Raw genomic sequence first — 1,153,433 nt, forward strand, 5'->3', positions numbered from 1 at the left:
TTATATTTTAATGTTAGAGAAATGGCACAGTCTGGACTGAGTCCAGCTGAGATTAGTCAGGATTTCAGGATTTTCATGATGAAAGTAGCACTACTGTTAGTGCTAAATTTTTTCCACAGGCAAATTATTCACGCTGCATAACAGTTCAAAGCTAATGACCACCTTGGAACTAAGGGATTCCAGCAGAGGGTCACTTCCTTGAAAACGTTCCTATTTCACAGTGAGGGTCCTGGCCTGGCTCCCAGGCTGAGATTCCTCTCCCAGAATCCCCACCTCTACTGCCTGCCCTTCAATCCTTCTGCTTCCCAGCTGGGTTTGAAAGAGAAAGAAAGCAGGAAGAGCCCATTTGGTTCTCATGTTTCTGGTAGCACCACCCACTCGGCTCAGAGAATTATCTTTAAAAGTTTTAAGATGTGTGTTCACTTCACAGTTATTTCTCAATGGTCTGGTGTCCATCTGGCAAGGGGACAGGCATGGCAGTTCCTGGGATGAGTGAGACAGACTTGGTGTTTGCCCTCATGGAGCTTATCCAGTGAAGAAGACACAATGGACAAGCTGTTGAAAAGGTGATGAGTTGTGAGAAAGGGCAAGTAGAGGGGGCTAGAATCTAAACCTGGGGGCACTAATCAACTTTGAGGGGTCAGGGGAGAACATGTTGGAGTTGGCTGGATGAAGGTTGGAGAAGAAAATTATTCCACATGGAAGGAACCGTTTCCATAAAATCCCTCAAGCAGGAAGGCCAGTCATGTTGGAGGAACTACCAAAGGCCAGTAGGTCTGAGCAATGAAAGTAGAAGAAGGCATCTCACATGTGGCTGAAGAAGGAGGCCATCAGGTCATGGGAGATCCTGAGAGCTATGGCAAGGATTTTGGACTTTATACCTAGAACACCAGTAAGCTTTGAAGGATTTTAGGCTAAGCAGTGACCAGATAAGACATATTCATTCCTAACAGCTGCTCATTCCCCCATGGTTCTTCACCATCTCCAGTATCCCTCCAGCACCATCATGGGGGTGCTCTCCAAGGTGCTGTATGCCTCGTGGCTCTGAATCATCCCCACTGTCAGGCTGCACGCTGAGTAGCCCACACCCAAACCTAGCTTCTAAGGTTGAGCATCAGCCTCTGAAGTTTAAGGGGAGTAAAAGAGGTGCAGGGAACACCCATGGACACAGCCCCCTTTTTCCGTGCCCACACTGTTGTCAACATGCCCTCCTGTGTGACTGCACCATGCAACCCATCAGACCAGAGCCACTACAGGAGCCAGAAGTGTCAGAGAAAAAGAAAAGGCATACAAAATGTAAGCAGGTCTGCCTTCCCCAAAGTTTATTTTACTATACTGCTCCCCAACTAAAAGGAAGAATATATATATTTTTTTCTTGAGAATATAGAAACACTTTGTTTAGATTCTCAGCGTTTAGAACCAGCATAATGGAAGGACTTCAGAAAAATTATTTATATTGCTAATCTATTTATATGTATTTTTGTGTGTGTCTGCTTGGAGACATATAATATTTGCTCCATTTCATAAAGTATGATAATGGAACAACAACCAGGCAGCATGTTATGTGAGTGGCTTTGCAAGTTCTCTACATGATGTGCCAGGCTCAGTACTAGGCAGTGGAGTTCATAAAGGTGAACAAATTCTTCCCTTAGGTAATTAGCAGACTACAGAGGACATGGAATATGTGCACAGTTTATGAGCATGAGATCACCTTATGTAAGGAAAATATGTAATATTTTCAGAGTCTGTGGCTAACTGCTCTTAAAAACAAGACAACAGGCCCCGAATGGAGTCACTTATGCTAAGCCCCACATCCCAAACCAAGACTTAATTACAGTTTTGGCTCTCCCAAAAATGGAATCTCAAACCAGTCCAGCAGGAATTGCCTGATCAGCACTAGTTAATCTGCCTGATAGACCCCTGTCCTCCCCTAAACGAAAGTAATGTTGCAATAACCAACCTTCTTTTTTCCTAATATAACTTCCTTGTTTCTGCTTCCTTCTGCCTACAAAATTCTCTCATTTTGTACATTCCCTTGGAGCTCCTTTCTATCTCCAAGGAGGGATGCTGTCCAATCGAATTGACTTTTGCTTAAACAAGCTCTTAAAAATTTTAATATGCCTCAGTTTATCTTTTAACGGCTCTAGTGTGAGAAGAGAGAACTTAAGGAGACTCCCCCCGAAGGCCCCAAGAAGCAAAAACAACCAGACTTGGTTACCTGCTGAGCCCTTGAACTCTGCTTTCCCTCTGCCTCTGGAGGTGGTGAGAAAGTCTCTCTCAGATTGTAGCTCTGTAGCTTTTCCTTGAGTTTCCAGATTTTATTTGAGCGTTTTTTTTTCTTGACTGGGTCCAGAGACTCACCAAAATCAGATTGGGTCTGACTTAGAAACCAGACTGGGTCTGCAATTTGACTGGGTCCAGCTTAGAAACTGGACTGAGTCTAGAGTCAGAGTGGGTTTGACTTAAGTTGTACTGAATCTGCTTGAGGCCTCAGGTGAATAAAATATTGTTTTAGGGCTGGACAAGTAGGCTCACCTTACCAAAGATAATCTTGAATCACAGTGACCACAGTGAAGAACTTTTAACCTAGATAATCTTATCATTTATGTTGTGATCTAGAAAAAAAGCGGTCTCAGCCAAGTATTCATCATAAAGCATAGAGGGGAAATTATTTTTCCTCCTCTAAAATATTTGGTGACCAGGATGGGACCTGCTGGGACACCCTACTCACTGCAGACAGGATCCTAGGAGAACTGGCAGAAGCCAGCAAAAGTAAGAATTCTTACCAAAGTCAGCTCTCTCATCTCTATCTCCATCTGTGGTGCCTGGTTAACAGAGGAAGGTAAAATTCCACTTTCTCCCTTCCTTTCCTAATTCAGATTGGCAGGCAGAAAACATTTATAAGAATTAAATCTTTAAATTGTGAATTTGCTTTTGAGTACACATTGGTTGTAGATCCCTTCTTTCCCAAGGACAGCCATTGCCTTCTTGTTTGTCTACCTTTTGTCCTGAGAACTTGGCTTGGCAACAGCCAAGTTGGGGTCCCCAAAAATTTTGTATGGGAAGAAATGTGGGTTGCACTCCATGTGCGGCCAGGGTCCTACCCCTGTTGTCTGCTTTCATGGGAATTGTCTGAGGTTTTCTTTCTTTTGGTTATCTTTGGGAGTGTCTCTGGATCTTGGGAGGATAATAATTTTTGCACTCTTTGGGAATGCCTCTTGTCCTCATGGGGTTGTTCAGTACTGCTAGGAATATGTACTGTTTGTCCAGCTGAAACCTGATAAAATATTCAAAAGGAATTTTTTTTTTTTTTTTTTAGTAGCTCTATGGTAGAAAATTGGCCAAATTGGAAGTTGACATTCAGATCCTGATGGGACCTTTTTTTTAGGCCTTCTCCTCTAAGCTAAAATGAAACTATGTAGCCAGAGGGAAAGAAATATTCTGAAGGCTTTGTGGAAGGATTTACTAAAACACTCCACAGACACACAGCTCTAAATCTAGAACATAGGATCTTTTGATTTCCATCTTAGTTGAAGATCTTTTCCCCAATGTAAAGAAGGGAGTTGAGGATAGTAGAGTTGGATGGGTGGGACAGCCTCCGTATCATTCAGGTTGCCCCCCAATTCTTTGAGGAATTAAAGACAACTGTACTTGTCTTACAAATCAAGCCTTTGTAAGAACAAAAGTGAAGATATAGAAATAATTCAAAGCCCTCTTTTCCTTTCTACCAATGCCCAAAGGTACCCTTTTGATCTCAGAAGGTTTGCAGATATTGTAAACATTCTGGACTTAAGGAACAAAAGTCCTTGGTGCAGCTTCTATTCTTTCTTTGTGCCTTTGAGATATAAATATTCTACATAGTCTTCTCTAGGAAGCAAGGGAATTCTTATCAGAAGGAGGAAAATAAAAAAGACTATTGTTAAAATTAGAACTATGAAAAATCTTAAAAGTCTCTTTTACAAATATTAGTAAAAAGCTATCTGAGCAGGTACACTTAATTTATTCCATCTGCCAGAAATACAATGGACCCAACTGTTCTTTTATAAAATACTGAGTTTCATATTATCATATCTGTTTCATGGCTAAAATTTTTAAATGAAAGCTAGAAGATCTCTGTTTACATCTTTATGTTTTTGTATATCTGTATACGTTTGCTATAGATAGTAATTTTTTTGTACCTCTGAATGGTATTTCCAAAATTACTTTTTAAAGGCTCTAGTTAATTGGCTTAAAGATGAACAAGCATTATATAAATCAAGTATCCTGTCAGAAATATAGACTAATCCATATGTTTTTCCAAATTCAAGAGATCTAGGATAATATTTGGTATACTAATACTTTTAGTATAAACAAGTTTAATAGAAGTCAAATAAGAGCTTATTATATCTGTTGCAAATTTTTCAGCAAGAAAAATAACTTGGTATGATGACATTTTTATAAGTAAGTTAAGTGTGAATGAGATAAGAGCTTTTGGATGAACTCCTTAGGAATAATTATATTTTAGGAATATCTACTTAAAAATAATCTCTCCAACCACAAGGACCTACTATATAGCACAGGGAACTATACTCAATACCTTGTAATAACCTATAATGGAAGAGAGGGTAAAAAAAGAATATATATATATATATATATATATATATATATATATAATATGTATATATATGTGCGCGTATATTTTATATATATACATATACATATCTGTACATATTATATATAGACATATATAACTGAATCACTTTGCTGTACACCTGAAACTAGCACATTATAAATCAACTACATTTCAATTAAAAATTTTTAAAAATCTCTCCAGATTCTGGTAACTTGAAGTTTAGATTTGTGCTAAATTAAGTTAAAAGATGAAAGTTTATTGAATAGTTAGGTCATTCCCAAATAAAACAAGATACTGAAACATTAATTACTGAACATTGGCTTCCTTTTACAAAGAAACTAAAGGGATTTAGGACTATCAATAAATATGTTTGGTTCCACACTGAGATATTTTCTATAAGAAAGCACATGTTTTTAGAAATTATTACTGTTATTTATGTTTGCCAATCTACAGAATGTTAATGTAAAAGTTCATAATTGCTTACTTTTTAGTTTTCACTAGATATTAAGGTTTTTAATAGTTGAGTATTTGAATTTAAACATGTAATTAAAGCTACTAGAAATAATAAGGGAAAAATTTCAGTATATAGTAGCAAAGTAGGATGTGTGTTTTCAGTAAAAGAAGGTATGAGGAATGGAATTGCATTTTGTTAAGGGAAAAGAAAGTAATTTTGTCTTAGAGATAGTTGTTTCTGGATGGAAAAAAGAACAAACTAATATGGATACTAATATGGATACAGAAAGTTATGGAAAGTTTATGGAAAAGGAACCCTGAGAAAAGAGTTTTGTGCATGGTCAGGATTGGCTAAGTTTAGAATAAATTTAACTGAGTAAATTTTAAAAAGTAAGCTGGTGCAAAACCAGAATTTGTTTTTTTTTCTCTTTTAAGAGGTCAGTTTTCTTAACATATTGATCTGCTTCTGGTATCAGATTGTAAAGTTTATTTTACCTTTAACCAGTAATCTGTTATAACTTTCTGTTTTTGCCTTTGAAATCTTTTGTTATCACTTTGGTTAAGTGAATAACTATTGATTCACAGTGTCCTATGATCCTATTTGACCAAGTGTTTTGAAACTTTTTGATATTTTTGATAACAAATTTCCAAAATCAAATTTTAATGTAGTTCCTTTGATCTCTAGCCAACTTTGGGATGCTTCAAAGGACCCTTGAAACATCCCAAAGAGAGCTATAAACTAATTAGGTTTATTTGGTATGTTAAATTACATGGGAAGCATTGTCAAATAAGTAACAAATCTTCTTAGGTTATAGTGTATGAGTCAATGTTATTAATCTATTAATAATTAATATTCTAGAACATTAATTAATATTCTAGAAATTATATGGAATTCCAAAAAATCTGGTATGTCCTGGTAAAATGTTATCAGTCATAATTTTAGTCATTATTTTAAAATATTGTATGTCACAGCAGTAACCAAGTTTCTTTGTCAATTACATTGTAAGCAGGTCTTTTTTTTTCTTTTTGGTTGCACCAGGTCTTAGTTGTGGCAGGTGGGCTCCTTTAGTTGCAGCTCGAGGGCTCCTTTAGTTGCAGCTCACTGGCTCCTTAGTTGTGGCACGTGGGCTCCTTATATGTGGCATGTGAAGTCTTAGTTGCAGCATGCATGTGGGATCTAGTTCCCTGGCCAGGGATTGAACCCAGGCCCCCTGCATTGGGAGCACGGAGTCTTAGCCACTGCGCCAACAGGGAAGTCCCTGTAAGCAGGTCTTTAACCATGCCTTCTGTGGTCTTTCATCACTCATAGACAGTTATTGTTTTACTCTGATGTTTTGCAAAAATGCTTCCTCTTCGAGAAGATTCTTAGCAAGGACTTTTTGACAAGTATAGGTTTCTGACAACTTTCAGATCATACTGCTGAACTGGGTAAGAAATTAAGAATTCTAATGGTAAACCTGATGGCTTCATAAAACTGTTAATGAAAAGGATTAGTTATATAGGACTGTGTGAACTGGTGAATATGTTTATAATTTTTATGGTTTCTGTCTAAAATATTACTAGCTTTTAATCTGTGTTTTCCAGATATAAGGAAACCCTTCCCCTCAAGCTAATTATGAGTTGCTGTAACTTATACGTTTGTAAGCAGAATTGAAACATTTATCTTTTCTCTTTACTTGATTCCTCCAGAGACTGGAAACTCTTAGGTTGCCAGCAACTTTAAAAATCAGGTAAATTAGGAAAGCCATCTCCTAGCAGGTGCAGAAATCTCAAGGTATTTTGGGGACCTTGAAAAGGGAGGAATTCACCCAAATCTGTAGATAACTCAGGTGAAATCATTGACAAGCCTTGGCCATAGCTTTCCTGGCCTTGAGAGGCCTTTTAAAAATTCAATCCGAGGTGCCAAATAAAAGGTTCCAGCAAAGCCAATTTCAAAAGAGCCTGTATGATTAATTACACTTCTGTAAATCATCAGGCCAAGTTTTTTGAAGCCAGAATTATTTAGCAAACAAATTAGTCTTAATTTGGCTATATTTGGTAGAAATGAGGGTAATTTTAGAGAGAAAAAGATTATGTTTCTGTGGAGAGTAAATTCAAGTTTTGTTAATTGAGGTCTATATTTACTAAGAGTCACTTCCCAAATAGCTCCTTATTGTTATATTCTTGTACATTTTAGCTGAATCATTAAAAGGACACTCTAGTTTGTTTCTGAAGTTTTTCTCATTAATCTATCTTTGGATGAAGATCATATGCCCCATGACCTGCAACCAGGGGATTATGCATACTGGAAAAGACATCATTTAAAGGACTGTCTCCAACCTAGATGGTAGGACCCTTATCAGGTCCTCTTCACTAGCTCATGCACAGTGAACCTGAAGGGAATTGACTCTTGGATTAATATTTCCACTTAGAAAGGGCCCCTGAAACGGACGGGCCTATACAGAGCACTGCTGACCTCAAAATCACCTTAAAACAATGCTCAAACAGAGGAGAAACTACCAGGCCAGGATGGTAAGAAGAAGACATCTAAAGTAGATAGCTGATCCAAGATGCCAAACCCGGCCTGTATACCAGTTACTTTGATAATTGCTTATACTTGCTTATGAACTAAATGTATTTTACAATCTTAAGCAGAGTTAAAGTTAATTGAATTGTTGAGTTTATGGTCAATTACTTATATCCAGTACTTCTGGTTACCTTGGTGGATTTCTCCACTCCAAGGCTCTAATTGGATGGCCCTTAGGAAATTATTCTAGAAGAAAGAAGTTATAGTTCTGTTTGGGCCACTATTGATATTACTGGATGGGACTCCCTCACTTGGCCAATCAATCATAGTTGCTCTGACCATTGCCATAAATATAAAAGACCCCCCTTATGTTGGGAACAATTAAACCATACTAAGGGTAGCCAGGCTAAATAATACAAGGAAATGTGTCTGGGTGCCTTATGAACAATGCCAGTATATCATTTCCTTTAAAGGTAAGGATTGGTACAGAACAGATTAAGTCAGATGACCCAGGGATATACTGCGTGGAACCTAATGGAAGTTCTTGGCTTAAATTCTTACTTGTAACCTTACAAATACTACTAGCTATATTACTTGTATTCTACCTATTTTATAAGATTGTTGTTTCTTTCCTTACCAAATATGTGACTGAGCCTCTGATAAAATAATAAGAAGGTGAGTTAAGGCTGTTGACGAGATATATAGTTCTATACAAGATCAATGATGGTAATAGTGTAACTTTAGATATGGAAAGAAGCATCAAGAGGGAATCATTTCTTGGACAATAACAGACTAGTAAGTCATTGGTCCAGAGACTTTTGGCTATAGTTAATAGGGCCTAGTCAAGTAATAGCACACTGAGTGGCCTATCAATGAGATCTTTGCCTGGGACAAAATGATCATGAAATGCCTCCCAAACCATGGTCGAATTTATGACCATGAGAGGGCACTGACAACTAAAAATTGTCACTTGCCATCTGTCACTACAAGTATGATATCACTAGCCAATGCAGTCACTGACTTTTTTTTTTTTAAAGAATTTTTTTTTAATTAATTAATTAATTAATTAATTTTTGGCTGTGTTGGATCTTCGTTTCTGTGCGAGGGCTTTCTCTAGTTGCGACAAGTGGGGGCCACTCTTCATCGCGGTGCGCGGGCCTCTCACTATCGTGGCCTCGCTCGTTGCAGAGCACAGGCTCCAGACGCGCAGGCTCAGCAGTTGTGGCTCACGGGCCTAGTCGCTCCGCGGCATGTGGGATCTTCCCAGACCAGGGCTCGAACCCGTGTCCCCTGCATTGGCAGGCAGATTCTCAACCACTGTGCCACCAGGGAAGCCCCAGTCACTGACTTTTGACACACCCTGAAAAGAGTTTATGGTGGAGATCAGGAATGAGGTACTCAGTGCTCTGGAAAGATCTGGCAGAACAGGTCTTCAGACAGTTAGATATTTTCAGGAGAAGATTTTATGAACCCAATTTCTTGCTTCTTCTTATATCTAGAAAATATCTAGAATATCACTAAAATCATTAACAGAGACATCTGCTCCTCATGACTAGCAGCAACCTTCTTGTGACTGGCAGCAACCCTCTGCCAAAATGTGTACTTGATTGCATGTATCCCCCTTCACTAAAATCACATATATACTGACCTCCCTCCACCTCTTCAGAGCAGTTCCTCAGAGATAGCTGAGAGGCTTCTCCTGGGCTATAGTCCTCATTTTGCCCCAAAGAAAACTTAACTCACAACTCTCACATTGTGCATTGTTTTTCAGTCGACACCTTCAAACTAAAAATTTGAAATAAAATGTCTTCATTTTTGATAAGCAGCTCTACCACCAGTCTCTGATATCCTACGTCATTCAATGCAGCCATTGCATCTAAGGTCTCATGAGGGTTGGGCCAAAGAAAACTCCAAGATTTTCTGCATTCCTACGATTCTCCTTTCAATGGAGGATCATTGTGAAAAACACATGTAAAGGAGTGTGACTTTGTGTAAGCCATGGTGTGCTGCATTGTGCTCTAGCACTAAAAGAAAAACAAGATTCACAGTAAAGGTTTGTGCCCACTTATCAAAAGAAGAAAAGCTAGTTTTAGTTTAGTCAGTTTAATTAAAACAGGCATATCTTTAGAGTTTTCAACATTAAATACTTTTATCCTGTGTTTGCTAAAAGTCAAATAAGTTCATGTTATTTCTATTACAGAATTTGTCAGCAAGAAAGATAACAAGCTGATGGTTAGCTGTTTAATAGCTCTTGAAATTTTCATGAGTGATCTAAACATAATTGTTATGAAAAAGGAAATTACATAGATGTAAATAAGATAAAAGTATATAAATAAAGTTTTCAACAACAGTTATGTTCAGTGCTATGTCTACTTAAAAATAGTTTCCAAAATCTTTTTGGGACTTCTCAGTCTACATAATTATGTGAGCCAATTCCTTGTGCTAAATGTTGAATTTGGACAGAAATTTGACAAAACGGGTGGAGGATTTCCTTTGAAACTTGGGGAGGTAAACGGAACAGCTTGAGTCAAAGCACAAGGGAGGTAATAGCTAATAATAGCAAAGATTTATTGACCACTTTCTAAATGCCAGACACAGTCTGAGCACTTCACACACATTAGATTGATTCATCCTCACACTTCTATACATACAAAGACTCCAAGAGGAAATGGAACTTTGTCTTGTTCCCAGCTATACACTATACACTCAATGTAGCGAACACACACAATATTCAAACTCTCTGCTAAAGGAATGAATGAATCAATGGTGGAGCAGCAATCCTAAAGCTCCAGGATCTCAATTTGAACCTATGCCAAAAAGATGGATATAAAAATTTATGCTTTATCTTGTGTTCCACCTATTTCTTAACAAAAGAGTGAGCTTTTGGACAAATGAATTTTTAGAATTTTTAACAGCTAGAATTGTTTTGTCTTTCAGTTATATTTTTGCTTAATCTTATTGCTTAAAAATTTAAAAAAATGTTTTTTGCTTCTCCATTCTGTTTGAACACCTTTGGAGGACTTATACAGGCTGTCTAGAAGTCCACACAGTAGGAAAGTATTATTGATGTAGCTGCTGGAGGGGAGAGAGGCAGGGGGCAAAGCAGGATAAGAAGAGAAGTGCTTTTCATTTGCAGGCCAAGAACCTGGAAGTTAAGAAAACCTGATTCCCCCAGGGACAGATATGGAGGTTGGTGGGGGTGAGGGTAGCACCCCAAACCCATTTTCTCTTATCTATTTTATTCGATTCCTCTCTAGTGGTTCATAAACTGAGAAAAAAGTCAATGGAAACCAAACAGGACGAAAAGGGTACTTAGAGCTCAGTGAAAGACACACAGAAACTTTTGTTCTATGTCAAACAGCTTAGGAAGGGCTGGGTCTGTTTCTAAGTGGTCGTGGATTCTGTTTACCAATGAATGTGGAGTTTCATTTTCCCAGGGACAGTCAATAATACTCTTCATTAGGAGCCTTATTTCAGGCCGGTGTTGAATAATTGCTGGATTGCTGAAAGCGTCCAAGTAGGAGCTCTCCCTGCACTACACTGCTTGGCTCCTGTCCCCTTCCAGCCACTTCAAGCTCTTGTAAACAGCATTCATTTTCCATCACAAGCGAGGAAATGTGACTGTGCAGCCAAGGTGCCAGGTCCCTGGAGAGGGCCTGCCAGGGAGTCCGTTTCCTCACATCTCATTTTAGTTTGTAACTTGCTGGCGGGGTTGAGTAATCGCTGAAGCTCCATGTCTTCCCATCCTATTCTGCTCCACTAACTTATGAAACACCCAGCGACCCGCTGGAGGACTAGCAGATCAACCAGATGTTTCCTGAGCAAAGACAGCACACACAGCATCTCGTGAGAGGGGAGGGCTGGCGGGCACTCACCCCCTCTGACGTCACTGGGCGAGGTAGCCTGCGGCAGCATTTCAAAGCAGAGCAGCTTGGCCAGGGAAGAGCTCAGCTGGCAGCTCTGTGCTGGCATTAACTGACCCAGATAACTAGGGAGAAGGAATCAGCAATTAAGTGTGTTTATTCTCCGGGAGGAATTAGACCCTGCACTCCCTGATTATCCATGGGTGCTAGGAGACCCTCCCTCATGGCTCCCCATGCCCAGTCAGGATCACGTTCACCATGTCGCTTCTCATCCCAGCCTCTTGTTTTCCTGAATTTGCCTGAGGTTGATGTGGGACAAGCTCAACTGATTGCAAAGGACAGCAATGAAATAGTAATAATTATTCATAATAAATTAACTAATTCTTCTTCCCCCAAAACATAGGGGAGATCAAATCCTAAAAAATCTGATTTCAAATCATCTCCCTATAGATCACTGGCTTGTCAGATTCAGGGTGTTAAGAACCAATAAAATAACATAATTTTTTAATATAGGGAATATAGGTATGGAATTGCCAGCTCCCCCTTAGAAAGGTCATTAAGAGTAAATCATAACAAACAAATAAACAAGTAGAATGCATGTACCATTTGCTGTCACTATGATCTCATAAATGAAAGGTTAATTCAACTTCCTTGACTCAAATCCCTCCAAGAAATTTTCTTCACACTCATAATCGAATCCAAATTACCTAGACCTAAAAAGTGCCATGTGATCTAGGATCTGACCCCTGCCTACTTTATAAGCTCCACTTCCTCCTCTTATTCCTCTCCAGCGTTTTCTCTGTCCCTCAAACAAGCCCTGGTCTTTGCATTTGCTCTTCCCAACATCTGCAGTGCTCTTCCCCCAGATCTGTGGACAGTGGCCTCCTGTGTTGGGCAGCCTTCTGACTGGACTCCCAGGGACCTACCTCCTGGGATTCTTGTCTGTGTGATCCCCTCCCTTGTGTGTGGGCTGGACCTAGTGACTTGCTTCTAAAGAACAGACAAGAATAGACCTGCTGTAAAGAAGAGCAAAAGCAATGGGATGTCACCCAGAGATTAGGTTATGAAGGACTCTGACGTCCTTCTTACTCACTCTCTCTCTGTGGCTCTTCTCACTTGCCCTGATGAAGCGAGTTGCCATTTGTGAGCTGCTCTCTGCAGAGACTGATGTGACAAAGAACAGAGGGTGGTCACTTGACCAGCAGCCAGTTAGGAGCTGACACCCTCCATCCAACAGGTTGGGAGGAACTGAGTCCTGCCAACAACCTCTTGAGTAAGACTGCAGAGGAACCTTCCCTGTCCTGTCTGGCTTTGCAAGAACTGCAGTCCCAGAAGTCACCTTGACTGCAGCCTCGTGAGAGACGCTGAGCCAGACACTGGGACCAGCTCAGCCACACCTAGGGCCCAGACACACTGAAACCCGGAGATAATAAGTGTTGGTACATTTGGTACAGGAGTGATAGTTGACTAATCCTCTACCTCACTTCACCCAGGTCTCTGCTCAAATGTCTCCTAACTCACCTTCAAAACCAACCAATCCCACAAAACTGATCACACATTATCCTCTCTCCCCTTACCCATCTGAATTTTTCATTCTGGAAATTTTCACCACTTACATTTATATTATATATTTATTTATTAGCTGGCTTCCCTACTAGAGTGAATATTCAATGAACACCATGTGTGTCATTTTGCTGGTGAAAAAAATGATTATATATTTGCAGTGGTGGTGCTCAGATTTATTTGAAAAATACTTATTGCAGGGCTACTGTATACCAGGTCCAGTGACGTAGGTTATTTATCGCTGTTCCCTGGTATCTTGGCCAATTAATTTAGTCTCTTGGCTAATTATTTTTTTTCTTGTTATTGTTATTAAATTGCTCTGTTTTGATAATGCACCTTTCTATGCCTTTAACTGAGTATTTAATTAAAATGCCAATATTTTGTCAAGGCCAGAGCTTGTACATGCTTGATTGAAGTCCAGCGTAGGATGATCATAATTATTTGAAAAGTTCTTATTTCACACTCTGCTGAAGTCTAACTTCCTGGTACTTTCCTCTATTGGCCTTAGCTTTGCCTTCAGAATTAATAAATAACATAACTATTCTGCTTCCACCAGCCCAGTTCTAATCATTCCATTAACTCTGTTTCTTTGGGTGTAAGTTCTGCTTGTTGAATTTATTGTCTTTTTTACACTGTAGACTTTTCTTGCATGTTTGGTGTTTCCTCATTTGGCGTTCACCTTTGCCGTTGAGATTCCAATTCAACTTTATGCTTCCTTAGAGGAGGTGTGGGAGCTACTGCTGAGGTTCACTGTCCCCCGGTTTCCAGTGAGAGCGGGTGGGGCCATGGTGCCATTAGCCAGGCCTCCAGGGGCCGTCTCTTGCATCACCTGACCTAGGAACTGCCTTGTGTATCTTCCTGAAGCTCCCACAGTCACTCTTCTAATCTCAATGCAGATTCCTCTACCTCTGGTGTATGTGTGTGTGTGGTCTACGTTGGCTAATTGGCCCGACTACTTTCCTACTCTCATGAGAGATGCCAGAGATAGATAACCTCTGAGCGTGGATCATCTGTACTGTTTCCCATCTTTACAACTGCGTTCTTCCACAGGAGTCCTGACCTCTAGCTTTCTCTGAAGTTTATCTCATCTGTTTGCTGTCTGTTTCTGGGCCACAAAGTATAACAATTCTTATGTGGAAATCCTTATGCTTTAATTCTTATGTATGTGCTTAGGTTCATATATTTTACATATTTAAAATATAAAATATGATTTATTTATAGTAGTATGTATACATATGTATATGTATATGTAGTCAGCTTAGCTGCCATTTTGAAACCAGTATCTCTACTTCCTTTCTTTCAGCCCTTCAAATATTTGAAGATCATTATCACATTCTCCCTTATTCTCTCCTCCTTAGTCTAAAAGTATCATGTTTCTCTAATTCTAATCTCCAATAATTTTCTGACTTTTTATCACCATAAACTCCTTTCTCTATTCCAGTAGACACGTAAGATTCATTCAGTAGCACTATGTGGATCCCAGTGTGAGAGGAATACTCAGAGTACAATGGGACTATTACTTCTTGTAATGCATATATTTTTTCTCTACTGCTAAGTCTGGTTTATCTTTTTAACCGCATATTTATACTACTGGCTCCTCATAATCCATTTCCTTTCCATTCCTCTTCCACATTTTAAATACATAAACTCTGCCAAGCAACAGCTGCCCCTCCTCTACTTGTGTAATTGATCACTAACTAATATGAAAGACTTCACATTAGTCTCTACTGAGTTTTACCATGTTAATTTTAAGTTCTCCACACCCTCTTGAAGTGTGCCAGGCTATGCAGAAAGAGTAGCTTCAGTTTACTCTTATTTTACTAAATTGACTATCCTCTGATATATTGATCCCTGGAGAATTGTTTCCTTCCATCTATGGAACATTTTTTCCTCTCTTATTAACTTTTCAGAGAGCATACTATATTATCTTCTTTAGCTGAATCCCTTTTTACTCACTGGGATTGTGTCATCCATTTATTCAAAAAAGATTTATCAAGGGCCAACTCTGTGCCAAGAGTCACACGGCATTGGCTACACAGAGAGAAACAAACATGGTTCTTGACTTCATGGAACTTATGGTATAATATTCACAGTTGTATAATTGTTTGTAGACTTAATATTATAATTGCTAGTTTTTATATAGTCAGAAGTTTATTTCTTTTTAAAGTACCAATCTTGACAAAGGAAAAACAGCACAATGTTAACTGTAGAATCTAGGTGGTGGATAGATGGGTGTTCACTGTACATTTCTTTCTACTTGTCCGTATATTTGAAATATTTCATAATAAAGTTTTGGGATAAATTTTGCCTATCCTTCACAATCTATATTTCTTTTATAGAAATATAGCTATAGATAGCTTTACTTGCTTTTATGAACATCCAGATATCACAGCCTTGATTGTACAGAGTTCCTGGGAGAAACAGTAACATAATAGAAAGAATACACACAGTGAAGAAGGACTAGGACTCAAACTCGAAGCCCAGCACCTGCTGGCTCTGTGCCTCCTGACAAGTCACTTAATGTCTCTGAGCCTCAATTTTTCTCATCCCTTAAATGGGATAATATTCACATCCTAAGTTGTTGTGAAAAGTAAATAAAATTATATACATAATCACGTAGTATATTTAAAATGCATCTGCCCCTCTTCCACTACTTTCTTCACTTAGCCACCTTGCACATAACCATTATTTCCTTCCTTAAAAATCTGAATTAAGTGATTAATACCCGTTCATCTTTTTTTCTTTCTTTAACTTTTGAAGAATAAAATTCTGTCACATCCATAACATATTATTAGATGTTTTTGTCTAGCAAATAATGGTGTCAGAAGAAGTGAATTCATCCATCACCATCAAATTTCTTTTTGTTCAGGTATGGGATTGATGTTAAGGAAATGCCATTCATATCCAGACCAAGGGGTCTGAAATTGCTTTATTGCCAGTGGCTGTCTTGATTTAGCATGTTTATGCTATTGTCTGCATGTCCTAATTCCTCTGTCTACAGTGTTATCTTTTCTTTATGAAACTGCAGAAGCCTTGCACTTCTTCAGAACAAGTTCAATGCTATGTCCTCCAGTAACATCTTCCTGAATCCCTTCCTCCAGGTTTTACTCATGATATTTCCTCTGTATCGTGTCATATCTCAAAATATTTTACATCATTTACTACTAGATGGTAAGCACGATGCAGCCAGAGGAAAGCACTCTTCTATCTTTCTATTCCCAGAGTACAGGACTGGGAACAGGCTGTAGGCACTTGTTAGAGATAATTCATGAATGCTGTGTGGATAAATGACTAGAGTTCATTGTCCTTGGGCATCAGAGTTCATCCTCTAAGAAATGAGAGAGATAGCCAGGTGCCTTAAAAGGTGTATTTGAGCACTAAAATGCTATGATTCTTAGATGTTGTATTATGCTACTCAAATGCAGTAGACTTTTAAAAAAATTATTCCAAGTATTAATCTTAATGCCAGAGCTTTCTGTATGGTCAGAAGCTTCTTGATTTTTTAAGCAACTGGGATTTGGATGCTTATACAGCCCCTTTCTCTGACTCTTTGCCTGTAATTGCATCACGGATATGGCTGAATTGATGTATCTATCATCCCTGACGTATCCCCCACTCTAAACAAACAAAAATTCTTCTCTTCATCTCTTTCACTTCCATATCCCAGATTACCTGGCTTAGAACACCCCTTCTGTCTTGACTCTGAAGAAGTTTGAGTGGATTCATGTATCCTGGAGGCTGCTGGGTCTCTGCATAAGTGTTAAGATGATGCTGGCTTTCAGACTTTCAGACGCTTTAATCCTCCAGCGGCGGCTGCGTCCAGTTGCTTGGAAGACATTGAAATTCTACCCTATAATATTGTGAGCTTCCACCAATTATTGGGGAGAATCAGCAACACTCAGGGAGGATGAGGAAGCATGTCAGGAAAGTGCAAAACCTCATATTTCACCCTTCACTCCTCACCCTTTAAGTTCCAGCCATGCTGAACATATTTAATATGCTCAATTCTCTACACTGTCATTCAATACTTTCCCTGTACTTCACACACTCTTCAAATCCTCTCTACCTTCTTTGTCTGCTAAAGCTTATTCATCCTCTGAGTCTCAGCTGAAAATATCACCTCCTACAGGAGTCTCCTGATTCTCCTATTAAAACGCTTACTACACTGTTTGGCAATTGTCTGATTATTGTGTGTTCTCTTCACTTACCTGTAAGATTCATATGGAAGAAGATGCCATCTTTCTTGTTTATTGTTGTATCCCTAAAGCTTAGTACAGTGCCTGACATATAGTAGTTGCTCCTGTATCTACTGAATGAATTAATGAATGTAGGAGTCCCTGCCGTCATGGGGATTGAAATGTTATAGGATACACAAGATAAGCACACAAATAACCAGTATATTCATGCCTCTTCTTTACAATTCCCAAGGAATCTGTGGAGTTAGCATTGTTTTTCCCTTTTTACAGAAAGGAAAATTTAGACTTAGAAGTTATATAACTTCCCAAGATGACTCTACAGGTAGAAAGTGGCAGAAATGGATTTAAACTCTAGTCTTCTGATAGCCAATTAAGTGCTCCCTACATAATGTTGCAACAATATGAAGCAAGTGTTACAAAATTTTACTTCATTTCATAAATGGGAGAATTCACTCCTAGATAAGATGACATTTGAGCTTGAATCTGAAAGATGAATCAGTTTTTTAAAAAGAATTATTTTCAATTACAAAAACATAATCAAACAACCCTTATGTGTTATAATAAATTCAACTAATACAGACATATTTAATGCAAAAGTCAAAGTTCACCTCAGTCTTGCTTTTACTACATTCCAAGATATAGCCATCATAAACCATATCTGTGTATATAGACATGATATGGTGGTTTTGTTTTATTTGTTTTAAAAGGAATCACACTATAAATACTGTTCTGCAGCCTCTTTCTTTTTAACTTCAATACCACTTGGACAAACTTCCATCTGGTATATTTATACTTACCTACTGTACTTTTAACTGCTGCGTTTCATTTCTTTGTAGGAATGATCTATAATTTGTTTAACCAATCTCCTGTTGTAGGCATTTAAGTGGCTTTTTGTTTTCTCTTCTATAAATATTTCTACAATAATTCTCTAGTATATATATCTCCTAGCTTTCATTAAAGATTTTCTGTCCATCAATTCCTAAAAATAGGATTTCTTGTGTCATGGGTTATATGCCTTTTAAATTGTGAACAAAACTGACAAAAATACACAGAATGTGAAAAGTTGGAAATGGGAGGGCAAAAAACATTCAAGGTGGTGAAAGTCACATAAACAAAGGTACTGAAAAGCATAAATCACAATCCTTTATTTCTCCCAAGAAGTTTCAGCATTTTGACCCTTTGTGTGAGCTCGAATGACAAATTCCAACTCTTGCCAAGTGACCACAAGCTATTTGTCAGTCTCTTTTTATCCTCCTCCTGTCCTTTCAGTGATGAACTCCCTAGAGATTAAATATTCTCATTAGCAATCTTACCACTAGACTCCCTGAGAACCAAAGTTTGCTGCCCTTTTTTTTTTTTTTTTTTAATAGATCTTTACTGGAGTATAATCGCTTGACAATACCATGTTAGTTTCTGTTGCACAGCAAAGCGAATCAGCCATATGCATACACGTGTCCCCATATCCCCTCCCTCTTGAGCCTCCCTCCCATCTTCCCTATCCCACCCCTCTAGGTCATCACAAAGCACTGAGCTGATCTCCCTGTGCTATGCTGCTGCTTCCCACCAGCCAACTATTTTCTTAATGACTCCTCACCACACACAGACCCCTCATTGTGCTATTCACAATTTCCAGATGAAACCAAAAGCTTGATTCAACTGTAGTCAAAGAAAAAGGATTCTGCACAATTCCACAAACATACACACACTAACACTCCACTTTCCACCAGCAACTGAAACTTAAAATTGAACGATCATGGCATGTGATGTTTCCAAAGAGCTACTCCCTTGCCTTCAGTTTTATTAAAGGCACAAACGTGCAGTTGCATTTAATGGTGTTTACTTGGAAGCATGTGATGTTTACACTTGGAAACGTATTATGCATCTTTCACCTTACAGTGAACAAACGGGCATTGTAATTTCATGTAGTCTAACTGCTTGCTTAAATTTATGTCTGCACTCAAATGAGAAAAATCCTTGAATATCAGTCATCTTGGAATCCAAGGGACTTATTCATAGAGCATGTGGGGCTCTATTCATAAATGATTTATGTCTTTGCATAAAAGGGAGTGGGGGCTGTGTGTGTGTGTGTGTTGCTCAGAGAACCATCAACTGCCTCTCCTGAGTAATTTATACAAGATCAATATTTATCAAAGTGAGCCAAGAATTGTGCCATACTCTCTGAGTTCTAAATACTACCTTTATAGTTCCTTTACCCATAGAAGGGAGCACGACAAATTGAAATGTTTGCACAAAACCTACTTAAAGTTGTTCTCACTTGGTTTCTGCTGCTTTAGATACAATGTGATGCTTTGGCTGAAACTGCAGATTTCTGTCATGGATGTTGCTTATGACTAACACATAGTAGGTATTCAAAAATGTATTTGTTGAGTAAATGAGTAAAGAGAAATAAGCAAACATTGTTGTCACTGCTCACAAAGGGAAAAGAGGGTTGCCCACTGAATGTATTATTTTAATATATCTTAACTGAGCACCTGCTAGGCATTTTGCATTGAATGAGGACACAGTTGTTACTTGGAATGATATTCTAGTCATATATGTTAATAATTAAAAACATAATAATGAAAAATGCTATATTCTCTACTAAAGATTAAAAATGTGTTCTGGAGATCCAGAGGAAGGATCAACTAATTCTTCTCAGAGAAGTTTAGGAAAGATTAAGAGTCTGTAGGAATTAAACAGGCTTGTGGTGAATGGGGAAGGGAATTTTAGGAGGAAGTAATGGCATGAACGAAAGAAACATAAAAGACCTTCAGATTGCAGAAATGGGATGTGTTGCCATGAGCGATTAGAGTACTTGTGTCAATAATGACAAGTCTGAACTTTTCCATTAGAATTGGATTGTAAAAGGCCTTACACACTCAACCAGTGAGCTGTTAGCTTGTTCTGTAAGCAAGATAAGACTAATAGATTTTTAAACATGGAAGTGACATAATCAGATTTCCTGTAGTGATATATCTCTGGTGGCATAATCTATACTATCTACATACCATCTGGTGGAGAAGGATAGAGAGGAGGTGACAAATGGGATTCCACTTGCTTCTCAAGTCTACTAGTGTCTCTATGGAATGCTGCTTTGAGAAGGACTTCAGAACTGCATCTGGACTCAGCAGGAAAGTCTCTAGTAATAAAGAAGTAATGCTTCTCATTAGTGTAAGAAGGAAAAGAAGAGAAAGTGGCAGCAGGCATAACCTAAGCATTTGCCATCCCAGCATTTGCAGGATGTTGGGAAAGTCTAGGTGAGAAATCATAAGTCCTAATTTATGGCAATCTCAGTGTGTAAGTGGGAGATGACAGGAGCATATTTAAATATTTTATACTATATATATATACTAAATACATTAAACATGCTAATAAACATTTTATATATATATACACATATATATGTGTATTATATATATATATATATATATATACTCTTGCATATAGAGGACTTCATGAATCATGTGAGTTTTAAGATAAAAGGATAGAGGATAACTTTATAAAGTTTGTAGTTTAAGACAGGATCCTGGATAAAGCAGCCATCATTAATTAGAAAGGAAATACGAGCAGGAAAGTAAGTTGAGAGTGGTAAGGAGGTGAAAAGGAAGGTGATGACTTCATTATTGGGCATAATAATTTCTAGGTGCACAGAGGATATCCAGAGAGAGGTACTCAGTAAAGTGTTTGAAGTCTGGGGTTGAAGCCCAGATGAATGTTCTGGAATAGAGATATAATTCTATTTATAGAATCTTGGGATTCTTCAGAATATGGGCAGCATTTCATGCACTGCATGGATATTATCTCTCAAGAAATCCTGATGAACACCAACATTTAAATAATGGACAGAAGACAAGGAAGATCCATGTGGATGATTTAAAACATCCACAAATAGTATTTACAACTTGAGAAAAATATGTAATTGTCTCTCAACCTTTCATTAGTACACACATGGAGAAACAAAAGGGATTTTTATTTTTGACCCTGAAGGACTAGCTTGTTTCAGACGAACTATCCTGCAGAGAATAACTGGAAAAGGTAGATTAAATTTTTTACAATCTTGTTGAAAACATGGGAAACCTACAGAGAAAGTGGTGATTTAGGGGCTAAAAAATCCAGAGATAAGTGCAAATAGATGAGCTTGATATTAAGGCTTTACATTTCCTCTTGAGGTTTTTGTTAACTTATAAGTCAAAGCAAAGAAGCTGAGGAGCTAAGCAGAGTTCAGGCAATCTTATGGAGGCTGTGAAGCAAAATATAGAATTCAGAACCTCCCAAGGAACAGATGCTTTGTAAATACCACAGATTTTCAGATGGTACCAGGGCCAGGACTAGAGTGAAGAAAATTAAGTGTGTATGGTACAAAGTTTTAGGAGAACTCACTTGTTAAATCCTGTACCCTGCATGCCTCACCCCATCCTGACTCTTTGAGGACACTTGAAGTGTTATCTACAAGTAGTAAACAAAATCTGGAGTTAGATCGTCCTTTACAAAGGCCAGTTCTAAAAGAGATCAATCCAAAATTGTACCATGACCTGCCTCTACTATAGTTGCCTGATAGAGGTAAAATTTTATCCTCTCTGTAGGAAAAGAATATCATCTGAAAACTCATATTAAACTATACTTTTTTCTGACAAGATGCCTTTCAAGAAATTTACTAGATATATAAGGATATAAAATGCAATGCTTAAAAAACAAAAATAAAAACAGGCAGAAGTGACAGACCCATAGGAAATTCAGATCTTGATTTATAAGATGTAGACTTGGGACAGACCTTCAAGATGGCAGAGGAATAAGATGTGAGATCACCTTCCTCCCCACAAATACATCAGAAATACATCTACATGCGGAACAATTCCTGCAGAACACCTACTGAACGCTGGCAGAAGACCTCAGACTTCCCAAAAGGCAAGAAACTCCCCACGTACCCTGGTGGGGCAAAAGAAAAAACAGAGACAAAAGAATAGGGACAGGACCTGCGCCTCTGGGAGGGAGCTGTGGAGGAGGAAAAGTTTCCACACACTAGGAAACCCCTTCACTGGTGGAGACAAGGGGTGGTGGGGGAGAAGTTTCAGAGCCACGGAGGAGAGAGCAGCAACAAGGGTGTAGAGGGCAAAGTGGAGAGATTCCCGCACAGAGAGTGGTGCCGACCAGCACTCACCAGCCTGAGAGGCTTGTCTGCTCACCTGGTTGTGTGGGTGGGGTCTGGGAGCTGAGGCTCTGGCTTCGGAGGTCAGATCCCAGGGAGACGACTGAGGTTGGCTGCATGAACACAGCCTGAAGGGGGCTAGTGCGCCACAGCTAGCTGGGAGGGAGTCCAGGAAAAAGTCTGGAACTGCCTGAGGCAAGAGACCATAGTTTCGGGGTGCACGAGGAGAAGGGATTCAGAGCATCGCCTAAACGAGCTCCAGAGATGGGCGCGAGCTGCGGCTATCAGCGCAGACACCAGAGACGGGCATGAAATGCTAAGGCTGCTGCTGCAGCCACCAAGAAGACAGTGTGCAAGCACAGGTCACCATCCATACCTCCCCTCCCGGGAGCCAGGGTCCTGTGATCCAGGGACAAATTCCCTGGGAGAACACATGGCGCGCCTCATGCTGTTGCAACGTGACACCGACCTCTGCTGCCACAGGCTCACCCAGCATTCCGCACCCCTCCCTCCACCTAGCTTGAGTGAACCAGAGCCCCCTAATCAGCTGCTCCTTTAACCCCGTCCTGTCTGGGCGGGAACAGACGCCCTCAGGTGACCTGCATGCAGAGGTGTGGTCAATCCAAAGCTGAACCCTAGGAGCTGTGCAAACAAAGAAGAGAAAGGGAAATTTCTCCCAGCAGCCTCAGCAGCAGCGGATTAAATCTCCACAATCAACTTGATGTACCCTGCATCTGTGGAATAATGGAATAGAAAACGAATCATCCCAAAATTGAGGCAATGGACTTTTTGAGCAACTGTAGACTTGGGGTATGCTCCATGTGGCTGAAAGGGTCTTGGTGCTCTGGCCGGGTGTCAGACCTGTGACTCTGAAGTGGGAGAGCTGACTTCAGGACATTGGTCTACCAGACACCTCCCAGCTCCATTTAATATGAAATGGCAAAAGCTCTCCCAGAGATCTCCATCTCAATGCTAAGACCCAGCTCCACTCAACAACCAGCAAGCTAGAGTGCTGGACATCCTATGCCAAACAACTAGCAAGAAGGAACACAAACCCACCCATTAGCACAGAGGCTGCGTAAAATCATAATAAGGTCACAGAAACCCCAAAACACAGCACCAGATGTGGTCCTGCCCACCAGAAAGACAAGATCCAGCCTCATCCTCCAGAATAGAGGCACTAGTTCCCTCCACCAGGAAGCCTACACAACCCACTGAACCAACCTTAGCTACTGGGGGCAGACACCAAAAACAACACGAACTACGAACGCGCAGCCTGCGAAAAGGAGACCCCAAACACAGTAAGTTAAGCAAAATGAGAAGACAGAGAAACACACAGCAGTTGAAGGAGCAAGGTAAAAACCCACCAGACCAAACAAATGAAGAGGAAATAGGCAGTCTACCTGAAAAACAATTCAGAGTAATGATAGTAAACGTGATCCAAAATCTTGGAAATAGAATGGAGAAAATATAAGAAACATTTAACAAGGACCTAGAAGAACTAAAGAGAAACAAACAATGATGAACAACATAATAAATGAAATTAAAAATTCTGTAGAAGGAATCAAAAGCAGAATAACTGAGGCAGAAGAACGGATAAGTGACCTAGAAGATAAAAACAGTGGAAATAACTACCACAGAGCAGAATAAAGAAAAAAGAATGAAAAGATGTGAGGACAGTCTCAGAGACCACTGGGACAACATTAAACACACCAACATTCGAAATATAGGGGTCCCAGAAGAGGAAGACAAAAAGAAAGGGACTGACAAAATATTTGAAGAAATTATAGTTGAAAACTTCCCTAATATGAGAAAGAAAATAATCAAGTCCAGGCAGCACAGATTCCCATACAAGATAAATCCAAGGAGAAACATGCCAAGACATATATTAATCAAACTATCAAAAATTAAATACAAAGAAAAAATATTAAAAGCAGCAAGGGAAAAACAACAAATAACATACAAGGGAAACCCCATAAGGTTAAAAGCTGATCTTTCAGCAGAAACTCTGCAAGCCAGAAGGGAGTGGCAGGATACATTTAAAGTGATGAAAGGGAAAAACCTACAACCAAGATTACTCTACCCAGCAAGGATCTCATTCAGATTCGACAGAGAAATTCAAAACTTTACAGACAAACCAAAGATAAGAGAATTCAGCACCACTAAACCAGCTTTACAACAAATGCTAAAGGAACTTTTCTAGGCAGGAAACATCAGAGAAGGAAAAGACCTACAATAACAAACCCAAAACAATTAATAAAATGGTAATAGGAACATACATGTCAATAACTACCTTAATTGTAAATGGATTAAATGCTCCAACCAAAAGACATAGACTGGCAGAATGGATACAAAAACAAAACCCGTATATATGCTGTCTACAAGAGACCCACTTCAGACCTAGGGAGACATACATACTGAAAGTGAGGGGATGGAAAAAGTTATTCCATGCAAATGGAAATCACAAGAAAGCTGGAGTAGCAATTCTCATATCAGACAAAATAGACTTTAAAATAAAGACTATTACAAGAGACAAAGAAAGACCCTACATAATGATGAAGGGATCAATCCAAGAAGAAGATATAAGAACAGTAAATATTTATGCACCCAATATAGGAGCACCTCAATATATAAGGAAAATGCTAACAGCCATAAAAGGGGAAATCGACAGTAACACAATAAGAGTAGGGGACATTAACACTCCACTTTCACCAATGGACAGATCATCCAAAATGAAAATAAATAAGGGAACACAAGCTTTAAATAACACATTTAACAGGAAAGACTTTATTCATCTTTATGGGACATTCCATCCAAAAGGATAGAATACACTTTCTTCTCAAGTGCTCATGGAACATTCTCCAGGATAGATCATATCTTAGGTCACAAATCAAGCCTTGGTAAAGTTAAGAAAATTGAAATCATATCAAGTATCTTTTTCCAACCTCAACACTATGAGACTAGATATCAATAATGGGAAAAATCTGTAAAAAATACAAAGACATGGAGGCTAAACAATACGCCACTAAATAACCAAGAGATCACTGAAGAACTCAAAGAGGAAATCAAAAAATACCTAGAAACACATGACAATGAAAACACGATAACCCAAAACTGATGGGATGCAACAAAAGCAGTTCTAAGAGGGAAGTTTAGAGCAATACAATCCTACCACAAGAAACCAGAAACATCTCAAATAAACAACCTAACCTTACTCCTAAAGCACTTAGAGAAAGAAGAACAAAAGACCCCCAAAGTTAGCAGAAGGAAAGAAAACATAAAGATCAGATCAGAAATAAATGAAAAAGAAATGAAGAAAACAATAGCAGAGATCAATAAAACTAAAAGTTAGTTCTTTGAGAAGATAAACAAAATTGATAAACCACTAGCCAGACTAATCAAGAAAGAAAGGGAGAAGACTCAAATCAATAGAATTAGAAATGAAAAAAGATAAGTAACAACTGACACTGCAGAAATATAAAGGATCATGAAGGATTACTACAAGCAGCTATATGCCAATAAAATGGACAACCTTGGAGAAATGGACAAATTCTTAGAAAAGCACAACCTTCCAAGACTGAACCAGGAAGAAATAGAAAATATAAACAGACAAATCACAAGCACTGAAATTGAGACTGTGATTAATAATCTTCCAACAAACAAAAACCCAGGACCAGATGGCTTCACATGAGAATTCTATCAAACATTTAGAGAAGAGCTAACACCTATCCTTCTCAAACTTTCCAAAATATATCAGGGGGAGGAACACTCCCAAACTCATTCTATGAGGCCACCATCACCCTGATACCAAAACCAGGCAAAGATGTCACAAAGAAAGAAAACTACAGACCAATATCACTGATGAACATCGATGCAAAAATCCTCAACAAAATACGAGCAAACAGAATCCAACAGCACATTAAAAGGATCATACACCATGATCAAGTGGGGTTTATCCCAGGAATGCAAGGATTCCTCAACATATGCACATCAATCAATGTGATATACCATGTTAACAAATTGAAGGAAAAAAACCATATTTGCATCTCAATAGATGCAGAAAAAACTATCGACAAAATTCAACACCCATTTATGAGAAAAACCCTCCAGAAAGTAGGCACAGAGGGAACTTACCTCAACATAATAAAGACCATATATTACACACCCACAGCCAACATCGTCCTCAATGGTGAAAAACTGAAACTATTTCCACTAAGATCAGGAAAAAGACAAGGTTGCCCACTCTCACCACTGTTATTCAACATAGTTTTGGAAGTTTTAGCCACAGCAGTCAGAGAAGAAAAAGAAAGAAAAGGAATCCAAATCGGAAAAGAAGAAATTAAGTTGTCACTGTTTTCAGATGACATGATATTATACATAGGGAATCCTACAGATGCTACCAGAAAACTACTAGAGCTAATCAATGAATTTGATAAAGTAGCAGGATACAAAATTAATGCACAGAAATCTCTTGCAGTCCTATACACTAATGATGAAATTTCTGAAAGAGAAGTTAAGGGAACACTCCCATTTACCATTACAACAAAAAGAATAAAATACCTCGGAATAAACCTACCTAACGAGACAAAAGACCTGTATGCAGAAAACTATAAGACACTAGTGAAAGAAATTAAAAGATGTAGAGATATACCATGTTCTTGGATTGGAAGAATCAACATTGTTCAAATGACTATACTACCCAAAGCAATCTACAGGTTCAATGCCATCCCTATCAAAATTCCAATGGCATTTTTCACAGAACTAGAACAAAAAATTTCACAATTTGTATGGAAACACAAAAGACCCCAAATAGCTAAAGCAATCTTGAGAAAGAAAAACGGAGCTGGAGGAATCAGGCTCCTGGACTTCAGACTATATTAAAAAACTACAGTAATCAAGACAGTATGGTACTGGCACAAAAACAGAAATATAGATCAATGGAACAGGATAGAAAGCCCAGAGATAAACCCATGCACATATGGTCACCTTATTTTTGATAAAGGAGGCAAGAATATACAATGGAGAAAAGACAGCCTCTTCAATAAATTGTTCTGGGAAAACTGGACAGCTACATGTAAAAGAATGAAATTAGAACACTCCCTAACACCATACACAAAAATAAACTCAAAATGGATTAAAGACCTAAATGTAAGGCCAGACATTAGAAAACTCTTAGAGGAAAACATAGGCAGAACACTCTATGGCATAAATCACAGCAACGTCCTTTTTGACCCAGCTCCTAGAGGAATGGAAATAAAAACAAAATAAACAAATGGGACCTAATGAAACTTAAAAGCTTTTGCACAGCAAAGGAAAACATAAACAAGATGAAAAGACAGCCCTCAGAATGGGAGAAATTATTTGCAAATGAAGCAACTGACAAAGGATTAATCTCCAAAATTTACAAGCAGCTCATGCAGCTCAATATCAAAAAAACAAACAACCCAATCCAAAAATGGGCAGAAGACCTAAAAAGACATTTCTCCAAAGAAGATATACAGTTTGCCAACAAACACATGAAAGACTGCTCAACATCACTAATCATTAGAGAAATTCAAAACAAAACTACAATGAGGTATCCCCTCACACTAGTCAGAATGGCCATCATCAAAAAATCTACAAACAATAAATGCTGGAGAGGGTGTGGAGGAAAGGGAACCCTCTTGCACTGTTGGTGGGAATGTAAATTGATACAGCGACTATGGAGAACAGTGTGGAGGTTCCTTAAAAAACTAAAAATAGAACAACCGTACAACCCAGCAATCCCACTACCTGACATATACCTTGAGAAAACCATAATTCAAAAAGAGTCATGTACCACAATGTTCATTGCAGCTCTATTTACAATAGCGAGGACATGGAAGCAACCTAAGTATCCATCAACAGATGAATGGATAAAGAAGATGTGGCACATGTATACAATGGAATATTAGCCATAAAAAAAACGAAATTGAGTTATATGTAGTGAGGTGGATGGACCTAGAGTCTGTCATACAGAGTGAAGTAAGTCAGAAAAAGAAAAATAAATACCATATGCTAACACATATATACAGAATCTAATAATAATAATAATAATAAGGTTCTGAAGAACCTAGGGGCAGGGCAGGAATAAAGATGCAGACATAGATAATGGACTTGAGGACATGGGGAGGGGGAAGGATAAGTTGGCACGAAGTGAGAGAGTGGCATGGACATATATACACTAACAGATGTAAAATAGATAGCTAGTTTGGAAGCAGCCACATAGCACAGGGAGATCAGCTCAGTGCTTTGTGACTACCTAGAGTGGTGGGATAGGGATGGTGGAAGGGAGATGCAAGAGGGAGGAGATATGGGGATATATGTATATGTACAGCTGATTCACTTTGTTATAAAGCAGAGACTAACACACCATTGTAAAGCAATTATACTCCAATAAAGATGTAAAAAAAAAAAACTTAAAAAAAATAAAGATGTAGATTTTAAAAAAACTATTGAAATGTGCATGATTTACAATATCATGTAAGTTTCAGGTGCACAGCACAGAGATTCAGGCATATATATATAACCTATAAGGGAGAAGAATCTGAAAAAGAATATATATTGATTTGATTTGCATTTCTCTAATAATTAGTGTTGTGGAGCAGCTTTTCGTGTGCTTCTTGGCCATCTGTATGTCTTCTTTGGAGAAATGTCTATTTAGGTCTTCTGCCCATTTGTTGATTGGGTTGTTTGTTTGTTTGTTTTTGCTATTGAGCTACATGAGCTGTGTGTATATTTTGGAAATTAATGCCTGGTCAGTCCCATCGTTTGCAAATATTTTCTCCCATTCTGTAGGCTACCTGTTTATTTTGTTTATGTTTTCCTTTGCTGTGCAAAAGCTTTTAAGTTTAATTAAGTTCCATTTGTTTATTTTTGTTTTTATTTCCATTGTTCTAGGAGATGGATGCAAAATGGTATTTCTGTGATTTCTTTCAAAGGGTGTCTTACCTATGTTTTCCTCTAGTAGTTTTATAGTATCTAGTCTTACTTGTAGGTCTTTAATCTGTTTTGAATTTATTTTTGTGTATGGTGTTAGAGAATGTTTTAATTTTATTCTTTTTCATGTAGCTCTCCAGTTTTCTGAGCACCACCTATTGAAAATACTGTATCTTCTTCATTGTATATTCTTGCTTCTTTTGTCATAGTTAATTGACCAGTGGTCAGTGAGTTTATTTCTGGGCTTTGTATCCTCTTCCATTGATCTATATTTCTGTTTTTCTGCCAGTACCACACTGTTTAGATGACTGTAGCTTTGTAGTATAGTCTGAAGTCAGGTAGCCTGATTCTTCCAGCTCCATTTTTCTTTCTCAAGATTGCTTTGGCTATTCAGGGTCTTTTGTGTTTCCATACAAATTTAAAAAATAATTTTGTTCCCGTTCTGTGAAAGATTTGGATTTTTTAAAAGATTTATTTATTGATTGATTGATTGCTATGTTGGGTCTTCGTTCTGTGCTAGGGCTTTCTGTAGTTGCAGCAAGCGGGAGCCACTCTTCATCACGGTTCACGAGCCTCTCACTATCGTGGCCTCTCTTGTTGCGGAGCACAGGCTCCAGATGCTCAGGCTCAGTAGTTGTGGCTCACGGACCTAGTTGCTCTGCAACATGTGGGATCTTCCCAGACCAGGGTGCGAACCCGTGTCCCCTGCATCAGCAGGCAGATTCTCAGCCACTGCGCCACCAGGGAAGCCCCTGGACTTTTTACAAACTAAAATTTGTATGTCCAAAATATTAGACAAGAAGATGAATATTAGATTAAAAAAATTTAACTGAGACCTAGAAGATGTTTAAAAAATCAAATAAAATCATGGAACTGAGAAAATAGAACTGAAATTAACAACTCAAGATGAGATCCTAACTACAGAGTAAACACAAGTGTGGGTAGAATTAATGCATGTGAAAATAAGTCTACTGGAAATATACAGGTAGAATCATGAAGATAACAGAAGAATGGAAAGTACAGAAGTGTCTAGAAACATATGGATCAAGATGAAAAATCAAGATAAAAAAATCTAAAATATGTGTAATTATGATACCATAAGAGTGAGAAAAGATAGTTAGGCAGAAGCAATATTTGAAGATATACTGGTGGAAAAACTTCTAAAGTTGCTGAAGGACATCAAAATTTAAGAAATGTTACAAGATTTAAGAAATGTTACAAACACTAAGCAGGAAAAAAATATAAATAAAATATATTTAAATTCATCACAATATTAAATGATGAAACAAAATAAAATATTAAAAGCAGTCAAAGGGAATAAAATGATACTCTAGCTTAAAAAAAATCCTAAGGCCTGTGGCTGACTTCTTTTCAGAAATGATGGAAGCCAGAGATAATTGAATGACATTTTCAAAATATTGTAAGAATAAAACACTGCCAATCTAGAATTCTACACACCAAAAAATATTCTGCAGAAATGTTGACATAATAAAAACATTTTCTAAAAGCACAATCCAAGGGAATTCATCAGACACATAGTAGATATAATATTAAAAGGATATCTTTGCGTAGAGGAAAATTGACTGCAGAATAAAAAAGGAAAATGCAGAAAAGAACAAGTAGCAACAGAAAGATTAAATTTGTGTTTCAATCTAAAGGAATGTTGATTGTATAAATAATGTCATATGGAGTTTAAAATATCATTAATTAAAATAAATTACAGCATAGCACAAAAGAGAGTGAGGGTAAATAGTTTTAATATTTTTGCATTATTTTAACGTGATAAAAATTTATATTTACATTAGACTTTAGTGAATCATGTATTCCTGTTTTATTATCAAGTATATACATTAAAGAATTTGTTAAATAATGTATAATTAACAATCTAATAGAGGGAGGAAATGGAATAGTAATGAATGAATGGAATGAATGAAATGAAAAGATACATAGACATTTATTTAGTCCCAGATATGTCTGTAATTACTTGAAATGTAAATGGATTAAATATTCAAACAAGTGGAAAAGATTTTCAGACTAAAACAACCCCCAACTATATGCTGCTTATAAAAGACACAGTTTAATTATAGAAAGGTTGAATGTAAAAGCCTAAATAAAGAATGATGGCATATCTATAGGAATATCATACAAACTAGACCTTAAGGCAAAATCATTGATAGAGATTTTTTCAAAGCATTTCACAGTGATAAAGGGTCAATTCACCAGAAAGAGAGCACAATCATACATTTTCATGCACTCAATAATATCACTTCAAAATTTATAAGGAAAAAAATGAGAGAAGTAGAAGGAGAAATAGACAAACCCAGCATCATAGTGGGAGACTTTAATATATCTCTTTCAGGAGGTGAAAAACAAGCAGACCCCTTTAGTAATAATATATATCTGCACTATACAATTAGGAAATTTAGTGCCAGATTTGATTGTGTTTGGTTGTGCTTTAGAGACAGCATATAAGAAGTCCAGCTCTACTTGCGCACTCTCTCTCTCTCTCTCCACCCGCTCTGTCTCTCCATGATTTTACTGAAATCTCTTTGGTCCCATTGGAGAGAGTAATACATCCGGAAACATAAAAACATTTTTATTCTCCTCCAAATGAAGGCAAGCAGGCCACTGCGTTTCTAGGGAAGGGGTTCTCCTTAACATTCTAGAAGGCTAAATAGAAACCAAGTGCTTGGATTCTTTTTCAAAAGGCCATTAACTTCTTTATAATAGACCACTGAGTTCTATTATTAGAAAACAGAAGAACAATGAGAGCTTTTGCATTCAGAAAGGCAAGTGAGAAAGAAGAAAGAAGGGACCGGAACTCAAACATCTGGATACCTGGGTGCCATACCTGAGAGGGACCCCCAAAGGAGAGTGCAGAGGTAGTACACAAGGAGAAGGATATTATCACAGGGGTATGCTGGAACTACTGGTTCATTCTGGCTCCCAAGGGCCTTTTGTGTGCATCTCTTCCTGACTCTAAGTAACATCCCATTAGTAGCTTAAAATCACCTGTGGTAGGAATATTCACACCACAGAAATGGCAAATGTTAAAAATCAGAACTTTTTTTGAGGGAAGCTATTTTATAGACACTTACCACTATACCACTACCTGAGGACTACCGTCTGATACCCAGGGACTACACAGGACCAGGAAAAGGACTCCATCCTCTCGGTCACATGACTATTTGCCACGGTAAGTCGCCTATTGGAAACACAACCCACTGGGGGACATGACTCCATTACTGGAATTCAGCCACTACTTTATTTAGTTACTGTGTAATTGGAAACATCATTCTACCTGTGCCCACAGTGGATCCCAGTCTATTATTCTGTCTGCAAAAGGGTAGGAAACAACACCCAACCCTATGGAGATAAATCCCTTCAGTACTTGAAAATTCTTTCATGTCTCAACTGGAGCTCTGTACACCTACTGAGGGCAGTGGGGATTAAGAAATCAAGGCTCCTACCTAAACCTGAGGACAGACAGGAACCTGTGAAGATACTCTGACTTTTGGATGGGAGTGTGGATATCACTACTACAGTCTTTGTGTTTGTGGAAGTAATATCAAAGAGTCTATTCCCTTTCATATATTTAAAGGCACAGGAAAATGTTGTCAGGTTCATCATAAAAAATAGGTTTGTGAAAGAGACAGGGATTCCCCAACTGAGTCCTGGGAAGTAGTGACCTTCTATATTCCTAAGTTCCACACAGGTCATGGATGAATGTTAATCTGTTAATGACTCAGGAGGCATTTGGTGCACTTTCCCCTGTATTCAAAATGAAATTTACATACATGTACAGGAAAGCAAGGCATAGTAGAACATGTGAAGAATAGCCATGAGAGGAACAGTGATTCTGATGGCAGAAGTCCCTTCTTTATTTCCAGGACTTTTCTTTGATGAAGGAGTTAGTTTATAATGGAGTCTACAAAAGTGATCCAGGAAAAATAGTCTAATCCTTAGGACAATAAAATCATGCTGATGGGTTATGGTGGTTTTTTTTATCATCAGTGTCATCACCATGACTGCTATTTGGAAACCACTGGGTTTATAACAGCTGTGTTCAGGAAGGGCTGAGCTCTCACTGTTCATTGAACTAATACAACTCAAGAGATTTCTACTGGCAGAAACTAGTCATCAGCATTCTGGGGTGCCCTAGTCTCTCCATTCCTTTCTCACTAGGGGCCTGAGAAGACTGATATAAGTATCAGAACCGTACCTACAATTTTGGTTGAAGATGGAGTCTCTTCTTTTCCTTCCCATCTTCTCTGGGCATAAAGGATTCTTCCTTGGATCCTTACTGTCTTTCTCTTTGTAAGCTTAAGAGAACCCTATCTTGTACAAGATAGTAAATCTCTGACTGATACCCCATCCATGTTGATAAAATGTACTGTAGGAGATTTGACTGTCCTTGTTGTTAAACCACCCACATGAAGCCAGTGATTGACTGAGCAATAAGCATACAGCTGAATTTTATAAAAGCAAATAGCCCAGCCTGGAGAGATTGGTGAAACGTGCTTGCTTTTTCACTTTAAATCATCTCCCACCATTCTCAGGAGTTAAGAACCTGGAGTAGATGAGAGTCAAGACAATTGTGACGTGCACAGCAATTACGTTGAATTCAATTTATTCCATTTGAAAATTCTATTTTTCAACCCCCTCTGAGTAAAATAAATTCCAACATTTTTAAGCTATATATAACATATTCTTTTTTTTTATCAAGAATCATTTTTATATCCCTTATTTATTATAACCTCTTAAAATGCTAAGAGGAAATAAAGTAGATATTAGTGATAATGATAATTACAGTGTTGATGAGAGTATTGGTTTTAATAATGATGATGACACTTCCTAAGTTCTAGGTCTTGTGATAGTTTCTTGACATATATCATTTAATATTTCCAACAGCCTTATGAGGAAGAGAACTAAAACCTAGATATGTGAGGATTTGTCTAATGTCATGCAGCCCATAAGTACTAGAACACATTTTGGAATCAAAGTCTTTTGTCTTCTGGCTCAGGCTCTTTCATGTACTCATGTATTTATTGCCAAATCTGATGCATAAAATGCCCTTCCTTCTCCTTAGGTGAAGCACCTCACCTCTCTCAGAACTTGGATTAACCTTACATCCTCTGAGAAGCATTCCCTACTTTTTATCAACCATGTAGTTTTAGGAAAAACTGTTTAACATGAATTTACTCATCCATAAAAAGCAGGTAAAAGTACTTGTCTCAAGAGTTGCTGCAAAAATCAAATGAGTCAACTTAGAAAAGTCTGGCCACTAGCACACACCCTCCAGATTGTGGTTTATTTTTCTATATTGGCTACTAGAATTTTATGCTTTATCCTAATCATGAAGAGTGCAAGCGACAAAAAGAGAGTCATGTTAACCTAAGGCTCACAGAATTTGGATGTCAGCACATTATTCCAGATCACTCATATTAGCCAATAAGTTGTAATCTTTTCTTTCTGTACAGAGCCCTTAACAGCATTGCACTGGACCTTGGTCCTGCTACCACTAATGGAGAATAAAATGTCCTAAAGGAAGATGTCCAAAGAGAAGGGGAAAAGAGAGAACTCTGAGAGGTCAGTGGTAGAATGAGCCAAAACTTGCACTTCTTCAGAGAACAACTTCTTTCCTCAGCTCATTTAATGTATGGCTTCTAAGAGGTTTGCCTAATAGACTTGAGCCAATGCCATATCAGGCACCTGCTGCAACACACTTCCCATCAATACCTGGTGAGGCAGTGGTGTCCAAGAAATATCGAGTCAGGTCAAAAGGAGCAACAACCCAGCCAACCCTGAACGCCACATCACTAGTTTCCTCCAACACTGGCTTAAAAAGACATGTTTGGTAAAAGACTGCTAAATAATACTTTACTTTTTTCTTCTCTGTTTCCAAATGAGAAACTGCAATTTGATATGAAAAAAAAAAAATTAGGGTTTCGTCTTACAGTCCTCAAAATAGTGGTCGTCCTTTTCATTTTCTCTTCTCCCATAAAAGAGTCATCTTTTCCCTTAAAACAAGCAAAAACTCTTTGTAAGTTGAGACTGAGTTCAGTCTCATTTTTCTTTTATTTTGAAAGGTTCTCTAGGCATTATTTTACATCTGTTATCTGTTGGCACTATGGCACCCCTTAGGGTAAGCAGGGCTAGTTTCACCATCTTTATTATATAGATGGGGAAGGAAGCTTGGAAAATTTTGTGACACACCCGGATGTCTCAGGTCGTAAGTTGTGGGACCAGGACTAGAGCCTCCAAGGTCTGACTCTGCTTTCCAAGATCGGAGACCCACAGAGTGTTTCTATATAAACCTTTGCTGTTATTGTTCTTGCTGTGTTGTATGTGTGCGCTGTGTATGTGTATGTGTCCTCCATACATACCAAGTATAGAGATCCACTATGCTGAGTCATAAAAAAAGTGAAACCCAAAACAATGAAACTGCTATTACCTAGAAATTTACCTTCTGGTTGGCCTGTAAGTGACACTACCCTGAACAGAGAGCAAAGTCATTGTAACTAAGTGCTGGGAAGACTGAGAAAACCAGTGTTAGAAGCTGCATGAGAGTCATCAGAGAAGATTTCTGGGAATAGATCAGGATCCACCTTTCTGTGAAATCCAAGGCCCTGGTTTTCCCAGCTGCTGACACAACCAGGGGTGGGGGGACTGTCCCCCTGAGTGGTCTGTGCTTTTAGGAAGTTCCTTTATTGAGTGCGACTCTGAGGAGCTTTTATTACCTGCCACTGCCTTGATCACAGGAGTGAACTAGATCTACTCATTGCCCTTAAAACATGGCAGGCCAGGACTGCTTACCCTTGTCCTACTTATGAGACTTGTAGGGGCTCCCTGTGGATGTAATATTTGAAAAAGGTTTCTAGGGAGTTGGATCAAACTTCTCGGATTCCCCAGGAGTCAATTAGAGGAAACCATAGTGTAGAGAGAAATTGGTATCAAAAACCTAAAGACTGAATCATGTGTTGATCTTATGGGGCAAGACTAGGATAAAATAATAGCTAGGCCATGTGAGCTGGTGTCGGAGACATCAGGAGAATGAAAACAAGGATTGATGCATGCAGCAGCAGAAAACAGGTGGTTTAAGCAAACACTAAAACCTTAGATTTGTGTGTGTGTGTGTGCGTGCATGCGTGTGTGTGTATGTAGTTACGACAAGGCTGCCAGAGTTCATCAGGGCAGGCTGGACAGTTTTTACCAAGTTTTTCACCTTTCTTTCCCTGCTATTCTTTACTACAGCTCCTAAATTTCCTGCAAGGCTTAGCTCTAATTATTTTCTCCTGCAGAGAATTATTCTGAGCCACCCAGATTATAGGGATCTTGCTCAGTTGTCATGTATTCCAAACAGCTCTGTATCTTCATTTTATTTGTTATATACAAAGTCTTTTCTCCTAAAAGAATATGAGCTTATTAGAGTAGAGGTGTGAATGTGATGCCTTTTGAAAATCCCACAGCCCTTAGTACCATAATCATTTTCATTATAGCAAACACACATTTGGGTCTTACATGTGCCATGGTCTCCTCCGAGCGCTTTTCACACATCTCATTTAGTCCTGATAACAACAACCTATGCAGTACTTCCTATCATTAATATTTTATGCAAGTGGAAACTGAGTCCTAGAGCGTTTTAAGCGATATTCCCAAGGTCTCCTTGCTTAAACCAATGAGATGTTAGCTTCTGAGTTCTCCCCAGGTCCTGAACAATTTCTCCCAGGTGTTTTTGCCTCTCTCAGGTGCCAAGGAAGTAGGTATAATGTGCAATCTGAATACAGCACCTGGATGGTGAGGGTTGCTTGTCTGATGATTCACACCTTTAAATAAAATAATAAAGCCCTTGCCTGGACAACTTCACTGCTCCAGTCAAGCTGGGATGTGCCCACTGCAGTTCTAAAATACACTTGGGTGATACTCCAGCTTGACTAGCATAATTTGCACATTCTTTGGGAAGTTCTGCATGGTGGCCTTGTGAACACAGTCCTTGTTCCGCACCTGCCAAAAGCTGGCTCCTGCTTTGGCTCCCTGTCTGGCTGCTCTTTGCTGGAAGCAGCACAGGGGAGGGTGGGATGCCTTCTCCTTTAGTTGCAAATCTAAACTAAAAAGAGACAAACTGGGTGAGTGGCCCAAACCGAAGTCTTACTTCAACCATTATTTACTGAGCACTTAGTATATATCAGACATTTCCCTGTATCTTATTACAGTGGAGCATCCCAGGGGCCCTGTCGGGTGAGTGTCACGATCCATGCTTTACAGATGGGTCAGTAGATTCAGATGTGCTAAGTACTTGTCAAAGTCATTCAGCTACTAGAATGGAAGGGATCCAATTCCGAGTTCCCTGCTCTTGCTGCTACCTCAGGGTGCTTTTAGCTCACTTTTCAGTGAATAAAGTGAAGAGTGGAGGGGAAATATAACAAACATGAGGATCATAATAACAAACATCACTGCTAACATTTATTGAGTTCTCACCATGTTCTGGGCACCATGGGAACACTTTACAAGCATCATTTCATTTCATCCTCACAACAACCATGTGAAGTAGGCTCCAGTACTTCCCTCATGTTACAAAGAAGGAAAACGATGCTCAGGGATGTTGTCATTAGACCAAGATAAAAAACGATAGCACCAAGATTTGAGTCCAGGCATTTTGTCACTATAGCTTGTTGTGACAGCTATACATAAACATACAACATGTGGGTTCTGAACTGGATTCTTCCCCTGCCCTGGATCTTGAGGGTGAGCATCAAGAAAGGGGTGAGACAAGCAATTTCAGAAAATAGGTCATACTGCCAACATTGCCAACAGAACGCATTCAACCAAAGTCACAATTCTCAACCCATACCTCCATGTTCTAAGGCTGAGTTAGGAAAATTGCAGACAGACTCTGGGGCAGATGGTGGAGTTATTGAGATGCAGCGTCACCTGGCCTGGAGGTCAGGATGCCCAGGCCTGTTACCTGTGTCAGGAAGTCCTTCTTATCCCATTTGGTTGGGAGTCAAGTGGGGAAGAAATCTGGGTGCATGCCTCAGCCTTTGAAAATTCACAACCCTGTTATTGAGATATGAGAAGGACCCCTAGGTTAGTAGCGTTCTGACACCCCTTCTGAAAATGAACCAGTGGTGTGCCCTCTGCAGCCATGGGGATTGTCATTCTTCCCCAAGAGAGCAGTGGATTCTCCTTGCATAATGATTGAGAATAGAGTCATGCTTGAGAAGAGAGAAAGGGAAGAAAGAGGAATGGCAGACTGAGGATTAGTTTTATGTTAGTTTTGTGTGAGTATATTATTTGTTATACATTTTCCTTTCCCTCCTCAGTAAAAAAAAAGGCATCATTTAAACAATCTTATAACATCATTAGAAATTTAACAAAGAAACTACTTACATTCTACTTTTGTTCTTTATGTTCTCTGCTAGAATTTGCTCATATATTGTCCATTTTTATGTGTGTGTAGTCATAGACTAGAATGAGTGTTTTTCCATGCTGTCTCATATTCTTAAAAATATTTATTAGAAAATAACTCAATGTGTGGATTACCCAGACCTATTACTTTTTTCTGTCTTCTCTTCATTGATATCTTTGATGTCTGTGTCTCCGCTCTAGAATGAGAGCTTATTCATATCCACTCCAGAGGCTGCAAAAAGCCTGAAAATCAAGGAAAATATGAATTTTTCTACTCTGTCATATAGTCATGACTCCCACTAAAAATAAGACAGCTGTTAGATAGGAGAAGGGAGAAGTAAAAAAAAAAAAGGTCAAAAGAGCCTTTCTTTTTTGTGTGTAAGGGGAGTATACATATATTTTTAAATTTTTTTTTAATTTTTAAATTTTATTTAATTTTTTTTTATACAGCAGGTTCTTATTAGTCATCAATTTTATACACATCAGTGTATACATGTCAATCCCAATCGCCCAATTCATCACACCACCACCACCACCCCCTGCCGTTTTCCCCTCTTGGTGTCCATACGTTTGTTCTCTACATCTGTGTCTCAATTTCTGCCCTGCAATCCGATTCATCTGTACCATTTTTCTAGGTTCCACATATATGCATTAATATACGATATTTGTTTTTCTCTTTCTGACTTACCTCACTCTGTATGACAGTCTCTAGATCCATCCACGTCTCAACAAATGACCCAATTTCTTTCCTTTTTATGGCTGAGTAATATTCCATTGTATATATGTACCACATCTTCTGTATCCATTTGTCTGTCGATGGGCATTTAGGTTGCTTCCATGACCTGTCTATTGTAAATAGTGCTGCAATGAACATTGGGGTGCATGTGCCTTTTTGAATTATAGTTTTCTCTGGGTATATGCCCAGTAGTGGGATTGCTGGATCATATGGTAATTCTATTTTTAGTTTTTTAAGGAACCTCCATACTATTCTCCATAGTGGCTGTATCAATTTACATTCCCACTAACAGTGCAAGACGGTTCCCTTTTCTCCACACCCTCTCCAGCATTTGTTGTTTGTAGATTTTCTGATGATGCCCATTCTAACTGGTGTGAGGTGATACCTCATTGTAGTTTTGATTTGCATTTCTCTAATAATAGATGATATTGAGCAGCTTTTCATGTGCTTCTTGGCCATCTGTATGTCTTCTTTGGAGAAGTGTCTATTTAGGTCTTCTGCCCATTTTTGGATTGGGTTGTTTGTTTTTATTGAGCTGCATGAGCTGTTTATATATTTTGGAGATTAATCCTTTGTCCATTGATTCATTCACAAATATTTTCTCCCATTCTGACGGTGGTCTTTTTGTCTTCTTTATGGTTTCCTTTGCTGTGCAAAAGCTTTTAAGTTTCATTAGGTCTCATTTGTTTATTTTTGTTTTTATTTCCATTACTCTAGGAGGTGGATCAAAAAGGATCTTGCTGTGATTTATGTCAGAGTGTTCTTCCTATGTTTTCCTCTAAGAGTTTTACAGTGTCCGGTCTCACATTTAGGTCTCTAATCCATTTTGAGTTTATTTTTGTGTATGGTGTTGGGGAGTGTTCTAATTTCATTCTTTTACATGTAGCTGTCCGGTTTTCCAAGCACCACTTATTAAAGAGACTGTCTTTTCTCCATTGTATATCCTTGCCTCCTTTGTCATAGATTAGTTGACCATAGGTGCTTGGGTTTACCTCTGGGTTTTCTATCTTGTTCCATTGATCTATGTTTCTGTTTTTATGCCAGTACCATATTGTCTTGATTACTGTAGCTTTGTAGTATAGTCTGAAGTCAGGGAGTCTGATTCCTCCAGCTCCATTTTTTTCCCTCAAGACTGCTTTGGCTTTTCGGGATCTTTTGTGTCTCCATACAAATTTTAAGATTTTTTAATTCTAGTTCCTTCAAAATGCCATTGGTAATTTGATAGGGATGGCATTGAATCTGTAGATTGCTTTCGGTAGTATAGTCATTTTCACAATATTGATTCTTCCAATGTAAGAACATGGTTTATCTCTCCATCTGTTGGTATCATCTTTAATTTCTTTCATCAGTGTCTTATAGTTTTCTGCATACAGGTCTTTAGTCTCCCTAGGTAGGTTTATTCCTAGGTATTTTATTCTTTTTGTTGCAGTGCTAAATGGGAGTGTTTCCTTAATTTCTCTTTCAGATTTTTCATCATCGGTGTATAGGACTGCAAAAGATTTCTGTGCATTAATTTTGTATCCTGCAACTTTACCGAATTCATTGATTAGCTCTAGCAGTTTTCTGTTGGCATCTTTAGGATTCTCTGTGTAAAGTATCATGTCACCTGTAAACAGTGACAGTTTTACTTCTTTTTTTCCAATTTGTATTCCTTTTATTTCTTTTTCTTCTGTGATTGCCGTGGCTAGGACTTCCAAAACTATGTTGAATAAGAGTGGTGAGAGTGGACATCCTTGTCTTTTTTTTTTTTTTAATTTTTATTTATTTATTATTTATGGTTGTGTTGGGTCTTTGTTTCTGTGCAAGGGCTTTCTCTAGTTGTGGCAAGCGGGGGCCACTCTTCATTGCGGTGTGCGGGCCTCTCATTATTGCAGCCTCTCTTGTTGCAGAGCACAGGCTCCAGACGTGCAGGCTCAGTAATTGTGGCTCACGGGCCCAGCTGCTCCGTGGCATGTGGGATCTTCCCAGACCAGGGCTCGAACCCGTGTCCCCTGCATTGGCAGGCAGATTCTCAACCACTGTGCCACCAGGGAAGCCCGACATCCTTGTCTTGTTCCTGATCTTAGAGGAATTGCTTTTAATTTTTCAACATTGAGAATGATGTTTCCTGTGGGTTTGTCATATATGGCCTTTATTATGTTGAGGTAGGTTTGCTCTATGCCCACTTTCTGGAGAGTTTTTTTTATCATAAATGAGTGTTGAATTTTGTCAAAAGCTTTTTCTGCATCTTTTGAGATGATCATATGGTTTTACTCCTTCAATTTATTAATAAGATATATCACATTGATTGATTTGTGTATATTGAAGAATCCTTGCATCCCTGGGATAAATCCCACTTGATCATGGTGTATGATCCTTTTAATGTGTTGTTGGATTCTGTTTGCTAGTTTTTTGTTGAGGATTTTTGCATCTATATTCATCAGTGATATTGGTCTGTAATTTTCTTTTTTTTGTAGTATCTTTGCCTGGTTTTGGTATCAGCGTGATGGTGGCCTCATAGAATGCATTTGGGAGTGTTCCATCCTCCACAATTTTTTGGAAGAGTTTGAGAAGGATGGGTGTTAGCTCTTCTCTAAATGTTTGATAGAATTCACCTGTGAAGCCATCTTGTCCTGGACTTGTGTTTGTTGGATGATTTTTAATCACAGTTACAATTTCATTACTTGTGATTGGTCTGTTCATATTTTCTATTTCTTCCTGGTTCAGTCTTGGAAGGTTATACCTTCCTAAGAATTTGTCCATTTCTTCCAAGTTGTCCATTTTATTGGCATAGAGTTGCTTGTAGTAGTCTCTTAGGATGCTTTGTATTTCTGCGGTGTCTGTTCTAACTTTTCCTTTTTCATTTCTAATTTTATTGATTTGAGTCCTCTCCCTCTTTTCCTTGATGAGTCTGACTAATGGCTTATCAATTTTGTTTATCTTCTCAAAGAACCAGCTTTTAGTTTTATTGATCTTTGCTATTGTTTTCTTTGTTTCTATTTCATTTATTTCTGCTCTCATCTTTATGATTTCTTTCCTTCTGCTAACTCTGGGTTTTGTTTTTTTCTACTTTTTCATATAGTCATGACTCCCATTAAAAATAAGACAGCTGTTAGAAAGGAGAAGGGAGAAGTTAAAAAAAAAAAAAGGTCAAAAGAGCTTTTTAAGATGAGCTTTCTTTCAAGTTATGAAAACCAAAGATGAAGAAACTCACCAACAAGCTGAGGAGCAGCGCTTCACTCTGCAGCCTTTGCAGTGGCCCAGCAGCTGCTCCCAGGGGAGGGCACCTCTGGCTGCACCAGCAGCCTTGCCAAGGCTGGCCATCGGGGAGGGAAAGAAATGCCTCACATTCCTTTGACTGTGTTTAGTCACTGACTCGGGAAGTAGGTCTGTGTCACTCAGCTAGTAGCATCACTACCTTTGTCTGGGAGGCCAAGGGTTCAAGTCCCACCCCAGAATCTTGGCAGCTTCCCAAAGGCAATACTTGCTTTGTCATGGAAGGTGGATGGAGGTACGCACTGGAAAAGGGAGCTCTTTCTCCTTGGTTCTTCCAGGAAAATGGAGATCAGAGGAGCAGGAATGATACCACATCCCTCAGCTTAGTTTGACTCACAAACTCCAAAGAACTCCAGTATGAAACCTGCACAGCTATAACCCAGTTGCAGGCACTTCCAAGAGGAGAGGAAAGATTGGGTTCCCTGCCCCACCATCTCCTTAACTCAGCACTCAGCTCAACCTTTCTTCCAACCACAAGAATGTAGGGACAAGAATAGTACAAAATGGTAGAGGGTCCTCATTGCCACAGTGAAGAAGCAGAGGTCCACAGGTACAGAGTACACTAAACCTGGAACTCAGGGTCACACTCATGAAGAATAATCTCTTGATGAACTTTTTCTTTAAAATGCTTATACACAGCACTGCTTGACAATTTAATATTACCCACAAAAGCAATTTATCACTTATAATATTTATAATTAGTGTAAAAGTTTAAAAAGTATTATCACATTTGATATTACTTGGAATTACATTAAATACAGGTGATAATTTTGCTTTTGACTAAATACTGGAAATCGGAGAACAAACAAAACTGGTGGTGAGAGGGTGTATGTAGAAGGTGAAGATGGTGATGGATCTTTTTAAATAAAATAAGCCCACCCCAATAAAAAATAAATCCCTTAAGCATGTAATACAATTTCTTCTTCTGCCTAAAGAATTTCTATGACAGCCTGCATGGCCCGAAATATAGGTTTTGGTTGTTTGTGTGGGGAGCAATATTTAAACATATAAGTTGCTTCAGGGCTAGTTCTTATTGATTTATTTTGTGGGCAGCCCTGATTTCAGAGTCCTTTGCCCCAGGAGCATGGGAACCTGAGTGGGGGTGGGAATGGTGCTTTTCTGGAGAACTTGTCTTTAGGATTGATAGGCTAAGGTAACAGGAGACACCTCTCAGCTGAAAGAATTACCCTCCCTCCTTTAAAGAAGACACTGTGCTTGCGACCAGCTGTCCAGGGGGTAGGACCTGCATTCGGAGCCCACCAACCCCGCCGAGAGTCTCAGGTCTGGTATTTCTGTTCCCATGACATCCTTCACCATCTCCTCATGGGTTTCATCTCTAGTCAGTTATTAGAAGCTCTCTTCCTGCTCCTGTAAATCCCTCTCTCCCAACCTCCCAGGCCTAAACATGTGCCGAGAGAGAGTGACAGCTCCAGATGAAAGGAAAGCCCAAAGCCAGAAGGACGCTGTGCTGTGTGGCTCTCCCTCAGCCCCTGTGGTACCTGACTTTAGTTCTTCCTGCTTCCACCTGAAATTGTTAACATGTTTTCTCTCTTTGTGAGGACAAGGTTTTATGTTTTCTTTAACAGCTTTATTGAGGTGTGATTCACATACCATGCAATTTGTCCATTTGAAGTGTACAGTTCAAGGGCTTCTAGTGTATCCACAGGGTCGTGCGACCCTCACCACAATCAGGTTTAAAACATTTTATTATCCCCCAGAGACACCCCACATCCTTTAAGCCAGCACTCCCCAGTTCCCCCATCCTCCCAGCTCTAGGAAACCACTAATCTAATTTTTGCCTCTATGGATTTGCCTGTTCTGAACATTTCATAGAAATGGAATCAATGATCATTTAAAACTCCCACTTTTCTTCCAGAGAACCTGGCAGAAGACTTTGAACCCAGTAGGTGTTTGATTAAGGTTAAATTAGTTACTTGTATTAGGTATATTAGATTACCTGGTTTTAGGATTACTATAACCCACGGTGTGGGAAACTAGATAGTTTTAGTTAAAAAACCTCAAATGCTGTACTCAGAGTGGGCTAATGGTCTGTATATCATTACAGTGTAAGGACAGCCTAAGATTCATAGCTTCCCCTAGGTCAGCTCCCACAGACATGGCCCCCTGTGCTCCCAGCCTGTTCAGCTTTACAACAGAGACGCCATAAGCTCAGCAATTCAGAAATCGATTCCTTAGAAGACTGATGTTCTCTCATGAGCTGGCACACCGCTTTGCCTGTTAACAGGCAACAACACGAAAATGCACTAAACACCATGTAATTTATTCCCAACATGTTGTTATTCTTTCCAAAACATTAGCTTTGGAGCAGAATGTTTGCTAAATGTTGTCTTTTTCTCCAGAGCTTCGGGTAAAGATCATATGCAACCAATGACTGAGAAATAATTGGCCACTTTATAGTTTCCACCTCAAATGAAGTCCCCCGTCTGAGTAAATTCCTCAGTTTACAGAATGTGAAAGCTTTAAGAAAGATGGAGCTTATAGACCACACTATGGTCTGTTAGATAAATGACCAGGAGTAATCTTTCTGTTTTTTTTTTTTTTTTTTTTTTTTTTTTTTAATGTGGCTGTATTTGGAGATGAGGCCTTTTAAATTTATTTATTTATTTATTTATTTTTGGCTGTGTTGGGTCTTCGTTTCTGTGCGAGGGCTTTCTCCAGTTGCGGAGAGCGGGGTCCACTCTTCATCGCGGTGCGCGGGCCTCTCACTGTCGTGGCCTCTCCCGTTGCGGAGCACAGGCTCCAGACTCGCAGGCTCAGTAGTTGTGGCTCATGGGCCTAGCTGCTCCGCAGCATGTGGGATCTTCTCAGACCAGGGCTCAAACCCGTGTCCCCTGCATTGGCAGGCGGATTCTCAACCACTGCGCCACCAGGGAAGCCAAGGAGTAATCTTTCTTAAAACCACATCTTAGAGACAAAGTTATCAGAAATCCCAGAAAAAAAAAAATACCCAGTGGTTCAGCATTCATGCTTAAATGAGGATAACATGTGTGCCTTCAGCCCAAGATGTGCCTGGGCTTGGAGGGAAATTGGCGAGGACTAATACCAAGAGCCTTTTGGGGCTGTTAGGCATTGTCTTCCTGGGTCTGACCTCACAGCCTTCTTTTTGAAGAGAAAGCAAAAGGTGACTGCATTAAGGCTTTGCTCTCAGAGTTGTGATAAAGAGTCCAGAAATCTCCTCTCTTGCAGCTGGCTTCTTTTCACTGAGTTGGCATTGAGTTGGAAGTAAAATGATCATTTTGCTTAATAGCTGAAGACATGAATGTCTTGTGCTTTTTAACCTAAAGATGGTCTCTGGCACTGACTCTAGATCCCTGGGTGTTGAGAAGTATCTAAGAACGTTCGGGTGCTCTTACCCTGTGTTTAATGTTAGACCCGTGCTTTCTTCCTTTGGATCATCATCTTTCCTGAGATCTGCCTCATGGTGACCTGATGACATTGACTTGTGTTTTTCAGAGTGGATAGGTGGTTTTACTGTTTTAAGTTCAGATTTCACAGACTTGAGCCCCATGGTTTAGGATTCAGATTCTGTGCAGTGGAAGTAAAAGTGAAATGGTCCCAGCCCCTCATCTACTTGAATAGAGAGGTGGTTGAAATCACCTACCAGAGAGGGCATCTGTCAATAGGAGCTCACTTAAGATTAAATTAGTAATTCAAGAAACATTGGGCCTGGAACTATCCTAAGTCCTGGGAGAGAGGGGAGAACTAACCATAGCTACTGCCTTCAAGGTGCTTATGATTTATTGGTGATTGATTGTGGGGGAGAAGGAGGAGAACATGAATGTGGAGAGCATTATGACATAGGTGGTATGGGATATGATGGAGCACAGCCTGGGCTGAGTCAAAAACTTCCCAGGGGAAGTGATTCCTCTATTGGGTCTTGAAGTAGGAGTAGGAGTTGGACAGGCATCTAGAAGTTCTCAGTTGAGTAGAAGAGACAGGCAGAGATACAAACCTATGAAAAAGCACAGCAATAGAGATAGCCTGACATGATTCATTGTGTCTTGGGTGGATGGGGGTGTGGTTTTTGGAAGATGGTTTGGACAAGTTAGCAAAGGTCAGAAAATAGAAGCCTTGTAGTTGAAATGATACATATACTTTTCCTAGCTCTTCCTGGCTCCTCCAACATGGCAACTGTTGTCCTGAGTTCTATATTAGCAATTTTGACTCTACGCATGTCTCTCTCTTTTTCCCTAAACAGACAGATCTCTAATCAATGTGTGGCTCTGCCAATTACTATTTATGTAATCTTAAACAAATTAGCCACACAGAGCCTCTGTTTTCCTCTTCTGAAAAATGGGACCAGACTAGGAACAATATCATGGGACTATTGTATTATCAGACTCAAAAAGCACAACTTCTGGTATTAAAAAGTTCACATAAATTATTTGTGGAATCAAAATGGGCATATGAGTTAAAAGGAAACTCTACTGCCTGGAAAACAGCCTTTAGCTTTCCAAACACCAGTAGCTGCCAAAGCAGCCTAGGACACCTGGAAAGAGATAGAAAGAGGATCTGAACACTGAAGAAGAGTGACAGGAAGCCAGAGATCCAGAAACAGGAGACAGTAGGCTAGAAAAACAGATCAAAGTGGGAGGGATGCAGCTTGCCAGAACAACAGGGCATCATTAGGTCAGGAGTGCAGACAGGAGGGAGGAGGTGGCAGATGCTTGCTCATAGGGCACTTCAGGGAATGGATGCACAGCAGCCCATGGCTTCCTCTTTCCTGATGTCGTCCTGATGTCCTACCAGGTTCTGGAAAGAAACCAAAGAAAGGGGAAAAAAGGGAAAAAAAGAAAACAGGGGCAAAATAGAACACCTGCATTTTTGTATTATATAATAACAATAAAATTATTTCATGATAAATACACTCAATGAACTAGGAATGGAACTTCCTCAACCCTATAAAGACCATCCACAAACAGAAAACAGCTAACCTCATTCTTAATAATGGAAGATTCTTTCCCCCTAAGATCAAGAACCAGACAAGATTGTCTGTTCTTGTCATTTCTATTCAAAAATTGCACTGGAGGTTCTGACCAATTAGACAAGAAAAAGAAATAAAAGCCTTCCAGATGGAAAGGAAGAAGTAAAACTATCTCTTTTTGCAGATGACATGACCTTCTGTATAGAAAAACAATCTTGAAAGGAAGAAAAATGTTGGAAGATTCACAGCTTCTGATTTCAAAACTTACTACAAATCAACATTGATCAGGACAGTGAGATATTGGCATGAGGATAATCATAGACCAATGGATCAAAATTGAGCGTCAGAAATAAACCTTCTCAGTAAAAATCAATTGATTTTCCAAATGTCCATAGAGACAAAGAGTAGACTAGTGGTCGCCTAGGACTGGGAGGTAATGGGGAGTGACTGTAGTGGGTATGCTGTTTCTTTTGGGGGTGATAAAATGCCCTAAAATTGATTGTGGTAATGATTGCACAACTCCTTGAATACACCAAAATCCACTGAAGTGTACATTTTAAATGTATAGGTTGTATGGTATGTGAATTATATCTCAATAAAGCTGTCATAAAAAATAACAACAACAATACTCACAGCTGTCACTAACTGAGTACTTTCCAAATGCCATATGCTAGGAAGGTTTTTATTATATTTATTTACAATGAAAAAACATACGTTCCAAGATATTAAGGGACTTGCCCAAGGTCATAAAACCAGTAAGTACCATAATAGTTAGGAGTTAGGACTCTGACCCATTTTTGTCTCACTTTGAGTGTCAGGGGCTTACTAAAAGGTCTTAGGTGGATCTTGTGAGCCTTCTTGTGCTGCAAGTCCAGTGTTTACAATATGACCAACTACCAAAAAGGAGGAGTTAGTGAAACCTCTGCTTCCCACCTTTCCCACCAGGGAACTGTGGTGAGGTGTTGGGTCCCAGTTGCTGCTGGATACGGGGTGGAGAGGACTCTGTGCTCAGTTAACTGTGTTCTCTGGCCTTCTAAGGACACATTTGTTGTAGAGACTCCCTTAACTCCCCCTCAGATGTGTCACAGCTGTAATTCTGGAAGTGAGACTCTCGGCCCTCCACCCCCAGCATATGATTTTACAGATTATGTCTGGTGTTTGAAACTGAGTTCTGTTCCTTTTGGATCTGTCTGCTTCCAAGTTCCAAGATATAAAATGTGAGAAGGAAGGTGTTAAGCTCATGAAGACAAAGACTTCAAATAGTTCTGACCAAGGAAAATTTGGATGAGTTTTGGGAAAATGACTCTGAAGCAGATGGATTACATTTTCTGTTTGCGTTCAGCAATTAAGGGGAAAAGGGGGACCCGAGCCAAATGTGCTTGGGATCTTGTCAAATTCCCAATGTTGGAAAACATTTCAGGATGTTTGACTGAGGTTGGCAAAATCAGTACCTTGACCTTGCCTCTTCCTTCTTAGACAAAGGTGAACAACTTACAATGATCCAAGTCCAAGCGAAGCCACAGGCACGATCACCCTTTTGTGGGAAGTGGCACTATGGCACCTCCTGTTAATGGAAATTGCAATGGGGGTATTAACTAAGAACACAGTTATGATAACAGGGTTTTTGAGAAAGAGAGTGAAAATCAACTGAAGGAACAATTTAAGTCCTAAAGGGAAGCAATGTATTCTTCCATTCCACTCTTTGTGATCAAGAACAGAGGCTGGAAGGGGAATTGTCTTTCCATGACTGTCCCCAATCTCTTACTCTGTGGATTCTGAAGTATTCTCAGGAATTTTTATGGCCTCATCTCATCCTTTGATTTTTCCACTGGATTCTTTAGAATCAGAGCAGAACAAAATGGGATGCTCAAGATCAGAGAGCCATCCTCTAGTTGTCAGTAAACCCAAACTCTCCATGATAGGTTGAGTGGAAGGAAGGGGAAGGCAAGGATGATGTCATGGAAACAGCTGAGCCCTTGTTGAAACACTGACATGGGTGTGAGGCTGTCCATATGTAGATATAATGCCTTCAAATTGGTTTCTCTCATTTATTCACAGTATTTACTGAGTGTTCACTACATTCTATGCATTAGAAAGACAGCAGTAAATAAAATAGACAAAATCCCCTGTCCTCCTGGACTTCACATTCCAATGGATAAAAAACCATTGCCATTTGGGACATATAATATTAAATTACAAAAGTTTTTAAAAGTCAGTTGCTGAGCTGGTCAAAGAGAGTGAGAACTTATTTTATTTCTCCTATAAGCAGCTCTAATCCCCTGTTAGACTTTTTACCCTAGTACTACAAATATTTATTCTACTTCACTGATAAATTTTAACTTTGACCTCCACTGTTACCTCAGATGGAACATGTTTTCTTTACCATTAACCTAATATCTTACGCCCAAAATTAATTTTTTGAGGAGAAGCAACTAGATGCATCTCTTAATTTTTTTCCCAAATGACTAAAAAATGGAGATTAGGAAGTGGTTACAACAATTTGGAGCTAAAGCTTCCTCCATGGCTACGTCTTTCCTTGTCCTTGTCTTCTCATCATCAGATATTCTTTATTCACTGAGAAAGCAAAATTTGAAAGTAAAGATATAAAAGAGAATCTTAGGAAAGAAGTACCCAGGAGCCTTGTATTTTTGCTTCAATGTGAAAGGATGGTTCCCAGTCTCCCCTTCCTTTCATTTCTGCATATCAATGTCATATATGAGTTCTTTTTGGTAGGAAAACTCATTTTTAGTGGATTTCGGTCCAGGCAGTTATTAAGAGAGTTCCGGTATGGTAACCACTGTGGACACGTTAAAAGGTCCAACTTTTTCAATGCTGCATTAGCCCCAGCCTTGCTTTCACTGCTTCTGAGTCCCCAGCTGCTCACAGATGGTTCTGCAGATGCTCCCCAGCTAGAGCCTCAGTCCCCTCACCTACTCCAGATGGAGTAGCAACATGATTCCCATTCCAGGTTGGGATTATATTATCCTAGACCCAAGATTCTTGACCCCGGATGACTGAGGGGCTCCCACACTGCTTGCCACTAATTAGATCTGAGATCTACTAGCAGGATTGGTTACCAGGAGGGATGAGTAAGACTTGGTTTGCAGCTCACTTCTTCTACCTTCTTCCCCTACATTCACCCAGTCCACAGACCAGGGCTGCAACCTTGATGCCCTCTCCTTTGTCCAATTAGTTTATACTTCTAGTTCTCTAGTCCAGATTCTATTGTAGTGACCCAGTTACTGACTTGGATATTTTCGTTTTGCACAAGACCTGGAGAGTGTGTCCACCTGGCCTGTTAGACTGGTCAGTGTCCACCAGTCTAATTCTAGCTCCACTGACTGGATGCAAGTTGTTGGTACAGACATTTCCAAAATGAAGATGGCGACAGGTACAGCCCGAGCAGCACTGGGCGTGACCTGAGTTCTAGTACCTCTGGAGCTGTCCCTTGTCTCCCAACTTGGTGTGCATGTTTCAAGCTAACTCCTTCTCCACCCCCAGCTCACCTAACAATACTGCAGGAAGCAGGAGTATCCTGGAAGTTCTCTGGGACTAATCCAAGGCCCCATTAAACTCCTTATTGGAACATCCTGGGATCCACAGTTCCAGATTCCTTGGTGTTCCCAGAGCATGGCATGGATTTCAATCATCACCGGCCCCTTTTAATGTTTCTACATTTTTCTTTCATCCCTACTCTGGTGAGTCCTTGAAAAAACCTGACTTTGGTTGTACAAATGAATTTGGGAGTGGGAAGGAGGAATTTGGAAGAGAAAGTGCAGTTAAGAAGAAGCTTGTTTAGATAATCAGATGGCTATTACCTTGGGAAAGTTGGCTACATTCCCATCAAATGCATAGATATTTTTTAAAGTATCCTTTTTTATTGCTTAAGAAAAATAACAATTTGGATGAGTATATGACTTGTTGTCAAGTACAGACGCTACTAGATGCTTATCTTTTCATCCAAGTCCAAACTTAGGGTTTAAGTCTCCTAATACAAACTCTGAGAACCTGTTCCTTATAGCTTGAAGAATGGACATTCCCTTCTTTAAAAAATTCTGTGATTCCCCAAGTCAAGTGCAAAATAAGGATGAGACAAGCTTAAGGCTGCTTCTATTTTATGTTGAATAAATGCTTGTGTGACATAGAGAAGCAAAAGGAAAAAAACAAAGGTGAAATGGTTTGATGAGTTCCTAGAAAATTAATTGTTGGATGTTACTGTCATCTAGTGCTGATTTAACACCTGGTTTCCAGGGGAAGGTGAAGAGTCATCTTTTGGCTACAAAGACAGTGGCATCGCCTTACAGTCTATCAAAGCTTCACAGGCTCTGGAATGGAAGTGACATCTGGGCAAGCTACTAAAACCAGAGGAAGGTAGTTGGTGAAAAAGTCTACTCTTTACAACTCTGAGAACACTGCATGGCCTTATATTAAATCTTAAACCTCTGTCTATTATATTTCTGCTTTTGTTTTTAAACCGTCATTGGAACAAAAACCCGGCTTCTTTAAATACGACTCCACCTTCCCTAACACATTTCACGTGTCACCAGAGATCAAGTTCTATATCACCCCTCCCTGTGTCTTTCCACAGCCTTATCTCTTCCCAGAAGCATCATTAAATTTCTAATTCCAGGCACATTCCTCCTCCCTCTGTTGTACTCACATGGTACCTGGGATGGGGGTGAAGAGGGAAGAAGGGAAATACTATGATTGTTTGCCTACCTTGTACGAGGTGCTTAACTGTCATGGTGACTTTCACTTTAACCTCATAAGGTGAGGTCATCTCATTGTGAAAGATAAGGAAATTGAGGTTCAAAAAGTTTAGGCAACTGGCCAGAAGTCACACAGTTAACTGCAGGGGCAGAGGTGGTGTTTGAACCTAGCATGTCTGGTCTCAGTCTGGGGAGCTTTTTGTGGCTTGGTAAGCATAGCAAAACAATACTGGGAAGGACCACTGCTAATTCACTGGGTGGTATCAGCCAAACAGCCATCTCTCTGGGCATCAGTTTCCTTCCTCATCAATGAGAAAGCTGAACTGGGTCAGAATTTCCAAAAGCATGTTCCCTGGAACATTTTCTTTCAAGATACTTCTTACGAAAAATGGTTCTGTGGCCTTAAATAACTTCAGGAAATGCTGTGTACCAGGCCTGCCTGTGGTGCATGTAATGGATTGTCTTATTCAATGTCTTCCCCAACAGTTGTCTAGTTTACTACCTAAACACTTGTATTTCCCAAATGGCTTTGCACTAGAGTCCAGACAGGATTTGGGCTCCCAATAAGATGCATTTGTGCATCAGGAACTGAGGTAAGTGGCCAGGGAGACATCCATTTAACAGGCATGGTATATGGTCATGGTGGCAACTTCCTGATTGTAGCTGGGTTCCCTTAGCAAGCCAGTTCTCTGCCGTGGTTCTGAAAGTTGAAGGAATAGAACAGAAAATATTGCTACCCTTACTTAGATTTATCAGTTGTTTACATTTTGCCACTTTTGCTTCTCTATAATTTACACAATTTTTAACTGAACAATTCGAGTGTAAATTGCAGGCATCATGTTACTTCACCCCTAAATTGAATGATTTATGCTATATTGCATGCATTACACATATATGTACATATATATGACTCATGCATATGCACAACACTTATATACACACATTTTAATCATTTAAAACTTTATTGCTGAGCAGTACTTCATTGACGGATATAACACAATTTGTTTTATCAGTTCACTCATTGAAGGATATTAAGTTGTTTCCAGTTTTTGGCTATTACAAAGTAAGATGCTATAAACATTTATGCATACAGTGCTATTTTTTTATATCTTGGGTAAATACCTAGGAATGGAATGGCTAGATTGTATTGTAGGTGTATGTTTAACTTTTTAAGAAATCGTCAAACAGTTTCCCAAAATGTTTGTACCACTTGCATTCCAACCAGCAGTGCATGAGAGTTCTAATTCCTCCACATCCTTGCCAAAACTTACTTTGGTCAATCAATTTAATTTTTACCAATTTCAGAGCATATCATATCCCATTGTGATTTTAATTTATGTTACCTTAGTGACTAAGGATACCGAGTATCTTTCATGTTTTTATTTACCACCAGTATATATTCTTTGGTGAAATTTCTGTTTAAATCTTTTGTCCATTTTTATTGGTTTGTTTGTTCTATTACTGCATTCTGAGAATTCATTCCATTAAATTTTAACATGCACAAGAGACTAAATTAATCAATATATCTTAACTACATTCTACACAAAACTGTAACTTTGCCCTGTTTAACTGTTTTTGTTTTTTTCCTGTTTAGAATTTTAGTTCCACTTTGTTTCCATACGTGCATTTATCTATTTCCTCCTACCCATCCACCTTGCCTCCTAACCTCTCTGTTCTTTTCTTTGGAACTCCAGTCAGAAATGTTTTACCTTTTCAATGTATCCTTCATGTCTCTTAATTAGTCTTTCATGTTTTCCATTTCTTTATAACTCTGAAGAATTTTCTCACAGCCACCTTCTTATTTCCTTCTTGAACTGTAGCAGGACAACTATTTTACCTCCTCTTTTAACTTTCTAATTTTAGTCACTTACAGCTTTCATTTGTACAAGGTGGTTTTGTTCTTTTGGTTCTTTTTCAAATTCATTTATCTTTTTCTTGGTTTTCTATTTTCTAGACTTTCTTTTACCTCTTATATTATCATAAATACATGTTGAATAATTACTCTCATATTGGTCTGTTATCTGTGATTCTTTGGTTCTGATGGTCCTGTTTGCACATCTGCTAACTCTGACGTGGAAAGTTGTTCCCTCAGGTCTCTGTAACTCACTTTTTTGTACATGCACCTTCTTGTTGGTGTTGTTTTCTCTTGGATAATTGCACGTGTCCTAGCTGTGAAAGTGTCACTGGTTTTGATTCTGGCAGGGTCCCAGGCATTTCAATGGTCCTCTGTGTTAATCTATCTCCTTATGTCTCCCATTCAGTTGCAGGTAATGTAAATTTAAATTCCATCTCTGGCATAGGCTTGGGGTGTGGTTTCTTCCAGTTGCCTTTTTGTTTCTTTCTACCTAAGGCTTCAGGAAAAGCATGAGGTTCCTTGAGGGCTCCATGGTCTACAGGCTGGGGATTTTCTGGTTTCATTGGAATGGAAGGGGCAACTCTTAGGGGATCCAGGCTCCATGAAGAAGTCCCTGGTCTGGCTTCCCACCAGCTATGGCCCAGCACCACATCTTTAGTCCATGTGTGAGTATTAGAACTCCAACCCAAGCCCATAGACCTTTTGTCTATTGGAATTTTAGGAAGCTCCAAATATATTATTCCTCTATTCACCACTTGCCATGTTGCTGCAAGTTCCTCTAGAGAGTTTTTCACAAAGGAAATAGGCTGGCCTATTATAATAGACAAGTCCTGAAGAACAGGTCTTTCTAGACCCCTTTCCAGCCCTTTTCTAGACTTTTGCCACAAAATAAAAATTATTTCCTAATATGATTCTTTCCTTCATTAGCTGTAATAAAATAAACATGGTTGTGAATCTCAACATACCTAAATATATACACATTTACCTTCTGAGTTTAGTATACTTTTAAACACGTGTAATAAATACAATATAAACTTCCTGCCTTATATCTTATATCTTTCACAATGCCATTTATACTCTCATGCGTGTCTTCATTAATCAACTGCTATAAAGTGATAAAGGTGCAGCTTCATCAAAGCTCACCTTTAAAATGGGATTCCTTTACAATATTTGAAAATACTTCATAGCCGATGGTTTTTGAGGAAATTGCTTTTTTAAGTAATTGAATTTTAAATACATTTTTATAAATAAGAGAGAAGCTAAAAGGCATTATAAAACTGTAGTCTCTAATCCCTTGTGTATTTAGTGTAGGGAACTACCCCATCCCTCCTCCCATCCTCATAAAACAGAACAGAACCAGCCTTGAATTGAATACAGCAGTAATTTATCTATGCTGCCAAGTCTGATCATTTTCTCTTCTTGGAAACTGGCATAAATGCAGAGTTTGCCATCAACTTCAAGGCTTTCTTTCAAGTACAGAAGGAGAAACATTTCAGTATAGAAATGTAAAACAACTGGACATTTTAATGAACATTTACTTTGATAGGTCCTGTGCAAACACTTTCTATGTTTATTTTCTGTAGTCATCTCTTCAATTTTAAAGTTCTGCAAAATCCTTACACCATTTTACATGTTTGAAAACATGGGTTGCCAGAGTTTACTGGCACCATGTGATGTTACACTGATTGATGTTTAAACTGTCTATTTTACTCAAACCTAAGTACAGTCTGTTGGTAAGAAATATAGTAACAGCCAAGGGACTTGAAGGAAAGAAAAATCTTTGAGGTGCAAAAGATCTAAATTATGCAAGCTGCAGAAATCCTGGATGAACACCATGATACCTTTTTAGATCATCTTTCACCCTCCAGGTGGCAAATTACAATTATAGATTAGATTTCTTAATCCTTTTTGTGCCATGGACCCCTTTGGCCTTCTGGGGAATCCCACGGACCTCTTCTCAGAATAGTGTCTTAAAGTGCATAATAGAAAGAATGGAATATTGTTTTAGCATCTGACCCTTGAGATTTTCAAGCATTTCTCCTCTGCCCATCTCACCTCCCACTTCTTCCAAACCACTCAGAGACCTTCCCTAACCTTCTTCAGAGAAGGTAAAGGAGAGACATGCAAGCAGGTTTGGAGAGAATGGTGTTGGGGAAGAGATGCTTTTGAGATGACATTGGTGTCTTCCTTTTCCCTTCTTTCTAGAAGCCTCCCCATTTCTAGCCCCTCCATCCTTCCCCAGATCAAGCCCCGTGTTCCTCTGGTTTTACTTCTTTTCCGTCCTCACTCATCTCTTGCTCAGCCCAGTCCGCTTCTCTAGACCCACCCCTCGCTGCCTCCTCACACTAGCTCCTTCTCCCCGCTAAGTCCCGCCTTCTACCCTGTCTCTTTTTGGGTTCCTGTCAATCACGCCGGACCACCCTCTCGCCCACACCCCTAACACAAACCAAGCCTGTCCTCGGCCTCCCCTGCAGGCACAGTTGCTGTGGCAGTGGAAGGATGGCCTCTGCTGCCTGCTGCTTCTCCGAGGAGCAGTTCAGGACTCTCTGCGCGGAGCTCCAGCAGCCCGGGGTAGGCGGGGCCGGCTGGGAGCTGCTGGTGAAGAGCATGGGCGTCGGCATCTATTGGCAGCTGAACCAAGTAGTGGTTGGTGGGCTAAAACCGCGTCAGGCAGCAGCGTGCGGGAGGGGAAGGGGCCCTGCCCGCGGGGAGTGGAGGGCTGCAGCCCGGTCCGGATCCCGCGGGTCTTCTGGAGCTCGGAGTGAGAGCTGGGGGTGCCTCCAGCTGGCTTTACCCTTTTCGGGCCTCAGGGAGTGGGGAGGTCATCAGAATTTAGTCTCAGGTCTGAGGCCCGACAGGGCAAGTCGTTTGTTACAACTTACTGAAAGAGTTAAAAGGTGGGTCTGCTGATTCTTAGCTCCATGCACTTGCCTGCAAGGGACGTGGAACCCCGCTCCCGGGTGGATGCCAGTGGTGTCTGTGGGGTGGGGAGTATTTTAAGATTGAATAGGTAGAAAAGAGACTGGACTTTTCAGAGAGTGGATGTGCAGGGTGATATGTGTGGGGAGAGGAGTGTTGCTGAGAAGGGACCTACTGTCATCTCTAGTCATTTTACTGACTTGCTTCGTTTGGATGCTCCCCCCTTCCTTGTAAATTGGACTTAATAACTTTTGTCTGAAGCTTTCCGGGAGAAAGATTAACTAAAAGGGTAGGAGGAATGGAGTTGGGGGCCTGCCTGGAGGCCTTTGGAGCCAGGTGGAATGATGGCCAGTCATCAGTTGCTCTGTGTGCTGGTAGCTGTATGGCAAGTAGCTTAAAAGTCACCTTTAGACAAGGTAAGTGAAGTTGAGGTTTCCTGGCAGAGGATCAGAGGATTAGAGTGTTCGAGAAGGGAGGAGCTCTGAATGTCTGTGAGTACTAGGTCACTGGGTACAACAGGATGAGCAGGAAGCTCAGTCTAGGGCAGGCAGAATTAATTTCCAAGTGTCATTTCAGCAGCTACCTTGGTGCAGAAAGAGACATATTTTCAGACAACGTCCTTTTATCTTCTGACCATTCATTTTCCGCATCAGCCATGCCCAGGCATTTGCCAAGTGTCATTTTACACTCAGATGTATCTGATGTCTGGCCTGTTTACCTTCCTTTTTTTCCCTTTCCCTTTGCCACGTTGGGTGGCACCTCTCACCTAGAATTGCTGTGACTTCTTAACTAGCTTCTTGGCCTTCCACCTCTCTGATCCCTTCCATCCTATACGTTTACAGCCCAGTCAAGAACCTGAAAGAAAGGTTGTGATCTTATCACACCCTTTCCAGTGGCACTGTTGATTGCAGAGTTAATAATAATAATAACTACTGTAATAGCTAACATGCATTGTATGCTTTCTTAGGCTCCGGGCACTGTCTAAGTGCTTTGCATGCGCTGACTTACTCAATCTTCCCATCAGCCCTATATTGTAAGGTACTATGTATCATGTTGTAAGGTCCTATGTGTGCATATGTAAGGTACTATGATTATCACCTTTTTACCATTTTGGAAATGGGTATGTAGAAAGGTTAAGTTGATTGCTGAAGACTCAAACTGGGATTGGAACTCAGCTGTCTAGGTCCAGACCTGTGCCACAAATACGCTCCTGCATTGACTCTTTGAAAGAGGGCAAGTGCTGGTACGTGGGCTATGCATGCGGAACTAGGCTGGTCCAGCTTTACCTCCCATGACTCATCCATACCCCTCCTGTTCTCCAGTCACACCAATCGCTCCCCCCACCTCCCCCCACAGGCTTTTTGCTCTTTTGCTTTTGTGCCTTTTATCCACAACGTCCACTGCCTGAGCTGAGACCAAGTGACTGGCTTTGTTTTGTGTATTGTCTCCATTGTGTATTGTTATGTAGCAGGGCCCACCTTCCTCCTTTGGGGAGGATGTGAGCGGTATTCAGAATAGTTTGTATTGCTACCAACCTTATTATAAGATATGTCTTATTTCCACCTGTTCTGGGCATGAGGGCAGTCATGGTACTTTGATATAAGCTACAAGTCTTTACAGAGAACGTTCATAAGTTGGAGGCCATACGATTACCATAGGTGTTGCCCTTGAGCCTCAGTAGCTAGGACGAAGGGCCACTGCCCACTTTGATCTCCAACTGTATTAAATGTCAAGAGGCCCTGCTGGGTCAGGGTACAAGCCCTTTCCTAGAACCTTTACTGGATTCTAGCATATTGAGCATTATTTGCTGCCAGATTCATTTTGCTAGAGCCTCATTTTCTTTCCAGGTTGACTCCCATCCTTTAATTTTCTCCTGGAAGAAAATTTCCTCTCATCTCCAGTTAATAAATCTTGTCGTTTGAATACCACTCTGCATCAAAAGTGAATTCAGCTTGTCCCACACTGCCTAGACCTGCACTTATCTCCCTTAAAGCCCTTTGCCCTTTTCTGTCTTATGGGCCAGTATGGTTTCATCCACCATGTATGTTGTTGCCATTATGCACCTCTTCTTTCTCCTCCACCCACTTCCCTGCTCATTTTACCTATGCATGTGCATGTGGCCTTGGGTCCCCAGGTCCCTGACTGGAGGTCAAACCAGAAAAGCCTGGCCCCTCTGGCAATCTCCAGGTCAGGTTTCTCATTGCAATCTTTTCCTTACTATCACATGTTTTGAAAAGACTGAAATAATTGTAGAGGCACTTGAAAGAGTTTGCAATGTAACAAATAAATTTTATTTTAAAATAAAAGAGATTGTGGCTTCTTTTTAGTAGAACCAAATATTTCTGAATCTTGTTCTTGGACAAATGGCTACTTTTGATATACACATTTTGATACTTTTTTCCCTTTCTCTTTTTCTATTAAATCACAGAATTTTATTATTTTTAATTAATTTTTATTGGAGTATAGTTGCTTTCCAATGTTGTGTTAGTTTCTACTGTACAGCAAAGTGAATCAGCTATACGTATACATATGTTCCCTTTTCTTGGATTTCCTTCCCATTTAGGTCACTACAGAACATCGAGTAGAGCTCCCTGTGTTATACAGTAGGTTGTTGTTAGTTATCTATTTTATACATAGTATCAAGAGTGTATATATGTCAATCCCAATCTCCCAATTCCTCCCACCCACCCCCTTCCCCATTGGTATCCATACATTTGTTCTCTACATCTGTGTCTCTACTTCTGCTTTGTAGATAAGATCATCTATACAGTTTTTCTAGATTTCACATATATGCATTAATATAGGATATTTGTTTTTCTCTTTCTGACTTACTTCACTCTGTGTGACAGTCTCTAGGCCCATCCACATCTCTACAAATGACCTGATTTCTTTCCTTTTTATGGCTGAGTAATATTTCATTCTATATATGTACCACATCTTCTTTATCCATTCCTCTGCTGATGGATTGTTAGGTTGCTTCCATGCCCTGGATTGTAAGTAGTGTTGCAATGAACATTGGGGTGCATGTGTCTTTCTGAACTGTGGTTTTCTCTGGTTATATGCCCAGTAATAGGATTGCTGGGTCATATGGTAGTTCTATTTTTAGTTTTCTAAGGAACCTCCATACTATTCTCCATAGTGGCTATATCAATTTACATTCCCACCAACAGTGCATGAGGGTTCCCTTTTATCCACACCCCCTCTAGCATTTATTGTTTGTAGATTTTTTAATGATGGCCATTCTCACCCGTGTGAGGTGATACCTCACTGTAGTTTTCATTTACATTTCTCTAATAATTAGTGATGTTGAGCATCTTTTCATGTGTTTGTTGGCCATCTGTATATCTTCTTTGGAGAAATGTCTATTTAGGTCTTCTGCCCATTTTTTAACTGGGTTGTTTGGTTTTTTTTTTTTGTTATTGAGCTGCATGAGCTGTTTGTATATTTTGGAGATTAATCCTTTGTCAGTTGCTTCATTTGCAAATATAGTCTCCCATTCTGAAGGTTGTCTTTTTGTCTTGTTTATGGTTTCCTTTGCTGTGCAAAAGCTTTTAAGTTTCATTAGGTCCCATTTGTTTAATTTTGTTTTTATTTTCATTACTCTAGGAGGTGGGTCAAAAAAGATCTTGCTGCGATTTATGTCAAAGAGTGTTCTGCCTATGTTTTCCTCTAAGAGTTTTATAGTGTCTGGCCTTACATTTAGGTATTTAATCCATTTTGAGTTTATTTTTGTGTATGGTGTTAAAGAACGTTCTAATTTCATTCTTTTACATATAGCTGTTCAGTTTTCCCAGCACCACTTATTGAAGAGGCTGTCTTTTCTCCATTGTATATTCTTGCCTCCTTTGTCATAGATTAGGTGTCCATAGGTGCATGGGTTTATCTCTAGGCTTTCTATCCTGTTCCATTGATCTATATTTCTGTTTTTATGCCAGTACCATACTCTCTTGATTACTGTAGCTTTGTAATATAGTCTGAAGTCAAGGAGCCTGATTCCACCAGCTCCGTTTTTCTTTCTCAAGATTGCTTTGGCTATTCAGGGTCTTTTGTGTTTCCATACAAATTGTAAAAATTTTTGTTCTAGTTCTGTGAAAAATGCCATTGGTAATTTGATACAGATTGCATTGAATCTGTAGATTGCTTGGGGTAGTATAGTCATTTTCACAATATTGATTCTTCCAATCCAGGAACATGGTATATTGCTCCATCTGTTTGTGTCTTCTTTGATTTCTTTTTTTTTTTAAATAAATAAATTTATTTATTTATTTATTTATTTTTGGCTGTGTTGGGTCTTCGTTGCTGTGTGCTGGCTTTCTCTAGTTGCAGCAAGTGGGGGCTACTCTTGGTTGTGGTGTGCGAGCTTCTCATTGCAGTGGCTTCTCTTGTTGTGGACCATGGGCTGTAGGCACATGGGCTTCAGTAGTTGTGGCTCATGGGCTCTAGAGAGCAGGCTCAGTTGTTGTGTCACACGGGCTTAGTTGCTCCACAGCATGTGGGATCTTCCTGGACCAGGGCTTGAACCCATGTCCCCTGCCTTGGCAGACGGATTCTTAACCACTGTGCCACCAGGGAAGCCCCTTCTTTGATTTCTTTCATCAGTATTTATAGTTTTCTTTGTACAGGTCTTTTGCCTCCTTAGGTAGGTTTATTCCTAGGTATTTTATTCTTTTTGCTGCAATGGTAAATGGGATTGTTTCCTTAATTTCTCTTTCTGATCTTTCATTGCTAGTGTATAGGAATGCAAGAGATTTCTGTGTATTAATTTTGTATCTGTGACTTTAATAAATTCATTGATTAGCTCTAGTAGTTTTCTGGTGGCATCTTTAGGATTTTCTATGTATAATATCATGCCATCTGCAAACAGTGACAGTTTTATTTCTTCTTTTCCAGTTTAGTTTCCTTTTATTTCTTTTTCTTCTCTGATTGCCATGGCCAAATCAAGGAATTTTAGACTTAAAAAGTCTCTTTGAAATCATTCTGTCCAATTACCATCATCCTTTCTTTTCACTTTTTTTTTCTACTTTCTTTGCCTACTCTGTTTCCTGTTCTCGCCTTCTTTTTTTTCCCCCATGTTGTAATGCTAACTTATCTTTACATGGTGCTTTAGTATACAAAATGCTGTTGCATGTAAGTTTTCATTTATCCCTCTGAACAAATCTGGAATATAGGCAGAGATGGTTTATTTTCCTATTTTACTGATGGCAATAAGACCCAGAGTTGTTAAATGAGCCACACAAGACCTCATAACTAGTAACTAGACATGAACCAGTCAACTTCAATGAACTCAGTACCAAGTATATAGCTTGCTTCAATTCAGAACTACATTCTTTTTCTGGAAGCTAAGCAAAGCTATTGCAAAGCTGCTATGTGCTATCCCACATGGTATCCTGGGAAGAGCATTGGTTTTGGATAGTCTTGGGTTGAAATCTCTGCTCTGCCCCACTATCATTCGTTTATTCAGGAGATATTAATTGAATGCCTCCCATGTGGTACTGCCCTGGCAGGCACTGGGCATAAGCAAAGAGCAGGAAGTTGGAGCTGCTGCTTCAATGAATGAGCTTCTTGAACAATGAACCATATTCACTGATGAGAATAACCTGTAGTATATAATGAAATGGCAGCTGAAAAATGCTACAAAGAAAGTAAAGTGGGATAAAGGGATAAAGAGATGGTATGGCAGGAGTGTATCCAGAGGTGATGTGATGCATTTTAGATAAAGGGAATCTGGAAAGCTCCTCTGCTCAGAGGTAACATTTGAGTGGAGATAGAAGTGAAATGGTAGATACTGTTGGGCAAATATCTGGAAGAGAAATGTACTAGAGAGTGTTTCTCAAAACTCAAGCACATTAGAATTGCCTGGGGAGCTCTAAGGACATCACTGAGCTCTACCCTAGAGCCCCATATTGAATTGAGCTGGGGTGAGGCTTGGGTGGTCCTTTTGAAAGGCTCCCCTTTCACATAGAGACTGATTATTCTCTCCTCTCTACTTTTGTGTATGTTTGAAATGCTGGTGCACCAGAATCACCTGCAGGGCCTGTTAAAATTCATAATAAGACCCAACTCCCCATTTCTGATTCAGTGGGTCTGGGTTGAGAGTTGGCATTTGACTTCTTTTCTTCTTCTCTCTCCCCTTCTTCTTCCTCTTCTTTTTCCTCCACCCCGCCCCCCCCGCCCTTCCTCCTCCTCCTCCTCCTTCTTATTCTTCTTCTTTGGGTAACACAAATGTTCTAAAATTAGCCTGTGGCAAAGGTAGCATGACTCCATAAATTTACTAAAAATAATTGAATTGTACACTTAAAATGAGTGAATTTTATGGTACTTAAATGATACCTCAATAAAGATGTCAAAAAAACCCACAAAAAAACCGTTCATGAAACTCACCCAAAGTCACACAAATAAAGAACTTGACTTGAAGTCATTAGTTGCAGCAGAAACTGGACTTGAAGCCAGTGATGTGACAGCAGAGTTCAAAGTCTATGATATAGCCTCCAAATTGTCACTGACTTCTCCCAACATATCATTAGATAAATAATAAGCCCTCAGAGTGCATATAGCATTAGGGTGACCATATAATTTATGATTCCAATCAGAACATTTTTGAGTGAAAGAGGTGTTGTAAAGTGTTTCACCAGGACAAGTGTAAACCAGGCCTGTGGTGGGTATATTGGGACATAGATCACCCTTGCTATAGCTCACAACCAAACACTATTCAATTTACAAGGTGCTTCAAAATGTAACCTCTCATTGGATCCCTGTACAAATTTGGTAGGACAGGAATTATCTCCAGCTTGTAGATTGGGAAGCAGAGACTCAGCTAGGGTCTTAGGTTCATAAATTCTAAAGTGACAGAGCAATTAGGTATCAAAACTGTACATTAGACCTGGGGTTGCTGAATCTGTCATGCTGGCTATTTTTCACAGTCTACAAGCTAAGAATGGTTTTTAAATTTTTAAAGTGGTTGTATAAGTGGTTGTATAATAGCCTCCATTTTACATTTTAGCCTGTAAAACCTAAAATATTTTTTATTTGGATCTTTACAGAAACATATTTGGAGATCCTGATTTGTACCATTGCCACCACCAATTCCAAAACATACAACCCAGGAAAGCTTTGAATTATTGCAGAGTTGTATTGCAATTCCACATGTAAGAGAGGACACTTTGTGTTATAAACCCCAAATATATATATATTTTTGTTTTGTTGTTTTTGTTTTTTGCTTTCCTATAAAGGACTCTGATTTAATAACGCCTAGATTTCTAAAGAATAAAATAGTTAACATTCTAAAAAGGTGTTGACAAGCTTAGTGAGCCTCTATTTTTTTAATTTTTAAAAAGTTTTTAATTTAATTTAATTTATATTTTTATACAGCAGGTTGTTATTAGTCATCAGTTTTATACACATCTATGTATACATGCCAATCCCAATCGTCCAATTCAGTACACCACCACCCCCATCCCCCTGTGGCTTTCCCCCTTGGTGTCCATACGTTTGTTCTCTACATCTGTGTCTCAATTTCTGCCCTTCAATCCGGTTCATCTGCACCATTTTTCTAGGTTCCACATATATGCGTTAATATATGATATTTATTTTTCTCTTGCTGACTTACTTCACTCTGTATGACAGTCTCTAGATTCATCCACGCCTCAACAAATGATCCAATTTCTTTCCTTTTTATGGCTGAGTAATAATCCATTGTATATATGTACATCTTCTTTATCCATTCGTCAGTCAATGGGCATTTAGGTTGATTCCATGACCTGGCTATTGTAAATATTGCTGCAATGAACACTGAGGTGCATGTGTCTTTTTGAGTTATGGTTTTCTCTGGGTATCTGCCCAGTAGTGAGAATGCTGGATCATACGGTAATTCTATTTTCAGTTCTTTAAGGAACGTCCATACTGTTCTCCATAGAGGCTGTATCAATTTACATTCCCACCAACAGTGCTAGAGGGTACCCTTTTCTCCACACCCGCTGCAGCATTTGTTGTTTGTAGATTTTCTGATGATGCCCATTCTAACTGGTATGAGGTGATACCTCATTGTAGTTTTGATTTGCATTTCTCTAATAATTAGTGATGTTGAGCAGCTTTTCATGTGCTTCTTGGCCATCTGTATGTCTTCTTTGGAGAAATGTCTATTTAGATCTTCTGCCTATTTTTGGATTGGGTTGTTTGTTTTTATAATATTGAGCTGCATAAGCTATTTATATATTTTGGAGATTAATCCTTTGTCCGTTGATTTGTTTGCAAATATTTTCTCCCATTCTGAGGGCTGTCTTTTCATCTTGTTTATGGTTTCCTTTGCTGTGCAAAAGCTTTTAAGTTTCATTAGGTCCCATTTGTTTATTTTTGCTTTTATTTCCATTACACTAGGAGGTGGATCAAAAAAGATCTTGCTGTGATTTATGTCAAAGAATATTCTTCCTATGTTTTCCTCTAAGAGTTTTATAGTGTCCAGTCTTACATTTAGGGCTGTAATCTATTTTGAGCTAATTTTTGTGTATGGTGTTGGGGAGTGTTCTAATTTCATTCTTTTACATGTAGCTGTCCGGTTTTCCCAGCACCACTTATTGAAGAGACTGTCTTTTCTCCATTGTATATTCTTGCCTCCTTTGTCATAGATTAGTTGACCATAGGTGCATGGGTTTATCTCTGGGTTTCTATCTTGTTCTATTGATCTATGTTTCTGTTTTTGTGCCAGTACCATATGGTCTTGATTACTGTAGCTTTGTACTATAGTTTGAAGTCAGGGAGTGTGATTCCTCTAGCTCCGTTTCTTTCTCTCAAGACTGCTTTGGCTATTCGGGGTCTTTTGTGTCTCCATACAAATTTTAAGATTTTTCTGTTCTAGTTCCATGAAAAATGCCATTGGTAATTTGATAGGGATTGCATTGAATCTGTAGATTTCTATGGGTAGTATAGTCATTTTCACAATATTGAATCTTCCAATCCAAGAACATGGTATATCTCTCCATCTGTTGGTATCATCTTTAATTTATTTCATCAGTGTCTTATAGTTTTCTGCATACAGGTCTTTAGTCTCCCTAGGTAGATTTATTCCTAGGTGTTTTATTCTTTTTGTAGCAATGGTAAATGGAAGTGTTTCCTTAATTTCTCTTTCAGATTTTTCATCATTAGTGTATAGGAATGCAAGAGATTTCTGTGCATCAATTTTGTATCCTGCAACTTTACAAAATTCATTGACTAGCTCTGGTATTTTTCTGGTGGCATCTTTAGGATTCTCTATGTATAGTATCGTGTCATCTGCAAACAGTGACAGCTTTACTTCTTCTTTTCCAATTTGTATTCCTTTTATTTCTTTTTCTTCTCTGATTGTCATAGCTAGGACTTCCAAAATTATGTTGAATAATATTGGTGAGAGTGGACATCCTTGTCTTGTTCCTGATGTTAGAGGAAATGCTTTCAGTTTTTCACCATTGAGAATGATGTTTGCTGTGGGATTCTTGTATATGGCCTTTATTATGTTGAGGTAAGTTCCCTCTATGCCCACTTTCTGGAGAGTTTTTATCATAAATGAGTGTTGAATTTTGTCAAATGATTTTTCTGCTTCTATTGAGATGATCATATGGTTTTTATTTTTCAATTTGTTAATATGGTTTATCACATTGATTGATTTGCATATATTGAAGAATCCTTGCTTCCCTGAGATAAATCCCACTTGATAATGGTGTATGATCCTTTTAATGTGTTGTTGGATTCTGTTTGCTAGTATTTTGTTGAGGATTTTTGCATCTATGTTCAGCAGTGATATTGGTCTGTAATTTTCTTTTTTTGTAGTATCTTTGTCTGGTTTTGGTATCAGGGTGATGGGGGCCTCATAGAATGAGTTTGAGAGTGTTCCTTTCTCCACAAGTTTTTGGAAGAGTTTGAGAAGTATGGGTGTTAGCTCTTCTCTAAATGTTTGATAGAATTCACCTGTGAAGCCATCTGGTCCTGGACTTTGGTTTGTTGGAAGATTTTTAATCACAGTTTCAAATTCATTACTTGTGATTGGTCTGTTCATGTTTTCTATTTCTTCCTGGTTCAGTCTTGGAAGGTTATACCTTTCTAAAAATTTGTCCATTTCTTCCAGGTTGTCCATTTTATTGGCATAAGATTGCTAGTAGTAGTCTCTTAGGATGCTTTGTATTTCTGTGGTGTCTGTTGTAACTTTTCCTTTTTCATTTTTAATTTTATTGATTTGAGTCCTCTCCCTCTTTTTCTTGATGAGTCTGGCTAATGGTTTGTCAATTTTGTTTATCTTCTCAAAGAACCAGCTTTTAGTTTTATTGATCGTTGCTATTGTTTTCTTTGTTTCTATTTCATTTATTTCTGCTCTGAACTTTATGATTTCTTTCCTTCTGCTAACTTTGGGCTTTGTGTGTTCTTGTTTCTCAAGTTCCTTTAGGTGTAAGGTTAGATTGTTTATTTGAGATTTTTCTTGTTTCTAGTGGTATGCTTTTATAGCTATAAACTTCCCTCTTAGAACTGCTTTTGATGCATCCCATAGGTTTTGGATCGTCGTGTTTTCATTGTATTTGCCTCTAGATATTTTTTGATTTCCTCTTTGATTTTTCAGTGATCTCTTGGTTATTTAGTAACGTATTGTTTAGCCTCTATGTGTTAGTGTGTTTTACGTTTTTTTCCCTTTAATTGATTTCTCATCTCATAGCGTTTTGGTCAGAAAAGATGCTTGATGTGATTTCAACTTTCTTAAATTTACTGAGGCTTGATTTGTGATCGAAGATGTGATCTATCCTGGAGAATGTTCCGTGTGCACTTGAGAAGAAAGTGTAATCTGCTGTTGTTGGATGGAGTGTCCTATAAATATAAATTAAGTCTATCTGGTCTATTGCGTCATTTAAAGATTCTGTTTCCTTATTTATTTTCATTTTGGATGATCTGTCCATTGGTGTAAGTGAGGGGTTAAAGTCCCCCACTATTATTGTGTTACTGTCGATTTCCTCTTTTATCGCTGTTAGCAGTTGCCTTATGTATTCAGGTGCTCCTATGTTGGGTGTATATATATTTATAATTGTTATATGTTCTTCTTGGATTGATCCCTTGATCACTATGTAGTGTCCTTCCTTGTCTCTTGTAACATTCTTTATTTTTTTAAATAAATTTTATTTATTTATTTATTTATTTATTATTATTATTTTTTGGCTGTGTTGCATCTTCGTTTCTGTTCGAGGGCTTTCTCTAGTTGCGGCGAGCAGGGGCCACTCTTCATCACGGTGCGTGGGCCTCTCACTGTTGCGGCCTCTCTTGTTGCAGAGCACAGGCTCCAGATGTGCAGGCTCAGTAGTTGTGGCTCACGGGCCCAGTTGCTCCGCGGCATGTGGGATCTTCCCAGACCAGGGCTCACACCCGTGTCCCCTGCATTGGCAGGCAGATTCTCAACCACTGCGACACCAGGGAAGCCCAACATTCTTTATTTTATAGTCTATTTTATCTGATATGAGTATTGCTACTCCAGCTTTCTTTTGATTTCCATTTGCATGGAGTATCTTTTGCCATCCCCTCACTTTCAGTCTGTATGTGTCCCTAGGTCTGAAGTGGGTCTCTTGTAGACAGCATATATATGGGTCTTGTTTTTGTATTGATTCAGCAAGCCTGTGTCTTTTGGTTGGACCATTTAATCCATTCACGTTTAAGGTAATTATCGATATGTATGTTCCTATGATCATTTTCTTAATTGTTTTGGGTTTGTTTTTGTAGGTCCTTTTCTTCTCTTGTGTTTTCCACTTAGAGAAGTTCCTTTAGCATTTGTTGTAGAGCTTTGTTCTCTTAGCTTTTGCTTGTCCATAAAGCTTTTGATTTCTCCATCAAATCTGCACGAGATCCTGCTGGGTAGAGTAATCTTGATTGTAGGTTGTTTCCTTTCATCACTTTAAGTATATTATGCCACTCCCTTCTGGCTTGTAGAGTTTCTGCTGAGAAATCAGCTGTTAACCTTATGGGAGTTCCCTTGTATGTTATTTGTCGTTTTTCCCTTGCTGCTTTCAATAATTTTTGTTTGTCTTTAATTTTTGCCAATTTGATTACTATGTCTCTCGGAGCATTTCTCCTTGGGTTTATCCTGTATGGGATTTGTTGCACTTCCTGGACTTGGGTGGCTATTTACTTTCCCCTGTTAGGGAAGTTTTCGACTATAATCTCTTCAAATATTATCTGTGGTTCTTTCTCTCTCTCTTCTCCTTCTGAGACCCCTATAATGCGAATGTTGTTGTGTAATGTTGTCCCAGAGGTCTCTTAGGCTGTCTTCATTTCTTTTCATTCTTTATTCTTTAATCTGTTCCACAGCAGTGAATTCCACCATTCTGTCTTCCAGGTCACTTATCCATTCTTCTGCCTCAGTTATTCTGCTATTGATTCCTTCTAGTGTAGTTTTCATTCAGTTATTGTATTGGTCATCTCTGTTTGTTTGTTATTTAATTCTTCTAGGTCTTTGTTACTCATTTCTTGCATCTTCTCGATCTTTGCCTCCATTCTTTCTCCGAGGTCCTGGATCATCTTCACTTTCATTATTCTGAATTCTTTTTCTGGAAGGTTGCCTATCTCCACTTCATTTAGTTGCTTCTCTAGGGTTTTATCTTGTTCCTTCATCTGGTACATAACCCTCTGCCTTTTCATCTTGTCTATCTTTCTGTGAATGTGGTTTTTGTTCCACAGGCTACAGGATTGTAGTTCTTCTTGCTTCTGCTCTCTGCCCTCTGGCGGATGAGGCTCTATATTTTAATTTGAATCACATAAGGGTGTACCATTTTAGCCCAGACCACCCTTCAAAGTAAATCTGCCAACTTTGAACACACATACAAGATAAATACCAAGAAAATCTTAAATAAATCATATTCAAACTCAGAAAACCAAAGAGAAACAAAAATCTTGAAAGAAGCTGTAGCAGGAAGGATGGGGGAGCACTTTATCTACAGAGGAATACAGATGAGAATTACAGCAGACATCGCATCAGAAACCACCCTGCAAAAAGAGGGTGGAGTGAAATACATAATGTTTTGAAAGAATAAACCACTGACCTAGAATTCTATATCCAAAGATGTCTTCTTCAAAAATGAAGAAGAAATAAAAACTTTTTCAGACAAATAAAAACTGAGGGAATTCATCAGCAGCAGACCTGCTCTGGAAGAAATGATAAAGAAGCTTTTCAGGGAGGAAAAAAATGGTATAGAGCAGGAACTCAGACCTTCATAGCATAAAAAAATGCCTATTTTATTGTCTTAAAGCTTATGGAAGGCATGAACTTTGTCTTATTCTTCAGGCACCACAAGGGCTTACCAAAATGCATGCACACAATAGGTCCTGAAAGTCTGCTTGAATGGGTACATGAACCAATATTCTGGAGTTTTCTTCTTACTAGGGTATATTCAGAAAATCCAAAGGTAGCTATGGAATGGTGTGTTTCCTAAACTAAAAGGAAAGATAAGGTAGCTAGGTATAACTGTAAAATTTTTTGTGTCTTAAAACCACATTAAAAGGGGCGGAGCTTCAAGATGGCAGAAGAGTAAGACGTGGAGATCAACTTCCTCCCCACAAATACATCAGAAATACATCTACACGTGGAACAACTCCTACAGAACACCTACTGAATGCTGGCAGAAGACCTCAGACCCCACAAAAGGCAAGAAAATCCCCACATACCTGGTAGGGAAAAAAAAAAAGAAAAAACAGAGACAAAAGAATAGGGACAGGACCTGCACTAGTGGGAGGGAGCTGTAAAGGAGGAAAGGTTTCCACACACTAGGAAGGCCCTTTGCGGTCGGAGACTGTGGGTGGTGGAGGGGGGAAGCTTCGGAACCACAGAGGAGAGCACAGCAACAGGGGTGCGGAGGGCAAAGCGGAGAGATTCCTGCACAGAGGATCGGTGCCGACCAGCACTCACAAGCCTGAGAGGTTTGTCTGCTCACCCGCCGTGACAGGTGGGGGTTGGGAGCTGAGGCTTGGGCTTCAGTCGTATCCCAGGGAGAGGACTGTGTTGGCAGTGTGAACACAGCCTGAAGGGGACTAGTGTGCCACAGCTAGCCGGGAGGGAGGCCAGGAAAAAGTCTGGAGCTGCCGAAGAGGCAAGTGACGTTTTCTTGGCTCTTTGTTTCCTGGTGCACAAGGAGAGGGGATTAAGAACTCTGCTTAAAGGAGCTCCAGAGATGGGCAAGAGCCGCGGCTATCAGCACACACTCCAGAGACGGGCATGAGACGCTAAGGCTGCTGCTGCAGCCACCAAGAAGCCTGTGTGCAAGCACAGGTCACTATTCACACCTCCCCTCCTGGGAGCTTTTGCAGCCCGCCACTGTTAGGGTCCCGTGATCCAGGGACAACTTCCCCGGGAAAACACAGGGCGCGCCTCAGGCTGGTGCAATGTCATGCTAGCCTCTGCCGCCGCAGGCTCGGCCCACACCCCGTACCCCTCCCTCCCCCCGGCCTGAGTGAGCCAGAGCCCCAAAAGCAGCTGCTCCTTTAACCCTGTCCTGTCTGAGTGAAGAACAGACGCCCTCAGGCAACCTACATGCAGAGGCGGGTCCAAATCCAAAGCTGAACACCAGGAGCCCTGTGAACAAAGAAGAGAAAGGGAAATTCCTCAGAGCAGCCTCAGGAGCAGTGGATTAAATCTACACGATCAACTTGATATACCCTGCATCTGTGGAATGCCTGAAAGACAACGAATCATCCCAAATTGAGGAGGTGGACTTTGGGAGCAATGATATAAATATATTTTCCCCTTTTTCTCTTTTTGTGAGTGTGTATGTGTATTCTTCTGTGTGTGATTTTGTCTGTAGAGCTTTGCTTTTACCATTTGTCCTAGGGTTCTGTCTGTCCGTTTTTGTTTTTTGTTTTTTTTTAGTATAGTTTTAGCACTTGTCATCATTAGTGGATTTGTTTTTTGGTTTGGTTGCTCTCTTCTTTTTTTTTTTGGTATTTACTTAAAAATTTTTTTTAATAATTATTTTTTATTTTAATAACTTTATTTTATTTTACTTTATTTTATTTTATCTTCTTCTTTCTTTCTTTTCTCCCTTTTATTCTGAGCTGTGTGGATGACAGGCTCTTGGGGCTCCAGCCAGGCATCAGGGCTGTGCCTCTGAGGTGGGAGAGCCAAGTTCAGGACACTAGTTCAGCTCCATATAATATCAAATGGTGAAAATCTCCCAGAGGTGTCCATCTCAATGCCAAGACCCAGCTCCACTCAACGACCAGCAAGCTACAGTGCTGGACACCCTATGCCAAACAACTAGCAAGAAGGGAACACGACCTCATCCGTTAGCAGAGAGGGTGCCTAAAATCAAAATAAGGCCACAGACACCCCAAAACACACCACAAGACATGGACCTATCCACCAGAAAGACAAGATCTAGCCTTATCCACAAGAACACAGGCACTAGTCCCCTCCAAGAGGAAGCCTACACAACCCACTGAACCAACCTTAGCCACTGGGGGCAGACACCAAAAACAACAGGAACTACAAACCTGCAGCCTCTGAAAGGGAGACCGCAAACACAGTTTGGGATTAAATTAAGTTAAGTTAAACAAAATGAGAAGACAGAGAAGCACACAGAAGATGAAGGAGCAAGGTAAAAAAACCAACCAGACCAAACAAATGAAGAGGAAATAGGCAGTCTACCTGGAAAAGAATACAGAATAATGATAGTAAAGATGATCCAAAATCTTGGAAATAGAATGGAGAAAAAACAAGAAACTTTTAACAAGGACCTAGAAGAAATAAAGAGCAAGCAAACAATGATGAACAACACAAAAAATGAAATTAAAACTTCTCTAGAAGGAATCAGGAGCAGAATAACTGAGGCAGAAGAACGGATAAGTGACCTGGAAGATAAAATAGTGGAAATAACTACTGCAGAGCAGAATAAAGAAAAAGTAATGAAATGAATTGAGGACAGTCTCAGAGACCTCTGGGACAACTTTAAACACACCAACATTCAAATTATAGGGGTCCCAGAAGAAGAAGAGAAAAAGAAAGGGACTGAGAAAATATTTGAAGAGATTATAGTTGAAAATTTCCCTAATATGGGAAAGGAAATAGTTAATCAAGTCGAGGAAGCACAGAGAGTCCCATACAGGATAAATCCAAGGAGAAACACGCCAAGACACATATTAATCAAACTATCAAAAATTAAATACAAAGAAAAAATATTAAAAGCAGCAAGGGAAAAATATATAAATAACTCACAAGGGAATCCCCATAAGGTTAAAATCTGATCTTTCAGCAGAAATTCTGCAAGCCAGAGGGGAGTGGCAGGATATATTTAAAGTGAGGAAGGAGAAAAATCTACAACCAAGATTACTCTATGCAGCAAGTATTTCATTCAGATTTGATGGAGAAATTAAAATTTTACAGACAAACAAAAGCTAAGAGAATTCAGCACCACCAAACCAGCTTTACAACAAATGCTAAAGGAGCTTCTCTAGGCAGGAAACGCAAGAGAAGGAAAAGACCTACAATAACAAACACCAAACAATGAAGAAAATGGTAATAGGAACATACACATCGATAATTACCTTAAATGTAAATGGATTAAATGTTCCAACCAAAAGACAGATTGGCTGAATGGATACAAAAACAAGACCCATATATATGCTGTCTACAACACACCCACTTCAGACCTAGGGACACATACAGACTGAAAGTGAGGGGATGGAAACAGATATTCCATGCAAATGGAAATCAAAAGAAAGCTGGAGCAGCAATTCTCATATCAGAAAAAATAGACTTTACAACAGAGACTATTACAAGAGACAAAGAAGGACACTACATAATGAGAATAGATCAATCCAAGAAGAAGATATAACAATTGTAAATATTTATGCACCCAACATAGGAGCACCTCAATACATAAGGCAAGTACTAACAGCCATAAAAGGGGAAATCGACAGTAACACAATCATAGTAGGGGACTTTAACACCCCACTTTCGCCAATGGACAGATCATCCAAAATGAAAATAAATAAGGAAACAGCACTTTAAATGATACATTAAACAAGATGGACTTAATTGATATTTATAGGACATTCCACCCAAAAACAACAGAATACAACTTCTTCTCAAGTGCTCATGGAACATTCTCCAGGATAGATCATATCTTGGGTCACAAATCAAGCCTTGGTACATTTAAGAAAATTGAAATCATATTAAGTATCTTTTCCAACCACAATGTTATGAGACTAGATATCAATTACAGGAAAAAATCTGTAAAAAATACAAACACATGGAGGCTAAACAATACACTACTTAATAAGCAAGAGATCACTGCAGAAATCAAAGAGGAAATCAAAAAATACCTAGAAACAAATGACAATGAAAACACGATGACCCAAAACTTGTGGGATGCAGCAAAAGCAGTTCTAAGAGGGAAGTTTATAGCAATACAATCTTACCTTAGGAAACAAGAAACATCTCAAATAAAAAACCTAACCTTACACCTAAAGCAATTAGAGAAAGAACAAAAAAACCCAAAGTTAGCAGAAGGAAAGAAATCATAAAGATCAGATCAGAAATAAATGAAAAAGAAATGAAGGAAATGATAGCAAAGATCAATAAAGCTAAAAGCTGGTTCTTTGAGAAGATAAACAAAATTGATCAACCATTAGCCAGACTCATCAAGAAAAAAAGGGAGAAGACTCAAATCAATAGAATTAGAAATGAAAAAGGAGAAGTAACAACTGACACTGCAGAAATACAAAGGATCATGAGAGATTACTGCAAGCATCTATATGCCGATAAAATGGGCAACCTGGAAAAAATGGACAAATTCTTAGAAATGCACAACCTTCCAAGACTGAACCAGGAAGAAATAGAACATATGAACAGACCAATCACAAACACTGAAATTGAAACTGTGATTAAAAATCTTCCAACAAACAAAAGCTCAGGACCAGCTGGCTTCACAGGCGAATTCTTTCAAATATTTAGAGAACAGCTAACACCTATCCTTCTCAAACTCTTCCAAAATATAACAGGGGGAGGAACACTCCCAAACTCATTCTATGAGGCCACCATCACCTGATACCAAAACCAGACTAAGATGTCACAAAGAAAGAAAATTACAGGCCAATATCACTGCTGAACATAGATGCAAAAATCCTCAACAAAATACAAGCAAACATAATCCAACAGCACATTAAAAGGACCATACACCATGATCAAGTGGGGTTTATTCCAGGAATGCAAGGATTCTTCAATATATGCAAATCAAGCAATGTGTACACCATGTTAACAAATTGAAGGAGAAAAACCATATGACGATCTCAATAGATGCAGAAAAAAGCTTTCGACAATATTCAACACCAATTTATGGTAAAAACCCTCCAGAAACTGGGCATAGAGGGAACTTTCCTCAACATTATAGAGGCTGTATATGACAAACCCACACTCGTCCTCAATGGTGAAAAACTGAAACCATTTCCGCTAAGATCAGGAACAAGACAAGGTTGCCCATTCTCACCACTATTATTCAACATAGTTTTGGAGGTTTAGCCACAGCAATCACAGTAGAAAAAGAAATAAACGGAATCCAAATTGGAAAAGAGGAGGTAAAGCTGTCACTGTTTGCAGATGACATGAAACTATACATAAAGAATCCTAAAGATGCTGCCAGAAAACTACTAGAGGTAATCAATGAATTTGGTAAAGTAGCAGGATACAGAATTAATGCACAGAAATCTCTTGCATTCTTATACACTAATGATGAAAAATCTGAAATGAAATTAAGAAATCACTCCCAGTTACCATTGCAACAAAAAGAATAAAATATCCAGGAATAAACCTACCTTAGGAGACAAAAGACCTGTATGCATAAAAGTATAAGACACTCATGAAAGAAATTAAAGATGATACAAATAGATGGAGAGATATACCATGTCCTTGTATTGGAAGAATCAACAGTGTGAAAATGACTCTACTACCCAAAGCAGCCTACAGATTCAATGCAATCCCTATCAAACTACCACTGGCATTTTTCACAGAAGTAGAACAAAAAATTTCACTATTTGTATGGAAACACAAAAGACCCCGAATAGCCAAAGCAATCTTGAGAGAGGAAAACGGAGCTGGAGGAATCAGGCTCCCTGACTTCAGACTATACTACAAAGCTACAGTAATGAAGATACTGTGGTACTGCCACAGAAACAGAAATGTAGGTCAATGGATCAGGATAGAAAGCCCAGAGATTAACCCACACACATATGTTCAGCTTATCTTTGATAAAGGAGGCAGGAATATACAGTGGAGAAAAGACAGCCTCTTCAATAAGTGGTGCTGGGAAAACTGGACTGCTACATGTAAAAGAATGAAATTAGAACACTCCCTAACACCATACACAAAAATAAACTCAAAATGGTTTAAAGACCTAAATGTAAGGCCAGACACTATCAAACTCTTAGAGGAAAACATAGGCAGAACACTCTATGACATAGATCACAGCAAGATCCTTTTTGACCCAGCTCCTAGAGAAATGGAAATAAAAACAAAAATAAACAAATGGGACCTAATGAAACTTAAAAGCTTTTGCACAGCAAAGGAAACCATAAACAAGATGAAGACAACCCTCAGAATGGGAGAAAATATTTGCATATGAAGCCACTGACAAAGGATTAATCTCCAAAATATACAAACAGCTCATGCAGCTCAATAACAAAAAAACAAACAACCCAATCCAAAAATGGGCAGACCTAAAAAGACATTTCTCCAGAGAAGATATACAGATTGCCAAGAAACACATGAAAGAATGCTCAACATCATTAATCATTAGAGAAATGCAAATCAAAACTACAATGAGATATCATCTCTTACCGGTCAGAATGGCCATCATCAAAAAATCTGCAAACAATAAATGCTGAAGAGGGTGTGGAGAAAAGGGAACCCTCTTGCACTGTTGGTGGGAATGTAAATTGATACAGCCACTATGGAGAACAGTATGGAGGTTCCTTGAAAACTAAAAATAGAACTACCATATGACCCAGAAATCCCACTACTGGGCATATACCCTGAGAAAACCATAATTCAAAAAGAGTCATGTACCAAAATGTTCATTGCAGCTCTATTTACAATAGCCAGGACATGGAAGCAACCTAACTGTCCATCGACAGATGAATGGATAAAGAAGATGTGGCACATATATACAATGGAATATTACTCAGCCATAAAAAGAAACAAAATTGAGTTATTTGTAGTGAGGTGGATGGACCTAGAATCTGTCATACAGAGTGAAATAAGTCAGAAAGAGAAAAACAAATACTGTGTGCTAACACATATATATGGAATCTAAAAAAACTAAAAACAAAAAGTAGTCATGAAGAATCTAGGGGCAAGATGGGAATAAAGATGCAGACCTACTAGAGAATGGACTTGAGGACACAGGGAGTGGGAAGGGTAAGCTGCGACAAAGTGAGAGAGTGGCATGGACATATATACACTACCAAATGTAAACTAGATAGCTAGTGGGAAGCAACTGTATAGCACAGGGAGATCAGCTTGGTGCTTTGTGACCACCTAGAGGGGTGGGATAGGGAGGGTGAGAGGGAGATGCAAGAGGGAGGAGATATGGGGACATATGTATATGTATAGCTGATTCACTTTGTTATAAAGCAGAAACTAACACACCATTTTAAAGCAATTATACTCCAATAAAGATGTTAAAAAAAAAAAAAAAGAAAGAAAGAAAAGAAAAAAAAAAGCATTAGAAGTCCCAGTCTAAAATTCAAACACTGGTATTCACAGGGATTCTCCCTTTCTTACAAAAATATATTCATTTGCATAGTTTCCATGAAGGGTAAAATAGCCTCCCCAAATAGTGTCAGGGAGTGGTGAGCTTGTGTCTCCCACTGGAGAGCCTGCTAGAACTCTCCTCCTGCCCTTAGGTGGTGATTTTGATATTAAAGGCAGGTTGGAAGGCCAAGCAAGAACTGTCCTCCATGTGGCCCAGTTCAGTCCCCAGTTCACGCAGGTATTGGTTTGGTGTTATATCTAAACATCCAGAATGTCCAAATCCTTCATTCCCCAAAGTGAGTTTACCAATGGTCCATATCTCATATTACCATTGGGTAGATTAAGTGGGATGACCCCTGTAAAGCACTCTCCCCAGGGCCTGGTATTTAGTAAGCACTCCATAAGCATTAGCTATCAGTATTATCTTACCTAGCTCTCTGTAGTCCTTCAGGATTAAACCTGCCATCTGATTTTCGAGAGACCTCAAATATTAAATCAGATTTAGTCAGCTGTCTTTCTTCATACAGTCTTGGTACACACAGCCCAGTGGCACCTGTATCTTTGACACCTGCCATTCGGAGTGATTCTCCTCAGTGAAAAATGCTTACTTTTCATACCATCTGAGCCTGTTACTTGCCACAGAGTGTGGGAGTTGGACAGCTTCCACAATCATAGATTGGGGAGGCTTCCTGGCCCCTGAGAAATTGAAATGACCTCTTCTGTGAGAAGCAAAGAAAATTCAGTGCCCACTCGAGGTGCATTTACAGGATTAGAGAGATGTGATTCATCGAGGCTGTCTTGTAGTTAGTGATGTAAATGCAGATAAACACTATAATTGAAGAGATAGAGTGCTGTTTTTCTTTTCTGCAATATTACAGGACTGAGGTCACTAAGGGCTGAAATTACATTCAGGAGGGAAGGGAACCAGGTCCAGACAACTGTCTTAATTCATCCAGATAACCAAAGGTAACTCATGTGAAGTTAGGGATATCATTATCTTTATACATAATTATCCCTTTTTCTCAGTACGTGTAGAAAATGCGGACCCACTATTCCTCAACAGAAGCTAATTGTCTCTCTCTTAAGGCATTAAAATATGTGTGGGTGTAGATGTGTGGTGTGTACAATCCCTCACTCTCTCCCCATCTGTGAGCTTGAGGGGAGGAGACAGGAATGGAGGGAGTTGTTTCTCTTGAGTCCTGCCCTTCCTATGGGGCATCCATGGCACAGCATGTAAGGGGGTCAGAACTACCAGCTTGTCATTTGCTGGTTGGAAACCCTTGGTATAAAGCCACATACTTTTAGAGCTGAAACATCCTTATGAATTCAGTTTCAATTTTACCTTCCGTTTCCTGCCAGGTACTTTCATATACATCTGAGATTCCTAAACTGGGATATGCTTATCCCTGGGTTATGCCACCTGAGTCAGGAGACCCTTGAAGCCTCTGGATCTCTAGAAAGATTCCCCATGTCTAGCCAATAAGATTCTGTTAGCACGTGGCAGTATGAGCACAACTAAAAGCTTCACTTTTGTTTGTTTTGTTTGCTCTTGCACTGATATTAATCTAAGAGCCGTTGGTTTAGTCTTAACGGTAGAGCCTTTAAGCAAGGTGAGGGTCAGGAATTGTTAGCTGCCATTGTATGGAGAGCGAAGTGTATAGTGTCACCATCCGCAGCCCAGAACCCTCACAGAATATGACTTAACATGAAAACAGGGAAAATCTCTTGTACTTAGGAATCTAGAAATGATCTTTTTCTGAGTAAAAGAGACTAGTATGATTTGAAGCTGGTGTTTCTTCCTCCTTTCATTCTTTTATATACAAGTTGTTTACAGAAAAAAGAAGCAGCTGGTGAAAAATTCTGTCTTGGAATTGGTAAAACGATGTGTTGGGTTTCATTACGCCCCTTGTGTATCTAAAACAGTAGTCTGAACCCTGAATGCTAGCTCCCTAGATGACACCCCCACATGGATGTTTAGTAAACACCTGAGACTCAACTTGCCCGAGGTAGGACTCTTGGTTACCCCACATCCCACAAATGGATCTCCCATCTACCTGGTTGCTCAGGAAAGGTTCCAAGAGTTATCCTCAATTCTTTGCTTTCTCTCTTCCCATGCCAGTCTGTCAGCATTCCTTTTGACATTACTTCTAAAATGTCTCCCTAATTCACTGACTTCTCCCCATCACTGTTGTTACCTCCCTGTCCAATCACCATCATCTCTTATCTGCACCATTGCACTGGTCTTCTAACCCATCTCCTTGCTCCCTTATGATCTATTTTCTATCAAGCAGCAAGAATTACCTTTTAAAAAGTCATTCTCCTGTTTAAAGTCATTCATTGGTTTTCCATAGCAGTTAGAATAAAATTTTTACATCTTTATCCCAGTTTACAAAGCCCTTTGGGCATGGCCTCTACTACCTCTCTGACCTCAGCTCCTACCACTCTCCCCCAACACAGTTCTCTGGACTCCCTGACTTTCTTTTCTGTGAGTAAGGCCATCCATCAACCTTAGGGCCCCCTCCCAAAAAGGAATGGGCTTTCCTCATCTTCCCATGTCTGGATCCTTCTAATATTTAGGCCAAACTGTTCTGGTACATATTATCCTTCCTAGAGGCCATTCCTGATCACCTGACAGTATTGAACCCCTGCCTTCCAAACCCAGGCACCATTTATCACATAACCCTGTTTTATCCTACTTAAATTACCTGGATAGTATTTAAAGCTGTCACCACCACCAAAGCCTAAGGTCAAATATAAGACCCATGAGAGCAGTAGTCTCATCTGTTTTTTCACCAGTGTGTCACCAAAACCACAGAGGAGGTGCTCAATAGTGGTGTTGCATGAACAGCTGTTTCTTCATATGCTGTGTAATCTCAACTTGGGAATCAATAGATTGTTTCTGGCTGCTCTGGTTTTACAGCCAACTGGACATTATAAGGCCTTTGGTGTTCTGGATGATTTCCCACCGGATCTACTTGCAGATGTCTATATGGACTTCAACTATAGAAAAGAGTGGGACGAATTTGTTAAAGGTGAGTGAAACCTACAATTTTAAAAATCAGTTATAGAGTAGAATCTATTAGTATTTACTCTAACCAATAGAAAGCAATAGGTTTAATTTCTACAGTGTTACATTTCACTTTAAATTTTGGCTTAAATATCTGGAGTGCTGGGCTGAAATGTGACTTGCTCCTTGCATACTCTTAGATTTATTCTCCAGTTTGCTCTGAGGGCTACTTTGCTCTTACTGTAAGTTCATTGTCTTCTCATGCACCTGGGTGGCCATGGAAGTCTTCTTGGAGGACGTGGTGTACAAACATTTTTTAGAAGTTGAATCAAAATTTTAGAGACTTGACACATGTGGGAAGGTGAGAGGGTGAGGGGGTGAGTGGTATAAGGACATTCCAGACCCAGGGAACAGTATGACTAAAGTGAGGAAGGCATGAAACAACATGAAACATTAAAAAACTGTGATCAGTTTGGTGCTGTTGAGTTACTGGGGTAGCAGAATCTGGAACTAGAGTGGGAGGAGGGTCCAGAGCCCCAAGGACCTAGGCTAGCCACCCAGCTACACTTCTTAGATTTTCCCTAGAAGTGATGGAGAGTTATGAGAGGCATTAGATAGGGGATCTTCCTGCCACTTAGAGTGGGGAGTGGCCTCTGCCATCCCAGTCAGAGTGGAATACGTACGCAGCAACTAGCCCAGGGGTACAGAAACCCTGACAGACCCTTGCTGTGGTCGGGACTCTTGGTTGCAAGTAACGCAGCACTAACAAATGCCAGTGTAAGAAAAGGAAAAAGTGTTTTTGGTTCATGACATCGAAAATCCATGGGTGTCTGGCTTCCAGGACAGCTGCATCCAATACTTCATTTCCAGCTTGACTCTGTTTTCTTCTGTGTTGACCTCATTCTCAGGCAGATTCTTGTGTCATGGCAGAGGTGCCATCAGAGGATGCAGGCTTACATTCTAACCATGTACATAACCCCAGAGGAATAGGAACTTTCCACTTATGCAGCCAGAGTCCCAAGGTTGGCTTTCGTAGGCTCAACATGGATCATATATTTACTTCCTGGGGACGTTTATCATGGTTTTGGGTCACTTAGTGTTTTCAAATACCCTTCGTATCTAGAGGGAATTGTGATGCCACCTATTCAAGGGAGAAGCCAGACATTCTCTGTCCATCTCCCTAGTAGCCAGGTTCAGTTGTGGTGTGCTACAGACATTGGCAGAGCCTCTGATGTGTGGTACTTGGCATCAGCAGTCCACACTATGGAGTATGGTCCAGAGACAGCAGTAGTTTGGCTTCTCTGGAAGCCAAAGGTTCTAATCCTGACGTTCTGACCTAACTCTGGTCCTCCTAGATATTCTGCAAGCTACCTGAGAGCCTTTACTAAACCACTTTTTGGGCTAAACTTACTAGAGTGGCAAGCCAAGAGTGTCTACATGTGCCTTCCCTAAACTAATCACTGTGGCCATGTCTGGCTCAATTTCCCAGCCCTGAAATTAATGCTGAGTCAGTCCTGCATAAACCACATTGTGGAGAAGGAGGTGAAGGGTGATGCCTTGAAGAATGAGATGCTGGTCCAAGAAGGGGAGAGTCAAAGCTGAGCAGGAAAAAGCAACAGATGTCCACTCCTCCCCTTCCTTTCAAGGGCATCTTCAGCCTCTTGTACCAATGGGCTGGCAAGCTCTTTACCCCATGGTCTGCCTCTAATAGATTTTTTTTTCTAAAGCTAAATTAATTAACACATTTCCACAGTCAGCATCTCCTCAAGGGGCTCTTTTGGTTCCTTCAGCAGCCTTAGCTTGGCTCCTTCCCTAAATAGTTAGTTAGAAGCTTCCCACACAGCTTGGGGGGCAGAGGCTGTTCACTTCTTAGAATTTCTTTGCTATCTCCCTTTGAGAGCTGATGCTATTTGCATTCAGTAGGATGGTGGATATTACGGAGATTTGGTCCCTATAGCTGTGATATAATGTAACATGGGAGAAAGGCAAGAAACTTAGGGTTAGCACGGTTAAGCCACTTTCTAGCTGTTTAGGAAGGACACTGCCTTCTCTGGAACTTTTGTTTCCCAACTGAATGCACTAGGCTGGGTGGCTCAGTCTCAGGACACCTGTAATATATAGAGAAGTCTAAAGAGGGGCATAAGGACACAACAGTAAAACTATTGGTACTCTAGTGACATCTGGTGGTTTCTCTGATTTTTAAACCTGAAAATTTATTTTTTAATGTGTAATTTTATTTCACTGCATTTTTTTGAGTGTTGTTTATGCTATATGATGAACAACTTTTGTTGGGTTCTTTTATTTTTACTGTGTTTTTATATCTGCTAGACACTGTCCCTTGGCAACAAGTTTTCAGTGGTAATGAATCTGTCTTTTTCTAGAATTCTGTGCCTTATAAGTCAGTGGTTTATCATTCCCTATGAGATCATCATATCAAAGCTTCTTGTTAATTGAAGCCAAATAGGTTTCCTGATGCAGTAACTTCTTTTGTTCTCCTTAGAACTTTATGAAAGAGAATGCAGCGGAGAGACAGTGGTCTACTGGGAAGTGGAGAGCCCTCCTCCCAAGTTCAACAGAGATGTATCCTTTACAGAGAGGCACCATTACTCAGCTTTCGAAGTGTTTCTGTGCCCTGTGGCCATCACCCAATGGTGGTATGTCCAGCAAGTGTGGACAATATCGTCTTTGACTCTTGCAGAGGCATCTGCTAACAGCTGTTGCTTCTTGTGTGGCTTTCAGAGACCTCAGAGTGTGATTTCCAGGCCTGGCCACATGCAGCATCTGTAATTGTGGTCATGGGAAGGCAGATAATACCTTCCTGAGAAGGTTTCTAGGGATTGAAATTGTTGGGACACATAATTGGGGACCTGAAAACAACTTTTCATAAAGAGTATTCAATCCACTCTCTCAATCTATAGTGGAGGAAGTAGGGACCCAGAGGGGCAACGTGACAGAAGCACACACTCAGGTGGTTAGCAGCAGACTGGGGGCTGGGACTCAGGCCCCACATTTCCAGATCCCTCCACCTTCCCTCCTCCTCAAATATTGGATCTGGACACCGTGTGTATGTTTCTTCCCCTCAGTTTCCTCGATTACGATATGAAGCAGTTGAATGGATGTGGGGAGTTTTAGCTGACACTCCAAGGCTCTATGAAGCCCCTTAGGGCCAGCCTTGGGGGGTTTGATGGACATTTGCTGGGTGAGCAGATGGGGTAGAATATAGGCAGGGACAGGTGAGATGTCCACTCCACTGTTCTCTTCAATCATAGCAGCTGAGTGTTCTACACACTGAATTTCCATAAAGGATCCTTTTAACAAAGGGTCTGTGGAATTTAAAAAAAAGTCTTGGAAACCACTGAACTGGATGATCACTGGAATCTTTTCTAGCTCTAACGTTCTGTAAGTCTGTATGTTCCTAAATAATTGTTCTTTAGAAAGAGAGGGGGCATGGGTGTGGTTTGTGGGTATTGTTTCTGTGTGTTTTGTGTGTATGTGTCTACCCTGGGCCAGCTAGATTACAGACTCCATAAGGGATTATTTTTGGCCAAGTTCCCACAGACTGCTAGATACAGGTGGTAGTTAATTCAAGATTGTGGTAGACTTTATGTGGTTTTCTCTCCTCCTTCCAACAACTATGCAAGGTAGGAACCATCATCCCCACTGGTCAAGGAAGGAAACTGAGGCAAAGGGAAGTTCAGAGCCCTGCTCAGGTTCTCATCAGTTTCTCACCACTAGTGGGCAGCAGAGGCAGGCCTGGGCCCAGGTCCAGCTGTGCCCAGAGAAGGTGATCCGGACCAGGGCAACCCCAGTCTCTGACGTCACAGGGACACTCCTGGGGGATGTTCGCAGTGGACACTTGGGGCTGCTTGAAGTCTATTTCATTGGCTTTCCAATGCCACACAATCCCATAATGAGTTTCTTAGTCTTTGTATATGCACATATGTCACATATATACACAATAGACTATCTGCAGTTCCTGGGGGAGGGGCAGCCCACCGTGGGTGCTGTAGAGACTCCGAGCTGGCCTGGGGCTGTGGTCGCGGCTATTGTAGTAAGTGTAACTGTGTTAAACATAGAGTGAGTTTTTGGATTATTTTAGGCTTTAATTCCTTCTATTGTGAAATCTAAAATTCTGCCATTGAAAAGTTTAATGAACACATTAAAGAGTTGAACCCTGTATAGCCGTGAAAGTCTCACCAGGTTTTGGAGCCTGATCTGAGATCAAATTCAGGTTACATCACTTCAGCTGGGCTATGGGATCTTTGGCAAGTTTCTTTACTTCTCTGAGCCTCAATTTTGTCATCTGTAAGATGGAGATACTTATGGAGGATTCACAGGGACTTTCTCAGGATCAATACTGATGCTGCATGTTAAGCACATGATGTATGTACATGGTAAGGGCTCAATAAGTGGTGACTCCTATTGTTTCTCAGGATCGAATTATCTTCCCTATAATAGCACCATAGACATAGTGGTCATTCTGTGAGTATTTATTGAGATGAAATGGCTTTGTTATTCTTTGTTATTCTTTGTTCTGGTGACCCAGAACAAGCGAGGACATCTGCCTACTAAATATTCAGGTATTCATGTGTCTTCCTATGATCTCCAGGTGTAAGTAACCTTGCCTGACCATCCTCTGTGCATAGAGGTCAGTGATTCGGGCTTAGGGGGAGGACAGAGAGGAATGGCCCCATTGGGGCAGTGTGACCTCCCTTCCCTGCATAAGGACTGAGTCTCAGAAGACTTGAGTAACTTACACAGGATCACACAGCTGATAAGTTACCAATCCTCTGAAATCTCATTACCATCTTGGAGAAAGGAGAAGTGGGTTCCGCACATAATTAAAGCAGCAAGGAACAATGCACAGATGGGTAACACATGCTCTCAAATGAGAACACCAGGTGGGAGGAGCCACGGTTTTGCAGAGCAAGTAGGCAGACAGGGCAGGAAGTGAAGTAACAGTACAAGGGAGCAAATGCCAAGTGGAGGAACAGAATCATTTCCCTTTTCTTCTGGCTTGCGGGCTTTCCTTCTGCCCATCTGAGATGGTTCTCAATGTCATGCCTTGACTGGCGGTGTACTACGTCTGTGTGCATCAGTGGCAGGAGCTGGACTTTAAGGGTAGAAGATCCATGTGATCCTGGCCCAGAGCACCGCCATGCCACAGTTTCCAGAGAAGTTGGGCATGATCCAGGTGAGGCAGTTCAAGCAGAGGCTGGCGATCCAGAGCGATGGCAAGAGGGGAAGCAAGGGTAAAAAGAGGGCAAGTGTTGGCGCACCAGCCAGGGCCACCCATGTGAAGGCCAGGCTGACTGCAAGGCACATAAAATGCAGGATGCTTTATTCCCTGAGGTCAGGGACTGGGCATGAGTGCAAAAATCAAGGGAGACTCAATTCACCCCAGAAGCTTGGCTACAATGCAAGGTGGATGTTTAAATCTGATCAATTCATTCTTTACCGACTCTTGCATTGTTCAGATGAAATCAGAACATCCAAGTGAACCAGAAGGTTTAGAAACTCACTTCAGGCTGGTCCTGTCCATGCACACATTGGCCAAGGCGGGGCAGGAGGGCTGGTGGGACCATCTCTGAGGAGGCAGCTCCTGCTCAGCAAAAACCCAGGGACTCAAGACCTGCCTGCCTTGAGTTCCAGCCTCAGGAGAGAGGCTGGGAGGGGTCCATGCGGCCACCTGCTGGACTGGAATCAGTGTGGCCTTGAGGCTGCAGCAAAATCTGAACTTAGTTGTGACGTGTGTTAGATCTGCCACCTTGGGCATGTCACCCCACTCTTCTGAGTCTCCATTTTATCATTTATAAACTGGGGTTCAATTTTATCAACTCAGTAGGATTGAGATGATTAATGAGAGAAATAATTAAATGAGAGATATATCCAAGTGTCTAGTACTTGTCAGGCATTTAATAAATAGCAGTAGAATGTGCCTTGGCTGTTTTCCAAAATGTTTATATGTAAGTCTCCCGTAAGGCAAGGCAGAGGGGCGAGTCCACTTGAATTCCATGTTACCTCCCTCCTTACTTTCTGGGCCTGGATATAAAGACGGAAGGTTTGCAGGGTTTGTATCTGTATCTTTCTAATATTCTTCCTCCTTCTGAATTGTCCTTCTTTTCCCTCTCTAGTTTTCACATATTACCTTGATAACCTGGATTGCCCAGTTCTGAACTGACTCTTTAAGTGGGCTGCCAAGGTGAGATCCCAGGAGGCAGGAGGGGAAGTGTGTTTGACCAATGTTGACTTAGCCTGTGAGGCTGTCAGCCTGAAGAGACGCACTGTCTTAGGCCTCATGATGCTCTTTTATGAAGCAACTCTGTTGAGTGACTATGGTTAGTACCCAGAATAGAGGCTGGGACAAAAGACAAAGAATCTTTAGGAGGAATGCCAGCCCCTCCTTGCTTTGCCCCAAGACTCTACCAGGATCACTCTCTGGAACCTCCAGACAATAGCCTGCTCCTTGTAGGAACAATGGTGCCTGTGGACCCTGTATCTGCTTATGGAGGAGTTAGACAGGCCAAACTGGCTCAGGATACAATCAGATATGTCCAAGCCTGGGGAAGGCAGTTTTTTTACGGTTATTTATTTATTTATTTTTCTGTAAGGAGAGAGAACTGCAGTGGTACTCAGATCACTAGGGACTGCCTAGGACCTGGAATCATGGCGACCATTCTGTCTGCTTTGTAAGGTCCTACTTACTGGCTGGAAGGCTCACCAGTTCCCTGGGAGAGTGAAAAAGCACATAGGCTTTGAGTCAAACATCATATATTGAATCCTGGCCCTGCTTCTAACTGGGTTATCTAGGGAAGCCATCAATTTTTTCCCTTTTAAAAACGGAGATGGATATTCTCACCCTGTAGAGAAGGAGTAAATAGAACAATGTTTGGAGAAAGTCTTGGGCAATGTTCAACACTGACTAAAGGATGACATATCCTGCCTCTTGCCCCCAATCCTTACCATTTTCTAAATCTGTAAAGCAAGTCCTTTCTCTCATTTCTTTGGAAGAATCCCACAGCCCAAGCCAATATCATTTCCTGTTTTTAATTTTTTCTTTTCCAAAAATGGTGTCTTAAAAAATCTTAGCTTTTTATTAGCAAAAGCCAAAATATACAACAAGGTCTTATAACAGTGGCCCCTACCATCCAGCCTTACCTGTGCCCTGCATCTTACCTTTTGTCACTATCTGTAGCAACATTCTGTTGAAATCTTGTCAGGGGCCCTATTGTCGTATGTATTATTCCCAAAGCCATCTTCCCTTACCTTTGCCACATCCCAAAGAATCAGGAGTAATCGCTGTGAGGACATAGAAGTGACAGTCTCCTTTCCTTTGCAGAAGAAGTGGCAGTCTCCTTTCCTTTGCAGAAAGGAGTTCCTACCTACTTGAAAAACATGGTGAATACCTGTCATAACTATCCCAGGAGATCCTAAGAGAGAGAATTGGGAGCTCTGTGTCCATGGAATGATGTCCCTGGAAGTGCCACAACTACTGATGCTCAGCCTGCCTTTCCCTTTTCAGTCCTCAGAGGCCTGCATGCTCTCCATCACCTTATCCCCAAGCATGTTCGCCTGACTCCTGCCTTCCTTTCCCACTCTTCCCACCCCAGGACCCACTGCCTTCTTCCACTGTTGGGTGTGGCCCAAATTAGGGAAACCTTTGCTTGTTTATTTTTAAAAAAGGGAGTCCTCAGTAGGGAACAAAGTCATTTCATTGTGTCATTCTAGGGGGGTCATGTGTGGAGGACTGACAACACCACCTAAGACTGACTGATCCCAGCAAGCTGGCTCCTTCCCACATGTGAGTTCTTGCAACCCAAGAGGGTGATTTCCTGCTGAAGTTGCTTTGCCTTCAGAGCTGACTCTCAGTGCACCCAGACTGGAAGACTCATGTCCATTTGTCTTATGCTTTGCTGACTTGATTTGCCTGATTTGAGATGATAATCCACTGTCTCTCCCCATTCCTACTTGTGGAGGATCATGAGTTGTTTTGATATGAAACGATTTTGAAAAACATTGCAGGCCTGACCAAGTACACAGTGTGATAACATTTTTTTCTCATCACCCATGTCTGGGTCTCTCTCTTTCCCATATGCCCCTGGGGAAGGCTGTCCGTACCTCACTAGTTCTGCATTTTACTGGACACTGAGGCATCAAGACAGCTCTGGCAGTTACCAGAAGCAAATAAAATATTACTTTTTATTCAAAAGATAATAACTGAGTTTTACTTCAGTAACAGGTATGCATGTTTTTTTGTTTGTTTGTTTAGTTATCTCCTGTTAGAATCTTTGTCTACATGGGGTCTGGCAGTCATCATGGGCTTGTTCTAGCTTCTCCATGTTCAAATTATTGCTAATCATTCCTGGCTATTCTTACTCTAAAAAATGATTCAAGGAGGAAAATTGTTCACCAGTAGTCACCTCAGCTGACATGTTGATGCCTTTGCTCTCCTGTGGCTGCTTTGCTCCCACCAGCACTTGAGGTGGCCAAGTTTGGTGAGAGGCAGAGCTGGGACGCAGCCCTAGACAGTGGAATCTCAAGGTCTTACTCATGGACTTCAATGTAAAAAGGAATCTCAGGCTCACTTACATGCAAGGCCAGGTGTAGAGTAGTCTCAGGTAGAGAATGGTACAGGTGCTTAAACTGACATTAGGAATCAGCTCTGTTCTTCTTCAGGTTATCTTTGATATTAGGCTGTGTTTGATTGCAGGATGGCTGCTAAGAGAAAAAAGTAGGCCTGCATCTTCCCAGGTTCATGCCAAGTCAAAAAAAGACAGCATTTCTTTCCAGATGATCCCAGACTATCCCATGGTTCCCTCGAAACCATGTGGCAATCCCTGCCCCAGTCATTGTGATCACATGTATAGAATTATGCAAAAAAGTGAGTACTTCATAAATTTATCATTAAAATATTGCTATCAGTAATATAGCTGGAATTTTAGGTAAACTAAATCTAAATGTCTCATGTAATAAAGGTCATGTTGACATTTTATGTATAGAGTCATTGAAACACAAGCACTAGGATTACAGTCTTTGAACAAAGAACCAACATAAAATAATGTCATGCAAAACATACCTTTAAACACTGTTTGATAATCTGCTAAGAACACTGAGAATTCTAAGAATTCTGAGTTTTTAGCTAAGGCAGTTTACAAAGTCAAGTAGCTTGCTATAATTAGTAGAGTTAAGGCCCTTTCACATTCATGCTTGCTAATTTGGAGAAAATAGTCCTACACAGCATTGATATATGAGATTACCTGGGAAACTGAGAACCCATGAGTCAATAGTAAATGCCAGAAGCCCAAAAAACATAGAACTGTTACTTTGGAGGTTGTGCTGAATTCTTCAAGGTCTGCCTCTCCACAGGGGCTGAAAGTATCATTGGAATTTGAAAGGTATAAATATATTATCATTATTCTAGCACTTTGTTTCACTTATTTCCCCATGTCTGTCTCTCTGAATAGACAATAAGATCTTTGTGGATAGAAACCCTTCTTTCACTTTTATTACTGCCCCTTAAGGGAATGTATCTTAGGCACTCAAATGGCAACTAAATGAGTACCTTTAATGATTTGGAGAAGATTGACCAAATGACACACACCCAGAAGGCTCAACCCATCCAAATATAGAGGTTTGAATTCATTACATTAAATATTACTTTAATGTTTAATAACTTAATTCAATCCAAATTATTTCCCCAAGTCATTTTAGGGGTTCAAGATTCCTCAGGTTCCCACTGGCCTTTCCATGAGAGCACCAGGTCCTTTATTTGTTAAGGGGTGGCTTTGCTGTTGTGGCTATGGGTTATACTCTAATGTTATGGAAATGGCACAATCTGGACTGAGTTCCACTGTGATTAGTCAAGATTTCAGGATTTTCATGATGAAAGTAGCACTACTGTTAGTGCTAAATTTTTTCCACAGGCAAATTATTCACGCTGCATAGCAGTTCAAAGTTAATGACAACCTTGGAACTGAGGAATTCCAGCAGAGGGTCACGTCCTTGAAAATGTTCCTATTTCACAGTGAGGGTCCTGGCCTGGCTCCCTGGCTGAGATTCCTCTCCCAGAATCCCCACCTCTACTGCCTTCCCTTCAATCCTCCTGCTTCCCAGCTGGGTTTGAAAGAGAGAGAAAGCAGGAAGAGCCCGTTTGGTTCTCATGTTTCTGGTAGCACCACCCAGTTGGCTCAGAGAATTCTCTTTAAAAGTTTTAAGATGTGTGTTCACTTCACAAATATTTTTAAATGGTCTGGTGTCCATCTGGCAAGGGGACAGGCATGGCAGTTCCTGGGATGAGTGAGACAGACTTGGTGTTCGCCCTCATGGAGCTTATCCAGTGAAGAATACACAATGGACAAGCTGTTGAAAAGGTGATGAGTTGTGAGAAAGGGCAAGTAGAGGGGGCTGGAATCTAAACCTGGGGGCACTAACCAAATCTGAGGGATCAGGGGAGTGCACGTTGGATTTGGCTGGATGAAGGTTGGAGAAGAAAACTTCCATATGGAAGAAACCATTTCCACAAAACCCCTCAGGCGGGAGAACCAATCACATCTGAAGAACTACCAAAGGCCAGTAGGTCTGAGCAATGAAAATGAAGGAAGGCATCTCACATGTGTCTGAAGAAGGAGGCAGTGAGGCCATGGGAGACCCTGAGAGCTATGGCAAGGATTTTGGACTTCATACCCAGAAAACCAGTAAGCTTTGAAGGATTTTAGGCTGAACAGTGACCTGGTAAGACATATTCATTCCTAACAGCAGCTCATTTCCCCCATGGTTCTTCACCATCTCTAACATCCCTCCAACATGGCATGGGGGTGCTCTCCAAGGTGCTCTAAGCCTTGTCACTTTGAATCCTCCTCACTCTGAGGCAGCACGCTAAGTCGCCCACACCCAAACCTAGTTTCCAAAGTAGAGCATCAGCCTCTGAAGTTCGACCAGAGATAAAGGGGAGCAGGGAACACCCATGGACACAGCCTCTGATGCTCCTGGCCCACACTATTGTCAACATGCCCTTCAGTGTGACTGCATCATGCACCCTGTCAGAGCAGAGCCACTGCAGGAGCCAGAAGTGGCAGAGAGAAAGGAAGGGCATACAAAATGTAAGCAGGTCTGCCTCCCCAAAGTTTATGTTTCTACACTCCTCCCCAACCACAAGGAAGAAAATATATATATATATATATATATATATATATATATATATATATATATATATATATATATATATATATATATATATATGTATTTTTTTTTTTTTCTTGAGAACACAGAAGCACATTGTTTTTTGAGGTTCTCAGAGTTTAGAACCAACAAAATAAGAGGGCTTCATAAAATTATTTATATTGCTAATCTATTTATATGTATTTTTGTGTATGTCTGCTTGGATACATATGATATATGCTCCATTTCATAAGATATAATAATCGAACAACAACTAGGCAGCATGTTATGTGAGTGACTTTGCAAATTCTCTACATGATGTGTCAGGCTCAACGCTAGGCAGTGGAGTTCATAAAAGTGAACAAATTTTTCCCTTAGGAATTAGCAGACTACAGAGGACATGGAATATGTGCACAGTTTATAATGAGAGGACGAGATCACCACTTTATATAAGGAAAATATGTAATATTTTAAGAGTCTGTGGCTAACTGCTCTTAAAAATAAGACCACAGGCCCCAAATGGAGTCACTTATGCTAAGCCCCACATCCAAAGAAAGACTTACATACAGTTTCAGCTCTCCCAGAAATGGAATCTCAAACCAGTCAATCAGGAATTGTCTGATCAGCACTAGTTAATCTTCCTGATAGACCCCTGTTCTCTTCTAAAGGAAAGTAACCTTGGAATAACCAACCTGCTTTTTTAAAATATAGCTTCCTGTTCTTGCTCCCTTCTGCCTATAAAGCTCTCTCATTTTGTACAGCTCCCTGAAGCTCCTTTCTACCTGATAGGCTGTATGCTGAATGATTCAAATTGATTTTTAATATGTCTCAGTTTATCTTTTAACAGTTCTGGTGTCAGAAAAAGGAACTGAAGGAGGCCCTTGAAGACCCCCAGGAGCAAAAGGAACCAGACTTTTCTTTGACACTCCTCAATCTTGAGGAGAACAGGTGTTGGTCAAGAAAAGGAATAATGGTTTAGACAGAGAGGTTAATCATAAACTTGGCAGAGGAGCTCAATTTTAGTGGGACTTGGTTTCAAGCCCCACTCCTGTTTCAACCTTCCTCAAATCTTTCAGGGAACAACAGGCCAACTGCTGTGGCTACTTCCTGCTGAAACGGGGCATAATCCTGCCTCAGTTTGGAGAATGGACACCAAATTGAAAATATTCTTGACTTCCAGGTCCTGGGATCTTGTATGACCAGGATCTCAATCCCTTGATCTGCCATTTTGGTGCAACAGGCCCAATTAGAAGTAGGAGGAGTGACAACCTGAACGTTAATGGACAAAATAGATCTCATTACCATATGAATTCAAGAGAATTAGCCTGAAACCCAGTCTGGACCTATCACTTCAAGGAGACCTTTAGCCAGGTATCCAGTTGTCTAATTTTATCTAAGTAGGTCTAAACTTCTGATGTGGTATTATACATAACAGGAGCTATTGGCCACTACACATATATCTCCTTTTTTCTGCTGATCTAAAGCAATTTTATTGTCTAAAATTTAATAGTTACAAGGGGAGATCTTGAAGCCATAAGGTTGCAGCTTCCACCTGCCAGCAGAAACTGCCTTGAGAATGGCTGGTGGCATCCTGAATCTGTCACAGCTCAGAAAACTCTAAGTTCCCAGCAATATTGGAACATGTCTAAAATCACATCTGGGACTTCGCTGGCTGTCCAATGGTTAGGACGCTGTGCTTCCACTGCAGGGGGCATGGGTTCGATCCTTGGTTAGGGAACTAAGATGCCACATGCCGTGTGGTGCTGCCAAAATTTTTTTTAAATAATTAATTAATTAAAAAAATAACACTGGAACCAGCTCAACCACACCCAGGCCCCAGACACACTGAAATCCTGAGATAAGAAATGTTATTTTTAGCCAATAAGTTCTGGCGTAATTTGGTACAGCGTTAGGTGACTAATCCTCTACCTCACTTTACTCAGGTCTCTGCTCAAATGTCTCCCGTTTCACCTCCAAAACCAAGCAAATCAACAAAAGTGATCACACATTATTCTCTGTCCCCTTACCCCCATCTACATTATTCCTTACGGAAATTATCACTACTCACATATATATTATGTATTTATTTATTAGCTAGCTTCCCTACTAGAATGAAAATTAAATGGAAACGATGTCTGTCATTTTGCTGGTAAATAAGATGAATATATATTCGCCCTGATGGTGCTTAGATCTATTTGACAAATACTTATTTTAGGGCTACTATATACCAGGTCCAGTGACCATGGGTTATTTCTTCCTGTTCCCTGGTGTCTGGGCTGTTTAATTTTAGTCTCTTAGCTAATTATTTTTTTTCCTTGTTATTGTTGTTAAATTGCTCTGTTTTGATAATGCATCTTTCTATGCCTTTAACTGAGTATTTAGTTAAAATACAAACATTTTGTCAAGGCTAGAGCTTGTATGTGCTCGCTTGAAGTCCCAGGATGGATGATCATAATTATTTGAAAATTTCTTACTTCACACTGTACTGTAATCTAACTTCCTATTACTTTCATCTATTGACCTTTCCTTTACTTTCAGAAATAATAAAGAACATATCAATTCTGTTCCACAAACCTGGTTCTAACTATTGTACTAATATTAACTCCATTTCTTTGGGTATAAGGTCTGTTTATTGAATTTATTGTCTCTTTTTTATGCTATAGACTTCTCTTGGATGTTTGGTATTTCCTCATTTGGTGTTCACCTTTGCAATTGAGATTCCAATTCAACTTTCTGCTTCCTTAGAGGAGGTGTGGGAACTACTCCTGAGGCTCACTGTCCCCCAGTTTCCACTGGGAGTGGGAGGGCCCACAGTGCCATTAACCAGGCAAAAATCATTCAAGGTGGGAAAAGTCACATGAATCAAGGTACCAAAAGAAAATGTCACATTCCTTTATTTTTCCCAAGAAGTTTTTACTGTTTTGACCCCTTGTGTGAGTTCGAATGACAAATTCCAGGTCCTGCCAATTGACTACAAGGTATTTCTCAGTCTCTCTCTTTATCCTCCCTCCTGTCCCTTCAGTGAAGTCCCTGGAGGGTAAACACTTTTATCAATAATCTTACCACTAAAAACTCTGAAAACCAATGTTTGCTGCCCTTTGGTTTTCAATCTTATCGACTCCTTACCACACACAAACCACTCCTTGTGCTATTCACACTTTCCAGATGAAACCAAAGCCTTGATTCAACTGTAGTCAAAGAAAAGGAATTCTACACAATTCCACACACATACATACACTAACCCTCCACTTTCCACTAGCAACTGAAACTTAAAATTGAATGATCACGACATGAGATGTTTCTAAAGAGCTATCCCCTTTGTTTCCAATTTTATTAAAGGCACAAATATGCAGTTGCATTTAATGGCGTTTACTTGGAAGCGTGCATGTTTACCCTTGAAAACATATTATGCATCTTCCAACTTACAGTGAACAAACGGGCATTGTAATTTCATGTACTCTGACTGCTTGCTTAAATTTAGGTCTGCACTCAAATGAGAAAATGCTTGAGTATCAGTCATCTTTGAATCCAAGAGACTTATTCATAGAGCATGTGGGGTTCTATTCATTAATGATTTATGTCTTTGCATAAAAGGGAGTGGGGGCTGTGTGTGTGTTGTTCAGAGAACCATCGACTGCCTCCCCTCAGTAATTTATACAAGATCAATATTTATCAAACTGAGTCAAGAATTGTGCCATAACTCTCTGAGAGCCAAGTACTTCATTTCAGTTCCTTCACCCATGGAAGGGAGCACAACAGATTGAAATGTTAGTGTAAAAACTACTTAGTAGTTTCTCAATTGGTTCCTGTTGCTTTAGATGCAGTGTGATGCTTTGCTTGCAAAGGCAGATTTCTGTTATGTATGTGGCTCAATGAATAACACATAGTAGATATTCAAAACTGTATTTGTTGAATAAATGAGTAAAGAGAAATAAGCAAACACTGTTGACACTGTTCCTAAAGAAAAAAGAGGGTTGCCCATTGAATTTACTTTTTTAACATATATTGATTGAGCACCTGCTAGGCATTTTGTGTTGAGTGAGGACACAGTTGTTAATGGGAATGCTTTTCCAGACATATGTATAAATAATTTAAAAACATAATAATGAAAAGTGCTATGTTCACTATTAAAGATTTTAAAAGTGTTTTGGAGATCCAGAGGAAGGATCAACTAATTCTGCTCAGAGAAATTTAGGAAAGAATAAGACTATAGGAGTTAAACAGGCTTGTAGTGAATAGGGAAGATAATTTTAGGAAGAAATAATGGCATGAACAAAAGAAACATAAATGATTCCTTTTTGACCCACCTCCTAGAGAAATGGAAATAAAAACAAAAATAAACAAATGGGACCTAATGAAACTTAAAAGCTATTGCACAGCAAAGGAAACCATAAACAAGACGAAAAGACAACCCTCAGAATGGGAGAAAATATTTGCAAATGAAGCAACTGACAAAGGATTAATCTCCAAAATTTACAAGCAGCTCATGCAGCTCAATATCAAAAAAACAAACAACCCAATCCAAAAATGGACAGAAGACCTAAATAGACATTTCTCCAAAGAAAATATACGGATTGCCAACAAACACATGAAAGAATGCTCAACATCATTAATCATTAGAGAAATGCAAATCAAAACTACAATGAGATATCATCTCTCGCTGGTCAGAATGGCCATCATCAAAAAATCTACAAACAATAAATGCTGTAGAGGGTGTGGAGTAAAGGGAACACTCTTGCACTGTTGGTGGGAATGTAAATTGATACAGCCACTACGGAGAACAGTATGGAGGTTCCTTAAAAAACTAAAAATAGAACTACCATGCGACCCAGCAATCCCACTACTGGGCATATACCCTAAGAAAGCCATAATTCAAAAAGAGTCATGTACCAAAATGTTCATTGCATCTCTATTTACAATAGCCAGGACATGGAAGCAACCTAAATGTCCATCAACAGATGACTGGATAAAGAAGATGTGGCACATATATACAATGGAATATTACTCAGCCATAAAAGGAAACGAAATTGAGTTATTTGTAGTGAGGTGGATGGACCTAGAGTCTGTCATACAGAGTGAAGTAAGTCAGAAAGAGAAAAAACAAATACCGTATGCTAACACATATATATGGAATCTAAAACAAACAAACAAAAAAATGGTCATGAAGAACCTAGGAGCAAGATGGGAATAAAGACACAGACCTACTAGAGAATGGACTTGAAGATACGGAGAGGGGGAAGGGTAAGCTGGGCCAAAGTGAGAGAGCGGCATGGACATATATACACTACCAAACGTAAAATAGATAGCTAGTGTGAAGCAGCCGCATAGCACAGGGAGATCAGCTTTGTGCTTTGTGACCACCTAGAGGGGTGGGATAGGGAGAGTGAGAGGGAGGGAGACGCAAGAGGGCAGAGAAATGGGGACATATGTATATGTATAACTGATTTACCTTGTTATAAAGTAGAAACTAACACAGCATTGTAAAGCAATTATACTCCAATAAAGATGTTAAAAAAAAATGACCTTCAGATTACAGAAATGGGATGTGTTGCCATGAAAGTGTAGAATACTTGTGTCAGTAGCAAGTAAGTCTGAACTTTTCCATTAGAATTGGATTGTAAATGGCTTTATACACACAAACAGTGAGCTGTTACCTACTTTTATAACCAAGAGGAGACCTTCATTGATTTTTTAAACATGGAAGTGGCATGATCAGATCTCCCTTAGTGATGTATCTCTGGTGGCACAAACTATACTAGCTACATACCATCTGTATGTATGAGAAAGATAGAAAGATTATGACAAATGGGACTTCACTTGCTTATCAAGTCTACTAGTGTCTGTATGGAATGCTGCTTTGAGAAGGACTTCAGAACTGTACCTGGACTCAGCAGGAAAGTATCCAATAATAAGGGAGTGATGCTTGTCATTAGTGTAAGAAGAGAAATAAGAGAGAGTGGCAGCAGGCACAACCTAAGCTTTTGTAATCCCTGAATTAGCAGGATGTTGGGAAAATCTAAGTGGAAATCAAAATCCTAACTTAGGGCAATCTCAGTGTGTACGTTGTAGGTGAGGGGATCATATTTAAATATTTTATACTATATATACTAAATATGTTAAATATGCTATTATATCATATATCATATATATTCTGCATATAGAGGACTTGATGAAACACGTGAGGTTTAATATAAAAGAATAGAGAATGACTTGATAAAGTTTGTAGTTTAAGATAATATCCTGGGGAAACAACCATCATTAATTAAGACAGGAAATAGAAGCAGAAAGATATGCTGAGAGAATAAGGAGGTAGAAAGGAAGATGATGATTTCATTATTGGCCATATTGAGTTCTAGGAGAGCAGAAGATATCCAGAGAGAGGTATTCCATGAAGTCTTTGAAGTCCGGGGTTGAAGCCCAGATGAATGTTCTGAGATGGGTTTATAAACTTGAGATTCATCAGAATATGGGCAGCATTTCATGCCTTGTATGTATAGTATCGCTCAAGGAGAAAAACTGAGGAACACCAACATTTAAATAATGGTCAGAAGAAAATGAAGATCCATGTGGATGATTTAAAACATCCACAATAATATTTACAATTTGAGAAAAATGTGAAATTGTCTCTTAACCTGTCATTATCACACACATATAGAAAAACCAAAGGGATTTCCATTTCTGGCCATGATAGACTAGCTTGTTTCCACCAGCCATTCTTCAGGGAATAACTGGAAAAGGTAGATTAAATTTTTAAAAATCTGCTTGAAAGCATGGGAGAACTACAGAGAAAGTGGTGACTTAGGGGGGAAAATTCCAGGGAGAAGCACAGGTAGATGAACCTGATATTAAAGGTTTGCAAATTCCCTGGTGTTCCGGTAGTTAAGACTCCCGGCTTCCACTGCAGGGGTCACGGGTTCCATCCCTGATTGGGGAACTAAGATCCCTCATGCCCATGGCACAGCCACACAAAAAAATTAAAAATAAAAAAGCTTTATATTTCCTCTTGAGGTTTTTGCTTATTTATAAGTCAAGGCAAAGAAATTGAGAAGCTAAGCAGAGCTTAGGAAGTCTTAAGGCATCTGAGAAGCTAAATCTGGAATTTAGAACCTGTCAAGGAAAAACTGCTTGGTAAATACCACAGATTTTCAGTTCGTACCAAAGCCGGGACTAGGATGAAGCAAATTCGGTGTGTATTGTGCAAAATTTTAGGAGGCACCCACTTATTAAATCATGTGCTTTACTTGCCTCATTTGGCTCACCCTACTCCTGACTCTTTTAGGACACTTGAAGAGTTATCTACAAACAGTAAAATAAATCTGGAACTAGATCATCCTTCACAAATTCCAGCTTTAAAATAGATCAATCCAGAATTGTATTGTGACCTACCTCTACTATAGATAGCAGCAAAATTTTATCCTCTCTGGAGTAAAAGCATATCATCCAGAAACTCATATTATCACTACATCTTTTTCCGACAAGATATCTTTCAAAATAATTTACCAGCTATGCAAGGATATAAGATCTAATGACTGAAAAACAAGAATAAAATCAGATAAGAGTAGCAGGTCTGTATGATATTCAGATCTTGTATTTATAAGACTTAGACTTTTTTTAAAAAATGAGGGTTTGTATGTTCAAAATATTAGATGAGATGAAAAATTTTAGCTGAGAACTAGGATTTTTTTTTTTTTTAGGATATATTTTTAAAAATCAAAATCATGGAAATTAAAAAATAAAACTGAAATTAAGGACTCAATATAGGAACATAACAACAGACTACACACAGTAAGAGGAGAATTAAAGAATGTGAAAATATACAGAATCACTGAGATAACAGAAGAATGGGAAATACTGAATAGTCTAAGAAAGATATGGAACAAGAAGAAAACATCTAAAATACATGTAAGTGTGATACAATAAGGATGGAAAGAGATGGTAAGGCAGAGGCAATATTTAAAGAGATAGTGGTGGAAAATCTTTTAAAATTGCTGAAGGACATTAAGCTATAGATTCGAAAAGTGTTACACACAGGAAAATAATACAAATAAAACCACATTTTAATTCATCACAGTATTAACTGATGAAATAAAATAAAGTATTAAAAGCTGTCAAAGGGAAAAAAGAAATACTTAACTGAAATTATGGAAGCCAGAGATAATTGATAGTCATTTTCAAAATATTATAAGAATAAAAATAAAAACCTGCCAATCTAGAACTTTGTACACTGAAAAATATTCTTCATAAATTTGTTATATTAAAAGCATTTTCAAAAGCACAATCCTAGGGAGTTCATCAAACTCATAGTAGATAGAATATTAAAAGGATATATTTGCATAGAGGTAAAATGATTGCAGATTAACAAAGGAAAATGCAGAAAAGAATGAATAGCAACAGAAAGATTAAATTTGTGTTTAAATCTCAGTGAATGTTGACTGGATAAAACAATAATAATAATGCCACATGGGGTTTAAAATATGTGTATAGTTAAAATAAATTATAAAACTAGCACAAAAGAGAGCAGGAGGTAAACTGTTTTAATTTTTTTGCAGTGTCTTAAAGTGATAAAATGTTATATTTATATTAGACTCTAATAAATCAGGTATTCATGTTTTATTATAAAGGAAACACATTAAAGAATTTCTTAAAGAATGTATAATTAATAAGATAATAGAGGGTAGAATTGGAATAATAATGAGTGAAGTGAAAAAATACATAGATAATTAGTTACTCACAGATATGTGTATAATCACTTGAAATATACATGGATTAAATATTCAAACTAATACATAAAGATTTTCTGAGTAGAAAAATAAAAACTAACAATACACTGCTTACAAGAAACACAGTTTAAATATAAAAAGGTTGAAAGTAAAAACCTAGATAAAGAGAGATGGCAAGGAATATCATACAAAATAGACCTTAAGGCAAAATCGCTAATTTTAATTTTTAAAAAATATTTCATAGTGACAAAGGGGTCAATCCACCAGAAAGACAGTACAATCATAAATTTTCATGAAACCAGTAATATCACTTCAAAATTTATAAAGAAAAAATTGACAGAAATAGAAGGAGAAATAGACAAACCTGGCATCATAGTGGAAAACTTTAATATACCTCTTTCAGGACGTGTAAAACAAGAAGACATGTTCAGAAAGAATATAGGTCTGCGCTCTACAATCAGGAAATTTGTGTTCTTTTGGTACCAGATTTGACTGTGTTTGATTTTGTTTTTGAGACAGCATAAGTCCAGGTGCATTTGGTGTTTCTCTCTCTCTCTCTCTCCGTGATTTTACAGAAATCTCTTTGGTCTTATTGGAGACAGTAATACATCTGGAAGAATGAAAACATTTTTATTCTCTTCTAAGTAAAGGCAAACAGGCTACAGTGTTTCTAGGCAAGGGGTTCTCCTTTTCATTCTAGAAGGATAAATAAGAAACCAAGTGCTTGGATTCTTTTGCAAAGGGCCATTAACTTATTTAAAATGGATTACTGAGTCCTATTATTAGAAAATAGAAACACAATGAGAGCTTTTGCATTCAGAAAGGCAAGTGAGAAAGAAGAAATAAGGGACTGGAACTCAAACATCTGGATACCTGGATGCCATACCTGAGAGGGGACCCCCTAAGGCGAGTGCAGACGTAGCACACTAGGAGAAGGATATTATCACAGGATTATGCTGGAACTACTGGTTCATCCTGGCTCCCAAGAGCCTTTTGTGTGCATCTCTTCCCAACTCTAAGTTCAGTAACATCGCATTAGTAGGTTAAAATCACCTGTGGTAGGATTATTCACACCACAGAAATTGGCAAATGTTACAAATCAGGACTTTTTTGAGGGAAGCTATTTTATAGATACCACTATACCACTGCCTGAGGAGTACTGTCTGATGCCCAGAGACTACACAGGATCAGGAAAAGAACTCCATCCTCTTGGTCACATGACTGTTTGCCAAGGTAGATTGTCTATTGGAGACACAACCCACTGGGAAACCTGACTCCATTACTGGAATTCAGCCACTATTTTATTCAGTCATTGTGTAATTGGAAACATCATTCTACCTGTGCCCACAGTGGACCCCAATCTATTATTCTGTTCTGCAATAGGGTAGGAAGCAACACCCAACCCTATGGAGATAACTCCCTTTAGTACTTGAAAATTCTCTCATGTCTCAAGTGGATCTCTGTACACCTACTGAGGGCAGTGGGGATTAAGAAAGCAAGGCTCCTACCTAAACCTGAAGATGGACAGGAACCTGTGAAGATACTCTGAGGTTTTTTGGTTTGTTTGTTTTTTGATGGGTGGGCAAATTCTCTAGAGCAGCCTCTTTCACACTTTTTTTTTAAAGATTTTTTTTTGATGTGGACCGTTTTAAAAGTCTTTACTGAATTTGTTACAATATTGCTACTGTTTTATGTTTTGGTTTTTTGACCATGAGGTATGCAGGATCTTAGCACCCTGACCAGGGATTGAACCAGCACTGCCTGCATTGGAAGGCGAAGTCTTAACCACTTGACCTCCAGGGAAGTCCCGATAATCTAAGTTTTGGATGGCAGTGTTAATATTCTGCTACAACGTTTTTGTTTGTAGAAATAATATAAATATATATTTATATAAATAATATGAATAGTCCCTTCCATTTCGTATATTTTAAGGAACATGAAAATATTTTCAGCTTCATCATAAAAAAATAGGTCTGTGGAAGAGACAGGGATTCCCCAGTTGAGTCCCAGAAGTACTGACCTTCTATATTCTTACGTTCCACACAGGTCAGGGATGAATGTTACTCTGTTAATGACTCAGGAGGCATTTGGTACACTTTTCCCTGTGTTTAAAATGAAATTTACATACATGTAAAGGAACACAAGACATATCAGAACATGTGAAGAACAGCCATGAGGGGGAGAGTGATTTTGATTACGGTAGCCTTTCATTCTTTTCCAGAAATTCCCTTTGATGTTGGAGTTAGGCCATAATGGAGTCTACAACAATGAGCTGTGAACAATAGTCAAAGCTTTAGGGCAATAAAATCATGCTGATGGATTATGGTGTTTTTTTTTAATCATCAGTATCATCATCATGACTGTTACTTGGAAACCACTAGGTTTACAGTAGCTGTGTTCATGAAGGGCTGAGCTCTCACATGTTCATAGAACTAATACAACTCAGAGATTTCTACAGGAAGAAACTAGTCATCAGCATTCTGGGGTGTCCTAGTCTCTCTATTTCTTTCTCACTTGGAACCTGGAAGGACTGATATAAGTATCAGAACTGTATCTACAATTTTGGTTGAAGATGGACTCTCTTCTTTTCCTTCCCATCTCCTCTGGACACAAAGAAAATCCTTGGATACTTACGACTTTTATCCCTATTTGTAAGTTTAAGAGAACCCTGTCTTGTATAAGATAGTAAATCTCCTGCTACCCCATCCATGTTGATAAAATGCACTGTAGGAGATTGAACTAAGCTTCTGCATGAAGCCAGTGATTAACTGAGCAATAAGTATACAGCTGAACTTTATAAAAACAAACATGACCTGGAGAGATTGGTGAAATGTCTTTGCTTTTTCACTTGAAATCATCTTTCAGCATTCTCAGGAGTTAAGACCCCGGAAGAGATGATTTTCAAGGAATTTGTGAAATGCACAATTACCTTAAATTCAATTTATTCCATTTAAAAATATATTTTTCAATTCACTCAGAGTAAAATAAATGTCAACACTTTTAAGCTATTTATAACTTTTTTTTTTTTTGGCAAGAATCATTCTCATATCCATTATCTTACTGCAAACTCTTAAAATGCTAATAGTAAATAAAGTAGATATTAGTGATAATGATACATACATTGTTGGTGAGAGTAATGGATTTATAATGATGATCATGATAACGCTTCCTAGGTTCTAGGTTTTGTGATAGTTTCTTGACATATATTACATTATTTAATCTTTCCAACAACCTTATGAGGTGGAGAACTACAACTTAGATATGATCATGTCAGTTTTGTTTTTTCTTTTATTGATGTGGTGTATCACATTGATTGACTTGCATATGTTGGACCATTCTTGTGACACTGGGATGAATCCAGCTTGGTCGTGGTGTATGAAATTTTTAATGTATTGTTTGATTCAGTTTCCTAATATTTTGTTGAGAAGTTTTGCATCTATATTCATCAAAGATATTGGCCTGTCATTTTCTTTTTTGATAGTGTCTTTGTCTGGTTTTGGTATCAGGGTGATAGTGACTTCATAGAATGTCTTTGGGAGTGTTCCCTCATCTTCAGTCTTTTGAAAGAGTTTGAGAAGAATTGGTATAAGTTCTTCTTTGTATGTTTGGTAGAATTCCCAAGTGAAGCCATCTAGTCCTGGACTTTCGTTTGTAAGGATTTTTTTTTTTTTAATTACAGATCCTATTTCACTTCTAGTGATCTGTCTGTTCAAATTATCTCTTTATGCTTGTTTCAGTTTTGGTGGGGTGTATGCTTCTAGAAACTTGTCCATTTCTTTTAGGTTGTCCAATTTGTTGGCATATAATTGTCCGTAGTATTGTTTTATGGTTTTTGTATTTCTGCAGTATTGGTTGTTATTTCTCTCCTCTTATTTCTTATTTTGTTTATTTGGGTCCTCTCTCTTTTCTTCCTGGTGAGCCTGGTCAGATATTTGTCAATTTTTTTTACCCCTTCAAAGAACAAGCTCTTGGTTTTATTAATTTTTTCTATTGTTTTTAAATCTCTATTTCATTAATTTCGTCTCTAATCCTTATTATTTCTTTCCTTCTGCTGACTTTAGGTTTTGTTTGTCTTTTTTTCCTAATTCTTTTAGGTGTTAGGTTAGGTTGTTTATTTGAGATTTTTCTTGTTTTTTGAGGAAGGCCTGTATCTCCATGAACTTCCCTCTAAGAACTGCTTTTTTGCATCCCATAGATTTTGTATGGTTGTGTTTTCATTGTCATTTGTCTCAAAGTATTTTCTTAATTTCCTCTCTGATTTCATCGCTGACCCATTGGTATTTTAGCAGCATGTTGTTTAGTCTCCAGGTAATCATTTTTTTCTCATTTCTCTTTCAGTTGTTGATTTCTAGTTTCATGTCCTTGTGGTCAGAAAAGATGCTTAAAATAATTTTTATACTCTTAAATTTGTTGAGGTTTGTTTTGTATCCTAGTATGTGGTCAATCTTAGAGAATGTTCCATGTGTACTTCAAAAGAATGTGTATTCTGTTTTTTCTTGTTTTTTTGTAGTTTTTGGATACAATATCCTGGAAATATCAACTAAACCTAACTGTTCTATTGCTTCATTTAGGATCTCTTTTGCTTTATTGATTTTCTTTCTGGAAGATCTGTCCGTTGATGTCAGTGTGGTGTTAAAGTCTCTTACTATTATTGTATTCCCACCAATGTCTCCCTTTATGTCTCTTAGTATTTGTTTTACGTATTTGGGTGCTCTTATATTGGGTGCATATATATTAACAAGTGTAATATCCTCTTCTTGTATTGATCCTTTCCTCATTATATAGTGCTCTTCTTTATCTTTCTTTATGGACTTTGTTTTAAAGTTTATTTTGTCTGATATGAGTATTGCTATCCCCACTTTCTTGTCATTTGCATTTGCATGAAATATCTTTGTCCATCCCCTTGCTTTCAATCTATGGATGTCCTTCACCCTAACGTGAGTCTCTTGTAGAAGGCATATTGTAGGCTCTTGGTTTATTATCCAATCGGTCACTCTATGTCTTTTCATTGGAGCATTTAATCCACTGACGTTTAAAGTAATTATTGATAGATATGTATTTATTGCCATTTTAAAGCTTGCTTTCCAGTTGATTTTGTATTTCTTCTTTGTTACTTTCTTTTTCTTTTTGTTTTTCCTTTTGTGGTTTGATGGTTCTCTTTTGTATTATGCTGTGTTCTCTTCTTTTTGTTTTTTGTGAATCTATTGTATGTTTTTGATTTGTAGTTACCCTTTTTCCAAGTATATTAACTCCTTACTATATCTACTTGCTTTTGACTGGTGGTCATATAGGTTCAAACACATTCTAAAAAAAACCAAAAAAAACCTACATTTTCTTACTCTCCTACCCCATATTTTATGATTTTGATGTCCTCTTTTACATCTTCATGTTTATCACTTTGCTATTCATGTGGTTATCACTGTTTTCATGGAATTTTTTTGATGTTTTAAAAATCTGTGTACTGGCATATCTACATGATTTACTTTCCAATTTTGATTTTCTCTTTCCTATAGATTCTTGGTCCTTTTCTACTTAGAGAAGACCCTTTAATCTTTCTTTTAGGATAGATTTAATATTGCTGTATTCTTTTAGATTTTGCTTGTCTGAGAAATTCTTTATCTTTCTTTTTAATCTAAATGATAATCTTGCTAGGTAAAGTATCCTAGCTTGCAGGTTTTTCCCTTTCAAGCATTTGAATATATCTTGCCACTCCCTTCTGGCCTGCAACGTTTCTGTAGATAAATTAGCTGAGAGCCTTATGGGGGTTTCCTTGTAATTAACCCTTTTTTTTTTCTTTTGCTGCCTTTATAATCCTTTCTTTATCTTAACATTTGCCATTTTAATTATAATATGTCTTGGTGTAGGTCTGTTTGGGTTCTTGTTTGGGACTCTCTGTGAATCCTGTACCTGGATGTCTTTTCCTTTTTTAGGTTTGGTAAATTTTCAGCCATAATTTTTTCAATTACACTTTCTATCCCCTTTTCTCTTTCTTCTCCTTCTGGGATCTCTATTATGTATAGATTGGCACACTTAATATTATCCCATAGGTTTCTTATATTGCTTTCATTTTCTTTCCATTTGGCCTTCTGTCTGCTGTTCTAATTTGGTGATGTCCATTATTCTAACTTCTAGATCACTTATTCATTCTTCTGCATTACTCAATTTGCTATTTATTGGCTTTACCTCAGTTTTCATATTGGCAAGTGAGTTTTCTAATTTTAATTGACTCCACTTTATAGTTTCTAGTTACTTTTTATAGTAATATGCATTTCTATCGATAGCCTTTCTTAATTCCTTCAGTATTTACATTACTTCCTTTTTGAACTCAGTGTCTATTAGACTGAAGAGGTCTGTTTCATTGTTTGTTCTTTCAGGGGAATTCTCTTGATCTTTTAATTGGGAGTGGTTACTCTGCTTCTTCATTTTACTTATATTTCTCTTACTTCATAAGTTTAGGAGAAACAGTTGTCTACTGTGGACTTGGAGGGCTATTTTTTGTGGGAACATCCCTGTCTAGCCTGCATGAGTATAATATTTTTGGTGTGAGGACTGATTTTAGTATGGATGCCTGCCACATCTTTCCTCATTATTCTGGTCATTGTTCCTTTGATGGGGATGTGACTGGTGTTGTGGTGACCAAAGACTGCACTGGATATTGAGCAGGGCCTCCTCTTTGCTCTGTGGTTGTCACAGCCCTGTCTGGGGCAGGATCTGCTCCTCAGTTGTTGGAGTAGAAACCCCCAGATCTGTTTCTGAGCTGCATTGTGAGTTAGGTTGTATTGGAGCACTCCCACTGGGAGAGGAGCCACTGAATATTCCTCCACCAGAGTTGTCTACAGGAGAGTGAGCTCTGTGGTGTGACCTGTCACTCATTGTGGGGGCTCACAAAGTACGCTCTTGTTGGCATCACAGTCGGCCCTGCCTCAGTTGTGGGAATGCAGGCAAACAGCTCTGGTGTCCCTCAGGTGCTGTGTTCACAAAGCCACCAGCACAGATCAGCCAGTGCAGACCCACTGAAGTCAGTTACCAGGACCACAATAGTCATGGACCTTCAACTGCTGTGGGAAATATGGAAAGACCCCAGACTCTGTCCCATCCTCCATATGTGCATGTCCACACAGCCCACAGCTGCTAAGGCTGGACCCATCCCAGCCATGGGAGCACTTGTAGTCCACTCTGATGTCCCACAGGCACTGAGTTTACAAAACCAGCAGCAGATTGCACAGCCATGGGGAGAGGGCTCAGATTTCATTCCTGCTTCCAAAGTGGCATGGCCCCTGGGGATCAGCTCTATTTTCAGCCCCACCTCAGCATGTGGGCAGCGTGCTGGTTCTTGGGCACTCCCAGATATTGTGAAGTCATGCTGGGCCAGCTGAGAGCACACTGAGAAAGAGGCTGCTATGGCAGGCCCTGCCCCTCCCTTCACACCTTCCTTAATGATGACACTTTACTTCTCTGGCAGGCCCAGGCTACTTCTGCTTACCATCCCCCGCCCCTACCCCCCACGCAGCTGCAGTCGCACCACACTCCAGCCCCTTCAAGCTGTCTCCTCACGGCCAACCACAGTCCTCTCTCCAGATCTGTCCTCCAAAGGCTGAGTTTCAGCACTCAGCCTCCATGTGCACCAGCAGACATGCATCTCAGGCTGAGGAGCGCTGGGCTGTGGCACAGACAGTCTGTGCAGGCCCCTCTCTGTTCTGCCTGCCGCAAACCATCTGCTGAACTCTTCTCCAAGCCTCTGAAGCTCTCTTTCCATCTCGGCTGATCTCCCAGCTGGTGAGGGGGCTTCCCAGGGTGCAGGAATTTTTTCTCTTTCACAGCTCCCTCCCAGAGTCACAGGTTCCATCCCAATTCCCTCTGCCTTTTTTTCTTTTGTCCTACCCAGTTATGTGGAGATCTTTCCTGCAAATTTGGGTGTCTGAGATATTCTGCCAACGTTCAGTAAGTATTCTGTGAGAATTGTTCCACATGTAGATGTATTTGTGACATATTTGTGGGAGGAGGTGAGCTTCACATCCTCCTTTTCTGCCATCTTTATTGGAGCCCCCTTTAATGAGCTTTTATTACCTGCTACTGCCTTGATCATAGGAGTGAACTAGACCTATTCATTGTCCTTAAAACATGAGAGGGCCTAGGACAGCTTACCCCCATCATGCTCATGAGACTTGTAGGGGCTCTCTGTGGATGTGATATTGAAAAAGGGTTCTACTGACCTGGATCAAACTTCTAGGATGCTTCCCCAAGAGTCAACTAAAGGAAACCATATTCTGGAGGGAAACTGGGATCAAAAACTTAAAGACAGAACTATGTGTTGATCTCATGGGACAACTAGGACAAAATGATAGCTATGCCAGGAGAACTGGTGGCCAAGATTTCAGGAGAATGAAAATAAGTTCGGATTCATGAAGCAGGGGAAACCAGGTGGTTTAAACAAACACTGAAAATCTTGGATTTGTGTGTGTGTGTGTGTGTGTGTGTGTGTGTGTGTGTAGTTGCAAAAAATTGGCCAGAATTCATCAGGGCAGCCTGGACATTTTTACCAAGTTATTCACCTTTCTTTCCCTCCTATGCTTTACTACAGTTCCTAAATTTCCTGCAAGGGTTAGTTCTAATTATTTTCTTCTGCAGAGAATTATTCCCAGCCACGCAGACTACAGGAAACTTGCTCAGTTGTCATGTATTTTAAACAGCTCTGTATCTTCATTTCATTTGTTATATACAAAGTCTTTTCTCCAAAAAGAATATAAAATTATTAAAGTAGAGGTGAGAATGTGATGCCTTTTGAAAGCCCCAAAGGCCTTAGTACAATAATCATTTTCATTATAGCAAACACACATTTGGGTCTTACATGTGCCATGCTCTCCTCAAGCACTTTTCACACATCTCATTTGGTCATGATAACAACAACCTATGTAGTATTTCCTATTATTTTCCTATTTTAAGCATGAGGAAACTGAGTCCTAGAGAGTTTAAGTGATACTCCCAGCGTCTCCTTGATTAAAACACTGAGATGTTAACCCCTGATATCTCCCCAGGCCCAGAACAATTTCTCCTAAATGCTTTTGCCTTGCTTAGGTGTCAAGGAAGTAGATGTTAAGTGCAATCTGAATACAGCACCTGGATGGAGAATGTTGCTTGTCTGATGATTCACACTTTTAAATAAAATAATAAAAATCCTTGCCTGTATAACTTCACTGCCCCAGTCAAGCTGGGATGTGCCCACTGCAGTTCTAAAATACACTTGGGTGATACTCCAGCTTGAATAGCATAATTTGCACGTTCTTTGGGAAGTTCTGCATGGTGGCCTTGTGATCACAATCCTTGTTCCACACCTGCCAAAAGCTGGCTCCTGCTTTGGCTCCCTGTCCGGCTGCTCTTTGCTGGAAGGAGCATAGTGGAGGGTGGGGTGACTTCTCCTTTAGTTGCAAATCTAAGCTAAAAAGAGACAAGCTGCTGTGACCACATAGAGGGGGGGGGATGGGGAGGGTGGGAGGGAGGGAGATGCAAGAGGGAAGAGATATGGGAACATATGTATATGTATAACTGATTCACTTTGTTATAAAGCAGAAACTAACACACCATTGTAAAGCAATTATACTTCAATAAAGATATTAAAAAAAAAAAAAAAGAGACAAGCTGGGTGGGTGGCCCAAACCTATGTCCTGATTTAACCATTATTTACTGAGCATTTGGTATATATCAAGCATTTCTCTGCATCTTGGTACAGTGGATCTTGCCAGGGACCCAATGGGATGAGCATTACTATCTATGTTTTACAGATGGGACAGTAGATTCAGATGTGCTAAGTACTTGTCAAAGTCGTTCAGCTACTAAAACAGAAGGGATCCGATTCCAGGTTCCCTGCTCTTGCTGTCATATCAACATGCTTCTAGCTCACTTTGTGATGATTAAAGTGAAGAATGGAGGGGAAATATAATAAAGATGATGATCATCATAACAAACATCACTACTAACATTTTTGCGTTCTTACTATGTGCTGGGCACCATGGGAACACGTTACAAGCATCATTTCATTTCATCCTCACAACATCCATGTGAAGTAGGCACCAGTAATTCCTTCATGTTACAAAGAAGGGAAAAGATGCTCAGAGATGTTAAGTCATTAGTCCAAGATAACAAATGATAGCACCAAGATATGAGCCAGGCATTTTGTCAGTATAGCTTGTTATAACAACTATACATAAACATACAATGTGTCAGTTCTGGATTTGATTCAGAACCCTGCCCTGGATCTTCAGGGTGAGAACGAAGTGGAAGGGGGAGACAGGCCTTTGAAAAATAGGTCCGACTGCCAACATTGCCAACAGAACTCAGCCAACCAAAGTCACAATTCTCAACCTTTACCTCCATGTTCTAACACTGACTTAGGAAAACTGCCAACAGACTCTGGGGCAGATGATGGATCTACTGAGATGCTGATTCACCTAGCCTAGAGGTCAGGATGCCCAGACCAGTTACCTGTGTCAGAAAGACCATCTTATCCCATCTGATTGTGAGTCAACTGGAGTGGAAATGTGGGTGCCTTGCCAAGCATTTGAAAATCCACAACCCTGTCACTGAGATATGCGAAGGACCCTTAGGTTAGTAGCGTTCTGACACCACTTCTGGAAGAGAATGACTCACATTTCTCTGCAGCCTTGGGGGTTGTCACTCCCCCTGGTGAAGGCAGTGGAAACTCTTTGCAGAGTGATTGAGAACAGAGTCATTTCTGGCAAGGGAGAAAGGGAAAAAGAAAAGGAAAGTCAGATTGAAGATTAATCTTATATCTAGTTATTAATATAGCAAACCTAAAAGAAGCAGGGCTGTTTTGTGTCAGTGCATTATTTGTTACACACTTTCCTTTTCCTCTTCATTAAAAAAAGACATAATTTAAACAATACCATAGCAACATTAGAAAAAATTAAAGAAAATATTCACATTCTGCTTTGGTTCTTTATGATCCTTGTTAGTCTTTGCTCATATATTGTCCACTTTTACATGACTGTGATTATAGACTACAGTCAGTGTTTTTCCATGTTGTCCCATATTCTTAAAAACATTTCTTATCAGAAGATAACTCAATGTGTGGATTACCCAGACCTATTACTTTTTCCTGTCTTCTCTTCATTAATATCTTTGATATCCGTATCTCCATTCTAGAATGTAAGCTTATTCATATCCATTCCAGAGCGTGCAGAAGGCCTGAAAATCCAAGGAAATGTAAATTTGGCTATTATGTCATGTATTCATGGTTCCCATTAAAAATAAGACAGCTGTTAAAAGGAGAAAGGAGAAGGGAAAAAATGGTCAAAACAGGTTTTTAAGATGAACTTTCATTTTAGTTTCATTTTCAAGTTAGGAAAACCAAAGGTGAAGAAACTCACCAACAAGCTGAGGAGCAGCTCTGCACTCTGCAGCCTTGGAAGTGGCCCAGCAGCTACTCCCAGGGGAGGTCACCTCTGGCTGCACCAGCACCTATGCCAAGGCTGGCCAAGGGGAGGGAAAGAAATGCCTCACATTCCTTTGGCTGTGTTTAGTCACTGACTCAGGAAGTATGTCTGTGTCACTCAGCTGGTAGCATCATTACCTTTGTCTGGGAGGCCAAGGGTTCAGGTCCCACCCCAGAATCTTGGCAGCTTCCCGAAGGCAATGCTTGCCTTGTCATGGAAGGTGGATGGAGGCATGCACTGGAAAAGGAAGCTCTTTCTCCTTGGTTCTTCCAGGGAAATGGGGATCAGAGGAGCAAGAGTGACAACACATCACATTAGTTTGATCCACAAATTCCAATGAACTCCAGTATGAGACTGGCACAACTATAACCCAGTTGCAGGCACTTCCAAGAGGAGAGGAAATATTGGGTTCCCTGCCCCACCGTCTCCTTAACTCAGCACTCAGCTCAGCCTTTCTTCCAACCACAAGATTGTAGAGACAAGGATAGCACAAAACGGTGGCAGGTCCTCATTGTCAGAGTGAAGAAGCAGAGGTCCTCATGTACAGAGTACACCAAACCTGGAACTCAAGGTCACACTCCTGCAGAATAATCTCTTGATGAACTTTTTCTTTAAAATGCTTATGCACAGCACTGCTTGACAATTTAATATTACTTATGAAAACAATTTAGCAGTTATCATATTTCAATCAGTTTAAAAATTTTAAAGTATTATCACATTTGAAGTTATTTGGAATTATTTCTATTAAGTATACCTGATAATTTTGCTTTTGACTAAATGTTGGAAATTCAGGAATAAAACAAAGAATGATGACAGAGAGGGGATTTGGAGAAGGTGAAGATGGTGATGGATTTTCTTAAACAAAATAAATCCACTCCAATAAGAAAATAATCCTTAATCATGCAATAAAATTTCTTCTTTTGCCTGAAGTTTTTATGGCAGCCTGCAGGGCCTGAAATATAGGTTTGTATTGTTTGTGTACAGGGTACTATTTAGACTTATAAATTGTGATAAGTATAGTTCTTGTTGATTAATTTTTTGGGCAGACCTGATTCCAGAGCCCTTTGGCCCAAGAGATTGGGAGGCTGAGTAGGAGTGGGGATGGTGGTCTTCTGGAGAAATTTTCTTTGAAATACAGAAGCCACAGTAAGAGGAGACACCTCTCAGCTGAAGGAAGGTCACCCTCCCTTCTTTCCCCCTTTAAACAAGACACTGTACTTTCAACCAGCTGTCCAGGAGGTAGCACTTACTTTGGGACCCCACCAGGAGGTTCAAGTCTGGTGTTTCTGCTCCCTGGACACCTTTCTCCATCTTCCCATGGGTTTCATTTCTAGTCATTAGAAGCTGTCTTCCTGCTCCTGTAAGTCCATCTATCCCACCCTCCCAGGCTTAAACATGTGCCAAGAGAGAGGGTGACAGCTCCAGATGAAAGGAAAGCCCAAAGCCAGAAGGAAGCTGTGCTGTGTGGTACCTGACTTTAGTTCTTCCTGTTTCCATCTGAAAGTATTAACATGTTTCCTCTCTTTGTGAGGGCAAGGTTTTGTGGTCTTCAAAGAAGCTTTACTGAGGTATAATTCATATACCATACAATTTGCCTACTTAAATTGTACAGTTCAAGGGCTTTTAGTGTATCCACAGAGTTGTGCAACCCTCATCACAATTAATTTTAGAATATTTTGTTACTCTCCAGAGAAACCCAACAGTCTTTAAGCCAGCACTCCCCAAGCTCCCCCATTCTCCCTGCTCTAGGAAACCACTAAGCTAAATTTTTCTATCTATAGACATTTAATAGAAATGGAATCATTGATCTGTTAAAGCATCCCACTATTCTTCCACAGAGCCTGGCAAAATACATTGAACCTGGTAGGTATTTGAGTAAGGTTCAATTAGTTACTTGTGTTGGGTATATTAGATTACCTAGTGTTAGGATTAATATAACTAATGGTGTGGGAAACTAGATAGTCTTAGATGAAAAGCCTCAAATGTCATTACTCAGAGTGGGCTAATGGTCTGGATATTACCAGAATGGAAGGACAACCTATGGTTCATAGCTCCCCTAGGTCAGCTCCCACAGACATGGCCCCTTGTGCTCTCCGCATGCTCACCTTTAAGAGGGATGCCATAAGTCTAGGAATTGATTCCATAGAAGACTGGCTTTCTCTCATGAGCCAGCACACCACTCTACCTGTTAATAGACAATAGCACTAAAGACCATATAATTTTTTCCCAACATGCTGTCATTCTTTCCCAAACATTAGCTTTGAAGCAGAACGTTTGCTAAATGTTGTCTTTATTTCCAAAACTTGGGGTAAAGATCATATGCAACTAATGGCTGAGAGATAATTGGCCACTTTACATTTTCAACCTCAGATGAACTCCCCTGCTTGAGTAAATTTCCCATCTTATAGAATGTGAAAATTTCAAGAAGGAAGGAGCTTACACATCACAGTATGGTCTGTTAGATAAATGACCAGGAGTTATCTTTCTTAAAACCACATTTTTGTAGACAGAGTTATCAGAAAGCCCAGAAAAAAAATACCTGGTGGTTCAGCATTCATGCTTAAATGAAGGTAACATTTGTGCCTTCAGCCCAAGATGTGCCAGGGCTTGGAGGGAAATTGGTGAGGACTAATACCAAGAGCCTTTTGGGGCTATTAAGCATTGTCTCCCTGGGTCTGACCTCCAGCATTCTCTTTGAGGAAAAAACAAAAGGTGACTGCATTAAAGCTTTGTTCTCAGAGTTGTGATGAAGAGTCCAGAAAGCTCCTCTCTTGCAGCTGGCTTCTTTTCACTGAGCTGGCATTGAGTCAGAAGTAAAATGATCATTTTTGTTTAATAGCTGAAGACATGAACAGTTGCAATTTTCAATCCAAACGTGGTCTCTGGCACTGACTCTGGATCCCTGGGTGTTGAGAAGTAAGCTGAGTGGTCTTGTCCTGCATTTAAAGTGAGACCCTTGGTTTCTTCCTTTGGATCATCATCTTTCCTGAGATCTGCCTCATCTTGACCTGGTGACTCTGAGTTGTATTTTGCAGAGTGGAAAGGAGGTTTTATTCTTTTAAGCTTATATTTTCACAAACTTGAGCCCTTTGTTTTAGGATTCAGTTTCTGCACAGTGGAAGGAAACACAAAACTGTTCTAGCCCTTCATCTACTTGGGTAGAGACGTAGTTTATGTCTCCTACCAGAGACAGCATCTGTCAGTAGGAACTCATTCTGAAGATTAAATTAGTAATTCAAGAAGTATTGGGTTAGGAATTATCCTGAGTCCTAGGAGACATGGGAGAACTAACCATGACCACTGCCTTCAAGGTGCTTATGATTTATTGGTGATTGGTTGTCGGAGAGAAGGAGGAGAACATAAACGTGGTGAGCATTATGACATAGGTGGGTATGGGTTATGATGGAACACAGTCTGGAGTGGGTCAGAAAGATTTCCCAGGAGAAGTGATTCCTTTGTTGGGTCTGAAATAGGAGTAGGATTTAACCAGGCATCTAGAAGTTGGCAGTTGAGTAGAAGACAGGCAGAGATACAAGCCTATGAAAAAGCATAACAATAGAGATAGCCTAGCATGGTTCAGTGTGACTTGGGTTGGTGGGTATGTGTTGTTTGGAAGAGGGGCTGGATAAGTTGGCAAAGGTCAGAGAAATAGAAACCTTGTATTTGAAATGAGACATAGGAATTTCCTAGCTCTTCACGGCTGTTGCATCATGGCAACTGATGTCTTGAGTTCTATATTATATTCTAATTTCAACTTTATGCATATCCCTCTCTTTTTCCCTAAACAGACAGATCTGTAACCAAATCTGCCACTTACTATGTATGTAACCTCAGACAAATTTGCCACATGAAGCCTCTGTTTTCTCTTCTGAAAAATGGGACCAAACTGGAAACAACATTGTGGGGTTATTGTGAGTATTATTAGGATCAAAAAAGCACCATGCCTGGCATTAAAATGTTTTCATAAAATATTTGTGAAATCAAACTGGGCGTATGAGTGAAAAGGAAACTCTACCACCTGGAAAACAGCCTTTAGCTTTCCAAACACAGTAGCTATCAAAGCAGCCTAGGACACCTGGAAAGAAGTAGAGACAGGATCTGAACCCTGAAGAAAAGTGATAGGAAGCCGAGGACCCAGAACCAGGAGACAGTAGGCCAGAAAAGTCAAAGTGGAGGGATGCAGCTTGTGCCAGAACAACAAGGGTACCACTAGGTCAGGAGTGCAGATAGGAGGGAGGGGGTGGCAGATGCTTGCTCATAGGGCACTTCAGGGAATGGATGCACACCAGGCCATGGCTTCCTTTTTCCTGATGTCGTCCTGATGTCCTGCCTAGACTCTGGAAAGAAATCAAAAAGGGGGGAAAAAAAGAGAGAAATAAGGGGAAGAAGAGGAAAAAATAGAATACCTGCATTTTTATATAATAACAATCAAATTCTTTCATGATAAATACACAGCACACTAGGAATGGAAATGCACTTCCTCAACCTGTTAAAGACCATCCATGAACAACCAACAGCTAACCTCATTTTTTTTTTTTTTATTTAAAACATCTTTATTGAAGTATAATTGCTTCACAATGGTGTGTTAGTTTCTGCTTTATAACAAAGTGAATCAGCTACAGATATACACACGTTCCCATATCTCCTCCCTCCCGAATCTCCCACGCTCCCACCCTCCCCATCCCACCCCCCCAGGCGGTCACAAAGCACTGTGCTGATCTCCCTGTGCTATGCGGCTGCTTCCCACTAGCTATCTATTTTACATTTGGTAGTGTATATATGTCCATGACACTCTCTCATCCTGTCACATCTCACCCCTCCCCCTCCCCATATCCTCAAGTCCATTCTTTAGTAGGTCTGTGTCTTTATTCCAATCTTGCCACTAGGTTCTTTGTGACCTTTTTTTTTTTTCCTTAGATTCCATATATACGTGTTAGCATACTGTATTTGTTTTTCTCTTTCTGACTTACTTCACTCTGTATGACAGACTCTAACTCCATCCACCTCATTACAAATACCTCCATTTCATTTCTTTTTATGGCTGAGTAATATTCCATTGTATATATGTGCCACATCTTCTTTATCCATTCATCCGATGATGGACACTTAGGTTGCTTCCATGTCCTGGCTATTGTAAATAGAGCTGCAATGAACATTTTGGTACATGACTCTTTTTGAATTATGGTTTTCTCAAGGTATATGCTCAGTAGTGGGATTGCTGGGTCGTATGGTAGTTCTATTTTTAGTTTTTTAAGGAACCTCCATACTGTTCTCCATAGTGGCTGTATCAATTTACATTCCCACCAACAGTGCAAGAGGGTTCCCTTTCCTCCACACCCTCTCCAGCATTTATTGTTTGTAGATTTTTTGATGATGGCCATTCTGACCGGTGTGAGATGATACCTCATTGTAGTTTTGATTTGCATTTCTCTAATGATTAATGATGTTGAGCATTCTTTCATGCGTCTGTTGGCCATCTGTATATCTTCTTTGGAGAAATGTCTATTTAGGTCTTCTGCCCATTTTTGGATTGGGTTGTTTGTTTTTTTTGTTATTGAGCTGCATGAGCTGCTTGTAAATCTTGGAGATTAATCCTTTGTCAGTTGCTTCATTTGCAAATATTTTCTTCCATTCTGAGGGTTGTCTTTTCGTCTTGTTTATGGTTTCCTTTGCTGTGCAAAAGCTTTTAAGTTTCATTAGGTCCCATTTGTTTATTTGTGTTCTTATTTCCATTTCTCTAGGAGCTGGGTCAAAAAGGATCTTGTTGTGATGTATGTCATAGAGTGTTCTGCCTATGTTTTCCTCTAAGAGTTTGATAGTGTCTGGCCTTACACTTAGGTCTTTAATCCATTTTGAGTTTATTTTTGTGTATGGTGTCAGGGAGTGTTCTAATTTCATACTTTTACATGTACCTGTCCAATTTTCCCAGCACCACTTATTGAAGAGGCTGTCTTTTCTCCACTGTATATGCTTGCCTCCTTTATCAAAGATAAGGTGACCATATGTGCGTGGGTTTAGCTCTAGGCTTTCTATCCTGTTCCATTGATCTATGTTTCTGTTTTTGTGCCAGTACCAAACTGTCTTGATTACTGTAGCTTTGTAATATAGTCTGAAGTCAGGGAGCCTGATTCCTCCAGCTCCATTTTTCGTTCTCAAGATTGCTTTGGCCTTTCAGGGTCCTTTGTGTCTCCATACAAATTGTGAAATTTTTTGTTCTAGTTCTGTGAAAAATGCCAGTGGTAGTTTGATAGGGATTGCATTGAATCTGTAGATTGCTTTGGGTAGTAGAGTCATTTTCACGATGTTGATTCTTCCAATCCAAGAACATGGTATATCTCTCCATCTATTTGTATCATCTTTAATTACTTTCATCAGTGTCCTATAATTTTCTGCATACAGGTCTTTTGTCTTCTTAGGTAGGTTTATTCCTAGATTATTTATTCTTTTTGTTGCAATGGTAAACACGAGTGTTTTCTTAATTTCATTTTCAGATTTTTCATCTTTAGTATATAGGAATGCAAGAGATTTCTGTGCATTAATTTTGTATCCTGCTACTTTATCAAATTCATTGATTAGCTCTAGTAGTTTTATCGTGGCAGTTTTAGGATTCTCTATGTATAGTATCATGTTATCTGTAAACAGTGACAGCTTTACTTCTTCTTTTCCGATTTGGATTCCTTTTATTTCTTTTTCTTCTCTGATTGCTGTGGCTAACACTTCCAAAACTATGTTGAATAATAGTGGTGAGAGTGGGCAACCTTGTCTTGTTCCTGATCTTAGTGGAAATGGTTTCAGTTTTTCACCATTGAGGACAATGTTGGCTGTGGGTTTGTCATATATGGCCTTTATTATGTTGAGGAAAGTTCCCTCTATGCCTACTTTCTGGAGGGTTTTTATCATAAATGGGTGTTGAATTTTGTCGAAAGCTTTCTCTGCATCTATTGAGATGATCATATGGTTTTTCTCCTTCAATTTGTTAATATGATGTATCACGTTGATTGGTTTGCATATATTGAAGAATCCTTGCATTCCTGGAATAAACCCCACTTGATCATGGTGTATAATCCTTTTAATGTGCTGTTGGATTCTGTTTGCTAGTATTTTGTTGAGGATTTTTGCATCTATGTTCATCAGTGATATTGGCCTGTAGTTTTCTTTCTTTGTGACATCTCTGTCTGGTTTTGGTATCAGGGTGATGGTGGCCTCGTAGAATGAGTTTGGGAGTGTTCTTCCCTCTGCAATATTTTGGAAGAGTTTGAGAAGGATAGGTGTTAGCTCTTCTCTAAATGTTTGATAGAATTCACCTGTGAAGCCATCTGGTCCTGGGCTTTTGTTTGTTGGAAGGTTTTTAATCGCAGTTTCAATTTCAGTGCTTGTGATTGGTCTGTTCATATTTTCTATTTCTTCCTGGTTCAGTCTCGGCAGTTTGTGCATTTCTAAGAATCTGTCCATTTCTTCCAGGTTGTCCATTTTATTGGCGTAGAGTTGCTTGTAGTAATCTCTCATGATCTTTTGTATTTCTGCAGTGTCAGTGGTTACTTCTCCTTTTTCCTTTCTAATTCTATGGATTTGAGTCTTCTCCCTTTTTCTCTTGATGAGTCTAGCTAATGGTTTATCAATTTTGTTTATCTTCTCGAAGAACCAGCTTTTAGTCTCATTGATTTTTGCTATTGTTTCCTTCATTTCTTTTTCATTTATTTCTGATCTGATCTTTATGATTTCTTTCCTTCTGCTAGCTTCGGGGTTTTTTTGCTCTTCTTTCTCTAATTGCTTTAGGTGCAAGGTTAGGTTTTTTATTCGAGATGTTTCCTGTTTCTTGATGTAGGCTTGTATTGCTATAAACTTCCCTCTTAGCAGTGCTTTTGCTGCATCCCATAGGTTTTGGGTCGTCGTGTCTCCATTGTCATTTGTTTCTAGGTATTTTTTGATTTCCCCTTAGATTTCTTCAGTGATCACTTCGTTATTAAGTAGTGTATTGTGTAGCCTCCATGTGTTTGTATTTTTTACAGATCTTTTCCTGTAATTGATATGTAGTCTCATAGCGTTGTGGTCGGAAAAGATACTTGATACGATTTCAATTTTCTTAAATTTACCAAGGCTTGATTTGTGACCCAAGATATGATCTATCCTGGAGAATGTTCCATGAGCACTTGAGAAAAATGTGTATTCTGTTGTTTTTGGGTGGAATGTCCGATAAATATCAATTAAGTCCATCTTGTTTAATATATCATTTAAAGCTTGTGTTTCCTTATTTATTTTCACTTTGGATGATCTGTCCATTGGTGAAAGTGGGGTGTCAAAGTCCCCTATTATGATTGTGTTACAGTCCATTTCCCCTTTTATGGCTGTTAGTATTTGCCTTATGTATTGAGGTGCTCCTATGTTGGGTGCATAAATATTTACAATTGTTATATCTTCCTCTTGGATCGATCCCTTGATCATTATATAGTGTCCTTCTTTGTCTCTTGTAATAGTCTTTATTTTAAAGACTATTTTGTCTGATATGAGAATTGCTACTCCAGCTTTCTTTTGATTTCCATTTGCATGGAATATCTTTTTCCATCCCCTCACTTTCAGTCTGTATGTGTCTCTAGGTCTGAAGTGGGTCTCTTGTAGACAGCATATATATGGGTCTTGTTTTTGTATCCATTCAGCCAGTCTGTGTCTTTTGGTGGGAGCATTTAATCCATTTACATTTAAGGTAATTATCGATATGTATGTTCCTATTCCCATTTTCTTAAATATTTTGTGTTTGTTATTGTAGGTCTTTTCCTTCTCTTGTGTTTCTTGCCTAGAGAAGTTCCTTTAGCATTTGTTGTAAAGCTGGTTTGGTGGTGCTGAACTCTCTCAGCTTTTGCTTGTCTGTAAAGGTTTTAATTTCTCCATCAAATCTGAATGAGATCCTTGCTGGGTAGAGTAACCTTGGTTGTAGGTTTTTCTCCTTTTTGACTTTAAGTATATCCTGCCACTCCCTTCTGGCTTACAGAGTTTCTGCTGAAAGATCAGCTGTTAACCTTATGGGGATTCCCTTGTGTGTTATTTGTTGTTTTTCCCTTGCTGCTTTTAATATGTTTTCTTTATATTTAATTTTTGATAGTTTGATTAATATGTGTCTTGGCGTGTTTCTCCTTGGATTTATCCTGTATGGGACTCTCTGTGCTTCCAGGACTTGATTAACTATTTCCTTTCCCATATTAGGGACGTTTTCAACTATATTCTCTTCAAATATTTTCTCAGTCCCTTTCTTTTTCTCTTCTTCTTCTGGGACCCCTATAATTCGAATGTTGGTGCGTTTAATGTTGTCCCAGAGGTCTCTGAGACTGTCCTCAGTTCTTTTCATTCCTTTTTCTTTATTCTGCTCTTCAGTAGTTATTTCCACTATTTTATCTTCCAGGTCACTTATCCGTTCTTCTGCCTCAGTTATTCTGCTATTGATCCCGTCTAGAGTATTTTTAATTTCATTTATTGTGTTTTTCATCGTTGCTTGGTTCCTCTTTAGTTCTTCTACATCCTTGTTAAATGTTTCTTGCATTTTGTCTATTCTATTTCCAAGATTTTGGATCATCTTTACTATCATTATTCTGAATTCTTTTTCAGGTAGACTGCCTATTTCCTCTTCATTTGTTAGGTCTGGTGTGTTTTGACCCTGCTCCTTCACCTGCTGTGTGGTTTTTTGTCTTCTCATTTTGCTTATCTTACTGTGTTTGGGGTCTCCTTTTCACAGGCTGCAGGTTCGTAGTTCCCGTTGTTTTTGGTATCTGTCCCCAGTGGCTAAGGTTGGTTCAGAGGGTTGTGTAGGCTTCCTGGTGGAGGGGACTAGTGCCTGTGTTCTGGTGGATGAGGTTGAATCTTGTCTTTCTGCTGGGCACGTCCACGTCTGGTGGTGTGTTTTGGGGTGTCTGTGGCCTTATTATGATTTTAGGCAGCCTCTCTGCTAATGGATGGGGCTGTGTTCCTATCTTGCTAGTTGTTTGGCATAGGGTGTCCAGCACTGTAGCTTGCTGGTCATTGAGTGAAGCTGGGTCTTGATGTTGAGATGGAGACCTCTGAGAGATTTTTGCCGTTTGGTATTACGTGGAGCTGGGAGGTTTCTTGTGGACCAGTGTCCTGAAGTTGGCTCTCTCACCTCAGGGGCACTGCCCTGATGCCTGGCTGGAGCACCAAGAGCCTTTTGTCCACACGGCTCAGAATAAAAGGGAGAAAAAAATAGAAAGAAAGAAAAAAAGAGGATAAAATAAAATAAAATAAAGCTATTATAATATAAAATAAGAAAAAAATTATTATGAATCAATGTATTCAGAAAAATTTTTTTTTAATTTTTAAAAATAGATTTATTAATTTTTTATAGTAAAAAATAAGAAAAAAATTATTAAGAAAAAAATTTATTAAGAAAAAAATTTTTAATTTTTTAAAATAAAAATATGAAAAAACTTATTAAAATTTTTTTTTTAATTTCTAAAAATAGAAAGTAAGGAAAAAATTATTAAGAAAACATTTATTAGGAAAAAAAATTTTTTAAGTAAAAAAAAAAAAAAAAACACAGACGGGCCTAACCCTAGGACTAATGGTGAAAGCAAAGCTATACAGACAAAATCTCACCCAGAAGCATACACCTATACACTCACAAAAAAAGGAAAAGGGGGAAAATTAATATATCCTGCTCCCAAAGTCCACCTCTTGAATTTGGGATGATTCGTTGTCTATTCAGGTATTCAACCAGATGCAGGCACATCAAGTTGTTTGTGGAGCTTTAATCCACTGCTTCTGAGGTTGCTGGGAGAGATTTCCCTTTCTCTTCTTTGTTCGTACAGCTCCCGGGGTTCAGCTTTGGATTTGGACCCGCCTCTGCAGGTAGGTCGCCTGAGGGTGTCTGTTCTTTGCTCAGACAGAACAGGGTTAAAGGAGCAGCTGCTTCAGGGGCTCTGGCTCACTCAGGCCGGGGGGAGGGAGCGGTACGGAGGAGGCGGGGCGAGCCTGCGGTGGCAGAGGTCGGCGTGACATTGCAGCAGCCTGAGGCGCGCCGTGCGTTCTCCCGGCGAAGTTGTCCCTGGATCACGGGACCCTGGCAGTGGCGAGCTGCACAGGCTCCCGGGAGGGGTGGTGTGGAGAGTGACCTGTGCTCGCACACAGGCTTCTTGGTGGCGGCAGCAGCAGCCTTAGCGTCTCCTGCCCATCTCTGGGGTCCACGCTGATAACCGCGGCTCGCGCCCGTCTCTCAGGTCCGCGCTGTTAGCCGCAGCTCACGCCCGCCTCTGGGGTCCGCGCTGATAGCTGCGGCTCACGCCCGTCTCTGGAGTTCGTTTAGGCAGCTCTCTGAATCCCCTCTCCTTGCACGCCACGAAACAAAGAGGCAAGAAAAAGTCTTTTGCCTCTTTGGCAACTGCAGACTTTTTCCCGGACTCCCTCTCGGATAGCACCGAAGCCCGAGCCTCAGCTCCCAGTCCCCACCCGCCCCGGCGGGTGAGCAGACAAGCCTCTTGGGCTGGTGAGCACTGCTTGGCGCCGAGCCTCTGTGCAGGAATCTCTCCGTTTTTCCCTCTGCGCCCCTGTTGCTGTGGGATCCACACTGATAGCCGCAGCTCGCGCCCGCCTCTGGGGTCCGTGCTGTTAGCCGCAGCTCGCGTCCGCCTCTGGGGTCCGCGCTGATAGCCGCAGCTTGTGCCCGTCTCTGGAGTTCGTTTAGGCGGCGCTCTGAATCCCCTCTCCTTGCGCGCTGCGAAACAAAGAGGCAAGAAAAAGCCTCGAGCCTCTTCAGCAGCTGCAGACTTTTTCCCGGACTCCCTCCTGGCTAGCACCGAAGCCCGAGCCTCAGCTCCCAGTCCCGCCTGCCCCGGCGGCTGAGCAGACAAGGCTCTCGGGCTGGTGAGTGCTGGTCGGCACCGCTCCTCTGTGCGGGAATCTCTCCGCTTTGCCCTCCGCACCCCTGTGGCTGCGCTCTCTTCCGTGGCTCCAAAGCTTCCCCCCTCTGCCACCCACAGTCTCTGCCCACGAAGGGGCTTCCTAGTGCGTGGAAACCTCTCCTCCTTCACAGCTCCCTCCCACTGGTGCAGGTCCCGTCCCTATTCTTTTGTCTCTGTTATTTCTTTTTTCTTTTGCCTTACCCAAGTACGTGGGGATTTTCTTGCCTTTTGGGAGGTCTGACGTCTTCTGTCAGCGCTCAGTGGGTGTTCTGTAGGAGCAGTTCCACGTGTAGATGTATTTTTACTGTATCTGTGGGAAGGAAGGTGATTTCCGCGTCTTACTCTTCCGCCATCTTGCCCTCTCCCCCCGCTAACCTCATTCATAATGATGAAACGTTCTTTCCCCCTAAGATCTAGAACAAGACAAGATGGTCTGCTCTTACCATTTTTAATCAAAAATTGCACTAGAGGCTCTGACCAGGTTAATTAGGTAAGAAAAAGAAATAAAAGACATCCAGATTGGAAAGAAAGAAGTAAAACTATCTCTATTTGCAGATTACAGGACCTTGTATATAGAAAAACATTATTGAAAAAGGAAAAAAAGGAAGATTCAGGGATTCTGATTTCAAAACTTACTACAAATATACATTAATCAGGACAGTGCAGTATTGGCATGAGGATAATCATAGATCAATTGATCAGAACTGAGAGTCAGAAATAAACCTTCACAGTTAAGATCAATTGACTTTCCACAGAGAGTGGCAAAAATTTCAATGAGGAAAGTATAATCTTTTTGACAAACAGTGTTGGGACAATTGGATATCCATGGACAAACGAAGGAAGTTGGACTTCTACCTCACATCACATACAAAAATTAACTCAAAGTGGATCAAAGACCTAAACATAAGTGCTAAAGCCATAAGATACTTAGAAGAAAATAGGGGGGCGGGACATCTTCATGACACTGGTTTTCATAATGATTTCTTAAATATGACAATAAAAGCACAGGCAACAAAGAAAATGGTAAATTGGACTTCATCAAAATAAATAAACTTTCTGCTTCAAAGGATATCATCAAGAAAGTGAAAACAACCCATAGAATGGGAGAAAACTTTTTCAAATTACATATATATATATATATAAAATATATATATATAATTAGATGAAGTACTAATATATGTTACAACATGGATGAACCTTGAAAATATTAATGTCAAGTGAAAGAAGTCAGTCACAAAAGACCACATATTACATCATTCCATTTATATGAAATGTCCAGAATAGACAAATCCACAGAGACAAAAATCAGTTTAGTGATCGCCTAGGATTAAGAGGTAATGGGGAGTGACTGCTATTGGCTACAGAATTTCTTTTGGTGTGATAAAGTGCCTGAAAATTGATTGTGGTAATGGTTGCACAACTCTGCGAATATACCAAAAGCCACTGAAGTGTACATGTTAAGCGCATAAATTGTATAGTATGTGAATTATCTCAATAACGTTGTTATAAAAAATAACAGTAACGATACGCACAGTGGTCATTAACTGAGTGCTATCCAAATGCCAGGCACTTGCTAAGCTCTATAATCTTACCTAAGTCTCACTATAAATATGTCAGGAGAGTTTTATCATATTTATTTACAAAGGAAAAACATAAGTTCAGAGACATTAATGAACTTGCCCAAGGTCACAAAACTAGTAAGTACCATAATAGTTAGGAGTTAGGACTCTGACCCATTTTTGTCTCACTTTGAGTGTCAGGGTCTTATTAAACGGTCTTAGGTGGATCTTGTGAGCCTTCTTGTGCTGCAAGTCCAGTGTTTACAATATGACCAACCACCAAAAAGCAGGAGTTAGTGAAACTTCTGCTTCCCAACTTTCCCACCAGGGAACTGTGGTGAGGTGTTGGGTCCCAGATGCTGCTGGATACGGGGTGGAGAGGACTCTGTGCTCAGTTAGCTGTGTTCTAAGGACATATTTGTTGTAGAGACTCCCTTGACTCCCCCTCAGATGTGTCACAGCTGTAATTCTGGAAGTGAGACTCTCGACCCTCCATGCATAACACCTGATTTTACAGATTATGTCTTGTGTTTGAGTTCTGTTCCTTTTGGATCTGTCTGCTTCCTAGTTCCAAGAAATAAAACATGAGAAGGAAGGTGTTAGGCTCATGAAGACAAAGGCTTCAAATAGCTCTCACCAAGGAAAATTTGGGTGAGTTTTGGGGAAATGACTCTGAAGAAGGTGGATTATATCTTCTGTTTGGGCTCAGCAATGAAGGGGAAGAGAGGGACCCAAGCCACATGTGCTTGGGATCTTGTCAAATTCACAATGTTGGAAAACATTTCAGGATGTTTGACTGAGCTTGACAAAATCAGTACCTTGACTGTCTCCCTTCTTTCTTACACAAAGGTGACTGAAAAACTTGCAATGATCCAAGTCCAAAAGAAGCCACAGGCATGATCACACTTCTGTGGGAGGTGGCACAATGGCACCCTCTGTCAATGGAAATTGCAGTGGGGGTATTAACTATGAACATAGTTATGATAACAGAGTTTTTAAGAAAGAGAGTGAAAATCAACTGAAGTAACGGAATTTAAGTCCTAAAGGGAAGCAATGTATCCTTTTACTCTGCTCTTTGTGATCAAGAGCAGAGGCTGGAAGGGGAATTGTCTTTCCATGACTGTCCCCAATCTCTTACTCTGTGGATTCTAGAGTGTTCCCAGGAATTTTTGTGGCTTCATCTCATCCTTTGATTTTTTCCATTGGATTCTTTAGAATCAGAGCAGAACAAAATGGGATGCTCAGGATCAGAGAGCCGTCCTCTAGTTGTCAGTAAACCCAAACTCTCCATGATAGGTTGAGTGGAAGGAAGGGGAGGGCAAGGATGATGTCATGGGAACAGCTGAGCCCTTATTGAAACACTGAAACGTGTGTAAGGCTGTCCATAGGCAGATATAATAGTTTCAAATTGGTTTCTCTCATTTATTCACAGTGTTTACTGAGTGTTCACTATGATCTATGCATTAGAAAGACAGCAGTAAATAAAACAGGCAAAATCCCCTGTCCTCCTGGAGTTTGCGTTCAAATGGATATAAAACTTTTGGCATTTGGGAGATACAATATTAAATTACTAAAGTTTTTAAACATCAATTGCTGAGTTGGTCAATGAAGGTTAAAACGTAACTATTTCTCCTTTAAGAAGCTCTAATCCCCTGTCAGACTTTTTGCCCCGTACTAAAAACATGTATTCTATTTCACTGATAAATTTTAACATTGACTTTCACTGTTACCCTGGATGGAATACATTGTCTTTACCATTAACATAACGCCTTATGCCCAAAGTTAAATTTTCAAAGAAGGAGAAGCAACTAGATGTATCCTTTAAAATGTTTTCCCCTCAAATAACTAAAAAATAGAGATTGGGAAGTGCTTACATCAATACGGAGCTAAAGCTTCCTCCATGGATATCTCCTTCCTTCTCCTTGTCTTCTCATCATCAGAAATTTTATATTCACTGAGAAAGTAAGATTTGAAAGTAAAGATATAAAATAGAATCTTATGAGAGAAGTGACTGCAGTCTTGTATTTTTGCTTCAAGGCAAAAGAATGGTTCCCAGTCTCTCCCTCCTTCCACTCCAGCATATCAATGTCATACACGAATTCTTTGTGGTAGGAAATGTTGTTTTTAGTGGATTCTAGTCCAGACAATTATCAAAAGAGCTCTCGTATGATAATCACTGTGGACATGTTAATAGGTCCAACTTTTTCAATGCTGCATTAGCCCCAGCCTTGCTTTCACTGCTTCTGAGTCCCCAGACGCTCACAGATGGTTCTGCAGATGCTCCCCAGCTACAGCTTCAGCCCCCTCACCTACTCCAGATGGAGATGACTAATGCAACATGACTCCCATTCCAGGTTGGGATTATATTATCCCAGACCCAAGATTCTTGACCCCGGATGACTGAGGGGCTCCCACACTGCTTGCCACTAATTAGATCTGAGATCTACTAGCAGGATTGGTTACCAGGAAGGATGGGTAAGACTTGGTTGCCGCTCACTTCTTCTACCTTCTTCCCCTACATTCACCCAGTTCACAGACTAGAGCTGCAGCCTTGATACTCTCTTCTTTGTCCAATCAGTTTACTTGTCTAGTTCACTAGTCCAGATTCTAGCTGTAGTGACCCAGTTCCTGACCTGGATATTTTTGCTTTGAACACGACTTTGTAGAGTATGTCCACCTGGCCTGTTAGACTCTCAGTGTCCACCAGTCTAATTCTGACTCCATTGACTGGATGCAAGTTGTTGGTACAGACATTTCCAAAGTGAATATGGAGACAGGTACAGCCAGAGCAGCACTGAACATGACTTGGCTTCTCGCACTTTTGGATCTATCCCTTGTCTCACCTCAGTGTGCTTGTCTCAGGCTAACTCCTGCCCCATTCCCAGCCCACCTGACAATATTGTAGACATCAGTATAAAGTTTCTAAGGCCCAAATATCAAGCAGTGGTAATTTATAATTGGAGCTACCTCATGGTAAGGAGGGAAGTTTTTGGTGCCAACATTTTTTAACTGTTACACATTCTGTAGGTCACTTGGTTCCTAATCATAGAAATAGACAGACCTGGGTTTCATATTTATCCCGGTTCCCTGAAGGAGGTCAAGACTTTGGAAGCTGAGTGTCCAGGATGTTCTCTGGGACTAATTCAAGACCCCATGAAACTATCTCATGGAACATCCTGGGATCCACAGATCCAGATTCTTTGGTGTTCCTAGAGCATGGCATGGATTTCAATCATCACCAGTCCTTTTTAATGTTTCCACATTTTTTTTTCACCTCGGCTCTAACAGTTCATTGAAAAAACCTGACTTTGGACATACAAATGAATTTGCAAATGGGAAAGAGGAATTTGGGAGAGAAAGTGAAAGTGAAGTTAAGAAGAAGCTTCTGTAGATAACCAGATGACTTTTACCTTAGGAAAGTTGGCTATATTCACAGCAAATGTGTAAATTTTTTTGTGTCTTTTTTTTTTTTTTTTTCGTATTTAAGAAAAAGAACCAAGAGTTGGGCCAAGTATATGACTCGTTAAGTACAGATGGCACTAGATACTTATCTTTTCATCCATGTCCAAACAGGATTGAAAGTCTCTTAATTTGAGCTCTGAGAGCCCAGTGAGAAGCCTTTTGCCCATAGCTTGAATAGTGGCCATTGCCCTCTTTTAAAAATTCTATGATCCTCCAAGTCAAGTGCAAAATAAAGATGGGACAGACCTAGGGCAGCTTCTATTTTGTGTTGAATAAATGTTTGCTTGACATAGAGAAGCAAAGGGAAAAAAAGATGAAGTGGTTTGACAAGTTCATAGAGAAGTAACTTTTGGATGTTACTGTCATCTAGTGATGATTTAATACCTAGCTTCCAGGGGAAGGTGAAGAGTCATCTTTTTGCTACAAAGACAGTGGCATCACTTATAGCCTATCATCACTTTGCAGGCTCTGGAATGGACGTGACATCTGGGCAAGCTTCTAAATACCTGGTGAAAAAGTCTATTCTTTACAACTGTGAGCACAATGCATGGCCTCATATTAAATCTTAAACCTCTCTGTCTATATTTCTGCTTTTGTTTTTAAAACTTCATTGGAACAGAAAAAATGGGCTTCTTTTTAAATATCCATATTCTCTAACACATGGTCACATGTTGCCAGAAACCAAGTTCTATATCACCCCTTCCTCTGTCTGTCCACAGACTTGTCTCTTCAAAGGAGCACCACTAAACCTCTGTCTAATTCCAGGCACAACCCTCCTCTCCTTGCTCACTCACATGGTACCTGGGGTGGGGGTGAGGAGGGGAGAAGAACATACTATAATTGCTTGCCTACCTTGTACTAGGTGCTTTACTGTCATGATGGCCCTCATTTAAACCCCATAAGGTGGGATCATTTCAGTGTTTAAGATGAGGAAACTGAGGTTCACAAAGGTTAGGCAAATGGCCAGAGGTCACACAGGTAAATGCAGTGACAGAGGTGGAGTCTGAACCCAACACATCTGGTCTCATAATCCTGGGAGCTTTTTGTGTCTTAGGAAGCACATTGAATGTGGCTCCCAGTAAGATAAATTTGTGCATCGGGAACTGAGGTAACAGGGCAGAGAGGCATCCACTTAACTGGCATTGTATATGGTTCTGATGGTAACTTCCTGAATGCCTGGCTTCCTGACTGTGGCTGGGTTCCCTTAGCAAGCTGGTTCTCTGCTGTGGTTCTGAAAATTTAAGGAATAGAACAGAAATATTGCTACCCCTACCTAAATTTATCACTTGTTTATATTTTGCCACTTTTGCTTCTCTGTTTATAATTTACACAATTTTTAACAATGATTTGAGTTTAAATTGCAGGTATCATGCTATTTCATTCCTAATTGAATGCTATATGCTATATTGCATGCATTACATATATATGTAATATATGTATTTATATATGACATATGCACACACTCATATACACATATCTGAATCATTTAAAAGCTTATTGGTTAGTAATTCATTGATGTATATATCACAATTTGTTTTATCATTTCACACATTGAAGAATATTAGGTTGTTTCCAGTTTGGGGCTTTTACAAATTAAGATGCTATGAACAAATCCACAGTTAATATAATACTCAATGGTGAAAATCTGAAAGTCTTCCTGCTAAAATCTGGAAGAAGACAAGGATGCCCACTAACACCACTTCTACTCAACATAGTATTGGAAGTCTTCCCCACAGCAATCAGACAAAACAAAGAAATAAAAGGTATTTAAGTTGGTAGGGAAGAGATAAAAATGTCATTATATGCAGATGACATGGTACTATATACAGAAAACTGTAACGACTTCACAGAAAAACTACTAGAAATGATAAATGAATTCAGCAAGGTAGCAGGACACAAGATTAACATACAGAAGTTGGTTGCATTTCTTTACACTAATAATGAAGTATCAGAAAGGGAATGTAAACAAACAATACATTTAAAATCATTTCAAAAAAGTACTTAGGAATAAACCTCACTAAGGAGGTTAAAGACATATTCTAAGAGCTACAAAACATTAATAAAGGAAACTGAAGAAGATTCAAAGAAATGGAAAGATATCCCATGCTCTTGGATTGGAAGAATTAATATTGTTAAAATGGTCATACTACCCAAAGCAATCTACAGATTTAATGTTATCTCTATCAAATTACCCATGACATTTTTCACAGAACTAGAAAAAATAATCCTAAAATTTATATGGAACCATAAAAGACCCAGGATTGCCAAAGCAATCCTGAGGAAAAAGAAGAAAGCAGGAGGCATAACCCTCCCAAACTTCAAATAATACTACAAAGTTACAGTAATCAAAACAGCATGATATTTGCACAAAAACAGACACACAGACCAATGGAACAGAATAGAGAGCCCAGAAATAAACCTACACATGTATGGACAATTAATTTCTGACAAAAGAGGCAAGAATATACAATGGGGAAAAGACAGTCTCTTCAGCAAGTGGTGTTGGGAAAGTTGGACAGCCACATGTAAATCAATGAATTTATAACACACCCTCACACCATACACAAGAATATACTCAAAATGGCTTAAAGACTAAAATATAAGACAAGGCACCATAAAACTCCTAGAAGAGAATATAGGCAAAACATTCTTTGACATAAGTCATTTTCTTAGGTCAGTCTCCCAAAGCAATAGAAATAAAAGCAAAAATAAAGAAATAGGATCTAATTAAATTTATAAGCTTTTGCACAGCAAAGGAAATAACAAACAAAACAAAAAGACAACCTACGGACTGGGAGAAAATATTTGCAAGTGATGTGAACAACAAGGGCTTAATTTCCAAAATATACAAAGAGCTCCTATGATTCAATAACAAAAATACCAACAACCCAATCGAAAAATGCATAGAAGACCTAAATAGACATTTCTCCAAAGAAGACATACAGATGGCCAATAGGCATATGAAAAGATGCTCATCATCATTAATTAGTAGAGAAATGGAAACCAAAACAACAGTGAGGTACACCTCACTGAGGTATACCTCAGTGAGGTATCTCACACCAGTCAGAATGGCCATCATTAAAAAGTCTACAAATCATAAATGCTGGAGAGGGTGTGGAGAAAAGGGAACCCTCTTACATTGTTGGTGACAATGTAAATTGGTGCAACCATTGGTGCAACCACTATGGAAAACCGTATGGAAGTTCCTCAAAAAACTAAAAATAGAGTTGCCATATGATCTAACAATCCCACTCCTGGGCATATACCCAGACAAAACTTAATTCAAAAAGATACATGCACCCCTATGTTCATAGCAGCACTATTTACAATAGCCAAGACATGGAAGCAACCTAAATGTCCATTGACAGAGGAATGGATAAAGAAGATGTGATATAGATATACAATGGAATAGTACTCAGCCATAAAAAATAATGAAATAATGGCATATGCAGCAACATGGATGGACTTAGAGATTATCATACTAAGTGAAGTAAGCCAGAAAAAGAAAGACAAATACCATATGGTATAACTTATATGTGGAATCTAAAGTACAACATAAATGAACAAATCTATGAAACAAAAACAGACTCACTGATACAGAGACAGATTTGTGGTTGCCAAGGGGGAGGATAGGTGGAGCAGGGAAGAATTGGGCGTTTGGGATTAGCAGATGCAAACTGTTATAAATAGGATGAATAAACAACAAGGTCCTACTGTATAGCCCAGGGAAATATATTCAATAACCTGTGATAAACCATAATGGAAAAGAATATGAAAAAGAATATGTATGTATAACTGAATCACTTTGTCAGTTTGCTGTACAGCAGAAATTAAATAGAACATATTTCAATAAAAAAAATTTTTAAAAGATACTATGAACATTTGTGTATATATGGAAAATGCTCGTTTTTTTTTATCTCTCTTGTGTAAATAGCTAGGAATGGAATGGCTAGATTGTATGGTAGATTTAAGTTTAACTTTTTAAGAAATTGTCACAGTTTCCCGAAGTGTTTGTAACATTTTCATTCCTACCAGCAATGCATGAGAGTTCTGTCTCTTCCACATCCTTGCCAAAACTTGTTCTTAACAATCAATTTAATTTTTACCAATTTCAGAGCATATCGTATCCCATTGTGATTTTAATTTATGTTACCTTAATGACTAAATATACTGAGTATATTTTCACGTTCTTATTTACCACCAGTATATAGTCTTTGGTGAAATTTCTCTTTAAACCTTTTTCTCATTTTTATTAGTTTCTTTGATTTATTATTGAGTTTTGAGAATCCATTCCATTAAATTTTTTTTATTCAAACAGAAAGTCACAAAAATTATAATCATCTGCATCAGTTCACTCAGTCCCATGTAATTAGTTTTTTTTTTTTTTCATCTTGATCATTTGTTAGCACTTTTATGAATTCATCAGTTTTCCATTAGAGTTCTGAAAATGCTTATTCATTCAGTTCAGCAGTATAGTCAGTTACCAGAAACCTGTACTTGTCAGAGTCTTTTCCATGAATTCCTTGAAGATGAAACACTTTTATAGGAACATTTTTGCAAAAGCATCAGAGTACACCCAGAACTGTCTGTAAATGGCAAAAGACTTAAAAATGACCATGGTTAAAGATTTGATGAAAGTTCATAATAATGCAATTGACAAGGAAATTTAGTTATTTCTGAGAATTACATTTTAAAGTAATAACTAGAATTATGACTTATAACATTATATCAGAATATATAAGATTTTTAGAAATTTCATGTAATGTCTGAAACATTTATTTTATTTTATTTTCCCAGTAATCCTCCACTGTAACAGCTCCTTTACCTTGCAGTGAAAAATTGATTTGTATATTCTTTGCCTCTGAGTCCCTGTGGGATTTTTTTTTTTTAATTCAAACAGAAAGTCACAAAAATCATAATCGTCCTCATCAGTTCACTCAGTCCCATGTAATTAATTTTTTTTTATCTTGATCTTTTGTTAGCACTTTTATGAGTTCATCAGTTTTTCATTAGAGTTCTGAAAATGCTTATTCATTCAGTTCAGCAGTACAGTTACCAGAAACCTGTACTTGTCAGAGTCTTTTCTATGAATTCCTTGAAGATGAAACCCTTTTATAGGAACATATTTGCAAAAGCATCAGAGTACACCCAGAACTGTCTGTAAATGGCAAAAGACTTAAAAGTGACCATGGTTAAAGATTTGATGAAAGTTCATAATAGTGCAATTGACAAGGAAATTTAGTTATTTCTGAGATATACATTTTAAAGTAATAACTAGAATTATGACTTATAACATTATACCAGAACATATAAGATTTTTAGAAATTTCATGTAATGTCTGAAACATTTATATTAACATATTTCCATACAAATAACCCAAAGAAAGTTTAGTATTAGTTGTTTTTCTTTTTGTTTGTTTGTTTATACTGCAGGTTCTTATTAGTCATCAATTTTATACACATCAGTGTATACATGTCAATCCCAATCGCCCATTTCAGCACACCACCATCCCCACACCACCGCTGTTTTCACCCCTTGATGTCCATACGTTTGTTCTCTACATCTGTGTCTCAACTTCTGCCCTGCAAAGCGGTTCATCTGTACCATTTTTCTAGGTTCCACATACATGCTTAACATACGATATTTGTTTTTCTCTTTCTGACCGACTTCACTCTGTATGACAGTCTCTATATCCATCCACGTATGAACAAATGACTCAATTTTGTTCCTTTTTATGGCTGAGTAATATTCCATTGTATATATGTACCACATCTTCTTTATCCATTCAGCAGCCAATGGACATTTAGGTTGCTTCCATGACCTGGCTATTGTAAATAGTGCTGCCATGAACATTGGGGTGTATGTGTCTTTTTGAATTATGGTTTTCTCTGGGTATATGTCCAGTAGTGGGATTGCTGGATCATATGGTAATTCTATTTTTAGTTTTTTGAGGAACCTCCATACTGTTCTCCATAGTGGCTGTATCAATTTACATTCCCACCAACAGTGCAAGAGGGTTCCCTTTTCTCCACACCCTCTACAGCATTTGTTGTTTGTAGATTTTCTGATGATGCCCATTCTAACTGGTGTGAGGTGATACCTCATTGTAGTTTTGATTTGCATTTCTCTAATAATTAGTGATGTTGAGCAGCTTTTCATGTGCTTCTTGGCCATCTGTATATCTTCTTTGGAGAAGTGTCTATTTAGGTCTTCTGCCCATTTTTGGATTGGGTTGTTTGTTTCTTTAATATTGAGCTGCATGAGCTGTTTATATATTTTGGAGATTAATCCTTTGTCCGTTGATTCGATTGCAAATATTTTCTCCCATTCTGAGGGTTGTCTTTTCATCTGGTTTATGGTTTCCTTTGCTGTGCAAAAGCTTTGAAGTTTCATTAGGTCCCATTTGTTTACTTTTGTTTTTATTTCCATTACTCTAGGAGGTGGATCAAAAAAGATCTTGCTGTGATTTATGTCAAAGAGTGTTCTTCCTATGTTTTCCTCTAAGAGTTTTATAGTGTCCGGTCTTACATTTAGGTCTCTAATCCATTTTGAGTTTATTTTTGTGTATGGTGTTAGGGAGTGTTCTAATTTCATTCTTTTACATGTAGCTGTCCAGTTTCCCCAGCACCACTTATTGAAGAGACTCTCTTTTCTCCATTGTACATCTTTGCCTCCTTTCTCATAGGTTAGTTGACCATAGGTGCATGGGTTTATCTCTGGGCTTTCTGTCATGTTCCATTGATCTATGCTTCTGTTTTTATGCCAGTACCGTATTGTCTTGATTACTGTAGCTTTGTAGTATAGTCTGAAGTCAGGGAGTCTGATTGCTCCAGCTCCGTTTCTTTCTCTCAAGACTGCTTTGGCAATTCGGGTTCTTTTCTGTCTCCATACAAATTGTAAGCCGATTTGTTCTAGTTCCTTCAAAAATGCCATTGGTAACTTGATAGGAATTACAATGAATCTGTAGATTGCTTTGGGTAGTATCGTCATTTTCACAATATTGATTCTTCCAGTCCAAGAACATGGTATATCTCTCTATCTGTTGGTATCATCTTTAATTTCTTTCATCAGTGTCTTATAGTTTTCTGCGTACAGGTCTTTTGTCTCCCTAGGTAGGTTTATACCTAGGTATTTTATTCTTTTTGTTGCAATGGTAAATGGGAGTGTTTCCATAATTTCTCTTTCAGATTTTTCATCATTAGTGTATAGGAATGCAAGAGATTTCTGTGCATTAATTTTGTATCCTGCAACTTTACCAAATTCATTGATTAGCTCTAGTAGTTTTCTGGTGGCGTTTTTAGGATTCTCTATGTATAGTATCAGATCATCCTCAAACAGTGACAGTTTTACTTCTTCTTTTCCAATTTGTATTCCTTTTATTTCTTTTCCTTCTCTGATTGCCGTAGCTAGGACTTCCAAAACTATGTTGAATAATAGTGGTGAGAGTGGACATCCTTGTCTCGTTCCTGATCATAGAGGAAATGCGTTCAGTTTTTCACCATTGAGAATGATGTTTGCTGTGGGTTTGTCATATATGGCCTTTATTATGTTGAGGTAGTTTCCCCCTATGCCCACTTTCTGGAGAGTTTTTATCATAAATGGGTGTTGAATTTTGTCAAAACCTTTTTCTGCATCTATTGAGATGATCACATGGTTTTTAGTTTTCAATTTGTTAATATGGTGTATCACATTGATTGATTTGCTTATATTGAAGAATCCTTGCATCCCTGGGTTAAATCCCACTTGATCATGGTGTATGATCCTTTTAATGTGTTGCTGGATTCTGTTTGCTAGTATTTTGTTGAGAATTTTTGCATCTATATTCATCAGTGATATTAGTGTATAATTTTCTTTTTTTGTAGTATCTTTCTCTGGTTTTGGTATCAGGGTGATGGGGGCCTCATAGAATGAGTTTGGGAGTCCTCCTTCCTCTGCAATGTTTTGGAAGAGTTTGAGAAGGATGGGTGTTAGCTCTTCTCTAAATGTTTGATAGAATTCACCTGTGAAGCCACCTGGTCCTGGACTTTTGTTTGTTGGAAGATTTTTAATCACAGTTTCAATTTCATTACTTGTGATTGGTCTGTTCATATTTTCTGTTTCTTCCTTGTTCAGTTTTGGAAGGTTACACCTTTCTAAGAATTTGTCCATTTCTTCCAGCTTGTCCATTTTATTGGCATAGAGTTGCTTTTAGTAGTCTCTTAGGGTGCTTTGTATTTCTGCAGTGTCTGTTGTAACTTCTCCTTTTTCATTTCTAATTTTATTGATTTGAGTCCTCTCCCTCTTTTTCTCGATGAGTCTCACTAATGGTTTATCAATTTTGTTTATCTTCTCAAAGAACCAGCTTTTAGTTTTATTGATCTTTGCTATGGATTTCTTTGTTTCTATTTCATTTATTTCTGCTCTGATCTTTATGATTTCTTTCCTTCTGCTAACTTTGGGCTTTGTTCTTCTTTCTCTAGTTCCTTTAGGTGTAAGGTTAGATTGTTTACTTGAGATTTTTCTTGTTTCTTGAGGTAGGCTTTTATAACTATAAACTTCCCTCTTAGAATTGCTTTTGCTGCATCCCATAGGTTTCAGATCATCGTGTTTTCATTGTCATTTGTCTCCAGGTATTTTTTAAATTTCCTCTTTGATTTCTGCAGTGATCTCTTAGTTATTTAGTAACGTATTGTTTAGCCTCCATGTGTTTGTGTTTTTTACATTTTTTCCCCTGTAATTCATTTCTAATCTCAGAGTGTTGTGGTCAGAAAAGATGCTTGATATGATTTCAATTTTCTTAAATTTACTGAGGCTTGATTTGTGTCCCAAGATGTGATCTATCCTGGAGAACGATCTGTGAGCACTTGAGAAGAAAGTGTAATCTGCTGTTTTGGGATGGAATGTCCTATAAATATCAATTAAATCTATCTGGTCTATTGTGTCATTTAAAGCTTCTGTTTCCTTATTTATTTTCATTTTGGATGATCTGTCCATTGGTGTAAGTTAGTTGTTAAAGTCCCCCACTCTTATTGTGTTACTGTCGATTTCCTCTTTTAATAGCTGTTAGCAGTTGCCTTATGTATTGAGGTGCTCCTATATTGGGTGCATATATATTTATAATTGTTATATCTCCTTCTTGGATTGATCCCTTGATCATTATGTAGTGTCCTTCCTTGTCTCTTGTAACATTCTTTTTTTTTAACTCTATTTTATCTGATATGAGTAAAGCTACTCCAGCTTTGTTTTGATTTCCATTTGCATGGAGTATCTTTTTCCATCCCCTCACTTTCAGTCTATATGTGTCCCTAGGTCTGAAGTGGGTCTCTTGTAGACAGCATATATATGGGTCTTGTTTGTGTATCCATTCAGCAAGCCTGTGTCTTTTGGTTGGAGCATTTAATCCATTCACGTTTAAGGTAATTATCGATATGTATGTTCCTATAACCATTCTTAATTGTTTTGGGTTTGTTTTTGTAGGTCCTTTTCTTCTCTTGTGTTTCCCACTTAGAGAAGTTCCTGTAGCATTTGTTGTAGAGCTGGTTTGCTGGTGCTGAATTCTCTTAGCTTTTGCTTGTCTGTAAAGCTTTTCATTTCTCCATCCAATCTGAATGAGATCCTTGCCAGGTAGAGTAATCTTGGTTGTAGGTTCTTCCCTTTCATCACTTTAAGTACATCATGCCACTCCCTTCTGCCTTGTAGAGTTTCTGCTGAGAAATCAGCTGTTAAGCTTATGGGAGTTCCCTTGTATATTATTTGTCATTTTTCCTTTGCTGCTTTCAATAATTTTTCTTTGTCTTTAATTTTTGCCAATTTGATTACTATGTGTTTTGGCATGTTTCTCCTTGGGTTTATCCTGTATGGGACTCACTGCACTTCCTGGACTTGGGTGGCCATTTCCTTTCCCATGTTAGGGAAGTTTTCAACTATAATCTCTTCAATTATTTTCTGTGGTCCTTTCTCTCTCTCTTCTCCTTCTGGGACATCTATAATGCGAATGTTGTTGTGTTTAATGTTGTCCCAGAGGTCTCTTAGGCTGTCTTCATTTCTTTTCATTCTTTTTTCTTTAGTCTGTTCCAAGGCAGTGAATTCCACCATTCTGTCTTCCAGGTCACTTATCCGTTCTTCTGCCTCAGTTATTCTGCTATGGATTCCTTCTAGTGTAGTTTTCACTTCAGTTATTGTATTGTTCATCTCTGTTTGTTTGTTCATTAATTCTTCTAGGTCTTTGTTAAACATTTCTTGCATCTTCTTGATCTTTGCCTCCATTCTTTTTCCAAGGTCCTGGATTATCTTCAGTATCATTTTTCTGAATTCTTTATCTGGAAAGTTGCCTATCTCCACTTCATTTAGTTGTTTTTCTGGGGTTTTATCTTGTTCCTTCGTCTGGTACATAGCCCTCTGCCTTTTCATCTTGTCTATCTTTCTGTGAATGTGGTTTTTGTTCCACAGGCTGCAGGATTGTAGTTCTTCTTGCTTCTGCTGTCTGCCCTCTGGTAGATGAGGCTATCTAAGAGTGTTGATGCAAGGGACTGGTGGTGGGTAGACCTGGGTGTTGCTCTGTTTGCCAGAGCTCAGTAAAACTTTAATCCACTTGACTGTTGATGGGTGGGGCTGGGTTCCCTCCCTGTTGGTTGTTTGGCTTGAGGCAACCCAACACTGGAGCTTACCTGGGCTCTTTGGTGGGGCTAATGACAGACTCTGGGAGGGCTTACACCAAGGAGTACTTCCCAGAACTTCTGCTGCCTGTGTCCTTGTCCCCACGGTGGGCCACAGCCCCCACACCCGCCTCTGAAGAAGACCCTCCCACACTAGCATGTAGGTCTTGTTCAGTCTCCCCTGGGGTCACTGCTCCTTCCCTTGGGTCCCGATGCACACACTACTTTGTGTGTGCCCTCCAAGAGTGGAGTCTCTGTTTCTCCCAGTCCTGTCTAAGTCCTGCAATCAATTCCCACTAGGCTTCAAAGTCTGATTGTCTAGGAATTCCTCCTTCCGTTGCCAGACCCCTGGTTGGGAAGTCTGACGTGGGGTTCAGAACCTTCACTCCAGTGGGTGGACTTCTGTGCTATAAGTGTTCTCCAGTCTCTGAGTCACCCACCCACCAGTTATGGGATTTGATTTTACTGTGATTGCACCTCTCCTACCATCTCATTGTGGCTTCTCCTTTGCCTTTGGATGTGGGGTATCTTTTTTGGTGAGTTCCAGTGTCTTCCTGTCAATGATTGTTCAGCAGCTAGTTGTGATTTTGGTCTCCATTAAATTTTAATATGCATTGGAGACTAAATCAATATCTCTTAAATACCTTCTACAGGTAATTTGCCCTCCCTTGTTTTTGTTTATTGCTGTTTAGAATTTTAGTTCCACTTTGTTTCCATACATGCATTTAACTATTTCTTCCCCACCCATCCACCTCACCTCCTAACCTCTCTGTTCTCTTCTGTGGAACTCCAGTCAGAAATGTTTTACTTTTTCAATGTGTCCTTCATGTCTCTTAATTAATCATTCATGTATTCTATTTCTCTATTTCTCAGTGTTGCTTTCTGGGGAATTTCCTCATAACCACCTTCTTATTCCTCTCTTGAACTGAGTCAGGACAACTATTTTACCTCCTCTTTTAAGCTTTTAATTGTAGTGACTGTTACAGTTTTCATTGTAGAAGGTGGTTTTATTCTTTTCATACATTTTAAAATTCATTTATCTTTTTCTTAGTTTTCCACTTCTAGACCTTCTTTTACCTCTTATATTATCACAAATACACATTGAATAATTACTCTCATATTGGTCTGCTCTCTGTGGTTCTTTGGTTCTGATAATCCTGTTTCCACATCTGCTATCTCTCTGACATGGTGAGTTGTTTCCTCAAGTCTTTGTAACTCCCTTTGTGTACATGCACGTTCTGTGGGTATTGTTTTCTCTTGGATAATTGCATGTGTCCTAGCTGTGAAACTGTCACTGGTTTTGATTCTGACAGGGTTCCAGGGGTTTCAAATTTCGTTTGTGTTAATTTATCTCCTTGCAGCTCCCATACAGTTGCAGGTAATGTAAATTTAATTTCACTCTCTGGCATAGGCTTGAGGTGTGTTTTCTTCCAGTTGCCTTTTTGTTTCTTTCTACCCAAGGCTTCTGGAAAAGCATGAGGTTCCTTGAGGGCTCCATGGTCTACAGGCTGGGGATTTTCTGGTTTCATTGGAATGGAAGGGACAGCTCTTAGGGGACCCAGGTTCCATGAAGAAGTCTCTGGTCCAGCTTCCCACCAGCTATTGCCCAGTACCACGTCTTTAGTCCATGTGTGAGTATTAGAACCTTAAACCCAGCCCTAAGAGCTTTCGTCTGTTGGGATTTTAGGGAGCCCCCCAAATACATTATTTGACTCTTCACCACCTACCATGTTGCTGGAAGTTCCTCTAAAGAGTATTTTTCACAAAGGAAACAGGCTGGCCTATTATAATAGACAAGTCCTGAAAGAGAACAGGTCTTTCTAGGCCCCCTTCCAACCCTTTATCCGACTTTTGCTCCCGAATAAAAATTATTTCCTATATGATTCTTTTCTTCATTAGCTGTAATAAAATAAACATGGTTATAAATCTCAACATACCCAAAAATATACACATTTACTTTCTGAGTTTGGTACACTTTTAAATACATGTAATAAACACAATTTAAATTTCTTGCCTTATGTCTTATATCTTGCATGATGCCATTTATACTCCAATGCTTGTCTTCTTTAATCATTTGCTATAAAGTGATAAAGCAGCAGCTTCATCAAAGCACACCTTTAAAATGGGATTCCCTGACAATATTTGAAAATACTTCTTAGTCAATGGTTTTTGAGGCAATTGCTTTTTTTTCTCAGTATATTTTATTTTATTTTTATTTTTTTATTTTTTAAGTTTGTCAACCAGTTCATTCTTTCTTTTTTTTTTTAACATCTTTATTGGAATATAATAGCTTTAAAATGGTGTGTTAGTTTCTGCTTTATAAAAAAGTGAATCACCTATACATATACATATATCGCCATATCTCTTCCCTCTTGCGTCTCCCACCCTCACAACCTCCCTATTCTACCTCTCTAGGTTGTCAAAAAGCACCAAACTGATCTCCCTGTGCTATGCAGCTGCCTCCCACTAGCTATCTATTTAACATTTTGTAGTGTATATATGTCCATGCACTGTTTCACTTTGTCCCAGCTTACCCTTCCCACTCCCCATGTCCTCAAGTCCATTCTCTAGTAGGTCTGTGTCTTTATTCCCATCTTGCCCCTAGGTTCTTCATGACCATTTTTTGTTTTTAGTTTTTTAGATTCCATATATATGTGTTAGCATATGGTATTTGTTTTTCTCTTTCTGACTTACTTCACTCTGTATGACAGACTCTAGGTCCATCCACCTCACTACAGATAACTCAATATTGTTTCTTTTTATGGCTGAGTAATATTCCACTCTATATATATGTCACATCTCTTCTATCTAGTCGTCTGTCGGTGGACACTTAGGTTGCTTCCATGTCCTGGCTATTGTAAATAGAGCTGCAATGAACATTGTGGTACATGACTCTTTTTTTTTCTTTTCATTTATTTTATTTTATTTCTTTGAACACCTTTATTGGAGTATAATTGCTTTACAATGGTGTGTTAGTTTCTGCTTTATAACAAAGTGAATCAGCTATGCATATACATATATCCCCATATCTCTTCCATCTTGCATCTTCCTCCCACCCTCTCTATCCCACCCCTCTAGGTGGTCACAGAGCACCGAGCTGATCGCCCTGTGCTATGCGGCTGCTTCCCACTAGCTATCTATTTTACATTTGGTAGTATATATAACTCCATGCCAATCTCTCCTTCATCCCAGCTTACCCTACCCAATTCCCGTGTCCTCAAGTCCATTCTCTACCTCTGCTTCTTTATTCCTGTCCTTCCTCTAGGTTCTTCAGAACCTTTTTTTTTTCTTTTCTAGATTCCGTATATATGTGTTAGCATACGGTATTTGTTTTTCTCTCTCTGACTTACTTCACTCTATATGGCAGTCTCTAGGTCCATACATCTCACTACAAATAACTCAATTTCCTTTCTTTTTATGGCGAGTAATATTCCACTGTATATATGTGCCACATCTTCTTTATCCATTCATCTGTTGATGGACACTTAGGTTGCTTCCATGTCCTGGCTATTGTAAATAGAGCTGCAATGAACATTGTGGTACATGACTCTTTTTGAATTATGGGTTTCTCAGCGTATATGCCCAGTAGTGGGATTGCTGGGTCGTATGGTAGTTCTGTTTTTAGGTTTTTAAGGAACCTCCATACTGTTCTCCATAGTGGCTGCATCAATTTATATTCCCACCAACAGTGCAAGAGGGTTCCCTTTTCTCCACACCCTCTCCAGCATTTGTTGTTTGTAGATTTTTCTGATGATGCCCATTCTAACTGGTGTGGGGTGATACCTCATTGTAGTTTTCATTTGCATTTCTCTAATAATTAGTGATGTTGAGCAGCTTTTCATGTGCCTCCTGGCCATCTGTATATCTTCTTTGGAGAAATGTCTATTTAGGTCTTCTGCCCATTTTTTGATTGGGTTGTTTGTTTCTTTAATATTGAGCTGCATGAGCTGTTTATATATTTTGGAGATTAATCCTTTGTCCATTGATTCGTTTGCAAATATTTTCTCCCATTCTGAGGGTTGTCTTTTCGTCTTATTTATGGTTTCCTTTGCTGTGCAAAAGCTTTGAAGTTTCATTAGGTCCCATTTGTTTACTTTTGTTTTTATTTCCATTACTCTAGGAGGTGGATCAAAAAAGATCTTGCTGTGATTTATGTCAAAGAGTGTTCTTCCTATGTTTTCCTCTAAGAGTTTTATAGTGTCCGGTCTTACATTTAGGTCTCTAATCCATTTTGAGTTTATTTTTGTGTATGGTGTTAGGGAGTGTTCTAATTTCATTCTTTTACATGTAGCTGTCCAGTTTTCCCAGCACCACTTTTGAAGAGGCTGTATTTTTTCCATTGTATATTCTTACCTCCTTTATCAAAAATAACGTGACCATAGGTGTGTGGGTTTATCTCTGGGCTTTCTATCCTGTTCCATTGATCTATATTTCTGTTTTTGTGCCAGTACCATACTGTCTTGAATACTGTAGCTTTGTAGTATAGTCTGAAGTCAGCGAGCCTGATTCCTCCAGCTCTGTTTTTCTTTCTCAAGATGGCTTTGGCTATTTGTGGTCCTTTGTGTTTCCATACAAATTGTGAAAATTTTTGTTTTAATTCTGTGAAAAATGCCAGTGGTAGTTTGATAAGGATTTCATTGAATCTGTACATTGCTTTAGGTACTATAGTCATTTTCACAATGTTTATTCTTCCAATCCACAAACATGGTATATCTCTCCATCTGTTAATTTCTTTCATCAATGTATTACTGTTTTCTTCATACAGGTCTTTTGTCTCCTTAGGTATGTTTATTCTTAGGTATTTTATTCTTTTTGTGGCAGTAGTAAATGGAACTCTTTCCCTGATTTCACTTTCAGACTTTTCATCATTAGTGTATAGGAATGCAAGAGATTTCTGTGCCTTAATTTTGTATCCTGCCACTTTACCAAATTCATTGATTAACTCTAGTAGTTTTCTGGTGGCATCTTTAGGATTCTCTACGTATAGTCATGTCATTTGAAACTGTGACAACTTTACTTCTTCTTTTCTGATTTGGATTCCTTTTATTTCTTTTTCTTCTCTGATTGCCATGGCTAAAACTTCCAAAACTATGTTGAATAATAGTAGTGAGAGTGGGCCACCTTGTCTTGTTTCTGATCTTAGTGGAAATGGTTTCAGTTTTTCACCACTGAGGAGGAGGTTGGCTGTGGGTTTGTCATATATAGCCTTTATATGTTGAGGTAAGTTCCCTTTATGCCTACTATCTGGAGGGTTTTTATCATAAATGGGTGTTGAATTTTGTTGAAAGCTTTTTCTGCATCTATTGAGATGATCATATGGTCTTTATTCTTCAATTTGTTAATATGGTGAATCACATTGATTGATTTGCATATATTGAAGAATCCTTGCATCCCTGGGATAAACCCCACTTGATCATGGTGTACGATCCTTTTAATGTGCTGTTGGATTCTGTTTGCTAGTATTTGGTTAAGAAATTTTGCATCTATGTTCATCAGTGATATTGGCCTGTAGTTTTCTTTCTTTGTGACATCTTTGTCTGGTTTTGGTATCAGGGTGATAGTGGCCTCATAGAATCAGTTTGGGAGTGTTCCTCCCTCTGCCATATTTTGGAAGAGTTTGAGAAGGATAGGTGTTAGCTCTTCTCTAAATGTTTGATAGAATTCGCCTGTGAAGACATCTGGTCTTTGGCTTTTGCTTATTGGAAGATTTTTAGTCCCCGTTTCAATTTCAGCGCTTGTGATTGGTTTGTTTATAATTTCTATTTCTTCCTAGTTCAGTCTCGGAAGGTTGTGCTTTATAAGAATTTGTCCATTTCTTCCCGGTTGTCCAGTTTATTGGCATAGAGTTGCTTGTAGTAATCTCTCATGATCCTTTGTATTTCTGCAATGTCAGTTGTTACTTCTCCTTTTTCATTTCTAATTCTATTGACGTGAGACCTCTCCCTTTTTCTCTTGATGAGTCTGGCTAATGGTTTATCAATTTAGTTTATCTTCTCAAAGAACCAGCTTATAGTTTTATTGATCTGTGCTATTGTTTCCTTCATTTATTTTTCATTTATTTCTGATCTGATTTTTATGATTTCTTTTCTTCTGCTATATTTTGGTGTGTTTTGTTCTTCTTTCTCTAATTGCTTTAGGAGTAAGGTTAGGTTGTTTTTTTGAGATATTTCTTCTTTCTTGAGGTAGGATTGTATTGCTATAAACTTCCCTCTTAGAACTGTTTTTCTGCATCCCATAGGTTTTAGGTCGTCGTGTTTTCATTGTCATTTGTTTCTAGGTATATTTTTAAATTTCCTCTTTGATTTCTTCAGTGATCTCTTGGTTATTAAGTAGTGTATTGTTTAGCCTCCATGTGTTTGTATTTTTTACAGATTTTTCCTGGAATTGATATCTAGTCTCATAGCGTTGTGGCTGGAAAAGATACTTGATGCGATTTCAATTTTCTTAAATTTACCAAGGCTTGATTTGTGACCCAAGATATGATCTCTCCTGGAGACTGTTCCATGAGCACTTGAGAAGAAAGTGTATTCTGTTGTGTTTAGATCGCATGTCTTATAAAGATCACTTAAGTTAATCTTGTTAAATGTATCATTTAAAGCTTGTGTTTCCTTATTTATTTTCACTTTGGATGATCTGTCCATTGGTGAAAGTGGGGTGTTAAAGTCCCCTACTATGATTGTGTTACTGTCGATTTCCCCTTTTATGGCTGTTAGTATTTGCCTTATGTATTGAGGTGCTCCTATGGTGGGTGCATAAATATTTACAATTGTTATATCTTCTTCTTGGATTGATCCCTTGATCATTATGTAGTGTCCTTCTTTGTCTCCTGTAATAGTCTTTGTTTTAAATTTTATTTTGTCTGATATGAGAATTGCTACTCAAGCTTTCTTTTGATTTCAATTTGCATGGAATATCTTTTTCCATCCCCTCACTTTCAGTCCGTATGTGTCCTTAGGTCTGAAGTGGGTCTCTTGTAGACAGCATATATAAGGGTCTTGTTTTTGTATCCCTTCAGCCATTCTACGTCTTTTGGTTGGAACATTTAATCCATTTACATTTAAGGTAATTATTGATATGTATGTTCCTATTTCCATTTTCTTAATTGTTTTGGGCTTATTATTGTAGGTCTTTTCCTTCCTTCTCTTGTGTTTCCTGCGTAGAGAAGTTCCTTTAGCATTTGTTGTAAAGCTGGTTTGGTGGTGCTATATTCTCTTAGCTTTTGCTTGTCTGTAAAGGTTTTAATTTCTCCATCAAATCTGAATGAGATCCCTGCTGGGTAGAGTAATCTTGGTTGTAGGTTTTTCCCTTTCATCAGTTTAATTATGTCCTGTCACTCCTTTCTGGCTTGCAGAGTTTCTGCTGAAAGATCAGCTTTTAACCTTATGGGAATTCCCTTGTATGTTATTTTTTGTTTTTCCCTTGTTGTTTTTAATATTTTTTCTTTGTATTTAATTTTTGATAGTTTGATTAATATGTGTCTTGGCATGTTTCTCATTGGATTTATCTTGTATGGGACTCTCTGTGCTTCCTGGACTTGATTAACTATTTCCTTTCCCATATTAGGGAAGTTTTCAACTATATTCTCTTCAAATATTTTCTCAGTCCCTTTTTCCCTTCTTCTTCTGGGACCCCTATAATTCGAATGTTGGTGCGTTTAATGTTGTCCCAGAGGTCTCTGAGACTGTCCTCAATTCTTTTCAATCTTTTTTCTTTATTCTGCTCTGCAGTAGTTATTTCCACTATTTTATCTTCCAGGTCACTTATCCGTTCTTATGCGTCAGTTATTCTGCTACTGATTCCTTCTAGAGAATTTTTAATTTCATTTTTTTTGATTTTCATCATTGTTTGTTTGCTCTTTAGTTCTTCTAGGTCCTTGTTAAACGTTTCTTGTCTTTTCTCCATTCTATTTCCAAGATTTTGGATCATCTTTACTATCATTATTCTATATTCTTTTCCAGGTAGACTGCCTATTTCCTCTTCATTTGTTTAGTCTGGTTGGTTTTTTTACCTTGCTCCTTCATCTGCTGTGTGCTTCTCTGTCTTCTCATTTTGCTTAACTTAACTTAACTTAATCCCAAACTGTGTTTGGGGTCTCCCTTTTGGAGACTGCAGGTTTGTAGTTCATGTTGTTTTTGGTGTCTGCCCCCAGTGGCTAATGTTGGTTCAATGGGTTGTGTAGGCTTCCTGGTGGAGGGGACCGGTGCCTGTGTTCTGGTGGATGAGGCTGGATCTTGTCTTTCTCGTGGGAAGGTCCTCATCTGGTGGTGTGTTTTGGGGTGTCTCTGAGCTTATGATTTTAGGCAGCCTCTCTGCTAATGGGTGGGGTTGTGCTCCTGTCTTGCTAGTTGTTTGACATGGAGTGTCCAGCACTATAGCTTTCTGGTCATTGAGTGGAGCTGGGTCTTGGCGTTGAGATTGAGATCTCTGGGAGATTTTCACCATTTGATATTACATGGAGCTGGGAGGTTTCTGGTGGACCAATGTCCTGAACTGGGCTCTCCCACCTCAGAGGCACAGGTCTGATGCCTGGCTGGAGCACCAAGACCCTGTCATCCACACATCTCAAAATAAAATGGAGAAAAAAAGAAAGAAAGAAAAAGAATAAAATAAAGTTATTAAAATAAAAAATAAAAAATAATTATTAAAAATAAAAAAATTAAAAAGTAATAAAAAGGAAGAAAGGAAGAAGAAAGCAACCAAACCAAAAAACAAATTCACCAATGAAAACAAGTGCTCAAAACTATACAAAAAAAAAAAAAAAAAAATGGACAGACAGAACCCTAGGACAAATGATAAAAGCAAAGGTATACAGAGAAAATCACACACAGATACATACACATACATACTCACAAAAAGAGAAAAGGGAAAAAAAAATTTTTGCTTCCAAAGTCCACTGCTTCAAGTTGTGATGATTCGTTGTCTATTCAGGTATTCCACAGATGCAGGGTACATCAAGTTGATTGTGGAGATTTAATCCTCTGCTTCTGAGGCTACTGGGAGAGATTTCCCTTTCTCTTCTCTGTTCGCACAGCTCCCAGGGTTCAGCTTTGGATTTGGTGCTGCCTCTGCGTGTAGGTTGCCTTCGGGCATCTGTTCTTTCTTCAGACAGGACAGGGTTAAGGTAGCAGCTGATTAGGGGGCTCTGGCTCACTCAGGCCGGGGAGGAGGGAGGGGTATGGAGTGCGGGGCGAGCCTGTGGCGGCAGAGGCCAGTGTGACGTTTCACCAGTCAGGCTCGCTCTGCGTTCTCCCGGGGAAGCTGTCCCTGGATCACGAGACCCTGGCAGTGGCAGGCTGCACAGGCTCCAGGAGGGGAGGTGTGGATAGTGACCTGTGCTTGCACACAGGCTTCTTGGTGGCAGCAGCAGCAGCCTTAGTGTCCCATGCCCATCTCTGGGGTCCGCGCTGATAACCACGGCTCACACCCGTCTCTGGAGCTCCTTTAAGCGGCGCTCTTAATTCCCTTTCCTCGCACACCAGGAAACAAAGAGCCAAGAAAAAGTCTCTTGCCTCCTCGGCAACTCCAGACTTTTTCCTGGCCTCCCTCACGGCTAGCCATGGTGCACTAGCTCCTCCAGGCTGTGTTCACGCCGCCAACCCCAGTCCTCTCCCTGGGATCCGACCGAAGCCCGAGCCTCAATTCCCAGCCCCCACCCGTCCCAGAGGGTGAGCAGACAAGCCTCTCGGGCTGGTGAGTGCTGGTCGACACCCATCCTCTGTGCGGGAATCTCTCCGCTTTGCCCTCCGCACCCCTGTTGCTGTGCTCTCCTCCGTGGCTCCAAAGCTTCCCCCCTCCGCCACCGCCATCTGCGCCCGTGAAGGGGCTTCCTAGTGTGTGGAAACCTTTCCTCCTTCACAGCTCCCTCCCACTGGTGCAGGTCCCGTCTCTATTCTTTTTTCTCTGTTTTTTCTTTTGCCCTACCCAGTTACGTGGGGAGTTTCTTGCCTTTTAGGAGGTCTGACATCTTCTGCCAGAGTTCAGTGGGTGTTCTGTAGGAGTTGTTCCACATGTAGATGTATTTCTGATGTATTTGTGGTGAGGAAGGTGATCTCCACATCTTACTCTTCCACCATCTTGAAGTTCCTCCATGCAATTGCTTTTTTAAGCAACTGAATTTTAGTTTAAATACATTTTTATAAATAAGAGAGAACATAAAATGCATTATAAAACTGTAGTCTCTAATCCCTTGTGCATTTAGTGTAGGGAACTACCCCATCCCTCCTCCTATCCTCATAAAACAGAACAGAACCAGCCTTGATTTGAATACAGCAGTAACTTATCTATGCTGCCAAGTCTGATCATTTTCTTTTCTTGGAAACTGGCATAAAGGCAGTTTGCCATCAACTTCAAAGCTTTCTTCCAAGTATAGAAGGAGAAACATTTCAATATATTAATGTAGAACAAGTGGACATTTTAATGAACATTTACTTTGATAAGCACTGTGCAAACATGTTCTATGTTTATTTTATGTAATCACCTCCTCAATGTTAAATTTTTGCACAATTTTTACCCTATTTTACAAATTAGAAAATATAGGTTGTCAGAATTTACTGGCACCCATGAGGTGTTACACTGATTGATGTTTAAACTGTCTACTCAAATGTAAGTACAGTCTGGCAGTAAGAAAAATAGTAATACCCCAGGGACTTGAAGGAGCTAAAAGACCTTTGAGTTGCAAAAGATCTAAATTATGTAAGCTGAGAAATCCTGGATGGACACCATGATACCTTTAGGTCATCTTTCACCATCCAGGTGGCAAATTACCATTATGGATTATGTTTTTTAATTCTTTTTGTGCCAACGACCCCTTTGGCCTTCTGGGGAATCCCATGAATCCTTTCTCAGAAAAATGTTTTAAAGCGCGTAACAGAAAGAATGGAATCTTTTTCTAGCAGCTGATCCCTGAGATTTTCGAGCATGTTGGCTCTGTCCATTTCACTTCCCACTTCTACCAAACCGCTCAGAGACCTTCCCTAACGTTCTTCAGAAAAGGTAGAGGAGACATGCAAGCAGGTTTGGAGAGTATGGTGTTGGGGAAGAGATGCTTTTGAGATGACATTGGTGTCTTCCTTTTCCCTTCTTTCTCGAAACCTCCCCATTTCTAGCCCCTTCATCCTTCCTCAGATCAAGCCCCGTGTTCCTCTGGTTTTACTTCTTTTCCGTCCTCACTCAGCTCTTGCTCAGCCCAGTCCGCTTCTCTAGACCCACCCCTCGCTGCCTCCTCACACTAGCTCCTTCTCCCCGCTAAGTCCCGCCTTCTACCCTGTCTCTTTTTAGGTCCCTGCCAATCATGCTGGGCCACCCTCTCTCCCCCACTCTTAACAAAAATAAGCCTGTCCCTGGCCTCCCCTTACAGGCAAAAGAGCTGTGGCAAATGAAGGATGGCCTCTGCTTCCATCCACTTCTCCGAAGATCAGGTCAGGAACGTCTGCCGGGCGCTCCAGCCGCCCGGAGTAAGCGGGGCCCGCTGGGAGCTGCTGGTGAAGAGCATGGGCATCAGCATCTACTGGCAGCTGCACCAAGTAGCAGTTGGCCCGCTAGAGGCACGCGGGGCGGCAGCACGCTGGGGATGGGGGTCCGGGGGTTGGGGGTACGGCCCCCGGGGAGTTCCAGGCTGCAGACAGGTCAGGACACCGTGAGTCTTCTGGAGCCAAGGAAGAGTGAGCACTGGGGTGGTGCCTCCAGCTGACTGTTCCCTGTGTCAAGGGGAGTATGGAGGTATCCAGAATTTAGTCTCAGGTCTGAGGCCCGACTGGACACGTGGTTTGTTAGAAGTTAATGGTAGAGTTAAAACGTGGGTGGGCTGATTCTTAGACCCATGCACTTGCCTGCAAGGGACGTGGAGCCCCGCTCCCGGGTGGATGCCGGTTCCTGTGTGTGTGGCGAGGAGTATTTCAGGGTTGAGTCTAGTCATTTTCGTGACTTGCTTCCTTTGGCGGCTGCCCCTTTCCTTGTAAATTGGACTTAATAACTTTAGTCTGAAATTTCTGGGAGAAAGATCAAGTAAAAGGGTAGAAGGAATGGGGTTGGCAGTGTGCCCGGAGGCCTTTGGAGCCAGGTAGCCAGCCAGGTGGAAGGATGACCAGTCATCAGTTATTCACTGTGCTAGTAGTGCATGACAAGTAGCTTAAAAGTCACCTTTAGGCAACGTTTCCTGACAGAGAACCAGAGGATTAGAGTGTTTGAGACGGGAGGAGCTCTGAATGTCTGTAAGTACCAGGGCCACTGGGTACAACAGGATGAACCCGGGGCTCAGTCTAGGGCAGGCAGAATTAATTTCCAAGTGTCATTTCAGCAGTTACCTCAGTGCAAACATGGACATGTTTGCAGACAACATCCTTTTATCTTCTGACCATTTCATTTTCCACACCAGCCATGCCCAGGCATTTGCCAAGTGTTGTCAGTTCATTGCTCAGATGTATCTAATCTCTGGTCCCTTTCCCTTGCTTTGTTCCTCTTTAACCTTTGCCACTTTGGGTAGTACCTCTCACCTAGAATTGCAGTGACCTCCTAACTAGCTTCTTGGCCTTCCACCCCTCTGATCCCTTCCATCCTATACACTACAGTCCAATCAAGTACTGGAAAGAGAGGCTGCGATCTTATCAGTCCCCTTCCAGTGGCCCTGTTGATTGTACAATTAATAATAATAATAACTACTGTAATAGCTAATGCATCGCATGCTTTCCTAGGCTCCAGGCACTGGTTGAGTGGTTTGCAGGCATTGACTTACTCAGTCCTCACATTAACCCTGATGTAAGGTACTGATTGTCACCTTTCTACCTGTATAGAAAGAATATGTAGAATGGCTAAACTGATCACTCAGGACTCACTCAGCTGTCTAGCTCCAGACCTTTGTAAATACGTTCCTGCACTGACTGTGAAAGAGGGCCAAAGCTGCCAGGTGGGCTATGCATGTGGCACTAGACTGACCCCAACTCACATTTCCAGCTCTACGTCCCATGACTCACCCACACCCTCCTGTCCTCCAGGCAACCCCAGCCACTCCCCCCATACCCTCCACAGGCTGTACTATTTTGCTTTTCTACCTTTTGTCCCACAACTGCCTGAGCTGAGACAGTGAGTGACTTCATTTTGTGTATTGTTTCCATTGTGTATTGTTATGTAGCAGGGCCCACCTCCCTCATGTGCTGAGGATGTGAGTGGTATTCAGAATATAGTTCCTATCTCTACTAACCATTTTATGGTTAGTCATATTATGGATATGTCTTATTTCCACCTGTTTTGGGCATGAGGGCAGTCATGGTACATTGATGTAAGTTACAAGTCTTTCCAGAGAACTTCCATAAGTTTGGAGGCTGTATGATTCCCATAGGTGTTGCCCTTGAGCCTCAGTAGCTAGGATGGAGGGCCACTGCCCCATGGCCACTTTGATCTCTATCTGTATTAAATGTCAAGAGTCCCTGCTGGGTCAGGGTACAAGCCCTTTCTTTCCTAGAACCCTTAGTGCATATCCAGCATTAGTTGCTGCCTGACCCATTTTGCTAGAGCCTCATTTTCTTTCCAGGTTCACTCCCATCGTTTACTTTCCTCTTGGAAGAGAATTCCCTCTAATCTCCAGTTAGTAAATATTGTCATCTGAATACCACTCCGCATCAAAATGGAATTCAGCTTGTCCCACACTCTGCCTAGACCTGCACTTATCTCCCTTAAAGCCTTTGTCCTTTTCTGTCTTGTGGGCCAGTATGGTTTCATCAACCATCCATGTTGTTGCCATTATGTGCCTCTTCTTCCTCCTCCACCCACTTCCTTGCCCATTTTACCTACGCATGTGCATATGGTCTTGGGTCCCCAGGTCCCTGACTGGAGGTCAGACCAGAAGACCCTGGCCCCTCAGTCAGTCTTCACCTTGAGTACATACCTGACTATTGCCCAGGTGATTCCAGGTGAGGTTTTTCATTGCAGTTTTTGTCTTCTGGCTTTTTAAATGTCTTCAACTAGGTTATATAAAGTGGACTTGTTTGGGGCCCTTTAATCTTGGGAGACCAGCAGGGGGTCCTATTGATCCAAGCAACTTTTGATAGTGCTGCATTAACCTTTACTTCAATCCCATAAATAGTCACTCCATTCACCTTATTTCTTAATAACCATATAAAGATCTGCTGAAATGAGTCCCTTGATTCTCCGTGTCTCTCCCAATTTCTTGTTAATGTAAGACCCACAGGGGAAGCTGAGACAGCTAATCAGATAAGACTTCTTGGATTGCTCAGTTTTGCTGCAGTAAAGTTATATGTGGTATACATGCAAAAGGGACCCTCTTCCTCAAAGTTTTTGCTAAATTTTTGCTGGGTAAGAGGCATATTCAATGGATGAATACCCTGATCATGAAGCCAGTCCAACATGGCTTGCATACAAATCATATTAGCTGCTTCATCAGGGGTGTACCATTCGGAATTTATAGGATAGGAAGAATTAGACACTCCCCCTTCTCAGACTTCACAGTGGCTTGTATCCAGTTGAACCAGGCTGGCTGTTCCTTAGGGAATAACCAGCTATGAGTTTGGATCATGTATAGCCATCTATGATTGGCCAAGAAGCCACAGTAATCTGTGATCATGATCTAAATGATGCTGTAACAAAGTTACTATTAAGTGTTTTGAAAAGACTGAACTAGTGTAGAAGCACTTGAATGAGTTTTCAATGAAACAAATATTTATATTTGTTTTATATTTCAAAATAAAACAGATTATGGCTTCTTTTTAGTAGAACCAAATAATTGTGAATCTTGTTCTTGGACAAATGGCTACTTTTTTAATACAATATTCTGATTTTTTTCATTTTTCTCTTTTTCTATTAAATCACACAATTTTAGAGTTAGAAACTCTTCTGTCCAATGGCATCGCCTGTTCTTTTCACTTTTTTCCTACTTTCTTTGCCTACTTTGTTTCTTTGTTCTCACCTCTTTTTTCTTCCCATGTTATAATGGTAATATCTTTACATAGTGCATTAATATACAAAATTCTGTTACGTATAATTAGTTTTCATTTATCCCTCTCAACAAATCTGGAAGATAGTAAGACACAGGCTTATTTTTTTATTTTACAGATGTCAGTAAGACCCAGCATTGTTAAGTGAGTCACGCAAGGCCTCATAATTAGGAACTAGACCTGGACCAGTCTATTTTGATGAACTCAGTACCAAATATACTGCTTGCTTCAATTCAGAATGACATTCTCTTTTTGAAAACTAAGCAAAACTAGTGCAGAGCTGCCATGTGCTATCCTATGTGGTATCCTGGGAGGAGCAGGGATTTTGGAGGCAGATAGTCTTGGGTTAAAATTTCTGCTCTGCCCCACTATCATTCATTTATTCATTTTAGAGATATTAATCAAATGCTTTCCACTTGGTACTGCCCTGGCAGGCACTGGGCATAAGCAGGGAGCAGGAAGTTGGAGCTACTGGTTCAAAGATCTTCTTGAACAGTGAACCATATTCACTGATGAGAATAAACCAGTAGTATGTAATGAAATGGGGGTGGAAAATGTTACAAAAAAGTAAAGAGGTATAAAGGGATAGAGAGATGGTATGGCAGGGAGGTATCCAAGGGTGTTGTGATATGTTTTAGATAATGGAAATCTGGAAAGCCCCACTGCCCAGAGGTAATATTTGAGTGGAGATAGAAGTGAAATGAGAGATTGCATCCTGCAAATATCTGGAGGAGAAATGGACCAGAGAGCGTTTGTTTCTCAAAGCTCAAGCATATTAGAATTTCCTGGGGAGCTCTAAGAACATCCCCAAGCCCTACTGTAGAGTCCCAGATATAATTGAGCTGGGGTGGGCCTGGGTGGTGCTTTTGAAAAGTTCCCCTTTCACATGGAGGTTGATTATTGTCTTCTCTACTTCTGTTATGTTTGAAATGCTGGTGCACCTGCAGGGCCTGTTAAAATGCACACTAAGACCCCACTCCCAGTTTTGATTCTGTGGGTCTGGGTTGAGAGTTGGCATTTTACTTCTTTTCTCATTCTCCTTCCAATCCTTCCCTCTCTCCTTCCTCCTCCTCCTTATCTTCTTGTTCTTGTTCTTGATTTTTGTGTTCTTCTTTTTCTTCAGACAAGGAAAATGAGGTTTAAAGAAGTTCTGAGAAATATCTGGGAAAGGTAAATCTGTGGACACAGGAAGTAGCTTGTCTGGGATTGGGAATGGGAACAGGGAGTCACTGCAACTGAACAAGAGGTTTCTTTGGGGGTTACACAAATGTGTAACTTGTAGAATGTTGCATAACTCCATAAATTTACTAATAATCATTGAATTGTACACTTAAAATGAGTGAATTTTATGGCACTTAAATGATACCTCAATAAAGCTGTTAATTTAAAAAAAAAAGATGTTATGAAACTCACCCAAGGTCACACAACTAATGAACTTGACTTGAAGTCATTAATTGCAACAGAACTTGGACTCGAAGCCAGTAATGTGACAGTAGAGTTCAAGGTCTATGATACAGCTTCCAAATTGTCGCTGACCTCTCCAAACATATCATTAGATAAGTAATAAGCCATCAGAGTGCACATAGCTATAACCAGGGTAATGATATAGTTTATCATCCCAACCAGAACACTTCTGAGTGAAAGGGGTGTTGTAAAATGTTTCACCAGGAAAAGTGTAAACCCTGTGATCGGTATATTGGGACATAGATCACCCTAGCTATAGCTCACAACCAGACACAATTTAATTTATTAGGTGCTTCGAAATGTATCCTCTCATTGGATCCTTGTACAAATTTGGCAAAACAAGAGTTATCTTCAGTTTATAGATGGAGAAGCTGAGACTTAGCAAGGGTCTTAGGTTCATAAATCCTAAAATCACAGAGCAGTTAAGTACCAGAACTATACTTTAGACCAGGGATTGCTGAATCTGTCATGCTGGCTATTTTTGAACAGTCCACAAGCTAAGAATGGTTTTTACATTTAAGTTGTTGTATAAGTACCTGCATAATAGCCTCCATTTTGCCTTTTAGCCCTTAAAGTCCAAAATATTTTCTATTTGGCTTTTTATAGAAAAAATATTTGGGGAATCCTGCTTTACACCATTGCCACCACCACTTCCAAAACATGCAACCCAGGAAAGTTCTGAATTATTACAGAGTCATATTGCAATTCCACATGTAAGAGAGAAATCATTGTGTCATAAGCTCCAAATATATTATATTTTATTTTGAATCACATGAGTGTTTACCATTTAAGCTCAGACCACCCTTCAAAGTAAATCTGCCGATCTTGAATGCACTATACAGGACAAATACCAAAAGAATCTTAAATATATCATACTCAAGCTCAGAAAACCAAAAAGAAAGAGAAAATCTTGAAAGAAGCTGGGGGAGGGGTGCGGGAACCACTTTACCTATAGAGAAATACAAATGAGAACTACAGCAGACATCCCACCAGAAACCACCCTGAAAAAAGAGAGTGGAGTGAAATATATTGTTTTGAAAGAGATAAAACCACCGACCTAGAATTCTATATCCAATGAAGCTGTCCTTCAAAAGTGAAGAAGAAATAAAAACTTTTTCAGACAAATAAAAGCTGAGGGAATTCATCAACAGCAGACCTGCTCTGGAAGAAATGTTAAAGGGGAGGAAAAAATGGTATGGGTCAGGAAATCAGATCTACATAACATAAAAAGTGCCTCTTTTATTGTCTCAAAAGCTTTTGCAAGGCATGAACTTTGTCTTATTCACCAGGGCTTAGCAAAACGCAGGCACGCAGTATGTCCTGAAAGACTGCTTGAATAGGTACATGAACCAACATTTTGGAGGTTTTTCTCACTAGGGTATATTAAAATAACCCAAAGGTAGCTATGGAAAGCTACCATTAGCTTGCCATTATCTTGCCATTTCTAAACTAAATGGCAAGATATGGTAGCTATGTACAACTCTAAGCTATTTTTGTGTCTGAAAAACATACTAAAAGTCCCAGGCTAAAATCCGAAGGTTCATATTCACATGGGTTCTCCTTTTCTTGCAAACATATATTCATTTGCATAGTTGCCATGAAGGGTAAAATAGCCTCCCAAAATAGTGTCAAGGAGTGGTGAGCTTGTGTCTCCCACTGGAGAGCCTGCTAGAACTCTCCTCCTGCCCTTAGGTGGTGATTTTGATATTAAAGGCAGGTTGGAAGACCAAGCAAGAACCATCCTCCATGTGGCCCAGTTCAGTCCCCGGCTCACCCAGGTATTGGTATGGTGTTATGTCTAAAGATCCAGAATGTCCAAATCCTTCCTACAAAGTCTCCTTTCCTCTCAGGGGTTCCCAAAGCCCAATGAACATCAAAGTTTAGTTTATTAATAGCCACCTCCTCTGACCCTCATGCAGGGATCTGGTGAAAGACAGGGTTATACCTGGAGACAGAAATGGGGGATCCTACTCACCGCTCTCTTTTCATTTCCCCAAAATGAGTTTACCAATGATCCATACCCCATATTACCATTGTGTAGATTAAGTGGGATGACCCCTGTAAAGCACTCAGCCCAGGGCCTGGTATTCAGTAAGCACTCAATAAGCATTAACTATCACTGTTATCTTACCTAGCTCTCTGCAGTTCTTCAGGATTAAATCTACTTTGTGTTCTTGGAGAGACATCAATTCAGATTTAGTCAGCTGTCTCTTCCTACAGTCTTGGTACACACTGCCCAGTGGTAGCTGCAGCTTTCATACCTGCCATTAGGAGTGATTCTCCTTGGTGAAAAATGCTTGCTTTTCATACCATCTGAACCTGTTACTTGCCACAGAAGGCTGGAGTTGGACAGCTTCCACAGTGGCAGATGGGGGAAGCTTCCTGACCCCTAAGGAATGGAAATGAGCTTTTCTATGAGAGGCAAAGAAAATTCAGTGCACACTTGAGGTTGCATTGAGAAGATTAGAGAGATGTAATTCATTGAGGCTATCTTGTAGTTAGTTATGAAATGCAGATAAATACAATAAATTGAAGAGAATGAATGATGCCTTTCTTCAGGTCAAGTGGCAGGGGTTAGGGACAGTGGGGATTACTTCTCTGTAGGAATTGCAAATGTCAAATGCAAACATTATGAGATTTTGACATTTCTCATATGTAAACACATTAGCTCTTACAGAATTTATTCTGCTTAGGACAAATAAGTGTACTATTGGCAGTAATGTTTCTCTAAATATTTCAACCCTATGAATGCAATTGAAAAAAATGCAGTTTTTCAATGCATTTCAATCACCATTGGTAAGAAACATAACAGCTTGATTTTTAGGCAAGTTCACAATAAAAATAGAAGATCTCAAAAATCTGTGATGACATAAGCAAATTGCTGAAGTATTCCTCCACACCCCTTCCAAGTCTTCACTGATAAAGTGGAGATAATGAGATGCTTATTTCACAGGATTGTTGTATTAATCTCCAAGCACAGTGGCCAGTTTAGAATAGGTACCCCATAGATGGTAGTTCCCCCCCAAATGTGCATTATGTTGTAGTTCTGAATCCCCAGTTCTTTAATCTGGAAAAAAAAGAGATCATTATTATACTTACCTTATTAGTGATAATGATATCTAATACTTACTAAGTACTTATTGTGCACCTGGCACCACAGTAAGAACTTTAGATGGGTTATCTAATTTAATCCTCATAATCGTTTCCTTATGTAGAAACTCTTATTAGCCCTACTTTGCAGTTGAGTAAAGCAAGACTAGTAGGTGGAAGAGCTTAGACCACACTCGGACTGTGTCTCCAAGCCCATGCTATAACCACCAAGCTGTATTTCCTGGCTACAGTGTTTTTGAGATGATTCTAGAATAATATATGAAAAGACAGCACAGCCCTAGTTCATTGAAGATAATATTCATCCTTTTTCCAGTCTTTTTTTTTATAATTGTTATATCTTCTTGTTGGATTGATTGATCATTAGAGTGCCCTTCTTTGTCTCTTGTAGTAGTCTTTATTTTAAAGTCTATTTTGTCTGATATAAGCATTGCTACTTCAGCTTTCTTTTGATTGCCATTTCTTTTTTCCATCCCCTCACTTTTAGTCTGTATGTGTCTCTAGATCAGAAGTGAGTCTCTTGTAGGCAGCATAGGTACAGGTCTTGTTTTTTTTTTGTTTTTTTTTTTTAAATATCTAATTTATCAGAAGTTAAATTCACTACTTTTTTAAAATAATTAATTAATTAATTAATCTATTTATTTTTGGCTGTGTTGTGTCTTCGTTTCTGTGCAAGGGCTTTCTCCAGTTGCAGTGAGTGGGGGCCACTCTTCATTGCGGTGCACGGGCCTCTCACTGTCACGGCCTCTCCTGTTGTGGAGCACAGGCTCCAGACGCGCAGGCTCAGTAGTTGTGGCTCACGGGCTTAGTTGCTTGGTGGCATGTGGGATCTTCCCAGACCAGGGCTCGAAGCCGTGTCCCCTGCATTGGCAGGGAGATTCCTAACCACTGCACAACCAGGGAAGCCCCAGGTCTTGTTTTTGTATCTATTCGCCCTGTCTCTGACTTTTGATTGGAGCATTTAGTCTGTTTACATTTAGGTAATTACCAGTTGTATATTTTTATTGCCATTTTGTTAATTATTTTGGATTTTTTTGTAGGTCTTTTTTTCCCTTTCTTCTTTTGTTCTCGTCTCTTGTGATTTGATGACTATCTTTAGCTTTATGTTTGGATAGCTTTATCCTTTTTTGTTTTTTAAACATCTTTATTGGAGTATAATTGCTTTACAATGGTGTGTTAGTTTCTGCTTTATAACAAAGTGAATCAGTTACACATATACATATGTTCCCATATGTCTTCCCTCTTGCATCTCCCTCCCTTCCCCCCTCCCTATCCCACCCCTCTAGGTGGTCACAAAGCACAAAGCTGATCTCCCTGTGCTATGCGGTTGCTTCCCACTAGCTATCTATTTTACGTTTGGTAGTGTATATATGTCCATGCCACTCTCTCACCCTGTCACATCTTCCCCCTCCCCCTCCCCATATCCTCAAGTCCATTCTCTAGTAGGTCTGTGTCTTTATTCCCGTCTTGCCACTAGGTTCTTCATGACCTTTTTTTTTTTTTCCCTTAGATTCCATATATATGTGTTAGCATGCTGTATTTGTTTTTCTCTTTCTGACTTACTTCACTCTGTATGACAGACTCTAACTCCATCCACCTCACTACAAATACCTCCATTTCGTTTCTTTTTATGGCTGAGTAATATTCCATTGTATATATGTGCCACATCTTCTTTATCCATTCATCCAATGATGGACATTTAGGCTGCTTCCATGTCCTGGCTATTGTAAATAGAGCTGCAATGAACATTTTGGTACATGACTCTTTGAATTATGGGTTTCTCAGGGTATATGACCAGTAGTGGGATTGCTGGGTCGTATGGTAGTTCAATTTTTAGTTTTTTAAGGAAACTCCATACTGTTCTCCATAGTGGCTGTGTCAATTTACATTCCCACCAACAGTGCAAAAGTGTTCCCTTTTCTCCACACCCTCTCCAGCATTTATTGTTTCTAGATTTTTTGATGATGGCCATTCTGACTGGTGTGAGATGATATCTCATTGTAGTTTTGATTTGCATTTCTCTAATGATGAATGATGTTGAGCATTCTTCATGTGCTTGCTGGCAATCTGTATATCTTCTTTGGAGAAATGTCTATTTATGTTTTCTGCCCATTTTTGGATTGGGTTGTTTGTTTTTTTGTTATTGAGCTACATGAGCTGCTTGTAAATTTTGGAGATTAATCCTTTGTCTGTTGCTTCATTAGCAAATATTTTCTCCCATGCTGAGGGTTGCCTTTTCGTCTTGTTTATGGTTTCCTTTGCTGTGCAAAAGCTTTTAAGTTTCATTAGGCCCCATTTGTTTACTTTTGTTTTTATTTCCATTTCTCTAGGAGGTGGGTCAAAAAGGATCTTGCTGTGATTTATGTCACAGAGTGTTCTGCCTATGTTTTCCTCTAAGAGTTTGATAGTGTCTGGCCTTACATTTAGGCCTTTAATCCATTTTGAGTTTATTTTTGCATATGGTGTTAGGGAGTGTTTTAATTTCATACTTTTACATGTACCTGTCCAGTTTTCCCAGCACCACTTATTAAAGAGGCTGTCTTTTCTCCATTGTATATTCTTGCCTCCTTCATCAAATATAAGGTGACCATATGTGCGTGGGTTTATCTCTGGCCTTTCTATCCTGTTCCATTGATCTATGTTTCTGTTTTTGTGCCAGTACCATACTGTCTTGATTACTGTAGCTTTGTAGTATAGTCTGAAGTCAGGGAGCCTGATTCCTCCAGCTCCGTTTTTCTTTCTCACGATTGCTTTGGCTCTTTGGGGTCTTTTGCGTTTCCATACAAATTGTGATTTTTTTTGTTCTAGTTCTGTGAAAAATGCCAGTGGTAGTTTGATAAGAATTTCATTGAATCTGTAGATTGCTTTGTGTACTAGAGTCATTTTAACAATGTTGATTCTTCCAATCCAAGAACATCATATATCTCTCCATCTATTTGTATCATCTTTAATTTCTTTCATCAGTGTCTTATAATTTTCTGCATACAGGTCGTTTGTCTCCTTAGGTAGGTTTATTCCTAGGTATTTTATTCTTTTTGTTGCAATGGTAAATGGGAGTGTTGTCTTAATTTCACTTTCAGATTTTTCATCATTAGTGTATAGAAATGCAAGAGATTTCTGTGCATTAATTTTGTATCCTGCTACTTTACCAAATTAATTGATTAGCTCTAGGAGTTTTCTGGTAGCATCTTTAGGATTCTCTATGTATAGTATCATGTCATCTGCAAATAGTGACAGCTTTACCTCTTCTTTTCCGATTTGAATTCCTTTTATTTCTTTTTCTTCTCTGATTGTTGTGGCTAAAACTTCCAAAACTATGTTGAATAATAGTGGTGAGAGTGGGCAACCTTGTCTTGTTCCTGATCTTAGTGGAAATGGTTTCAGTTTTTCACCATTGAGAACGATGTTGGCTGTGCGTTTGTCATATATGGCCTGTATTATGTTGAGGAAAGTTCCCTCTATGCCAACTTTCTGCAGGGCTTTTATCATAAATGAGTGTTGAATTTTGTTGAAAGCTTTCTCTGCATCTATTGAGATGATCATATGGTTTTCATCCTTCAATTTGTTAATATGGTGTATCACGTTGATTGATTTGCGTATATTGAAGAATCCTTGCGTTCCTGGAATAAACCCCACTTGATCATGGTGTATGATCCTTTTAATGTGCTGTTGGATTCTGTTTGCTCGTATTTTGTTGATGATTTTTGCATCTATGTTCATCAGTGATATTGGCCTGTAGTTTTCTTTCTCTGTGACATCTTAGTCTGGTTTTGGTATCAGGGTGATGGTGGCCTCGTAGAATGAGTTGGGGAGTGTTCCTCCCTCTGCAATATTTTGGAAGAGTTTGAGAAGGATAGGTGTTAGCTCTTCTCTAAATGTTTGATAGAATTCGCCTGTGAAGCCATCTGGTCTTTGGCTTTTGCTTATTGGAAGATTTTTAGTCACAGTTTCAATTTCAGAGCTTGTGATTGGTCTGTTCATATTTTCTATTTCTTCCTGGTTCAGTCTCAGAAGGTTGTGCGTTTCTAAGATTCTGTCCATTTCTTCCAGGTTGTCCATTTTATTGGCATAGAGTTGCTTGTAGTAATCTCTCATGATCGTTTGTATTTCTACAGTGTCAGGTGTTACTTCTCCTTTTTCATTTCTAATTCTATGGATTTGAGTCTTCTCCCTTTTTTTCTTGATGAGTCTGGCTAATGGTTTATCAATTTTGTTTATCTTCACAAAGAACCAGCTTTTAGTTTTATTCATCTTTGCTATTGTTTCCTTCACTTCTTTTTCATTTATTTCTGATCTGATCTTTATGATTTCTTTCCTTCTGCTAACTTCGGGGTTTTTTTGTTCTTCTTTCTCTAATTGCTTTAGGTACAAGGTTAGGTTGTTTTTTCGAGATGTTTACTGTTTCTTGAGGTAGGCTTGTATTGCTATAAACTTCCCTCTTAAAACTGCTTCTGCTGCATTCCATATGTTTTGGGTCATCGTGTCTCCATTGTCATTTGTTTATAGGTATTTTTTGATTTCTCCTTTGATTTCTTCAGTGATCACTTCGTTATTAAGTAGTGTATTGTGTAGCCTCCATGTGTTTGTAATTTTTACAGATCTTTTCCTGTAATTGATATCTAGTATCAGAGCGCTGTGGTCGGAACAGATACTTGATATGATTTCAATTTTCTTAAATTTACCAAGGCTTGATTTGTGACCCAAGATATGATCTATCTTGGAGAATGTTCCATGAGCACTTGATAAAAATGTGCATTCTGTTGTTTTTGGGTGGAATGTCTGATAAATATCAATTAAGTCCATCTTGTTTAATGTATCATTTAAAGCTTGTGTTTCCTTATTTATTTTCATTTTGGATGATCTGTCCATTGGTGAAAGTGGGGTGTCAAAGTCCCCTATTATGATTGTGTTACTGTCGATTTCCCCTTTTATGGCTGTTAGTATTTGCCTTATGTATTGAGGTGCTCCTATGGTGGGTGCATAAATATTTACAATTGTTATATCTTCTTCTTGGATTGATCCCTTGATCATTATGCAGTGTCCTTCTTTGTCTCCTGTAATAGTCTTTGTTTTAAATTTTATTTTGTCTGATATGAGAATTGCTACTCCAGCTTTCTTTTGATTTCAATTTGCGTGGAATATCTTTTTCCATCCCCTCACTTTCAGTCCGTATGTGTCCCTAGGTCTGAAGTGAGTCTCTTGTAGACAGCATATATACGGGTCTTGTTTTTGTACGCATTCAGCCAGTCTGTGTCTTTTGGTGGGAGCATTTAATCCATTTACATTTAAGGTAATTATCGATATGTATGTTCCTATTCCCATTTTCTTAAATGTTTTGGGTTTGTTATTGTGGGTGTTTTCCTTCTCTTGTGTTTCTTGCCTAGAGAAGTTCCTTTAGCATTTGTTGTAAAGCTGGTTTGGTGGTGCTGAACTCTCAGCTTTTGCTTGTCTGTAAAGGTTTTCATTTCTCCATCGAATCTGAATGAGAACCTTGCTGGGTAGAGTAATCTTGGTTGTAGGTTCTTCTCCCTCATCACTTTAAATATGTCCTGCCACTCCCTTCTGGCTTACAGAGTTTCTGCTGAAAGATCAGCTGTTAACCTTATGGGGATTCCCTTGTGTGTTATTTGTTGTTTTTCCCTTGCTGCTTTTAATATGTTTTCTTTATATTTAATTTTTGATAGTTTGATTAATATGTGTCTTGGCGTGTTTCTCCTTGGATTTATCCTGTATGGGACTCTCTGTGCTTCCAGGACTTAACTATTTCCTTTCCCATATTAGGGAAGTTTTCAACTATAATTTCTTCAAATATTTTCTCAGTCCCTTTCTTTTTCTCTTCTTTTTCTGGGACCCCTATAATTCGAATGTTGGTGCGTTTAATGTTGTCCCAGAGGTCTCTGAGACTGTCCTCAGTTCTTTTCATTCTTTTTTCTTTATTCTGCTCTGCAGTATTTATTTCCACTATTTCATCTTCCAAGTCACTTATCCATTCTTCTGCCTCAGTTATTCTGCTATTGACCCTATCTAGAGTATTTTTAATTTCATTTATTGTGTTTTTCATCATTGCTTGGTTCCTCTTTAGTTCTTCTAGGTCCTTGTTAAATGTTTCTTGCATTTTGTCTATTCTATTTCCAAGATTTTGGATCATCTTTACTATCATTATTCTGAATTCTTTTTCAGGTAGACTGCCTATTTCCTCTTCATTTGTTAGGTCTGGTGTGTTTTTACCTTGCTCCTTCTTCTGCTGTGTGTTTTTCTGTCTTTTCATTTTGCTTATCTTACTGTGTTTGGGGTCTGCTTTTCACAGGCTGCAGGTTCGTAGTTTCTGTTGTTTTTAGTATCTGTCTCCAGTGGCTAAGGTTAGTTCAGTGGGTTGTGTAGGCTTCCTGGTGGAGGGGACTAGTGCCTGTGTTCTGGTGGATGAGGCTGGATCTTGTCTTTCTGGTGGGCCCATCCACGTCTGGTGGTGTGTTTTGGGGTGTCTGTGGCCTTATTATGATTTTAGGCAGCCTCTCTGCTAATGGATGGGGCTGTGTTCCTGTCTTGCTAGTTGTTTGGCATAGGGTGTCCAGCACTGTAGCTTGCTGGTCATTGAGTGAAGCTGGGTCTTGGCGTTGAGATGGAGATCTCTGGGAGATTTTTGCCATTTGGTATTATGTGGAGCTGGGAGGTCTCTTGTGGACCAGTGTCCTGAAGTTGGCTCTCCTACCTCAGAGGCACAGCCCTGATGCCTGGCTGGAGCACCAAGAGTCTTTCATCCACACGGCTCAGAATAAAAGGGTGAAAAAATAGAAAGAAAAAAAGAAAGAGGATGCAATAAAATAAAGTAAGATAAAATAAAATAAAGTTATTAAAATAAAAAATAATTATTAAGAAAAAAAGAAAAAAAATTTAAAGTAAAAAAAAAACAAAAACGGACAGACAGAACCCTAGGACAAATGGTGAAACCAAAATTATACAGACAAAATCTTACACAGAAGCATACACATACACACTCACAAAAAGAGGAAAAGGGGAAAAAATAATATATCTTGCTCCCAAAGTCCACCTCCTCAATTTGGGATGATTCCTTGTCTATTCATGTATTCCACAGATGCAGGTATATCAAGTTGTTTGTGGAGCTTTAATCCGTTGCTTCTGAGGCTGCTGGGAGAAATTTCCCTTCCTCTTCTTTTTTCACACAGCTCCCGGGTTTCAGCTTTGGATTTGGACCCGCGTCTGCGTGTAGGTTGCCTGAGGGTGTCTGTTCTTCACTCACACAGGACGGGGTTAAAGGAGCAGCTGCTTAGGGGGCTCTGGCTCACTCAGGCCGGGGGGAGGGAAGGGTACGGTTGTGGGGTGAGCCTGCAGTGGTAGAGGCCTGCGTGACGTTGCAGCAGTCTAAGGAGTGTCATGCGTTCTCCCGGGGAAGTTGTCCCTGGATCATGGGACCCAGGCAGTGGTGGGCCGCACAGGCTCCCAGAAGGAGCGGTGTGGATAGTGACCTGTGCTTGCACACAGGCTTCTTGGTGGCTGTAGCAGCAGCCTTAGCATTTCATGCCTGTCTCTGGGGTCCGTGCTGATAGCCGCGGCTCACGCCCGTCTCTGGAGCTCGTTTAGGTGGTGCTCTGAATCCCCTCTCTTCGCGCACCGGGAAACAAAGAGGCACGAAAAAGTCTCTTGCCTGTTTGGCAGCTGCAGACCTTTTCCCGGACTCCCTCCCAGCTAGCCGTGGTGTGCTAACCCCTTCAGGCTGTGTTCACGTTGCCAACCCCAGTCCTCTCCCTGCGATCCAACCGAAGCCCGAGCCCCAGCTCCCAGCCCGCGCCAGCCCCGGGGGGTGAGCAGACAAGCCTCTCGAGCTGGTGAGTGCTACTCGGCGCCAATCCTCTGTGCGGGAATCTCTCCGCTTTGCCCTCCGCATCCCTGTTGCTGCGCTCTCCTCCGTGGCTCCGAAGCTCCCCTCCTCCGCCACCCGCAGTCTGCGCCCGGGAAGGGGCTTCCTAGTTTGTGGAAACCTTTCCTCCTTCACAGCTCCCCCCCACTGTTGCAGGTCCCATCCCTATTCTTTTGTCTCTGTTGTTGCTTTTTTCTTTTGCCCTACCCAGTTACGTGGGGAGTGTCTTGCCTTTTGCGAGGTCTGATGCCTTCTGCCAGCATTCAGTGGGTGTTTTATAGGAGCAGTTCCACGTGTAGATGTATTTCTGATGTATCTGTGGGGAAGAAGGTGATCTCCGCGTCTTACTCTTCCACCATCTTCTCCTTCGCTTTATCCTTTTTTGTGTGTATATCTATTATAGATTTTTGATTTGCAGTTACCATGAGGTTTTTATATAGTAGTGTATGTATATACATGATTGATTTAAATTGCTAATCTCTTAATTTCAAATGAATTTTAAATACTCTGCATCTGTTCTCTCCTCTCCTCATGATTACTGTGTCTGATGTCATATTTTACATCTAATTGTTTTGTGTATCCCTTAACTGCTTATTGTGAATACAGATGATTGCATTACTTTTGTCTTTTAAATTCCCTTCTAGCTTTCTGTGTGGTGATTCCCTACCTTTACTTTATATTTGCCTTTTCTGGTGAGCCTTTTCATTCTGTAATTTTCTTGTTTCTAGTTGTGACCTTTTCTTTTTCACCTAGAGAAGTTCCTTTAACATTTGTAGTAAAGCTGGTTTGGTGATGCTGAATTCTTTTAACTTTTGGTTGTCTGTAAAGCTTTGATTTCTCCATCAAATTTGAATGAGAGCCTTGCTTGTTAGAGATTTCTTGGTTGTAGGATGTTCCCTTTCATTACTTTAAATATACCATCCCACTCTCTTCTTGCCTGCCGAGTTTCTGCTGAAAAATCAGCTCATAGCCTTATGGGAGTTCCGTTATGTTCTTTGTTGCTTTTCCCTTGCTGCTTTTAGTATTCTCTCTTTAATTTTTGTCATTAAATTACAGTGTATCTTGGTGTGTTCCTCTTTTGGTTAGTCCTATATAGGACTCCTAGCACTTCTGGAGATGGGAAGTGTGGGTCTTTTCTGTTGTGACGAGTTGAATATGCAGGTGGTCTGGTAGGCTTGGTTGGACCCTATTTTGGTTGGTTGTCAGGTGCTAGCTTGTGCGGATTCTGCTGGCTGCTGTTTAGTGGGGCCTAGTCATGAAGTGGCTGGTTGTGGAATGCTAGGGGGCCTTGGGGCTAGCACTGGCTCCTTGGTGAGCAGAATCAGGGTCTCAAAGATTCTGGGACTCTTACTTATCCACTGGCAGGTGAAGACAGACCCTGCAGTTAGTGTTTCACTACAGGCACGCAGAGCTGGTTCCTGGAGTCTAGCTACAGGGCCCAGGGATCCCAGAGCTCATTTCAGATCACTGGGGGGCAGGGGAGGAATTCCTGGTATAGTTGGGTATGGGGTCCGGTGTGTCCAGAAAGTTGAGTTGACCTACTAGTGGGCAAGGCCAGGGCTCAGCTGGTCCTAGGGTAAGGTCTAGCCTGTGTTATGGGATTATAGTTTTCTCACTTCTGGCATCTGCTCCCTGGTGGGTGAAGCTGCTCTAGAGTCTTGGGCAGGTTTCCTGGTGGGAGGGGCTGGTGTCTGCCCACTATTGCATGGAGCTAGATCTTGGCCCTCTGGTGGGCTGGACCATGTCTAAGGGTGTGTCTGTAGGCATCTGTGGCCTCTTTAGTCCCTAGGCAGCCTGTTTGCTGATGGGTATGGCTGTGTCCCCACCCATTTAGTTGTTTATCCAGAGGCATCCAAGCACTGGAGCTTACAAGCTGTTGGGTGGGGCCAGATATTGGTGCTAATGATTTAATATGTCAGCTGCCAGGAGTGTTCATGTGGCTGAATATTCCCCACTATGTCTGCCACCAGAATCTCTGTCCCTAGGGTGAGCCACAGCTGCCCCTCACCTCTCCAAAAGACTCTCCAAAACAGGCAGGTAGGTCTGGCCCAGTCTCCAATAAAATTACTGCTTTTTCCCTAGGTCTGGTGACTGTGAGATTTTCTGTGGTCCTTTAAGAGTGAAATCTCTATTTCCCCCAGTCCTGTGGTGCTCCTGCAACTAAGTCCTACTGGCCTTCAAAGCCAAATGCTTTGCGGGCTCATTCTCTCAGTTTCAGAACCCCAGGCTGGGGAGTCTGACATGGAGCTCAGAACTATCACTCCTGTGGGAGAACCTCTGCAATGTAATTATTCTCCAGTTTGTGTGCTGCCCACACAGGGAGTATGGGATTTGATTATATCATAAGTCTTCCCCTCCTACCTGTCTCACTGTGGCTCCTTCTTTATGTATTTAATTGTAGAAGATCTTTTGGCGTAGGTTCCTAGTTTTTCATTAGTGGTTGTTCTGCAGATAGTTGTGATTTTGGTGTGCTCATAAGGGGAGGTGAGCTCAGGGTCTCTCTACTCTGCCATCTTGGCCACTCTCTGGTACTTTCTATAATAGAGTGTATGTAATTTTAGATATTTCTGTGCAAAATTAAATATACTTCAATTTATTGTCCATTAATAGTGCCCATTATCTCTTACTTCTCTTCTTTGACAATGCATTTTAATAATGCTTATGTATGTCTGTACAATTTTAATGAATTTACACCTAATCATATTTCCTTGTAAATGTTCATAAGTCTTATCAGCACTATTTTGTGGCTACTTTTCTACTTTAGGGTAATGTCAAATAAAAAACAAACCTGAACTTACTAAGGAGAGACTTTTGTTTAAAAGGATTCTTGCCCAGGGTTGGGGGTTATTGTAATAAGGAGAATACTTCGACCATAAGATCTGTGAATGTCTCAGGAGTGAAGCAGAAAGGTCTTTCTTTTATAGAGACGATTCAGCAAGGCTAGAAACCATGTGCGGGAAAGTGAGATGAAGGTGGCCTGACTGGAGAATAGAACAGAGAATATCTTACCCTGAGACCAGTCTGTTCTCAGGAGTGGCTGAATACTGGCTCAGGCTGAGGCTGGGCCAAAGTTTAGGGGCCTGGAGGAAGGAGAGATGCTTAACCAGTGTGGTTAACAAGCGTTTTGCTCTAACTGATCAGTGGAGTAAGCAGTTTAGCCAATCCTTTATGAGGCAATGAAAAGGAATTTAGAGATACTGTTTCTGGATTTGTGATATATGAACAAGGGGTGTGTGTGTGAGTCTCATCTAAGTCATAGGGGGAAAGGTGGTCCTTCTGTTGTAAGCTGTTTTTTGGAACACAAAGAGTGTGGGAGTTTCTTAACCTCTACTGTTTTCCAGGATCACAAAACTCAAGCAAAATTCATTGCCAGTAAGAACCACATAAAAATTAGGGTTATTATTAGCTTCAAGTAACAGAAAACTGGATTAACAATGACTTAAATTAAGAGGGGTTTATTTTTCTCACCTAACAAGTAGTACAGAGGTCAGCAGTTGCTGACATTGGTTTAGATGATCAACAATGCCAGTAAAACTTTGTCTTTTTAATCTGCCGTCTCATGGTTTTTTTTCTCTTAGGCACAAAATAGCTGCTGCAGCTCCAGGCATCATATCCATATTCAAAACAGGAAGGAGGTGTCATATTGTCACCTCTACCTGCCTAAGAGACCAGGAAAGTTATTAACCATGCACATGGCTGTAGGGGTTCTCTTAGCAAGAAAGAGAGTATATACTATAACAAATCTTCTGTGTCTTCCAGGAATTGTAATGACTGATATGATATTGAATAAGTCCTTTACTATCTGAAGTGTAGGAAGTTAAATATCCTATAACTCAAGCATTAGAAAAGTATGCAGTGTGTTTTACTTTACATAAAGAAATTGAGCCATTCTTAGAAGTGGTTTTCTGGAGGAGCTTCAGGAAAAGCCAACGACCTCTTGAGTAAACTTGTTTGGAGTCATTTATTGAAATGTGAGTACATTTGGACACATAAATGCAGCAAATGTTACATGGGGATTATATCTCTAATTTGAAAGAGACTTACATATCAATAATAAAAACATTGCCCAAATAAAACTAAGATTTATGCTTTTTCCTATTAAATTGTACAAACAATAGTAGCCAGTCCTGGTGAGATGCTCCTTTGCTACTAGTAACAGTATAAAGTGTTAAAAATACTTTCTTTAAAGTTTATAAAAAGTATAAAGAGCCTTAAAGTGTTAATGTTCATTACCCTAAAATTTATCTCTAATAAATCTTGCTGCTTTTCTAATGAAAAAATTATACATATACCAAGTTGTCTATATGGAATAATTGTTCCAGCAATATTTATAATTGAAAAAATATATGGAAATAGGAATGACTTACAAGAATAATTTAATTGTTCTTGCCATAACTTCAAAATAATATTGTTGAATATAATAAGAACACAAGCTATTTATACCAAATTAATCACATTTTGTAACATGTAAAAGTATTTATTTACTTAAAAGAAATATGTCAAATATTGCCATTAGGTATTTGTGGATTGTGGGGTTACATGCCATTTTAATTTAATTTACTTTATTATTTTTAGCATTTTCTAATTTTCCTAAATGAATATTAAGTATTTTTGTAATTACAAAAATTCACGCTAATTTTTGAAATTTTTGAAAGACATAATAATAATGTAAGTTTCTTTGCTGAGAGAATCTTAAATGATGGGTGAAACCATGTCCTGATCCAAGAATTTCAGCCCTTGAAAAGCACATTTTATTGACAGACTAGGAAAGGTGTCACTGAACATTTTGTTTCTCTGGAGTTCTGGCATTTCTCAGTTCTGCCACGAAGGGAGTGTTTAAAGGAAGTTGTCACAATAGTTCATTCTTCAGTATTCACATAAATCACATCATTCTATTTTCTCTTCTAGAGAGCTTTCTGTTTTACTTTTCTGTGATATGTACACAACTGTGGTCTCTAAGGGCTACAACTACGTTCAGGAGGGAAGGGAACCAGGTCCAGGAACTAGTTTGTCCTAATTCATGCATTTAACCAAAGCTAACTCATGTGAAGTTGGGGAGAACGTTATCTCAATACATAATTATCCCTTATGCTTAGTATGTGTGGAAAATGGGGACCCACTATTCCTGAACAGAAGCTAACTGTCTCTCAAAGCTGATTAAATCATGTGTGGGTTTAGGTGTGTGGTGTGTATAAACTCTCACTCTCTTCCCATCTGTGAGCTTGAGGAGAGGGGCAGGAGGGGAAGGAGATGCTTCTCTTGAGTCCTGCCCTTCATAGGGGGCATACATGGCACAGCATGTAAGGGGATCAGACCTACCAGTTTGTCATTTGCTGGTTGGAAACCCTTGGTATAAAGCCACATACTTTTAGAGGTGAAACATCCTTATGAATTCAATTTCAATTTTACCTTCCATTTACTGCCAGGCACTTCCAAATACATCTGAGATTCCTAAACTGAGATGTGCTTAACCCTGTATTATGCCACCTGAGTCAGGAGACCCTTGAAACCTCAGGATCTCTAGAAAGTTTCCCCATGTTTACCCCTTGACTTCACATAAGTCCCTGGAGCAGTGTTTAAGAAGATGGGTCCATTTGTGTTCAATTTGCAAAAAACATTGTGTTAGCACCTGGAAGTATGAGTCCATCTAAAAGTGTAATTTTTATTCCTTTCTGTTTGTTTGCTTTTGCAATTAAATTAATCTAAAATCCATTGGTTTAGTCTTAACAAAAGACCTTTTAGGCAAGGTGAAGCTCATGAATTGTACAGAGAGTAACAGTATATTGCAGCTGACTGCAGCCCAGAACTCTCACAGATGAGGATACAGATTAACAGAAAAACAAGGGAAATCTGTTGTACTTAGAAATTTAGACATGGTCTTTTACTGACTAAAAGGGACTAGTATGATTTAAAAGTCCCAAAATTGAGGTGGTGGACTTTGGGAGCAACTGTAGACTTGGGATTTGCTGTATGAGACTGAGTACTTTCTGATTTTTATGTTTAACTTACTATAATTTTTAACGCATGTTATCATTGGTGGATTTGTTTATTGGTTTGGTTGCTCTCTTCTTTTTTTTATTTTAATAATATATTTTTTATTTTAATAACCTTTATTTTACTTTATTCTTATCTTCTTTCTTTCTTTTCTCCCTTTTCTTCTGAGTTGTGTGGCTAACAGGGTCTTGGTGCTCCGGCGGGGTGTCAAGCCTGAGCCTCTGGGGTGGGAGAGCTGAGTTTGGGACAGTGGACCACCAGAGACCTCCCAGCCCCATGTAACACCAATCAGCAAGAGCTCTCCCAGAGATCTCCATCTCAATGCTAAGACCCAGCTGCACTCAACAACCAGCAAGCTCCAGTGCTGTACACCTCATGCCAAACAACTAGCAAGACAGGAACACAACCCCACCCATTAACAGAGAGGCTGCCTAAAATCATAACAAGTTCACAGACACCACAGAACACACCACTGGACATGGTCCTGCCCACCAGAAAGACAAGATCCAGCCTCATCCACCAGAACACAGGTACCAGTCCCCTCCAACAGGAAGCCTACACAACCCACTGAACCAACCTTACCCACTGGGGGACAGAGACCAATAAAAACAGGAACTACAAACCTGCAGGCTGCAAAAAGGAGACCACAAACACAGTAAGTTAAGAAAAATGAGAAGACAGAGAAATACTCAGCAGATGAAGGAGCAAAGTAAAAACCAACCAGAACAAACAAATGAAGAGGAAATAGGCAGTCTACCTGAGAAACAATTCAGAGTAATGATAGTAAAGATGATCCAAAATCTTGGAAAGAGAATGGAGAAAATACAAAAAAACGTTTAACAAGGACCTAGAACTAAAGATAAAACAAACGATGAACAACACAATAATGAAATTAAAAATTCTCTAGAAGGAATCAATAGCAGAATAACTGAGGCAGAAGAACGGATAAGTGACCTGGAAGATAAAATAGTGGGAATAACTACCACAGGGCAGAATAAAGAAAAAGGAATGCAAAGAATTGAGGACAGTCTCAGAGACCTCTGAGACAATATTAAACACACCAACATTTGAATTATAGGGGTCTCAGAAGAAGAAGAGAAAAAGAAAGGGATTGAGAAAATATTTGAAGAGATTATAGTTGAAAATTCCCTAACATGGGAAAGGAAATAGTCAATCAACTCCAGGAAGGGCAGAGAGTCCCATACAGGATAAATCCAAGGAGAAACACACCAAGACACATAACAATCAAACTATCAAAAATTAAATACAAAGAAAAAATATTAAAAGAACCAAGGGAAAAGCAACAAATAACATACAAGGGAATCCCCATAAGGTTAACAGCTGATCTTTCAGCAGAAACTCTGCAAGCCAGAAGGGAGTGGCAGGACACATTTAAAGTGATGAAAGGGAAAAACCTACAACCAAGATTACTGTACCCAGCAAGGATCTCACTGAGATTCGACAGAGAAATTCAAACCTTTACAGACAAGCCAAAGCTAAGAGAATTCAGCACCACCAAACAAGCTTTATAACAAATGCTAAAGGAAATTCTCTAGGCAGGAAACACAAGAAAAGGAGAAGACCTCCAAAAACAAACCCAAAACAATTAAGAAAATGGTAATAGGAACATACATATCGATAACTACCTTAATTGTAAATGGATTAAATGCTCCAACCAAAAGACATAGACTGGCTGAATGGATACAAAAACAAGACCCGTATATATGCTGTTTAAAAGAGACCCATTTCAGACCTAGGGACACATAAAGACTGAAAGTGAGGGGATGGAAAAAGATATTCCATGCAAATGGAAATCAAAAGAAAGTTGGAGTAGCAATTCTTATATCAGACAAAATAGACTTTAAAATAAAGACTATTACAAGAGACAAAGAAGGACACTACATAATGATCAAGGAATCAATCCAAGAAGAAGATATAACAATTGTAAATATTTATCCACCCAACGTAGGAGCACCTCAATACATAAGGCAAATGCTAACAGCCATAAAAGGGGATATTGACAGTAACAAAATCCTAGTAGGGACTTTAACACCAACTTTCACCAATGGACAGGTCATCCAAAATGAAAATAAATAAGGAAACACAAGCTTTAAATGACACATTAAACAAGATGGACTTAAGTGATCTTTATAGGACATTCCATCCAAAAGCAACAGAATACACATTCATCTCAAGTGCTCATGGAACATTCTCCAGGATACATCATATCTTAGATCACAAATCAAGCCTTGGTAAATTTAAGAAAATTGAAATTGTATCAGGTATCTTTTCTGACTACAATGCTATGAGACTAGATATCAATTTTACAGGGAAAAAAATGTAAAAAATACAAACACATGGAGGCCAAACAATACACTCCTAAATAACAAAGAGATCACTGAAAAAATCAAAGAGGAAGTAAAAAAAATACCTAGAAACATGACAATGAAAACACGGTGACCCAAAACCTATGGAATGCAGCAAAACCAGTTATAAAAGGGAAGCTTATAGCCATACAATCCTACCACAAGAAACAAGAAACATCTCAAATAAACAACCTAACCTTACTCCTAAAGCAATTAGAGAAAGAAGAACAACAACAAAAAAACAAAGTTAGCAGAAGGAAAGAAATCATAAAGATTAGATCAGAAATAAATGAGAAAGAAATGAAGAAAATAATAGCAAAGATCAACAAAACTAAAAGCTGGTTCTTTGAGAAGATAAACAAAATTGATGAACCACTAGCTAGACTCATCAAGAAAAAAAGGGAGAAGACTCAAATCAACAGAATTAGAAATGAAAAAAGGAGAAGTAACAACTGACACTGCAGAAATACAAAGGATCATGAGAGATTACTACAAGCAACTCAATGCCAATAAAATGGACAACCTGGAAGAAATGGACAAATTCTGAGAAAGCACAACTGTCCGAGACTGAACTAGGAAGAAATAGAAAATATAAACAGACCAATCACAAACACTGAAATTGAAACTGTGATTAAAATTCTTCCAACAAACAGAAGCCCAGGACCAGATGGCTTCACTGGCGAATACACTCAAACATTTAGAGAAGAGCTAACACCTATCCTTCTCAAACTCTTCCAAAGTATAGCAGAAGGAAGAACACTCCCATACGCATTCTACAAGGCCACCATCACCCTGATACCAAAACCAGACAAAGATGTCACAAAGAAAGAAAACTACAGGCCAATATCACTGATGAACATAGATGCAAAAATCCTCAACAGAATACTAGCAAACAGAGTCCAATAGCACATTAAAAGGATCATACACCATGATCAAGTGGGGTTTATCCCAGGAATGCAAGGATTCTTCAATATATGCAAATCAATCAATGTGATACATCTTATTAACAAATTGAAGGATGAAAACCATATGATCATCTCAATAGATGCAGAAAAAGCTTTCCACAAAATTCAACACCCATTTATGATAAAAACCCTCCAGAAAGTAGGCATAGAGGGAACTTACCTCAACATAATAAAGCCCATATATGACACAGCCAACGTGGTTCTCAATGGTGAAAAACTGAAACCATTTCCACTAAGATCAGGAACAAGAATAAGGTTGCCCACTCTCACCACTATTATTCAACATAGTTTTGGAAGTTTTAGCCACAGCAATCAGAGAAGAAAAAGAAATAAAAGGAATTCAAATTGGAAAAGATGAAGTAAAACAGTCACTGTTTGCAGACGACATGATACTATACATAGAGAATCCTAAAGGTGCTACCAGAAAACTACTAGAGCTAATCAATGAATTTGGTAAAGTAGCAGGATACAAAATTAATGCACAGAAATCTCTTACATTCCTATATACTAATGATGAAAAATCTGAAAAAAAATTAAGGAAACACTCCCATTTACCACTGTAACAAAAAGAATAGAATACCTAGGAATAAACCTACCTATTGAGACAAAAGATCCGTATGCAGAAAATTATAAGACACTGATGAAAGAAATTAAAGATGATATAAACAGATGGAGAGATATACCATGTTTTTGGATTGGAAGAATCAACATTGTGAAAATGACTATTCTACCCGAAGCCATCTACAGATTCAATGCAATCCCTATCAAACTACCAATGGCATTTTTTTACAGAACTAGAAAAAAAAAAAAATCTTAAAATTTGTATGGAGACAGAAAAGACCCCGGATAGCCAAAGCAGTCTTGAGGGGGAAAAACAGAGCTGGAGGAATCAGACTCCCTGACTTCAGACTATACTGCAAAGCTACGTTAATCAAGACAGTATGGTACTGGCACAAAAACAGAAATATAGATCAATGGAACAGGATAGAAAGGCCAGAGATAAACCCACGCACATATGGTCACCTTATCTTTGATGAAGGAAGCAAGAATATACAATGGAGAATAGACAGCATCTTCAATAAGTGGTGCTGGGAAAACTGGAGAGCTACATGTAAAAGAATGAAATCAGAACACTCCCTAACACCATACACAAAAATAAACTCAAAATGGATTACAGACCTAAATGTAAGTCCAGACAGTATAAAACTCTTAGAGGAAAACATAGGCAGAACAGTCTATGGCATAAATCACAGCAAGATCCTTTTTGACCCACCTCCTAGAGAAATGGAAATAAAAACAAAAATAAACAAATGGGACCTAATGAAACTTAAAAGCTTTTGCACAGCAAAAGAAACCATAAACAAGACGAAAAGACAACCCTCAGAATGGAAGAAAATATCTGTAAATGAAGCAACTGACAAAGATTAATCTCCAAACCATACAAGTATCTCATGCAACTCAATATCAAAAACCAAGCAACCTAACCCAGAAATGGGCCAAAGACCTAAACAGCCATTTCTCCAAAGAAGATATACAGATTGCCAACAAACACATGAAAGTATGAACAACATCTCTAGTCATTAGAGAAATGCAAATCAAAACTACAATGTGGTATCACCTCACACTGGTCAGAATGGCCATAATCAGAAAATCTACAAACAACAAATGCTCGAGAGGGTGTGGAGAAAAGGGAACCCTCTTACACTGTTGGTGGGAATATTAATTGATACAGTCACTATGGAGAACAGTATGGAGGTTTCTTAAAACACTAAAAATAGAACTACCATATGACCCAGCAATCCCACTGCTGGGCAATTACCCTGAGAAAACCATAATTCAAAAAGGGTCATGTGCCCCAATATTCATTGCAGCACTATTTACAATAGCCAGGACATGGGAGCAACCCAAGTGTCCATCAACAGTTGAATGGATAAAGAAGATGTGGCACATATATACAATGGAATATTACTCAGACATAAAAAGAAATGAAATTGAGTTATTTGTAATGAGGTGGATGGACCTAGAATCTGTGATGCAGAGTGAAGTAAATCAGAAAGAAAGAAACAAATACCATATGCTAACACATATATATGGAATCTAAAAAAAAAAAATGGTTCTGGAAAACCTAGGGGCAGGACAAGAATAAAGATGTAGATGCAGAGAATGGACTTGAGGATACAGGGAGGGGGAAGTGTAAGCTGGGACAAAGTGAGAGAGTGGCATGGACATATATACACTACCAAACGTAAAATAGCTAGCTAGTGGGAAGTAGCTGCATAGCACAGAGAGATCAGCTTGGTGTTTTGTGACCACTTAGAGGAGTGGGATAGGGAGGGTGGGAGGGAGACGCAAGGAGGGGTTATGGGGATATATGTATACATATAGCTGATTCACTTTGTTATACAGCAGAAACTAACACAACACTGTAAAGCAATTATACTCCAATAAAGATGTTAAAAAAAAAAGAAAAAGAAAAGAAACCTAAAAGTGGAGTAAGGACACAATAGTAAAACTAATCATACTCTACTGACATCTGGTGGTTACCCTGATTTTCAAACCTTAAAATGTATTTATGAATGCCTAATTTTGTTTCACTGCATTCTATCTGAGAATGTTGTTTGTGGTATATGATGAATGAGCTTTGTTGGGTTTTTAATTTTTTACTGTGTTTTTATATCTACTAGACACTGTACCTGGGCACAAGCTTTCAGTGGTAATGAATCTGTCTTTTTCTAGAATTCTGTGCCTTGTAAGTTATTGGTTTATCGTTCCTATAAGGTTTTCATATCAAAGCTTCTTGTTAACTGAAGCCACAGAGGCTTCCAGATGCAGTAACTTCTTTTGTTTTTTTTTTAGAACTCCATGAAGAAGAATGCAACAGAGAGGTGGTGATCTACTGGAAGGTGAAGTGGCCTTCTCTCGAGTTCAACAGAGATGTATCCTTTCCAAAGATGCACCATTACTCAGCTTTCTAAGTGTTTACATGGCCTGTGGCCATCACCCAGTGGTGGTATGTCCACCTGGTGTGGAAAACATTATCTTAAATTCTTGCAGAAGCATCTGCTAAAGCTGTTCCCTCTTATGTGGCTTTCAGAGATCTCAGATGTGATTTCTGGGCCTGACCACGTGGAGCATCTGTATTTGTGGTCACAGGAGGGCAGCTCATACTTTCCTGAGAAATTTTCTAGGGCTTGAAATTGTTGGGCCACAGAATTGGGGACCTGCAAAAAACTTTTGATAAGTAGTATTCAATACACTCCCTCTATCTTTAGAGGAGGAAGTAGGGACCCAGAGAGGTAATGTGACAGAGGCACACAGACAGGTGTTGCATGGCTGAATTGGGGCTGGATCTCAGGACCCACATTTCCAGCTCTCTCTACCTTCCCTCCCGTTTTGATGACTCCACAGCATTCCCTCCTCAACTACTGACTTTGGACACTGTATATGTTTCTTACCCTCAGTTCCCTCAATTATGATATGAAGCAGTTGAATGGAATGTGAGGAAGTTTAGCTGACACTTCAAGGTTCTAAGAAGCCTGGCTTAGGACCAACCCAGGAGGGTTTGATGGACATTTGCTGGGTGGGAGGATGGGGTAGAATATAGGCAGGGACAGGTGAGATTTCAACTCCACTGTGCTCTTCAATCATCGCAGCTGAGTGTTTCACACACTCAATTCTATAAAGGATCCTTTTAATAAAGGGACTCGGAGATTTAAAAAAAAGTGTTTGAAAACCACTGAACTGCACGATCACTAGGATCTTTTCTAGCTCTAACATTCTTTAAGTCTGTATGTTCCTAAATAATTGTTCTCTAGAAAGACAGGGAGGATGGGGGTGTGTTTGTGGGTATTGTTTGTGTGTGTTTTGTGTCTGTCTATCAACTAGATTATAAACTACATAAGGGTTTATTTCTGGCACAATTCCCACAGACTGCTAGTTAGTTTGTATACAGGTGGTAGGAATTCAACAAATTGTAGTTACTTAATCCTTTAGATTTTATGTGGTTTTCTCTCCTCCTGCCAACAACTGTGCAGGGTAGGAGCCATCATCCCCATCAGACAGGGAAGGAAACTGAGGCAAAGGGAAGTTCAGAACACGCTCAGGTTCTCATCAGTTCTCACCACTAGTGGGAGGTATAGGCAGGCGTGGGTCCAGCTCCAGCTGTGTCCAGAGAAGGTGATCTGGATCAAGGCAACCCCACCAGTCTGACCTCAAGGGGATACTGCTGGTGGTTGTTCTCAGGAGTGGACACTTGGGGCTCCTTGAAGTTCTATTTCATTGGCTTTCCTATGCCACACAATCCGATAATGACTATCTTAGTCTCTGTATTGTATATACACATACGTCTCTCCTATAAGAGCTATTCAATTTGTGAGAACAGAGAACAGTGTAGAGGAAAAGAATATTAGTTTTGAAGGGAAAGATTCCAGGTTGAGTGTGCGCTCATTTCCTGGTTTGCTGTGTGAACTTGGAAAAGGCCCTTCACTTCTCTGGGCCTAAGTGAACTGGTAGTTCTCCAGTCATAGGCTATGTGGCATGCTGGACCTTCCAACCCTGCAAAGACCTCTGCCACATTGTAATCAACACATCAAGTTAATTTTTCCACAGTGGAGTATCAGGTGATGTCTATCACAGAAGCTGAACGAATTGTGGGACAATATTTGCTGCAAGGAAAAAATAAAAAGCTTGGGAGAGAGGAAATCCAGAGCCAAAGCAACATGCTTTCTTCCCTAAAACATTTAAGAACTTTACTCACCAGTACCTAGAGAGTGGGGGCAATAGACCATCCTGCAGGGTGCCTGGGGGAGGGGCAGACCACCGTGGGTGCTGTAGAGACTCTGAGCTGGCCTGGGCCTGTGGTCATGGCTGCTGCAGTAAGTGAAATTATATTACACTTAGAGTGATTTTTTTGGGATTGTTTTAGGCTTTTAATTCCTTCTCCTGTGAAATCTAAAATTCTGCCATGGGACGGTCTAATGAACACATTGAGGAGCTGAGCCCTGTGCAGCTGTGTATGTCTTACCAGGTTTTGGCATCAGATCTGGCTTCAAATTCAGGTTCCATCACTTCAGCTGGACTATGGGATCTTAAGGAAGTTTCTTTATTTCTCTGATCCTCAATTTTGTCATCTATAAGATGGGGATATTTATGTTGAACTCACAGGGACTTTCTCAGGATCAAAACTGATGTTAAATGTAAAGCACATGATGTATGTCCATGGTAAGGGCTAAGTTAGTGGTGACTCCTGTTGTTCCTTAGGACTGAATTAGGTTCCCTGTGATAACACCATAGACATAGTGGTTGTTCTGTGAGTATTTATTGAGTTGAAATGGCTTTGTTATTCCTGGTGAACCACAGCCAGCAAGAGCATCTGCCTACTAAATATTTGAGTATTAATGTGTCTTCTTATGATCTCCAGGTGTAAATAACCTTGCCTGACCATCCTCTGTGCATAGAGGTCAGTGATTGGGGCTTAGCAGGAGGACAGAGAGAAATGACCCCATTGTTTACTGAGCACTTATTCTGCTCCAGTCTCTCTCCACTGTCCCTACCAAGTCTGCCTGCAGGGCAGTGGTACCCTCTTTTCTTGCATAAGGAAACCAATCTCAGAAAAGGTGAGTAACCAACCCAGGATCACACAGCTGATAAGTGACCAGTCCTCTGAGATCTCATTGACTTCTTGGAGAAAGGAGTAGGTTCCCCACAAATTAAAAGCAGCAAGGAATCACTCACAGGTGGGGAATGCACCTTCTCAAATGAGAACACCAGGTGGGAGGAGCCACAGTTTTGCAGGGCAGGTCGGCAGACAGGGCAGGAAATGAAGTAACAATGCAAGGGAGCAAATGCTAAGTGGAGGAACAGAATCATCTCCCTTTGCTTCTGGCTTGTGGGCTTTCCTTCTGCTCATCTGAGATGCTGGCTGTGATGTCATGCCTTGACTGGAGGTGTAGTATGTCTACGTGCAGCAGCACCAAGAGATGGAGTTTAATGGGCAGAAGGTCCACGTGATCCTGGCCCAGAGCCCCTCTATGCCACAGTTTCCAGAGAAGTCAGGCATGCTCTGGGTGAGGCAGTTCAAGCAGTGGCTGGCAATCTAGAGTGATGGCAGGAACCAGAGCAAAAGTAAAAAGAGGACACGTGTTGGCTCACTGACCAGGACCACCCATCTAAAGGTCACATAAAATGCATGATGCTTACTCCCATGGGTGCAAAAGAGTGAGACTCAATTTACCCCCAGAATCTTGGCTACAATGCAAGGTGGATTTTTAAATCTCATCAATTCATTCTTTGCTGACTCTTACATTGTCCAGATGAAATCAGAACGTCCAAGTGAACTAGAAGGTTTAGAAACTCACTTCGGGCTGGTCCTGTCCATGCACACACCAGCCGGTGGTGGGAAAGAGGTCTGGCAGGACTGTCTTTGAGGATGCAGCTCCTGCTCAGCAAAAACCCAGGGACTCAGGGCCTGCCTGCCTTGAGTTCCTTCTTCAGGAGAGAGGCTGGGAGCGGTCCATGCGGCCACCTGCTGGACTGGAATGGGTGTGGCCTTGAGGCTGTGGCAAAATCTGAACTGTAGTTGTGACATGTGTTAGATCTGCCACCTTGGGCTTGTCACCCCACTCTTCTGAGTCTCCAATTTATTATTTGTAAACTGGGGTTTTATTTTATCAACTCCTTGGGATTAAGATAATTAAATGAGAGACTATATCCAAGTGTCTAGCCGTTGCCAGGTGTTTAATAAATAGCAGCAGAATGTGCCTTGGCTGTTTTTCAAAACGTTTACAGGTAAGTCTCCCATAAGCCAAGGCAGAGGGGAGAATCCACTTGAATTCCATGTTATCTCTCTCCTTACTATCTGGGCCTGAATATAAAGTTGGAAGTTTTGCAAGGTTTACTGCAGTATCTTTAATATGTCTCCTCCTTCTAAATTGTCCTTGTTTCCCCTCTCTAGTTTTCATGTATTACTTCAATAGCCTGGATTGCCCAGTTCCAAACTGGCTCTTTAAGTGGGATGCCAAGGTGAGATCCCAGGAGGCAGGAGGGGAAGTGTGTTTGACAAATGTTGACTTAGCCCATGGGGCTGTCAGCCTGAAGAGACGCGCTCTCTCAGCCCTCATGATGCTCTTTTAAGAAGCAGGTCTGTTGAGTGACTATGGTTAGTACTGGTGTTGTCAACACCCAGAATAGAGGCTGGGACAAAAGACAAAGTATCTTTACCTGGAATGCCAGCACCTCCCTGCTCTTCCCCTGACATCCCACCAGGATCACTCTCTGGAACCTCTGGACAATAGCCTGCTCCTTGTAGGAACAATGATGCCTGTGGACCCTGTATCTGCTTATGGAGGAGTTAGACAGGCCAACCTGGCTCGGGAGACAATCAGACATGTCCGAGCCTGCAGAAGGCTCCAGGGTTTTTTACAGTTTTTCTTTTTTTTTTTTCTGTAAGGAGAGGGAACCACAGTGGTACCCAGATCACTAGGGACTGCCTAGGACCTGGAATCATGGCAATCATTCCGTCTGCTTTGTAAGGTCCTACTTACTGGCTGGAAGGCTCACCAGTTCCCTGGGAGAGTGAAAAAGCACATAGGATTTGAGTCAAACACATCATGTATTGAATCCTGGCCCTGCTTCTAACTGGGTAATCTAGGGAAGCCATCAATTTCTTCCCTTTTAAAAACGGAGATGGATATTCTCACCCTGCAGAGAAGGAGTAAATAGAACAATGTTTGGGGAATTCTTACCACTTTCTCATGCTATAAAGCAACTCCTTTCTCTCATTTCTTTGGAAGAATCCCACCACCCAATCCAATCCCATTTCCTGTTTTTAATTTTTTCTTTTCAAAAAATGATGTCTCAGAAATAGCTTTTTTTTAGCAAAAGCTGAAATATACAGCAAGGTCTTATAACACTGGCCCCTGATATCCAGCCTTACCTGTGCCCTGTGTCTTACATTTTGTCATCATCTGTGGCAACATTCTATGGAAATCTGGTTAGGGGCCCTATTTTCATATTTATTACTCCCAAAGCCATCTTCCTTTACCTTTGCCACATCCCAAAGAATCAGGAGTAATTGCTGTGAGGACATAGAAGTGACAGTCTTCTTTCCTTTGCAGAAAGGAGTTCCCATCTACTTGAAAAACATGGTGAATGCTTGTCATAACTATCCCAGGAGATCCTAAGAGAGAGAATTGGGAGCTCTGTGTCCATGGAATGATGTCCCTGGAAGTGCCACAACTACTGATGCTCAGCTTGCCTGTCACTTTTTCGTCTTCAGAGGCCTGCACATTCTCCAGAATGTTGTCCCCGATTCCTTTCCCACTCTCCCCACCCCGTGATTGGCTGTTGAATGTGGGTCAGATTAGGGAAAACTTTGCTTGTTTCTAAAAAGGGAAGTCCTCAGTAGGGAACATAGCCATTCCATTGTGCCATTCTAGGGGGATGGTAGGTAGCCGACTGACAACACCACCTCAGAGGGACTAATCCTGGCAAGTTGGCTCCTTCCCACGTGTGATTCCTTGCAATCCAGGGGGGTGATTTCCTGCTGAAGTTACACTGCCTTCAGAGCTGACTCTCAGTGCACCAAGACTGGACAACACGTGCTGATGTCCATTTGCATTATGCTTTATTGACTTGATTTGGCTGGAATTGAGATGATAATCCACTGTCTCTCCCCATTCCTACTTGTGGAGGATCACAAGCTGTTTTGATTTCAAACCGTTTTGAAAAACATTGCAGGCCTGACTAAGTGCATAGTGTGATAACATTTTTTTCTCATCAGCCATGTCTGGGTTTCTCTCTTTCCCATATGCCCCTGGAGAAGGCTGTCCGTACCTCACTAGCTCTGCATTTTACTGGAAACTGAGGCATCAAGACAGCTCTGGCAGTTAGCAGAAGACAACTTTCTTTGCACACAGCATTCAGTTAAAGATTCTTTATATGCAATAAATAAATTCCCTTTATCAAATGATGGTGATGTTGAAGGGATAAGAATTCACAGCCAGGGGAATATTAATTAGTGGTGTGGTTGACACTACACCTTTTTCTCAGGAATTCTACTGAAGTTATCTGCCTCTTTCACCACCAAAAGACTTCCAGTTTCCTACTTATCTCCTGAATTTTAGAGGGAAAGATATTTTGTGGCCAAAGACAGCCTTATGATCTCAGGGAAAATTTTTAACCACTCTGTGTGATGGTACAGAATTTTGATTAATGGGCATAAAAATTCAGGATGTAAAGCCGGAAGCAGGGGATTTATTAAAATGGGGTACCTCAGGCTGTGTATTTTTTCTATGAAAGGAAAGTGTATTGAATACAGATAAATAAATACAGAGTGAGTTATTCTTGTGCTGTCTGCAGTTTCCCTCCTACCTTGTTCCTTCTGTGAGAATGAATCAGTTAGGTCTCTTTGTTTTGCAAGTCACACTCAAATTAACTCATGGACTTCAACATAAAAAGGAATTTTAGTCTCACTTACATGCAAGGCCAGGTGTAGAGTGGTCTAAGTTAGGGGTTGCTATGGGCCTCAAACTGACATTAGGAATCAGCTTTGTTCTTCAAGTTATCTATGATGTTGAGCTGTGTTTGGAGGCAGGATGGCTGCTAACAGAGAAAAATAGGCCTACATCTTCCTAGGTTCATGCCAAGTCAAAAACAGACAGTATTTCTTTTCAGTTGATCCCAAATCACCCCATGACTCCCTCTAAACCATGTGCCTATCCCTACCCTAGTCATTGTGGTCATATGGATAGAATTTGCAAATAAGCGAATACTTCATAAATTTATCATTAAAATATCATTATCAATAATGTAGTTGGAATTTTATTTCAGGTAAACTAAATCTACATGTCTCAGAGGTCAAGTTGATATTTTATGTAGAGTCACTGTAACACAAGCACTAGGATTAGAGTTTTTGAGCAAAGAATCAAAATGAAGTGGTCTGATGCAAACCATATCTTTAACAGTGTTTGATAATTTGCTAGAAATTCTGAGAATACTAAGAATACTGAGTTTCTAGGTAAGGCAGTTTAAAAAAGTCACTCAGCTTGCTATAATTAGTAGAGTTAAGACCATTTTGCATTCATGCTTTCCAATGTGGAGAAGACAGTTCTATACAGCATTGATATATGAGGTTACCTGGGAAACTGAGAACCCATGAGTCAATAGTAAATGCCAGAAGCCCAAAAAACATAGAACTGGTGCTCTGGAGGTTGCACTGGATTCTTCAAGGTCTACCTCTCTGCAGGGGCTGAAAGTATCATTGGAATTTGAAAGGTATAAATATATTATCATTCTTCTAGCACTTTGTTTCACTTATTTCCCCATGTCTGTCTCTCTGAATAGACAATAAGATCTTTGTGGATAGAAACCCTTCTTTCACTTTGATTATTGCCCCCTAAGGAAGTGTATCTTAGGCACTCAAATGGTAACTAAATGGATGCCTTTAATGATTTGGAGAAGGTTGACCAAATGACACATACCCAGAAGGCTCAACCCATCCAGATATAGAGGTTTGATTTCACTATATTAAATATTACTTTAATGTTTAATAATTTAATTCAATCCAAATTATTTCCCCAAGTCATCATTTTAGGGGCTCCAGATTCCTCAGGTTCCCATTGGTCTTTTCATGAGAACACCAGGTCCTTTATTTGTTAAGGGGTGGCTTTGCTGGTGTGGCTATGGGTTATACTCTAATGTTATGGAAATGGCACAATCTGGACTGAGTCCAGCTGAGTCAAGATTTCAGGATTTTCATGATGAAAGTAGCACTACTGTTACTGCTAAATTTTTTCCACAGGCAAATTATTCACACTGAATAACAGTTCAAAGTTAATGACCATCTTGGAACTGAGGAATTCCAGCAGAGGGTCTCGTCCTTGAAAATGTTCCTATTTCACAGTGAGGGTCCTGGCCTGGTTCCCTGGCTGAGATTCCTCACCCAGAATCTCCACCTCTACTGCCTGCCCTTCAATCCTCCTGTTTCCCAGCTGGGTTTGAAAGAGAGAGAAAGCAGGAAGAGCCCATTTGGTTCTCATGTTTCTAGTAGAACCACCAGTCGGCTCAGAGAATTATCTTTAAAAGCTTTAAGATGTGTGTTCACTTCACAGATATTTCTCAATGGTCTGGTGTCCATCTGGCAAGGGGACAGGCATGGCAGTTCCTGGGATGAGTGGGACAGGCTTGGGGTCTGCACTCAAGGAGCTTATGATTCAGTGAAGAAGACACAGTGGACAAGCTGTTGAAAAGGTGATGAGTTGTGAGAATGGGCAAGTAAAGGGGGCTAGAGTCTAAACCTGGGGGCACTAACCAAGTCTGAGGGATCATGGGGGTGCATGTTGGAGTTGGCTGGATGAAGGTTGGAGAAGAAAACTTCCACATGGAAGAAATCATTTCCATAAAACCCCTCAGGCAGGAGAACCAGTCACATCTGAATAACTACCAAAGGCCAGTAGGTCTGAGCAATGAAAATTAAGAAAGGCATCTCACATGTGTCTGAAGAAGGAGGCAATGAGGCCGTGGGAGACCCTGAGAGCTATGGCAAGGATTTTGAACTTCATACCCAGAACACCAGTAAGCTTTGAAGGATTTTAGGCTGAGCAGTGACCTGGTAAGCCACATTCATTCCTAAATACAGCTCATTTTCCCCCATGGTTCTTCAGCATTTCTAACATTCCTCCAACATGGCATGGAGGTGCTCTCCAAGATGCTCTAAGACTTGTCATTTTGAATTCTTCCCACTCTGAGGCAGCACTCTGAGTAGCCCACATCCAAACCTAGTTTCTAAGGTGGAGCATCAGCCTCTGAAGTTTAACCAGAAAGCAGGGAACATCCATGCACATGACCCCTGATGCGTCTGGCCCATGCTATTTTCAACATGCCCTGCAGTGTGACTGCATCAAGCATCCTGTCAGAACAGAGCCACTGCAGGAGTCAGAAGTGGTAGAGAAAAAAGAAGATCATACAAAATATAAGTAGGTCTGCTTTCCCCAAAGTTTCTTTCTCTAAACTCCTCCCTAACTATAAGGAAGAACACACACACACCCCCCACACACACACATATATATATATAAATACACATATATGTATATGTATACATATATATTTATACACATATGTGTATATATATATATATATATATATATATATATATATATATATATATATATATATGTATATATAGGCTTGAGAACACAGAAGCACATAGTTTGTTGAGGTTCTCAACAAACAGGTTACGTATATTCCTTGAGGAAGAACCTGAACCCTGTCTTATGGCCACACTATTGTTTCTTGACTGCTTCTCCTTTGTTTCTACATTCCCTCCCTTCCCTGATAAACAGCTGATTGAATTTGCCCTTTGGAACTCAGAGAAGGTCAAGGAGGCTGAATGACGCCTTCTTCCGACAAACAAGAAACAGGGGACACAGAAAGAATTTGTACCTGGGAGGGCCCCACAGTGTCCTGCTCAGTTTCAATCCCCCCTTATCTTTGATACTCCTCAATCTTGAGGAAAATAGGTGTTGGTCAAGAAAAGGAATAATGGTTTGGATAGAGAGGTTAATCATAAACTTGGCAGAGGAATTCAGTTTTAGTGGGACTCCTGTTTCAACCTTCCTCAAATCTTTCAGAGAACAGCAGGCCAACTGCTGTGGCTACTTCTCATTGAAATTGGACATAGTCCTTCCCCAATTTGGAGAATGGACACCTCGAGTTCCAGGTCTTGGAATCTTTTATGATTAAAATCTCAATCCCTTGATCTGCTGCTTTGGTGCAAAAAAATGAATTAGAAGTCGGAGGTGTGACAATCCAAACGTTAATGGACAAAATAGATTTCATTACCTTAGGAATTCAAGAGAATAAGCCTGAAACCCAGTCTAGTCCTGTCACTTCAAGGAGACTTGTAGCCAGGTATCCAGTTGTCTAATTTTATCTAGGTAGGTCCAAACTTCTGAGCTATTGGACACTACACATATATCTCCTTTTTTTCTGTTAACATCTGATCTAAAGCAGTTTTATTGTCTAAAATTTAAGTTACAAGAAGAGACCTTGAAGCCATAAGGTTGCAACCTCCCTCTGCCAGCAGAAACTGCCTTGAGATTGTCTGGTGGTATCCTGAATCTGACACAGCTCAGAAAACTCAAAGTTCTCAGCAATACAGGAACATGTCTAAAATCACATCCACGATGGCCACCCAGTTTTACCTAGGATATCTGAACCACAGCTACTCCATTTTGACTTTCAAATGCATTCCCCTTCTCAATGGTCACAGCAGATATACAATGCATGTCCAAAAGGTCACAAAACAGGTTGCTCTGGTCAGTGAGTTTAAGTTAAACCATGTCTAAGCCAGAATGACTTCCCCATACCTCAATATGTGCAGATTTTTTCATCATTTCCCCTTTTGATTGCAAACACTTTGACAGCCCAAAATATCTGTCCCTTGAAGCCAGGGTGGCAATTGACTGCCTGCCTTGGGTCCAGATCATGTCCCTCGTTGTTAGGCCTCCTTCATATTTGCCTACTTATCCACATTGGGGCAAAACTAATCAGATATTGTGAACAGAGATAAGGCTCAGAGGTATGTTAATGGGGAAACATTTTATTGGCTATACATTTTAGCACTTTTACCGAATTGTTACACAAGCATTGTACATGTGCTTTTAGCAGTACATCTAAAGCAAGCAGTGATACATCATGAGTAGTTACAGTCTGTGATAATTTCACTAGATAATTTTCTTTTCTTCCTGAACATCAGAGCAAAAGTGTGGCTTGTACAATAATTTTCATAAATACAGACCTCAATTAATAGACTAGAATATAATATCTATTGAAACATATTTTTTTCTCTAAAATTACCCTTATCTCCACCAAACACAGCCAAATCAATTTGCTTGCAAAATAAGTTTGGTCAATTGACCATATAGGCTCCTCCAAACTGGCTGTGGTGGAATTCCTCAAGAGTCTCAAACTGAATTCCCAAAAGGCCTCTCAAGGCCAGGAAGGTCATGCCAGTGGTCTGTCATCATATTCTGTCTTGGCGGATTTCTCTCTCGGAGGTCCCCAAAATATTGAGATTCATGCACATGCCATGACAGTCTTTCCCATTCACCTGAAAAGGCTGCTCAGAACCCAAGAGTCTTCAATTAATGTAAGGACCAGAGAGAGAGAAAAGAAGAATGTTTCAGTTTTACTCATATGGGCATAATTTACCAAATTGTTGTGCCACAACCAACTAGAGGGGAAAAGCCTCCCTGCAACTGGAAAACACAAATCAAAACCGGTAATATTCCAGACAAAAACCATAAATATCATAACCATATTCACCAGTTCGCTCAGTAACTAATATTTTTTGCTAACAGCTTTGTGAAGCCATCAGGTTTTCCATTAGGATTCTTTAGTTTCTTACCCAGTTCAGCAGTACAATCTGAAATTTATCAGAGACCTGTACTTGTCAAAAAGTCTTTCTATGTATTTTCTTGAAGATGAAGCACTCTTACAAAAGCATCAGATATAACAGTAACTGTCTATAAGGGACAAAAGACTTAAAAGCCACAGTTAAACAACTGATTACTATGTAATTGATCAAGAAACTTGGTTACAATAACCAGAATTATGACTTGTAAACTTTTATCAGGACACACTAAATTTTTAAGTATTCCATATTAATAACATTTACCCATATAATATAACCTGAAAAAGCTTATCACTCATTTGACAATGCTTCCCATGTAATTTAGCATACCAAATAACAAAGGCCTCTTTTTTTCCCTCACTCTCAGGGATCACAAATGATTAGATTAAGGTTCCAGGTAGATTATTTACATCTCAAAGTCACAAGAAGAGAAATACTTATTCCTTCTAGAAAACTAGCTTCCTATAACTGCCTATGCAAAAACAGTTTTAGAGTGTCAAAAGAGTTCCACCTTGGCCATTTTCAGGGATTTTTTTTTTTTTAGTTTCTAAATAGTCAATTCAGTCATAGTTAATAGCTGTAATGGACAATAACACATAACATTCACTCACATTCACATGCCTCACTTTCAGAGGAAAAAGCATCAGCATTCACATTACCAGGACCCCTTAACAAAGGTCAAAACCAGGAAGAGAGAACAGGACATTCATGCACACACCCAAGATAAAAGACAAACCAATTCCAAAGGCTCACTTTGATACAACAGCAGAGCCATTAGGAGCCCTTGTCCTCCAGATCTCGAGGAGTACTGAGGCCAAACAGTATTACAATAAAAAATATCATTCCTTTATTCATGGGAGCATAGCTAAAGATCTCCCTGTTTTGCAAAAATACACCCTATGGGACTATAAGATGGAAAATAGATCTGATCACCCATACACAAATATCAAGCAAACAAGCTATGCAATGCAAAATGGTCTCTCAAGGTCATAGTTCCCTAGCCCCAGAAAGGGAAAATCTCAACCAGTGCTCTGCCATGGGTAAAGCCAATGCAGTAGTGGTGTCCTCAGAGCTCAGAGACCAGAGCTGTCTCAACCAGCCAATGAGAGTACTGATACACAGACACATACAAACAACAAACGTGGCCCTGCAAGCAAAATGTCAGATGAGACGTAGCCCCCAAATTCCACTTCCACTCTCAAGCGGATGCCTCAAGACAAATTGGCCCAACTCTTGAAAGAGAATGGGCGCAGACTGGCTGGCAATGAGCCCAGAGTTGTTCACTCCTTAAAAGGGAAGTGATCCCAGATACAGTGGGTAGAATTCCCAGGCTGTCTCTTATTTTCTTCTTTGTTCAGAAACAATCCATTCTAGGACAAAATAGCCCTTCTTTTCCCAAGAAATTCATTTCTATTCATCATACCTTCTTTTGCTGAAAACACACATCTTTTCTCGCATACTGAAATGTTTTTCTTATTCGTTTAGTAGCTTTAATTACTTATATTATAATTTTAATGCTTAAAAACCTTAATTTCTAGCAAAAACCAAGAAGCAAGTAATTGTGAGCTCTATGTCATACAAACACCTCCTGATTGGAAAATTTATGCTTTAGTCTTCCTGTCCTAAGAATGCAAACGTAGGTAAATTTAGACCCACCCACCAATTAAAGTTCCAATATTTTATATTATGTGAAAAGACTTGGACAGTCAATGAGTTCTTGCCATTCAACTCAGTTTAGTTTCAAATTACCAAAATCTGGAGAGACACCCACAAAGCAGACATTCCCAGAACACACTCATTTCTAACACTTCCATCAAAAACCTCTCTTATCTCACTTACATATATTTAAAGTTTCATCATGTTGAGATATGTTTCTTGCTGACAAATTCACAGCAGATATAATATGATCTTAGTTGACCTCTAGTAAACCTAGGTACAACAGAAGTACCATTTGGAAGCAGAAACACACAGAACCAGAATTTCCCATTTCACAAAACAGAAAGTTAATCACAAAACATGAGACAAAAAACACAGACACCTGTCACAAATAGTACCTGGTGTTCACAAACGATAAAACACAAATGGCTGTCACAAATCCACATGACCAGTCTGGCTCTTAAACAGACATACCCTTAAAACAGAAACAGCTCTCAATGACACAGGCACATCAGAGCCAACTGGCCCAAATAGCACTCTGGCCCAAATAGTGTCTGGTGCTTACAAATGATCCTCAGTGGGGGATGCATATCAGAATCAAATGGCCACAAAGGAAAAGCTGCCCAGGTGCACTCTAGTAGACAAACCTGGTCCTAGAGCTCATAAGCTCATATCAAATGCACGTTTCCATTTCCACCTACCAAAAGCCAAAACAGCAGCTGGTATCGGGCAGGGAAGAGATGTGGAAAGTCCTTGAAACGATGGTTTCAGCAGCTGCTGGGACATTCCCTCAAATTTCCCCTCTGAGGCCAGCTAGCCATGATTGTTCTGGAGCCTTGCTGCAGTCAGTGGCTCTGCAGCCCGGAGGAGCCAGACCCAGCAAGAGCGTAGCCCCATATTGGGCAAAAAAATCTGTTACTAAACTCAAGTTTGACTGTTCACTGCTCAGAATCAAATAAGTGCTGGTTGTAAAAAAAAGGTTGCTATATTCAGAAGGCTGGCAACGTGGGGAGATGATGGGCTTGTGTCCAAAAACCTAACTCCAAAGATTCTGCTTGAAGGTAAAAGTTTTTAAAGGGAACATTATTTGAGGAGGGGATCAGAGTCTTCATTATCTTCCACCATGTGCAGACTTTCTTCTGATGGGTTGGTGGAGTTCCAGGAATCTTGTGCTCAGCCTGAAGTTACCATCCTCCACCTGGGTGAGGGCCTTAGTTCTGGCAGAAGAACTCAAAGGTATTTTGTTATGTATATCTCTTAAGGAAGAACCAGGAACTTGCCCCATGGCTGCACTATTGTTTCTTGACTATTCCTCCTTTGTTTTTGCATTCTCTCCCTTCCCTGATAAGCAATTGACTGAATCTGCCCTTTGGAATTCAGGGAAGGTCAGAGGAGGCTGAGTGAAGCTGATTTCCTACAAACCAGAAACAGGGGACACAGAAAGTTTTGGTACCCAGGAGGAGTCCATAGAGTCCTCTCCATTTCAGTCTCTTTCACAAATATTAGTAAAAAGCAATCTGAGTAGGTAAGCTTAACTTATTCCATCTGCTGGAAACACAATAGACCCAACTGGTGTTCTATAAACTAATGAGTTTTGCATTATCATATCTGTTTCATGAATAAAATTTTTAAGTGAAAGCTTTAAGATCTCAGTTTGCATCTGTATGTTTATGTATGTCTATTTATGTATACTATAGATATGTGATTTTTTTGTACCTCTGAATGGTATTACCATAATTATTTCCTAAAGAGCTCTATTAATTGACTGAAGACAAACAAGCATTATAAAAATCAAGTATACTCTCAGAAATATAGAAACTAACCCAAATATTTTCAAAGTTCTTGTGATCTAGGATAATTTTCAGTAAACAAAAGCTAGTTTAAATTTATTGGTTTAATTAAAACAGGTGTATCTTTAGAGTTATCAGCATTAAATACTTTTATTCTACCTATGTTTACGAAAAATCAAATAAGCTCATGATATCTCAAATTGTAGAATTTGTTATCAAGAAAGATAAGATGATGGTTAGAACATAGCTTCATTTAAAAAAAAAGTAATATTCAGAAAAAAAAGATGATGGTTAGCTGTTTAATTCTTATGAAATTTTCATGAGTGATTTAAGCATACATGTTAAGATGAAGGAAACTAAATAAATGTAAGATAAAAGTTTATAAATAAAATTTTCAACAACAGTTATGTTTTATGCTATGTCTACTTAAAAAGGGTTTCCAAAAACTTTCTGAGACTTCTCAGCCGACATAATCACACGAGACAATTCCTTACTACAAATCTTGAATATGGACAGAAATTTGGCAAAACGTGTGGAGGATTTCCTTTGAAACTTGGGGAGGTAAAAGGAATAACTTGAGTCAAAGCACAGAGGTAGGGAGACTGGGAGGCAGAAAGATATTTGCAATTGGGAGTAATAACTAATAATGGTGAACATTTATTGACCACTTTCTAAATGCCACGCACAGGCTGAGCACTTCACACACATTAGGTCATTTCATCCTCACCCTTGTATACGTATAAAGTCTCCAAGAGAGCATGGAATTTTATCTTGTTCCAAGCTATACACTCAATATAGAAAACACACAAAGTACTCAAACTCTCTGCTGAAGGAATGAATGAGTCAATGATGGAGCAGCAATCCTAAAGCCCCAGGATCTCAATTTGACCCTATGGCAGAAAGATGGGTACAAAAATTTACACTTAACCTTGTTTTCCACCTAATTAGCACCAGAAGAGTGAACATTGAGAACAAATAAATTTTTAGACTTTTTAAAAGCTGGAATTGTTTTGTCTTTCAGTTTTTTGTTGTTGTTGTTTTGCCTAATGTTAACATAAAATTTTTTAATTTTTTTTTTTTTTGCCTTTCCATTCTGATTCAACACCTTTGGAGGACTTATACAGATGGTCTAAAAGTTGATACACTAGAAAGGTATCATTGATGTAACTGGAGGAGGGGAGAGTGGCAGGAGGAAAAGCAGGAGAAGAAGAGAAGAGCTTTTCATTTGTAGGCCAGGATCCTGGAAGTTAAGAAAACCTGATTCCCCCAGAGACAGATATGGAGGTTGGTGGGGGTGAGGGTAGCACCCCAAACCCATTTTCTCTTATCTATTTTTTTCGATTCCTCTCTAGTGGTTCATAAACTGAGAAAAAAGTCAATGGAAACCAAGCAGGACGAAAAGGGTACTTTGAGTTCAGTGAAGGACACACAGCAACTTTTGTTCTTATGTCAAACAGCTTAGGAAGGGCTGGGTCTGTTTCTAAGTGGTCATGGATTCTGTTTACCAGTGAATGTGGAGTTTCACTGTCCCTGGGACAGTGAATAATACTCGTCATTAGAAGCCTTCTTTTAAGCCGGTGTTGAATAATTGCTGGATTGCTGAAAGCGTCCAAGTAGGAGCTCTCCCTGCACTACACTGCTTGGCTCCTGTCCCCTTCCAGCCACTTCAAGCTCTTGTAAACAGCATTCATTTTCCATCACAAGCGAGGAAATGTGACTGTGCAGCCAAGGTGCCAGGTCCCTGGAGAGGGCCTGCCAGGGAGTCCGTTTCCTCACATCTCATTTTAGTTTGTAACTTGCTGGCGGGGTTGAGTAATCACTGAAGCTCCATGTCTTCCCATCCTATTCTGCTCCACTAACTTATGAAACACCCAGCGACCCGCTGGAGGACTAGCAGATCAACCAGATGTTTCCTGAGCAAAGACAGCACACACAGCATCTCGTGAGAGGGGAGGGCTGGCGGGCACTCACCCCCTCTGACGTCACTGGGCGAGGTAGCCTGCGGCAGCATTTCAAAGCAGAGCAGCTTGGCCAGGGAAGAGCTCAGCTGGCAGCTCTGTGCTGGCATTAACTGACCCAGATAACTAGGGAGAAGGAATCAGCAATTAAGTGTGTTTATTCTCCGGGAGGAATTAGACCCTGCACTCCCTGATTATCCATGGGTGCTAGGAGACCCTCCCCCATGGCTCCCCATGCCCAGTCAGGATCACGTTCACCATGTTGCTTCTCATCCCAGCCTCTTGTTTTCCTGACTTTGCCTGAGGTTGACGTGGGACAAGCTCAACTGATTGCAAAGAACAGCAATGAAATAGTAATAATTATTAATAATAAATAAACGAATTCTTCTTCCCCAGAAAAACATAGGGGAGCTCAAATCCTAAAAAAAGTCTAATGTCAAATTATCACCTTATATCACCCTGTCAGATTCTGGGTGTTAAGAACCAGTAAGGTAACAATTTTTTAATATAAGGAACATAGCTATGGAATGGCTAGCTTTCCCTTAGAAAGGTCACTAAAAGTAACTCAAAACAAACAAATAAAAAAATAGAATGCGTATACCATTTGCTATCACTGTGATCTCATAAAACAAAGGTTAATTTAATATCCTTACTCCAATCCCTCCAAGGAATTTTCTTCACACTCATAATCGAATCCAAATTACCTAGACCTAAAAAGTGCCATGTGATCTAGGATCTGACCCCTGCCTACTTTATAAGCTCCACCTTCTCCTCTTTTTGTTCCTCTCCAGCCTTTTCACTGTCCCTCAAACAAGTCCTGGTCTTTGCATTCGCTGTTCCCAACATCTGCTGTGCTTTTCCCCAGATCTGTGGACAGCAGCCTCCTGTGGTGGGCAGCTTTCTGACTGGACTCCCAGGGACCTACCTCCTGGGATTCATGTCTGTGTGATCCCCTCCCCTGTGTGTGAGCTGGACCTACTGACTTGCTTCTAAAGAACAGACCAGAATAGACCAGCTCTAAAGAAGAGCAACAGCTATGGGATGTCATCCAGAGGTTAGGTTATGAAGGACTCTGACGTCCTTCCTGCTCACTCTCCCTCTTTGTGGCTCTTCTCACTTGCTCTGTTGAAGCGAGTTGCCATTTGTGAGCTGCTCTCTGGAGAGGCTGATGTGACAAAAAACAGAGGGTGGTCACTTGACCAGCAGTGAGTCAGGAGCTGAGCCCCACCATCCAATAGTCTGGGGGGAACTGAGTCCTGCCAACAACCTCCTGAGTGAGACTGCAGAGGATCCTTCCCTGTCCTGTCTGGCTTTGCAAAGACTGCAGTCCCAGAGGTCACCTTGACTGCAGCCTCGTGAGAGATGCTGAGCCAGACACCGGGACCAACTCAGCCACACCTAGGGCCCAGACACACTGAAGCCCTGAGATAAGAAGGGTTGTTTTTAGCCCATAAGTTCTGGCATAATTTGGTACAGCAATAGGTGACTAACCGTCCGCTTCACTTCACTCAGGTCTCTGCTCAAATGTTTCCCTGTTTTGGATTCTCTCACCTCCCAAACCCACCAAACCAACAAAACTGATCACACATTATCCTCTATCCTCTTACCCATCTGCATTTTTCCGTAAGGAAATTATCGCACTTATGTTTATATTATATATTTATTTATTAGCTGGCTTCCCTACTAGAATGAAAACCCAATGAACACCATGTCTGCCATTTTCCTGGTAAATAAAATGAATATATATTTGCCTTGATGGTGCTTAGGTTCCTTTGTCAAATACTTATTTTAGGGTTACTATATACCAGGTCCAGTGACCATAGGTTATTTATTCCTGTTCCATGTCACATAATAGAAAGAACACTCACAGTGAAGATGGACTAGGACTTAAACTCAGAGCCCAGCACCTGCTGGCTCTATGACACCTGACAAGTCTCTGAGCTGCCATTTTTCTCATCCCTAAAATGGAGTAATATTCACACCCTAAGTTGTTTTGAAAAGTAAATAAAATTAGGTACATAATCTCTTAGTATATTTAAAATGCATCTGCCCCTCTTTCACCACTTTTCCCACTCAGCCATCTTGCACATAACAATTATTTCCTTCGTTACAAGTCTGAATTAAGTGATTAATACCCATTCATGCTTTTTCCTTTTCTTACCTTTTGAAAAATAAAACTCTTACAAAGTCAAATCTATAATGTATTATTAGATGCTTTTGTCTAACAACTATGGTGTTAGAAGATGTGAGTTCATCCATCACCTTCAAGTTTCTTTTTGTTCAGGTATGGGATTGATGTTAAGAAAGTGCCATTCGTATCCTGACCAGGTGGTCTGAAATTGATGCTACTTTGTAAATGTTTTATTGCCAGTGGCTGTCTGATTTAGCATGTTTATGATATTGTCTGTGTGTCCTGATTCCTCTGTCTACAGTGCTATCTTCCTGCTTCGAACCTGCCAAACACCTGAACTTCTTCAGAACATGTTCAATGCTAAATCCACCAGCGAAACTTCCTAAATCCCTTCTTCCGTCTTTTACTTACGATGTTTCTACTGAATTGTGTCATATCTCAAAACATCTTAAATTGTTTACTACTAGATGGTAAGCACCATGCTGCCAGAAGAAAACACTCTTCTTTCTTTCTATTCCCAGCTTATGGGACTGGGAACATCCAGTAGACACTTGTTAGAGATAATTCATGGATGCCTGTATGGAAAAATGACTAGAGTTCATTGTCCTTGGGCATCAGGCTTCATCCTCTAAAAAATGAGAGAGATAGCCAGGTGCCTTAAAAAAACAATTTGAGCACTAAAATGCTATGATTCTTAGTCTTTGTACTATGTTACTCAAATGCAGTATATCTTTTTTATTTCATATATTTGTCTTAATGCCAGAGCTTTCTGTATATTCAGAAGTTCCTTGATTTTTAAGCAACCAGCATTTGGATGCTTATAAAAACCCCTCTCTCTGACCCTTTGCCTGCAATTGCACCAAGGATATGGATGAGTTGATGTATGTACCTTCTTTGCCTCTTAAAGCTTATTCATCCTCTCGGTTTCAGTTGAAAATATCATTTCCTACAGAAGGAGTCTCCTGATTCTCCTCTTATAGCACTTACTACACTGTTTGGCAATTATCTGATTATATGTGTGTTCTCTTCACTTACCTGTAAGATGCATATGGAAGAAGATGACATCTTTCTTGTTTATTGTTTTATCCCTAAAGTTTAGCACAGTGCCTGACACATAGTAGTTGTTCCTGAATCTACTGAATGAATTAATGAATGTAGGAGTCCCTGCTCTCAAGGGGATTGAAATGTCATAGGATACACAAGATAAGCACACAAATAACCAGTATATGCATGCCTATCATTTACGATTCCCAGGAATCTGTGGAGTTAGCATTCTTTCTCCTATTTTGCTGAAAGGAAAATTTAGGCTTAGAAGTTATATCACTTCCCAGGATTACTCTACAACTAGAAAGTGGCAGAATTGGATTTGAAACATTGCAGCACTATGCAGCAAGTGTTAAAAATTGGTACAAAAATCTACTGCTTTTCAGCAATGGGAGAATTCATTTCTACATAAGATAACATTTAGGTTTGAATCTGAAAGACAAATCAGCTTTTTTAAAAATAATTATTTTCAGTTACAAAAACATAAACTAACAACCCTATGTGTTATAATAAATTCAAATAATACAGACATATTTAATGCAAGAAGTGAAAGTTCACCGCACTCTTGCTTTAATTATCTTTGCAAGACATAACCATCATAAACCATATCTGTGTATATATGCATATGCTGGTTTTGTTTTATTTGTTTTAAAAGGAATCACACTATAAATACTGTTCTGCAGCCCCACCTCTGCCATTTTAAGCTTCAATAATTCTGCAATAATTCTCTTGTATATACATCTCTGAGTTTCATTAAAGATCTTCTGTCCATTAATTCCTAAAAATAGGATTTCTTGTGTCATGGCTTGTATGCCTTTTAAATTGTATATGAAACTGACAAATATGTGCAGAATGTGAAAAGTTGGAATCGGGGGGCAAAAACTATTCAAGGTAGGGAAAGTTACATAAATAAAGGTACCAAGAATCATAAGTCACATTCCTTTATTTCTCCCAAGAAATTTCAACATTTTGATCCTTTGTGTGAGCTCGAATGACAAATTCCAGCTCCTTCCAAGTGACCACAAGCTATTTGTCAGTCTCTCTTTCTCTTCCTCCTGTCCTTTCAATGATGAAGTCCCCAGAGGTTAAACACTCTCATTAGTAATCTTACCACTAGAATCCCTGAAAACCAATGTTTGCTGCTGAGCTGCCATTTTTCTCATCCCTAAAATGGAGTAATATTCACACCCTAAGTTGTTTTGCTGCCCTTTGGTTTTTTATTTTAATGACTCCTCACCACACACAGACTCCTCATTGTGCTATTCACAACTTTCCAAATGAAACCAAAGACTTGATTCAACTGTAGTCAAAGAAAAGTAATTCTGCACAATTCCAGACACATATACACACTAACACTACACTTTCCAGCAGCAACTAAAACTTAAAATTGAATGATCATGACATGAGATGTTTCTAAAGATCTATCGCCTTGCCTTCAGTTTTATTAAAGGCACAAATGTGCAGTTGCATTTAATCGTGTTTATTTGGAAGCCTGCATGTTTACCCTTGGAAACCTATTATACATCTCTCATCTTACAGTGAAGAAAAGGGCATTGTAACTTCATGTAGTCTGACTGCTTGCTTAAATTTAGGTCTGCACTCAAATGAGAAAAATGCTTGATTATCAGTCATCTTGGAATCCAAGGGACTTATTCATAGAGCATGTGGGGCTCTATTCATAAATGATTTATGTCTTTGCATAAAAGGGAGTGGGGGCTGTGTGTGTGTGTGTGTGTGTGTTGCTCAGAGAACCATCAACTGCCTCTCCTGAGTAATTTGTACAAGATCAATATTTATCAAAGTGAGCCAACAAATGTGACATACTCATTGAGAGCCAAATACTTCATTTACAGTTCCTTCACCCACAGAAGGGAGAACGACAGATTGAAATGTTTGCATAAAAGCTACTCTAAGCGGTTCTCACTTTGTTCCTGTTGCTTTAGATACAGTGTGATGCTTTGGTTGAAACTGCAGATTTCTTTCATGGATGATGCTCATGACTAACACAGAGTAGGTATTCAAAAATGTATTTGTTGAGTAAATGAGTAAAGAGAAATAAGCAAACATTGTTGGCACTTTTCCCATGGAAAAAAGAGGGTTGCCCACTGAAATTACTCTTTTAACATATCTTAATGGAGCATCCGCTAAGCATTTTGCATTAAATGAGGACACAGTTGTTAATGGGAATGTTCTCCCAGACAAATGTGTAAATAATTAAAAACATAATAATGAAAAGTGCTATGTTCTCTATTAAAGATTTTTAAAAAGTGTTCTGGAGATCCAGAGGAAGGATCAACTAATTCTGCCTAGAGAAGTTTAGGAAAGAATAAGAGTTAAACAGGAGTTAAACAGGTTTGTAGTGAATAAGAAGATAATTTTAGGATGACGTTATGGCATGAACAAAGGAAATATAAAAGATCTTCAGATTACAGAAATGGGATAGATGTGTTGCCGTGAAAGATTAGAGTACTTGTGTCAGTAATACAATAAGTAAATCTGAAATCTTACATTAGAATTGGATTGTAAATGGCCCTATACACTCAACCAGTGAGCTTTTACCTTCTTTTGTAAGCAAGAGGAGACTCTCATAGATTTTTAAACATGCAAGTGGCATAATCAGATTTCCCGTAGTGATATATCTCTGGTGACACAATCTATACTATCTACATACCATCCGGTGGAGAAGGATAGAGAGGAGAGGACAAATGGGATTCCACTTGCTTCTCAAGTCTACTAGTGTCTCTATGGAATGCTGCTTTGAGAAGGACTTCAGAACTGCATCTGGACTCAGCAGGAAAGTCTCCAGTAATGTAAAGAAGTGATGCTTCTGATTAGTGTAAGAAGAGAAAGAAGAGAAAGTGGCAGCAGGCGTAACCTAAGCATTTGCCATCCGTGAATTAGCAGGATGTTGGGAAAGTCTAGGTGAGAAATCATTAAGTCCTAACTTATGGCAATCTCAATTTGTGAGTGAAGGGAGCATATTTAAATATTTTATACTATATATACTAAATATATTAAATATGCTCTTATAAAATATCATATGTTACTTTTACTCATGCATATAGAAGACTTTATGAATCATGTGAAGTTTAAGATAAAAGAATAGAGGATGACTTTATAAAGTTTGCAGTTTAAGATCGGATGCTGGGGAAAGCAACCATCATTAATTAAGAAAGGGAATAGGAGCAGAAAAATAAGTTGAGAGTGGTAAGGAGGTGAAAAGGAAGATGATGATTTCATTACTGGCCATACCAAGTTCTAGGAACACAAAAGATATATGTCCAAAATATTAGATGAGAAAATGAAAAATTTTAGCTGAGAACTAGAATATATTTAAAAATCAAATAAAACCATGGAACTGAAAAAATAAAACTGAAATTAAGAACTCAACATAGGAACTTAACAACAGATTAAACACAAGTAAAAGGAAAATTAAAGAATGTGAAAACATACAGGTAGAGTCACTGAAATAACAGAATAATGGAAAATACCAAATAGTCAAGAAAGATATGGAAGAAGATGATAAAATATAAAATATGTGCATTGTGATACCATAAGAGTGAGAAAATGTGGTAAGGCGGAAACAATATTTGAAAAGATAGTGGTGAAAAAACTTCTAAACTTGGTGAAGGACATCAAGCTATAGATTAAAGAAGTGTTACAAACGGGAAAAAATACAAATAAAACCACAGTATAATTTAATTCATCACAGTATAAACTGATGAAACAAGATAAAATATTAAAAGCTGTCAAAGGAAAAAAAGAAATAATTTAGCTTAAGAAAAACAAAAAACAAAGAAACCCTAAGACTTACAGGTGACTTCTCATCAGAAATTATGGAAGCCAGTGAAAATTGATTGGCATTTAAAAAAATATTAAAAAAAAAATTATAAGAAAAAAACCTGTCAATCGAGAACTCTACACACTGAAAAATATTCTTCAAAAATTTGACATATTAAAAGCACTTTCAAGAACTACAATCTTAGGGAATTCATCAAACTCATAGACCAGTAGATAGACCATTTAAAGGATATCTTTGCATAGAGGTAAAATGATTGCAGATTTAAAAAGGAAAATGCAGAAGACAATGAATAGCAACAAAAAAAGATTATATTTGTGTTTAAATTTCAATAAATATTGATGGGGTAAAAATAATAATAATACCATATGGGGTTTAAAATATCAGTAAAATTAAAATAAATTACAACACTAGCACAAAAGAGAGCAAGAGGTAGTTTTCATTTTTTTTACATTGATTAAAGTCATAAACATTTATATTTATATTAGACTTTAATAAATCAAGTATTCATGTTTTATTATCAATGATATACATGAAATAATTTGTTAAAGAATGTACAATAAACTAGGTAACAGAGGGTGGAATTGGAATAGTGATTAATGAATGGAATGAGTGAAATAAAATAATACAGATATTTATTTAATCCCAGATATGTCTACAATCACTTGAAATACACATGGATTAAATATTCAAACTAATAAAGATTTTACACTAAAAAAAAATACAACTATATGCTGCTTACAAGAAACACAGTTTAAATATAGAAAAGTTGAAAGTAAAAGCCTCGATAAAGAATGCTGGCATAGCTATAGGAATATCATACAAACTAGACCTTAAGGCAAAATTATTAATAGGGATTCTTTTCAAAGCATTTCGCAGTGATAAATGGTCAATCCAGCAGAAAGATAGCACAATCACAAATTTTCATGCGTCTAATAATATCACTTCAAAATTTATAAAGAAAAAATTGAGAGAAGTAGAAGGAGAAATAGACAAATACAGCATTATAGTGGGAGGCTTTAATATACCTCTTTCAAGAGGTGAAAAACAAGCCAGACATGTTCACTAAGAATATAGATCTGCACTATACAATTAGGAAATTTGTATTCTTTTGGTACCAGATTTGCCTGTGTTTTGTTTTGTTTTTGAGAAAGCATATAATAAGTCCAGCAGTGTTTGGTATATGTCTGTCTCTCCCTCTTTCTCTCTTTCTGTGTGTGTGTGTGTGTGTGTGTGTGTGTGTGTGTGTGTGTGTGTGTGATTTTAGAGAAATCTCTTTGGTCTCATTGGAGAGAGTAATACATCCTGAATAATGAAAATATTTTTATTCTCCTTCAAGTGAAAGGAAGCAGGCTACTGTGTTTCTAGGGAAGGTGTTCTCCTTACCATTCTGGAAGGATAGACAAGAAGCAAAGGCTTGGGTTCTTTTTCAAAGGGCCATTATGTTCTTTAAAAGAGACCACTGAGTCCTATTAGAAAATAGAAGCACAATGAGAGCTTTTGCATTCAGAAAGGCAAATGGGAAAGAAGAAAGAAGGGACCGGAACTCAAACATCTGGATACGTGGATGTCATACCTAAGAGGGACCCCCTTAGGAGAGTGCAGATTTTGTACACCAGGATTATCACAGGATTATGCTGGAACTACTGGTTCATCCTGCCTCCCAAGAGCCTTTTGTGTGCATCTCTTCCCAACTCTAAGTTCAGTAACATCACATTAGTAGGTTAAAATCACCTGTGGTAGGAATATTCACACCACAGAAATTGGCAAATGCTACAAATCAGGACTTTTTTGAGGGAAGCTATTTTATAGACATTTACCACTATACCACTGCTTGAGGACTACTGTCTAATGCCCAGGGACTACACAGGACCAGGAAAAGAACTCCATCCTCTTGGTCACATGACTGTTTGCAAAGTAGATTTCCTATTGGAGACACAACCCACTGGGGAACCTGACTCCATTACTGGAATTCAGCCACTATTTTATTCAGTCATTGCGTAATTGGAAACGTCATTCTACCTGTGCCCACAGTAGACCACAATCTATTATTCTGTTCTGCAGTAGGGTAGGAAACAACACCCTACCCTATGGAGATAACTCTCTTCAGTTCTTGAAAATTCTCTCATGTCTCAAGTGGATCTCTGTACACCTACTGAGGACAGTGGAGATTAAGAAAGCAAGGCTCCTACCTAAACCTGAGAACTGGACAGGAACCTGTGAAGATACTCTGACTTTTGGATCACTGCTACAGTGTTTGTTTTTGTGGAAGTAATATAAAGAGTCCTTTGCATTTCATATATTTTAAGGAAAAGGAGAATATTTTCATCTTCATCATAAAAAATAGATTTGTGGAAGAGACAGGGACTCCCCAGTTGAGTCCTAAGAAGTAGTGACTTTCTATATTCCAAAGTTCCACACAGGTCATAGATGAATGTTACTCTGTTAATGACTAGGAGGCATTTGGTACACTTTCCCCTGTGTGAAAATGAAATTTACATACATGTATAGGAAAACAAGGTATATCAGAACATGTGAAGAATAGCCATGAGGGAATTTTGATAGTGGAAGTCTCTTCTTCATTTCAAGAACTTTCCTTTGATGAAGGAGTTAGGCCATAATGGAGTCTACAAAAATGATCTGTGAACAATAGTCTAATCCTTAGGGCAATAAAATCATACTGATGAGTTATGGTGATTTTTTTTATCATCAGCATCATCACCATGACTGCTCCTTGGAAACCACTGGGTTTATAGCACCTGTGTTCATGAAGGGCTGAGCTCTCACGTGTTTATAGAACTAATACAACTTAAAGATTTCCACTGGCAGAAACTAGTTATCAGTGTTCTGGGTGTTTAGTTTCTGTATTCCTTTCTCACATGGGGCCTGGCAAGACTGACATAAGTATCAGAACCATATCTACAATTTTGGTTGAAGATGGACTCTCTTCTTTTCCTTCCCATCTCCTCTGGGCACAAAGAAAATCCTTGGATACTTACTGTTTTCCTATTTGTAAGTTTAAGAGAACCCTGGCTTGTATAAGATAGTAGATCTCTGGATGATACCACATCCATGTTGATAAAACACACTGTAGGAGATTTGATTGACCTTATTGTTAAACCTTCTGCATGAAGCTGGTGATTAACTTAGCTATAAGTATACAGCTGATCTTTACAAAGGCAAACATCACAGTCTGGAGAGATTGGGGAAATGTGTTTCCTTTTTCACTTTGAATCATATTTAGCATTCTCAGGAGTTAAAACTCTGGAGTAGATGAGAATCAAGACAATTGTGAAATGGACAGCAATTACCTTGAATTCAATTTATTTCATTTGAAAATTCTATTTTTCAACTCCCTCAGAGTAAATTAAATTCCAACATTTTTAAACTATTTATAACTTTTTATTTTTTAGTAGGAAGCCTATCCATTATTTTATTATAACCTCCTAAAATGCTAACAGTAAATAAAGTAGATATTAGTGATAATGATAATTACAGTGTTGGTAGAAGTATTGGTTTTAATGATGATGATGATGACACTTCCTAAATTCTAGGTCTTGTGATAGTTTCTTGACATATATTACATCATTTAATCTTTCCAGCAACCTTATAAGGTGGAGAAGTAAAACCTAGATATTTGAAGAGATTTGTCGAAGGTCACACAGCCCATAAATACTAGAATACCTTTTGGAATCTAAGTGTTTTGTCTTCTGGCTCAGGCTCCAGTACTCATGTACTTATTGCCAAATCTGATGAATAAAATGCCCTTCCTCCTCCTGAGATAATGCACCTCACTTCTTGGATTAACCTCACCTCCTCTGGGAAACATTCCCTGCCTTTTAACAGCCATGTGGTTTTAGGCAAAATTATTTAACATGAGTTTACTCATCCATAAAAAGGGGGTAAAAGTACTTGCCTCAAGAGTTGTTGCAAAGATCAAATGAGTCAACTTAGAAAAGTCTGGCAAGTAGCACACACTCTCCAGACTGTGTTTCACTTTCCTATACTGGCCACTAGAATTTTATGCTTTATCCTAATCATGAAGAGTGCAAGCAACAAAAAGAGTCATGGTAACCCAAGCCTCACCAGATTTTGATGTCAGCACACTATTCCAGATCACTCATATTAGCCCTCAAGTTGTAATCTTTTCTCTCTGTCCAGAGCTCTTAACAGCATTGCACTGGACCTTGGTCCTGCCATAGTGATGGAGAATAAAATGTCCTAAAGGAAGGTGTCCAAAGAGAAAGGGAAAAAAGAGAACCCTGGGAATTCAGTCCTAGAATGAGCCAAAGCTTGCACTTCCTCAGAGAACAACCTCTTTCCCCAGCTCATTTAATCTGTAGTTTCTAAGAGACCAGCCTAACGGACTTTAGCCAATCTGATATCAGGCAACTGCTCCAACACACTTCCCATCAATACATGGTGAGACAGAGGTATCCAAGAAATGTCAAGTCAGGACAAAGGGAGCAACAACCCAGTCAGGCCTGAATGTTACATCATTAATTTTCTCCAACCTTGGCTTAAAAAAGACATGTTTGGTAAAAGACTATGAAATAATACTTTTTCTTTCAAAAAGTACCATTTTTTCTTCTCTGTCTCTAAATGAGAAAATACAATACTGACATGAAAAAATAATATTTAGGATTTTCCTCTTATAATTCTCAAAATAGCAGTTGTCATTTTCATTTTTTTCTTTTCCTCCCATAAGAGAGTATTCTTAAAACAAACAAAAACTCCTTATAAGTTGAGACTGAGTTCAATCTTATTTTTCATTTATTTGGAAATGTTCTCTGGGTATTATGTTACATCTGTTATCTGTTGGCACTATGACACTCCTTAGGATAAGCAGGGTTAGTTTCATCATCTCTATTTTATAGATGGGGAAGGAAACTTGGAAAATTTTGTGACAAACCCAGATGTCTCAGCTCATAAGTTTGGGGGCCAGAACTAGAGCCTCCAAGTTCTGACTCTGCTTTCCAAAATCAGAGACCTTCAGAGCACTTCTGTTTATACCCTTGTTGTTATAGCTCTTGTTATTGTGTGGTGTGTGTGTGTGTTTTTGTGTTTCCTCCATACATACCAAACATAGAGATTCACTATGCAGGATCATAAAAAAATGAAACTCAAAACAAATGAAACTGTTACTACCTAAAAATTTACTTTCTGATTGGCCTAGAAATGATATTACTCGGAACAGAAAACAAAGTCATTGTAATTAAGTCCTGGGAAGACTGAGAAAACCAATGATAGAAGCTTCATGAGAGTCATCAGAGAAGACTTCTGGGAACAGGTGAGGACCCACTGTTCTGTGAAATACAGGACCCTGGTTTTCCCAACTTCTGACACAACCAGCTGTGGGGGAACTGTCCCACTGAGTGGTCTGTGCTTTTAGGAAGTTCTGTCATTGAGTGCAACTTTAATGAGTTTTTAAAAATTCATTTTATTGAAATATAGTTGATATATAATGTTGTGTTAGATTCTGCTGTACAGCAAAGTGATTCAGTTATATATATATTCCTTTCCATTATGGTTTATCACAGGATATTGAATATAGTTCCCTGTGCTATACAATAGAACCTTGTTGTTTATCCATTCTATATACAGTAGTTAGCATCTACTAATCCCAAACTCCTAATCTGTCCTTTCCCCAACCCCCTCCCTCTTGGCAACCACAAGACTGTTCTCTAAAGCATAGGATATCTTTCCATTTCTTTGAATCATCTTCAGTTTCCCTTATTAATGTTTTATAGTTCTCAGCCTATAAGTCTTTCACCTCCTTGGTTAGGTTTTTTCCAAAATATTTTTTTTTTGATGTGATTTTAAAAGGGCTTTTTTTAATGTGTTTTTTTTTGTTTGTTTTTTTGGCTTTTTTACTTTCTCTTTCTGATATTTCATTGTTAGTGTAAAGAAATGCAACATATTTCTGTACACTAATCTTGTACCTTGCTACATTGCTGAATTTGTTTATCAGGTCATGGTAGATTTTTGTGTGGAGTCTTAAGGGTTTTCTATATATAGTAGTATGTCATCTGCATATAATGATAATTTTACCTCTTCTCTTCCAATTTGGATAACTTTTCTTTCTTTTTACTGTTTGATTGCTGTGGCCAGGACTTCCAATACTAGGTTGAAGAGAAGTGGTGAGAATGGGCATCCTTGTCTTGTTCCAGATTTTAGTGGCAAGGCTTTCAGCTTTTCATTATTGAGTATTATGTTCGCTGTGGGTTTGTCATAAACAGCTTTTATTGTGTTGAGATGTGTTCCCTCTATACCCACTTTGGTAAGAGTTTTTTATCATGAATGGATGTTGAATTTAGCAAATGCTTTTGCTGCATCTATTGAGATGATCATGTGGTTTTGTCTTTTCTTTTGTTGATGTTGTGTATCAGATTGATTGATCTGAGTATGTTGAACCATCCTTGTGACACTGCGATGAATCCTACTTGATTGTGGTGTATGCTCTTTTTTATGTGTTGTTGGATTTGGTTTGCTAATATTTTGTTGAGAATTTTTGCATTTATATTCATCAAAGATATTGGCCTGTAATTTTCTTTTTTGATAATGTCTTTGTCTGGCTTTGGTGTCAGGGTGATGGTGACTTCATATAATGACTTTGGGAGTGTTCTCTCCTCTTCAGTCTTTTGGAAGAGTTTGAGAAGGATCAGTGTAAGTTCATTGTATGTTTGGTAGAATTCCCCAGTGAAGCCATCTGGTCCTAGACATTGTTTGCAAGGAGTTTTCTTATTACAGATTCTATTTCACTTCTAGTGATCACTCTGTTCAAATTATCTGTTTCTTCTTGGTTCAGTATTGGTGGGTTGTATGTTTCTAGAAACATGTCTATTTCTTCTAGGTTGTCCAGTTTTTTGGCATGTAATTATTAATGGTATTTTCTTATGGTTTTTTGTATTTCTGCAGTATCAGTTATTTCTCCTCTTTCATGTCTTATTTTGTTTATTTGGTCATCTCTCTTCTGTTCTTGGTGAGCCTGGCCAGAGATTTGTCAATTATATTTACCCTTTCAAAGAACCAGCTCTTGGTGTTGTTGGTTATTTCCATTGTTCTTTTAATCTCTATTTTATTTATTTCCTCTCCGATCTTTATTATTTCCTTCCTTCTGCTGCATTTAGGTTTTTTTGTTCTTCTTCTTCTAATTCGTTTAGGTAGTAGGTTAGGTTGTTTGAGATTTTTCTTGTTTTCTGAGGAAGGCCTATATCTCTTTGAACTTCCCTTTAAGAGCTGCTTTTTTGCATCCCATAGATTTTCTATGGTTGTGTTTTCACTGTCATGTGTCTCAAGGTATTTTTAAATTTCCTCTTTGATTTCATCATTAACCTATTGGGTTCTTTAGTATCATGTTGTTTATTTTCCATGTAATCTTTTTTTTTTTTTTCTCATTTCTCTTTCTGTGGTTGATTTCTAGTTTCATGCCACTGTGGTCAGAAAAGATGCTTGAAATAATTTCTATCCTCTTAAATTTCAGAGGCTTGTTTTGTGTCCTAGTATGTGGTCAGTATTAGAGAATGTTCCATGTGTACTTGAAAAGAATGTGTATTCTGTTTTTTTTGGGGGGGAGGGGGGATGGATTGTCCTGAAAATATCAATTATGTCTCACTGTTCTGTTATGTAATTTAGGATCTCTGTTGCTTTATTGTTTTTCTGTCTAGAAGGTCTGTCCATTGATGTCAGTGGGGTCTTAAAATCTCCTACTATTATTTTTTTTTGAATTTTATTTAATTTTTTATATAGCAGGTTCTTATTAGTTATCTATTTTATACATATAGTCTCCTACTATTATTGTATTACCATCAATATCTCCCTTTTTGTCTGTTAGTATTTGGTTTTTGTATTTGGATGCTCCTATATTGGGTGCATATATCTTAACAAGTGTAATATCCTCTTCTTGTATTGATCCTTTTATCATTATATAGTGTCCTTCTTTATCTTTCTTTATGACCTTTGTTTTAAAGTCTATTTTGTCTGATGTGAGTATAGCTACCCCTGCTTTCTTGTCATTTCCAATTGCATAAAATATCTTTTTCCATCCCCTCACTTTCAATCTGTGTGTGTCCTTTGCCCTAAAGTGGGTCTCTTATAGACAGAATATTGTAGGCTCTTGTTTTTTTTTTACCCAGTCTGCCACCCTATGTCTTTTGATTGGAGCATTAAGTCCATTGATATTTAAGGTATTATTGATAAGTATGTATTTATTGTCATTTTAAACCTTGCTTTCCAGTTGATTTTGTATTTCTTCTTTGTTCCTTTCTTTTCTTTTTTGTTTTCCCTCTTGTGGTTTGATGGTTTTCTTTTGTATTATGCTTGTGTTCTCTTTTTTTGTGGCTTTTGTGAATTTACTGTATGTTTTTGCTTTGTGGTTATCCTATTTTTCAAATATGTTAACCCCTTCCTATATCTACTTGCTTAGACTGGTGGGCATATAGACTTAAACATGTTTTTAAAAAATCTGTATTTTCTCACTCTCCTCTACCACATTTTATGATTTTCATGTCCTCTTTTACATCTCATGTTTATCCTTTGGCTGTTCACTGTGGTTATCACTGCTTTCACAGAAATTTTTTGATTTTTGTTTTTAATCTGTGTACTGGCTTATTTAAGTGATTTACTTTCCAATTGTGATTTTTCTCTTTCCTATAGATTCTTGCTTCTTTTTTATTTAGAGAAGACCTTTTAATATTCATTTAAGATGTGTTTAGTATTGCTCTATTCTTTTAGTTTTTGCTTGTCTGAGAAATTCTTTATTTCTCCTTCTAATCTAAATGATAATCTTGGTGGTTAGGGTATCCTAGGTTGCAGGGTTTTCCCTTTCAGGACTTTGAATATGTCTTGCCACTCCCTTCTGGCCTGCAACATTTCTGTAGAGAAATAAGCTGATAGCCTTGTGGTGCTTCCCTTGTAATTAACTCTTTGTTTTCCTCTTGCTGTCTTTAGAATCCTCTCTTTATCTTTAACGTTTGCCATTTTAATTATAATATGTCTTGGTGTAGGTCTGTTTGGGTTGGTTCATCTTGTTTGGGACCCTCTGTGTTTCCTGCATCTGGAAGTCTGTTTTCTTTTTAGGTTTGTTAAGTTTTCAGCCATAAGTTCTTCAAATACATTTTTGATCCTCTATTTTCTTCTCCTTCTGGGATCCCTATTATGCGTAGATTAGCAAGCTTTATATTATCCCATAGGTCTCTTATATTGCATTTATTATTATTATTATTTTTCATTTGTCTCTCCGTTTGCTATTCTGATTGGGTGATTTCCATCATTCTATCTTCCAGATCACTTATTCATTCTTCTGCATTATTCAGTTTGCTATTTATTGCCTCTAGCTCAGCTTTCATCTTGTCAAATGAGTTTTCTAATTTCTTTTTGTTCCTCTTTATAGCTTCTAGTTACTTTTTACAGTAATTTGCATTTCTATTGATAGTTTTCTAATTCCTTCAGTATTTACATTACCTCCTTTTTGAACTCAGTGTCTATTAGACTGAAGAGGTCTGTTTCATTGTTTGTTCTTTCAGGAGAATTCTCTTGATCTTTTAATTTGGAGTGATTTCCTGGCTTATTTATTTTACTTATATTTCTCTTACTTTATGAGTTTAGGAGAAACAGTTATCTACTGTGGTCTTGAAGGTTTATTTTTATATGAGTGCATCCGTGTTTAGTCTGCATGAGTTTAATATTTTTGGTGCAAGGGCTGTTTTTAGTATGGATGCCTGCCACGTCTTTCCTCAGTGTGTGCTGGTCATTATTACTTTGATAGGGGGTGTGACTGGTGTTGTGGTGACCAGAGTTTGAACTGGATATTGAGTGGGGCCTTCTCTTTGCTCTGTGGTTGTCACAGTCCTGCTGGGGGCAGGGTCTGATCCCCAGTTGTTGCAGTAGAAGCCCCCAGATCCATTTCTTAGCTGCTGTGTGAGGTAGGTGGTATTGGAGTACTCCTCCTGGGAGAGGAGCCACTGAGGATTTCTCTGCCAGAGTTGTCTACAGGGGAATGCACTCTGTGGTGTCACCCATTGTGTAGGCTCATAAAGTACACTGTTTTTGGCACTGCATTCAGCCCCACCTCAACTGTGAAAATGCAGGCAATCAGCCCTGGTGTCCCTCAAGTGCTGTGTTCACAAACCCACCAGCACAGATCAGCTGGTGCAGGTCCATCAAAGTCAGGTACCAGGACCACAGCAGTCACACACCTCGACTCACTGTGGGAGGTATGGAAGCATCCTAGACCCCAGTCCAACCTCCATGTCTGTGGGCCCACATATCCCACAGCTGCCAAGGCCAGTCCCATTCCAGCCATGGGAGCACATGTACTGGGATGTCCTGCAGCCTCTGAATTTACAAAGCTTGAGACAGTGGCATAAGATGGCAGATCACATAGGTGGAGGGAGAGGGCTCAGATTTCAGCCTAAAGGACTAAAGGAACCTGTTCAGCTGTCATGTAATCCAAACAGCTCTATATCTTCATTTCATTTGTTATATACAAAGTCTTTTCTCCAAAAATAATACATGCTTATTAGAGCAGAAGTAAGAATGTGATGCATTTTGAAAGTCCCACAGGCCTTGGTACAATAATCATTATCACTATAGCAAACACACATTCAGGTCTTACATGTGCCATGCTCTCTTCTGAGAATTTTTCACACATCTCATTTGGTCTTGATAACAACAACCTATGTAGTATTTCCTATTATTTTCCTATTGTATGCATGAGGAAACTGAGTCACAGAGAGTTTGATATTCTCAAGGTTGCCTTGCTTAAACCACTAAGATGTTAACCTCTGAGATCTCCCCAGGCATTGAACAATTTCCACCAGGCATTTTTGCCTTGCTCAGCTGCCAAGGAAGTAGCTGTTATGTGAAATCTGAATACAGCACCTGTATGGAGAGGGTTGCTTGTCTGATGATTCACACTTTTTTTATTTATTTATTTATTTATTTATTATTTATGGGTGTGTTGGGTCTTCGTTTCTGTGCGAGGGCTTTCTCTAGTTGCGGCAAGTGGGGGCCACTCTTCATCGCGGTGCGCGGGCCTCTCATTATCGCGGCCTCTCTTGTTGCGGAGCACAGGCTCCAGATGCGCAGGCTCAGCAATTGTGGCTCACGGGCCTAGTTGCTCCATGGCATGTGGGATCTTCCCAGACCGGGGCTCGAACCCGTGTCCCCTGCATTGGCAGGCAGACTCTCAACCACTGCGCCACCAGGGAAGCCCACACTTTTAAATAAATTAATTAAATTCTTGGCTAGACATCTTCACCACCCCAGTCCACCTGGGATGTGGTCACTGCAGGTCCAAAACACACTTGGATGATATTCCAGCTTGAATATCATAATTTGCACATTCAGTTGTAGAAGTTCTGCACAGTGGTGTTGTGAAGTCCTTGTCCAGTGCCTGCCAAAAGCTGGCTCCTGCTTTGGCTTCCTCTCTGGCTGCTCGTTGCTGGAAGCAGATAGGGGAGGGTGGGATGCCTTCTCCTTTAGTTGCAAATCTAAGCTAAAAAGAGACAAACTGAGTGAGTGACCCAAACGGAAATCCTGCTTCAACCATTATTTACTGAGCAGTTAGTATTCATCAAATGTTCCCCTGTATCTTATTACAGTGGATCTTCCCAGGAGCTCTGTGGGATGAGTGTCACTATCGATGTTTTACAGATGGGGCAGTAGATTCAGATGTGCTAAGTACTTGTCAAAGTCATTCAGCTACGAGAATGGAAGGGATCTGATTCCAGGTTCCCTGCTATTGCTGCTGCATCAAGGTGCTTCTAGCCCACTTTATGATGTACAAACTGAAGAATGGAGGGGAAATATAATAAAGATGATGATCATAATAACAAACATCACTACTAACATTTTTTGAGTTCTCACTATGTGCTAGGCACTATGGGAACACTTTACAAGCATCATTTCATTTCATCGTCACAACAACCATGTGAAGTAGGTACTAACTTCCCTAATGTTACAAAGAATTAAAATGTTGCTCAGAGATGTTAAGTCATTAGACCAAGATAACAAAAGATAGCACCAAGATATGAGCCCAGGAATTTTGTCTTTATAGCTGTTATAACAGCTATACAGCTATACATAAACATACAATGTGGGGATTCTGGATTAGATTCTTCTCCTGCCCTATATCTTCAGGCTGAGCACCAAGAGAGAGGTGAGACAAGCACTTTGAAAAATTAGGTCCGACTGCCAACATTGCCAAGAGAACTCATTCAGCCAAAGTCACAATTCTCAACATTTACCTCCATTTTCTAAGGCTGATTTAGGAAAACTGCAAGTGGACTCTGGGGCAGATGATGGAGTTATTGAGATGCAGCCCCACCAGGCCTGGAGGTCAGGATGTCCAGGCCAGTTACCTGTGTCAAGAAATCCTTCTTATCCCACCTGATTGGGAGTCAACTGGGGAGGAAATTTGGGTGCTTTGCCAAATATTTGAAAATACACAACACTGTCATTGAGATATGAGAAGGACCCTTAGGTTAGTAGCGTTCTGACACCACTTCTGGATGAGAATCACTCATGTGTCTCTGCAGCCATGGGGGTTGTCACTCCTCCCGGTGAAGATAGTGGAAACTCTTTGCAGAGTGATTGAGAACAGAGTCATGCCTGGCAAAGGAGAAAGGGAAAAAGAAAAGGAATGGCAAATTGAAGATTAGTTTTATATCCAGTTATTAACATACAAAACCCAAAAGGATCAGGGCTGTTTTGTGTGTATGTATTATTTGTGACACATTTTCCTTTCCCTCCTCACTAAAAAATGACATCATTTAAACAATATTACAGCAATATTAGAAGAAGTTTAACAAAGAAAATATTCACATTCTGCATTGGTTCTTTTTTTTTTTTTTTTTTTTTAAACAAGATCTAGTAGCAGCAGGTCTCCTTTTTTTTTTTTTTAAGTTTAATTTTTTTGTATTTATTTATGGCTGTGTTGGGTCTTCGTTTCTGTGCGAGGGCTTTCTCTAGTTGTGGCAAGTGGGGTCCACTCTTCATCGTGGTGCGCGGGCCTCTCATTATCGCAGCCTCTCTTGTTGCGGAGCACAGGCTCCAGACGCGCAGGCTCAGTAATTGCGGCTCACGGCCCTAGTTGCTCCATGGCATGTGGGATCTTCCCAGACCAGGGCTCGAACCCATGTCCCCTGCACTGGCAGGCAGACTCTCAACCACTGCGCCACCAGGGAAGCCCCCTGCATTGGTTCTTTATGACCCTTGCTAGTCTTTGCTCATATACTGCCCATTTTTATGTGACTGTGATCATAGACTAGAGTGAGTGTTTTTTCATGTTGTCCCATATTCTTGAATATATTTCTTATCAGAAGATAACTCAATGTATGGATTACCCAGACCTATTACTTTTTTCTGTCTTGTTTTCAATGACATCTTTGATGTTTGCATCTCTATTCTAGAGTGTGAGCTTATTCATATACATTCCAGAGGGTACAGAAAGCCTGAAAATCCAGGGAAATGTGAATTTTTCTTCTCTGTCATGTAGTCATGACTCTCATTAAAAATAAGACAGCTGTTTGAAAGAAGAAGGGAGAAGGAAAAGATGAGTCAAAATAGTTTATTTAAATGAACTTTCATTCTAGTTATTTTCAAGTTAGGAAGGTGAAGAAACTCACCACCAGGCTGAGGAGCAGCTCTGCACTATGCAGCCTTGGCAGTGGCCCAGCAGCTACTCCCAGGGGAGGGCACCTCTGGCTGCACCAGCAGCCTTGCCAAGACTGGTCAAGGGGAGGGAATGAAATGCCTCACATTCCTTTGGCTGTGTTTAGTCACTGACTCAGGAAGTAGGTCTGTGTCACTCAGCTGGTGGCTTCACTACCTTTTCCTGAGAGGCCAAGGTTTCAGGTCCCACCCCAGGATCTTGGCAGCTTCCCAAAGGCAGCTTCCTTGTCATGGAAGGTGGATGGAGGCATGCACGGGAGAAGGGAGCTCTTTCTCCTTGGTTCTTCCAGGGAAACGGGGATCAGAGGAGCAGGAATGACACCACGTCACTCAGCTTAGTTTGACCTACAAACTCCAAAGAATTCTACAACTATCACCCAGTTGCAGGTACTTCCAAGAGGAGAGGAAAGATTGGGCTCTCTGCCCCATGCCCCACTATCTCCTTAACCAGCACTCAGCTTAGCCTTTGTTCCAACCACAAGAATGTAGAGACAAGAACAGCACAAAACAGTGGCAAATTCTCATTGCCAGAGTGAAGAAGCAGGGGTCCACAGGTACAGAGGACACCAAACCTGGAACTCAGAGTCACACTCCTGCAGAATAATCTCTCTCTCTCTTTTTTTTTTAAATAAATAAACTGATTATTTTTGGCTGATTTGAGTCTTCTATGCTGTGCGTGGGCTTTCTTTAGTTGCAGCGAGCAGGGGCTACTCTTCGTTGTGGTGCGTGGGCTTCTCACTGCAGTGTTTTCTCTTGTTGCAGAGCACGGGCTCTAGATGCACGGGCTTGAGTAGTGTGCATGTGGGCTCAGTAGTTGTGGTGCACAGGCTTAGTTGCTCCACGGCATGTGGGATCTTCCCGGACCAGGGCTCGAACCCATGTCCCCTGCATTGGCAGGCAGGGGACACGGGTTCTTAACCACCACGCCACCAGGGAAACCCCAGAATAATCTCTTGATGAATTTTTTTTCAATGTTTTATTTTTTGATTTTTTAATTTAATTTAATTTATTTTTTTATACAGCAGGTTCTTATTATTCATCAGTTTTATACACATCAGTGTACACATGTCAATGCCAATCGCCCAATTCATCACATCACCATCCCCACCCCCCCGTGGCTTTCCCCTCTTGGTGTCCATACGTTTGTTCTCTACATCTGTGTCTCGACTTCTGCCTCTTGATGAACTTTTCATTTAAAATTCTTATACAGCACTGCTCGACAGTTTCATATTGCCTACAACAACAATTTATCATTTAGAATATTTCAATCAGTTTAAAATTTTTAAAAATGTTAACACATTTGAAATTATTTGGAGCTATTTATATTAAATACACCTGATAATTTTGCTGTTGACTAAATATGGGAATTTGGGGGAACAAATAAAAGTGGTGGCAAAGAGGGTGTATGGTGAAGGTGACAATGGTGATGGATATTTTAAAAGAAAATAAGCCCACACCAATAAAAAATAAATCCCTTAAACATGCAATAAAATATCTTCGTCTGCCTGAAGAATTTCTATGGCAGCTTGCGGGGTCTGAAATATAGTTTGTGTTGTTTGTGTATGGGGCAATATTTAGACATATAAGTTGCTTCAGGGCTAGTTCTTGTTGATTTATTTTGTGGACAGCCCTGATTCTAGAGCCCTTTCCCCAGGAGCATGGGAGGCTGAGTGAGAGTGGGGATGGTGATATTCTGGAGAGATTTAGAATGGAGAGGCCACAGTTACAGGAGACGCCTCTCAGATGAACAAAGGTCACCTTCCCATTCTTTCCCCTTTAAATAAGACACTGTTCTTGTCACCAGCCATCTGGGAGGTTGGATCTGCATTGGGACCCCACCAAGAGGTTCGAGTCTGGTGTTTCTGCTCCCTGGACACCTTTCTCCATCTTCCCATGGGTTTCATTTCTAGTCAGTTATTAGAAGCTCTCTTCCTGTTCCTGTAAGTCCCTCTCTCCCACCCTCCCAGACCTAAACATGTACCAGGAGAGGTCCTGACAGTTCCAGATGAAAGGAAAGCCCAAAGCCAAAAGGAAGCTGTGCTGTGTAGATCTCCCTTAGCCCCTGTGGTACTTACCTTTAGTTCTTCCTATTTTCACCTGAAAGTATTAACATCTTTCCTCTCTTTGTGAGGGCAAGGTTTTAGGGTTTTTTAAATGGCTTTATTGAGTATAATTCACATACCATGCAATTTTCTCACTTAAAATGTACAGTTTAAGGGCTTTTAGTATATACACAGGGTTGTGTGACCCTCACCACAATTAGTTTCAGAACATTTTATTACCCCCCAGAGAAACCCTACATCCTTTAAGTCAGCACTTTGCAGTTCCCCCATCCTCCCAGCTCTAGGAAACCACTAATCTAATTTTTGTCTCTGTGGATTTGCCTGTTCTGAATATTTCATAGAAACAGAATCGATGATCTGTTAAAGCATCCCACTATTCTTCCACAGTCTGGCAAAAAAAAAAAAAAAAAAACACAAAAAAACTTGAACCTAGCAGGTGAATTAGTTAAATGAGTTACTTTATTAGGTATAATTAGATTACCTGGTTTTAGGATTAATATAACCCATGAAGTGGGAAACTAGATGAAGTGGGTCCAAGATGAAAAGTCTCAAATTCTATTAATCAGAGTCTGCTCTGGATATCATCAAAGTGTAAGGACAACCTATGATTCATAGCTTCCCCTAGGTGGGCTCCCACAAACACGGCCCCCTGTGCTCCCAGCCTGTTCAACTTTACAACAGGAATGCCATAGCTCAACAATTCAGAAATCGATTCCTTAGAAGACTGGCGTTCTCTCATGAGCTGGCACACCACTCTGAGTGTTAACAGGCAATAACACTAAAATGCACTAAAGATCATGTAATTTATTCCCAACATGCTGTTATTCTTTCCAAACATTAGCTTTGGAGCAGAACGTTTGCTAAATGTTGTCTTTATTTCCAAAGCTTGGGGTAAAATCATATGCAACAAATGACTGAGAGATAATTGGCCATTTTACAGTTTTAACCCCAAATGAACTCCCCTGCCTGAGTAAATTTCCTGGTAAGAGATCCCATTTTAACAGAACGTGAAAGCGTCAAGAAGGATGGAGCTTACAGATCACAGTATGGTCTATTAGATAAATGACCAGGAGTAATATTTCTTAAAACCACATTTTTGTAGACAGAGTTAACAGAAAACCTAGGAAAAAAATACCCAGTGGTTCAGCATTCATGCTTAAATGAAAATAACATGTGTGCATTCAGCCCAAGATGTGCCAGGGCTTGGAGGGAAATTGGCAAGGACTAATACCAAGAGCCTTTCAGTGGCTGTTAGGCATTGTCTTCTTGGGTCTGACCTCACAGCCTTCTCTTTGAGGAGAAAGCAAAAGGTGACTGACTGCTTAAGGCTTTGCTCTCAGAGTTGTGACAAAGAATCCAGAAAGCTCCTCTATTGAAGCTGGCTTCTTTTCTCTGAGGTGGCACTGAATCAGAAGTGAAATGATCATTTTGTTTAATAGCTAAAGACATGAATGTCTTGTGCTTTTCAACCTAAAGGTGGTCTCTGGCACTGACTCTGGATCCCTGGATGTTGAGAAGTATCCAAGAAGGTTAGGATACTCTTGCCCTGCATTTAAAGTGAGGCTTTTGGTTTCTTCCTTTGGATCATCATCTTTCCTAAGGTCTGCCTCATGGTGACCTGATGACTGTGAGCTGTGTTTTGCAGAATGGATAGGTAGTTTTGCTGTTTTAAGTTCAAATTTCAGGGTCTTGAGCCACTTGTTTTAGGATTCAGATTCTCCACAATGGAAGGAAATATGAAACTGTCCCAGCCATTCCTCTACTTGGATGGAGAGGTGATTTAAATCTCCTATCAGAGAGGACATCTGTCAGTAGGAGCTCATCCTGAAAGTTAAATAAGTTATTCAAGAAACATTGGACTAGGAACTATCTTGAGTCCTGGGAAACAGCAGAAAACTAACTATGACCACTGCCTTCAAGCTGCTTATGATTTATTGGTGATTGGTTGTGGGGAAGATGGAGGAGAACATCAATGTGGAGAGCATTATGACATAGGTGAGTATGGATTATGATGGAGCATAGCCTAGTGTGGGTCAGAAAGACTTCCCAGGGGAAGGGATTCCTTTATTGGGTCTTGAGTAGGAATACAAGTTGGCCAGGCATCTAGAAGTTGGCAGTTGAGTAGAAGAGACAGGCAGAGGTACATCCTATGAAAAGGTACAGCAATAGAGAGAGCCTAATGTGGTTTGGCATGGCTTGGGTGGGTGGACATTTTATTTTTTTGAAGATGGGGCTGGGCCAATAGGCAAAAGCCAGAGAAATAGAACCCTTGTATTTGAAATAACACATACCACTTTCCTAGATTTTCCTGCCTCTTCCAACATGGCAACTGGTGTCCTGAATTCTGTCTTAGCAATTATGACTGTACACATGCTCTTCCCTTTTGCTCCAAACAGAGAGATCTGTAATCAAATTCTGGCTCTGCCACTTACTGTGTATGTAACCTCAGACAAATTAGCCACATGGAGCCTCTGTTTTCTCTTCTGAAAAATGGGACCAAACTAGGAACAGTATCATGGGGTCATAGTGAGTATTCTCAGGATCAAACAAGCACAATTCCTGGCATTAAAAGTTCTCATAAAATATTTGTGGAATCAAACTGGGCATACAAGTGAAAAGGAAACTAACGCCTGGAAAACAGGCTCTTGCTTTCCAAACACCAGTAGCTGCCAAAGCAGCCTAGCACACCTGGAAAGAGGTAGAAATGGGATCTGAACACTGAAGAAGAGTGACAGGAAGCCAGGGATCCAGAAACAGGAGACAGTAGGCCAGAAAAGTAGATCAAAGTGGGAGGGATGCAGCTTGTGCCAGAACAACAAGGGTGCCACTAGGTCAGGAGTGCAGACAGGAGGGAGGGGGTGGCAGATGCTTGCTCATAGGGCACTTCAGGGAATGGATGCACAGCAGCCCATGGCTTCCTCTTTCCTGATGTCGTCCTGATGTCCTGCCTAGACTCTGGAAAGAAATCAAAAAACGGGGAAAAAGGCAGAAAAAAGGGAAAATAGAACAGTTGCATTTTTGTATAGTAACAATAACATTCTTTCAGGATAAATGCAGTCAACAAACTTGAAAAGGAAAGGAACTTCCTCAACTGTATAAAGGTCATCCATGAACAGACAACAGCTAACCTCATTCTTAATGATGAAAGATTCTTTTCCCCTAAGATCAAGAACAAGACAAAGTTGTCTGCTCTGGTCACTTCTATTAAAAATTATACTGGAGGGCTTCCCTGGTGGCGCAGTGGTTGAGAATCTTCCTGCCAATGCAGGGGACACGGGTTCGAGCCCTGGTCTGGGAAGATCCCACATGCCGCAGAGCAGCTGGGCCCCTGAGCCACAGTTACTGAGCCTGCGCGTCTGGAGCCTGTGCTCCGCAACAAGAGAGGCCGCGATAGTGAGAGGCCCGCGCACCGCGATGAAGAGTGGCCCCCGCTTGCCACAACTAGAGAAAGCCCTCGCACAGAAACGAAGACCCAACACAGCCATAAATAAATAAATAAATAAATTCAAAAATCTTAAAAAAAAAAAAAAAAATTATACTGGAGGCAAGAAAAAGAAATAAAAATCATCCAGATTGGAAAGGAAGAAGTAAAACTATCTCTATTTGTAGATGACATGACCTTGAATATAGAAAAACAATCTTGGAAAGAACAAAAAGTTTGAAGATTTACAGCTTCTGATTTCAAAACTTACTACAAATTGACATTAATCAGGACAGTGTGGTATTGGCATGAGGACAATCATAGATCAATGGATGAGAACTGAGAGTCAGAAATAAACCTTCTCATTTATGGTCAACTGGTTTTCCACAGGTGGTGCCACAAGATTCAATGGAGAAAGTATAATCTTTTCAATATACAGTGCTGGGGCAACTGGATATCGACTTACAAAAGAATGAAGTTCGATTCTTACCTCACACCATACCCAAAAATTAACTCAAAATGGATCAAAGACCTAAATGTAAGAGCTAAAACTATAAAATGCTTAGAAGAAAACATGGGGGGAAATCTTCATGGTATTGGATTTCACAATGATTTCTTAGATATGACACCAAAATCACAAGCAACAAAAGAAAAAATTGGTAAATTGGACTTCATCAAAAGTAAAAAATTTTCTGCTTCACAGGATATCATCAAGAAAGTAAAAACAACCCACAGAATGGGAGAAAATGTTTTCACATTATATATATATTTAAATGAAATACTGATATATACTACAACATGGATGAGCCTTGAGAATATTATGTCATATGAAAGAAGTCAGTCACAAAAGACCACATCATTTCATTTATATGAAACTGTATAATTCCATTTATATGAAACGTCCAGAATAGACAAATCCATAGAGACAAAGAGTAGACTAGTGGTTGCCTAGGATGGGGAAGTAATGGTGAGTGACTAATGGATATGGAGTTTCTTTTTCGGATGATAAAATGTTCTAAAATTGATTGTGGTAATGATTGCACAACTCTATGAATATACCGAAAGCCACTGAAGTGTACACTTTAAATGAATAAATTGTATGGTATGTGAATTATACCTCAATAACGCTGTTCTAAAAATTACCAATAACGATAGACATAGTCATCATTAACGAGTGCTTTCCAAATGCCAGGCACTGTGCAAAGCTCTCTAATCTTACCTAAGTTCACAATATATATGCCAGGAAGGTTTTCTTATCTTTATTTACAATGAAAAAGCATAAGTTCAGAGACATTAACGAACTTGCCCATGGTCACAAAACCAGTAAGTACCATAATAGTTAGGAGTTAGGACTCTGACCCATTTTTGTCCCACTTTGAGTGTCAGGGGCTTACTAAAAGTTCTTAGGAGGATCTTGTGAGCCTTCTTGTGCTGCAAGTCCAGTGTTTACAATATGACCAACCACCAAAGAGCAGGAGTTAGTGAAACCTCTGCCTCCCAACTTTCTCACAAGGGAACTGTGGTGAGGTGTTGGGTCCCAGTTGCTGCTGGATACGGGGTGGAGAGGACTCTGTGCTCAGTTAGCTGTGTTCTCTGGCCTTCTAAGGACACATTTGTTGTAGAGACTCCCTTAACTCCCCCTCAGATGTATCACAGCTGTAATTCTGGAAATGAAACTCTTGACCATCCACCCCCAGAACCTGATTTTACAGATTATGTCTGGTGTTTGAAACTGAGTCCTATTCCTATTGGATCTGTCTGCTTCCTAGTTCCAAGAAATAAAACGTGAGAAGGAAGGTGTTAGGCTCATGAAGACAAAGACTTCAAATAGTTCTGACCAAGGAAAATTTGGATGAGTTTTGGGAAAATGACTCTGAAGCAGATGGATTACATTTTCTGTTTGTGCTCAGCAATTAAGGGGAAAAGGGGTCCCAGAGTCAAATATGCTTGGGATCTTGTCAAATTCCCAATGTTGGAAAACATTTCAGGATGTTTGACTGAGCTTGGCAAAATCAGTACCTTGACTGTGCCCCTTATTTCTTAGACAAAGGTGACTGAACAACTTGCAATGATCCAAGTCCACGAGAAGCCACAGGCACAATTACTATTTTGTGGGAGGTGGCACAATGACACCTTCTGAAATTTCAATGGAAATTTCAATGGGGGTATTAACTACAAACACAGTTATGATAACAGAGTTTTTGAGAAAGAGAGTGAAAATCAACTGAAGTATCAGAATTTAAGCCCTAAAGGGAAACAATGTATCCTTCCATTCCACTCTTTGTGATCAAGAGCAGAGGCTGGCTTAGGAGACTGAGATTGACATATACACACTACTATATATAAAATAGATAACTAATACGAACCTACTGTATAGCACAGGGAACTCTACTCAATACTCTGTGATGACCTATATGGGAAAAGAATCTAAAAATGAGTGTATATATGTATATGTATAACTGATTCACTTTGCTGTACAGCAGAAACTAACACAACATTGTAAATCAACTATACTCCAATAAAATTAATTTTAAAAATCAATTAATTAATTTTAAAAAAAGAGCAGAAACTGAAAGGGAAATTGTCTTTCCATGGCAGTCCCCAAACCCTTATTCTCTGCATTCTAAAGTATTTCCAGGAATTTTTATAGCCTCATCTCACCTTTTGGTTTTTCCACTGGATTTTTTAGAATCAGAGCAGAACAAAAACGGGATGCTCAGGATCAGAGAGCCGTCCTCTAGTTGTCAGTAATCCCAAACTCTCCATGATAGGTTGAGTGGAAGGAAGGGGAGGGCAAGGACGATGTCATGGGAAGAGCTGAGCCCTTGTTGAAACACTGAAATGGGTGTGAGGCTGTCCATGTGCAGATATAATGTTTTCAAATTGGTTTCTCTCATTTATTCACAGTGTTTACTGAGTGTTTGCTACATTCTATACATTAGAAAGGTAGCAGTAAATAAAATAGATAAAATTCCCTGTCCTCCTGGAGTTCTCATTCCAATGGATAAAAAAACCATTGTCATTTGGGAGATATAATATTAAATTACTAAAGTTTTTAAGTCAGTTGCTGAGTTGGTAAAAAAGGGCTAGGAATTATTATTTTTTCTCATATATTCAGCTGTAATCCCCTGTCAGAATTTTTACCCTAGTACTACAAATATTTATTCTATTTTGCTGATAAATTTTAACATTAACCTCCACTGTTACTCCAGCTGGAGTATGTTTTCTTTATCATTAACATAATACCTTATGCCCAAAGTTAAATTTTCTAAGAAGGAGAAGCAACTAGATACATCTTTAAAATAATTTTTTCCCACATGACTAAAAAATAGAGACTGGGAAGTGCTTATATCTTGTTGGATATGTCTTTCCTTCTTCTTTCTTTCTCATCATCAGATATATTTTATTCACTGAGAAACCAAGATTTGGAAGTATAGATATAAAAGAGAATCTTGTAAAAGAATTGCCCTTGTATTTTTGCTTCAAGTTGAAAGGATGGTTCCCAGTCTCCCCTTCTTTCCATTTATGCATGTCAATGTCATATACGAATGCTTTCTGGTAGGAAGTGTTGTTTTTAGTGGATTCTAGTCTAGCCAGTTATCAACAGAGCTCTTGTATGGTAATCACTGTGGACAGGTTCACAGGTCCAAATTTCTCAGTGCTGCATTAGAAAGCAATCCCCAGCCTTGCTTTCACTGCTTCTGAGTCCCCAGCTGCTCACAGATGGTCCTGCTGATGCTCCCCAGCTAGAGCCTCAGCCCCCTCACCTACTGCAGATGGCGATGAATAATGCAGCATGACTCCCATTCCAGGTTGGGATTATATTATACCAGACCCAAGATTCTTGACCCCGGATGACTGAGGGGCTCTCACCCTGCTTACCACTAATTAGATCTGAGATCAACTAGCAGGATTGGTTACCAGGAGGGATGGGTAAGAATCGGTTGCAGTTCTCTTCTTCTACCTTCTTCCCCTACATTCACCCAGTCCACAGACTAGAGCTGCAGCCTTTATGCCCTCTCCTTTGTCCAATCAGTTTACTTGTCTAGTTCACTAGTCCAGATTCTAGCTGTAGTGACCCAGCTCCTGACCTGGATATTCTTGCTTTGAACAGGACTTTGTAGAGTGTGTCCACCTGGCCTGTTAGACTCTCAGTGTCCACCAGTCTAATTCTAACTCCATCAACTGGATGCAAGTTGTTGGTATAGACATTTCCAAAGTGAATACGGAGACAGGTACAGCCCGAGGAGCACTGAACATGACTCGGCTTCTCGCACTTTTGGATCTATCCCTTGTCTCACCTCAGTGTGCATGTCACAGGCTAACTCCTGCCCCATTCCCAGCCCACCTGACAATACTGTAGACATCAGTATAAAGATTCTAAGGACCAAATATCAAACAGTGGTAATTTATTGTTGGAGCTACCTCATGGTAAGGAGGGAAGTTTTTGGTGCCAACATTTTTTAGCTGTTACACATTCTGTAGGTCACTTGGTTCCTAATCATAGACATAGACAGACCTAGGCTTCATATTTATCCCAGTTCCCTGAAGGAGGTCAAGACTTTGGAAGCTGAGGGTCCTGGAAGTTCTCTGGGACTGATTCAAGACCCCATGAAATCCTCTCATGGAATATCCTGTGATCCACAGCTCCAGATTCTTTGGTGTTCCTAGAGCATGGCATGGATTTCAATCATCGCCAGTCCTTTTTAATGATTCCATATTTTTCTTTCACACCTACTCTAACAGTTCATTGAAAAAACCTGACTTTGGATGTACAAATGAATTTGCAAATGGGAAAGAGGAATTTGGGAGAGAAAGTGAAAGTGAAGTTAAGAAGAAGCTTGTCTAGAAAACCAGATGGCTCTTAACTTAGGAAAAGAGCCACCTGCTGGGCAACATTCCCACCAAGTGTGTAAATATTTTTTTTTAACATCTTTATTGGAGTATAATTGCTTTACAATAGTGTGTTAGTTTCTGCTTTATAACAAAGTGAATCAGCTATACATATACATATATCCCCATATCTCTTCCCTCTTCTATCTCCCTCCCTCTCACCCTCCTTATCCCACCCCTCTAGGTGGTCACAAAGCACCGAGCTGATCTCCCTGTGCTATGCAGCTGCTTCTTACTAGCTATCTATTTTACATTTGGTAGTGTATATATGTCCATGACGCTCTCTCACTTTGTCCCAGCTTACCCATCCCCCTCCCCGTATCTTCAAGTCCATTCTCTAGTAGGTCTGCATCTTTATTCCCTTTTTGCCCCTAGGTTCTTCATGACCATTTTTTTTTTTTTTTTTTTTTTTTTTAGATTCCATATATATATGTTAGCTTACGGTATTTGTTTTTCTCTTTCTGACTTACTTCACTCTGTATGACAGTCTCTAGGTCCATCTACCTCACTACAAGTAACTCAGTTTTGTTCCCTTCTATGGCTGAGTAATATTCCATTGTATATATGTGCCACATCTTCTTTATCCATTCATCTGTTGATGGACACTTAGGTTGCTTCCATGTCCTGGCTATTGTAAATAGAGGTGCAATGAACATTTTGGTACATGACTCTTTTTGAATTATGGTTTTCTCAGCGTATATGCCCAATAGTGGGATTGCTGGGTCGTATGGTAGTTCTATTTTTAGTAGTTTAAGGAACCTCCATACTGTTCTCCATAGTGGCTGTATAAATGTACATTCCCACCAACAGGGCAAGAGGTTCCCTTTTCTCCACACCCTCTCCAGGATTTATTGTTTGTAGATTTTTTGATGATGACCATTCTGACCGGTGTGAGATGATATCTCATTGTAGTTTTGATTTGCATTTCTCTAATGATTAATGATGTTGAGCATTCTTTCATGTGTCTGTTGGCAATCTGTATACCTTCTTTGGAGAAATGTCTATTTAGGTCTTCTGCCCATTTTTAGGTTGGGTTGTTTGTGTTTTTGATATTGAGCTGCATGAGCTGCTTGTAAATTTTGGAGATTAATCCTTTGTCAGTTGCTTCATTGGCAAATATTTTCTCCCATTCTGAGGGTTGCCTTTTCATCTTGTTTATGGTTTCCTTTGCTGTGCAAAAGCTTTTAAGTTTCATTAGGTCCCATTTATTTATTTTTGTTTTTATTTCCATTTCTCTAGGAGGTGGGTCAAAAAGGATCTTGCTGAGATTCATGTCATAGAGTGTTCTGCCTATGTTTACTTCTAAGAGTTTGATGGTGTCTGACCTTACATTTTGGTGTTTAATCCATTTTGAGTTTATTTTTGTGTATGGTATTAGGGAGTGTTCTAATTTCATTCTTTTAATGTAGCTGTCCAGTTTTCCCGGCATGACTTATTGAAGAGGCTGTCTTTTCTCCACTGTATATTTTTGCTTCCTTTATCAAAGATAAGGTGACAATATGTGTGTGGCTTTATCTCTGGGCTTTCTATCCTGTTCCACTGATCTATATTTCTGTTTCTGTGCCAGTACCACACTGTCTTGATTACTGTAGCTTTGTAGTATAGTCTGAAGTCAGGGAGCCTGATTCCTCCAGCTCCATTTTTCTTTCTCACGATTGCTTTGGCTATTCGGGGTCTTTTGTGTTTCCATACAAATTGTGAATTTTTTTGTTCTAGTTCTGTGAAAAATGCCAGTGGTAGGTTGATTGGGATTTCATTGAATCTGTAGATTGCTTTGGGTACTAGAGTCATTTTCACAATGTTGATTCTTCCAATCCAAGAACATCGCATATCTCTCCATCTATTTGTATCATCTTTAATTTCTTTCAACAGTGTCTTATAATTATCTGCATACAGGTCTTTTGTCTCCTTAGGTAGGTTTATTCCTAGATATCTTATTATTTTTGGTGCAATGGTAAATGGGAGTGTTTCCTTAATTTTTCTTTCAGATTTTTCATCATTAGTGTATAGGAATGCAAGAGATTTCTGTGCTTTAATTTTGTATCCTGCCACTTTACCAATTTCATTGATTAACTCTAGTAGTTTTCTCGTGGCATCTTTAGGATTCTCTGCGTATAGTCATGTTATCTGCAAACTGTGACAACTTTACTTCTTCTTTTCTGATTTGGATTCCTTTTCTTTTTCTTTTGTTATTGCTGTGGCTAAAACTTCCAAAACTATGTTGAATAATAGTAGTGAGAGTGAGCAACCTTTTCTTGCTCCTGATCTTAGTGGAAATGGTTTCAGTTTTTCACCATTGAGGATGATGCTTGCTGTGGGTTTGTCATATATGGCCTTTATTTTGTTGAGGAAAATTCCCTCTATGCCTACTTTCTGGAGGGTTTTTATCATAAATGGGTGTTGAATTTTGTTAAAAGCTTTCTCTGCATCTATTGAGATGATCATATGGTTTTTCTCCTTCAATTTGTTAATATGGTGTATCACCTTGATTGATTGCGTATATTGAAGAATCTGTGCATTCCTGGGATAAACCCCACTTGATCATAGTGTATGATCCTTTTAATGTGCTGTTGCATTCTGTTTGCTAGTATTTTGTTGAGGATTTTTGCATCTATGTTCATCAGTGATATTGGCCTGTAGTTTTCTTTCTTTGTGACATCTTTCTCTGGTTTTGTTATCAGAGTGATAGTGGCCTCCTAGAATGAGTTTGGGAGTGTTCCTCCCTCTGTTATATTTTGGAAGAGTTTGAGAAGGATAGGTGTTAGCCCTTCTCTAAATGTTTGATAGAATTCGCCTGTGAAGCCATCTGGTCTTGGGCTTTTGTTTGTTGGAAGATTTTTAATGACAGTTTCAATTTCAGTGCTTGTGATTGTTCTGTTCGTATTTTCTATTTCTTTCTGGTTCAGTCTCGGAGGGTTATGCATTTTTAAGAATGTGTCCATTTCTTCCAGGTTGTCCATTTTATTGGCATATAGTTGCTTGTAGTAATCTCTCATGATCCTTTGTATTTCTGCAGTGTCAGTTGTTACTTCTCCTTTTTCCTTTCTAACTGTATTGATTTGAGTCTTCTCCCTTTTTTTCTTGATAAGTCTGGCTAATGGTTTATCAATTTTGTTTATCTTCTCAAAGAACGAGTTTTTAGTTTTATTGATCTTTGTTATCATTTCCTTCATTTCTTTTTCATTTATTTCTGATCTGACCTGTATGATTTCTTTCCTTCTGCTAACTTTGAGGGTTTTTTTGTTCTTCTTTCTCTAATTGCTTTAGGTGTAAGGTTAGGTTGTTTCTTTGAGATGTTTCTTGTTTCTTAAGGTAGGATTGTATTGCTATAAACTTCCCTCTTAGAATTGCTTTTGCTGCATCCCATAGGTTTTGGATCGTCGTGTTTTCATTGTCATTTGTTTCTAAGCAGTTTTTGATTTCCTCTTTGATTTCTTCAGTGATCTCTTGGTTATTAAGTAGTGTTTTGTTTACCCTTCATGTGTTTTTTATTTCTTACAGATATTTTCCTGTAATTGATATCTAGTCTCATAGCGTTGTGGTCAGAAAAGATACTTGATACGATTCCAATTTTCTTAAATTTACCAAGGCTTGATTTGTGACCCAAGATATGATCTATCCTGGAGAATGTTCCGTGAGCACTTTGGAAGAATGTGTATTCTGTTGTTTTTTGGATGGAATATCCTATAAATATCAATTAAGTCCATCTTGTTTAATGTATCATTTAAAGCTTGTGTTTCCTTATTTATTTTCAGTTTGGATGATCTGTCCATTGGTGAAAGTGGGGTGTTAAAGTCCCCTACTATGATTGTGTTACTGTCAATTTCCCCTTTTATGGCTGTTAGTATTTGCCTTATGTATTGAGGTGCTCCTATGTTGGGTGCATAAATATTTACAATTGTTATATCTTCTTCTTGGATTGCTCCCTTGATCATTATGTAGTGTCCTTCTTTGTCTCTTGTAATAGTCTTTGTTTTAATGTCTATTTTGTCTGATATGAGAATTGCTGCTCCATCTTTCTTTTGATTTCCATTTGTATGGAATACCTTTTTCTATCCCCTCACTTTCAGTCTGTATGTGTCCCTAGGTCTGAAGTGGGTGTGTTGTAGACAGCATATATATGGGTGTTGTTTTTGTATCCGTTCAGCCAGTTTGTCTTTTGGTTGGAGCATTTAATCCATTTACATTTAAGGTAATTATTGATATGTATGTTCCTATTACCATTTTCTTAATTGTTTTGGGTTTATTATTGTAGGTCTTTTCCTTCTCTTGTGTCTCCTGACTAGAGAAGTTCCTTTAGCATTTGTTGTAAAGCTGGTTTGGTGGTGCTGAATTCTCTTAGCTTTTGCTTGTTTGTAAAGGTTTTAATTTCTCCATCAAATCTGAATGAGATGCTTGCTGGGTAGAGTAATCTTGGTGGTAGGTTTTTCTCCTTCATCACTTTAAGTATATCCTGCCACTCCCTTCTGGCTTACAGAGTTTCTGCTGAAAGATCAGTTGTTAACCTTATGGGGATTCCCTTATGTGTTATTTGTTGTTTTTCCCTTGCTGCTTTTAATATTTTTTCTTTGTATTTAATTTTTGATAGTTTGATTAACATGTGTCTTGGCATGTTTCTCCTTGGATTTATCCTGTATGGGACTCTCTGTGCTCCCTGGACTTGATTAACTATTTCCTTTCCCATATTAGGGAAGTTTTCAACTATAATCTCTTCAAATATTTTCTCAGTCCCTTTCTTTTTCTCTTCTTCTTCTGGGACCCCTATAATTGTAATGTTGGTGCGTTTAATGTCGTCCCAGAGGTCTCTGAGACTGTTCTCAATCCTTTTCATTTTTTTTTTTTCTTCATTCTGCTCTGCAAGAGTTATTTCCACTATTTTATCTTCCCGGTCACTTATCCATTCTTCTGCCTCAGTTATTCTGCTATTGATTCTTCTAGAGAAATTTTAATTTCATTTATTGTGTTGTTCATCACTGTTTGTTTGGTCTTTAGTTCTTCTAGGTCCTTGTTAAACTTTTCTTGTATTTTCTCCATTCTATTTCCAAGATTTTGTATCATCTTTACTATCATTATTCTGAATTCTTTTTCAGGTAGACTGCCTATTTCCTCTTCATTTTTTAGGTCTGGTGGGTTTTGTGTAAATATTTTTTGTTCATCTTTTTTTTCTTATTTAAGGAAGAGAGCAATTGGGCCAAGTATGTGACTCTTTGTCAAGTACAGATAGTACTAGATATTTATCTTTTCATCCGTGTCCAGGAGGGTTGAATTCTCTTAGTATGAGCTCTGAGAGCCCAATGAATAGCCTGTTCCTTATAGTTTGAGGAATGGCCATTCCCTGTATTTTATAATTCTATGATTCTCCAAGTCAAGTGCAAAGTAAGGATGAGACTATCCTAAGGCTGCTTCTATTTTATCTTGAATAAATGCTTGCTTGACATAGAGAAGCAAAAGTTAAAAAAAAAAGAAAATGAAATGCTTTGATGCATTCATTAAGATTAAGTGTTGGATGTTACTGCCATCTAGTGATGATTTTACACCTGGCTTTCAGGGGAAGGTGAAGAGTCATATTTTTGCTACAAAGACAGTGGCATTGCCTTACCACCTATCACAGCTTCGCAGGCTCTGGAATGGAAGTGACATCTGGGTAAGCTCCTAAATACCAGAGGAAGGTACCTTTTGAAAAAGTCTACTCTTTACAACTCTGAGAACAGTGCATAGCTTCATATGAAATCCTAAATCTCTCTGTCTATGATATTTTTGATTTGTTTTTAAAACTTCATTGGAACAAAAACTTGGTTTCTTTCTTTCTTTTTTTTTTAAACTTGGCTTCTTTAAATACAACTCCACCTTTCCTAATACATTTCAGGTGTTACCAGAGACCAAGATCTATAGCACCCCTCCCTGTGTCTGTCCACAGCCTTGTCTCTTCACAGAAGCATCATTAAAACTCTAATTCCAGGCACTTTCCTCTTCTTGCTGTTCCACTCACATGGTACCTGGGGTCGGGGTGAGGAGAGAAGGGAAATACTATGATTGCTTGCCTACTTTGTACTAGGTGGTTAACTGTCATGGTGGTCCTCTCTATAACGCCATAAGGTGGGGTCATCCCAATATGAGAAATGAGGAAAGTGAGGTTCAGCAAGGGGATGAAGAGAAGAAAAGAAAAAAAAAGATGATCTAAGCACAGCATTAGCAGTCCCTCTGGTGTTGAGAGGAAGAACACTAATTTTGGTTGCCAGAATAGAGAATGGGCAGAATAGAGAATGGGACTTCTGCTGCCTTGGAATTTGGGTTGAAGCCTTAAAGATGAGACAATGGAAATAACTTGTTTCATTTTCTTCGTTGGCACCAAAGAAGCTGCCGTTTGCAGTTAGATAGTCAATGGAATCCGAGCCAAGTTCAGGCCAATGGAAATGATGTAAGCCAGGTCTGACCTCTGAAACTTCCTGCATGATCTTTTATGCACTCTTTTTCTCTCACCTGAGGTTACATATGGAAAATCAAAGAGTAACTCTGAGGTTTTAGAAGAAAGTGGAATCAAATCTGGGACCTTGAAAAATTACATAGAGCAGAGATCCTTCTCTCTCCAACACACACCAGCCTTTATTGGACTGGGTTGTGAACAAGAAAAAAAGCCACTGAGATTTTTGGCTTGTTTGTTATAGCATTCAATGTGACTTAGCCTGACTGATACACAACAACATATGGTAAGTATCCTTCCAGTGGGAAATTGCAAAAAAACAGTCAGATGCTTCACAGTTCCTTGCATCAGGCTTTCTGCAATTCAGCTTTGCACTTTCTCATACTAAAGAGGTAGAATCTATTTCCCTACCCCTTGAATCTGAGCAAACCTGTGACTTCTTTTACCAAGTAGAATGCAAAGAAGGAACATTCTTTGTGGAGTTGAGGCCTTTAGAGGTTTTGTCTGCTTCTGTCACTCTTAGGATCTTGTCCAGCCACCACAACAACAATCCTCAACCTGCTGAATGAAGAGAGACATGAGGTCCAGGCACCCCAACCAACCCCAGATATGTGAGTGAGGCCATCCTAGTTCAACATTCAGCCAGCCCCCTGCCCACCCATCAGCTGACCACAGAAGCATGTGTAAGCACAGCTGAATTCAGCTAAGCCTGGCCCAGAACAGCAAGAATACCAGCAGATGGTATTGTGTGCATTAGTAAATACTTATTATTTTCAGGTACTAAAGTTTGGGGCAGCTTGTCATGTGGCATCAGCTAACTGACACACATACGTTTTAAAGAGCTCTACTAGACATACCCCAGCAAGAGTTACTAAGGAAGTGACAGAACTGGCTCTACTTCCAAACCAGAAATTTCTACAGTAGAAGAGACATTACTGGGATCAGGAGTTAGAGGCTTCGAGGGAGTTCTTCGTAAGAATTCACTCCATTCTGTCCCTCAGGGAAAAGATCAGAGGTTTTTCCACTAATAGTCCAGACCAATTAAGGAGAAGTTCTGAGAAAATTACTTTGTAGACATTGGTGGCGGTGGGAGAGAGGACCTGCAGGAAAGGGGACCGAGAATCTCACTCCATGTCTTGTTGAACTGCATATCCCATAGGACCACTCCACTGCTACCCAAAGAGCTAAGCATGATGGAAGAGCTCTTGACAGAAGCTGACTCATGCCAGGGAATTTGAGAATGTTAAGTTCAAAGAGAGCTTTTTGCCTATTCCTCACTTGGGAAATTCTGAAGGAAGGCAGCTTTCTGGAGCAGTCTGTGATGGTAGACAAAGGGACAGAAAATTAGTCTATTAATCTTTTCCACAATTCATTAGAGGGGCAAAGAGGTATATAGGTTCCTTATGGGAGAGGGAAATTTGTAGCTGGACTTGAACTATTTTGCCTGTACAGTATCTGTATTTGTTTCCTAGGCCTGTTGTAACAACCTACCACAAACTGGGTGGCTTATAACAACCAACATTTATTGTCTCACACTTCCTAAGACTAAGCCATCTGAAATGTTATTCTGCCTCTGAAGCTGCTGGCAAAGTCTCCTTCCTTGCTTCTTTCAGTTTCTGGTGGCTGCAGATGCTCCTGGGTAGTGGCAGCATGACTCCCAGCTCTGCCTCCATCTTTACATGACCATCTTCCTTCTGTGTCTTCACAAGGCGTTCTCCTCTCTTTGTGTGTTGGTTTCCAAATTTCCCTTTTCTTCTAAGGACAACCGTCATTGGATTAGGACCCCTCCTAATGACTTCATCTTAACTTGATTACTTTTGGAAGTACCTTGTTTCCAAATAAGGTCACATTCACAGGTACTGGGGGTTAGGACTTGGCAGGGCGGGGGGAATGGAGGGAGACAATCCAACCCAAAACAGTGTCCAAAAGTTTGGTTGCTGGGTGAGGGAACCCAGCAGTAAGAGCTGAGAGGTTTATGACTATGGCAGGAGCCGAGGTGGGGAGTGGGAAGAGGTCATGCTGCCCTTCAGCGCTTCCTGAAGAAAGTACAAATGCACCACGAGAAAACCAGCAGGGGGACTCTTGCCTCATGTCGGGTAATAGCCAAGAGAGGACTATAAACGGCCCCAGTTAGGTCAAATGACTCCTGCCACCTTCCCTCAATCTTCCCTCCGAGACCCTACATGTTGGAGGTGAAAGAGACACAGGAAGCAGAGGTTGTGTTCCAGGAATGAAGGATCAGGCCACAGTCCCAATCCCCACTGAGGGTCCTGGAGCCATGGGAAAAGCCACAGCAGAGGGAAGGGAGGTGAAAGGAAGGGCTGGGCTTAGTATGAGGTTGACATGTTAAACTGGATCAGACTGAACCAGACTTTGTGAAACCTGAGTGGACATACAGGTCTGGGATTTGCCCAAGAAGTGATCAAGGGGTGGGGAAGGGACCTTCAGGGACAGTAAGTGGGAAAACAATATTATGTGCTTACATTTTATCTACAAAGTCAGACAGTTCAGTATAGGGGTTCTAAGAGTTCAAGTCCAAACTCTGTGACCTTGGGCAAATTTCATTCCACCTCTGAGCCTCCGTTGCCTCATCAATACAACTTGGATGATAATTTTAAACACAGACATACACACACACACACACCCTCTGCAAGGCTGTGAAAGAGCTTTCTAAGTTTTGGGTTGCTGCTGTGAGAGAGGCCAGAATCCATAATTGGTATCTGCTCTCCCACTTCTTGGTTGTGCTGTCTCACACAATGCACTCAGCTTTTCTGAGCTTTGGCTTTCTCATCTACAAAACCGGGCCATGAGTCATGGGGTTAATGGGAAGATTCAATGACATGTGAAATTGCTTTTTATTTTGTAAAGTGTTTTATATTTGTAAAGAGTTTCAGGCATGTCTATTTGTTTTATAATATCAAAGAGATGTAACATGTTGAATTAAGTATGAGAATTGACATTACTTGAACTGCTATTGATAATAATTTGTGATCAGCAACCAGCCCTGTACATGGGAAACTTCTGCAAAGCTTTAAAAAAAATACTAACATCGAGGTCCTACCCACCCCCACCCCCCCACCAGAGATCCCAGTTTAGTTGATCTAGGCTGTGATCCGGACATCAGTGTTTTCCCAGCTCCCAGGAGACTTAATGGTGTGGTGTGTGTTGGTGGGAAATCCTGCTGCTGTGCCTGATGGCTGGGTTGCTCCCTTTTTATCTCTTTTATTTTTTGTTTACCTCTGACAGCTGCTACCTGCAGCACAATTTTTATCCATGGGCTAGGAACATGCTGATTTAAGTCTGATTTTCTGGCTACTCAGTGATTTTTTTTCACTTTGTTTTTGTCAGGTTTGATCAACTAATTGATCATTTTCAGCTTGCAACATGAAATTGCGATTGTCATCTTAAAAACAAAACTTAGTTGAGAAATTCTGAATTCTGATGGGAAAAATAACATCTTTATTGTGAATCCGAAGCAGGGTCTCCTTTCCACCACTGAAACAATTGCTTTTATTTTTTTTAATAATCTCAGGTATCTTAGGAGGCCCACAATTGCACTGTAGGATAACACATGATATAAATAAATCAGAATAAATGCAGCTGTGCAAAACACATTTGAAAGTGCTGAGCAGAAAAAGACTAAGAATATCAATCATTCGGGGAAGGGGGGTAGATGGAGGTGGCCGTGATGAGAGAAGATTCCTGGGAGAGGGTTTAAACACACCTAGGAACATTTGAGCCACTCAGACTGGCTGCTACCAGGCAGCAGTGAAACTGCCCTGTAGGAGATAATTCAGACTTTGGAAAGGAGTGGTTAAAAGCTTGAGGTCAAAACTGATGGTACAAAGGCAGATGTGTTCTTAACAGAAAACCTTCTTGTTGGCTGTGAGTGCCTTCTCTTCCAGTTCAGTTTGTAGAGCAGGGGCAGCGGGTTTCTTCCCTTCAGCCTAAACAGGAGAAGAGTTCATTTAGTCTATTACAGGCTGTCCAAAGAGAGCTGAGACCAAATGACTTTCTTCTCCTCCTCCTCCTTCTGCCCCAGAAGGTGCAAGGATGAAACGCCAGATTTCAAAAGTGGTTCAATTACTGACAGTTCCTGTAATACTTCCAGTCTCAGCTGCCCTCCTAACACCAGGGTGTAATTACCCTTGTACTTAATTGGAGGTTCAGGAGAGCTTATTAGCTTGCTCTATTGTTGCATAATTCAGGAGTTCAGTTCAGGCTTCCTTAACAGCCTTTTCTTTGCTTTTGGTCTCAAAAGACCCTTTTCCAAATGGTCCATTTCGGCAGAAAACTTCAGGATGGAGGGAGGGCTGCAGAAAGCAGTGCAAGCTGCAAGGCTAGATACCCAGGAACGGGGAGACCTGGTCCTATCCCTGTTCTGCTGCTAATTCACTGGGTGGTGTCAGCCAAGCAGCTGCCTCTCTGGGCACCAGTTTCCTTCGTCATCAATGAGAAGGCAGAACTGAGTCAGCACTTCCAAAAGTGTGTTCCCTGGAACACTGTCTCTCAAGATGTTTCTGCAGAAAATGGTTATTTAATGACCATAGTCTTAAATAACTTCTGGAAATGCTGTGTACCAGGCCTGCCTGTGGTGTGGGTAATAGATGGCCTCACTAAGTGTCTGCCCCAGCAGCCTTCTGGTTTATTACTTTAATACTACATTTCCCAAACTCCTTTGCACTAGAGTCCAGATATGACTTGGGCTCCCAGTAAGATGCATTTGTGCACCTGGGATTGAAGTAACTGGGCAGGGAGGCATCCATTTAAATGGCATGGTATATGGTCATAGTGGCAACTTCCTGAATGCCTGGTGTCCTGACCGTGCCTGGGTTCCCTTAGCAAACCAGGTCTCTTGCTGTGGTTCTGAAAGTTGTTCCCAGAGGCCCACTATGGAGCTTGCTTTGTTAGTGTTCAGCAACATTGTAAGTTCCCAGCTCCCTGTATCAAATCCCTGGTTAATTAAAATGACCAGAGTGATTCTGTTATCTGCAGCTGAGTTTGACTGAGGCATAGCCTCTTGGGTATTCACAAGAAACATAAAACCTGTTAAATGTTCTAAGATTTTTGGTAGTAAAGAAACCTATTTTACCTAGTATGCTTCAAACTGAATGAATTTATATACATAGGTCTGTATCTTATGTTGACTATTCTTATACATTTTATACTTCAAACACTCATGCTGTTAAAATTCGTCATGGAAAGCATATATTTTTTCTTTATGTCTAGTAGTATGTATTTTTCTTCATTGTCTTTGAGAGGGTAAAGAGAATGAAAATATTTATCTTTTAAAACACTGCAAGTGGGCTTCCCTGGTGGCGCAGTGGTTGAGAATCTGCCTGCCAATGCAGGGGACACGGGTTTGAACCCTGGTCTGGGAAGATCCCACATGCTGCAGAGCAACTAGGCCCGTGAGCCACAACTACTGAGCCTGCGCATCTGGAGCCTGTGATCCGCAACAAGAGAGGCCGCGACAGTGAGAGGCCTGCACACCGCGATGAAGAGTGGCCCCCACTTGCCACAACTAGAGAGAGTCCTCGCACAGAAACGAAGACCCAACACAGCCAAAAATAAATAAATAAATAAATAAATAAATAAATTTAAAAAACAAACAAAAAACACTGCAAGTTCTGATCTTCACTTTGCTTCCAGCCTTCTTGATAGAGGTTATGCAGCTGAGGGATTGATGGAGATACATGTTCATGATCCTTCTGTTCCCCATTCTGCCTCTCACTTCTTTGTAAGGTTTCATTCTCCTGTACATTGTGTGACTCTTTGGATCTACGGAGAGGTACAAGACTCTGAGTGGTTAGCAAACACCCCTGGTGATTCTGGTGCAGCTGATGTGTGCTCCTCCACTCTTTCAGAATAACTGCCCAGGTCTCAGAATGAAATGTCCATGAACAGGTGCTCATGGCTGTCTTCTGAGAAGCCCTCTCCCAGCCACATAGAACTTCAGCCTGAGAGCAGCTATCTCGGCCACCCCTCCTTTTTCAGCAGCCAACACATTAAGCTCAGTTACAAGAGGAGTATTTTAACTCCTTGCATCAGACATTTTGCCTTTGAGTCAGTCACACCCCAGGGAAGCTGAGTCCCTTTCTTTCCTCTCTGCATTTATGACATGCTGTAATGCTTCCGTCATTATCCTCCTGGAGTATCTCTAAATGTCTCTCTTAGGTGAGGATATGAGATCTTTGAGGGCAAGGTCTATGTCTCAATCATCTGTGATTCCCTAGTGTTTAGAACATCATCTTGCACAGAGTACACTATAATTATCCATTTTATTTATTTATTTTTAACATTCAGACTCATTCTTCTTCTAATATGGTTACTGTCTCAGGACATTGGAAGAGGGAAAGAGGAATAGAAACTTCTAGTCCAGGAAGCCTTGGAATGAAGAACAAGCAGCAAATTGTTTTCCTCTCCTTCTCCCCAGTCCCAGTTCTTAGAAGTCTCTTGACTGCATGCACATTTGTGTTGTCACTTTGCTTTGTGGTACTTTCAAAGGCAAGACTGCCTGGCTGAACAATGTGGACTCAACCTGAGTGCATTTTCTAAATGTGCAAGATGTGCTATGCTCCTAGGCCTTTGAGGACTGCTGTGTGTATTTCCTAAGAATATGACTTACCTGTGCTTCTATCAAATTATACCTTGTCTGAGCCATCTGGGCACAGGGGAATATTCCATTGATTGGTAGGTTTGGTGGGGTAGCAAAATTTTGCTAGTTATCAATTATTGCCCTGTTCTGCTGGGCCCAGGCCATTGGAGTGTGATTTACAGAAAAACATGTGTTTTGATCAGGGCCACCAGCTAAGCTGAGTGTTTGGGGGGCTCTAAAGGGCTGTAACAGCTTCATCACAATTCAGTGTAAATGGTTCAGGAGTTTGAAGAGACGGTTGTTGCCCTCAGGGAACGTTTCCTCTTGGTTCTACTTTTCTGTCATGTGTTCCGCAGAGACTACTGCATGGTACTACACGCTTCACGCTGACTGCCACTCTGGCCCTCAGCAGGCTGAGGCAGTTAAAGTTGGTTTTTGGATGTGTTCTCTTCGGAAAAATCACTCATGAGAGTTTCAGGAGCAAAGGCTGAGCAAAACCATGGACCTTAGGAGGTTAGAGCCAAGAGGGACCTAGGAGATAAAATAATTCAACCCTGTCATTCGATAGATAAGAAACCTGAGACCCAAAGACATATATGTAAACTTGGAAGCTGGCACTCTTTTCTGAATACCACCAGGACCCTCCAGGAGTTTTTGATTTCTATTTCTAGGAATAATCAGAGAAGGAACTTAAATCATGCTTCCTACACACCTCCTTTAAATTTCTCCAAATGCTTTTTAAAAAACGAACAATTGATCTGCGATGTTGGCCCATGTAAGGGAGGCATCCTCCCCTATCGGGTTGCCTGAGGACGCCCCCACTCTGATACAGCATCTGGCTCTGACGTAACGCCGGATTTCAAAGTGAGTAGTTTTCAAAGTGTAGTCCCTGACCCGCAGCATTAACCTCACCTGGAATATTGTTAGAAAAGCAAACTCTCACACTCCACTCGAGACCTACCAAGTCATAAACTTAGAGGTGGTCCCAGCTCTCTGAATTTTTACAAGCCTTCCAGGTAACTCTCATGCATGCTCAAGTTTGAGAACCACTGAACAATCCTGGTCTCTCCTTACACAATGTGATTTTAGGAGCAATTAGACTACTCCCCATCCTCCAAAATACCCTGCCTTCTGCCTGATGTTGCCTGGAACTTCCACGCCTTAGATTTATATATTTGGATTAAGACTTCTAGCTCTAGGATATCCTGGAATATAAAGCGTGTTGAGCCTTCAAATCCTTCACATATCAGTTTGTACAACCTTAACAACATTTTCTTTAAGATTAGATTTTGATAGAATGTATTTATAATGTATTTATAGCTTGCTTGTAACTGAAACCTATTGACGCTAGTGTTAAAGAAACAGTGGGAGAATGCAGTATAATGGAAGGGGGGGATTGTCTACCAGGGACTGGAATGCCCACAGCCATCCTGCTTGCCTCCTGTCCCTGCTCCGCTCCAGGAACCCATTTTGTTCTCCCTTCTTGCTGAACACTGGCTTTCTCTGCTTCTCAGTCCCATGGGAGAAGCTGGCTACAGGCTGCAGCTCTCAGATGGAACAGGTCCAGCCACCAGGAAAGAGCCTGTGTGTCTCTCCCAGTCTCAGTTCTAAGTTTCAGAAAGGGGATTTCAGCCCAGGTAGGATCAGCTCTTCACCTGAAGTCAATCACCTGTGTGTTGGGTGCAGGAACATGGCCTTTGGGAGCCCCACACTTGTAATGGTGTGGATGGTAAATGGATAGTTTTCTGAGAAGAGGGGATGGCTGGAAGTTAACCTGATAGACGGAGTTTGAGGACCATGAATTGGAAGGAAATTTTCTGTTGAAAGGTGGAGAGGACATGGAAAAGGGAAAGAGAACAGGGGAATACAAAGAGTGAATTTACCAGATGATAGTTAAAAAGGTCAGTGTTTGCTGTGGATTAGCTTGTGTCCCCCTCCTTGCCCCCTCAAAAGATATGTTGAAGTCCCAATCCCTGGTACCTCAGGATGTGACCTTATTTGAGCATGGGGTCATTTCAGATGTCATGAGTTAAGGTAAGATGAGATCATACTGGAGTACGGTGGGTCTTTAATCCAATATGACTGGTGTCCTTATAAGAAGAGGAAATTTTGGACACAGACACAGACACCAAAGGAAGACAATTATATGAAGCTGGAGGCAGAGATTCTAGTGTGGCCACAAGGCAAGGAACATCTGGGGCTACCAAAAGCTAGAAGAGGCAAGGAAGGCTTCTTCCCTGGACTCTTCAGAGAGAGTAGGGCCCTGCCAATACCTTGATTTCAGACTTCTACCTCCAGAAATCTGAGATAATAAATTTCTGTTGTTTTAAACCATCCAGTGTGTGGTACTTTGTTATGGCAGCCCTAGGAAGTTAATACAGTGTTCTTTAGCCCTTCCATGCCTACTGACCCTGCCCCATATTCTAAGTGCCATAATACTACAAGCAGTGGGTGGTAATAGCAAGATTTTAAACAAGTAAAAACTCAAATAGATTTGCATTGGTAAAGGCTATTCTGGCTCTGTGTGCATATTGGATTGTGGAGAGGAATGAATGGTGCAAGATTCTTACGGTGCACTCGTGTGATGTTGTCTTGTCAATGGGCACCTACCCTTGTTGGGTATCTATGATGATACTTGTCTTTAGTAAAATGCAATACTTGGATGACTTAGAGGCTTAAAATTCAATGTGTCTGAAAACTGTCTCATGGTGTTCTTCATGTTCCTTCTCCCATAAAATCCCAAACCTGGGTTGCATGTCTTGGCAAATAGCATGAACATGCATTTGCTTTTGCAATCCATAATCCATGAATTTCTTTCTCTCTCTCTCACTTCCCACTGTAAATCCTTCACCAAAGATGTCTATTTTACCCCCCAAATAGTCCTCAAATCTATCATATCTCTCCACCTCTGTCACCGCCATCTGTGCAAGCCACCTCTTGCCCAGAGGACCACTGCTTCTTCTCTCATGTAGTCACCCCCACTCTGCCCACTCCCCTCCCATCTGATCTTCACACCAGAGTGACTTTTTCAAAATGCACATTTGATCATGTCGCCTTCCTGCATTACAACTCTCTTTGCTCTCAAGATCAGACAGAATTTGTTAACATGGCCTCCAAGCCCCTTCAATGTCTAGTCTTTAACCCTCCCTCAGCCTCATCTCTCTCTGCTCCAGTCACAGTGAATTCTCTGAGTCCGCTGACTGCATGGAACTTCTCTTGCTACAGGACTCTCTCTCCGCTGTCCCCTCTGCTCAAAATACTCTGCTCTATTCTCTTCACTTAGTTAACTTATATTCCTACATCATCTCTCTGTTCAAGGGTCACTTCCTCAAGGAGCCTCTTCTGACTTCTTCAAGCAGGTCGAATCCTTTTAGAGCATCTTTCAGCTCCATGTTAGTGTTTGTTGCCATTGCAACTTTGTATTTATCTCCCTTCATTATTTTCTCTTTCACCCACTAGATTGCAAGCTCCATGGGGGAAGTAACTGTTTCTTGTCTTTTTTTCCACCATGTAGCCCAGATCCTCATAGAACCTCAATGGTATTTGTCGAATGAAAAGTGACTAAATAAACACATATCAAATGGTGTTTTTTGTTGAATATCTAATATGGACCAGGCACTTTACACATTTTAACCCAGGCTTTATCAGAACCTGGAAAACTAGTATTTTTTTTTTATAATTTAAAGATAAGGAAAACTTCAGCTCAGAGATATGAATTTGTCAAAGATAATAGAGTTGATAAGTGGTGTCTATCCAGGATTAAAATCCAGGTCTGTTTCTGCAGGTGGTGCCATTTCTAATATATCAGAATGTTAAGGCTAGAGGGTATCTGGAAAGCATATGGGGACACTGCCATCCTGCTGAGAAGGAAGCTGAGACACAAAGTTAAGAAAATAAAAACACATATAAATTCACATAGAGCATCCACAACAGAGCACAGATAGAAACTAAACCCCTCTTGACTGTGTTTATTCTATTATCATGTGTCATTTTAACCCTTTGAGAAAGAGTAGGAGCAGTAACTTAACAGACTGTATTTTGTACCATCCACAATTGCCAAAAATGGCCACCCAGATCAGGGTCCTAGCTGAATTATACTTGCAGCAAGGAATTCTGGCGGACTTCGGGGTCTAGGGATTGCAGAGGGAGGGAGGGAGAGAGAAAAGGAGGGAGAAGGGAGGGAGGGAGGGAGCATGACTGAATGGTAAATAAAACCAGTTTTCTTGATGCTGATTTTCTTGTTACTTAATATAAAGCCATAATCATTACCATAGCAACATGCTCATTGCGCACAACATGAATATGTAGATTCCCTAGGGGAAAATGGAATAAACTGTACATTTGTGCAACTTTACTTAAGAAGAGAAAAAGCTTGTATAATTCTAGTTCATGGTTGCATAAACAGGGCTCTTCATCCATGTAGATGATTGTTCCAGTGAATCTATGACAGCCAGAAGTGAATGATGTGCTCACTGAGGCCATAGAAAAATAACAAATAATTGGTGTGTGTCTGTATGTGTGTGCGTGTGTGTGTATGAGAGAGAGAGAGAGAGAGTAAGACAGAGAAAAAGAGAAAGACAGCAACATAGAAAGCAATCATAGAATCATAGATGTGGACATTTCTGGAGGGAAATCCACTTAAATAGTGGCCTCCTTTCAGGATTCAAGTTTCCAAAGTGATTATTGAAGTACTTGTGTCATTGATGCTCCAGAGATTACCAGAGTGGAAACTACCTTGTAGGTTGTGGACCACTCAGGGAAAATAGAAGAGCACTGTGGTTCTAGAATTTCCATAGAGGAAAGGTTTAGAGTGACCATCTGGTGAGAAGGTTGGGGTGGGTCTGGTACCCATGGGGATGCCCCATAATATTTGAAGTCTCACCATGGTTTTTACTTCGATTACATTTTTACTGGGTTAGAGATGGGAGTATGATAAAAGTCCCCCAAGCCACCCTTTGGCACTGCCACCGAGAAGAGTCCTCCAGTTCTCCACTTCACCCTGCCACCAAAGACTGATGACAAGGTCTGTGGTTTGGATGCTGCTCTCTGTATATCTCAGCCTGATATCCCAGGTGAGGATGGGGCCGCCATACCTCAGCTGAGGTCTAAGTAATGAGCACCAGAGACCAGCCTGGATTTCCTGGAAGAGTCCCAGTTCCAAATCCTCTCCCGGGACTCCATAAGTAATTGTTAGATTGGATATGTTTATTATTTCTTCAGAAACCATTGTGTCTAGAAGCATACACATGGTGATCCTCATTCTGGCTGACTCTGTTTTAATGTTTTCTATCTCTCACTATGTCACTTCCTCTACACCCACATAAACACAAAGATATCTCTCCCTACTTACCTACTAGCTACCTATATCTTCATCTCTATCTATCTAGCTAGTTGTCTTTATTGAAATATAGGTGTGAGTGTGTGTGTCTATTTATACATCTCTTACAATACACACATATACGTATATGGGGGGGAAACAGCCAACAAGCAATAACTAAAATAAACAAGTTACAACAAAAGGTACACAAGAATTAGGGTGGAGCAAGTGGAATGGGGGCGGAGCAGGTTGCAATTGTAAATAAGGTGATCAGGAAAGTCCTCAGTGAAGTGACACCTAAGTAGGAGTGTATATTATCCAGGAGAGGCTCCGAAGTCTCAGAGCAAATGGTAACTGTTTGGTTTAAGTTACATGATTTTTCCATTGCCTGACTTTCATTGAGTTGTTGCAAGTCCCAGGACACCCAGCATTGTTAGATCAGTTCTTGAAAGGGCAGAAGTTTGCCTGAAAAAAGCCAGATCCTAAGTTAATCAGAAAGAGACTGGAAAGAGCCAGCCTTTAGTTTAAAAAGTGAAGAACCAGACTGGAAAGATCAAGACCAGATCCTGATGACAGGTTGGCGTCAGCTTGGAGGCGTGAAGAAATTGGACAATTTATGGTCAGCCTGTGAGGTTGCATCATAATTCCTTGTCTGCACAAGAGCTCCAGCAGAGGGGGGATGAATTGGGAGATTGGGATTGACATATATACACTAATATGTATAAAATAAATAAGTAATAAGAACCTGCTGTATAAAAAAATAAATAAAATTCAAAAAACAAAAACAGACAAGAAAAGAGCTCCAGGGAAAGAACAAATAAGTTTTCTGGTTCTATTTTCAGTTTATGTTGCTATCTTTTTTATGAATTTCAGACTCTTTAAAGATATTCTTTATGGGCTTTTGTTTCCAAACACAAACTAGAGATGATACTGGAATTTCACAGATAAAGTGGGTGAAAGAAGGGCTCACCCTGTCCAAAATCCTGGGAACAATTGTTTTGATTAACCAGCTAACTGTAAAGTGGAGAAGACACATAAACAAGATGGGCCCTGGAAAGTGCAAGTGGTTTGACCACATCCTGTCAACGTGGAGATGATACAAAGAAGATGGAATCATTTACTGTTTATAAGAAAGTATTCTAAACTGAAGAAGCTGATTCATAGATGCTATCACCACCCTGTAAACACATTAAAAATCAAATACAGATTATATTACACATACTATCTACAATGATAAAATGCAGAAATTGTCAACAGCTTAAAAAAATTCTAGTCACTCGTATTAATTATCATTGTCATATTATCTTATTTCTCTTAGTCTCAGTTTTGTTTCTTTTAGGTCTTGAGCACCGAGGCCTTTGAAATGTTTTCCGATTTTATTTAAGGATGATTGCATTGCAGGAAATCCTTCAGTGGCTTCCAGATTTCTTTAGGATAAAATTCCTTTAGGATGAACTAAATGGCTTATAAAATATTACAAAGTCCTTTTGATCTGTCCCCTGCCTACCTCTCCAAATTTATCTTCTGTTGCTCTCCCACAGTCCTCCTCCTGGCTGCCAGAATAACCTCATGCATCTCCCTGAATAATTCACACTGTTCTATGCAGCAATATCTTTGCTCATTATAGTTCCTCTGCCTAGAATATGCTTCCTACTCTCACCTACTAGGCTAGATTTGTCACTTCCTCATGATAGTTCTTCTAACCTTTTTTATCCTCCAGGCTATGTTGAGTTGTTGAGCCTCACAGCACCCTGCATAACTCTCTCATGGCCAGTTTGTCATGTAATGGTTGCCCTTTTTGTTTTCTTATGCTATAAACTAAGAATTTCTTGAGGGAAAAGTTGAAATGAACTTATACCACAGCTTCTAGAATAGGATTGTAGTGCCCAGCATATATGGTGGATCACTGTGTGTGTGTGTGTGTGTGTGTGTGTGTGTGTGTGTGTGTGAGTGTGACAGAAAGAGAGACAGAGACAGAGAGAGACAGAGAGACAGAGTGAGATAAAGTTTGAATTAAAGCACTGAAGGTCTCAATATCCATAAGCAAAGGAATGAAAACTTGGCAGCTTCTTGGCAATCATTTAACTAATGCTAGTAACAGAGATGAGGCTCAATAAGTCATAACCATTATTATAAGAAGGAATTTTCCAACCTCAGCAGTTCATTATGAGCAGTTACTGGGTCGTACTGTCTTCTCCATAACACTGCAGGGGACAGATAGATTTGGCAGGGAGAGAGATAAATAGCTTTTTGATTTCATTTACTTCCACAGTTTTTAAACACTTCAAATCACTGTTCTATAAATGGAATTGATCAAATTGTATCATGGCAGAATATTTTGCCTTTGATCTAAGATGGACCAGCTAACAACATTATCTGTATGTGTGCAAGGCTATTTTGTGTCCAAATTAGGAAGCAGGTGGAATCTGTGATTATAGGACACACACCTGGCCCTGGCTCCTCTGTTTAGCGCTCCACCCCATACCTGATTTTCCCAGGCTCGGGTTCCCCACCACTGTGCCCGGTGTAAAGCAGGCATCCCTCCCTCCACCACTGCTCATCGCTTCCTATCTTGTCTCCTTTCAGTGCTGTTAGCTGACTTGCTAATCTATATTGATCTAATTCTTGTTAGGCTGTCAATGCCATAGCTTCATAGAAACTTAGAGTTTTAATCCTTAGAGGGGGTTTAATGCAATCCCTTCATTTTGCAGAGGAGAGATGGAAGGTGGAGAGATAGAAGATAACCAGCTCAAAGTCATGGAGCTGACAGAGGCAGAACTAGCAATTGGGCTCTCCCGGACCTCACAGCATAGCCCCTCAGAGCTGGGCTCAAACCCCCACTCAGCGACTTACTGCTCACATGGTTGTTGAAAACCACTTAAGCTTCCAGAGCCTCTGCCTTGTTCTCCCTCAAAACTAGAAAATGATAGCTTCCACCTGACAGCATTGTTATGAGGATTAAATAAGGGAATAGATATAATGGACTTCACACAGCCTCTGACATGTAGTAAACACTTAAATGCTGAACAGTTTACTAGAGCCGGATGCCGGGGGAGGTGTTGGAGCAGGGTGACCCGTTTAGTTTTTAGATCTGCCAGTCGGCATCCCTGATTTTGACCACTTACCGTGCGCTTGGCTCATAGGTCTTTCAAGATCAAGCGAATGTTCCTAACAATTCACGTTTTGGTTATCCGCATTTGGCTCTCTTGAGAGGGAGAAGCCACTGCAGCCTCCTCCCTGTCATTCGTCACCTCTCCTGCCAGATCCCGGCTCTGGACAGTTGCTTGTGGAGTTGGAGCCGTCTCTGTGCAGGGTTTCAGCAGAATGCTCAAGGGGGCAGTGTGGTCATGCCGAAGAAGGCAGCCTCGCCTCGAGGAAAGCCTTGGCCATTTTTGCATGAAAGTGTTTACCCTGGAAATTAAATTATATTTGGGATTTTTGGTTTCCCCTCCCCCACCCCCGCCGTGGGAGGTTTCGGAAAGTTACTGTGGTGACCGTTGCAATCAGAAGGCTGTCAGCATTTCAGCTCTGCACCGGGAGGCCCTGCAGGCTCCTTCAGCGCCCCGGCCCCTAGGGACTCTGTGCACGTGGGGGAGGACCCTGTGCATGTGGGGAAACCCTGTCCTCGTGGGGGGCTGGGCCTCCAGTGGTCACTGGCTCCGCACTCCCTCTACACACATTCTCCCATCTTCAGCCAATTTTAGATCAACAGCTGAGCGTGAATTTCAAACTTAAGTTGGATAGTTGGAGAGTTGTTTTTGTTTGCGTGTGTGTTTTCCAAAATATTTCTGAAAGTAACTCTTAAAATGCTCCCAGTCTATCCATGGATTCATGCATATTCATAGCTTCTTCTCTGGGTAGGCTCAAGATTTCTTCTCTGTCAAATGCGGCATTAGATAAGTTCCCAGCTCTGGCATTCCAGAGTTCTAGGTATTCAAGAATATAGAGAAATCTATGAAAAAGATCCAACCCTTGGGAAATTCCTCTTTTCTTTGTGGTTTCTCCCAACTAAGCCAGTCACTCAACAGTCTTGGTAATTTGAAGATTAACAGTTCCTGTTGTCCAGGGATCCTACTTGATTAATCATTATTCACCACCAAATAAATACTTAATGGCCCTTGATCTTGTGTCAAGGACTGAGCTAAGGTCATTCATATCAAATGGTGAAGAAAAAGACACCGTCCCTACCCTCACGAAGCTTGCAGATTAGTACACAAATAATCATACAGCGAGAGAAAGTAATTACAAAGTGAGAGGAATGCTGGGCAGGAAAAATAAAGGGCAATGAAGATCAAGTATAAAAGGACCTAATTTAGAATTGAGTCAAGGAATGAGGAAGTGATGTTTTAGTTAAGACTGGGAGGTATGTGGGAGTAGCATACTATGTGTAAAAACCAGAGGTTGAAACAAAATTATTGACTTAGAATGGTAACAGTGACGCCATATTTTGACATCCAAGGAAGAAATTAACCCATTCTAATTTTCAGTGAATACTGGTAGCAAAGTCCATGATATTGCTTGCAGATAACTTGAATTGTCAGAAACTCAGAGCATCCTGCAATGAGAATAACTTCTGAGGACATCTGATTCAACTCTCTTCTAATTTAGGAATCTCCTCAAAAACATGCTAAATAATTATCAAGTTTCTGCCAGGGAATCCAGTTAGTTTTTCCGCTTTTAACTGTTCAACTTTTTCCTTCTATTGATTTCTTAGATTTCTCCTTACTTGGATTTCCCTTGCTAGACAGGGAAATACGTTTTGTTTTCTTTGTTCATTGATATATCTCAACTGTCAAGAACAGTGCCTGGAATACAGTAACTTCTCAAAGCTTATTTATTGAATGAATTAACTGAGACAAAATAGGCTTCCCAAAACTTTAGCTCATGGGGTGTAGTTCTGCTCTCTAGAACAGCAAAGAACAAACTTAACATCTCATATAAGGACAGTCGTACAATCATTTGAAAATAGCTCTCATTTTCCAGTTCTTCTTTTCTCTCTGTTAAATATTCCCATAGATGTAGCTTTGAAACTTTCACAGTTTTGATTACTAATTTGGATTCAATTAGGCATGATAATTGAACAAATGTGAATCTACTTTTTTATATTATCATATATCCATCGTTTCTCTAACTTTTTACATAGGTGTGTTTCTTTCTTTAACCCTTCACATACCTCATGTTATTGTTCTTGGAAGATATAGTGTTTTCTTACAAATTGAAGTTTTGTGGTAACCCTGCATCAAGAAAGTCTATTGGCGTTATTTTTCCAACAACGTTTGTTCACTTTGTGTCTCTGTGTCACATTTTGGTAATTCTCACAATATTTCAAACCCTCCATCTGCAAAAAGATTATGACTCACTGAGGGCTCAGATAATGGTTAGCATTTTTTATTAATAAAATATTTTAAAATTAAGGTATGTACTTTTTTTTTACACATAATGCTATTGGACACTTAATAGACTACAATACAGTGCAAACATAACTTTTATATGCACTGGGAAACCAAAAAATTCACCTGATTCATTTTGTCATGATATTCACTTTATTGTGGTAGTCTGGAATTGAACCAGCAATATCTTCAAAGTATGCCTGTGTATATATAGGTATGCTTGCATATATAAGGAACACACATATATGTGTTCCTTATGTTATAAGAAATTGGCTTACATGATTATAGAGCTGAGAAGTCCCAAGATCTGAAGTTGGCAAGCTGGAGACACAGGAGAGCTGATGTGTATTTCCAGCATGAAGGTTGACAGTCCTGAGACCCAAGAAGAGCCAATGTTTCAGTTCAAGTCTGAAGGCCAGAAAAGACTGATGTCCCAGCTTAAAGCAGTCAAGCAGGAGAAGTTTCCTGGTACCTCAGGTAGAGGCAAACTTTTTTCCTATTCAAGTTTTCATTGATTGGATGAGGACCAGCCACATTAGGGAGGGCAATTTACTCAGTCTATGATTCAAATGTTAATCTCATCCAAAACACCCTCACAGACACACCCAGAACAAGGTTGACCAAATATGTGGGCACCCTGTGGCCCAGTCAAGTTGACACATAAAATAAACCATCACATTATCTATCAGACTGTCAAAGAGGAGTGTATGTAAGGAAGCCTTGAGCTAACTTACAAAGAGAGAGAGAGAGTACCTCACAGGTGAGCAGCAAGTTGTGGTAGCTTCTGGAAAGATGGTAAACTGTTGAATCTGGGTACAAGCAACGGGAGAAGAAAGCATTCCCTTTACTGGGTCCATAAAAACCAGTGGAGATAATGGCACTGATGGGAGCAGATGGGACAGATTAGAATCAGGAAAACCCCACATGCACTAATAATTTGCTTGAAATAATGATGCTCTCCAACTATCACCTCCAAAGTTTGTTGTAAAAATGACAGTGAAAGCAGAACCAAAAACCAGTAAGAACTTGTACAGTCTCAAGCATTTTGGGGGACTTTGAAGTAGGCCTGAAACTGTTCACTCCAAGGGTGATACTGCAGCCCACCCCTCCTGGCTTCAGGATCAAACACTGATAAGAAGAGACTAACACTTAATCATCAGTGCCTACTGCAGTAGAACTGGAAGTTGGGAATTGAGTTAACAAGAAATGTGTTCAGCTTTCTAATGCTGGGGATCAATCCTGGATCAACGTATCACATGGTAAAATGTAAACAATCACTTTCTCGACTTGAGCTATCACACATAGAAAAGAGTTTACAATCTCTGGGATAAACCAAACAAAATAGGAGTATAATTCAATCTCCATGTAATTATATATACAACTTCTTACAATAAAATATTATGAGGCATATAAAGAAGTTAGATAAAAATATTCATCATCAAAAATTTTTTTAAAAACCCGACCTGACCCACAGATGAACCAGATGTTGCAACAAGAAGACAAGGATTTTTATATTATTGTAATCATGTTTGAGGATGTACGGGAAAAGATAAAGAAAGTAAATGAATAGGCAAAGAATCCCAGGAGACATTTGGAAACTATGAAAAAGAGCCAAAATAGAAATTCTAGAGTTGGGAAATACAATAGCTAAAATTTTTAAAAGTACATGTTATATAACTGGATAGGAAATTTCCAGGTCCATATGGTTTTACTGACAAATTCCACCAAAAACTTAAAGAAGAAATAACACTAATTTTACACAATCTCCTTCAGAAAATAGGAGGAAAACTCAACAAATTTTATGAGATCAACATTACCCTAACACTAAAACCAGACATAGACAGCACCAAAACAAACAAACAAACCCATAGACTCCTATCCCTCATTATTGTAGATACAGAAATTCTCCAAAAAAAAAAAAAAGATTAGCAAATTGAACCCATCACTAAAAAATACACCATAACCAGGAAGATTTTATTCCAGGAACATAAGGCTGGTTCAGAATTTTTAAAAATCTAACAGTATAATCCAACTTATACAGTTGGATTTTAGTTTATGTAATGTAGTTTATATATATTTATAAATATATATAAATAAGTTTAAATAAGAAAGTTTATATATATATAAACAGTTTAAAAGATCAGATCTATTGATGCAAAAAAAACTCACATTGGACAAAATGTTTTATGACAAAAACTCTCAGAAAGCTAAGAATAAAAAGAAACTTCATCAAACTGCTGAAGGACATCTATAAAAAAGCTACAACTAACATCATACTTAATAATAAAACACTGACTGCTTTCCCCAAAAGACTGGAAAAAAAAAGGATGTCTGCACTCATCACTTCTATTCAACATGGTATTGGAAGTTTTAGCCAGTGCAATAGGGCAAGAAAAAGAAACAAAAGATAAGTCAATTGGAAAAGAAGAAATAAAACTGTCCCAGTTTACAGGTGACATGATTGTGTACATAAAAAATGTCTCAAAGAACCTACAAAAAAAAAAAACTTCTAGTCCCAAAACAAATAAGTAAATTTAGCAAGGTAACAGAACACAATATCAACACAAATACCAAGCGTATTTCATTCTTTTCATTTTTCTAACTTGTTCTTCAATTTGAAAAAATTTTATCATAGGATCTTACTTACAATGACAATACATAAATTCATTTTTTTCAATTTAGCTTTTAAAAAATTGTTTCATTTTAAGAACACAACATAAGATCTACCCTCAATTTTTTAAATGTACAATATAGTCTTGTATTTTTTTAATCTCATCTTTTCTGTCTTGTTTCAAGTCTGTGATTTCTTTTTTTTTTTTTTTGAATTGTATTTTATTTATTTTTTTATACAGCAGGTTCTTATTAGTCATCCATTTTATACATATTAGTGTATACATGTCAATCCCAATCTCCCAATTCATCACACCACCACCACTCCCACCACTTTCCCCCCTTGGTGTCCATACGTTTGTTCTCTACATCTGTGTCTCTATTTATGCCCTGCAAAAAGTTTCATCTATACCATTTTTCTAGGTTCCACATATATGCGTTAATATACGATATTTGTTTTTCTCTTTCTGACTTACTTCACTCTGTATGATAGTCTCTAGATCCATCCACATCTCTACAAATGACCCAATTTCGTTCCTTTTAATGGCTGAGTAATATTCCATTGTATATATGTACCACATCTTCTTTATCCATTCGGCTGTCACTGGGCATTTAGGTTGCTTCCAGGACCTGGCTATTGTAAATAGTGCTGCAATGAACATTACTTCTTCTTTTCCAGTTTGTATTCCTTTTATTTCTTTTTCTTCTCTGATGGCCATGGCTAGGACTTCCAAAACTATGTTGAATAATAGTGGTGAGAGTGGATATCCTTGTCTTGTTCCTGATCTTAGAGGAAATGCTTTCAGTTTTTCACCATTGAGAATGATGTTTGCTGTGGGTTTGTTGTACATGACCTTTATTATGTTGAGGTAGGTTCCCTCTATGCCCACTTTCTAGAGAGTTTTTATCATAAATGGGTGTTGAATTTTGTCAAAAGCTTTTTCTGCATCTATTGAGATGATCACGTGGTTTTTCTTCTTCAGTTTGTCAATATGGTGTATCACATTGATTGATTTGCATATATTGAAGAATCCTTGCATCCCAGGGACAAATCCCACTTGATCATGGTGTATGATCCTTTTAATGTGTTGTTGGATTCTGTTTGCTAGTATTTTGTTGAGGATTTTTGCATCTATATTCACCAGTGATATTGGTCTGTAATTTTCTTTTTTTGTAGTATCTTTGTCTGGTTTTGATATCAGGGTGATGGTGGCCTCATAGAATGTGTTTGGGAGTGTTCCTTCCTCTGCAATTTTTTGGAAGAGTTTGAGAAGGATGGGTGTTAGCTCTTCTCTAAATGTTTGATAGAATTCACCAGTGAAGCCATCTAGTCCTGGACTTGTTTGTTGGAAGATTTTTAATCAGAGTTTCAATTTCATTACTTGTGATTGGTCTGTTCATATTTTCTATTTCTTCCTGGTTCAGTCTTGGGAGGTTATACCTTTCTAAGAATCTGTCCATTTCTTCCAGGTTGTCCATTTTATTGGCATAGAGTTGCTTGAAGTAGTCTCTTAGTATGTTTTGTATTTCTGTGGTGTCTTTTGTAACTTCTCCTTTTTCATTTCTAATTTTATTTATTTATTTTATTTTATTTATTATTTATTTATTTAAAATAAAATTTATTTATTTTATTGATTGAGTCCTCTCTCTCTTTTTCTTGATGAGTCTGGCTAATTGTTTATCAGTTTTGTTTACCTTCTCAAAGAACCAGCTTTTAGTTTTATTGATCTTTGCTATTCTTTTCTTGGTTTCTATTTCATTTATTTCCACTCTGATCTTTATGATTTCTTTCCTTCTACTAACTTTGGGTTTTGTTTGTTCTTCTTTCTCTAGTTCCTTTAAGTGTAAGGTTAGATTGTTTATTTGAGATGTTTGTTGTTTCTTGAGGTAAGATTGTATTGTTATAAGCTTCCCTCTTAGAACTGTTTTTGCTGTATCCCAAAGGTTTTGGATCACTGTGTTTTCATTCATTTGTCTCTAGGTATTTTTGATATCCTCTTTGATTTCTAATCTCATAGCGTTGTGGTCAGAAAAGATGCTTGATATGATTTCAATTTTATTAAGTTTACTGAGGCTTGATTTGTGATCCGAGATATGATCTATCCTGGAGAATGTTCCGTGTGCATTTGAGAAGAAAGTGTAATCTGCTGTTTTTGGATGGAATGTCCTATAAATATCAATTAAATCTATCTGGTCTATTGTGTCATTTAAAGCTTGCGTTTCCTTATTAATTTTCTGCTTGGATGATCTGTCCATTGGTGTAAGTGAGTTGTTAAACTCCCCCACTATTTTTGTGTTACTGTCGATTTCCTCTTTTTTAGCTGTTAGCAGTTGCCTTATGTATTGAGGTGCTCCTATGTTGGGTGCATATATATTTATAATTCTTATATCTTCTTCTTGTATTGATCCCTTGATCATTATGTAGTGTCTTTTCTTGTCTCTTGTAACATTCTTTATTTTAAAGTCTATTTTATCTGATATGAGTATTGCTACTCCTGCTTTCTTTTGGTTTCCATTTTCATGGAATATCTTTTCCCATCCCCTCACTTTCAGTCTGTATGTGTCCCTAGGTCTGAAGTGGGTCTCTTGTACACAGCATATATATGGGTCTTGATTTTGTATCCATTCAGCAAACCTGTGTCTTCTGGTTGGAGCATTTAATCCATTCACGTTTAAGGTAATTATTGATATGTATGTTCCTATTACCTTTTTCTTAATTGTTATGGGTTTGTTTTTGTAGGTCCTTTTCTTCTCCTGTGTTTCCCACTAGAGAAGTTCCTTTAGCATTTGTTGTAGAGCTGGTTTGCTGGTGCTGAATTCTCTTAGCTTTTGCTTGTCTGTAAAGCTTTTCATTTCTCCATCGAATCTGAATGAGATCTTTGCCAGGTAGAGTAATCTTGGTTGTAGGTTCTTCCCTTTCATCACTTTAAATATGTCATGCCACTCCCTTCTGGCTTGTAGAATTTCTGCTGAGAAATCAGCTGTTAACGGAGTTCCCTTGTATGTCAGTTGTCGTTTTTCCCTTGCTGCTTTCAATAATTTTTCTTTGTCTTTAACTTTTGCCAATTTGATTACTATGTGTCTCGGTGTGTTTCTCCTTGGGTTTATCCTGTATGGGATTCTCTGCACTTCCTGGACTTGGGTTGCTATTTCCTTTCCCGTGTTTGGAAGTTTTCGACTATAATCTCTTCAAATATTTTCTCGGGTCCTTTCTCTCTCTCTTCTCCTTCTGGGACACCTATAATGCGAATGTTGTTGTGTTTCATGTTGTCCCAGAGGTCTCTTAGTCTGTCTTCATTTCTTTTCATTCTTTTTTCTTTATTGTGTTCTGCAGCAGTGAATTCCACCATTCTGTCTTCCAGGTCACTTATCCGTTCTTCTGCCTTAGTTATTCTGCTATTGATTCCTTCTAGTGTATTTTTCATCTCAGTTATTGTATTGTTCATATCTGTCTGTTTGTTCTTTAATTCTTCTAGGTCTTTGTTAAACATTTCTTGCATCTTGTCGATCTTTGCCTCCATTCTTTTTCTGAGGTCCTGGATCATCTTCACTATCATTATTCTGAATTCTTTGTCTGGAAGGTTTCCTATCTCCACTTCATTTAGTTGTTTTTCTGGGGTTTTTATCTTGTTCCTTCATCTGGTACATATCCCTCTGCCTTTTAACCTTGTCTATTTTTCTGTGAATGTGGTTTTTGTTCCACAGGCTGCAAGATTGTAGTTCTTCTTGCTTCTGCTGTCTGTCTTCTTCTGGATTAGGCTATCTAAGAGGCTTGTGCAAGTTTCCTCATAGTCTTGTATTGTTGACGATAGGCACAGTATTTTACAGCAAATCTCTAGAACTTATTCACCCTCCTTACCTGAAACTTTATGTCAATTGTTTGGTAATTCCTCATTTCCCTCTCCCACCAGCCCAACAATCACTATTCCACTCTTTGATTCTATGAATTGACTATTTTAGGCTCATATAAGTGAAATTGTGTAGTAGTTGTCTTTCTATGACTGGCTTATGATGACCTCAAGGTTCATCCATGCTGCTGAATATTTCAGAATTTCCTTCCCTTTGAAAGTCAAATGGCATTTCGTTGTGTGTATATACCACATATTCTTTACCCATTTATCTGTCAGTGGACATCAGGGTTGTTTCCAAATCTTGGCTATTGTGAATAGTGCTGCAATTTTTGAAAAAATGCCATTGGGATTTTGATAGGAATTGCATCTGTATATCTGTTTATCGCTTTGGGTAGTAGGGACATTTTAACAATAATAAGTCTTCTAATCTATGAACATGCAATGTCTTTCCATTTGTTTGTGTCTTCTTTAGTTACTTGCATCAATATTTTGTAGTTTTTAGTATTCAAGGCTTTCACATTCTTTTTTTTTTTTTCCCCCTCCCCCACAGTCACCCCCGGTGCCTCAGCGTTTCCCTTTAAAAAAAACGGAGTCGCTCGGAGCCACCACAGCGGCAGCCGCCGCCGACCAGAGGGCGCATGCCTCACATTCTTAGTTAAGTTTGTTCCTACATATTTTATTATTTTTGGTGCTATTGTGAATGGGATTCTTTTCCAAATTTCCTTTTTAGATAGTTTGTTGTGAGTGTATAAAATAAACATATTTCTATATACTAATATTATTAACAAAATGAAATGAGCATTTAAAACACAATAATATTTACAATAGCCCTGACCAAATAAAATATTTACATATAAATATAAAAAAATACGTACAGAATACATATGCAGAAAACTACAAAGTACTAAATGAGGAAGTAAAAGAAAACCTGAATAAATGGAGAGAGCATACTGTGATTATGAATGGATAAAACACAGTAAAAATGTCAATTCTCCCTAAGCTGATATACAATTCCTATGAAAAATTCCAGCAACATATTGACAGATAAAGACAAGCTGATTCTAAAATGTGTATCAAAGAAACTAGAATAGCTGAAAACAATTTTGAAAAAGAAGAATAAATTTGAAGGTATCCCACTATATGATTATAAGATTTACTATATAGTTAAAGCAATTAAGACAGTATAATTTTGGTAGAGCGTTAGATACATAGATCAATAGAACAAGGAGAGTCCAGAGATAGACTCATATGAATATGGCTAACAGACTTTTGACAAAGTTGCAAAAGCAACTCAGTGGCAAAAAATTGTGTTGAAACAATTATTCATAGATAAGAAACATGAACCCTGATAATAACTTACATCTCATACAAAAATTAACCCAAAAAGATTATAAATCAAAACAAAAAAATGTTAAACTATAGAATACATTAGATGGATTAAACATCTGAATGAACACTGCAGAAGAAAGGATCAATGAAGTTGATGACAGTCCAATTTTTAAAATGCCCAAAATGAAGCACAAAGGGAAAAGACTGAAATAAAAACAGAACAGAATGTCATCACTATGAGAAAATATCAAGCAGTACAATATACATGTAATCAGAGTCCCAAAAAAAGAATGAGACAGAATAATATCTGAAAAAACTCACATGATATTTTTATATAATAGCTTTTCAAATTTGATGAAAATAGCAAATCTTAAATATTAAAACTAGCAAATCCTAAGCAGGAAGAAGGGCTGAGAACCACACATTCACAACATATTTAAATTGCTGAAAGACAAAGAGAAAAACGTTTTTAAAAGAATAATAAAGGTCTTCCCTGGTGCGCAGTGGTTGAGAGTCTGCCTGCCAATGCAGGGGACACGGGTTCAAGCCCTGGTCTGGGAAGATCCCACATGCCACAGAGCAACTGGGCCCGTGAGCCACAACTACTGAGCCTGTGCGTCTGGAGCCTGTGGTCCGCAACAAGAGAGGCCGCAATAGTGAGAAGCCCACGCACCGCGATGAAGAGTGGCCCCCATTTGCCACAACTAGAGAAAGCCCTCACACAGAAATGAAGACCCAACACAGCCAAAAATAAATAAATAAATAAATTTATTTATTTAAAAAAAAAAAGAATAATAAAGAGAAAGTTATAAATGACTTGGGGATAAGGGGTGGGGAGAATTACCACATATAGGTGAATAATAAGATTAATAGCTAATTCATAATGCAACCATGCTCTGAAATTATATAGATTATAATTAGTTGGTAATCTTGATCAAATTATATCACTTTAATATCTCAATCTGTTTTCTCATCTATAAAATAAAAGATAGTATATGTCTCATAGGAGTGTGGCTTTTTGGAAGATTAAACAAAATCATGAACATAAGTGCTTGTTAAACTGCCTGTTATACAATGAACATATAATGGTAGCTGCTTTTAAAATGCATACATATGACATGTCTCCTTAAAGAATGACAGAAAATAAAATACAGGCTGGGGGAAACTCTTTACTTCTTGGGTTCTCAGTTTCCTTCATGATGAAATTAAGGGGTGTGTTGGATCAAAGCAATGGTTTTCTTTTCTGATTATGTTTTTAATTTCAAAATATTTTCAACATACAAAATGATATAATGAACCCATGTATAGTCCTCATCTGCATCAACAAACCTAATTGACATCTGACTTTTTAAAAGAAGTGACATGTAATTAACTACAGTTGAAAATTCCTTTATGTATTATCCTGATCTCATTTCCTGCTCTTCTTCACAATCCTGGAGGTAGTATGTGTCCTTCCATTATTGTGTTAGACTTGATTACACATTACGGATCAATAAACAAAATGCAGTATTATTCTACTGGTTTTAGCATTTGAGTCAAATTGTATCAAACTTTACATATTATTTTGCAATTTCTATTTTCACTCAAATTTATGTTTTTGAAATATTTCCATGTTGACATTTGCAGCTCTAGTTGTACATTTTAAATGTTGTGTAGTATTCTGTTTCATTAATATACATGGAAACCTTGGAATAAGTGTGAAATTCAGGTACAATGGGATTTATCTTTGAAGAATAAGACCAAAATATGCCCCCTTGTCTCCAGTTTCTTTCAGCCTAATTTCCTTGAACATGGTCCTCATAAAATGTTACAGTTAACTGGGAAGATCTCAACATTGTGACCACTCTCCCGGAATTCCTCTCCAAACATAGGACTTCGAATCACTTTTATTGATATTTAAACTGTATCAGACAACTCCAGCATGTACTGTCAAACTAGACAGTAGATCCGAGGAACTGCAAGACCTCATAGCTTAGCTGCCTCATTTTACCTGGCTGAATATTTGGACATCATTTATTGTTATAGAGGGATTTTACTATACCGTAATTAATTTATCTGTTCTACTGATGAACATTTTGGTTGTTTCCAATCACTTATTCCTAGTGTATTTAGCATCATTTTATGTTTTTTCTACCCATATATGAGTGTTTCTCTAGTATCTTCATCTAAGAGTAGAAGAACTGTTGGTTGAATAAACAAACCTGCACATCTTCAACTTTGCTAAATATTGCCAATTGCTCTTCTAAGTGGTTGTACCAATTTATAATCCAACAAGCCATTAGGGGCTGAATACTTGTGTTCCCCCCCACCCTAAAATTCATATGTTGAAGCCCTAACTTCCAATGTAATGGTATTTGGGGTGGAGCCTTTGAGAGGTAACTAGGTATAGATTAGGTCATGGAGGTAGGACCTTCATGATGCAATTATTGCCCTTACGAGAAAAGGAAAAGATATGAGAACTCTCTCTCTCTCCACATGCACACAAGGTAAAGGTCATGTCAACACCCAACAAGATGGCAGCCCTCACCAAGAACTGAGTAGGTTAACACTTTAATCTTGGACTTCCAGCCCTCAGAACTTTGAGAAATAAATGTCTGTAGTTTAAGCCACCCAGTTTATGGTATTTTGTTATAGCACCTCAAGCTAAGACACCAGCAATTTATGAAACTTCTCATTGCCCCATATCTTCATTCCACATTCACTTGGCATTGTCTGGTTGTTGCCAATCTAACCAATATAAAAAGATACCTAATTATGGTATTAATTTACATTTCCCCAATAGCCAGGGAGATTGAATATTCTTTAATATGTTTTTGGCCCCTTTGGTTACCCTCTGTGAATTACCTGTTTATATATTTGGTACATTTTTAGAGTAGTAGTTGTCTTTTTCTTATTGATTTATAAGAATTCTTCATATGTTGTGGATATTAAACTGTGGTCGATTATATGTATGAATATTATCTCTCAGTTCATGGCTTGTCTTTTAATTTTGTGTGTGTGTGTGTGTGTGTGTGTGTGTGTTCCTACACAAGTATCTACTTTTCAAAAAATCTTGTTGAAACACTATGTGCAGGAAATTGAACAGAGCATTATGAGCACACCTATGTAGCCAGCACCCCAGAGGCCTCATCCTGCTCCTTCTCAATCATGACCTCCCCTCAAAGGTAACCCTTATTCAAACTTCTAACACTGTTAATTAGTTGTGTCTGTCTTCTGCACTTCATTTAAATGGAATAAAGCACAATATTCTTTTCCTTTGACTTATTTCATTCAATACATCTAGTGAAATGCATCTGTGTTTTGCTTGGAGTAATAGCTTGTTCCTTCTCATTACTATGCAATATTTTGTCCTTTAACTATACCCAGATTATTTATCCCTTCAAATATTAATGGACATGGCTTTTGTTTAATCCAAATAGTTTTTCTATGAACATTCTTTTATGTATTTTTGGAGAAATTGTCAAAGCCAAACACTTCTGCATGACATATGTCTACTAATGGAGTTGCTGGTGATAGGATATGCATATATCATCTTTACTAGATAGTACTATACAGTATTCCATATTTTTGTACCAATTTACACTCCCACCAGCAATGCATAAAAGTTCCTGTTGCTCCACAGCCTTGTTGCCATTTGATACTGACAATTGTTTTCATTTGAGCCATTCTGGCATATGTGTGTAGTAGAATCTCATGGTGACTTTAATACATATTTTCCTGATGATTAATAAAGTTGAACATCTTCTTCATGTTATTGGAATGAGGATTTCTTCATTTGTGAAGGGCCTGTTCAAGTCTTTAGCTATTTGAGAGGGGAGTTTTCTGTCTTTTCCTTTTGATGTGTGAGAGTTCTTTAGTATATTTTAGACATGAGTTCTTTAACAGATGTATATTTCAGAAAATATACCTCCTCCTCACTTGGTCTTCCTTCAGTTGGTGCTTTGCCATTTCAATCCCTCATAGCATCTTTTTTTTCTTTTTTTACTCTGTAGGACTTTTTCTATATATTTCTCTATTTTATATTTTCCATGTATTTTGAATGATATAAAATTACCTTTTAAAAATTGAGCATAACACATAGGCAGAGAAGCACATGTAAATATTTAACTCAAATTTTCACACACTGAACACAACCATGGGCTCAGACCCCAGATAAAAGACAGAACATTATGAGTAAATCATGTCTCCTTTGCATCCCTTTCTAGTCACAGGCTTCCAAAGGTAACCACTAACATTACTTCTCAATCCATGGAGTAATTTTTGTGTTTTTGAATGTAATATAAATGAAATGATACTTTTTTTCTTTTCTTCTTTTTTTAGGGGGTAGAAATGTAGTCTGACTTCCTTTGTTCAATAATAGGTATTGTTGTTTATAGCAATTCTTTTATTGATAAATAGAATTCTCTTGTATGAATTCCATAATTTATATGTTCATTCTACATTTGATGGGTATTTTGATAATTTATATGATGTAGCTATTGCAGTTAGTATGGCTATGAACAATCAGTCTTTTTACCAATCCACACTCCCACCAGCAGTTTTTGGAGACATTTTAGAAAGTCAGCCAAGATCAGAAGAACTACAAAACTCACTAGCAGACTTGTAAGCTAAACAAATGTTATTGCTTTGAGCCATTGAATTTCAGGGTCGTTTGTTAAACATCATTATTGTCACAATTTATAACTGATATGCCTGCATTCTTGGATTACCCTTAGTTGATTATACTATATTAGCCTTTTATGTATCACTGAATTCAAGTGGATAATATTTAGATCAAGATTTTTGTACCTGTCTTCATTAGGGATGTTGGCTTTTAAATTCCCCTTTTTTTGGTAATATTCTTATTAAGTTTTAATATCAAATAATGCTGGTAAACAAATTGACAAGAGAATTTTCCCACTCACACCCAACCCTGAATATTTTCTCCCCCTAATCTCTGGAGGAGAGTGTGAGAAATTGTTACTCCTTCTTTAAATGTTAGGGAGAATTCACTAGTAAAGCCTCCTAGGCCTTGAGATTTTAAAATGGAAAGGCTTTAAATACTAGATTCAATTTATTTAATACATATGGGATTATTTGTATCTTTTATTTCTTCTTGTTTCAGTTTGGCAATTAGGAAACTTCTAAAAATGTGTCAATTTCACTAAGATTTTCAAATTTATTCACGTGAAATCTTTAATAATATCCCTTTATTATCTGTTAATATATGCAATATCTGTAATGATGTCCTCATTTTAATATCTGGATATTAGGGGATTTTTCCCATCTCTCTTTTTTGATCAGCTTTGCTAGAAGTCTATTAATTGTCTTAGTCTGTTCTAAGAACAATTTTTGTTTTTTTTATTTTTGTATTAATAAATTTATTTTCTACTTTATTAATTTCTTCACATTATTTTTATGATTTCCTTCACTTTCTTGGGGTTAATTTTTTCTTCAGTTTCTTGGGTTTGGATACTTAGGTAATTGATTTTCAGCCTGTCATAATTTCTAATGTATGCACTTTGACTATAAATTTCACACTTAGCACAGCTTTAGCTGTATTTCACACAGTTTGATGGCTGTACTTTCATCATTATTCAGTTCAGAATGCATTCTAATATTCTTTGTTATTTCTTCTTTGACATTTGGATTATTTAGACACATTGCTTATTTTTCAAAGAGTGGGAATTTTCTAGTGATGTTTCTTTTTAATTTTTTACTTCATTCTACTGTTGTCAGAGAACATGTTCTAAATGATTTATCTATCCTTCTTCTGTGTTCCAAGCAGATGACAGTTTCAAAGTATAAAACTATCATGCCAGCCTTCCCTGGTGGTGCAGTGGTTGAGAATCTGCCTGCCAATGCAGGGGACACGGGTTCGAGCCCTGGTCTGGGAAGATCCCACATGCCGCGGAGCAACTAGGCCCGTGAGCCACAACTACTGAGCCTGCGCGTCTGGAGCCTGTGCTCTGCAACAAGAGAGGCCGCAATAGTGAAGAGGCCCACGCACCGCGATGAAGAGTGGCCCCCACTTGTCGGAACTAGAGAAAGCCCTCGCACAGAAACGAAGACCCAACACAGCCAAAAAAAATAAATCTAAAAATAAATAAATAAATTAAAAAGATTACTATAAAAAAAAAAAAACGATCATGCCATCTTGGTTGGTTTTCAGGTTGTGAGACATTGGGTCTTGTGGTTTTCCAAGTCACCTGGGAGTCAAAAAAAAAAAAAAAAAAAACACAGGCTGAATTCTATTCTACCCCCTGCCCTACTTCACTTTATCTAGAGCAGTTCCACTTTGGCTTATTTATTAGGTGTTATATTAAAAGTTTTTTGTTTAAAAAAGAATTTGGTTGTTTCTAATCCAGTAAACTTGAATATCCTGCCGTTCTTCCAATTTTGGAATACCATTATTCTATGTATTTTGCTATTAGCAAAACCCCAAATCACCCTGTAAGGGTCAGCATGATCTTGTCAGGTTAACGTGGCACCCTAACCTTCACAAAGTGGCTCCATTAAATTGATCCAATTACATTATTATTATGTTAATTTACATATATAATCTATGTGTGAATGATCAGACAGGGATCTGCTAAATTTAGTAAAGATCTATAGTCAGTTATCAATTACTGTAAAATTATAATTGAACATCTAAAAGATGTTCATCCCATCCTAGGAATCAACAACGTGCAAATTAAACCAATAGTGTTAAATGGTTTTCTTTATCAGAATGGCATAGATTAAGTATTTTATACACTTGGTGAGAATCCATATGGAAAATTATTTGGCTTCTATATTTTTTGTTTAAGGAAAAAGCTGGACTAAAGTCACATGTCACAAACTCAAATATCTGCAGGAGCCAAGAAGGGGAAATCACATTGGCATTACTCTTTCCCATGGCAGCATTCAACAGTAAAAGCCTCCTACAAAGTTTCTGAGGGCGTGACCAAGAAAAGTGAATCCAACCAAGATTTGTTTCAAATATAAAGACAACAATTAGATATATTCAAACATGAAGCATTTTAGCACCCAGCGACACTTCCTATCACAAACAAACACACACATATGCTTGATGACAAATTCAACTAATGAAAAGAATGAAGCAAAAAATTTAAATCAGAACTGAAAGAGGCACAGTAAAAATATTAGTGTGTATAATGAATTCTTTTAAAACTAAAACTAATATGAGCAATTATGTAAATTGTATTTACATAACAGATTACTCATATGACAAAATATAATAAAAATAATAATAAAGATAATAAAATTACATTTAAAATTAAAGAAGCAGAGGAAGTAGGAGGAGGAATGAGATTGTTCTCTGACAGAGTTGATTAATAGGGTAAAAATTGAAGTTTATTTTAAAAAATCAAAGACATAATGACTCCAACAACTTAATAATTTTCATAATATCTTTTATCAGCCTGACAGAGATATTTGGGGAAAATAAGAAATAAGGTCACTTTGTACTTTCTCCTTTCCATTAAAATCAAGTTAAATTAAGTGAAGGCTTTTATGCAAAAATATCATAGCATGTTCCTATTCTTATAAAGTTTCATATCTATTTCTTATTCTCTGTATATATAAAAACTGATATCTGAAATGGTATTTCCCTAATAACAATGGCTATTTCTTGGTGGAAGATTTAAGATGACATGGGAACTTTCTTCTTTGTACTGTTCTCCATGGCTTAAATTATTATAATAATCACATAATAACTTTACAGGCAGTTTAACCAAGTTTCCTTCTTCTTCAAAATTAAAATAAGCCAATTATGAAACAAACACATAAATAAAATTGTGTGGCTTATTCCGCAGGCTAAATTGTGACCTAATGACTGTCGAGACTTCTCTAATTCTAAATCCTATCAGGCTGGTCTTAACTGATGAGAAATGGGAAAACACATGAGACATCTGTCTCTGCCCCTCAGAGGGCATCCCATCTACTTTCTGCTCTGGCCTTGGGACTGAGGTTGCTCTGCTCCTTCCTCACCCCACCAGCTTCCTCTATTTCCTCTTCTGTCTGTGTGTACAGGTTCTTGCACTGTTCTATGCCAATTGGAATTTAAATCCTACAACTACTTTCCTCCCTGCCTACTTCTCCCTTGGAGGGAACAATATTTACTGCTTTAATTAGAGCATGAAGCTGTAGGAGGAAGAACAAGTCTTCAGACTTTCTCCTGACAGCTTCAAATTGGGGAGGCAACTTGGAAACCCTCTGCTGAAAGAAGTTCCAGCTGGATAATTAGTACTGTATGGCTAATAGTTTTAAAAAATATGGGATGGGGGATGAGAATCAGTTTAAGCATCTTTAACAAACTTTAACATTCTAAAATGGGTTTCCAACTATGTTGCAGATGAAATGTTTGGGGGATTTTTTTCTAAATGTGACTTAACGTAGTAATGTTCTCTTTGTGTGGAGGAGGGAGCAAGGTGTTGACATTCATCTAACCTGCATCAAATGTCATTGAATTGCTGAGCTGGCTTTCTTTGTGTTGAAAGGAAAGATTAATTCCCCACGATTATTCCTCCAAGGAGCATTACATTTTCCAACTGATTAAGACAAGAAAAGACAAAGTTTCTCAAGGTTATTTTAGGAATTCACCAAAGTCTGAATAAGTCATAAGTTTTGAAGGTAATAACCTATAGTGTGTCCAGAGGTGGTTTCCAAAATTATTAATGACTAGGGAAGTATGGTCCAGACCAATCAGAATAGAAGGTAGACATTATTCTGTACAGGTACATTATACCTCAATATTAGCCCTGGTTGAGTCTTTTGTTCACATACAATGTACCTCTGCATTGTTTGGGAACAGGGATATAAATCTCTGTTGGTCTCTAGAAGAAGAAATTATTTATAGGCAAATTTAATGACTTTCCATAAATTCTGAACACAATCATCCTTTATTCATTTATTCATTCAACAACCAAATATTGAAGGCACTCTGTGCCAAACATTACGGCTACAGAGATAAACAAAAAAGACTACATCCCTGCTCTCAGAAGTTGATTTTCTAAAGCAGGGGTCAACAAACATTTTTGGTAAAGGGACAGATAATAAATGTTTTCCACTTTGCCGGACATTCAGTATCTTTCACCACTATTCAACCCGTCTGTTGTAACATAAAAACAGCCATAGATAATACATAAGCAAATGAGCATGGCTGTGTTCCAATGAAATTTTATTTATGGACACTGAATGTTGAATTTCACCTAACTTTCACATGCCACAAAATAGTGTTCTTCTTATGATTTATTTCTATCTGAAAATGTAAAAGCTATTCTTAGCTGGTAGGTTGTACCAGAACAGTGGCCAGCCAAATTGGGAGTATGGGCTCTAGTGTGCAGGTCCCTGATCTAGAGGTTTAACAGTGAAGGGATCAAATCATTAGGGGCAGTTGGTTGCTAATGAAAATGGAGTGATAAATTAAAAACTGGCATAGATGACCATGTGCCCACTGGTGTGTGAATTAGAGAATCTTATGGTTGGAAGAAATCTCAGAGTCTTTGTTGGCCTTGAATAACCTTCACAGAGTATTTGCTTCCCCTACAGGACATTCCCAAAAGGTAAAGAGCCCTTGTTTGAGCACCTTCAATGGTAGGACACTGGCAGTTTCCCGAGGCAGCCTATTTTATTGTTGGACAGATAATTTTCATTAAATGTGTACTTTTATTGAGTACAAATATTCATATACATGTAATAAGGACTCTGAGTCCCAGTAAATTTAGCTCAACTAGTATTCCTAGTCTGTCCTCTTTGGCAGGCCTCAGGAAATAAATATAAGCAACTTTTCCACATGACTTAATTTACAGACAGCTATCCCATCGCTTGTAATTCTTTGTATTAATTATATTGTTTGCTCATTTTTGGTCCAAGAGTTTGGCTCCTCTAACTGGAAGTTTAGAAAGGTGTGGTTCTGGGGTTCTCTCTGATTCCTTTATATATTCAGTATTAGCACATTTGTTTCCAGCATAGAGAAAATTAAGAAGAAGGGGGGCTTCCCTGGTGGCCCAGTGGTTGAGAATCTGCCTGCCAATGCAGGGGACACGGGTTCGAGCCCTGGTCTGGGAAGATCCCACATGCCGCGGAGCAACTAGGCCCGTGAGCCACAATTACTGAGCCTGCGCGTCTGGAGCCTGTGCTCCGCAACAAGAGAGGCCGCGATAGTGAGAGGCCCGCGGCACCGCGATGAAGAGTGGCCCCCGCTTGCCGCAACTGGAGAAAGCCCTCGCACAGAAACGAAGACCCAACACAGCCATAAATAAATAAATAAATAAATAAAAATTAAAAAAAAAAAAATTAAGAAGAAGGATAGGGAGAAGAAAACCAGATTGTTTCCTTTTAAAGTGGCAACCCAAAACATATTTGCACAATAATAGCAATATGTGCCGGTGTGCCCTATTAAAATTAATCTGTTTATGTGATAAAGCTTTTGGAACATGAGACCTAGCTTAGTTTCACCTTGACAAAAAGAGCTAATCTCAAATGCGCATTATCTTCTTTGCAAAATAAATATTGCCCGAGCTAGCATTCTAACCTTTCTTGTGTTTTCTTATCTTTATTCAAATATAAGGCAACTGGTTGAAATCAGCTTAATAACAGAAGTTGCATTCCAATGCACCAAAATACTAGGGTAAAATCCATGCTGGGTGTGTGTGTGTGTGTGTGTGTGTAATTACACCTATAGCACTATATCATAACCTCTGGACATTGCATTATATTAGGAATACAAGAGATTTTGGAATCAGACAGACTATAGCAAAGAACAGCTTCATCACATGATATTTGGCTAACTTCAGGCAAGTTACATCTCAGAGCAACTTTAAGTCTTACATTGTTCATTTGTAAAATGAAAGTAATAATACACATTTTATAGCATTAAATGAAAAATGTTAGCAAACTGTTAAACAGAATGTCTGGTACTCAAATATTATTCTCTTCTCCTTCCTTTCAGCCTCCACCAAGTTGCCTCTAAAGTTAATAATTGGCAAATTGGGAGTGAGAGGTGAAAAAAAAAAAAAAAAAAGGATGAGATAGACACTGAAAAATTTAAAAGGTGAAAATATCAATAGGAAATACAAACACATCATCCAACCACTTTGCTCTCTGGTTTCTTATACAAAAACCTTTCCCTAGAGTAATTAAAATATGATTGTAATATGAATAACTATTTGGTTAAAAGGAAAATCCCTTTCTCATTTGGAGGTGATTATAAGGAAGCAAGCTGGTGTGGTCCTCATTTAAAATGTAAATGTTGCTTGAAGGATGTGAGATTATCTCAAAGTTGGGCACTGAGACATTTGGATAATAGCTAACATTTTTATAGCACTTTACTAGTACCTCTAGACTGTGTACTTTGTCTATCAACTTCTTTAATCCTCACAACCAAACTCGAGATGCTATTACTATTTCCATTTACAGATGGAGAAACTGAGATGGGTGAGACCCACAATGAGTTAGTGGTAGAGTCAGGATATGATTCCAGGCTGTCTGGCTGTGGTTTACAATGACCCTCCTGTGTTCTCAAATGTACTCCTCCCCTCTCCACTGCCCTTCATCCTTTCTCTCTATTTTATTGGGAGAAAAAGTGAGCAGTACTTTAAACCTGATGAACAGAAGTCTTAAACCCATAGCCTGTAAGGCCCATCAGGTGACATGAATGAGAGATGCAGGTCATACAAGGAGGTCCATAGACAATGTCATGTATAGGGAGCAGCCAATACCTGGCTCCAATTAAGTTTTTTTCAACATTTAGCAAATATTTGCCAGTCTCCTAGGCACTGAGACTTCCATGGTTAAGAAAATAAAACCCTTCTGTCTTGGGTTGAATAGTGTCTTCGCCAAAATTCATGTCCACCCAGATCCTCAGAAGGTAAATTTATTGGGAACTAGCGTCTTTGTAGTTGTAATTATCAAGATGTGACCATACTAGATTAGGGTGGGTTCTAAATCCAATGAGAGTGTCCTCATAAGGGACAGAAAGGGACACACAAACACACAGGGAGAAGAGAGCACTGAGAAGATGGAGGCAGAGGTTGGAGTGATGTGTCCATAAGCCAGGAACACCAAGGGCTGCTGGTAGCCACTATGGACCAGATTCTCCCCCAAAGCCTTCAGAAGGAGTCAACCCTGTTGACACCTTGATTTCAACTTCTGACCTCCAGAGTGATGAGGAAACATTTCTGTTGTTTTAAGCCACAAGTTTGTGGTAATTTGTGGCAGCAGTCCTAGGAAACAAATATATTCCACCCTTGCTGATGTACATTCTAGTCGGGGAAAGAGAAAATACATAAATAAGTACATAATATAACACAGTCCTGAGTGCTTCTTATCATTGTAAAAATATACTGAAGGACTGAACATTTCTACCTAGCCCCCTGCTCACTAAACCCAAACTGACCCACAAGAACTATTAAACTACAGCCCTAGTCTTGCCATCCCTACATCTTGTCCCAAGACCAAGACAATCTTATTTTCCTCAGTGAAAAATTCTTGGAACAAAAATGAACACTCACTGACCTTCCCTGATTTCCTTATAAACTCTTCAAACCACTGGCATTCTGCGGAACAGTCATCTTGAGTTGTTCCCATGTCGAAGATTTTAATAAAGGCTTGAGCTATCAATTTTGGTTGGCTTTCTCCTTCCACGTCTTAGAATGGAAGGGACCTTAGAAATCTACTTACTCCACCCCCATTGTAGAGCAGCAATGATGTCATTGGAATGGATAATGACTGGTTAGCAATAAAATCACGAGCCTTATTCTATGACATACAAACTGTGTGAACTGACGTCATTCCACCAGTCTGTCAGTTTCTTCATCTGTAAAATAGGAAGGAATTAGAATAAGTGACCTCAAAAGCCCTTTCCAGTCTTAGTCTTGTATGCCTTTTTGGGTACAGCTGCATGAGAACGAGAGTCAACCAGTTGGATATCCTGTGGCTTAAAAAATATTTAAAGCCCAAATCAAGACTAACTTAAGCATTCCACTGTTATTCAATACATTAAAGGCCATTTAATCACAAATTTTATAAATCAGCAAATGTCTTATCTGTAGCTCATCTAAGATGTGTTGCTTTTTTCAGCCATATGATGAAGAAGTTATTTATTCATGAGGTTCTATTCATGCCCACTGTTGATTACAAAATTTGACCTCCTCTACGAAATTTTGTCTCACCTCTCCTGTCCAGGACAATCTCTCTCTTCTGCAAACCTTTACCACTGACAGTTACGACTAAGTGTCCCTGTGCATGACACTTAGATTTTTCAGCTGGACTACAATTTCTTGAATAATAGGAGTCCAGTAATTTTACATTCCATATCTATGATTTTTTAAGAGAAACCAGAGATCTAGATTTATTTGTAAGATCTTCTTATTTTTAAATGTTAGCAGTTAGATCAAACATTTTCAAAACACCGTGTGGCCATGTAACACATTGACAAGACAAATTTATTTCATGGGCTGTGTTTGAGACCTCTGAAAGAGAGAATCCCTAAAAATTTGAAGATTATGTTTTGGGAAGTGAGAAAGTCTCTGGAACAAACATCCATTCAATAACTCAGCAAATGCCCCCAATTCCCACATCTGGAAAAAACTGGGAGACTCTTCAATATTTAACAAAATATTTGTCTGGAGTCTGTTTGCCAAATATTATTCCTGCCCTCAAGAAACCGATAGTTTTATTCAAGAGCAAGTTTTTAAAAGCAAGCACTAATGCATATCTATCACATATAAACAAAGTTCCCTAGATCCTAAATAAAATGTGAAACGAACAGAACACTGTGATTAAATTGATTAACGATGCTTTATCCCAGAGGTGCAACATTACAAAATGTGGGGAGTTCCCTTGTGGCCTAGTGGTTAGGATGCTGGGCTTTCACTACCATGGCTCGGGTTCAATCCCTGGTTGGGGAACTGAGATCCCACAAGACACAAGGCGTGACTAGAAAAAAAAAGAAAGAAAAGAAAATCTGGTCTCATAATTTGTTATATTAAAAAAAGAAAGAGAAAAATGAAGACTGTGATCCTATCCAATAGAAGCTGAATTTTTAAAATAAAATTTGGTATTAACTCATGTTACATCTCTAGGTAAATAGAAAGAAACCTCTTACAGAAGATAATGTCTCATCAGAAATAAATAATAAACTTATTTAGTGGTTTAAAGCTATAAGAATTCTCATTAAAGTCATAAATAACACAGAAATACCTACACTCTCTACTGTTATTCAACTTAAAATTACAGCAAAACTTATATAAGTAAATTAAAAAGAAGCATACAGTAGTATTATGAAGATGAAAGTTCAATTGAAGAACATAAAATAAAGTCTGAAGAATAAATATGCTTCTTCTGAATAGAAGCTTAAACACTGTAAAGATGCCAAATATTCCTAAATCAGCATACACATTCAACACAGTCACAGTGAGAATGTTAAGGCCTATGTGTTTACTTTGCATTAGTGAGAGGGGAGCTTTACAAAGGATAGTAAAATTTCACTGGAAAGAATACACGAATTAAAATAGACGAGAAAAATTTTTTTTTTCATTTTGAGATAATTTTAAGCTTACAAAAGAGTTGCAAAAATAGTGGTGTTTTTCCTTTATAGCCTTCATCATCCAGTTTTCTCTTACATTAGCAACTTATATAGCCATAGAACAGTTACCAAAACTAAGAAATTAACCATGCTATAATATTATTAACTAAAATTTCAGAATGTATTCAGATTTCACCAGTTTTTCCACTAACATCCTTTTGCTTTTTCAGGACCCCACATTGCATTTATGTGCATGTGTCTTTACTTTCTTCCAATATATGACAGTTCCTAAGTCTTTCCTTATCTTTTGTGATCTTGACACTTTTGTAGACTACTGGTTAGTTATTCTCTAGAATGTTCCTTAATTTGGGTTTGTCTGATGTTTTCCATGATTAGATTGAGATTATGCGTTAATGGGAAGGATGCTTCAGAGGTGATTTGCACTTCTCTGTGTGTCATATTGGGGTATGTGATGTTGACATGTATTATTGGTGATGTGAACTTTGATCACTTGGGTAAGTGCTATCTGCCAGGATTCTCCACTATAAATTTATTTTTTGCCTCCTTCAATTACTAAATATTTGGGAGGAGATACTTTGAGACCATGCAAATATTCTATTTCTGTTTAAATTTGGCTTACTAATTTTAGCACTCCCTGATGGATCTAGGCAAACCATTTTGAAACAGAATATTTAAACTTCAAGACTTGCCTAATCAGATTATAAATGACTCTACAGCTTATATGATTTAAAGAAGTACAAAGAATAGACAAATAGATTAGTGGATAAGAAAAAAGAGCCCAATAAAAAGTCCAAGTGTATATGCAAATATAGGCATAATAAAGAGTGAGGGAAGGATGTATTATTCAATAAATTATGTGGAGATAATTGGCTAACCATTTGGAGGAAAATAAAGTTAGATCTCTATTTTATGTATGCACAAATATATATTCCAAGTATGTAAATATAAAATTAGATCTATAAATGTGCTGGAATAAAGTACTGGAGAATAGTAATATAATCTTGAAAAGGGGAAATCTTTGCCAAACATGATTCAAAACTAAAAGCCTTAAATGGAAAAACCAGCAGATTTGACTGCATAGAAGTTTAAACATTTATCCAGTGAAACATATTATAAACCAATACTTTTTTAAAAAAAAGAACAGAGTGGGAAGTGTGTGTGTTTCTGTGTGTGTGTTTCTGTGTGTGTATCTGAGAGCGCTTACAAATCAATGTAGAATAACAACAAACCACAGAAAAAACTATAGGCAGATGTCATAATCAGGAATGTAAAAAAATACATATGCCATACATATACAGATTTCATTGCAGCATTACTTGAAATATCAAAAACTAGAAACAAATGTCAACCTGTAGATTCATGGTTAAATCAACTATAGTATAGTCATACAAAGGGTTAACTACACAGCTGTTAAAAAATAATATGATTGTTCTATGTGTTCTGACATCCAGGAACCATATCTTAATTAAAGTAAAAGTAAAGTCAGACTGGGAAACGATACACCATAAACTCATGAAAAATATGTCCAATTTTTTTTAGTGATTATAGAAACTAAAGACATAACAATGAGAATGCAATAAAACCACCTCTCTCTTTCTCGCTCTCTCTCTTTCAGGCCCTTTTACTAAATTATTCCACCTCTGTTGTTTTTATCTTATGGAAATAATAAGGATGTAACAAAATTTATGCTCACAGATTTTCATTAAAGTATCATCGAAAGTGGTAAAACTGATAGCTAGTGGGAAGCAGCCGCATAGCACAAGGAGATCAGCTCAGTGCTTTGTGACCACCTAGAGGGGTGGGATAGGGAGGGTGGGAGGGAGAGAGATGCAAAAGGGAAGAGATATGGGGATATATGTATATGTACAGCAGATTCACTTTGTTATAAAGCAGAAACTAACACACCATTGTAAAGCAAATATACTCCAATAAAGATGTTAAAAAAAAAAAAAAGTGGAATGTCCCACATTTGGGGAACTTATAAGTAAAATAAATATAATGTGAAATAAAAAAAGCGAAAGAGGTACATATGTGTAGTATGATCTCAACTTAGTAAAAATGCATAGGAAAAAGGGACAGAAATTGCTCTATGTTTTAAAAAGTTTATTTCCTTCAGATCAGAAATTCCATACCTGGGAATCTGAATTTTCTCATCCAAAGGGTAGACATTATTGAAGCATTATTTGCTGCAGCATTATTTGTTACATCTAAAACACTGGAAACTAACTAAATAACCAGAAATTCGGGAACTGTTAAGATAAAATTTGACATATTCATATGATGGATTATTTTTCGGCTATTAAAAATAATGTTGAAAAAGAATTTTAAGGGACATGCAAAAATACAGTGTCATATAAAAAGCCAGAAAAAGAAAGGTACCTAGTCTTAACTGTAAAAATATATGCTTTAGAAGAAATTCAATAAAATGTAAGAAGAAAATGCAATAAAATGTAGTTGTTTTTCTTTGTGTTGGGTTTATGGGCAATCTTGACATTTTCCTTTACCCTTCAATTTGCACATTTTCTCCGATGAGTATGTGTCAATATTAATCTCAGAAAATAACATTTGTTTTAAAAACAAGAAAAAGTATGAGGAATAGGTGTTTTTCAGATGGGAGTTCTATTCAATAGTATTAGTAGCTTCCCCAAAAACAAAATGAGGCAGCAAAAAATTGGCCTTTAAACTTGAATAACCCATAGATCTGAGAGAAAGTGAAGGGCAGACCTTTAACTGTTGATTTTACTCTAGCTGAGGGATGAGGAGTACAGTAAAAATAATGTTAGGGATAGAAGGATAAATGGTAACTTGAGGTCTGCACTGAGCTGCTTTGAAAGAAAAAATTGCGATAATGATATTTCTGAGTCAGTCAGACACAGACCTCTTGGTGTGAATAAAAACCTAAGAGAAGTGCATGTTAAAAAGCCAAAGGATGAGAAAACAGCCTACAATTCAATGAGGTTGAGCATAGGGTTTTGTTTGTTTGTTAATATTAAGCCTGATTAAAAGAGAAGTTTGCAAAATCCCTATAGAAGGGGGTGATGTCTCACTTTTCAAAAAGATGATTCTAGAGTTCCTTAAGAGCAAGCTTTATTGATTCACATAATGTTCACTTTTTAATCATTAAGACTGTCAAGAAGAACTAGATGGAAAAAGGAACAAATAAGGTGGGGGAGAATCACTACCAAATTTCAGACTCTCAGAAGTGAAGACAAATGAGAATAGAAATCAGTAGGATTAGATATGTAAACACTCACTAATAGACATTTCTTTGGGAATTCAGCTGCAGGGACCCTGCAAAGTAGATTGATTCTGAGTTGCTTATGAAAATAAGATCAGTTAGTAGAAGCTTCAAAGAGTCAGTATTTCATTTCAAGGTAAAGGTAATTTTTTCTAGCCATTAAAAATATTTTCAATGGCTTTGGTTACCTTCTGCACCCATGAGAGATCATGCCACTGCAATTGGGTGGATGAAACTCCCATACTACATAATATTTGGTCACCTCACCATCCCATACGTTTCTCCTTCAGTATTCTGATCTAGCTAATGGTATCACTACACACTGCCCATTTGCCTAAATTGGGAGTCGAAAGGGCATTTTAGTCTTATTCCACCTTCTCATAGAAAATTGGGTACAAATGAAAACTTTAGGAAATGCATGTAGTATTCCAAGAATTTCCCAGTCAATCCACTCTCCCACTGCCATGCCCTTCAGGCTCTTGTCATCTTCCACTGACCTATCACAATAGCCTTCTTATTAGCTTCCAATGCTGTTATTCTTACTCACCCAACCTTATTGAGAGAAAGATTATCTTGGGTTTGTAGCTCAGAGCCTCACACTTTATAAGTGCTCAATAAATATTTGGTGGATGAATGAATGGATAAGTACATCTAATGAATAATAAAATGCCAATCAAACGATGCCTTCCCCTGCTTAAAGCCCCCCATCCCCACCCCCTTTATGTACGTGTTAAAGCTAAAATCCTCTAACTTGATCTGGCTCTGTGTTATTGTGATTTATAATGACATATACAGAACTTCCTCAATTTACAAGGGGGTTCCATCCTGATAAGTCGAAAATGCATTTAATTACCTAAGTTACCAAACATCTTAGCTTAGCCAAGACAACTTTAAACGTGCTCAGAACACTTCCATTAGCCTATAGTTGGGCAAAATCATCTAACACAAAGCCTAATTTATAATAAAGTGTTGAATATCTCATGTAATTTATTGAATACTGCACTGAAAGTGAAAAATAGAATGGTTCTCAATGTATCAGTTGTTTACTGTTGTGATCCTGTGACAGGGTTGCTGTCTTGCCAGGCTCAGGAGAAGGTATAGTGCTGTGTATTGCTGGCCCAGAAAAAAATCAGATTTCAAAATTCGAAGTATAATTTCTACAAAATGCTTGTTGATTCGTACCATCTTAAAGTTGAAAAATCATAAATCGGGACCCTCTGGTCTTCATCCTAGTTTCTGGCAAAGAACTCCTAAAACCCTTGGCATTTTCTAAGTGTTGAGAGGATGAAGGTGTCTTTTTTTGTGTTAATGAAGTAACTTTTGGACTCCACCTCAGGAAGGGGGCTGGTTGCCAGGAGAACTAACAGTGTGATTAGAGGGTTGTAACTTTCAGTTATAACCCACTGATTTCCAGAGATGGGAGAAGGGCTGTAGGTTGAATCGATTACCAGTGAACAACAATTTCATCAATCATGCCTATGTAATGAACTCTCCATAAAAACCCAAAAAGGACACTTTGGTGAGCTTCCAAGGTGAACACGTGGAGATTTGGGAAGAGTGACACTTGGAGAGAACATAAAAGCTTTGGCCCTTTCCCCATATCTTGCCCTATGTAGCTCTTCCAACTGACTGTTCCTGAGCTATATACTTTTATAGTAAACCTAGTAAGTAAAATGTTTCTCTGATTTCTATGAGCTGCTCTAGCAAATAAACCAACCCCAAGGATGGCATCATGGGAACCTCTGATTTATAAACAGTGGGTCAGAAATGCAGGTGACAACCTCGACTTTCGACTGGCATCTGAAGTCAGTGGGTGGAGCAGTCTTGGAGGAAATAACCACTAACTTGTGGAATCTGATGTTATCTCCAGGTAAGTAGTGTCAGAATGATTTGAATTGTAGGACACCCAGTTGGTGCCCTGAGAATTGCTTGCTGGTGAGGGGAACCCCCTCCACACATTGAAATTGGGTCCAGGAGACCCAAAGAGGCCCCTAAAAATCTTTCTAAGTTCACTTCTTGACACTTATAGATTCTGGTGCACAGTATATCTCAAATGGTGTATGCATGATACTGAACTAGAATAGTGGTTCTCAAACCTCACGGTACATTAGAATCAGCTGGAGGGCTTGTTAAAACAGATTGATGGATTTCACTTCCAGAGTTTATGACTCAGTAGGTCTGGAGATGAGCCTGAGAATTTGCATTTATATCCATTTCTCATATGATGCTGATGTTGCTGGGCTAGAGAACTTCTGAGCTAGATTATCTAAAAAACCCTTTTAGCTGTGATATCAAAGGATATTGAGTATTATAAACATCTGTAAGGCATTTTTTTATAATTCAAAATAATTTTATCCAAAATAATACTATTTGAAGTGATTATTTTGTTTCTAAGCAGACCAGAGAAGCTAGAGCAATTTTACAGAAGGAATATGATTATCTTAGGGAATACATTTTTATACTCTTGAGTTCAGAAAGAAAATAAAAGAAAACCTATCTCTGACCCTGAATAGTTACTAAGTTCTAAAGTTATGGTGGTTAATAGAATGGGCTTTCTTCACTCAGTATGATAATCCATCCATGTTGCTGCAAATGGAAATATTTTACTCTGTTTTTAATGGCTGAGTAATATTCCATTATTTATATATGTGTGTGTGTGTGTGTGTGTATATATATATATATATATATATATATATATATATATATATATATATATATATATATCACTCATACTGAGTGAAGTAAGCCAGACAGAGAAAGAAAAATATTATATGATATCACTTATATGTGGAATCTAAAAAATAGTGCAAATAAACTTATTTAAAAAACAGAAACAGACTAACAGACATAGAAAACAAACTTATGGTTACCAAAAGGAAAAGTGGGGGGTGGACGAGGGATAAATTAGGAGTATGGGACTAACAGATACACACTGCTATATATAAAATAAACAGCAAGAATTTACTGTATAGTGCAGGGAACTATGTTTGATATCTTGTAATAATCTGTAATAAAAAATAATTGGAAAAAAATATATGTATATGTACAACTGAACCACTAGGCTGTACACATGAAACAAACACAATATTTTAAATCAACTATACTTCAATTTTTTTAAAAAAAGGGAAAAAGAAAAGGAAAAAAGTATGGGCTTTGTTATTTTTGAGTTCCAGCCTTGCCACTTACTACCTGTGAAATCTTGCGCAACTAGCTTAACCTCAATAAGCCAAAGTCCTTCAAATGGAGATGGTAGTAAGATCTACCTCTTAGGTTTGTTGAGAGGATAAAACAATGTGCTTAGCTAGACGCCTGAAACATAGCTGAAGTGTAACAAGTAATGTCATTAAAATCTTAAGAAGTAAGAAACTTGGTCAACAGAATCAGTGGCAAAAACTGTAATCTGTCTATTTTTATATGACTCAATTTCTCTTAAGAGTATATATTCTATCACTTGACAAAAAAGAAAATCAAGTCAATTCAGTCCCCATCCAACCACCTTTTCTTCAAGGTACATCTACTTTCTAGGGACTTGTGTGGTGCTTAGCATGGTGTTCAGGGATATCTCATTAGTTCTTGGTCATTAACTATCTACACTTGTATCCACCAAGATTGTATTTGTGACTGGCCTTCAGTCATGAATCCAAGCAGGTCACTGCTATGTCATTCCAAACCATATGACCACATCCCATTCAGCTTCCTTGCCACCCTTGGGGACCCAAGAGAAAATCAGGTCTGTCCTGACCTACTTTGAACCATGGAAATACATTGAATTTGTGTAAGAGCCTGCTCCTGTGGTTCCCTAGGGAGCACAGGAAATTGTTTCACTGTTTTTAGCTTCTCACTGGGGTGCATGGAACTCTGGGAATATGCCTCAGTCCAATGCACACAGAGGCACTGTGCCATCTCTATTCTACTTCTCCTGGACCTTGCTGGGATGTGGGCAAAGGGGTGCTATAAGGTCTTACTGTTTTCCCAGATGCCACCCAGAAAGAGAGGAACCAGTTTTGAAATCACCAAGGCACTTGTAGTGTCTGTGCACCTCTAGGCTGGTTTGGAAGCTTGAATGAGGGAAGCAAGGGAAGGGCCCATTTCTCTGAATACTTGCATCTCAAGCTCTGAGTCAGTTTTCCTCCCCACAGCCCAGGCTAATTTTATGTCATTTCAAGAACAGACAAAATCAGTTCTGCCTACTCTAAGTCTTTCTCTTATCCTTTGTCATTACTTTTAAAATTCAAAGACCAAAAATATGATAATTTTAAAATTTTCATTCTGTCCTTGAGGCATTGAATGTCATTGTCCAAAAAGGGAAAAGGCAAAAGTGTGGTGAAGAATAAAATATGCAGAAAATAAAGACATATTTTAATACCTCCATATCTTATCTAATATCATCATCCTTAATCATCCTCATCATCCTCGTCCTCATCATTTCTCCTCAGCTAAGTAGACCCACATGGATTTGGGCACAACACACCTGGAAGTTTCTACCCTGCTTCTGCTTTATCATCTGCTTCCTCACGTCCCCCACCCCCCACCAGTATACCAACACACAGGACATTTCTGTACCCATTTCCTTAATTGTAAAATGGGGGAACTATTTTATACCCCAAAGAATTAATTTATAGACAAGAATTAAAAGTGCTGGTTTCCTGTTTTTTACTGGAGGATATAGAAAACTGAAAAGAAATCACTCTCAATCTTACAATTAAAAAAACAGACAATTTCATGACTTTTCTTGACTCTACAGGAGCACTGAGGTTGCAGGCCAACCAACTGGCCCCAAAATATAAGAAGAAACAGATGCCAGCCATGATAGAGGTATGCTAGTGATGCAGGAGAAGAAAATATCACATCCTGGGACACACACGAGCCCCTGGGATGGACCACCAAGTGATGGTCCTTGGCTTTGCACAGGAAAGAATTCAAGAGTGAACCAAAGTGAAAGCAAGTTTATTTAGAGAGATACACATGCCATAGGAAGAAGGTAGACCTTCTCAAAAAGTGAGAGCAGCCCAGGGTTGTGGGGGTGTTTAGTTTTTAATGGGCTGGGTAATTGCATATGTTAACAAGTGGGAGGAATATTCTAACTATTTTGGGGAAGGGGGAAGGGATTTCCAGGAATTGGGCCACTGCCCACTTTTTGGCCTTTTATGGTCAGCCTTGGAACCGTCATGATGCTGGTGGGTGTGCCATTTAGCATATGCTAATATATTACAATGAGCATATAATGAGGCTCAAGATCTACTGAAAGTCAAATCTTCTACCATCTTGGGCCTAGTGAGAGTTCTAACCAGTTTTTGTCCTATCTTGTTTTTCTCAACAGCTGTGTCATTCTTTTCATTGTTGTGCCCTGCCCTCTTCCTTCCTGTCTCATTAGCAGTTGGTTAGCTAGGAAAGATGAAACTGGACACCAAGGGGAGGTTGCAAAACCACTGGAGAACTGCAGAAACTGGAGGATTCTACAATTTCCTGTGTTTTTCTCCATGAACTCCACTGGGTGCTCTCAAAAAGATTGGTGAGAGTCCTATGAAAGTGTCCCTTGAGGTATAAATGTGGGGGAAGGGAAGAACAGCCAATGAAGGAGGGTCATGGAACTCTACTGAGACCCTTCTCTCCAGTCTCACTGTAGAGCAAAAGCCTAACTCTGTAGCAGGAAGGACAAAAACACACTTTAGGGCATTGATGAAAATTCACCACAGCTGGGGGAAAGGAATAGAAAGGAAAAACTCCCAATCTGAGGGAAAGCAGGGCTGGTATGGGGAACAGGCTATAGCTAGAAGAGGAGGAGACCACATCTTTGAGACCCTGGGATATGATGCCTGCTAAATGACTGAGGCTTAGTCAGAAGTACAGAGAATACACCTCTCCCACCACTACCAGGCAAACTAGTGTGAAGTAACAAGTAAAAATGGAACATTGCTGGGAGAAGGATGGAAGAGAATCACAAGTGTCGAAACCTTCTCTGAGTCATGGTGCAAAAAGGAGACCTAAAACTGATGGTAGAGCAGACATTGAGATACACCCTTTTGCAAATAGCCCACACCCTAAACACAAGATATCACTAGAGAAATCTGAAGCCTGCGGTGCACTGAGAGTGAACATAGCACCATCAGACCCAGCATTTCTAATTAGAATGCTCCAAAATTACTGAGAGACACCAAACTCCAAGTCCAAGAAACTCAGAAATAGCTAAGCAGAATAAGTACCTAACATAAACACACACACACCCCTAGTCATTCATATCATATTCAAACCACTGAACACAAAGACAAAGAGAAGTTCTTGAAGACAGCTAAAGGAAAAAATACATATTTACACAGAGGAAAGAATATAAGAATTACAGACAGACTACTTTGACTTCAAATAGAAGTAAAAACTTATCCAGACTAACAAAAACTGAGAGAATTCGATGCCAGCAGAATTAATGTTCTACAAAAAAAATGTTCAAAGAAGTTGTTCTTCAGGCAGAAGACATATGCTATAAGACAGAAACTTGGATTAACAGAAAGGAAGAGCCCTGCAAATAGAATAAATAAAGGTAAAATGAAATTGATTTCTTCTTATATTTAATCACTCTCAAAATTAATTTGTCTAAAGGAAAAATAGAGGCAATGTATTATGAGTTTATAACAAATGCAAAACTAAATTATGACATCAATAGAGCAAAAATGAAAGGAAGGAATATAAGGTATTCTGTGTTTCTTAAATTACACATGAAATGGCATATTATTTGAAGGTAGTCTCTGATTAAAGTTGTATACTGTAAACCCTAGAGTAACCACAAAAAGAAAATTTAAGTAAAAATATTTAAATAATAAGCCAAGAGAGAAGATAAAATCAAATTATAAAAAAATGCTCCATTAACCCAAGGGATGCTATAAAAATAGAAAAACAGAAAGAAAAAAATCAGATAAACTAAATAGAAAAGAGCTAACAATATGGTAGATTTAATCCAGTCACATTGGCATCATATTAAATGTAAATAGTCAAAATACACCAGTTAAAATACACAGATTGTCAGAATGGATAAAAAACAAGACCCAACTCTATGTTATCTAAAAGAAACCCAATTTAAACATAAAGACATAAATACATTGAAAATAAAGAGCTGGAATAGACACTAGCAAAATAGAGTGGGAATAACTATACTAATAACATCAAACAAAGTAGAAATCAGAGCATGGAATACTATCAGGAAAATAAAGAAACAGTAGGTAATGATAAAGGGTTTGATTTTCCAAGAAAATACAAAAATTCTGAATATGTATGCACCCAACAGTAGAGCTTCAAATGTATAAAGTAAGTCAATAGAATTGAAAGGAGAAATAGGGAAATCAATGTTTGACTGCACTAATTGCAGGCTGATTCCTCTACTATTTTTGACAATGCCCTGGGGCAGAGTAGAGAATGAGAGTTGGGAGAGGCAGGAAGTTAGAACCATAGATAATCATGAAAATCTAAGTTCCCTTGGGAATTTGAGGAAATCTTGGGAGAGCACTAGGATTTCCAGGATATAGTATAGGCAAGGGAAAGGAGGATTAGTTCCACCCCATTCCCTTCTGGGTTCCAGGAAAGAAGAGGCTTTGGTTCATAGGGCAGATTATGATTTTGAGATATAGGCCATTACCTCAGAGGCACATTCTACAAAGGATATGCCAGAAAGACAGTCAAACCAAACCTTTGCATAACTCTCAGAGGTTGCACAACTTATCCCCTTAGAATGAAAAACTAGGGCCCCATTGAACTGGGGAATTGATGTTTGTCTCTGGTTTTGGCAAGGAACAAAATGTTACACAGCCCAGGAAGAATTGCCCATTTGACCTAATTTCTATGTTATGAAATTCTTCAGAAAAGCATAAGCACAACTTTATTTCTTGTATTAAAAAAGCAAGCTTCCCAATCTGAAAAGACCAGACCAAAGCTGAACCTTGTTGTCACACAGCCTTACCTCTGACGAAAGGTTAATGATCCCATCTGAGGGTAGTTTCAGCTTCAGCAAAGCTGGTTTTAGGGGTGAAATTGACACTTTCAGGAGGCTAGTAGAAACTCTTGGGAGAGGAGGGCAAAAATCTAATTGCTTTGCTCACTGTTCTGTGACTTTGCTGGAGCTCCGTGGTTGTTCATGCCCTTGGGATATGTTAATAATTACCGGACTATACTACTGAACAAAATTCAGCTCTTGGGAGGCCAGAGTGTTCTTTAGCAGTGTGGGCCAATATAAAAAACAATACCCGAATATTAACACTGGAAGCGTTGAAAGACCTCAATGTTTTCAACCACATTTTGTGGAGCCCAAGGTTCTGGAGAGGTACTGAGAAGAATGAGAGGGAAGCTAAGGGAACAGTGTTCTAAGCTATCCACTAAAGCCTCTCAGCTCTTCAACAAGAGCAGTTCTCCCTATCTGTTTCATTTGGATTGAGTCCCATGTGAGATTTCATTTAGTAGAAACGGATATTTCCTGCTTTTTTTAAAAAAGCCAAAATTGACAATTAATGATCCAGTTCAGAGGTCGGCAAAACTTTTTTTAAAGAGCCAGAGAGTAAATATTTCAAACTTTTGGGCCATCTATGGTCTCTGCCACATGTTCTGCTTTGTTTTTATAATCCTTTAAAAATGTAAAGAAACATTCTTAACTTATAGGCCACATGCAAACAAGGCTGAGAGTTGCCCTAGCTTGACTATCTCAAGCCAAATTTTGACTTTGCATTTGATCAAGAGACCTACAAGGACATGAGATGCATTGAGCCTATCAGAAACTATATGACTCAGAAACTGGTAGACTGATAGAATGTTGGAATTTTCTCTTAAATGTATCAGAGTTGGGTGTACTATCTTTCAAGATTTGGTATATACACTGAACCAAAGGCCATTTTATGGTGCTGAATACCAAAGTGTAAAAGTAGTACTGGCTCCTCTCACCATCACTCCTAGTGGCTCCCTTGGGTAACTTGTGATCCCTGATCCCACAATTTTAGTCTGTTGGTCTAAAGGTACTGGTTTCCAGGGAGTAGCTGCTTCTACAAGGGGACATGGTAAGAGTTTCATAATCTAAAATCAGAGCTCCTACTTGGTTGTTTTGGGCTCTTTGTGCCAATAGCTCAAAAAGCAAATAATGAGTTACTATATTGCCAGAAAACTGACCCTGATTATCATGAGAATATTGGGTTGCTGCTACATAAGGGAGCCAGGGAGGGTAACATCTGGAAGTCAAGGGATTCACTAGGACATACATTGGTGCTTTTATCCCCAATGGGAACCATACTTGTATACTGCAACAACCCTGGTCTGACAAAAGTATAACCGGGATTTAGTCATCTCAGGGATACACTAACAGTCAAACAACCTAGACTAGCAGAAGTTCTGGTTCAGGATAAGGGGAATGTAAAACAGGTAGTATTAAGATAAACATGATGAATATCATTTGGATATGAATAGTGCAAGAGAAGGACTACATGAAATGCCATACATACATATGGCCAATCATAACCCTTTGCGTTTATCACTTCAGTGTACACTAGTACTTACCTGCACTTCTTTTCTTGAAGTTTCTTGTTTTTGTTTTTTTAATCACCAAAGCTTTGTTTGCTGCCTACAGTGGAGCTCATAAATGTTAGGGAATTCCTGTCCCTTGGAAGAAGTCCTCAACCAATGACTGATCATAATCAGGGTATAAACATCATAACTGTCTCACACTATAAGTGGGAAAATCATTTTACACAGTCCTTTTACATTGGCTCCAAGAGTTTGTCCAGCTCAATTAAGCTTCAGTTGCCTTTCTAGGTAGCTGGTTTGATTCTGTGCCATTTATTTTCTGCTTTCCCCTTCTTGTTTCTCATCCCACTTGTCTACTTGTGTTTTCGTTCACCTCCAAATGTGCTACTTGCATGTGAATCGTTTTCTCAGGATCTTCTTCGGGGAACCAAAAAAAAAAAAAAAAATTGGGAAAAGAGATGGGTTATTATTGGTTGTTTTTCATACATAATCATGAGTTAAATTGCAATCTATGTTTGGTGCCCACGTATCTCATACATTAATAAGTGAGAACCTCGCAGAAGCTAGGAGTATAAAGTGTAGTTCAAATCCACACCAATTTATTTTAATGTAAATATTAATAAATAACACTCAGTTAAAAATGAAATTTCCAAAGCGTATGGTAAACTGAGTTGAAATTGTAGGTATAAAATGGGATTGTCCTGGGAAATTGGGACTTACATCTATCCTACAAATATACTTAGTCCCTGACTATCCTTTACAATTTGGACTGACCTCATCATTTGGACTCCATTTTTGATTTCACATTCCTATGAGCTCCAAGTAACAGAATCCTGGCTGTTCTTCTATGTTTTGACTCTTGACCTTTGCCCAGTGCTGAAGATATCTCCTAATCTCAGTTTTCTGGGTCCAGGACATTCTACCATGATTTAAACCTCAGCCATATAACTCAGCATCCTACTATCACAAGCCGTTGAAATATTTGAAGTCATAATTATTGTCTGTTATTATTTTTGTGAATAATCTAAGGACATTTTATTTTTTCTATCTCTTTTCTAGCATTTTGATGTCCTTTGTACTTCTCAATTCCGTAGCACCTCAAAAGATTTTGGATATTTCCAGTGTTCTAGGGAGCATCCCAGTCTGATTAGAAAGCAACTACTTCTAAATAAGATAGCTTTTATTTCACTGTCCAGCCTGGACCTTTTCCAGACTTGGCTGAGCATCCTTGGCCCTTGGGGATATCCTCCTCTCTCAACAACTCTGGGAAGCAGAGTGATGCCCAATTCACACATCCCAAGCTTTTAGCAAGAAAGAGCATTTTATTGAATTCCAAGTTTGGGTCCTGGAAATTCATCACTGCCTGTGGGTGGCCTCTTGAGAGCAGTATATGTGTGTGTGTGTGTGTGTGTGTGTGTGTGCGTGTATTTTTTTTTTCTTCTTTTGGATAGGTCTAGCTAAGACATGTTTGGTGTACTGAGTCATACAAACAAATACAGCTCTAGCCCCAGCCACGCTCCTGGATCATCAACTCTGCCTAATATCCCTTTCTTAATTATGAAGGAGCCAAGGCCTACTTAGCAACAGGATATTCGCCTAGCACTTGAGTCGACTCCTTGATGACGCCTGATGAATCCCAGAGAAGAAGACTTGTCTGTCTTTTTTATTTATGACCTCACCTCTATGTCCTTCCAGAATGGCACAGTTAGCTAAGAAAGCATTTTAACTGAGAAATTTAAAAATATCCCAGAGAGCATAATTTAACAATCAAAATATTCCACCTTCAGGGAAGAGTAATTACAGGCCTCCTGTCTCTTCTATCTTTTGTGGAAAATCTGCGTGGCTATCTTCTATTCTCTCATTAAAGGAGAAGAGTTCTGTGTCTACAGAGAAAATTGTTTCACACTGGGAGTCCAGAGCCTTCGGTGGTCGACTCTGATTAGTGTCCCCTACCCCTAGAAGAAAGAATTAACTGATTTGCTTTGCTGTACCAGAGACCTCCCTTGAGGCTCATATGCTCTCCTGGTAAAGAAATTTAACCAGATTGTGAGATCAGGAATAGTTTTTGTAGACTGCGAAGCCTGAGCTAGCAAAATTTTAGAAAGATTGTTATAGGCTGCCTGGGACCTATATCACCACAAACTATTCCAGACTACCCAGACTACACCTGACTCTTTCCAATGATGTCAGAATTCCTCTCTTACCCTCAGAAATAAAGTACAGTCAGTGTGCCAGCAACCAACCATGAGGCCTAGCTCTTCTTTCTATCTCCCCTGAACACCATCCTCCTTCTGCCATCTTGTAGGAGACATTGGAAAACTGAGCAAAACTTCCTTTTTTTCCTGTTGTTTGATTGAGATATAAGCCTGAACTTTCCCACGGTGCATTTTGTAATCTCCATTCCTTGGTTCACATTAATCCTATATCCTCAGCCTGTCTGAATGCTGTTGCCTTGTAACAGAAGACTTCTTCTCTCTCAAGGACACAATTTACCTCTGTAGTTCATCCTAGGTAGCAATGATAATAATGACAGTGGATCACAGTGATAAATTTTCTCACATTACAGTTGGATGGGAATGTGATATGGAGCTCCTTTTTTCCTATAACTTGCCTGGTCATTTTTATAAGCATACCCACCCACCTGCTGCTATTTGTGAGTGCACTGGCCTAGCCCCATCCCTGTGCATTCTGTGAGCATCCTCTGCTGATGACGCTGTGATCCATTCATTTTTGGCCCAATGGCACAGCCCCATTGACTCAGCCTCCCCGGGCTCCTGCAGTCTTCGCAGATACCTCTGATGCCTCATCCAGATGCCTATCCATGTGAAGCCCTTGCATTTTTGAGACTCCATAGTCCCCATCTTTCCCTTTTCCTCTTCTCAGTCATTTCCATGTTCTGTACCAGACCTATCTAAGGTAGGTTTGGGTTAATTCTGCTATGCGGTTTGGAAGCAGTGCCAGTTTCCTCTAAAATCCGGTGTTCCTGGTATTAGTCCCAGGTGTGGGGCCTCAGGGCATATTTTCCTTCCACCCAGCAGTTGTCTTACCCTTGTAGGCCCTGATCTCTGATCTTTATCAGGTTTTAAATTCCCTCCTTTATTTCAGATTATCTTAAACTGATTTATATTCCCCTTTTTCTAACTTGCTTGGCATTAGCTGAGCACAGGTCTTTTGTACTCACCTTGTTTCATACTTTAGGTCTATTTGGTTTGCAGCACACATTTTCACTAGTTTATTCTTTAACAATAACCTAGCAATCTTTTATGGCAATAGGGAAGAAGAAAGGAATAGGAACATTCATTAAGTACCATCTGTAGGCAGTTATCATATGCGTTCTCTATGTAGCTTACCTCATTTAATCCTCATAACCCAGGTGAAATTTGCATTATCATCACCATTTTAGAGATGAACAAACTGAGTCTCAAGAAGATTAGGTTAAGTAGCTTGTCCAAGGTCACAGAGACAATAAGAGGGGGAGATAAGATTAAAACTCTAGTCTGAATCTAACGTGCACACCTCTCCCATTGCTCTGTTGCACCAGCCTTGCCATGTTTGGCCTTTTCACCAACTCTCCTAAGTTCTCCACCAAGGATAGGTCCCATTTGACCTTGATGGAGAATACCTTTGTTTCTGTAACTGACTTCTTAATGCTGGTTCTAGATTACAGCTAAATAAAAGACTCTTGCTTCTTCCTGTTTCAGTTTTTGTTCCCCAGTGGGCAATTCATCCAGTGTTTTTTCTTTTGGTTTATTTTATTTGTTTCTGTCTACCTATGGAATATATTCATGTTTTCACCTTATTGGTGGCAAACATATTGGCAGTGTCTTAAAACCAATGAATTCAGCCATCTTTTTTGCCTCAGATTATCAGATGTGTCTCTTTCTAAAATATAGAAGAAATTCTATTGAAAAGCTCCAGTTCTCGAACTTATTTTCCACACCCTAATTCTATTTCTCAAAGGCAACACTTTTTTTTTTAACATCTTTATTGGAGTATAAATGCTTTACAATGTTGTGTTAGTTTCTGCTGTATAACAAAATGAATCAGATATACATATATCCCTATAGCCCCTCCCTCTTGAGTGTCCCTCCCACTCTCCTTATCCCACCACTCTAGGTGGTCACAAAGCACCAAGCTGATCTCCCTGTGCTATGCAACTGCATCCCACTAGCTACCTATTTTACACTTGGTAGTGTATATATGTCAGCGTCACTCTCTCACTTAGTCTCAGCTTACCATTCCCACTCCCCACGTTCTCCAGTCCATTCTCTACATCTGTATCTTATTCCTGTCCTGTTCCTAGGTTCTTCAGACTTTTTTTTTTTTGGATTCCATATATATGTGTTAGCTTACAGTATTTGTTTTTCTCTTTCTGACATATGTCACTCTGTATGACAGACTCTAAGTCCATCCACCTCATTGCAAATAACTCAATTTCACTTCTTTTGTGTCTGAGTAATATTCCATTGTATATATGTGCCACATCTTCTTTATCCATTCATCTGTCGATGGACATTTAGGTTGCTTCCATGTCCTGGCTGTTGTAAATAGTGCTGTAATGAACACTGGGGTGCATTGTGTCTTTTTAAATTATAGTTTTTTCAGGGTGTATACCCAGGAGTGGGATTGCTGTGTCATATGGTAGTTCTATTTTCAGTTTTTAAGGGACCTCCATACTGTTCTCCATAGTGGCTGTATCAATTTACATGTCCACCAACAGTACAAGAGGGTTCCCTTTTCTCCACACCCTCTCCAGCATTTATTATTCGTAGATTTTTTGATGATGGCCCTTCTGACCAGTGTGAGGTAATACTTCATTGTAGTTTTAATTTGCATTTCTCTAATGATTAGTGATGTTGAGCATCCTTTCATGTGTTTGTTGGCAATCTGTATATCTTCTTTGGAGAAATGTCTATATACATCTTCTGCCCATTTTTGGATTGGGTTGTTTGTTTTTTTGATAATGAGCTGCATGAGCTGCTTGTATATTTTGGAGATTAATCCACTGTCAGTTGCTTCGTTTGCAAATATTTTCTCCCATTCTGAGGGTTGTCTTTTCATGGTGTTTATGGTTCCCTTTGCTGTGCAAAAGATTTTAAGTTTCATTAGATCCTATTTGTTTATTTTTGGTTTTATATCCATTTCTCTAGGAGGTGGGTCAAAAGGATGTTGCTGTGATTTATGTCATAGAGTGTACTGCCTATGTTTTCCTCTAAGAGATTTAGAGGGTCTGGCCTTACATTTAGGTGTTTAATCCATTTTCAGTTTATTTTTGTGTATGGTGTTAGGAAGTATTCTAATTTCATTCTTTTGCATGCAGCTGTCCAGTTTTCCCAGCACCACTTATTGAAGAGGCTGCCTTTTCTCCATTGTATATTCTTGCCTTCTTTATCAAAGATAAAGTGACCGTATGTGCATGGGTTTATCTCTGGGCTTTCTAACCTGTTCCACTGATCTATATTTCTGTTTTTGTGCCAGTACCATACTGTCTTGATTACTGTAGCTTTGTTATATACTCTGAAGTCAGGGAGTCTGATTCCTCCAGCTCTGTTTTTCTTTCTCAAGTTTGTTTTGGCTATTCGGGATCTTTTGTGTTTCCATACAAATTGTGAAATTTTTTGTTCTAGTTCTGTGAAAAATGCCAGTGGCAGTTTGATAGGGATTGCATTGAATCTGTAGATTGTTTTGGGTAGTATAGTCATTTACACAATGTTGATTCTTCCAATCCAAGAACATGGTATATCTCTCAATCTATTTGTATCACCTTTAATTTCTTTCATCAGTGTCTTATAGTTTTCTGCATACAGTTCTTTTGTCTCCGTATGTAGGTTTATTCCTAGGTAATTTATTCTTTTTGTTGCAGTGGTAAATGATATTGTTTCCTTAATTTCTCTTTCAGGTTTTTCATCATTAGTGTATAGGAATGCAAGAGATTTCTGTGTATTAGTTTTGTATCCTGCTACTTTATCAGATTCATTGATTAGCTCTAGTAGTTTTCTCGTAGCATCTTTAGGATTCTCTATGTGCAAACAGGGACAGCTTTACTTCTTCTTTTCTGATTTGGATTCTTCTTATTTCTTTTTCTTTTCTGATTGCTGTAGCTAAAACTTCCAAAACTATGTTGAATAATAGCGGTGAGAGTGGACAACCTTGTCTTGTTCCTGATCTTAGTGGAAATGGTTTCAGTTTTTCACCATTGAGAATGATGTTGGCTGTGGGTTTGTCATATATGGGCTTTATTATGTTGAGGAAACTTCCCTCTATGCCTACTTTCTGGAGGGTTTTTATCATAAATTGGTGTTGAATTTTGTCAAAAGCTTTCTCTGCATCTATTGATATGATCATATGGTTTTTCTCCTTCAATTTGTTAATATGATGTATCACGTTGATTGATTTGCATATATTGAAGAATCCTTGCATTCCTGGAATAAACCCCACTTGATCCTGGTGTATGATCCTTTTAATCTGCTGTTGGATTCTATTTGCTAGTATTTTGTTGAGGATTTTTGCATCTATGTGTATCAGTGATATTGGCCTGTAGTTTTCTTTTTCTCTGACATCTTTGTCTGGTTTTGGTATCAGAGTGATGGTGGCCTCGTAGAATGAGCATGGGAGTGTTCCTCCCTCTGCTATACTTTGAAAGAGTTTGAGAAGGATAGGTGTTAGCTCTTCTCTAAATATTTGGTAGAATTCACCTGTGAAGCCATCTGGTATTGGGAATTTGTTTGTTGGAAGATTTTTAATCACAATTTCAATTTCAGTGCTTGTGATTCGTCTGTTTATATTTTCTATTTCTTCCTGGTTCAGTCTTGGATGGTTGCACTTTTCTCAGAATTTGTCCATTTCTTCCAGGTTGTCCATTTCATTGGCATATAGTTGCTTGTAGTAATCTCTCATAATCCTCTGCATTTCTGCAATGTCATTTGTTAATTCTTTTTCAATTCTAATTCTGTTGATTTCAAGCGTCTCCCTTTTTTTCTTGATGAGTGTGGCTAACGGTTTATCAATTTTGTTTATCTTCTCAAAGAACCAGCTTTTAGTTTTACTGATCTTTGCTACTGTTTCCTTCATTTCTTTCTCATTTATTTCTGATCTGATCTTTATGATTTATTTTCCTCTGCTAACTTTGGGGGTTTTTTTGTTCCTTTTTCTCTGATTGCTTTAGGAATAAGGTTAGGCTGTTTATTTGAGATTCTTCTTGTTTTTTGAGGTAGGATTGTATTGCTATATACTTCCCTCTTAGAACTGCTTTTCTGCATCCCATAGGTTTTGGGTCCTCATGTTTTCATTGCCATTTTTTTCTACGAATTTTTAAATTTCCTCTTTGATTTCTTCAGTGATCTCTTGGTTATTTCCTAGTGTATTGTTTAGCATCCATGTGTTTGTATTTTTTTTAAGCTTTTTTCCTGTAATTGATATCTAGTCTCACAGCACTGTGGTCAAAAAAGATATTTGATATGATTTCTATTTTCTTAAATTTACCAAGCCTTGATTTATGACCCAAGATATAACCTATTCTGGAGAATGTCCCATGAGCACTTGAGAAGAATGTGTATTCTGTTGTTTTTGGATGGAATGTCCTATAAAGATCAATTAAGTCCATCTTGTTTAATGTGTCCTTTAAAGCTTGTGTTTCCTTATTTATTTTCATTTTGGATGATCTGTCCATTGTTGAAAATGGGGTCTTAAAGTCCCCTACTATGATTGTGTTACTGTCGATTTCACCTTTTATGGCTGTTAGCATTTGCCTTATGTATTGAGGTGCTCCTATGTTGGGTGCATAAATATTTATAATTGTTATATCTTCTTCTTGGATTGATCTCTTGATCATTATGTAGTGTCCTTCTTTGTCTCTTGTAATAGTCTTTATTTTAAAGTCTATTTTGTCTGATATGAGAATTGCTACTCGAGCTTTCTTTTGATTTCCATTTGCATGGATTATCTTTTTCCATCCCCTCACTTTCAGTCTGTATGTGTCCCTAGGTCTGAAATGGTTCTCTTGTAGACAACATATATATGGGTCTTGTTTTTATACCTATTCAGCCAGTCTATGTCTTTTGGTTGGAGCATTTAATACATTTACATTTAAGGTAATTATCTGTATGTATGTTCCTATTACCATTTTCTTTATTGTTTTGTGTTTGTTATTGTAGGTCTTTTCCTTCTCTTGTGTTTCCGGCCTAGAGAATTCCTTTAGCATTTGCTGTAAAGCTGGTTTGGTGGTGCTGAATTCTCTTAGCTTTTGCTTGTCTGTAAAGATTTTAATTTCTCCATCGAATCTGAATGAGATCCTTGCTGGGTAGAGTAATCTTGGTTGTAGGTTTTTCCCTTTCATCACTTAATTATGTCTTGCCACTCCCTTCTGACTTGCAGAGTTTCTGCTGAAAATCAGCTTTTAACCTTATGGGGATTCTCTTGTATATTATTTGTTGCTTTTCCCTTTCTGCTTTTAATATTTTTTCTTTGTATTTAATTTTTGATAGTGTGATTACTATGTGTCTTGGCATGTTTCTCCTTGGATTTTTCCTGTATGGGACCTTGTGCACTTCCTGGACTTGATTGACTACTTCCTTTCCCATATTAGGGAAGTTTTCAAGTATAATCTCTTCAAATATTTTCTCAGTCCTTTCCCCCCCCCTTCTTCTTCTGGACCCCTATAATTTAATGCTGGTGCATTTAATGGTTTCCCAGAAGTCTCTGACATTGTCCTCAATTCTTTTCATTCTTTTTTCTTTTTTTGCTCTGTGGTAGTTATTTCCACTATTTTATCTTCCAGGTCACTTATCTATTCTTCTGCCTCAGTTATTCTGCTATTGATGCCTTCTAGAGAATTTTTTATTTCATTTATTGTGTTGTTCATCATTGTTTGTTTGCCCTTTAGTTCTTCTAGGTCCCTGTTAAACATTTCTTTTATTTTCTCCATTCTATTTCCAAGATTTTGGATCATCTTTACTGTCATTACTCTGAATTCTTTTTCAGGTAGACTGCCTATTTCCTCTTCATTTGTTGGTCTGGTGGGTTTTTGCCTTGCTCCTTCATCTGCTGTGTATTACTCCGTCTTCACATTTTGCGTAACTTACTGTGTTTGGGGTCTCCATTTCGCACGCTGCAGTTTTGTAGTTCCCGTTGTTTTTTGTGTCTGCTCCCAGTGGGTATTGTTGGTTCAGTGGGTTGTGTAGGCTTCCTGGTGGAGGGGGCTAGTGCCTGTGTTATGGTGGATGAGGCTGGATCTTGTCTTTCTGGTTGGCAGGACCACATCTGGTGGTGTGTTTTTTGGTATCTCTGAACTTATTATGATTTTAAGCAGCCTCTCTGCTAATGGGTGGCGTTGTGTTCCTGTCTTGCTAGTTGTTTTGTGTGGGGTGTCCAGCACAGCAGTTTGCTGGTCGTTGAGTGGAGCTGTGTCTTACCATTGAGACAGAGATCTCTGAGAGAGTTCTCACCAATTGATATTACGTTGGGCCTGGAGGTCTCTGGTGGTCCAGTGTTCACCTGACCACTCTGGTGGTCTCGATTTAGCTGAGCTGAACTCTTCTGTCTCACCTCAGAGGCTCAGGCCTGACATCCGGCTGGAGCATGAAGACCCTGTCAGTCACATGGCCAGGTAGGTGTGGAGTATTTTGCCTTTTAGGAAGTGTGAGGTCTTCTGCCAGTGTTCAGTTGGTGTTCTATATGAGTTGTTCCACATGTAGATGTATTTTTTGATGTATTTGTGGTGAGGAAGGTGATCTCCATGTCTTATCCTTCTGCCTTCTTGAAGGTTCTCTCAAAGGCAACCCTTTTTAACTCGTCTCTTTTTTGTTTTTAGCTCTCATTGTGGTTACTTCTCTGTCTTTAAATAATAGGCTTGTCACTCTGTCTGTTGAGTTATTAAATTTAGATTTATCTGTTAAATTCTTGCTATGATAAGTGAGAACTCAGCTTACACTATGGCCAATGCCATCCCAATCTCTAAAATAGTTAATTATTCTTTTAAATTCTTCTAATAGTTAACATTTAAGCTTCAATATTATATTTATTTTTTGTTCTATCACATATAGTTTTTTTCTCTAGACTCCTCACGTTTTAAGATTAGGATGTTACACCCCTTTTCTTGTATTCGCCTCTATATTCTTTTTTTTTTTAATTTCTATTGGAGTATAGTTGCTTTACCATGTTGTGTTAGTTTCTACTGTACAGCAAAGTGGACCAGCTATACATATACATATATCCACTCTTTTTTGGATTTCCTTCACATTTAGGTCACCAAAAAGCACTGAGTAGAGTTCTCTGTGCTATACAATAGGTTCTCATTACTTATCTATTTTATATTTAGTATCAATAGTGCATATATGTCAATCCCAATTTCCCAATTCATCCCACACCCTCTTTTCCCCCTTGGTATCCATATGTTTGCTCTCTAGGTCTGTGTCTCTATTTCTGCTTTGTAAATAAGATCATCAATACCAAAATTTTCAGATTCCACATATATGCATTAATATATGATATTTGTTTTTCTCTTTCTGACTTACTTCACTCAGTATGACAGACTCTAGGTCCATCCATGTTTTTACAAATGATCCAATTTCATTCCTTTTTATGGCTAGTAATAGTCCATTGTAATATATGTACCATATCTTCTTTATCCATTCATTTGTCAATGGACATTTAGGTTGCTTCCATGTCCTGGCTATTGTAAATAGTGCTGCAATGAACACTGGGATGCATTGTGTCTTTTTGAATTATGGTTTTCTCAGGGTATATGACCAGGAGTGGGATTGATGGGTCATATGGTAGTTCTATTTTTAGTTTTTAAGGAACCTCCATACTGTTCTCCATAGTGGCTGTATCAATTTACATTCCCACCAACAGTGTAAGAGGGTTCCCTTTCCTCCACAGCCTCTCCACATTTACTGTTTGTAGAGTTTTTGTGGATGGCCACTTTGACTGGTGTGATGGGATATCTCAGTGTAGTTTTGATTTGCATTTCTCTAATAATTAGTGATGTTAAGCATTGTTTCATGTGCTTATTGGCCATCTGTATGTCTTCTTTGGAGAAATGTCTATTTACATCTTCTGCCCATTTTTGGATTGCGTTGTTTGTTTTTTTGATATTGAGCTGCATGAGCTGCTTGTAAATTTTGGAGATTAATCCTTTGTCAGTTGCTTCATTTGCAAATAATTTCTCCCATTCTGAGGGTTGTCTTTTTGTCTTGTTTATGGTTTCCTTTGCTGTGCAAAAGCTTTTAAGTTTCATTAGGTCCCATTTGTTTATTTTTATTTTTATTTCCCTTACTCTAGTAGGTGGGTCAAAAAGATCTTGCTATGATATAGGTCAAAGACTGTTCTGCCTTTTTTTTCCTCTAAGAGTTTTATAGTGTCTGGCCTTTGATTTAGGTTTTTAATCCATTTTGAGTTTATTTTTGTGTATGATGTTAGGGAGTGTTCTAATTTCATTCTTTTGCATGTAGCTGTCCTGTTTTCCCAGCACCACTTATTGAAGAGGCTGTCTTTTCTCCATTGTATATTCTTGCCTACTTTGTCAAAGATAAGGTGACCATATGTGCATGAGTTTACCTCTGGGTTTTCTATCCTGTTCCATTGATCTCTATTTCTGTTTTTGTGCCAGTACCATACTGTTTTGATTACTGTAGCCCTGTAGTATAGTCTGAAGTCTCCAACTCCATGTTTTTTCCTCAAGATTGCTTTGGTGGGAGAGAGGAGTCAAGATGGCAGACTAGGAGTATGTGGAATTCGCATCTCCACACAACTAGGGCACCTACCAGGCACTGGTGTGTTACCACGGACACCTAAGGGAATGGAAGGAACACCCAGTGAATAAGTAGGATTTGGGGCATGAGAGGGAGTAAGGGGGAGGTGAAGTGGACGTAGGATGGGACTGACGCCCCTGAGAGGTGGCTGGTGGAGGGGAAGGGATCTCATGACCAAAGGGGAAAATTGGGGGACAATTGGGAGGGCAGAGTATCAAAAGGTAGAATGGTCAGGTTTCCCCTGCCCTCTTGGGACCCCAGGAGCCTGCTGAGATCATGGGCCTGATCCTCTGCCCACCGAGGCCCCCTCCAGCAGGGCAGATCCTGAGGTAGTGGGAGGGAGGGAAGGGGGAGCAAAAGTAAAGGATGCACCTATGGGACTGGCATCCTTGAGGGGCAGTTGGGGTAGGGGAGGAGTTCCTACAGCCGGTGGGACCCACCCTTTGTTAGGGCTCCAGCGGGAATGGGGAAGACCTTGGGGGAGGTATGGGGGGACACAGAGGAACAGAAGGGAATGCGGCCAGCGCTTTCCCTGTCCACTTAGGCACTTGGGAGCCTGTTTTGTTCCCAGGCCTAATCCTCTGCCCTTGCACCCTCCCTCATGCTGCGCAGAACCCAAGCCCTACCCCTACACCACCACACCCATGGCCCCACCTCTACACTTGGAGACCCCCTCCAACCACACTGGGCCTAAACCCCACATACACACCCTCACCCAGGGCTTTACCTCCAAACTCTGGAACTCCACACTTCGGAGGCTACCCTTTGGATGTGCTGCCTCTCTGCTTCTGGGGTGTCCTAAGCAGAGGTCCTGCCCCATGCTTGAAAGTCGCCCTACCTAGGTCCTGCTCCCCAAGGCCTTCTCCAGCTGCATGGGTCCTGAGCCTAGGCTCCACCCCATGCTCAAATGTCACCCCACTGCCTAGGTCCTGCCCAATCCTAAACCCCAACCCTGCATAACTTCCACCTCTCCCTAAACTCGTCCCCCTCATCACCAAGGGTTTTTTCTTTATTTTTTTCTGTTTTATTTTGGGGTTCTGTTTACCATGTTTTTGATTCATTGTTGTCGATTCATTTATATTTTTTTTCTAATGAATCTTTTATTTTTCAAATTTTATTTTATTCTTTATACTTTGTTATTGTTCTTCTCCTTTTGGCTTGTTCCCCTTTTTTTGTTTTCTTTTTTCTCTTGTGGTTTTGTTTTATCTTATTGCAGTTGTTTCAATTATATTTATTTTTCCTAATATATTTTTTATCTTTCTAGTTTTATTTTGTTTGTTATTCTTTGTTATTGTACTGCTACTTTTGTTTTGTTTTGTTTTGTTTTGTTTTTGCCTCACCATGTAGCTTGTGGGATCTTGGTTCTGAGGCCAGAGGTCAGACCCAAGCTCCTGTAGTGAGAGCTCTGAGTCCAAACCATTGGACTAACAGACAACCTCAGACACTAAGGAATATTCATTGGACTGAGGCCTCCTGGAAGTCCTCGTCTTGGCATCAAGACCCAGCTCTATCCAACTGCCTGTAAACTCTAGTGCTGTATGCCTCAGGCCAAATAACTAGTAAGACAGGAATACAGCCCCATGCATCAAAAAAAAAAAAAAAAAGAAACTACAAAAGTATATATTACATACAAAGGAGCAAAGTAAAAACATACAAGACCAAATAAATGAAGAAGAAATAGGCAACCTACCTGAAAAAGAATTCAGAGTAATGATAGAAAAGGTGGTACAAAATCTCAGAAACAGAATGGAGAAAATACAAGAAACATTTAACAAGAATCTAGAAGAACTAAAGAGCAAAAAAACAGTGATGAACAACAGAATATCTGAAATTAAAAATAATCTAGAAGGAATCAATAGCAGAATAACTGAGGCAGAAGAACAGATAAGTGACCTGGAAGATAAAATAGTGGAAATAACTGCCACAGCACAGAATAAAGAAACAAGAATGAAAAGAATTGAGGACAGTCTCAGAGACCTCTGGGACAACATTAAACGCACCAACATTCGAATTGTAGGGGTCCAAGAAGAAGAGGAGAAAAAGAAAGATTCCAAGAAAATATTTGAAGAGATTATACTCGAATACTTCTGTAACATGGAAAAGGAAATAACCAATCAAGCCCAGGATGCTCAGAGAGTCCCATACATGATACACACAAGGAGAAACATGCCAAGACACATATTAATCAAATTATCAAAAATTAAATACAAAGAAAAAATATTAAAAGCAACAAGGGAAAAGCAACAAATAACATACAAGGGAATCCCACTTATCCCTATAAGATCTAATCTTTCAGCAGAAACTCTGCAAGCCAGAAGGGAGTGGCAGGACATATTTAAAGTGATGAAAGGGAAAAACCTACAAACAAGATTACTCTACCCGACAAGGATTTCATTCAGATTCGATGGAGAAATCAAAAGCTTTACAGACAAGCAAAAGCTATGAGAATTCAGCACCACCAAACCAGCTTTACAGCAAATGCTAAAGGAACTTCTCTAAGCAGGAAACACAAGAGAAGGAAAAGACCTACAATAAAAAACCCAAAACAATTAATAAAATGGTAATAGGAACATGCATATTAATAATTACCTTAAATGTAAATGGATTAAAAGCTTCAACCAAAAGACATAGACTGGCTGAATGGATACAAAAACAAGACCTGTATATATGTTGTCTATAAGAGACCCACATCAGATCTAGGGAAGCATGTAGACTGAAAGTAAGGGGAAGGACAAAGATATTCCATGCAAATGGAAATCACAACAAAGCTGGAGTAGCAATACTCATATTAGATAAAATAGACTTCAAAATAAATACAGTTACAAGAGATAAGGAAGGAAACTACATAATGATCAAGGGATCAATCTAAGAAGAAAACATAACAATTATAAATATTTATGCACCCAACAGAGGGGCACTTCAATACATAAGGCAAATGCTAACAGCCATAAAAGGGGAAATCGATAGTAACACAATAATAGTGGGTGACTTTAACACCCCACTTACACCAATAGACAGATCATCCAAACAGAAAATAAATAAGGAAACACAAGTTTCAAATGACACAATAGACCAATAGACTTAATTGATATTTTTAGGACATTCCACCCGAAAGTGGAGGAATATACTTTCTTCTCAAGTGCACACGGAACGTTCTCCAGAATAGATCACATCTTAGGTCATAAATAAAGCCTTGGAAAAGTAAATTGAAATTGTATCAAGCATCTTTTCTGACCACAATGCTATGAGATTAGATATCAATTACAGTAAAAAAAAATAAACAGTAAAAAACACAAATACATGGAGGCTAAACAGTGCACTGCTAAATAATCAAGAGATCACTGAAGAAATCAAAGATGAAATAAAAAAAATACCTAGAAACAAATGACAATGAAAACACAACAATAAAAATCCTATGGGATGCAGTAAAAGCAGTTCTAAGAGGGAAGTTCATAGCAATTGAAGGCCGACCTCTGGCCTCAAGAAACAAGAAAAATCTCAAATAAACAATCTAACCTTACACCTAAAACAACTAGAAAAAGAAGAACAAGCAAAACCCAAAGTTAATAGAAGGAAAGAAATCATAAAGATCAGGGCAGAAATAATTGAAAAAAAAATATCAAAGATCAAAAAAACTAAAATCTGGTTCTTTGAGATGATAAACAAAATTGATAAACCTTTAACAAGACTCATCAAGAAAAAAAAAAAGGGAGAGGACTCAAATCAATAAAATTAGAAATGAAATAGGAGCGATTACAACTGACACAGCAGAAATACAAAAGATCATAAGAGACTACCACAAGCAACTCTCTGCCAATAAAATGGACAACCTGGAAGAAATGGACAAATTTTTTGAAAAGTACAACCTTCCAAGACTAAACCAGGAAGAATTAGAAAATATCAACAGACCAATCACAGGTAATGAAATTGAAACTGTGATTTAAAATCTTCCAGCAAACAAAAGTCCAGGACCAGATGGCTTCACAGGAGAATTTTATCAAACATTTAGAGAAGAGTTAACACCTATCTGTCTCAAGCTCTTCCAAAAAATTGCAGAGTCAGGAACACTCTCAAACTTGTTCTATGAGGCCACCATCATCCTGATACCAAAAACAGACAAAGATATCACAAAAAAGGAAAATTATACACCAATATCACTGATAAACATAGATGCAAAAATCCTCAACAAGATACTAGCGAACAGAATCCAATGACACATTAAAAGGATTATACAACATGATCAAGTGGGATTTATCACAGGGATGCAAGGATTCTTCAATATATGCAAAAAAATCAATGTGATAAACCATATTAACAAATTAAAGAATAAAAACTATATGATCATCTCAATAGATGCAGAAAAAGATTTTGACAAAAGTCAGCACCCATTAATGATAAAAACTCTCCAGAAAGTGGGCATAGAGGGAACCTACCTCAACATAATAAAAGCCATATATGACAAACCCACAGCAAACATCACTCTCAATGATGAAAAACTGAAAGCATTTCCTCTAAGATCAGGAACAAGACAAGGATGTCCACTCTTGCCACTATTATTCAACATAGTTTGGGAAGTCCTAACCACAACAATCAGAGAAGAAAAAGAAATAAAAGGAATCCAAATCAGAAAAGAAGTAAAACTGTCAGTGTTTGCAGATAACATGATACTATACATAGAAAATCCTAAAGATTCCACCAGAGAACTACTATAACTAATCAATGAATTAGGTAAGGTTACAAAATTAATGCACAGAAATGTGTTGCATTCCTGTACACTAAAAACAAAAGATCAGAAAGAGTAATTAAGGAAACAATCCCATTTACCATCACAACAAAAAGAGTAAAATACCTAGGAATAAACTTACCTAAGGAGGCAAAATACCTGTACTCAGAAAACTATAAAACACTGATGAAAGAAATCAAAGATAACATAAAGAGATGGAGAGACATACCATGCTTTTGGATTGGAAGGATCAATATTGTGAAAATGACTACACTACCCAAAGCAATCTACAAGTTCAATGAAATCCTTATCAAATTACTTATGGCATTTTTCACAGAACTGGAACAAAAAATTTTACAACTTGCATGGAAACACAAAAGACCCCAAATAGCAAAAGCAACCTTAAGAAAGAAAAATAGAGCTGTAGGAATCAGGCTCCCTGACTTCAGACTATACTACAAAGCTACAGTAATCAAGACAGTATGGTACTGGCACAAAACCAGAAATATAGATCAATGGAACAGGATAGAAAGCCCAAAGATAAACCCATGCATATGTGGTCACTTTATTTTTGACAAAGGATGCAAAAATATACGATGGAGAAAAGAGAGCCTCTTCAATAACTGGTGCTGGGTAAAATGGAGAGCTGCATGTAAAGGAATGAAATTAGAACACTCCCTAACACCATACACAGCTCAAAATGGATTAAAGACCTAAATGAAACAGCAGACACTATATAACTCTTAGAGGAAAACACAGGCAGAACGCTCTATGACATAAGTCACAGAAAGATCCTTTTGGACCCACCTCCTGGAGTAAGGGAAATAAAAGCAAAAATAAACAAATGGGATCTAATGAAACGTACAAGCTCTTGAACAACAAAGGAAAACATAAACATGATGAAAATATAACCGTCAGAATCAGAGAAAATATTTGCAAATGAAACATCTGACAAAGGATTAATCTCCAAAATATACAAGCAACTCATGCAGCTCAATATCACAAAAACAAACAACCCAATATAAAAATGGGCAGAAGATGTAAATAGACATTTCCCCAAAGAAGACATACAGATGGCCAACAAATACATGAAAAGATGCTCAACATCACTAATCATTAGAGAAATGCAAATCAAACCACAATGAAGTGTCACCTCACACCAGTCAGTATGGCCATCATCAAAAAATCTACAAACAATAAATCCTGGAGAGGGTGTGGAGAAAAGGGAATCCTCCTGCACTGTTGGTGGGAATGTAAATTGATACAGCCACTATGGAGAACAGTATGGAGGTTCCTTAAAAAACTAAAAAAAGAACTACCATACGACCCAGCAATCCCACTACTGGACATATACCCTGAAAAAACCATAATTCAAAAAGAGTCATGTACCACAATGTCCATTGCAGGTCTATTTACAATAGCCAGGACATGGAAGCAACCTAAGTGTCCATCAACAGGTGAATGGATAAGGAAGATGTGGCACATATATACAATGGAATATTATCCATAAAAAAAACGAAATTGAGTTATTTGTAGTGAGGTGGATGGACCTAGATTCTGTCATACAGAGTGAAGTAAGTCAGAAGAGAAAAACAAATACCATATGCTATCACATATATATGAAATTTTAAAAAGGAGTAATGATGAAACTAGTGGCAGGGCAAGAATAAAGACACAGACGTTGAGAACAGACTTGAGGGCATGGGGCAGGGGGAAGGGGATACTGAGATGAAGTGAGAGAGTAACCTTTACATATATACACTACCAAATTTAAAATGGATGGCTAGTGGTAAGCTGCTGCATAGCACAGGGAGACCAGCTCGATGCTTTGTGATGACCTACAGGGATGGGATAGGGAGGGTGGCCTCAAGTAGCCACAAGAGGGAGGGGATATTGGGATATATGTATACATATAGCTGATTCACTTTATTGTACAGTAGAAACTAGCACAACGTTGTAAAGCATTTATATTCCAATAAAGATGTGAAAAACAACAAAAAAGACTGCTATGTCTATTTGGGATCTTTTGTGTTTCCATACAAATTATAAAATTTTTTGTTCTAGTTCTGTGAAAAAATGTCATTGGTAATTTGATAGGGATTGCATTGAATCTGTAGATTGCTTTGGGTAGTATAGTCATTTTCACAATAACCCTTTTTCTATACAAGAACATGGTATATCTCTCCATCTGTTTGTGTCGTCTTTGATTTCTCTCCTCAGTGTCTTATAGTATTCTGCATACAGGTCTTATGCCTCCTTAGGTAGGTTTATTCCTAGGTATTTTATTCTTTTTGTTGCAATGGTAAATGGGATTGTTTCCTTAATTTCTCTTTCTGATTTTTCGTTTTGAGTGTATAGGAATGCAGGAGATTTCTGTGTATTCATTTTGTACCCTGCAACTTTACTAAATTCATTGATTAGCTCTAGTAATTTTCTGGTGGCATCTTTAGGATTTTCTATGTATAGTATCATGTCACCTGCAAACAGTGACAGTTTTACTTCTTCTTTGCCAATTTGGATTCCTTTTATTTCTTTTTCTTCTTTGACTGCCTTGGCTAGGACTTCCAAAACTATGTTGAATAATAGTGGCTGGAATGGCCACCCTGTCTTGTTCCTGATCTTAGAGGAAATGTTTTCAGTTTTTCACCATTGAGAGTGATGTTTGCTGTTGGTTTGTCATATATGGCTTTTGTTATGTTGTGGTAGGTTCCCTCTATGCCCTCTTTTTTGGAGAGTTTTTATAATTAATGGTTGTTGATTTTTTTCAAAAGCTTTTTCAGGATCTATTGAGATGATCTTATGGTTTTTATTCTTCAGTTTGTTAATATGGTATATCACATTGATTGATCTGCATATATTGAAGAATCCTTGCAACCCTGGGATAAATCCCACTTGATCATGTTGTATGATCCTTTTAATGTGTTGTTGGATTCGGCTTGCTAGTATTTTGTTGACGATTTTTGCATCTATGTTTATAAGTGATATTGGTGTATAATTTTATTTTTTGTAGTATCTTTGTCTGGTTTTGGTATCAGGGTGATGATGGCCTTGTAGAATGAGTTTGGGAGTGTTCCTGCCTCTGCAATTTTTTGGAAGAGTTTGCAAAGGATAGGTGTTATCTCTTCTCTAAATATTGGACAGCATTCGCCTGTGAAGCCATCTGGTCCTGAACTTTTGTTTGTTGGAAGATTTTTAATGACAGTTTCAATTTCATTACTTGTGATTGATCTGTTCATATTTTCTATTTTTTCCTGGTTCAGTCTTGGAAAGTTGTACCTTTCTAAGAATTTGTCCATTTCTTCCAGGTTGTCCATTTTATTGACATATAGTTGCTTGTAGTAGTCTCTCATGATCCTTTGTATTTCTGCAGTATCAGTTGTTACTTCTCCTTTTTCATTTCTAATTCTATTGATTTGAGTCTTCTCCCTTTTTTTCTTGATGAGTCTGGCTAATGGTTTTTCAATTTTGTTTATCTTCTCAAAGAACCAGCTTTTAGTTGTATTGATCTTTGCTATCGTTTTCTTAATTTCTTTTTCATTTATTTCTGATCTGATCTTTATGATTTCTTTTCTTCTGCTAACTTCGGGGGTTTTTTGTTCTTCTTTCATTAATTGCTTTAGGTGTAAGGTTAGGTTGTTTATGTGAGATGTTTCTTGTTTCTTGAGGTAGGATTGTATTGTTATAAATTACCCTCTTAGAACTCCTTTTGCTGCATCCCATAGGTTTTGGGTTATCTTGTTTTCATTGTCATTTGTTTCTAGGTATTTTTTGATTTCCTGTTTGACTTCTTCAGTGATCTCTTGGTTATTTAGTAGCATATTTTTAGCCTCCATGTGTTTTTTTTTTTACATTTTTTTTCTTGTAATTGATTTCTAATCTCATAGCATTTTGGTCAGAAATGTTGCTTGATACGATTTCAATTTTCTTAAATTTACTGTTGTGACCCAAGATGTGATCTATTCTGGACAATGTTCCATGTGCACTTGAGAAGAAAGTGTATTCTGCTGCTTTCAGATGGAATGTCCTATAAATATCATTTAATTCTATCTTGTCTGATGTGTCATTTAAGGCTTGTGTTTTGTTATTAATTTTTTTGTTTGGATGATTCCATTGGTGTAAGCGGAGTGTTAAAATCCCCCACTATTATTGTGTTACTCTTGATTTCCCCTTTTACAGCTGTTAGCATTTGCCTTATGTATTGTGGTACTCCTATGTTGGATGCATAAATATTTATAATTGTTATATCTTCTTCTTGGATTGATCTCTTGATCATTATGTAGTGTCCTTCTTTATCTGTTTTAACTATCTTTATTTTAAAGTCTATTTTGTCTGATATGAGAATTGTCCAGCTTTCTTTCAATTTCCATTTTCATGGAATATCTTTTTCCATTCCCTCACTTTCAGTCTGTATGCTTCCCTAGGTCTGATGTGGGTCTCTTGTAGACAACATATATACAGGTCTTGTTTTTGTATCCATTTAGCCAGTCTTTGTCTTTTAGTTGGAGCATTTAATCCATTTACATTTAAGGTTATTATCAATATGTATATTCCTATTACCATTTTCTTAATTGTTTTGGGTTTGTGTTTGTAGGTCTTTTTCTTCTCTTGTGTTTCCTGCCTAGAGAATTTCTTTTAGAATTTGTTGCAAAGCTTGTTTTGTGGTGCTGAATTCTCTTAGCTTTCGCTTCTCTGTAAAGCTTTTGATTTCTCCATCAAATCTGAATGAGAGCCTCGCTAGGTAGAGTAATCTTGGTTGTAGGTTTTTCCCTTTCATCACTTTAAGTATATCCTGCCATTCTCTTCTGGCCTGCAGAATTTCTGCTGAAAGATTAGCTGATAACCTTATGGGGATTTCCTTGTATGTTATTTGTTGCTTTTCCCTTGCTGCTTTTAACATTTTTTCTTTGTTTTTAACTTTTGATAGCTTGATTAATATGCGTCTCGGCATGTTTCTCTTTGGGTGTATCATGTATGGGTCTCTCTGTGCTTCCGCAACTTGATTGGCTATTTCCTTTTCCATGTTAGGGAAGTTATTTCAACTATAATCTCTTCAAATATTTTCTCAGACCCTTTCTTTTTCTCTTCTTCTTCTGGGACCCTTATAATTCGAATGTTGGTGCATTTAATGTTGTCCCAGAGGTCTCTGAGACTGTCATCAATTCTTTTCATTCTTTTTTCTTTATTCTGCTCTGCAGCAGTTATTTCCACCATTCTACTTCCAGCTGACTTATCCATTCTTCTGCCTCAGTTATTCTGCTTTTGATTCCTTCTAGTGTATTTTTAATTTTAGTTATTGTGTTGTTCATCACTGTTTGTTTGTTTTTTATTTCTTCTAGGTCATTGTTAAACGTTTCCTGTATTTTCTCCATTCTATTTCCAAGATTTTGGATTAACTTTACTATCATTACTCTGAATCCTTTTCAGGTATTTTGCCTATTTTTTCTTCATTTATTTGGTCTTATGAGTTTTTAGCTTGCCCCTTCATCTGCAACATATTTCTCTCTCCTCTCATTTAGTCTAACTTACTGTGTTTGAGGTCTCCTTTCTGCAGACTTGAGGTTCATAGTTCCTCTTGCTTCTGGTGTCTGCCCTCAGTGGGTGAGGTTGGTCCAGTGGCTTGTGTAGCCTTCCTGGTGGGGGGAGCTGCTGCCTCCATTCTGTTGGGTGGAACTGGATCTTTTCCCTCTGTTGGGCAGGGCTGCATCAGGTGGTGTGTTTTGAGGGGTCTGTGGGCTTAGTACAACTTTAGGCAGCCTGTCTGCTGATGGATGGGTTTTCCTTTCTGTCTTTCTTGTTGTTTTGCATGGGGTGTTCAGCACTGGAGCCTGCAAGCAGTTGGGTGAATCTGGGTCTGGGAGTTAAGATGGAGACCTCTGGGAGAACTGTTGCTGATTAATATTCCCTGGGGCTGGGAATATCTCTTGCACTCCAGCATCCTGGGGTCAGCGCTCCCACCCCAGAGGTTCTGGCCTGACCCCCAAGCCTGGCAACCAAGACCCCATGAGCCACACAGCTCAGCAAAAAAAGGGGAAATAAAGAAAAGAAAAAAGAAGAAGAAAGGGGCAGGAAGGAAACAAATGAAAACAGACAGACAAACAAAACCCAAGACAAATAGAAAAGACAAAGACAAGCAAAGTGCAACAGCAACAATTAAAAACCAATGAACAAACAAAAACCTAGAAAAATGGTAAAAGCAAAAGCAAACAAACAAAAACAAAGAAACACAGACACATACAAAATAAGAAATAAAAACAAAAACAGAGAAAACATAAAACCAGAGAAGAACCAGACAAACAAAAGAATCCTGAAATGAAATCCAACAATTAAAAACAAAATTAACAAAAACAAATAGTAAAGAAAACAAAAGCAGAATGCAAACTGAAGGAAACAGCAAACAAAACAAACATACAAAAACGATTAAAAAAAGATAAGAACAAATAGAACAAAGGAAAAAAGGATAAAAAACAAAATAGAACAAAGGAAAAAAAAAATGAAAAAACACAACAGAAATGTAATGTACAATTAGAAATATAAAAAAGTAAAAAATATATTGAAAAATTTTTTAAAAACTAAATAAAAATAAAAACAATAATAAAAAACAGAATACAACAAAACATTTAAGAAATAGTAATAATTATATTTTCTTGGGGTCTCTGCTGTCAGTGACCTTGCCCCCACCATGATTCACAGTCAGCCTCTGCCTCCACAGGAGGCCCTCCAAAACCTCTAGGCAGGTCTCTGTTCCCTCTGTGGGCACTGTGGGGGCAGCTCAGACTCTGACCTGGCCCAACTCCCACATGTACTAATCCCCAAAGTCCACAGCTGCTAGAGCTAGACTGGCTTCAGTTGTGGGAACATTCCTTGTCCATTCACATATTCCATAGATGCGGGGTTTACCAAGCTGATCATGGTGATTTAATCTGTGGTTGGTGCAGCTGCACAGAAAGATTTTTGTTCCTCTTCCTTAGTCACCCCACCCCTGGGGCCCAGCTGTGGTTTTAGCCCCACCTCTGCATGTGGGCCACCCACAGGAGTCTGCTCCTGAGGCTGCCCTGGAGGACTTGGGTATTCCCTGGTAAGGACAGTGTGTGGACATGGCATGCCCGCCTGGATTGTGGGGGCCCTGACAGCAATAGGTGCACAAGAAAGCCAGTGGTCATGGGTGCGAGAGACCCAGCCCTAGTGGGAGCATTTCCTAGCACCTGTTGGCTGATGTGAGAAGGCCAGCCCTGGTGGGGTCTTTTCCTAACACCTGGCAGGGCAGGGGGCCAGTGTGTGGGGAGAGAGACGCTGCAGTGGCAGCTCCACCCCCTGTGCATCACTCAACAGTGACACCTTGCTTCTATGGCAATCTGGGTTTCCTCCACAAGCATTCTCAGTTGCAGATTCCCTCCCTCCCATCTCCATAGGCTGTCTCCTCACGGCCAACAGCAGTCCTCCGCCAGGGTTTGCTCTCCAATCCCCATGTTCCAGCTCTCAGCCCCCGTGTGAACAAGTGGACACACATCCCAGTCTGGGGCATGCAGGGCTGTGGCACGGACTATCCGTGTAGGTCTCACTCTGTCCTCTCTGCCACAGACCAGCCATTTCATCCTCCTCTGACAGCTTCAGATGCTCCCCACCTGTCCCAACTGACTTCCCCGTCAGTGAGGGGGCTTCCTTGGATACAGGAAACTCTCCTCAGCTTCAGCTCTCCCCCAGGGATGCAGATCCCATCCCGCTTCCTCTCCTCTTCTTTTTCCCTTCTTTCTTTCATCCTACCCAGTTATGTGGGGATCTTTCTTGTCCTTTCTGGAGTCCAAGGTCTTCTGCTAGTGTTCAGCCAGTGTTCTGTGAGAATTGTTCCATCTGTAGATGTATTCTTGATGCATTTGTGGAGAGAGATGAAGTCCACATTCTCCTATTTCTCCACCATCTTGGTTTTCCCCTCTATATTCTTTTATATCCTACTTCCACATCCTGAGTTCTGTCTTCAAATTTACTTTTAAAATGTCAGACTGATCATATTTATATTTTGTTCTGTAAGTATAATGAGCCCTCCATGCTTTGTCTATAGACTGATTTTTGAATTTAAATGACTCTTTGCTGTGACCATGTAATATCATTCACTGAAGTGCCAAATAATGTGCTATGATCACATTTCCTTTGATAACCATTTGCTTGTCACCTTGTTTCCAATTTTCCCCCTTTGTACTGTGTACCTTTATCATGTCCCCCAAGTACTTTAACCTCTACCTCAGGGATTCCAGAAAATCTTCCAAGTCTTCCTTTGTTTGAGCTCCATTTCTCCTGCTCCTCCTCCTCAACACTGACATGATTCTTCTCTGGCTTGATGAGCAGCTATCATCTTGGGACTTTCCTTCATTACTCTGCTGGTTTGGATTCACTATCTTATGGCTCTCATTTCTTCCTCTCTCTTTATTTAAACCTTCAAGGAACTTCTGGGTGTGGGGGGATGCATTGGCAGCAATGTTCTGAGCCTTGCTTTTGTTTCATCTGCACACTTCGTTAGTAGTTTGGCTGGATTTGGAATTCCCTCAGCCCACTGACCATCATCTCATCATCTTGGGGCATGCAGTGTTGCAGAGGAGAAGTCTGAGACCAACATCACTCTTCTTCCTTTATGATGACCTGTTGGGGTTTTTGTTTTTGTTTTTGTTTTGTCTCTCTAGACACTTGGAACCAACTTTTCTATCCTACTTACTAAGATAGAGACACAGAAAATGCTTTTAATTTGAAGATTCTTATCCTTTAACTTTTTAGCATTTACCTCTATTACCTATTTGATAATTTCTTCCCTTCTGTTCTATTCTCTCTCTAGAAATCTTATTAGTCAAGTGGCAGACCTCCAATCTCAAATTTTCCACCGCTGTCTCTTATTCTATATTCTGTGAGATTTCCTCAAATTTTTTATCCTCTATTCTTTATTATTTCTGTAATCATATTTTTGATTTTAAAAAACTCATTCTTTTGGTGTACCTTTCTTTGCATTCTGATTCAATAGATGAAATTTTTATGTATCTCTTTGAGAATTGTAATTAGATTTAACTTTTTTTCTTTTCAGTTTGCTGAATTATCTGTTTCCTTCAGAATAAGCTTTGGTATTGATTTCTTTGTTGGTATTTCTCTTTCATGTTGGAAGCTTTTCTCAAGCATCAAGTGATCCTGGATTTTTCATTCATGTGTAAGAATTAAGTGCCAGAAAGCTGACAGTGTTTGGGAGTGAAGTTTGTTCACTAATTGGCTTCATTTTAAGCTAAGCAGGCAAGCATCCTGCTGTTACATGGAGGGATCCATGTGTGCCAGAATACAAGGGCCATGCCTTCAATGGTTGACCAACATTTTACAATTTATTTTTTTAAGTGTAGGTAAAAATAAACTTTATCTACCTCCCCACCACCATGGTAGATTAAAACCTATTTTCTTGGTGGACATAGGAGTAGAGAGGAGAATAGGAGAGTTAAATTCTGTGTACAGATTTTCACAACTGTCTTTATGCCCAAACCCCATTATACCAGGTGTCTCTGAGTCAAGAGTCTATGTGGAGTTCTGCAATGCTCAGCTTTCTCTTCCCATCTGCTTCACCAGCCAATACTCCTACATCTACTTTGGGTCTACCAATATGTGTTGAAACATTCTATTACTGATGACTTTACCCCCATTCTCTTTGTTTTATGGGGGCAAATGAATTTTTTTCTGATTTTTCATTGCAAAAGGACCTTAGAAAGGTAAAGGGGTAAACTTACATGCTCAACCCTCTATCTTGGACCAGAAGATTTGATTTCCATTTTTGAGATGATCCCAATGACTGTTGTGGGGTAAATGGCATGGATGAGGGCTAGAGGGGATGCAGGGAGACCAGGAGGTGACTGTTGTATAGTTCCTGAGAAAATGAGATGGAGGAAAATGGACATTTTTGAAATAATTCTAAGGTTAGGACCTATATGGCATACTTATTGGATGTGGGAACATGAGGAAGAGAGAGGAATTAAAGATAACTGTAAGTTTCCAGATTGAGCACCAACGTGGTGGCATTTAATGTTTGAGAAGGAAAAGGACCGGGCCAGTTTTGGAAAGAAATAGAAGTTTCATTTGTGACAAACTAAGGTTAATATGCCAATTAGACATCCAAGTGGATATGTCAAGTAGAAAGTTAGATGCACATATTTGGAACCCAGAGAAAGATATCTAGGGTTGAGAAAAATTGGGGTGTTCCTCAGGAGATACAAGGTATTTATATTTCTCACCAGGAGCTCACTTGGGTAATCTCTAGGGATAGTCTTCTGAAACATTTCAACTAAATCAAAACATTCATTAATACAGCAAGAATAATACAATTTCCATGAATGTTAATTCAGTCATTTGAAATGAAGAATCTGTAAGGAAAGAATTATGCAATTTTCAAAATCCATAAAAAAAAACTTACTTCTCCTGCCACTGAGAAAATCATGAGAGTGTACCTTTGGGTTTGTATTGATTCTCTGTTCTTAACCTAAATAACCTGAGCTACAGTAGCCCTCCTTAAAATTCTCAACCCATCAAGGTAATGGTTAAGCAGGAGGTCTTGGAAAGGCACGATTTAACATTTTGTCAGCCAGATGTAACAACTTTATAATGTGGATAGCAATTGAATCAACAAACCACAACACCAACACTACTTATTAATTACTCACCATGGGTCTATCACCAAACACTTGAGAACTTATCCTAAGGATTCAACATTAAAAAATGATTTGTAAGCACTCAGGCAAAGAGGTTTTCCAGAAAACTAGAAGGCTGGGGGCAGAGCTGCCATTTGGGATGCCTGAGCTCTGATTCTGCTTCCTGCACCTGCTACTTAGAGAGAAATCGATGCTATGTGCTTCCAATTAATCTCTGTCTGACAGATAATAATGTTTTTATGCCTGAGATGTTATTTAAGGTGCATGTACATATGTGCACAAGTACACACACACACACCTTTAGTCTTAGAACAAAAAGTTTCATTTTGCCAGTAGTCAACCAACACAAAATCATACGAATTTTTAAAATAATTTCCAAAGGTTGGAATGTGCCCTAAACTGGCCAAGTATTTTTTCAACTCCTAACAGCAGTTGGTCAGGAAATCTTTCTCCTACAGTGTTATTTCTGGGCTAATAACATGAAAATGTCTCAGATACCAGAATAGGTACAAAGTGTTTTACAGTGTACATTTGAGAGACAGAATCATTCAAGCAAAGGAGCATAAGATTTTGAATAAAACAGACTTGAGTTCAAATTCTGGCTCACTATTGCTGATTCATTAAAACTGACTTTCTCTCACTTAAAAACAATATTTTTCTTACTTTAACAAAAGCAGGAAGATTAGGTGTTTTTTAGGTTATTGATTAAATTTTTCTCATTCACCAAATGATTTCTGAGAGATAAGACCCATCAGTTTTATTTACCAAGGGTCTTGGGAGATCTTGAAAAAGCAGTGCAAACATCCTCATGAAAGAAAATGTATCCTGAGAAGAAGAGAGATGACAGGCTGACTTTTCATTCCCCATGAATTCTGGCTGTCTACGTAGGCTTCAGGATGTCCTCTTTCCCCAAGACATTTTCTCATGTTTCAGTGACTCAGTCACTTTACTACTTTTACCTGAGTTGGAAAAAAGAGGGATGCCTTATGTAGCATCAGGATTCTTTCGGATAGTTTTCAAGCTTTGGGTCCAACTCACTTTCTCCATTAGCTCTATTCTGTGGGTCCACTTGTCTACTCTGCATCTTTGAAATGTTCATGAGAACTCTTTGTGCTGTGGTGATCTGTAACAGTCTGTTAACGGATTTTACAGGTTCCACATGTATTGTCCCCAGTGTGGTTCAGTGATAAGAGTGTAAGAAAGATGTTAGACAATACATTGGGAGCATTGAACCAGTGGAGAAAGTTAACCAATGAGAAATTCCTAGTGACTGGGTGCTGAAGAACTTTCATGAAGAACCATGCCTAATATTCACATATAATTATTAACAATGATACAAGATGTGCTACTATTTCCCCAACTTTTAGCAAAGCCTAATAGACCCCCTACAGCCTTGTGTGTTAGTGGAGTGTAAAGGACATGGAAGTAAGGAGAGTAGTGACCTGTTCTACATGAACTCTACCTGTGCCTGTTTCTCACTGGGGCCCATAAAGAGTTACAAACATCATATATAAAGAGGGAGCAGTTCCTGGAGGTCCAGGTGGTGATCTGAGAGACTGTCATTGAAAGTGGCACAGAGAAGCAGACACAATATGGAACATAGGACACTCCCCTTCTCCAAGTGACCAAAGCAGCACAGTGACTGACTCTGGATTATGCCAGTGGTACTTAGTAACCACCCAGTAGATAATATTTATCTTCTCACATATATCATTAAAAATGAGGGTCACAAGAATACCTACCTCATAGGGTTGTTATGAAGATTAATTGAAATTTATATATTCTAGTGGTTGTATTTTCACTCTGTTGTGTTATAGTTTTCCCAAGACAGGATGATCTTCTCTCTTCTTTTGCTCCTTCTGCCCTTCTCTGAGCACAAATCCATGGAGCCCCAACACGTGCTATAGGCATTCTCGACACCTTGCTTGCATTCATTTCTTCTTTGGTTCCATTAGAATACGTCTTTGGCCTTCTTAAATTGCCAACCTGTGACATTACATTTGGACCGATTTTAAAATGTGAGGACAAATATGTATTGTCTCTGTGTCTTATTTTAGAGCATATGTCTGATTCCTATTGTGGTTGAATTAAATATTCTGATTCAAATTCTGAAAATGTATGTAATATTAGTGTTGGGGTTTAGGGCCCATGCAGATCTAAGAGACATTTTGGAGCTGAGAGGGTGGGTGAATTACCCATCTGGGGTCTTCTCTGCAAATGGAAGATGTCACCCACGTATTGCAAGATACTAAGAGCCCCAGTGAAGAAGATCAGATCACTGGATGAAACCCCTGATTAGAAGGAGATAAATTTGTAGACTGGCTCCTTTCTGTGTTATGGATAATATCCCACTGACCACTTTGGGTGGTAGGTTGTCAAAGATGTAATGGGGCTGTGTGGGAGAAGGATTAAGAAAGTTGCTGCTTTGTATGGATCTGAACCTACAAAACTCTTGTAAGAAATGACTCATGTAAATCATTTCTGGACCCCACGCTGTGCTGTGTGATATAGGCTGGCATTATGAGGCCAATGAAGAAGAGATCTGTGATTCTGTGGTTTTTATGTTACCCTGGAATTCCAATAGTCACAGTCACTGAGTGGGTGGACCCTACCCTGGTCAACATTAATCATCCCACTTCCTGTGATCACAGGAAGTTACAGGAGATGAAAAGGAAGCCGTGGGCTGACGTCTCTCCAAAGGCAGTGACACATACTACTGTCAGTCTGGAAACTGTATGTGAATCCTGCATTTTAATAGCTCCTCAATATGAAGGGGAAGGTGAGCCAAACAGTCTATCTCTGTAGACAGATAGCTGGCTGCAGAGAGCATATCTGAGTGGGAAGATGCTATCTGCACACAGAATAGATAAATCGTGATGGAGGAAGCAGGGCAGGGGGGCGGGAAGTTGTTCTCATGTGTTATAGGATGTTTAGCAGCATCCTTGGTCTCTACTTACTAGATGCCAGTTGCATCGTCTCTCCAGTTGTAACAACCAAAAATATCTCTAGAAACACTGCCAATGTCTCCTAGGGAGACAAAATCAGCCCTGTGCCTGAGGCTGTGGTCTTTGTTCGCATAATCAAAGCTGGTGCACTAATACCATATTCACATTTCAGTTCATGGGATGGAGAAAGGAGAAAAAGTGGAAGGCAAGCAACTTCCTTTTAAGAGGGTGATGTAGATATTGTATGTATCACTTATGCTTATGTTCCTTGTGCTAGGACTTGGTCATATGGCAATAGAAAGATGCAGAGGGAGGCTGAGAAATTCGGTGGCATGCTAAAAATCAAGGGGGTTCTATTTCTAAAAATATTTGGGGAATATGAATAATGGGAGGAGCAGTTAGTCTCATTACCCATATGGAATTATTACATAATTAAATATGATAATGTACCTTAAGTACCCAGCATAATGCCTGACATAGTAAATGCTCAATGAATATTTGGCCTCCTCTCCCTCCTGCTTCTCCATCCCCAAGCACTTGGCCTGTGTCTCTTTCACACTGAGATTTGGTCTTAAATTATTCTGATAAACATTAATAATAATTACTCTCCTTTATATTTGGTAAATACTGAGACTATAGACCACTCTCGATGTATGTTTTAAGCCCACCCTCTCTCTTTCAGGCTTTTTCTGACTTTGCCTTTTGCCTGCTATGGGCTTGCCATTAACACAACCTCCATAAACACAGACAAATATGGATCCTTAGGTGATGCTTCCTGGAGGTCCTGCTTCAAAGTGAACGACATTTTGGTATTGAATAAGTTTTAAACCTGGGTCTAGAATTTACCAGGACTGTCACTTTGGGGTAGTTGCTTATGTAGTTACTTAATTTGGGGACCTCAATTTCCTTATCTGTAAAATGGGCAGAACAATACCTACTTTATAGAGATGTCACAAAGTAATCCCAAAGAAAAATGTTTCAAGCCACTAATATATGTCTGGTCCTGTAAATATTATTTCAAAAAATTTTTCATAATGCCCTATAGCTTCTGAAATAATATGCCAATTTTATAGAAAAGTAAGTGTGGCTAAGAAGGGTAAATTTGCTTGCCCAAAGTTATATGTGCACACAATTTTAGGAGGAGAAAGAGATGGAATTTGAACTCAGGTTTCTCTGACACCAAATCGAGCCTCTTTACAATGCCAAAGGTTTTCTTCCACTTCTTTTGTGAACACATATTACTCAAGAGCTGTTAAAACCACTTCTGTCCCTTAAAGAAGCTGCGTGTGGACTGACAGAATATGGGACAACGGCTTCCCCAAGAGGGAGACTACAGCCCACAGTGGACTGTCCCCTCTTCCCCGGGAAAGAGGCTTGATGTGGAGAGTGACATCTGGGAGTTCTGCAGCCACTGACCATCCACCTATGCCTGGCTCTGTCACCAAGAGCATGGCCAGGGGTCCCTGTGTGCTAAGCTTATCACTGGGGTGCTGGCACCCTCCAAGGGGCTGGCCCACCCTTTCTCTCCTTGCCTCCAGTTAGTTGTGCAAGCTGCTGACCCAAATGGAAAGCACTGCATTTCATGAGAATGAAATAAGTACATTGGACAAGAGCTCCACATTTCTCACCATCAGCTTTACTTCATTTTCAGGAATGGTAACCAGCTAACCTGTGATTTCGAAGGATTCCAAAGAATTTTGGAGTCTAGGAATCAATTTTACTGGTAGTTTCTTTTTTTCTGGATGTCTCAATGTGGCATGTTCCTTTCTCTGTGTGTGTGTGTACCCGTGTGTGAAGGCAGTATTGGTATATCTGCTCCAGATATTCCAAGGTGTCTTGTGATATGTAACAGCAGCTGTGGTGTAATGAAATGACCATAATACTTGGTGTCAGAAAACCTGGATTCAAATCCTAGGTGTCTTACCTGCAATGTGACCTGGAGGACCTTTCTGGGTCCTAGCTTGCCCCAAAGGAAAATGAAACCTAATAAACCCTATTTTGGAAAGCTGCTGAAGAATTCAGTGATATTACAGATGGATGGCAGTGTGCTGTAGTGGAAAGAGACCTGAGTTCAAATCCAGAATCTATCTCTAAAAAGTCTTGTGGATCAGGACAATTTACTAAACTCTGTTGCTCAGTTTCCACATCTTTAAAATGATATTTCCAGCAGATTTGTGTGGGTCAAATGAGAAATCTGTGAATTCTCTTATATAGTCCCCAAGCAAATGATATGACTCATTTCAGGGGGCTTAGGAAAAGATGAGGGGATGCTCTGAGACAGAGCAGCCTGGACTGTGTCTCAGTGAGCCTTCTTCAAGGGTGTCTGTTACTGCAGCTGGGCCCCTGGTGCTTCTTCACAACTTAATGTGTTGGTTAATGTAATGACTCAGTGGAGAACCCACTTGTCTTCCTCTTGTGACACAAAAGGCATCTTGCCTGCTTTTATTGCTCTTTAGCATTTACTTCTGCAGCCTAATTTGGTTATAACAGGATTGTCTTCTCCAAGGGCCATCTCCCAAATTACCAGCCCCAGATAAGAGTGATTGCTTTTGTAAAGATCCATCTTAATCATGGACCCTGCCTCTCACCTTAGCTGGCTTCTTAGCTCCATAAGGAGCAACCAGCTTGAGTACTGGGTGAGGTTTAACGTGGTCCCCGAGAATGTATGTTGGGGCACTCATCCCAACTCTTTGAGAGAAACATTTGGAGTAATGCCTCACTTTTCATGACAAGACCAATGGAATGCTTCTCTTTCAAGCTCTAGAGAAGACTTTGAGAAGAATTCAAACTTTGTCTTCTGGCCCCACCCTGACTATCTAGTCAGTACTTCTCACCACCTCCATTAGCCACACCCTCACTTTCTGTCCAAAAGGACAGAGCTCTCATTCTGTGCCTTGGTTTCCAAAGCTACCCACTGCAGTGTCTCACCCATGCAATCCTTCCCAAGTGTTTGTCATAGTACCTCAAGGGTCCACAGGTGAGAGATGATATCCTGAACTAATTTATTACTTATTATTAAAGAATGATAATGAGTTATTTCAATTTGATTCAAATCTACCTTATATTCATAAAGCAGCCGTGGTCCAGGTGCTGTGTCAGGTACTATATAGACAGCTACACTATGCTACAGAATTTATACTCATTATCTCATTTAATACCCAAAAAGTAGACATAATTATTCTTGCTCTCAGGGGAGAAACTCAGACTCAGAGAGGTTTGCTGATTTGCCCAGAGTTACTAGGACCTCTGCACTACACAATATCACGGGACACCATTCCCATGGTAGTCCATGCAAACAGTACTCCCTGGATTTGTGTTCTGGGACACAGAATGCAAAAGGAATGGTACCCTGGAGCTGTGCAAAGCTGTGATTTTGGTGCTTACCCAACAGAGTCAAGAGTTGTAGTTCTTCTCATCCTGAGTTTAGTGATTCTTCTAGTGCACACGAAAAAAGAGTAACCTCTAGCATGATGCCAACTCTCTTCTGATGAATTAAATAAGAAAAGTGGTGATTAAAAGTTTCTTCTAAATTATTTGAGCACTCAGGTGAGGATGGCGAACACAAACAGTGCTTAGCGTACGGCCCAGGTGATTCATTGCAGTTCAGAAAGGGATAGTGAACAACACTCCACATGGGAAATCACCTGGAAGTGGAGAAAGAGCAGAGGTCAGACAGAACTAGGTTCAGATCCTAGATGTGCCACTTCTTAGTGTGCTCTAGGATAAACAGTAAGTTCTTTTGCACCTCAGTTTTATCGTCTGCAGAAAATGGCCCTTTTGCTTGGACCAGGATACCTTAAATTCATCAGATAAGATTCACTCAAGTGTTTAGAATACCATAATTGAGTGCTTTTAAAAGTGAGTAAAATTTTGGTGCTATCTCAGGAAAGTTTTAAGTTACCTTGGTAATTTTAAAATTTCCTTTATTCTGAATCAGTTTTTTTTGTTTTTTAACATCTTTATTGGAGTATAATTGCTTTACAATGGTGTGTTAGTTTCTGCTTTATAACAAAAAGTGAATCAGCTATACATATACATATAACCCCATATCTCCTCCCTCTTGTGTCTCCCTCCCACCCTCCCTATCCCACCCTTCTAGCTGGTCAAAAAGCACCAAGCTGATCTCCCTGTGCTATGCGGCTGCTTCCCACTAGCTATCTATTTTACATTTGGTAGTGTATATATGTCCATGCCACTCTCTCACTTCGCTCCAGCTTACCCTTCCCCCTCCCCATGTCCTCAAGTCCATTCTCTACGTCTGCGTCTTTATTCCTGTCCTGCCCCTAGGTTTCTCTGAACCTTTTTTTTTTTAGATTCCATATATATGTGTTAGCATACGGTATTTGTTTTTCTCTTTCTGACTTACTTCACTCTGTATGACAGACTCTAGGTCCATCCACCTCACTATAAATAACTCAATTGCGTTTCTTTTTATGGCTGAGTAATATTCCATTTTATATATGTGCCACATCTTCTTTATCCATTCATCTGTCGATGGACACTTAGGTTGCTTCCATGTCCTGGCTATTGTAAATAGAGCTGCAATGAACATTGAGGTACATGACGCTTTTTGAATTATGGTCTTCTCAGGGTATACCCTGAGAAGACCATAATTCAAAAAGTTTTACTGATTTTTAAAGTCAGCGTCCTTTCTGTTATACTCCTCTGCTCCTCAACTGTTTTTAATTCATTTTAAAAGCATAAGACAATGTGTATTTCATACATGCTTCAGTGATTGTAAATACTCAGTTGAGCTTTCTCTGAGCCTGGTCGTATCCCATCTTTTCACTTTGATGGTGGCATAGGGTGTTTGCAAATACGCTGGTTCCTACACGAGGGCCAGTGTCCACACTTACACCCTCCCCTCTCTTCCCTTTGGCTGCTCAAATATTCCCCATGCTGTGCTGGAGAGTTTTGTGCTTGAAGAATCAATCAAAGGATTAGCAGATGTGCTGACAGCCACACAAGCTGATTTCCTGGACCTCTTAGCCCTCAGACCCAGAAAGGAAGCACAGCCCCTAATGGACTCTCATTTGTAATTAAATGACAAGGATATTGTGGTGGGAAGAGTTGTCTCTTCCTTATTAGGGCCACTTGCTGGTCTTTTTATTCATTTTCAATTCCCATTGATGTGGGTGATGATTGTTGGTCAAATACCACTCCTGCATCTGAGTCGACACGGCATTCTCCCCCAACGTCCCTGTGGTAAACACGGAGGAATTGAAAGACAGAATGATTTCACCTCTGAAGTCCTATTTGGTGCACATTTTGAGCCCAGGGACCAACCACGCAGGAGGCCTGGGGTGTTTTCACTAGGGCACAACCATGAAAGTGTTGTGTATATTTTTCCCCTTTGGTGGAAAAATGATGGCTTTGCTTTCTTGAAGCATTCCTGTTGACTTATTCATGGAACCCAAAGAGGGTGACATCCAAGGAGGGCAGCATGCAGCCTTCTGTTTCCCAGCCAGAGTCAGGGTTTGGCAAAGAGTGAGAGTTGGAGGGAGGCAGGACTGCCCAGTGCAGTAGGTGAGAGAAGAGTTGGCCAAAAAGTAGGAAAGACTTGAAACCAAAATCCACACTCTGATGTGCGGGGCCTCCCAGTGAGAAAAAACACTCACCAAACACCCACATACTTATTTGGGTTGGAAGAGGGTATGCAGTGCCCAGGAGGCTGTTGAAACAGAGAACCGACCCCCTTCAATGGGTTGGAAGAGCTGTGGAAAGCTGGGGCAGGGGCTGGGAGGAGGGATGAAGTGGAGCATGCCCAAGGCAAGGCTGTAGATACTTGGCCCAAAGAACCCATTTTGCAGGTTTACTTGGGATGAAACTGTAGGTTTTGCCTTGTGTGGGTGGCAGATGGAGAGACTTAGGAGAAGAAGGGATATGACTTTTCTTTGGAGCCAGACAGACTTAGGTTTGAATTCAAGCTCCACCACTTATGAACATTAGAACCTTGGGGGAAAGTCACTTAATTTGTCTGGGCCTCAGTTTCTTAGCCAGTAGAATGGGAATAAAATTGTGTTTTTTAATGAGGATTAAATTTGGCCTCGGTGTACTGGCCCTAACCAGTTTTCAGTACACAGTTGCCATCTTTCCCTATGTTTGATGACTAGCTGAATATAAGGAGGAAAACCTAATAAAATGGTTTTAGAGCATCTCAGCCTGGCTGTAAATCCTGGCTCTACCTTGCACTAGCTTTGTGACTTAGAATAACTTTCTTAACTTCACAAAACCACAATGTCTTCCATCATAAAAAGATTATCACAATAATATTTACCTCACAATGTTATCGAGAGTTGAGATAAAACACTTGCATAAAAACAGTTGCATAAAAACACTTAGCACGGTCTCTTACTAAGCAAGTGAATTTAGGTTTTTGTAAGTGTTAGCCAAGATGATAGGAGTAGTAGTCTCTGAGGATGGGAATTGAACAGTCTAAACCATGGTTCTTAATTGGGGGCCTCCAAGAGACATTTCACGGTGTCTGGAGACATTTTCAGCCATCACACTTTTGGTGTGTGTGTGCTGCTAACAGGATCCAGTGGGTAGAGAGAGACCAGGGTTGCTATTAAACCTACAGTGCATAGGGCAGCCCTCCACAACAAAGAATTATTCATCCCAAAACATCAGTAGTGCCAAGGTCATGAAACCCTGATCTACGCCTGGCACTTTGGCAAGACAAACAAAATAAAGTAGATATCAGAGACCTGCCTGAGTTGGTATCAGGGATAACTAAGTTTTTTGGTTATTTAAATACAAAACATATACCACTTTCTAGATTGTATCTCCTTGAGTGTAGGGACTGTGCCTTCATCACCTTTATCCCCTGTAGCTTGGCACAAGTTTTGTATTCACTAAATGTCTTTCAAATCAGTGCATAAATTGATGCAGTAGCTCCAGTGCAAGGTCAAAGATATAACTATTATTTGATAATCCATGGAGAATTTTCACCTTGAAAGAAAATGGAAAAATGGTTCAGTTTTTGGATAGAACATCACCCAGGGTAATCAGAACTGGAACTGAAAAACCAAAGTGGCAGAAAACACAGGAAAGTTACTGCTTGGCATGGACCACCAATTTGGGACTGGGAAGGCGGGGAGTGGATTTGCCTTTCTAATTAGGTTTGACTTGGGCTAATATTGAAGTGGGCTTTTGTTCCCTGAGTAGACACCAGTTGGGAGGTACTCCAGGAAGGTGCTGGGTGGCAGGGTGAAGTCAGCCTGATATTACACATTTTCTCTGGGTGATCCATAAATAGATGGTTCATACATGGACATATGAGACCAGTCTATAAACTTAGCTCTGACGCAGAATGTTCAGAGAGGTCAGACTCTTGAGTCACTCTGGATGACAGTTCAAACCCAGGCTCTGTTATTAGCTCACCATGTGGCCTTGCACAAGATTTCAGCTTTTCTGAGCCTCATTTTTTTCTCAATCAAGAAAATGCAGATGGATAAGATCTACCTCAAGAGGTTGTTGTGAAGGATAAAAAACAAATGAGATAAGAAGTTATATTGACTTTTATCACAAAAAGCTTGGAATAACCCCAAATTCATCACACCATGTACTGATTTAGGGGAGAATTCCCCTACATAAGTGATTTACTGTTTACTTAATTTTTGTATTGCCTCTAGTATCTACCACCTCTTAACCACACGAATGGATGGTTAGTCTCCTAAACGTTCTTGCTATTTCCCTTCACCTCGCCCCGACAACTGTCCTTAGAACATACTCCAGATAACTCCTCCTAAATCATAATGCTGGTCAAGACATTCACACACGTAGAAATGCTTCTTGTGACCTACAGAATAAAGGCCTAGACTTACTGGCAAGGCACTCAAAGCCTTCCACCATCTGGTCTCCACGGACTCTCCACCCCTAATCCTTACCAATTCTGGGCCACACCGTTTCCACGTTATTTTCTATTCCTGAAACATCCCCCTGATTTTTATGCCCTTAGGTGTTTGCTCCTGATGCTCCCCTAGCTTGAACCTCCTTTTTAAATGAAATCATATCCAGCTTTCAAGACTCAGGTCAAATCCCATCTTCCTCAGAGGAATCTTTCTTAATTTCTCCCTTTGTAGTTGGAATTATAACTCTTATTCCTCTGGCCTCCAAAGCACTTGCTGGCTCAAGTTTTCTGTTTCTGCTGTTACAGCAGTTTGGGTACACATTTTTACTCCCTTAGGAAATGAGAAGTTCCAGACAGGTATTAGGAATCTTTGTGACCCCTCCAACCACCGCTACCCCAGCGTTTGGAATGGTATCTTACACAGGGGAGGCAGTCAAAAATGTTTGTTGGATCAAACGTCAAGATCATCAAGGGATTCATTTCTTAAGGGAGATTCTGTTGCCAAAGGTATATCCTTCTATGATAACAAAATATCCCCCCCAAAGGAGCGGTAGAATAAATTTCATTTTTTCTACACCAGAACAAGATCATGTCCAGCAGTGCTAGAAGCTGGGTGTGATGATGGTTATGTGATTTAAAGATTTAGTGTTTCACACTCACTTATCCATTAAATAATCATTCTTGTCATGCAAACGGACTGTGCTGTGTGTGCACGTGTGTTTGTGTGATTTCTCTCCATTTAGACTTGAGTTAATTGGAAGGTCCATGTGTTATTTCTTTATACTTCTTACAGGTCTCATCTCAATGCACTGCTTTGGACTTCCAAAGTGTACAGTATGGAAAAGGGAGGGAGTAACTTTGCAGTGGAGAAACCTGGCAAACTGTCTCAGCCAGGTGGTCAAGGTTAACACCTGCAGTGATGAGTTGTCTTGATAAGTTTCATACCCTTGACGTGACACAAAGAAAAGGGAGCTTTACTTCTATGGTCTTCCTCTCCCAAACCTATAAACCCTATCTAACCATGAGAAAAACATCAGACAAACCCAAATTGAATGACATTCTACAAAATGCCTCAACAGTATTCCTCAAAACTCTCAAGATCATTAAAAAACAACATAAAATCTTGGAATCTACCACACTCTAGAGTAGTCCAAGAAGTCATGACATCTGAATGTAATGTATTCTGGATGGGATCTTGGGACAGAAAAATGACATTCAACTTCCACATGAAGAATTAAAAGGAAACTGTTAAAGCATGTGGTTATGGTATGGTAATTGCATAACCCTGAGCAAGTCGTTTGAATGTCTTTGTTTCTTCATTCATTTAATAATAGTTTTTAAAAGTGTACAACTTGTGGGTTAGAACAAATTAAATGACTCTGGATGGAATACCTAGCATTTTGCAGGTGCTCAATGCACGTTCCTTTCCCTTTGTCATAATGACTTGGGTGCGAGTCACTGAACCTCTCTGTGCTATTGAACAGAATTAAAAGAAAAGTTCTTTAAAACAAAATCTGTAGCTACTACTGCCTTCTCATGAGTGGGGTAACATAACTTTTATCAGTGAGGAAGTAAGTCTCTGTACTCTCCCCTTCCAGGATGGTGGGAGAAGGAGAGAGGAGAGATGGACATTTCAAAGCTTCTTCCATTTCTTCTGTGCTACTAAAGGATGAGTCCAAGGGTGGATGAAACTCTGTTCCAGCAGGCACCTTAATGAGGTCGTATTTTTTAAAATAAGCCTAGGAGTAGGGGCAAGATGGCGGAAGAGTAAGACACGGAGATCACCTTCCTTCCCACAGATACAGTAGAAATACATCTACACGTGGAACTGCTCCTACAGAACACCCAGTGAACGCTGGCAGAAGACGTCAGACCTCCCAAAAGGCAAGAAAATCCCCACGTACTTGGGTAGGGTAAAAGAAAAAAGAAATAACAGAGACAAAAGAATAGGGACGGGACCTGCGCCAGTGGGAGGGAGCCGTGAAGGAGGAAAGGTTTCCAGGCACTAGGAAGCCCCTTTGCAGGCAGAGACTGCGGGTGGCAGAGGGGGGAAGCTTCGGAGCCGCGGAGGAGAGCGCAGCCACAGGGGTGCGGAGGGCAAAGCAGAGAGACTACCACACAGAGGCTCGGCGCCAACCAGCGCTCACCAGCCCGAGAGGCTTGTCTGCGCACCGCCGGGGTGGGCGGGGCTGGGAGCTGAGGCTCGGGCTTCGGTCAGATCGGATCGCAGGGAGAGGACTGGGGTTGGCGGCGTGAACACAGCCTGAAGGGGTTGGTGTGCCGCAGCAGCGAGCCGGGAGGGAGCCGGAGAGGAGGTCTGCAGCCGCCGAAGAGGCAAGAGACTTTTTCTTGCCTCTTTGTTTCGCTGCGCACAAGGAGAGGGGATTCAGAGCGCCGCCTAGATGAACTCCAGAGGCGGGCGCGAGCCGCGGCTAACAGCACGGACCCCAGAGACGGGTGCGAGCCGCGGCCATCAGCGCGGACCCCAGAGACTGGTAGGAGACGCTAAGGCTGCTGCTGCCGCCACCAAGAAGCCTGTGTGCACAGGTCACTCTACACACCGCCCCTCCCGGGAGCCGGTGCAGCTCGCCAATGCCAGGCTCCCGTGATCCGGGGACAACTTCCCTGGGAGAACACACAGCGCGCCTCAGGCTGCTGCAACGTCACGACGCCTCTGACGCCGCAGGCTCGCCCCGCCTCCTCCGTACCGCTCCCTCCCCCGGCCTGAGTGAGCCAGAGCCCCCGAAGCAGCTGCTCCTTTAACCCCGTTCTGTCTGGGCGGGGAACGGATGCCCTCAGGCGACGTACATGCAGAGGCGGGTCCAAATCCAAAGCTGAACGCTGGGAGCTGTACGAACAAAGAAGAGAAAGGGAAATCTCTCCCAGCAGCCTCAGAAGCAGCAGATTAAAGCTCCACAAACAACTTGATGTGCCTGCATCTGTTGAATACCTGAATAGACAACGAATCATCCCAAATTCAAAAGGTGGACTTTAGGAGCAGGATATATTAATTTCCCCTTTTCCTTTTTTATGTGAGTGATATATGTGTATGCTTCTGGGTGAGATTTTGTCTGTATAGCTTTGTTTTCACCATTAGACCTAGGGTTAGGTCCATCCATTATTTTTTTTTTTTACTTAAAAAAATTTTTTTTTCCTAATATATGTTTTCTTAATAATTTTTTCCATATTTTCTATTTTTAGAAATTAAAAAATTTTTTAATAAGTTTTTTCATATTTTTTATTTTAAAAAATTAAAATTTTGTTTTCTTAATAAATTTTTTTCTTAAAAATTTTTTCTTAGTTTTTACTATAAAAAATTAATAAATCTATTTTTAAAAATTAAAAAAAAAATTTTTCTGAATACATTTACTCTTAATAATTTTTTTTCTTATTTTTTATTATAATAGCTTTATTTTATTTTATTTTATCCTCTTTCTTTCTTTCTATTTTTTTCTCCCTTATATTCTGAGCTGTGTGGATGAAAGGCTCTTGGTGCTCCAGCCAGGCATCAGGGCTGTGCCTCTGAGGTGGGAGAGCCAACTTCAGGACACTGATCCACAAGAGACCTACCAGCTACACGTAATACCAAATGGCAAAAATCTCTCAGAGATCTCCATCTCAACATCAAGACCCAGCTTCACTCAATGACCAGCAAGCTACAGTGCTGGACACCCTATGCCAAACAACTAGCAAGACAGGAACACAGCCCCATCCATTAGCAGGGAGGCTGCCTAAAATCATAAGGCCACAGACACCCCAAAACACACCACCAGACGTGGACGTGCCCAGCAGAAAGACAAGATTCAACCTCATCCACCAGAACACAGGCAATAGTCCCCTCCACCAGGAAGCCTACACAACCCACTGAACCAACCTTACCCACTGGGGACAGATACCAAAAACAACGGGAACTACGAACCTGAAGCCTGTGAAAAGGAGACCCCAAACACAGTAAGATAAGCAAAATGAGAAGACAAAAAACCACACAGCAGGTGAAGGAGCAGGGTCAAAACACACCAGACCTAACAAATGAAGAGGAAATAGGTAGTCTACCTGAAAAAGAATTCAGAATAATGATAGTAAGGATGATCCAAAATCTTGGAAATAGAATAGACAAAATGCAAGAAACATTTAACAAGGACGTAGAAGAACTAAAGAGGAACCAAGCAACGATGAAAAACACAATAAATGAAATTAAAAATACTCTAGATGGGATCAATAGCAGAATAACTGAGGCAGAAGAAAGGATAAGTGACCTGGAAGATAAAATGGTGGAAATAACTACTGCAGAGCAGGATAAAGAAAAAAGAATGAAAAGAACTGAGGACAGTCTCAGAGACCTCTGGGACAACATTAAACGCACCAACATTCGAATTATAGGGGTCCCAGAAGAAGAAGAGAAAAAGAAAGGGACTGAGAAAATATTTGAAGAGATTATAGTTGAAAACATCCCTAATATGGGAAAGGAAATAGTTAATCAAGTCCAGGAAGCACAGAGAGTCCCATACAGGATAAACCCAAGGAGAAACACGCCAAGACACATATTAATCAAACTGTCAAAAATTAAATATAAAGAAAACATATTAAAAGCAGCAAGGGAAAAACAACAAATAACACACAAGGGAATCCCCATAAGGTTAACATCTGATCTTTCAGCAGAAACTCTGCAAGCCAGAAGGGAGTGGCAGGATATACTTAAAGTGATGAAGGAGAAAAACCTACAACCAAGATTACTCTACCCAGCAAGGATCTCATTCAGATTCGATGGAGAAATTAAAACCTTTACAGACAAGCAAAAGCTGAGAGAGTTCAGCACCACCAAACCAGCTTTACAACAAATGCTAAAGGAACTTCTCTAGGCAAGAAACACAAGAGAAGGAAAACACCTACAATAACAAACCCAAAACATTTAAGAAAATGGGAATAGGAACATACATATTGATAATTACCTTGAATGTAAATAGATTAAATGCTCCCACCAAAAGACACAGACTGGCTGAATGGATACAAAAACAAGACCCGTATATATGCTGTCTACAAGAGACCCACTTCAGACCTAGGGACACATACAGACTGAAAGTGAGGGGATGGAAAAAGATATTCCATGCAAATGGAAATCAAAAGAAAGCTGGAGTAGCAATTCTCATATCAGACAAAATAGACTTTAAAATAAAGAATATTATAAGAGACAAAGAAGGACACTATATAATGATCAAGGGATCGATCCAAGAGGAAGGTATAACAATTGTAAATATTTATGCACCCAACATAGGAGCACCTCAATACATAAGGCAAATACTAACAGCCATAAAAGGGGAAATCGACAGCAACACAATCATAGTAGGGGACTTTAACACCCCACTTTCACCAATGGACAGATCATCCAAAATGAAAATAAATAAGGAAACACAAGCTTTAAATGATACATTAAACAAGATGGACTTAATTGATATTTATAGGACATTCCACCCAGAAACAACAGAATACACATTTTTCTCAAGTGCGCATGGAACATTCTCCAGGATAGATCATATCTTGGGTCACAAATCAAGCCTTGGTAAATTTAAGAAAATTGAAATCGTATCAAGTATCTTTTCCGACCACAACACTATGAGACTAGATATCAATTACAGGAAAAGATCTGTAAAAAATACAAACACATGGAGGCTACACAATACTACTTAATAACGAAGTGATCACTGAAGAAATCAAAGGGGAAATCAAAAAATACCTAGAAACAAATGACAATGGAGATACGACGACCCAAAACCTATGGGACGCAGCAAAAGCAGTGTTAAGAGGGAAGTTTATAGCAATACAAGCCTACATCAAGAAACAGGAAACATCTCGAATAAACAACCTAACCTTGTACCTAAAGCAATTAGAGAAAGAAGAACAAAAAAACCCCAAAGCTAGCAGAAGGAAAGAAATCATAAAGATCAGGTCAGAAATAAATGAAAAAGAAATGAAGGAAACAATAGCAAAAATCAATAAAACTAAAAGCTGGTTCTTTGAGAAGATAAACAAAATTGATAAACCATTAGCCAGACTCATCAAGAGAAAAAGGGAGAAGACTCAAATCAATAGAATTAGAAATGAAAAAGGAGAAGTAACCACTGACACTGCAGAAATACAAAAGATCATGAGAGATTACTACAAGCAACTCTACGCCAATAAAATGGACAACCTGGAAGAAATGGACAGATTCTTAGAAATGCACAAACTGCCGAGACTGAACCAGGAAGAAATAGAAAATATGAACAGACCAATCACAAGCACTGAAATTGAAACTGTGATTAAAAACCTTCCAACAAACAAAAGCCCAGGACCAGATGGCTTCACAGGTGAATTCTATCAAACATTTAGAGAAGAGCTAACACCTATCCTTCTCAAACTCTTCCAAAATATTGCAGAGGGAGGAACACTCCCCAACTCATTCTACGAGGCCACCATCACCCTGATACCAAAACCAGACAAAGATGTCACAAAGAAAGAAAACTACAGGCCAATATCAATGATGAACATAGATGCAAAAATCCTCAACAAAATACTCGCAAACAGAATCCAACAGCACATTACAAGGATCATACACCATGATCAAGTGGGGTTTATCCCAGGAATGCAAGGAGTCTTCAACATACGCAAATCAATCAATGTGATACACCATATTAACAAATTGAAGGAGAAAAACCATATGATCATCTCAATAGATGCAGAGAAAGCTTTCGGCAAAATTCAACACCCATTTATGATCAAAGCCCTGCAGAAAGTAGGCATAGAGGGAACTTTCCTCAACATAATAAAGGCCATATATGACAAACCCACAGCCAACATCGTCCTCAATGGTGAAAAACTGAAACCATTTCCACTAAGATCAGGAACAAGACAAGGTTGCCCACTCTCACCACTATTATTCAACATAGTTTTTGAAGTTTTAGCCACAGCAATCAGAGAAGACAAAGAAATAAAAGGAATCCAAATCGGAAAAGAAGAAGTAAAGCTGTCACTGTTTGCAGATGACATGATACTATATATAGAGAATCCTAAAGATGCTACCAGAAAACTCCTAGAGCTAATCAATGAATTTGGTAAAGTAGCAGGATACAAAATTAATGCACAGAAATCTCTTGCATTTCTATACACTAATGACGAAAAATCTGAAAGTGAAATTAGGAAAACACTCCCGTTTACCATTGCAACAAAAAGAATAAAATATCTAGGAATAAACCTACCTAAGGAGACAAAAGACCTGTATGCAGAAAATTATAAGACACTGATGAAAGAAATTAAAGATGATACAAATAGATGGAAAGATATACCATGTTCCTGGATTGGAAGAATCAACATTGTGAAAATGACTCTACTACCCAAAGCAATCTACAGATTCAATGCAATCCCTATCAAACTACCACTGGCATTTTTCACAGAACTAGAACAAAAAATTTCACAATTTGTATGGAAACACAAAAGACCCCGAATAGCCAAAGCAATCTTGAGAACGAAAAATGGAGCTGGGGGAATCAGGCTCCCTGACTTCAGACTATATTACAAAGCTACAGTAATCAAGACAGTTTGGTACTGGCACAAAAACAGAAATATAGATCAATGGAACAGGATAGAAAGCCCAGAGATAAACCCACGCACATATGGTCACCTTATCTTTGATAAAGGAGGCAAGCATGTACAGTGGAGAAAAGACAGCCTCTTCAATAAGTGGTGCTGGGAAAATTGGACAGGTACATGTAAAAGTATGAAATTAGAACACTCCCTGACACCATGCACAAAAATAAACTCAAATGGATTAAAGACCTAAGTGTAAGACCAGACACTATCAAACTCTTAGAGGAAAACATAGGCAGAACACTCTATGACATACATCACAGCAAGATTCTTTTTGACCCAGCTCCCAGAGAAATGGAAATAAGAACACAAATAAACAAATGGGACCTAATAAAACTTAAAAGCTTTTGCACAGCAAAGGAAACCATAAACAAGACCAAAAGACAACCATCAGAATGGGAGAAAATATTTGCAAATGAAGCAACTGACAAAGGATTAATCTCCAAGATTTACAAGCAGCTCATGCAGCTCAATAACAAAAAAACGAATAACCCAATCCAAAAATGGGCAGAAGACCTAAATAGACATTTCTCCAAAGAAGATATACAGATGGCCTACAGACACATGAAAGAATGCTCAACATCATTAATCATTAGAGAAATGCAAATCAAAACTACAATGAGATATCATCTCACACTGGTCAGAATGGCCATCATCCTTAGATTCCGTATATATGTGTTAGCATACTGTATTTGTTTTTCTCTTTCTGACTTACTTCACTCTGTATGACAGACTCTAACTCCATCCACCTCATTACAAATACCTCCATTTCATTTCTTTTTATGGCTGAGTAATATTCCATTGTATATATGTGCCACATCTTCTTTATCCATTCATCTGTCGATGGACATTTAGGTTGCTTCCAGGTCCTGGCTATTGTAAATAGAGCTGCAATGAACATTGTGGTACAGGAAAAAAAAAAAAGGCCATGAAGAACCTAGTGGCAAGACGGGAATAAAGACACAGACCTACTAGAGAATGGACTTGAGGATATGGGGAGGGGGTGGGGTGAGATGTGACAGGGTAAGAGAGTGTCATGGACATATATACACTACCAAATGTAAAATAGATAGCTAGTGGGAAGCAGCCGCATAGCACAGGGAGATCAGCTCGGTGCTTTGTGACCACCTAGAGGGGTGGGATGGGGAGGGTGGGAGGGAGGGAGATGCAAGAGGGAAGAGAAATGGGAACATATTGTATATGTATAACTGACTCACTTTGTTATAAAGCAGAAGCTAACACACTATTGTAAGGCAATTATACTTCAATAAAGATGTTTAAAAAAAAAAAAAAAAAAAAAAAAAAAAAGAATGGCCATCATCAAAAAATCTAGAAACAATAAATGCTGGAGAGGGTGTGGAGGAAAGGGAATTCTCTTGCACTGTTGGTGGGAATGTAAATTGATACAGCCACTATGGAGAACAGTATGGAGGTTCCTTAAAAAACTAAAAATAGAACTACCATACGATCCAGCAATCCCACTAATGGGCATATACCCTGAGAAAACCATAGTTCAAAAAGAGTCATGTACCAAAATGTTCATTGCAGCTCTATTTACAATAGCCAGGACATGGAAGCAACCTAAATGTCCATCGACAGATGAATGGATAAAGAAGATGTGGCACATATATACAATTGAATATTACTCAGCCATAAAAAGAAATGAAATGGAGGTATTTGTAATGAGGTGGATGGAGTTAGAGTCTGTCATACAGAGTGAAGTAAGTCAGAAAGAGAAAAACAAATACAGTATGCTAACACATATATACGGAATCTAAGGGGAAAAAAAAGGCCATGAAGAACCTAGTGGCAAGACGGGAATAAAGACACAGACCTACTAGAGAATGGACTTGAGGATATGGGGAGGGGGTGGGGTGAGATGTGACAGGGTGAGAGAGTGTCATGGACATATATACAGTACCAAATGTAAAATAGATAGCTAGTGGGAAGCAGCCGCATAGCACAGGGAGATCAGCTCCGTGCTTTGTGACCACCTAGAGGGGTGGGATGGGGAGGGTGGGAGGGAGGGAGATGCAAGAGGGAAGAGATATGGGAACATATTGTATATGTATAACTGATTAACTTTGTTATAAAGCAGAAGCTAACACACCATTGTAAGGCAATTATACTTCAATAAAGATGTTTAAAAAAAAAAAAAAAAAAGCCTAGACAGTAGAGGGTAGAGAGTTCAGAAACAGCTGAACTCTTCTGCATAATTAAAGTAGGGAATTAAGATGGGAGGAGTATAAACGTGTGTGTTGGGGGTTGGAGGTGTGTGGGTGGTGGTGGTACTGAGCCACAGAGCAGGAAGCTACAATCTTTAAAGAAATGTGACCAGCAATAAATTCTCTGTGGAGGCACAACACTAGGACTATTAAAGCAAGTGTCTAAACTCTCGTTTTAACTTATTTGTTTTTCTGTAAAGCAAATGCCCTTCATCATCTCAAATTTCAAAAGGTCTGCTAAACATACAAATTCCTGGCATGAAAGATTTTGGTGGAAATCGAAATCCTCAGCTACATTTATACTAATCCGAAGAAAGAACACAACCCCAGTGGTGGGGTAGGATAGATGAAATGAGATTTTGGTTTCAGTCAAAAGAGGAAATTGGACATAGAAATGACCATTGATTCCGCATATCCCCAGGAATTTGCAGCAAGCTGGGGTCCGGCATTACATATTACATTTGGACTGATTTTAGTAACTGGGGCCTGTGTGTGTGTGTAGGAAGCAAAGCTATACTGCCACTAATGAACAAACACATCCAATTCTTATCTATCTTCCCAGAGCAGAGGTCTAGGGGAGTGGGAAGGGCTGACATTTCCTAGGCTCACAGTGTGTCAGAGATGTGCCCTCCCCATGGCTGAAGGGTCCCAATGCACAAACACACTATGCTGCAACCTCCAACCTTCTCAACCTCATTCCCTAATATGCTCCACATCCTGGAATTGCCATACCAAGTCATTTACACATCCTGGAACACGATGTCCTTTATTCTTCCTCCATGTCATACACATGCTATTTCCTTACTGCTCACTTTTCAAATCCCAACTCATCCTTTAAGCCTAGCTCTAGTACTGTATCCCTTCCACTGTAATGCCTTCCTAAGCACGCTTTCTCCCTTCCCAGATCCCAGATTCTCATAGTAGAGTTCACTCCCTCCATAGTAGTTGCATTGTTATCTATCTTTATCTCTATCTCTATCTCCATCACTACTTCTATTTCTATCTATCTGCAAATAACTGCTGTCCCCTCTAGAGATATACATCTCCTGCAGCTCATAACAGAGGGGACTGCAATCATTTGTAATTATTTTATTACATACCAGTCCCCACCTCCCCAAGACTGCAGGGGCAGACAGTGGGGACACCCGAAGAGCCTCCTCATCATGTTCTCTGATCATTTAACACAGTGCCTTGTTCTTAGAAGGTGCCCAATAAATATTTGGAGAGCGACTAACTTAAGACCTCTCTTCCATTGCAGGTATAATTACCTGGTCCTAACAGCAGCTGCTGATGCTTTGACTGGTTAGTTCCTGTTAGCGCAGAGATTTCCAAGCCTGTTGGCACACTGGAATCACTGAGAGATTCAACAATTACCGACGCCTAGGTTTCACCCCAGGCATCCTCAGTCCTCACTTAGCTGGTCTAGTTGCAGCTGGGCAAGGGGACTTTGGAAGCCCCTCAGCGGGTGCTGATGCCCAGCCCTGGTTGAGGCACCTGCCTTCAGGTCCAGTGTCTGTCTTGCTTGGGCTCATTTTCCCTCCTCACTCTCACTCCTGGCACTGTTGCTGTTCCCTCTTTCCTCAAGACCAGATTTCCAGAACTACCTATAAATAAAATAAAATAATAGATATGACAGTCCTCTGAGGAGGTAAAACATGTGCTGGGACTATTAGATTGATACAGAAACATCCCCCCAGTTGGATTTGATTTTCCAAGTCCTAACTGAGGTCATTCAACTTTCCTCTGCAGCAGACTCTGGTGAGGAACAAATAAAGAACAATGGTAGAGACTTGCAGATTCCTGGGAGTTGTGGGCTTTTGTTCCTCCTCCCAATAGCCATTCTAGAAGGGTGGGTGGGGAGGGAGAGTGTGAGAAAAGGAGAATGGGGACATTCAGCTATGGCTCTGTGCTGCTATTTCTCCACTGACCTCTCTGGAGTTAGCAAAGTGCAGAGTCCCCGCATCATAACTGTGGCAGAAGAAGCTCAAGCAGCTCTGAGATCAGGGGCAGGAACCGACAGCAGAACCCTCATCATGGGTCCATTTCAAAGCTGCTCCATCTCAGGTTGGTCCCCTGGAATCTCTTACCAGGTGATGGAAAAGAAAAATGCTTAAAAAGCGCCTCATTCAAAGCGCGGTGCACACAGACGTAGACCATCCATCTAGCCTCAGGTCCCTCTTCCTGTTTCCAGGTGTCCCCCTGCTGCCTTGTGAATGCTTTGCTTCTGCTTCTTTGGAAGAAGGCTTTAGGAGTTGCTTTGTTCAGACTTCAAGAACCAGAGTGCCTGGGAGTGTGTGTCTATCTGGGGCTACCTTAGCCAATGACTGCAGACGAGATAAAGCCCAGCCATCTTGTCCAGAGTTAGATCAGCCTCTGAGCTGTGATTTACACTCCAGGGTCCCCTTGAAGCCCGAGGCTGAGACTTTGCCTCAAATCCTATGCTGGCTTGGCCTTTTTCCCTTCCCTGCCCTGCCTCCCCAGTCCCTTACTGCTTCCTGCTAGGAGCACTTCCTTTATCATTTACTTGCACACAAATCTTGTCTCAGAGTCTGCTTCTGGGAACCTAAGTCACGAATATAACATGATACAACAGTGTCATTCCTCCTGGCAACTTGATGATTACAGAAACATATACTTATTGAGCATCTTCTTAGACATTGCTAAGTGCTTTTTATTTGAAACATGTATCACCTCATTTAATTCCCAATCCAACACTTCATAAATCAGGAAGCAAGAGTTTAGGAAGATTAAGTAATTTTCCCAAAATCACACAGTAGCTTAGTAGTAATTAAAGAACAGGCTGATTTAACCTAAAACTCCTGCTTTGGTTTACTCCACCAAACTAAAGGTTTTTGAGGAACGTATTTTTCCCCGGCTTTTTGCTAATTTATCCTACCTTTCCTTTTTCCTTTACTCCTCAACCCCTTTCATTCATGTTAGCCCGAGGGAAGGTCTAAGGAGAGAATCATGTTCTTCTGTCAGACAGATGGGAAATGAAAACTCTGCCCACAGCGTGGCAAGGAAAAGGGTAGTGATTGATCTTAGGTTGCCGGTCAAAATGACCACTTTAAAACGTTTAATCCTGCCTGTATCCTGGGTGGAAAAAATCATCACTCATCACGTTTCCCATCCTGCTCAAGCCACTGCTTGCAGTTTTCAGCTCAGGTGTGAGAAGTAAAGTGAGCTGTCAAAACAGGGTTTCGTTGTCCCGGGAGGTGGGGAGAGGATTCAAGCTGTGATTCTGTGGGGAGTCAGAAGGCCAGTGATTGGCAGGTTATTTTGAGTGACTGCTGGTTATTTTATTATTTAGCTCTGCATCAAGTATTGAGCATCTGTTAGATGCAGAGCAGAGAGATGGGCAAGGCTTTGTTCCTGGTCTGGAGGAACCTGCAATCTGTGGTGTTACAGACACATTCAGCCAATGATAGCCCAAAAAAGAATTTAGGACCTGAGATCAAGGACCATCAGGTCCGCCTTGGAGATTCATAGAAAGCTTCAGATGCAGGGCAGCACTTCCGTTGAAGTGCAGGATGGCTGCAATTTTTTCAGGCAGAATTATAATGGGGTTGTGGGGGAGGGAGACTGGAAGATTGAAGGTATTTCAGGCAAAGTGAAGAGAATGCAGAAAAGCACAGAGCTCTCAGTGTGTAGGGAACCTCCTAGGAATGGTCCAGAGTAGCTGGAAATGCTGGGAATAGGTAGCGGTGAGAGGTGCAGTCAAACTTCACACAAACTTTCTTGCATTCCTACTATATAGCATGTAGGATGCTAATCACTGTAAAAGATGAAAAATATGAGTAAAATGCAGCCTTTGTCCTTTAGTTGTTTATAGGTGGAGGAGATAGACAAGCAAAGAGATAATTACAGCAAAACGAAATATATTTATGGGACAGCACAAGGAAATGATCTGATAGAGCTAGGAAGAATTCCTGGAGGAGGAGACACTTAAGATAAGTCTTTTACAGTTGAAGGAGTGATGAGGTTGGAAGGATGGACTGTGGACCAGTTACTGAGTGTTTTATGCAAAATTAGGGAGTTACTTAATGGGGTAGTGAAGATTGGAATCAAGGCATATCTAGGTGCAGTAGGGTTGGGGGGTACCATTAGACCTGCGTTTCTGAAAGATCATATAAGTTAATAGCTACACATGTGCTCTCTGCTGACCATTCTACTGGTTGATTGTTGAGGCTGTGCTCTGTGTTTTGAGATATCAGTCCTATTGTTCTAGTTAATTTGTGGGTTTATTTTTGTCTCTATAAATAAGTGGCTTTAAGTTCCTAATGTAACAGAGAGCTGGGGGCAGGGTTGAGAGTGAAGAAGAGAAAGGCTTTCAACTCACCTGCTGTGCTGCATCCTCTCATTCAATGTTCTGTAACAGAAGAGGAAATGGATGGAGACTCTGATTGCTGATTCCGTAACTATGGTAATATGCAGGCCCCTGTCATTTGTGAGGGGTTTGAATGGATTAGAAGCACCTTTTAAAATGCTTGCTTGTGAAGAGGTAGCTAAACACATCTTGACGGCAGAGACAGGGTTTTAGAAGGCTGAGTTTCAAAGGCACACCTGACCTTTGCAAATAGAGGAAGGAGGCTTGGGGATCACTCAAGCCTGGCTTGCATATTTCCAACTAATGCCACGCAGCTGCCCCTAAGCCCTCCCCAAGTAACCCACAAACCCAGGGCTTTGCTTTGAAACTAAGACTCTGCCCCAAATACCCATCTATTTAAAACTGCAACAAAAAATACTGTCCCTTTGTTTCACATCCTTCTACCAGTTCCACCTTTAGAGTCTCTTTTTAACTTCCATAATAATCCATCTCTACCCTTTTTCTTTAATATCATGAGCCATATTTTGGCTTCTATCAGAACTTCCGAGATAATAAAATTATACAGACTTGGATTTCAATCCAATTTCTGCTGCTTCCTTCTTGCTGTGTGACCTTAGAAAAATCACTTTGCCTCTCTGATCCTCAGTTGTCTGATCTGTAAGAAAGAGATGACAGTGCCTATTGTAAAAATCTATTGCAAGAGTCTTGCAAAGTCTCTAGTGTTCTCTATGCCACAGAATGAAGACTCAAGTAAATGGTGTTTTCTTTAGCCTTCCATGTTTATTCATTCCCTCTAAGCTGTGAGCTTTTTAAGGACAGACTCTGAGTCTGTCACATACCTGCTTCCAATTCAGAGTCTAGATGGTCAATGCATGAGGAAAATGAGTGAGAGAACTGAGTCTGGATCCAAAGATTCTGTTCAGCCAGTTTATGTGGTCTGAGGCCAACATCCCAGATTAGCTCAATAGTAGCACTCTCACTTGACCTCGGACCTTACCCAGACCCTACAAGGGGAACTAAAGTAACAGATATATGCAACCCAGGCCAGCTGGCCCCCATGCCCAGGAGAACAGGTCCAAGCCCCTGATTTACTGGTGGAAAGAATTGTGGTTTTGCAGAAAGGATGGAACTCTTGAACACAAAGACAAAAAGGGTGTTCTCAGAATGCCCCTCAAAGAACATTGTCCAATGTCTTGAGATTTTTAGGTAGTTTCAGAATCTCTTCATATCCCCAAACCATCATTCCCACTTCATCACACTCCTCCCTTTGAGTGGAACACTCTTTGTTTCTCTCTAATCATGCTAGTTTCACCCTTCCTGATAAGCTTTATCTGACCCTCTGGTTAAAGTTGATCCCTCCATTTTAGACCAAGAAAAGCACTTATGAATTGTATAGTTACCATTGAGAATTAATTTCACTTTTTAAAATAACTTTTTTGCATTCTATTTTTAAATTGTAAAGCAAAGGTGCCACAATGCTAAAAATGAAAAATTTAAGAATAGAAAAATCAATCATAAATCCATATTCTAATACAACTGTATTTGATATCATAATATATGAACTTCCCATGTTTTAATTTTATAAGCATTTTTAACTTATGTATAAGAAATAGTTATACAAGATTTTATAGATTGCAGTCTGATTTTTATATCAAAATTTTAGCATTTTCCTAAATTGCAATATGGCATCCACAACCATCACTTTCCAGGGTTGCATTACATTTCATTTTGAATAGGTTTATACTCTTAAACTCTCTTTCATAGTGGAACACAAGTTGCTTCTGCTTTCTCGTTATTATAAATAATGTTGCTCTATGCATCTTTTACTTATACGGTTGTATGGATCAGTATAGACTAAAGTTTCAATGGGTTAAAAAATGAAAGTTTTCCTCACACATCACAACCTAATGTCACCCTTCCTGATCTCTCTCATTCGGGTCCACACAATTTATCTAGGAACCTAGGCTTCTTCCATCTGGTGGCTCTTCCACCTTCTAGAATCCCAGAGTCCTCTATAAGATCCTCAGCATCCAGCAGGCAGATGAAGGAAGAGATAATTTACAAGAGATTTCAAAGGTTTTGGGGGTCTGCCTGGAAGTGGATATATGCAATTTATACAAACATGTCATTGGCCAAACTCAGTCACATGACAACCTAATTGCAAAGGATGCTGGGAGAGGCAGTCCTGATATGTACCCAGGGAAAAGAGGAGGTGGGTTTGATGAGCATCTAACTGATCTCTGCCACAATTGCTTTCTTTATTTTATGTTATTTATTTAGACTGGAAGAGTAATTTAAAACCCAATATTGCTTTTATAGCTATTAATATATATGAAATCATCATCCTTCATCGATTCATTTATTTAAAAACTATTTGAGTGGCTGTATGATACAGGTACCATGCTAGGTAGACACTAGAATAGAACACAGAACAAGACATATCATTTGAATTCTGGCAACAAGTCCAGCTACCTATTATGTTAATATATTGTTTTGCTCTTGACTTTTTAAAATGTGTATAAATCTCTATCAAAGTTTTATATACCTTGAGAGCCATGCATTTCTTTTGTAGTCTCGATAGAATCTAGCTCAGTGCTGGGCACACAGAAACCAAAATGTTATAGATTAAATGAAAGATGTGATCAATCACTAAATATGCTTTATGAATAAAGCTCTGAGAGGCGAAATACATGGCTGAAGTTCTGCAGAAATCCTAAAACACAATAAGCAAAGAAAAGTGTCCAACTGAATTGGACAGGACATCAAATAAGGGTTCTCAGAGGAAAAGAAAAATGCTTTCTGAGCATGAGGTGCTCTCTCTGACCTTCACTCTGTGCCTGAAATAAGCAGGACAAACATTGCATTAACTCACAGCAGGAGGGACTTACAGCAAATGCAGAGCTTCCTGTCTCTATGGTTTACATTAAAGTCAAGGGAGATTGCAAACTTCCCATCCAGGGCAATGCTAAGAATGAAAGGAGTTTCCCATTAGCCTATGGTAATTTGGAAAAGCTCACAGCTCACAGTGAGGGGCAAATCTTTTGTCTGACCTCCATTTCTAATGTACAACTTTTGTTTTTAGGCACAATAACTACTTGCTTTGTGCTATTTTGTCTTCTTTTTCTCAATAAAGCATGAAAAGAGAGTCCATTCCCTTCTGGGAAGTATGGTTTTACCCCCTTTTCTCATATTTCTCAACACCTGTTGGGCAGCTGCTACAGTCTGCCCAAGCAGTGGCTGCATTTGCAAGGACTAAATTCTAACAATATGGAAAGTTAGTGGTACTTAGGGATTTGCAATATGAACTTGACTATAGTAGATTGCTGGAACTACGCTCTCACATTTCCCATGTACTTCTGTGCTCTCTATTAAGAAGCAATAAAAATAACAGAGCTACTGAGTTCACTGGTTCTATAACCCTGAATCTTTCTTACATCTATATATAACCACATAAATTCAATACTTATATAGCTCTATATTATGAACATATCTGTATACCTAGCTCTTTGTCTTTATCCAGATCTGCTCAGCATAATAATGATTTCTTAATTACATTACTGTGGTGGTTAACACGGAACATTTATGAGGTGTCAGGCACTGTTCTAAGCATTTTACAAACATTGATACATTCAAACCTCAAACAACAATAAGAGTTAGCTAGGATTATAACCCTTGTTTCATAGGTGAGGAAAATAAAACTCAGAAGGGTTAAGTAGCTTGCCCAGGTCACACAACTAGTAAGTGGCAGAGCCAGGATTTCATATGGACAGTCTGGATCCATAGTCCATGATTTTAACTAGTATGCAATACTCACACTTAATATTCTATATTAGATTTATTAAGCTACAAATCATAGTACAAAATGAGGATATTATTATATTTTTAATTTGCAACAAGCCATTGAGATAAGTAGGACAAATATTATGACAATAATTGTTCTTATCATTATTTCTCTCCCATAAAAAAAGTGAAGCTCAGATAAATTGAGTGAATTTTTAAAGCTCATGTAGTTGGTAAGTGAGAGAGCAAGAATATTCTGCATCCTGATTTTATGTATAAATCTCATGTCTTTTTATAGTGTATAATATATTGTATATTTTATGTGTATATATAAATATACATCTATACAGAGGCGTGCAGGGTCTGATGTACACAGTACTTGGGTATTTATAATACTCAACATTTAATTATATATAATAATATATCTGTGTATAATAATAATGAAAATGCTTTGGAAATAACATTTAAAGTTTAATAACATTAAAATAACACTTAAACATAGTAACTTGAAATACAACACACTATCCAGATCTGATCAATACAATTTATTTTAGTCTTTTACAAATTGAAATGCCCTACCCTAGGAATACAGGTAAAGGATATTTTATGATCTAAAAGAATTAAGTTCCATATCTCTTCTGAAAACAAAATTCATTACTTAGTGACAAAAAGGTAGCAGGTTTCTTATAACAGTCTAATAAACCAGGTTATTAAAATTTCACAGCCACTCAACACTCTATGAATACTTTTTATACCTGTGGAGGTTTGAGACAAATGAGATGAAAGATTTCTTGAGCCTGGGTTCTGCTCTTAGTTCTGCTAGTGATTGGTCTCTGGTAAACAGGAACTAGTTTTTTTAGCCTCTCTGGGCTTCAAGTTTCTCATTTTAGAAATGAGGCTATGAATATAATTTTTAAATGTTCAAGGGGCCTTGGAGTCTGACCAACAGTCCCTCAACATGTTTTAAGGCAACGGTGACAAGAAAGTGTGGTCATTGCTAACTATGGCCTTGAATCTGTGGGTGTCCCATATTCAGTGATACTCCAACAGAACCAGGCAAAAAGAAAGTGTTGTGTTTGGTCTTTCTGAATTTGAGGATTCATTTATTGCTCCATGAAATAATTACTGAGCACCAACTGTGTGCCAGAACTGTTGTATGCATTGGGGAAAGAGTTGGGAACTAACACCGAAAACCTAGCTCTCATGGACTTTACATTGGGTTTGAGGAAGCGAGACCTTAAGCAAATGAACGAACACAGTATATATAATATGTCAAGAGTTGGTAAGTGCTATGGAGGAAAATAAAGCAGAGGAAGGATGAGGAAAGAAAATGGAGAGGGAAATTTTGTTTCACATTCAACTGCAAACTATTTAATTGATATGAGGCTATTTATAGTCATTGTTCATCTAATTTAGTGTGGTTAGTTATTTTTTACTGCAGAGGTATTTGAATGTTGGGTGCTACCCCAAATCTTTATTTTTTTTAATATCTTTTTAAATTGAAGTATAGTTGACATACAATATTCTATTAGTTTCAGGAGTACATCATAGTGGTTCAACATTTGTATACATTACAAACTGATCACCACAGTAAGTTTAGTAACCATCTGTCACCATACAAAGTTATTACATTATTACTGAGTGTATTTCCTATGTGGTACATTACACCCCCATGACATTTATTTTATAACTGGAATTTTGTACCTCTTAATCCCCTTTACCTATTTTACCCAACTCCTCACCCCCTTCCCCTCTGGCCACCAACAGTTTGTTTTCTGTATCTATGGGTCTGTTTCTGTTTGGTTTTGTTTGTTCTTTTGTTTTGTTTTTTTAGATTTCACATATAAGTGAAATCATACAGTCTTTGTTTTTCTCTGACTTATTTTACTTAGCATAATACACTCTAGGTCCATTCATGTTGTCACAAATGGCAGTATTTCATTCTTTTTTATGGCTGAGTAATATCCCATTGCATACATATATATACCACATCTTTTTTATCCATTCATCTGCTGATGGACACTTAGGTTGCTTCCAAATCTTGGCTATTGTAAATGATGCTGCAATGAACATAGGGATGCATATATTTTTTCAAATTAGTGTTTTTGGTTTCTTCAGGTCAATAGCCAGGAGTGGAATTACTGGATCATATGGGAGTTCTATTTTTAGGTTTTTGAGGAACATACATACTGTTTTCCATTGGCTGCACCAATTTACAATCCCACCAACAGTGCACAAGTGTTCCCTTTTCTCCATATCCTCACCAACACTTGCTATTTGTCTATTTTGATAATAGCCACTCTGACAGGTGTAAGGTGATATCTCATTGTAGTTTTGATTTGTGTTTCCCTGATGATTAGTGATGTTGAGCATCTTTTCATGTGTCTGTTGGTCTTTCTTGGAAAAATGTCTATTCATGTCCTCTGCCCATTTTCTTTTTTTTTTAACTTTTAATTTTTTAATTTAATTTAATTAATTTATTTATTTACGGCTGTGTTGGGTCTTCGCTTCTGCACGAGGGCTTTCTCTAGTTGTGGCAAGCGGGGGCCACTCTTCATCGTGGTGCGTGGGCCTCTCACTATCGCGGCCTCTCCCATTGCGGAGCACAGGCTCCAGACACGCAGGCTCAGCAATTGTGGCTCACGGGCCCAGTTGCTCCGCGGCATGTGGGATCCTCCCAGACCAGGGCTCGAACCCGTGTCCCCTGCACTGGCAGGCAGACTCTCACCAACTGCGCCACCAGGGAAGCCCCATGCCCATTTTTTAATCAGATTTTTTTTTTTTATATTGAGTGTGTGAGATCTTTATATATTTTGGGTATTAACCTCCTATCCGATATATCATTTGCAAATATCTCCTCCCATTGAGTAGGCTGCCTTTTCATTTTATTGATGATTTCTTTCACTGTGCAAAAGCTTTTTAGTTTGATGTAGTCCCATTTGTTTATTTGTGCTTTTGTTGCCCTTTCCTGAGGAGACAGATTCAAAAAACTATTTCTAAGACTATTGTCAAAGAGGGTACTGCTTATGTTTTCTTCCAGGAGTTTCATGATTTCAGGTCTTACATTTAAGTCTTTAATCAATTTTTAGTTTATTTTTATATATGGTATAAAAAAAGGTTCAGTTTCATTATTTTGCATGTAGCTGTCCAGTTTTTCCAACACCATTTATTTAAGAGACAACTTTGGGCTTCCCTGGTGGCAGAGTGGTTAAGAATCTGCCTGCCAGGGGACGCCTTTAAGATGGGGAAGGAGTAAGACATGGAGATCACCTTCCTCCCCACAAATACATCAAAACTACATCTACATGTGGAACAACTCCTATAGAACATCTGCTGAACACTGGCAGAAGACCTCAGACCTCCCAAAAGGCAAGAAACTCCCCACGTACCTGGGTAGGGCAAAAGAAAAAAGAAATAACAGAGACAAAAGAATAGGGATGGGACTTGCACCCGTGGGAGGGAGCTGTGAAGGAGGAAAGGTTTCCACACACTAGGAAGCCCCTTTGCAGGCGGAGACTGCAGTGGCGGAGGGGGGAAGCTTCAGTGCCACGGAAGAGAGCGCAGCCAGAGGGGTGCGGAGGGCAAAGCGGAGAGATTCCCGCACAGAGGATTGGTGCCGACCAGCACTCACCAGCCCGAGAGGCTTGTCTGCTCACCCTCCGGGGCAGGCCGGGGCTGGGAGCTGAGGCTCGGGCTTTGGAGGTCAGACCCCAGGGAGAGGACTGGGGTTGGCTGCGTGAACACAGCCTGAAGGGGGCTAGTGAGCTACAGCTAGCTGGGAGGGAGTCTGGGAGAAGGTCTGGACCTGCCTAAGAGGTAAGAGACCATTGTTTTGGGGTGCATGAGGAAACAGGATTCAGAGCACTGCCTAAACAAACTCCAGAGACAGGTGCGAGCTGCAGCTATCAGTGCAGACACCAGAGACAGGCATGAAATGCTAAGGCTGCTGCTGCAGTCACCAAGAAGCCTGTGTGCAAGCACAGGTCACTATCCACACCTCCCCTCCCAGGAGGCTGTGCAGCCTGCCACTGCCAGGGTCACGTGATCCAGGGACAACTTCCCCAGGAGAACACACACTGTGCCTCAGGCTGTTGCAACATCACGTTGGTCTCTGCCAACTCGCCCTGCATTCTGTACCCCTCCCTCTCCTTGGCCTGAGTGAGCCAGAGCCCCCTAATCAGTCGCTCCTTTAACCCCGTCCTGTCTGCATGGGGAACAGATGCCCTCAGGCGACATACACACAGAGGCGAGGCCAAATCCAAAGTTGAACCCCAGGAGCTGTGTGAACAAAGAAGAGAAAGGGAAATTTCTCCCAGCAGCCTCAGGAGCAGCGGATTAAATCTCCACAATCAACTTGATGTACCCTGCATCTCTGGAATACCTGAATAGACAACGAATCATCCCAAAATTGAGTCAGTGGACTTTGGGAGCAACTGTAGATTTGGAGTTTCCTTTAGGCATCTAATTTGTTTCTGGTTTTTTGTTTAGCTTAGTTCAGTGTTTAGGACTTATTATAATTGGTAGATTTGTTTATTGATTTGGTTGCTCTCTTCCTTTTTAAATTTTATATATATATATATATATTTTTTTTTCCTTTTTCTGTTTTTGTGTGTGTGTGTGTGTATACTTCTTTCTGTGATTTTGTCTGTATAGCTTTGCTTTTGCCATTTGTCCCAGGGTTCTGACTGTCCGTTTTGTTTTTGTTTTTTTTTTCTGTTGGTTTGTTAGTTTTTAGTATAGATTTTAGTGCTTGTTATAGGAGGATTTGTTTTTTGGTTTGGTTGCTCTCTTCTTTCTTTCTCGTTCTTTTTTTATGACTTTTTAATTTTTTTATTTTTAATAATTCTTTTCTCTTTTAATAACTTTATTTTATTTATTTATTTTTCTTTCTTTCTTTCTTTTATTTTTCTCCCTTTTCTTCTGAGCCATGTGGCTGACAGGGTCTTGGTGATCAGGCCAGGTGTCAGGCTGGTGCCTCTGAGGTGGGAGAGCCGAGTTCAGGACATTGGTCCACCAGAGACTTCCCAGCCCCAAAGTATCAAATGACAAAAGCTCTCCCAGAGATCTCCAACTCAACGTTAAGACCCAGCTCCACTCAACAACCAGCAAGCTACAGTGCTGGACACCCTATGCCAAACAACTAGCAAGACAGAAACACAAACCCACCCATTAGCACAGAGGCTGCCTAAAATCATGATAAGATCACAGACATCCCAAAACACACCACCAGACATGCTCCTGCCCACCAGAAAGACAAGACCCAGCCTCATCCATTAGAACACAGGCACCAGTCGCCTCCACCAGGAAGACTACACAACCCACTAAACCAACCTTACCCACTGAGAGCAGACACCAAAAACCATGGGAACTATGAAACTGCAGCCTGCAAAATGGAGACCCCAAACACAGTAAGTTAAGCAAAATGAGAAAACAGAGAAATACACAGCAGATGAATGAGCAAGGCAAAAACCCACTAGACCAAACAAATGAAGAGGAAATAGGCAGTTTACCTGAGTATGAATTCAGAGTAATGATAGTAAAGATATCCAAAATCTTGGAAATATAATGGAGAAAATACAAGAAATGATTAACAAGGAACTAGAAGAACTAAAGAGCAAACAAACAATGATGAACAACACAATAAATGCAATTAAAAATTCTCTAGATGGCATCAATAGCAGAATAACTGAGGCAAAAGAACAGATAAGTGACCTGGAAGATAAAATAGTGGAAATAACTACCACAGGGCAGAAAAAAGAAAACAGAATGAAAAAAGTTGAGAACGATGTCAGAGACCTCTAGGAGAACATTAAATGCACCAACATTCAAATTATACGGGTCCCAGAAGAAGAAGAGGAAAAAAAAAAAGGGACTGAGAAACTATTTGAAGAGATTATAATTGAAAACTTCCCTAATATGGGTAAGGAAATAGACAATCAAGTCCAGGAAGCACAGAGAATCCAATACAGGAAAAATCCAAGGAGAAACATGCCAAGATATATATTAATCAAACTATCAAAAATTAAATACAAAGAAAAAAATTACGAGCAGCAAGGGAAAAGCAACAATTAATATACAAGGGAATCCCCATAAGGTTAAAAGCTGAGCTTTCAGCAGAAACTCTGCAAGCCAGAAGGGAGTGGCAAAACATATTTAAAGTGATGAAATGGAAAAACCTACAACCAAAATTACTCTACTCAACAAGGATCTCATTCAGATTTGATGGAGAAATTAAAACCTTTACAGACAAGCAAAAGTTAAGAGAATTCAGCACCATCAAACCAGCATTACAAGAAATGCTAAAGGAACTTCTCTAGGCAGGAAACACAAGAGAAGGAAAAGACCTACAAAAACAAGTTCAAAACAATTTAGAAAATGGTAATAGGAACATACATGTCGATAATTACCTTAAATGTAAATGGATTAATTGCTCCAACCAAAAGTCATACAATGGCTGAATGGATACAAAAACAAGACCCATATATATGCTGCCGAAAAGAGACCCACTTCAGACCTAGGGACACATACAGACTGCAACTGAAGGGATGGAAGATACTCCATGCAAATGGAAATCAAAAGAAAGCCGTAGCAGCAATTCTCATATCAGACAAAATAGACTTCAAAATAAAGACTATTACAAGAGACAAAGAAGAACACTACATAATGATCAAGGGATCAATCCAAGTAGAAGATATAACAATTGTAAATATTAATGCACCCAACATAGGAGCACCACAATACATAAGGCAAATGCTAACAGCCATAAAAGGGGAAATTGACAGTAACACAATCATAGTAGGCAACGTTAACACCCCACTTTCACCAATGGACAGATCATCCAAACTGAAAATAAATAAGGAAACACAACCTTTAAATGACACATTAAACAAGATGGACTTAGTTGATCTTTATAGGACATTCCATCCAAAAACAATAGAATACACTTTCTTCTCAAGTGCACATGGAACATTCTCCATGATAGATCATATCTGGGTTCACAAATCAAACCTTGGTAAATTTAAGAAAATTGAAATCATATCAAGTATCTTTTCCGACCACAATGCTATGAGACTAGATATCAATTACAAGAAAAAAATCTGTGAAAAATACAAACTCGTGGAGGCTAAACAATACACTAGTAAATAACCAAGAGATCACTGATGAAATCAAAGAGGAAATACAAAAATGCGTAGAAACAAATGACAATGAAAACACGACAACACAAAACCTATGGGATGCAGCAAAAGCAGTTCTAAGAGGGAAGTTTATAAGAATACAATTCTACCTCAAGAAACAAGAAATATCTCAAATAAACAACCTAACCTTATACCTAAAGCAATTAGAGAAAGAAGAACAAAAAAAATAATAATAAAAAAGGAAAGTTAGCAGAAGAAAAAAATCATAAAGATCAGATCACAAATAAATGAAAAAAAATGAAGGAAACGATAGCAAAGATCAATAAATCTAAAAGCTGGTTATATGAGAAGATAAACAAAATTGATAAACCATTAGCCAGACTCATCAAGAAAAAAGGGAGAAGACTGAAATCAGCAGAATTAGAAATGAAAAAGGAGAAGTAACACCTGACACTGCAGAAATACAAAGCATCATGAGAGATTACTACAAGCAACTCTATGCCAATAAAATGGACAATCTGGAAGAAATGGACAAATTCTTAGAAAAGCACAACCTTCCAAGACTGAAATTGAGACTGTAATTAAAAATATTCCAACAAACAAAAGTCCAGGACCAGATGTCTTCACAGGTGAATTCTATCAAACATTTAGAGAAGAGCTAACACCTACCATTCTCAAACTCTCCCAAAATATAGGAGAGGGAGGAACACTCCCCAACTCACTCTACAAGGCCATCATCACCCTGATACCAAAACCAGACAAAGATGTCACAAAAAAAGAAAACTACAGACCAATATCCTTTATGAACATAGACGCAAAAATCCCTAACAAAATATTAGCAAACAGAATCCAACAGCACATTAAAAGGATCATACACGATGATTAAGTGGCGTTTATCCCAGGAATGCAAGGATTCTTCAATATACACAAATCAATGTGATAAACCATATTAACAAACTGAAGGAGAAAAACCATATGATCATCTCAAGAGATGCAGAAAAAGCTTTTGACAAAATTCAACACTGCCTTATGATAAAAAACCCTCCAGAAAGTAGGCATAGAGGGAACTTACCTCAACATAATAAAGGACATACATGACAAATCTACAGCCAACTTCATCCTCAATGGTGAAAAACTGAAACCATTTCCACTAAGATCAGGAACAAGACAAGGTTGCCCACTCTCACCACTATTATTAAACGTAGTTTTGGAAGTTTTAGCCACAGCAAGTAGAGAAGAAAAAGAAATAAAAGGAATCCAAGTCGGAAAAGAAGAAGTAAAACTGTCACTCTTTGCTGATGACATGTTATTATACATAAAGAATCTTAAAGATGCTGCCAGAGAACTACTAGAGCTAATCAATGAATTTGGTAAAGTAGCAGGATACAAAATTAATGCACAGAAATCTCTTGCATTCCTATACACTAATGATGAAAAATCTGAAAGAGAAATTAAGGAAACACTCCCATTTGCCATTACAACAAAAAGAATAAAATACCTAGGAATAAACTTACCTAAGGAGACAAAAGACGTGTATGCAGAAAACTATAAGACACTGATGAAAGAAATTAAAGATGATACAAACAGATGGAGAGATATACCATGTTCTTGGATTGGAAGAATCAACATTGTGAAAATGACTGTCTACCCAAAGCAATCTACAGATTCAATGCAATCCCTATCAAGCTACCAATGGCATTTTTCACGGAGCTAGAACAAAAAATTTCACAATTTGTATTTCACAAAGGACCCTGAATAGCCAAAGCAATTTTGAGCAAGAAAAATGGAGCTGGAGGAATCAGGCTTCCTGACTTCAGACAATACAACAAAGTTACAGTAAGCAAGACAGTATGGTACTGGCACAAAAACAGAAATATAGATCAATGGAACAGGATAGAAAGCCCAGAGATAAACCCACACACATATGGTCACCTTATCTTTGATAAAGGAGGCAAGAATATACAATGGAGAAAAGACAGCCTCTTCAATAAATGGGAAAAACGGGACAGCTGCATGTAAAAGAATGACATTAGAACACTCCCTAACACATACACAAAAATAAACTCAAAATGGATTAAAGACCTAAGTGTAACACCAGACAATATAAAACTCTTAGAGGAAAACATAGGCAGAACACTCTATGACATACATCACAGCAAGATCCTTTTTGACCCCCCTCCTAGAGAAATGGCAATAAAAACAAAAATAAACAAATGGGACCTAATGAAACTTAAAAGCTTTTGCACAACAAAGGAAACCATAAACAAGACGAAAAGAGAACCCTCAGAATGGGAGAAAATATTTGCAAACAAAGCAACTGACAAAGGATTAATCTCCAAAATATACAAGCAGCTCATGCAGCTCAATATCAAAAAAAAACAAACAACCCAATAAAAAATGGGCAGAAGACCTAAATAGACATTTCTCCAAAGAAGATATATGGATTGCCAACAAACACACGAAAGGATGCCCAACATCACTAATCATTAGAGAAATGCAAATCAAACCTACAATGAAGTATCACCTCACACTGGTCAGAAGGGTCATCATCAAAATATCTACAAATAATAAATGCTGGAGAGGGTGTGGAGAAAAGGGAACCCTCTTGCACTGTTAGAGGGAATGTAAATTGATACAGCCACTATGGAGAAGAGTAGGGAGGTTCCTCAAAAACCTTAAAATAGAACTACCATACGACCCAGCAATCTCACTACTGGACATATACCCTGAGAAAACCATAATTCAAAAAAAGTCATTTACCACAATGTTCATTGCAGCTCTATTTACAATAGCCAGGACATGGAAGCAACCTAAGTGTCCATTGACAGATGAATGGATAAGAATATGTGACACATATGTACAATGGAATATTACTCAGCCATAAAAAGAAACAAAACTGAGTTATTTGTAGCGAGGTGGATGAACCTAGAGACTGTCATACAGAGTGAAGTAATTCAGAAAGAGAAAAACAAATACCGTATGCTAACACATATATATGAAATCTAAAAAACATGAATAAAATGGTTCTGAAGAACCTAGGAGCAAGACAGGAATAAAGATGCAGATGTAGAGAATGGACTTGAGGACACAGGGAGGAGGAAGGGTAAGCTGGGACAAAGTGAGAGTGTGGCATGGACATATATACACTACCAAATGTAAAATAGATAGCTAGTGGGAAACAGCTGCATAGCACAGGGAGATCAGCTCGGTGCTTTGTGACCACTTAGAGGGGTGGGATAGTGAGGGTGGGAAGGAGACAGAGGAGGGAGGAGATATGGGGATGTATGTATATGTATAGTCGATTCACTTTGTTATACAGCAGAAACTAACACACCATTGTAAAGCAATTATACTTCAATAAAGATATTTTTAAAAAAGAAAGAATCCATCTGCCAGTGCAGGGGACATGGGTTCGATCTCTGGTCTGGGAAGATTCCTCCTGCCACAGAGCAACTAGGCCCGTGTACCACAACTACTGAGCCTGCGCTCTGGAGCCTGTGAGCCACAACTCCTGAAGCCTGTATGCCACAATTACTGAAGCTTGTGCACCTAGATCCTGTGCTCTGAACAAGAGAAGCCACCACAACGATTAGCCCTTGCACTGCAACGAAGAGTAACCGCTGCTTGCTGCAACCAGAGAAAGCCCGTGCACAGCAACAAAGACGCAAAGCAGCCAATAAATAAATAAATAAATAAGTAAATAAATAAATACATTAAAATCTATTTTAAAAAAATGTTTGGTAAGAGACTACCTTTTCCCCATTGTATGTTCTTGCCTCCTTTGCTGTAGATTAATTGACCATACAAGCATGCATTTGTTTCTAGGCTTTCTCTTACATTCTATTGATATATGTGTCTATTTTCATGCCATATTTTTTTTATTACTATTGCTTTGTAGTATAGTTTGAAATCAGGGATTGTGATGCCTTCAGCTTTGTTTGTTTTTAAAAGAAAGATTGCTTTTGCTGACCTGAATGTTGCTGCAGATGTCTGCAATATAGAGCATATGCATATACATTTATAAAATTTAAGAAATGTATTCTAAAGCACAACCGTACGGAGAGATTTCAGATAAGAGATCATGGATGTCTAAGAGCCAGACTTCAGGAAAGGGGTCAGGACTAAAAATATAAATGTGAAAGGCATCATTTTATAGATGGCATTTTGTTAAAGCTAAGTGGCTGGGTGTTATCTGGTGGTGAGAAGAGGAATAAGGATTGAATTGTATCTCACGCCACTGTTTAGAGTGATGACCTGGGAGAACAACAAAGAGATTGTCCAGAAAGTAATGAAGAAAGTGTTTCAAGAGCACTGCAGGAAGGCATGATCAGCTGTGTGGAATGTAGCTAATAGGTCAGGAAAGTTGAGGATTGAGCCTGTGAAAGAAAAGCAGCAGCAACATTGAGCATCCTTGCTCGTTTTCATCATCACTGGGAGGGTTCACTATACAGACAGTCATTCTTGATACATGTTTGATTCTGTATCTGAAATGATTGCATCATAGTCACTTCTTTGACACACTACTTAAATTACTGACATTCCTGGATGTGAGAGCTATGTCATGGAAGCAGTTAGTACAGTCAAAAAACACAAACTTCAAACACAGATGGACCTGGGTTCAAAACCCACATCTGATTGGGTTACCCACATCATCATAAATCAACTTCAGACAAGTTATGTAACATTGCTGTATCTCATTTTCTTACCTGAAAAGTGAGGCTATTAATAGCAATCTCAAATGTGTGTTAAAGATTAAAAGAAATAACCTACATAAAGGGCTTTAGCACATAACAGGTCCTCAAGTTCTTCCTCTTTTCTAGGGAAAGTGGACAACCTGTAAACATAAAGCATGGTGGTAAGGCAAAGCATGCACCGAATGAGACCACAGGAGATGTGGACTGGGGCTTTGGCCCCAGTAGCTATATTATGTGAAACTCCGTAACTCACATCATATATAAACTTTAGAATCAAAGATCAACAGCCAACAGATACAAACTAGCACGTTTGGTTTGATTGGAACAATATTTTAGTTCGTTGTTTGGTTAGTATGTATCACTCTCTAGTTTGCCACAGTTCATACTTTCCTCATGGCATCACTCATTTAATTTGCCTGCCTGTCCCTGAATCAATTTGTTTGCCGCCCCTGGAGTAAATCATCTTTCTGGTCCCTTCATTTAGAGTATTTTATAAGTTTTGTAGCTAGCACTCCAAGATGTCCTTGTTCAAGGCATGTTTATGTATAGAACACTGTAAACACAAAGCTTAGGGTCTACATGCTTTTCAACACACTGCAGAAAGTTTTAGACCTGAAAACAAAATGATTGCCTCTCAAATAAGAAAGATGAACAGAAAAATTAAATTGTAGAAGTTTTTGTACACAAAATATATAACGGCATAGCAACCATTCAACTACAACTGGATTAAAGTAGTTTAATATTAAAAATAAAGTTTATGTCACAAGAATAAAACTAATAATTTATTTATTGGGCAATTTGGAACTAGAGAAAATTATCAAAGCTCTTTTTAAATTTTTAGGGCAAATTGCATTTCATTTTAATATGGAGGCATAAGATGGAGTTCTTTATGAACTATAGTTGCTTTTCTGTTCTTTTGTCAGTCTTCTTGGGAAATGTATCCAATAGCTTTTGACTTTCTTCGTCCATTTCCTCCACAGATTTCTCCAAGTTAACAGAGGAATGAGGAAGGAAATGGTTACAGATGCTTCTTATTCATGCACTTTTACCTTACTGTACATCTTTACGTCCTTAAAATTTATCACATTGTAGGTGCTCAATAATGTTTATTGGCTTAAACATCTGCTGAGGGGAAGGCACAGATAGCAGGACTCAGTTGCCTGGAAGGGGTATAAAATATAAGGTTTTAGTTGGTTCTTTATAAGATATATGAACTCTGACATTGCTCTGGGAAGTAGTATTCCCAGCATCCCTTAATTTTAAGAGGGGACACATGACACAGTTGCTACCAAAGAGGCATAGGTATGAGTCTGCTCAGGTTTCTGGAAAAGCTTTTACTTTTTTGACTTAATGGGAAAGATGCAGCTGGGTGGCATTCCTCTTCCTGCCTTGAATCCACGTGTAATATCTGGAGGAGTGGATGACACGTTGACAACATAAGCTGATAAGCCAACATGCTGGGGTTGGTGGAGTGGAGAGACTGGAAGACACTGAGTCCTTGATGTCATTGACAAACTGCTGCCCTGGGCTTAGATCACATACTTCCGCATTGCTTATTATGAGAAAATTAAACCCAATTTGTGTAAGTCACAGAAAATCGGGGGGGGGGGGGTTGTTTCTTTTTTTGTTTTTTGTTTTTAACTTGCACACCAAAATATGTCTGATTGCTATACCATGGGAAGGGATGGTAAAAATAGAAGGGAAATGAAGGTCTTTGGCATTAGGGTCATTCAGAAACTCTGAAGCTAAGAAGCTGGAGGAGTATTATGGAAGCAAAGTGACTGTTTAGATATACAGCTAAAAATCAAGTAAGTAAAGCATTTAAGAAAACCTCCATGGTTGGGGAAGTGGGGGATGGGAACTAGATATTTACACCCTGAAGTCCAAAATATCCAAGTGGATGATGGAACTATCAGATACTCACTGGGGACTACCTCAGTCCAGGAGCACATGTACCAGAGATGATACAGGAATAGACCTTAGTACAAAGGAAATGATGCCCCTTATAATATTCATCCATGCATCTCAATTTTCTTAGCAATTTTGGCAGGAGTATGGATGGTAGATTATGAAGGTGAACTCCTTAGAATTGCATGAAATAAAGATTTTCTCTGGTCAAGTCATAAAATATTCCCCACTAGACTGTGAGATACTTAAGAGGAGGAAGGGAGGTGGGGAGAAGAAGGTGTTTGTGCATATTGGACTTGAGGGACTGTGGGACAGGGATTTGGAGATGACTCCCAGGCAAATGTATATATAGCTGGGAAGTGTTCAGACTGCTTTAACGTGATTTATGAAAAATAATTTATTTTGGAAAGGCAATTGGGGAAGGAAGTTATTTTTGTCCTGTGGCTATTTACAATAAATATGTAATCCAGAGGTTTACAAAAGCTTGGTATCCTTAAGGCACATATTTAGAATTTTTTTTCCAGTTTTGTCAGTTCTTTTGGCATTAGAGAAGCCACTCAGTTCACTGTGACATGGTGCCTTTCATTTCCGTGCCTGTCACTGAGTTCTGTTTCTTCAGCAGAGACATAATCACCAGCAGTGGGGTATAGGATGACTCACTGCATCTGTGGGCCTCAGTTTCTACACCTGAAAACAAGGCAATGGAAGTAGTTTTTCACGAAAGTGCCTTCCAGCTCTGACATTCTATGGTCCTGGAATTCTACAACACAGATGTTATTACCTCTCAGTCCTGATAAGCAGGTAACTGACTTGACCCAACTCATTTTCCAGAAATGGAAAGTCAGGCATCCTCTGAGGGTAGATAGGTTGCATCAACTTTCTTAGATAAAGGATAACTCATCAATGTTAATATAGTAACTCTGGTATATGAACTTGCATCCTGTAGAATTTTAAAACATAAATAAAAGTCTTTTTTTCTTTGAAGTCTGAGATCAAATATATCTCTACTGAGAAGGAGAGTGAAATTGGAATTGTCCTAAAAGCTCAATGTCTACAACTTGACCCAACTAAATGACCTTAAATTAGCTGCCTTGTTTTATAAAATCTGGACAAGAAAATCCTCTCATTCAGAATTATATAGCTCTAATCAAATATCTGCTGCATGCCATAATCTTTGCTAGGTCCTTTCATAGTTTCATTATCCACTAGACAATTATCAACTCCAAAGGATATCTGTTTTTATACATTCTTGTATTTACAATACCTAGTACAGCACCTGGCACATTAAAGACACCCACAAATATTTAAGGTATTTGTGGTAACAATTACTTCCTGTGAAACTTGAAATAGCAATATGAGGTAGGTAACTACTACTATTATCTCTATTGTGCAAACTGAGGCTCAAAGAAGTCAGAAAATCTGGTGCCAATGTCACAGACAGACATTGGCAGAGCTATGGCTTGAATCTAAGCATCTTAGCTCCAAAGACAGTACCTTTTCCACTAACTAGATTGTGCCTTCCTACCATGGTTTTCCACCTATTTGCTGCTTCCTTAATACTCCAAACTGTGCAAATAGATTTTCAGCTAGAATATGGAAATGATCAGCCTCTGATAAGACAGGATTTTTTGTTTAAAACATTTTGCAACAAAAGATAGCTTTCCTTGAGGCTAGCTTAGAGTAATAAATATGCCCCAATACAATCTCACAGAGAACAGGAAAGAGTTAAAAGACTGACAAAGAACAAGTATACAGAGATGGAGGATTCTGAGAAGAGGATAGGAGACACCAAAGGTAAGAGCTATGGGAGAAACAAGAAATAAAAGCTAATGCTAATGGATATAGGTATGCATATAGCTGATTCACTTCACTGTACAGCAGAAACTAACACAACATTGTAAAGCAATTTTACTCCAATTAAAAAAAAATTATGCCATAGGAAAAAAAAAAACAAACAAAAAAAAACACAAAACTAATGCAATATTGCAGAGGAGTCATTCCCCAAAGTCCAATGCCCCTATGAACCAGATGGGCTGAGGCGCAATCATTATTTTTTTCCTTTATTTTGAACTCTATGGGTGCTTGAGTGACAAGCAATAATGTTATTTAGAATGGGATCTGTTCATCTCTCGAATTCATTTGTGAAATTCTTGGGTTACAAACCCAATGACAGAGCTATACCATTAATACTCAGTTATATCAAGCAGTCTTTCATCAACTGCCAGTTTGACTTTAATATTACTAAAACTTCTATGAAACCCAGTTTTCTAGAATTTGAATGAAGTTGGCTGGGTCAGCTCATCACCCTTTCTTTCTTCAATTACCCATGTATTGGGGGAGTTCTTCTCTTCCTCTGTCAAATATTTACTGAGCTCCCAACCCCCTAAAAACTACCAAGTACCTTCAAGGTTTCAACTGAATAATCCCTTCTTCATGAACCCAAGGAGTCTAAGAATTGGTTTTGTTACAGTTAACCAGTTTTGCCATGAACTAAAAAGTTTGGCTTCATTGAGACATTATGTGTCAAGTGATATCCACCATACTAAGGGATTATACCAGCCATCTCTCCTTTACCTTTTGGATGTAGGAAAAGGATAAGTAGTAAATTTTAAAACATTGGATGGAAAAAAAAATCAAACCAAAATTGTCTTTCAAACTCAGGTTACTCTACATTCTGTATAAAAATTTAGATGTTATCTTCCTGACTTGGTTTGTGTCAGGTTCTGCCAAAATATTAAATAAATGTCTAGAATTCTGAGCTTGAATCATGAATTCAATGCATTGCTTACTAGCTCCAGAACTTTTAAGAAATTACCTAACTTCTCAGTTTTCTCATCCATAAAATAATACTTATTGTTATCAGGTGTATTGAACTAGATAAAAGTGAAACACTAACCATGGTAGCTAACACATTGTTTTAAGAAATGTAAGCAATTGCTGTTATTAATTCACAAAGAAACCCACTCTCACTTCTTTTATTCATTCTGGATAGTCAAGCCAATGCTATAACACATGAAAAGACAATTAAAATTTTAAATATTATAAATGAGATAAGATTGTAATTTTTGTACATAATACATATGTAAAAGTCTAAGATTCTATTTAGAATTTATTAAAGTGTAAGATAGTTTAGTAAGCATCTGGATTTCATATTGTATATGTATATATGCAATATATATATATTTAATATATACATTTTATATATAGATAGCACATATGGAATCACTTGCATACTAAATTACCATGTATATTTATCTGGAAGTCATATACATATATATACACACACAGACATATATGTGGACTCCAGCTACATACTAAATTATCATATATATTTATATACATTTATATATACACTTTACACCCAACAGTAACCAATTTGAAATATAATACAATATAAGTCATTCACAATGGCAAAATATGTGAGATTCTGTATGTTTTTGCCCTAAGACTTTGATATAACTGATAGAAAAAAGCCAACATAATTAAAGAATGTAGTTTTTTAATGACAAAAGATGAGAAACTTTTTCTTTTAGAACTTTTTACACAAAGCAGGACACAACACAGCTTGTCCCCACTTGAATTCACTGGCTTCACAGTTTTCCTAACGTTCCCCATAACATGTCCATTGTTGTATCAAGGAAACAAATTGAGCTATTACATTTTTTTTAACCAATTGAATTGTTTACTTCTTTTTTTGGTAAGAAATCACATACCAGTAAATTGACTCACTTTAGTGAGCATGACATGTCTGTAGGATAATTTATGATAGTTTATTTTAGTTTGTCTTTTGGGGCATCAACATCACAGACACATGACCTTTGACAGACAGTATTGGTTCCAAATAACTGTAATCATTTTTAAGGTTCAAATTGTCACTACTTGGTCACTGGCAACCCCCTCAATAGACTGGCGCATTTATCCTTTGAACTCTACTCTCAAGTACATTAGATGGTATTCTTTTTAACAAAAAGATGCTTTGGTGTGAACTTTTGTTCTGGGTTTTTTTTTTTCTTTTCAAATAATAAATTATTTACTTTCTAAAGATTTCTGGGTTTTTTTGGTTTTATTTTTTTGGAATATAGCATTTGACACCAAAAATACTGAGGTTTTTTTTCATATGATCATTCAGGGTGAAAAAGTGATGCACACATTACAAGCAGAAAGGCTACTTTTTTATCAAAAGGTGTGACTTCATTTATATGCACCATCTTTATGCATTTAACTACTTACTGAGTTTCTTTTTACCTTATTCTACATGAGAGTTTGTTTTTCCAAAGTTCACTCCTTTTCCACTAACATGTTAATAATTGTCATAACCGACACCATATTCACATTTCCTTGATGCATACTGACGTAGAGAACCATTATATGGGCTTATAGGGTATTGATTTTTATGAAAGTTTAGGTTATCTAGTTATTATTTTTTCCAAATCTCTACAGTATCTTAAAATATGATCTAAAAATATGATTTATCACTTCTTTCCTACTACACTGGAATCATTGGCCTGCTGTGACTTATATTGTCCTATTTGGAAATGGAAATCCCTGATACACTTTAAAGTGATTCACTTCACATTAATACTCTGCTTAAAACTTCTCAACACAATTACAATAAAATCCAAACTAAAGTGGCCAACAGCTGTCTTCTCTGATCTCATCATTGACTAACTTGTCCTTCATTCACTGCTCTCCTGCTACAGTGGCCCTCTTTCTGCCTTTTGAATGTGTGTCCTTCTGCTTCAGGGACTGAGCACTGGCTGTCACCTCTCTCTGGGCCTCTCTCCCTCACATCGTTATAAGTCTGACTCTTCTCACTGTTAAGTTTCTTCAAATATCACTTCCTCTTCAGGCATTTCCCAAGCTTCCTAGCTAAAGTACCCACACATAATCTCCTCTTCTCCATCGTCCTGTGTTATCTCTTGCATAGAAACTATCACTTTCTGAAATACTATTTATCTGTCTAAGAATGTGTGTCTGTCTTCCCAGTAAAATGAAAGCTCCATGAGAGTTGAGACCATTTGTGTTATTCTTCACTGTTTTATGATGCTTGGCACATATTAAGTACTCAATAGATAATTGTTAAAAGTCAAATAAAAGATTGAAACACAAAAAGTAAGTGGAGAAGACAAAATATAGAAAAAGATTATTAAAATCTTTTGCTAGAGAAGGCTTTTCTAAGGATACCACCAAGAGGAGAAGCATAATAGACATATTTGTTTTTACATAAAATTGTAAAACTTCTGTCTAGTAAAATTCTCCATAAGAAAAGTTAAAAGAAGAAAATATTTACAGCATATATAATTAACATTGGTAAATATCAGTTCAGATTAACCCAGCCACATGTTTTAAAACTATTTAGAGAAGAGTCATCTTCCTGGTTCAGTTTTGCCCAGACATCGTTTAAAATAAGTATAACAGTAATCATCATAGGAAATGATGCAATACTAAAGGCAAACAGCTCAGTAAGGAAGAGGGCAAGAGTAATGAATAGGCAATTCACACGTGCAAATGGACAGTAAAATATATGAAAACACATTCAAATTTATTAATGATTTAAAAATACATATTTACACAATGAAATATAATTTGCTGTCTATAAAATTGGTAAAAATTTTTAAATATTAGTAACAGGCTAAGCTGTCATTTGTGTGGGGAAAATAGGTTTTCTAATATATAATTGGTGGAAATCTGAATTATAATGACGTTTTTGCAAGCCAGTGTGTCAATGTCTATTCAAATTTAATTACACATACCGTTTGACTCAGCAATACATTTCTAAGAATCAATTTATCAATATGCTAAACTATATATACAACATGGTTTATAATAACAATATAGTAACAATCTAAATGTGCAAAAACAGGAAACAGGATAAATAATGCATGGTATACCCATGATGGAATTCTGTGTGACCATTAAAAATAAGTCAGTCTGAATGTACTAACTTACAATGATATCTATGATACATTAAGAGAAAAAACAAGTTGAAGATCAGTATGTACTCTGAGTCCCTTATTGGAAAGGACATTCTAATCTGCAGATACAAGACTCCTGACTAATTATGACTAAAATCGCAAAGACACCTTATGATTCTCTATAACAAGAACTCTGGTGGAATTGTTACAGGATTATTTCAACAGTCAATGATGTTAGAGCATTGGGTCAATGACTCCATAATTCTCTTGGCTTTTCCCTCATGGTCACAAAATGATTGCAGCAAATAACAAGTCTCTGTACCAGCTTCTCAAGATGAAGAGAACAAGGGGAACAGGCTTTCTTCTCAAAAATCTGTGGCTTTTTACCCAGCAAGATAATCTCTCATAGGAACCTTCTATAAGATTTGCCCTAATTTCACACAGTCCAGAACTGTGGCACATGGCCATACCTTGCTACACAGAAGCCTGCAACAGTATCATACAAAAGGGAGTGGATTTTATGGCCCATTTAGAGGTATCATAATCTATCCCCAGGGTTAGAGGAGGAGCCTACTGTCCTAAAATCAAGAGATCTCTGCCCTCAGAAGCACTGACCATAAAATAAATGATTGGTAATTTAGACCTCAGTAAAATTAAAAACTTCTGCTCTTCGAAAGGCAGCATAAGAGTATAAAAAAAAAAAAAAGACTGAGAGAACACATTTATAATACATATATCTGATAAAGGACTTGCATCCAGAAGCTATAAATTTTCAACAAAGTAAAAAGAAAAAGATAAATAAGTGAATTTAAAATGGACAAAAGGGTGGGAGGGAGACGAAAGAGGGAGGAGATATGGGGATATATGTATATGTATAGCTGATTCACTTTGTTATAAAGCAGAAACTAACACACCATTGTAAAGTATTATACTCCAATAAAGATGTTAAAAAATAAATAAAGTAAAATAAAATGGACAAAAGACTTTGACTCCTCAGCATTGAGACTATCCAAGTGGTCAATAAGCTTATGTGAAAAGTTATCAACATCATTACCCATGAAGAAAATTCAAACACAAGTAAAAACCACAATAACATCCATTATATACCCACCAGAATGGCTAAAATTAAAAATACTAACAATAACAATGCTGGTGAGGACATAGAGCAAGTAAAACTTTTGTACATTTGAGCTGGAAATAAATTGGCTCTGTCACTTTAGAAAATTCTTTGGTAATATCTACTAGCTAAACTTACAAATACTCTAGCCAAATGGCGTTAGGTGTTAGGCATTTGTCCTTTATGGTGAATAGACGGAGATGGTAGACACCCAGTGCCCCAGATCTATTTGGGGCCGTAGTAGGAAAAGTTACTGAAGGCTGCAAAGCCTTCTCTAAGCTCATCTCATCAAGATGGAAAAATCCACCAGGAAAACGAATATGCCTGTGAATAACTGAGAGCTGCCTACAGTATATTCGCCTGAAATGACATTTTCTCTCATATGAATGATGAAAAGAGAAGGAAAGCAACTTTAGAGGTCATCTCATTTAGTGCCCTTGCCAATGTGCCAATCTTTTACATAATTCTTACTTTTAAAGAGTCTCAACGGTTGTGTAACAAGTGGAAAATATGCCTTTACTACCAAATAGGGGAGGTGTGCTGTATGGTCAACTGACTAGAAAACAGGCTGTGAAATCTGCCCATTTGTTTACTTTGCCACCTGGAACAGTGCGACTGTGTTTTTGTTTGTGTGTGTTTGTGTGTGTGTGTGTGTGTGTGTGTGCATGTGTGTGTGGGGGGCGGGGGGATGGTGTATGGTGTGTCTGTGGGAGAGAGTTGAAGGGACCAAAAGAGAAAGAGACAGGTGATGTGAGGATTCTGGGTTAAATCCATTTAGCAGCACTTGCTCAGGTTAAGTATTGACATGCCCAACATTGACAGAAAACAAAGAATCTAGATTTTTAACCTCAGTCCTTTCATTCTAGTTTTCTCTGAATCCCAAGAGCATCAAGATAAAGTTCTTAGTTTGTAGGAACACAAGAATAAGATGTTCTGACATGGCTTTCTGCAGACCCCCTTCTGAATCTCTGAAGGCAGCCTACCTTAGCACGGCTGGTTATTATGTTTTCTAGTATTATCCAATGAGTGTTACGTCATTATTTATTGTTACCCCTTAATCTATCACCCTCCGACTACTTCCCTCACTTACTCAACACATACAGTTTGCTCATCTATTTTCCATTAGCTTTTGAGTTTCCAAAGCCTAGATGCCAAGGGAAATAGAAAGGACTCGTGCATGTAAATGCAGATTTTAAAGAATATCTGAGAAGTAGAGCCATGTTTCTTTATTCCTCAGACTAGATAAAGCCCTCAGAGTGGAGAGGAGGGAAGAAAGGGAGTGTGTATCGAGTCCATAGACACTGGTCATTCCCAGAGTGAAAGGAGCTCTGTGTGGGGCATCTTGAGCCAAAGCCAGTGTGCAAAAAAGAGAAATTTGCTGCATTTGAGAGTAGAGGGTCCTTATGTCTCACATTTCTGGAGGTCAGCAAGTCCTCAAAGAAGGTGTCATAGGACTAGGCTGATAGGACTTTAAATTGGAGTTTCTCAATGTGTAGTGTGATCTAGATGCAGTAGAAAAACTCTCCTGAGAGGCACCCAGAAGAAGAAAAGAGAGAACCAGAGCAGAAGGGACCCAACGGCAGGATGAGGATGGCCTTGAACGGATGGACAGCAGAAGGGCAGGGGCATCTCCAAGTAGACTAGCCTTATCACTCATCCATTCCTGGGCCTGCGTAAGCCCCCAGGAACTTACACCACCTCTGTGAAAGGCAGAAGATGGGGGACTGAATTCATGAATTGATCGCGACTGATTTCCTGCCACTTTTAAAATCTGAGCTAAAAATAGATATTGAATTACCAAAAAATTAAAGGTTATATATCTGCTCTCAAAAGTTTCATCCCCACCCCATAATCATGCAGAAAGTATGACTTTATCTCCTTTTATTGTTACATAATGGGTTCAATTTCAACCACACTTCTCTGAAGCAGAGGTTATTGTTCCAAAAATGCTAAGTGTTAAGGAGACTGATTCCTCAGAAGGTCTTTATTATTTCTTAGAGCCTCCTATTCAGCACTCCAAAAAGGTCCTTGTGGGTGACTGTCTCAGAAGGAGCAGAAAAAGAACTATCCCTGGAGAACCAGGCTGAAATCGCTTCTGGACTACTCTGCTGTAGGATGCTGGGAAAGGAGAAAACACACATGGGGAAAGCAAATGCAAGGATAAATAAATGTTTCCACACACATCTCTTTCAAACAGCGGGAAAGTTTGCTTTCTTGAAGCGTTAGAGAAGCCAATAAGTGTGGGTGTGCTGTAATGACAGGTATTTTGTGGTGAGTTTGGAATCAACCTAACATTTCACTGTGGCCTGTGGAGTCCCTCGGCAGACATCAGATTAACTGGGAACAGATCAGCACATCAGAGTTGGGAAGAAAGCTCAGAGAGATCACCTAGGCAAACACTGTTCCACCTTCCAAAGCACTCCTACTGTGCACTGAAGCTGGGCCACAAACCAGAGGGGTGCCTGGGAGCCAAGGACTGAATGGCACTCCTTTTCTGGAATCCCATACACACACCTTCCCTCACCCCTCTTCCTCCTCCTCCTCCTTCTTTAAATTGTTCCCACTTCAAAGATCAGTGGCTCAGGTTGGGAAGCTTTTCAATGTTCATGATGGGAAATGGAACCTCTTCCCCCATCTTTCTTTCCAGCCTTCCTTTGCCTTTTCTCCATGTGTACTGCAACACTGAGAAGCATGGCTTCTGTTGGCTCACTGCTTTTTTTCTCTTTTGCATTACGGATGCCATCTTACAACTTATTATGTGATCCTTACTGCTCCAAGCACCCAATAAATGTCCTCTCCTTCCTCAATCCACTCTTGGTTTTTATTTAATTGTACCACTGCTGCACAAAATTGTGTTCTAAAAACATACCAGGGATTTGTTTTAAACAGGTATGATAAGACACGCAGACGTGGCAATGATTGTCATGAAGGAAAAAGTTTCTACTGACAGATCCTAGAAACAGATACAGCACGCTATGCAGGGCCACACAAGGAAGCAGCTGAGTTGGCCAGGAGACAGGGGGAGAGGGAAAAATACAGCCCAGAGCCTGTGTTGAGGTTCTGTGAGAAAGAATGTACAAGTCAGGGTAGGCGTGCTGAGTCAGTTTAGGATTAGGTAGTGGGGGTGGTCTCAGTGGGCTCTGGGCTACAGGGATGTCCAGTACCTGGCCCTGGGGTGACTTAGGGCAGCAGGCATATTGGCTTGGTGTGTGAGAGTTTGATAAAGGAGATAGTTGGGGATTTGAATTGCTTGGTTTGTATAGCAAAGGCGTGCTCCTGTGGAGTCATTTGCTATCTCTGGGAATTAGCTCTCCCTGGGAGAAGCAGTCTCTCCAGGATCATGACTCCAAATGCCAGAGCATCAAGAATACTGAAAATAGATAACCAACAAGGTCCTACTGTACAGCACAGGGAACTATATGCAGTATTTTGTAATAACCTATATGGGAAAAGAATCTGAAAAAGAATATGTATATATATATAGCTGAATCACTGTGGTGTACACCTGAAACTAACGTGACATTATAAATCAACTGTATTTCAATAAAATAAAATTTTTAAAAAAGAATACAGAAAATTAAGAAATATAGTCAATAAAAATTGGATTAATAATAATCATTGTTTCATGACATACTATCATCATTGGTCCATGCATGACCCTTTTACTTTATGTATTTTTCTCTAAAATAAAGAACTACCATGCATTAACCACAGAACCTAAAACCTAGGACATTATCGGTAACTTACATTTACTTATGAGCTTCTACCCTAATCTTGTGGAGTCCAACAATTCTTTCTGCAGTTTATTTATGGGTCTCAACACCTTGTCTAGAGAAGAACATCCCATTTGAATGACTGCCAATAGCCACTTACATTCCCTGTCTTCTTATCCATCTCATCAGCTTGAATTTCAAGCTCTTTGAATGTTTTCCAACCTGTAACTTAAAACACTGGCAAAGAGAAGAACATTCACTTGGGTTTGGATGAAAACTTCATGAATTTATGGTGATAGATGCTGAATTAAATATATATACATTACTTTGTGCCTCCATAAGCTGATGCCTCTGATAATGGCAAAGAATTCTTCACAGCCCTTGAACAAAAATCTAAAACCAAGAATTTAGGAAAAAAGGGGTCTAGGCAGAGAGCTTTCCAAGTCAGGCCTGAGGCTAGAGTAACACCAGCAAGAGTCTTCTTACTGTCTAGATTTTCAGCAGCTCAACTATTCATTTTGAATGAGGGCCATTAGGCATTGTCAAACAGCAGCCAGCAGGACTTTTCATAGCTTTGGGGACTATTCATTATGATGTCTTTTGTGTGGGAAGTTTGAGGGATGTTATGTTTAGAGAAACTGTTGGGGCTGTTGTTGAAGAATCAGCGGAAGTCAAATGCCTACAAGAAAGGACCCTGGAAGAGTCAGCGGTACACGGTCACAGGCAACAGGTATTCTGGGGAGGGGGTGTGTTGGGACGATGCTCAGGGGACTTTAGTTCCACACCTAGATGGTGTTAGGTATGTCTCTTTCCAGGTGTCTGGAAACAGGAGGATGAGAGAATTGCTGTGTACACTGATGGTATGTTAATTCTGCCCACTCAGCCTTTTTATCTTCTGCCATTTCTGTAGTCCTGTGCAAAGATGGCCACCAGATTCCTGAGCTATTGTTACTAACAGCAAAATGGGTAAGACCAAGGTTTCGGGTCTTCATCTAAATATCCCTTTTTCTGCTTTATCCTTTGAGAACTTTGGAATTTGGCTTTGTGATATCCTGGCAAATGCTTCACAATCAAAAGGCTTTTCGAAATCTCCTCAGGTCTCAAGTTCAAACCAAATAGTGAGGCTGGTTGTATTCTGTGCAAATAAAGTGTAAATCATTTTCTGTCAGATTTGGACTTCCTGAATGAACTGTCCTGAGAAAAGAGTACTTGGGTGTTCAGGGCTCCCACAGTTTGGGGACTTTGGCTGGATCTCAACGTATTTAGGAGACCCCATTCTAAAATATTTACCCATCCAAATGGACTGAAAGGGTGCTTGTCCTACAAACGGCCCCTGAAATAACTTTGGAAGCCCAACCCCTACCACTGAACAGTGGCTATTACCCTTGGACCCTGGCAAGCAGGGCTTAGACTTCTGGAGTAATTTTCCTTTGAATTTATGACTCTTCAACTTCATTTCACTCATCAGCCTTCTCGTCTCCTCTCCCACATTAAATTGGTCTATAAAACTCCACACGCCATATGGGGATATATGTATAGCTGATTCACTTTGTTATAAAGCAGAAACTAACACACCATTGTAAAGTAATTATACTCCAATAAAGATGTTAAAGAAAAAAAAAATAAAGAAACTCCACATGCCATAAAATGAGATCAGGGTGGGGATGTGGCAAAGTATCCCCCAAGGTCAACATTATGATAGACTCCCCACTCCACCCCTCTGGCCACACCCCAGGGGGAATGGAAACAAAAGGCATGATGGCTGCAGACTTCACTTCTGGCAGCCCCCAAACAGTTGTATGGTCTAATTTAGCTGGAACAGAGCAGCCTTTATGAAAAGAGACCCCCTTTCTTTCTCCCCACATCCCTTATCTGCATGGTGGTCTACAAAGAGGATCAAGAACATGCCTGAGCCTCACTGGGCTCGAGAGAGCTGACACCGTGGACTTCCTGTGGCCTGCCTCCAGACGCATGCAGAACAACGCTGAGAAGCCAGCCCGGATGGTGTCTGAAATATTTGGCTCCTGGCTCAGGCTGTGGGCTGGCTGTCTGGTTTGTTTGAACACAAACTAGCCTGGGAGTCTTTGTGTAGAATGCTCCCTGAAGCTTTTTTCCGTGACGTCTGCCAATTAAATGTATGAATTACTCTGTTTACTCCTCTATGACAGGGTAGATATTTTATTCAGAAGCAAAGGGTTTCTCCTCAGCCTTGCATTTTCTTCTCACAATTGATAATCTCCTATTATGTGACAAAAACTGAGCAAGACGTTTTTTCATGTGTGAGTTCATTTTACCCTTCATAACAATCTCAGTAAAATGGCTGACGGTTCCCATTTTACAGATGAGGAAACTGAGATACAGAGATAGGAAATGATTGTTCTAAGTTCCACACAAACCAATCAGGGGGCAGAGCAGGAACTGGAACCTAAGTCTCCTCATTTCAAGAGTTTTTTTTTTCTTCTTCTTTTTTTATCTTATCCATTGCAGTTTCCTTAGAATTAATGCTTGACTGTTTTGAGTTGGTATTTGAATCTTCATTCATTCATTCATCCATTCAACAGCTATGTTTTGAGCATCTACTATGTACAAGGTACTAGGTCCAAAGGCTAAGCACAGGAATATGCAAACTTTTTCCGTAAAGAGCCAGATAGTAAGTATTTTAGGCTTTAACAGCCATATCGTTTGGGTTGCTACTTCTCATCTCCATCATTGTAGCGGAGAAGTCACCATAGACAATAGGTAGATGAATGGGCGTGGCCGTACTCCAAAAAAAAAACTTATTTAGAAAAATAGGCAGCTGGTCAGATTTGGCACTCTGGCTATAGTTTTCCATAGACTATCATGCAGTGCACAACCTGCACACCCATCCATAAGCATCCCTAATGAGACACCACAAAATTATGTGTTGACCCTGAATCCCAAGCCTGTAAGAAGAATGAGGATAGCTGATCCCCAACTCCTCAAAAAATTTTCACTGATCCCCTACCTCCTCAAAAAATCCAGAGAGGCCCACCTGAGTCATCATTGGCTTCTATGATGAGATGGCATCTCTGCCCCTCAGCATTTCCCTTGCACCATTCATGGGAAATGAATGGTTCCTAGTACTAATGAAGCTCTTGTGAGGTTTGTGTAGGCAAAAGTGTTAAATAGTAGAAAGTAACAAAAAGTCTGGGCCTCAGAAAACATGAAGGGCCCTGGGCTTGGGCATGGCCAACAACAGCTACCATGGATCCATGTTTATATGCTGAAGGCACCCATCTGCATTATCTCACTTGATCCTCAGAGCAATCCAGTTACTAAGTATTTCTATTTCCACTTTCCAAATGAGGAAACCTAGACTCAGAGAAGTTAGGTCACAAGGTCACATAACCAGGATGTAGCCAACTCAGGATCTGAGTAAAAGTCTGCCTGTTTCCAAAGTCCATGTCCCTCAGCACCAAGGTAGACTCTTTTGAAAGAAGAAAATAAAAGAAAGAACAATCAGCTTTTATTGTTGTCATTGTTGTTGCCTCCATGGAATCATGGTGGTAAGACCACCAAGGGGACCACTTGACAAGAAAGATGCAGGGATAGCAACCACACAGAATGTTCCTATTAACTGTGGTCAGATTCCTGAGGCACAGAAAGGCCTTCTTCAAGTGTGTGTCCACAGTGCCCTCTACTGCCCAGGAGGAATACCACTGAAACCCTGTTCAGCGTCCCCTTCAAGAAGATAGAAGATACTTACTGCCAGGTGTTGAAGATTAGAATTTGAGTCATGGTGTGAGATTTTATTGGGATTCTTTTCTTGTTACTCCTAATAATCCTAGTGTGGTTTGCTAGATCTTTATTGGGGTTGGGGGGTGGGGAAGAGGGACAGAAGCCACAGTCCTCCCAGGGCACTTTGAGATGAGAGGCAAGGGGCCTCCCTGCTGTTTGGTGGCCTCCTACCTGAACAAGAGTGTACATCTTTCCTTTCCCAGGGTGGCCTATGCTCCACTGAATGCTGATGACATCTGGGCCAGGAAGAAGTCAAGGAGGCTCCCAATGATCCCCGAGGGCATTTATAGCTCCAAGTCAGGTAAAGTTTATTTCATTACTGACACAATATTTTCATGGGAGTAAGCAAAAAAGGTCCTGACTTAATGGGTGCAAGGAAAGGGGACAATGTCAAGAAAAAAGAATACAAGCCAAGTAATTGCTAAAGGAGCTAGAATTGGAGAGTTTAAAAAAAAATAGAAATTAAATAAATAAAATATCACCCTTCATGGTACAGTGGTGCTGTGGCCTGGGGATGGAACTGGAAACTTCGTGTGGTGAGTTCTAATGGGATGTGGGTTGGGTCAAAATATATTTGTCTCCAAGAAATACATTTTTCAAAATGCTAAGTTTTAATTTTTTTAAAAAAAAAGTAAACAGCCAGGAAAATGCCAGGCTTGATGCTTTCTTGAATGGGGCCCTAGATACATCTTATGAGGGGAAAACCCTTGCTAGCTCGACCCATGCTAACTGCTGCCCCGTGGGTCCATTCAGTTATGCTTTAACCCATCCACTTTGAATCTCTGCCCTTGAGGCATCCAGGATCAAGTCCAAACCTCCCCTTCCCACCCTCCACCCGCACATGATGTGCTTCCTCTTTTCAAGGGAGCAGCCATATTGGAAGAAGTACAGGGCGCCCAAAAACAGTTTTGCTGGTCCAATAGTCAAATCTCTGAGCCCACAGAGATGTTTCTCTGCCTACCACATTTTCCTTGGCTCTTCCAGGCTCCATCCCTCTAAGCAAACATTTCCTCTACATTTAGACTCCTTCTAACACTGAGTATAATGTAACGGAAAGAAGCATTGACAACGTGGGTTTTAGCGGTTTTGCTATTTACTTCCTCAGTGTTTAACATCCCAGACTTTGTTTTCTCATCTTTATTCAGTATTATCTATTGTATAGTGCCAATGGAGAATCAAATGAGATAATGTACATAAAAGTATGTTAATAAATACCACAGTCAAACAAGTATTTATTAAGTGCCTGATATGTGCTTGGCATTGAGAAATATGGTGCTAAGACACAGCCTTTGACCTTGAGGAGTTTATAAGCTAGCCAAAGAGGTAAACAGAAAAATAGGTAGTTGTCATGTAACGTGTGGAGATTGGTTTCTGTTATTTGTTTGTTTTGCCTTTTTTCTTGTTGGCCATAGCAAACCGACCCATAACCTATTCCAAATCCTACACCCACTGGCACTCATTCCCTTTCCCTCTTTGGGCCTCAGAGCTCCAATTTGCCAAATGAATGAGTGACTAGATAATTTGTTAACCAAACCAGGACGCTCTGAAAGTGAGAGGAGGTGCTATTAATAATTATGCCATAGCAACTATCCCAGGCAATCAGAGATTATGGTCACACTACAGATGAGTGGGGAATAGGCATTCAGTGCCATCTAAGGCCTATTCTAGTCCTCACAGCTTATGGCCTTACATTGATTTTTTACAAGTCTTTCTTCTAGCCCCAGTGAGCACATTTCCTCTCTGGCTGTCCTCATCTGCATGGCTGCTGGTCAGTAGTATGTAGTGAGCTGAACCCTGGCAATCCCTGAAAATCTTGGTTACTGCCCTCACAGATCAAATCCTTTGTGAGTCAAACTGCATCATATTTTTTGTGGTCATATCAGCTGTTGGAGCTTAGCTGCCTAGTGGGCCTGGGAAACTAAATGAAAATAAACTTAAACACAAGCAGCAGAGTTCATGGTACTGCAGGATGTTGAGCTCTTGGATCGTCTTTACCCCCATCTCAGATACTCTTTATGTTAATCTCTGCTCCCAAAGTAGGAAGCCCTGTGCGCACAAGGACGAGCGAGTTTCCAGACAACATATATGTTTGACAATACCCATGCACTGAGCTTTAGTAAGCCTAAGATAGATAAGAAGAGAGGATTAATGAGCTGATTTTGTATATCTCTCTCCCTCCACCCTCCAGCCTCCCCACAATTTTATTCCCTTTTCACTTCCTTTCTCAACAATTTTATGTGCTTGGGATGAAATCTTAAAAGTTTCTTGGTTTTTCTTTCCCTATGTTATGTAACAAAAGTATTTCCAGCCACAGTGGTAGGGAAATTGAGGCACAAATGAAACACAGGCGAGTTCTTAATAACCATTTACACACAAGCTCACACAATTTGTGCTAAAAGGTTTGAGATTAGTGATGGAATCTCATCTATATTCAGGCTGTATGTTGCATATCTTCCCAGAATTGGACATTTTAACATAATCTTAAAACCAAGGTAATGTGGCTGGGCTAACCATGTCTCTTTCCAAATGCATACACATGATCCACATGAGTATCTTTTGTTGTAGATAGTTGTGGGGCCTTGGGATTCACGTGGCCCTGGAGTTTTCTTTTCTAGCACCTTTTTCAGCTTCATTACCCCGATGGATAAGCCCTGAGGATGGCAGAGACAAACAGATTCTCTGGGAGAAGTGTCATCATCCTAGCAGGCATCATACGGTCTTGACTTAATTGCTTTCATCTACATCATAAAACAACCCATTTTGGTGACTCAGTTATAGGATAAGAATTTGTGCAGAAGGAACCAGGTTGGATGTTCAGGAGGTGACTGTGGGGTGGCAGGTTGAGAAAGAATACAGTATATTCAGTATATAGTATACAGTATATCTACCAAATTCTTCCTGAACCTGAAAGAACTTATAGAAGATGCACTGAGAGGACTGTTACAACCCCAAGCACAATGGAATGTAGGAATGGAATGGAATTTTCCTTCGCATTCTGCACAGCTAGCCTAATGCTGTGCGTCCTCCATTGGGACCTAGGACACCCTTGCTAAAGGCCCATCTCAGCTAGCTATCTTCAGGCATGAGTAGGTAGCCCTAGAAATCACGAATCCTGGTTCAAATGGGGTTGCTACTCTAAATACACATTTTACCCACCTACTTTATCAGAGAGCTGGATGATCCATACTTGGTAATGTTGCGTGGAGTGAGATGAAGTGGAAGTTAACATGATTTGGTTTGATGGAGACAAGGGGCTGGGAATCCTGGGCTAATTCTTGCTGTTTTTTCTGGAGTAAGCTTTACTTTTATCCATGCTTCATGCTCTGTATCCCCCTCTGTTGGCTCTCCAGGAGTCTGGTTGTCTTAATTTAGTAGGTAGGTCTTATGATGCTTAATCCAAGGGCCTCAAATTCCATATGGCATATTTGAAAGGAAAGCATGCACATTGTCTCAAATTCTTTTTGCTTTATATTTTAAAATGTTGTCTTCAAGATCAAAAGTGAAAGCTCTCCTCTCATGTTGAGCCCAGTCCAGCTGTCCTGTGGGGTCCAGGACACCCCTGCTCAGCTGTGCACAGCAATTTGCCACTTCTGTCCCCACCCTATTTTGTCCTTCAAGTACAAACATGATGCTGTTGACTCACTACAATTAGGAAATATGATTTGAGGTTTTCAGCATAATTTAGTAAGTGTTGAGTGTGCATCTATTATGTCCCAGGCTCTGTTTTTAAGTTTAGGGATAGTTTTAAGATCAAGAAAGGGTAGTTGGGCTAACAAGATGAAGAAAATACATTTTTAAGAGCAAACTAATATTTTCTTGAAGGATGTTTAAATAAGTGATGTATAGATAATTGGAAAATAGCATGTAAACAACATGTAACAAGGCAAATTGAAATGAGGCATATGGAAGCATTAGTAACTCCTAGAGGAAGGAGCTGTTAATTCTGCCTGGGGTATCAGAGAGGACTTGTCTGTCATGTTAAAACTCAGATAGTTTAAACTGAGCTTTAAATATTAATCCAAACTTGCATTCCACTGCCATTTACTGAATACCTGGTAACTGACAGATAGTGCAGATTTAAACAACGATCTTGCCGCCAGGGAACTCATGATCTATTTGGTGAGCCAGATAAATAAATGATTATCATGAAATAACAAAGATTTGTTTTGGACTGTTAATTATAGTAATAGCACCCCCCAGCCCTGTTAAAAGTATTACTATGTGCCAGGCACCATTCATTAACTACTTTTCAACTCATTATTTAATTATAATTCAAAACCAGACCATACATTAGTGTCTAAAGTAAGTTTACACAAGAGGAAACTTGTCCAGGGTGGCCTTGCTAGTCACCGAGAGAACCAAAATCTGAACCCTTGAATCCATGTCTGTTAGATTCCAAAATCCATAGACTCTTAAATATTAAGAAAGAGTTGGGTGAAGGGAACAATACAAAGTAAGGGAACAAAAATAGGGGAGACACAGGAGAAGGAAATTACATTGCAGGGTCAGATGGGGCACTTCCTTTGTGGTTGGAACCTAGCCCACCCTGAAGGATTGTAAGGCTGGACATGTAGGATGGGGTTTGATTTTTGAGATGCTTGGATGACTAAGGAGTCTAGTTTTTAGTCTATAAACTGTGGGTACCTGCAGCAGAGCTTTTAGATAGAATGTGATGTAAGAGAACCCAACTTCCTAGAAGTATTGTTACCGAACCAAACTTGGGTTCCCTCACCCAACACACAGCAAAGCCAATCTACTGACACTGGGTTGTGGTGATGGAAAGAACAGCATTTATTGCAGAGTACCAAGCAAGGAGAATGGTCAGCTCATGCTCAAAAGATCTATACTCCTCAGTGGCTTTCAAGGAAGGTTTTTAAAAGGCAACATTAGGGGTGTGGGTTGCAAGGTGCCTGATCAGCTCATGGACATTCTTCTGACTGGCTGGTGGTGAGGTAACAGGGTGATGTTTCAAGAGTCTCAACCATCAACCTTCTAGTTCCAACTGGTCTTGGGTCTACGTGCTTGTGGTCAGCAGTTTCCATCTGGTGGGATTCTGGTTTCTGTAAAAACAACTTAGGAATGTGCATCAGACATTGTTATCTATGTCCTTCAGGGAGGAACTAAAGGTCCTGTGACTCTGCCATATGACCGATCTATTGTTTAAATTGTTACTAATTCTCCTGGCCCAGCTGCTATTATTTGTTACTACATGTTCACATCCTTCCAATCATTAACTCCTGAGCCAGCCTTTCTGAGACTCAGAGGAGGCCTAAGGGACTGAAGTAAAGCCTTTTACTTCAAGAGACAGGGATCACGGAGGGGAGGGGAAGGGATGGGATTGTGGGACTCTTATACCCAAGAGGGTCCTGAAGGGTCCTTCTCAGTTTCAGTATCTTTGGATAGAAAACAAGGATGAAAATGGGCTTCTGGATCCCTTGAAATACATTTTTTTGAAGTATGTGGTGAAGGTTAGGGCTTTGGGCTGTGGATTAAAAGTTATTTTATTTTCTGAATAGATATAATTGGCCCACCTAGAATTGATCTTTACTTTTAGTTGCTATGAATCCAGGTGTGCAAAGGACAAAACAACTTCTTTATTTTTCTAGAATGCTACTTAATCCTTATGTGACAGAAAATGTAGTCTTAATCAATGTGTTTACAGACATTTTAGGTTTAAACTCATTCAAATCAAAATTTACACGCTCTTTTTCTTTGGGTGGATCTAAATTCAGAGAAGCTTTTAAAACACAAAGGAATGGAGGATGGAAAGTGGGGAGGAAAGTATTTGAATACTGGTCATTTGTATCTGTCCAATATTCTCCAGCTATTGGTTATAAACTGCACCATTCTCAGTCCATCACCTTCTTATAGCCCTCCTTTAGCCCTTTGCTCCCCTGAGAGTTTCAAATGTTTTTCCACATCATTCTGGGACCATACAAGACTTGGGGGTCTAGCTTAGATCTTCCTCGACCTTGCTAATTTTCCCAGGACCCAATCAGGAAACAAACACAAATCCTTTCTCTCCTTGACCCCTCCCAGGACTTGGACTCAATCCAAAGGGATGAGACACAGTGCAGAGCCCTCCAGACCCAGCTTCAACTCTCCCTCTTCTCCTCCCACCTGCCATACCTCCTGAACGTAGAAGATCTTTAGCCAGACTCCTGTAGTGGTAGAAGCGTTTTGCAGGAAAACTGGTTCTGCCTAATGGCAAATTCTTCCAGATCTCTTTTGTCCTGGTATAAACTGGACCAAGTCTTTTGAGCTTAAAAGCCATGAATTTGATGAATGATGTTCACCTCCCTGAATAAAAGAGACTCACAATGGTAAATAGAGAGTACAGATGAAAACATATGGGTTAGAATTTTACAAAATTGTCTCCACACTGTTAGAACCTTGGTATGAGCTTTAGAGCCCTGGAGAAACCAATCTGAGTTGACTTTTTATCCAAAGAGAAATTTGGTCTCAGTAGCCAGGCATTTTTCAAGATGGCAAATTTGCAAATCCACTTTCTTATTTTCTTTCATTCCCCAACAAGGGTCTCATCTATGATCAAAGCCTTTAAAAAAAAAAAAAAAAACAGCAACTGGCATATCCTTGAAGGTATAATTAGCTACCATAGTAACTATAAATTGTAATCTTTCTTTGAGTTTCCAGACAACCTAAATAAGATGCCATCACTTTCCCCCTACAATTAATACTCCCTGAAGAAATATCTCAGTGTCCTGATCTATTGCTAAATTTGGAGTATGGAGGCAAAAATTTGGTCATTTCCACCAGCAGTTGCAGCAGTAGCAAATTCACTGAATTCAGCAAAATACAAGAACATACAACTTGGGTTAGCAAAACAAATTGACTAGGAGCTTGTGAAACTGAAGGTTAAGTATCAGTTGAAAAGTCTTATTAATACTTTGACAAAAATGTGGATAACAAAAAGGAGTATTATTGTTGTTATTATTATTGCTCAGTTAACTGATACAGTGAATTATGGGCCTAAAGATTCATCCTTTATCACTCTTAGAACATTTACTGGCAACTTGCAGTGATATTGTAAAGATTCTGCTATACTCATATCATTATAGTTATGAGGGGCAGGGGAATAAACTCACATCTGAATACCTGGAAGTGTTTTCCAGGCACTGTGGTAAGGACACACAATCAATGCTCTTCTTACTCAATCATAATAATAACTTAGAAGTAGATCTCATCATTCCCATTTTATAGATGCAGAAACCCAGCTTCTAAAAGATGAAGAGAATTGTCCCGGGTCAACCCCACTTGTAAAAGACAGATGCATAGTTCAACTCTGGTCTGTATCTCACTAAAGTAGGACAAATGTTACCTCATTTTCTTTTCCTGAACCTAACTCTGTACATTGAATGGTACCATGACATAGACTCATTGAGGAACGGTTCCATCCTGGTGACTGATAATTCTTCCCTCCAAGAATTCTGGGTTACCCGCAGGACCAAGTTTACTTAGCTATCAAGGAAAGGAGAGATCTTGGCTGTCCCCTTTTTTCCATTTGTTTTCCCCACCCTCTATCTCCATGATCTTCTTTTATTTCTAAGAGAAAGTGAAAGAAATGAAAAAAAATTGAACACACACTGTGTTCCAAATGTTTACAACAATTTTACAAGCTGTATGTTATTATTCTACACTTTATAGCCTGAAAAGCTAGAGCTTAGAGTGGTTAAAAAATGTATCCAATACTAACATTTTAAAAATATATACTTAGTGATGTCTAAAAACAAAGCAAAAACCGTATGCAAGTTCACATTGTTAAAATGTAGGACAGGGAATCAAACCCAGATTTGTCTCCCTTCAAAAAACATTTTCTCTTTACAGAGGTTGGTTTACTTATTTATTTATTTATTTACTTATTTATTTATTTAACAAATATTATTGAGGGCCTCTATGTGCCAGAGCTGGATATAAATTAATAAATAAAATAGATATAGTCTTGCCCTCACACAACTTACCATCTAGTAGAGAAGAGAGATAATAGATAACAAATGAATAACTACTGTAATATATACTACTATTAGAAAGAATAGCTAGGAAGTCTCCCTAGATATTAAATATGTGAAATATATGATCTCTTATATTTATGTTAATTCAAATAGGAAACTAGGGGAAGTTGTCCAAAAGGTTCTCTCTAAGAAAAGAGGCAGTTAACGAGGACTGGAGTGTGGAGGAACCAGCCAGGGACAGAATGTGGCGAAGCTATTCTAGGCAAAGAAGACAGTGTGTGAAAGGCCCAGAACAGTAAAGAACTTGATGTGTTTAAGGGACAAAAAGAACTTTTGTTCAGCTGGAGAGAAGACTCTTTGGAGAAGAAGGTCGTGGAATAAGTTGCAGATATAGGCAGCAACAGGTTATACAGGGAATCGAGGTCATGTTATTGAATTTGGATTTTATTCTAGATTCAGTGAACAGTCAGAGAAGTGATAGGATCTGATTTTTTTTTTTAAATAGGTTACTACAGCTGCTCCATGATGACAGTTTTGAAGGAAAAGTAAGTGATTATGGCTTATCCAGACAAGTCATGATGGTGGCTTGTTCTAGCAAGGGAAAATAGGTGTACACATGTGTGTGTGTGACATAGTTAATGGGTATATATAATATATGTATGCATGTACATACCATACAGGCTTATAGTAAATATAGTAAATACTATAGTAAAAATATAGTAAATAGGTATGGAGGAGGTAGAGTCAGGACTTGCATAGTCTGGCCTAGAGTCAAGGGAGGAATCAGGCCAAGTTGCACGTTTCTGATATGAGCAGTGGATGTATGGTGGTACCATTACAGATACATTTGGGGAGAAAATAGAGAATTTGCTTTTGGACATGTAAGATTTGAGATATCAAGTAGACTATTGGTTGTACGAATTTGGAGCTCAAAAGGGAAGTTTGAACGGGAGATATAAATTCCTGAGTCATCAGCTTGTTGATGTCATTTAAAATAATAGGAATGGATAAGTTTACCTAAGGAGAATTTAGATGGATAGATAGCCTACAACTTAGCCATGTGGTATTCCTATATTTAAAATTAGATTAGAAGGGAAAGATCCTTCAAAGGAGACAGAGAAGGAATATACAACGAGGAAGGAGCCAAATTACAAGAATATTAACTGCTGCTGAGGGATCCAGAGCTCTCTGCAACAATGGAAATCGTCTACATCTGCAATGGCCAGTGTGGATCTGATTTTCATACTGCAATACTGTTTCATATTGAATGATGTAGGTCTAAAAGGAAAACAACTGAAAATTGGCCCCTGAGTTTGGCAACAGGATGTTATTGTTACCACTGAGCAGGGAGGTTATTGTTGCCACTGACCATGCAGGTGGTAAAATGGAGGTGGAAGCCAGTCTAGGGTAGATAGAGAAGGCAAAGAAATGGAAAGAGAAGTTTGGGTGACACTTTTGAGATATTGCCTCTGAAGGGGAGAAGAGAAATGGTGTGAGAGTGACAGGAATATGAGAGTTCAAGAGAAGGGTGTTTTATTTGGGGGAATGGAAGATGCCATTCATTTATTTATTCATCAGATATTCCTTTAAGAGCCATGAAGTTTCACCACCCTGGCGATGTGGCTGTGAACTAGGCAAGCAAGAGCTCTACTTTCATGCGATTTATAGTCTATTGGGAGAGGGGAGACAATAAACAACAAACAATACATTTACTAACCACAGGGTAATTATATAGAGTGATAAGTGCTATACAGAAACAAAATGAAGTAATAGGAGCAGGAGTGACTGCAAATGGAATGAGGGCTATTTAAATAGGAGGGTCAAGCAGGCCCTTTCCAAGGAGGTTAAATGAGCTAGGACCTGATTTATGAGAAGAAGCTAGCCCTAGGAACTATACCAAAGCATGCCTGCATGCAGCTGGGGATGACCCAATCGAGAGGGGAGGATTGCTAGTGTAGGAGGCATGAGAGAAGGCACAAAGCTGAGGAAGTAAGGGGAAAATGAAGGACTAGCCCCAGGTGGGAGGAAGGGTACTCCTTCAGAGGTGAGCTCAGTGGCTTGGATGCCATGAAGAGACTGAGGAACATGAGAAGGCAGGCAGAAAGCACAGGGGATGATGAACTACAGTGGGATGTTTACAGTTATGATTGGGAAGTAGTGTACTCTTGGTAATGACAAGCCCAGAGCATGATGTTGAAGAGGAAAGTTGAGGAAGAGTACTTTGGGTATAGGGTTAGTGGTTGATGGTAAGAAACAGAGAGGCTGGGGTATTGGATGGATGGATCACCCACATGGGTGTTGAAGTCAGCAAGAATGATGACTAAAATCAAAGGAAGAGGAGGAACATGAAACAGAGCTAATTTTTTTATAATACATGAGATGACCAGATAAATGGTAGCAACAAGGACAGTGTATCTACAAGGAGTAAACCTCAAATAAACAGAGGGTTTTGCAAGAGAGTGTAGAAGTAAATTTAAAGTGGGAATGGGGAGCAGGGAGGATATTGACCTTACCTCTCTATCCTAAGATAGGTAGGAATTGGAAAAAAAACAGTCTCTGCTTGAGAGGACTTTGGACTAGCTCTGTTCGTTCTTTAGTTAATAGCCATTCCCCCACCTTCCTTTTTGCTTAAAAATCTCAGCCATGTATCCAGGGGATTAATAAAGATTGGTCTAAGATGGCAAAGTCATTACCATTCCTCTTGCCAATATTTTTTGTATGACCTTCTTTGTAGCTAAAGGACAACTATGATATAGTTATGGTCAAAGGACATTCATTCAACAAAATGTATTTTTGAGCACCTGTCTGTATATCATCCTGGTTCTAGGTGCTGAGGATACAGCCGTGGATAAAGCATACAAAAGCCATGCTCTTATGGAGTTTACATTCTAATGAGGGGAGGCAGACAAGAAACAAATAAATACATATTTCAAATCATATTAAGCATCTTTTTAAAAAAGACATGGAGGAGGATACTATATCAGGGAGTTGCTGTATTAGAAGTTGGTCAGATGTAAGTGGAAATCTGCTGGGAGGTTTCTGGAGAAGTTGTCTTATAAAAGGTTTATTGTAAGAGGCGAGTTCATCGTCATCTTCTCTTTCTCCTTATTTTTGCTCAGATGTGGATATGATGCCTGAGACTGTGAGCAGACATTGTGTGACTATGGAGCAATAAACATGAGGACAAAATGTCAATATGCTAAGGTTAGCAGAGTAAAAAGATAGAAACAGTGTGAGCATCATTGAGATGTTGTCTCAAACTCAAAAACAGCTTTCTCTAGACTTTCTGCTATGTGAGATAATTAAATGTCTTTATTGTGTAAACCACTGTGAGTCATTCTCCTATTTGCAGCTGAAAGTACCTAACTATTAGAGAGGTATATGGGAAGCAATGTCATCTGGAGAGAACCAAGTTTCAGCTAAGGCAGAAGGCTGAGTAAATGCTTAAAGGGTAAGTTAAGGATTTTTGAAATTACTGATCATAAATCAGGAGCTTAAGGAAGAAGAGTTTAGAATCTGAGAAGGATAGGAAGGTGAGCACTGACTTAGTGTATTAGTTTTATATTGTTGTATAATGAAGTACTCCAAAACACAATGGCTTGAACATTAAACGTTTATTATCTCTCAATGTCTGTGGTCCAGGAATTCAGAACTTTTCATATGGTTGCAGTCAAAATGTTAGCTGAGCCTGCAGTCATCTGAGGGCTTGACTGGGGCTGGAGGATCTGCTTCCAAGATGACTCATTCACTCGGCTCTTGGCAGAAGACCTCAGTCCTCAGCATGCCTGCCTCTCCAGAGAACTCTTTGCATATCCTCACACGGCAGCTGGCTTCCTCCCAAAGCAAGCGATCCAAGAAGGCAAGATGAAACCTTAATGTCTTTCATAATCTAACTTTGAAGTCACACACCATCATTTTTGCAATGCCCTTTTGTTTATGTGTCAGCTCTATTCAGTGTGTGTTGGGGGGACTACACAAGGGTATGAATCACCAGGAGGTGGTCTTAGGGGCTGTCTATCGGATTAAAATCAAGAAATTTAAAAAGTAGATAAGGATGAAATTTTGGATGACCATGGATAATAGGAGAGACTTAGACTTCTGGCGTTGAGTGAGGCAAATTAGGATGTAAAGCATGATGGGATTAGTCCTAATAATCTCTTTGAGGAGACTGGCAATCAGTTCTAATGTTATTTTCTTGAATATGTCATTGAATGAAGTCTTTCAGGCAAGTGTTTTTCCAGTAGGTTCCTAGTAATGAGAGCTCCGTGATTAGTGACTGGTTCCCAGGACATCACTGGATAGTATGGCTGAGTGAGGAGTTTGAAGGTACAAAAATAGAAGAACAGACTGAAACTTCAGCTCCATTCTAATTCTAGCTGTACCAGCCTCTCTCCCAACTGGAAACTGGAGAGCGATTATTGCCCTTAGTTCTTCCAGCAAACACCCCACATCATCTTCCTTTAATTCCATTCTTTTAAAACCCATTTTCAAACTCTTACTTCTTTCCTGGCACAACCAGTGTGTTATTCTTCACCACAAAGGCTCCACTACTCAGTAATTTAAAGCAGCTTTTGTCCGAATGACATTAATTATGTCATGATTCATTGAAACCCCTAATGAAAGATATTTTATTGTTGCTGTTGATGTTATTGTTAAGAATGAAATCCAAAGAAACTCCTCTTTTTACAACGAACATGAAAGCCCACTGAATTGAGAAATTCAATAAATAAAGACAGGGGGATTAAGGACAAGTCAACTTTTCAAAAGGATAAAGTATATAGTTTCCAAAACATTCATTTCTGGGTATAAGCTGAAGACCAATATCTTTGCTTGTAACTTGTTTTAGCAAAATTCCAGCATTTAATTATTAGTTTGGTGAATGACCACACCAGACCATTTAGTGTAACATGACAGGCCCTGAAGGGAGTAGTCAGTAATTTGAAACACTAACCATGTGTTTTGTCTAAAAAATTAATACCTGTAGCGTGATTGGAGTGGCATGGTTCCACCAATCAAAACGTAGAAAAAACTTCATGGTATTAATAAAGGCAGCTACTGTTCTGGCTTATGGCAAACATAATAGATGCTCTTTGTTAACTATTTGATATATGCCATTGCTATGGATGGATTATCTAATTTCATCTTCTTGACCACTATTTGAGCTAGATAACAACCAAAGGAGCTAATATTTATTAAGCACCCACTATGTTCCACAAATTTTTACTTGTATCATTTGTCTCACTCAATCCTCATAATATTATTATTATCCCTGTGTTAAAGGTGAAAAAAACTGAAAGTTGGAAAGTTTAACAAATACTGACAAAAAATGATGGAGGCAAGATTCAAACTGATGCTTGTGTAACTCTGGTGCTCATATGCTTAACAGCTATACTACCTAAAAAGAGATAGTAAAACCTAATTCATTCTCACTGAATTTGAGGAAGCAGAATATTATGGACTGGATATGGTTAAAGTCTTAATTCCACATGTTTGAAAAAAATTTAGTTCCATTACATCATGTTTAATTACAAACAGGGCCTCCCATTGGGCTGGTCAAGAGAAGTCCTTAAGGATTTATTTTAATGATTAGCAAAATGGATTTGCAATTGTACAGATAGATATAAAGAGCTTGCAAATAACTTGTTAGAAATATAACAATAGCTACCATTCATTACAGACATTTTTACAACTACAGACCCTGAAATATGTACACTAAGGTATTAGACACCTCTATGTTTTCTACTCAATAACAATTCATCACACCTTCCTCATTTGTTAACAATTTTAGTTGAACTATCCACCCTCCTCTTGTGGTCCTATATTGCAGGTAAAGTGAGCCCAAGCCCCACCTGAGGGGTGAATCATGATGAAACTAAACCAGTTATAGTGATGCAACTCCCTTGCCCACTGTTGGCTTGGGCACGGGCATATAGCACAGTCCTAGCCAATAAGGCATGAATAAAAGGCTGCACAGGGACTTCTGGGCAGGGTTTTCTTCTTTGTTGGCTGAGAGATACATAGGAAGGAAATTATCCTCTCCTCCACTCGTTTGTGTGTGATGCCTAGAACTACCTCAGACCTCTTACGACAATGAGGAGAGTTGGGCAAGCACTAAGGAGGACAGAGAGAAAATAGGAAAATAATCCTAGGGTCATGATGATTTTAAGTTATTAATTCACTGACCTCACTTGCCCTACCTCAAAACTTCTTGCTCCATGAGATAAGACATCTGTGTCGTCAGGTAAATCAGGCTTTTTTTTTGCAATCTACAGCTCAAAGCTTCCTAACCAATATATTTATCATCTCTATGATGCTGAGAAGGAAAATGGAGCTCAAGAAAACAAGTATTTTCATGAGTTCACATCCAGTGAATGACGGGGCAGGATTTATACCTAAGTCTGCAGGATCCCAGAGCCTGTGTTTCACTGTAACACACCAGCTGTCTTTCTACCTTCTGTAGACTCCATTTGTGTTGGAAAACCCCTTTTTCACTGGGACAGTTGAGGGCTGAATGTCTCCACCTGCATGTGCAGAAGGAGACACAGTCATGAGTAAGGAGTCTTTCTAGGTCCCCCATGACACTTTTCCAGTGTACATACATAGAAAGCTTTCAATTCTTTTCTTCAATGCTAGAGATTAAAATGCCTTGATGACCCGCCATTGCTTATAGGATAAACTCAAGACTCTTTAACAGTGCCTACAAAGACCTATCAATCTGGCCTTTGCTTTCCTCCCTAGCTTCTTCTTTGTTACTCAGACAGTCTCATGATGGAGAACCTAAGACAAGCCTTATTTCACTTCCTCTGAGTACATCTTCCTTCCAGCTTCAGAACATCTACCAGTTCTGTCCCCTCAGCTTTGACTACACTTACGCTTCCTCCTCTTTACTGGGATATTTCTTGCTCATCCTCAGGTCATAGCTTGACATCACTTCCTGTCCTCTTTTAAGTGTTCAAATTCTCCTTTAAACTCTCACTTTATCACAGTAGTACCTATAATACCTCCATGTTCATTATTTAATGTCTGTCTTCCTCATTAAATTGCAAGTTCTAGAATGGCAGAGGCTCTGTCAATCCTGTTTACCACTATTTCTTTGACTCCTGGACTAAGGGATTGAATTTAGGAAGGCTCCATAAATATTTGTTGAATGAGTGAATGGATGATAAATGAAGAAAATTATCCACTTCCTGGTTGTATATTGTGTATTGATCATGGTTTGCTTGAATGGGAATCTAGGAGAAGCACTTATATGTGCATTTCCTCACACTTTAAATGCGGTCTATTCTTATTCTCTGTCATGACCCTGTTCCAAACCACCATAATATTTTCCTTGAACTTCTGCAATGCCCACCTTATTAAGCACCTTGCTTTCAATCATGTCATCCACACTTACACCTCCCAATATACACACAAGTCTATTCTCCACACGACAGCCAAAATGATATTTTTAAACAATAACCACATCACATCACTTGCTCACTCTTCAGCTTCCTTTTGCAAGTAGAATAAGATCCAGTGTCCTTCAAGCCCCTAGGTAATTTGGCTATGCCTATCTCTCATATGTCATCTCTTACTAGCTTCTCCCTGGTTACGATGTTTCAACGATTTTGGCCTCTTTCCGCTCTTTAAACACAATCATAAGTCCCTATGCTCCTGGTGTGTCCTCCACCCCAGACCTTTGCACGGCTGCCTAATTATCAATAGAGGCCATCACCAAGACCCCATAACTAAAGTATCCCTCACCCCTTACAGTCTCTCTGCCATTAATCTATTTTATTTTCTACATGTCTCCCATCACTGTCTGAAAATATATATTTATCTATTGGTTTATATATTTATTGTATGTCTCTACCACTGGAACATAAGCCCCTTGAGGGTATAAATCTTACATCCTGCTATTTATGTGTTTTAATCACTTAGGACAGTGCCTAGAAAACAGAAAGAACTAAATAAATATTTGCCAAATGAATAGATGAATGAGTGCACTCAGAGAGGTGAGTTATTGAACAATCAGATTCAGATTTGGTGAACATGTATTGTGCAATTCAGCAAAAACACCAAGTTAGGTATGGAAGCTGAAAATATGATTAGCATCCAATTCTTCCCTTAAAGATCCCAGACAGTGTACGAAGGACATATCTACAAATGAATATATTCAATATGGTATAAGTGCTGGAGTAGATGTGTATTTAAGATACATTTGGTGCCAAAAGGTGGAAGCAATCATGTCTCCTTGGAAGAATCAGGAGAGGCTTCCCAAGGGAAGTCTTGAGGAATGAGTAGGTCTTTTCCAAATGATTTTTAGGGTGTTCTCATATTTCAGGCAAAGATAAAAGAGTGTCCAAAGAAGTGTAGTGATACAACAACATTGTGCATCGGGGAAACTGATGGGTTTTCTGTGGCAGGATCACAAAATATGTGAGTGAGGGAAAATATTAGACTGAGCTGGAGAGGAGACAACATCTACTCAGCAATCCTTACTCCTTCTATAAAAGTACCTCTTTCCACTGGGAAAACGCTCTACTCCATGTGGTCCTTGTGTGGCCTCTGTCAATTATAGCACCCAGGATTTCTGGGTCTAGTGGAGAGGCTATGATATGTTTCTGGCCATCTTATTTCACCAAACCCTTGCATACAGTGATTTGCCAAGGAACAATCAGGGTTCTTCCCTGATATTTTATTTACAGATACCAGGAGAAAGCAGAAGAGTTGGTGTACATGCCTTCCTGCCCCACTTCTCCCACTTCCCCCACTACAAAGAAGGAAAAGAATGCAAGTAACAAAGAGAAACAGAACACAGAGCGAGAGCTTTAGACATAGAAGATCCAGATAGAGAGACAGCATTTGGATTCCTGGAGTCCTTGGAGCCAGCCTCATCTCCTAGACATCCTAGTTATTACATGAACCAGTACATTTCTTTTTGTTTTTACCACTTTGGAATGTATTTCTGGCAATTATAGCAAAAAGAGTATTAGAAAGCACATTCTCATGTTTAGATTAATGGAAACTACAGGAAGAAAAGATTACATATTCAGTCTTGGGCACACTAAGTTTGAGATGCTGGGAACACCCCAGCACAGATGTCCAAGGGGCAGTTAAGCATAGGGGGCTGGTATTCAGGAGAGAGGGACTGCCTAACAATATAGATTTACAGTGAGTCCAGATTAAGTTGATTGTTGTGCCTATGGACCTAGATAAAATAATTCATGGAAAGCATAGAGAGTAAGAGAAAATAGAAACCACGGAAGGAACCTTGGGGAATTCTCTCTTTAAGGAACATGGGTGGATGAAGAGGAGACCTTCAAGGCTATTGAGACAGAGTCTTAGAGGGAGGAGAATCAGGAAAGAGTAGACTTCCAGAATCTGGAGGTATAAACAATTTCAAAAAGGATGGCGTGGCTAACAATTCTAAATGGTCCAGAAGTGGAACATGATAGGGTCTGTATAAAGTTTTCAGCTTTATTTCTTCAAGTAAGTTCTCTGTCCCTTTCACTTTTTACCTTCTAGGACTCCCATTGCGATAGTCTAGGTGATGCGGCAGTAACAAATTAATCCCCAAACACCACTGGCTTGAGAAAATAAAGGTTTATTTCTTTTAAATGTATTTTTTTTAAAACGTATTGTTTACTTTGTTTATTTATTTATTTATTTATTTATGGCTGTGTTGGGTCTTCATTTCTGTGCGAGGGCTTTCTCTAGTTGTGGCAAGCGGGGGCCACTCTTCATCGTGGTGCGCGGGCCTCTCACTGTCGCTGCCTCTCTTGTTGCGGAGCACAGGCTCCAGACGCGCAGGCTCAGTAATTGTGGCTCATGGGCCTAGTTGCTCCGCGGCATGTGGGATCTTCCCAGACCAGGGCTCGAACCCGCGTCCCCTGCATTGGCAGGCAAATTCCCAACCACTGTGCCACCAGGGAAGCCCCTAAAGGTTTATTTCTTATACTCAAGGATCTGGGGTGACCAAAACTCCCCTATCTTGCAACTGCAGGATATGGAACCTACAGCATCCCTGGTTACTGGGATGGAGGAAGAGAGAGACTGGCAACCACACATGAGCTTTTCACTGCCTCAGTCTGAGACACACAATGACTTGGCATACCTTTCATTGGCCAGAACTCACCATATGACCCTGTCTACGTAGAAGAAAACTGAGAAATGTAGGGGATACAATGGAATATTGGATTTGGGAAGAATTATTGTCTCTGTCCCAAGGACAAAGAGGTAACTTTTGGGCTTATCTATCAGCAGGCCTTTGGTGATTTTAAAAAGAACAGATTCACTGGAGCAACGAGGCTGGAAACCAGCTTGGAATTAGCAGATTAATGGAAGGTGACAATGTTACGTGCTTTATAGATTTCCATATAGTTTACCACGTTTAATCTTGGGACAACCCTGTGAGCCAGGTATTATTGTTTCAACTTTACAAAGGAGGAAATCAAGGCTCAGTAAAAGTCACTTAGTGATTCAACCATTTGTTATTGAGTGTTTGCTAAATGCCAGAACTGAAGATTCAGTAGCTGCAAAACAAGGACACAATCTAGACCTCAGGGAGCTTACAGTCTTATAAGTATGCAGCTAAGTATGAAATCCCAACTCTGGAGCATGCTGCAAACAAAAGTCTAAGAAGCTACATGAGAGCTTAGAACAAGCCTGGTCCCATGGATGGTGATGTTTCCACTGGGAGGTGACAAGTTATTGTTCAGACGGCAGAGTTCGGAGATGAGAGCTGGGAGTGGCACATCTATTCCCCTGACAAAGAGTATGTGCCAGGTGTCATGGCATGCAAGCAGAGTTTAAGATGCTGAAAGGCTAGTGTGGCTAGATCATAAGCACCCAGGGGAAAGAAGCATGCATGGTGTAAGACTTGACTTAAAAAGTGATAGGGGACAGAACTGCTCCCATTCCTGTGGGTCAAGTTGAAGATAGTAAAGCCATCTTATTCTTCAGCAGAAGTCTGTTGGCTTGCCTGTCTCTCCAGAAGTGCATTGGCCCAAGTCACCCACCAAAGTCACAGAACAATGCTAAGACTCTAACCCAGGTGCCCCCTGCTCCAAGCCAGCCCTCCCTTCACTAAACTCCAACCGCCTCTACAGACAAAACAGCACCCAGTTCAGCTGGAGATGCAGGAGGTATTGTTAGACAAGTTCTGAGTTGGAGGAACCAGGGCAGGGCAGGTTTTCTTAACACTCAGTAGCCCTCCCACAGAAAATCTCACATGGAATTCATAAATAGATGGCCCCATTTTCTGTGCCATGTGTCATATTTTCTCCCCTCTCCCTGGAGGGAAGGACTCACAGAGCTTTTTAAAAGTCATTTTAGCAGGTTTCAAGGCTTTCTCATTTTCGTTCTCCAATTCTCTCAGAAAATGAAGAGGAGTGTCAAGCTGATTTTCCAAGGGTTGCATTTGGGGACACTTGCTCCATTCACCTGCAGCTCTGAAGACATTCAAGCTGAGGTATTGACAGTCCTGCCATCAGATTCCACTTGGTCTTTCATGAGTTAAAATCAGTCTGATAAAAACTAGATAGAAGTGCTCAAGGGGCTGGTAGGAGGGAGGAGGTGGCTTTTGCTATTGAGATATTTTTGTTTACATGAACTTTTGAAGTAAACATCATCTTTGTCCTTCCCCCCCAGCTCCCCTCCCCTGACACTTATGTAAATAAAGATGAAAGGGAAGGAAAACCCAGTCCTTTGAGTGCAGTGTTGACAGGAGAAGTAACACCAAGACCATATTGTCTCTGGCAAATGAGTTTTTCTATTTATAAAACTAATAAGTCAGGAATGTGAGGTGTCCCTTCCCCACCCCTGCACACCCCCAACTTTTGTTTGTAAAAGTTGCGAGTCCCCAGACAGCTGTCCTTTAGAGCAGGGATGTGACTTCCGCCCCTGCCTCCTCCTAGACACTTACCTGGTTTTCTGCTCTAGCTTCTCAATCATATCCATGAATTCAAATATCATTCTAATATGAATTTTACAGAAGACATTTTTCTTTGGCAAGAAGACTTCTGAGAAACAGCTTTGACTCACACACACAGCCACCAAGAAAATAAATTTCTAAAGGGGTGACACTTGAACTTGTATTTATTTATTCAAGAATTAAGCCACAAGGGCCTGTGATATGACTGCATTGGTTAATTACAGCGCTTCCCAGTGGAGGGCTCTGAGGTTGGGCTGCTTGTGTTCTGATTCTGGGTATTAGTTATTAACTGTTTAACAATAGGAATATGAGGAAGTTGCCGAAACTCTGTTTCCTCAGCAGATGGTCTTGGAGGTAAATACGATAATTCAAGGAAAAAGCTTAGCACAGTGCCTGGCATGGATTAGCTCTCAGGACTTTGGCTATTAGGGTAGTGATGCAGTCTTCAGAACATACTTTTTTCCTACCATTTCATTGTCTTTACCAACTTTCCTTTTTAGTCAACATTAATTTTTAGCCAATATTAATTGAGGACCTAGATAAGCTCATTAAATGAATGAATGAGACTTGGGTCCCAGCCCTCAGTTGCTCCCAGCTAATCTGAGTGCTCGGACGGGTAATCAAAGACCAGATAAGTCAGAAAGAGAAAAACAAGTATCATATAATATCGCTTATATGTGGAACCTAGAAATATGGTACAGATGAACTTATTTGCAAAGCAGAAATAGAGACACAGATGTAGAGAACAAATGTATGGATACCAAAGCAGGTAGAGGGGTGGTGGGATGACGTGGGAGATTGGGATTGACATTTATACACTACTATGTATAAAATAGATAACTAGTGCGAACCTACTGTAGAGCACAGGGAACTCTACTCAGTGTTCTGTGGTGACCTAAATGGGAAGGAAATCCAAATAAGAGGGTGTATATGTATACATATAGCTGATTCACTTTGCTGTACAACAGAAACTAACACAACATTGTAAAGCAACTATACTCCAATTAAAAAAAAAAAAGAAAAAAAAAACCAGAAAGGATGCATTTCTTCCTCTGCCTCTTCCCACTCTCAGAGGAGAGTTCTCTTGGAGCCCTCATGAGCATCCTGACGTTTCATACACGCTGCCCCCCCAAGGCTGAAGCAGCCTCCTGTTCTGTGAGCACCGTGGACAGGTGGTGAGCACGTTCCAGGCAAGGATAAGGAGGGCACCCATCGTGAAGCCAGAAAGAACTGTGGGTACGAGGACAGGGACGCCAAGTAGCTGCTGTGCTGTTTTCCCTCCAGCGAGAGAACCACTTGGAAGGCCCGCCGTTGCCCAGCTGTCTCCGAAGTGACTGGGGAAAGGGAAGGGACAGACAGTGGGAGCCTCCTGTCACCAGATTATTGATAGTCCTCTTCCCTCCTGCCGGCCCTGGCCATGCCCTCTGCGCTCAGCTCGCTCGACAGAGAGGTGATCCAACAGGGCCAAGCAGTGCTACGGGCAGGAGCTACCTTCTGTCCTGCCAGGCAGGACCAGGGCTCTGAAACACCCCGGGCTGGGGACTGTCAGGAGCACAGCCCGTGTGTCCCTGTTCCTGTGCCTCTAGGGGGAAAGAGCAACAGAACCTCTCTGAATAGGTCCTCTGCGGAGTGTTCCCCCCTGCCCCACCCCCACTCCGGTTCTCAGTCCTCCTCACTGCTCTGTGTTTTCTTTTGTTCATATCTCCTGCTACTATTACTTTAAAAAAAAAGAAGAAGGAAGAGGAATGGAACATAACAAAGAGCTTGAAGGCTGTTATGTGCAGAACTTTGGGCCAGTTGCCCTGCGGAATCAGACCATAACAACTGAGGCATCTTGTGTGGCCTGGGTCTTGCAGTAAGACACAGAGACACGGGGGAACTCATGCCAGGCTTCACTCTCTCTTTCTCCTTCTCACTCACATACAACACGGGTTTCCAATGAGACAAAGTCTCAGTCACCCTTATTTTATTTCCCCCCCCTCCCCAACCTTGAACTCTCCCACCCAATCCCCCTTGACAGGGTCTCTCCCTCCTGCTCTCAGCAGCTTCCACCCCAAACCTGCTGCTCCATTTTCCTCTTCCAGCATCACCTGACCCCCAGCAACTTGACTCTGCATTTCTTTCTAAGCCAGATCCCAGCTCAGCCCCGAGATGGCCTTTGTTTCTACCGGGTGTAGGAGCTCCCCATCCCTGAGATCCACCAAGGCTGACCCGGGAGAGTTTCCCCAGATGTCAGGAGCAGGGCACAGAGCAGTGAGGCGTGGTGAGACATAAGTCCTGGTCAGAAAACAGCAGCTAACTGATTTTCATAAATGTGGTAAGGACCACACTCAAGGGGGTGGTTAAAGTGTGTTTCTCAAAGTGTGGTCCTTGTGCCACCTGGGTCAAGATCGCTAAAGGTACTAGTTAAAAGAACACATTCCTGGACCATATTCCTCATACTAGGGATCAGTATCCACATTTCTAATATTGCACAGTATAGTATTCAGGATTAATAAAATCATGTCTGTAAGCTCCCTAGTATGAGATATGGCACAAAATAGATGCCCAGAAAATGGTAGTCCTTTTTTTCTGTATACTAGAAACACACTATATTGAATGATTTCATTCCTTCCTTCATTCAACACATATTTATTGAGCTCTTAGTCTACAGAAGGTACATCATTGATGTAGGGGATACAATGGTTCTTGCAATGGCTGTGGTCCTGACCAGCAATATGGTCTAAGGGGAGATATAAGTAAGTGAAGGGATTATTAATACTGTGTAATTGATGCTGAGCCATAGGAAAAGTGAGGTATTGTGTACAGATAAGATATCAGAGTGTACCAGGCCAGCAAAAAACAACAGGTGCAAAGACCCAAAGCAAAGAATGTGCATGGCATGTATGGCCAAGGAGATAAAAAGGATTGGAGAAATAGGAGGGGCTAGTTCACAAAAAGCTAAGTCATGCTGTTTACATCTTCCCTTATTCTAAGGGTGTGGGGAGCCACTGATGTGTTTTAGAAAACTTACTCTGATAACCAGGTGGAGAAGGAACTGACTGTAAAACCAGAGGCAGGGACCCTAGGAAAGAGGCTGATTATCCTGGTAAAGGATGATGGTGGCTGTGGGCATAGAGAAAAATGGATTCCAGACATGTTCAAGAAGCAGAACCTACAGAACCTATGATTGATTGGATTGTGGGATATGGAAGTAGTATTTTAGGATCAGTCAAGCTATTTCCCAATAATCAATCAGAGTGAAGGCTCCACATTTTCTCCTTAACTATTGGTTAAGGCTGACCTGTATTTAAAAATGCAGATAGTGTATTTAACAGGTTTAACAAATCAGTCACTTTGTTAGCTCAGTTGGTTAAGGCTGACCTGTATTTAAAAATGCAGATAGTGTATTTAACAGGTTTAACAAATCAGTCACTTTGTTAGCTCAGTTTCTTTGTAGTGAGATCACAGTTTTGGAATTTTGGAGGAATTATATTAGAATTTTTATTTTTGGCTTTTGGGGCTTGGGTTTTCTATCAATATTAATTCCAGATCAAACTTCTTAGAACATCTTCAGATGCAATAATGAACTTTAACCACTTGATGGCCACGTTTCAAAGTCCTTTATCTTAACTTCTCCACCTCTGGCAATTTTCTATCTATTCCAATCAATTGTCTCTGGGACTAAATCAATCTGCTCTTTTCTGCTTTAGTAGAATGTCCATTCTTTCATCCGCAAGATATGAGTCTGAAATTGTACTAGATCCATAGTAGGTCTTCACTAAAATTATTTAATAAACAAATGACCAAATGAATGGATATCAGTGAAAACCTGGTTTGCAAATACTTGGGAGAGTTTGAAGCTTCATTATGTCCCATACCTTTGAAATTCAGATAACTACTGTTTCGTACCAAATAAAGAAGTATTAAAATAGAGAGCTTATAAAATGGTTTGGATGCATAGATAACAAAATAGCATTATAACATATTAATAGAACCCTTAATAAAAGAAGAAAATCTTTCTTTTCATTCCTTGTTCATATGCAATACTAGTTCTAAAGCTTGCCTATTGTTTTAGTTAAGTGTGTGCATGGTGCTTTTTATCACTTAACATTTAACATAAGGATATATGTTTGACAATAGTTTCTACCATGTAAACTCATTATTGAGGAGATAAGCCAGCATGTTTTTGGTCATGTCCTTTCCACCACATATTAAGCCATTTCTGAACTTCATGACAATAAATCATGCTATAAGTAACATTTCCTAGAGACACAGTCCCAGCACATTGAGAGCAAAATATGCTTTTCTGAGAGTGAAACATTAAGATGTATAATAGATCTGACTATGGCTGTGTCATCATCTTACAGACGACAGTATTTATCTATTGAAAAGGACCAGCTATGGAGGCTTAGAGAAAAAGGAAGTCACATCTAAGCACTATTGATAGAAGAGGTATCCTCAACAATAAGACTTTGGGTAGTTCCAACCTCACTAATAGGGCCACCCCTAAAGTGGATATGGACATAGGAGTTTGCAGCTAAATTGCCTTTGAATATGCAAGTCCCAATAAGGAAAACATTCAAAACAGAATTTTTTTTTTTTTTAAGTCAAGGACCTTTAGTTCTTCCTCAAGTACTATTTTTTTAAAATTATTATTTATTTTATTTATTTATTTTTGGCTGTGTTGGGTCTTCGTCTCTGTGCGAGAGCTTTCTCCAGTTGCGGCAAGCGGGGGCCACTCTTCATCGCGGTGCGCGGACCTCTCACCGTCGTGGCCTCTCTTGTTGCGGAGCACAGGCTCCAGACGCGCAGGTCAGCAGCTGTGGCTCACGGGCCCAGTTGCTCCGCAGCACGTGGGATCCTCCCAGACCAGGGCTCGAACCCGTGTCCCCTGAATCGGCAGGCAGACTCTCAACCACTGCGCCACCAAGGAAGCCCTCAAAACAGAATTTTAGTCTGATAGTAAATATTCAATTTTTCTAGCTCTATGTTTTGATTTCATACTCATCAAGTAAATTTCTGGTTGGAATTTGATTTTCCATGTAGGTCTGCCTTCAGGGAAGGAACATGCCCCCCTGTTACATTTTCTAGTATTTTTAGCCCTTCTTCCAGAGATCTCTCATTATATTGCTTCTCATGCAGTTTTCTATAGCAAGAAAATATCCAAAAAATCATGTACTTTGAGTTTTTCTGATCACTATGACAGTAATTTCACCTTGTAAATAAATTACTTGACATCATAATTGTATACATCAGTCTCATGAGCTCAGCTAATGTGAGATGAACCTGAGAGATGGATCTGTTCGTGATATACTAACAAAATCAGGTCTGAACCTGTAAGACTCCGAGTCAGATGTTAGACTATATAAATTCACCAAGATATTCATTATACTCTGTCCCATTTCTGGACACACAGCTTGCCAGCCTTATCTCCTGGTGGATGCACATTAATATGACCACTGGTGTTGGGCATGAGTGTGTATAATTTCTAGAGGAACTCTTGTGTTAGTCAGAGGCAGGTTCAAATTTTGAAGAACTTGAAGTTCATACAATTTGAAGGGAGAGGATCTTTTTAAGAAAAATAATACAAACTTATGAATGAAAAATTAAGTAGGCAATTAAATATTTATTCAGAAATCATGTTATAGGCTTTAAAAATCTGACCAGTAACATGTATATTACGATAATTTAACATTTGTATTAATCAACTGTCTGCTATATCTCCATAATAATTTCTCTTACTTTTTTGGCAGCTTATTTTTTAAACACCTGTTCATATGACAGTGATTTTTTTTCTATACAGAGGATGGTAAATATAATTCAGTCCCTCTTCTAGCATGGTTGAATCATTGATACTTTAGAAAAATTTATTTTACCTCACTACTGATTATTGGAAATGTCTCCTTTATAATATATGTAAATATATCATATTACATATATTACATATATGTAAATATATATGTATATATATTATATGTATATTATATACATATATAATATATATGTACATATATTGTATATGTATATATTATATATGTATATATATTATAATATATATTATATTATATTACATATATGTAAATATATGTAAATATATATGTATATATATTCAATGCTATAAATTTCCCTCTAAACACTGCTTTTGCTGCATCCCAAATTTTTAAAAGTTGTATTTTCATTTTCATGTTATGGTTGCTTTTAATAGATATTCTTTTATTTTGGTTTTCTGATTTACATTATGTTTTGTGAAGTTTATCCTGTTTGAGGTTTGTTACAATTCCTGGATTTGAAGTTTGGTGTCTTTAAAAAATTCTGGGGAATTATTTATTTTCTCTTGAAATATTGCCTTTATCCCATTCTATTCCTGGAATTCTTTTTGGTAAGAACTTTCTTTCTGGAATTCTAATTTACATATTTGTTTAAATATTGCTTTATCTACTGTCTCTTAACCTCAGATTCGCATTTCCCAACATTTATTTCTCAGTGCTGCGTTTTGGTTAATTTCTTTGTATCTGTCTTTTCATTCACTAATTTTCCATTTGGCTGTGTTAATTTTCTGTTGAGGTTTTAATTTCAATTGCCATGGTTTTAACTTATAAAAGTTCTATTGGTCTCCCTTTCAAATATGTTTGGTCATATTTTAAGTCATTTCTTGTTCATATTTCAAATTTCTCTTTTATTTCTTTAAATGTAGCATTTGTATTCTGTGTCTGATAATTCCAATGTCTCAAATATTTGTGAGCCCAATTCAACTATTATTATTACATCTGCTGACATTTACATAATGCTTTGTCTCTATGTGTCTTTGTGATACTTGCCTGTGAGTTGCTCATTTTCCTTGGAACTTATCTGGGGATTTCTAACTTTAAATACTACATTGAAGTTATGTTTCTCCAGAGAGAAAATATATATATATATATATATATATTTTAGCTAATAGCCTGGCAGCACTATCAACCTGTACCAACTCAAATACAGTTACAAACTTGAGGTTTTACATATCACATAGATATCTTTAATTTGGACCACAAATCTTCTGGTTTGTGGTTGGAAATTCTACGAAGAATTTTTTTTCCTTTCCACTCAGTGCTAAAGTAGAGACCAACAAGTTTTCTGGCAGTTCTCTTATATTCAGCAGGTTTTTTCCCACTTATCTTAACAAAGAAGATGTAGTCTTTTCAGGTGCTAGCTTTTTATGGCAATATTCTACTAGGCAATCTATCTGGCATGGGCCCTGGGTTTTATCTTCTGTTCCCTGCATTCTATATAGTTGTCAGAGTGAAAGCTCCCATTCTCCTGTGTCCAACAGAAGGCTTCAGCATAAAAGCTGCCCTGTTTCTTTCTTACCTTCCAGGTTCCTATTCTCACTTAATTTTTGGTCTTTTCATGTTCCTTCTTATAGTTTCAGATCCATGATGTTCTTTAAAAGCTGTGTTTAGATTTTATCCAGCATTTCAGTTGTTTAAATCATCTAGCATTGTGCAGAAATGAGTTATAGCAAGCCTGAGACTGCCATCCTTAAAAAGTCCTATTTGCAAGACTGTTTAGCTGGTGTCTGGTGGCTACCCATCATTCCTAGAACTGATAAGAGTAGTTCTCTGTGCCTAAAACTATTTGTACAAGAAATGTGGTTTATGCTGAGCAGCTACTTTCTTTCTGGGAGTCTGGAATTTTGGTCTAAGGTATGCAGAGAGAGCCTACATGATCAGCTGCCAAGAAAAACTCAGCACTGAGTCTCTAATGAGCTTCCCTGGTAGACAACATTTCGCAGGTGTAGTCATAACTCATTCTTTGGGGAATTAAGCACTCCACTGGGAGAGGACTCTTGGAAGCTAATTCCTGGTTTCCTCTGGACTTCTTCCCATGCATCTTTCCCCTTGCTGATTTTGCTTTGCATCCTTTCACTGTAATAGGTCTTAGATGTGAGTACAACCATATGCTGAGTCCTTCGAGTCTTCCTAGTGAATCATCAAACCTGGGGGTAGTCTGAGGACTTCCAACACACCCATACTGGCAGAAAATCCCCCAATATACCGTCTTTAAAAAGATTGTGCTCCATCTAATGATTGAAAATCACTGTAATCTAGAGATATTAATTTAAAGATAGTAGTTATATTATTGGGTTGGCCAAAAAGTTTGTTCGGGTTTTTCCATAACCTCTTATGGAAAAACCCAAACAAACTTTTTGGCCAACCCAATAGTTTGCTAGGGATGTCATAACAAAATACCATGGCCTCTGCTTTCTCCTACTAGCCTTCTTCTTTACTGTAAATTCAAGGTAAGTTTCCACTTTTTATTTGGCAAAACCAGTATGCTCAACCCTTATGCTGGAACTCATAAATACCACATTTTGGTAACAGAAATTGTATGACAAAAAGTCTTTCCATTATCAAGTAAGATTGGGAAGTGTTGATAAACAAAGTTGAATGGATTTCTTCACTGTAGAAGTGCTTGGAGCTTTCAGTGCATTAACCTTTAATAAAAAGATATGGTAAGCCATGTTTTCAAAACTTAATTCACCTCAAAATCCTTCTTTGCCTTAGAATACCTATTAATCTAACTTAGGACACTAATGTTCCTGAGGCACAGTTTAGAAAATGCTGTAATAAAAATTTGCCTCCTGTCTTTTGAAAAGCCTTAGGTGCTTAAGTGTTTTCTTTGCTTGTTTTGTTTATTGGCTTGAGTCATATTTAGCAACTATCTTTCAAGCTACCTCAAAATCATTAGAGCTTTAAATCATACTGAAATGCCCAGATTTACTTTCAGGAGCAGAAGCCCACAGTGCTCTTAAGCTAAAGATGTCTCATGCTTAGCAGGAAATAGTTATGTGCCTTCTTGGGGTAACAAGTGATTTGTTCCTGGCAACTTCAATAGTCTCATCTCTGGAATGGACCTAGTAAAACTTACTTACCACATGGCAGTGATTTCAAATAAAACCATTTATGTGAACAGATCTTGTAAATTAGTAAGCAACATTCATGTGTAAAAAATAGTAAATCTACAGATCTGCTCTTTCTTAAAACTTGGGAAGAAATGACATATAAATTAGAAATAAATTCATTGATTATTTAATAATCAATCAATCCTGCTGCTTGGGAGAAGGTTTCTTTGATACCTTCTTGGGATGGAAAGAGGATTTTAGTAGATTTCTTACAAGGTCACCCAAAATGCTCTTGGGAGGATTTACAAAATGCTCACATCTCCCATTATGATTACTGGATCAGAGGTTCCCCAAGGATTTCTTTTCCATTGGTCACATAAAAGTCCAAAGTACTCTGGTGGCTGCACACAAGAGACTCAATTGTCTATATTGCCCTTGATATTTAGTCAGTAGATTACTGCCTTTTCATTCCAAAGACCTTCCCACCATAATTGTCATGGTCTCCTATTTTGGAACATTTTAATTGTCGTGTTGGAACACTTTGGAACATTTGGGCCCTCAGATAGTATTTACTAAGTATAAGTCATTCATTTTTCGATCTTATCTATTAACCCTATAACTGCTCATCAGCCATTACTAACAACCCCCTTATTAAAAGCAAATAAACCCAACTTCCAATTTGCTTGGGCAGACTTATCTTGGATAAATACTCAGTTCCTGTTAGAATTTTTGAAATCTTGAACATTGGCACTTCCAGGAACTCCTCCTGTTTGTTTGAGGACACAGGCTCAAACAACTCTCCATGATCTGCGTGTTGGTGAAGAGTAACTATGGCGTCGAAGAGGAGTACGAGTTAAACAGTGGACAAATAAATGAATGGGACTCTCTACCATAATTCATGCTTGATATATGCTATGTTGGCAGCATTCATCTTATGCCCTGGATCCATTCATTTTGACCATAGATGGAATGCATCTCCAGGGTGGTACTCAAAACCACTGTAGGAGATAAAGACAGGCCTCTTGAAGCAAGAGCAAAGCAGGCTAATTCCATGGCTGGGTCCCAGATGTCAGAGCTAGAAAGAGTACATGCCTGGAAGGAGAGTAGGCAGGACTAAAATCACCAGTGAAGCCTACCTGCCATCAAGTTCAAAGAGTGTGTGCAGAAATAAGATAGGTAACAAAGCCAAAATGTCAAGAGCCAGACACAAACAGGAAGAAAGAAATGAAATGACAAAACCCAGAACATTTTCAGATAATAGCAAAAAGTCACTTTTGTTGAGAGCCAGTGATATGGTGGATGGAAAATCTGAGCAGTTTTAAGACTGAGAGCCAGGGCCAAACAACAGGCACTGTGTTTACCTGTCCATACCTCTTTCCCTGTGCTGTACCTGCTCAGGGAGTGATGCTGGATTTGCTTAAGGTACAGTAACTTCCCACGAATGCCTTCCTCTATCAGTTAACACTCACTCCAGTCTCAGAATCGTACCCTATGGAAACAGCCACACACAGTGTTAAACCAAAAAGCCACAGGGTTGCATTGCCCCCACCCCTCTCCAAACATGAAATATGAGCAGGCTTCTATGCTTAAATACAAAACGCTATTATTAACTTGTTCTCTCATATGAAAAGAGGAAATGGTTTGAGACGGATCTGATTCAAGAGGCAGCTGAATACAAGATGGTAAGAAGGCTTGCAGGAAACACTGATGTGAAATTCAGTTGAAAAGCCCCAAATGCTCTGATTTTTCTGATCTAGTATTTATTTGAGCCAAAGGATTAAAGCCAGCAAACAGTGTAAACGTGATCATCTCTAGCACCTCACATCTCACGTTTGTGTAGTAGGTCAATGAATGCTCTTACCTGTGTCATCATGTTTGGATTTGTAGGCAACCCTGTGAAATAGACAGGGAAGGGATTAGTTACCACATCATGTGATGACCACAGCAAGAATGAGGAGCTGGCTATAAAGGAGGTTTGCGAGTTCATATTTCTCATTTCTCAGGAGCAGAGCTCCCCTTCCTGGTCTGGAATGTCAGAGGGAAAAGTTGGCATCAATTCTTGGCCCTCTACTTACCACGGCAATCCCCATCCTCATCTCAGCCCCCAGTGTAGCTGTCTGCTGTGCTCCTCTCCCACAGCTGGAATTTGTTCAGCCCTTCTCAGAGATGATGGGAGTCAGAATGGGTCAGTGGTGTCAGGACACCCCTGGCCATAAATGGGGGACAAACCCATCTGAATACCCTGTGAGAAAGCTCAGCTGCTACCTGATGTCTGTTCTGCAGGACCCACAGGTGCTGTGCATTCTTGTACCCCTCTCCCATCCTGGGCCCTGGCCCTCAAAGGGGTTCCATCTAATATCTTCAAGAGATGCCAGCTGCCTGGGATTTGCTCCATGTTTGGCTAGTGACAGTCCCCAGATCTCTGGGGTATGGGGTTTTTCTGTTGTTCTCTGATTCCTAAGTTCTGTAGAATGTATGGAGCCCTTCAACTCAGTGCCCAGCATTGGCCCTGGGTCTGTGTATCCCTGCTAGGTCAAAGTCCCCACAGGATGGAGAGCTCTTTGGACTTTCAATGCTCATTGTCCCAGAACAAAACTGCTCTGCCACCATTCAGATTTGGTCTTGAATTACCAGCCCCTCCTCTGGAGAGACAGGATAGAGCTTTGTTCCTGCTCCCTACATTTCTATTAGCTCTTGCCCCATCCTAAACTTGGTCTTCCCTTTATTCCTTCATGTTTTTCAAACTTGAGAATTGTTTAGAGCCATTTGAAATGGAAAGGGTTTTCAATGATCCTCTATAATGCCTTAAATGATTTCAGTATTAAAATGAGTATAAGGTTTTAAAATACTGATTTATGTTCCTTATCAATAAGCTAATCTCTCTCCCTTGAATGTCACCTGCCACTAATACTTTATTGGAAGGTTAGGGTACGGAAGGAGGAGGATATGATGTAGGAGAAAAAGAAGAAAAACCCAAGGCCAGTCTCTTCTGGCTTTAGCAATGCTTGCAGACGACACAGACAGATAAGAAGGGAAAAAAACAAAACCATCACCACTAACAAAACCCAGTCTATTCAGCCCCAAGAGGTTGTGGGAAGAAGGGAAAGGCCAGGGAGGAGTGCCGGTGGGGAGGATATAGCCCCATTTAATATTTGGGAATTCAGAAAGAAATCACTTTTCAGGCTGCCCTACACCAACTTGGGGGTGAGTAAATCAAAGGTAACTTGGTTTGAAATGAGCAGTGGTTCTCAAAGTGTGGTCACCAGACCAGCAGCATCACTTGGGAACTTGTTAGAAATGTAAATTCTTGAGCCCCACCACAGACCTGCTGTAGTCATTGTGCTTATAGCTCATATATAACTATAAATGCAAAACAAATTTTAAAAATTCAAATTAAAAACATTAACAGAATGTGGTAGATACTGTTTTGCTTGGTTCACCATCATTTTTCTCTGTTATCATAACTGTGAAATCTTTGGTAACAATCTGAGAAGTTCATAATTTTAACAAAGTTCAGTATCAATTTTTAGTAATCTACCCTATCCCAAGGTCATGAAAATATTCTACTCTCTCATCTAGAAACTTTACTGTTTTACTTACAATTAGATCTTCAATTCATCTGTAATCTATTTTTGTACATGAGAAAGGGACTGAGTTTTATTTTTTTCTCCTCTGGATATCCAATTGACAGCACATTGTTTGTTGAAGAGTCTATTTTTGTCCCCACTGCTCTGCAGAACCATATTTGTCATCAATTGAGTGTTGATATATGTGTGGTTCTATTTGTGAGGTCTCTTTATTGTTCCACTGGGTTAATTGTCACTCTTGCACTAGTATGTACCGTCTTAATCGTTGTGATTTTGCAATAAATCTTGATATCGGGTATAGTAACTCCGCTTTTTAAAAAATTATTCTTCTTCAACATTGTCTTGGCTACTCTTGGCCCTTTGGATCTCCCTATGAAAATTACAGTCACCTTGTCAATTGCCATCAAAATATATTTTCTTGGCTATTCTTAGGCCTTTTTATTTCTAAGAGGATTTTTAGGATTAGCTTGTCAAAAACAAACTAAAAACAACAACAAAATCTCTTGGGATTTCAATTGAGATTGCACTGAGTCTATAGATCGATTTGTGTAGAATTGATGTCATTACAATATTAAATATTCCAATCCATGAAAATGGTATAGCCCTTCTTTATTTATGTCTCCTTCATTTTCTCCAAACAAAAACAAAAACATGGCATTCTGTCTAGAGTTCTTACTCATCTTTTGTTAGATTTACACCTAGTATTTGATCTTGTTAATACTATCATGAATAATGTAATGCTTTGGACTTCATTGTTATATAAAAATACAGCTAATTTTTGCATATTGACAATGTATCTAAAGTTCATTGATTCATTCTAATAGTTGGTGATTCTTTTGTATGTACATACATAATCAGGACATCTGCAAATAATCACTATTTAGTTTATTTTCTGATTCTATTACATTTATTCTCTTGGCTTTCTTAGCTGTCTAGAACTTTCAATACAGTATTAAGGAGAAGAGTAAATTCCTTTGTCTTGCTCAGCATCTCAGACGGCAAGCTTTTGTTACATCTCCTTTTAGTATATAGTAGATTACTGTGGATATTCTTTATCAGATTAAAGATGTTTCCCTTATTCTTAGTCCACTAAAAGTATTTATCATGGATGGATGTTGAATTTTATTGTTTTAAAATGATCATATATTGACTTTTTTTCTTTATTTTTTTATGTCTGGTTTCTTTTACATAAGGCTTTGGAGATTCATTCATTTATTGGTTACATGTTATCAGTGCTATTTTGCTGAGAAGTGTGCATTATGCATACATAGTTCTTTATTGATTCTCCTATTGATGGGCATCTGAACTATTTCTAGTTTGGGGTTATTATGAACAAAGCATCTATGGATCCTTGTGCAAAACTTTTTGTGAACATATGTTTTCGTTGTTCTTAGATAAATACCTTGGATTGGAAATTTTCCTTTTCCTTTCAAACCTTTCTATCCTTATATTTAACGTATTTCTCTTGTAAACCCCATAAAAGCGGTTCTATTTTTTTCATTCAGTCTGTTCATATTTGTCTTTTAATTGGAAACTTAGTTCAAAATGAATTTAATTACAGATATATTTGAGTTTAAATTTATCATCTTTCTATGTGTTCCACCTCATCTCTTTTGATTTTTCTCTGCTTTCTTACCCATGCATGGATTTATTTTTCAAATTTTTATTTCATCTGCTCTCCAATTTAGCTTGCAATCTTTTCTTTCTTTTACTCTTCTTTTAGTGTTTACCTTCAAGATCACAACATATGGTTTTGATTTGTTAATATCTAATATGAATTAGTACTACTTTCCAGACAATACAGGAACTTTAAACAAACTAATCCCATTTCCCCTTGCCCTTTCCAACTTATGTGTTTTTATTGCCATGTGTTTTGATTCTGTTTGTTTATAATTCTGTCATGTGTGTTACTATTGTTTTACACAGTAAGTTTTCACTCACATATTTGCCTTTTCTATTGTTCTTCCTACTTTTTGCATTTCTATGCCTCTATCTGGAATCCTTTTCCTGCTCTCTGAAGAACTTTATTATTTCCTGTAGTGGGATCTGCAGATGGTCAATGTCAGGCAGTTATTTTCTTTTAACTCATGGCACTTACTTATCACTCCACAATCTTCAGGCTTCTGTTTTTTGTTCTGTTGAGTCAGCTGCCAGTTTTATTTTTATTGATTTGAAGGAAATATTTCTTTTTTCTCTGGTGGTTTTAATCTTTTTTCCTGTTTTTATATTTCAACAGTTTTATTATGATCAATGTAGATTTATTTTATTTGTATTTATTCTGCATGGGATTCATAGTACTTAATTGAATCTGTAGCTTGATGCTTCTATAATTTCAGAAATTTCAGCCATCATCTCTTCAAATATTGCTTCTTTCCATTGTCTCTCTTCCTTCTTTTTGGGGTTCCAGTTACACTTATGTTAGACTTTTATACCATGCCCATATATCTCTTGTGCTGGTTTTTAAAAAATTTTTGGTAGTTTTTATCCTTTTCTCTCTATATACTTTAATCTCTATCTTTTCTTCTGATCTATCTTAAGTTTTACTAATCAGAATTCATCTCTAGCTACAAAACACCCCTCAAACCTACAAGTCAGTGTACCAACATATTTTAGTTCCTGTATCATGCTCTTTGTGCCTTCTGTCACACTGCCCTCTATCCAGAATGGTCTTTCTGCTCTCGTTCATCTATAAAATATAAACACATCTTTCAATTTTGATATCTAGTATCAACCTTTCCTCCATGTTGTTTTATTTGACCCTCCCCAAACAGATCCATGCACTCATATATCCCCAACTTGACTTATATAGATCAGCCTAGGACCTGCCCGACACTTCATGCACTTATATGTCTACACCTCTATCTCCCACCAGTAGACTGGGAACTCCTGTGCTTTATTCAGCTTCAGATCTAAGATCCAGCACACAAATAACAATAAGTACATAGATGCTGAATGAATTAATATAATGTACTCAACTCTGGTTACACATTAGAATCACTTTAGAGGCATGTGTTCTGAAAAATACAGATATATCAAACCTAGAGGTGGGATCTGGGCATCAGAACATTTAAAAAAACATTATGGATGATTCTAATGTGTAGCTTGGGTTGAGAATTGCTGAATTAAAAAATCCACCTCAAAAATGTGATTTCATGGTGTAATGGGCTGAGAGCTGAAACGGTTTCCCTATGAGGAACTAGAATATGTACATGTCAGGGTGATGCCTTTTGGTGCAGCTGTCCATGGATGCACATTACCAGGAACCCTAGTGGAGACTCACTCTGTGTGTGTGTGTGTGTGTGTGTGTGTGTGTGCGTGCATGCACGTGCAGGGGCACACGTGTGTTTAGGAGGTGAGAGTGAGAAAAGGAATCTCCAGAGTCACAGAAGTGACAGCCTGGGACTCTAATCCAGGTGCTCAAGTTGGTAAATAATCTGAAGAAAACTCCTATCTTCTATGTCCCTCTGCAACAGTGAAAGTCAAGCAATATTGGCAGACCATCCCTATCTGTTAGCAGGAAGGTGCCTGGTCCCCATTCATTCTAGGACTTTAGAGACGCAGAGGGAGACTGATAAAGGCACCACAGGGTAAGGGAAAACCTGATGACAGGGCTTAGATGAAGCTGTCAGCACTCCTGCCCCAGTTCAGACCTCTCACTGTGATGATGTATGTACTCCTCCAGTTGTCATAGAAACTGGATCTTTCTTCCCGACTCCCATCCCCTTTGCTGTGTGTTTGGTTTCCCATTTTTTAATGAAATTAAGTATGCAGTGAAGTGTGCACACTCCCTCCCACACGACCCTGTCCCTCCCAAATCAAAGCAGTTCAGGATCGTCTTGTGCCTCGTGAGATGTGTGGGCTATGGTCTCCTCCTTCCACCATCTGGAGGCTGCTCCCTGCTCGGCTCCAGCGGTTAAGAGTCTGACACCAGCAATCTACAAGTTCAAATGCAAGAGCTATTTTTGGATTCTCAGATCAGGCACAGGACAGAAAAATGGATTAATAAAATATAGAAAGTAAGGAGAACATTCTGTGGACCCAAAGTGGGTATTTGTGATGTGCTATAATTATTGGGAAGATGACCCTAATTGGAGAAAAAGGAAAGCAGCCCTGCACTGATATCAAACTGAGCTTAATAGAGTGTTAACGAGGCCACCATATTTATAATATATTTCAGTTGTTCTCTTGACAAGAATTTGGGTCTCCAGTTATATTCCATGGTAGTGTCCTGAATCTTGTTCCTTTGTGTCTTCTGAACTGTTTATTAATAATTTTTGTATGAAGAAGAGATTTTAGGAAACAAAGTAATTACTTGATTCTTTGCTGCTCTCAGTTGTGAAGACTAAGATAAGACTGTAGTATTTTATAAACATTTATTTTTCTTTCTCATTTCTTCTTCTAGGGTGGTAGGGAGTGAGGAGAAGTTTCTCTCTTTACAAACCAGTAGAGATCAGGAAGGGGGGTTGTCTGTGGGGTTTCTGAATTATGTCTCTGTCACCATGACTTCTACTGATTAAGCAACCCTTCTTCAAGATCCATCTGGAGCCAATTTTATTCCTCCTGCTCTCTATACCTCCCCATCTAAGCCTTATCCAATGAACAGACTCTTATCCTCTCCCTCTCCTTATTTATACTGCACTTGCCTACACCGGAAGTTTCTGAGACCAACCTCAGAGGCAGGGCAATGTTTGTTAGAGAAGGCAGATACGCTGAATCTAGTAAGTTGAATGCCCTGGGAGGGCCACTGTGAGTTACGTATGTTCGATATGTTCTTGTTTTACCCATCAGGTAACCCATGCCTGTAGGAACCATGGTGACCATTCCTACTTCCACTGAACACATCTAAGATCTTTCATTTCAGCCTTCATTCAAGATCTTAGGTCTAAATGACCTTGCCCTTAGCTCTTTTGGTCCAAGCATGTCACATGCAACAGGTCAGGATGCACTATTATCAAAATTATTCCTCCATCCAGGCAATCTGTGTCCCTGGAAAATTGCTGAATTTACTTCAAACTGTATAGAAATCCATTTTTAGTATCTTGACAGAAACTCCTTTGGGTGGGACACTTAGTGAACTTAGAAGTCAAAGAGATGTTCATTTCTTTGTTGAGTGAGAATTTTTATTCACTTGTAAGAATTCTAAAGCCAGTAAACCAGCTCTTATTAATTTTGCTGCACTGGAACTGAGAATCATATGCAAATACCAACTAAATCTGGTCCAAAGGGGTCAGTCTTCCAACAGAGATACAACTCACGAGTTAGCCTTTGCTCAGTATTGAGCATCAGCCATGATAGTAGGTTAAATAGTCAATCCTGAGAAGCAGAACATTCCTACAGAGCATTACCTTAAATAACAGCTCAGAAATGGGAGCCCATTTTCACCCTGAATGTATCAACACTCAAAACCTTCATGCAGAAATTTGATTCACAAAACTTTTTAGGGAAACATGACTATTTTCAATCCATGAGTCACACCTGGAAATTCCCTTGACCTTAAAACCAGTGGGCAGAGTTGTCAACAATGCAAACTTGCCCACAATCTCTGGCCCAGAACTTTCTATTTTAAAATCACAGGATGTGCCAGTCCCAAAAGCAGGAACACCCATCCGCCCCTCCCATATCCATTTCCATCACCCAATATCCAACTTTGTCAATGCATCTGACACTTAACAGACTTTAATCAGTGTATTTTCCTTTTATCCTTAGCCTTTATTAATTCAACTTGTGTATCAGTCAAGAGAGGCCAGATTACGTCACACTGAAAAAAAAAGTCCAAAATTTTGTGCTTAACACAACAAAGACTTATTTTTAACTCACATAAAGTCTGCAATGGGTCTGGACAACTCTCCAGGCCAACTATTCTTCAGGCAGCAGCTAAGTGATCCAGTTTGAAGGAGCTTCTACCAGCTTCTACCTGTGTCATTGGGACACTCAGACTCCTTGGTTGACCTGGCTGGGAAGAACTGTCTAGAACAGATGTTGGTAAACCTTTTCTTAAAGGGCCAGATAGTAAATATTTTTGACATTGCAGGCCAGGAGATCTCTGTCACAACCACTCAACTCTGTCAATGTATCATGAAAAGAGCCTTAGGTAATATGAAAGCAAATGAGTGTGGCATGCTCCAATAAAATTTAATTTACAAAAACCAGTAGTGTGCTGGATTGGGCTTGCAAGGCATAGTTTGCTGATTCCTGGTCTAGAGTCTCTCACTGGCATTAAATGGTTTTGCCTGAATTCTACACATTACACTTTGCTCACATTTTATTTGCTAAAGTAAGTCATATGGCCATGCCTTCAGGAGCCAGAGAACTATGATTTTCCCATGTTTTCAGAGGAGAAATGGGAGACTATTTATGAGAGGTACTAATTTTTCATGCTGTTTTGTAAAGTTCAGGATAAATGGGAGTTCTAGAAATAGCAATTAAAGTCAGCCACCTTAGACTTGAATAAGTCTGCAGTCACTTGGTATCCCCCATGACCCAGGGCAATAAATTTAACTTCTCGGACTGTCAGCATCTCTATCTGTAACATGAAGATGTCTGTCTTCCTAGAACAAATATGGGAATCAAATGAGATATTTCAGGACAAAGGGATTTGGAAACTAAGCCTTGGGGATTCATGCTGTTATCATTCGCTATTGTCTTGAGCTTCATAGGACCCAGTTTCAGGCTGTCCTTCAGTTTAAAGGTCTAGGCTTTGCCATACTCTGAGTTCCAAACTCAATGTCCAAAGTAGCAGCCTCTTGCAGGACTTTTGCTTAAGCTCTAGAGCTGAAGTCCAAAATTCTTCTTTTCTATTCTCTCCAGACAACAGCCCATAATATTGCACAGAGTGGGCCCAGCTGGAAACTGGCAGTGGAATGACTAGCTGAGTTAAACAAGAGACAAAGGGAAGAAAGGCACACTACCTCTTTTTTGGAAGCAAAACTGTTTTTATGAGTTATGCACATTTTTTTCTCCCTGCCTTTTCCCTCTTGGTATCAAGGAGAGTCTCATTAACTCTTAAACAGTTCTCCTAAACCACTTCAATCCTTGTGCATTTGTTAGTCTAACATGATGTGCTTTGACTCCATTCTGTTTTCAAGCCTCCAGAGTGGCTGGGAAAGGAATGAGGGAAGGGGGAGGGGTGGCGGTGAGAACAAGGGGGAACAGCCTCCAAGAAGTATTTGAAGGAAGCAAACTGACGTTTTGGTGAGCATTTTCTCTGTGCCAGGAGCATTACACACATTATCTGATTTTATCACCACAATAATACTGCATTGCAGGCTGTTTTATTTCCACCAAAGAAACTGAAACTCAAAGAGTTTCGATAACATAACTAGGATCGCACAGCTAGGAAGCTGCAGAGCCAGGATTTGAAGCCTTGTCTGACTGTTCACACTTCCAGGTTGGGTCCTCTAGAAAGGAACTCCAGCCAGATGGGTGTCAATGACCCTTCTTCCTTTCAGTGCAGTTCATTGAATCCTCTATCCCACTGGGGAAAGTTGGTAATATCCAAGGTAATTCAGTACTGAAGGACTTCCCTGCTGCATCCTTCCCACTTAAGGACATCATTTTACACCTGGCTCTCCTTCCTAGCCTCCATGCAGATTTAGGGCCGGGTTTGCAGACCCAAGGGTTGTATTTTGTCAATAAACCATTTAAAAATAAGCAAACTCTTAGGGAATGGAGCATCAGTAAGAAGATAAGGAGACAGGAATGATGATGAGGATGATGATAATTGTTGACATTTACTACTGCTATTTGCCAACCACTTTTCCATATTCACATAATTCTGACAACAATCCTATGAATACTAGTAATTATATTTTGAAGCTGAGGCACCAAGATATGAGGCAATTTGCCCAAAGTTGCCCAGCTAGTAAATAAAAGAACTAGGATTTGAACCTAGAAAGCTCAGTCTCTTAATCACTCTGCTAGTCATTTCAACCACCTGGGAGATTTTTTAAAATGTCAGTGCCCAGCCCTCACCCAGATATTCTGATGTATTTGGTATGAGATAGGATCAGGGCACTGATATTTTTAAAACACCTAAAGTGCTTTAAATCTGAAGTGCAGTGGAGTTGAAACCCTGTGTGACTCAGTTACTTCATCTCCCTAGGCCTCAGCTTCCTCATCTGAATGTGGGGGGCGGGGGAACTGTGAGGGATATTTTGAGATGTCACTATAAATGAAGAGTCTTATTAGCATTTGATGGGTGGCTTCCAGGGACACTAATAGCAATTGATGTTAGAGACAGTATTGCCCGAGGAAAAACTTTCTTGCCCAAATTATCAATAACATCCCACTCGTAGCATGTGTGAGCATGTCCTTTGGCTCTCAAAATCTGTGCATGCGTGATTCTAAATTCTACTGACTATCAAGGGAGCTGGAATGCTTTCCCTCATTGCTGAATGGATTATTCTACTTTAAATTTTTTAACCAATTAAGCTGTGAAGGCCCAGGCAAGTCTGCAGACCAATCTCCTCCTGGTACAGGGCCTCCATGACTGAGGAAGTGCATCACCAGTCTGGGCCTAGAGCTTCTCATTTACAAAATGGGATTGTAGGGGCTTCCCTGGTGGCACAGTGGTTGAGAATCTGCCGGCCAATGCAGGGGACACGGGTTCGAGCCCTGGTCTGGGAAGATCCCACATGCCGCGGAGCAACTAGGCCCGTGAGCCACAACTACTGAGCCTGCACGTCTGGAGCCTGTGCCCCGCAACAAGAGAGGCCACAATAGTGAGAGGCCCGCGCACCGTGATGAAGAGTGGCCTCCGCTTGCCGCAACTAGAGAAAGCCCTCGCATAGAAAAGAAGACCCAACACCGCCAAAAATAAAATAAATAATTAAACAAAATGGGATTGTAAAGAATGTCAGAGGGCTCTTCTAGGGATTGAAGAAAACATCAAACATCGTTTGCAAATCATAGAACATAGATGTGCTTGGCACATAATAAGTTCTTATAAACAGAATACCCACATGATGAAATAAATGTCATTTTCCTCATTGGGCTGATTAGAGAAGAATCTATGCTAATTTATGTAAAGCATGATGAAAGTTAACATAAATAATAATTACAGATGCCTAGTGGGATGATGTCTTCTAATTGTGTGCTCACTGCATCTTAAAATTTTGGTATGTATCTATTATTGCAAGAAAGGAAGCTAACACACAAAGCATGCAAAAAGCATAACTGTAATCCCATGTGTGATCCCACCACCGGACACACACATTCTAGAAAGGAGCAGACATCTCCCTAAGAGGATCTTTTATTTGCCGATCAGGGGAAGAAAGTGAAGAGGCCTATTGGGGGAGTCTCAGGGCTAAATCCCTCTACAACTGAAAAGGAATGTAAATGTTGGGGCTGCAGGAGAGGCAGAGGACCAAGGTAGAGTTGCTGTGAGGGGCCCTTGAGAGGTGGACAGACAGAGGATAACTGGCTCATCCTCATTTTTGTCTTTCTACTGAATCCTTAGTAAAATATTCATGTTCTCCTTAAGCTCTTGTGGACTTAAATCTATTTCTTGAATTTGTTAAAGGACAGTGCTGGGTTCTCCTTCAAGTTGGTTTTGAGGCAGGAACAATGACTATTCAAGGGTTTCTACACTCAAAAACTGTAAAAATTTCTGAATTGCTCATCATCACACTGCTGGTGGGGAGAGAACCTAGGTGCTGAGAAACACTGAGAAACAGGCAAATGGAAAGATGCTCATCTGGATACTATTTAGTAGGAAGAAGCAACAGACTAGGTTGTTTACTAGCAACAGCCAGAGAATATAAAAACATAATGAGACCATTAGCACAGTGCCATTCAAAAAAATGTAAAACATTCACACAATAAGAGCACTGCATTTTACAAGGATACACAAAATTCAGAGATTCATATTCAACATGTTAGAATGGCGGGATTGGGCAGTGCAACAGAATTAGAATGGAATGTGATAGATGGATGGATGGATGGATGGATGGATGGATGGATGGATGGATGGATAGATGGATGAATTTTAAAATTCAAACAAATAAGGATTAGAAGCCTTGAAGGAGCCAAGGATCATGGAACTGGGGAAAATGATTAATTCAACTCTCCATAGCAAAACACTTCACTTTTCAAAACATTCTTGCAACAACCCAGAAATTGGTAGCAGCAGCAAAATCAGCACTCTCCATTCTCCTTTGTTCAGGAAGCTTGTAAAATTAATGCAAATTGGAAGACCACTCCTAGTGAATTTGAAAGCTAGTTTTGCTGATTTTTAAACATTAAAATACTGTTTCAAAGCCAATCTGAAAAGGCTACATAAAGTATATAAATTTCTGGAAAAGGCAAAACTATGGTGACAATATAAAGATCAGTGGCTGCCAGGGCTTGGGGATGAGAGAGAGAGGGATGAACAGGTGGAGAACAGGGGATTTTTAGAGCAGTGAAATTATTTGATAGAGTAATGGTGGATATGTGTCATTATATATTTGTCAAAATCCCTAAAATGCACAACACAAAAAGTGAACCTTCATGTGAACTATGGACTTTAGTTAATTGTAATGCATTGGCTCCTCAGTTATAACAAATGCACCACACTGAACAAAACAAAAACAAACACACAAAAATGTTTCAATATAAGACATGGTGCATAAGAACACAAGAGTACAGGAAGCAGAGAGCTACCTCAAACTGAGGATACAATGACAATGATACTGGGAGAAGCTGATGCCATGTGCCTCCAGGCAGACCAGAACCAAACTCTGAGCAGAACATGTTTTCTCTATAGAAAAAAGGGGTAAATAGGTGTACTGCTATAACCACCAGAATTGGTTATGCAAATACTCTTACAGAGAGAGACATGTCTACTTTCCTTTGCATACAGGAAAATAATTCTAGCAACTGCAGGATTCTGGGATAGAAGAAAATGAGGCATCCATTTTATTGATTTATTTATCGATTAAACTTTTTCTGAGAATTTTCAAAACTAGGGGGAGCACATTGTAAAGACAGAAGCAGAAGTGATATAGTCCTAGTATTATAAACTACATCTCTTTAACTTTCTTTCCATGGGTAGATCTCTTCTCCACCATAAAGGAAACTAAAAGAGCTAATTCATAAGAAGTCATTTGAAAGCAGTGTGAAAAAGTGTGTGTGGGTGTGTGTATTTGTGTGTGTGTGTGTGTATGTTGGTGGGGGCAAGGTAGAGGTAGAAATGGATCCCCCCATTAAGAAGAATTTGATATGAACTACCTTGACAGCTGGTAAAGGAAGTGGGTATAGAACAATGGCCTAAAGAATTATCCTGAAACCTTATCCAAAGCCACTAATGTCACCAGGGACTATCATAAAACATACTCATGTTACAATCCTTTCCTCAAGCTCTTTGACAGAACACAGTATGTGAGGGGTCATGTGATGATACTGGATAATTGGGCAAACAGATAGAACCAGGTTTTAGCAAAATTCCGTGGTCTCTAAGCTTAACACAGGGCAAGTGGCTCTTCCAACTGACCCGTTTAGAAAGAAAATATAATGGAGAAAGGCAAAGGAAACAGAAGTTTATGATGTAGTAGAAAAAGGGTAGTATTGGAGTCAAAATGACCTGGGTTCTAATACCAACTGTCACTTACTACTTATGTGACCTTGGGCCAATGAGTAAACCTGTTGCAGCCTAAATTTCCTCACCAGTAAAATAGTAGTGTAATATTTAACTTTCATAGTTTTATAAGTACTCAAAATAATAAATGTATGTCTCACAATGCCTGGAACACGGACAGCACTCAGTGTAGAGGGCTGTTATAATTGTAGTCCAGGTTTAAGAAAAGTGCCAATCTTCCAACAGCAGTGGTATAAAGGGGTTTATATCGAGAGAATTCCTCCAAGGTCCTCCAAAGGGAGAAGGATATGTCACATTAATGCTCCCATATCCTCTTCTCAGAACACATAGGGTGGCTTTTTGGTTGCAGTGGAAAGTTAATACCATAGTCCTCATCACCAGTAATCTCCATTGTCCTCACCACTACAACAGCAATGACAGAAGTGCCTCGCATCTGTTTAGTGCTTTCATAAATGTTATCTCAGGCTCTCTGCATGGCACTGAGTGGCTGATATTGCTGCAGGTGGTGATTCAAGTCTTCCTGGCCTTCATGTCCCTGTTTTGCTGTGTGACATGAAATGCACTTCCCTGTGGAACAAAGGCTGAAATTCTACCATTAGTACTAATAATGACTGCTCCAGGGCCACCATTCCTCAGTTCCATCATATGAGAGCTGGCCTGGGAAGCAAACCACCATCTTGTTTGTGTAGAGGTGGAGTGTGTCATAAATTCCAACCAGATGGTTTGCAAGGAGACTTCGGAGCACAGTCTGCAGGTCAGGGTGTCTGTATTTGGACTAATTACTTTGCCTCCAGCAAAGGTCGCATAAACCAACAAGAATCCCCAATCTTTCGTGTCTTAGTAGGCTGCCAGCTGACCAGGAGGCAAGGGACTTGGGTCTGTAGCCTCTTCCCTTTTCTCCATTATTTGGAAACCAAGATTGGGATTTTCCCACTCACTCCTGCATGTGTTGCAAATGCTGTTTACCTAGACTTCATGACTATATGCTTTACTAAATGATACAAAGAGATCACTCAGTAGGGCCCAGGGGAGTTATTTTCATAGACTCTGATATAGTCTGCTAACATATGCATAGGGCCACAGCTGTGGAGGCATCTGGAACAAGAAGAAAGGCACCATCCAGTCAGAAGGAGAGGTTGTGACGTGATCTCTACCCAACACCTTTTTCTGAGCCGTTGATTTTTCTACTGTAGTTGTGCTCCCACAGTCCTTAATCGCTTATTCCAATACCTCTGGATTCTTTGATCTCTCTAACTAATATAAAATTAAGAAGGAATGACAACGTTTTGGTCTCTTAGGTGTCAAGCTCTAACAGTATCTCATTTTATCCTCACAACAGCATAGTGGGAGAGGTATTATTATTATTATTATACCAACTATACAGATAAAAACACTTAAAACTAGAGAGACTCAGGAACTTGTCCAAGGTCACCCAGCTGGCAAGTGTCAGACCCAAAGCTCATATCTTTTACCAATACACTACAACTAGTCAGTGTTTTATCATTTTTTCTTATTAATTTTTATTGGAGTATAGTTGCTTTACAATGTTGTGTTAGTTTCTGCTGTACAGCAGAGTGCATCAGCTATACATATAAATATATCCCCTTTTGTTTTACCATTTTTAAAGCACATCATTTTGAAAGTGTATGATTATTATTTGAGCTCTCTCTCAAGTCTGGGAGGTAGATAAGACCGACACTTCTACCCCAACTTGGCAGGAGAGGAAGTGGAGATTTAGGTGGGTGAATGGCTCAGCCTAGGACCCTAGGTAGTGGCTAGCAGTGAAAGGAATCTGAACTTTGGAGTCAGACAGACCTGGATTGGAGGCTGACCCTGACTTTGTGTGTAGCTGTGGGAAATTCACTCACGTTCTCAGAGTTCTCACATGTACAATGCAACTAATACCGCTGGTAATACCACCCTCAGAGGAGGTTTTCTATGAAATAGAAGCTATGGGGGCAATTTAACTACATGTATAAAAGTGGGCACTATTGAGTCTTACTGCCTGTTTTTAATGATTCTGTGACTTTGAGAAAGTTATTACCCTAAATCTCTGTAAAGAGCATCATAATAGTACTTAATCTGTGGGGTCCTTGGGAGACTTAAATGATATAACTCATGTAAAACAATTAGTAGAGAGCAAGCACTCCATAAATATTAGCTGTTATTATCATTATTTGTAAAGCAGCTCACAGCATGCCTAACACGTAAGAGACGATCAGTACATCTGAATTCCCTCTCCCACCATGTGTTCCCGGCTCTGGCAGGTAGAACTCATTCTCCCCAGCTCAGTGGAGGCCTCCCTGCCCTCCTGGCTTTCACCTGCTTGAACACAGGCCTTTGGGGACCAGGTAAATGAAGACAGGAGAGGCCATTTTCAAATTTAATAAACATACAGACACTCACGGGGGCGTCTCTCACCCTCACTGGCAGGTCATAGACAGTCTTTTCTCAATTACCTGAAGCTAATTTTAACACGAGGCCTGCCTTGCTCACTTTGCTTTCCACATTCACCCTCGGCCCCCTCCTGAGCCCCACGTGGGGTCTGCTCAGAGAGTCTAAACCCATATTAATATCCTGAGCAAAACATAATTAGAAAACGAAGTCTGCAGCCACAAGAAGAGTGTAATGCTGTCCATAGTCATAGATGGAGTGAGGGGAATGTGGGGTTTACGCTTTTTTTGGACATTTTCACTTGCTTTGGATTCCTCGCCTCATTGCTTCCCTTTATCAGAAAAATAGGAAATCAAGACGATTGGGCCTCTATCTAGTTTCCACTGCAGGGGTTGGCAAAGTAGGGGGGCCACTGGCCCAGTCCAGCCCACTGCCTGTTTTTATGAGTCAAGCTTCCTGAGAACACAGCCACGCCCATCATTTACATATTGCATTTGGCTGCTTTTGAGTTAAAGTGGCAGAGTTGAGTAGTAGCAACAGAGACCAGATGGCCCACAAAGCCTAAAACATTTATTATCTGCCTCTTTACAGAAAAAGTTTGCTGGCCCTTGTTCTCCTGTATCCATAAGTGAGACAGCTTCCGGAACAGCCCAAGAGGGTCTTCTTCCATCCAACACTGATAACCAGCACCTGCCTCCAAGTCCAATTGGTGGCTGGAGCTGCACAAGAATGGATGCTTGGACTGGAGAATAGACCTGGCAGAGGAGAAAAACACCTGGGAGATCAGAGCCCTGCTCGCTGCTCCTGAGTAGGAGTCCAGGAAGGACCTGTTGGGTCCTGCATGGTCTGGAGGCTTCCTTAGAGCCAATCTGATCCTTGCGGTGGCAAAACTGCTGATGGTGGTGAGGGTCCCATAACTCACAGTCTTGGGGGCCTGAGTTTAAAAATCTACTTGGAGATTCATTCCATGTCACCTGCAGCCAACAAAGATGGAAGTTATTTCAGAATTATTTGCGTGCCTAAAACTCCCTGGGATATCTGCTAGTATTGCAGATTCCTGGTTATATCCAGAGAGTCCCAACTGAATAACTAGGGTGAGGTCCAGGAAGCACTGTTGTATGTTTTTAACAAATATTACTGGTGTTGCTGTTGTTTGCTCTTGTTGTTGTATATGTTGGTGGCCCAGGTAAAACACTTTAAGGAACAGTGTCCTAATGCACTGTGATCTTAATCATTTTGGGGTTACAGACTACATTAGTATCTCATAAAAGCTATGGAAACTTCAATCAAGGGAAACAATACAATGTATGTGTACAGACAGACTCAATATTTCCTACAACTTTAGGGAGCTCTGGACTCTCCAAGCCCATCGTTAAGAACCCCAAGTTAAGAACCATCCTAAAATAATGGCTATGAGAGAGAAAGTGTGGGAGAGCATTGATGGGAGATTGGAGGACTTTGTTCCTGACAGCTGTGGCCCCCTTTTCCCCTTCTTGTGGGCTTGCACAGAGAACAGTTCCTCCTCTGCGATGTGGTTGTGTGATGCTCGTCCAGATGAAGTCACAGTGTGGTGAATGTCACATGAAGGCATATGGAGGAAAGCAAATTGCAAACTCTGAAGTGTTGTGCATACATGAGGGATGGTGATGATGTAATGTTGGCCATAAGTGGGGCTGCCTTCCAGATTCACACCATCCTCAGCACTGTGATTGCAACTCTTTGAAGCCTCCCATGTCCTTCAAGTCCTAACTTGACAAGACAAGCTGCCTGCCCAGTTGTCCTCAGTGCCATGGTAACCTGAAGAATTTCACCTGTGAAACAACTGACCAGGGACATTTCTGCCCTGGAGTCCTGCCAGCCCCCTGCACTCAGTGTGCCCCAAACTCATCATGAAACCGGCTTCTCTCTCTTGTCATTTCCTGGTTTCTGTTGTGATTGGATGATATTTTGCAGTACTAATGTGTGCCTCTTCCCCTCTCTGTATTTTTCTTTTTCTCTCTCCTCTTCCTCCCCCTCCTACCCACTCATACTCAGTTCTTTCACAAGAAAGAAAAGCAGAAGTGGGGTCATCTGCTGCAGGAGAGGGGATGCTCTCCTACATAGGGTTACCAAGGAGGGTTCCCCTGAGGAGCAATATTGGAGGATAAATACAAAGAAAGAGAGGGAATGAGTCCTGAAAATTAGAAGAGTGTTGTGCGCCACACCCACCTGGAGGAGAAAGCAAGTGCCGAGGCCCTGAGGGGGCAGCTAGCTTCACGTGCTTAAGGACAAGAAAGGAGGCCAGTGTGACTGGGTGAAGGAAGGAAGGAGTGAGGGATGAGTGTTGGGGTCAGAGGGACCAGATCTCACAGCCTCAAGGCCAAGCTCAGGACTGTGGCTTCTATTCTGAGAGATTCAAGAATTGGAAGTTAAATTTAAAAAGATCACTCTGACTTTGTGTTAAGCATGAGAATCACCTATTTAAAGGCTCCCTCTTGCTGGGTAAGGTCCCAGGCAGAAGCAGGGAAGCCAATTAGGAGGCTTGTTCACAACCTTGACAAGAGACAACCAAGGGACTCAGACCCGGGGCTGCAGTGTGGGAGGGAGGGCAGTGGAACCGATCATGTTTGAAATGAGGGGGAGATTGGGATATGAAAGAAACAAGAAGACGAGGGTAACTGCAAGATTCAGAATCTGACAAATCTAAGAGGGTTTTGACTCAAGAGGGAGTCGGCTTGGCAGGGGGCTGGGGGCTGGATCAAACATTTGGTTGAAGCTGTGTTCATTGGAGATGCATGTTAGTAAACATCCACGTGCTGATAGCAAATAGACAACTCAACAGATTAGCCTGGAGTTCAGGGGAGAGGTCCACGCTGAGTCAAGAGTGTATCCCACAGGCTTCAGACGGTGTTGGACGGCCTGAGGTTGGATGAGTGTCCTTAAGGAGGGGTTGTGGATGGAGAGGGGAGAACAGGAGAACCCCAGTGTAAAAGGTGGGGCAGAAACACAGAATTCACATAGGAAACTGGGAAAGGGACTTGTGAGGTAATGGGACAATCAAAACAGAGTGAAGACCTGAGTAGATATATATATATACTGGGTTGGCCAAAATGTTCATTCGGCCTTTTCCATATAGAAAAACCCGAACGAACTTTTTTGGCCAACCCAATATATGTATAACGGATTCACTTTGCTGTACATCTGAAGCTAACACAACATTTTAAATCAACTATACCCCAATAAAAATTAAAAATTAAATAAAATTCCTTTTATTTGTTCAAAAAACAAAACAAAACAAAACCAAAATGAAATCCTGAAAGTGAAGGAAATGGTTCAAGAAGGAAGAGGTAATTCAAAAACGACAAATGCTATCCATAGGTCAAACGAGGACTGAGACCTGACCATGGATGTCAGCAGTGTGGTGTGTTCAACTCTGTGGATCTGCAATGTTCCCTGAGAAAAGTAGGAGTCATTTGCCCTCAGGAGTTACAGGGACATTTAGATTGAGACTAAGAGTTGCTCCAAAGTGAAGCTACCTTGATGGATCCCCATCTGCTGAGCCTGCCCTTTTCTCAGGTCCAAAGAAGTGATTTTTCATCTGAGTAGAAACCTGTCACACCTTTGAGCTGCCAAGCCATAAATCTTCTTTCCACTAACTTGCTAATAATTTTTCTTGCCACCTTTCCTGATAATCCTGAGTAATTGTTATGAAATATGGGCTTGTTCTATCTCTCCCAGCTGCGGCCCCTCCGTCCTCTGCAGGTCCTGGGAAAGCAGAGGCTCTGTGTTTGTCACTGGGTGTTCGTTTGTTAGAAGCACAGTGGATGCTGTTACCAAGAACGTGACATCCTGCTGAAACCAGAGGCGCCACACAGCAGCCCTGAAATCTGAGAGCCAACAGCCCTTCCTGCCTAAAATACATCAGCAAGTGGCCTCTGCTTTGTTTAACGTATTCTCTATCTTGGGGAGACAGAGGGAAAATGACTCCTGTTTAACCATGGAGACAAAAACATTCTTTCATGCGTGCTCTTACTTATTCCATAGAAATGTATTGAGCATCTGAAATTGTCCGGCAGAGTACTGGGTTAAGTTTGATAGAAATGAACAACCTAACATATACATCTTATGAAAGTCAGAATTAACAGGAATTAACAGAAAGAATATTTTCTTTGTGAAGAGTACTGGATTGGGAGATATCGGTGCAGGGATTCAGTAAGTGCAGCTTTTAGTGTCCTCTCTTCCTTCTGAAGAATGCGCTCAGATCAGTGGTCACAGGATTTTGCCTGTCTGTAATGAGCTCATGCTATATCTTGAAAGTCTTTGAAAAAGGCTTACCAAGACTCTTAAACCCCCAACATGGATCTTAAAACTTCAACAAGATTCCATTAGAGGTTGTAAAAACTGCCTTTGCAAGCCTCTTCTCCATGGTCCAATGTCTTGCTGTGCATCTAAGTGCCATCTTGCTACACTGGCCTCCATTCTATAACAGTGAGTTGGCATCATAGATGCACAGTTTCCCTGTAGCTCTGCAATGGTAAGTAGTCAGTGGACATACACAGTTTGATATCTACAAGGTCTAAGTGGCACCCATTGTGGCAGGCCAGTGCAAGACTTCACAAAGCACCTGTGATTGCCACACACTATGCTAAGCATTGGAGATATAAAGTTGAAGACAAATCCCTGCACTTAAAAAACTCAAATGGGAAAGTGTTTGCAAACATCAAGTGAGTTTAAGGAAAGAAGCATCCTTTGGCAGATCTCTTAGCCTTAGTCTTGGCTCATGAATCCCCTGGCTAAACATGTATCTCAGTCTTGGCTGTGGTCACCCAATAACTGAAAATTGGCAAGTTAAGATCTGATAGGATTGCTTTAACAATTGCTTGAGCAATGGTTTCTGCATTATAGTTAAAGCCTAACAATTTAATTCCAACTTTCATAGTTTAATATGGGAAGTAAATCAAGTCAAGTGACCCAACACTAAATTAGTTTAGGATTTCTGAGTAAGTGCAGATGCCTGAATTAATTAACTAGAAAATACCATGCTCTTCCCCTGTGCTAGGTGTTGTGCTAAGAGTTTTATATGGATTATATCATTTAATTCAGAAACCTCTGAAGAAACCTCTGAAGTACTATTATTTTCTCCCATTTTACAGATGAAGAAAGTGTTCTGAGTCAGGACTCAAGCCCAGGATGTCTGGCACTAGTCTCTGACCCTAGGCCTTATGATAAAACATTTCCTCATGCAAGGTTGATTCAGACACATCACATCTATATTTGATGAATGTTACATTCTGAATGGTTGTATTCACCTATGTAACTTATTCGGTAGAATAGTCTGAATCAGGGGTGGCAGGACACAAGAACAGCATTAGCAAAGATGAGTCAGGATAATTTACAGATCTCACTTTGGTCAATTCCTTTGCCTTCTTTTGTACACAAAACCACTGAACAGACTCTGAGACCCAAATCTCTGCCCCTATCCCTGTGATGAACAAAGACAAGGACTTTAAATTGTATAGAGAATAACAGAAATAAGATATAAAGTCAGATTCCTATCCCAAAATCTCAATTGGTTAAACATGGTCAATTCTGGCAGATTTCTCATCCTTAACAGGTGATGTTTTCTCCATCTGGACCACCAATTTCATCCTTTTCTACCTTTCTCTTCCTGGACAACTCCTTCTCATTCTTCAAGATTCAGCTCAAGGGTCACTTCCTCCAAAAAGCCATCCCAAAATCCCAGATTTAATCAAATGTCTCTCCTCTGTTTCCCCCACCATCAAATCATCATAGCTGTCTTTGTGATTTGCTACATTCCATACTAGGCTATGAAACCCTTCAATACAAAGACTGTGTTTTACTCTTCTTTGTACACTCAACATGTAACAGTGTGGAAACTATATAGTAGGTACTTGATAAAAGAATGAATTAATACCTTCTGACATAGACCAAGTGGGTTTGGTCTTCTTATAACCAGAGTCTACCTGCTTAAACTCAGTTATCAGTTACTTGGTTGCAGTACAGAGCATGTCCACCCTCACAACAGAACTCATGGTCTAACAGAAATTTAGACCTAAAAGCAATAACAGAGATAAGCTGGTCCAACCTTCTTTATATTGATAAAGAAATGGAACCAAGTGTCCTGAAGAACTTTCCCAAGGATGCCCAGATCCTCAGGGGCAGAACTGGGAATGGAACCTAGAATTTCTTACTCCTAACCAGATGTCTTTGACACCTCTTCCAATGGAGGGTCTCTTAGCATACTGCCCATGAGCAAGTTCTTCCCAATGGATAGATCTATCCACATTAAGAGATCCTCAAAGTAGCAAATGAAAAGTCACAAACAAAAAACAAGTTCATTTTCCCACATGTTGTTAAATCCAACTCCCAGAGTCTCTGGCCCCTGGTAGCACTCAACCACTACTCCTGAAACATGTTTCAAAAGTTCAATTATTCCCGGGCATTGTTTATTATTTCTCAAATAATTTGGTGCACAAAAGAAATTTTAAAAGGGTTACAGATTGCTTCTTATCTTTGAATGGACAGTCAAAGACATCTACCATAAGAAAAATTCTCATTTTAGCCAGAACGTTGATTTCAATAAATCTATTCAAAGGAATAAAGTGGCTGTTCTTCCTTTTAGTAAAATATACTTGCAGCTCAGAAAGTATTTTGTTGATAGAAATGTTAACAAGCAATGACAGATGTGCAGCCTAAAACCACTGAAATATAGCATAAGACCCACTGGTCACTAAAAATTAAAACATTGCTTTAGTGGGTATTAAGTCAAGAATAGTTTACACAACACATTGGTAGAGCCACTGTTGGTGCATTGCAAAGAGCAAGGGCTATAAAAGCAGAAGTCCAATTCTATCATGTATTAACTCTGTGACCATTGACAAGAGGTTTAATCCTCTTAATTCTATCCATCACTTGAAGAAATATTTAATGAGCACCTACTTGGTGCAGGCTCTATTCTAGGCACTAGGTAAACAGCAGTGAGACAGAGTTTTTAAAAAAAGCCTACTTTCATCAAGCTTACATTCTCATAGGGGGAGACTTTGGGAGACAAATAACACACACACACACACACACACACACAAATAGGAAATACATAGTATGTTATTTGGTGATTAGTATTACAGAGAAAAATACAGTTAGGGAAGAGGGAGTGCTGGGAAGAGGGCAGTTTTAAATGTGGTGATCAGGGAATGTGCCACTGAGAAAGCAACACTGGAAAGAGTAAAGAAGTGAATCAAGGAGGTAGAATGCTCCAGGCACAGAGAATGGCAAGTTCAAAGGCCCTGGGGTGGGCAGAATGGTGTGCTCTTTAAAGAGCAGCAAGAAGGCTACCTGTCTAGGGCATTGGGAGTGATGGGAAGAGTAATAGGAGATGAGCTCAAAGAGGTATAAGAAGAGGGAATGTAGAGGAGTAGACCTTGTAGGTCAATAAGAACATCGGCCTTTTTTTCCCAAGTGAGATGAGAAGCTTTTGGAGAGTTCTGAGCAGAGGAATGGTATGAGCTGGCTCCAAGTTTTAAAAGCAATTGGACCTGAGCAATTGGAAGGATAGAGTCATCGTTAACTGAGATGAAAGCAGTGGGAGGTACAAGTTAGTTGAGAAAGCCAGGGGTTTGGTTGTGGATATGTCAAGTTTGAGATGCTCACTAGCCCTGTAAGAGAAGATACTAATTAAGCCATTGGTTCTACCTTGTAGAAAAGAGGTCTTGACTGTGGATTTAAATCTGCCTCAACATGTTGTTTAAAGCAATGAGAGAGAATGAGATCACCAGGGAAGAGTGGTGTCCAAGGACTGAGCCCTTAGGCACCTGAATTGAGAGGTGTGTAGTAAAAATAGTTAATGCTCAGGAAGTGTTTACTATGTACTATAGACCCTGCTCTGAGTGCTTTCACATATGAACTCATTTAGTCTTCATGACAACCCATAAGGTAAGTACTGTTATTACCCTTATTATATAGACTAGGAAACTGGGAGGAAGAGGTTAAGTAACTTGCCCAGTGTCATACACCTGCTGAGTTGTATAGCCAGGATTCCAATGTGGGGTGTCTGACTTCAGAGTCTGAGCTTCTAAACCCCTTCCTAACACTGTCTCTCCGTTAACTAGAAGGGAACTAGTAGGGAAGACTGGGAAAGGACAGCCAGTGAGGTGGAAGGAAAACCAGGGCAGCTTGGGATCCTGGGAGCCAACTGAAGAAAGTGTTTCAAGAAGAGTAGAGTGATTACCTGTCAGCTGATGCTGGCAGGTCAAAGAAAGATGAGGACTAACATAGCAGTGTGGAGGCTGTCGGTGACTGATGAGAGCAGTTTGGTAGAGCGGCAGCAGTAAAAACCGGATTGGAGTGAGTTCAGTAGAGAAGGGGGATTGAGACAATGAGTTTTAACAGTTCTCGAGAGGATCTTTGCTATATAGGGGAGCATAAAAATGGACAGTAGCTAGAGGGGGCATATGGGATCAGCTGAGGATATCTTTAAATATAAGAGAAGAAATAGCATAAAGGTATTGAGAATGATGTGGTACAGGAGAAAATACTGATGGTGAAGGAAAGACACAGACATATTGCTGCAGTGACCTCCTTGAGTAGCAGAGGTGACCTTTGGAAAAATGGACGTTTCATCCACAGTAACAAGAGGGAAGCAGTGTCTACAGGTACGGATGCTGGTAGTTGGGTAAATGTGGTGGTGGGACTTGGCAAACATTCGCTTCTGATTGTTGAAGTTCCTATGCCTCAGTCTCCTTATCTGTGATGGGCATTATAATATCTCTCTTCCAAGGTTATTGTGAGAATTGAATGAGACAACATAGTAAAATGTTAGTGTCATGCCTCATACAATTTTTGAGCTCAACTTAGAGCAACTTCTTCATCTCCCTCCTTATTGGTTATGATTAGTATTATTGTTATTGATTCCTAACATTTACTGGGCATTTACAGTGTAGCAGTCTGTGCTGAGTACTTGGCACGTGTTTCTCACAGAATGGTCCTTCCATGTTTGTGGGATCTTATTGAGAACTTCTAAGCTCTCTCAAGGAACCAGTTTGGGATTTGGTTAACTACTTCATTATTTTTTTTCCTCCCCAGTTTTCCCTTCATATCTTAAATGGTCATCAGCTCTATGGGAGAAGATTTTGTCAGCAACTGCTCTGGTCCAGGTTTTTAACATTTGTTCATTTACCCTGCTTCACCTGGAGAGCAGTGGCTTGTGGCTGGGACCCAGACACATACTTTCCATCTAACATCCTTTGTGGGATAAGATGGAATGTGGTAGGTAGGCTGGGCTTAGCCCTTTGTCAACTCTGGGTGTATTTGATGTTGGTGCCTCTGAAACTACGTCAGAATGGTAAAAATCCCCCCAAACAGCAACTGGCATTTGTTCAAGCATTCTCCTTCTTCTTTGGGGGTAGTGAAATGGGAGATGAATCAGTAATGACCAGCTCCAGAACAGCAATATTCTCAATTGGGACAAGCCAAGTTAGGACTCAAGTGCCTCAGAGGTCCAATGGGTATCTGGATTTTCTCATCACTTGGACACATTCTCTTTTACTCTTTGAAATGAGTACAAATTTCTCTACTGAGGATCCCCTCATCAAAATCCATCAATCACAAGAAACCCCAGCTCTCCTAAAAGACGGTCTTCAGGGAAAGAAGATTCCCATTCTGTTTTCACAAGTCTGTTTCAAAGGGAAAGTGTCATCGGTCAGCCCCTGACTTTGAGTGGCTCGTGCAAAGAATAAGATCAAGAGAGGCCATTGTGTTCCTAGGGAACTCCAGTGCAGAGAGTACCCAGTGCTGTTTTTAGAGCTGTTTCTTTTCAGGGTATGGGCAGCTCCAAGAAGATACATTATCAACAGCCCCCTGGAACTGGTTTGAGCCTTGAGCCCGACCACAAGACTGGAGCTTGCTCAGACAAAACAGTGTCCAAAAATTACCTTTGCTTCATTTCAATGCTAAAATATCCTCCCCAGGTGGAGCTTAGGCCCCATTAACATAACATGCAATGCATGAAAGAAGCATGTTTCCAAATTGTGCACACGCGAGATTATGCCTGCCTTCATATGTAATGACAAGACTTTCCTGCTTGGATATTCACCCCCTGTCCTAATAAAAGAACTAACCTTTCCTTGCTGGGGAGCCATGGCTTTGGGAAATGATTCACCATGACCTCCTCATTTGCTGCAAATAAAAACTTCACTTTGTGTGACAATTATTCTTGGCGTTGTCTCTGACTACAAACTTACCAAGAAGCTAGCCCCTTTTGGATTGGCAACAAAAGCAGTAAGAGTCAGTGTCTTCCCCTTGCTGACCAATTTTTATCCATCAGTGGCTCTTTTTCCCATATCTAAGAAATGGACATTCTGGCATTCTTACATGCTTGAGACCTGAAAATCAGGGCTTACCCAAATCTGTTTCCTCTGAGGAAGCAATTGATTACATGGACCATTGGAATGATCCTGGTGTTTTATAATACAATCACAGGGTTCTTCATTACGAGATGAGAAGTCCCCAAAGTGAACAAATACTACTACAGGGTAAGGGATCTTTATTTATCTTATGGGGTGCCTACTTTGCATTGAACTTGATAGTTTATATATACCATCTCACGTCTTGCAGCTCTCCTATAGGCTAAGTATAGGTATCCTGAATGTGAAGCTGAAAAAAGAGACTCAGAGAGGATAAGGACTTTGCCCAAGTTCACACAGCTGATGAGTGATGGAGCTCACATTTGTACCTAAAAGTCTACTTAAATGTATATAAACTTTGGTCTGTCTTTTAGACAGACTTTTAACTTTTACCCACCAAATGATATTACCCCCTATTGATTTCAACAATATTGAACACGTCTGAGGGTTGTAGAGTCCTTCTGTGACACTGCTTTATAATGCCCATATGGCTTCACTTGGAGACATGTTGGAAGCTGTAAGTTCTTAAATGATGTCTCTTCAACTTGGCTAGACTCACAGTGCCAGTAGAAGACAGATGATCCACGGCTGTGCACGGTATCATTGCAAGCTAACGTGTTACTCTGTAGTCTTGGGTTGCCATCCCCTGGAGTGCTTTGATGAGATCAGTTGTCAGTTGCAGGTCTGTTGTTTCTCTCAGCAGAAGCCCAGCCAGTGGAAGATGACAGCCCCAAAGCCCTGCCTGTGTTAGGGGAGCTATCGAACTCGGATAATGACATAAACGAGTCAGTGTTCATCTGGGGAATCTCAGACAAAGCAGCCCAGAGGAAAACCATCTCTGCCGATGAAGGTTTGTTTCACTTGCAACAGGAAAATCAGCAGCAGCAGCAACCAGAGCCGGTGCTCAGGCTGTGGAGAGGGAAAGGGAAGCTGAAGCTACCACATGTGAGTAGCATTTTATGATTTCTCTGCAGCTGGAAAGGAATGCTGGGGAGGGGGCTTGGCTGTGAGGTGGGCGTGCATGTGTGGGTTGAGGCTTTCTGTGTGGCTGAGGGTGGGGGAGATGGTTTACACAATTAACAAGTACATTGAGGATCCGATCTCCTCTGCCAAAGGAAGTGCAAGAGCGGGCTCACACGCACTTGCATTTTCTCTGCTGGTCATAATATATGTAAGCAGCAGGTGGGGAATTTTTTCGTTTTCTTTTTTTTTCTTCCTCTTCTTCATCCTTGAGAGTGGGTTACACCGCAGAAAGCGCAGCCCGAGAGAGGCTTCCTGAGCAGGAGGACTGTTTTCTTTCCGAAGAGATTTTCTTTCACAAGTTTCTTTCGCAGGTGTTGTGTGTAGACCTCTATTCCTTTGCCATTGAGCTGCTCTTCTGCAGGGGTGTTTGCATCCTGCTAACCACAAAGGGGTGAGGGTGACTTTTGTATCTCTGGTTCTCAGGTCAAGTTGTCTGCAGTAAAGAGCACCAAATCCAACACAGTTTAACCTCTCAGTTGTCACTGTTAAAAGAGTTCAGCGAGCACAGCACAGGCACAGGAAACATGGGGTGCCTTTCATGCATCTGCTCAGCAGGTCTCTCAGGGTTGGCAGCGTCAGTCTTGAACTTTGGGAAAGTTTTTTTTTTTTTTTTTTGGACCGAGCTCTGGAATTTACTGTGGAACATTGGATAGGCTGAACCTGAAAAGGGGCAGGAGGGAATATTGTTGCTTTAAAGCACTTGTGCAGCCAGCAGCAGGTGGTTGTAACATGGGGAGCTGGTTAGTGTCTTTGGGTTATTGTTACTGATGCTACGTAACGTGCTGAGTGAAAGTACACCTGGTCGTGAACTTGCTGTATTCTGGTTATCAGAAGACACAGGTGCTTGCGTGTTGTTTGTTTTCTCATCCCTGCTTCCTTCCTTCTCTCTTCAGAAGCTTTGACGTGGCTGAGCATGTCATGCTGAGTGTTTACCCTCTTGAGCATCTGCAGTAAATACATACAAGTTCATCCTCTCCAAGAGGAGGGGAAAAGGGGCAGAAGGAGGGAGCCAGGGAGGGACCCGTTGTTGCTCATCCTAAGGGCAGGCTTTGAGCAGCCGTGCATGACAACGAAGGTAGAAGAGTCGGAGACACTTCACACTGGGACTTGGCCAGGAGGAGAGCGGTCAGCCAATGCTTGAGTGCAGAACTGAATGCTCTTGTGCTGGAGGGTCAGGGCACAGATCCCAAGTTGCTATGGGGCGTACGTGATACATGAACCAAGGGATGAGCTTCACGGGGAATCCTCTCACCCAGGCAGTGCTTTCTGACCTTTCTCATACCTTGGCACTCCAGGGAAACAGACAAGGTGGCTCAAAGCTGGGGATGAGTGGCTGGGTGGCTCAAGTGACCATCCCAGTGGAAAGTGTTCAATAGTTGGGACATCACACTATCTGGAACCTGCCCATGGCACAGAGGTATGCCTTGGCATCCAGGTTGGGGGGATCTAATTTAAAGAACCCAGGGAAAACCAAAGAAATGAGGCGAGGTGACTAACCTGATGTCTATGCTTTGCTATTATTTATTTTTCCTATCACTAGTAAGTGATACAAAGTGTCTTTTTTTTTTAAAGATTTTTTCCTAATCTCAACGTTTTATCATCTCTGGTTCTTCTCTGTTCTCTCAGTCTTTGTCCAAGCATGCCTTTTTGACACAAATGTAACTACAGTCTGGATATATTAATTTACTCTTCTTCTTTCCCAGTATTATTCTATAAGCACTTTCCCATCTTCCAGTACAATTTCACATAAATGATTAATTGTGGCTGGATTAAATGGATTAATCCCTTAAGTGGGTATGCTACAATCTGTTTAGCAATTGTTGACTATTTACATTGCTTCTAGTTTTCCCATAATTGTAATGCCACTCTGAATATGTTCTGTGCATAAAGCAGTTTTACTTCTCTTTCTTTAAAAAAAAAAATTGGATGGATTTTGGATTCAAAAAAAGGATGAATTCTCAACAGTGATATCAGAGAGGTAAAAAATATGGACATTTTAGTGGCTTTTCCTGCTTATTACCAAACTGTTCCTTGAAACATTTCTGTTGCCCCAAACCATCCGTAATATGGTCTAGGTAAATATCAATTGATCTAGAGCCTTACGCACATTGGATTTCCTCTCTCTCTCTACATGAGGAACTATAAAAATGTACTCATCGCTTATTTTCAATTTGCTTTTGAGTCCTAGTAAGCCAGGCACTAGGCACTGTGATCGCCCTAGGACAAGCCTACAGCTTCTCAGGTCCCTTCACTTTGTTAATGACTCCCATGAGGCATCCAGGTTTAGCAGCCTCCCCTTTCCATCTCTGTAGGGATGAAGAAGGGAGGGGCAGAAGCTCTCCATCCTGTACCAGAGTGCCTGAGAAAGATGAGCAGGGGTCACGGCTTGGGGGGTGGGAGGAGCCAGCCCAGAATTCTCTCCAAGCCCTGGAGCTCAAGTCCAGCAGGCTCCCCGGCCCTTCCGTCCTCCTCTGCAGCCCTAACAGAGCCAGCATAGAGGCAAACTCCCACCTTGGGCAGGATTTGAGACAGACGCCTCACAGAGAAGGGTGAATGGGGTCCTTGGGAAGGGGAGAAGTGGTTAAGATTATTGTGAAAAAAAGGAACATGTTTTAAGGTCTCCACTGCTAGGGGTATTTCTCCCGAATGCATGTGCTTTCATGATGGGAGTCAGACAGGGCTGAATGCCAACTCTGATCAAATAAGAGCGGCTGAATGCTCCTTTCTCAGTGCCTACCTCCCTTAAGGATAATTTTATCAACAAGTTATTTTTTCTTTTATGTGACCCATGTATCTGGTCAATTTAGAGATTAATCAGTGCTGTTCTGACCTCCTGTGTAGCTCACCATAAATCACTTCAGTGCTAATCTCTTTTGTTCATTTAGTAATTATTTGTGCAAAATCCAGGAGTGTCCAGTGGGAGCCACACAGAAACTCAGCATATATTTGCCCACCCTGACCTACACAAGTGGAAACTGACAGTGTCTTGGGAGTGGGATTTCCCTGCCCATAGATAAGTGGGTTTGATAAATGTGGGGTTTTTTTAGGAGCTCTATTGACTCAGTGGGCAAGGGCTTAATAGAGACAGAGCTGCTTCACAAAATTGGTGGGCCACTGGTGAGTCTGAATTGGAGGTGATGGGGCAGTGGCCTGAGAAGGAAAGGAGGCCTTGCTGCTTCAGATGCTGGACAGACAGGGAGAAATGGTGTGCTCATGGTCTGCTGGAGAGAATAAAGCTTTGGTCTGCTAAGGATAGGACAAGAGGCTTTTAAATTGTAGCACATGTATTTAGGAAAGACATTAGTAAGGACTTCCCATATGATAACACTCCTCATTCTTTATTGTATTATTGGTTGAAGGTCTAGCTTTCCTGCAGGATTATACTCTGGGAGAGCAAGTATGGTGTGTACTTTATTCCCTGCTGCAACCCCACTTCTCTAAAGTTTGCCGTGTGCCAGGACATGTTTTAAGGGCACATCTACATTATTGTGTTTAATCCTCACAACAATCCTATGCAGTGTTTACTATTATTAGTCCCATTTTACAGATTTGAAAACTGAGAGACAAGGAGGTTATGCTGGAGGGTGTGTAGGGTCAGGGGTTCAGAAGGAGGAGGCATTGAGAAGGGGAAACAGTCTCAGGCCACTTAAAGTGTCAAGACCACAACTTCAGCCCAAGAAGTCAAGCTCCAGAGTCTGAGTTCTTAATCTCTGAGCCATCAACTCTTTTAACATTGGCTGAGGGAATGATGATTGAAAGTCTAAGAGAATGTTAAAACATGACTGTACAGCTAAAATGTACTGTAGCAATAATAGCAATGATGATGGTGATTTTTATAACCAAGCCACTGTTTAATATGCACCAGTCCCTTTGTACCAAAGTTTTGTATGTGCATTTTGAATTAATTCTCACAACAGCCTTATAAGATGATCACCATCCTTATCTATATTTCACCATGAAGAAATTCAGGCTCTGAGATGTTATACAACTTGTCCAAGGTCACAGAGCAAGTGAGTCTGTCTCTGACATCTGTTATCTATGACCACACCTCACTCGTGTACCAACAGTTAGCACTGGATCAAGGGCCAGAGTAGTCACAAGCAAGGTTCTCCTGGGACAGTGGAGGTGTGCTCCATGGCCTCTTTTGATCTCTTTGGACTTAGGGTCCTGGGAAGGCTTTTAGAACCACCTCCCATGATGCTGCACAAAGAACTTCGGTCTCAGCCCATGCCTGGTACTGCCTCAAAGGCAAGTTCCTAAAGGAAGAATTCTCTGAAAAAATATCACCATGAGGCAAGTCATTGGTGTACTTGTAAGGAAAAGACAAGAATCCCAGCCGAGAACCCACCTTTGTTCAGTGCTCTAGACCTGCACTGTCCAATATGGTAGCCATTAGCCACATGTGGCTATTGAGCACTTGAACTGTGGCTGGCTCAAACTGAAGTGTGCCATCAGTGTAAAAATATGCATCAGATCTCAATGGCTTAGTATTAAAAAATGGAGACTATCAATACATTTGTATTGATTACATATTGAAATGATAATGTTTGGCATATAATGGATTAGATAAAATATATTCTTAAAATTAATTTTACCTGTTTTAAAAGGTAAAACCTTTTTAAAAGTTGTGGTAAAATATACATAACATAAAATTGACCATATTAACCATTTTTCAGAGTACAGTTCTATAACCAATCTCCAGAACTCTTTTATCTTGCAAACTTGGTGCTCTATACCCATTAAACAACTCCCCATTCCCCCTTCCCGCAGCCCCTGGCAACCACTCTTCTACTTTCCGTCTCTACGAATTTGACTACTCGAGGTACCTCATGTAAGTGGAATCACATAGTACTTGTCCTTTTGCAACTGGCTTATTTCACTTAGCATAATGCCCTCAAGGTTCATCCATGTAGTTGACTATGTCAGAATGCCCTTCCTTTTTAAGGCTGAATAATATGCCATTGTATGTATGCACCACATTTTGTTTGTATGTTTAACTGTCAAAGAACACAAGGTTTGCTTTCACCTCGTTTTACTTTTCCTCGGTATGGCTTCTACAGCCTTTAAAATTGCATATGTGTCTTGTATTTGTGGTTTATGTTACATTTCTATTGGACAACGCTGCTCTGAATTTTTCTCTCTTCCTCAATGTCTCCTCCTTCTCCTTCTTTCACCAGATGCTAGTTTGGCCTCTCTCTTCCCCCTTCCCTGAGACCTGAGCCAAGAATATTAGCTCTGATTAAGCACTCCCTTTTGTAAGAATCTATGAAAGACTGTCACGTTAGGCAAAGTTTTCTGTAATTGAATGAAACTGTGACATAGCTCAAGGTAGTTTTTTCCATAATACATAAGTAGAAGGCCCAATAAATTGGGATTGAGAAGGAAAAGCTTTTGAAGTGATTTGATATTTTTAAAAGTCAACAGCTTTCCTCAGCTCACAGTCTGAGAGTGAATTTTATTAACCACCAAGCAAAGAGGAGTACAAAACCAATAAAGCATAAATTCACAGCACAGATCTACGCCAGCCTCTCACTTTTGAAATACAGATTTTGTAGAAAGACCTAGGTATCTGGAGATTCAAGGCATTGGAAACTTGTCAGTGTCTTTTGAATTTCCCATTACTTATAGGATATAACTCAAAAGCCTTAGGCCTTTCAACTTTCCAATTTTCTTTCCCACCACTCCCCACAGGCCCCTCTATAAGAAGGTAAGTATTACTTTTTAGTCTCCAAATGTACAGTGCAATCCCAGGCCTCCCAGCCTTGACAATGTTCTTACTTTAACCTGGGAGACCCCACCCTATGCATATACACCTGGTGAAATCTTGCTCGTTCTTCAGGACAAAGTTCAAAGGTCACCATCTCTGTGAAGCATTCCTTGACTCCAGTGCCCATTAGGTTCCCAACAGGAAACACTCCAATTGGCACACTCCAATGATTGGTTAAAGGATGTCGCATGATGGCGCACTTTACAAAGATGTGCAAGGTTAAGGGTAGCCAAGATGAGATGGTGAAGCAGCCCAAGGCTAGCGACCACTAGAATCAGGAAAGAAAAAACAGTTCCCAGAACTTGACCAGATTTGTAAGAGGGGCCTCCAGACAGAAGCTGTGGCCTGTCCTAGAACACCTGCAGTGTGACGGGAAGGGATCTCTCTCCTCCACCGTCGGGTGTCCTCCCATCAACTGAGCCCATCTAGAAGTGGGAAAGCACAAGTGCGCAGAGGATACCACTCATAGACAAAGCCTCCAAGAACACAGGGCAGGTGGAGATGTGGAGTGTGCCTCTAGAAGGACTAACAGAGATGCTCTAGCACAAGCCCTTACCTCATCTCCAGAAACACCCCCTCTCTTCCCAAGACTCCTAAGAGGAACTGTTTATACCATAAGATAATGCTTGTCATATTGTATTCGTATTGTTGAATTCACTGTCTTTTCCCGAGCTACTCAGGAGACCATAAGCTCTTTGAAGGTCAGATTCATTCCTCACATTCATATATATATTTCTGACACCTAGCAAAGTACTTGGGAGTAAATAGTAAATATTTAAATATATAAATATGGAGTGAATGAATGTGGTCCTTTATCACATTTTTTCCCCTAAGTCCCCCGCTGGAATCTGGATGATCTACAGAGAGTCTAGATTGGGAATTTCTCAATGAATTGGATACATAGGATTAATACACTCCTTTGAGTCCCAGCTAGGGTGCTAAAATGATTTGAATAAATGATACTCAGTGCCTCGTTATGCTGTAATTGGTAGCACATTAAATTGTGAGGAATTGAGGAACTTGAACATAAGTGGCAAGAATCAGCAGTAAGTTAGATCGACTAAGAAAATAAGTGTTTGCGCCCAGGAGAAATGTACTATATATATATATATAGTAAATATATATACTTATATATGTATGTATAATGTCATATGCCTTTTATTCATGGCCTTTTTAATTGGAGTTTTCATATAAATTACAAATTTTGGAGAAAGGAACTAGAGGATTTAATGCTTTGAACCTAAAGCAACTGTGATGAGAGTTGGGTGCACAGTGAGAAATGCTGACCAGGGCAATGGAAGGCAGAGACTAAGTGGAGACTGGACACTGAAGGGTACATTTGAGACTTAGGTTGACATGGCCATGGTTGTTCCAGGAACAAGGTTCTACCAGGCCGACTGGATTCTTAACCAAACCAATGAGTGAAGATACATCTCTGAAGTATATCAATGTATCTCAGGTTTGCTCACTCTACTGGGTTTAATTTTTAACCTGGAGTTTGGAGGTTGTATTATTTTCCTAGGACTGCCATAACAGAGTACCACAAACTGGGTGGCTTCAGACAAGAGAAATGTATCCTCTCACAGTTCTGCTGGCCAGAATCTTGAAATGAAGTTGTCAGCAGGGCCATCCTCCCTCTGAAGCCTCTAAAGGAGATTGCTTCATTGCCTCTTCCAGCTTCTGGTGACTCTAACCTCTCCTTGGCTTGGGACATAACTCCAATCTCTGCCTCTGCCTCCATCTTCACATGGCCTTTTCCCCTCTGTGTCTGTGCCTTAAATCTCCCTTTTCTTTCTCTGATAAGGACACCATTTATTGGATTTAGGGCCCACCCTAAATCCACGATAATCTCATCCAGAGATCCTTAATTATTGCTGCAAGATCTTGTTTCCAAATAAGGTCACACTCACAAGTAGTGGGGGTTTAGAAGTGTACATCCCTTTTGGGGACCACCATCCAACCCACCACAGAGGTTACGTTAGTTCTGGTTAGTCAGCCTCCTTTCCAAAGCCAAGCCCTTCCCTCTAGTCCACGTTTTCTCATCTTCTTGAATCTAAGATCTTGTTCCCATCCATTATTTCCATTTTCTCTTTTGCATCTTTAATGTTTTTGCCTTGCTCCTTCCCTTCAGGGTACAAATATGCTTAGTTCCTTCCTAACCGTAAACAAACCACCTTCTCACTGCCTGATTGTACCTTCAAAATTTAAATCCTTTTCCAATACCACCACACCTCACAAAAGCTCCCCTCCCCACCACCACTCCAAGGAAGGACCCCCCCTCCCCCTTTACTTCTCAGACATTTCTGGGCTTTTGCTCTCATCAAAAAAGAAGCACCTTTCTGAAGTAACCAGGAAAGTTCAGGTTGCCCAACCTTATAAATACAGGTTCTCTTTGGTCCTTCTGACCCTCTCTGCAACATCTAATTATCTTGGCTATCTCTTTCTGCTTGGAGTTTCTCTCTTACCTCAAGGTGTCAAGTTAGGGCTTGCAGGGAAAAATCTCCCTCAACTATATCTTTCCCGGCTTCTAATGGATTATTATCCTGAACTTAACATTTGTTGTGTTCCTTCCCTCTATGCCACATGGGTTGACTTTTCTTTAAAAATCTACTTAAAGAAAAATAACATTACTGACACCTGTCAAGTATTCAAAAGGTGGCTTTGTTACTGAACCAAACTTGGGTCTGCTTGCCCTCACGCAGTAAAGCCAAACTACTGACACCAAGTTGTGGTAAAGGAAAGTATGGCATTTATTGCAGGCCCCCAAACAAGGAGAAGGGGCAGCTCAAGCTCAAAAGACCTGAACTCCCCTATTGCTTTCAGGGAAGGGGTTTTAAAGGCAGTGTGAGGGAGGGGGCTTCAGAGTGTGATCGACTCATGCACAATTCTCAGATTGGTTGGCATCAAGGTGAGGTTTCAAGCATCATCGACCTTCTGGTTTCAACCAGTCTGGGGTCTATGTGCTGTGGTCAGCAGTTTTCCTCTGGTGAGGGTCTGCTTCCTGTAAAAACAACTTAGGAATATGTGTCAGGCCTTTATCTGTGTCTTTCAGGGAACTGAGAGTTTGGTGATTCTACGATGTGGCAGACTTATAGTCTAAATTGTTACCAGTTCCCCAGCCCAACAGCTATTCTTTGTTTCTACATCTTCAGGTTTCCTCATCATTAACTCTTGAGCCAGCCTTTTGAGACTCAGGGGGAGCCTGGGAGACTAAAGCAAAAGCCTTTTACTTCAAAGGACAGGGACACAGGGGCTTGTATACAGGTTCAGCTTCTTATTTTTAAATAAAAATACTTATTACAACAAAAATACCGTTCCCTTCCCTGAGGTAGTATTACATCTGTTCAACATGTTTGAGCCATCTAGTCTTAGCTAGTTATCACCTGGCCTTGGGAAGATAAGGCCAAGATAAGGTAAGATAAAGTAACTGTCCAGTGCTCTGCTGTTTCATAAGACAAGGATTCAGACTCTGACCACTGTGACGCCCACCACCTTCTTTCCAAGGCAGGGCTTTATAGGTTCTGCTGATGAAGGGTCCTGCAATGCACAGTGGCTCCTGGCCATTCACTAATTGGTCAGTCTGTGGGTGTGTTACTGTGGCCCTTCCCAGTGCTAACAAGAGAAGAGGGATTTGTGAATTCAGCTGTTGTTTAGACGTCAGCCAGCAGCAAAATCTGTGATCCACGGATGCTCCCCTACAGTCTTGGTTTTAGTTGTTTTCTTAGAAAAGCATCCATTTCATCAAGATATTCAAGGCCATTGGAATCAATCTGTATACGATATTCTTCTATAAAATTGCAATTCCTTCTATATTGGCAGTTATGTCTCTTCTTATTCCTAATATTACTCTTTTGTGTTTTCTCCATCTTGCTTTTTATTTTTTAATTTATCTTTTCAACAGAGCACTTTGAGTTTTACTGATTAATTTTAGTTATCTATTTCATTGATTTGGTTTTATTAAACTTTTATTAATATAGAGTATACGTACAAGAAGGTACGCATAGTACAGCTCAGTGTATTTTCACAAAGTAAGCACATTCATGTAATCACTAGATCAAGAAATAAAATGGTACCATGGTACAAGCACAGCAGCCCAGAAGCCTCCTGGGAGCCCTTGCAGTCAACTGCCCCCCAAGGGTAGCATTATCCTCCCTTTGAACAGCATAAATTTATCTTGCCTGTCGGTTCTTCTACTTCTTATACAATCTACTCATATAAAATATATGTACTATTTTGTGTCTGGTTTTACTCACTATTATGGACAGTTTCTCATCTGTAACCTACTTTGAGTGTTATCAAGATTGGAGACAATAAGTGTCAGTTACCTGCACAGGGTCTGGCTATAGCAGATATGTAAGTGAGTTATTATCATGAAAAGGGGGCATTATCTGCAGATGAGTGATGTGGGAACAAGGAGGGGAGGTGAGGACTGTGTGCAGTGGACAAAGCTCAGCTAATTTATCCTGTCTAGTTCCCAAACACGGTCAGGACCATGATAGGAAGACCCATGTAGGAAAGCAGGATTTTGGTACTTCCTTTCCAACCACCTGATGACATGGTAAATACCAGATTTCATTATTTTCTAACAGTTCATTATAAAAATTTTCAAACCCATTGAAACACTGAATTTACAGCAAACACCCATGTACCCACCATCTGGCTTCTATAATTAACATTTTGCTCTTCACGCTTGATCACATATTTATGTCTGTCCATTCATCAATCCATTTTTATTTTTTATGCATTTCAGAGGAAGTTGCTTTAGTAGTAGGGTTTTAAAAAAAAAAAATAGGTGAAATTCACATAACATAAAATTAGCCATTTCAAACTGAGTAATTCAGTGTTATTTAGTACATTTATGTTGTATATCACATCTATCTAGTTCCAAAGCCTTTCTGTCACTCCAGAATAAAGCCCCTTATCAACTAAGCCATTACTCTTCATTCCTTCTTCCCCCCAGCTCCTGGTGACCTCCAATCTATCTGTTTCTATATTTACCTATTCTAGATATTTAATGTAAACAGAGTCATACAATATGTGACCTTTTGTGTCTGGTTTCCTTCACTTAGCATAATGTTTTTAAAATTCATCCACGATGTAGCACATTCCTTTTTATGGTTGAATGATATTCCATTGTGTGAGTACACCAGAGTTTGTATACCCGTTCATCCATTGATGGACATTTGGGTGGTTTTCACCTTTTGACTATTGTGTATCTGAGAATTTGTGTACAAAGATATGGTTAAGTACTTGCTTTCAATTTGGGGAAAATATACGTAAGAATAGAATTGCTGGGTCATACGGTAATTCTATGTTTAACTTTTTGTGGAACCGCAAAACTATCTTTCTGGTATGGTAGTAAGTTTTTAAGTCCCAGGAAATCTGTTGCTCAAGATGGGCATACTTGTCCTAAGATTAGATGGCACATGAGAGGAGATGCTGCTTAAGCAGCTTACAATTTCCTCTTGTCTCCTATAGGGTGTGTCAATTCAACTGTCAGTGGAGGGGCAGGGTGTATAGTCTCTTGGGACATAGACTACTCAATTAATGATTCCTGTTGTGTAATCAGTGAGTCTCCATTCCAGGAAACTGCCACATGGAGCAAGACCCGTCTGATACCACAGGAAGCAGCACCAGGTCCCCTTATGATTTCCTGGGTTATGCTAGTAGTTAAGTACAACAGATTTGGGTTGGAGAGAGAGGAATTTGCCAAAGAGACGCATGGGAGTGGCAATCCTTGGAAGAGACGCTGACAGCTGGTGTGAGATTTCAGAGGGCTGCCCTGCTCTGTGAGCCTGAGAAAACAGGAGACATTCCAACTATTGTATGATATCATCTGCGTCTTAGTAGCATTTGTTTTTAAACTATGGACTTAATTGCTGTTACATTGGCTCCTATATCTTTTTTCCCCAAAAGTTGAATCTTTGAAATTCCCATGAAAGCACATTCAGTTGCCGTTTCTGTTCCCACTTGAAGACAGGATCATCCCTAATAATGAAAACAAATCTGTTATTGGCAAAGCAGTCCCAGGTGTTGCTTTTGGAGAGTCGGGAAGGGGAAGCAAAAAGTCTCAGAGTGACCCAGAGATTGCAACAGATTAACAAAGGCTGTTTGCAAACAGGCCAATAATCCACCACTTTGCACATCATGTTATCATGTGCAAATCCCATTCACAAAAACCTGGTGGAGTCAGCAGAGAGGGTGCTGGTGGATCTTGATCTTCAGGTAAAGAACTCCAGATCAAAAAGGATATGTACCTTATTCAAGGCCATAGAGCTATCAAGGAACAGGTTCAGAGCGCAAATCCTGTGCTGTTCCCAGCGTAGGAGAAAAAGAGAATGATCATCCAAGGTGTTGGGGAAATAAAACTTTGGAGTCACCTAGAACCTGGTTTGGTCTGTTGGAACAGTGACTCGGTCACTGACCAGCCATGTAACCACTAGCTCACTGAGCCCCTAATCTTCATTTTCTTCACTTTCAGTGGAGCTGATGCTAGCTATAAGATTAACGTGAAGATAAAATGAAATAGTGTACATTAAGTACTTTACATGCTAGCAATTGCAGGTGCTCAAAAAATTGTAGCTTTCCTGCCCCAACCAGATCATGCTAGCAGATTCTAGAAAATCTGTTCCCACGACTTCTTCAACCCTTGCTCTTTTTCTCCCAAGTGTCCTAAACTGCACATGCCCTGGCCCTAAGCAAAGTTCATCAGAGATATTAGCCTTGACATAAAAACAATGGGGGTGCTTTGAGATGAGGAGACACTTTGCAGTCAGAAGATAGGGACCATCAATGTTCATTACTTAATTAGGATAAACTTTCATTTATATGTCCAGCTGTCAGGAAGCAAGACCTGATCAAAGGCCCATTAGTCACAAGGCTGGCTTGGCAAAGGGCCGCTTAGTTAAGGCAGTGAATTTAACATGAAAGGGAAGAGGGAGCCGGAACACTGGGGCTTGGTACATTGTGCATTAGTGAGTCTTTGGGTCCTAGTTCTGCAAGCTTTCTTTAACAGAGGTTAACCCAGATGCTGAAGGCTGACTGTATCATGTGTCCATGGCAGTCGTGAGCAAGTGGTAGCCTTTCATCCCCTTGTCAAATTTCCAAATTGGGCAAACTTGAGAACAAGACTGAGAGGCAGAAATGTCTTGTCAAATTTCACGGAAATTGCTGGTCCCCAAAGACAGAAATAAACCTTTCAGACCATTATAGGGCAGAACAGGGTTGACTGTCCTATCTCTGCTGCAGAATTTGGAACTTGCCAGACTTTAGAATGGTCATTCAGTGTGGACCTTTGTACACTTATGTTCCAATAGCACTCATTCTTTAATATGGAATTCTCATTTGCGACAGTTGTAATATTAATGGTAATATTTCTATCATTACGTTCTAAAACCAGACAGTGTGAGACACAAATTAATAAGCATTTGCTCAACACCCACAGGCCACCAGGTGCTGCTACTACAATGAGGAGAGGTATTGCAGAAGTGGATGAAGAGATAAATGATTTATTTTTCACATTTTGTAAGCACATTTGCATTATACAAGCACTCTGCACATTTGCATAATCTGCTAGTTGAATGAATAAATTGACAGTGCATTGTGGAATTGCCTTCATGATGTGGTGAGGATATAATTGCTGTTATTGTTATAACTGATCTCATTTGCTGAGTACCGACTGGACTGAGGGGGGGTGAGGGTGGGTGGGTACCATGTGAGGACAGCAGAGGGCAGTGGTTAAGAGCACCAACTCCAAAGCCACATTGCTGCATTTGGCTCCTGACTTTGCTGCTTTCTAGCTGTGTAGGCTTCAAAAGCAGGCTGATTTCTTTGTGCTTCAGTTTCTGCATCTGTAGAATCAGAATGGTAACAGTGATACCTGCTTTGTAGGATTGTTATAAAGACTAAACGAAGTAACTTTTGTAATGTGATCAGAACAGTACTTGGCGCAATGTAATAATAATCATCATTATAATAATCCCCTCCCCCCATCCCCACACACGGGGCAAAATGCCCATTTTTGAAAGGAGGAAGCTGATTCCTAATGCCTCAGGGGTAGAGTAGCCTTGAAATTCAGGTTGTTCTTGCTCCAAGTACATTCTCCTCCCACGAAGCCTGCGACATCCTGACACTGAATGGAGTGTGCTGACCCTGGCGTGCCCGCTGTCATGATGAGGCAGAGCTCTCTTGTGCCTCCCTCTCCAGAAATGAACATTTCACGAGCATGTACACATCCCACTTTTGCTGGAGCTGGCGTCACCATTTCCAAAAGAACAGTCTCTGCCTAAATGTGCGAGGGCTCTAAGAAGCACAAAGAGATTCCTACCGCACTTATAAGCACTTCTTCAGTTCTCACTCTGTCTAAAATAGAAATGCAATCTCAGAGATGCTTTCATCTGAGAGATCAATCTCCCCAGGCTCCACTCCACACTCACGGTGGAGACAGCATGGTCCTGAGGGCCTGTGGTATGTTGAAGATCCTAGGGTTGGGGCTAGGCTGGAGGTGATTGGAGTTTTAAATTGGCATCACCAAAAACAGGACAGTCATTGTGGTGAGGAGAAATCACAGTCGGACTTCCCTGGTGGCGCAGTGGTTACGAATCCGCCTGCCAATGCAGGGGACAGGGGTTTGAGCCCTGGTCCAGGAAGATCCCACATGCCGCAGAGCAACTAAGCCCATGCACCACAACTACTGAGCCTGTGCTCTAGAGCCCACGAGCCACAACTACTGAGCCTGTGCTCTAGAGCCCACGAACCACAACTACGGAAGCCTGTGCACCTAGAGCCACAAGAGAAGCCACCACAATGAGAAGCCTGTGCGCCCCAACGAAGAGTAGCCCCCGCTCGCCACAACTAGAGACAGCCCGCACAGCAATGAAGACCAAAGGCAGCCATAAATAAATAAATAAATTGATTTTTAAAAAAAGAAAGAAATAACAGTCAAAGAGGGAACCAGAGATCAAGGTAAAGAAGCAGTAGAAGGTGCCCATTCTGAAGAGCAAGGAAGTAAAATCGCAAGACAGGTCAACTCTGGAGCTGAGATAAATGGGCACTGGAGAGTGAAGCCTGAAGCAGGGTGGGGTGGGGAGCTCCAGACAGTCTGAACCTACTGTTGTGAAGTGGCCTGTCCAGCTGCGTTCGTGCTTGGATGTTTATTTGTTTGAGAGGGGCTCTGCAGGGCTCGAGTCAAATACGAGTCCCTTGATTTATCAAAGGGATCTCTAGAGTTTGAGTCCAGTGAGATTTAATCTGATGTTGAAGATTCTGTTCAGTCTTATAACAGTGAGGATGCCTTAGGAGATGTCTGAGTCAGTGCGGTATATTAAAGTCATATCCATACTCAAGTATGCCAATGCGATAATTTGATGGGAGAAGCAAGGAGAAGAGAAATACTAAAGTCCTGCTGAGCAAACATTATCAGTAGCATTTCTCTTCAGTTTGTCACCAACTTATCATTACACAAATGAGAATTTCATTACTCCCAAGGGAGAGACTTGATTTCTGAGGTACCTCTAGGGCTATGAGGTCAATGGAGACAAATGATCTTTGGCTAAAATTCTGCATTCTTGTGGTATTACTTTGTTTCCAAACACGGAAGCAAAACACTGATCGGGAGTAAATCAGGAAAGGAGACTCACCCACCCAGACCAAGTTATACCAATGTCTTTGTTATTTGACAGAAGTAGATCATATTGGAGGGAGGTTAAGCTTTGTCTTATGCTGGCCTTAGTCCTGAACCGGGAAGATGACCCTTCTGCTCTTAGAACATGGCATCTGCCCTTTATTGGGCAACCTTGGATTTTTCCATTTTACCCATCAAAAGTAATAGTAATTCTTGAATCAACCTCTTCAGTGTTTTCCCCTTGAAAGGATAAAAGGATAAAGAGCCTGGATTTGCAGGGCTGGGAGGTCCTTCATGAACAGGCAAAATGTGCCCAATCATCACAGGGGAAACTTGTGAACCTGACAAAAACCTGTCTTCCAAATCTCTCAAATCCTTCCTCAGAACCAGCCCTACCCTTGTCTTTGTTCTAGATCAGTCATGTATCTGTATATGGTTTTGGTACTCTTTGGACTTGCTTCCTGGCTCCTTTATTTCTGTATTTGGCTTACTTTATGCACTTTCTTGAAAACTGTTTCTGCCTCTTCTCTAGTAACTCACTGGCAACCTTGGCAACTAACTTGAATGCTGCTCTCCCTCTTTGCTGATGCCTCTTCCCCTCTCCTAGGGTTCTGAAGCCTAAATGGACTGGTAATGATAGATGTGCTTTCTCTTCCAACTTGGAGTGTTGACTACATTTGGCAACCTCCTGAAGGTGTTTCCTGAGATCCCAGGGGGTATAGGCTGTGACTCATCCACTAGTTGCATGTCAGGAACTTTGCAAACACTGTGCTAAATGCATCATATTAAGTCTCCCAACAACCCTCAAGAGGTAATTATTGTTAATTCTATTTAATTGTTAATTCTATTTAATGGAGAAATTTTGGATTGTGTTCTAGCCATTGTGTTGTTATGATGTAGAGATTCTGTATTCTGTTATATTCCTCTAAAGAGTTTTGATATATTTTATAGCAGGCAGTAACTTGCTTAGACTCAAATTGAACAAGACTCTGTCTTGCCTGTGGTAAGTGGCAGCTAAAATCTCAGTTCAACTCTTTTTTCCTTTAGCTGGGTGGTTTGCAGTCTGCTTCATGCATGTATAGTTCAAGGGTCAGCTACAGATTTGGGCAGAGTTAATGCACAGAATCTGGGGCTCCCCTACTCTGGCATTCTCCTTTCTAGGCTTCCCTCTTCACTTTCCAGAGTCTGTGGCCACCTTGGATTCTGTCTCCAATTCCTCAGACCAGAAAGATGGCAAGTGTTCTCTTATTCCTTCAGCTGGCCTGTGTCACACTGTGACTATGGCCTACCCTAGAGTTACAACAAAATGGGGATCTCACCCTCTGTTGATCTCTTCTTCCAAGTTTCAACTCCTTTCTAAATCTGCCTGCTTTTGTTGTCTCTTTAGAGACTTTGGGTATATTTTGCCCTTTGAATATTTTGTCCTAAGTTTATAGCTGTTGTTCATGGAGACTGGTCTGCTGGGCACTTACTCCATCACACTGAAAGTAGAACTCCAGAAAATATTCAAAAGATTCTATCAATAACTACTACCTTTATCATTATTCTCATGACCAGTCTTCTCTTGCTGAGTCACAGAATCACAGATATCCTGGGCAGGCATTGTGAAGCAGACAGAAAAAAGGAACCAAGATAGATCTCTGGAATATAGCATTAGTACCCCTCTGCAAGGTTTGCAAAGCAGTGGTTCTTTCCAGAACTGCATGGACGCATCACCCTTTCTGAGTCGCCATGTATATGTGGGGAGAAGGAGGCAGGGTCATTTTCTTAAGTAAAGCACAGTTGATGAGGTGCTAATTCTTCTCCACCCACGTCTCCCTCAGAGGACACATAGCAAACAGCTCTCACTCTGGAGACAGGAGGCTTGCCAAAGTGCATCACACCAGCAGGACGTGACTGGACTGTGTTTTGGAGTGACTGAAGAGGCAGCAGCAGCACGTCCAAGTTCTTTGCGGCTCTTAGCGGGCCACAGAAGAGAGCCAGCTCTCTCTTACAACCCTGCCCGATGGAGCTTGGAGTTTATCTGTGGGACAAGAGCCACAAGGTATGTCTCCTACAAGGAGTATGACTGTTCTCCTGGCAAGGGCCGAAAAGGAGATGCGACTGCTGCCAGGGAGGCCCTCCACGTCAGAGGACAGCAGAAATTGATGCTCCTGACAACCAGACACTCCTCGGGTGCCTCCACAACCCAGAAACCACTCACCATCCACTGCACCAGTTTACAAATATGAACACTTTATTTCTGCCTCCCCACTGTCCGGACCCCAACAGCACACATGGCAATACAGCCATTATCACAGTGGGACCAAACCGGGATGACACTGGCAGCAGGAGACTGCAGAGACATGCTTAGAAGCCAGATGATGGTCCAAGGGGCTGTCATTCATGGAGGCTGACCTCTGCCCCAATTATTCCCCTACGCTGTACATAGTCAAAAGAAGCGAAAAGGAATGGAATCAGAAAGAGGAGGAAGGGAGAGGTCCAAGTGAAAAATGCTGTGAGGATGAGAATGTAGACTAGACACTGTCTAAGATTTAATAAGCAGGACTGAGTTAAAAACAGAAAAACGGAAATGACACCAAAAGAAGCTGCCTGCTTTAGGCAGATGGAGAGTTCAGGGCCTATAAAGGAACTTGCAGTTCTAAGGATAAAGTGGGTTTTGCGTCTGAGCTTGACTAAGTGGGAGCTCTCCTTGTATACCTCTTCCACACACAGAACCCCAAATCTAGGTGCTGTAAAGAAGACTGGCAGATTTGACATGGAAATTCAACCTCTGTGAATTGAGAGGCGCCCTCCAAAGGTGAAAAGATGAGTGAGAGAGTAGTAGAATCTATTTACAATATATGCATTCAAAAATATGTCAACAAAGATGACCCAGAGGAGGGAGACAATTTGGCAAGTCACAAATGCAGACACATGAATGGCTAAGAAACATTAAGAAAAAAGCTTTGTTTCTCAAGGATTGATTGAAATGAAAATTAAAACAAGGAAATATCTTTTTTCACCTATTAGACTAACAAAAGTGTAACTGATTTTTAACATCCAGTGTTGGTGTGAGATTGGTGGTGGCTGGGGGAGAAGACACTCATCTCATGATGCTGAGGGCCAAGTTAGAATTATGCAGTCTTTTCAGGGGCAATTAATAGTACCTGTTAGAATTGAAGTGTGCTTGCCCTTTGAAAAACATTCCACTTTCATGAACCTGTCTTATAGACAGTCTTCCAAGGGCATAAGGATAAACATACAAGGATATTCACTGCTACATGACTTGTAATTGCAAGAAATCAGGGACAACCTAAATGCCCAACAGTAGGGAAACTGTTAAAGAAATTATGGCAAATCCACTCCATTCTGTATCTAGGATTCAATATTCAAGAATACTATTCAGCTATTAAAGAGAATGAAGTACTTCTGTATGAATAACAGAGAAGCTTGTCCAAGACAATTGTTGAGTGGCACAAGCAAGGAGTTGAATTTTCTATGTGTCAGAACTTTTCCCATTTCATCTTCTATAATTATATGGCTCTATGATCGGTACTGTTGTCACCATCCCCCATCCCATTTTAACCAAGGAAGCAATCAAGACCGAGAGAGACTAAGTAAATTTCCAAGGTTGGCTTCAGAATTCATGTTCTTAACTATTATATTAGTGTGTGTGTGTGTGTGTGTGTGTGTGTGTGTGTGTGTGTGTGTGTGTTTCATGTGTTCATAGAGACATGGAAAGTGTGTGGGTTCGGGAAAGACAATAATACAGTGTATTTCTGTAGGGTGCCACCCAATTCTCTCTTGAAAGCAAACAAGGCTACCTCTCAAAATGTTAGGTACTGGTGGCTTATAGCTCACTCCCTCCCCAGGAACTGCCCTCTGCTGAAGGGAGCTGCCTCCTCCAAGTTCACACCCCCTTCTGCAGGGGTTGAGGGATGGCTCACATCCAGTGTATGGTGGAAGGGGTGGCATACAAAGACCCCTTGCCTCCCTTTAGGACAATTCTGACAGTGCATCCCAGCTCCCAAGTTCCCCCTATGAATCAACTCCAGCCTTTTTGGAAACCACATCGTTCAACTTCTCCCTCTGCCCAGTCCTGTTTCTTTCACTCCTATCTGGCTCTGGTGACCAAGGGCACTTCTTAGTAACCACTGTGCAGGCTAATCTCCACCTCAGAGTCTATTCCTCAGGGAGTTGGAAGGTGGAGAGTAGAGGGGAGAGGTGAGAAAATGACTTCCATTTAATATATATTTCTATTTTGTGTGAATCTTGTCCAGTGAGCATGCAATATGTATATTAATTTCCAAAACGTCAATGTAAAGCATAAAAACATAAAATTAAAAAACATTGCTGCGATTATATAGCCAAGAAAATTGGGACCCTAGAATCTGACTGGAGATTTGTGTCCAGGAAATAAAATAGCAGGCCTTTCATTAATTTTTCAGGGTTCTCATCTGAAAAATAAAATGCCTTTCCACTGTGCCCGGATTTTCTCTCCTGATGCAACCAAAAAACAAAAATTTCCTCTTGTTCTTCCAAATTTTGTCTGGAAGGTTCGATATTTTTGAGTCTCCATGAGCTCTGTTGTCAGAGGGTGAAGGAAGCCTGCTGATCTTCTCTCAAATTCCTGCCACAGAGAATAGGATGCACTGAACCTTGTCAGAGTTCCTCATTTACTGTATAAAAGCAAAACAAAAGAGCTATGCATTTAGGTCATCGAGAGAGAAAGATTTGCTGATACAACAGAGATTGATGTACTGGTTAGAACAGCACCCCAGGGGCTTCCCTGGTGGTGCCGTGGTTAAGAATCTGCCTGCCAATGCAGGGGACATGGGTTCGAGCTCTGGTCCGGGAAGATCCCACATGCCGCGGAGCAACTAAGCCCGTGTGCCACAACTACTGAGCCTGTGCTCTAGAGCCCTCGAGCCACAACTATTGAAGCCCACGTGCCCAGAGCCCGTGCTCCACAAAAGAAGCCACCTCAATGAGAAGGCCGCGCACCACAACAAAGAGTAGCCCCCGCTCCCTGCAACTAGAGAAAGCCCGCGAGGAGCAACAAAAACCCCACGCAGCCAAAAATAAAATAAACAAATTGAAAAAAAAAAAGAACAGCAGCCCCGTAATTTTCAGGTCTCCATTTTACTTATAAAATCAGTGCCCAGTTTGTCCATTCATTCTCTGTGTATTCATTCATTCATTTCATCAAAAGTGTATTAAATGTTTACTACATGCTACCCCTTATGCTCTTGGGAGGTGTATTGGCTCGATCATGGTCCGATGAAACAGCATAGTGACTTACTGATTGGTGAATTACTCTCCGGATGTTAGAAGGTACTGTTCATGAACTTGGTTCAGAGGAGGACAGCCTGCCATTGTACCTCTCACAGAGAGCTCTCTAGGGTTTAGATGAATTTGAAAGGATGTGAATCATTCTAGTCTATAGAAAAAGCTACTGGAGAATTTTCTTTCCTGGATGATTGCTGAGATTCCATATTATACCATGGGAAACAGAAGTAGGAGATATTCTGTCAATTTTAAATATCAGTGACATAGTGATGACTGCTAATGATGGAGGAGCACTTGACCCCTGAAGAATATTTGGGTGAGTGATGAGATAATGAGCTGGTGATCACACATGCAAATGGGAATTGCAGGAAAGCAAAGTAGTCACTTAGGGAACAAAGAAATGAATAAGTAAATGAATGAAACTCAACTGTGCCTAGAGAAACTCTTTACACTCTGTAGGGACTCAATAAACGTCACTAAAAGAAAATGGAGAAACTCAAGCATATGTACTGGGTAACTTTCTACCTCTCCATCTTTCCTCCAACATATTTTGAGCACCTACTCTGTGTCAGATGCTAGACTGGCACTGAAGACTTTGCACAGGTTAAGTCAAACCAATCTTTACAATTCCAAGCAGAACCATGGTCCACACTCCCTCCTACTCTTCTGCGTAACCAGACCTTTTAAAGGTGCTTCTGTGTCCAGGGGGTGGGAACGGGGTGAAACAATAAGAGCTCAAAGTCATTTCACATGTCGTTTTTTAACTTAAACATAACTGCCTCTTGAAAATATTCTTTTGATAGAGAATTGCTCTTGGAACAACAGAAGTATTATGTCAGTGCTGTGATGATTGACTATTTTTAGATTCCCAGATTCTGACTTTAAGCAGAGTATGAAAGTGGAGCTGTCCAGGAGTGAGAAGAACAGGCAGCCAGGGAGCAGGGACTGCTGGCATTATGGACACTAAGAGCAGCGGGCTGTTAGAGGAAAACCCAGGCTGACATTCAAGATCAACTGCATTAGCGATTAGATAGGACCTTAGCTAGTGGAAATCACTTTGGAAAGTTCACACATGGTTAGGTCTGAGCATCACTTGCTTATTCTTTTTTTTTTTAACAACTTTATTGGAGTATAATTGCTTTACAATGGTGTGTTAGTTGCTGCTATATAACAAAGTGAATCAGCTATATGTATGTATACATATATCCCCATATCTCCTCCCTCTTGCCACTCCCTCCCACCCTCCCTATCCCACCCCTCTAGGTGGTCACAAAGCACCAAGCTGATCTCCCTGTGCTATGCAACTGCTTCCCACTAGCTATCTGTTTTACATTTGGTAGTGTATATATATCCATGCCACTCTCTCACTTCATCCCAGCTTACCCTTCCCCCTCTCCGTGTCCTCAAGTCCATTCTCTACGTCTGCATCTTTATTCCTGTCCTCCCCCTAGGTTCTTCAGAACCGAGACCGTCATACAGAGTGAAGTAAGTCAGAAAGAGAAAAACAAATACCGTATGCTAACACTTGCCTATTCTTGAGTAGTCCTCCAACAACAGTGGAAATGGCATATTTAGGTGAAACCTTGCTGATTTGACACCAGTTGACAAAAAGACGATTCAAATTCAAATGTCCCCAGGCAGGTACGAGGGAGGAGAGAAGCAGCCAGGTGACACCAATGGCAAACTGGAGAGCCTGCGCTCCAAGGAAGGGATCATCAGATACTAAATTCAAGCCTATTATAACCTTGCGGGAATTCAGGCCCTGAGGTGTCATAACTTGCAAAGTTTCAAGAGAAGCAGGAAATCTTGACCTTTATTGAAATCTCTCAATATTTTTTTTTGAAATAGGCACTATCCAGAGACATATACTGGTTAGGCTTCACCAATGGGGGGCACCAGCTGGTAAATGGTCCTCATAGTCAATGATGTAAAGGGAAACAGAGAAGATGAATAGAATATGCAGCAGGTGTTGTCATGGCAACCAAATAGGGGTCCAGATGATGCTGAGGCAGTGTAACTTCCTTCCTTCTTTCCTTTTTTCTGCTTTTTGTTTGGCATTTAGAGCAAAACCAAGAGAGGTATTGTGAGAACAAGGATCTTCTCTTACTTGTAAAAACATGTTTGGTATTTCTTTCACACTGCTCTCCTGGCTTTTCAGCAACTCTGAGAGGTCAGGAGAGACCCTCCTTGTTCCAAGGTGACTTTGCTTCCCAACTTATGGGTGAGCTGTGTATCCAAGCATATCAAGCAGTGCTCCAGAACTTTTTCCACTGGGCAAGGGCCTGGCTCTTCCTGATCTGTTATCAGTGTGCATTTGGGGAATTTGTAGGCAAAGGTGAAGAAATAAAACATGATCTTGTCACCAACTTTCTTTAGTTCTCATAAAATATACCACCTGTTATCCTTTGTCTTCTCCTTTTATTTTCTGGATCTTCATTTTGCTTTCTGAGGCTTCTTTTCCAGGCCTGGTGACAGAAAGCCTTCAAGGTTGTAAGATAAAGTGGAAATAGCTTGACCTGGGAGTCTGGAGGCCTAGGCCAGTTCTGATACAAGCTAACTGAATGACTTTGGACAAGCCTCTCTGAACTTGAGTTATCCCCTCTTCTAGTGCAGCAACAATGAGGCAAGAGATCACCATGTTTTCAGGAACCTCAGACTGAAGGACAGAAGGTCTGGGCCTCGTTCAAGCTCCGGCATGACCTACATGTGTGATTTTAGCTAGACCACTGCTCCACATCTCAGTTTCCTGATTGGCACGATAAAGGTGTTGATTTGTTCATCCATTCAACAAATGTTTGTTGAGCTCCTAACAAATGCCAGGCTGTTTAGGGCTTAGACTAATATTTCACAGTCAGCTATTTCACAGTTATATCTTAGCCTTCGTTGGTGTAGTAGTTTGAATGTTGACCTGTTGAACAACAGGCTTCAACTCCAGTAACCTCACAAGGCTAATAATATCTTTAGCAGCTCTGCTTAATCTGCCTGGAGGAGGGAAAAGGAGGCAGATGACTGATGTTGGGATCACTGCTGGCAGCTCCTAGCACAGCTTACAGAGAGTGGCCCCCACCGTGGCTGTGGCTCTCTTTAGAATGGAAGGTGCTTAGCATAATTTAGCTTCATCTTTGGACCCTCACCACCAGTCTGAGGAGAAAAAATATTCCACTTGACATCTAGAGAAGTTTGTATTTGTGTATGTATATATGGATGGGGGAGATGAAAAGAAAAGGAGAAGAGGTTTTTTGTTTTTGAGAAAAATAGGGCAATACTCTTCACTCTACTGGAACTCGTTCGTATCAATTCAGCAGTATATTGTGAACACCCTTCCATCTTTGCACATATAGATCTATACCCACCTTTTTGATGTCTGCTTAATACTCCATCATATGGCATCCCCTGATATGTTTATCCATCCCCCGAGTAATGGACACTTAGATTGCCTGTCAATTTTCACTGCCATAAATAATGCTGCAAGAAATAGACTTGTACACATATCCTTGCACTTGATTATAATTATTTCCCTGGAAGAAATTTCTAAAAGTAGAATTTCATATCAGGGCATGCACCCTTTTTTTTTATTTTGATAGTTCTAAAGTGAGCGTGTTAATTAACATTCTCATTAACAATGAATTAAAGAGTTTTTTTTTTTTCTTTCACCAGAAGTGAATAGTATAAATCATTTTAAACTTTGCTAGAAAGAGCAGGGAAAGTGGTGTCATCTTTTTTCTTGCCCCCAATATAATTCAATTCAATTCCATAGATGTATTTTGAGTAGCTGCCAGGTATAAGACACAATGATGGGAAGAAGACCCATGTCTGCCTGTATCCCCAGGAAGATGAAGACACTGAAGGGAGGCTCTAGGGTGTAAGTGCAGTACTGTCATTGGGAGCAGAGACTGGGATTCCAACTGTGGCTTTGCTGTTAACCATCCAGGGCACCTCCAGCAGCACCTCCCTGAGTTTCTCTTTCTTCACCCCCTATGTGCATGATAATACAGTTGTGCTTGGCACCTACTGGCTGCTACATGTCACCTGCTACCACTACTGCAAGAGAGACTTTGCTAAGTGTAAACAAAATGAAATGGAAAAATCAGAATGAAAGGTTTCACCCTGGTTGTCGAAGGGGGAGGATATCTGGGAAAGACTCATGGATTTGAGTTGAACTTGCTTCTTGGTAAGATGGGGCTGCCAGGCAGGACCGTTGTGGGAAAAGATGTGAGGAGGAGAATGCTGGGCATGCTGGGAGTGGGAGGGGGAGGGGGTACAGGAGGCAATTTGGAGTCACTGTAGCTGAGGATGCAGGGGAGTGAAGTGGGAAAACAGTGTAGGGTGTGGCCAGAATGTGGAGGGCTGGATACCAGGTGAGGGTAAGTAGTTTAGTTTCCAACCTATTTGCAATAGAGAGAAACTGAACATTTTGGAGGAGGAGAAAAACACAGGTAGAGAGCAGTGTTTCACCTGAAAGGTAAACTTCATAAGGATTTCTAACATGCCATATTCAATTTGTTTACATACTAACTCCTCCTAATAAAACAACAAGCTAAAACCACAATAAAATAGTAATGTCTCTTTTCTAATCTACAGAAAACATTTTAGATGTAGAATTGTCCCTGTGCCTACGTTTTTTCTTATCCTTTTTTTTTCTTTCTTTCTCAAGTCTTGGTACCCACAGACACTGTCTATCCTAGACTCTAAGGTAAAATCATGTCTGGCTTACCATAAAAATGTTTTATAGTGTTCACTTTATGTTAACATACTTACCAATACATCATGGTATTTACAACAAACGTGAGGAATTCTAGGCCTCCATCCCTGGGACATACTGGAGAACCATTGTTATATACTATGAGCATCTTCAGAACAGAGGCTGCATTATTCATTCCTGTCTCCCTGAATGCTTGTTCAGAGTTAGGATGTGGTAGCACCTCAAAAAATGTCTATTGAAGTAAATGAAATACTCAACTCTGTAGATAATGGTAGTACCCAAAAGTGGAGATATGATTAAAGTCCTATACCAACCCAGCCAAGAAGTCGGCAAATGGTTCAACACAAATGACAGACACAAAATAAAAGCGTTAATCAAAATGGCAAAACAAAATGGAACTGTCGGTATGATATAGCAAATTCACTGAGTAAAACTGTGCAATTGATATTGCAGCATATATTTTAAAAAATATGGTTTACCTATCAATTAAAATTTATTTTTCAAACATCTCATTTTTCTTCCAAACAAATGAAGCGTGCGCATGCATACACACACACAAACACACACACACACACACACACACACAGTCTGTTCATTTCTCAGTAACTCAACACAAATTACCCATAATACTGAACATTCTTTTTATCCCAACATTAGACACAGGAATGGAGACAGATTGTCGAACTAGTTTTAACAAATCTGGAGCAGCAGATTCTTTGCTGAAAAAATATTTCCACTTATCAAGAGATGTCGTTCCCCGCAGGGAAGTGAACACTGTGTTCAAAGCACTGACTTCTTTATAAAGCAAATTGGGGGCAAGCTCATTTTTCCATGTTGATAGCATCCATATATGAATGACTTCAACCAAACAGGAAGATGCTCAGGATTGGCCTAACTCAAAGTAGCTAGAGAATGCTGTGGTTAATTTTCAAATTAAAGCCACTTGTTTCAAAATATTGTGACTCCAACCTGGGCTTCAGAGATTAATGTATTAACCACTTTAATTGGGAAATAGTCCTGCAATGTGTATGTACCTTTCATGTGGGCACATGGAGAGGTGCCCCTCACCCCACTTAGATAATTTCTGGAACTAAAATTAAAATGTGTCATCAATGGTAACCAACCTTATTTGATGACATTTCCAAATAGTACTTACCTTGAAGGTTTGCAGCAAGATACATAGAAGAAGAAAAGAAGACAAAAGAAAACCTTATCATAAAACATATTTTATTCAGTACAAAAGAAAAATAATGCAGCCTTTCTGTACAAGGGCCCAGACCTGGCTGGGAGGAAGGGTTGGTGCAAGTTGGACTTTGTCTGCACTATTCCTCTGTCCTGCCCAGAGGAACCGGCAAGGGCCTTGCTCTTCCCTTTCCTTTACCTTGTTGGCCTCACAGCCTAGGCACAGAAAGTAAGGTAGAGTGTTGGTTTTCTAAGCTGTGTAACAAAGCACCATCAATTCAGTGGCTTAAAACAACATCCGTTTATCAGCTCACAGTCTGTAGGTCAGAGCTGGTGGGCTCGACTAGGTGCTATGTGTAGGGTCTCAAGGCCAAAGTCAAGGTTTGTTGGCTGGCTAGCATCTTGTCCCGAGTGTCTGGAGAGGAATCTGCTCCAGGCTCATCCAGGTTATTAGTAGAATTCGGTTCCATGTGATTGTAGGACTGAAGACCCCGTTTCCTTGCTGGCTATTGCCCAGGAGTTGTTCTCAACTCTGAGGCCACTCTCTTCTGGCCCTTGTGTGTGGTCCTCTCCATCTTAAAAGCCAGCAAAAGTTCTTCAAATCTTATGCTTTGAATGGTTCTGCCTCCTGCCAGAGAAAACTTTCCACTTTTAAAGGACTTATGTGATAAATTAGGTCTACCTGGATAACATTTCTTCGGATGAACTCAAAGTCAATCAATTAGTAATCTTAATCACGCCTGCAAAATCCCTCTGCCCTGTAATGTAACATAATCACAGGCATGAAGACTCATCGTATAAACAGTCCCAGGAGACAGGGCAGGGAATCTTGAGGAGCAGTGAGATCCTAGGATTCTGCCTACCTTGGGAAGAGTACTGACACAGTGGCATGGTAGTAAGTCGTTTGCTTTTCTTACTTCGTTTCCACCGCTAACAATTTGACAGCTTAGTGGCTAAGGCCTTGGGTTGCGGTGTCAATATGCCTGGGGCTTAAAACCCAGCTCCTCAACCGTGGTCATGACCTTGGGCAGTTTAAAGTCCCTTCTGCTAGAATGTTTGTTTTGAACATGCAAATTGTTCCAAAGACATTGCCACATTAGGGAACAATTCAAGCATAACACAAATTTGCTCACACATAATTTCCTCAAGAAATACTAGGTGAATGCAGGAAACTGCACCCAGGAATAAAAACTGCCGTGTGGAAATACTCAAAACACGCACATTTCAGACAACTGCCTCAGTCCACTGCCTGTGTTATGAGCCATACCTGTCCAAGAAGGATTACAACTTTCCTTCTGATTTCAGATAACCCTCCTCCACCACTTCAAGAGCTGCAACCCTTCCAAGGCCACTTCCACAAGTAAACATTAAATTTTTCCAAGGTGAAGTGCCATATTTATGCAATACTTAAGGTATTTCTTAACCATCTCACATGCTTTAAACTATGCTACTGTTTTTATTAGTTTCCTACCTTTATTGAATGTGTCACTGATAGTTTTTGAGTGTTGTGCCCCGTTATGGGTTGGATTGTGTCCCCTGTCCTAACCCTCAGTGCTTAGAATGGGACCTGATTTGGAAATATGATCTTTTAGAGGTAATCAAGTTAAAATGAGATCATTACGATGGGCCCCAATCCAATAAGACTGGTGTCCTTATTAAAAGGGAAAATTTGGACACAGAGACAAACATGCACAGAGGGAAGACTATGTGATGACCCACGGGGAGAAATCCATGCAAACATGAAGGCAGAGGTCAGGGTGAGGCATCAACAAGCCAAGAAATGCCAAAGATTGCCAGCAAACCATGAGAAGCTAGGAAAGAGGCTTGGGACAGAGTCTACCTGACAGCCCTCAGAAGAAACCAACCCTGCTGACAGCTTGACTTCAGAATTCTAGCCTCCAGAACTGTGGGACCTGGTTTCTGGTACTTTGTTATGGCAGCCCTAGGCAACTAATATTGATACATACCCCAATCCAAATTTTCTTATAAGCCATGGTTTTTATTGCATTATTTTGCATAGCAAACTTGTAAAATTTTTAGCATAGTAATAATGTAGTAATTTTTAAGAAAGCATATGTTGCACTATAGCAGAAATGACTATACTTCAATGCTGTTTCAGTTTTCTCCCTTACTAAATGGGTCTTCATGTGATTATTGTGAGGACTAAATGAGATAGTACCTCTAAAGTGTTAAGAATGAAATTAGCACCAAGAATGCAAGCTATCATTAGACTGTCTAGTTCAAAACTGAATTTTGGGCAACTCTAAACAACAGCAGTGAGGGATAAATGGTGCTCCAAGCTCCAAATACACAGCCTAAAATCTCCTAACGATGGCATGCTGTATTACAGACTTACGGAAATGGCTGCTTAGAGAGATCCAGGGACTGTACAAGCAAGAGAACTCAGATGCTAAATATAGGGGTCTCCTCAACACTTAGCCAATGTGGATATTGATAAGGAATGTTGCTAATTTGGAGAAATAGGCCTTTTAAGAGCAGTATCACTATTTTCAACCTCTCTGATAAACTAACATCAGGACAAGTCCAGAGGAAACCCTCCCAGCTGGTTCCTGAACTCCTTACTTTTTAATTTTTTTTAAGATTTATTTATTAGTTATTTATTTTTAGCTGCATTGGGTCTTAGTTGTGACATGTGGAATCTTTGTTGAGGCATGCAGGATCTTTCGCTGCAGCACGTGGGCTCTTCATTGTGGTGCACGGGCTTCTCTCTAGCTGTGGCATGCAGGCTCCAGGGCATGTGGGCTCTGTAGTTGTGGCGCACGGGCTTAGTTGCCCCGTGGCATGTGGGATCTTAGTTCCCTCAGGGATTGAACCCCGTGTCCCCTGCATTGTAAGGGGAATTCTTTCCCACTGGACCACCAGGGAAGTCCCTGAACTCCTTACATTTGACAGGCGTTCTAGAGAGCCAGCAAAGCCAGAGAGAAAGAAGCCAGGTTTTGCATTTCAGAGAAGGACCTAAACCTTGAATGGGAAGGATGCTGAGTCCATACGAGAGCCGGGAAGCATTGGGATGGTCAGGCCTCTGAGATGAGCCACAGGCATAGGCATGGAGGGGCTCAGCAAACTGTCTGACTTAGGTAAGTCACTAGATGCCCAGAGAAATAAGACATCCTGGGACCAGAGTTTCCCAGCCGGGGCCCAGGATTTCAGCCTGATGTAAATAAAAGAACATGGGCTCTTTGGAATCAGAAAGACCTGGTACAAATCCCAACCCTGCTGTTTATTAGCTATATGACTTTAGAGAGTTTACCGTATTTCCCCAGGCCTCAGTTTCCTTGTCTGTAAAGTATCCATAATAACAGTATATGTCTGAGGTGGTAGTTAGCACTAAATTAAAGAAAATTAATGAAAGAGCCTGTCCAGGCTAAGTGCCCAATAAAAGATAGGTCCACATTTGTCCCTTCTCCACAGCTACCTTGAACTACTTTTCTACTGGGCATAGCTCTTCCCACGCCAGCTGGAAAGTAGGTTGTGGTCATCTAATAGGAGAGGGATGCAAGGCTCTGACTGATAGCTGGGACTTTATTGTCCTATGTTCCTGAAGGTTAGTTAAGATCTTCTTATGCACAACTCATGTCTCAGTATCTTCTCCCTTCCCATGCTCACCCCAAATGGTCCTGAGACTGAAATTTGAACTCAAACCTGCCTGATAGTCCCAAAGTACTTTGAACGGTCAGGGCTACTTTTCTCAGAAGGAACCCTAACCAAGGTGGTATCAGACCTTTACTGAAGGTTTGGGATAATGGAAGGGGACTGTAGAAATAGTATAGGAAAACAAAATCCAAGATGCAATACCCTTGCCATGAAAACCATGGACCTTTACCTGCCACCAAGAGTTTCTTGCTAGCCACGCTCCCACCCCCGCCCTGCCTTACTTCCCAGCCTGTCGTCCTGTCACTGCCTCTCCCTATCAATCACCCTCCTCCCCTCCCCCTCCCCTGCCACCTGCTTGTAAACTCCCAAATGCCTGTTTCTTTCTTACTAGAGAGTTTTAGTGTGTCGTATCCCATGCCCACAAAAATCTCATTCTAGGCATATCTGTGCATCTTTAAAAATCCATCAATTGTTGGAACACAAGTCAGATCATATCATTCTTGAGCCCAGAATCTTCCAGTGATTTCTCATCGCAGTGTAAAAGCAAAAGTTCTCTGCATCCCTACATGATCTTCACCACTGCATACCTCTGGGTCTCGTGTCACACCTTCTAACCCGCACTCTCTGCGAGCCAGCCACGCTGGCTTTCTTGCCCTTCTTTTCACAGGACACGTGTGCTCCAGGCTCAGAGTTCTCTGCTGTTCTCTCTGCCTGAAACACGTTACCCTGGATTTCCTATTTCTTCCTCATAATATTTAGATTTCTGTAGTGTGTTAAATGATGCCCAACCCCCCCCCAAAGTTATATCCATGGTCTAATCCCCAGAATCTGTGAATGTTACCTTATATGGAAAAAGATGTGTTTTGGTTAAGGATATTGAAAGGAAGAGTTTATCCTGGGTTATCTGGGTGGACCTTAAATGCATCATAAGTATCCTTATAAGAGAGAGGCAAAGGGAAAGTAAATGCACATAAAAGAGGAGGTGATATTGCCACGAGACTGGTGATAGTCACCAGAAGCTGCGAAAGAACAGATTCTTGTCTAGAGCTTTGAGAGGGAGGATGGCCCTATCGACAATTTTATTTTAGATTTCTGGATTTCAGACCTGTGAGAAAGAGAATAAGTTTCTATTGTTTGAAGACAGCCAGTTTGTGGTAACTTGTTATAGCAGCCGTAGGAAACTAGTACAGTCTTTTCTCAGATTTCATATACTCAGAGAAGTCCTACAACCACCCTCTACCTGGGTGTGGGTGTGCGTGCACGCACACCACTTTATCCCCATTACAGCCACAGTTTTATTGTTCTTCATAGCATTTTTGTTCATAGCATGTATCACTTTTTGATGTATAATATACTTTCCAGTTTATTTTCTATCGTCTGTCTCCTACTCTACAATGTAAGCTCCATAAGGACAGGGACTTTACTAACTGATGTTTCTCCAGAGCCTAGAAAAGTACCTGGCTCAAAGTGAAATCTCGCCAAATATTGATTGAATAAGTGAATGGAGGACTTCACCTTTAATTGCATAAAGAACCAGCAAAAGCTCTGAAATTAGAATTTATATTTTAACACCTAAGAGCAAAACTTACCCCCACCTCTATAATCAGAAAAGTAGCAATAAATACATTTATTCTACTGCTGTCCAGAGCAAATCTTTAGAGATCAGAAGGTGCATGTGTTTGTATGTGTGTTGGAGGTGGATGAGAGGAAGAGAAGAACGAAGTGTTTTTCCAGCAACACCTTAATTAAACAGTGCCAAGATCACATGCCCTGAGCATAGGAGGAGAGAGAGCTGCTGCTTTCAGCCTGCCCGCACCTGCCAGGCTGTTCTTTGCCACTTTGCAATTTGCCCAGCAGGTTTGGAAACGGAACAGTAATGGATGGATAGTCTTACCTTGTCACAACTCAAAAGTGACATGCTATTTTTCTGTGCACCAATTTTCTAACCCAGGAGCCTCTATGAGCAGTGGATTAAGTGGGGAGAAAGCAATTTCTGTTTAAATGCTGGGGCTTGTTAGTCAAACAGGGCACAACAGAGACTTTTACTTAAAGCACACGGGAAGGGAGTGGTGGATCAGATCACAAGTCACTTAAGTGTTTAATTTCCTGGCTTTATTCCTTCACCAATGTTTCCTTTAGCACATTTTGAAAATCTCAGATGAATAGTGATTTTAGTTTGGGAAGAGTTGATAATAGTTGGAATTCCAAGCTTCCTGTCTTTCCTTTCTTCTCAATTCACTGGTCTGGGTCATAGTGCTTCCATGACACTTCTGGGGGTGTTCCACAAGAGTAGATTAAGTGCCTATAGGTGTTATTCCACCTAGTGTTTCACTCTGGGGATACAAAAGTTGATTAAACCCACTTGCCATTTACCAGAAGGCTCTTGTTCTCCTGGAGAAGTCAGAAATTTAGACAAATCACTACAACAGTGTAATCAGTCCATAGGAGGCCACATTGGAATTCAGCCTTAAGGAATGAGTAGAAATTCGCCCTACAGAATATAAGGAGAAGTTGGATTTCCCTGGTGGTGCAGTGGTTAGGAATTCGCCTGCCAACGCAGCGGACATGGGTTCAATCCCTGGTCTGGGAAGATCCCACATGCCGCGGAGCAACTAAGTCTGTGTGCCACAACTACTGAGCCTGCGCTCTAGAGCCCATGAGCCACAAATACTGAAGCCCACACACCTAGAGCCCATGCTCTGCAACAAGAGAAGCCACCACAATGAGAAGCCCCGTGCACCGCAACGAAGAGTAGCCCCTGCTCACCGCAACTAGAGAAAGCCTGCACGCAGCAACAAAGACCCAATGCAGCCAAAAATAAATAAATTAAATAAACAAAAAAACATTGTTTTTTTAAGAATATAAGGAGAAGGAGGTTTCTGGTAGAGGGTCAACAAAATTGAGGAAAGCCTTTACTCCATTTGAGAAACTGCATATAGTTCTGCATGGCTGGAGTGAAATGTGATGAGAAGGGGTGGGGGTGGTGCTTGAGGGGCAACGAAGGACCAGGTTATGAGGGCTCCCACCACGCTAAGAGATTTGGACTCTACCCTGAGGGTGATGTCACAGAAGGGTATTACGTGGAGAGTGACTTGATCATTTCACCTTTCTCAGGGTGTAAGGAAGACAGATGAGGGAGGCAAGAGCAGAGCGGGGAAACTGGTTTGGTGGCTATAGCAGTATTTCAGAAAGAAGAGATGAAACTCTAACAAAGAAAATGGTGATAAACACAGAGAAGATGGGATGGTCCAAAGGACATTAAGGAAGTTATAATAGGACTTGGATACCAAGCAGATATGGAAAATGAGATTATGGAATGAGTCTACGATGGGTCCTGGGATTCCAAGGTTAGGTGCCATTCACCTTTTCTGATGATCATTACATTTGATGAAATAGGAGAAATCTCTCAGAGCCAGTCAGTAAACATCACCTAGGGAACCACACTATGTTTGGAGACAGTATTGCCTCTCAGGTTGTGGAACACAATTGCATTACATAACCAAACTATAGCACAGAGAGAACTTTAGTGCAGTAATCAAAGTTACTCTGGCATACATCTAGCGAACCACATGATAATTATTTTATGGCATGTTAATTAAGCAGTAACAGTAAACAGTGGCTATAACGATAGTTCTTGATATTCTATTTCTAAAGCTAATACCAGTATCTTTGCCATTACCTAGAGAGACAGGAAGTCCTGGGAGGCAGTAGGGTAACCAAGAATTAGTAGTCTTGTAATATCACTTCCTTCCACCAAGCCCAGATTTCCAGCTGAAGCCGTTGCCTCAGTCTCATTCTCAGTTCATCCAGTTTCCTAAAACTTAGGGTTTGGCCAACCTGTCAAGTGGGACTCTCCAACCAGCTGTGGTTTAAATCCTATCTGGGTCTTCTTGGATTAAGAATACAGACTCTTGAGAAAGGGCTCTTTACCACTGTTTTCTCATCAGAACTCCTCCCTCCCCACTTCTTCATCATATAGGAAAGGAATCACTGTCACAAATGAATGCTTCCCTTCTCTTCTCCCAGAGCAAGACCAAATGCCCCAAAACTTACCTCCTCATCAACTTACATTTAACAAATTAGATATTCATTTTTCTACAAACCATGATTATGGGGATTCCTAGTGTTACCAGAGTCAGGGACCTCTCAGCAATTCACAATCTAATGAAATCTTTCTAACCTGGTGCTATATGATGGTGATACTCAAAGTGTGGTCCATGGACCCATGTGAGTCCTCAAGAGTAAGTACTTAGAAAATTATAGCAAATTGTCATTGCCACAACTTCCAGCATGTTCAGTAGATATTTCTCATGGAATAGGACATAGACCAGTTTGGATAGAGTCACACTTGTGTGGTGAATCGTATTTCTTCTGAGCTGAGGGACCAGGTATTGGTCAGTGGAAGATTGGGATTCAAAAATAAAACTGGCCGTTGACCAAAAATAGTTTAAAAAGTACTGGTTGATTGGCTATTTGTATCAAAACACCTGGAACACCAATGAAAAATGCAGATTCTGCATCCAGCCTGAGACTTAATGAGTCAGAATCTCTGGAGGTGGGGCTGTAAGATCTACATTTTAAACAAGCAATCTAGTTGCTCCTTCATAATAAAGTTTGAGAAGTACCACAAACATTTACCAGTTGATTAGTTGATTCCAAGGTTAGGTGCCATTGATTGTTAGGTGCCATTATGTTGATTAGAACATAGTTTTGAAAGACTCTATTCCAATGTCAGCCATTTGTGTCCCCATGTCAGCCAGTTATTGTCCTCCTTAGGGGCACAAACTGCATTCATCACCAAGGAGTGCCTCTGGGAATCGATCTCCAACACTTGAAAAATGCACCAAACTCCATATTCTAGTGAAGTCATATCATAGTTATGTACAAAAAAAGAACTCATTGGAGAGAGCGTGTATATATTAACACATAGTAATGTGTGTGCTCCCCCTCCCACCACCAACTCTGGAGATCCTACTTCTTTCAACATCAGTTCTCTGGAACATAAATGGAGAGGGAAACACTGAAAAGGTATGAGAAACAGGACATCTGGGGCCATGTAGTAAAGGGGCAAACGATGAGTTATACATTCAGTTATACATGAGCACATCACTAGACCACAGCATAGGACTTAATGTTCAAGACATCATTCATCATAAATAGACAAATTATGTCCAATACCTTCTGCTTATATTTAATAAATTAAATTTTAGAACAATGTGACATAAATGGGTAAATTGTTTAAATTTTTGAATTTGTAAGTTTTATTCATCAGGGGAGTTCATGAATATGGAACCTCTTATTCGCTGATGGAGTCATATAAAGGGGTGGGTCTCCAACACAGACAAGCATTAGAATCCCCTGGGGAGCTTCTGAAAAATGAAGATGCTTGAGCTCATCCTGACCATCCTCAGGCACCTGGAAAGTAAGGTCCAGGGAATCTGTATTTTCAAGTTCCCAACATGATTTGGACATGGAGGAGAAATTTGGAGATCTCTGTTTTAACAACACTAGTGTTATAATATTATAACCTGAACATGGATGTCCTAAGGAGAAAATTGGGTCTAAGTGCAGGTAAATTAAGGCCCTGGGAAAAGTGCATACTTGAGAATTAAATATTGCATAAATGGTGCACAGCAAAATATGTAAGTGAGCATATTATTGGTATTTGGTAGTTAACAATGTGAGCCCTTTAATAGGGCTGCTATGTTGATGATCCTGGGGACTGTGCTTACTGAGATATCTGTGAAATAGCAAATATGCTGATTTTAATAATTTTTGTAAAGTCAGCCAGCACTGAAGGAGAGAGCAAGGCAACTCAAGTCATGAGCAACTTGAACAAGAATCTTACCTCTTGCTGTGCTGCATACCCCAGCGTGGAGTTGCCCAACCCGAAGTTCTGCAGGCTGTCTCCCTGGCTGGCAGAGCAGGGAGGAACAAAGCTGAACAGGATCAAAAGTATACAGCCTGGTCAGTGGCAGTTCCTAGTTATCAAGTCTAGACTGGGCTAAAGCCAAAGGCACTGCAGGGTAGTGGAACAGAGCAGTTTCCCCGGATCATATCTGCTGGCAGAAGGCTGAAGAGCTGTGTGCAGTGAGCAGGAGGAGTTTCCTTCCGTGGCTTGTCCTCAGCATTGCCAGCCCAGGGCCTTACTGAGAGATGGGTGACAGGGCTCTGCCCAGTCCCATCACAGGGGCTGGTCCTTCCATGAGATGAAAGCGATTTATTTCCCTGAATTGCCTTGCAGACGTAGGATACGCTGAAAGAGAATACAGTTTAACTCAACCAGCATAATCAAGTGGCTGCTATGTTCCAAACCCATGTCTCAGGCTGATGATATGGAAATGAAATAAACAGATCCTGTTCCCAAAGAATTCACAGTCTAGAGGGAGAGGCAGATGTGTAAGCAGCTGCTGAAAATAAAATAAGAAGAGCTAGTGGAAGGGTATGCACAAACATTCTGGGGCATACCCAGGAAGCAACAGCTCATTCTGCCTGGGTCCGCAGGGAGGTTTGCAGAAGGAAAGAAATATTTGAACTGGATCGTCAAGGACATGTGTGAATTCACCAGGTACACAAAGGGGACAAGGAGATAGGGGTGGAAAGGAGGGATATTCTTGGCAGAGGAAATGGATCAGCTGTTCATGGTGTGCTCAGCAATTGTAAATATCCTCTGATGTGCCTGCAACATAAAATAATGCTGCACACAGAACAGACCATTGAGATCCTCAGATGGGAGTCCTTCTGGTATGAGGATGCCCCTTTGTCTTCTTCCTGGCTCACGAATGGAATAAAAGGGCTGTCGTTGAAAGGGAATTTAGAAACCATATGATGTTGTTTAAACTTTACTACAACCCATAGTAAAACATGGATTTTATACACACATACTCACACAGGAAACAACATCTCTCAAAATATACTTGCCTTTATGAAGTACAAGACATCACAATAGTTTCTTTTCTATTCTATTTCCTTTTTTAATAGACTATTTTTAGAGCAATTTTAGGTTCATAGCAATATTGGAAGATAAGGAGATTTGCCATATGCCTCTACACATGCATGGCCTCCCCCATTATCAACATCCTCCAATAGAGTGGTGCATTTGTTAAAATTCACACCTCATTATGACCCAAAATCCATAGTTTATATTATGGTTCACTCTTGGTGTTGTACATTCTATGGGTTTTTTAAAATGTGTAATATGTATCTATCATTATAGTATCATACAGAGTACTTTCACTGCCCTAAAGATCCTCTGCGCTCCCTCCCTCTCCCCAACGTCTGGCAACTACTGATCTTTTTACTTGTCTCCATAGTTTTGCCTTTTCCAGAATATCTTACAGTTGAAATCATGCAGTATATAGCCTTTTCAGACTGGCTTTTTACTTAGTAATACGCATTTACAATTCTTCCATGTCTTTTCTCTCTATACCTCAGTTTATCCATTCAGTTACTGAAGAACATCTTGACTACTTCCAAATTTTGTCAATTATAAATAAAGCTGCTATAAACATCCATGTGCAGGTTTTTTTGTGGACGTAAGTTTTCAACCCATTTGAGTAAATACCAAGGAGCACAATTGCTGGATCGTATGGTAAAAGTATGTTTAGTTTTTTAAGAAACTGCCAAATTGTCTTCCAAAGTGGCTGTACCATTTTGCATTCCCTCTAGCAATGAATGAGAGTCTCCATTGCTTCACATCCTCACCAGTGTTTGGTGTTGTCAGTGGTCTGGATTTTGGCCATTCTAATAAGTGTGTAGTAGTATCTCGTTGTTTTATTTTGCATTTCCCTGATAACGTATGATATGGAGGCTTGTGGACTGATTTAACTGCTGGATAATCATAATACTATATTAATCAGTGGGTTCATCTTTTGACAGCTTGGATTGATGATTTGAACCTTAAATCTCAATTTCTGATCCCAGAACTATTATAATTCAGTCACAGGACTTTGGCAGGCATTTCCCTTTTCTGTATCTCAGTTTTCTCATCTTCTCACTTAGGATTAATAATATTTGCTTTTTCCTAAAAAATTTCATCTTGAAGTCCATCCAGTCCTACCAAATCTTATTTCTGGATTTTGGTGAGGAATAAATAGAAAATTCCAGGCAGAACACTTGAAAATGTATGAAGCAAAATATAAATGATTATAACTGGGTAATCTCTTACTTGGGTAATTGAAGCAGTGGGCATTTCCCCAGGAATCCATTGGAGAGAGATGGAGCTGAGAGATTTTTACCCACTGTAAACTGAAATACCCACTTCACCTTCAGGCTATCCCCAAGAGTGTCATATGAAACTTTGATTTTGCATGTGTCTCAAGGCTTACTCCAAAGAAAATAACCAAAATAAATTCCAGGGGCAATGTTCTCCTTTTCTTCAATGTCAAGGATCAAGTATCTCATTTCCAGATCAAATTTGAGAGGCATTGGTTTCCTCCCACCTCGAAGCCTTGGCAGAAGGCAGCTCAGCTGCTAAAAAGACCTTGGAGTCCAGGCACTTGCTGCTCTTGGAGTGGAGCAGGGAGACTGGGCTTGAGTTACCAGCCCTGAGTGACCTGAAGTTCTAGTGAGGACTCAGGATGCCCAAGAACTCAGGAAACAAATGGAGACGGGGGATTCTGTCCCTCCCAGCTTGGTGGTTTCAGATCTTGTCAGAAGAGCTCTATCCATATTCTCAGAAGAAGGTAAATGGCTAACTGCCATTTTTTAAAAAAGATTCTCATTGGTTTTTAAAGAGTCACAACAGTGAATTTGCAAGAGCAGGTCATGTAAGGTGGTATCTGGGTGAACACAGAGCAATTATTCATTGCCTGCTCCCGTGCTCCACAGCCTCAGTGCCTGGCTCTGTTTTCTCTATTTTTAAGGGGCTGCATGTAATGAGCTTGTTGGGAAACTTCTAAGCTACAGTCAAAATTCTTTATAGTCAGATCCCAAAAGAGCTTACTAGTGTTGTGCCTTATCCAACGTTTGAGCTAGTGACCTCAGGGGAATGACATGCATTACCCAAATGTGCCATTGCACTGTGCCCACCTGCTAACTCCTACCCTTTCCCAAAGACCTGTTCCAAGTAGTGGCTCCTTTCAATACTTCCTCTGACTTTCCCAGCCACCCTCAAATAGATGGGCTGCAACTGTATGCCCACAGCTTTTTGGTGAGATACTCAGATCACTGTGTCGTCCTAGATGGCAATGGGACACCATCTTTTTTTAACCCTGCTTTTCTCATTTCATTCCTTTACCAAAAACTTCCCACTTCCCTTGTTAAATAAATGTTTATATCATGCTTACTATGTGCCAACCACTGCAAAAGTTAGATGGTTAAATTCCCCTGACAACTTTATGAGAAGAGTACTATTATTACACCATCTAATTTTACAGATGAGGAAACAGAGTCTTGGAGAGGTTAAGTAACTTAATAACCCAGCCAGGACAGGACAAAACTGGCCTTTGAACTCAAGTTCCAGGGTCCTGGCAAATGAACAGTGACTGAAAATTCTAATTTTTCCAGAGGGAATGAGAATCTCCAAAGTACTAGAATTAGGACTTGGGAAAAGTTCATATATGTACAAGGAAGTATGGGGTGCAAAAGCAAGGTATTGAAATCCTGAGATGTCTTCCTCTATAAGGTAAACCTGCTTCTCAATGTCTTTTCGAATTCCCTCAACAAATAGCTCTCAGACAAATAGGAGCAATTTTGTAGGTCACTTTCTTCCCTTGAGAGGGGTTCATGGCTCTTGGTTAAGGTTCCATTTTCCCCTGAGGTCTGTGAGTAGGATACTTAATGACTAATGTTTGGTTAATCATTAATAGAATGGTTAGCATATAGGCTTTGGAGTCCAAATAATTTGGGTAAAAGTCCAGCTTTGCCTAACTGGGTAGCTTCAGGCAACTTACTCCACATCTCTGAGTCTCAGATTCCTGGTTTACAAGATGGGAGCAACCATTGAATTGGTCACGATGGATCCTGGAGTCAGGGGCTTATGTTGGGGTGACAAGCATCTTGAATTTGTCAGTCACTCAGTACAACAAGGGTTTGTTTTTCACTCAAGCTTATGGTCAGTGCCCACCAGCAGGGGAGACTTGTTCTCCATGGTTACTCCGAGGCACAGGCTGATGCAGGCTCCATCTAGACCAAGGTTTCTCCACCTCAGCACTCTTGACATTTGGGGCTGGATATTTCTTTGTTGTGGGGAGTTGTCTCTGCATTGTAGGATATTGAACAACATCCCTGGCCTTTATAAGCTAGATGTCAATAGCATCCCTCCACCCCCAGTTGTAACATTCAAAACTATCTGCAGACACTTTCAAATGTTCCCTGGGGAACAAAATTACCCCTGACTGAGAATTATACTAGAATGATCTGGAAATGCACTTCCACAATCAGATGGCAGGAAAAAAGAAAGGAAAGTTGAGTTTGAACACTGACAATTAAATGCTTCTATGTGAAAATGACATACTCGCTTTACCTTCTGTTTGATTGACTAAAGTTGGTCACACGGCCATATATAACTTCAGTGAGGTGGGAAGTACAATTCTATCATGTGAATTCTGTCCCTAGGATGGGAGAGACCTGAAATATCTGTGAACAGTCTAATAAACAACTGACTGGGATTGTTGAGAGGATTAAATGAAATAATGCATATAAAGTATTTGACAGTGCTTGGCTAATTAGAAGGGCTCACCGCTTGGAGACTATTCATATTAGAATACAAAGGCAGGGCTGGCTACCTGGGAGAAAATGAAGAGGAATGAGTTAAAATAGTTCCACCAACAGCCCCTTTATAGGAATACAGAATTTCTGCCTCATTTGTTTGAACTTTCCTTTATCTAAAGGCCAGCAGAGGTTGGTTAGTTTGTGGTGCTTGTTTGCAAAGAGTGATCCTATTAACAATATTGCTGGCCAATTGAAGTTTCCTATTATTAAAAAAAAAAAAAATGCCTGGCTGACCTTGCCAGGCTTCAACCTCTGCCTCTTACCTTAAGTGCTAACCACTTGGGCCTTCTTTCCTAAACATCACATTCCATCCTTCCTACCTCAGGATCTTTGCACATGTTATTCCTTCTGTCTTAGAAGAATGCCTTCCCATCCATCTAGTTAATTCTTACTATTTTTTTCACTTTCCAGGGAAGCCTTCCTGACTTCTCAGACTAGGTATTCCCTCTTCCGCCCCCATTCTAATAAAAGTTCATCACCCTGAAGTCTTTCCTTCGTCACCCAATTTGTGATTACATATTTACCTGTGGGGTTAGTTGATTAATGTCTGTCACCCTTAATGGCTTGAAAATTCAGTTGTGTCTTTCTCTCTTTTGTTCGGTTTATAAATCCAGGGCCTAGTGTCTGGTATAACATAGGCACTCAATAAATATATGTTGAATGAATGAATGAAGGCCAAGACTAAAATCTAGGTCCACTGACACTTGCTTTGAACTCTTTGCTTCAAACCATCCTGAGGGCAACAAAGTACTGGCCCTAATACTTCCCCGAGGAAAGGAAAAGGGAAAGAAGTGCCAGCCTAAAATGTCAGATTCCTCACCTCCTGTAAGGACACTCCTAGCAGAAGGTATGTCACCTGCACACACAGTAACCGAGTGGCCTGCCACCACGGTGGCCGTGTTTGCAGAGAAAGCACAGAGCTCTCAGTTCCTGGTTGGGAACCATGGTGAGGAGTCTAAACAAAGCCTGGCAGCATCACACCAGAGTCTAGGGGAAGAGCCTGCAGGCCCCTGTGTGCCGACCCGGGCCACCCTGAGCTGCTGGGGGTAAGTCTTCCCTTCTTCCTCAGGGTTTGGGGTTAGCTCCTGGTCTCATTTGTCTGGGCTCACACCCCCTACCCCTTGGAGGCCTGGTACTGGGCTTTTGAACTTGAATGAGCATCCATTTTCTTCCTTCCTTTAACTTGGAGGGAACCCAAATTTCTGTGCTCCTGGCTCTTTGTCCTGTTTTCACCCCATGTTCTCCATCTCCCAGTGGTTTCTTTCTGGTTAAATGGACCCTGATCTACAAAGAACCTGGATCCATCAGACCTGCTCAAATGCCCCTTAGTTATGCCTCACAGCCTCTCCCTGGGCAACTATGAGTCTCTTTTTCTCTTTGAAATATGATCCTATTTTTGCTGAGGCCACAGTATGACATACCTAAAAGTCATACTAGTAAATATTTAAACAAACACTTCTCATCACTAGCAAAAAATATTTGTGGTCACAAAGCTGGATTACTAGGAACAAATCCCTTGATATAAATGTATACATGAGGAAAGATAAAACAAACAAGCAAACAAAAATAGATCAAGAAGAAAATGAAGAATCTGCCACCTTTAACAAAGAGAGAAACACCTTTGGCTCTGCTCTGGACACAAGGAAAGAGAGCCCATTAAGCTTAAAAGATAGCAAAGCCCTGGTGGCATAACTCATTGAGTTTATTCCATTAAATCTGAAGAGAGCTTGAAATCATTACGAGCAGAATGGCTGCTCCTCTAGCAGCCCAGCCCACTGAACTAGGGAGGATTAAACTGGTAATCGGAAGGGAAGTCTATGGTCTGGATCAAGGGTATAGTGTCTGGGCTATATATTTTGACTTAAGGGCACGGCAAAACCCTCAAGCAGCTAACCACAGATGAAACTGTCTTTGCCTCATAGATTCAATCCATTCTTGCAGCGTTTTATTGACAAAAAATGGTTATAGTGTTACATAAATTATACATTTAGGGCAATCACTATTACAATGCAGGCTAGAGTGTTTTATTACAGCAAGAAGTTATTTTTACAAATCCAGGAAGAGTTATGCATTGTATAATTCTAGAGTTTGTTCATGGGCTAAAGAACACAGTAAGCTCATTCCTGAGGGAACTGACTTCCTAAAAGATGGCCTCTCTCCAGAATGGTGAAGACAGAGGGTTAGCTGTGGTTGCTACTTTAATCTGATTTACTGTTTATATGAGTCATTAATATGAGGAGCTAGTCTGGTTTCTACGAAAGTCAATTTTCTACAGCCTCTTGTTCTTTCTTTTTTCTCCCACTTTAATTTTTTTTAATTATTAGAGTAATCCACGATTGTAAAATAGCCAAGCAAAACAAATGTATAGAGAGAAAAAAGTGAAATTCTCTTTTTAACCCATACCCTAAGCCATATCCATCCCTTTCCCTTTCCAGAAAAATCACCATTAACTGGTGGATATCCTGCAGGGAACTTTTTTCTAAAAATATACAGGAATATACACAGACATAGATTATATATAAAATAAATGCACTTGATGACATTGAATTATTCCAAACTTGTAAGTAGAATCACACTGTGTATTATTTTGGCTTGCAACTAGCTTTTTTCACTTAAGAATATGTCCTTGCACTTTCTATGCCAGTGTGCATAGATACACCTAATTTTTTAAAATTATCTCATAGTGTTTCATTCTATAATTACCATAGTTTATTTCATTTTTGTCCTATTAGTAGAGTTTAGATTGTTTCCATTTCTTCACTACTACAAACGTGCCAGATGGATACACACATGCACACATATGTGGGGGGGTGTGAGTGTAATATATATATATGTGTGTGTATGTGTGTGTGTGTGTGTATGCACTTCTGTATTATTTCTGTAGGGTATAGTATTTCTGTAGAATGAATTTCCTGGAAAGGAATGAACTGAGCTAAACCGTATGTGCAATTAAACTTTGCTACTGTCAAAGACCGTCACTTTGCCCTCAGAAAGAGCTATGCCTGTTTACACTGAGTGATGTGCCCTTTTCACCACACCTTCACCACCACTGGATATTATCTTATCCATCATTTCCTTTTTGCCAATCTTGTATGTTGACAATTACATGCCATGATTCATTTGCATTTCCCTGGTTGGGAGTGAGGTGGACCTAATCTTATCTTTAGGCATTTTGCATAACGAATCTTCAGTCTAAGCCAAGACCATAAATGAGAACTGTGCCAAAGCCTCAAAACAAAAGAAAATGAGAAAATTTAAGCTCAAAACTGTGTACACAATGAAAACGAGCCCCAGGTTTCTTCAAAGAGGTGGTGCTAATTTTGTTAAAAGATAGCAAGATAAAAACACAGAAAGGCTCTATTTAGCTTGGCATATACTATATAGAAATCAAGTATAGGAGCCAGGCTACACGGGCTTCAAGGACATGTGCAGATATGTCCTGTGGGACCCTGGACAACTTACACAGAGTATCTCAACATTCTTATCTGTAAAGTGGGAACACTAACGTTAGCCTCCTCATAGAACTGTTGTAATGAGACAGTGCAGAGGGCCTGGAAAATGAGTGTTGGGCTCTATAAATGTTTGCCAGAATAATAGTAATGACGATAGTTATGATTGTTATCATAAGTTGAAGAGACAGTTACATACCCACAGGGAAAAACAGAGTCTCTGAGTAGTGACTAAGTGGCATTTGAGCAGGTCAGATGGATACATGCCTGGGAGACATGAGGGTGGGAATCTCATTGACCCTTTGCAGAGCAGGGTCCAGTTAACCAGAGAGAAATGATGAATTATTTCTTAATTTGCAGGCTAATTGGCGATCAGAACAGGAAGGGGTCTTAGAGGCTACAGAGTGCAAAAATGTCATTGTATGGATGAGAAAATAGAGAGCTAGAGAAAAGGGACCTTACTTAAGCTCACACAGGTGCTCAAGCAACAGAGTCGAATCCGGGACCAACTGCAAGTCTATGTTGCCTCCATATTTATGTTTTCTGCATCGTTCTCCACCTCTTAGTTGAATAGAGAAAAATATAATAAGAAGTGGGTCTGCAGAAACAGCTCTTTATTTCTTGTTTCTGATTTTGGATGATGACTTAAAGAATAACCAAATTTAAAATTCCTGTGCATTAATAAGGAAATGACACTTTAAAGGAAAAATGGGCAGAAGCGAAGACCAGGAAATTTACAGAAAAGAAAGTACAAATGGCCAACACATATGTGAAAAGATGTTCAACTTGGCTAGTAATGGAGGACACACAACTTAAAAGAGTCATTTATTCAGTCAGAAGGGACTCCTGAGTGACTACAATGAGCTATCAATGGTTTAGTTTTCATCTACCCAATTGGCAAGAATTTAAAAGCATAATAAGACCAAGTATTAGTGAGGATGTAAGGAAATTGGTACTGTCATACATTGTGTGAGGGGTGGGAGAATTAAAGCACACAATTGAGATTGGGATTGCCATACATACACTAATATGTATAAAATGGATATCTAATAAGAACGTGCTGTATAAAAAATAAATAAAATAAAATTCAAAAAATAAAACACACAATTGGAAAGTCATTTGAATAGTTCTTGGCAGAATAATACCCTTTCCCCAAAGATGTCCATATCCTAATCCCCAGAGCCTGTTAGCTTACACAGCAAGGAGGAATTAAGTTTGCAGATGTAATAAGATTGCTAATCAGCTGATCTTTTTTTTAATTGAAGTATAGTTGATTTGCAATATGTGTTAGTTTCAGGCATACAGTATAGTGATTCCATTTTTTGCAGATTATATTCCATTATAAGTTTTTACAAGACAGTGGGTATAATTCCCTGTGCTATACAGTAAATCCTTTTTCTCCGTTTTATGTATAGTAGTTTGTATCTGTTAATCCCATAATTCTAATTTGTCCCTCCCCCCTCCCTTTTGGTTACCATAAGTGTTTTTTCCTATGTCTGTGACTCTGTGTGTATGTAGATTTATTTGTATTATTTTTTAGAGTCCACATATAAATGATGTCATATAGTATTTGTCTTTTTTTGTCTGACTTATTTCACTAAGCATAATATTCTCTAGGTCCACCCATGTTGCTGCAAATGGAAATTTCATTCTTTTTAGGGCTGAGTAATATTCCATTATATATATATATATATACACATACATATATATGTATCTTTATTCATTCATCTGTTGATAGACATTTAGGTTGCTTCTATATCTTGGCAATTATAAATAGTGCTGCTTTGAACATTGGGGTGCATGCATCTTTTTGAATTAGAGTTTTCTTTTTTTTTTCTGGATATATAACCAAGTGGAATTGCTGGATCATATGGCAACTCTATTTTTAGTTTTTTCCATAGTGTTTGCATCAATTTACATTCCCACCAACAATGTAAGAGGGTTCCTTTTTCTCCACACCTTCTCCAGCATTTATTATTTGTAGGCTTTTTGACGATAGCCATTCTGACTGGTGTGAGGTGGTACCTCATTGAGGTTTTGATTTGCATTTCTCTAACAATTAGCAATGTTGAGCATCTTTTCATATGCCTGTTAGCCATCTGTATGTCTCCTTTGGAAAAACGTCTATTTAGGTCCTTTGCCCATTTTTTAATTGGGTTGTTTGTTTTTTGGATATTGAGTTTATGAACTGTTTGTATATTTTGGATATTAACCCCTTGTTGGTTACATCGTTTGCAAATATTTTCTCCCACTCCTTAGGTTGTTTTTTTCATTTTGTTGATGATTTCTTTTGCTGTACAAAATCTTTTAAGTTTGATTAGCTCCCATATGTTTATTTTTGCTTTTATTTCTTTTGCCTTGGGATACTGGCTAATCAGCTATCTTGATATAGGGAAATTATCCTGGATTATTCAGGTGAACCCAATGTAATCTCAAGGGTCCTTAAAAGCTGAAGAGGGAGGCAGAAGAATCAGAGTCAGAGAAGGAGAAATAATGACATAAGCAAGGTCAGAGTAACGTGAGAAGGACTCCACTTGCCATTGCTGGCTTTGGAGATGGAAGAAGGAGGCCGTGAGGCAAAGAATGCGGACAGCTTCTAGAAGCTGGAAAAGGTAAAGAAACAGACTCTCTCCTACAGCCCCCAGAAAGGAATGCAGTCCCAGCAGTAAGTACCTTGACTTTACCCCTATAAGGCCCATGTCAGACTTAAAACTTAACAGAACTCTAATATAGTAAGTTTGTGTTGTTTTAAACCACTAGTTTCTGGCAATTTGTTACAGCGGCCATAGGACACTAATACAGCTCTATTAAAATTTAAAACATTGTGCTCTTTGACTCCTTAATTCCTCTTCTTGTGATTACATTGGCGAGTCACTAGCATGTATGTATGAAGACCCACAGACAAGGATGTCTGCTGGAGTGTTGCTTGTAGTGATGAACAAGGACTTGAGCCTGTTATCCATAAAATGGGATAGTAAGCAGAACTTAAGGTGAATGTGGCAGGTCTGTAAGTACTGACATGTCAAATTCTCCAAAGCAAAGCATGAGAAAAAGTAAGTTGCACTCTCATGAACAAAATTATATATTTTTAACAGTTCATATATGTGAATTGAAGGGTGCATGCCAAACAAAACAGTTTTAACCACTGGGGAGACAACTGAGTTTGAAAAGCTATGACTCATATAATTTTAAAATAAAATTTAGTAGAAAAATAATGAGATATTTGAAAGCTTATCCCTCCCCAAGTCACATATACTTTTCCTTTCATTTGGTCTACTTTATAGTGAAAGGACCTTGTATTAAAATTCAAAGATCCAGTATCTAGGAAGTAAATGCTCCAGCATATGAGAGAAAAGGATAATTCTTGACAATCTGAATTATCGTTGGGGCTAGAAGTCACAGGACTCTAAGATTTCTTAGTTCTGGTGAGGAGGGTCCTGGTGGTCACTCTAAGTCATTGGACAGTCTTGGAACCCTGGATAGCAAGGCTGGAGTCAGAAGTGCCCAGTCTGGCTCTCTACTACCTTCCCTATTAGCCACACAGTTACATTTTTGAGACCAAGATTGAAAGTTCAGTTTCCCAAATATGTTAACTAATTTGTGCAGAAAGCACTAGGCTGGCCCATATGAGGAATGGAAATCTCTCAAAACTCAGTTCAAATATCACCTGCACATTTCAGTACTTTCTGTTGTTGAAATACTATTTCATTGTAAAGGTATCCATTATACGGATAAACCATTTTTTGGGATTTTTTAAAATCCATCTATTAACTGATGGACATTTGGATTGTTTACACTATTGGCTATTATGACTAATGCTACAAGGAACATTCATGCACAAGTTTTTGTGAGGCCATGTGTTTTCATTTCTCTTGCATAGATACCTAGGGATGGAATTGCTGGATCATGTGGTAGCTCTATGTTTAACCCTTGAAGGAACTATTTGCCAAAATGCTTTCCCAAGTAGCCACCCCAATTTACATTCCCACCAGCAATGTATGAGGATTTCAGTTTTCCCATAAAGTCCTTTAATTTTTTAATACTTTTTTGTAATACCTGACTTGCATGGGGATATCTGTTATAAAATCAAGAAGATTCATTTCTACCTTAGAATCAGTGACAACATACTTACTTATGTCCCTTATCAGTATTCATACTCCTGCTGCTACTACTATTGCTACTGCTAATGACAGCTAACGTTTGTTGAGGACTTACAATGTGCCAGACACTGTTCCAGTGTTTTACATATATAAACATACATTTAACCCTCCCAGCAACCCTCTGAGTTGGGTAGCCCAGTTGAGAAATAAGGGTAGCTTGTACTGGAAGAGCAGTAGAAAAAATAGCAAGAAGTGAATAGGTTGAATCACTTATTTATTCATTTAATCCACAAATATTTATTGAACATTCATTCTCTGCTAGGCACCATGTGATGTACTAAGTTTACTGCTATGAGCAAAAGAGTTTGTCTCTTCCCTCAAGGAACTTGTAATCTGTTGATTTGAGAGAGATTTAAGAAATAAAATCAAGATACCTTTTTGATTAATTTGATACAGAAAGGGATTCACGGAAAGGGTTCATACCTTGGCAACTAGAGTACAGTTTGCCATTTCCTGAGATAAGGACCATGGAGGTTTGGAGAGGTGGAAGAGGTAGTCAAAAGATTGGAAAAGATGATTTCAGTTTTGAACATGTTGATGCACAGGGATTTGTAAGACATGTAATAAACAGTTTGACATATGGGTCTGGAGTTCAGAACAAAGATCCAAACTAGATATATAAATGTGGGATGGTCACATAGACGGTAATTGAAATCATGGGCATAATTGCCTAGGGGAAGAGTAAACAAGTGATGTGAGGAGAACCCTAGGACTGGACCTTAAGGAACTTTGACTTTTAAAGACACAGAAAAAAGAGAGATGAGACAGCAAAGGAGCAGCCAAGTAAGTAAGGAGAAAACCAAGAGTTTGCAAAGTTCCTGAGCCAAAAGAAAAGTGCATTTCAAGGAAGGGAGTTGTCAACAGTTCTGAATGACACTCAGAGGTCAAGAAGGGTGAAGGTGTTTTGGATTGAGAGCCTTGGTAGTCATTGGTGACCTTCCGGAAAGCTCTGTGGTGCAGCAGTGCGGAGGAGCACACCAACCACCAGAAAATGTGGAATGGAGGCAGCAAGTTTACAACTCTGTGAAGCTGGGTAGAGAAGAATCCAGACTAGGGCTGTAACAAGCAGGGAAAGGACATGTTCGACATGTTTTGTTTTGTTTTTGATAGAAAAACTTAAAGCGTGTTTACATGCTGTTGGTATGAATTCAGTACAATATCAGAGTTATCACTTATGTTCTAAGTTCAACCATACTTTAATAATTTAGCCCATACCCTTTGTACACAGATTGCAGCAAATGTTGAAATTTTTACTTAGCCTGGAGCAACAGAAAATCATGAGCTACATCTTGGACCTGTCACTTCTAGATGGAGTCCTTTAATCGCTTTAAGCTTTGGTTTCCTCATCTTAGTTGTCAGGATTGTTGCAACGATGAGAAATAACATACGAAAAGACATCATCATCATCTCACTTGGCACTTAATCAGCTCCCAGTAAGTGGTAGCACGCATTATTTCACTCTACACGGCTGTGCAATATGTATTAGCCAAATCCTTCTTTCTTATGTTTTTACTGCTGGCAGGGATATTGTATCCATTGATTTAAGCTCAAATAGCTACCTGGGTTTCCTGTCCCTAAGCCTAATTCTCAAATGATGCTGCATTCTTCCATCATCAGCATGTATTCATTCTTTCAACACAGGTTTTGCATCGCTATCGCCCTACTCAACTATATTTTAATCACCTACTCTTGTCATCATTGTCACTATCATTTCAGAAAAGGGAGTTCCTTGGCATCAACCTGCCACTCACAGCCTTGGGTTTACACTGTTTGACAAACTATTTCTACATCTCACTCCATCCTGTTCTTCCACAAACCAAATTTCCCCATCCTCTCATCCCTTTTTGAACTTGACTCATGGCATTTTCTTCCTGGTGTGGACCTTGATTGCTATTTCAATGCTTTCTATTAGAATGGCCTTTGGCAATCTTGGGATATGCCATTCCCAACTAAATCCAACCCTTAGGACCCTCCTATCCCAGGAAATGGTCTCCCCTAGTTACCCCAGCTCTGTCAGGTAACACTTGGACTAGCATGAAAATAAAAGAAAATCAGAAAGCTAACTTATAAAATGAGTAATCTACCTTAATAGAGAACATCCTAGAATGTGCTACTTGTTTCACAATTCCAACTGTCTTCTTAACACTTCTAAAGAGGATTGCACCATCACACTGAATTCAGGTTTGTGTATTAACTTGCCAATACCAGGCTCCCTTTCTGGAATGTTCTGTCCCTCTCCAGATGCTACTTATTCTTCTGGTCCCCTACGGTCAAAAGTATAGTATTTATAGCATTTTCTTTATTCCTGCAACCCTTACCCCATCCTACTCCATCTACTATTATCCATTTAGCCATCCATCCACTCCTTTTCCAAGTTTTTTTTTTTTTTAACATCTTCATTGGAGTATAATTGCTTTACAATGTTGTGTTAGTTTCTGGTGTATAACAAAGTGAGTCAGCTATATGTATACATATATCCCCATATCCCCTCCCTCTTGAGCCTCCCTCCCACCCTCCCTATCCCACCCCTCTAGGTGGTCACAAAGCACTGAGCTGATCTCCCTGTGCTATGTGGCTGCTTCCCACTAACTATATCTATTTTACATTTGGTAGTGTATATATGTCAATGCTACTCTCTCACTTTGTCCCAGCTTACACTTCCTCCTCCCTGTGTCCTCAAGTCCATTCTCTACGTCTGCGTCTTTATTCTTGTCCTGCCCCTAGGTTCTTCAGAACATTTCTTTTTTTTTTTTTTTTAGATTCCATATATATGTGTTAGCATATGGTATTTGTTTTTCTCTTTCTGACTTATTTCACTCTGTATGACAGACTCTAGGTCCATCCACCTCACTACAAATAAATCAGTTTTGTTTCTTTTTATGGCTTAGTAATATTCCATTGTATATATGTGCCACACCTTCTTTATCCATTCATCTTTCAATGGACACTCAGGGTGCTTCCATGTCCTGGCTATTGTAAATAGTGCTGCAGTGAACACTGTGGAACATGACTCTTTTTGAATGATGGTTTTCTCTGGGTATATGCCCAGCAGTGGGATTGCTGGGTCGTATGGTAGTTCTATTTTCAGTTTTTTAAGGAACATGCATACTGTTCTCCATAGTGGCTGTATCAACTTACATTCCAACCAACAGTGCAAGAGGGTTCCATTTTCTCCACACCCTCTCCAGCACTTATTGTTTCTAGATTTTTTGATGACAGCTACTCTGACCAGTGTGAGGTAATACCTCACTGTAGTTTTGATTTGCATTTCTCCAATGATTGGTGATGTTGAGCATTCTTTCATATGTTTGTTGGCAATCTGTATGTCTTCTTTAGAGAAATGTCTATTTAGATCTTAAGCCCATTTTGTCCATTTTTGTATTCGGTTGTTTGTTTGATATTGAGACGCATGAGCTGCTTGTATATTTTGGAGATTAATCATTTGTCAGTTGCTTCATTTGAAAATATTTTCTCTCATTCTGAGAAAGTTTTCCGTTGCTGTGCAAAGGCTTTTAAGTTTCATTATGTTCCATTTGTTTATTTTTGTTTTTATTTCCATTTCTCTAGGAGGTGGGTCAAAAAGGATCTTGCTGTGATTTATGTCAAAGAGTGTTCTTCCTATGTTTTCCTCTAAGAGTTTTATAGCGTCTGGCCTTACCTTTAGGTCTTTAATCCATTTTGAGTTTATATTTGTGTATTGTGTTAGGAAGTGTTCTAATTTCATTCTTTTACATGTAGCTGTCCAGTTTTCCCAGCACCACTTATTGAAGAGGCTGTCTTTTCTCCATTATATATTCTTGCCTCCTTTATCAAAGATAAAGTGACCATATGTGTGTGGGTTTATCTCTGGGCTTTCTATCCTGTTCCATTAATCTATATTTCTGTTTTTGTGCCAGTACCATACTGTCTTGATTACTGTAACTTTGTAGTATAGTCTGAAGTCAGGGAGCCTGATTCCTCCAGCTCCATTTTTCTTTCTCAAGATTGCGTTCGCTATTCAGGGTCTTTTGTGTTTCCATACAAATTGTGAAATTTTTTTTTCTAGTTCTGTGAAAAATGCCTTTGGTAGTTTGATAGGGATTGCATTGAATCTGTAGATTGCTTTGGGTACTGTAGTCATTTTCACAATATTGATTCTTCCAATCCAAGAACATGGTATATCTCTCCATCTGTTTGTATCATCTTTAATTTCTTTCATCAGTGTCTTATCGTTTTCTGCATACAGGTCTTTTGTCTCCTTAGGTAGGTTTATTCCTAGGTATTTTATTCTTTTTGCTGCAGTGGTTAATGGGAGTGTTTCCTTAATTTCTCTTTCAGATTTTTCATCATTAGTGTATAGGAATGCAAGAGATTTCTGTGCATTAATTTTGTACCCTGCTACTTTACCAAATTCATTAATTAGCTCTAGTAGTTTTCTGGTAACATCTTTAGGATTCTCTGTGTGTAGTATCATGTCATCTGCAAGCAGTGACAACTTTACTTCTTCTTTTCCAATTTGGATTCCTTTTATTTTTTTTTCTTCTCTGATTGCTGTGACTAAAACTTCCAAAACTATGTTGAATAATAGTGGGCACCCTTGTCTTGTTCCTGGTTTTAGAGGAAATGGTTTCAGCTTTTCACGATTCAGAATGATGTTGGATGTGGGTTTGTCATGTATGACCATTATTATGTTAAGGTAAGTTCCCTCTATGCCTACTTTCTAGAGACTTTTTGTCATATATCGGTGTTGAATTTTGTCAAAAGGTTTTTCTGCATCTATTGAGATTATCATATGGTTTTTATCCTTCAATTTGTTAATATGGTGTATCACATTGATTGATTTGCATATACTGAAGAATCCTTGCATCCCTGGGTTAAATCCCACTTGATCGTGGTGTATGATCCTTTTAATGTGCTGTTGGATTCTGTTTGCTAGTATTTTGTTTAGGATTTTTGCATCTATGTTCATCAGTGATATTGGTCTGTAGTTTTCTTTCTTTGTGACATCTTTGTCTGGTTTTGGTATCAAGGCAATGGTGGCCTTTTAGAGTGAGTTTGGGAGTGTTCCTCCCTCAGCTATATTTTGGAAGAGTTTGAGAAGGATGGGTGTTAACTCTTCTCTAAATGTTTGATAGAATTCACCTGTGAAGCCATCTGGTACTGGGCTTTTGTTTGTTGGAAGATTTTTAATCACCGTCTCAATTTCAGTGCTTGTGATTGGTCTGTTTATATTTTCTATGTCTTTCCTGGTTCAATCTCAGAAGGTTGTGCTTTTCTGAGAATTTGTCCATTTTTTCTAAGTTGTCCATTTTACTGGCATAGAGTTGCTTGTAGTAATCTCTCAAGATTCTTTGTATTTCTGCAGTGTCAGTTGTTACTTCTTTTTCATTTCTAATTCTGTTGATTTGAGTCTTCTCCCTTTTTTTCTTGATGAGTCTGGCTAATGGTTTATCAATATTGTTTATCTTCTCAAAGAACCAGCTTTTAGTTTTATTGATTTAGTTTTATTGTTTGCTTTGTTTCTGTTTCATTTATTTCTGCTCTGATTTTTATGATTTCTTCCCTTCCACTGACTTTATTCTTCTTTCTCTAGTTTTAAGTGTAGGGTTAGATTGCTTATTTGAGGTTTTTCTTGTTTCTTGAGGTAGGACTGTATTGCTAGACACTTCCCTCTTAGAAATGCTTTTGCTGCATCCCATAGGTTTTTGGTCATCGTGTTTTCATTGTCATTTGTTTCTATGTATTTTTTCATTTCCTCTTTGATTTCTTCACTGATCTCTTGGTTATTTAATAGCATATTTTTTAGTCTCCATGTGTTTGTATTTTTTAGAGTTTTTTTCTTGTAACTGATATCTAGTCTCATAGCGTTGTGGTCAGAAAAGATACTTGATATGATTTCAATGTTCTTAAATTTATCAAGGTTTGATTTGTGACCCAAGATATGATCTATCCTGGAGAATGTTCCAGGAGCACTTGCAAAGAAAGTGTATTCTGATGTTTTTGGATGGAATGTCCTATAAAGATCAATTAAGACCATCTTGTTTAATGTGTCATTTAAAGCTTGTGTTTCCTTATTTATTTTCATTTTGGATGATCTGTCCATTGGTGAAAGTGGGGTGTTAAAGTTCCCTACTATGATTGTGCTACTGTCGATTTCCCCTTTTATGGCTGTTAGCAATCGCCTTATGTATTGAGGTGCTCCTATGTTGGGTGCATAAATATTTACAATTGTTATATCTTCTTCTTGGATTGATCCCTTGATCATTATGTAGTGTCCTTCTTTGTCTCTTGTAATAGTCTTTATTTTGAAGTCTATTTTGTCTGATATGAGAATTGCTACTCCAGCTTTCTTTTGATTTCCATTTGCATGGAATATCTTCCATCCCTTCACTTCCAGTCTGTATGTGTCCCTAGGTCTGAAGTGGGTCTCTTGTCCACAGCATATATATGGGTCTTGTTTTTTAATCCATTCAGCCAGTCTATGTCTTTTGGTTGGAACATTTAATCCATTTACATTTAAGGTAATTATCGACATGTATGTTCCTATTACCATTTTCTTAATTGTTTTGGACTTGTTTTTGTAGGTCTTTTCCTTCTCTTGTGTTTCCTGCCTAGAGAAGTTCCTTTAGCATTTGTTGTAAAGCTGATTTGGTGGTGCTGAATTCTCTTAACTTTTGCTTGTCTGTAAAGGTTGTAATTTCTCTGTCAAATCTACCTTGCTTGGTAGAGTAATCTTGGTTGTAGGTTTTTCCCTTTCATCACTTTAAATATGTTCTGCCACTCCCTTCTGGCTTGCAGAGTTTCTGCTGAAAGATCAGCTGTTAACCTATGGGGATTCCCTTGTATATTATTTGCTTTTCCTTTGCTGCTTTTAATATTTTTCTTTGTATTTAAATTTTGATAATTTGATTTATATGTGTCTTGGCGTGTTTCTCCTTGGATTTATTCTGTATGGGACTCTCTGCTCTTCCTGGACTTGAGTGACTATTTCCTTTCTCATGTTAGGGAAGTTTTCAACTATAATCTCTTCATATATTCTCTCAGTCCCTTTCTTTTCCTCTTCTTCTTCTGGGACCCATATAATTCGAATGTTGGTGCATTTAATGTTGTCCCAGAGGTCTCTGAAACTCTCCTCAATTCTTTTCATTCTTTTTCCTTTATTCTGCTCTGTGATAGTTACCTCCATTATTTTATCTTGCAGGTCACTTATCCATTCTTCTGCCTCAGTTATTCTGCTATTGATTCCTTCTAGAGAATTTTTAATTTCATTTATTGTGTTCTTCATCATTGTTTGTTTTCTCTTTAGTTGTTCTAGGTCCTTGTTAAACATTTCTTGTATTTTCTCCATTCTATTTCCAAGATTTTGGATATCTTTACTATCATTACTCTGAATTCTTTTCCAGGTAGACTGCCTATTTCCTCTTCATTTGTTTGGTCTGGTGGGTTTTTACCTTGCTCCTTCATCTGCTGCATATTTCTCTGTCTTCTCATTTTGCTTAACTTACTGTGTTTGGGGTCTCCTTTTCACAGGCTGCAAGTTTGTAGGTCCCGTTTTTTTTGGTGTCTGCCCCCAGTGGCTGAGGTTGTTTCAGTGGGTTGTGTGAGCTTCCTGGTGGAGGGGACTGGTGCCTGTGTTGTGGTGTGTGGGGCTGGATCTTATCTTTCTGGTGGGCAGGTCTGCGTCTGGTGGTGTGTTTTGGGGTGTCTGTTAACTTAGTACGATTTTTGGCAGCCTCTCTGCTAATGGATGGGGTTGTGTTCTTGTCTTGCTAGTTGTTTGGCATGGGGCGTCCAGCACTGGAGCTTGCTGGCCGTTGGGTAGAGCTGAGTCTTAGCATTGAGACAGAGATCTCTGGGAGAGCTCTCACCAATTGATATTATGTGGAGCTGGGAGGTCTCTGGTGGTCCAATGTCTTGAACTCAGCTCTCCCACCCCAGAGGATCAGGCCTGACACCCGTCGGAGCACCAAGACCCTGTCAGCCACATGGCAGCTGTGTGTTCTGGGTCGTGGTTAACTGAACATTTATGAGCCTCATTTTCACCTCCTGAGTCAGGCCCCTGAGGGCATGCCCCACTGTCCTGGGTGGTTTTCCCATTTTCTCTACCAGAGACTGAGGGTGAGATCCACGTTGGTGTCCCAGACACGAGGAGGTCACCCCAAGGTCCTCTGACAGCAGGCCCAAGGGACGAGTCCCGCAGAGGAGTGCAGAAATGTCCCGCCAGAGGCCAGGGTATGGGAAGGGGGGGTCCTTTTCCATGTTTTTAATGCTTTTTGAGTTTATTTCTTTCTTTCTCATTCTCCTGACATTTTAACCAATATCCCTGCCCCTCTAGTTCCTTTGTCATAGCACTTAGTGATTATTTTTCTTAGAACTGCATTTTGACCATATCCCTACCCAGCTAAAAATCTCTGTGACTCCACATTACTTGCAAAATAGTGTCTAGACCCCCACCCTACCCCACCCCTTCACCTTTTCAATCTCTCCCTACTTCCTTTAAGAAGATCTTATTCCAGTGTGTTTGACTCACTTTTCCGCAAAGTCACTCTGGGGATGTTCCTGCTTTCTCTCCCTTGCTCATGTAGTTTCCTCCATCTATAATCATTTTTCTCTGCTCCTCCTCAAGACTCTCGATTAAACATCCTTCAGAGAACTAGCACCCTGGCTGTTAATGATCTCCAATCCTATGAGCTAAGAGTATGCAATAGCTTAATCTCGAACTGAACATTCTTTATGTAATGCCTTGTGTTTTGACTGTATTTGGTTTCTTAGAATTTTATATCTAATAAGCCTCTTAAGGGTGACATTATCTGTGGCTACATTGCTAGAGGTAAAGTATACATTACAAGGGTAAGGGGACTTCTGTTCCATTCCGTGCAATTCAACCTCCACCAGGAATATCACACCAAAGAGGAATATTGGCCAAATGGAACACATTCAGAGGGAGAGAGTCAAAAAAAAAAGAGAGAGAGAGAGAGAGAGACAGAGACAGAGAATGGGAATAGTCAGAGTTAGTAGATTGGACAGTTGTCTTCAAATACATATAGAAAGATACTTAGGTTTAGCCCATTTGGTCCAGAGGGTAAAGGGAACATTCACAGGAGTGATATGAAAATATTAGCAATCAGTACAGCATAAGCAAGGACCAATCAGAAGGGATATTGGTTGTAGGGTTGGCACAGAGCCTTGAGGATCTTCTTGTTGTACTAGGCATTAAGCCTTTGTTTTCTCAGTCATGGGAAGGGTGAAGAGGTTGATTGGGAAGGTGCCAGGATACTGGGGTAGGAGGAGTGGGGAATTTGAAGGAGGTAAGTTGAGCCATTGTTATCAATCACTGATAGAGAGTGCTTTAATAACTGACATAGTCTTACTGAGACCTACCAGCTGAAGATCAGGCTTGGCCATTTAACAGACTGGCTTTCTAAAAACTGGCATAGAAGGAATCTACCACTAGAAGAATTCTGAGTATTGGCTTTCTGAGAATTGGCCAGCTTTCAGAAATAATACCAGCAGGAGGAAGTTATAGGGAGATAAATTTTTCAGTAAAATAAAATGTTAATGCAGTTAAGAGCTATCTCCTGAGATAGTGGGTGTTCTGTCTGGAGGTCTGTCAACTTCTGATATGCTATTATTTTCTGACAGAAAATAATATGGTATAGAAGACTTCTATGGTCCCTTCCAAGCTTGAAAGTCTATAATTTTACTATAGTCCAATATTTTCATCTTATAGAAGAGGAAACTAAAGCTCAGGAAGCAAACGCGAATGAGATCTGCTTTGTTACTGCCATTTACTTCCATATTGTGGATCTGTTTTTCTATGTATGTTTGTTGTTGACCCCAGGAGTAGTTTGCTTCCTCTGCCCCCTACAATGACTAGAAGCATATTGTGCACACAACAGGGACTAAATAAACATGTGATGTGTGAATGGATACATTGTTCATCCCTGCCCACATCTCAAACTCAGGATCCAGAGAGAAAACTTAATTCATGCTCTACTCTTTTCTCCTGTTTCAGACTACTGGAACTTACCACTGCTTCTTCCTTCCCTGACCTAATGCTAATGGAGGTGCTAATGAGGTCCTCTGGCCATCAAAAAGAAAGAGAAAGAAAATCAAATAGTCTAATTAATCCACAAGTTACAGTCACTGAAAAAAAGTGGTCATATTTCCTATAGAAAGCCAGACGGGGACTAATGGGCACTAAAGCATTGGTCTTGGCTCCTTTGGGTGTGTAGTTTGGAGGTTACCTGTTGTTTTTTCAGGGATTATGAGGCACCACTTGGCTTCCATTTGGGTGGAGTTCACCAGAACTCCATTCCAAGTCTGAGCTGTCTGTTTGCTTATTAAATGGGAAAAGGAGGGCAGAGAGTAACCTCTTTGTATAAGGTGAGCCTAATATTAATAGCGAACATTTATTGAGCACTCGTAATGTGCCAGGAGCTATACTAGCGTTTTACTTGGATGATATCATTGAATCCTGTATAATTATTTCCCCACTTTATACACAGAGAAACTGAGGCTTGGGTAGGATAGGTAGCTTACTCAAGGTCACCCAGTAAGTGGCTAAATATGTGGTCCAAGGCATTTAAGCCAGTACTAAATCCACCAACTGCATTCTCTAGCTCATGCTTAAGTCTTTCTACCTACACTGTGTGGTCTAGAGTGGCTGTATCAGTGAAGTCTGGGAGTACAGCACAGCTTCTGCTTTGAGCACCTCTGGAGGATTGGAGCTAACCTTACACAAAGTGGATTTTAATGGCTTGGTTTGAGGATGATTGGGGAACAGGGGGTGATGAGGTGATGTGCCAAAACCATTGAGTGGGCCAGAGCAGAAAGGGAGGGAGGACGCTCAGTGACCTGTGTTCTCTGGTTTAGAGCAGAGCCTCTCCCAGGCTTCCCAACAGAACACAGAGGATTTTCACTATAGCAGGGAGTGTGGGCCTTTATCCAGTGAGAATCAAGACAGCCGTGTTGAAGAGCTACCAGCACACCAAGTGGAAAGCAAATTTGAAAGTGTGAAATGGCAAGGTGTGCTAGGATGGAAACCAAAGTAATGAGGCGAGAAGTAGGAGTAATTAGGCATAAAGAGAGAGCCCTAGCTGCTCATGGACTAACAAACTCAAGAAAGCCCAGTGTGCATCACATGTGAGTGTTGCACAGGGCACTGGGCAAGTTCTACAAGAAATATGAGAAGCAGTCCCCAGCAGGGTCAGGCCCACTCAGACCTGGAACCAGTAAGAACCCCTCTGAGATCATCTCTTCTGCTCTGAGTCTTGGCTGAGTTAGTCACACCCGGTGACCAGTAGGCCAAGGGTCCACAGAGCCATGCTACTTTGAGCACCTACTTTAGCCAAACCGTATCCTAGTCCAGTGTTTAACAAACTCTAAGGCACATAGGAGTCACCTGGGAGACCAGTAAAAATTCAGTTTCTGAGGCTGTAGGTCTGGAGTGAGACCTGAGACCATTTCTAACAGGTCCCTAGGTGATGCCAATACTGCTGGTCTGGCGAACCACACTCTAGACCCTTTCCATAACTGTATTTTTTGATCCTAATATAATGTGTATGAATTGACACATCTGACAAATGAAAGCACTGAGGCTGGGAGCATTGGATGGTCTGCTCAGTCACAGGGCTAATGAGCTCAATCCAGGTCCGATGGCTCCAAACTTCAAACCTCTCTGTTAGGCACCACTCTAGTCCACACGCACATTCAAGCTGCCACTGTTCAGAGACTCAGTATGGTGCCCTACAAGCACCGCTCCTGGCACTAGGGCCCAGTAGAGGCCCAAGCATCCCTGTCTTCAAGGAACTGGTTTACTCAGCCACTACCTTCCAAGGTCCCTGGGGCTGGTGCAATCTTGGGCTGGAGTTTTGAACCCACCCTAACCCTCTTGTTTGGGACCTCTGCTAGTTCCTACCCCAGGGCAAAACCCACCTTTTATTGTTCCAGAGGCTCAGGAAGACTCCTTCACTTATGCTACACTAGCCACTCAAGAATATGCACTCATCCTCCCCCTTGGTTTGGACTACATGGATTAGAATATCACCTGGAATGTTCTGGAGTACCAAGCCCTCCCTTGAGATTAATGGTTTGCCCTGACCAGGCCCAGCCTCAAGGGGCCGTCCCTTTTCTCCCCAGTTTGTCAGTCTCTCAGGCCTTTACTCCATGCTACACTCAATTCCTTTTCATAGCCAGGCCACGACCCCTTAACATGCCTAGTGATGACTCCATTTCTGAAATGCTCTCTGGCTTCCGGGGTCTGATATCCTAGTTGGAGTGACATTACAGATAGCCACTCACTCGTCCGCCTTAGCCCTTCCCCACCCCCTTCCCATCTTTAAATACTGAAAGCCTGAAGGATCCACTGCAAACACCATCTTTTCCATAAAGAATTTCCTGTTCACCTCAACTTGCATTAACCTCGCCTTCCTCTAGACCCCTTTCTACCCAATGACATCATTTTTTGCATCTGTCTCATAGCATTTAACACTTTCAACCTTGTACTACTGTCAAGCTTGGCCATGGCTTCCCTTGTATCTTTGGCTCCTTGGAAGGAGCTCTTATGCCTGGTACATCCTTGTGTCTCCAGCAAAGTGCTTTGCACATTGAATGTGCCTAATAAATGGCTATTAACTGCATGAAATGATTTCAAGTCAGATTAATAAATAGCATAATAAAGGAATGAAGACTTTAAGAGTCTTCAGTGAACAATTGGATAAAAAGGAGGCTGGAAAGGGAGGGGGAGACTCCCTGGAGGTCCCACAGAGGAAATGAGGCCAATGTGTCTCTTGAAGGCTGAGTAGGATTTCCTTGTGAGATTAATAATTACTCTAATGAAAACTAAAAGTTATGAAGTGTTTATCATGTGCCACATACTGGCTAAATCATGTGCTCATTTCATGGCGACATAACCCTGTCAAGAAAGTTGGTCCTAAATAGTTTCCATTTTACAGATAAAGAAACACACGGAAAGGCACCAAGAAGCCAGCTCACTTTCTCTAGAACATATAGACGAAAAGTAACAAAGTCGGGATTTGAATCCATCTCTTGGACTCCATAGCACATGTTTTAAAACCTAATGCTATGGGAGGAGATGGGGATACTTCAGGCAGAGGTAACGCAGGGCAGGAGGAAAAGCGAGCCGAGAGGGGAAAGCATCAATTAATCCCACATGACAGGGACAGAGCGGGCCCATGGTGGGGCCACTGTGGTGTCAGACAAGGCTGGGAAGGTGGTCTGGGGACAGACCGGGGTCATGTTTTCCCTCCATAAGAATGAAGAGTACGAGCCATGGAGAAGAAATACCGAGTCAAACCTGCACTGAGAAGCGTTATTTATGTGCTGTCTCTGGCCCGGCCCCCAGGCCGCTGTTGTGAGGGGAACGGGGCTCCCAGCCAGCAGCCCTGGACAGCTCTGTGGGCCGTGGAGCTCACTGCAAAGTCACACTTTGGAGAATAAAGCTGCTGGTGATGCCCAGAGTGGCCCAAATAAAAGTCAAATACCACATTCAGTTCTCCAGGGGTGTTTTTGCTATTAAATTAAGTCTGGAAAATAAATAATTGTCTTTGGATTTGATTTGAGAGATTTTTGGTAGTTGAACACTCAGTCAGGAAAAAAAAAAAAAAAAGAAGCTAACTATTTCTTGAAAGATTCTTTGACTGGCTCCCCCTGCCAGAGGACAGCAGATCACACTGAAGGCTTGCTGTCTGCGAAGAGCTGCTTTTCTCCCCCGCTTGACACAATTATCCCAGAAAAATAGAGGGGGGAGGGGAGGATCCATCATATGTTCCAATTTTTATTGCTACATTCCTTGGATGGCTCCATATGTTTACCTTTAGCTGACTTTAGACTTGGTGTTCTCTGTGGCTGCTGGCGTCAGCCACAGGATTCTTTCATGTCTATTACTTTATTAAGGAATGTAAAAGCCACATACAGACCGACCAGGGGACACAACAGTACAAGACACAAATAACCCTGAACGGGCTTGCAAAGAGCCTAAGGAGGCTTCACACCTAATTCTCCCAGATGGGCTGTAAGGCTCTCACAGACCAAAAGGGGGCACTCTTAACACTCGCTCCCAAGCTCCCTCAGTGATACCATTCCCATGAAGAAATAGTGCAGAGACCACGCAGGGCTTTAAGATCAGTCCTGATGGCAGCAGAATGGGGTGAAAGAAACCACTCTCATCACCAGGGATTTGGTTGGTTTTTTTTTTTTTTTTGCATCTTTGACTTTCGCTGACTAGAAATGGAATCTCCAAATCATAGGGAGGATGTTAAGATTAAACGGGAAAAAAGCACCCCCCAAAATTGCTTTGCACAAAGCCTTGGCACATGCATTATAAATGCTCAGAAAGAGCAGCTGTTCTTTAAACATATCTGCTGAGATATATCTACCTCTTAATAGGGGCACCTCATCTAGGTCCAGACCTGCTCATAGTACAAGGGTATGATTGTAGAATGAGTGTCTATATTGGGCAGCAAGAGACAGGGGGTGGAGGATAATCATTATTTACTCAACTCCTACTGTGTGCTGGACACTTTGCATGCATTATCTTGCTATCACAATTTTACAGATGAGGAAACTGAGGTCAGGGAGGCTAAATATATTGCCCTGGTATGTGGCAGAAACAGGATTTGCACCCAGGTCTCTCTGTTTGATTCTAAGCCTGAACTTTTTCCATTAGACAAGGCTACGCAACTCAGGGCCAGCTTTTCATAATGCATTATTTTCTCACGTGGTCTCAGCCTCCCACAAACTCTTTACAAAAGCCTGAAGCCAGCACTGAGAATATTCAATCACTTATAGGTACAATTACAATCTCACTGAAGTACACAAACTTAAATTCTTAAAATTTTCAGCAAACATGTTTATGGAGAGATGGAGAGGGGAAGAACTGAGGAACGAGGTAATGGAGATAATTCTTATGCCACCCGCCTCCAGAGATGTTTGTCAGTGCCTGGAGGATCCACATTTGTTCTCCTTTTTCAGGCTCCTACACCAACCACCAAACCTTCACAGAACAGTCTGGAGTTTATTTTAACACCACTGTTCTTCCATTCCCCTTCCCAGGATCTTCACTCAATTTGCTGGTTTCTGCCTTTGCAGTAGTTTACAGTCTGTGTTCTAACCACCCAGTATGTTGGGAGGTTAAAAGAAAGAGCTGTCATCCAAAAGGTGATGCTCACACTTCAAGTCAGGTTATGAGGATGGTCTGAGCTAGAAATATTGTGTAGAGTGGGGGTGTGTTTTCACCTCCCTCGCAGAAGCTGATGGCCACCCACCTGTTCTTTCCTGGTAGGTGCTTGATGGTTAAGAGTAGAAATGCTTTGACGTCATGTGGAAAGAAAAAAAGGGAATCTTTACTCAGATGACAAAATGTGTTTGTCTTGTGATTTTCCCTGAGAACCTGGACTGTGTGAATGGCTTGCAACTGAAGGATGTTTTGATTATCAAGAGGATAGCCCCTTAGCCAAACTAAGAAAGCCCTCAGCCCCACTTAGGATTAGCTGTTCTCTCTTTGAATGTAGCAAGTTCTGTCCTGGAAGATTTACTGGTGACTGTGCCTCAGCCCACCAGGTTCTTCAAGGAGATCTTCAGAATCAACATCTCTTTTCATCTCTCTGCATCATTGGGAAATTTTTTATAAAGCTAGATACTCTTTTCAATGAGAACTGGCTATGTGTATCTAATGTTTACTCTGGGCCAATATTTCCCAAGGTGGTAGTAAAGGCTCTGAGAAGTCCTGTAGTAAAGAAGCCTATGTCACTTTACTTAATCCAGAGATTCTCATATATATCTGACCACAAAACCCTTTTAGCATAACGTCTATGAATATCGTATGGAAACAGTTTGGCTATAAACATATAAACTCTTGAAACTGCTTAGAAGGGATAACCTCAAACTATTGATGGATTTGGATAGACTATTTAAAGCAGATCTATTGGTCACATATTTGGTTTAAAATCTGAAGCTGCCCTAGTGGTCTGTCTGGATTATTTTTAGATCTGTGAAAGTGTGTGTACATGTGTTTATATATACTATGTATAAATATGCATTTTAACTTTGAGGTTAGAAGAAAAAAAAGAAGGAAGGAATATTCCTTCTTATAAGAAAAGCAATCAGGGTCCTGAGGGGGGAAGGGGAAAGTTTGTAAATTTTAAGGCATTATCACCACGTCCCATTGCCGGCAACCTCTGATCACAGCTTTCTGCAACGGTGAAAACGTGGACAGCGCTCACTGAATGCCAGACAATCAAAGATGACTCCCCTTCTCATTAACCTCTCAGAGGCCGACCCCACCTCTCCCCCCTAATCCAGCACCCAAAACACTTCTTTCCAAGTCATTGATACCCACCAGCTGTATTCCTGTGTGTTCTTTTGGATGGTGAATTAATTCAGAAAAAAGTATTTTTTTCCCACGTTGCAATTTAATTTTTATTTTCAGAGCATATTTGAAGCCTTCTAAAGAAAATTCTTAGAAACCCACTCTAAAAAAATGTACAATTACAGTATTTTTTAATTGTTGTAAAGTTATGGGAGCTGTTTCAAAATTATTTTTAATGAAATATAAGGTTGTTCTCTGAAATAGAACTTTACCCGTGTTTTTTTTTTTTTTTTTTAATTGTCACATATAGGGTGATTTTAAAGTAAATAAGAGCACAAGGTTCATATTATTTTAAATGTATATTGTATTTGTCTTCTCAGCGCTGTGGTTTTTAGTCTGAATAGCATCATAGTATGCAGCCAGCCTATTAAGCAGCCTGTTTGGGTAAGGAAACTCTGAGACCAGCACAATGTTGCATTGCTCACTCTGTCCTTCCAATATGGTTAGAATTCCACAACCTAAATGATCATTTGTTGAACAAATTCATGCTTTTATTAGTCAAAATACAGAGAAAACAGAGCCTCCCTGTTTCAAGATATTTGCTAATGCATGGTTAATTATCACATATAGCTGACTATAATTCATTTTACAGGGGCGACCTCCTGCAGGTAACATACTAGCAGTTTATGAACCAAAATAACCTCACTATAGGTCAGAGCCATTCCAGGGCCGGTCAGACACTTGGTGCTTCTAGACCTTCTCACTTCACATTGCTCATTTGAACAAGGCTTTATTTTTATATTTGTCAGCAGCAAGACTGTAGGATGGTTGTTAAACTTCTCCCAGGCCTAATTAGAGCGGCAATGCTCGCATTCATAATGAAGCTCGTGTCTTGCTCCGAGTTAGTGAGCAGAGCTGTTACAGTAGCTTCCTGGCAGGCCGGGGCTGGCAGTTTTAAGGTAGCTCGTGGCTGCAGTATTAAGTGACTGTTGAAATTCATTGACTCCACCACAACTAATGTGTCTAGATGACAACAAGTTTACACGGTTCTTTTATAGTTACGGCAAATGGGTGCATTTAAATATTTATTAGGTGATTATGGTGATGTGAAATGGAAAAAAAAAATGCAAAGTGCAATCTCCCCAGTATGACTGTTTTTAACTGTTGATGTGGGGCCAGGATCTCGGTATCACTCAGAATCGCCTCATCTTTCCCTTATAAATATTTATACTAGATCAGCAGCGATGAATGCTAATTTATTTGCATCTTGTTTCCTTATTGACTTCTCCCTGGGCAGAGGTTAGCGGTGAAAAGTGGTGCAGCCTTACTGGGTTGGAGGATATTTCAATCAGCCAAGCAAGATGCATTTTGAGTAGCCGGGGGAAAGTTCACTTTGCTGAAAATGAAGCGTCCTTTTTGCTCTTGGAGATGCAACCTGAATGCTCAGGCAGCTGGTGTGTTGCCCTCTCCCAGAGCTGACGTGCATGCTGGCGTGCAGTTTTGCCTCCAAAAGACTGCTTTTCTGTATAGCAACTTGTCAAACCTTGGATTGAATCGGGTGAGGCTGGCTGATCTGGATGTTTGTCAGAACTCCCAACTCAATTTTTTTTTTTTTTTTTCTTATTCTGTGAGCCATTTAAAAGAAATACATTTTCGCCATAGGAGAAAAAGCATCTATCTCAAATTGAATGTGGCATCTGAGACAGACAGAGGAGAGGTTAAAAATGAATCCAGCTCTGTTGTATAAAGGTTAAATGTACATGATACTAAAGAACGCAGAGTCTGTGGAGGGAACCGTCAAAAAATTTCAGCCAGATAAAGGGAAACAATATTTTGCAATTGAATATTTTGACAGCGTAGGAAGCTGTAGCATAAGATAATTGCAAAATTCATCATCCATAATGCTATTTATTATTTTGTTCCCTATGTCTTAAAACAAACAGCATCTGTATAGTCTTGACATGTATAAATGTAATATTTTCAGGAGATTTCTAGAAGTAGCTTTTGAAATAGTCCATTACTACATTTAGAATGCCCTGGAGGTCTAAGGAATGTCCCAATAAAAGTTCGCGTAGAACACATAAGGCCACTGAATCAGAGGTCTCTGCAGCTACCATAGTTGCTTCAGTTGGAAAAAATCTTAATTTCTGACTCTAGCTAGCTGTGTATCTCTTTTTATAAAATGTACTCATGTCTCCTTAGAGCTGAACCTGTTACAGTACCTCCAATCTTAGACTGGTTCCAAGGGCATTAATTACCAAAGATTCCAGGACCACCTCATTATATGATCAATAGTATGTCCCTCTAGGACAGGGGTGTAGCAAGAGTTCACTGTGATGGTGGTTCTACACAGTGAGATGATTCAAAGAGAAGTCAAATTCATTGGGAAACTCACTACTAAGAAAATGCTCTGGCGAATCTTGGGTCACGTGAAGACTCCTCCAATGATGCAAAGTATTATCCTCAAATCTACAAATGTGGGTTCTAACTTTAAGAATCCAATTATGTGGATCCTCAGATTAAAAAGCATAACCATGGATCCCTCTCGATGCAGGAGATGCGTGGTTTCATTTACTGTCTCTGGTCAGAGCTATTTGTAAGGGACAGGTAGTTTGCCATTTCTTTTCAGTGTAAATCTTCTCAACCGTAGGGATGGTGCACAGAGGTTGCTCACTCGGTGCAAATGAAAACCCTCATCTTAGTCCAGTTTTGCTATTCTCCGTGAATATAAAGCTGTCATTTAATCCTCTCAACTCAATAAGGAAACATTTTTTCACCCCATTTGATAAATAAGGAGACCTGAACTTAAAGCGACTTCAGGGTTTTCTGGAGGTCTCGGAGTGGGTGGCCACGCTGCCCCGCTCCGTATCTGGGTCTGGGCGAGGGCGTGCCCTGGCAATGGGCAGGGCTTTCCTGCACGGCCGCTGGAGCCACTTGCTCTCCAGGTGAACCTCTTTCAACTGTGAAGGCTCCACTCTAATGAGTTTTCTAGTGCATTTCATAAAAGACTCAATCTACCAATGCTTTCTTTACTCCTAAGTTTTCAATTTTACAAAGCAATTTTATAAAGCAGAGTCCGTCTCTAATGGGCTTCCCTAAAATCCAAACACATCAATATACCATCGGTAGAGTAAGTCATTGGGAAAGGTCACGAGGATGCTAGTTCAGAATTGTTTCCCTTAAAATCACCATGTTGGTGCAAGGGCCAGGCACAAGGAAAGTAAATTATATTTCCATATGAGAGGTCATTAGAAGAGAGTCATTTGGGCTTATCTTTCTAGATGCCCAGGAAAAGAAAACTGTCCACGACATATGCTGGGGGAGTAGATAAAGAAAATGTGATCTCATTTTTGTTACTGTCATTACGTTTGTGTCTCCTTGAATTGGCTGGTTAATTTCTTTCAGGTGAAAAAATAACAAAGCAGCCTTTCTCCAAGTACATGGGCTCGATTTTTACCTGGCAAAAGGTAATTGCTAGGCATCCTAGCTTGCATATGTGCTCTGACCCCCAAAGTAACCAACACCACATTTAGATTACAGTCAACTTCACCATGGATGACTTCAAACAAAAGCAATAAAACTTCCTCTGCACTTCGTTCTCCTCCTGAGTTTTCCTTTGTTCTGGTGTGCAGAAAATGACAGCCTGAAAAATGGAATGGCAAAGTAGATTTGATCTCAGTCCTGATGCAATTTGGGGTGTGTATACCTCTGTGTGTGAGTGTGTGTGTGTGTGTGTGTGTGTGTGTGTACACATACCTGCATGCCCTCCTTTGTGCTCACAGATTTTGGCTCTGGGTCCATAGCATTTCTATGTGTCCCAATGTCACATACTTGAGTCTGTACCCATCAGTGTTCTTTTCCCCTTGATTCTAAAGCCTTGTCGGTGTGGATCATGGTTGAATCCACAGTCCTAGCTGAACTGTACAATAAAGACTTGTAGGTAGGAAATAAATGAATAAATGAATGATGGTATGGATGTTCAGAGCTCTAAGCTGAGAGGATATTAGGTTCTACTTCAAGTTATTTGATACCCTATTCCAAAATACTAGAGTATAACATTTTATACCCTAGTATAAAATAACCTAAGTGTCAGGAAATGTACACTCCTCCTACCTCCATCTCAGTCAACTCTTATGCAGGGATGTCTTGCTTAAATATTGGTGTTATTGTTTCACCTTCTGATGTGTTGTCTGGATGAAGTCTTAGGGTAAGTTGTGAGTTGAAAAGAGAGTCAGGTGCACAGCTTCCTGAAGAGTGAAACTTCCTGGAGCCACTCTTTAGGAGAAGAGGTGGAGCCTCAGGTCAGACGGCAGAGCTTTTTGGAGGATGGCCAGGGATTATCACCATCCCTATTTCACATAAGGGGGAACTTCTCAAACAGGATGAATTACGTGCTCGGTCTTATATAGGCAGCTCTGCTTCAATAATCACAGAGTCCAGGATTGTTCCTTCTAGCTTGTCCTTTTTATGAGGTCTCTAGGTTGTCATGCTAGCTTTAAAATGTAATAATTTCCTAAAATGTATTATTTGCACAGCACTATATAGTTTGTAAAATATGTATATAGATGTGTATGTGTGTATCTGACCCTCACAAACATCCAGTGAAAATCAGGGACTACTTTCTGCCTCAGTTTAATCGATCAGGAAATGAGATTCAGAATTCAAATGAATAGCCCCAAACCACACAGTGGTAGAGTTTGGATTAGAACCCAGTTCTCTAGATTCCTCACCTGGTGTTCTTTCTACAACATCATGAAGCTTATTATTAACCTTATAATATCTCAATGCCAGCTATTCGGAAGCTAGATGAAGATTCTCAAATACATAGATCATTTTTAAGAGCAGATGAATGAGTAAAACATTAATATGTTTCAGTTGGCAAGATTCGAAAACAATTGTTCCCTGCAACCCAGAGATGCTTTTTATTCTAGAGGGTGGGAAGTGATCTACATTGATTAGAGAACTTCCTGATCTTCAGAATCTATTCTGTGTTTCTCTTTCCTCCAAGTTACTGATTGAGTTCTATTTGCTCTCTATTCAAGCTTCAGTGACTACTCAAAATGAAGGGAAAGTTTGAGGATCACCTTGTTATAGTCTAGTTTATTAGACAATGAACATAATAGGGAGTAGAAAAACAATTCAGGAGAAAAGCACCCAGATAGAAACATATGCTAAAGTTGTTAATGGAAATAGATGTCAAAACTTATATGAATAGAAGAAAAGGGAAACTCCACAAAGAGATTCTTGTGGTAGGTAAATTCTGATTAAAAAAAAAAAAAAAAAGCACCATCTTACGCTAAAAGAACAATAAAAGAGATTTGCAGGAACCATCACGTAGAACCCTCAGAGAGATGATCTGAATGGCAGAGTTTAGACCATGCCCTTCAGAAGCACCTGTGTATGGACAACCAGTCAAGAGACCACAGTGGAGGGCATACGGCAATATGCCAGATAAGACCCCTGAACCCCGTGTTTCACTACCCCCTTCTACTGGCTCCTACAAGAATGAGTGGTACAAAGGGTCCCCAGAGACCTTCAGAGACTCTCAGGACACAGGTGATGTTTTCATCTCTGCTTCCAGCTGAAGGTCATGTCTTTGGAAAAGAAAGGAGGGTGAGGGAGGGGCGTAATGGCTGAAGATGGTGTTGGAGAGATGTTAGTTTCCTGGACTGTGGCCTGTGATACCAGAACAAAGGGTCCTGGCTAGGATCTGGGTACACTTCACAGAGACTGGGAAGAATGTATTTGGCAGACAATTCTGAGCTGATTAACAGAGTTGAAATAGGGCTTTTGTCAGAGAGAGTGGAAAAAAAAGTCCAAATAAACTGCAAAATGGGATTGTATGGAAATTGCCATGTCTGACATGGCAAGGAGACACAGAGCAAGGGCAGGGGTTCCTAGTATTTCTTAGGAAATGACAAATGGCATTTATATGCCAGTCCTACAGAGTAGAGAGAACAGCAGTTGAACTTGAGATGCTAAGATATATGAAAGACATATGCAATCTCCTAAATATTTCTCAACTTGCATGGTGAAGCCTATGGCTAGAATAAATAATATGTTAACCTTTGGAGACAAGGCAAAAGAAAACTATTAACCCCATCCAAATAAACATATTTAAATGTCAGATCCGGTGACCGGAATTCTTGCCCTAAATCACCCAAGATAAGAATTCTGTTGCTCTGAAAGAGCAGAGTCACTCTTGACAAACCCAGACACCCTTCCCTGGGACCCACCACACTGTGCCCACAGAGGGACACAGACCATTTATTCAAGAAACATCAACCACGTGGTGGGAGGTGGGAATGCACAGATGAGTCAGACACAGTCTGCCCCCCAGGAGGCTACAGTCCAGTAAAGAGGAGAGATGTGAAAATGAAATATTTAAAATTGTAGGAATCATAGGGATATAAATAAAAATCCTAAAGAGTTGAGGAGAAAGTGGATTTTCCAGTAGAAGATATGGCCCTCCCTTTGAATACAGACTGTGGAGCTTTGTGGCTGAATTTATTCCCTTAGGGGACCTGACTCTCTAAGACACAAACCCTTAAAATCGTAGGTGGCTGTATGCTTAAGCAAGATCAACCTGGCCACCTCTGAAGAAGTTTCTCATGAGGCAATTGCCTTTCCAGAGCTTCCTTTCAGTTACTACAGGCTTGATGAGTCCTTCTGGAAACTTCCAATATACCTATTTCAAGCCTTTTTTTTTTTTTCAAGCCTTTCTTGCTGGATGTTGGCTTGTAGCTAGTGCTTACTTGTTGTAAAACATTTTTTAAAATCCGTATTGGAGGAATTGAGTGGCATGTTGCCTAACACGGACAGGAAAAGGAGAGGAATTTAGGCCTGTATATAATGGAATCATACACTGTACAAAAATTTATAGATCCTAGAGGGGAAGTAAAGTGAAAAGCATTTCAATTGTGAAAAATAAAAAGAGAATCCAGAGTTCTACTTTGGTGGCATTATACTGCGGGTTCCCTAGCCAGGTAGTATTTAAGGATGATATTTTCCTAATATAAATTATTTTAAAACTTATTTTCAAATATAGATTTATACTTAAAAATATAGAAGTGATCCCAATATGATAAGGGATTTTATCTCTCCATAAATTTACCAAAAGTCTTATTCCATTAAAATTAGATTATCTCACAATCATTTACCTCATTAACATTTCACCTTTTAGAAAGTAAAGGAAAAAAAAGAGAATTGCCCTTATTCTTAATATTGGCCTTCAAAATGATACTGAATTAATGGGAATATTGAGAGAACCATGTCAGGGAGGTTATAGATACAATGAGGATTTTTGAACACGTACCCAAGGCTTTAAGAAATTCACAGAATAGATAGAAACAAGTCTATATCTAGAAGACTTATCAAGTGAATGGGGATTTCTAAGTTTAAGGAATGCCAAAAGTTGAAATTCTGGCTGTTCAGTTGAAAATAATCCCAATGAGAACAAAAGAGGACAGGTAGCCTGTGAAACCGTGTGAATACATGGCAGGGGGAGGGGTTCTGCATTAAGATCTCAAAAGAATCCATTCAGAAAATGGATTTGAATCAGGAGATACAGTATTAGTGCCATTCATTTTCTGGCTGCTGGGAAAGCTGGCAATCAAAATGAAGTACATCTTAGATAAGATCCTCATGTCACCAAAGCCTGTAATGGTACCCACACACAGTAGGCAAACACATAGTAGGCATTTAATAAACAGTTGTCAAACTGAACTGCATTGCTGAATAACAGAAAGAAGGAAGGGCACTCAACTTTCAACTTGTATTAGGGTTTCAGATTTTCTAGCAAGAGTTATCTTCATATCCAAAAGAATAGAATAAACAATATAAAGAAGATAACGCAAGTCAAGATTGAGAGAGAACAATTAGGTACCTATGAATTCAAGTTCAAGATTTTAGGCCTTGAAAAGTTTTATCTGAAAAGATGTTATGCTGAAAATATATATCACTATATCCTCTTAGCAATCTTATTGTTTATCTCTGAGATGATAAAATGAATGGGAGCGTTCTCAGAGGACGAGTGACCAGAAGATATCCAAATTTACTAAAATTTAGTCCCTTGAACTTAAAATTTATCCTTGGCAAATTTCTAGAAAAGAGTGTTAAATTGTAGGTTCAAAAATTTTTGAAAAAGTAAAGGGATCATTAAGAACCTACATTTGCTCATTAAAAACAAATCATGGCACAGTAACTTCATTTACCTTTGAGCTAAAATTTACCATGTTGATAAATTAAAAGACCACTCAAAACATAGTAGTGATTAATTTCAACCAGTCATTCAACAAATCTCCTGAGTGGATTCACAACCGGTTGAAAAATTGCACTCAAAGGCTGTGACAGTCTGGAAGAAATTTTGTAGGATGAGAACCCAGGGCTCTACCCTTGACTATGATCTGCTCTATTGGTTGCCAAATTTGTTTTTATCAGCAGAGCCTTTCCATTTGAGTCCATGCTATCTTCTTCTCATTATGCTGTGTTGCCTACAGACAGAGGAGAGTGATGGGAGGATGAGGTTTAAAACCATTCTATATCAGGAAATGTTGACAGAACAGGCAATACTCAGCCTGGAGAAGTAAGAAAAGGGCCATCTCATTCATATTGGCTGCCCAAAAGTCACCATGATTTTTTTTCTTGTCTCACTCCCCATTCTCCATTACCTCATTGCAGCATTACACACTGCTAACTATCTTCTTCTTTTTGAGAGCATCTTCCCTTTATTTCCACAGTGGTACACTATCCTAGTTTTTTATCTTTCTTCTTTCTTCTCCTTTCTCTGTTTCATTATTAGTTAATTCACTTCCTCTGGCAACTGTATTGGGACAAAGTTCAGTCCCTAGCCTCTGCTCTCTTTTCTTCTTCCTTTGGAGTACTTGTATCACTCATATCTGCACTAATGGTTCCTCAGTCCATAAATCCAAGCCTGACCACATTCCTAAGGTCAAGTTCCACTTAAGCAATTGCTTGAGGGATGCATGTATTTGGAAGTCCTACAATCATCTCAAAACCCATGCTTTATCTTATCTTCCCTAATTCTGTCAAGGGCACCACAAATTTTTAGGTCAAAACTCGAGAGAAGTCTTTGACTTTCTACATCCTTTTCTCTCATATCCTCTTGGTCATCAATTTGTGTCAGTTCCTCATGTATAGATTCTTTTGCATTTATCCATTCATTTCTGTTTCCATAGCTGAGACCTATGCCAGGTGTTGGCTAAATCATTACACCGCCTTTCAACTTGTTTCTCTGCCTGCCTTTCCAGTGTCCCCTGTGTTTTACCATCAGATCAACCATTCAAAAGTGAGCAGTATGAATCTTTCATCATGTCATTCCCTTCCTCACCAATGACCTGATCTTTCACTAGCTGAAAGGCCTTCTTACCTTCTTGCCTTTCAAATTCTTATCTACTTTCAAAGTCCAACTTAAGTTCTTTTTCCTCCCACGAGGTTTTAAATCCCAGCTCTGTCACTTATTAGCTGTGTGACCTTGGGAAGGCTACTTAACATTTTTGTTTCAGTTTCTTTATCTTAAAAGAAAATGAGTACGCTAACAGTACCTACATCATAGGACTGAGGAGGATTAAATGAGTTAGTATCCCTTAGGGCACTCAGAACTAGTAAGTGCTATGTAAGACATTAAATAAATAAAAATGTGTATATTCTCTAGCTATTCCAAATTGGAAGTTATCATTTCCCCTATTCTCACCATTAATATATTACAGATATAACCCTTAATCTGCTTCATTTATTATGTTGTCACTTTATGTTTTCACACAGAATGTCCATTAGTTACACACATAGACTGAAAGTTTATGGAGGGCAAGTTCACATCATATATTTATTTGTATCCCCACAATCCCTACTATTGACCGTACCTATTGAGAATGTTCAAGTAATGATTATGCACTGAAATGCCCCCGGTTTTCCAGAAGTGACCCCCTAGGTTCTCCGATTCTCAATCCACCATCTTTGCTTGGTTTCTAGATCTGGCCTCACTGATCTTCTCCAGACGGCTGGTTTGTATGGTACAATGCACCTCTCTTACTGGCCATCTCTGAGTGCTACATTTATCAGGGACAGTGGGTCTTGGCAGGCAGACAAGAAACACAATCTGTAGACAGAGCCACCACAAGCCAATCTTGCCAGTACAATTGCTGCAGTTTGCTGACAGTCATATGGTTGTTTTCCAAGCCTCTAATATGGAATACTTTAAGGAGAAGTAGCTGAGGGTCGGGGACTGCTGGCTATTTTCCTTCTATTTTTTTCTTTGGGAGATCATGTGCCTGACATTTTGACTCTAAAATGATTCACAATGCCAGGGCTGTCACATAAAGAATGGTCCAGCTAAAGGTTGAAGTTTTGGACTGAATTGGTGTGAATGCTTCAGTGAATCTTCTGAAGACCATCCAAAGCCACACATAAATAATAAGTTTGGAATGGCAACAAGAATGCCTGGGATGTGGCCTTCTGCATCAGCCATATAATGTTCTTGGTGGGCTATTTCAGATAAAGAACCATTAGGAAAACATTTATCAGGGTGTGGTGGGGGAAAAGCTCTCTTTGAGTAAACGGTCCCAGTGCAGTTTGTATTTCCACACAAAATCCCCACCCGCGTGTTGTGACTTCCGCTCAGGCAGAGCACTCAGTATGGAGGTAGTTAATGCCCACACATCCATAACTGTTCCGCACTATAGAAGCTCTGCTATCCTTATCAAAGAAGCCCTACCAACGCGGAGTCACACACTCTCATCCTTTATCACCAGGTGTTGCTGGGTCTTATTTAATGATCTAGGCAGTTTCATGGGACTCAAAGAAGAAGCCACACAAATGCAGCTCTGGGAATTCCATTGACTGGATGGAAATGACGAGTTGGAAATATCATTTCTGGGTTGCCCCCCAAAGCTTACGTCAATGTTAGCTACTGGCCAGGTTCACTCCATGAAGACTGGCCAAAAAAGAGGTGCTTTTGGAAGCACGTAACCCCATAAGCCAGTAATGGGCTCAAAGGACATTGTGTAAGAACTTCATTCATATGTACCTTACACCTGAAGGGTTAGCCCACCTGTAGACAGGTTTCCAGAAGGAAATTCAGACCCCAGAAAATTCTGGCTGTAGAGGCAGCCAGCCCCACTTCAGGAAAGTTCCCCATCCTTCAGGTTTTCTACTTACCCATTCATCCTTGCTTATATTTCCTGATGCTGAAGCCTTAACTCCTGGAGAACCAGGATGGTCCCCAAACAGCACCTTCTTCCTGGTTTTCACAGGTGGTGAGGGCTGTTTGACATGCCTTACCCGGTTTGTGTTTTGCTATAGCCCATCCACTTTTCCAGACTTTCTGTGATCTGTCTCCTGTCTACCTCTCCAGAATGATGTTTCTTCCTCTCTACTCTACCCACACTCCACACATCCCATTCACACAAACTCCTAAGGGATTCCCCAGTCCCACCATTTCTTCTGTTTCACCCAGCCTGGAATGCATTTAAAGGTTGAGACAGATGACACTCACTCATGTATATGAACGAATGTGTATTTAGTACAACAAAATTTGGGATTTTCAGGAAGAGAAAGGGACACACAAGGAGGGTGAGATGGGGGTGGCTTTGGGCTCTTTTGTGGTTGTGATGTGGGGTTAAGGCTAGGAGCTCCCTGCACTTGCACTGTGGGCTAAAGCTGCACTCTTTGAAATTCCAGTCAGCGCACCTCTGCATGCTGATCTTTCTTGTTGGGTCACACAGGTAAGGGTGTAGTGGAGGGGCTAGCAGGGAGGGGATCCAGAGAGCCCGTCAATGTTCAAATGACAAAAATGGACACTTTATCAAACCTCCAAGCCTTCACACATGCAGCTTTTCCAGGAGGCAGACTTGTCATTTGATGCTTCCCTTAGGAATCACCTTCTCTAGAAACTTCCCTGGACTCCACCCAGCTGTATTAGACCATCCTCCTTTCTACAGCAGTTGTGTCCTGTGCTCGCCTCTATTTTCATAGCTCTTATCACATTTGGTCTTTGCAGTGAATTGAACTGCATCCCCCAAAAGACATGTTTAAGCCCTAACTCTCAGCATCTATGAACATGACTTTACTTGGACATAGGGTCTTTGCAGGTATAATTAAGTTAAGGATCTTGGGATGAAGTCATTCTGGATTTAATGTGGATTTAGAAAGGGGAGGGGGGCTTCCCTGGTGGTGCAGTGGTTAAGAATCCGCCTGCCAATGCAGGGGACACGGGTTCGAGTCCTGGTCGATCCCACATGCCGCGGAGCAACTAAGCTTGTGTGCCACAACTACTGAGCCTGCGCTCTAGAGCCCGTGAGCCACAACTACTGAAGCCCGCGGGCCTAGAGCACGTGCTCTGCAACAAGAGAAGCCATTGCAATGAGAAGCCCGTGCACCGCAACAAAGAGTAGCCCCCCCTCGCCACAACTAGAGAAAGCCTGTGCGCAGCAACGAAGACCCAACGCAGCCAAAAATAAAATAAATAAAATTAATTTATAAAAAAAAAAAGAAAGGAGAGGGGTTTGACACAGAGACACTCCAGGGTGGCCATGTGAAGATGGAGACGGAGAATGGAGCTATACAGCTACAAGCCAGAGATCACCATGGATTTCCAGCAACTACCAGAAACGAGGAGAGAAACAAGGAATCAATTCTCCCTCAAAGCTCCCAGAAGAAACCAACTTTACTGACACCTGGATTTCAGCCTTCTGGCCTCCAGAACTGTGAGAGAATAAATTTCTGTTGTTTTAAGTCACCCAGTTTGTGATAATTTGCTCCAGGAACCCTGGAAAACTAATGTTTTTATAATTGTGTACCTGGGTTTTTGTCTTCATCACAAGAGCTGTTTGCTCCTGGAGAGCAGAGGTTGTGTTTGGGTCATCTTCAGATTCCTACAGCCTAGCACAGTGCCTGGCACAAATGGGGGACACCTGAAATGTTTTCTGAAAAAACTACTCAGCCCGAACCGACTGAATGCAGAAGGAAAAAAAGCCCCTTGAAATTAGCTCGACAGCAGGAAGATTTCCATCAGATCTGCTAGCTACAGCGAAATCACAAAGGGTTCAGTCTCCACGTAAACAGGCAACGATGCGATAGAGTTCACGCTTTAGGTTAGACTGTTTCTTTCCTTTTGGCCTGCAGGTGGATTTCTAGAACTATTGGGTGGTGGCAGGCGTCCCTGTGCCAATCTGCACAGGCGCTGAAGGGCTTTGGCATGCATCCAAACCTTCTCTCCGGGTCCATGTTAACCAGATTTGTCTAGAAGATGGACAAGTAGCCTGGACACTCTGATTTAAACCGCATGCCCTCCCTGGAGTCCCTGGAGTGAGGGTTCCAATGGTGCAAATAATCTGTTGTTTGGTTTGGGTGCTTTCTTCTCTAGCTGAGCAAAGAGATATTTTTCCTCAGGAGGAGGTGAGTGAGGGTGAAAATATTTACTTAGAGACCACCTAGGCCAGGTCTGAAAACTCCTGAGCCAGGTGGGAAACTTCAGCCCAGTGAGAGTTCTCTGTTTTTGTTAAAGAAAAAGAAATCGCAGCTGGGGACGGCCTGGGAGCGTTGGCGCAGACGTCTGAGGCGCGGATCCCTGAAGCAGACTCAGTGACCACTGCCCTTTCGTGCTTTTCCATCGCCTCATTTTACAGATGACAAACAGCCCGGCCACTTGTTTAAAGCTCAGGGTTTTCTTTTTCCTCCTTCTTCTCTCTCACTCTTTTTTCTAAAAGCCACAGAGTGTTAGGTGATTTTTCCCTCCCTGCCTGGAGAACATTTATTACAGATGCTTAATCTCGCCTCCCTCCTTGGGGCAGCTCAGGCCCTCAGACCAAGGAGCTGAATCTTCGCCTTGGTAGAAACGCTGTCCACACATAAGGGGTAGGTGCTTTTATTTTAGCCTGTTCTACGTGGCAGTCGTGGGTGAGGAAAAGCACTGACCTTTGTTGGAACAGAAAATAGAATTCAATTAGAAACCGTGGAATGGGTGCAAAAGAAATCACAGGATCCCTTCCTGCTTTCGAGGAGCTTCCAGACACACACACACACACACACACACACACACAAACACACACACACCCTGAGTTAAAAACAAATAACATTTTGCCAGCAGATGTGCAAAACTGATGCTTTTCATTTTTTAAAGAATCTTCCCATCCATGACATTATTTCACCTACGTGAGATTCCTGGGATACAAGGCAGTTGGTATGACTTTCATTTTATGGGTATGGAAACAAAGAGGTGATGTGAATGGATCCAGGGCACACAGTTTATTTGTGTCAAGGTAGGATCAACATCCCATCCTACTAGTTACCACTTCTGGCACTTTCCACCTTAATAAAAGCAGCTAATCTCTGCTGGATCTTTTCTCTTGCCGGGTCCTGCTCTAAACACTTTGCCTGCATTATCTCAGTGAATCCTGACAAGGGTCCTCTAAAATGAAGGACTGTTATTACTCCTGTCTTACAGATAAAGAGATTAAGATTTGTCCAGGTAACACAGCTAGTTAATGTTGAAACCAGAATTTGGAACCAAGTCTGTCTAGCTCAGAAGACTCTTCCTGGGGACTCTGCATCACAGATTTTAAGATTCCATTTGCTGAGAGGATACAGAGTAAAGCAGTGATTAATATCAGAAGGACTTGAGCAAAAGGCAATTTCGGAGAGGATGTGAACGGAGAGGATGTTATATAAAGTAACATGGACAGTTAAAACAGGTGAGGCCCTTTGGGAAGAGCCACTAATCTAATGCTCCCTACCCGGATGGCATGGTTCTCCTAGTTTTACAGGTAAGTGGCTGAAGCTTGGAAGGATCAGGTACCCTGTTCACGGTCCACAGCTGGATCCTTGATGGAGTCAGGATTCACACTCAGATTGTTTGACCTCAGACGACTCAGATGTCTCCATTCTGCTGCACTTAGTGGCCCCATGAAGGTGAAAGGTGACCACAGTCCACAAATCCTGTGATATCCATATGTATTGGTGAACATAGGTGATGTAGCTAAAACATTCAGGAAACAAAACTGCTGGAACTTTATAACAGTAGGTTTTCATTTTCTCTCTTGAAAGTTTTTTTAAAAATATCTTTTGCACTGTAGCAGAACACATAGAACTGTACAAGTTCCATAATTTACTTAGCTTGCTTCAGATTCTTTTGACATATCTGTTATCTTGATGACAGATGCAAACACCCTGTTATTTTCCACCTCTAATGCTACCTCTGTGGAGAGTAATGTTAATGACCTCTACCATTTTTTCGAATACTTACAAAGAGAAAGCCTACATTAGCTTATATAATTGCCTCAGCAACTGTGCAGGGTAGCTATTATTTATCCCAATTCTAAGATGAAGTAACCGAAGCCAAGAGAGGTTATATAATTTGTTCAGATCACACAGGGAGTAAATGGCAAAGCCAGGATGTAAACGTGGGTCTGCATGATTCCAAAATCCATTCCCTTTCTGTTGCCTGAAGGTAACTGCATAGGCTCTACACAGAGGCAGTGAAAAAAAAAAAAAAAAAAGAGTCCGTGAAGGTCATGTTTGTGTATTTTAATTTAATAATAATAAATAATAGGGAAGGGGCTGACGTGATAGAAATGGTGCTTGGGGCACATGAGGAGAGACTGAGGGCAAGAAAAACCTTCTTCAGAGACCATGAATCACAATAGGAATTTGGAATGGTCAACATGTGGATAAGGATGGTGGCTGTAGAAATAGGAAATGGTGTCTCAGGACCAGTAGACTTTGTGAAAAAAATAATTTGTGAGATTTGAATGATAACCAGAAGGAAGGGAGGAACTGAAAGAGACGCAGAAGGCAAATTCTTGGCAAGTATCTTCTCGGTATCGTAACTCGTCTCGTAACTGAGAGAAGAAGATGTGATGATGAAAAGGGATTCAAAAGGCAGGGGTCCAGCAGAGAGAGCTGGAGGCAGAGCGGTCACTGTGAACAGTCACACCAGGGCCTCTACAGGCGGTCAGGGGTGAAGGAAGGTCTTCCTCGGAGAAGGGGCTGTTACCATTGCCAGCGTGTCCCCAGAGGTGAAGACTTGAGTTTATACAGGTTAAGAGCTGGGGAAAGTATGACTGAGGTCAGTGAGAAAAAAACCCAGTGCTGAGATATGCGTGTACCTACACCTGGCATGGCATCCTATTTGCCATGGTGACACCCCCTCTGCCAGCCCAGCTTCCCTGTGCTGTAGGAGGATTTGGGAGGACCGCCTCTGGAGCTGTCCAGCTCCCAGAGTTGGACAGGAGCACCAATCAATCCTACCTTCACTTCAAACAAAGCCACATCTCCTGGGAAGGAGTTCGGTCTTCCATTACTTTGTTTTCCATTCTTTTCTATCTGATCACTGTAGCACCTTCTAATTTGACTGAATAGCATGTTGAGATCATTTACGGCTCTACCCTGTTACCCTGTGGATGCTTTTACGTAATTTTTGTGATCTGGATTATTGATGACAGCTATACACCACTGCCTGCAGATGCCTGTGCACAGACTCTGGAAAGTTCCATACAGGGCAGAGGTTGCAAAGTGGCAGCTCATGAACTGGACAGAATCCACCAGTGTATTTTGCTTGCCCTACACAATGTTTGTTAATATTTTGAATCAACAGTTTTAAATTATGAAATTTCACACACTTCCAGCTTCTCTTTAAAAACTGTAAAGCTCTGGCAATCCTGGGCTGCAATCCCACATGTTAGTAAGCAGCTGAGGCTGAGTAACTACTGTTCCCTTTACACACAGCATTTTGTCTCTATTTTACTGCAGTCTCCACCATTCCTTATTGCCTGACACAAGGCTTACTGCCCCACTTACCTCATTATCTGGCCCCTGTAGGAATTTGACTTTGAGACCTCAGTGTATGGTAATGGTATTGGTTTGAATAGAAGCTCCTTGGTGTCCAGAAAGTATGAATGCACTTGAGTGGAAGGTACAGCTAAATTCCAATTCCTTCTCCCTTCCTTTATGTCTCCTTCTCTTAATTACACTCTCTCCCCAAAATGCACAGCACCTTGTGGTGAAGACTGAGCACCAACACAGTGCCCTTCCCTCCAGTGTAGCATAACACGGTCCCTTGTTAGCCTCCTCCACCAAAACCCTCATTCCATAGTGCGTTCCTCACGGCTTCCCGGCACAGGCAGAGCAATGTCATGAGTTGATCTGGGACCATAACCGTGACATTGCCATCACTTGAGTCACATTTCTGTGGAGGAAAACTTAAGAGAACGTGGTGAAGTGAAATAATGTCTCTGAGTATTTTAGAAAAGAGCTGAGGCACTGGGAAAGGGAATGGAGTCTCTGAGGAAAAGTTGGAAAGTGCAGGCCACAGAAAGCCTGTGAGACAGATTTGATCTTGGGGCAATGGACAGATGTGGCAGCACCTTACTGTGAAGAGTGGAGTGACCAGATGGAATGATTAACATGGCTGATCACTCGGGGTGGGGGGGACCTGGGGGCAAGAGAGCCCTCGGGAAGGTATGAGGGGGCATCCCGGGTTTAGGGTCCAGTCCCATCTCTGCTCACTCAGCATGCAACCCTGGGCAACAGTCATCCTCTGTGACCTTCAGATGACCTGAAAGCATCAGTCCTCTACTACTCTACTCAGCACCTAGCACTCTCCACCTGCTGTTTCTGAGAGGCCTTGAGGACAAGACCCTGCCCCTTCTGGTTGGAACCTTCCCCTGGTTGACAAGTTAGTGCTCCATCCATGCAAAGTATGTGCTATGTCAGCATCCCCTGGAGAGAATGAGCAGAAAACCTGGGCCCAGATGCCCCAAACTGATAAGAATGTCCAAAACGCTGTTTTTTTTGTGATTGAGCCAGTTGTAACTTGTGCATTTTGATAGTGAGTTTTGATGGATTTAGATGAGTCTTTTTGTAAAAGAGAAGTAGACTCATAGAGTAGGGAAAGTGCCGTGATGGAGTTAGTTCTGGTCTTTTTACCATGAGGAAAAGTGCCTTAACCCGGATTTCTTTAGAGGAGACAGGCTAAAAAAGCCAAAAGTATTGATGAGAAGTAAGCATGGCTCTCCTGCAAGCCTGACTGGGCATGTTTGCAGCTCAGTGCTCCTAGGTCACAATCCAACAGACAGAACCATCAAGAGTGCGTTTTTGTCCAATAAATAAATGATGACTTTTATTACCCTCAGCTACACTTACTGCAATAGGCTTAAGTAATATTGAAGGACCAAGTCCTTCATCTTACCTAGAGCTGAAACTTTGCAAAACTGGTAGATACTATACCTCCAACATCTCTTGAATCCTCCCTGGGGCCTAATAAAGTTGACACTCAGTGCATGGGCTCATTGCCCTTGACTCTTAAGTAAATGAACCTACTATGCAAGAGGCATCTTACTAGGTGTTTAAGAGACAGAAAAGGAATGAAACATGGTGCCTTCCCTCAAGGAGATTTCATTCTGGTAGAGGATCATCGTGTGATCATACTAATGACTAAATCAGGCTCCCATGGCTAAATCAGTGGGTTAAGTATCAGGAGGAAGACCCTAAAAAAGTGCTACGGAAGCTGAGCTTGGGGAGAGTGATGGGCCGTTTCTGGAGCAATGAATGCCAGAGCAGAGCCTTAGAGAAAAAGTGATGGAAGAAGCTCACCATCTCACAGGGAAATACATGTAAATGTATGTGCATGTGTGTGTGTGTGTGTGTGTGTGTGTGTGTGTGTGTGTGTTTCTTGATACTTCATTTTAACTCAGTGTGAATAGCCTTACCCCACGTTTAGCCCAGACCAGATGCAGAGGTGACCAGTTCCTGTTTCTCTTTATTTATGTGCCATTTCTCCTATTGTAGAGCAACATTTGGATAGAGAGTGCTTTTAATTTCTCTATTTTAAAGAAAGTCATTAGACATCATGGTCAAAGGTAATGGCCTCTGGGCTGGAGTCTCTTTACTACTACCATTCCATCACAAGTCCACAGGTAAGCTGCATTCCCTGAGCCTCAACTGCACCACCAAATATACATCTCCCTATCTTGCTGGAAAGACAAGACGCTAAGAAACAAGCTGTCTTTCGACAACCATTCAGAAAGCAAACAGTTTATAGAGCAATTACACTGTGCCAGGCACTAAGCTAGGAATTGGGGTCCATCCAAACTCTCCAAACTACTGTTCAACCTGGTCTACCCTTGACAAATGGCTTTCAAAATAAGCATGCACAAAGCATGTGCCACCTTGGCCACATTCCCTAAAAGAATTTCTTCCCCAAAGGCAAGCCAACACAGTCCCTAAAATGCAGGGCAAATGAGAGTGTGCTTGACCATCAAAAGTATACTATCATCTCCTGGCCAGGCCCCACCTGACTTCTAGGAAACAGCCAGAAGCTCCTCCAATGAATCCCTAGACAAAAGAATCCATTCCAAGCTTCGACTAAGTGCGTTAACCAAATAGTCATCGATCTGATTACTGCTTAGCATGGACTGCAAGAGAGTGGAGACACGCCCCCTCCAACCTCCCCTCTCTGTCTCCTCTCTGTCCTGCCACCCTGTCTCCTCTGAGGACCAGATTTGAATCTCACCCCATTCAGGGGCAAAAAAGCCAACTCAAATCCTATCACAGCATCATCGATAAACTTATTCCTTCCCCACCGGCACCTCCTAAGACCCTAATTTTTTTTTTTTTTTTTACCATTTCTTTCATTCTTTGAAAGGGATTTCTTTGTCCTAAGCCTGTTCGGTTCTTGCCCTCCCTCTCCTCCCTGCCCTGCGCCGCGCTTTGGCCACTCCTGCAGCCAGGCCGTGGCAGAGGCGGCCATTCTTAGCCTCCCGGACAAAGCCAGGTTTCCCTTGGCAACGGGAACCGTGTGGCGGTTCGAGAAGGGGTTTCCCTCCACCCACCTCCCACCCCCCTCCTCCTCCACCCCCCTCCCACCCCCACCCGCAACCTTCGGTTCTCTTTCAACTCAGGAGCTCACCCCCGGCTCTCATGGAGGCGTCTCTAACCAGGGTAGGAACACCACAGTTCTGAATATCGGTAATTGGCTTTGGAGACAATTGCTTTTGCATGGAACAGGCAGGAAAATGTGGGCAGAGTGGGCGAGTGAACTCGGGCGCCAGCATCCCGGGTCGGGCGGAGGGAAAGCTGGTTTCCTTTCTGTACAAGGAAAGGAAAAGTCGTGATCCCAAGTAGTTTGGGGCTGTAAAGTGTATCTTTATCTTTTGGGAAGTGGGAGAATGGGGAAGGATGGAAAGAGAGAGGCTTCAGGAGACAAGGTTTTACCTTGTTTTCTGCTTTCTCTCGTCTTTTGCTTTTTGCTTATATAAAAAGGAGGAAATCAGGAATTGTTTCCATGTTAACATCAACTCTTGCTCAATATTTCTGCCCGTACACTTGTGTACTACCTCTCTCTCTCTGTCTGTCTCTCTTTTCTTTTCATTCTTTTTGGATTTTATTGTCATCATGATGGAGAAGAAAGATTTGTAAAGATTTCTAAAGTTCAGCATGAACTTTTCTGGTCGGGCAGTCACCTCTGTGTGACTGAGCCCAGGCTGGGCACAGTTGAGACTGACTTACATGTCCCCTTACTGATCCTGCAGGTTGTGTTGGTATCTGAATCCCCGTCACTGACCCAGCCTGATCCAGAAGACGTTAAATGAGCCTTTGATGGAGGGACTGTCCGTTGTTGGTTGGGTTAGTAGTAATCAAAAATTTCTACGATCGTGTAGAAGTTTGTTGTTGACGTCTGGGCGGCAGAGGGCCGGGTAAGGGAAACTGAGTGAGAAAAATAATTCAGCTCTTTTGTTTCATCCCAGGACGTCATAGGTGAGATCCATGCTGAAAAGGCTTCTGGAGAGGGACCCTGCACCTTAGTTCCCTGAAAGAAGCAGAGATGTTTACAAGTAAGGGGGGAAAGGAGGAAGCCACAGACCCCTTAATTCTCCTCTCCTTCCTTTTCTCTCCCTTCCTTCCTTCTTCCTTCTTCTCTCTCTCCACCCCTTTTTTAAAAAATCGTATCTATCATAGCCAGAGTAAGGCCTAAGCATAACCGTTTGAGGAACTTCTGAGAAGGCGCTTTACAGCCTCTTTGAGGTTAAACTGATTACTGCATTCGTCAATATTTCAATACCAAAAAAAAAAATCTTACTGCATTTATTCCCTGTTCAAACTTCCAGGAGACTCTTTGAGGACAGGGACTCGACTGTTTTGCTCACTGCAGCCAGATTCTGACCAGTTACAGGGCCAGGCACACTTTGGATGACCAGTCAGTGTTTGTGGAACTGAATTGATTCTTAAAGGAGCAGCCTGGGGTGTTATTGGCTGATAACCACGTGTTGCATGGAGTGTGGAGTTAAGACCAGTCTTGTGTTCAGGAGACTTAGGCTCTGGACCGGCTGCGGCATTAACTTAGCGGTGGGATCTTGGCCAAGCTATTTCAGCTCTCTGACCCTTCACCCAACGAGTGTCAGGGTTTGGATGAAAATAGTGTTTCTCCACCAAAAGTGTTTATCTGAAGTCTTCATGCTGCCTTCAAGCCTGAGGATAAGGGGGTTTGGTGGGTGGGGTTGGTGGTGGTATACAGTCTGGTCAGAAACAGCCCCTGCAGAGAAGGATCCACTTGCCCTCCCTCTGCTCCCGGCCATGCGCTGCGCTTTGGCCACTGCTGCAGGCAGTGGAGGAGGTCAAGCAAGAAGTGGCTCAGAGATTGGAAACTGGAAAACTCTGGACCCTAGATGACCTCTGACATTCAGACTCATGAGACTAATCTTTCCCAGTTTTGTACCACCTCTCTTGTCTTGGGTACTTTCTAAGGGTGAGAGAAAGTAATACCCTGATTTTTTCTGATAAAGGCAAGCAAACTATCCTTCCAACTAGGGGACTAGGAGACTAGGCTTCTCACTGCTGAGAGATTTAAATCACTGCCTTCAGAGTGGTGAGCAACTGATCCCAAGCCAGTCACACTCTGTTGCCTCATTCCAATATCTTCTTTCATTTGTTCAACAATCAGTAGATAGTTATTGAAAGCCTATGAGGTCAGGCACCATTTATCAATGAATAAGACAAATTCTTTGCCCTAACCATGCAAGAGAGAAGAAGAAGGAAAAAAAAAAAAACACACACACAGATAAACATGATTATTGCCTAATGTGATAGGTGGTGCTACAAGAAACACTAAAGAAATGTAAGGATACAGAGTGATGGATACAATGGCCAGGAAATGGCCTTCTTTTTGAGGAGGTGACATTTAAGTTAAGGCATCAATTCAATGAGGGAATGAGTCATTCAGATACTGAGAGAATAGTGTTCCAAGCTGGAGAACCATGAGCCCAAAGATCTCGATGTGGGAGTCTGCTTGACATGTTTTAGGCAAAGCAAAATGCCTGGGTCTGGAACGGAATAGGTGAATCAGAGAGGAAAGGCCAGAAGAGTGAGAGTGAGATAGGAGTCTTACAAGCCACAGTGAGGACTTTGGAGCTACATCATTCTGTTCATTTAATTGGAATGTCTTTATTCTATTCCAAAGTATGAAGGGAAAGCCATTGGACAGATTTCACATGGAAGTGACTGTATCTGATCACTCCAGCAACTGGGTAGAGAACAGGGTACCAGAGACAACATCTGCCAAATGGTTAGAGTGAACAGAAGTGAAACCTACATGGGAAACCACATGGCATCTGAGAAAACTGGGTGGGGTTGAATGGACCTGGATTTGAATACTGACCTTGTGACTTACTCATTCCGTAACTTGGGCAAGTTATTTAACATACCTGATCTCTGTTTCCTCATCTGTTAAAGAGGGATCCTATTACGTACCTTGGTGAGTTGTGAAGATTAGGGAGAGGATGTACATTATCTCATAACAGATGCTCAAAATGATAGCCGTTATGGTCAACCGCCTTTGCACTGTTGGCCACCAATGAACAAGACAACTGAAGATGTCAGGCGCGTGGCTGGGGTCACACATCACCCTCTCTAAGGCACACTCCTTTGGGGAGGAGCAAGAGGTGGGAAAGGAAGTGAGAGGTGACTTGCCTAAAGCCACGCAGCTGGTTAAGGTCAGGGCTGTGCTGGGGTAAGGAGGGGCAGGTTTTTTCCTGCCTAGTATTCTTTCTTCCACACCAGGGGTCATCAAACTACCGCCCCACAGGCCGAATCTAACTTGTCCCCTGTTTTTGTAAGTAAACTTTTATCAACATGCAGCCATACTCGTCCATTTCCATACTGACTATCCTGCTTTAGCACCAGGAGGTCAGAGCAGAGTAGTGCCACAAAGCCCGCATGGCCTGCAAAAGCTAAACTATTTATTCACTGACTCTACAAATTTGCCAATTCCTATTCCACACCATTCTGCTCCCTCAACTGGAATGGCTTTATTATATTTAACTTAGGTATCAGCAACTAGGAAGGGGACCCCATCTCCAGTTCTCCAAAACAGCAGGACTGAGAGATTCTCTTGGGGAGGGCACAGTCCTGGTGGAATAACACAGCAAGGGACTCAGGCCACTGGGAGCCAGCAGGGGAGCACTGGTCACCCAGGGAGGACAGAAAAGGGAGAGGATGAGGACTCCGGCCAATGGGGCAAGGGTGGGGATTAAAGAACTACTAAATCCTTGCCCTCAGCTAGTTCAGATCCCAGAGACAGCTATCTAAAACTGAGGTAAAGAGGAAACTCGAGGGCTCAGGAAACAGGCAGATGCAGCAGCTTTATTTGATCATCTTGGCTTGAATGTGCACTGATGATAGGGTGTGTCTGGGGGACTCTATCAAGGAGCAACCAGATTCCAGGCCACCCCAGATGACTATCGCCAGCACCCTGAGAAACAGTGCCTGCTTATTCTCAGACACCACAGCTCAAGTTCTCCTGGGCCTCCCTGGAGGCTCCTCCTTCCTCTCTCAAGACTTTAGGAGTGTGTAGGGATGATGGTGTCTTGCCAGGGGCCATTTCCTTGCCTGGCACTCAGGAAGGCCATAGATTGGCTTCACTCTCTTTGATCTCCAAGTTCCCACTGATACACTTAAGTAGACCCTTCTCCTAGGACTCCATTGGCTATAAACCTACTGATGCATTCGATCCCCAACCCGTGATTATTTACCTACTTCAAGGTTTTCATCTTGTGTTGGAGGGTACATTTATAGGTGTAAACTTATAGGTCAGAAAGCAATGGTGGCCGCACTTGATTGGACCTGTGGAATCCAAGCCTGAACTTCATCCCTAGGTGTTCCTCTAGACTCCTGGTTTCAGACTTCAGCTTGTTGCCATAAGCAGTGGAAACTGGGTTACACAGTTTTTCAACTCCAGGTAATATAAATACAGTACCATGTATTTCTTGGCACCCTTAACTTTCCAACCAGCCTACATGAAGAACACCCCAGCTTTTTGGAATGCTAAATAATTCATCAGACCCATCAGCCATGGTGTTGCAGAGCTCAGTAGGCTCCTTCCACCGATCCAATGAACAGATGTGCTAATTTTTCACTTGCTCGAAATGCTTCAGCCATTTGAACAACATGGACTTGGGGGCTGGATCAGCCATGCAGTGTCCTGACATCTTCACTAATTCACAGATCAAGCAACTCCCCTTGCTGTACCCCAAGGGTTATCTTGCCTAATTTCTGGAAGCAGTTCAATAACTGTGAGACTGAGTGGCATGGCAGCTCAGTGCCAACTGGGCTTGCCCTCTGCACCCAAGACCTTTTAAAAAGGAAGAAAGAAAACTTTCTTAGGTTCCATCAGCTATGCCCTTCCCTTTGTCTTCTTGCAGGTCGGTGCTTAAAAGAGGTTAGGGCCGCTTCAGGTAATGAAACTATAACAAAAGCCAGCAAATCCAGAACCCTGGTGGCTGGTGGTAGAGCTAGTAGCCTTTGCTAAGCCACTGGGGGCTCCAGGCCAAGCAAGTGGAACTAGAACCGTTTCTACCTTCTTGGCGCTTACCATGGAAATGAGAACCCGCTGAAATGAATTCAGCAAGCCTGCCCAAGGTGGTAAAGACGGACAACTAAACAGCATGTGGAGAGGAAGGGAATGTTATAGAAGGAGCCCTTGCTAAAAATAAATGATTTTTTACAAGTGTGGTTAATTTTACTGAGACTTAGAATTATGAATACAGCATGCATTTTCCCCCTAAAATAAAAGCTTTGAGAAAGTTTGATCTGCCTCCCATAAAAAGTTAGAGAAAAGGAAAGTATCTGTGAAAGCTTTTAAAGTTATGCTCATATTTCGAGTATGATAATCATCAGGAATGTTTAATGCGACCAGAAGTCAACTGATGTGGAATCACTTTATTTAAATCAATGTAGTCATTTGTGTTGCCCCATTAAAAAGACTCCCTAGCACTCTTATGTATGGAAAATATCTATCTACCAGGATCTAGGAGCAATCTAGACAAAAGAAGAAAGAGAAGAAGAAGAAGAAGAATTAGAAGAATCAGAAGAGGGAGAATCAGAAACAGAAGTAGTAGAAGTAGAGGAAGAAGAAGAAATAGTGGTAATAGAAGAAGGAGAAGAGGAGGAAGAAGGAAAAGAAATGGGCCAATTTCATTGAATTCTGTCTAGTGTGGCAATTTTCCTGTCTCCCAAGTGAAAACAATCATTCATTTTGTGTTTAATCTATAGCCAGAAAAATGATATTCCGTGCTAAGTATGGCATTTCATGTTGTGTTTAACCAGGATTGGAACCAGCTGATTGACTGAACCAGCTAAGATGGTGCCCTTAGGCATCAGCCTTTGAGATGTAATGACCTAATATTCATAAATCAGAATTGGGCATCTATCACACAGCCCCACCCTGTCTCCAGTTCACTTTTTACTTCCACGTAGCACAGTTGGGCTGAACAGATGGTGCTTATGCGAGTTCTCAACATTTCTTCAGCAACTCTTAAATAAGTATGAGAGTTAGAGCATTATCTTTGTCCAGCCAGCATTTATTTGCCAGATATAATTTGGTTCCCGTTTTACATGATGTTGACAAGTAGTAACCGCTGGGTGTTTCTGTGCAATGTGATTAAAGCTAGTAGTGCGTGAGAGCGTCCTTCAGAGGGAGTTCTCTCTAGCCTCCCTCTTTCCAAGACACACACATTAATAATTCTTTAGCACCAATAGTTACTGTTTTTCTTAAACATTGTCAGTCTTGCAGTCTGAAGAAAAGGTTTCACGTTTGGAGTTTGGGTTGTATTTTTGTTTATTGTACAGAAAGGCAGAAGGGCCAAGAGCAGCGGGGAACTGTCAGCTTCTCTGCGTGTTGTCAGTGCGGGGATGGTAATGGGAAGAGAATTCTTAAATTGTGGGATAGAAACTGGGGTCCAGTGGGGAGGAGTAATTAGAGGATTTGGCCAGAGGAGGTGGGGGCAGGGCAGAGGGCAGGACAGGGAAACGGGAGGGGTGAGGCATCTGGTGTTCATCTCCCGCTGTGTGTTTGCAGGGCAAAATGGCCAGGGCACTTTGTCAAGGTACAGTCTGCGTTTGCAGACACAGATGGAGCGAGAAGGAGATTAATACATGTGGTTCTAACCACCTTTCATATCTTTACAGCTAAACATTATTTATAGAAATCAATTAGTCCTCTGCCTCTGCAATTTTTTTATGAGGCTCTGTCCAAGTTTCTGGCAAGCTCTTTAAGAGTATGATTGATGGTAAACTTTCAGAACGAATAAAAAATGAACCCTCCCCTAGGAATTTGTGTAGTGGAGAGAAAGGTAAATGATAAAAATTACAGACTCTGCAAGTCACTAGGAAACTAATGTAGGATCAGTGTGGTCCTTGTTATACTATTTTTCCTTGGAGGTTTCCTTTCTCTTTCCTTTCCTTTTCTTTTTTTTTTTTTCTTTTCTTTTCTTTTCTTTTCTCTCTCTCCCTTCCTTCTTCCCTCCCTTCCTCCTTCCTTCCTTCCTTCCTTTCTCTCTCTCCCTGTCCCTCTCCTTCTCCCTCCTCTCGGTCTTTGTCTCTCTGTCTCTGTCTCTGTCTCTGTCTCTCTCTCTCTCCTTTTTTGCACAAACACTCCACTGCCTGTTTGCTCTAGAAACTTTAGGAGAGCCTGATGCCTACAACTGAACTTGTGGGAAAGCAAAAGTTTATTCATTTGCCAAGCTAGTAAATGCCACTTTGATTACTGATGCTTATGCAAGATAAAGAATCCCAGGAAAAAATGGAACAGAGCTCTCATGTTTTGTCTTCTGGAAACTTTTATAAGAGATGGGCGCTGCCGATTGGCCTCTGTTAAATGAGTCTGGGAGGCAAGTAATAATAAGTATAAAATCTTGCTGCAATGAGTTCTATAGAAAATGCATATTGATTTATTCTCAAACTCTAGTCTTGGTGGTCGGCTACCAAAGCACACACCCCCAGATTTAGAAATGAAACAGTTATGATGCCTTGGATGTGAGGAAGGAATTATCCAATAAAACAAAGTTGTAAAACCAGGAGAGGACAGGAGACAGGGGCACATGTCATACAGGTCCTAACTCCTGGAATCTTGAGGCAGGAGATTGTTCTGTTTCATTAGCTATTTTGAGAAGATAAGAGGGTTCCTTGGGCCTCTAATAATTAAGACGTTAGTGGTGGCAAAGGGCAAGTGGAGTTAGAGGGGTTTGTTTGCCACTTGAAGGACTATAAAGGATGCTGGGAGACTTTGGGAAAGTTTCCTAGCCTCTGGTTCTATCTCTGTAAAATGGGAAGGATACTAGTACTCAGCTCAGAGGTATGCTGTGAGGACTAAGCGAGACCAAGCATTAAAGTGCTTAAGGTAGTCTCCTGCGGTAGCATCACCAGGGTTAAGAGGACTCAGAATGACTTTTCTCATTTTCTTAAGGTTTGGTGTTCAACCTAGAATGTGTTCCTATTTGTTAACTGTTAAATACACAGTGGTGCTAAATAAAAACTTTTTGACTTTAAATTCTTTATGTTTAGATGGCATTTTCCATTTAATCTGAGCTGCTGATGTAAGTGTATACAGGCTCTCTATAAATGCAGTTTAATAATATATGAAATATCTACTTTCCAAATATTCAAAAATTCCCCACACTGCACAGAACGTCTTCCAGCTTCCAGTTTGATGGAATCACCTAACACAGTATCTGATACCTAATATGTGCTTAGTAAACATTTTTTGTTTTTGGAGTTTTACAGATTTTTTTAATTTTTAATTTTTTTTTACAAGTTTTAAAGGTTACACTCCATTTAGAGTTATTACAAAATATTGGCTATATTCCCTGTGTTGTACAATACATCCTTGTAGCCTATCTTACACCCAAGAATTTGTACCTCCCACTCCCCCACCCCTAGATTGCCTCTCCCCGCTTCCCTCTCCTCACTGGTAACCACTAATTTGTTCTCTATATCTGTGAGTCGCTTCTTTTTTGTTATATTCACTAGTTTGTTGTATGTTTTAGATTCCACGTATATGTGATATACAGTATTTGTCTTTCGCTGTCAGTTAGTAAACACTTTTTGAATGACAAATGAATGCATAAAACCGACATAGGAAAATAAGAGAGAAATAAGCAAGGAAAAGGTTTTAAATAAAATTTTTATTAACTTTTTTTTAAATTCCAATAGAAAAAAAATTGTAGGACTGAATTAGAAAAAATAATTGCTTGCAAGCTATAGAAAATGTCCTCCTAATTTAAGATAAAACAATTAGAAGATTTAGGGCAGTTCTCAGAATCCATGAGAATGCTAGATAACCATGCTTGCAAAAATGCAGGATCCAGGTAGCAACCCTGGATTGTGTAGCAGATACTGTTTAGCAGCCTCATTGGTCAGCTTCTATCATTATTTTCATTCTAGTTCCACTTAAGGGTCAAAGTCTCAGGAGAAAGGCTAATTGACCTAACTTGGGTCACGTGACCACCCCACCACCACCCCCAAGGTAGGGTGGGGGTCTTATTTACAGTCCCATCAAGAGTATATAAAATGGGGAGAGGCTGTTCTCCTAGAGGAAATCAGGATGCTTTAACCAAACTAAAAAGGAACAGATGGCAGAAAATAAATGTTCACATTATAAGCTCACTAATATAGAGATGCAATGAATATGCATATGTATTAGTTTCCTAGGGCTGCCATAACAAAGCACCATATACCGGTTGACTTCAACAACAGAACTGTATTGTCTAGTAGTTCTTGAGGCTAGAAGTTCAAGATCAAGGTGTTGGCGGGGTTGGCTCCTTCTGAGGGTTGTGAGGGAAGGATCTGTTCCAGGCCTCTCTCCTTGGCTTGCAGATGGCTGTCTTCTCCCTGTGTCTCCACTTGTCTTCTCTCTGCATGTGTCTGTATCCAAATTTTCTCTTCTTGTATGGACACCATCATATTGGATTAGGGCCCACCTTAGTGACCTCTTTTAATTTAATTACTTCTGTAAAGACCCTGTCTCCAAATACAATTACATTCTAAAGTACTGGGGGATAGGGAGTTAGGACTTCAATATATGAATTTGATGGGGTGGGGTGACAAAATTCAGCCCATAACAGCATGCTCTAAACACACTAATTTATTGAATAATCAAATTGAGTAGAACTATCAATGGACATACCCGTTGTGTCTATAGCATTTTTTAGTGAAAATAGAATAATCATTCAACAAACTCTGCAGAAATCTTTGGTGTTCCAAATTTGCTGGTTGAGCTAATCAGAACAGAGATAAACAGGTTTTCTCCCCTCCATTATTCTCTATTAAAAACATATTTGATCCTTAGCTATAGAGTTGCTATTGGAGACTACTGTAATAGCAGACATATTTCTTTGGGAAAGAATTAAAAGCAGCCACAATAAAACTTAGCTTTCTAATATTGAAAATAAATTAAAATAAAAACATATTTTGAACCTTGAAAAATGAGAACTGGGGACCATGCTATATCAGAGATGCCAATTTTGCCTGTAAAAATTTTCAGAGATTTTTCTAGGAGCAGAGCCAAGCAAAAATGACTCAGTATCACCTCCACTACACATACAGATTTTCTCTTTGACTCTGGCCACTGTTAAGACCTGATGCTGTCCAGCTTTAAGCAATACACAAAGTAAATAGTGTCCATGCAGTGATGCAGAAAGCCCTGGCTAGATCCTGGGCTAATTAACTTGCATTCTAGAGCTCCCAGCTCTCAGAGTTTATGGTTCTATGATTCACATTTTCTCCACACACACATTTGTGGTTTTCTTCCATTACCAATGTCCACTTTTGCTAGACCTCATCTTCCATACCTACTTTGCTCCTGAAACTTTAGTTTGCTAAAGAGGTAGTTGGCTCCTGAAATTTTAGAGTTAGTTTGTACTGTTGACATCTTTGCAGGGGTGAGATGGCACTGTAGTGCCATGAGGCTTGGGCAGCAATGGGACTTTGCCCAGCCAGCTTAACGTGTCTGCCTTCCGTCTCCTTCATTTCCAATGCCTTCAAATATTAACCTGCTGGGCCTAGAAAACAAGCCAAAGAAACAAGCTACATGATGGAAGCCACCAACTCCCATCTCTGAAGAAGAAATCACCTAGAAATTTAAAACAGCTTTTGTTTATTATCCTTTACTCATCATATAGACATGACGTGATGTGCTTTGTGGGGTGTATGTATATTGGTGTTTATACACATAAATCACATAAATTTGGCTAAATCCTCATCAGCAGTAGCTGGCTTGATTTTGATGTAAAAAGAATTAGTATTCGCCTTTGTGTATCAAACAGTAAAAATTTAGACTCCAAAGCCTCTCAGAATCTGTGCCACCAACATCTTTTTATTCCTTTCTGCTATGGCCACACCCCACTCACCATGTTTTCCCCACCCCTCTGCATCTTTGCCTCTGGCGCTCTTTCTGCTGGAGAAGACCTCCACCATGCCTCAGCCCTTTAGAAATCCTGTTAACTTCTGATCATGTTTTGCATCTCAGCCCAGGCAGCAGATGCTCTGGGAATCCTTGCCTACCTACTTCCCTGATTCTTAGTCTCAGTCAGAGGCCCCTCCCCAACATCCCATAGTACGCTGTCCGTCTACACTGCATCTGTCCTCATGCTGTCTCATAATTCATTGTTAGTTTGTCTGTTTCTACCCAAACTGTGAGCTCCTTGCGGGAGAGGACTGTATATATCACTTCATCTCCAGCCCCTAGCATGGGACCTGGTACATGATAAATGTTTAATGGCTAGATGAATGAATGAATGAATGAATGAACAAATTAATGGTCTAAAAAAATTTTAAGTGAACAATTGGAGACACAGCTTTCTTAATATCAACAGTCTAAAAGTTCTAAAAGCCTCTTTATTTGAAAGTATTATCAAAGTCCCTTCAATACAGATGAATGTCCCCCAGCTTCCAAGCTGAAAATTGTCTGTGATCCCCAAGGTATTCTTGAGGCCTCATATTACACAGTTCAGCCCATTTCTCAGGATAATGCATCAATTTGTTTCTCAGTAGAAATCTTCTGTCAGTTGAAAATATTCAGTGGTGGTAACTATTGCACAAGCCACAGTGGAAAATAAAATCCAGTATGGACTGCCAAAATTATAGCCTGCTTAAGAAGAAAAGGTAATATACATAACATGTGCATTATTATGGTGCAGTGAAAAGTACACTGGACTTAGAGCCAGAAGGCATAAGTTTAAACCTGGTCCTCACTGTTTGCTAGTTGGATGGCACTGGGCAGAGTTAGTTAATGTTTTCTCTAACTTGATTTTTGTCATATGAAATAGAGTTCACTCAAATTGCCTTATGAACTTTAAGTTCTGTGTCAATATGATGGAGTGAGAATTAATATTGCTTGAATAACTACTATGTGCCTGTCATTCTTTAAAGATGAGTAAACCCAAATGCAGTTTTCCCCCAAATCCACATGGGATCTATTTCTATTCCATCACATATTATCATTCTCAAGTTCATGGCTTAACAATTACAAATATTATTTAGAAAATATTTCAAAATTACCCAGAGATTGTGTTCCATGACATTACAATTGCTATTATATAGGCTGTTATTCTATATTATATAGACCGCTATTATATAGAGCATTATATAGACCACTCACTATTGTAAGCAGGATTCTATCTGGATGAGACAGAGTGTTTCCTATGTCTCATCTCCTTGTCAAGTGAAGTAGATTTGCCGGAAAGATACAAATGAGTGTTGTCTGGGTAATGTGTTCTACATCCCCAAACTTTTCAGCGTCCTAGTGGAATCTATGAAATGCCTGTGCCAGCAGTCAGCACCACATGCCCTCTTGTTGCCTCTGAATCAGCTGTGTGGGACGCTTGGCGTCATATAGCCCAAACATTCAGATGTTGGACTCATTTTTTTAATTTTCATATGGGTATTTGGCACTTAGAGAAACAGCCAACTTCAGCCTGGAATACAGCATCCAAGGATTGTTTAAACATGGGATTAGTCTGGGCTTTCTCGGGGGAAATGTTCTTTTTAACATCACTTTCTAGAGCAGTGATCTGATCTTGTTTATGAACAGCATCGTCAGTATTGTTAATAACAACAAGAATTCTTTCTCCTCTGTTGTAATCATGCTCATCTATCCTTTTCTCTTCCATAGCCCTAATTCAGGCCCTGTTATGTGATTCCTAATTCGATCTTGGAATTCACCTAACCCTTTCCCTGCCTCTGCCTTCCACATGTCAATCTGCCTAGCACACCCTCACCATCATTTCAATGCAATCTGCCCTACTGAAAAGCTTACAGAGCCTCCCTCTCACCTACACAATTGTTCAAATGCATTAGATCTTCCAGAATCTGATGTGGAGAGGAAAAGCCCAAGAAAAGAAATCGGGTAGTCTTTTTCTAGTTCTGGTTGTACCATAGTCGAGCTGTGTGACCTTGGAGGAGTCGCTTTCCCTCTCTGGATCATATTTACCTTACATGTGACATGAAATGATTGGATAACATCAGAGATGCCAGATGAGTAGCATTCAGGCACCATCCCTTTGTTATAGTGCCCTTGCAATTCATCATTCATCAATCCTTGCCTTTTTCCACTGAGCACTAATGAGCTTCAGAATCGTGTGTGCGGTCACATCCAGCAGACCCCAGTTAACCTTTGAGATCAAAGTCCTTTGATCTCCTTGGATAAGATGATCTCTGAGATTGCTTCCTGCTACATTCCACAGTTCTGTAGTCTTCTTTCCATCATATTTGTCTACTGCTCCCAACTCAAAGCCCACACTGTACCCAACAGCATTTTGAACATTTCCTCCAAAAACATTTGGGACATCTGAGGCCACTGGAAAGCCCTTTCACTTCAGTCTCCAGTCCAAATCCCACTCATCCTGCAAAGCTCAGGTGAGCTCCACGTTCCTGTGAAAACTTCACTAGTGACCCCAGCTGGGAGTGATCACGCCTTCCACTCCTGAATCCCTGTAGTAGTTTTTCATTCAATTATAAGCATATATTGAGAACAAACTCTTTGTCACCTCGCTAATTTTTTTGACTGCTGTATTTAATGATATTTTTTGTGGCTCTCTTAGCCCTCTATTAAACTATAAACTCCTGAAATTTAAAAACAGACAAGCTGTGTTCCAATTCTAGTTCTTCCTTTTAGTGTTTGTGAGTCCATAGATAAGTCATTGAATCTCTCTAATTCTTGGGCAACTTTCACCATATACTACACAGGGACTGGTACATCCTAGAAAATCAATAATTATTTGTTTAGCAGAAGGAAAAAGAAAGGGAAAAAAAAGACATACAGAGATAAATTTACTAAGACCTACCAGATGAGCATAATGTAAGGGGTAAATGAGAATATATATATATATATATATATATATATATATATATAATATATATATACACACACACACACACACTATACACACATGTACACACACATATAACATTGTATGCCTTTATATATGTATATACAGGATTTTGAAAACCTTGGTTCAAATGTTAAAAACATGTAATAGAAACAGAAAACATGAATAGACCAATTACAAGTAATGAAAGTGAAACTGTGATTTAAAATCTTCCAACAAACAAAAGCCCAGGACCAGATGGCTTCACAGGTGAATTCTATCAAACATTTAGAGAAGAGCTAACACCCATCCTCTCAAACTCTTCCAAAAAATTGCAGAGGAAGGAATACTCCCAAACTCATTCTACAAGGCCACCATCACCCTGATACCAAAACCAGACAAATATATGACAAAAAAAGAAAATTACAGACCAATATCACTGATGAATATAGATGCAAAAATCCTCAACAAAATACTAGCAAACAGAATCCAACAAGATATTAAAAGGACCACACACCATGATCAAGTGGGATTTATCCCAGGGATGCAAGGATTCTTCAAAATATGCAAATCAATCAATGTGATACACTATATTAACAAATTGAAGAATAAAAACCATATGATCATCCCAATAGATGCAGAAAAAGCTTTTGACAAAATTCAACACCCATTTATGATTAAAATGCTCCAGAAAGTGGACATAGAGGGAACCTACCTCAGATAATAAAGAACATATATGACAAATCCACAGCAAACATCATTCTCAATGGTGAAAAACTGAAAGCATTTCCTCTAAGATCAGGAACAAGACAAGGATGTCCACTCTCGCCACTATTATTCAACATAGTTTTGGAAGTCCTAGCCATGGCAATCAGAGAAGAAAAAGAAATAAAAGGAATACAAATTGGAAAAGAAGAAGTAAAACTGTCACTGTTTGCCAATGACATGATACTATACATAGAGAATCCTAAAGATTGTCTATGAATCTACTACAGTTAATCAATGAATTTGGTAAAGTTGCAGGATACAAAATTAATGCACAGAAATCTCTTTCATTCCTGTAGACTAACAATGACAGGTCAGAAAGAGAAATTAAGGAAACGATCCCATTCACCATTGCAACAAAAAGAATAAAAACCTAGGAATAAACCTACCTAAGGAGATAAAAGACCTGTACTCAGAAAATATAAGACACTGATGAAAAAAATCAAAGATGACACAAATGGAGAGATATACCATGTTGTTGGATTGGAAGAATCAATAGTGTGAAACTGACTATACTACCCAAAGCAATCTACAGATTCAGTGCAATCCCTATGAAATTACCAATGGCAATTTTTACAGACCTAGAACAAAAAATCTTAAAACTTGTATGGTGACACAAAAGACCCCAAATAACCAAAACAATCTTAAGGGAAAAAAATGGAGCTGGAGTAATCAGACTCCCTGACTTCCAACTGTACTACAAAGCTACAGTAATCAAGACAGATTGGTACTGGCACAAAAACAGAAATATAGATGGAACAGGATAGAAAGCCCAGAGATAAACCCACACAACTATGTTCAACTAATCTATGACAAAGTAGGCAAGGATATACAATGGAGAAAAGACAGCCTCTTCAATAAGTGGTGCTGAGAAAACTGGGCAGCTACATGTAAAAGAATGAAATTAGAACACTCCTTAACACCATGCACAAAAATAAACTCAAAATGGCTTAAAGACCTAAATGTAAGACCAGATACTACAAAACTCTTAGAGGAAAACATAAGAAGAACACTCTTTGACATAAATCACAGCAAGATCTTTTTTGACCCACCTCCTAGAGTAATGGAAATAAAAACAAAAATAAACAAATGGGACCTAATGGAACTTAAAAGCTTTTGCACAGCAAAGGAAACTATAAACAAGACGAAAAGACAACCCTCAGAATGGGAGAAAATATTTGCAAATGAATCAATGGACAAAGGATTAATCTCCAAAATATATAAACAGCTCATGCAGCTCAATATTAAAGAAATAAACAACCCAATCAAAAAATGGGCAGAAGACCTAAATAGACATTTCTCCAAAGAAGACATACAGATGGCCAAGAAGCACATGAAAAGCTGCTCAACATCACCAATTATTAGAGAAATACAAATCAAAACTACAACGAGGTATCACATCACACCAGTTAGAATGGGCATCATCAGAAAATCTACAAACATCAAATGCTGGAGAGGGTGTGGAGAAAAGGGAACCCTCTTCCACTGTTGGTGGGCATGTAAATTGATACAGCCACTATGGAGAACAGTATGGAGGTTCCTTAAAATACTAAAAATAGAATTACATATGACCCAGCAATCCCACTGCTGGGCATATACCAAGAGAAAACCATAATTCAAAAACACACATGCACCCCATCATTCATTACAACACTATTTACAATAGCCAGGTCATGGAAGCAACCTAAATGCCCATCGATGGATGAATGGATAAAGAAGATGTGGTACATACATACAATGGAATATTACTCAGCCATAAAAAGGAACAACATTGAGTCATTTGTGGAGACGTGGATGGACCTAGAGACTGTCATACAGAGTGAAGTAAGTCAGAAAGAGAAAAACAAATATTGTATATGAATGCATATATGTGGAATCTTGAAAAATGGTACAGATGAACTAGTTTGCAAGGCAGAAATAGAGACACAGATGTAGAGAACAAATGTATGGACACCAAGGGGGGAAAGCAGGGGGTGGGGGTGGTGGTGGGATGAATTTGGAGATTGGGATTGACATATATACACTAATATGTATAAAATCGATAAGCAATAAGAACCTACTGTATACAAAAAAACATATAATTTATCACCATCCATAATATTAGATAAAACATTTATTGAGTGCCAGTTTTGTGACAAGAACTTTACATAATTTGGACTCTGGCATGCTGTGGAAAAGCAGTGCAAGATTTGGAAGCAAATTAAACCTGTGTTCATAGCCCTACTCTTTCACTTTTGGTGACTTTCTGTGAGTTATCTGACTCCTCTGTACCTTCATGTTTTATACTAGAATAAACTACAGTGTGGTGCAGCAAGAACTCCAGAATCTTTCAGGGGGTTAACATAACAAACGTGTCTCATTCATGCTATGTATCCATTGCAGGAGAGCAGGAGGCTCTGCTCCACACAGTCATTCAGGGACCCAGGGGACGGAGGTTTTACCATCTCACAGCTGTGTCATCTGGAACATGTGGAATTCCTAGGGCTAGAACAGGGCAAGAGACTGGAAGTCCTCACACCAGCAATTCGTGCCCAACACAGAAGCGACCTGTGTGATTTCTAGTCACAGACCCACCCTCAATGGGCCTGGGAAGTGCAGCTGTCCATGAACTCAGAAGTGAACCAGACCTTGGTGACCATTAGAAATGTATGATGAGGATAATAATGACTACTTGATAGGACTCTTGGGAGAATGAAATGTAAGAACATCAGCAAGCATATAGGACAGGCCTCAGCAGCTGTTGGTGCCTTCCCTCTTTCCCTCCTGATGAACTGGGACAAGTTGTATGTTTATTGTTATTCCTTTTCCAAGTTCATGTCTTTGCACATAATGCTTAAGAAATATTTGCTAAGTAACTTTAATAAGAAACTCGCAATTATTTTCCATAAGCTATCTTAAATTCACAGGAAATGTATTTTGTGGTTGTAGACTGATCATCAATTGCAAGACTCATTTAACATTTCGGGTAATTTTTACATCTAGAATATCCATAGGTATCAAAAGCACTTGCTTTTGGATTTTTTTGGTCTGGTTTGGTTTGGTTTTTGTTTTTTTCTTTTCACAAGCACTTTCAGAATTCACACAACTTGTTGATATGCCTATATTTCATTATTATTATAAAGCATCTTGTCAGCATGAGGGTGTTGGTTTCATAGAGGTGCTACTTTCCTGATTTTTCCTTTCTAGTAGAATCCAGACTGGGTTCGGGTACCCTCCTCATCACCTTGCAACCAGGTGCCTGTGGCAAGCTGACCCCACCCCAGCTCCAGGGGAGGGCCTGAGTGATTTACAGATGCTTGCTTTCCCCAGATTGGCTCGGGAAGGACGTTGTGCCCCAATCTGCCCCATGGAACAAGAGGGGAAGTGTGCTGGGTGGCTTGTGGGGAAACTTTTCTTACCCTGAGAGAGAGCGAGAGTGAGAGACAGACGGATGCTGCCTCTTCCTTCTCTGATTCTGATTGGGTTGGATGTGACTCTGGAGCCACTGCCCACCAGCCCGAGGATGAGTCCGAGGCTGAGGTCCACAGAGCAGAGTGGTGTAAAGATGAATCAGTCAATCCCCAGAGCTGGCACTCCCTGTTTTGTGAGATGATAAACTGCTTATTTTTTAAGCTAATTTGAGTTAATGTTTTCTATTACTTCTGGCTGAAGATATCGTAAGTGAAACTAATACCGTTATATATTAAGATTTACTCATTCATTAAACAAACAAGTAAGACCGCACTGGGTTGGGTATTTGGGAAACAGTGGTGAATGAACACTGAGAAACAGCAGCCACCAGCACAGAGCTTGCAGTGCAGAAGGGGAGACAGTGATGCACCAAAAGCCTGTCCTCTGTAGTCCACCTTGTTTCAGGAAACGATAGCACCGTCTAACAGCTGAGCTTCCTAGAAACCTTGGGGTCATCTAGGACTACGATTTTTCTTTTTCCATCTTTCAACAAATGTGTTTGGCCACACCCTCAACATCTATTCAGAGTCTGTCCATTTCTCTGGTTCTCTTCATTCTAACCACCCTGGTCTGAGCTACAGTCACTTCTCCAGCAGTTAGCTGCAAACTCCCTCTCCGTGTATACATGACTCTGATCTGTCATACCAGCCAGAGCTGCACTGTAGAGGAGGATGGAGGTCTCCTTGGAGAGGCTGAGGAGTGAATGGGTAAGTGGAGATTGCAGGCTCTAGAAAGTTGTTTCTAGAATGTTGACTGTGAAGAAAAATAGAGATGGTTACCTTTGTGGAGTGGTGGTCTCAAGGGAATGGTTCTGTGTCAATACAGTAACAACAGAGTCTGCTTGAATAGTGTGGGGAGCTACCCAGGAAGAAGGGGTAGGGGGCGGAGTGGAGATGAAAGAGAAAGTGGGCTCCAGAGAGAGTCACGGGACAGCATCCGGAATCCATCTGGGAGCCTGGCCTTGCGTCAGCTGCGGGCCATGCTCTCCTTGGTAACAAAAGGAAAGAGGCAGAGGAAGCAAGCAGAGGTAGGGAGGTCTGTGGACCTGGCAGGAGAAATAAAGCATTTCCATTTGGGAGTTCCTGATTTCTTTATGGGATACAAGGTAGTGCATCCACCAAGAGGGAGGAGGAAGAGGATGGAGGTTGTAGTGTGCGCAGGAGACTTGAGGGGAGAGGAAAGTAAAATAATCATTGACTAGAGTGGCAGAGGACACTTCCTGGGGATGCCTAGGGTCGTTGCCAAACCGTGGTGAGGGCTCACCTAGAACGTGAAGGTAACAGATGCGCAGTGAGCGTGCACCGCACCGGTGGCCTCCGCGGTAGACCCTGAAGGCTCTTGTGCTGGGATGCAGCAGGGCAGAGCAGCGCTGCCCGGCAGACAGCCCTCAGCAGTTCCAACAGAGCTGTCTCATCGACTTTGGCCTGCCTTGTGATATGCTAGGCATCTCAGGCTGCAGAGATTGTGCTAACAGAAGAGAGGCCCTGATCAGGCCCATCTGGAAGATCCGTGGAGATCAGTGTCAGCTCTGCAGAGGAGAAGAAACTTTGCAGGCCCCCATTCTGGATCCTGAGATTTTGCTCCTGGTCTGAGACTCGGGGGTTCACACCACCCCCCATGCCACATCTTGAAAAACGAAAATGGAAGTATCTTCAAAAAATGATCTCAGAGGTCAAAGAAGGTAATGATTAGTGAAAGCACCCTTTCACTCACTCAGCCAATGTGTATTGAGCTCCTACTCCATTCCAGGTACTGCCAAGGATTCAAAGAATAAGGCAGGTCCTGGTCCCTACAGGGCTACATTCCCAGAAAGGGAGCTAGATACCCAAGCAAAGAATCACCAGCGCATATACAGAAGTTGTTGTAAGAGCTACAAGAACATAGAGGAGCAAGTGACCAAGTCTGTGGGAGGCAGAATAGAAGGGAGTGAATGTTTGAGCTGGGTGGGTCATTAGGAGGGGCAGGCCAATCTTTGTGAAATGTCCTGAAATATCCTGGAAATAAGAATAGCTTCTAAACTCATCTTCTGCAGCTGGAAGGGCATGGAGAGCAGGAGGAGCTCCTGGGAACTGAGTGTTTGGGGCTGGACCCCGAGGAGGAAGAGATTTGCAGGAGTAAAAAACTATGAGTCCCGGAAGGAAGCAGGAGAGGCATCATGAACTCACTAAGTGAGCAATGGCCCCGGGGGTTTCACCATGAGGCCTCCATTAAAAGGACCCCAGGTTCTTGGCCTTCTGTCCTTCCCTCGGGCCTTTGCAGTCATTCTGTCCTTTGGCAGAGGTGAGGGACTAGAGTTGGAGAGACTAGAGTGAGTGGTTTTGATTCATGCCAGGGAAAGAGCAATGTGCAGACGGGAATCCTGTCTCCAGCATTAATTAGCCCAGCAGATGGGCCCGGAGCCTGTTTTTCCCTCTGACCTAAGCAGCACCTTATATCCCAGGAGGCTCTCTACAAACCAAGGGTCTGCAGCAATGCTTATAACAGTAATGCGATGGGCAGCCAGTGGCATTCCAGGAAGTCGTGTTGTTTATCTCCAAACTACCTCTCCATTTGTGTGTAAATGAGTCACATGATTCATTTTCCATAAACAGCATGGGTGAACAGAAGGGGAAAAAAAATCCAAAGGCTGGGACTAGCATTTCACTTTGTGGAAACTGCCAAAGAAAAGTTATTTTCTTCATTTTGGCATCCCGCTGAGAAGAGGCCAAGTCTCCGAAACAAGAGGTTGTCCACAGCTGGGTCACATCACCCTGAGTCTGGGTCTTCACATGGACCCAATAAGACTGTCCAGACACAGATGTCAGCACAGATGAGAAGACAGGAAACAGCAGGGAAGCATGTGACTGAAATTCAAACTCTACCCAGCCCAATACTGAGGGCTTGAGGAGAAAACTCCCAGGAGAAGAGCTAGCAAAGGAACCAAGGAGGAGGGTCTCTGTCTTGGCTCTGCTATTTGTCACTCTGAGATTTAACCTCCTTGATCAAGACCTTCCAGAATTTGACCCCCAGCATCCTTTTGTACTTGTTATGTCTTAGTCCACTTCAGCTGCTATAACAAAGTGCCATAGACTGGGAGGCTTATAAAAACAGAAATTTATTTCTCACAGTTCTGGATGTTGGGAATTCCTAGATCAAGACACTGGCAGATTCAGTGTTTGGTGAGCCCCTTCTTCCTGGTTCAGAGACAGCTGTGTTTTCACTGTGTCCTCACATGGCAGAAGTGGGGCCAGAGAACTCTCTGGGACCTCTATAAAAATCTCTTATAAAAAGGACATAATTCCATTCATGAAGACTCTGCTCTTATGATCTAATCACCTTCCAAAGGCCCAATCTTCAAACACTGTCACATTGGGTGTTAGGATTAAACATCTGAGTGTTGGGGGGACATTCAGTCTATAGCAATAGCAAAAGCTAAAATGACTCTGGTTTTCACTGCAGGCTTACTATGTTCTTGTCACATCTGTGGAAGTGTATATTGATTATCTATTTTATCTATACTCTCCACTTATCCTTACTTCACAGGTGAGAAAAATAACTCAATCTGATTAAGTAACTGTGGCCCCTGATCAGACATCTAAACATAACAGAACTTGGTTTCAAAACCATCTCTATCTGATTTGAAGCAGTGGATCTTTCAGAATAGGCCACAAAACACCATTCCTTTATTTACTTTTTAACTTTAGGGAGAAAGGTATATTCCTCGTTCCCTCAAAAACTCCTGCAGTTTCCTTCATCTGCATCCTTGATATGAGAACCCGAAAGCAGAACACAGCAGATGCCAACTCAGAGTCCAGAGCCGAGCTGAGCCTGGGGTCAGGAGCCAGGGAGCTGCTGAGGAACTGGAAACAGGAGCAGGGGTGCATTTGCTGGGACAAGCTATTTGGCTGGGCTAGTCCATCTGGGCCCTGAGAGCTCCTAAGAGGGAGCTGGCCGGTCCCATGCCGTCTTGAAGGCATTACCTGCCACCTCATACTTCTGGTCAGGAAGTCATCTGTAAGCAGCCGACCAAGAGGGCCAGACCTGTCCTTGGAGCGCTCACAGTATCTGATGTGGGCACCACACGTTTAGCTCTTGGCAAACACTGCACTATGTGGTTAATTTGTAGTCCCTGCCACTGTGATAAAAGGTTCTAAAGGGCAGGAGCTGCCTCACTGGGGTTTATGAAACCAACATCTAACCCAGCGCCTGACCTAGAGCAAGACTTCCGAGTACAAATGTTGATCAGTTTACTTTACCAATTTCCCTATCTGACCCCAAATAAAACCACTGAAACTGGATTCTTTACCAGAACAGGTTGGAAATTAGTCAGTGTTTTATCAACTAACTCTAAGAATCCCAGTTTTAGAATAGTGTCCTCAAATGTTAGGTGCCTGTGAATCCCGCCCTCTGCTCCCTCTCGTTCTCCCCTGTGACCCTCGCTGTGGTCCTTGGGCTCTGCCATGTTGTCACCTGGTCACTGCTCATGCCCACTCCTGCCTTCAGCCTTTGCTCTACCTGTTCCCTCTGCACAGAATGTATTTCTCCCAGATATTGTCATCGTTCACCTCCTTGCCACTTTCAAGCCTTTGCTTAACTATCACCTTGTCCGTGAGGCTCTCCTTGACCTTCCTACCACCTGGTTTTATGCTGCCCAGACATCTGTATTTCCTCCTCCTTTGTCTTTCCCCAGAGAACTTGGTGCTTTCCAACTTGCCATATGCCCCAGTCTCCCCACTGGAATGTAAATCCCAGAGGGCAAGGATTTGTGTCTGCTTTCCTTACTGCTGTATCTCCAGCACCTAGAACAATGTCTAGCACAGAGAAGGTACTCAAGAAATATCAGGTGAATGAATTAATATACAAGAATCACCTGGGGAACCTAGAAATACCAATTTCTGGGACACATGATAGAGTTGCTGATCCGAATATTAATTACCTGGCTGATACCTTCCACCAAGTGCCCTGAACGCACGTTCTTGGTCAAGGTAGAGCCCTCCCTCTGTTCCCTTATACAGCTGAGTCCTGGGAAAAGCAGGTGAGCCGCGGTCCCTCCATGCACCTGCCAGACGCCTCTGTGCTCGCAGTGCCATCCGGTACCAGTGTTGCCTTCAAAGAATCCTCGGGTCAGGCTGACACCGTGGGCAGTGCAGTTGGGAGGGGAGGGATTGCGTTCTTTTCCCAGAGGCAGTCGCCTCTGTGCCCGCCCTCATCCATTTCCCGAGCTGGCCAGGGAGCCAGAAGCCAACGGGGCAGCAGTCCTTTGCTGGCAGTCCTGCAAAGGCTTGTATGCCCCCTCAGCCCTCCAGTGACACTTGTCTTCAGAGCCTCTGGCAGCTCAGCTAGGGGACACTGGGAGCTGGTGCCACGTGGAATCCCCAGCAAGAATTCGGGGCAGTCACGTTCTGGGACAGCTGAATTAGAGGAGGCGGGAGAGGGTGAGTTTGGCTTCCAAACTTCCCAAGTGAGCGATCTTTCTAGTGAATTGTTTGAGGCTCCTTTGGCGAGCCCGGATGCAATTACTTGCATTACTCTTCCTTGTGAGGCCCCCTGTGCCCTTGCGACTGCCCCTTCCCCTTCTTGCCATCCTCTTTGGTGATTCATGGTTGCTTTCTGCCATGTGGATCAGCTGTTCATTCCTGTTAAGGGTCCTATAATTAGAGCACAAGGTCTGCAGCTCCTTGCTTGGATTTTGCCCAAAGAAGACTCCAGGGGCACTCACACCCCTGCCAACCCCCTCTCACATCTATTCATTAGCAAGAATGAGCCAAGATTGATCGCCCCAGACCCTCCCCCATCACCGTCCCCTCCCCCATACTGAACGTCCATGTTTGAAAGGCAAGGCTTAACTCTGGGGAATTAGCAGATGGAGGCAAGGATGGGTTTTCCTCAGGTCAAAACGAGTCTACAAAGCACATAAGCTTAAATGGACCTTCTTTATGATTTTTATTAGTGGGAGGGAGTTAATTATCTCTCTCTGTGCCATTATTTCTTCTCTTGTGCCCTGATTACTCCCACCCAGCTTTTCAGGTGAAAAGAAATGAGAAAGAAAATCTGTATCCATATGTGTATTAAACAAGTATTTTCCAATGTTTAGACCCAGATCACTTTCTACCATTAATCTCGAAGAAAAACTGGGGTCTCCCGATGTCTACAGGATTTTAGCTACACAAAGCAAGATATCAAAATATGAGTTGCACAATATTTTTGTCCTTCCTATCATCATTTTTAGTCTAGAAAAGGTGTTAAACATATAACAGGGTAGGAACTTCGAGCTCTAGTCAATTAAGATTTTTTACAAGGAGGGAGAAAAAACAACCCTGCATATAACTTGTTGGGAGTTAAGACGTCGCCACCCTCACAGCTATCGGTACATGTACATTCCCTGCCAAAACCCCATGGTGTCACAAAGATCACACCTCTGACTTTGGTGCATGCTGTGGTGGGGGGTTGAGTGTTTGGGGAATTCACTGCACACACTGCACGGCACCTGTGCTCATCACCAGGGCTGGCACCTCAGCTCACCTTTCAGAGCCAGCCAGTCAGTAGGCGAGAGTCAGATGGCAAAGCCCAGATCCCCACATCCTTTCGCGGGATGAAATGCCCTGTCACCATCCATCTCCACCTTTCTCTGCCCTCCCGACGCCAGCCCCAAATTCTCCCTTCCTGCTCTGATCACTCAGCAGCTGGGTTCCCGCTGCCCCAGCCTTCGAGGTTTCCAGCTCATGCATTCAGTTATCCATCAATGGAGATCTCAGGGGCAGTGGGGCTCGAGTGGACAAACCAGCCTCTCTTTATGCCAACAGGGAATGCTTGAAATAACCAGACACACAACTTTGATTGATGCGGCCAGAGGTTACACACCACACTTCAGACGGTCTGAAATGGCTGGAATTAATAGCCTATTATTAGACAGTGTGTGTGTTTGGGGGAGGGGTGGGGAGGCAGGAGAAGGAGGGACAAGAAAATACTTTTTTATGATCTTCTCATTTAAATCTATTTATTGGACTTTGCAGAGTGTGATGTGACAGGGGGAGCAGGGAGTGTTCTCACCACCCCGCTGTGAGTCCTCTGGGGGGCGCCAGCCAGCTTGGCACCAACCCACCTACCACGTTTTTTGGTAAATGATGCAAATCCTTATGTTGGGCAGGGAGGGGTTAAAGAGACCTGGGAGTCCAGGACTGAGGGAAAGAAGAATGGGGATTGCTTGGTTCACTTGCTTTCATGCCAGGCTTTGCTCGCCAGCTGCAGAGAGGGGAAATGGAGTTTAAAACCCCTGGTAAGAAATTTTTCCTTGGTCTGAACATTGTTTAAATTCCTGAAGTGGGTGATCCCTGTAATAAATACCTTGGACTTTGTAAGACAGATATATTTACTCAAGTTTAAAGTTTGGATTTGATGGCTATGCACTTGGGAGTGCATGGGACTGGGGTGTTTGTTATATGTTGGAACCTGTTCAACGTGCACAAGGAGTTAAGAGAACTCCATTTATAGCAAAGCAGAATGTCTTCACCATGCCACATGCTCACGGTGTCAAAGTCTGTGCTGCATCCCATATTTTGAACATTGTTGGTCCTCAACAGACACTAGATGACAGGGATGAGAGGGGAAGTTTGGCCAAAGTACCCAAAGCACTTTCTCAAGACTTGTGTGCAAATGAAGCTTTGAACTAAATGCATCACCTGCCTTACATGCAGGAAAATACTTCTCTGAGGAGAGAGAAGGAGATCTTCAGCAAAGTACAGAGGCAGGGGATAGGGCTGGGAAAATTGATGCACTCAAACTCATGTCCTATTTTTTTAATAAGGTTACTGGCTCAGCTGTGATTATCGATGGCAGGAGAAAAGATTCATGCTGTCCTTTGAAATATGGGTTCTCTCATGACCCAGTGCCTCTTGCCTGGGTCAAAACACATGATATTCCCCTAAGTAATACCACCACAACCCTCCCACCCCTGCAGCAAAACAAGCAAGCCAGGTAATTCCAAGAAGGCCAGATTGGAGTTTCCAGCAACTCAGGCCACCCTTGCCCTCGTTGACTGGAGAAGAGTCCACCTTTCCCCACAGGCTTTAGCTGAAATGACCCCTCTGTCCTTCTCTCCTTGGTGAAAGACAGCATCTTTCCAGACTCACTGGCAGAGTGAATGGCTGACTGGCCACCAGGAGTCTCACTTAAGAGTTTGGATTGATTTTCCCAAGGGGGTCCCCATCCAACCACAGACCTGTACCAAAGTCCCATGACCTTTTCGAGCATGGGGCCCATGTTAGCGGGCACGGCCATGGGCCGCTGTGTGTGTGTGCTCTGTTGCTGCTCTCCCACAACGCGGCTGGGGTTTTGGTTTCCCAGCATGGGAATGAGTGCCCATCTTTTCATGATGTGGAAAACAATCTCACCTTGGGCTTGACTAGTCCTCTTAGAAGCAAGAGTCAAGAGTAAGTGGAGATTCCTGGCCCATCTGTCCTGGAAAAGGAGATTGCAAGGGGGTGTTTCTCATAATCCACCTACAATTCATGTCCCTCTTTAGGCTGGTGCTCAAGACCCTGGTGGGCAACTCCAGCATTCTGTCTGGACTTATTTGCTGCAATCAGAAACTGCCTCACAAGATAAAAGACCAATATAAAGTTCATTTAAGAAAGATGACTTTTATAAGCTACAGTACATGATGTTTGCAACAAAGATGTGAAAATATTATTTTCTACAATGTTATTTTTTTTTAACTGCCTATGCTCCTAATTTTATCATAGTTGCCACCACAGGTTTTGTTTCTGTTTTTTATAAGCTGCTGGGAGTTTTTTCATTACATTGTTAATATTTAACTTACTTCCAAGGCAGTATTTTCCAGTTAGGTTCATGATTTAGTTGGGATTTCATTGTCACTGAAGGCAAGTCACAAAGGAATTGATTATAAACACAAAACGACTACTGAAGAAATACTTACATACAAATTTTTCCTGCATGTTAATGTAACCAGCCCTTAATGTTGGTTGGTAACTGGCCTCTTGGGGGAGATGGAGGTCGGGATGTCATCCACCGTTCCCCTGTAGGTCCTCACCCACTTTGTTGTAACTAAGTTAAAAGGTCCTAAACAGTTACAGGAGTCTTCAAAGGCAAAGATGCCAAATCACCCATCAGTCTGCCCATTCAGGCTGCTTCAGATATCGTGGGATTGTTGAGGACACTGAAAGAACCAGCAGAACTGCAAAAATTTAAAATAAACTTGTTCTTTGGAGGACATACATTTAAACAGGCCCCACTACGAACTGTATCACTGGATATATAAAGTTAGCAGCATAGTAATGGACAACATAATCTTTGCTGGTGTGCACACAGGTTGGTCCCTGCATTCTTGAACAGAGTGCTAACCTAGATTCAGCTCTAAGGCTCTGACTGTTAATTCAGCAGTTGGTTGTTGGAATTACTTAGGAGTTGCTTCAAATCTGTACTTAAGAAGGTGCTTAAAATTCTCTGGGCTTCTCCCAAATCAGACTTGCTGAGGGTAAGGCTGGGGAACTATCTATTTTAAAAACTCAACCTTAAAGGATACGTAGGGTTTCTATCCTCGGAGTAGGGGGGAAAAGCATTCCAGGGGGCATAATGGTTTAGTTGAAAGGCAGGGGTTGAAGAAAGATAGTGTTTTATTTGGGTTTTGCTGCAGACCATCTCAGAGCCTTTTATATGCTGATGAACATCGTGATCGCCATGTGGGTGGCAGGGGTGAGGTGTAACATGTAGCGTTTCCCAAACTTATTTGAATATAGGTTCCCTGATCATAAGACAAGTGTCCCTGAAACATACTTTAGGAAATTCCAGGCTAAGGAAATAAGATAAAATAGAAATACTTCCTGGTAATACTTTCTGAGCTCTTAGTAACACGGGGGAGTAGAAAGCAAACCCCCCTTGTGTTTCCTTAACCAGAAGCAACAGACCAGACTTCGGCCAGGTCACCCTTGCTCCCCTGGGTGTGGATTGATGAGTCCCTGGCCTCATTTGAAATGCTGCACCCCGTGGTCCCGACAACTTGAAGAAGAGAACACATTTTCCAAAGTGCCAAGAATAAAAAAATTTTTTTAAAAAAGCAAAAATGGGAACAAGAGCCGTTTGCAGGGACAGCAGAATGAGCTTTGGCTTTTCTGCCACTAGACCAACTGGAAACACAGAGACCTGAAGGAGCCGAATATGAAGAAGGAAGCCAGCCTGAGATTTGTATTTTAATCTGCTCCACTTCTCACAAGCTGTGTGACCTTGGGCAAGTCACTTAATCAGTCTGAATCTCAGTTGCTTCTTCTGTAAAATCAAATTACCTTCCCACGCAGGGATTCTCTGAGGAATAAATGAAATCACGTTTGCAAGATACCTGATTCAGAGCCCCGGGCTGAGTAGAGACTTACGAAGCCGAATAAAACGTTCCTTCCTTCCTCCCCCAAATCAGGAGGTGAAAGCAGCTTCCTTTAGCCTGACTTCAATTCCGGAAGCACCCTTGTGCACGCTACCATGCGAAAACCAGGAGACTGAATGCCTCCCATAGCTTAACGCCGGACCAGAGGCATTTTTTGAACTGTTGTGACTGAATAGCTGTACATGAATAAATTTTAAAACACAACAACAAAGAGAGCTGTAGGTTCTCAGAGGAGGAAAGGATGAATGGGGCTCCCGTAACCTTCCATTCTTCTCTTCGCAGGTGTAGTGCTGGTGGGAATGCTTTGGGCCTCTTTCTATACCCTATTTGTCCTTCCCCAAGAAGGGAAGTGTGGTCACTCAGTTCATTGGACCCCATTTTTCTAGGGGGCAGGGTCACTTCCTGTCTCTGAGGCATAAGTAGAGCCAACTTTAGCGGGACAGCCATTCTGGTACTGTTGTGATTAGGTGTGCAAGCTTGTCTGTGACCCCACCCATGCTTATGATTGGGTAAGGGATTCAAAGTCTCCTCTGTCATCCCATTCATGTCCCTTCCTGTGACCCAACTGTGCAAACCCCATGGTTCAGGGTGGAAGGCTGTCTCGGAGCCCCAGGCCAGCACGTGCAACAAGCACTTAAAGAGAACTTTATTATAGAGATGACACTTTTGAAAATAGCCAGAGAAAAGTATTTAGCATCTAATTTATGAAATGAAATCCTAGGTTCTCCTCGTATATCATGTTTTAGTTGGTAAAACAATTATACTGTTTTCAGTCCTCATTAACACAGGCCACATTTATTGGTATCCCACATGACAACTTAATTAGTATTCTAAGGATATTTTTCACCAGCTTCTTATGTCTTCAAGTTAAAAGTCAACAGCTAAATATATAGCATGGCAAGAGCGTAAACAGTGAAATTGATTTTAGTACTCAGAACGACTTGATTGTCTGTATTTATAGCTATAATTAGAGAAAGGCTCAATGCCTTATATAATCAGTTCTTTATTGGAAGTTTCTTGACAGAGGGCTTGATGCTAATTCACCTTGTAGCATCGAGGAAAGAGCACTGCTCTTTAGCCACACCACTGGCTTTAGCTTCTAGGTTCATTAACTACAAAACAGGTTGCCCTATATGATATATACAACAGTAAGAGCGCTTTACTGAGCAGCTTTCAAAGGGGTTGCTATTCCAATTTGCTAACATAATATATGCCTTTATCCAGAGTCTGGTTGGCTATTTTAGTCTAGGGAATGAGTGTATAATGTTGATAACATGTCTAAAGCATAACATAGCAAAGAATTTTCATCCTTTCTACACGAATGTCTTTTTATCTGGGAAGTTTTAGAGTCCATTCCTACATCTTTTTAGTAGTCTTTTCATATCCTGGTCTCTGAAACTGGAGGATTTTCCCCCAAAGTTTAAAAATAAAGCAATGTCCATAATAATAGTAATAGCTATGAGACATTGAGCACCTACCGGGTGCCAGACCCTTTAGAAAGCACTTTATATGCCATATATGTATTTCATCTTTGCAACAACCTGATGAGGCTGCCACTATTATGTCTCTATTCCAAAGATGATGAAATGAAGGCTTGGGGAGGGAGGGGAAGTGACTTATACAGGATGACACAGTAATACATGGTAGCTCAGGCAACCTGGTACCCGAGAATGAATGCCTAACCATACAGCTGCAGAAACCCCTGGTGCTTAGACCACTGCTTGCCACTTTCCCATGGTTTTCTTTCTCAGGATCAACAAACAAACATTATATATGCATATGTATATGTATGCATGTATATGTCACATAGGTATGTATATGTGTTTATATGGGCACATATATACTACTACATGGAAAGAACATAAACAGTAACTTTGATTTTGGTATTCAAAACCACTCTATTATACTTGTAGCTATAGTTATTTAGGTGATAGACACATATTTTCCTCTGTGCTTTAGTGTCATTTTAGAAGTTTTCATTCACATTTTCATATAAAGCAGAGTTCTCATGATCTTATTTGATCCTGAAATCAGCCCTGAGAAGTTGGCAGATCTTGTGTTCTTTGGCTCAGTTTAGCAATGAAGTGACTTATCCCAGGTGAGTTCACTACTTGGAGCAGAGCTCAAACCAGGACCCAGCGCCCCTCTCACTGCTGCTCCAGAATATCAAAGTGCTGTGCTGCTTCCACAGGAAGGCAGACAAACAACTGCTGCTCTCTGGGCTGGGCAGGAGCTTAACAGATGCAAATAAAGTAAAACCTCCCCCATAAGACATGCAATGTGAATCTCAGGCACAGTGTTTGTATGGCCGAGTTTCCTGGTGAATTTGTCCTCTTGAGGAATCAGCCATATTTGTTTTCCTCAATCTCCGACCATGTAGTTAACTATGTCTCCTTTGCACCAAAACCCTAATCCCAGGTGTCACCCCAGGGTGTTATACAGTACATATTCATTGATGTGATTTCCCCCTCTAGACAGTGAGTTCAACTCTGTAATCCAGTTTTCAGCACAGAGCCTGGCAGTGGAAGGTGCTCAGATATTTAGCCATTTATTTATTTGCTGTACATAAACATTTGCTGAATTTGTCATTGGCAATTGGAAAAGATATGTAGAAAGAGAAAAGGGACAAGATGTAGAGACATAAGTCCCAGTTTTAATTATTTTGCCATAGGATAGGATCTCTATAGCTTTTCCTATCACCCTGCCCAAAAGACCAAACTTTGTAAAAACTCCTAGGGGCTCCATCTTCCAAGAACAGGCCAGAGCAAGGCTGGTAGCCCCAGAAGTGGCCTACAAAGAGGTTCTTTGGGAGCTGAATGTGCCCTCCAGGACAGTGGAACTTATAAAACTTAGAGGAGGGAGTTCTAGGGAGGAGACCAGTGTGGCAAAGCAAACTGCTTCCTCCTGCCACAGAGTTAAAAACAATGTCCAGCCTTTAGGTTGTGGGAAAGAGAATGGTGAAATCATTCTCTGTCTGGCACAAGTTGCAGACTATTAAGTTGTTTGGGAAATGTGGGCTTGTACCAATCTACGAGATTGGCCATGGCCATTTTAATATGTTTTTGAAAATCAGCGAGTGCTTAAAAACTTGTAGTAAAAGCCTTAATAAACTAAGTTAGACCAAGACTCTGCCAGAATTGTATTTACCTCTTGAAGTGGAGGGTTAGGAAATCTTGTTAAAAACTTAAAGTGAAAAGAAAAAAGGAGAAGAAAGAGCAATAGATCATGTGTTTAGGGAGTTGTTTGGTTAAAAGAACTGTCCACTCTCAAAAGCAGCTCGTTTGCAAAGTGACAGGTGAGTGTTTTTGATGACACACAGTTCTCATGAGTGATGCCACCCGACCTCCCCCTTTTTTGTTTTTGTTTTGTTTTATGAGTCGCTATTTGCTTTTACAAGGGCAAGTTTTGGGGGAGAGGGGTGTAGTTACTGTAGCCAGAAGAAGAATAAATGCTTTGTGCATTGTGCATACCCATGTAGTATACTGAACAAGTACTAATGAGAATAAAATTATTGGAGCAAATAAAATCACACATGCTTTTTAGTCACCTGGGAGAGGGGCTGTGCCAGCCTTCTTGAGCATATAAAAATAATCCTTCACATCTGAATAGCATTATAGAATTTATAAAGCCCTTTCACATATACTATCACGTTTGATCCTCAACCACACAGTGAGTCAGGCATGATGTGTGTTATTATCCCATTTTACAGTTCAGGAGAAGTTAAGTGGTTTGACCAAGTCTTGGAGCTACTAAGAGACAGTCAGTACTTCCAACAACATTCTGGCTCCAAAGCATCCACTGTATGTATTGTGACCCATGGGAGCAGCAGTATGAATTTGAGCAAAAATCTCTAAAGTCATTCTAAGCAGAAGAAAAATATTTGACATGGGAAATGGACTTATCACCTGATTCCCTCGACATCAGAGAAATGGTCTACACCAGGAGAAAAGCACAGAACCAGGGTCTCCTGCAGCCCAGTTCTGACTCGACTAGTTGTGTGTCCCCTTCAGACACATATACAAAATGAAGAACTAATGTATGGTGTTCTACTTCCTGAAGGTGTCATTAAAAATCACATGAAACTAATGTAAGTTATTGTGCCTTCTGACTCTTTCTAAGAACTCACTGGTCTGAAGACCACTTTCTCTGCCCATGTTAATGAGGAGCCTCGTGTATTAGTTTTCTATTGCAGCTGTCACAAATCATCACAAACGTGGTGACCTAAAACAACACAAAGTTATTCTCTTACTGTTCTGGAGGTCAGAAGTCTGAAATCAAGGTGTCAGCAGGGCTTCATTCCTTTTTCAGCTTCTAGAGGCTCCTGCATTCCTCGGCTTGTGGCCCCTTCCTTACATCACTACAACTCTTGCTTCCATTATCACATCTCCTACTCTATCCTCTTGCCTCTGTCCTGTAAGGACCCTTGTGATTACATTGGGCCCGCCTGCATATCCAGCACAATTTCACCATCTCAAGATACTCAATCATGTCTGCAAAGTCCCTTTTACCATATAAGGTAATATATTCATAGGTTCCAGGGATTAGAGCCTGGACATCTTTGGGAAGCCATTATTCAGCCAACCACAGCTGGAATTAACAAAAGGTGAGACTGAATTTATAATTTCTTCTCTCTATTCATAAATGGAATGATAATACTCAGCAGTATAAACTAGCCCTCCTTCCTCTCTTCCCCACCGTCCATCTCTGTTCTCAGTTAATAAGCGTCATGCAGACAGCTGAAGGCATTTCATAATGAGAGAGAGGGAAGAGACAGAAGTCAGCTCAGACATGTGGAAACAAGCATGTGAGTTGCATCTCTTAGTCTCTATTTTTGCATAAGGAAGAATATTTAACCAAATGCACTTCAACAACTCACCCTGAGGGTGCCAGTATTCCTTTGGCCTTCAAACTCTTCCATCCAGATCAGCATCTTCCTGGGCCTACCAGGACATTGTGTGCCCTCTTCAGTGCTCCCCTGCTCTTTGCACGCAACACAAATATAGCACTTACCACTTTGAATGTTAAAAACTGACTTGTTACCCAGAAATCATGTTTTTCCCCCTCTGTATTCCTTGACGGCTGTGCCTAGTTCATCTCTGTACATTCAAGGATTTACCCAGCTCCGGCAGATAAGCCCTTGATAAATGTTTGTGGGGTTGAGTGTATTTTAGAGGATTTTATTTTACATATTCATGGTAGCAGAGAAAAACTCAGTTCCTCCTGCCTCCTCTTTCCAGGGCACTATCTCAAATTTCCTCATTCCATTGTGTCATATCTACAACCCTTTGCCTCCTGTCAAATACCCAGTCTTTAAACAACTGGCTCTGTAGGAAAACTCAAGACCCAGAGGAAGCAGATGCCTCTACATTCAAAGAAAGAAAAAAAAAAAAAAGATTCTGAGCCTATTTCCTTCTACCCATCAAGTAGACTACAGGGTTTGTGAGAGCAGCCAGACTCAGAGAGAATGACTCACTCAGCATATTATTCTCTTTGCTGTGAGAGTGCCTACAGCTTTTCAGCTTCCATTCAATAACAGTGCATCTCTAATGATGGATGTTCCCATGCATATCTATCTTCCTAAAAAAGAACAAACAAAAATACTGGGGCATTGCCTACAAATAGTATGTAGATACATTAGATTTTAATTAGTTCCTCCCTCGATATTTTAACGCTACCTTTTATTAAAATAAAAGTGGATCCTTAGCTTAAAAAGGTTGTATTGAGTAGGACATCCAAAATTTGTAATCATGACTCCATTTGGGGAACCTGTCAATGTAAAGATTATTTCCTCCATGTGCTCAGTCAAGGAACTGTACTAGGGAGTAAAGTATGGGACCTTAAAATTTAACCAAAGTCAGATCTAGACGGACTGGATCAAGCACCTTTCAGTCCTGAGATAGAGACCCCAGATGCCCTTTTCGTTTTAAGCCACCATGGCTGCTCTGGTGCCTACTTGGATAGCAAATACTTTGGGAAGAAGTTGTGGCCGATCAGCAAGTCCACGTGCACTGTGTCATACAAATTCCACTTTCTAACTTGACACCTCAGAACTATATTGCAAGTGGGTCAGAGTGTGGCTTGATTAGAATTGTGTTGGTAGAAGACATTCAAGCCATTGGCCAGCCGCTCTCGCCTCACTGGCACAACTTGACTGCTGGGTATTTCCTAGTACTCCATAAAAAACACTTGTGTGTGTTTGCTCAAATGAAAGAAGATTTGTCTCCCAGGAAAACTATTTAAACACACGGAGACGGCGATCTCATTTTCGAATATTAGGTTTCGTTTTATGACAGATCATGCTGTTTCATCCAGCCTATCTATATTAAAAAGCGTGAACAAGCTGCCTTGTTCTGTCCCACTCCTGTCCTTCTCTCATGTGCATTTATAAAAACACAGACATATCTGATTCCACACGCACTGTACAATATTTTATCGATTACGGTGAAACTTAGTTAGATCGTATTTCCAGAGGCTGAGAAAAGAAAACATAGAAAGTGGGAAACACTGAATTTGATTATGCCAGGCATGGAGTTTAAAAGACCTGAATTGTGGAGTGGTCTTGTATGTGGGAATAATAAAAATAGGTTTTATTTTAAAAACTACCCTTTCACAAACCATCTGACAGAGAGATCCCGAGCATACCCCTTTGTGTCTAGACACATAGTACACATGGCAAATTCCTAAGGAGGCTGCTGTTTCCATACCCTTCTTCCACTCTTTCCCCATGCCAGGCTTTCGCTAGACTCCTGACGTCTCTGGCCAGGATTACTGCAACGGTCTTCTAACTAGCTTCCAGGCAAGCCTTCCCCTGCAGTCAGCAAACACTCTGCAAAGGACAAATCTACCAAAACCCCCTAAAGTCTTCTGAGTGGCTGGATTTCCACCACTCAAAGTCCCTTAAACTATGGAGAAATGATTTAAGGCCAAAGATCAGGTATATATTTGTCTTTATGTTCTTTTGTTTGGTTTAATTTTCACATTAACACTTTAATGCACCTGGAGTGTTTCCTATGAGATGAAAAACAAAAATTATTTTCCAATTAGATACCCAACTCTCTAGGCACTTTTCTTTTTAAACATCTTTATTGGAGTATAATTGCTTTACAATGGTGTGTTAGTTTCTGCTTTATAACAAAGTGAATCAGTTATACATATACATATGTTCTCATATCTCTTCCCTCTTGCATCTCCCTCCCTCCCACCCTCCCCATCCCACCCCTCTAGGTGGTCACAAAGCACCGAGCTGATCTCCCTATGCTATGCGGCTGCTTCCCACTAACTATTTTACATTTGGTAGTGTATATATGTCTATGACACTCTCTCACCCTGTCACATTTCACCCCTCCCCCCGCATATCCTCAAGTCCATTCTCTAGTAGGTCTGTGTCTTTATTCCCGTCTTTAGGCACTTTTCTTGAGCGATCCTGCTCTTGCCCTCTGACCTGTTTTCCCTCGTGTCGTGTAATTTAGTGATTCAGACACCAGGGTCTCTTCCTGAGCTCACAGCTCCATCCTGTTGCCTTCTCTGCCTATTCCTTCCCAAACGCAACTGTGGTGGAAGGAATGGACCTCTTGGAATGTTTTTATATCAGATAGGTTTAACTACTCCTTTGCAAGTGCTCGAAATTTCTCTATCCGTTTTTATTAGTTTCTTCTTCCAGGTAAATGTTGGAATCATTGTATTTTTCCTCATATCTTGAATTTTTATTACATGTGTACATAATTATTTTACTGTAGTAAGAATATAATATCAAAATAGGGCAGAGATACTATATACACCCACATAGAAAATTAGCTATTGATGGAAAATGTTTACATTTGAATAGCAATCAAAACTAAAATTTAGTTTTTTTCCTCTATTTTCAATTTCTTTAAGAGGTTTTTTGTTTGTTTTGTTTTTATTTTTGAATTTTCTTTTATTTATTTTTTATACAGCAGGTTCTTATTAGTCATCCATTTTATACACATCAGTGTATACATGTCAATCCCAATCTCCCAACTCATCACACCACCACCACCCCCTGCCGCTTTCCCCCCTCGATGTCCATACATTTGTTCCCTACATCTGTGTCTCAATTTCTGCCCTGTAAACCGGTTCATCTCTACCATTTTCCTAGGTTCCACATATATGTGTTATTATGTGATATTTGTTTTTCTCTTTCTGACTTACTTCACTCTGTATGACAGTCTCTAGATTCATCCACATCTATACAAATGACCCAATTTCGTTCCTTTTTATGGCTGAGTAATATTCCATTGTATACATGTACCACATCTTCTTTATCCGTGCGTCTGTCAATGGGCACTTAGGTTGCTTCCATGACCTAGCTACTATAAATCGTGCTGCAATGAACATTGGGGTGCATGTGTCTTTTTGAAACACAGTTTTCTCTGGGTATATGCCCAGTAGTGGGATTTCTGGGTCATATAGTAATTCTATTTTTAGTATTTTAAGGAACCTCCATACTGCTCTCCATAGGGGCTGTATCAATTTACATTCCCACCAACAGTGCAAGAGGGTTCTCTTTTCTCCACACCCTCTCCAGCATTTGTTGTTTGTAGATTTTCTGATGATGCCCATTCTAACTGGTGTGAGGTGATACCTCATTGTAGTTTTGATTTGCATTTCTCTAATAATTAGTGATGTTGAGCAGCTTTTCATGTGCTCCTTGGCCATCTGTATGTCCTCTTTGGAGAAATGTCTATTTAGGTCTTCTGCCCATTTTTGGATTGGGTTATTTGTTTTTTTAATATTGAGCTGCATGAGCTGTTAATATATTTTGGACATTAATCCTTTGTCCATTGATTCGTTTGCAAATATTTTCTCCCATTCTGAGGATTATCTTTTCGTCTTGTTTGTAGTTTCCTTTGCTTTGCAAAAGCTTTTAAGTTTCATTAGGTCCCATTTGTTTATTTTTATTTTATTTCCATTACTCTAGGAGGTGGATCAAAAAAGATCTTGCTGTGATTTATGTCAGAGTGTTCTTCCTATGTTTTCCTCTAAGAGTTTTATAGTGTCCGGTCTTACATTTAGGTCTCTAATCCATTTTGAGTTTATTTTTGTGTATGGTGTTATGCAGTGTTCTAATTTCATTCTTTTACATGTAGCTGTCCAGTTTTCCCAGCACCACTTATTGAAGAGGCTGTCTTTTCTCCATTATATATTCTTGCCTCCTTTATCAAAGATAAAGTGACCATATGTGTGTGGGTTTATCTCTGGGCTTTCTATCCTATTCCATTGATCTATATTTCTGTTTTTGTGTCAGTACCATATTGTCTTGATTACTGTAGCTTTGTAGTATAGCCTGAAGTCAGGGAGTCTGGTTCCTCCAGCTCCGGTTTTTTCCCTCAAGACTGCTTTGGCTATTTGGGGTCTTTTGTGTCTCCATACACATTTTAAGAATTTTTGTTCTAGTTCTGTAAAAAATGCCATTGGTAATTTGAGAGAGATTGCATTGAATCTGTAGATTGCTTTGGGTAGTATAGTCATTTTCACAATATTGATTCTTCCAATCCAAGAACATGGTATATCTCTCCATCTGTTGGTATCATCTTTAATTTCTTTCAACAGTGTCTTATAGTTTTCTGCATACAGGTCTTTTGTCTCCCTAGGTAGGTTTATTCCTAGGTATTTTATTCTTTTTTGTTGCAATAGTAAATGGGAGTGTTTCCATACTTTCTCTTTCAGATTTTTCATCATTAGTGTATAGGAATGCAAGACATTTCTGTGCATTAACCTTGAATCCTGCAACTTTACCAAATTCATTGATTAGCTCTAGTAGTTTTCTGGTGGCATCTTTAGGATTCTCTATGTATAGTATCATGTCATCTGCAAACAGTGACAGTTTTACTTCTTCTTTTCCAATTCGTATTCCTTTTACTTCTTTTTCTTCTCTGATTGCCGTGGCTAGGACTTCCAAAACTATGTTGAATAATAGTGGTGAGAGTGGACAACTTTGTCTTGTTCCTGATCTTAGAGGAAATGCTTTCAGTTTTTCACCATTGAGAATGATGTTTGCTGTGTGTTTGTCATATATGGCCTTTATTATGTTGAGGTAGGTTCCCTCTATGCCCACTTTCTGGAGAGTTTTTATCATAAATGGGTGTTGAATTTTGTCAAAAGCTTTTTCTGCATCTATTGAGATGATCACATGGTTTTTATTCTTCAATTTGTTAATATGGTGTATCACATTGATTGATTTGTGTATTTTGAAGAATCCTTGCATCCCTGTGGTAAATCCCACTTGATCATGGTGTATGATCCTTTTAATGTGTTATTGGATTCTGTTTGCTAGTATTTTGTTGAGGATTTTTGCATCTATATTCATCAGTGATATTGCTCTGTAATTTTCTTTTTTTGTAGTATCTTTTTCTGGTTTTGGTATCAGGGTGATGGTGGCCTCATAGAATGAGTTTGGGAGTGTTCCCTGCTCTGCAATTTCTTGGAAGAGTTTGAGAAGGTTGGGTGTTAGCTCTCTCTAAATGTTTGATAGAATTCACCTGTGAAGCCATCTGGTTCTGGACTTTTGTTTGTTAAAAGATTTTAAATCACAGTTTCAATTTCATTACTCGTGGTTGGTTTGTTCATATTTTCTATTTCTTCCTGGTTCAGTCTTGGGAGGTTATACCTTTCTAAGAATTTGTCCATTTCTTCCAGGTTGTCCATTTTAGTGGCATAGGGTTGCTTGTAGTAGTCTCTTAGGATGCTTTGTATTTCGGCGGTGTCTGTTGTAACTTCTCCTTTTTCATTTCTAATTTTATTGATTTGAGTCCTCTCCCTCTTTTTCTTCATCAGTCTGGCTAATGGTTTATCCATTTTGTTTATCTTCTCAAAGAACCAGCTTTTAGTTTTCTTGATCTTTGCTATTGTTTTCTTTGTTTCTATTTCATTTATTTCTGCTCTGATCTTGATGATTTCTTTCCTTCTCTAACTTTGGGTTTTGTTTGTTGTTCTTTCTCTAGTTCCTTTAGGTGTAAGGTTAAATAGTTTATTTGAGTTTTTTCTTGTTTCTTGAGGTAGGCTTATATAGCTATAAACTTCCCTCTTAGAACTGCTTTTGCTGCATCCCATAGGTTTTGACCCTTGTGTTTTCATTATCGTTTGTCTCTAGGTATTTTTTGATTTCCTCTTTGATTTCTTCAGTGATCTCTTGGTTATTTAGTAACGTATATTTTAGCCTCCATGTGTTTGTGTTTTTTACCTTTTTTTCCCTGTAATTCATTTCTAACCTCATAGCATTGTGGTCAGAAAAGATGCTTGATATGATTTCAAGTTTCTTAAATTTACTGAGGCTTGATTTGTGACCCAAGATGTGATCTATCCTGGAGAATGTTCCGTGCACACTTGAGAAGAGAGTATAATCTGCTGTTTTGGGATGGAATGTCCTATAAATATCAATTAAATCTATCTGGTCTATTGTGGCATTTAAAGCTTGTGTTTCCTTATTAATTTTCTGTTTGGATGATCTGTCCATCGGTGTAAGTGAGGTGTTAAAGTACCCCACTATTATTGTGTTACTGTCGATTTCCTCTTTTATAGCTGTTAGCAGTTGCCTTATGTATTGTGGTGCTCCTATGTTGGGTGCATATATATTTATAATTGTTATATCCACTTCTTGGATTGATCCCTTGATCATTATGTAGTGTCCTTCCTTGTCTCTTGTAACATTCTTTATTTTAAAGTCTATTTCATCTGATGTGAGTATTGCTACTCCAGCTTTCTTTTGATTTCCATTTGCATGGAATATCTTTTTCCATCCCCTCACTTTCATTCTGAATGTGTCCCTAGGTCTGAAGTGGGTCTCTTGTAGGCAACATATATATGGGTCTTGTTTTTGTATCCATTCAGCAAGCCTGTGTCTTTTGGTTGGAGCATTTAATCCATTCACGTTTAAGGTAATTATTGATATGTATGTTACTGTTACCATTTTCTTAATTGTTTTGGGTTTGTTCTTGTATGGCCTTTTCTTCTGCTGTGTTTCCCACTTAGAGAAGTTCCTTTAGCATTTGTTGTAAAGCTGGTTTGGTGGTGCTGAATTCTCTTAGCTTTTGCTTGTCTGTAACCCTTTTGATTTCTCCATCGAGTCTGAATGAGATCCTTGCCAGGTAGAGTAATCTTGGTTGTAGGTTCTTCACTTTCATCACTTTATGTATATCGTGCCACTCCCTTCTGCCTTGTAGAGTTTCTGCTGAGAAATCAGCTGTTAACCTTGTGGGGTTCCTTTGTGTGTTATTTGTTGTTTTTCTGTTGCTGCTTTCAATAATTTTTCTTTGTCTTTAATTTTTGTCAATTTGATTACTATTTGTCTCGGTGTGTTTCTCCTTGGGTTTATCCTGTATGGGACTCTCTGCACTTCCTGGACTTGGGTGGCTATTTCCTTTCCCATGTTAAGGAAGTTTTCTACTATAATCTCTTCAAATATTTTCTCAGGTCCTTTCTCTCTCTCTTCTCCTTCTGGGATCCCTATACTGCGAATGTTGTTGTGTTTAATGTTGTTCCAGAGGTCTCTTAGGCTGTCTTCATTTCTTTTCATTCTTTTTCTTTATTCTGTTCCACAGCAGTGAATTCCACCATTCTGTCTTCCAGGTCATTTATCCATTTTTCTGCCTCAGTTATTCTGCTATTGATTCCTTCTTGTGTATTTTTTATTTCAGTTATTGTGTAGTTCATCTCTGTTTGTTCTTTAATTCTTCTAGGTCTTTGTTAAACATTTCTTGCATCTTCTCAATCTTTGCTGGCATTCTTTTGCCAAGGTCCTGGATCATCTTCACTATCATTCTGAATTATTTTTCTGGAAGGTTTCCTATCTCCACTTCATTTAGTTGTTTTTCTGGGGTTTTATCTTGTTCCTTCATCTGGTACATAGCCCTCTGCCTTTTCATCTTGTGTATCTTTTTGTGAATGTGGTTTTTGTTCCACAGGCTGCAGGATTGTAGTTCTTGTTTCTGCTGTCTGCCCTCTGTGGATGAGGCTCTCTAAGGAACTTGTGCAAGTTTCCTGATTGCAGGGACTGGTGGTGGGTAAAGCTGGCTGTTTCTTTGGTGGGCAGAGCTCAGTAGAACTTTAATCCACTTGTCTGCTAATGGGTGGGGCTGGGTTCCTTCCCTGTTGGTTGTTTGGCCTGAGGCGACCCAACACTGGAGCCTACCCTGGCTCTCTGGTGGGGCTAATGGCAGACTCTGGGAGGGCTCACGCCAAGGAGTACTTCCCAAGGAGTACTGCCAGTGTTCTTGTCCTCACGGTGAGACACAGCCACCCCCCGCCTCTGCAGCAGACCCTCCAACACTTGCAGGTAGGTCTGGTTCAGTGTCCCATGGGGTCACTGCTCCTTCCCCTGGGTCCCGATGCACACACTACTTTGTGTGTGCCCTCCAAGAGTGGAGTCTCTGTTTCCCCCAGTCCTGTCGAAGTCCTGCAATCAAATCCCTCTAGCCTTCAAAGTCTGATTCTCTAGGAATCCCTCCTCCCATTGCCGGACCCCCAGCTCGGGAAGCCTGACTTGGGGCTCAGAACCCTCACTCCAGTGGGTGGACTTCTGGGGTATGTGTTCTCCAGTTTGTGAGTCACCCACGAAGCAGTTATGGGATTTGATTTTATTGTGTTTGTGCCCCTCCTACCATCTCATTGTGGCTTCTCCTTTGTCTTTGGGTGTGGGGTATCTTTTTTTGGTGAGTTCCAGTGTCTTCCTCTCAGCGATTGTTCAGCAGTTAGTTGTGATTCTGGTGTTCTTGCAAGAGGGAGTAAGAGTACGTCCTTCTACTCCGCCATCTTGAACCAATTCTTGGAATCATTTTTGATGTTCCACATATATCCTACAGAGATCTTGGTTACAATTTTATTAATCCTAAAAATAAATTATGAGAAAATTGACATCTTTACAGTATTTGGTCTTCTTGTCTATGAATATGACATGATTCTCCATCTTCTTGTCTCCTCTTATGTCTCTGAGGGTGTTCAACTTGTTTTTTATATAATTTCAGAACATTTCATGGTTTTGTGGTTTACTTGTAGTTGCTTTCTATTTTTGATGGTATTCCAAATGCAATCTTTTTTCATTATATTTTCTAGCTGGCTACTGCTCTTACAAAAGAAAGCTACTGACTTAAATGTTTACTTTGTACTTAACGACCTTACTGAACCCTCATCTATTCCAATCTTTTTTTGGCTGATTCTCACGGGTTTTTTAAGAAGATGTTTTCTGAAAATAGTGACTTCTTTTTCTCTTTTACAATAGGCAAAGGTCATACTCCTCATTTCTGTTCTGGTTGTCATTATATTGGCTTGAACTTCCAGAATAATGTGAAATCACAAACTCAATTTTGATCCCCCAGCTTTGATGCACCTCTCTCTCCACCCCTACACCTGAATATCCTCCCTTTTCCTGACAGTTTCTTTAGACTCTCCTTAATGAGTTCCAACATCTTTTGGTGTCTTGGTAACTTTCCCACACTGACCCCATGGAATTTCATATACTAGTCAGCCCAGCTGTGCCAGCTAAGGTGGCCAAATAAAACACAGGACTCCCACTTAAATTTGAATTTCAGATACACAACAAATATGTTTTGGTATAAGTATGCCCAATGCAACATTTGGGACACAGTTATGATTTAACTGGGCACGCTGTGTTTTTATTTGGTAAATCTGGCAAGCCTAGTGCCAGTTCCAACTGCTAAGCCAATTAAGCCAAGTTCACCTCTGTGATCCCAAAGTTCTATGTGTATATGTACATATATCTGTTACCATTTCTTTAATATTTCACTAAAATGATATGTTCGCATGGTATTTAATGTCCCCAGAACCTAGTAGTGGCTGACATATCCTAGGGATTTAATGTATGTTTGTTAAACGAATTTTTAAATGCATGAATAATGGCAAGCAGATCATCAAATATTCATTGAGCATTACTGAAACCCAAAGACTGTAAAACGTTTGAATTTAAACAGAGGAACAAACAGGTATGTGGTTCTGCTCAGTGCCAAACCATCCAGGGAAAAGAGAAAAGGACAGCCACTTTTCCAAATTTTCAGAACTGGACTTTTTTTAATCCAGAAGATAAGTGAATATATCATTTTATTGTCGTTACTGGAAAGAGCCACAAGCACTGGAACAGAGTCAAGAGACTCTGGCTCTGATTCTGACTGTAGCAGCACTCAATTCCATGAAATGCACTTGCGATGTGACCAGGGATTTCCTTGTCAGTTTTGTGTGATGAGCCGATACTCGGTACCCAATAAATATTTGTTGAAGTAATCAATGAACTATTGAGCTCATAATGCTTGACTTTTGCAGGCCAGCTTAATACTTCTTAAACAACCCTTGGTGTGAATGAAACTGGTTTATTTAATATCTCCTAAAACATATGGTTTCTCACCGATTTACCATTGCTTAACTGTTTTTTCTTACCTGAAGGGCTATTTCCCTCTTTTCTAATTATATAAATTTTTCAGCCTGCAGTTTAAATCCCACCCAGTGCTGAGTTCTCCTCAGATAATCTTCCCTTCCTGACTACTTCTCCTTTCCCTTCCTACTGCCTGGCTCTCATTTGCCTTCCAGTCACACCTGACCGTGTGACATCTCTCCTACTGTTGACCTGAACTGTTTTCCACCTAAAAATAATTCCTTTTATATACCTTTTGATTTTATATATCTTATCACTGCAACTAATTTGAACACTCCTTGAGGACAAGGACTATGTAGTTATATCTATGTTATATATAATATATTAATTAATAGGTAATTGAATCTTTATAATATAATATAATAATAATTGAATCTTAAATAGAGGAACAAACAGGTGTGTGGTTTTACTCAGTGCCAAACCATCCAGGGAAAAGAGAAAAGGACAGCCACTTTTCCACATTTTCAGAACTGGAATTTTTTTAATCCAGAACACAAGTGAATATATCATTTAGTTAATATAATTAATATATTATATACATAAATTTGTATCTCCCTCAGCAGCTGACACAGGCTTGGCTCAAAGGGGCTTTATCACTCTGCATGCATATCACAGTCATTGGGGGCTCTACTCATCAGGGTTACTCAGGAACCCAGGCTGATGGAATGACCGCCATCTTGAACCTCCTGGTTACCCTGTCAGAAGGCAAAGAAAGACCTTGGGACACTTGCCTGGGCAATTAAATGAACTGGCAAGGAAGTGACTTTCTGCTCTTTACTTTTGCTCCCAACTAAAACTAGTCATATGACCTCATTCATCCACAAAGGAATCAGGAATGCAATCCTCTAGGTGCCTAGAAGGTGGAGAGTCAGAAATATTAGGCAAAGAGCATGAATGAGTACTATGGGGCACAATAAAATTTGTATATTGTTTTAGAATGCAAAATAGGCACAATCTAGCCAGGGATATCATTCTTTTAGTTATATAAGTTTCAAGTGTGTAGCATTTTAATTTGACATCTGTATACACTACAAAGTGATTATCACCACAAATCAAGTTATCGTCCATAACCATACAATTGAGCCCCTTCACTCATTTTGCCCACCCCCTAATCCCCTTCCCCTCTGGTAACCACTAATCTGATCACTGGATCTATGAGTTGTTTTTGTTTGATTTCGTTTGTTTGTTTTGTTTTGTTTTGTTTTCAATTCCACAAATGAGTGAAATCATACAGTGTTTTTCTTCCAACATCTGACCTATTTCACTTAGTATAATACCTTCAAGGTTCATCCATGTTGCTGCAAATGGCAGGATTTTATTCTTTTTTTGTGGCTGAGTAGTATTCCATTGTGTATATATCACGTCTTCTTTATCCATTCATCCACTGATGGATACTTAGGTTGTTTCCATATCTTGACTACTATAAGTAATGCTGCAATGAACATAGAGGTGCATATATCTTTTTTGAATTAGTGTTTCTGTGTTCTGTGGATAGGTATCCAGAAGTGGAATAGCTAGGTTATATGGTAGTTCTAGTCTTAATTTTTTGAGGAATCTCCACACTGTTTCCCATAGTGGCTGCACCAATTTACAGCCCCACCAACAGTGTATAAGGGTTCTGTTTTCTCCACATCCTCTCCAACATTTGTTATTTCTTGTCTTTTCAACAATAGCCATTCTAACAACTGTAAGATGATATCTCATTGTGCTTCTGATTTGCATTTCTTTAATAATTAGTGATATTGAACATCCTTTCATGTGCCTGTTAGCCATCTGTATGTCTTCTTTGGGAAACTGCCTATTTAGATTCTCTGCCTTTTTTTTTTTTTTAAACATCTTTATTGGAGTATAATTGCTTTACAATGTTGTGTTAGTTTCTGCTGTATAACAAAGTGAATCAGCTATATGTATACATATATCCCCATATCTCTTCCCTCATGTGTCTCCCTCCCACCCTCCCTATCCCACCCCTCTAGGTGGTCACAAAGCACTGAGCTGATCTCCCTGTGCTACGCAGCTGCTCCCCACTAGCTATCTATTTTACTTTTGGTAGTGTATATATGTCAGTGCTACTCTCTCACTTCATCCCAGCTTACCCTTCCCCCTCTCCATGTCCTCAAGTCCATTCTCTGCCTATTTTTTAATCAGGCTGTTTTTTTAAATTATTATTATTTGAGTACTTTATATATTTTGGATATTAACACCTTAACAGATATATGATTTGCAAATATCTTCTTCCATTCCGTAGGGTGCCTTTTCACTTTGATGATGGTTTCCTTTGCTGTGCAGAGTATTTTTAGTTTGATGTAGTCTCATTTGATTATTTTTTATTTTGTTTCCAATGCCTTTGGAGTCAGATCCACAAAAAATTTTGCTAAGACTGATATCAATGTGGTTAATGCCTATGTGTTCTTCTAGGAGTTTTATGGTTTCAGGTCTTACATTCAAGTCTTCAGTCCATTTTGAGTTAATTTTTGTGTGTTGTATAAAATAGTAGTCTAATTTCATTCTTTTGCATGTGGCTGCCTGGTTTTTCCAGCACCATTTATTGAGGAGACTTTCTCCATTGTAGGTTCTTTGCTCATTTGTCTTAAATTAATTGTCGATATATGTGTGGGTTTATTTCTGGGCTGTCAATTCTGTTCCATTGATCTATGTGCTTGTTTTTGTGCTGATAGCATACTGTTTTGATTACTATAGCTTTGGAGTATAGTTTAAAATCAGGGAGCATGATATCTCCATCTTCATTCTGTGAAATAAGCCATTGGAATTTTTATATGGATTGCATTGAATCTGTAGATTGCTTTGGGTATTTTAACAATATTAATTCTCCCAATCAATGAACACAGAATATCTTTCCATTTATTTGTGTCTTCTTCATTTTCTTTCATCAGTATCTTAGAGTTTTCAGTGTACAGGTCTTTCACTTCCTTGGTTAAATTTATTCCTAGATATTTTACTCTTTTTGATGCAATTGTAAATGGGATTATTTTCTTAATTTCTCTTTCATTATTAGTGTATAAAAACACAAATTTCTGTATATTGCTTTTGTATCCTATGACTTTACTGAATTAATTTTAGCTCTAACAATTTTTTTTGTTGAGTCTTTAGGGTTTTCTATATATAATATCATGTTAATTGCAAATAGTGACAGTTTTATTTCTTCCTTTCCTATTTGGATACATTTTTTTTTCTTCCCTAATTGCTGTGTCTAGGACTTCCAATACTATGTTGAATAAAAGTAGTGAGAGCGGGCATCTTTGTCCTGTTCCTAGTCTTAGAGGAAAAGCTTTCAGCTTTACACCATTGAGTATGATGTTAACTGTGGGTTTGTCATATATGGATTGAGGTATGTTCCCTCTATGCCTACTTTGTTGAGAGTTTTTATCATAAATGGATGTTGACTTTTGTCAAATGCTTTTTCTGCATCTGTTGAAATGATCATATAATTTTTATCCTTCATTCTGTTTATGTGATCTTTCATGTTGAGCCATCCTTTCATCCCTGGGATAAATCCCACTTGATCATGTTGTATGATCCTTTGAATGTATTGTTGGATTTGGTTTGCTAATATTTTGTTGAGGCTTTTTGCATCTATGTTCATCAAGGATACATCTATAATTTGTGTGTGTGTGTCCTTGTCTGGTTTTGCTATCAAGGTCATTCTGACTTCATAAAATGTATTTGGAATGTCTCTCTCTTCTTCAATTTTTTGGAAGAGTTTGAGAAGGGTAGATATTATATCTTCTTTGAGTCCTTTGTAGAATTCACCAGTGAAGCCATCTGGTCCTGGGCTTTTGTTTGCTGGAAGATATTTGATTACTGTTTCACTCTCATTACTAGTGATCACTCTATCCAGATTTTCTATTTCTTCTTGATTCAGCCTTGGAAGATTGTATGCTTATAGGAATTTTTCCATTTCTTCTAGGTTGTCCAATTTGTTGGCCTATAATTGTTCATAGTAGTCTCTTTTGATCCTTTGTTGTTAAGTTCTCCTCTTTCATTTCTGATTTTATTCATTTGAGTTCCCTCTCTTTTTTCTTAGTTACTCTAGCTGAAGGTTTGTCGATTTGGGTTATCTTTGGTTAAGAACTAGATATTAGTGTTATTGACCTTTTCTATTTTTTTAATCTCTATTTCATTTACTTCTGCTCTAATCTTTATTATTGGTTTCCTTCTACTAATTTTAGCCTTTGTTTTTTCTTCTTTTTCTAGTTCCTTTAGGTGTAAAGTTAGATTGTTTATTCAAGATTTTTCTTATATCTTGAGACAGGCCTGTATTGCTATGACCTTCTCTCTTAGAACTGCTTTTGCTGCACCCCGTAGATTTTGGTATGTTGTATTTCTGTTTTTGTCTCTTGGTATTTTTTATTTCTCCTTTGATTTTTTCAATGACCAATTGGTTGTTCAGTAGCATGTTGCTTAATCTCCACATTTTTGTGGTTTTTCCCATTTGTGTGTATGTGTGTGTGTGTGTGTGTGTGTGTGTGTGTGATTGACTGATTTCTAGTTTTGTGCTATTGTGGTTGAAAAAGATGCTTGATATAATTTAAATCTTAAAGTTATTGAGACTTGTTTTGTGACCTATATGTGATCAATCCTCGGAATGTTTCATGTGTACTTGAGAAGAATGTGTATTCTACTGCTTTTGGATAGAATGTTCTGTTTGTATTATTTATTAAGTCACTTGTTATAATGTGTTGTTTAAGTCTGATGTTTCCTTATTGATTTTCTGCCTGGATGACCTATACATTGATGTAAGTGGAGTGTTAAACTTCCCTGCTATTGTATTGCTTTTAATTTCTCCCTTTACATTTGTTAATATTTGCTTTATTTACCCTAGTATTCCTATGTTAGGTCCATATACATTTAGAAATATATCTTCTTGCTGGATTGATACCTTTATCATTATGTAATGCCCTTTTTTGGTCATTTATTACAGTCTTTGTTTTAAAGTCTGTTTTGTCTGATATGAGTATAGTTACTCCAGCTTTCTTTTCATTTCTATTTGCAGGGAACATTCTTTTCCATCCCTTCACTTTCAATCTGTGTGTGTCCTTTCTTCTGAAATAAGTCTTTTCTGGGCAGCATATAAATGGATCTTGGGTTTCTTTTTATCCATTCAGCCACTCTATGTCTTGATTGGAGAATTTAGTCCAATTATGATAAGTATGTACTTATCACCATTTTGTTAATTGTTTTCTGGCTGTTTTTGTAGTTCTTCTATGTTCCTTTCTTCTTCTCTTTCTCTCTTCCCTTATATTTTGGTGGTTTTCTTTAGTGTTATGTTTAGATTTCTTTATCATTTTCTTTTGTGTATTTGCTATAAGTTTTTTCCTGGTGGTCACTGTGAGGTTCACATATAACATCTTATGTAAATAGCAGGCTCTTTTAAGTTGGTAACAACTTAAATTTGAACACATTCCAAAGCTTTATCTTTTTACCTGCCCACCACCTTTTAAACTTTCAATGACACATTTTACATCTTTTTATTGTATGCATCCCTTAACTAATCATTTTAATTTTAGTTAATTTTACTACTTTTGTTTTTTAACATTCATGCTTGCTTTATAAGTGATGGATCCACTGTCTTTATTATATGTTTACTTTTCCCGGTGAAATTTTTATGTTTATATGTTTTCTTATTATTTAATTCCATTTCTTTTCAGCTTAAAGAAGTCCCTTTAACATTTCTTATAGGGTCAGTTTAGTGGTGATGAACTCTTTCAGCCTTTGCTTATCTGGGAAACTCTTGATCGCTCCTTCAATTCTGAATGATAACCGAACTGGGCAGAGAATTCTTGGTTGGAAGTTTTTTTTCCTTTCAGCACTTTGACTATGTCATGCCACTCCCTCTGGCCTGTAAAATTTCTGTTGAAAAATCTGCTGCTAGCCTTATGAGATTTCCCTTGTACATAACAAGTTATTTTTCTCTTGCTGCTTTTAAGATTCTCTCTTCACCCTTAACTTTCAACATTTTAATTATAATGTGTCTTGGTGTATCTACTTGGGTTCACCTTATTTGAAACTCTCTGAGCCCCCCAGACCTGGATGTCTTTTTCCTCCCCCAAATTAAGAAATTTTTCAGCCACTACTTCTTCAAATAATTTTTCTGACACACTCTCTCTCTTCCTTCTCCTTCTGGGACGCTTATAATGTGAATGTTATTCTGTTTGATGTTGTCCCAAAGATCCCTTAAGGTATCTTTATTTTTGAAAATTCTATTTTCATTGTACTGTTCTGTCTTCCAACTAACTGATTTGCTCTTCTACCTCATCCAGTCTGCTGTGAACCACTCTGGTGTATTTATCAGTTCAGTTTTAACTTCTGTTTGGTACTTTCTTTTGTTTTCTATTGCTTTCTTGAAGCTCTCACTGAGTCCATCCATTCTTCTCCCGTGTTCAGTGAGAATCTTTATGACAGTTGCTTTGAACACTTTTTCAAGTAGATTGCTTATTTCCATTTGATTTAGTTCTTTTTCTGAGGTTTTGTCTTATTCTTTTGATTGGGACATATTCCTTTGTCTCCTCATTTTGCCTAATTCTTTGCATTTGTTTCAGTGTATTAGGTAAATCAGCTATCTTCTCAGACTTCAAGGAATAGACTTATTTAGGAGATGTCTTGTGGGGCTCAGAGGTGAAATCTGACTTGGTCACCAAAGCCAGGTGCTCAAGATGTGTCCCCTATGTGGGCTGCATGCACCTTCCTGCTGTGGTGGGGCTGCAGTTGCTGCTGCAGTGTACAAGGACTGGCTGCAGGGCCTGGCCATGGCTGCCACAGGGTGCTGGTGGGCAGAACTAGCCCCCAGCCCAGCTTTGAGACCTGCCCACAATTGCTGTGCACACAGGTGGGTGCTGCTATCACTCAGCTGACTGTGAGACCCAGCCAAGGTGAAGGGGTGGGCAGGGCTCTCAATGGGGCATGTCCACTGGAACGAACAGGTTAGAGGGTGAATGTTAGAATGGCACCTGTCAGCACCAGTATTAGCAAGGTAGTCTGAGATTGCAAAAATGGCTCCTGCCATTGTCTCAGTCCCCAGGGCATGTCCCAACTGACTCCTTCCTTGATGGCAGACACTTCAAGGTTAGTTAGTGGGTCCCCTTCACCTTTGGTCCATGTGCTTTTTAATCTGGTGTTTTTGTGCTGGTTTTCTGGTCAAGTAGGTATGTGTGTGAACTCTTTTACAGAGGGTTTTCCTTTCTCTGAAATTCTTATAGTTCCTGGGCATACTCCCCATTAGTTTCCAAAGCCTTGTGTTTGGGGGGTTTGTCTCTCCTGTGCAGTATCTATGGGGTGGAATGCCTAGTGTGGATGGAGCTTGAATCCCTTGCTCCTCAGGGAAAAAGATCCTTTTGTGATCCTTCCTGACTGGATATCACCATTGCTGGGGTGAGGATTTTTGTTGGTGAGACCATATCTCTACAGACCTCTCCTACCCCTCTTGCTATCTTTTTTCCTGTTGTTGTGGAGGCTCTGTTCATCCAGTTTTCAGGTCCATTTCCAAGGGAATTATTCCATATGTAGTTGTAAATATGTTGTTGTCCCTGGGAGGCCGTGAGTTCAGGATCTTCTTATGCCACCACCTTGAACTCTCCCCCTCAGGATACCTAGTTTTTTCAAATAAAATATATAGCTAGCCAAGTAAGCTGGAAGTGAGATAGAAATTAGGAGGGAAAAGGGAAAAAATGGGTGAACTTTCAGACTATGCCTGATTTCTTCTCTGAAATGATACCTAAGTTGTCCCTCTCAGAAAATCGGGCACTGTTTGTGATCATACATAACTGATTGGCAACGTAGACATTTAAAAGCCAATGTCCAGCACTTCCCATGAGATTTGTCCCTTTCTCTCCTCCCTACCCACAATCCCAGCACCACTGGTTTTGACAATTTAACATCACAACCTTTCTGGCTCCATTCTCCTGGACCAAGACTTCTTTGGCTGCAGAAGGAGGCTCACAAACCACTGTATTTTCATGACTGAATGAAGAGTTTATTTCTCCAACATACAAAGGGAGACTTGTCCCCAAAAGCACTCCTAGGATCAAAGACCATAGCTGAGTTACTAAAGTGTTAATTGACCAAGTACGACTGTCAAAAATTAGTTTCTATGTGAACCAATTAAAACAAGATAATTGGGAGTTGTCAGCACTTCTAAATATTTATACCAGTTGATGCAAATATTTATTTACATATCATCTGTTTGCGATTTTTATCACTCTGCTCTCTGCAAAGCTGCTCATATACCATTAGATCATTTCTCTTGATGCTTAAATTAAAATCTAAACTTATTCTAGTCAGCTGACAGAAAGCGAAAATATTTTTATTCAAATTCATTTGACAATGTGTACTTTTGACAATGTGTTTATAGTCTTCACATATAATGGAAAGTGATACTGTAGCCATCCTTTCAAATGGAGATTTCTGATTTTTTCCATAGCCAGTTCATTCTATTTTCCCATGTGGTATTCATTAAACCAACTTTGTTGATTTTCATTATATCCCTAGAGTGTTAAAACTTTTCTTCACACTTCTGCAGTTGGTTAGCAGTATCAGCCAAGCTTTGCTTGACATCTTTTCTATTACTGTACATCAACTCTATGCTAGTCCTGAAATATTAAGAATGTCTTCCTACTGGAGGAATGATCCTTCTCTCCCTCTCGTAAATCCTCACTCAGTCACAAGTCTCTCAACCACCTTAAAGCACATCTCTACCCACACCTTCTTTACCATTTTGGTATTTGTTTCCTTATCTTCTTTTCCTGTCTTCTAGAAATAAGTGTCCCCATGACTTTCTAATGCTAACTCGCATTAAAATACTTAAAATTGATAAAGTTTATTATTCCTGTTATATATGACATTCAAGTTAGTAATGAAAAACTTTGAAGAAAATTCCCATCACTTGAGAACAGCCCCAGTATACACTATGCTGCATTTCCATCTATAGTTTCATTTGTTAATAGTATTTTATTTGCTTTTATGTTTTGATGTAATTGTGACATTAAATATTCAATTTTATTGTTTTCTTTTCACTTCCCATTATACCATAAGCATTTCCTCCATGTAATTACAACCTTTCATAAACTTTTGGGTTTTTTAATGGTTACATGATAGTCCCTTAGTAGATACATGTATTATAGTTTAGTTGGACCATCTCTCACTGAATTTGAGAAGCACAGGATGGAGTTTGGTGCCTGAATCTGACTACTTCCCTCCTCCTGTGGATAGAAAATATGCACAGAGAATGAAGAGACAGATGGAATGCAAAGTTCTGATCCACACTGTGCTTATCAGCCATGGATCATAGTAGAATGCTAAGTGTTATCTAGCGAGAAGTGTTGACTGAAAAACTTGGACAAAAAAGGACAATGTTCTTGGTTTCAGTTTTGTAATAATTTAGAATCCATAATCTATTTTGAATCGATAACCTGGGAGCATAAACAATTGAGCACAGTAATTTTGTGCCAAGACGTGAAAAAGTTGATTGTAACCCTGTGCTTCCCGTATCCTTCGAGGCAAGGAGAGAGAAGGGAGTCTGCTCATGAATCCTGTTTCATCCCCCAGAGACTGGCGCCTGTGACATTGGCAAAATAAGAAATTTAGATGGTGGCCCTCATCTCCAGGTCTTCTCGTGGCTTGTTTTCTATGCTGCATATTTTAATCCTTTTCATTTCCATTCAAGGTTTGAGCCCCACATTTCGCCTCTCTCCCCAGTGCTGAATCCTGGGTGGGCTCTTTCCAATGACTCACCTTCCTCTGCTTGGAGCAGGGTGCTCAAAAGGAAGAGGCATCTGTCTAAGTCAGGCTCATTCTCATGCCTTCCCCAGAGTCTCAGTGCCTTGATCTACTTTTTGTATTTCTCCATCTGTTTCAGGATCCCAGGAGGCAGTGTGTACGGTCTTCACTTCCTACACTGGAATTCTGTAGGCCAGTGGTTTCCTAAATGTGGCAGCATCAGTGCATCACCTGAGACTATATTAGAAACACAGATTCTCAAGCTCCACCTAGATATGTTGGATCAGAAACTCGGGGAGTGGGATGCAGAAATCTGGGTTTTGGCCAGTTCTCTAGATGATTCTAATGGATGCTGAGTTTGAGAACCACTGCTGTAGACCTGTCCTTGAAGGATATACCTTCTTTGCTTGCATATTTATCTCAGTGATTACTTGTCCTCAACAGATACTCAAACCGAACTCTTGTTGAGGCAGCTGCAGCTTGCATGCTCAGGTGGGAAGTCCATCTTTTTACTGTGTGCTTTTCCCCCAGATTTGCCTTTCTTCGATTTTTAAATTTCTAGGCCTTGAGTGGATTATGTTGCTTCATTGGTAGCAAGGACACTCATCTCTGCCACCTTCAATCCTATTTCAGTAACAAATGCCTCTAGTGTTCCATTTGTCTCTCTCATTCTGCACTCTTTTCAAACAAGCTCAGCAGTTTTTAGGAGTGTAATACTTGGCTCCTTATCTTTTCTGTATGTGGTGCTAATACCCTTGGCTGGATCACAGAACCTTCCCTCCTTTCTCTTTCCCTTTGCTTTCAGCCCCGTTCATTTGTTTTCTTCATGATATCATTCCAGATTTTGTCCTTTGAGATCTTCCTTAATAAGAGATATGAAGTTAGCCATTTCAGAAGCTGCCAAAATATCCATACTTCAAACAAATCTTGTCCACATGTAGGTCTCCAAGTTGGATGACTCTACCTGTCAGCCCAACTGTTGACCCCATCTGAACTCGTGTGGGTAGGCCAGCCTGGTATTCCTTAAGGCAGTTTCTCAATCTCAGCACTACTGACAATTTGGACTGGATAATTCTTTGTTCTGGGGGGTATCTTGTGCATTGTAGTATGTTTAACAGCCAGTAGCCTCCCCCCCACCAAATCATGACCATCAAAGAAGAATGTCTCCAGATATTCCCAGATGTTGCCCTGTGAGGTGCGGTGCAATTCACTTAAGGTTGGCTATATGCACCCCCATGTTCATAGCAGCACTATTCACAATAACCAAGTCATGGAAACAACCTAAATGTCCATCGACAGAGGAATGGGTAAAGAAGATGTGCCATATATATATATATATATATATATATATATATATATATATATATACACAATGGAATATTACTCAGCTGTTAAAAAGAATGAAATAATGCCATTTGCAGCAACATGGATGGACCTAGAGATTATCATACTAGTCAGTCAGAAAGAGAAAGAAAAATATGATATCACTTATATGTGGAATCTAAACTATGACACAAACGAACTTATCTACAATACAAAAACAAATTCACAAATATAACAGACTTGCCAAGGGGAGGGGGGTGAGGGAGGGAAGGACTGGGAGTGTGGGATTAGCAGATGCAAACTATTATATATAGGACGGATAAACAACAAGGTCCTGCTGTATAGCTCAGGGAACTATATTCAATATCCTGTGATAAAGCATAAAGGAAAAGAATATGGAAAAGAATATGAAAAAGAATATATATATGTATAACTGAGTCACTTTGCTGTACAGCAGAAATTAAACACAACATTGTAAATAACTGTACTTCAATAAGTTTTTAAAAAACACTTAGAGGATTGTGACCAGACCTAGATGGACAGCTGCAAAGGATCCCAGCACCAAGAAGTTTGCACCAGCCATACCCTCTGCCCTTTTAGTATAAAAGAAGCCTGAATTCTAACTCAGCAGTGTGGCTGACAGGGTCTTTGTGTTCTGGCCGGATGTCAGGCCTGTGTCTCTGAGGTGGGAGAGCCAAGTTAAGGACAATTGGTCTACCAGAGACCTCCCAACTCCCCATAACATCAAATGATGAAACCTCTCCCAGAGATCTCCATCGCAAAGCTAAGACCTAGCTCCACTCAACGACCAGCAAGCTACAGTGCTGGACACCCTATGCCAAACAACTAGCAAGACAGGAACACAACCCCACCCATTATCAGAGAGGCTGCCTAAAATCATAATAAAATCACAGACACCCCAAAACACACCACCGGGTGTGGTCCTGCCCACCAAAAAGACAAGATCCAGCCTCCTCTACCAGAACACAGGCACCAGTCCCCTCCACCAGGAAGCCCACACAACCAATTGAACCAAACTCAGCCACTGAGGGCAGACACCAAAAACAAAGGGAACTACGAACCTACAGCCTACGAAAAGGAGACCGCAAACACAGTAAGTTAAGCAAAATGAGAAGACAGAGAAACATACAGCAGATGAAGGAGTAAGGTAAAAACCCACCTGACCAAACAAATGAAGAGGAAATAGGCATTCTACCTAACAAAGAATTCAGGTTAATGATAGTAAAGATGATCCAAAATCTTGGAAATAGAATGGAGAAAATTCAAGAAACATTTAACAAGGAACTAGAAGAACTAAAGGGCAAACAAACAATGATGGACAACACAATAAATAAAATTAAAAATTCTCTAGAAGGAATCAATAGCAGAATAACTGAGGTAGAAGAATGGATAAGTGACCTGGAAGATAAAATAGTGGAAATAACTATCGCAGAACAGAATATAGAAAAAAGAATGAAAAGAATTGAGGACAGTGTCAGAGACCTCTGGGACAACATTAAACGCACCAACATTCGAATTATAGGGGTCCCAGAAGAAGAAGAGAAAAAGAAAGGGACTGATAAAATATTAGAACAGATTATAGTTGAAAACTTCCCTAATATGAGAAAGGAAATAATCAAGTGCAGGAAGCACAGAGAGTCCCATACAGGGTAAATTCAAGGAGAAACATGCCAAGACACGTATTAATCAAACTATCAAAAATTAAATACAAAGAAAAACATTAAAAGCAGCAAGGGAAAAGCAGCAAGTAACATACAAGGGAATCCCCATAAGGTTAACAGCTGATCTTTCAGCAGAAACTCTGCAAGCCAGAAGGGAGTGGCAGGACATATTTAAAGTGATGAAAGGGAAAAAGCTACAACCAAGATTACTCGACCCAGCAAGGATCTCATTCAGATTCAACGGAGAAATTAAAACCTTTACAGACAAGCAAAAGCTAAGAGAATTCAGCACCACCAAACCAGCTTTACAACAAATGCTAAAGGAACTTCTCTAGGCAGGAAACACAAGAGAAGTAAAAGACCTACAATAACAAACCCAAAACAATTAAGAAAATGGTAATAGGAACATACATATAGATAATTACCTTAAATATAAATGGATTAAATGCTCCAACCAAAAGACATAGACTAGCTGAATGGATACAAAAACAAGACCCGTATATATGCTGTCTACAACAGACCCACTTCAGACCTAGGGACACATACAGACTGAAAGTGAGGGGATGGAAAAAGATATTCCATGCAAAAGGAAATGAAAAGAAAGCTGGAGTAGCAGTTCTCATATCAGACAAAATAGACCGCAAAATAAAGACTATTACAAGAGACAAAGAAGGACATTACATAATGATCAAGGGATCAATCCAAGAAGAAGATATAACAATTGTAAATATTTATGCACCCAACATAGGAACACCTCAATACGTAAGGCAAATGTTAACAGCCATAAAGGGGAAAATCAACTGTAACACAATCATAGTAGGGGATTTTAACACCCCACTTTCACCAATGGACATATCATCCAAAATGAAAATAAATAAGGAAACACAAGCTTTAAATGATACATTAAACAAGATGGACTTAATTGATATTTATAGGACATTCCATCCAAAAACAACAGAATACACATTCTTCTCAAGTGCTTATGGAACATTCTCCAGGATAGATCATATCTTGGGTCACAAATCAAGCCTTGGTAAACTTAAGAAAATTGAAATCATATCAAGTATCATTTCTGACCACAATGCTATGAGACTAGATATCAATTACAGGAAAAAAATCTGTAAAAACTACAAACACATGGAGGCTAAATAATACACTACTAAATAACAAAGAGATCACTGAAGAAATCAATGAGGAAACCAAAAGATACCTAGAAGCAAATGACAATGAAAACAGGACAACCCAGAACCTATCAGATGCAGCAAAAGCAGTTCTAAGAGGGAAGTTTATAGCAACACATTCCTACCTCAAGAAACAAGCAACATCTCAAATAAACAACTTAACCTTACACCTAAAGCAATTAGAGAAAGAAGAACAAAAATACCCCAAAGTTAGCAGAAGGAAAGAAATCATAAAGATCAGATCAGAAATAAATGAAAAAGAAATGAAGGAAACTATAGCAAAGATCAATAAAACTAAAAGCTGGTTCTTTGAGAAGATAAACAAAATTGATAAACCATTAGCCAGACTCATCAAGAGAAAAAGGGAGAAGACTCAAATCAATAGAATTAGAAATGAAAAAGAAGTAACAACTGACACTGCAGAAATTCAAAGGATTGTGAGAGATTACTATTAGCCACTATATGCCAATAAAATGGACAACCTGAAAGAAATGGACAAATTCTTAGAAAAGCACAACTTCCCAAGACTGATCCAGGAAGAACTAGAAAATATAAACAGACCAATCACAAGCACTGAAATTGAGACTGTGATTAAAAATCTTCCAAAAAACAAAAGCCCAGGACCAGACGGCTTCACAGGCGAATTCTATCAAACATTTAGAGAAGAGCTAACACCCATCCTTCTCAAACTATTCGAGAATATAGCAGAGGGAGGAACACTCCCAAACTCATTCTATGAGGCCACCATCACCCTGATACCAAAACCAGACCAAGATACTACAGAAAAAGAAAATTATAGACCAATATCACTGATGAACATAGATGCAAAAATCCTCAACAAAATACCAGCAAACAGAATCCAACAGCACATTTAAAGGATCATACACCATGATCAAGTGGGATTTATCTCAGGAATGCAAGGATTCTTCAATATAGGCAAATCAATCAATGTGATAAACCATATTGACAAATTGAAGGAGAAAAACAATATGATCATCTCAAGAGATGCAGAAAAAGCTTTCAACAATATTCAACACCCATTTATGATAAAAACCCTCCAGAAAGTAGGCATAGAGGGAACTTACCTCAACATAATAAAGGCCATATATGACAAACACACAGCCAATATCATCTGCAATGGTGAAAAACTGAAACCTTTCCCTGTAAGATCAGGAACAAGACAAGGTTGTCCGCTGTCACCACTATTTTTCAACATAGTTTTGGAAGTTTTAGTCGCAGCAATCGAGAAGAAAAAGAAATAAAAGGAATCCAAATTGAAAAAGAAGAAGTAAAGAAGTCACTGTTTTCAGATGACATGATACTATACATAGAGAATCCTAAAAATGCTACCAGAAAACTACTAGATCTAATCAATGAATTTGATAAAGTAGCTGGATACAAGATTAATGCACAGAAATCTCTTGCATTTCTATATACCAATGATGAAAAATCTGAAAGAGAAATTAAGGAAACACTCCCATTGACTACGGCAACAAAAAGAAAAAAATGCCTAGGAATAAACCTACCTAAGGAGGCAAAAGACCTGTATGCAGAAAACTACAAGACACTGATGAAAGAAATTAAAGATGATACAAACAGATGGAGAGATATACCATGTTCTTGGACTGCAAGAATCAACATTGTGAAAATGACTATAGTACCCAAAGCAATCTACAGATTCAATGCAATCCCTATCAAACTACCAAAGGCATTTTTCACAGAACTAGAGCAAAAAATTGCACAATTTGTATGGAAACACAAAAAACCCCGAATAGCCAAAACAATCGTGAGAAAGAAAAACAAAGCTAGAGGAATCAGGCTCCGGGACTTCAGACTATACTACAAAGATACACTAATCAAGACAGTATGATACTGGCACAAAAACAGAAATATAGATCAATGGAACAGGATAGAAAGCCCAGAGATAAACCCATACACATATGGTCACCTTATCTTTGATAAAGGAGGAAAGAATATACAATGGAGAAAAGACAGCTTCTCCAATAAGTGGTGCTGGAAAAACTGGACAGCAACATGTAAAAGAATGAAATCAGAACACTCCCTAACACCATACACAAAAAAACCTCAGAATGGATTAAAGACCTAAATCTGAGACAAGACACTCTAAAACTCTTAGAGGAAAACACAGGAAGAACACTCTTTGATATAAATCACAGCAAGATTTTTGTGACCCACCTCCTAGAGTAATGGAAATAAAAACAGAAATAAACAAATGGGACCTAATGAAACTTAAAAGCTTTTGCACAGCAAAGGAAACCATAAACAAGACCAAAAGACAACCATCAGAATGGGAGAAAATATTTGCAAATGAAGCAACTGACAAAGGATTAATCTCCAAAATTTACAAGCAGCTCATGCAGCTCAATATCAAAAAAACAAACAGCCCAATCCTAAAATGGGCAGAAGACCTAAATAGACATTTCTCCAAAGAAGATATACAGACTGCCAACAAACACAGGAAAGGATCCTCAACATCACTAATCTTTAGAGAAACGCAAATCAAAACTACAGTGAGGTAACACCTCACACCAGTCAGAATGACCATCATCAAAAAATCTACAAACAATAAATGCTGGAGAGGGTGTGGAGAAAAGGGAACCCTCTTGCCCTGTTGGTGGGAATGTAAATTGATACAGCCACTATGGAAAACAGTATGGAGTTTCCTTAAAAAACTAAAAATAGAACTACCATACGACCCAGCAATCCCACTACTGGGCATATACCCTGAGAAAACCATAATTCAAAAAGAGTCATGTACCAAAATGTTCATTGCAGCTCTATTTACAATAGCCAGGACATGGTAGCAACCTAAGTGTCCATCAACAGATGAATGGATAAAGATGTGGCACATATATACAATGAAATATTTCTCAGCCATAAAAAGAAACGAAATTGAGTTATTTGTAGTGAGATGGATGGACCTAGAGTCTGCCATACAGAGTGAAGTAAGTCAGAAGAGAAAAACAAATACCATATGCTAACACATATATATGGATTCTTAAAAAAAAAATAAATGGTTCTGAAGAACCATTCAGGGGCAGGACAGGAATAAAGACTCAGACGTAGAGAATGGGCTTGAGCACACGGGGTAGGGCGGAAGGGTAAGCTGGGACGAAGTGAGAGAGTGGCATGGACATATATACACTACCAAATGTAAAATAGATAGCTAGTGGGAAGCAGCCGCATAGCACAGGGAGATCAGCTTGGTGCTTTGTGACCACCTAGAGGGCTGGAATAGGGAGGGTGGGAGGGAGACTCAAGAGGGAGGAGATATGGGGATATATGTATATGTATAGCTGATTCACTTTGTTATAAAGCAGAAACTAACACACCATTGTAAAGCAATTATACTCTAAATACATCGTTAAAAAAATAATATATTATATATTTTGTATTCATGATATTCATTTAAACATGATGATTAGATCAAATTTGTCAGTTTGAAAAAATGCCAGTGGAATTTAGCTGGATTTGGGAGAATATGATCTGAAGTCCAACAGCTCCTTTTCTTAGTCCTAAAATAATAAAAGTCATAAAATGTATGGGTTCAAAAAACCACAGATACAGAGCTGATAGAGAAAATTCTTATTCCAAATAAGAATAACCTTTATCTTACCGAAAGTAAAAGATTTCTGATATATTTTTATTTAACATAGTTTTCATTTTATTGTGTTTTGTGACACAAAAAGTAACCTATAACTTCTTAAATAACAACACCAGAAAATAAGAACTAACACATCTAAAACTCACTGTGTGCCAGATACAGTTCTGTACACTTTCTACATAGTCGCTCATTTAATTGTCAGAACAACCCTATGAGCAGTATAAAATTATCATTTTATAGTTATTGAAACTGAGGTACAGAGAGTTTCAATAACTTGCCCAAGGTCACACAGCCAGTAAGAAACAAACATAGATGGGATCTGAATCCTGGAAGTCCAGCTCCAGAGTCTGTATTGTTTGAGCACTTTCTATATGTCAAGCTCTTACTAAGTTCTTTGTTTACCTTACCTCATTTCAATATGCTTATATAACTTTATTTTTAGGATAAAATCAACCATAAACTTCTTTTTCTTTCATTTGTTTCAAACCATTATGGAATGTGGATACACCCCATGAATTTATCAATAAATCGCAAATAAATTTAAAAAACAAAAAAACACTTAAGGTTGGCTAACTTATCCTCCCTGAGCCATCTGTGAGAAGATCAGAGCTTACCATTCCTCATGGCATCTGCTGAACCTGCTTCAGTGCTGCAATAACTGTGTTATCTTGGAACCAGTGAAATAATCCCTGGAAGTTTCCACTCTGCTCTTCCTAGTCATCCCTCCCACGGCTGTACAGATTGCATGCAGCCCTCCACGTGGCTCTGCCAGAAGCTTCCTAACAGTCTCCCACAGCTAGGCATTAGTCTGCTTTGTTTTCTTTCTTTACTTTTTTGTCGGATTTTTTAAGCCTCAGCCACACCTCTTTTCTAACATCAACTTTAAAAGCATTTAAAACATTTTAGTTTCATATCTGTCCAATTTAGCCTCTAAAATCTCAGCATTTCTCCTAAAGAAATAACTCCTTTCTTTCCACTCAGTCATAGCATCTTCCTTCATATTTCTTTCATTTCTAACAGCTAGTGTTCTAAAGGCAAGATCAAAGCCTGTATTTTAAGCCAACTCCATTCTTCCTTAACTCTGTAAGCAAATCTACCCTAGAAACAGAAAGTTCAAGAAAATGGCCTTTTAAGCATACTTCCTAGCTGAATGCTGGAAGATAACGAGCCAGGGATTCAGCTCCTCTTTACCATTATCTGGGTCAGGGTCTCTTAAACCCATATCATAATCAGCTGTGGATTTAAGAGATCATATCTCATTTGAGAAATAAGCATTATGAAAAAAAGCCAATTTGAGAGCATTTGGCAGAAAGCCTCAGGAACCCGTGGGCGAACTCCCTGAAACAAGAAGCTGGTCCTTCCACAGTCCTGTCTCGGGATGTGTGATTCCCAACAACATTAAAAGGAGCCCCAGCCGGATCAGCTGAGCAAGTGTTCCCAGTGCCTAGCGCTACCCTGCAGGCCAAAACCTCTCTCTCTCATTCTCTCTACTCTGATGAAGTCTAGCTGGGCTTTTGCTGTTGCTGTTGATTTTCTACTTAAAGTCCAAATAATCCAATACTGGCCTCAGCAGCACGTCGACTACAAGCCACTGCACCAAACAAGTCAGGAACAAAGGCCTGCCCACTCACACCAAAGTAGTCATAATAGCTATACCAAGATCTGTGGTCTCGTGTTCGGGTCCTTTGCTCTCCAAATGTTTGTAATTCATCTTAAAGTTTCCAGGGCACTGACTTGTTGGGGATCAGGATTCTAATCCTTCACCCCAACATCTCCACTAAGTGGGTATTGAAGTACCAACCTCATTGATAGCTGGAGAGTATCCAATAAATCCAAAATACATGGCAACTGGGAAACTTCACTGCAGAAGTCAGACCAGGGCTGCCCCCTCCCCTCCTCTGAACTAAAGAGCCTGGAGCCCAGTGTCACACGACTGTGACTCACCTGTCCATTCACAGTGGGACCTCTGACTTGCAGCATTAACACAGGAGCCTGGAATCAAGTGCACACAAGAGCAGTGGTCTGCAGCCAGGAAGCCTCCCCACTACGGAAAATGGCCCGGTGGATGTTTAGCTTCCCACAGTCTAGTAAGTCAGCCTCTTCCTGGATGAAAAAGTCAGGGAGTGAAGAGAGAGGCCAGATTTGCTCACGCCAATAGCTGTCACTCATGGCTGTGTCCTCATGGAGAACACGGGAAGCAGAAGAGTTATGGCCCCTTCTCCACACTGACTCTTTAGGCTGTATAGATTTTCCCCTGTTTGAAGAAAGCTTTGCTATGTGCCAGGTACCAGTTTAAGTGCTTTCCCTACAGGAACACATTTAATTTTCCCCAACCAACCTAGGGGAAGGCCAATATGACCTCCAGTTTACAAAGGAGGAAATTGAGGCTGAAGTAAATAATTTAAGATTTGAACCCAGGTAATGCATCTCACCCTGTTCTTACTAAATGGCTTTCTTTTAGGTCCTCAAACAAGACATGCTCTTTCCTGCCTCAGGACCTTTGTACAAGCTGTGCCTTCTGACTATGATGATCTTCCTTTTCTCCTTCAATGAGCTGCACCATCCCAGCTTTCAGATTTCAGCTTAACTAGAATTCTCTGATTAAACAGCCTAATCTGATATCCCAGATGAGATCAATACCCTCTATTTTTATGGATAAAACTCATCACAACTCTTGCAGTTTCAATTTTCTACGCATAGAGAAAAGACTGGGGGTGGTACTTTCTAAAATTCTAACAGTGATGTCATTCAGTGATAGAACGGCAGTTGTTTTTTGTTTGGTTGGTTGATCTGTTTTGTTCTTATGTGCTTGTTTTTGCTTTCTATATTTTCCAAGTTGTCCCGTGATTAGAATATACATCTTGTAAGTAGAGTAGTTCCTGGTAATAATGCAGATTGAGGTATGCCAGTGAGTGTCTGGAGTGAACAGAAATGAAGATCAGTGGCTTTGTGGAAATCACTGAGCTGCAAGGTCAGAGAGCCAGATGGGTCACTGATGCAAACATTACAAATACCAAGAAAGGTGGGAGAGAAGAGGAGAGCTGGGAGCCACATGCTGACGTGGCCTGAAGGGAGGCAGAAGAGAGCCATGGAAAGTATCCAGTGACATAGGGTAGGGTATGAAAAAAGGGTGTAAGCAATTAGATGGAGCAAGAGAAACATAACAAACAGTCTGGAAGGGCCACTGAGGCTCAAGGGCAGATAGATCCTTCCCCTTATGCAGCTGCACTTTGAAGGCAGAAACAATAGTGGCCCCTGTTGGAGAGGACTGTGCAGGTGGGAACGCTTACTTTCCGTTTCCGTTCAGGTGAGGAGATGGACTGAGAAGGCAAAGACAGAGGTGAGTTCTCTCACCTTGGCACGGGGGTCCAGAAAGCACAATGAAAAAAAAAAAACAAGACAAGGAGGATGGAAAGGCCTGGATCCAAGAAGGAGGGGTCTGATTGAGACAGGAAAGAAGGGGCTAAGCACAGCTCGACATGGGTCTGCTCCTGGCCCGGGCAGCATGATTAGCAGCATGAAGGACTCAGAAGACTGGGAAGTGGGCTGGGCACACACGGGGCAGGCTCTATGAACATGCCACACCTGATGCAGTCACGCAGGGCCTCAGGCTTCGTTTCATGTTCTGTTGTCACTGCCTTGAAGTTCTTAACCGTTTTAGAACAAGAGGCTCCATCTTTTCATTTTTGCCGTGAGTCCCACAAATTACATACCTGTCCTGGGGTAGACGTGGTTGATAGAGGCAGTATGGATGTGGGGGGCTGCCAGGAAGACAGAATCCTGTTGCTGGGGAAGCCTGGGGAGGTTGATTCATTTAACTGCTATCTATTGAAGAGCCACTATGTGCTGGATACACTGCTAGACACTGCAGAAGATAAAAAGATGAATAAGAAGTTGCCTGGGTTCGTGCTCTGATTTATAAGGAATTTGAGTCATTACTCTCCTGTTGGAGGAGTTTTGGAACAGCATCAATTGAGGTCACCTTTTGTGAGACAGAACTTCAGTGTGATTTGGGGGTTTTATATATATAGACTTCATACGTTTTTGTAAGTGACTTCAAAGGAAATGTTTCATTAAAATTGATAGCTAGATATGTAAACACTGGCCATTGATCAGCTTTCATATTATCTAAAGCAGATTTGAAAGATACTTCATTCTTTGCCAAAAACCATTTCTTTGACATTTGAATAATTAATCCTTAGAAAATCACTATTTAATTATAAGGTTTGGACTATAGTAGCCTGTGAGACATGAAAGGCTTTTATGAGTCTGTATTGTGAGCTGATTGAAGATAGAAATTTGAAAAGAGATGTTTAAAAGCAGAAAATATTCTGAGCCAGATAATAGTTTAATGATGTCATGCAGAAAAGATTTGAGGATAAGCAGAGCTTTAAGACATCCCTGGAGAGATCTTCAGTTAAACAGTTTTTACTCTGCTTTTTTCTTCTAGCAAGTTTATTACCTCGAAGCTGCTAGCACAAAAATCAGAGACCTTTCTAGATACTAGTGCCAGCTACTCTGAGAGAGGTGATTTCCTAGACAGTGTGCTCTGCTAGAAAAAGTACAGAACCAGGAGCCAGAAGATCTAGGCTGTGTTCCTAAAACAAAGTGCTGCGGCCCTCTGGACCCCAGCTTACCCATCTGTAAGGAGACATGTCATTAATGATGTCAGTCTCTATGCCAAGCTCTGCCCTGTCCAGCCCAAAGGGCATCTCTGGCCTCCTACAACTTCAGAAACTCAGCATCCCACAGGGAATTTGAGCTTACTGGTAATTCCAAGCAAAAGAATTAATCTCCAAGAATGAACATTTTTATTATAAGATGTGAAAGAAGAAGGAAAAGATAAAAAGAAAGAAGATGGCAATGGTGAGGACAGTGACAAAGCTTAAAAGCCTAAGCCACACACTGAACAACTCTGCAAAGTCCTGGGAGATGACATCCTCACAGCCACATCTGCCTTGAGGTTCTACTTTAGGACTTTAGAATAATGGAGAAGTCTTATACCGCAGAACAGTAAATAGTTTAGGATTGAATGTTAAGCATCCCTGTAATTAAAGGCCCTGCATCCTCCCAGCCATCAGGAATTTCTCACTGCTCTCCTTTCTGTAAGACATCAGACTCCCTGCTGCCCAGCAAGCTCCCTTCAGTTTACTTTAGAAATTCAGTTCCTCTGACTTTCTTCTGTAGCAGAATTTAACTTACACAACATCTATTCAAGGTGTAGGCCAAATACTCATTAATGTACTCTGCTAAACAAAAGGCCATCTCCTCTGGGTTTCACCCTTCCCTGGCATAAGAATTAGCAGAGTTCTTCTAAATTCCACCACATGGTGTTAAGGGAAGAGTTGAGAGCAGTGGTCCTCAACCTGGGGTGGGTTGGTGGGGACGGGAAGCACAGCCGTGCCGCTCCTGGTGATATCTGGCAATATCTGGAGACATTTTGGTTATCACAACTGGGGAAGGGGGGTAATACTGGCATCTAGTGGGTAGAGACCAGGGATGCTGTCAAACATCCTACAATGTGCAGGACAGTCCCCACAACAAAGAATTATCTGACCCCAAGTGTCAACAGTGCAAAAGTTGAGAAACCCTGAAGAGTTATTTTCCCACTGATATGAATAAGTTCACCCCCCTACCCCCCCACCACCATCAGAAGGCAGAAGAGGTTAGTCAGTTTGGGTTTTAAATAATAATTTTTTCACCATTCTATGTCCATTTAAAAATAGTTTGTACTTGTCTTTGTCATTTGAGGGGTTTGGGATACAGAAGTTGTAAATGGGATCTGTGTTTCCTAAGGAATAATTATATGACCTCTGGGTTCCTAGCATTGCTATTATCTCTGATAGATTTACCTGTTAGAATCTTAACACTTACATGTTCAACAGCTCTTCAAATTCCACATGACGAAGACTATGGCTTCAGCTTTGGCTTGGGCCTCCACCCCTCCTCACCTGAATCCTACCACCTATCCTGTCATTAGGTTCGATGCAAATCTGCTCCTCCTCCCATATTCCCCATCTCTCTAAGTGATGGTATCACTCACCCAGTCCCCCAGAAATCACCTAATCCTTTATGTCCCACTCAGCCCTCATCCACTTGGCCACCAGGTCCTGCAGACTCTCCTTAGCCCCTTATCTATGTATCTGTGTATCTGTCTATCTACCTACCTACCTATCTATTGTCTATGTATCTAATCCGTCTATTTGATCACTCTAACCTTTCTATCTATCCACCCATCTTTCTCCTCCAGTTCAGTCCCTCGATCCTGACATCTGAGTTAGTTCAATAACTCCTTCTGACTAGGCTTCCTTTCTCCAGGCTTACCTAGCTGCAATCCATAGCTATGCTGCGACCAGGGTGATGTTTTTGACAAAGCAAATCCGTTCATACTTCTCCTCTATTTTAGAAAACTTCAAATATGCTTCTTGGCTTTCAGGGTGAAGTGCAACTCTTTACCTGGGTGGAATGATCTGCCTAACTCTTGCTTATCTCTGTCCTCCTCCCCCGCTCCGCCCCCAGTCACTTCTTCCTGTGGAATTCTTCGGTCTAGCTCCTTTGCGCTACGTAGCATTACCTCAGTGCCTATCCTGTCTCTGGGCCTTTGCACATGCTGTTCTGCTGAGACTGCCCTTCCCTACCCCTTTTGCTCATGCCTGCTCATTTTGAAATCTCAGCTCTGCCATTGTCCCTCCGGAGAGCTCCCCTGCATCACTTCGGCCATTGTTCCCCCTACGTGTCCTTCAAAATGCATGGCAGAAGGGTTCTTTGATCACACAAATTTGGGGCATTACCTCTCTCTGGAATTTATAATAAATATTAGAATATTAAAAGGTCTGAAAAAGATTACAGTAGAAAGACCTATTTCACTATCTTTAATCCAACATTCCCCAAACTTACTTGAACATTTAACTTCTTTTTTTCACAAACCCATTATCACCTTCTTTGGAAAAATCTGGCTTAATCTGACTTAGGAAGAACTGCCTTTACTCCTGTAGTATCCCAGATGTTGCTGTATCATAGTACTTACCACATATGTCACTATAATTGTAGAGTCATTTTCTAGAAGTTCTCTCATGTAAATGCCTTGGTGAGAAAAATCATCCCCATGCTTTTGCCAGTGTTATATGTTCAACACCTGGGATACATTTTAAATATCTGGTATATGTTGATAAATACATTATTGGGCAAAATGAACCATCTCTTTTATTGCTGTTGATAATTAACATATACTATTTGAATAGAGTGTGTAATAAAATTGTTTTACCAAAATAGTCCCATATCCAACATAGAATATAACTCATAATATTATTGATATGCTTTCTGAGAGTGCCCTGCTTATGCAAGTTTCTTAATGCCCTTATCCTGAAGATGAGAGTCTATCTACCCTTGGACTGACATGTCAACTTGGCTTCAACACAGACATTTCTTTATTGTTTTGGGACTAGTACTTAGATTTGTTGCTGTTGCTTTGTGTTTTGTTTTTGAGAAGACCATGACTAAAGAATACATCAAGTGTATTTAACATGAAGAGAATGCTTACACTCCACATTTACCAGGAGGGTCCTGAGAACGTGGAGGTCTCCCCCATACCACTCAGTTAAGGGGTCCTGGCCTACCAGCCCATCCCCCAGGGAAAGATTCTTCCTTCACCTCTCACCACTGGCAGACCCCCCCTACTACTTAGGAGACCCCAAAAGCCTCCATGCATATGGGCTGAGGACCCCTCCTCTCTTATGGATCAGGAGATCTGGATGTGTGCAGACAAGTTAACAGTGGGGAGAGAAAATGTACAAAGCGTTAAAGGTGACTCACCAGTTTGAAGGTGGAAAAAACAACATAATCAGAAAAGGTAGCTCTCCGTGAGGGACCCTTAAAAAAAGAAATCAAAAGAACTCTAAAAGAAAATAATATAAATTCCTAGGGAGACTAGAGAAGCTATTGCAAAGGAGCAATCTGTGAAAAAGAAAGAGTTCCTGGAACTCAAAAACATTGCTGAAAACTGAATTAAGTATCTTGCAGCTCAGATGGAAGAATTATCACACAGAGGAAAAAAATCTCAAAGAAATAGAAATTATGAGTGGATAGTGAAAGCTCCACATGGAGGATACATCCTATTGTTGGTAAAGGGTGAATAGGTTCAACCTTCTTGTAGAGTAATTTGGACTCTCCATCTAATATTAAGCAGCATATGCCCTATTATAAAGTACTCACAATTCTAAGAACTACCTTACAATATAAGGGCACAAGGCAAAAAAAAGAAGTTCAAAATGCTTTCTCATTGCAAGTTTATTGTAATAGCAAAAAATCACATGCAACCAAAGTGTTCATCAATATGGGATTGGTTAAATAAATTAGGGCATGCACATAAATAAATTTCTATTTAGCCACTAAAAAAATGAGGAGATGTATGTATACTGACTTGGAATATATGTCCACAAAAATACTATGAAAAGAATAAAAGCATATTATACAGCATTATATAGCATGATCTTGTTTTGTTAAAAAAATTTTAATGGCATTAGTGTATATGTCTAAAGGTTTATGTATGTATATTTGCTTTCATAAGCATAAAAAACAATTTGGAATGATAACCTCACATACTATAGACAGCATTACCTCTGGGAAATGAGGCTGGAATGTTGGACAAGATATTCACTTCTTTATATACTTCAGAATAAATCTGTGAGGTTCTGAACTCTTTTACTTAATTTTGGGGTTCTTTTGTATTTCCAAATTTTCTGAGATGAAAATTGCTTATTTAATTAAATTTTTTACTGTTTAAAAGCTAGAAAGAAATCAAAACACAAGAAGCCATGTATAACTAAACATGGCAAGGCAATGGAAGGGTTTGCTGAGTTCTCAGCAAAGGCACAGAGTCAAAACTCGGAAAAAAACAACAGTGAAATTCCAATACCACAAGAGAAGCTATTGGAAATGTTTATAAAATTCTTAAAACACTAGCAGCAAAAAAACAAAAAATTAAAGCTACTGTTAGCAAAATTATCAACAATCATGAAAAGCCAATCAACTATGACTTTTTAAAGAAGAGCATACTTTGGGTCAAATCAAGACCCAGAGTCAGAGACAAAAGAGTTTGAAGATGGCATGTTTTGTGACCATTTAAGGAACATTTGATCCAAATGGAAAGTTCAATTCTTTGTAAGGTAATTTTTCAGTTTGGACTCAATAAAGACAATCATAACTATCGCATGTTAAGCACTTAGAATGGGCAAGGTCTCTGCCAAGTGCTTTGTATGCATTATTCCTCTGATAAGCACAGCAATCTTAGGAGAGGTGCAGGTGCTACTGTTATTTCCATGTTATAGACAAAGGCATTGAGCTACATAAAGGTTGATGTATATATGTGTGCTCTCATAAACCTAAAAAACATAAGGTTAAATAATTGGCTAGAGGTCACCCTGGAGGTCAGTGGAAGATCTGAGACTGGACTCCTGGCCTCTGATACTATTGCCTTTACCTTCTGTGTGGGAGCCATGGCCTGAGGCCCTGAAACTCTCAACAACAGCAGCACATAAAGGACACGTGATCAAAGTGAAAAGGATCCACTGTTCACAAATTATTATTATTATTATTACCCAGTAATTGTCATATTCTATCTTATATAAAACCTGCATTGGTTTTCTTAAATTAATTTCTCAGGTAATATTTTGGGGGGGAGAACAGTCTTTGTTTTGTTTTTTTTTAAATTTTTATTGGAGTATAGTTGACTTACAATGTTGTGTTAGTTTCTGCTGTACAGCAAAGTGAATCAGTTATACATATACATATATCCACTCTTTTTTAGATTCTTTTCCCATATAGGTCATTACAGAATATTGAGTAGAGTTCCCTGTGCTATACAGTAGGTCTTTTTATTTATTTATTTTATATATAGTAGCGTGTATAAGTCAATCCCAATCTCCCAATTTATCTCCTTCCCCATTTCCCCCCTGCCCAGGTAATTTAAAAGACTGTTGGTTCCCAGCACTCCTGGGACTGGGATAAAGAATAAGTATTCCTACCATAGCAATAAGCACATAATTAAAATTAACATAAAACAGAATTAATTCAATATTTGGAATAAGAAAGTAGCAGCCACTTCATCTCAAAACTTATAACTTGGACATGTAAGAAGTAGCTTATTGGGTATTATAGAGAGGAATAGGTATATAAGAGATTTGGCTCCATGTGTTACATTATTCAAACAATTACAGTTGTACTGATGCAATTTTTTGCATGTCATAAAAGTTTTAAACAGCAGACAACTCAAGCTAAATATTTCAATCAGCATAGAACATTCCAAAATTACTAAGTTGTCTTTTTTTTAGTGAGTGTCAATTGTAGGTTACAGATTGTAACCAGATGGTATCAGCCACAGGAACCAGGGTGAGAAGTTGAGAGAGATGTGTGGTGCAGAGAAAATCCTTTGGTTGGACATTTTGGCCTGGAGATCAGTTGCTCCAAGACTGTCAATTGACAGATTTCAGTGATCATCAGAGGACAGGAGATTGGATTTCTAACAAGGAGACTAGAGTTGGTATCCAAAGGCTTTGGATAAGGTCCATTCCTATGGACCTGGCAACTGAATCAGGGCCAAGTGCTACCATGACTTGAGGATGGTAACTTGCCGGCCTTGCATGCCTTCTGAGTGTGGCTTGGGGTGCTGGGTGAGTGTGGTACAGGCAGAGGGCCAAGATGTGCCTTTTATCTCCCCAAGGTGGGAGCAGAGGCTAGGCTTCCATAGCTAAAGTAATCCAGGACTGGTATCAGAAGAGCCCCATCCATGACCCCCTGAAGACTCCCACGAGGCGGAAGAATGGACTCTGTTGAAATGTGTGCAAATAAGGCAAATGGTGGTTTGGTCTCTCAATTCTCAAAGGAGCCAGTTCCTCCTGCTCAGAGCCTGTGCCCTTGATGATGTCCCTTTGCCTGGTGTGCTCCTACCCATTTGCCTTCTTAACTCCTACCCTGGGGTCAGAATAACCCCTCTCTAGGCATTCTGAGTAATAAGTGAATCAGTGCATGTGAAAGCACTTAGGCCAGTTTCTGATGCATGAAGCACTCAGCAATCTTAGCTGTTATTATTAATATGAATTTTTCTTCAGACATTATCCTAACACTTCCCCAATTAGACTTCCCTGATTTCTCTTTCTAGATTGGATCCTCAAAGACCACCTTCCCTCCTCACTGAGCACCTTGTAAGTTTGCATTATAGCATCACACAATACCTCCAAATGTATAGTTGTCTCTCCAGTCAGACAGACATTATCATGAGGGCAGGGGATGTATTAGGGCCTAGCATGGGAGCCTTCACATACCGGGCACTCAAGAAACATTTAGCAAATGAGTTAATTATTAATTTTAAGGGCTCTCTTTCTCCTTTAAGAACTCAGGTTTTCTTTTTCTAATGTGGAAGAAAGCTTAGGAAAGCAAAGGCGAGTTTTTTATGGTTTTTAATGGTCTGTAAAACCTCACCACCACAATGTTCTTAATGGCTTTATTTATTTTGTACCCCAAGAAAAATGATTGGTACCACCGCATTAGGTAGCTACATAAGGTAGTCTCAAGGGTGACTCTGAATAGTTTTCAAAGTAGTCAATGATATTGCTGTGAAATTGTCACCCAAATGAGGAGCTCTTATTCAATGAATTCTTGAAGTAACAGACAGCTTTCTTTGTTAATACTTTTGTAGTTAAAGAAGAAGCTGTTATATGAGGCAGTAGTAAAAACTTTTCTCAGTAGGGGAGAACGTTCTAAATTAGTTTCCTAGCAATAATTTGCTTAAAGGAGCTGAAGGGGTCGCAATTTCAGAGGAATTTTCGATACACTTTTTGTTTGAGGGGCAAGAGCGGGGTGGTGGTGGGGTGGGGGAGTGTATGTCAGGGGGAGGTCAGAGGAGTGGGCCTAATTCCGTGGACTCAGTGACACGTATGACATCTTGCTGAATCACACCATAGGGTCCATCTAAAAGATTCAGCTCTATAAAGATGCACAGTGCACCTACCTTGTGTAAAAACTTGAAGAATTTTCTTTGTTCTTCCTGGGCCCAGCCGTTCAATAATCAATCTAGGAAGCCCATCCCCAACCATCTCCATGATTGTAAATGAGGAATTAGGTGGCTTACTAAAATATTTAGGGATTTTCCAATATGGATTTGGATCTAATTCAAATTGCACTCAGCAGTTGGAGGAATGAAAATTCGAGGAAGGCCATCTGGGAAAGAAATTTGGGAAAATGGTACAGTTTTGACTGCCAAGAGTGGAGACATCTTACCCAAGCAAAACTCTCCCTGTGGCTACCTTCCTAGTTCCAATTACATGGACTTATCATATCTTCTTAATTTGGTTTTCCAAATTGGCCTACTGATAATAATAATAACAATAACAATACCAGGTAGCATTCACTGAGTCCTCACTATAGGTCAGCCTTATACTACTATTTTACATGTATTATCTTATTTAACCCTTACAACAATTCTTTGAATTAACCACTATTGTTATTTCTCTCCATCCCAGAGTACTGAATCCATTTGCAAACGTCACTATTACTAAAATGACAGAGCTTGGAAAAATATTGCTCACTGAAGTGACTATCTGCCTCATCCAGATCCATGTGGGTGGCGTGACAAGATCTTTTTGTCAGGCTGAGGACACCATGACTTTAGTGTTCAGTCTGCGAGATGACCCGGAACCATTTGAACCTCACAATGCACATAATTCATGTCAATCATGGGGACTTACCTGCCGTCCCCAATTAAACCTACTACCCTGAAAAATACCCTTTTGGATATAACAACAATAGATTTTTAAAAAATGGATTTGGAAGCGAATTGTCTGGTAGGCTGCCACACTGAAAAAATTGTCTGCACTATTGGCAAACTCCTTCCAAGCATGGGCACAGTCTAATTGTTCCTCTCTTTTCACTGCCATCTTGAATAAAGAGAAATTTAGCATTGATTTCAACACCCTCCCACCCCATACTCACCAGAAAACTTGGAAAATTTTTCTTGGAAAAGAAAATGTCCACTTATCCCAATAAGCATGAATTGAGAAAATCATAATTTTTAGGAGAAGTTTCAGTTAATGGAACAAAGTGTCAGAACTGAGCCTTCAAGAACAGGGTGCAATGTCAGTATGAACCAGAAGCAAGAGTATGATGAGTCTGAGCCATTGGCCTACGCAACTAGACTCCATGTCTCCTCTTGCCAGGAACAGACCTGGGAGACAAAGTGAACATCAAGTGATCTTGAAATTCGGGGATGTTCGGGGCAGGGAGCTGAGTGTGCAATGAGATATCACAGTTGACTTGCATGCTTTCTTTGTGGGTTACATCTCCCTGTACCTCCAAGAAGAGTTCCCAATCATAATGTTTTCATCTCTAAGCTTCTCATTTTTTCAATCAGTGGCAGCACCTCTGAAGGCAATTCAATGACTCTCTTTTTTTTTTTTTGATTAATTAATTAATTTTTGGCTGTGTTGGATCTTCGTTTCTGTGCGAGGGCTTTCTCTAGTTGCAGCGAGCTGGGGCCACTCTTCATCACGGTGCGCGGGCCTCTCACTATCGCGGCCTCTCTTGTTGCGGAGCACAGGCTCCAGACGCGCAGGCTCAGTAGTTGTGGCTCACAGGCCCAGTTGCTCTGCGGCATGTGGGATCTTCCCAGACCAGGGCTCGAACCCGTGTCCCCTTCATTGGCAGGCAGATTCTCAACCACTGAGCCACCAGGGAAGCCCTGCAATGACTTTTTCACTTGTAATTGGTTACTGTACTTTTTTTTTTAATACACACTTTTCTCTCTTTGTTTCAGAGGCTACCCTTTAAAGACAGGCATTTCACTTGCAGCAAAATGTAAGTACATGTCCTCCTTGAAATGGTGTCTCCTTCTCAGCTCTAATTCCTAAAATCTCCTAATCTTTAAGGCTCCCATCTCACATTGCTGCATTTTTCAAGTCTGGCTGAACAAATGCAGTTTGAATCTAACATTTCACACTCTTGATTTGTATGACATCGTGGAACATTTTATAAACTGTTTGGGAAACAGATTGAACCTGATTGTGGTTGTGACTAGGTTGCCCCTAAAAAGCTAGAAAAAAGTAATGAGGAAAAAATTAGGCAATATTCTTTTAGACATTATGCCAGTGTGACAGCAAACCTTTGAATATTCAGGTTCTCTCAAAAAATGGCTGACTACTTTATTGCTCTTTGCCCAGTCGATCCTTGGAATCACAGACTGTTTTATGTCTAACAATATGGTAGTTATCTTAATAATTCCTTCCTGTGTGTACTGCATTACGACCACTCTGTAAACTAGTGTTCTTTCTAGAATGAATCTCCCGAGTATTATGTTTCTTTACTGTTGGTACTCCCAGTGTCCCTACACAAATTACAAACCCCCTCTATTCTAAAAGACCAAATAAAATTACACCAGGTCCGAACTGGGAGTTCTGAGTATTTTAGAGTTTTGCCTCTGGGAATTAAGATGTGATTTTTTTTCTTTTTAAATAAAATGGGCATAAAGGTTTTAACCAGAAAATATGAACATTCCATCTGTCTCTGGAATAATTTGATTATGAAAATCTAAGAACCAAGACATCTAATATTCCTTACCTTGCAACATATATCACAAATTCTTAAAACAAAACCCCACCACCACCCACGCTAGATTCTATTACCCAAGTTCAAAAAACAGGATAAATGTGGGTTCAATATAAAGACTCTAGCTATTCAATAGTAGCTTAAATGGTAGTGAGTCTTGTCACCACAGATAAGTAAGCAGGAGATCAACAACCATAATGTAGAAGGTTGATTCAGGTAAACCAAGGAGTGTCCATCAACTCCCAGCTCCTGATTCACACAGAATTTCTAGAGGAGGGTGCATCTCAGCACTCATTGAAGCATTAATTAGACACTCTTGGACCTGAGAGACTCCAGAGGTCTCACTTGAATTATACGTATTATATGTGTTCTAATAAATTCTCTTTTGAATCATTCAGTCCCTGAGAAAATGATGTGTTCAGCTGAACTGTAAGAAAAACTTAATTTTCACTGACTTGCCTGGATGATGTTTTTCATTTGTTCTCTAGAATACATTGATCCCACTGCTATTCCCCAAATGTTCAAACATCAGCACAAGAAACATCACCCTTAAAATCATTTAAATTTTATGTCTAAGTATTATGCATTCACTGGAATTTGTAAAATGTCAAGCTCTGTATTATATTGCTGGGCTCTTTATTGCAGTATCAAGACACCTGCATGTTATGAATGATTTAAGCAACTTTTACCAATAAAGTCATGTTAGATTTTATGAGCAGTCTCCCTTTTCATGTGCTATCATGAGTATTTTATTTGTACAAATGTGAACTTTTGACTATATTCTCGCTTTTGAACATAGAACGCTGTTCAGGGGAGACCATTTGTGTTTCCTTCCCTGCATATTCATATTTGGTAGCTCTTTGTCATACTGTGTCTGCCTATTTAGGCTTACAGCGCTTTTAAATGAGTTAATGTTAAATACTAAAAAATGGTTGGTATATGTTCATGGTGAAAATTAGATGAAGGGCAATTTAAGGCAGCATTTTAAGTCATTATACGCAAATACGCAACTATGAACACATATATGACTATTAGCTCAAGATCTCTTGATCAAAATTTCAGTTGAAAACACCTTTTACCTCCCAGATTGGTGGGGGGGGGGGGGAGTCTAGTTATTTCACCTTAGGTCAATTTGTGATCATTTTGTTTTTACATTTTTTTCTCAAGGACATACAAAGTGCTTGGTGATCTATTTTATTAGTAAATATCCTTAGTAAACTTGCACTAGAATTTTACACCATCCAGACAAAATACGTCTACATACCTCTCCACGTCATCTCTGAGCAACTGACACAAATCTGGTCTGACCTGTGGAGTCATGGAAACACGTTCAAATCATCAGGCAACTGTGACTGGGGTTCATTTTGACAGCCAGACTCAATGGGCCCCTCTGGAGTTGGTCTTGTGTCCTAATGATGATTGTATTATACAATCAATACAAATGGAGAACCACCTAATCAGCGCTCTATTCAAACAAGGCTTCCATCCACAGTAGGTGGCAGGAGGCTTTGCAAGTAAGGGTCCTGGAAATGTGTATGTGCCAAGTAAAACGCCAGCCCCACTGATGGAGGACAGCCTTACCCAAGTCAGGAAGATGTGCCCCCTTGGAGAAAAAGGGCAGATGATGGAAGGAACTCAGGTGTAAAAATCAGAAGGTGCATGTCTGAGTCCCAGATCACTCCCGCAGAAGTGGTATGATTTTGAGAATTTTAGTTAACCCCTCAGTTTCTAAGCATCTGTATTATGGGGGGGTGGAGGGTGGAGTGGGAAGAAAAACATTTCCCTGCCTCCACCAATGGGTGGTTGTGATAAGAGCATAATGTTTCAGAAAGATTTTATCATCTAAAAATGCTTTCTATCTTCAAGGGATTCTTATTAGATTATTGGAGGCTCTCGCTGTTTTTGTGGGAGTCCCTGGGGACTCTGGAAGTAAACTTTGGGCCTTAAAATCGACACTACAAAATAAAACAAAAAGAACCATATCAAAACATATCATGCCCCTGGAGAGACTTGCACCCACATTCTTTGTTTCTTTTCAATTACACGTACTCTTTGGGACCACTGCCTCTGGTGGAAGAGAATTGTCTTCTGGGTGGTATGGGTGAGAAAGTTGCCAAACAAACCTGAATTATCCAAAGGCCTGTAAAATGCGCAATTGCTTTTTAAGAGGCCTGGTGATATTGTGTGTTCCTTTCGATTTTTGGCAGTAACGATTTTCTGCAATTTGTGGTTTTGCAATTTCTCTTTACGCAGACAACACTCTGGCTCTCATTCAATGCCCCACTGGTTGGGGGCAAGGAGCGAGGAGAGAGAGAGATTCCCTGGGGCTCTGACCACTCCAGAAAAAGAAGGAAATGTTAATGAAATAAGTCAGAAAGAATGCTTGAGACTCGTGGAAGCTGGTTGGTTAGTGGGGAAGAAACAACTTTTAATAAATTGCATGGTGTGGTTGGGATTTTATCGAGGGTTTTCATCAGCTAAGCAAAGGTCTGTTCCCCTTAACTCTTCTTGACTCTCCACTGAGCTTTGTCTGGATTGCAATCTCAGTCTCTCTCTTTTTTTTTTTCCTGTATTCAACAAGCCTAGAACATTCTCTTCTACCGGATCCCTTTGTCCTCTTCTGGCCTTGATGGGATTCTCTTTAAATACTCTGTCTTTAGGTGCCCACTTGCCAATTACATTACGTTTGTTTGTGTAAATTACCTGAAGACCCATGTGCCAGAATTTTTGCCCTTGTCTTTTTGCAGAGGCAGTGCATGGATATAGCATTTATCTAGGTGAGAGTAATTTGTTCTGTTTCTATTCATCACCTCTGGAAAGGCTTTGCTGACTTCTGTTTGCTTTTTTATGACTGCTAGGCACTGTGCTGAAGGATTTAAAGTTGCAGCCAGTGTGAACCTTGTATTCCTTCTCTGTTCACTTCTGTATATCAAAAGGGCCCCCTGTTCTCCATGGAGTAGATATCTCGGGGCTTATGCCCACAGTTCCTGGACTTTCTGTGCACAAAGGCAATTGCACGGGCCACTTATTTCTTCTCTTTTCATGACCTAAATGTCACTGCTTCTTTTGCTTATAGGAAGAATATAAAGATAATTGCTACTCATAAGTTAGTTGTATAATTTTCATGTATTTGAGGAATATACGATCTTCCTGTGTGTGTCCTACAGGTTTAGGGAATTGTTTGTGTTATGTCATTATAAATCATGGGTTTTTAATTTTGGAAGATGCTTTCAACATGATGCTGTTCAACAGCAGCCCCCAAGCCATCCTCCTCACAACACCCTCTCTAGAGCCCTTTCTCTAGCCCATGGAAGCCCAATCCATTTTTTAATAGCTCAACACTTCTAGCTTTCTTTTGCTAACCTGAGATAACCTTCAGGTGGTTTGTGCTAGTTTTGCTTTTGGAGCTGCTCAAGAGTTCACTCCTTCTTCCACATGACAACCCTCCAAATATTTTGGAATCTGATCCCCTATACTTTCTAAGTCTTCCTTGTCCAGGCTAAACATCCTCAATTTCTTCAGTCATTCTTCATATGACTTGATTTACTTACCCTTTTCCATGTGTCTCAGTCACATTTTTCAATGTTCCTCTTAAAATGTTACAGCCTGAACTGAAAAGAATATTGCCAAGATGTTTGACCACTGCAGAGCTCCAAGGAATAAAAAAAACAAAAACAAAAAGCCCTCATTCTGGACATATTATTTCTCTTACTATAACCTAAGAGCACATCACAATTTTCAATAGCACTTTAGTCCTGAGGTTAATCCTAAAACCTCTAGCTATGTTTTACAGAAGCTGCCATGAAAGCAGATTTTTTCTGCTGTATCTATGCACTTGATTTTGAATATGCAAACCTTTACATTTATCACGGTGATGCTGATTAGTTTCAGAATATTAGTGGAAACTGTCAGGAGCTTTTTGAATTTGAATTTTTTTAAATCCTGTCCCAGTTTTGGGACATACTTGATTTGCTTCTTGACTTCATTCAAGAGATTGATTAAAAAGAAAAAAAAAAAACAGTGACTATCTGGATTTTAAGCTCCTCAAACGAGGAGTCATGTTTTATTCATCTTTGTCTCTCCTGTGACATTCTGTTAAACAACCAGATGCTCAAGAAATGCTTTTATGAAATCAGTCAATAAAATCAAATACACGCAGCTTTCCAACACCCTGACAGCCAGCCATCTTTTGATTGATATCAGTGCCCTTTACAAACCAAGGACAAGATGAATTTTACACTATTTTGCTAATGCTTGATGATTTTGTAGCATTATAGTGTGACCCTCAGGACTAGGTTGCCTGGATTCTAATCCCACTAGATTTTGCTAGCTACATGCTTTGGAGCAAGTTTCTCCCCCTCTCTAGTTCTATTCCCTGATTTGTAAAATGATGATACTAAATTATTTGTACCTGCCTCATTTGGTTGTTGTGATGATTAAGTGAATTAATCCATGTAAAGAATGTAGAACAGCTGCCAATAATATAAAAATAATAATTAATATAGTAATAATTGTATTGTAGTTTCTTTTGTTGTTCTCAAGATATGCTAGTGTAACTCCCCTATCCTAAGGGGAACGAAAGCAAGTTTGGCATAATTTGTTCATAATGAACCCATATTAACTCCAAATAATAATTATAGTATGAAAATGCCATGTGATCTAACTACAACTCAACTGCTTCATGCCCATCAAAGTTTATGTATGCATTCAAAAGAACCACAAATGTCTAAAAAGATGAAAAAAAAATGTAAATTTTTACTAAATTCCTTCAAAGAGGAATTATATTACATTCTATGGCAAAATATTCTAAAGATCTTCTTTATCCAAATTCTTTATAGTAGCTACTCAAATATCTTGCCTCTCTCTCTCCCTGCTGCTTATATAAAAAGATCTTGGCTTGTGTTGCTTTTTTCCTCACTTATCTCTTCTCTCTTAATCATGCCCAATTTTGCAGGATTAATAAACTACTAGTCTATTATTTTCTGCCTCCAACAATTCCATTTCTTATGTAATTTCAATGTGGCCTTTCCAGGCTGCTCCTGAAAAAAAGTTTATATATATATATATATATATATATATATATATATATATACACATACATACACACACACACAGACATATATATATAATTTATATATTATATAAATTATATATAATTATTTATTATTATATATATAATATATATAATAATAAAATATGCAGTGCTCTCTATTGTAAATTCCATATAGCTAGCTGATTCTCACACAACACTTTCACTGATTTTTGCTGAACTCTTGTACCTATAGCAAACCTATGGCTGTAACTGATGTATAAAGGTAGTTTACAAATAAATGTGGTTAATATTATTTATGTTAATGAGTAAGACAAAAGTGAAACAACAAAGATGTATGTCACAGACCCACCCATTCATCAATAATATGAGCAACTTCTTTACTAAATTGGATAATAGTTTTTGAATACTATAGAATATTTCCTCGAGTTTCTGTATTATTCACAATATGACAGTTATAAACACAACACTTATTTTTGCTTTATCTGCTTTATTAACATTTTCTACATCACTTTCTTAAATCTAGACAACCAACAGCACAATAAATCAAGTCTTGATTTGTAGTATTTGTTGATTTCTTTGGTATTGATACTTCTACCATGGCCAATTTTAAGCCACCAACATGATTATCACTGAATTTGGAATTAAGAAAGTATGTGCAACACCATTATATGGTGTTTCTGCCATAAAGATACAATAGATGCAAATAACCACAGAAGCATAGGTAATAATAAAATGTCATAAAACAAATAGGAAGTGATGAGTTTTGAGTATTTGTTTCCCTGGTTTTTAATACAAGTTATTTCATTGCAAGTTTATATAATTCAATTTTTAAGAATGGCTGTGTTTAAAAATCAGCTCACAAATTCCTGAAAAGTCTGACTACTTCCCCTTGCAAACTGGCACAAGCCATCTCTAGTACAACTGGTCCTTCATCTTTAGATAGCAGTGTGGGGGGTGGGGAGGAAATGGAAACATAGAGTTTTTAATAAAAGCAACTATCTTTTATTATTGATAGTACTAAAGGTTGGAAAACTATGGTACAAGGCCAAATGTGATCCACTACCTGTTACTGTAAATAGTTTTATTTGAACAGTATTCCAATAAATATCTATATATTTATATATTTATATATATAGATATTTATTATTTATAGATATTTATCTATATATTTATATCTATATAAATATAGATATTTATTATTTCTGTATAAGTCAGGGTTCTCTGCAGAAACAGAACCAATAGTATGCAATACCTATCTATCTTTCTATCTATCTATCTACATCTATCTATCATCTGTCTATCAGCTATTTTCTATCTATCATCTATCTACAATTACTATACAAAATATCTTCACTACAATGCCTAAATTAGCATTTGATTAAACAACTGGATACTCTAGCCTCCCCAAGTTAACACATAAAATTAACCACTGAAGTCTATGACTGCTTTTGCCTACAGCGGCAGAGATGAGTAGTTGTGATAGAGACGATATGGCCCAGAAAGCCTAAAGTAGTTACTATTTGTTTTTTTTTTTTTGTAGAAAGTTTGCTGACCCCTGGAATAAACCATAAAACCAGATTCAACTGACCCCTGTTCCTTTAATACAGTCAAGCCGAACACATACATAACAACTTCAGATTGATAATAATCAAGGACTATGCTTGGCCTCCATGGCCACTTTGGACTACATTTTGTGAAACTGCAAGCAGAAGAGCATCTACATACTGATATGAATTCCTTGGATATGCTCTCTGGCAAGTTTGGTTGCAATGTACTTTTTAATCTTAATTTTTTTTTTATGTCCACATTTGTGTACAATTTTATAACAATATATGTATGTGATTACATCATACATACTAGCTATTTTAGTGTAGGCTGTTTCTTTTGCTTTTTTCCCCCTTTTTCTTTTCTTTTTTTTTCTCTTTTCTTCCATTTTCTTTTCCTTTTTAATTTGGCTCTCTTACCCCTATTTACTAATCCATAAACATTCTTGCAAAATTAGTACATATCCTTCTGCATTTTTTTTCTGCACTCATATATTGTTGAAGGAATAGTTATTTAACACACACATACAGAGAGAGAAATACACATGTAGAGTTTTTTTTACCATTTATTTTACAAAATAGCATCAAATTTCAATGTGCATATTCATCTTAATTTTTCAATCAAAAGTTGATTTTTCTTTAAATCCTTGTTTATATTGTTTATCCTTTCTTTTCTTCTTTTTTTAAAAAATAAATTTATTTATTTATTTATTTGTTTTTGGCTGCGTTGGGTCTTCATTGCTGCTCATGGGCTTCCTCTAGCTGCAGCGAGCCGGGGCTACCCTTCATTGCGGTGTGCGGGCTTCTTATTGTGGTGGCTTCTCTTGTTGCAGAGTATGGGTTCTAGGCACGCAGGCTTCAGTAGTTGTGGCACACTGGCTCAGTAGTTGTGGCACACGGGCTTAGTTGCTCGGTGGCATGTGGGATCTTCCTGGACCAGGGCTCAAACCAATGTCCCCTGCATTGGGTGCCAAAGAAGATGTTGGGGTATAGCTGTGAATATTTACAAGTTAACTTTTCCCAAGCTACAAATCATTATTTTTTAAATCTATTTTAGAGTTTTACCAAAGACCAGAAACTATCTCCTAGGTCTTCAGAAACCACTTTCTACCTTCCTTAACATTAAAATATGTTTCCACATTTATTATTGATATTGATGTAAAGATTCTATCATTATATCTTTTCTAAACAATTTTTTAGACTACAAAAGAAGCTCAAGTTTAAAGGGAGTTAGGAGGAGATAATTGTAAGAATGTTGATATTTAATGAAATCCACAAAAAGGAAGCAAAGTTTACTTGGATTTATGCTATTCTGAATTTGAGAGCTTTATCAGAAATAGAGAGCCATCAAGAACCAGGGATGCAGAGATAGGTTCTAAGGCAGAGTAGAACGACATGCTCTCACTCCCTCTTTCAAGAACACCAGAATCACAACTAACTGTTGAACAGTCATCAACAGGAAGACACTGGAACTCACCAAAAAAGATACCCTACACCCAAAGACAAAGGAGAAGCTGCAATGAGACGGTAGGAGGGGCGCAATCACAATACAATCAAATCCCATAACTGCTGTGTGGGTGATTCACAAACTGGAGAACACTTATACAACAGAAGTCCACCCACTTGAGTGAAGGTTCTGAACCCCACGTCAGGCTTCCAAACCTGGGGGTCTGGCAATGGGAGGAGGAATTCCTAGAGGATCAGACTTTAAAGGCTAGAGGAATTTGATTGCAGGACTTTGACAGGACTGGGGGAAACAGAGACTCCACTCTTGGAGGGCACACACAAAGTAGTGTGTGCACTGGAACACAGGGGAAGGAGCAGTGACTCCATAGGAGACTGAACCAGACCTACCTGCTAGTGTTGGAGGGTCTCCTGCAGAGGTGGGGGGTGGCTGTGCCTCACCGTGAGGACAAGGACACTGGCAGCAGAAGTTCTGGGAAGTACTCCTTGGCGTGAGCCCTCCCAGAGTCCACCATTTGTTCCACCAAAGAGCTCAGCTAGACTCCAGAGTTGGGTCACCTCAGGCCAAACAACCAACAGGGAAGGAACCCAGCCCCACCCATCAGCAGATAAGTGGATTAAGGTTTTATTGAGCTCTGCCCACCAGAGCAACAGCCAGCTCTACCCACCACAAGTCCCTCCCATCAGAAAACATCCACAAGCCTCTTAGATAGCCTCATCCACCAGAGGGCAGACAGCAGAAGCAAGAAGAACTACAACCCTGCAGCCTATGGAACAAAAAGCACATTCACAGAAAGATAGACAACATGAAAAGGCAGAGGGCTATATACCAGATGAAGGAACAAGATAAAACCCCAGAAAAACAACTAAATGAAATGGAGATAGGCAATCTTCCAGAAAGAGAATTCAGAATAATGATAGTGAAGATGATCCAGGACTTCGGAAAAAGAATGGAGGCAAAGATCAAGAAGATGCAAGAAATGTTTAACAAAGATCTAGAAGAATTAAAGAACAAAGAAACAGACATGAACAATACAATAACTGAAATGAAAAATACGCTAGAAGGAATCAATAACAGAATAACTGAGGCAGAAAACGGATAAGTGACCTGGAAAACAGAATGGTGGAATTCACAGCTGCGGAACAGAATAAAGAAAAAGAATGAAAAGAAATGAAGACCGCCTACGAGACTTCTGGGACAACATTAAACACAACAACATGCACATTATAGGGGTCCAGAAGGAGAAGATAGAGAGAAAGGACCCGAGAAAATATTTGAAGAGATTATAGTCGAAAACTTCCCTAACATGGGAAAGGAAATAGCCACCCAAGTCCAGGAAGTGCAGAGAGTCCCATACAGGATAAACCCAAGGAGAAACACACCGAGACACATAGTAATCATATTGGCAAAAATTAAAGACAAAGAAAAATTATTGAAAGCAGCAATGGAAAAACGACAAATAACATGCAAGGGAACTCCCATAAGGTGAACAGCTGATTTCTCAGCAGAAACCCTACAAGGCAGAAGGGAGTGGCATGATGTACTTAAAGTGATGAAAGGGAAGAACCTACAACCAAGATTACTCTACCAAGCAAGGATCTCATTCAGATTCGACAGAGAAATCAAAAGCTTTATAGACAAGTGAAAGCTAAAAGAATTCAGCACCAACAAACCAGCTCTACAACAAATGCTAAAGGAACTTCTCTAAGTGGGAAACACAAGAGAAGAAAATGACCTACAAAAACAAACCAAAAACAATTAAGAAAATGGTCATAGGAACATACATATCGATAATTACCTTAAACGTGAATGGATTAAATGCTCCAACCAAAAGACACAGGCTTGCTGAATGGATACAAAAACAAGACCCATACATATGCTGTCTACAAGAGACCCACTTCAGACCTAGGGACACATACAGGCTGAAAGTGAGGGGATGGAAAAAGATACTCCATGCAAATGGAAATCAAAAGAAAGCTGGTGTAGCAATACTCATATCAGATAAAATAGACTTTAAAATAAAGAATGTTACAAGAGACAAGGAAGGACACTACATAATGATCAAGGGATCAATCCAAGAAGTAGATATAACAATTATAAATATATATGCACCCAACATAGGAGCACCACAATACATAAGGCAACTGCTAACAGCTATAAAAGAGGAAATCGATAGTAACACAATAATAGTGGGGGACTTTAACACCTCACTTACACCAATGGACAGATCATCCAAACAGAAAATTAATAAGGAAACACAAGCTTTAAATGTCAAAATAGACCATATGGATTTAATTGATATTTACAGGACATTCCACCCAAAAACAGCAGATTATATTTTCTTCTCAACTGCTCACGTAACATTCTCCAGGATAGATAAAATCTTGGGTCACAAATCAAGACTCAGTAAATTTAAGAAAATTGAAATCATATCAAGCATCTTTTCTGACCACATGCTGTGAGATGAGAAATCAATTACAGGGAAAAAAACGTTAAAAACACAAACATATGGAAGCTAAACAATACGTTACTAAATAACCAAGAGATCACTGAAGAAATCAAAGAGGAAATCAAAAAATACCTAGAGACAAATGACAATGAAAACACGGTGATCCAAAACCTATGGGGTGCAGCAAAAGCAGTTCTGAGAGGGAAGTTTATAGCTATACAAGCCTACTACAAGAAACAAGAAAAATCTCAAATAATCTAACGTTACACCTAAAGGAACTAGAGAAAGAAGAACAAACAAAATGCAAAGCTAGCAGAAGGAAAGAAATCATCAAGATCAGGGCATAAAGAAATGAAATAGAAACAAAGAAAACAATGGCAAAGATCAATAAAATTAAAAGCTGGATCTTTGAGAAGATTAAAAAAATTGATAAACCATTAGCCAGACTCATCAAGGAAAAGAGGGAGAGGACTCAAATCAATAAAATTAGAAATGAAAAAGGAGAAGTTACAACAGACACCACAGAAATACAAAGCATCCGAAGAGACTACTACAAATAACTCTATGCCTATAAAATGGACAACCTGGAAGAAATGAACAAATTCTTAGAAAGGTATAACCTTCCAAGACTGAACCAGGAAGAAATAGAAAATATGAACAGACCAATCACAAGTAATGAAATTGAAACTGTGATTTAAAATCTTCCAACAAACAAAAGTCCAGGACCAGATGGCTTCACAGGTGAATTATATCACACATTTAGAGAAGAGTTAACACCCATCTTTCTCAAACTCTTCCAAAAAATTGTAGAGGAAGGAAAACTCCCAAACTCATTCTATGAGGCCACCATCACCCTGATACCAAAACCAGACCAAGATACTACAAAAAAAGAAAATTACAGACCAATATCACTGATGAACATATATGCAAAAATCCTCAACAAAATACTAGCAAACAGAATTCAACAACATATTAAAAGGATCATACACCATGAACAAGTGGGATTTATACCAGAGATGCAAGGATTCTTCAAAATACACAAATCAATCAAGGTTATACACCATATTAACAAATTGAAGAGTAAAAACCATGTGATCATCTCAATAGATGCAGAAAAAGCTTTTGACAAAATTCAACACCCATTTATGATAAAAACTCTCCAGAAAGTGGGCATAGAGGGAACCTACCTCAACATAATAAAGGCCATATATGACAAATGCACAGCAAACATCATTCTCAACGGTGAAAAACTGAAAGCATTTCCTCTAAGATCAGGAACAAGACAAGGATGTCCACTCTCACCATTATTATTCAACATAGTTTTGGAAGTCCTAGCCATGGCAATCAGAGAAGAAAAAGAAATAAAAGGAATACAAATTGGAAAAGAAGAAGTAAAACTCTCACTGTTTGCAGATGACATGATACTATACATAGAGAATCCTAAAGATGCCACCAGAAAACTACTAGAGCTAATCAATGAATTTGGTAAAGTTGCAGGATACAAAATTAATGCACAGAAATCTCTAGCATTCCTATACACTAATGATGAAAAATCTGAAAGAGAAATTAAGGAAACACTCCCATTTACCACTTCAACAAAAGGAATAAAATACCTTGGAATAAACCTACCTAGGGAGACAAAAGACCTGTATGCAGAAAACTATAAGACACTGATGAAAGAAATTAAAGATGATACAGACAGATGGAGAGATATACCATGTTCTTGGATTGGAAGAATCAATATTGTGAAAATGACTACACTACCCATAGCAATCTACAGATTCCATGCAATCCCTATCAAATTACCAATGGCATTTTTTACAGAACTAGAACAGAAAATCTTAAAATTTGTATGGAGACACAAAAGACCCCGAATAGCCAAAGCAGTCTTGAGGGAAAAAAACGGAGCTGGAGGAATAAGACCCTCTGACTTCAGGCTATACCACAAAGCTACAGTAATCAAAACAATATGGTACTGGTACAAAAACAGAAATATAGATCAGTGGAACAGGATAGAAAGCCCAGAGATAAACCTACACACCTATGGCCAACTAATCTACGACAAAGGAGGCAAGGATGTACAATGGAGAAAAGACAGTCTCTCCAGTAAGTGGTGCCATGAAAACTGGACAGCTACATGTACAAGAATGAAATTAGAACACTCCCTAACACCATACACAAAAGTAAACTCAAAATGGATTAGAGACCTAAATGTAAGGATGGGGTACTATAAACTCTTAGAGGAAAACATAGGAAGAACACTCTTTGACATAAATCACAGAAAGATATTTTTTGATCCATCTCCTAAAGTAATGGAAATAAAAACTAAAATTAACAAATGGGACCTAATGAAACGTAAAAGCTTTTGCACAGCAAAGGAAACCATAAACAAGGTGAAAAGACAACCCTCAGAATGGGAGAAAATATTTGCAAATGAATCAACGGACAAAGGATTAATCTCCAAAATATATAAACAGCTCATGCAGCTCAATATTAAAAAAACACACAACCCAATCCAAAAATGGGCAGAAGACCTAAATAGACATTTCTCCAAAGAAGACATACAGATGGCCAAGAGGCACATGAAAAGCTGCTCAACGTCACTAATTGTTAGAGAAATGCAAATCAAAACTACAATGAGGTATCACCTCACACCAGTTAGAATGGATATCATCAGGAAATCTACAAACAACAAATGCTAGAGAGGGTGTGGAGAAAAGGGAACCCTCTTGCACTGTTGGTGGGAATGTAAATTGATACAGCCACTATGGAGAACAGTATGGAGGTTCCTTAAAAAACTAAAAATAGGATTACCATATGACTCAGCAATCCCACTACTGGGCATATACCCAGAGGAAACCATAATTCAAAAAGACACATGCACCCCAATGTTCATTGCAGCACTATTTACAATAGCCAGGTCATGGAAGCAACCTAAATGCCCATCGACAGATGAATGGATAAAGAAGATGTTGTACATATATACAATGGAATATTACTCAGCCATAAAAGGGAATGAAATTGGGTCCTTTGTAGACACGTGGATGCATCTAGAGACTGTCATACAAAGTGAAGTAAGTCAGAAAGAGAAAAACAAATATCGTATATTAACGCATATATGTGGAACCTAGAAAACGGTACAGATGAACCAGTTTACAGAGCAGAAATTGAGACACAGAAGTAGAGAAAAAACATATGGACACCGAGGGGGGAAAGCAGCGGGGGCCGGGGGTGGTGGTGTGATGAATTGGGAGGTTGGGATTGACATGTATTCACTGATGTGTATAAATGGATGACTAATAAGAACCTGCTGTATAAAAAATAAATACAATTAAATTTAAAAAATAAAAAAGAAGAAAGAAAAAAAGAGAACCAGGGATGCTCTCTTCTTTCTTGGGCTTTGTGGTGTCTCCTACTTCTGTAGACCAGGTCCATCTACTTATTTTTCAGATGCATGTGGCCCAAAATGGCAGGCACAGATATTAAGGAGAGGACATTTTAGCTCTGCTTCCCACTTGGGGAATCCACATATAATCCAAACACCAAGATAGGAAACGCACATCCTTCAGGTCTTTGTTCCTTGTTATGCCATTGGCCAGCAAATGAATGGGATGTCTCAGTTGGAAACATCTCTGGTTCCATTAGCTGTGGATAATGGACTTTTTAAAAAATCAGGATTGTGTGTTGAAATTTATCAAGTATTTTTCTGCATCTAATGATACTATTTTATGGGTTTTTTCCCTTTAATCTATTTGTGTGACAGACTGTACTCATAGATTTTCTGATGTTGAATCTCACTGTATTCTGGCACACCCTACTTAAGAGTATCTTTGAAAATACATTGATAAGCAATTTGCAAATGTCTATTTAAATTTTTTCATTTAGGTTCACTTATGAGAATGCCCTATATATATAGTGACCCTTGAAGTGCACAGGTTTGAACTGTGCAAGTCCACTTATAGATGGATTTTTTTTCAATAAACATATTGAAAAATTCTTGGACATTAGCAACAACTTGCGAAAACTCGCAAACTCTGTAGCTTAGAAATAGTGAAAAAATTAAGACAAAGTTAAGTGTGCCCTGAATGCATAAAATATATGTAGATGTACATATGATATACAAAATATGTGTTCATCAACTGTTTATGTTATTGGTAAGGCTTCTTGTCAACGGTAGGCTATTAGTAGTTAAGTCTGCGGGAAGCCAAAAGTTATATGCGAGTTTTCTACTATGCAGGGGTTTGGCACCCCTGACCCCCACATTGTTCAAGAATCAACTGTAGTTTTCTTTTTTTGGCATTATATTCTCCTTTACATTTGCCTAGCATTGAGTTTCTTTGTACTTTGAAATTTTTATGTATATCTTACTTTTTTTGAGACTTTCCTTCTATCCCTCCTTCCAACCCACTCTCCTCACAGCACCTTATCTAAAAGTTTTGCTGTTGCCTCTACTCAGCCCCCCACCCAGGACTCCTGGTCCAACCAAATAGTTAATAGGGGCTTATGTTCCTGCTCCATGGTGATATTGGGGATATCCAAGATCCAAGCCCCCAAGTTCAGTCACTTTATAAAGTTGAGTGTATATTCGTCAACTTCCCTAGGTCACAACTGTATCCCAAGCAACAGTTGACAACAACCTTTTTCTTCCTCCTTTGTCAAGTTGAGAAAACTCACATGACCTCCTGGTATCATCAGTGAGCCCAGCTTTAGCTCCCCATGTGCAATCCCCAGTAAACTACAGGTACAGAGCTCCTAGCCCTTCCTGAGTTTAGTCCTTCTTTGTCCTGATTCCAGAGTGAAGCTCAGCTAGAGGGCTTCACCCCTCCACTTATTTCTTCATTTTCCTGTTTTATTTGTTATCTACAGAGTTATTGATTTTGTTTGTGAACAAGGCTATATTTTTTAATACTTTATTTACTTCATTGAGTCCCATAAACTTATACAGTTTTCTAGGGGAATGAATTGGGATAATTATGTGAAATTTTTTAAATACAAAGGATTATAGCAATAAAAGGAAACACTAGTATAAAACTGGTATGTGTTCTCTGCCTAGAAAACTCCCCTTTTCCTTTCTGCCTACCTAAATCTTAATCATTTTTCTCTGGATACTTACTCTAACTCATGTTTTGTCTTCCTTCAGTTTAATCTCATAAATATGTATTAAGTGCTATAATATATCAAGCACTGTACTAGCACTGAGAATACAGAAAGGAAGATAGGTGTGGTCCTTGTCTTCATGGAACTGTGTCTAGTGTGGGAAACTATTAAACAAAAATTTACAATACAGTATAATAATAACATTAAAGATTTTGCAATTATCATTAGAGCATCCTATTTAACAATTGACTACATACTCATTTTTTATTATTCTATAACTTATACATGTGGATTAATCATGTCTTCTGAGTTCTAAAAGACCCATGAAGATAGTGAATATATACCCTGTAATTCCCTTAAGTCCTTGATATCACACACGGAACCAGGAATCATTGTGCACACAGGATTAAGTAGTCTTTATCTTGCAGCAGGGTTAAAGGCACCAAAGCACACAAAGAGGTGGTTTTAAGGTCAGCTATTATTGCTTTTCATCAATGGCCACTACAGAAGTTATAGAACAATCTGTTGGTACAGAGTGGTCTTTAAAGTCTCAGCATATGGTTTAGAATAAGACTATTTATTATTTTAGAGTTAATTTTAAAAAGAAACAGCAGATTATTGTGTCTCCATGTTAATAAAATTTTAAGGCTAAAATAAAGTAACTTTAAAGTGGATAAAGTAACTTTATTCCTGATTTATAAAGCATCTTGTCTTTTAAAAGGACAGAGACAGACCAAGAGAGAGGCTCAGTGCTACATAAAAGACACTGTAAAAGCTAACTGTTCAGATCATGAATAGATACCAGTTTAAAGTACCTCTAAGAAACCCCTAGCATATACTCCAATATTTGGATCAAAATAAAAGATAATAAAATGACATTCACCAAATGACCATAACAAGAGACAGATAATACCAAGTACTGATGAGAATGCAGAACAACTGGCATTCTCATCTACTGCTGGTAGATGAGACATTCGGTACAACCACTTTGGAAAACTGGCATTATCTCCTAAAAATAAACATAGGCATACCCTATAACTTAGTGATTCCATTCTGATGTATGTACCCAACAGAAATGCATTGTGGTATATTCACACAGTGAAATACTGTACCGCAATGAGAATGTACAGTCTACAACTACATGCAACCGCATGAATAAATCTCACAAACAATTCTGAATGAAAAAAGCCAAACAGTGGAAAGTACTCATACAATTGATAAGCATTATGGACCCATCTGGGGAGTTTTTGCAACCAGACCTAATCCAAATTTGGTGGATGGTAACCAGTTGAACCTTTTCCATTTTATCTTTTTTCTACCAAATGCTGTCATTTCAGCATCAGATGGGGCAGATTAAAGCTATTGGAAAGACTATAAGACAGCAGAGTTTCTAACGTACGAGGTCAGTGAGCTAGGATAAGACAGGAATGCCAGATATCCAGTGAATGAGACCAAGTTCTTAGCCAGACACTTTGCAACAATGGGAATGAGGCAAACAAGAAGCAAAGCTTGAAAAAGGAGGCTGAAGGCCAATAAGAAAATCAAATCAACTGGAATGGATCACACAGTGAATTAATGTCACCATTTGGACACTCAACCACCCAAAGATAGGAATGAAAGAAGATCTCATTCTTGTGAGAAGGACCACACAGTGGTAAAATAGGAACACACCCTGATCTGAGACCAATATCAATATCATATACTGTAATTAAAATAACAGTTTTAATCTCCAGTTACATTAAGGAGTATTGAATGTTATGTTTTTTATTAAAATTTAAAACCTATATAAGTAAAAGCAAAAATAAACAAATGGAACCTAATCAAATTTAAAAGCTTTTGCACAGTAAAGGAAACTATCAACAAAATAAAAGGACAACCTACGGAATAAGAGAAAATAGTTGCAAATGATGCAACTGACAAGGGGTCAATATCCAAAAAATGAAAACTCTAAATCAAAAGCTACATGTACCCCAATGTTCATAGCAGCACTATTTACAATAGCCAAGGTATGGAAACAACCCAAGCGCCCATCAACTGATGACAGGCTTAGGAAGATGTGAGAGACATATATATATATATACGCACACACAAATATATATACAATGGAATATAACTCAGCCATAAAAAAGAATGGGATATTGTAATTTGCAGCAACATGGATGGACCTAGACAACATTATACTTTGTGAAGTAAGTCAGACAAAAGACAAATACTATATGTCACAAATACTATGTAATATCACTATATGGAATCTAAAAAATAATACAAATGAATCTATATACAGAACAGAAAACAGATTCACAGACATAGAAAACAAACTTATGGTTACCAAAGGGGAAAGCGGGGGAGGGGAGAGGGATAAATTAGGAGTGATTTAAAAGATAACAAACTACTATACATAAAATAGATAAGCAACAAGGATTTACTGTATAGCACAGGGAATTATATTAAATATCTTGTAATAACTTATAATGGAATATAATCTGAAAAGAAACTGAATCATTATGCTGTGCTCAGTATTGCAAATCAACTATACTTCAATTATTTTTAAAACCCTATATAATTATTATTATTGTTTACATCTTTATTGGAGTATAATTGCTTTACAATGTTTAGTTTCTGTTGTACAACAAAGTGAATCAGCTATATGTATACATATATCCCCATATCCCCTCCCTCTTGAGCCTCCCTCCCACCCTCCCTATCCCACCCCTCTAGATGGTCACAAAGCATGGAGCTGATCTCCCTACGCTAAGCGGCTGCTTCACACTAGCCATCCATTTTACATTTGGTAGTAGTGTATGTATGTCAGTGCTACTCTCTCATTTCGTCCCAGCTTCCCCTTCCCCTGCTGTATCCTCAAGTCCATTCTCTACATCTGTGTCTTTATTCCTACTCTACCACTAGGTTCATCAGTAAGGTTTTTTTAGATTCCATATATATGCATTAGCATACGGTATTTGTTTTTCTCTTTCTGACTTACTTCACTCTGTATGACAGACTCTAGGTCCATCTACCTCACTACAAATAACTCAATTTCATTCATTTTTATTGCTGAGTAATATTCCATTGTATATATGTGCCACATCTTCTTTATCCAGTCATCTGTCAGTGGGCATTTAGGTTGCTTCCATGTCCTGGCTACTGTAAATAGAGCTGCAATGAACGTTGTGGTACATGTATCTTTTTGAATTATGGTTTTCTCAGGGTATATGTCGAGTAGTGGGATTGCTGGGTCATATAGTAGTTTTATTTTTAGTTTTTTAGGGAACCTCCATACTGTTCTCCATAGTGGCTGTATCAATCTACATTCCCACCAACAGTGCAGGAGAAAACCCTATATAATTATTATGTTCTATGATTCTGTGCGTTTGAATACATTTTCAGTCCAGTGAAACTTCATTGCACTGTGGTGGAGAAGCCAGTTGGCTGCAGAGTTCAGCCATAGACTATTATGAAATATCAGGGATGGGGTGGGCATGGTAGCTAAGAAAGCAGGAAGGAGGACAAGATGTTGTTTGCAAGGAAGTTCTAAGTGGCACACAGGATCTGGTTGTGTGGCAGGAAAGGAGTGGTGACTTAAAATACTGTGTACATGATTGGCTTTCCTTCTCTACTTATAACCTATAAACTTCAACATATTAATTTTAAAATGTGTGCCAAGCATGTGCTAAGTGTCAGGCACTGTGCTAGGTATGGTAGGTGAAGATATGTGAGTAAAGACAGACTACCTGTGCTCCTGTCCATTCCAGTGGAGGCATCAAGGTGAAGATAGGGCAGAGTAACTCTAAGGGAATACCTTCTTATGCAACATTTTCCCCCAAAGGAGGAGAAACTACCTTTAATCATTTTTCCTGGGTTGGTATCTTTCTCAAAATTTCTCAGCCTCCTTCTCTGTGTGCATGGTACCCAAAGTCACATGCCCAGAGTAAACACTCTCAATGACTCAAAGTTATTGCATCATGACAGTCCCCAAGCATCGGTCTTCAGGGCCCAGCAGCCTAAATGCAAAATGGAATTACTTGGTTCTGAGAGGCCTTCTCAAGAGAAAGCTGAATGAGTGATGTTACCGCTCATTTTTATGTTTTTTGGATTTTTATACCTGAAATTAGATGCCCAGACATTTCGTAAATCCAGGCAAACCGCATGCAGCCATCAGGGAAGGGCTGAACGTCACTGGATCCAGAGACCCTAAGTAGAAGGGTTAGATCTGTAGTTCTAACAAGAGAACTGACAGGGAGTGGAAAGACAGCAGGCTTCTTCGGAGTCCCATCGTGGCCCTCTGAAGCTTGTCTCAACTCACCTCTCAGTAAAAGAGACAATTTAAGCCACTACTTTGTTTTGGGGAAGGTTTTATTTAGTGAAGGATCAGTCAGATGGCCAACTTTTTGTTCCATCAAAACTTCAGTGTACTTCCTATAGTCTTAGTAATTAAGATTTTTCTAATTTCAATATGTGTTTTTCAAAAAAGGCTTTCAATAATATTGAGTATTTGAATTATCAAACATTTGCTGACTGCTTACTTGTCTGTAACCTTTTGAAATTTGCTAGGAATAGCTCCTAAATACACTGTTTGTGTTTAATTTCTAATATTCAGTGGTCCTTTCTTTTTTGCCATCTGCAAATTTAACTGTATAATATTCATCAAAAAGCAAAAGAAAGTAAGCGTTAAATCATGTGAGAAATGTTGCCCACCTTCTTGCCCAAGGATCCTTTTCCAGTCACAAGAGTCACTGGGGGCCCAAAGCTGCTTGTTCCTCAGGTCTTTCATTTTATCCACTTTAATGACTCTCACAGAGTGAAGGTCTCACCGGGTGTAGAGCGATTCTAGTATTTAAAGATTTTTTTTTAAACACCATGGCACCTGAACCCGAAAGAACCCTTTACTTGGTGCTCAACAGTGATCTTTCCTGCCACACTAGATGTTTGGATTTATTAAAAGATGGTTCCACAGTGTGTTATGGGTAATTTAATGCATTTTCACTGGTAATTTTGACAATTGGCAATTTTTACCTTACACATTGACTTTAAAACCTAAATCCCACATGGTCTGTGACTCGTTTGATTCTTAAATTTTGTCTGTAACATTTTTAAGCTGATAGCAAACACTTAAAGTAACACTATTTTGTCTGTAGACAAGAGAGATGATTTTATTTACAATGCTTTAAAGGAGGACACATTCTAGTCCATTTTAATTATGTCATTAAAATGAAGACTAGATAGAAGTAGGGGCTAAGAGACACCATCAAGAGAAATGCAATTCTCTAAGGAAACTGGAAAATCTTACCTTTATTCTGAAATTTCAACACAGACCTGCAGGAGCTGTGCTAGTAATTGGTTTTTATAGTTTTGCTACAGCACTAAGTCATATTTTATGGATTCTTTTATAGGAGAGCTGTGTTGCAATTCATTAAAAGAGAATACAGGCAGCATCAACCTACTAAAAGGTCAGAGAGAAAAAAGCAGATGGGTCTTTTCCCCTGAATCAGGTTAAAATGGTCCTGCCTGTCAAGATAGCATTGCTTTGAAGAATATTCACCCCAAAAGAGGCATCTGTAATCAGTGTTGCTCCTTTCTCTTTCCCACACCACCACCACCACCACCACTTCTAATCAGATGAGGGAGAAAATCAGTAGTAGTTGAAAGGTGATTCCAAACTGCATTGGAAATATAACTTGGGATATAGGCTACCCAGACAGGCGTCCACTTCCTAATTCGTATGTTTGGAGCAAACCTACTTCATTCATGGCATCATGGGCTTCAGTGAGGACTGAACGGAGAGACCTTTTATCTGCTCTGCCTTCAAGAAACTAACCTCAAAGAGACCAAGTCCCTACAGAGACAATAACATCAGTCAGTCCCTGATCCATGTCTGCAGTTCCAGTTAATGGCTGCAGCTCAAGTTACAAAGTTACCCAGCTATGTTTGTTGGACCCATTTGGTTTCCAACCTTTTCTCATTATTTTCTTTACAAACCCCTTTTGTATTTTTTCCCTTGTGGGACTCATGCTTTGAAGAATTTGGTGTATTAAACAAATAGTTAATTAATAATAAATGTTACAATTTTTATGAACCAAAATGGGAAATTGCCATTGATTTTGCTGACGTGTTCAACGTCACCACGTGAGTTATTATAATCCCCTAAAGAAACAAAGAAACTTTCCATTTTCAGTTTGACTTTTTAGAAATGTAAGCAGTTTTCTATTGACATATACATCACTAAAATGCTAAAGTCTAATAATACATGAAGGTCAAAGGGTAGTTATACACATTATAAGGGAGCATCTATTCAGAGACCTTAAGAAAGTTGTAAAGTCCCTACTTACTTCTTGCCTTTTAGACACAAGCTTCAAGCATCAATTACTCATCCCACAGTAATGGTTAATTTTTTTCACTTGAGAACACACAGTTAACCACCTCGAGTCAATAGAACCAGAGTAAAAGATCTACCACTTTCTGTAGGTAGAACAGTTGCCTTCTTAAATCTATGCTTACCACTAGAATCATATCTATCACTTTTCCATTTTCCATTCCTGTTTATAAAATAATAAGAGAGAATACATAAACTACTCAGATAATCGAAAAATAAATGCTGCTTTGTAGTCAGTGATGGCATTGCTGCTAAAACTGGTTGGCAAGCAGCACCCTGTAAAGAAAACTTGACATGGTTGTTTGGTAAGGTGCAAGTCTGAATTTGGTAGAGAAAAGGAGATTTAGGGATTTTCATATATAATATACAAGAATTCAGGTCATTTGAAAGTTAAAATTATAAAAGTTGAGAACCATAGGTATTGGAAGTAAGACACAGATTTCCCACTTATATTTCATACCTTAGACTAACAACGCTAGATTTAAAAAACAAAAAAACCTCTGAAGTAAATATTTCAGCTTATACACTAGCTACATATTATCAATTATTACCATTTATTGAGTTTTGATTATGTGCCATACAGTAAACTGGGCGTTTTATACAGGTGTTTTTTTCCTGATTACCTGACTTAATCTTATTAATAACACTGCAAAATGAGATTGTGTCAGCATTTTACTGAAGAAACTGAAGGTCAGCTATGAAGCATTCTGCCCAAGATCACATGTACCTACAAAATGGCAGTCCTGAAATTAAAATCAAGTTATCTGACTTTAAAAATCAGGTTCTCTCTTCCTCACTTAATTGTCCTCTTCTTAAGATTGCTTATTAAGACTGAATAGAATTGTTATATCCTCCTGCTTTTGAACATGGCCTTGGTATGTTTTCTCTAAAGCTACATTCTAGAAAACTTCTTAGAGAGTGGATAGCAGGGTCCTGTTTGTTGCCTTTATCAAGAGTATAAAAAGCAGTATTCTCTTTTGACTACTGTCAATTCTGAAGAATTGGACAGAACAGGGCCCACCAATAGGACTTGTCTAAATGCCTTTGGATGTGACACGTTATGTCAGGAGAAAGTGATGTAATGTACCCAGTAGGCAGCAATCAGGAGAACTTCAGGAAGGGCGATTTAAAAGGCAACATTGCTGAAGTCCTGGCCTTTACATCCCTTATCTCCTTAGCTCCTCCCTACACAGCCCCTGCAGTAGGCATCACGATCTTCATCCCACAGATAGTCCCAGAGAACTTGACAGGGTCATTCACTGGGTATTTGAACCCAGGTCTGTTTACCTTCAAAGGCTCACCCCCTGATGCAGAGCACAAGGTGCCCTGATGCACAACACCTATGACAGATGCATGTCCCTACTACCAAATATCTATTGTCATAAGTTCTCCAAGATTTGCTCAGCCACCCATTCATCAGTGTACAGCAACAACCATTGTTTCCATTTATTGTTCACCTCTCTGTGCCAGCTACTTAACTATGTTCCTTATATAAGTTGTGTCTGGAGAAAAAAAATGTTTGTTGAATGAATGTAAAATTTAACATGTCATTCAATAATCAGAACAATATTATTCTTAAGGCTTAGGTTACTATTTTCATGTAGGTGGAAGACAGAGATTTATCGAGACCATACAGTGAAAACAATCAGGAAGCTGGAATACAGGCATCTATCAGGCCCCAAAGACCACGCTCTTCCCCTGAAAGACCCTACCTGAAGGTTACCACAGGTGGAGTGTCTTTAATTTCAGGTTCTGAGAATTAGACTTTATTACATTTGGTATGGAAATCTATGTAATACTTGTCAAGGTTTCCCCAGAAGCAGAGCCTGAGGCAAGGATAAAAGTACATGTGGTTTATTAGGAGGTGATCACGGGAAATATGGGTAAGAGAGAGGAAATGGGGCATAGAAAGGAAAGCTAAAAGGTGCATTATCAAGCAAGTTAATATGTGGACAGTTGGAACTTGATCCCACCGGGAGACTAGGACCAAGGGAGACAGGGATGAGGAGCACGCTGCCATTGGGAACAGCATGGAATGGAGCTGAAAACTCCTCAGTCATGGCCAGTCTAGCCAGAACAACTCCAGTATCATTAGTCAAGTAATTCTCACCTGTAGCTAAGATCAACCTAACCTTTGAGATTTTCACAAGAAAAGATTGTTGAAAGACATAAGAATAGATTTGATGAACGGCCAGAATTTTCATGTTCATGCACAGAAAGTCTCAACATTGTAAAAATATAAGTGATCTCCTAATCTGTAAATGAGAAAGAAATTCAATCAGAATACCAACAGGTTTATTAACAGAACTTGACAGATTGATTTTAAACTTCATATGGAAGAACAAAAGTGCTAGCATAGCCAAGACAATTCTGAAAAGGGACAAAGGTTGGGCAAATTTGTCATGAACAGATAGCTAGACTTATAAAGTTGCAGTCATTCAGATAGTAAATACTGTCACAGGGTTAGACAAATAAATACTGCACTAAGATAGAGATCCCAAAAATGGTAAGTAAAGGAGGAGGTTGTGAGACTTCGGTGGACTATTCAGTAAGGGCTGTGAGTCTGTTGGCTTTTCACGGGGAGATAAATTAGAATAGGGGTTTTGCTCTTTTCCATATGAAAAGCCAATAGTCCCACAGCACTTACTGAGATTTAATCACTGGGGCAGGTTCCAGTGCTTCTGGATTTTTCTGCTGTACCATTGTTGGCATTTTTTTCCATGGAAAAAAAAAAGCTTCTGTGAAATAGTTTTACTATATGTATTTATTACAGTGGTTGAAAAAGGGTTAGGACATTGGACATCCCCTCAACAACCTCCCCTCTCTCCCAGTACCTCCCTAGGCATAGAAGGCCTGTTTTCTCACAAAAAATGGAGCAGAAAGGATAACGTAACCTAAGGATTCTCCATCCTCTTTTTCCTTTGAAATTTTAAGGTTCAAAAAACTCAGTTTTATTCTTGGTTTAGAATCCAGGCAGTGATATACAGGCCCTCTGCTATATTTTGCCTGCTTCAAAATGCAAGGCAAATAAGTTTCATCTTACATGTGAACTACAATCCATTGAAACAGTAGTTCAAATGCTCTTGAAGCCGAGTCCCAACTCATGAAAAAGAATGTCAGAGTTGATTAGTAATGTCTGCCTTGAGCACAATATGGGAAAGTGACAGTACGCTGGCCAAGAATTTATCATTCTTTAATTTGACATGTTTCTATCCAGAAATATAAACATAATTTTATGTCATTAATCTAAGAAGCTTGATATTATTATTCAAATAAATCAATACCAATTTCTGCCCAAAGAGTATTTTTTCATAAAGCATCTGGTTGGAATATGCCACACAAATCAGATCTATACATCATGTTATAGCTCTTCTAGAAGGAAAGGGGAAAGCATACCCTCAAGAGTTAAGTTGTTTGGCTTCAGCAAACCAAACACTTGATTAGAGAATGTGATATGCAGCCCAGGGTTTCCCTTATAAATACAATATACAATTATGTATGATCATGTATCTAAAATGGTATAGGCATCATCAATAATCACTTGAAACTTTATTACTTTTAAACAATTTGAACAATTTTTCCCATGCAGGCAAGTTGGAGGGCAAGCTAAACCTGACACATCATTTTATTTGTTGAAAGTACTTATATTTCACCTCTTTCCAAAAAAAAAAAAAAAGGAAAATTGGAGCCACTTACAACAAGAGCCATATACAATCTTGTCAATAAAAAAAAAAAGATAGTCTTGTTAATGAAAAAAGATTGGTTATTTTTCTCCAAGTAAAGCCAAACTGTGTTTACTCAATATTTTTAATTGGTCTCCTTTGATATGGGAGCTTTGCATAGCTTTGCACTGGTGTAAAATAATATTTCAACTGTAATTTATAAGAGGTGCTCCTAAAAGCACTATCTTTGACTCAGGGAATAAAGTAATAAATGAACTCTTATGAAAGAATAGGTAGGTGATTTTTTTTTTTTAATGAAGTCTCTGTTTCTAGGGTAGTTTTCATTCTAGTTAAGCCAGCATTTGACTTAGTTGCATTTATATTAGCACAGACTTTTGTTTGCAATTAGCAGAGAGTATACCTCTTGTTGCCCAAAAGGTTTTCTCTCTGATGTCCAAATTTTCAGATTAAGCAACCATCTCACAACTGCACAGTTTTCATTTTCACTTATTGTTTTGATGCTAAGGACCACCCACTTAACCTCATCTCATTTGTTGTAACTCCCACTCCAGATGAAGCATGAAGGCTAACATGGAAATGCATGTTCCATCAGGAGAATTAAAAGAAAAAAAAGCAACAATACTCCTAACTTCTGTAGAAAGAGATCTTGTGAGTCCATAGAAAAGTTTCCTGGTATATGAGCATTAAGAATCTAAAAGTAGAAAAATAAAGCAAGGGGTGAGGAGAGCTTATAACATGAATGCCAAGACATCCTATTCAGATGCTGGAGTTGAGTTACAAATCTGTCTCTAAATCAGTGGTTTATATCTTTTTGTATTGAGTTATGGGTCCCTTTGAGGGACCCATGAAGGATGTGAAGCATTCCCTCAGAAACAAACAAACAAGAAAGAACCATTTATCAAAAAGTTATCAATTAAAAAAAAAAGTTATCAATAAAAATAACAGGTTTTTTAACACCATAAAGTTTTCCTAACAATTTAATTTTAATTGTAATAATACTTACAAATAGATAGATGTTTAAATGCTAATTAGGAAAAATAACTGGAAATATTTTTTTCAGACGTATCATCATAAATCTTTAGAACTAGTTCCCTACTTCTGGGGTTGGGAAGTGAGAGGGTCAATGTACCACGAAGTTATATGGGGACTAGGAATCCATATCTACATTAAGAATTATTTGTCTACTGAATAACTCTTGCATGGATGTAGCAATCTTTATGTATATAAGTGTTATTTTAATAAATGAAATAAAAATTACTCAAAAAGAAAAAAATCCAAAATTTGGGAAGCCTTTGGAGAATATATCCATTCATTCATCACTCTATTTATTTACTCAACAAATAATTAAATGTTTACCAACGCACCCTGGTATATTGAGAATGAATTTCAGGGATTTCCATTAGATCATAAACTCCTTGAGGGAAGGTACCAAGTTGGCTCAAGGCAATTAGCTGTCAGGTATTTCATTGTGAATTTTATGCGCTCCGTGGCTCCCAAGCTGGGTTCCATCTGTCATTCAGTACCTTTCTGGGTTGATGATGTATGCTCAGAGAATGTGAATTCCTTTATATATCCAGGGTTGTCACCACTGAGGGGGACTTTTATAATCATACATTTCCACTTCTTCACCTACAGATAGAGAAACAGAAAGCCTGTGGGATAAAGTGGCTTCTCTAAAGTTACACAACTCACCAGTGATGGAACCAAGGCTGGAACTCTTGTTATTATGTTCTTTTCACTAAAGAAAAAATTAGGGCAGTAAATTTGCAAAATAATTATTTAAATGCATTCCTAGGCCAATTGCATTTATTTTTCTGCTTGTTTACTTTCCTTCCACTTCTTGAAAGGTTTTATTTTTTTCTAATTTGAAATACATACAGTGTTAATAAGATAAAAATAACAATTGAGGGAATCTGGAGAAAGAGGAGGTGAGAAAAATTAAACGAAGTGAGAGGTTATTTTAGTAGATGAAATGCACCCAATAAGGTTCCACACAGTTACTAAAAATGGGTCACCAATGAATGCTGTATTTCCTAGCAGCCAAGGAAGGAAGGAAACAAAATTCATTGTAGGTATCCGATAAAAACAACCAAAAATGGTTCTGAAGAACCTAGGGGCAGGGCAGGAATAAAGACGCAGATGTAGAGAATGAACTTGAGGACACGGGGAGAGGGAAGGGTGAGCTGGGACGAAGTGAGAGAGTGGCATGGACTTATATATACTACCAAATGTAAAATAGATAGCTAGTGGGAAGCAGCCGCATAGCACAGGGAGATCAGCTTGGTGCTCTGTGTCCACCTAGAGGGGTGGGATAGGGAGGGTGGGAGGGAGACGCCTGAGGGAAGAGATTTGGGGATATATGTATATGTATAGCTGATTCATTTTGTTATAAAGCAGAAACTAACACACCATTGTAAAGCAATTATACTCCAATAAAGATGTAAAAAAAAAAAACAACCTAAAATCTGAAAAGGCCACATACTCTGTTATTCCAACTATATGACATTCTGAAAAAGGCAAAACTACGGAGGCAGTCAAAAGATCAAAAGTTGTCAGGAGTTGGGGAGGGGAAAAGGAATGAATAGTTGAAAAAGGAATGAATAGTTGGGGAGGGGAAAATGGGATTTTTAGGGCAATGAAATACTCTGTATGAGATTATAGTGATGGATATATGTGACTGTACATTTGTATAAACCCATAGAATATGTAACACCAAGAATGAACCCTAATGTAAACCATGGACTTTGGGTGATTCTGATGTGTCAATGTAGGTTCACTGATGGTAACAAATGTACCCCTCTGGTGGAGGATGTTGGTAATGGGGGAGACAATTCATGTAGGGGGGCAAGGAAGTGAATGGGAAATCTCTGTGCCTTCCTCTCAATTTTTCTATAAACCTAAAATTGCTCTTAAAAAGATAAAGTCTTTATGGAAAAAAAAAAAATCTCTATTCTCAGGAGAAATACAATGGCTCCTGGCCTTGAAGCCTCAATTAAATTTCTCCTGTGGGTCCTCAGAAAATGCATTGCTGCTACGAATTCAGTAGTAAATTTCAACAGGCTGGTTCCTGAGCCATTATTCACAGAGGACAGGGGGATTGCAATGCCCGGGAGAGAGAAAGCATCTGGACAAGAGGCTGGAACACTGTGGTCCAGGCACACGGCTCACTGAGGGTCTGGCTTCATCCAGGAATAGCATTTAGACTACCTAGAGGAATAACAAACAATTCACCTTGATTGAGCCCTTGCCATGTGCCCAGACTGTTCTGAGCATTTACATGTTATCTTCACATCTTCTGGGCAGGCCCTAGTGAATATTGTTGCTTAAAACTGGGCAGGCACTAGAGAATATTGTTGCTTAAATATTGTTGCTTAAGGACTGAGCAATGGAACTTTCAAGGTTATAAAGGTCATATATTCTGTCAAGAACTTGGAGAATAAATATTCAGTATTGCTCTAATTTTTTCTAATGCTGAATCAGTAGTCTTCTATGAAAATTAAAACATTTCACCAGAACATGTGCCAGAAAATTTTCAGAGGAATAAAGACAAATAAAATAATTCTTTAGCATATTAGGATCCCTGAACCTGTCTCGTCCCCACCAGGAGAGCAGGTAATTGGGAATTTATAGTATTTGAGGCACTCCAGTATATATGAGAGTGCAAGGTGTGAATGTTTTCACTAGTTTTAAGATTATGGCTGTGAGACCTTGTTACGTGGCCAGCAGGAGCCTGAGTGTCAAATTAGCAATTCCACTTTGGGGTAGTCACCCAAATTAAAAAACACTAATTCAAAAGGTTATATGTACCCCTACGTTCACTGCCACATTATTTACAATAGCCAAGATATGGAAGCAACATAAACGTCCAGTGATAGATGAATGGATAAAGATGTGGTATATATATACAATGGAATATTACTCAGCCATAAAAAAAGAAATCTTGCCATTTGCAATAACATGGATGGATCTAGAGGGTATTATGCTAAGTGAAATAAGTTAGACAGACAAAGACAAGTACCGTATGATTTCACTTACATGTGGAATCTAAATTAAAGAACAAACAAAATGAAACAAAAACAGACTCACAGATGCAGAGAACAAACAGGTGGTTGCCAGAGGGAAGGGAGGTGGAGGGACGGGTGAAATTGGTAAAGGGGATTAAAAAGTACAAACCTCCAGTTATATGATAAGTAAGTCACAGCAATGTAATATACAGCATAAGGAATACGGTCGATCATATTGTAATACTTTGCAAGGGGACAGACGGTGACTATCGTGATAATCATTTCATAATGCGTGCAAATGTCAAATCACTATGTAGTAGAGCTGAAACTAACATAAGAGTGTACATCAACTACATTTCAATTAAAAAAACACAGTTAGTGTTTTTTATCAAATAACAGTTACAGCAAATCTGCTCTTACTACATTGTCTGTGTGTACCATTACGCACACAGGATGATTAGTCGAGCCTGTTAACCAGCTCACACTGCCTCTCCACAGCCAGAACTTCCAGGTAATGCCTTTCCCATGGTTACATCTCCAGTATCTATTTTCCTCTGGACTGCATGCGGTCTGATGTCCCTAGCACCCATGTGGGTCCTCATAAAGAAGACGACTCCTCCACAGCAGAGCTTCTCAGCATCCCCTGCACATCAGAATCACCAGAGGAGCTTTGAAAAAACCCAACATCCAGGCTGGACCCCAGCACGGGGATCTCAGAGCCTCTAGGGGTAGAACCTTCACAAGACAAAGATGGATATAAAAATAGGACACACTGGGGCTTCCCTGGTGGCACAGTGGTTAAGAATCCACCTGCCAATGCAGGGGATGTGGGTTCGAGCCCTGGTCCGGGAAGATCCCACATGCCGCGGAGCAACTAAGCCTGTGCGCCACAACTACTGATCCTGCGCTCTATAGCCCGTGAGCCACAACTACCGAGCCCACGTGCCACAGCTACTGAAGCCCGTGCACCTACAGCCCGTGCTCTGCAACAAGAGAAGCCACCACAATGAGAAGCCTGCGCACCACAACGAAGAGTAGCCCCTGCTCACTGCAACTAAAGAAAGCCTGCACACAGCAACAAACACCCAACAGAGCCAAAAATAAATAAAATAAAATAAATTAATTAAGAAAAAAAGAGGACACAGAACTCGAGTCCCATGTCCCTGGCATCCCGGAAGCGGGGAGAAGAGATGGTGAGGAAAGAGACCAATCAAAGGGCTGGAGCCTGTGGCAGAAAGGAATTGACCCTGTGGCTCTGGCTGCAAATGTAAAGCAACTCCCAGACACAAAGGACCCTGCTCCTTCCCCACTTGCTGTGCATCCTGCCTCCTGACACCAGACCAGTCCTGCCTCTAATCCATGAGCACTAAGGCTTAAATGACTACAGTCCGAGAGGGCCAGGGAGAGGAAGAATGAACAGTGAAAGGCCATGAACAGGAAGGAATGAGGGTAGGGGAGAAAGGCAGCAGGGGAAGTAAGTCCTGGGTTCTAGCCTACCCTTGACCATGGCCATTTGATTCAGTGATTCTCTTTTGTGCCAGCCCTGCACTGATGGTGTTTTGGTGGAGACAGCTGGTCACAACTGGTGGTTACGTTTGCACAGTCCTTGAGCTTGGAACTATAGAATATACTGGAAAGAGCACTGGTGCCTTTGGGTACAGACAGGGTGGAGGAGGTGGGAAGTAAGTCCAGCTTTTTTTCAGGCTCCCTGCTTTTGAGTCACAGCACAGCTCCAAATGCCTGGAATGTAGGATTTAGCCCTCTCTGCCAATTCCATCCACCAAGTACAGACACTTGCCCCAGAAGAGGACACTCGCTACTCCCTTTAAGCTCAGGCTGTGTGGAAGGGGATACTCCTTGTGAGAAACACACTTGTAAAAAGAAAAGTGCATTTCCATCCTTTCCTTGGTACCCCCAGAGAAGTCCAAATTAATTGTATAAATTTAGAAGTGGCTAATTTTTAATGGAAATTTAATCTGTATGTTACCCCAGTGAAAAAGTAGCCTGTTTACAAAGCAAGAAGGTCAGTGTGGTAACTGTAACCCAATCATGCTTTGTAAATGGTCAACTTTTCCCTGGACTATTGTATATCACACAGCTTTTACACAAGCTTGTTAAATTTTAGATATTCAAGACAATCGAGTCTAAAACGTTTGAGTGCCTTGGTTATATTTTGTCATTACTGGTTAAGGCTCCATATTCTAATAACAGGAATTTATATAAGAACTGCAAATTTACTGTGGAGAAGAATTAGTAGATAATGACTCTGTCTAAAGAAAGAATGTGTCATGAGCCAAGACCTACCCAAAGAGTGGCTGTTTCTATTCTGAATTCCTTCATTGTCCAGCAGTGTAAACCACCAGTGCTAGCCTTAGTCTGAGAACAGCCTGTTAGGAGTTAGAAAAGATTAATGAAAACATTTTCAAAAACTCAAGTCAAGCCATTTCACTGGGGAGTAGAGAAGTGTTGATTTTAATCCATTATCTGTGAGCTTGGAAGGAAATCATTATTTGCAAACTACAAAAATAAGAAAGATGTGATATTTCTCTTAGTCTCTCAAAATTTGAGTATTTTCCTCTTGGCAGACCCAAGCCTTCCCTCCTCTAGTTCTCTCACCTTATGAAAGGAAGCTGGAATTCATCAGGTTTGTTTTTTCATTATATGAGGCTGAGAACTTGGAGTAAAGAGTGGGGGGCTGTCATATTCTGAAGGTTTAAGGATGGTAGGCAGAAAATGAGGCCAGCTTCCCTTGACTTTTACCTGTCCAATTTTCTTAAAAGATAGTTTTAGGTCACTTGTAATAAGCAATTAATATAAACATTCAAGGTATTTAAAAATAATATGCAACACATATTAGTGACCAACTATGAACCAGACACACTATATATTGTATTTTAAAACTTTAATAACAACTCTACAGAGTGGTTACTTTTATCCCTATTTACAGGTACAAAATTAAGCTCAGAGACATAATTACCTGCCTAAGGCTACACATCTACAAAGTGATAAATTTGGAATTCAACCCTAATTCTAGCTCTTTTGCCAAACAATTATTATCTTCCAATATTATCAACAGTCACTGAAGTGAGTTAAGTCAGAATGGGCCTTTGTAATTATTTGTTTATTCATTTATTCATTCATTCATTCAAGTTAGGTCTGGATTACCTAACTGCATACTGACCAATGCCATAAGCTTCGAGGTCAAGTCCTAGGTCTGTCACTTGCTATCTTGGTGGCCTGGTCAACTCATTTAACCTTGGGTTCCTGATTTATGAATAGGAAATTGTGGTGGCACCAACTTCAAAGGGTTACTAGTAGATTAAATTAAATGATATCTTAAAGCCTTGGTTTGGTACCAGAAATAGTAAGCTCTCACTTAGCTTTGTGTTGATGGTGGTGGTGATGAGGAGGAGGAGGATGCAGTGGTCCTGGGGGTAGAGATGTCATTTATCTACTAGGAAAAGCTGGCACTTGAATCCTGCAGCTGATAAGGACCTTCGAGATTCATCTGTTCACTTGCCCTTGGTTGTAGATTGAGCTGTAAACAACAGGGCTGCATTAATGCCACGTGCTACACGACTGATTTTATTCACTGGCCCTTAAATATTAACAGTCTCTCTCTTGCTCATGACTCTGGAAAAAGAGGGTCAATCCCACAGGCTCCAGGCTTGCAGACACCCCAGTGACACGGTGGGGAGCATTTTCCAACAGTGTGTAAAACCCTCCACTTGGACTCTCAGCTTCTTTCCCAGAATGATGTGCTCTTCAGAAACCCTGCCAGTTTACTCAGAGTCGCCGACCCTCCAGGCCACAGCAAATGAGGACAAATCCCCTATTCAGGGGATTCCCTCCCCCCAGCCTTCATCCAGATGTTTGACACCATGGAAACAGGCATAGCCACAGTTTCCTTTGGACAATTTAAGAAATTAATATTAAAGGATGTGTCACCGTGGATCTAGAAAACAGGTCGCCATCGGTTTTCTCCAGCAGCATTTGAAGCTCCAGGAGGGGATTTTGGAACCAAAGGGGAAACGTGCACTGGTTAGCTTACCTGTCTTGCCTCCCAGCACCCCTGCCTTCCAAGAGCACTTGTCAGCCTCTTGCCCTGTCCTTATTCAAATGCTACCCTGGAAACCTCACTATAATTCCTCAACCTAAGATAAACAAAAATCTGGAACTAACCCCAGCTTCTGTAGCAGACTGATAATGTTGTTACTAAAAGTCTCTGCAGGAAGTGTAGCATTTTAGCCAGAATAAGAAGTGTTGAGTAAAGGCTTACAGATTTAACCCTTCCTTGCCTCCATGTTCACTTGCACATGATGATTTTATTAAAATGATACAGTGTTTTTATTTGCCATGAAATCCCCATCTCACAGTTCTAATGGGATTCAGATGTCTTTACCTGATAGGTGAACTTTTAGGAACTTTCATGACCCACGGTGCAAACTAGAAATCATAATGCCCTACTATGGCTTAAAAATTATATTTGAAAGATAATACTAGGCTATAGATGTGAAAATAGTAACAACATTAATAAATGATGGCTGTAATGCTTTTTTTCCGCCTCTAAATAGTCTCCATTCTGCTTTCACATTCATTGCCACAGGATGTGAGAGTTTTGTTCAGAGTTCCATGTCGGGAAGGTGCTGACCCCATCTATATGCTTTCTGTTGCAGAGCTGGGTGTGCACGGATCCTGCCCATCACTGGGCAGGATTTGGAATAAAGAGTGGGTACAGAAAGGACTTTAGAACATATACAAATTATCCAGTCCACTGCAGCTACCCTGGTCTCTTTATTCATAAAATTCCTTTGCCCTGATGAAATCCCCAAATTATTAGTGATATAGAGTGACTGTACAGAGGAGTAGAAAGAATGTCAGCCATGATTTCTTGAGTGTCTATTACATCTGGACATCATTGCGTGGAGTGGCTTATGTAATCTTCACAACAGCTCTGTAGTTTAGGTACTATTATGATGCCTATTTTTGAGGGAAAGAAGATGTAGCAAGGTTAAGTAACAGGCCTAAAATCACCAACCATTGAGTGGGGAAGTCAGTATTCAAACACGCTTCACAAGTCCTCATTTTTAACCACTATGAATTTGACTTCAGGAGTCAAAACTTCTATGTCCTAGTTTTGTTACTAACTCTTGGACTTCTGTTTCTGCTTCTGTAAAATGAAAAGGTTAGAGTAGGTGAGTGTTCCCAGTATAATTTATACCATGAGATTCAGGGGAGGAAGACAAAAAGGGTTTAGAAAGAGAGTAAAGTCCACTGGCATACATTGTCATAGAGGAGAGAGAACAAGGGGACGGTAACAATTTGCCCCTCTAGTTTGTCAGTGAGCTTGATGACACAGGTTCAATGACCTTAACTAGTCTTCAACTAGGACTAAAGAAGACTATATCCCGTGTGTTTCCCATTAATGTTCATGGAAACACATAAACCATTTCACGTTGATTCTCTCCTCTTTCTCAGCATACAATTCCATCTTCAGTCCCCTCTTACCAGGTATATTTAGCGTCCAAAGGATTTGTTATCACACGCACGCACACACACTCCGTTCAAATTACTTAAAGGAAGTAACTTACTCACGGATGCAATTTGGCTCATTACGTGCAATTATGATCATGCATCTGCCATTCAAGCAGAGTGCTGCCCTGGGTTTCATGTGAGGATAGCCAAAAATAGGTTTATCAAAACCAAGGTGGCTTAAAAATTATCATACCAAGTTTAAACTTTGGGACAGTCAACTTTCCCAGTGTGACTTCCTGTTTTGCAGAAAAGGGCTTCATGAAATAATAATAAAAAAAGAGGCTCGTACTCATTTCTGTTTACCAAGTGGCTGCTCCAAACAACATTTTAATGATTTAAGTGTAAATGAATCAGAAGCATATGGATTAGATTTCCCTTAAAATGCACACGGATTTTTAAATGAGGGAGAGTGGAATGAAGAATTCCCCCAAGTTTAGTGCTCCTTGCAAATGGCTTTTCTAATGTTATTAAAAATTGGTGGTGCGGGGGTGGTGGCTCACTTTGAACTACATTTGGCAAACAGGGCTGAGGCGGGAAAAAGCTTCCTAACATCTTTAAAAGGGGACCAGCCTTCTCCTTGGGCATCGACTAATTCATCCCAACCAGCATTCTTGATGAGTTAAGTGTAAATGAATCAGTAACATACGGATTGCATTTGAAATACACGTGGGATTAAAAAGTGAGGGAAAAAAGCACTTGGTAAAGTATGCCTGGGGTTTTGCCAAACCCATAATGCTTAAAAAAAAAAAAAAAAAAAAAAAAAAAGGTTTGAAACAATTGATGAATTCCTCCCAGGCCCTGTCGTTCTCTCCAGGCGGAATGGACGCAGGGCTGTTTGTGTGACTATTCCAGGCCCCTCCCTCTTAAACAACGCTGAGGAACAGCCCAGGCCCAGCCTCACCTGCCTGGTGCCCAGGTTGCTCCTTAATTTTAAGCTTCCATCTGAAAGAGGATCACTTCTCGAGTAAGAGAGAAAGCTAACATACTCATAACCCTCTTGTGAGAGTAAGCAAATATAGTACACTTGGCTATTCAGCCATTTGTTTTCCTAGATAAACATAAGAGGCAACTGAACAGAGATTGGCCTCTGTCCCTGATTGGGATCTGATCTTGTGTTTACTTTTCAGTTTCCTCACTTGGCATCCGAATAAAAAAAGGGGTGATTTGGTGCTCCGTAGCCCACACGGAGCCCCCCTAGACCAGTGGCTCCTCACTTTTCACCTCCATGGACCTTGTTATCCTCCTTTCCTCTCCGAGTCCATAGTTTTGAAGGATATACACCAGATGCAATTATTGAAAAACAATTTCCTCATTTTGTTATTGATCAGAAACTGCCATTGTAAGAGAACCAACACAAACACATTGAGTTGATAGGATTTGAGTTACAAAGGTTTTAGCTCTCCTTCTCAGTCTGAACCCAGTTAGTTCTATGACTCCAGTGGGTGTCTCTGACATATTGGGAATATCTCTGAGACGCCCGTCTCTTCCTGCATGGGTCCCCGAAGGGCCAAAATCCTAGGTACTGAATCATTAGCCTAACAGGTGTGACAGGCATTTTAAGGTAGAGAAATTTCCAGAACAGCTCCAATGGAGTTCTGTGGGTAAGCCCTCTCAAGCATCCTGATATCCTTCCCAAATACAGGGCAGGTCCAAAGACTTGGTAGCTCTGAGAATCATCTCAGAGAAGAGGACCGGAGAGGCCACTCTCCCCAACACAGAGCTCCCGGTTCCTCAGAGCCTCTCCCCTTCACTCTGGGGCATCCTGCTCCTCCTTTGGAGCCCGAAGCCATCTGGCCGGCTCCAGTTAGGACCTCTGCAGAGACTTCAATGGTTTCGATCCGTCCGCAGCCACCCAAACCCCTATTTTATTTTCAAGAAAATTAAGTGTGTGTCGTCAGGGCTCGTTAGAGGGCTTAAAGGAAAATTGACTTTATTATTTCCCTGCTCTGTTTTTGAGGGTGGGGTGGGGGAGTGGACAGAGTGGGAGGGAGTGATTATGTGAAGAGCTATGTAAAACAGGTAAGCTGTGACAAAGTGAGAGAGTGGCATGGGCATATATACACTACCAAACGTAAAATAGATAGCTAGTGGGAAGCAGCCACATAGCACAGGGAGATCAGCTCTGTGCTTTGTGACCACCTAGAGGGGTGGGATAGGGAGGGTGGGAGGGAGGGAGACGCAAGAGGGAAGAGATATGGGAACATATGTATATGTATAACTGATTCACTTTGTTATAAAGCAGAAACTAACACACCATTGTAAAGGAACTGTACTTCAATAAAAACGTTAAAACAAAACAAAAGGGCTTCCCTGGTGGCGCAGTGGATAAGACTCTGCGCTCACAATGCAGGGGGCCCAGGTTCGATCCCTGGTCAGGGAACTAGATCCCACATGCATGCTGCAACTAAGAGTTCGCATGCCACAACTAAGGAGCCCATGTGCCGCAACTAAGACCCTGTGCGACCAAATAAATAAATAAATAAATATTTTTAAAAAAACAAAAACAAAAAAAAACAAAAAAAAAATTCAAAAGTTCATCTAGTCACATCAGAACTTCGGCAAACATATTCCTGCGTGTTTTTAGTGGAGTAGGTAAGAAGGCAGCTCCTTTCTAACATTTGAAAAGAAGCTTGCTCTCTGAATTGCTGCAACAGACACAGCTCTGGCAAATGCCTCGGGAGACCCATCATCTTGAGACAGCTGTGGAAACAGTTTGACATTAATGAAAATGTGCAAATGAGATAATAAACTAGGATGGAAGAACCATTTCAAAACAACCTGTGACCCTTTTTCTTTTCTTCCTGCCGCACCCACTCACGGAACACAGATGTTCAGAGAAATGTGCCACAATAGGATTAACGATGACGGAAAAAGGAGAGTGTCCGTCCCCTTTTGCCTGATGTCCTTTCCGGTGTCAAGCACTGGAGTTAAGGTGCTATTGTCACACTAGGCTGCGCTTTGAAATGAATTATGTCTGTGGCTCAAATGACTGAACCTCAGCAGAAGGAGAGTCCTGGGAGCACGCATATATGCTTAATTTTATTTCAGGAAAGCAATCAAACCAGGGGCACTTGGGCCTTGCAGTGGGGCCCACTCAGGAACAAGACGGACAAGTTCACAGGCCATCGCCCAGGAGCCTCCGAAGGGCTGACATGAGATCGATTGGCCATCCTGGGCCATTTAGCAAACAGTTTACATAGGCAGCCTGGGTCCTGGATTTAAACTAAATGAAAACTATCGGGAGAACTCCCTATAAAGTGGACTTGATCTATATTAGGGAACAGGCTAATTATAGGGATTGGCATATATGGAATCAAAGCGAAACACTATATGGGACTAGAGAGTGGTGGTCTTTTATACCAGGGTGGTCTGAAACCGGGGTTTAATGTATGTACAATATACAAACATTTTTGACAGACCATTAACACCTATAATCTTGTAAATATTTGCAATTTTCTAGATCATAAATATAGCTGCATAAGCAGTTCTTTCAGAACATCATTTATACACCATTAAAGGTTAATTTACAAGTTAGTACCTTATAGAAAGAAGATATGCAGGCTTTATGCTAACTTTCTGTAAAGGGAGACTGGTGTCTCCAAAAGCAATTTGTAGCTCTCCTGTGGGTCTGACTGGGGGCCTATTCAAAGCACTATTTGAATTCTTTTCATCAGCTCATGTTCACAGCAAACTTAATCTTCTGTTTTGGGGGAAAAAAGAAACAGAGGGGAGAGAAAGATCTGAGGTCTTCAGGCTGTACTTCCAAGCATCCAACTGTTTATTTGAACAGTCTCTCTTGACACCATTCTCATTTGTCATTGTCCCTCTGATACCTGCTGTTGTACCTTAGCCTACAGCCCAAAGGGCTTCCAACAGTTCTCAACTTAAAAACCCCTCAGAGGGACCAACCAACAGTGAAAGTCTGACCTCTGAGGCTACCATCATGTGACATTACATTTTGTGAAAGATCAAAAGGGCGTGGATAAGAGGAGGGAAAGTGTTTTGTGGGGGGACTCTTTTCCCCCTCCAGTAGGGCAATACTAGAGTCTCACTGAAGATGGTGATAGGGACCCAGGTTCCTATGGGAGCTGTCCACAGATTAGGGCGACGGGAAGATACTGGGGCTCACTGGGAAAAGAGCATCTTCTCTGTGAGAGGGTTGGTAAAAGTGGGTCAAATCCGTGAGGAGGAAGCCACAGAGTGAGGTCAAGTGACTACATCGGATTTGTGCTGTCTGTAAAGAAGCCGAACTGTGAAACTTATTCAGTATGTGGAGTCTCTTTTCCTCTGCAGAAGGATTCCATCAATATCATTGCCCTTTTCCTGAAATATGAACAGCTGCCTGCCTGCCTGGCCCTGGCATTTTTCATGCATCGTCTGCCTCTTAGACCTCCCGCATGGAGAGACCTCCGTATTTTCCTGGTGTTCAGGAGCTCGTTAGGACACCGGAAGCAAATTTCAAAAAGTTTGCAGTCTACATACGCACGCCTCCCTTCTCTTTCTGTTGATTTGGGGAAATTTCCCGAGTGTAACCAATCTCCCCTGTGCTCTTCTGTCCCCTCAAAGTCAGCCCAGATCTCAGGACAGCAAAACAGCTCTCTCCACACTTGCAGCCCGTCCAAGTCATGTGGCAAATACACTAATGAACTGGGAGTTCAGAGGTGGGTTTTGTTTGTTTGTTTTTTGGCCATGCTGTGCAGCATATGGGATCTTAGTTCTCCCCAACCAGAGATCAAACCCGTGCCCCCTGCACTGGAAGAGCCAAATCTTAACCACTGGACTGCCAAGGAAGTCCCCAGAGGTTTAGATTTTAACCTTGGCCTTGACACTATCTGATCTTAGAGAAATGACAGTCTTCTGGCCTTCAGTTTTCTCATTTGTAAGTGACTCATCCATGACTCACAGTCTATCTTACATATTTCCTCTGGTTTGGAACCCATAAAACCTATTAATACTCTCCTCTCCCCTCTACAAAGCCTTCGTATGGGAGAGTAAACAGCATTACCCTCTCCAAGCCCTCCCCCTTCCCCTCTGGCCCCATCCTCACATCCTTTCTAGCATTTTCCTACAGGAGCCCATCTAAATCACAGCCACTGTGAGCAGCTTCCGTTGCTTCTTTCTCTGCCCACGTTTCCCTGTTTGTGCTAGTTTCATATTATTAAAAATAAATAAACAAATGTTGATAGAGCTAGAGCTCATAGGTTTTGTGGGAATTAAAGATTCCCTGAAATTCTGAGAAGAAACCCAATATTTGAGCAAATGTTGCAATGTTTAATAAAATTAGAGTTTAGGGATTTGGGGAGCCTGAATAGGACCATCACAACCTGGAGGCCAAGTGTTGGACAAAGTGACCAAAGGGTACAGTATTTGATGGGAGGGACATATGAAAATGGCTCTTGTAACTGTTAGGATGGTCAAGTTATTAGCTTTTCTCTGAAACAACCAGAGTGTAGAACGTTTACATCAGTGAACAGTGAAATTTGGTTTTCTTGACATTTTTCAACTGTGCTTGAGTCATTTGTAAATTACACTTAATCTGAGTGTTGGGGGTCTCTTCCATTTGGAAATACAATCAATCATTTTGAACCCTGGGTTGTATATTGTTCCTTCAATTTTTGATTTGGGGCTTCAGAGCTAGGTTTCATTGTACCAGCACTATCTTAGGCCATCTACTCTCTGAGAATTTTACCCACTTTTGAATCTAATTCTGTGGCCTCCAAGACACATCCTTGCTGAATCATCATGAGTCTGTACGCTGCTTCCACCTGAGCCCTTCTCCCTACTATTCCTCCCCCTACTTTCAAAATGATCCTGCCCTATACACATTTCACTCAGAACCCTATTCTCAGCTTTCTCCAGTAGCACTTAACCAAGGTAATAACCAACTCTGTGCACATCAGTGATCTGCACCTGGTTAACTTGTTAACTCTCCCTCTTGTGAGAGCCCCTGATCTGTCTACGCCCCGTGTGACTTGAGATCACTAAGTAACGTGCCAGGCTACAAGACCTTAGTTCACTGCAGATATTCCCACGAAGGGCTGTGACTTCATACTAAGTCTTTGGTTTTTGTTATATGTTAATAGAGGAAACAGCCATGTGAAGGATGTTTCTATGCCTTCTGTAAATTCGCTGTTGAAGACCATCTAATATGTTATTCAGTGTCTCTTATATAAGAAGCCATATGATCAATTATTTCTTAGAATTAAGTGTTAAAACGAAAAAGAATTCTTTGTCTCTCTCAAGTACCTATTTTACTTGCTTTTAGGAGGTAATTAGAGCCACAAAACTCAATTCAGGAAGGAGAGTCATTACGGTTTCCCCTCCTGTCTGCCGTGGTTACCAAGAGGCTCAGGGCCTGGTCTTTCCCTCTGTTGTCACCACTCCCCTTATCCTACTTTCTGAATGGGCCCCATACTCTTCCTCCCTCCTCCTCTTTTCCATACTCCATCCTTGGTCTCTTAGCCATTTGTTCCATTCTTCTCTCCTCTGCACCTCCACTGGTTTGTGGAAAGAAGAGAGGATAAAATAATGTTACTTTGCCCCAGCAGTATGTGACTTTGCAGGGGTCTTCTAGGGAAACAATGCCTTAACCCAAGACCCATAAAAGGATGTTCTTATGAGCGGCTCCTCCAGCCAAAGGAAAACAAAACAAAGAGTTCTCTGAACAAAAAAAGTAGGAAATATATGCTCCAGCTTCCTCTTGGAGATTCTCAAAGAATATTAGGAGAGTTAAATCTAAAAAAGTCCTGAAGTAAAGAAAATAAATGTGTTTGAACACACAGTCCTTTTATATGTGGTATTCAGAAGAATATACTTTGAGAATGTCTGACTTAATCCAAATAGTGGATTCCAGTGGTGGCTCTTTCAGGTACTGGGTCAGTATGAAATGGAGGGGTGGCCTTTCCTGCTCCCCAGATTGGACCAGAGGTAACTTCTCTCTCCTTCAAGACTCATCCCTCAACCCTAAATTACTTCTCCAGATGCTAACGCCATTCAAATATTCCTGGCTCCCACAAATGATCTGCTTATCTTCATCAACTAACACAGCTTCCCCAGCCAGTAGTAACAGGTCTACAGAGCACCTTACCAATCATATTCAACTGTTTCTTTTTGTTTTTTGAACATCTTTATTGGAGTACAATTGCTTTACAATGGTGTGTTAGTTTCTGCTTTATGACAAAGTGAATCAGTTATACATATACATATGTTCCCATATCTCTTCCCTCTTGCATCTCTCTCCCTCCCACCCTCCCTATCCCACCCCTCTAGGTGGTCACAAAGCACCGAGCTGATCTCCCTGTGCCCTGTGGCTGCTTCCCACTAGCTATCTATTTTACGTTTGGTAATGTATATATGTCCATGCCACTCTCTCACTTTATCACAGCTTACCCTTCCCGTTCCCCATATCTTCAAGTCCATTCTCTAGTAGGTCTGTGTCTTTATTCTTGTCTTGTCCCTAGCTTCTTCAGGACCATTTTTTTTAGATTCCATATATATGTGTTAGCATATGGTATTTCTTTTTCTCTTTCTGACTTACTTCACTCTGTATGACAGACTCTAGGTCCATCCACCTCACTACAAATAACTCAATTTCGTTCCTTTTTATGGCTGAGTAATATTCCATTTTATATATGTGCCACATCTTCTTTATCCATTCATCTGTTGATGGACACTTAGGTTGCTTCCATGTCCTGGCTATTGTAAATAGAGCTGCAATGAACATTTTGGTACATGACTCTTTTTGAATTATGGTTTTCTAAGGGTATATGCCAAGTAGCAGGATTGCTGAGTCATATGGTAGTTCTATTTTTAGTTTTTTAAGGAACCTCCATACTGTTCTCCATAGTGGCTGTATCAATTTACATTCCCACCAACAGTGCAAGAGGGTACCCTTTTCTCCACACCCTCTCCAGCATTTATTGCTTGCAGATTTTTTGATGATGGCCATTCTCACTGGTGTGAGATGATACCTCATTGTAGTTTTGATTTGCATTTCTCTAATGATTAATGATGTTGAGCATTATTTCATGTGTTTGTTGGCAATCTGTATATCTTCTTTGGAGAAATGTCTGTTTAGGTCTTCTGCCCATTTTTGGATTGGCTTTTTTTTTTTTCTTTTTTTTGATATTGAGCTGCATGAGCTGCTTGTAAATTTTGGAGATTAATCCTTTATTAGTTGCTTCATTTGCAAATATTTTCTCCCATTCTGAGGGTTGTCTTTTCGTCTTGTTTATGGTTTCCTTTGCCATGCAAAAACTTTTAAGTTTCATTAGGTCCGATTTGTTTATTTTTGTGTTTATTTCCATTTCTCTAGGAGGTGGGTCAAAAAGGATCTTGCTGTGATTTATGTCATAGGGTGTTCTACCTATGTTTTCCTCTAAGAGTTTGATAGTGTCTGGCCTTACATTTAGGTCTGTAATCCATTTTGAGTTTATTTGTGTGTATGGTGCTACGGAGTGTTCTAATTTCATACTTTTACATGTACCTGTCCAGTTTTCCCAGCACCACTTATTGAAGAGGCTGTCCCTTCTCCACTGTATATTCTTGCCTCCTTTATCAAAGATAAGGTGACCATAGGTGCGTGGGTTTATCTCTGGGCTTTCTATCCTGTTCCATTGATCTATATTTGTTTTGTGCCAGTACCACACCGTCCTGATTACTGTAGCTTTGTAGTATAGTCTGAAGTCAGGGAGCCTGATTCCTCCAGCTCCGTTTTTCTTTCTCAAGATTGCTTTGGCTATTCGGCGTCTTTTGTGTTTGCATACAAATTGTAAAATTTTTTGTTCTAGTTCTGTGAAAAATGACAGTGGTAGTTTGATAGGGATTGCATTGAATCTGTAGGTTGCTTTGGGTAGTAGAGTCGTTTTCACAATGTTGATTCTTCCAATCCAAGAACATGGTATATCTCTCCATCTGTTTGTATCATCTTTAATTTCTTTCATCAGTGTCTTATAATTTTCTGCATACAAGTCTTTTGTCTCCTTAGGTAGGTTTATTCCTAGATAGTTTGTTCTTTTTGTTGCAATGGTAAACGGGAGTGTTTTCTTAATTTCACTTTCAGATTTTTCATCATTAGTGTATAGGAATGCTAGAGATTTCTGTGCATTAATTTTGTATCCTGCTACTTTACCAAATTCATTGATTGGCTCTAGTAGTTTTCTGGTAGCATCTTTAGGATTCTGGTAGCAGCTTTAGGATATGTATAGTATCATGTCACCTGCAAACAGTGACAGCTTTACATCTTCTTTTCCGATTTGGATTCATTTTATTTCTTTTTCTTCTCTGATTGCTGTGGCTAAAACTTCCAAAACTATGTTGAATAATAGTGGTGAGAGTGGGCAACCTTGTCTTGTTCCTGATCTTAGTGGAAATGGTTTCAGTTTTTCACCATTGAGGACGATGTTGGCTGTGGGTTTGTCATATATGGCCTTTATTATGTTGAGGAAAGTTCCCTCTATGCCTACTTTCTGGAGGGTTTTTATCATAAATGGGTGTTGAATTCTGTCAAAAGCTTTCTCTGCATCTATTGAGATGATCATATGGTTTTTTTGCTTCAATTTGTTAATATGGTGTATCACATTGATTGATTTGTGTATATTGAAGAATCCTTGCATTCCTGGGATAAACCCCACTTGATCATGGTGTATGATCCTTTTAATGTGCTGTTGGATTCTGTTTGCTAGTATTTTGTTGAGGATTTTTGCATCTATGTTCATCAGTGATATTGGTCTGTAATTTTCTTTTTTTGTAGTATCTTCGTCTGGTTTTGGTATCAGGGTGATGGTGGCCTCATAGAATGAGTTTGGGAAGTGTTCCTCCCTCTGCTATATTTTCGAATAGTTTGAGAAGGATAGGTGTTAGCTCTTCTCTAAATATTTGATAGAATTCGCCTGTGAAGCCATCTGGTCCTGGGCTTTTGTTTGTTGGAAGATCTTTAATCACAATTTCAATTACAGTGCTTGTGATTGGTCTGTTTATATTTTCTATTTCTTCCTGGTTCAGTCTCAGAAGGTTGTGCATTTCTAACAATTTGTCCATTTCTTGCAGGTTGTCCATTTTATTGGCATATAGTTGCTTGTAGTAATCTTTCATGATCCTTTGTATTTCTGCAGTGTCAGTTGTTACTTCTCCTTTTTCATTTCTAATTCTGTTGATTTGAGTCTTCTCCCTTATTTTCTTGATGAGTCTGGCTAATGGTTTATCAATTTTTTTTATCTTCTCAAAGAACCAGCTTTTAGTTTTATTGATCTTTGCTATCATTTCCTTCATTTCTTTTTCATTTATATCTGACCTAATATTTATGATTTCTTTCCTTCGGCTAACTTTGGGCTTTGTTTGTTCTTCTTTCTCAAGTTCTTTTAGGTGCAAGGTTAGGTTGTTTATTTGAGATGTTTCTTGTTTCTTACGGTAGGATTGTATTGCTATAAACTTCCCTCTTAGAACTGCTTTTGCTGCATCCCATGGGTTTTGGGTCATCGTGTTTTCATTGTCATTTGTTTCTAGGTATTTTTTGATTTCCTCTTTGATTACTTCAGTGATCTCTTGGTTATTAAGTAGTGTATTGTTTAGCCTCCATGTGTTTGTATTTTTTAAAGATGTTTTTCCTGTAACTGATATCTAGTCTCATAGCGTTGTGGTCAGAAAACATACTTGATACAATTTCAATTTTCTTAAATTTACAAAGGCTTGATTTGTGACCCAAGATATGATCTATTCTGGAGAATGTTCCATGAGCACTTGAGAAGATTGTGTATTTTGTTGTTTTTGGATGGAATGTCCTATAAATATCAATTAAGTCCATCTTGTTTAATGTATCATTCAAAGCTTGTGTTTCCTTATTTTCATTTTGGATGATCTGTCCATTGGTGAAAGTGGGGTTTTAAAGTCCCCTACTATGATTGTCTTACTGTCGATTTCCTCTTTTATGGCTGTTAGTATTTGCCTTATGTATTGAGGTGTTCCTATGTTTGGTGCATAAATATTTACAATTGTTTTATCTTCATCTTGGATCGATCCCTTGATCATTATGTAGTGTCCTTCTTTGTCTCCTGTAATAGTCTTTATTTTAAAGTCTATTTTGTCTGATATGAGAATTGCTACTCCAGCTTTCTTTTGATTTCCATTTGCATGGAATATCTTTTTCCATCCCCTCACTTTCAGTCCGTATGTGTCCCTAGGTCTCAAGTGGGTCTCTTGTAGATAGCATATATATAGGTCTTGTTTTTGTATCCATTCAGCCAGTTTATGTCTTTTGGTTGGAGCATTCAATCCATTTACATTTAAGGTAATTATCTATATGTATGTTCCTATTACCACTTTCTTAATTATTTTGGGTTTGTTATTGTAGGTCTTTTCCTTCTCTTGTGTTTCCTGCCTAGAGAAGTTCCTTTAGCATTTGTTGTAAAGCTGGTTTGGTGGTGCTGAATTCTCTTAGTTTTTGCTTATCTGTAAAGGTTTTAATGTCTCCATCAAATTTGAATGAGATCCTTGCTGAGTAGAGTAATCTTGGTTGTAGGTTTTTCTCTTTCATCACTTTAAATATGTCCTGCCACTCCCTTCTGGCTTGCAGAGTTTCTGCTGAAAGATCAGCTGTTAACCTTATGGGGATTCCCTTGTGTGTTTTTTGTTGTTTTTGCCTTGCTGCTTTTAATATTTTTTCTTTGTATTTATTTTTGATAGTTTGATTAATAGGTGTCTTGGTGTGTTTCTCCTTGGATTTATCCTGTGTGGGACTCTCTGTGCTTCCTGGACTTGATTAACTATTTGCTTTCCCATATTAGGGAAGTTTTCAACTATAATCTCTTCAAATATTTTCTCAGTCCCTTTCTTTTCCTCTTCTTCTTCTGGGACCCCTATAATTCGAATGTTGGTGCATTTAATGTTGTCCCAGAGGTCTCTGAGACTGTCCTCAATTCTTTTCATTCTTTTTTCTTTATTCTGCCTCTGCAGTAGTTATATCCACTATTTTATCTTGCAGGTCACTTATCCGTTCTTCTGCCTCAGTTATCCTGCTATTGATCCCTTGTAGAGAATTTTTAATTTCATTTATTGTGTTGTTCATCACTGTTGGTTTGCTCTTTAGTTCTTCTAGGTCCTTTTTAAATGTTTCATTTATTTTCTATATTCTATTTCCAAGATTTTGGATCATCTTTACTATCATTATTCTGAATTGTTTTCCAGGTAGACTGCCTCTTTCCTCTCCATTTTTTAGGTCTGGTGGGTTTTTGCCTTGCTCCTTCAACTGCTGTGTGTTTTTCTGTCTTCTCATTTTGCTTAACTTACTGTGTTTGGGGTCTCCTTTTTGCAGGCTGCAGGTTCGTAGTTCCCATCGTTTTTGGTGTATGCCCCCAGTGGCTAAGGTTGGTTCAGTGGGTTGTGTAGACTTCCTGGTGGAGGGGACTAGTGCCTGTGTTCTGGTGGATGAGGCTGGATCTTGTCTTTCTGGTAGGCAGGTCCACATCTGTTGGTGTGTTTTGGGGTGTCTGTGGCCTTATTATGATTTTAGGCAGCGTCTCTGCTAATAGATGGGTTTGTGTTCCTGTCTTGCTAGTTGTTTGGCATAGGGTGTCCAGCACTGTAGCTTGCTGGTCATTGAGTGAAGCTGGGTTTTGGTGTTGAGATGGAGATCTCTGGGAGATCTTCCCCGTTTGATATTACATGGAGCTGGGAGGTCTCTTGTGGACCAGTGTCCTGAACTTGGCTCTCCCTCCTCAGAGGCACAGCCCTGATGCCTGGCTGGAGCACCAAGAGCCTTTCATCCACATGGCTCAGACTTTTGGGAGGTCTGAGGTCTTCTGCCAGCGTTCATTAGGTGTTCTGTAGGATCTGTTCCACATGTAGATGTATTTCTGATGTATTTGTGGAGAGGAAGGTGATCTCTGCATCTTACTCTTCCGCCATCTTGAAGCTCTAAATTCTCAACTGTTTCTAATAAAGGTGACAGAAACCCTTTTGCAGAAAAAGAGTGTTATTGGCTTAAGTAACTGGACTTAAGGTATGGCCGAGTCCAGGGACTTGAATTCAGTCATCATATCTGCTCCTTTCTCCTTCTCTTGGCTCCATTTCTGACTGTTCATTGACATCACCTTAGTATCTCTCTCATGTTGGGAAAGAAGGGCGCTGACTACTCTCAGCATACATGCTATGAACTAACAATGCAGAAGGAAGATGGACCCTCTCTGTCTGCTGTTCTTATACCAAATAACGTGGAAGCACTGTGGCTGACCTTGTTGACAAGGTCACATGCTCATCCCTGTACCAAGAGCTGAAATCAGAGTGTTGCCCCAGAGTGATTGCCCAGCATGTGTCATAGGCCCGCTTACTCAAGGAGGGCTTAATGACAGAGAAAAATTGCAGGTTTACCACCTGAATACTGGCATATGTCTTGCTTGTTTTGGAGGCATGAATTATCCTATTTTGTTTTAAAATCTGTCTTTCTTAAGAAAAAAAAAAAAAGCCTTATTTCATTTTACTTACAATTACTTACATCACTTTGCTCTCACTTGCAGTGCTTCAATTTTATTTTTTTTAATTACATCTTGTCTCCACAGCTCTTCCAGGACAAGAATCATGCTTCCTTTTTATTTTCTATTCCCCCCTCGTCTACCTGGTACTCTTCATTCTTTTACTCATTCTATAAAATTGTATTGAATATCTTTTGCATTCCAAGGACTATGCTAAGCTCTGGAGATTTTTTTAGTTAAAAATATAGGATGCTCATAAAATGCTTTACAAATAACTGAACCTCATTCCTTATGACCTTTGCACTGCTAAGAGTGGACCTTATTCTCTCAGCATAGGCATTGTACCATTTTTAGTGAGATAATTATATGACCTTGGGTCATTAATTTTCCCCTTTGGGCCTCAGATTCTTCAAGTGTGAAACAGAGAGATTAACAAGATGCTCTCCGACCTCTAAAATTCTAGGTTTCTAATTCATGGACAGCCAGATACTATGGGTCAGAAGAGATGCTGCTCTTGAATTCATCCCTAATTATCTCATTCCAACTTAGCTTACATCCTCACCCCTCTCAGCATAAGAGGTAAGAAGAAAACAAATTCATTTCACTGCTCCCTCTACCACACATCACTTCCAGATAAGTTTGGTGTACCATCTTAAAGCCATTCACAACCTTCTGGCACATTCATTATAATTAGCCATTTTAAAAGTGCTCTGCAATTTTACCTGGCCCTCACAAACAACTCTTGGAAGCACATAAGATAAGGAGTTGTCCCGTTTTACAGATGAGAAAGCTAAGGTTGAAATATTTAACTACTGTCTTGCTCAAGGTCAAGGAGCTGGTAAGGGTTTCTGAATGGTACCAAGACAGTGCCCTCTCTCAAGCCCATAACGCTGCAGCACAGCCTAAAAGATAGAGTCAGTTCTTGTCATCAAAAGCCTGGATCTCATGAGAACAAAGTCTGTGAACTTCTTAGGATACTTAAGTCAAAAGGGCTTTGGTGAAGCATGTTTTAACCCACAGCATAATAAGGCCTTTGGCAAGGAAACAAGGAATACCAGGAACATAGTGTCTGCAAGGAAAATGCAGCAGAATACCATATATATCAAGCAGCTCTCACGGTCTGGGGATGAAAGAAATTAGAGCAGGGGAAAACTTCACCATGTTTGGGGCCCTCCATTCTGTGAAGTTCTCATTCAGGTCCTTGCAAACTCAGCCATGCTTTCCCTCATTCTCCTAACCCCTGCCTTTCATTTTTAAACCAAAGTGCCTGCAAAATGAAATCCAGTGCACATGTTTCTGATTCATTTACACTTAACTCATCAAGCTCTGTTTAGGAAGAGCTATCTAGTGTCCCAAAATCTTTTGGAGTCTCTCCCAGACCCCCTTTTTAATAAGCCATTGAAGGTTTTTACCAGCATGGCCATGCTTGAGTTGAGCACATGTAAACAAAGTAGGACACCTAAGAGCCTAGTGGGCATGCAGGCCCAGTCTGCTTTGAGACCAAGAGACAACGCTGGTTAGCAGAGTCTCCTGGGCTCCATAGCAATGGGACTCCACTAGGGGAGCCCGAAGAACCTTGAGACACTGCAGCTTGCCCAGAGCCAAGTCCACGTAGTTGTCACCAGAACCAACAAGAAGCAGACAGGGCTGCAGACTTGAGGTAAAGGGTTTACCCTGTCCTGCTCAGCTCCAGAGATCTGTAAGGGTAGAAAAACTACAGAATAGCCCAGAAGGAGATGGTTATCCCAAAGAAAGAGAGTTCTGCTCACACGGCAGGCATCCCTTACCACCATCATCCCTTGCCAGGACCCCTGCAACAGCCTCCTGGCTAGGGTCTCTGCTTTCACTCTTGACCCCTTACAGCCCAGATTCCACTCTGGCAGAAACCAGAATAATAATTTAAAACAGAAATCATAGTTTGCCTCTTCTTGCTTTAGAAATTTCCAGTGGCTTCCTGGGGTACTTTGAATTAAATCCAAATTCCTTGCCATGGCCAAAATATTCATCAGAAACACGTCTCAGCTGCCCCTCCAACTTCAGACCCTTCTGTTCAACCCCACTCACTCCACTCCAGCCAAACAGATTCTGTTCTCTGACTTGAATGTCTCAAACTCATTTGAACCTCAGGGGCTTTCCATTTGCATTTGCCTCAGCCTGAACTGTCCTTCCTTCAGATCATCATATGGCTGGCTCCATCTCGCATTTGTTTCTTCATTTAGACATCTCCTTAATTCTGGCTCCAGTGGCGTTTTCACCTTAACTTGTTCTTTAATGTTTAATTTTTTTCTTAGCACTTACCACCACCTGAAATTGCCTTAATTGGGTCTTTGCTTATATGATTATTTCTGTTGACTACCTCCAGAGTGTAAGCTCCAGGAGGTTGGGGACTACTCTTCCTTACTCACCTCTTAATCTCCATGCCTAGAATAGTACATGGCATGGGGTAGTAACTCAATAAATATTTATTGAGTGGATGAATGAATGAATGAATGTCCTTGACAACTACTGTAACTCAGAATCACACATAACCTCAAGAAGGCAGGGAGATGCCTTCCAGTCCTGAGCGGCAGGAGCAAGCAGATCTAGCAGCACCTTGCCTCTGTCTTAGATGAGGTGGCATCAACCCATTGCTCCCAAGCATCTGTCCCTTAAGGCAAATTCTTAAAAGATGCAGCTAGAGCCAGGTAAGCCACAGCCCACATCCCACCAGTGACATTCACTGGCCATGTGCCTTTGTGCAAGTCATTTACCCTCCCTGAGCCTGTTTACTCTTTTGTAAAATAAGGATAATAATATCTAACTCACAGAATGTTGTATTATATAAAATGAATAAAGTACCAAACACTGAATCTGATATAAAAAGGTTATTTAATAAATGGGAACTATTGTTACTGGAAAGAGTAGAGGTTCAAAAATCCTAATGATGAAGCAGAGAAACATGGCTTTGTTGCAGTATTAGGACATGTACTTGTCCACACTGGAGTGACCTGGGGAATGTCTCCACCCAGCAGTTATATTTTTAACTGGTAGCTCAAGGAGGGAAATGCAAAAGGTGAGTGGAATACCATGTAGAAGGGATCCTGATTCCACACTTCACCCCAACTGTCTGGGAAAATGTTCTTCAGTTTGTTTTCTTTAAATCCCTGCCAGGGAAAACTGATAGATGATGCCTGGATTGGGCCCCTGGTTCAAAAGCCCAGATATTTTTTCTAGAAATAGTTGTTAATGCATCTTAAGAGACTGAGTCATCACTTTGACACAAAAGACAACAAATTCTAACTCCTACAGGACATGTTGCACGTGTCTGGAACTCTGAACCTCTCTGACAAGTACTTTGGGGTTTGCCTTCGTTCTTTCTGTGTATATATGATCAATATACATAAAATATTTTACATGACTGAATTCTTAGTATGTGTAATTTCAGTATCCCTTTGTCATTTAACATAATAGCATGTTCATTTTTCCTTGTAATAAACAACTCTTTGTAAATATCTTTATTTAATGCAAATACAATATTCAGTTCTATGACTGGCTCATAATTTCTTAGCCGTCCCCCTGGCTAAGAAACAACAGTTCAACAACAGTTCAAGAGTTAACCTTTTCAGGGGGACCCTAAAGATGGCAGAGGAGTAAGACGTGAAGATCACCTTCTTCCCCACAAATACGTCAAAAATACATCTACATGTGGAACGGCTCCTACAGAACACCTACTGAACGCCGGCAGAAGACCTCAGACTTCCCAAAAGTTCAACCCTTCACCCCTTTACTCTGTGGTAAACTGCACAAAGGTTTTGGCAAGGTGAGATTTCTGATGTGTGAACTGCTGATTTTCGACAGTGAACTCTATGCTGGAAATGAAGTGATACTTAACTCTCTTTTTACTATTTCCAAGGAGGATTAAGAATAGGATAATATAAGATCAAGATCCATTCCATATGGAAACAGAGTCGAGGATGGACACTCGAATTAAATAAATAAATCAAGCCTAAAGTTTGGTCGTGTGGCTCACAGGGTCTTGGTACTCTGGCCAGGTAACAGGCCTGAACCTCTGAGGTGGGAAAGCCGAGTTCAGGACATTGGACCACCAGAGAACTCCCAGCCCCACGTAATATCAATCATTGAGAGCTCTCCCAGAGATCTGCATCTCAACGTTAAGACCCAGCTCCACTCAACGACCACCAAGCTCCAGTGTTGGATAACACCACATGCCAAACAACTAGCAAGACAGGAACACAACACCACCCATTAGCAGAGAGGCTCCTAAGATCATACTAAGTTCACAGACACCCCAAAACACATAACCAGATGCAGTCCTGCCCACCAGAAAGGCAAGATCCAGCCTCATCCACCAGAACACAGGCACCAGTCCTCTCCACCAGGAAGCCTACACAACCCACTGAACCAACCTCACCCACCAGGGGCCGACACCAAAAACAAGGGAACTACAAACATGCAGCCTGTGAAAAGGAGACCCCAAACACAGTAAGCTAAGCAAAATGAGAAGACAGAGAAATATGCAGCAGATGAAGGAGAAAGGTAAAAACCCACCAGATCTAAAAAATGAAGAGGAAAGAGGCAGTCTACCTGGAAAAGAATTCAGAATAATGATAGTAAAGATGATCCAAAATCTTGGAAATGGAATGGAGAAGATACAACAAATGTTTAACAAGGACCTAGAAGCACTAAAGAGCAAACAAACAATAAATGAACTTAAAAATTCTCCGGAAGGAATCAATAGCAGAATAACTGAGGCAGAAGAACGGGTAAGTAACCTGCAAGATAAAATACTGGAAATAACTCCTGCAGAGCAGAATAAAGAAAAAAGAATGAAAAGAATTGAGAATAGTCTCAGAGACCTCTGGGACAACATTAAAGGCACCAACATTTGAATTATAGGGGTCCCAGAAGAAGAAGAGAAAAGAAAGGGACAGAGAAAATATTTGAAGAGATTATAGTTGAAAACTTCCCTAATATGGGAAAGGAAATACTCAATCAAGTCCAGGAAGTGCAGAGAGTCCCTTAAAGGATAAATCCAAGGAGAAACAGGACAAAACACATATTAATCAAACTATCAAAAATAAAAACAAAGAAAAAATATTAAAAGCAGCAAGGAAAAGCAACAATAACATACAAGGGACTCCCCATAAGGTTAACAGCTGATCTTTCAGCAGAAACTCTGTAAGCCAGAAGGGCGTGGCAGGACATATTTAAAGTGATGAAAGGGAAAAACCTACAACCAAGATTACTCTACTCAGCAAGGATCGCATTCAGATTCAACGGAGAAATTAAAACCGTTACAGACAAGCAAAACCTAAGAGAATTCAGCACCACCAAATCAGCTTTACAACATATGCTAAAGGAAATTCTCTAGGCAGGAAACACAAGAGAAGGAAAAGACCTACAATAACAAACCCAAAACAATTAAGAAAGTGGTAATAGGAACACACATATCGATAATTACCTTAAATGTAAATGGATTGAATGCTCCAACCAAAAGACATAGACTGGCTGAATGGATAAAAAAACAAGACCCATATATACGCTATCTACAAGAGACCCCCTTGAGACCTAGGGACACATATGGACTGAAAGTGAGGGGATGGAAAAAGATATTCCACGCAAATGGAAATCAAAAGAAAGCTGGAGTAGCAATTCTCATATCAGAAAAAATAGACTTTAGAATAAAGACTATTACAGGAGACAAAGAAGGACACTACATAATGATCAAGGGATCAATCCAAGAAGAAGATATAACAATTGTAAATATTTATGTACCCAACATGGGAACACCTCAGTACATAAGGCAAATGCTAACAGACATAAAAGGGGAAATCGACAGTAACACAATCATTCTAGGGCACTTTAACACCACATTTTCACCAATGCACAGATCAACCAAAATGAAAATAAATAAGGAAACACAAGCTTTAAGTGACACATTAAACAAGATGGACTTAATTGATATTTATAGAACATTTCATCCAAAAACAAAAGAATACACTTTCATCTCAAGTGCTCATGGAACATTCTCCAAGATAGATCATATCTGGGTCAAAAATCAAGCCTTGGTAAATTTAAGAAAATTGAAATCATATCAATTATCTTTTCCGACCACAACACTATGAGACTCAATACCAATTACAGGGGAAAAAAGCTGTAAGAAATACAAACATATGGAGGCTAAACAATAAGCTACTAAATAAGAAAGAGATCACTGAGGAAATCAAAAAATACCTAGAAACAAATGAAAACACGATGACCCAAAACCTATGGGATGCAGCAAAAGCAGTTCTAAGAGGGAATTTTATAGCAACACAATCCTACCTCAACAAACAAGAAAAATCTCAAGTAAACAACCTAACCTTGCATCTAAAGCAATTAGAGAAAGAAGAACAAAAAAACCCTCAAAGTTAGCAGAAGGAAAGAAATCATAAAGATTAGATCAGAAATAAATGAAAAAGAAAAGAAGGAAACGATAGTAAAGATCAATCAAACTAAAAGCCGGTTCTTTGAGAAGATAAACAAAATTGATAAACCATTAGCCAGACTCATCAAGAAAAAACGGGAGAAGACTCAAATCAACAGAATTAGAAATGAAAAAGGAGAAGTAACAACTGACACTGCAGAAATACAAAGGATCATGAAAGGTTACTACAAGCAACTATATGCCAATAAAATGGACAACCTGCAAGAAATGGACAAATTGTTAGAAATGCACAACCTTCTGAGACTGAACCAGGAAGAAATAGAAAATATAAACAGACCAATCACAAGCACTGTAATTGAAACTGTGATTAAAAATCTTCCAACAAACAAAAGCCCAGGACCAGATGGCTTCACAGGCAAATTCTATCAAACATTTAGAGAAGAGCTAACACCTATACTTCTCAAACTCTTCGAGAATATAACAGATGGAGGAATACTCCCAAACTCATTCTACAAGGCCATCATCACCCTGATATCAAAACCAGACAAAGATGTCACAAAGAAAGAAAACTACAGGCCAATATCACTGATGAACATAGATGCAAAAATCCACAACAAAATACTAGCAAACAGAATCGAACAGCACATTAAAAGGATCATACACTATGATCAAGTGGGGTTTACCTCAGGAAAACAAGGATTCTTCAATATATGCAAATCAATCAATGCAATAAACCATATTAACCAATTGAAGAATAAAAACCATATGGTCATCTCAATAGATCCAGAAAAAGCTTTTGACAAAATTCAACACCCATTTATGATAAAAACTCTCCAGAAAGTAGGCATAGAGGGAATTTACCTCAACATAATAAAGGCCATATATGACAAATGCACAGCCAACATCGTCCTCAGTGGTGAAAAACTGAAACCATTTCCACTAAGATCAGGAAGAAGAAAAGGTTGCCCACTCTCACCACTATTATTCAACATAGTTTTGGAAGTCTTAGCCACAGCAAATCAGAGACGAAAAAGAAATAAAAGGAATCCAAATCGGAAAAGAAGATGTAAAACTGTCACTGTTTTCAGATGACATGATACTATACATAGAGAATCCTAAAGATGCTACCAGAAAACTAGTAGAGCTAATCAATGAATTTGGTAAAGCAGCAGGATATACAATTAATGCACAGAAATCTTTTTCATTCTTATACACTAATGATGAAAAATCTGAAAGAGAAATTAAGGAAACACTCCCATTTACCACTGCAACAAAAAGAATAAAATACCTAGGAATAAACCCACCTAAGGAGGCAAAAGACCTGTATGCAGAAAACTCTAAGACACTGATGAAAGCAAGTAAGGCTGATACAAACAGGTGGAGAGATATACCATGTTCTTGGGTTGCAAGAATCAACATTGTGAAAATGACTATACTACCCAAAGCAATCTACAGATTCAATGCAATCCCTGTCAAACTACCAATGGCATTTTTCACAAAACTAGAACAAAAAATTTCACAATTTGTATGGAAACACAAAAGACCCTGAATAGCCAAAGCAATATTGAGAAAGAGAAACGGAGCTAGAGGAATCAGGGTCTCTGACTTCAGACTATACTACAAAGCTACAGTAATCAAGATAGTATGGTACAGGCACAAAAACAATATAGATCAATGGAACAGGATAGAAAGCCCAGAAATAAACCCACGCACATATGGTCACCTTATCTTTGATAAAGGAGGCAAGAATATACAATGGAGAAAAGACAGCCTCTTCAGTAAGTGGTGCTGGGAAAACTGGACAAGTACATGTCAAAGTATGAAATTAGAACACTCTGTAACACCATACACAAAAATAAACTCAAAATGGATTAAAGACCCAAAGGCCAGACATTATCAAACTCTTAGAGGAAAACATAGGCAGAACACTCTATGACATAAATCACAGCAAGATTCTTTTTGACCCACCTCCTAGAGAAATGGAAATAAACACAAAAATAAACAAATGGGGCCTAATGAAACTTAAAAGCTTTTGCACAGCAAAGGAAACCATAAACAAGATGAAAAGACAACACTCAGAATGGGAGAAAATATTTGCAAATGAAGCAACTGACAAAGGATTAATCCCCAAAGTATACAAGCAGTTCTTGCAGCTCAATATCAAAAAAACAAACAACCCAGTCCAAAAATGGGCAGAAGACCTAAATAGACATTTCTCCAAAGAAGATATACAGATTGCCAACAAACACGTGAAAGGATGCTCAACATCACTAATCATTAGAGAAATGCAAATCGAAACTACAATGAGGTATCACCTCACACCAGTCAGAATGGCCATCATCAAAAAATCTACAAACAATAAATGCTGGAGAGGGTGTGGAGAAAAGGGAACATTTTTGCACTGTTGGTGGGAATGTAAATTGATACAGCCACTATGGAGAACAGTATGCATGTTCCTTAAAAAACTGAAAATAGAACTACCATACGACCCAGCAATCCCACTGCTGGGCATATACCCAGAGAAAACCATAATTCAAAAAGAGTCATGTTCCACAGTGTTCACTGCAGCACTATTTACAATAGCCAGGACATGGAAGCAATCGAGTGTCCATTGACAGATGAATGGATAAAGAAGGTGTGGTACATATATACAATGGAATATTACTCAGCCATTAAAAGGTAACAAAATTGAGCTATTTGTAGTGAGGTGGATGGACCTAGTGTCTGTCATACAGAGTGAAGTAAGTCAGAAAGAGAAAAACAAATACCATATGCTAACACATATATATGGAATCTAAAAAAAGAAAAAAAAAAAAAAACAAGTTCTGAAGAACCTAGGGGCAGGACAGGAATAAAGATGCGCCGATGTAGATAATGGACTTGAGGACATGGGGAGGGGTAAGGGTAAGCTGGGACAAAGTGAGAGTGTGGCATTGACATATATACACTACCAAATGTAAACTAGATAGCTAGTGGGAAGCAGCTGCATAGCACAGGGAGATCAGCTTGGTGCTTTGTGACCACCTAGAGGGGTGGGATAGGGAGGGTTGGAGGGAGACGCAAGAGGGAGGGTAGGGATATATGTATACGTTTAGCTGATTCACTTTGTTATACAGGAGCAACTAACACAACATTGTAAAGCAATTATACTCCAATAATGATGTTAAAAATTAATTAATTAATTAATTAAATTTAATTTTAAAAAAAGAGGCGTTTCCTTCCAATTTTTCACTATTATTAGTAACGTGATACATAACTCTGGCCTGAATTTTATGTAGCTTCCATAAGTGTGAGTGTGTCAGAAGTGAATTTCTGGATCAAAAACAATGGACATTTTAATGGATTTTTATAGTATTGTTAAATTGATTTCAAGAATATAATACAATTATATATTATAAACAGATAATCTCATTTTTATTTACATATGTGATTAGTAGTTAGGCTGAATTTTTTCATGTTTGTGAGCTACAACACTAGATTGGTAAATGAAGAATATTACTAAGACCTAAAGGAAATAAAAATGTATAGAAAAGAAAAAATAGAAGCATAAAAATAAATTCCCGAAGTATAGCTTAGAATCTGAGAAAAATTAAAATAGGTAATACTATGGTGTAGTTAATATGCATCAGAAACTTTGTTAATTGTTTACATTGAACTATGTTTTATCCTCATAAAAAGTAGATAGTATGGCTAGGACATTTTCAACTATAAAGTATTATGTATAGTATTATGTATAAGGTATGAAGCAACTAAGTCATTTAACTGAAAGATCTGGGATAAGTTTGGCTTCAGGTACAGCTTGATTCGAGGTCCCAGATGATATTTTTTTCTGTTTCTTGACTCTGACTTCCTCTATGTCTGCTTCATTCTCAGCAATGAATGGTTGCCCAAGAGCCTGGGCCAAAGTCTCATCCCATCTCACTGACTCTCACCAGACCACATTTCTATGGCTGTGTAATACAGTACCTTTATTGGCTAGATCTTTGTCTCATACAACAGCATCCAAAGCACATGAACTGAGAATAGTGTAGAAGACAGAGCTCTGAAGGAAATTTGGGATCCTTTGACTAGGATAAGAGAAAAGGATGCTGAGCGGAAGGGGTAACTCTACTGTAGGCAGGTGCTCTTACTAACTACATTTTCACAGATAAGAAACAGGCTCAGAGAGCTTATTTGACTGCTCCAAGATCACACAGCTAATATGCTGCAGATAGTGATCCAAATGCAGTCTCCATCTGTCTGACCCTAGCAGAAGCACTGAAGAGCTTGACGGGACCCCCAAATCTCTGATCCAAAGGTAACCTCACTCTAATCCCTTTTGAGGCTGACAGTTTGCCTGGGTTCTTCCCTCAGCTCTGGGTGTCTACATAAATATATTCATTCAGGATGAAAGCATCCATTCATTCAGCTTGAGGAGGAGGCTTCCTCTCATTCTGTCTTGCAATTCAATGGACTCATGGTTAAGAACAGGGGAGTTGGAAGGCAGGCAGACTTGGGTTCATATCTCGTCTCTGAACAATGTACCTTGAGGATATCTAAGGTATCCTCACTTGCTAAGCTTCAGTTTCCTCGTCTATAGGTGGAATAACCTACAGTTCCTACTTCACAAGGTTGTTGTGAGAATTCAGTGAGCTAATACATGAAACCTATTGAGATCCACATTTGCTCCTCATTGGTACCCAGTGATGATCAGTCATTAGGGGCCATGGAAGAGCATTGTCCCCACCTCCTCATGGGCTATAACCACCATGCCTACTCATCCTCAGGAATGGTTGCTTACAATTTCTAATCTAATATCAAAAATTGGATTTGATACATGATAGTGAGACAACCAAAGTAAGAATGATCATTCTTTCATAGCAGAGGATTTAACCCGTTTCAAATTGGAATTTGTGCTGATTATTAAGGAGGTGAATGTTATGAGAGTTTATTCTTAACTCACAAAATTTTCACTCTCTTTATTCTTAATAGCTTATCTCTCCTCCTGAATTCTTTTTTATTCATTATTATATTTTGACATCTCCTAGGCTATGTTTACATGCCTCAGATGAGGCAGTTTTGGTTTTTTTGTTTTGTTTTTTTTTTTGGCTGAGAGCCCCAGCTTCACTCCATTTTCCTTGAATTGTGGCAAGTTCACTTTCAAGGTTTATTTGAGGAAAAAGAGGCTTCTCAAAAAGAGTGCACTCTATGCACTTGGCAGTAATGTTTGTGGGTTACCCTTTGTCAGGGTTCTCCAGAGAAATATAACCAACAGGATATAGTATATAGATATATAAAAACAGATATATTATGAGGGATTGGCTCACAGGATTATGGAGAATGAGAAGTCCCACAGTCTGCTGTCTGCAAGCTGGAGGCCAGGAAAGCTGGTGGTGTACTTCTTTCTAATCCAAACCCAAACGCCTGAAAACCATGGGAATCAGTGTCCTAGATCGGGAGAAGACATATGTTCCAGCTAAAGCAAAGAGCAAATCCACCCTTCCCTCTCCTTTTTGTTCTTCTATTAAGGCCCTCCACAAATTGTATGATGCCCACCCACACTGGAGAGGGTGATCTTCTTTACTTGTTTTACTGATTCAAATGCTAATCTCTTCCAGAAACACCCTCACAGACACACTCAGAAATAATGTTTTACCCGCCATCTGGGCATCCCTTAGCCCAGTCATGTTGACACATAAAATTAACAATCACACCTAAACTCCTAAAATCCCAAATCTAGAAACGATATAGAATATAGGAGCAATTCAGGGCTCCAAACCACCAATTGGTGACTGTTTGGTAGGTCTGGTTTTTGTTTAAATATTTATTTATAGATAATTGATTCTCTTCTTGAAATTCTCCAGGAACAAATCTAAATTCAGGAGTCAATTCCAGGATTTTTTTATTCCTCAGATTCAAATGTCATATTTTTTACCTAATCCTGATTGTCATATACAATATTCAGTTGAGTATCATCATAAAATATTCAGTAAGAAAATAACTATTTGACTGAATATTAATAAAGTAACTTTCATCTCATTCTTAAGTGATAACTAAACAAATCCTAGACAAACTTTGATAATAAGAAGTATAGGAATTTACTGTTCCAAATTCTACAAGTTTCACTTGCAAGATATCAATGTTCTTTTTTATTTAAGGCCATTTCTTGTTCATTTACTGACCTACAGAATTATCCCGTAGTAGTGGAATAATGATGATGAGGATAATGATATAATAATAATAGTAGTAGCTCTCATGTCTTGAGTGCCTACTATGTGCCAAGCACTGTCCTGGGGGCTGTATGTATATACATCTTCTCATGTAATCTTCACAGTAACCCTGAGAACTAAGTAGTCATATCTCCATTTTAAAGAGAATGACATTAAAGTTAAAAAAAATTGTGTCCAAACTCTCACGATAATAAGAACAGGACCAGAACCAAACCCAAATATGGCTAACTACAAAGCCTATACTACTTTAGAACTGAGATTGCAGTCCTTCAGAGTCTGAGTTTTAAAAAGTTGGCTCACCATCATAGAATCATATTTTAAGTCCAAACGGTCAATCTGAAGAAGTAACAGTGATTTGACTAAAGCCTGAAAGCTAGTGGTGTAGGTAAGTGTTTATGGAAGAGAAAACTGAGTCATATGATCTGTAGTGTTTCTAATAACACGGGACAGTGGTGTCACTGTCAGTGGCATCCTCACACTTTTCAATATACCACTCTACCAATAAGAGCAAGGGATGATACCGACTCTGTCAGCATATCTGAAACGGGGGGGGGGGGGGGGTTGAAAACCCCTTGCTCCCTTAAGGAAGTAATCATTGATCAAGCAGATATCAACTGGCTCTTTATTACCAACCAATGACTTTTTAAATTTTAATTTAATTTTTATTTTATATTGGAATATAGTTGATTTACAATGTTGTATTAGTTTCAGATATACAGCAAAGTGGTTCAGTTATACATATACATATAACCATTCTTTTTCAGATTTTCTCACATAGGTTATTACAGAATATTGAGTAGAGTTCCCTGTGCTATACAGTGGGTCCTTGTTGTTTATCTATTTTATATATAGTAGTATGTATATGTTAATCCCAAACTCCTAATGTATCCCTTCCGCCTACCTTTCCCCTTTGGTAACCATAAATTTGTTTTCAAAGTCTGTGAGTCTGTTTCTGTTTTGTAAATAAGTTCATTTGTATCATATTTTTAGATTACACATATAAGTGATATCATATGATATTTGTCTTTCTCTGACTTACTTCACTTTGTATGATAATCTCTAGGTCCAACCATGTTGCTGCAAATGGCATTATTTCATTCCTTTTTTATGGCTGAGTAGTATTTGATTGTATAAATGTACCACATCTTCTTTATCCATTCATCGTCGATGGACATTTAGGTTGCTTCCATGTCCTGACTATTGTAACTAGTGTTATAATGAACATGGGGGTGCATGTATCTTTTTGAGTAAGGGAGCAAGTGTTTTTCAACTAAAAGCCACTATGAATTACCCTCCACAGCAATATCAAAATGATCAAAGTAGCTTATATCTCATGCTGAAGGCTATCTCCTCTAAATGGTTCTTGGCCAACTTCTCTAGCATTCTTAAAGATAACAGCGGTGAAGTACAGTTCAGATTCTGGCAGGATGGCTCCCAAGGAACCTTCCCTTCCCTGCTGCCCTCCTCCCCCTCCCGTAGTCACTCCCTCCCTCAATCGTCCCCTTGGATCTAAGTTTTCCAAAATCCCCAAATTAGGTATTAAATACATGTTTACTCCATCATGATTTTCTCCTCTAATCTGGGAGATAAGAATAACAGAAAGACATGTCTGTAGTCTCATTTTATCCTCTACCGTCCCTAAAGTAAACTCGGAATGTCGCCCATCTCCTGCCTCCTCTTTCTTCTTTTGGCCCAGTCCAAACAGGATCGCTCTAAGGGTGGACCCCACATACAGCTCTAGCTTAGAAAAATTACTGTTGCTTTAGGAACATGCAGACTGGCTTTGAATATGTTTCTGGCACATCACTTGTATTTTTTTTTAAAAACTGGTTCTATTTCAAAGACTAGAGAATAGGTTATTTATTGACAACAGTAATTCTGAGAATTGATGACCAATAGGCAGCTTGAAGGACAGCTTGAAAGATGCCTTATGACAAAACACAAATAACGATAAACAATTTAGAAGCCCAATGTAGTTAGAAAATTTCCTAACTAAATAGGTACATTGGGGGACTTCCCTGGTGGCGCAGTGGTTAAGAATCCGCCTGCCAGTGCAGGGGACATAGGTTCGAGCCCTGGTCTGGGAAGATCCCACATGCTGCAGAGCAACTAAACCCGTGCACCACAACTACTGAGCCTGCGCTGTAGAGCCCGCGAGCCACAACTACTGAGCCCACACACTGCAATTACTGAAGCCCGTGAGCCTAGAGCCCGTTCTCCGCAACAAGAGAAGCCACCACAATGAGACGCCCGCGCACCGCAACGAAGAATAGCTCCCCACCCTCCCGACCCCGGCTCCCTGCAACTAGAGGAAGCCCGCGCCCAGCAACGAAGACCCAAAGCAGCTAAAATAATAATAATAATAAAAGGTACATTGGAACAGTCTTCTTTTGTCTCAAAACACCTTGAAATGAGAAAAATTGTGAAACTATGACATTTATTCTGAAAGATGTTCAACATGATGAAGCTTAAAGGTGAAAGATCCACTTAGCATGCATTGTTTTAAAGCTTTGAAATGAAGAGTGTCTGATTGTTAAAATAAGAACTGTGGGACTTTTGTTAGAGACGATCTAATGTGGCCCTTAGTTTTTCTTCTTCCATAGGATAGTTCTGTTTAACACTCATTGACAGCCGCTATGTGCCATACACTGTGCTAATGAGAGTTTACCAAGTAAGAAAAATGTTTCCTGCCCTCAAAGACCTTAAAAATCTTAAGTTGGAAAAAGAGGCACTATAAATTCGAATATACTCAATTAAAGAAGTAATAATTGTATAACACCAGTTTTTCTACTTATTGTCCTAAATTTCTACTTTCTGAACAGAAAGATATTGAATCCCACAGAGAGAGAAAATAAATGTGCATGCTGAGCAATGTTCTTTTTCTTATGATGTTTAAAAGCAATTTTCTTTAAAAGAAATTTAAATAGAAATTGCTAATATTGAAATTAGTAATATTATCAGATATTCTGTGTTTTTACCCAAGAAGCATAAGACTTCAGGCTTCATCATGTTTCTCCAAATAGTCTTTTGTTTTTATAGCTTGAAAATTGACAACACAAAGACAGCTATTGACTTGGCATCCAGGGGAAGAATAACACACCTGGCCCTAATGCCTGTGTTATTTCTTTCAATCTTCCCCCCTGGACATTCCTTTTCTTTGTTACTTCCCGGAGGAAATAAATTCACATTTAGACTTTTCTCAGTATGACACAAAGAGCTAGATAAGATTCTCTGCTGGCAAGAAAGTAGCAGCTATTTAGTCTTGGTCGGGAGCTGCGGTGGTGGTTGTTTTGTAAGGTTTACATAATTTTTTTTAAACAGCCATATGACATTGCGTGAAGAGCAGTGGGTTTAGAGTGAGTCAATTTGTAACTTTTTTGTAAATTTAGGCAACTTGCTTATAACTTCTGGACCTCAATTTCCACATCTATAAATTTGAGCACCAAACCAGTGGTCCCCAAAGTTTGCTGCATATTAGAATCATCAGGAGAGCTTTTAAAAATCCTGATGCCCAGTTTGCAAGCCAGACCAATTAAATCAGAATATCTCAGGGTGGGAGTCACATATATGTGGTTTAAAGATCCCCAGGTGATTCCAGTGTGCAACGAGGTTAAAGAACTACTGCAGAAAACCGCGATTTATCCAATGTCTTTTCCAGCTGTAGTATTCTAAATTCCATGGCTCTCTGAGCTTCAGTTTGCTATCTCTATTATGAGGCTCAATCTATCAACAACTTTTCTATAGCTTCAATGGAACAACAATCAAAATCCCAGTGGGCTTTTTTGTGGAAGCTGACAAACTAATTCTAAAATTTTTATGGAAAAGCAAAGGATCTAGAATAGTCAAAGCAATTTTGCAAAAAAAAGAACAAAGTTGAAGGTCTCAACATTATCAAACTACAGCAATCCAGATATATGGTATTAGTATAGGGATAGACAAATAGATCAATGGATGGTCCAACACTTTACCTTCACTTATACAATCAACTGATTTTCAACAAAGGTGCCAAAACCGTTCAATCAGGAAAAGAAAATCTTTTCAATGAATAATACTGCAACAACCAGATAATAATTTGGAAAAAAATGAATCTCAATCCCTGCCTCATATCAAATACAAAAATTAATTTTACATGGATCACAGACATAATTGTACAAGCTAAAACTATAAAGCTTCTAAAAGAAAATATAAGACAAAATATTTGTGAATTCCTAAACAGGACACTGAAAATACTAACCATAAAAAAGGATAAATTAAAAATTCAGAAGGCTGCATTAAAAAATATTAATAAGCAAGCCACAGCCTGGGAAAAAAATATTCACATTACATAGGACTTGTATTCAGAATATATAAAGAGCTCCTAAAACTCAATAGCAAAAAGAGAGACAACCCAATTTAAAAATGGCAAAATATGCAAACAAACACTTCACAAAAGATAGAAAAATAACCAGTAAGCACATAACAAAATGCTCAAACTCATTAGACATCAAGGAAATGCAAATAAAACTCACAATGAAACTGAAATGAAAACTACACACACACATTAGAGTGGCTAAAAAGACTGACAATGCCAAATGTTGGCAAGGATGTAGAGCAATTGGAACTCACATACATGGCATGTGGGAGAATAAAAGGGTATAGTTACACTGGAAAACTGTTTGGCAATTGCTTGTAAGGTTAATCATATATGTCTCCTATGACCCAACAATTCCATTCCTAACTCTTTACCTAAGAAAAATGGAAACACTTAGCCATACAAAAACTAGCACAAAAAATGTTCATAGGAGCCTTGTTTATAATATCCCCAAACTGGAAATAACACAAATGTCCATCAATAGATGCATGAATAAATAAATTGTGGTATACTCATACTCAGCAATAAAAAGGAGGGAACTACTAATACAAACAACAGCATGGATGAATCTCAAAAACATGTGGAGTAAAAGAAGCCAGACACAAAAGAATACATACAGTATGACAATATTTATATAATGATAAAATCAGAACAATGGTTGCCTCTGTGTGTGACATGGGGAGGGTGTGCAATAGACTAGAACTCTCTAGGGTGCTGGAAATGTTCTATCTTGATTGCAGGGTGGTAGTTACATGGGTGTATATGTTTGTCGAAACACTTGCTAGAACTATATACTTCAGATTGCATACTTAAGATCTGTATGTAAATTATACCTCAAAAATTAACATTAGGGCTTCCCTGGTGGCGCAGTGGTTGAGAATCTGCCTGCCAATGCAGGGGACACGGGTTCGAGCCCTGGTTTGGGAAGATCCCACATGCCGCGGAGCAACTGGGCCCATGAGCCACAACTACTGAACCTGCGCGTCTGGAACCTGTGCTCCGCAACAAGAGAGGCCGCAACAGTGAGAGGCCCGCGCACCACGATGAAGAGTGGCCCCCGCTTGCCGCAACTAGAGGAAGCCCTCGCACAGAAAAAAAAAAAAAAAAATGAACATTAAAAAAACACTTTTGTAAATTACAAAGTGTTATACAAGTACTAGAAAGTGTTTTAGTTTTTAAAATTCTCCAAGAAAAAGATGAGTCTGAGATGGCTAGAGTGTTGAACTGATGCTAAACAATCATATGGCAATGAATATCCCATTTTCATCTGGATATTTGAGGTGATTGGCTCAAATATGATGAGTTTGTATCATAACTTAGAAAATGAATACAGTGTCTTCTAACCACCCTAGCTAACAATTTTTTTAAAAAAGCTTAGTACCAAGAGTGATCTATGTATAAATATATAGAACCTTGAGCAAAGTGTTGGCACATTCACTTTATGTATTGTAATTGCTGGTAATTTTAGAGAAGTGCCTTGAATTGAAGCAGAAAAAAATAGAAGTTGAAGACAGGACACTAGAAATCACATTCTGTAAACCAAATTCTATTAATAACTGCACAATATAAAAGTATGTGCATGAAGCTAAAAAGGTGAAAACTGAATTATATTATTTTACAACAAAATCTCAACTAAATTTTTCAGATGGTCTCACACACAACACAAGGAGCCTCTCCTTAAGCACTTAACTAGGCATAAAGGGGTATCTCTTGGTAGAGGGCAAGCTCTTTGTGGGCTTTGCTCACTATTAATCCCGATATCTAAAGCATAGTAGGGGCCGAGTGCATTTTGTAGACTGTGACTCAGTGAATGGATGCTGACCCCATGGTAATGGCTCATTTTAACCATTAAATGAAGGAACATGTTCCAAGTGTTGGCAGAGTACCTAATACCTAGGTTGAACTTCAGCTCCTTTTCTCTTTCTCTTTACCCAGATTTTTTCCCCCCTTCGGGGAGCTACTTCCTCTTATTAGATGACTAGATCTTATTCCTTTTAACCACCACAACCCAATTCCTTTCAAAAAGAGGAAATAATCTGATATCATTTACACCTGTCAAAAGACTGATGACGCTTTGACGATGTACCTATATTATGGTTTATATGTTTCTTCACCCAGCAATGGACTTTTAGACACTTCTGATTGGGGAACAAAATACCCTATACCCTGATAGTTGATAAGAGTTCCCAGAGATATCTGGAAATTGTGTGTGTGTGTGTGTGTGTGTGTGTGTGTGTGTGTGTGTGTGTGTAATGGGCTCAAATGCATGTGTCCGTGTTTGTGTATGAGGAAGATTGATTTGTAAAATTCCAGCAATGGATTTAACTGTTATAAATTCCATTCCTAGAAAACTAAAAAGTATTATAAAATTTCCAATTATAATCCACCTTTTAAAGTTGTCTTAGAAGGTACATTGTCAAAAGTACTCATAAGATCTTTCATTTTCCCTCTTTTTCTTCACAAATGAACACAGTCAATCTTCTTAAGTCTAAAAAGTATCTAATCAAGCTAATGATTTCCAATTTATCTTGATTGAATTTTGCTTGATCTAATAGAACAGGCCAGCATAGGAAGCACATCTTAGAACGGAATGGGATGGATGCTATTAGAGTACAAAGCAGGGTGCTTTGTTGAGTATTAATACCATCTTATGAAATTTTTGTTTCAGTTTTATATATGTGATGTGTGTGTTTACTGGGTCACAATGTAAAAAGTGTCCCTTAACGTAAGTCATGGTCAAAGAAATTGAAAGCCACTACTCTATACAACAGCATAAAATGCCGAGGCAACAGTGGTGGTGAGAAAGTCCAAATATGGTAAAAGAACAGGGGTTTAGGTACGTCAGTGTATGGAAGGGCAAGAGGGAATCCCCAGGCAAACTAAAGAGAGGCTTCATTTAGTACACTGAGATAAGCTTAGTGAGATGAAGAGAGGGTCAGGCAAACTCTCCTCTACTTCCCAGAAGAGGGACAACTGCCATAACTGTCAGAAAGAACCCAAGTTACCTGGAATGAGCTATGTAAAATATAAAGCACAAGTCAGGATTCTATTTATTCTGTGACTATATAAATATTACGCTATTTTTTGATAGAAAGGAATCTTTGACTCCTTCAGTAAATCATCTCATGGAGAAATCTACAACTATGATGTCCTTATAATCTGTTCCCTTCTCACAAAATTTTAATTGAGCCATGCCAGTGTCATTTAGGGTGACAGCAGGGGTGTGGTTGGGGACTGTGTGTGGTCTTTCCCTTGCAGACAAATTCCTATTCTTTAAAGAGTATGAGGCAGAGACTGGACAGGCTGCTAAAGGCTTATGCCCTCAAGCTGCTGGGCTGGAGGTGGCCTCCCACCCTCACTGCCATCCTTAGGGTCTTTAGGTCAGGAGCTACCAGCTCCCCAACCCAGTTCTGCTCCAAAACAGCCTCCCTCCAGAACTTCATTCTACCCCCTTTCTTATTTCCCTGTCTTTTCTACACATGCCCCCCCCAAACACAGGCACACGCACACACACTCCAGATGACTCATGCCTCTCTCCATCTTTATTCCACTTCTAGATAAAGAGTTTCTCAAAACAAAATAGTTGAAGTTCACACTCTTGGTTAAGAGAGGTCTCAGAGGGCTTCCCTGATGGCGCAGTGGTTGGGAGTCCGCCTGCCGATGCAGGGGACACGGGTTCAGGCCCTGGTCCGGGAGGATCCCACATGCCGCAGAGCAGCTGGGCCCATGCGCCACAGCTGCCGAGCCCGCGCTCTGCGGCCAGCGAGCCGCGACTGCTGGGCCCGCGTACCGCAGCTGCTGGGGCCCGCGCCCCTAGAGCCCATGCTCTGCAACAGGAGATGCCACCGCAGTGAGAGGCCCACGTGCCACAGCGAAGAGTAGCCCCTGCTCGCTGCAACTGGAGAGGGCCTGTGCACAGCAACGAAGACCCAAAGCAGCCAAAAATAAATAAATAAAATAAATTAAAAAAAACAAAAAACAAAAAAGAGAGGTCTCAGAGCTGGAGCAGTATAATGCTGATGTTTTTTCCTTCTTGTCTTTCTGTCATTAAGAACAAGCCTCCCTCTCCTTACCCAGGACTTGAATCCTGCCTCTACACCCAGCTTTGCGACTCCGTGTCCTACTGCTACAAACACAGACTTGCCTGTCCAGATCTCCAAACTTTTCTTCCTAAATTCCGCCCCACCAGCCCAGCTAGTCAGCAAGCCATTCAGGACTCTCATCATCTCCTTGGTGTCAGCCCAGTCTCTAAATCCCAGTTTACCTAGGACACCCTCATCTACACCTGTTGCCCCAGAGTAACGCTTAGTAACACGTCCTTTCATTTTCAAAAGCATCCTAGTGTGAAAAGTCACCTAACACCGGCTGGCTCAGCCTGCTTGGTTAGCTCTTTTCCTGTGGGCTGCAGTGGCCCATCCCTTAGGTCTTTGGTTCCAGGTTGGCCCAGACTCAACATCTCCTGTCTCCCAGCATCTTCTTGAACTCCAGAATGGAAAGCCTCCCTGGCAAAATGAGCCTTAGAGAAAACTGTGATGTTATCTTGGAGTCTTTGTGACCCTGTTTTAATGTTTTCTTATATTAGGTATCTTTTACTGCTTAACAACCTACCCCAAATTAGTGACTTAAAACAATAATAATCATTTATTATCTCTTACGGTTTCTGTGGTTCAGGAATTCAGATGGGGCATATTGGGGCCAGCTTGTCTCTGCTCCAAGATGTCTGGGGCCTCAGCTGGAAGATTCTAAAGGTTGAGGCCTGCAATTATCTTAAGGCATATTCACTCACACACAGATGCTGCTGTCAGTCAAGGCCTGGTTGTGTTTGGTGCCGGGAACACTCAAGACATGGCCTTTCCACGTGACTAGGGCTTCCTCACTACACGGTGGCAGGTTTCCAAGCACAAGTACCTGAGCCAGGTGGAAGCTGATCTTCTTTATCACCTTAGGCTCACTTCACATCAAGTCCCATAGCATCCCTCCACCATACTCCACTGATCAAGGAAGATGTTAGCCACTGCCAAGATTCAAGGGCAAAGGACATTCGATTCCCATGTCCTTCAGCAGGAGAAATGTAGTCACCTTGTAAAAAGATCATGTGGGATGAGATATATATATCCATGTTTGGAGAATAACAAGCCACTTCTTCCAAGCACCCCACCAACCACAGGCAAAATGTCATCATCCTTGTTAATGCCTTCTATCAAAATTTTCCAAGGATAAGTCCCCTGATATAATGACACGGAGTGATAATTTTCTAATCAGAAATGCTACTACAATCCCTCAGAGTTGTGAGGTTTGTTACAGTTTCACAAATCTTTGCATTTGATCCTCACAACCCTGTGAGGAAGATAAGGCAGGCCTCACTCTCCCCATTTTTTCAAGCAAGAAGGGAAACACAGCCAGGTAAATAATTTACCCACAGTCACCAAGCTGAGACTCAGTGCAGTCAGTTTGATATGGAATCAGGTTTCTTTCCGCCACCAACTGACCTCTGCCAATGGGAAAGCAGTGCAGCACTGGAGTCTGAGCCTAGGCTTTGGAGCAAACAAGCCTGAATTTGAGTTCTGGTTCTACAGCTTGGTGGCTTTGGATAAAGAGCTTAACCTCCCTCAGTTTCCATTTCTCACCCTTAGAATGAAAGCAATAAAACCTACCTTATGTTTCATTCCTGCCATGGAATTATTTATTTATTTATTTTTGGCTGTGTTGTGTCTTCGTTTCTGTGCGAGGGCTTTTCTTTAGTTGTGGCGAGCGGGGGCCACTCTTCATCATGGTGCGCGGGCCTCTCACTATCGCGGCCTCTCTTGTTGCGGAGCACAGGCTCCAGATGCGCAGGCTCAGTAATTGTGGCTCACGGGCCCAGCTGCTCCGCGGCATGTGGGATCTTCCTAGACCAGGGCTCGAACCCGCGTTCCCTGCATCGGCAGGCAGACTCTCAACCACTGCGCCACCAGGGAAGCCCCTGCCATGGAATTAAATGATGTTCATAAAGTGCCTAGTGCAGTGCCTAACGCATCTTGGGCACTTAGACAGTAGCTAAGAAGTAAATTTTAATGATGATGTGTGATATAACAGGTGACACTACCTATTTAGAAGCTGCTCTTTAAGAAGTAAATGCTAATCCTGGCCAAACAAAAAAAAGGGAGATGCTCTACATCTGAGTATAGATGGGGAACCATCCTCAAATCACCTCCGCAAGCTGGTCGTCTTAGATCTTTCTCATAGAGAGGTGCTGTTTGGTAGTTCGAAGAAGAAACCTTACAAAGGGCAGCCAATTCTCAAACTCATCTATGCAAACATTATTAAATGGGATACAGGCTAATAATTAGATCTCCAGCTCAAAAGGCTGCTGGCAATATGGAGGTTTCTTTGTTATGCAGAGCAGGAATCCGCGTTACTGGTAGATGATCTTGGAGTTTGCCAACCCTAGATGGCTGGGGCAGAGTGCAAGGCTAACACTATTGAGAGGCTCTCAGCACGGTACTCTCCTGTGTTATTTAAATGTAACTTTGTACTGCATCCATTTCTGTGAAGGTGGATCCCCATTCATTTAAAAGCCCGCATTTTGCTCCTATTGTTTCAAGCGAACAGAGTGTTCTACTGGCAAAGACTACTATTGTATTTGTCATCAATGAGTGACAAGTGAAGAGACTAAATTAGTCTGTGTTTACAGTATCTGAGAAATATGTCATGAGGGGCGGGGAGTCTCATGTTAAAGTCCCAGAAGATGCCTTGTTACACCCTGAGAAAAAGGTATTTTTGTTAGAGTTCAGAAATAGTTTTTCTCTTTCTTCTGTCCCATCACTTGGGCCCAGCTCTGAGGACTTAATTCTGCTTCCAAGGCCAAAAGGACAGCAGATTCACTCATAAGAAAGCCCATGGGATACTTAAAGTGTGCGAGCCAGTCCTCATCTCCTTACCAGGGTACAGTTCTCACTCATGTCAGCAGGAAGCCTGCCTACAGGGCAGGGCACCTCAATTGCGTTCCTTCTCTGCTTTGCTGGTTCTCAATCAAACTCGCCCTGTGGCTGCTTTAAGTGTTGATGTCTTGGCATCAAAAAGCAGGGAGACAGCTCCATTTCTTCTGGCGCCTAGAGCCAGTTCTTCAGAGCAACTCACCCCCTCCCTTCGGGATTGCTTTGGAATTCTGTGTTTATAAACGAAGCCCACATTGGCCCTGTTGTAACATGTGGCACTCCTCACTCAGTAGCAAGGGGGAGTTCAAACGTCTTAAGTGACCCTCCAGGGTAACCAAAACCCTGAATTCCCTAAAGGAGTAACTGTCTGCCATCATGCTGCTTAGAGTTGAACAGCACTCTGTGTTTTCCAAAGCTTCTTCTTACACTTAAAGGAGCTGTGGTCTCCTGTGGTCTGGCAAACCCTGCAAGGGAGGCACAGCAGATGTAATGAGTCCATTTCACAGATGAGAAGACTGAGATTCAGACAATTTAATCATGCAGCTGGTGAGTTGTGGAACTGGGTCCTAACCTCCCAGCTGTTGCATCTTCCCCACAATTGCTGAAGGTTTACTTTCTCTTCCTTCCCCTCTTCTCTACTGATTTCCCCCTTCCCATTACCTCTCCCATCCCTCTCCCCCCACCTTTCCTCTTCCCTTTTTTCCTCCTTCCTCTCTCTCAATCTCTTTCTCTACGCTCTTTCCTCAACTCTCTTATTCCAACAAGGATTTCAGGCAGGATCGTGAACACTACAAAATTATAGCACCAACTTCACCATTAATCCAGTAATTTTTTTTTTTTTAATTTTATAGCTACTTTTTATTTTTTATTTATTTATATTTATTTTTGGCTGTGCTGGGTCTTCGGTTCGTGCGAGGGCTTTCTCTAGTTGCAGCAAGTGGGGGCCACTCTTCATCGCGGTGCGCGGGCCTCTCACTATCGCGGCCTCTCTTGTTGCGGAGCACAGGCTCCAGACGCGCAGGCTCAGTAGTTGTGGCTCATGGGCCCAGTTGCTCCGCGGCATGTGGGATCTTCCCAGACCAGGGCTCGAACCCGTGTCCCCTGCATTAGCAGGCAGATTTTCAACCACTGCGCCACCAGGGAAGCCCTAATCCAGCAATTTTAATAGGAACTTAAACTCTCAAGGGAAGCTCTCAAGGGAAATCTCTTTGCCTCTCTGTGACTCATTTTCTCCCTCTATGAAATAAGGATGCTATGTGGGTAATTACAAGATAACAGAAGTAAGAGCCAGAGACGTGCCCAAAGAAATACTGCTGTAGGAGATACATACAACCTGTATTTCTTTAGGTAAAATTCATGTGTGCCTTGATGTCGAAATTTCACTTTCTCTTTTAGAATTAGGAATTATGTTTGATTAGAGCACTTGAGTTGCAGCCAAACCTGGAGCATTTTCACCACACCACCTTTTCTACTTGAAGAGACATACAAACTAAATATTCCAAAGGTCCAGTGAAGAGTTGAGTCTACCTGGTGCTCTAAATAAGGATATCTTAGCAATTCTAAACAAAAGCATGCAATTTTTCATTCACAGTCCAACTTAGGCAGATGGTAACTAGTCTCATTAGTCACTGCACCGATGCCTCCTAATAGCCCCTCTCACCTCAATTTCTATTGATTTGCAGATGTTTGGAGGACTATCTGATATTGAAATTACTCTGAACAATGTCTGATCTCATTTCCTCCCCTCCTGTGAAAACTAATGACGTGAAGACAAGCTTTCATGAGGGCCTGTCTCCAGCCTCTAGGCTGTGATGGCTGTAATGCTTGGAGAACACTGACTCGCTATGAGGATTTAAATACCTCCAATCTAATCTAGAGAGTCAAAGAAAGGTAATATCTCAAAACCATGCCCCTTGACTCTTAAAAGCAGTAGGTCCAGTTTGTAAATAAGAGTCTGGATCATTCCACCCTGACAAATGACCACAGCCTGGAGAACCCTGTTGAGACTGCAAATAATTCCTTAGGGGCAAAATGTCTGTAAGAGAATATCCCTGGATCATTGCAAGTGTCTGTGTGTATTTTGGTCCTATTCCCATTATCTCTTCAAAATCTGTTCTACATCTCCCTTAAATTGCGCATCTGATTTCCTCTCTGTAAAGGCCCTGGATGTGTTTTAACTCATTAATTGACTGAACATATGGGGTTTTCTATTTTGAATAGATTCACTCATAACATCAGAGGATTGGAAGGTACCTGCTGAAAGTGATGGGTGTTGTCCAGGTAGGGCAAATCAATCCAGGTCCAGACCATGTCAATGGACATGGGGTATCCGACTACATAGAACTAACCTTCCGATGCCCAGATGTATAATAGCCCAAAGCACATTTAGGGGCCTAATTGTACTGTTCCTGATTTTAGTCCAGCTAATTTAACCTTGGCTTCATTTAACTGGGCTGACCGGAACACTGGACAGCTGCCTATTACAGTGGCCTTGGGTAGCCTTCACTTCTTGCCCTATTTGGCCTATAGTCCTTTGCTGCAGGGCTTAGAACCTAATAGCAGGACCAGCAGAAGACCTGGCCACCCAGCATGCTACTCGCTTTTCCCATGGGCCATCCAGAAATTCTCCAGGGTTCCTCTGAAACAAGGAAGGGCTGTGGCTTCTGACACTTGGTCCAGAGGCATCTGTTGAACTTCTGTAGTCTGATCACCTATTTCTCGAAAGTATCTTCTTAGAGCCAGATACTTGCCTTGAAAAGTAATTAAGTGACCCCAATTTAACACCCAATTTAACAAAGAATCAGGAGCTAATTAGCTTAAGAGATGGGTACTTAATTCACTAGGCTACATGAAATTTCCTTACAGTTTGTGACAAATTCTTTATCTTCTTTAGAGCTGCTGCCAGTATTTTCTTCTTCATTTCAGTAGAAGGCAAGAGAGCCAATCAGGTGGCATCTTAGAAGGAGCATGTTGCTGAGAACGTACGTTGCTACATAGTGGGCATCATTTGTACCTGCCTGGTTTTCCTTTTCATCACTGGCATGGAAATCATGGTACCTTCCAAAGAGGAAGAGGCTGAGTCAGATTCCTACTATAACAAAATAAAACTTGGTTTCCTGAGGAGTACAGTCGAACTGACTCAGAGGCTGATGACCTAACAATCAGAAAAGGAAAAACAAACCAAATTTCAGTACTCTTGGTCCTGTACCATCTTAGGGCTGCCTTCCAGGGAACAGAGGTGATGTGATCAAAAGTAACCTGTGGTCTCATCTTCATAGAGTGTGGCTCTGAGAAGCTAAGGCCCACGTTTGGGGGAACAGACTTGCTCTAGCACAGCGTGCCACATCCAGAAGGAGACCTCTTGGGAGAAACGGAGTGTCCACTCTTCTTCTCTGTCTGCAGGGGTTCTCCAGGTGGTCTTAGGAGGATAAGGGTGCAGACAGCAGTATATGTTGTTCATCTTCTCTAGACCTTTCTTTTCTCTGGTACCAAATCAGACAGTTTCTCTGTTAGCATCTGTAACCATTTCTAGTTAACATCCATATTCCCTTAAGCAACTGGAAAGCCAATCAAATAAATGTAGAATGTCTAAGCAAAGCAGAGTTTGATTTAGAAATGAAACAAGACAAAACACTGCCATCTCACCTAGCTAACCCTAACATGTGAGAAAAGACCGCAGGATGAAGGCAGACTGCCTGGGCTGCTGAGTCAACAGCAGGAAAGAGCTTCTCATGCTGAAAAGGCAACCAACAGCCCTATTAAAGTCATGCTTTTCTCACCTACCCACTATAACTTCCCGACTGCTGAAGCAGAATAACTATTCCCAGTGAAGCCTCGCTCTTTGGCTTGAACATTCATTCATTCATTTGTTCTGATAACAAATATTTATTTAGCATCCACTTATATTCCAGTGGTTTTCAATTTCATGTATCCATCCATTCATTCAGAAATGACTTATTGTTGAACCCCTACTTATGGACCAAGTACTGTCTTTGGTACTAAATGTATGAGACACAGTTCATAATATGAAAAGTTTATAGTCTAGTTAGTAATTCATACTCTAGTCACTCATCTAGTCATTCATCCATTCACTCATTCCTTTGATGGATATTTGCTGGAGACCGACTGTGTGCCAGGTACTGCATTAGGCACTGGGACAAACACATTCACCCTCATCTTATTCTCGACCTTCTTTTCAACTCATTGTATCACACATAGGCCACCACCACCACCACTGCTAAGCACAGAAGCAAAAACATACCCAACGGTTTTGGGGGTTTTACATGTGCGTATTTGTGTGTGTGGTTATTTTAGGGGGAGAGGTGAGAGGGTTTCAGGTGGGTGGGCAGTGGTATCAAGTTACACAGGGCTCATGCAAGGAGACATTGGTTCCATTCAGGGTGGAATCCAAGAAGGCAGATAACGGATTCAGTACAGTACAAAGTGAACCTTTGAGCCGTGATTGCTGTGGAGCAATGGGATAAGCTGCCTCACAACGTGGCGAGCTTCCCACCCCAGTATGTGGTCAGAGGTCAGGTGATGATCTGCCAAGGACAGCACAGAAGAGATGCTGCTACCCAGGAGACTTCTGATCTCTGATCTAGAGTCTCTTTCTACTCTGAGATCTCAGTACCAAAACAATCTCCCTGGCACATTCTAAGTATTCAATAAATACTTGTCAAATGCATGATTAAATAAGCATTCAGCCATTTATTGGCCCTTGAGGTCCCTGAAAATAAGAGCTGGGCCTTATTCATCCCTTGCAGTCCCAGGGCTCCAGCCCTCTCCAGGGTTCCAGCCCGCTCCAGGGCTCCACGGAACAGTCTGCAGGCCTTTGTACTGGAGGACACCCAAGCTCCCTTTTCAAAATTCTAGGCAGAAACGTCTTCTGCTTGTGGTTTAGCTACCTGGCAGGTTCTCTCCGCAAGGGGAGCATCCTTTATAGGCATACTCAGTCATCTTTTCCTTAAACCCCAAGCTTTGTTTTCTTCCCAATTAGCAAATTGCTGGTCCACCTCCCCCACCATGAGGCCTTATGTACTCAGGGAACAAAAATTTGTTTTGCTATCAGCTAGAAAGGCAAAATAGCTATATAAAGAAACTGAATAACGCCTTCCCAAAGCAAACAGTAGAACTGGCTTCTGGGTTAGCTCTCTTTGGGGTTATCTGTGGCTGTTTCCCTCCCTCCGGTGGCACCCGTAATCATAAAGAGAATACATGATTGCCACTGGAAACCGAGTGATTGATCTACAGCACTGTGGGCCAGACACCACTGCCTGAAGAGAGGCAAGAGGCAGGGGAAGCCAGAGCCGACTTCAAGATTCTTGGGCCACAGGCCACACCGTAATTCAGGTCATCTCACTTTGCCAAGGAAGTTTATCAAAGAAGAAAACAGACCGACATTTTCTGGCCCTCTGGTTTGCTCTCAGAATTTGAGGTTGGAAGTCAGCCTGGCTTTCTCCATCCTGGGGAGAGATAGCAGAAATTTGAGAATTTTATTCTTTGATAGAGCTGAATGTGTGGCCTGGTACAGCATTGTATATGCTGTTTTACTTTAGCAAAACAGCTCAAGACACAAAGAATTTCAAACTGGAGCAAGGACCTGACCTGCTTGTTCATGGCTGTGTCATTCAGGGACACCCAAATCTGGCAGAAATAGCTGAAGTTTTCTGCCACAGAACTCAACCCGTTAATTTAGATGAAAATATTACTGAGTGAACACTGATTCTAAACTCCCTCTACTCCAATATGCCAAGAAACTTCCGGAAGCAATGTACACAGGACAAGACCTGAGCTATCAGGGAGCTGGGGAACATTTCACAGGGCATTTTGGCAGGCAAATCTGAGAAATCAATCACACTTTTAGCAAGGGAGCATGATCTTTCCAGCAGCAGGAGGAACATTCAGTTCCTAGGACAGCTACAGAAAATGAATAAGCTTGTTTGCAAACATCTCTAAAATTACATCAAGTAACAAAGGAGTCGATATCTTCTCCCATTATTGATGTAGAGGAGACAATCAAAAAACACTGGCCTTCTCTGGCTTTTATCTGTTAACGACCACCCTTGGGACTTCAAGTGTCACAGCTGTTCCTTGGGAAACCCCCTGTGTCATGACATGGAAGACTCAGTATGAAGTGGGCCCAATTCTCCAGGTGATCTGCTCCCCGGTCGAATACACCAATCCATCATTTCAGCAGACAGACAACGTGGCACGGAATTCAAGAAAGAAAGGTAGTTCCCTTTAAAATATTGTAACACTAAAGCTATGGTGTGGATAAAGGGTGTCCCAATGCCCCCACAGACCACAGACCAAGCCACCGCCTCCAGGTCCCCTTGCCCATAAAAAAAAAAGAAATACAATAACATAAAATATTGTGGCAAACACTTCTTTCCCTGTAAGGTAAAGCTTTGGCAGATCCTCTGCCCCTCTACTCAGACCAGCTATATCAGCATCACCTGGAACTTGTCAGAAAGGCAGATTCTTGGGTCCTTCCCAGATATCCTGACTCAGAAACTCTGGGGGAGGAGCCCAACAGTCTGTGGTTTCACAACCCTCCAGGTGATTCCAGTGCATGCTGATGTTTGAAAACCACTGCTCTACATATTTATGTAACTGAGTATGTATAGGACTAAGTGTATATATGTATGTGTGTATGTATACTTAGGGCCGCCATATATATACACACATAATCATACATATATGTAAGTACCCAAATTATGGATTTTTTAAAAAAATCAGTTTATTTTAATACGATAGTAACTTTTATTCACACCTCAGGCTAATTGATGTGGTAACTGAGTCCTTTGTAGACTATCTTCACATGCTTCCTGTGGTCTGAGTGCCACAGACGGTAAACCAATAACCCAGGAAATCAGAAGACTTTCTTTTGGCTGATTTAAAATAGGCTATTAGGAATCTGATCTACCATTTAAGATTCTCTAAAAAAGCAAAATGCTTGGCCTTCTTTGGCACTTAGATGAGTCTGGTGAACAGAAAATTAAACAAATATTAGATATCTTCTTAAAAGAAGCTGATCAGAATAGTGGTAAAGAACATGGGCTTTGGAGTCAGATAGATTTGGGCTTAAGTCCATCTCCATCACTTGCCAGCTGAGTGAAATTGGGCAAGTGGTTTAACCTCTCTGGTCCTCCATTTATTTCTTCATTGGTAAAATGGGAAGAATAATAATACTGAGCTCTTAGGGCTAATGTGAGGGTTAAGTTGGATAATACACATCTGTAGCATGCTTGATAAATAACACCATTCAAACAACATTTGGTCTCATTGATACTATTTCACTGAGTTCACCCACAGAGAGTAGTATCAAAGTGTCCAGAGATTCCTCACTGTGAAATGCAGCTTCATTGGATCTCCCTGGAATTCTTCGGGGACAGTGTGAGACCATCCGATGAATGAGGAAGAACACCCTAGATTTTTGTGAAAATCTGGGGAAAGGTAGGGGATAAGAAGCAAGGCGCAGGCGTGGGGTGAGGGGAATTCGTTAGTAGGGTGGAGGCTACTGTGTGTCTTTGGCCTCTGAAGCTCTGTGGTGGCCACGGTTTTCCTTTCTCATTGTTAATGGCGTCTGGGCAGAGAGGAGCTTTGGAGCCAGACCTCTGAGGCTGTGTGTGGTGAGCCTGCATGGGCTGGCAGTCGCTAAAGGCGGAAACCACTGTTTGGGAGCTGCTGGCAGTTTAACTGTTTCTGGTGCTCATTGCTGAGGATGAGAAAAAGGCAGAAGGGCCAAAGCATTCCACACTGTGATTCTGTTCGTGGTGACCAAGAGTGCCAAAGGTTTCTTTGGAACCATAAGCTTATCAAGCAACTTCTGGAACAAGATTTTTAGGTGGTTGCATGTCATAACATCAGTCTCCTAGACTGTTATCTTGATTCTCTTTTTCTACATATTTCAAAAGAACCACTTGGCCCATTTCAGAAGTCAGTGATAACTGCTTTGGGAGAGATACAGCTTCTGGAGGCTTACAAAGTCCTTGCGATGCAGCTAAAATGATTTATCAGAACCATTCCTATCGGGGATGTGATCATTACGATCCTCTAAAATGCAAAGTAACTGTTAAGTGTAAATGTTCCCTCTTATCTCACAGCCTTAGGTGTGTGTGCTTCTGTCCTAAGGCTTGAGGTACATCTTAGTGTTGTTTTCTTAAGTAGGACATCCTCCAATTAATGGGTATGGAAAAACAATAGGAGCACGGTTAACAAATCACGTAATACTATGCAAGCATGAGAAAAGATATTTTCAAATAATTTTAATACTCTTGATGCAATGTGAAGTGAAAGTAGCAAGAATGAAAGCCTTATAGAACAGTGGATCTCAGGGTATGGTCCCTGGAACAGAACCAGCAGCAGTGCCTGTAAACTTGATAGAAATGCACATTCCCAGGTCCCACCCACACCTGCTGAATCAGAGACTCAGGGAGTGAGCCCACAGCAGTGTGTTTTCATAGCCAGGTGAATCTGATGTATGTTACAGTTTAAGAACCACCCATAGAGAGCATGAATCAATGTAACTATGTAAAATACATGCATATGGAAGAATATACACAAAAAAGATAAAGTGGTTCTCTCTGTCTGTGATAGGATTATGGATGATTTTTGCTTTTCTCTGTTTATCTTTTGTGGGTTTTATATATCCTACTTTTTCTAAAATGAGCACATATAGCTTTTATATTTAGAGAAAAAGTAGGAGTAAAGTTATCAGATATTTCTTTTACACATATATTATGTCAACTAATACCATATTAACATTTTCTTGAAGACTTAACTATTCATGCACCTTCAGTGTTCTTCCATTTCTTATTCTTACAATTCAACCTCCTTATATTTTCTTTAATAAATTTTCTCAGCCCTGCTGCCTTTTTATTGATTTTTCTCAACCTCAAGTCTTGAAGTTAATAAATTGCTATTAATTAATTAAAATTAATATTAATAAAATTTATTAACAAAAAATATTAACAAAAAATAGCATTTTGGAGACTGTCAAAAGTCTGTATGCTTGGTTTGTCACAAACAGGTGAATAGTTGGGTTTTTTTAAGCATCATATTTCCTTTTGTATATATTTAGAAGTTAATATATTTTCATGCATTAGTAACAATTTTTAGCTTCTGCATATATTTTCATGCACAATTTACATTTTGTTTGGATTGATTTTTTTTCTACTACATCAACCCAAAGCATTTTTAACAACGTGACCTTCTAATTTCAAGAGTTCATTTACAAGGTAAGCAGCTATTGCGGATTTGCACTTATAAAAGGGGGTTTAAGTTCTAAAATGAGCAAATAAGGTAAATATCACATACAGTCAAAATTATTCCATCTCAGTAATAGACGGTTATTCCTCAAGCCCTGGAACAGACTTCACCTGAGTACTAGCTAACACGATTAGGGACCATGTTATGCAAAAATGTGCACCTTTCATCTCTAGAATCACTGAGTGCTGTGAGATGCTCACATCATGAGAGGCTCTCAGAGTTGGACCCGAATGAGAAAGTAACAGACTGCTCCTCCTATCTTACACTCATTTTCTAGGAAATGGCAGATTAAATTGCCTGAGCTATTTAAATTATTTTGGAGAGTTTGTTTTCTTTTGTTTTGGCTGATGATACATAATTGCATTTGCCTAAGTACAATGTACATTCAGTGTGATTTCCCTGCATTTCTGCAGTATCTCCTGTTGTGCCCTAAGCTTCCTCCTCTCATCCCCCTCGTGGATGTTCTCCAGGCAGAAATGACTCTGACCTCTCCCCTGGTATTCTGATGTTACTCATCCTTCAAAATCTTTTGCAAAAACTTCTTCCTACACAAAACCTTCCTAATCTCAGTAGAAAGTGATCCCTCCATGCTCTGAACGTCTCTGGGACATTCATCACTCTTTATTGTATTTGCATTTGAGTGTGGCTTAGCTTGGCCAGAAGACTCTAGGGTTCTTGAAGGCAACATCCAAGTGTCTTTAACACCAATCTTGGTTTTGAATCCTAGATCTGCCCTTTCTAGTCAATCTTAAGTAAATTACTAAATCCCTCTCTACCTCCCTCCTCCTCTATAAAATGAAGATAGTCAACAGTACCAACCTCTGAAAGCTCAAGCGGGCATTAAATGAGATACTGCACAGTAATGGGCTGGCACAATACCCAGAATATAGTAAACCCCAATAAATGTTAGCTGCTTTTATTTCTATTCTCCATTGTGATATCAATAGTACATTTTTGCTGCATAAGCATTTGCTTATTGAATATATGAATGAATGAATACTATAGTTAAGTTCATACATACCCCTCTGAATTCTCAGTGCTCAATGGGGAGTTTATACTTGCCATTTGTCTATGACTCCATTATAGAACTTAATGAACCAAAGATTCTCTTTTATTCTCAAGGCAGGTGTGGGGTACATATGGGTAAATTTTCTGTCTTGAAGAAGCTGCCCCCAACCATCTAGCTTATACCTCATCAAGCTCGGTGTTTTCATCCATGAAATGGGAATTAGAACGCTGGTCTGTGATTCTGCCTAGACACAAGGAGAACCCGAGGAGGACTAGGGCTTTAGGGAGAAATTTTATAAACAGAGACTGTTTGAGGTAATCTGAAGAATCAGAGCATGAGTTTGTAAATTAGCATATTTCAGTTAGAGAGCTTCCAATCACATGGGACTCTAAATGTCGCTCAATGAGGGCACAGGGCAAAACCAGCTGCTTTTTGGGTTTGTCAAGCATCTCAAGTTATTTCTCAGGAGCTGGGGTTTGGCAAAGCCTGAAACCCACATTGCCAAGTCCTTCTTTCCCCCTTAATTTTTAAGCCCATGTGTATTTTAAGGGAAATTTAATCCGTATGTTTCTGTTTCCTTTACACTTAACTCATAAAAATGGTTTGTCAGAGCAATTTGATGTCCCAAAAATCTTTGGAGCCTTTATAATGATATTTTTTAACCTTTCCTCCCTCCCTTAGACACAGGAAATTGCGTTTTTTAAAAGAAAATGAATCAAACTGAAAGTCTCAAGGTCAGTATTGATGGGTCAGACACACAAGCTCAAGGAACTGAGCATTTGCAAATATGGCATCTTCCACTGCTGCTCCTGCAGGGCTCTGGGGGTGAGAGAAAGATCAATTTCACATGCAGGCAGATGGCAGTAATTGGCAGTGCGTTGTGATAGAGTACTCAAATATTTGATTGTTTGCCCATCAAGCTGAGAGTCCCTCTCCCATCCGTACTTCTGTATTGAGAGATCTGCTCCTTAGAATTTGGGTCCCTCCACCTTTGTCAAACCCTGAAGTTCAGTATCAGAAGTTCATGCACAGAAGTAGTCTAAGAGAAGTGAGACCACTAATTCTAAAACACAGTAACTGTCTTCTAATCTAGTTTTCCACATCATCATCCCTAGAGAAAGAAAACAGGAGTCAGCATGCTTGTATTAATAGCCAGAGGAAGTGTCCTCACAAAGTTTTGTAAAGATAGCACTCCCCCAGAGTTAGTGAGTCTGCTGTCACAGGAAAGATTCACATAATCCCCAGACATCCATAGGGCAGGCAGAAATACACCATGCATTGCTACTACATCTCAGCCATATGAGGGATTATCTGGGGTTGTTTGACCTGCATCAGATCCAGGTTTGTAGCGATGCCACATCTTCTACCATCAGCTGGAGTTAAAGTCCAGTCAGCCCTCTTTCTGGCAGCATGTTCACTGCTGGATTGGATCGGGTCCTTCTGGATGCTAAGGATCACAGAGTCTCACAGTGCATGGCATGTAATAGCTTGGGACAGATCAACCACAGTGGATCAGTTTTTTGTTTTTGTTTTTTAACTTATTTATTTTATTTATTTATTTTTGGCTGTGTTGGGTCTTCATTGCAGTGTGTGGGCTTTCTCTGCTTGTGGCGAGCAGGGGCTAATCTTCGTTGCGGTACAAGGGCTTCTCATTGCAGTGACTTCTCTTGTTATGGAGCACGGGGCTCTAGGTGCACGGGTTTCAGTAGTTGTGGCACGTGGGCTCAGTAGTTGTGGCTCGTGGGCTCTAGAACGCAGGCTCGGTAGCTGTAGCGCACAGGCTTAGTTGCTCCGTGGCATGTGGGATCTTCCTGGACCAGGGCTTGAACCCATGTGCCCTGCATTGGCAGGTGGATTCTTAACCACTGTGCCATCAGGGAAGCCCATGGTGGCTCAGTTTAATCCAAAATGCCCTAAAATCATATGGCTGGCTTATCCTATCCCACTTTCACTATATGGTATTAGAACTCTGTAACACAGTGGCCCAAGCTGAGACTCTCTGCCATATGGACCAAAAAGCCACATGGACATTCAACTCCCAAAACAAAGTTGCAAATAGGAAGTCCAATCAAAGAATGTCCTGGTGGCTCTGTCATTTTCAAATGGGGTTAAGCGCAGAAGAGTTCAACTCATTGAATGATAAAGATTCTGAGCTTAGAAATACTTCTCTCTATCACTAGGTTAGCTTCTGATACAGATGGAACAGTGAAATTCTGGACCTGGATGGCTGACTGAAGAGTAAAAGATGGGCAAGTCCAAGGAACATGAACACCAAACCAGTGTACTGACACTGCATGTTGCTTTTATTTTGGATCTTGGATAAGAACTGACATAAAGTGGCCAGTTTTGGAAATTCAATGAGTCCACGGGGGCCTGGTGGGCATCAAGGTTTTACATGATTGATAAGGCTTAGGCAAATGAGCTAGTCAGAAATCTACCATTCTTCAATAGTCTAGGCAGTGGCAAACATATACAAATGTTCTTTATAAATTAACTGCTTTGAGCCAGACTCTGGATCAAATGTTTATTTTACTTCACTGAGTTCATATAACTTTATAAGCTAAGTATCATTATCCCCATTTTACAGATGAGGAAACTGGAGATCCTAAATTTACTTATTGGGGAGATTAACTGACTTGTCCAAATTAGCATAGTTAATGAAAGTGCTGAAGCTTAAAAACAAGTCAGTCAAACTCCAAAGCCCATGCTCCTTCTTTAAAACGCCTTTGACTGAAAGGTGCAAAAGTTAATAAATACACTAACAGCAAAAGATCTGAAAGAGAATTGAAACAATCCCATTTACCATCACATCATAAAGAATGAAATACCTAGGAATAAACCTACCTAAGGAGGTAAAAGACCTGTACTCCAAAAACTGTAAGATGCTGATGAAAGAAACCAAATGTTACACAAACAGATGGAAAAATATACAGTGTTATTGGACTGGAAGAATTGATATTGTCAAAATGACTATACTACCTCAGGCAATCTACAGATTCAATGCAATCCCTATTAAATTACCAATGGTTTTTCACAGAACTACAACAAAAAACTTTAATTTATATGGAAACACAATAGACCTCACCCACATAGCCAAAACAACCTTGAGAGAGAAAAACAGAGCTGGAGGAATCAGGCTCTCTGACTTCAGACTATACTACAAAGCTACAGAAATCAAAACAGTATGGCACTGGCACAAAAGCAGAAATATAAATCAGTGGAACAGGATAGAAAGCCCAGAAATAAACCCACACACCTATGGTTAATCTACAACAAAGGAGGCAAGAATATACAATGGAGAAAAGACAATCTCTTCAATAAGTGCTGCTGGGAAAACTGGACAGCTACATGTAAAAGAATGAAATTATAACATTCTCTAACACCATAGATAAAAATAAACTCAAAATGAATTAAAGACCTGAATGAAAAACTGGATACTATAAAACTCCTAGAGGAAAACATAGGCAGAACACTCTTAGACATAAATCGCAGCAATATCTTTTTGGATGCATCTCCTAGAGTAATGGGATTAAAAACAAAAATAAACAAGTGGGACCTACTCAAACTTAAAAGCTTTTGCACAGCAAAGGAAACCATAACAAAACAAAAAGACAACCTACAGGATGGGAGAAAATATTTGCAAACAATGCAACCAACAAGGGATTAATCTCCAAAATATAAAAAGAGCTCATACAACTCAATATCACAAAAAAAAACACAACCCAATCAAAAAATGGGCAGAAGATCTAAATAGACATTTCTCCAAAGAAGACATACAGATGGCCAAAAGGCACATGAAAAGATGTTCAACATCACTAATTATTAGAGAAATGCAAATCAAAACTGCAATGAGATATCACCTCACACCAGTCAGAATGGCCATCATCAAAATGTCTACAGATAATAAATACTGGAGAGGGTGTGGAGAAAAAGGAACCATCCTATACTGTTGGTGGGAATGTAAATTAGTACAGCCACTATGGAGAACAGTGTGGAGGTTCCTTAAAAGACTAAAAATAGAGCTACCATATGATCTTGCAATCCCACTCCTGGGCATATAGCTGGAGAAAACCATAATTCAAAAAGATGCATGCACCCCAATGTTCACTGCTGCACTATTTACGATAGCCAAGTCATAGAAGCAACCTAAATGATGTCCATCAACAAATGAGTAAAGAAGATGTGGTGTGTGTGTGTGTGTGTGTGTGTGTGTGTGTGTGTGTGTGTGTAATGGAATATTACTCAACCATGAAAAAGAGTGAAATAATGCCATTTGCAGCAACACTGAGGGACCTAGGAATTATCATACTAAGGGAAGTAAGCCAGACAGAGAAAGACAAATATCGTGATATTTCTTATATGTGGGATCTAACAAAAATGATACAAATGAACTTATATACAAAACAGAAATAGACCCACAGACATAGAAAACAAACTTATGGTTACCAAAGGGGAAAGGTGGGGGATAAATTAGGAGTTTGGGATTAACATATACACACTACTATATATAAAATAAATAACCATCAAGGGCCTACTTTATAGCACAGAGAACTATACTCAGTATTTTCTAACAACCAATGAGGGAAAAGAATCTGAAAAAGTATACATGTATATATTGATATATATAACTGAATCACTTTGCTATACACCTGAAACTAACACAGCACTGTAAATCAACTATAGTTAATTTTTTTTAAAAGTTAATGATATTAATAGAAACCTATTTGAACATACAGAAATAGAGTACTGAGTTAAAGTCCCTCATAATTCTACCCCCTCCCAAGATAACCTCAATAGCATAGAGTATATATTTCTAGTTTTTCTATGTATATACTACCAAACCTAAAGACATACATACCCATTTTTTACACAAAAATTAGAACAATAATACATATCTACCAGATCTTTTTAATAGCTACATGGTACTCCATTATAAATATGGTTTATTTAAATCTATCAAGTATTTTGATTCCAGTTTTTGGCAACTAGAAGCACTACTGCAATGAAATGTGCATTGTTTGTTTATATGTTATTGTACATTTATGGAATGGTAACTACAGAATAATTTCCTAGAAATGAATTTGTTGGGTGAAATAATATACAACCTATTGTATATAGGTTGTATTGTATACCTATTGTATACTCTGTCCACTATACAAGGCCACTTCCTTTGGCTTCCTTTGGCTTTATAATTCCTTTGATCTCTGAGTAAGTTGTTTTCCAGAGTGACTGTACCATTTTACATTCCTACGAGCAATATATGTGACCCATGTTCTTTGTATCCTTACCAGCACTTGGTGTTGTCAACTATTTTTTAATTTGAACCATTTTGATAAGTTTGTAATGATATCTCATTGTGGTTTTAATCTGCATTCCCCTAATGGCTAGTGATGTTGGATATAATTTCATGTATTTATTGCTTATTGGCTATCTCTTTGTTGACATGTCTCTTCATATCTTTTGCCCATTTTCTAATTGAAATGTTTGGTTTTTAATCATTGAGTTTTGAGAATTCTTTATATATTCCAGACAACAGGTCTATTGTGAGACATGTGGTTTGAAAATATTTTTTCCCACCCTGCAGCTTGTGTTTTCATCCTCTTAACAGGATCTTTCACAAAATAAAAGTTCATGCTGATGAAGTCCAGTTTATCAATTTTTCCTTTTATGGATTGTGCTTTTGGCATCAAGTCTAAGAACTCTTTGCCTAGTCCTAGATCCTGAAGACCTTCCCCTATATTTTTTCTAGAAGTGGTATATTTTTTCATTTAAGTTCATGATCCATTTGGAGTTAATTTTTGCATAAGGTGTGAGGCTTAGCTTGAGGAAAATTGACATCTTTCCTATGTTGAATCTTCTAACCTATGAACGCATTATGTCTCTCCATTTATCAAGATCTTTGATTTTTTAAAATCAATGTTCTGTAGTTATCAGCATAGAAATCTTGTACCTGTTTTGTTAGATTTACACCTAAGATTTCTTTTTTGAAGCAACTGTAAATGGTATTGTATTTTTTAATTCATGTCATATATTCATTGCTAATATATAGAAATACAATTGAGTTTTGCATGTTCATTTTGTATCCTGTGACCCTCTTGAATTTGCTTATTAGTTCTAGGAATATTTTTGAAGATTCTTTGGGATTTTCTGTGCAGACAATCATTTTGTCCACAAATAAGGACAGTTTTAGTTCTTTCTCATCTGTATGCCTCTCATTTCCTTTTCTTGCATTACTACACTGCAAAATCTCCCATTACTATGATGAATAAAAGTGGTGAGAGTTGACTTACTTGGCTTACTCCTGATCTTAGGGGGAAAGCATTCAGTCTTTCAACATTTATTATAATGTTAGTGATAGATTCCTTGGTAGATGTTTTTTATCAAACTGAGGATGCCCCCTCTATACCTATATTTTTCTAAGAATTGCCATCATGAATGAGTGTTGAATTTTGTCTAATACATTTTCTGCATCAATTTATGTGATCATGTGAATTTTCTTCTTTAGTCTCTTAATATGATGAATTACACTGATTGATTGTCAAATATTGAACCAGCCTTGCATGCCTTGAATAAATGCCACTTGGCCATGGTGTTTAATTCTTTTTATACATTGCTGGATTCGAATGCTAATATTTGGTTAATGATTTTTGCATCAGCATTTATGAGGAATATTGTTGTATCATTTTATTTTTGGTATTGTCTTTGTCTGGTTTTATCACAGTAATATTAGGTTCGTAAAGTGAATTGGGGTGTGTTCTCTCCTTTTCTGTGTTCTGAAAGAGATTGTGTCAAATTGGCATTAATTCTTCTTTAATTATTTGGTAAAATTCTCCAGTGAAACTAGCTTGGACTGGAGATTTCAATTTTTGGTGTTTTTAAATTATGAATTTAATTTCCTTAGTAGATAAAAGACTATTCAGATGATCTATATCATATTGGCTGAACTGTGGTAGTCATTGTTTTTTAAGAAAGCAATCTATTTCATCTAAGGTGTCAAATTTATGTTTGTAGAATATTCATTGTATTTCCTTATTATCCTTTTAATATCAGTAATGTTCCCCATTTAATTCCTGATATTGATAACTTGTGTCTTCTTTTTCTTTTTCAGTCTTAATAGAGGTATCAATTTATTTATTATCAAAGAAACATCTCTTTGTTTCATTGATTTTTCTCTAATGTTTTTCTATTTTTAATTTCATGGACTTATGCTCTTATCTTTATTATCTCCTCACTTCTGCTTAGTTTATTTTGCTCTTCTTTTTCTAGAAACAGAAATTAAATTCAAAGATCATTGCACTGAACATGAGAACATTATTTTCATATGAAAAATGAACCACTTGTTAATGAGGAAGATAAGTTTAAAATTTCTGTCATAATTAAAAATACACTGATAGATGAATCATGAAGCCACTTTTAGTTTCTTATATGACCTATATAAGTTACAGGAAATACTAGAGGAAACAATACAATGTCATTGTATACAATTATGTACATTTAAAATTGAATTCAGACAAAATTAATTTGTCTAAAGAATTACAGCTTTTCAGAAATTTTTTTTCTGCAAGTATCATCACCTATTGTTATACTAATATGTGTACTTCAAAATGAGTTATCAAAAATTTATCCAAGGGAGCACACAGCAGAAGAAAGAAGAACTACAATCCTGCAGCCTATGGAACGAAAACCACATTCACAGAAAGACAGACACAAGGAAAAGGCAGAGGACTATGTACCGGATGAAGGAACAAGAAAAAACCCCAGAGAAACAACTAAATGAAGTGGAGATAGGCAACCTTCCAGAAAAATAATTCATAATAATGATAGTGAAGATGATCCAAGACCTCGGAAAAAGAATGCAGGCAGGGCTTCCCTGGTGGCGCAGTGGTTGAGAATCTGCCTGCCAATGCAGGGGACACGGGTTCGAGCCCTGGTCTGGGAAGATCCCACATGCCACGGAGCAACTGGGCCCGTGAGCCACAACTACTGAGCCTGCGCGTCTGGAGCCTGTGCTCCGCAACAAGAGAGGCCGCGATAGTGAGAGGCCCGCGCACCGCGATGAAGAGTGGCCCCCGCTTGCCACAACTAGAGAAAGCCCTCACACAGAGGCGAAGACCCAACACAGCCAAAAAAATTAATTAATTAATTAATTAATTAAAAATTTTTAAAAAATGTAAAAAAAAAAAAAAGAATGCAGGCAAAGCTCGAGAAGATGCAAGAAATGTTTAACAAAGACCTAGAAGAACTAAAGAACAAACAAACAGAGATGAACAACACAATAACTGAAATGAAACATACACTAGAAGGAAACAATAGCAGAATAACTGAGGCAGAAGAATGGATAAGTGACCTGGAAGACAGAATGGTGGAATTCACTGCCACAGAACAGAATAAATAAAAAAGAATGAAAAGAAATGAAGACAGCCAAAGAGACCTCTGGGATGACACTGAACACATCAAACATTCACATTATTGGGGTCCCAGAAGGAGAAGAAAGAGAGAAAGGACCTGAGAAAATATTAGAAGAGATTATAGTCGAAAACTTCCCTCACATGGGAAAGGGAATAGCCACCCAAGTCCAAGAAGCTCAGAGAGTCCCAGGTGGAGAAACCCAAGGAGAAGCACACTGAGACACATAGTAATCAAACTGACAAAATTAAAGACAAAGAAAAATTATTGAAAGCAGCAACGGAAAAATGACAAATAACATACAAGGGAATTCCCATAAGGTTAACAGCTGACTTCTCAGCAGAAACTCTACAAGCCAGAAGGGAGTGACACAATATATTTAAAGTGATGAAAGGGAATAACATATAACCAAGATTGCTCTACACAACAAGGATCTCATTCAGAATTGACGGAGAAATCAAAAGCTTTACATACAAGCAAAAGCTAAGAGAATTCAGCACCACCAAACCAGCTCTACAACAAATGCTAAAGGAACTTCTCTAAGTGGGAAACACAAGAGAAGAAAAGGACCTACAAAAACAAACCCAAAACAATTAAGAAAATGGTAACAGGAACATACATATCAATAATTACCTTAAATGTGAATGGATTAAATGCTCCAACCAAAAGACACAGGCTTGCTGAATGGATACAAAAACAAGACCAATATATATACTATCTACAAGAGACCCACTTCAGACCTAGGGACACATACAGACTGAAAGTGAGGGGATGGAAAAAGATATTCCACGTAAATAGAAATCAAAAGAAAGCTGGAGTACCGATACTCATATCAGATAAAATAGACTTTAAAATAAAGAATGGTACAGGAGACAAGGAAGGATACTACCTAATGATCAAGGGATCAATCCAAGAAAAAGATATAACAATTATAAATATATATGCACCAAACATAGGAGCACCTCAAGACATAAGGCAAATGCTAAGAGCTTTAAAAGAAGAAATTGACAGTAACATAAAAATGGTGGGGGACTTTAACAACTCACTTACACCGATGGACAGATCATCCAAACAGAAAATTAGTAAGGAAACACAAGCTTTAAATGCCACAATAGACCAGATAGAATTAACTGATATTTATAGGACATTCCATCCGAAAACAGCAGATTACAGTTTCTTCTCAAGTGCACATGGAACATTCTCCAGGATAGATCACATCTTGGTTCACAAATCAAGCCTCAGTAAATTTAAGAAAATTGAAATCATATCAAGCATCTTTTCCGACCACAATGCTATGAGATTAGAAATGAATTACAGGGGAAAAAACGTAAAAAACACAAACACATGGAGTCTAAACAATATTTTACTAAATAACCAAGAGATCACTGAAGAAATCAAAGAGGAAATCAAAAAATACCTAGAGACAAATGACAATGAAAACACGATGATCCAAAACATATGGGATGCAGCAAAAGCAGTTCTAGGAGGGAAGTTTATAGGAATACAATCCTACCTCAAGAAACAAGAAAAATCTCAAATAAACAATCTAACCTTACATCTAAAGGAAATACAGAAAAAAGAAAAAACAAAACCCAGAGTTAGTAGAAGGAAAGAAATCATCAAGATCAGAGCAGAAATAAATGAAATAGAAACAAAGAAAACAATAGCAAAGATCAATAAAACTAAAAGCTTGTTCTTTGAGAAGATAAACAAAATTGATAAACCTTTAGCCAGATTCATCCAGAAAAAGAGGGAGAGGACTCGAATCAATAAAATTAGAAATGAAAAAGGAGAACTTACAATGGACACCGCAGAAATACAAAGCATCATAAGAGACTACTATGAACAACTGTATGCCAATAAAATGGACAACCTGAAAGAAATGGACAAATTCTTAGAAAGGTATAACCTTCCAAAACTGAAGAAAGAAATAGAAGAAATACAAAATATGAACAGACTAATCACAAGTAATAAAATTGAAACTTTGATTAAAAATCTTCCAACAAACAAAATCCAGGACCAGATGGCTTCACAGGTGAATTCTATCAAACATTTAGAGAAGAGCTAACACCCATCCTTCTCAAACTCTTCCAAAGAATTGCAGAGGAAGGAACACTCCCAAACTCATTCTACAAGGCTACCATCACCCTAATACCAAAACCAGACCAAGATACTACAAAAAAAGAAAATTACAGACCAATATCACTGATGAACATATATGCAAAAATCCTCAACAAAATACTAGCAAACAGAATCCAACAACATGTTAAAAGGATCATACACCATGATCAAGTGGGATTTATCCCAGGGATGCAAGGGTTCTTCAATATACGCAAATCAATCAATGTGATACACCATATTAACAAATTGAAGATTAAAAACCATATGATCATCTCAATAGATGCAGAAAAAGCTTTTGACAAAATTCAATACCCATTTATGATAAAAACTCTCCAGAAAGTGGGCATAGAGGGAACCTACCTCATCATAATAAAGGCTGTATATGAAAAACCCACAGCAAACATCATTCTCAATGGTGAAAAACTGAAAGCATTTCTTCTAAGATCAGGAACAAGACAAGGATGTCCACTCTCACCACTCTTATTCAGCATAGTTTTGGAAGTCCTACCCATGGCAATCAGAGAAGAAAAAGAAATAAAAGGAATACAAATTGGAAAAGAAGAAGTAAAACTGTCACTGTTTGCAGATGACATGATACTATACATAGAGAATCCTAAAGATGCCACCAGAAAACTACTAGAGCTAATCAATGAATTTGGTAAAGTTGCAGTATACAAAATTAATGAACAGAAATCTCTTGCATTCCTATACACTAACAACAAAAGATCAGAAAGAGAAATTAAGGAAACACTCCCGTTCACCATTGCAACAAAAAGAATAAAATACCTAGGAACAAACCTACCTAAGGAGGTAAAAGACTTGTACTCAGAAAACTATAAGACACAGATGAAAGAAATCAAAGATGACACAAACAGATGGAGAGATATACCATGTTCTTGGATGGGAAGAATCAATATTATGAAAATGACTATACTACCCAAAGCAATCTACAGATTCAATGCAATCCCTATCAAATTGCCAATGGCATTTTTTGCAAAACTAGAACAAAAAAAACTTAAAATTTGTATAGCGACACAGAAGACCCCAAAGAGCCAAAGCAATCTTGAGGGAGAAAAACGGAGCTGGAGGAATCAGACTCCCTGACTTCAGACTATACTACAAAGCTACAGTAATCAAGACAACATGGTACTGGCACAAAAACAGAAATATAGATCAATGGACCAGGATAGAAAGCCCAGAGATAAACCCACGCACCTATGGTCAACTAATCTATGACAAAGGAGGCAAGAATATATAATGGAGAAAAGACAGTCTCTTCAATAAGTGGTGCTGGGAAAACTGGGCATCTACATGTAAAAGAATGAAATTAGAACACTCCCTAACACCATACACAAAAATAAGCTCCAAATTGATTAAAGACCTAAATATAAGACTGGACAGTATAAAATTCTTAGAGGAAAACATAGGCAGAACACTTTTTGACATAAATCACAGCAAGATCTTTTTTGATCCACCTCCTAGAGTAATGGAAATAAAAACAAAAATAAACAAATGGGACCTAATGAAACTTAAAAATTTTTGCACAGTAAAGGAAACTATAAACAAGACGAAAAGACAACCCTCAGACTGGGAGAAAATATTTGCAAATGAATCAATGGACAAAGGATTAATCTCCAAAATATATAAACAGCTCATGCAGCTCAATATTTAAAAAAACACACAACCCAATCAAAAAATGGGCAAAAGACCTAAATAGACATTTCTCCATCGAAGACATACAGATGGCCAAGAGGCACATGAAAAGCTGCTCAACATCACTAATTATTAGAGAAATGCAAATCAAAACTACAATGAGGTATCACCTCACACCAGTTAGAATGGGCATCATCAGAAAATCTACAAACAACAAATGCTGGAGAGGGTGTGGAGTAAAGGGTACACTTTTGCACTGTTGGTGGGAATGTAAAGTGATACAGCCCTATGGAGAACAGTATGGAGGTTCCTTAAAAAACTAAAAATAGAATTACCATATGACCCAGCAATCCCACTACTGGGCATATACCCAGAGAAAACTGTAATTCAAAAAGACACATGATCCCCAATGTTCATTGCAGCACTATTTACAATAGCCAGGTCATGGAAGCATCCTAAACGCTCAATGACAGACAAATAGATAAAGAAGATGTGGTACATATATACAATGGAATATTACTCAGCCATAATATTACTCAGAAACGAAATTGGGTCATTTGTAGAGACGTGATGGACCTAGAGACTGTCATACAGAGTGAAGTAAGTCAGAAAGAGAAAAACAAATATCATATATTAACGCATATAGGTGGAATCTAGAAAAATGGTACAGATGAACCAGTTTATAAGGCAGAAATAGAGACACAGATGTAGAGAACAAACGTATGGACACCAAGTGGGGGAAGCGGGGTGGGGTGGTGGTGGGATGAATTGGGAGAATGGGATTGACATATATACACTAATATGTATAAAATAGATAACTAATAAGAACCTGCTGTATAAAATAAAAGTTCAAAACAAAAATTCTAAACATAAAAAAAAATTTATCCAAATATTATAACTTGTAAAATACTTTTAACAGGTCAGTAATAATTGCATCAGCAATAGATCCTCTCGAAATTAAAAACATATTTTTGAGATTCACTTATATTGTCAAGTAATATTCCTCAGAATGACTAAACCACAATTTGTTGATGTGTTATCCTATTGATGACATTTGGTCTGTTTCCAGATTGGCTATTTTGACCAAAGCTACTATAAGTACTCTCATACAATTCTTTTTGTAGATACTTATTTTCCTCTCTTTTGGGTAAAACCCAAGGTAGAATTGCAGAGTCATAAGGTATATTATATTTAACTTTATAAGAAACTGCCAAACAGTTCTCCAAAGTTATTATACCATTTTATACTCCCTTTAACAATCTACATGCATTCAGCCAGTTCTCACCATCCTCACTAACATTTGATGTCAGCCATTGTAGTAGGTGTAAACTGGTATCTCATTGCGGTTTTATTTTGCAATTCTCTGTTGACTAATCAAGTTGAGCGCCCTTCCATGTGCTTAGTGGCCATTTGTATATCTTCTGTTGTGATGCGTCTATTCAAGCATTTTGCAGGGTAACTACTATTAATTCCAATTTATAGATAAGAAAATTGAGTCTCCCAAAGTCAAGTGACTTGCCAAAGATTCACAGCTAAAAAGTAGCAAACTCAAAATCCTTTAGTCACATTTCCTTACCCTAGCTGGTATTTCATTTCCCAAGTACTCTACTTTTCAACGGATCCCTGACCTCAGCTTCCCTCATCTGTAACAGTCTACAGTGCCTGAGGGTCTGTTAGACAAGGGTGTGGTAGAAGAAGGTATAGATGTGGGGAAAGGAAAGCAGTAATGATGTTAGGTTAAATGAAAGCAACCATGGTCCTTTTTCAAACAAAACTCTAAACCATTTCGCTCTAACTCTGGGGTTCTTATGTGATGCCTGATGCCATCTCAGAAAGGAATCTACTCTCAGTCTCAACTGCTCAGTGCTACCAAGCTCAAAATAAACTCTTCTTGTTCAAGGGCAAGTGCGTTTCACTGGGCTACATGTAACTCTCTTCAGCCTATGTAGTCTTAATTTAATCACTTAAAATATAGCCACAATTTCTCCCACCCATATGTTGCATTGCACTAAATTAATATTTGGTTGATGAAGTATAAATGCTCCTAAGTGCTTGATTTTCTCACTTATATATGTAGAGGAGATGGTGAATCTGTAGTGTGGTGTGTGTTAGTGTTTGTATGTGCGTGTGTGTTTTAAGAAGTAAATGCATTTTGGAAGTGGACTATAAGGAAAATCCCTACTTTTCTTTGATGCTGAAGGTAAATTACTGAACGAGCAGTGAGAATGAATAACTAGCTTTGGTTGTATTTGACATGCTGAGTTTAAGTGTTGAGGATCTGAGAAATAAGTGGAACTTTGTGACCTCCTTTTCAAACCAAGCAGAGACTATCCTAGCTAGATTGGCAGCGCAGATGGAAGATGCCTGTTGCAGTCCTTTTAATCCTCTCTGAGCAAAGTCTTGGATTTTCCCCCCAAATAATGAATGAAGTGAATAAGCCATTGAGCCTCTAATTCCATTCAGTGCCTTTGCTCTCTTGCGAGGTGCATCCGGTAGGTCTGACAATGCCATAGAAGAATTACATTGAATATCTGGCGTATGTAGTCCTTGAAAAAGCTCTGCTGAGCAAACTTACAAAGTGGCCAGGGCACCCCATTTGGCCCCTCCTGTGTCTGCTCTCATGGGATTTCAGAGTCTGGGACGGAGTAAAGAAAGGGAAGTGGGACAGAAGTCTGAAGACAGAACTAGGCCAGGAATAAAAGGGCTGTGCCAACATCTGTAAGGGGAAGATGGGAATAATAGAGATGAAGCTAAATTTTAACAAGATGAATCTATAAAGCCTTCTTTAAAAGTATTATTACAACTTCTTTAACTTTATTTTTATTTCTTCCTGTTTATCTTTCTTCTTCAATTCGTTAAGTACTTCTTTGGTGCTGTGTGCTTTGGGTCAGATGCTACTGACATTTGCACAGCAAACTTGATCTGGCATTTTTAGGAGAAAGGCAAAGAAGTTTTTCTCTTCTGCTGAGAGTAATTTTAATGGGTAAAGCGGCATTTTCGGTCCAGTGTTTAAGTGACAGTGTAGACTACCTTTATAATTGCTGGGTCCTGTCCCACAGCTATAGGTCTTCATTATTATGTTTGAATGAGCAAATACAATTAACGTCTTCACTTCTCCTTTAACTTAGTATTTTGAATTCTCAACTCTTTGTGATTATTTACAAAGACTTATGTCTTCTCTACTAAGATTCTGATGTTGTGAAATTATGGAAATAAACCATTTGTCAAACTGGTGAGGTATTCCTGTGGGGATAGGCAAGTAAGCAATCTGGTGAGGACTGGATCCCAGGCCATCCACACAGCTATCATCTAAGAAACTCTCGGGCTGCAAAGTAAATGGAGAAAGCAACCTGGAAAAGACGGCAGACCTCTTCAGAGATTTATTTATTTATCAGTTAACCAAGGATAAGAGGACATGTTGTGAAATTTGGTCTTAGGCACCGAGAAGTCAACTTAAACCTGGACTTAAACTCCAAAGAGAAATATTCCTGGAAGAGTTTATAAAAATCCATTTTTGGCTGGCACTCAGGAGAAAAAAATAAATGAGGGTGGGAGGAGGAGAATTTTCCCTATGGCTTGACTGACCACCAAAACTACCCAGAGTATTACTCATGCAAATCACTCTTCACTGAGTGAAGACCTAGGGTAATCAAAGGATCAAATGCTCCCATGCAATATGGTAAGCATATACAAAAGCATCAGTCCTACCAATAGAAACATGTTGTTGACTTTATCCAAAGAAAACATGAATAGATATAGGGTTCTATTAATGAGGGAGGCATATCTACATTATTTATTTTTTAAAAAAGAAAACATTCCTGATAAATAAAACGTGTTATAAGCAGATTTCAATGCACTCTAGGGAAAGAAAGTTCACCTATATTGGTTCTGAAGTATCAGATCATACAGTGGACCCTCCATATCTGTGGGTTCCACATCTGTGGATTCAACCAACCACCAATGAAAAATATTCAGGAAAAAAATTCCCAAAAGTTCCAAAAAGCAAACAAATTTGTCATGAACCAGCAACTATTTACATAGCATTTACATTGTATTAGATATTATTAAATATTTAGAGATGATATAAGATATACAGGAGGATGTGCATAGGTTATATGCAAATAGTACACCATTTTTTATAATGGACTGGAGCATGGAGGGGGCGGGAGGTTCCTGGAACCAATCCCCTGTGAATACAGAGAGACAACTGTATTTCCAGTACAAACCAAGAGCAGCTGTTTAGAAATAAAGCAATTTGTCTTTGCTGCAGAGATACTCTTTTATGTGCTAAGTGCTCTTAGTAGCCTCTTGATATCATAGCATGCTAGAGCCAGAAGTGCCCTTCAAGATCTTCTAGTTTGACCCCTTCAACTAATAGAGGAGAAAGCTAAAAGTGTTCTTTTTTCAAAAAAAAAAAAAAAAAGGTGGGGGGGGGCGAGAAAATCTTTCAGAAGATTCTAGTTGATGTCAAGACACTACATATCAACCTGCTCAGACACTTCTGCAGAAAGGGACAACTCAACACGCCTTCATCTTTGACTCATAAGAAAGGTGTAAATTCCAACCATGTCGTTGGCTTTCCTGCTGGACTGTGGCTGATTTTGAAGTTAACAGAGTTAAAGAAGCCCATTGTAAAGTGTTTGTTTGGAAGGTTAGACTCTAAACTTACACTCCCTTGTCATGGTTATTTTTTTTTTAAGAAGATGACAGATTGGAGCTGCAGGAGGAGAGAGAATCCACCCATACTAGGAATAAGAGGATGCTCTTTCTGGTTTGTTATTGTTACTGTTGTTTTCCATGTGCTTCTGGGGATATCAGGTCGAGTCTGGGAATGTGGTGGATAATGTGACAACAATTTCCTTCCTGGGATGTCCCTGAATGTCCAGCACAGTCAACATGTAATCAGACAATCTACAGCTGCACTGTTGCTGCTGACAACTTCATTATGCCTGTGATATTCAGCTGGGTAATTCATTTCCCAAGCATGGCTATATCTCCTGATATGCCTAATGAGTTGAATGTAATTTTGTAATCTTTTGAAGATGAATGTCTACCCTTGTGTTTAGCTTTGTCCTAATATGGGAAACAATGATAGCCACCATTAGGAAACAGCATCGTAGCATTCAGCTTTTTAGTGCAGGTTGGGTCTCCAAACCACAAAGGCAGGAAACATTAGTGATTGGAATTATACACTAGATGTGGGTCACTTAATGTCCTTTGTAATGGCTTTTTTGCCTGCCTCTGCATTTAACCTCCCTATGGCCAGGGCATTCTACAAAATACAGTGGCCTTGCCAAGGATATAAAATTAGCTAATTAACGGTTCCAGGGATGTGGTGGGCTTTGGCAGTCACTTACCAATGCTGTCCTGAAATGGAAGAACTAGATGAGAAATAAGAAATGTGACCAATGTGTAGTATCCAACACCCAAGCTGCAATTTTTCTTTAAACTAGGAACAAAGTATAAAATGCATTCCTCTGAGTTCTCTTCAATTCAGTTGAATTAAACATATATGCATTGAATAACATCAATTATCATCAATGATGATACACAGGGGCCCCATCCTTGAGCTGAGAGGCAAATCCAATGGTCAGTGAGGTCTGAGTCCTGCCCTCCTAGAGATCTCAATCCAGTAAGGAAAGGAGAGCCCCAAGTAACTCTAACAATGTTAGACTGTGCTGAGAGCACTAAAGCAGTTACAAATACCACAGTGAAACAAGAGAAAGACACTCCATTTGGGGAACATAAAAGAGAAAGTTAACATGCAGTCTCCAAAGCCTTCTACCTTCCAATCTGAATTCTTTTGAGAGACTCTGTTCTCCTGAGAATCTTACTTAAGTCAACTTCTTAGCTCTGAGAGTTGGGACTCTTCATCTTATCTGATTTCTCAGTGCTTTTCAGTTGTCATTGATGATGATCAGTTCCAAGTATCCCATACGAAAATGGAGAAGTCAACATAAAGATAGGTCTAAGCATCTTTCAGCTTGCCCTTTTTTCTACCACCACACCTGTTTTCTTGACTTTATAAAAGTAAATTCTACTAGGCAGACTCTTATTGGCAGCTAGAAAATAGAGATAGATTCTGTGCTAATACTTTTAACTACATATTTTTTATATTAAGATTTTCTTTACAAAAAAAAAAAAAAAGGAAGAGGAGGAGAAAGAGAATACATAGGAGTAGGAGGAAGTGGAGGAAGAGTACACCTAAAATTCAGAAGTCATTTATCCTTCAGTATTCTGGCTCATCAGCTTGACTACTTTGACTTGCATATTGAACCCTTATAAAAGTCCTTATGGACTCCAATTTCCATGCTTCCTGGTGAAGATTCATATGATTTGATGGGTCAGTGTATATGTACATAAGGTTTTGAAACCATGTAGTCCGCCAGTTGCTTTATTGTCCCGATCTAAGCAAACTCTTTCTCTGAATTATAAACACACGAACTATCAAATTCTACGGCATTAACAATTTCATTTTTAAATTGTTTTAGGATTCTACACAACATTCTTAAAGTAAGTAAAGACACAAAAGTCCCTTTGATTTTGAGTTGCAAACAAAAGACCTCCCCAGAGAAATAGCCAAAATGAATGTTGTGAATGGAGAGGAGTCCCAGTGTCTCTGGGAGGGCTCATCGTCCTCCCCTACAACCTCAGTACAGTCCAAATTTCACTATACAGAGGCATGATCACGATCTATTTAGCAACCCATTTACTGTAAATGCTCTTCTTTATGATAGAATGTAGATGGCCTTGGGGGTGGTTGCGAGGAGAAGTAACCTGTGCTAATTCCTCTTGGAGAGATTTAGGTGAATGCTGCCACCTATTGATAGGTGAAATATATGCCACAAATTCCTACTGTGACATGGTATTGTGCTAATTAATGTTTATCAGAGCAAATCTCATTACTCAGTTGGCCAAAACATTTTAACAGCCCTAAGTTCATAATTCTTCATGTATTTGTCATTAAAAAATAAGTACGTTATACTAATTTAAAACAACCCACAAACTGTATTTCTGGGAAGAGGCAAAGGAGTGAGGTACAAATGCCATGAGTTTTGCAATCAGAGATCTGGGTTTGAGTCCCAGATCAGCCCCTTAGTGCACATAAACACGTTAACTAATCTCTCTGAACCTTAGTTTCCTCATCAGTAAAAAGTGGATAATCCTCTTTGTGTGAGGATTCAGTGGTACTGCTGTATGACACACAGGAGGTATTTGATAAATGGCAGCATTTATTATTATTTTTTCACTGAGTTATTAAAAGTAACTATTTCTGATGCAATGATTGGTAATATGACAAACCACATCATGTTTCAGACTCTGGTGAACTCTTCTGCGTGGTTCAGTTATCCTTCGGCAATGCTACTTGTCTAGCATAGTATCTTTGACATTCAAAATTAAGACAGTGTGAACATAAATATTAGAACTTTAAGTGTGCCAATTGAGAAAATGAGGATAAATGAGCTTCATTACCAAACGTCTCCCGACTGCCCTAGAGGATATATGGGGCTGAGCAGATAAAGAATTATGATAAAACTTTAGAGCTGCGTATAAATGGGGCTTTGTGACCTGCTGGATAAGGTTGAGACTTAGAGCCAGACCTAGGAGGTTCACATTCCTTCCTCTGCATGGTGTGGGGATCCCGGGCTCACACAGACAATAGGGGATTCATAGCTTGAGAATTCTAATGATGACTGAAAGGAGGGTGGCAGCCAGAACAAGAAGACTTTTCAGAAGCAGGACCCTGATTATCACATCGGTGCTACAGCCCAGCGAGAGGCTGCTGAGAGGCCGAATGAAGCCGTTCTTGGAAAGCTTTCAGTGAAGTGTTTGTAACCTCCTTAAGAGAATCCCATTTCTCAAAAATGCAACTCTGGAAAATCTCACATGATTAGTTCAGATAAACACCCTGTCATCAAATCATACTAGAAGTCATACGGACCATCTCTTTTTGAAGAGTCTTTTTGAATGTCATGAGTCTAAGTTTCCAAGACTTAGAGAAAAAAATCCAAAAGAGGGTTTCTCAGGATATTTGAGGACCTTTACTTTTAGTCTGAAAGGTCAACTGGCGCTTAAAACAAAATAATCAAGAAATACCATGCCTATGAACAGTCTGCACCTTTTGAAAAGGTCTGCTTGGGACTGAATAGCCAATGCCCTCCCCCACCCCTTTTTCTTTTTTCTTTGGGGCTTAGAAATTGAGAGGGAGGAGGAGGAAGAGTTTCACATTCATTACTAACAACTTCACACATAATAAGCATGTTCAGATACACCCTGGGGTGTTAGTTTTCTTTTCCTATTTTTTGTCTCCTTTTTGGCAGCTTTTCCTATTTTTTTGTCTCCTTTTTAGCAGCTTTCGATAAGTAGCACATTTTAATTTTGAAAAAAGAATCAGAGCCGTTACTGAGCAGCCTCGCCCTAAGGAAGGTCAGGAGATTAGGGAGCGGAAGTAGGCTGGCCAAACTCTTTACTGACCACAGTAAGGGACTGCCGTTTTCTTCCCATAATTTAATTTTGGGACTCTGATGAAAAGGCACCCCCTTAAAAAAATCTTCACTGAAAAAAAAGAGTGAAAAACGGTTAGAAAATGGTCATCAGAAAGTGATCAATTTAAATGTGTCTTACAAACCACATGGAACTCACCGCAGGGCAGACATGCATTTGCAATGGACTTTCTCAAAATATGGGCATGCTTTTGCAAGAGACAGTGGACATTAGTAGCTTCTGATGTTGGTGGATTTTGGCCTAATTTCACAAGTGTTCTGAAATTCTAAACGTTGCACTTCACAAATCAGAGAACAGTACAATACTAAAAGGAATCTTTGAATTTAACTGGCCCAACTCCCAGTTGTCAAGTGGGAAAACTGAGACCTCATGATAGAAAGTAACTTGCCCAAGGTCACACAGCTGGTGAGGAGAGCTCAAGGACTCAAAGTCCCCATCCCAAACCAGGGTTCTTTCCACTGAGCTAAACAACTCCAAGATGGGAAACTACAAACCCTCACACTTAATCAGGAAATCTTTCAAGGGAAATTCTACACCCTTCCCCTTGCAAATGGTCCTATGTGTTGCCAGAGGTAGTTCATCTGCCACAGCCTCTACTGACTTCTTTAGTTGCTGCTGAATGGCTTCTTCAAAGCAGTCTAGGCACATTCACCTGGCTCCAAGGACTCGGTCTCCTGCTCTCTTCTCTGTCTTCAAAAGGTGCTCACAGCACGACGTGAATGCCTAAATTATCTCTATGTTTGTGTAGGGGGATCGATATCACTGTCATCTGCCATCATGCAAGTTAAAACTCAGCTTATTTCTCCATTTCACTTCCTCCACCTGACCTGCTGACAAATCCTTTAAGTTCTACCTCCAAAGAGTGTCTCATGTTCATTTCCTAATCTACACACTCACAGACCCTCACCATCAATGTCCTCCTGCTTCCAGGTTCTTACCACTTCAGTTCATGGTCCATGATGGCTAGACTTAGAGGGATCTTTAATCAGCTGCACTGACATTCTCCTGCTCAAATCTCTGTCACCTATATGATAAAGCCCAAAACTATTTAATGCAGTGTTTGAGTGCTCTCCATTCTAGCCCCTGTCTACTTTTGGAACCTAAATTCCATTAGGTCCTCCCATCACCATTTACTCCAACAGGACTACTTGTCAATCCCCAAATATTCTAGGAATTCTGTGCATTGTCTCCATTCCCTTCTCTTCTTTTCAACCTCCAGAGGTCTTCATTCCTCCAGATCCAGTTTAAATGCAACCTTCTCTGTAAATCTTTCCTAAGCATCTCGGAAGGAAGTGATAATTCTTTTGTGCTCCCTTAGCACATTGCTCATACTTTTTTATGACACATTTACTTCTACCCTGTATTATAATTAAGTTTCACCTCTCTCACTAAATAGATCTCTTTTATCTTTCAAAAGATGTCTCATTCAACTTTGTACCCCTCCTCACCGTACTGTTTCATCCAATGCTTTGCATATAATAAGTGCTTTTCTTTCTTAATATTTATTGAGCATTTACTATCTGCAAGATACTAGGCCAGGCGGTGTAAAGGCTGGAGGAAGAAATTTTGAAAAATAAGTAAAATGCAATCCCTGTCTTCAAAGGAACTTTAATCAGTGAGACATGTTCACGAATAACCTAAGCAAGTGAACTAACCGTGGGGGTGGAGCTGGGTGGAGGGGAAGTGCTGAGCATGGAACAAACATTCTCAATGTTCCAAATGAGAACACTGATATTATGATGTGGAGGGTGGGGCGATGGGGGAGGGGCAGAGGGAAAGAAAGGGCAAGGCTGCTTTTAAACGCCATCTCTGAGCTGTGGTCATTATTAGAGTCCTGTCTAGGTCTGGCTGATCCAACCCATCCTTCCCCCAATACCAGAGTAATCTTCCTAAAGCAAGACTCTGATCATTTAATTCCCTGTTCAGATGTTTGTTGTTGAATGAATCAGCATCAAATAATTGCAGGCTTACGTTAAGTGTTATGGAGAATACCAGTTTGTAGAAATGAGACAAACTCCAGGAAACAGCTGGAGAACAAAAAGCAAGAACATGCTGTGAAAGTGCTGGGGGGTATGGGACAAGGTAAATGTGTGATCAGTATGGGCTGAGATTAATCGAGAAGGAATAATCAGAGGAGACAAGCATTCAGTGATGGCCACTTGGCAAGAAAAACTAGATGTACTAAGTGAACTTTAGGGTTCCTTTCAATTCTCAGACCCCTGTTATTCTTTGAGATGGTTTATTCATCATTCAATAAATTCATGCTAAGCCCTTCAACAAAACACTCACTAAATATTTTTTGAGCACCTTCTATGTGCCAGGAACTCTGCTAGACACTGGAGATAGAGCAGTGAATAAAAGACTTTGCACTTAAACTCTTACAGTAAAATGGGGATGATTGATGTTAAACAAGTAAATGCAAGAAAATGTGATGGATATAATGATGGGAGGGTATAAGGTCCTAGAGGTCCACAGAGTGGGGACCCTAATAGCCCAGGGACTAGAAAAATATCCCTGAGAGATGATGTCTGAGTCAAGACTCTAAGGCCATACATGCGTTAGCCAGACAAAAGGGACTGAGCATTCAGACAGAAGAAAATCATATGCAGAATTCTGGAGTTAAGAGACAGTATGGCATGTCCAAGGAACTGAAAGACATTCAAAAAGGCTACAGCATGGAAGGCAAGTAGGAAGGTGGTAAGAAATTAGGCTAGAGGGATAGGCAGAGCCAGATTATGGAGAATTTTGCTGAAGTATGTTTGGGAGTTTATACTTATTGGCAGGCTTTTCATAACATTAAAGTATTTGGCACAGTGTATCTAGCCTACTAAGTAATAATAAATGTCTGTTGAGGGGTGGATTAATAAATGAACAGATGAATGAATGGATCTCCTTTGCAATAGACATGGGCTCATGAAATGACTCAGTCTTGAGCATTTGCTCCAGAAAGCAATGCCACTATTACCGGCGGCATCATCTCCTTAGGTTTGCATAGCAGATTAAACTAATGACCCCTGTGAGGCAGCCCCTAACCTTAGTAGAATTACTCAGTCACCTGGCTTACCCCAGCAGATGGAATTTAAGTCAATCTGCATTAAAGTCAAAGCTTTCCTAGAGATAAGGGTAAAGTTTTACCTGGCAATCATTTAGGCTTAAGCTGTGAAAGGGTAGCCTGACTCTCTCTTAATCCTTGATGAAAAAATAGCCTTCTCAACCTCAAGGGCATGCATAGTCCCAAATTAGATTATTTCTAGCAATGCTTCCACGGACGAATAAATTCAATGAGAGAAAGAGAGAAAAAATGTTCCAGAGAGAGAATTTCTCTTTCAAATGAGAAAAGAAAAAGTAAAACAATTGTGGAAAACTTAACAGAACTCCTCCTTTGGACACCCAGGTTTTATGTCACTGAGCCTTACCTCGGATCCCGGCTCTAGAACAGCCACTTGTTAGGGATCAGTAAGATGCTGTCTCTAGAAAGGGGGAGATTTTCAGGAATACAAGATATCATTCCCGGGATTCTAATGAATTACCAGGCCAAATATTAACACTCCACCCTCTGGTTTATAACCAAGAGACTTTCTCCTGATTTGCTACAGGGTCACATTCAACATAGGGGAGTTGATTCAGCTCCAGGTGTAAATCACAGACCAACATCAGTGCCTAGTAAAAGAGTCCAAAATTATTTCTGAAGGTATCACAGAAGCTAAGCTTTCATTTGGCAGAAAGAGAATCTGAATAGAGCTTTAGAAAGATTCTCAATGCTGTTGCTAGGGACGTGTGTGTATCTATGTGTGTATGTGTGTGCGTGCATGTGTGGTATTCCTATGTGCTCTCAATCAGCAATGCCTCCCTAAATTTAATAAGCAGCCTGTGAAGGTCATTTGTCATTTTATTTCAGAGAGAAACATGATAAGTGCCTACATAAGTGGCTTTCTAGGAAATCCATTCTGTGTCTTATTAGTCACATAAAGCATAACGATGTGAAAGGAGCCAGGTGCATCCAGATGAGGCTGGAGTGGAAGCACTGAAATCTTTTTTCCTAAGACTGAGGCTTTTGGTGTCCTAAGTCCCAAGTCTGCTGACTACTTTCTCAGAACCTGCTCAGGCAAAAACTCTAGCATTGGCTGAGCAGCCCCGACTGGATTGGGAGCTTTCTAAAGATGCCCCTAGTTCCTGCTGGGAGCTTGTAAAGGATTGCACATGTGCCACAAGGTGAGAGGATGTGGCTGCCACCTGTGTGCTTCTGGTCCCAAGCAGCTGTGGGAGTAAGGGAGTGCCTGGACACAGGAGAGCTGTGGACCATTTGCAGTTACAGATTGCTGGATGGGCTCCTGGATGCCAGACGATATTTCTTCCCCGGCAGTTAACATAGCGCAAAGCTAACTGGCTGCCTCGTTGCCCCTTTGCTCATCCTTGAGTAACAATCCATTTCGATTCAGTCTTGTTTGCCATGTAGCTGGTTGTCCAGGCCAGCCTTTCCTGATGGACCTCACAGTTACAATAGGCTAAAGACGCAAGGAAGTCATGGCATCAATTTACTACATGCGCAAGGGCTTGAGAAATCAAGCCTTCCCGGGGCTGCAGTCCTGAGAGTACACCTAGGTTCTGAGCCAGGCTGTTTCCTTCCCCTATTCTCTCTCCGTGCATCATTTGCTCTTTTGTTTTGCATTAAGAGTAGCTTAGTGATCATGGACTTCAGCTCTCACCTGTAGTGATCCTCCTCGCATTTTATTCTTTACACAGAATAGGAAGGAGGTTTGCTTGCTTTGCGCAGAGGCTGAGCCAAAGGAGAAAGCAAAGCCAATGTGATTTATTGAATGAAAGCACTGGACAATTACCAACAACTTGTTCCTCTGCTGCCTCAGACAACCTAAACTGGTAAGTCCAATTTATTGTTGTCTTTCTTCATGTGAATGTGGGGCTTTCTTAGTTACCGATTATTTTTCAAATGTGTATGTGTTGCTGTGGTTTAAATGATTTTAAAAATCTGCATCTTCCAAAGTTAGCTGCAGGCAGTCCATGAAGAATGCACACAAGACATACTGAGTGGCTCTGCAGTAGCACATACACGTTTATGTGGATAGGTAAGGATGGGGGTAGAGAAGCCCCATTTCTGATAATTGGTCATTTTGTTTGCAGCAAACTTAAGGACATTTTGTGCTTGCATAACTGATTAGCATTAGCTATGAAAAATACATTATTCTTTTGCTGTGTAAGATCATTTTCCACTCGGGTTCCTGAGTACCTACAAAATACTTGTTGGATCAGGTAAAGATGGACCCCATCACGCTGATAATCCTGAATACAAATGCAGGCATATTGCAGTCTTTAATCCAGTTTGCAGAGTGGACATCCAGAAAGGAATGCCAGCATTCTGTCCATCCTGGGTGGGCATGCTCATAAATAACATCATGATTGTGATGTTGAGGATACCTGCCAAGGGGACACAATGGACATGCATGCAAACCCTTGCTTGATCCACTGCCACTTTTACCCCATGTTTCTTAAGTCCTTTACTCCATGAAGATATATGGTTGGGAGGATGCCCTAGGTTTGAAAGTGGGATATTTTGAGTCCCCTGTTACCCATGCTGGTTGTTGGCCCAGCCAAGGCTGCTGGAAATACCATTGATAATCAAGGCTAAGTTTGCTTCTATGCTGGGCCCCCCAAATCCCTGCACTCTCATTTAATTTTCTCATTTCCTAAATAAGATGCAAGCCAGTTTCTGCAGAGGGGGAAAGTGAATGGAGAAAGCTGATGCTTTTCCTACCACCACCACCATGTCTCCTTAGTCTTTTGTTTGCCTGGCTACTGCAAGACTTTATGGCAGCATCAATCCATCTCTGGTGGGCTCCGAGTCCACATAAACGTCATATAGAATTTAATGTCTTTGGTGCACTCTATCTGCAGTATATCATTGGCTATTCAGATGAAGTTGTGGCCTTGGGTGCTGACAAGGATGGATGATGTTGGAACAGTGAGCAGCATGCTTCTTTAAATTAAAGCCAAAGTTAAGAAATCTGAGAGATGGGTGGTGTTTTGCCTGGTAGAAAGTATCCCCAGGCCACTCAATCACAAGGGCAGGGTCATTCTCCCACATGATTTGGCTGTTTCACAAATGATGGCATCCTAACAGAAAGGAGACAGCATTGCTTAGTGGTGAGAGACGTCAGGAAAGCAAGTCCCTTTTGCTGGTTCTGAGACTAAGTGTGTGTCTTTGAGAAATTCACTTACTCTCCCTGAATCTCCATTCCTTCCATTCCTGATTGTTTCAAAGAAGATATGCTAAGCTCGATTAATGTATCCATGAGATACTACTTAAATCTTTCTTGTTAAAGGATGTAATAGGTAATTAAGATCATTGTTCATACACTTTAATCCAGAGATCATGCATCAGAAACCCACAAATGAGATTTTATGTGGGGATGAGGAGATGCCTGCCCCTTCCCCCATCTAATGGATATGGAGTAGTCTGAAGGAAGCACGATTACCCTTAGGGAATTAGAAGGGGAGAATAGAGATGAAAAATGTCATTTTTAAAAAACTTAAAATTCAAATAAATGGGTCACGTAAATAATTTTTTTCATTATTGGTCAATAATAACTGATTTTCTATACCTAGGATGACAAGATACTGAAGGTCTTAAATGTTTGAAATAAACAAATGTGGAAATATTTGGGCGGAGTTAACTCAGGAATGAGAAAAACCCATGTATTGAATTTATGACAACTTTCAGATGTTCAAATTACCCCCATAACCATGTACATGGAATTAGCAGCTGTAAATGTACTGTGATTTCGTTCTAGAAGGCTCATTTACGAAAAAAATCACACACAAAAAAACTTCCATCTCTAGGATTGAGGTACCTGAAATTCTTTTATCAGAAATTCAGTTAAGTATTGCTGTCTTTTATTAAATACAGATATTTCTTAGGAGGAGTAATAAATTAAGCCACCAATACTTTATCATAAATGAATGTATTAAATGTTTTCTACCTCAGGGGAAACCCAAAGAATGCTGCATTAATATTATATTAATTATCCTGCTTTCTTTTGATTTCATACATGTCTCCAAGAACTTCCCTCATAATTATTATTTCACTCTTGATCAGAAAACTAAGTAGTCTTTGGGACAAGCCAAGTCCTTTTTGTGTGGAATGCTTGGCTTAGACAATATCATCTAGATTTCTTCTAGGCCCTCGAGAGTCACACTGTGGAAAGCTGAACTTACCGTCTTTCTCCTTTAAATCCACTCTTCTTCCTGTGTTCTTTTGTTTTGTTTTGTTTTTTAAATTATTGGTGGAACCATTATTTGGCTAGTTAGCCAAGCAAAGCTCATAGAAGTTACCTTCATATTTCCTGATTCCTTTAGCCCTTCCACCCAATCACTAACAAAGCTTGGTCCATTTTACTTTCTTCATCTTTTTAATCTGTCCAGCCCTCTCCATGCCTATTGTCACATACTGTAGTTGAAGTCACTAGCTCTCACAGGGACTTCTTCAAGACCTTCAGACTTGGTTGTCACTTGTCACTGGTCCCACCACAACCCTCTCCCTTTCAAATCACCCTCTGGATGCCTCCAGAGTAATTCTCTAAAAATGCAAATATCAGCTTTTTCTTAAAGTTCTCTAGTGATTCCCTGCTGTGAACAGGTTGAAATCTATGCTCCTTAGCATGGCATGTGAAGTCCTTGATAGCCTGGCCCTCCTACCTCTCCAGGCCCCTTTCCGAAGTTCCTGGCATGGTGGATGAAATGTACCAGTGAACGTGTCAGAGCTCAGAAAAATACCATTAGGGCTCCTGTGGACATTGACTTACCAGCAGCACCATGACAGTTCACATTTCCATGTCCTAACCTGAGCTATTCTACCTAGAATGACTTTTTCTTTCCTTCCTAAATTCCTGCTCCGGCATCACCTTCTCTAATCCATTTCCCCACACCCTGTTCTCCCATGACCACCTCCTGTTACCCATGAAGTTAATCAATTATCCCTTTTGCTACTTCTTTGCCTTAGGCATTTGAGAGCAGTGTCTAGAGGTTAATTTATCAGATATAGACCCATATTACCTGGGCTTGAATCCCAGATCTGCGCCTTAGAAGTGTCTCAATTTCTTACTGCGTAAAGTGGGGATGATAATAGTCCTTACTTCACAGGGCTGTTATGGAATTCTGTGAACTGATATATATAAAGGCATTATTTTAAATAGTGCCTGGCTCACAGAAGGTGCCATAGAAGTAAAAGATATTATTATTCCATAATTTCACACATCACACTATTTCATAGCCACACGCACTTGCATAACTGCCCTCCTTTTTAGCCTATGAGCCTCTTGGGGTACAGGTAGGGTAATCGGCTTGTTTCAATTTGCCTAGGATTTTCCCAGTTTTAGAACTGTAAGTCCTGTAACCAGGGAAACCCCTCAGTCCCAAGCAAACCAAGAGAGTTGGTCACCCTATGAGGACCCTATCTTATTCACCTTTGAATCACCAGGGTCTATCACAGGATACATAGGTTACAGAGTAGACTATCCATAAGGGTTTATTGAACTATAGAACCAATACTAATTGCCTTTTCACTTTCTACCTCATAAATATGCTGTTAAACTTCAAAAATCAGTCTTCTTCTTGCTGTAAAGTCACAGCTGACTTTTCAAAACTTGTCACTGAATAACTGAATATATTATTTTTTTAAAAAATGCACAGGAACTAGAAAGGATGATTCCACCATGTTATATATCATCACCGTAATAGAATTGGCCACGCTTTAGCAATCGAAAACATAACTGTCACATTAACAACAGGGGAGAATGGGGGTGTCATACTTTCTTTTCTATCTAGTGACAGGCAGGTTGAAGTCTGAAGGTCCCTAGTTCACATCACAGCCTGAAGAGCAACCTTGTCCTAGTCAGAAATGTTCCCTTCACTGAATGTATCTGTCTACCCAGTTGTCAAGAATGGCTAGAGCTCCTGTTTCTAATATGCTTTGTCTTACAACCGCTCCTCATCCAAACTGGGTCAGATCATTTTTCACAGTACAAATACAGTAAGAAAGCCCCACAACCAAGATCCTGTTAGACAGGGACTCTGGACATGCCGGAACTCATAATGAGGGCAAGATCTTGTCTTCAGAATCAAGGTCTAGGAAGAAGCTGACAGGCAGCCAGACCAAGATCCCTCAGGCAGAATAATAGCAGAGTTGCTAAGAGCATGAGCTTTGAAGTCAGAGTTCAAATGCTACCTCCTCCATTTACTGACTGTAGAATCTTGTACAAATTAATCACCTCTCTGGGCCTCAGTTTCCTTGTTTGTAAAATGAGGATGTAATAACAGTACTGACTTTCTCATAGGATTGTTATTACATTTTGCCTTAGCCTGTGAAAACAAAGCCTGAGGCAGAATCAATTGCAAATATTCTATTAAGTATTGGGAGATATAACCTCAGGGCATCAAGAGTGAAGGGAAAAGGGGAAATGAGTCAAGGAAGGAGGGAAAACAAATACAGATGGTTTGTAACTGAACTAGCCAAGGCATCATAAGAAAACACATATGGCTGTTTGTTTGCCTGTGACTGCTTCCAAGAAGCCTTCAAAACAGTCCACAGGGAAGGAATGGAGAGGAAATTATCTGCTGGCTGCTTCCAGTCTCCTGTCTCTCATTGGTCCAGTTTTTTTCCATTTCCAGATAGTACTACCCAGTCCTTCAAGGTAGACATGAGTGAAGCTGAATCCTCCCTCCATGGGTCTGGTTGGGTCAGAGCTGTTGCAGCTCTGTCACAGCAAGCATGATGGACCCACCCTTCACTTGAGACAGCTGGTGGCATTTAGAGATAGGGCGATGGCAACAGCCAAAGCTCTCTATTTGAGCAAGTGGCCAAAGCCCAGGGAACAGGTAGTTTTGAAATAAATCTGAAGAGACTCCACTCTCCACAGGTTATTCTCGCCATTTTGGACCTGGATTGTCCAGGCTACTGTCACTCTTTCCTTACAGCTTGGCTCCAGGTATATTCACAGGTCCTCCAAAAGTGTAACTGAGATCAGGCCATAATATGTCAAAGAGCAGAAGTCTTTAATTTTCATGAAGTTCAATTTATCAATTTATTTTATGGTTTGTGCTTTTTGTGCCTCCTCTAAGAAATCATTGTCTTATTCAAGTTCACAAAGACTTTCTCCTATGTTTTCTTCTAGAAGTTTTACAGTTTTAGCTTTTGCAGTTAGTTCTACGATCTACTTGATTTTAAGTTAATTTTTACATATGATATGAAGTAGGAGTTGAGGTTCTTTTTTTTTGGCATATGTATATCCCATTGTTCCAGCACTATTTGTTGAAAAAATTCTTTTTCTCTATTGCATTACCTTGACACTTTTGTCAAAAATCAATTGATAATATATGTGCAGGCTATTTCTGGGCTCTCTACTCTGTTTCATTCACCTATATGTCTATCCTTATGCCACTGTCTTTATCTATATAGCTATACTTACACCAGTACCATGTCTTGATTATTATAGCTTTGTAAGTCTTGAAATCAGGTCATGTAAGCAATTTTGTTCTTTTTCAAAGTTGTTTTGACTATTTTAGATTCTTTCCATTTTCATACAGCTTGTCAATCAATTTCTAGAAAGAAAGAAAGAAAGAAAGAAAGAAAGAAAGAAAGAAAGAAAGAAAGAAGGAAAGAAAGAAAGGAAGGAAGGAAGGAAGGAAGGAAGGAAGGAAGAGAGAAAGAGAGAGAAAGAAAGAAAGGAGGGAGGGAGGGAGGGAGGAAGAAAGAAAGGAAGGGGAGGAAGGAAGGGGGAGGGAGGGAAGGAGAAAGAAAGAAAGAGAGAGAGAGAAATAGAGAGAGAAAAAGAAAGAAAGAGAGAGAAAGAAAAAGAAAGAGAAAGAAAGAAAGAAAGGCTGCTAGAATTTTGTTTGAGACTGAATTGAATCTATAGCTCAGTTTGGAAGAATTGGCAACTTAACAATACTAATTCTTCTGATCTGATCATGAAGAAGGTATATTTCTATTTATTTAGGTCTTCTTTAATTCACTCATTAATGTCATGTAGTTTTATGTGTATAGGTCTTGCATATATTTTGCTGTATTTAGTTCTAAGTAGATTTTTGTAGATTTATTAGATTATTCTACAAAACTTTCATGTCACCTGCAAATGAAGACTGTCTTGTTTCTTTCTTTCCAATCTATATGCCTTTATCTTTCTTGTCTTACTTCACTGGCAAGAATGCCTAGAACACTAGAAAAGGTAGAAGTGGACATTCTTTCATTGTTTCTGATCCTAGGAGGAAGCACTTGGTCTTTAATCATTAAACATAATGTTGGCTATAGGTTTTTGCAGATTCTTTTTATCAGGCTGAAGAAGTTCCCTTATATTCCTGAAACTTTTTTTAATCATAAATGGATGTTGAATATTGTCAAATGCTGCTTTATCTGCATTTATTAAGAGGACCATATGGTTTTTTTCCCCTTTATTCTGTTAATGTAATAAATTATGGTTGAATGTTATACTAAGTTGCTTTCCTGCAATAAACCATGCTTGATCATGATGTATTATCCTTTTTGTATACTGCTGAAGTTTATATGCTAACATTTTGTTGACATTTTTTGCCTCTATGTTCATGAGAGACATCGGGCAATAGCTTTCCTTTCTTGTAATGCCTTTTTTCTGGTTTTGGTATCAGGGCTTCAAAAATGAACCCAAATTTTAAAGAGGTTTATGTAGGATTGGTATAATTTCTTTCCTAAAGGTTTGACAGACCATAACATTTAACATGACTTTTATTAAAGATTTGGGGATAAAAAAATTATTAGGATGCAAAAAAGAAAATCATAAAACTAGAAATTAGTTTTCCCATAGAGAATCTCTGCCTGGCTAATTATCTCCTAAATTCTAGTCCTGTATCCATGTTGCAGAGACCAGCACACCTTCAATCTGTGTCCCCTTCTCTTTGTAACTCAGGTCTCCTAATCCTCTCTCATGGAAGAAAAATATATATATTTTCTTTCTTTAGAGCAAATCCCGAGTCTTATTAAAGTCTTATTATTACTAAAATAATACCTTAAAATTGATTAATAGTGGTACACCCATACAATGGAATACTATTCAGCAACAAAAAGTGAAGAACTACTAATAGACATTACAATATGGATGACTCTCAAAATAATAAAGCTGAGTTAAAGAAGCCAGGTAAAAATATAGATGGCCAACAGGCACATGAAGAGATGCTCAGCATCACTAATTATTAGAGAAATGCAAATCTAAACTACAGTAAAGTAACACCTCACACCAGTCAGAATGGCCATCATCAAAAAGTCTACAAATAATAAGTGCTGGATAGGGTGTGGAGAAAAAAGAACCCTCCTACACTGTTGGTGGGAATGTAAACTGGTACACCCACTACAGAGAACAGTATGGAGGCTCCTTAAAAAACTAAAACTAGAGTTCACATACAATCCCACTCCTGGGCATATATCCAGAGAAAACCATAATCCAAAAAGATATATGCACCCCAATGTTCACAGCAGCATTATTTACAATAGCCAAGACATGGAAGCAACCTAAATGCCCATCAAAAGATGAATGGATAAAGATGTGATTTATATATATATATATATGTATATATATATATATACACACACACACACACACACACACACACACACACAGTGGAATATTACTCAACCATAAAAAAGAGTAAAATAATGCCATTTGCAGCAACATGGATGGACATAGACGTTATCATATTAAGTGAAGTAAGTCAGAGAAAGACAAATATCATATGATATCATTTATGTGGAATATTAAATAATCATACAAATGAACTTATTTACAAAACAGAAATAGACTCACAGACATAGAAAACAAACTTATGCATAGTTACCAAAGGGAAAAGGAGGGGGAGGGATAAATTAGGAGTTTGGGATTAACACATACACACTACTGTACAGTAAGTCCCCTACATGCGAACCTTCAAGTTGCAAACTCAAAGATGCAAACATGCGTTCGTATGTCCAACCACGTAAGTTAGTTCATGTGTCTGGCGTACATTGTCATGTTTATGCATCCTCTACAAGTGGTTGTGCTTTTGTGTACTTTACTGTACAGTACTGTATAGAGTACAGTAGTACAGTATCTTTATTTCAAGCTAGATCTGCAAGAGGACGATTTCATTGAACTCTTTGCTGTGCAACACAAGGAGCTTACTAATGAAGACCTGATGGAGTTGGAGGTCCAGAGAAAGGACAAAGAGAGACAAGAGGAAGAAGAAATAACTGAAGAACTGAAGAGATTCACGATGCAGGAAATGGCAAGGGGATTTTCTTTATTTAAGAAGGCACTGTTAGTTTTTGAGGCACAGGACCCAAACGTAGCATGGTACACGAAGGTTGCAGCAGCTGGTCAGAATGCAATCCAGTGCTACTGTATTATCTATGATGAGAAAAAAAGAGCTACTACCCAGACATCACTGGATCGTTTTTTCAAGAGGGTAGATAGAATTGAATCCAGCAAGGAACCAGAACCTATGCCATCAACATCAGGCATGAGTGAAACTGCAGCTTGTCCTCCATTCCCTATTGCTGATGATCCTTCAGCTCTACCACCTCCCACCTCTTCTCCCTCCTCCAGTCAGTAACGCTTCTTACCTGTTCACTCGATGCCAGCCACTGTATGCCAGCTGTTGTACTGTACTACTGTACCTTTCAAGGTACTGTACTGTAAGATTAAAAATGTTTTCTTTGTTTTTTGTTTTTGTTTTTTATGTATTATTTGTGTGAAAAGTATTATAAACCTACTACAGTACAGTACTATATAGCCGATTGTGTTAGTTGGGTACCTAGGCTAACTTTGTTGGACTTACAAACAAATTGGACTTATGAACACGCTCTTGGAATGGAACTCGTTTGTATGTAGGGGACTTACTTGTATATAAAATAGATAAACAACAAGGGCCTACTGTATAGCACAGGGAACTATATTCAATACCTTGTAATAACCTGTAACAGAAAAGAATCTGAAAAAGAATACACATATTCTTATATATAACTGAATCACTTTGCTGTGCACCTGAAACTAACACAACATTGTAAATCAACTATACTTCAATTTTAAAAAATTAAAATTAAAAAAAAAGAAATGTTACCATTAAAAAAAAATTGACCCTCGGGACACCTCTGGTGGCACAGTGGTTAAGAATCCACCTGCCAGTGCAGGGGACACGGATTCAATCCCTGGTCCGGGAAGATCCCACATGCCGTGGAGAAACTGAGCCCCTGCACCACAACTATCGAGCCTGTGCTCTAGAGCCCACAAGCCACAACTACTGAGCCCACGAGCCACAACTACTGAGCTAGCGCGCCACAACTACTGAGCCCACGAGCCACAACTACTGAGCTGGCGCGCCACAACTACTGAAGCCCAGGTGCCTAGAGCCAATGCTCTGCAACAAGAGAATCCACTGAAATGAGAAGCCCATGCACCGAAATGAAGGGTAGCCCCCACTTGCCCCAACTAGAGAAAGCCCGTGCACGGCAACGAAGACCCAATGCAGCCCAAAATAAATAAATTTATTTTAAAAATTGACCCTCAAAAAAAGAAGAAGAATCCAGGTTAAAAAAAAGTGAATGATGATGATTCCGCTTGTATGAAATTCCATAAAATGAAACCTAATTTATAGTAGCAAAAAGCAGACCAGTAGTTGCCTGGAAACAGTGGGCCTAAAATAAATAGATGTTCAAAAAATATTTATTGAACATCTGTTTATTTCAGGTACTCTGCTAAACAATTGTTATGTATTATCTCATTTAAAACTTTAATATCCCTTTAGACATGACTATTAAAATTGAGATGGGACCACTGTTAAGATGAGGAAATTGAAGCTAATATTTTGCTATACATCATACAGCTAATTATATCTGATAAAACTATTTGAATAATTTTCTAATAAGTAGAAAAACCAAAACCTAAAAGTAGACCAGCCTTGTATCAAAGTCCTTGCTTTTGATACTGTGCTTAAAACCACTTCCTTCTGGCCTCTTATCATTTTCTGGTGAAAAACCAGCTGTAAATCATTTTGAGAATTCCTTGTACATAAAGAGTTATTTCTTGCTTGTTGTTTTCAAGATTTTCTCTTTGTATTTAGCTTTTGACAGTTTAATTATGATGTATCTAGATGTGAATCTCTTTGACTTTATCCAGCTTGGTGTTCACTGAGATTCTAGGATGTGTAGGTTAATGTTTTTCATCAATTTGGGGATGTTTTTGGCCATTATTTTTTCAATATGCTTTCTCCTCCTCCTTCTCCTTCTGGGATGCCTATTACATATATGTTGGTACATTTGATGTTGTCACACAGATCTCTTAAGACTCTGGTTCTCTTCATTTTTTTTTCTGTTTTGCTCCTAAAACTGATTTCAATTGACCTATCTTCAAGTTTGCTGATTCTTTCTTCTGCCTGCTCAAATCTGATATTGAGTCCCTCCAGTCAATTTTTCATTTCAGTTATTGTACTTTTCAACTCCAGAATTTCTATTTGATTCTGGCTTTTTTTAAATAAATTCTACCTTGTACTGATATTCTCTATTTGGTGAGACATCATTCCCATAATTTCCTTTATTTCTTTAGACATGAATTCCTTTAGTTCTTTGAACATATTTAAGATATTCAATTTAAAATCTTTGTCTAAATGGAATATTACTCAGCCATAAAAAGGAACAAAATTGGGTCATTTGTAGAGATATGGATGGACATAGAGACTGTCATACAGAGTGAAGTAAGTCAGAAAGAGAAAAACAAATATCATGTATTAACACATATATGAGGAATCTAGAAAAATGGTACAGATGAACTGGTTTGTAAGGCAGAAATAGAGACACATATGTAGAGAACAAATGTATGGACGCCAAGGGGGTAAAGGGGGGGAATGGGATGAATTGGGAGATTGGGATTGATGTATATACACTAATATGTATAAAATAGATAACTAATGAGAAACTGCTGTACAGCACAGGGAACTCTACTTCACTTAGCTGCACAGTAGAAAGTAACTGAACATTGTAAAACAACTATACCCAAAATAAATAAATACATACATACATACATACATAAATAGATAGATAGATATTTTAAAAAAATAAAGTCTTTGTCTAATAAGCCCAACATTTGGACTTCTTCAAGGGCAATGATAATATACTGCATTATTTCCTGTGAATGGAAAATATTTTTTTTGTTTCTTTGCATGTCTCATTTTTTTTTTTTTCTGTTGAAAGCTAGGCATCTTAAATAATGTACTGTGGCAACTCTAGAAATCAGATTGTCCTCTAACTGAATTTGTAAAGTACAGAACTAAATCTGTAAAGTCTGTATTCTTGTCATATGTGGCCACTGAAGTCTTTGCTTGGTTAGCTTAGTGGTCAGCTAATGATTGAACACAAATTTCCTTAAAGGCCTAGAACTGATCTTGGCAAATGGGTTCTATGTATATGTTGGGGCACACCTTCAATACTCATCAGGCAGTTGACAGCTCTGCCTTAGCCTTCACATCCTGCTTGCATACAACCTCAAAGTCAGACAGCGATGAGAGCTTAGGACCTTCTCAAGTACTTTATGAGAATGCTCTCAGCTCTGGGCATGCCTGTGATCTGCCAGATCCCCAGGAATGTGTCAGAACTTTTCAAAGTCCTCTATGGACATCTAATTCCTCAACTTTTCCTTTTAAGCTTTTTGGTTATCTACTGTTTGCTGCCATTCTTATCCACCACCTCAGACAGCTGTGATATTAAGCCATTGCTGATGTTTGTTTTCAACAGATGCCCCAGAGGAAAAGGTTATTTGCACTTGGTGAGCTCAGAGTCAAATAAATTAAAAAAAAAAAAAAAAAAAGCCTTGTGAGTGAGTTCTTCCAGGGAACCACCAGAAGTGTCAAATAATGATGATTCTCTCAAAATGGGGTTTTAAAGATGCTCCATTACTATTCTGCACCATCCAGTGGCTGCCAGGCTACTGGTTTTTACTATGAATGTAGGCTGTTTAGTCTTCAAGGCTACCACAGAGCTGAGGAATATGGGAATGAAGCAAGTTAAAAATGCCACAAAGCTTACTATTCTTACCAAATTCAGTTACTTTTCTTGAATAAACACTTCCTGGATTGCTTCAAACCTTTGGTTAATTTCCAGCGTTCTGAAAAATTAATTCTGACAATTTTTGCTGATGTTCTCATTGCTTTTATGTAGAAGAGGATTTTCAGAGGTCCTTATTTTGCCATTCCCACTGTCATACTTTTCTTTTGTTTTTAATATTTCTGTGAAATGTTTAATTACGTGTACCACTTGTAAATGGTAATTTAAAAATCTCAGTTGGAGAGTTTTATCTTTTATTAGGAAAAGTAAACCATCTGAATGTATTGCTCACATATTCAGTCTTAACCCTACTCCTTCATTTTACATTTCTATTTATTATGTTTCCTAATTTTGTTTCTTTTTATTTTTCAAGTATTTTTAGACATCTTTATTCCTCTCTTCCCTCTAACAGTTTGAAGCTCTACTTGGTACTTCTGTTTTACCATAACTTACTGTAAACATACACACTAAAATATCTAAACATATTTTTATCAAAGTAAAAATGAAGTATAATAAATACATAAAATCAGATTCAAAACAATGTTTAAAACAAACAAAACTATTTAAATTATTACAGTGTACTTTGGTGTTTCTGGTTTGGGAAGAAGACTTGAAGTAACCTTAATAATTGCTGCTATTTACTGAGTGGCTACTATGCACCAAACAGGATGCATACCTTTTATTTGTTAATTCATTTAATCTTCACAACTCTGTAATAAATCTTTTTATATATTACACAGACTCAGAGAATTTTATTAACGTGCCCAAAGTTACACAGATTACAGATAACAATATCATGGTTCAAGCTTGGGTCTGCCAAATTCCAGAGCCAAAGCTCCTCTGCTTCTCAAATGCTTTTCCCTTTCCATGGTAAAAATTTTAAAGCACATTTAGCTGGGAGGGGTGTGCATGTTTATGAGAACAGATAATAGAAAGTTGTCTTTCTCAGTATCTCTCATCAGACAAAATTTTAAATATAGAGAAGGAAAAGAAAATATAATGATAGATGAAATCTAGAAAAACAGAAACGTGCTAAAGGATGGCCTGGAAGGAAGGGACAGCTGGGGTAGTATGAGAAGGAAGTCAAAGAGACAGAGAAAGTCAACCTATTTTGAGTGAAGGGAACAGATGGGAGATGAGCAAAGACAAAAGAGACCATGTGGGTAGGTGTCATCAGTTAGAGGGCAAGTCACTGGAATTTGATCAATCGACAAGAATTTATTTACTGGACTCCAGGGCACTGTGGGAGATACTAAAGAATGTAGAGTTATTTGGGGAACGATAATGATGTAGACAAGACAGATGGCTTAACGCTGAAGGAAAAGGCTAGAGATAGGAGGCAGAAGTAAATAAGTAAAGGCAATCCCCATGTAAGCTAGCTTGCATATCAATCTGGAATTTCTGTGGGAATGGTTAAGATATAGAGGAAGTGCTACGGCTGCTATTGAATTATAGGTAAAAGATTTGTAGGCAGAAAGAGAAAGATGCCAAATCACCTACTGCTTTTGTGTAAATTAAAAGATTATTAAAAATTAATGAAAATATACCCACATGTACATACACACTACAGACAGTGATTTACATCCTCCTTCCAAAGTAAATATGGTCGTTTAGCTAAGAATGGGTAGGGCCTGATGAACATGACTAATATTGAATAGGTCTGACCTCCTCAGAAGGCACCAGGAAGTCTGTGTTGGAGAAAATTACAAGCAAGACTTAAAAGGTGCCTAAAGACATTCAACAATGTAATGAAGATGGATCTCCATTTGTTAAAGTGCAAGTAAGTCAAGGTTAGTTGGTGCTAGTGGACACGGAACCCAGTTCAGAAGCATGAGAGGAAATGAGCTTTCTGGGTAGACCCTTACTATATTATACGTAATAGACTCTCAAATGTGCATTCATTTACTCTGAAGTATCTGCTGAGTATCTTCTATAATAAATATGATAGCTGCCAGAAGTCTGCCTACATTCTAAGCTATTTACATTCATTATCTCATCAAATCCTCACAACCATAATATGTAGTTGTTGTTATTTTCTCTATTTTAAAAATTAGAAAAATGAGATGCAGACATGTTAAGTAACTTGCCCAAGATCCCATATTCAGTAGGTGGAAGAGGAGATTCACATCTTAATCTGTGTTATATTTCTTTTACCCTGAGACAGGCACATTTTAGGTACTGGGAATATAAAAAGTAATATTTGGCAGTCCTTGTTCTTGTGAAGCATATAGACTAGCTGGGAGACAGAAAGCCAAACAAACAGTTGTAATGTGATAAAAGTATTTACTGTAACAAGCATATACTGAGTGAATGAGTAAAGAAATACCCAAATTTGCCCGGGGGTGTCAGAAACTACTTGAGCATAGACTTTAAGGATCAACAATTGTTTCCTAGGGGATGAAGGCACAGATGGAATTTTCATACATACAGAGCAGTGCATACAAAGACCCAGAGGTAGCAAAGAGTTTGAACCACTTAGGAAACTCTAAGGAGGTCAGAAAGACTGAAACCTAAAATGTAGAAGTACAGAATCAGATGAAGCTGGAGAGGCAAGCACTTGTAAGTAAAGCTAAAGAATATGGTTATATCCTGTAGGAGTTGGAGAATCACTGAAGTCAGTCCTGTGAAGAGTTTGGTCAATAAAAGAGATTCTACATGATATTATATCAGAGTCCATAAAGCTATAAAAATTCAAGGACTGGAGATGTCCTAAGGGTCACAGCTTAGTGGCAATGGCAGCATTACAAATGGAAGACTCCACTGGAAATTTGAGGGCAGGTGGTGGGAAGGCAGCCGCATGCTCCAGAGACCTGGGCCCAATGCACCAGAGGCTGCACCAAGGGTGGAGACACCTTGCACATAACTGCCTTAGCCAGTTATTTCATTCATACATTTGTTCATCCAATACACACATGCTAGGCAGCAATAGCTTTGGTAGCATCAATATTTCAATAGCAATACCCAACATAATGGTGGACAGCTTTTGAAATCCACAGCTAACCTCCTGGAAATTGACTTCAGGTATGACGTTGGTGAGGACCTGTTTAGAGATTTGTGGAACAGCAGTCAAATACTACTTGGAGAATGCCAGTAGTAAGTGTCCTGGAGAACACTATCTGGAGTATCTGGGGTGAGCAGGGATGAGCCTATCGGTACAAATTCCCCAAAGCTCTGGGCACTGCGATAGTCCAACAAATCTCAAACAGGCACAGTTTAACACCTTGAGAGAAGGGGGATCTGCAGGAAACAACCACACTCTCTTATACACCCAACAGAAGACAGCATCTAGAGTATAAGTTGCAAAATTCCAATTATATATAAGCCAAGAATAATTGAACAGACTCCCTGGGTTATAGAATTGAGATACTTCCTCCCAGTGGGACAGAGATCAAAAGATTTTTCGTAGAGGCTCAAGTCATATATGTTTGTATGTAAATGCATATGTTTATATAGTAAATAGATGTTGTCATTTCATTCTTGCCACCAATTAGCTATATGGCCATAAACAAGCTGCTTCCCTTCCCTGGCTTTCAGCTTTCTCATCTATAACATGAAAAAGCTGGATCTGATGAACTCTAACGTCCCTTCCAGCTATAATATTTTATTAGGATTCCAGATGGTTATTGGGGATGATAAAATTTTTTGTCAACTTATAATTATGTTGTGTAAATTATTACGACATTAGATTTTTCTCTTCTTAGGAATTGCCGTGTGAAAATGACCCAACAAATGCAGAATTTACATCTTTCTCAGTCAAAAAAAAATAGCGCCCCATCATCTCCCAGTGCTGCCAAACGCCTGTACCGGAACCTCTCTGAGAAACTGAAAGGGAGCCACTCTTCGTTTGATGAGGCCTATTTTAGAACAAGAACTGACCGGCTGAGTCTCAGAAAGACTTCGGTGGTAATAAAACTCTTTATTTTCATCTTGGTTTGATTAGTGCAGTTGTGTTTGGATTTAAGGAGGTACTACGATGATCCACGTTTACTTCAGAACCTGATGTTTGCAAGTTTATAAATGTTGAAAGTCAGGTAGGGTAGGAACTGCACATATATATGTTAGCCGAAGTTTAAGTGACTGTGAGATTTTCCCTTTCTTTTTCTTAATTTCTTTTCCTTTATTTTCCCTTAGTTTTTCTTTCTCTAATAGACCACAGAACCCACAAAATAGCAGCTTGACAAATATGGAGTTTGAGATTAAATAGGCTTTCTGAGAGATCCAGTGTTCACTCAAATCCAGTGTTCATTCAAATATTGAACGAACAATGAACAATATTTTATTTACTTATTTATAATGTATACCCCATATGCTTTCCAAAGGCATTCAAGACAGAACCCAGGCAAAAAAAAAATGCAAATGTATTATACAATGGTAAATAAGTCAATAGCAATGGTGATTGTAGGGGACAGCAAGGGAGCAAGAAAGGGAAAAAGAAAGAAAGAAGGAAGGAGAGGAGGGTGGGAGGGAGGAAGGAAGGAAAAAAACTAGAAAAAGAAAATAGTGGGGATGGAAAGAGAAATAGATATACCAAAAACCTAGGCAAATACAGTACCTAAAATTTATCATTACATTTACCTCTGAGTTCCTAGTCAGTCAAAGCAGAAGGGGAAGGACAATTGGTAATAGCATTCCGTTAGCTAATAACTGAAAGTATACCAAATGAATATCTTCCTGTTGCTAAGTCCTCTGGTCTCTATAAGATGCCATAGTGAATTATGTAATGGAGAATAAAGAGTAGTATTGGGGATGTTATAAACATTCTCACATAGCAGTTTCTTATACTGCCCCTCAGTAAAAGCTGAGGGCATAATATTAACATGCTCAGCAAGGGTATTTCTGCGGGGGGTAATGGCACCATTTGTTTGCGCTTAAAACAGAAATGAGCCCTAGCCTTTCCAGATAGAAGCATACTAGCGTTTGCCAACAAAAGCATGGCGAAGGAAATGACTTAAGAGTGAGAGCAAGTATGGCATATGAGAAATTAGGCATACTAAGAATCACAAACAAATACACAACTGTGTTGTTTGGACAGGGCAACATTTTAACTTTGCACTCATTTGTTTTCTAATTTGTTTTCTCATTTCAAACTCATCTTCTGGGAGGGCTTGGTTGTGGCTGAGTTACGGCCTAAGCATCAGAGGCTGTTCAGCTTAGCAGATTGTCGACAAAACACTTTTCCGTTCAGCAGACTGCCATGTAGCAAAGAGAGCTGCATATCAAACAGTTCTATCCCCTGGGTCCCCATTGTCAAAACAATCATTTGCATAATAGCTTTGTATTTTCCTCGAATTTCATTCATGTGTTACGCACTCAGCTAAGTCGACCTGTAGCCTTTGATGCGGAGAATCGATTTTTGATGAGACTAAAAATAAAACCTGCCAACCTAAATATGTGGTTACTGAAGACCTTCCACATTTTAATCAGGCAACCCCTATGCTAGCTCAGGACCATTGGTATTTCAACGTGTTTAAACACCTGGCAACTCTTGGAGAAGATACCAGATAAATGTATGAATAGTATATGTGTTGTTCTTATCCCATGAGCTACAGAAATATGTATTTGAGAGAATTCTAAAGTTTTTCTCCTCTGCTTACTATTAATCCCCTGAAAGAACTTTTCAAAGGAAAGATATTGTCTTTAGTTATTCTCTTCTATAGGCGATTTGTATCCTCTGAATATTCAACTTTTGGCCCTCTCAGGCCCCAAAGCAATTGCCACCCATCCACTGAAACCCTCCCTGGACACCACCTCTTGAGCCCCTCACCTGAGGTCTCAGAAATGCCAGGTATTCAGTGGCTGGGGCTCAGGGTTGAGAAAGTGTAGAGGTTAGTATAAAGGAGTCTAGGAGTTAGGGAGTCAGCCTGCAGGCAGTGTGGACCTACTAGAGATTTGTAAATAAGGAAGGGACATGTAGCAGTGTAAATTTTAGAAAGACTACTCTTGTATCAGTATGGAGTAGGGATGGAGGAGACTAAGACTAGCAACAGGTAGGTCATTGCCATGATCTCGTAACAGTCTGAGAAACAGTCAAAACACGGGGATGGAAAGGGAGGGGATGAGTTTGAGAAACAGAGAAAGTGTATTCCAAGCTAGTCATAATTTAAATTACCTGTGCTATGATATCTATGCCAGCGTTTTCCAAACTATGTTCAGTAGAACCTTATTCCAGGACAGTTAAAACAAATATAATGAAAAATGTGTTCTGTGAAAAACTATTTGAAACAGGTCATATTTCTCACCTATTAGAGAGTCATAATTGCATGTCAAAATTACTAAAGGGCTTGAGAGGTCTTACAATAAAATAATGCAGTAACTTGGTTTAATCTAATGTTTACCAAATTCATTTGACCACATGCTACTTTCTTCATAGAACACCTTATAATGGCCTACTGAACAGTATTCCACAGAAGACTGGTTTGAGAAAAACTGATGTTTGCTCTTATCTACAGACTGCATACTATATTGCCTCAATGCATCTAAATGTACAGATCTTTTCAATGTTCATGAAAAAAGATGGAGGGAGGGTCCAATAGTGTTTACTTTGGAGACCTTGGAATAAATAGCAGGTATACCACTTGTTAAGTGGGAATGCAGTCACTGAAGCAGTCCCTAAAATTCAAAACAGCTAGGCCATGAAGACAAGCTGGTCTACGAAATTGTGCTCACCTGCTTCATTCTTCTCCAGAACTTCCAGGGCAACGAAGCCATGTTTGAAGCGGTTGAACAGCAAGACATGGATGCTGTGCAGATCCTCCTGTATCAGTACACGTCGGAAGAACTAGATCTCAACACACCTAACAGTGAGGGATTGACACCTCTGGATATTGCCATCATGACCAACAATGTGCCCATTGCTAGGATTCTTCTGAGAACAGGGGCCCAAGAAAGTCCACACTGTAAGTAAACTCAAGAATAAAACATGTACTATTAAGGCCAGACCACAGCTTTATGCCACCGAAATAGCCATCGCTGGCCCTTAGAATGAATGGTTGACTAAGCATAGGCTCTGAAATCCTTTACATGTTTTCATGAACCTTCATGCAAACAGTGAGAGTGTTTATCAGTCTAAGCATCAAGTTATGTTCTAAATAGAATACACAGAATGTTATTGTAAAGGAACCTCAAAGGAACTTCCTCTTAAGAACTGAATGCAAGTTTTAAGATATGTGAAATACCCCAAGTGAGGCTACAGCACAGGACATATACATAGAAAAAAGAATGAGATAGAAAAGAGAATGAGTATGTGTGCATTAATGTCTTTCTGTCCACAGTCAATATGGTGGTTCCATTCATTCATTCACTCATTCAACAAACAATGAGGAAAGGGCATGTTCTAAGTACTAGGAATGCAGTGGTGAGCAAGACAAAAATCTCTACGCTCAAAGAGCTTACATACTAGGGGAGGAGATTTCCAACAATCAAGTAAATAAATTAATACATAAATTCAAATAGTGATAAATACTATGAAGAAAATAAAGTGAATGAATGGGTGGAGATTGATGGAGTGGGGACTATTTTAATAGGGTTGGGCAAGAAAAGCCTCTCAAATGCAGTGACATTTGAGCCTAGTCCTAGGCAATATCAAGGAATGAGCTATGAGAAGATATGGGGTCAAATTTCAGGCAGAGTGAATGGCAAATAGAAAGGTTCTGAGGCAGGTAGGAATGAGATTGCCATATCTGAAGAACAAGAAGGCCAGTGTGGCTAAAGCAAAATGAACAAAGGGGAGAGTGATGGCTGAGGGAGAAGTCACAGGGACCAGATCATACAGGAGCAGATTAGCCAAAGTGAGAAGTTTCACTTTGATTTTAAGTGTGATGGGGAGACAGTGAAACAGTTTAAGCAGATGAAAGACATATTCTGGGGAATTCCCTGGCAGTCCAGTGGTTAGGACTCTGTGCTATCACTGTTGGGACCCAGGTTCAATCCTTGGTCAGGGAACTAAGATCCTGCAAGCCGCGTGGCATGGGAAGGAAGTGGGGGGGGGGGAGGGAGGGAGAGAGAGGGAGGAAGGAAGGAAGACATATTCTGCTTTACATTTTAAAAGATCACTACAGCCGTCTGTGGAGAATACACAGTGGTTAGGGCAACTGTGAAATTGTAAAAAACCAATTAGAAGGCTATTCTAATGGTCCAGGAGACAGATGCCAGTTGCTTGGACTAGCACAGTAGTGACACTGATGGTGAGCAGGGGTGGAATTCTGAATGTATTTTTTAACAGCTTTATTGAGATATAATTCATATGCCATACAATTCACTCACTTATCGTGTACAATTCAATGGTTTTTAGTATATGCACAGACTTGTGCAACCATCACCACAGTCAATTTTAGACCATTTTCATCACCCCCAAAGAAACCCCATACCCTTCGGCTATCTCACCCCAACCTCCCCACTCCTCCCAGTCCTGGGCAACCACTCATCTACTTTCTGTTTCTATAGATTTGCCTCTTCTGGACATTTCATATAAACGGAATCACATCGTATGTGGTCTTTTGTGAATGGCTTCTTTCTGGATATATTTTGAAGTAGAGCTGATAGTACTTACCACAGGGAGCTGCTCTCAGGTCACAGACCCCGCCCAGGAGTGGATGGGATAAAATCATATAGCCCTTGCCCTGTGCCAGGCACTATTCTAAGCACTTTACATGTATTGACTCCTTTAATCCTCACACAACATTCTGAGGGAGGCACTCATATTCCCTTAGGTGCAAACTCTCTGACCCAATGACCACAATGGCTCTGAGCCATAGTTTTTATGTTTCCTAAAAGAAAAAAGTAAACTCATCAAATTGTTAGTTTCACTAATACTGATTCACTCACTTCCAAGTGGCGAGACCCAGAAGGCTGAAAGAGAAGCAAGTAAATATATAATTAGAGGTCACATCTCTGCTCCTAAATTTCATAAACCCCTGCCACCCAAAAACTAGGTACAGAGGCAGAACCTTGTATCATAAAACTCTTTATTTTAAAAATGCTAAACTCACCACATCCATGTCAAAAAGAATGAGGACTTGGGTTCAGTAGCACTGGGGCTCTTCAATAAGAGCTCCATCATCAAAGTGCTGTTTCTTTTTAGTGGAATTGGAGGATTTGGAGGGATGGGCAAATAAGGATGGAAGAAATCAAAAAGGTTTATTTGCTGCCTTCCAATTTATGCTGCAATAATGTCTGTCCTAAAGATGCAGTGAGAGAGCGGTGGAGAGAGAATCAAGGGGTCTGAACATAGAGAATGCAGACTGAGCCCCATTCTATAGGAACAAGGAGACCATTCATCCAGATGTTGCCTGCACTGAGCTGGATGAAACATTAGTCTTACTTACCTGAGACGCTGCAAAGAATTTCTGCGTTTTCCATGAAACCAGTAATACTCCCAATCTCCCCAATCCCCCTTGTGCATAATTAAATCTCCATAAAATAACCCACGTACTAAATATTTAGTTAAACCGAAAGCAAATTCATTCAAAAGATCCCTGGTTTTTCTCATTCCCTATGGGATGATAACTGCATTATCATCACAAACTTGTAAAGGACAGTGAGAGAGAAACCCAGGATTTAGCTTCTAGGAAATATGACACCTAAGTCACCTTGGCCACCCAAAAAGTTAAAGAGATAGGATCATGTATAGACTCCCACATGTGTAAAAATAGCAAAGGACTATTGATTAAGAACCTATGAAATCTCCACATACATTATCTCCAGTTTTCACACTAGCCCTTCAGGATGATGTTATTAACTCCATCTTGAAGAAGAGGAATTCGTGATTCTGAGAGGTTAAGTGACTGACCAAAGGTCACACATCTAGCAAATGAATAGGGATGTCAAGGATTCAAGTCCAAGTGTGTGAGATACCATGCCTGGAATCCTGCTGTGCAAACTCACTGTCTTTCCAAATAACTAATATAGAAGGCTGTGGCCACTGGGCCCCTGTACCTTCTTTCCCTTTGTGCCTTTGCTAAAATCCTATGGTGTATTTCTTTGTGCTATTCTATGAGCTGAGATGCCATTCCTGTTGAAAAAAGGCAGGATAGAAGAACACAGTCCATTTTCAGGGATTTTTAGTTCACTTTATGTATCAAGTACCAGAGAAATCAAATTGCTTCTGTGCATGAGGATGAGCCAGCCCATGAGAAAAACCAGAGTCTCCCAGCTAGAACCAGATAAGCAAGCACCCACTGCAAATTGATCCCCAGAAGCTGCAGAGGCAGGATAGAAGAATGAGGTCTTAAGTTCTTAGAGTATTTTACACATTGCAAAAATGCTTTTGCTTGCATCATCTCATTTGATCCTGACCACTGGCTTGTGAGATGAGTTAGTTTTCTCGTTTTGATCAACAAGGAAACTGAAATAAAGACAAATAATTCATCCAGTGCTCCAAAGCTAATAAGTGGTGGACCCATGATTTGAACCCAGATCTTCTGTATTAAATGTTTTGGTATTTGTGGGAAAGCATTAGCACACTCACTGTCACACTGTAGATGTTCAGTTCCTTCCTTCCCTGACTCTCCATCTATCCTCTTCTAATGCCTGTTAAATATTTCAGGATTTCTAATAGGGTAAATTTTCTGTTTTCCCTTCCCCTGTGTGTTCCCTTCTGAAAACAGCCCAATACTCTTTTCACTATGCCAACCAAAGATCCTGACATAACTCAGAAGAAAGTCCTCTGTAATTCTCTCCCTTTCGTAACAGGAATCACAAAGACACTGATACGTTTAGGGATTTACCTCCTAAGCCACTGGTCAGGCATGTCTTCTGGGCTTTAGCCCCTGAAATCATAGAGCTATATGAAGGTGTTCTGAATAAACATGGCTTGAAATTCAACCATGTACATTTCCTTATTCATAAGGAAAGTTCCAGAAGTGGCCATCCAAATTTGCACACTGCCCCTAGTTTAAATATACACAGAACCTCAGCCTGCTCATTAGATGAATCTACTATCTTTATTCGGCAACTTTTTTCTGTTCCTCCCACCTTTAGGTAAGCAGCACAAAGTAGTATTCATTCTCCTAGGAGAAAACATCAGCCATTGTTGAAGTAGAATCCCACCTACGTGTGCCGAGCTCAGGAAACAGGCCCAGAATCTGAAAGGACTAGTGCTAGGAAAGCTAATGTACAAAGGTACTACAGGATACCTGGGGACTATACTTTTGACTTTTTCATCCATTCAGTATCCCACTTGCCATAACTCATACTCAGTTGAACAACGGCTGAGAAAGACTTGCTCCATAACTGAAAGTCCCTCGTCATAAACCCCTCCCTTATTCTAACTCATATCCTGCCTCCACCCTCGAATCACACTTCAACAGTCTCCAGGAAGAATATACCGAATCATCAATGAGGTCCTTGCCTTTCTGAGGCTGCTATCTATTTGGCATCATTTCGGCTCTATAAATAGTAACCATAAAGAAACTAGTTCTTTTTGGATACCTACCATGTGCAAATCTGGTCACTCACATGGATGTTATCTCATCTTTTGACCCCAATACCTGGCACATATGTAGGTGTTGATAAATTTTCAGTTGAAATTTCAGTTGAATTTTAAGCCCTGCCTTACACTGCTGGGAACTGCAGGTATCGAATTTTAGCACATACACACACACACACACATACACTATGTGTACAGTGCACGTGCACACATACATACGTGCACTTGCACACACAATGTATGAAGAAAACTTTGTCTTCAAGTAATTTACACTGTGGGGAACCTGTTGTTGTTGCCATTATTGTGTTTTCCAGGCACCGTTTTGAAATTTGGTTGCAGACGTAGCCTGTTTTTATTTTTACACTGATTAATAATATGGCAGAACGCTCCTCATTTTTAGTCTTTCTGCCCTTTCCTATAGCTGCATTCTCCCTTCTCTCTAGACCCTCTCCTCTCTCTCTCTGCATTCCTTTGTGAACTCCTCTCTCTCACTTTCCCTTGGATACTGCCTGTGGAACTAGGAAATGTCTCCCAGAATTAGTTATGTTCAGTTACTTCATAAAATATGATCGCAGAGTAGCTGTCATCTGAGTGTGGTGCAGACGCCAATGTTAACATTTTGGCAGACTCGTCAGGATGCACCACTATTTCTGCAGTAGTCAAGGGTCCATGTTGGTGCTGGGACTGGTTCAGGGCACGTCTAAGAGGTGTGACTATAAACTAATGAGGCTGGCTTTATGTAAACAAACACACCAGAAAGTCTGCAGTCCATTCGAATGTTATCCTTTAAGAGGGTCCACATGGGAGACCCCACACTTGCTGCAACAGTGCCGCCATTGCTCTAAACGCTTTTGGATTTGTCCTCAGAGCCAGTTTATGAGAAAATCTGACTCACTGCTTAGAGTCACAACTGATTTTTGTTCCAAAACAGCATTGCTCAGCGTCATCACCCGCCACGCTCACCAGTCTTGGTTTCCAATGATTTAGAGAGGTTTCCTGAAATCAAATCCACCCTCAAAAGACAAAGATTTGCAACCATTAAGACTACGTCAAGAACAAGCCTTAGGCGGGTTGCTAGAATGCGTCCCCAGATATTTTTATCTGCTTCATTAAAATAGGTGTAAAAATCCTCACCCTGACTTACAAACTTGCTCCTCCTCAAACCTCATCTCATACTGCTCACCACTCACCCGTGACACACCAGTCTCCATTCCATTCCTTGAACACTCTTCACTATCTTATTAGAAGGCCTCTGGATTGCTATTCCCTATGCTTGAAATGATCAAGTGCTTTTAATCTTGATCATTACTCGGTCTACTCCTTCTTAACATTTCACCTTAAATGTCACATCTTCAAGAGAGGCTTTCTTTGGCCACCAAATCCAAAGTCTAAAGTCACTTTCTAATCACATCACTTTATTTTCAGTTTTCTGCATAGCGCTGAAATCACTGTATGATATTCTTCTCAAGTTTTTGATTCCCTTATTTTCTGTCTCCCCTGCGTTAGAATGTAAACTCCACAAGAGCAAAATTTGTCTCATTTGTCACTGTATCCCCAGCAAACAGAAGGCACTCAAAAAATGTGTTTAATTGAACTGAATAAATCCCAAGGCTACTTTCACTTGTTTTGAAGGGTGTGAATATATTACTAATTTTGAAGGGAATGATTTCACTGAATATCAAGTGAATGTATCTCTTTTTGTTTGTTTCCAAATAATTATTTAGACATCAGGTGGCCATAGCCTAAGTTCCAGTCACTTGCTCTTCAAGAGTTGATAACTGTCCTTTCATTCTTTTATTTTTGATTTTTAAATATACGTGCAACACAGAATATATTCTCCTTGCCAAAAATTAAAACATATAAAGTTTAAAGATACCTTTGTTGGCCCACCCAACACATACATGTGCACATGCACACACTCACTATCTAGGTTCCTGTCCCTCAGTTCTGCCAACATAACCATTGCTATCCTCTAAAGGCATGATTGAGCCAGAGGATCCACTGCCAAGCTTACTCAGAGTGACTGCTGGTGAGAGACCCGTGTTCCTTCCTGCATGGGCCTCTCCATAGTGCTGCTCCTTTACATGGCAGCTGGCTTCCCCCAGAGCAAATGATTTAAGAAAGACAAAGAGACCAACCAAGATGGAAGCAACAGTCTCTTTTATCACCTAATATCAGAGGTGATATATTATCATTTTTGCTGAATCTTGTTATCTTTTTTTTTTTAAAGGTACAAGACTTTTTTTTTTTAATTTATTTATTTATTTTTGGCTGTGTTGGGTCTTCGTTTCTGTGCGAGGGCTTTCTCTAGTTGCGGCAAGCAGGGGCCACTCTTCATCGCGGTGCGCGGGCCTCTCACTATCGCGGCCTCTCTTGTTGTGGAGCACAGCTCCAGATGCACAGGCTCAGTAGTTGTGGCTCACGGGCCTAGTTGCTCCGTGGCATGTGGGATCTTCCCAGACCAGGGCTCGAACCCGTGTCCCCTGCATTAGCAGGCAGTGAATCTTGTCATCTTGATGACCAACATAGATCAACCCTGGTACAGGGTGTGAAAACTAGGAGACAGAGATCACTAGGGGCCATCTTGAAGGCTGGCTACTCCACTACCTATCTAAGATTGTTGAGAATTAAAGGTAATAGGTTTAAAACATTTCCCTGGCACATTGTAAATGGTCAAAAAGATTGTTAGCCAATATAACTCGCAGAAACAAAATAAAACAACCCAAGATTTTCTGGTAGAGAATTTAAATATTTTACCCATCTGTTGTATAGTGTTGTGAAAACACTGTCCAATATAGGCACTTCTTAAAGTTTGTAGGATTTTATGTTCTAAAACTATACTAACATAGACATATGACTGTTGGTACTTGAAATGTGTCCAGTCCAAATGTAAAACTTACACTGAATTTTCAAGACTTAAGTACCAAAATATATATAAAATATCTAATTAATAATTTTATACTGATTGCACGTTGAAGTGATAATGTTTGGATCTGTTAACTAAAATATATTATGAAAATTAATTTCACCTATTTCTTTTTGCTTTCTTAATGTCACTACTAGCCAATTTTAAGTGATGTGACTCACACTGTATTTCTATTAGACAGCATCGAAAAATCAGAAGATACAGCTATCTTATTTCATATTTAAACTCCCTATGATGTCATTGGGTAATCTGCTTTGGATTTTCTAAATAATTTCTTCAAGTGTTTTGTGTGTTTGTTTCAGAGAAAATGTCCATTTGCCCCCCTGGAGTTGGGGAGACCTGGGCAGGAAGTCCCTTTCTATGTCAATGGCTCTGGCTTCTTAAGAGCAACGATTACAACTTAAACTATATAATATGGACTACGTGAATCCACATTCTGCTGAAAGTAGCAGAGAAAAACATTCCAGAGCCCCATGTCCAGGGTGTAATGAGTTCTAGGAGAGGAAAGTTCACAGTAATTTAAATGAAACACTTAATCTCCAAATCACTAAAACCTTTCAGAAACCACACTCTCAAAGTCCTTGGGAAAACCCGAAAATAAGACAACAGGTTGAGGCCCAGGTGAAACCAAAGTGAATTTTGAGCCCTGAACCTTATCAAGACAGGTAAACTGCAACTTACGCTTTGAGTTTTTGAATTAAAAAACATTTAATTATTAAAATACGTCCATATTATTTCTTTTGACATTCCTAGCTGAAAACAAATCAGTTGTAAGGTTGTTAGGAGGCTGTCATTTATGATCAGCAAAGATAAATATTATTAACTGCTATTCTTGGTTGCCCAGAGGACATTGGCTTATAATCAAGGGTTATACCTAAGTGACCTTGTTTTCTCCTTTGAAATAACAGGGTTGAAATTGACATGACTTAGTATATAATATATTTCTGGATGGTAGCTAGAACAGAAAATTTTTATCTGGGGCAAGAGATTTTTTTCTTTTTTGGATGGAAGAACACAGAGCTATTTTATAAAAACAAGTATTTGATTTATTTTTGTGTGCCTCTTAAAAATATAACACAGACTAATAGGTTTAATAATAATAATACAAACCTCTACTAATTGATAGTCTTCTATGTAAGATTATCACAAGGCCACCTTGGTGAGCAGTGACTTCCCCTCATGAAGGAAATCATACAGGGCCAAAGGTACTATAGGAAGAGGCACTTAAGGCTGATTGTAAGGATCCTTCTAACACTGCTGTTAAATGATTGTCTTGGTGCCCCATATTTCTCATCAATAAAAACAAGGAAAATGCCAATAACAATAGAAAAGTTGTTGCTACATTGCAAAATGGCATATCATTAGTAATGCGCAAAGGTATTTCTTTAAGCAAGTCAAATGAATTGTTCCCTAAAAGCCTCAGTTAAAAATTAAAATTAGTTTACATTTTACCCTCATTATATTTTTCAAGCTTTAAGCAATTAACAACTAGGCCCAAATTCACCAATTGCAGGGCAAAGGCAAAATTAAGAAATGTAAGGCTAGTAAGTAGTTGGCAATCAGTAGGTTAGATTCTTTTTTTTTTTTAAGTTTTTTTTGATGTGGACCATTTTTTAAAGTCTACTGAATTTGTTACAATATTGCTTCTGTTTTATGTTTTTGGTTTTTTGGCCATGAGGCATGTGGGATCTTAGCTTTCTGTCCAGGGATTGAACCCGCACCCCGTGCCTTGTAAGGCGAAGTCAACCACTGGACCGCCAGGGAAGTCCAACAGGTTAGATTCTGATGGTGAAGAAAATCCACTTGGTCTGATTATTATTTATCTGAGGATTTAAACAGTAGCCATAATTGTATTCTTTGAACACCAAGTTCCTGCCCCTCCCCCCACTCCCACCCTGTAGTTAATTAGCTGGGCAGGTCTTATAACAAATGCCCACTCAGAAACACTGGGTGGTAGAAATGCTGTTGATAATTAAACACCACAATAGCACGGAGCCTATTTCAGGAGCCGCCAAGTGGTCTTGCCCCAGCCGGACAGCTCACCACACACTCACAGACCCTCTATTGTGCTGGCTATGGCTGCACAGAGGGATAGCTGCTTGACTGGAGAAGGGATCAACTGCAGTAAGAGTGAAAAGACCAAACCTTGCAAACAGATACAGGAGTTCTGGACTCAAAATATCCAGAGGGTAGAAGTGAAAAGAGAATGGACCCAAGAAAAAGGGAAGTGGATGGGCAGGAAAATTAATCACAAAATTGACATTAACCTTTCTAGTTTCTATATCCAAACAGCCAACCAAAATGAGTTCACCAATCGTGTGCCAAATAGATAGCAATTAGAAAACTGCAATACACAAAGAATAGGTTAATTTGTGTTCCATTTAGGTTTAGAGGAAGTTCACTAAGTTTAAGGTTTTTAAGGAAACCTTGGATCATCATCCCACCTCCCTGGGTATCAGTTTCTTTATCTTTAAAAATAAGGGGGTTGAAAAGGTTCTCATTCTGGGGTGGAAAAAATAGGAATGGGGCTCCCCAAACAATTTCCAAGGTGTCAAAAACTTAACCAACACATCATTACTCAAGATGAAACTACAAATTCTAATATGATTATCATATTTACTTGATTTTCCTTAAAACATTAACCCAGTTTGTTAGGTCTGATTATCTAATACTGAAGATATGCTTCTATTGGCTGTTATATAGGTCATTATTAATAGGGAGAAAAATGATTACTTTAAGTCAGCTGATTTGGCAGTCAATAAAGAAAATCCTTCAAAAGAGAGTGTTTTATTAAACTATTAAAAAATCCATAGGATAAAAATAATAAAAGGTTTGCTTGGTGAAATGGTTTGAAACCATTGGCTCAGTTAGTGCCTCTCCAACTCGTGCATGGAATTACTTCTAACAGAAGCAAGTGAGTAGGTATACTCCCAGGGGTATCTGGGAACTTAGCCTGGGGAAAAAAAGAGAGAGAGATCTATAAACTTTCTTTTTTTATCTTAATTTTTTAGGAAAATGTTCCATTCTTCTCCATAATAGAAGTGTTTGTTTTAACTTCTAAATAATTTGCTTTCATCAAAATCTGCATTGAAAATTTGATGCTCCAGAAAGACACACATATTTATTCTGAGGCTTCAGAGATGCCCACTGCACCCCATCAACACCACCACCATGCTACGCTGCATGTTAGGTATCTCACTTTGAGAAGCACAGGGATCTAAATGATCTTGGAAAACTTACTTGGCTATAAAATTCTGTGTATCTTCCTTGTTGTTCTACGAAGAGGTGAATGCTTTATCTTAAAGATACAGAATCTCTTTACCACTACAACTCAAATAGCATCAGGTCTACAGTCTAGGAGTAAAGGCAAAGTCTAGAAACAAAATGTTTTGTGCTAGGAAAAGCAGGAAAAATTTCCAGGGGGAGCCAAGCATAGCTCAAGAGAAGCTGTCCATCTGAAATGCCACCTGGATTCACACCAGTAATAACTGTTGTGGATATAAAAATTAATAGGGGGGATTTCATAGTATTAGAAAAATTTATTTTTATAAATCATGTGTCTATCACCCAAGTGTTGACGCATGCATGCAATTCAAACATCAGGCTTTCAATAAAAAGCTCACTGAATGACTTAGCAAAGACAATTCCCCCATTTTCTCCATAATTTGGAGTGGAAGAAGGAGGGGGGGAGAGTGTAGAGGGTGCAGTTACTGGGTCAATTAATCAACCTGAAAACTGTGACACAAACTCTGACGCCTAACCTATGTCTAAAAATACACAAATGTATACGAATTTGTTTTAAACTGTCAATGCCTATATTTAGGACCTTCCCAGCAAGGCTATAATGAGACTGTGTTTGAGGGCTTCAGTCACAGCAGACTCTAGCATTAATCTGAAGTTAGTTAAATTAACAGCATTTAGTACTGACTTGTCAATCTCACTGCTCCAGGAAATTGCACCTTGAGGCTGCTAATATTGCCAATTTTTCCACAGGAGTATGTGCCCATGTGTGTGTATGTGTATTTTTTTTCTCCAGAACCTCTGTGTTCATACACCATCATTGCTTCCCTACATCCACAGCACTTATATTATCATTTATTCTGGCCTCCTTTAGCCTTCCCCAGGGATTATGCATAGTGTAGCTGCTCAGTGAAAGAGTTTTTTAGCTTTATATTTGTTTGTTTATTTTTCTGTCATGGCTCATGACTGAGACTTTAAAAAAAAAGTGTGACAGTATTTAGAGTACATGATTGACTGCTATAGCAACATTCATTAACCATGACAAATGTGCAGCAAAACACAGTCCTGAGTGTTCTAAACAGCAACTTTAAAAAGAAAGAAAAAGAAAAAGACGCAACTAATTTTTCATTGACCTCATCTATAAATAAATTTAGACTGATGGTGAGCAGGGGCAATAATAAATTAGTATTCGTTTCCTATAATTAATGCAAACATGCCTATATAACCACTTAATTTCCATTTCAAAATATACCTAACAAATTTTCACTTGCATTATCTTCATAATATTTTCTCTCTGGATTAGAAGAATGAAATGGTTGGATTTCTTTCCCACCCACCAGGGGGAAATATTGTTTTGGTCATAGAGAATGTCAACCACATGTTGGTGACAGATCCGCAGAACTTGACTCTGATCTGTTTCATTATTTGTATGATCCTCTACCACATGCCCATGCTAAGGCTGTCTTCTTTCTCTGTCACCAACCAGGAAGGGCTCCACTGAAGTGACCAAGTGAGCACCTAGGCAGGCCCTCACATGCATGAGTGCCATGAGTAAACAGTAAGAAGCAGACTCCCAACCTGACATAAGAATTTGAAATGTTCTATCATTGACATGAACGTTCACTCACACAAGGGAAGGTTGGGTAAACAATATGATGTGAATTAAATAAAGATTATCACACACTGAATAAAACAGAAATATCAAGCCTGACAACCTCTCTCTGCAAGAGGAGCTAGTATAACTTGCTCTCTTGGGCATGGGCATCTCCAGAAACCATTCCTCCAATCAGACCACAATCAAAGATCAAACTGATCAAAGATCAATGTCTGATCACACCCAAGTCACCCAACCATCAGGACTCACTAGCTCTACTGGGGCAGCAATAGTGGAACACTTTGTTAGCAATAAGTAAATTGATTAACAAGAACAAAATTACCACTAAGACACACATACAAAAATCTCTATGAGCTGGGAAGAATATATGAACAGAAGATTTGAATCAGGTTCTACAAAAACAAACAAACAAAAAACACCAAAAACAAAAAAAACCAAACATATTCTTCAGCAGAATGCAACTTGCCTCGTGGACGACTTTTCTTAAGGCCTTCCTAGTCCTACAAAGCTTTTGCCCCTTAGTGTTTTTCCCTCTGAAAATCACGGAAACAAATGTGTGCAATGTGAAACAGAAGTGGGCCTCATACTAGTGGAATTCTAATTAACTCTGCTAGGCAGCTATTTGGGCCAGAGGGCAATGGGAATATCTTAAGTTGTTAGGTGTACGATCAACTGGTTGTGTCACCAATTAGACCTTATCATAGTAAGATAGTTAATAATGAACATAGATTCCACTTTCCCCAGGCATTTTTAAAAACCCATAGTAGACTCTCAGATATCCTGCCAACGAAGTAGCATTTCCCCAGAAAGGGAGTCACCCCGTTTTTTTCCCTTCAGTTGTCAGCCTGGAAAGCCGAGCAATGCACCTCAACACACTGGTGCAGGAAGCCCAGGAGAGGGTGAGTGAACTGTCTACTCAGGTGGAGAATGAAAAATTCAGCCTGGACAACACAGAGAAAGAGAAACAACTGAAAGCTTGGGAGTGGAGGTACCGACTCTACAGACGCATGAAAACAGGCTTTGAACATGCCAGTGAGTATAAGCAGAGGACTTGTACATTTAACTAGACTGAACCCTGGTTTGAGACAGCCGGGCCTTCTTTCACTGATTTTTTGCAGCTCTACAGGGTCATGGATGGCCGTCGTCAGCCTATGTGGAGCAAGGGCTCTGGGAGGCTGTAAAAGGATCTTTTGTCTTGCTTGATTTTCTGGCTCCTGATAGGTTCTCTGACAACAGCCATGAGGCTTTAGTGCTGCTGGCTTCCCTCCACCATGTCACACTCATCTAGCACTTTCCACCCACTACACCCTAATGCCTAATGACTTGGATGGTCTGATGCCCTAAGTGCCTATATTTTGGGATGTGGAGGTGGAAAACCATTTGTTTGCCTATTTGTCCAGTTTCTGCTTCAAGCTCCAGTTTAAGTTGTTTTCAACTCTCTACTATATACAGCTTATATAAACTGACCTTCAGTTAATACAGGCAACAGAGAAGGACAATCAACCCATGAATTACGCTTTTGTCTGCACTTCCATTCTCTTTACCAGTTCTAACAAAAGTTAGTTTAAGAAAAGCCTTGTTTCTGGATAATACTCATTAGCACTGGAAGGTACTGCTTAGTGCCGCCCTTGATATAAAAATTCATATAAAATCCAAACACTTGTGAAACAGTAAACTCTTATTCCAACAGGTGATCTTATTTAAACAACAAAAACTAAAACTTAGGCTTGAAAATTTAAACATAAGGGAAAGATAGGTTCATTAGGCTGGGAATTATCTGCCTCTGCTTTGTGATATAAATAAACACCAAAGGCAGGGAAATTCTTGTTTTCTGTAGTATTGTATACTAAATACCAAATCTAGGCCTAATCCTTTCTCTTGAAGCAAATAGCTTAAGTAACATTAATGAAAGGTTGCTTTTAATATTAACAATCTCTTCAGCAATGCTGATACACGTTTTTTAAAAAAAGATATTCAGCAATTGTTTCAATAAATGTATTTACTATGGTACCTCATTCAGAACAGATTAATACTAGAATCAGTCACATTTTTAGGCTTGATGCCATTTTTAAAAATTTTTCTAAATTACAAAACATCTTCTGGGTGTTAAAAAGTACCTAGAGTGATCAGAAGTCCTTTAAAACCTGAGGTTAGTGGACATGACATTTGCCCATGAAGTCTTTCTTAGAAAAATAGTACCTGATGTAATTGGAAGTAGCCTGAGAGCAAGGCAAGTTAGCATTCCATACTGGCAAGAGCCCAGAATTGGGCATCTGAAGCCATGGGCTTCCATCCTAGCTATGTCTTCACTGTGTCCTTGAACCAGTAATTTGGCCTCTTTGGGTTGCAGTTTCCTCATCCTAAAAGTGGGAGTGCTGTTACTTTCTTTCTTTCTACCCAACAGCCTTGCAAAAAGGCTCCAACGAAATGATTTACATGAAAGTACTTTATGAAATGTAACAGTCTCTATCTACAATGTCGGTTCCTGCTAACACTTTCTGGCCTCCTCTCCACTGGTCCAGCCCAATCTCCTATTGTGTTTCTAAGATAATTTGAGAAGGCTTAACTGGTATTATTTACCCCTTCAGAAGATGTTCTAATGCTCAAATAAGACCACAATGGCAATGAATAAAGGCCATTGAGACTTCCAATGAAAATGTTCAAAAGCAAAATCTATTAGGCTCTACAAACAAATGTTTCCATAGTGTGTGTTTCAGGGTACCCTTTGAAGAGGCAGGAACATTGTTTGAAAAGGATTTGCTATATTAAGATCCTTGTGCTTCTCCTTCTGTCCCAGGAGCCCCTGAGGTGCCAACCAATGCTTGTCTCATGGTAACCAGCAGCACATCACTCACTGTCAGCTTTCATGAGCCTCTTAGTGTCAACGCAGCTGTAGTAACCAGATATAAAGGTACTGGATTCCAAATATTTTTGTTACTGCTCCTTCTTAAAAAACAATCCATTGTTTGGGGATCAATTGTGCATTTTGTATGTTTGTTTTTCCTGCTGATGGTATTTTTTCATCCTATTTACTTTTTGGAGTTGAAATATTTCCATAGACAGTCAAACACAGAGCAATAAAGTGACTAAGTCACAGACTCAATTAATATTAGTATTAATATTTCATTCTTGTTTGCAGAGGGCCTGCTCTGTGCATAGCATATGGTTCAGGACAGGACTGAGTAGGACACACTAAAGAATCAGCCTTGATTTACAGGGCTTAGAGGCTAAGATATGGAACGTACTAAATAGGGGGCATATAAATTAATAGCTGTAATAGCAGGTAACTAGGGTTAAGAACTAAAACAACAACATTGGAGGTCAGAAAAGAAAGAGGGATGGTTAAATGACAGAATCAGGAAGGCCCCAGGGTAGCAGTGGCAATGGGGCCTGGTTTTCAAGGACAGCTGGGATTTGAAGCAGAAGATATTGGGAGGAAAGTGAACGCCAAGTGGAGGGAACAGTGAGCACAGGTATAAAAGCAAGAACATGCCAGAACAGGTAGAAGAGAGTAAGGGAGCTTGCAGTGGCTCCAGGGGAGGGTTCGTGAGAAGAAGCAGTGAAATGTAATTAGAAAGTGAAACTAGGGTTAGGAGGAAGGGGTAGAATGAGGCTTGAAATGAAGATTAAGGAATTTAGACTTTATGTGATGAACTCTGCGGACCACTGAATAAGATAGGGACAAGAGCAGAAGTAGACTTTTCAAAGATTTAAGTGCAAACACTGTGTATGATGTATTGGAAGAGATATGGATTTAGAATAAGGAAATGAATTAGGAAGCTATTCAGGAGAGAGGTCACAACAGCCTGACCTGGCTGCTGTAGCAGCACTGGGAAAGGAGAGAGCCCACAGGAGAAAGATTTTATGGAGATGCTATGATGATAACAGCCAAGGCTTACATAGTGCCTACTACTACGCACCAGGCACTGTTTAAAGCCTATATATGTATTAACTCTATTTATTCTTCACAACAACCCTATAAGGTAGGTACTATATGGTTCCCACTTTGCAGATGAGAAAACTGAAGCAATGAAATTAAGGACTTGCCTAAAGACTCGCAGCAGAGCCACAAGTATCACATTATGCTGATTCTACATATGGAAATACCCTGAACGGTCCTAAAATCTGATAAGACTCTCCGCACATATTCCAAGATGACAGGCCATAGTCCAAGAATTTCTGTGTTCAGGTCACTACTACTCCCTTGGGCCACAAAAATGTCCAAGTAGTATATGTGCTTCCTTTCTCCTTCTAGAGCCTGTTTCCAGGAGACACTCCTATGTCTACAAACATTAGTCTACCCACACCCTGTAGCTTTCTGAGTTACTTGGAATTTTCCAGATAACTCCACTGTGTTTGTAATAACTTAGGTAAAACAGCATTGAATTGGTTATCACTTTGGGTTTTCTGTATCAAGCTAAGAGAAGGCAGCCTGAGGCTACTAGCAACAGCAAATAATTGAAGCCACCAAGAATGGCTGCCCACAGCCATCCTTCAATACAATTCTGATACTTCCTCTTGGTTGCCAAGACTTTCTGAAATTCAGAGCAAGTGTTTGCAGGCAATGTTAGACATGGGCATTTTCCTTTCTTTCTACCTCTCTGCAGGGCTTTGATAAAGGGTTTCATCAATGCTGCCCAACTTGACATTTTCTTACATTTGATTAGTGAGCTATCAGGAGCTAATTTATCCAGACCATCAGGTAAATAATATGTGACCATAATGCCAGCAAATTCTATCAACATTCACATATTAACACCTATCATCTCAGGAGACTTGCATTTGGGGGAGGTTGAAATGAAAGGTCACAAATGGGATTTGTTAGTGACTGGAGGGGCTTAATTAAGCATTATAAATAGAATTGTCTGTTGCATTATGGAGTAGGTTTCCCTCTGTTAATTTATAAGGTCATAAATTGAGTCCTTAACCTGACTGCTCTCAAGGGTTATTTAAAACAGCTGCCAGACTACTGTACCTAGAGACAGCAGGACAGTTTTTCATTCAGGGTTGAAGTAGTTATTTAATTAGGAAAATATTAGCAAAATTACCCTGAGACAAGGATATTTTGTTTGCGTTAAAAGAGAAGAAACAATTAAATCCACAGAATGAAATGGCAATTATCTAATGGGTTAGAGGGAAGGTTTAACCCTGCATTATTTAGGGTTTGGCAAAAGCATCTCATACTGTTCCCCAGAACTTCTGGGTTCAGCAAAACCTCAAGCCTATTTTGACACCTGGATGTTTTCCCCCTTCATGCTTAAGCCAGTTTTTGAAAGAAAATCTGAATCCTTCTGTTTCTTCTTATTTACACTCAACTCATCAACATGCTGGGTTTTGTTTTGGTTTGGTTTGGGTTTTCTTTTTTCAAAAAAAAGTTTGTTGATATCCAGAAATATTTTAAAGAGCATCTCTTTATACACCTTCTTCAGGCCCCGAGGGCAATGCACCAGGCCAACTGCCATCACAATTTGGAGATTAAAGGTGTAAATTTCAGCTTAAAACCCAGAAAACAGTTTTGAGTGAGACCCCCTGGACTTTTCTGCCTGCATCTTCCCTGAAAACAGAAAAATGAAGCTAAGAGAGCTACAGTCTGTTTCTAGGTGTTTCCTCCTTGGACTCAAAGAGTGCTTGCATCTTTTGGTCCCATCTCACCAGGTTTCATGGCTTACAGAGCGAAACTAGAGTTATTTCAGATACGTTGATGCTTTGGACAATTGCCAGAACTTCATTCCACATTTTCTCCTCGCTGCCTTGGGTGACCTACCTGGAGCTCTCATTTGCAGAGGATATGTCATTTCCCAGTAGTCCCAAAGCAGAAAACATTTTCAAAAGTGATTTTACTGCTCTTTGCAGGGTTAGGGGTGGATAGGAAGGTATCCTTTAACAGGTGCAGTGCAGCATCTATTTTCCATCTGCAGGATGAATTATTTTCTAGCTTTTTTTCAAAAGCAAGCCTTGAAGTGGTCACACTTTGGAGTCTGCCAATGACGTGATGCCTCTGTAGTTGTTCCAGTGCATGTGGGCAGTACCCTGGTTTGGATGATGCCCTTCCCCACCTCTCTTCTCATCTTGTTCCCTCACAGATTAGAAACTGCCACCCTAATTCCTCCCTACAAAGGCTTTAATAGCAAATTATTAAAGCCTTTGTAGGGAAAAGTGGTGGGGAGGGATAAATTAGGAGTTTGGGATTAACATATACACACTACTATTTATAAAACAGATAATCAAACAAGGACCTACTGCATAGCAGAGGGAACTCTGCTCAATATTCTGTAATAACCTAAATGGGAAAAGAATCTGAAAAAGAATAGATATATGTATATGTATAACTGAATCAGTTTGCTGTACACGTGAAACCAATGCAACACTGTAAATTAACTATACTCCAATGAAAAATAAAAATTTCAAAAAAAAAGTCGAGATTTACCCTTCCCCCAAGGTCACATCCCTATCACCAAGTTAATCTCTGTTATGAGTTTAATATATACCCTTACAAACCCTTTCCTGATGCACGTACACATATATGTATATACACATGGATGTATAGTTTTGTTTGTGTGCTCTAATATAAATATCATACTATTTGTCTAGTTACACAGCTAGATTTTTTTTTCAGTTCAACAGTATACATATGTCAGTGTGTTTGGATCTTCATTCTTTTAAATAGCTGTATAGTATTGCTATTCCATAGACAGAGATGCCATAATGTATTTAATCATTCTCCCACTGATGAACATAGGTGGTTTCAATTTTTTTCCTGTTATATAATGTTGCAATCCTAGTATGTGTCTCTTACCTGTGAGAATATTTTTTTTCTGGGATTGTAAACTGGAAGTGGAAATGTTTATGTATTCACATACTCTGTCTCACTGATCTGCCTATACTTATGCTAATGCCATATAATAACTTCATAGTATATTTTAACATCTGGTATAGCAAGTCCCTACCTGTGGTAATATGTTCCCTTCAAAATGAATTTTAGAATTGGCTTGTCAAGTTTAATTTTTTAAATCTTACTGAGATACCATCATATTCCTAAATTAATTTGGAAAGACTTCCCATCCATGACATGTCTTCCTAATAAAGTTGAATTTTACATATTCAGGAAAGTTTAATAATTTTATTTATTTATTGGTCTTCTTTCCTGTAAAGTTTCATGCTGGATATATTTTACAGTTTTTGTGGCTATTATAAATGAACTCTCTTTTCAAGATATTCTCTAATGGGCTATTGTGGGACAGTAGAAGAGCTATTGTAATTTTAAAACAATCTTTAGTTGACTGCTTTACTGAACTCTCTTAGTAACAGCTTTTTTTTTCCCAGTAGATTGTCCTGCACCTCATGAATATTTTTTGTCATTTCATCTTCAAGAAAGGATCATTTTGTCCCTTCCTTCCTAATACTTTGCATTCTTTTTCAGATCTCCTTCATTAACCAGAATCAATGTGAATTCTAGTTCCCATTATATTGTGTATAGTAACTGGGATAGTAGGTGTTCTTCTCTCTGACCTGTTTTTGTCAACATGCATCTAATATTTTACTATTAAGTATGATGTCTACTGTAATCTTCTGGTAGATATCTTTTACCAAATTACAGAAGTTTCAATTGGATTATGATTATTGATATAGTGTTGAACACAATTTTTAAATCTCCCCTGTGGTTAGAGACCCTTTAGAACCTCAAAAGTCATGTATTTGTGCCCTTTTTTTAGAATTGTTGATCATTTGTCTATTTTATTGGTTTGTTTGAAGAATTGACTTTTTTGATTCATAAAATGTGCTTCTTGCTTATTTTCTATTTTATTAATTTTTGGCTTTAGCTTTGCCAATTCCTATTGCTTTCCATGGGTTTACTTTATTACTTCTTTCCTAGTTTTTTTTTGAAAACCTAATTTACTTCTTTATTTATTTTTGTTTCTAATTCATGGATTTTAAGGCTATATTTTTCCCTTGATTACTGTTTTGTCCATACCCAAAAAGTTTAAAATGCATTGCTATAATGATCACTTATTAATAAATAATTTATAATTTGTTTCATTTCCACTTCAACCAAAGTTTTTAGATGAGTTATCTTAAACTTCTAACTGGCCATATTTTTTGCCATAGTTTTATTGTTAATTTCTAATTGTATTATATTACAATAAGAAAATTTTAAAATGTGGACTGTACCCTGTTGAGATTTTTTTAAATTCTTACCTGTGGCTAACCAATGAATCATGGATATGTACCATACTTGGTGTTTGAAAAGAATGTGTAAACCCCATTGGGTATAAAGCGGGAATGTGTGTGTGTGTTATTTAAATCCCTGTTTTTTTCTAAAGTACTTGTCCCTTTAATCTTTGATCTCTGAGAAGCTGCTTTATTTGTCTTGCTTAATGCTGTTTGCCTCAGTTTCTGTTTGTAATTAACATTGCTTTCTGTGGTTCCATTTGCCTCCTGTCTTTTCTATCTTTTTATTTTCATCCTTTCCATGACATTTGAAATACATTTGTCTCTTGTAAAAAGTATAGAGTTAAATTTATTTACTCTGAGAGTCTCTTTCTATACACTTTTAATTTTTTTTTTGTCCAAAGTGATATATATCCTTATAAGAATAGTATTAAAAAGCATATTTGTACTGAAAGGCTTATTTATAATGAAAAAACAACCCTTATTTGCTCCATTATTACCATCCTTCTTCCCCTCAGAGCCAGCCTCTTTTTAACTCCTCTACTTCTCATAGTTACTTGTCTACTTTAATCAATAAGCTTCTATGGCTATTTTTTGATTTAGCAATTACCGGTCTTATGTATGCAATTAGAATTATAAAAGAAAAGAATTTAACTCTCTCACAATACCACACTCATCTACACTTTCTTATTCTCTCAATATAATTATATTTCTATTTTTAGTTAAGGCAACAATGCTTATACTATTATGAGTTTAAGTTTTTGACATTGCAAACTCAAGTAGTATACTTTGATTATATTTCCTTTCCTATGTATTTTCCTCAAATCTCTAATTATATTTTTTTCTTTCTTACCCTACTTACCATTATCTTATTCAAAATTCATTTCAAATGGTCCTTTCAGGGTGGTACCTATTTTCCCAAGAGTAGTTTTTACTTTCCCTCTCAGAATACACTCTGCTCATGTTCCACTGTATAATAATAACTCATTAGGTTTCCATTAGGGAAAGGCTCATTAAAACCACAAAGAAATATTACTACATGCATATCACAGTAGCAAAAAATTTAGAATAGTGACAGCACCAAATGGCCAGAATGCAGAAATATCGCATCACCCATACATTGCTGGTGGGAATGTAAAATTATACAGGCACTCCGAAAAACAGTTTGGCAATTTCTTAAAAAACTAAATATGAAAATACCATACATCTTACCAATTGCACTACTGGGCATTTATTCTAGAAAAATGAAAATTTTGTGTTCATATAAAAACCTGTACACAAATGTTTACAGCAGCTTTATTTGTAATAGCCCCAAACTGGTAACAATTCCGATGTCCTTCAACAGATGAATGGTTAAACAAACTGTGGTACCTTCATGCCATTGAATACTACTCAGCAATAAAGAGGAACAAAGTTATTGATATACTCAACATCCTGGATGAATCTCCAGAGAATTATGCTGAGTAAAAAAGCCAATCCTCAAAAGCTACACAGTGTATTATTCCGTTTATATAACACTCTTGAAATAACAAAATTATAAAAGTAAAGAACAGATTAGTGGTTGCTAGAAATTAAGGAGGAAATGAGGAGGAGAGAAATGGGTATGTATGGCTCACTTTTTTGTTTTCTAAATAATTGATATATTTTTACATAACTTGTTTATCTTTTAAGAGATTTGGAGAGAAAAACGGTAGGCAGGCATGTGTCAGTTTGGCATCTTGATTCAATCTCCAAGTCAGTTCTCTTTCTTAGCCACGCTGTATGCTCAGTAAACATGACCTAATACTAGCATTAGCCTAAGCCAACAACTTATGAAAGCATATCTGCTATTTCAAAAAATTATGTAAGCTAGGTAAGGACAAACATGAAATTGGGTTTTTATATCAGCTAGTGAAGGGTTATTCCTGACACTGATGTCTTCTTCCTGTTATATTTGGAAAAGCATAGATCCATATAGAGTAATAAGGAGTTTTTGTAATGTTTTTCTCTAAGGTATGAGGAGTTCCTTGAAGGCAGAAATCTTGTCTTTTTCATTTTTCCCTTCACCTCCTACATTCCAGTGGCATTGGCCTTCTTTCTGATCTTAAACCATTTCCCTCGCTGCATGTTCTTTGCACGTGATGATCCCTTTGCCAAATACAATAAAATAGGAGACTTAAACACCCCACTCGTATCAATGGACAGATCTTCCAGACAGAAAATCCATAAGGCAACAGATATCCTAAGTGATGTAACAGAACAGTTAGACTTATGATATTTTCAGAACATTACACCCCAAAAAACCAGAATATACATTCTTTTCAAGTGCACATGGAACATTCTCTAGGACTGACCATGTACTAGGACACAAAACACCCCCTCAACAAATTTAAGACGGTAGAAATGATTTCAAGCATCTTTTCTGATCATAACAGCATGAAACTATAAATCAACCACAAAAAGAGAAATGAGAAACAAAGATTACATGGAGACTAAACAACATGCTACTAAAAACCAATAGGTCAGTGATGAAATCAAAGGCAAAATTAAAAATACCTTGAGACAAATGATAATGAAAACACAACCATACAAAATCTATGGGATGAAGCAAAAGCAGTTCTTAGAGGAAAGTTCATAGCGATTCAGACCTTCCTTGACAAAACAAGAAAAATCTCAAACAAACAACCCAACCTACCACCTAAAAGAATTAGAAAAAGCAAAACTTAAAGTCAGTGGAAGGAAGGAAATAATAAAGATCATAGAGGAAATAAATAAAATAGAGATTAAAAAAAATAGAAAAAAATCAGTAAAATTAAGAGCTCATTCTTTGAAAGGGTAAACATAATCAACAAACCTCTGGCCAGGCTCATCAAGAAAAGAGAGAGAACCCAAATAAACAAAAAAAGAAATGAAAGAAGAGAAATAACAACTGATACTGCAGAAATACAAAAAACCATAAGAGAATACTATGAACAATTATATGCCTACTAACTGGACAATCTAGAAGAAATGGACAAGTTTCTAGAAGCATACAGTCCACCAAAACTGAATCAAGATGAAACAGATAATTTGAACAGACCAATCACTAGAAGTGAAATAGAGTCTGTTTAAAAAAAAAAAAAAAAAAAAACTCCCTGCAAACAAGTCTAGGACCAGATGGCTTCACTGGGGAATTCTACCAAACATACAAAGAAGAACTTATACTGATCCTTCTCAAAGTCTTCCAAAAGATTGAAAAGGGGGGAACACCCCCAAAGTCATTCTATGAAGCCACTATCACCCTGATACCAAAAACAGAAAAAGAAAATACCAAAAAAGAAAATTACAGTCAATATCTTTGATAAATATAGATGCAGAAATTCTCAACAAAATATTACCAAACTGAATCCAACAACACAATTAAAGATCATACACCACAGTCAAGTTGGATTCATCCCAGGGTTACAAGGATGGTTCCAAATATGCAAATCAATCAATGTGATAAACCACACCAACAAAAGAAAAGATAAAAACCACATGATCATCTCAATAGATACAGAAAAAGCATTTGATAAAATTCAACATCCATTCATGATAATAACTCTTATCAAAGTGGGTAAAGAGGGAACACATCTGAACATAATAAAAGTTATTCATGACAAACCCACAGCCAACATAATGCTCAATGGTGAAAAGCTGAAAGCTTTCCCACGAAAATCTGGAACAAGACAAGGATGCCCAGTCTCACCACTTTTATTCAACATAATATTGGAAGTTCTAGCCACAGCAATCAGACAAGGAAAAGAAATAACGGTTTCCAAATTGGAAGAGAAGAGGTAAAACTGTCATTATATGAAGATGATATGATATTATATATAGAAAACCCTAAAGATTCCACACAAAAACTACTAGAACTGATAAACGAATTCAGCAAGGTAGCAGGATACAAGATTAACACACAGAACTCTGTTGCATTTCTTTACATTAACAATGAAATAACAGAAAGAGAAAGTAAAATCACATAAAAATCACATAAAATCACATTAAAAAATACTTAGAACTAAACCTTACCAAGGTGAAAGACTTATATGCTGAGAAATAAAAAACATTGATAAAGCAATCTACAGATTTAATGCAATCCCTATCAAATTACCCATAACATTTTGCACAGAACTAGAACAGATAATCCTAAAATTTATATGGAACCATAAAAGATCCAGAATTGCCAAAGCAATTCTGAGGAAAAAGAACAAGCTGGAGGCATAACCCTCTCAGACTTCAGATAATACTACAAAGCTATGGTATTCAAAACAGGATAGTACTGGCACAAAAGCAGACATATGGATCAGTGGAACTGAATAGAGAGCCCAGAAATAAACCCACACACTTACAGTTAATTAATCTTTGACAAAGGAGGCAAAAATATACAATGGAGAAAACACAGTCTCTTCAGCAAGTGGTGTTGGGAAAGCTGGACAGCCACATGTAAATCAATGAAGTTAGAATACACCCACACACCATACACCTAAAAAAACTCAAAATGGCTTACAGACTTAAATATAAGACATGACACCATAAAACTCTGAGAAGAGAACACAGGCAGAACATTCTCTGACATAAATCATACCAATGTTTTCTTAGGTCAGTCTCCCACGGCAATAGAAATAAAAGCAAAAATAAACAAATGGGACCTAATCAAACTTATAAGCTTTTGCATGGCAAAGGAAACCCAAAACAAAATGAACGGACACCAAGAAGGGACACAGAAGCAGAGGAATGCAAGCAGCCTCTAGAAGCTGGAGAAACCAAGGAATGAACTCTCTCCTCCAGCCTCCAGTAGGCTTATAAAGATTAACAGCATAGAAGAAGAGGCCAGAGGAGATTGGTTCAAGATGGCGGAGCAGAAGGACGTGCGCTCACTCCCTCTTGCGAGAGCACCAGAATCACAACCAACTGCTGAACAATCATCAACAGGAAGACACTGGAATTCACCAAAAAAGATACCCCATGTACAAAGACAAAGGAGAAGCCGCAATGAGATGGTAGGAGGGGCGCAATCACTGTAAAATCAAATCCCATAACTGCTGGGTGGGCTACTCACAAACTGGAAAACAATTATACAACAGAAGTCCACCCACGGGAGTGAAGGTTCTGAGCCCCACATCAGGCTTCCCAACCTGGGCGTCTGGCAACAGGAGGAGGAATTCCCAGAGAATCAGACTTTGAAGCCTAGCAGGATTTGACTGCAGGACTTTGACAGGTCTGGGGGAAACAGAGACTCCACTCTTGGAGGGCATACACAAAGTAGTGCATGTACCAGGTACCGGGGGAGCAGTGACCCTGTAGGAGACGGAACCAGACCTACCTGCTAGTGTGGGAGGGTCTCCTGCAGAGGTGGGGGTGGCTGTGGCTCACTACGGGTACAAGGACACTGGCAGCAGAAGTTCTGGGAAGGACTCCTTGGCATGAGCCCTCCCAGAGTCCACCATTAGCCCCACCAAAGAGCCTGTAGGCTCCACTGCTGGGTCGCCTCAGGCCAAAGAACCAACAGGGAAAGAACTCAGCCCCACCCATCAGCAGACAAGCAGATTAAAGTTTTACTCAGCTCTGCCCACCAGAGCAAAACCCAGCTCTACCCACCACCAGTCCCTCCCATCAGGAAACTTGCACAAGCCTCTCAGAAAAGCCTCATCCACCAGAGGGCAGAGAGCAGAAGCAACAAGTACTACAACCCTGCAGCCTGTGGAATGAAAACCACATTCACAGAAAGATAGACAAGATGAAAAGGCAGAGGACTATGTTCCAAATGAAGGAACAAGATAAAACCCCAGAAAAAAAGCTAAATGACGTGGAGATAGGCAACCTTCCAGAAAAAGAATTCAGAATAATGATAGTGAAGATGATCCAGGACCTCGGAATAAGAATGGAGGCAAAGATTGAGAGAATGCAAGAAATGTTTAACAAACACCTAGAAGAATTAAAGAACAAACAAACAGAGATGAACAATACAAAAATTGAAATGAAAAATACCTTAGAAGGAATCAATAGCAGAATACTTGAGGCAGAAGAACGGATAAGTGACCTGGAAGACAGAATGGTGGAATTTACTGCCACAGAACAGAATAAAGAAAAAAGAATAAAAAGAAATGAAGACAGCCTAAGAGACCTCTGGGACAACATTAAATGCACCAACATTCGCATTATAGGGGTCCCAGAAGGAGAAGAGAGAGAGAAAGGACCTGAGAAAATATTTGAAAAGATTTTTGTCAAAAATTCCCTCACATGGGAAAGGAAATAGCCACCCAAGTCCAGGAAGTGCAGAAGAGTCCCAGGAAGGATAAACCCAAGGGGAAACACACCAAGACATTTAGTAATCAAACTGACAAAAATTAAAGACAAATTATTAAAAGCAACAGGGAAAAACGACAAATAACATACAAGGGAATTCCCATAAGGTTAACAGCTGACTTCTCAGCAGAAACTCTACAAGCCAGAAGGGAGTGGCATGATATATTTAAAGTGATGAAAGGGAAGAACCTACAACCAATATTGCTCTGCCTGGCAAAGATCTCATTCAGATTCGATGGAGAAATCAAAAGCTTTACAGACATGCAAAAGCTAAGAGAATTCAGCACAACCAAAACCATACCACAAATGCTAAAGGAACTTCTCTAAGTGGGAAACACAAGAGAAGAAAAGGACCTACAAAAACAAACCCAAAACAATTAAGAAAATGGTAACAGGAACACACCTATCGATAATTTCCTTAAATGTGAATGGATTAAATGCTCCAAGCAAAAGACACAGACTCGCTGAATGGATAAAAAAACAAGACCAATATATATGCTATTTACAAGAGACCCACTTCAGACCTAGGGACACATACAGACTGAAAGTGTGGGGATGGTAAAAGATATTCCATGCAAATGGAAATCAAAAGAAAACTGGAGTAGCAATACTCATATCAGATAAAATGACTTTAAAATAAAGAATGTTACAAGAGACAAGGAAGGACAGTACATAATGATCAAGGGATCAATCCAAGAAGAAGATATAACAATTATAAATATATATGCACCCAACATAGGAGCACCTCAATACATAAGGCAAAAGCTAACAGCTATAAATGAAGAAATCGACAGTAACACAATAATAGTGGAGGACTTTAACACCTCACTTACACCAATGTGCAGATAATCCAGACAGAAAATTAATAAGGAAACACAAGCTTTAAATGCCACAATAGACCAGATAGATTTAACTGATATTTATAGGACATTCCATCCAAAAACAGCAGATTACACTTTCTTCTCAAGTGCACATGGAACGTTCTCCAGGATAGATCACATCTTGGGTCACAAATCAAGCCTCGGTAAATTTAAGAAAATTGAAATCATATCAAGCAACTTTTCCGACCACAACGCTTTGAGATTAGAAATAAATTATAGGGGAAAAAACCGTAAAAAACACAAACACATGGAGTCTAAACAATACTTTACAAAATAACCAAGAAGTCAATGACGAAATCAAAGAGGAAAACAAAAAATACCTAGAGACAAATGACAATGAAAACACGATGATCCAAAACGTATGGGATGCAGCAAAAGCAGTTCTAAGAGGGAAGTGTACAGCAATACAATCCTATCTCAAGAAACAAGAAAAATCTCAAATAAACAATCTAACCGTACACCTAAAGGAACTAGAGAAAGAAGAACAAACAAAACCCAAAGTTAGTAGAAGGAAAGAATTCATAAAGATCAGAGCAGAAATAAATGAAATAGAAACAAAGAAAACAATAGCAAAGATCAATAAAACTAAAAGCTGGTTCTCTGAGAAGATAAACAAAATTGATTAACCTTTAGCCAGACTCATCAAGAAAAAGAGGGAGAGGACTCAAATCAATAAAATTAGAAATGAAAAAGGAAAAGTTACAATGGACACCGCAGAAGTACAAAGCATCATAAGAGACTACTACAAGCAACTCTATGCCAATAAAATGGACAACCTGGAGAAAAGGACAAATTCTTAGAAAGGTATAACCTTCCAAGACTGAACCAGGAATAGAAAATATGAACAGACCAATCACAAGTAATGAAATTGAAACTGTGATTAAAAATCTTCCAACAAACAAAATCCAGGACCAGATGGCTTCACAGGTGAATTCTATCAAACATTTAGAGAAAAGCTAACGCCCATCCTTCTCAAACTCTTCCAAAGAATTTCAGAGGAAGGAACACTCCCAACCTCATTCTTCAAGGCCATCATCACCCTGATACAAAAACCAGACAAAGATACTACAAAAAAAGAAAATTAGAGACCAAAATCAGTGATGAATATATATGCAAAATTCCTCAACAAAATACTAGCAAACAGAATCCAACAACACATTAAAAAAATCATACACCATGATCCAGTGGGATTTATCCCAAGGATGCAAGGGTTCTTCAATATATGCAAATCAATCAATGTGATACACCATATTAACAAACTGAAGAATAAAAGCCATATGATCATCTCAATAGATGCAGAAAAGGCTTTTGACAAAATTCAACACCCATTTATGATAAAAACTCTCCAGAAAGTGGGCACAGAGAGAACCTACCTCAACATAATAAATGCCATATATGACAAACCCACAGCAAACATCATTCTCAATGGTGAAAAACTGAAAGCATTTCCTCTAAGATCAGGAACAAGACAAGGATGTCCACTCTCACCACTATGATTCAATATAGTTTTGGAAGTCCTAGCCTAGAAGCAAAAGAAATAAAAGGAATACAAATTGGAAAAGAAGAAGTAAAACTGTCACTGTTTGCAGATGATATGATACTATATGTAGATAATCCCAAAGATGACACCAGAAAACTGCTAGAGCTAATCAATGAATTTGGTAAAGTCGCAGAATACAGAATTAATGAACAGAAATTCCTATACACTAACAATGAAAGGTCAGAAAGAGAAATTAAGGAAACAATCCCATTCACCACTGCAACAAAAAGAATAAAATACCTAGGAATAAACCTACCTAAGGAGGTAAAAGACCTGTACTCAGAAAACTATAAGATGCTGATGAAAGAAATCAAAGATGACACAAACAGATGGAGAGATATACCATGTTCTTGGATTGGAAGAATCAGTACTGTGAAAAATGAGTAAACTACCCAAAGCAATCTACAGATGCAATGCAATCCCTATCAAATTGCTAATGGCATTTTGTACAGAACTAGAACAAAAAAAATCTTATAATTTGCATGGAGACACAAAAGACCCCAAATAGCCAAAGCAATCTTGAGGGAAAAAAATGGAGCTGGAGGAATCAGACTCCCTGACTTCAGACTATACTACAAAGCTACAGTAATCAAGACAATATGGTACTGGCACAAAAACAGAAATATAGATCAATGGACCAGGATAGAAAGCCCAGAGATAAACCCATGCACCTATGGTCAACTAATCTATGACAAAGGAGGCAAGGATATACAATGGAGAAAAGACAGTCTCTTCAATAAGTGGTGCTGGAAAACAGGGCAGCTACATGCAAAAGAATGAAATTAGAAAACTCCCTAACACCATACACAAAAATAAACTCAAAATGGATTAAAGACCTAAATGTTAAGACCGGACATTATAAAACTCTTAGAGGAAAACAAAAGAAGAACACTCTTTGACATAAATCAGAGCAAGATCTTTTTTGACCCACCTTCTAGAGTAATGGAAATAAAAACAAAAATAAACAAATGGGACCTAATGAAACTTCACAGCAAAGGAAACTATAAACAAGACGAAAAGACAACCCTCAGACTGGGAGAAAATATTTGCAAATGAATCAAAGGACAAAGGATTAATCTCCAAAATATATAAATATTTACATATATAAATATATATATTGAGCTCATGCAGCTCAATATTAAAAAAAAACAACCCAATCAAAAAATGTGCAGAAGACTTAAATAGACATTTCTCCAAAGAAGACATACAGATGGCCAAGAGGAACATGAAAAGCTGCTCAACATCACTAATTATTAGAGAAATGCAAATCAAAACTACAATGAGGTATCATATCACACCTGTTAGAATGGGCAACATCAGAAAATCTACAAACAACAAATGCTGGAGAGGGTGTGGAGAAAAGGGAACCCTCTTGCACTGCTGGTGGGAATGTAAATTGATACAGCCACTATGGAGAACAGTATGGAGGTTCCTTAAAAAACTAAAAATAGAAATACCATATGACACAGCAATCCCACTACTGGGCATATATATACCCAGAGAAAACCATAATTCAAAAAGACACATGCACCCCAATGTTCACTGCAGCACTATTTACAACAGCCCAGTCATGGAAGCAACCTAAATGCCCATCAGTAGACAAATGGATAAAGAAGATGTGGTACATATATGCAATGAAATATTACTCAGCCATAAAAAGGAACGAAATTGGGTCATTTGTAGAGACGTGGATGGACCTAGGGACTGTCACACAGAGTGAAGTAAATCATAAAGAGAAAAACCAATATATATTAACGCATATATGTGGAATCTAGAAAAATGGTACAGAGGAACCAGTATGCAAGGCAGAAATAGAGACACAGATGTAGAGGACAAACATATGGACACCAAGGGGGGAAAGCAGGGGAGGTGGGGTGTGCGATGAATTGGGAAATTGGGATTGACATATATACACTAATATGTATTAAATAGATAGCTAATACGAACCTGCTGTATAAAAAATAAAATAAAATTCAAAAAAAAAATGAACAGATAACCTATGGACTGGGAGAAAATATTTGCAAATGATGCAACCAACAAGGGATTAATATCCAAAATATACAAACAGCTCATACAACTCAATAACAAAAAAAATCTACCCAATCAAAAAATGGGCAGAAGACCTAAATAGACATTTATCCAAAGAAGACATACAGATGGCCAACAGGCACATGAAAAGATGTTCAACATCACTAGTTATTAGAGAAATTCAAATCTCATTGGTGTGAGCCCTCTCAGAGGCCGCCATATTCTTAAGACCTGGCCCCACCCCTATTTGCACACTTTTTAATGATGGCCATTCTGACTGGTGTGAGATGTACAAATAGGGGTGGGGCCAGGTCTTAAGAAAATGGCGGCCTCTGAGAGGACTCACACCAATGAGAACTTCCCAGGGCTGCCACTGCCTGTGTCTTTGTCCATGCAATGGGCCACAGCTGCCCTCCACCTCTCCAGGAGACCCTCCAATATTAGCAGATCATTTCCTCTTTGCTTTCTATGCTGCTGGCTTCCTTTGTGATTTGAGGAGTTTTTGTAGTGGTTTTAATTCTAGAAGGAAGAATGTTTCCACCAGGTAATATAACCATGATTCCACTGAATTGGAAGTTAAAGCTGCCACTCAAGAACGTCAGATTCCTCATGCTTCTGGAACAACAGGCAAAGGAGGGAATTATGGTGTTAGCTGGCATAACTGATCCTGACTACCAAGTGGAAATTGGTCTACTATTCCAAAATGGAGGAGGATTATCTGGCATATGAACACTTCTGCTACTTGAAATAAGTCACAAATTAAGTGAATTGCAGGACTCCACTTCCCATTAAAAAAAAACAACAAAAACCTAAAAAGAGGATGTCTTCACTTTCCTTCTCCCTGGCTGTGGGAATGTTTTAAGTTTAGTCAACTGGATGCCCCCACCTAGGACTTGAAGCTTGACCTGGTGACACAAAGAACCTGAAACAGTTGGAGATCTTTATGGTGGTAGCAGCAGAGCCAAGTGGTTTCCCATTCATACTGCTCCTGGGGCCTGACCTCGGCTGTGCTTTCAGCTGCCTGACCTCTTCACTCTTGCACATTTTTCATGTCTGGTGCTTCAGCTTTCTTGTCAATTTTGTGAGGTCCCAGAAATCCCTCCAATAAATTTCTTTTTTGCTTAAAAAACAAAAAGTGTACAAAAAACAAATGCTGGAGAGGGTGTGCAGAAAAGGGAACCCTCCTACACTGTTAGTGAGAATGTAAACTGGTGCAGCCACTATGGAAAACAGTATGGAGGTTCCCTAAAAAACTAAAAATCGAGTTGCCATATGATCCAGCAATCCCACTCCTGGGCATATATCTGGAGAAAACTAATTCGAAAAGATACATGCACCCCAATGTTCACAGCAGCACTATTTACAATAACCAAGACATGGAAGCAACCTTAATGTGCCATCGACAGATGAATGGATAAAGAAGATGTAATATATATATATACACACACACATACACACACACACATATATACATACAATGGAATATTACTCAATCATAAAAAAGAACAAAATAATGCCATTTGCAGCAATATGGATGGTCCTAGAAATTATCATACGAAGTGAACTAAGTCAGAAAGAGAAAGACAAATACCATATGATATCACTTACATGTGGAATCCAAATACGACACAATGAACTTATTTATGAAACAGAAACAGACGCACAGACACAGAGATCAGACTTGTGGTTGCCAAGGGGGGAGGGGCGTGGGGGAGGGATGGACTGGGAGTTTGGGGTTGGTAGATGCAAACTATTACGTTTAGAATAGGTCTAAATGTAACAAGGTCCTACTGCACAGCACAGGGAACTCTATCCGATCTCCTGGGACAAACCATAACGGAAAAGAATATGAAAAAGAATATATATACATATATATATATATAAATGTATAACTGAATCACTTTCCTGTACACCAGAAACTAACAAAACATTGTAAATCAACTACACTTCAATTAAAAAAACAATGATCCCTCTGCCTAGAACACTGCTCTCCCATTCTCTGCCCACTGATTGCTCATGGCTCTATTATAAGTAGTTTCTTCAGGGAAGCATTTTCAAGTATTTAATATAAATCAGGCCTATTATAAGTTCTATCATGTCTTTCACCTTTTCTCCAAAGTAGTGGTCTCGGCTTGCAAACACCTCTACTTCTGTGATATATTTTTAAGTTTAAATAGGTTTCTTTACTATAGAACTTATTGGAGTCTTCAATATCTAATACATATAATAAATTATTTCCCAAATTTAACTTGAGCATCATTGGATGTTTCATGGGAATAATGTTTCATGAAACCCTGAGAGTATTTAGAACAGGAATTCTCAGACTAAGTCGAACAATAGAGTCATTTAGGATCCATACCAGGGTCGATTCCAAGACCAATCAAATCTGAGTCTTTGCAGGGTAGGAATCCAAGCATAGATATTTTTCAAGAGCCATGAGATGGCTCTAATATGCAGCTAGGTTGTTAATGTGTGGTCATGTTTTTGATACCTATCCCTCCCTTCAGACTGTAAGCCTCATGTGAACAGGGACTTTTTATCTCTGTGTTCCTAGAACTTGGCACAGGGCTCAACATTTTTATGATGGGTAGTCAATTAATTCATTGTCACAATGAACACAATAAACACAGTCCCCTTGATAATGGGGCTTAGAGGTTAGTGTAGAAAATTAAGCTCACTCACTTAAGAATTCAGTTCGCAGTATAAGGAAAATAGGGCCTGTCACTGACCAAAGTGTTGAGGCTGGAGTTTTTAACTGGCTTTGTCCAACCCCCTCTTCTATTGAGCCTCACCCTTCATCCCTGTCCTTTATAAGTAGTTTATAGTTCTCTTCTCAGAGCCCCTCCCCTTGCCTTCAGTTTCATTCTTCTGTACTATGCTGGCTCCCCTAAGCTCGCTGTCTTCAACACACTTGCCACTGGAAAGTTTCTGCAAGGGTGATCACATCACTATTGCGTACAGCAGCTTATTTCTCCCTCCTCCCCGTCGCACACCCCTCTGGAACTTTGGAGCCACGAAGCCTCTTGGCGGAGAGGGAGGCCCACCAGGCAGCTCTTTATTGCCTTGCAACTGTGAGATTCTTCCCCACACTTCCTCCTGAGGAAAAGTCAGCCTGTCAATCGAGATCTAACAGTGGAGCCGTGCACCGTAACGTGACAAGCCCCGCTTTCCCCGTCAACCAGCCCCATCACCACCTCCTACCACCATACCCACCCCCGGACTGAACAAACTGTATCACTTACCCCCTGGGAGCCTGGCAGCTGCTGAGCCCAGACGCCACAGGGGCTGGTGAGTTTCCAGTGGCCACAGAGGCAGGTCTCCACTCAAGGCACAGCTCTGTCCATGACTGCCCAACTGGGCACACAGCTGGCACTACAGCTGGCACTACAGATGATGAGCCACTTCCCGAGCCACCTTCTCCCCATGGAGATTTTCCCTTGATTCCTTTTTGGCCAGAACCCTTTGCAGCATTATAGTTTGTCAATAGCCCGCGACTGCTTTCTAGAATTTCTCTCCAGGAGAAAGTGTGTTTTTCTAAGAAATAGGTGTTCTAGCCTAAAGCCTAATTTCATGTGAGGGCTCAAAAATGAAACAAAAATAATCACCCTGAAGTCTGGAAACTGAGAGGCCTCTCCACGTCGTGAAGAGTGCTTCCTTTTGGGAGGTGGGAGGCGGGGGTGGTCCTTTGTGCTTAAGTACAAATTTTCCAATTATAAAAATTATGTATGCTCCTTGTATCATCCAGGGTCCCAGCAGAAAACACACTCAGCTTGAATTTTGAGGAAAGGGATTATTTACAGAGGATTGATCAGGGCCCATAAATGAACAAGAGATAGCAAAGCATGCAGGACTCGCAACATTGGGAAGCTGTTATCACCCCTGCTCCTGAAGGGGTAAGGGGCAAAGCTGGAGTGGGGACACCAGTCAGGAGTTGCTGTGCGAAAGGACACACCTACCACCAGACTGAGGCACTGGATGAGCCCAACTAGAAGCTGGGGGGCAAAAGGCCCTGGGGGATGTATCCACAAAGGTCAGCCCCCAGAGGAACACAGAGCAGCACAGTAAAGGTAAAAAAAAACTTCTGGGGTGAAAAGAGGGTGGAAGGACAAAAGGAAAATCAAGCATAATAATTACAGAACATTGCAAAGAACAGAAATTTTAAACAAAGAAACAAATCACTCACCCTTAATCCTACATCTCAAAGAAATCTACTCCTTGAAGGAATGTCCAGTATTTCTTGACATATCCATTAAATCTGATATAATATATTTAATAATAATGGTGAACATTTGTCAAGCCATGTACCAGGCACTGGGTCAAGGCTTTACAAGCATTGCTTCTTCTAAACCTCATACAGCCCGACAGAATAGGTATAATTATCATCTTCTCCTCATGAATGGGGAACCTAAGGCAAAGAGAGGAACTTGCTGAAGGTCCTATAGCCACGCCAGAGTTCAACAGAACCTCAGTCATCGATCCCAGAGCCTCTACTCTTAATGACTATACTGTACTGCCTTTTCCTCGTCACATCCCCACGTTACAACTTTTGCTTTGAAGCACTGTTTTAATCCATATTTACCATTATATGGAATATATCTATATTTTCTTGATTGTTGGCTATTCAAGTTGCTTCCAACTATTTCACTATTATAAGTGCTGCTGTCATGAACACCTCTGTATTTAGAGTCTTTCCTGCACTTCGGAATATTTCTTAAAAGGAGAGTTCTACTAATTTTTCCTCCATTTTTTTAAAATTAAGCACTATAATTATTGGATGTATTTAAGACAAGGGTTTGCATATGTATAAAAATTCTCAAAACATCAAGTTGGGTTCAAATGCAGCCATGAAAGTTAGCAAACAGGAACACATCTACAAAAGAAATTTTGATTTTTTGAAATTAAAATCTAATACAGTAATCATTCTTTAACCCTTTATAAAAAGGGTAATTTTTCCTCCATTTTAAAATCAGTCTTGATTTTTCTATCACTTCTGAGTCACACAGTTGTAAATAGCTAAATGTGGACGTGGGAAATAATATTAAAACTCTCCTATTCTACCACTCTACCCCATCCCCAAAGAAAAGAAAAATAAAATTAAGAAAAGGAGGGGAGGCATAATGAGTGAAGGAGCTCTCATTTACAAGAAAGAGCATCTAAATAAGTTGAGAATCCATCGCCCCTGCCTAATCCCCATCCCAGGTGGTAAGTGGAAACACATCCATGAATGATGAGCACAGGGCACACAGAAGTGCTGCACACACATGAACCGAATCTAAACAAATGGAGTTAAATCTCTTCTATTCCGATCAACCATTTCTACTTCTGATTAAGTCTGTGCTAAGGACTACACTGATGGAGTGAAACAATTGGTCAGGAGAACTTAGGTCAAACTGTTGATTGCCAAAAAAGAGTTGTCCATTGACAAAGGAAGGGTTTAGGATATTCTACAAAGTGGTTTAAATTCTAAAAATGTGCATTTGGTTTAGGGATATTCATCCCACCTTTAAGTACAATAATTGATATCCCACTCAAGGAAAATGAGATAAACTACATTCTAAAAACTACCTAGCCAGGAATTGCCTGGCAGTCCAGTGGTTAGGACTCTGCGCTCTCACGGCTGAGGGCCTGGGTTCAATCCCTGGTCGGGGAACTAAAATCCCACAAGCCGTGTGACACAGCCAAAAATTAAATAAATAAAATAAAAACTACCTAGCCTTACTGGCAAGTGTTTGTCAAAATCTTGATTTGCCTGTTCTCTACAGTGCGCTGATTACGGCATGGTATAACTTAAGTCAAAATAAAACAGTCTCCTGGGAGCCCATGATCCATGAAGGATGGTGTCATTGCAAACTATGGTAGCTGAGCATGAGTCTGCACTAAGAGGTCATTCATTATACAGCAGGAGGGGTCCTAACCAAAAAGTCAGGAGGCTGCTGTTCTAATCCTGGTTCTACTCGAACTAGCTAAGTGACATTCCTCGGTAAGTCATGTCTCCTCTTTCAGCCACAGTTCTCTCCTCTGAAGAAATGAGGGAATACGATTAGATGGGTGGTTTTCAAACTGACCCATGGAATCTTAGGTCTCCACAGAGATGCCTCAGGACGACGTGGCAAGGCAGTTTTGGGGGTGGGGGGAAAAGCAGGATGTTTTCCAGACTCTACAGTCTAAATAATTAAGTCTTCCTGTTATATTCTTTCAGAGCACCATGTAAGTTTCCCTTATAGTCTTTTTCCAGTTTGTAATTACGCCTTTATCCATCTATTATTTGCTTGATATCTGTTTCTCTTACTAGACTATATTCTCCATGAAGGCAAGGACTATGCCTATTTTTAGTTCACCATTATCAACCCAATGACAAGCACAGGTGGTACATGATTATTTGTTGAATGAATGAATGAATGAATGAATGAATTCACACCTATCATTTCTGGTCCTGGAGGTGCTTAAAAACATGGAGATGATTAGTTTCAGTAAAGTACATACAATATTTTTGTCCTTCTCTTCATTAGTAAACCAAGTGAAAACAACTATCTCTGAGTTCTGACTTGACCCTGACTTCTTAGAAACTGTATGACCTTGGGCACAGAGATCACAGCTTCTCTGAGCTTCAATTTCCTCTTTTTATAAAATGACCAGGATAGTCTATGATCTCTCAGGTCTCCTCCTGCTCTAACATTCTATGATTTTCATGATTTTGTCCCTTTTTCAATCCAAAGAAGTTTAGATAAAGCTGATGATCTGCAAGACTTAGAACTCTACAGCACAGAGTTAATCTATGGAAATGAACAACCTTTCTGGTGTAGAGAAGTATTTAGGGAATATCTGAAATATTCTGAGAGGTGTACTATGAATTGGCAAAGGCAGCACTAAGAGAAAAGTCATCACTCTTCCACCTACTAGCTTTGCTTGTGATCTTGGGAAAACAGTTCACCTCTTCTGGGCTTCAGTTTCTTCATGTACAAAGTAAGGACAGAAGTACCTGTCTCAGCTGCCCTGTGTGATGTTATAAGAATCAAAACAAATGAAGTAATATAAGCAAAAATGCTTTGTAAATGATACCATGCTATATATATGTAAGATGATGCTGTCATTATTATTATTAGGTTAACATAAAGGTCATGATATTAACCCATTATAAAGCCAAAATAATTAAACAATGAAATAGTGGAGCATAATAAGTCTATAGGTTAGAAGGGAAAATCCATTAGTAGCTCTAAATGCAGGAATTTAAAATAAGATAAAAGTAGTATCACAAATCAGTGGGGAAAAGATGTACAATTCAATAAGAGGGCTACTGAATAGAAAAATAAAATGTAATTGAATTAATGTCTCACAGTTTATTCCAGGATAAATTATAAAGAGATCAGAGATTTCAATGTAAATAAAATATAATCATAAAAGTTCTAGAAGAAAACATGAGAGAAATCCTTTACAACTAACATAGGAACAGCCTTTATAACCAAGACTCAAAATCTAGAATAAATTCAACCTCATTAAAAAAATATCTTCAGGGACTTCCCTGGTGGTGCAGTGGTTTAGAGTCCACCTGCCAATGCAGGGGACGTGGGTTCGATCCCTGGTCCGGGAGGATCCCACATGCCGCGGAGCAACTGAGCCCGTGAACCACAACTACTGAGCCCAAGAGCCACAACTGGTGAGGCCCGCGTGCCTAGAGCCTGTGCTCTGCAGCAGGAGAGGCCACTGCAATGAGAGGTCTGCACACCTCAGTGGGGAGTGGCCCCCGCTCGCCGCAACTAGAGAGGGCCCACATGCAGCAACGAGGACCCAACAGAGCCAAAAATAAAATAAATAAAATACCCCTTTAAAAAAAAAAAATCTTCAGCAGAAAGAACTTTAGCAACATAAAAAAGACAAAACTTCATACAACAGGCACAGGTTCATCTTTCTAACATATAGACAAGCTTTTAAAATCTATAAGAAATAATGAAGGAAGGATAGTTCATAGAGAAACACAGATGGCTCCTAAGCATATAAAAAGAAGTTCAAGTTCTCTCATTATTAAAGAAATGGAATTTAAAACTGACCTGAGCTATCACTTTTCACCTTTCCAAATGGCAAAAATCCAAAAGTTTTAATATAAACTGTTGATTAGGCTCTAATCTAATAGTCACTCTCATATAACAATGATGGAAGAAAAATTTTTATGACTCTTACAGAGGGCAGTTTGGCTATATCTATCAAAATTACAAATGCAAATAACTTTTAACCTAGCAATCCTTATTAGGGGTATTTATCCTACAGATGCACTTAGAGATGTATAATATAAAATATGCACAAGATCATTCATATCATTGTTTGAAAGAGTAAATTACATCACATACAGTTTATAAGAGTAAAACACAGAATATCTATCAACAGAGAACTAGTTAAATAAATTACCATACAAAGTAACTATAAAAAAGCATGTGGAAATCATTATGTATTGTATGGAAAAATCTCTAAGAAAAATTAAATTTACAAAAAGTTTAGAAGAATACATATAATACGCTATCTTTTGTGTAAAATGGGGGAGGGAGTGGGGATCTGTATTCCTATTTGTTTCAGTATGCATGAAGAAACTCTGGAAGGATACATAAGACACTAAGAACAGTGTATACCTATGAAGGGCAAGTCTGGAAACTGACAAGATGGCAGACCAGGAATTGAGGGAGACTTATCCCTGTATCACTGTTTATACCTTTTGGTTTTTGAACCACATGGATCTATTCAAAACATTAAACTTAATTTAAAAAATTAAAAGAAAAAACAAAGTTCATGGGATACAGAGGAAAAAAGGTGAGGCAATGGAAAAAGACATATCAGACAAAAGATACCATGAAGTGATAGCCTTTATGGAAAAAGTGAGGCCAGGTAGAGAGACACTTTTCTTCCCATGCCCAGGAGTAGAAAATGCTCAAGAGTACACCTAAAGAAGGAGAACAAAATTTTTCTATAAATTTCCAGTGTTTTTCCCATATTTACAATCATGAGAGAATAATACAGTAAGCCAGAGTAGGAAAATTATTTCAAATCTTTTAAGGGGAAAGAAAAAAATATCTGTTGCTATCATTTCTGTGACCATAGGGGGTGAAATCCATGGAGCAGGTTTCCATGTTATAAAATAACAAATTCTCCAAAGGAGTCTTTTGTAGTACTTATTTAAGCTATCAGGAAAGTGAAGAGTCTTAAATGACAAGAGTGCTTACATATTTAATTTTTGTGTAACATTAGAACCATAAAAGTCTCTCTACTTAAGATGGGGAATATGTGACACATGCAGTTAATTTCCACATTAAATTATTGAATGAAAAATACACACATTATCCATTGTGACTCCAGGATTAGGTCAGGTCAAATTTTATTGCTTTTGGCCAAGGGCTTTTGTAAGACTTATAAGGCTAAGAGCAGGTACAGTGTTATCTTTGGTATAAGTTATAGAGTTAGAATGAGGTTCTGAGTGGGAAAATACTTAGCATTTCAGAGGTAATTTCATGAAAGTCATCATGAGACTAGCACATCACTGTGTTGATTTAACTGGAACTTTATAAGATCACTTTAGCTATGGTTTCTGAAACTGCCAAGGTTCATGTATCCGCCTGATAATAAATAATCAACCTCTTCTAGATTAATCTGTAATGGATGCTAATTTGAACTACCTCCAATAAGTTTCTGGCATGAGACCAAATAAATACGGCAAGAGAAAAAAAGGGAAGGAAATGTGGAGGATCCTCCAGCTCAGGGTTTCAAAAGTAAACATTTGATGGACTAAAGATGTCTAACAGTATCTACCTTCAAACCTGAACATGGACATGGAATCTGGAAAGGGTTTAATTTTTCTATCCGAGTAAAGAAAATTTGTATATGATAAAAACAGTCTACCAAATAGGGCATATTGAACAAAGTGCTATCCCTTAGACTGGCTTATGAAGAAATGTAGCAGAAGTGGTAGCACTAATAGTAGGAAATATTTATTGAGCTTTTAGTATGTGCCAAGATAAATGTTTTCAATGTATTATCTCATTTAATCCTTTCAACAGTCTTATGAGGTAGGATCTATTCTTCTCTTCATTTGTAGATGAGGGAAATTAAGAAGTTGCCCAAGTTGTACAGCTAGCAAGTGATAAAGTCAGGATATACATATTTCTCCAAAAAGGCATATTCATAACATCACACTGGACCTCCATTTATGTTAAAACATATACAGGCTTTTATTGTTCTGTAGTAGGTCAGAGCTTACTTATGATCAATAGATTCTTTGTATTTGATTATGGCTTCTGAAACATAGGCTTGAAATAAGGGGATCTCAACCACTCCTAGCACAAACTGCCAAAGTATCAGAGGACTACAAGTAAGATAGAAAATAATTTAGAACACTTTGACAAATAATTTTAGGCTATATTTTCTGCAGATCATTTCAACTCCATACATCCATATCGGAAATAAGTTAGACTGGAATAATCTCAGAACCATATTTTAACAAAATGTGTGGATGCTTTCTTCAGTGACTGCAATTACTACAACTATTTTCAATATGAACTTTCTAGAAAAGTATTTTACTAAGCTTAAATAGCTACATATTTAAATTCCTTATATTGGTCAATTAGTTGGCCCATCATAATATTCTGGGTGTCTTTCTGAAAATTATCATAAGTGTTTACAGGAGTTTTATCTCCCTATGTACATTTGTTAACTATGTTTCCTCCATTTGTTTTCTTTGAGACATTCTGTTTAAACCTGGATTCCTATTATGAAGTAGCAGAGGTATAAATTGCTAGTGGATTAGGATAAAGACACCTGTGGAAATGATGGGAGCTTTTATGTGGACCTGCCATGTATACTCTCTTGTATTATCTTAGCGGTGGAGGAAGACAGCAATCAGATTATATTTGTCTCAATGTTATGTTCCTTATTTTAAAAATAAATATTTTCTTCAAATCTACAGAAAAAGTCAATGAATGGTATGACTTCCATAAGTAATGATTATAAAACTCTTTTGAGAATGCCTAAAATTTTAGGTTTCTATGGAAAGAATTCATTTTGCAGTCTCATTTACTTAAAAGCCTGTTCATAGTGGCATGTGAATAAATCCCTATAGCTAACAGTTCCATGATGAGGAAAACTCTACAGAAGTTCATCAGCATCTCTTTCAATGAGACTCAAATAGCCTTCATGGCCTTGTTCCTCCTCCTTACAGCAAGTTATCCCCAGATAACTAAATCATGGCCTTAATACTCTTAGTATGCCTATTTTTTTCCTAAAACATGAGTTTAATAAAGGAAGAACAGGTACTATTTTTTAAACATAAGCAGTCACAATTCCCTGCCTCATTCTTCTGAATTTGTTCCCAGTTCCTCTACTTGTTAGCTGTGTGACCTCGAGCAAGTACTTAACCCCTCTGGCCTCAGTTTCTTCCTAAAATAGGAAGGCAATGTTTCTGCCTTCCTATTTTAGGAAGTCATAAAAATGGATCCACAGTTATTTCAATAATACACAATTTAAAATAACTGAGAGCACAATAGCTATTAAGAAGAAGAAAAGCTGGGCCAGTTTTGAGAGTTGAAGCCCCAAAGGACATTTTCTTTGCCCTGAGGCATCTCCTTGTTATAACCAGGAACCTATTAGAATTCTCCAAAGTCCATGTTCTTTTCTTTCTCCAACAAGTTAGGTCTTAAGATAGTTTTGTCCACAAGGAGAAAGAGTACTTCCTGTAGGCTTTACCTTTCCTACATGACTGTTTTCTTGAATCAGAATATACTTTGCTTTGTTAGTCAGGGAGAGGGAATATAATTTCTTGCAAATGCTACTTGAGTGGTTTTCACTTGAATAGTTTGCCAAAACTTCCCCATGATGTCCAAATAAAGGTATCGTTTTAAATGATACCGACTTTCTTTTCTGATAATTTTATTCTTCCATATTTAAACAGTCCAATCTACCTAACACTGGGGTGGTATATTCTTTGTTATTTGGTAAGGAATTAATAAAGCTAAGGAATGTGTTTTTGTTGGTTGGATGTTCTTTGAGATCAGAGGATAAAGATTTGGACTTATGGATCTTTTGCTAAAATGGTCTGATCTAATTCTGGAAAATCAAAACCCAGTAAAATTTAACAAAAGAATTGGGATTTTTTAAATGGTCTTAAGAGATGACCATTTGTTTTAAAACATGAAGAGTAAAACAGAGTGATAAAAAAGGATAAAATAAAAAATAAAAATGTATAAATATAAAAACATATAAAAATCAATTTTAGAAAAGAGTTTTACTTAAAATGGTGGTGAGCTCCAAAACGAAAGAACAAAATAGTAAAATACTAAGAGCCACATAAGATATGTATAAAAAATAATAAAAGAAAACCCCAGGATCCTGGAATTTAACAACCAAAGAAAAGCAGAGATCATTTGGTTCAACCTATTCTTTTAAAACTAAGGAAACTGAGACCCAGAGAGGTGAAGAGACTTGCTCAAGGTCACAAAAATATCTGGCAGAGCCAAAATAAAAATCCTAGATTCCTGCTCCCAATTCACTATTATTTCCCCTGTAGCATATCATTTCCCTAGTAAAAATCTCACCAGAAACCACAGAGAGGCCTGAAGCCTAGGCTAGGAACTTCAGGGGTTAATGCACCTAGCCCATAATCTGAGCAATTTGTAGAACTGAGGTGAGATTTCTTGAGTTTGCAGAAGTTGAGAATTCTCAACAAAAGGAGCTTGTTCAATTCTGATCTCCCTGGGATTAGAGTAACATGCTGAGAGTTCTTAGACACTTGCTACTTCTGCTGGCATCAGAGGTTCACAACTTAAGCCTCAGATTCTTGCATTTCTAACCAGGGTGGGATCATGGTAACCAAGACATCAGGTCAGAATCTCCAGAATCTCCAGTTGGTGCATGGGAGTAGCCCACTGGCCCTCCCTCTCCAGGACTCTGAAAAAGAAACTAATTTAAAAGACTGACTTTGCTCTTCATGTGGTTTCTAAGTATAACCAGCTTTAAGTGGTGATGACATGGGTCCATACTCCTTAACATGTTGACAGTCTTTTCACAACCTGGCCCCAACATTCCTTTCCAGCTGCATCTCCCACCTCTTACCATCTTGCATTCTACAGCTGAAACCATGGAGCAGCTCACCTTACCTTGGGCTCATCATACAATCTCATGCCTTCATGCCCTTGCACATGCTGTTCCCCCTGCATGGCATGCCCTTCCACCTTCTCCCAACATCTAGACTGAACAAACAGATAGCTGGATGGATGAATGAATGGATGGCAAATAAAGGAGGGAATGAATAAATATAATTTGAGAAGCACCAGAAAAACCTGCCATCTTAAAGCAGCTCCAGCTCCCATTCAAAAAATTAAAATAAGCCCCCACTATTTGAGTAGTCTCAGCTTCCCTACTAGATCACAACAGTGTTGTGATTTTCAGCTGTGAGGCATTTAGTAAATAGTTTAAATAATGATTATGATACTGAAGTTGGAGTCTTGAGTACAAAAGATGTGAAATTATACCTAGGGTGCATGTAATTGGGCACAACCCTGTATATATCAATGGGAGTGCAGCATATACGGGAACCCGTAACCCATTATGTTTGCAGTAGAGGAAACAAGTTTGGAAACTCTGTAGTAGAAATAATGCCCTATGTTTTATCTTCTTTTTCTTTTCTTTTTTTTTTTTTTGCTAGCTAATATTTTATTTTTTATTTTTATTTATTTTTTGGCCGTGCCGTGCAGCATGCGGGATCTTAGTTCCCCAACCAGGGATCGAACCTGTGCCCCTTGCAGTGGAAGCGTGGAGTCTTAACCACTGGACCACCAGGGAATTCCCTGTTTTATCTTCTGATTTCCTATCTTAAAATAAAAACATTTTTGGGGAAAAAAACAAATAATTAATCAAAATACATAAGTGAAAATAGTCTCAGGGCATGTCTTTATGCTATTAGCCATCATTCATACTTTGATGTAAAGTAATTTATTATTAGATGTGTCTTTTATTTTTTATTAGAAGTTTAACTTTCTTCTGGGACAGCTGGGTTCAGAATTTTGATAATGGGAGAAGGCAGGGTGGTAATTTGGAAGCTTGGCACAGTGGTGCAAGAGACTAGGCTTATTTAGCGGAACAGGATAACTCAGTGAGGAACATATAGACATTGTTCTGGATGAACAGGAGAGACCCAGAGAATGCAAGTTAGAAGGTCCCAAGGACAACTCTGAACTGTTTCACAGTCTTCATCCTCTCCTTCCTTTGATGCACATTCAATGAATAGGGCACAATCCCAAGAAAACAGAACTCAGGGTCTAGAATACTGGTTCTAAACAACTTTGGTATCATTCTCCCTTAGAAAAGCTCATGGACACAATGGCTTTGCCTACCCAGAAAAACACAGAACAAAACAAACCAAAAAATGCACTTATGCATATATACCAGTATATTTTATCTACAATTTCTGGACTTTCATAGACACTCTGAAGCCAAGACTTAGATTTCGTAGTGGTCCATTAACTTCAGGTTAAGGACCCCATGACTGGTTAATATTTGCAGACCGTTCCAAAGTTTGTCAAGTATTTTTCATATCATTACGTCATTTAACAACCCAATTCCCCAGGCACCCTGTCATATTACTCATGAGAAAATAGAACATCAGCCTGGTTTTTCAGAGTATATCTTCTATTTCTATCTATATGGAAAAATATCCAGAAGGAAAGTCAAGAACTGGTATCAGTGCTTACCTCTGGGAAGCAAGTTACGGGAGAATTTAACTTTCTGTAGTGTTTGTATATTTTCCATGTGTGATGTCACTTTTTTTAAAAAAAGAAAGATATCAGATCTCCTACTTTCAAACCTGCATTTTTATATCCCTTTCAATAGGTGAAATAATGGGTATACTTAGAAAAATCAGATATTTTCAATGTCTTCTGAAAATGAAACCTTTTAATACAATTTATATATCATTTTAAAATCACTTATCCCTTAACACTAGTCATATAATTTACAGGTAAATAATACATTTTAAAAGTAAATTTCTTTGCAGCATGACGAGATTGTATCTTGTTAATATACAGCACTTATATTTGTAACAATTAAATGTTTTATTGGGTGTCCTTGGCTTTTTACCTGCAAATTAGTTTTCAGTAGAATTATTGGACTGTGGAATTATATGCCAGATTTTTTGATACATATTTTACTTATTTTTTGGGCTAAAATAAGTAAAATTTCTCTTCTTCATTCTCCAGTTCCAGGCAGCATTTAGCCACACCTCCCCCACTCCCACACACACACATTTTTAAGTATTTCTTCTCTTTGTGTGCTACTAAAATTTTTAGGTAACTAAATAATCAATATCTAGTGTTTGTACATGTTTTTTAAAAATCAAAACCCTGAATCGTGAAATGCTTATTACTTTTCTATTTTGAGGCTTAAAGAAATAAAAAATGGTGGGACATTTGTAAACAAATAAGGATGATGAACACCTTGATGTAAGACCTTACCAATCAAAATGATTCAAAATAAATTATTGAGTGGTGAGCCGGAAACACTTAAATTCAGTTGTGATCCAACTCCAGTAGGTTTTTTAGTTTATATTAAAAATGAAAGAATCGGGCTTCCGTGGTGGCGCAGTGGTTGAGAATCTGCCTGCCAATGCAGGGGACACGGGTTCGAGCCCTGGTCTGGGAAGATCCCACATGCCGCGGAGCAACTAAGCCTGTGAGCCACAACTACTGAGCCTGCGCATCTGGAGCTTGTGCTCTGCAACAAGAGAGGCCACGACAGTGAGAGGCCCGCGCCTGCGATGAAGAGTGGCCCCCGCTCGCCACAACTAGAGAAAGCCCTCGCACAGAAACGAAGACCCAACACAGCCATAAATAAATAAACAAATAAAGAAATAAAGAAATAAGCTTTCATTTAAAAAAAAAAAAAATGAAAGAATCTATTCCATAAAGCGGAAAGCCAAAGCAGTGTAATTATTTTTGGTTTCTGCCTGGACTTTCATTTACTGCTGAAGCTCAATGGCAGATCTGGTGATGCAAAGGTGAACTTCAAGAAGAGCCTTCCATCAGCTTTTCCACAACGAGAGAGACCATGTTTCAGGTCTAGAACTGCAGTTGCCCAGGTTCCCAAAGTCCTGGTCATGGCCGAGGAGGGTGAAAGCAACAGCGCATTTGTGCAGCAGCAGTCAGATGATGTGATTCCAGCATTTGTCAACACCATCCAACAATTACTCTGAGTAGATTCATCTTAGTGACTGAGTTGAAGTGAGGAAAAAAAAAAAGAATTGTGTAGAAAGGTCACTGTTCTCAGGCATGCCAGACCTTCGTGGGAAATCTAAGTTATCTGTGCACAATGTTGGTAGGGAATGAGCTGGGCAGACACCCCAAACATTATAAACCATAAGCCCTACAGAAAACAAAGAGTTTTGGGGCCATGTGTCACACAGATATGTGGTTTGGTTTGTATAAGAACTGAAGTCAGAAATTGTACAGCTGAGTTGTAATACCTGCACCTACTAGCTATCTGAAAGTCAATGAAACACTCTTAGGAGTTAGCTCCCTTACTTGAAATGTAAGAATAAGAATTAACCCAGCAGAGCTAGTGAGATTTAAATGTCTCCCATTACCCTGCTTACACCAACACTGGTCATCAAGTTAAAACATGAACTGATCGGGCTTCCCTGGTGGCGCAGTGGTTGAGAATCTGCCTGCCAATGCAGGGGACACGGGTTCGAGCCCTGGTCTGGGAAGATCCCACATGCCGCGGAGCAGCTAAGCCCGGAGCCTGTGCTCCGCAACAAGAGAGGCCGCGATAGTGCGAGGCCCGCGCACCGCGATGAAGAGTGGCCCCCGCTTGCCACAGCTAGAGAAAGCCCTCGCACAGAAACGAAGACCCAACACAGCCATAAAATAAATAAATAAATAAATTAATTAAAAAAAAAAAAAAAAACATGAACTGATCATGTCATTCCCCTGCTCATTAGCCTTCACTGGCTCCCATGAGATAAGAAAACCAACCCTCAGCATTGCAATCAAGGAATTTCACATATCAGCCCATCCCTCAGCCCCCACATCCTTCTTTCCTCTGCTGCAAAGCATCCCTCCTCTACCTTATCATGCTCAACTCTTTCAACCCTCAGCTTCTCCCCCTGCAATGCCCTTCTCTGTGCAGTAAAATCCTACTCAATCTTCAAAACCTAGACCAAACATTGCCTTCCTTTATTCCAACCCCTCTTCCAACTTTGATGGTCCTTGGAACTTCAACAACACTTTGTTCACCTGCAAGATCACATCTTACTATAATTGCCTGTATCTTTATCCATCTGCCCATTGGTCTGTGAGTCCTAGGGCAAGGATGATGTCTTATTTTGTGTTTATATCCCCATCACCCAGCTCAGTGCCTTCCAGTCTTAAAGATGCTCAAAAAATTATGTACTCATATATGGAAATGTGAATACATGAAGGTGTTTTTAAACTGGAAAGTGTCATTTAAATGTAGTAATTAGCATTATTAAAGGAGAAGAACCTGAGCAATAAGGAGAATTTGGTCCCAGAGTTTTGTACTTGAAAAAAATTTGTATCACAACCCTTCTTAATCTAGATGCCACATGTTTTTCCACGATCCTGCAGAGGAATGGGTGGGTGCACCAGCAGGTGAACCCCTTGGAGTTACAAAGCATAACACACCCTACCCTTCATTATGGGACAGAACTGGTCCATGGAACTGTACCTTCATCTGACAGCTAATTGAAGATTCAGAAGGAACATTTCTCAGACTTTCTCCAAATCAAAACTCACAAACCTGTGTACCTCTATGATTTCCTCTCTACAGCTACTGTTTTCCTCACCTCTCAGTACATGCTGAAGCGTCATTTAACTATGAGGGAAAGAGGTACTGGATTTTGAGACCAGACACAGGTTCGAAATCTAACCCCCCCATTCATTCCCAGTGTGTGGCCTTGGAAGGTGTACTCAGTCTTGCAGAGCCTGTGACCTCACTTCTAACATGAGAAAAAAGCATAACAGGGTGGTTGTGAAAATCAAATGAGAAAAATGTGGAAGAAGGTTAAAACAATCTAAAAATGTTTTAGAACATTTAGAAAATGTGTTATTCCCATGACGAGAGGTAGACTTAGCAGCCACAGTTTCCCCTTCTTTTGTTACTTCTTCCCCCAGTTCTCCCTCCTGGATTCTTTGCAGAGGACCCACAGTACAGATATACATCTCACTGGGCTTGGGTCTGCTTTTGCATAGAGGGGTATTTGCTCGAGCCCCTAGTAAGTCTGATCTACTTTCTTCTCCGCAAAGGAGAACTTTTGCAGGGGAAATAACAGTTTCAGCAGCCCCTGTGGTAACAAAGCATTTCTTTGATCTCTTGCCACTATCTGAGTGTTGTTTTGAAAGCTACTTAAGGATGAAAGTATCCTCCAAAAAACCTACTGTCAAAGAAGATTTCAGTTCACCTCAAATTCAACCAACTCTTGAGGTTCTGCATGTGTAAAAATGAGATGGGGACAGCTACGTAAGTACTGAACGAGCAAAGAAATGTCAATGTTTTTATTACTGTTTGCAATTGAACTTTGAGTAAAGCTGAGACCAGTTACATACACCTGGAGAGAGGGCATGGTTTTTGATATGACCACGATATTTGATTTGGAAATTTTTAAGTATACAGTGTTGCTAATAGCTCTTAGTTAAAAAAAAAAAAAAAAAAAAAAGGAGTTGAACTCTAGTATTCACTATTTCCTATGAGAACATGAAATGCCAAATATTTGAGTTTACATAAAAATTTGGCTCACAAATGCCTCAGTGAATAGGAAAAGGTATCTCGTGGTGGCTAAAAAGAAGTCAGGCACTTTCCTCCTCCTCACAAAGGGCAAAGATAATGCCAGCCCTGAGCGGGTACCCCATCGCACATGGATCACAGCATTAGTAGTATCCTTCTGGTCTCCCTGACTACAGCCTTGCCTCTCTCCAGTTTTTCTCCCACAAGCTATAACAGTGATCTTTCTAAAATGCAAATCTGATCATACGATGGCTTAATCTTTCAATATCTCCAAAATGCCTTCAAAATAATGTTGACACTTGTTAGCATGATGAGCTCCTGCCTCCCTGTGGAATCCCATCTCTGACTAAAGCCACACCCCCATCCCATTCACCTCTTCTGTTCCCCATAATCCCCCTGCCATTCCCTGACCACAGCACAGTTCTGTGCCTTTGCACACCCACAAACTTCTGCCTGGAGTGCCTTTAACCATTCTCTTCCCTTGGCAGACCTACACATCCTTCAAGAGTCTGCCAAGAGCCAGCTTGTCCAAAAGCTTATCCCTAATCAACCTCTTCCCCGACTGTTGAGGGTGCCCCCACTCTAAGCCTGCCTCTATCACAGCACTTATCTTATTGCATTATAACCTCATATTGACTTGTCTGTGTACCCCGTTGTCTTGAGGGCTAGGATCAGGCTTATTCATATTCACATCCTCAGCACTTTACATCATCTGGTGCCTAACAGGGCAGCACAGAAAGTCTGATAAGTCAGTCAGCCAAACAGCACTAGATTGAAAGTTGAATTTGATTTCTTATCCCAAACATGCCAGCAATTATCTTGGTGTTGGACAAATAGATACAAAATTCAATAAACTCAACTATGTTTATTTATTGAAATCCGATTATGTATATATCCCTCCAGCAAGTCCACATAATTCTTTCTCTGTCTATGGGCCAAGTACCATACTATCAAGATTTAAATATCGCCACTGACTGTCCTGCCCTGCCTTGTTATCTTAGAATAGATAAAAGACTTCTCACAATCTGGAGAGCTTCATCTTACCACAAGTGAGTAACCTCTTTTGAATGCACAAAATAGCACTCTTGTTCTTCATTTTTAACTGTGAATGTGACAAAGTCTTCTTTATTAAATAAATGATTGCAATCATTCATTTAAGACATCCGTATTGGAAACCTACTAAGTGCCATTTGCTCCCATGGACCCAGATAAAAGGCATGGGTGGATCTGCCAGTTAAACAAATGAGCTGTAAAACACTCAACAAACATTTTAGGTCCAAGCTACTGATTCAAATATGTTTTGTGAGTGTTGAAAATATAGAGACTTCACATGTAAGTAGAAATGTTGAAACCAAAGGCAACAAACAAAATAGAGGTAACTACAGCACTACCTCCAAGAAAAGTAATTAGGCCCTTCAAATAGCTCCAGCTAGGATATACATCGTGCGCTGTGATGTGTAACCTTTCAGAGGGATCTGAGGGGAAAAAAATACATGTATGTTGCTTACAATATGAAGGGTTTTCTTTAATACCCTGAAGCCCATATGGGATTTCAGGACCCCAAGTAAAGAACCCCCATATCAGCATATTGAGGTTTGTGCCCTCAACATCAGCTAGTCTGATCATCCACATAGAAGCAGCACCTGAGTCTGGGATTGGAGGACAGGGCTCTCTGTCTCCCTGAGAAGCTCTGAAAGGCTTATTCTTGCCTTGATGGGAAAATCTAAAGACTGAATTTTTCAGGATCAATAAGGGCACCTTGTTGAGTAATTTACAGTAGAACGTGAAAACAAATACTGAAGGGAAGTGCCCCAAATAGCACATTCCCCTTGGTGACACACAAAGGGAAGAGGACTATGGTTAGCTGCTCCTAAGGTGGTCTCGTTCTTCCTTTTCTTTGCTTTCTTCCTTCTTCCTTCCCTCCTTCCTACCTTCCTTCCTCCCTTCCTGCTCATCTCTCTCTTCCTTCCTTCCCTCCTTTTGTTCTTCTTTTCCCTTCCTGTCTTCCTTTCCTTATTTATTTCTATTCTCCCACAAATTCCTCTGGATCCTGGGGGACCACTCCTGCTTTGGAGTTGGTTGGTTCCCAGGCCGTTCATCCTACCTCTGACCTCAGCTTAAGCATCTCTACCCAGAGGAGAGAGAAACGGGTGAAAAAAGACATGGGCCTTATTCAGGACTGGGAAGGGCTAGAGTTGGCTACTGGAGGAGGGCGAAGGAAGACTATCTGGCACCAGTGAGGTTACATACATAACACGAAACAGCCTCCAAATGTATGCCAGCAATTTACATGAGTCTTCCGTGACTGTTCACGCTTTTGCTGTTTTGTTTTCTTTCATCAGTACTTATCTTGGCCACCACAGCTACACGCAGCTGACACAAAGTACAGAACACCTTCATGAGACTCACAGACCCTCAGCCTCAGTGCAGTCCCCTGCTCTGCTCAGTGGCCACCGCACACTATCCTCGGTCCCTCCTGAAACCACAACAAGGAAACCACAGTACTGGAGACGACTCTGGCCCTTGGGGAAAGGAGGCAGAGGTGCCAACCAGGAGCCCCTGCCGCAGGTTCACTCAGTAGAGATCAAACATTATGAATTCTGCAGACTCTTCACAGTTGGGGCTTTCTCTAGCTTAAAAGACCTCAACATGGCTGTTAGTCCATTTATCACTTTCTCCTCATATGGGCTTGAGAGGAAGACGAGAGAGACAGGGGTTCAAATCCAGACTCTGCACTGATAAGCTGCGTGGCCTTAAGCTAGTTATTTAAAAGCTTTGAATCTCAGTTTTCTCATTTGTAAAATGAGACAAGTATTATTTATGATATAGGATTGTTAGGAGGATTAAGTAAACTATTTAGAAGTAGATCAAAGTACGCCAATAAATATTAATAGATGTTTTCCCAGTATCCTCCAAAGATCACTAAGCACTAGCTTCATATAAACCATTATGTTTTTAACTAATTCAGGATTTTCTTTTTACCTTTTATTTTTTGTAACATTTTACACATGCCATATTTTAAAAGGCAATCTATAACCTTTTGAAAAATAATTGGAGCTATTTTCATAGGAAAAACTGCCAACCACACCTTTTGCCAATAGTTCTTTCCCATTATCAGAAAACACCGAGCCTAACTCGGCATCAACTAGAAATACCCTTTGTTGGGGCACTTGAGGCACCCATAGCTAATGTTCTCTGAGGAATATGCTGGGATTCATGGCCCCTCATTTAAAATGTGCCCTCAAACAAAGCAGTATAGATATAAGGTGAAAAAGATGCTGTACACATTTTACTGTTTCTTGGGGTCCAGCTGACAACAAGTGTTTTCTCACTTTGACTCAGGAGGAAGAGGAAGTAAGTGTCTGGCATTTTATTCAATTAACAGCTATTTTTGGAACTATTATTACTCCACACAGGACACAATGTTGGCCACTGTAGGGGATGCAAAAATGAGTCAGACACAGTGTCTTTCCTGAAGAAAACTAAGGGGAAGATAAAAATTCTCATTTAACACAGTTTTTTTTGAATGCCTACAATGTGCACATCCTCTTCGAGGCCTGGGGATACAGTGGGGGATAAAAACAGACAAACTCATGAAGCTCATATTCCTTGAATAAACAAGTAAATTTAAATAAACAAGACAATTTCAGATAATGATAAGTACCAAAAATAAAGAAGGATGATGTATTAGAGTGAGATGCAGATGAGCTTGGGAGAAATAACTTAGTAAGTTAGAGAAAAAGAAAGTGCAGAGGAAGCAAAATGGGTAGAACAGTAGGATAGGGGATTCCAAAGAAGTAGGCAGGCGCCAGATCATGACTCCTTGTAGACTAGGGGTCTACATATAAAGGATCAGATAGTAAATATTTTAGGCTTTGCAGGCCATATGGTCTCTATTGCAACTGTTCAAATCTGCCACTGAGACAATATATAAAAGAATGAGTGGGGTTGTGTTCCAATAAAATCTATTTATGGACACTGAAATATGAATTTCATATAATTTTCACAACTTACAATATATTTTGATTTTTTTTCAGTATAAAAACCATTCTTAGCTCATAGGCTATACAAAAACAGGTGGTAGGCTGGATGTGGCCCACAGGGTCTCAGTTTGCCAGCCCCTGTTGTAGACTATGTTAAGGTGTTTGGATTTTATTGGAAGTGCACTTACAAGGTTTCAATGAAGGAAGGCATTGTGATATTATTTATGTTTTGAAGGGCCTGCTCTGGCTTCAGTAGACTGGGGGCAGGGGAAGTGGGTATGCACAGAGACAGAGAGACCTTCTAGTTCAGCTCTGAAACTGCCCTAGGAGTTCCAGTATGCAATGATGGTAGCTTGGATGAGGGTGATAATAATGGAGTTTAAAAAAATTAAAAGGAAACAGAGTTGAAATATATTGTGCAGGTAGAGTTGAAAATACATTGCATGAATCATTATAATACAAAATAGAGAGTATTAACGTCAGAAAAAATGACAGATAAAATTACTCTGGGGAATCAGGGAGAATGACCGGGGTTGAAGGAGCATGAGCTTTTCGTTCAAGTAGGTTTTGACAAGAGGAGATGGGAGAGGCATCAGGCTGGAAAGACAACTTGTTTCCTAAGAGTCTGCATGGTGATGAGGAAAGAACTTTGGTCTGAGATAGACTTGACCTCTCTGAACCTCCTGTCCTCACCTGTAAAAATGGACCATAATATTAAAGTGTAAGCTTCTCAAGGCCAGGGACCATGTCACTTGCCTCTCCATATCCCCACAACCTAGCTGGACAATAATCTAATATCAATTCAGTAAATATTTACTGGCCTACTATATGCTATGACATATGCTATTAGAAAATATATATTCATAGCAACTGTCCTCAAAGAGTTTGTAAGATTAAAGAGATAACTGCCCTAATAGGTAGTTACTGTGCTACAAAGGGACAGTATTATATCTCTGAGATACATAACAGGGATGTTAATTTTATCTTCGGATCAGAGAAGGCTTATGTGCGGAAGTGACATTTACACTGATTCCTGAGGGAAAACGAGGGATAATTACGAAAGTCAGAAAGGAGAAAACATTTCCCGCAAAATAAATAGTATGTGTGGAGAAGAAGCCTGACGTGTTTGAGGATCTAAAAATCAGAGAGAGAAAGAGAACTGGTGGGTGCCATGAGTCTGAAGCTAGAAGATGGAGAAGGCCCATGTCACCCAGGGCCTTGCAGGCCAGGATACAGATTGAGGATTTTATCCCAGGCTCAATAAGAAGTTATAAGTGAGTTTTGGGTTCACACAGACCTGGCTTTAATTCCCAGTTCTGCCACTTGTTAAATTGGTAGAATTGCTGAATGAGTGACTTAGCCTATCTTGCAGGAATATTGTGAGAAAAAAATGACAAAATTATCTGTGAAAGAGCCTGGTCGATTTTCATTAAGTGTTAGTTTTCTTTTCCTGGAACACAGGGCAAATTCAGGGAGTAGTGCAAAACAAGCCTCAGAAATGAGGTTAAATGCCCAGCAAAGAAGTCCTTATTTTGTAGATCAAGGGAGCAAAATAGAACTCTGAGGACTGTCCCTCATTCATCAATGTCCACATATAAACCCATTCAATTTGACTCAAGTCAAACCCACTCTATTTGAGCCTATACTCCATACTTCTACAAGAGAGTGGGGTGGGTGTCCAAAAATCAATATGGCATGACTCCTTTCCTTAAGGAGTTTAATTAGTTAAGGTTATAAGGAGGAAAATGGGATGTTAAAAGTGGGTGTGGTAAATTTACAACAGCTAAGATTTGAAAACAAGTGTAAGTGCCCCCGTAAGTGCTTCATGGATGAATGAATGAAGATGTGGTATACACACACACACACACACAATGGAATACTACTCAGCCATAAGAAAAGATGAAATCTTGCCATTTGCAACAACATGGATGGACTCTGAGGGTATTATGCTAAGTGAAATAAGTCAGATGGAGAGAGACAAATATTGTATGATTTCACTCATATGTGGAATATAAAAAAATTTAAAATAAAATAAATGAACAAGACAAACTAAATAAAAACAAATGCATAGATATGGAGAAGAGAATAGTGGTTACCCAAAAGGAAGCGGGGGGCAGTGGGGGAGAGCGAAACAGGTAAAGGAGTCAACTGTATGATGACAGATGGAAACTAAATTTTTGGTGGTGAGCACACTGTAGTGTGTACAGAGGTAGAAATATAATGTTATACACATGAAACCTATATAATGTTGTAAACCAATGTTACCTCAATATTTTTTTTTTTAAAATGGGTAGGAAAATGACCCCCATCCCCAAAGCCAAATGGAGTCACTTTCTCTGAATGAAAGTTGTCATCTGGCAAAAAAGTTGCAATGTTTTTGATTTTGCCCCTGTGGCTGGTTATTTTAATTCCACGAGGACTCAACAGGATTCAGAAAGCTGCGAACTGATCACATATCTTGGACCTTGCGCGTGTAAATCAGACAGATCCTGCACTTCCCTACTTTGTATCCTTTAGAAAGTAAAATAGCTTGTCAGAGTTCTCTCCCAGCAGACAAGAAGGGCATCACGCTGCTGGAAACAAAACAAAAACAAAATATCTCAGCATCCCAGGAAGCTTCCCAGAGCAGCTCTTACCCCATGGAACAGATGTCAGATGCTGCCTATTCTCAGAGAAGGAGTGTGGGGCGGCAGTCCCAGCCTTCAGATCTCTAATTGTCACTTGGTTTTGAGTCCCTGCCATTGTTCCACTTTATCCGTTGCAGCCTTTTAAAAGCTTCTACTTCTTTAATGAACAAAAATTATCTGGACAGTTTCTCTTAAAAAGTAATCTAAAACAAGTGAAAATTTACCTGGACATCTTATAACTCAAGGATATGGCAGTGTTCCAAAGAAAAAGGAAAAGTGAGAGTTTTGCCTGAATTAATAACCGATGTTCATATTTTCAGTCCACAGTGTCTTAAAAGTGCCCATTCATAAAACCCAGATAATCATGAAATAAAATATAATAATAATGTGTAATAATAAAACATAATAAAGAATAAAATAATAAGGAAGCCCAGACAGTTCTGTTTAGGCATGGAGCTCTTTCAGGCCATCAGAAGCAGTGGACGGGGATGCTTGCCAAACCTACTGGAGGTTAGGTTTCTGCTGGCCAGCCCCTGACTCTGCCATCCTTGCTGCAGTCAAGTGCACAGGTGCCTGCCCTACAGGCTGTATGCTGTGCCAATTTCAGGGCCAGCCCTGGCTTGGGCAAGAAGAACTGATGCAGGGAGTCTGAGCACCTGTACTGCCCAGTGCCTGGGTCTTAGCCACTGAACAGACCTCTCAGATGGTGACTGCTTAGTAAATGAACTTTTGCCCCAGATTCCCTCACTGTGCCGCTCCTGCCTCCTAAAGGGGCTTATGTACCTCATTTTCATCTCCTGATAACAGAATGTCACCTAAGTTATATCTGAGAAATCTGCTCCCCTTGGACACTATACCCTGCTGGTCAGGATACATCCACCCTGAGTCTATATGAGCAACCACCTAGCATTTATCCAGTGGCATGATGGTAAATGTTTAACAATTGGATCTCTGAGGAAAAAAAGTACACACACATACACACACACGCAAGTCTTCTATAAATTCTACTAACAGAAAGGATATGTAGCACACAATTTACAAATAATAATAACATATACCATACACTTTTTTATAAATTCCTCATAGCCTATCAATTCTCCCAAAATGCTTTTGTTTATTTTCATGCAATGAGTGTAGTTACCATGTAAATGTTGGCTGATATTTTCATTTACTTTAAGGAATTAAAACAAAAATGAAACAATACAGACTTATAACTTGACTCATCAATGACATTCTTTGTGTAATCAAGTTACAGTTTTCGAGTACTGGAAGACTATTTCCTCAATTGTTTTGTGCTACCCGCAGTGTAACAGCCACAGAAACTTCTAACTTTAATCTGAATTATTAACATTTTCTCCATCACTTTCTTAAGGCTAGACCAGTGGTCAGCAAATTTCTCCTGCAAAGGGCCAGAGAGTAAATACATTAGGCTTTGTGGACTACATATGGTCTCTGTCACATATTCTTCGTGTGCGTGTGTGCATGTGCACGCGCTTTTACAATCCTTTAAAAATGTAAAAGCCAGACCTCAGGTCGGATTTGGCTTTTGGAATTGTAGTTTGCCGATACCTGGTTTAGGCAGTCCACAAAATAAAAACTCAAGCCTTGGTTTTATAGCATTTGCTCATTGCTGTGCTGCAAATATTCCCACCATGGCCAATTTCAAGCTACCAATGTGATGTCACTAAACAGATTGGGAAGATAAGTGCAGTAGTACATCATTATATGCTATTTCCACCCTATAGATAAAATAGGTATCAATAATCTCAAGAGCATAATTACTAGTAAAATGCAGTAAATTAGGGAGTCATGAGTTTTGAGTATTTACTGTCTTTTTCTTTAACACAACTTATTTAAGTTTATACAATTTAATTTTTAATGATGGCTGTGTTTAACAACCAGCTGGCAAAATTCCTAACATTTTAACAATCAGCTCTTGCGAGCCATATGGGTCAACTCCAGCACCCGCTGGATTTATCCCATCTAACTGTGGATGGAGCCAAGCTCTGGCTTTCTCCTTCTCCCACTTTGTGCTGCCTCTAAAAGCTGCCCTATTATGCCACCTAATCTTAGATGTGACATGATGAGGGGATTTTGCACTTTGTACTTTGTGATAAATCTGAAACCTTCCCAACTCTTAATTTAATCTTCTAGGAAAACCAGTAGGTGAATCTACTAAGGAAAGAGATCCTATAAATGCAAAGAAAAAAATGATTTCTATATGATCTGGGGCTTGGGGATTACCTTTACTTCCGATAACTCTACTAGTGCAGAACATTCAGACTTTCTCATCCCCAAATGGCAGAAATTACTGAAGGAATTTTTGTTTAAAGTCACTCCTGGTTAAGAGACCAAAAAAGTACAAAGGTGAAGCTCCGTGAATCTCACTGAAGACATTAGGCTGGCAGCAGCTGGGTCTCTAGAAGACTGGTATTCTTTCAACAAACACTTCATGCCAAGCTTGGAAAAAGAGAAAGAACTCTCAGCAGTAGTAAGAATCACAAAAATTATAGTATCGTTTATTTAGAAAGCAAAGACCATCAAGAGAAAGAATAAATTCAGCCATAACAGGAGAGCCATTAGGAGATAAATAAAGAAGCAAATAGACCAGACTGTGGAGCTGACTTTTTTGTTGTTACTTGTAGTATTACGTACTTTTCAAAAACCTGAACATTTAGAATCTCTGCATCATGTCTGTATCTGTAGGTAGCTCTGTAATACGGCAGGCAAAACTAAGACAATACACAATGTACATAGGTAGGGGCATATTACTTTTGTAGATGGCAGAATCTGACAATAAATAAATGAATATAGCCTTCCAATTCCAACTGTGCTTTTAATCTTCTAGAAGTGGTAGGTGCAGGAAGGATTTACTAGTGTCCAAAAAAAAAAAAAAAGCCTTTTGCCCTTAATTTAAATCATTGTTTTTCTAGGGAAATTTAATTTGGGGAAAAAAAATGTTTTTCTAATTAACTGGAAGACTGTGTGCTATGCAAACAATAAAGATTCTTGTTTGAAAGTAATGCATGCCCCTACTCCTAGAACTACCAAGGGAATTTAAAATAAAAAATGCAAGCAGCTCCAACCTCGTATTTTGCCAGAGCTAAACAGAATTCCCAGATCCAGAGTTTTCACACGTCATTTCCCAATTTAAAACGCACAAGTGTTGAGTGGGTTCATGCTTCAGCAAGACACATCTTCTCATCTCTAGGAATGAGTGTATTTGATCTTTTTCTGGGTTTCTCGGCACATCCCTCTCTCCCTCTTGCTTCTTCTTGTGCTATGGTTGGACCGAAAGGTTAGAAACTGCACAATTAGATGGATCAGGGGAAGATTTCATAATGCTCTGGTGCTGGGCTGAGCAGTCGAGCCAAATTCCATTCATTAGCTAAGGCGCCAGGGTGAGTGTGGCCAGTAAAAATGCTGTTTTGGTTCCATAGAAGTGCTGATAGGGAATAGGAAATAAACTTTTATTTTTGGGGTCCTTAGAGGCAGTATGGACAAGTGAGGAGTCTGGGATGCTGGGAATCTGGAAGCCAGGAATTAATCTCCATCTTAACTACTTACTGGGCAGCTCAAGCAACTTCCATTCTCTTTTGACCGTATATTTTCTAACACTGTTTTCTTATTCTTTAAGTACCAGCGCCAGATTTCTGTCTACCTTATTCTTCAAGCATTCCAAAGTCATGAATCAAGTATTCAATTCACCCAACATAAACTGAGCCACCTATACTGTGCTAGGTGCTGTGATAGATGCTTTGGAAACTGGTATTAATACAGCTTGGTTCATGCTCTTAAAGAGCCTATAGACTAAAGAGGAGACAGATCTCTTAAATACAAAACAATAAAGCAAGTGCAATGTAAGAGACATATTAAAATTACTATGGGAAAGTTGGCAAAGGAGCTTCCCTTGGAAAGCCAAGAAGAGCTATGGAAACGAAGGATCCTTGAACCAGGGGTTTGAATGAAGGGGTAGAAGATTTTGGGGAAGGAGAGCATATTAAAATAGAAAACAGCATAAGCAACGGGTCTGAGGTCGAGTGACCAGTGAGGCTCAAGTGGAAAGCTTGGGTAGGGCCTGGGCAAGAGGCAAGACGCAAGAGGATAACTTTTACAGTCTGTCCTCCTGGTGTGTGAAGAGGATAAAACAACTCTAGACTTTGAGGCATTTGAGATTCGAGGGAGAACCTGGACAATAGCAGGTTTTAGATTTTTTTTTTTTAATCAACTGAATAGAAATTAGACATTGCTGCAATGTTATCTCTTTATGCCTTTACTTTTGCACAGTCTTCACCTCTCAAAAAGCTGGCCTGAAGAGTGTTATCACTCTTCAGGGTTTGTTAGTCACACAGTCCACACCATGAGGCTTGAAATTTACCTGCACTTTGACTAAGTTCTCTGCTTGTGCACCCTAACACTTCCAGTTATGAATTTTCTACTCTTCCCACTGATTCTGGGACATTTCTCCTCACATCATAGACTTTAAATGACGAGGGGAAACCTTCAGGAGCTCTTCTTCCTCTTAAGCTTGGTCTGTGGTTTATATAGCTGCCATCAGGAAAATGGTGATGGTTCAGGTAGAAACTCTCTTGCCCAACTGCTCTACATTTCTAAAGCTTAGATAAAAATGAAATATTTGTTAAAATAACAGAACTTCACATTTAAAATATTCATAGCTATTTGATACAAATATAGTGAATCACAGTTTGAGCCAGAGCCAAATTTTAAGAAATACTAACACCTAGGTTTTGTCTGGTACCTTTCTTACTAATGTTCAACTGCTATGAGCCACTGCATGATTGAACCCTGCTTCTATTTCCCAGACCTAAGTAGAAACAGTTGCCCTGATCTTTATCTTAAAACTGTAAGTCTTATATAGTTTTAAACTTCATATACATGGCTCCAACCCTTCAGGGATTTAGAGCAGACTTATAAGTGATTTTTCTCATGGCTTTAATATTAAGTCTTTAAACTACCTACACATAACTTTCCAGAGAGACCATGCTAAGTTGCCTTCTTAGAATTCCCAGTTGGCTCTCAAAGTGATTCCGGCTCATTCTATTTCCAGAAGTGAGCAGAAGCTACTTTCTTTATGTCAAGAGTCCATCAACCCAAGGAAGTACACAGAGGGAAAAAAACTATAGGTTGCCCCAGAATAGACTGGCCATTCCAACATGGAGAATTTTTTTCCTTCCATGTAGATCTTCTCTTTCTCTAGACCCTTCCCCCTTTGAAACCTCAACATATTATACGATCTAATTAGACTTAAATGCTTAAAACTTTCTATTAACTCCTAAAGAAGAACACACCTCCCTACAAACCTGTTTCTATTTGTTTTTTTTTGTTGTTGTTGTTGTTTTTCAAGAAGCCAGGCCCTCTTTTCCACCTGAAACATGCTTTGTAGAACTATTTCAATAGAATATGACAGCTTTCATTCAAAAATAAATTGTTGTTTCTTCAGAAATTTTAAAGAGTGCATCTTTGAGCAACATTTCTTTAATCATTTCTCAAATAATCTGGTCTTGTTCCCACTAATCCCTAGCTCTTCTTTTGGGATGTTACCCTGAATCCTTAGCCTGAAATCAGAAGCTCTTGATCCTCAGTCTTGGGCTTGGGGCTTCACCACATCAGTGAACCATGCATGTCTCAATGGCAACCAAAGATATTTTTGTTTCTAGAATTTTCCTATATTCTTTGTTCTTTCTAGATGTCCTTGCACATGTGCTACTAATTTTCATTTTGTTTGTGATAATTCCCTCAATGACTGCTCTTTTTTCTTTAGCTTAAAATAATATGCAACACTATTCTCTGATTACAAACCCTCTCTAATTTGACCTTAAGAAACTTGGCTTTTTCAAGAGCTAGTAGCTCATAGTCATAATAAAACATCTGGGGGAAAAATTATACATACATACCTATATATATATATATAACACATATATTAAAATACATGCATATATATGTTTTAGAATATGTATTTATAATAAGGTATAGGCTTGATTTGAGAGTAAACATATAACCTTAATCATTTGATTCTAATTAGATTTTACAATATGCCTAAGAGCTTCAAAGGGCAAGAGTCTGGAAAAGGAGAAGATTCACATGGAAGAAAAATATCTCCATGTTGGAAAACCAGTCTATTCTGGATGTGTGTGTGTACATATGTATATGCATACAATAAAACAAATATATATGTATTTGATTTGTACAATATTTAGTAAGCATTTTCTATGCACCAAGCACACAGATCCAAGTGTGGATCTAGAGGGGGAAAAAATGACTAACACTTTTCTTATTCTCAAATTTCTCACAATCTAACAAGAAAAAGAAGCATAATATATGTGTAATAAATCTTGTTTTTATATAAATTAAGGACTTTGGGAACACAGAAAAGATGTATTTAATTAATTATTCCTGAGGAATTTAGAGCCTTAGTAGGGTTTTGACAAGCAAAGGTTGGAAGATGAACACAAGACAGAGGCATAAAAATGCACAGAATAATAAACAGGTAACAAGGACTTTGCTTTGGGAAATGGCAGGACATAAGGATAGTAGAGTAAGGCTGGGACTAGATTATGAAGGTCTTTGAATGCCTTGTTAAGGTTTCATTTTACTTTGGAAATCAACTGGACACTACGAAAAGATTTTATGAGGAGAAACTAAACAATTAGATCTGCATTTTAAAACTATAATTTGGGCTATAGTAAGAAGATTGTATATAAGGATAAGGAGATGAACAGAAAAATCAATTAGGAGAGTTTATCAATTAGGCCTACAAAAAATCAATTGCAGAGTTGATGCTCATGATTATAAGGGTCTGCTCTAGAATAGCTTCAGTGTGAGGGGGAGAGGGAAATTTATGGGAGACATTTAAAAATAGAACTTACTGGGTTTAGTAATCAACTGGTTGTGAGGAATTGGGGAAAAAGAGGAGGCAGGATGCACTGAGTTTTGGGGTTGGTTGACTGGATGTGTGGCCGTGCTAAATGAGCTAAAATTAAGAAAAAAAGAGGAGAAACATATTTTGGTAAGGAAAAGTACTTAATGGAGTACTTCCACTCAAGTGGAGTGGGGACACTCAGGTGGAAATTTACAGAAAGAAGTCAGAGCTCCAGAGAGAAGCTAAACCTTGAATTACAGTTTCAAGAGTCATTGTTGGAGCCATAAAAGTGGATAAGGTCACTAACTGGGACAAGCATGTGGAATGAAAAAGGAGCCAAACCCTCAAGGAACAACACATCAAAGGACAAAGAAAGGGAGGAACCAGGGAGAGCCTGAAAAGAGGGAATCAGGAGGTAGAAGAAGCAGAAGACAGGGTGCAACCGAAACCAAGGGGAAAGAAGGTTGCAAAACTTGGGGGAGGCCAAAGTGGCAGGATTTCCCAAGAAGAGGCTGTTGCGGATGATCAAAGCACTAGGAATTTTAGGAGAGCAATTTCAAGAGAGTGAGGATAGCAAGCTAGATTCCCAGGAGAATAATGAAGAGAAGCAGAAGATGCAGGGGCAGCAACTCTGAACAGAGGGATTGTGTGACTCTAGGGGAACAGCAGGATTTAGAGATGGTTTGGCTTAATTTTGAAGTATTTAAGTGTCATAGAGAATATAATTTAAATCTAAAGGCCCATAGCTTGTCATCATGAGGTTTAGAAATATGCAGCCCTTGTCTTCCATGTGACTGAAGCTCCTGCTTCATGTAGGATTGCCTCAAATCCTGCCGTGTGTAAACGGTCACTTAGGACACTTTTTACTGATGATGTACAATTTCTCTCTCCTGACCACGGTTTTTTCAACCAGTGGAAAATGTTATGAAAGAGCATGTCTCACAGTAAAATGGGGTGTTACAATTTGGGTGTTAAGATTTAACTGTGAATGAACACCCACTTTGGGGATGTCAGCTGTGTGGGGAGCACCAAAGACATCAGCCACAAATCCCAAATTCTTCAGCTGAAAAGAAGCCTAATGAAAAAGCCTGGAAGACAATATCAGGGAGGAGAAGGAAAGCCAGGGGAGCAGCATACGAGACACTAAAGGAAGAGGGTGATTCCAGAAGGAAAAGGAGTCAAATTATGTGGAAGGAAATGAAAGGAGCCTTCTTCATTTGGGATGAGAATGCCCCTGGGAGCTTGAAGTAGCACTCTCAGTAAAATGGTGAAACAGAAACCAGACGTGGGGAACAAACAGAAGGTAATATCCTAATGAACCCTTCACTTCTCACATGAAGTAAATATCTTCTATATACAATGAACTTTTATATATAATGTGCCTGCGCATGTGTGTCTATATACATATATACATACATACACATTAAGGTATATTATTCACTGTTGAATGATTACTTTTTTCCCCACCTTTGTTTTAAAAAATAATGGTGAACTTGGAAACTGACTTATGCCGCGGAGAATTGTTAGATGTGCCAATATAGGGAAAAGCGGGTAAACATACTGTTTTTGAGAGAGATTATATGCTAGAGTTTCTATGATGCTTCTTGGTAGATGACTAGTCTCTCTCTCCTTCTTTCTTTTTCTCTTTCCCTCCCTCCCTCCCCTTCTTCCCCCCTCCCCTTTCCATCCAGTGGAATGGAGCATGTCTAAAGACTTTTGTCCTTTGGCTGGAGAAATCATCATGGAAAACCTGCAGACCCTGAGATGCACAATCACAGGACTTACAATGGTAAATACCAAATCCTCCTGTTAGACTTCCCATTCCCCTACTCCTGATGTTTGTGCTGGGATATTCATAGCAAATGCCTACTTTGGAAGCAACAGACAACGCCCAGTCCTCTGGCAACAACTGCCACTCGTTAAGCGTGATATGTCTGGTATCCATAATCTGAACCCCACAAAGGAGTGAGCAGACAGCATGAACCACTTTGTAAGCTGCCATGTTCTACAGAGATCAGAAAAAGACTGGCCTCATGCAAGCCTTGAAAGCTGCTGCTTTCTGGATCACAGTCTAATCTTCGGGGAGGGATCAAAGGCTCTATGAGATCCAATTTTGACTCCCTGTCTGATGGTAAAAATAATAGCTTCATCTAACCCTCATCTCCACAGCCTCAGTTGAGATCAGTCATCAATTGGAGTCACACAATTTCCTGAGAGAAACCCTTTTCCCTTGATTAAAAAAAAAAAAAAAAATCTGTCCAAATGTGCTTTCACAAAAAAGAAACTATATATGGTGGCACTACATTTCTCAGTAACCTGAACCAATTTAAACTGTGAATGAAAAACTGGAACAGACTGTGCTTATTTGTTTAACCAATCTAAACTTAAATGTTAATTATTTATAGAACTATAAACCATATAAGCCTATGAAATGCAGAAAATAAAAACACCTAACAAATCAGTCCAGACTGGAACAAACCCTATATTTCCTCAAACAATTAAATGCAACAAAACTGGATCATCAAAATCTTTTTAATTGAAAAACATTTTAAGTAAACTTAAATTAAACCTGTATTTTTTTATCCAATTCAAATAATTAAAATCTTAGGACCTTCATATGTGAGAGGTAGAAGGAGAATTTTCTTGTTGTTTTTCTAAAAGGTTAGTCAATTAAAACAGTTACCTGTAAAGCATAATCCTGAAGCCCAGAATTAAAAATCTGTGTTAGGTTGCACCTCTTCAAGTGTGAACCAGCTTATTCTAATAGAATTCTTGGTGGTTGGGTCACCATCACAGAATCTTAACTTTCAGTCTTACTTACACATCTACACCAGGGGCCAAAACCGTGGATTAGCAGAACAAACAAACCCCTGAATGGGTGGCCCCTAGAGATGCTATCATCATCTGATTCCCAACCCTATAGCTCACATGATGGAAGAGGGGCAGAGAGAACCCGAGGGAATTTCTGCTGCTTAAAAGAAAAAGTGATATGGTGATAAAAATGGAAAACTCTCCATAGAGAGTTTCTCTAATATTTGAACTAATTTTTACAGGGATTAAGTTTTTCCAGTTGGTCATCCAATGAGAGCAACACAGATACTATCCTAATCACATAAAAGCCTAGAAGTAGATTTACACTTCACAGAATCTCCATATCCTTGAGGTACCTAGAAACCCATTTTTAATGTTTTAAAAATTAAGTTTATAATATGGTAAGGCCATTACTATTAAATCCCTAGCAAAGGCTCTACAAAGATTGCTATTTTTTTTTAACTTCAAACACCACTTTACAGATTTTGCAAGCAATGCTTTAACAAGTGCTGACTTCTAAAACACCCCTTTGGGTTCATCAGAAAAAAAAAAAAATTCCTCAAAGCAAAAATATAAAAGCATAAAACATTTTAAAATATTATAAGCAAACAAAAAACAACTCCTTAATTCTTTTTTTTTAAATTGAAGTATAGTTTATTTATAATGTTATATTAGTTTCGGGTGTAGAATGTAGTAATCCAATACTTTTATAGATTATACTCCATTTAAAGTTATTAGAAAATATTGGCTATATTCCCTGTATTATACATTATATCTTTGTATCTTATTTATTTTTTACCTGGTGGTTTGTATCTCAGTTCTCTTCTCCTATCTTGCCCCTCCCCACTGGTAACCACTACTTTGTTCTCTACATCCGTGAGTCTATTTCTTTTTTGTTACATTCCCTAGTTTGTTTGTTTTATTTTTCAGACTCCACATATAAGTGATATCATACAGTATTTGTCTTTGTCTGACTTATTTCACTAAGCATAATAACCCTCCAGGCCCACCCATGTTGTTGCAAGTGGCAAAATTTCACTCTTTTTTATGGCTGAGTAATAATCCATTGTGTGTGTGTGTGTGTGTGTGTGTGTGTGTGTGTGTGTGTGTAATCATATCTTCTTTATCCATTCATCTGTTAATGGACACTTAGTTTGCTTCCATACCTTGGCTATTGTAAATTATGCTGCTATGAACATTGGGGTGCATATATCTTTCAAATTAGTGTTTTGTTTTCTTTGGATAAATACCCAGAAGTGGAATTGCTGGATCATATGGCAGTTCTATTCCTATGTTTTTGAGGAGCCTCCATACAGCCACAACTCCTTAATTCTTAATGTCATAAAACATTAAAGCATATAAACCATTGTTTTAATAATGGTTTTAAAACTGAAGTAGCATCAAAGAATTAATTTTTAAAATGTTTGAACAACTGAGTAAAGGATATTTATTGCAGCATTATTTATTTAGCATAAAATGTGGAAACAATCTAAATGTCCACTAATGAGGGATTGGTTAAATAAATGACTGTGTTTACCCAAAGTGAAGTAAACTACTAAAAGAATGAAGCAGATCTTTAATTATTAATCTGAAAAGATGTTCATTACAACTTGTCGATCTTGTAAAGCAAGTTGATCAGCTAGAAAAAGGTGATAGTAGTTGCCACTGGGGAGGAGAAAATAAGGAAAAAGAGGTAAGGGCGAGAAATTGCAGGTTTTGGTAAACCTTACAGAACTATGACTTAAAAATTGGTGTATAATGGTTTGGGGAAGGTCAGGAAAAGCAACTATGATATTCCGATTTTGAAAAAAGAAAGCACAAAGAAACTAAGAGGGCACCCCAAATATGTTTATTATCATGTAAAAACGTAATAGTCAAGAAAAGCTAGAAAGTTAAAGTATGGGTAGTGGGATGAACAAGTTCATCAGACACAGAATAAAGCTTCTAGGGTAAAACTGACTAAATAAAACTCCCAACGCATCAATCTCTCTATTTCGATACTTTGCAGGGCCAACAGTATTTTGTTCAAGTCTCGGCTTATAACATGAAAGGATGGGGACCTGCTCAGACCACGACACCAGCATGTGCCTCTCCTTCTAGTAGGTGGTGGCTGTGACCTCTCTCAAGCCTTGCCAGACTCCAACTCCAGTTCCATCCTCAGGATGCCATTGCCATTCCCTCTCCCCACTGCTTGGGACTAATAAGACCTCCTCAGAGTAGCATCTGGCCACATAACGAATAATTCCTCTGCAGAAATGTTCCCCTGGGAGGCAACTCAGTGGAGTGAAAGAAGAGGGAATTTGGAACCAGCAAGACTGAATTTGATAGCCATTATACCTTTTATTAGCTGTGTGGCTTTCAAAATTTACTGAAAGTCTCTGAGTCTCAATTCCACATCTGTAGAATGGGTCCGATCATACCCTTCACAGGGCTTTTGTGGAGATGTACTGAAATGGCACAGTAGGAGTGGCTGGCCCAGAGTACATGCAGTCCATTTTAGACCTCACCTCCCCTTCCTCACCAGAAGTCTAGCAAATTTTACTTACATTCTGTCAGAAGAAAAGCTTTCTTATTAACAGGCACTCTGATACACTCTGCCACAAATAGAAATCTATAATATTTATAATGGTGGCTGAAAAACCCAGCAAAGCCCCTTCTAATTATTTTAAACTTAATAGTTTATGTCTGGTGTATTTGGTAATTCTCTGTTAACCAGAAAATTTAATTAACAGGAAGAACATCTCCAGACATACTACATGATAGATTTTTCTGCATAATGAACCTATTGTTCTGAATTATATTTTATTTTAAAAATCTTCACTAATGGGATCATTTAAAATGGTATCATACACTTCTTGTGAAAGTGCAAACTGCTCCATCCTTTGTGGAACACAATGTACCATATTATATCAGCTGCTATAAGAACATTCATTTCTTTTTACCCTATAATTATACATCTAAGAATCTAACCGAAAGAAACAGATGCAGACACACAATCATGAACAAATATGTGCACGGCAGCCATATATTGATATAGTGAAATATCATGTGTGGGGGGGAGAACAAATATCCAATATTAACTCTGTGGTTGAATAAAGTATGATATACTTTAATAAAGTATGATATATAGATCCATACTACAGAATAAAATGCAACTCTTAAAAATGGTGTTTTAAGAAACGATTCATTGTATAGAAGAAATTCTTATAAGTTTTATGTAAACAAACATCATAATTTTTTTCATATAACATTTAAACTGTGAGCTTGACTATAATTAGGTAGGTGTGTCTGCATATACCTATTAAAATTTAACAGCAGATATTTGGGTTATGAGATTATGGGCTCTTTAGTTTCCTATTTTATATATTCTTGTATTTTTCGAGTATTATAATAACCCTTTGCCCAGGAAAAGCCATGAGTCGGGTGGTATATTATGGGCTTTCACATTCAGTGTCTCACTGAATCCTGCCAACAGCCACTGTTCCCATCTTGTGGGTAAGCATCTTCATTATCATCTGTATCACTATCAACACCAGAGCTAACGTTTATAAAACTCACTATATGCTGCATGTTAATCTAAGAACTTTACACAGATTAACTCAATCTTCATAACAAACCTGTTGAGGTGATTTTTATTATTTTACTGATGAGGGAACTATTAATATTGAGGTACATACACACATACATACAGCCCAACAACAGAAAATTAGCAAGCACTGAAGTCAGGTCCAAACCCCATGTTCCTTGCTCTTAACCACTATGCTGTCCTCCTCCTCTATTAATAAGGGAAATTAGGATTCAGAGAGCGTGTTGCCTTGCCTGGGGTCACAACTTTGGTAACACGGCTGAGCCAGGATTCAAGTCTGAACTAGTCAAGACTCTGCTGTGGTAGCTAATGCCCTGCTATCAGGCAGACAATCAGACTAAAAGCCAGCCAACCATTCCTGACTACTGCCTCTGGTGGATTCAGATAGCTAAATCAGGCCATACAGAGCCTTGGACCACAAATACCAGGGATCTCTAAGACTCCTAAGTCCCCTAGCATTTGATGATTTAAATATTCCAGTCTTACTTGGACATCTTTCTTACTGAAGACTTACCAGAAACACATGCGGGGAATATTGGAAGATTAAGATACTTAGGGAACCCATCTCATTCTACGGGGGTAAAAAGAGTATGTATTTTTGGAGATGGAGGGATAGAAGGGATAGAAAAGCAAAAAAAAAAAAAAAAAATTAGACCTGAAGGTGGGTCAGAGGAAAACCCACTCCAAACGGAGACCCCATGCAAATTCTGATCTGCATGATGTATTTACTTATAAACATCAGATGTCCCGGTTCTATAAACTTCAAATTCTATTCAGATACTCTCCCTCAGAGCCCATTTGAAGAGCTCTCTCCAGAATGAAAAGAACAGTTGTCCAGGGCTGGGAAGAGTTACTTACTACTTGGTAATTAACATAGCAAATGGCAACACTTTCTAAAACAGCACATTTGATTAGTAGGGGTATCTGGCAAAGAACTGAAATCCAAACATGTCATTACAGTCGCTGCAGACATGCCATGTCACTTGGAAAGAACAATATAAAAACACTCTGGTTCTATTTATAAACAGAGTATGACATTGTGATGTAACATATATCAGTATTCAGATATTTACTAGAAGACAATGTATTCTAACATGACAGAATAATTGGAAATTTGGTAATATGTTCCAGTAAGCTATAAAACTTTTTAAAATATTTTTACAAAAGGCCTGAATGTGTTTTTATAGACTTATGTTATATGGTATGGTACATAATAAGAGAAAAGGACCCAGACAGGCTTGTCTGAGTTACGATCAGGAAAGCCCTGATATCACCAGTGAATGTAAGCTCTGCATTGCGTTGCAATTGAAGTGTCTCATTACCAGAACAGTGAGCAGTATTATGTGGCATGATCTGCTCTTTTCCTACCACACTAAGTTTATTCCTGTCAGGCTCCTGATTTCTTAATATATTTTCAATTTTCTCCCTCATCCCTAAAGTCTCCTATTTTATGTAGTCATCAGAACCTTCCAAACATCTATGAGAAAGACTCATTCTTTCCAAAAACCTTGGCATCATGTCCAGTGCTCACTCGGGCTGCAATTTAGCATTAGCAATTTTCTAATGTATCATAAAGTCATCAGCTCAAGCTCACCTCTGATGTAATAGGCCTCAGCTGAAAGAGCCAGGTCCACTTCATCTCCCCCTGCATTGATGGCAGTATTAACACTCATTAGAATGTATTAGCATGTTCAGGGCCATATAGTAATTGTCCCCCAGGAGTCTTACTCAAGCCAACAACATTGCTCATCTTATCTGAGTACTTCAGATACATTCATCCAACTAAGGAAACGAACTCATAATGGCCTTTGGGAATTCATGAGAGCAATGTTTATTCTCACTGTGTCCAGATACCAGGGAAACTATAGATAGTCCAAGGGCCACTTGGAGTTCGTTCCCTCAAACATTTCCAAATTTCCCATAGCCCATCCTACATGAACACCATAATGCTTCTAGTCACAATGCCTCACCAACATTTAATGAGCATCTCCAATGTGCGCAGAATGGTGCTTTACTTGCAGTATTTCTTTGAAACCACAAATAACCTAAAAAGAGACTCAAAAGCTCACTTTACAGAGAAAAAACCTGAAGCAAAGAGAAATTAAGTCACAGTTTCTGCCAACAAAGAACAGAGTCCACAGAAAGCACCTATGCCAATTCCCTGTCTCCAGAGTTGACCACAACTAAGCCACACCACACAGACTCCAACCAAACTCTGACCCTCCTTCTCAAAAGAAAACAAAAACAAAAACATGTCCATGGTATAAGGAAATGAGCACTAGACGGAGGGTCATGAGACTATGTTATACTCCTAGCTATGCCACCACCACCACCAAGCTGAAAAATTTAGAACTGGAATGGTTATCTCTGGGCCGCAGCCTTCTAAGAGGTAAAATGAAGAAGGGTACATGGGGGAAGGTGGGAAGGAGGAGGGATTAGAAAATCTCTGAGGCCTTCCTCTCCAAAGGGAATTATCTGCTAAGGTAAGAAATGATGTCTCCATACTCACCACTCAGGAAGTTAACTTTCCATCAATGAGTTCCCTTCTTTTTAAGTTATTATTTACATAAGGTTTTCCACATAACATTGCACTGGATAGCTAATATACCTCTCATTTAATCCTCACAAAAATCCTGCAAGATAGATACTATACTCTTTTTTCATACTACGGAGTAGAGGCCCTGTCAGTGTAAGTAACTTGTTTTACGGACACTGAGCTAGGAATCAGAAGAACCGGGGCTCAAACCCAGGTTTATCTGACTCCAGAACCTGCATTCTTTCTAACTATGTTGTACTACTCGGCCTTGGATGGACCAATGTGGAATGTTTTTACCTAACTTTAACTGTCATGGCATCTGCTTAAGTTTCTAAACAAGGGAGACTCCATATTTTAAAGTAACTCTAGGTGGAGGGAATTTGAAACTTGTTCAGTTAGAATTTAAGCCTCAAATATACTTGTGAACTCACTGGCTTTTCTCGAAAAGAATGTCTAGCAATTTTAGAGAAAGCATTTCAACCAAGAAGCACTTAAAGTTGTTGCTTTTGAAAGATCCAGAAAGTAAAACCAGGGGAAAGAGAATAGGGATGGACTATGAAATGACTGACCTGCCGAAAAAAAAAACCTAGAGTTGGAGACAGCAGAATTATAATCTTGACATTAGTCCCGTACGGGTTATTACTCTTGATATCATTATAGCCAAATGGAATGAAAATAGAAGGGGGAGAAAAATCTCAGTGGGTATTGCAATTTAAATTTGCCATGTAAGCTAATACTGTATATTTAGAGACTGAGCAGACAGGGTGGTTGGTGGCTCCGAGTATGTGCAGGAGTTGCTGTGCCAGCTAACCAAAGCAGACATTCATTAGAGCAAAATGTAGATTTCCATTTCTTGGCATCTGACATGGGCTCTTTCCTTGGAAAGAAATGTCAATTTGGCCAAAAGTGTCAAACCTACAATAAAAGCATTGGGACCGTGGATTTCATCTAGTCTGCACATTCCCACCCCTTTCTTTCCTACTGTGGAAATCCAGTGGCGACTTGGGGTGCTGAGTGGAGAGGTGACAGGGGAACTGATTAGGACACAGACGCTGAAAAGGAGGGTAAGGAGCTGGGGGAGGGGAAGATGGACTCCCAAATTCTCTATTTTCTTTTGGCTTTCAATTACCATTTTCTCTTGCCTTAAAACTGCCCAACACAAGAAACCAACCACAATTACTGTTTTGCACAGGGCCTGAAAAATGGCAGCTTCCAAACCCTTGGTAATGCCTGCTAGCTGTGCAAGTACTGGGTGCTTATCCACACAGTCTGTGGGTAGTATGAGCAAAATTCAGCTCCCGAGGCAGTGCAGGGAAGAGGCCTCCCCTACTTGAAAATTTTACTCTGTTTGTTTCTTTTGTTCAATAGACTGGAAAGACTATGACGACAGAGCGCCCAGACACAAGGGACAGAGTGAAGTTTTGGAAGGTCTGCTGCAGCAGGTCCGAGCCCTTCATCAGCATTATAGTTGCCGGGGTAAGGATAAAAATCTGTCCTGGGCCATCGACTGAGGTCTCGGTGGCGCCGGTAATTTTAGCAGTTTCCTAACTGGGTCATACCTTCTCATTCATCAGGGAGGGAGAGAGATATTAATATTTGTACATCTGGAATCACTTTACAGCACTATCTTACTTTAACCCTTCAGAAGAGACTTCCCTCTCCCTTCCTTCCCTTCCTCTTTCTTTCACACCCTCACTCCATAGGAACAGTTTGAAAACAAGCACAGGAAAAATTGCAGCTGCCATTAGTTCCCTTCTCTTTAAATTGTACCTTCACAAAACTTCTCAGTGTGCTGAGTCTTCGGGATATTCACCCTCAAACTTTTCACCTGCAAAAAAAATTCTGTGAACATCCCTGAGGAAGCACAACCAACTGTAACAGCAACAATAATATTAAACTTTTGTGTACATTTATTATAAAATTTACATACAATTCACATCCAATATCTCTTTTTCATCCTCATTTTGGCAATTATCACTGAGGCTAAGTGACTTGACCAAGGTCACAATGCCAAGAAGAGACAGAATCAAGATACCAACGTAGGTTTTCTGTCTCCAAGCCAGTCTTCCTGCCACACCTCGTTTTTGTCTCCCACCCTTACATCAGGACAGGGCACTGGATTTTAATCTCACCCTGAATTTTAATCTTCCCCTATACTACTGCTCAAGAGAAAGTAGAGCATACGTTCTCTAGACCTAGCCAACTACACCCAGAAAATCTCTGAGAAGCTTTAAAAAGATTATTTTCTACTTGGGCTGTTCAAATGGGACAGGGTCAGGTTTCTGATCGGTGTAATGATTCGTGGAGCAGGCACTTAGGTTTATTTGGAGAATTAAAGTTCCATAAAGTTTTCATTTTCCGTGCTCCTTCACCCATCACATCTCTAACTGCATTGTACTCTCTAGATTCAGGGCACTACAGGACCAGCTAGGTTAATAATCTATGGTTGAAACTAAGAAATGTTAAATGAGTTTTGACTAGGTATAAAGAAATCATACTTAGCATTAGCAAAAAGTTGTTCCCAATTGCTGTATAGCTATGACAAAAGAGCCCTTCAGAAATGTTGGCTACGGCTAGAAATGAGGGCAAGTGTTTGCAAGAAAATAATGTTCTAATGAGTGGTTGGTTCATTAGGAGATGTAAATATGCATGGAAGAGGCTTAGGAAATCCAAGTGGGATTTCATTCTCGGATCTCTAGGAAAACTTTATCCAGACCAGGGCCTTCAACATTCCACACCGACCAAAGTACATTCAGTTCTCAGTTATCCAGGGCCCATTTAACCAGGACAGGCATTATCTAGGCTCCTTTCTCTTCTTCTCCCTCTCCATCATTTCCCTGCCCATTGGTTCCTGCATGGCAGGCAAAAATAATGAAGCAATTGGATAGATTATTCTCTGCAATTCATAAGCCACTTTGTGTTTGGTCTTTATCAGAGGGGGAAAGCTAAAACTACTCATGAGAATGAGGGATTATTTTTTATATTATCTGAGGATGTAGATGTTCTCCCCATTACTACTGGATTACATTCCAACAATCAAGAAATGATTGTCTAGACAGCCCAATTATTTCTATGGTTGCCATCCAACTTTTATCATGTACCTATTTTCACCCCACAGGGATGTAAATATACACACAGTATCAAGAAAGATTTAAGTAAGGCATAAGGTAGAACTTCCCAAAAGGGAGGAATATTTTTATATTGAAATGTACTTTGGACATTTAAACAGTACCCAAAGTGTGTTCCACATAAGAGTGGTTCTATAAGATGCTCAGCTGAAAAAGGGTCTCTAGTCAAGCATATTTGGAAATTGTTATATTATATATCCCTCTCTTGGAAATGTAAAATAGACATTAAAATATTAAAGACTCTAATAAAAAGAAATTTTGAATTTGGTTAAGCAAGCATTTTCCAAACTTACCTGGCCACTGTAAAACATTTTTTACAGAATTAGTGTTCCAAGGCACAAACTTTGGGGAACACTGACCTATAATATGCCAGGATAAAAGAAATGACCTTCTGAGATGATACAACATAAATCTCTCTAAATCTAAAAGGATAAATTAAGGATAATTAGGTACTGCATACAGAAAACTACAAAATTGTTATTTAAAATAAACTATATTGATACTACATGGTTTACAAATTTTATAATTAGAAAAAACAATTATTTCAAACCCCAGTTCACCCACTTACTGTGGGTACTTAAGAAAAGCACTTAACTTCTCTGAGCCATAGCTTCCCTATCAGAAAAAAACCTGCATAATAATATGTATCTTTCAGGACTGTTACAAGAATTAAATTAGATAATGTATTAAACTCATCTGGCATGAGTAGGCACTTTGCAAACTCTAGCTTATTTTTTTTCATTGTTCTTCCAAATGAAGAATGAGGTGCTCTCCATCCTCAGCATTTTATATGTCCTAGAATTAAAATGTAATCATTGACTCCACTGTAATGAGCCTGGAGTACTCAATAAATACACAGCATATTCTAAATGCAGAACTAATAATAAAACATCCCTTCTCCTACCAAAGCCCTGCATGGGAAATACCAAAACCCACATTAATTTCTCTATTTTTGGCTAAAGAACTGGCCACAGCTAATTCGCATCTTTAGTACTGGGATGGAAATTCAATGGAGATGTTGAGTGGCCTTTATTGTCCACAGGGTTGATGCCCTGACATACATAATGAATCATAAAGAAGTCAACTGTGTTCACTAAAGCAGTCCCCTACAGGAGTGAATTTCAATTATCATCCAGTTTTTCAATTGGCAAACATTAATTGAAACACTGCCTCCTATGTGTTAGGTGCTAGACATACCAGTATGAATAGCATAAGCTCTCTATGCTCCAAGCACTTAAAAGCTAAAGATCTGCTGCATTCAGAGTCCAGAAAACCAACCATTGCTCCAGAGCCCTGAACTAAGCAGAGACAGAATAGAAGCCACAGTGGTTCTTAAGAGAAAAGTGAGTTTAGACCTTGTATCAGTCAAGATAGGCTATATCATGCTGTAGTATCCAAATGACCCCCAAAATATTTATTTCTCCCACATGCTATAGGTCTACCACTGGTTGGCTGAGGGCTGGCTGTCCTTCTGTCTTGTCATGATCCTCTTTCTAGAAATATATTTCAGCACCCATGGGAGAAGGAAAAGAGACTCTTGAAGGTCTCATATGGACAAGACTTTATCATTTACTCTCAAAATTCATTGGTAAAACTGGTCACATGGCGCCAACCCAACCACAAGAGCTCCAAAAGTACAATTGTATTGTACCATGTGCCCAAACTGGAGGAGACCTGGAATATTTGACATTTTCATGGGCCCCTTTCCCAACTGGTAGTAGCATTTCTCATTTTTCTCTTTTTTTAGTCTAATTTTTTTAGTTGAGTTTTCATTTTTATTTAAGTTATATGTGACTATACTCTGAAGCCAGATTATGTGGGTTCAAATACAGGCTAGACATTTACAAATCTGCATGACCTTAATAAGCAGGTTGCCAGCTTCTCTATACCTCACTTCGCTCACCTGTAAAATGCAGATAAGAATTATATAAACCTGTCAGCCATTTGAGGACTGAATTACTTAAAATAAGTAAAGCACTACAAAGAACTTTATTATGAACGAAAAAACAATTTCTCCCATCCTCCATTTTCTATTCCCTAGAGGCTCAATTATTTTGATATTTTCTCCATATCTCTAAATAACAGGCTTATATTGCTAATTCTTGATTTTTAAAAAAATATACAAAGTAGAATTGGTCCTTCATTAAAATGATTTGTATGTTAAAAAAAATATATACATATAGTTATTATCTAAGGAAGATGATTATTTCTCTCTTTTTTTATCCCTCCACCCTCTTATATGCACATGTAATTCCTACTCCCTCATCCTCCTAATATAGTCATTTTAATAAGATCAATATTTATTGCTAACATTATAATGATCATACAAATTATATGATTATTTTCCTTTCCTGGATAACTTGTTTCCTCTGTAGACAATAATCAACTTTTATTATGTGTTTTTTTATTTTTCCATGTGGTTATAACCAATTAATCCCCAAGCTCTTCTCCAGTTCTATCAATTTTCTCTCAGGACAATCAGATACATAAGTATTGTTTCAAATGGCATCTTCTTAAAGAAACCTCTCATAGACCTCTCTGACCTGCTCCAATCTAGCCTGGTTACTGGCTGCCTCTATGTCTGTTACTTACTGGCACCCTAGGATCTCCTTTCACCACCACATTGAGGACTCTTCTTGCCACTCTCCAATACTGGATTTCTTCTTTTTTGTTTACCATCTCTTCCTTTTTCTGGGGTTTGTCTGCCATTGGTGGAGCCTTTCCTCTAGTAGCTTCCTGTCAGAATACTTGGGAGCTAATTTTTGGATACATTAAGTGTCTGAAGATGTATTTATTCTATTTAATATTTATTTAGGATAAATAAGTATAGAAGTGGATAAGTATAGTATTCCCAACTGAAATAATTTTCCTTCATATTTTGAAGGTGTTGCTTCATTGCCTTCAAGCTTTCAGTGCTGAAAAGTCTGATACCATTCTGATTCCAGAAGTTTTATATGAAATCTACTTTTTCCTACCCTGGAAGGTTTTAAGTTTTCTTTTTACCTTCAGTATTCTAAAATTTCACTGTTATGTACCTTCATGTGGCTCTATTTTTGTCTGTTGTGCTGCACATTTGGCAAGCTCTTTCAATACAGAAACTTACAGCCTTCAAGTATGGGGTATTTTCTTAAATTATTTCTTTAATTATTTCTTCCCCTCCTTTTGCTCTGCTCTCTCCTATGAGAACTCTTATTCAGATACTGAACCTCATGCACTAGCCATTTAGTTTTATTTTCCCCCCCTCCTACTTTCCATCCTCATGTCTCTTTGCTCCACTTTCTTGCAGATTTCCCCAATTTTATTTTCTATTTGGTTTTTCAGACTTTGATATTTTTAATTCCCAATGCTCTCTATTGTTCTCTGAATACTTCTCTTACAGACCCTTATCTTTTTTACAAGGATGCAATGTCTTTGCTTGTCTCTCAGGCTATTAATGATAGGCTTTGTTTCATTTTATGTTTTCTTTTCTCAACATGGTCTCCCCTCTAAATTGCTTTTGTTTGTTTTTGGGCTGTGTTTTTTCTGTTACATGCTTTTAAAACTGCCCAGTGATCCTTGGATGCGTACTCAGATTTAAGAGAAGAGAACACAATAGCTGTTGGGAAGCTCTGAGCACATGGATAGTGCTCTTTACTTATACAGATCACTGTAGGGTGACCTGGCATGGCCTTATCTTTAGGAAAGCAATAAAGCCAATGTCAGAATCTTTAGGGGTACTCTTACGCTAATCAGAGTCTCCAGAGATGCTTCTTCCAGTGTTCTGCCTGGAGAATATAAATTTGAGTACCACTGCTCCAAGAGTCCACTGGGGAAATATTCTGTATGGAAACTTTCATTTAATCCACCTGTTTTGAGTACATACCACTCCCCCCCTCCATTTTTTAACCATACACCATATCTTTCACTCTAAAGATCTCTGTTTTTATGCTTTCCAGGGAATACGCTACTAGCTTTCTTCTAGAGTGGGGAAAGGGTAGGAGAGGACATCTAGAAGTCTAACTACTTTTTAAACAGATTTCAACAAAACCCTCTGATTTTAGCTCCACATTCACCACTCTTCCAGCAGTATATGGTGCCCATGGGGTGAGTCAGGTTACTTCTCAGCTTTCTCAGGTCTGCTAAATCCATCTGTCCATCTGCTTTCTAGCTACCAAAATTCACTTGCTTTTGTCTCCTTTCCCATCTCTTTGCCTTTATAGATTTATGTCACTTCCTCTTTTTTAAATCTCTTTACTCTGCTTTTAGTAAGATTTTGGGAGATAGTAGTATGTGATAAATATGTTCAATATGCTGCCTTTAATCAGAAGTCCCAGCAGCATTATTTTCAAGTAGAATATAACCAGCAAAATACATGTTCAAGTTAGAAAAAAAAATGCCTTTGCTTTGTTCTGCCAGGAATAACCATTACCAACACAAGCTTGAAGCTGGCATGAATGCTTGTGTCAATCAGCTCATTCCCAACTGCTCCTATAGGATCATAGGCAGAGCCACACTGGGCCTCAGCCATGGGCCATCCGCCCAGGTTTCCATGTCAACAGCAGTGATATGGACCATGTTCTCATCCCCAGTAACATGTCTGTCAGGAGTTTGGTGATGACCCCAATAACCTCAGCTTCCCTTCATTAATTACATTTAAGATGAGAATTAAATCAGTGATCATCTAGTTCAGCTCTAGGGAGCACAGTTTGCAAAGACTGCTACAGGAAATCTACTACTTTTAGCAGTGAGAGTTCCAGTTGTAAATAAAAGAGCTAAACAGAAGCAATGGATGATTTGTTCATCACTGTAACCATAGAACCTAACATATAGTAGCGTACCAATAAATATTTATTCAGTGAACAAATGTTTGTTTTTCTGGGTACTGCCTTTTTTATCTTGGACAATCCACTTAACCTCTCTGTCTCAGTTTCTTCTTCTAAATAATGAGGATAATCATACCTATGCCTACAACTATTTTTGTAAGCCAACATACACACTGGAAAAAAACTACACCAGAATGCTAGCAGTGGTTCTACTAATGTGGCAGGATGATATGTGTGGGATTTTGTTCTTTTTTTCTATGCTCCAGACTTCCTGCAATGTGCCTATATTAATTTTATAATGAAAAAAAATTTAACAGAATATGCAGACTAACAAGGAGAGCTTTGCCAACATTGAGAAGTGTGTGACTATTAAAAGGCAATGGGAGCTGGGGACAAAAGTTGATCCCATTTCTTTTTATCCCACCTCATAATAAATAAGGAGAATATAAACAAAACACTTAAGTGACTTCACCTGGAGTTATAAATGTTACTCATTTCCAACATTTTTGAGGAGCTGTGCATTCATTAACTACTGGCATCTCAAGATACAAAAGCGTCTTGACGGAATGAATGGGCTGAATCCCTACATGAAACTGAGTAAAAGTGACACTGAGGGGACAGGAGACAGAAAGGCAAAAAGATGGGAAGAAGGCACTGAGAGTGTTGTTCTTCCAGTGGAATTTACACTGCTTTTTTTTTTTCTGTGTTCCAGAAAGTTCAAAATTACAAACCACGGGCCGCAAGCAGTCAGTCTCTAGGAGCCTGAAACACCTATTCCATTCCTCAAACAAGTTCGTGAAGACCTTGAAACGGTGGGTCCTATGTAGTTTTTCCAGGAAGTCTTAGCTTCTCAGGAATCTGCTGCTTTTGGTCTGAGTGGAAACTTGGTAGAAATTTCTTTTTTTTATTATTAAAAGAATGCAAAATTCACTTTTCTTCTGAAAATTTGGACAAGATAGCCAATAAATTTGTGGTATTTAAGAATATGCTCATAGGTATATTTTAAATTATCTTTTATCATGTCCAAAAATATTTTTTCCATGATCCAGGCTTGGAGGAGAAGATGATTGAGGACAATTTTTATTTTGCTTCTTCTTTTTAGGGGACTCTACATAGCTGTTATATTTTATTACAAAGACAATATGTTAGTCACCAATGAAGATCAAATACCGATTGTTGAAATAGATGACTCTCACACCAGTTCCATTACACAAGATTTTCTGTGGTTCACAAAGGTATCCTGAGTTCTAATTTTATTCTTCCCCACTTTGCACCAACAGTCTGTGCATAAATCTCTGAAACTTTAGTTGAGGGGTTGAGGGGTCTTCAGTGATCAAAATATTGGGGTGGGAGTAAATTATCTCAAAGGTCTCTTTCAGCCCTGATTTGCCCTATGTCATTAAAAATGCCAAAATAGTATCTACACTACATTTTCAAAGCAAAGAAGCTTCTATCCTGTCAGATTGTGTCTCCACTATTCTGAGTTATGGGATAATTTGGCAAAGACTAAAATGTGAATCTGATTGTTTCATTAACATTCAGATCTTTTTCCAATTGGACAGAGATCAAAAAGTTGTTTTGCATGTATCTGAAAATGGACTGGAGAACAAACATCAAGGGTCAGGTTTCCTTCTCCCTACGTTGCTTTGATGCCACAACCTAAATCATGTACTGGCTTGGACGATGATATGACCTCGTGACTTCTTTTGCAGCTGTCTTGTATGTGGGAAGATATAAGGTGGTTGAGGCAAAGCACACCTATCTCCATGTCCTCATCCACAGTACTACAAACTCGGCAGAAGATGCTTGCAGCAACAGCCCAGTTACAGGTGAGGGGCCAGGTTTCAACCCAGACCTCCAAGGAAATTTTAGAAAAACATGTCAGTTCAGTTACCAGTCCTACCTGGAAAGGATATATGAAGTCTTCCTGGACAGTTTGAGCTGCACACCTGCCTTTGTAGGGAACCTGTGCTTTTGGCAGTCTCCTGGAAGAGGAACAGGGGTCTAACCTGAAGAGTCTAGGTGTGAACAAGGAGTAAAGAGACTTGAATTCTGGATTTGATGTTAATCGGTCAACTCATTTCTCCTTTCTGGGTCTGAGTTTCATCACTTGCAAAATAAGAGTTTGACTAGCTCTCTTGAAGACCTCTTGATGCTCTGGCATCCTGCGCATCTATGAGTATATGGAGATAGAGAAAGAGACCCCCAGATATTTTAAGGAGTTTCTTGGCTTGATGCTTATGGCATCAACGATGCAAAGGCATATGCATACATTTTTGATAATTTTAAAAATAAAAACTTCTTAAAAGCTTACCTTTAATTCTGAATTTAATCCTTCTGTATTATTAACCCAACCAGATCAGGTCCCCAAGCCCTGCAAGAATCTTTGTAGGTTACAGAGCCCCTCCTAGAAATGATATTGAATTCTAACCAGTCTCTTCTGGGTTTCCCTTTCATTGTTTTTTGTTTTGTTTTGTTTTGTTTTGATAGTATATGAATTTGTGCTTCTTAGCACAGAAAAACATCTGCAACATAGAACTGGGGCCTTTAAGATATCGAAGAGCCTTGATCAGGGATGGGTATCTACCTACAAAGCTGTCAGTTACATCAACCCCAGAAATACACATAACAGGAATCTACATAAGCTGTGTTCGTCCAGGCCATACCAGCTGAAGCATAAAAATAGAGTCATAATAACAAAAAAGATTTTCTACAGCTCCACCCCCACCTGCAATTACAAGAATTCCATTTCTTAACCCATGCAATAATCTGACTCCTTGCAATAATAATAATTATTGTCTTTCTATTATAATAAATTCTGAAAGGTAACCCTTAAACCTCCTGTCCTCTATACTCCATTGCATAGGCGGTACTTTGCCTTTTGTCCTCAGTAAGATTTTTTAAAAACGTGCTCTCCACTTCAACTCACTCTTGATTACAGAATCTTCTCCTTCAGCTCAAGAAGTTCTTGGAGCTGGGCCACGATGACTGTGCTGAATTCAAAGAGCCTCTTCCTTTCATCACTGACCCGCTTGAGCTGGATCAAGCCACTGTACCTCAAAAACACCTCTTTCTTTAGGATAAACTTCATTCCCAGTAGGCTCCTGGGTCCCTGAGTAAAGTTCTTTCCCAGGAGTCCTTAATGGACCCTCCCATTAGCCCACCATACAGCCCAGATGTGCTTAGATCACAGACTGAACAACTTTAGAATTTCAAACGGGGCTCTTTATTTTATGTTTATTAGAGGCTTCCTAGAACACCTTCATCTGATATCAGTAACATGAGAAGGGTTAGGCTGTCACAAGCCATTGCAGTTAAACACTGAGGGGCTAGAGGGAAGCCATGATGGTCAGTGTGCCCTACTCAACTATTACTTCCATTGCAACAGCTCTTGGATTTGGCCCCCCAAGGTACTGACCCCCATCGCTTTTCATAATGCATCAGCCCCCTTCTGAGGTCATTTTCTTCCTTGTCTAGCTTATATTACTTAGCCCATCATAATCACTCCCTTGAAAATCCTCTAAATTTCTGGCTACTCTCTCCCTCCATATTATCTATTTGGAAAAAAATCCAAGCCTGGATGAATCCAACATGTCTACACACTGTTACAGAAAAAACATCACTGAAAAGGAGGGGTGAGGTATGATTGGTTTTATGTTAAATTCATGACTACAATTCTCACATGTAAGGTTACCTTGTGATCCCATTCCATTTCTCCACTAAATTCACTTTCCCAAATTACAAGGCAACTATTTAAAACCTTCTCCATTCTACCACATCCCTTCCCCTTCCCCACATTCTCCATCCCCACATCAGGGGACACTTTACTGTATAACTCATTAAGAAAATAAATGGGAAATAATTCTTTTTCCACTGCCAAATTGAAAAGCCTCCTTGCACTGATGTTACTTTCTCTTCCTCCCCCCCCCCCATTCCAACAGATAAAGCCTCACTCCTCCTACCAAAGGCTCATTCCCTCACATGTGCTCTGGATCTCAGTTCTTCACTCCCTCCTTCAGCTACCAATCTCTCTTCTCTTCTTTAGAACCAAACTTCTTGAAAGAGTGGCCAACATTCTCCTTTTCCATTTACTTCCTCACTTCCCATTTAGTTCTAAGCTCCTTCCCTGACTTTTGCTACCACCATGCCTACCAAACTGCTCTCTCAGGCCACCAATAATCAGAGGCAGATGATGCGCATAAAGCTTGAGCTTCGGGGACCCTCACTTGCATGATCCCCTGTGAGTGTGGGAGTCGTGGAGTGCTTAGGGAGGGGAAGTTGGGTTACAATCTTTGTGATAAACTGCCTAAAGAAACCCAGGAGGGAAAGGGGATCAGAAATTCCAAATACTCCAGTATTTGGGGAGATTTTCTTTCTCAGTCTAAATACTCACTTTTATTTTTTTAAAAAATCACTTTTATACCTAACTTTCATATTTGTAATTTTGTATTCTTTATCTTAAAGAGGACCCCAAAATTGTGTGGTACAGGCCCCTACAAAACCTGGATCCATCCCTGCCAATGACTTCAGTTTCACTATATCCAATTGACACTTTTAAATCCTCTTTGCAACTGACATCTCAGCAGCATTCGATACACTTGGTCCTGCTCTCCTTTTTTAAACTGCCACATCCCTTGGCTTCCATGACTCCACACTTTCCAGATTTTTCCAACTTCCTGGCCTGTCTTTCTCAGTCTCCTCTGCTAGCTTAAATGCTGTTTCCTCTGCTTGGAATCCTCTTCTACTTCTTTGTCTCACTAATCCCTACTTATCCTTCAGATCTCAGCTTCATTTTTATACTTCCTCAGGGAGCCTTTCTCTGATCTCCCAATTAAGTGAATCACTCACATAGCACCTAGCATTCTTCATTCAGAATGGTGATCGTAATACCATTAGTTAATTATTTGTATCATTATCTGGTCACTGACCAACTTGGACTGTGAGTCCCTGAGCCCAGGGAATGAATCTGCCTTGGTTACCACTATATCCCCCATGTGTGGCAATGTGGCAGATCACCCATAAGTACTGGCTGGATAAATAAATGTATTTATCAGTCCAACCCCTGTACCCCTAAGATCACACTTGAGGGTACTCTATCTAACCAAAGGGAAAAGGGATCACAGAAATGTACCTCATGCCATAGTTACCACCTGGAGAGCTCTCCAGCCCTGCACAGTGACCAGTGCCCCCTAGTACTTAACAGTTACCCCTTTCAGTGCCCATCAAAGGTCAGAGCACCACCTGCTTAAACAATAGGAGTCACTTTCATCTTTTTTTGTAGTACCTATTGCCCAAACTCCTTGCTGACCTTTAGAATGAAAATGTCTAGAAATACTGAAGCCACTCTTTTTTTGGGGGGTGGGGGGGAAGGGCGGGGGGTGACAAGGCACAGAAAAAACTTTTCAGAAGAGGAAGAAACATAAATTTGGAGAGATTTACACTTAATATTTTAGATCTTTTTACTAATCTAACATGTCTTACAATGTTCTGAGAAAAGTTAAAAGGCATTCTGAAGTAGCTTGATTGGCATCAGCCATACATAAATCCTATTGTTTTACCTATGGTGTATCTCATTTTACTCTCGCCCCCTTTCCAGCATCACTACCACTGCTTCATTACTCCAGTTATGTCAAAAGCCTCCAAAGTCATCCTCCTGCTTCGGGTCTTAACACCCTCCAATCTGTTCTCCACACTCCTGCCAGCGTAGCCAATAAAAGATGCTGACCATGTCATTCCCTGACTCATACTCTTTCAAGAGTGGCGCACACATCTTCTCATGGCACACAAAGGCCTTCCTTGCCATCTTTCTCCCCCTCCTCCGTTTCCATGGCACCCTGACTTACCTTCATCAAGTGCATACAAAACACTGTGCATCCTGCGCCTTATTTTCCAGTTTCTGTTCTATAGGGAGGTTTTTTTAAAACTAATTTTTATTAAGAGTATAGTTGCTTTACCATGTTGTGTTCGTTTCTACTGTACAGCAAAGTGAACCAGCTATACGTATACATATACCCCCTCTTTTGGGATTTCCTTCCCATTTAGGTCACCACAGAGCACTGAGTAGAGTTCCCTGAGCTATACAGTAGGTTCTCATTAGTTATCTATTTTATACATACGAAGGTTCTTTAATACATGATAATAAATAATAATCGTGAAACAACTTTCATTTATCTAACAGAGTAAGTGCCAGGCACTGTGTTCAATAAGTGCTTTCCAAACTATATCTCATTTTATCTTCACCACACCATAATGAGAAAGTACTAGTATCGATATTCACTTAACACATGATAAAACTGAGGCCTAGAAAGGGAAAATAACTTGCCCAAGCTTGCACAAATAGGAAGTAGCAGAGTCTGGATACAAACCCTGATCTGTATAACTCCAAAGCCTGTATTCTTTCCAATATGTCATCATCTTATTGTGCATTCGTTTTACAAAAAGCAGACAAAAATTTTAAATAGAGCAAATTATATACGTTACAGTTAAAAAAGAAAAGGTAAAAGTCTATTTTGTATCATTTGGAGCCTATCTAGGAGAAGTGGTCTTAAATTTTATTTGGAAGAAGGTAAAGTATGAATTAATATTACCTAGGTAGGAGAGATAAGTATCTGCCAGCATTAGGATTTAAAAAAAAATAATAATAAGATTAGAAAGCCTGTAAGTGGCCAAGACCCCACATTGTTTTTCCTACTCTCAGGAAAATGGCAGAGGCCCCAAGAGGCAGAAGGGCATAGTCCTCTTACACTGAGAGATACCCGAACTACTTATCCTCAAAATACAGGAATAATCTGAAACTAGATTGGGTTATATTAAACTTTCCTCCTCCACAGATTTTATTTTTTTTCTGCAAACTCTTATTTTATTTTATTTTTTATTGGAATATAGTTGATTTACAATGTTGTGGTAGTTTCAGGTGTACAGCAAAGTGAATCAGTTATACATATACATATATCCACTCTTTTTTAGATTCTTCTACCATATAGGTCATTATAGAGTACTGAGTAGAGTTCCCTGTGCTATACAGTAGGTCCTTATTAGTTATCTATTTTATAGAGAGTAGTGTGTATATGTCAACCCCAATCTCCCAATTTATCCCTCCTCCCCTTTCCCCCCTGGTAACCATAAGTTTGTTTTCTACATCTGTGACTCTATTTCTGTTTTGTAAATAAGTCCATTTGTACCATTTTTTTTAGATCCCTCCTCTACAGCTTTTAGAAACGAGTGTTAATGAGCTAAAGCCAGGTAACAATTCATGAATACTATGTCTTTTTCATTTTTCAAGGCGGGGGAAAAGGTTTCCCCAAAATTTTACTCTTCTTTTCCAGGCCTTCATATCTCTATGCCAGACTTCCTTCAACTTCCCATGTCACCCCAAACTGAATAAAAGTCTCTAAGTATTGTGCATCTGTCTAGGGTTTATTGACAGACCTGTGATTTGTTGTGGTTATAACCTAGAGGCATTCCTGTGAGCCATCAGATGGCTTTTATTTATCTTTACCTTGTAGAATCCTCAGGGTTCCCAGATCTCCTAATCTTGATTGCAGAGCATGACAGGTATTAACATGGTGTGTTTTTCCTTTAGGCACTAAAGAACCCCAAATTTGCCCCCTTAGAATGTGGTTGCAACTTATTTTCACAAAGATATTCTTCTTTTAAATTGGGCTCTTCCCAGAGCTAGCTATCCAACCCAATTTGCTATCAATAAAGAATTTCAGGAAGACTTTTAGTGTTTCTTGTTTAGAGCATTAGTCAACATATCCAAAGTTAACAGTGAATCACTGATAATAACTCTGCCTAAATGAAACGACCATCTCATTCAATGTCCACTCACCCACTTTGATCCAAAGCAAATCAAATTTTCCAGTGTCCTAATGATGTTACTTCAGTCAACAAAAATTTCTTGAGCTATTACTATGTACCAGGCACTGTGCAAGGAACCCAGAGAAACAGAGATGAAAAAACCATGATTTCATGACATGTACATCAATACGCAGGAAAGTCAGAGTCATGCTAAGATACAAGTTGGTACACGAAGCAGTATGGGACAAAAAAGGAGATGATAAATTCTACCTATGAGAGTTGAGAAAGTCCTCCCAGAGAAGGTGAAACCTGGGCTGAGTGCTGAAAATGAGTAAGTATAAACCAGGGTGGAATTCCAGTTGGAGCACTAAAGAAAGCCCATACCCTGCCTACTTGTATCAAGCTTGAAAGTTTACAAAGCACTTTCTCATACATTGCTTGACTTAATCCACCAATCATTCTATAAGGTAAGGATTAGCATAAGGGATGTCTGAGCTATAAGGACTCTTAATTTTAGATGATGAAACTCAAGGCCAGAAAGAGTAAGTCATTTTTCAGAAGTCTAAGTGTTAATGAACAGCAGCCAACCCTGAAACTCAACACCAGGATAACTAAAAGCTTAACAGCAGTAATGTGCTGGAGCCAACTTGTACTCACTTAGGAGAGCCAACAGTTAAGTATTCAGAGATTTTCAAAGCCTGTTGTCACAACCTTTGGTAGCTTGAAATAGGCTACTGTGGGAGTATTTACACCACAGAAATTGGCATATTATATATCAAGCCTTTTTTTTTTTTTTTGATGGCCAGTTTACCAGCATGCCATTGATGATTGGCCAGTACTACTTTGCAGCAAACTGCTTTATATAAGACTGTAGTACTACACAGGGCTGGATTAAAAGCCTTACCCAATTACTTCTCTATGATTTAGAAGTTAATTGTTAGAAAGGGATAATCTGACTGAGTAGTTAGGCCATTTTTAAAAACAGTAATCATGCCAAATGAATTTCTATAACATGTCAATAATTATTTATGAAATTTCTTATTTATGTGTTCTGTCCTTGCAAATTAAGAAGAAAAAAAAAGACATAGTCCCTACCTATGAGGAACGTTCCACTGTTTTTGTAAATGTGAATACTGATCAGCTGGCTCATTCATTTTTAGGTCATCCTTATCACTTTCACAAATTCCAGTTCTATTTTTGCACTCCTGCTAACAGGTTATCTTGTCAGCATTTATGTGAGCTCACAAAAATAACAGCCAGGAGCTCTGAGATGATTAATTATTTTAAAAAGCTATAGATATTCAAAGTAAAAGGGTGTTTTATCCTATTCACCCAGTGCTCTAAGTTAGAAATCTTCAAACCTTGCATATTTGTAAAACTGCTTATTTTAATAACATCTACCTGGGCCCCTTCACATTTAATGTGGCATCCTTCTCTTCTTACCTTTCTAAAAGTATTGTCTACCTTGTTGACCTAGCTCACAAACAATTTTAACAAAATTTTAAATAAACAGAACTCTCTGAAATGCAGATAAGTCAAACCAGGCCAATCTCCCAATTAAAGTATCTTGAAGGGAATGTGCAGTCATTTGGGGACCTGTACAATGTGCTACATTGTCAATTCACTTCTTCATTTTAAACAACCCCGCTTCATACCAGCTTACTGTAGATCTCTTGAAAACTCCACAAGTAGCATACCTGAAATATCAGGCATTTTTCTTTAAAACATCTGGGATTCTCTTCAAGTGCTGGTAACTGAGGTTTATGTGCTGGTGTGTCTATGTGGGTAAGAGATATTTACAGGTATTAAATTTGCTTTTAAAAAAACATAATTTTTTTGCCTCTTGCTATAATCTTTGCAGGCTTATGGTGAAAACATCTTCTTTGAGCTTCTGTTAAGTACGCTTGTATGATGCTACATATTCTATTATAGGTTTAAGTCTGCTCAACAACAACCACCAAAAAACAGCTTCTCAGAAACATCAGATAATTATTCAGTGTCTTTTGTTGCAGTTATGTTGCTTTGTTTGCACATCATCTAAGCTACCAGAAATCTGTTTGTTTCTAGAATTTACTTGGGACACACAATTTGGGAAGAGTTTACTATGAACCCATTAAAGACCGGCATGGAAACATCATCATAGTCACCATCAGAGAGGTGGAGATGCTCTATTCATTTTTTAATGGCAAATGGATACAGATCTCAAAGCTGCAAAGCCAGAGGAAGTCTCTCTCAACACCTGAGGAGCCAACAGCCTTAGACATTTTACTGATAACCATCCAGGTATGTAGTCTTTTCAATTTTCCTAATAAAAGTTCCACACACACTTATTGAGGCTCTAGTGAAATATATCAAGAGCCATTTACATATGCAGTAATGGAATGAAGAGGTCCAGAGACATGTCATTGTTTGTATTCCACACATAGGAAAGACTGAAAAGCATCAATCAGCTCGTCACTTCTATAACCCCCTTCCAAGGCCCTAAAAACTTCACATTCATAATTTTGTATTCTTTTCCTTAAGAAAAGCACAAAAAATTGTATCAGCTTAAGGCCCGACCAAACTTGGATTTGCCCCTAGACACACAGCTAGAAAATGGCAGAGCTGAAAGTTGAACTAAGATCTTCTGATTGGAAGCAGGCTTCTTTCTGCTATATTATATCACATTTGGAGGCAGGAGTTACGATTTTAATGAGTGAGGGATGGGAGATGAAATAAAAGACGAGTCACCTGAGAACTAAATAGCCACCAAAATTCAAAAATCAGGCAGCTGAGATCCAGTCTCTTAACCTGGATGGCAGAGCTAGGATACAAACCTATATCCTGTGCTCCTGAGTCTAGCACTCTCTCCACGCCACCACATTGCCTCACATGTTCTTATGTAAACATGGGCTTCAAGCTGTTTCTTTTTCCTTCTTTTAAACCCAGTGATGGGCATGAGTTCTGTAGAGCTCTCCAGTTAGGTGGCAAAGCTAGGAGAAACAACTACCTTGAGGCCTACACAACCAATGGCATATATCGACAAGACAGCCAATCTGGAGTAATGGGGAAGAAAGGGCTCAATCTCAGACAAACAAGCCAAACCCAAGTCTTGGCCCGGTAACCCCTCAGATCACCCTAAACAGCTAAGTAACCAGCCTGCTGACTTACTTTCATTCTCCACTGAGGGGCGGCTAGTACAATAATCTCACCTTTCTATTACTTGCTCTGGCCCAGACCAGGATAAAGCCCAGTGTAGCAAAGGTAAGCCAATTGGTCAAAGCCAATACCTCTGGATTTGATTTCATGGAATTTGGGTTCATATGAAATTTATAGAGGGTGAGGGTGGGTGGGTGTGTGTGTGTGTGTGCGCGTGTGTGTAGGTGGGAGCATGGAACACAGACACATTCGTGGTTCCCCTCTTCACCTTTTATAAGTAAGTGCTAAAAGAAATATTTACAAAATCATAATAAATTGAGCTTTTACAGGGTGACTAATACACTAATCCCCTATAGGGATAAATTGGAGTCTGGGCTACCTTTGCTCCTAGAAACACAGCACAGGCCCCAGCATGATATAATACCTGGTTTCTCCTAGACTTATTACATTAAAAATGTGTTACAGGTGCAGAAAAATTCCAATCTGGCAAAAAGTTGTTAGAGAAGGAGACCAAAAATAGAGGCAAGATCAGGTTTCCACACAGATCCAAGTGGAAAATTTACCCCCGCTGACTGGCACATTCCTGCTTGATGTCATTCCCACCCACCCCCTACTCTCCTTTTTTTTCCTTCTACTTTTTCTCTCTCCCCTCCTTCCCATACAGGTCTTACACTGGAGAGGAAATGGGGGAATAAAACTACTAGGGCGGTATTCAATTACTCCTAGACTTAACATTTAATTATGTCAGGAGGTAGCCCCACCAATTCAACATAGAGATAGGTCTTGGTGGTTGACCAAAGCAGGCTGGGTAATTCCCACAATTCCAGGCCACAAACCACTCTTTTTTCTCAGGGTCATAAGAGTGATGACCACCAGGCCTTCTGATTGGAAGCCTGAGCTTCTTTCTGCTACATCACACCACATTCTGAGGCACCACTTTGGAATCAGGCTGACTGGGTATGATTCCTGACTCCACCTTTTCTGGTTATGTGACTAGAACAAGTTACTTAATTTCTTACCTCCTGTATTTCCTTCTCTGCAAAACAACCTACTTCACTGGGTTCTAATGAAGATTAAATGAGTTAAATACATAAAGCATTAGAAGAGTAGCACAAAGTGAGTGCTCAATAAATGTTAGTTATTTTTATTATTTCTCTACTCAGAAAAATCCAACCAATGCTAGGCTCTCCCTCAGGGCACACTCAATCCATCTCCTCCTCATCCCTACTCTCCCAGGAGACCCTAGGTACTGGCTCAGTCATTTCACTACTTCTTCTACCTTTTCATAAGAACTAAGGAAAAATTGTATAAAGACTATATGATCCACAATGGAGTTTTCAAAACAAATAAGGGCTTTAACAAAATCTGGGCCCATAACTAATGTACTAATCCTTTAGGGCCCCAGGGGACCTCCAGGGTCTAACCCGCTCAAATTCCTGACCCTCTCAAGTCCCAGACCTTCATAACAGGCGCCTCTCTCATATATCTGGAAGGGAGAGAGAAATCCTTCCCACACTTGCCTGGGAAGGAAAAGAGAGTTATTACAGACAAGTTAGAATCCCCCTGAGCAAACTAACTGGCAACGAGAGTACAATTGACCCTTGAACAAACAACATGGGGGTTAGGGGTGCTCACACCACCCCCCCAGTAGTAAATCCACATATAACTTTTGACCCCCCCCAAAATTATAATGTGAAAAAGAAATTCATATTTATTTAGAGGTGTAACAATTCATGCATTGATAATAAAGAAGCAGCAGTATGACTGCTTTATGGTAGCCTAGTGTGATTGATACAATTGCTTCACGGTAGCCTAGCCTATATACACTTATGAACGGTCATAAAATTTTTACGGCATACAGTATTATAGTCACATTCATAATACAGTATTGGAAACACTGTTACTTTTTTTAAAAAACCACTTACCTGTGATGATAGGCTGATAGGCAGTTTCTCCAATTACAAGAGACAGGCATACTGTATGGTAATGTAATTCTTTGAAAGAAAAGTTATAAAACAGTAAGAAAACTAAAACATTATTAATTTTACATTAACTATTACTCACCTTTTGCCTATGTAAGGATAGGTTATCCACTTCAATACAAGTCTAGCACAATACAAGTGTGCACAATGTTCCACACATATATTTTTGTATATTTACTGAAATCCAGGTATAAGTGCACTTACACAGTACAAACCCATGTTGTTCAAGGGTCAACTGTGTTTCCAACAGAAAGGCCCCTCTCAGGTGCTGAGTTTCTCTGACCATAATCTTCAGGGGTCACTTCAATAACTGGAAACCTCCAGGTTTCCAAGTTTTCTCTGAAGATTAATCTCTCACATTTGTACTACACTTTCAAGTTTATAACACTTTGTCACATCTATATCATTTGATCCTCATGAAAACCCAGTGAGGCTGAGTGGGAAATCTGTGTCCAATTCATAAATGAAGCTATGGATTTCAGGGAAGTAACTCACCAAGGTCATATCAGCCAAAAAAGCAGCCTGTGGGACAAAGACACAAGTCTTCTGACTCCTAGCCTGGTGCCCTTCCCATTCTGCCATGCTGCTTTACACACCTTCCCCGTCCTTTTCTCTAGATCCTTTTTAAAAGTGTGATCCTAGAGAAGCTGTGGTGAAGCTTGCCCTCCATCTCCATCCCATCCCCGCTTTCCTTCTCTTGATCTCCTTAGGCATTTCTTGTCACCTACAAGGACCCAGCATCTTCTTCTTACACCTGAGGTGCCCAGAACCTACTATCTCTTCTGCCCTTTTCTGCTTTTTTCCTGCACATTCCTGCTCTCTCTACCTCCAAGGAACCCCTAACAAGGGGATCAAAAACTACTGGAATCAGGAAGATTAATGGAAATGAGTCAACTGGGCTGGATATAAGAAACAACTGGGGTCACACAAAAACTTGTTCACCAATGTTCATGGCAGAAGTATTCACAGTAGGCAAAGAGTGGAAACAACCTACATATCCAATAACTGATGAATGGATAAACGAAAGTGATGTATTCATATAATGGAATATTATTCAGCCATAAATGAAGTACTGATCCATGCTAATATGGATGAAAACATTATGCTAAGTGAAAAAAGCCAGACACAAAATGCTACACAATTAAATATTCAGTACAGGCAAAGCCATAGAGACAGAAAGTAGATGAGTGGTTCCAGAGGCAGGAAGAGGAGGGACTGGGGAATGACAGCTAACGAATGGGAGTTTTCTTTTTGGAATGTTGAAAATAATCTGGAATTAGATAGTGGTGATAGTTGCACAACCTTGTGACTATAGTAAAAACCAATGAATTTCACACTTTAAAAGAGTAAATTTTATGGTATGTGAGTTATATCTCAATATAAAAAAAAGTGGAAGTAACAAAGACTATAGTAATCTGAAGAGCCCTTGTCTCATCTAAAGAACAGCCCTATTCAGCCTCAGCTAATTGCAATGGAAGAAAGTGGTCCCAATGTTGAAATATTTTTCAATTTTTAAAGAGAAGTTGAAAGTCCAGAGTTTTGGATAAAATCTCTTTATTTTTAAAAGTTAGAAAATAATTCAGAAAATTTACATTCTTGGCAGCCTATATAATCTTGGGCCACAGGCCACCATTTTATGACCTCTGCTAACCCTGGACAATTCAGCTTCCATACCCTATCCAACAAAACAAAAGCCCTGTAGTAACTGGAAAAGCAACTACATATTGTTCCTCTAACAAGCTCTTAGGATATCTGATCAATGAAGAGAAGAAGGGTATAGCCTCCTGGTCACTGCACCAACACAACATATTCTCTCCCAGAGGTTCAGCCCCAGACCCCCACTACCTCTGGGCCTCTCACTTCATAGTTAATAAACATTTTTTCAGCACCAGCTAGGTGCCAGGAACTCTTCTAGGTGCTATAGGAAAAACAAATGAATAATTCAAGGTCCTTTCTTTCAAGTTCAGTCAAGGGAGGGAGACAGACTTGTACACAAATCAAGGTAATACAAGGCAGAATTAAACCAGAACCTGCTAGCAGCACAAACAGTGTACTATGAAAACACAGACAAAGCAAGTATTAATTCTACCAGGAAATATCAGGGAAGGCGTTGTAGAAGAGGTGACATTTGGCTGAGCCATGAAGGGTAAGTTAAGTTTACCAGGTGGAGAAAAAAAGAAAAAGAGAAAGACAGGGAGGAGGGAGAAGAAAGGATGGGGGGAGGGAAGAAGAAAGGAAGAGAGGAAAGAAGGGAGGAAGGAAGGAATTAATTAAATAGAGAATTAAATTAAATAGAGGGCATGGTACAAAAAATTGGGAGGAAGGAAGGAATTAATTAAATAGAGAATTAAATTAAATAGAGGGCATGGTACAAAAAATTAAGGTAAAAGCTGGAAAAGTAGATCCCCCCCCTCCCTTGGGTCCACAATGGACCTTACACAACCTTTATCATACTGGGTTAAGAAAAACTTGCTCACATGTCTCTCTCACAAACTGAAATATGAGTTCCATGAAAAGAAGGATCATGTCCTATTCATCTTGATGTCACTGACATCCTAGCATAATGCCTGATACACAGTAGGTGCTCGATAAAAGTTGGTAGAATGAGTGAATTCATGAACCAACAAAGAATCAAAGAAGAGAGATTAGGCTATGTATGAGGAAGGAAAAAGCAATCCATTTTGGCTGGAGATAAGAGACACAAGAGGACTGTAGTGGAAGTAGAGACTAGAAATGCAGGTTAGAGGTCAAATCAGGCAATATATAAACCCACAGGCATTTGATTTGGCTTAGGAGGCCTTTCTAATGTACCTCAGATTATGTGAATAGGACAGCTTCTTTCTCTTCCCATGCATTTCTCAGGCTCCAAAAACATTCTGACTAATGAAGGGTAAATGACTATGTAAAGGCAGGAAAACACATAGTAGATGCTCAGTAATAGTCTTTAAAAAAATTGAATGAAAGAGTGAATGACTCCATCCCAGAATGGTGTTGTTTTTTACATAACCACAGTATGTTCCTAACTCACATTCTATTTGTGGTCAGTTCTGACCCCCACATGTTTTTTCTTATACTCATACCCACTCTATATTTGTACTCTTGGGTTTGGGTCTTTACAAGCACATTTTCTTATTACATTTCAACCCTAATTATGATAGGCTCATTTTTCCAATGCATAAGATCATTCAGAGCTTTATTACTATTTTCCAGAAAATCAAAACCACACCAAATTTGGGACCCACAAATTTGATACACACATTCTTCATTTCTTTGTCTGGAACATCAATAAACATGATGAACCGACTGGCTCTCAGGACCAGTCTCTACTGGGCCATCACTCAATATGTCCTACTATTGCCATACTATCCCCATCATCCACAAATCTTCAACCCTGATATTCAGCTTATTAAAGTCATGTGGTCAAGATTCTATTAATACTTTTCCCAGATTATCTAGTGAAACAGATTATACTGGAGACAACTCCCTGGTCTATGGATCTTGTTCTTTTGCTATTAGAAATTAAAGTTGTCTGTATGATTTGCCCATCACAAAACCATGTTGACTCCTATTTAGTGTCTCAGGGTTTCCTAGGTGACTGCAAATTGATTGACTGATGGTTTGTTCTCATTTTTCCCAAAGATCTATAAGTTGGTGGTTTTTAATTACTAGCGTCATTCTGTGTTTCTCCCCTTCCTGTTTCAAAGATAGGCATATTTGCCCTTTTCCAGTCTTTAGGGACTTTTCCAGTTCTCCATCACTTCTCAAAAATAATGACCTGTGGGTTTGTGGCCACATCTGCTTGTACAGCAAGCACCCCTAGGGTGCATATCGTCAAATTCTGCTGATTAAATACTTGCATTTTTCCTTCTCTCATTAACTGTTTCTCTCTCTTTGATTACCTGTTCATTTCTCAAAATTTCACCTTGACTGAACTTCCTCTAGTCAACTAATTATCTGCAATCTGTTCTGAAGAGACAAGATGAAAAAATTCAGCCTTATCAACCTCCTTATATTAATAAGAATTCCTTCCTTCTTAATCGTGAAGTCAAATTTTTCTCGTCTATTTCTTTGCCAAATATCTTAAAAGTTATTTAGTCTTTGCTTTTCGATACATGCTAGTTATGTCTTCCTTCCAACTGTGACCATTCTTATTTTGTCCCTCTTCTGCTATTCTCATACATTCTGTTTTAGGGACAAGGCCTGATTTCCACATGTTGCAAACCTATTACATACAGAAACAGTACTGGGCACTAAGAAGAAAAAGCAATTTAAAAAAAAAAAAAAAAAAAGCCCTGCCATTAATTTCATAGTCTAGTTCAAGAAAAGAACATAAAAGAAGAAAAATATAAGTTAAGTACTCCTTCCTGTGTATGCCTACATTGTCTCTATTATAAACTGGTTTCGGTATATTGTGATCATTCCTTTACTCATCTGTCTTTCTTGACCTCTTCAAAAGCAGGGATCATATAAGGTTCACCTGAAACCCCAATGTCTCCTATAGTACCTGGAACTCAATATGTTTGATAAGGATGGGACAAAGGAGACAATACACAATATAGCATATGTTAGATGTTACAGATGGTTAATTCTACAGAGGAGGGGTCATTTCTTCAGAGTATACTGTCAAGGAAGACCTCATACCTTTCTGTTCCATACTGAGTTCTATGTAAGTTTAAACTTTTTTTTTCCTCTTCTCTTTTGCCTTCCCTACATTTAGTGGTAGAGTTGATTCCCTCTTTTTTACCCCCTTTGAAAACTAGGCTAAACTCTGGCCTATAGAAATCCTTCCCCTATAATCAGTTTCCTGAGTCATCACTCCTACTCTGTTTCACCCCTACACTGCCCAAATGTATAAAAAGTCTTACCTACTGATATATGGGAGACGGAGTGTCTGTATTACCAAGTATTTATTACCTGAGTTCCTGCAGTTGTATAGAGAAGCAAAAGTCACAACCTTAATAGTTCACTAGAAAACTGACCACATAGAAAACAAAACTCCACTCAAACATTCCTCTGTGCTTAACTAGGTTGGCACTTCCTATTGCACCAACTTCATTCAGTCTCCGCTGCCTATGGAATATTGTGATGTGACAATACAATGCAAATGCAGTGCAAATCTATTACAAGGTAAATTTTTAAATCTTGTAAAAGATACAGAATTTTGTGAAGCTGATGAAGATGACATGGAGACTAATCAAATCACATGCAAAGCTACTGACAATTGAGAATCTAGCAATGGTAGGCCAGTTAACAACTGAAGACCACACAATGAACAAGGATTTTAAAAGAGAATGACCTGAATATCAAATTTTTTTAATGCAAGGGGAAAAAATATATGGAGCCTTCAAATACTCTTGCAAAAATTATCCTCTTCATGATCACATTGTGAAAGTCAAACATTAGGAACAGCATTTCAGCTATCACACAATTTAGTCTAAAATGTTAACCCAAGAATCAATACTTGATTCTCTCTTCATTCTCAGAATTAGTGATTATAACTCGAATGTTAATAAGATAAATAAATCTATTGCTATTGCTTGTTTCATTTTTCAAGATAACAAATCAATCAAATCCTTTTTTTTCTACTTACTATAAAATTTTGATCCTTTTCCTGACACCAATTATCCTGAAATAATGAGGTTTCCTATACTGCTTTGTCAGTTTTTACACTTGCAATTTGTTTTCCCCCAGCTAAACAATAAACCCTCCAAGGACAGAAATTATGAATTCTATTTTTCTTTAGTATCTGCCTCCACCACCACCAGACCATTCCCAATCACAACCCACACACCTATTCGTGGAACAGAAATCTGAGGAAAGTAAGCATGCAGAATATATTAATGGCTGAGTACCTGACTTGGAGGCTAATTCTCCTGAAGGTAAGACTGGCTGTACCACCAACACATTCTCAACATTCATGGTGGTATCCAAGGTTTCTCACTAATTACTTAGCTACAGCTCCTTTAATTCATGACATGGTGTACCTAAGAAATGAAAAGAGATTGCCTTTTAATGTGTTTTTTGTTTTGTTTTTCCTCCTACAGGATATTCTCTCCTATCACAAAAGGAGTCATCAGCGTCTCTCTCCTGGATTATATCTGGGTTACCTAAAGCTATGTAGCTCTGTGGATCAAATCAAAGTTCTTGTTACCCAAAAGTTGCCTAACATTCTCTGCCATGTGAAGATCCGTGAGAACAATAACGTTTCCAAGTAAGTGTGAGGAGTTTAGATTTTCCTCATGATGAAACAATGGCTAAGTGATGGGTTTGACGTGCCAGAAGGAAACTGAAATGTTACTTCTGAGTGAAGTTTCTATGATGAGAGGTCCTCAGGGGCCAGCACACTGGGGCAAAGGCATAGCTCAGTTTTAACATTAGGATAAGGAGGGCTTGTAGTATTGATTGGTGGAAGGAGTGGGTCAATTTAAAGGGGACACTATCCTTTCACTTTCCTCTATGCAACCACTGACATTCAGGTTAATGAATAGATGTCCTTTTCTTTCAGCACTGCTATTTCCAATATCTTTTCTCCACAACCTAAAAAGTCACATTTAAAAAAAGCACTTGTGTAAATGGGTTCTAGTAGAGTAACTGGTCTCTCCTTAACCTTAAAGGACCCTCCCTACCCTCATTCCCCCCACCCCAACCCCCTGGCCAAAGGACTTGGTATGTTTCCTACACTCTTTATGGTTCTCTAGGGAAGAAAAGAAGTAATAAGGCCTGACCTTCTGGAAATTGCTCTATGATTTGGCATTATGGTGAATTACCGTTAACTTTGGAAAAGTTGCCCAATCTTGGTAATCTGACTCAGCTTTACCACTAGCCCTCTAGTACACCTCTGAAAGTCTACTAAAATGAACTGAACTGTGTTCAACACAAAAAGAAAAGGAAAAGAAAGAACATATAAGAAAAGAAAAAGAACTTGAAAAAGAGTTTGTCAAGCTTCAGTGTACAATTTAGATCCTCAGGCTCTAGCTGCACCTACAGATTTGCTTAACCAAAGGAGACTCTGATTTGGTCATTTAAAATTTGGTCCCTAAAGTGAGAAGAACTTTTTAACTAGAGTATCTCACAATGTTTATTAAATACTACTTGGTGACAATGAAGGAGATGATGATGATGATGGTCTCTTCAGAGAACTCACTAGCTGCCATACTCTCTTCTTTCACTTACCAACTACACCTAGACTTAAGTCTGCCATCTGGTGGCCACTTCTACAATCAGCATTAGTTATCTCAGTCCTTCCCAAGAGGCTCATTTGTGGGTTGATTTTGCAATGGTTACTTTCATCCATTTTCTAGATTTGTGTCTTAAAGGTTTAGACTCTATCTTTTAGTGGTTGTACCAACTAATTTCCATTTGCCAAGGATCCAAGTTTCATTTTTACAAAAGACTCCAGTAGCCTTCCCTCTGCCAGTTCCATCTCCCTCATCCTTAAAGACTAAACTGATTAGTGGTAGATGTTTCATGGTATTCTTCCTGGTAATTTATTTTCTAATTTGATTACAGATAATATTTTAGCAATGTGGTCCTTTAGATTTTGTGCATACTTGTGCTAGTCAGAACCCCTCATTTAGTTCAGTATCAGTGACGGAAGAAAAGATATAGTTCCCAAGCAGGTTCTCAAAGATTTCAATTATTTGTGAGGCCAACAGTATGCCCAGATTGAAGCAGGATTTAATTTTCTTTTTTTTTTTTCCTCTTATTGAGACAAAGGGTAGATTTTTCCATAGTCTTTTCCAGTGTGGGAATTGAAATGAAACTGATATCATGAAAACAGAAACTTTTCTAAGAGGGTAGCTGGTTAAAAAAGAGTGTATTCTGATGAAAAGCTCATGTCACAATCAATTTCATTTTCTGGCTCATCGCTTGGAGCCCCAGTGAGTATAACCCATCAGGGAGAGCCCTCAGATGATATTCACGAGGGTGGGAACATATGTTAGCACCTCCTGTCTTTCCATCCCAAAACAGGAGGGCTTTCCTTTCCTCTCTAGCCTGCTCCTGAGAGCATATTGCTGCTCCCTGCAGAGTTAGAAAATGTGCCAACTGAATGTGTTTAGAGATTTGTGCTAAAATACCTGTCGAAACAATGTTGCCCAAGAGGCATTTACCTTGATCTTTTCAAGATCCTTTTGAAGAGCAGCTTTTGGGGGACAAACCAGATGTGCTTTCCTCCCACCACCATTCTTTTCCCTTCCCTTCTGCAGGACATTTGGAAAAGTTCACTAGGAAGGACTGTAGAGCATGCAGAATAAAGACACAGATGACTGGTTTGAAAGGAGGATGGAAGCAGTGGTGTGTGTCCCCTGGTTCCTTTTATTGGAATTGTCTGCTATTCCTCTTTGTGATTCTCCTCAAGCTTTTGGAAGGGGAAGGAAACCAAAATAGTACCCACGATCACAACAGGCCAGGGTTGAAACGTGCCATGTGGTTTCTTGCCTGAGTTGGACCAGAGTCCTGTGGTTACCCAACTGCTGAATTAACCAGCAGATGCCCCTGTGGTAAAATGTAGGGTCTTAGAACTTACAGGGGATCTTCAGGAAAAGAAAAATGAAGACAGGAAATTATTACAAAATATTTCAAAGCTCCAATCTCAAAAACTGATTCATTACAAATCAGACCTGCTGTTCTGAGGTGTATGTGGTTTGATAGGTGAAATAAGCTTACGTTAGAAAGAGTTCATTTTAAACTCCATTTGGGTGGCAAAAAAGTTCAAATTTCAAGAATTGCATCAAGTTTTAACCACCAAAAATTGGTTATTCAGGTTCTGGACACATGCAGTAAAAATGTTCTGAGCTGTGTTCTGAACTTTTGTTATATTTCTAATTTTAACTTGACTCAACATACAGAGAGGAGTGGGAACTGGTCCAAAAGCTTTCTGGCTCTGAGTCTATGGAAAGTGTGGATCATACTTCTGACTGCCCCATGCAATTGTTCTTCTACGAGCTCCAGATGGCAGTGAAAGCTCTCCTTAAGCAGATCAATATACCTCTACACCAGGTACTAGTCTTTACCATTTTTATCTTCTTTTTATGGCTCATGGAAACTGCATTATGGGGTAAAACTCAAGAGGTAAAAAAATATATGTATACGTATTTTGTTCATTTATTTACATACCACTTTGCACATACATGCACATTTTCAATTTGATGCCTATAAGTGGACACAGACTGCATTTCTGTACCTTTTCTCTAGCTCCCCCATGTTGACGTCTTCCAAAGTTCCCAGAGCCCACTTCACTGTGGTTTGGTCAAACAAGGAAAAATAATTGGCTAACCCACCTTGAAAGACATCAAGTCTCAGCTTCAGGATAGCATGAAGCAAGGGGAATAAATAAATAAACAAATAAGTAAATAAATAAGTGTATGGTTAGATTTGCAAATAATTTACTTAAAAACAGAAGACTATCGGTAGTCTAAGTCTAGAGCAGTGGCCAAGGTTATGCCATGCTATCTTTCCACAAACAGAAAATTTGCTGTCAAAATCACTTGTCTTGTCTAAATCAAGATGTGCAAATCTTACCTCCACTAATAAGCAACTTCAAAAAAAAAAAAACCGTGTAGGCACAGAAGAGAAGAGTAAAAGTTTATTAGGTTCTGTCTAGTAAGCTAACATCATGTAGCATTAGGTTAGATTCTTTTTTTTTTTTTTGACCTACATTCACCATCTCTCCCCACTCAACACACACACACACTACTATTCCTATACACACAGAAAATAAACCAAGTTTAGCCTGCAAACAGGAAGACTGCAACAGGAGTGACTGGCTCTCTTTAAATAACAGAAAGACAACTATGAATTGGCCTCTGACCCATGGAAGCAAGAGTCTATCGGAGAGTGTTCTTCCATTGGGGTACTGCTCTGATTACAAGTCAATATTGCAAGCCTAGTCCAAAACAGCCAACACTGATGAAGAATAAATTGCACAAGATGCTATAAAGACACTAGAGGAGCCACTGGATTATTCTGGGGGTGGCCATGTACTCAGGAGGAGGAAAAAAAATACCAGCTCAACTTGCAACAGTAGATACCATTAAAGGGTTTCTTGGGCTTAGAAAGTTTGAAGCAGCTCATATTTCACTGGTGACTCTTGGGCTACGTATACATGTTGGGAGAAGGCTGCCTAACTGCCTAAGAGTACATACTTTTTTTTTTTTTTTTGGATACTTGTAAAATTTTCTCAGTCCTTGGCCAGAAACTACATTTTCCCCCCTTAACCAACTTAAATTGAAACTAGTGGATTTTTAATTCAATCCATTTTTGTTGCTTCATGTAATTATATTCATCATTTTGAAAAGCCCACAGAATGCAATCATTTTCTGCTTTTATAAGAAGCATAAATGTTGTTTTCAGAGTTTATGTGGAACATTACTGCCTTAAATCTTGATTTTATATAGCATTATTAAATGGACTGAACCCTAATATTTATGTTGTATAAAAATTCCAAGCTTGAAGTTGTGTAATTTTGTTAGATGTTTTATGCCAGTTTGGTGTTGTTTATGTAAGTGCCATGTTGTAACTCTCCTATTTTTCCTCCGCGCGTGTCCCTCTGCAGGCAAGGAACTTCCGCCTCTACACACAGGAGGTGTTGGAAATGGGTCACAATGTGTCCTTTCTTCTCCTGCTCCCTGCCTCAGACGACGTCTGTACAGCCCCAGGACAGAATAATCCTTACACCCCACACTCAGGGTTTCTTAACCTCCCTCTTCAGATGTTTGAACTTGGTATAGTAGCTTGTTTCACCTAGAAATATTAACCCAGCCTCCTTATAATAAAATCACAAAGTTATATCTGTTCCCCCTTGTCCCAGTGGAGGGTCAATAAATCACATGACGGCTTTGGCAACAACCCTTCCTAGAACTGTGTACAAGTCTGAGAGAAAGCAAAGCTCCAAAACTATGTGCCTGAGCAATAATTATTGAAACCTAGCTAAGGCCCAATGGAGAGGAGGGACTTCTAAACAGAAAGTTCAGTTATCAGGCTGCAGTTCTTGCCTCCCCTTTGCTTTCCTAAAACATAAATACAAGAACTAATGTTTTCATGAAAAGCACTGCCCCTTCTCTTTCTTCCTCCCTTTTCTTTTTTTTTCTTTTCTTTCCTTTTCTTTTCTTTCCTTCTTTCTTTCTTTCTTTCTTCTCTCTTCCCCCCTTCCCACCCCTTCTTTCCTCCAAATGGGAAAAAAAATACTGAAATTAAAATGTAAAGTATGTATCACTTTAAAGGGGAAAAAAGTCTATAAGTAGTGCTAATTTATTAAATAGACTCAATTTCTAGCAGACCATTTGAGAAGTTGACAGGGTCTCCCAGGATGCAATACTGTGATTATAATGTGGGATTCTGAATGGGGGAAGATCTTGTCCTAACTTTCAAAAATGAATAGCCTGGGCCCCAGGTTCTCTATTTTTGCAGAGACCCCTGCTGCCCACTGAAAATGTGAATAGGGAAGCTTTGTCTCTTCCCCACGCTTCATTTTGTAACAGGCCAATAAGAGGCAACTAACAAGAGTTCCATCAGTTCAAATGGATTGCAGGATTTGTGGGAGTGGGAGTGACTGGGTGGGTGGAATGGAGGCAGACTCTCTTTGGACTGCTCCCCAGCCACCAGATTTAGAAACAGACAAGGCAACTGCCTGATGTCTCATTCTGAGACCTGGGCATCTGAATCTGAATTTCTCTCTTGAGGATAAATGGATAAAGTCTCCCAGTTTCCCTTGCTCCAAGCAGTTTACATGCCCAAAAGCTGATGAACAGCAATTGCTATTTCCAGAGGAGGGAGAGTTATAAAGAGAAGGCTGAATCAGACTTGCAGACTGGGACTTGAGAGTACTGGGTCCTCTATTGTGTGGCGCTGGCAATCATTTAACCTTCTTGTACCTCTTCTGTGCCACATCATTAATAATATTGGCCATACCAATCCCAAAATGCCTGAATGTGAATGTGACCATTTAATGAGTTCCCCATCCAATGAACATTTTTAGTCTATGATATAACTGAACTGCTATTACAAAACATAGTTTGAGTCAGGGTATTTCAATTCAAGTCACTACATGCACATTAGGTACCTACTGTGGAGATTAAGAGATGAGTTAAGACAAAGGCTCTGCCCTCAAGGGGCTTTTTAGTACAGTGGTAGGAGTAAAATAAGAACATGAGTTAATTTTTAAATGATGTATAATGTGCCAAAATCTTACGCGTTAAGTGATATTGAAAAAAGAAATGAAAGCACATTTTCTCAAAGAAGGTATCAAAAAGCCATCTTGGAGAGGGGATATTTGATATGGGTGTTAAAGACTGGACAGGATGCTAATAAACACGGATAATGAAAGCTTTTTTTGTCAGAGGGAGCAGAATGAGCAAAGACGTAAGCATAGAAGAACTCAGAAAGAATCAGAAGAAGAACAAGTGGTCCAGTTTGGCTAGATATGAGAAATGAACTGAGGAAGCAGTAGACATAAAGCTGTATGGACAAGCTGTAGCCATACTGGGCAGTACTGTTAAGAGTCAGGCTGAGGAATCTGTTTAAGATGGATTGAAAGCAGGGTTGGGAAGATAGTTCAGAGGTTATTATAATATTCCAGTGTTAAGATAGACACAAAACAAAAAAAGGAAACAAACACAGATGTAAGAAACACTGGAAGTAATCGACAAGACTGGACAACTGTTTGAATGAGAAAAGGCAAAGTTTAGAGACTTCTAGAATACCCCCATGGTTTTTAGTTTCAAAGACTGTGAGGATATTGCTGCCATTAACCAGACATACATAAGGAAATCAGAGAAGAAAATGGTTTGGGGAAGAATATGATACTTTTAGCTCTGAATATCTTGAGTCTGTAGGTGCTAATTCAACATCCAAGTAGACATATACAACTGGCAGTAAAAATGCAGGAGACAAAGTTGGGTACCAAACACAGAAATTTGGCCAATGTCTACTGATAACAGCTGAAGCCATGAAAGTGAATGATTTCCCAGGGATAGATAAATGAGAGAGAAAAGAACTAAAGAAAATACTTCACTGGAGAGCCAACTGGGAGTCCACTCTGTGTGAAATGGTCATTACTGTTCCATGATTACAGGCAAAATACATGAGATTCATTTCCCCATGCCTCAGTAGGCAATGGGAATGATCAGTGATTTAGTATCAGTCATAATAGTGACTTGACTTGACTCTCAAGACCCTGGAGGACCAAGCCCTGCAAGTATCGTATCCTCTCTATCTTGCTTTCTGGGAGGCTCACACACTATTCTTGGGCAACCACACTTTATCCTACTGCTGTTACTCTCTATTCTACAATTTCCTCTCTTCACTCATTTGTTCACTAATTCAGCAATAAATATTTAAGTAACCTACTATGTGCCAGGCACCATTCCAGGTATTGAAGTATCAGCAATGAACAAACTCCTCATGGAGCTAATAACAGTCCAGTGGGGGAAACAAATGGTAAACTAATCAACAAACATTAATATTGTAAATGTCAGACAGTAGTGAGAGCTGTGAAGAAAAATAAATCAGGATAAAGGACTGGAGTGCAGTGACAGGAACTACAATTTTGTATAGGACGACCTGGGAAGGCCTCTCTGAAGAAGATACATTTGGGCAGAGATGCAAAATTTCCATGCAATGAAAACAGCAAGTGCAGAGGCCTTACAGTAGGAGTGTGGCTGGCTAAGAGATCAGTGTAGGTGGAATGTAGTAAGCAAGAGCAACAAAGATAGGAAACGATATCAGAAGATCAGCAGTGGCCAGATCATGCACGGCTTCATAGATCATGATAAGGACTTTGGATTTTACTTTAAGTGTGTTGGAAATACAATGGAGATTTTTGAGTAGTCGAGTAACATATTAAAAGCTCTTCAGAATCTGGTAGTCCTCCCCACAAAAAAATAAAAAGCTTAACTTTGTTTAACCCAACATTTTCCAAATTCATTTGACAACAACTAGAACCATTTTGGGCACGGCACCTATTACAAACCCACAGAAAACATACCTCAGGATATGACGCCCTAGAACAGTGCTTCTCAAATTTTAATGTACATAAGAAACACTTAGAGAGCTTGTTAAAATCGATTCTTGGAGTCCCACTCCAGAAATGCTGAGTCAGTAGGGGCTGGAGAATTTGCATTTCCAACAAGCTTTCAGCTGATACTGAAGCTGCCAATCCGTGGACCACACTTGAAGCAGTACTGCCTAGAACACAGAGGAAAAGACGTTTTAGGAACTTAGAAAACTAGGGTTGTGGTTAGCAAAGGAATAGAATCCAACAGTGTCTATCTCTTTGAACCGTCTTACCTCTTCTTAATACTAAAAGCAGTATAAGACCATCAGGTACCATCCTTCCCCTATGAAAACCAGGCTATAGATCAAAGCCTGGATCTCAACAGTTCCTGACTTTAAGATGGTATTTTTTCCTAGAGTAAAACATAACTTCTTACCCCACTGGTTCTCCGTTGTTACCATATCATTGGTGACCCAGCTGATTAATGAAGGCCATGTAAGTTTCCAGAAAAGACCACTTGATTGGGCTTGTTTCCACTGGCATACACAATCCTATTAGTCTTTTCTAGGGATCAGGAGGAAATATTGCCAGTATCAGAAAATTAATATACTCTAGTACTATGCTTATTGTACTTTAGCACCACCAGCAACAATTTTTTAAATACTACTGGGCCTTAGTAAGAACCATGATAAACTCTCTTATTTCCAAGCAATCAGAGCTTCCAAAGAGGCAGATTATCAGTTACCTCCTCCATCAGACATCAGCCTGCAAGCACTTAATAATACCGTCTACAGGAACTCCTAAGAGCTTGCTACAGTGGGCCTAGGCCCCTCGAAGAAAGACCTAAGCAATTTTTGCTTGTTTTTGTATAGGTAGGGACTTCTATATTCCATAGACAGGTCCATAGTAAAAGGTCAATAGATACACTAAGCATTCCTGAGAAAGAGAATGTTGTTGAAAATTCAATCAGAACTCAGAAAATTGTAATAACAACATAAGAGTTCTAAGAAAACTTGAAAAGTGCAAATTATGGGAATATGCACCCTATAACAGAATAAAGTGTTATACTGTATTTCAGTCTGACTTGTATAAGTCATCCCTTATACAACGAAAAGATCTGAGATTTGGCACACTGACCATGTTCCTGCCAGTGGCCCGAGTGAATCATAAATAACTTGCTAACCAGCTATGGAAAACTGTATCTGTGCCCATTCCAGCACAAACTAGATCTAGCAAGGACGAAATGATAAAGGAGCTTAGCCCTCCGTCTCCTGGAGTGAAGACTAGGCTGAGGAAGACCCACAGGATGCTCTTTCATAGGATTACTTGTTGGGGAAAGAGAGAGACCATCATACAGGAGGATGCTGTGAGACCTCTACGAGCAGGGCTGAGCTGAGGCAAAGTGGTACAATTGCAGACCCACTCCCCCTCCGCAGCGTGAGAGCTGATGCTCCCCGACCCTTTGGATAGGAGCAGGATAGCAGTCCTCTGCAGTAATAAAGTATGTGCCTAGGGAACAACAAGGATCACTATTTATGCTGTTCCCAGAAGTGAAAGGAAAAGCCCTTAGAAACTCTGTTCAGTGATATGGTCTCTGGAGGATTTGCCTAGCCTGCACTGAGAAGGTCACCCTGCCCTGACCCTGTGGGCAGTCACAATTGAGAGCAGGCCTATGAAGAAGAAAGTTGACTTTTATCAATTTCCTTGGCTCTATGATTCCAACTGACTTGACTAGCAAGATTAAGAAACTGGGGAATTTTTTAGAAACAGTTTGAAGCCTGGTATATATTTCACACTTCAGTGCTTGGCTGCATCCTTCATTCAACAAATATTTACTGAGTTTCCACTGTATGCAAAGTACTGTGCTGGGGCTGGACATACAGACGTTAATAGGACACAATCTGCCCACCAGAAGTCTAGAATCCAGTGGAGGATACAGACATCTACACCAATAGTCCCAATGCAAAGAAAATCCTGCTGTAAGATGTAGGTTGTTGAATTTCAGAGGAAAGACACCTAATCCTTTCTTACAGAGATAATATTTGAGATAGACCCTGAAGTATAAATAAACATTCAGAAAAGGAAAGAAAAGGTAGAAAAGGAAAATCATTTTAAGCAGAAGGAATAGCATGCACAAAGGCTTGGAGACGTGGGAAAATGCAGCTCAATTAAGTACACTCTTAGTAGTTCATTGTGAAAGATGCTTAAGGCATCTGAGGAAGAGTGACAGAAGATAAAACTAAAATTAAAACAAGTAAAAATCACAAAGGGCTAGGCCATCCTAAAGCGGTTAGATTAAGTGGTTAGATTTTATCCTATGGGCAAAGAGGAGTCTTTTAAAAGATTTTAAGAAAATGAATAATATGGTCTTACTAGGTTTTAGCAACTCTATGGATTGCAAGAAAACAAAAAAAGGACTGAGGCTAGAGGCAATGAGACAGTTAAGAGACTGGCCCAGGTGGCCAATGATAAGAACTCAAACCAAGACTGCCACAGCAGGGGTACAGAAGAGAAGGCAGAGGCAAGAGGAATTTAGAAGTTAAAATCAATAGGACTTTGTGACTGATTTAATGTGGTTGGAGAGCAAGATGGAGGAGCCAGAGAGTCTGAATAGGGTGCTGAAATGGATAATGCTGCCATCTACCAAAACAGGAAATAAGAGGGGAGGAACAGGTTTGGGGGGAGGGGAGAGATGATGAGTTAGTTCAGTTTGACAAATGATGAGTTTTGTTTGAGGTGCCTGTGGGATATCCAGGCATTGAGCCTAATGGAATCCAGGCCACAGGCTTATAAGAAATGGCACGGTCTCAACCCTCATTCCTAATGCCCATTTTTCATGATTTAGGGTACCATTCCTGAACTCCAGCATCAACTCATTCACTACCAGGAATCTTTAGAGAGGCATCTTATGCCCAGGTTCCTTCTGACACCTTGGCAAAGAATCACGGAACTAAACTGACCCTAGGAGGTAATCTTGTTGGTTCCTCAGCTTCCAAACTAGGCTACACGGCCCCGATTGATTAGGACTTTATTGAGTTAGAGATCTTTAGGAAGAATATTCTAATCTCAATCCCATTCTAATATTCTACCTACTAAATGCCTCATTCTTCCCAGGGGGGACGTGGTAGGGATGTGAACAAAAATTTATTTTATATCTGATATGTGCCACATGCTATGCTGGGTACTTTACTGCTTATTATTATGTTGTTTTATCCTAGGTAGACGTTATTACCCCTGTCTTAGATATGAGGAAACGGAGGCTCCCAGGGGTTATATGCCGATTATGATGAAGGTTGTAAGTGGCAGAACTATGATTCAAATCCAGTTTCATCTGACACCTAAGCCTGAGTACTTTCCACTCTACTATACTCCTAATCTCACTTCCAGTGTCGGTGCTAACGGCATTTTAGTCTGTCACTATTTTATACAGAAAAAAGAGAGAGAAAACACCACAGAAAATCAGTCTTAGTTTGTAAATTAATAACAAATCATGTGGTCTGGGATAATGCATTTTTGTATCCTTATACCATTTTGCCTGTAAAATGCATGTGATTCACATTAGAAAAAAATTAGAAGCTTCCAGTCTATCCTCCCCTTCTCAGTGATGGCTACCAAATGTATCATTGCTAAACCACAAAAGACTATGTTAAAGTAACATTTGTTAAAGTAACATTAAAGGCTCTGGCTAAAAACCACTAGAGCGGGAAAGTGAAGCCCTGTCCTTGTCGTTGAAAGGTCCTCATAGCTCACTGTGGTGAGTGGCACGGGTGGTGTGGGCACTGTGAGACCACCCACTGATCCAAGGCTCTGACCACAAGGAGACACAACAAGAGAAAGTTGTGGACACCCTGGCGTTCTAGAATTCAGATGGGACCGATAGTATTTCCTTTAAAGAAATTCTTCAGTGCCTCTCACTATCTTCCCAGTCATATTTTAGAAAGAAGGAAAAAAGCTGATTTTTTTTTTTTTTTTTTTTTTTTTTTTTTTACAACTTGGTTTGGAAAGGCAGACTGTGAGACACTTCACTCTCTTCACTCTCCAGCCAAGAGAGGACATCTGTCAAGTGCAAACAGGATATAATTCCTCCTTGAAAGGCATAAAGACACATTCAGGGAGCTACAAGGGTCAAGAGTAAGCTAAAAAGTAATGGTGACTCTTTCCTGTAGAGCGGCCAGTAAATAGCACAGACCTTAAGTACACCTTTTGAAACAGGAAAAGCAAAAGCACCTTGAGAAAAGAGGATGGAGGGAAAGAGGAGACTTTGGAGGAAGGGTCTGCTCTCTTCAGATCAGGGTGCACATTTTGTTGTTGTTGTTCATTCAGTCAATAAACATTAACTGAAAAGTTATAATGTTCCAGGTTTTGAGGAAGTAAAAATTAATAGGAGACACGGTTCTTGCCCACAAAGAAATCACAGTCTAATACCAAGGCAGTCAAGTAAACACATTATTACAGTAAAGCAGGATCAGTGTCCTGATACATTTAGAAACAAGTGGTCTAGGAGCACAAAAGAGAGAAACTAATTCTGCCTGGAGGGAAAAAAGTGTCCATGAAGATTTCACTGAGGAGAAGATATTTAAACTGAATTTTCAAGTATCAGAAGATTCTGACCTGAAGGTATTGGTAAAAAAAGGGTATTGGAGGAGAAGGAAATGGCATGTACACAAGCATGCAAGCACAAAAGGACCTGTAGTAGGTTCAGCTTGACCAAAGTGTAGGGTCAATGCAGGCAGAGGGTAGAGGGTGGTTGCATGACAAAAGATATGACTGAAGATAAATTAAAATCCTAGATCTCAAGGAGCTTGCTTTATAGTGATGTTTGGATTTTATCCTGAGTCAAGACGGAGCTCTACAGAGGTCTGTAACCAGGGAAAAGCATGAAAAGTAGATCATTTGGGAAGAGCTCAATAGTTTGTCATTTAATGAGATCAGTTCTTCTGTCAGACAAGGAAGTGTTAGAGCAGAGAAAGTGAGAAGGAAGGATCTGACACCAGAGAGAAAAAAAAACCCAGAACCAAAACTACTTGAATTCAGAAACACTGCCTTGAAATGGTGCACAGCTGGAATAAGGACAGGCCACTGGAGCCCTCACTCCATTCTCCTCTACCACTTCAATAGGAGGAAACACAAACAGGGCAGGTTACCCTTACACTCATCTGAGTTTCATCCTGAGAGAAAATCAAGTAAGGAAGCAGGCAGTGGTAAGATGGGAATTGTAGGGTACACAAAATCTCTCAATGTGCATTAAAGCAGGGCTCCCTCAGTAAGGTGTATAGATGACCAGATGCCCCATTTTGAGGTATGTGGTTTTCGTTTCCCTAAATGTCCAGGTCTAGGTCTCAGGAATCAACAGCAAAGAGGCCCAAGGACAGTAATTAGATGTTCTTCCTAGAATTCCTCACCAAAGAAGCCAAAATAAAAATGTTTCCATTCCACAGATCTGTTGAGTTATTACAGCCCTATTTCCAAAGCACAAAACACACTGATACAGGTCAGAGGCACACAGAGTAAGTGAGGCTCCTGGCGAGTGAGTCTCCAAACTCAGCAATGGCCAGGAAGAGACTGGTACTACACTAGTCTGAATTGGGATGCTTTCCTCATCTTACTGGAATCTGAAGTTACGGTATATGATCAGAGCCAGTCAGAGAAGTCTGAAACATCGGATCACCTCAGGTTGCCTGCACCAGGCTGAGTCCCACACTCCTCTCTCCCTCCTCCATGATAGAGATGAAGATTAGACTGTTTCCTTTGGCCTCTGGCCCATTATCTTTTAAGAGAGGAAGGTGAAGACAAAAATGGTCTATCGAGCATTAGCTCCATCATCCTTCCAGCGGAGCTGAGGAGTGGAGAGGCAGGAGAAGAATCAAAACTCATCATACTAGGTCTTTACAGACATTTTCCAGCCAGACAAAAGACAAAACATACCCTGAGAAAAGCATGCCTTGTATCTTCTGGGACTTCTGGCCTTGGAAAGGAACATGCAAGATACATACTGGAAATCAGACATGGCAGTCAAAACTAGGTTTCAAATTGCTACTTGCTTTTTTTTTTTTTTTTTCCTTTAAAGTGATAAGCAAACTTACTCTCCCAGTAGTAGCCCAACTTTAGGGGCTGAACATAAACTGCAGCTTTAGCCGACTCCGCTTCCCCATACCTTACCAGGACTTGGTAAACCTTAAAAGGGAATACTGTATGACTAAAGCCAGACAACTGGCCCCTTAAGAGCACATTTATAATTTATTTATGGCCTAATATTTTCCACTGATAGGATTAATAAATCATGTTTTCATTCAACTTGTTTTCTCTGAGGTATGAATTTCTCTATTTTGATACCAAATCTTAACATGTGTTATTTTGCTTGTCCGTTTTCCAGTTCATTTTTGCAGCTACAGGGAGAAATTTATTAGTCTGTATTGCCGCCTTTCTGCTGTTGTGGAGCTGGATTCTCTGAATACCCAACAGTCCCTGAGGGAAGCAATCTCAGACAGTGAGGTTGCAGCTGCCAAACAAAGACACCAGCAAGTGTTAGATTTCATTCAGGTAACAGTTTGTTTCTTCCGAGGTAAAAGGGAGAAAGAAGGGACATGGTGGAGGGATGAGAACCAAGCCTAAGAAAGAACAGCAATCTGGGCTAATTTAAAGACAACCATGTGCAAACAGCTTGTTGATTTGGTTGAAATGCGGAGCTCAGGGAAATGTGAGTTTTTATACAAAGGCTTAAGAAAAAGCTACAGATCAAACACTGTGTTAATAAGAGCTGTATCAGCCACTGTGGTAGGTAGCAGTAGTCTCCCATACTGGAGAGAAAAATCACTGCCAGAAGAAGTAGAGATCAGAATATTATCCTTACCCAGCAGCCCACTGATAATTCCAACAGAGAGAAAAACTGTATTAATTAATTCAATATCCCGGAGAAAAAGAGAAGAGAATGACCCATCAGTTTATGTTAACCCAAATTCAGCTGGACCTAAGATTCCTCATTCTTTGGACTTCTTTCTGGCAGAACTGACACTTTAATGTGTAGCTACAGAGGTTAAAAAATGTGTTCCCTGTCCATGGTCTTTTCTGGAAAAGCCCTATGGTGACATCTTAGGGTCTTGAGAAAGGGGTACTGATTACTCAACAAGAGAATTTGGATCTAGTCTGAAATTGCCCCTAAATCCCTTGGACAAATCTTATGATCTTTATGCCTGTAGTAACCCAATTCACAAAATGAATATACAGTAGTCCCCTCTTAACCTCAGGGGATACATCCCAAGACCCCCAGTGGATGCCTGAAAACTGCAGATAGTATCTAACCCTATATATACTATTTTTTTCCTATACGTACATACCTATGCTAAAGTTTAATTTACAAATTAGGCACTGTAAGAGATTAACAATAATAAAATAGAACAATTATAACCATACATTGTAATAAAAACTATGCGAATGTTCTCTCTCTCTCTCTCAAAATATCTCATTGTGCAAATTTAATGCCTCTTCCATCTTAACTAAGCACTTATCATGCACTGTTCCCATAACTTTTGCAGTTTGAGGCGCAAGAGCAAAACTACAAAGAATTTCTTTTCCTTCAATTTCACGGAATGAAGATTCATTCTTACCACAGATCTTAGCAACTTCACCATATATTTTTTTTTTCTTTCCTTATTAAGTCAAGAACTTTCACCTTTTCACTTAAAGGAAGAACTTTGTGGCTTCTCTTTGCCATAACCAAATTGCCAGCATCACTACGTCTTGTGCTTTGGGGCCATTATTAAGTAAAATAAGGGTTACCTGAACACAAGAGCTGCAATATTGCAACAATCTGATAACCAAGGTGGCTACTAAGTGACTAATGGGAGGGATACGCTGGACAAAGGGATGATTCACGTCCTGGGCAGGACGGCGCAGAATGACAGGAGATTTCATCACACTTCTCAGAACAGTGGCAATTTAAAACATATGAATTATTTATTTCTGGAATTTTCCATTTAATATTTTCAGATCTCAGTTGACCAATGGTTACCAAAACTGCAGAAAGCAAAACCATGGATAAGTGTGGACTTCTGTAATAGCAATAGCCCCATCATAAATATCACTTTGACATATATTCAGGTCAATCTAATAAATATTTGTTGGACACCCAGGTGTCAGGCACTGTAAGGGAGATACAAAGTTGAATTACACATGGTCCCTGACCTTAAAGCATTTAAAATCCATTAGGGTAGACAAGAAATGTGTAAAAATACTATTTGTAAAATGAGTTAGGTGCCAAAAGAGAGGTACAAAAAAAAAAAAAAAAAAGTTTTGTGCCAACACAAAGAAGTAAAAATTTACCTACATTTGTGGGTATAAAAAAGTTGTCATAGAGGATGTTACTGATACCTGAGCTAGGCCTATAGGGATAGGTTAGTCTATAGTGAGGAGAAATAGACTAAGAGGCAAAGAAAAAGAATAAACAGATAAGGCAGAGAGAGCAGAAAAATTGTATCTGGGGAATGATGAGTAGTCAAGATTAGCTGGGGCATAAACTGAGTAAAGGACAGTAGTGAGAAATTAGGTAAAAATGAAAGTAGCAATGAGATCAGATCATACAAGGGCTTTATTAAAGGCCATGGTAAGATATTTGTACTTGATTCTGCAGGCAATAGGAACCTGGCCAAAGTTTTGGAGAAAGTCAGTTATAGGATCTCACAGATGTTCAGGACAGAATCAGGCAGGGGAGGATATTCCTCCCATTCGCATTGGTATGGCCACACTGGTTGTTTATAGTAAGTACTCATTCTCACTGGCTACTAAATAATTTACATATCATTCCTAGATTTAAGGAGAAGTAGACTAAAGGCAGGGAAACCAGATACGAAGCTATTGCAACCCTCCAGGCAAGTAATGAGGACCTAAGATGAGGAAATGCTGTGAGCTTTGGGCAAATAAAGTTCTCTAAATCTCAATCTCCTCATCTGTAAAACAGGGATGATGATAATAATAGTACTAGCTCTCAGTGTCACTGAGAGAATTCAACAAGGTAATGCATGTAAAGCATTCACTAAAGTGCCTGCACATAATAAGTATGGAATAAATTATACATTCATTCATTTATTAATTAATAAGAAGGGAAAATGCTTTAAAACATGATATGCAAGATTGTGGGTTTATTAAGTACTCAGGAAGAAGATATCGTAATATGCTTGCAAAGTGTGAGCAGACAAATCCTATCCTACTTCTCTCATCCTAAATGAGATATTTTAGGTGACCTCTTAGACTAAAAAAATAAACCTTTCAAGAACTTACTTGCTTTCTTGACCTGAGAGTGTAGTATTTAAAACTTCAAAACATTTACGTCATTTATTTTATTTCCAGTAAAAGTAGAACATTGACGGGGGAAGGGGGTGGGAAAAGGAAGAATGGAGCATGAGGAGAATACGAAAGATTGACTTATCTTTTGAACCCAATGTAAGGAATAGTGGAACAGAGTAAGAAGAATAATGACTAGAAGACAATTAGCATACATTTTTAGTCCTGAATCTTCTACTGATAAACCTTGGAGTACTGGACAATTCATTTGATCCAGGGGCCTCAATTTCCTCATATATAAAATAAAAGAATTGGACTAGATGCCTTCTTAAGCACCTAGTTGGCTCTAACGTTTCATGACTTCTTTAACAACCATAAATATTTTTAGAGAAGCACTTCTCTAATCATACCTTAAGTTCTATTTCTGCTTTATTCCACTTAAGGCTCCCCTGAATCCACTATGTTCAAACACAAGAAAGCTGACTTTCTTCAGTCTGTCACAGTCTCAAACTACTCCAAGAGTTTCTGGCTCCATTCTTACTTCCAGATGACTATCCTCACTCCTGTTTTTCACCTAGTCTAGGGCTCCACTGCCTTTTTCTCCTTCCCTTTCATCACACTATTAAGCGGGATGGATAAAGGCAGGCCAGGCCAGGAATTCTTTAAAGTTCTAGCCTGCACTGGCCTCCCAAAGCAGGTCACTTGAGAGTGGCCTCTACACACTCTTCCAGCCAGCCAGGTAAACGCAGACTTGGATAAAAGCCAATTCCCAAAGGGTTCAAAAAAGCACTTCTTGGCCAGGCTAAAACCAGACCATCTCCTTGCACCCACAGCCTTCAGTGGACTGCCTTGCTCCATCCAACATGGGTGACTTCACTGAGTAGAGTTAATGCAATATCATCTCTCCCCTTATCTACACTGAGCTTCTCAATCTCTCTTGCTCAGAATGAAAACCAGCTGCAGCCATTCACCCACTGGCATTCACAGCTCAGCTCACCACACACCATAATCTGCAGAGGCAAGTGCCAGCTGTGAGAGCATTTGTATGATTCCAGATCTAAGACAGTGTTGAAGGCACTACACAAACCAAACATTGTAAACAGCAAGGGAGTCTATGTAAATACAGTAAGGAAAAGAAGCCAAGGAGTGCAGCCAGAAAGGGGAAGGGCTAGGCCAGGGGAGGTGTAGAAAATCACAGGTAAGGTATACAGCCTTTATAGACAACACATGCAGCAGAAATGTCAAAGTGTTGAGACTTGGCACTTGGCATATTCTGAGCTGCTAAAGCCTAAAGGGTAATTAGGCTATAATTTATATACTGTAATGCTTCAAATGCTCCTAAGCTGTAACAGAAACACAGCTCATTAAATATAGCCAATCTATCATCCCCTCAAGCACCTTGTAACGGTGCTGTGAGAAAACCAATCACCTTCACATTTTAATAAAAATATTATCTTGCCTGAGTACAGAGAAAGGGGTGTCATTTATGGGATGAAAACCAAAATTTTTAAAGGGCAGGGTGAGAAATGGATGCAAAACTTTTAACCAACAGACCTAGTAAGTTCATAGTCCTTCTTTTTAAAAAACGTGTCAGCAAGTTTTTAGAAGCTGAATTTGGACATTAAAATCAGGGGGATTATGTTGTCAGTTATTTTTAGATCAATGGTATAAGGTAAAAATGGGTGAAAATTGTACTTCTTTTAGAGCTACTTAGCTAAGTCCATTAAACTCAGTCCATAGGCTTCCCTGTACCTATGTTTTTGATTTTTCTTCAGTTAATACCTCTTCACTTCATCACTGAGAAAAATTAAGAAATAACCATTGTTTCTACACATAATTTTTTAAATTTCTACACTAACTCTCACTATCCATCCTCAACAATAAGGCTAAAGCAATCTATCCAAAGAGAACAAGTAGATTGTTAATAATTGTATTCATTTCCTAGGGCTGCTGTATAAATTACCACAAACGGGGTAGCTTAAAACAACAGAAATTTATTCTCTCACAGTTCTGGAGCCCAGAAATCTAAAATCAAGCTGTTGGCAGGGTCACACTCCCTTTGGAGAGTGGGAGAATCTGTTCTCTGCTTCCTCCAGCTTCTGGTGGCTGTTGGCATTCCTTGACTTGTGGCCACCTCACTTCAATCTCTGCTTCTGTGGTCACACTGCCTCCTTCTCTTCTGTCTGCCACATCTCCCTCTGCCTCACTCTCGTAAGAATGTCTTTATGAGGACATTTGTCATTGGAATTAAGGCCCACTCAGATAATCCAGGATAAACTCCTCCTGTCAAAATCCTTAACTTAATCACATCTTTTGCCATACAAGGTAATATTTACTCTTTTATCATATAAGGTAATACAAATTCCAGGGATTAGGACGTGGACATGTATTTCGGGAGGCCACATTCTGTCCACTACAATAACCATGACTGTCATTGTAACAACTGAAAACTTTGTAACAATGTACAGCTTACAAGGTGCACTCATCTACATCATCTTACTTAGTCCTCATAATAACTCTGTTCGAGGGCAGAGATCTAAAGAATTAGATAACCATTCATTCATACCTTCATTCACTGAATAATCATTTACTGAGTACCTATTCTTTGCACAGCCAAAAGTTAAAGGTACAAAAGCACAGTACCTGCCCTTGGCAGGACCTCTAAAAGTTGTCCATAGTCATGCAGTACCTTAAACTTTGAGATGAGAGTATGCTGCATGAGGTAGGATCAATAAAAGCTAGCTAAGAAAGCAACAATCCCATTAAGGAAATCTGCCCAAGTCTTGACTTGGACTTCCATTTTAGCTTTACCCCCTGAACTTCAGATTTCTCTCTTTACATTGTTCAGAGCCTCCTCATGGGCCTGCCACTGCTGAACCTTCAGTCCAACTCACTGCCTTAACAAAGCCTGAAGCTCAATTTCATGCTTTCATTACAGAACGTTACTAGAAAGCAAGGGAAAATGGCTACCAATGATGCAGTGCCATTCACTAGTTCACTCAAGCTTGCCTGTCACTCTGAACACCACAGACTATCACAATTTCAGAATCTGTGTTTGTTGGAGGGAGCACCAGGTTTGTGGATTCTTTAAAGAGTATTCTTTAAGTACACATTAAGGCCCTAAAAAGGAATTTTGAAAATAAAATAGAACATTGGATACTCCCTTCTACAATCAGAGAGACCTTAACCTTGCAGTATTCATACAATGAACACCTTCTACCTGGAAACTGAGTGACACCAACTTTCCAAAGGTTCTTCAAAAATAAATCATAAAGTGTCAGAGCTGGAAGGGAACTTAGACATCATTCGGTACAACCTCTTCTTTTTACAGCTGAGTAAATGGGTCAGAAGTTAACGGCTTGCTCAAAGCACCCAGTGAAATTAGATGCAAAGCCTATCACAAGCTCCAGGGTCCCATGAAAAAATGTCATTAACAACCTCCTTGGAGAGAGTCAGAATAACCAGAAAGTTTATGGATAGTGTCTATTAAGATTTGGGAGAATATCTGTCATCTACAGAGACAGACACATAAATATGAATGACTTTTACAACTGAGTAACAACTATTATACTTTATAATGAAAATGTTAAAATCTCTTTGGTAACCCAGAAATCAAATGGGCTACTCTAAAATTACAAGGATGTTTAAATTACTTAGAAGAATACGCTGTTTAAGCTGGTTTGTACTTTAGAAGCACTTATATGTAAGAAAGTAAGTTTAATATATAAAAGTTATTTCTATTAAAATAGGTCCAAGAATCTCTGCTTATTCCAGTAATGCTTTGTTCTTCTAGTTCACATAGAACTAAAACTACATTCCTTTCTTCACCTGTTCTGAAATTCAGACTTCATCATATGCCTTCCCCATAATATCCTAATGAGTAATATCTCATTACATGCTGAGAATTAATAACACTTCATATGTACGAGAAATGTACCCTGCAGTTTTTACAAAGGACCTTCAAATATATCATTTCACCCAGTCATCACAGCAGTCCTGTGAGGTATAAAAGGGGAAACGTCTTGTCCACATTTCACAAATAAGGCAACTGAGGCTGGAAAAGGTCAAGTGATTTGCCAAAGGTTGTTACAGAACCAGTAAGTTGTGGATCCCAGCTGGAATCCAGGTCTTCCACTATTTGCACTAAATGAAATAGCCTCTCAGGTAAAAACATGCAAGACACAAGAGATTATAAAGAAGAGGTGTTTTCTGGTTTAGCAAACCTATGTTGAAAATATTTTACCCTTGCTCAGAACCAATACTGTGGAAAATGTATCATCTTGGACTCTCAGGGAAACTTATACCTTTTTAAACCTGTTTGATAATTAATGTCTTTTACCATTTTATCCCAAAGCAAATAGATGAAGTTTGGCGTGAAATGAGGTGGATCATGGATGCTCTACATTATGCAAGATACAAACAACCAGTTTCTGGCTTATCCATCACTAAGCTGATAGACCCCTCAGATGAGCAGAACCTAAAGAAGATCAATTCTACATCATCACATATAGACTGCCTTCCATCACCATCCCCATCCCCAGAGATGCACAGAAGAAAGGCAGTGAGTGGTAAGCAATAAGATCTAAAGTTCTATATTTCAGTCACCAGATTCTTGGTCCTGTCTCCACTGATGAGGTTCTTCTGTGCTAAGTCATTAGTTCCAGCAAGCAGTAGGAAACACTGCTCAGTGGTAAGAGTCTAGAAGCACAGAGGAAACAAAATCAGAATGGGGAGGGGTAGGAAGCTAGGGCAATGACCTGAGATCACCTCCATTTAGGGGTGGGGAAGATTCAGTCCAGTTCTAGGCCAAGCTTCCAAGATACAAAAGGAATTTAACCAAAACCAGGTAATAAAGAGAACAGGCCCAGCCTCCAGTAAATAGGGAGAGACTGACAGGAATGAGGCAGGAAGTAGGTCCTAGTCTGGGTAAAGTTCATGGCAAACTTCCCACCCACATGGCACCAACATCCTGGGGTGAGAGTTGGGAGAGAAACTGTGGATACACTAGAATCCTGAGCCTGAGGCCAAATAAGTAGATTAGTCTCATCATGGATACAACAATCAGGAGACAACTTACAGATAAGCTGGAGGAGAGGCCTAGCAAGTCACCTCCACTCTTGGGAATTAAGTTGGAGTTTACATAGCAAATACTAACTGGAAAAAACATAGCTGAGTTAATACAAACTTCTACAAAACACCCTTATGCTTATAAACAGAGAGAAAGCGTACTAGTCACAGACAATATAATGCTCTTGCCTAGAACATGTTAAAACTAATGCCATTTTTCTAGTTGATTAAAATAATGGTATTCAAAGCATCTTTCCTGATTCTGTAGCTTATAAAAGCTCAAATTTTATAAGCTTTACAATGATAATAATTGATATTTTTAATAAACAGTTCTGAAATGTGAACTTGTCCCATAGGGGGCAGCATGGCGTAGCAGAAAGAGCTTGGGCTTAGAAATCAAAGACCTGGATTCAAATTCCAGCTTTTTTTTGCTAGCTATATGCGCTTGAACAGATTACTACATGTAAGTCTCAGTTTCTGCATATGAAAAATGAGAATAATAATATATACACCTTGAAAAGTTATTTGTGAATAAGACAATCTATGTCAGAGGTTCATGGCACATAGTAGACAATAAATTGTAAGTATAGTATTTAATGTTATTCTTATTACAGAAGACTTCAGTGGGGGCATGAACCTTTTCTATAAGTAAGGTTATGTACATTTTTAAAACATCATGTCTGAAAATCAAAACTTGGCTAGTGCAAGAACTTGGGGGACAGCTAATTTACATTACCAAAGAATTCTATGATTTAACAAATAATTCAACAAAATAATTAAGTAGATTTTTATAGATTCCCAGTGGGCTGGGGATACAAATAAAATACCATCCCTGCCAGAAGCTAATCTAACAGGGAGACAGATACATTAACAAACAATTTCATACTAATTGCATATGTGCTATAATGAGGACATGCATAGGGTGCTATAGAGGCTAATGAAGGTGTTAACCAGGAAAACATAAGATCAAAGAGAGCTTCCTGGAAGAGGTGACAAAGTCAAGTACTGACAGATAAGTAGGAGTGGAGCTGAAAAAGAGGAAAAAGGAAATCATTATAGGAAGAGGAAGCAGAATGTGCAACTGTGTTGTAGTTCAGGGAACTGCAAGCAGTCTGGCTGCACTCAGGATCTAAGGACATGGCCTTTTTTTTTCATTTAAAAAAACATTCATTGGCTACCCACTATGTTCCAGGCACTCTTCAAGGTAACAGGGATATAATGATAAACAAAGCAAAGTCTGTGCTCCCACAGAGCTGACATGAAAATATAAACAAGATCATTTCAAACAGTGAATATTCCAATGCATAATACAAAACAGCAATCAAGGTGGGTAGGGAGAGTGCTGAATCCACTAGGATGATCAGCAGAGACCTATCTGTGAAGGTTACATTTGAACCAGCCACAAAAAAAGGATCCAGTTATACAAAGATCTGGAGTTGGAATATTCCAAGCAACAAAACAGCAAAAGGCCCTGAGGTGGGTGAGGGGTGGAAAGAAAGCCAAAGTATTGGAGCAGAGTGAACAAAGGGGTTAGTGGTAAGAGATGGGGTACAGAGAAAGGCAAGGGCCAGACCAGGCAGGGCATGGTAAGAAGCTGGAATTTTATTCTACTTGTGATGGAAAGCCACTGAAAACTTTTAAGCAAGGATTGATATAATCTGTATTTTCTTTATAATCCAATCTGTGTGTTGCTTGAAGAGACCAATGTTGGAAGCAGGAGATCAATTAGGAAGCTTATTAACAGAGGAGACAGTGCCTCAGGACATTATGATGCTATTTACCAAAAACAGGTTAGACAGGAGAAGAAACAAGCTTGAGCGAATGGGCATGTTGAATTTAGGTTGGCTTTGGGACATCCCATGCAAAAAGAAACATTCAAAAAAAAACCAGGATGTATAGGGTCTGAAGCTCAGAAAAGAGAACTGGACTAATAATATAGATTTAATAATTGTTGACATATGAATGATGAAGCTATGAAAATGCTTGATATTTCCTAAAGAGAGCAGGTAGAGTAAGAGAGGAGACTATGGAAGGATCCCTGTGGAACAGAAGAGCGAGACTTCTTAAACTAAGAAGTAACAACCAGAGGAAGAAGACAAAATCAAGAGAGTAGTGTCACAGAAATTAAAACATATCAAATGATGGTAAAAGGTTAAATAAAACTGAAAAGCTTCTATTTTTTTGTTTTGTTTTTTGTTTTCAACAAGGAAGTCGTCAGTAGCCTTGATGACAGCAGTTTATAAAGGAAAGGAGATAGAAACCGAATAGAAGTAGATAGGGGAGTAAATGGGATCAGCAAGGATACACTCTTCAAAATCTTGGCTGTGAAAGAGAAGAAGGAGGGAGGGCAGTAGCTGGAGAGGTACAGGCTTGAAAGGGCATTTTTTTAAAGGCAGGATAGATATACCCTATGTTGTTCCCCAATTCACATAATTCTACAAACAACTCTTCAATTCTACTTCCACTTCACAGCCCTTGTCTGCCCTCTCTACTCACAGAACTTTCCCAGTGTTTAATCTTCTCTTGGCCACAGGGTCCTAAGTGGGTCCCCCCTGGCTGTATGAGGGTGGCCTCTCCTGTGCCACATAAGTGCCAAATTCTCACGTTGGCCAGATGACGGGTTACACACACACCCTGCTGGGAAGATCTGGCCAATTACACTCGGATTTTATTATTAACTTAAAATGTGAGCGATCATCATTCTGTTTCTTAAAATATAACTCTCTCTTGGGTCCATTTATTTCTCTGAAGCCAAGATTCCATGGGCTGTGAAACACAAAGACGTGAAGGGCAGCAAATGAAAAATGGAACCCAGTGACAGGGAAACTGTTGAGAACTGGGAGAAACATTTAGCACTGCATCCCCTCACAAAAGCACAAGCATTTCAGAGCAATGAAATCTGCTCCTGCATACTCTGTCCTCTCCACTAGTATGACTATTTTTAATTGTTTGGAAACCATTTATGAAGAGGGAAAAATCCAATTTAGAGGTATATCCCCATTGGTTGCTCACAGGGCAAAGTCTGCAACACAGTTCCATTCTGTGTGAGTAGGGGTCACTTAACTTCTGAGAAGCCTGATGGAAATACAAAGCCTATCACAAGCCTAGACTCTGGTACCAGCCCAAGATTCTGTTTTAAGGCTGTTGAGTACCTTGGATTTGTTTGTGTGTGTATGTGGTTGGACAAACAGGGTGGGAGAGCAGTGGAACTCTTTAACTTACTTCCCATTTCTGTGTGGTTTTCAAACACAAAGTAGAACTCCTCTGAGTCAATTAAAATTAAGCATCTCCCAAGGACCCAAGGAGGAAAGTTGGCTCCTAGAAAAGGCAGCGCAAGGCAGGGGTGGAATGATTGGTCCATCACATGGGTATTTTCTCTCCCACTCCTTTTCTGTGGGCATAGTAGTCACAGGCAGCAGCAATTTTTTTTTTTCCGATACCGCTATTTCTCCTAGTGACGCATGGGTGAGGCAACAGGGGGGAGGGGGGCATTGTTTCCTTCAGATGCATGTGAAGATTATCCTGATCTTCCAAATGTAAATCTTCCTGGTAAGCTTTTCCCAGATGATGTTAAGATTAAGAACACTATGGCATAAATGAAACAGATCAAAGAAAAAAAGCATCAACAGGAATCTGAAGATGGGAAATTAGAAGGTGAACAAGCCCCTGAGGTTCTACCCAAGGCCTGATGAGAGATTTATTAAAATTCTTTGTTTCTAAATTATTTAAATTCTACTCAAACATAGTGGAAACAGATTCAATGAGGCACACACACAAAAAGCAGCAATTTGGACAGTGATATATTAAAAATGTGAAGACAGATTTTTAGGGCAAATACTACTAATTATTCCTTTCTTTCCATCCTGCCATGCCCCCTGCCTTTAAGAGAAAAGCAATGGCTTTAAATCAATTCTTCTTCCCTGCAATGTCATCTCCCCATAAAGCCCTCAAAATCCACATCAATTCTACTCTGCTGTTGTTGGCCTGATCCACAGAGACCAGGAGTTGCAACACCCATTACAATGGCAAGAAAGCCAAGCTTCCTAAGCTAGCACTAATACTATGGGCAGAACTTCCATCAAACAGCTCTTGGGTCAACCAGAGGGGAAATGCAAGGTTCTACCAGTGCTGGCCTGCCCAGTGGGCCCTCTAAGGGAAATTGAGGCGCACAACCAGGTTTATTAAAAATAACAGCTGGGCAAGGCGCCTACAATGCTTAATGGAGCATATGGCCCGGATCTGGGGATGGAAGCTGCACTTTGCATTCTTTTCCAGGAAGGGAGGGAGTGGCAGTGACCTAAATCCCTGGAAACTCTCCTCAGTGCCCTGGCTGGCATCCTGGAGATTTTCCCAGCTTGTTCTGGGAGGGGTATCCCACTCTAAGCAATCGGTTCCACTAAGTCCTATAATAAATAATACAACCACCATGGAAGTCAAATATTTAGATTCCCACTAGAGCAGTGTTTCCAAAGTGTAGGTCTTTGAACCTACAAGATAATATTTACCACTCCATACTCAAGCCCTTTTTCATCTCTTTCCTGGGTTACTACAGTTATAACTAGCTCTTCTCTTGATTTATCTCCTATCTCCCTTGCTCCCGGGAGCTACAGTAAAGAATTCACATCATTTACAAACTCAGTGCTAAATCTAGGATGAGAAATACAGTACTGGACTAACTAACACAAGACACCCTTCAAGAGATGACTGTTCTCCTTTATTCACCATTCTCACAGCAAAATCTTGAAGTTTTTCTGATTATTGGTTTGTATTTTAATGAGTCACCTCTTGATATGCTTTCTAGTTATTCTCTATTTAAAAGTGGAAAGAGTACTTCCCTGGTGGTGCAGTGGTTAAGAATCCGCCTGCCAATGCAGGGGACACAGGTTCGAGCCCTGGTCCGGGAAGATCCCACATGCCACGGAGCAACTAAGCCCGTGCGCCACAACTACTGAGCCTGCACTCTAGAGCTCGTGTGCCACAACTACTGAGCCCCTGTGCCACAACTACCGAAGCCCACGCGCCTAGAGCCCATGCTCCACAACAAGAGAAGCCACCGCAACAAAGCGTAGCCCCCACTCGCCACAACTAGAGAAAGCCCGCGCACAGCAACAAAGACCCAATGCAGCCAAAAAATAAATGAATAAATGAATAAAAAAAAATTTGTTTAATAAAAATAAAAGTGAAAAGGATTTCAATAATATTAACACCTTCTCTTTGTAAGGCACTTAAAGTATTTTAAACAAATTTAATCCTCATAGCACCAATGGAAGATAGGTAACATAATTACCTACATGCTACAGATGAAGGGGCTAAGTTCAGAGGGGCTAAGTGATTTGCTCAAGATCATATACACAGTAAGGAACAAGACAGGACTTCAGCCCAGTTTTGTCTAGTTTTAAGATAATTGTTCTTTCTGCTACAACTGGGCTGACTCAAATCAAGTACCACCAAATATAAAGCAAAATGAAAAAAATAAAATAAAGCAAAATGATTTAGGTGATTGTTTTCAGACATTTCTATGGCAGATTAAGTAAATCAGATCTTTTCAGGCTGCTTTCAGTATTGTTTTTAAGAGGCAATCAAATCTCTTTGCTCTTTAAGCTCTCCGATTTCAATATTCGTTTCAGTTTCAGTTCAACCCAGCATTCTTTACTGAGAGCCTTGTATGTACCAGATACACCACAAGAGGCTAATAATACAGTGATGATTAATTCACACTCTAGTCCTCATGGTCTGTTCACATGTTCATGCTCAGATCAGATGATCTGGGAAATACAGAGGATCTGCATGTCCCTTTGCTTGACTCCTTCCTTAGCCCATTCCTTCACTGACTGGCTTCTTCAACATTTACTAAGCAGAGATGAACAAGACACAGTGCATGCCCTCTAGAGTTCACAGTTAATGAGGGAGATAAAAATACAAATGAATAATTTATAATAAACCTTGATAAATGCAATAACAGAGATATAAATAAAATGCTTTATGAGCCATGAGAACTGAGCAACTAACTCTACCTGGGGAAATCAGCACAGGCTCTTCCTGAGAGACTGAGTCTTAAAATATGATGCTCCACTGAAATATTAGAATGTCAGCCCTTTAAAGCATACCTTCATATACTCCTTATTCCCCTACAACCAACAAATGCTCACTATTTGTACGCTGAGAGGTCAAAGTGCAAACTGTTCTTATAGCGCATTTGACCTGATATAGGCTGGAAAGAGGAAAAAAGTGACACACACTCCTCAGCAGTTGCTTCTAGATGTATCATTTTTACTATCAGACTTCTAGTGGGTTAAATGGTGGCCACTAAAAAGACACGTTCACGTCCTAACCCTCAGAACCTGCAAATGTGACCTTATGTGGAAAAAGAGTCTTCAGAGATATAATTCAGGGTCCTGAAATAAGATCATCCTGGATTACCCAGGTGAGCCCTAAATCCAACGACAAGTGTCCTTATAAGACACAGACGAGAGTTCACTTGAAGACAGAAGCCGAGATTGGAGTGATGCAGCCCAAGGAATGCCAACAGCCACCAGAAGCTGTAAGAGGCAAGGAAGTATTCTCCCCTAGAGCCTCCAGAGGGAGTGCAACCCTGCTGACACCTTAATTTCAGACTTTCTCGGCTTCCAAAGCTGTGAGAGAATAAATTTCTGTTGTTTTAAGCCATGAGTGTGTGGTAATTTGTTACAATAGCCACAGGAAACTAATACAAGACCCAACGTGTTTCTCTTACTAAGAGCTTAATATAGCTATGTGTGGGCGCCACGCAAAGTGAATCAGATGAACCAGGTCCCAGGCCTCAGAAAGCTTCCACAGAAAGCCATGGGAATTCTAAGGTAAATGGCAGTACAGCAGGTCTTTGGAGTGAGACAAATCTGCGTGTAGGTTCCTATTCTGCCACTTACCAGCTTATATGAATTGGAAATTTTAATAAGCCTAGACTTCAGTATTCTTATCTGCAGAATGGGAACTGGTGTAAAAATTAAGTAAGATAAAGCACCTAGAGCACTTAGCATGATGACTGGCCCACAGTAAGTACTAAGTAAATAGCAAGTATTGTTATTACTATTGTGGATGCAAATGAATAGTACATATGGATAGCTGAATAGACAACAGTGACCAGATAAATAGAGAAGAAAGTTCAACTAAAGTCGATTTTCAATTAATTGCATGGATCTTATTTCCAGCCCAATTTCAAATCTTCAGTTAACCTCTCTTTTTCATGACCCCTATGGCACCCACCACTGCCATCATCAAAAACAGCCAACAGTTCTGACAGCCTATTACTCGCAGTTTCCAATTTTTCCCACTAAAGATAGGGAAAAGTACTGCCTAAAATTTGTTTTAAGAATTTCAAAGTCATTCATCCCAAGCCTTTATCCAGTTCTCGCCTTTTAACTTGAAAAGCTATGTCTGTCTTCTTCCCTAACCAGGAGTCCTTACATCTTTTTCACTAAAGACCAATGACAGCACTTGTGCTCCCAAGTGATCACCCCGCCTTGTTATTTCCATCAACGTACTACTCATATCTTCAACAGTTCCCTTTCCAACAGTTCCTTCTTCTCTACCCAGAAACATCTTCCCTCAACTTTGCTACCCTACCACATTCCCATTCCATCCCTCCAGGATGCTTTGGCCAACTGCTTAAGTTCAACCTGTCCCAAATTAAATTTACCATCTCTTCCACTGCCCAACCCTGTTGCAATTAAACTCCTCCGGTTTAATGCTACTCCTATCTCCCAGGCACCAAGGCCTGAAACCTATTAGTCATTTCAGGGCCTTTGCACTTCCTTCTCCAAGTTGTCTGAAAGACTGCTCTCTAAAATGTCCACATAGCTGGTTCCTTCTGATCACTGAGGTCTCATCTAGACTCCAGAGACTCCTCCCTTGGCCACCTTATTAAACGAACCTCCCTCCCAAGTCACCCTCTAGCTGAAGTTCAGTTTCATTTTATTCATAGAACTTCACTCTTTGAAATTAATCTTATGTATATTCTTATTGTCTAATCCTCCCTCTGTGAGCTGCTTGAAAGCAGAGACCATGTCTGTCTATCACAAAATAGGTGTTCAGTAAACATCTTTGAATGAATGATCTTCCTGGACTTCTCTTCTCTTCCACGTAACCACCACTCTTGCTCAGGCCCACAACCTAAAAAAGGTAAATATTTAAAGGAAACATAGCTTGGACAACAGCCTCCCAGCTGGCCTCCCTGCTGTTTCCTCCTGATCCAGTTCTTCTTACATCCTACCTGCTACATAATTATCCTAAATCACAGCTCTCATCTTGTCAATTACTTCTTCAAAATTCGCTGATAATTACCCACTAGTGACAAAATTAGGTACAAACTCCTTATCTAGGCATTCACTGCTCTCCTCTGACTCCACCCTATCTTTTAAAAAAAATTAAATAACCTCTTTTAACCATTTATTTAAAATAATTATAAGAACAGCAGGTTGCAAAGAAATGTACAGGAATTCCCATGTTCTCTTCCCCCAGCCTCTCCCCAGTGTTCACATCTTACACAGTTCTTATATCAATACAACATCAAAACCAAGAACCTGGTATAATCCACAGTTTATCCAGATTTTACCAGTTATACATACACTTGTGCATGTGTGTATGTGTGTGTGTGTGTGCACATGCACATAAGCATGCAGGCTCGCTTGTATAGCTCTATGTAATTTGTCACATGTGCAGCCTTGGGTAATCACCACCATAGTCAAGATACTCAATTGTACCGTCACCACAAAACTTCCTCTGTTACCCCTTTATAGCCTTACCCACCACCCCTCCCCACATCCTTGCCCCTGGCTAGTACAAATCTGTACTTCATCTCTATAATTATTTCATAAATGTCACATAAATGGAATTCTTTATTTGTATTGATGAGTATTATTCCATTGTATGGATGTATCATGCATCCACAGAAGGATATTTGGGTAATTTCCAGTTTGGAGCTAATACCAATAAAATTGCTATGAACATTCATATACAAGTTCCTGCATGAAAATAAACTTTATTTTTCTAGGATAAATTCCCAAGAGTGAAACTGCTGGCATCTTACTTTTGTAGCCTCATTTTCCCAAAATTCCATTCCTGTTCCCGTATTATAGTCAAACAGGACTACCTGTATTGTTTCATTTTCCTCTCTGGTTTCTAAGCCTCTCATCAACATTTGCATATTTATTATTAAAAGCTGCCTCAAAACACTTTTTGAAAGTGAAGAAATAAATTAATATAGATAGAAATAGAGATGAATGAATGGAGAGAAAAAATAGAGATGACAGAGTACTTCATCAATCCTGTCCCAATAAAATGTGATCTCCTTCCTATAAACCTGCATCTTATTTGCTAAACTTCTTTTATAAAAGATATGTTCTTCCACAGTCTCATAGATGCATATATGCCCCTGCCTCCATTAAAACAGTAAAATCCCTGAAGCAGATCCTTTGTTATTAATTTTATATTCAGTCAGCCACCAAACACAGTGTTTCTGTTAGAGCAGCAGCTGAAGCAAAACAAAATCTTCATTGTTGAATAAATGGATGAATTAAATATCTTTGCCCTAAGAGGGCTCTGGTCCAACCAGGAAACCAGGATGTTATATTTGCATTTAAAAAGATAACTAATAATACAAGTCTGTACAGGCTAAGTGCCAAAGGATAATTGAAGGAAAAACTACTTCAGCAGTGCAGACAAGTGGGCAATCCTTTCTGGGACAGTTGTGGGGTGCTTCCTAAAGAAGGCTTTGTTTGAGGGGACCCTTGAACAGATGAGTAGAACCCCTCAAAATAAAAAAGGGAGTCCTTTTTGATAGCCATTATTTAAAGAACAACATAAGGGTTGATCTCATTCTTTGTAGCTGCTGCATAGCATTCCATAGTATGGATGTGCCCAAATTTTTAAACCATTCTCCTAATAATAAACATTTAGGCTTGTATCACTTAGGATTAAGTCTGGATCCTTGTTACAGAAAACCCAAATAAGGGTGTCATTAACACAAGATATTTTATTTCGTTCTTATGTGAAAGAAGCCCAGAGGTAGACAATTCAGCGACAGCATGTGGACTCCATGGTCTTCAGATACCATGCCCCCTTTTTCAGCTCCACCATCCTAGCACATGGCTTCCTTTTCCAAGGTTGCCTTGTGAGCCCAGCCAACACATCTTGTTACAGGCAATTGGAAGGAAAGAGGAAAAACAAAATGGCCTATCTCCCAGCTAAGCCAGCTCCTCTAATGCAGCCTTCCAAAAGTTTCATATCATACTTTCAGTTCTATCTCACTGGCCAGAATTTAGTTATGTGACCATGGCTAGCTGCAAAGGAAGCTGAAAAAAACGTGGTCTTTTACATGAATGCACTGCTGCCTCAAACAAAATTTAAGATTTTGTAACTAAAAAAGGATAATGGATATTGGGTAGCAGCCAGCAGCGAGAGAACAAAACTGAAATCTTGCCCTGCCAATGAGTAAGCAATGTCATCTTCTACAGTCAGGAAAAAGAAAAAAGGAAAAGAAACACTTCATACCCTGACCCTGAAATAAACAAACAAGCAAAAAATATATATATTACATCTGGTCCTAGTCCCTAAAATAGAAGAAACCTTAATCCCATTTGTGTAAATTACTGACTCCCTAACAAAACAATTTTTTTCCCTTAAGTTTACAGTATTCTTATGATAATCATACTGATTTTCCACCATGCACGACTAACTATAACCTTGTAACCCTGTGGGTTTTTACTTTAAATACCTGTTGTATTTTTTCATCAGCAAGCCAGCACTGAACTTGGACTCCCTTGCAGAACTTTGCCAAGTAAAGTATTTTTCTTTTCTTAAACTATTTTTCTTTTCTTAATGCTTCTGTGTCTCTAAGTCTTCCTTTCACAGTAGTCTCAGCCACAAGATTATTTCTAGTTTTATAAATCATGTTACAGTGAACAATTTGTAAATGCCTCCATGTACACATAGTGACAATTTCTCAAACATAGATATCTGAAAAAGGACTTGCTGGGACAAATGATATGCACATTTTTAATATATTCTACCAAGCTGCTATTCAAAGAGCCAGACCAGTTTCTAGTCCCACCACCATTATATGAGGGTTCCTGATTTCCCACACGTCACCAATACAAGAGATTATCATTTTTATTTTCAGCAGATCTGATGGGCAAAAAAATGCTTTGTCTTTGCTTCAACTTGCATTTCCCAAATTACTACCTAATTAGTAATTATAGTCTACCTACGTTGAATATCTTTATTATGCTTATTGGCCATTTGTATTATTCTTTGAATTGTTGGTTATCTTCTACCCGTTTGGATTGTCTTCTTACTGATTTACAGGAAATCTATATATATCCTGTATATTAATCTTTTGTTATACATATTACTACTATTTTCTTCCAATCTACCACTTATCTTTTTACTTTATGCGATCATTTGTTTTACAAAGTATTAAACTTTGATGTAGTCATATTTATCAGTCACTTCTTTTCTGACTTCTGGGGTTTTGTCTTGCTTAGAAAGACCTTCCTACCCAAAATTACAAACATATTGTCTTCTAATACTTGTAGAGTTTGCTTGTTATATTTAAACTACATGGAATTTTTATATTTGAGATGAAGCAGGACTTTCCTAATATTTTACTAAAGGGATAACCAATTGTCCCAACACTATATACTGAATAATCTATTCACTCCCCTACCTTGAAATGCTATCTTTACCGCATGTTCAATTATCACACTGAATTAAGACTGTTCCTGGTCTTTATATTTCTGTTCTACAGATCCATCTGTCCATCTGTACACCAATACTACAAAGTTTTAATTACCAAAGCTCTATAATATGTTTTGATACCTCATAAATCAGGCTCCTCCCTACTGTACCTTAAAAAAAAAAAAAAAAGTTAGCTATTCTCACAAATTTTCTTTTCCAGATAAATTTAAAAATCAATTTTCTAAATTCCATTTAAAAACCCTATGGAGGGGACTTCCCTGGTGGCACAGTAGATAACACTCCGTGTGCCCAATGCAGGAGGCCCGGGTTCGATTCCTAGTCAGGGAACTAGATCCCACATGTATGCCGCAACTAAGAGTTTGCATGCCACAACTAAGGAGCCCACCTGCCACAACTAAGACCCTGTGCAACCAAATAAATAAATACTAAAAAAAAAAGAAAAATCCTATGGAGATTTTTGAACGGGATTGCCTCAAATTTAGAGATTAGAGATTTCTTGTTCTTTTTAAGAGGACTTTTCATGTTTTCAAAATTAGCATATATTTACCAAGTACCTATTATGGGCTGAGTTCTGTGGGAAATTCAAAGGATTTTAAGGCAGTCTTTGCCCTACAGAAATGTACAACCTGACTGGGAAAAAGATACAAACAACTAGTGCACTAAATGACAAATATCTACAGAACTAACTTGTGGCTCAGTGTGATTAGTGTAGTATGCCCTTTGAGGGTGATTTTCACCTCTGATTTTACTTATGTTTTATTTTTTTCTTTGGCCTTATTTTTTTTCTTTTTAAGCACCTGACAACATGGTAAGTATTTATATATATAAACCATTTATTTTTTTTTTAGTCACCCTAAGTAAGAAGTTCTACTGTCATCCCCATTTTGCTGATAAAAAAACTGAGGTTCAAAGAAGTTAAGTAACTTTCCCAAGATCACAGAGCAGTCTGGAGAACAACTAGGATTTGAAGCCAGGTTTCCCTGACTTCCGCCACCATAGTGCCTCCTCTCCTTCCTTCCCCCTTTTAAGTTCCTGCTACTTTATCAAATGTAAAAATCATCTCTGAAATAAAACTAGGGAACAAATACATGAATGACATCCAGCTTTGTTTCCTGTTTCATCCTCTCTCCACAAGCCCAGTGAACAGTAAAATCGGATGTGGGGAAGGAGGGCATGTTTCCCTCTGCTTCTGTAAGGGTGGTTGGTCCTGTCCAAGTTCCTCTCCTTCCTTTCCCTTTTAGCTAAGAACTTACAGGGCCCTACGCCGAACGAAAAAGTGGGGCCCCTTGTTCAAAAATTATTAAAACGTCAAGAAATGAGAGCAGACCACTAAACGAAGCGCAAGCCCTTCTAGGCACGGAGGAGGGATGGGGGAGGGCCTCAACCACAGGACCGTCCTTGAGCCCTGGCTAGGAGTTTCTCTTGTTTCTAACAGCAGTCTCTGGCTTTGCAGATTCACAGCCCTGCTCTGACGAAGAAGGCTGCTCCGAAGTCTTCCTCCCCACTGACAGCGACTACGACTCCAGTGACGCCCTGAGCCCCCGAGACCTGGACCTGGTCTACCTGTCATCGCACGACATCGGCCAGCAGGCCCGAAGCGGCCTGAGCGGAAGCGCCCCCGACGTCCTGCAGGTGCACGACATGAAGCCTCCGTCGGGGCCGCGCCAGGACGCCCAGGGCCGCGGCCCGGGGCCCAAGGCCGACCACTCGTGCACCGAGCTCCTGCACAGCCTGACCCTCACAGCCCCCGCGCCCAAGAACCACGCCAAAGTAGCACCGGGCGCGCGGCCGCCGCTGGGCTTCCCGGGAAAGCGGAAGCTGGCCAAGCCCCCGCACTACGGCGGCTTCAGCCGCCACTACCGTTGGCTGCGCATGCACAGCGAGACGCAGTCGCTGTCGCTGTCCGAGGGCGTGTACACGCAGCAGCTGTCCCGGGCCTGCGGCCTGGCCCAGGAGCCCGGGGGAGCTGAGCGGCTGGCACCTGCCCAAGAAGGGCCGCGGGGCCTGGCTCCGGCCCACGCCGCCAGCCTCCCGGAGGAGCGGAAGGGCAGCCTCCAGGATCCAAGGCCTGCGGTGCGCCGCATCTACGTGGAGCCCTACCCCGCGGCCCTGGTGGACGCCAAGCCTTGGGAAGCCTTGAGCCCGCCCGCCGGAGGCCCCTCAGGTCTGCCCAGCCTCACGAGCCCAGAGATGAGCCCAGAGGCCCCGACCCCCTCCCCTGTGTCGGAAATACTCAGCAGCGTGCTTTAGGGAGGCCCACGACTGGCTGTCCACAGTTCCACTGCGCGTCCTTGCATTTTCCATCACCCTACCCCCAGCCTGCCCCCACCCCACCGTGTCCCCACCCATTTTAAAATGGTTTGAATGTTAAAAACCCAAAGGTTAACAGGTTCAAGGTCCTCTTTTTTAGAGTTGGAGTGGAGGCGAGAGTTGCCGGTGTCATTCCCAGTTCAGCCTATAAAGGGCATAGAAAAGCTTTTGTGTCAACATGGAGTCCTGGACACAAGGGTTCAAACATGCCATCCTATTGGTGGCACCTGTGGCAGAGGTAGGACAACCCAAAGAACCACCCTCAATTCTGCAGCTGGCTATATAATCCGACTGCTGAGCTTAGGCTCTTTCATGCATTTGTGATTGACAGGGAGGAGTTCTATAGATGAAAATAAGATTAGCATTGTTTTTCCCTCCATCCCAAACCTTTAGAAGAGTTTGGGGAAAGAAGCCCAGTTTGTGTCTCTAGGGAATAGGGTCAGTGGACTTGTCCTGGGTTCCCCGTCAGCTAAACCAAGTCGTTCCAAAGTGCAGCGTTCTCAGCAGCTCACCAAATCCAATCTATCGGTCAGCACTGATCTAGTTAAGTAGGCCTTGGACAGGCCTTTTCTTCACTTAGTGCTGTATGGAAACCTCCAGAAACAAACGTAGAGGAGGCTTCTCTTCTAGCTCTGTCTTGCAAAGATAGAATAGGGCGGGAAGCAGCCCTTCCTGTACACTCAGCTCCCATTCAAGCATGAAAATGGGCTGTGTATTATTCCAGGGTGCAAGGAGATGGCTGAGTTAAGTGAAAGCCTGGATTATACACGAGATAAGGGGAGGGAGAGAGACGTGCAAAATTGTGTTTCCTTTCCAATCCTAAAATAAGTAAAGCCATGGTGGGGGCTGTGTCTCTGAGAATGATAATGGATCTGCTGCAGATTCTTAGGTGATAGATTTGTAATTGAACAAGAAAGTGCCCTTCAGATGTGGCCAGGCAGGGATGGAGTTTTCTCAGTGACACAGGCACATCTACTCTCCCCCACGTAACGGGTCATGGGACAGACCGTCCAGAGCTTCGGTTGCTGCCTTCCCCTTTTCAATCCACCCTTCCAAAGTCAGTTTTGCCCCTAGATCAGTTGGCCCATTGGGCTCAGGGAAAATCTTTCCTTAGAAGGCCTTGCCAGTGGTTCCAAGGCTATACTCAAAGACACCTGAAAATCTTGCTTGGGTCTCACTGCCTCCCACCTGGCTTTCTCACAAAGGAGAAACCAAATCAAAGAGCAATCACACTGCATATTCAGAACAGGCATGAGCCTTCTCTCCTTTCCTGGAGCCAAGACCCATTCAGTTCACTGATATTCTAAATGGTCCTTTTCTGCTTCACAGGCATTTTGGTTAAATATTGCTCTTTATGACCCTACCTCTGTCCTCGCAGTTCTACCGGTCCTCCTCATGGGAGTTCACACAAAGTCCCCTGTTCACAATGTTATTCCGATTCCTTCCATTTTTAAAACATTTGATTTAAACATAAATAATTACCCTGGAGGAAAGGTACAGATTTGGCCCATGGCCTATGGTCATTAGAAAACTAAAACCCAGAGCTCAGTCTTTATTTTTTTAAGAGACTTTATACTCAGTAACCGACCCCCCCGCCCCCCCCACCCCCACCCCGGCCAAAGAATCTTGATCAGAATCACTGCAGCTCCTTTTCCATGCCTGGGAGGATTTTAAAATGCAATTTTCTTCTGTTCTGAGTGAATTCTATATGTATGGAGTGTTTTAGAACTAGAACTAGAAGAGAACCTAAAATTAGTCTAAGTCCTTGCATTCACAGATGAAGCAGTTAAGGCCCAGAGAGGTTAAGTGACTTACTCAAGGTCACAGAGCTGGTTTAGTCTCAGAGTTTGGGTCAGAATCCAGAACCATTCCCTTTATAGCAGACTGTCCCAGTGGGAATTGGTACATACCTAGTCAACTTTTGATTTTCTATAGGCTGCTTACCTAGTTTACAGGTAATTCCAAATTCAAATCCTTCTCTCAACCTTTACCTAACAGATTTCCAATATCACAGAGCTCTCTGTTGCCAGAAATTACAAATTTCATATACTAGATAGCTAAGCTAATTAATTAATTATAATTAATTTAAAACCGAATCAGGAGAAATGCATTTAAAATTGCTCACCATATGACTCCCATTTAAAAACAAAAATAACACAGAGTCATCTCCACTCAGTTTCTTACTTACTTCTAATTATAAGACAGGTTATATATATTGAATGAGTTTGTGAGATGAGATGCTGAAATCGTCAAGGACTCAGAAACCAAGTGATTCCCTGATCATGACCTTTCTGGTGGCAAGGAAGGAAGGCTGTGACTGAATTAGATGGAAGACATTTGACAGGCAGCAAGAGCAAAGACTGACCTGTCCTTCTGACCCTGCATTTGGTCAGCACGTTTTGACACATTGGACCAAATAATAACTCATTAAGTAGAATGGTGTTAAATTCAAACCCACTAATTTATATTAGGCACATGGGGTTATTTTTTCACCTTCTATGAGGAACAGAGATGCGTGCCCATGAAATGAATAATGAACGTTAGATTTCAGTGGGCATACTTAATCAACTTGAAAATGCATTTTCCTAGCGATATTCCTATAGAAAGGTGGATGCTATATCCTCAATAATTCGCTATTTGTTCAAGAAGTTTCCCTCTACCCACACCTCCACTTTGCAACTTCTTATGAGCCTAGTTTAAATTAAAACATTCTTGTGAGAGATAATTGTTTTCTCTAAATCACAGTCCTTTATTCATTTGTCCAGTCTTCTCATTATAGAGACTTTACAAAATCTGAGGATTTTTTGTTTGTTTTCCTTTGTCTTATCGGCTTTGTTTTGTTTGTTTTGGATAGATGGACTTTTGTCTTTCATTCTTTTTAAATCCAACTGGGGAGCCTCTGGAGGAAACTTTCCTGTTTCAGGTCTTCTTTTCCACCGTGTTTCTGACATGCTTCTGTGTTAGCTCGTCATTTGTGAAACCCTCAAAAATCATTGACTGAGGTCCTCCCGTATGTCCGTCTCTATTCTAAGTCCCAAAGAGAACAGAAGAATCAAGTATGAAACAGATTCCCCGGCCACAAGGAGCTCACATTCTGCTATGAGTGTAGCCGTCATCACCATACATTTTCTTATCAATGTCTTAGACGAGGCAGGAGCCTGTCACCTCAGCCAGGCCAGCACAGTGCATGTTGGGCTAGGCATCTTTGATTTCGCTCTTGCTATCTATTGATAAAAGAGGATAGCCTGGAAAATGCAATTCATCATTGTATATGCTTGGCAACCATTTACAAGGCTATCACATCCTCTTCCTTCGCAAGGGTACTTGGGAGACAGTCATCAAAAACATTAACTCTAGGGAGTGGGTATTTTAAGAAGTGGTTACTGGGCTTCCCTGGTGGCGCAGTGGTTGAGAATCTGCCTGCCAATGCAGGGGACACGGGTTCGAGCCCTGGTCTGGGAAGATCCCACATGCCACGGAGCAACTGGGCCCGTGAGCCACAATTACTGAGCCTGCGCGTCTGGAGCCTGTGCTCCGCAACAAGAGAGGACGCGATGGTGAGAGGCCCGCGCACCGCGATGAAGAGTGGTCCCCACTTGCCGCAACTAGAGAAAGCCCTCGCACAGAAACAAAGACTCAACACAGTCATAAATAAATAAATAAATAAATAAATAAATAAATAAATAAACAAATAAAAGAACGTGAATTTCAAAAAAAAAAGAAGTGGTTACTTAAGAACCATTCCATTTTAAGAACATTCGCTAATGTTCAAAGCAATAATTACACTGGAGAAAATGGTTGCATTTAATTTGAAAGTTGAATCCCGTTAGTAATAATATTCCTCCAGCCCCCATTCCTGAAGGATCCCAAAGCACTTTATGAAAAGCACTGACTGAAGCCTGGCTGTGCTCCCCTAAAAAGACCTTGTCCGGGAGCCACCTGGCAAACACCTACCCCATCCTTGCCAGGAGATCATGCCAGACAAGTGGGAAAGAGGACTGGCCTCTCATTCATTGTTATCCTGCCACACGAACGTGCACCCTGATGAATGCTGAGCTCTTCCCTCGAAGACAACGATTTTAGACACGTAGGCATACCAGAAAACCCCAACTCCTTGGCCCTCTTTTGTTCATCACGCTCCACCCAAGATGTAGTCCCTTTCTCTTGGAGAACTGTCAACTCAAGCTGTTAAGGGGTCTGCAGTGCATTTCAGTTCCCTAGTTATGTCAACAGCACACAGAATTCACTGGCTCTTTAAAATTGATAACTTGTTGGAAAGATGATGCCATTATTCTATGGCTCTCTCAACTTTGCACGTAGCAGAGCTACAGCAGAGAATGTGCATCTCTTAATATTGTTTATTGAACTATAACATACCAATTAGAGAGGGTAATTATAGATTAACAAGAGAGCACTCTCAGCAAATTGAAAGTGCTACATTGTCACTTTATAAAGTCTAAATATTTTTCCAGATGATTCAATTACGCAAATATGAACTTTTTTCTTTTTTCACCTTTAAGGAAATTTGTAAAGGAGCTATTTGGAAAGCAATGATACCTCTTCACAGGTAGTAGGGTGAAAAAGGAAAAAACCTGTTTCTTTGCTGGTCACCTTTCACAAGATGTTCAAACACACGGCTTATGACTGTTAAGCTAAACTTCAGTGCGGCCTTACAAACAACAAGGGTAGTGTATTTGAAACTATGTTGTACAGCTTGGAAGCTTATTCTAAGATCTAAATTCAGAGTTTTTCTGAGGTGTTGAACTTTGCCATTAGCAAAAAGTATTTTTAGAGAAATCCATTGACTGTTTATGAAGCACTGATTTTGCCATATTTCGGGTCTCTGGTTTTTCCACCACATCTGCACACAGTAGTTATATATATATTTTTAATTATTTCTTCCATTTCCATTAATAATGAATTTGTAAAATTGTTATTCAAAAGGACAGCTGGTTTTGCTTAAACAATCAGACAGGTGGACTGTGAAAATATTCTGTTTGGATAAAGGAAGTAGGAGATTGTTGTTGTTTGTTTTAAATATTATCCTAGGGTCTTTCCTCTCCAGATATATACATTTTTTACTTTAGCAAAGCCAGTATTTAACTTAGTGGTAAATGTTAAGAAGCTATTAGTTAATACTCTTTGCTCCTCTTCCTTTATTCCATGACATGAAAGTCTGACTATGCTTTCACAGTAACCACCATCCAGTAGCTGATTTATAAGAAGCCAAGACTGGCAAATTGTTGTGTTCAGTCACTCTGAGTTGCTGTGTTGCTTCTTGCCCTGTGACAAAGCTGACGTTTGGGGATTCTCACGTATATGGTCACAACATCAGTTTAATGTTTGTGATGGAAAAAGAATTTAAAGAAGTGTGGGGTGGGGGAGTAGGGGTGTTTTATAGGAAAAGTAATTTCACTGACATTCTATCAGGCAGTGTTTAATTGCTTCCTGCCTAATGTGTACATAGTAATTTGGCTGATTATTGGTTGTTATTCGTTCAGAATTTATTGTATCTCATTGCTATGTATGCAGCTGAGTGTATGTAAAAGTTTAGACTTCGGTATGTTATCTGCACAATTTTGTGTGCTTTAAACCTCTGTAAGTGTACAGATGAATCATGTATGGTGTGTTAAATGTGACCTCCAATCTTGAAACGATAATATTTTGTAGTATGTACTTTTGCAGACTCTTTGAACATTTTAAACAGACATTGTAAATGGCCAGAACCCTCAATCAAAAACAGCACTGGTAAAATGCATGCCTCTTGAGCCTACCAATTTATAAGAGGTCAGGGGTTAACAAGAATTAAGATAATTTTTCTAACGGCAAGTATTTTTGATAATTTCCTACCTGCCTAATTGTATTTGAAAGAAAAATTGTCAACAGAAGAAATCTTACCTGTCAGAGGGAATGAGTTTATTTCATAGGCATTAAATAGTACTAATATATTTTACTTTATATCTAACTTGATGTTGTTGAAATCTAGTTCAAGGGTGAAGAAGTCAAAAATATTTTTGATTCTTCATAAGATCTTTTGTTGTTTAAAGGACAATTTCCAAGCCCTTGTCTTCAGTGTGGAGAAATGTCAATTAAATAATAAACTAATAGAATTGTCAGTATTTGGCTTACCTGATGCTTTTTCTAAGTCTCAATGAAGACAATAATTTTTCAGTTTGAGTTTTTAAAATCTTCTCACTGAAACATTGAAAAAGTTACTATTTAGGGCATTGTTTTGACAATTATTGGAAAAGTCTGACCACTTGGCCCTTGACTGATCAATAGCTTTTGAGTTATTTCTCTTGCATAATTGGTTAATGCCAAGTATTGAAAATACAGCAGCAGACTACCATGGCAAATACTCTCACCAAATTGCACCCAGGAGTTCAGACATCTTAACCTTTGCCCTTCTCCACTGCGTGCATATTTAAATGTCTTCAGTGCACTTCTGCATGTGCTGTCCTATCTCTATTTCTCTATGCCTTTATTTCCACACCCACAAAGCTCCTCCCTTACTGCTACTCCCTCTGGCTGAGATTTGAGATTTCTTCTGTGTTTGAGAATACTACAAAGAGATTACTTCAATCCCAGGAACTTGCACAAAGGTTCTCCTGAATTCCCAAGAGCAGGAAATATGCTGCTTTGGACCATGTATTTGTCTTATGCTGTTTTACAGAATTCTTTTAAATACACACACACTCACAAACACACACACATAAATTCAACTCTTTATTGGCATGTTTGTGGTCGGCTTTCCTGACAGCCTCAGAAGGCCGTTTTGTTGTCCTGACCAAATGTGCTGTTTTCCCTATGTAAATTGTCATCTTTCTAAGCAAACCATTACTTTCTTTTCCTAATTCTGTCTTTAAATAAAAGTTTACCTTCTTTTTCAAACCAAACAGATGACATTGCTCTTTAATATCCCCTTTCTCCTATGAACACTCCTGGGGAGGTGTTGGGGGAGGGACAGAATGGAGTCAGAGCAGCCCTTTCAAATTCAAGGTAAGAAATGTGCCTTCACTGACTGGGTAGCCCTTTTGATAAGGTATGCCAAGCAATATGCAGTATTTCCATCTGCCAGCAAGAAATAATTCCTTCTTCTCTATAAAAATTTTTGAAAATCATGTTAGGGAATTAGGCAAGCTTAAACCAGGAGTTTCTTATTGATTTACAGTGACTATCAGGCAGGGAAAAACACTCAGAAGGAAATTTTTTTGCCCAGTATTATCTGTCAAGTAAGTTAGATCTTTACAATGATTCCTTGGCTGTGAAAATGCCTTTCTTCTTCAGGTAGCATATGGCACGCTCACCTTTGCATAATGCTCCTTGTTCTGTCAATACTACTACGAGTAGTAGTAGTAATAATAATAATAATAATAATAATAATCCTTGTTCTGTCATAATCCCTGCCCTGTCAATCATTGCATTGTTATTTTGCCACAGAAAGGACTGGCATTAGATACAGACTAGAGGAAGTTAGGCCCCAGCTGTATACTAGGCTAGATCAGATGGTCTAAGTCAAAAACAACTGCCTGTTTTGTTTTGTTTTGTTTTTCCATTATGGTTTATCACAGGATATTGAAAATACTTCCCTGTGCTATACAACAGGACCTGTTGTTTATCCATTCTATATATAATAGTTTGCATCTGATAGTCCCAAACTCCCAATCCATCCCCCCACCACCCTCCTCCCCCTTGGCAATTGCCTGTTTTTTGATCATCATGTCCCCAACACATTTCATAGCTCCTGGCAAAGACCTGTTAAATGGGTGATAAACTGATGAAGAGAGATCACTGAAAATCAGCTTAATTCTCATAATTTGCTTAATTTCTCCACAAAGAAATGAACTCAAGGACCTTTCCAAATGCCTGTCAGCCTGAGGCTCTCTATAATGACTCAGAAGAAGCTCCACTCAGGCTGCCTTGAATGTATTTCTTTAGGATTTCCTGAAAAACTCCACCACCCACCCCACACACCATCACCAGAGTGCTTTGATTAAGGTCAGCCCCCTGAAGGAAGCAAAGGGCCTGGGGAGAAAGGTGTGCTTCCAGACAGCCCACCGTTAGATCTGAGTGCCCAGTATCATGTCCAGTGATTGGGCACCATGGAGATGGATATATGCAGGTCTCCTATCCCAGCTGCACCCTCTGAGCAAGCGGAAAACCTGCAAAAGTCTTGTCCCAGTGCCCAAAAGGCCACTTTTGCCCACACCATTTTCCCCATCGAGCTTTTGATAACTGCAATCTCCTATATGTGTATTAAATACTTTCACAAGCACCATCCTATTTGAACTTGACAAACCGCCCTGTGAGGTGATCAGAGCAAGAACTTATATCTCCGTTTTGCAAATAAGGAGCTTGAGGCTCAATAAAGTGAAATCTAGGGTCCGAGACTCCTGACTGTCTGGTATGCCACATGCCACTGAATTAGGTCTTATGAGAAAGGAAGGACAATGCCTGAACTGGCCACTGGAAGCTCTCTCTCTCTCTGGAACAGACACCCTGCATAGACAGACACACAAGGGACATTATATACACACAGATAATGACCACAAATGAAGCTAAACCAGACAGCAAAGCACACAGACCCTTTCCCAGGGGGCCCAAGTTCTAGCTCAGAGTCAGGCACTCTGTGACTACAAGCCAGACACTTTTCCTCTCTGAACTTACAGATGAAGATATCTATCAAATGTGTGGGATCTTTTTCAGCTTTGAAATTTCATTTATCAAAAATACTCACATTGAGGACATATGAGAGATGCGTCAGGATTCTTCTCAGAGCGTTTCTGTTTTGGTGATATTTTTTTGTGCTGCCATTGTTCTTTGGGGGAGGGCAGGTGGTGGAAGATAAGCAGACATGACCTTGAGCCTCTTGTAGCTAAAGGAGAGTGGAGAAGGAAAATAACTGAGAGATCCATGCTCAGCATCCTTTTCCAATACCCCCCCACACACCAAATTCCTCCCTCTGCCTCGCTCTGACCCCAGTCTCTCTCAGAAAACAGTTCCACCTATTTCAGTTCCCCTCTCCCTGGCCATCCAGACCACTGTGCAATCACAGTGGATGGGGTCTGGAATAGCCCTTGGACCTTCCCTGGCATCCTGACTTGGCATCCACATCACCCACCAGCTGTTCTCTTAGATCCTGCCCAATCACTGCCCTACCATCCCTTCCCTGGAGTGTCCTGGAAAGGGTCAAGGCATTGCACAACTCCGGGGGGCACTATTATTAAGTGTGGAATGTACTCCGTTAGCCATTTCCCAGAATCCAGGAGTGAAGCAAGCAGGCCCTTTGCCAGACAGCAAGCCTGCAGCAGGCATCTCCTTTGGGGTGGAAAGGGAAGTGGAAGGATTGGCATGGGACAGAGCACAGGCCCCCTTTATGTGGGATGTTTGTGCTACCACAATGGGGCCTGCTTTGAGGCATGATGTTGGACACACATTTGATTCTTTCAAGTCTGGGGCAACTTGAGCATGAGCTTGGTCCTCACTTGGGCCATTTGGCTTGGCCAGAGCCAGGTGCCAGCCATTGTTCTCCCGCTGAGCTCAGCAAAGTCTGCGAAGTCAGGACAGCATCATTCCCTGACAAACGTTCAGTACATTTCCTCGGGTCCCAGGAGGCCTGATATTGAAATGTTTTCCTCCCCATAGTTATATTTTCCTTGGTTGAAAAAGTTTTGTTTTGGAAGTTGCTACCCTGTCGAGGTAATGAGTCAGTTTGGGAGGCCGGTGCAGAGGGGAAAATGCACATCATTGGCAGAGGCCAGAAGGATGGGGGTGAGAGAAGATGGGAGATTCCGGGTCGGAGAAAGAGGTCCACACCCTCTGCCCCCTCCCACTCTTTCAGGAAGAGCACAGCCCCTCCTTCCCAGCTAGGGGCCTCTTCACTGGGGTGAGGGGGCCAAGCCCTGCTGCTGCCTTGGGGCTTATTCCTGGGAAAGGCTAGGTAGGCAGGGAAGGAGCTAATGTTATGGGCCACCTTCTGAGTGCCGTTGAATCATCTACTTTCTGTGAAGGTTGGTAGTGTTATCAACCATATTTTACAGATTGGGAAACTGAGGCTCAAAAAAGGGGGAATCACGTGCCTGACGTCACACAGCCAGCAAGTGGCCGAGCTTAGAATTCAAGGAGTCCCATGCTGGCTCTGCCACATGGTCTCACTACAAGACTCATTCATTCCCACCCAGAAACGGACCCAAGTGACTCAGGGGAGGGACACGAAGACCCACCTAGAGAGACACCTGGGGAAGGACTGTTGGCAGAGGGAGAAGAGGGGGCTTATGGACTTGAGCCATCCTCGCCTATCTCTGCCGTCTTCTCCTCCCCTCAATTTTCCACCCCATATATCTTTTCCACGTGGAAAGAACAGTCACAGAGATACAAAAACACACATAGATGCACCAACACGCTCAGATCCCCCCCCCCCCAACACACACACCACAAACACAGCCGTCCACACAAGCACAGAAGCACACACATCTGGAGGTAAATCTCAGGATTCAAGGGCTGGCTCCACGCCAGCTCTGAGCCCCGAGTAGCCCACTGAGGAGCCCTGGTCTGCCTCACTTTGGGAGGTCAAATCAATGAAAGAGCCCTGGTAGTTTAAAAAAGAGAAAGGGAGAAAAAAAGAACACCAGCACCTCTCATGATGGGAGGTCAGAGCAAATGAAACCAGGAGGAGGGGGTAGCTGTACGGGGGCTGGGGCAAGAGCATGGGGGTGGGGAGCCTGTGCTGGCAGCTGAATTCCTACCCTGGCCCAGCTCCAAAAGATTAAAATAGAGCTCTTAGAGTGTCCCCTCCACAGACCAGCCTGCCAGGGGCCAGACAATACGTGGGTTTGTGCTCCAGCTTAGGCCTCCAGAGAGGTGATGTTTTTACCCGGACAGCTAAAGGCACAGAGGCAGGTCTAAAGCAATTCCAAGGCTCCTTTGGCCCACAGTCCCAGAACAGGCCACAGCAGAGGGAGAGCTGCCGGCTGCTAGGACGCACACAGATCTGCTCTCTTCTCTTCTCACCCTAGGGCAGGCCGCTGGACTCACACTTCTTCATTTTATCTGCCCCCAAAACACCCAACTGGCAGGGCTATGTGGGATGAAGTCTTAGCGAATTCGTTACACTTTAATTTGGAAAAAAAATCTCAGCCTGGCTGTAAACAGGCAGTTCTCCTAATGAGGAATGGACAGGGCATCCCTTGGGGTTATCTGAAATATCAGATAAGTACAAACACCTCATTTTCCCTACCCAAGGGACAGAGCTCTCCCAGAAGGAAGCCCCACTGGCCACTTGAGGTTTCATCTGCTTCCTTGTAATTCTTAAGGATTTCAGGCAGCTGGAACTTAAGTCCGACATCTCAGACCACTTGCTAATACAGAGGATGAAGACAATTATGCATCAGTTAAGCGCACAGTCTCTGGAGTTTGCCAGACGTGAGTTCTAATCCTGACTCTGCCACTTAGTAGCTTTTTGAATGTGGGCAAATTATTTAATCTTTCTGGGACTTGGGTTCTTTATCTCTAATAGCACCTACTAGTGATCATAAGGGTTAATTGAGAAAATACATAAAATGTGGTCAAATCAATGCCTGGCATATATCTAGCAAAAGTTAGCCAAAAACAACAACAAAAAATTCCCTCCTACTGGGTTTCTGGAAGACCCTCCCCCATAACTAGGATGAAAATATAATTTATCATCTAAACCAGAACACCTTTGATAGTGGGAGTGGACACTAATTGGACTGACCCTGGGACACTGGCTTACCAGGGACCGTCCCTGGAAAACTGGGACATATGATCCCCCTTCCTATAACTTTCTAAAGGGTCCCTATATAACATTCCATTAAGATAATCCTTTGAAAACGGTCCTAAACTTTATTCTATATCATGAAGCCCATTGGAAGTAATAGCCCTTTATGACATACTATGATATTCACATATGAAATTTTAATTTAAAATATAATTTTATTGTAGATTTAAAAATCATAAGGTTATAGATAAGTGATAAGAGATAAAGTGATAAGTCATATTTGGATGGAGGACTGAAAATTGATAAAATTCTGCTGCTATTTTAATTTTTTCTTTTCTGATATTTGAGAAAAGCAGCTCATTCAATTTTAATGGAAGACCCCTTGTTCCAGTTCACAGAACATTAATATTCCATAAAAGCAAAGTTTGAGAATCTCAGCCTTAAAGAACCAAGAATAACCCCCAGGGAGTGAGGGATGGAGGGCAACTTTTGTGGTCATGACATATTTTCTTTTCTTTAAACAGTTTTAGCCATTCAGGAATAAAGGTCAACAGCAATCCCACTACTGGGGATAGACCCTGAGAAAACCATAACTCAAAAAGAGTCATGTACCACAATGTTCATTGCAGCACTATTTACAATAGCCAGGACATGGAAGCAACCTAAGTGTCCATCAACAGATGAATGGATAAAGAAGATGTGGCACCTATATACAATGGACTATTACTCAGCCATAAAAAGGAACGAAATTGAGTTATTTGTAGTGAGGTGGATTGACCTAGAGTCTGTCATACAGAGTGAAGTAAGTCAGAAGAAGAAAAGCCAATACCGTATGCTAGCACATATATATGGAATCTAAAAAAAAATGGTTCTGAAGAATCTAGGGGCAGGACAGGAATAAAGATGCAGACGTAGAGAATGGGCTCAAGGACATGGGGAGGGGGAAGGGTAAGCTGGAACAAAGTGAGAGAGTGGCACGGACATATATACACTACCAAATGTAAAATAGATGGCTAGTGGGAAGCAGCCGCATAGCACAGGGAGATCAGCTCCGTGCTTTGTGACCACCTAGAGGGGTGGGATAGGGAGGGTGGGAGGGAGACGCAAGAGGGAGGGGATATGGGGATATAAGTGTATACATAGCTGATTCACTTTGTTATACAGCAAAAACTAACACAACAATGTAAAGCAATTATACTCCAATAAAGGTGTTTAAAAAATAAAAGGAATAAAGGTCAAGATGTAGGAGGCCTCGGTTCTTCACCAGGTGTATCTCTGCATAGGGCTGCTTGAGTGTCCTCCTGGCATGGGTACTTGGCTTCCCCCAGAGCAAGTGATCCAGGAGAGAGAGCAAGGCTATCTAATGCCCCCAGGATTGAGGACAGTCCCAGGCATATCACTGAGTTGGTTGCCTTAATGAAAGAAGAAAATACGTGAGAAGTATACCTGGATTCTTAGTCCAGGACTCTAACCTACAGCTTTAACCTATTAGAAAGAATCTTTACACCCAATATCAAAACCAGACAGATCTCCAGAAGAAAGTAAGCCTGGTCAGCCAGGTAAAGTCTGGGTCCTCAAATGCAGAAAATGTTTGAGCAGCTTTTTGTGTATGACTGTTTTGAAATACACTACTGATTGTAAGCTTCTGATATCTTCCACTCAACCCAGCCAGCCCCTCTCTAGTCTTTGGGTGCCATTGGGATTTGTCCTCCTGAGTTTCTGGAAGACTCCTAAGGTCCTCGTGGCCCCTTTCTGACTTTAGGTGTTCATTGTGTGTTAAAAAGAAAGCATCTTCCCCTGGAGTGTTTTGATTGCATTAAATGCATTTGAATCACATGTGGAGGGCTGAAAGGCTTACAATGTGATCTCTCTTTTAATTGTCACAACCTGTAAGGTGGTCACTGGGATGATGCCCATTTTTCTTATGAAGATATCGACTCTAAGAGAACATAGCCAGTAAGTAGAGAACCAGGAAATGCAGACCCAGGTCTTCTGACTTTAAATCCTATGCTCTCTGTACTATATCACACTTCGGTATTGCACTCCATTTGTTTTATTTAATATGAAATGATATTTAGATATGCTTACTCCTTGCATTTCAGCTAAGTCATTTAAACTGCAACAGACACACACATTTACACGTACACTCACCAACACACATAGACCAACTTCAAAACTGGGCCCATATAAATTAGCCCACCCTACACCCCGACTCTAAGAGTGAGTAGATGCGTTTTCCTGTATTTTCCTTCAGCCACATTGCCACTTTGAGAAATTGGCTACTGCATAAACAAAATAGAATTACGGGTTAGAGATTTGGTTTAAGGGAGAGAGGACAGTACATCGTTTATTATACCAATAACCAGCATAAAAGAATGTAAAACATGCTACCAAGTAAAACCAAAATCCCACCTTGGGAAATCTATCCAATAGAGATAAAAGCACCAGTAGATAAGAATATTTGTACAAGATGCTTATTGCAGCTTTGCTGGTTGTGGCAAAACTAACTAGAGACAACCTGAGTGCCCACAAATACAGGAAGAGTTGGACAAATTATGCTGCATCTATAGTGCTATTATAATGAATAAGAGTCATTTATATTGACCTGTAAAGATCCATGATGGGTTGAGAAGGCAAAAAGAAAAAAAGGAGGGGAGGGAGGGGAAGGAGGGTAAGAGGATAAAGTGTATTTTAAGACCCAGCTTGCTGTAAGTAATTTTTAAAAATCCTATTAATGCATGTACATGTTGTGTGTGTGTGTGTGTATGTGTGTATATATATATATATACACATATATATACATAGAAATAAATATGCAAAGAAACATAAATTGTAACTTCAGAGTTTGGACTAGCAGAGGGAATATTGACATTTTTGCACACTTCTGAATTATCTGACTCGGTAAAAAGAGCACATATTATTTCTGTAATTTAAAACAATAATAAAGCAGATCAAGATAAAAAATAAACTAAGACCAGAATTTTGCCAAGCCTGATTTGAGCAAAGAAAACTCAGATTCCTGCCCTTACATCTTTTAGTTTATCCAAATGCACTCTCTTAATTGGCCCCAGACACTGACATCTGTGTGGAATACATCCACTCTTCACTCCCTACATTGGTTTTCAAAATGGCCACCTCTGCTGGATGTTAAGACTTCAGTTGAGGCCCACCTTCGCCACCTCCACCTCTCCCTCCACCCAAAAAAGACTTTGGTCCCCTGCGGAAAAGGCCAAGAATAAATGCTTTCCGCCCCAATTATTCTCCCCACTCTTTTCTCCCTAAACTCCAGATGGTGAACTCTGGAAGTGGGTGACTGTGGGAGGTGGTGGAATCTCCCTTTCTACAGTTCTTTCCCAAGAGAGAGCCACATCTGTGGAGGATGGCTCGGACTTAACTGCCTTTAGAACAAGTTAGTTATGGATGGTTTGCCATTTTTGGAGTGCTGATTGCATGCAGAGCCCAGTGAGAAGGAGAGATAGGAAATCAGGAGCCCTGGTGGCAGAGCAAGTATGCACAGATGAAATCTTGGTAGCCTGAAGAAGCAGTATTTAATCAGTAACTTCTATGTACATTTTCGGAACATAGAAATCTAGGCAAGATAGCTTATACTAGTGATAGGCTCATAATTCAGAACGATCTTGATCAGCAGATGTCATTTAGTAGGGATTAAAGTTCCATATTTAGGTCAGGAAAAATCCAAGAACGGTATGGGAGAATTGTAGCTGGGCAAAGGATTTTTAAAAAATTGATTTAGGCATTTCACTTAACAAACTCGAATTAAATAAAAGTATAAAAATCTGCTAAAAAATAGTAAATATTAATTGAATACCTGCTACGTGACAAACACTGTACTAAGCATGAGTTAATGAACTCGAACAATTACACAGTCTTCTGTATTCATATGTTGAGTCTTATGCCCAATTCAAGGGACCATGTTTCGGCTTCACTGGCACATTACATGAGAACAGTAGGGGGATATACAGCAAGTCATGCATGCAATAGTTAACAGAATTGAGGATATTTAGCCAGAGGTGTTAATATATGATAACTGCAGTCAGATATCTGGAGAGCTACCATAATAATTTAAAAGATTTATATTCTATAATATCATTTAGGAGAATTATGACTGTAGTAGTTTAAAAATGTATCCACAAATTCTTCAGTACTCTTCCCTTCAAAAGGTGGAGCCTAAATTCCCTCGTCCTGAATGTGGGCTGGACTTAGTGACTCCCTTCTAACTAATAGAATGTGACAGAAGTGACAACGTGTGACTTCCAAGAGTAGGTCATAAAAGGCATAGTGGATTCTGCCTTGCTCTCTCTCAGATCCCTTGCTCTGGGGAAAGCCAGCTGCCATGCTATGAGGACACTCAAGCAGCACTATGGAGAGGTCTACCTGATGAGGAATTGAGGCCTTCTGCCAACAGCCATGGGAGTGAGCCACCTTGCGAGCAGACCTTCCAACCCCCAGTAGAAACTCAGTTGCCTGACCTCCTGACTGCAGTCTTGACTGCAACTTCACGAAATACACTGAACCAGAATCACACAGCTGAACTGCTCCTAAATTCTTGACCCTCAGAAACTCTGTGAGATAATCGATGTTTGTTGTCTTTAAGCTGCTAAATTTGGGAGGAATTTGTTATGCAGCAACAGATAACTAACATAACAACCAAGATGGATCTGGCAAGGAGACCAATTTAATTTTAACAGAAAAAAATTCCAATGATCACAGTTGTCTAATAGTGTAATGAATGGTAACACCTGAAGTTGAAGTAGTGAGTTCCCTATGTTCAGCCAGGAGGACCACCACCTCTCAGGGATACTGTAAAGGCAATGTCTACACTGGGTGCCTAAGGATGAGCTTAGAACCCAAATTCTTCATTTTTCATCTTTATCCTTCATATTCCAACCAGCCACCATTGGTTTCCAGACCTTCACTCCTCTCTCTGGCTACGGAAGTAAGGTCACCTTCATACTATGGCAAGACAACTCTAGGGTGACTTTCCTCTGGGTCTTAATTTGGATCCAAATTGGCTTGTCCCCACCAGGAAGATGCCATTGCTTTGTTTTTGCAATACCATCTCTGCCATGATTTAGAGACCCATCAAATGGAAACTGTCTTTAAGACATCACTGGCCCTGGATTGCACCAAGAGCACAGTAATCTGTAATCAAAGCCCAAGTTGCCACAGTCAACATTCCCCCTGCTGCTACTGATAATTTGTACCATATTGACTAGGTTACTTAGCATTTGCAAATAGGATTCTGTAGCGGCTGGACGTCAAATACATGGAATAGATCTTCATCAACCTGGAGCCTGGAACCCACCCTCTCTGCCCACACTTCAGCCACCAGAATGTCGGGCAGCCCAAGCTGTCCTTACCATCCACATACCCAGCTCACTGCCCTGCTCCTGCTCAGGATAGAGACCTCAGCCACATCACGCATGCAGCTCCTGGGGGGATGGAGAAGAGGGCATCAATGGGGACAGGGGAGTCCATAGAACAAGCCCAAGGCAGGTGAAACATGCTCAGGACCCTGAAGGATCCAATTAAGCCCAATTCACTGGGATCCAGTTTTCCTACCAAATTCCTGAGGAAACCAAATTGAATAATGTGTGGCTTATTCAGAAACACACATCCCTGTGTTGTTGGCCGAGGCGAGGGCAGTGTGGCAGGGGGCTTAGGCAAGGGGTGCAGGTGCACCGAAATGAAAACAACAGGCTAAAACAACAAGCTCATGCCTATAAAGAACAGCCCCGTGTTTTGCCGGATTCCTGGGTTGGAGCGTGCGTGCATATATATATATATACGTGGACTCTTGTGTGCATGTGCAGCTGGGCCTGGGGGTGGGGCGTGGGGCGCCTTCCAGGGTGGGAGCAGGAACGTGTCTACATATTTTAAATGGCAACTGCAATGAAATCCATCAGAGGTGCTCTAACATACGTCTGGCACTGCCTTGTGCCAGCTCCTACAATAACTTCAGAATCTCCTCCCTCATTGCATAAACATTTTATATACCTTTTTAAGTGGGAATATTTTTGCTCATTTGGCAAGAGAGTGCCTTTATGCAGTTCAATCAGCCTGATTTGTGCCTTACATACTTCTTCAGGGGTGGGAAGCAGGAGGAGTGATGGTTGCTGAAAGGTGGGGTAGGGGGCACGGTGGGTTGAGATGGGGAGAGAGTTTAGGGACAGAGAGGAGGAAGGCGATTCTATGAAAAAGAAAAGTTCATCATTGCCTTGCTTTGGGTCTGTTCCACACCTTTCCATGGAAAACCTGTTTAACCTGCTTTAAATACACACACACACACACACACACACACACACACACACACATACACACGTAGCAATTGGAAGTTATGAGTAAGGGTTGTGTTGCTTTTCTGTTCAACCTCCACTCCTGCAGACCTGAACAATTCAATCTCTCTTTCCCCAGCTTACCTGCGGCATGTGGGTCCTGCCTGACTTGAATAAATGGCTGTTTATGGATGATAGCATCTGGTCCGCCCCTGATGAGATCACCTTGTTATGTTAAATATTTCTACCTCCTGGTGGAGAGACTGAAGCTGACTGCTCTCAAGACCACCTCTGCCTAGCACAGAGAACATAGCTCCCAAGGCAGGATCTACATCTTTGAAAGGCCAGTTAGACTCCTCTGTGAACTTGAAGGACTCCTTTCAGGCCCCAGGAGCAAAGGATCATGACTTTGGCCTAATAATGCCAAAATTCATACTACATATGGAGAACCTATTCATAGAGGGCTCTGAAACACCTTGTCTGCTTCCATTCTCACTACAACCTTGGCAAAGGTGTTATTGTTGCTTTGATTTCCATTCTACAGATGAACAAACTGAGGCTTGAGCTTGCCCAAGGCCTCACCCGAACGAAGTGAGGAGAAGACACAGGATTTCAACTCAGGTCTATCTGGCTTCCACATTTAGGATCATCCCACCATAGATTCCGGGGAAAACAACCTGGAAAAATGAAAAGAATCAGAAATGCTGTGTGGTCCAATGATTCAACCTCCCTGTGTGTCAGTTTCCTCATCCATATAAAGTGGGAAATGACCACCCTTACTAGGACTGTCATGGGTCAGCAGAGATCTTACAGATGATTTGCAAATTTATTGAGTAACTCGTGGCCAGTTTGTTGACTGAAAGAATGAACCAGTGAGTCCATACATAGATAAACATTTCTTCAAGTGAATCCCACTGTTACTCAGAGGAGGAATCCACTGCTGGCTCCTGGGTTCCTGAACAGAAATGGCAGATATGGAGCTAGAAATCCACAGTTTCCCAGATGAATCAAAGAGCTGAAGCCCTCTCCTCCGCAACATAACTCCAAAAAAGACATGTTTTTCCAATATTCTTTCAGTAGCTATCCTAGGATGTGGAAGAACATGTGAAAAAAATAAATGGATTCATTTTTTAATGAGGTCAGAAAGGCATGCCACACATTTCAGATCTCCAAGGTGTCTGCTTCCCTCCAGCTATCCACGGTTTTCAGCTGGGTCCTGAAATGGAGTTCAGGACACCCAGACAAGTAATTCTAACTAGCAGTGCCAGGAAAATATTAGAGTTAAAAAAAATAAAGCAGAGATTCATTTTTTTTTTTAATATATACATATCTTCCTGTAACGTCCCTCACAACAAAGAACTCTGGACAATTCTGCCTTCGCCTGACCAGAATCAGCCACCTCAGAGCCAGATCTATTCATGTCTTGCTTACCCCAACCTTACAAACATTACCCCCCCCCCCAACCTCCTTTTTCCTCTTGATGCGGATTTTCTAGAGCTCACTCCCCTGTGGGACGAACTGGTTCTCTTCCGAAGACGGTGGGGATGTTCTGCTGTGATGACGCCTTTGTGGTAAGCAAAGCCTCCAGAGCTATTGGGTCTGAAATTCTCTCCAACCCTGGCCTTTAGACGGCCAGTTCCCCAGATGGGGCAGCCATGGCCTGCTGCCTCTGCCTTGAGAACCAGCCTGGGGGTCGCAGAAAGAGACCCCAGAGAGCTGTAGGGTTAACCAACCAGCCATAAACATTACCTCCTCTGTTGATCTTCAAAGGCTCTGGGAAAGAAAACAAACCACATAAATCTTTATCAGGGCTCCTTACAACTGCCCTGGGAGGTAGCTCCTAGAAGAGCTGGGTGGTGACTCTGTACAGAGGACAAGAAATTATTTCAGTCAGTGGTGCTGAGTCAGAGATGGATCGCTTTTATTTTTCTTTTCTCCTCTTTTCTTTCCCTCCCCGACTCCTCCTTTGGGAATGACTTCCTTTTGTTATTTGCCAGCCAGGAGCTCCATAGTGAGAATCCTTGATCTTCTACCTGCTTCATGGTTTCCAATCTAAATAATTCCCTGATAATTCAAAAGAAAGGAGAGACTGTGGAACAAGAGCTACCGTGTTTAGAAACCAAGGACACGGTGACCACGTCTGTTTTAGAGGTTGACCAGGTAACTAGCCTAGCTACTGTGAATGAGGTTACAGAGTAGGAAGTATGATTTTCACCCTGTGTTGAAAATCTTTCAATAATACACCTTTGAATCCAGGAGAAACTCTCCAAACCCATTCCGAACTCCTGCCACACATACATGGCAGTGTGGCTTGTACTTAAGTGCACAGGATCTAAATCCTACTTGTGACATTCTCCATGGAAGCTGGGGCAAGTCATTCATCCTCTCCAGGCCTCATCTCCTCACTGTAAGTGTCAGAGTAGGTGACACTTACAAGCCACCTAGTAACTCCAACTTAGCATGTTACTGAGTTCTTATGTGTCTTATTAAACACATAGTTCCCACCATAACTCTCTGAGGTTTTACAGACCCCATTCTACAGATGAGGAAACTGAGACTTGGAGAAGTTAAGTAACTCATCCGAGGTCACACAAAACAGGGATAATAGCGCTTACCTCATAGACAGATGAGGAGTGGATGAGATAATGTCTGCAACGTGCTTAGCATGACTCCTGGCACCTTGTGAGCTCTCTTTCAGAGTCCACTCTCCTCTAGAAATCTTCCCTGACCCCCTAACCTTCTCCCTCCCCCACTCCACACACCTCTCTACCAGATCTCTGCTCCCAGGCCCTTGTTGGTCTCCTAGCCCCAGGAGCTCCTTAGAGGTAAAGATGTATCTCACCTCTGTGGTGCCAGCCAGTGCCTGGCACACAGTAGGGGCAGAGAGAGAGTCAAAACAATGAATGAATGAATGTTTATGAACAAATGCCCAGTTAGTAGACAGCTTCTGAAAAAAAATAGTCAAAATAAATACTACTAGTAAAATGACTTGTTCTAAAGATGGTTAAAGATCTAAACTTTCCTGGAGGAGATTGTGTGCTAGTGGAAAAATGTACAAAAGGGAATGAGGAACGAAGTCATCCTGTTTTTTTTAAATACCAGCTTTCACTGTAGTTTAAGGGCCTCACGGACTTCTCCAAAATGCTTATGAATCATAGGAAGAGGACCCAAGAGTCCTGAGTCCCAGCCACTCTGACTAACTTCAGCAAACATCCTCTAGCCCCACGGAAGGGGGACCTGCAAGGAAACCACACCCATATCCACCTGTACACACACACACACACACATGTACACACAAACACACACATGCCCGATAAACAAATCAAACTCTCAGCATTGACTGAGCACCTACTCCATACAGCACCCATTACAAAACTCAGAAAGAAACTCATAAACTATCCTGAAGACCCCAGGAAACAGTGGAAAGAATGGACAGTCTAGCTGCTGAACTGGGGCTGTGGGAAGTGAGGTTGGCGAAAAGTTTATTTTCTGGACATGTGCCAGGGGCATTCCCAAGGATATGTGTGTAATTTGAAGTACAGTCGACCCTCGAACAACATGGGTTTGAACTGCACGGGTCCACTTATATGCAGATTTCTTTCAATAGTAAATACTATGGTACAACACGAAGGTGATTGGTTGAATCTGTGTTGCGTGTGGAACTGTGACCATATAGGGCTGACTATAAGTTATATGCAGACTTTCGAACACATAGAGGGTCTTCACCCCTAACTACACATTGTTCAAGGGTTAACTGTATATTCATTGAGCCCCTATTATGTGGTGGGCACTATTCTAGGTGATGAGGCTGAAACGGTGACCAAGCTTACCTTCTAGTCATAGAAGTGTAAAAATTATAAATTTACTTGGAAATAGCAACAAAATACAAAACAAACTACAGAAGGTTAAGCTTGACACAATGCTTCCCACTTACTGGGGATACACAAAGATGGGCATCTACAGAGGGAAAGGGGCAGTGGCTTCGGCAGAATCTCCAGGAGTTGAGGTGGAGGGCGGGGTCTTGTGTGTTACTGAAAAGGCAGAAGGAGTTACAAGACGCCTCCAGAAAGTTAGGGCACTTACCCAATGCCCCTTAATTCACAGCCCAGGGATGTTTCCATGAGTAAAATCCCCTCCTCCTTCACATCCTGAACCACATCAACAGGATATAGTCAGGGAAAGTCCATCAGCCCCGACACCAGAGTGTGTGTGAACCCAAAGCAGGCACTCCCTCCTGACAGGACGCTCACTCACCTCCCTGGATTATTATGTGACCAGGAGCCAGAGTGTAAAAATCCCTAAATATCAGAATCTACTATTGTTGTTGTGATTGCCAGAGCATTCAAGCTCACCCCTTCCTCAGTCTCTCTCCAGTCCTGTCCATCTTCTGCCTCAAGGCTTCAGATAGATAAGGGCAGTTGACACTCTTTACTACGGGACAACATAAGGCACTGTCCACACATTATCTCACTTAATCCTCTCAGCACCCTGAGAAGCCCCTATGCCCAGTGACTGGCACAAAATCCCACAACTGGGAAATGACCAAGTTGGCCTTTGATTCCAAGAGTCCAAGCGCTTAACCACTGGGCCATACTGGCCCCCCAGGCTCCTGAGAGCACTGCCTGGCCCATGAGCCCCCCTCAACTCCAGAACCTCTGCCAGCCCCGGTGATGGCCAGCTGTATCAAGTCCGAGCACTCACTCTGGTTGACCAGATCTCCCTATCAGCACCTGCCACACCATTCTCCCTCCTTCTGGTGTGCTTTGCCATGTGATTTCCCACCCTGAGCACCCTTTCTTCAGCCCTCTCTCTATTCAAATTTTCAAGGCCTACCTACAAGTCATTTCCTTTCTCTGCCGAAGACCTTTCTTAAGCCTCTCCATCCCTCCCTGACCTCCATCTTCTCTAAATGTCTAGCTCACATTTACAGTCACCATTGCCCAATTTAGCATCTACCTATTCTCAGCTCAACAAGCCTTTTTGGAGCCTCTTCTATGTGCCAGGCACAGCATGCAGACGCTGAAATAGAAAGATCCTCAAGGATCCTATAGTCTCTCAGGGGATGACAAGACAGCATGCACACAAGGCAACACAGTGGCAGGTCCGTTGGAGAGGTCCTTGCGGTTTCACTTGTGTTTGTTCCTTGTCATCAGCTAAGTGCATCTCAAACAGAATAAGGCAGTACAAGATGGGGATTAAGAGTGTCGGTTGGGGACCCAGAATGCTGGGGCACAGACCATCAACAGTGTGACTTTAGGTAAGGTACTAAACTTCTCTGAGCCTCGGCTCCCTCATCTGTAAAAATGAGGATGAAAATAGTATCTACCCACTCTGGTGGGGGATATTGATAATGGGGGAGGCTATGTATGTGTGATAATAGGGGGTATATGGGGTATCTCTGTACCTTCTTCTCAATTTTACTGTGAACCAAAAACTATTCTAAAAAAAGTCACAAAGAAAGAGAAAGAAAGGAAAGAAGGAAAGAGAAAGAGAGAAAGAAAGAAAGAAAGAAAGAAAGAAAGAAAGAAAGAAAGAAAGAAAGAAAGAAAGAGAAAGAAAGAAAGGAAGGAAGGAAGGAAGGAAGGAAGAGGAAGGAAGAAGGAAAAGAGAGGAAAGAAAGAAAGAAGGAAAAGAGAGGAAGGAAGGAAGGGAGGAAAGGAGGGAGGGAGGAAAGGTGGATCTACCTCATGGGCTTGTGAGGATTAAATGAATTCATGGATGTAAAGCTTCCCCTCATCTCTGTGCCTCGTACATAATAAGTGCTCAATAAATGTCTGCTTTTATCAGCATTAATATCATTACCCAGGCAAAGGGAAATTCCTCGCTCCACTGTTGTTTGTTGTTTTCTTTGGCTTTTTTGGTATAGGGGAATTCTTTACCATCATATCTACATACTGTTTTCAGACTATATCATCTGAAGCCCCAACAGAATTTTCTAGCTGGTAGTTGATTGGGGCTGTTATGGATTTTAATCTGTGAGTTGCTGCTTTCCTGCCCTCCCACATTTTAACAGATTGCTATTGTTTTCCTGTCTGTGGAAGGAAAAGGGGAGTGCAATTTTCCAAGTAAAATCAATGCATAAAGCAAGGAGCTGGGCTTCTCCTTCCCACAGACACAGCCCTGCCAGCTGCTGCCTGTCCCTCTTTCACACAGGCAGCCCTTCCAGTTTATGCCTCCCAGCGGGATGGTAATTTTCAGCTCAGGCCAAAAGGCTTTGTTTAAATGTGGCGCTTATGTGGTAATAGAGCGTATTGCAGGGCTTGTTTTCTCTGAGGGTCAATGTTGAATTTAGTCTCCAAATAAACAAGTCTATCTTCTTCCATCCTCTCAAAGTTGTGGGTGGGATTGAAAAAGGTGGAAGAGACAAGAGGCTGAGGAAGAGAGAAGGAAAAGAGGAGACAGGAGAGAGTCCAGGAGAGCTCAGAGAAGGAGAAGAATAGGCACCACTGTCCTCCACAGATAAGACCTCCTGTCTGCCAGAACGATTTCTAAAATAACAAGTGCAACTATTTCCTGAGAATCAGCTGTGTGCCAAACAGTGTGCTCAGTATGTTAGCGACACGATCACATTTAGTTTTCATAAAAAGCCCTCTGGTGTATATATAATTGTGCCCATTTTACAGACGGGGACACTGAGGCTCAGAGAGGTGAATTAACTTGCCTCAAATTGCACAGCCAGTGAGATGGTCAAGCTGAGATGGGAATCCAAGTCTCTTTGAGTGCATTGACCAGACTCTGTCTACTATCCCACAGGACAGCAACTAAGGGCTGTTCAGTAACAGGGTTGATGAGGGGAGAACTGTGGATCATATATTCCAAACCAATAATTGACATGGAACTTTTGTGATATGAATTGTAACAAAGCCATGTAACACCTGATATTGGATCCGCCTCAGAATATGTAAAATAAGTAGTTGCCCTAAGAGAGGAGGAGGCTGAGGTGGGAGGCCACAGGACAGGCAGGAGATGGTGAGATGTGTCATTTAGGAGGGGTCTTGGGGATGTATTATCCACTGGAGAGTGAAAGGAGGGAGGACTGGGGACTGGGGAGACAGAGAAACAAATAGTTACTTTCTAGAAGTGGGCCTAGAACTCATGGAATGCTGCACAAAGGGATCAAAGGAAGCCTTGAGTCTTGTTGTGTTTTGGGCAGAGGCAAAAGTGCATCCCAGGAGCTTTACAGCAATAGATTATCACAGCCACCACCTAAGTGTCCCCAAGCAGTTATGTTGGACTCTTAGCACAGAGGGGTCTGCAGATTTTCCAGCACTCCTATTAGAAATTTTAAAGGGTTTATGTTTTCTTTCCAAGAACCTAGCTCAAAACCACTTCTCTGCCAGAAGTGCTCTCCAGGAGCTCTTGCCTGTGAATATCCTTCTTACCCAGTTATTTTATGGCATGGACATCCCCATCCTGAAACAAATTGAACTGGGGAAAATTGGAAGTCTGGACCATCTCTCTAGTCTGTCTCCAGAGAGATGTGGAGAATGTTGGGGACATAGTGACCTCAGACAAAGTTAGACAATATGGACACTATGCTTCCTCAACCAGAATTTTGTAAGGACTTAAAAACCAGTCCTTTACGGGGAGGCGGAAGGGTAAGGTGGGACGAAGTGAGAGAGTAGCATTGACATATATACACTACCAAATGTAAAATAGATAGCTAGTGGGAAGCAGCCGCATAACACAGGGAGATCAGCTCGGTGCTTTGTGTCCACCTAGAGGGGTGGGATAGGGAGGGTGCGAGGGAGACGCAAGAGGGAGGAGATATGGGGATATATGTATATGTATAGCTGATTCACTTTGTTATACAGCAGAAACTAACACACCCTTGTAAAACAATTATACTCCAATAAAGATGTTAAAACAAAAAACAAAACAACCCAGTCCTTTGTCACTTCAAGCCATTGATATACCTTTGGGCTTGTTGATGTATTATTTATGTTCTTGCTCATCCCATGGAAGTAGCAAAATAAGAAATAAGTATCAGTTCACAAGAACAATAATGGCTGATGATTTGGTGTGTGAGCATCCAAGGAATCATGATGCACGCTTAAGGAGTCAAAAGTCAAATCTTATTTAAAGCACCATAATCCACATTAATATGATGGACCAGAATAACTCTGAGGGAGCCATTACGGACCATTACGAAAATAACATTCATTTGCAAAACGAGGAACATACCAAAATGCAACTTGTTCCAGTTCTTTCAGCTAAATTACACATTAAGCAAGCAGACTTCCTCTTCCAACATTTTGAAATGGTTTAATATGCACTCAGGCTGACCAGGGCATGGATTTTCTAAGACAGCCCCAAAGGTAAAGCCTGGAAAAATGCAGACTGATTGCCAGGGAGACATTCAACCCTGCTGGGGTGTTGATCAGGTGGGCATGATTGTGCTTTGGAACTTCTCCTGGGGGACAGGACTGACACCAAGAAGCAGCTGTGAATCCCAGCTGGCTTCATCCAAGACCTTATTGGCTTCTCACCTCCAGTGGTTTATTGGTGAGAACTTAGGGATGAAGTGCAGTGGACGTTTGTTATTTTTGCCTTTGGAGCATTCATTCATACCTTTTTCTGGTAATGGTTCCCTAAATTTCTTTTAGGAGCCGTCCCTTCCCTATTCTTGGTCCCTGCAGTAATAGCTAAGAATGATAACAAATGTGCATTAAGCTCTCACCGTGTGCCAGGCATTGGTCTAAGCATTTTACATACATTAACTCATTTAATCCTTATACAAAGGGGGGCTATTATTATCCCCATTTCAGAGATGTGTCAGCTAATGTAGAAACAAATATGTACTTTTCACTTAAGTGGCAGAAGCAAGATATACAAATCCAAGCTGTCTGCATCCAGTGCCGTGGTCCTAACCATGAGTGATTAGAGCTGACCTCTACTCCAGTTCCAGGGGTAGGACCATGAACTAGATCTGATCAATGCAAGCATTGTATAGATTCCCCTCCAGCGGTGATTTATTCAGAGAGCGATGTATTAGCCATGCTAGGCCAATCTTGTCCAATCAATGCAAACCCAAGGAGCTCTGCTTGAAAACTAGAAATAGTTTCTTGAAATAGTGTTTGTTTCCTCTGACCATGAACCTGAGACAGGAAAGCCTTGAATGTCTGGGAACCATCATGTCGGGAGAACCTAACAATGAAGCCGATGCAGATAAGATCAAAGAGGAGAAGTTCTTGATAATAGTGCTTGAACCCCTGAAGTTATTATATGCCCTGACCTCTTCTATGAGCCAATCAACTGTCTTTTTACTTAAGCCAGTTTGACTGGAGTTTTCTGATATTTGCAACATAAATAGTCCTATTTAATACAGAAATCAAATGTTAAAACTTTACAATTGACAAGATTTTTGGTATACCTTACTTCAACATTACATTCTTTTACTCATCTATTCAATCAATAAGTAAACCTTTACTGTTCATCTAATTATAGTCACTGACATAAGTCAAGGGGATCCCTTCCCCCCTTCTAGATATAGTTAATTCCCATAATTTTGTGCCTATCATTCTTATAGCACTAACCTCTAATTACTGTCTTTGTTTAGGTGTAACTTAGGAAAATATAAACTCCTCTGAATTAGAGATTTATTTATCCTGGGATCCCAGATGTCCACCTGGGTCCCTGGCACACACTCATTCGTTCCTTTAACAATACTTATTAAATGCCTTTCGTGCCTTAGTTACCTTGCTGGTATAACATCCTTGGTTGTACATAACAAAAAGCAACTCTAGCTAACTTACCTAGAAATGAAATTTCTGGAGGGGTATCAAGTAGCCCAGAGGATCACCAGCAAGTTTGGAGAACCAACTTGTAAGATGTATAGGCAAGACTACGGGAAGCAGGCAGCCAAAGCGCAGCCAAAGCTGTACCCAGAAGAGTCAGTTAGGGTGTCCAAGCTGCCACCACTGGACAGAAGATGCTACTACCAGGGCCACTAGAATGAATCCTAAGCCCATCCTGCTTCTCTGCTTTACTAGCTCCAGATTCAAAGACCCAAGCAGGAGCATCCAATTAGCTGAGCTCGGGGCACATGCTGTGAGATACAGAGGCTATTGACTTTCCAGCTCTCTTTCTTGGAGATAAAACCTGCCTCCCCAGAAACTCACACCATGGGAGGTTCCCCAAACATTTCTTGGTGTCCACGAAGTGACAATTGTCCACTACAAACGGTGAGCCAACAAGATGAAACAAACAAACAAAGATCAACATGGTCTTTGCCCTCATAAAGTTTATAGGCTATTAAGAAAGAGGTCATTAATTAAATAATCAGGCAAGAAACCTGCAGCCACAGCTGTGGTGACTACAATGAAAGAGAGGAATCATATGCTGTAGGAATATAATGCTCTAAGTGTGTTTCAGTTATCCATTGCTATGTGACAAGCAACCCCCAAACCTGATGGCTTAACACAAATATTTACTTTTGCCTCTCATGGTTCTGTGGACTGACTGAGCTCAGCTAGGTAGTTCTGACTTGGGGTCTTTCATACAGTTGTAGGCAGATGGCAGCTGGAGGTGGACTCATGTGAAGACTCAACTGGGCTGGACATCCAAGATGGCTTTTTCACATGATTGTCAGCTGATGCCGGCTTTCAGCTGGACATTAGCTGGGCTTTTGACAAGAGCACCTGTCTATAGCCTCTCCATGTGGCCTGGGCTTCTCACAGCATGGCAGCTGGATTCTGAGAGGGAATAGTATCCCTCCTAGAGCAAGTATTCCCAGAGGCCCAGGTGGAAGATGCAACGTTCCTTATGACCTAGCCTCAGAAACTGCACAGTGTTACTTCCGCCACATCCCGCTAATCAAAGAAAATGAGTCACAGGGCCAGAGTAGATTCAAAGGGAGAGGACTACAAAATGCATGAATGCTAAAAGGTGTGAGTCTTTGGGGGCCATCTTTGGAGACTAGCTCCCACAAAGAGTGTATAGCAGAAGAACTTGGCCTAGTATGAGGAGTCAGGAAAGGTATCCAAGGAAGTCTTATAAATGAGGAGGGATTCACATGGTAAAGACAAGAAGTATGTTCTAGGCTTAGGAAATAGCATGTGCAAAGGTCCTGTGACAGTAAGAAGAATGACACATGCAAGTACATAAAGAAAGCAAGTATGGCTGAAGTGCAGAGACTAAGGCAGGATGTGGGTCAGGATAAGATGGGAGAGATCGGGTGGGAACCAGTTCCAGAAACCCTTCTACAGGCTATGTTATATAGTTTGGTCTTTATGTTCAGAGCAATGGGAATATTTTAAAGTGGCACTCGGAAAATATTTCTAGATTACATGAATGAGGGAATGACTTCATTCAATCATTCCACAGATAGCTACTGAACATTGACACTGGGCAGGAATAATAAGTGCTTTGAATAAAATTAACTTGATAGAAGTGATTGGAGCAGAGGATGTCTGGCTTCTTTAGAGCAGGTCATTAGAGATGGCCTCTCTGAGCATTTGACATTTGAACTGAGACATACATGATGAGAAGGCACCAGTCATGACAAATTATGAGGGAAAAACATTCTCAGGAGAGGAACACAGCAAATGCAAAGGCCCTGTGGTAGAAGCGAGCTTGGTGTGCTCTAGTAACAAAAAACAAGGACCAGTGTGTCTGGAACACTACCACTCTTGTAGGGAAGAATTCAAAACTGGCTCTCTAAAAATGGCAAGGCCACCAGCAACGATTTCATATCAGGACAGCATATCACCAGGTCTGCGGCTTCAGTGACTCCGGAATGTCTCTTTCTGCTAGAATGTTTGGAATGCTCTTTCTCTTCTGGTCTGGCCCTGCCTGTCCTCAGCTATGAGACTCATCTTTCATCATGTACTTGCAAAGCTCAACAACCCCCAAGGAAGCAATTTGGCAGAATGTTCAAAGAACCTTAAAGATGTTCATGCCCTTTGATTCAGTGATTCCCCATCTAGGGATCTAGCCAAAGGAAATAATCATAAATATGGAAGAAGACTATTACATGAAGAAACTCATCCCAGCATGATTTATAATAATGAAAAAAGCTAATAAATCAAATATTCAACCATAAGGGAAAGATTAAGTAAATTAATGTACATCTCCTAGATGTGGGCATTAAAAACCGTGCTCCTGAAGGACCGAAATAACATCAGGAAGTGCTTGTGTTATAATGGTAAGATTAAAAAGCAGGATATAAAATAGTATATATGTGATCTCTACAACTATTTTAAAAATTACATGCAAGAAAAATACTGACATTAATCATTTCTTTAAGGGGAGATTATAAATGATTTATTTTTCTTCTTTTCCATAATCCTTCTACTTCCTATAATGAGCATTATTACTTTTAGGATGGAAAATAGATATTATCTCCTTAAAAGAAAAAAAGAAGCGATTGCTCCCCACTACCTTTAGGATCACAGGCAAACACCTTAGCAGATATTCAACCTGGCCACAAATTACAGTTTCTTTTTTAAAATTATGTAATTCTTTTGTCTCCCAAGATTTTTTTTCATACCAGAATTTGATATCCCAGCTAACACATGTTTGACTTCTCCCCCAGATGACAATCCTTTTTGATAGTAGACATTTGGGCCTACTACCTTCTTCCTACCCAGGGCTTAAGAAAGGGAAGGAGGGAGAGAGGAAGACCTCTTCATCTACTCTCATCTGGTTAAGTCCTACACATCTTTCAGCCCCCACCTTGACCCACTCATTCCCCAGAAAGCCTTTCCTAACTAAGCTGGCCTCACTGGCCTCCCTTTCTAACGTAATGGTCTATAGCATTTCCATGTCTGTCTATACAGTTCACATTGCAGGCTCAACATGCCTGGTCCACAGAGTCTTTGTCTCCCATTGACTCATCAGCTCCTGAGAGTTTTCTTGCCTTCCTGTAAGTACCACTCCATCTTGACCCCTAGCACAGAAACATCTTGTTCATCTCGTGAGGGTCAATCAGCTTTCCATAAGGGAATAAACGAGGGACTGCATTTGAACAAGTCTGACAGACGAAACAGCATCTTTGGGAAATTTCACTACATGCCTAGCTCAGGCCCAGCTCTTGATGGAGATGTCTTCCTCCGGCAGAACTCCCCCTCCTTCACTCCACCCTGCCCTCCTCCTCCATCCACCACCAACCCTGACCATCTCCAGCTCAAAAGGATGCAAAACCAGGGCAAGAGATGTCAGAGGGAAGTCTGCACATAAACCCCCCACACATCAGCTACCCAAGAAAGGACCCTTTTGTTTGCTTCCCCACGGGCCCCCATAAATTATGAGCCACAGTCTTTCTTTTTTTAAATGAGCCTAAGGTGAGGGGAGAGAAATCGTAGCTCACCCCACAGAAGTGCTCTCTGTGGAAGCAGATGTCCCCTGGTTTTGAGCACATCCATACCTCAGGGCATGTGTCTCTGTTTTGGTAAACCTCTCATCTGCCTGCACAAGCACAGAGACGCCCAACTCTGCTCTGTGCTCCCACAGGGCACACCTTGGAGGGTCCCTCTCACCGTGTCGGTAGTCACTCCTTTGCTTGCATCGGTGAGCTCCCTGAAGGGCCAAGCTGAGTCTTAACTTGCCTTTATTCACTCAGCTCCAAGAACAGTGCCCGGCGCACAGAGGCCCCAAATTGCGTGTTTGTGGAGGGAGTGAATGAATGAATTACACAGGCCTCAGAAATCTCAGAAAGAGCCAAATATGGACTTTCAGGGAAAAAATGACTGGTTTATGCCCTGGATTAGTTTCCTAGGGCTGACATAACAAATTACCACCAACTTGGTGGCTTAAGACAATAGAAATGTGTTCTTTCACAGTTCTGGAAGCTGGAAATCTAAAATCAAGGGGTCGGCAGGGCCGTGCTCCCTCCAAAGGCTCTAAAGGAGAATCCTCCCTCGCCGCTTCCGGTTCCTGGTGGCTCCACTCCTTCCTTAGTTTGCGGTTGCATTAATCTAATCTCTGCCTCCATCTTCATACGGCCTTCTTCTCTTCTCTGTGTGTCTCTTCCTGGTGTGTCTCTTATAAGGACACTTCTCATTGGATTTAGGGTCCACTCAGATAATCCAGAATGATCTTGAGATTCTTAACCAAATTACGTATGCAAAGACCCTTTCTCCAAATGAGGTCACATTCACGGGTTCTGGGCATTAGGACGTGTACTGTATATATGTTTTGTGCCATTCAATCCAGTAAATGCTCTTTTTTATGGTAGAGACATATTGCCATCCACCCTAAAACCTAGTATAGGGTCAATTTTTAAAATGGGATGGATGGCTGTTTTGCCGCTACCCACATCTAGGACATTTAATTAATGCCTGCTAGCAAAACGTGGCTGGGAAAAGTTTCTCCCAGGCGGTGATACCATCTCTTGGGAACTTTTCTCCTAGCACTAAAGACTGATGCTCCTGGGATCACACACATTCTATCCCTCCATCATATCCCTGCTAACATAAAATACTGAAACAGCCATTTGCAGACAGGATAAATATTTTTACACAGACATCTTGGTGTATTAACTACACCAAAGGGTTTAATCAATGTTTGCTGTATTGAGTCATATCAATTTAACTCAATTCCAGAAAACTCGGATAATGAAGCTGAATTTTCTGAATAAAATGTTCCCTCTCCTGGGCAAACCTTAGAGCTGTCACCTAGTGAATCCTAAGTTTTAATTAAAGCCAGATGACATCTGTGTCCACCTTCCTAAATGTGGCTGGTCCCTCAGGTTAACAGGCTCACGATCAACAGCACAGTCAAAACCAAACCTCATTTGAATTGTTGTTGACCTGGCCTAAGTGAGGTGATTTTCAGCCCACATTTGTCTGTTGAGAGAGAGAAGGACAGAAGTAGTGTTATATGATTCCCTATAAATGGCACAATTTGGGGGCAAGCTTTCCAATGAGCAACACATGTGTGGAACCCAAGGACACAGGCACCCACAAGGCTTGTGTGTCACTTGCAATTGTGTGAGCAGTGGGCATTGGGGCTCAGCTTGACACACTCTGCGAATGCAGCTATTTTGGCAGCTTGAATCCCGGTGTTGGTAGAGGACAGAACAAACTCAAGTTAACCCTAGTTACCTCCTTGGGCTCTGTTCTTTGGGAAGGAGTCAGCCAGGCAGACAGCTGCCACTTCAAATTCCACTCCTGGGGAACAATGCACTTTATTTTTGGAAAGAGGATAAAACAAAGGAGAAGAGAGCAGTGCCGACAAATATACATTTGCTTTTCTATTTATGCAAAGCCCCTGCCCCATCATCACCTCAGTTACCAGTTGTTTAGAGCAGCCGTAGAATATAGAGACTTGTAAATAGTCACTGGCCTGCATCCCTGCAGAAAGTAATACAGGCCAGCTTCCAGGATGGTACATCCCACTGCTGTAAAGAGCTACGTAAATAACAGGATTATTTCCATGACAGACTGTTGGCCCACATGGTTGTGATTAATGCTCCTATACGACAAATACTCTCTCTAGATCCTTTCTATGTAAGAGTCACTCTCTACAGCAGTGGTATTCTAATTATGGGCTCTTCATTATACAAGAGAAAAGGGAAGGGAAAGAGAAACTGCCCTCTCATTCTGTTGCCATCATTTTCTGTCTCTATACTCACTACTTTCCATACAATTTCAAACATCATAATCATGCTCACTAAAGGATTATCCCACATGAAAAGCCCACTGGTGGAAAAAAAAAGAAAGGAGAGAGACAGAGATAGGCAGACAAACAGACAGAGACACAGAGAGAGAGACTGAGAGAGAAGAAGGAAGGCGGGAAAGAAGGAAGGATGGAGGGGAAGGAGGAAGGGAGGGAGGGAGGAAGGCAGGCAACAAAGCCAAAGAAAAATTTTAAAACAGCTTCATAGGAGCAAGGACTATGTTTGTTTTGCTTACCACTGCATACCCATAACCTAGCACAACCTAGTAGCCCTGGTACATAGTAAGCCCTTAATTATTTAACGAATAATTAGAATAAGTGCAAAAATTGTCTAATCATTGAATGGAGCTTAGTTCAAAGCGATCTGTATAATAGTTTCCTCCTTCTGCTGTTTGTCACCTTGTCACTTAACTTGTTCCCTCTTAGAGAAAGGATTGAAGATTGATATTGAAGGAACCCTACTACTATGCACCAATATGTTGATTTGATATGTCATGTAAAGCTACACAATGATCCTAACTATTTGATAAATGGTACATATATGCTGAAAGAGGTTAAGTAACTTGCCCATGTAAGACAGCTAATAAGTGGAGGAATGGGAATCTAAACGCAGGCCTGGTTGACTACAGAGCCAAGAAAATGTAACTATATCCTGCTGCTTCTCAGGAGATTATCAAAGTATATCAGCTGCATCCTTAGCATCAGCTTCTAAGATGGGACTGTGATTTACTAGGTCTCATTAGAACTGAAATTGACTGCGATAAACCCATTGGCTACGTGGAGGAATTTTTCACAATGAGATCTTAGTTGTAACGCATAATGCTAAGGGGCAGTATTGTAAAAAAAAAAATACTAGCCCAATTTGATTTACTCTCTGTGAGATTTCTAAAGAAGGGTTGCCTGAGAAATTAGAATCACTCATATGTGGAATATAAAAAACAAACAAACAAAACCCAAAGTAAATGAACAAACCAAACCAAACCAAACCAAAACAAACATGTAGATACAGAGAACAGAGTAGTGGTTACCAGAGGGGAAAGGGTAGGGGGAGTGCGAAATGAGTAGAGAGGATTTCTATGATGACAGATGGAAACTAAACTTTTGGTGGTGAGCACAGTGTAGTGTATATAGACGTAGAAATATAATGTTGTATACATGAAACTTCCATAATGTTATAAACCAATGTTAACTCAATAAAAAATAAATTTTAAAAAAGAAATTAGAATCACATACTTATCAATTGTTTATTGATTATATTTCGTTCCAACTTGTGAGCAATGGCAAGAAGGGACCACATCTGTTCTGCTCACTATTATAAACCTAGGACCCAGAACTATACAGTGGCACTCCATATTTAATGAATGAAAGTGAGGGTAATGGACTTCCCATTGGGTTGACTTCTGCATCCCTGGGCTGGGGCTCCAGGCAGGCTGGAATGATATGTGTGAAACTGGGACTTCTTTGGGGAATCCAAAGCATGGTCCTGTGAAGCAGCTGGAGAAAATGAATTCAGACTATGGAGAATTACTCTCTCCCACTCAGTTATATTTCACATTCCTCCCACACGAAAGGCCCCAAATCAAATGGAAAGTAGCATTTACTCAAAATTCAAGACTTTTTTAGTTGCAGCCCAGCATCCTCCAATTTCCCAAACACTGCGTATGATGAATCCTATCAGCAGTGGGCTGTGCAAAGAGCCTTGACCTTCTGTAAGGACTGAGTCTTCAGAGCTTTGGGACCCTGAGTCAAACCTCTCAGAAGTGGAGAGAAGCAGAAAGAACCCAGGCTTTCTTTGGGGGCATGGCCTATTGAGACTGAAAGAAGCTTAAATATCCTTCTCATCTGTCACCTGAAAATTCGGACCCCAAGTCACCTACCTCATTAGTAGGAAAGCCCAGACTTGAACTCAGGTCCTCTGACAGCCTCTAATTCAAAATTATTTTATCACCCACGCACCCAGGTAGCTGTATAGTAGAGGACCAACACAACATGAAGAGGGGAACAGACAGCACAGGGTCACTATCCTCATGAACTATATGGTCACTGGGATTCTTAGCTAAGTAAAGAACAAAGAGAAGCAGCACGTGTTCTCTGGACCCTGAGGGAAACTGTGTGTCAGGCCACAGAGGGCAGAGAAGGGAGTGTTTTGAGTGCTGTCGAGCCAGGCAAAGTGGAGCTCTGGAAGGACATAAAAAGTACGTGCTAGTTCTACAACTTCTGGCAAGTTACTTAGTCGCCTGAGTCTCAGTTTTGCCATCCGTAAAATGTGGACAGTACCAATCTTATAGGGTTATTGTCATCGTTTAATGAAATAATGAATGCAGAACATCTAGCAGAATTCTTGGCATGTAGGGGAGACTTGATCAACATTATGTCCATCCTTCCTCCATCAGTCTAGGAAACAGGAAGAGTGAATTAGTTTATATGAAAATGACTGGGATATGGCAGGTATATAATAACATTATTTCATTCACCATGACTGTGGTACAGAAACAAAATAAGACTTTTTTAAAAAATTATTTATTTATTTATTTATTTTTAGCTGCGTTTGGTCTTTGTTGCTGGGTGCAGGCTTTCTCTAGTTGCGGCGAGCAGGGGCTACTCTTCGTTGCAGTGCGCAGGCTTCTCATTGCGGTGGCTTCTCTTGTTGCGGAGCATGGGCTTTAGGTCCATGACTTCAGTAGTTGTGGCGTGCAGGCTCAGTAGTTGTGGCACACGGGCATAGTTGCTCCACGGCATGTGGGATCTTCCCAGGCCAGGGCTCGAACCCGTGTTCCCTGCAGTGGCAGGCAGATTCTTAAACACTGCTCCACCAGGGAAGTCCCAAAATAAGACTTTTAAAATGTTATATCTTCAGCAAAGACGTCATGGTTCTCTCCTAAGGGAAACTGGCATGCCAATTACCCCAGGAGAAAAGAAAGCCTCAGGCAGTGTACATAGAGTCATATGAAACCCACCCAGCCCTCCAAGTTGATTAGACCACAACCGGACTTCTAAACAAAGGTCCCCAGTCCAGCACCAATTACGCATGGACTGTCATAAAAGAAGACCTGGGCCAACCAGATTTTTTTTTCTCTCTAAAAGTTGAACTGAGAAATACCAGGGGAATAAAGCACTTAGCAGCAGAAGACAAAAGATCATGAGACAGAAATAAAGCAGTGAGACCGTGATGCATCATAAACAAGGTGAAGTTATGAGAGTCAGAAACTAGGAAGTCAAGAAAATATAAAGGCCTGAGGTTGAGGAAATCAGGCTGCAGGAAGAGGAAAACAGCCATGAAGAAGACATGAGTCATGAAAACGATGGAACACAGCAGTCACGATCCATACACTCTTGAGGCCAACATTCCTGGAACCACCCAGGATTCCAAATGACTTTACAATTCCGCTTTCAGTCTCTGTGTGGCCCAGATTCTGCTGGAGTTCTTTTTTTTTTTTTTTTTAACATCTTTATTGGAGTATAAGTGCTTTACAATGGTGTGTTAGTTTCTGCTTTATAACAAAGTGAATCAGCTATACATATACATATATCCCCATATCCCCTCCTTCTTGCGTCTCCCTCCCACCCTCCCTATCCCACCCGTCTAGGTGGTCACAGAGCACCGAGCTGATCTCCCTGTGCTATGCAGCTGCTTCCCACTAGCCATCTATTTTACATTTGGTAGTGTATATATGTCCGTGCCACTCTGCTGGAGGTCTTGATCCTCTGAAGGCCAACTGAATAGCTTTTCCTGAGTTCCCACACACATGTAACCTTATGACAAACTTATAAATAATTTGAATGAATCTCTGTTTTCTCACCCAAACAAGTCTGATTAAATCAACCTACTTGGCTATATTTAACATATAGCCTGGATTTCCTGGGATCAGTCCAATTTCATGAATTTGCCCTAATTCTTTTTTTTTAATTAATTAATTAATTTATTTATTTATTTATTTATTTATTTATTTATGGCTGTGTTGGGTCTTTGTTTCTGTGCGAGGGCTTTCTCTAGTTGTGGCAATTGGGGGCCACTCTTCATCGCGGTGCGCGGGCATCTCACTATCGCGGCCTCTCTTGTTGCGGAGCACAGGCTCCAGATGCGCAGGCTCAGTAATTGTGGCTCACAGGCCTAGTCGCTCCGCGGCATGTGGGATCCTCCCAGACCAGGGCTCGAACCCGTGTCCCCTGCATTGGCAGGCAGATTCTCAACCACTGCGCCACCACGGAAGCCTGCCCTAATTCTTGAAAGGGGATTTATTACAACTATAAAAGAAATAAGATTTAACTTTCACACTTGTTTATGACATTTTCTGCAAATAAATTCACGGATAAGAATGGTTTTGGATTTAGTAAATATGGTCATGTTAATGATGTACCAGGCAACTAACCAGGCTCTGTGGGATAAGGAGGTGGTGAGGGAGGGCATAGAGCTAGGTAAGCCTCACTTCTTCCACTCAAGAGTGATTTCAGTTGAGTTATTTCAACAGAACCCTACCCAAAAATCCTAAAGCAGAATGAGTAATGAAGCTCCATAAGAGTAGATATCATGTTTGCCATATTCGTTGTGTATCACCAATACCTGGCACCAAGTCTGGAACTTAAACAGCACTTTAAAAATCTTAACTGAATAAAAGAAAAGAAGGAAGGGAGGGAGGCAGGGAGGGAGGGAGGGAGGGAGGAAGGAGGGGAGGGAAGGGAAGAAGGGAAGAGGGCAGAAGCCATGAAATGTGCTTCTCAGATCTCCTGCTCCCAAGTGCATAATTAACTGATGGCTCCAGCTGCTGATCTCTGAGTGTGCACCAAGACCATACACCCCACCACTGCTCTCAGCCAAAGAGTAAGCATGGCCAGGGTACTAAGGCCACAGTTCCTGTGGAATGTAGGACCCCTTTGGTGTGGACTTTGGCTCAAGGACTCCCCACTGACCTGGCTGAATCATTTTTAGAACTGCAGTGCTATCTAAGACTCTATCTATCCAACGTTTCTTCCTTTCTCCACAGGTGTCAGACTTGCATCATGGTCTAATGGCTCTCCCAGCCTCCTTTGGCCCCTTCCCCTTTTTTTCCTCACCATCATCTTAGCGTCTACATCTCAGAGAACCTAACCAATGTAGGGAGGGAAGAAATAAGAGAGGGAGGGAGGGTATTGAGCATGGCTAAGTTTGGAACTAGCCCATATCAAAAGTTCTTGACCTTGGAATTATGAGACTGGTTTTTCAGTTCTGTCCCAGTGGTACAGCTAAAGTTAGAACGACCTGCTTGACACACACACCCAGATCCACCCTCTGCCCTGCTCTGTGCCCAGGGAGACTGACTTCTATGGCTTGTGTCTTCTGGGCTCTTTCACTGGCTGGCTTCATGTTGGGTTTGGCCATTGAGAGGAGATTGGAGGTCAGGGAGAGAGAGTGAGCAGTCTACTTCTTCATTGCTCCTCCCTGCTTCAGCACTGTGTTTCTGCCAGTAACTTCATTCCCCTCATGACTACCAAGTGACTTCTACCAAGTGACTGCCTTTCTGTTGTTCCAGCTGAGATTTCAGCAAGTGTTTGATAGAAGAGAGAGTTTAGCTGATTGTTGGATTGACTTCATTACGCATCAGTTATTGGCCTTCCCTTGTCCATCTTTTGCCCTGTAACTTCATAGTCTCCTCCCACAATGATTCTGGTCTTGGCCATGTGGTTTGCTTTGGCCAATGGGAAAGAAGAATTGTAAAAAAAACAAACACTTGAATGTTTCTACTTCCTCTTGCTTCTTTGCTATTACCATGAAACTGTGATAGCCTCACAACATGATAGGGTTAGCCTGTTGGAGGATTATTTTAAAAGTCCAGTCTTCCAGCCCAGGCTTCCTATACCAGCCTAGAGCCCACCAACCCCCAAACATATGAAAATGCTTAGGCAAGATCAGAGGAGTCACCTAGCAGACCCACAGCTCATGAAGAATATGAGTGAGCCCAGCTGAGACCACAAAAACCATCTGGTAAACCCTAGATTCATGAGCAACAATAAATATTTATTCTTTTTTTTATTTAATTTATTTTTGGCTGCGTTGGGTCTTCGTTGCTGCGCGCAGGCTCTTCTCTAGTTGTGGTGAGCGGGGGCTACTCTTCATTGCAGTGCGCGGGCTTCTCATTGCGGTGGCTTCTCTTGTTGCAGAGCACAGGGTCTAGGCGCATGAGCTTCAGTAGTTGTGGCACGCAGGCTCAGTAGTTGTGGCTCGCAGGCTCTAGAGCACAGGCTCACTAGTTGTGGTGCACGGGCTTAGTTGCTCCACGGCATGTGGACTCTTCCAGGACCAGGGCTCGAACCTGGGTCCCCTGCATTGACAGGCGGATTCTTAACCACTGTGCCACCAGGCAAGCCCAATTTATTCTTTTAAGCCACTGTGCTTTGGGGTAGTTTTTTACACAGTATCATTGTGACAGTAAATAACTGATACAGTGTCTTAATTTGTTTTCATTTCAGGGAGGAAGTAAAGCCTGCCCAGCCAGACTTGCTTTGGGGGAGGAAGAAAGGGAACCTGGGGAAGGAGGAGTTGGCAAGGACTCCTTGTAGAGGACAAGCTGACTCTCCCTCAAGGAAGGACCAACATCCAAGGAACTGGTCTTGAGTGACTTCCTTGGCCAAAACCAGATCTAAGTCAAGTGTTAGAGGCCTAAGAAAGTCACTCTGGAGGGAGGAAATAAGAATGCAACTTTGAGGCTGTAGGACAGAGAAGCACTGAAGGCCAAATTCCAAGTGAGGCTGGAATTCCATCAATTTTAGAGAATTCCATCAATGCAAGAGCAAGATCCAGAGGACTGGGGACTGATAAGAAAAGATGGAGTGGGTCCACTAACTGAGGACTTTAAAAAAAAATCTCTGCTGATGGTTAGCACCCTGAGGTGGAAGCCAAGCCCTGGGATTGAGAAAACTGGGCAAAATTGGACCCAGAGAAAGATCCAGATCAGATCCAGCCTTAGGCATGAGTAATTTGAACGGTCCTATCTGCCTGTGAATCAGAGAAGATGTGGAGTTTTTCTGGTGATGCCCTCCCCAGAGACAGCAGTCACAATCTATAAGCACTACTGGGTGGTATATTCAGGGAGAAAAATCAGGCTAAGAAGGCAATCATCACTAAAAATCGAGAGAGACTACATAGGCATCTGGCTGAAAAGGCATGTGTTCAGGTTCTCTATTGCTTCATAGCACACAACCCCCAAATGCAGTGTCTTAAAACAACACCAATTTATTTTATCTCACAGATTATATCTCAGGAATTTGGGCAAGGCACAACTGGCTGGTCATTCTGTTCCATGTAATGTCAACAAAGGAAGCTCAGTGGTATTCCACTGGTAGACAGAAGACAGCTTCGCTCCCACATCTAACACCTGTGTAGGAATATCTGGAAGACTAGGCTGGGCATAGCAGTAGCAGGGTAATCAAGCATCTAATATGACTGCTCGGGGCTCCCACAGAGAGTATCCTGAGAGGTCTAGCCCAAGGCTTCAAGGCTTCGTATGATCTAGCTTTCCAGAAGCAAGGAATTTGCAGCCACCTTTAACCTACCTTACCATGATGTAAACAAATGGTCTCCAAAGTTGGCTTTAACATTCCAGAAGACACACACAACGATCCCCAGGACTGGGAAAGGATGTTAGCATTTCAATGCATATTTATTTTCTCTTAAGAATGAACTAATTAAGCTTTATGACTATTTAATATCTAGGTTGGCACTGCAGTCTTCTTTGCTCCATATGTCGCAGGTCACAGCACAAACAGCACTGAGGGTTGAGCAGGATTCCTACAAGATAGAGGCTGACAGTGAGGGTATCCTCATTTGTTTGCTTGATTTCAGAGCATCTCTGTGTATTACAGTTCACATGTGCCTGGTTAAGTCGACTAATGTTTTCTGTTACTGCTATAGGCTGAACGTTTGTGTCCCCCAGATTCATATGTTGAAATCCTAATCCCCAGTGTGATGGTATTTGGAGGTAGGACTTTTGGGAGGTGATTAGGCCATGAGGGCAGGATTGGGGCCCTTATATAAGGGGCCCCAGAGGGCTGCCTCTCCCTTCTGTCACATGAGGACACAGCAAGATGTCAGCAGTCTGCAACCAGGATGAGAGCCTTCACCAAAAGCTGACCATGCTGCCACCCTGATCTCAGACTTCCAACTTCCAGAACTGTGTGAAATAACTTCTCTTGTTTATGAGTTACCCAGTCTGTGTAGTGTTTCGTTATAGCAGCCTGATTGGACTGTGACAATTACCTAATTTTAACCAAACTCATCTTCACAAAATGGACAAATGGCTTAAAAGAATTCTTGCAAAGAGAGTGAATGGAGGACAATACTGATAGCGACAGTACAAGTGACCAATGAGAAAATGGGAAGTGACACTCTCACTTTTCCTACGTCTAGTAGGAGGTCTCCATCAGTTGCATCATCAAATATGACAAGAAAATTGTCAAAAAATCAAATTATTAAGAAGACTATTCACAAAATGAGTGGCTATAAATCTACCTTCATTTACAATTAACCTTACCCCAAAGGCATATTGGTTAATGTGTATTTAGCTAGTACAGTTAGCAAGACAATTAAAACACTGCTAATTTGATTTTTATTCTTTTAAATTTCCCACTTCTGAACATACTTTTAATTGCATATTATATTTGCACAGCAGCTATATGTGTGTGTGTGTGTGTATATAAAATTTATAAATATCTAAGTAAATATCACAAATATTGTCAGTGTCTCATCAAAACCATTTTACTGGTAAGGGGCATGATCAAAAATATTTGAAAACCACGGTTAGAAAGAGCAGGCCGATAGCAAAGTCAGTAGCCAAAAAGAATGGAGTAAATGTGGGGGAGGAATGCAGAGTGAGCAGGTGAATTGCGACAGGCCTGGAAAGATCATCTCCTGAGAAGCATATCGGAAGCTCTTGTGAACATCTGTAGCTCCTGACTGGTCATCAGTTAGGCCCCATCCCCTCACCACCTGGTCATGTGTTACCACGGTTTCTGTGCTGGTCTCATCCCCAGTCCATTCAGCCCAAACCCTGGAATTAGAGCTCCAGGCCAGAGATTAACTACTGCTCATTCCCATCCCACCAGCATCCATTGCAGCTTACGTGCTACCTCGTCTGGGAAGTCTGGCCTGATCTCCTTTGGCTCCTGGGTTAGCGGGCTTCCTCCATGTTCCCAGAGCCTCGGGTCTTCCATCCTAGCATTGGACTCTAATCCTAGCACTGTATTGTATCCCACTGCATCATCGTTGCCACTATTTGTTTGTTTTTCCAACTAAACTGTGAGCTCCTTGAGGGCAGAGATTTCACCTTATTCATTTTAATAGCCACAGCCTTGGCCCAGGCAGACGTGGCACGTAGTGGACATTCAATAACTGTTTGGGACATTCAATAGACGTGGGACTGATGCATGGTTTTCATAAAATGATTGCCACAATTCCTTCCCTGGTCCCTCTCTGCTCCCCCTCAGAAACACACTTCTATTTGTCCAAGGCTGAGCCACAAGCCACTTTGTTTTAGACAAGGCTCCTTTAATAACAACTCAAACTAGTTTAGGATTAAAAAAGAAGGGACAAGGAGACTATATTGATCCATTTAACCAGGAAATCGAAGGATGAACCTGGCTTCAAGCACACCTACATCCAGGAATTCAAGGGTGATCCTCAGAATCTTCTTTCTCACTCTCTTTCCCATCATTTGATACCGACACTTTCTATGTGTGGTCTCATTCTCATGTATTCTACAAATCAGTCTTTCCTAAAGTGTAAAGAAGATGCCCAGCAGCCATCTTCAATTCATATGCTTTTAGCTCCCTCACCTAAAAGGCAAGTGACCTTCTTCTCCAGATCCAAAGTCCCAGGGAGAAAAAAAAAATGTCCCAGAGAAGGATCCTGATGGGTCTAGCTTATGTCAAATGTCCATTCCTGCCAGAAAAATGGAGTTCTGTGATTGGCAGATCAAGACTATGCCCCACCCCTGCATCCAGGGGCATAAGAGACTGTGATTGGCTGTCCCACCGACTCCCACGATTGGGAACTGGGAGCAACATCTTAAAGGAGGAGGTGGGGGGTTGCTGGACAGACAGAAAAAAAATAACAAATGTCTTCTCCAAAGCTCTCTGGAAAGTGACCTGCATAAGAATCCCCATTGCTCCCTGGAAAATTCAGGCCCAGTCTTTGAGCTAAGGGGGAAAAAATCCTTGTGACAAATCACTCTCTCCCTCTGCCTGCCCATAGCCCTCTTCAAAGGAGATTCTGTTTCTCTCTTATTCATGTCCCTACCAAAATGACGCTGGGTGGCCAAACTTTCAAACCCCCCTCAGAGCCTGCAGCCAGACCCTGACAAGCAAGCCCAGGTCCCACCCTCAGCCCAAGAAGCCTCTTAGCACAGGGCCTCAGTTAGCTACAGGCTGTGTTGTGCCAGCCCCAGTCAAACCCAGGCCCGGGGGCCACTCTGAAGGCCAGCAGCACGCTGCTTTGGGAGCTGTCTCCTGCCAAAGTATTATCGTCAGCCCTCTGTTCCCAAGTGCTTCGAGGCTGAAGGCTGGTCTCAGCCTGGCTTTGATGGCCGGGCTCCGGGCCTGGCTGGGGGCTGCGGATCAACAGCACTTTGTCAGTCCGGCAGGCACACCTTCTAGAAGCTGAAGTGCACACTGAACGGAGGCGTCTGCAGAGCTAGGCCCTCTGTGTGTTTGGGTAAAGAAATATGCAGCTTGAGCTGTGGTCATCGCTGCCTGAGCCGCTGAGCTGCAATCAACATCAACACCACAAGGACACAATATTTTCTCCCGATTTACAACACGTTCATTTATTTTGGAATTTCTGTGCCAGCTGAGGCTACAGGGCGGTGACAGTGGAAAACTTGTCCTGGGGCCAAGCAAAAGAGAGAGTTGCAACTGAGCTCCTGTTCTGAAAAAGGGTGCTCGAAAGCAGCATAAAGCAAGCAAGGCTAAGAGGGTGACCTTCACCAGACAGCAGCCCACGGGCCCAGGGGGGGTGGGAAACGACTCATTTGGAGGTCTACTCTCGCTCCTAGCATGGCACTCTGCAGACGGGCAACTGGAACCAAGGGTTCCTGAGAAAGTACTGATACCCTTGGGTCTTGCATTATGCAATAGGATCCTCTTTCTCTCTCTCAAAGTTCCCTGGGGAGTCAGAGATCATGGGCTTTTGAAGGCAAGCCCCTACCCTCCAAAAGCTGGCTTTACTATAAAATACCGTAGGGAAGTGAAAATGATGGGATTTGGAGTAAGAAAGACTTGAGTTTGAATTGTTCATACTGCTACTTACCGAATGTCTTTCGGCAGATGTTTTACCTCTTTTAGCTTCAGTTTCCACATCTGTTTTTAAATGGACATCATAATATCTAACCAACAAAGTTGTCATGGGAAATAGGGTAATTGATTGAAGTACACAGCACAATGCCCAACTCTTTCTGGGCACTCAGCACATGACAGTTCTGACCCCTTTGTCTTTCTGGTTTTTATTGGCTCATTTGGATGCCTCCCGCTCAGCTTTATAGTGTACCTGTAAAACAGACCAGGATGTTCCCAGGATGGAAAGACTGTTTGTTGGGGGACTGAGAACTTCTCCAGACTGGTGGATGGTCCAAGAAAGGAGGCCATGGTGAAGGGGATGGATCCCACTGTAGCGTGCGATGACCAGTTCCCCCAACAAAGAGGCCCTAGGAGGGGCCCACTCCAGTTATTATCACAAGAGTCCTCAACAGAGTGGTCACTATGTCCCAGGCACAGGCAGGCACCTACAACCGGTATCTGGGGCTACCTTCCATAGACAGCCTGCTTCTCCAAAGAAGTAACAGGCTCCTTGACTCAAGGCATAGAGGAAGGGCACCCCAAGAGCACCATTCTCATCCTATTGAGAGAAAACTGATGCCTGCCAAGGGGAAGTGATGACTCAAGGTTTCATAGCTAGTAACAAGCAGGGCAGGGATTTAGAACCAAGTCTGGTTCACTTTGAGTCTGGTTATCTTCCTGTAAAACAATGAATTTTAGCAAGGGTGATCCTCATTATTCACGGTCGTTATGTTCTATAAAGACAACTGAATATTGAAGACCGAACCCCAGCTCCTGAGGAAATGCACAGTGAGGTTCCTGTGAGCCTCTTTTCTGTCAATCAGTCAATCCATTTACATGCGTTTCTGTTTAAATACATTTTATTTAATATATATTGTTGACTCATTAATCCTGAACCACACCCAACAGCTCTATAACTCAGAACCAAACGAGGCTTATCTAATACACGTTATTTTTTTTCTGTACAGCACATCACAGCCTTCTAGCACTTAGGAACATGAAATAGCACTTCAGCACTATGCTTGGGGGTCATTTTAAACAGCAAAATCACCAACAAAAGGCAAGATGCAAAATAAATTAGACGTGGCACTAAATAGACCATGGAAAGGACACACTATGGGAGCTGAAAAAGAAGGCAAAGTATCATCTTGTTAAACCTCCGCTAAAACGTGCACAGCAGGCAACTCAATCTTTTGCTGCTATGTATGCCCACAAATGACTGCAAAAGTGCCGTAAGCATTGATTTGGGAGTTACAAATAAATTTTAGCAAGTAGGTGAATTTACAAATACAGAATCTATATATACTGAGAATCAACTGTAATTTATCATCCACACCAAGACACTTTTATGGGTGAAAAGAGTTGCTACTACCAACTATACCAGGACAACTGATGTAAACTGGAACTGTCCCAAGCAAATCAGGATGTATGATAACCCTAATTTTAGCCTTTGAGGCCCCTTTGAGAATCTGATGAAAGCCACGGGCAGACACGTTTTTTGCAGACAATCCCAAGGAATTCACAGGCCCCAGGGTTCCTCAGGTTACACATCCGGCCCTAAAGAGCAATTAAAAACAATAATACACAAGCCATAGTATGGTAAAAGTATACCTAAAACTTGAGGCTAAAATAATGATGGGATGAGTTTAAGTAGAGGAACCCTCCTCTGGGACCCTAGGCATTCATAGACAAAGTCACTATCGATATACACTTGTCTACCAGGGCCACTGCCTCATTGTCGTAGATACAAATTCATTCCAAATTTGAATTCACACACCATGAAGCTGGGCAGGGAAAGGAATGGGGAATCCTGAAAGCTTGACATGGGTGTCCTCAAAGCTTTCCCTTACCCATTATCCCTGTGCCAAATGCCCCATCCTCAGCACTCACGCAGGGGGTCAGGCATGGAGAACGTCTGCAGCAGAAGAGGGACCAGCCAGGAAATCGTTTGGACTCACTTAGTAGAGAAACAATGAAAGTCCCCCCACCCCCCTAGCCTGGGACCAGGAACTAAGGACCACCAAAAGGTTAACTGACACCCCTACCACCCCATACTTCACCTCCACAGAGGAAAAGAAGGGAACCATGGCCACTGGTGGCAGCCATGGATAGCTCTGAAAATTTGCAATTCCAGTGTGATGGTTTGAATCCCTGTTGGTTGATGGGGCCTGGGAGCCACTACCTTTAATCCCCGCATCACACTCCTGCCCCCATTGCTCACCTCCTCACTTGGACGAGCATAGCTGCCCAGATGTGTGTTTCCCATTAACTCCACTGGCTCTAGTCTGGAATAAAGGAGACATTTTCATGCCAAATTTAAAACGACATGGAAATGTGTATTGTGTTGGGAGAATTAGCCTTTTGAAAGGGGTATGAAAACTAGGGAAACTGATTTCCTCACCCTGCCTGCAGACAGGTCATCAAAGCATCCCCTTCCTGTGAAGTGGGATGCTCTTTCCCCTTTACAGACTGTGTTAGCATCTCCATTATGTACCCCCAGGGTGGGATAAAGCACGGTGCAAAGGCTCAGATCTTTAAACTGCCTTGAGTGCCCATTAAGCACATTAGTAACATCTACCATCGTGAGTCTTACCAATATAATTTCCAACTTCAAGCCACGCGTGAAAAAAAGGGAAATGAGCTGAGTTTATCAACCAAGGAGACCACCTTAAATTAGAAGAGATTATGGGGCGATGGGGAAAGGAGAGTTAGCTGAGAGAATTTCAGAACACTCCTGACCATTAGCTGGCTACTTATTTCCCCTCCCCCACATCTATGTCATTGGAGGGAATGGGCTGAGCCAATCTGACCTTAAGAGGTTGTGTTTTTCTTGGTGATTATTATTTTTTAATTGAAGTATAGTTGACTTACAATATTGTGTTAGTTTCCGGTGTACAGCAAAGTGACTCAGTTATACATACAAATATATTCTTTTTCAGATTCTTTTCCCTTAGAGGTTGTTACAAAATATTGAGTATAGTTCCCCGTACTATACAGTAGGTTCTTATTGGTTATCTATTTTATATACAGTAGTGTGTATATGTTAATCCCAAACTCCTTATTTATCCCTCATCCCCTTTCCCCTTTGGTAACCATAAATTTTGTTTTCAATGTCTGTGGATCTATTTCTGTTTTTGTAAATACGTTCACTTCTATCTTTTTTTTTTAGATTCCACATATAAGTGATATCATATGACACTTGTCTTTGTCTGGTTTATTTCACTTAGTATGATAATCTCTAGGTCCATCCATGTTGCTGCAAATGATATTATTTCATTCTTTTTTTTATCAATTTATTTATTTTTATTTTTATTTATTTTTTTGGCTGCATTGGGTCTTTGTTGCTGCGCACCGGCTTCCTCTAGTTGTGGCGAGCGGGGGCTACTCTTCATTGCGGTGTGCGGGCTTCTCATTGCGGTGGCCTCTCTTTTTGTGGAGCACGGGCTCTAGGTGCGTGGGCTTCAGTAGTTGTGGCTCACAGGCTCTAGAGCACAGGCTCAGTAGTTGTGGCGCACGAGCTTAGTTGCTCCGCGGTATGTGGGATCTTCCCGGACCAGGGTTTGAATCCGTGTCCCCTGAATTGGCAGGCAGATTCTTAACCACTGTGTCACCAGGGAAGCCCCTATTTCATTCTTTTTTATGGCTGAGTAATATACATATACATATATCTCACATTTTCCTTATCCATTCATCTGTCAATGGACATTTAATCAGTGATGCTAATGTCGAAATTCAGCCTCGGAGGGCAGGGTCCCTGTGCTACAAAAAGTCATAGAAGGATCAATTTTAAAAGAAAGGGAATGATTTGAGAAATGGGTCTTGGGTTTGTGTCAGTGCTATAGTTGCCTGCTCTAATCTGTGTGTGTTGCGGGGCAGGGGTGGTGTCAGGGGAAGGAGGTTTTAACACTAATCAAAGACACCTCTTCCTGAAGGATTGGGTTACAGGCAATTCACATGTCTGAACTCACCTCCTCTTCACAGCTCTCCAAAATGAGTGTTACTGTGTCCATTTCACAGATGAGAAAACTGAAGCTTAGAGAGGTCAAGCGGTTTATCCTGGGGCCCACAGCTCTATGTGAACAAGCTGGAATGGAAACTAAGATCTTTTGGACTCAGAAAGATGTGCTCTTAACCTCTCCTCTATTCTGTCTGATCTGATGTAAGAAAGTGCATGTGTGAGAAGGAGGGAGGGAGGCTGGAGAGAGAGCCGTTTATTTACCACCTTGGAACAGAAGAAATTTTAGAAAAGCCTGACCCACAGGCCCAGGGCAGGAGGCCTTGGGCCTTAGAGCTGTGTAGGGTCAGAGGGGCCTAGCTGGCGGCCTCCTTCTCCTCTCCTCTTGTGGACCAAGCCACAGGACAGTCTGCCTGTCTCCTCCGTTGCCTTCCTCACTAGCTGGGATTGGGACCAATTTGTGGATGCCTTTGGTGCCCTAAGGCAGTGTTTGAGTCATCTTCCCTGATGCTAAAGAAAAAAGAAAGGAGGAGACAGCCATCCCCCAGGAGACTGGAGACATGGGGAGAGAGGAGCAGTGATGGATGGAGGCCAGAAGGGAGAGGCCAGCATCCAGAGGTCATTCCTAGTCTGGCTGTCTTTAACCTAATTCTTCCCCAGGGACCTGCTCCCCCGTGAGGTCATCTCCCACCACAGGCTTCACAAAGAGGCTCACTTGGGGATTGGCCTTCACTCTTTTGAGACTTCTTAACTTAAGGACCCCATACCCTTCTAGCTTCCTGGTCTTCCTAAGGCTCCAAGGAAAGAATCCAGGTAGAACTCAGTAGGATTAGGGCCAGTGAAGAGGCTAGGTCTTCTCACACCAACCCAGGTGACGGGTTTTAGTTGCTTCCAAACTTGACAAGTGCCCATGGGCCTCTGAAGCTGCAATAGGAGTCAGATCAGGAAAGCATGATGGAATTAGTCTTAGGGATTCTGCCTGGTGCAGAAACGTAGCTCCACCACTTCTAGCAGTGGGACTTTGGGGAAGTTACCTCACGTCTCTGAGACACAGTTTCATGACATCTTACAAGAATGGAAGTAAAGTAAATGGTAAGAGAGGTTTGTAAGCTGGAACACACCAAAATGTTTGCTGTTGTTGTCATTAACATTCAATTAAAATTATGTGAAGGGTAATGGATCTAAAACGCCTCACCGTGTTGGGTCATAAACATTGGAATAGCACCCTGCATCATCATTTCATCTAAACCTCACAAGAGTTCTGAGACAGTTACTATCCTTTCTTTTCTTTTTTTTTTTAATTTTTATTGGAGTATAGTTGATTTACAACGTTGTGTTAGTTTCTGCTGTACAGCAAAGAGAATCAGTTATAGATATACATATATCCACTCTTTTTTAGACTCTTTTCCCTTATAGGTTATTACAAAGTACTGAGTAGAGTTCCCTGTGCTATACAGTGGGTCCTTATTAGTTATCTATTTTATATATAGCAGTGTGTGTATGTCAATCCCAATCTCCCAATTTATGTCCCCCCCTTCCCCCTTGGTAACCATAAGTTTGTTTTCTACATCTGTGACTCTATTTCTATTTTGTAAATAAGTTCATTTGTACCATTTTTTTAGATTCCACATATAAGCAGTATCATACGATATTTGTCTTTGTCTGACTTACTTCACTCAGTATGACACTCTCTGGGTCCATCCATGTTGCTGCAAATGGCATTATTTTATTCTTTTTAATGGCTGAGTAATATTCCATTGTAAATATGTATCACATCTTCTTTATCCATTCATCTGTCGATGGACACTTAGGTTGCTTCCATGTCCTCCTAAATAGTGCTGCAATGAACATTGGGGTGCATGTATCTTTTCGAATTATGGTTTTCTCTGTTTATATGCCCAGGAGTGGGATTGCTGGATCATAGGGTAGCTCTATTTTTCGTTTTTTAAGGAAACTCCATACTGTTTTCCATGGTGTCTACACCAATTTACATTCCCACCAACAGTGTAGGAGGGTTCCCTTTCCTTCATACTCTCTCCAGCATTTGTTATTTGGAGACTTTTTAATGATGGCCATTCTGACTGGTGTGAGGTGATACCTCATTGTAGTTTTGATCTGCATTTCTCTAATAATTAGTCATGTTGAGCATCTTTTCATGTGCTAGTATTCTCTTTTTTTATACAGATGAGGAAACAGACTGAGCTAGGTTAAGCACTTTGTCTAATATCATATAACGAAGTTCATGGCAAAGTTGGGATTGGAACACAATTATGTCTGGCTGCAATGATACATAATTATTACTTATGCCAAAAAAACACACAAAAAGTTGGGGAGGGGATGAGTAATCAATGTGAACTGTGCCATGAAGGGAGGGTTCAGACATAAAGGGCAGAGGGAGCAAAATGGGAGCCACTGACTGTGCATCTCCCTTAAGTCAGGTACAGTGGTAGGCAATGGCATGCATCAATCCATTAAATCAGAGAGCAAAACGTAAGGGGCCAGCATGTGGTCTCCAACTCAAGGTCAAAGATGAAACTCATACTGGGGTTATAAGTGTGAGTACTATTCATGCTACAGATGTCTTAAGCTCCTACTATGTGCTAAGTCCAGCAAACATAAAAGTCAACCTAACGGTCTTGGCAGTTACACACCATTCTGTCAGCCTCTCCTCAGCTGTATCACAAAGCATCCCCAGAAACAACTCATTACTCAGCACATTCCTCAAAAGTTCCTCTGAAGCCCCAAGAAATATGGTTTAAAAACTCAACCCAAGGACTTCCCTGGTGGCGCAGTGGTTGAGAGTCTGCCTGCCAATGCAGGGGTCACGGGTTCGAGCCCTGGTCTGGGAAGATCCCACATGCCGCGGAGCGACTGGGCCCGTGAGCCACAACTGCTGAGCCTGCGCGTCTGGAGACTGTGCTCCGCAACAAGAGAGGCCGCGATAGTGAGAGGCCCACGCACCGCGATGAAGAGTGGCCCCCGCTTGCCACAGCTGGAGAAGGCCCTTGCACAGAAACAAAGACCCAACACAGCCAGAAATAAATAAATAATTAATTAATTAAAAAAAAAAAAAAAAAAAAAACTCAACCCAAGATCTAGAGGAATCCAAAGCACTCAGATACCAGGGCTTCAGTCTGTTGGCATTTAATATCATTATCCAAGCCACTCTCATATCTGGACTGAAGCAGTTGTCTTCTCTATCAGAGATCCATTGAATCTGCAGTTATCAAAATGACACACCTTTTACAAAACACTTTCTCATACTCCACCGGAGCATGTTAAATTCACAAAAATCCCATGAAGTTTGAAGAGTATATGATGTGCTCCCACTTGGCAGGTTGGGGAACTGGGGTTCTTGGAACTCTAGGTAGTGACCTGCCCCAGGTGATACAGGTAGTAAGTGGCAAAGACCAGGTGGGAGCCAATCTTCGAATCCCTCCTTCTCAGTCTAGTGCCCTTTCTCCTGAAGCAGGCTCCTTGTCGAAGGCCTCTTTCTGACGTATCATTTTTGAAGCCTCTCCTTAAGGGTGATCTCCTACATCACCAGGTATAACATTATCATCTCAGCTCTGTTTTGGCTGGGCATGGTTGTTTAAGGGAGACTTAACAAGAGCTGAATTCTTAGGACAGTCGGGGTTTGCTTTCCTCCCTCACTGGTAGGTCTGTCACTGGTCAACTCTTACACTTAGCTTCATAAGGAACAAAAAATGTCCATTGTAATATGGGTGGTTCAAAGGCACTCTTCTGGTTGGAGTACAAATTGGAACATTTTTTAAGGAAAATTGGCAGTATCAAAATCATAAATGTACATACCCTCAAAGCCAACAATTGACCTCCAGGAATCTATCCGAAAGAAGTTCTCACGTGAGTGAGCAGAGGACATGCATCAAAGCTGTTCTATTGTAACTTTGCCTATAAAAACCAAAAACTGAAGAAAACCAAAATGCTCCTTGTTAGTACAACTTTTTTTTTTTTTTTAAATCATGATATGTCCATGCTATGGAAGAGCATGCAGCCATTAAAAATAATGAGTTAGGGCTTCCCTGGTGGCGCAGTGGTTGAGAATCTGCCTGCCGATGCAGGGGACACGGGTTCGAGTCCTGGTCTGGGAAGATCCCACATGCCGTGGAGTAACTGGGCCCGTGAGCCACAATTACTGAGCCTGCACGTCTGGAGCCTGTGCTCCGCAACAAGAGAGGCCGCGATAGTGAGAGGGCCGTGCACCGCGATGAAGAGTGGCCCCCGCTTGCCACAACTAGAGAAAGCCCTCGCACAGAAACGAAGACCCAACACAGCCATAAATTAATTAATTAATTAATTAATTTAAAAAAATAATAATAATGAGCTACTCTGCTTGTACTGTCGTGGATGTATATCCACGTTGTTAAATAAAGCAAGTTGAAAATAACATGAATAATAGGATCAAACACTTCTGTTTCGAAAACAAAAAAAGGGGGAAAAAAGGAAAAAAACCTCAGATCAAGGCCCACCCCTCGGGCTTCAAATAGATGCCCAGGCTGTCCTGGGCCTATGATTTCAGGGAAGGGGAGGCGAGGAGAGAGAGCTGTGAGGTACTGCCCTTGAGTCCTCTTTTCTGACCATCATTAAAATTTGATTTTGAAGTTTCTGTTCTTAATGATATCCTAAGAGGCCTATGAAAGATACCAACGGTGCAGATTACAAAATTAAAGTATGATTATCCTGCCCCGCTGACTGAATTGCCCCAGCTGTGTAACCTCCACTTGTATGTGCGAGTTTATATAATATACTGTACAACTATAATACATACATACCACAGGGGGAGAATACATACCATCAAACTATTAACACTGGTCCCTCTAGGGAGGGATGCAGGACACTTCCATGATTTTACTTTTTATACTTCTCATTATTTTATTGTTTACAAGGAATTATTTTGTAATTTTTAATTTAAAAAATTTAAAGGTAAAACCCATTCATTTAGTCATAAAAGAAGAAAATAAGAAAAAACAAACAAAATGGATGGCCTCTCACCATCCAAACCTCACCAGAGCAAATCCCAATTACATAGCAATACAGCACAGCAATACCTTACAAAGCAGATGAGCAGGGAGCGGGGTGGGGAATTAGTCTGTTTTGTTTACAGTCCAGGACAGTGCCTGGCTCATATTAGGCATTCTATAAAAAAATTACTGAATGTGGAATGAACAGAGCAGAACTCAGGATATACACAGAAAGGCAACTTTACTTGATTGAAGCAATTGAGATTAGGAGGCCAAACTGTGACCAAATACCAATACTTGTGAGTGCAGCGAAGACTAGTCTGTAATTAGTATATCAAGTGTTTGCCTACCTGTAACCACACCTAAATTGCTTTTACACATTTACTCATCAAATATCTATTAAAGCCCCTAAGGGGTTTCAATCAAGCAGTGCAAGTGGACCTATAAATTCAGTGTTTGAAGATGCTGCTTGTTAGGGGCTTCCCTGGTGGCGCAGTGGTTGAGAGTCTGCCTGCCAATGCAGGGGACACGGGTTCGAGCCCTGGTCTGGGAAGATCCCACATGCTGTGGAGCAACTAGGCCCGTGAGCCACAGTTACTGAGCCTGCGCGTCTGGAGCCTGTGCTCCGCAACAAGAGAGGCCACGATAGTGAGAGGCCCGCGCACCGCGATGAAGAGTGGTCCCCGCTTGCCGCAACTGGAGAAAGCCCTCGCACAGAAAAACCAAGGCCCAACACAGCCATAAATAAATAAATAAATAAATAAAATTAAGTTGTAATTTGGCAGTCTGAAAGATCAAATGTGTCTTAGTAGGGTAAATCAGTCCCTAGGTTTAAAAAAAAAAAAAAAAAAATGCTGCTTGTTAGCAGACATAGTCCCGGGCAGGGTTGTAATCCTGGTTCTGACTTCACCCACCATAACTCACTGTATGACCTTCTCTGGCCTCACCCTCCTGAGCTGGCAAAATGGCAAGGCTTGAGCTAGATATTGTCTCAAAATATATAATCTCATTATGCTCCTGAGAATAGATTCTCAGAAATCCAGGAGCTCTGGACCCTAGCTCCAGACACAAACAACTAAATGTCACTCTCATGTCCCTTCAGCTCAAAACTGCTGATCCTAAGCATGTGGAACTGCGTCCTTGCAGCACCACCAGTGTCCTAAGACAGCAAGTCCCCCTTTCCAGGGGTTTCGAAGTTCAGCCCCAACCAAATGAACACCGATCCCAAGTTAAGTTTTCCTGGAGATTCATGGGGGCCCTGTACAAGGCGAGTACATTATAAGGGTCAAGAGCACAGTCTTTAGACTAAGATCTGGTTGCAATCCCAGCTTCACCACTTACCAGAAGGATGACCTTGAATGAGTTACTGAATCTCTCTCAGCCTCAGTCTCCTCTTACATAAAACAGGTAAAATAATAGCACCTACCTCGCATTCAGTGCTTGGCAAGTCCTTAACACAATGCCAGGAGCAGGGTAGGTGTTGTAGAAATGGTAGTTCTTAATGAGTGAGGGAGGATAAAGAGAAAAGGATTGTAGTTACAGGATGGGAGATGTGAGGTCCAGCAAAGCAAAGGTGACTTTGGGAGCATCCTCTCAGGAACTGTGGTTACTGTTTCCTCCGTGGGTTGGGGGACAGGGGAGGGTAGGATGCCTGTGAAGGGTTGATGGAGCTCTAGCTTCCCCAGGCTGACTGTTCCTCTGATTACGGTGTATTTCTGTCTTGTGCCCACCCTGGTGCACAGCACCCCTCGAATCCATTCCCTGGAACTGGTGTGTTGCAAGAGTGAATCAAAATCAATATCACCGTTGTTACCAACTCCTATCTGCATAAGACAGTCTTGGAGCTCCCAAATCCCAAACCAAAGCCTGACTGTTCCTTCAGGAAGGTCACTCCCGAGTAGACCAAAAGAAGACTATTTTCCAATCGTTTTATAACCTTGGGGGACTGGGCTGATGACAGAAAGTGTGCAAAGGCATTATGACGGAGTCACCAACTCTAAATTCTGGGATCCCCAAAACGCAAATTAGCTGCTGACCGGGGCAGTGGCTCCACCCACGCATCCTCTACCCTCATAATTTCATGCTGCATCTAATTCACCCTGCAAAGGAACGTGTTTGTTGGGACCCAGGCTGGTTGGGAGAGTTTGTAAAGACAAGATCCTTTCACTTTGTGTTTGTTTTCATTTTCCCAAGTGGCTCAGTTCTAACATGAAAAGTGCAACAAACGGGGAGTATCAGTGTTCGCTGAAAATATCACTTCAGAAGTGAAAATATATCCAAACAGCCAGTTGTAGTTTGAGAGGCTCACCCTTCTCAAAAATGCAGCTGCCACCAAAAATACATTGGAAATCTCTCTCCTCTCTCCCTCCCCCCTCTCTCTCTCTTCCTTCTTCTTCCAGCTCTCCCTCTGTCTTGCAATTTAGCTTTAATTGCCCTGTCAGCTCTAAAGGCTGCTAATTGACGCCTTTTATTCTGCATTAAAACTCCTCGGGAAGAAAGGAGCTCACGGCCCCCCCGAGCTGCGCGATCCGGCCGATTTGGCACGCCTGTCTCCCAGCGTATGGAGCTGGGTGCTGCAGCGCTAGGGGCAGGCGTTGGGGAGTCGCGGAGGCGGGGAGGGGGCTGGGCAGGGGTTGGAGCGTCTATTTTTAGTGAGGGTTTTATAGAGTGGATCCCTGTGGCTTGGCTCCACACTGAAATATTGTCCTCGTCTCAATGACATAAACACAGGGCAACTTGGAGATCTTGGCGCCAGCCCTGGCCGGAGCCTGTGAATGGGCAGAACGGTGGGATGGGACTAAGCGAGAACCCGGCTGTAATTACAAATAAATCCTCCCCCCGCCCCCACCCCGGGCTCTCCCGGCTCCCTTAATACCGCAAAAAGCCTCTGCTTTTGTGTAAATAAGATGAACCGAAGTTACTGAAAGGTCTACCAAGAGGCAGCTAATGGCATATGGCTTGGCTAAGCTTAGGTTAAAAAGAAGGTATTCGAGAATTAATTAAACAGCCATCGCCATCAGTGAAAACCAGGCAAAGTATGGAAGGCTTCGTTGGCTCCTGCAGTAGATCCAGTGCATCGCTGTCCTCGCAGATCATCGAGCATCGAGACCCGGCCCTGGTCCACTGAGACATTGGAACTGATAAATTGGAACCAATTAGCACAAGGTCTCAGTATGATTCTTTGGAATGTCCCAGACTGGGCTGGATGAAGCTGTCGCTCCGGACTGCCTCAGACGTGGAACCACACTTTCCAAAGCCTATTTAAACATAGCCTTGCTTCCCTCCAGATGTAATCCCAACCCTCATTTTTATCCTTGGAAGCTTTGGGGGGAAGGGAGTGGGGGGAGGTGGGATTTTTCATAGCCCCCGCCCCCACTCCCACGGCCCCGTAAATAAATAAAAGATTACACCAAATTCCATTTGAAGTTGTCAGTCCCGGAATGGAACTTTTATCCCATTATGAATTTCATGGCTGAGACGGTTCAGACTTTGAATGTGGCTGACACCTCCATTGAAAGGCCCTAATTGCAGTTGTAGGAATTGACTGCAGACACCACACTGTACACACCACCGCATTCCTCCGAAGAAAGAACATCCTATGAGAGCAGCCCCCGGCCTCCCCTCAAGGCAGTAGAACTGTCAAGGTTTCACTTAAACTTTAAACCAAAGTTGCCCTATCTAAGGGCCAGGTGCTAATTTGGGATTCTGAGGTCGGGCAGATTTGCCTTGGCTGACAGGGCTGTTACTATACCCAGGGGGCTAGCAGCAGTCACGCTTCAGCCTCAGAGACAACCAGGAAGGGAGCCTTTCAATCCATAGGGACCCCTGAAGGACTGCTTTTATTTTCAGATGAACTTCCTCTGAGCCTGAGTGTCCAGAGTTGCTGGCCTACCTGAGTCAGGAAGGCTGCCTGCTGGGAGGGCCCAGGGGAGGGGGCTCATCCCTTCACCCTGTGTCCAGTGTCCCCTGATGGGGACCAAGCCAAAGAAGGGTGGCATGTGACAGGGAACTGTGAAGCTCTTCTACTCCTCCCTCCTTGCTGGACATCAAGGATGTGTGTGTGTGTGTGATAAAATGCACATAATGTAAAATTCACCATTTTAGCCATTTGTAAATGGCATTAAATAGCATAAGTGCATTTCCATTGTGTGCCACCGTCACCGTCATCCATCTCCAGAAACTTTTTCCTCTTCCCAAACTGAAACTCTGTACACATTAAACTTTAACTCCCCCTCCCCCTCCCCTTTGGCAACCACCATTCTACTTTCTGTCTCTATGAATTTGATTACTCTAGGCACCTCATATAAGTGGAATCACACAGTATTTGTCCTTCTGTGACTGACATTTCATTTAGCATAACGTCCTCAAGTTTCATCCATGTTGTAGCATATGTCAGAATTTCCTTCCTTTTTAAGGCTGAATAATATTCCACTGTACGTACGCACCACGTTTTGCCTATCCGTTCATCTGTTGATGAACACTTGGATTATTTCCACCTTTAGGTTATTGTGAATAATGCTGCTATGAACATGGGTGTATATGGGTTGCAGTCCCTGCTTTCAGTTCTTTGGGATATATACTCAGAGATGAAATTGCTGGATCTTACAGTAATTCTATTTTTAATTTTTTAAGGAACTGCAGTACTGTTTTCTATAGCAGCTGCATCATTTTACATTCCCACGAGCAGTTCACAAGGGTTCCAGTTTCTCCACATCCATGTCAACACTTCTTTTCATTATGCGTATATACATATAATAGCCATCCTAATGGGTATGAAGTGATATCTCATTGTGGTTTGGGACACCAGAGATTTGTGTCTGTTTTGTGTTTGCTTTGATAGCTCTCTTTCTCTTTCTAAAGAAATATAAATACACATAAATACCCACCAAGTGCGTCACCCTCCTTCTCTCTCTACCCAAAGATAACCACTGTCTCCAAGTTGGTGTGTATAATTCCCATTCATTATAAGATTTACCACATATATTTGCATCCATTAATAATTTATACTACTATTTTGTAAGTCACCTTGAATTCCATTTTTGTGTCTCTCTTCACCACCACTTTCCATATTTACTGGTTGTATAAGGAACACCAGAATCAGAATCCTAGATGAAATTTAAAAAAAGGGCCATCAAGAATAGACCACATGCTTTGGGGCTGGGCAGAGTTAAACCACAGCTATGCCACTTTCTACTTGGGTGACCTTGGTCAAGTCACTTGACTTCCCTGAGTTTTAGTGTCCTCGCTTATAAACTGAGATGTTTTGAGGACTAAATGATATAACAAATGTAATGTACCGTACCAGGCACACAGCAAGAACTCAGAAATTGGTAAGAAAGCAGAAGAGAAGAAAGAGGTTAACATCAGTTTTCTTGTTGAGCTGTGCCTCTGCCCTGCTGTCACTCACTCAGAGCACCCACTGACTGTTCTTGCCCACATCTTCATGCTGCCACGACGTAGGACAGACCATGTGCAGAAGTATAAGATTTACCCTTCACAAAAATGTCGATTTAAGTTACGGGAGTGAGGGTCCCCCTACTCCCCCTCTTCCCCTCGCCCAGAGAGCAATGGAGACTGGAGGAAAGTGAGGAAGGAGGGAGGGAAGCCTGAACCGTTCTGCCAAGTCACCCTACTTGGGGGAGGACATTCAGCTCAGGCCCTGAGCCTGGCTACAGAAACTGTAATCCAATACCTTAATCCATTTCTTCTTCAAAGCGTTGCCCTGTGTGCCAGGTGGACAGAACCCGAGTGATGCCGAGCTGCCCCTGAGAAACTTTTGCACTGGGCTGTGTCATTCAGGCTGGGAAAAGAATACCCAGAGGGGCGCCTTTGACCTGGTTATCTGGACAGTTGTGGCTATGGAATGACAGCTTCGAGGACCTAAAGGATGTTTAGGGAATTGCACCTCGTCAGTGTTGACAGTGAACCTAGCCATTGATCCAGCCACCCCCAGCGAGTGCTGACTGAGCCAGATGGTGTGCAAAGCTCTTTGGCTACACAAAGAAGAATCAGACACCAAGGGGAGCCTAGTCTTCAGAGAGATTAGTGATCTTCTAACCTTTTGGAACTCCTCTGAATCCACCTCTCTAAGAAGACAGCAGGGACGGGAGCAGTAGAGGCAGAAGGGAGAGAAAATAGTTCCCAGAAGGACTGGGTTCTGGGGTCTCAGGGGTGGGGGTGGGGGACTCCACCATCTTCCTTCCCAAGGGCATGGACTGAGTTGAGCCTGACATGTCACGGCAGCTGTGCCTCCCCAGAATGAGCCGGGATCACATCACTCAACTACTCCCGACCCCCAGCCCAAGCTGCAGCTTCCTGGGATAGAGCCAACCTCTCCTCACCCCCTCCCCTGCCCTGACTCGCTTTTGCTGCCAAAGACAGCAGACCTCAAGATACTGAGCTGCTAATTTGTGAGGATTCAGGCTGCTGAAGGTGTTGGTACAACAATCAGGCTGTCTCCAGTTCAGCATGGGCGAGTCATTGGTGTATACCAGTTAAATAATAAAGCAGCTATTTGGGTCAACTTGGTCTTTTTATTTTCCAGATACCTATGAGGGACCTAGTTTACAAGAAAAGATCAAATAGGGAATTCCCTGGTGGCCCAGTGGTTAGGACTCGGTGCTTTCACTGCCAAGTCAGGGTTCAATCCCTGGTCGGGGAACTAAGATCCTGCAAGCTGAGCAGCGCAGCCGAATAAATAAATAAATAAATAATCAAACATAAGCCATTGCTGTCTGGATTTGCTGCATTAATTAAGACATGAGGGACTTCCCTAGTGGTGCAGTGGTTAAGAATCCGCCTGCCAATGCAGGGGACACAGGTTTGATCCCTGGTCCGGGAAGATCTCACATGCCGTGGAGCAACTAAGCCCGTGCGCCACAACTACTGAAGCCCGCGCGCTCTAGCGCCCACAAGCCACAGCTACTGAAGCCCGTGCTCCACAACAAGAGAAGCCACCGCAATGAGAAGCCCTCGCACCGCAATGAAGAGTAGCCCACGCTCGCCGCAACTAGAGAAAGCCCACGCGCAGCAACAAAGACCCAAAGCAGCCAAAAATAAAATTTTTTTTTAATAATAAAAAATAAAAATAAAATAAATAAAAACTACATTAAAAAAAAAAGAAGACATGGACATAGTTTTCCCCACCATGGTTTCCCTCCACCCACTACCAGAATCCACTGTTGTCCCCAAAAGAAATTAAGCAGCTCAGGGAGTCATTGATTCACTAGGCACCTACTGTACATCAAACACAACGCTAGGCACCAGGATTAGAGAGATAAACTCCCATAAAGAGCTTGCAGACTAGTGGTCAAGACAGACAACTGCCTAGAATGCCATCTGGTCATCCATAACCTAGAAGAAGGTCCAGATGGCATAGGAGCTGAGAGGAGGGACCTCATTCTGCCCAGAAAGAATCGAGAATGGAGGAGGCAATGCTTAAACAGAATCTAAAAAATGATTTTGCAAATGAGGAAGAGAGTAGACAGAACATATAACGATGAGGTAGCGCAGGCTATGTGTAGAGACCTCCAAGGAGTTCTCTAAATAGAATGTAGATCCGGGTCAGAATGGAAAAGGCATCCAATGTCATAACGTTATCTTGAGAGTCACCAAGAGAATCCTTAGAGGTTGTTGAACAATTGTAAATAATTCCATTTCTATATACGAGTTATTTTAGCCTGTTTCTCCTTCAAGAATGCCAAGACTTTGGGAGAAATGAGAGGGGCACTTTGGTGCATTTCCGTAGAAAGCTTCTTGCCTTGGGCGGGCCAGTGCTATTTGCAAGCCCTCCTTCTCTGTGGGAACTTGGGGGAGCTTTGGTGAGAGATGAGGGCCTCTCCTAGGACCCTAATAGCTGTGAGATGAAGAAGAGTTGCTATCAGGGACAAGTCAGAGACCTCACCAATCCCCCATCCCACAATCCGTTGTCACGGCCCTGTGGTCCCTAGAAGAGGACAAGTGCCCCAAAGCTTGCCTAGCTGTCAAAATATTTAGAAGAAGCATATTGAAATCACACATGGAACAATAGGACTACCTCAGAAGTAAACGTTCATGCTGTTGAAGCAGCCTAAGCCATAAACATTTAGTCTCGAACGTAGCTGCCTCTCTTTCTGGGCTGGGGGCTTGAAAGAAAAGCAGAGTTCTATAAAATGTGATCTGCCAGGATTTTCTTACCCCCGTGGCATGATAATTACGATGCCTCTTATTACATTTAAAGGCTCATCTGTGGTGACTCAAATCCTCCAGGATGTGAGGAAGGCAGCTTTGCATTTGCCTCAATGTATTTTGCCGAACCGCTGCAGTAATTCACTTTTGAAACACAGCAAAGTGAAAATGAGGTTTGAACCGCAACCTTGCCTCATTACCAGCCCGCCCCCTCCCTGCCACCTCCAGGCACTTCAAGGGCCCTTCTCCCAGCATTTTAGGGATTATCTTTGCGAGTTTAATCAAGCTTTACATTAACTAGTTAACATGGTTAAGCCTTTGTGTGAGGAAAGAAATGCTTGTCTGAAACTGTAGTGTACTGGAATCATTTTGTAGGGAGGAGACCCAGGGGCCCAAACACTGGACTCGGCTCTAACCTTATGCATCTCTCTACCATGGACGGGAAAAAAATTTTTTAATTTGTATGTTTATAAATAATTTAAAAAACTAATTTTTTTCTAAAAATCCTATACATAGTGAATCGTACCTTTGACAAGTCTTGTGTTGAAACATGAGTATATCCGCCAACCACGCTGGTGAAAGACTAGCCACTGTCTTATTTACTTTTATTTGTATTTTAATTAATATGTTTGCTTATGATCTTAATTAATTATGCCGAAGAAAAGATTGGAAAATCGTTGTGGTATGTGGGAGACACCTGATGTGTTAGAGGGAAGGTAGGAACCCCTTTTAGAAAATTACGAAGGTTGTTTTTATAACTTTGAAGCCTCTCTTTCAATTCTATAGGTATGTTTTGTGAATCACAATAATGAAATGCCATGATTTTCTTTTCTTAATTGAGGTCATTTTTCAATGAAGCTGGGTAAAGACCCTAAGGTGAAACCTTAGATATAAGAAAAATAAAAGCAGTTGGGGGCTTCAGAGACCTTGTTTGTCTTGAAAGTGATGTGAGGAAGCTTGATCAAAAGCCTTGTTTTACTACAGTCATGCTCCATTATGGAGGGTGGGACTGTGGGTGGGGTGGGGGAGGGGAGGATGAAATGAGCCCTCGCTCCGACTTGACCAGGTTGTCAAAAGTCAATGGCCAAAGTAAATCTCCCTAGCCTGCTGGTATCGACGACCTCTGAATTAAGCCAGTTATGGATCGGACCAAGGGACCAGTAAGGGACCAACAAAGATGGATGCCTTAGGAAGGCCCCACTGGGCCTGCAGCTCTGAGCTAAGAATCCTCTCCCTACCTCCTTAGGTAATCCTGGAGTCAAAGAATATGGCCTTCGGCAGCTCCCTCACCTCTCTGGGCCTCAATTTCCCTATCTATAAAATGGGGATTTAATTGCCCCTACTCCAGAAGCTCTTGTAAGATGTAGATTAAGAAAATGTTTGTAAGGCAGATGGTAAATTCCTGGCACAGGTTAAACTTATAAGCGCTGTTTCTAAGACTGGCAACTGGGAGAGAAAGCCTCTTATGTAGTCACTTGGGGACCCTGTCCTCCAAACCCTCAACTGAGGTGACTTACTTCCAGTACCCAGCCCCCGCCCCAAACTCATTCCAGACTTTCCAGACTGTAGGGTTTAGATCAAGCGTGAGATTGGGCTTTGGTGCATTTTAGTTTTGTTTTGTTTTTCAGCCCAGTGGTGGGTTTTGACGTGGATATCACTTTATTTTGAAAGCAATCTGATTTCTCTGTAGACGCCCGTGACGGGAGATTAAAGTGTCATGAAACAGTGCCTATCACATACTTACATGCATGCGTACAAACACTCACCGCTGCACACAAAAGCTCCTCAAATGGGCTTCTCCCTCGTCTCACCATTGCACATGAGCGCTGAACCATTTAACTAAACCTGAAACAAAGATCATCCAATAATACGAGTCAGCCCTGCCTGGCAGCCTGGTGCTGGCTTCAAAACTCTTTTCAACACATAGAACTTTAAATGCCATTTCCAGCTTTACTCATGACTGATAGTTACTTTGGGGCAAGTTGTTGCCACTAAGTTCACTGATTTTAATCTTTCATTGACTTTTCCTTAAATACAAAAATGTTTTATGATTGCTCTCTCTCTTTTTAAGCAGATTTACATACAAATAACGTAAAGTGAAAAGTAAGGTTCTCTCCCCTCCTCACCCCACCAACTTACCCAATTCTTTACAGGTAATCATTACAATGAATGATTTATAAGCATATTTTTAGGGATTTTCCCCTACACATAAAATAATCCCTGCATAGAGATTACAAGCGAGGGTTCTAGGGCTGAACAGCCTCGACTTGGATCAGAATAAAGTTTTGTTTTTGTTTTTTAATAGGGGCTGTCTTAAAATATTTAGGACCTATAATCACCATATTGAAATGGTTTCCAAAGTTTCTTTCATATATTTCTAAACTCAAGTATAAATTCAAATTGGATTTGAAACTGCTTAAGACCCTTGATGGCTCATTATATAAACCCCTTGTCTTCTAGCCTTTAGTCCTCAAGCCCAGCACTTAGCATTGCCAACTTGTCACAGCATTTGGATGGTGTTCCCCTCCCCCCGCTGCCCCAGATATCATCCAGCCACTGTCTCCTCCTCACTAGACTGTGACCTCTCATTTGTCATTGGACATTGAATTTCCTAAGGAGTCTTTTTGGATCCTCCATCCCACCCCAACATTTCTGTGCTTTATCGTGGCAGTTGACATCCTGACTTGTAATCTTGGGTTTATTTTTCTTTTTTTTTTTCCCCAATAGTCTTTGAGAGTGTCTGGAATCAGGGTACATGCCTGGTGAATAGGTGGAGGAATAAGACCGATGGATGACAGTAGGTGGTCATGGAGAGTCATTCCAAGTCTGCACCAATACTTGGTTGGTGAGGAGACAGAGTTAGGGGCTAGGAAAAAATTCAGAGATGTGAGACTGTTGTATTAGGTGGATTCAGTAGCCAGAACCTGTGAACACCCCACCGACCTCAAATAGGGGAGGTTTTCACTTTATTTTTCACTCCATTGAGTTCCTGTCTCCTTGTTATCTTGAGTCTTCGAGGGGATAAGGGAGGCTAGACCATATTATCTCAATAAACATCTATCTGAGGCAGCAGGATGAGAGGATGTGGGGGAAATGTGAGCCTAAGTTGAGATGGGTGCTTGTGTGTTTGATGGGGCGGGGGGAGGCTGTGTGTAAATTCCTCATGGTAGGTGGCTAAGGGGGACTGTCTCCAGGGACCCTTCCGGCCTGGGTGGCAAAGGCGGGGGTGTGCATGGGAGTGCACCCTGGTCTGTTTGTATTCCCCATTCCTGCGTGTGTTGTGGTGGGGGAGGTATGCTCGTCAGCAGACGCATCAGTGTCTGTAAAGTGTGCACCCATGTGAATCCATAAGGGTGACTGGTGGCAAGTGGGAAGCAAGTCCTAGAACAATTAGAGTTTTAGCTTCTCTTATTGATGACAGCTGCCTTTTCACTGAACAGCCCCTCCATCACTTTGGGGCATCCTTTCCTGCGTTACCCATGCTGTAGCAGTAGCATTCCATTCACTTGCCTTTTGAAATACTGGGTCACATGTGGTAAAAGTCCACAATGCAGAACCAAGTTGGGTTTGATTTTTACTTATTTTTTTTTTAAGATTTTTTGATGTGGACCTTTTTTTAAAAGTCTTTACTGAATTTGTTACAATACTGCTTCTGTTTTATGTTTTGGTTTTTTGGCCACAGGGCACTGGAATCTTAGCTCCCCGACCAGGGATTGAACCCGCACCCCCTGCGTTGGAAAGGGGAGTCTTCCACTGGACCCCCAGGGAAGTCCCTTGATTTTTAAATGTATGTATTTACGTTATGTATGTGTTTAGAGAGGGAGTGTGTGTGTGTGTGTGTGTGTGTGTGTGTGCGCGCGCGTGCACGTAAGAGTGAATGGAGAGAAATGATAAAAAGATTTCCTTTCCAGATGAAAACCTCGAGTCCAGAGAGACCCAGACCCCAGACCAGCAAAGGCAACGTCAAGCCGGGAGAGCTGAAGGCCGAGGCCGAGGCAGCGCGTGCTGGCAACGACGCAAGGGCAGAAGATGGGCCCGCCAGCATTGCCTCCACCCACCCCCAGGCCCCCCACACCAGGGCAGGCTAAACATGAGGAGGCTTCTGTCTCCAGGGCTGGAAGAGAGGCGCCCTCGTTAAAACTCAGATAAACAGTTTATCAGGAGATGAATGAGCCACCGGGCTCCAGAGTCGCTCCCCTTCCCCAGCGTGGAGCCGGGCGGGCGGGGCGGGGGCAGCGGGCGGAGAGGGAGCCAGACTGGGGAAGGGAAGGGGCTGTCAGGGCTGGAGCAAAGCGCTTGCCTCCTTTGGCCTTTAGCTTTGTCTCTATCCCTGGAAATGTATTTCCCATTTATTTACCCATTTCCCCACCCCAGCCCACGATTTAGAGTCATCTCCCTCCCATTCTCCCCTCTTTCTCGCCTTCTATCCCCGCTTCCTATGCTGGTCAGAACTTCACGGTTGTAACTGGAATCCCATCACCAAAAAAACCACACTCAACAACTTAGACCCTGTGGTGAAACTGCACTGGCCCCCACCCTGGCTGTGAGTCCTGAACTGGCCAGGTTTCCCCCAGCCTCCCACAGGCTATGGGGAACCCACCACCCTCCCTCCCTAGAAGCCGCCTCCACTCCCACAGTCCTCCCGCAGTCAAGGGAGGAAAGTGACAGGCCCTGTGGCTGGCTTTTCCTCACTTTGCTAAGTTGGGTCAAGTCCAAAAATGCCATTTTGGGTCTCATTGAGAGGAAGTCCATCAAATTCGACATTTATGGGACCCAAGAGACAGTCAGAATCAGAGGGTGACACAATTTTCATGTGCCTGGGATGATTCGGGGCCTAAAAGATGGCCACTGTCATGTTTTCTCCTTTGTGGTGTCTCATGCTCCCTTGACCTCTCTGTGTCACGGGGCCCCAGAGAGGTAAAGTGACTCACCCGAGGTCACACAGCTGCTAGGTTTCGGGTTTTCCAAAGTCAAGCCCCATGTCCTTTGCACATCACCCACAGCTGCCTCAGGTCTACGCTTCCAGGGCCAAAAAAACAAGATTGTTGAATTGTTCTGAGAATCAGCTGAAAATAAGAAAAGATACATAAGTGCCCTCAGGATGCATAAGGTCCTCTTGCCTCCACCTGGAGCTGCCGAAGCCATGGTTCAAAAGACTGCTTCAGTTTCCCTTGACAGAATCCTGGGATGCAGATAACCAAGAATGGACCTAGAGTCACTTCATCACTAGACTCTTCCCACGTAGGCTGCCAAGGCCCGAGTCCCTGGCCAATCCCCACTAACATCCAACTGCTCCCCTCCTTCCCCCACCCCCTGGGAGGACCTGATCAGAAAGCTGAGCTGCTAACCATCCCTCCTTTGGCCCATCTCCCACCCCACAGCTTCCTTTTGAATAAATACACCCTCTTTGTCCCGCTTGTCAAGCTCCCTCTTCAATAGAGCGGCAGAAGCATTGAAATGGGTTGCCAGTTGAGTCCCCCAAGAAATCTCAGTCCCCCTCCCCTAAACTCCTGAAAACCAGCAGCCACGGAGAATAGCTCAATTACACATGCTGAGCGGACAGAAAGCAGGCCCAAAGGTGTTGGAGGGGATTCCAACAGGCATGGCAACCCCTTCGAGCCCCTCTGGCTCAAATCAAAGATGGTGGGCCAATTGAGGGTGATGGAGTTCCTGGAAGAACTAACATGCGTTGAAAGTCTATTGCCCACTATATACTCTGCCCTGGGTGCTGTGCTAAGCACAGCATCCTTTATCTCCTATGTATAACACAATTCTGAGGGGTGTGTGTTATCCCCGCTTTACAGATGAGGAAATGAAAGTTTGGAGTTAAGATGCCTACGTTGAGAGGGTAGCCCAGCTGGTGAGTGGCAGGACCAGAATTCCAACCAAGATCCACCTGGTCCAAAGGTTGTCTTTGTGTTGAGTTTCCCTGTTTATGACATTTACTCCCCCATTCCCCACACCCCAGATCTTTTGGCTGTTCCCTGATATGGCGTGCTTCCCCTCTTTATGCAGACTCAAATATCCTCCTCTCCCTATTCAGATAAATATATCCTTTTTCTTCATCAAGCCCAGCTAAATCTCAGTTCTACCATTAAGGTATTAGTACTGCTTAGTCTCTGATAAACAGCATTCCCAGAGCTTCACACAGTACCTAAGTGTATGAGCTACCCTAGTGCGGCAGGGAGTGGGGGACTGACTGCAGGCTCCCCAAGAGGGGCATTTCAGAACCCCACAGTGAAGAAGAATAAGTGTGGTTTGAACAGAGTATAGCTTATATTATACTTGTTTTGACTTTTTGGGGTCACCATAATGTATTATAAAATTTCAAACATTCAAAGGATAGCATGAAGTTGTAATATTTACCAAAAGTGGGCATGGGTTTTAAAATGGTTGTGAAACACTGGTCTATGCTATTAGGGAAATTTATAGATTTTTTACACACCCTTTTAATGTTTTCTTCATACACTTGCCATATCCCCTTTAACTGAACTGCAATGTCTTGGGTGGTAGCAATCGATTGTGACTTCTTTCTCCTTTGCATTTCCCCCTCCCCCATGGTGTTCACCCAGCGGACACTCTATAAACAGGTCACCCAATCTATTGTCTAACATGGTTTGTTTTCATTCTACCCCGCCTAAATAAAGGACTGAAGGATCTGGTTTTCAAACAAAAATAGGTGATTTGAAGGAAAGGAGAGGAGATTGATCAATAGAAAACAGCACAAGAGAATGTCACTAACTGGAACCCACCATCTCAGGAGAGTTGGGCTAGAATTTAGCCTTTTGAACTCTTTACTGAAAAATTATTCTCTTAGTTAATTCACAGCAGTGGCAGAACTGCTCTGGAACATTTAATCTTCCTAAGAAAATAAACCAGTGCCAAGCCCCCTAAAGCACATCAAAAAGAAAGGAGTACTGTTTAAGATCCTACTGTGTGCTGGGTTCTAGTCCCACATTATTTCAGAATCAATGCAATTCAAACAACCAATTGGTTGTTCTTATCTCCCATATTCATTAAAGCAAGATTTTCTTGTAGGCATTACCTTGATTGCCTAATTCTAGATATTGTCTAGACTCGAAAGTTTAAGAAAAGGTTTTTCAGCTGAAACTGGCCACCCCTCTCAATTGCTGGCGTTTTGCAGAAAGACTGTGCCATGAAACAAAGTGTGTTTGCTTCCTTAGACAGATGATAAATTTCTGTGTGTGTTGGGTGGGGGTGGGGTGGGAGCAGCACAGGTTGAAAGGAAAAACCAGATCTTTGGGGAAAGAAACTGGAGTGATTTAGGCTGTCACAACGAGACCTCCTAACTCCACTCCGTGGAACGCTGTGAATGCTTGAGTCATCCACACCAAGTCTCTCTTCTCCAGCGTTTTCCAGACTCCAATCACATCCACCACAGAGGAAACTGAGTTTGAGCTTTGAAGCTTGGATTCAGCTCCTCATCCAAAGGAAAATTAACCGGAAGTGTCATTTCAATATCCATCTACCATCAAAAACAAACTGCTTCTGGAAGAGAAAGCATCATGAAGGTTTATTTAGAATCACAGAAAGGTAGAACTGGAGGAGTAATGTAGTTACGTCACTAATGCAGAAAGTAAGGTGTGTGGTGCTACAAAAGTGACTTGTCCGAGGTTAACGTAGTTTTATCTGGACGGACCCCAGCCAGGTCTCAGGTCCCCTACTGCCAGTTCATCTTTGAACAGCCAGAACAGACCCGTCAGCGCGCACGCACCCACACGCACACAAGAACGTACACACACATACACAGTGACACGGACACAAGAGCAGAAACTGAGCTGGACAGACCGGACAGCAGACAAACCCACCCCGCAGGGCCGCCCCGCCAGCGCAGGGTGCAGGGCTTGCTGCGGGCCAGCAGAGGGCGCGCCGCCTCCAGGGAGCCGAGCGGCAGCTGCGCGGAGCCAGGCCGGCTAGGGGAGCCGCAGGCAAGCCGGACGCGCCCCTGCAGCTCGGCCACTCAGGGTGCAAGACCCGGCCTAGGAGCAGGAGGAGGAGGGTGAGGAGCGGACCCCCCTTGTGGGCCCGGGTAACAGCTTCCTAGGAATTACATCACGCTGCGCAACGCTGCGGCTCCCGGACTCCTCCGGCGCAAAGAGTGTGTGTGTGTGTGTGTGTGTGTGTGTGTGTGTGTGTGTGTGTCTGAGTGTGTGTGTCTGTGTGTGCGCGCGCGCTGGGGGGAGGGGCAGGGGACTTAGACCGAGCCTGGGAGAGAGGAAGGCGAGACGCGCCCGGGGAAAAAGCTCCATGCACATGGAGAAATTCCTTGCACCGAACTGCACCAAGAAACGAGCCTCCAGCACCTCCCCGCAGCTCCCTTACCGGTGCAGAGTACCCAGCTAGGGAGAATCCTCCCAGCCCCACCTCGAGCACCCCCCAAAACCGGCCCTGCACCCTCCAGCCCGGCTCCAGCGCCGCCGAGAGCTTTCCCCAGGACTGGCCCTGGCGGGGCGCCTAGAGCCCCAGTTGCATTGCTCCAGGAGAAAGGAGGGGGGCGGTGCATTTTGCAGGAGGAGGAGAAGGGGGGTGGGTGGTGGGGGAGAGAGAAAATTGCGCGGAGACCTGCCAAGCGCCACCGCCGCCGCCACCGCCGCTGCCGCCGCCGCCGCCGCCGCCGCCTGTGAGCTCCGGCGGGCAGCCGGACTGTCGGCTTCCCGGGGCATCTGGGTCCGGCGGGGCACAGCCCGGGCGCTGCCGAAGCCGCCGCCGCCGCCTCCGCGGCGAGTGCAGGCGGCTTCCCCCGGAGCCTGTGCGGCTCCGGCTCCTCGGGGGTGGAGAAGTGGGGGGTGGGGTTGTTGTTTGGGGGGAAGAAGGGGGAGGGGGCAACGCCGAGAGAGTCAGTGGTTTCCATGGTGATGGAGCTGAAAGTGCAGGAAATTTAAAGGCTTGGACCCTGCGAGACAGACAAACCGGTGCCAACGTGCGCGGACGCCGCCGCCGCCGCCGCCGCTGGAGTCCGCCGGGCAGAGACGGCCGCGGAGCCCCGAGCAGGCGGAGGGAAGTGCCCCTAGGACCGGCTCGGCCCGCGGCGCTGCACAGAGCGGCCGGACGACGAGCAGCTAGAGGAGGAGGCGGGGAGAGCGGCCAGTCCACGCGCCCTGCGCCGCCGCCGACCCGGGAAGGCAGCGAGCAGCCGGCGCCCCCAGCGCCCGCGGTTGCCCTGGAGTAATTTCGGATGCCCCGCCGCGGCCGCCTTCCCGAGTAGACCTGGGAGAGGAGTTGCGGCCAACTTGTGTGCGTTTTTTCCGCCCCGGTGGGAGCCGGCGCCGCGCGAAGGGCTCTGCCGGCGACTCATGCTGCCGGCCCTGCGCCTGCCCAGCCTCGGGTGAGCCGCCTCCGGAGAGACGGGGGAGCGCGGCGGCGCCGCGGGCTCGGCGTGCTCTCCTCCGGGGACGCGGGACGAAGCAGCAGCCCCGGGCGCGCGCCGGAGGCATGGAGCGCTGCCCCAGCCTGGGGGTCACCCTCTACGCCCTGGTGGTGGTCCTGGGGCTGCGGGCGGCACCGGCCGGCGGCCAGCACTATCTCCACATCCGCCCGGCTCCCAGCGACAACCTGCCCCTGGTGGACCTCATCGAACACCCGGACCCTATCTTTGACCCCAAGGAGAAGGATCTGAACGAGACGCTGCTGCGCTCGCTGCTCGGGGGCCACTACGACCCGGGCTTCATGGCCACCTCTCCCCCCGAGGACCGGCCCGGCGGGGGCGCGGTGGCGGCCGGGGGCGCCGAGGACCTGGCGGAGCTGGACCAGCTGCTGCGGCAGCGGCCGTCGGGGGCCATGCCGAGCGAGATCAAAGGGCTGGAGTTCTCCGAGGGCTTGGCCCCGGGCAAGAAGCAGCGCCTGAGCAAGAAGCTGCGGAGGAAGTTACAGATGTGGCTGTGGTCGCAGACCTTTTGCCCGGTGCTGTACGCCTGGAACGACCTGGGCAGCCGCTTTTGGCCGCGCTACGTGAAGGTGGGCAGCTGCTTCAGCAAGCGCTCGTGCTCCGTGCCAGAGGGCATGGTGTGCAAGCCGTCCAAGTCCGTGCACCTCACGGTGCTGCGGTGGCGCTGTCAGCGGCGCGGGGGCCAGCGCTGCGGCTGGATTCCCATCCAGTACCCCATCATTTCCGAGTGCAAGTGCTCATGCTAGAACTCAGGGCCCCCTGCCCGCACCCGGACACTTGATCGATCCCCACCGACGCCCCCCGCACAGTCTCCAACCAGTTCCACCACCCTCTCGCGAGGGGATTCAATGAACTTTTTTTTTTTTTTTTTTTCCGGCTACAGAGACCTAGCTTTCTGGTTCATGTAATGCACTGTTTAACTGTGTAGGAATGTATATGTGTATGTATATACGGTCCCAGTTTTAATTTACTTATTAAAAGGTCAGTATTATACGTTAAAAGTTACCGGCTTCTACTGTATTTTTAAAATTTTTTTAAGCAAAAGGAAAAAAAAGAACAGAGAAAAGAGAGACTTATTCTGGTTGTTGCTAATAATGTTAACCTGCTATTTATATTCCAGTGCCCTTCGCATGGCGAAGCAGGGGGGAAATGTTATTTTTTCTTAAAGTACAAAGAGAGGGGAGAACTTTTGTAGAAGGACTTTTAAAAAGCTATTTTCCATTCTTCGGAAAGTGTTTTGGTTTTCCTTGGACCTCGAAGAAGCTATAGAGTTCAATGTTATTTTACAGTTATTGTAAATATAGAGAACAAATGGAATGACTAATCATTGTAAATTAAGAGTATCTGCTATTTATTCTTTATAATATCCCGTGTAGTAAATGAGAAAGAAGTGCAGAGCAGGATTAAAGAAAACCACTAAAATCGACTGCGCTCGACACTGCGAGTCTCTGTGTTGGGGATTGATGGGGGGGTGAGGGGTGGGAGGGGCGGGTTGGGGGTGCCGCTGTGCTTACTATGCTTGTTGGGAGCAGGGGCTCATCCTGTCTTCTGGTGTGATGGAAGTGACCGCTCAGTTTTTCTTGGGGGGGGGGGGAGTTATTCTCAAACTCCTCACTTGAGCATCACGTGGCCTCCGCCCAGTCTCCCAGCTTTTTCTCCCTATGTCACCAAAGCTCGGGCCCATCGTGACCTCGACACCCAGCCGGCCCCCTGGAGCTGACCCCAGGCTGGGCCGAGGGGCGGGGGCGAGGGTGGGCGGCCGCTTTGTCCTGCCTGACAGGCCCTTCACAATGGGGACACGTGTCTTTCACACCTACCCTGGGGGCGGAGTGCCGCTGAAACTTGACCCCCGAGGAATGGGGGGGGGAGATCAGAGCGGGCCCACCCAGATCCCGACACCCCTCCCGCCTCGCACCCCCCCCCCCACCTCAATATCCAGCCCGCGTTAACCCTTTGCACTCCCGGAAGCTGTGGTGGTGCTCGCTGAGGCGATCCCTTGGAATCAACGCAACCTCAGGGATCCTGCAGGTCTGAGCCCCCGAAATCCCAGGCCCTCAGCCAGAATTTCCGGGGATAGCTGGGAGATTTGACACTCACCTCCCCCCTCCCCTGGGACCTAAGGAGGTTCTCAGAGGGTCAGGGTTTCAGAGGAGTCCGAATTTGGGTGTAAAACGCCACCACTGGGATCTGCAGTTGGGAACCGGGTGTGCCCCCCTCTCTAGACACTTACTCCACTTGGGGGTGGGGGAGGGAGGAGAAATCAGAATCTGGATCTTTGAGCTTTGGGTTACATAGGGGCAACAGACGTGTTACCCCTTAAAGGGGCGTGCAAGACCTCACCCCCACCCCACCCCTTAAAAAGCCAACTTCTCGGGGCCAGCTCTTGACTCGCGTGCGTCCCTCCGCCTCAGTCCGCGGTGGCGCCCATCCGCGCAGCTCCACGTGGGCCGGCTTCCTGACACTGCTCAGCGCTCCTTTTATTTATCTTGGACTCCAAAGTCGCTCTCCTTTGCTCCCTCCCCACCCCCCTGCCACCTCCCCGCGCCTCCCTCCCGGCGTCCCTCCCGCCCTCCCACCCCCAGTCCGGAGTCCCGGGGAATCTATGCTAATTATTTCAAACCTGCGCTGGGTCCCCAGCGCAGTCTCAGTGCCCCCGGCCCCGCCCGCCCTGTCCCTCCAGCCGGGCGCTTTCTTCCCTCCCGACGCAGCCTCGGTGGCTCCTCATTTCAATAGCCTGGCTCGGGAGCCGGAGCCCCCTCCCCGGCGCTGCCTCCGTCAGCCGTGGGACAGACGTTAGGGTATTCATTAACTGAGAGCCGAGGAATAACGGCATTATTCCCCCCAGAGAGGGCACCCTGCCCCCGCGACTATCTGAGGCTTCATTGTAAAAGGATTAAAAGTTAAAGACCTCCATCTTATGATTCTTTCATTTAATCTTCCTGGCGCCTGGGAGACATGCTCGATGGATGATGGCTTTTAAAATATTCCTAATGTCGGCTACCTTAAGACTCCAAGCCGGGCAAACAAACGTAATTTATTTCCAGAAGAAAGGGGATATTGAGATGTTTAAGTTTATGAACCGCCGTCCCCATGTATATTTGTTAAGTTCTGACAAATACCCAAATAACGTTAAAATCAGCCATTCATCACTTATGAATTTATGCAAAACTTTCTGTGCCGCGGGCCAATATTTTTTTAGACAGAGTTTCACTTGCGAGGGGCGGAGGTGGTGGGGCGAGGGGAAGGGGAGGGGGCTTACGGGGGGTGGGGGGAGCCGAAAGCAAGAATTTTCATGCCTGGTAAACACGCGAATTATGCGAAGAGAGTTATTCCCAGCTGGGCGGGCAGCCAAAACTCGGAGAGCGCGCCGAGGCCAGCGCCCCCCACCCCCATGTTGGCAGTGTCACTGGATTACAATGCGAGGTCTTCCCCTCCGCGACGCCCCCTCCTCCCTCCGCCCGCTGGCCCGCCCGCCCGCCCCTCCTCCCCACCCCTGCCCACTTGGAAAACCCGCTCGCAGCCGGCGAGCTTCTCGGCTTTCAGAGCGGGAGCCCGCGGGAGCTAGGAGGACCCGGGCTGCAGACGTGACCGGCAATAGACAGACCACCGGACAGACAGCCTCAAAGGGCCGTTCCGGACACGGAGGGAAGACCCAGAAGGACTCAGCCAGTCCCACCAGAGAGCGAAGGAGGTGCTGGCTCCTGGAACATTGTGACTAATGCACAGCCGGTTACGTCTCCATTATTATTAATGTTGATAATACTAATAATAGCATCAACGCGGAAAGGAGTAGAGAGCTCTGGGCAGAGAGGCAAGAAAACTGTCCTCTGCGGTCACCCAGTGCCTATCTCCTGTAAGGAGGAAAATTGATCTTGGTGTCTTCTGAGGCTTTGACAGCCTGTGTCTATGAACTTATGCAGCTGCTGAGGGACCACGCGTCCCCCGAATGGAGATTTATAACCATTACTGATACAGTCACATCAACTTTTTCGAAATCCTGGAAGAGAATGGCAAGGTTTCCCAGCACCCCAGCCCTCCTGCCCTGATTGCAGGAATTCACTCATCAACCCTCTATCTTCAACTCTTCCCTTTTTTCCTTCCTTCTGCCCTTCCAGCACCCCGACATTTGATGCACAAGCATACTGAGGCCAAATGTCCACAGAAAGCCAGCCCCCTTAGGGGAGGACCCTCTGGCCCCCAGAGTCTGGGAATGGGATCTGGTTCCCTGTCGAGATGGAGAAGGCCAGGGGTCCATTATCAGTCTTGCTTCTGAGACTCCTGGGAAAGGGGGTTGAAGTTTGGTGGCAGCTGCAAGAGGAAGCTGGCTGTGTATTAAGAGCTCTTGGCTGTGCTGGATGGGGACGACCGGGGGAGGGCCCAGCCCATACTGGTATTTTGAAGGGGTGATTCATCCTTTTTCTTTAATGCTCTTGGAATGTCAGAGCTGGAGGGGAGCTTAGATTCCAATGACCACCGCTCAATTTACGGATGAGAAGACTGAGACCTCAGTGGGGACTTGCTGAAGATTACACAGATTAATATAGTTGGGGGTAGCTAGGTGGTCTCCACTGTGTCTCTTCACTGTTCTCTTTTTGGGTTTTTTTTGGTTTTTTTCAATTTTTATTTATGGGGGGGTTGTTGAAGGAAAGTTCTCTCCCAAATTGACATAATTGTAACTGATCATCAGGAAGCTGATCAACCATTCTGTTGCATCTATTCAGCAAGCAATTATTAATGGCTTGCAATGTGCCAAGCGCTGAGCACATTTATACACATTCTCACCCAAAAGTCTCTAGTTCCCAAATAAGGAAACTGGAACTCAGAGAGTTTAAGCATTTCACCCAAAGCCACACAGTAAGTGGCATGGTTATGGCTCAAAATCTGAGCTTATGCTAAAGCCTATGTTTCTTCTAAATACCCTTCCTCCCTTCAACCACGCGTACACCTGGCTTGGGAGACACCACGTGCCACATTACGTGCTGTCCAGTCTCAACTCAAGCTCTGTAGGGATTCATGCCTGGGAAGCCACACAGAACATTTTTGTGCACCCTGTTATGTGCCAGGACCTCTCTCCCTCACCCCTTCCCCAAACACAAGGAGCTTACAATGCAATAGAGGAGGTAAGGAATGAAGAACAGGGTGAGTGCTGAAAGAGGAGCTAAACAAACCAGCAAACAAACCCAGGCCAGAAAGAGGAGGGCTCCCTGCTGGCCGGGGAAGCCAGAGGAGGCATCTGACTCACATCTCTAAGGACAAATTGACTGTGGACCTACTGAGGTGGCTTTATGGGAGGAAAGGGCATTTAGGTGGAGAAAGCAGTCTATATAAGCAAAGACATGATGTTGGAAAAGTATTTGCGTGTATGGGACACAGCTCGAACAAACTTTAGTATAGGATGGATCCACACCAAGTGAGAGTGGGCAATAAGGTCTGAAAAGCAGGCTGAAGACAAATTATGGAGGACCTTGAACGCCAACTAAGGGCACAAAACGTTATTGCTCAGGCAATAGGGAGCCATGAAGAGCTCTTGAATAGGGCAGGGACACCATTAGTGCACTACTGCAAAGGAATTATTTATTCATTCAACAGAAAGTTTTTGAGCACTGTTCCGGTTATTACTGGTATGCAACGAGCTACACCAAAACTAACAATCTTCAAATAACCATTTTATTTTGCTCATGATTCTGTGGGTCAGGAATCTGGGAAAGGCTCAGATGGGCAGTTCATCTCTGATACTCATGGGGTTAGCTGAGTGCTAGAGATCCACTCCCAAAATGGCTTCTAGCCCCTCGCTGTCAGCTGGGAGCTCTGCTGACCTGTTGACTAGCGTTCCTACAAGTGGCTTCTCCATGTGGCTTGGGTCTTCTCACAGCCTGGTGGCTTCAGAATAGTTGGACTTCCTACATGGCAGCCCATGACTCTAAGAGAAGGCATTCCAAGAGATTGAGATGGAAGCTGCAAGACTTCTTATGAAATTGCCTCAAAAGTCCCATGACCTTGTTTCTGCTGTAGTCTGTTGGTTAAGCAAGTGTCTAAGACCAGTCCAGATTCAAGGGGAAGGGAATTAGACATCACCCCTCAATGGAAGCAATAGCAAAGAATCAGCGGCCATCTTTAATCTACCACAATCACTTTCTATAGACTAGGCTCTGTGTTGCATGCCCCAGACACAAAAATAAAAAGGTACAGTCATTTTCAATTTAAGTTTGGTGCCAGCGTCCAGGATGGATTGGAAATGGGATAACGGCTCCTGGGAAATGCATTAAGGAGGAAATTGCCGAGGTCCAGAAAGAATCAATAAGAGTTGATACCTGAGAAACATCAATGCCAATTAACATAAAGCTCATTTGCCAGAAGCCTGAAGAGGACTTGGTGACTGATTGGATGTGGGGACTGAGAGAGAGGTCAGAAAGACCCCTGATGTTTCAGGCCTGCAAGGGACCATGCACAGAAGAGGAATCTAAGACAGAAGATCTTCCTCCTGCCCCGACTCCTCCCCTACACACACACAGGGAGGTTCTAGGCTTGTCCAGAAGAGAGAGGAATCTGAGAAGCCCGGAGAACATTTCAGTCTATAATCAAGATGAGTGAGTGAATGAATAAATGAATGAATGGTAGCGACAGGGCAAAAGAAAGAGAGCAGGGATAAACAAGCACGGCTTGGGGAGCAGTAGGGTTTTTCCCAGCAGACAGAAGTGTCCTGATAGAGCCAATGTATTTTCATTTGACAGTGATATGAAGAAAGGAGCACAGGCAAACCTGGGAGAGGCCAAGGGGCAAAGAAGGTGCTGACACTCCTTGAGTGATGCTACCAGCCGGTGCTTCACGTTGATTAATTCATCTTCATCGTGAAATGAGGAGCATTATTGCCGTTATACAGATGAGGAAATCGAGGCTCAGAGAGGTTAAATAACTGGCCCAAGGACACACATCTGGTGAGTGGAAGCTCAAATCCAGGACTGTGTGATTTCAACGGGGCGTCATGTCTCCTCCATTTGGGCTTCCTTGGCTGGAATGAATCATCCTCCTTCTCTCCATCACACTTAGCCCTCAGCGCTGCACTTTCTTGAGGAAGGGGGTTCTTAACCTGTGGTTCTTAGAAGATGGGTGTCCAGGTTGGAAAGCAGGTCAGGTCCCTCTATCCATGCTCTCTTGGCTCTCAGGATTTTTTCTTCATAGGATGTGTCACAGTCTGTAGTTCTTATTTATAATTTGCAGTTACTTATATGCGTATGTTTTTTTCTGGGAGGAAAGTCTGTCGTTTTCATCAGATTCTAAGGTCAGTAACTAAAGTGCAGTAAACTGACTTGGGGTCCACAGGGAGCCATTGTAGGTTCTTGAGGAAGGGATGAAGTGGGAAGATTCTTCTGGCTTAGGTTTTTGTAAAAGAAGATTAGAAAGGTAAAACTGCAGGCTGGAAGACCACATAAGAGACTGCTACTGTCTATCTTTGGAGGACAGTGTGATCACGGGGGAAGGGAGAGAAAAGGACAAAACTGAGATGTTCTAAAGGAAAACGGAACTTCGATCCAGCCTGCCTCTTTGTATAAAAGAATAATTTGTTGGAGCTGAGAAGAAGCTGTCCCCTTTAAATGGCACAAGCCCCCTCTCCTTTGCCACAGTCCTCACCTTTCCCTATGGCATGCTTCACTCATTATATTCCCTGCCAGAACCACTGTAGGCGTTATGCATTTGAGGCTCCTGGATTTAATAGAAGGAGCAGACTGAAAGTCAAAAGCAAGTTCTGAGTCTTTGAAATAAGAAAAAAAGGAAGTCCTAAAGGAAATCAGCTACAGAATTTGGGAAGGGGATTCAGATTTCAAGGATAGATAGCATTACAACGTATAAAGTGGGATGGCCTTAAATTTCACTCCTTCATTTGACTGAAGAAACTAAGGCTTGTCAACTCAAGGTCAATGGACGTGTTTCAGGTCTAGTTACTTTGGAATAGAACTAGCGCCAGAAGCAAAATCTCCATATTTCCAGTTCAACCCTCCCTTTAGAGTTGTTCTAAGTATAAACAGTGTTAGAATGTTAAAAGCACTTTCATATCCATAATTTTATGTGCAATGAGACGTGAACACCCCCAAGGGCAGGAAGTAGGTCTGTCTTAACGTCCCCAGAGCCTACTCCCTGACCAGTAGCAACGCTTCACAAATATTGCCTGGAAGGATCAATGTGCATAGGCTTGTTTCACTGATAGGAAGGCTGAAGCTTGCAGAAGTTGAGGAAAGGACAGATGCTCACAGAGCTCATTCCAGATGGTGGCAGCAGGAGTAGCTGGTGCCATCAGTAATGGGACATCCAGCTGCTGCTATCTCTCCCTCGTTGGGATTGGGCTCAGGAAACCAACCACACATCTGCAGACTGTGCAGTAGGTCTGTGGAATAAGAGTAAGACAGATAAGGTGGTCTGCAGCTGCTAAGTCAAACAGGCCCTGCAGCGACTGGTTTTGCCAACCTCTTCCCAGCCCAGGTTGTAAAGGATTCCCGACTGGTGTTCAGTTTATTCAATTAAGGAAAAAAAAATTCGGCAAGCAAGGGAAATAGTTCTTCCCCCATTTTACAGATGTGGAAACGTGGGGAAAACAGGAAGCTCAAGTGATTTGCCCTACATTGCACAGCTAGCTGGTGGTGGAGTCAAGATCCAAACAGCACTCAGCTCTCTGCTGGGCTGCTGGGAGAAGCAGGGGGTTTAGTGCTCTCTGAGTTCATAATCCCAGCCAGTCTCCCTGATTCTATGCTCGCCCCAGCTCCAATCCATTCTCCACGCTGTTGCCCAAGTGACCTTAAGACACACATGTGGTCTTGTCACTCCCCTGCTTAAAACTTCTCAATGGCTTCCCATCACTCTGAGGATAAAGGCCAGAATCCTTACCCGACTGAGGCCCCTCTCCCCCTGCCTCTGTGTTCCAGCCACCCAGTCTTTCATGTGTGTTCACTCACACACCGAGCTCGCCGCTGCTTCAGGGCCTTTGCACATGCTACACCTTTAGTCTGGTATGCCTTCTCTACCAGCAGGACCCCTAAGTGCCACCCTGTCCTTTAGATCCCATTCCTACAGAAAGCAGGTCAGGTCCCTCTATCCATGCTCTCTCAGCTCTCAGGACTTTTTCTTCATAGGATATGTCACAACTTGTATTAGTATTTATAATCTGCAGTTATTTGCATGCTCTGTCTCTTCCAGTAGACTGTCACCTCCTGCCATTTTGCTCGCCATGGTATTCCTGAGCACTGGTACAGTTTGGGGCCCATACAGACACTCTCTCTCTCTCTCTCTCTCTCTCTCTCTCTGTATATATATATATATATATATGGATGAATGACCACACTGAATAAATTGAGAAACACTAATTGATCACCTTCCTGATATTAGCCAGGTTCTATCTGGGACTCTGAGGATACTAGGAGTTCAAAGTTCAGCTCCAGTTAAATAGTGATCCAAGGAAAATTTAAGAATGTGCCCCAGTGTGTGATACAGAGCAGAGAGCCAGGGCTGTTCAGATGATGCTGTCAGTTCTGGGGATTACGGCGACTCCCAGGCTACTGATGCCCAAGGTCCCTGCTCACTGGAGTATGTGGGGAAGGATAGCTAAGTTGCCAGATAAACTCTTTTAGCAAATCAAGGACGCTCCCAGGAAAAGGGAATCCACCCCCAAAAAACGGCTTTCCCAACAGGAGCTAGATAGCATTGAGTGATTCCATGGAGAAAATTCTAAGACTCCCCAGGCGTGGGTGGAAGAGTCACCTTTCCCCACATCTGAAATCCTTAAAAATGGGAGAGATTACCTTATCTGCTGGACAGTTAAAACTTGATCTTTCCCTGCCCAGGGAATAATAAAATTAGACAATGACTAACTCAGACCTAATGCTTTACAGTTTAAAACCACTTTCACATCCATTATCTCTTTCAAAGAGCACAGGGGGGCACAGCCAGAATTTTTAGCTGTACAATAACGTGCCCTGGAGGCAAAAACCTTTCTACCAGAGAAAGGAGTTTGATATGGGGGTGGGGAGGGAATCTTGGACTTGGGAGTGAGACCAGCCTGGGTTTGAATCTTGGTCTATGGCTATTAGCTTGACCTCCCTGAGATTTAGTTTCCACATGTCTAAAAGGGGCATAATGACATGTACCTTACCAGGTTGTTAGGGTGTTCTAGTGTGTTCCATACATGTAGCTCCATGTGGGGTATAGGAGCCCAGCTAATAGTGGTCTCCTTCCCTCTCCCCAGTTCCAGGGCCTGTGCAGTGCCCCTCCGAGTCAGGACAAAAGCTGAATGCCCTACCACCCAGAGGCAGTGACAAGCTACTTGCCCAGGTCTTCATTTCTGCAAGTTCCACACCTGGGGGAAAGAATCCAATGGATTCTTCTTTTTCTCCGCTGATGAAAAGGCTGTATATTTAGGGCCAGTTGCTTTTACCATTATTGTTTAAATTATAAGCCAAAGAGTAGATGAGGAGGAAAACCAGTGACCAAAGGCAAAGCTGAGAGAAAAGGTTAAATCAGGATGAAGGGAAGTTGGGAAACCAGGGAATTTGTTTCACATGAACAGAGAGAAGAATTCAGCCCAGGTAAATTAGCCTTACTTTGTTTTAATTCTAGAAATTCCTCATTTCTAGTTATTGGCAGGAATCACCCAGAAGTGACTTGCTCCCAGAAACAGTTTTGACTGGTGTCACTCTCACCTCATTTCAGGGACAGAGACCATCATACCCAGGTAGGGCCAAGGCCCCCAGAAGGGTCAGCATGTGGTATCGGGGAATGGAGAGCTTTAAAGGGCATCTGTCTACCTGTGACCACCACCATGGAAATGAGGAAGCTGACGCCCAGAGAGGGGAAGTGACCTGGTCAAGGTCAAACCTCGAGCTAGAGACCAAGACGAATGCAGAAATGCTGACGCGAGTGCGGGGCTGCTGGGAACTAAGCCGTGGACTCAAGTGCCTTTCACCCCAAGGTTGGACAGCTTCCCCAAAGGCCACATTCCAAGGCTGGTTGCCCAAGGGCCTGGGCTCTGCTGTGTCTTCCTTCTTCCCTTAGAAAGCAAGCACCATAGGTAGGCCCTGTGCTGTGGCTCCTGCCCACCGGGACCCCTGGGGACATGTTCAGTGTGATTCCTCTTTCTGGCTGGACCCTTGGAGATTGATGCTCTCCAGAGTTCTGGTCAACTGTCCTCTTCTCCTTTCATAGAACTGCCTGAGGGGAAACCCTGGGCTTCCCACAGTGGGAGCTACCACACCTGGATGGCCAACACCCAGATCTCTGCCCTGGGCCAGACTTCTCTCCTAAGCTCCATACCTGCAGAGCCAACTGCCTTCCGGACTTCACCACATCAAATACAAGTTCAAAGCTGAATCCTAACATTATTCCTCAACCTTCTAATCAGTTTTCAGTGTTCTCATTCTTGAGTAATGGCCCCACCATTCACCCAAGTATATGGTCAAAAAAACACAAAAAACTCTGGTCTACCTCTTGTGAGCAGCCTCTCCTCACTAACAAAGTATCCGCCAGCACCTCTTGAATTACCCCTCTGTCCATCCTCTCATCCTCATCCTCACCATGAGTTATATACAGCTCAGGCCCTTGTCATCTCTTGTCTTTGCCTTTGAATACCCTAATAGTCAATTTCTCCACCTCCAGCCTTGTCCCATCTTCAACATTGCCACTTGCATTGCCATTTCCCTAGCACACACTCCAAACTTCCAGGGTCTCCCCTTTAGCCATAGAACCATGGTTAACTTCCTTAGCATGGCTCCCAAGGTCCTTTACAGTCTATGACCCCAGTTTGCCTTCCACTATAATCTGCCATTTTCTGTTCTACCCTAACCCCAACAACCAGCCACACCAAATTGTTCATGGCTGCCTGAACTTGTCAGCCCTTTGACGCTTTTCTTACACCATCTGCTCTACCTGAAATGGTCCCGCCCCACTCTTGCCCCATCACCCCAAAGAGGATTCCACCTAGGAAAGACCTGCTCATACTTCAGGGCGCAGCCCACATGATACGTCCTCAGTCCTTGGCCAGGGTGGAATTGTCAAGCCATACTTTGCCCTCCCACAGTGCTGATGATTAATAATAATCATAAATAGGTATTAACTGCCCATGTGTGACAGGCACTGTCCTAGGTACTTTATGTGCATTATATCATTTAAACTCCAACAGAGATCCTAAGTGGTCTTACTACTGATAGGTTCAGAGACATTTGGTGATTTACCCACAGACTCTTAATTAGTTAGTGGCAAAACCATGACTCAAAACTAGGATTCAAACTCCAAAACCCACGCTCTTTCCAATCTTGCATACTGCATCTCACCACATTAGTCCAGCACTTATAAGTTGGGATGAACCCATATGTGGCTACCTCCAGATTTCGAAGCCCTTTGAGGGCAGCTGCTGTATTTGACTCTAATTTCCAACTATGTTATAGTCCAAAATAGTGCTTGACACATACTAACCATTTGATAAACATATGGTGAATGAGTAACTGAGTAACTGGATATGAGAAGGGGTTCCAGTTTTTTCTTTTTAAATCAAATCCAAACAGAATGTGTTGGTTTGTTTAATGAACATCAGTTAATTCCAACTTCAACTTAAGGAGATCTTTTGAAGACATAGGTAATGTGGGGTTGTTAAAAGTAGAGACTTTGAAGTTGAACCTAAGCTGTTTACCCCATCCCAGCTGTGTGACTGATAATATTAATGCCTTTGTAAGCTCTAAAACCCTGAGCAAACACACAAGTTGCTGTTATTAATATGTGCTTCTCCAAAGAGCACTCAGCCTGTCCCCACCCAGAGAAGGAAAGCAGGGAGAGATAACCCCAGAGATCACTGGTGTCTCACTGGAAAGGCCTGTGAACACCAGGTAGGGATACTCTTGTGTAAATGCTGCTGTCTTGTGAGTAGCAGGTTTGACAAAAGATGGAACGGTGAGGAACTGCAGCCTATTTAAACCAGGAGCAACTTGAGGCCAGAGTCATAGAAGACCAGTGCGGAAGGGACATTAGCGCAAAGTGAGTGTCATTGTTCCAGCCCTCTCACATTAGAGGTGGGGAAACCAAGGCCCAGAGAGGTGCAGAGACTTGCCCAAAGTAACCAAGCTGGTTAGCTCTGGAGCTGGGACTAGAAGCTAGTGACACCCATGATATACCAGATTACCATCCTCCCAAGATTCAAATCACTTTTCAAAACCCCTCCATGTGATTATCTTTTTTCTGTGTTCCTGAATGAAGCATTTAGTTAATAGTTAGGGCTATTAGCCCACAGTGTCAGAGAGACACTCCTCAAGTCTCCAAAGCCCTGAGAGCTGTGTGAGAGGGATGGAGGTGCTGAAGGGACAGTGCCCGGGATGTTTCTAGGATGAGCCCCTTCCTCCCTGCCAGGTACAGTCTGGCTCTCAGAGACCAGCCACTACCACTCCTCTGAATGTTTCCAAAGGCACGACCCTCCCCAGGCTGGGAAAATCAGCCCAGCATCTGAGTCAGGTGAACGTGATGATCAGGTAGAGGTCAAGTTTTAGAGTGAGAGAGATCTGGACTGGCAACCCGCTCGGAGAACCTAGCTCTAACCCTGTCAGTCCTCCTCCGACCCCGACAGGAGCGAAACCATAGTAATGTTATTGCTCCATTCGTGGTAGGTGCTGTGCAGTCACAGTGAATTGAAAACTCTTTCCTTTCCCACTGCTTGTCCTTGAGAAAAATCAGTGCCAGCAGCGGTCATTTATTGGGCACTTACCTCGCCCTGCACCAAGCATCCTCATCCCTAAGTGAGGAACTGGTACTACTGCTTACGGACAAAAGTACTGGGACACATAGCAGCAGTGGAAGGTTACACAGTGAGGAAAAGGCAGATCTGGGATCCACTCAGACGTCCTGACTTCACAGCCTACACCGTTAACCTCCTTAACTCCCCCCATCTGTACGATAGGAGTAGCAAAATCTACCCTGCAGGGGTATAGCAAGGATGAAAGCCAGCAAGAGATGTAGGAGCCTAGCACCAGGCCTGCCGTATGTGGGCACTTCAGAAGAGCATTCTACAGGATTGAGGCAAATGGCAAGGAACGGGAAGAAGAAAGACAGGAACCAAGATTCTGGGGCCCGTTCTGACCATGTAGCATCATGTAGGGGTCACCTCATATAGTGAATGGAAATGTTAATCCACCTTGGACAATTTCAGCCCAATCGTTAAAATGTCAGGCCTCCTCTAAAATGACCACCTTCCCTTTTGCTCTAGCTCTCCTGCAGGAGTGTGCAAGCATTCACATGCACACACACAGACATATACATACACGCATACTGTGGCTTTTGTTTTTCTTCTGCTTCTTTTGCTTCCTTGCATTTGGTATCCATGACAACACACCCCAGCAGCAATAAGGAGGTGGCATAGTTGCTGTTTCTCCCATCCCCTTGTCTTGCTGATCAAGACTGATCAAGATCATTCTTGATCCCTCATTCGGAGGGCTGGGCTAGCCTCACCCAAAAGGCAATGGGACAGTTTCCAAAGGGAGGAGGCAAAGGGGAAGAAGTTAGAGAACCTCCACTTTAAAAACAAAAAAAAAAACAACACTCTGTCTAGGACGGAGAGAGTGAAAGAACCCAAGCCCCTGGCTGGGCCAGACAAGCCTTCCCCAGGCATGGGCACTGGAGAGGCTAATTGGGGTCTTCAGCCCCTGTGGTATGTTATGACTAAGGGCGGCTAGCTATTTTTCCAGCCTTTTTGGCTGGTGAGCTCCCCGGATGGAAAATTTGAGCCCAGTCCTTGTAAGTCTGGAATCTCAGAATGCATACCTTGCACCAGCAATCAGATGCTGAACCTCACAGCTCTTGCGATACCCTGTCATGTGAGACAGGTCACTAAGAGCCATTCTCTACAGTTACCCTGCACGAGAGGGTCCACACACCACATCACACACAGCATCTAACTCCATCCTCCCATCAACCGAAGGTAGGCCTTTTATTCCCACCATTTTTTGAGACTAGGAAACTGAGTCTCTAAGAAAACACCAATCAGTTGTTCACAACCTCTTCGTCTGATGTGAAGTCTGATTTCTTGGTCATCATGCTACAACTGATCCTGACCCCAAGCCACCATTTAGATACTATCCCGTATTACAATGGGGTAATATTATGCCTGTGGAATTGATGTAGCAACCATATCATTTAGAATTTGAAGGGATCTTAAAGATTAGATCCATTTCACAGTGGAGGAAATTAAACTTTTTATCAGGCCTACACATGGTAGTTACATAATATATATCTACTGAGGTCCAAAGAGGGGAAATGATATGCTCAAGACCACACAGCTAATAAGAGGATAGGATTAAAACTCCTATCTTAACTCTTAGTATGGTCTAATTCAACATACTTTTGCTACGTACCTGCTAAGCCAGGTGCTAGAGCTATAGAGATGCAGCAGGACTGGTTTCTGACATTGAGGTGGGCAAAAGTTGCTGTTTGAGCTCTTGGTCCAGCCCAGGAGCTTCAACAAGTCAAAGGATGAGTACGAGTGAGTCAAGCAAAAAGAGAAGAGGCATTCCTGGCAGGGGGAATGACATGACCACAGGCATGGGGATCTGAAATAGCTTGGTATGAACTGGGAACTCTATACAGTTCAGGGTGAACTGGGAACTCTATACAGTTCAGGGTGAACTGGGAACTCTGTACAGTTCAGGGTGAACTCTATACAGTACAGTTCACATGGAGTGTGCCTGAGAATGATGGGGCAGTTAAAACTCTGGTGGAAGTCAGGGGCCATGCAATGGAGGGCCTTGGAGTCCACATTCAGGAATTTGGACTCTCTCCAAGGCCATTGGGAGCCATTGAAGGGTTCATGTGAAGGGGACTCTCATGTGAAATCATGGAAGGGTTCACTGGAAGCCACTGAAGAGTTCTGTATATCATGTAGAGGGTAGATCAGAAGAAGAGCTCAATTAGTAAAACTTGGCAATGTCTGGGCTTGAGATTGAGTAGTCTTTTGTCATAGAAAGATTAGGGATGGAGAGGAGAGAGTTGATGCAAGAACTTCTTGGGAGGTAAAATTGACAGGTCTTGGTGATTGATTGGCTATGGAGAGTACAGAGAGGGGAGGAGTCAAGGATAACCTCAGTGTCCTTTCCATTACATAACCTGAACTGATGTTGAAGGATAAGTAGTTAGTCTGAGAAAGAGAGGGGAGAAATATTCCAGGCAGCAATAACAACATTGTACAAAGGCCAGAAAGTAAGAGAGTGCATGGTCAACTCAGGGAATTGAAAATAATAACCATGTGTGGAAGTGTGTTGTAGATAGCCAAGTGCTATATCAACATCATCATCATCATGTTTATAAGGCAGGACCTGGTGAAACACATCACAAGCAGGATCCACTACCCTTTTCGAAGGACCAAGTTGTACCTCTCTCCTCTGGACTGTGCTCCTGATACAGAGAAATACCTTTACTCTCCAATTCTTTTTACTATTCTCCATGACTCTTCCCTAAGAAAAGAATGTCAGAGATATTATACAATGCAGTTTCATCAACCATTATGTCTTTAGGGTCTCAAATAATCCTGTGTTGGCAAAAAAAAAAAAAAAATTGTTATTCCCATCTTACACACAGAAGTTGAGTGATTCAACTGACAGTGGAGGAAGCCGGACTTGCCCCATATCTCTGGCTCCTGGTCACCCTCTCTTTTCCAGAACCCATATAGACCTTCTGGTCGCACAGAACACAGAACCACACCCATCATTCTCACAGACTTTCATGGTAGACTGCACTTCCCAAAGTCAGTTATCCCCTTTCATTGATTACCTTGTAGGTGGGTCTACTTCTTAAATCTCTTTAGTTAAGCCATCTCCAAATCACTTTGGCTGGAAGATAGGATCAGTTTATGTCTGGGAAGGTTTCCTGTAGACAGCAAATCTTATCCATAATGGGCAGATTTCCTATGTTTAATCAAGGAAGGTGATACTTCCTGTCTCTGGGGTTCTGGCTTTTTAACCTTTTGCATAAGCCAATGCTTGCTTAGAATTTGGAATCCAACTTATTTGAAGCCCTAATCCACTCATTGAGGTGAATGAGGAGACCTGGAGCTGGAAGACCAGGGTGGGAGCCTTCCTTGGCTGTCCTTTTTCTGCCTTGTGATCCAGGAGCAAATCACTCTACCACGGGCATGCCTGGGGTCCGTGCAAAACCTTGGTTTAAATCTCAGTACTGCTTACGATTGGTTCTATAGCCATGTGCAAGTTATATAGTTTCTTTGAGTCTCAGTTCCTCATCCAGAAAAATGGGGTCAATCCTTTATACCCCTCAAGATAATGGGATGCTGGAATATAAGAGCTGCTTAGCTGTTATTTGTTAAATAAATGGAAGAATTTAAAACAGTTCCCTTCACCCTTCTCTCCCTCTCAGGCTCGCTTTGTCATCCATGGAAGGGAGATAAAAATCTCTCCCCTGTATACCTCATTGGGCATCTGAGCAAATTCCATGCAGTCATGTTTGCAAAAGTTCTTGTGAACTTTAAGAGTCTATGACAATCTGAGGTATAATTTACTCTATCTAAGGAACTATGCAAAACTCTTTGCATATGTATTTATCATTCTATGAGTGTCCTACAGGGTGGATATCATCATCATTTCCAGTTCCCAGATAAGGAAACCAGAGCCCAGGAGGTTAAGTGCCTTTCCCAGGTTCACAAGATAGTATGCACTGGAGCAGAGATTAGAATCCAGGTTGGTCTGACTCCAAACCCAGTTGAGCCTCTGATCCCATTGAGTCCAGAGGTTACAATCCTAGTCTCTGGAGCCAGGTTACCTGCAGTCCCATTTGAGGTCTACCACTGATTAATGATGCGTCGCTGGGGGAGAGTTATCTTCTCTATGCCTCAGTTTCCTCATTTGTGGAAAGAACGTATTGATAGTATCTAACTCTCGTGCGTAAGACTCTTCAGCTCATTTACTTCTAGTTTCTTCAACTCAAACATGAGAAAATAACAGTAACTGTACTGTGCCAGGCTGGAGGCAAAGCGACCTTATTTACTGACGACCTTACTGACTAAATCTTAATTCTAGCTCTAAGATCTTGGCTGTTCTCTACTTGAGACTTACGTCTCACCTCCTCTGTGGAGCCTTCCTAGATCATTCAGGGGCTGTATTTAGAGTCCTCAACATGCACTGGGCCATCAGTTAACACTTGTTTGTATGTCACTGAATAAATTTATTTAAATGTCTTTTATGCCTTAACTGATACTGTGAAATTCACATCTTTCTAGAATCTGATAATAATAAATCATTTCCTGAGTAGCTACCATATGCCTGAAACTGAGCATTTAACCCTATGACGTGAGTTGTTTTTTTTGTTTGTTTTTTAATTTATTTATTTATTTTTGGCTGTGTTGGGTCTCCGTTTCTGTGTGAGGGCTTTCTCTAGTTGTGGCAAGCAGAGGCCACTCTTCATCGCGGTGCGCGGGCCTCTCACTATCGCGGCCTCTCTTGTTGCAGAGCACAGGCTCCAGACGCGCAGGCTCAGTAGTTGTGGCTCACAAGCCTAGTTGCTCCGTGGCATGTGGGATCTTCCCAGACCAGGGCTCGAACCCATGTCCCCTGCATTGGCAGGCAGATTCTCAACCACTGCGCCACCAGGGAAGCCCTGACGAGAGTTTTATCATTCCTATTATATAGAAGAGAAAACTGAGGCTCACAGACGTTAGTTTGCCCATGGGCACACAGCTGTTTGTACGGAAGACCCTAAAAACGTCTGTAGAATGCATGAATGAATGAGTGGTGTGTCCCCAAAACCACTAATGATTTGGTGAACAAAGCTCTTACCATATGTTCTAACCACACAGCATCTAGACTAGACATAATTGCATAATGATGTCAGACTCGGACTTGAACAGAGTAAAGGCCAAGAGGTCCAGTGAGTTTTCCGAGGCTTCCATCCAGTGGACATGTATCGTGAGTGGCACAGAGGGGAGCACATTGGGCCAAGTGTGAGTCTTGCCATCTGCAAATATCTGGCGTTCACAGTTCTGTGGGTTAGCCAAGAGGCCCCTTAAATTTTCATCTCTTTAGGGACATTCGATTCTTGGGCGATTCAAAGAGCCAGAGCAGAAGTTTATTTGCAGGTTGAAATCTTACCACTATGGTTCCTATTTGTCATGAAAATTGGATTCTCAAAGGCCAATCCTTCTTGATACCACTGAGTTCCAATAAGCCACCCTTTCAAAAATAAGACAAAACCCTCAGAGTGCAATGACGCTTCTCACACTCTCCACAAATCTTTTGCTTTCTCTGACACTTGGCACCCAAAGGTGACATCAAGCAAGCAAGGAGGAAGGGTGAAGGGGTGGGGCGCAGAGACTGGGGCGTGAAAGGAAGTCAGCATTCTTATTTCATCCAGGTGTTCCACAAACATTTAATGGACGTCTACCTGGTGAGGTGGAAACCATTGTTCCTATTTTCTGGAAGAGGAAACTGCAGCTCAAAGAGACCTGTCAAGATGATTAAGATATGGTCCCTACGCTCAAAGAGACCCCAATTCAATAGAGGTGACAGACACGGAGGCCATGACCTATGACCCAAAAAGAGTGGCTACAAAGTACTCAAGGTGTGTGGAGGAGAGTGCAATTAAGAAGGAAGGCCTCCCTTTGGGAAGTATTTGTAAATGCAGTGAAGTCAAGCCTAACAGTGACATTTGACTTTGTTTCATGAGAATATCATAGGCATCCTGATTCCTTCCCCAAGTATGTGAGAGGGGTCCAGCACTTGGAGGTTTAGCTGTGTGATTTTAGACAAGTGACTTCATATTTTTAAGCCCTAGTTTCTTTCTCAGCAGAATAGGAATATGATCATCCTAATCCTCATTAGGATTATTATCATTATTGTTGTTATTTCCCTAGCTACATCTTTAGATTGTTGTCAGGTCTCATAGTGTAACATGCATTCCAATGCACTGAATCCACCGCAACCTCCCGTTTGTGTGTGGAAAATTATCTTGTGTTGTTTCTGTCAAAGGCTTGTCCCTGTATTCCTGAGTGACCAGATACTCTATTGATTCCTCAGTAAATCAAATCTTGTCCCAAAGGTGGACCATCCCCCAGAGGATCTCCTTTTCCCTCACATGCCTCGGAGAAGCAGGGCAATTCCACAAGAATTTTCCAAACTCGACACTCTCAACATTTTGGGTCACACAGTTCTTTGTTGTGGGAGCCTCCCTGTGCCTTGTAGGATACCTGGCAGCACTCCTGACCTCTAACTCCTAGATGCCAGTACCCACCCCGTGGCTGTAGTAATCAAAATGCCTCTAGGCGTTGCCAAATGTCCACGGGGCTGGGGGGCAAAATGCCCTGTGTTTAGAATCACCTGTGCCACCACCCCCCTAGGAGGTATGCCAGGCAGGGGTTTCTTCTTCCCTGTCACACGTGAGAAAACACCTGAGACCCAGAACAGGAAGGAGCCCATCCAAGCTCACCAAGGAATCTAAGAGCCAAGAGTCCTACTTCACTTCCCGGAACACCTCACGTGTGGAACCGTGGTGCCTTCCACGGCGCATGCACCGAAGAGAGACTCTCCTCATTCTCACTCCTGCCTGGACCCCTCCACACGCCTCACCGCTGCTGCTGAGCCTGCAGGAATGCCTGCTCCTCCCCCCCCTCCCTCTGCCCTGCCCCTCGCCCCTCTATTTGTATCATGGGAGGGGGTGGCCCACCGAGTGCCTGCCGGGAGAGGCATGGGGCCGTCGTTGCAGGAAGGGTGACAAGACGACAGTGAGGATAAAGCCCAGCCTTAGCCCTGCCCCAAACTTCAAACTCCAGGGGGATGTGCTGTCACCAAGAAGCAAACATTAAAAAAAAAAAAAAAAACCACCCTCCTCCAACGAGATTCCTCCGTTGCCATGTAAGGGAAGGCCTTGGCCAGCTCTGCGCAACCTGGGAGAGTTGGGGTGGCGGGTAAGCAGCACAGAGAAGGGTATTCTGGCTCACTCCCCAGTCCCCACCCCCTGGCCATCCCACTCCCCCTTGCATCCCTCTTGGAAGGGCCCCTTAGAATGCACCAAAATAACCCCTCCCTCCTCCTGCACCTCCCCATTTGCCTCTGCTGGCTGTCCCCCCCTGCAGAAGGCCGGCATGCAGCCTGGTGCACGGGTTAGGGGTGTGTAACATTTTGTCTGAATAGGCCCCTATGTTCCCGTAATTTATAGTGGTAAGTAATCTTATTTGCAAAGCAAGCCCTTACAGTTATAAAAAACAAGTTAATTGACTTGCATAAAAATCAAACATGTAAAAGTTTTCCATCTTAACACAAACAGCACACTGAACCCATTTGTACAATAGCTATGATGCAGGGCGGCCCGCGTCTGGACTACCTAGGACCCGGCCTCTTTCATAACCCAAAATGGAATCTTAAACCCTGACAAGGCCACATACCGATGGGAGTTACTGAATTTAGAGTCAGTCACTCAACTAATTATACGAAGTTTTATTTTTTTCCTTGTGTCAATAAACAAACTTGGGTCTGACTTCTGACACTGAGTCCTAGAAGCCAATTAAGAGGCGTTCCCAATATATTACAGGGTCTACAAACAAGGATGGCTTTTCTTGGAAAAGTGAACATCATGTTTCTTTTAATGAGTGTGAAAATATATGAGTTTCTTAATCACTGGCAACTTCGATAGAGTCTGAGACAGGGAAATCACTGACTCCCAGCTCAGGAATGAACAGGGGCCAGATTCTTGACAGGGTTTTTATGATGGGATCCTCTGGTGAGGGAGTGCTGGGAAGACAGCATTCAAGAAATGCGACATTTAGTTGTGACATGACAACAAGTTGGTGGTGAAGTCGGCTCCATCACCCCGGGAGAAGCAGGGAAAAGAGCCCCACTGTGGTCAGGATCTTCTGCAGAAAGCAGGGACCCCCACCTTGGTGGAGTGGAGGAAAAATCATAAACCTGCAGAGATGTACATTACAAAGGGCTGCCATGGTACCACCCCGATTATCCCCAGTCTCTGCAGATAAGGGGAAAGGGGAGGGAAACAAATATTTATTAAGCACTCATCGTGTGCTGGGTGCCTTTGCTTTCCGTATTCTATTTAGCCCTCCAAAGAACCCTGCCAGGAAGATATAATTGTTCCTATTTTACCGATGAGAATACTGAAGCCCGGACAAGTGGAGTGACTTGGCTAAGGTCACACAGCGACTGGATGGCAGAGCCGAAGTCAGTTCTCATTCAAATCAGTCATCTTACTAGCCCACTGCTCTGATGGGATGGGAATAGTCAAGGATGGAGCCTTCAGGAATCCAGGATCAGACATGATGTAAGTGAGTGTCCACCCTTTCTGGAAAATGGCTCCACCTACCCACTCAGCAATATCTACACAGGCTAGAAAAGCAGCAAGAATGAGTTTGATGTGCATTCTGATGGAGGTATTCACAGAGAAGGGCATCCCGTTCAGCCGGATGGTGGCGGAGGGGGTGGGGTGTGGGGAGGGTGGATGGTCAGGAAATACTCCTGAGTGACTGACCCTTCATCAGTGACTTAACATACCTCAGTATTTGTGAGATGGACAAGTGGGGAAAGAACACCCAGGAAGACGGGCCAGCATGAGCAGAGGCATGAAGTTGCTAGGAGAGAGCAAGCATGGCCCATGGCGTCTGGATACTGCCGGGGGCGTCAGCTCCGGGGGTTGGGAGGACGCGCAGGAGGGCCCACTGCGGGGGCCAGGGAGCAGGTGGGGAGGACGTTGCCGGACACTAGTCTCTGAACCAGACTGAGCGGGTCATGCCTTGGGCTGGGACAGACCATTGACAGTAATCAAACCTGAACTGAGAAGACGGAGGAGCACCTGGTACCGGGGTTCAGGTCCAGTGCTCTGAAGCAGCACAGTGAGGGGTTCAGAGCAGGGGCTCTGGAGCCAGCCCGCCTGGGTCTCAGCGCTTCTCCTTGCCTCAGTTTCTCTCCCATAAAACAGGGTAATAAGAGTATCTGCTTCTTAGAACAGCACCCGGCATATCACGAGGCCTGGTAAATGTGAGATGCTGAAGACCGTCATTTGGGCCCCTCCACCTTACAGGCCATCACCTTGAACAAGTCTCCTAACCTCCCAATAATATGAATTTGTGGGCTCTTGGCACACAGTAGGTGCTCAGTAGGTAGACGCCATCACTGCTGTTAACTCTGCTGTCTCATTGTCACTATCGCTGGGACAGCCAGTGATCTCCTGCCTTCCCCAGCGAGGAGCTGGTCGCAGCCACCATGCCCTCCCCGCGACCTGTCCAGGCAGGCGGCCATGCCACCCAGGCAGGCAAGACAACTGGACTTGCCACCTACACAGAGCGCGCACCAGGGGCGCGGGGCCCGGCTCGCCGGCTCAACAGGGCTCCCTCCTGGCCGGCAGGGCTGGCCCTCCGCTCTGCATGTGCCCTGCGCCAAGTGGAGCTCCTGCTATTTACGTTTGGAAAATGCATTCAGGGCAGTTCCCAGAAGCACTTACAGAGCTCTTATTTAATTGCTGCTTTATAAACTCACTGCTCGATGGCCCGGCCTCGCACCTGGAGCGGCCTCGCTGCAAATACTTTTCTCAGAACGGCCTGGGAGCCCAACTCCCAGGAGCCCCAGCCCCGTGTGGCTCTGGCCTGCAGCCAGCTCCGGAAGGCCCTGTGGGCCTCGTCACCCTAATCCCCAGCTTGGGGATGGCAGCAGCTGCCGGGCTGGTCACACACACACACACACACACACACACACACACACACACACAAAGACCCTTCATCAGCTCAGGACCAAGAGTTTGGGGGGGATGTGTAGGCTAGGAGAGGCCCTGTTGTTCCCCATTCCCCCTCCAGTTGTCACCAACCTGCAAAAGCCCAACCGTGAGGACGTCCCAGGTCCCAGATATGGGCAGCAGGGATGCCGCCCAGGCCCTGCTGAGCCCCTCTCTCACTTGCCTCGCTATCACCCACCGGGGTCAGGCAGGCCTGAGCTTGCATCCCCAGCTCCCTCGATTCCGGGGCAAGTTTTCTAGCCTCACGGAGCCTCATTTTCCTCTTGTAAAGTGTGGCTTATGGATCCCGTTTGTCAGCATCACTGAGAAAATGAAATGAAATTATGACTGTGCCTCTCCTGGAATGTAGAAGTAGCAGATAAATAAATGGTATTTATTGGATTTCTGCAGCCACAGAAATAAAGGATGAAGTGTCTTCAGTGAGGTCCCCCTAGATTCATCAAGTCTAAACTTCCCACCCAGAAGGACTTCTTCCGTTTGTGCAGTCACTTTACACAGCACCACACTATAGTGCTCTGTGGGTGTCAAAAAGCATTTTATAAGCCTTCTCTCAAATGACCTTCACTACCGTCCACCAGCATTTGGGCTGTGGAGCTTCATTTCATAGACAAGGCTCATCGCAGAATGTAGGCAGGATGACCATTCATTAATCAGCTTCTGTCTCCAAGCCTTGCTCCCTTTCCTGCACACCACACCTACTCTGCCCCCAGTTAGCCCCAGGCCCATCTGTGCCTCCAAGATGGCTCCCAATGACCCTGCCCGCCTGCACCCACAACCCTGTAGAGCCCCCTCCCACACGAGTAGGGCAGAGCTGCATAACCACTAGGGCACTGTGGGAACAACGGCGGGGCAAGTTCGGTCATGGTAGCCACAGCTGCTTCCACATTGCTCTCTTGGCTCACTCCCCGTGGGGGAAGCAAGTTGCATGTCATGAAGACACTCAAGCCACCCTTTGGAGAGGTTCTTGTGGTGAGGAACTGGGGCCTTCTGCCAAAAGCCAGATGAGTTCAACATCTCAGAATCAGATGGTCCAGCCCCACTCAAGTCCCACGCATCCCGGCTGCAACCTCAGGAGCGATCCGGAGCTAAAACCACCCAGCCAAACCACTCCCAAATTCTGACCCATGGAAACTGTGCGATACTAAATACTTGCTCCTTTGACACAGAAAAAAAACATGGTTACCAAAGAGGGAAGGGGGGGCGGGGGATAAACTGGGAATTTGGGATTAACAGAAAACACTACCATATATAAAATAGATATACAGGACCAACTGTATAGCACAGTGAACTAGATTCAATATCTTTTCTTATGACGGAAAAGAATCTGAAAAAGAATATATATATATACACATACACAAAACTGAATCACTTTGCTGTACACCTGAAACCTTGTAAATCAACTATACCTCAATTTAAAAAAATACTTGCTGCTTTAAGCTACTAACTTTGGGGGTAATTTGTTACCCGGCATTAGATAACTAATTCATCTCACCCCTCCCCGAGCCGTACCTTAACTCTTACCTTCCCTGCCTACTTCCATCCTACACAACACACCCACTTATTTTAGACTAGACTAATACAGTCGTTATGTGTATTTGTTCCTTTTGTTGGATGCTTTATTCTACTATTTATCTGCAGTGTGTGTGTATGTGTGCATATGCGTGTGCACTCCCCAGATGCAGGCCACTCTACCAGTATTGTGTGTGTGCAGCCTCCTCAAATGAAGATATTAATAACCAAGCTTTTCAAAAAATAGGTGGTTAGTGCATATTTTAACATTTCAAGACCAAGACTTCCTGGCTTTCTGGTTCTCTTTTCACCTCCCCTGCCTGTGTCCTTAGCTCAGACCTGCATTACCTCCCACCTGGACCAGGTAACAGCCTCTTCGCTAGTTTCCCGGCCTCCAGCCATGCCTCTCTTTGTTTCCTCCACACTACCGTCATGCAAACACCATCTCACTTTTTAAAAAATACCATCTGCTTAAAAACCCTTTTGCTGGCTGCATAGCATAGGGAGATCAGCTCGGTGCTTTGTGACCACCTAGAGGGGTGGGATAGGGAGGGTGGGAGGGAGGGAGATGCAAGAGGGAAGAGATATGGGTACATATGTATATGTATAACTGATTCACTTTGTTATAAAGCAGAAACTAACACACCATTGTAAAGCAATTATACTCCAATAAAGATGTTAAAAAAAAACCACAAAACCCTTTTGCTTTATTTCCATCACCTCACAGGAGAAAGCCAGTCTCCACGGCATGCCTTTTGAGACCCTCCCTGATCGACCTCACTTGCCATTCCTCCCCAGCAAATTGTTGGTAGGTTCCTGACATTCTTTTTTTTTTTTTTTTTTTAGCTATTATTATTTTTAATTATGGTCTTAGTCCAGGCTGTTGTTACAATAAATACCATAGACTGGGTGAAATAAACAACAGAAATTTACATGTCACAATTTGAGAGGCTGGGGGTCTCCGATCAGGGTGCCAGCACTCACTCTCAGGCTCCGGTGAGCGCTGTCTCCCTGGCTTACAGATGACCACCTCCTTGTCGTGTGCTCACATGAGCGAGAGAGTCCCTGACATTCTTGTCTCTGTGCCTCGGCACTGACTGTGCCTTCCGTCTGGAAGCACTTCCCTGCCTTGTCCACTTCTATTCATCCTTCAGAGCCCAGTTCGGTCACTGCTCTCCAGAAGTCTTCCTCCATGTCTCCAGGCTGAGTTATGTCCCCTCTGTATTCCTGGCTGTATCTCTCTGATAGCACTGAGCACGTTGCTGGAATTATACATTCATCTGTCTCCCCTGCTAGGCTGGAGACCCCTAGGGTTCCATTCATTTTTGTTCCCTTGGCATCTACTTCAAGGACTTGGCCCATAATAGCTAGTCAATGAAAATGTATGGAGTCAGAAAGTTTTTGTGGGCAGGGGGCAATTTTCATTCTGTGAGCTAGCATACATGAAACTTGATGGCATAGTGTGAAGCATGGCATGCCGTAAATGTTACAGTTGGTGCCTTTTTTCCCCTTTTCCCTACATGCAGAGGGACAGGCCTTGTTCGTTTACCTGTGGTCCCTCAGCTTCTTCAAGTACTCCCAGGAATTCACGGGATGGTCTGATTTTTCACTCAAATTAAACTCTCCCTGAACTCTGTGGGCTATTGATCCCTTCATAGCCTCCATCCCTGCCAGGTCTCCTGGAATCTTTGTGTTTTTCTTTTGTAAACCCTACTAGTGGGTTTCATAAGGTCAGAAAACATTTACCTTTTCTGCCTTCAGTTCACAGAATCTCACCAAATTCATTCATTCCTTCACTTGCTTACTACTAGCACGGGAGTTAGAGTATGCGCTCTGGAGCCTAGCTGCCTAGTTTAGATCTTGGCGAGCTCTGAGACCAGGCATGTGGCTTCTCTATGCCCTTAGTTGCCGTATCTGTAAAGTGGGGCTATAACACTGTCTATGCCACAAGGTCGCTGTGAAGATTCTGAGATACTATGGATACACAGCAAGGGCTCAAACAATATTAGTGTTTATTCATTCAACAAACATTTCTTTAGTACCTGTGCAGGCCAGGCCCTGTTAGAGGCAGAGGAGGATGGAACTAGCTCCTTGCATGCTGGAGTTCACAGATCAGTGAGGGAGACGGGGAAAGATGCATGTAATCACCAATAATGCCAGGTAAGTGTTCCAGTGGAGGGAGACAGCCCTGGAGCAGTTTACTGGGAATAAAGGTCTTTGCTAATGAGAGAGTTGAAAATGCATCAGTGAAAAAATGGCAGTTCACCAGGGACATGGGGAGGGACCCCTGGGCAAAGGGACCAGCGTGGGTCAAGGGTAAAGGGTGAGACAGTGAGCGGCATGTTTGGGAAGGTCAGTAGTTCATAGGGACTGAAACACCAGGAAGGTGCTATTAGCTCCGTGTTCCAGATGAAGTAACTGACTGTGGAGTATTCATGGGGCACGCAAATACGTGAAGTGGAGAGATGGCCACACACAGCCTGCAGACTCAGAGGGCTTTAGGGGGCAAGCCACTCACACCGCAGGCAACCAGGAGAAATGGAAGCATTTGCAGGCCTGCCACCCTTATATCTGCACCTCAGAAAGCTCACACCAATGGTGACCAGCTTGGTGGCTACTGTAGCAGTCCAGGCAGGACGAGATGAACTAATAAGGAAGAAGAGGGGACAAATGCAAAAGACATTTAGAGCAGAAGTTGGTATGCTTTGTCTATAAAAGGCCAGATAATAAATATTTCAGATTTTGTGGGCCATGCAATCTGTCACAACTACTACAGTTGCAAAAGCAGCCATAGACAATCTGCAAATGAGCATGACTGTGGTCCAATAAACTTTATTACAAAAGGAGGTTGCAGGCCAGATGTGAGCCATAGGCCAAGTGTGCCAACTCCTGATCTAGAAGGTGGATGGACAGGAATTGACATCCAGAACTGCAGGGAGGAGGAGGATTTCAAGAATCTCAAATGGTCATGAGGTCCAGCACTCTGCCTCTTTGCCAAGGTGGCTGAGCGCTCTTCCACATCAAGTTATTTGTTTCCAACATATAAAGATCAAGATTCCACAAGCTCCTGTGTATTCAAGAAGTCGCCCCCTACAGCTGTCACCTCCTGACGCCCCATAGCACTTGCATGATCCTGCACTGATCTTTGGAGAGATTGGAGAGCAAGGATGAAATACTGACCCGTGGGAAGGCCTTTCAGAGTGCCTGGCTCCCCATTGCCAGGCCAGACCCACCTCAGGCCCGTAGGAAAAGCTAGAGCGACCACTGCCAGTGGAATTCCCCAGCAGCAAGGCAAAAGACTGGCCCAGAAGGCGGCACACACGCTTCAGCCAGCCCGTCTGGATCTAGTCAGTCAACTGACTGCTGGAAAATGGCACATGAATCTAATTGGAGAAATCGTAAATACCAAGAAAGCCGGCTATTTTTTAAAATCCCGCAGATAATTCTAATGTGAACTGTCTACCATTGTATCCTTCTGTACTGTTGATGGGAATATGAATTGGTGCCAAACTTTCAAAGGGAGCTTTGGTTACAGCTTTCAAAAATGTAAAATACCCCTTTACCCAGCATTTCTACTTCTAGGAATCTATCACCTGGAAATACTTGCTAGTACCTGTGCCCTAGGTTATCTATTTCATAGCATTTGCTGTGTTATGGACTGAATGTTTGTGTCCCCTTAAATTCATTTGTTGAAACCCAAACCCCCAATGTGTTAGCATTTGAAGGTAGGACCAGGTGATTAGGTTTATATGAGGTCATGAGGTTGGGGCTCTCGTGACGGGATTAGTGCCCTGATAAAAGAAGGAAGAGACAAGAGGGGCTTGCTCTCTCCATGAGCACACACTGAGAAAAGCCACGTGAGCACCCAGGGAGATGGCTGTCTACCACCAGGAAGACAGCCCTCACCAAGAACCAAACCTGCCAGCACCTTGATCTTGGACTTCCTCCAGAACTGAGGAAGCAAATTTTTGTTTAAGCCCCCAGTCTATGGTATTATGTTACAGGAGCCCAAATTGACTAAGACACATCATGATAGCAAAATTAAAATGTAAATGTTCATCAGTAGGGCAACGGCTCAACTATGGTTCATTCATAGTACAGAATACTACACAACTGTTAAAAATTTGAACTAAATTTATAGAAATGGACACAACTGGATCCTAATTCATTGTTGAGTTAAAAAAAAAAAAAGCCACAATAAAATAGTTTATTTCAGTTTTGTTTGTGTTTTTTTTCACTTTTTTTTTTTTTTTTTTTGGCCACACCACACAGCATGGGGATCTTCCCCAACCAGGGATCAAACCCGTGCCCCCTGCAATGGAAGTGTGGAATCAACCACTGGACCACCAGGGAAGTCCCAATTTTCTTTAAATAACCATATAAAGACCCACATAAATATATGCAGTGCATAGCAGGGCCAGGACGAGAGGGGATTCAAGCAAAGTGTATAGGGAGCAAAATGTAAGGAGGCACCCCTCCCACCCCCAGGCTCGTGGACATATCCACGCTGCACCTGCACAAACCTGACAGTGAGCACTGCCTTTTATATTTTGCATCCTAGGCACTTCCTTGCCTCACCCTGGTCCCAACCTGCCTGTGTAGAAAAAAGTTTTTGGCTCATGCACAGGTTACCTTTGGAGAGAAGTATTGAGGGGATGGCAGAAAGAAGTCTTCATTTTTGACTTTATACCCTTTTGTAGTGTCCAGTTTTTCTTTCTATAGAAACACATGAATTATTGAGTTATTAGCAAAGCAGAATTTCCTTTTAAAAATCTTCCATCAATGTATCCCATTAATAAATATAGATTTGCATACACTGAGTGTTTTTTAAAATGTATATTATCCTAATAATAGCTACCTTTATTAAGTGCAAATATGCATTTATATACTTATATATTCAATATTTTCACTAATATTGGATTGGATCACCACAGCCACGTGTAACAGCAGCTTAACCAAATAGGAGTGTCTTTTTCCCGTGTTGAAAGAAGTCTGGTGGCATGTCATGTAATTTTGGTGCCAGTTAGCGTCAAAAACCATAGCTCCAAAAAATCACTGATTCTAGAGAAAGGGCAGGCAAAGAGCTGCAGAGGTAAAACAGAAACATAAAACACCTGAGTTTGAGCCCCAGCTCTGCCTCAGAGCAGTCATTTAAAAAACAAGCCCAGGTGTATTTCTAAATCACTCCTCAGTATTTTCATCTGCATAATGGGAATTATAACATCTACCTCAAAGGTTTGCTGAAAAGATGAAAAGATGCAATGAAATGATAACAAGTGCAATTACCTAGCACAGGTAAGCTCTCCTCAAAAGTTAGTTTTCTCTTTTCTTGAGACTTCCTGAGACTTCATCAAAAGGTCTTGTAAATCAAATCCCATTTCTTCATCAATGTGCATGGTCGTCTCAGAGCAGTTCTTCTTTTATTTCTCATGGGTTATCAGTTGGCAGAAACCCTCAACATTATAGTTTTGCCAGCCCAAGAATATGGCAGACTGGATCAAGATTGGATTTTCATAAGAGAATCCAGATGTCAAGCTTTGAAAAACGAAGAATACCATGAACATCTTTGGATTATCTGATGCTTCAACCTGATTATTATTTGGGGAGAGTCCACCTGACCTCTCTCATCATTCATTTTATAAGTATACATCAAGAGTCTCCGTTAGCAGGCTTCCCTGGTGGCGCAGTGGTTGAGAATCTGCCTGCCAATGCAGGGTACACGGGTTCGAGCCCTGGTCTGGGAGGATCCCGCATGCCGCGGAGCAACTGGGCCCGTGAGCCACAACTACTGAGCCTGCACGTCTGGAGCCTGTGCTCTGCAGCGGGGGAGGCCGCGATAGTGAGAGGCCCGCGCACCGCGATGGAGAGTGGCCCCCGCTCGCCGCAGCTGGGGAGAGCCCTCGCACAGAAATGAAGACCCAACACAGCCAAAGATAAATAAATAAATAATTAAATAATTAAAAAAAAAAAAAAAGAGTCTCGGTTAGCAGAGATCCTAAAGGAAGAAGGGCACCCAAGCAGACCTGTAAACAGAAGAGTGTGTCTGGGGCCATGGGAGTGGTTTGTCTGGAGCATAGGGTTCAGCTAAGTCTGGGGTCTGTTTTGCAGATGACTTGTGTGTAGAGTACTGTTCTAGGTGCCAATGAAAAAAACCAATAACCCGTAGCCTGGGCTCTGCAGGCTTTGGGTCTTTTGAAGGAGAGATTTGTGATGTGTGAGCAGAGATGTAAATGCATTTGCTTGCTATCCCTTTACTGAGAGGGGAATTAGGTGGGAAGTCGATATACTGTGGCCGGAATGAGATGGAGAGGAGCGGAGGCAGCAGCTGAGGCAGGAGAGCAGCTCCGATCGTTTCGTGGACGATGAGGGAAGCCTTAGTGCACGCTGGGGGTTAGATGGTACTCCGCCTCTGTGCCATGTGCTACTGTTGATAGCATCCTGATTGTATTTTGAGGAGTTACCTCTCCCTCTTGGAAACAGCTGAGCTTCCCAACACTTGCTATGAAAGGGCACAAGCTTGCTCAGTTGTTGAGGCCCCAGGCCCGTTCGGGAAATGAGCAGCGTCCAGCAGTGACTTACAGCCTAGCGTAGCCTCACCCTTTCACGCCATTATGTCTTGCAAATACTTTTTATGTGTGTCGGGGTGTGAAAAAAGTTGAAAACCAATGCAACTGGGCCTTGAGGGACTGTTAACGAAGGTGTCCTGTCCTCCTCTGGTTCCTCCCCGGAACACGATTCATAAGCAGTGTCTGAGACTGAAAATGGTAGACATTCTTTCCAGTCAGAGCACTGTCTTTTCCAAACCTGGGTTCTCAACCTTTTCTCTTATAAGCTCCCCTTACTTCCTCCAAGTAGAGGGATCCGTTGCTAGCAACCAAGGAATGCTAACCCATGCCACGGGTGCTGAGTGGGAAGGTGTGTGTTTGTGTGCATGCACGTGCGTCTGTATGGAATTGTGTTTTGTGTAACGTGAGTGCCCAGACACCCTGCTGTCCCTGTGAAAGCTGAAGCCCTCTCACTCTCATTCTCATTCTGCACCCCCGGTTCCTAAACTCTCCCCCACTGTCCGTTCGGGTCAGAGGACGGGGTGAGAGGCGGCAGCAAACCCTGACCCGATCCTCAGAGATGGGCTGGCGATCACAGGCTGGCTGCTGAGCACCCAAGGAAAAGAGAGGGAAACAAGAATACATTTCTGCATCCCGGGGGCTAAGCTACATGTCAGGACAAGTCCCACGCGAAAGTCTTAAGCGGGTCTGGCCTTTGGGGTGAGAGGGGTCTTTTTTCACCGGAGAGTCCTCTGCTCTCGGCTCCACGGTGGGAGGTCAGGAAGGGGTTCCCACCCATCCTTGGAGAGGCCACTCAGCTCCAGAGCAACCAGGGGCGGGCCCAGCCAGGGTGTTATAAGGAGATGAGCAATATAGCTGGTATTTACTACTGAAAACACATAAGGGCAAATATTTGGCTAAGTGTTTATTTGCTAGTGGAACTTTTTAAATGGTTGAATGGAGACCCAGTGTCAGCATGGGGAGTTTGATTAAAAACAAACTGGGTAAGTGTTTCTCCACAGCTGTGAACTTGGAGAGTTTCTGTTTCTTCGGCTCTGGAATGCTCAGTGGGCTCTGTCCCTTGACGGCAGACAGCGGGCAGGGAGCCCCAGCCAGGCGGCTCTTCCTGTCCCTGCAGCCAGGAAGGCCAGGGCCCCAGTCCCTTCATCAGAACTGGGTCCCAACGCTCTTCGGGCACAGTGAGGAGTCTGGGGTGACAGAGAAACATTCTGGCCACCTCTGGGTGTGATCTGTAGCTGAGGCTTAATCTCTTCAGCAAGAAGCCATTTTGTGAGAATGGCTCTGAGCATTGCTCTGCTGATGACTGTTTGCAGATCTATCTTTCTTCCTTTCTTTTTCCCTTCCTTGTTTTTTCTCTCTCCAAGTGAAGTTTCGTGCTTATGAAATGTATGTCTCTTGCTACTTACTCTGAACAACTGTGGGCGGGGAAGGGTGGGACTTTGTTTTACTAAAAGGTCGCTAGGGCACACATCTTCTGTCCCACAAAAAAAAAAAACCCCGGCATCTTCTGAGTTCCTCCTCTGTGCCTCACTCCATCCTGGGCTCTTCCTCCATCCCCCACCTCGGTTCATCTTACCGCGTAGGAGATTTGTCATCCCCATTTTACAGATGGGTAAACTGAGGCTCAAAGATGTGCCATGTTTTGCCTGAAGCCACATAGATGGGAGATGGCAGAACAAGATGTAAGCCTAGATGTGTCAGCCTCTATAAGCTCACACTTTTTCACTCCCTCCTCTTGTATTCACTCTCTTTACCCTATGGCCATCATGCTGGACGTCCCAGAACAAGGAATAAAGGCCCATGAAAGTTGGGGGAGAAGACCAGCAGGAACATAATCCACTTCTCCAAACCTGTGGTTCTTAGGAGGGATGGTCATCCCTAGCTTGGGGAGAGAAGACCCCCCTCCTGAGTGGCTCCCTCTCCAGCAGGCCACACAGGACGCTGGATGGACACAATCAGGAGTCAGGCTGCTGTTGTCGCCAGCTCCTCAAATTCATTCTGCTCAAGGAAATGGGTAATCAGGGATAAGAAACCTTAGACCCTCAGAAATGTGTCCCGTTACCCCGCTGGAAACAGCCCTCCCTCCATCCCATATTCCCACTGTGCTTCAGAGGCCGCAGATACAGGTGCAAATCCTGCTGGGCACATGACTAGGAACAATTACATACCCTCTCCGAGCCTCAGTGGCCCCGTCTGTGAGATGGGGCTAATCATGCCTCCACACAGCATTACTGAATATCAATCTACCAAGAACTGGCCGGCACTAAATGTCACCCCAAAAAGGATTACATTCCTCCTCATCCCAACACACACTTCCACTGAATCCCGCAAGGAATCCCTGATTCCTAAAAGAGGAAAAAGCCCACATCTCTGGCCTAAAGCAGCTCCCCACCCTCACCCAACTGATTGAATAGTCAAAGCCTATCCTTTACCCTCTCAACTCTACAAACTGCAAGCAAACAAGACGGCTCATGATAGGCGGCCCTGGAGTTTGGCCAGCTTCCTGAGGGTGAGAAAAAATATCACACTAAATCTCCAGAAGACAGTCCCCAGATAGAAACTGTTCCCACCATGGGGACCCGTGCCTTGCGCTGCGGGCCTGACTTGAGCCCCATGGGTCGGGATGAAGGATGCTGATTCTGGGGACATCATCGCCTCACCACAGGCCTTATAGGTGCCAAGCAGGCATCGTCGGCCCTCATCTCTCAGAAGGGAAATTGAGGCTCCGAAAAAGTAAACAGCTGAGCCAAGGTCACACAACAATTTGGGACAAATTCTCTACCCTTCCGAGGCCGGGGCTCATCCACATTTCAAGGAGGGGGAGTTTGAGAAAGCATACTGGATATTGCAAAATAACATTATACACAGAAAAAAGAAAAATAGGTTTTTCAAAAATTATACAAATTACTGAAGTTAGACAAACGTTCAGCTGGGCATGAGTAAAAAGAAAATTAAGAAATATTCCCTTAGATTGAGGGTGAGCAATCCAACCGGAATTATGGAAAAACCACTCTCCTTTTTTATGAAGAGGAAGCTTCCCCTCCCCTTTTCTTCTCTTCTCTCTCTACCTCCTCACACTCACACAACTCAAACAAGAAGTGGGGTGGGAGCGGGGGTGGGGTGTGTGAATAAAAGCCTGTAATGGAAATGATGACCCATTTCTACTTCTCCTGCCACTCGTCTCTTATTTGAGCATCACTGCACTTCTGTATAGTATTGTAGGTTTTATTTTCCATATGAAGAAGAAACAGAGACAGAAGGTAATTTCCCCAGGGTCACACAGCAACTTAGCATCAGAAAGAAGATACTAGCCCAGGTGATCTCTAATACCCAAAGCCCGTGCTTTTGTGGAGTTGTAATTTTCCCACCCATTCTGCTGCCTACCCTTGAACCTCCCAATGGGACCCTGGCCAGACTTTGACCCCAGACCTTCTGAATCTCCTACATTCTTAGCAGAAGGACATATTCAGCAGCGCAAATACAATGGTTTTATGTATGTATATGTGTTATATGCACACATAGATAATACACAGTTAAGTAATCTTACATCACATACATACACCTACATGGATGTGTTTTACATACATGTGTGTGCATAAAAGACAACTCTTTTGAAACCCAGGAGAGGAGAAGAAGGAGGCAAAAATAACAGAGGATGTGTAAAGGAGGAGGAATAGCGTGTGAAGGAGGGAGAGAAGAAAAAGGAGGTAGAAAAGTCAGAGGAATCAAAAGAGGAAGAGAAGGATGGGTGAGTGAAAGAATCACTAGGAGAGGAAACAGAGAAAACACAGAGGAAGACATCTCTCCCTGGCAGAATGAATAGCCATACCACTCTGAGGCCGTCAACTTGCCGGCAATTCCCAGGATGCTCCTTGGCTCAGGAAGTGTGGGTTCAGGCAGGGAGGCTCCTCGGAGCCTGCTTTGTCTCAGCAGTCACACTCTGAGACCCTCCCCCAGGCCTGCCAGAGTGACGTGGGAAGGGTGGGCAGACCTGAGGCAGATGGAAGGAGGGGTGTGTCAGGTCCAGCCTGGGGGATGCTGGGCAATTCCCTCCTTCCTGAAGCTGATGAGGGCTCCCTCCACCCCAGATACCTGGGGGCCCACAGGCAGGCGTTCGTGCATCACCAGGTCCTCCCTGGGGCCGGCCCTGAGGTCAGTCTTCCCTTCCCCCTTGTGTGCCTGGAGTTGTAGATGGCAACCTCGCTGTGCCTCGGTTTCCTCATCTGTAGATTGGCACGGTAAGAATACCCACATCACCAGTAGTCATGAGGAGGAAATGAATGTGCAGACCTGTCTGGGTCCCGCGTCATCTCAACAGCTAGTAGCCCTGGTTGTTCTTGTTGTTCTCTCGGGTGAAACATCCTCCCTGGTTCCCACAGCTAAGGCTTCTATTATGGAGCAAGGCTCGAGGGCTGACTATGCACTGAACACGTGGTGTCTTAAATCCAGGGAGGCCAAGAGTGAGCATTTGGGGAATGACGATGGGGGAGAGAGACTGTATTCACTCAGATGACGTTTAATGCACACCTACTATGTGCATAGTCCCATGCATGGGCTTGGCAGTGCAATTACAGCTAAGAGAAGTCCTCAATACTCCTTCCCAAATTTTTCCTCTTTCTTCTTTTTGAAAAATTGTTTATGTATCTGTCTGTCTCTCTAGATGAAGTGTCAGCTTCCTGAGGATGGGGTCTCTGCCTTCTTACTTCCTACAGTGTTTGGCACAGAGTAGATGCTTAATAAATATCTGGGAAATAAGCCAACAATGAAACAATGAGAGTCCCAAGGAAGGGCCTCCTAGTGGAGATGTGGAGCCCCCCGCCTCCCGTCAACATCAGAGGCTGTGAGCAGCATCTTAGTCAAGTCGAAAGAACTGGAAATTTGGAGGCAGTGAGACTGGAACTGCACTCTCTGTGTCACCGTGTGACCTATGACAAGCGGCTCAGAGAATCTGAGTTTGGTTCCTCATAATAGGCCCCCTACCTCCTTGAGTTGTTGGAGGGATAAAACGCAAGAATTAAATGGCGGCCCTTGGCCCACAGAACCCCTCCAGCCCTCGGCTTCTCTGTGCCTTTTCTCTGGACAACAGGACACAGCCCAACCCCCCTGCCTTCTCTACTTAGCAACAAACTCCGCAAGATCCAAAGACCCAAGGAATAACTAGATTCATCATACAAGAAATACACCCACTCAGAATTCTGCACGAATGCTTTGGGAGTATATTACTTTAGGTCAGTGGCATTTTCATAAAATAATAATAGTATTCTTGTGGTTGCTCTACATACCCCACTGTATCTCAGTTAATCTTTATATCAGCTCTGAAGAGCAGGTGTCCATAGCCCCATTTCACAGATGAGGAGATGGAGCTCTTAAGCTCCCACCCGAATGTGCATGGCCCACAGGGAAGGAGCCAGGACTTGAACATCCCTCCGTGGATCTATCTGATTCTAAAGTATATATACTCTCTCCTCCACCCCATGACCTCTGTCCATAAATGTTGAAATAGCTCTTCATTCTCATCAGAAGCTTTAGTCAGAGGATGAGGAAATGGAAGCAGGGAATTGGGGGGGTGGTGGATTTGGAGGGAAGGAGGCTGAGAATCCTTTTCCATTCTGAAATGAGTTAAAAAACATTCCAATTCCATTTTTCACTGTCTATCGCATCCTAAGAACACAAAGACCTCAGCCAAACCCCTAACTGTTTAAAGAGTAACAGAACTCCAGATTAAATTAGTATCCACATTCAAACAGTAGCTGCCATGGGGCAACTGCCAAGTTGTCTCTACCCTCACGAGAAAGGGAAGAAAGCAAATACTAGCCAGGACCTTCGATCTGGAGCACAGAAACCAGATCCCGACGTGGTAGCGCCATGCGGGGGAGACTCAGCACAATCAAATCTTTTCATGTTTCCACTCAAGTTTGCCCCTTTCTCACCAGACGCCCGCCTAACAGCTCCCTTCCAGTGACAATGAATTGGTACCGAAGTGATCCGGACTGTTTTGACACTGAGCATCAATTCCACAACCTCGGTTTTCATCCACAAATCAATTATTCTAGCTCATTACAGGGCCAGAGTGAGTTTTCCCATCAGAAGGGGAACTTTCATTCACTCTGCCTTTCATTCGCCCAGGAAGGAAAGACAAAGAGAGGAAGGCAGGAGGGAGCGATGCTTGAGTTCTTAGACAGTGCCCACACGTTTCCTCCCTGGGACAGAACCCAGAGAGCTGGATGTCACTGAGCCAAGCATGCAGAGCTCCAGGAGGAGAGTTCGGGCTTCCTGGGAGCAGCCCAATAGGTCTGCATCGTCTCCAGCTAAGAGGAACCGAGAGGTGTCCCCACAAAGGCTTTAGCCTGGCAAGGAGAGGGGAGAGGCAGGGTTGCAGGAGGTGAAATCAAGCCACCAGTAACAGGAAGTGGAGAAAAAGTGACACTAGATCCCCAGTCCTCCTGCAATGAGACAATCTCCCCCAAACACCGTGTGCAGCCCCTTGGAAAGCGCGCCTACTGTGCACCGGGACTCCTCCCCCACGCCTTCTGTGCGCAGTCAATGCAACAAAGAACCGCTGCCCATTTATTCCCGAGCTGTGACCCCTTTAAGGACCCCTGGGAAAAATGACTGTGGCCTCAGTGCCAAGGAAAGCTGCTCTCCTGAGAAACCATTTTATAAAATACACAACACAAATCTTATAAAGGATGTTTTCTGCTTTACTTTGGCCAAGCAGAAGCTCAGAGACAAATATAGTAACCAATTTTAATAATTGTGCAAGACTCCATGCCGTGCAGGTTTGTGGACTAACATTGCCCTAGCATCATATTTCTGTTCAACTCTTATTTCTTTGTGTCGTGATTTCTTTAATGTACTGCATCTCTTTTAGGGAGTTGTCTCATATCCTTTCTGGAAAGAAAAGAAGCATATGGGACCTAATCAATCAGACATTAAATTAATAAAGAAAATGCAAAATTTGGTTGCATCTTCACAAAAGCTTGTTGGGATAGTGATCATGGTCCTAATATTTGGGATGAGGAAATTCCAGGCACAGAGAGCTTAGGTAACTTACCCAAAGTCACACAGCTAGTGAGGGACTTAGCTAGGAAGCTAACCAGAGTCATCTGACTTTTTAAAGTTTAAAGCTTAAAGTTTAACATTTAAGGCTCGTGTTCTCTCCACTGCCTGGTGCTGCCAGATGTTCTCCTACCTCTAAAAAGCTTCCCGTGGCCTACTGATCCAGGAGGTCTCAAGGTCTCAAGACCTTCCAGCGTCCAAGAGTAGAGCCATAGAACCAGCCACTGCTCCCATCTTCTCCCCTTTCACCCACGATAGGATGAGAGGACACAGGTGCAAGCTCCACGTCTTCCTCCCCAGCCCGAGCCTGGCCGGTCCTAAGACAGCATGTTAAGGGCTTGGCGCCTTCATTCCGGAGCCGCGTGTGCCGGGAGGAACGCCTTGTGCATGTGGTTCTGATTTGCATGCATCCCCCCCGGTCTCCACAGAACCCTTCCATTCCAAGTCCGAGAAGCCGTGGGAGCCTTGTTTTTTTTTTGTTTTTTTTTTTTTCTTTTTTTAACACAATCCTCTCCCCCCCACCCCCCTTGCTCTCTCTGACAGCTTTTCTCTTTGAATCAGAGAACTAGACTCTGCCAAGTGAAAATGTAACTCAAACCTCAAAGGGCTCAGCGGCGCTAGAAACTCGCAAGGCACAATCGCCCCAGAGATGCGGCTCTGCAGACCGACTCCCGCCGGGCGGGGCGTGGCTCCCGAGCGGCCAGGGGCGAGCGCTGCTGGGGGTCCGGGTATTTTTAGCTGATAATGTGTCTAGATGCCCTTGCGCCTGGCCCCCGAAAGAGAGATGGGGGTGATTTCTCCTCTTTACGGATGAGGAAGGAGGCTCTGAGAGTCCAGAAGACCCTTTCATTTCGTTGGGGCCTACTGTGTGCCCAGTGCCTCCGAGCCCGCATCTCCCTCCCTCCGCCCTCACTGCCCCCCAGGGAGGCAGGAGGGAGATGGGCACCCTGCCGCCCTGTGACATAGGAAAACAGCTTGTAAGAGGAGAGGTCGGAACTCTAACTCAGGACCAAAGTCACCACGCCAGGGACGTAGGTTGCAAGGGAGAGGTGCCTCGAGGTGCTGGCAGGGAAATGGGTACATGCACTTGAATCCAGCCAACTCCTCCCTGAGCCCGTCAACAAGCGAATGATTGGCCAAGCAGAGGCTGTTGTCTGCAGACTTGCAGGGGAGGAGTTGAGTGATGCGGGCAGGTGGGCATATTTAGAAATGCCTTTCTCAGGGAGGCAAGTCCTGAGCCGGACAGGGAAGGAGGGTGCAGTGGCAGCTGGAGGCTGACTTCTGCATTGAGCAGTGTTTGACCTTGGGTCTCCTTCCCTGGGTCCCACCTCCCCACCAAGACCGACTCTCTAGTTTGCCCTCACAGTGCAAGCTGAAAATATTGAGCCCCCTGTTCAAAAATTATTTTTCGTAAGACAGACACAGGAGAGCATTAAACCAAGCACAGGGCCCTGTGCATCTGCTCAGGTCACGTGCCCATAAAGCCAGCCCTCGAGGCCCCCTTTCTGTACCCACTCAGAGGAGTGGGAGCTGACCACACGAGTCTCAGTAGCCCAAACGTGGCCCAGCAAGAATCATCACCAGCGTCTCCTCCTTCCTCATCCAGGCCTCTCTCCAAATATGCCATCACACTGACAGCTACCACCCCCAATCGGATCTCAAGCAGACTCAATGAATACCTGTTGATTTAATTCCAATGAAAAAAGAAGTGATACTCATTCACAACCAAGTGTAAATAACCAGCACCAGTTTAAACTGTGACCTTCCCACAGAGATTTTCATTTTCACAGGGATCAAAGCCTTAAGCTCAAGAAACATCCTTCACTTGGTGGCCTTCCAGGCATCAAAGAGTAGATGGGGAGGGGGTACTGGGGACCGAAGACAGAAGGCGTTTACCTGCCCCACGTATGGGTCAGGCCAATCCCACAGGAGTGATGCATAGAGAGACTTGGTGCTGGATTTCAGGGACCCTTCTATCCTCTCACAGTGGTTCAAACAAGCAGTTAATTTTCATCACACAGGGTTTACTGGGGCAACTGACCACTGCACTCTTCCTCACGGCCAAAGGTCTCTCTATAGGAGACTGGGCCCACCACAACTTTGGCCCAGTCTGTCTCCCCAACTCATGATGGAGTCAGTTCTTCCCCCAAACAGAACCTGAAGAAGAAAAGGAGAGAGGAAGAGAAAATAGGATGAAGAGGATAGATGGGAGGGAAGGAGAAAAAGAAAAAGGAAAAACATTTATTTTGTTTTTGATTGATTGTAAGCTTTATGAGAATAGGGAACACAGCTGTCTTGTTCCCCCAGAGCCTAAGGCAACCAAGCCAACCAGTACAGTGCCTGATAAACTGTAGGTGCTCAATTCATATTATGGATGGATGGATAGATTGGTAGAGGGATGGACAGCGGGTAGTTGGATGTATGATTATATATGTAGGTGGCTGGATGTGTAGATGGGTGGGTGAATGGTGGGTGGATGGATGAACTGATGGAGAGTGGATAGGTGGATGGATAGAAGGTTGGTGAACAGCTGGGCTGGTGGATGGGTTAACGGATGGGCAGGTGAATAAATGGTGGGAGGGTGGATGAAATGCTAGGCTCTGTGGTAGATGCTTTTGCGTTTATGCCTTTTTATTTTCCAAGTGCTGCCTTGAACCCCCTGTGAACAAAGTAGAGGTTTAAACAAGCAAACTATCTCTCATCAGCTCTGTGAGTTAAATACTATGCAACGTCACCTCTCCTCTAGCTAGGAAGGGGCCAGTCAGGATCCCAATCTCAGTCTGCCTAAGTTGACCCAAAGCTCTCTCCACAGCACCGGCATGCTGAAGAGACTGAGCATTTATCCAGGGGCCACCTGTAGCACTGCCTGCTTAATTTCAACCCTGAGCCTCTGGGCCCCATCCCCTGCTCCTGCCTTAAGGATACAGGCAAATGCAACTTCTTTTCTAATATTTCCTAATTCATTCAGGCTCCTTGACACATCCTCCTGTCCTTCAGAGATGAACTGACCATTCTGGGTCAGGCAGGGCATGAAGTCCCTTTGACACAAAACCGAATCACACGAGAGCAACATCCCAGCGATCTGTCAGCCTAGCTCTTAGTCTTGACACCCCCCCACCCAGCTTCACCCATCCTTTACTTCAGCTCTTGAGGGTAGTCACTCTTTAGAGGTCAGGGAACCCTAAAGAGGATTTGCTGAAAGCTGTATATTTTACTCCACGCCCCCAATGTACATAAACACAAAATTATATATACACGGAACCCCTTTGAAGAACCTGTGATCTCATTCACTGTGTTGTAGAATTTGCTGTTTTGTGCATGTCATCTCTTCATAGTCCAGGTATCTAGTATGTGAATGATCCGGATGGTTGATTCTGCTCCCATTTCTCTTTATCGCTGTCAAATAATGAAACGATAAGGTGTGTGTCGGGGCTCTCCAGAGTTACGTAAACCCTGATTCTGTCCTCTTAAGAGTGCAGTAGGCAGCATCTAAGCTGGTCCCCAAGGGTCCCTGCCTCCAAGAACTCATTCCCTAGGCTAATTTCCTTCTCTTTTATTAAAATTAATTTTATTGAAATACAGTTGATTTACAATGTTGTATTAATTCCTACTGTACAGCAAAGTGATTCAGTTATACATATATATATATATGTTTATCACAGGATATTGAATATAGTTCCCTGTGCTATATGGTTTATCACAGGATATTGAATATAGTTTATCAATTATGGTTTATCACAGGATATTGAATATAGTTCCCTGTGCTATACAGCCAGACCTTGTTGTTTATCCATCCTATATATAATAGTTTGCATATGTTAATCCCAAACTCCAAATCCTTCCCTTCCCCACCCCCCTGCCTCTTGGCAACCACAAGTCTGTTCTCTGTGTCTGTGAGTCTGTTTCTGTTTTGTAGATAGGTTCATTTGTGTCATATTTTAGATTCCACATATAAGTGATTTCACATGGTATTTGTCTTTCTCTTTCTGACGTACTTCACTTAATATGATAATCTCTAGGTCCATCTTTGTTGCTACAAATGGCATTATTTCATTCTTTTTTATGGCTGAGTAGTATTTCATAATTTCCTCCTCTTGAATGTGGGCTGGACCTGGTAACTTTCTTCAGCAGGTAGGATCTGGATGTCCCTTCTAAGATTAGGTTACAAAAGATCCTGCTTCCGTCTTGTTAGCCCTCTTCAGCTCTTTTGATTGCTTGCTCTTATGGAGGCCAGCTGCCATATTATAAACTGCCTTATGGAGAAGGGCAGCCTCTGGCCATCAGCCAGTGAGAAACTGAGGCCCTCAGTCCAACAGCCTGTGAGGAACTGAATCCTGCCAGCAGCCTCCTGAGTGAGACTGGAAGCAGACCCTTCCCCTGTCGAGCCTTGAGTTGATAGTAGCCCCAACTGTAGCCCCAGCATCAGAGGTTCTGGGCCGGAAGACTCAGCTAGGCCACACCCAGATGCTTGCTCCACAGACACTGTGAGATAATGAATGTGTGTTGCTCTGAACATTAAGTTTAGGGATCATTTATTACATCCACATGGATAACAAATGTGGTTATCTGACGTCCTATTGAACAGCTGCTCTGTGACAATGATTCTAAGGGAAAAGAGATGATGAATAAGATCCATTCAATGCCCTCTAGATACTCTCAATCTGTGAGTCAGCTAGTAAAGCAGATCATTATAAGTCATCTAAATAAGTATTATAGGACTTCCCTGGTGGTGCAGTGGTTAAGAATCCGCCTGCCAATGCAGGGGACACGGGTTCAAGCCCTGGTTCGGGAAGATCCCACATGCCGTGGAGCAACTAAGCCCATGCGCCACAACTACTGAGCCCGTGTGCCACAACTACTGAGCCCGTGTGCCACAACTACTGAAGTCTGCGCGCCTAGAGCCCGTGCTCCCCAACAAAGAGAAGCCATCTCAATGAGAAGCCTGTGCACCACAGCGAAGCGTAGCCCCCGCTCGCTGCAACTAGAGAAAACCCGCGCGCAGCAATGAAGACACAATGCAGCCAAAAATAAATAAATATATTTTTAAAATAAATAAATAAATAAATATTATAATAAAGTTATTATCATAGAGTAAACAAACAATAAAAATCCACTGGCCAAGGCAAGTCACATGGCCAAACTCAAAGTTAAGGGGGGTGGAGGGGTTACACTCCACCCCCATTAGTAGGAGAAACTGCAAAGTCACAGGACAAAGGATACACATACAGGAAGGGATAAGGAATTAGGGCCAAAAATGTAATCTACTGCCATGAAAAGACATCGATGAAACGTAAATGCATATCACTAAGTGAAAGAAGCCAATCTGAGAAGGGTATATACTGTACGATTCCAACTCTGTGACATTCTGGAAAGGCAAAACTATGGAGACATTTAAAAGATCAGTGGTTGCCAAGGGTTATGAAAGAGGAAGGGATGAATAGGTGGAACACAGAGGATTTTTAAGGCAGTGAAACTACTCTGTATGAGATAAAATGACGGCTACATGTCATTACACACTTGAACCAAATCCATGGAATGTGCACCAAGAGTGAGCCTTAATGCAAACTATGGACTCTGGGTGATGATGGTGGGTCAGTGCAGGTTCATCAATTGTAAAAAACGCACCACACTCTGGTGAGGGTGTTGAGAATGGGGGAGGCTGTGCACGTGTGGGGGCAGTGGGTATATAGAAAATCTCTGTACCTTTTGTTCAATTTTGCTGTGAACCTTAAAGTGCTCCAAAAAGTAAAGTCTACCTAAAAATACAACCTACTACCTACTATAAAGGGCTATGGCAGTTTAGAAAAAAGATACATTCAGTAGAGACATAAAAAGGACACTGGGAGGAAACATATCAAACGCTGACACTAGATGTTGGCAGATGGCACATGATTCTTATTTCCCTCTTTGTATCTTTTCCAGCTCCAAATATTCTACAATGAGCATGTTTACATTTCAAGTAAGAGAAAATGTTACAAAAAATATGAGACAGGCTCTTGGAGCCTGAAGGAAGGAGAAATTATTTTTGACTGAGAGAGCTGAGGAAGTACCTGAAGGCAGGTGACATGGAGCTGGCACTGAAGGACAAAAAGTGCTCCAACAAAGAAGGAACGTGAAAGAGCTTTGGATCCAGAAAACAGAAGCAGCCCACTAAATGCAGAGGGGGACTTGCCTTAAAGCTGTTGTTACAGTAAGTGCATCTTAAGGGGCCGGCTGTGCAGCCAGACCAGATACACTGATGTTTAAGTGATGAGTAGTGGTGAACTCAGCTTGTGGAGGATGGAGTCGGGAAAAAATGGGCATAATCTAAGGAGTCTAAAATGTTAGCGATCGAAGGGACTTTCACATCAGCCCCTTCACCTTATTTTAGGTCATTTTTGACCTAAAGAAACCCCAGCAGTTTCATATGGTTCAACCTAATACCAAGAGGGGACCTGAGCCCGAAGAGTGATTTTCCCACCATCACAGAGACAGTGAGTGACAAAGCCAGGACACATTCAGTGTGTTTCAAGAGCAAAGAAGGGACAGACACAGGAAGTTCAGGCATCCTCTGTGAGGAGCTCGGATAAGGGTGGGCTTGATGAGGAGCAGTTAGATCTTCAGAGATGTCACCCTGGGAGGGTTTGACCATGTGTACGCTGTCAGGCTCACAATAAAGAAAGTACTGAATATTAGCTCCCATCATCATTCAAGCAGGTGTGTCTGATTTGTCTTTAAAGCAAGACCTTCTGCAGAGAGACGTGAAGTGAGCAGTGTTGGAAGACCCTCCTGGGCAGAGACAGCATCTCGTCCCCCTCTGTAGTGTCTACAGGTCCTGGCACAATTCTAGGCACATGGTCATGTACAGTAATGTTTGCCGGATCCAATGCACAATGTCTCTGCACTTCCACCCTCCTGGGCCATGAGGCTTCAGCCCTTTGTCTCCTACGCTCCCGGGGTCAGAGGATGTCTCCCCGGCCTTGTTCTGTAACTTTTATTTTTAGTTAAAGAGTTTTGGGTGGCAGGGGGTGGGACGGAGGGGAACAGGGGTAGCCATCAAGGGGCCCTGAAGCTCAGAGTGGCTCCACTAAAGCACTTTTTGTATTGCATTTAGAAAACACAGGTTTTTAGAAGAAAAAAAGGGGCAAATCCATCCCTATGCAGGGGGGATTTGGGAGCAAGCATTAGCCTCCTAAGAGGGTTCACAAGGTTATACTTAGTCTCTCTCTCTCTCACACACACACACACACACACACACACACACACACTCACACACATACATGCACAAACACACACTCATTTTGTATCAAGCACCAGGTCGAGTAGGTCAGAAAGGAATGGTACCATTGTTCCCTGTTTACGCCTGTTTTTCAAGAGACTGCCCCAGAATGTCACTTCTCTACCCTTCCCCTACCTGAAAATGAGATTAGAACTTGCCCTTGATTTTGCCCCAGGACCAGTCCAGCTCAGAATGCTCACAGCAGGGCTATTCAGTGAGCACTAATCATTTCTTCCTATCTCCCCATGAGATTAGAATACTGTGGGCTCTGGCTCCTGGTACAGCCTGACTGTGTTAGGCCCCAACACTCCCCGGCCACTGTGAAATACCCTGGAAAAAACAGGTCCTGGAAGAAAAGATCTCCTTAAGGAGCTGCAGCCTCAAACTCCTCTTTCACCAAAGGTTTTGGCAGAGGTGGGGGCAGGGCTTATAGGGCCTGAGTCAACCCGTGGAAACAGGAGGGTCTGCACATTTCAGGAGACCTCTGCCCTAACAGAGGCTTCTAGTGGGGGAAATCCAAGGAGGACCATGAAAATTCCTCCTCCCCCTTGGTAGGTCCCCAGGCTAAGAACCCAACAATGCCCCAGTCCTTCCGGAGCCTCAGTTACCAAATCTCCAAGCCTCTCCTGAAGACCACCTTCTCAGTTTCTCCTCCTGATCACCCAGGAAGAGGAGACTGCCCACCTTAGTTCCCTCCAGCCAAGCTTCAGGCTTGGGACCCACTTGCCTCTCTCTCTTCCCAGCTCTTGTTTCTACCAAACAGAGCTCCTCCTGAATGGGGCCTGTAGCACTAAAGCCTCAGAGGAGAGGCTGCTTCTCTGACTCTTTCCAGTTGTCAGAGAGGCCAGCTAAGAATAACCACACCCGAAATAGCACTTGGGATGATTTCGGTGTGGCTCAGCCCAGAGGCAGGTGGATGGACCAGATGACCTTTGGGTGTTCCTTCTACTCCTTGGATACCTCATTCATTAACAAAAATCTACTGAACACCTACTATGTACCCGGCACTATGTTAGGTACTGGGGATGTAGTGATGACTAAGGTGCATGGCCCCTGTCCTCATGGAGGTCTGAGCTTAATGAGAAAATCACAGCCCACCTCTGCCCCCACCACCTCTCCTGCCCCAGTTGGGGTCAGTAGGTTTTGCTCCTGTGCCATGGCACTGTGTTCAGTCCTCTGCCTAGCTTGGAACATACTGTATTATAATTACCATCTCTTCTCTTCAGTTGCTTCCTTACCAGATTCTGAATTCTGGAGACAAGAATCACTTCTCTGTCCCCAGAACTTAGCACACTGTCTGGCCCATTGTAGATGCAGAATCAAGATTTGAATAAGTGGATGGATGGATGGATGGATGGATATAGATTGATGGATCAAGTCCTTTACTTTATGGAGATGTTGACTAATAGGAATTTTCTTCCATCTGCTTCTTTCTTTGGACCCCAACTGGTTTGGTTGCACTATATCAATTTGGGCCATACTAAAATTAAACAGAAGACATCTTAAGTGAACATTTGAGGGAGAATAAGGATGGCAAATATATGACATACATGCGGATGCTTCTTGCTCCCACACAGCTGGCCTCTTTCCTACTATGTCCAGACGTGCCCTCAGTCCTTCTCAGCACAGTTCCTAGGACATTGCAGCCAACTACTGGAGATGTTAGGTAAGTTGGAGCTTATTTGCCATCTATGAACTAGACGATCAAGCTTGGCAAGGAGAAGCAGGGGTTAGGTTCTGACAGATACGTTGAGATCAAATGATTAGGTATGAAGCTTCTACAACAAAGTCTTATGATGAACAGGCTGTCCTATTGTAGCTAATACCAAGCAGTACTTTAAAATGCATTAACATTTTCATTCAGGTACTAGTTAATGATTTTGTTCTATATAATGATTGATGAATTATTTACTCATCTCCACAAGAAACCCCCAAATTCTCCAGTGCCTCAGGGAATCCCAGAATTTCCAAAGCCAGCACTAGAGAGGGGGTCAAACTCTAATTATGTCACTGTCTCACCCAGAACCTGCAATTCTCTCCATCACCAGCGTGATAAACCTCCACCTCCTTAGGAGAACATTCCAGATCCTGCATAAAAATCTAAGGTGCAGCCACAGTGGACTCCCTGACAACATGCCACCTCCCATTACTGGAACTTTTACTCTCTCCTTCCCTAGGAATGCTTATTCTCCCATCTCCACCTAGTTTAAATCTGCCCATTCTTGTGATAACATGGAAAAAGCCTTCTAATTAATGATTCATTTTTTAACAGTGTGTGTATGCTTACTACGATAACATACGATATCAGCTATAACAACAACCGCTATGGAGAAGCTGTACCCAAGGAAAAAGGCTGGCAAGAAATGCAGCAAAATGCCAACAAACTTTATATTGGTGGCATGGAACTGTGAGTGGTACTTCTTCTTCTGTTTTCTAAACGGTTTCTGATGTAGTTCTGTGGATTTTATAATGAGATTATTACACTTAGCCAACATCTACTATAGGATGGGAATTAAGTCACTTTTAAACTGTATACCTCAAACACAGCCCAGTTTAAATGCTGTCACCTCCAAGATGCCTTCCCTGACTACTCCCTCCCACTGTCCCCATAAGACACTGTATTTTCCCCTCTGTGTCCCCTAGATTTTCATTACTGTCTCTGTCAGAGGAGTTACCAGGGTCTACACTGAATCACAGATGATCTATATACATGCCTGTCCCACTTTATGATAGGATATTATTTTTGAATCAATAAATGAAAGAATGGTCATGTTTCAGCCTACACTGGTTAGAATATATAATATTATAATATGATACAAATTATTACATTCTCATTACAACTTTCAATTTTTTAGGTGACACCTCTCCGTTGCCTCCCCCCACCCCCAAATGATTTCAAATCCCAGGCTCTCATTGGCAAGACCACAATGTAGCGGCCTTCAGGGTAGGAACTGTCCAGATCATCTAACACACGTTGGCCTTTAAAACAAGTAAAATCAACCCCTTAGGTAATTAATTTGCAGGAAATATGAAAATCAATTCTTGGTTGCAAGCCGTACGCTTATCTGTGGGATTTAAGCATTCAGCCAGTTGGATGAAGTATTAATTGTGCCGGTGCTACTGACAACAGTAAGAGAATAGGCCTTCACTCCCAGCCGAGACTGTGCAGAATCGCCCACCAGACTCACACAGGTAGAGCATAATTGGTGGAGGGTTATTTGTTTGAACTTGCAAAATGGATTTCTTAAATGTTTGAGCTACTGCTAGAAGAGTTTTCAAAGTACCTGCATACTCATCTTAAACACACACATTATTAAGGGATTTTATTTGACATTTAACAATTTTGTATATTAATATTCCCGTCTTTCCTCTAAATGGCCTAATCCATCTAAATCCATAGCATCAAAAGTCATTACACAAAAAGAACAAGATGTTGCCAGAACCACTGTGGCCTGGCACTGAATTTGCGTGAGCTGAGATGATTCGGGCAGATTTATATCCTGTTATTTCCTGAACTCGGAGCAAAACTCACAGGTTCAAGACTTTGAAAGCATTTGTCTGAGCAATCTCACTTCGTCACTTTGAAGGGGATGGTGTTTCTGCCATCTGTCTACTCGAGCAGTGATGCCTTCATGCATCTCTCTCTCTAGCTGGATATGTGAACCCCAGGGTGAATCCCAAGGCCTATGGCCACTGGGAAGAGGGCATCTTTACTTAATCTTCCCTCCCCTGGAAAACTTTCTTTTACCTCTTCCCTGGGTTCCCTTGATATGGAAAGATACTTGCAGAGGGTGTAGGGGGCACTTCAGATCCTGAAATTATTACTTTGTTCTTCTTACTGTCAAATGACATAAAGGGTTGGGCTACAGTAGTGGTTTTTAATCATTTTTTGAGTCACACACTTCTTTAAGAAGCTGATGAAAGCTATGCATTCTCTCCCTAGAGAAAATCAGGTATGTGCATACACACAAAATTTTGCTTGCAAATATAGGCAGTTCATGTGGTGAATTACTCATGCATGGGTTTCCCAAGGAACTATGAACCCCAGTTTAAGTATCTCTGATCTAAATAACAACCACTTGCCTTTCCCTTTGATTTACAGAGCATTTTCAAACCTTTCTCTTGTTAGACAACTTAGTAAGGTAGGTAACTCTTTCACTCCCATATAAAATTGTCACCCTGGCTAAGAAATATATTTTGACTTTCTGCTTGCAAATCTTAATTTTCACCTCCTCCTGATGGGAAACTGCACTTTGAAAATTCGAATTCTGTTTGTGTGTTTTTTTTTAATTTATTTATTTATTTATTTATTTATTTATTTTTGGCTGTGTTGGGTCTTCGTTTCTGCGCTAGGGCTTTCTCTAGTTGTGGCAAGCGGAGGCCACTCTTCATCGCGGTGCGCGGGCCTCTCACTATCGCGGCCTCTCTTGTTGCGGAGCACAGGCTCCAGACGCGCAGGCTCAGTAGTTGTGGCTCACGGGCCTAGTTGCTCCGCGGCATGTGGGATCTTCCCAGACCAGGGCTCGAACCCATGTCCCCTGCATTGGCAGGCAGATTCTCAACCACTGCGCCACCAGGGAAGCCCCTGTTTGTTATATTTTTATGCTAATTTGTTAACACTGATTCCTTTTTTTCCCTATAAACATGGAAAGATCACAGACTGAATTCAGAAAATCTGGGCTAGAATCTAGATGCTGCCTCCTCTAGATGTTACTCACCTTGGCTCCTTTGTCTGAGGAAGGGGCATGACAAAGTCTATCTCCCACGGGTCCGGAGGATTTCATGAGTCATGCCAGGAGTCTCGTCTGAGCTACACCCCCCAGTGGGACATGTCAATGTCTCCGAACACATTCAGGGGACCTATTGTTTCCATAATACAAACTACAAAGAGTCAAACCCACAAAATCTTCTAGACTGGTGGCGCTAAGCGGGAGATAGAGTGAGAACGTGTCGCAGGTAGCAGGAGTTTTTTTAAAAGGTTTCTTAACTGCTGAGATAACCGTGATTCAAAGTGTCTGTCCTGATGTTCTTTTCCCAGCCACGTACCTTTGAATGGAAAGCTATGAGACCGAAGAAACCCAGTTGCTTCATCAGATATCTTGTTATTAATAAACAAAAGTATGGGTGCTATCACATGCTAAGCATGAACCCAGCCAGAAAGCAGGCCTCTTGACACCTGGAGGAAACCGCTAGACCACCATGTAGACAGCGCCCGACACCTTTGCTCAAAATAGCTACCCCATCCTTGCTCACTGCATCCCCACCTTCCGCCCAGATGAGCTATTGGCGGCTGTTGTCTGGGCTCGAATGGCAAGTTGGCAGAGCAGCCAGCATGAGCTCCTCCTGGCAGCGTTGTCCCCAGACACAGAGGGAGCAGGCAGGGCCACAGCTAGCCTGTACAGCATGGTTGTGTGACTTAGGATAAGACGCCCCCTCTGGGAGGACTGATTAGAAAAGTTGGCTCCCCTAGGCTGGCCCTGCCCTGTGGGCACAAGACTCGGCCATCAGAAGAAAGGCTGGGTTTCACCCCTTGCTCTTCCCCAGACCTGGTGTTTTTGATCAGTCAATAGACATAGTAACCCCGGAGCAAGCCTCCCCTCGGGTCTCACTCAGTCCTTCTCATGGAGGCCTGAGAGCATAGAAGGCAGTAACCACAAACAGCCAGCCGAGAAGGCAGACGGCTGGCCTGGGATCAGATGTCACCCACCCTGCTCTCCAGCACTGCTCTCACTGACTATCGTTCATTTGATTAACAAATACTCAGTGAGTCCATTCTATTTGCCAGCTACATGAGGTGCACATGGGTTTCCACTGACTTCTTATAGAATCTCTGCAAGACAGCAATTATTATTCCCATTTAATACAGAAGGAATCTGAAGCTCAGAAAGATAAGCTTTTTGCTCCATGTCATACAGCTAATGAATTGCAGGGCTAGGAGGCAAGTTCACTTGTATCTGACTCCAAAGTCTCAGTGGGCCCATCCAATGCCTTAGGACAGTGGCTGTCAAATCTGGCTGTATGTCAGAATCACCCTGGGAGCTTTTAAATCATACCAGTACCCAGGCCTCGCCCCAGAGATTTAGATTTAATTGGTCCAGGGTGGGGTCAAGCACCAGGGTTTTTTTGTTGCTGTTGTTGTAATCTTCCCTGGTGCTTCTAATCTGTCCCCAGGATGAAGAGCCACAGATTTTGGTGAATTACTCATCCTGGTCAAACTCAACCCATTTCCACCCAAATATCTGAAGAGACAGATAGTCAACCAGGGAGTGAGATTTGATATGGCATCAGAAAAGTTTCCCATTTCTAAAATGTAGCTCCACTCCCTGCCACTCTTTTGGACCTTGAACTGTTCCAGGGTCCCCCCTTTTTGACATCAAATAATAGTTGTTATCCTGATGCAGCTTAGTGGAGACTAGTTGTTAACCAACTAATACCAAGAATGGCGTATTGGGAGAAAACAAAATTATGGTTATCAAAGGGGAAAGGGGGTGGGGGGAGGGATAAATTAGGAGGTTGGGATTAACACAGACACACTACTATATATAAAATAGATAACCAACAAGGACTTACTATATAGCACAGGGAACTATACTCAGTATTTTGTAATAATTTATAATGGACGAGGATCTGAAGAAGAGAATCAGATATACATATCTGAACCACTGTGCTGTACACCTGAAACTAAGGCAATATTGTAAATCAACTATACTTCAATTAAAAAAAAAAAAAAGAATGGGGTACTGGGAAGAAGACTGGTGGGGTGGGAAAACCCAGAAATAAGGAAACTCATGGTAGAGGAGATAGGCTATGTAAAAATCATATTAATAATAATCATAATAAATAATAATAATAGCTAACCTATATTGAGTGCTTACTACATTCCTGCTCCTGTTCTAAGCACTTTACAAGTATTAACTCAACCACCCTATCGAGGTGGGTATATCTACCTTCCCTATTTTACAAATGAGGAAACCGAGGCATACAGAGGCTATTAAATAACTTGACCAAGGTTACCTAGACAGATAGCTCGACTCCACAGTACATGCCCTTAATTTTGTCCACTCGAGTTTTCCTCAAGACTAGGTCTGACTGTGGCTTCCTTGCTCAGAATCGTGTATCTTAGGGTCCTTTGAGGACCACTTCAGCCTCCTTTATGTGCAGCTGCTTAGCTCTCCCATGTTCACCAGCTTCCTCTGGCCTGCTTAGCCCAGTGTAGCCAAGGCACATTAGCAGGGTGGGGTTAGGGAAAGAGCCCTAGCCTAACGGTCATAAAGTCCAGGGTCTCACTACAGGGCTGCTACTAAGTGTTTGCAAATCCAGGTCAAGTTACGTTCCTCTCTGGGCTTAAGTTTCCTTCTTTTAAAGTGAAGGCTTTAAATTGAATCATCTATAAAGGCTCTGAGAAGTCATGCAATGAAGAAACCAGCTTCACCAGGGTTTCCTGAATTCATATGACCACTGTAGTCGATTGCATTATTGCTCCCAGTTCTTCACTGTATCCACACTCTGTTGTGACTTTGCAATTCCTACCACTAGTGGTAGAATACATTTATTTCTCTGCTTCAGTCACATTGATCTTGGCCATGTGACTTGGTCTGGCCAATGGGATGTTAATGGACATGATAGAGGAAAAGGCTTGAAATATGCTTATGCAGGTAAGCTTGCCCTCTTGTTCTTCCATCATCATGAGAAAACCATGCCCTTGATAGCTGCCTGATCCCTGAAGAATAAGAGACTCATGGAGCAGAGGCACTGCCAGCTACCCTACAGGCCTCTGAGCAAAATTAAAAATCAAAATAAATCATAATCAATATTATTATTAGTGACTGGGTTTGGGGTTGATTTGTTACTTAGCATTAGTGCAGTAATAACTGACTGATACAACTACCAAACCATTCTTTAGTTAACATCTATTAAATGTCTAATTGAATGCTCCAAGGGACACATTTGAAAAAGTGCTGTTCTAGGGACATCTGAGGCCAGCCTTTTTTTCTCAATGTGCCTTTCTTAGTTTCACTGAGCAGAGGGCTCATTTTTTGCTTAGTGTTTAATACAGGTGTCTCATATCCCTGTACAAAGTATCAATATAAACTTTTTGAATGCAAGGACTCTAGACAGTTATTTTTCCATCCTCAATACCTAGCACAGAGCCTGGCACACTATAGGTGCTTAGTAAGTGTTGGCTAAGGGAAAAGAATGGAAGTGAGGACCTTGTCATCATCCTAAAGGTCTGGGCCATGTTTGTGGACAAGATGATCTCTAAGTAGCCTTCCATCTTCAACATATTGGAGTTAAGCGGCCAACACCCCTCCTTCAGTAAGCCATCTGTGGGGGCTGGGAGCCAGTGCCATACTCCGTGCCTTCCTCCCCATGTCCACTCTTGATTTCTGGCTTCTTTTCCTCTATCAATTCAGCCACCATTTTCTGTGCTCTTATTAAGTGTTGGCTATTGTGGATGTTACAAAGATGGACAGGTCACATGGTCTCCACTGGAGGAGCTCAGAGCTGCTGCCAGTCTAATTGATGCTGAGATTTGAGGCTCCAAGTTCAAAGACAGAGATACACAAGGGAGGGTCAGTCACCCAAGGTTTCCAAGCAAGAGGTGGCATGGCCAATCTCAAACCCAAGGCCTCTGAGGCACTGTTTACTGCTCTCTCCCCCAGAGTCCAGATCATCAACCATCTCACCTTCAATGCAAATCTAAGAAAGTCAGTTCGTTAGAGCACTGAGCTTCTACTTAATTAAGCATCCCCCCACCCGCCTTCCTCCCAGGCAACTCTGAAAGCTCCTCAAGGAAATTTGGGGATTTCCTAGAGGGGGGCCAGGCTCCTGTCACTTAAGCAATATCCTTTCACACCCTCTAGTGGTTAGAGGGCATCCTGACATCCTGGAGGAGCGCGGTAACTCCCCTGGGCCTACCTATAAAATGAACCTGTTACGCATAGTACAGTCCTCCAGGAAAGCAATCTGGCAATAAGTATCAAAAACCATAAACACAGTCCTACCCTTTAACCTAGTAATTCCACTTGTGGGACTCTATTCCAAGGTGATAATCCAAAAATGGGGGAAGTCTTTTGGCACGATGATGTTCATTGCCTCATTGTTTATAATATCTAAAATTAATGTCTTAAATGACAAAAAATAGGGAAATGATTAAGCAAATTATGATTTATCCACATAAAAGAGTAAGTATTGTGAGGTCACTTAAAATGATGGAAAGTGGCATAGTAAAATAGCAGGAATATGAATACTGAAATCAGAGGAATCGATCTAGTCTCCATTAGCTGGTAATTCTTGACAAGCTGATTAAGCTCTCTGAGCCTCAGGTTCTCAATCTCTAAAATGGAGCAAACAACAACCACCTTGCAAATTGGGAAGATTACATGAAAAACTGTGTGTAGAGCCCCTGACACCACGTCTGGCACATAGCAGAATATGCAATAAATGGAGTTATTATTATTACTAAGATTTGAAATTATGTTACAGCAGGGAAAATGCATCTGAAATTATGGTAAGAAAAAAAAAAAAAGACACAACACAAAATTGTATGTTTACTATCATTTCAATTACCCCCAAAAAAGAAAAAAGATACATAAGGAGAACATTTTTGAAAGATATACATCACATTGTGACAATGTTTCTTTATCCTTTTTTTTTTTTTTCAGCAAACATTTCTTCAGTCGGACGTGCTCAGAACCAAGTATGCCTTAGAGATCTAAAGATTAAAGAAAGCATCCTGAGGAGTTCTCAGTCCACTAGGTGAGACAGGCAACGCAGGCAAGAGGAAAGGGGGCCGGTGGGAGGGGGAGGACTCAGGAGAGTTTACCTGGGAGAAGCAGTACCTGAGCTGCCCCTTGAAAATGGGAACACTTTTCCTAGCCTTCCAAGAGCGGTGACATCTTACTTGGGGTGTGTAATTTCATGACACTCACCCAGCTTCACTCTAAGTAATGTATTCGGAGGTGATTGAGGAGGAGAGTTGAGAGGTCAGTGGAGTCCAAGGGCACTGGTTTTTACTGCACCCCACACCCAGCCTAACCCTGCAGAACCCCCAGCCCTTCCCCCACAGGCAAGTGCCCAGCCTAAAAGAGGTATCGCTGGTGGTGTTCAAATTGGCACCACGTGAGTGAGCCGAAGCCATTTCTTTTCTCTCACTGTATCAGCTACTTCAAATTTTACAGAGAGAATCACAAGTGTCAGCCAAAGTTTTGCATATTTAGCGAGGTTTTACTCCCCTGGCTGTCCTAGCAATAAGGAAAGAGGCCTGCAAACCTCTTCAACTCTACCCTGAATATAATAGATACAATCAGTAGTTATAAAGTCTCTAGCCTAGAAGGTACTGGGGTCATGAAGCCAGAAAACTCTCCCTGGCTCTCACCCATGAAGGAGATGGCTGAAACTGCAGCCTCATTCAAAGCCCCACTCTGGGCCAACAAGTGAGGTCAGAGGGGTCTCACAAATTGCCCTCGTTTTCTTCTATTCCCACTTGAACTCCAGGTTTCCAGGTCATACAGGTAGGGCCTGGATGATTTGGGGCTCAGAGAATTCTGATATCATTGTAACTGCCAGTCTCATTCCCTAGAGAGCTCACTCATTCCACCCCCCCCCCCAAATCTTATCTGATCACCTCAGAGAAGTAGCTCTCTGTTGCAGTTACCACTGCTGCATAACAAATCTCCCCAAGCTGACTGGTATAAAAAAGTCTAATCATTTTCTTTTACCCACAGATTCTCTCGTCAGAAATGCAAAATGGGCACAGTGGGATAGCTGACTCTTCCCCAAGATGTCTAGGACCTCATCTGGGAAGACTCATGCTGGACCTGACTGGAAGGCTGGGGGCTGTATCTTTTTAGCCCAATTACATTTTATGCCAAGTCACAAGACAGAGCTATTCAGAGCCACTGCTTCCATGAAGAGTGAGCCATTCTTATTTTCTTCCCTCTTCTTACAGCTCTCATCCCCAGAAGATTCTGGAACTTGTTCTGAGGGAACCAAGCCAAAAGCCTGAGTATCACTAGCACTCCCTGAACTGGTCCTGAGAATGGTCCACACATCAAGTTAGGACATCCTCTCCCACCAGACTGCTCTCCTCTTTCTCCACATCCAATAAAACATTTTAGGAGGACAAGATGACCTTTTTTTAATCAATAGCCAAGAAGACTTAGTCCAAGGGCTAGTTGTCAGTCCCAAAATGTTCAGTCACATAAGCCTTTCTCATCAAGACAAAACAAAACACCCTAGTAAGTTCATCTGGTCAGCCCCCTGATGGATGCCAGGTATACAGGGGTTGGCTGAAGCTTAAGCCTGCACAGTAGGGGTTAAGTGAGAAGAGAAAATCTCTGAGGATGTGGTGACATAAAGCCCTAAAGGTGGCTTTGGTATATACCATTCTGGAATCCCAAATTGGAAAGGAGCCGTTTGACACATACAAGTAGGCCTCATTCTAAGAAAACTCGGTTGGCAATAATCCAAGGCTTAACAACAAATTTTAAAAATACAAGAGCACTTCCTCACTTTCTATCAAAGATGATGCTTTTATTAAAGGAACTTCCTTGATGGATTTAAGTGCTGGTTTATAGATTGGCAGCAACTAAGAAGCACAAAAATATAAAACGAAAGACTGGGCCCACAGCCAATCAAAGACCATCACAAATCAAGACAAACTTCTGAAGCTGTAACATCCAGCAGTGGAAGTGGGATTTGCTTTTCACACATATACACACACACTTGAAGTGACACCCCAGGAATCCAGTCAAGTATTCCTATGACGTGGACCCGAGGCTGCATTCCAGGCTTGAGGAGTAACATGAACGAATGCACAGAGACAACAAAACAAGGATGGCATGTTTATGGGATGTGGAGGAGACAGACATGCCTGGAGAAGAGGGTGTGTGTCAGGAAGCAGAAGGAAATAAAACTGGCCGGGTAGGGTGGGGCCATTTTAGCAGGTTTGAAAGCTAAGCTGAGGCGTTTGAACTTGAATTGTTAGACAATAGAAAGCTCCTGAAGGTTTTTTCCTCCAAGAGTGACACGATCAGAGAGGAGTTTTAGGAATACTCATCTGGTAGGGGTGTCTGAAGATGGAGTGGACACACGGACAGCATCGAGGGGGGTGTCACAGTCATGAAGCTGTTAAGGTAAGAGGGCCTGAACCAGAGTGGGGCAGGAGGACCTGATGGGCTGTTTCCATAAGAAAGACACCTTCTAAAGGAAAATGGCACATGTATTCATCAGGGTCCAGATTTTACTGCAAATAAAATCTTTGGAACTGTTCTTTGGAACAGTAATACTTCTAAACTGTTTCTTCAGAATCATCTCTCCTTGGATTTAAGTCCCTCTTCAACTCTTTCCAGCTTCAAAAAATTCATGTTATCAGGGTAGGGAGTGGAGTGGGCTAAACCCAAGTCTCTTCAAGGTATAATCAAAGATTAAAAAGAACTAGTAACTTTTTAAGCAAACCTATGAATCCTTAAGCCTCCAAAAGCAGTCATCTTTCAAACTTGGACCCTAAGGAGGCCATGTTCCAATGACACATCAAATAATTAAGTCCCATACTTCCTTGGGGACTGCCTTCAGAGTCTGCTATATATACCTTTTAAACGCTATGATATCTTCTTTTGACAATATAATTAATTTTTTAAAAGAATAGCTACAGGTCAGTCTGGTAGGGAATGAGATGATCACTCAAGCTGGGTAATGGCTTTCTGGGTTAGAACAAACAGACAAAACAGGTGAGGCTTTGGGGGAGTGTATTGAGATGTGGGAGTGTTTTCTTATTATCTTTTGGATGTCTGTCATCTATAGCGACGTCCCATTCTGCATTCACAGTATTTGTGCCTTTGCTCAGTTTGTCTTGACCAATATTGCCAGTTTGTCTTACTTTGAAGTCTTTTCAAAACTCTAACATGGGGCTTCCCTGGTGGCGCCGTGGTTAAGAATCCGCCTGCCAAGGCAGGGCACACGGGTTCGAGCCCTGGTCTGGGAAGGTCCCACATGCCGCGGAGCAACTTAAGCCCGTGAGCCACAGCTACTGAGCCTGCGCGTCTGGAGCCTGTGCTCCGCAACAAGAGAGGCCGCGATAGTGAGAGGCCCGCGCACCGCGATGAAGAGTGGCCCCCGCTCTCCGCAACTGGAGAAAGCCCTCGCACAGAAACGAAGACCCAACACAGCCAAAAATAAATACATAAATAAATTTATTAAAAAAAAAATCTAACATGGAGGTACAGGGGTCAAAGATAAAAGAAAAACTGCAATTGATTTCCTTGTGTAATTTGTAAATTGACTGAGAAGGAAATTTCCAGAGAAATGTTGCAAAAAAGGTTTTGAGTAAACGTAGTAGCTCAATTTGGCTAACATTAAGAAAAGACTCTCTGGAAATATATGTCATTCTTTTAATCAACAGGACTGGAATGCAGGTGAAGATTAACAAGAGGATCCCTGCCTTCGAGGAATCCATGAGCAACGGAACAGCCTCCTATGTTGGCTACTTTTACAGAGATAACATTGATTTTTTTCTAATTTCATATTTTTCATTTTCTCCCTTTGCGACAGAGACATTAAAATCTTACTAAACAACCGTCTGCTCTCCCCCATTTCCCGGATTCCCTTGCAGTTAGATTCAAGCCACATGACTAGTTCTGACCAATGGGATGTGACAGGAAATGATGTATGCCATTTCCAAACCTGGTGATATAAGTCCCTGTGTGGCCCTCCAGCTTTCTCTTTCTAGGCTTCAGTGATCACGGAAGTTATACAATGGCATGATAGGAACCTCCTGGACCCTGAGTCACCATCCAGGAGAGAAGTACCCTGAAGATTCACTTGACCCACATTGGGAAGTTGGGGGGATGGGAGATAAGTCTTGGTAGTATTAAGCCACTGAGGTTGGGGGCTTTGTTACCACAACTGAGCTTTCTTGCCTAAAATTCTAAATAACAGCAGAGGATGGCAACATGGTATAGTGGGAAAATCAGGGGTTTAGAGTGGCCCCAACATGGGAGAAGTTAGTAACAGGCGTAGAGGCTGTTCATCAGAGTCATTTGCAATCTACAGATCTCAGAAGAGATCAATCCTCTTCTTCCTGAGAGAACAGACTTACTGCGCCTGGAGATAGGGAAAGAGAATCCATGGCCTCCCTTGGACTCTCCCAGTGGCCAGTTTGACCGCAGACTGCCCAAGTTTTTGTACAATAGAAAGAGTGTACCCTTCCATCCCATCTGCTCTGTCACATCCAGAAAGGACTTCCAAGAAAATAAATTATACTGTTTCTTCCTTTAAAAAGCAATGGGTAAATAAGCTGTGGCACATCCAGACGAAGGAATATTATTCAGTGCTAAAAAGAAATGAGCTGTCAAGCCATGAAAAAACATGGAAGAAACTTAAATGCATATTACTAAGTGAAAGAGGCCAATCTGAAAACACTACATACTGTATAATTCCAACTATATGACATTCTGGAAAAGGTAAAAATATGGAGACAGTAAAAAGATCAGTGGTTCCCAGGGGTGGGGTGTTGGGGAGAAAGATGAATACATAGAGCAAAAAGGATTTTTAGGGCAGTGAACGTACTCTGTATGACATTATAATGATGGGTTTGAACAGATGTCATTATACATTTGTCCAAAAGCATAGAATGTACAACAGTCAACAGTCAACACTAAGATAAACGATGGACTTTTGGTGATTACATTGTATCAGTGTAAATTCATCCTTGGTGAAAAATGTACCACTCTGGTGAGTGATGTTGATCATGGGGGATCAGAGGGGAGGCTATGCATGTGTGTGGGCTGAGGGTATATGGCAAATCTCTATACCTTCCTCTCGGTTTTGTTGAAAACCTAAAACTGCTCTAAAAAATATTTATTTTTTAAAAAAGATATAATAGATGACTATTACCTTCTTGTTATAAAATCAAACCAGAGTCAAAGGGAAAGTCCCTTGTAACCTTTTCCCATTGATTGTTCTACCTACCCTGAGTAACCACACTGAATCATCCTTCCAGGCTACTCTATGCATTTACATACTTATAAAGGAACACAGTTTTGCTCTGGGTTTTTGGTCTATTCTTGGTCTTAAAACATGAATGAGCCAAATAGCAGGTATTGTTCTGCCCTGGTTTTGGTTGGTTTTGTTTGTTTGTTTGTTTGTTTGGGGGGGGGTTCATTTTTTCGACTCACTTTACTTTTCTTTTTTTGACTTTTTGACTTTTTTCTTTTTTAACTTTTCATTTTTGACTTTTGATATTTTTCAACACGTTTGGCCAACTTAATGCCTTTTCATTGCTACGTAATTCTCCTGTAGTATGAAGATAGCATAATTTATATAATCATATGGGGTGTTCTGCAGCTGTAGTGAACATGCTTGAATGGCCTCTGTGTACACAGGCCAGCCTTTCTCTAGGATGGGTACCTGGGAGGGGACTAACTGGGTCGAAGGGCACACATATCTTTAGTTTTAACAGACACTGCCAAATTGCTTTCCACAGAAGTCACACCCGCATATATTTGCACCAGTAGTACATAAGTGTCTCTCATTTCTTCACTTTTTTTCCTGATAATGAGCGTGGGTGACTTATAGATAGAAGCATCTTAAGCTGATAAACGTGCATATTTACTGATTATGAGGTCACCACATGCAATTACCTGATTGCAGAGAGGAACGGACCTCCACACTGGCCAGCAGCTTTCCCCATCGTGCACATTAGCCTGTAGGCCCTGACCACCCGGAAAGACCTCTTTCAAAATTGACAGAGGAGCTTTTTGTTTCTTTTAGTGAACAGTGGTCTCAGCTCTACCCTGCATTTCTGAGAGTCCTGCTGCCCAGAGGTGTTGAAGTGAAACAGCGGTGCCACGGGACCTGGAGGGGGAGCGGAGCCCCCATCTCAGGGCCACCCAAACACACCGCAATCAGATAAGCAGGATGGACTGCAATATTTTAAAAAATCAAAATTAATGAAAAAACCCATGATGAACAGAATATCAAAATTTCAAATAAAGACAAGAGCAGTATTACTGATTTTTCCGTTTGCCTCAGGCTTCATTTATGTTTCGTACAGCACAGAGCAGTAGTCACTTGTCATTTTAAGCAGATCTGGGAGACACACACACACACACACACACACACACACACACACACACACATACCCTGTAAAAATCCTTGCCTGTGTGACTTTGGGAAATTTGCTGAACCTCTCTCAGACTCAGTTTTATCATTTGTGAGCTGTCAAGGATTAAAAGAAATAAAATATGTAAAATGGTGGGTTTTAAATAAACATCTACCACCACCTGTACTAGTACTAGTACTAGTGCTATTATTAGGCACCAAGACAATCTTGCTGGTTGCTGCTTCTGCTCTCATCCTTGAGCCTGGTTTTGTCTCTTACCTTTTTCCTGGTGACCAAGTGACCCCTGTGTAGACTGTAGATTGCTAATAGGAAGAATGAACCTTACTGGGCACTTACTTTGAACTATGTCCTGGGATGGGCACTTTCATGCATTATTTCAGTTAATCTGCACAATAATTCTTTGAGATACATTGATGAGAAAACTGAAGCTCAGAGAGGTTAAGTGACTTGCCCGAGGTCACAGAGCAAGCCAGTGGCTGAGCTGGGCTTTGGGCCCAGGTCTCTTTATAGACAAATATATGGTCCAATGTTTACATCCCTCTGAATGGTGTCAGTAGGATAAAGATGAAGGAGGCTACTACTTCTGAAGACAGATCCCGAGGGCAAAGGCTCCCTCAAATACCCTGCCTGACCATCATCCAAACTAAAAATAGCAAGTTTTGTTCCGGACTCAGCCCAGATCTGTTGCCTTCAGAGGGGTGTTGTTTTCTCTTGTCCAAGCCCCAGAACCCCCACGATTCCCTCCTGAAGGCAGGTACCCACTGCCCCACCCTTTCCCCACCACCTCCCACCCTCCCAGCTCCCCGCACCACTCGCCCCGAGCCAGACGACACCCAGGTAGACGATAACGTGACACAATTCTGTTCACCCTCATCCTAGCCTGCTTCTGGGTCCGTCACACCTTTCTGCCCAGGCTCTGCAGGCTGGTATGCACACAAAAGGAGCCGGGGGTGGTCCAGCCATGCACAGTGATGGTTTTCAGAAGTGCTTTGGCTCCTGCACTTAGAGCTTCTGGAGACCTCTGCGGGCTCAGCAGCCACTCTGCTTTGCTGGGTCCAGGGGGTAAAGACCACCCAAATGCACCAGGCCAGGCCCCAGTGGCAAGCTGGTTCTTGGGGAGGTGGGGGTGGGGAAGGGAAGAGGCTCCCTTCCCAGAAGGTCACACCATTGTCGGATTCCCTCCCTGGAATCTGGCCCTGCCTTCCCGTCTGTCCTTCTCCCAGTTTAACTTCCTGAACAGTGCCTGTCATCACGGGGAGAATCTCGGCTGGCTGTCTCCATGAATTCACAAATCACCTTCCTGTCATCACTTGGCAAGGGGAGGGGGGCATAAGGAGGGGCGGGAATCAATAACCCCATTTTCCGTCACCCACCCCCTCCTCATCCCCCTCGTCACCCACCCCCTCCTCGTCCCCCTCGCCACCCAGGGCCAGGAGCCTTAGCGGGCTAAGTTCACACAACATGTCATTTGTCCAACCTGCCAGAAGATCTTAGCATTGATATGCCCTCTAGTGGATTTTAAAAAACAACAGGGGGCACACACAGGCAGAGTCACAACCACAGCAAACAATGATCAGTTAACTCTGGCTGTATCCACAAGGCCCCAGTTGCCAAAGCAATGCCATCCGGGGAAGCCAGTCGCCCGGCCAAGCAAAGCTTCTGCCCTGGTCAGCAGCCTGGGTGTTTGGGGCAATCATTGCCATTAACAAGAAGCACTTCCCCAGGAACCGATGCTATTGGCCCAGATGGAAGTGGTGTCCCTCCAGGCCACACCCCTCGCCTTCTCTGCCTGGAGAGCCTATAACACTCAAGACTCACTCCAGTATCTCCTTTGCTTCAGTGCCTCTCCTGGCCACCCCCAGGCCTTTCCCAGTAGAAATGCCCCTGCTTTATGCTCAGTCTTTCCTCCTGCCCCGTGTTGCCCGGTAATGGCTTCCAGCAGTTTCTATATCTACGGGTGAGTGCCCTCTTCTTGTCTATCTCAGTGTTTCTTACCCTCGCCACCACTGCCATCTGGGTCCAGATAATTCTTCGTTGCAGGGGGCACCCCGTGCACTGTGGGATGTTCAGCACATCCCTGGCCTCTACCCACTAGACGTCAGTAGCACCCTTCCATTTGTGACAACCAAAAACAAAACATCTTCAGACGTTGCCAAACGTCTCTGGAGGGGAGGAGGGGAGAGAGAGGCAAAATCACCTCCAGTTGAGACTCACTGGTCTATCAGTTGAACTTTTTGTGGATCTGGGGTAAGATCTGAGTGTGCTGGGAGCCCTCCTCCCCGCCTATGTGATCAGGGATTCGTCATTCCTGTCTTAGAAGGCCAGGCCATTTAGCCTCCACAGTGTCCTACGAAAGTGTACCGTCCCAGGCAGGCTCAGACCTTGAGCTGCAGCATTCCACCCGCAGGCAACATAAGGCCAGGCATGCAGCATGTGAGGCTGGGGGTATGAGGGGGGACTGGGCAGAAAGAGGGCTGCTAGAGAGGATGGGCGGAGAGGCAGGGGCTGGTGGGGCTGGATGCCGTGCACTATGTCAGGCACTGCCCCCTCTTACGTTTTATTTCATCCTTCGAGGGTCCCCATAATGAACACCTTCCTACGCACCAGGCACGTGGCTGAGCTTTCTACACAGGCCAGCCCTGAGGGAGAATGTGCAGTCTCATTTTACAGATGAGAAAAGTCAGGGCTTGGGGAAGGTCAGTCACTGGCCCGAGGAGCCCACGCCAAGGTCCCTCGTGTCCTACGATTCCCGCCATGTGTCACCAGAACACTAAATGCAATGGGGCGGGACGCAGGGGGCTGTTCCCACAGGTGTGAAATCAAGTGAGTCCTCGGCCTAATTTCAGAATACGCTTCAGGGCTGACCCAACTGGGGCGCTGCGCTCAAGCGGCCTAGGTTCCTTATTTCCCTATCACCCAGTTACTTAGTACATGCTCTGTGGCTGTGTCTTTCACACAGGTCCCAGCAGCCCTGGGAGACTGTCACACCCTGGAGGGCAGGGACTCCCCCATTTCTCTGGCATGTCCGCAGAACTCCAGCTCCTGCCTCTTCCACGGAGCCTGACAGACTGGCCTGGAGGCCAAGGAGAAGGCAGGAGGCCCATCCCCAGCCCCGTCCTCCTCTCCCCAGGGTGCTGCCTCTGTTAGCCAGGGCCCAGCAGGCTGCAAGGTGTGGGGAGCCCAGCACTGGGCCAGACACCACGGGGCCTGGGTGTGGTCCTCAGTCTGGGGAGAGGTCTTGGCCAGCACATTCCCCTTTCTGGAGCTCCACTGCCCCATCCACCCAACCAGAAAACCAGGCCCAGCCCTCTGACCTCCCTCAGAGATGTGCAGAGGAAACACTTACTCGGGGCCGCTCTCCTCCACTGGTCATTGAAACAGAAGTCAGCAGCCACAGCAGAGCTCCCGAGAGACCCCCACCAGCAAAGGGGGCCAGGGTTGCCCGTAGGCTTTGGATGTCAACCTTCTTCCTTCTGGAACCTTGGCCAAAGACAGGTGGGAAGAGGAAACAGCTCTGAGCAGGCCCAAAGGGGGAGGCTTTCCATCTCTCTAGCACTCCTTCCCCGCATCCGAGAAACCTCACACAGGCCATGATTGATCATCCAGCGTGGCTCCAGTAAAAGTATACCGATTTCCAATGAAGAGGAGTCAGACATGGCTGTGAGGTTTCTGGCCTTCCAACCTCCATCTTGGCTTCACATCCCACCGCCTCTACTGGCCCCAGGAATGTGAGCGTCAGGGGTTGAGGGCCGAAAGGCCACACAGAGAAGGGAGGTGGGGAGTGGGAGAGACTTCCTCCGGGTGTGCGCAGGTGAGGGATGCCAAGGCAGCCCCAGGTTCTGGGGTTGAAAAGGGACAGAGGTGACTCATTCTTCTCTCCTGTGCAGACTTTGACGTCCAGGCCATCCATACTGGGTGAGCAGGGCCTGGGCCAGGCCCAGTGGAAAAGCTGCAAGAAAAACCATGTACACCCATTATTTTGCAGACAGATATGGTGTGGCGTTCAGGCCCTTCCAGCCAGAGACAAAGGCCCTGGAGCACTGTATCTTCTCCTCCTTGCACGACCCCACCTACCCAGATGGGGCGCCAGCTGTGGGTACCTCAAGTCACATCTGATGCCCAGCCAGGCTATGGGGTTGAGGAATTCGGAACACGGGGTCTGGATCACGATGGCTTGAATCTAGGTTCCTCAACCTAACACATTCAGGTGGATACAGATCCCCTGTATGATCTTGGGCATGTTATTTAACCTCTTTTGGTCTCCTCTGTAAAAATCCTATCTATCACATAGCTGTTTAGAGAATTCAATGAGGTAGTATATGTAAAATGTAGGGCAGCCAGCGCAGGGCCAAGACACCCCTTCTCCCAGCTCCATCCAGACCAGATAAAGTCTGAGTAAAGAGGTGGGGGAGGGAGCTGGGGGTGCAGGGAGTCCCCAATATCACAGCATAATATCCCAGAGGGAGATAAATGGTAACTCTAGGAAACGAGGTACGACTTATCAAAAGTAGGTGAAATTCACCACTCTTTTGATGCTGTGCTGGTTAAAATCACAGATCTCCACTCAAGAGAGCATATGAAAATAATGGAAAACTGTGAGATAATAAATGCCAGCTCACGGCAAGAACTATCCTTCACAAAGCCAGATCATCTCAGCCCATCCCACCCCCTGATCATTTCTTTCCTTTTTTGCCTACATCCTGGCAAGACACAGGTTTGTTTGAATAAGGCCTGAGCGCTGGGAAACGTGGAGGTGATTCCCATTGTCCTAACTCTGCCAAGGAAGCAAACACAGAACCCATTTCCCTCTAGTTCCTACCTTCCACACACAGAAGCCTAACCTGGGTTCAGGGGACTTGCTGACAAAGGAATCAGGCTGTGACAAAGAATTTAAGCCAACACTGAAACACACACACACACACACACACACACACACACACACCCCACACACGGCACAGAGCATTTTTACCACCTGGCTTTCTGCTCCCAGAACTGCCATGGCCCGTGCCATCTGGACAGTGAGGAGAGAGTGTCCAGGAAAGGCTATTCCTGGTTGGGAGATTCTGAGAATCACTCTGTAAGGTGATCCTAGGCCTCAGCCTCTGGTAGCAGGAGGCGAGCCATTTCAAGATGAGACAACATGGTCAGGGAACTAATCAAGGCCATTTAGACAGCACGTCCCAGCCCCTACTAAGTGCATGGGCTATGGGGGTTGCCCACATGACCAAGGCATCAGACCCTGCCTGTCAGGAACCTCCACTCCAGTGAAAAACACGTAGAGTTCAACCTTACTATTCTCTGCAAATGCAAAGAAGACAGGCAGGCAATGATCTTCAGGACTAGGAGACCCAACAGTCCCTCCCAGCCCTGATCTATGTATAACTATGTCTTTCTCCACATAACCAAGATACACACCAGGATACATCTCACAGTCACTTTTTTTATTCTACTTTCCCTTGTTGTTTTCAATGAATAGCTCAAGCGCCCAATGCCTCAACAACAAGGGTCTAGTATCTCTCTCTTGAGACCCCAGCCCCAACTTTCCTGAGAACTTTGGGAATTTACTCAGCCCAGAGGACCCAGTCCCCATCTAAATTTTCCAGCAGAGGAGCCCTAGACTTTGGCCAGTTCATTGTCACTCTTAGCTCCCTCTGCCCCATGGTGTGATCACTGAGGATGGGTCCATGGTTAGTGGGATGTCCTTGCTGGTCCAGGCCCGTCTGCATGACCTCCAAGACAATTCTTTACAGTTCACATTCCCTCCCCAGCCCGCCTTGCCGAGAGCCAACCACTCACTGTGTCGGGGAAGCTGGGTCACTGCTGGCCACAAGCTCTGGGGATGGGCCCTCCCCGAGGACCCTGAAGCCACGTGATGACCCGAGGTCCCAGGGCAGACTCTTTGTTTTCTTAGAATAATTTTGTTTAGAGAGCTTGCCACTTCTCTGGACACTGGAACCACTTTACTTTGAACTTAGGGGAACAGGGGATGGCATGATTATCTTTTCGCTTCTCAGAAGGCCGTGGGTGTCTTAGGAAATTGATCTCTCTTTTCCCAGCAATCAGATCTGCAAAAAGACCCCGGGTCTTTTTATCCCCTTGTCCCAGAACAATGGGTGTCCACTCGCTAATATTTGTATAGATGGGGGGAGGGGACTTGCATGTGCCTGTCCCCTGATGGGCTGGGTGATGGGCTGAGCCAAGGTGATTTGTAGAACCCAGGGGTAGATTAGGGCGGGGCTGGCATAATTTCTCAACATCCCCACCTCCACTTTAACTGGATTGCACAACAGGGTTATAAAATGTCATGATTTTGATGCCCCTAATTCTGTAAACCACCCCACCACTTACCTCTAGCTAACTCCCCCAACCCTGCCCTTAACCCACCCTAGTATCTCCAGATCCCTTCTTTAAAAAAAAAATGAATTCCACTTCCCCCATTGTCCTGGAAGAAGTAGTCCAACCCTTCACCAACTCCCTCAGCAATTGTGTCAGCTTGCTACTAGGGCAGCCATAACAAAGAACCAGAGTCTGGGAAGCTTAAACAACAGAAATCTGTTTCCTCACAGTCCTAGAAGCTACAGGTATACAAGGGGACACAAGATCAAGGTGTTGTCAGGGTTGGTTTCCCCTGAGGCCTCTCTCCTTGGCTTGTAGATAGCCATCTTCTCCCAGTGTCTTTCCTCTCTGTGTGTCTGTGTCCTCATCTCCTCTCCTTATAAGGATATCAGTCCTACTGGATTAGGATCCACGCATATGACCTCACCTTACCTTACTTGCCTCTTTAGGGTCCTACCTACAAATACAGTCACATTCTAAGGTACTAGGGGTTAGGACTTCAACTGAAGGGGGACATAATTCTGTCCCTAACAGCAACCTATCCAAACCTCACTGGAGTGAAAATCCGGGTGGGCAGGGATTTGTGCCTGGTACTGATACATGGCAGGGGCTCAATAACTATTATTTGAATGAATGAATGAATGAATGAATTCACCTCTTGGGGAACCTACTACTTTGTACCCGGTAGTGTGGTTATTTCTGGGCTTAACTCACCTCCACCACGTGGAAGATGCTTTCATGCCAGGCTCTTGTCTGCTGTATCTCAATAGCCCTCACAGGCCCTGGGACTGGGCCTTGGTCAGGTGCACTAGCACATGTTGAGAAACTGGGCTCCCCTTGGCTCATTTGCTAGCTACTAGATATCTGCCTCTGAGCCATTCACACAATCCCTCCAGGCCTCGGCTTCCCTTCTACGAAACTGGCCCAGCGGCAGCCTCACAGGGCCCTTCAGAGGTCTGACTGAGATCGTCGCATGAATGTCTTTTGTAAACTCTAAAGTGCTTTTACAAACGTTAGCTGTCATTCTCAGGTATTTTGTAGCAGGTGGTTTTCCCAGTCACAGTGGCTGCTTAATAAATTACCCCAACACTTAATGTCTTAAAACAATAATGACATTTATTTTGCTTACAAACCTGTAGCTGGTCAGGACTCGGGAGGGGTAGTTCATCTCTGCTCCACTCGGTGTCCACTGGGGCAGCACCAAGGCTGGCAACTAAAAGCGCATGAAGACTTGCTCCCTCACTCCTAGCCCTGGTATCTGATGCTGGCTGCCAGCTAAGATCTGAGTGGGGCCGTCAGCCACAACATCCCCGCACGGCCTCTCCATGTGGCCTAAGCTTCCGTGCAGCGTGGTGCTTGGACTCCCTAGTTGGAGCATCCCAAGACAGCCAGTCAGAGCCATACTGCCTTTTATGACCCAGGATCGTAACACCTCTGCCTCTGTATTCTATTAATTAAGCACTTGCAAAGGCTCAGGGGTAGGGGGAATAGACTCTGCCTTTTGATGAGAAGTTCAGTGTTCTGGAAGAATACATGGGCTTGAAAATACTGCTATGGCCATTTGGGGAGCATACCATCTACCACAGTACCTGATACATTTTTTGAATGAATGAACCTTTCCTTATGGCCTTACAGCATCACCCAAGGCTCCATGGCACAACCTCATGCTGTAGATCTTTCCTAACTTGCTTCCTCAGTTAAAACTTACCCATCCCCATCTCAGTCTATCAGAGCCCTACCTTTTTCAAGAGAAGAGTAGGGGTAATAGATGAACAGATAAACCAATTCCTGACACTGGCTTAGCTAGGAAATGCCTGTTAGGTTGTAGAAGGCTATCCCTCTTCTACAGCTAACACATCCAGAAGGCCCACTCCTGGGAACCTCAGAGAGAGAAGTGGACCAGATTTGGGGCCTGGGGCAGGTAGCTGTGTGGGTGACTAGCAAGCCTATCACTGCTCCAGCCTGGACGGTCACCCGGCCTACGCAGAGGTGAAACCTTTCTCCCCATGCCATCCGCGCCTCCCTACACGCTGTCCCCGCCATTTTCCTCTGCTTAACATTCAGTGACGGGTTAGCCCCCCAGGCTTGGAAGGGTAACCCTCTGGTCTGAATCAGTGCATTATGGACCTGGTATCATTAGCCCAAGTTTCCTCATCCTGCCACGGTTCCAGAGACTGGTCAGAGGGACCTGGGCAATTCTGAGGAGTCCCCAGAGGCCACTGAATGGTCAGATGCTCAGTAAATAATGGGTTCACTGCAGGAAGCATCCAAAGAACATTAACCCTCTTGCCCTAAACCATGTTGTTTTCCACATGTCTCTTCTGATTCATCTTTGAATTTGTTCTCTGACTCATTGGGTCTATGTTGTCCTTAATTGCATCAGGCAACGATGATGAAATATCAGCCTCTTTATTTTTTCATTATGTTCCTGCTGGTCAGGAGATTCCCGCTTGGACCACGGAGCTCCAGGGGCAGCGCTAGAAGAGCCTCTCTCTGTTACCTCTCTCTCTCTCACACTTACACACACACACACACAAACACACATGCACATACACACACGCACACATACGTACATACACACATACGTACATACACACAAACACACATGCACATACACATATGCACAAACATACACACACAAACACACACGCACAAACACACATGCACACAAATACACACAGACACACAGACACACAAATACACACATAGACACACAAATACACAGGCACACACAAATATACACACAGACACACACAAACACACATATATACACAAATACACACAAACACACACACATAGACACTCAAACACACACGGACACACACAAACACAAACACACATGCATGCACACACTCTCTCTGGTGACTTCCCATGGCCTCAGAATAAAGCCCAAACTGCTTACCTGACTTACGAAGGGCTCTGAGGCCGACCTGCCTGGTGTCCAGCTTCATCTCTGGCCACTGTCCCTTTTATATCAAGACAGGCTGAGCTTCCTTCAGGTCCTAAAAGGCTCCATGTTCTCTCTTATGCGGCCCTCGTTGACATTATTCCTCCACCCAGAACGTCCTTCCCCTTCCTCCTCAGCCTGCAGGTCTCAGTTTAGAAAGCACTTTCCAGGGCAGCCTTCCCTGACTCTCGGGTGACGTTAGTCATCTCTGTCTCACGTTCTTTTCGCTCCCTGCAAGTCCCTCTCTCACCTCTCCGCTGTTCCTGTGATCACGTGAGTAACAGCTGCCTGCCCACTCCCCCACTGGAAGCTCCGTGAGGGCAGGGCTCACCGGGCCTGCTCCCCGTGGCACGCCCAGGGCACGGCATCATGCTTGGCACACAGATGCAAGCGCGGGTCAGTGAGGCTAGGGGAGGGATGCCACCGCACGCGGAGGTGGCAGGGGGAGTGACTTCTCTCTCCAGCTCTGAACACCACCAGTACAGTGAAGGCTAAGAAACATCTGACAATGTCCCTGGTGCTGCTGCGGGCAGAGGAGACCAGACAGGGCAAACGAGGGCAAAGAAGGAGGAGGATGGAGAGGGAAAGTGAAGCAGGGAAAGGGGTGTGTGCAGGGCACCCTGCTTCTTAAACTGGGCTGCGTGTGGCCCCAAGGTACACCAGCATGCCAGGAGGAATTAGAGCCACAGAATAAACAGGGCACATCTTAGAGGGTCAATTTTACTTGCTGGTATGTCATTTAAAAATTGTTTTTATGTTAAAAGGATTTACTATGGAGTCAGATGAAACGCCCACTAATTTTTTTTAAAATTGGTTATTTTTATTTATTTTTATTTTTAAATTTTATTTATTTATTTATTTTTGGCTGCGTTGGTTCTTCGTTGCTGTGCGTGGGCTTTCTCTAGTTGCGGCGAGCGGGGGCTACTCTTCGTTGCGGTGTGCAGGCTTCTCGTTGCAGTGGCTTCTCTTTGTTGAGGAGCACGGGCTCTAGGCGCTCGGGCTTCAGTAGTTGTGGAGTGTGGGCTCAGTAGTTGTGGCTTGCGGGCTCTAGAGTGCAGGCTCAGCAGTTGTGGCGCACGGGCTTAGTTGCTCCACAACATGTGGGATCTTCCCGGACCAGGGCTCGAACCCATGTCCCCTGCATTGGCAGGCGGATTCTTAACCACTGCACCACCAGGGAAGTCCCCACACACTAATTTTTAAGGAAATGAATGAGACTTCAGAGACACTGCGTGGGCTTGTGGTGAGATCTTTGCCCTTAACGCTGTCTCCACCTCCCTCCGGGTAGAGCCCACGTTTCAAGCTCTTGTCTTCTGGTTCTTTGGTTGAAAAGTCTGAGATACCTGAGATGAGACCTGGGCTTCCTCACAGCATGGTGCCTGGATTCCACGAAAGAGCATCCCGAGAGAGGCAGGTAGAGCCATACTGCCTTTTGTGACCTGGCCTCATGGCATCACTTCCTCTGTACTCCATTGATGAGGAATCTCTAAGGCCCTTTTCAAGAACACTTGAGAGCAAGACATTGGCAAAAAAAAGAGAATCAGGAGAGACCAGTCTACTTTCAGATCTTATGTCATGTTTCTTGACAACCCTAGGGCCTCAGTGCAACTTAATGACAATTTCTTTTGTGACAAGCTCCTGCCCAGCTTCAACTTTGCCAAGATGCTGGCGGCTAACATGTATGTATCCTAAAGCCGACACATACAATGGGTTATCTCCTCTAACACTCAGCAGGAAGCCCTCGATTCCCACCATTTTACAGATGCGGACAAACTGCAGTTTAGAGAAGTTAAGTAACTGGCTCAAAGTTACACAGTGGCTAAGTGGGGGGATTCACTAACCCAGGGACTCAGTCCCAGAAAATGACCCAGGACCTGTACTCTCTGCCTCCAGACTCTGCTGCCTGGGAACTTTGGGGCACTTGTTGAATGCCTCCTCTATACTCAACCACTTGGGGCTTTCACCCGCACTCCCATGACAACTTGCTCCATCAAACTGCCAGCAAAACTCACCTTTGCCTCCAAGCTCTGAAAGAGTTCCGTAGCCCTTTGGCTAAGTGGGTAATGGTGCTCCCTTCCCTTTCCCTTGTGGTCCCTGCTGATCACAATCACACTCAGGAATGGCATGACCCAGGTGAAAAAGGAAAAGTGGACACTCACCTCCTCCTCCAGACGGTGACATGTTTCCTACAGAAGGTTCATGGGGTACTGAAGGCTGCATCAGGAACAGAAATGTACTCTTCCTCCTGTACCCACAGACAGATAACTCTCCCTAATCAATCAGTCTCTCTCCTTCTCTGTCTCTCTCTCTCTCCCCTTCTTTCTCTCTCTCTCCCCACTATTACAGGTGACTCCCCCCATCTGCCTGGTGGACCAGAATAAGTTACAACTGGAAAACTAGAGGCCTAAACCAGGCCTTGGCCACTACTGACATTGAAGCAGATAGTTCTTTTTTTTTAATATATTTATTTATTTAGTTTTGGCTGTGCTGGGTCTCCGTCTCTGCGCGAGGGCCTTCCTTAGTTGTGGCGAGCAGGGGCCACTCTTCATCGCGGTGCGCGGGCCTCTCACCGTCGCGGCCTCTCTTGCTGCGGAGCAGAGGCTCCAGACGCGCAGGCTCAGTAATTGTGGCTCATGGGCCTAGTTGCTCCGCGGCATGTGGGATCTTCCCAGACCAGGGCTCGAACCCGCGTCCCCCGCACCGGCAGGCGGACCCTCAACAACTGCGCCACCAGGGAAGCCCGAAGCAGATAGTTCTTGGTTGTGGGGGCCTGTCCTGCGCGTTGAGGATGTTTAGCAGCACGCTTGGCCTCGCACACTGAGGCCAGGAGCATCCCTACCCCCACCTCCTGCGAGTCCTGACAGTCAAAAATGTCTCCAAAAGTTGCCAAATGTTCCCTGGAGGACAAGATCAGTTTCAGTTAAGAACCACTGGTCTAAACAAACAGGCCACTTACACCAAGGAGCTCTTGAGGAAAGGCAAGTTCAAGAATATTTACTGTTGGTAATGGTAAGCTTTCTTACCCTTGGATAGGATTGAGCACTTACAAAGCTTTCCCCTTCTCAGCGTCATGTTCCTTTCCTTCATTGCGTGTATCACAGTTTCTAACTGCAGCAGAAGCTGTCAGTGCCTCCATCAATATCCCCCAGTCTTGGAACATCTTTCTGACTGTGTGTACGGCATAGAATTTAATTACCCTACCCACCGCACCTCTCCCCAACAGCTCTGGACCAATGACTGACAGGAGTTTGCATATAAATACCCCAGCTCCCTTGTCCCTTGGGCAGGATAACTCTGGGGCTTGTGTTTTACAGTTTCCCCAAATTTCCCCCATGGGATTAAGTTCTAGCCAGCCATAATGATAGCCAGCTCACTATTGGTTCCCTGGCACCTAACCACGCCTGGCACTTGGTGGACACAATATTTCTTGGACACCAGATGAATGAATCCAATCTGAGAGGCTCTTGCCAGCTAGGCCAACAAGCTACCTCAGGCCCAGAGAGAGGAAGTGACTTGCTCAAAGCCACACAGCAAGTCACTGTCAGAGCTCGAAGTAGAATCCAGCTCATCTGGGTCTTTACACTACTGGGCACTGCTTCTAGGCCAGCATGGCTGGGAGACAGAAGCCAGAGGTAGGAGCTTCCAACGCTATGGGTGAGTCAGGGCGTAAAACTAACCAACTCCTCCTCAGTCCTCAGGATGCAGCTCAGCAGCTCCTGCACTGGGAAGCCCCCTCTGACCCACTCCAGCATGTTGGTCACTCCCTCTTTGTGTCCCCAACCACTGCTACGTGGATCACCGTCATAGCAGCTGCTGCAGGACGTCGAATCTCTTTGCTCATGTGACTCCCTATTTGAACTTTGAGCTCCTTAAGATCAAGCAACCATATGTTTGGGGGTGTTCCCTTAGCTGCCTCTCCATTGTGTAGCATAGGGTCTGAGTAGGCACTCAATAAATGTCTGTAGAATTACTACGCAATTATCGCCCTAGATTGTGCAGTATAATTTCTAAGTGCTACCAGAATTCCAGGACTCTCGGTGTCTTTCCAAACTAATCTTCACTTCTGAAATCATTTAGTTGCAGAGAACCTTTGGAGGTGCTGCAAAGAGAGATGGAGGAGACAGAAAAATAATATTTGCCAACATTTGTGGAGCATTTTTTGCATACTAGGTATCTTTGTGCGTTATCGCACTTACTGCTTAGATCAGCCCTTAGGGGAGGACATTGTTATCAGCCCCGATTTATGACTGAAGGAACCGAGGCTTAGAGAGATGAACGAATATTGCTCAAGCTCATTCAGCAACAAGAGGTGATGCTGGGATAGGGACCAGACAGCCTGACTTTGGAGCCGGTGCTCTCAGCATTCCTGTCTCTCTTCGAGAAATTCACAAGAGATTCAGCAAATAAAATGCAAATGCGTGAAAGGCCTTGCTTATTCTTTGACGTCACAGCCTCATTCCCAGGCCTATGAGTCTGTACCGGGTAGAGACCACATCTTCCTCATCTTTGTTTCCTTCATGCCCAGCACTGTGCCTAGCATACAGCAGATGCTAAATAAATGCTGGAAGATTATGTGGATGAACCCCTCCAGCCCAAGATGTGAGATATGCAGTCAGATCAGGTGAGGGTTGCACGTGGTGACTTGCAGGCAGCATGTGGGTCAGGAAAGGCTCTGAGGGGGCGTGTCCACACATGTCTGCTGCCCCTGCTCATCACAGCCAGAACACTTTCAGTCGTGACACAGGTCAGCCCTTACTTCCTCCACGAAGGCTTCCTGACTGACTCCACCTTGTCTCTTTCACTTTGCAGAAGAAAAAACTTCTGTTCCTTGGCCCCTCTGCAGTTCCGTGAGCAGTGTATGGGAGCACATACTGTTCGTTCATTCCTTTATTCCCATGTTCATTCCTTCAGCAGAAGCCCAAGACTGGACCAACCTTAGAGATGGGAAAGATGCAACAGTTAAGGTCTTTCTGTTGGCACTCCCAATGGAGAAGGGAGCAAAGCATTTACTCCGTTCCTACCCAAAGATACCTGCGAATCAGGCTTTTTAGTTTATCTGGCACCCAGGGGGTTAGGTCCTGGTGTTGTCTTTCAAGAACCGGAATGGTTTGGGGACTTGGTGAACAGAGAAGTACCTCTGAGAATCTTCAGAGGAAGCAGACAAGTCCTGTCCCATCAGGACATTTGGGTTTTCAGCATTGGGCTAATGGCTACATGCATGATAGTCAGCACAATTTTCTAGGCAGGCCACCTCTCCATGCTTGAAGCCTGCTGCTGCTGGGACTTTCTCACACTGGGCCACCCCATTGGTTGGGACGTACTACAGCTGGCGCATAAGCATGCTTATATTGAGCAGCGCCCTTGTCTACTCTCCCCACACAGCCCTCATCTCACTTGAATGTGAAGGTGAATTCTTTAGAATCAGGCACTGATTTTAATAATCTTTATGTCCCTGGCACATAACACAGTGTCAGCATAGCAGATGCTCAATAAACGATCAATGAATTAAATTACAATCACTCAGCTCAATCAGAGCCAAGGTAGTAGAATGTGCTTTCCCTTGCATGTGTAGAGACAGGGATTTATTGAATCGGGCACTGGGTAGGGTACCGGGTTATAAAAGTGAATAGGAGCTACACAGGCCCTGCCTTTGCAGAGTTAACAGTTTGGTGGGAATGTTGGACAAGTGAGCAGATAAATATATAAGACAGAGCAGAAGCATCCAGCCCAACCAGGGAGGTGGAAACATGGAATGGAGCATTTATTCCACCTTTAGGATTTACTGTGCCTTTGTTGTTTACTAGTCAAGGGGCAAGTCACCTCGACTCTCTCCCTTGGTCCCCACCCTCGTCAATAGCATCCAATTGCAGTTGGACCATCTGAAGGCGGAGATGAAGCCAGGAAACGCAGTTCTTTCTCACCAGAATGAAACAGGCCCAGCCAATGACCAACATAGGACCTAACACCCAGGAAGGTTTGTTTGGAGAGTTAATCTAGGGCTCAACCCCACAAGCGCGGCGGGGATAAGGCCCCAGACTAGTGGGCTGTCCATGCCCCGGCTGGTGCCTAAGATGTTCAGTTTGTGTTTTGCTTAGACACTTGGTGGGAGGGTTAAGCATGGGGAGAAAGTCAACCTGCATTTTCAGTGACAAGCTGTGTGCCTAGCTCAAAGCTGTGTCGGGTCACAGGAAACCACCATCGGCCTGGCCAAGCTCTGCTCTTATCTCCAGGGGGCGCCTTGCTTTGAAGATGCCCTGGAGACTAGCAGAGGCCTTGCCCAGGCCACAGCAAGCCAGCACGTTGGTCGGGCAGTGGGTTACAAAGAAAGAGCTGAAAACAAACAAATGGCACCCTCCTAAGTTTGAGAGCTTGGCAGGAGGCCTGGGTGAGGCACCCAAGCCACATGGACTGAGCTGCAGAGTCCAAAACCCAAACGGTGTGTTTCGGGGGGTGGGGGCGGGGGGTGTCAGCCTCATCTCAGGTCCTTCTTATCACCCCTACGTCACCTCTAGCTCTGAACTAAAAACGCCTCTGACCTGGGACAAACCTGAACCTGACCCCACACCACACACACCCCCTCGGACCTCTGGCTGCCTTCTCCTTGTTAAAAAATAACCCCCCAGTGAGAGTTCCACGTGCTGCTGGTGTGAGCGCCAGCAAGGCCCCCCTAAATCATCGCCGGCCTCCCCTTTTCAAAGCGGAGCTGGAGGAGTGCCGGTGATTTCTGGGTGCCACGCAGATCACTCCCAAGCTCTGATCTATGGATTGTTTTGATTTCCTCCTTTGAACTCTTCCCATCCCCGCTCCAGCGGCAGACAGAGATACTGAATTAAGCGACAGACACGTTGGAGACAATGAGCGCCGCGGGCCCCCTCCCTCCCCCCTGCTCCCCTCCCCTCTCCTCCCCGAAATTTGCAGACATCTGCTAGCTGGAGCCCGGCGCTGGAGCCATAAAGAAGAGCTGGCAGGAGAGTGATGTACGGCCCTGGGCCCTCCCTGGTGACTGGCGTTAACCTCCAAGGGAGAGGCGCTCACCCCGTTTCCGACAGAGCCCTTTGTTTTGCACCACTCAGGAGAGGTGCCTCGGCCCAGGCTGAAGATTCAACCAAATTATAATGAATGATGCTCATCAGCTGCCCCTAATTAGAACAAGTCGCACAGACATATTGTCTCCCGGGTTTCCTCTGTCCCATTTCTCGCCCTCTCTCTCTCTGCTCACGACACATGGGCCCCATTAAACATTCTCGTATTTAATGTGGTTCCCTTAAATTACTTCTCAAGTTTTCAAGTTCCATTTAGAATTGGATTTTACTCTTTGGACTGTGGTTTTGATTTGGGGCTTTGTACATCTCGTCACCGCTCTTTTTCTCCACCTAGTGGAGACGGTGGACACCACTGAAGAGAAGTACGTCCTGCCAGAGGACAGACAGCAGAGCCCCCGCCGATCAAGAGTGTTAACCAGGACCCTCGGCTCACCCGAGACTTCCTTTGCACTTTTCTTGGAAGAAAAAGAACTTAACCCAAACATACACCGATGTCCATTTCATGACACTCAGCCCAATCACCCCATCGCCATCACAATAAAAGGGGGTGAGGACTTTCTAGGTATATCATAATTTATCCTGAAAAGAAGAAGGAAAAACACCTTCCTTGGTCTGTCCTGGGGGTCCGCACAGAAAGAGCCAGATTTGAATTCGCTTCGGATGATCACGCTTCAGTTTCTGCAAATTCCCGTTCTGCAGAAAAGGAGTTTCCTCCTGTGCCAAAGCCAGAGAGAGGATTTACACTTGCTATACAAGTCGGCAACAAGCACAGAAGTCAAAAGCGTATCTCGGCGGTTCAGTGAGCTGAAATTCCATCTTCCTGGGGCCTTTGTAGGAGTAAATGTTACCCTGGGGGGTCTGGATATAAAAGCACTAGTTATACACACCCGCACCCAAGATAGGGATCTATAGGGAGAGTGCTGAGAAGATCCCAGGGAAGATACCATCAACCACAGCGGCAGAGCGTGTGTGAGGACAGATCCCGCGCCCCGCGTGTGTTCTCAAGCAGCAATTTGGAGTCTTTGGATTAGGAACATTCTGGGTGAAACCTTTGAATTGGAAGGGCTTTTGAGGCCCTCTGGTCCCCCATCACCCCATTCCAGAAGCCCTCTAACACACGCCTGCCGGTGTTCACGTCGCGCTCGACTGCCCAAGGGCGGCCCATGGTGTCTGACAGCTGCTCCAAGGCTTGTCATGGAGTGAGGTATCCATCTGTGTGACCTCCAGAAAGGCATTCAACTTCTCTAAAGCCGCACTCATTGGACAAAAATTTACCAGGGAATGTTCTAGGCACTGGGGAATACATCAGCATACAATTTCTTAATCATTTCAAACAGTTACCTTATCTATGACATGGAAACAATGACCCACCACCTCACAAATGAGCTTATGCTTTTGAAACTCATCAGTGATCATGATTTCTCTTGACTACAATGATCAGAAAAGTTTTCTCTATATGGATGTATGTTGGCTTTTCCGTATCTTCTCCCTTTGATTTTAGTCCTATCTCAGAGAATGGACCAACTTCTCCCTCAATGACATGCATCCCTCTCCCAAGTCCTCTTGTGTTTGCTTCTCCAGGCAGAATCTTTTCCTATCCTTCAACCTCTCCTCACATCAAATAATTTCTGGAACTTTCTCCATCTTAGCTTGTCTCTGAGTACACTCCAATTTGTCCATGCCCTTCTCAAAATCTGGTGCCCCAAACCGAACATGATACCCCAGGTGTCATCTAACCAAGAGTATAATGAAACGGCTCCCTCCCAAGAGGACTGGATTTCCATTCTTCTATCTCATGTTATGTTGACTGCTAGCAATCACGTCACACTGTTGGCTTATTCTGAGCTGGTGGTCATTTAGAAGCCTCAGATATTTTTCACATGATTTCCTGCCAAGGCAATCTCCCCCACTCCGTGTATTTGCCATTTGTTTTTTGCACGTAAAAGCCAGACTTTACACGTAGGCCTGTTAAACTGTGTCTTATTGTTTTTGACCCAACATTCCAACCTGTCAGGACCACGCTGGGTCCTCATTCTGTCACCTCTGGCATTAACTCTCCCTCCCGGATTTGTGACATCTACACCTTTGATCAGTATGCCTCCTGAGTTTTCATCTAGTGATAAATCAGACAGGATCAAGGAGAGAGCCCTTGGCACTCTGCAAGAAACCTCTCTGAAGGTTGACATCCACTGTCACGAGTGGAACATGGCCCCTCTAAGCAGTGAGGAGATGGAGCTTGAGTAGGGCTCCATGCACACCTATCCATGGGACTGCCTTTGACTCCCGCTCTGCTGACCCACCTGCTTCTGCCTTCTTGTTCCTCCCTCCTGAAACCTGCCTCTTTGTCTGCATCCACCTCTCTAGGTCTTCTTGACGACCCTTCCTTTCATTTCTGCCCCATCCTATATCCACGTGATCCTCTCAGCTTCATCCGATCTCTCTGGGCAATAGGCCCAGGGTTTGTTGGAACTTCTCCTGCCCATCCCAGGGCTTTCTCACCCAGAGTGTCAGACTCTCACCCTCAGCCAAGCTCAGGCCAATGCGTGACTTCTCTCCACCACCCCAACCGAGTTCAGCACATGGGCAGTAACATCCATCCAATAGTCAACACTTTGGATTCAGCTGGTGAGCCAGCTGCAAATACATAAAACCACTACTCTCATCCAACCCACATTTCACCATCTTAGCCACAAGGAAACCATGAGAGCAACTGTTAACCCTAAGCTGAAATCAAGACCTGCAATGTTTAGGGCATACACCTGATTCACACACATAGTAACCTTATCAAAAGAGGAAATGAGATTAGTTTGGAATAACTTGTGCTCAGTGAAGTCATTTTGCTTTCGACTGACCACCGCATTCCTTCCTAAATGCTCACCCACCATCTGCTTCTTAATCTATTCTGTTGTCAAGGATCTACCTCAAACTCACTTGTCTGGAGTTTCCAGAAACAATCTTTTTTCTCCTTTATGAAAATCAGAATAATCTCTGCCTAGTTCCTGATTCTGGCACCACCTTCTATTCTCCACAATTACTTAAAATTTACTGACAGTGGCTCCCCAATCCCACCGGAAAGTTCTTTCCACACCTCGGGATGTGAGTCATTGGGTCAGATACTTGGACCCATTTGAATCCTGCTTCTTGCCCTCTTCTTATCTAATCTCTTCATCTCCCTTGAGCTCTGAGCCAGTCAGAACGCCTTGGGCTGCAGGGAGCAGAAAATCCAGGTTCAACTAGCTTAAACAATAAGGAAAATTGATTACCTCATAAACTGAGAAGTGCTAGGTAGAGGGACTTCAGGATTGGTTACTTCAATTACATCTTCAAGGATATCTCTCTACCCTTCTACTCTGCCATCCTCAGGTTGTCAATTCAATTCCCTCATGGTCAAAAGATGGTTTTTGCATTTCTAATAATCCCATGCAAACACAACAATGGCCAGCAGTAAAAGAAGGACTTTTGGTTCCATACATATTTTAGAAGCAAGGACACTGTTTCCGAAACCTTGACAGAGCAGTCCTCACATCTCATTGGTCAGAAGTAAGTCTCTTGCCTATCCTCAAACCAATCAGCGATGAGGAGCATGGAACCACACAACTGTCTTGGACAGCTCAGAACTTATCCCTCAGACGTGGTGAAGGGGTGTTAACACTTAAAAAGTCAGCCATCTACCAACAAGGAGGGAGGAAGTAACCACTGAGTAGGTTATCACTGTCTCTCCATGGACTTCAAACCTCTACATATTGTTTATTCTTCTCTTTCTAGTTTGACATCCTTAATAGAACATTTATATTTTCAACTTCTATCTGATTTTCTCTGCCTTCTTATCTAACATTATTTTCTTTTGCCCAAGCAATGGGTCTACACTTGCACTGTTTTTCTTTCACTAAACACAGCCCAAACAAAGACTTTGTATTGTCTTCAGAATGTCTCCCTCTTTAAATATGAGTTTATTCTGAGCCTTAGCCTCGCCGTCACTATTCCCACAAACCCACTCTACTCTTTGGTTCTCATCCTCAGGGTCCTGGGGTTGTATGTCTTTTTAAAGTCGGAGTTCACCCTAGAGCAAGTTGCACAGCCCCAGGGTGGCTTTAGTCACTCCCCCTTTTGCTCCTCATTGGGATCAGCTCTGACTGTAGTGTTACAATGTCTTTTCTAGGAACTTTCTATCTTCCTTTATGAAGTCATCAGCTACTGGACCAAACTTCTCTATGAATGTTCAAAATGTGTTATGATGGACATCACTATGTTGTCCCAGGGGCCCTATTTCTTTTGTGGAACTGCTCCTCACCCATCATCCTCAACCCAACCTCCTCCATTGCTGGGTGAAACAACGACCCAGGCTGGCTCAGCCATAGTATGTGCTCCATCTTGCAATGGTGATGGGTCCCAAGAAGAGCATGAGACCCAGCAAGGCCAATAAAAGATCTGGCCTGCATTGAAAAATAGAGAGTGAGACAGATAAAGAGCACTTTTCCACTTGGGTTATAAATCTGAAATTATAGGCAACTGCCTTCCCACCCATCTGCAGAGGCCAATACACAGAACCAAGGGACGAGACAAGAGAGATCAGAGTAGCCCTAACTGTCTTGTTTGAGGTCCTGACTACAGCAATGCCTGAAGCCAGTCACTCATGGGCTTCCTAGTCACAGGGGCCAATTTACTCTCTTTTTTTGACTGCCAGTGAAAGTGCCCTGCTTAATATATATGTTTGCCCTCCTAATGTCTGGGGCACATGTTTGTGGCCAACACCCTCTTCTTCACCCTCACAACCTCCAAGATTACAACATCTCTTTCTTCCAAGGTTCCCATAATTTTCATAGGAAGAGCAAGGTCATCCTTCAATGTGCAAAATGCCAAGAGATAGCATTCTTCCTTGTCTCCTTTGTCTTTTCAGAGAAGATGTTATTTGCTATGCACAGTGAAAAGACTTTTGCCAAACATTAGGCTTTTAGGATAATGAGACCTCCACCCGCAGCAGATGACTTGCAAGTTGGAAGTCCTCATGATTTCTTTGCCTGTATCTGTGCCGGGGATCAGAACTTTTAAAAAAACCATCTATGTTTTCTGTTAGTCCATGTGTTAGGGAACGGTTGACCGAACCTGCCCTCCTTGGGCAGGCACGATAATCACCACTTGCATGAGCTGTCTCGCAACAAGAGGTCCTGGTAAGGAACAGGACTGCCGCCGAAAACTAACCAGAAGAATTCGGGAGGGGCCAAAAGGAGGAAGGAGATACCAGTCCATATGCCCTACCAACCTCCCAAAATCTTTCTTGCTAGAATCCATCTTGGCTAAGAGATGCCACCAGGAAGGACCCTGAGTCAGGCCAAATATAGGCCAAGCAAGATGATTGGCCAGAGACAAGCCAGAAACTAATCTCATTACCATTAAACCTGAGACTGTGAGCCATGTGGCCGAGCAGTTCTCCTGGTTTCCCTTACCCTGCTGCTCTCCAGCGGGGCACCCCTTCCCAATAAAGTCTTTCGTTTTGTCAATATGTGTGCCTCCTCGGACAATTCATTTCCTAGTGTTAGAGCCCACTCTCGAGCCCTGGAAGGGGTCCCCCTTCCTGCAACACAAGTAGTCACATGTTCATAAGACCTCAGACTCTGCAGACTTCTTGGGTCTGGATTCTCACTCCATTCCCTATCTGGGTAGCCTTGGACAATTTGCTTTACCTTTCTGATCATTGGTTTCCCCATCCATAATGTGGGGACTGTAGTGAAAATTTTTACGATTTTTATGACTATAGTGAAAATTAAATGAGATATTGCATGTAAAATGCTTTGATGATACCTACCAATAGAAAAAAAGCAAAAAACATTAGCAGAAATAATTACCATTTTCTTATTTCATTACCCAAGTTTTCTACCCTGTTCACCCTCAAGTAAATTAATTTTCACACTCCTTGTTTGTACTGGGTAACTCCTCCCTGCCTTTGTAAGAACTCTCTCTCTTTTAAACCAGTTGCATCCTTCCATTGTTGGACAAGCACCATCCCAACATGTGTCCAACTCTCTGAAATCATATTTGCCTCTTCCTGTGACATGTCAAGTTCGCCTTGTTTCTCTACTCCATGTGCTGGTGCCCAGACCCCTGAGCATCTCTGCTTCCCTGTTTTCACCTCTGTTTCCTGTTACCTTTGCCTGAGAGGCTGGCTCTGAGCTTTTGCTCAGTTTATGGACCATCTTGCCATTTTGTTTGCATTTCCCCTTGCCACATCACATAACCAAGGTTTAAAGCCAAGTACTTATCCTTGGTATCCAAAAAAACACTCACACAAGTGAAGAAACAACTCCAAATGAACATGGAGCATCTTTCCTTCATCTACCTTGATATGATGCTTTAACTTGTCTTCTCTCTACTTTCTACTCTCTTCCCAGCTTTCCCCCCATGTGTCCCAAATTCTTGTTTCTAACCAACATGCAAAAGTTTTAGCTGATTCTTTTTTTTCCTTGACTCGTACTATATTATTTCTACAGGGTCTTACCTTCAATCCCAAACTGCTTATGTAGGCATTTTCCTGAATAAAACAATTTCTTTCTTAAGAAGACTTCTGGTTCAAGACAAAAGAATTTTTTCATTCACTCGTATAATTTACAGCATTTTATCTGAGACTTTTTTCTCCCTCAGTTTCAAGTATTTTGATCGGATAGGCAAGTCTCCTTCACATATATTCTTTTTGGTTTTTATGATCGGCATTCCGAACCCAGATCATCCTTCTGTTATCTTAAGCCATGGGCTCAGATACCAAATCCTGTTTTATTTTACTATCTGTAAAGGGCCCTGGTTCCTTCTAGTTGAAAGCCCTAATCTCAGGAGAGAAAAGAAGATGAGAATCATAGAGATGGATATGCCTCCTATATCTTCAAGTAATTCAGTGTCTTATCTACAGTATCAAAAATCCCAATAGTTTGGTGGCCCAGACATCTACTCATCCCATCAGTGATTTTCAGGGAACTCAGTAAGGGTAGGTAGTGACAGTGGTTCTGATGGTTGCTGGCAGGTTCTTCATCACACCTGACACACAGGTCCTACACAGAATACTTTCCGATTAAGTCATGTCAGCACTACTCATAGAAAATGCCATATCATGTCTTAGGGGAACAGTGCTCATCACTGTGATGCATCTGTCTCTCCTTGGAACAGTGAGTACACACCTTCCACTTGCTTATACCTGTTAGTGTGCCGGTGGGTGAGTTTTGAGTTGGGAATTTTTCAGAACATCTAGAATTACCCCCTTTGATGTTATACCTGGTTTAAAAGGCCCTTGTAAAGAGGCAATCTGAAGCGAGAGTGTAATCAGATTTCACCATGGTAGATAGTAATATCTGGGCCAAGATCCAAAACACAGCACCAGTGGTGGGCCACGAGGTCACTAATAGGTGTATTCATTCACAAAGAGTACTTCAGATCATTCCAGAAAGACACAGTGGGGTTTGGAAAGAAATCAGAAATCTTAAGTCTGGAGGAGGAGGATCCAAGGATTGGACATGGGTGCAGGGGCTCCAACTGGGGCAGCCCAGAGAGTCTTATCAAACCCTTTGGTACTGCCAGAATGGATTCTTATTGGCTAACCATGGATGTCAAGGCTTCTGTACCTAGAGGATGTACCCCAGAGCCCGTATCAGCTGAGGGACCATGGGCCTATGGAGAGCATTTCCAGGACAGTTTCTACTTCTCTTTCTCCCCTAAGTCACCTTATTATACCCTCTTAGTTCTTGACCTTTTTAGCAAAGTCCCAGCCTGAACCTAAGCTATCTATGTCTGTAGCTAGAGACTAAGATATGACTCTAGGATGTTCTGGAGTCCCACCAGAAGTTTATTTATTCACACAAAAAGTTGAGGGGGACTCCTAAGAAATACCTCACCCTAAGAGAACAGAGAGTGGGGCAGAGGATCACAGCCTAAACAAATCCTCTTAGGGGAAAGGTGGTTCTGACAGTAGCATAGCATCTGCTTCTGTGTTTTGTCTCCTGGCCAGCCTCCCTCATAGTCTCATGCCCAGATCCTAGAAAATGAGTCACTATGACTAAAAATAAAAAGAATTAAGGTTGCTGAAATTCTGTATCAAATCAAGGCTACTATCACAAAGCATAACAAAAATAGATCTCCCTTTCCTTATCATAGTGCAATGCACAGCAGTAGTATGCAACCCATAGAGATGATTCAATGGAGGTATATGGTAGTCAACTTCAAGTTGGCTCCTAATGATCCCACATCTCTTGGTATTCACACTTTTGAATAGTCCCCTCCCATATTGTATCAGGGTTGATCTGTGTGACAAATAGAATATGGCAGAAGTTATGGCACATCATTTCCAAGGCTAAAAACCACTGAAGCTTCCTCCTTATTCTCTCTCTAAATCACTAGCTCTGGGGGAAGCCAGGTGCCATGCTATACGGACACTTTTGAAGCGCTATAGAAGAGTCCATGTGGTGAGAAGCTGAGACCTGCAAACAAGAGTCATGTGAATGAACCATCTTGGAAGTGATTCCTCCAGCCCTGACCTGAGAGACTGCAACCTCATGAAAGACCCTGAGTCAGATCCATCCAGCTAAGCCATTTCTGGATTCCTGGTCCTCAGTAACTGGTGGGATTAAAACATGGTTTTAAGCTGTGAAATTTTGGGGTAACTTGTTACACAGCAATTGCTAACTACCACAGATTTTGGCACTAGAAGTGAGGTACTGTCATAATAAATATCTAAAAATGTAGGAGAGGTTTTAGAATTAAGCAGAAGGTGGAAAGATTTTGAGGAGAATGTTAGTGAAAGCTTGAAGTACTTTGACACATCTGTTTGCAGATGCATGATGACCTTTGAGGAGTCTGCAGATGAGGGCATAAAAGAGACTGAGAAAAATCTTATTGGAAAGTGGAGGGGAAAAGGGATCCTTCTTATATAGTGGTAGAAAGTTTAGCAACACTGTCACCTGCAGTTATGCAGAAAGAAAACATACTTAATGAAGTGGGTCTAGCTAAGGAGATTTCTAAGCTATGTGTTAAAGATGATACCTGGTTTCTTCCTGTTGCTTAAAATAAAATGTGAAAGGAGACGGATAAGCTAAAAAAAAAAAAAAAAAAAAAAAAAAAGACTGTTAAGCATGAAAGTGCCAGAACTTGATAGTACTGAAAATTTTCAACCTCCCAAGATGGCAAACAATGCTAAAATTAAGAAATGTCTTCCACCCAATGATTAATTCCAGGGCTCTGCAAGGGAAACATGTAGAAGATGGAGCCAAGGGTGTGACAGTAAAGTCCTTTATTGAGACCTCAGAAAGTTCCAAGGTAATAGCTCAGAAAGCTGTTCAGTCAGAAGAGAAATCCCTCTAAAAAATTTAAGTATCTGCTCACAGATACTCTCAGTAAACAATAGAGTCTCTAAGAGGTTTAAGAATATTGTCCCTCAGCCATTTCCGCATAAGCCCACTGACTTATCTCAAAGAGATTTCTGGGTGTAGCCTTTTTCTACTGTAATAAACCCAATATTGTTCACAGGAGACTCACAAAGTTTTTTAAAAAATTATATTTGCAAAAACACAGCCAATTTGGACTGAAAGGAACAGAACAGTACAAAATGAAAATGGTCTTTAAACCTCTCCTCACAAATTCTGGCAGGAAACAGGCTGAGAAAACTATACATCTGCAAACAAGACTACATATCATGGAAAAGTAAGGATGACTCAGAGTTAGAACCAAGACACCAGAGGGCAGGGCAAAGAGCCATGAAGAATTACTCCCAGTCAAGAGTAAGACCAACACATGTCCAGCTATATTTCAGACTTGCCATGGACCAGAGTTCTTTTTGCTTTCCTTTTTTTTCCCATTTTTGAACAAAAATTTCTATGGTGGTTATCCTATGCCTGTCCCATCATTATATGTTGAGGGTGTGAATTCACAGGTCTTTGTATTTGAGAGGAACTATATTTAAGAAGTTGAATTTAAGGAATTGCACCTGAGAAACCTCATCAGCTCCTTATTTAGATGACAAAGATTCCAGAATTCAGACCGATGCTCTGGTGGAATGATACCTTGGAGGCCTCGGGTGGGAGTGAGTACATTTTGCATGTGAGAAGAACATAAATAGGTCGCGAACAGTGGGTTGACTGTACTGGTTGTTAAATGTCCACAGATTTTTTTATACTCTTCCCTTCAATAATTGAAAATAAATTTCCCTCCCCTTGAGTGTGAGCCAGCCTTAGTGACTCAGTTGTAATGAATAGAATAAAGCGGAAGTGATGGTGTACAACTTTGAATACCAGGTCATGAAAGGCACCACAGCTTCCTGCTTGCTCATTCCCCTTTAGGTTCTTTGCTCTGAGGGAAGCCAGATTCTGTGTCGTGAAGACACTCAGACAACCTGTGGAGATGCCCACATGATAAGGAACTGAGGCCTCCTGCCAACCCCCATGTGAGTGGGAAATTTTGGAAGCACATACTCCAGCCCTAGTCAAGCCTGCACCTCCTCTTGATATCCTGACTGCAACCTCATGAGAGACCCTGGGCCAGAATTACCCAGCTAAGTCACTCCTGAATTCCTCACCTACAGAAACTGTGAGATAATAAATTACAGGTACAGCCTCTCATCTTCTACCCTACAGACCTACACTGGACATGCAGTATGAGAGAGAAATAAATTTTTATTGTTGTCACGTGCCTGTTGGCCATCTGTATGTCTTCTTTGGAAAAATGTCTACGCATGTCTTCTGCCCATTTTACTCAAGTTCTTTGTTTTTTTGATATGGAGCTGTATGAGCTGTTTATGTATTTTGGACATTACCCCCTTATCAGTCATACCATATGCAAATATTTTCCCCCATTCAGTAGGTTTTCTTTTCATTTTGTCAATGGTTGTCTTTGCCGTGCAAAAGCTTTTAAGTTTAATTAGATCCCATTTGTTTATTTTTGCTTTTGTTTCCTTTGCCTTAGGAGACAGATCCAAAAATTATTGCTATGACGTATGTCAAAGAGTGTTCTGCCTATGTTTTCTTCTAGGAGTTTTATGGTTTCCAGTCTTACATTTTGGTCTTTAATCCATTTGGAATTTATTTTTGTATATGGTGTGAGAAAATGTTCTAATTTTATTCTTTTACATGTAGTTTTCCAAATATTTATTGTTTTAAACAACTGATATTTGAAGATTGATTGTAACAGCAGCCTAACCTAGTCTTGGCTAACTGAAACACTAGGCTTTACCTCATGTTAAAGCACAAAGAAAGCCCATATTCAGAAAACTACTGCAAAGTACCTATATTCCACAGGTGTCTCAGTAAGGTAATAATGATGCTTGAAATTTTCTCCACGTCTTGGATCTCCCATGCTCATGGAAAAGTCTGCTTAATGAGAATAAGATCTATTCATTCCCAAGTTGAGTGGTTCTCAAATTTTAGTGGGCATAAAACTTCGTGGGGAGTTTGATATTAAACAGTCCTGGGTCCCACCCCCAGAAAGCCAGCTTTGGGAGGTCTGGAAAGAGGTTTAGGAATTGGCCATTTTAACAAGAGCACCAGGAGATTCTGATGCAATTGGTCTTCAGACCACACTTTGAAAAACTCTAGGCAAGTACATAGTAGACAACTTGCTGAGGGACGGTAGCTATCAATAAGGCAAAGTCGAGGCAACACAGCCTAGTGGTTAAGAGGATGGGTGTTGCAATCGAACAGAATTGGGTGAGAATTCAGGCTCTGCCACTCATTATCTGTGTGACCCTGGGCAAGTTACTGCATTTCTCTGTGCCTCCATTGCCACATCCATACAGTGGGGATCCATTATTAACTTCCTTAGGCTTATTGTGAGGGTTCAATTAAATTGCATATTTAAGTTACTTAGAGCAGTACCTGACACATCATAAACGCTCACCAAATAGAAGATGCCATTAGATGCAGCGTAGCTCCATAGAAAGAACACGAAGTGAGGAGCTAGAGAGGGCTAGCCTCAAGCTCCACCACACTAGGATTAACTAAGACAAAGGCGTGTGACATGCCCAGCACCCAATCCTTACTGTCTACTCTCTCTCCCAATGATGTTGCTGCAGTTCATACATACAAGTTCCACCTAACAGACTCCTGGGTTTCCAGGCGTCCAAACCATATGGAAACATACAGCATCCATAATGTTCTGCTCCTGACCTCATGTAGGTCTGTGCCGTTGTTACATTAAATACCATTGCAAAGGCATACTATAGCGCTTTCGGGACAGAAGGGATCCTAGAGGCCATCTAGTCTAACACCTCCCTACACCCATTTCACAGAAGAGAACACTGAGATCCTGAAAGATTAAAACATGTGAGAAAACCCCCCATCTCCTGAGTGACCATGTCAAGCCTCGAGCCCTGTTCTCTAAAGTCCTAGCCTTTTGCTATTTCCTTCCTAGCAGTAGAGTACTGTACTTGGTGTTTGTTCATGCATTTGAGAAAAAAAAAAAACAGGAATTGAGAAAGGGATCACTTTAATTAGCACAGAGGAGGCATGGGCTGTGGTGGGTGGTAAGGGGTTCCAGGCCACTGCCTGTGCCAGGCTCCAAGTTCCAGATACTCTTTGTCCTGGGGCCCATCCACACAACATTCGTCACTGCAGCCTTGGCTGGAGAACATACCCCGCTTGTGGGCTAACATCTTAGGGGCTGGGACAGAGGTGGAAACCTCATGGAGAAAGACTGGGTTCTGTGCCTCAATCCACTGGGGATTCATGGGGAAACTAACTGGAAAGATAGGATGGTGTAATGGAAAGTTCATTGGACTGAGATTCAGTTCATTTCTCAATTCTGCTACTGATTTGCTGTGTGACCTTGAGCCTCTCCCTTAACCTCTCTGTGGCTCAGCTTCCTCAGTTATATTAAAAATAATAACAATTGTAATAACTACCTAGTCAATGTTAGAAGAAACCTCAAAGAGAGTCTAATCTAACCTCCTATTTGATTTATAAGAAGCTCACAAATTCATGTGTGCAAGATCCTAGACACACGTGAGATAATAGTGAAAGGTGGTTCGTACATCCTGGGGTCTAAGGATCAAGTTAAATGAAAATGGCCAACCACACACTGTTTCCTAGGGTCCAGAGGCTGGAGATACTGTAGTAGCATCCATCTTGGGGTCAATGGGATTCTTGAAGACAGAGGGAAAATGCTCTCAATTCCTTTTTCAAGAGAATTACATCAACAGATGCCCTGGATGGAGAAACCCAGAATGCAGAATGGGAGAAAGCCCATTCGGAGGAGGGGCCCAGAGGGCCCTGGGAGCTGACCCTGCACACCTCCAGGGAGAGGCCAGGAGGAAACCGTGTCCAGGGCAAGAGCATGTGGAGGAAGAAAAGGCAGACTAGTAGACTCTGGAGTCCCAAACATCCAGAACCCATTGCTCGAGCAGGGCACCGGGCTCCAGAGAGTGGAGCTCTTCCGTGGGCTGAGCGGAAGATGGTGGGGAGCTTTGTTTTGTTTTTGGATTTTGCCAAATCAAAAGAATTTGGGAAATGATGGAAATTATTATGCTGAAACTCAGACTCTGCCAGGTCGGCGTAGGCCTGTTTATAAGTAATTCAATCTGAGGCTGGGAGGAGTGCAGGTGTGCACGCACACACAGAGTCACACACCTGTGCGCACACACGTACCTTCTGCACAGGCCGGCGGCGGTGGGAGGCCCGATCCTCGTGTTGATTCCTGAGACAGTGGCCAGCACACGGGCTCCCGGCCAGTATTCGTTCATCCATTCACTCCAGTGTTTACTGAGTGCTTACAACGCATCAGGCATGTGATAAGCTCTGGGGATAACGTGGGGAGCCCAGCAGAGGTGGTCCCTCCCTTCGCAGTGCTTACATTCCAGCAGCTACATCACTGATGGGAATGCAGATCACACACCGTCTTGTCCCAAGCCTAAGCAGAGAAGCAGGGTGGAGGTGTGATCAGGGAAGAGATTGTTGGAGGAGAGCAAGGAGCTACGAGGCAGACGCCATCCATGCTTCCTGCCTCTGTTATCACTCAGGTAGTAGTCAGGGACTCCCTGATCTTGGGGATGGGAAATACCTACAGGTCTAAACCAGTCATGACTGTTTCATTACCCTTGGCCTCAACATATAGACGCATGACCCAGTTCTGGCTAACGAAGTGCAAGAACTCTCCTGGGAGGGCTTCCTTTCCCAAATAAAAAGACAAAGCCCTTCTGCCCTTCCCCTTTCTTCCTGGGACATGACCAACTGCCTGGAGGTATAGGCACCACTGTAAAATCCTAAGGCAACATGTCAACAAGCTAAGATGACAGGACGAAAAGAACGTGAGCAGTTGGCATCGCCCCAGAGTTGAACTGCCTTCCTCAGGACACTCATCAGGTGAGAACAAACAAGAAACAAACAGCAAAAAAAGCCCTATTTGTTGAAGCTGCTTGTAATTGGGTTTTGTGTCACTGGCAGCTGAAGGCATTCCGGAAGGGTCCTAGAGAAGATGTTATCAGTATCATCATGGGAAAGCCCTGGTGTGGATCCCAGCCCCGGGAAGGTCATTGCAAAGAGGCAGAGCCGGGAAGCGAGGAGCCAACTAACTTCTCGCTTAAACAAAGTGGCCCGTGGGCAGCCTGTACACTGTCATGTGCTGGGAGTTATGTACGTGCAGACAGCCTTTCCTCCCTGGAAGGGCTTCAGCACCAAAACTCCTCTCTGAAGACTTACCAGATCATTCCAACCCTAATTTCTTGCTCATTAATGTAAGTCGGTACTCTAATAGCATTTGGAGGAGCCATGAAGGGAAGATTTAAAATCCAGTGTGTGTGCATGTGTGCGTGTGTGTGTGTATGTGTGTGTGTGTGTGTGTGTGTGTGTGTGTGTGTATGAGAGAGAGAGAATGTATGAGAAGGCAGTTCCTATTTAAAAGCTGCCATTGCTTCACGTCTAGTAAGAGGGGCATTCAACTGCCTGGGCTGGAATCTAATTACTCCCTAAGTGTGTGACATTAAGTTACATAACCTACATGTGCCTCACTTTTCTCATCTGTATAGTGGGGGTTATTATAATAGCCTCTACTTCATAAGCCTTTAATTAATTCATTTAAAACTCTTAAAACAAGTACCTAGCACAGAATAAATCCTTGAGCAATATTAGCTAATACTGTTGATAATTTCATAGATTCTGAGATGCACATGATTTCACATTTTTAGCATCTCTGAAATCATGATGTGCCTTTCAGAGGATGGCATGTCATAGATAATTAGAAGCATCATTTTTTTTCTTTCTTGATGTTGCATTGACTAATGATTTATTTTACGATCTATAGCATCTTATATTCAAAGCTAGGTGAAATTATCATTGGAGCAGATCTCCTTGTGGTGAAAAGGACCACTTGAGTAGTCCCATAGGCATAAGAACGCACCTCATGGTCACCAAGGAAGGCGTTTTGGAAGCTTGTCAAAGGCCACTCTGCCTAATTATCCCTTGTTTGTGGAACTCAAAGGCTTCTAGTGAAGTGATGGACAGATAAGAATAGGGAACTAGCAGATCCAGACAGAGATGATACTCTTTTGGATTCAAGGTTATCCAAACATCTGAAAAATTGAGATTGTGCAGAGAGGTCACCTGAGCAGAAAGAACAGAAGGATCTCCCAAGATGGAGCTCTCCAATGGGAGGGGATGGGAGGGCTGTTACCCCAACCAGAGCCCGAGCTGAGACTGTCACAGGAGGACAAGTTTCTCCTGCACCTTATGTGGCTCGGGGCGGTCTGGCCCTCCACCAGCCTCTGGGTGTCATGCCTGCATCTAATAGAACCCCCAGCAAGGCTGGGTCTGATACAAAGAAGCATTTGAGGAATTGCAGCTTACCTTGGGATAGTAGACACTAGGAAGGAGGGAAGGGCGTTCCTCTGATGGGGAAACAAGGGCTACAGTCAGTCTCCACCTAAATAACAAGAGAAGGATGGCCTTATTTTTAACTTAAGCAGGTAAAGCAAGTCATATGAGTGAAATTATTATTAATTAATAATAATTATGGATAATATGACATTATTAGCAGGAGCCAGCATATCAAGCGCCTACTATATGAGAAGCACTGGTCTATGCACAATGTATACACACACAGCTAGTGTAGAGTAAATGTGATCATGTGATTCATTTGACAGATGAGAAAATGAGACCGGAGAGGTCAATTCACTTTTCTACAATCACACAGCTGGCACGTAGCAGAGCTCAGGTTCAAACTCAGCTTGGCTGACTCCAGAGCCTGAGTCAACCATGATTCGTGATAGAAGGTGGAGTTTCTTCTCATGGCAGTGTTCCAGTTGATTCCTGACTGCAAAGTTTGCTGGGTGGGTGTGGCTTCTCCCCTTCCTGCAGAGACTCCATCACTCCTCCGGCTCAGTAAGCATTGTCAAGGGTTGGCTGTGGATGCAGTCCTGCCTCGGCGCGCCTCTCCCGGTGTTCCTGCTGGTCAGCTCTGGCTGTCATAACAAAATACCACAGGCTGGTGGCTTCAACAACAGAAATGTATTTTCTCACACTTCTGGAGGCTGGGAAGTCCAAAACCAAGTTGCCAGCAGGGTTGGGTTTCTAGTGAGAACTCTCTTCCTGGTCTGCAGATGGCTACCTTCTCCTTGCGTCCTCACACGACAGGCAGAGAGAGCGAGAGGGCGGGGAAGAGACAGAGACAGAGAGAAGAGAGATCTCTCTCTTCCTCTTCTTCTAAGAGGACAGTTCTGTCAGATTAAGGCCCCACCCTTATGACCTCATTTGACCTTAATTACCTCCTAAAGACCCTGTCTCCAGTTATGGTCACATTGGGGGGTTAGGGCCTCAACAATATGAATGGGGCAAGGGCACAAGTCAGTCCATAGCAAGCAGTTCCATTATTCTCGTATTCTTTTTTTTCTTTAACTGAAGCATAGTTGATTTACAATACTGTGTTAGTTTCAGGTGTACAGCAAAGTAATTCTTGAATTCTTTAAAAGAAGGAAGTTTTCCGTGAACATCTACTCCCAGGTACTTCCAAGACCCCAGAAGTTTATTTTATTTTGTTATTTTTTTAATCATTGGAAATATGTTGTTTTTGTTTTCAAATTTTATTTCTTTATACAATTTTTAAAGGTTACTTTCCATTGACAGTTATTACAAAACATTGGCTATATACCCCGTGTTGTACAATACATCCTTGAGTCTATCTTACAGTCAATAGTCTGTACCTCCCACTCCTTCACCCCTATATGCCACCCCCCTCCCCACTGGTAACCACTAGTTCATTCTCTGTATCTGTGAATCTGCTTCATTTTTGTTATATTCACTAGTTTGTCTTATTTTTTTAGACATATAAGTGATATCATACAGTATTTTTCTTTCTCTTCCAAGACCCCGGAATCTTAGATCTGAGAAGAATCTTTGAGGAAATCAAGTCCAAACTCCTCATTTTACAAATGAGTGCATGTGACTCTGAGATATTAGGGGACTTGCCCAGAGCCACGTAACTAGTTAATGGCAGAGCTGAGATTAGAACCAGGTCTTCTGATTCCAGTGGTGTAGTGGCATATGTTGCTGGGCTTTAAAGGAATGATGATGATGATGACGATGTTTGGAGCCCCTACTATGTGACAGGCATTGATTGTATAATTCACTTTACATACCCCATCTTATTAATCTTCACGATAGCCCAGTATAATGGGTATGACTGTCCACTAATACAAATGAGGAAACTGAGGCTCAGAGGTGAGGTACCTTACACAAGCACACACAGCTAGTTGGTAGGGGGGGCGACAGAGTTTAAATCCAAGATTGGATCCAAAGTCCATGCTCTTTTGGTTTCACTGTGTTCTATTTCCATTGAGCAAGTGGGCACCCTTGTGGGGCCCAGGGAGGTAGCTCTATGGCTATGAGCCAAGGTTTGGAGCCAAGTCAAGGTCATGGACACTCAGGATCAGCCCAGAAGACCAAAGGGCTGCCAGGGGTGACAAAATGAAAAAATGAAAGAGAGAAACTGGAGACAAACCTTGATGGCTTCCCAACGCTGCCATCGTCTGGCTCAGGGAGCTCCAAGTCCGTTTGTTTTTCCTAGGGCGTCAGGACTAGTCTTTTCCTTTACCTTCAAGCTCGACATCCCTTTATAGGTAAACCAGCCCTGCAGACAAGCACAAACCGTGCCAGCCCACCCTCCCCTCAGGCTGCAAAGGAAATGAACTTGGCATTCTACAGTCCTCACCTGGCACGAATCTCCACACAGCCCCGAGGGGACTGGGCCAAGGCTGGGTGTCAGGCTGGTGGGCTATTGTCTGGAGCCTTGAGAGGGGGGAAAGGGAGCCGGCTCGCAGGAGAAAGGTGAGCGGCTGGCCCCGGCCCAAGAATGACAGGGGCCCCTGGCTCCCGCTGCCCAGCTCTGCTCCCCTGGCGGGGAACAATGTGAGGCTCTGTCAGGAAGTGACACTAAAACGCCATTCCCCTTCTACCTCCTTCAGCCTCTGGCAAAAGGAGGTTCCCGGAGGGAATATTTTTAGTTTGACAAATGAAAGCCTGGGACCGAGGACAGGAGGGATTAAGGGAGCTCTTCTCTGACACTCCTGGAGACGGGGAGATGATGAGTCAGATACAGAGGGCTTAGGCACGACTTCTCAAGACATTCCTCAAGCATGAGCACAAGCCAGCCGCGCTGATTCCTCCCGCCCCGCCAGCCGGCATCGGGACGGGGGGAGGGGGGCCGGAGCCGCTGCTCTCCGGTCCTGTCTTCCCTTCCCAGCGGCACATTGTTGGACAGCAGCTTCTTCGGGGAATCAAAGCGGCCGCCTGTGCTGCGTTCCCGACCAGCAGTCAAGAGGCGTGGGTTCAAGTCCAGCCCTCCCCACTTGCTGGCTGTGACTCAGGTGTCCTCACTCTCTCTCGAAGCTTCAGTTTCCTCATGTGTAGACCGAGAGTACGGTAAGGCCTCAGAATGATTATGACGGTAAGGCCTCAGAATGATTATGATGAGGCTGGACCTCTGAAAACAGCGTTGGGAATGCAAGCGCTCTGGACACTTGATTTTCCTGTCTGACTCCCAGCACCCCATGTACAGGTGAGCTGGAAATCTCACATCAGAATAACAAAACCAAGATTTAACCCTCTCAGCACCTCAGTGAAGTAGATCTCATCACCCCTATTTGACAGACAAGGAACCTGAGGCCCAGAAAGGGGCGTGGCTTGCCCGAGGTCACAGAGCTAACAAATGGTAGGTTGGCATCGCCCTGACTCTGAAGCCCACGTCCTGAATCCCTGCGCCGGTGACTCCCTGGCTGGGCCTGTATCTGGCGGGAGCACGTCTCTTATCAGAAGCCACAAGTGACAGGAAGATCAAGACAGTGCTCAGGGCCAGGCGCCAATCGGGGAGCCAGAAGGGGAGGAACGGGCTGCCAGCCAGAGGAGAAGGGCCAGGGCAGACGGAGATCGGAGCCCAGGGGCAGGGCTCAGACGCAAGCACGAGTCGGAGGAGCAGGGGAAGCGCCCCAGGCCAGAACCTGGGCCCTTGGCAGCATCCGCAGGTGGCTGGCGCTCCTGGCAATGCGGTGGGCTCCGGGAGGGGAGGTGCACTTAAAAGTCAGAATCTGCTCATTTGGTTGGAAGAGAGAATGAGGCAGCCATCAGTCTGTAGACAGATCGTCTTATTTCCCACTTTCCAAGCAGCTGGGGTGGGTGGGTGCTCCCAGGGATTCAGCGCCAGGTCACTAAGTGAACTCGATTCCAAATACATAAAGCTGTGCCGAGCAGCCCACCCTTAAGCCACCCCCGTGGCCCACCTATTTGATTTTCATTGGCCCACAGTTGAATTTCAGAATAAATAGTAAAAGGCCATCATAAATGAGTGCTTCTTCTCAAAAATGCTGATAGTAATGATTTCATTGCTAAGATTAGTGCTTTTTTCCTTCATTAGCATCCTCCTCTTCAATAAGTGATCTAAGTCCAGAGAATTCACTTTTTATTCTTCATGGAACTTGATTCAGCTATTTTGTTTTAAACAGAAAACAAAGGGTAGTTATTTTCTTCTTTAATTTGTCCTCAGGAAGAAAGGAAGGAGGAAGGGAGGGAAGGAAGGAGGGGGCTACCACTCACACCACAAACTCCACTCTCCGTGAACTCATGGGATGAGCGCCCCCCTACCGCCACCACCAAGATAAGGTCCAAGAGACCTGTCACAGCACCCTTCCTGGGCCCCAGGGTGACGTGAACATGGGACAGATCGTGTCTTCATTTTTGCACCAGCCACTAAAAATGCCCAGAGCTAATTCTGCATCTTTCCGTCAAGCCATGGGACCTTGGGCAAGTCATTTAAACTCTGTGAGCCTCAATTTCCTCATCTGTAAAACGGGAATAAGTGCCACCTTGCTTCAAATGGCAGTTGTGGAAATAAAACAAAAGAGATATACAGGTTTATATGATTATATATTATTTATTGAGCACCTATTATGTGCCAGGCACATGCTATATATGTATATGTGTTTGAGTTTTTTGTGGGAGGGAGGTGTAACCCACCTCAACATCCTGGAGCAGAGGAGGTCAAGAAAGTTTAACAAGGACACTCCTGAAATGGGGATTCTGACTTATCCTTCCCAGACTCTGCAGCAGGCTGACCTGTGTTTCAGTCAAGCTTCTTTGACTGCGGGGTCAGAAAATCTCTTAAATATCAGGAATGCAATGGCTGCATGTGGTAGGAGTGGGTGCTATAAGGACAATGGGGCGGGGTGGGGGGTGGGAAGGGCTCTTATTTGTGATGCAAGACTCTGGCCTCATGGGAACTGGCAGTGGGAAACCCCAGCACTGTCTTCCTTTGACAGCCATGCCCGTTTGTCTCTCGTGGGCGTGTCGTCTCCCAGGGCTCCAGCCCATCCTGCGTGTGCTGCTCCCCTGCTCTCAGCTGGCCTACCCTCTCCTTCAGTTCTGTATGCCTCTTCTCCATCTGGTAGCTTCTGCTTCCACAAGGCGAAGTGCTTGACATGTGGGGACACTCTGACATTTTCCAATTAGTTTCCTCCTGTGGTCTCAGACTGCAATTAATCTTTGCCCACAGGCTCTAGAGTTAGAAAGACTGGGACCTGAAACCCAGTCCTACCACTGACCAGCTGCTCTATTTTGAGCAAGGACCCTCTTGGACCCTCAGATTCCTTTTCTGTAAATGGTGATCCTAATAGTACCAACTTCATTGGGTTGTGATGCAGAGTAAATAAGATAATTAGAACAGAGTCTAACACATAATAAGCACTCAGACCCGCAGTTGTTATTATTGCTACCGCTGTTATTACTATTGAGTTGGATAGAATTGGCTCAGATCCCATTTCTTTCACTTATGAAAGTTTCTTAACTCTCCAAGCCTCAATTTCTGCCAAGGGGCTTCTAGCGCCTCCCTCCCAGGGCTGGCATAGGAGCCAGCGTGCTGGGGGCGTAGAGATCTCAGCAAGACTTGCTTGTTCTCCTTCTCTACCTCACCCTTTATGGGTGTACCTTGAGCATTTCCCTAGGAAGCCAGTCTCCTCCCTCTGCCGTACCTCTTAAAGATCATACAGATGGGGCTTCCCTGGTGGCGCAGTGGTTGAGAATCTGCCTGCCAATGCAGGGGACACGGGTTCGAGCCCTGGTCTGGGAGGATCCCACATGCCGCGGAGCAATTAGGCCCGTGAGCCACAACTACTGAGCCTGCGCGTCTGGAGCCTGTGCTCCGCAACAAGAGAGGCCGCGATAGTGAGAGGCCCGTGCACCGCGATGAAGAGTGGCTCCCGTTTGCCGCAACTAGAGAAAGCCCTCGCACAGAAACGAAGACCCAACACAGCCATAAATAAATAAATAAATAAATAAAATTTAAAAAAAAAAAAAAGATCATACAGATGGTTCAGCCCTTAGGGTCTAGATCCAATCACTGGCTAAAAGCTCATCCCCGAGAAGCCATACGGTGGTAAGGCAGACTGGACTCTTGGAGGCCAGCTAACCTCATAGGGGGAGACTGAGGCCCAAAGACAAGAGGCAAAAGACCCAAGTGAAAGAGTGACCAACCCAGAAACAAGACCCTGTCTTTCCTGATGTCCAGTCCAGTGCTCAGGCCACACTTCATTCGTCCTCAGTTTGGGGGGGTTCCCTTTCTCCTAGTCATCAAGCACACACACGCCTGTGCTCCCAGAATCATCTGTGTGAAAAATGAATGGCAAGGGCCTTGAGGCAAACTGGTGGGGAAAGGACAACACGCCCAGAGGCAAGGGGAGAGCAGTAACCAGCAGGCCCCAGCATGGCCCCCGGCAGAGCCGAGCCCTGGCTCAGCCATAATAAGAGTGACTCGGGAGGCACTGGAGAAGGGAGCCTCCGAACCACGACATCACATGAATGGCGGTGTCTGTGGGCCTTAAAAGCGAAAGGGAATTAGGTCAGTGTTCTGAGGCTGGGCTGTGGGGCTCTGAGGGCCCAAAAGCAGACCACCTGCCCTGCCTGAGAAATGTTTGCCAGAGCATCTACATGAGAAATGAATCTTAAAATTTGATGTTATTAAAAACTGTCAGCTCTGATTTCACTACTGATACTATCTATAAAATAGATAACTAATGAGAACCTACTGTATAGCACAGGGAACTCTACTCAATGCTCTGTGGTGACCTAAATGGGAAGGAAATCCAAAACAGAGGGGAGATATATATATATATATATATATATATATATATATATATATATATATATATATATATATATATATATACATATAGCTGATTCATTTTGCTGTACAGTAGAAACTAACACAACATTGTAAAGCAACTATACTCCAATAAAAATTTTAAAAATAATAATAATAAAATAGGGACTTCCCTGGTGGATCAGTGGTTAAGACTCCATGCTCCCAATGCAGGGGGCCTGGGCTCGATCCCTGCTCAGGGGACTAGATCCCACATGCATGCTGCAACTAGGAGTTCACATGCCACAACTAAGGAGCCCGCCTGCTGCAACTAAGACCTGGCACGACCAAAAAAATAAATAAATTTTTTTAAAAAAAAAAAAAACAGTGCTGAAATAAAATAAAAACTCTCAGTTCTGATTTCAAAGGCTGGCAAGCTTGCCTCTGAGCCCACACCGACCCAGGCCCAGCCAACCCCACCAAGACAACTAACCCGTGACATCAGAGCCGGCCCTGGGCAAAGAATCTGGTGAATTAGCACTATCTAAGGAGGAAGAGGATGGAGTTACAACCTCACCAACTGGGGAGAATTGGGGAATCCTTCCTGGCTTAGCTCACGTTCCCAATGGCTTGTCAAAAATGCACATGCCTAGAAATGCTGGGTCTTGACAGCCAACCTCCTGACTTCTGCATCAGAATGGGATCCAAGCCCCACAGATGAGGCCAGTGGCTCCCAAGGGGAAGACCAGTGGGCTCCCAGCCACCACCATCATCCCCTCTGTCTCTGTCTCTGTCACTACCCTGCTATTCTGGGTCAGGCCATATCACCTCCTAATTGTATTAAGGTATTGTTATGGCCTCCAGCTGTGCTCCCTCCAATCCAGGGGTCCCTGAACTTGGCCTGAACAACGAGATGCTGCCCGGGTCCCATCCCATCTTATTTACTTGGTCAGGAGCAGAACCTTGACATTGGTTTTTTTAAACCACCCCTCCCTCCCAGGAGACACAGATGAGCAGACAGGATGGAGAGTCCATGCCTCAGACCATTCTTTTCACTGCAGCCCATCTGTTCTCTCCAGAACCCAGATCTGCTGCCATCTCCAAGGGAAGATATCATCCCCTTCCCTTAGGGCACAAGCTCCTTCACCAGCCCACCCTGGCCTCCCTCTCTTGCTGCATCTTCTTTTACTCTCTCTTACACTCTCTTCATTGGCACAGATCATCATGTTCTAAATAAACCACCTCTTTCGACTTTCCAGCTCAGACCATTCCCTTTGCCTGGAATGCCTAGCTCAACCTGAATGCCTCCTACCCATACGTGGACATTTTTTTCTTAACCTTTAAAGCCCAACATCAATGTCACCCCTCCTGGGAAGACTCCCCTTATGCCCACACTGTATTAATTGCTTCCTGATGACCGTTGAAGCTGATGCTTCGATAGTGCTAACCACAGGGTGGGCACCATACATTATCATGGTTTTACACGGCCTAATCCATTTCATCCTCCCCCCAGCCTTTCAAAGTGGGTACTATTATCACCCACATTTTACAGATGAGAAAGCAGAGGCAGGGAGACAGGAAGTAACTCACCCAAGATCACATGACAGGGCATGAACCCTGGTTGTCTGGCCCAGATCCACTGTGCTGGAGACCACCTTGCCCTTCCTTCTCTTTCTCCACTTACTGGCCCATCTCACCCACTTAACACTGAGCTCCTTGAGTGCAGGAACTGGGTCTTATTACTGTAAGTGTCATAGTATTATGAGTATTATTATTATTATTATGAGTGTTATTAGTAGATTAGTATATTGATAGAAATAATAGTTAATAATGGCTCTAATGTATGGAGTGTTCTCTCTACGGCTTGAGTTTTCATACATTATCTTCTTCACAATTCAACAACCACATTGAGATGTGTATCATCTTCACCTTATAGATAAATCATCTGATTTATCCATGGGGCTCTGTGAGGTTAAAGTCCAAGGTCACCCTCCTGCCTCCACCTCCCCAGTACATAGTCAAGATACAGTCACGACTCAGGGACCTGTTGAATTAAACTGAATGTCTCATTTGCAGGCCTCAACCTTTGATTCTAAGATTACAGCTTACTACTAATGACCCTCAGCTATTAGGTCCCTATTACATGCCAGGAATGGTCCTGGGAGCTCCATAGGCACCAATTCATTCATTCTCCATACCCCAGGAGGCAGGACCCATTGTTTGCCCCATTTTTTAGATGCCTCAGGGGAGACTCTGAGAGGTTGTGTGCCATGCCCAAGGTCACACAGCTGGTAAGGAGCAGGGGCAGTAGGGAGCCAAGGCTGGCTCAAAGGGCTGTACTCCAAGCCCTCTGCTCCAAGCCTTCTTCTAGCTCCCTCTTGGGATCAGCAGCCCCGGAGGCAGATGATTGAGCAGGGAGGGCAGGGAGGAGGGAGGAGCTGGGAGGCGCATTCCATCAGACACAATTTTCTTAGACATTTCAGCAGATTCCTTAGTCCCTGTAGGACCAGATTGTCTCTAAAGCAAATGATGAAACGCACCGTCCAGTTGCTCCCAGTGACATCTCATTTCTGCTCCTTCCGGGCCCCTGCGCAGGCCCCTGTGCATTCCTGGTGACGTCACCCAGCTGTGCGCCCTCATCTCCCGGAGGAAGCTCTGTCCCAGTCGGGAAGCGGGAGGGATGGGCGGGGGTGCGGAGGGATGACACGGAGACAGGCCCCTCTCGGCGCCTGAAGGAATGCGTCCCCGGCTCAGCCCCACAGCCCAGTTTGGGGAGGGTCCCCGAGCAGGGTCACTTCCCCATGATCAGAAGGTGGACGCCGAGGCCTGAAATGCCCAGGCTAGAGATGAAAAATAATCCAACTGAATAAATAAATCACCAAAGAGAGCAGCCACCGTCTGCCAAGAAATTCAATCCTAAATGTGGAGAGAGTTGGTAGGGGGTGGGGGCCCGAGGACAGGGGGGACTGAGGTTCTGAAAAGATTTAATTGGTGATAGGGCCCAAAGAATATGTAAATAGTCTCTTGGTTTCTATCCTTTTAGGAGAAACAGATGCCAAGGACTCCAAGCTGAGTTTTCATATGAAAATCACTCAGACCCCGAGAATGCCATTTAAAATGTATATAATTCGATTGTTATCTCCTAGGGGGGTGGGCTCCCTGTTTGAGGTTTTCTTTTACATCAGTCCCCCACCCCCATTGTAAGACCCATTTTCTGTACCCCCCTTCCCCTTTCCCTCCTCCAAGGCCCTAGGTTAGATGCCTGAGACAGATGAGGACAGGACCTGGAGTTCCATGGGGGTGGGGGGGTGTCCTGCTCCCCCAGGGTCTCAAAAGCCTACAGCTAAACCTTTAACACAAAGATTATCTAAGCAAGGTTAACAATTTCCAAGCCCAGCCTCTGCTAAGGACCATCCAGTGACAAGGAACTGGTCCTCTCTTTCTCCCTAGGCAACCAATCATATTAGTTTGGACAATACTGATTCCTAGAATGTTCCCCCACATGTTGAACTAAATTTTGTCTCTCAGAATTAAAGTCTTTTACTCCTGCTTCTTGGCACTATAAAAAACACGCTTTGCTTTCCAAGCCTTTCTAGAAACTCTCCGGATTTTGAACTCTGAAAAATAAAAGAGAAGTTGGAGAGTCTCATGGAAGGAGTTTGGGGGGAGGAGAATTCAGGACACTTGTGTCCCAGGCCCAGTTTTACTCCCTGACTTTAAGGGCCTCGATTTCCTCATCGGTAAAATGGGAAGATTAATGCCTGCCCTTGTCCGTTGGAATGAGGATAAAAAGAGAAAGGGGGGGGATCGTGTATTTTGAAGGCAAGACAAACCTATAAAAGTGAGTCATAATTAAAAACACCAAATGAAGCCATAGAAGTGAAGGGGCTGGGAAGCTTTTCCTCCTCGGCAGATTGAGAGGGGTGAACTTGTGATCTCCAAAGTCCCTTCCAGCTCAGATGTGCAAGCAGTTTCATGAGGAGGAGCGCAGGATGGGAGTTTTCTAGTCCTGTGCAAACCAGCAAACGCTGGCCCATTTGTCTCTGGCCCGAGTGGCTCCTGTGAACAGATATATTTTTAGAAGAATAGAGAGGAAGTGGTAGGGCAGCAGGAGAAAGTGAGAAAGGGAAGCTTTTCTATTTATTTAACCATCTAGCAAGTATGTATCGCACTCTCAGTGCATGGACCACATGGAACAGAGATGCAAGAGAATGTTCCTAACAGGGAAGACTTCGCCAACAACCCACAAGATTCTACACAGTGTGGGAGGTTGAATAATGCCCTCCACAAGATGTCCACATCCTAATCCCCCAAACCTGTGACTTTGCTACTTTACATGGCAAAAGGGACTTTGTGGATGTGATTAAGTTCATAATCTGTTGTCCTGGATTATCCAGGTGAGCCCAATCGGATCACAAGGAGCCTTATAAGAGAGAGACAGGAGGTCAGGGCCTGAGAAGAAGATGTGATGATGAAAGCAGAGGTTGGAGTGGTGTGGCGCCATGAGGCAAAGAATGTGGACAGCCTCTAGAGGCTGGAAAAGGCAAGGAAATGGATTATCCCCTAGACCCTCCAGAAGGTGCACAGTCCAGCCAACCCATTTTGGACTTCTGACCTCCAGAACTGTAAGAAAATAAACCTGTGTTGTTTTAAGCTACTAAGTTTGCAGTGATTCATTAGAGAAGCAAAAGAAAACTAATAAACATTGTTCCCGGAGAAAACTTCTACGTTAATTCCTATACAATTATTTTTATCTGTATTACAATACTTGGATCACGTTAAGATACACACACACAAACACACACACAGAGTACAAACGCATCTAATCCAAACTCAATCCCACCTCGAGGAATTGTACTTGCTACTCCCTCTGCCAGGAATGCTCTCCCCCTAAGTCTTTACATAGCTCCCTCCTTCTCAGCTCTGTTATCTCTGCTCAAGTTTCATTTCCTCAGAGGCTCCTTCTCTGGCTGCCCTTTCTAAAATAGTGTCATGCCAGAGAAAGACAAATATCATATGATATCGCTTATATGTGGAATCTAAAAGAAAAAAAGACACAAATGAACTTATTTCCAAAACAGAAAGAGAATCACAGACACAGAAAACAAAATTATGGTTACCAAAGGGGAAAAGGGGGTGGGGGGGAGGGATAAATTAGGAAGCTGGGATCAACATATGCATACTACTATGTATAAAATAGATAACCAACAAGGACCTACTGTATAGCACAGGGAACTATATTCAATATTATGTAATAATCTATAAGGGAAAAGAATCTGAAAAAGAATATATATGTATCTATATATTTACACATATATATAACTGAATCGCAGTGCTGTATACCTGAAACTTACACGATATTGTAAATCAACTATACTTCAATAAAAAAAATTTTTTTAAATAGTGTCTTGCATCCCACCACCAGTCCCACTGATGTTCCAGTGTTTTTCAAACTGCAGGCTGCAATCTACTGGTAGATCATAAGGTCAGTCTTAGTGGCTTATAACCAGTGTATTTTTAAACTATAATAGAAAAGAAGAGGAAATATGAGAGCACATCACGTGTAGTAAAGGCTCACTTTACTGTTTCACAACCCTTTTGTTCTCTTCTGTATATGTTTGTATATATATTGGGCTGCAATGTAAAATCACTTACCATGCATCAAAAATTTCGATCTAATACATCACCCTGCGGAATTTTCTCCAGAGTTGTTATCACCATCTGTAATTCTCTTCTTATATATGTATCTGTGCTCCATCTCCTCTCCGGGAATGTAATCTCCATAAGGTAAAGACTTGACTGTATTTTTCTTTGCTGTGTCCCTGGCATCTAGAAGAGCCTGTTAGCCCATAGGCATTCAACAAAGATTTGTTGAAGGAGTGAACAAATGAATTGAGCCCATTATTTCGTGAATATTATTGTTGGGAACAGGAGTAACATTTTTCAAAAGTAAGTTCATTTAAAAGATCATGTGATGTAGCTAGGAATACAAGTGGTACTAGTGAGGCAAAAATCATGAAGATGATACTGAAATACTAAATTTGGGGACATAAAATAATAGACTCATTCCCTGCTCTTGAGGGACCGCCAAGCTAGCTGGGGCGACGTGCTATAGAAGGTCCAAAGAACAGATGGATCCCACCCCAGAATTTAGGGATCACATCCACCTCCTCTGGTTCCACCCTCGAGAATGCCACAGCCTGGAGTGCAGAAGTGACTTCTCCCAGGCCAGTAGGATAGCCTGAATGAAGGCTTTGGGCATGTTGGTTTCCTTTCAATCCAACCACACTTGGGCCCCAGAGTCTGAAAATCCAGGACGAGAAGCTTCACCCCAAACTCTAGTCCCACCTCTCCGACCACCCACTCCCATCCTGTGCTGTTTTTCTGTCCAGGAACATGGACGCAGCGCTGTGCAATGGAAAGATACCCAGCTTGGAAGGCAGACAAAAATGGCTTCTGATGGACCTGTGTCTACTGCTTATTAACCAGGAAATGAGCAAGTTTCTTAACCTCTCAGAGCCTCACTTTCCTTATCTGTAAAATGTGGAAATAAAGTAACAACTCTGTAAAGTGCCCAGAAGAAAGTAGATTCCCTTCCCTTCTCTCCCAAGGGATTTATGCATTATCACTGTGATTCAGCCTCTAACAAATGCCCACAAAAGGTGAGCACCATTCAGATGTCATCAGTGACAGGCTGCCAGGGGGTCCCATTCTCAAGTGCCAGCTCCAAGCAATGCAGGACAGGTGTCCTAGCAAGAGGGCGTTGTGCTCTGAGGTGGAGGGCACTCGTGGCAGGGGGATGAGACACTTGGGCAGTGTCAGGGCATGAACAAAGGTCTTGGTGTTGGTGACAAACCCCTTCCAGCACCAGCGTCCCTTCTCCCCATCCTTTTGCCACTAAGTTATAGTCTAGTCGGGACCACATGATGACATTCATGGGCTCTAGTCATTTTTGCTTTTGTAAACCTCTTCCTCCATCAACCAGATATTTAAAGCCTTATTTTACCACTACACTGGTATACAGATGAATATATGAATATTGTATAATAAAACATTTTATTCAACCTAAAAGCTCTTTTCTTCTGGTTTTAAAAGAAATGAAAACATGTTCAAGGGCCCCCAACAATATTATATGCCCTGTGCTCACCATGCCAAAGCATAAATCAGCCCTAAATCCAGCCTCTCATCACTCACCTTTAATGATGGGAACTCGCTGCTTCCACAGAGGACACAGGCCACCTTGGTTAACTCTGGCTTACAAGAAAGTTCCTATTTATAATGAGTAAAAACTTGTGTCCCTTAAACTTCCATTCTCCTTGGCCCCAACCTTAGCTGTTGGAGCTACAGAGAACAGGAGAACTCATACTGTCCCTGTAGGAGTATGGCTGTCCCTAGTGGGTTGAATGGTGGCCCCCAAAAGACATTTCCACCTCCTGGAACACGTGAATTCTACCATAGTTGAGAAAAGGGTCTCTGCAGATGTAGTGAAGTTAAAGATCTCCGGATGACATCATCTCGGATTATCCAAGTGGGCCCCAAATCCAATAACAAGTGTCCTTATAAGAAACACACAAAGGAGAGACATGGAGAAGAGTAGGTCATGTGAAGACAGAGGCAGAGAGCGGAGCTCGGCTGTCTCAAGCCAAAGAAAGCCGGGAGCCATTAACACCTGGAAGAGACAAGGAAAGATTCTCCCCTAGAGCCTTTGGAGTGCAGCCCTGCTGACACCTTGATTTCAGACTTCTGGTCTCCTGAACAGTGGGAGAATAGACTGCTGTTGTCAGCCACTTCGTTTGTGGCAATTTGTTACAGCAGCTACTGGAAACTAATACACTGTCCGTTCCATGATGCTTCCAGGCCCTCAGCCACCTGGGCTCTTACTCATGGAGTAGTAAAAAGAATAAGGGCTTTCAAGTCTGGACTCTGATTCTGACTCTGCCAGTTGGTACTGGAGTAAACTGGGCACTCTGTTAACGCATCTGTAAAATGTGGCCACAAATATCTACCTTATAGGGTGGTTGTGAGGATCAAAATAATAACCAGAAAATGTTTAGCTCCTGCTTAACAGCAGAGGGAATAATCAATTCCTGCTGGGCTCCAGTGAGGACCACAGAGCCCAGCACAGGCCTCTCTCTTGCTCAGATCCTGAAGCAGATTGGTCCCCTCACTTGTGGAGAAGACAGGACGCCTGGAGTTCTGAGGAGGAGGAGCCAGCCCCACGGGGAGTGAACCCCAGGAATATTCCTAACAAGGAGGTGATATTCGTCTTGGTCTAAGGGCCCAGAGCATCCAGCTCAGTTCTTACACTTTGAAGAAATTTGGGGTCCACTTTCTTCTGGAAAACCAAGAAAACATTGAACTTCTTTTAAGATATTTTCTATTTGATTATTTGGAAAAGAATATGGGGAAGTGGATGGAGGAGGACAAAGCACATCTTTATGAAGAGGAGGAAGTCCTAGCAGAAAGTTCGGGTCTGCTAGGAGGCCATGGGATGGGCACGATGACGTGAAGGGAGTTTTTTTATTTCTATTTATTTATTTATTTATTTATGGCTGTGTTGGGTCTTCGTTTCTGTGTGAGGGCTTTCTCCAGTTGCGGAGAGCGGGGGCCACTCTTCCTCGCGATGCGCAGGCCTCTCACTATCGCGGCCTCTCTTGTTGCAGAGCACAGGCTCCAGACGCGCAGGCTCAGTAGTTGTGGCTCACGGGCCCAGCTGCTCCACGGCATGTGGGATCCTCCCAGACCAGGGTTCGAACCCGTGTCCCCTGCATTGGCAGGCAGATTCTCAACCACTGCACCACCAGGGAAGCCCCGTGAAGGGACTTTTCTGAGGCACCAGAGAAGGGTATAAAGAGCAAGGAGCCGCAGGGAATCCAGAAGGCTGGAGAAAGGAGTGGGGATTATCTGTTTGGGCGAAAGACGTTGGAAGGGTAAGGATTCAAGAGTCCCAAGAGATGGGAAATGTAAAGGATACAAAACAGGCAGCCAAATGTTTCAGATTTTAATGGCACCCTGAAACACTTGGCTCAAGTCTGATATTTTCCAGGCCTGCCCCCAAAGCAGGGCCTCCCCTTCTAAGTACCTCCTCAGGGTAGGAGGCAGGAGGGGCACCTAAACGTGCATGGATGTATCAGGCCAACCTGGGCCTGTAAGTGGAAGAGGTAGGTTTAAATCGAGGTACATGACTCTGGGGCCTGCACTCTGAACCATGAACCTGTGTGTTCCCGTCTCAGCTACAAAATGAAGACAGTGATACCTTTCTCACAGGCTGTTTTATATCCTAGACTGTTCACAGAAGCTTCATCATGGCCAATGTGACTGTTTCTGGGCCAGGTTCTCGTCAGTCTCCCAAGACATTGATGGCTGAGCAATCATTTAGTTAATGAGGTATTAATATTCTTATTCTGATAAATGGTATGTGCCTCCCCTGTATCTCCCCTTGTCCTATGCAGCCTTGTTCTTCATTGAATTTATTTCTGTGTATGCAATTACAACTGTCAATAGAGAGTGACATGTGTCTCCTTGAACATTGAGGAAAATCAAAAGAAGAGCTGACTTGTACGTTCAGATACAAGAGGACGCAAATGGTGTTTTCCAGAGGTTACATGAATTATCCCATAACCCTAAGGTGAGCTTGCTATTTCCAGCAAGAGAATCCACTGAGATGGGGAAAGGGCAGTAAACAGCATCACTTCTCAAGAAAGAAATGGGGCAGTGTTCGATGGTGGTGCAGAGATGCCCGCATCCCCAGAAGGTTCCCTGGCAAATCCTGGTTCTTTACAACTTGGCCCAGGGGCCTGACACTGCACAGAACTTTCCCGGACAATCTATCTCAAGCCATGCCAGTAAAAGATGGAAGCTGGACAGTTCCTGTGCAACTCACAGGTCAGGCCTCGATCCCTCTGGTCCCCAAGAATCTGAAGATTTGGAATCAAACAGATCTGGTTTCAAATCCTGACTCTTTGATTTATAACTTTGGGAACTTCAACTACTCAAATTCTCTGACGCTCCAGTGAATGGAGATGGCAACTTTGTTGGGTAGTTTTGGGGCCCAGATGAGGTGACTTACGGAAACAAAGTTTAGGCAAATGGCAGAATTCAAGGACTGATAGGTCTCATTACAACAGCAGAAGCTTTTTCCTTGAGAACTTTAGCACTCCCCCAAAGGCCAACATTGTAAGGCTATATGTTGGGCCAACAGCACCACCTGGTGGTCAGTTCTAAGAGCTGTCAAACCTGGCCTCCCTCTTTGGACTTTCTCAACTTGGACAGAGATGTGCTCACATCACAAAAAAAGACTTGCCTTCAAAAAGGAACCTGGTTAAAAGAGGCCTATAGTCAGGAAGGGAACATATCTATTTATAATTCTTCCCTGATGGAATAAAAACTGGGCATAGTCAAGAAGGCAGACACTGGGTTCAGTCCACCTTATAAGACAAGACAGGCAAGACACTGTACTTTTCTGAGCCTCGGTACCTTCGTCTGTATAATGAAAACAATAGGTATCAAAAATGAAATTAATATAGACCCAGTGACTGGGATCTAGTAGACACTCAAGGCAATTTTTAATATTTAGGAAGCAACTGCATGTGTCTGATCCCCTAAAGCTGTACCTGGTCTTTGGACAAGTGGGATATGTGGAAACCTTCTTGGAGGTTTCCAAGAAGAGATAGCCAGCGGCAAGCCCTCTCCTGGGCCAGATTCTGCTCTCCACTTGCTTTTTCACCTCCCCGCCTCCAGGGGGCACTACCTCAAAGTCTGACCTGCTTGAGAAGCACCCTCCAGAAGCTGGGGTTCTTGGAGACTGGAGAAGGAAGATCGTTCATTCGTTCATTCACTCATTTAACAAAAGTGCTGAGTATTGGCGATACAAAGATTATTCTGACATGGCTCCTGGTTCCAAGGAGCTTGCTTTCTAACTGCGGAGGCAGAAGAATGAAGAAATACTTAAGTGCAAAGGACCAGATACTGTGATAGAGGTATGTACTGTTTAGGAAGGTAACACAGAGAGAAAGTGTCTGGACCTAGAGGAGTTGGATGGATTCAACAGTTACCCACTAGGTGCCAAGCACACAGTGAGGACTTAGGGATACAAGGTTGGATAAATTTCAGCCCTCACCCCAAAGAGGTTGTGATGGACAGGGGCAAGGGAAGGATGGGGAGAGGCCATGACATGTGGTTTGGGACTGCAGGGTGTGGGTCCAGGGAACTTGAAGCAGAGGAACTGCCTGAGCAAAGAAAGGCTTAAAGGTGGGACAGAGCAGGATCAGCTGGTGGCTTCTCCACACCCACCTACTGCATCCTCCTCTGAGCTACTTTCCCTGCTTTGGGATTCAGGAAGTGCATATATCATGTTTCATTCGATGCCATTTTTAAAGTTTGCTTATCCTCCGCTCTGGTCCCTTCTCCAAAGGTCCCAGGTAGGCAAGCATTATACCATATCACCCAGAGCATCCCGGCAAGCCCCCTCCCCACTTGCTCTGCATTAGCACTGAGGATCCTCTCCAAGGCGACCTGCCCAGCAGTGGCCTGGCCCACCTTCCCTGGTGTCTTGAAGCCGTGGGCCTCTCCCTACTGCCAACTTGCCTGAGGCTCCAGGGTCCCTCTGACCTACCAACTGGCGGAGGCTGGTTGGGAGGTACCACAGGGATGCTGCAGGGCCGGGAGGGCAATGCCTTCAGGCTCCGAGTTCCCCTGCTCTCCAGTCCCAAGAGCCGTAAGTGGAACCCACCACCCAGACAGCCCCATTTCCTGAGTGCCTGCTTTGTTCACTCACCCTTCAGTGGTGGCAGAGCAGGGCAACGATAAGCCTGGGGCTGGAGCACACATCCTAGTTCTGCCACTTCCCATCTGGGAGGCTTTAGACAAGTTACTTCAACTCTCTGGGCCATTATTTCTTTATTGCTAAAGTGGAGAATAGTACCTACCTCATGGGGCTGCTGTGAGGATTAAATAAAATAAGACAGCAAAGTGCTTAAAAGAAGGCCTGACACATAGTAAGAGCTCATTACCTATTAGCTCTTATTCAACAATAACTATGTGCTGAGCTTTGACTTGGTGCCAGGGCTGGAGCTGCAGCTGTGAACCAGGCAGACCTGGTCCTGGCCTTGCAGTGTATACAGTCCGCTGGGGAGACAAACTGTTAATCCTAAGTAAAGACATAAATAATTATATAATCACCAACTGTGATGAGTGCTCTGAAGAAAATGGATAGTATGAATGGAGAGAAGAAAAGAAATAAGAGGAGGCATTGGAATGGGATTGGGGGTGGTGCCATTTCAGCTGAGACCGAAAGGACGTGCGGGAATGAGGTGATGAGCTGAGAACAGCGAGCCAAGGCTCCGAGGTGGCCAAGAACGCTGTGCCCTTGGGAACTGGAAGGAGAGGCCCAGGGCGGCTGCAATGCAGAGAGCACGAGGGCAAGGCTCTGCCCTGAGGCTGCAGAGCAAGCAGAAGCCAGCGCCTGCTGGGCCTCATGGGCCAGACAAGAAACTGAGCCTTTTGCTGTGTCGGTGGGAAGCCAAGTGTTTTCAGTGTGGGTATATTGTTCAGACATTTTTTTTTTAATTATTTTTTAAAATTTATTTATTTATTTATTTATTTATGGCTGTGTTGGGTCTTCGTTTCTGTGCAAGGGCTTTCTCTAGTTGCGGCAAGCAGGGGCCACTCTTCATCGCGGTGCACGGGCCTCTCACTATCGCGGCCTCTCTTGTTGCAGAGCACAGGCTCCAGACGCACAGGCTCAGTAGTTTTGGCTCACGGGCCTAGTTGCACGGCTCGAACCCGTGTCCCCTGCATTGGCAGGCAGACTCTCAGCCACTGCGCCACCAGGGAAGCCCCAGACATTATTTAATTGACATTTTCAAAAGATGACTCTGCTGATAACCTTAAGAGTAGAACTGAGGACATCAGAAAGGAAGTGATTATAAGTCGGAAAGGGGCTGGGGCTAGTGTGGGGACATCAGAGATACATCCACAAATGTCATCAACAGGACTTGGTGATGGAATGGATGTGGGAGGTGAGGGAGAGGAAGGGTGAGGATGACATTTAACTGAGATGAGAAGAGACTGAGGAAGGAACAGATGTTAATAAGGAGCAAAATAAAGAGTCCTCTTTGGCAACGTCACGCAGGCAGTTCCTAATGGAAATCTAGAATTCCAAAGAAATATACACTCAGGAGCTATACATTTGGGAGTGAGAACATAGAGTTGTCACATCAAGTCATGAGGATGAATAAATCACTTGGAGAGAGATTTAGAGGGAGAAGAGATGAGGGCTTAGGGCCAGGGACCCCCAACACTTAGAAGACAAGTAGAGAAACAAGAGCTAGCCAAGGAGATTGAGAAGGAGCAGCCCAAGAGATAGGAGGAAAACCAAGAGAAACTAATGTTTTAAAAAGGAAAAAGTGGCCCACAGGGTCTATAGCTACTTCAGTACTAAATAAGATGAAGACAGAGCCATTGTGTATGGCATCATGGCTGTCATTGGTGACCTCGGCAAGGGCAGCCTCATGGAGTAGTGAGGTAGCTGCCATATTGGACCGGGTGAGTGCAGGGGTAGCATGTGTGGGCAGTTCTTTTTATCAGCTTAAATCTGGGATGGGGGGGGTGGGGAGTAAAAGAAGGGCAGTAGCTGGAGCAGAATGGGTCATGGGGTCAAGGGATTTTTATGTGTGGGGGAGGTGTGCCGCTCCACACAGCTTGTGGGGTCTTAGTTCCCCAACCAGGGATTGAACCTGTGCCCTCGGCAGTGAAAGCTCCAAGTCCTAACCACTGGACGGCCAGGGAATTCCCAAGAGATGGGGTTTTTTTTGTTGTTTTGGGTTTTTTTTAATTTATTTTTTATTTTTTTTTTGGCTGCGTTGGGTCTTCATTGCTGCACAGGCTTTCTCTAGTTTTGGCGAGCAGGGGGGTCTTCATTGCAGTGCGCGGACTTCTCCTTGCAGTGGCTCTCTTGTTGCGGAGCCTGGCGCGCAGGCTCAGTAGTTGTGGTGCGCGGGCTCAGTAGTTGTGGCACGGGGGCTTAGTTGCTACACTGCATGTGGGATCTTCCCAGACCAGGGATCGAACCCGTGTTCCCTGCATTGGCAGGTGGATTCTTATGCACTGCGCCACCAGGGAAGTCCCTTCAAGGGATGTTTTTTATCCATTTAAAAAATTGAGCAGCTGTGAGAGTACTAATTGGAATGATCCAGTAGGGAGAGCAAAAGGACAATACAGTCAAGAGAGAGGATAAAGATAGAGACAGGGCTTTGAAAGGTGAAAGGGGACTAGGGTCCAGAGAGTCTGTGGGAGGATGGGCCTTTAAGGCCAAGGAGAAGATGGGGACAGATGGGGGAGGGTCTGTAAATTGAACTGTAGGGGAGTGAAGACATAGCTCTGCAAGGCCCTTCCGCATTCAATCCAGAACACAAATCCTGGGATGTTGGTTTTATTGCCCCCACTGTAGTAATGAGGGGTATGAAGCCCAGGAAACTTAAGTCACTTGGCCCAGCATCCTGTTCTTGGGCTCCCAAGCCAGATTCATACTCTAATTTGTCCAACTCAAAAGACTGTTCTCTTCAGCCTGTCATGCTGAAAAGCTCACAAAACAACCCTCATTACAGAGGGAGTGCTCAGTAACTGTTAGTTGAAGTGTTGGTTGTAAGCATCAGTTGACCACCAACACAGCTTTTCTGATTTGAATCTCTTAGTAGCAGCAGAGCATGGAGACCTGGGGAGCAGGAGGGGTTGATAAAGAGGGGGATGCTTAGAAGGGAGTAGGTAGAGCTAAGATGAAATTTGGGTGGAAGGGCAGGTAAGAAAGAAAAAGGAAGAAAGATCAGTATAACTCCACTTTGATGCAGTTTCCCACATACGGCTCTTGGAGCTCACCTGTCTCATCCTTGCTACATCCTTGAGTGTGCCCCCATGTCTTCGGTCCAGATACCACACACCAGAATATGGATGAACTGGAGTTTTTCTGGATTCTTGGCTTGCTGGATGTCATGGATTGGGGGTCCCCAACAAAGAGGTTGAGGCTCTAAGTTCTAGATCAAGTCCCAGCTCCATCACTTACAGTGATACAGTTGTCAACAAGTCATTTTACCTCTAAGACTGTGAAATATATATTGATGTGATTTCCTCTGGTATTTCCTGTTTCTAGTTCTCTTGTCCCATTAGGCAACTGGACTCGGCAGCACCTATTTCGTTGAGGAAGGAAACCTACAGCGGAAACAAAGAAACAGCTTTTGAGTTTCAAACATAGATAGACCCTGGGGGCATCTCAGGACACAGCAATTACGTGATAAATCAGAATTAGGTCACTTGATCCAAGATTCATTAAAAGACCCCTCATATAAAGAAGTAACGGTGTGCACCTCACACTGGTCAGAATGGCCATCATTAAAAAGTCTACAAACAGTAAATGCTGGAGAGGGTGTGGAGAAAAGGGAACACTCCTACACTGTTGGTGGGAATGTAAATTGGTGCAGCCACTATGGAGAACAATATGGAGGTTCCTCAAAAAACTGAAAATAGAGTTGCCATATGATCCAAGAATCCCACTCCTGGGCATATGCTCAGACAAAACTATAATTCAAAAAGATACATGCACCCCTATGTTCATGGCAGCATTATTCACAATAGCCAAGACGTGGAAACAACCTAAATGCCCATCGACAGATGAACGGATAAAGAAGATGTGGTACATATATACAATGAAATACTAGTCAGCCATAAAAAAAGAATGAAATAATGCCGTTTGCAGCAACATGGATGCAGCTAGAGATTATCATACTAAGTGAAGCAAGTTGGAAAGAGACAAATACCATATGATATCACTTATATGTGGAATCTAAACTATGGCACAAATGAACCTATCTATGAAGCAGAAACAGACTCACAGACATAGAGAAGAGACTCATGGTTGCCAAGGAGGGGAAGCAGATATGGACTGGGAGTTTGGGGTTAGTAGATGCAAAGTATTACATATAGAATGGATGGACAACAAGGTCCTACTGTATAGCACAGGGAACTATATTCAATGTCCTGGGAGAAACCATAATGGCAAAGAATATTGAAAAGAATGTATATATATATGTAAAACTGAGTCACTTTCCTGTACAGCAGAGATTAACACAACACTGTAAATCAATTATACTTCAATTAAAAAAAAAATTACAAGGAAAAAAAGAAGTAACGGTGTGGCAAGACAGGCTAGCTGTTTACCAAGCCCATTCCCCTTGTTCCTGGGCATGCAGGTAGGCTACATCTGCCAGGCCCCTCTGCAGGTAAGCATAGCCAGGTAACTGCGTCCTAGCACACAGCATGTGATCAGCCGTGATACAGGACACTTCCGGGCCTCGCCCAGAAACACCGACCAAGCTCAATTTTCTGACGCTCCTGCCCTGTCCCCCGGCCTGAGGCCAACACGCCAGCAACTTTGGAAGCCACGTGTTGAGGATGAGTGGGTTGCGGATGGAAAAGGGGCCAGGAGAGCCACCCACTGATGAGGAACATCCAATTTAGGCTTCATGATAAAGAAACTTTTACAGCGTTTGAACTATCGTACCTTTGTGGAATTAGCACCTAATGCTGCCTCATCAACACGACTGCAGAAGAAGCTAATGATGAACCAGCTTGGTTGTGGGGGTGGGATGGGGAAATAAGAGGCTCTTTCTATCCAGGTGTGTGGGATCTGGGGCGAGAAGAGACCTGTGCCTCGTTTCCTAAATGGAACCATGGAGGAGGTGGTGGTAAACCCACAGCGGAGTGACTGTGCGGCGCGTCTGGAAAAGGAGGATCCAACAGAGCCTCGATGGGTTGGAAATAACCAGAGTCCAAGGGAGCAGAGGACTATTCGCTGTGTAGCTGAGAAAGGCCCAGAAGTTAGCTGAGAAACAGCCGGATCTCTTGCAATTGAGAATAAGGAGTGGCAGACACAATGGTGACCGCAGTGACCAAGAGCCAGAGAGAACAAGGGATGTCTCAGTGGAGACCTGCAAAGACCGGTCTGCCCCTTGGAACCTAGACAAAACCCCAAGAGAAATGCCACAGAGCAAGGCAAGGCCCACAAGGAACAGAATCGACCAAGAATTAAATTGTGTCCTTCCAACACAATGGGAGCTTGAAATAGAAATTTTTTTTTTTTAATCATACACTATGTGGTCTCTTGTGTCTTGCTTAGCATGTTTTTTGTTTTTGTTTCTGTTTTTAAGCGTACTTTGAATTTTATTTATTTATTTATTTTTGGCTGTGTTGGGTCTTCGTTTCTGTGCAAGGGCTTTCTCTAGTTGCGGCGAGCGGGGACCACTCTTCATCGCGGTGCGCGGGTCTCTCACTGTCGCGGCCTCTCTTGTTGCGGAGCACAGGCTCCAGACGCGCAGGCTCAGTAATTGTGGCTCACGGGCCCAGTTGCTCCGCGGCATGTGGGATCTTCCCAGACCAGGGCTCGAACCCGCGTCCCCTGCATTGGCAGGCAGACTCTCAACCACTGCGCCACCAGGGAAGCCCTGAAATAGAAATTTAAGTTGAATATTTGCACATCTGAGTTTGTGGACTGAGATTTTTACTTGCTGCTTCTCCAATAATGGGGTTGAAAACGCTGTCCTGCCTTCCTCAGAGAGCTACGAGAACCAAAATCTAATAACGTTCCTCATAGAGAACTGTCTGCTGCCCCGAAGTGCAACTTATCACTGTTGTCATCGTCGTCTTCATCATTAGCTTCAGGCAAAGTTGATGGGGAAAGGTCCTCAAGCATCCACTCAGGGAGCTTTTTGCAGGAAAGCCCATGCTTTTCTGGCAGCCCCAGGGGAAGAGAGGAGCATCCCCTCCATGGCCAAGGTCCAAAATCCCAGCCCTCTGGGTCCCCAACACATAGGCCCTAAACATGAAGAAATGGCTCCTTCTCTGTCCCTTGACCCTCATCCCCTCGTTCAAGCAAAAGGAGTCCTGTTTCCTAGAGGCCCATCAGTGGCAAAGGGGCTCACTGCACAGCAGATGACAAGTGAGAGGGAGGCTTTTGATGAAGGGATAGAACTCAAGAATGCTGAAGAGTGTCATCACCTCAACCAGGTGACAGAGCTGAGTCCAGGCTGCCTGGAGCCCATGCCCTCCGGTTGTCCCCATATAGGGACAAGGTGACCTTCTCCTCAGAGGAAGCTCCGCACACTCCCCACAGCCACTTACATCCTCCACTATATTTGGCCTTTAATGGAGACATTGCTTTATGGACACTAACAAATATTATTTCCCATCCAGAATAATAGCTAATAATAATTAGCATATTTAGTGAGCATTCACCAGGTGGCAGGCACTGTACTAAAAATTTTACTACCCCATTTCATGTCCCTCTCACAAAAATTATTATTTTCTTTCAAAGATGAAGCACTTAAGGCTCAGAGAGACTCAGTAAACTCTCCTAGGTCACAAAGCTTGAATGTGACAAAGTCAGAATTCAAATCTAAGACCATCCAAATTCAGAGGCCAGGCTCTTATGCATCAAGGTATATAGCAACCCAACCTATTTACTGTTTATGACATCATAGGCATCTGTGTTCTACACTTGTAGGTAAACTGCTGCTTTGAAAACGGAAATGTGTCATTATAAGTGATCGCAGGCCATCTTCACTTTGCTTAGTACCATATTAACTGAACTTCATGGATATCAGAACTGTGTCCTCACCTTTGCAAATCTCAGGGGCCAGGGAACCATGCATTATCCTCATTACCCTTATCAGTGTATCAGACTGCAACAATGCTGTGTAACAAACCTCCCCAAACTCAGTGCATTTGTTTCTGTCACTCTAGGGTCTATGAGTTGGCTGGGGCAGCTCTGTGTCAGGCTGTAGCTCAGCTATGCTTGGCTCCAGGCTCAGGGATGTGTGCAGGCCTGTCCATATGTCCACACATTTTCTTGAACCAGCAGCTGCTGAGGCATGCTTTTCTCCAGACCTTAGGGGCACAAGAAACCAAATTGTGCAAGCATGTTTAAAACCTCTGAACACTTCTTTAGTATCTCAAGTCAGATGGCCAAGCCAACATCAGTGTAGTGAGGAAGCAACCTGCACCCACAGTGGGAGGGCACTACAAAGTCATGTGGCAAAGAGTGGGGATGTACAATTGCTTTCCAGGGGGTGAAATTTAAGACCCACAGCCCGTTGGCCAAAATCAGCATCTATACCGTCATTACCAGCAGGCATCTGGCTTGGTTAAAAGAACAAGTTGGCAGAGAGCAGTCCTGAGGTCCTCTGGAGCCCTGCGTGGGGCTCATCAGCCCAACAGATTGCTGGTGGCCTCCTCTTCTCTTCTGCCGTTTCCTACCTTCCAGTGGCATTTTGACTCTTCCTCGTACACCTCCAGGCACCCTCCTCTAAACTCTCCCTGTTTCCCTGGCTCTGACTTTTGCAAAGACAGTCAGGTTCTTGGCAAAATCCAACTGAGCCAAGATAGAGCTGAAGCAAAAATCAGAATTCATTATAATGAATAAAATCCCTCAACTTTGCAGCCACTTCCTGACTTGACCCTGACATCTCCCTGAAGTACACAGGGCTGGGAATGTTATCCAGGTTCCCACTGCACAGATGAGGAAACTGAGGCTCAGAGAAGTTATGCAATTTGCTAAACAGTCTCCTGGTAGCATAACAGTGGCCCGGCTGGAACTTGAACCCAGGTCTTCTCTCTCCGGGCCCTGGTAATGGGAGGGAGGGAAAGTAATCAAGCCCAGATCTTGAAAATAGCTCAGCCTTGGGAAAGACAGACTCGGTTGGAAAAAATGTCTGGGGGAAAGGTGTGTCCCACACAGATTGCCTGCACACACTTCCCTCCGGAAGCTTGGTCTGCACAGCCGTACACACAGCCCGGCTCGTAGCGGCCCTCCATTTGGACGTGGCCAGAGACATCCAGGCCACAAGAATTCAGTGTCCTTCTGAGTGCCTGGGAGAGCAGATTTTTCATCTTAATTCTAGGAACTGTATGAGTTTATTCATACCCATCCCTGAGCACCAACGAGACATGGTTTTCTCTGTCTCCAGGGATTTTTCCTCCAGCCACCCTCCCCCCTCCAATCCCTCCGCCCACCCATTCCTGCCCCCACCTTCTCCAGGCTGGAAGATGATCTCCCGACTTGATTGGTTTTTCAAATGGGATGAGAAATGTAAACAAAATCCATTCTGCGGTCTTTTTAGCTACAAAGTGGTGTTGCTATGTTTTGGAGATGATAGTAAAAGAAGGACTTTTTTTTTTCACTTAATGAATTGGCTGACATTATGATGTCAGAAGGACTGGAGCCAAAGGTGTTTTGCTAAAGGGAGTCTCCCCACAGCCCCCTCTCCAGACGACACGGCACCCCTGGAGCCCATAGTACTTGGGACTGTTCACGCTGTTTACACACCCAGCTCCCCTGACTGCCTCTTTGTGGGAAGTTGTTTACATGAATTTATTTTGGGAAAATTCCATTAGACGGGACCAGGATTTCTTCACAAATCATTGCCTCTCACTTGTGTCTTGATCAAATCTGGGCAGGCCACTCTCTTCAGAACCCTGACTCTCTGTGCTTCTATTAGGGGGTTGGAGGGGTGGGGGAGGGGGAGGGAGAGGAGGGGGAGGAAACATGAAAGATAATGAAGTGGCCGTCCAGGGAGGGGCTTAGAAAAAAAGAGGTCTGTCTAGTGGGTTCAGAAGCCACAGCACTGGGAGAACAAGGGGCTCCCCACTGGCTTGGGGCCTGCAGATGCACAAAGGCAGTTTTCCAGAGTGTAGAGACACACAGACTTGCTCACCTAGCGCCCTGTGCTAAGGTGCTAGAACACACAGACAAATTGACGATGCTCCCTGACCTCAAGAAGCCCAAAATTTAAAGAAAGAGAGAGCAACAGAAACAAACAACTCAATGGAATGGTCTTGGGGTCTTTGTGGGGGTCTCCACACCCTTGTCCCACCTGGCCCTCAGTCAATTATTGAGCACATTGATTCCTTCTGTGAACTCACGCTTGCTATTCACTCTGTTGAAGGAGAATCCCAAGTATTAGATGCACCCACTTGGTTCCCATTGGTTTGACCATACATTGGCATCACATGTGTACGGGCCTAACAGTTGCTTCCTTAGTGCCAGAGCAACCCCTTCTTATTCCCTGAAGACTTACTGGGTACCTACTAGGTGCCAGGCCTCATGGATTCAGAGATGTTGAGACACCATCTTTGCTCTGCAGCAGCTCAGCCTGGGCCCAGTGAAGAGGGGAAGGGAATGGGGACCACAGAGAAGCCACCAAGTGGACACTTGCTCTCGGGTAAGGGGAGCTAGCTGTGGTTCCTGGTGCACTCCAAGGAGAGTTGAAAGGAAGCAGGGAGCTGTGGTAGTAACTCAGCATCATTCATGGGTGCAGGTACCCGAGGCCATCATCTGCCCAGCAAGCCTGGCTTCCTCCCCAGAGACACTTCTGATCTTGCAGACAGGTGAAGCTCATGGTCGCAAAGCTCACTGAGCAACCCTGGGCGGGTCTGCTTCTCCCGATGGGCTTCTTCATCTCTAAGAGGAAGGGGCTGCACCATGAGTTTTGCAGATATGTTAGCCATGGAAAACCTTGTGGATACAAAATCTTGGGCAGTGCTAATGGCTCACACTACATACCAGGCACAGGTCTAAGTGTTTCACATGAATCAATTCACTTAATTCTCACAGTAACCCTATAAGTTGGGTACTTACTAGAGATAAGCAAACTTACAAAATATGAAGTGATTTGCTTGAAAATGCAATATATGAACCAGATAAAAGTACAGTTCCTTTTGTTGATGACAGGGTAGATTTGCTTGGTCCCTACAGATCTGACTGTAGACTTTCAGGGTTGGAAATAAGAAGACTCTCCTTTGCAGACACTGATCCATCCCCCCTAGGACCTTGAAAGCCACTGGCAGGGTCCTATGAGTGGAGAGGCAGTGGGGCAGGGTAGAGTGAGCCTTCATTCCAGAGTCAGATCTCAATTCCCATCCCAATTCTGTCACTCACTGACTCAGCAAGTTGCTTCAGCAAATTCCTTAAACTTTCCAGACCTTGCTTCCCTCACAGGGTTGCATGAACACTAAATGAGACCGTGGATTCAAAGCACCCAGTGCGGCAACTATGGTAGATATTCAAAAATACAGCAACTGTTGTTCTTACCCAGATGGGTACAAGGGGCAGTATGTTGTAATGCAAGATGTGATGCCATTGTGGGCCATTCCTTGAGCCCCAGACTGGCTATATTTCGGGGATGGAGACTATCAGAGGGGCTGACCTTAGTTTACTTTACATCCCGCACTGCTCTCAGCACATTTCCATGCATATTGCAAGTGCTGCTGGATGAATGAATGATTTCATGGATGGATGGGTGATGGATGGGTGATGGATGGATGATGGATGGATGGATGGATGGACGGACGGATGGTCGGATGATAAATGGTCCAAAATGGTCAGTTCTCTATAAAAAGTTCCACCACACCCCCGTACGTGTCTCATTTCAACACCTCAGGAAACACTCCAGCCTTTGCCTCCTCTTTACGTTTCCAGAACCTGTGGCTCATCTTGCCAGATATCTCCCTGTGGCCCCTCTGCTCAGCCCCTTCACAATAATGCATTGTTCCACTATCTGGTAGCTCTGGACTCTGGTTTTGCCTCAGAACAGTGTCTTTTGGAGCCACACTCCACAGCCCATGGGCCAACTCCATCCCAGTTCTCAGTTATCCCCTCCACAACCCCGGTCTGTGCACAGTGCTTTCAGGTTGTTGGGGAGGAGGTAATATGCAGGCATTCATTCCCTGGAGCCCCAGTCCCTGGAGACCCGGGCTGGAACAGTGGCTCCTGTGTATCTTGGCATTCCATGGCCAGACTCCAGCCATGCACTGAGGTTGTTTCATGCACAGCCTTAAGTGCTCTGTGCTCTGCCTTCTCAGGGCCAGGAGCAAGCCCAGCCTGAGACTCTGTCGCCCTCCCTTGGTAGTGGCTAGAGGTGAAGAGAGAGCCCAGCCTGCAGCAGAGTACAGGAGCCACAGCCTGCTCCAGCTTCCCGGGGGGCCCATAGCAGCCCTCCGGCTGCAATCAATCCAGGTGCGGCTGGCTTCCCCAAGATCAGGGTGGCCAGCCCAGCACACTCATGCACCACCAACACCATCACAGGTCCTGCTCTCATCATTACCAGTCCCAGAAAAATTACCCAATGATACCTTGGAGAACCTGACCCTTCCCCTCACAGATGCAGTGGTACCAAGAAAACCTCAGGTCCAGGTTCACAGGAGATAATGTATGTCATCTTCCTAGTTTCATACCTCGTGGGGAAGGTAGAAAGGTTGACATGACTCCTCTCCCAAGCCTGGGGAAGATAATGAGGCTGTGTATAGGATGTGGGGTATCAACTGGCCTGTGTCTTTTTTTACATCCAAAGCCTCAATTTCAGGAAGGAAAGGCCCACATTTCAGCAGGGTTCCTGGTGGTAGGATGCTAATTAGCAATTATAGATTCAGTAGGAGGGGACCAGCTCTCCACCTGCCTGAAGGTCAGCTCGTGCAGACTGACACTGAGGACAGGCACAGCTGGCGGGGGGAGGGCAGCTTGTGAGCAGCCGGGTCCCCACAGAGTGTGTGGGAAGTTATGTCCAGAGGCTGATGGGGTCTGTCACTTGCGGCTCACTTTACCCTTCAGTCACTGGCCTCTCTGCCCAGAGCCCTTCACCTGGGGAGCCCGTGGCCCCTCTCAATACTGCCCTCTCCTGGACACCACCTCTGGCTATTGGTTCCAGAGAAGAAAGTGCATTTTATGGGGCAGACGTGGAGGTAGAGGCCCCGCTCTGGAAGCACGTCCATCAAGTGTGGCCTGAAGCCCATCTCTGTGACAAGCACATCAGACCCCTGCACCTGCAAAGACATCAATAGCACGCCCTGTACCTCCCCAGCAAGACCCTCCTCACCCAGCGCCGTCTTAGACAGGAACAAGGAGGGGATTCTCTGGTGGTCCAGTGGTTAGGACTCTGCACTTCCACTGCAGGGGGCACGGGTTTGAAGATCCCTGGCTGGGGAACTAAGATCCCACATGCCACGCAGTGGCCGAAAAAAAAAAAGGAAAAGGAGGGACAAGGCATCCTGAAAGATGCATCAGGCACCTGAATAACCCAAGCTAAAGGTTAGTTCCCAAAGAGACTGTTAGCTACTAAGGTCACCTGACTGACTGAATCAAAATTTAAGAGGTGTTTTTCCTTTCCACCTTCCTGAAGAAGAGAAAGCTCGTAAGGAAAACAAAATCCATTATGGAGAATTGCCTTTGAACTTTAATTTCACTGCATATGTGATTAAAGTGTGAGGAAACTTATACTCCCACTGAAAACACACAAGCAGCAGCCCCAGAGGGTGGATGGGAGGGTTTGAGGCGTCGATGCAGGCCCAGCACTTCTCCTGGCTTGGAGTAAGTGTTCAATAAGTAAGAGCAATTATTATTATTTTTATCAAAATTAAGTTTATAATTACTGTGCTTCAAACATCATAGAGATTAAAAGAGACCTTCTCAGGGCTCTGATTTATCCCTCTCAAGCAGGACTTAGTGCTGCAGAGACCTGGCTTGACATCCACAGGCCACTCAATGAATTGTCACTGAACTCCATGGCTGAGGCCAGAGTCCCTGACACGAGCCGAGGAGGGTTCTTGTTTTCGGCCGGCAGGCCCAGGCTCCAAGAGTCGTGGGAGATGGGGGGTACAGAGCAGGACAGGCGTGGTGCAGGCGAGGGTGCCTACTCCCATTCATGACTGCTGACCCTGCCCAGATCCTTGGGATGGGAGTTTGGGCTTTGCCCCAGGCCAGGCTTACTGAGAACTCGACAATTAGCAGAGAACCTGGGCCCCCCAGAGGAAGGAAGGCAGAGGCTTTAAGCCTTCAGCCAGGGCAGGAAAGGAGGTCACCAGGTGTCCACCATCTCCATCAAAGAGCCAGGCTCCAGGATGCTGGTAATGTCCTGTTCTTGGTCCAGGTGCTGGTTACAAAGGTGTGATCACCCTGTGAAAAATTTTCAGGCTGTATGTTTGGTGTGTGTGCAGTTTTCTGCACTTTGATTAAAAGTTTATTTTTTTAAGTCACCAGAAAGAAATCAAATGTGCTCCCCCCACACCCTCTGGGTTCTTCACAGCCCCTGTCTTGCTGGGCAGGGAGTATCCTGGCAGCTGTTGCTATAAATTGTCCAGTTTAATCCAAGTCAGTGAGAGATTGGGTCAGGCCAGGAATGGCCCTCATGGGATATTTCATTCTTTCACCATAAAACTCAGAGAGTCTGGGCTTCCCTGGTGGCGCAGTGGTTGGGAATCTGCCTGCCAATGCAGGGGACATGGGTTCGAGCCCTGGTCTTGGAAGATCCCACATGCCGCGGAGCAACTGGGCCCGTGAGCCACAACTACTGAGCCTGCGCGTCTGGAGCCTGTGCTCCGCAACAAGAGAGGCCGCGACAGTGAGAGGCCCGCGCACCGCGATGAAGAGCGGCCCCCGGTCTCCGCAACTGGAGAAAGCCCTCGCACAGAAACAAAGACCCAACACAGCCAAAAATAAAAATAAATAAATAAATAAATTTAAAACCTTTCTTTGTAAAAAAAAAAAAAAACTCAGAGTCTGACCTTCATTCGTTCTTTCATTCATCTAACAACTTTATGTTCACCACATATTTACACTCAGCATCCCCTAAACCGGATGCCTCACACCTATCCCGGAACCTGTCTGACCCCCTCTGCATCACCATTTATCCAGAGACAGACTCTAGAAGCTGTGCTCATGCCTCTAGCTCCCCGCAGTCGAGATTTACAACAGCTAATCAGGTACACTGCAAATTCTGCTCTGGAAAATTTGCCAGGCTCCACCCCTTCCTTTCTACCACATAGCCAGTCTCTGGCCTATATCTGCCTCCTTTGGCACCTGGGCCATGACAGCAGCCTCCTACGTAATGCTGTCTGCAGCCTCCACACCCTCCAGGCCAACCTCCTATGCACTCATCAGAGACAATGTCATTCATTACCAAAGAGTCATTCATTACCAAAGAGTCATTCATTATCAGAGACTCCTGATGGCTCCCTACTTCCTACGGGAAAAGCTTCAGCTTCGCCAGCAAGGCCCTCCACGACCCAGACTCACCCCCAGTGGCCTCCCTGCCTTCACCCCACCGACTGCAGGGGACCACTCTCCACTCCCCATGTTTACCTGGCACATTTTTACTGCCATGACTCTGCTCACATTATTGTCTCCATCCCAAATACTCTCCCCACTTCCCAATCCTTTGATGTTTCCCTCAGCCTCCAGGGCTCTGCTCAGAAGTGACCTCCTCTGAGAAGTCTTCCCTAATCCCCTGATCAGACTTCATCGCCTCTTCACTTGGCTACCTATACTTTGGTACCATTCTGCCTCATCTTGTTGGGATCATTATCAGAAAAACCAATTGGCTCTCTCATCAAAATGTTTCCAGAATCTGGACATTTCCCATCACCTCCAATGCTGCACCTCATGCAAAGCACCACATCTCTTGCTGGGATTCTTGCACCTGTCTCCTAACTGTTCTTCCCGCTTCCATTCTGGCCTCCTCCCAACAAGGTCTGTTTCTTACAGATGATGTATTTTTTGTTTTTTTTTTGTTGGTTTTTTTTTTGTTTTTTTTTAATAAACAACACTTTTTTTTTTTTTTTTAATTTTTGGCTGTGTTGGGTCTTCGTTTCTGTGCGAGGGCTTTCTCTAGTTGCGGCAAGCAGGGGCCACTCTTCATCGCGGTGTGCGGGCCTCTCACTGTCGCGGCCTCTCTTGTTGAGGAGCACAGGCTCAGTAGTTGTGGCCCACGGGCCCAGTTGCTCCGCGGCATGTGGGATCCTCCCAGACCAGGGCTCGAACCCATGTCTCCTGCATTGGCAGGCAGATTCTCAACCACTGTGCCACCAGGGAAGCCCCAGAGTGATACTCTTAATATACCTCAGGCTATACTACTCTTAGGCTCAAAGCCTTCCTCAGAATAAAGTCTAAAGTCTCCACCACGGCCTGGAAGTTTCTGCAGGATGGGCCCAGCCACCTCTTTGCAAGGTCCTGTTATTTTTTTCAACTATGTAAAAATGTAAAAACCATGCTGGGCTCGTGGGCTGTAGAATAGCAGGTGGCAAGCCAGATCTGGCCGTGGGCTGTAGTTTGCCTACTCCCATCTTCAAGGATGAATTGGCATCCTCCAGGTGAAAATGGAGGAATGGGTTAGGGATGAGAGTCAAAGTGACCCTGCAGAATTAACAGCCTTTGCAAAGTCTTCAAAACACATAAAGATATTGTCTATTTGGTGAATGGAAAGAGGTTTGGTATGAGAGTGGGGACTGGGGTCTGGGGTCTGGATTGAAAGTGGAGAGGTCAGTGGCGTCAGATGAGGAAGGGCTTTTCAAATTACAAAATTCACATAAGCTTTGAATTGTGTAAAGACATGATCAGGTTTGTAGTTTAGGAACATAACTCAGGAATGAAGAGAGATGGGGGATGGGCAGGATGGCTGAGAGATAGTGGCCTTTGCGCAGGCAGGATTGTTCTGGATCCTGCTCATATGCCTGCAAAAGCTGATTGCTCAATATTCAAGAATTTTTGTAAGCCAACTGTTGAACACGTTCTTTATTTTTAAATTAGATTTTATTTTTAATTTAGATTTTGCTCTTGGGATTATTTACGCCTGTGCATCCATACGGTGGGAATGCTACATTAATGACGTGCTACTGAGCATCTCTGCCCGGCTCTACACTCAGTGACCTCACACTGGTAGCTTAAAAGTGGCCCTTGGTGGGAATATTTACACCACAGAAATGGACAAAAGCCACAAATCATGGCTCCCCTGCCCCTCCCGCCCCACCGAGAGAATCAGTTGTTCAACTTTTACCAGTACCCCGCTGAGTGCGGGGGAAGGAAGATGGGCAAGGTCTAGGGCGGTGATGGCATAAGGAGGAAGGGGGTGGGGTGGGGCGGGTTCATGGCTGGAATAGAATCACCTCAACCAGGTAGCTTTGGCGAGATGAGGGAGAGTGACGAGGAAGAAACGCCTCCAAACCAGAGAATCATCTCTTGGTAAAGAAGCAGCGCTTGGAACCCAAGCCTTGGTCCCTCACTTCCTCTGCATGCCTCCCCCAAAAGTCCTGGGTCGGCAACTCCAGGGGGAGCCCCGTGCAGCTGGAGGAAGCAAGCGCTCGCCTAAGATCACCTGAGGGGGTCGGCCCAGCCCCCAGCTCCCCGCCCCTGCGCCGCAGGTCCGCGCCTGTGTGTTTACATCTCGTGTATAGCTGCGTGCAGAGCTATTTGGGCGCCCACAGCGCTCCGCGAGCGGGTCTGTGTATATTTATAACCACACAGCTATGTGTGGACAGCCCTACATACAGATCTCACCTACATCATCTCACACGTCCCCGCGGTGCCTGGGGCCTGCTTCCTGACCTCACGTCGGGGGCCGGGCCGCCATGGGAACCGCGCTCTCCCAGCCAAAGGCACGCAGCTCACCTCCCACAGCCAGCGCCTGCCTCCCTCCCAGGGACCTGGGGGGCCGGACCTTCCTGGTAAAGCGCTGTGGAGAGGCGAGCTATAAACATGCCACAGGCTGACCCGCATATGGAAATGAGGCTCGTGGTTGGGCCTGGCGCGCTGCCACAGGCCTGTGGCCTCGCTGCCGCCAAGTATCTTCAGCATGAACTTCATTAACATCGGCCCTCCTCTGCACCACCCCCCCAGTCCCTCCTCTGCTGCCCTGTCTCACCCTGCGTCTGTGGTGTCTCATTCATGGCCGAGGTCTTACCCTCACGCCTGCACGAGGGGCCTGGCTCCAACACCCCCCCATCTGACAATCATGACCCTGTAATCACAATTCCGATTCCTGGACTAGGCGCTTCATCCCCGTGATCTCGCTGAATCTACACGGAAGCAGTGGACAGATGGAGGCTGAAGAGGTCAAGGACAGCACAGGTGTCCGGGGCTCCGTGCACACGAGGAGTCGCAGAGCCACACGCATCAGGCCGGAAGGGCCACTGTGCACGGAGAAGAGAAGATAAACCAGGCCGAGGGCAATGATGGCACAAGTGAGGGAAGGGGGTGGTTGGCATAGGATGGGAATCAACAGGTGGCGTTGAAGAGGTGAGGGAGAAACAACAGAAAGAGAGGAGGGCTCCAAACTAAAGGCAAACAGAGGAAGGGTGATTGATAAGGAGGACAGTCAGTCCTTTTCCAAGCGAGTGGGGCAGAGGCTGTTCAGGAGGCCGTGAGGAGGAAGACAGACCCTGCCCTCTCAGGCTGCGGACGTGCCAGGCTCGGTTCCCTAAGGGCCCTGGAAGCCCTCCTTGAAGACACGGGCCAAATGGGACCATCCCAAGACCACCACTCAAGAACGTCAAGCCCTCATTTCTTCAGTGAATTTTCAGGCCAGCCCTGGGCTGGGGTCCAACCACCACGGGGAGAGGGCGGGGGAAAGAGACAGTAAGAGTTCTCTTGTTCTCAATGACCAGGGGCCTACGGAAGCTCCTCTGGTCTCTGTTTTCTCTGAGACCCTGACACAGGCTGGGGTTAATCCTGCACTGGGGCCGTGCTCATCTCCCACCTTCACCAGGCATATCGCTGTCCTCTGCAGATTTGTCCACTAAAGCCCCTTCCTCCCTCCCTCCTGATCTCCTTCCTTCCCCTTTTCTTCCCCCATCCCCTCTTCCTATACCCTTTCTCTACCATTCTAACAGTTAGACTGTTCCTTCTTGAGTTGAACCACTCTCAGCCTCCCTTGTAGTTTCCACACACTTGCTCCCCCTTCTGCCCTCCGGGGCCATGCAGAATACACGGATAAGAAAACGACCATGAATGCTCCTGGGGAATGCCAATGATGACGGCTAATATTATTCAGTTCTTATTTTGTACTAAGAACTTTGCAGCCATTACTTCATTTATGAGGATAGCAACCTCACAGAATGGGTTCTTTGACTATCCCAATTTCAGATACTGAGAAACTGAGACTTGGAGGGATTCAGTAACTTGTCCCACATTTCACAGCCAACAGGTGGCAGAATTAGGATTTGATTCGTAATCTGATTCAAAAGCCAGTTCTCTTAACCACTGGGATGCATTCTTTTCTCTCTGTCTTCCATTTGCAAACCTCCAAATACTAAAGGATTCTCCACTTCTACACGGGGCAAGATGCTTTGGCTTTGTGGCCATAGGCCTGCCAAGCATCCCGTCACTCAATCTGGTTCCCCATGCTACAGTGAGGCCAGATCTTCCTGCCCTGGACTTCCCAGTAGAGGTCTTTTTCCACATGCCCATCAACCTCCTCAAAGATCATATCATCCAGCTCCCTGCTTTGAGAAAGAATGCATTAGCCCTGCCTATCGGGCTTCCCTCTTTCAGAGACCTGAGAGATTCGACAACAAAACAGAGATAACGGCATCAGCTGTGCAGAGTAACTATTAGGTACCACGCCTGCCACTTCCGTGATGTCACCTGCAGTCCCCACCCCTCCTACTGCTCCTTCAACACAGCTCCCCTCACTCTGTGCGGCGGGTCCTTGCTGCCTCACTCAGGTTAGACGTGTCCTCTATCTGCAGCTCCCATGCCTCCACCCATAATAAACCCGGCTCAAGTACAAGCCCAAACCCTGCCCATTGTCACCGCAGTAAACAGCCTGGATGCGAAGCCCGCCTCCCTCACTGCCCAGAAGATTAATAAATCAGATTCAGACGCCTATTGTTCTGGACACAGTCAGAACCAATTGGAGGATTTTAAATCTCTCAGCACAGAGCAGCTGGCTGGCTATGAGAGGCCCCACTATGTCTCTGGGAAAACTTTGCCAGGGATGGAATAAGAAAGGAAAAAAGGATCAAATAATCAATAGTTACCACGAGCTCTTGGCCTTCGCCACACAGTATCCTTCAGGAGGCAGGTCCCCAACTTTATCTTGATTCTCACTTCACTAGGAGAGGGGGAGGGGCAGAAAGAGACAGATCTGCTGAACCCAGGGTTAGCCCTCAGATGGGTGGGGTCGCTCCCCACCCACCTCCTAACCTCACCAATGCCTAATTCCATCTGCAAATGTTTGAATCTTTCAAAAGTGAGCACTCACAGCCTGAAGCCACAGCGTGAATTCTAGTTTATTATCCCAGAAGTCCCAAGAAGAATTCATAGAAATCCTTGTATCTTAGACTAATTATCACTCACAACCCCCACCCCCTAGGCATTGGTCTTGGGTGTTTTTTTTTGTTGTTTTGTTTTTTTTAATCCCTTACTCTCATGGGAGACATAGTGTGCCTGCCACTGCCGCCTGAGTGGCTGCTAGCATTTTCCCTAGCTGTTTATGTGGAAAATCATAAAAATATTTGGTGGCCAAAAAAAGAGAGGGGAAATGCTTTGGTGGTCTGATGCAACAGAAATGCTTTTTTGAAAAAAAAAAAATAAAACCTGGCTGTCTTATTCTAATCCAAAAGCATGCATAAATGCCGTATTGATTGAAAAGTACTAGGTGGAAGGCACATTTTTCTCAGAGACTTGCCCCCACCCCATCCCCTCAAAGCAGACAAAAGCACTGTTGGCAGCTGGCAGAGGGTAAGTCACTTATAATCCAGCCACAGGGTTTGGGAAGAGCTGTAAGCAGAAATTCTTGTGGGCTGTACTCTACCCTGGGTCTGGTATTATGCTCCTGCCCTGGTGGCCTAATTCTCTTGGCTAAAAGAGGAATGAATGCTGATGGTGGTGATGATGGTGATGGTGATGGTGGTGATGATGGCAGAAGTGGTGATGGTGGTGATGGTGGTGATGGTGGTGGTGGTGGTGATGGTGGTGATGGTGTTGATGATGGTGATGGGGGTGGTGGTGGTGGTGATGGATGGTATAGTGGTGATGGTGGTGGTGATGATGGTGGTGGTGGTGATGGTGGTGGTGGTGATGGTGGTGATGGTGGTGATAATGGATGGTGATGGTGGTGATGATGGTGGTGCTGGTGATGATGATGGTGATGGTGGTGGTGGTGATGGTGGTGGTGGTGGTGGTGATGATGGTGATGGTGGTGGTGGTGATGGTGGTGATGATGGTGATGGTGGTGGTGGTGGTGATGATGGTGGTGGTGGTGATTGTAGTGATGATGGTGATGGTCGTGGTGGTGGTGGCAAGGGTGGTGGTGATGATGGTGATGGTGGTGATGGTGGTGATATGGCAGAGGTGGTGATGGTGGTGATGATGGTGTTGATGGTGGTGGTGGTGATGGTGGTGGTGATGATGGTGATGGTGGTGGTGGTGATGGTGGTGATGATGGTGATGGTGGTGGTGATGGTGATGGTGGTGGTGATGGTGATGATGGATGTGATGGTGATGGTGGTGGTGATGATGGTGATGGTGGTGGTGGTTATGGTGGTGATGATGGTGATGGTGGTGGTGATGGTGATGGTGTTGGTGATGGTGGTGGTGGTGGTGATGGTGGTGATGATGGTTGGTATGGTGGTGATGATGGTGGTGGTGATGATGGTGATGATTGATGTGATGGTGGTGATGATGGATGGTGATGGTGATGATGATGGTGGTGGTGGTGATGGTGGTGATGATGGTTGGTATGGTGGTGATGATGCTGGTGGTGATGATGGTGATGATGGATGTGATGGTGATGGTGGTGGTGATGATGGTGATGGTGGTGGTGGTTATGGTGGTGATGATGGTGATGGTGGTGGTGATGGTGATGGTGTTGGTGATGGTGGTGGTGGTGGTGATGGTGGTGATGATGGTTGGTATGGTGGTGATGATGGTGGTGGTGATGATGGTGATGATTGATGTGATGGTGGTGATGATGGATGGTGATGGTGATGATGATGGTGGTGGTGGTGATGGTGGTGATGATGGTTGGTATGGTGGTGATGATGGTGGTGGTGATGATAGTGGTGATGATGGTGATGATGGATGTGATGGTGGTGATGGTGTTGATGATGGTGATGGGGGTGGTGGTGATGATGGTGGTGGTGGTGGTGGTGGTGGTTATGGTGGTGACGATGGTGACGGTGGTGATGTTGGTGATGGTGGTGGTGGTGATGGTGGTGGTGGTGGTGATGGTGATGATGGTGATGGGGGTGGTGGTGATGGTGGTGATGGTGATGGTGGTGGTGTTGGTGATGATGGTGTTGGTGGTGATGATGGTGATGATGCTGGTGGTGGTGGTAGTGGTGATAGTGGTGGTGGTGATGGTGGTGATGATGGTGATGGTTGTGGTGGTGGTGGTGATGGTGATGGTGGTGATAGTGATGGAGGTAGTGTTGGTGGTGATGGTGGTGGTGGTGGTGATGGTAGTGGTGGTGGTGATAGTGATGGAGGTGGTGGTTGTGACAGTGATGCTGTCTGTTGCTGCTGCAGCTGATGCTGATCAAAGAACATTTGTGCTGCATTTCACAGTCACAAACCTTTGATGCTGGTAGGGATTCCCAGAGGGAGGTGGGGTAGTAATCTTTTTCACATCACAGCCATTTCACAGAGGAGGAAAATAAAGCCCAGAGAGACAGTGTCTTGCCCAATTTGTCAGTGGCAAAGCTAAGATTCAAACCCTGCAGATAAGTTTTTTTATCACATTGCTTCAGACTACAACAGCGCTGCCCAGTAGAAAGATCATCATGTCACATAGCTCAAAATTTCCCAGCAGCCACATTTTTTTAAAAGTAAAAAGAAACAGATGAAATTGATTTTAATATAGGCAGGCTTCATTTTATTGCATTTCACTTTATTGCACTTCATACATATTGCGTATTTTACAAATTGAAGGACTGTGGCAACCCTGCATTGAACAAGTCCATCGGTGCCATTTTTCAACAGGGTTTGCTCACTTCATGTCTCAGGTCGCATTTTGGTAATTCTCACAATATTTCAAACTTTTTCACTATTATTATATTTGTTATGGTGATCTGTGATCAGTGATCTTTGATGTTACTACTGTAATTGTTTTGGGGCACCATGAACAGCACCCAGATAAGATGACGAACTTAATCGATAAAAGTTATGTGTGTTCTGACTGCTCCACCGACCCATGTCTCTCTCCCTCTCCTTAGACCTCCCTGTTCCCTGAGACACAACAATATTGAAATTAGGCCAGTTAATAACCCCACAATGGCCTCTAAGTGTTCAAGTGAAAGGAAGAGTCGCACATCTCTCACTTTAAATCAAAAGCTATAAAGGATTATGTTTAGTGAGAAAGGCATGTTGAAAGCCAAGATAGGCCAAAAGCTAGGCCTCTTGCACTAAACAGTTAGCCAAGTTGTGAATGCAAAGGAAAAGTTCTTGAAGAAAATTAAAAGTGCTATTCCAGTAAACACATGAATGATAAGAAAGCAAAACAGCTGTATTGCTGATACGGAAAAAGTTTTAGTGGTCTGGAGAGAAGATCAAACCAGCCACAACATTTCCTTAAGCCAAAGCCTAATCCAGAGCAAGGCCCTAACTCTCTTCAATTCTGTGCAGTCTGAGAGAGGTGAGGAAGATACAGAAAAGTTTGAAGCTAACAGAGGGTTGTTCATGAGTTTAAGGAAAGAAGCTATCTTCATAACATTAAAGTGCAAGGTGAAGAAGCCAGTGCTGATGTAGAGGCTGCAGCAAGTTATCCAGAAGATTTAGCTAAGATCATTAATGAAGGTGGCTATGCTAAACAACAGATTTTCCATGTAAATGAAACAACCTTTGATTAGAATAAGATACCATCTAGGACTTTCATAGCTAGAGAAGAGAAGTCAGTGCCTGGCTTCAAAGCTTTAAAGGACAGGCTGATTCTTGTTAGCGGCTAACGCAAGCTGGTGAATATAAGTAGAAGCCGATGCTCATTTACCATTCTGAAAGTCCTAGGGCCCTTAAAAATTATGCTAAATCTATTCTGCTTGTGCTCTATAAATGGAATAACAAAGCTTGGATGACAGCACATCTGTTTACAACATGGGCTACTGAATATTTTAAGCCCACTGTTGAGACCTACTGTTCAGGGAAAAAAATAAAAAAGATTTCTTTCAAAATATTACTGCTCACTAACAATGCACCTTGTCATCCAAAAGTTCTGATGAAGATGTACAATGAGACTAATGTTGTTTTCATGCCTGCTAACACAGCATCCATTCTGCAGCCCATGGATCAAGGAGTAAATTCCCCTTTCAAATCTTATTGTTTAAGAAACACATTTTGTAAGGCTATCGCTTTATTTCTATAGCCATAGATAGTGATTCCTTTGGTGGATCTGGGCAAACTAAATTGAAAATCTTCTGGAAAAGATTAATCATTCTAGATGCCATTGAGAACATACATGATTCATGGGAAGAGGTCACAATATCAACATTAGCAGGAGTTTAGAAGAATTTGATTCCAACCCTGATGGATGACTTGGAGGGGTTCAAGACTTCAATGGATGAAGTAACTGCAGATGTGGTGGAAATAGCAAGAGAACAAGAATTAGAAATGGAGTCTGAAGATGAGAGTGAATTGCTGTAATCTCATGATAAAACTTTAATGGATGAAGAGTTGCTTCTTACAGATGAGCAAAGAAAGCTGTTTCTTGAGATGCAGTCTATGCCTGGTGAAGATGTTGGGAAAATTGTTGAAATGACAACAAGAGATTTAGAATATTACATAAACTTAGTAGATAAAGCAGTGGGAGGGTTTGAGAGGATTGATTCCAATTTTGAAAGAATTTCTACTGTGAGTAAAATACTATAAAGCAGCATTGCATGCTACAGAGAAATCATTCACGAAAGGGAGAAAAAATGGCAAACTTCATTTTTGTCTTATTTTAAGAAATTGACACAGTTACTCCAGCCTTCAGCAAACACCACCCTGACCAGTTAGCAGCCATCAACACTGAGGCAAGGCCCTCCACCAGCAAAAAGATTACAGCTCACTGAAGATGATGGTTAGCATTTTTTAGCAACAAAGTATTTTTAATTAAGTTATGTACATTGTCCTTTTTTTATATATAAATTATTTTTAACATATTTATTGGAGTATAATTGCTTTACAGTGTTGTGTTAGTTTCTGCTGTATAACAAAATGAATCAGCTATACGTATACATATATCCCCATATTCCCTCCCTCTTGCATCTCCCTCCCACCCTCCCTATCCCACCCCTCTAGGTGGTCACAAAGCACCGAGTTGATCTCCCTGTGCTATGCAGCTGCTTCCCACTAACTATCTATTTTACATTTGGTAGTGTATATATGTCCATGTCACTCTCTCACTTCATCCCAGCTTACCCTTCCCCCTCCCTGTGTCCTCAAGTCCATTCTCTAAGTCTGCATCTTTATTCCTGTCCTGCCTCTAGGTTCATCAGAATGATTTTTTTTTTAGATTCCATATATATGTGTTAGCATACAGTTTTTGTTTTTCTCTTTCTGACTTACTTCACTCTGTATGACAGACTCTAGGTCCATCCACCTCACTACAAATAACTCAGTTTTGTTTCTTTTTATGGCTGAGTAATATTCCATTGTATATATGTGCCACATCTTCTTTATCCATTCATCTAAGTGGATGGACACTTAGGTTGCTTCCATGTCCTGGCTATTGCAAATAGTGCTGCAGTAAACACTGTGGTACATCTCTCTTTTTTTTTTATTTTTTTTTTAACTTTTTTTTGGGGGGGGTATTTATTTAGTTATTTAGTTATTATTTTATGGCTGTGTTGGGTCTTCGTTTCTGTGCAAGGGCTTTCTCTAGTTGCGGCAAGTGGGGGCCACTCTTCATCGCGGTGCGTGGGCCTCTCACTATCGCGGCCTCTCTTGTTGCAGAGCACAGGCTCCAGACGCGCAGGCTCAGCAATTGTGGCTCATGGGCCTAGCCGCTCCATGGCACGCGGGATCCTCCCAGACCAGGGCCCGAACCCGCGTCCCCCGCACCGGCAGGCAGACTCTCAACCACTGCGCCACCAAGGAAGCCCCCATCCCTCTTTTTGAATTATGCTTTCCTCAGGGTATATGCCCAGTAGTGGGATTGCTGGGTCATATGGTAATTCTATTTTTCTATTCTACTGTTCTCCATAGTGGCTGTATCAATTTACATTCCCACCAATGGTGCAAGAGGGTTCCCTTTTCTCCACACCCTCTCCAGCATTTACTGTTTGTAGATTTTTTGATGATGGCCATTCTCACCGATATGAGGTGATACCTCATTGTAGTTTTGATTTGCATTTCTCTAATGATTAGTGATGTTGAGCATCCTTTCATGTGTTTGTTGGCCATCTGTATATCTTCTTTGGAGAAATGTCCATTTAGGTCTTCTGCCCATTTTTGGATTGGGTTGTTTGTTTTTTTGTTATTGAGCTGCATGAGCTGCTTGTATACTTTGGGGATTAATCCTTTGTCAGTTGCTTCATTTGCAAATATTTTCTCCCATTCTGAGGGTTGTCTTTTGGTCTTGTTTATGTTTAAGCTTTTAAGTTTCATTAGGTCCCATTTGTTTATTTGTGTTTTTATTTCCATTTCTCTAGGAGCTGGGTCAAAAAGGATCTTGCTGTGATTTATGTCATAGAGTGTTCTGCCTATGTTTTCCTCTAAGAGTTTGATAGTGTCTGGCCTTACACTTAGGTCTTTAATCCATTTTGAGTTTATTTTTGTGTATGGTGTCAGGGAGTGTCCTCATTTCATACTTTTACATGTACCTGTCCAATTTTCCCAGCACCACTTATTGAAGAGGCTGTCTTTTCTCCACTGTATATGCTTGCCTCCTTTATCAGAGATAAGATGACCATATGTGCGTGGGTTTATCTCTGGACTTTCTATCCTGTCCCATTGATGTATATTTCTGTTTTTGTGCCCATACCATACTGCCTTGATTACTGTAGCTTTGTAGTATAGTCTGAAGTCAGGGAGCCTGATTCCTCCAGCTCCATTTTTCTTTCTCAAGATTGCTTTGGCTATTCGGGGCCTTTTGTATTTCCATACAAATTGTGAAATTTTTTGTTCTAGCTCTGTGAAAAATGCCATTGGTAGTTTGATAGGTATTGCACTGAATCTGTCGATTGCTTTGGGTAGTATAGTCATTTTCACAATGTTGATTCTTCCAATACAAGAACATGGTATATCTCTCCATCTGTTTGTATCATCTTTAATTTCTTTCATCAGTGTCTTATAGTTTTCTGCATACAGGTCTTTTGTCTCCCTAGGTAGGTTTATTCCTAGGTATTTTATTCTTTTTGTTGCAATGGTAAATGGGAGACTTTCCTTAATTTCTCTTTCAGATTTTTCATCATTACTGTATAGGAATACAAGAGATTTCTGCATTAATTTTGTATCCTGCTACTTTACCAAATTCATTGATTAGCTCTATTAGTTTTCTGGTAGCCTCTTTAGAATTCTCAATGTATAGTATCATGTCATCTACAAACAGTGACAGTTTTACTTCTTCTTTTCTGGTTTGGATTCCTTTTATTTCTTTTTCTTCTGTGATTGCCATGGCTAAAACTGAAGTAATCAAAGAGGAAATCAAAAAATACCTAGAAACAAATGACAATGAAAACACAATGACCTAAAACCTATTGGATGCAGCAAAGCAGTTCTAAGAGGGAAGTTTATAGCAATACAATCCTACCTCAAGAAACAAGAAAAATCCAAATAAACAACCTAACCTTACACCTAAAGCAATTAGAGAAAGAAGAACAAAAAAACCCCAAAGTTAGCAGAAGGAAAGAAATCATAAAGGTCAGATCAGAAATAAATGAAAAAGAAATGAAGGAAACGATAGCAAAGATCAGTAATACTAAAAGCTGGTTTCTTGAGAAGATAAACAAAATTGATAAACCATTAGCCAGACTCATCAAGAAAAAAAGGGAGAAGACTCAAATCAACAGAATTAGAAATGAAGAAGGAGAAGTAACAACTGACACTGTAGAAATACAAAGGATCATGATAGATTACTACAAGCAACTATAGGCCAATAAAATGGACAACCTGGAAGAAATGGACAAATTCTTAGAAAAGCACAACCTTCCGAGACTGAACCAGGAAGAAATAGAAAATATGAACAGGCCAATCACAAGCACTGAAATTGAAACTGTGATTAAAAATCTTCCAACAGGGCTTCCCTGGTTGCACACTGGTTAAGAATCTGCCTGCCAATGCAGGGGACATGGGTTCGATCCCTGGTCCAAGAAGATCCCACATGCCGTGGAGCAACTAAGCCCAAGCACCACAACTACTGAGCCCACATGCCACAACTACTGAGCCTGTGAGCCACAACTACTGAGGCTGTGTGCTGCAACTACCAAAGCCCACGTGCCTAGAGCCCGTGCTCTGCAACAAGAAAAGCCACCGCAATGAGAAGCCTGCACACTGCAACAAAGAGTAGCCCCCGCTCGCCTCACAGCAACGAAGACCCAATGCAGCCAAAAAAAAAATCTTCCAACAAACAAAAGCTCAGGACCAGATGGCTTCACAGGCGAATTCTATCAAACATTTAGAGAAAAGCTAACACCTATCCTCTCAAACTCTTCCAAAATGTAGCAGAGGGAGGAACACTCCCAAGCTCATTCTACGAGGCCACCATCACCCTGATACCAACATCAGACAAAGATGTCACAAAGAAAGAAAACTACAGGCCAATATCACTGATGAACGTAGATGCAAAAATCCTCAACAAAATACTAGCAAACAGAATCCAACAGCACATTAAAAGGATCATACACCATGATCAAGTGGGGTTTATCCCAGGAATGCAAGGATTCTTCAATATACACAAATCAATCAATGTGACACACCATATTAACAAATTGAAAGATAAAAACCATATGATAATCTCAATAGATGCAGAAAAAGCTTTCGACAGAATTCAACACCCATTTATGATAAAAACTCTCCAGAAAGTAGGCATAGAGGGAACCTACCTCAATATAATAAAGGCCATATATGACAAACCCACAGCCAACATCGTTCTCAGTGGTGAAAAACTGAAACCATTTCCTCTAAGATCAGGAACAAGACAAGGTTGCCCACTCTCACCACTATTATTCAACGTAATTTTGGAAGTGTACATTGTCTTTTTAGACATAATGCTTTTGCACACTTAATAGATTATAGTATAGTGTAAACATAACTTTTACGTGCACTGGAAAACCAAAAACTTCGTGTGACTTGCTTTATTGCAATATTTGCTTTATTGCAGTGGTCTGGAACTGAACCCACAATATCTCTGAGGTATGCCTGTACTTTATGTAACCCTACATATCCAAAATATTATCATTTCAACATATAATCAATGTAAAAATTATTAATGGGATATTTTACATTCTTTGTTTTCACACTAAGTACTAGAAATCCGGTGTGTATTTTGTACTTGGAGCACATTCTCATTTCACTGTGGCTAGTGGCTACGTTATTGGCCAGCAAAAGTCTAGAAGGATCCAACAATGGCTTTGACACTGAGTGTGGTATTGAGAGAATCTCAGACAAAAGGAAGCATGATTGCTGCTTGACTCTGACTCATCTTTATTCCTGAAGAGGAAAAACTCTCATCTCAAGTTGAGCTCCCCAAAGTCAGGCAGGCAAAGTGCAAAAATTATTGCAGTTCACAAACTGAATTTTTCTTTTTCTTATCCTCCCCCTCTTCTTTCTTTCCTTCTTCTTGAGCAACAGCTGCTAAAACATCTAATCCAGGTATTAACACTGAGTGATTTTCAACTCATCTACAAGCAGTCACATGGTCCCTGCCTTCTGAAGGTTTTCTGACCTCCAACTGAATTACATATGGTGCTGCACCAGGCACAGTGCAAAAACAATGACCCCTCCAACAACACCGGGTACTCATCTTTATGCTTCCAGCGGGGAGATATGGATGGAGGAGAAAAAAGAAGGAAGGAGAGAGAAATGGAAGAAGGGAGGGAGGAAAGAGTACAGGGTCAAATAGTGGCCACCAAAATTCATGTTCATCTGGAATCTCAGAATATGACCTTATTTTGGGAAAAAATAATTCATATGTAATTAGTTAAGATGAGGTCATACTGGATTAAGGTAGACCCTAATTCAGTGACTGATATCCTTAAAAGAAGAGGGAAATTTGGACGTAGACACAGAAGACACAAGAAAGAACATCATGTCAAGACAGGGGTAGAGATTGAGTGATGCATCTACAAGCCAAAAACCACCAAGGATTCCTGGAGACCACCATAAGCTAGGAGAGAAGCGTGGACCAGATTTTCCCTCTGAGCATCCAGAAGGAACCAACCCTGACAACACTTTGATTTTGGACTTCTGACCTCCAGAACCATTAGAGAATACATTTCTGTTGTTTTAAGCCATCCGGCTTGTGGTAATTTGCTATGGCAGCCCTACAAAACTAATACAGAAAAGGAAGGCCAAGCCAGATATGATCTCTTGTGAAAATCAGTAAAGAACAAATATAGGATAAAAAAGAACTTGCAGTTGAGAAAATCAGGTCCCCTCCCCCTCCCCCCTCTCTGATCACCCATTCTAGTCATTACACCTGAGTCCCAGGTTTGCTATGAAGAGATTAAGCCTTAAAATGAGGGGTTCAAGAATTTCAAATATTGTCTGCTAAAAGAGAAAATCACTACTCTACATGACTGCTGAGGACAGGATGAAAACCAGAGACTAAAAGACAGAGGAAAACAAATTTCAGCTCCACCTGTAGAAATCTTAAACAAGCAGAAGTGATCCATGGCAAGTGGGCTACCTCACATGATGAACTGATCCAGGAGGTATTAAAAAGAAGCTATGGGGATTGTATCTTTCTGATATCAACAAAAGAATTCCTGGTGGGATAGGAGAATAAACTGAATGATCACAGGACCCTTTTCCATTGAAGTGGACACTGCACAGATAAGGTTCTGGGTCTGCTGGGCCCCAACTTCCAGGAGACATGACCCATTCCCTGTAACACATGGCCCTGCCCCTAGCATTGGCTGATCTGATTCTCAAGTATTTTGACTAATACGGAGACTCTAATCAGAGAGATGTGGGGGCTAAGGCAGGAACTTGCTTGGATAACTTGGGACCACAGCAAGTCATGGCCATGTGCAGGTTAAATTTATGCAGGAGCAGGAAATATGAGTAGACAGGAAAAACCAACAGGAAGGGAAAAAGAAGAAAGAAGCAGACTTCTGGTGTTTCTGCTTACTTATTTCTGCATGTCAAACTACTGCAAAATTTGGTGGCTCAAAATGATAACCATTTATTATATAGCATGAATTTGTGGATTAGAAATTCAGGCAGTGCTCAGCTGGGTGATTCTTCTGTTCTGCCTGATACAGGCAGAAGTCGCTGTGTGGTAATCGGCTAGCACTTGGGCTGGTGCAGGCATATCAGAGATGGTTTCACTCCTGTGTCTGGCACCTTGGCAGGGACAGCTGGAAGCCAGGCTCAGCTGGGGCTATAAACCAGAGTGCCTACCTGTGGTCTCTCCAGCATGGCGTTTCAGAGTCATTAAACTTCTTACAAGAGAGTCAGATCTCCTCTAGTGAGTGTTTCAGTGAACAAGCCAGAAGCTGCGTGGCCTTTTAGGACCCATCCTTAAAGTCACATAGCAACATTTCTGTCATACTCTATTGGTTGAAGCAGTCATAAGCCCACCCAGATTCAAGGGGCGGGGATATAGACCCACCACTCTATGGGAGGTGGAGGGGGTCAAAGAATTTGTGACCATGGTTTAAAACCACCACCCCAGAGAGGGAAGAGATGGGAGGAGTTGCTTTCCAGTTTACAATTCTCATGAGATAGCCTAATCCTTAGCAATAAACCCTCTTTTTACATGGTTCACTTGAGTAGGGTTCTAGGCCTTGCAACAAAAATAGTCCCATGTTGGGCTGAATTTTGTCCCTCAAAAAAATTTTTTTTAATAAATTTATTTATTTATTTATTTTTGACTGTGTTGGGTCTTCGTTGCTGGGTGCGGGCTTTCTCTAGTTGCGGCGAGCGGGGGCTACTCTTCATTGCAGTGCACGGGCTTCTCCTTGCGATGGCTTCTCTTGTTGCAGAGCACGGGCTCTAGGCAAGTGGGCTCAGCAGTTGTGGCTTGCGGGCTCAGTCATTGTGGCGCATGGGCTTAGTTGCTCCACAGCATGTGGGATCTTCCTGGACCAGGGCGCAAACCCATGTCCCCTGCATTGGCAGGTCGATTCTTAACCACTGCGCCACCAGGGAAGCCCCTGTCCCTCAAAATTAAATGTGTAAGTCCTAACCCCTAATACCTCAGAATATGACTGTATTTGGAGATAGGATCTTTAAAGAGGAGATTACATTAAAATGAGGTCTTTAAAATGGGTCCTAATCCAATGTGACTGGTCTCTTTATAAGAAGAGATTAGGACACAGAAACACACAGAGGAAAGACCACAAGAAAACACAGGGAGAAGATGGCCGTCTACAAGCCAAAGAGAGAGGCTCCAGAAGAAACTGACCCTTCCAATGCATTGTTCTTGAACTTCTAGCCTCCAGAACTGGGAAAAAATAAATTTCTATTTTATAAACCCTCCAGTCTGTGGTATTTTACTAGGGCTGCCTGAGCAAACTCATACTAGCCCTGACTCATCAAATGTGTCCAGTGTAGGTATGTTGGTGCTAATATGAGCAACGGGGAGTCTGGGCCTGCAAGCCTACTGGTTAGAGCAGGATGGCCCCAGTCCAGGCAGCTCCAGTGTACAGCAAGAGCACAGAGCACACTGGGAGCCCAGGTCACTGCCTGCCCAGTGTGCATCCACTGGAATCAGGAGATACAGAACCGGTGACTTATTTTTCCCATCTCCCCTCCTGGCAAAGAAAAGCATTGACTGTCACCCTTTACAAAAGCAACAGCATTCTTTTCTTCTGCAAGAGAAACACTATCTTGGTTCATCTTTCTTACGAATACAGACGTGTGACTGTGACTTCACGCGTGCACACATGCTTGTACACACCCCCCCACGCACATACACACACACACATCCACACACTCTACCCTTCTTGTTCCCTCTCTAACACACTTTCTTTTCTATCCCATGCAATAACCCAAGAGTCAGGAAACCTGGGTTTGGTCCCAGCTCTACTAAACTTCCCTTAATTTTCCCAGTTTTCCGCTTGCTCAGCTTTAAATGAAAGATGATTTCTAAGATGACTTTTAGCGCTAAAGGCTTGTGGGTCCACAATCTCAGTACAGTGAAGAAGCACTTGCCTAGCGTTAGGGCAACGTCTTTCCTGCTGCTAATTAGCCAGAACATCTCAGGTCACCTCTCCCAGCCTCAATCTCCCCCACTATGAAATGTACCTAATGGTCTCCAGGCTCGCCTCTGACATCCTGGGACCCAGGACTGCTCTTTTTCCTATAAATTCACTTTCCAGACTGCATTTTTTCTTGCCCTTCCTGCCTTGAACAAAAGAGTCTCCTCCTTGCTGTCCTGAGCCCCCCATCTCTCCGTGCTGCTTTGATCGCCTCCCCACCCAGGCCCTCCTCCACACTGGTTCACCAAGTGCTCCCAGCTCCCACTCTCCCCTCTCCATCCCAAGTTGCACCCCACCATGGGGACACCCACCTACCACCCTGACCTCAACCCAGCGGCCACTCTGGTGCCCACCCCTGCAGTCCCACCATCAACATCTCATCCCCGGCCCTGGCAGACTCCCTCCTCTTGTTCGTTCACTCCCAAGATGCCCACTTTTGATTCTCATTAAGACCTCTCTCTCCTGCGTGCTGATCTCCATCCCTTCCTAAGCTGGCCTGAGGCCATGAGTCCTCATTTAACCCACTCTCTGGCTGTCACTGCCAACCCCTCGCCACCTTGCTCCTCAGTCACATTGAACCCAGAAAGCCTCACAGCTTTGTAGCTGAGTCTCCATCCCCAGCTCTGGACACCAGAATTCCACCAGAGAAAACATCCAGCTGCATGGGCAGGGGCCAAAGGAAAGGCCACAGCAGAGATCAACCATCCCTCCACTTCTCCCCACCGGCCCTTCTCCGATCCCCCATGGTGCTTTCCAAACTTCTCCCAGGCCTCTACAGCCTCCAGCCTGGGAAGCTGACCTCGCCTCCTACTTTGCAGAGAAAATAGAGGCCGTCAGGAAAGGACGCCCTCACTTTCCTGCTGCCCCACCTACATGCTTTGTACATTTGCGCTGCCCTTCCTGCTGCATGGAAAGGGTGCTCGCCACCTGTTCAGGACTAATCCCACGCCCTATGCCAAGATCCTACCCACCCCCACCTCCCTAAGTCCCTGTCCCACCAAGAAGCGCTCTGTCTCTCTGTGTGTCCTTTCTCCCGCAGTGGGCACTCCGGGCTCAGCACAAATGCTTGATTAGGACTCTCCTTTCTGGAAATAAAGAAAGTCTTCAACTTTGCCCTTGCCTTTAGTGGCAACGTATTTCCCCCCTACTTTCCTGGCTGAGAAACCTGAAAGCAGGCTTGTCTATAATTTCTTATTTTTCACTCATGCATTTTAAAAGTGAAAATCTTTTAGGGTTTTTCTTTCTGTTAATAAAAGTGTATATGCTCACTGTTTATTTATAAAAGAGTCCAATCATGCAGGAACATTTAAAAACCAATGTGGAAATCTCTTCTGCCAGGCAGGACTAGGTGTAGTCTGTTGCTGCACCCACAGCTCCACCCCCAGCCAGAGCTGGGCAGACAAAGAGAGCGGATGTTGTGGCTTCTGGGGTCATTCAGAAGCTGGAAGCACAGTGGCTCCTTCCAGCAGGAGCAAAAGCCATAAAGAGCTGCTTGCAGAGACAAGACTCCAGGCACAGACAGGGGAAGAAATACTCTAGCTTCTCTCCAACCCCGCCCACCGACCTCCTGCCAGTGCCTTCCATTGGTGGAACCCAGCTGGAAACCAGATGTCACAGGAGCCCTGCAAACACAGCCTGGGAGGGTGGCCACTCCTGGATGCAGAGCAGGGGAAAGGTGCAGAGTGGATAACAAGGCAAGCATAGGTACTATTTTTATCTTCATTTACACATGAAGAAACGAGGCACAGAAAACTTAAGCAACTTGCCCAGTATCACAGAACAAGTAAGTAGAGAGGTGGAGATTTGAACCCAGAAAGCCCAGCTCTGGAACGCCCAGTCTTAACTGGCAGTGCTCTAGCACCTTCCCTAGAGCCTCTGGTCTAGCAACTTGTGGCTTCCTCTGGCTTTTCTGTCTTCCATCCCTTATCTTTTTTTATTTCTGTCTGGCACAGACAGTGTTGCTGGCACATACACAGGGCTTTGGGGTCAGACAGACAAATTCCATTCCAGCTCCACCAGTGATTAGCTGGGTAAAGTTACTTAATCGATTCAGTCGACACATGTTTATTCAGCACTGACTATATGCCAGTCCCAAGGGACTTGACCCCTTCAAGCATCTGTCTTCTCATCTGGACAATGGGCGTGATGGTATACACTGGTCAAGCAGATGCAGTGAGGCAACTGAGGGTCTGCTATATTATTATTACATTTGCTCCCCCAAAATGCTAACTCTCCCACCCCTCCCTCTTTCCCACCTTCTCGTCCCTGTCAAAGCTTTTCGGTCTTCCTTGCCTGTATCATTGTTCATCTTGGCTGGTGGCTCATGGAACAGATGTTACTGGCCCCATTGGAGCGAAGGCCCCAGAACGGCAACACCCCCAAGTCACTTGCTGCCCCCCCAGGACAGACCTGCATTTCCCAGAGCCTCAATGTCCCCATCTGGAAAGGGGGGGTGGGGAGTAGGACCCAGCCATCTCCCAGTTTGTCCAGCAGGAAGAGAGAGAGAGGGTTGGGAGGCAGAGGAGCAAGAGGAAAACTCTTTGCAAATGTGAAAAGCATTTAATAACACGTGCATTAACAGTAATGGTGTCAGGCAGCAGAACTTGGTGTCGGTTCAAACAAAGGGGATCCCCATGCAACAAAGGGGATCCCCATGCAGGTCCCGCTAAGTCCATCCTGGTCGGCATCCTCGCTGGGGCGGTAGATTTGGGAAGACTCTCGTTCAGATTCTCCCTCTGCCGCTCACAAGCCCTGTGGCCGTGGCAACACCTGTTATCCTGGGCCTCAGGCTCCTTCTCTGCGAAATGGGGAAAGAGGCCCTTGGCAGCATCCACTCAGGGGGCTGCAGGGGGCAGGAGGCATACTCAGTAGGGAGATGAGAAGAGACCTTAGCGAAGGAAGAAGGAAGGAAGCTGCCACCTCCCCTGGGGCTGAGGCCCAGTGTAAGAGCTGGAGACACGGAAGGGGCCCCCACTGGGAGCCACTGAGGGACACTGAGCTGTAGCAGGGAGGGGAGGGGAGGAAATAGCGCAGCCTCTCTCTTCCCGGCCTCTGATGGCCTGCTAGTGTCTCAGACAAGCCCAGGCAATGCTGCCTGTAGGAGCGCAGCCTCCCAGGCACAGAGAGAAGGGCAAAGAGAGGATCTGGAGGGGAATCAGTCATCACACCCTCAGCAGCATCGTGGTTCCGCTGGAAGAAACACAGGGCTGGGGAACGCCTGGCGCATCTCCCGCCCGTAGTCAGCACCCCCTGCTCACCAGTCCTTGTTATCATCACTGCAACCGCACTGTTGTTCTGGCGTGAACACTGCCCCCTGCTCTGTTCTTCTGTCCCTTCTTCGTCCATACTGGGGGAAGACCAGGTTATCCCCTGTCCTCTTAGGGAGGAATTAATTGATAAAAATGACAAGATTCAGCTCCATTCTGATGACCAAATTTCACCTGAGGTCTCACTTCACAAGGGTGTGGCAAAGCACCAAACCTCCCTGACTTCACCAAAGCTTTAGAATCCTTGGCTATGACCTCCCAAAGGGGGGCAGTCAGGGCTTCCATCTTTAATGTACTCTTTGCCCCTCGGGGTCAAGCAATCAAGGAAATGAATCAAATCAACTGAGTCCAAATTGATTCTACTCACAGACCCTGTGTAGCTTAGCGGTTTGGTTAAACACATTCCCTTTGAAGCCAGCCAACCCCAGGCAAGCTGGTGGACTTCTCTGAGCCTTACTTTCCTCATTGCAAAAATAATCACGCTGCCCATCTGTGCGTTGCTGCGGGAATAGAAGGAAAGGACTGGGCACAGAGAAGCCTTCCATAACCTCTTCTTCCCCGGGTCAACCCTGTGGTGCAGGTGTGGCAGATAAACAAACAGGACCATAATAACCAGGAAGGAATCTCTCATGGACCCGCACCAGTGAGTTCATCTCAAATCCAGGTCTGCCTTTGCCCAAAGCCAGTGGCCCTCCACGTCCCCTGCCCATCCCAACCGGTCCTCCCAGTTGACTTGTCCCCATCTGGGAATAGTCACTATATTTTGAAGAAGCCAAAAACATTTTCTTTCTGCTTGGTTTGAGAACGCGTTCTGTGGCTTTATTTTTCCACTAATTATTTCTTTCTTGTTACAGACAGATGGGAACCTAGGTGTGCAGATGTAGTCTTCCATGGATCTCAGCCTTGGAGACAGTGCTGAAAGGCGGAGGGTGGCAGGAGGGAAGAGTTCGCTGTGTCTCTGAATGGAGCCTCCACGCGAGGAAATGGAGATGCTGACCACATCTTGTTCTTTGGACTTTTCTTTCACTGAAACTACCAGCATTGGGTGTTGGAGTCAGGACCCCGGGAACCTCAGCCTTATTCCTGACCGCCACCACCACCCCCAAAGCCTGGAGCAGCTCATTCCTCCAGATCCTGTCCTCCAAATCTAGAAAATGGGGTTTTTCCACTCTTGCAAGACTATGGGATGAGTTCAAGTCATTCAGAAAGCTGGGACCCAGGAAGTCAATGTTAGAGGTTGGTTCAGAAATGAACTTTGGAGTCTTGGCTTTGAGTCCTGACCTGAACTTTGCTCTGCATGACCTTGGGCAAATTACTTCATCCTCTCGCCCTCATTTTCCTCATCTGTGAAGTGGGGGTGATAATGCACACCTCCAGGTGTCCTGAGGAGCGTGCAGTGAGGTCACGCCTAGAAAGCCTCCACACAGGGCTGGAAGTGCTCAGCGAGTGGGATGGGTGTTGAGGGAACAGGATGCATCAGAGCAAAAGCCACCCTCTCCTGCCACGCAGGCCAGGGGTGCCCAAGAGCAGCCTCCTGGGTTCTTTAGGCCAAGACAAGGCTCCTATCTGCAGGCCTCGGGCCTCCCTGCCCCTCTCAACATGTTGTCCCCTTTTACTCAAAAGAAAAGCCAAGAGAAGGGAAGGGAAGAGAAAGGAAGGCAAGGGAAGGGAAGGGAAGAAGAAGAGAGGAGAAGAGAAGAAAAGAAAAGAGAAGAAAAGAAAAGAAGCATCCTTCCTCTGGAGACCTTTGTCCTGAAACTAGCTGGGGAATGCTAGAGACAGTCACTCCACGCTCAGTATGTTGAGCCACTTTCTGGGCTTAAAAAAATATATTGTTGTTTACCTAACGGTTCTTCTGTGAGAAATGGGTGTCTGTTCCTTTAAACAGAACACAGCGCTGCAGACAGAGCGGCTCCGGGGTTGTTTGCAGCCAGAGGAGGGGGAGACGGAGGACATCCTGTTGTTGAGTAGAAACAACAGAGACAGACAGACAGACAGGGAGGAAAGGTCAGCACAGACCCTAGCCAGCGAGCCCAGCTCATTTTTTTCAATATTTTCTTTCAAAAAGAAAATATTCACTTTTTTTTTTTGGCTTACATTTTGCCAGTCTAACCCCAGATCCTACTGGCTTACTTAAGACAAGGGAACCTTCTCTAAGCAAAGTGGCATATCAAGATACAAGAGGTCCTGACAGTCTCAGGTCCTTGAACTTTGTGCAGAAGGTAGCATGTTGCAACCCTTTCCTAAATTCAGGATTTGGGAATAGGAATCAGGAAAAACATATGTCATTTGCTGAATGGTGGTGCCTATCATATATTATCTCCAGTCTTCCCAAGAGCCCTGCCAGGGAGGTTTATGCATCGCCATTTTACAGATGTGGAAACTGAGGCTCAGGCAGATGAGCCAAGTCAGACTGTGTGACTCTCCTGCTTATATTTAGAAGGTGGCTCCCAAGATCCTGCAGGATCTGGTCCCTGCCTACTCCTCCCGTCCCATCTCCTCACCCTCATCCTTGCTCACCATGCTCTGTCACACCTTCAAAACTCTCTCAGTTCCTCTTACACTGTGCCACCCTAAGTGAGAGCCACAGCCCCAGACCAGCAGCACCAGCAGCACCTGGGAGCTGGCTGGAAATTCTGGAGTTCAGCCCCATCCTAGAATCTGCCTTTTTAATAATACCCCCAGGTGCACATTAAAGTGTAAGAAGCACCACTACTGCACATCTAGTTTTTTCGACCTCAGGACCTTTGCACATGCTGCTCCCGCTGTGTAAAACAATCCTCTTTCATCTTGGCCTGACTTGGCCCTACTCATCCTGAACTCATATGTCACTTCCTCAGGAAGGGCTCCCTTGACCCTCCAATAACGTTATTCTCCCTTAAAAGCCCACTTCTTCTCTTTTATAGCACTTTTTGCAGTGTAATTACTTACTGAATGTCTGTCTCTGTGAAGGCTGAGGCCATGTCTCACTGGCTTACCAGGAACATGGTAGGAGCTGCACAAACATATGTTGAATGAATAAACATGGTGCTATTTCTGGTGCTGCAAGGAGAAATGTTCACAGACAGACCCACTGCTTGGGGCATTGGGGCTTTTGAGGCATTTTCATTCAGTTTCAGCAAATATTTACTAGGCGCTATTATGTATCCATAGCTGGGGTCATATGTGTAAGGAGACTAGTTGTGAAAAAGTGGATCCCTGAATTCAGAACAGTGATTCTGTTGTCCTGTTTAGGGCACAAGGTCAGGGGCTGAATGAAACTAAGCCAAGAAATGTACATTCCTGGTGGTAATAACAAAGAACCCTCAGAAGAAGGGATAGGAAATTAACATTTCCTGGGCCCCTCTTCTGGGCCAGGCACCTACACAGCTTGTAAACATCATATATATATATATATATAGTACATCGTTATATATATGTATATATACACACAGAGTGTAAAGGACTGGAATTAGCCAAGATAATTGTGAAGAAGACAAGGAGGAAACATTCATGCTTTCACATATCAAGACATATTATAAATTTACAGTAATTAAATCCATGTGGTTTTGGTGCAGAGACTGACAAATAGACCTATAGAACAAAACAGAGTCCAGAAAGAGACCTACACATAAATGGAAACTACCTACATGCAGTGATGACGTTATCCATCAATGACGAGAAGCTGGGTTGCTCAGTAACTGGTGCTAGGCCAACTAGCTACTCACATGGAAAAATTAAAATGAGATTTCTCACCCACTCTACAAAACAAACAAATAAAATCCAGATGGATTAAAGACTAGATTTTTTTTAAAGCTTTATATTTGTTTTAGAGAAAATAGAGGAGAGTATCTTTATAATATTGGCATATGGAAAGATCCTTAAAGCAGGATGGAAAAATAATAATCCAAAAAGAAAAAGATTAATTCATTTGACTGAAGTAAAATTTACAAGTTCTGTGCAACAAATAACACCATAAACAAAGTTAGAGGGCAAGTCACAGAATAGACGTTCCATTCACATGACTGGTACCCAGAATATATCATATCAGCCTACAAATCACTAAGAAATTAAACAAGCAAAGAAGGAAGGAAGGAAGGAAGGAAAGGAGGAAGGGAGAATGAAAGAGAAAGAAAGAAAAAAAGAAAAGGGGGAGTGGCAAAGAACGTGAATTGTGATTTCCAAAAAGAAAAGCCCAGGTGAGCAATAAGCATGTGAAAATGTGGTCAGTGACCCTAATGATCAGGGAAATGCAAATTAAAACAGTGAGTCACTCAACAGATCACAAAAATTAACACATCTGTCTCCAAAGAGTGTTGATGAAGACTTGGAGAGATATTGATACACCCACCACTGGTGCTGGGTTGACTTGACACAACCAGTTTGGAATGCAGTTTATTAATATTCAGTAAAACTGAAGGTGTCTCAATGGCATAACCCAGCAATTTCACTTCTGGGTAGGAACCTTCGAGAAACTCTTACATATAAGCATGAGCATTTATATGTAAAAGTATTCATTGTGGCGTTGTTTAATAACAAAAAATAAAAGGAACTGAACTTTTTAAGAATAGGAGAATGGATAAACAAATTATAGTGTTTATTTAAAATGGAATGGTACACTAGGAGGAGAAGAGAGTCACAGGTGGAAAGGAAAGAAATGCGCGTGGCTTATATGTCATTCTAACCCAGAAGCCAGCCCACGATCTTCCTTAGCACCAACCTGACTCCTCTAAAGCAGTTAAATCCTCATCTCCGTCAGATCTTTGGTTGCAGGTAACAAACATTGACTCTGATTAAGTAAAAGGAAGAAGGCATGTTTTGGAAGGATACTGGGCCCAGAGACTCCCTGGAGGAGCATGGAGAAAGGTAGGAACCAGGCATCTCTGGGACCTCAGTGTAAGAGCACGTGGACCATTCCTCTAGAGCAAGCTTTCTCAACCTGAACACTACGGACATCGGCAGCTGCCTAATTCCTTGCTCTTGGGGGCTGTCCTGTACAATGGAGGATGTTTAGCTGCCTCTCTGACCTCTCTACCCACTAGATATTAGTAGCAGCCCTCCACTTGTGAAAATCAAAAATGTCTCCAGACATTGCCATATGTCCCCTGGGGGGCAAAAATCACCGATGGCGGTGAAGCTCTGACTTTGGTCCCATGAGCAGCAGCGTCTCCTGGGAACTTAGTAGAAATGCAAATTCTCGGGCCCTACCCTAGACCTTCTGAATCAGGTACTCTGAGGGTAGGCCCAGCCTGTTTTAACAAGGCTTCTGGGCGATTCTGAGAACTGCTTTGCCAGGCTTGGTCTTGGAACGACCCAGATACAACTTCCCTCCGTCCCTGTGTGTAACCTCTCAAGACTCAGATACTGGGATCTTGTATCTCATTGGTCTAGATTAAATCACATGCCCCTCTCAGGCAAGGAGAAGCAGCTTCACATAGACCTACATTGAATAGAGAAGGAGACAGTTGCCCAAAAATCAGGGATGGAGGCCGTTGCTTCCAGTAGGTGGAGAGGAGGGATTCTGGGCTGGGGCTTCTCCACTCACCAAACATTTAGTTATCTCCTCCTGATCCCTGAGTGCTTCGTAGGAGTCTTTACTATCACTGACGGTGCTGTTGAACTCCAGGTTGGCCTCTGATGGTCCCAGGAGACTATTAGGAAACACCGTGAGCTAGAACTTCCACAATGGGAAGCCCCGGACTCACTCCCTAGTTCTACTCCTTCCCGGCTGCATAAGTTTAGGCTCCTGAGCCTCAGTTTCCTCATCAGCAAATGGGAATAATAATCCTTACCTCACTGGACTGTTGTGAGGTTCAAATAAAATAATGTTAAGATGCATTATAAATATTTATTATTATAGGAAAGGCACAGACTTGCAGCAGTGGGGAGGCAGTGGATTGCAAAGTCCTTTTTTCAGCATTTTGCTAATAATCGAATGGCCTGCTCCATGCCAGATCCCCCCATCTCTGGTTAAAACACCAGTCACATCAGACACTAGCCACATCAGCTGCTAGTGTCTCAGCAGCTATATAGTGATACCTTGTGTTTACATGGTGTGTCAGAGCTTGAAGAGTGTTTTCTGATCCATCATCTCTGCGGATTTGATCCTTACAATATCCCTGGGAGGAAAGGGGAACAGCATCCAAATACCCATTTCATAGGCAAGGAAGTTGAGGGTCAGCATGATGAAAATTTGGCGAAGATCACAGGACCAAGCTCTAGTAAAAGTGGGACCAAATGTCAGCCTTCAGAGAAAGGGAGATTTCACTGCCCTGTACTGTGATACCCAGGAAGGACACCTCATTGTGGTGAAACAATTTAGGGACGCTTCATGCAGCAGAAACCAATGCATGTGCAAAGCTTACTAAGAACAGGTGAGTGCACTCATAGTCCCTTTCCTGCACTTGGAATGTCTTGATCTCAAGTGGGTAGCTGGAGACCCTCTGGTGAGTTTTGTTTGGCAGCTCACTGTTTTTAAAGGCCCTCTACCAATCACCATTCAAACACACCTAAACACAGCCTATGTCGTCTCTCCACCTCTGTGCTGTTGTCACTCATGCGAGATTCCAGGTCCTGGGAAGGAGCATCTAATCGGCTGAGCCTAGGAAGGGCACCTGTGCCTGGGCTGCCAGGGGCAGGAAAAATGAGGGGTTCCACAATGGGAAATGGATCCGCCATCCCACACCACCCTGTATGATCAAACACTACACAAAGGGAGGCTGAAGTGGGGAGAGGGGGGCCGAAGTCCAGCCCACCTATACTCCCCAAGCCATGTGTCCTGGCCAGGGCTCGTTAAGCAGAGCTTGGACTGTATTCCCATCTCCAGTTGCCCTATCAGCTGAGCATCTTGTGCAGTCTACAACCCACACTAGCGTACACGGCAGCTCTGCTTCTCAGGAAAACACAGAAGACTTGGGCACAACAGGCTCCATTCCCACATGGCAGCAACTTGGGGGAGCCAAGTCATAGAAGCTGCCCTCCCTGGATGGGCATGCACTCTCCATATCCCCACAGCCCCTAGCTGGCCTGCTTCACTTGTTTGTGTCACCTGCCTGGCCCCCGAGGTATTTGAGTTTATGACTCCTGTCTTAAACAATACATTTTTTACATTGGTTTATCTAGGTAATTAGTTTCACAGTCTATTTCTGAATGGCATTTTTTCTTTCCCACCCAACCCCCTTTCCCAGCACTCCTGGTTAATCTATTTATTTTTACTCTACTTCCTCCTAAAAATACATACAAGATTTTTTTTTAAAAAAGTCAGACTCCTGGTAATCTCTGGAATGTGGGAGAAGCACTTTTACCACAAAGTTATATTAAGAAGTTTAATTATCATAAAATTACTGTATAACAAACATATTAAACATTAAGTATGTACACTGTATATATACACTGAGAATTCCTGGGCAGTCTCAGTCTATAAACCCATTCACCTCACCTACAATCTCAACAGACTCTTTCTTCCTTTTCTTTGACCAGCATGGGAGACCCATGCTTCTGGACAGCCTCCCACCTTCCCAGGGCCCACCACTCATGCTGAGTTCTCAAGGCAGTTGGGAGAACTTTCTCAGCTTATTCCAAGGATGCTATCATTTCTTTTTTCTGTTGGCAAAGCCCTACTCCCAATTTGTTAGGCACTTATTTGTTCACTTCCCATATTTCAGGAAGCCATGGGGCTCCAGGTTGATATTGTGGGTTGTCTCAGTCAGCTACTGCTGTATAACAAACACAGATATCACAGTGGCATACAACAGGAAGTATTTCTCACCCTATGCCTGAGAGTCAGTGGGGGTGGCTTTGCTTCAGGCTACAGGTCTTCGGGTTGCCCAGGGCAGCTCTGCATAACTGCTATCCTCCTGGGTCCGTGTCATGTTTTTCTCGTGGCCACTGCAGAAGCAAGACAGCGAGCTCAACAGCACAAGCACCTTTCAAGCCCCTGCTCCTGTCATATCCAGTAATCTTCATTTGCCAAAACAAATAAAATGATGAAGCCCAAAGCAAGGGCAGGAAAGTATACTTGCCCCACGGAGACGGACAGAAAGGGGAGAGAGCAAATATTTACAGACAATGCCCTCCTTGTGCCCTTTTGGTCACAAATATTCGTTCCTTTCCCACATGCAAAATACACTCACTCCATCCCAAAGACACTCCAAAAATCTTATCCAATTCTAACACTGAGCTGGAAATAAAGAAACTCATGATCTACATCAGATCTCAATGAGGCTCCTCTTGATCCACAGACCTGAAAAGCAAAAAGACAAGTTGTTTTTCCCATATACACCTAACATACAATGGCAAAACAGGGTCAGAATCACTGCAAAAACATTCCCATTTGACAGGGAGTAACCTGGGAGTAAGGAATGTCCCTTGATTTGATCCCTGTCCTATGCCCTCAGACTAGCTCCCCCCCCCTCTCTTCCCCGAGGCCCCTGGCTCGGCCCTTGGGAGGGCCTCCCTGTCCATCAGCCTGGACCACTGATGAAGTGTTCACTGGGGAAGGTGTCCTTCTTACTGGCAAGCAGCTCTCCAGTTGGCATCCTGCCTGAAGACAGGTAGGGACCCAGAAATGTACTCACATCTCCAGCTGCCTCATTTTCTTTTAGATCAGTCTGGTAGCAGTTTTGACAATAAGCTTTCTCAAAAACTTTTATGTTTTCTGTGAATTTTATTCTAGTCAACTCTAAGCACCGAAAGCTACATCCATAATTCTTTTGGAGTCTCTCTCTCTCTCCTCTCTCTCTATATCTCTCTTCACACATGCACACGCACACACACACTTTTAATTTTTCCAGGAGTCTTTTTGTCTAGCTGAAAGGCTGCACCTGACACTCCCCTCACGCAGAAAAGCTGCAGCTTAGTGGAGGAGACAGAGGAGCAGATGGAGAGCAAGTTTCAATTGTGTGCAAGTTCAGACACGTGCTTAAGGGAGGTGTAGAAATCTCTTTATAATATCTGTTATCTCTGTAGCATCCCTTCTACTTCTAGAAGGGACTGACTGGACCATGTCAACTCTTATGGCTTATGCCTGATACCATGTAAGTGGGCTTCCCTGGCATATATTTTCCATTAATTTCAATGCCCCCCTTTGTCCCAGGCCACCCTACATAAAGTTGTAACCCTTCCACTCCTGTCTTATTTGTCTCCCCATGACATATTTCATGTATTTTTTGCTACTGTTTATTGTCTGTCCACCTTCAACAGAATGTAAGTTCCATAAGGACAGAGAACTTTTTCAGAGTTATTTGCTGTGTTTCCAGTGCCTGGAAAATGGAATACGTTCTTAATAAATGGAATGATAAGTGAATTGATAGATGGATGGATGATGGATGGATGGAAGAAGGAATAAATGAATGCATGTATAAGCAAGTCCTGAATATTCCACTTGAAAGGGACCTCATACTTTGGGCCACACCCAGGCTCCAGCCCTGCTGAAAGACAAAACGTTGCCTTATCTTTCTGGTTCTGACTTGTCTTCTCTCCTTCATGATTCTGCCCAACGCTGCAGGACTTCTTCAAATTCCCTCAGTCAACAGCTTATTAAGAAGCCCCCCAGGTACCCACCCACCCCCAAGTTGTCTGAACCTCTCCTGGACTCCCGTGGACTTGAAGGCAAATCTTCAACAAATAGTAGAGGATGGTTAAAACTCAGGCAGATGAACCAAAATCAGAGTCAGAATCAAAAAGCTTAAACTAAGGAAAACTAGTGCAATTGAGCAAAAAGTTTCACTGAGCTTCCTGGTGGCCAAGGCATAAAGGAAAAGATGATGAGGTGCACCATTAAAAGACATATGCTAGTTTGTTAGGCAAGACCACCTTTTTTCCTGGGCACCATCAAGTACGATAAGCAGGGTAAAATTCAGATAGAGAAAACTGCCCACAATGAAGGCAACTTCCTGCAGACCTGCGAACTCAACAATGACCTTGAAATTAAAAAGGAGGCGCTCATGTGAACTTCAAGAAAGGGCATCATAGCCTAAGGGCAGCATCCTGTTTCCTGGAAGAGAGAGGAAGTCAGAGTGGGGGAAAAAGAAGGAGTTTAAAGCACCTTCCAAGAGAGGGAAACTCAAGACTTATCTAACTGTATTTTATTTTGTTTTTCAAGCTGCAAAAAGCTGAGGAGAACCACAAATTAATTCGCTCCCATAACTGGAGAGCAGGTAGAAGATGTATCATTTCACTAGCTCCCTGACTTGCTAATTCGCTGGCTCACTATCTGTACTGTGGTGACCTTGGGGGTGTTATTTGGTCTGAGAGCTGAGGGCTGACGTGGACGTTTATTCTTTGAGGGTGTTGGAGAGCCCAGATCCCTGGTGCTCCCACTTGAGGCTTAGGGGAGAGCATGCCCGAGAGGCTGTAGTGTCCCCTCTGATTTGGAGAGTCAGGGTGTGTGACGAAGAGGGAGAGTTATTATGTTAATAATAGAAAATATTAAAGAGACAAGCTTCCCGGGACAACCAGTGACCAAACTCACTGCTTACTCATGGCTTTGTAAAGCAGTGTTGACCCCTCCAATCCCACAGTTTACATTATTACGCTTCATTCTAGAAGCCAGGCTTCCCAGCTCCAGGGCCTGCTTTGTCGGGAGAGGACAGGGAGATGCAGACAACATATTTATAGCATAGCCCTCCTTAGGAATTCCAGGAAAGTGAGCTGACCTTTCAATTCAGAGGACCTTGACCTCCACACTACCCTCCTCAGTCTGGCTCTGTTAGGCTTGAGGCAGATGAGAATTGTGGACAGAAGAGTTTACTGGATCCCAAAGCACCTTGGAACGGATGCCACCAATACAAGAGGCCGTTTTGTCTCCTCTGCCTGGGTCCTGCCTGGTTCATGGCTGAGTGCCGAAGCCAAAATATGGTCAAACTCTTTCCCGGATTCACAGCTGGGGCTCCCCTGTCCTGGGTTTCTGGCATCTTCTCTACTTGCTAAATGTGCTTCGTGATCTCAGATAGAGTGGGAGGGAGAGAACCCATTGCTAAACAGAGAAGCAACTAAAACCCCCAAATGCCAACATGTTTAGTCGGGTACACGGTCATGCACTATCCCACTCATTCATTAATATCTCCATTCGCAAATATCTGTCGCCGGTCGGCTACCTGTAGTGGCAATGCAAGGCTGCAGGTCTAGAAGCTTCATTCAAAACTGGGAAGGAGGGCTTCCCCCTGGTGGCGCAGTGGTTGAGAAACTGCCTGCCAATGCAGGGGACACCAGTTCGAGCCCTGGTCTGGGAAGATCCCACATGCCGCGGAGCAACTAGGCCCGTGAGCCACAACTACTGAGCCTGCACATCTGGGGCTTGTGCTCCGCAACAAGAGAGGCCACGACAGTGAGAGGCCCGCGCACCACGATGATGCCCCGGCTTGCCGCAACTAGAGAAAGACCTCACACAGAAACGAAGACCCAACACAGCCAAAATAAATAAACAAATAAATAGCGTTCCTTTAAAAAAAAAAAAACTGGGAAGGAGAACCGACGGTGGTCAGAGTGGTTAGAGAAAGGGAAAGGGCCTTCAGTCTGCGATGGTGCCATAGAGCATAGCCTGAGGGCAGCTGGGGTATCCGAAAGAGGGGCATGAAGAACGAGATGGAGCCAGTAGGTTAGTAAAGCAATTAAAGAACGAAATTAAGAACATTCTCAGCGCTGGCCCCCGAGGAGGGTTAAGGATTAGAATATAGCACAGCGAGCCTCATCTAAACCTCCCCTCAGAGACCATCCCCAGGACGCTGCGGAACTCGGGCGGCCTCCCTGCTGCGGGGCAGGCATCCTTGGCAAGCAAGGAAATCATCAAAGGCTCCAGCAGCAGGAGCACTCCAGCCATTAGACAGTGGAAGACAGATTTCCTCTAAAATGTGCCTTTAAAGACAGCTCATTTACCTTCACGGGCCCCAGGAAAGCCCAAAAGAGGTGCCATCCAGGAAACCCAGACTCTTTCAGATCAACACGGTCTAATGCAGCATAAGAACCGTACGTCAGACCAAGAAACGACTTCCTGACTGTAAGGGCCTATTGAACCATGAAAGAGGACTCCTAGAGAGACTGTGAAATCGCCTTCTCTCAAAGTTTTTAGATTCTTGTTTCTTTGGGGCAGTGGATTGCGGGCCAACCCAGGGGCAGGCAGAGAGATGTGATGAATTCTCAAGTCCCTTCATCTCATCCCAGGAAGCACTTTCCAATCTAAGAACTGAGGTTTCTCCTGCCTTTCTGGGTGGATAGTTGAGTCCAGAAAGCAGATCAGGACAGCAACTGTTGTATTCTGCCTAAGTTGCTCTTAAGTAGTTGCGGGTGACAGGTTTAGGATGAAGCCTTCACATTTTACTTTTTTATTTTATTTTTCAGAGATAGGTCAACTGGGTAGCAGGCTCCAGATTTTCAAATACTGTATAAGAAATACTCTTAGCCTGAAAGCCATTTTACCATTTTAAATATGTGGGGTTTCTCCAGTACAGCTGTAGGATGTAAAATAAAATCCATTTCTCTCCAGTCCCTGGGCAACTCTAAAGTATCAAATGGTAAACCAGGATGGTAGTGGGTGAGGAGTGGAGGGTGGGAAGCGGGGGGGATGGGAGGTGGGGGGCGGGGAGTGGCGGGTTGGGAGTGGGCGAAAAGTGGGGCAGGGAGTACATTTTCTCCATGTTGTGGAACAGTTTCTAAAACAGTAGATGTGAATCCTCAGAGCCCATGGAGAGCTACAGATTTTTTATCAGCATCTGAGAGCTTTGGAAATGCCCCCAAAATTTGAATACAAGCTCCCCAAGGGACATGGTCAGACTCAGACAGCTCTCCTGGCAACTGGACACTGACATTCTCTGGTTGAAGAAAGAGAAGGAGGGGTGGGGTTAGGAGGTCATCCTTCCATCTGGGCCGTTTTGGATTTGTGATGTTTCTCCAGGACAATTCTTATTGGATTTGCAAGCACTACAATTGCCATACCAGGGCAGATGCCACAACCAATCTGGTTAAATGAATTCTTGTATGTAATGACTATGTACTGGGCACATTACTCCGTGAGCTATGGGGTTGGTGCTGGGCTTCTGATGATGGCACCAAGTGGCCCCGATCTTACCTGACCTTCTCTCCCTGCTGTATCCCTACCCTTGGTGCTTTAGAGAGCACAGAACTATTCACTCATTCATTCATTCAACTGATCGTTCAATGCTTTCAGTAAATATTCACTGTGCTCCTCTCAAGAGCTAAAAATGTAGCCATGAATGAGACAACCCACTGCCCTGCTCCCATGGGCCTCACATCCTAGTGACGGGAGACTCACAAGCAAAGAAACAACCATAGCTAGCTAGATAGACAGTCAGATAGATACATAGATACATACACAGATAGGTAGATAGGTAGATAGGTAGATATAGAGAGAGAACTTTTATATTTATTATAAATAGATTAAAATGTATATATGTATATATGTGTGTGTGTGCATATAGATATAGATATAGATAGATGATAGATAGATAGATGATAGATAGATAGATAGATAGATAGATAGATAGATAGATAGATGATAGATAGATAGATGATAGATAGATAGATAGATGATAGATAGATAGATAGATAGATGATAGATAGATAGATAGATAGATGATAGATAGATGATAGATTGATAGATGATAGATAGATAGATAGATAGATGATAGATAGATAGATAGATGATAGATAGATAGATAGATGATAGATAGATAGATAGATAGATGATAGATAGATAGATAGATGATAGATAGATGATAGATAGATAGATAGATAGATGATAGATAGATGATAGATAGATGATAGATAGATAAATAGATAGATAATAGATAGATAGATAGATGATAGATGATAGATAGATAGATGATAGATCGATGATAGATAGATAGATGATAGATAGATGATAGATAGATAGATAGATGATAGATAGATGATAGATAGATGATAGATAGATAGATAGATAGATGATAGATAGATGATAGATAGATGATAGATAGAGGATAGATAGATAGATAGATGATAGATAGATAGATAGATGATAGATAGATGATAGATGATAGATAGATAGATAGATGATAGATAGATAGATAGATGATAGATAGATAGATGATAGATAGATGATAGATAGATAGATAGATGATAGATAGATAGATAGATAGATGATAGATAGATGATAGATGATAGATAGATAGATAGATAGATGATAGATAGATAGATAGATAGATGATAGATAGATAGATAGATGATAGATGATAGATAGATAGATGATAGATAGATGATAGATAGATAGATGATAGATAGATGATAGATAGATAGATAGATGATAGATAGATGATAGATAGATGATAGATAGATAGATAGATGATAGATGATAGATAGATGATAGATGATAGATTGATAGATAGATAGATGATAGATAGATGATAGATGATAGATTGATAGATAGATAGATAGATGATAGATAGATAGATGATAGATAGATAGATAGATAGATGATAGATAGATAGATGATAGATAGATAGATAGATGATAGATGATAGATAGATGATAGATGATAGATTGATAGATAGATAGATGATAGATAGATGATAGATGATAGATTGATAGATGATAGATAGATAGATAGATGATAGATAGATAGATGATAGATGATAGATAGATGATACAATTTCAAGTGGTGACAAGTGCTATGCAGCCAACCAGGCAATGGAGTGACTGGCATGGGGCCCCAACATTAGCTCAGGTGGGTGGGAAAGTCCTCTCTGTGACACTTAACCTGAAACTTTTGTGCCAAGGAGCCAGCCAGCCCCATGAAGATCAGAGGAGGATGGTCCAGGCAGAGGGCCTGGCAGGTACCAGAGCTGTGGGGGTAGGAAGGAGCTTGATGTGTTCAGGGAGCAGGAAGAAGGGCAGCATGGGTGGGGCACGGGGAGGGGCAGAGCTAGAAAGAACCACGTAGATCCAGAATTAGCACGGGGAAGAAACGTAGAGCTCATGGGTCCAATTCCCAGCTTTACAGCTGGAAAATCCAAGGCTCACACAGCAAACCTGACTTACTCAGGGTGACACAGCGATTAAGAATAGAGCGGAGACTGGTCCCTGCGCCTGTGACAGTCTTCTCCATGTTTGTTCCGTGTGTCACATGTCACGGCTCACATGTGGGCAGCACAGGCCTACAGGACACTTCGCTGGAGAGAGGCAGGTTGGGGAAAAAGCAAGAGCTACAGGAGGTGGTAAAAGAGAGCCCAGACATCTGTGTTAGCCAGCACTGGCCTCAGGTTCAGACTGTCCCTTACAAGATTTGTGACCTTGGGGATGTCATTTAACCTTCCTGAGCCTCAATCTCTGCATCTATGAAGTGGATATACTGTGGGAATAGTATGAGATGGTACATCTGGAGGGCTTAGCACAGCATCTGGTGTGTGGAAGCGGCCCCGTTGCACATTCATTGCTCTATGCTTATCATATAGCCCAGGTCTGTTGTGCTGGAGAGAATACCCAGGCACAAACCTTGCAAACACTGCATGCTTGTTCACACACTCACCAAACATTTACTGAGCACCTACTCTGTGACAGGCACTGCACCAATCACTGGGAACACCGCAGGGGACAAAGCCACATGTGGTTGGGCTCAGCGCACAAGATGGGTCACAATGGCCATAACCACACTGAGAAGTCCACGGTTGTGACTGCAGAAAGCACAGGGCAGGTCACAGTGTTTTGAGAGACCATCAGGAAGAGGGAGGTCTGGTTGGCGAGGTCAGAGCAGGCCTCGCAGAGAAAGTCAAGCTTGGGAAGCAATGTGAACCATGAGCTGGGGTAACCAGGCAATTGATAAGAGCAAAGAACAGTGTTCCAGCAGAAGGAACAGCAGGTGCCAAGGTCCTGGGACGGCAGAGCATGGTGGGTGTGAGTGACCAAAATGAAGCTGAAGTGGCCACAGAGGAGAGGGGCCCATCAGTAGAGGAGGATGGAGATGGAGGTAGGGGCCAGACCACAGAGGGCCATGTGCAAAGATAAGGGGTCTGGGTTTTATCCTGAAAATAATAGGACATTTAAGCAGGGGTGCTTGGAACATAAACATGTCATTCTCTCAAATGTATTAATTTATTCAACAAACATTTACCAGGCACCTTGTATGTATATAACACTGTTCCAGGCACCATGAGGATAGGGAAGATGCCCTGGGCACTAATGCTCTAATAGAACGTGGAGCAAACGGGTATGTTAGCAACGGTTTATTGTAGAAGAGCCCTGGACTGGATATTGAAGACAGGGGTTCAAGTCCCAGCTCTGCTGTTTACTGAATAACCCAGAGTTCCTTGAAGACAGTGACTAGGTTTGATTATCTTTGGGTCCCCAGCACCTGGCACACAGGAGGATGGGTAAACTTAGAATAATCACATCACTGTGGATAATATCAATAAGGCCTTATATTTGTTTAGTGCTTTATTGTCTTTAAAGCACTTTCACATACTGGATCTTATTTTATTCCACACCATCCTTGTGAGGTAGATTGAGGACCAACTACATAATTTGTGAGGCCAAGTGCAAATGAAAATATGGGCCTCTTTGTTCAAAACTTAAGAAGAATGTCATGACAGTGGTAGCAGAGCATTAAACCGAGATCAAGATCACTATAAGGTTGGGGTCCTGTGTTCCTGCACAAGCTGCACGTCCATGAAGCCAGTCCTGGGTAAATTCTATTTTATTCATTTTACAGGTGAGGAAACCGAGAAACAAGGGAAAGTGACCCTGTCAATGTCACTCAGCTGGTACCGAAAAGAGTAAACCTCGGGCTTCCCAGGTGGCGCAGTGGTTGAGAATCTGCCTGCCAATGCAGGGGACACCGGTTCGAGCCCTGGTCTGGGAAGATCCCACATGCCGCGGAGCAACTGGGCCCGTGAGCCACAACTACTGAGCCTGCACGTCTGGAGCCTGTGCTCCGCAACAAGAGAGGCCGCGATAATGAGAGGCCCGCGCACCGCAATGAGGAGTGGCCCCCGCTCGCCGCAACTAGAGAGAGCCCTCGCACAGAGGCGAAGACCCAACACAGCCAAAAATAAATAAATAAATAAATAAATAAATAAAAATTTAAAGAAAAAAAAAAAAGTCAAAGAATTTAAAAAATAAAAAAAGAGTAAGCCTCAAAAGAAACCCAGGCCTTCTGCTTCCAGGTCCAGGATGCTTCCTGGTAAAATAGGGATGACTCACTTCTGCTCTGGGTTGCAGCTCTGCTCTGGGCTGTGTTCCTGGCAGGGTAGTTCTAAGCATTGTTTGAAAAGTGATGTAGACAGCAAAGTGGATTGCAATTGTTCATGATGTTGCATGAAACCCTTCAACAGGTCCCGTTGCTCTCAGGAAAAAGGCCAAAGGTGGAGTCCTTTTGTAGTCTGATCCCTGATTAAAATTCTCCAGCTGCACCACCCACCCTTGCTCCCTCATTCAAAATGTGCTTCCCAACCACACACACCTTCCTGCAATTTCCCAACTGGGCCTTGCTCCCTCTGACTTCCAGGCCTTTGCTTGTACTACTCCCTCTGCCCCAGATGCTGTGTTATGAAGGGTGAGTTCAAGGTAGCCAACTAATGAAGGGAGCGGGGCAGGATAAGAAAAGGCATCTAAGGCAGATGACTAGTCTGTCTGCATCCTTGGAAAAACTATCCATCCATCCATCCATCCATCCTTCCTTCCTTTAGTCCTTCCATTCATCCTTCCATCCATCCATCCATCCAACAAATATTCACTGAGCCCTGTGTGCTGTACACCAGGTATTAAGTTAGGCACCGGGCATCCAGAGATGAATAAGCCACACCTCCCACCCTCAGGAAGCTCAAAGTCCAATGGAAAGACAAACAAGTGTAACCCATAGTGCAAAACCAATTTCATAACCTATATGAATCCAGACTCCTTCCCCATAATTTATGCAAATTCTTACTTTCTTCCTCCTGATCCTGTCTCCATTCTTGTTCATAAGTGTCATCCCAGTATGGCCTTGAGACAGTTGGGACAAAGCCCTAAGCCCCTTTACTATTTTTCCATAAGAAATACAATTCCAGTGATGATCTTATGGATTTGGTGACTTTATTATATACGGACCTGAAGAGTTATGGTACAGGATTATGTCTTACACTCTACAGCCTTCCACCATCTTGCTGGTTTGCCACCCATAATCCTCCACTTCCCCAAAGCCCAACTATTAGCATGGACCCCTCCCCACTGCACAGCCCCCTGGGAGTATCATCCAGTCCTCGCTCCCTACCCTGACACATCCCCCAGGGACAGTTGGCTCCCCAGAACCTGGTGAAGATAATGTGCTCGAATTCACAGAAAGGGACCACGACGATACAGAGAGTGGTGAGCTCTACAACGGGGCAAGTGCAGGGTGACCGTACAAGGTGTTACAGAAGACGGCTGGGTCCTGGGAAAGACTCCGGGATGAAGAGGCAGATCAGAAGAGAATATTCCAAACAGAACAAATGACAGGGACAAGGAAGCCAGAGGGGGCCTGGTGATTTAGGGTCAACACAAGTGGTTCGGCAGGGCTGGAGGATCAGGTGTGAGGAGCAAGGTGACACGGGAGAGGCAGGCAGGCAGGGCAAGGCCATGAGGCGGCGGGGGGCAGAGCTGAGGACCGTGGACTTGAAGCTCTAGCTGCAGAGCTGCTGCTGAGAGATCTGAAGCTGAGAAGTGACAAGATGATAAGAGGATTCAGAAAAATTATAGGGGCTGAGATATATGGGGTCACTCAACCCCAACCTGGAGGCTATGGGAGCCTCAAGCGCAGGGCCAAGGTCGTTACAAGGCAGCAGTCTGCCCGCCCACCCCACCGAGGAGTAGGTCTGAGACCAGACAGAGCCACTCCTGGGGACAAGGTCTTGTGATGGAGACAGGCAGCAGAGCCCCAGGATGGCTGTCCTTGTGTCCCTGGCGGGGGTGGGGCGAGGGTAGTGGCCTCACACCCACTCTGCTCTGCAACAAGTCCTCTTGGGGATCTGTTACCAGAGCAAAAACAAAGTCTGCGAGATTCATGGACTGTCAGGACCTGACAGAAGGATTCAAACTAATTTTCAAATGTCTTCAGGTCAGCAAAACCTCAAGTGCACTTTTTCCAGAGCTCTTTCCTATCTCCACACGCCCACCACCACCCCACCACTGCTTCATTCTAAAAACCGCATGGATTTCAAGGGAAATGGAATCAGCGTGGTCCTGGTTCCTTCACACTTGAATCCTCAAACGGGCTGTTTTGTAAGAGACCGAGCACTTCCAAGACACCTTTGCAGACTCCCTGAGCATCTTGTTTTGAATCAGGAAATTGGATTTTGACAGAACTTTATGGTCAAGTTCAATATTAATGTCAGAACCCATGAAATGTGAGTGGGTTCTAAACTTGGAAAAACATATTCTTCAATCTCTCCCCAGATCATCCCTTCAGCTACTGGCTTTGGAGGCAAGTTCTCTATTCTGCGTGGCTGTCCAAGGCTGGCTCTGAATGATACACTCAGGCTTCGAACACACGAGATGCTCACTTAGCTGATCAATAGATCAATAACCTGCTTTGGAAGAGCACGCAGAGGGAATCCAATATCTAGCCAGCTTCCTTTCTTGGCAAAGCTGCTGGGTTGAGTCTTGTTTCCGTGCAGGACATCTGCCCTGACTTGAACTTTGACTCCCTACCAGTGTCCTTCCTGAATTATTTACACTGAGAACATAGTGCCTAAAAAGATTTATTGAAAAAAAAAAGAAAAAAAAAAGAGCCGAGTGTCATTTTTAGAAAGGCGAGACACCCAACACATCCTACTCTGAGTAGATTTCTTTGACGGCTTATGATGTTGCCTGAATGGTAAATATACCCTCAGACTCCGAGTAAATAGTCCATGGCATGTAACTTGGGATAAAAGAGGAAATTTTACACAACGTGGCCACAGACGCCTTGTCATTTCCCAGAAAATTAGAGGGTCTTCCAGTGACCCTGTAAATTTATCACACGAGTATTCTTCCACGACTTCAGGAACAGATGGGGCCTGTTTTGATAATGTTTTCCAATCCCCATAGATAACACGGAGGGGGGCAGGGAGGGGAAGGGGGGAGGGAAGGGGAGGGGGAGGGCGGGACAGCCTACCATTGCCCCCAGAACGGGAAACCAGCGCTCAGGCAGGCAGCCGGGCGTTCTGTGCCTCTGGTCACTTGAAAGACACTTTGTTAGCACCGAGCATTTCGTTTTTGAAGGGAAGCAGCAAGGGATCTGGGGGAACACTCATTCCTGTACCTGGTAGCCCTTCACTAAAGCACTGAGGTGGTAAAGGATTGGCTGAAAGAGAGACTCAGATGCAGAGGAGGAGCTAGGATCAAAGACAGGCTGCGAGGGGTCTTGAAAGGCACCCCTCTGCCTCCAGAGAGGACCACAGGGGTTCTGAAATCAGAGGGAGATTTCATGACTCCTAACCAACCAATTTCCAGAATCTCAGTGGAGATGGAGAAATACAATCAATATCTTCCAGGTAGCAACTGTGCATTCAATTTAAAAAGCAGATTCCACCACTAATAATAATAGCTAATATTGACTGAGGGATTCCCAGGTGCCAGGCACCGGGCTGATCACTCCGCCAGGTTAATGCATCTAATCCTCGCCACCCTGAACGTGAAAGGAGGAAATGAGGTGCAAAGAGGGCACAGACCTGCCCGGAGTCTGCGGCTGGTCAGGGCAGGGCTGGGAGGAGTCCCAGGGAGATGCAGGGTGATGCTGTGCAAGTCGCTGGTCTCTCCACAACCTGGAATCCTCACCTGTAAAGCGGAGCTGACCACAGCAATATGACACAAGTCTTTTCCTTTCTTTTTTTTTCCTTTTCTCTCTTTTTTTTTTTTTTTTTACCAGGCCCGTATGCTTTTAAACCACAGTTTCTTTCGGGGTTCTCATTTCCAACTTTCATCACTCATTTGTCCATTCAGCACAGGTGATTGAGCAATCACTAGTTATGTTACCGCCATCCAGACTTCCAATCGGACCTTTGTAATTAGCCCACCCACTGCCTTTCCACGTTGGGCTTTCCCATCATTATCGTGCCTTTAACAAGCATCTCTTTATGTCATTGTCTGTTTTACAAAAACTAACTATATCTGTCTTGTGCTTTACTGTTCACAAAATCCTGTCCCATAGACTTACTTACTTGTATGTGATCTTTATGACAACCTAGCAGAGAAAAGAGAAACAGATATGATATTTATTATTACTGTCACTTTCCTATTTTACACACAATGAAAGCACAGCACAAGTATTCCAAGTGAATGCTGGAGCCAGGATTCAAACACAGATCTCACGATGCCTACACTGAACCCTTTCTTCATAAACATGGCCCACCATCTGGGGGCTCACCCCCCTTCCCTGCGGTGGGCCACGTTGGTAAAGGACAGCCACACAGAGCACTGCGGAGCTTGGCGGTTACACACGTGGACTCTTGAGCCAGATAGCCTGGGTTCTAAATCCTGCCCCTGCCACGTACTAGTTGATGACCTTGGGCAAATGCCTCCATCTCCTCATGGGTGAAAAAGGGGATAATAAGAGTACCTACCCTCATAGGATTGTTGTGAAGATCAATATATATTAATTATGATTGATATATATCATATATAATATTAATGTTTATTATGTTACAAATTAATTATAATCTAGAATACTGATTAATTTAGTATATTAATAGAAAGCTCTTAGGACAGTGTCTCACACTTAAATGCCATCTAATTGTTCATTGTTTTAACGTAATTATGGAGGCATCTGAAAGAAAACAGAGACTGGGAAGGGAAGGGCAGAATAGAGCAAAGAGCTCTCGCTGGGGATCCAGAAGGAGGAAAACGAACTGGAACTAACAGTCAGGAGATGTGGTTCTACTCTCCACTCTGCCACTTACAATCTGTGCAACTGGGAACAAATCCGTCACTCTCCACCTCTTTGGTTTCCTCATCTGTCTGATGGGAGGGAGTTAAACCACTTTGGGTAGGGGAGACTTGACAAAGACTCACTGACTCCCTCATCTGACCCAAGGCCTCTGGCGACTGATGAGTACACCAGCCACCCCACTTTGATTAAGACCAGTGAGTGAAGACAATCAGTTAGTTTCGCTTAGAATCAATCTGACAAACTCATCTCAGTTTGCCTGGGACTTTCTCGGTTCTCAAACTGAAAGTCCCACATCCCAGACACACAATCCCAGGAAAACCAGGACAACCAATCACACTAATTAGGTCAGCCCCTTAAAAAATTCTGGGGCTTCCCTGGTGGCGCAGTGGTTGAGACTCTGCCTGCCAATGCAGGGTACACGGGTTCGAGCCCTGGGCTGGGAGGATCCCACATGCCGCGGAGCAACTGGGCCCGTGAGCCACAATTACTGAACCTGCGCATCTGGAACCTGTGCTCCGCAGCAAGAGAGGCCATGATAGTGAGAGGCCTGCGCACCGCGATGAAGAGTGGCCCCCGCTTGCCACAACTGGAGAAAGCCCTCGCACAGAAACGAAGACCCAACACAGCCATAAATTAATTAATTTTTTTAAAAAAATCTGTAATCTCATCCATCATTCTTGAAACTTTGCCACGCATGTTATCACCTTCAGATATTGTGCCATAACTGTGTTCCAACTGTGAACTTACTCAAATACACTTATTTCAAAAGAATATTTTACATCATTACTGCAGCAATCAGGATAGGCCAGGTTAGCTGAGGTGACAAATAACCCCACAAAGCAGAGAGCTGGAAATATGCAGGAATAGCACTACAACTGTGAAAGCAAACCTGCATCGTGGGCCATAAAGAGAAGGGAAAATAAATATCAACGAAAATAAAGCGAATGACACTAGCTAGTAGAGCTGACTAAAGCTTCTGTCTGGTCCCAGGTACCTGCTCACTCTTTGCTAAAAGGAAAGATTAGTAAGAATTTAAAACATCCTGGGATTTTTCTCCTTTCCATAAACAGGATTGAAAATAAAGTAAATTTATCACTCTGTGATTTTATCTTATTTAATGTCATGTCCATCTACCATCTAAAATCATCTCCCACGCCACCAGTGGAGGACATCAAATACACTGGGAAAGACAGAATCAGAGAGAGCATAAAGGTGAGAGGGCAAGGGCTGGGTCATGCATTTAATTGTTCAAATCTTTGAGAGGCACCCTTCCCTCCAAAGCAACTTTTACCACTAGTTAATAGCAAGTCAGACAGGCCACAAGCTGAGAGAGGACCCCTCTCCAGCCCTTCTTTTATCAGGAATCCCACCTTGCCTAGGGCAAGGACCGCAAGAGACAGAAAGAGCACTCAAGAGAGGTCCTTGTGCAACAAGATCAACTTGGGAAGAATTTCAGCAAAGCAAAGCAGCAGCAAAGGACCCATGACTTTTAAATCCCAACAATGTTTAGGCAAGTCCCCAAAACAGATTAAGAAATGACTGTAAATTCTCATCATGTGGTTGAAAGGGCCTATGTCACTGCTACTTCTTCCAAAGCCATAATAGTACCAAAAATGGTTTGCCACCTGAGATTGGTTACCGAGACAAATGCCAGATCGTGCTGCAGGAGAGCCCAGCCCTGCTATCTGTAGTCTCCCCTTCTCCACTCCTCCAATTCCATGAGCACCGTTCACTTTCTCCATTCCAGCACTGACATGATTATTTGGCTGGGCCACCTCATCCACTCTGTGGCTTTAAATGTCACCTATGATGGCCAATGACTCCCAATCTTTAACACCAGCCCATCCTATCTGCTGCACTTCAGACTCCAGGCCCTACCCAATAGCCCCCACTTCAACGTCTCACCAGGACCTCAGACTCAACCTGTCCAAGCTGAACCTACAGTCTGCTCTGCCCCAAGCCCACTTCTCCTCCACCATCCACTCCTTTGCTCAAACACAAAACCTGGGAGTCTTCTGTGATTCCTCTTTCTCCTTTGTCACCCCAAATCCAGTCCTATTAATTTTATCACCTAAATGTTTGTAGAATTGATCTTCTCCATCCCACTCCTCCCACCCCACTGCAGGCCACCCACCCACATCTCTCCCCCAGCCAAATATGGAATCTCCTAATTGGTCTCCCAAGATCACCTTTGCTTCTCTCTAATCCTCTCCAATCCACAACACAGCTATAAGCAACTTTTTAAATGTAAGTCTTACCACCTTATTTTTCTTGTTTAAATCCTTCAACTGTACCCTATTGCCCTTGTAATAGAAACCGTGGCCTGAAATCCATTTCACCTGCCTTCACTAATCAAGGTCGTTTTAAGACTTGCAAAGTCCTCCAAGCATCACATAGCCTAAACAATAAGATGTTTGCCAGAGTTGTTTTCTAGGAACTTGGAGTCAGCTGCTCTAGTTGGAGCTGAGCTGGTTAAGACTGGTTAGGACCACCGACCCTTCACCTGGGCATGCACGAGTAACTACACTGAGTGACCTTTTGACATCAGGGGCCTGAAAACTCCACCCTTGGAACATGCAGATGCCAGTAACCTAGTAATGCCTGCACAGAACCACATTATAACACATTCTTCCAATCACCTTTCCCCATGCTCCCCATGCCTTAGAGCACCCTGCTTCTTTATTCATTAACCCAGAAAAACCCTGGGCCTCTTGCCTTCAGGGAGGTGGATTTGAGATTTGCTCTATCATCTCCTCGCTTGGCTGCCTGGCAAATAAACCCTCCCTTTGCTGCAAACCTCGGAGTCCCAGCATTTGGCAAGCCAGCCAGGAGGTAAGACCAGACATTTTGTCTGTGGTTTGTCAGCCTCTTGCTGGTATTGAGAACCTGTGGCTGAGTCCAAGCAGCTGCCTGGTCCATCTGTTCCAGGGACCATCCCTTGGATTTCCTGGTGAGATGCCACCAACCAGCAAAGAGATGGTTTTGGGGTTTCAGGGTTTTGAGGTTCGGAAGACTTTTTTGGAAGAGTAATTTTGTTAAAGAAATCACCTACGCCTAGATTGTCTTTGCAATCCTGACCAAATGGCAGGTTGGAGGCCCACCTGGCAGAATTTTGGCAGGCAACATGAAAAGTTACCACTACTGAGGCACTCCATACTTGAGTTAAAGGTCCAGGGCTCTAGTTCTGGTTTTGTTTGTGTTGGTCTCGTTTGTCTGTGTCTGATTGTCTTAATTGTAAAGAATTGGCTATTGGGGATTGAGCTTCTTTTTATTTATTTATTTATTTATTTATTTATTTATTTATGGCTGTGTTGGGTCTTCGTTTCTGTGCTAGGGCTTTCTCTAGTTGCAGCGAGCAGGGGCCACTCTTCATCACGGTGCATGGGCCTCTCACTATCGCAGCCTCTCTTGTTGTGGAGCACAGGCTCCAGTCGCGCAGGCTAAGTAGTTGTGGCTCACGGGCCTAGTTGCTCCGCGGCATGTGGGATCTTCCCAGACCAGGGCTCGAACCCATGTCCCCTGCATTGGCAGGCAGATTCTCAACCACTGTGCCACCAGGGAAGCCCGGGATTGAGCTTCTTGGTGACTATAGCAAGGACCCTTAGAAAGTTTTCATTGCTGCTACCACCTGGAAGCAAAACCCCTTCAATATGGGATATGTTAATCCAATTCCTTCTTGCAGCCCTCTAGGCTGTATTCTTTTAATTGGATGACTTTCAAGTTATGAATCCATGGTAAAGAAAAAGATGATTTTTTTCTGTAACACTGTGTGGTCACAATATCCTTTAGACTCAGGAGCAAGATGACCTGAAAATGGGTCCTTAAATTACCATATAATTCTGCAACTAGATTTATTTTATAAACGGGAAGAAAAATGTGATGTAATATCCTATGTACAGTCTTATGTTACTGTATCAAAATAAACCTGTCCAAAGAAGATGTAACCTTGGACTTCCATGGTGGTGCAGTGGTTAGGAATCCGCCTGCCAGTGCAGGGGACACAGGTTTGAGCCCTGGTCTGGGAAGATCCCACATGCTGTGGAGCAACTAAGCCCATGCACCACAACTACTGAGCCTGCGCTGTAGAGCCCACAAGCCACAACTAATGAAGCCCGCGCTCCTAGAGCCCATGCTCCGCAACAAGAGAAGCCACCACAGTGAGAAGCCTATGCACCACAATGAAGAGTAGCCCCTGCTCACCGCAACTAGAGAAAGCCCGCATGGAGCAACAAAGACCGAATGCAGCCCAAAAATAATTAATTAATTAATTTTAAAAAAAGGAAGATGTAACCTTATAGTCCAACAGCAAAGGAAGGCAAAGAAATTTGTTTTGCTTGACTCTAATGAAAAGGAGGACAACTTTCTCAACTTACTGTTGATTCAGCTGAACACTCTGACTGCTCCTCCTCCACCCACATACAATGGTGTTGCTGCTCTTTCGTTGCCAGCACCTGAGCCACAGCCTCAGGCCTGGCCACCTCAGTCTCTGAGGGTCAAGAAATAAGAATGGTCTCCCCCTCTCATACCCACTAGGCCACTCAATTTGGCCAGGGAGCTACCCTGCTCTAATTGGAACTGAGCTGGTTAAGACTGGTTAGGACCACCAACACTTCACCTGGGCATGCACGAGTATCTACACTGAGTGACCTTTTGACATCAGAGGCCTGAAAACTCCACCCTCGGAACATGCAGATGCCAGTAACCTAGTTATGTGGGGGGGGGGGGGGGCAAGATTCATTAAGGCAAGTCCCCATTAGGGTTGTAAATGCTGAGACTGGGCAGTTGATGGGGTTGAGAAAAGGGAGTGGACTCAGATCAACTTCCAATTAATTTAACTGGAAGAGCAATATGCCGTCTTATAGAGATGATCCAAAGAGAATGGAAAATCTTTTCATCGATTTTTTTTTTGCAACCCACACCCCAACCTGGACAGATGTTCAAAATTTATTAAATATCCTCTTCACTTCAGAATAACATATAACAGTGCTGGATAAAGCTATGGAGAAGGTAGATCGGCTTCACACAGTACCTGGCAAGCTGGTATGGGAGACAGCAAGGGTAGCTGTACCAGCAGTGGATCCTAATTGGGATGTGAATTCTAGGGATAGGCTAAAAGTTGAACACTACTAAGAGTGCATTCTTGCAGGATTGTGAAGAGGGGAACCAAAACAAAGAAGCCTTAATAGAGTACAGGAGGTAAAACAGAAACCAAATGAGGATCCTTTGGAATTTCTAGAAAGGGTCTTTAAAGCCCTTAGGCAGTATACAGATATAGACCTATGGCCCCAGAGAATTTAAAGATAGTTAATATGACTTACTGGTCAGAGTGCCCCCAATATACAGAAGAAACTGCAAAAGGTAGAAGTGTTACTGAAATACGTGGTATGGACCCTGCTTGGGCCCTAGTCCCGCCAAGGCCCTCTGCCTTGGCTGGGAAGGTTCTTTTTCCATTCGTGTTCATGCAACCAAAAACAAAACTGAAGCTGAGATGGAAGCAGCACAAGCTTTATGCAATGGCCAGAGAATGGTGACATAGGAACTTAGTTCACAAATCAACTTCTCCCCTTAAGTGAGAGGGATTTGCTTTTAAGGAGTAAGAACAGTGGGAGGAGGAGTGAGGCTAATGATGGGGAGGCATAAGCATTAGTTTTCTGGGAGAGAGGCAGGGCTTTCCTGGAAGTGGGGTGTCACCCCTTTATGGTCTGTGATTTCCAGTCATGGCCACTAGTAGGTGTGTCATTCATTATGCTAATGTAGTAAAATCAGCGTAGAATGAGACTCAGGGTCTGTTGGGGATCAGATTCGTTACCATCTTGGTTTCAGCTGGTTCTATCTGGTTTTTGTTTTTCTCTTCCTATAGCTTCCTTACTTTGTGTCTAGACTTTGTAGCTTAAAGATATAAGTTAGTTCCTGTTCAAGGGAGGGGGTTGATGGGTTTTGAGCAAGGGTCTGGTGGCAACCCTGGTAACAGAAGGGAGTTTAGCGATGCCTATGTCTCAACTTGTTGAAACTGCCTTTAAAGTTTTTAATGGCAGAGACCAGGTTCAGGAGAAAAGGGAACAACAGAGAATGAAACAGGCCACTCTGCTGGCTGCTGTCCTAACACAGGGAAGAGAAGGGCCAAACTGAGGACCTCAACAAGGGACTCAGCAAAAGGGTCACCTCTGCACCTGGACAAATGGACACAAAGTACCTCCAGAACAGGCTTGCGCATTACAGACTCTATTGTTCCAATCCTGAAAAGAATAGCCTGCAACCATTCCAGAAGAATACACCAAAGAAGGAAACTCTTAAAGGAGGAAACAATGAACCTCTAGGCTGAAATCTTGGAAGATTAAACATCCACAGACCAGATCCATCTTCGCTGGACTGGACCTTATGAGGAACGCAGTGAGATATGGAAACCATGCTGCAGAAGAAAAACTGCAACCAAGATCATCCAAACCTTGGCTCTTTGGAGCCCCGACATTGACTTCTCTGAGTGGGCAGGGGAATGCCTAACAGATCTCAAGATCCTTTTCAGAAGGAAGCTGTGAGGAAGAAATTAAGGTGATCATCTTTGTCTGCAGTATGGCAGCGGTGACTTTGGTAAGGTTAAACTCTTCAGAAGGCAATTTAAATCACTTGTTACATTACCAGAATGACTGTTCTCTTCTAGTTATGCCTTCTCAGTCCTCAAGCCCTTGTTAGGTCTACGCCCCTTATCAGCAGGAAGTAGCCAAAGCAATTGTTGCCTCTCTTCCTCAAGGTTGAGGAATAATCAAGGGGGGCTGAAACCGTGGCTTAAATCCATTTCACCTGCCTTCACTAATCAAGGTCATTTTAAGACTTGTATGTCCTCCAAAAAGCACATAACCTAAACAATAAGATGTTTGCCAAAGTTGCTTTCCAGGAACTTGGAGTCAGCTGCATCTAGTTTGAGCTGAGCTGGTTAAGGCTGGATAGGACCACCGACCATTCAACTGGGCATGCGTGAGTATTCACTCAGTGACCTTGCGACATCAGAGGCCCGAAAACTCCACCCTCAGAACATGCAGAGCCCTGTAGCCTAGATATACCTGCACAGAACCACATTATTACACCTTCTTCCAATCACCTTTCCCCACGTTCCCCATGCCTTAGAGCACCCTGCTTCTTCATTTGTTATCCCATAAATACCCCAAACCCCTTGCCTTTAGGGTGGTGGGTTTGAGATTTGTTCTCTCATCTCCTCACTTGGCTGCCTTGCAAATAAACCCTCTTTGCTGCAAGCCTCGGTGTCTCAGCTTGCTGTCTGTAGGGCAAAAAGAACCTAGCTGGATAGCAATGAATCCTCAAGTCCTTAAGGTGGCTATTAAGGCACCGTGTGCTCTGCCCTCCTACATGTGCAGGCTTACCTCCGCACGTGCTCCCTGCCCTGGGAGCCTCTTCACTCCAGCCCCACACACTTCCTCCACCTTCTCCTCAATGTCAGGGTGTTGAACAAGCTAGGAACAGGCCCTCTCTCTGCCTAGCACATTCCTCACAACTCAGCTTAGCACTCCTCTGGGAAACCTTCCTGATCCCCAGGCCAAAGTAGGGCCCCCTCACCCCCATATAAACCCCAGAGCACCCTGGCCTCCTCCTTCCCAGCGCTCAACATAACAGCATTTCCTGTCCATTAGCTGTGGCCCATTAGGCTGCCTGTTCCTTGGAGACAGGGACCCACTGGTATCGCCACACCTAGTACTGTGCCCAAGGGCATAGCAAGTGCTCCACAGATATTTGGAGACTGAGTGATATCCATGAGAGTCACTCCCCAGTGGTCTGGGTCCACACCCACATGCCTCTCTGTGCCCTTTCTGAAGAAGACTTAATAGCATGCATTCTAGTCTTAGAGAACGTGGGATCTGGTGACACCACTGGGAACACTGACAAAAATGTGTCTGTGGTGGGTTCACCCAGCCCTCCGGAAGGACTGAGGATGGAGTCATGCTGCATCACACACAGGAAGAGCCTGAGCTGCTGCTGCCGGCACGGGGTGTCCTAAGCCTTTGGTCTTGGCTTTCTCTTCCTAGAGTATTTATATCCATCCGGAGAAGCCGGCTGGCTTCATTAATTGTGAACGTATGTCCACCCAAAGCAGCCATAAGCTGAATGTATTGAATACCAGACCTTATATGGGTATCCCCTGTTGATTTATATGTTAATATGTGACATGAAGGGGAGGGCTAAGGCGGAAGACCAAATGTTCGCCTTCCCCTGTGATCTCAAAGGCACAAGTTTGTTGGTGTATTGCTTGTTTTTAACGGAGTGACTACCTTTTCTATGAGAAAAGGGCATTGTGAGGCCCACAGACATTTGATGACCAGTATAGGGACAAGCATACAGTTCAGAAGTGGCAGCAAAAAGTGCAGATTCTGTGTCCGTGTCTCAAACGAGAACAACTAACATGCAGTAGATGTTACTGCCCAGCACCCTCAACACAAATACACCCACTCATTCAATCCCCACAATAGCTCTATGCGGCGGGTGCTGCTATTATGCGCTTTTTGCGAATGGGGAAAGCAAGGCCCAGAGAGGTTAAGGGATGGGGCCCGTTAGTAAGTGGCAGAGCTGGAATCTGAATCCAGGCAGTGTGGCTCCAGAGTTCAGAGTAGTCAGGACCCATGGGGATCCATTCAGTCTAAACCAAAGCCAAACCCAGGGACCCGCTTCCAGAAGACTCCAGCCCCTGCCCTGATTGGTCTTTTCTCCCTTGAGGGCTACAGAGAAGCTGCAAGCACAGCCCTGGCTTCAAGGAGTGCACGCCTCTATAATAGAACAAGTTAGCTAGTGTGAAGTGCCATGCCAGGGGTCCAGGGGCCAGGGAGTGGGCCATCCAAGTAGGCAGAGGTCCTAAAGCACCGATCACCAGGTACATCCCTGCTCTGAGGTTACCAGGTTCCATGGCGGTGGGCAAGTCTGCGGTTTACTCTTGCGAGGCTCAACTTCCAAATCTGTAAAATGGAAATGCTGGTGATAACAACATGCTAGTTCCTGTCTCCCAGGGATGGTGTAAGGATTGTATGAGAGAAAACATGCAAAGCATTTAGGACAGGGAACGTCTTCAATAAACATTGGTCCTGTTATTTCTAGCCGGGGGGTTCAGGACATCACCAGTTATTCATTCACAAACATATATCAAGCACCTACTAACAGTGTACCAGGCACCACGCCAGGTGCTAGGCACACAAAGAAGGAGATGGCAGCCAGGCCTTCAAAGAGCACATTGTTCAGAGAGGCTGTGATACGGTTCTACACAAGGGACAGCGGGGGAGGGGGACACAAGGCTGGTGAGAGCCTTGGGTTCTTGCAGGGGAATCAAGAAGGTGCCACGCAGGAGGGCGACACAGATGCAGGGAATGGGGCCAGGTTGTTTCCTACATTTGCAAGAGCACCAGTAAGGGGCCAGCTTCACAGCATCCAACAGTGGGGTCAGTGGGCTTGAGGAGGCGGGGGTCACCATCACACAGGGACTGGGTTCCAGGCAGGCAGCTCTGATGTGGTGAAGTCTACATCCACGTCCTGAAGTCTTCTTTATCTCCAGACTCAGCCCGAGACAAAGAAATAACTAAACACTGAAGCAGGAATCTAAGTTTGGGTTTTTTTTGTTGTTTGTTTTGGTGCCCAGTTATTTGCCTGTTAGCCGGCCCCGGGATAAGACAGAATTTATGTCTCACCAAAGAGGCACCAAAAAGGGAAGGAGAGAGAGACAGAGAGAGAGCAGATTATGCAGAGTTTTGTGTTGTTGTTTTTTTTTTTCTTCAGAGTGTCTCCTCACTAGAATCCTGCCGCTCTGTCTCCGGGGAGCGGTTCGCCCTCCAGAAAATATGACACTTTATTTCCTGCCCTTGTTTGTTAACACACCCCATTACCATCCATCTCAGTTTCAAGTAACTGCCAGCCGGCATTAACGCCCTCCTCCTCGGCGAGGCAGAAAATAGAAAAGGAAGAATTCAGCAGATTTTCCCCCATGGCACCCTCGGCGGCACCAAGATAACCAGAGCAGAAACCACAATTGGATTCTTATTCCTTCAGCCCAGGAATGCGAAGGACGGGACGGTTTAACCACCTCCTGCATTTTCCTGCAAAGAGAGGCTTGTTATTTCGGTTGTCTGGGCTCCCTTCTCTGCTACAGAGAAAGATACATTAATTAATTAATTTTTTTTTTTTTTTTTTTTTTTTAACGTTAGGCAGGAGATGTTACAAACTGTCAGGAACTGTCAGTGGGCGCCTGCCCCAGTCAGGTAAGCGGCCTGCGGCGGAGACACACTGACCCCTAGTGGCCGGCCCGGCCCTCGCAGCCCCGGCGCCCCGCCCTTGCCCTGGGCTGGATGAAACCGCTCTTTCCTCCCGGCAGCATTGTGTGGGCTGCGGAGTGGCCAGCGCTGTGTGCCCACCGCCTGCCCCAGCGCAGGCACAGACAGACACACACAGACACATACACACACCATGTCCAATTTCTTCTCTCCTTTTCCAATTCCATAGAGCATACATTTCCTAAGAACCTTCACAGTGCAGGCTCTGGGCTACAGATAAGGCCTGTTTCTGTTTCTCTGGTCCTGAGCGGTTGCTGGAAAGGCAGAAAGGGCCCCAGCAGGACCCAGGACTGGGAGGGAGGAAGGGAGCCAGCTCTGTGGAGGGGCTGCCTTGTGCCAGGCACTGTGCATATATTATCCCACTGGAGCCTCACAGTAGCCCCAATGGACAGATTTGGAAACTGAGGCTCTGGCTGTCCAGTGGCTTGCCCATGTCACAATGCTAATGTTTTACTGATTTTATTTATTTTAATAAGCAAATATTTACATAACACTTACCTGCCAGGCATTCATCTAGTGCTTTATCTGTATTACAATTAACTAGATTGAATCTTTATCACGATCCTATGAAGTAAGTACTATTATCTCCATTTCACAGATGAGGAAACTGAGGCACAGAGAGGTTAAGTTACTAATGAGTGGTGGACCTGGATTCAGCCCCACAGTCTAGCTTCAGAGCGCTCTCGACCGTGGCGGGGCTCCTTGTACCCTGGATACTGGTAAGGAGGAGACCAGGACTCCAAATCCAAGCTCTTCCCCTGACCTCCTTTATCCCCTGAGGATAAAGTGCTGCAGCCGTGCAGGAGAGCGTGCAGTGCTTCTAACTGCTGCAGCAGGAAGAAGCCTTGTAGAGGAGGTGGCATGGACACTCCTTGAAGTCACAGACCATGCCATTTACCTGCAGAGCCCCAGGCCTGGCACATGGTGGGGAGGGGTGCTCGATAAAAGCTCAGCTGGACTGGACCTTGAAAGAAGGTTCAAAGACCTTGAAGGAAGCTTCAAGAAAGGTAGGAGGGAGGCTAAGAGGGCTGCATGAACCACAATGCTGAGGTAGAAAAGCACAGGTCATGTTTCCATTACCAACACCACAAAAAGGTATTTTCAAAACCGCCCATGCTGTTTTGGGCCAATACAAGGGGATTAGCTAGACTGCAATTGAGCACCCACTGCTTCACACACCTGTGATTAATATCATCTAAAGTGTGTGTCCCCCTCCCCCTTCTGAATTTTATCTCATTTGAGCTTCACAGCAGGCCCATGAGATAAATATAACCAGCCTCACATTTAACATGAGAAAACGGAGGGCTTTTCCAAATGGGCTAAGTAACTTGTCCCCAGTGTCCCAGCTAATACATAGAGACCTGGACACCTAGGCTTCCTGACTCCAAAACTCATGCCCCCTCATGCTGTCACCATCAGCCAGGACCCCCATTCAGGGAAAGCCCAGCGCCCACCTTGGCAGCCCCGTCCTTCTCTCATGCAGTTTTTTGAACTGGCCAACTTGTTCCCGTCTTGCCCCAGCCATTCCCTCAGCCTGAAATGCTCTTCCTGTACGTGGATCTTCCCGCAGTTGGCTCCTTGTGTCATTCCGGTGTCAGATCAAGTGTCACCTCCTCTGAAAAGCCTTCCTTGTCCACCCAGCCTAAAATAGCCTTCCAGTCACTCTCTATTGCATCACTGTTTTGTTTTCTTCCCAGCAGTTACTCATCTCTGATAATTTCGTGTTTAGTTACTATCATTAGTCTCATCTCTTGTATAATACGGGCTATCAATTACATGGCACAAACCTACCGTGTGCCAGCAAAGTTTCAAGAACTCTGCACACAGTAGGTCATTTACTCTTCACACTATCCTTTACTGTAGATTCTATTATTATTCCTATTTTACAGAAGAGGAAACTGAGGCAGGGGAGGTTCGGTAACTTGTCCAAGATTCCACCTCTAGTAAACACTGCTCTTAGCCACTACAAAGACATCAGCCCTTCAATAACAAAAAGACAAGGGAATTCCCTGGTGGTTCAGTGGTTAGGACTCGGCACTTTCATGCTTTCACTGCTGTGGCCCAGGGTTCAGTCCCTGGTCGGGGAACTAAGATCCTGCAATCCCCGTGGCACAGCCAAAAACAACAACGACAACAACAAACAGACAAACAATTGAATTTTTTAAATGAGTAAAGGACTTAAATAGATATTTCTCCAAAGAAAATATACAAATGGCCAATAAGCATATGAACAGATGCTTCATTAGTCATTAGGGAAATGCAAATCAAAACCATAGTAAGATACCTCTGCACACCTACTAGGAAGGCTATAATAAAACAGAAGATAACAAGTGTTGACAAGGATGTGGAGAAACTGGAACCCCCATACATTGCTAGTGGGAATGTAAAGTGGTGCAGCCACTATAGAAAACAGTTTGGTGGTTCCTCAAAAAGTTAATCATAGAATTACCATATCACCCTGCAATTCTACTTTTAAGTATACACCCAAAGAAATTGAAAACAGAGACTCAAACAAAAATTTGTACACAAATGTTCATAGCAGCACTATTCACAATAGCTGAAAAGTGGAAATGGCCAAAATGGTCAATCAAGTGATGAATGGGTGAACAAAATGTGGTGTATCCATCCAATGGAATATTATTCAGCCACAAAAAGGCATGAAGTGCTGACATAAGCTACAACATGGATGACTTTTAGAAACATATACTAAGTGAAAAATGACAGACACACAAGGCCACATACTGCATCATTCAATTTACATGAAATGTCCAGAATAGGTAAATTCATAGAGTCAGAGAGCAGACTGGTGGTTGCTAGGGGATGATGAGAGGGACAAACAGGGATTGACTGCCTAATGGTCATGGAGTCTCATTTTGGGGTGATAAAATGTTCTGGAACTAGATTGCACAATAATTGATTGCACAGCATTGTGAATGTACTAAATGCCATTAAATTGTATACTTTATAATGGATGAAATGGTGGTTTATATTAATATATGTATGAATTTTAAAATTTTTTTTAAAAATTCAACCTTGTCTGTCTTGTTCATTTCTGGGTCTCCAGGGCTTAGAACAGTGCACGACACACAGTAGGTACTCAGAACATATTTATTGGAGAAATGAATAAAGAAGACCAGAGCCCAGGCCTCCCAGCTCTCAGTCTTGGGTTCTTCTCATAGCATCAGGAAGCTCTAACTCAGTGGTTCTCAACCTCTCGGGTCACAGAATCACCTGGAGGGCTCACTAAAACCAGACTGCAGGGCCTCAAGCCCCCGGGGCCTGAGAGTTTGCATATCTGACAAGTTCCCTACTGGCCTCAACATACCTCAATGTAATAAAGGCCATATACGACAAACCTACAGCTAACATCATACTCAATGGTGAAAAGCTGAAAGCATTTCCTCTAAGATCAGGAACAAGATAAGAAGGTCCGCTCTCGATGCTTTTATTCAAGCTCTCGACACTTTTATTCAACATAGTTCTGGAAGTCCTAGCTACAGCAGTCAGAGAAGAAAAAGAAATAAAAGGAATCCAAACTGGAAAAGAAGTTAAACTGTCACTGTTTGCAGATGACATGATACTATACATAGAAAATCCTAAAGATGCTACCAGAAAACTACTAGAGCTCATCAATGAATTTGGTAAAGTTGCAGGTTACAAAATTAATACACAGAAGTCTGTTGCATTTAGGGCCACACTTTGAGAACAACTTCTCTCTGCTGCCCATTAAACCACCAAAGAGAAGAGAAGAGGATCCTTGACATGACCAGGAGAGAGGAAAAGCAGGGCCAACATCTAATTAAAAGAGAAACAAGAGAGATTTAAACTACCTAAACTGAACCACACAAAAAATGTTGTCAGTTTTTTTTTAAATTTATTTTTATTTATTTATTATTTTTGGCTGTGTTGGGTCTTCACTGCTGCGCACGGGCTTTCTCTAGTTGCGGCGACCGGGGGCTACTCTTCGTTGCGGTGTGCGGGCTTCTCATTGGGTGGCTTCTCTTGTTGCAGAGCACGGGCTCTAGAGCACGGGGGCTTCCGTAGATGCGGCGCGTGGGCTCAGTAGTTGTGGCTCGTGGGCTCTAGAGCACAGGCTCAGTAGTTGTGGCGCACGGGCTTAGTTGCTCTGCAGCACGTGGGATCTTCCCGGACCAGGGCTCGAACCCGTGTGCCCTGCATTGGCAGGCAGATTCTTAACCACTGCACCACCAGGGAAGCCCTGTTGTCAGTTTTAATCAGTTGAAAACTCTCTGAGGCAGAGACTTGTTTTCTATCAGGTGAGTTTACAGGTTTGGTGCAGAGGGTAACGTACTGGAGGAGACTTACTACTTACCACCTCGTCTCAGACACTCTCCGCTCACTCCTCAGAGGTGAGGCCACACTGGCTTTCAGGAAGCTCCTACAACAAAGTGGCTCCTTCCCCACCTGAGGGCCTTTGCACCTGCTGCTGCCCCTGCCTGCAACAACTCTGGCCCTTACCCTTCCCTCCCTTTCTTCCCCACCTCCATCTCCTTTGTCCAGCTAATTACTTCACAATCAATGAAGGCTCTCCCTCTAGGAAATCTTCCCTGACAAGCTGTATTAGCTCAGGAATTTAAGGATGGTTTAACATTAGAAAAATCTATTATTATCACATTAATATTGTTACAAATAATACGGTCTTTTTTTTTTTTTGCCCATGCCACTTGGCTTGCAGGATCTCAGTTCCCTGCACAAGGGATTGAACCCAGGCCACAGCAGTGAAAGCCTGGAACTCTAACCACTAGGCCACCAAGGAACTCGCAGTATATTTATTTCAATTAATGCAAAAGAGCATTCAAAAAATTAAATACCCCTTTCTAATTTTTTTTTCAAACTAAGAATGGACGGGAACTTCCCTAGCCCAAAAATAGCTTTCTACCAAAAGGCTACAGCAATCATATTTATTCCCTTTAAAGATAGGTATGAGGCAAGAAGACACTATTATGACCTCTGTTCAACACTGTTCTAGAAGTCCTAGGTACAGTGATAAGACAGGAAAAACTAATAAGGGTTATACCTCTTGTAAAAGAAGAAACAGTATTGTCATGGACAATAAGATTTTCTACATAGAAAATGTGATGGAACCTACAATATGTGAGGGACATTTGTTTCCTGTTTCTTCATGGTGGTAGCTCCATTAGAATAACACCCCTGGCCTCTATTTGCTCCCTCACCCACCCTAAAAGAGTAATTTATCAAGTTTGGAGAAGGAGCTGAGCCCGCACAGCCCAGTACCCTCCTTTCTACTCACCTGGGGAACCAGCCTGCCCGCAGGAAACTCTCATCCTCTGCTCCTCTACTCCATGATATTTACAACGGCAGGGCCTGCAGTTTTCCAGCTCTGTCTGCAACTGGGTACATTTAATTATGGAATTGAAACTGTGTAACTCAGATTGGGACTTGAACGCACCCTCTTTTAACTGATATCACACACCTGGTCTCAGGACTTAATGAAGCTCAGGTTCTTGATGCCTCATGGCAGAAAGAATTCAGTGAGAGACAAAGTGATAGGTAAGAAGTGGATTGATTTAGAGAGAAACACACTTCCCAGAGAGAGTGTGGGCCATCTCAGAAGGCGAGAGCAGCCCCAGGGTTTGGGGTTGTCAGTTTTTATAGGGGTGGGTAATTTCATAGGCTAATGAGCGGGAGGCTTATTCCAGCTATTTTGGGGAAGGGACGGAGGTGTCCAGGAATTGGACCAACGCCCACTTTTTGATCTTTGATGGTTGGCCTCAGAACTGTCGTGACGCTGGTCGGTATGTCACTTAGCGGACGCTAATGTATTACGTATAATGAGGCTTGACCGTATAATGAGGCTCAAAGTCTGCTGGAAGTCAAATCTTCCACCATCTTGGACCTATTTGGTTCTCATCAGTTTATGTCATGTCCTTGGGCTATGTCATTCTTTTAAATGTTGTGCCCTGCCTCCTTCCCTCCTGTTTCAGAATGGGGTATTAAAGAGCCTATTGTAGCCAGAGATTTAACCCCTATTTTCCAAAGAACCTTATGAGTAATAAAGGTGATAGCTTGTACCTCTGTCCATCTGACTCCTGCATTTACTTCTCAATTTGTTCTAAACTTGGGAGAGGAGCAAATGTCATACATAGAAACCCTCTCAAATCCCCAAATTATTAGAATTAATAAGAGATATCAGAAAGGTAGCTGGACACAATCAATATATAAAAATCAATATTATTCCTATACACAGCGGAATAACCAACTAGAATATGTAATTTTAAAATTTATTTATTTTTTAATTTTTTTCAGCTGCGCTGCATGGCAGCTTGCAAGATCTTAGTTCCCCGACCAGGGATTGAACCTGCACCCTCAGCAGTGAAAGTGCAGAGTCTTAACCACTGGACTGACAGGGAATTCCCTAGAAAATGTAATTTTAAGAAAATTCCAGGACTTCCCTGGTGGCGCAGTGGTTAAGAATCCGCCTGCCAATGCAGGGGTCACGGGTTCGAGCCCTGGTCTGGGAAGATCCCACATGCCGCAGAGCAACTAAGCCTGTGCCCCACAACTACTGAAGCTTACACACTCTAAGGTCCACGTGCTGCAACTACTGAAGTCCACACACCTAAAGCCCACTCTCCGCAACAAGAGAAGCCACTGCAATGAGAAGCCCGCACACCGCAACTAAGAGTAGCCCCTGCTCACCGCAACTAGAGAAAGCCCGTACGCAGCAATGAAGACGCAACGCAGCCAAAAATAAATAAATAAATAGAAAATTCCAATTATAATTTTAAGAGTCCTGCAAGGCCTCCAGGAATAATGCTCACAGAACACAATCTTTAGAAAGAAAATTATAAAATTGTAACAATGAACGCTAAAAAATGGCCTAAATAAGTGGAGAGATAGACCTTATTCAGAGATAGGAAGTTTCAATAATGTAAAGATGGCAACTCTTTCTCAAGTAGGGACACAGCCCTTCTGTATTCTGGATTCCCCCAACCACTCTCTACCTCTTCTCTAAATAAGAAGTTTTAAAATATAAATAGAGAGTGAGAATTTATCTTGATTGATAAAATAATGCCCAAGAATTTTTTTTTATAGTAATGGCTACTTTTATGGAGTGCTACTCAATAAAAGAATAATCACAACATTTTGAACTAAGTATTATTATTATTATTCCCATTTTACAGATAAGGGAGTTGAGGCCCAGAGAGGTTAATCAATTTGCCCAAGGGCACACAGCTAGTCAGTTGGTGAAACCAGGATTGGAATGCAGTCTGGCTCCAAGCCTGTTTTCTGCCGCTGTCAAGTTCGTCCTGAGGTGCCCTCGCTCTCACTCACCTTCCATCTGAGAAGCTGCTGTGAGGGGGGGGAGGTGACAGTGGAGTGAGCTCACTGTGAACACAGAGCTCTAGCCCCTTTGTCTGTGGCCTCTGGGAAGTGTGCACCAGGTAAAGTAAGCACAGCCAGCAATGTGTGTCCGGGGAAGGAGGTTGAAAATCAGGGTCTATCTGATAGAAGAAGAATGCCCTCTGATCATAAAAGGAGTGTTTGCCCCTGAGATGTGAGCTGTGTCCAAGTTTCCTAGAAACTCAAGGAGGCCCCTCCTTCTCTGCTGGAATGTGAGACCCTGGCTCCCAGTGGGTCTGCTTTATTTTTAATTCTGCTTCATTCCTGCTCTTCTCTGGAACCTATCAGTGTCATTACCTTGCATCCTGTCCCCCACACACATGTGCAGCTCCTACTTCTTGGAAAACACCCTGAGACACAGGTGGTGTGGTGGCCTGAGCAGGACGGTTCTGTCTGCCACTACGCCCCATACAAGTCCCTGTATTAAATTTCAGAGTCCATGGAATGGGTCTGGCACTCAAACGATGCCCCTGCTAGATGGGAGGTGCAATAGTGTCCCATTAAAGTCACATCCTGAGCACTCAAGGAGCTCAGGTGAGAAAACGACCTAACCACTTAAGGCAGATGGATTTCAGGTTTAAGGGCAGAGGTGCAGAATGGTTGGGGGGACCAGAGTAGTGAGGGGCTTCCTAGGATCAGATTCCAGCTCTGGTAGCCCGTGGTAGGCAGAATAACGCCTCCCCTAAAGATGTCCACATCTTCATCCCTGGAACCTGTAAATATGTTACCTTGAGTGGCAATGGGGAATCAAGGTTACTAATCAACTAACCTTAAGATAGGAAGTTTGTCCTGGGTTATCCGAATGGGCCCAATGTAATCACAAAGGTCCTTAAAAGTGGAAGAGGAAGGCAGGAGAGCTGGTCAGAATGATATGGTGTGAGAAGAACTCAACTCATTATTACTGGCCTTGGAGACGGAGGAAGGAAGGCACAAGATGAGAGAGGCAGGCAGCCCCTAGAAGCTGGAAAAGGCAAAGAAACAGATTCACCCCGAGAGCCTGCAGAGAGGCTGACACTCTGACTTTAGCCCCATGAGACTCAGGTGGGACTTCTGACCTCCAGAATGTAAGATAATAAACGTGTGTTGTTTTAAGTTTCTGGTCATTCGTTACAGCCGAGGTAGAAAACTAATACACTAACTAAATTCTGTAAACCTCAGTTTTCTCATCTATAAAGTGGGAATAATAACCACAGCTACTGCACAGAGTAGGTGTTGTCGACTGAGGAAAAACGCACTGCCTAAATATTTTAAGTTTTATTCGGGGACCTTCCTGAGGACTATGGCCTGGGAGACAGCCTCCCAGACAGCTCTGAGAACTGCTCTAAAGAGGTGAGGGAGGAGCCTTATACACAGGAGTTTTTGCTGGGAAAAAAAAAGCAAACACACAAGTAGTTGAACATTGAAAGATTACTGCTAATCACAAAAAACCAGACATCTCAAGTTAATGATTTTAGTGCTTTTCGTTGTTTGGGAAGTTGCAAGTCTGGGCTCATTGAAAGTATTCCTTAGATATGCATCTTCACTATCTAGGGTCAGTATCCTGTTTTTCTCCATCCTGAATTCCCCTCAGGACGCATGGTCCAAGGGCAGTTCAGTGGCTGATGGCTTGATGGCCGGCAACATTCACTGTTTACTGAAATGGCAGGCAACATTATTTTGTCCGCAATGTGATGATTAAATGAGGTGCTGTATGTAAAAATCTTAGTGCAGGATTCAGCCCATAATAGAGATAAAATAAATGTTAGTATCATCATTGTTGAGAAGCTCAGTAACTTTCTCCTGGACAAGCCCTCCCGGCTCCCCTGGCACAGACCCTCCTCTGTAGCCCAGGGCGGATGAGCATCTCTCCTTATCCTTTTTGAGGATGTCACATTCTCCCTAGGACCACCTGGTCCACTTTCCCTTGCCCTCCCAATTTCTGCTTTTGTTGGTCTTTGATAGTCCAATCTCTGATTCTGGGGTTTGTGGGCAGGTGAGGGGCACTAGGATACAGAAGCTTCAACCCACTTTCCACAAGAAGTGTCCCCTTGGCTAGAAGACCAGGGTGTAGAGCTGGTACTAAGTTATGGCTCTATTTCCAGAGCTGGCCTTAGGTAAATAATCTCTTTACCAAAAGAGATGGCTCTTGTGAAAAATTGCTGGGTGTTTGCATTTTTATCCATTCATCTATTCAAAGAACAGTAAATTTTCTGATCCTGGAGTCACAAAGATAAACAAGGAAGAAAAACCTCTGCTTCTCGTAGGAAAGGAAAGGAGACACCATGGAAAGCAGGCTTAATACCAGTGTTTATTAGAGCAGAAAAGGAGAGAAAGAAAAAAAAAAAGCAATGTCCAAAACCCCAGCCGCCCCAAGTGGTGTGCTTACTTAGCTGAACAAGGCTTCCTCGCTAACCCCTCTCCTGTTCCGGAGGTCCCAGCTCCACCAGCCCCAGGAAAGAGTCTCCTTCTTCTCACCCTTCCACAGCGGTAGGAAGGCCATTGCGGGGGAGGGAGGGGGGGCCTATAGTTTAAGCGATTGGTTTTAATGAGTTGTGCAGGTTAGTCAAATGAAGCAGCATAAATATCTGCCATCAATCCCCAAGGCAACCTTTGCTGTGCCCACAATTCACAAAACCTGAAGACGTCCATTCCACAGCTGAAAAAAGAAACGAAAGGAGCCTCATCTTGTTTCAATAGTATCCGGGCCGTTGTTTATCAAAATGCTTGCTGGAAAAGAACAAGAAAATAATGTTAATGTGATGATGATGTTGATAAAAAAGAAGAAGAAGGGGGGGGGAAAAGACAGGGGGGAGAGGAGGGGAAGGGGGGAGGGGGAGGGGGAGGAAATAGCTATCAAGCTGTCATTTCCTGACCACTTCCTAGCATGTGCCAGGGCAGTGCTGTTTTCCATGCACTGACTTTTTTGATGCTCAGAACAGCTTTATGAGGGAGGAACTCTTACATGTTACAGGTGAGGAAACCGAGACAGAAGTTAGGAATCTTTTCCGAAGTGGAGTCACAACCTGAATGCTACCTGACTCCAAATTCCAAGCTGACCCATCCCTCCAGCCACTACGGCCTGGTCGTCCTGGTCGAAATGGATGTTGCCTGGAGCAAGGCCTCCGTGGAATCCTCTGTTTGTTAGGAGCAAGCCCGCCCCGCCACCACCAGCGTCCAGGAAGCCTCTCCCCTCACCTGGCCTGCACCATGGTGACAAGCACCTCTGCTCATGAAGCCAGTCACTATGCTCCAGGCTCTGTAGATATTATCACTGCCCCAGTTTACAGATATAGAAATGGAGACTCAGAGAGGTTAGGTGACTTGTCCAAAGTCACAGAGCAGGAACACAGAGCACCAAACCCAAGTCCACCCAACTCCAGAGTCTGAGCTCTTAAGTACTCCGCAGTGCTGTGTTCTGAAAGAAGCCAAGAGCGGGCTTCTGGTGCTGGAGGAAAAAGGTCCCTGGTGCCAGGGGTGGGAGAAGCTCTGACCTAGAACAGGCATCCAGAGGCAGTGGGGACCAGAGCAGGATGTCAACCCAGCCCCTAGCCCTCAAAAGCAGAACTCCTGTTCCATTCCTAGGAGATGCTCCTCTCACTGTTTGTTAAACCCCCTCACGAGGACCGTGCCCGCCCCCATCCCCAACACAGACACACACCCCCAGGTTCCAGCAGTACAGCCTGCGGAAAGCTTGCAGGATTTGGAGTTGTCAGAAGACAGGCATACCAACTACTGCCCAGCATGACTTAGTAGCTTAATCACGCTCAGTTAGGTCCCCTATGAAACAGAGTTAAAACACACGCCCTGCAATGACACAGGGCTGTTAAGAGGATCAAATGAGAGATTTTATGCGATAGCACCCTGAAAATTATAAAGAGCAATCTTCTAAAGGGAGTGTTCTTGTGTCAATTCACAGCAGCACAAAATAAACAACAAGGAAACAAGATTTCTCTTAACAACAAATGATCAAGTACCCAGTTATATCCTGTCCTGCTTAATACATACAAATTACAGAGGAGAAATGAAACTCACTAGGCTTAACCTCTGAAGGGATTTTGTTATGTAATCTAGCAAGAATTGGAAAGGGGACGAGGAGATGGACACAGACACACTGTGAGCGAAGCAGCAAACAGCCTCCGCAGGAACAGAGGTGCAGAGGTGGGCTGTGCTGGGAATGCTGGACCATGCAGGTCAGGGGGGCTGAAAGGGCAAAGCCAGAAGAAGAGGGAAGATGGGACAGGCTGGGCAGAGTCCCAGTCTGGATGGCTGTGGGGAGGCAGTAAAGAAGTTGCTGATCCTGGTGACAATGGTGACGGTTGTGATGGATGTCACCAGTCAAGCCCATGGATGCTTGACCCCACCTGGAGAGACCCAAGTCTCAACAAGCCATGTTTCTCCAGATTTGTATCCCAGAGGAACCCCTTCTGGATGGCAAATAGGGTCACATCCTTCCCGTACTTGGGATCTCTTGGTGACTCAGCAGGAGTCAGGCCCCCGTGCGCGTCCCCAGTGGTCCTCTCAAGCGGGCTCCCACCAACCTCTCCTGCCTTGCTCTTCCCATTCCCCAGCCCATAACCAGCTCACCCGCTGGTTCCCCTAACACCATGCTGTCAAAGGCCCCCGAGCCATGCCTGCACTGCCCACCGCCGTCTCCCTGAAACAGAAGGCCTGGGAGAAGGAGCGTACCGGGGGCTGGTCCGAGCTGCTTACACAGGATGGACCACGTTCCTGTCGCAGTGGGGCTTGCAGTGCGGGTTCAGCCAGTGCTCCAGGAACTGCTCCTCAGCGCGGTGCTCCAGGCGGAGCAGATGGTGCATGTACTCCTGCCAAAACAAACCCACGTCGAAGAGAAGCTTTTATTCACGGTTGATGGTCGAGCTGCCCATGTGCCGGGTACAGCTGTGGTTCTGAGACAGGGCAGCACAGCCAGGGAGGAGAAACCGCCACCAGCCCTAAGTGCTGAGAGGGTGTGTATCCATGGGAACTCATAGACACTGCTGATGGAGGGTTACATGGAACAACCACTTCGGAAAACAAGCGGTTGCCTGCAATCCCGAAATTTCACTCTTGTTTATATCCTAGAGCAATGATTCTCAAATTGCATCAGGCATCAGAATCACCCAGAAGACTTGCTAAAACCTACAGATTGCTGGGGCCCCACCTTCAGAGTTTCTGATTCAGTGAGTCTGGGATAGGGCTCCAGAATTTGCATTTCTAACAAGTTCCCAGCTGCGAATGCTGCTGGTCACTTTGAGAACAAGAGCAGATACGAATGTTCACAGCAGCAATAAATTTGTAGTAGCAAAATTCTGGAACCATCTGGAAACGTGTTAAATATCCATTGACAGGAGGATGGATAAATAAATTATGGTAGGGTCACAACATGGAATATTATACAGCAATGAAAAAGTTAATTATAGCTACATACAACAACATAGATGAGTCTCAGAAAAGCATAACGAGTGGAAAGAGTAAGTCCAGGAAGAGAGTGTTTATAGTGTGACACCATTTTAATAAAGCTCAAAACATGCATAACTAAATAATATATTTATTTATTTATTTATGGCAGCACACATTTGTGATAAAATCATCTTTTTTAAAAGGCAAGGGATAACTGTAAGAAAGCTGGAGTTGCTATACTATTATCAAACAGAATAAACTTTAAAGCCAAAAAAAAGTTACTAGGGATAAAGGGGCATTTTGTAAAAACAGCCTAGGAGTTCCTTAAGATGCTAAACAGAGTAAACATTTGACCCCGCAATTGTGTATACAAGAGAAGTGAAAGCATATGTTCACACAGAAACGTGTACACAGCTGTTCACAGCTGCATTATTCATCAGAGCCAAAAAGTGGAAACAACCCAAATGTCCATCAGCAGATGAATGGATAAATAAAATGTAATGTATCCCCATACAAGGGGAATATATATGGCCATTACGAGGAATGATGCATGCTACAGCCCAGATGAACCTCGAAAACATTATGTTACGTGCAAAAGGCCAGTCACAAAGGACCACATGTATGATTCCATGTCTATGAAATGTAACTGGCTCTGTGTGTTGGTGTGTCCACAACAGAGAGCAGCTGATTGTCCGGTGCTGCCCATCTCTGTGACCAGCATCTCCGACTCAGGAACCCGAGCCAGACGTGGACCATCATGTCTCCCTCAGGCTCATCCTGAGACTGAGCGTGAGGACCCTGAGCCTATCTCCGGAGAAGTTCTCAGATGACTCCCTCCGTCTCTGCCACTTCTGCAGGTCGGGTCTCCACCGTGGCCACCCAGGCTGTCCCAGCTTCCTCACCCCTCCATCCGTCACTCTACCTCCCGTTCCACCCACACCACGTCCCACATCCCCCCACCATTTCTGCTCCAACCTAACAGAGTGATCTGCCCAAATGCAGCCCTGAAAGGGCCACAGCTCTTCAGAGGCCTTCGCCAGCACTGCCTTCCTGCAAGGAGGGAAAAGGTGATGACCAACTACCCCTTGGGCTTGGTCTGTGGCTCTGGATAATGTCACCGTAACCAGCACGTGAGGACACCTCCTCGTGGGATCTACCACCTCCCGCCATTCTTCACAACAGCAGAGAGGGCCCCCTCCTGCCCTGGTCCATGGTTGTCACTGACAACAAAGCTTTGTTGGTCTCTGAGCTTCTCTAGAACCACAATTTCTCCTTCAGATGGTTCACCTAAAGGAAGTTTAATGAAGGAATCATTCACAACCATGTAAACAGGGTTAAGGGAACCACCAAAGCACATTCCAGTACCCAGGGACTAGCAATAGAGAAAAGCCCCATGGCCGTGCCTAGACCTGCAGGGCCCGGGGGAAGGGCTCAGCCTCTGTAAAGCAGGGAAAGAGCAGGAGACAAATACCCCATCCTCTCTCTCCTCTTGCCCTCCATCTCCTGCCAAGCCCATGCAGAAGCCAGCCGACCAGGGATCCAGGCGATGCAGTTTCTGGGGGTCCACCTCCGGAGCCGGGCAGAGCCAGGTGGAGGATGGACGGGGGACAAGGTGGAGAAAACCAGCAGCTGTACCAGGATGGTGGCATACGAGGGGTGTGCTGTTGCCCTTAGAAGCAAGTAAAGAGCGGAAATGATAGCTGTTACTGATGTTTGCTGCAAAGGAGCCAGCTTCTTGGGCTGTGCATCCGTTGACCATCGACCACTGACTACACTAATCCAGCTGGAGGAGGAGCAATCGTTCCTTTGCATGCAGTTATTGTCTCGCCCCCTCCTCTCCCTCAGTGTGCTCTTGCCCTGCCCTCGATCAACAGGAGCGTCACTTCCAGGTTCAGGGTAAACCTTCTCTTCCCAACGTGGCTTGATCTTCACCAAAGCCAGTTCAGGCTGTGAGTTTTCTGTGTATTGTTTCTCATTGCATTATCCCATATAAATGATACACCAGAAAAAGGATAAATCAATAGGATGCTTCTTAAATAAGAGTGAAGTGTTAACTTCTCTTGTCTTAATCACTTACAAATTCTCTTCTTTCCCTCCATACCTTGCCTCTCCATCCCCTGATGCAAACAGAGAAGGGGTCCATGGGCACTGCCCAGACCACCAGCAGTAGTTCTCCACGCGTCTGGCCGTGACCCCACATGGCTGGTAAAGCAGAGTTCCAGCCTGCTCCTGGGCTCCCTCCTCTTCCACACTCTCCACTCCCACCAGCCAAGCAACCCCTAAATCCCCTGGATGCTCTTGGACCCCATCTCCCCATCCACATTGCCCCTGCCCAATCTCAGTCCCCACCCTCCTGCTAGATCCCTGCCACTGCATCTGGAGGGTTCTCCCTGTCTCTCGTCTTACCTCCTTCCTCTACATTCCACCCCACAGCCAGGGTGGGGTTTTTTTTTTCTATTTTCTTTTTAATAGACTTTATTTTTCAGAGCACTTTTAGGTTCACAGCAAAATGGAGCAGAAAGTACAGCAATTTCCCATATACCCCCTGTCCCCACAAACACACAATCGCCCCCATTATCAACATCTTGCCCCAGAGTGGTGCATTTGATACAAGCGATGAACCTATGTTGACACAGCGTCATCACCCGAAGTCTATAGTTTACATTGGGGTCGCTCTTGGTGTTGTATATTCTATGGGCTTGGACAAATGTATAATGTATCCATCATTATAGTATCATACAGAATATTTTCACTGCCTTACAATCCTCTGTGCTCTGCCTATTCATCCCTTCCTCCCCTCTAACCCTTGCAATGACTGATCTTTTTACTGTCTCCATAGGTTTGCCTTTTCCAGAACATCATATCATTGGAATTATACTGTATGTAGCCTTTTCAGATTAGTTTCTTTCACTTAGTAATATGCATTTAAGTTTCTTCCACGTCTTTTCATGGCTTGATAGCTCATTTCTTTTTAGTGTTAAATTATATTCCACTGTCTGGATGCACCACAGTTTATCTATCCATTTACCTACTGAAGGGCATCTTGGTTGCTTCCAAGTTTTGGCAATAATGAATAAAGCTGCTATAAACGTCTGTGTGCAGGTTGTTGTATTGAACATAAGTTTTCAACTCATTTGGGTAAATACTAAGGAGCATGATTGCTGGGTCATATGGTAAGAGGACGCTTAGTGTTGTAAGAAATTGTCAGGCTCTCTTTGAAAGTGGCTGTACTATTTTGTATTCCTAACAGCAGTGAATGAGAGTTCCTGTTGCTCCAAATCCTCACCAGTATTTGATCATGTCAGTGTTCCGGATCTGGGCCATTCTAATAGGTGTGTAGTGGTATCTCATTGCTGTTTTAATTTGCATTTCCCTGATGACATATGATATGGAGCATCTTTTCATATGCTTGTTTGTGATCTGTGTTCTTCTTTGGTGAAGTATCTGTTCAGGTCTTTTGCCAGGGTAGGTTTTTAAAACATGAAAAATGAAAATGGCTTTATTGTTTTTTTTTTATCACAGCAGTGATACATATTACTGTTTTGAAATTATGTAACAATAAAAAGTTATAAAGAAGAGAGTGAAAAATCCTTGTTTGTTCTGTTTTGTTTGTCTATCTCTTTATCCTGTTGCAAAGTGACATTTTTTAAAATCTACCCATGTTATTTCCTCACTTAAAATACTTGAATGGCTTCCACTGGGCTCAGGAGAAATTCCAGTTCCTTAAGTGTTTTGTGGGGCTCCCAATGATCCAGCCTCACCCATTTCCTCTTCTCCCACCATCAGCCCTTTGCACTCCATCTTGCCCTGGATTGGCTACATTGCTCTGCTCTCTAATCTCATGCTATTTTCTCTGCCTGGAACACCCCTGTGCCTTCTCTTTTTCCTGTTTCACTCCTATCTGACTTTTCAGCCCTCAACTTAGATGCTTCTTCCTCCAGGCAGCCTTCTCAGATTCCCTGTGACCCCATAGCTCTCTGGACTTCTCCGGGCATAGCCCTGGTTACTCTGTTTAGCAGTGACCACGCTCTGACAGTAGGGACTTAATTGGGCCACATCAGATTTTTTAGTGGAGGTGCCATGTGTCTTGGCTCACATATTGGCATGTGAACTTTATGTTTTCCCCCAGAAGAGATAAAAATGACTTTTAATTTGTAGGATGTATGCTGTCGATATTGCCCTGAAATAAGCCTTGGTGCTGAGATTATGGGATGGGAATCATCGCAAAGTGTGCATGGAACAGTCCACATAAACACATGTGGGTAATCCAAAGCTGCAGGCCATTAATCAGAGAAGTGGCATTTCACCTTGGGCGAGAGTAGTCATATGTGGTAATATAAGATTATTTTGGCATGTATAGATATAAAAATCCTAAATCATGAAAACCCTCCTATGGCATCAATGAAGCTTTAACAGACGGTCCAGTCTAGAACTTAGAGTTTTTAAGTTTCAAGAAAAACCTCCAGGAAGTCTACATCCTATTTTAAATATAACTTTCTTTTTCAATTTAATGACTGTGCAAAGGAATGAATTATGAGGTGTCCAATTTTCCTGAAATGTTTTTTCCTTCCCCCAGGACTCATGCAGTTTAACACTGTTTTGATTATCGTTGTTTTCATTTAACTCATCAAAATGCACCCTGTGTCCTGGGCGTGGAGTCTCCAGGGCAGCTGGGGAAGGGGTGGATGATGGGAGGGCTCCTTATGGGATCCAACAAGGATTACCCAGCAGCTTGCTGGACATGTTTGTGAGTTTGGGGCTGAACCCTGCCCTGTCTTCTCTGTCTGAGGAATCTTTGGCCAGAAGAATAGTCATTGGGAGGAACAGGAAAGCAGTGTGGCGTCTTGTAAATAAGGGACAAAGACTTCTCAGCATACAGCTTTACTTATTCAACTGTTCCGTGTAAGCAGCTCACTGAAGGAAACCCACGTTGCCATCTTCTTGCCTGCCTGTTTGCCAGGGCGGTGTGGTGGAGAGGCTAAGAGGTTCGGGTCTGGGTCTGGATCAGGGTCTGGTTCCAATCAAAACCCTGCCAATACTATTGCTTTACCTCTCCAGCCTCAGTTTGTCCATCTGCAATGTGGGGATGGCCCTAGCACTTATCTCACTGGGTTGCCAGGATTAAAGGAAATGATACAAATAAAGCTCTGTACCAAATATGTAGTCTCCATGTTCACTTCTAAACCCACTCTCTCCCCTCCTTCACCTGGCCTTTTGCACGAAGAGGCTGACCTAGATGAACTGCAACCACAGAGTCTTTTGTCCTGGGGTTTCCGGTTAGGTTTGGCGTATAGGAGGCGCCAGCAGCGGACTAGAGGTAGGAGGGGAGAGGTGAGGGTATGTACTCCCCTGCAACGTCCCCGAGGAGTCTCGGCAGGTTGGCTGCATCCCTCCCCTGAAGACCCAGCTCCTAGAGGGCTGCCATTCCGGGTCTGGGAACCACACTCTTCCCTTCCGCCCTCATGCCTCAGGAGTCTTAGCCCTGCATCCTTTATCATTTCTTGTTAGTTCACCTTCATCCTGCCACACCTTTGTAAAAAGTCGCTTTATTAAGCCCTCCTCAGTTAATTTTGGTTACTATTAGATATGGAAGATGTGAGCATGCCTTGAGGTTGTAGATGGAGCATCTCTCCCAGGAACTGGTCCACAGGAAACTTTCAATAAACGTTTGTTGAATGAAAAAAAATGCTGTGGTCCTCAAAGCATGGTCTGTGCTCCCCTCGGGGGTCCATGATGTCAAAACTATTTTTCGAGTAATACTAAGACATTTGCCTTCTCACTGTGTGCATTGGTGGGTAAAACTGACGCCTTGGCAGAAGTCAAGGCAGCAGCACCCAACTATCCTAGTGGTCGACGTATCCTTCATCACACAGTCAAAGTTAAAATAAATAAATACAAATAAAACATTCTCAAAATGCCAGTTTCACTGAAGCATGCCCTGGTGAAGCCGAAGAAAATGACCAACAGGAAACATGCAGGCAGCACTTCTGCTGCATGACAAAGTACAATGATTTTCTCAAGGAAAAGCACCTGGGGGACTGTTGGTGTCAAGAGTTGAACTAAGTGTGTTTTATGCGTGTGTTTGGCAGACATCTTCCCAAAAGTGAATGAAGTGAGCTTATCACTTCCAGGAAAACTGACAGTGCTTGTTACAAAATGATAAAATTTGAGCTTTCAAGGGGAAATTAGAACTCTGGAAAACTTATATGTGTGATCATGAACCTGACAGCTTCCCAATAGTTAAAGACTTTTCCAATGAGATTGGTGGTGATAAGAAAGAATGTCACCACTGATATACAACATTTATACACCACTTATAATTATATGCTCATTGGCAACCTTATTCATTTAATCCCTGTCCGTCTCAGCCAAATACCCAACTGGCTTTTTGATGAGACTGTCCAAGGAATACCTAGTATACGGTTTAGTGCTTGGCACATAGTAGGGCCTCAATAAAACTCACAGGAGAAATGTACAAACAAGTGATGAATAAATGAAATGACTCTTCTTTCTCCATAATCTTACTAAATCCTCCTTGGGAGGCTCCTGGGCATCTGCGTCAATCTGCTCATTATAATGGCCCAGGCCAAATGCACATAAAAAGCATCAAAGAGTAATATGTATTTCACACTCCTAAATAGAGGCTGAAATCACTGTTGAAGAAAAACAACCAAAACAGACACACACATAGAGAGAGAAAGAAACAAGCCCTGGTTTCCATGACATTTCACTATTTATTTAAAATGTTAGGGAAATGAATACGCCACAAAGGCCTAAAAGCAATCATTAGTCAAAGATGAAAAGCCAAACTGCAAATCTGCTGAAAACCACAAATTCAACAATTGTGTTGGCTAAGTTAGAAATGACCCAGCATTAATGATAATCTCAAATGTTCCTGGATCAAGAAAGAAGGGGTAGATGAAAAATAAGTTTTCATTTTTTTTTAGATTCCTTTTTTCAAGGGGAAAAAAATTAAAGCAAAACAAAAACTAATATCTGCATTTTGTGTCCAATGCCAACTGGAATGATTTAAGTAAATAATTTCTCAAGATTTAGAGCAGAAATTGGACGGGGTCCTTTATGATGGCACAGGAGAGGTGTCATAATGAAATTAAATACCCACTGGAACCTGATCCAAGCTGAGAATCATAAAGTAGACAGTTAATCTATCAAGGTGGGATCTTTTTCCAAGAAGGCAAAATCCTTCCCGTGACATTTGCATGAAATTAAAGGTCCATCGACATTTGGATGAACTATTTTGCTCATTAGTAAAAGCAAGATAATCATATAGGCAGAAGGGTGGCTCAGAACTTAACTGCTCTGGGCCACTTAGAAGGCTTAGCCCTAAAAGAAGGCAAATCAGTGATGTGCACAATTTGTATCTCAGTCGCTCTGAACTGGTCTTGGAGATCACAGGGAACAAAAGGGTAATGAAGTTACTACATACATTCATCAAGGGGCTAAATATGAAAGCATATTTTACAAAGACTATTTACAATAAAGCTAATATGATTTATACTTGCCCCACAAGAACATTCCTTAAAGGAACACAGGCCAAAATGGAAAGCATATTCCCAGGGCACACAAGTGCTTACGAATACAATCACAAAGGACATAATTTTAGCTCGGATGTCATCTTTTTTAGAGAATTTCCATGGTTCACCCCAGCAGTTGGCAATAATTTTTTCCCTAAAATTTGGGACGACTAAGAGAAATTTAATGAATTTAAGCGAGGCAATAGAAGATTTCTTTGAAAACCTCCAGGTTCTATGGTAGAGTAATGTCCTACAAAATTTCTCCCCTGGAGAGAAGCAAAGAAAGGAATGGAAACAAGTATAATGAGCATTTAGTAAATGTCAAATTCTGTGCTTGGTGCTGGGGACCCAGAAGTGAAACAAACAGTCCATCTGCTCAAGCAGTTTAGAGCAGTCTAGTAGGAGAGAGAGATTTTTTTTTTTTAAGTAAGAAATAGCAATTTTGTGCTGTGAGTGCTAGGCCAGAGGGATGCTCTAATTCATGGTGGGAGGGTAGGGGCATCAGGAAGGCCTCTCAAAACAGGCATCATTTCAGGTGCATCTCTACAAATGAGTAAGAGTTAACCAGGTAGACAAGAGCAGAAGAAACAAGTACCAAGGCAGGTGCTGTCAGAGAAGAACTTCAAACACACCATCATTCCAGACAACCTGCTTCTTCTCCTAGGTTTCTAATGCCAATGAGTGGCACCAAGGTGTCCACACAGACAACCACACGTCCCTAATCCTCCCTTACTGCATCCACTCTGCCCCAGAAATGGCCAACTCATATCCAATTTAAGATATCATATCATGCTCCCATTATCTTTACCTTAAAACCTCTACTGGAACATTCTCTTGGATGACAAGACATAAATTATTTTTTAAAACTTTTAGAAAGCAATGTGGTAATATATACTAAAAGGTTTAAAAATACTGTATTCATATCCTTGGATCCAATAATTTATTTTCTGGGAACATATCCTTAGCAAATAATTCAAAATATTAAAAGCACTTTAAGAACAAAATTTTAGAGTGTTGTTTATAATAGAAAAAATAGTGGGAAAGGGAACCTTCCTACATCGTAAGTTGGAATGTAAATTGGTACAACCACTATGGAGAACAGTATGGAGGTTCCTTAAAAAACTAAAAATAGAGCTACCATATGACCCAGCAATCCCACTCCCGGGCATATTTCTGGTGAAAACCATAATTCGAAAAGATACATGCACCCCAATGTTCATTGCAGCACTATTTACAATAGCCAAGACATGGAAGCAACCTAAATGTCCATCGACAGAGGAATGGATAAAGATGTGGTACATATATACAATGGAATATTACTCAGCCATACAAAAAAGAATGAAATAATGTCATTTGCAGCAACATGGATGGACCTAGAGATTATCATACTAAGTGAAGTAAGTCAAAGACAAATATTATATAATATCATTTATATGTGGAATCTCATAAGATGATACAAACGAATTTATTTACAGAACAGAAACAGACTCACAGACTTTGAAAACAAACTTATGGTTACCAAAGGGGAAAGGCGGGGGGAAGGATAAATTAGGAGTTTGGAATTAACATATACACACTACTATATATAAAATAGATAACCAACAAGGACCTACTGTATAGCACAGGGAACTCTACTCTTCTGTAATAACCTATATGGGAAAAGAATCTGAAAAGAATGGATATATGTATAACTGAATCACTTTGCTATACACCTGAAACTAACACAACATTGTAAATCAAATATACCCCAACATAAAATAAAAATTAAATTTAAAAAAATAGTGGAAATGATCTAACTAACAAAAGAGGGTAATTCACTATCATTATGGTTATAAAGAGTTTCTAATAATGTGAGGAAATGTGTATGTTATAATATTAAGAGAAAAACCAGGATACAAAATTGTAGAGTGTGATTATACTTTTTAAAAATACACACAAAAAGACTAAAAAGAAATACATCAAAAATGGCAATGCTGTCTTTGGGGAGAGAGAGTAAGACTACACCTGATTTTTTTTTTTCTTCTTTTGACCCTTTCTTGGTTTCCAAGTTTTGTATAATAAATATAAATGGCTTAAATTTTTATTTGTAATTACACAAGTAACACATGAACATATTGTTACTGTTTAAAATTTAAACGTCAAATATAAAGTTCCTAGATCAGTACCTGCAATCTTAACCTCCTGAATGAGATGACACAATTAAGAGTCAACTGATCGTATTTCTAGACCTTTCTCTAGAAATTTACATACATATAGATGTACCTATATACAGTATTGTTTTGTGAGTGAGTACTAGGAGGGCAGGACCAACTCAGGGGAGAGAGAAAAAGTGACATTGAGAATGAAGAGGAGGGTACCAGGCATAAATAATGGAGAATAGCTCTGCAGGCAAAGGGAATCATTTGTGAAAGGATGCTGAGACCAGGGAGAGGATGGTTTATTTTGAAAAACAATGAGAAGTTCCAGGTGGTTGGAGCATAAATGGCCTTGGACAAGTGGCAGGAAATGGGACACAATGGTGGCTTAGGGCTGGTCTGTCTCCCAGGCCAAGATACTTGGCCCTTATCGTATAAGCAGTGGGGAGCCAAAGAGGTTTTTGTTTTGTTATATTTTAAAAAGTATTTATTCAGCTGCTGCTTTGTAAAAAACAAGAAGAATGAGAGCCAATGTCATCACTCAGGCACTGTGCTTTGCATGCCTTCTCTCACAGTAAGTCTCTGAGGTAGGTTTGATTATCATATCCCATTTTATAGATAAGAAAACTGAGACTTACAGAGTTTAAGCAACCTGGCCAGGATGTGATAGCCAGTAAGTGGTGAGCTGGGATTCAGACTCAGCACTCTGCTGCCCCACTCTTAAACCCTCTCCTCTGTTGTTTTTGGTGAAAACTACACATACATTTATTAAAAATAAAAAACTGAATGTCCTGAATTGAATAATGTCCCCCAAAATTTCATGTCCACCTGAATCCTGTGAATGTGGTCTTATTTGGAAACAAGGTCACACTGGAGTAGGGTAGGCCCTAAATCCAAAGACTAGCATCCTTAGAAAAAGGAAATTTGGACACAGGGACACACAGGGAAGAAGGCCATGTAAAGACAGATGCAGAGATTGGAGTAATGTAGCTACAAGCCAAGAAATGCCAAAGATTGCCAGCAAACACCAGAAGCTAGGAGAGAAGCATGGGACAGATTCTCCCTCCAAGCTCCCAGAAGGAATCAACCTTGCCAGCTCCTTGATTTCAAACTTCTAGCCTCCCAAACTGTGAGAGAATAAATTTCTATTGTTGGACTTCCTTGGTGGTCCAGTAGTTAAGACTCTGCACTTCCACTGCAGCAGGTGCAGGTTCAATCCCTGGTGGGGAAACTAAGATCCCACACACTGCCTAGCACGACCATTAAAAATTAATTAATTAATTAATTGATTGATTGATAGATAAATAAATAAATAGATTTCTATTGTTTCAAGCAATCCAGTTTGTGGTACTTTGTCATGGCAGCCTTAAGAAACTAATATACTAAGTAGTAGCAAAAAGCATGAAAATAAAAAGTATAAATTTGTCCCAAATTTTATCATGGAGAAAATAACGTCATTATTGTTTGGCAACATGTCTCCATATACATATGAAGATAGAAGAGGAGATAGGATTTCTTTCCATTTTGAAAGTTGTCCACACAAAACTTTCATAATATCAAGTGTTGACAAGAGTACAGGGATCTAGGTGTTCTTATACACACTACTGGTGCGAATTGGTAAGTCAGTTTGACAATTTGGCAGTACCCATTTCAACTGGAAGTACGTAGACCCTCTGACTCAGAAATTTCATTTCTTATCACTGAACTCTGCAAAACACACATGTGTACAAGGATCTTCATCATTGGAAATAAGTAAAATGGCCATTGTTCCAGAAAGGGCTAAATAAATAAGTTGTAATATGTCTCAGTCCATTCGGGCTGCTGTAACCTGAAATACCACAAACTGGGCAGCTTATAAACAGCAGAAATTTATTTCTCACAGCTGAGAAGGTGGAAGTACAAGATCAGGGTACCAGTACGGGTGGGTGAGGGCTCTCTTTCAGGTCACAGACTTCTCGTTATATCTTCACGTGGCTGGTGGGACTAGAGAGCTTTGGGGGCGCCTCTTTTATAAGGGTGCTAATCCCACTTACAATCCACGAGAGCAGAGCCTTCATGGCCTAAGTACCTCCCAAAGGCCCCACTCCTTAATACCATCACTTGCGAGTTAAGATTTCAACATATGAATTTGGGGTCGGGGGGGACACAAACGTTCGGACCATAGCATAATACATTTAGCCTATGCGTCAATTTAAAATGAGCTAGAACAAGACGTATTATTGAGTGAAAAAAAGCAAGTTACAGAATAAACGCAACACTGCTTTCCACATAGCCTGAACTACATCAGTGAAGGGACAAGCAAGCCTGACACATTCAAGGCGCAATGAGGAGGCCAGCATGGCTGGAACGGCGGCAGGGGTGGGGGGGCGGGGATGAGATGCAGGTAGAGGCCAAGGAGGGAGAGAGGGAGTGGACAGACCTCTAGGGCCTCGTAGGCCACTATAGGACCATGGATGTTTTTGGAGTAAGGCAGGAGGTCATTGGAAGGTTTTGAGCAGGAGAAAGATGGGATCCGGTTTACGTTTTTAAGAACTGACTATTGGACTTCCCTGGTGGCGCAGTGGTTGAGAATCTGCCTGCTAATGCAGGGGACACGGGTTCGAGCCCTGGTCTGGGAAGATCCCACATGCCGCGGAGCAACTAGGCCCGTGAGCCACAACTACTGAGCCTGCGCATCTGGAGCCTGTGCTCCGCAGCAAGAGAGGCCATGATAGTGAGAGGCCCGCGCACCGCGATGAAGAGTGGCCCCCGCTTGCCGCAACTGGAGAAAGCCCTCGCACAGAAACGAAGACCCAACACAGCCATTAATTAATTAATTAATTAATTAATTAATTAATTTAAACAAAAAAAAGAACTGACTATTGCTGCTCTGCTGAGAACAGATGCAGAGGGATCTAGAGAGGAAGAGGGAGGCAGGGTAAGAGAGTATTGCTCAGTCCACTCTAGGGACTGGGGTGGTGGCAGGGGAGGGTGAGAAGTGGTCAGATTCTGGATCTGGGGCCCCTGCAACTAGGAGGAGGTGGTCCCCCTTACCCCAACGTGGAAGGCAAGGGCAGGGCTGGTGTAAGGCAACAATCTGGAATTCCTCTCGAGGCTGTTAAGTCCGAGGTGCTGGTTAAATGTTCCAGTGCAAACAGCCAAGTGGACAGTTGTGTGAGGGAGCTCACAGACAGAGTCCAGGCTAGAGACACGAATGTGTAGCCATCAGCACAGAGGTGATATTTAAGCTCGGGGACTAGAAAAGGCAGAGAGCAGAGTCCTGGGATGCTCTGACATTTAAAGGACCGTCAAGGGCTAAGAACCCAGCAAAGGAAACTGAGCAGCAAAAACCACAAAGCAGGAGGAGAAACCAGGAGCCAGGGGTCCTGGAAAACAGGAATCCACGTGAGCAGAGCGTCCAGAGGAAGGGAGAGGGATCCTTGTGTCAAAACAAAACAAGCGCAGGCTGGTTCTCAGTCCCCAGGACGCCGGGAGCGGAGGCTAAGAGCCACTTCTCTGGGACAGCACTTCTTAAACGTAAATGTGCACCTCGGTCACCCAGCCTTGGGGTCCAGATCCGCCTTCAGGTGTGGCGAGGAGCCTGAGGCTCTGGGCTCCCAAGTGAAGCCCAGCGGCCGGGCTGGGGACCACTTTTTGAGTTGCAAGAGTTCAGCCCTAATCCCTGAAAATCAACAGAAGCACAGTCATGACTGAGGACACATTCCAGGGAAAGCTCAGGATTCTTTTTCCTAGCTTCTTCCCTCTAACCACAAGCCCAGCCCTTCTTCTCACACAGCCCTGTCTTCATCAGATTCTCAGATTGTTTCTCCTCCATTAGGATCTTGAGGCTTTGTTACAAGCTCTTCTAACATGATGTCTTCACAAACTGAAGTCCTAAGTCCTAGAGTAGTAAATGAATTCAGCTGAGACCCGGATGTCTCCAGATGGGGTGTCCCCACATGAATCCCAGGCTTCCTGGAGTGCCCATCCCACTCCTGTGACATCTAGAACCCAATTCCCCAAAATCTCTGAAGATCTGGGACTCGTGTTTCTCCACCACTGCAGCGTCCAGATCTGAGCGATTAACTTCCTCTTTCGTCAGCCCCCTTCAGCACACACCTGCCATCTGTCATTCCCCCAAAGAACCACTAACACAAGGTTGCTGTGCACAGCAGACTTTTCCTACGGTTTGGAGGCCGCAGAGGGTAGTCACAGCACAGAGCTGAGAACAAGTTCTAACTCAATGTCAAGGCATTGCCATAAAATAAATGTGTTAGCTATTTCCTGCCACAGGGAATCTGTCAGGTCTGGGCCCTCTCTACCTCCCCACCTGCCCCCTCTCTCTGACCCTTGCTCACATCCCCCAGCTCTGGGCCTTTCATCCTCTTCCTCCCCGGCTGCCTCCATGCACTCAGAACCCCTCCTGCTTTCTTCCCCGGAGCCGGGTCTCCTCTTCCTCTCTCCCCCCATCCTCACTGAGGCCCCACCTTTCTCCATCAAGGGTGCCAGCAAGGTGTTCCCACTCCTCGGGGGTGGAAGCCAGCCCTCCCCACAATGCAGGGCACACCAGCGATCTTTTCAATGCGTTACCCACCACACCGTCAAAAAAGAACGGTTGTGGCCATGAATAGGCAGGATATAAGCTGTCAGAACGGTCCAGCCCCTTGCATGTGTGGGCACAGCTTGTCTGAACCTGTTTCCGAAACACCTATCATCCCGCAGAAGCCAACATCTGCCAATATTAAAGCCAAGTGTCAAGAATATAACATTGTTTTATAGATACTCCTGAGGAGAGACTACAGCAAATCTTCATGTGTGCTTTCATTTTGAATTCTTAATACCTCCCCAAAGCACCATCCATTTACTCTCGTCAACGGCCTCTCCCCTCTCTGAAAGGGTTTTCTTCCGCTCAGTCCCTCAGAGGGGAGAAGCGAAATGAAATAACCCACCCGGTCATCCCTCGGTAATTTTGAGTTAGTGGAGTCGCAAAGCTCAGCTCCCGAGGGCACACGCATCCCCAGAGATTACTACCTCTACTCATCCGTCCCAGCCCACCTGTCTGTCCCCAGGCTGCCATGGGAAGGAGGTACAATAACATGTCCAAAAATGTAATTTCCCATGTCCCATGTATAATGGTAACTGAAGGCCAGCGTTCAAGAGGCTGTGTCCTGAGCCTCTAAACGGCTCCTGCACGCCAGCCCTAATCACATCATTCCCCCACTTCAAATCCCTTGGTGGCTCCCACTGAGTACAGAATGAAAGTCCCCTCCACTATGACAGCCAGGTCCTTCCAACCTGGCCCCGAGAGGACCTTCTGTGCCCGTCACCCATCATCCCATAAATCCCAGACACTCAAGTGAAGGTCAAAAGAGAGGAAACTGGAATCCAGAGCTTCTGAAAAAATTATCCTGCAAGGCCTTTTCCAAAACACACATGCACACACAGAATCATACACACACCCATACACAAAACGCTCACATACACACACACACACACCCTCACACATGTACAGTCACACACACATACATATCCTCACACACACACCCTCACATACATATATATCCTCATACATGCACAGTCACACACAAACCTTCACACACACTCACACACACAATCCACACATACACGCAATATGTACCATCCTGAACACACAGGATGGTGTGTCCATCTCTAGCAAAGGGATATGTAAGCAGATGGTTTGCACAAAGAAAGGAGAGTAGAAGGTGGTCTCGGCAAGAGGTAAAAAGCAGGGAAGGGTGGTTCCCTTGGCCAGAGGTCCCACCTCATGGCCTCCTGGTGACCTGCTGACAAACGTGGGGTCACTGCGTCCAACGCTTACATTCAGCAGTGATGCAGGCTGGGATGGCTGTGACATCTGTCAGCCGCTCAGATAAAAGGGGTGAATCGAAACAGGGTCCTACTGTATAGAACAGGGAACTACATTCAATATCCTGTGATAAACCATAATGGAAAAGAATATGAAAAAGAATATATATATATAAATGAGTTATATATATATATAAATGAGTCACTTTGCTGTACAGCAGCAATTAACACAACATTGTAAATCAACTGTACTTCAATAAAAGATACTGCAATTTTTTTAAATTGCTTCTTTTTATATAACAAGTGATTCGTATTATTCATCTTGCTCTCAGTAAATCCCTTAAAAGGGAAAGTCAACAACAAGCCACAAGGGGGAACCAGGTCAGACAGCAAGGGCAGGAGGCCGGGTGCATGGCAGCAGGAGGAGGGGAGGCCCCGGTGTTTGAGAAGGACGCCCACACAAGCCCCTCCAGGGCCTCCAGATAAACCCCTCTGGCCCTCACCAAGTCCACAGCCGGCTGCCAGGGCTCTTCCTCCCAGTTGCTGACTGGCACCAAGAACCCGCTCGTCCTGAAGCTCTAGCCAGACCCTCATATTCTACATGAGACCTGGGATGAACCTTCCAGTCAGACTCTGGGCCAAACTCTGCATTTGACAGAGAAAACTGGGTTCCTGGAAAAGGAAGGGACTCATCCTCGTTCTAAAGCCCAAAGTCCACAGCCAGTTTGTGCAGAACACCGCCTGGAATCACACTGAGGGGGGAACTCTCTTCCCACCTCGCCCACCGCTGTACTACCTGCAAACTCCGCATCCTTCAAGCCTCAGCTTGGTGGCGGCTCCTCCAAGAAGCCTGACCAGCCTCTCTCCTCCTTCCGGGTGGAGCTTGAAGGCCCTCTCCTCAGACCCCGTGTGCCAGATAACCTTGTTAGAGGACTGGAAACAGGCTGGAATGCTCTGGCTCGTCCGTCGCCATGCAGTGGACACAAGCATCTCAAACGAACGAAGAACGTCTAGTCTATGTCCTCAGTGCCTGGTGCTCGGCAGGGCACAGTCGAGGTAAAATATAATTAAGTGCCCATCTTGGTCAGCAAGGAGTGCTCTCTGATCGACCACCTGACCCGCTCACTCTCTCTCTCTCTGACCTGCATCTGAACAACTATCCCATCTACTCTCCAGACCCTCAGTTCAACACTCAGCTAAATGCATTCCCAACCGGACCACGGGAGCTGCTGTTACCCACGGCGGGTCTCCCCCAGAAGGCTTGGCCCACTGGTTCTCAGCTTCGGTTGCACATTGATGCCACCTAGGGGGCTCTCGCCCCCCCTCCCCCATGCCTAGGCCACACCGCAGGGCACCCCTCTGTGAGGGAGACCCAGGCATCAGATTTTTAACCTCCCCATTTGGTTCCAGCATGTGGCCAAGGTTAAGAAACATGCTCCTAAGAAAAATGTGATTCCAGAAACTATGTGTTGGTTCAACCAGTACTGCGTGTGGGTGGATGTATGACAGTGCAAGAGACACGCAGGGTGACACACGCAGTAAAAGAGAAAGAGGCTGTCCATCATCATAGACAGTGTTCCTCACCCCCGGCACTATTACATTTCAGGCCAGATTATTTTTGTTGTGAGAGCTGCCCTGTGCATTGTAGGATGTTTAGCAGCATTCCTGACCTTAACCCATTAGATGCCAATAGCAAACCCTCCTCCCACCAGGTGTGACAACCAAAAACGTCTCCAGACATTGCCAGATGTCCCCGGGGCGGGGGAGCAAAATCACCCCTGGATGAGAACTACAGGTATAGACTAGCCGCCAAATAACTTATTGTATATTTATGTTCACATTTCAACTGTAGGTCACACAGGCATTTTTCCAAACTTGACTGAGTGGCTGAGGATTCTGGACACAGGTCAGTGTCTTTGTGACGGACATACAGGACTGTACCATACACGGGATGGGTGGGAAATGGTGGGTGAGTCTAGAGAGAATCACAGAAACTAGACCAGGCAGGTTCAAGGCAGCTAAGATGAGTCAGTGGTGGTCAAGCCTATAAAAGATGACCAAAACCAACAAAACCCAAAAAGCCAGATATTCAGTAAAATAGCAACGCCAGAGGCAAGCAGAGGGTTGTCACAGATGAAGGCAGGTGATGACCAGGAGCCAGGAAGAGGGAAATGGTCAGAGAAGGAGCTCTTGGAAGTTCTGGGCAGGGAAGGACCACACCAAGCAGCGTTTGGGGATAAAGTGTAGCACGGTGTGTAGCTGGCATGGGGGGAGGAAGGAAGCTGGGGGCGGAAGCGGAGCCGTAACACCCACACCCACATGCTGCCTGATGCCTAAACCACTCCAGTCCCTGCCCAGGCCGCCGTTCCGCAACCAGAGCTCAGCGCAGCCAGGGCCAGATGCTGGCAGAGAAAACACCCAGCCAACTCTGGAGCTGAGCAGAGCCTGTCTCCTGAGCACCTGGAGGGGCCTTGCTGCTTCAGAGCCCCTTGAACCAGCCTCCCACAGCCTCCAGGGCCCCCGAGGAAGAGCCTCTGGAACGGCCCCTCCAGACATCACCCCAAAAGAGCAAAGAGCCAGTTGGAGCTCCCCAGGGACCCTCGAGCCAGGCATCCTGCTCCCCATTGGCTCCCTCACCATCCACCCCGCCCCTTCCCAACCCTCATCCCCCGTGCTGGAGGCTTGGTTTCCCCCAATATCCCCTCACATTCCTTCTCATCCCCTCGGGATCCTCTGTCTCTGCTCATCTCTGAGCCCTGGTGTGCTCAGACTTCAATCCTGGGCCTCTTCTAAATGCATCTCAAACCGTCTGTCTAAAACCCGACTGTGCACTCCCCCATTCGAGACATCCTTTGATTGTCCTCTACTGAACACAAGGTAAAGTCCAACGTACCCGAACCCTTCCTGCTCTTGCGCCGGCCCACCTCCCAGCCCCCTTCCACCTGTGTGTGGAGATTCCAGCCACCTCTGACTTCTCCTACCAAGGAGAACAAAGCCACGTCCACCCTTAACAGCCTGAATCGCTTGCTCGTTTCTAAGCCATTCTGTGAAACAGTGATTTGCTGATTCTTCTGTGTCTGCCACTAACTCTGAGCAGAAACCCAGGTGACTGTCTGCAGCCTCGCCCCCCCTCCCCCTGTCCCCGCTACTTAATACTCAAAGGAGTTGTTACTGCTTGCTGAGTACTATTTTAAGTGCCTTACTATGAATTACTTTACTTTATTCTCATAAAGTAGCTGTTTCATGCTCTTATAATAATAATATTATAGAAATATAAGTAATAATATTGTTTACCCCCTTTTCATAGTCGAGAGTACTGAGGTACAGAAATGTGAGGAGACCTCTTCAAAGTTATATAGTTTGAAAATGCGGAGATTCAAACCGGGACAGTCTGCCCACAGCCAGTACTCTTCACCACCGTGCGACCCGGCATCATACTGAGAGACTTTGAAATGAACTAATCCAACTACCCCCACGATTCTGCAGGGAGCAAAGGCCAGTACTGCTGCACATCCTCTGGGCCTCAACACAGAGACGCAATGAACAGAGGGTGGGCATGCGGCCCAGCTGATGTGGGCACAGGTGGGAGACCAGCCTTGACCACAGACACGGCTTCACAGACATGCTGACTCTGCCTGGGTCCCGGCTACTTACCTTCACCTGAGTGGGGTAAGAATACCAGGAATGTCAGCACTTCCGTCATGGGAGGGAGAGACAAGCCGGGCCCGAACTGGCCTGAGGCCAGGGTGGCAGGGTCTAGTAGCACCCACCACAAGTCACAGAATGAAGGCAGGGGAGGGTGCCCTGGTTCAGAAAGACCAGGTGGATTCCACAAACCTACAGGGCAGAGCTGAGGCCAAAGACCAAACTCAGAGGCACGAGGTGAGGGTGGAGCCTGGTGGCAGCAGGGGCAGAGATTCCGCCTACCCAGACAGAGCATCACTAGCCGGGGATGCTGGTCCAGCTTGCCCGGCACCCAAGGGAAGAGGGAGAAGATGGGGTTGGCACCAGCCTCAGGGCACAGCTCCCTAGCAACCCGTTCAGGGGAGCCACCCAGCCGCCCACACGGGATTCTGGACTCCCACCATCGGCCCCACTGTTTCCACTTTAAATACTGTTCGAACAGTAGGGGAGCAGAGCTGGCACCTCCGGAGAAGAAAAGGCGTGAATAAGAAGGTGAGATCACCTTACACCTGAGACTCTACAGAACCTTCATCCAGCACCCATGCTGGGCTGGGACCAGCATCTCATTTGGTTTCATAATGAACAAGCATTCAAATGAACTCTCTCTCCCTTCAAAGAGCCAGAGCCCGGAACTCACCCACATGGGTTCATCAGGGAACCCGGGTTTGCTCGGCCTGTCCTGGCGCCGGGATCTCAGGACCTGTTTGGCCCGCTTTTCCGTCAGAATCGGGGAGGCCCCTGAAAAAGTCAGGAAGGGACCTTAGGGACTCTCAGACACACGCATCCATGCTCCATCTCACCGTCCAAGGCGAAGCATTTGCAAGTCCAATTTGGGTCAACGCACAAAAGTTCTTTCAAAGGGACCTGTCCCAAAGGACGTGGCATTCCAGAGGGCTCAGAGGGGAATTTTTAATTGTTTCTAATATGGTTAACTCAGAGTAAACACTGCACAACTGAAGCATATTTACCTGCTGCCGCCATGGCTCATTCCTCTAAAAGTGGCCGTTAATTTAATGAACATGTTTCTTTAAACATATTTTCTTCAGTTCTCTGGTCAGTGTGTTTATTGTCCCTCAGGGTTGCTTTGGTGGGATTCTTTTAAATCCTCAATACACTAAATCAAGTTTAAGTTGTTATTAGAAAATTCCCCCATGACAATAAGATTATATTAAACTTGATAAGCACCCACGATCCCTCAAAGAAAATATTATAATTAAAGTTAAGTCAAGTTTTGATAATCACACACAAACTCTAAAAGATACTATTATAATAAAAGTATATCAAGGGAATTCTCTGGCGGTCCAGTGATTAGGACTCCTGCTTTCACTGCAGTGGGCCCGAGTTCAATCCCTGGTTGGGGAACTAAAATCCCACAAGCCACGCGGCGTGGCCAAAAAAAAAAAAGGAAAAAAGAAAGTATATCAAATTCTGATGATCTCAGATAAACTCTAAAAGATGGTATCCTTGAAGATTTATCAGCATTTTTGAGAATTAGTGTTCAATATGTTTAAAGATTAAAAAAATAATTTATCCCTAATTATACCAATTCCAGGAGCCTGCTCTGAGGAAGAAAAATAAAAAAGAAGCATTGAATTATTATACATTACATATTATTTGAAATTTTGAAAAAATACTTTAAAAATATAAAATAGACTTATTCCAGCTTATCTTGTCAGCATAGAAATAGGTTTCGGGAGTTAATGCTCACCTGAGAAGAAAATCAGTAAGGTGAGAGACAGCACAAGCACAAATAACCTCTTCATCCTGCCTTGATCCCTCTCTCCGCCTGTTACAGAATGAATCCCCCCGTCAAAGAGCCAGCCTACTTGAAGAAAGCCACATCCGGCCCAAAGGCTGTTTATGCTTTGACTAACAGCACTCACAGCATGATGCTAAACGCATCTGACGCTAAATTTTCAGTATGATCACGAAAATATTTTCCTCTGAATTCCTATAAATTTTCATCCTGAGGAAGGAAATTATCCATCATAAAACTTTTGGAGCTTGAATTTGACAAAGCAACACATGACAACCATTTCATTTAAATAGATATGTCTATATATACATCATGGAGTAGTTTGTGTTTATCTGTAGCTTCTGTAGTTTACGCTCCTACTGTTTCATTGAGAATTAATCACCTCTCACATTTACATATTTTATGACATTTTTCCAAAACCCATTCACCAATCCATTTTGACCTCCCCAGTAATTTCAGAAATTAGCAGGAAAATTAGCAAGGAGCCTAATGAGGGGAAAAAAATTTTTTCAGCTGACCTTGAACCCAGATAGACCAGGGTTCATGCCCAGGCTTCCCCTCTTTCTAGCAACATAACCTTCGGTCAATCACTTATCCTTTCTGAACTTCAGTTTCCTCTCCTGTACAAAGGGAATAACAGTACCTACCACGTGGGGTGTGATTAAGGATGAGGGATAAGGGATGAGATGCATGGCTCATCTTCATTTTACAAGTAAGGAAGTGGGGTTCAGAGAGGTGAAATGATGTCCAAGTTCACACATTTTGCTGAAGTCGAGCCAAATTCTTCTGTTTTTAAAGCCTGGTGTTCTTCCCATTATGCCCCAAAAGGGCCTTGTGCAATAAGTCAGTAATACTGTAAGCAGCCTTACTCCACGCTTAAGTTTATTTTCATAAAGATAATAAAATCTCAATAAGCTGAAGTCTTTTTAAATTCAAATCACCAATATATATTACATAAATTATTAAATATATTATAAAAATATGTGTGGAAGGTATGTGGCATTTATTGGGATAAAATTCTCAGTTCAGAGAAATGATCTGATGTTTCTGTAGTTACTTTGCCAGCTCAAAAGAAAACAACCCCCTATCGGTGGCTGCCCAAGTTTATGCTAATGTTGTGTAACTGATATTAAACTTAAGTGTTCTGCCCATTCTGCTGGTATAAAAATAGTCTGAACCGACTGTTATCAAGGAAAAGAAATCATGCATTGTTAGCAAAGTTGCCTCATATGTTAATTTGCTCAAAATTAGATGTTTGGTTTTATGTACTCTGTTGCTATTAACATCCTTCTGTTCTCATACAGTTTTCAATAACTGAGAAATTTTAGGAGCACTATTTTAGGAATATACATTTGTCACACGAAGCATCTTGGTTTTTTATGTGCATTGTCAAGTTTTTTATTCCTTTTATTCTTTGTGGTTGGAACAAACACTAACTGCATTGTTTTGTTATATCAAATAAACATCTTCTATGGACCAGAAAAAAAATTTATGCCTAGCTAGAAATTTCTAATGTATCCAATGTAAATTCAGTATAAAAGTATTTTTTAATTTGGTAACTGTTGTCTATATCAGCACTGTCCAATAAAATCATAATGTGAGTCATATGGACTACTTCTGTGGCTGGACTACTCCAAGTAGTCCAGCCACATAAGTTAAATTTTTCTGGTAGCCACATTTTTTAATAGTAAAAAAACAGGTAAAACTTTTAAAATTATATTTTATTTAACATGAAACATTTTTTTAAATTATATTTTGTTTAACATGAAATATGCAAAATATTATTGTTTCAACATGTAATCAAGATAAAAGTACTCATCAGATATTTTACATTCTTTTTTTTTGTAGGAAGTCTTTAAAACCTGGTGTGTATTTTATACTTGCACATTTCAAGTGCTCAGTAACCACATGTGGCTAGTGGCTACCACATTGAACAGTGTGGGTCCAGATTCTTCCATCTCTCTTGCCACTACCAGAGTCTAGGTTACCGCTACTTCTCACTCAGCCTCCTGCAGCAGGCTCCCAACTGGTCTCCCAGCTTCCCTCACTGTTTGCTTCAATCCATTCTCCATGCAGCAGTAATGATGGTCTTCTTGAAACAGAAATACAAAATATAAAGTGGACCTCATCACTTCCCTGCTTACAAATCTTTATCTTCCCACTGGGTTCAGAACAGAATCAGAATCCCTATCATGCACTACAGGACCCTGTGTTATCTGGGACTGTGGTTCTTTCCAACCCCACTCCAAGCGCACCCCTCCAGCTCATGCCAATCCAGCTACACTTCGTTACTTTCAACTTAACAAGCTCTTTCCCACCCAGGATCTTTGCACATGCTCTTCCTCCCTCTTTTAATGACTGGATTCTTCTCAGTCTTCAGGTTTCAATTTGTAATTTCTCTTGCTCAAGCAAGCCTGTCTTTACCAGCATACTTAATGAAGGTTCCCTGCCACCCCACCACCAGCATGACTCTCTACCTCACAGCACTCCCCGTAATGGGTAAATGTTGTCTTTGTTTACGTTTTAAAATCTGTCTCCTCCACTGGACCGTAAGCTCTAGGTAAGCTTATGTTACTTTATTTTTTTAATATTGTTTCTAATATTCTCCAATTATTCATTTATTTATTTTCGGCTGTGTTGGGTCTTTGTTGCTGCGCGCAGGCTTTCTCTAGTTGTGGCGAGCTGGCGCTACTCTTCGTTGCGGTGCGCGAGCTTCTCATTGTGGTGGCTTCTCTCGTTGTGGAGCACAGGCTCTAGGCGCGGGGGCTTCAGTAGTTGTGGCTCACGGGCCCTAGAGCGCAGGCTCAGTAGGTATGCCGCACGGGCTTAGTTGCTCCGTGGCATGTAGGATCTTCCCAGACCAGGGATTGAATCCGTGTCCCCTGCATTGGCAGGCGGATTCTTAACCACTGCGCCACCAGGGAAGTCCCGTGTTACTTTTCTAATTAAAAAAAAAAAAAAGAGAGAGAGAGAGAAAGAAAAGGGAACCTCGGGTGGACAGGAGAAGTGAGACTGGAGAAAGCCTGCATCCCACCCTGGGAGGCTGGTTCAAGGTCTCAGGTGGAGAGGACCCCTCAGGTGTGATACTGGCAGGGTCATTCAAATACCTTTCAGGTGGGCTCTGGAGATATCATCTCAAAAGGGGGAACTATAGAAAAACTGAAAGAGCAAGGTAACCTGATTGTGAGTGTCACTCTGGTGGGGAGAATTCTCTTCTACCTGCCTATGCTCCTTTCTAGGGAAAGTGTCAGCCAGATCAATTAGGTGAGTCAACAGGGCTCACAGTAGAAGACACAATTCCCAAAAAATCCACAAGGTGGCAGAGTAGAGAGAAGAACCTGGGACAACCAAGGTCAGGGGAAAGACACTTCAGGCCACCAACATTTACCATTCCAAAAGTTGACAAGAATACCAGGGAATCCACTGGAGGTGGAGAGAGGTGGCACTGCAGTGCCTCAGACTATTTTCCTAGGATTTTAATTGATCTGAAGGTCCTCATCAGATACTGAGACATGGGAAAGCTACATTACCAATTTGACAATATTTAAGAATATATAAAGGAAGAGTGCTACCACCCATATCACAGCACCCTGACATAACTGATATTTTCATTCATGTGGGTTTCCCATCTCTTTTAAAAAGAAATTCTTAAATGTTTAAAGATCAGTGATAAAGCCAACACCATCAAGCTCTCAACACCATCACACTGCATACTCTTTCAATAGGATAAGACAGTGATTTCAAATTCTGTGAGCTAAAGAAACTTCAGAAACAAGGGAACATCTGTGTTTTTTTTTTCTATAGAAAGCTGCTGAATCTGTCTCAAGAGAATTATAATGTGTCCACATTCTTTAGGCCCAGAGCCAATAAAATAAATTCTAACATTCCTTTTTGCAGTTGTTTTCTTTTTTATTATTAGTTTTTTTGGCTCCCTTTCCCACTAGACTATAAACTCTATATTTTTACCATGTACATATAATTGTTGTATACTATTCATAACAGTACCTCCATAAATCTCATGTGTACCTACCCACACGTTAATTTACAGGCACACTGTGTGGGCAGATGTTAGGTTTGGGTTAGGTAGATTGAATTATTAGCACCAGTTCTTCACCATCACCACTGCACATCTATGCTCTTCACCATATGACTTTGCAGTCCTGCCCCTTAACTTTGGGCCCAACCATGTGACTTGCTCTGGACAATGGGATGGTAGCAGACATGACACAAACAGAGGCGGGAAATATGTTTGCACAGTTAGGTGTACCCTCTTGCATTTTGCAGCCATTGCTACAAAAAGAGCTTCCCCCAGACAGCTGCCATCCTTCAAGCTGGGTCTCAGAATTAACTCACATGGAAAGTGTCTACACAGATGTGCAGCCTCCAGCAGACCCACCCAGCCCAGCCTCACTCAGCTGACCTCCAGCTACCACCACCTGTAGCAGAGCCTCCCATTAACCTGCAGACCCTTAAGACTAAATGATTGTTATTTCAAGCCACTGAGCTAGGAGCACTTTGTTACACAGCACTACTCTGACAACAGATAACTGATACACGGGGTATAATGGGATGGTCAGCGTGTCCAAATCTGGGTGCTTTTGGGTCTAAGTTAATAATAGGGTCCTGCCAGATGCTTCATTCAAAAGTGAATGAATATCTGCTGTGTGGGCTGAGTGATATAATGGTCCAGATTGTGGGCTGCAGAGTTATCAATAGAGCTGGGCTTGAATCCTGGCTCTGAAACTTATTATCTGTGTCACACTGAAGCTGTGTGACATTGGGCACATTTCATTACTATCCAAATCACTGTTTACTCACTATTAAAAAAGAATAATAATTATAATAAAACTTACATCTTAAGGTGTTTTGAGACTTTAAAGAGAAAGTGTATGTAAAGTACTTGACAGATATAGTAACTAATACCTGGAAACTATTGTTATTACTGTTTTATTATTATTCCTCCTTCTCTGTGAAATCATTCTTCTTTATATTTGCATACCCTCCCCATTCTCAGACACATGATAGAAAGCCTGTAAAAAAATTTTTAATGACCAAATGATATCGAGATTAACCAAACACATCTTAAGATAATTTTATATACTGTTGAAATAAAAATACATCTTCATTAGAAAATAAAATATGGCCCCTTTTAAGTGTGAGTTGCTTTCCCCTGCTCTGTCTCCACACCCCACGCCCTGAGTTTCTTTTCACATGTCCTCAGTCCTGCTACACAAACACACACCTTCCTCTTTGGAGCAGCAATACAATGGTAAGACGGTTTAGCCTTGGACAGGGCCCTTTCCGGCCTGCTGCATGCTTCCCCGAGCAGGCTATAATTTCTGCTCTGGGCCAGGACGTTGGCCTCAACTTACATCTGCCCAGCAGGTAAGGATGGCCAAGGTCTCACCAGGTCCCTGACAACTATTGCCAGGCTTCTCTCCAGCCTAAACAGGAATGACCAAGGCATTGGCAAAGGTGTAGTAATATAAGATGGTACAAATAAATACATGAGGGATGGAGCATGGACTGAATAACTCGTGAAACCACCTCTAAAGCTACTGTCATATTTCATTGAGGAAAAGGGCTAAGCCTGTAACTGGAAGAGAAAAGCTCCAATTCTTCTGGAGAGAAAAATACTGAAATATGTGTTGTTTTTCTCTGTGGGATTTCAGTTGGGATGACAAGCTTGAGGGATTAAGAGACACTCTAGCAGCGGTTCTCAAATCTTAAGGTGCCTAAGAGTCACCGGGAGGATCACCAGACATCTGAGAAAGCCTCTGACATGGAACATGAAGACAAAAGAAACTACAGGAAAAAGCAACTTGAGGCAATCACAGATCAGGCAAGGAGAGGAAGGAAAAAAATAACTAACAGTATCCTCCGAGAGGTGAGAGAAAAATTTTGCTCCCATGAAGCATGAATAGGATGCTGTAAAAAAGTAAGACTCAGAAAACAAATCAACAAAAAAGTTCTTAGAAATTAAAAACTCAATAAAAAGATTCAAAAATAAAGCTATGAAAATCTTTTAGAATATTAGAGCAAAAATGAGAGATTAAAAAAAAACTGAGAAAAAAATGTTTAAACAGAGGACATTTATCCAAAGGATTTGTAAACTTATGTCCACACAAAAACCTGCACACAGATGTCTCTAGGAGCTTTACTCATAATTGCCAAAACTTGGAAGCTACCAAGATGTCCTTCAGAGGTAAATGGATAAATAAACTGTGGTCCATCCAGACAATGGAATATTATTCAGCACTAAAAAGAAATGAGCTATCAAACCATGAAAAGACATGGAGGAAACTTAAATGCACGTTCCTAAGTGAAAGAAGCCAATCTGAAAAGGCTACACACAGTATGAGTCCAATGATATGACATTCTGGAAAAGGCAAACCTATGGAGACAGTAAAAGGATCAGTGGTTACCAGGGGTGAGGGTCTGGGGAGAAAGGAATAAGCAGAACCCAGATGATTTGTGGGCACAGTAATATCCTGTATGACACTATAATAGTGGATACATGTCATTATACATTTGTCCAAACCCACAGAATGTACAACACCAAGAGTGAACTCTAATGCAAACTACGGACTTTGGGTGATGACGCTGTGTCAATGTAGGTTTATGGATTGTAGCAAACACACCACTCTGGTGCAGGACGTGGATAATTTTTCTGTACTTTCTGCTCCATTTTGCTGTGAATCTAAAACTGCTTTAAAAAATAAAGTCTATTTTAAAAAGAGAGAGAAGAGGGAGGGGATATGGGGATATACGTATGCATATAGCTGATTCACTTTGTTATACAGCAGAAACTAACACAACATTGTAAAGCAATTACACTCCAATAAAAATGTTAAATAAATAAATAAATAAAATAAAAATAAAAAGAGAGAGAACAGTCTAGGAGGTCCAACATCCAGATAACAGAAGTTTCAAAAAGAACACAGAAAATAGACAGGAGGAAATCAACAAAGTAATTCCAGAACTGAAGGACATGAGCTTCCAGACTGAAAGGGTCCAGCAAACCTGGCAAAACAGATGAAAACAGACTCACACCAAGGCACATCTTGGTGAAATTTCAGAACACTGGAGAAAAAGCGAAGATTCTACAAGTTTCAGGAAAGCAAAAACAAGTTGCGTTCTAGGGATCAGGAACAAGAGTAACGTCAGACATCTCTACAGCAACACTAAAAGCAAGCAGAAATGGAGAACTCTCTTTAACGGTGTGCAGGAAAATTATCTCCAACTTGGAATTCTACATGCAGATAAATAATCAGGTATGGAGGGTGGAATAGAGACATTTGTAGACATGCAAGGACTCAAAAATATGCTTCCCATGTTCCCTTGCTCTAAAAGCTACTGAAGGATGTGCTCCACAAAAACTAGAGAATTCACCAAGAACGGGGAAGTCACAGGACCTAGGAAACAGAAGGTGCAAACAGGAGGGCGGTGAAGGGGATCCCGGATGACCTCTGTGTTCTGACATCGGGGGCAGGCGGTCCAGTTGCTTCTAATATTTTAGAAACAACTTAAATAGCCAACAACGGAGTTAAGGTTACATAAACTGTGAACTGTATTCATAGAATGGAATATTATGCAACCATTAAATACAAATTTATAAAAACATGTAAAGGTTATTTTGTAATGTTAAATGAAAAATTAGCTAGATAGAGACTATATCTACCATATGATCAAAATTATGTGTACAAAAAAGTAAACCATTGTTTCCATAGAAAATAATGGAAGAAAATAGACCAAAATGTTCAAACACAGAGTGTCTTTGAGGTGAGAGATGGATGATTCTTTTTCTTCCTTTGTATTTTTCTGTATTTCCCAAATGTTCTATAATGGGAATGGGGAGGGGGAATCCTCACTTTTTAAAAGTATATTCTTTTGTTACCTTTCCAAATCTAAACTAATTTAAGGGCTCTGCCTCAACTAGGATTCATAAAAGACAACGATATTTCCATACACATGAAGGCTATCAGAGGGGAAGGGAAGCTTTAGAGATCTCATCCAACTGTCCCATGTGGCAGATGAGGAACCTGAGGCGCAGAGAGATGAACAGAAGCACAGGAAGACATAATTAGATGTGTGAGGGCAGGAATCTGAGCCCAGGCCTCATAATGCCATCTAACTGCTCTTCCCATTTCACCACATGCCCTCCCTCAATCTTCACAGTCCAGGTTATTAAATGTTTCAGCATTGCCACTCCAAGTGTGGCCTGGGAACCATCAACATTAGACCAGTTATTAGAAATGAAGACTCTCAGTCCTCATCCCTGAAAAAGGAAATAAGAATCTGCTTTTTAACAAGACAGTCCAGGGCAAGTTTCTCAGAGAAGTAACAAAATAAGAGAAATTCTCTCTTCGATGACGAAGTTAAAACAAAGTGATCTCAGCCCCAACATTGGGTTTGTGACAACAATCACGTACCTCTTGTTCTCCTCATCTGTAAAATGGGGATGATAAATTTAGCATGGCGCGTGGTTGCAGAGATTGAAGCTGGCGTGCAGTAAGCCATTACAAACAGGGCTAATAAATCCTTCTTGTTAGGCATGTTTCAACAGTCCTGGCACTCTGGGAGAGCTGGGGCTCTTCGCACAGTGTTTGGCACATTGTAAGCCCTCAGCTTTCTGTTTAATAAGTAGCGAGAGCGAAGGTGACAGCTACCAATTTTTTACTTGGATTGTCCTGTTCTATCAGTACATAACACTCTCAAAACTGTCAGTTTTCTCCCTTACAACGTTCAAAACTGCGCCAGCTCCCACCTCCCCCAGTGAGGCTGGAAGTCACAGAAAAGGTTAATTTATACTGTGTAAATCATTCATGCTAGAACTCTCGCTGATTACACACTAAGAAGGCTCAACCATCCATCCTCTCTAACGCCCCGACCTAATTGTTACTCCGCCCACAGGGCCCGCCCTTCCCATCAAGCTCCTCCCCCTCCCCACGGCCCTACCGCCTCAGGCCTCTCGGCCTTCCGGTCGCACCTCACACCTCCGCCCAGCCGCCGAGCTCTCGCCGCAGGCCCCTCCCTCGCCCGCGGCTCCAGTGGGCCCGGGCAGCTCCAGTGGTGTCCGCACGCCCCCGCAGGCCTCCTGGCGGCGCGAGAGTGGGAGGAAGGCCCGCAGCCTGCCCCCCGAGCCGCGCCACCGCCCCAGGATAGGTAGGGCCAGAGAGGCGGGCGGGGCCGGAGGGGCGGGCGGGGCCGGAGGGGCGGGCGGCCGGGGCCCTGGCCCCCGAGGCCTCGCGAGAGGGGCGGGGCCGCGCGGTGGGCGGGGGCGGGCCTGAGGGAGGCCGCGCGGGCCCGAGAGCTGCAGGACTCGTGTTTGCTAGGCGTGGGCTAACGGTTACTGGCGCTAGCCGGCTCCGTGCGGCCCACGCGCGCCGTCGCGCCCAAAGAGTAGGCGCCGCGCCGGCCTTTCCGTGGGGGCAGCCTGTACATTGTGATTGCGCCTTTCCCCGTGCCGGGTGAGGTGAGGAGGCGGTGGCCGGGCCCGAGGAGGAGGGAGGGGACGGAGCGTGATAGCCCTGGGCGCCGCCCCTTCGGCGCCTCAGGCCCGCGGCCCGGCGACCCGGAGGCACGGGGGTCGGGCCGCGGGGAAGACGGCGCGCGTGCCCCTCCTTGGAGAGAGCGGAGCCACCTGGGCCGACGGCGCTTTTGGGATCCCCTGAAAGGCAGGAAGGAGGGCGGGACGGGGACAGCGAGCCCGATGTGGACCCGCCCGTGTCTCTCCTAGTTAGAAATAGTCCTTGGCGAAGATGGAAGGGGAGAAGCGGCCGGCGCCCTACGAGGGCCTGTTTGCCGACGGGCACCTGGTCCTGTGGACTCTGTGCTCGGTGCTGCTGCCCGTGTTCATCACCTTCTGGTGCAGCCTCCAGCGGTCGCGCCGGCAGCTGCACCGCAGGGACATCTTCCGCAAGAGCAAGCATGGGTGGCGCGACACGGACCTGTTCAGCCATCCCACCTACTGCTGCGTGTGCGCGCAGCACATCCTGCAGGGCGCCTTCTGCGACTGCTGCGGGCTGCGCGTGGACGAGGGCTGCCTCAAGAAGGCCGACAAGCGCTTCCACTGCAAGGAGATCATGCTCAAGAATGACAGCAAGGCCCTGGACGCCATGCACCACCACTGGATCCGGGGCAACGTGCCCCTGTGCAGTTACTGTGTGGTATGCAAGCAGCAATGCGGCAGTCAACCCAAGCTCTGCGATTACAGGTATGGCCTTTGTGGGTACTGATTGTCCCACAATGCTTGGAGGGAGTCAGGATTTCAAAGAGTGGGCGTAGCAGCCTGCTTTGATCTCCACAAATGGCCTCAACTGCCCACTTAGAGGACACAAGCTAATAACTAGCCCTGGTATTATACGGTGAGGCAGCTTTGCAATAGTCATTTGCCTAGTTGATTCATCTAGCCTACACTCCTTAGCCAACTTGCCCTTTTGGGTAATACAACTTGGCTCTTAACTTTCATCCAGAGGTCTCTAAGTGCCACATACTTTATGGCCACTGTATGTTATATTTTAGCTTCTGTTTCTATTGTTTAGCTCCATTTTGCATGAGGAAAAATGAAGTATGAACAAATTAACGTTTCCCTAGAGTCTCAAAACTGATTCATCCTGGGTGTTGTGTTACGAGTACAATGAAAACAAGTGTCATTCCAGGGGAGCACTTTAAGTATCTTTTCTCATCTATATTCGGTGCTATAGTGAAATACACTTCAAAAGAACACTCCTTTTGCCAGATGGTCTTTCAGGACCTGTAGCATCTTAGACAAGTGACTTTGATTAATCCAAGAATATTTTAAGAGCATTTAAGTACACACTGGACAACACATTTGTGTTCTTAAATATTGTCTGAAAATAGGTGGAGATGTCCTTTGTTCATGTTAGAGGTTGGTAATAAAAGGGGATGCTGCTTTGCAGATTATCTGTTCTAACTCATTTGACATTTGAGAGAATTTGATAGTTCAGAGAAACTTACTCAGTGGTAAAGTAGAACTGGCATCCCGAATTTCTAACCCGCAGTACAGGGTTAGGAATACTAACCCCTAGCCTCTTCTCTGCCTTAAGTCTGGACATCTTCATTGTGATGGGTTTTGTTTCTGACAAGTTGAAAAGTCCCTAAACATATAGAAAGCTGGCATGAGATAGCAAGTTACTTTTTTGATTATATTTTGTTTATTTTATTTAAAAATCCTTTTTTTAATTAGCATGAGCATTGTTATATCAACAATTATTTTTAAATCTTATTTTAATAATTTTATACTTCAGATTTAGACTTTAAAAGTTACCAAAATATATACTTTAAACAACTACAGAGATTTATAACCATTATTACTTGATATCTTTCAAATTTAGATGTCTTTCTGGCATCAGTGAGAGCTAGGTTACCAGTGTCTTTTAAAAAATTTCATACTTGTCTCCCTAGTTAAGCTTCAGTCTTGGAGAATTGGGATTAGTTGGAAAGAAGGCATGAATTGAATATTGTTTTATTTCCTTCCCTTCTTTGTGTCTGTGCAGAATTAGATTAAAATGGCTTCTATAAATATCTTAACTGCATTTCGTATACTCCTTAACAAATAATCATAGTGCTCTGATTCTCCAACCACATGATCTTTCTAGAAATGCATATCTGATTGGGGTTTCTGCTCTGTTTAAAACCCTTCAATTACCCCCATCACTTACAGTGATGGTCATTCAGTGTTAACTCCAAGTGTTTAACGTGGTATACAAGGTCCTCGTGCTCTCTGGACCCTGCCTGCCCATCTAGTCTTATCTACCACCACTGCATTAAGCTTTATGCACCGGCAACATCAGGCTGGTTGTGGTTTCCTTTAAATACCCTTTTCATACTACCCTTTTTTTCCTCAAGGCTTAAGTATCCTCCTCCTGGCTAGATTCTAGGCATCCCTTTTAAATTTTTTTTAAAGTTTTTTTTTTTTTTTAATTTATTTGGCTGCGCCGTGTCTTAGTTGCAGCGTGCGGAATCATTTAGTTGCGGCATGCAGGATCTAGTTCCCTGACCAGGGGTCGAACCCTGGCCCCCTGCATTGGGAGTGCAGAGTCTTAACCACTGGACCACCAGGGAAGTCCCGCTAGGCATCCTAATGACTCATCTTGTGCTCTTTACTCCAGGAACACTTCCCTAATCTAGGCAACCTAATGACTCGAGGCATCCTAATGACTCATCTTGTGCCCTTTACTCCAGGAACACTTCCCTAATCTAGGCAACCTAATGACTCGAGGCATCCTAATGACTCATCTTGGGCCCTTTGCTCCAGGAACACTTCCCTAATCTACTCACCCCTGCCCCCAATTTTTCCTTCTTAATGATGATATCATATCCTATATCTCAGTAGTTCTCAAAGTAAGGTCCCCAGACCAGCAGCATCAGTATCACTTGGAAACTTGTTACAAATGCAAATTCTAACACAGATTTAGGTTTAGCACACAAAATTAAAATAAAATATTTGTATTTAATACAAAATAAAATGTTTGCAATATTTGAGACATACTTAGACCAAAAAATTATTTGTTGTTTATCTGTAATTCACATTTAACTGAGCATCTTCTATTTTTCCTGGCAGTGTTAGCCCCAGCCCAGACACACTGAATCAGAAACTTGGGCTGGCAACCAACAATCTTTGCCTGACAGGCCCTGCAGATAACTCTAAAGTTCAAGAACCACTGCTCTATTTATGTACTTCTTAAACATGAGCTTCTGTCCTTAATTTTTTGTTCCCTCCTTTGAGCACAATGCACATGGCGGTGATAGGTCTGCTTTTCTGCCTTAGCTTGTTCTTACCGGTTACTGAGCAGTCTGCTCCCAGCACGCTGGAACGCCTCACCCGTGGTAAGAATGGTTCCTGTATAATTCAGGAAGTGTTTATTATTCCCAGGAGAAGAGAGCACAGTGTCCTGAAATAGTATGTATCTTGCAATGTTCTGATTTATTTTGGCAGATAATTTTATGCAGGATTACAGTCTGCTGTGACCTTCTGTAGGAATGAGATATTTTGGAAAAAGGAACAGAATAAATATTTACAACCTTTAAACACAGACAAGACTGTCCCTCTCTGGATTTTATCCAGCCCTGGGGAGGGCTCCTTCTGTGTCTGCATCACATTTTTGGGAAGTCTAAGATTTCAAGTGAACTATGAAGACTGTTCAACAAGGTAGCATTTTGAAGGGCCATATGACAGGTGGTAACTGATTTTAAAGGCTACAGAATAAGTGACAAAGGACTTTTAATTTATACTCACTGTCATTATTTAGTTTTCACATATTAAGCATATATTTTGTGCCAGGCACTGTGCTGGATCCTATTTTCCCTGTAGGCTTCTTTCTTTTCTGTGTTTTCCTGCCTCTGCCCCAACCACGGCAGAGTTATGTCTGCACCTAGTATCATCTTATCACTGCTCCCCACACTTCTTTCGTTTCTTCTAACCTCTATTCTGACTAAAATAGGAAATTAAGTTCTATTTTTAAGTATTCATTATGTTTATTGAATAAACCTTTGTTCCTTATAGTGTTCTGTCTCTCATTAAGAAAACTTTTTGGTTTATATTGTATTTTATTTATAAAAACCTTTATAAAACACTTTATTTATTAAAAAAATCTTTTATTTATAAAGCCTTTTCTTCATTACACCCGCCTACACACACACACACACACACACACACACACACACAGTGATTAATAAAACAAGCTTCTGACTCTTAGAAGGTAATTACATTGGCAGCTTTACTCTAGGCTTTGATCTTAAACTTTATGATTCTGGGTTCTAATGTTTATTCATTTCATTAATTATCTGAAACAATGAAAGGATACCAGATTATCTTCTGGAACAGAGGTGAGCATACTTTTTCTGTGAAGAGCCAAAACTAAGGATTTCAGGCTTTGCAGACCATATGATCTGTTATAATTACTTCACTCTACCGTCCATCATAGTACAAAACTAGCAACAGAGAGTACGTAAATGAATGGCATAGCTATATTCCAATAAAACTTATTCACAAAATTAGGAGGCAGATGTATTTGTAGTTTGCCAACCCCATTCTAGTATGAATTTCATAGATGACCATCTCAGCTTCACATATAATTCTGTTGCCTCTTCCAGCATACTAAAGAAGAGAGCTATTGTGAACAGGTAACTTTAGAGAAAACTTTTTTTTTTTTTTAATAAAACAGTCATACTCCTGCACAAGAATGGCACATAGGGTAATGTTCTGTGTCTTCATAAGGATAAGTTACATAATTATGTTTACTTGTCAAAACTCAGCAGATGTACATATTTGTACATTTCATCATATATAAATTTTACATTGAAAGAAAAAAACCTATAAACAAATAATGAACTCAAGGTAATGATATGCCTGCTTGCCGAGGTGTTTAGGAGATATTCTAATGTCTGCGATTTATTTTTAATGCACCAAAAATAAGATAGATTAATGGATAGATAGAAATGAAACAAAGCAATTACAGTTAATATATTAATGCTGGAATATAGGTGATGGGCTTACCTGTGTTCCTGTAAAAAAAATTTTTTTAATGCAAAACACTTAAAAAAGCAAGAAACTAATAAGGACCTACTGTATAGCACAGGGAACTCTACTCAGGGAACAGTACTACTCTGTCATGGCCTATATGGGAAAAGAATCTAAAAAAGAGTGGATATATGTACAACTGATTCACTTTGCTGTACACCTGAAACTAACACAACATTGTAAATCAACTATACTCCAATAAAAATTAAATATATGTATGTGTGTGTGTGTGTGTGTGTGTGTGTGTGTGTGTGTGTGTGTGTAAAAGCAAGGAGACTATCATTGTTTTTTGGAAATACTTGCTGAAGTATTGAAAGGTGAAATCTCATAATGTCCATAATTTACTTTCAAATGATTCAGCAAAATATGAGTTTATTTTGAAAGAGAGAGAGAAAATGTGGGAGAAAATGTTACTTAAGAATCAGAGTTAAGGGTTGGTTTAAGGGTATTCATTTTGCTATTCTTTTGACTTCTGTGTAGGTTTAAAATTTTTCAAAATAAAAAGTTGGGGAAAGAATAAAGATCATAAACAATCACTCAAAGACATGACTGCTAAAACTAAAGTATCAAGACATTATTAGTAATGTCTTATTTTCCCATCAGGTTTGAAACCTAGGTCAAATAAAATACCAATTACAAAATATATAACGAGAACAGGTCTCGGTTTTGATTGTGTTATTTCTCAGGAAAAATATAAAGCTGAATAAGGAGTAAGTATTTTGGCTTTACCTTTACAGAGAAAAGGCTGATAATAGCCATCATCTTGGTTAAAAGAGTCTTTTCTGAAATTTATGAGAACTTATTAAATGATAAAGGTGTCACAAATCAGTGGGATAGAAAAGATTATAAATCGTGCTAGGACAAGTGCTCTTTGAGGAAGTAAAAGTTGACTCTTCATATCACACTCTATACCAAAATAAACTCCAGATGGATTGAAGCAGGAGTTCTTAGTTCATAGATAGATAAGGTTCCAGGAAGCCTGGCACTTTCATGAGATTCTCAGTGGAATCTGTAGCCCCAGAAGGTTAAGAAGCACTGAATTAAAGGCATAAATATGAAAACTGAAGTGTGAGGGAGGAATAGCTATAGGCGAATATCTAATTTGGAAAGGTAAAGGACTTCAGAGCATGAAAGCATTTAAATAAACCACAAAGGGAAATACAGATCTGTCTAGCAAAAAATAAAGTACATTAAAAGGTAAATTTAAGAGAAAACTGAAATGTTTGTAATAACTATGACAGAAAAGAAGTTGATATCCTACATAAATAAAAAGTACATGCAGTTATTAAAACCTAGTAAAAGACGAATATAGACCATGAATCAATTCACAAAAAATTA

The 1,153,433-nt window shown here is 41.3% G+C and overlaps 4 protein-coding genes and 3 long non-coding RNA genes across 11 annotated transcripts in view; 4 read left to right on the forward strand and 3 right to left on the reverse strand.

Moving 5' to 3' along the window:
- Positions 1–427,599: 427,599 nt before the first annotated feature.
- Positions 427,600–851,617, forward strand: ANKFN1 (ankyrin repeat and fibronectin type III domain containing 1). The gene is made up of 20 exons (XM_082371893.1): positions 427,600–427,846; positions 587,693–587,733; positions 696,758–696,892; positions 712,823–713,024; positions 715,807–716,017; positions 729,165–729,359; positions 731,125–731,238; positions 781,198–781,295; positions 784,326–784,416; positions 789,808–789,915; positions 797,082–797,181; positions 797,472–797,604; positions 798,082–798,198; positions 806,237–806,452; positions 815,334–815,500; positions 818,139–818,289; positions 819,845–820,013; positions 829,656–829,822; positions 836,913–837,126; positions 850,812–851,617. Exons 4-20 carry the CDS (start codon positions 712,839–712,841, stop codon positions 851,606–851,608), a joined length of 3,234 nt encoding a protein of 1,077 aa, XP_082228019.1. The 5' UTR covers positions 427,600–427,846; positions 587,693–587,733; positions 696,758–696,892; positions 712,823–712,838; the 3' UTR covers positions 851,609–851,617.
- LOC309618349 lies at positions 615,068–968,384 on the reverse strand. The gene is made up of 3 exons (XR_014238430.1): positions 949,085–968,384; positions 620,450–625,985; positions 615,068–615,770 (listed from the first exon to the last, which is right to left on the reverse strand). It is a non-coding gene; the product is annotated as an uncharacterized lncRNA (long non-coding RNA).
- On the forward strand, positions 922,568–924,555 carry NOG (noggin). The gene has a single exon (XM_082374447.1). It carries the CDS (start codon positions 923,177–923,179, stop codon positions 923,873–923,875), a length of 699 nt encoding a protein of 232 aa, XP_082230573.1. The 5' UTR covers positions 922,568–923,176; the 3' UTR covers positions 923,876–924,555.
- Positions 968,385–986,820: 18,436 nt separating the features above from the next.
- LOC309618352 lies at positions 986,821–1,020,589 on the reverse strand. 2 transcript variants are annotated; one of them, XR_014238432.1, is made up of 4 exons: positions 1,019,878–1,020,589; positions 1,017,519–1,017,594; positions 989,021–999,609; positions 986,821–988,872 (listed from the first exon to the last, which is right to left on the reverse strand). It is a non-coding gene; the product is annotated as an uncharacterized lncRNA (long non-coding RNA). The 2 variants fall into 2 exon arrangements; XR_014238433.1 differs by having other exon boundaries at positions 1,017,519–1,020,589.
- Positions 1,020,590–1,113,524: 92,935 nt separating this feature from the next.
- LOC309618910 (uncharacterized protein C17orf67 homolog) lies at positions 1,113,525–1,146,761 on the reverse strand. Its single transcript, XM_082373401.1, has 5 exons — positions 1,146,540–1,146,761; positions 1,137,503–1,137,580; positions 1,136,432–1,136,532; positions 1,115,922–1,116,058; positions 1,113,525–1,113,962 (listed from the first exon to the last, which is right to left on the reverse strand). Exons 2-4 carry the CDS (start codon positions 1,137,555–1,137,557, stop codon positions 1,115,942–1,115,944), a joined length of 273 nt encoding a protein of 90 aa, XP_082229527.1. The 5' UTR covers positions 1,137,558–1,137,580; positions 1,146,540–1,146,761; the 3' UTR covers positions 1,113,525–1,113,962; positions 1,115,922–1,115,941.
- Positions 1,116,066–1,129,141, forward strand: LOC309618911. The gene is made up of 2 exons (XR_014238677.1): positions 1,116,066–1,119,575; positions 1,122,116–1,129,141. It is a non-coding gene; the product is annotated as an uncharacterized lncRNA (long non-coding RNA).
- Positions 1,146,604–1,153,433, forward strand: part of DGKE (diacylglycerol kinase epsilon) — a 19,376-nt gene continuing 12,546 nt past the window's right edge. The window contains exons 1-2 of one of the 4 annotated variants that reach the window (XM_082373389.1): positions 1,146,604–1,146,715; positions 1,147,290–1,147,766. In XM_082373389.1, coding sequence (XP_082229515.1) covers positions 1,147,312–1,147,766 — 455 coding nt within the window. In that variant the 5' untranslated portion in view covers positions 1,146,604–1,146,715; positions 1,147,290–1,147,311. Of the gene's footprint in view, positions 1,146,716–1,146,813; positions 1,147,767–1,153,433 lie in introns of those variants that run through there. The other 3 variants (XM_082373388.1, XM_082373390.1, XM_082373387.1) reach the window with 3 other exon arrangements.

The sequence above is a fragment of the Balaenoptera borealis genome (assembly GCF_965194805.1).
Source record: "Balaenoptera borealis genome assembly, chromosome: 20".
NCBI classification, from domain to species: Eukaryota; Metazoa; Chordata; class Mammalia; order Artiodactyla; family Balaenopteridae; genus Balaenoptera; species Balaenoptera borealis.

Bases quoted from the DNA above. Each gene is read 5' to 3' on its own strand.
- LOC309618910 (XM_082373401.1), bottom strand. From the start codon at position 1,137,557: ATGAAGAGGTTATTTGTGCTTGTGCTGTCTCTCACCTTACTGATTTTC. The intron at 1,136,533-1,137,502 runs GTGAGCATTAAC...TGACTTTTTCAG, and splicing joins CTTACTGATTTTCTTCTCAG to GGGCCTCCCCGATTCTGACG. The intron at 1,116,059-1,136,431 runs GTGAGTTCCGGG...TTGTTTTGGCAG, and splicing joins TCCCTGATGAACCCATGTGG to GAGTACATGCACCATCTGCT.
- ANKFN1 (XM_082371893.1), top strand. From the start codon at position 712,839: ATGACCCAACAAATGCAGAATTTACATCTTTCTCAGTCAAAAAAAAAT. The intron at 784,417-789,807 runs GTAGGTGGTGGC...TTTGTTCAATAG, and splicing joins AGCATGTGCCTCTCCTTCTA to ACTGGAAAGACTATGACGAC. The intron at 806,453-815,333 runs GTATGTAGTCTT...TTCCTCCTACAG, and splicing joins TTTTACTGATAACCATCCAG to GATATTCTCTCCTATCACAA.
- NOG (XM_082374447.1), top strand. From the start codon at position 923,177: ATGGAGCGCTGCCCCAGCCTGGGGGTCACCCTCTACGCCCTGGTGGTG.